This window comes from Felis catus, chromosome F2 (assembly GCF_018350175.1).
Source record: "Felis catus isolate Fca126 chromosome F2, F.catus_Fca126_mat1.0, whole genome shotgun sequence".
NCBI lineage: Eukaryota > Metazoa > Chordata > Mammalia > Carnivora > Felidae > Felis > Felis catus.
In genome coordinates, this window is record NC_058385.1 from 42,830,994 (window position 1) to 43,978,447 (window position 1,147,454).

Consider the following 1,147,454-nt stretch of genomic DNA (forward strand, 5'->3'; position numbering starts at 1 on the left):
ACCTAGCCTGTGACCCCAAAGCAGATAGCTAAAGTCACAACACCTTGTTTTTTACAAATAAGAACTAGACCCAGAGGTTAAATTATTGGCCCAGGATTACATGTCTAAATGACAAATGGGGGAAAAAAGTATCCGCTCATGCTGTAAATCTTTGCATACTGGCAAGAAGTCAAAGGTTTGTTATAGCCTTTTACTATGTCTCATTGCCTTCCACTTCCCTTCAAACTACTTTCCGCTTTTTCCTTTCCTGATTCTCAGTAGCCAATTGTGGGCAACTTTGAATATCTATGCTCAGGAAGATAACAGTGCAGATAATCCAAAACAGAATGTGTCTTGTAGCATTATCTAAATGAATAATAGGTATTAGGTGAATAATAATATAGCATGCTCCAGAAACTCATTATATTTCAAAGAAAATAAAGATGTCTTGTGACAAAACCACTTTAAAAGACCCGTAAACATCAGAGGAAAACCTCTGTTTCCATCTTCACCAGAATGACAATGTGCCAGCCTATAGTAAAGTGACTCTCTCTCTCGAAGCTTGCTGTATTTTAAGTTCTGTCCTCCCTGAGAAGGAAGGAAATGGTTGAGTTAAAGAAAAATTATGTCACTAGGAACTTGTAAGAAAGATGTACTGTAAGTGTAACCAAATTCACAATATCAAGAAATTGCGCCAGTATCGATTGAGGGCTGGGCATTTATTTAAAACTAAATATATATCATCCATTCATATACACGTTCATTTTACATTATTACATCTTAACATTCATCCCACACTAGAGAGTTTTTAAGAATTTTTCAAAGTCCTGTACTGAGGCTTTGGCAATCTCTTCACAAAATATTTCATCAGGCACAGACACTAATTTGTCCAAAGAAATGTAGTTAAGTTTTGTTGGATCATACTGTGCTCTTCCTAAATAGGTAAGAAACAAATGTCTTTCCTTGATTTTAAACAACCTTGTATTAAATACCTAGAAAAGAAAAAAAAAAAGGTTAAAAAAAACATTGTGCACTGAAAGATGAACTATTAAAAATGTCTATTTCACTAAAAATTAAAAATTTTTTAATGTTTATTTTATTTTTAAGAGAGAGGCAGAGTGTGAACAGGGGAGAGGCAGAGAGAGGAGACACAGAATCAGAAGCAGGCCCCAGGCTCTGAGCTGTCAGCACAGAGCCCGACATGGGGCTCGAACCCACAAACCATGAGATCATGACCTGAGCTGAAGTTGGATGCTTAACCGACTGAGCCACCCAGGCGCCCCTTTACTAAAAACTTTAATTAGGCTAACAACTATAAAGTACTGACTACATACTCAATAACTATGATAAATGCCACAGGGTTTAAACCATATAGCTTCTGCTAAGAAATTATGATTAAAAAGGGACTCAAAACTAATAAACAGAACAACTATAAAGTAATTAAGGGCTATATTGTAGGCAAAGAACATTGACTAATCCAGATAGAGGACATGTTGTTAAAACAGCAAATCCTCAGGCCTTGCCCTAAAAGTACTTAATCAGAAACTTTGAATGGGGTTCACAGGTTCTCCAGGTGAGTCTGATGACTGCCAAGTTTGAGAACCGAGGTTAGAAATCAAGGTCAATGGTACCAAAAAATTTGTAAGATTTCACAATCTGTGAAGCTTCCTTATTATTCTTGTAAAATTCCTGCTTGCTCCCTCTCTCTGATTAGCATCAGAATGAAATGAACCTGGCCTCTAGGAGAGCAACTTGGGAAAGCATGTCTTACCCATCTTGGGTTAAAACTCCTAAGAAGTAGCATAAGTGGCAGCAACTTTAAAAGGGAATCAGAAATAGACCAACCAGAACGGTTTTTTGCCAGAGAAAATTTGCTTCACACCACTGGTTTTAAAGCACCAGCCAAAACTTTAAGGTCTGTATCAGTTCCCTCACAGCCCTGTCAGTTAATGTATTTTTCCATTATTATTATTTTTTTTAAACAATATTAGCCAGACCCCTAGGACTCTGAGAATCCCAAGAAGGAAGTCACAGTTTTATAACTGGGCTTCCCAGAAGTTAGGGGTCAGCATGCCTAAAAGTCTGTGTTTTTAAATAAGTGATTCTGATGCATCTGGTCAAGTTTATAGTTTCCTCAGAAAGCTTCTGTCCATCTTTGAGACCCCACTCATTCTACTGACAGTGTCAGTTCTTAGAGTGATAGCATATCCTAGTTAAGAGGATGGGTTTTTAAACTCGACTGCCAGAGTTGTAATCTTGGCTCTGTCCCTTGTTACCTAGGTAGCCTTTGGACAATTCTTTTATGCTTACTTTCTCCACTTGTAAAGTGGGGATAACAGTACCCATCTCATATGGTTGCTGTGAGGGCTAAATGAATCAATACAAGTAAAACAGTAAAGACAGAGCTGGCACACAGTGAGCACTTAGTAGCTATCATTATTTCTATGATTTTCCTACTTCTTCTAAATTAAATTAATAGCTCTACAAGGTATCTGGTTAAGACTCTAACATTACGTAAATTAATTACATTTTAGAAGCTTGTCTTCCACACTAGATTACAAATTCCACAAGACTACAGACCGTGTCTGATTGATTTTTGTAACCCAAATCAGATTATTTTATCATGCTCTATCACTGAATTATTTAACCACTCAGGGGAAAACTAATTGTCATTGCTTTTTAGGTGAAGATCACTTACTTTATAATTGTTCCAATGAGCCAAATTTGTAACACCACTGCAGGCTTCTGACACTTTTAATAATGAATAGATACGCATTTGATGAAACAGAAAAATTCTCTATTAAAGGCCTATTCATAGTGAAGTATGATAGGTAAATAAACATTGCTATTTGTGAAGGAATTGTACCAAATGCAATCTAGTTCTGAACTGTATTAAAGTCATGTTTCTTTTGCCTATCTTTGTATCAAGAACATATATAGCAAATAGGGTACGGGGATCACTTTAATGAAATTCAATCATTCATTTGTTCAGCAAATATTTATCTAGTGCCTACTAAATGTCCTGGTTTAGTTCCAGGCACTGGGAATCCAGTAGTATATAAATCAGACAGGATCTCTACTTTCAAAAAGTTAACATTCTTGTGAGCAAGCAGATAATGTCACTTACTAAAGACCAGGAAGTCTGATTAGATTAGAAAATAGAAATACGGCTTTGGCACAATGGCAAACTAGAACTGTTTCATGCTTTGGGAGGTGATCATTACAATATGGCTTAGCTAGTGGATTTAGATAGATTGTGAAATAAAAGTATACATAGAATTGAAAGGACCTTTAAGGGAAGTAATCTATTTCAGATTTAAATGGAGAAAAACACAATAGGGAATACCTTAGATTCCAACAGGCAGAATGACCAATATATAAAAACTATAGGGAAATAGATTCATCATTTGTGTCTCCTCTGGAGATGTCCATGTGTGTTCCAGAAGTTGTAAACATTTTTTTTTTAACATTCATTTATTTTGGGGGGGGGGGGGAAGGGGCAGAGAGAGGGAGACACAGAATCCGAAGCAAGCTCCACACTATGAGTGCAGAGCCTGATGAGAGGCTCAAACCCATGAACCATGAGATCATGACCTGAGCTGAAATCAAGAGTTGGCCACTTAACCGACTGAGCCACCCAGGTGTCCCAGACATTGTTAACTTTTCACAAGTGATCCCTCAACTTTGTTTGCTAGATGTGTTCTTGATTAAAAAGATGGGCAAAAGGAATATGATCTTACTACAATGGTCAGTCTCAGAAGCAGACTATATTTGGTCCGATTCCTTTCCAAACAGCAAGTCATTTTTGCAGTGGAACAGCACTATGCACACAGACAGCAGTTCTGGATGAAGGGCAAGGACAGCTCTTCGAGTTGTGCGCTTGTTACCTGTGGGAACCTGACAATGAGGTGGTGGGGAATGCTCATCACATTGTGCACATAGTCGAAAATCTCTGTAAGTTTCCTTTTATTTGCAGTTAACATCTTTGGGACTTGGATGATCATGTGTTGAATTTCATTATGTTTAAAACCTAGTTCAAGACGATAAACCTAAAAGAAAGTAGAGTTGCTATGAATCATGAATGGAAATAGTTGTTTTGGTAATAGGCCAGAGGACACACGGATTCCTTCAAAATTTGAAATGAGGACCTTAGAATCTGGAGACGGCTATGCCAATGCCCTCAAGGGTTTATAACTTCCTGCTTCTGGGGTCACCTGAATTTCAAGCCCCTCTCCTGAGGATGAACTGCTCATGCCATGGTGATCATCATGAAGATCATAACTATGGTATAACTATCATAGCTATGAAATAGAATACTGATTGGATGTGGAAGGCCTGGTCAGGCTATCTGGATGGGCCCTATATCACAGCCCAGCAGTTAAGATTTTCAAAGTGTTTTTTGAGCCTCTGCTCCCAAACACTCATATACATGTTAACTGGAAAACCTACATCTCAAAATTCCAGACAGAGATGATAAAACTAAATACCCAAATGTAGGTTATTGTACGCACTTATAGTATCCTATGCTCCCCCACCAATCGACTGCTCTTATTACTCTGTTTGCTATGCCCCCACTAGACTATAAGCTCCATGTGAGCAGGGACTATCTCCCCTAGCACAGTGCACAGGCAGGTGCTCAATAAAAGTTTCCTCAACAACTGGACATGAAACACTTTTAGCACCTCAGAAAAATAGGCCTTATGTCATAATTTCAAATACTACTATAGCTTTGCTTACTTGTCAGCTGCCTTTGGCTTTATACTATCCTCTTGAAGGAAGGACAGTAAAGAGTGTCTGGTATGTTCTGTGATAGAACTGGCAATTGGCACAGTTCTAAGAAGAGCAATGTGCTGGCTACTAGTTTCTTCACAGAAGTCTTTTGGATCCAGCCTCCAAAACTCATCCCCCACCGAGATGACATAAACCTGGGTAACAGATGCCCTCAAGTCTCACACTGGGCAACAGATGCAGTTTCCAGGCATCAGCCAGGTACCTAATTCATTACTCCAGGGTTATGTTTCAATGTCTACAAGGGGATTCACTCACATAACACCTGGTAAACATGTGAACATGTTATTAACTAAAATAAACTGCTTGCTAGATACTTATTGTATCATTTCCTATATCCATCTTTTTAGAAATAACTTCTTTCACAATCTAGTTTTCTTTTAAAATGACAGTACAAAATCTATCCTCTTCTTAAGCAACAAAGCTGATTTCGGAAAAGCTTAAAGTCATCCTACCTTCATGTTTTCTTTCACAGGTTCCAGACTTCCAGTTAGTAGCCTTGGGAGACGAACTATCAGATCTCTAGTCTATAGTTGTAAAACAATCTATTATTACTATGTATGCATATTTAACTAGTTTGGAAAAACAAGGCATTACTAGGAACTAGGAAGGAACATAAAACTAATTTAAAAATATGACCCACTAAGAAAAATGTTAGGAAGCCTGATAACACATAAACTTAATACTGTTTGAGGAGAAAACAAACACTGAAACCAAACGTAAGGCACCACCTTGATGGAATATTATAAAATGATATGGCTATATATTTAACATAGCAGGGTAATTCATTCTGGTACAAAAATACCAGGCATTTATAGAATTCATATGGGCTAGGTATCTGTTAGAAACATGAGAGATTTAAGTTACTAAATGAAGCTGACACGAAGTATACAAATTCTCCCCTTACCTTCTTCACGCTAAGTTCAAGTTCTTTCTGAAAAAATCCCAATCTGTTATCCAATCTTTCCACTGAAAAACTCAGCAAAAATGGTGCATTTCTGACCATCTGTGCAATATGTGCCTTACTGAAATTTTTTGACTGTAGATAAGCCACTCTAGAGAAACAAACAAAAAACACACGTACACATGATCAACATTTACTAATGTCATGCTACTTCCCAAAGTAACAAACCAAAAAAGGAATAAGTAAAAACATTCTATAGTAATGGCCCAAATATGGTTAAAGCAAAACAAGCATCCATCCAACTCTAGAATGGTTCCCATTTATACTTAGAAACCAAATAATTCTGAAATCTACTAACAGACTGATTCTCTTTTCAGTTAATCTGACTTATTTTATTACTTGATAGAAGAAAATCAAATAGTTTCTGTTTAAGAACAGAAAATCCATAAATTAAGAAACTAAGAGATTCCAAACTCTTTTTGTAAAGACCCTCAAGCATGGCTAAAATCGGGAGTTGTTTCAGTTAGTCAATTTCCTGAGTATTTATTTTCATAAATAATTTTTACCATGGTTTCCATTGTGCATTTTGTTAACAACTGAGAAATTCCTGTTCAGTTTCTGGGAACAAAAGTAAGGTAGTAAAATATAGAAAATATGACTATGAAATAACATTATTGATTTTAAAAACTTATAAGCACAGTAAGAAGCAGTTTTATTAAATGCCTAAAATATAGGAGGGCATGTTTAATTCTCACCAGAAAAAACAAAAAACAAAAAACATGTGAACCAGGTAAGTTTTCCACATTGCATTTGAAGAAACACAGATTCAGAGAAGTTAAATACCTTCTTTAGACCACAAACTGATTAATGACCAAGCTGAGATTTGAACTTGGGCATGCCTACATTGAATGCCACCATATGGCATGGTATATTCTAAATTTTTTTTTTTCAACGTTTATTTATTTTTGGGACAGAGAGAGACAGAGCTTGAACGGGGGAGGGGCAGAGAGAGAGGGAGACACAGAATTGGAAACAGGCTCCAGGCTCCGAGCCATCAGCCCAGAGCCTGACGTGGGGCTCGAACTCCTGGACCGCGAGATCGTGACCTGGCTGAAGTCGGACGCTTAACCAACTGCGCCACCCAGGCGCCCCGGCATGGTATATTCTATACCGTATGCCACCAGAGCTTATATTTTAAAGTGACTACTACTCCTTTAAAGGACTCCTTAGAGTTCATGAGAAAAAAGACCAATAAATTTAAGTATATAAATATTTTAAATGCAAGGCAAAAAACAACAAAACCACCATCGACAAAGTCAAATGACAAATATTTACAATATGTCATAGAGAAACAACTACTTTTATTAAAATATAGAAGAATGCTTACAAAAGACAGAAAAAGTCGTAATTTTAAAATGGCAAAGGTGGGGCGCCTGGGTGGCACAGTCGGTTAAGCGTCCAACTTCAGCCAGGTCACGATCTCGTGGTCCGTGAGTTCGAGCCCCGCGTCAGGCTCTGGGCTGATGGCTCAGAGCCTGAAGCCTGTTTCTGATTCTGTGTCTCTCTTTCTCTCTGCCCCTCCCCCGTTCATGCTCTGTCTCTGTCCCAAAAATAAATAAACGTTGAAAAAAATAAAATAAAATAAAATGGCAAAAGACGTATGTGATTTATGAAAAAGGAAATGTAAATGGAAATTTAGCATACAAAAAGATACTCCAAACATTTCTGGAACAACACTGAGGCAGTTTTTATGTACAAAATGAACTGAAACCATAAAGTTAGATGTCACAGTATTAGTGAGGGTACTAGAGAAACTGGCGCTTCTGTAAGATGTTGGTGGAAGTGTAAACTGGAAAACAACCTGACAAAGGACCACCTGTCAATACCTATTAAAATTATAAATGCACATGCCCTTTGACCTAGCAATTCCCTTCTAGAAATCTGTCGTACAGTTATATACCACTATGTGTGAAATGATACATATGATAACGAGAGTCACTGCAGCCTGTGATTACTAGTAGAGATTGGAAACAACCGCCATGTTTATCATAAGGGACTAGATGATCCTCAGTATGAACTATACTAGCATTAAAAAGATAGGAAGTGCCAACACAAAACTATCTCTAACATACAGTTAAGGTAAGAAAGTGGAGTGCAGAATAGTATGCATAAAAATGCTGTCAATTGTATGTATGAAGATTCATGTATATTTGTACACACAGATCTACACATATGCTTGCATATGATAAAACATTCTTAGCACGTTGAACACAAAATTGGTAATAGTACTGCCTCCACAGATAGGTCTCAGAAGGTTGATGAGGGATAGGAAATAAGTGGGTGGAAAGTAGGGTTACTTCCATGCCCCCCCCCATTTTTTTTTTGGTCATAGCAAAAATCAGTATGTGACTAAAACATTATCAAAACCTTTGTCTACATGGTGATAAGTTTTCTAATAAGAAATTCAGATATAAGGCCCAGCCAAAAAATTTTTTTAAATGATTTAAATGCAGATTATTCACTTGAAAATTCTTATGAAGAATCACTTTTTTATACATTTGAAATTTTCCGCATTCAAAAGACAAAAAGTATATGAAACCAATGCTATTACAGAAATCCTAGAAAATAAGACTGCTGTACATACCAGAGACAAAAGCTAGTAAGTTCAATTAAATAAAGATTATCTTACTCTCGACTCTTACGGCAGAAGCTTATTTGTTGTCGTATGTGGATAAACTACCTATTAAAAAATTCCAAGTAATTAAAACAAATGCTCCAGAGTTTTGAGTCAGCTAGGTTTAGGGATCATTAGACCATGCTGTCTACGGGAGAATATCCCTTAGTTGTTAGGAGCATGCATGATCTACAGCAAGTAACGTCAGCTTCTTTTAAACTTAGGTTTCCTTCACAGAATTAGGAGTGGGGAGACAACATGGTGCAGTAGCCAGGACTCTGCAGTTAGACTAAGTGGGCCTGAATCCCAGCTCTGCCACTTATACTACCTGCGTAATCTTGGGCAAATCATTAAACCTCTCTGTGCCTCCTCTGTAAAATGGGGTTATTAGTAATATGGTGCAATAGTTAATGGTACTGAAATAGTGTTGTATGGTGATGGATGGTAGCTACACTTGAGGGGAGCACAGCATAACAGACAGCCTTATACAGACTTGTTGAGTTACTCTGTTGTACACCTGGAACTAACGTAGCATTGCACATCAACTATACTTCAATTAAAAAAAATAATATCAGTGCAGTAGGCAGCATCTGAAATGGCTCCCAATCCCCACCTCCTAGTATACACACTTCTTTTGAATACATCTTGAACAATAGGGCAAACTGGTGTTGGAATGGGGAGAGATCAGTGTTCCAGAATCAGAAGCAGAGCTGGATACATCAGACTGCGTTTCCTTCGTTCTCTCCCCTGTATTCTAATAGCCTATTTATATTATACCAGACTGTAAGTCCCATGAAGAGAGAGTGTGCATGTATATCTTTTGTGGTTCAAGTCTAACTAGGTGCCTTACATATCTAACCGCTCAAATTGTTCAGTGTAAGGAATCCAGTTTTTTGTTTAGATTTTTCCTATTCCAGAGACAAGACACTGGACTCTGAAGCTTCAAGGAACTGCACAGTTCTCTGAAATGCATCAGTGTAAGAATAATCTGGAGGTGAAGACTAGAGGCGGACCAGTTAGGAGACTACTGCAGTAATCTTCATGTGAAATGATGGGGACCCGAGGTAACCTTCACAGTGAAGATTAAGAGAAATGTGTTGACTGATTTGAGAGAGATAAAAATGGAATTCATAGGTGATTTATTAGATGTGGATACTAAAAGAAGAAAAGTCAAAGTCAATACCAATATTTCTAATTTGGGCAACAAGGTGAGCAGTGCTTTATCTGGGAATACAGGGAAGAACTGACTCTTGGGTGAGAAGTGGGGATGAGGATAAATTCAAAACATGAATTTAGGGACAGGGGCTCTGTCTTGTTCTCTGTGGTGTTCCCAATGCCTAGCAGGATTCTTATCTCACAGATCAATACTGTCTCATTTCACTGTATTGATTCTCACAGATTTTTCTTTGAATGTTGAATGAAGTACAAAGATGTTTATAGAAGTGCTTTTTAAAGAAGAAAAAAAAGAACAACCAAAATAGCCAATTTACGGAAATGATTAAGCGAATTATACAATAATGTGACAAGAGGATGCCAAAAATTGGCCAGAAAAAAAAAAACACACACACACACACACACACACAAAAAAGTTCAGGCTTTCATAATTTAAGTGCACTCTCAGAAAATTCAGCCATCTGCTAATGGATTAAAAATTTTTTTTATTCTGGTCTCCAAAGAGATACAGTTAAGTATTGACTCAGCAATAATCTGAACACATAAAAGTATGAAGTTGAATAGTAAACTGTCTTAGATACTTAATCTTGATCAAAGAAAATCTATAACAACAACAAAATAACATTCATGTTCATTATCAGTCAATCCTTATGCAGCTGAGACTTAAAAATAACTTACATATACATTTCCTTCAAAACCATAACCACTTGTTGGGTTATGTGAAAATCATTGTAACAGCCCTACCTGGTCTTAAGATTTTCAAGGTCTTCAGAGAAAATAGCATAGTTTTTAGTCAGGTATGTTCCCAGTTGGTTATCCTCTATACCCAAATCTTTAAGAAACACGAGTATTTGCTTAATGTCTTTTTCAAAATCCAGTCTCAGAAGGAGGTTGGCTGCATGTGGATGTTTTTCTATCTTTGAGAGATCCACTCCTATAATAAATTGCAAATACTGTTTGAGGAAAACAGTTTAGGTAGGTCATTAAACTTCACACACAAAAACACAAAAATTACTGATGAAGACCAACAACCTGTCCAAAAGAGAACTGAGATAGGCCAATAGCACTTTCTAAATATATTTAAACTAATCTGGTTGCAGAAATAAAAATAAATTAAAATGAAATATAGTACTTATTTCAAAGTCATCTATAGAGGAAAACAGTGCATTTGGGGCTAAATTTCTACCCAAAACAAATTTACCAAGTCATACTGACCTAGCTAGGATCATCACCTTTATCTATGCTTTCTTGAATATTGTTTGAAGGATGCTTATCAATCCCTGGTGATCTCCACAGTAACTGCTTAACTGGTAATTCTGCAGTGTAACAAACCCTATAAATGATTGTTACTTTCTTCGAAGTTTGTCATTTTCTTAGTTATAATCATTATTTTAAAAATATACTTCTGATGGGGCATTTGGGTGGCTCAGCTGGTTAAGTGTCCAAATCTTTTTTTTTTAACATTCATTTATTTTTGAGAGACACAGACAGAGAACAAGCAGGGGAGGGACAGAGAGAGAGGGAGACACAGAATTTGAGGCAGGTTCCAGGCTCTGAGCTGTCAGCACAGAGCCTGATGCGTGGCTTGAGCCCACGAGCCATGAGATGTTGACCTAAGTCAAAGTCAGACACCTAACCTACTGAGCCACCCAGGTGTCCCTAGTGTCCAACTCTTGATTTTGGCCTGGGTCATGATCTCTAGGTTCATGAGTTCACACCCCGCATCAGGTTTTACACTGGCAGCATGGCGCCTGCTTAGGATCCTGTCTCTCCCTCTCTCTCTCTCAAAATAAATAAACTTAAAAAATATATATATACTTATGATCCCCTCCAGAGGGGAAATAAAAATAATCTGATGTCTTACTCATTGTAATCTCCAGGTCTTCAGCATAAAGACAAGTACCTTGAAGGAGCTCAAGAAATATCTGTGTGAGAACAGGTGAGCATATACAGCCCTCAAATATGCAACACAGCAGGAAGTATACAACCCATAACCCTCACATATCCTTATAATCTTAGGTAGTCTAAGAAAATGAGACAAGGGACAGGAGAAAGGAAGAAGGAGAAAGCAAGTTGTTATTTTAAAGTATTCTCTGGTTATGGATATAATTAGATGTCAACATTAATTAGGCAGGGAATCAAAGTAACCTGTAATTCAAAATTCTCATTAAAACTGAGTGTTTTATTCTCTCATTTTTTTCCTTTTATCTGGTTAAAAAAAAAAACAAGAATAGGAAAGGCCTATTTCTTACCTTTAGAATAAACCTTTGAAGATAATGTAAAATTTCAAGGTTAGACTTAAATTTTATATTCTTAAAAATATTTCTTCAGGTTAAAAATACTCTAAAAACTGATTTCCAGAAGCAACTGTATAATCTTAAATATAAAAGCAAAGAAATGAAAAAATTCTTTCTTTAATGGTATACACAACCAGAAAAATAAATTATTATATCCAAACATATTTGTAAACCCATATTTTTTGATATTAAACAGGCATTGATATAAGATGATCATGAACAGAAAAACAGATTACACAAACACACACACAGAACGAAAACCAGAAACAGATCCAGGATGAGCTAAATAAATAAAAAATTAGCATAAATAATGACATTTCAAATTAATGATGAAAAGATGGACAATTCATTAAAATATAATGGGATCACTAGCTATACATTTGAAAAGTAATTGTTTTCATAACTACACGTATCATGGTGAACATGATATAATGTACAGAACTGTTGAATCACTATGTTGTATATCTGAACTACATAACATATGTCAATTATACTTAAATTTAAAAAGTTCCTTCTACATCTGATATAAAATTTCAGAAAGATTAAGAATCTAAATGTGTACTAACTCTACAACTACTAGAAGAACACAGAGTTTTAAAAATATTAAGCTTGATTACATAAAAATATAAAACCCTTGTACGGTTTTCTGTAATAAATTGCAAAGAAGGTGGGGAAAGCTATTAACAAATTGGTGATAGGGTTACCTTTGGAAAGTGGAAATGGATATGCAGAGAAGGTGAGAGTTCTTTCTCTTATGATACTTGCATTATTAACAACTAGATGTAATTATTTTATAATTTAAAAATAACATTAGTAGAAAAACAAATTAAAATTGTTAGATGAAAAGATAAGACAGAAACTAGTTCTAAAAATCTGTGATAAATGTGGGAAGAGGTGCTTTAAAAACAACATAAAGGGTTCAGACTTCAAATTTAATTTAATATTACAGTTGACATGTGCTGAAGTGCCTTGCTCAGCGTGAGCCGTCACACCCTGACTGTGCTGAAACAGAAATCCTGAAAAGCTGCTTTTTAACAGCAATAGGAGAGCAGAATCTCATCGGGAGAGCACGCTGCTGTCAGCACAAATCACTTGGGCTTACTCAAGATTTCATTAACTTGAAAAAATAATCACTGAATGCGTACTATGGACCAGGCACTCCTGTTAGGCTCTGGGGATATAAAAAATGAGTAATACACGACGCTAACATCTAAGTGACCACAGTCTAAGTTGGTTTTATCTGTTCAGTAACTAAAAATATTACCACTGTATTCAGTTATGGTTATACATATTTAGTGTATCCACCAAGGTCTGGCAGGATTGCCCTAGAAAGTGCAAACAAAAAGAACTTTAATGAAGAGACTGTACAGTGTGGTGTCACAGAGTTGAGGGAACCGACAAGGGCACCCCTAGTGCTAACGAGACAGGCAACAAAAAGTATTACCCAAACCCACAGGGAGCTGCAAGCTATTGAGAAAGGGCTGCTCAGTTGGAGCTGTTGTCATGGAGCGAGGCAGTTATAGGACCCAAAGCTGGGAGGGAACAGGGAAGACGTACTCCCACCTGCCCTCCCTCTCCTCCTGCAAGTGCCTCCCACTGGCTGAAGCTGCCCAGAAGCCAGCTGGCAAAGGAGCTCTAGTGCACAGAGGTTAGCCTCCTAGGATACAGACAGAATGGACAGAGAAAGGCAGAAAACAGATCTGAGAAGCAGAGAGGCACCAGGACACTAGGGTCCTTAAAAATACTGTTTGACCATGTAATCATGGGTCCTCTGTTCTGTCATTTAAATTACTTCCAAGATGTGCTGTCCACAAATCAACATACAGATGAACAGCTGAAACATATTCTAAAACTGTTAAGTATGCTGTAAATTATTTAAAGGCAGGGCCACGTCTTCTGTTTATCTTGTGTTACCCATAGTACTTCTCATAAGGTTGCAGGAAGGTGTTCCAAAAGGAAGGGGGCTGACTCTTCAGTTTGCAGTAGATGTCATCTTTCTCTCCCCTTTGGCCCCACGAAACACTTTATTCATATGTCTTCTGTGGCACTTACCACTTTACCTTTCATCCTTGTAGGCTGGTTATCCTTATAGATGTATATTTAGATGCTTCTAAAGACTTGAAGCTTCGTGAGAACCCAGGCCATTCCCTGTATATTTGGGTAACTTGCATAGGAACAGGTAAGTGAGCAACTGTAATACTGTTATTAGCACAAGAAAGGCAGTAAGCTGCGGGTGATAGGAACGCCCAGCTAGCGGAGGGTCACTGAAGACATTTTAGAAGTTACTTGAACTTGAATTAAGTTTTCCAGTTGTCAGAGCTGGCCAACCAAAAGGATGGAAGGGGCAAGCAGTGAAGCTGCAAAGGTAAGCAGGGGCCAGACCAGACAGAACTCTGATATCTTGGGAAGGCTTTGAAGGACTTCAAGTAGCTCACTGATGTAGTCAGATCTGCATTTTAGAAAGACAACTGATATTAGGGATCATCAGGGTAATGGTGCTGATAAGACGAATATCAAGTTAGAAAACTCCTCATTTTCCAGTGAAAAATAAGGATCTAAACTATAGCAGCGACTGGAGAATGAGAGTAGCACATGGATTTGACAGAGAATCCCTCACCTACCCTGCTCCTCTCAATCCCCTAGGAGAAAGGTTTGTCATATGGGAAAACGAAGCCTGAGAAGTGCCAGACCCAGAGATAATGAGAAAAGCAGAAGGCTGAAATAAGATGCTGGACTGAAAATGAGAGGACCAAGTAAAAAAGCCTGTGGTGGGGTCCCTTGGCTGCCTTCAACTCTCCAGGCCCAAGTAGGTCCTCCCAACCAACAAGCTGAAATACTCTGGAGTAGGCCTAGAGAGAAACCATCGAAATTAGGGGGGCAGTGGGCTTCAGGAGGAAGGCTGTGGGGGGGGGGGGAGGGAATGGAAGTAATTCCTCACCTGATAGGGTTTACTGTAGGAAAAACTGTCCTGAGAGGCTATTGGAAGGTGTGGGAAAATCTGGCTCTAGAAATAAAGAAAACGAATCAAAGGAAAAACAAGAATTATCATTAACTATGGAAAAATGAAAAGTTGTACAGGAAGGAAAACAATCCCAGGACAGCAAGCGATATTGATAGTCATAATGTTAATTGATGACTGATGATTCATCTAAAATTTGTTACCATAAACATACTGGGCAAATTGAGTAGGGGAAAGGTATGTGTGTACATACAAAAGATCAACTAATGTCTAAAGCTGATGAACCAAGAAATAACAGTATAAACAATTATATAAACAAAGGTTAACTGCAAACAGATCCATAAAAGTTGAGTGGATACCTCTGGGGAAAGGCATGAAGGTCAGGAAGGATGAAGCAGAGAATATGGGTTTTCACTAGAGGGCTTTTCACACTATTTGACTTTTGTTCATCTTGATAAAGATTAAGAATGCTGATTTGAACAAAGTAAGGCAAAATAACACAAATGAAGACTACACCAAGAAGTACTTGTAGATTATTCAGACTTACCTAGAAGCACTAATTTCTGCAGAGTCTCAGAATGATCCACATAGTCTCGAAGTGTGAATGTATCTGGGGGCAATGGAGGGTCTGCAATAATCTGAATGGCCTCCTCCTCGGAAACTGGCTGCAACGGAGACAATGGAGGCAAATCGTCCAGTGCTTTGAAGCCAGCCATGTAGAAAGAAAGAAGCAGTTAGCTATCCAGTGTGTACAGCTAAAGCTAAACCCCTTCTTTTTAAATCTTGGAACCATTTCAGAATTAAAGATCTGAGTTCAAATATTTTCCACCTTCAGAGAGGTAAGGTTAAGACTATTTATAGAGAAATCAACTGCTGTTCCTCCAAGATAAGAAATCTGTTGGTTAAGTTTCTATTCATAAAGAGGTCCTATACAAAATTCCTTTCCTTTGTTTTACTTTTAATCAACAGGTAAGAATGCTAAAGATCAACTGACCTTCAAGTATATTTTGAGATAGATTCTACCATAGCTTGTTAAACTGGACCAAAATACAACATATTCTACCAGCCTGATTTGTATGAGTTAAAATCATTATCTCCTGAAATATCTTTTTTTTAAATGTTTATTTATTTATTTTGAGAGAGAGCAAGAGGGGGAGAGAAAGAAAGAGAGACGGGGAGAGAAAGAAAGAGAGAAAGAGAGAGAGAGAGAGAGAGAGAGAGAGCGAGCGAATCCCAAGCAGACTCTACACTGTCAGTGCAGAACCCAACACGGGGCTCGATCTCATGAACCATGAGATCATAACCTGAGCCGAAATCAAGAGTCAGATGCCTAACCAACTGAGCCACCCAGGTGCCCCCTGAAATGTCTTTTGATGCAATCCCCTTTCCTCCAAGTTATTCTCAAGTATGTTGGTTAAGCGTCTGACTTCAGCTTAGGTCATGACCTCACGGCTCGTGAATTTGAGTCCTGTGTCGGGCTCTGTGCCGACAAACAGCTCAGAGCCTGGAGACTGCTTCGGATTCTGTGTCTCCTCTCTCTGCCTTTCCCCTGCTCATGCTCTGTCTCTCAAAAATAAAGAAACATTAAAAAAAATTTAAAGGACTTCTGTGACTCTGTTTGTATCACCTGTAGTCCTTCCCTAAGGACATGACCCTCTCTGGTATAGTCTTGATTCTGATATTTTCTTTAAACCAAACAAGGTATGGAAGACACTGGGAACTGTCACCAACCTTAAGCTAAAGAATCAAGACTATGATTTTTTTGTTCTATTTTTTGCTTCATAACACTACCCTTTCTTATTTCTTTTTTTAAAAATTTTTTTTTCAACATTTATTTATTTTTGGGACAGAGAGAGACAGAGCATGAACGGGGGAGGGGCAGAAAGAGAGGGAGACACAGAATCGGAAGCAGGCTCCAGGCTCTGAGCTGTCAGCACAGAGCCCGATGCGGGGATCGAACTCACGGACCTTGAGATCGTGACCTGGCTGAAGTCGGACGCTTAACCGACTGCGCCACCCAGGTGCCCCAACCCTTTCTTATTTCTTATAGCCAGTCTTTCCTCCCTGCCCTCCTCAACCCAGCTATCTTTCTTTCCTATTCTGCTTAACCTAATATTACTTCATTGTGGTGAAATATTCCTTTTACAGAAATATTCCTAAAATAGAAAACATAGAAGGGAGAGGACTGACTAAAAAATGACACAACGGTGCTTTCAGAGGTGTCCCATTTGTGCTCTTTTTGGTTTGTTGATTATGGGAGCTGTTATATAACTAAATGTGTATGTCAAAATTCGAAAAACTGTATATTCAAAAGCAATGAATTTTACTTGGATAAAATTATATCCTAATCAGGCATATAAAATTAGGATAAATTATTCCCTAATAAATCTAATTACCACCTGAAAATTTTTTTATAAAGATTCTAAATAATAAAGTTTTTAGAAAACAACTGTTATACATATAGCTAGCTATAATGACATATATACATATATATGTGTATATATACACAAATTTATGAACTTGTTTTTTTAGTCAAATAAAGATATAATAGAAATAAATGAACAGAACCAGCATTGTTCTTTTCCTTGTGTGGTACAAAGTTATAACTTGAAATGGGCTAACAGACTATAAACAGTTAACTTGTTCAAACTAACAAAGTGGGGCAAAGGGGACTTTTCTGGAAGTTCAGAATTACCTTCTAGAGACAGCTCAGAATCAAAGCTGGGTATCTTTTGTGTCTTCTGTGTCTGCTCATTGACGGAAGGAAGCAGAGCACTCTGGGCAGAACTAATCTCTTGCCTACTTGAGTTCGTAGACTGGGAACTATTCCACAAGGAGGAAGTCCTATAAGTCTTAAATCCCCACGGGAGAAAGCAATTGTCAGAGGACATCTGTGGCTGAGCAGAAAAGCCATGCGACAATGTTTTTCCTCGTCTCTGAAACTGTTTTCCGAGTTGTGTAGCTGTAATGAAGCTACTCAACTTAACTGAATTGAACCATCTGGGTATCTGTTGGGCTGACAAAGCCATCTTTCTTAAAGTAGGCTACAAAGGAAATATATAACAGTCAAAAGAGAGAAACTTACTTTACTTAAATGTTTAAAACAGTATTCAAACAACAAAATGATAAACTGGAGAATCTTTTTTCTAACTGAAAGATGTTTAATAAATCTAGATGATTAGTCAGATGTTTCCTAAGCACAAGAAAAGCCATAAGCAAAGCAGTCCCAGGTATAAACCAAAAGACAGGAACTTCTGAACTGGAAAAATAAAGATTGCTTTACAATTAAAAAAAAAAAATCATTGGTATAAGAAAAACACTTAAAAATCTGTAAATGTTTAAATTACAGCTGAACCCAATAATCTGTTTATTTAATATTTAGAGGAAATAAGGTGATATTAAGTGTTCTTGAAATTTGGTTTGAAAGACATTTAAGAAGCAGATTGTTAATCAAAACACTGACTTATTCAAATGCATTTTATGTATGTGCATTAGTCACAAAATAAAAAACAATAAAATCTACCTTGTCCTAAATGAATTATCAAAATATTATCACTGTTATCTAGAAGATTGTTTCTTGCTTTATTCTCAGGGCTGAACACTGTTAAGATAAAGCTGTTCCTCAAAAGGGAATTGAACAAAACCAGTTTTGTCAAATTTTGGTTTTGGCTGTAGAAAAAGAAAAAGAAAAGCTTTGAAAAACAAAAGGTCAAAACTAGCAAGCAAAATGAAGTGACAGAAATACATATGCAACCAGCAATGAATACATGAATATTTTTACTGAAAAAGCAGTGGTTTTTAAAAAAGATTTTTATAAGGAAATTATGAAGAAATCTTGTCTACATCCAGCTTCATTAGAAGAGTAGACTTGCTGCATATACTTTTATGTTAAGTAAGATAATCCACATAAAACACAGCCTGGAGTCCAGCATATGGAAAATGCTCAACAAATGTTAGCCATTATCACTATTATTGATTACACATCCAAACAGAAATGAATTCTGAATTAATTGCAGCATACAATTTCTTGTTTTTCTACATATTGGAATTCAGCTTGTTTTATGATCTGAATCAGAGCAGATATTGAAGGTCTAGCCTCCTTCTGGAGATTTGTAGTTTTAGGGAAATTTCCTGAAAGAGATTTACAAATGTCAAAGTCTGTCATTCTGAAATGATTTTAGAAAGGAAATAAGTATGCCCAACAACCTTGCGGGATTGGTGCTTTTTGTTAAATTCTGGTAGGAAATGATCCTGCAAATCTGTCAAGTTTCCACTAAAACCTACAACATTGATTCTCTGCACAAAGTCATAAGGGAACTAAACTGGAAGCCAGAAGGCCTCAGTTGTACTAGTTGACAAGACTATTTCTTGTGGTGCTGGGCAAATTGGCCCATGAAGGGGGTTCAATAACTATTCTTTAAATAACATGTTTTTTAAAGGTTATAGGTACAGTAAGATGATTCTTAAAGTCCCTAGCAGCTCTAAAATGTTTTTTGACTTCTAAGTTTGTCGAAGCATTTCATACTACTTTGATTTCAAAGCAAACTCCTTAAATCCCACATTCACTGTAAAGACGTTCCAGCCTCACATATTGGCGCAGATGAGCTTTTGAATTCCACCCATATTCATTAAAAGACCTTTTGCGTACAACTAATGTTTATCCCATTTGTATTTACAAGTGCACTAACCTCTCTTCCTCAGCATTTCATTGCTGTAGATACCTTTTAACAATTGATGAATTATTCGGTCATGGGAGCTGGGATGGGTCCCCTCTCTCGACCCACCCTCCCATTAGCCCAGAGCCTTGCACTGCTCCAATGTGTGTTGGATGGAAGTGAATCAGTTCCAGCTACGGCTAACTCATTTGTCTAGCTTGGTATTCAAAAGAGGATAAGGCGCTTGCAGACGTGCATAAAATCCAGCGTACTGGTAACAGTAAATATAACACAACTTCAGGAAGATCAAAGAAAAAAGCCTTAAAGAATTCTGTAAAGTCCATTAAAATATCACACACTACTTCTTGCTCTAGTTCCTCGCTAGGAATAGTAATTGGGACTGAAGTACTGTTTTTCCAGGGTTCAAGATTTCTACCTCTGTAAGGCTAATTAGCGAAATCAGGAGGTGAAAAAGGGGTGAATGGGAGAAAGGCTTCGTTATAAGGGGCCTCTCCTAACAAGCCTCCATAGCGAACTTCCGCAGGAAGCCAGCTGACAAGCTAGGCTTCCTTCCGCAAAACACGCTAATAGACAAGCATGGTTGAGATTTCGCCTCGTTGACCAGGGAAAAAAACAAAACAAAACAAGACTAATTGCCCCCGATAGGGTCGCGGAGATCCGAGAGCCCTGAGGCCCCGGGTGCGGCCTGGACGTGGGCAGATCCGGACCCGAACCCCACCAGGAGCGCGCCCCTCGCGCTCCGGCGGCTCCCGCTTTACCTGTGGCGAGGCCCAAGCTCGCGGTTTATTTTGGGGTGGCCTCCAGGCTGGCCCGGCGGACCGTCCCGCAGTACCCCACGCCAGCCGGTCAGCCAGCCCCGCCACCCCTGCCGGCCACCGCCGCCGCGCACCCTCGCCCACGTGGACTGCGGCCGGAGTGGGCGAGACTATCTGCGAGGCTGCGCGGGGGGAGAGCGGGCGGCAGGCGGTGGGAAAAGAGCCGGCCAGGGGGCACAGCTTCTCTTCTCTCGCACGCCACTTCCCTTAGGCCTTGGCCACTGGGCATCTGAAATACCACGAGTCCGTAGAGATGCTTCTGCTGGAACGCCAGCGCGGGCACGGCCGGCGCCGCCCCCCGCCCGAGTCCGCGTTGGCGGCGCCTCGACCCCGCCCTCCCGCGCCTGTCCTTCCCTCGGCTCCCAGCTTGTGCTCCGCGCCAGACTCGGCCCCGCCGTCCGGCTGCCCGCTCGCTGCGGCTCGTCACCTCCCGGGTCCCAGCCTTCACGGGCCGGGGCCGCCGCCGCCGCCGCAGGACGGGGAGGCGGGCCATGGCGTCCTGCGTGGGGAGCCGGACCCTGAGCAAAGATGATGTGAACTACAAGATGCATTTCCGGATGATCAACGAGCAGCAAGTGGAGGACATCACCATCGACTTCTTCTACCGGCCTCACACCATCACCCTGCTCAGCTTCACCATCGTCAGCCTCATGTACTTCGCCTTCACCCGGTGAGGCGGGCCGAACCGCGCGGAGGGAGCGCCCTTGGGCGAAGGGAAGGGGCCGGCGGGAGGCGGTGGTGAGGAGCATGGGCCAGTGTAGCTCTGCGTGAGGAATCCGGCTGGCTGTTCCACGTACACCCTCGCAGACCCTCCACCCGTCAGTTCCTCCACCGGCCCGGTGTCTCACTGCACACGCAGCTAGTTCTGCCCTACAGCTCCTCTGGACTGGCGTTGGCCCTACCCTCCAACCCCCACCCTCACCCCCCACCCTATACCACCTCCTCCTGTACAGCGCTTTGGGCCATATCAGGCGTACTCGGCGAGTCACCTAGAGCGATCCCCATCTCTCCTATCGCACCGAGCATCCTCCCCGCACACATCACGACACGGCCCCTTCCTCTCCAGCCCCCGTCCCTACCCAGCACACCGCATGAATCATCTCCTATGCACCACTTTCAGCACATACCGCTACATGGCTGAAAGCACACCGGTCCACAGCGTCTCCACATACCATACACGGGCCCAGGGCACAACCTGGATCCCTTCCCTTGGATCGCCTCCAGTTTTCAGCACTACGGGCCGTGCACAAAATGCACATGTGAGTTGCACTACACAGCCTTTCCCATGCAGCACCTCCTGTAAGTGTGGCACACAGACCATCTAGCATAACCCTTCCCCCAGCCTGAAACAGGACTATCTATATACCACAACACGAATGATGTAGACACTTATCAAAGCTGACCTTTCCCCTTCCAGCGCAGCCAGTACCTGTCACCTCTTGTGCACATTGCTATACAAACACCAGCCCACTGAGTATCACACAGTGCACACTCTGCATGGTTCATCATCTAACACATATGCTGAAATGAGATATCGTCGAGCAATTGTAGCAGTGTCTGGTGCATAGTAAATACTGTGGAAGTGATACGTAAAACACATAAACCTCACTATAGCACAACTCTCCTTTCTCCCTAAACACACACACACACACCCATGCGGTCAAAGCTCTTCTAATATATACTTGTGCATAGGAACTACCCAGCCCAACTCTTGATACCTACATCATATAACTGTCCCTCAACTGAACATATGGCCCCTCACCCCCAAGCAAGGGAACCATTCTATCCCTTGTTCGTAATGACATGCGCACTGTGGGTCCTACTTACAAGGACTTGTATTTTCTGAATGAACCTCTTTAAAGAAAGGAAAGGCATGCCTATCATGCTGCTATGTTTTAAAAGATCAACCCAGGGGTGTGTAGTTTTGGAGCCAGATTGTTGGCTTCAGAAGTGTCTGTGTGTCCTTAGTTGAGTTACTTAACCTTTCTCCGATCCACATTTGTAAAATGGGGATAAAATATGTTACTTACCTCATACAGGTTAATGAGTATTAAGTGAATATGTGTGAATGCACTTAAGAGTATCTTCTACACGATGCGCAATTAATGTCAGCAGACAATGTGCAGAGGTATATTGAGTGGTCACAAGCATTGGAACTTCTGGTGTTTTGTGGGTGGGGATTAAGGATGCTAGATGTGTTATGACGCATGGGACAGCACTGTACAGCAAAGAATGAATTGTCCCCTATATAAATGCATGTGTGTGCATGTACACATACAAGATAAACACACATGCACACATGTTAAGTGTCAGTGGTGCCTCCATTAAGAATCACTGAAATTTTTCACATTTTCATAAAACTAATAATATTCTTCCACATCACACTTGTTTCTTACCTCCAGAATCCAGTTGACTCTTCATTCCTATTTTGTGTTCATCTATTTGCATAAATCTACCTAAAGCAATAAGGAATACATAACAATAATTACTCTTAATGATTACTCTTAATGTTTGAGGGATACAGTTACTATTATTGTAAAGTCTTCTGCTAATGCTATGCAGTGTGTTAAGACCAGATATTTCCAGAGTATCCAACCAAGAACTTATTTCTAGCCTTGGAGAATACTCATTCTTGTCCCTAATTATGGTTCCCTTCAAATACTTCATTCGTCATGTCATCTGATTTACCACTTAATAGTAATGTGGCCACTTAGTTTTGCTAAGCCATAGTTTACTTATTTATATGTAAAATGAAAATATCTAATAGTACTCCATAGGATTGTCTAGCATGAGGGTTTAATTCATTTTTTTAGGTAATCTGTGTTTAGCTCAGTTCATGACAAATAGTAAGTGCTTAGTAAACATTATCTATTACTATTACATCATTTCATTGTATGCTAATGCCTTCTAGATTATATTTCTCATTGAATGAGGATGAAGTATGCTCTGTTATTGACAAAAGGGATGAAGGCATTGGAATAGTGGACGTTGCTTTGCTTGGATAACATACATGCCTGTTTAGTATTAGCTTTGGTTTAACTCATCTCCTGTGTGGATTGGCAATGATGTAATTAGTGTGGGAGTTTCTTTGGAAATAAGAAAAGTAGTTACGGTATTTTATTCTAAATGAGAAGCAAGAATGAGCAGTTTGTTTCCACCTTTTATCTTTAATGTTACTCTAGGCCCCCTAAGAATAGATCTCTCTTCCTTTTTTCTAATACAGAAAGTCGTAGTCTTCTGTAACTTCCCCTTTACAGCATATTCTGCCAAAGCAGTCGATAAATTGCAGCAGAGAATATGAATTTCGACAGCTTGTCAAAAGTAATGGAGAAGGCATAATCTAAACCTCAGGCTATGGTCTTTTCCAAAAATCCTCATCATTTTATTTCTTTGAATAATTTCATAAAGAGAAGTCGTATATTGAAGAACTCATTAATAACCAGTTTCACCTTATATAAAATCATAAGCACCATTAATGTAGTTGGTACTTATTATCTCTTATTCATTTTTTGTATGATTTGTGATCCTTTAAAGTGGGACCTTACAGTGATCGCTCTTTCTCCATAAAGATTGAAAGTAATGACCTAAATGAAAATTATTCATTCTGTGCTCTTTTGTAATGATTGTCTCCAGTACCTTGTACTTACTTTACAACAGGATTTTAGTTGGATGACTGTTCACTGCAATTCTTTCAGTAAAACTTTCAAAATATGCCTTAGCGTTTGTTTTTCAAAGACTAGTGATCTAGAATACTTTCAGGGTGCCATAGCAGCAGTCGGTGAGAAACAGTACTGGATCACGTCACATGCTGTAGAGACACAGCAAGAATTTAGGGTCGTGAAGAATTAGATACCATGCACAGAAGTCGGAGACAGGGTTGGATTTGTCAAGTAGTTCTTTTGTTAAATAGCAACTAGGTCAACTCTTAAATCGTAGCGTTTAAATCTCCTGTCTCTTTCACTTTCGTTAAAAATGAAGTCGGGTACCAGTGAATCATTCTCCCTAACCTCATTTTGCCACATTTTAGGATAAGTATTTTTATAAGATAAATGCTTTGGCACGTATTTTGGAAGTTTGTTCAGCCACAATGGGGTCAGGAGAACCTTTGCCTTGAGCTCAGAGTATAATTGCTAAGGTGCCTCATATTTGCTCTGCTTTCAGAGATTGGCGAACTTGGAAATAGTGAATGGCTTTAGGTTCAAAAACTCAAACGTTAGATTTGAAAACACCCAAGTCTACTAGCACGTTCGTAGCAGCCCACCCCCTCCTTAAGAGGCACTTGGCAATGAAACAGTGGCATCCACCTGTCCAGGAGCGCTCGTCCGACAACCATGCCGGTCGTCCCTTACGCAGAGGAGATTGCCCTCCTATAGCTTGCTGTACCTAAGCGCTTCGCTGTCCGTCTGTGCTAGCTTTCTCCTTGATAGGAGGCTGAGGACGCAGGTGAGGGCAGGGAAGTGGACAGACGTTTGATTTATTTATTCTTATTTGCTTGTTAATAATGGTTTTTACCTTATTTCCCTTCGGTGGATTTGGAAGAACTATAGTTCTGCCTTCTTTGTCAGCTTCCCTCATGGATATCTGCCAGCCTTCCCTGTTCTTTCCCTTTTAGGCCATATAAATCCCATTAGAAAACATCTCCTGATACTGCTGACTCAGTTGTCTTGGTTCTGTTTCCTTTATGTACATCATGTTCTTTCTCTCTCATTAACGGAAGGCCTGGATGTCCTTGTTCCCTGACACCATCTCTATGAAGTGATGGTCCACGGGGCTGTGTGCTGGGGTTCAACCAATCCTGAGGTCACCAACCACTGTTGGGTGGTGCCCTCTGAAGAGGTTCACTTAACAGTGATCTTAATATTTCTCTTTTCCACTTCCTATTTGGATTTTATTTTGTGATGGATTTAAGTAAGCATCTTCTATATCCTTCCTTATATTTATGTCTAGTGTTTTAGGTCCCCAATAAGATTACAAGGTCCTTGGAGGGGAAGATGTATCCTATATTTCTTTGGGGTCTTCTGTAGGAAATAGGTTCCTGGGTGACTCCAGATGTTCATTTGGTTTTGATGCTGCCTTACCTCAGAGAGATTCCATGCCTAGGGATTGCTATGTGGTGTTTAGCATTTGAGCTGTAATTCTGTTACCAAGTATAATACAGTTAGTCTTGTGATATAATCCCTGTAGCCTCAGATTTCTCTGGGTGAAGTTAGCAGGTTTTCAGCCTCCCTGAATTCAGAAACCAGACATTGTCCAGTCAGCCAAGACTGCTTCCTGAGCCTTTGGCCCTGGCATCCTGTTTAATTCAGTTCAACAATTCAGTAGTCCAGGTCTCCGCTCACCTGGAGTACACCTAGTTTATCTTCACCAGGTCTCACAGGGTCTTCACGCCTTTCAGAGCTGTGTTCCCTCCCAGGCCCAGGCCGTGGCTCGGCAATCCTCTTATCCTTCGGGATAGTATGCTCCCAGACCTTTACTCCAAATCCCTCCCACTCAGCCTCTACACTGCTGCCTTCATGACCTTCTAAGACAAAGGGGAGACCCGATCTGTCCCCTGCTTACTGTCTGTCACTACGTCCCCCTCACCTGTAGGAAATGCTGGCTGGACTCAGGCCTTCCACCACGAAGTATCCCTGCCTCTCCAGCCTTGCCTCCCCTACAACACCTGCACACAGGGCACACGGCAGGCCCGGATGGCTCACCAGCCCCACAGCCAGTGCCAGGCTGGCAGCTCTTTCCCAGGGGAGAGCGCCTCCCGGCACCTCCTGCCTGCCCATGGCCCCCTGAGCTCCTTCCTGAGCACCTTTCTTGATTGTTTCAGGAAGCACAGGGAAGACATGTTTATATACTTCCAAATACCTTTTATTATTGTGTGTCTCTTATTGGTGTTGTAATAGTTGTTAACTGCATCAGTTTCTTGAGCCCAAATATCTTAATCACCCCAAGATACACACCCGGAAAATGCTAAATGAATAAAAATGCAAGAAGTCATTTATCCAATAAGAACTTAAAAATCACTCTTCTCCTTTAGTTGTTATCTAAGTTATAATTCTTGACAAGGACTGAAACTTACTGTAAAATGAAATGAATATAGTCTTTAAAGGTAATACCAAAGCTAGTTAATCTCGATCCACCATGTAACCGAGGACTAAGTTCTCCATCGGGAGAGAGGATCCTTAACAGTGACCAACCTTATAAACATGACCCTACCTGTGTGTCTCAATTTCAAGGACTCCTATTAGAGGGAAGGGAAGGAGAAGATGTGGGGAGGGAGGACAACCCACTTAGCAGCCTTAGGAGTCATGATAAAGGGTTCCTGTCTGCCCCGCCCCGGGGAGGAAGCCTCGTCTAGATGGTCTGTGAGTACGTGGAGTTTGTTTCGCTTTCCTGAAGTCTTCCTCGCCCACTGCCTATGGTCAGACATTAAACTGACACAATCTGAGTCCAAAACTTTTCTGAGTGCAAACTTTTTTTAAGTTCAGGGCTTGTCTTGAACCTTTCCTGCTTTTAGGACATTCTCTCCTCTCTGGGTAGAAACAGCATTCTGCAGAAGGAGTTGAGGTGTTTGAATATTTGGCCCTTCAGCACTGGGACAGTAAAGTCACTGTTAGTGGACTCTGTGGCCTCAGGCTGTGCTTCACTCCTTCGTGACTTGAGTCGCTGGGCCCACTCAGCCATAGCGTCTCTTTCATTCTGGCATCCACCATATTGAGAATGCCTGCCGTGTGCTAAAGCATTGTGCTGGGCATGGGAGGTACCTCAGAGGAATGAGATGGGACCTGTGCCCACGGCGCTTAAATTACAATTTTATTATAATCTGCCCATTCAGTAGTTTTACTGTATGTGGTTGGGGCTACCCCCCCCCCCAATTCTGGAGCACCTCCTAAATTTGGCAGAGAGAAAAGGACTTTGTCCCCCCTCCCCAGCTTGTCTGTTTGTATCATTTTGGTAAATGTAGCAATCTTGACCTAGAGCCAGCATTCCAGAAGCCCTGGCTCCTACTTCCACTCTCTTATTTGTGTGTAACTGTGGGCAAGATAAAGAAAGAGCTTTATCTTCTTCATCCTTCGAGTAAAGATAATACTTCCCCACAAAACTGTGAAGCAGTTAAAAGAAAATGCCAGCTGAGGAAGTTCTTTGGAAAGTTCAGAGCACCAGAGATTGAGACATTTGTCATTGATGGCTGCAGTAGACCTTGGGAAGAAGTCAGGGCTGTGGTCAAGGTTGTCAGGGCAGGGAGAGTTGACGGGGCAGGGGTTGGGGGTGCTGGGCAATGCCTTCATTCATGCATTCAGTTCTGTGCACCCACCTCTTGTAAGGGGCTGTTCTAGGTGTGGTGGGAACACCCTCTCCACTCTCCAGAAGCTGCTTGTGAGGCTGAGCTCAGATGGGGCTCACATTCCTTCTGAAGATCACCTGCTTACGCTCCAATCATTGGTCACAGAATTCTGATCTTCCTGTACTGTACATTTTCAGTTTATCTAACAACCCTGCTGTCTATCTTTGCTATGCTTTTTTCCCCCTCATTAGATATAAGACTGCCAACTTTCAGACCCCACTGCTACTTTTTTCAGATTTAATCAGCCTCTTTTTTTTCCTCCTGAAACAACTAAGCCATCCCTTTGATCCTTCCTAATATAGCTGCTCAAAATTTACAAAATTGCAGTTTCATTTTATAAGTGTTTATTTATTTACTTCGAGAGAGACTGAGAGAGAGAGAGAGAGAGAGTGCGCGCGCAGGAGGAGCAGAGAAAGAGAATCCCAAGCAGGCTCTGTACTGTCAGCGCAGAGCCTGATGCTGGGCTTGAACTCACCAACCATGAGATCATGACCTGAGCTGAAACCAAGTCAGACTCTTAACCTAGTGAGACAGATGGGCACCCTGGTTTTATATCCTTAGTTATTACTGATCTTAAGTTTTTATGAATTTCATGTTGATGTATATTTTCAAGCATTCAGACTAGCAAGTAATTTCAAATAGAGACTGATTTTCTGGTTTGCTGTAGCCGTTTGTTTAGGTAAAATTTTAATTACCTTTTTTTTGGTAAAGAATAATGGATACACATTGCCTGAAATCCATTAACCAGAGTATGTGGAGAAAAGTCTACCTCCCTCCTTTTTTCTTCTTGGAGGAAACAGTGTTGCCATTTTTTGGGTAGATTTCTGAGACCTGCAGCTATCTGTACAAGTTGCAAGTTACATGCACATACACGTGCCCCCTTTTTTGAACAGAGAATATTTGCTTCCTAAACTCACTGTTCTACAACTTGCTTTATTTATCTCATGATGTCTCTTATTCTGTAGTAGTTAACTTACAGGAAGCTTCTTCAGTCTTTTTTTGGTTGCCCAGTATTTCGTTATGAGATGGGACCATAATTGATTTTATCAGTTCCCTTTCAGTGGACACTTATTTAGCTTGTTTCCATTCTTTTGCTAATGCAAATAATGCCACAGTGAACAACCTTGTACATATGTCATTTTTGCATAAATGAAGGTATAGCTGTGGGATAAATTCTCATTCATGGAGTTGCTGAGTCACAGGGTATATGCATTTATAAAGTTAATATGTTGCCAAATTGCCCTACTTTAAAGTGGTTTCGATCTATACTACTACTGGCAATGTGAGAGAGACTTCCTGTTTATCCTCTCCAACTCAGTCATTCAATTTTTACCTTTGTTCATAGGTTCATAGAGACCGGTCTCTTGGGGGTTGTTTTAGTTTGTCCACCTCTTAACCATGAGTGAGACTCAGCATCTTTTCACTTGCCTGAGAGCCACTGGATTTCTCGCTCTGAACTGTCTCTTCATATCCTTTGCCCATTTTTCTATTTGTTTTTCTATGTCCATTTGTTGTTCTTTCTGTTAATTGATTTGGGGAGGAGTGCTTTGTGTATTAGGGAAGTTAACTCTTTGCCTTGATAGAAGTCCGAAGTTTATCATTTTTCCTTTGTTGATTCTTTGTTGTGCAGATTGACCGGTTTTTTTCCTTTATGATTTCTGGGTTGTGTCATATTTTAGAAGGGTCTTCCCTGCTCTGAGATGGTTGTGTTTTGGTTTTGATTTTTTAATTTGCCCATTGTTTCTTCCAGAACTTTTTTCCATTCTTGTTTGTTTTTCGTTTTTTTATTCTATGAATGTCCAGAGTATATTTTGGTATAAAGTATGAGTTACAATTCACCTTTTCCCAAGCAACAGTTATTTATTTCAGCCTTGCTTTTATTTTATCTGGAACTTACAAACGTTATGTCCTGTCAAACTCTCTTCTACCATCCCGGTACATCTAACATGAATCAGATTGATTTAGGATGACAGATAATTTTTTTAGGAGGCAATTTGGCATTGTCTTCAGAGTCTAAAAGACCTGGTTTCAAATGCAAACTCTGTATCTTCTTATCTGTGTAGCCTTGGGCAAATTAAAATTACATAACCTTTCTGAGCCTTTGTTACGACATTTGTAAAATATGGTTGATAGTACTCCATTTTGCAGAGGGGGGGGTGACAATTAGCAATAATGTTTAGAAACTGCCTGTTCAGTGCCTGGCACACAATAAATACTTGATAAACAGGAGCTGTTATTATGGTCGTTATTGTTGCCAATATCAGTAGTGTGATGTTGGTCTGAATGAAAACATTGTGTCCCCCCCAACCCCTGTATGTATTCATTCTTCAGGACAAGCTGGTGTTCCTGGAAATTGGATATGGGGCTTCCCTGCCTAGGCCAAAAGGCATTGCAAATACCCTAGTAATAATTGGGCTAGCATTTTTTAAGGCCATCCTCATAACTTCTGGGCAGATGTTAAATTGTTAGGGTGTCCTTTAAAATAAGATTGCGCCTTGCTGCAAGAGAAAATCTGTCTGATTGTGTAGTTTGGTTTTATAAGCAGATCTGTGAAGTTAACAGTTAAGCATTGTTTGTCCAACATTAACATGAGTGCTGTTTGGCCAGATGATGGTTTAAGAAATGGAATCTGTATGATCTCTTACCTCAGAGCCTTATGTTCAGTCCTCTCATGAATCTGGAAATCACTTAATTGGGTGCCTGAACAGAAGTTCATAGTAATTCATTATTGTTTTATTCTATACCTCTCATGTATCCCGATGCTCTAGATTTTTTTTTTGTATGTTAACTTGATTTTCTTATAAAGTTTTTATCTTCTTTTTTCAGTAATGTTTAATCTTTGTCTTTTGAAAACTCTTTCACTGCAGTCCTTCCACTGATAAACTCAGCCTTCAAAAATCAGTTTTAAATTTATTGCTCGTAGTCTTATTATGTCTAAGTATCTCCTTCTGTTCTGTTTTCTTATTCTCTGTCTACTCATCCTGCATCCTTTTAAACTGAAACCCTGGACTTTCCTCTCTCAAGCTTCTTAATAATGATCAACAATTCACAAAATCTTGCTGTCTTATATTTCTGTTTTCCCTCTTTGTTGGTTTCTCTTGAACCCCAAATATGTTACTAGACTCTCCTTTTTTTTTTTTTAATTTTTTTTTTAACGTTTATTTATTTTTGAGACAGAGAGAGACAGAGCGTGAACAGGGGAGGGGCAGAGGGAGAGGGAGACACAGAATCTGAAACAGGCTCCAGGCTCTGAGCTGTTAGCACAGAGCCTGACGCAGGGCTCGAACTCACAGACCGTGAGATCATGACCTGAGCCGAAGTCGGACGCTTAACCAACTGAGCCACCCAGGCGCCCCTCCTTTTTTTTTTTTTTTAAATGCAAACAGTGAGAACCTTAATTTTTTTCTGCCATCAGATTTCCCAAAGGGAATTTTACTTGGTTTTATACAATAGATTTTCTTCCTAATAAATAATCAGTCCACAAATATCTATTAAAGGTTTACCATGTGCCAGCCTTTGAGGATACAATGAGAGAATAATCCCCTGCTTTCACGAGTTTACTTTCTATATTGAAGACAGACAACATATCAACCAACAAGTGGAATCATTTCAGTTACTAGGGTTATGGAGGAGATAAACACAGCAATAGATTAGAAATGACCAAGCGCAGAGGGAAGAAACTCATTCCCTTTCTTCATAGTTCTTTTGTTTCTGGTCTGACTTTAAGTCTTATATTCTGTTTTTAATGATTTTTCTTTTAATAAGTATTATTTTCTGGTGTTTTCTTATTGCCCAACATTTTCGCCCTTTTTGTTCATCCCGTAGGTAGTCAACTGCCTATTTTTAAGAATTGATACCTAATCTCATTGCATTATGTTTTCTTCTTTATAATATTGTGCTTTCTTTCTGACTTCTAAAAGATTTCTTTGCAGTCTATATCATAAAGGTCATCTTTAGTGATTCTTGAAATCAAAAAGCATTTACCTTTTGACATCCTGGGCATTAAAAAAAAAAAAAAAAAAGAACAGTGATTCTCAAATGTTTGTCTGAAGAGAATGTATGTTGGTGTGCAAGGTTGCCAATGGCATTTTTTGTAAGAGCTGGACTTTATTATAAGATGGTATTATTTTAGGAATTGATAGTGAATGATAAGTAGTATTTGTAATGACTTTGCTCAGCAAAATGAAGTTAACAATCCCAATCATGTCGTCTGTTTAGATCTGAAAATGAATACTCAGTGTTTTCTTTTCTGCTTTCAGGGATGACTCTGTCCCAGAAGACAACATCTGGAGGGGTATCCTTTCTGTTGTTTTCTTCTTTCTTATCATCAGTGTGTTAGCTTTTCCCAATGGTAAGTGACGTATTTCTCCTGTGCATGGTATCCTTTTGGTGTTTTTGAGATGCATGCCACCTAAAAGGTGAAACTGGAAAGTGGAGTAAAAACTTAATCTGTGGTGGTTTGCTACAAGTGGTCCTGGGGAAGTCCCCTAGCATTTTCACCGTGCTTGAGTTTCTCTTTTGTACGTTGGAAATAACAGGTAGGTACTGTTGGAAGGGTTAAATAAACTAATACATGTTATATTCTCTGAGTAGTGACTGACCAATCGTAAGCTCTTAATAAGTGTCCGCTGTTGTTCTTGTTGCTATTTTTGCTGTATCAGCTGAGTCATAAAAATACACAATTATTATTTAGTCCTTTTTGCTAATGACAGGGTCGGTGCTGTGATGAGTATTACTTAAATAACGTGTTGTTCCAGATGATCTTTTTATCACAGTAAACTTTGCTGATCATGCATTTGAGATATGAATTTTCATCATCGGAATAAAAAAAAAAAGACCATTATTACAGTGAATTTTATCTCCCATCATGATTATAGAGTGAGGCAAAGTCTGTTAAAAAAAAAAAAATCTGCCATACTCAGGATTCATCCCTTTCCTCTGAATTGTCTCTTGCTTTACTTTTTCTTATTTCTCTTTTGTACCTTCTCCCTGGAATATGCTTACTTACTTTCTGTAACCATTTATAAATGCTTCCTTTTTGTAGCCTATTTCTTTTACACTTTAGATATTTTGAAATTGTTCAGTCTTACCTATGAATTATGCTCCATGGGCCGTACTCAAACATCATACTTTAGGGTGTGTTTCTTCTCTATCCTCCTGTCTCTTCACTAGATGTAATGTATAATATAAGAAGCTCATTGTGAATGTTACTCATTGCTGCTTGGAAATGTACCATGGTAATTACGTTCAAATGCCAATTCCAAAATATGTGTGTTGGGGGATAGTAGCAGGCCTGGGGCGGGGGGAGGTGTTCCCCCATCAGTAAGCAATTTTCAGACACCAGCTGGTTGCCCTACAGTTCAACTCAGTTCTGACACTGTCTACCCAGAGTTAGCATCAGATCCCACAGGTTAAGGGCTCAAGCTTAAGACTGTCCCCATGTCAGATGCCAATTGCGAGTCCAGAGTGTCACCTGTGCTTCTGACTGAATGGTTGTAAATCAGAGGTTCCCATGACCCCTCCTTGGGTTCAATTAATTTGCTAGAGTGGCTCACAGGATTCAACAAATAAGTTTACTCTCTAGATTACAGTACCAGTTTATTACAAAGGATATTTATCAACAGCCAAATAAAGAGATGCATAGGATAAGACATGGGGGAAGGGGCAAGGAGCTTCCATGCCCTCTCTCCGTGTGCCACTTTTCTGGCATCAGAAAAGTGTTCACCAACCCAGAAGCTCCCCAGACCCCATCCTTTTGGATTTTTATGGAGGCCTAATTTACATAGGCATAATTGATCCAATCATTGGCCATTGGGGATCCAACTCAATCTCTAGCCTCTCACCCTTCCCTGGAGGTCTGGGGGTGGGACTGAAAGTTCCAACCCTCTAATCACATGGTTGGCTCTACTGGCAACCAGCCCCATCTTTAGGTGCTTTTGAGTTCTCATTAACACAGCAAAAAACATTCATTACCCTCATCACTTAGAAGATACCAATGGTATTAGGAGATCTGTGCCAGAAAAGGACACAAAGACCAAATATATATTTCTTATAAATCACAGTATCACACATGGCAAGGCCTTCAGTCTTTTCAAGATCGTGGCAATAGTGTTTAGTTCTGTATGTTTGCTTAATCTTACGTAACACTACGTGGTTTTTGCTGATAACATAATCCAACCAGTAAAACCATGACTGAATTCTTAAGAGAATGAGTTGTTTTAGATAACTAAGTTATTTGACAGCTGAGTTTAACTCTCCAACCACTCACGCTTCTAGATTAAATTTTATTTTTAGTGGAAATCTTTCAAGATATGAAAGCCTGCTGTCTCAGTCAGTGCAGGCTGCTATAACAGAATGCCCTAGACTGGATGGCTTAAACAACACAAGATTCATCTTGTGGCAGAATTCCCCTCCAGCTGTAAACCTGTGAGACCAAGCACATGCTTACAAAATATAGCAGTGGGACAAGCTCTTTTCTTCCAAAAGGGAGAAATAGGAAGGAAGGAAGGGTGACAAGTCCCAAGCAAGTTCAAAATCAGGAAGGCAAACTCTGTGAGATTTTAAAGCTCTAGAATCATCAATCCTGGGAGCACCTGACTGGTTCAGGTTGGTGGAGCGTGTGACTCTTGATCTTGGTGTTGTGAGTTCTAGTCCCATGTTGGGAGTAGAGTTTTCTTAAAAAAAAAAAGAAGAAGAAGAAGAAGAAGGAGGAGGAGGGGGGGGAGGAGGGGGAGGAGGAGAAGGAGAAGAAGAAGAAGAAGAAGAAGAAGAAGAAGAAGAAGAAGAAGAAGAAGAAGAAGCATCATCATCATCAATCCTTTTTGGATCAGTGCTCTGCCTTCCAGACCTACTGGGGTAATAATAGTCTGTTTCCATAGCTCTGCCCAGCAAGGGGTCTAGCCTGCCCCCATGGGTCTGCTGGGTGTTTATCTTGCCTTTAGAAACCAAGGTGGAGCTTCCCTTCCCCCTGCCCCTGGCACCCCCCACCCAGTGGCCCATGCACTCTGAGGCCTGTGGTGGAAGTGACAGCCCAGATAATCTCCCAATTACCTTTGAGGTCTTCTTCCTGTGTCTTAAAAAATAGCAAATGTTCACAGCCAAGTAGCTCTATGGTCTGGTCCTATAGGGTCCAAGAGTCCCAAGAGTACAAGAGTCCAACAGAAATCTTCACTTTAGGGGTTAGGATTATAACATAATGCATTTTGCCGAGAGTCTGTAACACCTGCACACCCTATGCAGATATGACGGACATAGTTTGGCCTTTCCATGATGATTGCGAGTTCTGGTAATGCACAATTATTGGAGTACGACAATAAGATGTCCATGACATTGGCTGGGAAAAGTCCCCGTTGTCAAACAGCGTTTTGGCTATTTGCCAACTTTCTTTTCCCTTCCTCTTCAAACACACAAAACCTCAGAATTTTTGGTTTAGAGGAGAGCTTGGACATTATGCAACCCATCCCCTCTTTCAGGGGTCCTGTGTTGTAGGATAGCTAAGTGATCACTTGCAACATGAAGCATTTTACATACATGAACCACCTAAGTCTGTGGTTGGCCTCCTTGAGCTCTGAAACCTGGCCTTTTCGTGCAAAGGTGACATGAGAACACAGCCCAAAGCAGGGAGATGGTGAGCCCCAAAGGAGGGTATATAGGTGACAGTTCAGGTGGGGTGACTGCCATTCCTCCCCTTAGCCATTCTACCTCTCCTGTCCCGTGAGGGCCCACTGCTTACTTCTGCGTCATTAGTCAGTGCCATGACCATTATTGCTGTGTACCCTTTGTTCTTATTTCTTTCTTATCTAGTCTTTCCCTATCCTACTTTTTTAATATCAGTCAAGGCATGATAGGTGCTCAGAGAACTGATCAAAGGTGTCAGGTCTGTTCTTCAAGTCTTCAGCTTTTCTTGGCTGGGTGCTAATTGTTGCTTAGTTCTCAACAGTAACTTCTTCATCGCCTTGACGGTTTCTTTTCTGCCTTTGTGTTTTTTGTTTTTTTTTTCTTTTACACTTACTTTTTCTGAGTCCAGTGTCATTTTAGAAGTCTGAGGATTCTCAAAGATTAGTCTCTCAATAACCATGATTTTATAGCCATCCCTTCAACGAGGCTTCAGCAAGAGCTGAATTTGGGGCTTCATTAGCAGATGGTTTTCTTCAGGTACCAAAGGCCCTGAGGACTGACTGGGGGATTAAGTCTATTGCAAGGAACATTTTATATGATTTCTGCTCTTTTTTTCTTCTGTTCCTAATGAAGTCCTCTAATCTTCAGAGTCCACCTACTCATTCTCACTGTGGGACTGTGCTATTGTTTTCCTTCTGGGAAGATAAAAGTGAAGTTTGTTTTATGCTTTTCTTATCCTGGCTTGTGGACTTTGTGGGGAGGACCCGTAAGGCTCATCTCATTCAGCCTGCTCAGTTTACAGCTGTGAAAGCTGAAACGTGTTCATCCATGAAAGGTCACCCAGCCATTTGATTTCAGCTTGCTGGTAGGGCCTTGGCTCCTGTGTTTTCCTTTAGTCTCTGTTGTCCTTGTCATTTCTCCCTATTAGATCCACTGGCATGTGTTTTTATCTCTGTCTTCCTATGTGGTTTTGTCTTCTTTTTCTTCTGTTCCTCTCTGTTAGTGTCTAGCTTTTCTTTTGCCCAGGTAAAAGGGTCTTATGGTATTAATTGGTCTGTACTTAGTCGGTCTTAGGGTCTTAGTTGGTCTGTACGCAGTGGCTTTGGATCCTGCGGAAGTTGGTTGGTGGTGGTGTCCACGTTCCTGTGTTGCCCAGATGTCATCTGTGACCAGCCGGAGTTAGCAGATCAATCGGAACCTTCCTTCTTTTTCTTTTTCTCATCACTTCCTGCCTTATCCTTCCCCTTCCATGTCTGTGTGTGCCTGCAGAACATGTAGGCAGAGCATGCCAAAAGAGAAGGTTTTAGATGGATACAGAAAGGGGCAATGGCAGTTTAATCTTCTATGTAAGAAGGATTAGGACGCTAGTGTAGCATGTTTTTAGAGGGATTCTCTTGAAGCCCTGTGTGCATAGCAAACACGTGTCTGCCTTGTTTTCTAAAGATCCACTTATCCACACTTTACAAAAGATTAGTGAAACTAGAAGTTTTCCACATTGAAGAACGTTGTTGTTGAACAACAACAAGTGCGGGCTGGCTTTAGGGGGTGCTGGTGTTGATGGTGGGGGAACTACAAGGCCATTGGGAAAGGGTGGTCTGGGCTATGTGGTCACTTGGACCTCAGGCCTTCCTGGGAGCCTCGATGCTGGGTGACCGCTTCCTGAGCTGAGTGCACACGCCCCCTCTTGCTCCAGTCCAGTCACCTTATTTTCCATTCTCCTCCCCCTTGGCACGAATTGTTAGATTAAGTAATGAAAATGAATGGGAGAAACAGAGCCCAACGTTAGCCTTCTCCTTGAAAGGCAGTTTTGGGGCAGTGCCTGCAGTGGATGGCATTCCCAGAATGACTCTGTTTTGGCAACTTCAGATGCATTTCTCCTTGACCTAGCAGAGGCTGCCCTGCATGTTTGACTGCAGGCCTGAGTTTGATGCTATCCATATGTCTCATTTATGTGAGTCCATCTGTACTACCTGTGTGGTAGCATCAGGCAGCTCCTTGGAAGTGGGGCCCCGTGATTCTTTTTGTAGAGTCTCAGTAAGAAAGAAAGCCCTTGACTTTCTCCATGGAGTTCTATAACAGGATGCTTTGGGCCACCAAGTAATAGGAAGCCCATTTCAAAATAGCTTGAAGAATAAAGAGAATGTTTACTGGAAGTTGTGAGGTAGAGTGGTTCCAGGGTTGACTAATTCAGCTGCTCGGCGGCATGTGAAGACCCAGGCTCTCTGCCTTCTTCTGCTCCCTTGTCGTCATGTTGGTGCTGCTCTCTGCTGTGCTAATGATCCTGAGATAGCTGTTGAGTGCTGAACATATGGTCACGGTCAACATCCAAAGGAAGAGGAGGGCACCTCTTCTGTAGATCTTTTTTTTTTTTTTTAATTTTTTTTAATGTTTATTTATTTTTGAGACAGAGAGAGACAGAGCATGAACGGGGGAGGGTCAGAGAGAGAGGGAGACACAGAATCTGAAGCAGGCTCCAGGCTCTGAGCTGTCAGCACAGAGCCCGACGTGGGGCTCGAACTCACGGACCGTGAGATCATGACCTGAGCTGAAGTCGGACGCTTAACTGACTGAGCCACCCAGGCGCCCCACCTGTAGATCTTTTTAAGAGTAAAGAAACCTTTTCTAGAAACTCTCCAGCACACTAGTCCTCACTTCTCTTTGACTAGAATTGAGCCCTGTGCCTCTTCCCCAAGCAGACCTCAGGACAGGAATTCGTATTGTCCAAAGGAGTAGGCACTGATAGATCTTCAGTGACCAAAGGAATAAAAGGGAAACAGGATTACTTCCATCGGCTTAGACTTTACCACTGAGTTATCTGGGAGAGGTGTGGACACTCAAAACAGAGTTTCACTTGGCGTCAACAGGGTGAGTGGCTGGGGTGGGTTCTCGAGTTCCTTCCTTCAGGCCTGGGAACAGATGTGGAGGGAAAGACCCTGAGGCGAGGCCAGGGAAGGAGGATCTGATATTGACTTCATGCTGCTGCTTTCCTGCCATCTTCTCTCTTGTTCTCTTTCAGTTCCCTTAAAAAAAAAAAAAAAAAAAGTTTCTTGAATGCTGCTTTCATCTCATTATAGCAACTGACACTCAGGTAGAAGTGAGCTTTTAACTCCACCCCTGTATCATTAGAGCGTGATTATAACTGTATCACTCTGTCAGTGCAGTGAAATCTAGAAACCTGTTTGGCTGTGAGGTTTCTTTCAACAGGTGACCTTCAGGGGTACTTTTCCAGTGTCTGACGGCTTCCTTGAACTGTTTCTCCCCCTTGCACCCCCACCGCCACCCTCCCCAAACTGCGCAAGCCTTATCCTCACCCACAGCTCCTGGCCCACAGGGGCCTCTCAGCAGGTAAATGTGGGATTAAGTCATGAGTCTGCTGGGAAGAAAGCTCACAGAATCAGCCCTGTCTTCCCCATTCCTTGTCTGCAAGAGGAATGCCATTCAGCACTTCTTTAAGGTATTTTGAGAAGAGTGAAATACTAGTATGTCTTGATTTTCCCGAGTTTATCCTTTTGTCTGTCCTTTGGCCTCATTCGACTTCTCTGAGCTAAGATGGTGTTAACCACATCTCCTTGAGGTTTGAAGGGGATCCAGAAGGCTCCCTGTCCCCTAAATTTAAAACAAAAGCCTAGTCTTCTCCCCCCTCCTCCCACCATTCTGTTCCCTGCTCCACTACTCCTGCTTTAAAAAATGCTTAGGTTTGAAATTTGCTTAAAGATAATTTTATTCACCTTTTCTGGGTTTTTCTTAGAGGAATTTAAACTTTTCAAGTAATACTCCTTGTCAGTTATACCTCATTAAAGCTGAAAAACAGTGGTAATGAAGAGAAGATGTGGTTGAAGAGGCCCAAGGACACAGATGTACAGATTTTGGAGAGAGGCAGCTCCTGAATTTGATTAAAGGAATTATTCTTCCCTGAGGTTCGGTCCCTTAAACCTAGTTTTTCCCTGGGACTAACAGGCTGCTGGCAAGTCAAACTGTGATCTTCTTTTCTTTTCTTTTTTTTTTTTTTTTGTGTGTGATTTTCTGATTTCTAATTTTCTAATTTCTTTTTTTTTAAATTTTTTTTATTAGTTTTCTTTATTTTTGAGAGGCAGAGAGAGACAGAGCACGTGTCTGAAGGGCAGAGGGAGAGGGAGACCCAGAATCGGAAGCAGGCTCCAGGCTCTGAGCTGTCAGCACGGAACCCGATGCGGGGCCCGAACTCACGAACCGTGAGATCATGACCTGAGCCGAATTCGGACGCTCAACCTACTGAGCCACCCGGGCGGCCCTCTAATTTTCTAATTTTTGAGGTCGGATCTTTTAAATGCTAGCTCTTCTCATGACAAAGACATTTGATTTCTGTTTCTTTTGAAATCAAACTCACTCCTAATATCTGATTGAAAATTCACATGTTCTAGATGGAGGGACTGATAAAAGAGAAGCAACCATGCCATGTTTAAATGCACCCCGTAAGAACACAGTCCAAAACAAAACAGCACTTCTTTTTCCCTCGCGACCCGGCCGGGCCTTCCCCGTTTCTCCCACATAATCAAGAAGAGTAACCCTTGCAGGCAGCTTTTGTCAAATCAGAAGTGAAGTATAGACAGATACACACACCAGGATATGGAGCGCCCCTAACTTCTTGACCATGCGGAGGAACACGGGGGACCCTGCCTGTACATGCCCACTGAGAAAACAGTCTGTGGGGAAAGAAGATAGAGATAAAGTGAACGTTGCGGGAAGGCTGTAGGCAGTGTTAACATGTCTGGGCAGATGAACACTGTGAGAAGCATGGCTTTAAAGGTGACCTGACTGGATTAGCCAAATGTGAGTAATCTGGTGAGCATAAGTGTCAGGGTTTATAATAAAATATAGAAAGACACTAGCCTCATCCTCCATTTTTAAAAAAGCAAAATAATGTTTTCAGCAATATTAACATCCTTGATGATAAAGTTGGTAATCTTAGTAATGTTCCTAGTGTACTTCTTAAAATATGACATCAAAATATTGAAAGTGTCTTCTCCGAAAGAAGTGGGCAGATTTGATCATTGAAATAAAGCCTGGATTTGGTTTTGCAGTTAGCTGCTGAAGGTGTCACCTTACTTTCCAGGGCCACATCTCACCTTTTGGAGGCAAAAGATACCACTACTCCCCACCTACTTGGTTCAGGGCAGAGCAACATCTTTTCTGAAATCTACCACACCAGATTTCTTAAGCCTTTCTCCGATCCCTTCAGTGCATTTCGATTCGCAAAACTGAAAGGCCATTTTAAAAATTAGCATTTTTTTCCAGAAATATTGTGATGTGATATTACAATGTGTAAGTGGGAAATCTGGAGAAAATGGGGAAAGATTCAATAGGGAGGAGTCAAGACAAGACTTAAAAAAAAAAAAACAAAAAAACCCCAAAACAACAACAACACCAACCAACTGAAGTAAGATGAAAATTCTCATCCTGATTCTGGAACAACATGTGCCTGTCACAGGAATCACAGACTGGTGGAGAGAAATACCCTGGAGCCGGAGCAGGTCCCGGTTGGGTTAAGGAGAGCTGCAAAGCCCCGTCAACCCCAAATTCCTCCACCACCCCCTCCTCTTATTTACCCTGGACACACTGCATAGAGTGAGGTAAGAGAGGGCCAAGTTCTGTTTTCAGAAGACTACTCTTCAAGTGATCATGGGCTGAAGATGACCTTGGATGGACTTATGAGGGAACTTACATCAGTTCCCCATCCTGTCCCTTGTCCTTCCTGACCTTGTGTTTCCTGACCTTGCTTATCAGTTCCACGTAGCAGCACCTCCAAACACCACTCACTAGCTTGCTTCTCTCCCCTCACTCTCCTGGCCTTGAGACAGTCCTGCTTCAAACCTTAAATGCCCCCCACTCACCACCCCCACTCTGTCCTCTTCAGCTGGCCCAGCCTGACAGAGCTGATCAGAAAGCACAGAAGTGCTCTCAGGCCAAAAGTGGAGTCCTGTGAGCGGTGTGACCTTGGGAAAGTGCCCATGCCTCAGTGTCCTCATCTGTAAAGTGGGAGTGACCATACACTCTCATCAGCCAGTTGTCAACTGAGGGGACAACTGAGAGACAATGGCGGTGTGGGGTGGGGGGTCTCTTACCCTCCAAACTGCTCCCCATTATGTGCTCAGCAAAGTACTATTATGAATGCTCTTGAGAGTAACCCTTCTTTTATGATTTTGAGTGTTGATTGGGCATGGAATTCTGTTTGCAAGCCAAATAATCATACCATTTTTGACTTTCACCTTGCAAGAGGAAACTGTGGAGAAAGCTGGGATCCCATGTTATGTCTAAAAGGTTAATTCAGTGGTTTGGATGAAGTAATACTTGCAAAGCAGACAGCCACCATAATACAAAAGTCATTCATGGTGACAAGTTGAGCTGTCACCTAACAGCAGTGAAGAAGAGAATTTGGAAGAGAAAATTACTTAAATGATGACCATTTTAGCCATCAGTTTTCCAGTGACTTGAAGAAGGGTAACCATGTTAAGTTACCTGGAAACGGATCCTGGTTTCTGTGCCTCACTGTGCCTTTCTGAGAAGAAAGTGGTCAATTAAAAAGAATGCAGGTGTTCCTTGCTATCTGAGCCTTTGCTATAAGAACTCAGAAATGGATCAGATTTTGAGACATCTTATTTAAATCCCTCACTCTGAGCCCTCACTACTTGCCATCTGAAACTCAGACATCATATTTCTGGATAAAGAAGGGTCCCGCACGAACCTAACTCACCTTCTGAGCTCCCACTGTGTAAGCTCCAGAACTGACTAGATGTGGATGGTAGGGGATCCTTGTAACTCACTGCTTTTCCTAACATGAACTTGATCCATCAAAAGAAAGCAGTTACAATATGTTTCGAAGCCATCTTTTAAAAATGAGGTGGATAATTCAGGATGAGTTCCAGAATAAAAATTACAATGTCATGTTCCCTTCAGACAGGATTCCAGGTTGCCAGCAACAGAAGCCGACTGCTGATTAAAAAGACTTCTAGGATGTTGGCTGGAGGATTCCTGGGAGGGCTAGGAGGCTGGGTCCCAGGCTAAGCTCCTAGAAACTGGCACATCACCCAGAGCTGGTCTCATGAGGAAACCCCAGTGTGCACCCTGCAGTGATTTGCCACCATCATGAGTGTCCATGCCAGCCCCGGCAGAGGGACAGGTTGGGGAGAGAGCTCAGCATACTTAACATCTGTATCACCAGCTCCTGAGATCAAGTCTGGCTCAGGGGCAACTGAAAAACTAAGCCCCAGTTATGAAGAGGGCAAGGCAGCGAGTTCTGGCATCTCCCTGGGAGATGTGGGATTCATAACACTGGAAGTGCGCCCAGAGTCTGTAGGAAGGCCGTTCCAACGGGGTGGGCAGCCCCAAGTAGGTCAGGTGCCCATGAGAGCAGTGTTTTCAGCATTTGCGAACTATGTAACCTTTCAGTGGATGGTAACTCAGTTTAGTGGATCAAGGCCCAACTTGCTTGCTTCTCTTTTTCTTTTCTTTTCTTTTCTTTTCTTTTCTTTTCTTTTCTTTTCTTTTCTTTTCTTTTTTCTTTTTTCTTTTTATTGAAGGAATAAAGTAGAAGAGAAAGTATTGGTGTGTCACTTATAGTAAGAGTAAGTTTCATCCTGTAAAACTTGTTTTCGTGGTGCCAGAGTTGCATCTGTGTGTCTGCACTGGGTTGCCGTGTCCAAAGTATTTTGTTACCATGGCTCATGATCAGAAGCCACTGCACTAGTGTGTTCCAGTGCTCCAAGGATTTGTTTTCCATTTCAAACCCCACCTCACTTGTTTTCAAAGCAGTGTTTCTCCTGTTTAATTTTCAGAACCTACCCCCTGCCCTGTGTCAGGCTACACACACGGGCACGCAGGAGATTTCGCTTGTGAAACTGTAGTATTCTCCAAACCCTTACAGGGCATCCTGGTAACCTGCTCACTGTGGTAACGTTGTTTCCGTGGGAAATTATGGTCTGAGTTCTAAAGACAAAGCTTTAAAAACAGAAACCTCTGTTGTGGAGACTGGTACCTGTTAACAGTTGTAGTGACAGTTGCTACAATGCGAATAAAAACATTTCAACCTAGACTTCAACCTAAAAGTATTTATGTGGAAAAAAAAATTAACAGTAGAGAGCCTTTTTTTTTTTTAATCTCTGTAGAGACCACTTTGCTTTTAGTTTTTGTTTAAAACCAGTTCGCTCTAACCCAATGTTTTTCCATCTACAGGTCCATTTACTCGACCTCATCCAGCCTTGTGGCGAATGGTTTTCGGTGAGTTACCAATTGGTAGATTTAGAGATATATCCTACTTAAAATCCTTTTTCTGTGTATCATTATAGCAGTTTTACTTACTGCTAGAACTTTATGACCTTTTACTTTTTAGTGTTCTTAATATAAATTTTTATGAAAATTCCTTGCCATGAAGCAGACGTGCCGGTGGTAATTTCAGATTCTCATACGTGTGAACTGTCTCAGATCTCCTCGCCCTGCCCCCCCCCCCCCCCCCCCCCCCCCGCGCATGCTGTCGTGTCTTACTGTGCACAGGTCTGACGTAAGGGGATGCGGCTTGTTTTTCTTTATGCACCTTTACGTTGCTCTTGGCTGGTACAAGCTCCGGTGTGTGCTGTGAGCCCATTTGTCCTGTCAGCAGCCAGGAGGTACTGAAAACGGGAAAGATCCTAGAGAGGGAGAAGTTCTAGACAGAGAGTCCTGATTTGAAATGAGGATTAGTGATAAACATCTGTAAATATTCGGTGTCTTATTTTTACTTGATTTCTAGTCCACAAATAGATCCCCTAAATGGACTTAAAACACGTCTTTCAAATGTTGGCTGTTGGCTTCGTCCTGCCTAAATAAGACATCAAATAAATTATTTTAGGCTCAGAAAATGTAGTGTTACAAAAAGGACCCTAAAAATGGATATTTTGCTCAAGGTCACCTATTTTTCTTTGAACTTTCAGACATCATAAGTAAGTCTGTGTGTGGAGCGGGGCGTTATTCATAACCACAGTAGGTGTTTATTCTGTGTGGCAGGGATGCTGTGGTCCTGAGGCTGAAGGGGAGGGCCACACAGACAGGGGACTCCCCTCAGGAGCGGCCCTTCCTGTCACAAGGAGGGAGGACAGCTGTCACAAACTATTAAACAAATCAACAACCAAAAAATATCAGATGCCACTAAGTGTTAGGAAGTTAATTAAAACCATGTGAGGTGACGATGACTCAGTGGCTGGTTTCACTTGAATGTGCAAGGAGGCTTTGAAGGAAGGATGCTTAGTGGAAACCTGAATGCCAAGAAGGATCTAGCATGCAAGGATTGAGGTCAGGGGAAGCCCGGCCAAGGGAAGGGCTACTGAAATGGTCCCCAGCCAGAAAAAGTATGGTGTGTTCCAGGGCACTGTGGCCGGAGCAGAGCAGACCCTAGGGCTGCAGTAAGAGGCCAGAGCTGGGCATGGATGGAATCCTGCAGGGCTCGTGGGCCAGTAAACAGTGCAGATAGGAAGGGCAGTGGGAAGTTCTAGGAGGAGTTTTTGCAGAAAAGTGACCATTTACATTAAAAAACGTTTATTTATTTTTGAGAGAGAGAGAGGGAGAGACAGACAGACAGAATGCAAGCAGGGGAGGGGCAGAGAGAGAGGGAGACAGAATCCAAAACAGGCTCCAGGCTCTAAGCTGTCAGCACAGCCCGATGCGGGGCTCGAACCCACGAACTGTGAGATCATGGCCTGAGCCCAAGTCAGACGCTTAACCGACTGAGCCACCCAGGTGCCCCCATTTACATTTTTAAATAGATTATTCTGGTTGCATCATATTTACATCTCATGAGCTTAATATTGCTGTTTGAAATTATAAGTTTTCAGCTGGCTGGTTACATTTGAATTTTTTCTACTTCAAATGATCCATTATAGGTAATTAGCAGTATAATTCTTACCTGAGATCTTTTTGGGATCATGGAGCCCTTTGATAATCTGATGAGGACTATAGACCCTTCCCAGCGTGTGTGTGCGTGCGCGCGCGCGCGCACACACACACACACACACACACACACACACACACACACACATATATTACATCTGGGGCTTCATGGACCTTGAAGCTCAACCATGAATTCCAGTTTAAGAAGCCCTGCTCTACCCAGATGGTTTTTTTCTGTCTTAGAATAATTGTTTTGAAAGGATTATTACAAAAGGGTATAGTGGGGGGCATTTGAGGTGAACAATTTTAAAAACAGCTGGTGATAAACCTGAGGAGATCCTCATACTAACATGCCTAACGGGTGTGCCCCTGGGGCCCTGGGATGTGCAACCAGGTCAGCCATGCTCTGCTCAAGTCCCCTGAACTCCCTGAGGGTTGAGAGAGGCCCTGTCGGAGGACCTGGTGAGTAGATGTTCCAGGGTACTTCATTCCAGCCCTGGACACTGTCTCCTCTGGAACAGCTCATTGGAGATTAGCGCTGAGCCAAGTTCATATGATCCAAGGTCGTTTGTATCACCGTGTCTGGGTGTCCTACACAAATGTTTCAGTTCCAACAGGTTCAGGAGAAAGAAGTGATAAAGCCACTGGTGGGGTTTTTCAGATCTTTCTAAAAGGCTCTTGCTGTTTTAAAAGTAGGTTATTGTAATATGGGGCGGTTATTAGGGTACCAGTTATGATATGATGTGACGGGAACCCCAGAAGGGCCCACATGGGGTCTAAACTGTGGATGTGTGGCCACGGGCCACCTCTTGGCACGTCCCACTTGTCTCTACTGATGTTGCCCCTTGGCTGGGCTGTCCACACCGAGCCTTGCCCACCTCCACGCACTCTGCACACAGCAGCCAGAGGCCACCTTGTAAAACGTTACCCAGATCAACTTCTTGCCCCCATGTAAAACCTGTCATGTGTTCCTAGTTTCACTGAAGGTAGAATCTGAAATCCTTGCCGCATCCCCCAAGCCCCCTCACTTCAGTGCCGCCTTGCTCTCTCGTGTTTGCCAGCACCCCAGCTACAGGCTGGCCCCTGAATGGTTCTCCTTCCGTGGGCCTGCCTGGATGCCTTTTCTCTGCCTGAATATTGCCTGTCCTTGGTCCTTCAAGACTCAACCTGAGCATCATTTTCTGAGAATATTACCGAGCCTCTCAGCCTGAATTAAGACTGTGTATCAGACTCACTCATCAAAGGGAATACTGGATTGTAGTGAGGATCTCCAGACGCTACGTCACAATTTCACTGTCTGCTTTGGCCATAAGTGACTTGAGTCTAATGTGTGTCATACATCTGACCCCCAGATCTTTCCTAAACATAAGAATATTTTTGTTTCCCTTAGGACTCAGTGTGCTCTACTTCCTGTTCCTGGTATTCCTCCTCTTCCTGAACTTTGATCAGGTTAAATCCCTAATGTACTGGCTAGATCCAAATCTCCGGTACGCCACGAGGGAAGCGGATGTCATGGTAGGTACTTGTCAGTCCTCTCTTAGAGAAATTGGTAGACTGTTGGGTATAGGAGATAGTTAACTTCACGTTCTAAGTTGTTCCTTCTCCATATCTCCTGTGTAGATATCTAAAAGCCAGGCCTCTGGGAAGGTGAAGCATGTGGTTTCCACGAGTGATAACAGTCCAGGGAAATGGTATCTTCTCTTGGAGCAAAGGGGGATGGTAGGAAGAGTGTGACTGTTATCGTCAGACAGCCTTGGGTGTGAATTCTGCCCCTGTCACTTGTTAGCTGTAGGATTTTGGGCAATGTACTTGCTAGCCTGATCATTTCTTTGTGAAGTGAAATAATAGTACTTATTTGGGGATTTTATTGTGAACTCAACAAAGTAGCACTATCTATGAGGCCCAGCATGGTGCCTTGCACACACCAGGTCCTCAGTGATGGTGGTGGTGGCTGCTCTTATCAGTGTCACCCTCAGCAACTCTGCTCCCCACTCTGGCCCTGACGCCATGAACTTCCCACCTGCTCGCCATGAAGGGGCCAATTGTAATGATCTAGGCCATTTCGGTCATTATTTTTTTTAAACCCACAAAAATAATTTTATTCTTGGCAAAAGCTACTCTGTATTTTGGCTTTTAGTGAAGAGACCATTTTATGCTCCAAGGCCATTCCTTTTTTGAAAATTTTTATTAATTTATTTTTAAATAATACATAACATTTTGTAGACTGAAGGAAAAACCTAGTGATGCTCAGAAAAGGAGAGCAGGCATTTGGGCTATAGGCGGGTCCTTGTTTAAGAAACAAGACAAATGGACTTAATAAACGGTCCAAGAAGTGATCATTTCTATTGGAGTTAAGATAGGTCAGACCCTTCTCGAATGGTGTATTAGGATTTTCTCTTTAATTCTTATAAAGGACATGCTAAAGGCAGAAGTAAGAATGCCAAAAATTATTTAAAAGTCTCAGGAAGAAAAGTATGTTTGGGGGGTTTCTTAGTTTATGGAAGAGAATGGCATGGGTGACTTCAAGCTTCTGCTGATGGAGAGGGTGGTGGCAGTTACCAACTATGGGCTGTCTATTCTGCCAGACATTTAACATATAATCTAGGTAAGCCTCCCACATGCACACTAGGCATTAATATCCCCATTTTATCAAGGAGGAAATGGAAACTTAAACAGGATAAATATCTCATTGAAAGCAGAAGCTGGTAAGATCTCTCTGACTTCAGAACCTATACTTTTCCTTTGCTCTATGCCTTAAGTATGTAGTTATAATAATGACAGTGCTTTGACACTCACTGGAGCCTCATGAAACAGAGATTGGGAGGAACGTATTCCAGATACGATATTTTCCCCTGAGAATTTTCTTGGGTTTTTGAGCAAGATTGGTTATATCACAAAGTAAACTGACCTGCAAAATGGATAAGACTTGGTATTTGGTGAAGCGTTAGGCAATCGGGGGAGAGGATGGAGCCACCAAGATCAGCTCTGCGAGCATTTGGGAGGTGGGCACAGTCTATCTTTACCTACCATTTACTCGAGTGCACACACCTTCCCTTTCTGGACTCCCTGGCTCCGGGATGTCCTCATTTAATGCCTCTTCCCCCTGCTTCCCAGAGTTGTGCTGCATCTGGCTCCCTGGCAGCCCTTAAGCATCATGTCCTGCATCCCTCCCACAACCAGGACCTTGAGATCTTCCTGATGTGATCATTGGCAAATCTGCTCATTAATAATTACAATGCTAGGGGCACCTGGCTGGCTCAGTCGGTGGAGCGTGGGACTCTTGGTCTTGGGGTTGTGAGTTCAAGCCCCACATTGGGTGTAGAGATTACTTACAAATAAAAAAATCTTAAGAAAAAAACCAGTAACTATAATGCTAATAGTTACATTTGGCTCTTTATGATTTTCAAAGTGACTTTCCATCTGTTGAAGCACAAAAATATCCTCACGGAGAGTAAAAAGGCCTCCAAAGTCATCTTTAACCCATGATCACTTGAAGAGTAGCCTTCTGGAAACAGAATTTGGCCCTCTCTTACCTCACTCTATGCAGTGTGTCCAGGGTAAATAAGAGGAGGGGGTGGTGGAGGAATTTGGGGTTGACGGGGCTTTGCAGCTCTCCTTAACCCAACCGGGACCTGCTCCGGCTCCAGGGTATTTCTCTCCACCAGTCTGTGATTCCTGTGACAGGCACATGTTGTTCCAGAATCAGGATGAGAATTTTCATCTTACTGCAGTTGGTTGGTGGTGTTGTTTTTTAAGTCTTGTCTTGACTTCTCCCTATTGAATCTTTCCCTGTTTTCTCCAGATTTCCCACTTATACATTGTAATATCACATCACAATTGTTTCTGGAAAAATGCAATGTTTTAAAATGTTTACTTATTTATTTTGGGGGGACAGGGGTAGAGAGAGGATTCGAAGCAGGCTCTGCACTGACAGCAGAGAGCCCAAGTTGGGGCTCAAACTCCTGAAACCGTGAGATCATGACCTGAGCTGAAACCAAGAGTCAGACACTTAACCGACAGAGCCACCCAGGTGCCCCAAAATGCAGTTTTTAAAAAAAAAAATCAGCTTTGCAGGGGCGCCTGGGTGGCTCCGTCGGTTAAGCGGTCGACTTCGGCTCAGGTCATGATCTCGTGGTTTGTGAGTTTGAGCTCCGCGTGGGCTCTGTGCTGACAGCTCAGAGCCTGGAGCCTGTTTCGGATTCTGTGTCTCCCTCTCTCTCTGACCCTCCCCCGTTCATGCTCTGTCTCTCTCTGTCTCAAAAATAAATAAACATTTAAAAAAATTAAAATAAATAAATAAAAATCAGCTTTGCAAATTGAAATGCACTGAATAGATCTGAGAAAGGCTTGAGAAATCTGATGTGGTGGGGTTTGGAAGAGATAGAGGAGAATCAAATTGCTCTTTTGCTCCCTTAGGAGGCATCATTTCTAGAATGTGAAAAATATTAATACCTTGTTCCAGGAATTTCTTCAGCTGGCTGCTAATAGGTGGCTATTTTCTGAATCTTATTTCATCCTATCAGATTACTTTTGGGAAGGAAGAATTCAAATGTAGAAATTCCTGAGAAATCTTATATTGTCATATGATAACTACTTTACTAATATATACAGAAACAGAAGGATGTTGACTTAAAATATCTTTAAAATGTGCCAGTTAGGGGCACCTGGGTGGCTCAGTCGGTTAAGTGCCCAGCTTCAGCTCAGGTCATGATCTCACTGTTAGGGAGTTTGAGCCCTATGTTGGGCTCTGTGCTGACAGCTCGGAGCCTGGAGCCTGTTTTGGATTCCGTGTCTCCCTCTCTCTCTTCCCTTCCCCCACTCATGCTCTGCCTCTCTCAAAAGTAAATAAATAAATTTTAAAAAAGGCAAACTCCTATGTCCTAATAAAAACAAAAAGATAGTAGAAACAAAACCAAAAGTCTCCAAAGCTTTGTAATTTTTAAATACTTAAATTACGTACCATCTGAAAATGTTAACTTTGGGATGGGAGGTTGATTCCGTTTCCTTCCAATTTCTGAAATTGGATGCTTCAGCTTTTCCTCTCTGCTAACAAATTTTTCAGGCTTTGGATCTTCTGTAAATTCTACTTACCTTCATCCCATCGTTCTGACACATAGTGTTTTCATTACCATTAATACTGACTATAGTTTACATTTCTGTTGTGATTCCTTTTTTACACCATGATATTTAGATGTGTTTTCAGATTTTCAAACCTATTGGGAATCTACTTATTTTTTTGTTAATTGAGATTCTATTTATGTTTTTATCGCTGGCTTTAACATAGTTGTCCTGTGGTCAGGTGACCTGAGCTGTGTGATTCCACTTCTTTAAGACATGCTCAACTTTTGTAAAATTATTTTGCTTCCCATTAAAAAAAATTTTTATTTTTGAGAGAGAGAGACAGAGCACGGGTGGGGGAGGGGCAGAGAGAAAGAGGGAGACACAGAGTCTGAAGCAGGCTCCAGGCTCCTAGCTGTCAGCACAGAGCCCGATGTGGGGCTGGATCGAACTCACAAACTGCGAGATCATGACCTGAGCTGAAGTGGGATGCTTAACCAACTGAGCCACCCAGGCGTCCTGCTTCCTATTTTAATCAAACTTTTGCAATTCAGAGCAAAGCAATTTTGAGTCACCAACTTTAATATTTGTCTGTTTTTCCTAAAGGATCTTCAGTTATTAAAACTTTCGGGGGCAGGCGGGCAGGACGGGTGTCAGTTGTCATATCAAGGTCGTATCAGTTCTTTTCATTTGTTGTCAGCATCCTAGAAGTAGGTTGATTTTGAGAATACCCATTAATTACTTCCTTGTTTACTTTGAATAGGAGTATGCTGTGAACTGCCATGTTATCACCTGGGAGAGGATTATCAGCCATTTTGATATATTTGCATTTGGACATTTCTGGGGCTGGGCTATGAAGGCCTTGTTGATCCGTAGTTATGGCCTCTGCTGGACAATCAGTATTACCTGGGAGCTAACTGAGGTAAGAAGGGGTAGCGATCAGATAGTTTACATGTAGGAGGAAGGTTGTCTGTCCATTAATAGTCAGTTAATCCATTCTCCAGCCCCTGTGGTACAAACTATGTTTAAACCATCCCCTAGAAATATTTGATGCCTTTGTGGCAGTTGGGGGTGGGGTGTGATTCCTTATTAACTTAAAATGTGTCTCTTGTCTCACAAGTCTTAAAGAGAAACCAATGAAATGAAGCAAAAAAGAATGATAATAAAATCCTCAGTGAGACTGAGACAGGTACATAGTAATGAGGACATCTGCTTAGGGGTAAATAGGTGGGTTACCCACTAGTTAGTTTCTGGTTTGGGACAAATAGAATTGTGTTTATGAATTACAAGGGCACCCAGGATATTTTGTAGGTGAAAAATGGATTCCTGATATAGCTCTGTTGTCTCAGGAGTCAAGTTTGTCTCATTTCATGAATGAAAGCGATATAGTCTTTTAAAACTATTAGGAAAATGATTTTGGGGGAACTTATTTATTTTTCAATTATGATATCATTCTTCCTCAGTCCCAGGGAACAAAATTTGGCCATGTGTGCAGTATATTTCTTGATGCCAACTATTGTCTTGACCCCAACTTAGGGAACCACGCCAGCCAGATCTAGCTTCCGTTAATGTGCCTCTCACAGCCCAGGAGGCCAGAAGTCTGAGTTCAAGATGTTGATTGGTGCCCTTTGAGGGCTGCGAGGGAGAATCTGGCGTAGGCGTCTCTTAGCTTATGGGTTGCTGGCCATCATTGGTGTTTCTTGGCTTGTAGATGCATCACCCCAATTTCTGCCTTTGTCTTCGAGCCGGGTTCTCCTTGTGTGCATTCATGTGGTGTTCTTTTTATAAGGACACCAGTCACACTGGATTAGAGGCCCACCCTATTCCAGGATGACCTCATCTTTACTAATTACATCTGCAACAACTCTCTTTCCAAATAAGTTCATGTCATGAGGAACTGGATGTTAGGGGTTCGGCAGGAGGATTTTGAGGGGACACGATTCAACCCACAGCGGTACCCAACACTGTACATGTATTGTCTCCTAAATCCTCACCATAAACATATTCCCGGTGGACAGATGAAGGGACCAGAGCCTAGAGTCTTGCCTCCTGAGGTGAGCCAGTAGGATTCCACATGTGCTGGACTCCAGGTGCACAGCCCACGTTCCTGCTCTCATGCCACGTTCCTCCGAGTTCCAGGCATCTTCCTGACCGTACTGCCGTGTGACCCTGTGCAAAGCCCTGGGCTTTTCTCAGCCTGCCTGCTTCTCTCCCCTCATACTACAGATGGCCTCTGGGCCTTCCTTCTCTGTTCCTCTGTGTCCTCTAGACTCTTGCAAGCACCTCTGCTCCGTCTAAGTCTTTCACGACCCTGCTTTGCTCGCATCTACCCTCCTGTCCTCTCTTGTGTGAACTACTCGCTTCCTCCCTTCACTGTCTTTTGCCAAAGTGATCTTTTTCACATCTCGATCCAGTTGCGTCCTTCCCCAGCTTAAAACTATAGTTTTGTCCATTGCTTTTAAGACAAAATCCAAACTTCTGGACCAGCCTTCGAGGCGTGATGTTAACTGGCCCCAGCCCACCTGCTTGCGACCCTCTCCACCCTGCCATCTTGCTCCAGTCATCTTTGCTTTCTTCTTGTCAAAGAGTCCGTGTCTTTTCTATCCCAGAGCCCACCGGCAGGCTGGTCCCTCTTCTCCCTGCTCCCGCTGTGCTCCATGTTTGTACACCTGGAAAGAGAGTACCTGGGCCTTCTCCTTTGAAATGCCCATCATATTATAAGTACTTATAGTGTCTCTTTTCTGCTAAGTGTTCAGCCTCAAGAGGGCAGGGCCCATATCTGCATAGTCCCAGATACTCTGCCCCACAAGCGGTAGGTTCTCCCCAAATTACTCATGAGTGAATGAGTCCAGCCCTCTCCAGTTCCTCCTGCTCAGTTCTGGACAGATGAGGGAACTGGAGCCCAGCACCTTGCTTCGTTAGGTGAGCCAGGATTGGGTTCCAGATGTGCTCCTGCTAAGATGTGCAGCCCATGTTCTTGCTGCCCTACCACGTTCCCCTCTGTGAGTTCCAGGCATTCATCTGGACGGCCCATCTCACCCCCAGAATCTGGTCCTTTCCAGGAAAGCTCTTCAGGCTGAAGCACGTCCTCCACACCCCACCTCCGTGCAAAGTCTTGTTTCAGCAAATATGTGTTATCAATTTCTGTTGAAGTTTCTCTCTTCCCCTTGTGCACACCACAGTTAATGCCGCATCTCACGGCTGGGGACCAGAGAATACACTTCGGGGGTCGGGTCGCGCCTGGCTCACCTGAGGGAGGAGCGCAACTGCAAGCCTTCACATGCAGTAGCTGTGCTGGGTCTTCTTGGCAGCAGGCACATTAAGAAGGCAAACTCCATGTATGTGCCTTGTCTTACAGTCTACCAAATGCTTTTGTGAACAGTTTTATTTTGTAGTATTTATTGTGTTACTTCAGAGATTTGTGATTATGGGGTTGCCTCTTTCCAGAGGATTTCCAGGTACCGTCTTTGTCATTTCAGACCTTCTAGAAATGGGCCTTCACACAGCAACATGTGCTGCTCTGGACACAGCTGATAGGCTGTTTGTTTTGGACGAAAGGATTTCCATAAGAGATTTTTATTCCACCCTTGATCCTGCTGTTTCTGGAATGCCCTCAGTCTTCATCTCCGTCTTGAAACCAGTCATCCCTGTCCTTAACGACCTCTGTCCCAATAGGTCTTGCCCCAGTTGCCGTCTGTCAGAATGAATCTCTCTTTTGTCCTCACCGTGCTCCATTTATGTCGCCATGGTAACATTTGCTACAGCCTACCTTATTTTGTGGTTCTGCATAAACATCTGATTCCGTCCTGACCTTGGGATCGAGAACCATGACTTTATTTTGCCTCACCCCTAGCACATCATAAGCACTTAATAAGATGACGATTGTGAACCAGTTGTCATAGGGTTTCCTGTTAAGCTGTCCGTTTCCCATCTCATGTCATCAAAACCTAACCTTTCTTCTTTTACAGCTTCCTTGCTGTTTTACCTAGATATCTATGGGATAGTTCTAAAACACACAGCTTGAACTCTCAAGCTGCTAATTTTGAGGACTATGCCAGTGATCTGTTGGCAGGTATGAAGACTTTCCTCCCTTTCCTTTCTTAGATCCTTGTCTCGCTGTTGTTAGCCAAGGTAATTCATCAGTAGTATTTTTCAGGAGGGGTTACCTTGTCTTTAAAGCCGTATGTCAAGAAAAGAGCTGTTTGGATTCATAAAATGTGTAAACTTACCCACAGCATAAAAAACAAACCCGATTACAGGCCTAGTTTTGATTTATGTGTTTCATACATTGGGAAAACCTGTAATGTCAACTTCTCCTAAAAGAATGTATTAAAAGGAAGTATATCTTTCTGCAGTTTTGTTTTTAAAACCGTGGTCTCGTGTGTCTCAGCTCTTCTTCATGCACCTTCTGCCCAATTTCGCTGAGTGCTGGTGGGATCAAGTCATCCTGGACATCCTGCTGTGCAACGGCGGTGGCATCTGGTTGGGCATGGTCGTTTGCCGGTTTTTAGAGATGAGGACCTACCACTGGGCCAGCTTCAAGTGAGTCGCCTCCCCTCTGGACATTAGTCACAGTCTCGCACAACGAGGACTGAGCTGCTTTAGTAGCAAGCACCTTCAGTATGGTCTTTGACGTTAAGAAGTAAATGATACATTAGTAGTCGAAACGCATGAATGATTATAGACCGTGTTGCAGGCATTCACCCAGATGATGCTAAACCATTTATGATTTCATTTCTCTCACATCCATTTTGTTTTCATTCTCCTGCCTCAGCCTGCATGCATACTGCCCTCACTGGATTAGTTCGTCCCCTGTTCCCTGGTTACCCCCTGCAAACCATCTCACCCCACTGCTTGAGGGATCTTTTTAAGCATGTCAGATTCATCATGTCATTCCCCTGTGATGGCTCCTCCTGGTCTCTGGGACAAAGTGCACATTGTGGGCTGGGCAGGTCCAGTCATTCCCTCCATGCCCCCTGGGGCTCCCAAGGTTCTGAGCACATGCTCCTCTGTACCTGGGTTTGACCCATGTCCCCGTGTGCCAGGCTGACAGGTCCTCTCCTTTCCTACCTCGACTACCTTGACACCTCTTCAGGTAGCTGTCTCTGACTTTCTGATGCAAGTTGCGCGTCCCTCCTCTGTGCCTCCAGGGGGGACAGCACCCACTTCTATCATTCCTTGTCCTGCCTCCCTGAGCTCTCTCCTCAATTTGACTGAAACAGGAACTGTGCCATTGAAAAGGAGGAAAAGAGCAGCAGTGGGATTATGAAAGTAGTTGTCTTTGTTGTGTTTACACCTTCATTTATTTATCAAACAAAATATGAACATTTTCCCACATCATTAAATATTCTAAAACATGATTTCAAAGGGCTTCTTTATATCCCAACATATGGATAAATCATGAGGTATTTAACCAGCTCCCTTTTGTGGTCATTTAGATGTGTTTCACAGTTTTCAGTTTTATGAAGGAAAGCTAGAGCGAACATTCTTGAACATGTATCTTTGTAGATCTTTTTTTTCTCTATAAATAACTTTTTTTTTGTTAAATGAGGGGCACTTGGGTGGCTCAGTTGGTTAAGCATCTAACTTAAGCTGAGGTCATGATCTCAACAGTTGGTGAGTTAGAGCCCCATGTTGGGCTCTGTGCTGACAGCTCAGAGCCTGGAGCCTGCTTCGGATTCTGTGTCTCCCTCTCTCTCTGCCCACCCCGTCTCATGCTCTCCCTCCTCTCTCTCTCTCTCTCTCTCTCTCTCTCTCTCTCTCTCTCTCTCTCAAAAATAAGTAAACATTAAAAAATTAAAAAAAATAAATAAGGGAAAATGAGTATAAGTCACAAAGAAAATGTCTCAGCGCAGAGCTGAGGCTCAATCTCACAAACCATCAGGCTCACAGGGCTCAATCTCACAAACCATCAGATCATGACCTGAGACCGGAGCTGAAATCAAGAGGTGGATGTTTAACCCACTGAACCACCAGGGTGCCCCTATAAATAAATTCCTAAAAGTGTAGTACACTAATTTATATTCTCACCCTCATTCACTAATGTATGTATGTGTCTATTTCACTATTTCTTTGAATTTTACTTTTAAGCCTTTTTTAATGTTATCACATATAATTATGTGATACTGAATTTCTAGTCCGTTTCTATTGTATTTTCCCTCTTCTTATTAGTGCTTTTTATAGGTTAAGGACATTAACACTTTGTCATAAATGTGACTTTATTTTCTGTTTTGTCATCCACTTGTAATTTTCTTTATGGTAGGTACTCCATTTAAACTTTAGAAGCTTTTCATCTTTTTGTTTAGGTAAATGTTAACCTGTATTTTCTCCCAGTTCTTTAATGGTTTGGTCTTTTATTATGAGTAACTTATTTAGTCTCTCTCACATTTAATGTGCTAGATGGTATGAGGGAGAGATTTCAAAATGTTTTTTGCAATTGATTAAGCCATGTTCCCTATTCCTCTTTAAATCATCCTTTCTCTGGGTGCTGACTTGAAAGCACACTTTTAATATATTTAAGACAGTAGACAATGGAACAAAAACTGGAGCTGTGCTAGATGTTGCTGTAAGTCAGCTTTATAAGCAGTATCTCATTTGAGCCTTACATCAGTCCTAGGGGTTGACACTCCTTTTCTCTTCATTCTAGGGATGGTGACAGTAAGAGCTAGGTTCAGTACTTTGCCTAATGACACAGCTAGCAAGCTGCTGAGTGTGAATTTATCTCAGGTTGTCTGGCTCTTTACACACTGCCATAATGCTTCCCTATTTTCATACATTTATGCTTTAGATTCAACTTGAGAGTTGTTTTGTCAGGTTCCCAACACACAAGCCCAGCTAAAAAGCAGAAATCCCATTGGTGCTTTTTTCTTTTAAGTGACGTCAAATATACAAATGAATATAAAGCTGAATTAACCTGTTGGTTGTACAGACAATTCTGACTTACAGTGGTTTGACTTAATGATTTTTTGACTTTACAATGGTATGAAAGTGGTACACATTCATCAGAAATCATACTTTGGGTCTTGAATTTGGATCTTTTCTCGGGCTGGTGACATGTGTAGGGTAGGATCCTCTCTTGTCATGCTGGGCAGGGGACAGCCGCGGCTCCCAGTCAGCCAGGCGATGGTGAGGGTCAACCACTGATGCACTCACAGCCGCTCTGCACCCAGACACCCACTGTTTTTCACTTTCAGTACTGTATTCCACAAATTACATGAGGTAGTCAACACTCTATTATAAAATAGGCTGTGTGTTAGAGGATTTTGCCCACCTGTAGACAAAGGTAAGTATTCAGAACAAGCGTAAGGTGGGCTAGACTAAAAGCTATGGTGTTTGGTAGGTTAGGTGTATTAAATACATTTTCATCTTATGATATTTCCAATTTATGATGGGCTTGTCCGGGCGAAACCCATCATAAGGTAACGGAGATCTGTAGTAAGTATTCCAATACTTGATCACACTCTGTCCTCCTATTTATTCCCATATTCCTCTACCTCTTACCTTATAGTTTGCTATTGTTTTCTTTTAAATACAGGTCCTTCATAGTTCTTGTTTCTTTTTGGAGAATCTCTATTTTTTGTTGCTCTTGTGCCTCATATCTTTTTGCTGCAAGATTTCTCAGTACGTGCCTGTTGATGGGTAGGCGAGTGGATCCTCCTCTGCCACAAAAATAAAAGACCTGACTTGTTCGCTGTTGTGCCTTCAGCACTTAGCACAATGTCCAAGACATAAAGGCACTTGATAAAAATCTTTGTCGAAATAAAGAATCTTTACCAGTTACTAAAGGTTATTTACCTTGGATTTCGGCTCCTGGTCTAGCAGGAGAAGCTAGAATACACAGCCAACTGTGGTGCCCATGACGGGAGCTTTCCTCTGGCAGGTGCCCTGAGCCTGACTGTTCTCACGTGTAACACGTAGGAATCTTCGTTCCTGTCATGGGAGTGTGAAGTTTTTAACTGAGTGATTTTGTAGGATTAAAATGAAGGAGGCTTAGAAATTGCTGTTTGTCATCCCAAACTGTTCATTTATCTTAGGAAGAAATAGGACGAAGAAATGGTGTGGGTGACCTCTCTGTTTAACTAAAATGCCCTGGCTTGGGAGGGTCCCCGGGTGGCTCAGTCTGTAAAACATCCGACTTCAGCTCACGGTTCATGGGTTCAAGCTCTGTGTTGATCTCTGTGCTGATAGCTCAGAGCCTGAAGCCTCCCTCTGTGTCTCCCTCTCCTTCTGCTCCTCTCCTGTTTGTGCTCTCTCTCTCTCTCTCTCTCTCTCTCTCAAAAAATAAATAAACGTTAAAAAAACAAACAAAAAAATGCCCTGCCTTGGGAAATACAGAGCGGGTGGGATCATGTCCTTGTGGGCGTCCTCATTCTCACTGGCCTGGTTCCAGGGGGCTGTTATTATGCCTCAGCTTCTTTTGTCACCTGTTCACAAGTTAAGGCCTCTCCTGGCTCTTTAGTGACCTGACCCCTGCCCTGAAATTTCACTGAAATTTCCTATCGAGGATACAGCTCTCCGCACTCCATATAAATAGAGAGATCATTGTTGGGGAGATGGTTCACCCAGAAAGGAAGGAATCTTTTTGTCTTGAGCATTTCTTGTAAGATTGTCAGTGCAGTTTTTTTGGTTTGTTTTTCTTCTTCCCCTTCCTTATCTCTTTGGATTTTCACTGGAGCCATTCTCTTCTTACAGAGACATCCACACCACCACTGGTAAAATCAAAAGAGCCGTGCTCCAGTTTACTCCTGCTAGTTGGACCTACGTTCGATGGTTTGACCCCAAATCTTCATTTCAGAGAGTGGCTGGAATATACCTTTTCATGATCATCTGGCAGGTATTTTTTCAGATGCCCAGAAATGGGGGGGCGGGGGGAGGGGGCGGGGTGCGGGGAACAAAAGAAAAGCAAAAGCAAAATAAAAACCATTCAGGAATTTAGAGTTAACATTAGTTGACGCTGCTTACCAGCTGGGTGGTTTGGAAGATAGAAAATCCTGCAGCTTACATACAAACAATAATTAAACAGAGCAGTGTTATTATGCCCAAGGCCTTGCTTCATCGTAAAGACATTTTCAAATATCTTTCTTGGAGTTGGAAGTTAGAAAATGTTTACAGTTCCCCAAAAGAAGCTTTTGGTCACAGCATCTGTCACCCAAGTTGTTAGGCATCGGATAGATTTTCAGAGGGATCATTTTCAGGACCAAAGGAACAAATGCAAAGGGTTTTTCTTATATTCTAAGTTTAACGTTTACTTTTTAAAACTGGGCCGCAGCTGTTACCACCTCAGGTAATTTGTAGAGAGCTTAGTAAAGAAGGCTCTACTATGTGTGGGGCCCTGGGTCCTCCAAGAAGGTGTTGTCAGTGGAGAGAAGGTCTCCTTCCAAGCAGCCCACTACGTGATTCAGGCAGCCGAGGGTCTTGGAAAAGGATTACTAAACATCTCTGTTTTCTAGAGATAGCCTTTTGTGTTGATCCTCCTGTGCCCAAGTTAATCATTTTACGACTTTGGGAGACCAGCTTTTGCTTGACGAGTGTTTCGGAATCATAAGAAATTATATTTTGAACACAGGCACGAAATGCTCCCAACATAAAAAATGAGCATGAGTCACCTTTAAGACAATTATCCTTGTCCACATGTGGAGAATAATATTGCTCATCTCAGCAGGTGGAGTTCACGGATTCAGAAGTGGATGTGAATAAGTAGTCACCATGGTTTGGGGAAGTCAGTCTGATGAAAATGGGAGTTTAAATGGGTAGGGACTAAGTTTTTCCTTATCAGAGCGATGTCTGGGAAGGTGTAGGTGTTCCATTAGTATGCGAACTGAGGAGGAGGTTGGATTGGTCCAGGAGAGACCGGGTGTGCTCCTAGAATGGCAGCATTACACGGAGCACACTTCTCACACTCACTGAGCTGGGACCAGCTTTCCATGTGTGGCATTAATTAGTGGACCATTTTTTAAATTGTATATCCTTGAAATCAATGCCGTGGGAAAAGACGCATGTCTCACGTCACTGAAATGAACCTGCTGGTCCGTGTGTTCTCCTTTCCTAATCTCTGCTCCTTGCTGAATCTGGAGGGGAAATGCAGGAGATGGGCTCAGCACAGACCACATCCTGGCTGGTCTCTCCTGTGCTGCCGCGGGTTCTTCGTGTGATGAGCTGCACCAGGATGCTAACCTCAGGGAAAGTACCACTGGCCATAGGTGAAACTTGAACTGACCCTTCGCACCCACTTTTGAGAGCTGCCTTTGATCAAGGCGTGTGCTAGATAGGTTCCCAGTCATTTCTCGTTGACGTATCTCAAGCTTCTTTTGGTTATCAAAGAGCTCACTTTCCTACAGTGAGACTTCTTTTAGATCTGGCCTGATTTCTGTAAGGCTGCAGAGGTGTTCCATGGTGTATATTTGTTTTCATGATTTCTGCTGTTCTCAGAACATCTGTCTCCCAACTATCCCAGCAGATCACACGGGTGACCCAAATGAGAGCCACGCACCAGGAAACCTGACAAATAGCTGATTCCACCATATACCCCTTCCCTATGCCAGCACCCGTGATCCCCCAGCTGGTTGGTGCCCATATTGTACTGGCTGTTACTTAATTTAAATACAGCCGTTCCAGTAGCAACTTGGAGGACCCCATAAATTTTCTGAAAATGCTTTAAACATACTAATTATTTTTTAGAATGTCCATAACAAGGAATTTGTTGTTATGACTTAGCATGCAGTATCAGGTTGACTAATGCATCCTTCTTTTTCAGCTAACTGAGTTGAATACCTTCTTCTTGAAACATATCTTTGTGTTCCAAGCCAGTCATCCATTAAGTTGGTGTAGAATTCTCTTTATTGGTGGCATCACGGCTCCCACAGTGAGGTAATTCTATACAAGCCTGACTGTCATTTGAGCGCATTAACTTGCTGTGCATTCTCCTGTTCAGCATAAGGAAAGTCACATATGTTAGATTTTCCAGGAAAATATTAAAGAATTATACATCTGAATATGAAGAAAATGTTTTGCTCTCAGACCTCAGTAACATGAAGTGAGAACACCACACACACCATTATCTTCAAACCTTTTTTATTATCTTTCACTGCTGTTCTTTTTCCCCCCTTTAACATCCTTTAAAAAAAAATGAGTAGCAGTGGTGCTGACTTTTTTTTTTGTTTTTAATGAGGTGATCGAAAAATACAGAAGTTTTAATGTTGGATCTGAAGTCATAAATGATGCTATTTTAGAGCCAGTTAACTTTCCTTTTATCAGCATCCTTCCTGTCATCTTCCAGGACAAGTGAGAGAAGCTTAGATATTCATGCTGTTATGCTTCTGACCTGGGTAGGGCCCCAGAGGTGAGGTGTGATTTGGTGACTGTCGCTCATGCAGACTGATCCCAGTGCACATCAGAGACCAACAGTCATTTGTTTCATTCCTCCTCTCTAGAATTAACAGCATTGGGGTTTGACAATTCATGTGAAGCACCGCCATTGATTCACTAACAACACCAGAGGTATCTGCAAAGTTACAAAGATACAAATAGATACTAAGCAGCTACAAGAGTTAGCTTCAGAAGCTGTAGCTGTAGAATAACTTAATTCATCAGTTTCAATGTGCATGCAAACCACACAAGCAGAGGGCCTCACTTGCCAAGAAGAGTCGGTATTCTCCTTGGTCAAACCTCTTCTGTCTTCATTAATTATTACAAAGAGGAAACAGATAGATATAGATAACCATCTGTATCTATATATATCTCCTCCCCTTCCCTCCCTCCTCCTGTGGCGCAGATCCCGGATTGAACAAACCAAATAAGATAGAGCTGAGTCCTGGGAAGTTAAGACCTAAAATTCCATCTCTTGTTTTCTTTAAGGACCAAACAGGAAACCCACTAGTTGGTAGGCAGGCAGAGTTTTGACACGTTACAGGCCAATGGTCTGTTGAAGTGGTTTTCTCGTAAATGCTATTTTCCCTTGGTGGATTGGAGCCTCCCTTTCTCATTTAAAATTTAATTTAATTTGAGGCTCACAGTTATTTTCAAGAAAGATTAGCAGCAGCTTTTTCATTAATTTAGGAGTGATCAACAAAGTCAGTAAGTGGGGAAAGAAATCGCTTATATATAAAACAGAATCACAAATCACATCTGATTTATCATGAAATTTCAATATTGCTAAACATTTCAAAACAAAAACCAGAGGCTACATGTCCAGTGTTTTAAGTTTTTGAGAGCTCCTTAAAATTTCTGCCCAACACTGTGGATTTCTACATGATTTCTTTTTTGTTTAAAAGTCAGTCCCTTTTCTGTGCTCTCATACCAACTTGAGGCGTTTCCTATGTAAGAAGATGCTTTGGCAAGCTACTTGGGAAGATGGAAGTGTTCTAATGGGTTCTAACACGGCCACCCCAGGTAGCAAATGGCAGTCCCTAAAAGGAGAGAAAGCTTACAGGCTTTCGGATAAATAAATCATACGGACCACGTCTCCATTTCCTTCCCTTTTGATTCGACTCTCCTGCTTTGCGAAGAAGCTTGACTGAACCTTCTCTTACTCTGATAATATCAAGTACAGTGTAAAGGGATGTCTACAGTTGGAGGGGAGAGAAGCTGAAGTGGTAAAAACATACTAGGCCGTGAAAATGTGAAGTGAGAGGTAGACCTGAATTCTTCGTGACTAGAATTCTTCACTCAGGCCTTTGGAGTGAAGAGATGATAGTTTGTGGATGACCTTCAGGTATCCATGAGTCCCCTGCAACTTAATGCAACATTTTGTGTGTTCGTGCCCCTTATTATAGGTTTCATTAAATCCTCAAAAAAGTCTGTGACCTCCAAAAAGATGATGAGCTCCTGCTTCAGATGCTACTTCTGAAGGGACGAATTGGGTTTTGGGGGTGGTCATGAGGGTCTAAACGTGCACTGTCCTAACAGCAGCCACTTACCCTACCGTATGTGGCGGCTGAGCACAGGAAGTGTGGCCAGTCTGTGTTGAAATATTGTACATGTAAAATACACACTGGATTTTGTGCAAAAACTTAGTGCAGAAACCTTGTAAAATACTTCATTATAGTTGTTTTCAATACACTGGGTTAAATAACATGTTACTAAAACATCTATTATCTTGTTTCGTTTTGCTTTAACATGGCGGCCGGAAGATTTGAAACTGCATTTGTGGCTTGTATTATATTTACGTAGGACAGTGCTGCTCTAAGCTTTTCAACTCCATGTCATTGCCTCATTTTTCTGAGCTCGTCAGTAACATTCAAAGTCATTGGTATTGAGTGAACAGTGACCTGCATGCGGGATCCCATTCCAGTTTCTGAGAGCCAAAAGTGTGTGTCTGCCCTGCCCGGTTACAATCGGCAGCCTTTGTCCTGGAGAGTGCCAGAGGAGACAATTCATGACAGTGTAGGTGACCCTCTGGAATCACTTCCCTGCAGAGAGACTGAAGCACCCATTCTGTCCCTGAGTCAAAACTGCCTTTGTGAATACTCAGCTCTTTAAGCCATGCTCTCTCCACTCCGACCCAGCCCGAACTCTTCACCTTTTATAGGAATGTTCCAGCAGCCACTGGCTTCTCATTCCCTTGACTAGAAGTAGACCACTTAGCCGGAGTATGTAGAACAAGGCGGAACATCTTTTATATTTATCCTGTCAAAGTGATTTAATTTTATGCTGACCCATTGATCTTCCAGAAGCTTTCATTGAATTCCATCTTTGTTCTTTCAGGCAGTACTATGCTTACCTCACTGACACACAGTGCAAACGCGTAGGAACACAGTGCTGGGTGTTTGGGTGAGTAATCTATTATTGTGGAGGCTTAAAAACCACTTAAGCCTCTAAATTTCCTTGGTTATTTCTTGACCCTGTATGAAGTGCCTTTCAGTACAATCTTCCTATGAAGGCTTGCTATTGTTTCGTTATATGTCTTTTCATTTTTAACATTCTCTTTTCTAATTTAAGTTTAGAATATTGTAGTTAATTGGCAAATTATAGAAAGAGGACATACAAACTTTTTTTTTTTTTTTTTTACAAAAAAATCTTTTTTACAAAAGATATTTGCTGCATGGAACTCAGAGACCTTATTTTATGAAATAAATTAGATAGACAACGGATTGTTCGAATTCCCTCTAAATTTGGTGACAAATTTGGGACATCATTTCATGATAGGCTTAGTGATGCCTTATGTTACTTTTACATCAAAAAGCCTGCTCAAAACAGCTGCTTGCTGCCTACCAAGGTATAATTTTATTGTTCCAAGGAGAACTAACATTTGTTACAGATACAAATGCTATCTTAAAGTATTATTATTTAAATGATTTGAAAGAGACCATAGGCTAACTAGTCTAACCCTGCAGTGTTAAATGTGAGGCCATCTTCAGAGTCTCAGGTAAGTGGTTCTTTTGCTTAAATTCGGCCAACAATTTACCATTCCATTTAGCAGCCGAGGTTCTGTAGTTGTGTAGCACATCTGTGTGAAGTTAAGTCCCAGAGGTAGCTTAGACTCAAGACCTAATTTGGGTTCTAAATTGAGTGTGACAACATAAAAATGAATACCCATAGTAGGCAAGAAGTTACTACTTTCAGCAGATTTTTAAGCAGAGTAACTTTTTTTTTTTTTTCCCCAGTGAGAAGGTAATTCATATGTTTAGATTAGAACAAGTGGCAAAAGAAGAAACTAAAGATCATCCAAAGAAGTTAGCCCATCAGGGATCACTGTCCTTAACCTTTCTGTGTTACTCTTTCTAAACATTTTCCTGTGTGGGTGTGTGTCAGCTCTCATTTCAGATTCTGAGGGCTTGCTCAAGTTAGAGATGTAGGCAGGCTTCCCCCTCCCACCTAAAACACAAAGGGCCATTGTCCTTATTTCTCATACATTCTGTGATGTAAGCTGATTTTCATACCCAGAGTAGCTTATGGGGTGATAACGTGGGTTGGCTTTCCATTGTTTAGTAATCTAGCAGGAGAGAGAATTTACACGTTTACCAGATTTCCGATATACAGAGCAAAGGCCATGTGACCGCACTGTTGTAGTCACAAGAAGGAGGTAGACGGGCTCTCCTTACTGCCCCATCCAAGGAGGACAGGAAGCTTTGTTCTCGCACCTCGTCCACAGAGCGTCTGAGCCCTCCTCCACTGCCTATGCCTTCTTTCCACACTTTCCTCTTCAGACTCAGAAGTCCTTGCCAAAGCCTTATTCTGCTGTGAGTGCACGTGTGCTCCACATGACTTGTCTCTGTTTTACCTGTTGAGGAAAAGGAGATGCTGATCAGAGAAAGTGGCAGTGTGGCAGCAAAGTTGGTTTCTAATCGGTCAGCCGAAAAATACAATCCCTAGCGGTGGGAGAAATGGCAAAGATAAACGGGGCTGGAGCGGCACAAAACGCCGCTGCAGAAAGTCACACGTTGTTGAAAAGGGCTCAAGTAAAGTAAAATGCAAAGGAGACATCATTTGGCTTATTGAGTATGCTCTCCGAGAATCGCGAGCTCCCAGAATGGTGGTATCAGGACACGCACCTTGAGAACTAGCGGGCCATGCCGGAAAGAACATTCCTGTCCATAAACCTCACACAGCCATCCGCCTGGGGGTGTGAGCACACGCAAGAGCCACCTCTCGTCAGCCAGCGGCAGGGAAACACGGGGCCCGAGCTGTCTTCTCTCTGCAGGTTTGCCCCTTGGAGGCCACCACCTCCCCTCTTCTGCCCCGTCCCCGTTGCCCTCATTTTGTCTTTTTCCCGTCTCCTAGTCGCTGTTTTATAGCTCCTTTTCACTAGTTTTGGAGCAATTTCAGGCTTCATTTAGCAAGGTGCGGAGAGGTGGGGGAATAGGAGCGCCCCACATAGCCACAGTCAAATTTTTGCCTTTGCGGAGGTGGGCGGGGGAAGGGAAAGGGCAAACAGGACCCCCTGAGGTGTCTGACCCACCATTCCATCTTTTTCTCCTGAAGAGAGCACTTTTCTCTTCTGTAAATGTTATACCCTGAAAGGGTTTGTATTAATTACTCGCAATGTAACTAAATACGGACTTACAATGTGGTCTCCCACAGTTGTACCATAAAACTGAGCTTTTAAGCTTTTTATACTCAAACCTGCCGTGCCCAGCGGAGAGATGGGACTCCATCCAGCCAGGGAATGGGAACCCCACCAAGGAGAAAGCAGTAGTGTGTAAAAGCTGGCCTCTTCTGTCTTTAGAAAGTCCCATTACACTACTCCAGCTCTGTGGGGGTGTTAGGCCCAGACCGATATGAACAGATTCCCCAGGGGAGCACTTTATACCATGTTTATCTTCGTCTTTCTCCCCACTCTGCCCTCATCATAACTGTTTCTGAACAAGAGGGAAGTAGCCTGATTTATAAAGAAAGGATTTTGATCGCATGGCCCTGAAGGAAGGTGTCCACGCTTTGGCCATAGCAGGAGTGAGTAATCACTTTTCCTTCCCCTGAAAGTACTTGGGTGGGGCCTTCAGGGGCTGGGTTGGGTAAGAGTCCACTGTTCCCCAGGGGCTCCAGGACCACGTCCACCTCACTCTCAGAACTGTCCTTTGCTCCATGTTGTCCTAACCCAGCTGGTGCCCCTTTGATGATAAGCCTCCGTCTCCAGTGCTCTGCTGCACTGTTCTCGCCAAGGTCAGTCCCAAGTCAGCAGGCCCTTCCTCCACCCGCATCTCCCCTGTCTTCCCCGCGGCATCTGCCATCTTGAAACTGTTCCTTCTCGGTTTCCTCTGCGGGCTGTCCATTCCACGTCACTCCTTTCCACAGTTTCTTGCAATGGTACTTGTTCTTCCAGGCTTTTCCCCCTGTGCTCCCTTATCCCTGGAAGGATAGACAACAGCTGTGAGGCATAGAGTCCTTCCAGGAGGAGGGTGCATGCAAGGGGAATAGACTTCTGTGGGAGGTGTCATCCCACTCTGACCTTTTCCCAGCACAGCCCTCACCTTCCTGCTGTTGACCTTTGTTCACAGCCTCCTGCCCTCCTTACCATCTCTCCCCATCTGCCCACCTCTGTGTCGTGCCCTCCGTGCTCACACTGCTGGGGTAGCATTCTAGTTTCCCTTTTCCCGTGTCTTCCCCTTCATCCTGTCCTCCTCACGATCGATAGTCCGTCCTTCCTTTATCCCGCCACCCATGCTTCCTTCCTCAAAAACCCCTCCAGTCTTAGCCCCAAACCTCGGTGGTAGGCACAGAAGTTTTTTTTTAGCAGTTGAATCCCTTTCCCCAAATGACATCTTGCCCCAAATCCTAATAGAGAGCAAAACAATTGACTAAGCCTGGGTGGCTTAGTCAGTTGAGTGTCTGACTGTGGATTTCGGCTCAGGTCGTGATCTCATGGTTCGTGGGTTTGAGTCCCACCTCAGGCTCTCTGCACTGATGGTGCAGAGCCTGCTTGGGATTCTCTCTCCCCCCCTCTCTCTGTCCCCCTCCCTCGCTCACGTTCTCACTCTCTGTCCCCTCCCTCCCCTCAAAATAAATAAATAAACTTTAAAAGAAAGAAACAATTGAGCAGAACTGTCAAGGTGAGGACCCTTTTGCCCCTGTCCCCAACCACCCCACCCTGCCCCTGGGGTTCTTGGGAAGTCAGAAAGTTCCATGGAACACGGTTGAACCTTTTTTTTTTCTAGCTGGTAAAGCCTAGCCTATCTATGACTGTCTCTACAAAGGTGCGTCTACTCCCCCTAATCTGAACCGGAGCCTGACTCCTGAACCGCAGGAGCAGTTCCTGGCTGCCTGTGTGACTGTGCGGTAGGTGTGTCACAGATTTGCACGTCTCATTTCCACTGCTGGAGGGTCAGCTCCTGGCTGGCCAGACAGAGCAGCTCACCCACCCCCTGAGCCATCCCAGCAGTGTATTCTGGCACAGCCATGGGGCAGTATATGCAGTATATGCTAGGTGCACGGAGGCCGTAGCATCCTCAGAATCCAAAAGCAGGTCTTGTTGGCGAACTGAAAACTTTTTCCACTTGTCAGGGTTGGCTCGGGCACCCAGTTTATACATGTGGAGCCTAGTGCTTTTGTGCCCCAAGTTTCTGCAGTGACTGCTTACATTCTTATCCCATTCACTGAAGAGCTCCTTACCCTGGACCCCACGTTCCTGTCATCTTTATTTCTACCATGTCTGGAAAGAGCAGGCTCCGCAGGGCTGGGAAGCTGAGAAGGTCCCAGTCAGCTGACCAGCCTCAGCCCCAGGCAGGAGCGCCTCAGGCTGCCCCAGCGTGCTTGTCTGTCTTGTAACCTTGCTAATTAAAGATAAGGATGGGCGGAGGCATCTAAGGAAGTAGCAGCCCCAACTGAATTCCACCAAACCACAGTTTGGCCACCTAGTTCAGTCTGGTAAAGATCAGATAGATTTAAATTTGCGCCCCCCCACCCCTTTGGTGAGGAGGTTGTGCTTTCGCAGGTGACAGGCTCAATAATATGGGCTCCCAGTGCTCCTGAGCCTTTGGACTCAGCCCTAAAGGGGCAGCCATTGGGTCTTATACAAAAGCGATGTTAGCCTTCCTTAAGGACTTTATTTATTGGGATTCCCTCCAGGGGCCAGGGATAACGGCGGAGGGGCAATGACTGGTGGTGAAAGGGTCCGTGTGATTGCTGGGTTTAATGTATCCCAGTTCCCACCGCTTCTCACAACTCTGCAGCTACTCCCTGGGTCCCCTCCCTAGATTAGAAGGCTCCCTGTTCCTGCTGTCAGAATGAGCAAATTAAAATGTAAATTGAATCATGTGAAAAAACCTTTTGCTCAAAACCCTCCCTCAGACTAAAAGCCAAGCCCTAGTGTGGCCCTCACGACCCACCCACGTTGCCCTGTGACTCAACTATGCCCCTTCCCCTCGCTTCCCCCCACCCTGCTTTGCTCGGTGGTCACGTTCTCACTGAGAAGTCCACGCACATGGACAGCAGCTTACGTAAGATTTCCTCAGCACAGATGAGCAAATCCTAACCCTAAAGTTGGTGACTGAAATGCTCTGTGGTCTTTAACTTCAGGTCATTGTGAAGTCAGTTGAGTGGGTCCTACCAGCATTTTCTTAACGTGAAATAGAATACAAAAAAATGTCAAAGTAAAGGAACAGATTGTTTTGCAAAACTTTTGTTTCAGGTGTGTGTGTGTGTGTGTGTGTCTGCTAGCTCACAAAAAATGTGTTTCTTGCTGTGGGTCTCAGATCATAAAAGTTTGAGAATCATGGCCCTAGTTACTGTGTTTTTGAAAGGTGAGTTGATCAAGTTGAATACCCCAAATTCTCACAGGAAACTGTGACATTTCAGTCTGGCTTAAGAGCAGATAAGCACACTGACTTTCTGGGCTGAGCATTTGCTGTTCTTCAAGAAGTCCCAGCCAAAAGTTAAACTAAATATTCTTTCTGAGTCTCCTCCACAGGCACCACTTTGCACTGTGCTGCCATCTAGTGTGGGCTCACAGCCCGGACTTGAGGATTCTAGCGACACTCAGCCCTACACTTAAAAGCCTGTCGTGTATTGCAGCTAGAATGATGCTTTCTCACACATGTACTTTGTTGGGGGGGGGGGGGCGGTGCGTGGGTTGGGGAAGGTCTTTAAAGATTCAGGCCAGCCACTCCTAAACGTTGTTTGGTTGGGGTTAGGGGAAAAGAGTCCCAAACTCTCGAAAGATAAATTAAGGAGATTTTCTGCTTTGGTTCAGATTTGGGGTGTTCAGTTGTTTAGAGTCATCTGTACATTTGATGCTGGGAGTGATCTTTGGGTCTTCCCATGGGTAGGGGGACCAAGGACCTTCTGGGCCCCTTCTTGCCTTTTGAGAGAATATCTGTGCGACTACACCAACCCTGATAGACCAGATTCCATCTGGAGTAAGGAACCCCTGAAGTGGAGTTGTCTGAAATCAATATTCTTGGGTCATCTTTGGGATCACGTGGCCAGCTCATGCTCACCTCATCCGTTCTTAACTACGAGCTTGGAACCTTAATAAAGGCCTGATCTTTTTAAACCTTTTAAAAATTTTATTTAAATCCAAGTTAGTTAACATATAATGTAATAATGGTTTCAGGAGTAGAATTTAGTGACTCATCACTTACATATAACACTCAGTGCTCACCCCAACAAGTGACCTCCTTAATGTCCATCCCCCATTTAGCCCACCCCCCCCCCCACCTACCCTCCAGCAACTTGCCCTCAGTTTGTTCTCTGTATTTAAGAGTCTCTCATGGTTTACCTCCCTCTCTGTTTTTATCTTATTTTTCCTTCCCTTCTCCTATGTTCACCTGTTTTGTTTCTTAAATTCTACTTATGAGTGAAATCATATTTGTCTTTCTCTGACTGACTTACTTTGCTTAGCATAATATATTCTAGTTCCATCCGTGTTGTTGCAAATGACAAGATTTCATTCTTTTTGATTACCAAGTAGTATTCCATTGTGTGTATATATATCGTGTCTATCCATTCATCAATCCATGGACATTTGGGCTCTTTCCATAATTTGGCTATTGTTGATAGTGCTGCTGTAAACATTGGGGTGCACATGCCTCTTTGAACCAGCATTTTTGTATCCTTTGGATAAATACCTAGTAGTACAATTTCTGGGTCATAGGGTAGCTCTGTTTTTAATTAAAAAAATTTTTTTTAACATTTATTTATTATTGAGAGACAGAGAGAGATAGAGCATGAGTGGGGGTGGGGGGCAGAGAGAGAGGGAGACACAGAATCTGAAACAGGCTCCAGGCTCTGAGCTGTCAGCACAGAGCCCTACGCGGGGCTCAAACTCACAAACCGTGAGATCATGACCTGAGCTGAAGTCGGACACTTAACTGACGGAGCCACCCAGGTGCCCCTGTTTTTAATTTTTTGAGGAACCTCCATACTGTTCTCCAGAGTAGCTGTGCCAGTTTGCATTCCCACCAGCAGTGCAAAAGTGTTCCTCTTTCTCCATGTTCTCACCAACATCTGTTGTTTTCTGAGTTTTTAATTTTAAGGTTTGATTTTAATATTCATAAATGAAGGTGCAGAACATAAAAGTGGTGTTTTTCTTTGCTCTTTTAATTAAAAAGTAAAACAAAGTTGTTGTTGTTGTAGTTTTTTAACATTTTTATATTTAGAGGATAAAGGCTTACTTTATTGTCATCCAGAATGGGGAATATTGAACCTGGAAATGCTTGGAAGTCTGGGAGGGAATGTGATTGCTGCCTTCAAATTACTGAAAAACTTGGCTTGGAAGGCTCAGACTCACCCTGTAGGACAGGAGGGCAGAGTTAGGACCCACGGGCAGGCGGAGGCAGATACCAGCCTGAGACAAGGAGAACTTCCCCACAGCTAAAGAGATTGAGTGGCGGAATAAGCCCACCTGCCAAGGTAGTAGGTTCTCTGTCACTTGAGAGGGTGCCAACAGAGGTGGTGACAGTTCATCTCGAACGTGATAGGCACTCATCTGGATGCTTGCAGCTATTAAAATGTATGAGTGGAGGTTCTGTTCTGGGAGGAGGGAAGAAGTGAGTAACAGTAAAAGAAGCTAAGTACTAAATACAAATACATATGTTATTTCTGAAGAAATTGCAATGGAAGAGAACAAGTGTCACTTTGTGGGGAACCCGCTATCAGAGTGTCATGATGGCATAAGGCATATTTATGTAGAATGTATATGCTCTGATAAGACGAATTAATATTTAACCTCTTGTTCTAACTAGGGTCATTGGTTTCCTGGAAGCTATCGTGTGCATAAAATTTGGACAAGATCTCTTCTCTAAGACCCAAATACTATATGTTGTGCTTTGGCTTCTTTGTGTGGTAAGTTTATTATTTTTTTAAAAAGATCACTTTTTTACCCAAAAGTGTTAGTGAAACTCCTCATGGTGTCTCTTTAAAAAAACCAACCACAACAGCAAAAATTCTTGTGCACCTAGTTTTTTTAGAAATTCATAGACCGGACCTTCTGCTTGTAATCACCCAAAATTGGCCACTAGTCTGAAGGTCAAGATTAAATACATGGGACCACCCAGCATCCAAAGCGGGTCACCTTGGTAAGTTCTGGTCAAATGCCCTCAGCAGGTACACCATACATGCATAAATTTCACTTGTGAGAATTCACCTACATGCAGGCCTCCATGAAGGAGCAAGGGTGTTACAGTGTTACATATTGCTGTACAAGTGTTTATGGACAAAATGATGGACTGTGGTTTATAGGTCTTGAGAGATGTTCTTGAAGGTAATCAGGCCATGCAGTTTCTGCCCCACAGGCTGACTTAATGGGCCAAACCCTATGAGCTGACCTTCCTGTCTGAAGGGAAGAGCCCTTGGGGGCCTCTAGCTCCACTGTCCTGGGACTTTTCCGTCATCTATCTATCTTTCTTTCTTTCTTTCTTTCTTTCTTTCTTTCTTTCTTTCTTTCTTTCTTTCTTTCTTTTTTTTTAATTAAAAAAATTTTTTTTAACGTTTGTTTATTTTTGAGACAGAGAGAGACAGAGCATGAACGGGGGAAGGTCAGAGAGAGAGGGAGACACAGAATCTGAAACAGGCTCCAGGCTCTGAGCTGTCAGCACAGAGCCTGACATGGGGCTCGAACTCATGGACTGCGATCATGACCTGAGCTGAAGTCAGACGCTTAACTGACTGAGCCACCCAGGAACCCCATCTTTCTTTATTTTTTTCATGTCTGTTTATTTTTTTTTTGAGAGAGAGAGAGAACAAGCAGGGGAGAGGCAGAGAGAGAGGGAGACAGAGAATCCCAATTAGGCTCTGCACCAATGTAGGGCTCAATCATGGCTCAGTTGGGTTGGGCGTCTGACTCGTGTTTTCGGCTCAGGTCATGATCTCGCAGTTCATGAGATAGAGACAGTGCAGAACCTGCTTGGGATTCTCTCTCTCTCTCTCTCTCTCTCTCTCTCTCTCTCTCTCTCTCCCTTTCTCTCTCTAAAATAAATAATCTTAAAAAAAATAAAATTAAGTAAGATATTAACCTACCTTAAGCATTCTGTGTCTGCCCTTCTTAATTTTTTTTTATTATTTTGGACAGAAGTCTTATGTTAAGCTTAAGATTCTTCACTTTTACTTGGTTGGTCCAGAAAATTAGTTTGGGTTTTCTTGGTAATCATAGAAAATTTCAAACATATGGGGAAGTAGAGTAGATGACCCCTCATGTACCCATCTATCTTCCAGTTTCTTTTTTTTTTTTTTTAATGTTTATTTATTATTGAGAGACAGAGCATGAGCAGGGGAGGGGCAGAGATAGGGGGAGACACAGAATCCAAAGCAGGCTCCAGGCTCTGAGCTGTCAGCACAGAGCCCAACTTGGGGCTTGAACTCACAAACCACGAGATCATGACCTGAGCCAAAGTCGGACACTAAACTGACTGAGCCACCCAGGCGCCCCTCCATCCTCCAGTTTCAACAATGCTCACTTCGTGCATAGTCTTGTTTCCTTGTATTCCCTACTCTCTATCCCCATGCTGAATTATTTTGGAACAGATCCACCTTTAATATTTCAGGATGTATCTCTAAAAGAAGGTAAGAATGCTTTCTTGTTTAATGCAACCACCATGCCGTTATCACATCTGAAAAAGAATAATTTCATAATACTATTAAACATCTAATCAGTGGGGCGCCTGGGTGGCACAGTCGGTTAAGCGTCCGACTTCAGCCAGGTCACGATCTCGCGGTCTGGGAGTTCGAGCCCCGCGTCAGGCTCTGGGCTGATGGCTCAGAGCCTGGAGCCTGTTTCCGATTCTGTGTCTCCCTCTCTCTCTGCCCCTCCCCCGTTCATGCTCTGTCTCTCTCTGTCCCAAAAATAAATAAACGTTGAAAAAAAAATTAAAAAATATCTAATCAGTGTTCAGACTTTTAATATTTTTAAAAATTATATATTTTTTGAACAGTCTATTTGAATCAACATCCACTTGTTGCAATTGGTTGGCGTGCCCTTTAAGTCTCTTAATGTATAGTTTTCCCTCTGTCTCTGGCTCTCTCTCCTTCACGATTTATTTGTTGAAGGATCCAGCTCTTTGTCCCATAGATTTTCCCACAGTCTGGATTTTACTGATTTTGTAGTGTACTGTAATTTAACAGATTTCTTTGTCCTTTGTATTTTCTGCAAATTAGTAGCTGAATCTAGAGGCTTAATCAGATTCAGGTCTACTTTTTTTTTTTTTTTTGGCAAGACTTTGTGTTTTTAAGGTGTTTTTTATTGCCTTTCACGGCGTCTATTTTTAGGGTTACTTGTTAGAAATCTTAACTGCACCAGAGAACCTTGAGCCTGTTCTGTCCCATTTTGTCTTGAACAGCAAAAGGGAATAATGATTTCCTTTGTACCTACAGTCCAGAATTAACGTTCGAGTGGTTTTTTTCCAGCCCAGTGAAACTAGATGTAAGAATTGGTTAGGGGAGTGTGTTTACATGTGCCCGGAGATTTTAACTGTGTGCTCTCCCACTTTTCTCTGGCACATGCACCTCAGGTGTATGAATAGTATTGTGACCGAGTGTGGAGGGCAGGCAGAGGTGGGTGTGGCCCTCTCCTGGTGCCGGAGCCATGGGGACCACAGAGGCTGAGGCAGGTGGGACTCCTGGGACATGGGCAGCAGCTGTTCTCACAACACCCGCATACAACCCCACCCTGGGGTGTCCGTGGCCAGAAGGGTCTTCTCAAGGCCATGTCCAAGAAGCCCTGTCTGGTCACCTGCCCTGCAGGGGCTCTTCTAGTCTCTCAGTTCTCGAGACTTTTCTCCATTTTACTTATTTGACACTCAGCATATGCTCCCTTATGTTGGTGACTTTTGGTTTGCCTTGGTGCCTGTGTAATTGTCATTTCATTGAGGACACGAATCACTTCTTGTCTCCTTATTGGTCTCTCCTTCCCCTGGCATGGTCCCTGTAAGTCTGTCATTTGTTCACAGAACATTTACTGAGTGTTCATCAAAACTGCACCCAATGGTGGTCCCACGAAGATAGATGATGGTCTAGATAAGATTTATTAATGGTCACTACATGCCAGGCTCTCTTCTTAAGCAATTCTTATGAATTACATGTTTGATTGTTGCTTTGAGGGCAGATACTTTATTAGCCCTCTTTTATAGATGAAATAAAGGCAAAGAGAGGTTCACTAACTGGCTTCAAGGTCACACAGGTAGTAGGTGGCAGAGCCAGGGCCTACATCCAGATAGTCTGACAAGAGAGTTTGTGTTCCCCCACCCGCCCCCCTGCAAAAGGTGTCCCCTTCCAAGGCTGTCCAAGTCCAGACGGGAATTGTCCACGCAATCTCATCATGTTCATGTGTGATAACCATTGTGAAGGGTGTGAACGTAGTGCTAAACGGGCACTAGAGAGCACCAGACGAGCCGGGGAGCTGCTGAGGGCTCCCTGGATGTAACATGTGAGCAGGATTTTGAAGGGTTGCCACGGATGCTCTCCCAGCTGAAAACCTTACAGGCTGCTTCCTCTCCTCTGTCACTCTTGAAATCAGCAGGTCGCAGGTTCTGTCCATCCCAACCAACTATGTAGCCCATCTCCGTCCCCTCCTCTCTGTTCCCACTGTCTGGACATACATGTTCCTCCCCATTCTGCCCTTCAGACCCATTCTCTACGCTACTGCCAGGCTGTCTTCTAGAACTCATATCTGAATTTCTTTCCCTGCTCAGAACCATTCCCTGCCGTCGGGGGTGTAGAGGAGTCAATAATACAACACTTTTCAGTTCAGAATAGTTAAAAGATAGGGTGAAAGAAGGATGTAGAGATCAGAATAGCATCTGTATCACTGAGGATACACATTTTTCAATCTCAGCTTTAGATGCATGGCAACAAGGGGTTTGTGAACAGTGAACCCTCGAATGAGACACTCTCCCACCCCAGGAAGCAGGCCTCCCTGTGTTGTGTAAGTGGCCTTGCACCCAAGGAAGACAGGAAATGTCCAGCTTCCTTATCTCAGATTCGCCAGTTGGTTAAGAGAGAACTCGTTCTCCCTGGGGCGGAAAGGAGCAGGGGTATTATACCAGCAAAACTCTGTGTAGAAAGAAACATCAAGAAGGAAGAAGGATCCCTACCACACATCCTGCCAGCTGAAATATGTTGCTTGTGTGTTTAGGACGGTCATTATCTGGAGCATTCATCATACCCGCCCTCTTGTACTTTCTTCTTGGGCCACCCCAAACTGGACGTAGCCACCTCAACAAATCATCCTTCCAGACTTCTCTTGTCCTCACCCAGGGCATCTTCTTTGCCTGGGCTGAGTGCTTTTCCCTTCTTTTTCTACCTAGTGACTCTTATGCCAAGATCAAACTAAATTCACACCCTCCATGAAGTGCACCCTGATCTGCCAGGTGGCCTGGATAACTCCCCTTGGGACACCAGTCACACTTGGTACATATTTCATTGAGTTCTAACCTCAGTGTAATGTAACTTGCAGTGTTTACATCTGTGTCCCCAGCATTGTACTTCTTGCTCACGAAGACTAAGTTTTTGTTGTCTTTTTGTCCCCACTGATTCTAGTGCGGTCCCTGATGCATAGGACTCACTCGGCAAATGCATGGAGAATAAAGGAATGAGTTCAAGAGGCAGAGACCAGGAGACAGACGTACAGGCAGGCTGAGAGACAGGCATGTATGAAAACATGCAGCTGTGCCCATGCCCAGCTTCTCAGGAAGACGGCAAGCTGTTTGGGGAACGAGAGTGAGGAGAGTGGGGGGGGGGAGGGGACATGGGACATCTGCTCAGGAAAGACCCTATGTGTCTGTAGTTGGAGATCCAGAGGCAATAATTCAGTGGGAAGACACCTGTTCGCAGAGAAAGGCTGCATGGGTGGGAGAGTCCCGAGGGAGGAGAGGTGCTGTCTGAGGGGGTTGAGGATCCAAGAAAGAAATAACTGAGGCTTACCCAAGGGTGGTGGCGTGGAAGATGCAGAGAGAGGGCTGGATTTGAGAGCTGTTCAAGAGGGTCAGCTCAACAGGACGCCAACCCCTTGTGATAGTGTGAGTGACTCCACGGTTTCTAGTTTGTGCCACTGGGTGGCAGTGTTGGTGGTAGTAACAGATTGGGGGATATCACAGAAGCCGGTTGAGTGAAAGGAGATGAATTGGGTTGGAGTGCTGGGATTTGAGGGACCCTTAGAACTGATAGCTGAAGGTGTCCCGTATCGTGGGAAATGCCAGTCTGTCCAGTAACGCTGGAAAGACTTGGTCAGCAATAGAGGTGAAAGAGTTGAGGGCCACTGGTGCACAGGGCATGGTGGGAGGCGCTGGATTCGGGTAGGGGAACACCGCGTGGGCAGGAGAAGCTGGCCGAGGATGGTCTGTGGAGCAGCCACATTTAAGAGGCCAGGCCTGAGAAACAGACTCAGGAGAGCAGGCCTTTGAAGAAGCAGAATCCCCTAATGAGCATTATCAGTGCCATGGAGGGGGACCTGGCCCAAAAAGAGACCATTGGCCGGGATAATTAGATGTCTCCACTGCTCATATTCATGGCCTTTACTAAACATCAAGATTGGAGTGAGGTGAACATTATTCATTAGGAGAGTTAGGTTTGACCATGCCTCCCTTACTCCTCAGAGAAACAAAGCTCCTAATTATTTCCCTTGCTTGGTAAGAGAATATCTCCAGACCTCGAGATTAATGCAGAAGCAGAGATTCCCACATGCCGGTTAGTTAAGTTTCTCCTCAGCGGTTGTGTGATCAGTCACCGGCAATTTGCATGCTCATTACTCTGACTGGAAGCCAGGGGAGATCTTCCGCCCTCGTTGCCACCACACACGACGCTGTCGTGTGCTGCCTTGGCTCTCATCCCACATATTTTTCTTCTTTCTCTTTTTTTTTTCCTTCTCTTTCTTTAAACAAAATCTGTACAATTGCTATTTTAAATCCAGGCTCTGACATTTTAAGTGGATGCGTGCCTAGGTTTTCACAGGTGTGCTTGCGAACCCATAAATTACAAGCTTTTGTCTCCTGGGACAAGTGTGACCTGGGCCTCTAAGTACCCAGGTGAAGTGGTAAATTTGGCAACCACAGCGGCTCCTTTGTGTGGCGATTGTGATGATAAGCACCTGTCGCTCCTGACCTGCCAGTGTTTGCCTGCCTGCAAGCTGCAAAGCCCATTCTGTCCTCGCAGGGACAGGGCTGGAGAAGGCAGAGCACCGCACTCCTGCCCTCCAGTGGGCAGAATCCGCAATGACGGGCAGCCCTGCGCTCACCGCCCCTTAGTCCTGTGGAGTAGCAGCTGCCTGCCAGCCTCCCCACCTCCATCGCACCGCGATGACTGGTCTCGGTGACTGGTCTGGGGACGCGGGACCTGCCTCCCACGCTCCACTCCCTCAAACCTAGGACAGTCTGTTTTGCCCTTCGTAAAGGAGCAAACACGTACATACACACTGAAAATGCTCTAGTCTTCCCCACTCTTTCCATGCCGTGAAGATGGTACATTTAATGGTGGTGTATATTAGAAATCTGAGCAAGTACTACAATATGTTAAAGGGTAGAAGTTACTTTCACTTTATAATCTTAATGTATTCATTCATTGCCTAATTAAAAAAAATTTTTTTTAAGTGTTTATTTCCTTTTAGGAGAGAGAGAGAGCACAAGCAGGGGAGGGGCAGAGAGAGAGGGTGGCACAGAATCCGAAGCAGGCTCCAGGCTCTGAGCTGTCGGCACAGAGCTCCATGTGGGGCTCGAACCCATGAACTGTGAGATCATGAGCTGAGACAAAGTCAGACACTCAACCGACTGAGCCACCCAGGTGCCCCCGATGCCTAACTTTTTTTTCAATATATGAAATCTATTGTCAAATTGGTTTCCATACAACACTCAGTGCTCACCCCAAAAGGTGCCCTCCTCAATACCCGTCACCCACCCTCCCCTCCCTCCCACCCCCTATCAACCCTCAGTTTGGTCTCAGTTTTTAAGAGTCTCTTATGCTTTACCGCTGCCTAATTTTTTGATGGGGGAGGATATGAGCTTCCTTTTCTTTAAATCCCTCATCTGCATATGTATGTCCACTTGCATATGGATTTAAAATAAAATGAAGCAGTGGGCCTTATATTTTATGTTCTGTCTCCACCATGCCGGCATTCCCACTTCACTGACCTAGAAGGAGAAGGCCCGCCAGAGCACTCATACTCCTGTCTTTCTGCACTTAAGATGACACTGCACACCCAACAGACGCTTAGCAAATGTTGACTGACAGGAACGGGGCCAGAGCTAGACTGCACGCTGCAGTGATGAGAGTTCACAGCCCTGCCTTGCCTGCAGTCTCGGCTCCACCCTTGCATCTGGGGGCTGTGCACAGGGATGCTGCTGGTCCTGGCTATTCCCGGCATGCTTTTCTTTCTCCGGAGGTGGGTGAGTGGATGGATGGATGGATGGATGGATGGAAAGAGATATAAAGATGTGTAGACATAAAACCAGTATTTGTTTATCTCTACAGCCATCCCTAAAACTTGGATCCAGGAAAATCAAGAGACCTGTGTTCAGGCTCCAGTTTTGCCACATACTAAATGTGTGCCTTTGAATAGACACCTCTCCAAACATTCATTCCCCTTCTGTGAAATGAGAGGAGTTGAAATGAGTGATATCTTTTGGATCTGGAATTAGTTTTGGGGTGCCTGAGTGGCTCAGTCAGTTGAGTATCTGACTCTTGATTTTGGCTCAGGTCATGATCTCATGGTTGTGGATTGAGCCCCACATCAGGTTCTGTGCTGAGCATGGAACCTGCTTGGGGTATTCTGTCTCTCTCTCTCTCTCTCTCTCTCTCTCTCTCTCTCTCAAAATTAATACAAACTTTTAAAAATTAAAAAGTTACGATTCTCGGAGAGAATTAAAATTATTCCAGAAGAGAAGGTTCTACCATGATTTCACGACTGTTCACATAGTTGGTTCAAGGTGACAGCCTTAACAGGAAATGCAGGAGAAGAACCAGAGACCAGATAGGGAGAGTGCTTTGGTGTCAGTGAGTTCCTAAGGCAAGGAATTCTAAAGACAGGAGGGACGGACAGTCATTTTGTTTTGTTTTGGTGATTCATTTACGGTTGGGAAAGTCAGGCCTGGCCGGAGGGCCTGGCGGAGGTTCATCTGTCCTTAACAATGCTGAGGCACACCCTCCCTCTCTCCTTTAGTGCTCTGGCAAGGCACCCAGAAACTTCTCCCGGATTTTCAGTGTTTTGGCACATGTTAAAACTTCGGACTCTTGTAGATGCTATTCTTTGCTTAAATTGGAGTATAATTTAGGGTGTGGTGCAAGGTGGGTGGGGAGTCTCGGGGAAGTAGAGGTTATCCCTGCCTCTGGGTACCCACAGGCCACGCCCCTCTCATTTCACTCAGGGGTTTACAGAGCGGTTTTGTTTTCTCTGACTTCCTATGTACTTACAGAAGAAAAACAAAAGCCACCAGAACTGGGGTTGGGGTGGGGCCACAGAGACAAAACAGCAGTGAGAGAGCAGTGCAGAGCCACCCACTCAGACACAGTGGGCCTCGGTCCTAAATGCCCTCCAGCGCCACTGTGCTCCCAGACTGAATGAAGCTCCTTTTTCATTCAGAACTCGTCTTCCCCACGGAAGCTCACAAACTGAGAGTCCTTGTAACTTTCCAGTGATGGGGGCAGAGGATGGGCCGTGAGAACCAGAAATAAAGCATATACAATCCTATGGATCCTCTCTAGGAAGACCTGCAAAACTGTGCAGAAAATACATCCCACCTTATCCTACATCTAAAAATGATCTTGCATTCTGATTATTAACGTCGTGAGTAGTAACTACGGTCTGGTCATAACTCTTGTCAAAAGCTGTGGGGGGAACGCTCTCCCCAACCCTACTAGCTCTGCCATTTTGTAACCAGTGTCCTCAGAGAGACAGTAGAACCACATCAAGCCGTCCTCTGTACATTACTGTTGAGACCCTGAAAGTCTGGGAAATGGGATTTCTTTTTTTTTTTTTATGGTGCAACATTGTTTTATGAAATATGCTTGGTTTTCTCTGCCAGGCCTTCACCACCTTCCTGTGTCTGTACGGCATGGTTTGGTACGCAGAGCACTATGGTCACCGAGAAAAGGTATGGAAGGAAGGGCAGAGATGGTCTCTGTAAAATAATCACATCCTGCTTGGAGCTTTAGCAGGGAAGCACATTCCTGTGAGAATGTGGTGTAGCCAACTGTGTGAGCACGCAGGTTCAGTCCTGCCGCTGTAGAAACGTAACCGGTTCAGGACCCCGTTCCCTATCGGTTGCTGTCCTTGCTTGTGAGCGCCCTGTTCAGTAGGTCAGTGTTTTTATCCTCCCTTTTATAAAGGGGCTTAAAACCTAATTATGCGTCTGCTTAAAAATAAAATTGCGGAGAGAGCCCCGGACTGGGTTTTGAAAGGCTGGGTTTTATTCCGGGCTCTTGTACTTTGCGCAGGCCTCTTTGTGACCCAGCCTGGGGCTCTCCCCCATTGTAAATGGCCCGCCCTGCCCACCGTGTAGTGGACACAAGGATTAAAGCAGAAAATGGATGTGAGTGAGCTTAAAATGCTACAGCAGTCTTGCAAAGTATAATATCTTTTTAAGTAAAATAATAGCTTTCATACTCGATTCATACTTAATTCATATTAAGTCTGAGGGACTAAAGGTTCTTTCTAGACAATTGATTCTGTATCACCTGGAAGACAGTCATGGCTTTATAGCCAAGGAACCTACGAATGGGGAGGTTCTGTCACTTGCTGGTGGTATAGGGGCGGAGTGACCTCCCTTGCTTGTCCTGCAGCCCCAGGGAGTCCTTGAAACTCCATCACTAAGTCTGCTTCTCTCTCTAGACGTACTCCGAGTGTGAAGATGGCACCTACAGTCCAGATATCTCCTGGTCTCATGGGAAAGGGACAAAAGGTATTTCTTCCTCACTGCTTAAAACTTGACTGGGTTCTTGGGCGCCTGGGTGGCTCAGTCAGTTGAGTGTTTGACTTCGGCTCAGGTCATATACTTGCGGTTCATGGATTCGAGCCCCACATCGGGCCCTGTGCTGACAGCTCAGAGCCTGGAGCCTGCTTCAGTCTCTCTGCCCCTCCCCCGCTCTCTCTTCTCTCTCTCTCTCTCTCTCTCTCTCTCTCTCTCACTCACTCAAAAACAAACAAACACTAAACAAACAACTTTCCTGGGTTTTCTTCCTCCCAAGGCCCAGTGAGCAGATTTGGAATCAAGATTTATCCTCAGAATGGTGATAAGTGTATGCCCTGAAGGGTCTCATGTCTACTTATCCCATGTCGTCTGTTACTTATTAATGAAAACTGCAAAGTGCTGTCAGGATCTGCCCAAGAAACTTGCTTCTAAAGAAGAGGCACCATGTGGTTCTGCCTCTTCTGACACAAGAAAACATAACGAGGCAAGGCCCGTACCGTCCCAAGCACCCTATTGGGAATGTTCTTCCTCTTGGCTTTCATCCTGAGTGAAAAGGGTTAGGAAGAATTGTGCACTGGGAGGAGGAGCTTTCAGAAGAGGTGGGTTGATTTCATCGTATTTATTCAGGAGGCAGGCCAGAATAAAATTCTGGTAGTATAGCCGGGGATCTCCCGTTGGCCTCTCCAAGGAGCCTTTTGGAAAGATTGGGGCTACCTGGGTATTTTAAAGAATTAAGGCTTGTGGAATGATACCAAGGAGGCTCCACTGGCCAGTAATCTCTGAGCAATGCTCGTGAGCCCATTGGAAGGCTGCCTGAGGGGAGAGAGTTATGAACACTGGAGATGGTGAAATTTAGCTCACAGAATTGCCCGGAGAAACCGTGGGCCCAGGGAGAGGAAAGCACTACTGTTGCGGTTGCTTTCCTGAGTTCTTTTGGGGTCGAGCTTTTTAGAGCTCTTTCTGGGGAAAATGCTAGCATGTTCTCTGCTGAGTTGCCAGTCACCCTTTTTGAGACTCTTGAATCAAGGAGTCGATAGGCGCCCTATGTTGGAACGCTGATAGAAGTGGACGGAGGGGTTCCCTGGGGTTCCGCCCTTCAGAACCATCCCCTCACAGATCCGTTCTTGGCACTTGGAGGCCCTTCTCCATTGAAAAGACTACACGAAGCAAGCAGTGGTAGAGATATAAATGAAAAGTAGACAAAGAGTAAACTAAAAAAGAGAATCTTCAGAGCAGTGAAAGAATCTCGTGGACAAAACCAAATGGCCTTTGCAATGAAGACCAAATTCTGAGAAGTTTTTTCTTTGTTTGTTTGTTTGTTTGTTTGTTTGAATGGCCGTCTTGGGTGGAGATTTCCTCTGGGGCTGGATCTGAGCCCTGAAGCAGAGAACTCTCTGGCTTGACTGCTGGGCCAGAGGTTGGCCACACGCTCAGTCTTTAGGCACAGCCAGTCCAATGCCAGGAAGTTTTGCTCACCTCCCAGGCCTTCCTTACACATGGTTACCCGGAAGGCCCACCCTTTCCCTGCTCCCCCACTTCTACCCTCCACCTTGCCAATGCCTGCTGGTGGCTCAGCGTCCGGTTGACACGGAAGTTTTTCTCTGAGGTCGCAAACAAATAATGGTGTGACAAATACTGCCAACTGTGAGAGTCTTGAGGGCGTGTGCCATCTTCTGTGGGAGGCTCCAGAGCCGTCAGGAGCAGAAGCGGCCTAGGTTTTAAAGGTGTCCTCTGGATCAAATGAGAGAGGTTGTAATGTCTTTACTTTCATAAAGTCAGGAATTCTTTCTCATTTAGGGATGTAGAAACTCCGGTGTATAACAGGTCAAGGTGTGGAAACCTAGGGGATGCATCCTTTGGTTGTGAGGGTAGACCCAACACCCATGTGGTTTAATTGTTCCTCCTTGTTCTTTGGTTTCATTTTTACGGTCACTTCTTAACCCCATTGCCATGAACACAATCCGCCTTACACAGTGAGAGTGTAAACACTCTTTGGGATGCCCTTGCTCCCCACGCCCCCAGCTCTGTGGGGCCATCCCCTTGCATACACAGGCTCGGCTGCTGCACTAGCTCCGGGCTGGGGTTTCAGGGCCTTGCCTTCATGGATCCATGAGGCCACTAGGTGGAGCACATGTATCAGAAGAGGGCAGCCTGAGGAGGACGAGCTGCCCATCTGAGGAGCGAGCTCGCAAACCCCACGCTCAGGGTGACAGCGTGTTCTCATTCCTTTGGCCAGGTTCTGAAGACAGCCCACCCAAGCATCCGGGCAACAACGAAAGCCACTCTTCCAGAAGAAGGAATCGACATTCCAAGTCAAAAGTCACCAACGGAGTTGGAAAGAAATGAAGGAGCCCGGTTAATCGCAGACGTCCCAGAGAGTGCCTAGAACCGAGAGGGAGACAGAAAGGCTTGGACCTCCCTGTCGGGAGGGCAAACATGCGGTGCCATTGGGATGAGGAGAGGGGACTTGGGGGTCATTATTTGAGAGCGCGTGAGTCTTGTTTCCCACAGACCCAGCCACGTGAGGCAGGTCAGTGCCTGGGATCCTTCGCCAGCTCGGGGTCTCCTCCAACTTCAGCACTTGGCGTGCGGTCACTGGTAGCCGTACGGAGCATCTGCAGGAAGGGCGGCCTCTCACTCACAGCTGCCCAGAGCAGCACCGCTTGCGTGTATTGTGGTTGCAGTTAGTTGAAACACCTTCATTCAGACAGGGCATTAACGGTACGTTAACACTGGTGACCAGTTTTTATTTTTATAAATCTGCCTTTCCCATTTGACTGATTGGTTTAAGTTCAGGCCACTCTTCTGTCTTTTATTGTTGGTATCTTATTTGTTGTTAAGTTAGGATGCTTAAAAGCCTTCAGAAGCCACTGCTGAAATTGAGTTGGGGGAAAGCTCTTCTCTCTCCTAAAGAAGAAAATGGGGAGAGCATTTGTGTTACTGTCTGGCAAACTCATCCCCCTTTTAGGACCTGAAACCACACAGTGGTGTAAACCAGTCTGAGGAAAGACTGGCTACCTACATAGGATCCTGGGCTTCAGATCAGAACCTTTTGTGTTTGTTCTGAATGTCATTTGTCCAGAGTTATCCACAGTGCACAGAAGTGAGCCTGCTTGAGAGGCGGTGCACATCGCAGCTTCTCTCCCAGCCAGGTGCCTTTTACATTTTATTTGTTTTCCTTCCATGGTGTGTTGCTGACCTTGTCTTATAGTCCCATGTGAGGTGCTGGTGAGTATTACCTTTCATCTGTGTGCCATGCTCTAGAACATTTACCCTGGTAGTTCACCACCTCTGATGGATCCCTGTTTTAAATAAAATAATACACGTTAAAGCCCATCAAAGATTAGTCTCTAAAAATGCTCGTTTCTTTGCATCCTGTTGGTGTTTTTCACCACTTGTAAGCAATTGCTATGTTTTTCAAGTGACTTTAAGGATAATATGAATGTGTATGTGTGTTTATATAGTGGAAAGAGAAAAGAAGAAAAATAGGTATTGTAGAGGACTTACAGATACATGTTACATTTCCTGAGCTCCCAAAGTAATCAATGGGAAATGAACAAGATAGTCATTGTGTTTTCACATGGTAATGGTTACATCAACCAAGTTGGATTTTTCTCTCTACCAAGTGATCGGCGCTCAGCCGATTGGCTTATAGATCTAAACTTGCCCAAGGAAATCCTTCTGTTCCTCATTTACAGAGCAGAGTTTTTCATGTCTTCTCCCCCTTTAAGGAAATCTTTCACCACAGAAGTGTCATGTTTTTCTTTTTCTGCAAAGGAATTCTGGGGTGAAGGGGTTAAATGAATCATGCAAAGCCGGGGTCACATCCTGTGCTCTGGGCCTCTGGTGATCACTTGGTCGAGAGCCTCACACAGACTTGCCGTGGCAGCCAGGCGTCTTGCCAGTGGAGGAGTGCCTGTATTCGTTCAGCTGGCACGGTGGCCGGGGTGGGGGCTGGCCGTGAGGGGCCGCGGCTGTGCGCCTTCACGTGCGGTCCAAACTGCAGCCCCGTCCTTCCCAGCAAGGACTGAGAGAGCCGAGGTCCCCTTTCATAAACCCACTCACGCTTCCGTAGCCCATCTAAGGGCCTTTTTAAAACATCGGTACACCATAAACTCTCTTTGCAAGTAGGCGGGTTCATCTTGTTTCCTCATGCATTCTGCTTTCCTGAGCACTGAGCTCCTGAGTACACCATAATATCATATACATGGTCCGCCTCAACTCTCCTTCCTGTACCTGGCCCACGTCACTGAGCGTTTCCAAGTTTGTTGTCTGGGAGAGCCTGGTCTGGCACTTGAACGCTCCTCTAACTCCTCGTCGGGTCAGACCGATGCAACGTGTTTCCTTTCTCCGAGGCCGGCACAGAGGGAGGTACCTGTTTAGCACCCGGTGGCTGACTTTCCTGTGGGATATTTGAAAAGCAAAGTGCACACGAGACCATTTTTCCTCCACGGCTTTGTGTGAAATCCCAACAAAGCCCTCCGATGCTGTCTGTGCCTGTTCTTTGAGTTTACACTTTCTCTTTTCCCTTTCAGTAAAAGTTCTGGGCACAGTAGGTAAAAAACCAATGCTTTCTGTGACCGGCCAGAACCTCGGCTGCCATTCCTCCTGGACACCATACTGCTGGGTTTGGCCTACTTTTTCACTCGTGTCTATGGAAATGGACCTCACTTTGATGGAAATAGATCAGAGGCATCATTTAATATCAGAAATGATTCTCTTGCAAATCATCTCACGTTGGCAATTTGCAAACTGCCCTCTTAAAAGCCACCATTGTTTTTGGACATAATGCTCAAAGAATGTCTTATGTGTTTTTCTCCATAAGTAGCATTGTACTGAGTATTAGCTACTTTTCCCTTTTTGTCATTCTTGGGCTTTCCATGGCCCTTCCCCACTTTTCTTGTGTCTGTTTTAACCATTTGTAAAAGACTTGGCCAAACTGCTCCCACAGCAATGCTAGGACATTTCATTGACCCGTTAAGCATTTTGATGATAAAAGACATCCCATAAATGCCAGCCTTATTTTCACTAGAACTTCTATAGTGAACTTGTGTATAAAGTACTCACCCAGGAGAAATAAAATAAAATTCTTTACCAGACACATCAGGTTCAGCCCTGTTGGTCTTCCCCATGAAGCTGCATCTCTAAGTGACATCTCTTTTTGTCAGAGTTCTCCCTTTGGATACTGGATTGTTTCATTCGTCTATAAGCGTGCACTTGGTCAGGCCCTTACAGGGGGGGAGGCTAAATGCAGGGTGGAATAGAACTACCTGTTACCCACTGAAAACCAGACTGAAGTAAGCACTTTAAACACAGGGGATTTGATTTACATGCTCTTTGAATTATGCTCAGCGACTCCTGCAGAATTCCTGGGCCCGCCACAGTGTTCACCAGGTTTCTTGTTGTTAGAGAAACTAGAAATCCCACAGGCAAGCTATTGTGATCCTCAATATATTCCCACTTACAGGATTGAAATCAAGACGTAAGGAGAGCCAAGACTTCTGTCCATCAGTGTCATCATAGAGGCATCTCTCCTTCATACATGTGTGTGCTTTTGCAAGGGTTATATTTTGAGATTTGGTTCTTTGCAAGGGTCAGCATTAGTACCGGCTAAGACCGATGGGCTGTAGAGTCTCACTGCTAGCCCATAATTCGATTTTTACATTTCCCTTGATCACATTTTATTCTAAACCTGATGCATGGACTATCATAAGCGAAAGTCACAAAAATTTTTAATTGGAGCTTTTTTTTTTTTTTATCTTTGATGCAATAAATACTTAACGGCTTTTTTTTTTTTTAACTTTTGCTATCTTCTGTGAATTTAGAGGAATTATTTTATTAATGTCTACCAAAGAACGGGAAAAATAGTTGCACGTTGATTTTTTTGTTTTTTAGTTTGTTGGAATGCCGAATTGTAAAAATCTTCCTTGTCTCCTATGTTTACTAAAGAGTACCTTTAATCCATTTCAGAAATTCATCTGTGACTTTGTCTATCTTGACATTCCCTTTCTTGCAGCTTTTTTGGGTAGATTTTGAAGCTGCCTGCCCTATAAGAAAATATTTGTTGTTATAGTCTCACACTGGTAAGGATTTGTAACAGGTCCAAGTAGCTCCAAGGCCTCCCATGGCGAAGCTCGGTTTTTATTATACATCATGATACTCTGACTGAAGACAGCACACATGGCTGGCCAGAGGGGTGGGTGACAGGCAAGCTTCCTGCCTGCAGTGCTGGCAAAAGGGACTCCTGGTCCCCAGCCTTCCTGTCCTGTTGGAGCAAGGAGAAGCGTATTGGCAAATCCATTATAAACCCAGTGAGGACAAGAACATCATTCAGAAAAGAGAATTTGTCCAAGAGGTTTGCTTTCACAGCTGATGCAGCCAGCCACCAGCCTCCTTAGCCATTCTGGGCTCACACTTGAACCTCTTGTGCCCCGGGTATTAATTATTTTTTTCTTTGTTATTGGAAGGCTCTGGAAACATGCTCCGAGGGCCTGCAAGTTGTGGGTGCCGATAATGTCCCACAATGTCTTGAAGGTTTTCTTCCATCTGCCTGGCCTCCTGCCCCCCACTCCCTACGCAGTCTCCCCAGGGCCTCAGATACTGGTGTTTCTACACAGGCTGTGTTCCCGTTCTGGATGCTCAGAAAAGGTAACTAACTGTGGTTTTACAAACCACAGGAAATAAGAACTGGTTGCCTTTAAAAGAAAAGTAGAAAAATCTGAGACTAAAGAACCAAAATCCTGCATTTTCATGTCTGAAGTATACATACAATAGCCTTAATTATGGTGTCAAATTGCAGGCAGGGTTTATGTAATAATCCATACTGGAAAATCTTGACTGTAAACCTTAACTATTCCCTCTTGCCTGACAAAGTGCTGCTTTGGCTCATTCTCGTCAGTCTGACTGCAGACGTCATGGACTGATTAGGTATTTTACGGGTGCAACCCAGAAAAGACTTAAGAAAGATCTCCAGCTTTCAAAATGTTTAGAATCCTATGCCTTCTCTTGGAGTGGACAAAATCCAGACCAGGAGCGGGGGCATGTGTTTAATGGGCCACTGCTAACCTATCTTCCAGACAGGCTTTCAGAGGACTTAGAACCTTGGAAAGACCTCTGGGTGGGGCTCCGGGGACCCCCTTGCTCCCATGAATCTTCCCAGGGCGACAGTAACACTCAGCTGGTTTTGCTAGTGAGCCAAGAACCAGGATGGCATTTTCAGTTCCAGGAGAAAAGGGTGTCCCTGAAACCACCCTTCCCCTGCTCCATGGGTCCAGCACTGTGTGTGTGTGTGTGTGTGTGTGTGTGTGTGTGTGTGTGCTTTTTGAATCCTGTGAGTTTGGTGGTGTGATCCTCATTTTCCCGGATCATGAAGCTTAGGGAGGAGAAGTCCTTGACCCAAGAGCACATAGCCATTAGAGGCTGTCGTATCAACCAGAGCCTAATGCTCTTTCTTCCACTTGAGGCTCCTTGACTTGATTCTTGTACACAGCTCTTATGCCTCATTGCCAAACTAGAGGCTTCATGTACCCGCCCCCACCTTGCTTCCAGCCAGCATCAGTGGCCGACACGTGGACAGTGAGAAGCCTGTTCCGATGGAGGAGCCCAGGCCTTTGTCTCCCCTCCTCCCCCTGGAAGGAGGCTTGGTGTGAGTCAGCTCTCAGGTGCTCACTTTGTGAGGGAAGGCCAAACCTCCAAGCCTCTCCCCAGACGTTGGCTCCCCATGTGATTTTGGCTGGTCGTGTGCTGGATGGAACGATAACTAGTGTTTATGAGTGCATGGACTGTGGCCTCATCAGTCCTGTTTCTGTGGCTTCAAATGAGTCAAGCTGTCATTCCTTGAAGCAGGTCCCGTCTCCATTTGGGTACTTTTCCTGATGTTTTGACGCATTCTGCAAACTGTCAGAAGGCAGTTCCTCAGCCTACGGCAGCTCCCTCTACCTTCAGGAATCTGATTTATGATCTGGTGAGGCCATAAACCTCTGCTCTTCACTTCTGAAAAACAGCGAAGTATGGGAAAGAATGTAAATTATAAATACTGAATTCCTATGGTCAGCAATAATGGAATGGCCTGGGTTGGGTTATTTTTTTTTTAATATGGTATGCATATGGCTTTAATTTCTAAGGGGCTGGGTTCCCCACTCCCCCAACCACCACCATATTTCCAGGGAGAACAGATAGCAGTAAAATATCTCGCTGAGATATGGATAAGAGATAACATTTTTCTGATGACTCACCAGCCAAATACTTTGGAAGCTACCCTTCACAGCATAGGGTAATAGGTGACTGTCACATAGCCACATTCTTCCCACTGACCTGGTGCCACTCCAGACGAACCCCCGGTGTTCTCACTTAGCAAGCCCTGTCCCACCCCAATTTTAACTCTCTAGGAGGAGGTTTTCCTGTGAGATTTGTGAAATTCTCTTCCCGTCTTATCAGTCAAGGTTCTGCGCTCTAACCGGGAACAGACTTCTTTTTTTTAATTAATTAATTAATTAATTATATATATAATTTATTGTCAAATTGGTTTCCATACAACACCCAGTGCTCATCCCAACAGGTAACTTCTTAACTGCTGTCACGAGCAGTGAGGACAGCCACAAAGTCATAATGAAGACCACACAGTGGCAGTGGGTTTGAATTTTCATTCCAGGGGTGGGGTCACCTCCAGCTTAGATTTCACAAGCTGGGCAGAAGCAGCCCCCCCCCCCCCCGGCTGTGCTGAGGCAAGAAGGAACCACCTGGTCACCGTGTGAGTTTCTGTTGTGGGTCTCACACCGCAGAACACAACGCCTGGGATTGCTGTGCTGGCGTTCAGCACTTTTCCCCTTAAACCTGACCTCATCCCAGTTCACAAGGAGGGGCAAAAGCTGAAAAAACACCCAGAGCCGCAGAGTTCCCAAGCCATTGTTCTAACAGCCCAAAAGTCGATAGGATTGTGGTCTGTGTGCGGTCAGTAAGTGTGCTGACAGCAGAGCCGTGAGTGTGAGAATATGGCGCTTATAATCACAGTCATTTCCACCCACAGAAACACGTAACCTCACAAGCACCTGTTCACCCCCACACCGGCCCTTCATGTCTTCCTGTCATTTTCTTTGGACCACATCTGATTCACGAAATGCCAGGCTCAGCTCGAGTGTGGGACGAGCCAGACCACACATAGGGCATAGGACCTGGAGGAGAGGGCCAAGGTTCTCACAGACATCCACGCGGAAATGCACATTTTGGTCCCCAAGGTAACCTCCGCTGCAGGTCTCCCTATTGTGTCTCTCCCAGAAGTTTCTGTTCATGTACATCTGAGTGATTTCAGCAGAAAGTGAAGATAAACCCAGCAGTGGCGGGCAAAGAAAATGTCTGTTGGAAGGGTGGTTAATTTTACGTGTCAACCTGACTGGGCTGAGGGAGGCACCAGACAGCTAGTAAAACGTTCTTTCTGGGTGTGGCAGTGAGGGGGTCTGTGGAAGAGATTAGCATTTGAATCAGTACACTGAGTAAAGCAGATGGCCCTCACTAACGTGGGTGGGCATCCTCCAATCCATTGAAGGCCTAAATAGAACAAAAAGGTGAAGGAAGGGTGAATTTGCTCTCCCTGCTTGAGCTGAGACATCCATCTTCTCGGACATTATTGCTCCTGGTTCTTGGGCTTTCAAACTCAGACCATGGCTTAGCCCCTCCCCCACACCACATGCATAATTCTCAGGCCTTTAGACTCAGACCGGGTTACACCATCCACCAGCTTTCCTGGTTCTCTAGCTTGTGGACAGCAGGTCATGGGACTCCTCGGCCTCCATACCCTCCTGAGCCAATTCGTATGTAGGACATTTATATACATATCTCCTATTGGTTCTGTTTCTCTGGAGAGCCTTTAATACAGTCAGCCTTGTGGTTAGACTGAGGTTTGTAAGTTAAATATGAAAGGAAATGAGAAAGTCGAAGTGGAGCCCGGTTCACCAGCCAGGTGCCGCCTTCCTTCAGGATCAGTCTTCCTTTGGGGCCTCAGTATCCATTGCTGCCTGGGACCAGCTAATCCATCCGGGAGATTCCCATAAGCACCACCCCAAAAGGGGAGAGTTAAGTTCTCAGCTCCTCTCGTGCCCTTTGGCCTCTTGGCAGCTCTGTTCTCTCCGCAAGCCTGGAACAGCTTGCTTGTGGTGCATACAGCAAGTGGGTGCCAGGTTACAAACTAAAAAGTTCTGTTTTGCAGTGTTATGGTTGTTCCCCTGTGAGGAGCTGGCTGGGTCTGTTTCATCGGACCTGACCAAGGAGCTCCTGCTCCTATGTAAGCTGTTTCCTTCCTGACGAGACCCACAGCCCTTCCGTTTTTCAGATGGTGACAGCAGTGTTCTTGAGGGTTCTTTACGGAGCCACAGGGGCTGGGCTGCCAGGGGCTGTGTCTGCTGGGCATCTAGGGAAGATGTTCGTTCCATACCTTGTAAGGCCTGATTACTGCTTCAGTGAGAAAAGGGTCCCAAAGAAAAGGCACTTCTTATTGGTGGTTCTCCCCAAACTGAAATAATTATCTTTCATCCTGCTAACTTTATCCTGCTGTGACCGGTTTGGTTCGGGGAATTATTTTTGCTTTTGAAGGCAAATGTTCTTTCCTCTCGCATCTGCTCACCACCAGCTTTCCAAACAGGCAATGACAGACCATCGAGTAAAATGTTATATCCCCTGGATAAAGCACTTATGTGTTTCCTCAAGAAAGCCATGTGCAACATCCCCCCCTTCCGAGCAAGTGTCTGTGTGAATCTGACTTCTCTCTGGGGTTAACTGAGCCAAAAATAAATCACTCCCTTGGCTGCAAGGAGAGGCTGACCTGCCATTCTGCAAGATTACAATCCGTAATCAGCCTACCGATCCCTTCTGCTGATTGAAGCCAGAAGACTGGGCTGTATTAAAAGATAGCTGAGGAAATGACACAGAATAGCACATTTTCACCTCTTTTCCAAAGCAAAGAGAGTTGCTCCCAGATGCTGTTTCTGCAGTCCAACTTCTGACTCGCAAACTGTTCAAGAAGGAGGTTGTGGATGGCAAAGAGCCCGCGTGACCTAACCTTCATGTTGTAACACGCACACATGCAGATGGTGGAAACCAGGAGACGTTGGGAAGAAGGGGCTCAGGCTCAGCCTGTGGCTAAACCCCTACAGCTCACAGGTCAAAACATCAAGATGCCCTCACACCCACTGGGATGGCTGCTTTCCAAAACAACGAACAAAAGAGCAAGTGTTGGTGAGGATGTGGAGAAATTGGAACCTTTGTGCCACGTTGGTGGGAATGTAAAATGGTGTCACTTATATGGAAAACAAGTATGGTGGTTCTTCAAAAAGTTAAAAATAGAGCTACCATATGATCCAGCAATTCTACTTCTGAGTATATGTCCAAAAGAATTCAAAGCAGAGTCTTGAAGAGAGATTTGCACACCCATGTTCACGACAGCCTTATTCCCAATAGCTGAAATGTGGAAACTACCCAAGTGTCTATTGATAGACGAATGGAGCAGGAAGGAAATTCTGCAGTATGCTGCAATATGGAAGAACCTTGAGGACATTATGCTGAGTGAAATATGCCAGTCAAGGAAGGACGAATTCTGTGAGATTCCACGGATATGAGGCTCTCAGAGTGGTCAGAATCACAAAGAGGGAAAGTGTAATGGTGGTGGCCAGAGGCTGAGGGAAGGGTAGAAATGGACAGTTGTCATTTAATGGGTATACAGTTTCGGTTTTATGAGGTGAAAAGAGTCCTGGAAATGGATGGTGATGATGGTAGCACAACATTATGAGTATATTTAAAACCACTTAATGGTACTCTTAAAATGGTTAAAATGGCAAGTTTTTATGTGTATTTTACAATTACAAAAAAATTGGAAGAAAAGACACAAAGGCCCAGAGTAGTCAAGTAACTTGGCCCAGAGTCACACAGCTGGCTACCCCAGAGCTAAGCTTTTGGCTGCCCCCGGATCCATGCACCAGCGTTCCCGCCCTCGCCCGCCACGTCCTCCCGCCCACGCCCGCCACGTCCTCCCGCCCTCGCCCGCCACGTCCTCCCGCCCACGCCCGTCAGGACCTCCCGCCCACACCCACCACGTCATCCCGCCCACGTCCACCACGTCGTCCCGCCCTCGCCCACCAAGACTTCCCGCACACGCCTGCCGCAACCTCCTGCAAGTTACGGACGCCAATGAACTGTGTGTTGGTTAAGCAGCCCCGGAGGGTGCATGTGTTTAAGGTATTTGTCCTTTCAACCAAATTTCTTTTTTCCTTCCCTATAACCGTGTATTTGTCATATTCAGAGCCTGCTCCAGCCTCAGAAGCCTTCTGTCACTAACAAGTTCAGAATTTTAAAAGGCATATATAAAACCAGAGCGCTCATAGCCCAACTTGCTTATAAAAGGACAAACCCGTGTAAAAGAGTAACATAAGTGGCCAAAGCCTGGGTTGATCTGAGCTATTTGGAAAGTGCTAAGGATAATTTTTTAAAAGGAGGTAGGGAGAGATTTTGAAAGTCGCCTATAGGACAAGAAAGCAAAACAAAAGATTGGTGTCCCCTATTTGAAAAAAACAAGAAACAGTTCAATCTTATTATGTTTTATTGTTTGTTATTTCCATGCTGCAGATCTTCTGTGATTTCTCTTTGCTCCTTGCTATGGCTTGTTAAGTCAAGTTCTGGCCCCTCTGTGTTCCATCTCCCACTCTTCTCTGTGCTCCAGCCATTCTGGCCTGTTTTTATTGAATACTCACTAGCGTCTTTCCCATCACATCCTGCCCCCCACCCACCATCTCCCTAGTAAACTCATCCATATCCTTTCACTCTCAGTCAGAACATTGCTTTTGTAGGAAGACCCTCCTCCAGGCCCATACTAGCTTACCACCCCCAGAGTACCATCCTTCTCCTCTTGTAACTCTTAGTTCCTGTACAACACCTGTCTTTCTTGCCAGATTATTAACTCTAAGACTGTTTTTGGCTTGTGGGCTCTCAGATACCCAACACCCAACACAGTAAGTACTTAGTAAACATTTGTTGGGTGAATGAATTCTTGAATGAATAGTTGATAGAGCAAAGGAAACAAGTCAATACATGCATGACAAAGGCATATAGGAAGGGAGAGATGTGATTAGTCAGGAAAGACTTAAATGAAGTGAGAGATCATCCAGCTGGTTCTAGAAGGAGATGAATATGAATTAGCAAAGAGGAGAGAGGAAGTCCATGGGGAGCAGTGGGAGAAGCAAGAAAGTCTGAGGCAGAGTCCAGTCCTCATGGACTCTGCCTTGACCATGAGTGAGTTATTTTGATTTCCTTTATATGTTCCCCATCAACAGTATGATTAAAGTATGATGTAACAGTATGATACAACCCAGAAAAAGGCAGAACATGCATTTCGTAGAAGAGAATTGGAATCCAAGATAGTACCTGTGTTAAAAATGTCAGTTCCAGGTAAATATTATATAAACATAGTGCTGAATTTTAGAGCTGTTGGTTAAACCCTGAGACACAAGAAAGTGTCATTAGAAGAGAGGAGGAAAGAGGTAGATTTTGAAAACTACAGATCAACAAGCTTGATATTAATTCACAGTAAAATTCTAGAACCAGTTACAAAAAGTGGTCTGTGACCATCCTTACAGAAGAAAGCATTAATCACTGAGCATTAGCAGAGGTTCACTAAGAACAAACCATGCAAAGCTAATGTGTCCTTTTTTCACAGGATTACCAGACTGGGAGATCAAATCTCAAATCTCAGAGTACAAATCCCATCTAAGCTAAAAAATAATTTTAAAATACTAAAAAAAAAAAAAAAAAAAAACCCATCTCAACTTTGAGAAATCCAGTATGCTATTATACCTCCTCCTAGAGAGTCACAGTGCATATAGCGCATTAAAGGTTCTGAGAATTCCAGCATCAAAGAAACCTGTTTAATATTGTTTAGCTGATCAAATGTTCCACAGAACACCCTTGGAGAAAGGATGGATTGGGAAAATTTCAGCGAGGAGTTTTGCAGTCTTTTATTGTATAAACTGTGAAGGAAATGAAAAAATATGGGGTTAAAATAGCCCATTGGAATCACAACTGGATAGACAACTGTACTAAGAACATTGACTAGTCATTAGTAGCCACTCTGTGGGAGGTCTCTAATAGTATGTCTTGAGGCTTTGCCCTTGGTCCTGGCATGTTCAGCATTCTTACAGTGACTTGTCTCACAACATTGAAGACCAAACCTAATTTTAAAATTTTCAGGTGTCCTAAAGTGTGAGAAGCTAATATGCTATATAACACATTGAAATACTGTCTCAAACCAAGAGAGGAATCCAACAGAGTTCCATTAAAAATTTGTTCGAATCAATAGTGAAAGTAAAGGATAGATTACCTCTGACTTTGAACTAGCTCGTATGAAAAAGACATGGGGTTGTAGCTGTATCAGGCAAATGTGTGATAGGGCTACCATGCTTCTGACGTCAATGAAGCCATCCTGGCAGGTAAAATGGCTTGCAAGGCAAGCACGGGAGGCAAGATGGTCTGGCCACTCTAGGAATGGTATTCCAGTCTTATGTTGCATTTTGAGAGTGACATTGACAAATTGGAGCATGTCTAAAGAATGGCCACCATCAGGAAAGTTCTGGAGAACATGTGCTGTAAGGAGGAAAGTGAAGAAACCAGGGACATTTAGGTGGTCTGTAGAAGAGATATTAAGGAACATGTTGATAACTGACTTTGGGGGGCAGTGTAGTCGAGTAGAAATGAAGTGAGTTTGTGCTCCAATCTCTGCTCTAGTACTTCTAGGCTGTGTGTTCTTGGACAGGTTTCCTAACATTTCTTATCTTCTAAGCCCTTAGATAAGAAGTCATCATCCCTATTTAGTGGGGTTATTGCGATGTCCTGGAGCAGAATAGGTGGTCAAAATGAGCCTCTCTTTCCTCTGCCCATACAAAGGGCAGTCATAGCAATCAGAAAGGTGATTCATTTGATGTAGATTCAGGGGGGAAACTGAGACCAGTAGGAGAATTCCTCTAAGGGAGGTACATTTGGCTGATGAAAAATAGGAACTTTGTAGTAACTAAAACCTGGAAAACAAAGGAACTGACTTAGTTGCCTTTAAGTTGACAGTGGAACTTCCGAAGATTGTTAAAAGAGATCCTTGCTTTGGTAAGAGGTGTGATTAGTGACTCCCAGATCTCTTCCAATTCTGAGATTCCATGATTCATAGATACAGCTAGACTGTATCGTTCTCTTCCATATGTGGTCAACTCATATATATTCAACCTCCACATTCATATATATTGAAGAGATACTTCAAATTGTTCTTGGGCCATTTCCTATGTAAATGGGGGCTTTCTCTCCTATTTCGGCGCTCCGTTACAGCCTAGTTCAGGGATTTGTTCTCAATGGGCACTTAATAAATGTTCATGTGTTCAAATCTTGACTCTACATCTTGGCCATGTGACCTTTGGCAAATTGCTCTCTGGGCTTCCATTTCCCCATCTGTAAGATAGAGATAGCAATAACAGCTTTATGAGATAAAATGAATAGAATATTTTAAGTCCTTAGAAAAATAGTAAGTTTACAATCAATGTTAGATATTATTATCTTTGTAGTTGTTGTCAGTGAACTTAAATCTGTTTACTGCTTATGTATAAGTTTTCTGACTGCACAGTAAGAGTCTTAGGGATGAATTGGTTCTTCCTGTACCATCTCCCCAGTACCTAATATTTTGTCCTAAAGAGTGTTCTCGGTTATCATGCCCCAAAGCCTACTTAAGTCTATTACCCTGGTTCCCATAGCATTAACGATGGGGACAAAGACGTATCAACTGGAAAAAAAGCAAAAGTGGAAACACTGAAGTGGGGGCAATTTAGCCTTGGCCAGAAAATCGATGACAAGGCCAGAGCTGGTCTGAAACATCGTCTTGGGGGAACGCCCAGCATGCAGTCAGTCCATGCTGGAGACTAAGCTAGCCTTAGCTGTGGCCCTGCCTTTTGTTGTTGTCCTCTGCAGAAGGGGGAGTGTTTGTGGGCATGTGCTGGGGGGCCCTGTGAGCATCTGCTGACAGAGTCTGTACCTTGGTTAGTGCCTAGTCCAGCGTGGGCCATGGCCTAGACCTAGAGATATTTGACCAGGAAGGGAGACAGGGAGGAAGGAGGAAGGAAGGGAAGGAGAATGAAGGAGAGATCCTTTTTTAAAAAGGATCGCAATTAAAAAAACATATAAAATTTACCATCCTGACCATTTTTAAATGTATAATTTTGTAATGTTAAGTATATTCACATTGCTGTGCAACAGGTCTCTAAAACTTTTTCATCTTGTCAAACCAAAACGTTCATTAAACAATTCTCCATTTACCCCTCCCTCCACCTCCTGGCAACCACCACTCTATTTTCTGTTTCTGTTAATTTAACTACTTTAGATACCTTGTGTAAATGGACCTATTATTTGTCTTTTTGTGACTGGCTTGTTTCAATTAGCATAATGTCCTCAAAGTTCATCCATGGAAGTCCATGTGACAGGACTTCCTTTCTTTTTAAGGGTGAATAATACTCCATTGAAGATATAGAGATAGATGATAGATAGATAGATAGATCACATTTCATCTATCCATTCGTCCATTGATTATCACTTGGGTGGCTTCCACCTCTTGGCTATTGTGAACAATGCCATGAGCATAGCTGTGCAAATACAGAAGTGCTTTTGGGCGGGGGGCACATAGGTGGCTCAGTCGGTTAAGCATCTGACTTAGGTTCAGGTCATGATCTTGCAGCTCCTGAGTTTGAGCCCTGCATTGGGCTCTGTGCTGACAGCTCAGAGCCTGGAGCCTTCTTCCAATTCTGTATCTCCCTCTCTCTGCCCCTCCCCTGCTTGCTTTTTGTGTGTGTGTCTCTCTGTCCCAAAAATAAATAAACATTAAAAAAAAACATTAAAAAAACATTAAAAAAAGAAATGCTTTTTAAAAAATGTTTATTTTTGAGAGAGAGAGCATAAGTGAGGAGGGGCAGAGAGAGAGCTGGACAGAGGATCTGAAGTGGGCTCTGCACTGAAAGCAGCAGCACACCCGATGCAGGGCTTGAACTCACAAACTGTGAGATCATGACCTGAGCTAAAGTCAGATGCCCAACCGACTGAGCCCTCCAGGTGTCCCTAGAAATGCTTTTAAAGGAATAGAGAAGTTAAGATTTTGGAAACGTGGGAGGGGAGATTTAGGGAAACAAATTTGTAGAGACAAAGAAAAAACTCAAAAAAGCAATCCATGCCCAAAATGGCAATTTTGAAAGAATACCAGTGAACAGTTGGCCAAGAAAAGTCATTAGTCATGGATTATTGAGTTGTAAGGAACAGAACCCGCTCATACTAGCTCAAGAGAAGTGCTTATCAGAACACAGGGGTGTCTCACAGCACCCACAGTGGGGCGAGGGAAGGACTGGATCCAGAAACTTGAGTTTAAAACCAAGTTCCTCTCTTCATCTTATAGAACCTACAATTGTTCTTTCAATTGCAGACATTGCTGTTCTAGGCTTTGAGGATGCAACTGTAAATAAAACCGACTTTACCCTGGGGAAGGTGAGTAATAAGCAACTAAATAAACAAGAAATTCCAAATTCTGTAAATTGAATGAAGAGAAAAGCAAATTCTGTGAGAAAGAATATCAGGGAGGTGAAGGTGGCAGAGGGACCTAGCGGATCATTGATTGCTGCTCTGAGGAGGTACGCTGAGGCTTCAAGCACAAGGAAGAGGAGGTTAAAGCCATATGCCAGGCAGAGGAGATGTTACGTTAAGGAAGTGAGAGAAAGCCATGAGCCTGGAGCAAGGTGGGCGAGGGATGGTATAGCAGATGGAAAGGAAAGGAGTGTAATGGCAGACACCAGATCATTCAGAGCCTTGTTGACTATGGAATGAATTTCTTTTCTAGTGCAATGGAAATCCATTGACAAGTTATAACCTGAGGAGTAACAATATCTGATTTATGTCTCTAGAAGATCCTTTTGGAAGTCAGGTGGAGAGTGGATTGAGAAGGGGAAAGGGCGAGAGAGGGAGCAGGAGTGGGAATGTCATAGACAGTGGCTTAGGCCTCCACCAGGGAGGTGGAGAGAAGGGGGAATAGTCAAGACATACTTGGGGGTACATCAGTGTTCCTAGCAGCTTTATTCATGATAGGCAAAAAGCGAAAACCGCACATGCTTATCAACAGATGAGTGGATAAACAAATTGTGGTATATCCATACAGTAGAATAGTATTCACCCATAAAAAGGAATGAAGGACTGATACATGGTCCATTGTGGATAAGCCTTTAAAAATTGTGCTAATCGAAACAAGCCAGTCACTCAAGCCTCATATATATATATTTTTTTATCTCATTCTTATGGAAGTCCAGAAGAGAGAAATCGTAAAGACAGAAGGTAGATTAGTGGTTGCCTAGGACAAAGGTGTGGGACTGGTGGGAGGGAAGATGACAGCTAAAGGGTAGGGGGATTTATTTTTGAGGTGATGAAAATCAAAATTGGCTGGGATGATGGTTGCCCATACTGGTGAATATACTGAAACCATTGGATGGTATACTTCAAATGGGTGAATTGTATGCTATGTGAATTATTTCTCAGTAACACTGTTGAAAAAAAGAGAGACCACACCTGGAGCAGGACTGACAGGACAAGCTGTTGGTTTGGAGGAGGAGTGTGTAGCCCGTCATCTCTCTTCCCTCTCTGTGCTTCCGTTTCATTCCCCTTCTGCTCTGTGGCTGGGCTTTCTCTGTGCACAGGAGAAAAGAGGCTGTCCTAGGATCTACTCTACACTGCATCCAGCCCCCATGCTCCTGCTCGTACAATAGAAGTCTCTGTAGTGGTACCTGGGTGGCTCAGTCTGTTAAGCATCTGACTCTTGATTTCAGCTCAGATCACGATCTCACTGTTCATGAGTTCAAGCCCCACATTGGGCTCTGTGCTGACAGCACAGAGCCTGCTGAGGATTCTCTCTCCCTCTTTTTCTCAACCCCCCTCCCCACTTACAATCTTACATGTGCTTTCTTTCTCTCAAAATAAATAAATAAACTTAAAAAAAAAAAAGAGAGAAGAAAAGAAAAGAAATCTCTGTAGACCAGTTTCAAGCCCCCTGGATGGAGACATGTTTGCCTAACCAGGCCGCCCCTTAGTAGGTCTGTGTGGGATGAGCAGTCCCCATCCTCAGAGGTAATAGCAGTCTATTTTCAGAGTTCTCTAACAGAACGAACATATAATGAGCACCTTTCATGTGCCACATACAGTGTCAACTGCTCTCACATCCCTAATCCCGTATAATCCTTTATCGACACTGTATGAAAGCATGTGCTGACTCAAAGAAACTGTCTCAGTTGGGTTCAACTTGTGGTGTATGCATAATGTCACGTCAAGGCCACAACTGGTAAACTCTTCTACCCCAGGGTAGGAGGAGGCCTCCTTGAAATGGGATTACCAGCCACAGAGTGTGCTTTGCAGAGAATAGTGTTTTCAGTTCACCAAAACACAGGGCTTAGCGTTCCTTCTGGTTAGTCGCATTGGCCAACAGAGAGATGTTTCTAAAAAATGCTTTAAAACCAGTCTGATGGGGAGAGAAATCTGTTACAAAAACTATTTGGATCTTGAACATTAGCAATCTGTAAATTCTCTGTTTAAAAATCCTCCCTGGCCTTCCTGATCTGACATTGCTCTTTGGAAAGAATGATGGCAAATGCCGGAGGCTGAAGGTGCAGAGCGAGCCACGAGGAAAATCCATATTCTTTAACTTAATCAGTGTTTGTGGAGTAGGCAGAACCCAAATCCAAACCATATTTTCCAAAAAGATTTTCCCTGTTAATTCTTAAATCCATGTGTATTATATGAGAAATCTAATCCATATGTTTCTTACTCATTTACACTTAACTCATCAAAGCACTTCCTCTGAAGAGCTATTTGATGTCCAAGGAGACTTTAGAGACTTTTTTTTTTTCTTTTTAACAAGCCTTTGTTCTTGGAAATAAAGAAGCTGCTGAAATTGTTATATGCAAAGAGTAAATGAACTTGAACCCCAGAAAGGTTAAACTTTGTTTCAAGGAGGTTCTATATTCAGAAGAAACCACTTTAGGAATGAGCTCTTTTCCTTTTAAATTCTTTTTAGGAGGGGCCTCCAGATGGGTGCTTGGATTTTCATGCCAAAACAATTTGCTCTTCAGCTGTTATTGGTAGGCACCATTAGATAGATAAAGTCCATCTCATTAAGGCATTCCTAGGTGGTCTTCAACTTTTTAGTTAGAAGAAACCACACCTAATTTTGATCTCTGTCTGATAATTTGTGGCAAAATCTGCCCCATGCAAGATGCATCCTTCGAGATTCCCAAGATGTGTGTTAGAAAGAACAAAGCTCTGGGATAAAAGAGGTGCCATGAAACCATAGGGCAGGACCACCTCCCTTCCCCTTCGATCGGGATCATGCCCAAGCCATCTCACAGAGTATGAACTCATAACCTCTCTCTTCTCCCACTCTGACATTTTTTCTTACTTTGCTAACACTTACCTTTATGCTTCATTCATGTCCAATTTTATTGTGCATCTCTTAGCATAGCTGTCCTGGGGCTGTGAGGGAAGGAAAGAAGTTGAAGGCACTATCCCTACCCCTGAGAGGCTCATCATTTCACTAGGACACAAAGTAATCCAAGTGAGTTTATCAGGCGTGTGCTTGGTGGATATTCCAGGACTTCCAAGAAGGGAAGGACGGTCAAGGACAGACAGAGCATAAAAAGCTTCCCAGGGCACATGGACCCTGGGGTCTGGGAATAACAGCCTGAGTATTGATCTGACTGTATCCAGATGAAGATGAAAGCACCCTGGGCTGGCATCATTTGGACACTCCTTCAAATTGATGTGCTAAAAATATTTGCTTGATATTTGCCAGAAGAGAAACTGAGGACTGAATGTGTAAGGCATGCAGGACTGAAGGTGGCAGGACTCACGGTCTCTATCACCTCTACAATTCCACTCTACCTAAAACCATCCACCCCACCCAGCAAACCCAAGCCAGGCAGTCAGCAACTGGCCTATTCGGTGACCATCAGTTGTGACTTTTTATGCCCATAAGGAATCTTAGAGCCCATTGAAAGTGCTCTCCTTTTGTTCTAGTAGATACAGATTTCTTCACCTTGTACCATTTCTAATGATGCTTTAGCACCCTTATGGTCTAAACCCTTATGGACTATTCTTGGACAACTGCCTACTTGGGATGACGTGAAAAACGGGCAAATATTTGGCTCAGTGCATAGAGACAAGGAATAAAAATGAATAAGAGAAAATAAGGTCTAAGGAACCAGCATTGTTTATTTTCTCCTATGTTCCAGCCTAGTGCTTGATGTCATACAAGCTTGTTATTGTTTGTTCTCTATAACAGCACTACAAGGCAGGCGTTGTGATCCCATTTGACAGATGAAGAAGGAGACACGTAGAGGCTAACACACTTGCCCATGGGCAGCTAATAAGTGAAGCTTGGATACAAACCCAGTGTAGGGTTAGGATAGATTCGTGGCAGGGGAGAGGGGCGGTTGGGTGAAGATCAAAGTCAGGAAGCGCAATGAGGAGCCATTGAGAAACCCAGGGATAAAAGGAAGTAGCAGTGAGCTAGAAACAGGGCATATTAGTGACTGCCACATTTGAGGGTCGGGAGTGGGTTTGGAGGGAGAGGAAAAGAAGTTTCTGGTCATGAGAAAACATTGGTAACATTGGTGACTGAGAAAACATTGGAACCTGGGTGTCAAGGGAGGGCATGGGTTTGAAGAGAAAGATGCTGAATCTGTTGTATTTGAGGTTCTGGAAGAACTTCAGTGTAGGTTTCTGGTCTGTGCTGGAGAGCGGTCAGTGCTGGACCAGAGGACACTAATGGGACACCAGACAAGGAAACAGAGCAGCTCACTGAACACTGAACCTTTGGGACCACCATACTGTGTTTCTCATGATACAGTATCTCTGCTTCTCAGAGGAGACTCTGCTACCTCTGGTGTGGAACCCTGGGAAATGGAGGGCTTGCTTTTGGTTGTCCCAGTGATTGGATGCCCTTGGTCTTCAACAGACCTACAGGGTATACAGGGATACAAGATGTCCCATGATGCACGGGACAGCTCTGCCCAACGCAGAATCACTCTGGGATCCTCTGGATTTCTAAATATCCCATTGGACATTCACTTAGGTGAAAGCTCTATTTATAAGTCTCTGGGCCTAAAATCGAAATTTCTGTATATACATATATATCTTGCTCCACTTAAATTTATACTCTGTTTTGTAAGAATGTAATCATAAAAATAAAAAATTGTACTTCAATTTGTTGGAATTTGACTGAGCTGTCACATTTCAGAAAATTATGTCTCTGATGGCAATGTCATTCCTAGAATTTGAATTATTACTCTTCATAAATAGCTCTCCCACTAATGATGATTCTGCATATGTGCGCAACTGTGATTACTTTGTCTTCAAGTACTCATGCCTAACCATCAGCTGAAATACATTTTCTCCTATGGATTCCTTTCCTTTCATTTATCCTTCATATTATAGTTAGGCCATTATATCGTTTTTTTTAATTATGCGTGTAGGTGAATTATATGTAACTTTCATTTCAGGAGAGTGAAGGAGGTGTTACAAGTCGATTGTTACAAGGGAGGGTTGAGACTAATGGAGTTGAGAACTACTGGTTCTAGACTAACAGCATCCTATAGAAATATAATGCAAGCTACAAATAAAACTTCCAGGCTTCTAACAGCCACCTTAGAAAAATTAAAAGGATAGAGTATTATCATGCAGTCTTAAAAAGGAAAAGAATCCTGTCACATGCTACAGCATGGATGAACCTTGAGGACATTATGCTAAGTAAAATAAGCCAGACACAAAAAGACTAATACTGCATGATTCCAATTATATGAAATAGCTAAAGTAGTCAAATTCTTAAAAACAGAAAATAGAATGGTGATTGCCCAGCATTTGGGGGGAGGAGGAGAAGGGGAGTTGTTATTTAATGGGTCTAAAGTTGCAGATTTGTAAGATGAAAAGTTCTTGAGACCTGTGTCACACAAATTGAATATACTTAACCGTACTGAACCATACACTTAAACACGGTTAAAGTGAGAAATTTGTGTTATGTGTTTTTTAGAAATTTTTTTAAAAAAGGGACAGGTGAAATGAGTTTTAATACTACATATTTATTTAACCTAACATATCTAAAATGCTATCACTGCAACATATAATCAATGTAACAACTATCAATGAGATATTGTATATTATTTTTCTTGCACAAAGTCCTTGAAATCTATGTATTTAATACCTATAGCACCTATCAACCCAGACTGGACACATTTCTCGTTCTCCATAGCCACATGTGCTTGGTGGTTACTGTACTGGACAGCCAAGTTCTAGATAATAGAATAATAATAATGGAATACTGGTTGAGCTGGCTTTAAGTGCCTATCGCTACTGTGAATCCTTCACATAGAATGACTCATTTAATCCTCCTAATGGCCCAGTGAGATTGGCACAACTATTGTCCCTGTTACACAGGAGACAACTGAAGCTCAGAAAGCTTGAGTAGCTTGCCTGAGGTCACACACCAGTGGGTCTCCAAGTGGAAAGCTGAACCCAGGTGTTCTGGCTCCAGAGCCCTGCCTTAACCACTGTGCTATGGGTGCCTTTGTAGGATTTTTCCCAAGGATTCCTTTTCTGGCCCACTGGGAGTCTGCACAGCCCTGGCGGGTCTTAGGGCAGCAGAGACATGAGTGAGCCATCAGTTAGGCTTGTCTTTCCCTGCCGTTCCTGAGGAGCCTGGCAGAGGCACTGGCCAGCCCTTCTGAGAAGCAGAAAGAAAACCCCTGCTCGATTCACGACCCCCTGCAATGTCCTCTGTTCTCTGTATTTCCATTCAAAGAGGTAGTGGGTCTGGGCAAATCAAGATGAAACACAGACAGGACAGAAAGACTGTCCCAATTCATGCATCTAACAAGGACTTGCTACCAGGACCTTGCTCGTTAGTTATCTGCATTCCAATAACATTCTCCTGAGTTCTCCTTAATAAAGACAGATTTCTTCATTTCCTGGGACTCCTGTCAGGATTATGCCGACAACTTCCCCATTAATTATTAAATTATGTACCATCAAAAAATGATTGCATTTGCTTCCTATCTAAACACCACCCCTCACTGATGAAAAATCTCATTTAAACTAATATGCTTTTAACTTGCTTCATTTCAATACCTCCGTGGAGGCTACTAACGAGCTGACTCCTTGCCCAGCTGGTCCCTCAGCCCTTCCTTGGAACAGTCCAAGCCCAATCTTGCTGGGCAGGAAAGGGGAGGACTCACCATTTGAATCAGAGTCTTGGCTAGAGGCTTCCTGAGGAGTGTGTATACTTAAACACACGACTTTGAGTCTGAGCTCCCCACAAAAGTGAGACCCCACTTGCTGCTTTCAGAACCATGAAAACTGCTTAAGAGTGTGGCCACAGGAGTAAAACATCCTCCCAGTTTTACCTGGGAAGCTTCATGAGTCAGGTAATTATACCCAGATTCCCTTTACAGGGGCTTCTTAATTATTATTTAATAGAGAGATGATTCCAGGTTGTGACCCACAAGGCTGGCAGCATTATAACCTTAGAGCTGGAGAAGCACCTTCTCCCAGATGCTGTCCTCCTCCGGCAGGGAGACAAAGTGCTTTGAAAGGACCCCTCATCATTGCTTTTAGAGAATGTCATTTGCCAAGCAACTCATCTTCCTGGCATGGTCTTCTCTGGGGTGTCAGATGGGTCACTTCACTGGAGTGCTGTGAATCAGGTCAGTCTGTTCCTCTGATTAACCCTGATCTCATTCTGTTGGCAGCAGGCAGTGTGGCCTGAGGCCCTGCTGCCTTCCAAAGGCTGTCCACTTATGCCAGGGGTACTGGGAACAGGAAGAGCTGACTGAGCTCACACCATGGGCCAGGCTTGGTTCTAAGTACTCTTGAAGCCTGTCTCCTTAAATTTTCACATTGGTATTATTTAACTTCCCTCCCTGTTTTACAGATGTGGAAACTGAGGCTCACTGTGTTATGCCCATTGCCCAAGGCTACATAGCTAATGTAATCGGGAGAGCTAGGATTTGAACCTACATCTCTCTGGCTCCAAAGCCCAAGGGTTTAACTCCTGTGTCATGCTACTAGGGGTTAGCTGGCTAGAGAGGGAATTATCTGGGCCATGTTCTCATGGCCAGAACTTGGCTAGATTGGAGCACCTGCATGGTTCAGTCAGTTAAGCATCCAGCTTCAGGTCAGGTCATGATCTCATGCTTCATGAATTCGAGCTCCACTTTGGGCTCTCTGCCTTCAGCACAGAGCCCACTTCAGATCTTCTATCTCCCTCTCTCTCTGCCCTTCCCCCGCTTGTGCGCACACACACTCTCTCAAAAATAAATAAGCATTAAAAAAAAAAAAAACTTGGCTAGATTACCAAAGGACAGCCATTTTTGTCCATATGGATGGTGCATCATGCTCTTGGCCTCTGATCAGGGGCATATACAGTAATCATATTTTCCCTTCTCTATCCCAGCCATATTCATTAGACCAGGGATGGGCTCATTATTCCAGCCAGGCCAATAGGAGGTCTTCCCAAGGAATTTTAACTGGAAGTGAAAAAAAAAAGGAGCCTGTCCTACTCCAGTGGTACAACTAAGTAGACAAGAGCTCCAATGACCATGGGTCATGGTCCAGACTTGTGGAGAAGGGCAAAAAGATGGTTTTTGATTATACACAGAGAAAGAGAAAAAATCCCAATGGTATTTGAGCCCTTGATTCGAATTTCTGGGGCACAACCCTTGTATTTCCTATAATTCAGCAATGTAAGCAAATAAATTTCCCCCTTTCACCCAATATAGTCCTACTTAAGTTCCTGTCACTTGTGACAAAACCACGCTAATACACCATGCACTGGAATTTGGTCTAGTAAGGTCAATGCGGAGCCTCTAAAGGGCTTTAATGTGCACTGGAGAGAGGCAGGAGTGGAGAGGGGGATACTGTGGGCAGGAAGACCAGCAAGGAGCCTCTTGCTGTGTGGGCTGCATCAGTGGTCCCACAGAGAGATGATGAGGGCTGGAACCAAGGCAGTTGGGGATGGAGTCAAGTTGGGAGAAGTTTTCTGATTTGGTGATTGATTAAAATTTGGGAGATGATATTGGAGGTGCCCAGGATGATTCTTAAGTAGATGGTGATGCCATTAGCTGAACAGAAAACACAAGGAAGCAGAGCAGACTCAGGGGAAGTGAGTGGAGAAGCAATAGGTAAGAAGCTTGGCCATGGCTGGCTGACTGGTGTTTAGCTGTGTGTGGCTCCTTTAAGCGGACACGATACATTTTGGCACTACGACAAAGGTGTGTTTTGGCAGTCACCTGCTGGCCACAGCCTCGGTCCTGAGTCATTCACCTAACCTGTGCCTCACACTTCTTTCCATCCTGCTTTCAGCTCTCCCAGTCGCCAAATGGCCTTCTTGTTTTGTCCTTGCATCACCCTGCAGATTTGTCAGAACTGGTATTGTCTTCCTGGCAGAACTTAGGCTCCTTTCCATGGAATTCTGTCCTTCCTGCTGCTCAGCTGAATTGAGCCACCTTGGATAACTCCCACCCTGGAGTGGTGTGGATAGATGGCTAGCACTGTTAAAAACAAACAAAGGAATCATGCTGTGGAAATCTGACTCCAGCCAATTTGGCTGCTTATAATTATAAGCGTCCTTTGTGCTGGTATCTGTAGCCTACCATAGTTAAAAGATGATGAGGACTGTAGACCTCCTCTGCTATGACTGCTCGACCAGGGGGTGTGGGTAGGTTGCATTGAAAGCAAGACCCAGACCAAATTCTGGTATACATACAAACGTTTATTAATAAGCAGGGATTTCTGAGTTCTCTGCTCTCTGACATACACTTTGCAGGATGAGACAATATTCTAGTGGAATAATTCTAGTCAAAATCAGGCAGTAGCCTCATCTGTTAGGTGTAGCACACAGATAAGGTGGAGTCTGGGGCCTGGCAGGACATTATGATGTAGCTGGAAGCTGTTGAGCTGGAAAAACTCTTGCACTCTACTCAGGTAGGCATGGAGGACGTGTATTGTATTGTTGGCTATCCCTATATCTTTTGCACCATTTATTTTACCAATGAAAAATAATTTCTAAACCCATTTCACAATGAGCAGACCCTCTAGTGCTGATGGAAGATAGAGATTGCTGAAGCTCTACCCAGCAATAAACCCATGCATATACGCTTAGCTAATATTTGACAAGAAGGCCTAGAAGACTCAACGGGGAAAGGATAGTCTCTTCAATAAATGGTTTTGGGAAAACTGGCTAACTATATGCAGAAGAATAAAATTGGACCCCCTATCATATACCACTCACAAAAATGGACTCAGAATGGATGAAAGACTTAAATGTAAGACCCAAAATTGCAAAACTACTAGAGGAAAACATAGGGGAAAGCTCCTTGACATTGGTCTTGGAAAAGATTTCTTTTTTTTTTTTTGGATATGACACCAAAAGGACAAGCAACAAAAACAAACATAAACATGTGAGACTATATCAAACTAGAAAACTTTTGGGGGTGCCTGAGTGGCTTGGTTGCTTAGGTGTCTGACCCTTGATTTCGGCTCAGGTCATGATCTCATGGTTCATGAGTTCGGGTCCCATGTCAGGCTCGGCACTGACAGTGTGGAGCCTGCTTGGGATTCTCTCTCTCTCTCTCTCTCTCTCTCTCTCTCTCTCTCTCTCTGCCACCCCTCACCCCCACTTGCTCTCTCTCTCTCAAAATAAATAAGTAAACTAAGAAAAAAATAGAAAGCTTTTGCACAGCAAAAGAAACAGTCAGCAAAATAGAAAGGCAACCTACCAAGTGGGAGAAAATATTTGCAAAGTATCTATTTGATAAGGTGTTAGTATCCAAATATATAAGGAACTCATACGATTCAGTTGCAAGAAAATCCAAACAATTTAATTAAAAATGGCCAAAGGACTAGAATAAGCATTTTGCCAAAGAAGACACACAAATGGCCAACAGACACACAAAAAGATGCTCAACATCACTAATCATGAGAGAAATGCAAATCAAATCACACTGAGATACCACCTCACACCTGTTAGAATGGCTTTTATCAAAAACACAAAAGGTAGCAAGGGTTGGTGAGGAAATAGAAGAAATGAAATCCATATATGCTCTTGGTGGGAATGCAAATTTGTACAGCCACTATGGAAAACAGTATAGAGGTTCCTCAAAAATATAAAAATAGAATTATGATATGATCCAGCAATCTCCCTTCTGGGTACATATCTGAAGGAAATGAAATCACTATCTGGAAGAGATATTTGTATACCCATGTTCACTGCAGCATTATTCACAGTAGTCAAGACGTGGAAATAACCTAAGTTGAATAGATAAAGAAAATTAATATTTATGAATAGACAAAGAAAATGTGGCATACATGTACAATGGAATATTGTTCAGCCATAAAAAAGAAGGCAATCCTGCCTTTGCAACAAATGGATAGACCATGAAGGCATTATGCTAAGTAAAATAAGTCATTCATAGAATGCATAGCAATAGAGTAGAATGGTGGTTGCCAGAGGCTGTGGGGTGGGGAAATGGAAGACGTTGGTCAAAGGGTACAAACTCCCAGCTATAAGATGAATAAATTCGGGGGATCTAATTTACAGCATGGTGACTATTGTTAACAATACTGTATTATATACTTGAAAGTTCTTGATAGAGTGAATTTTAAATTTTAACATCACAAAAAGTAGTAATTATGTGAGGGATGAGGTGTTAGCTAACTTTATTGTGGTAATCATTTTGCAATATATGTGTCTATCAAATCATCATATTGTACATCTTAAACTTACATATAAGTCAGTAATATCCCAATAAAGCTGGGGGTGGAGGCAAAATTGCTGAAGCTCTTATAGAAGCTACCCTGGAGTGTAGATTTCTACTTAGAATCTACCAAAGCTTACAAAACATTCTGGAATGTGTATTGCTGATTAGGGTACTTCAGACATAACAAAATGCTCCTAGGATGTAGGTTAAAACTAACACATACATCTGTCAGTCTAAGCTTAAGTATTTAAAAATAAATTACATGTAAAATGCATATATACATATATATGTGTGTGTGTGTGTGTGTGTGTGTGTGTGCATAAAATTCATAGCATGTACTTGCCTCAGGACCTTTGCATAAGCTGTTTCCTGCATGCATTGTCTTCATCTGTTTCTCACCTATCTGCCTGAGTAGCTCCAATGCAATCTTCAGGACTTGGAATAGCTGTCACTTCCTTCAGGAAGCCTTCCCTGATCCGCCACCATCCTCACCAAGGCTGAGTTGAGTGACTATCCCATGTCTTATTTATTTTTGTAGCATCTTGTGCTAACTTGTCGTCATTGAAAGAAAGTCAATCGGTCTGTCCCCTCCACTTGACTATAATTCCTAGTCTCTTTCTCTGTAGTATCAGCAGAATACCTGGCCATTAGTAGATGCTCAGTTTGTTTATGGAATTGAGTTTAACTCAAAAGAGAGGCCAATTTTGCTTTCCTTCCTCCCTGCTTTCCATCCATGTATTGGAAAAGGAATCATCCATGATTATTTGCTGACCAATGGTAGATAACCAGTAAGAAAAGGCTGAAGGGGACACTGCCTTCATAAGTCTGGGAATAATTTGGAAGCAACCAAACACAGAAACATTTTTAATTTGTTTTCACTTTAAATTCTCCAAGTGTTCAGTGATTTGCTCTCAGGGTGAGCTCTGGAGCTGGAGTAGTGATGAGTATCTTCTGTGTTGGCTGTTCATTGATATTTATCCTGAGGAGAAGAAAGCCACCAGAGGCCTTATTCATTCAGTGCTTCCCTTTGGGTTGTGCAATTCCTCATGGAGTCAAGGTCAGTGAGGGGCTGTCAGCCAGCCAGACAGCACATCAGGGGGCTGCTGACCTCATTTTTGTCCACCACAGTCCAAATACACAGACTTGGACTTGACATTTGCCAAAGTACAGCTAAACTAACGGCGGTCAAATGATGCTCCACGTATTCAACCCCAGATCAAAGTGGCTAAATAGGGTTTTAATGTTAGAAAATAGACTCGGCAGAAATATCGACACATGGGTCATTTATTTGGAGGTACTCTTCCTTTTGCAGCTCTGAATCTGTAATTTTATTTCATTTTTTTAAGCTGAATTTTCTTCTAAAGATTTTTTTAAAGTTTATTTATTTTGAGAGAGAGAGAGAGAGAGAGAGAGAGCGAGCACGTATAGGAGGGGCAGAAAGAGAGAGGGGGGGAGAGAGAGAATCTTAAGGAGGCTCCGCACTGTCAGCACAGAGCCCAGTGTGGGGCTCAAACTCATGAACTGGGAAATCATGACCTGAGCCCAAAACCAAGAGTCAATGCTTAGCCAACTAAGCCACCCAGGTGCCCCTGAATCTATAATTAAAAAAAATTTTTTTTTCAACGTTTATTTATTTTTGGGACAGAGAGAGACAGAGCATGAACGGGGGAGGGGCAGAGAGAGAGGGAGACACAGAATCGGAAACAGGCTCCAGGCTCTGAGCCATCAGCCCAGAGCCCGACGCGGGGCTCGAACTCACGGACCGCGAGATCGTGACCTGGGTGAAGTCGGACGCTTAACCGACTGCGCCACCCAGGCGCCCCTGAATCTATAATTTTAAATAAGACCAGGCCTATAGCTCGATGGGCATTTTGTCCCATTTGAATAAATATTGAAGAAGGAGAGAGGATGACGTGGAATTTATGCATTCAAGATATGTAAAGTTTATGCTCTCGGATTATGTGGAAAATACTGTGAGCGAATGATTGCTGTCCCCAGAGGTTCCAGGAAAGGAACGGAGGCCAAGGAGGGGCATAACACCTGTGTCTCTTCTGTACCTTTGTCCACAGCCCCAACATTCCCCCCTACCCTCAACCCCCTTGCCCTATAAAATACCACAACACCATAAAATCGTGCCAGGATCAGCATTCTGGGCATGGAAAACGATGCAGGAAAATTCTACGACGCAGAGTTGAAAGCCATAGTTCTAGGAAAAAGACTGGGCAGCAGCTAAGAATCCCTGAGCCTGCCTGGACAGGTAGAGCTGGACAGGTGTGTATGGCCTCCACATTGCGGGAGGCAAGGATTCTTGGAAGAGCTCTTGGATAAAGGCTCTTTCAGTGAAGGTCATTCTGTGAATGAAATCTGGTGTGTTTGTAATTCTTTGCTCTGGTGAGCAGCAAAAATGGTCAGGGATAATCTTAAAAGGCCCCAAAGCCCTCATCCAAAATTGAGAATATTTCAGATTTTAGAAAGGGAACCCAGTAGCTGATCACAGACCTGCAGTAACATTTTCCTGAGGGGCTAGTGCATATCTTGAGAAGAGAAACTCTGATTTCCCCTCCCCCACGTAGGAAACCACAAACCAGCACAGAGATTCAGGCTCAAAACCCTGATGCTCTTCAGGCGAACCTGTGGCAACCTGCTCTCACCTGCAGTTTTCTTCCCAGAGATTTTAAGACTCTGTGTGTGTGTGTTTTCATTTCTTCTTTCTTTCTGCCTTGTGCTTAAGGCAGTGTTGGCTTCATGGCTCCTGTTGATACCCACCGTGGCGAAATAAGACAGAAACATGGTTAAGGGCTAAGACCTGTGGTCAGAAGGAACTTGGTTAACATCCTCCCTCTGGCACTCTTTAGCTGTTTGTTGGAAACTAGGAAGCTGCTTAACCTCTCTGAACCTCAGCTTATTCAGCTATAAACCCTCTTGCAGGGTTGTCATAAGAATTAAAGGAGGTTATGAAGTCACTGAAACTTACAGAATGCTTGCTCTGTACCAAGAACATGCTAAGAGTTCTACATGAAGGGTTATTCTATCAAACAGAGGAAACCAAGGCTTATTTTATGAGAAAACAGGCTCTGGAAGGCTAAGTCACTGGAGCCATGTTGCAGCCAAACGGAGAAGCTGGCATTCAACATGAAGCAGTCTAACCCCTGGTACTCTTACCTCCTCTGCTCTGATGGCTCAGTAGATGGGTCAGCAAAATGTCTGCATGGTTTCTGAAACAGAGGGAGTTCTCAGTGTATGTAACTATGATGTTAAAGTGATGACAATGATAAAGGAGGACCAAACTTTAAAACAGGTAGAAACTGGAGGAAGATCATTGAGTGATGTGGTTGTCGGTGATATTGTGCTCCTGACTCATATTGTGCTCCTGACTTGGGACCCCAAGGAGATGCCCCACAAGCTCTGTCAACATCCTTTTAAACAGAGTCTCAAGAATAACTGGCTCAGAGATTTTCTAAATGTTACCAGTCCCTTCTCTGCACACTCTAGCCCACTCATGCTTTAGGTCAGGTTGCTTGCAAAACAGACTCACAGATGGAGATCCTCGTGCAGAAAATTTATTGGTAATCTAGAGATTACCATCTCTGGGGAATAAAGGAAGTAGGAGTGGTGGAGGGAAGAATTACAATGCTATGCAGTTCCAACAAAACCCTCAGTCTAGAGGTGCCTGGGTGGCTCAGTAGGTTGAGCGTCCCACTTCCGCTCAGGCCATGATCTCAGTTTGTGGGTTCAAGCCCTGCAATTGGGCTCTGTGCTGATAGCTCAGAGCCTGGAGCCTGCTTCAGATTCTGTGTCTCCCTCTGTCTCTGCCCTTACCCCACTTGCATGCTGTCTCTCAAAAATAAATAAACACTACAATAAAACAAAAACAAAACTCAGTCTATCCCATAAGGAATGCTGAGGCCGACAGACTGTGGCAGGCAGAATTCTATGATAGCCATAAGATTCCTGCCCTCTGGTATACACTCCCTGTATAATTCCTTTTACATTCAGTGCAGGCAGAACCTGTAGATATGATGGGATATCCCACCCATAGTTAGGTTACTAATAGGTTGACTTGGAGTTCATCAAAAGGGAGAGTATCTGGGTGGGCCTGACCTAATCAGATGAGCCCCTAAATGAGCTTGTGCTCTTCCAGAAAGTGAGATTCAAAGCATGAGAGGGAATATGGCAAGGACCACATGGCAGGAAGCAGCAGGCAGTCTCTAGAAAGCTGAGCATGGTCCCTGGTGGACACCCAGCCAGGAAATGGGAGCTTAGTCCTTTGGCCAAAAGGAACTGAATTCTGCCAACACCTAATTGAACTTGAAGGAAGACCCCAAGCTTCATATGAGACCGCAGCTCTGGCTGGCATGTTAGTTTCAGCCTGGTCAGCCCTAAGCAGAAGATCCAGTTGTGCTGTGCCTGGACTTCTGACCTTCAGAACTGTGAGACAATAAGAGATGTAGCTTTTGCTTTATTATTTTTTTTTTGATTAAACTTTTTATTTTCAGATAACTGTAGATACACATGTAATTGTAAGAAACAATACAGAGAGGCCCTGTGAACCCTTTACCGCATTTCCCTCAAAGGTAACATCTTAACAAACTATACTACAAGATCACAACTAAGATATTGGCATTGAGATAGTCAAGATACAGAACATTCCCATCACCACACATATCTCTTCCTTTTGTCCTTTTATAGCCACGCCCCCTTGCCTTCTACGTCTCCCAAGTGTGAATTATCAGAGAGCCCCCAGTGCAAGGGCAGCTATCTGTAGGACAGAGCTTAGTGCTTGAAGAGATACCTTCTCTTTAGCCTGTCTGCCATTCACCTAAACTCTGCTCATGTCTCCACATGGTTTTTCTCTCAAGCAGACTATTTCAGGACAGGCACACAGGGGCATTCAATATGTACTTGATGAATTGAACTGAACTGAACGTGGTTTTGCCAGGTTATTGCTTTCTTATTATTGTTTGTGATCTAATCTTTATTTTGGGGACTATTCTTCTCCCTGATCCTACTTACCTCAATATTAAAAAATCCCTCCCTTCTCCCTGCTTTACTATGTTTGGCCTCAGATTTATGGGAAGCAGGAGCCCTGGCTGTTCAGTGGCTACCCAGGACCCCTGGACACTGAGTCTGTGCACTAGATCCTGAAAAGCTCTCAGAGCATTTCTTGGTCTGGGTGGTGATAGTCTTGGGGGCAGGGACTGAGCTGTCTTTGATGAGGATGGGGGACATGACACTCCAGTCCCTGCTTGTCCAGGGACACAGGAGTATTTGTTTAGTCAATGAGTGCTAATATTTGGTTAGATGAGAAGCCCTCAGGAAGTCATTCCAAGAACAGAGACTGATATCCCAGCCTTCAAGTTCAGTCCATTACCACACACCTGAGTGCCAAAGACTGAATTCTGTACCTTCCTTCATTGCCTTCCTTTTAAATATGCTCCTGAAGCCTTCTCTCAGCCCCTTTTATGTCACTACACAGCCGAGGCATCCACTCTCGTCATCCTCTCCACCTGACTCCTCCTTCCTCCCTTCTACCAGTCCAGGTTGTTCAAACCTCTTGCATCTCCATTTATAATAGCTAATTGGGAAGTCCTTCCAATTCCAACCCGCCTGCCTTTGAGTATTATCTGCTCACCTCTTGACCATGACAAACTGGCCTGGCAGCCTCCTGCCTTACATGACAGGAGCAATGGGGATGGTGTCAGCGGTGAGAAGATAGGCTTCAGGGTGGTCCTAGGAAGTTGTAAGGATGTGCCGGATGCTTGGTTGAAAGAAGAGGCCTTCAGAGTAGAGGCTTCTAAGAATCACATTTGAGAAGAAATAGAATGACATAGAAATAATGGCAGATCATAGATTGCTCTTTGCCAAGGATTTTGCTCCTATGATACCCTATAAAAAGAAATAAACCTCCTACGGGTGGCTGGATGGCTCATTCAGTTAAGCATCTGACTTTAGCCCAGGTCATGATCTCATCATTCATGGGTTCGAGCCCCACGTCAGGAGACTTGGGAGTCTCTCTCTACCCCTCCCCCACTCACCCGCGTGTGCTCTCTCTCAAAACAAGTAAACTTAAAAAAAAAAAAAAGCCCTCCAAATTATATCAGCTCTGCACTGATAGTGGGTGGCCTGCTTAGGATTCTCTCTCTCCCCCTGTCTCTCTGCCCCTCCTGCACCTTTCTTTCTCTCTCTCTCTTTCTCTAGAAATAAACGAACAAACTTTAAAAAAATAATTAAAAAAATAAAACTCTGTTAAGATCATACCCATTCCTTCCTCCAAGGTTGGCAGTGGATGGAAATCCTCTACATGGATAAGGTGCCTGGGTCTCATGGCCCCAACTCCCAGGGAGTAGCTGCCTCTTTGAACGTCCTCCCCAAGCCCTGTCCATAAATTTCTGTGTCCAGTCCATCCACTGAGATCATGTTGGGGAAGAGACACTCCTTAACTAGAGCACTTAGACTCCAGGCATCCCAGGCTCCTCTGCCGTGTGCTCCCATAGCATCAGCATTTCTTCATTCAAATGGCATAAGTGGCCATTTGAACAGATATAAGCGTAAGTGGTTGTTATAGGTCTGCCTTCCTGGGGTCTATCTGAGTCCTTCATCCCCATGTTATAGATCGTAGCTCAATGACTGCCGTAGGATAGATGTTCAGTATGTTTTTTTGATGAATGAATTTTGCTAAGTCTCAAGGAGAGCAATAGAACAGATTCAGAAAGCTAGTTGTAGCTAGGGAATGGGGCTTACAAAGTCTAGCTTACTCATTTCGAGCTTGTCTTCCTCTCTAGGGCCTCCCTACTTAGCTCCTACCATACCTTCACATCTTTTCCTTCCCACCTGGCATACTGCAACAAAGCTAGACTTTTCAAGACAGACCTATGGGCAAGAGAGGGACAGGAGATCCATCCCATGGTGGTGTCAATCCACTCTCTAAGTTTCTAGAGTCTCACATGAAGGGGTAATCTTTCCTGGTTAATAGATTCTGGGACTATCCTCCTCTCTAGGGATGTACACTGACTCTAGGCCAGAAGGGAAAATGGAGAATTACTAAGAAAAAATAGGTAATCAATTAACAGTGACTGCCATGGGGGTGGTGAGGAGGAAGAAAAGCATTTCTGAAGAGTATTCGCCTATGGCCTCAGCAGGGTAACCTATCTTTGATTAACAAAACAGTCTAAGATCTACATCTAGGGGGATTTATTTCATATGTGCCATTTAAGGATTTAAGGTTTCCCTCAGTAGTCTTCACTCCTACTCCTCCACTACAGAGACTTGAGAAGTGGGAAATTTTAATAATTTGTAATAATTTCTGATGTGATTTCTTCTGAGATATAACAGAGGTTGAAGGAAGCAATGGCAACAGGATGGTATTTCTTTCTTTTTTTTCTTTCAAGTTTTTATTTAAACTCAAGTTAGTTAACACATCATATGGTGTTGGTTTCAGGAGTGTAATTTAGTGATTTATGACTTACTTATAACACCCAGTGCTCAACACAACAAGTGCCCTCCTTAATACCCATCAGCCATTTAGCTCATCCCCCCCCACCGACCTCCCCTCCAGCACCCTCAATTTCTTAAACTCAACTTAGTCTTTTTTTTTTTTTTTTTTTTTTTTTTTTAGAATTTTATTGTGAGCCTGTGACGGGATGCTGTGCTGTTTGTCAAGCATCATTTGCTTGCAAGTGCTGGCAATGGTGATAGATAAACCTGGGACAGTCCAGATTGTTCCTTCCCACCTTTTGTCCCACCTGGGTCTGAAACATGCCCCAAAGGGAATTTGGCTCAGCAGGCACACCAGGACTCTCTATATTGGAGCTCTTTGATGGGAATCCAAGAAGGCTCTTCAGAGTACCCATGAGGGCAGTGGGTGATGTAGCTGGGGAAGAGCCTGAGTGGATTTAGGTTGATTCTGGGTTTGAACCAACATGGGGAGGGGTGCCTGGGTGGCTCAGTTATTTAAACGTCCGATTTCAGCTCAGGTCATGATCTTATGGTTCCTGAGTTGGAGCCCCGCATGGGGCTCTGTGCTGACAGTGTGGAGCCTGCTTGGGATTCTCTCTTTCTCTCTCTCTCTCTCTCTCTCTCTCTCTCTCCCTCTCTCTCAAGAATAAGTAAACATTTGAACCAACCAACATGGGGATGTTTAGCATAAGAGGGAAAGGATAATCTGATCCACTTTGCCTCACCAGTGCCTGAGAGGGGGCTGCAGACCTGGAGAAAGAACAAAATGTCTGGAAAGCTAAAACAAAAGTTGGGGAAAAGCAGTTTAGAGGGAGGGGAAGGAGTCATTGCCAGAGTGACATCGGAGGGGCACAGAGACTGAGCACTCCCAGCGAAGTAGAATATTGTCCTTGAATGCTCAAACCCCTCTGTGAATTTCTAGTCTTTTCCATAACTCAGAGACCAAACATGTTCATGTGACATTTCTAAAACTGCGATTTGTTTCAAAATTGTTAGAAACAAGAAGAGCTGGAGATGGGTTCTGACTTTTCAACCTGGAAAGGAAGGGTTTCCTCTCTGACTCAGTAATGTGACCAGTAAATTGAAACAAAGCAAGCATGAACGCATTACCTCCCTCAGAATGTCTCAGCTCATCTTCCTATGCTTTCGGCTGCTTCTCAGACTTAGGAGCATTTAATCTTTCACTTTCTCAAGGGGCAGCACATCTTACTTGAAGGTAAAGAACACCATCCTGGTTGATGGGCAAAGATTGAATTATCTAGGATGTGTTTGTTTTCCTACCATTCAAAAAAATTGTTTCACTAGAAGACAGAAAAATGGAAACCTCCATGGATGATTTCAGAAATGCCTTGATAATGACTTGGGAAGAGGAAAACCCATTCTGCATCCTCAGTCATCCCACTGGTGTCTGAGACAGAAGAATATCATTTTTCACTTTCTCCCTTGATCTTCTCATTCAATAAATCGTGATGACAATAGCAGCACATAATACTCACAGTGACCATGTAATTTAGTACCCAAACTGGGGCTCTTTTGAGAGCGAAAGGGAATGCTCATAATCATCACTCCTGGACAGCAGGCTGACACATACAGTCACTCTAATATCAATGGAAATAGGATTGATTCTCTAGTCAGGCCCATATTTCAATTCTAGTTCCTCACATACTTACTCGCCACATGAATGCAGACATGCTATTTCACCTCCAAAGCCTCACTTTGCTCATTTTATATTAATACTAGTCTTGCAAGATTGTCATAAGGATTAAATGAAATAGCATATGTGAAATCACCTAGCATAGCAGAAGGGTGGCATTCCTCATATATCCACATTCTTTGCTTTACAGCAATATGCCAGGATTAGTGAATCGGTTCATTTATTCATGCGCCCATGAGTGAATTGGCTAAGCATTATTTAAAAACAATTTTTTAATGTTTATTTATTTTTGAGAGAGAAAGAGAGAGCACAAGCAGGGGACAGGCAGAGAGAGAGAGGGAGACACAGAATCCGAAGCAGGTTCCAGGCTCTGAGCTATCAGCACGAAGCCCAATGTGAGGATCAAACTCACAAACTGTGAGATCATGACCTGAACCGAAGTTGGAGGCTTAACCAACTGAGCCACCCAGGCACCCCTGGATAAGCATTAATGAGTGGAAGAGGTCCTCAGTGGAAGTCATACTTCTCCACAGAGGATGTTTTAGAAATTTGTGAAGGTGTACTTGGTTGCCATAATGATTTGGGGGGTGTTGCTGGCACTTAGTAGGATGGTGTCAGGGATGTTAAACATCTTGCTGCGTACAGAAGAGCTCTCCGCCACAAAGGACGCTCCCTTATCTTTCATGGCCTCCTAGTGTCCCACTGGACATTCATGTAGGTTAAAAAAAAGTAACTCTTTATAATGATCTGAGCCTAGAGACTATTTTTATTTTGCACATAAATGGAAAGCATTTTTTTGCAGAATTCTAATATGCATTGGATTTTCCAGGAATGTGTCAGATGTGTAAATTAAGGGAAATTTGTACTTTGTTCTGATTTCTCACAATTTTAGGACCTCTCATTCCTAGTAACAATACCACCGTTGGATAGTAATCCAAATGGGAAGGATATGTTAGTCACTACCACAATGCACCTGTCTTAAACTGTATTTAAGGCCTTCCCATTCACATGATTCTCCATGCAGAAATTCACATCTTACTCTCATGTCTGCTAGCATGGCCATGCCTAAGAATTTACATAATGAAAATCATATTACTTTCTTAACAATTATTTTTTCTTTTATTTCTCTTGAATAGCAGAGTGTTGTGGTTGTGGCAGAAACTTCTAGATGCTAACCAAAAGCTAGATTCTCCTTCCTTTTCTGGGCCCCCAACTAGACTCGATTTCCCAGCCACCCTTGTACTTAGTGTGGTCATGTGCTGAGTTCTAGCCAATGGCATGTGAGAAAAGTGGGGCATGCTACTTCTGGGCTTGACCCATGAAAATCTCCTACATGCAACCCTCCCCACAGATTGCTTATCTGCCAGTCCCATGATAAGAGCTAGAAATAGTTTCTATTGTGTTTAAGCCTTTAAATATAGGGCCCATTTGTTTTAGCAATCAGTGTACCATGGCTAATACAATATAGCCTTTTTTTCCTAATGTTTCTATATGAATTCCATTTTAAGATAGTGAAGAGGACACTTAAAATATTAGCTATAAAAGAGGGCTTTGGTCTGATAGGGCTGAGAGCTACTGGACTAGACAGTGCAAGCTTTTGTAAGAACTATAAAGAAGAATAGCACGTGGTTAGTACTTTATCAGGTTTATAACAGAGTGTGCACAAGTACGCCAACACACAAATGTATGAGTTAATAATTAATTTGAGGCAGTGTATAACAAGAAACAATTGAGTTGTATAGATTCGGTGGCCTCCAAAATTTTCTCCATTAGTTAAGAACTTTTTTGAGCAAGCACACCCAATATATGTATGTTTCATAGAATTTAAGACACTATCAATTATATATGACATCCTTATTACATCGCATGAAGAAAGAAAAGTTTTGCTGCCAACCATATTGGGACATAAGGCTTTCTTTACGCATCAATTGTAAAATGGATTTCAATACGAGAGACATTAAAATGTGAAGCAGTGTGTGTCTTAAAATTGATGAGAATTGGTCATGTACTTCTAAATGAATATATTAGGTCTATTTAAGAACACATATGATGGGAGTTTTAAAAGATTGAAATTTTATAAGCAGAACCTCTACTGCTTTCTTGTTGCACCCCAAAGGATTACCATAGACCCCTACTTTGAAGACCTCTAGTATAGACATAGGTCCTCTGTGGACTCAGAAGAGCAAGGGTTGCTATTAGCTGTCCCTGCATGGCTCTGGGTAAGTGGAACAGCATTCTATGTGAAAGGTATTTCCAGAGTACAGAAAAAGGAATGTCTGAATGGTGTTGGAGGGCAGTGAATAAAGCAAGGGGCTATCAGGGACTTTGATTCTGAGCCTTGGTGTTAGGGCCAATGGCAGAAGTAGGGTAGCCAGGAGAGGAATCTGATCATTAGGGAAAAGATAACATGAACAGAGGCCATGCAGTAGAGCTACAGGGTAAACAAATGCTAGCTGGGCTCTGAATTTTTTTATTATTTTTTTTTTTAATTTTTTTTCAACGTTTATTTATTTTTGGGACAGAGAGAGACAGAGCATGAACGGGCGAGGGGCAGAGAGAGAGGGAGACACAGAATCGGAAACAGGCTCCAGGCTCTGAGCCATCAGCCCAGAGCCCGACGCGGGGCTCGAACTCACGGACTGCGAGATCGTGACCTGGCTGAAGTCGGATGCTTAACCGACTGCGCCACCCAGGCGCCCCTGGGCTCTGAATTTAACGTCAGCCTGGAGGAAGAACACAACACGAGATCTTGGTAGGTGCTGCTTAAGGCTGATCTTATAAGCCAGATATAGTGCGGTTTGAAGAGAATGGGTTAGGAGATCCTGGCTCAAAACATCTCCCCTACTGACTGTCACAGTGCCTGAAATTTCTCCTTTGAAAATTAATCCCTGTTAGCTAAGGGACCAAAGACCCCAATTAAAATGCAATTACTCCTAACAGAAGTACGGTCTTTGTTTCTTGTGAATTAATACTTCAAAGGGAACAGACTGCTAAAGGAAAACACAATAGAAATATAGTGGGAAAGCTGGAGGTAAGAAAAAGTAGGAATCCCAAGAGGAGAAAAGATCCTACTAACAGGAGATGTAGAAGAGCATAGTATCTACTGAAGAGACTTTTTTTTAATGTTTATTTATTTTGAGATAGAGAAAGAGAGAACAAGCAGGGAAGGGACGGCGGGGTGGGGGGGGGGGGACAGAGGATCTGAAGCGGGCTCCGCACCGACAGCAGTGAACCTGACGTAGGGCTCGAACTCACGAACTGTGAGATCATGACTTGAGTTGAAGTCAGACGCTCAACCGACTGAGCCACCCAGGTGCCCCTGAAGTGAGTTTTATGTTCATAATCTGCATATACAGTCTTGGATTCTTCACTGAATTCCATAAATATATATATATATAAATATAAATATAATACAAATATATATATTTATGTATTATATAATATATAATTATATATATATTAACCACCTTGTGAGAAAACATACATATATATATTATATAATGCGATTTATATAGAACACACACATTGTATAGTGTACATATGTATTTCTGAGCATATATGATATAATACATATATTTCTGACTTTTCTTACAATTTTTCTCTTGTGAGAAAACACACCCTATATATGATATATATTTAATTAGATGTATATAATATTATGTATATTATATATAGTATAATATATATCATGTATATATGTATAGTATGCATAGTTAGGTGTCATTATTATGTATAATTAGTTTATTAAGAGTAATATAATTATATGTATCATATAAATGTGTGTGTTTTCTCACAAGGTGAGAAAAACTGTAAAATTGCAAAAGAAAAATTGTAAGAAATCTCAGAAATAACCATTTTTAGCATTTTATAAATTAAAAGCAAGAGATAAAATCATAAGAGAAAAGATCATAAGGGAATAGACTATTTTAAAATTCTGTACAAAAAAAAAGCACCACCAAAATTAAGATTAAAAGGCAAACTTCAGGAAACATTTGCAGCAAATACAACAAAGAACTGCTCTCTTTGCTGTATAAAGAACTCAAGCAACCCAATGAGAAAAATGCAAAGAACCCTGACCGTAAACAGGCAAGATACGTACAGACAGGTCCCAAAGGGAATCTATTACTAGTCAACGATTATGCGGTCCACGAGGAAGAGAACACGTCTGTGTGTTCATCATCTTAGCTCTTTTGCCTGGGCCAATGCCTCTTACCTGTTAAATAAATATTTGTTGAATAATTAAGTGAATTAATACAAGAAAAAAAAATCAACCAAATTAAATATTTTTGCCTATCACTGTAGCAAATATATTTTTTAAGGGGTAATATCCAATGAGTATTGTAAATACATGTAGTGAAAAGGACTTTCTCTTGTGAATTGATAGTCACGTTAACTGATGTGACTCTACAGGGAAGCAGTTTGTCAATAATATTAACCTTGATGTGACAGAGAATTTCAGTGCTCACCTCCTCCCATTGTGTGGGAAGATGATACCTCCTCACCGGACTGCATCCCCCTTGGAGTCAGATAGGGCCGTGCAATTAGTTCTGGACAGTGGGTAATGGGCAGGGGTGGTGTGTGTGGCTTCTGGACTGATTTCATTTGAGAAGCTTCCTCTGAAGATATAAATTAGAGAGGAGGCCTCAGCTGAGATGGTGAAGCCAGAGACTGAGAAGCCTGGACTGCTAAGTCCCTGTGGAGAAGACAGCAACTTGAGAGCTACTTTTATACTAAGAAGTAGATTCTTATTTTGTTAGGTCATTGAGATGTTAGAGCTGCTTGTTACCACAGCACGCCTAGGCTCTTCTGATTAATATGCTTATGTCATTCTTTTAATGAATATCTACTGAGCTAAGCACCTACTATAAAACAGACCCAGGCATTCCATTTATGTGGAAGAAAAGAATCCTAAATATGGAAAAAGATATTTATACATGAAGATGCTCATTTAAGATTATTTTAAACCCAGCATTCCCATAATAGAATTGTTAGTTGCTGAAGAAAAACATATCACATGCACTTAGTAGATATTTATAAAGAGATGTAATAACATGGGAAAATATTTGTGACTGTCATCCTCATAAGCTTTCTATACATATAAAAAAATTGAAAGAAAAACAACCAAAAATGTTAAAGACTCATTCTGCTGGGTAACAAAAATGTAGTTTTTCCTCCTTATTTTTTCTACAGTTTGAAGTTTTCTAAATATTTAAAAATAAATTGGCACCAATTCTCATAATAAATAACAGTGTTTCTCTCCCAATTACTCAGTTTTTAGATTTGTAACAAATAGATCATTTTATTATCTCATCGGCAAGATTTTTTTCTTAATCTGGGAGCAGATTTCCCAAATTAAAATCCAGATGGTGGATGATCTTTGTACTTCTGCTACTTTTTTTTGTTTGCATACATGCAGAAAATGCAAATTGTAAAGAAAAAAAATTCTATCCATTCATGTCTTTTAGAGGCATTGCAGAATGCTTACTGATGTTTTAAAATAGAGAGAATCTGACCTTGAGCAAGACCCTCCTCCTCTCTGGAACCCATTGTCCTTGTCTGAACGATGTGGGGGCTGAGTCTGATGACCTCTAAGACCACTGCCAGCTTTCGCAGTTTGTGACTCTATGTTCAAGTGGAATAAGTTGATAATCTCATATGTCAGAGATGTCATTCAGCCAGGTTTTGGAAAACACTCATCTCATTAGTCTTTGTAAACAGATATCTATGGAAACTACTTATGTTTGTACTCCAGAAAGATAATCACTTATGAATTTATCTTCATGCAGTCTTCACAAAGATAAGATTGTGACCAGGCTAAGCTTCCAAAAGTGTGTACAAGATACAGTTTTACACCATTTTTGGTAGCATCAGATAAAAATCATCCTGACAAATTGAGGTACCAGAGTTCCAGAAACTGCAAGGTTTCATTTGAAAATATACCATATGAATCCTGAAAGTCACAGTACTCAGTGGACACAGTTTCAGAAAATTTGAGAAAAATATACTGGGTTAGGGAGCAGAAGAGAAAAACTAATTAAATGCAAACAGCATCATTTTTCATCCAACCTGGGTCATTTTTATCCAATGATTCTGGAATACCAGTTTGTTCCTTAATTAGCTGTGCCTCTCTGGCACAGAGAGCTTCTGCATGTAGAAAATGAGGGACCTTAATCAGATGACATCTAAGGTCCCTTGCAGCTTTAATAATAGGACAATTGAGCTGGCATTTATTTTTTGCTATCATATGATGTCCTTCATCACTGATTAAAAAGAAAAAAGAAACAGGTTCTATGTTTGATATTGTCTAATAAGCAGAACTGATGTCTTCTAGCTAACAGTTCTTTACTCTTCTCTAGCTGTATTGTCCAGGGCTCTGGTTGCCAATGACAAAAGCTGAACATGGTTTAGGTTAACTTGAAAGGAGGTGCCTTGGCTCATGTAAGCAAATCGCTGAAATGGCAGGGGTCAGGTGGCCAAAGGACAATGGATTCGGAGACTCTTCATGCTCCTTGGTGTCTGGGGCTCAGACTAGTTCCACTGTGCAGTGAGGACACGGCTATAGGCAGCTCTGGGCTCACATTCCTACAGCTTAGGACCAAAGAAGAAAATTAACTCTCTTTCTCAAGTTTGAAAATTCACATGTAAAGACACTGATTGCCAAGCTGGGGTCACCTGCCCCAGTATCTGAGCCAATCACTATGCTCAGTGGCAAGAGAGATGATGATTTGCCAGCCTGGTTACTTGTCCAGTCTTTTTTGTCAGGAAGATTTGAGTCTATTATTAGAAGGAGTTGAAGGGAATGTTGCTGAGCAGAGAAACAGAATAGTTGCTGTATTAACCTAGTGTTGCTGTGTAGCAAATTATCACAAACTAAGTGGCTTAAAACAGCACCCAGCTATTCATAGAACTGTGGGTCAGAAGGCTGTCCATGGCATGCATCCATGATCTTGCACAGGTGTCAGCAAGGTTTTGTTCTCCTTGGAAGTTCAAGGTCATCTTCCAAAGTCATGTGGCTGTGGCAGTATTTAGTTTCATGCGGTTGTAGGACTGAGGTTCCAAGTTCCTTGACGGCTGCTCTTGGCTCCTAAAGGCCACTCGCATTCCTTGCCTCATGGCCCTTCCATCTTCAAAGCTGGACAGTGTTGAATCTAGCTTGCTTTTTGCATGTTTTTCACCAGGAAGGGTCCTATCCCTTTTAAGGGCTCACCTGATTAGATCAGCCCTCTGGCCCCAAGATAATCTCCCTATCTTAAAATCAGTTGATTTGTTAGGTTAATTACATCTACAAAATGTCTCTTTAGGACTACCTAGCTTAGTGTTTGATTGAATAACTGGGAGAAGTATAATGGGGAAGGGGGGTGTTCGACCATTGGGGGGCCATCTTAGAATTCTGCCCACCACAGCTGCTATAGGAGCTTAGGAAGTTTAAATCAGTCTTGAGTCAACATATATCAAAAGGCCAATCATCTCTAGACTAAGTTTACTTAAATCTTGAGCAACTAACTCATTTATTAGACTGCTTGCTTGACTCAGTGCAATCAAAATCAAAATAATTTGATTGAATAGATTTTTTTTTATTAATCTCACTGTCTTAATTTTAGGAAGATAGATAGAAACTAAAAACAGCTTCCTTAGTTAAAAACATGTTCTAAGCATTTTTGGCTTGCTCCTCCTTGGGATCACAAACTGTTTGATCCTATAACCTCAATCTGGTCCTCCTGTTATATACCCTCATGGAACTCTATTCTTTTCACTCATGACCTTTACAAACTCCTAATATACTGATGACACAGAATCTGTGTCTCCTGTTATATGCAGTATCCCCACTACTAGCATAGGGCCTGGCACATACAATAGGTATTTATAGAATGAAAGAGGACAGGTGCCATAACATGCCTTAGGTATTTGCATACTTTATGCTTAGGGCAGTGCCAGCACATGGTAGGTACTCAATCAAGGTGAAAGGTAGGGATGGGGTGCCTGGATGGCTCAGTTGGTTAAGCATCTGACTTTGGCTCAGGTCATGATCTCATGGCTCATTGAGTTAGGGCCCAGCATCAGTCCTGTGCTAATAGCTTGGAGCCTGGAGCTTGCTTCAGATTCTGTGTCTCCCTCTCTCTCTGCCCATACCCCCCTTGAATTCTCAATCTCTCTCTCTCTTTCTCATTCTCTCAAAAATAAACATTAAAAAAATTTTTTTAAGGTGAAAGGGAAGGAAAGAGGGGAAAAGAGAGGGAGGACACAGTATTAAGCCTTTAAAAGAAAACAGCTAACTTGTGTCATTCTGATTGATCAAACTATATCAACAACTTCTTAGCATTTTACTTCCCCCCCAAAAAGAATTGTGTAAGGTGATTTAATTATTTTTGAAATTCACCAACCTTATGGGGTTTAATGGGCAAAGGATCCCACACCAAAGGTTGGCACTGGGTGTACCAGAGGGTGTTTATCTGGCTGGGCTCCAGACTAAAGGGCCGGCTGCTGGGACTGTTCTCTCAGTCTGTTTTATCCTGAGCACAGTCACTTGCCAGCTTCAGGACTCTACACAGAGGAAGTATGCCTGGAGTCAGTTACTCCCATTGCAAAGCAAAAACACTCATCCCTAGGCCAACAGCAGACAGACCGGAAGGCACCCTGGGCTTGAAGAACATGGCACTGATTATATAAAAGATTTCCTCTCATGCCTGGGAGATCAGTCTCACTTGTGTGTTAACTACCCCCACCAGCCCTGGGGATCTGGCTTTGAAGAGGGTCTCAAGATTTCAGACATCTAAGAAAAAAAAATTACTTTGTGGGCCCAAAATATGAGTAAAAATGTACAAGCAGACCATCTTCGCTGAAGGGAATTTGGGAAATACCTTCCAGGGCCAAGTGTCTGTATTTAAGCCACCCAGTCTGTGGTATTTTGTTACACAGCCGAGCTAAGGTACTTACTTACATTACGGCAATTATGGCAATTATTATGTGTTATTATTTATTTAAAACATTTTTTAAAAATTTTTATTTATTTCTGAGAGAGAGACACACACAGAATGCAAGCAAGGGAGGGGCACAGAGAGGGAGACACAGAATCTGAAGCAGGCTCCAGGCTCTGAGCTGTCAGCACAGGAGCCCGATGCGGGGCTCAATCTCATGAGCTGCAAGATCATGGCCTGAGACAAAGTCCGATGTTTAACCGACTGAGCCACCCAGGTGCCCCTGTTATTATGTATTATTAATTATTTGTATTATGACAGATTCTCTCACATACCAGGATCTTGTCTTATTTCCCTTTGCCCCCTGTGGTGCCTGCCCACAAGTGTCTGACTATATAAAATCTTATTAAATGTTAAATCGTAATTACAGTTTCTAAGGAGTTTGTACTTGAATAATGGGGGCCAATGAGAGTTTTTGAATCAGAAATGGTGTTAGCTGTGTATTCTCAAGCAAATGACTTGCCCTTTGGAACCTCGGGTAAGAGGAATTAGTTGCACAAGGACAAAAAGGTGCGAAAACTCTCTGAGCCAACAGCATAATTCATGGCATAAATGTATGACAGCCAGAGGGGTTCACACTTGCCCCCTGCCCCTGCCACACACTCCCTGCAAGGTGAGAGCATCTGCTGAAAGTCCAGTCTGTGAAGTGCTTCTCTGTGTTCTGTTTATTGAAGCTGGACTAACCTGGCGACTGAGTCATTCTTTCTGACCCTGTGCTGCTGCTGTCTGGGCAGAGAAAGTGCCCACATGTGGAGGGGCTTTGAAATCCTTTATTGTGGGAAAAATCTATCGTGGCGTGCAGCTTTGCTTCTAGGCACTGTGTGGGCATGCCTTTTTAAATAGTTAAAATTCACTTGGCTATCCCACAACTACCGAAGGGGATGAAACCTTGAGTTTACGTTTGTCATATATGTTCTAGCAGCAATAAGGGCTACACACACACACGCACGCACACACGCACACACGCGCACACACACCTGTCCCTGCTGTTGCCATTCTATCCTTAGCATTGTTTCACTTATAAAGACCACAACACACTGAACCCTTCCTACAAAAATGTCCTAGCCAGGGAGTTAGCTATGTGATAAGGATTTCCATATATGGGAGTGTGACTAAGAGCTGAGAGAAAATGTGGCAGAGGCTGTTGGCTACAAATCTTGGATAATTCCCTGAGAAGGGGGGGGGGTGGTGGAAACAAGGATAACAAAACCTGTGGCGCACAGGAAATGCCTGGCTAACATAATGGCTGAGCACATCTGTGTGGGAAAGCTCACAGTCTCGCGGGCCCCGTCTCCTGGCGGAGACAGGTCTCAAAAGTGTCCGCTCCCACTTTTCCCCTTTCAGACACCTAAGAGCTTCTTCGGGGACTTTTGAGAAAGACCTGGGCACTTCAGGCCAGGACATTCGGAACAGCTTTCCTCACAGGCTTAGCTCTGTGTCCCCTGCAAACTGCTAAATCCTTCAGCCTCTAAATTTTGTTTTGAAGTCATAAATTTCTCTCCAGGCTTCCTGGTTTTCAGAAACCAGCACCGCACGTTTCATTTGTGAACAACTGGAAGAAAGCAACTTTACTGCCAAATGAAAAAAAAATGTTTTTAACGTTTATTAGCTTTCAATTTTACATAAAGATATGCCCTGTCTGCCAGGCGGAGGGAAGTCCACTAGAATTAAAGTAGCTTAATCTGCAGAGTTGTACTGGTTGGCTAGTCTAAAAACACCTCCACAGGCCAACACAGTGGGCTGAATTCAAATATAAACAAGGAGAGACGAGTGTAGTGTCTCTCACTTAGCTTCCGCAATTCAGCTGCACGAGCACATTTACCTTGCACACCTACCTGCAAGTCTGACCGAGTCTCCATCCTGCTGTCTCCAGCCCACACCCAGGCAGGGCGGTGGTGGTGGGTTCAGATGGACCCAGATTACAGCGCTAGCTCGGCCCCTTACCTAGGCCTGTGTCTGGGGACAAGTCACTTCACTTCACTGAGACTCACGGTTCTCACCTGAAAAGTAAGGAAAATAGGAAATCTCTCCCAAGAGATGGATCAGGATGAAATGAGATGACAGATGTGAAGCATTTATCACAGTACTGCTCCCTCTTAAGCTGCCACTGAATAAAAGCCTGTTGTTCTTAGGGTCGTCTGTCTGTGCCCAGGCACCACTTTGGAAGACAAATTGATTAGTGGGCTCCACTCAACTTTGGGTATTTCTGATATAAACGAAATCTGCATAGTCTCGACATTGAAGATGTTAAAGCCAAAATGAGTTTCTTCCGAATGAGAACATGATCTGAGGAACTTTGAAACCATTCACAGGGTTTCAGTAATTGACTACGTATATTTTTAATGTGTCCATCGATATCCTCGTATCACTCAGGTTGAGTGGCAGGATGTCCCCCTCCCCACCCCACGTGGTAGGTATGCGGCTGGAAGCCGCTCCTGGCCCAGGGAGAGTTGCTATCAGTCTTCTTCATGCCTGCGTTCTCCTTCCTGTTCACGGCAATTCACATTTCTTCCCTCCTGAGTTCTCTACACCCCTACCTTTTCACATTTCTTCTCTCTTTGTACTAGAGACATTAATGTCCAGACTAATGTTGCTACTGCTGCGTTTCTTCCTTATAGCGACTGCTTGGGTCCAAATCCTGTTGCTGAAGTCTCTTAGCCTCTCTGCCTCCCTTTCCCCATCTGTAAAATGGCTTGGAGTGAGAAAGTACCTGCTTCCTGACAGTGTTAGGAAGGGAAATCCGCTTGTGCCATGTTCTGGGGCCACGCGGCACAGTAGAAAGAGCAAGACCTGGACCTGGAAGAGCCTGGCTTCAAATCTTGACTCAGCCACCTTCTAACCGCCTTAGCACGTGGGCAGGACACAGTTACCTTACACCTCTGGGCCCAGTTTCTCATTTGCAGCACAGAGTGGTGGACTGTCGCTTATCCCTGAGTCGTTTCCCATTTTTCTTTACCAGTGAAACCCTGATTTTGTTTGGAGCTGAAATGTGCCCCGATAAGATTTTTCATCTTCTCGCTCTCCCATTTGATAAGCTCTGGCCCATGAGCCGTAAGTAGAGATCACCGAGTATAGCCGGTAGGAAGGTTGTTTCTTAAAAGGGCCTGGGCCGGCATGAACTTCTCCCTTTGACTCTTCTCCTCCTCCCTCTACGATGTGGACATGATGCCCAAAAGGGACAGCAAGCCATCCTGGGTTCATGAGGTGACACGTGAGGTGACACATGAGGCTGCCCACCCCAGACCTGAAAAATAAACCACAAGGCAACAAGGTCCCTATCTTTTCAGGTTTTCTTGATCAGTTTGTCTGTTATTGGTAGCCAAACTCCAAACAAATGCTTAAATGATACTTGCTTCCTAGGTCCCCTGTGAGAGTAAAAAGAGGTGAGGTTTGTGAAACATTTAGCACCACAACCAGCACTGAGCTGACTTCCCCTCCGTGTGTATTCCGTTCCTCCCTTTCTGTCTTCCCATTATGAATTCTCCCTGCTACCAGTAAAGGTCAAGGGTGGTGGGGCCATCTCATTTTGCTTTTAACGTGCCCTTATGTGTGGATTGCCCAACCAAAAGTGACCTCACAGTCAGATGTGACTTCCCAAAGCAAATATGTTTCTCCTCTGCCTCCGAACAGAGTCTCAGGAGAAAGGGAGCTAAGAGCCAGGCACTCCCTGCACCAGTACAAGGCATTTCAAGCTTTATGACAAATTCCAAGCCCCACACTTTAGGACTGACATTCCTAACTAGCGAAGGGTCTGAAAACCACTGTCCTATTGGCTACCTTTGGATGTTTAGTTTAGAAAAGCAGAGGTTTCAGGGGAACATGGAAGCTTTCTTTAAATATCACTTGCGCCCCTGGGGAGCCTTGGCTGACTTAGCCGTGTGGACATGGAAACAGCAGCTTCTAAAAACCTTTCCAGTTCTAGTTGAGATGCATTGTAGGTCCTGGGCTTTGAAAGGATGACCATGATATATTCTCAGTAAATAGTTAACTGATTAATTAATTAAAAAAAATTTTAAATGTTTATTAATTTTGAGAGAGAGAGAGAGAGAGAGAGGGCAAGGGAGGGGCAGCGAGAGAGGGAGACACAGAACTGGAAGCAGGCTCCAGGCTCTGCACTGTCAGCACAGAGTCTGACACGGGGCTCTAACTCAGGAACTGTGAGATCGTGACCTGAGCCGAAGTTGAAGGCTTAATTGACTGAGTCCCCCAGGCGCCCCTAATTAATTTAAAACTTACGTATTTACCCCTTATACTTTGTGAGAAAAATGCAGCCTGAGTCCACAATATCCAACTTATCAGTGATAACATGCCATTGTAGGAAATGGGGTTCCCTGGCTTTGGGGTCATCTGAAATCCAGCTTCACCTTTCTCTCCCTGTTGAATCCCTTTCTGGGAATATCCAGGGAAGACACCTTGAAGGGCTGAGGCCCACAACCTGCTCCAGCCCATTTTCAAAGGCAGTGGCTATGGAACTGGAATTGCTAAGGCCAGAAGGACTGGTTTAAGCAAAAATTATTTTTCTGGGCATCTTGTTTTATTGCAGCCAAATTAGCATCACACATGTCTGGTATCTCTTCCAAGAAGTCTATTCAGTTGGCCAGAAGCATCTGAAATGAAGCCTGAGCTCTCAGAAACGCTATGTTGACTGTACTTGAAGTTATTAAATCTTGAATGCATGGAAAAGAAAATGTCATAATGCTACCAGTGGAAAAGGGAAAGCACGCACAAAATCTACTAATGTGAAGACAGCATGTTGGGAAATGAAGCAAAAGGGAATTTTTCATTACTTGGATCTGGGTTTTATGTTATAGAAAAGTATCTGGCTACTACAGTTGGTTTTATGTATACCTCATCTATAACTACCTAAGCACTCCACTGGGCTAAAATTTAATCAAATATCTTGGTTTCTAGTTAGTAGATTTGTGGCAAGCATCAGTGATAAAATAAAAAATAAAACCCACCTGAAGTACTCCCACCTTGGGCGTAATAAATGTTCTCTTCTCAAATTCAGGTTGAAAAGAAGGAATTCTCTGATGGAGACAAGTGGAAATGGATTCTCTCACTTTTTATTTTTCGACTTACTTAGACAACATGTTCATTTTATCAAAGACTCTTGGCATTAAGTTTGAAGTTGCAAAGTATATCATTTTTTTGAGGTGATATTGGAAAACAGCATCACACCTTTTTTTTTTTTTTTAATGTTTACTTATTTTGAGAGGAGGAGGAAGGGGCAGAGAGAGAGAGGGAGAGAGAGAATCCCAAGTAGGCTCTGCATTGTCAGGGTGGAGCCTGATGTGGGGCTCAAACCCATGAACTGTGAGATCGTGACCTGAGCCAAAGTTGGATGCTCAGCTCCCTGAGCCACCCAGGCGCCCCAAACAGCATCACAACTTTTTTATTAACTTTTCCCCATGATCCATAAAAGTCAGCAGAAAATGTTCCCATCATCCTTCCTTCCTACACCCTGCCCCAAATTTACCTTTTTATTCAAATATGTCAAATTTCAAGTAAAGTCTTCTTTCTCAAATTACAAGAAATTTTTAAAAATGAAGTTAAGCCATATGACTTTGGCAGTGAGGGAAAGGTCTACTTTTATACTTTCATTATGACTTCTTTGGGTCATCCAAAAAGCTCTGTATTTTTATTTATTTTTATTTTTTAAAAGTTTATTTATTTTGAAAGAGAGAGAGGAGAGCAGGAGGGGCAGAGAGAGCGAGAGAGAGAGAGAGAGAGAGAGAGAGAGAGAGAAAGAGAGAATCCCAAGCAGGCTCCACATTGCAAGCACAGAGCCTGATGTGGGGCTCAAACTCACCAACCGCAAAATCATGACCTTAGCCAAAACCGAGAGTCAGATCCTTAACTGACTGAGCTACTCAGGTGCCCCAAGCCCTGTATTTTCATACATTTTTTTTTTCTTTCTTTAAGTCCTGTAAGAGTAGGTAGCATGTATTCTTTTAGGAAGGCAGGAAGAGGTCATGTTAAAATGAATCGGTTCCTCAAATGCACATCTGGATCCCTCCACCAGCCCAGCAGAGTGTAGCCGGGACTTTTGCACACTGCAGGGAAGGACCAGGGAATTGAGATTGAGGATGAACCAGGTCCACTGTATTTAGGGCTTTTCAGACAACACTTGAAATCTTGTGTTTGGTTCTGTGGGCCACATTTTAACTCAGCTGCTGTTAATCCAGAGAGCCTCCAAAGAGGCTGAATACCAGCCAAGGTGTGCTGAAAAGAGCTGCTGGTGTTCAGCATGAAGAGAGGTCCCTGTGGGGGCTAGGCAGCTGCCCCCGATGCTTGAAGCTCTCTCAGAGGCAAGATGGACAACATGATGAGGTTTAGTGTCCAACAGCTGAGATCAGAGTGGAAGGGAGATACAGGAAAGCCAATACCAGATCAACATGAAGAAACATTCTGACATGGAGAATTGCCCCAAATGAGCGGATCGCTTCATGACAAGGTAATCCTAGTGATCGCTGGTGTCTGTAAATCTCTTTAAAGTTTGCAGCACACTTCTATAGGTATCATCTCACTTGAGAGGTATTATTCTGGTTTTACTGAAGAGAAAATAGAGATTCTGAGAAATCCAATGACTTTCCCAAAGTCATGTATGTAATCATCCTAGAGTCTTAGAGGAAATGAAGGATGTCTTCCAAACAGAGCAGGTGAGCAGAAGATTTGAGATGGAAGGCAGACATGCCAGCCTGCTGGTTCAGGGCTCACAGCTCACATCCCACTTCCTTTCAGCCTGTTACTCTTATTAGAAGCTTTCATATTCTGTCTGGGGGGCTCACTGGGTCACCTTTCACTCCTCTTCTCCCAACCTCACACACAGCACTATGACATGGTAGTTGAGATTTATACCAGCCAGCTTGGAATCCCAGTGAGTTTCTTTTCTTTTTATTTCTTTTTTTTTAAAAGGTTTATTTTTTGAGAAAGAGAGAGAGAGAGAGCATGAGCAGGGGAAGGGCAGAGAGAGAGGGAGACACAGAATCCAAAGCAGGCTCCAGGCTCTGAGCTGTCAGCACAGAACCTGATGCGGGGCTTGACCTCATGAACTGTGGGATCATCATCTGAGCTGAAGTAGGATGCTCAACCGACTGAGCCACCCAGGTGCCCCACCCAATGAGTTTCTTAACCTGTCCAAGCCTCAGCTTCACCAAGGGTGACAGTAGTAGTTCTTATCTCATAGGGATGTGCATCTCAAACAGAATTACCACCACTGGGTTTCCAGCTTGATTTTACCACCACCATTACCTAGGCCAGGCTTGTTATTACTCACTGGGAGCTGCAATAGCCTCTTAACTAGTCTTCCCAGATTCATCCATGCCCTGTCTGGTTTACTGTCCATTCTGTAGATTTGTGACCTTCCCCAAATGCAGATCTGATCATGTCACTCCCTGGCTTAAAACCCTTTAGTGACTTCCATTAAAATCTTTAACAGAGCCCATAGCACAATGCACAGGCTGGGCCCTGTGCAACCCCTGTGGGGCTCTGACCACACCAGACTTTCTCACACATCCAAGCTCTTTTTTCACCTCAGGGCCTAGAATGTTCTACCACCCACTCAGGAAGTCAGGTTGCCCAACCCCATCCTATATACTGTCAGAGTCTCATTTATATCCCTTCATGGCACTGTACCATTCACAGTTATATATTTATGTGATTATTCACTACAGTCTGACTCTGTAAATTGTAAGTGTCTTGAGGGTTTTGCTCACTGCTGTTTCCAAACATCAAGCATGGGACCTGCCATTTAGTAGGTGCTCAAAGAATGTGTTGAATGAATAAACGGCTTCATAGGGGACACTTTCAGAGCAGATTTCTGTGACACATAGGGTGGAGGGAAGGACTAGATGTATTTCAAGGCCCCCTCCTTCTCTGGGATTAGATGATTCTATGCTTCTTTGCATGTGCTCTCAACCCTCCTCCCCAGACATTACAGCACTTAGATGAGGCCAGAGGAGTCTTCCAATAAATCCTTCAGATATTACAAACAAATGACTCATAGAGGTAGAATATGAAACTTGAACTGAATACCATGCAAATTCTTATCTTGACGTTATCTCTACTCCCACAGATGCTTATCTTGACGTTATCTCTACTCCCACAGATGCTTATTAGGTGTGTGCTGATTTGGGACAGGTTAATTAATATCTTAGGGCTTATTTCTTTATTATAAAAATTATTAGAGCTAGTAAAGAATTCAGCTCGATTGCAGGATGTAAGTCCATCATGCAAAAAAATAAAACAGCATTCCTTTGAAATGTAACTTTAAAAAGATATTATTTGTGACAGCAAAGTGAAATATAAGGTATAAGGTATCTATGAATAAACATAACAAGAGCTCCATAACATTTTTTGTGGAGAAAATGATAGAGCTTTATCCAAGAACATTAAAGAAGACCTAAATAATCAGAGAAATAGACCATATTCATGGATAAGAATACTTGATTTTCTTCAAATTAACCTATAAACTCGATAAAACTCCAGTCAAATTTCTGAGAGAGCTTTTCATGGGCTTTGACAAGCTGGTTCTAGGATTGATGAAAAATCAGTAAGCTAAGAATAACCAAGACAATTCTGAAAGAGAATCAGGTGGTAGCAGTACAGAGGAAATAAGGCACTTTTAATTATCTGTAGCAAATAGGACAATGTAGTTTGGCACCAGGAGAGAAAAACAGACCAATGCAAAAGAATAAAGAGCTCAGAAGTAGATCCTTGCATATACAGAAATAATATTTGGTGGACTTAAAATTGAAGATCAGAGAGAAAAAAGGTGGTCTAACCGATAAGACTATGCTGGAACAGTTGTTTATCTGTGTGGAAAAAAAAAACTGGAAATAGATCTCCACTTCACTCAGTTCTCTAAAATTAATTTCAGATGGATCAAGACATAAAAGTGAAGAGCAAATCCACAGAAGGAAATTTAGGAGAATATTTTTATGAAGGATTAAAAAATATATACAAAGTTCGACACATAAAAGACTGATAAATTTGAGTGCATCAAAATCTCAAGCATTATTAATGGGTACAGAGATTCAGCTGGGAAAGATTAAAAAGCTCTGGAGGCAGATGGTGATGGTTGCACAACAATGTGAATGTGCTTGATGCTACAGAATTGTACTCCTAAAAGTGGTAAAAATGATAAATTTTATGTTCTGTGTATTTTACCACGGCTTTACAAAATTCTCAAACACTATTTAAACATTAAAAGGCAAGTTAGGAACTGGAAGAAAATATTTTCAAAAGTGTCCACGATATGTAAGGAGCTAGTACGAAAGACAAATAAGTACAAAGAGACAAATGAGGAAATTAAAGAATGGGCAAGGTCAATGAACAGGCAATTCACACAAGAGAAAATCCAAATGGTCAATAAGTATGTAAAAAGATGTCATGTTTACCAGTCATCAAGGAACTATGAATTCATGCTTCAATAAGATACCAGTTCACATCCACCATATCAGCAAAAAATTAAAACACCTGATGATATTGTATGTTGGCCTGAATATGAAAAATGCAACTCTCATCACTGTCAGGAGTACCCATTGGTATCAACCACTTTTGAGGTCTCTCTGGCAGTATGAAACTCAAGATGGCCAAACCCTGTAACTCAGGAATTCTGTTCCTTGGTAGCTATCCCAGAGAAACTCTTGTACCTCCGCCCAGCACAAAGCAATGACTAGAAGGGCAAACAAACAAAAACATAATAACCTGAATATCCATCAACAGAAACACAAATAGGCAGTATGGTTACACAATGAAATACACTATAGCAATGAAATAGATAAATTAACCAGAATTTCATGTATTAGCATGATATACCTTTTTTAAGTTTAATAATAAAAGCAAGTCTCAGATGGGGCACCTGGGTGGCACAGTCGGTTAAGCGTCCGACTTGAGCCAGGTCACGATCTCGCGGTCCGTGAGTTCGAGCCCCGCGTCAGGCTCTGGGCTGATGGCTCAGAGCCTGGAGCCTGTTTCCGATTCTGTGTCTCCCTCTCTCTCTGCCCCTCCCCCGTTCATGCTCTGTCTCTCTCTGTCCCAAAAATAAATAAAAACGTTGAAAAAAAAAATTAAAAAAAAAAAGCAAGTCTCAGAAGGATGTATACTACATAATCCTATTTAAATGTTTTTATGCAAATGAGAGTGCAAAATTTGTTATATAGGGATTCTTACAGGTGTAACAAAAATATAAAGACATTGACAGGAATAGTAAACACCAAAACCAATTCAGTAGAAGGAAGTGAGTATAATCTGAGTATGGTACACAGGGAGCTTCAGCCATTTGGGAATATCTAGTTACTTAAAAGGGAAAGTTGGTAAGCTGCTATGCATCATAACAACCTATTTTCTTGCATATCTGAACTATTTCATAATTTTTTTAATGTAATATATTTTGAATGGTTGATCCGACTTAAAATAACAAGAACAGCCACACAGAATTTTATGTGGCTTCTAGGCCTGTTCCCTGCTTGTGTTAAATTGGGTTTCCTCTCCCCTTGCTGGGCTTAGAGGTGCCAGGTGAATTCTGAGCCTCTTTGCTGTGCCTCCAGGTCCCCTATCTCCCTGGACATACTCTCAGTGGACCCTAACGAGTACTCAGTCCAAAAAGTTTGAAAGAGGATGTTTTGCTTTTAGCCCTGGGCTCCAGGAACAGGAAACTATACACTCTTGCAGGGAGCTGGCACGAGAAGGGGCTGAAAAGAGCAGACGGGGCAAATAGATCTGCACTTGGCTCAAAGGTGGGCATTTGTTGTGGATTAACCTTCACTATTCTGGCCAGAAGGAACATAGGGCTTTAGGTCTTCACATCAGGTATGCAAATAAAAGCAATTTATCTGCTGCACCCCTGAAGGCCCACAGGCAAAAGCTGCATGGCCTTCTATTTCCCCTCTGCACCACACTACCCACCTGTCTTTCAGTAGCTGCCAAGGGGGAAATGTCATAAATCAGCAGGGCATTTTATCTGTCTCTTGATGATAAGCTGTATAATAAGATGTCAACACAAGGTCTGCTTCTGGAATCTCCCATTCCATTGGCCCTATGCTCCTTCTAAGGAAGAGCATAGAGATCACAGACACCAGACAAAATGAACCTGGGCCCATGATGCTGGTAGGGCAAGTATGGAGCCTCCAAACTAGCCCCAGAGGGTGCTCCTAGCAGGGAATTTCTTGAGCTTCTGTCAGCTTGAACCCCAGACCAAGCCAACATCACTTATACATAAATCTCACACATTGCTCTCTGGTTTCCTCACCATCCTGACTTTAATACCTGAAGCAGATCAGATCTACTTCATTTTGGCAAAACACTTTATAATTAAGCAAGCCCAAGGTTTGGAAAAGACGCTCTTAGCTTGGCTGGTTTATCTTTCGGTGCTAAGACGGCAGGAGCCCTCTGTCAGGGGTGGGCTGCCAACCCATAGTGTGGTGTGTGATACATCTCCTCGGCCTGCCTTCTGCCCTGAAGGTACTGTGACCTATAAAAAATAGTATCTCCGTGAAAGTCACCAAAACTTTGTGTTAACATAAACTTTGTGTTAATGTGAGCTTTCTTCTCATGGTTCTGTCTCAGGGCAGCCCTAATGCAAAGGTGAGGATGTAGGAAGGTGTGTGATGGTCAAAGTGGAAGAGAAGAGGAGCGTGAATGGGTGGGGGAAGGAACGGCTGCTCTGCAGGAGGCAGAGAAGACTGTGGGACACAGGGGTCAGGCCCAGGGCTGGAAAGTCACCTGCCCCTGCCACTCACAGAGTGAGGTGCTCCTGCGACAGGCTCATAATCTGATGCCCCAACCAACCAACCAGCACACACACGTGAGCACACACACACACACACACACATGTGCGCACCCACATGCACATGCATGCACACACGCAGGCCTGGTGGGTAGGAGCATGGGCTCTGGCACCACACTGCCTGGATTCAGATCCTGGCTACGCCGCTTACCAACTTGGCGACTTTAGTCAAGTTTTCAAGCCGTTGAGTGCCTCAGTTTCTTCCTTCTCCCCTAAGCACATTACTAGAAATCATAGTCTCTGTTTCACGCTCATTGCCAGGAGGATGAAATGAGTACTGTGAGTTAAATATTAAGTACTGGCATAGAACTGAGACCGACGTCAGTGTTCCGTCGATCCAACTGCGAGGTTTCCCATTCCTCATCCTTTCCCCACTTGGCCTGTCTCAACTTGGCCCCAGTAAAACTCTTGAATAGCCAGGTGCCTTTAGGCCACACTACTCACCTTTCTCCCAGGCGGAGAAAGGTTGAGGGCCCAGGGAATCAACCACCCCCATCTCATCATCCCAGGTTTGGAACGGTTGCCACCTGTGTCAGAAGGAGGAGGTTCAAAAGGCCCATGACCTCAGTCATCAAGTGTTTTGGAGTCTTCTCAGGATGACTGAATAGGAGTGGATTCATGGCAGCTCTTGGCCATTGCTAGGTAACCTGTTCCCTCTTGTTCCACCAACCCTGCATTTGGGGGAGGCTGGTTAGAGTCTGTCCTGTACTCCCTTACAGAAACGAGGATTGTGGAGATGGCAGTGTCCCACACTCTGAATATCTCTGCCCTGCAGCTCTGATCAGGGCCCTTGCCCCATTTCCCCAGAAATATTGTTAATGTTTGTTAAGCAATTAACGTGTGCTAAACAGTAAACATCTGTATTATCTCTAATCCTACCAACAATCCGATGACAGGGGTGCTAACTAATATGAATGAGGTTAAATATGACTTAGGGAATTTAAGTGACATAGCAAGGTCTTATCTCCCCTCATAAGCTTCACATATAGCATGAAACTGGCTTTAATCTGTTGTCCTTTATTTGTTCTGCTGGCCTCTCAGGCAGGGGTAAGAGAAGGATGAGGGGAAATGTGGCTCTTTTCCTTTTTTCTCCTATTTGTCTTGGCTTCCTGAAAACCCATAAAATGCTTACCCAGGGCTGAGTATATAGCAAGCTGTTAATGAATGTGAGCTATTATTATTATTATATATATTTATTGAATGCACTGTATCAGGCCCTGGGAGTGGGCCAAGAATGTAGGACTCAATCCTGTCCTCCAAGCACTGTGAAGACACTCACGCCAGAGTAAATTGCAAATGCATCCAATAACTGCTAAACCAGAACAGCGGAAGGAGAGTTACTCCTGGGCTGAGGTCATTCGGGACGTTTCCTGGAGGCGGAGGAAGGCTGGGGAAGATTTCAGAAAGAATGGAGATTGTCTACAAACATCATGGAAAGAAAGCAGGCATTTGCCATCAGGGCCTCCATTCTCAGCAAGATGAGGGGCAGAGTGGGGACGGCCTCCCAGGACAGGACACCCCGTGGTGATCAGAGATGTCCCTGCATGCCCAAGCCTGGCCTCTTGCTGTGCCAGGGAGCAGGGCCTTGGCGTCACTGTGCCCAGTTTACAAATGTCATATTTATTGGCTGCATTTCATCATGCAGATGCACCATAGTTTATTTAACCGTTCACTTTTATTAGGCTTTTAGGTTGTTCCTCAATTTTCCACTATTATAAATAATGCAGCAAGGCAGAGTGGTAATAGATGTGGACTTGACTGTCAAGGAGGCCTTTCTGGGCCACTTACTAGCAGTGTAACCGCAGGCAAGTGACTTACTTAATCTTTCTAGGCCTCAGCTCCATTATCTATAAAATTAGAATGATAAAGCAACCTATCTCATTGTTACAAGAGTCCAGGGAAACCACATTTAAGTTAAAAAATATTATCTATATACATATGACTGCTTATTAGACGTCAGGCTTTGTCCTAAGTGCATTGTATTTTAACACATATGAGCCTCACGACTGCCTTATTAAGAAGAGTCTGTTACTAATATCCTTGTGTTCAGTGTGAGTGAGAATTGCAGGAACTTCTCAGAGGTCACTAGCCAGAACGAGGCTGGTATTGAATGTAGGTAATGGGTCCCAGAACCCACATTCTTCACCACCCCTCTGCTCTCCCGCTCAGTGAGTGCTAGTTGTTGCTTCGTTATTACTGTCTTGCTACTGTTGGTGTTGTGACAGGGTCTTTTGGAGGCTAAGGGAGGCTCTAAGTCACTTTCTGTCTTTCAAGCTTCTGGGGGAAATGAGGAAATGCCAAAACAGGGTTTTTAAAAACACAGCGTATTTTAAATGTTTATATTTAACAAATTTACACTAGTAGTTGTTTAGTTTAAAATACAAAACTGCAAACGCTCTCAGGAACAATAGACGTAAGAGATAAGCCACTGGTCGAGTTTTCCCTGTGAAGCTTACGCCTCCCCAACACCCACACCAGGATCTTACCCAGAGAAGTGGCTTTGGAGTGTGGGGCTGGAATGAGAGGGAGTTGGGGTGGGGAAAGAGCATGAAAGCGGCTGGTGGGGTCTTGGCATGAAAAGCAAATGCTGAACATTCACTGTGTAAATATCAACACTTTAAGATCCTGGAAATACTGCCATCCATCTTTCTTTCTTTCTTTCTTTCTTTCTTTCTTTCTTTCTTTCTTTCTTTCTTTCTTTCTTTCTTTCTTTCTTTCTTTCCCCTTCCTTCCTTCCTTCCTTCCTTCCTTCCTTCCTTCCTTCCTTCCTTCCTTCCTTCCTTCCTGTTTATTTTGAGAAAGAGAGAGAGTACACGTGCATGAGCAGGGGAGGGGCAGGGAGAGAGGACAGAGAGAATCCCAAGCAGGTTCCACGCTCAGCACAGGGCCCAACACGGGATTCTATCTCATGAACCATGAGATCATGACCTGAGCAGAAATCAAGAGTCAGATGCTTAACCAACTGAGCCACCCAGGCACCCCCACCCATTTCTTTATAAATGTACAGTTTTGTAGCTTGCTGTTATTTTAGATTCCAAGTAGAACTTTAAATTTTTGAACATGTGCCATCCTATTTGAACTTGGATATGCATGCTAAAATCACTACCACTTTCCCCTCCCTCCTTCCAAATGAAAATATAGAATAGAATTCAGCAAGTATTTATTAGACAAACCCTATGTGTAAAGTGCTGTGCTTGAGGAAAGACATCAAAAACAGCCATTTGAAACTGAGCACATCATACATACTCTGCACCAGCATAAGCTTGGTGCTTCCCACACATTACGATTATTTAAACCTTATAACCACCCCGTGAGATCAGTGTATTCTTATCATCACCATTATACTGATGAGAAAATTGAGGCTCAAAGTGCAGGTCTATCAGATTCTAGGTCTGTTGGTCTACTGTTTAGACACTGCTCCTGTTGAAAGGCCCAAGTTGAAGTGATAGGTCAGACTGTCCCTTTATCTTTAAGTTTTGTCATCTGTCAAACATGAAAACTGGACAAGATTATTTCTAAGGTCCCTTTAAGATTCTAATTTGCTCTCCTTCAGAAGGATAGACATTTCATATAAACTGGAACTTTGTCTTTCAGATTGTGTTTTCCAATGGACTTCTACTTTTCTGCTTTTTTTTTGAAGTTTATAACCCATATAGAGAAAAATGTATACATCTTGATGAATGAACAAAATGAACACCCACATGTGACCAGCACCCAGAACAGATTACAGATTTCTATTTTAGTTTCAGGGATAAAGTGCCACTAACTAATTTCATTTAACTAATACTCATTGAATATCTACACCATGCCAAAATATGATGTAGTGTCAAGAGAATGAGAAGGCACACCACATATTGGGAGGAAATACCTGCAAAAGGCATATCTGATAAAGGATCTGTACTCAGAATATATGAAGAACTCTTAAAAGCCAACAAGAAGGGGCACCTGCGTGGCTCAGTTGGCTAAGCATCTGACTCTTGATTTTGGCTCAGGTCATGATCTCGTGGTTCATGAGATCAGGCCCCACGTTGGACTCTGCGCTGAGCTTCGAACCTACTTGGGATCCTCTCTCTCCTTCTCTGTGTCCCTCCCCTGCTTGCACTCTCTCAAAATAAATAAGTAAACATTAAAAAAATTTTTAAGTGAACAATAAGAAAATAAACAACCCTAGTTAAAAATATGTCAATGACCTTAACAGACATCTTACCAGAGAATATATACAGATTGCAAATGGGCACATGAAAAGATACTCTGCATCATATGTCATCAGGGAAATGCAAATTAAAACAATGAGATACCACGACAAACGTGTTAGGATAGCCAAAATCCAGAACACTGACACCACCAAAGGCTGGTGAGGATGTAGAGTGACAGAATTCTCATTCATTGCTGGTAGGAATACAAAATACTACAGTCACCATGAAAGCTAGTGTGGCTGTTTCTTACAAAACTAAGCATACCCTTACCATATAATCCAGCAATCATGTTCCTTAGTATTCACCCAAAGGAGTTGAAAACTTTATGCCAACACCAAAACCTGCACTGCGGTTTGTGGCAGCAATTTATTCCTAATTGTCCAAACTCGGACGCACCAAGATGTCCTTCATTAGGTAAGTGGATAAGTACACTGCCACATCCAGACAAAGGAACATTAATCAGCACTAAAAATAAATAAGCTTTAAATCCATGAGCAGACCTTGAGGAAACTTAAATGTGTATCACTACGAAAGAAGCCAATCTGAAAAGGCTATGTGTGGTATGATTCCAACTATATGACATTCTGTAGAAGGCAAAACTAGAGATAATAAAAGATCATTGGTTGTCAGGGGTTAGGGGTAAGTTGGGGATGAATAGGGGGAACACAGAGGTTCTTTAAGGCAGTGAAACGATACTATAATGGTGGGTCACATCATTATACATTTGTCAGAACCCTTAGAATATACATCACCAAAAGCAAACCTGAATATAAACCAAGGGCTTTGGGTGATTGTGATGTGTTGATGGGTCTTAACAAATGTACCACTCTGGTGGGGGATGTTGAAAATGAGGAAGAATTGGGGGCAGAGTGTAAGTGAAATTCTATACTTTTGGCTCAGTTTTGCTATGAACCTTAAACTGTGTTCAAAAATAGTTTATTTTTTAAAATGATGCAGAGTGAAAACTGACATTAGGAAACCCTAGTTCTAGGCTTGCCACTTTTAGACCTGGGACAAATTTCTCAATCCTTTCTGGAAAATGCAAAAGTAAGTCTTTATAAGATCACATGCACCTTTTAGCTCTAGATCCTGTGTCACAACAATTATATTAAGGACCTTAGATCATTCCACAAAGCATTTTGCCCTTGCCTAACTGAATCCTCTTTATGTTTAATTTTCTCCTGTGACTCGATATATCAAGGAAAATTCATCAGATTGCATATGTCTAAAGCCTTTCCACAACTGTTAATAGTGCAAAAGAGTGCAGACTACAAACAAAATTGTGAAGAAAGCAAACACGGATTTATTCCCTTTTTTCTTTCTCTTCCCTTAACACCACTTCTGTCTCCAGGGATCCTGGCACCTCTGGATTCTTCCTCTGCCTTCATAGAGACCTGCTGTCAGGAAGGAGCTCCGTCATTCTCCATCACATACTTGCTTCACCCAGTTGGGGAGGATTCAATATGGCTCCTCTAGATGTGCTCCAAGGTGCTTGAACCAGCTCTGTAATGGTACTAGAGATGCAGACATCTGTTCCCATGTCCCATTCCCTAACCAGACTCAAGCTCCTTCACAAAGAGAACCACATCTTCCTCTGAGCACAGGCTCAGTTTACAATTTTGAAGAAAGTCACTTCACGTTAAAGTGTCCATTGCTGGTAAAGCCTGCTTTGTTAGCTTACTGTGAAGTACATGTGATCCTTATCATTCACGGATTCTGTGTTTCCAAATTTTCCTACTCACTGAAATTTATTTGTAACCTCACCAGCACTTTTGCGTTCGTTCATTCACGGATATGTGCAGAGGCAACCTAAAGGTTGAGTCACTGAAACACATCTTCTCAGCTGGGGCCAAGCATGCCAATCGTGTCTATTTGTTTTCATTATGTTTCAGCTTATTTCAGTAGTGGAAACAAGTATCTATTTTGTGTGTGTGGTTCTTTTAGTGGCATTTTTTTTTTTTTTGCATTTTTGTGCCCTTTTTGGTGATTTTGCTGTTTAAAAGGATTCAAGTACAGCACAGAAGGGCTGTCTAGTGCTCATCAGCACAAGAAGGCTGTGATATGTGTGATGGAGAAAATATGTGTGTTAGATAAGCTTCATTCAGGCATGAGCTCAGGTGCTGTTGGTGGAGTTCACTGTTAACAAATCAACAACATATACTCAGTGAGGTGGCCTTAAACAGAACACATATAAAATAAAGTTACGTACTGATCAGTTGATAAAAATGTGACCAGAGGCTTGCAGGAACCTAACTGGACATTTCCCCTAGGAGTCAGGGTTCAGTATTTTCTAATTCAGTATTTGCTCTGATTTTATAGAACAAAATACTATCAATAAGGAAAATCAACTGCATGTGCATTTTTACAAGGAGAAAAGGACTGAATCTCTTATAGGAATCCGATGACCATCACAAAAAAGTGGGTTTATTTGGTGGACAAAGAAGGTAGAGAGAGTGGCCAGTCCCAGGGACCCTGAATTCATGTTCCTCCCCTGAGTGCACACAGTTTAAAACATTCTGCTCACTTGTCCCTGAAACCTTTTCCAGAAAAGTTAGAAGAGCAACCAGGTGTCTTACTACTTTCCAGGTTGTGATTTTATTGTGAAAAACCTAAACTTCATGTTAAAGTAAAAACCAATTGTTTTCAACACTTAACTCTATTAGACAGAACAGTAATAAGTAATTGGCTTTTTAAACAACTTATTATGAGGAAGACAAAGTAACTCTTACTTAACCCTCAGATGTGCAATACTCTAAATTCAGATTCTTTATTAAAGACCAAAATACCAATTAAGTATTAAAATATGAATTGTACTGAAGCACCAAAGAACTCATCAGATGATTAATATTGAGCAAAACAACTCTTTACTGTTCAATAAATTTAAAGAAAAAGGCATCAAAATTTGCTACTTGTAACTTGAATCCTAGGTTCATTAATTTCGCATGCTTTTTTTCTCAAAATGACATAAAAGATGAGGGCAGTAACCTTAAAAACAAACAGAAAAAATAAAAATTATAAACAGCTGTTGCAATAATTCAACCAAATAGTTAAGATAAGTGGCATATTAGTTTCCATGGCTACTATAACAAATTACCACAACTTGGTGACTTAAAACAATAGAAACAAATTCTCTCAAAGTTCTGGAGACCAGAAGTCCAAAATCAGGGGCGCCTGGGTGGCTCAGGAAATTAAAGCATCTGACTCTTGGTTTCAGCTCAGTTCGTGATTTCACAGTTCATGGGATTGAGATCTAAGTGGGGCTTTGCAGCTTCGTGCTAACAGCACGGAGTCTGCGTGGGATTCTCTCTCCCTCTCTCCCTGCCCCTCCCCTGCTGACACACACTCTCTCTCAAAATAAATAAATAAACTTCAAAAACAAAAACAAAATCAGTCTCACTTGGCTGAAAGCAAGGTGTCATCAGGGCCGTGCTCTCTCCAAAGGTTCCAAAAGAGAAACTATTCTGTATCTCTTCCAACGTCTGGTGGCTTATGGCAGTCCTTGGCTTGTCACCTCATCACTCTGGGGTCTCATTGGTTTCTCTTCCATGTGTGCCAAATCTCCTTCCTCCTTTTATCAGGATACAGGTGACTGCATTTATGGTCTCCGTGGATAATCCAGGATGATCTCCCTATCTCAACTTCCTTAACTGAATCACATCTTCAGAGTCCTTTTTTGCCATTTAAGGTGACCTTCACAAGTCCCAAAGATTAGGACATGGATATCTTTGGTGGGATGTATTAGTCAGCCTACCTAAACTTAATATTAACTGTGTCTATGCACGAGTGACCTAACATAATGAAAAACTTAAGGGAAGTGCCTCTAAGAACAGCTGCTTTTGACCTGAGCCCCTCATACTTCACGGTCAGTTATGATTCTTTTATAGGAATGATGACGATGAGAGGGGGAACATTACTAAGCATCTGTCATGTACCTGTTCCTGTTCTAAGTTCCCATACATTGCCTCACAGAATCCTCAAAACTACTGTAGGAGGTAGAGTCATCATATTTCCTTATTCTACAGATGCGGAAGTGGAGGGCACTAAATCCATATGAAGAGAGAGAGCCAGGATTCAGAACTAAGGGCGTCCATCCCCTGACCCTGCGTCTTTCACTGGGAGTATACCCTGGCTCCCTGGAAAAGAGTGTCTCACAGGCAGAAGCAAGTGCCATTGCTGCAGCCGTACAAAGAAGCCTCTCCTACAAACTGGTATGTGAAGTCCAGCTTCATGAGTTCCATATTACCATAAAATAAGATACTGCAGTAAGAAAATAAAAATCTCCTTTTAAGTTGCTCATGATGGGGGCGCCTGGGTGGCTCAGTTGGTTGAGCGTCCGACTTCGGCTCAGGTCATGATCTTGCGGTTTGTGGGTTCCAGCCCTGCGTCGGGCTCTGTGCTGACAGCTCAGAGCCTGGAGCCTGCTTTGGATTCTGTGTCTCCCTCTCTCTCTGCCCTTCCCCCGCTCGCATTCTGTCTCTCCCTCTCTCTGTCTGTCAATAATAAATAAATGTTAAAAAAAAATTTAAGTTGCTCATGATGGCATAGCTGTTCAGGAGATCATTTCAAGTTGACGTGAACATTCAGGCAAATCTCACCTTTCTGAAGGTGAATGAAGTCCATCTAACATACCAACTCCTTTCAATTTGGGATCCTAGGAATTTCTGTGAATAGCTATTGATGGCCATTGGCGCTGAGCCCGTGGGGATTACTGATGTTCACAGAATAGCGGGTTGCAGAAGCTGCAGATTCTTTTATATTTTGTTTTAACAGTGTAGGGGCAGGAGCGACTCAGTAAATGCCTGTAATCGAGATGCCCAGTGATATAAGCCAGACTTACTGCTCAAATGGAGTAAATAGCCTATAAAATGATTTTTCTTCTGAGCCAAAGGTTGCACTCACTATCCTGGGACACACTGCCTCCAAACCTGGGCTCACACTGCTCTTCTCATCTCGATTCCTACCTCCCTCTAGCCCTCCACCATCACATATTGAGTACCTAAGGTATGCAGTACATTGGGCTTGGTGCTGCCCATACCAAGGCAATAGGGTAGGATTTCTCCCAATGGTGGACCCTGGAGTTAAGTAACAGAAAAAGAACAGTAGCCAGTTTATCCCAACCCTCTTACATTGGTGAGAGTTAGTCATTCATTTATTCATTCATTCAACAAATATATATTGGGCATCTCTGCATTCCATGCCCTTAAGGAAGTAAAAAATAAAAAATAAAAAATAAAATAAAAAGATAAAAAAGGCATCTAACCCAGACTGAGAGAGAGGGTAGTGAATGCTTCGAGGAGGAATTATAGACTTTGCGTCATCTGAAAGGTGAGGAGGAATTATCTAGACCCAGTTAGAGGAGGGTTTCCAGGCAGTAGAGTAGCTGGGTAAGGCTGGGTCTGGGGGAGCCAGGGAAGGAGTGGTGAAAGATAAGGGTGGGGAGTTAGGGGCAGAACTGGGAGGGGCTCGAAGGCCGTGTAGAGAATTCCAGACTTTATCCCAAGGAGGAATGTCTTACGAATTGAATATTATGATCTGCGTATGCCCCATTCTTCCAGCTACCTCGTGGTCCAAGATTGCTGCCAGAACTCATCTATCATGCCCACATTACAGGTAGCAAAACCGCAGAATGGAGAAAAGAAGGGTGAAGGCTGAGTCAGCAACTGTACAAAATCCTTACATCTTCCATACAACATTGTTGTTTATATCTCATTGGCCAAAGCACATGGCTACACTTATTGACAAGGAAGAGAGGGAAATATATATTCTAGCTGAGTACCTTGCTACCCTTATCCAAATATCTGGAATGGATATTTGGCAAATGATCAGATGTCTCTGTCACAGCCATCAATCAAATGAGACAAGGTCAGGATATCCTAATCCTCCAGGATGGGTGTCAAGGAACACCGTGGACGTTGATGTGCCACCCAGGTCCCCCTTGATGAAGGACTTGCTTCAGCTGTATGGAGTGTTATCAGCAGAGAGCCTTCATCTGTCAGCACCTCCAGAAGAGCCTCTTCACCCAAGGAACCCAGACAGCCTATACTCAGTGACTGTTGATGCAGGACTATAAAGGCATGCCCATATTAATCCAGCTGATGACAACCAACTTGGGAGTTTGGCAACTCAGGACTAGCTTCAGTTTTTCCCATGGAGTTGGCCAAGGCTCTTGTTAGACCACATTGTAGCCCGAACTTTCCCTCTGCCCACTCCGGCTTTCTTCCCTTCCCTTCCACAATTGGATGTCATGGCCACTCTGTAATAAACATCCTGTATGCCAAACTCTATCTCAGAGTCTGCTTTGCAGACAACCCAGCCGGTGGCAAGGAGGGAAGATATATCTACCTGGAGCCAGGTGTCGGAAACTGTATCTACTGAGAATAGAATGGGCTGAAAAGATGGAGAAATGCCCCTGTATGCACCTTTCCTTTATTGCATCTTCTGCCTGCTTCTCATGGCTGCCAGTATGCACATTATATAGCATCCTCTATATCCCTTCCACCGTGTAATTATCCATTTAGGTTTGGATAACTAGATTCTCAAAGTTGCTCAAGTTTGAAGTGTTTGAATAAGAGCAAATATTGGACGAAAGCTGGGTCTTCCCAGACCCAAAGTGCTGGAGTGTCCTCATGGCAGAACTTCTGCCATGGCCAGCTATGGTTAGAGCCCTTTTTTGTTTCTTTCTTGGTTCTTGGGTAGGCCCCAGATAGGTGAGATGTGACTTCAAATGCAGTAAGTTCAGGGAAGGAAAAACAAAACAACAACTATGCGGTGGCATTTCTTATGCTAACTCTAGCCAATTTTCCTTGCCCTTTTTGGTACTTGTGGAGTTTAGTTTAAAAGCAGCCTCTCTTCACAGACAGCCCTTCCTCTGGCATTCTGTCCGCATGTTTCTGAGAGCTTGTCCACATAAAGGTTCACTCAGGATGGACAGAGATCACCTGGGCTCCTTGCTGTGTGTGAGAGGTGCTCATGACATAGGGAAGGAAATGGCCAAGAGATGCCAGAACTTCACCAGCCAGTTCTCGGGCTTTACCCCACCATGGTAATGCTTCCTAGCCAGTGTGCACGAGCGATCTGCCAACATTAGACTGCACCAAAAACTTAGTAGTTAGAAATGTTTTTGCTTTCATTTCCATGACTCGGAGTAACCATTATTCATATAGTACCTATGAATGTACCCAGTTCTGAGAAAAAAAGAGAGAGAGAAATTTATGGCAAGAAAAGGGAACTTTGCCATCCATTTTTAGGGGAGTTTAACTTCTAGGTTAGTAAGCTGCAGATGTTAGCGACACGAGTCTGCATGCTGTGTGATTTTTGAAGCTTCCCTATTCACAGATCTTTCTGGCTTTTCCCGTTTGTCTCTGTCAACAATTGACACTGCAGTCTTTTTTCATCTGGGGCTTAAAAAATTGAATTTGTGATAGCACCTTCAGTCACAAAAGCACTTTTCAGGGCCGGGGGGTTGAGCAGTCCATACCAATTTTTTCTCAGTTTACGTTTGTGAAAAGTGCAAGGAAAAGATCATTTCCATTTGAAAAACATTAACTGAACTCACAGAAATGTGTAAATACATTTATATAAAGACTTTTACCCGGGGCTCCTGGGTGGCTCAGTCGGTTAAGCGTCCGACTTCAGCTCAGGTCATGATGTCATGGTTCATGGGTTCGAGCCCGCATTGGGCTCTATGCTAACAGCTGCTTCGGATTCTGTATCTCCCTGTCTCTCTGCCCCTCCCCCACTTGCGCTCTGTCTCTGTCTCTCTCAAAAATAAACATTAAAAAAAAAAGACTTTTATTCATCTTTGAATCTTCCAGGGCCTGCCACCTGGAGTATGGTAGACACTAAATGTTTGTTGAATGAATACATGAATGAGCGAAGTGAGGAAGTGAATGGTTGTTGAGCAAATAAGTGAACATGAGCTCAAGAAGCTTACTTGGGGAAGGATGCAAGAAGTACACAAAAGGAATAATACAGAAAAGATCGAGTGCTTTCGTGAGAAGGAACAATCACATCACGTGAAGTCAGTGATGCCCAGTCCTGGCTGCCATGGTACAGATCCCACAAGGGCTTGAAAGATCTCAGAGCCCAACCTGTTAAATCAGTCTTGGAGCCCCAAGCGTTGGTAATTATTAAAGTTCTTCAGGAGATTCCAATTTCAGCCCTTCGAGACCCACTGGGACAGAAAGGTCAGGAAGGAATTCATAGAGGAAGTGGTTTTTGTGAATACCCTTTTAAGGATGGATTGGGTTTTGACTTGTAAAAATGAGCAGGAATTGGGGAAGATGTCCTGACTTCTCGCCCTCCCAGCCACAATTCCAGCTGGTCTATTTTACCTAACCCAGACAGATGTTAGCAACTGGTAAGGGGGCCCCTGGCAGCTAAGTGGCTTTCTCCCCTCTGGGCCATATGAGATCGTGGCCACCGGTGTCTCAGGGGCTCAGGTAAGAATGTGAACACTGAGTATCCTGAGGGAGCTAGCCCTGAGGGACTGTCCACCCTAGGAGAATGTCTGTATCTACTCGTATAGCCCAACTCGAGCACTGCAATGGGAGGTTGATGCCACTCTATCCCTGAGGTTGGGAACTCACGAAAGATGGGAAACATAAAAAGCCTCCTTCCTGTGGTGCCTTCACAGGGATCTAACAAACTACTCTTGGCTCCACTGCCAGCCCTCGGGACAGAGACCATGGGGCTTTCTAGTGCTCTTGGAAATAATACTACAGAGGGTTTCTTAGCAGCTATACCTGAGCCCCAAGGAACGAAGGAAAATAATACGTCAGAGAAGAACAACAGCTAGAGAGAGAGAGAGAGAGAGAGAGAGAGAGAGAGAGATGATAAAGCAATTAGAACACAAAACATAAAGGCTCAAAAAAATTACCACCACTGGAGGAGACAGTCTATAAATAAATAAGAGAAGCTGATGAGATTTAAGAAAAGTTTCGGAGTGCCTGGGTAGCTCAGTCAGTTAAGTGTCCGACTCCTGATTTCAGCTCAGGTCATGTTCTCCTGGTGTGTGGGACCGACCCCTGAGTCTGGCTGACAGTGTGGAGCTTGTTTGGGATCCTCTCTCTCCCTCTCTCTCTGCCCCTCCCCTGTTCTCAGATGCTCTCTTTCTCTCTCAAAATAAATAAACTTAAAAAAAAAAAGTCTTCAAAAGACAGCCTGGAATTTATTTTTTAAGTTTTTTTTTTTTTTTTTTTTTTTTTTTGTTTATTTAGTTTTGAGACAGAGAGAGACAGAGCATGAATGGGGGAGGGTCAGAGAGAGAGGGAGACACAGAATCTGAAATAGGCTCCAGGCTCTGAGCTGTCAGCACAGAGCCGGACGCGGGTCTCAAACTCACGGGCCGAGAGATCATCACCTGAACCTAAGTCGGCTGCTTAACCGACTGAGCCACCCAGACGCCCCTGAGACAGCCTGGAATTTAAACAATATGATTTCCAAATTACAGCAATTGAATTAGGTAATATGAGTAGGATAGTCAGTGGTGAGACTCCAGTCAGGGCCTGGAGGATCAAGCAGAAGAAACAAAAACCACAGAGCTGACACAAAGAGATGGCCACCCTAAGGGAAAACAGCAATTCCAGAAGGAGAAGGAAAAACAGCTGCAAAACAGGCCAGAATTCAACAGTGAAACAAGATTTCCTGCCGATGAGGAAAGAGCAGGAACTGTCTTGGGAGTTTTAACAAATTCTATCGGGTTCACACGTAAAAAGAACAAGGAAGGAGAATCAGGTTGGCACTTCACTCAGCTGAATGGGAAGCTAGGTGCATAACATTTATGGACCTTTGAGAGCAAAGGACTGCAACCTAAAATTCTTATTTAAAGAATTGAAAAATTCAACAAAATTGATAACCCCCTCTCAAGTCTGATTAAAGAGAGAACAAAAAAGAAACAACAGAGGGAATGAAAAAGAGCCATCATCACAGATACAGAAGAGATTAAAATAATTATAATAGTTGATCATATGCTAATTCTGTGACAATAAATTTGAAGATCTAGAGGAAATTACCAAAATCAATCCAAGAAGTGAAAACCTGAATGACTAATTATAGTGAGAGAGAGGAGAAAGATATTAAAGTTTTCTACCATTAAAAAGAGTATCAGGACAGATGGTTCCACAGCTCAGTTTTCTAATCTTCAAAGAACAGATAATTTTGATGTTAATTAACTTACTATAAACCATGGGGGAAAAAAATGAAAGCTTCTCAATTTATTTTATGAAGCAGGCATAATTTTAATACTGAAATCTGATTAGGATAATACATAAAAGGAAACTGTAGGCCAATCTTACTTACAGCTATAGATGCCCAAATTCTAAATAAAATATTAACAAATAAAATCTAGTGACGTGGCCAAAGAATAATACACTGTAACTAAGTAGAATTTAGTCTAGAATTACAAAGCACAACATCAAGAAATCTATCAACATAAATACCTCCATCAATAAATTAAAGGTGAAAAAGCTTATCATGCTATCAATAGTTCCTGAAAAGGCATTTGATAAAATTCAGCTGCCTTGCCTATTTAAGCTTTATGGAAAATAAGAATAAAATGACAGTTGTTAGATATAATAAAGTTTCTATCAAAAACCAATAGCTAATATCATTCTAATTGGAAAAATACCAAAAGCATTTCAATTAAAATCAAGAACCAGACAAGAATGCTCACTATTGCCATTTTAATTAAATATTTTCCTAGAGATTTAGAGAGTCAGACAAATATAATAAGGTAAGAAAATGAAGTGATTCATATAAATTTTGAAAAAAGAAAGTATTGGAATATTTCTTTTTGCTCATGCTTCTCTCTTTTTTTCCAGATTTACACCTGCTATTACTATTTAACTTTGCCTTGGATATGTTTAGGAAATACAGGAAGAACATAAAGTTAAGTAATTGATATGAATATTTGACAATATTTTCTTCCAACCAATGACATGATTGCATTATTAGAAAGCCTAGGACACTGTAGTTTAAAAAACGAAAAACAAAAAACAAAACAACAACAACAAAAAATCCTCAAATTAACGAGGAATTTGGTAAGATAGCAAGACCTACAAAAATGCACACAAAAATTAGTCACTTCTCCATACTATAGTATGTTCATCAAAAACTAGAAATGAAAAAAAACTCAATTAATTTTAGTGGCAAAATCTTTAAAATATTGAAGGAAGAACATAAAAGAAAGGTAGAGAGATATGTGAAAAAAAAAGAAATAAAATCTGAATAAATGTTAACACCATTTGTTCAGGAGAGTTAATATCACAAAAAATTTATTCTCCCCCAAAATATAAACATAATGCAATCTCAGTCATAATCCCAGAAGGTTTTTGGACTATAAATAGATTTTATTTTGAAGTATAGTATACATACAGAAAAGCGCTCAAATCATAAATGTGCCCTTGTAACTAACATCTCCATAAAGAAATACAGTATAACCAGTACCCCAGAACTCCATCATCATGCCTCCTCCTGGTCCATACCTCCCACCCAGGGGATCTACTGTCTTGACTCTTAATACCATTGACTTATTTTGCTTTCAGCAGTTTTGTTTCTTAATTGGATAAATGCACTTAAAATTTACATGGAGGCACAAATGTCCAGAAAAGAAGAAAAATAGGAAAAAGTGTAATGCTTTGGGAGGATTAACATTTTCAGATATCAGAACACTCCAAAAAACCATTGTCATCAAATCAAATCATTGTGTATTAGTACAGGAAGAGAAGGAGAGGAACAGGATAGGGGATTGAAAAAAATCAATCCCAGGACAGGAGAGCATTTACATGACAAAGCTGATCATTTAGGTCATCAGGGAAAATGATACTAGTTCAACTTAGGATTCTCCAAAAGAACAAACTGAATCCCATCTTATGCCATAGATAAAAACATTTTTAAGATACATTAAGGACTTGTTACATTTATATAAAATAAGATAGTAAATAGCTTAGAAGAAAAATCTAGGTTAATACATGGATCCGAGAGGGGATGGGAAACTCAGAACCTCTGAAAGAAAAGACACATTTGACTGATTTAAATTGGAAATGCTTGGCAAAATATGATAGCCAAGTGATGATAGGTTGGGGGGGGAGTTATACAGATGACAGAGAAATGATAAGTAACAATAAGATAAGAAGAGCTTACTTTGCTTACGTTTCTTGAAAAACTAACGGATCCAATTCACAATCCATGTCAACACATCTTAAACTACCCTTGTTCACTGTTTAACTTTGGAGAAATGAGAATGTTTAGAAAGAGATAGAAATGGTGGTTGCATAAGGCAGTGAATGTAACTAAATGCCACTGAATTGTTGCCTTTAAGTTGTCAATTTTAGCTTATGTGAATTTCACCTCAGCAAATTATTTAGAAAAAAATACCCTCTGTCTCCCAGCCTGAAACTTTTGTATCTATCTCACTCTCAACTCTACCAAAAATGTTCCTCCTGGTGCAGGCCCTTCTGAGGTTCCCTCTCTCTTCCTTCCCATGTTTCTGGTCCTGTGTCTCTGTACCCCCTCTCCCTAATCCAGATCTCAGAATCCTGGGTCACAGACTGGCAAACACAGAATTCTCTTAGGGAAGCTCGGGGTGAGGGGAGGGACACATTTTCCCTTAACAGGTGGTTGGGAATGGGTGAGGGAAGGCTGGGATTACTCATGAGTAAATTCTGTCCCCTTCACATATGTGAGTCTAAGGTAATCTGGGGACAGGCCGCCTTCAGCAGTCTGCCTTCCCCCCACACCCTGAGCCCCTGCCCCCTTCTGTCACCACAGTTGTTCTCAGCGCTGGAAAGTCAATGCCTTGTGGCTGGGAGCTCCAGTCTAGGTTACTTTGGATGGGGACAGTGTACCTCCAGCCCCGTCTGCCTTTGGCAGCCTCAGTCTTACAGAACAGGTGGTTTTGTTTATTTTTTTTGCCAATTGATACACAAAATTGTACCCTTTACTGAAACAGCCCCAGAGCTCAAGCACAACAAAGTACAGGCACAGTGAGATGGCATTTAATTAAGATACAGAAAATATAAGCAGTAGACATCGTGAAGGAGCAGCAAATTGCCGCAAAATAAACCTTCCAGCAGCCGCTGCCATTTGGCTGCTCAGTGACAGAGAGGACAAGGAGACAGAAGTGTCCCTGGCTGATCTGCTCATCCTGCTCACCTACAGCAGGGCAGGAAGGCAGGAACCGGACCTGTCTGCAGGGTCTGGGGCCCCAAGGCTCCAAAATGGATAACTCCACAGCTGCCTCTCCTCCTCTACCCTTAATGCGGGTGCATTTCCCTGGGCTCTTCACATAGGTCAGCTGTGTTTTAGGGAATCACTCTACTTACAGTATTACCAGAATCATAGAAAAATTTGGAAAGCCATTATGGCACAGTAAAAAGAACTTTCCACTACCTGTCCCCACCCCCACCCCCCCCCCCCCCCATTTTTAAAAGTCAAATTAACTTGGCTTCAAAGCCTGGCTCTGTCATCAACTGTGTTGAATGTGCACAAATCACATGAATTTTCTAGATTTCGTTTGCTCGTCTGTGGGGCCAGGTAATTGGTTAGAATAATGTAAAAGGTTTATTGGGAGTCTTAATTCACTGGGGACATAAATATGAAATGGTTGTACTTTTCCTAAAATTTCTCCCAAACTGTACTTAGGTCAAACCCTCCATTTCTGGCTGAGGAGAAGCAACTTTTACAGATCAGCTCCATTCCCTAGTGTTTCAGTCACCTTTTTAATATTAAAGTTACTTTTAGTCATTAAGATTTTGCCTTGTTCCTTTTAAAATTTCAGTCTTCTATCCATTTCAGATAGTTTTCCTTCCCTTTTAGGATTGTCAGATAAACTATAGAATGCCCAGTAAATTACAATTTTAGACAAATAATTTTTTTGTATAAGGATATCTCATATAATTTCTTTCTTAAATCGGACAGTCCTACACTTTCTCCTAAGCACAGGATATACTTTGGCTTTAGAAAAGTGGCTCCCAATTCAGGGAACCACTACTCATTCACAATTTCAATGCCTATAGGGTATATTGTCAGTGATACGGTAATAGCATTGTATGGTGTCAGATGGTAGCTAGACTTTTGGACAACATAGCATAACGTAGAGGAAGTTGAATGGCCACGTTGTACACCTGAAACTAATATGACATTGTGTGTCAACTATACTCAAAATAATCTTTTTGTTTTTGTTTTTAATTATTTTAGAGAGAGAGAGACTGAGAGAGAGTGCAATGGAGGGGCAGAGAGAAGGAGAGAGAGAATCTTGAGCAGGCTTCATGCTTAGCGTGGAGCCCTACAAGGGGTTTGATCCCACAACCCTGAGATCATGACTTGAGCCAAAATCAAGAGTCGGATGCTTAACTGACTGAGCCATTCAGGTGCCCCGAAAATATTTTTTTTTTTTAAGAAGGAAAATGAATGAACTTCTTTAGACATAAGACAAGTATAGGATAGTTGTTGCTATTCCCAAAGGGAGAAATTAGAAGAAATAATGTACCAGTCCCAAGCAAGTTTTACATTGAGCAGGGCATAGGGGTGCCTGAGTGGCTCAGTCGGTTAAGCATACGACTTCAGCTCAGGTCATGATCTCATGGCTGGTGAGTTTGAGCCCCGCGTCAGGCTCTGTAGTGACAGCTCAGAGCCTGGAGCCTGCTTCGGATTCTGTGTCTCCTTCTCTCTCTGCCCCTCCCTCACTCGCGCTCTGTCTCTTAAAAATAAATAAATATTTTTTAAAAATTTTAAATTGAGTAGGGCACATTTCATCAAAAGTCAAAGCTTAAAAAAATAAATAAATAAAACTTCAATACCTGGGTTCCACTACAGACCAGATCAGTTACATCAGAATATCTTGGCTTATCAAGAATTTTATTTTAAATTCCCCAAGGGATTCTATTGTGCAACCAGGGTTGAAACTATTGCTAGGGTAAGGGTAGTCTGGCTTCGTCTTGTCCTGCCAACATCTTCTCCTTCCCAGCATGCATTGCTTTGGTGTTGCAGGGAGGAGAAAGGGGAGTCAGGCCTCATCTTACCAGACTGCCTGCTGTCAGCTGGTAACTTTTTCTGTTGGTCACCCCAGCTCCTCCATTTGACACCGACAGTCCATTAGTTCCCTGTGTAGGGCAGGTGTCCAATATGGATTCCCCCGTGAGGTACATTTGTTGGTTCTTTGGTGGGCCCTGTGAGGGTCTTTCTTCTGCCTGGTCCCTGGTGTGGGGATGAGATATTAGTTTGCCTTCTCCAAACCAGTCTCTTGCTGTTGAGTCTCCACCCCTGACTAGACAGCCTTCCAAGGGGGAGGATACTGGCAAGATCACATAAACCACACCACCTTGTGCAGGGACCAGTTGACCAGCAGGGCTTGTCTCAGTAAGCCTGTGGGGTCTCAGCTGGACTCCAATGCCAGAGTTCTCTGAACTTTTAGAAGTGGGATACTTAGGGGCACCTGGGTGGCTCAGTCGTTTAAGCATCTGACTCTGGATCTCCACTCAGGTCATGAGATTAAGCCCTGCATTGAGCTCTGCACGGACAGCATGGAGCCTGATTGGGATTCTCTCTCTCCCTCTCTCAAAATAAATAAAGAAACCTAAAAAAAAAAGAAAGTGGGATGCTTAGCACTTGATCTCAGGTGAGGGCCCTGGTTCCCAATCCCAGGATTCCCTCTGCACCCACCGCCATGTTACGGGCATCATAGCTAATGTTTGTTGAGATTTTCCATGTGCCAGGTGCTGTGCTCAGCTGTTTCAATCACGACCTCTTTTAATCCTCACAACGGGGCAGGGAGTTAGGAATCATTTCCTCACTTTCAGATAGGTAAATTTTGGCTAAGAGAGTTTAAGTAATTTGCTGAAGGTCATCCAGCTAATAAGAATCAGAGCTCAAACTTGACTCCAAAGACCTTGCTTTTGCCACCGTAATTTATAATACTTACTCCCACCATGATATAATTTATGTGTGAAACTTCTCTGTGTGTCTAGTACACAGCAGGCACTCAGCAGATATTAGTTCTCTTCCTAGCTAACCCTCAAACTGTCACCAAGCACACTTTTATAATGTTCCGTCCCTGTTACTGAGAAACAATTTAAAGCTTTTTTCATCACCCCCATGTATTAATCTGTTAATTAATTCACTCATTTAAAACATATCATATGTGCCAGGATCTATGCTTCTACTTAGAAGATAAAAATAATTTAGCATTAGTTTTTTGTGGCTGCCACAACAAATCAGCACAAAGTCGGTCTCTATTTTTTTTAAGTTTTTATTTAGATTCCAGTTAGTTAACGTACAGTGTTATATTAGTTTCAGGTGTAGAATTTAGTGATTCAGCCCTTCCATACAACATCTGGTACTCATCACAAGCACACTTCTTAATCCCCATCATCTATTTAACCCACCCCCCTTCCCACCTCCGCCCTGGTAACCATCAGTTTGTTCTCTATAGTTGAGTCTGTTTCTTGGTTGGCCTCTCTCTTTTTTCTTTTCCTTTTGCTCATTTGTTTTGTTTCTCAAGTTCCACATATAAGGGAGATCATATGGTATTTGTCTTTCTCTGACTGACTTACCTATCTTGGTATTGTGTTCCCTAGCTCCATCCGTGTTGTTGTAAATGGCAAGATTTCATTCTTTTTTTATAGCTGAATAATATTCCATTGTATAAATATATTACTTCTTCTTTATCTATTCATCAGTCAAACTCGGTCACTTTAAACAACAAAGATTTATTCTCTCACAGTTCTGGAGGCTGGAAGTCTGAAAACAAGATGTCGGGAGTGCTGCACACCTTCTAAAGATTCTGAGGGAATATCTTTCTTTGACTCTTCACCCCATCAGTGTGAGTAATGGGGACTTTCTGAAGGATTTGAAACCAGGAAGAGTGACATGATGAGATGTTAGAAATACCACTCTGGAGTGAGGTCGGGGAGACAGGGAAGTTAGCAGGTAGCCTGGAACTTCTAAGATTTCATAGACTACTACTGCTATTATGGCTAGTAATTTAATGATAGCAATAGCATTATTTAAATTTGTTACCTTTACGGGGCGCCTGGGTGGCGCAGTCGGTTAAGCGTCTGACTTCAGCCAGGTCACGATCTTGCCGTCCGTGAGTTTGAGCCCTGCATCAAGCTCTGGGCTGATGGCTCAGAGCCTGCAGCCTGTTTCCGATTCTGTGTCTCCCTCTCTCTCTGCCCCTCCCCCGTTCATGCTCTGTCTCTCTCTGTCCCAAAAATAAATAAAAAAACATTGAAAAAAAATTAAAAAAAAAATTTTGTTACCTTTATTATTTTTGCCAAATAAGGATTAAAGGGAAAACAAGATTATTTAAGATTTTATTTATTTTTGTTTTGTTTTGTTTTGTTGTAAGATTTTGTTTTTAATGAAACACATTTTCATACCAAAAAAGTATGAAGGACAATCTCAGATTAGAGGTAAGTTCTTTGTTTGTTTATTTGTTTGTTTATAGTTTTTTTTATTATGGTAAAATATACATGACATAAAATTTACAATTTAACCACTTTATGTGTACAGTTTTGTGGTATTAAGTACACACACACATTGTATGACATTCACCACCATCCTTCTCCAGAACTTTTTCATCTTCCCCAGCTGAAACTCTGACCCTTTTAAAGGCTGACTCTCCCATCCCCCATTCCTCCAATTCCTGGGGGCCATCATTCCATTTTGTCTCTGTGAGTTGGACTATTCCACGTACCTAATACAGATGGAATCGTACGATATCTGTCCCTTTCTGACTGGCATATTTCACTTAGCATAATGTTTTCAAGGTTCATCCATGTTGTAACGTCTGAATTTCCTTTTTTAAGGCTGAATAATATTCCATCATATGTACATATTCCATGTTTTGTTTAGCATTCATCTGTAGATGGACAGTGAGTTTGTTTCCACCTTTTGGCTATTGGGAATAATGCTGTTATGAACATGGATGTACAAATATCTATTTGAGTCCCTGCTTTCAGTTCTTTTGGGCATCTGCTCAGCTGTAGACTCCTGGATCCTATGGGAATTCTATGTTTAATTTTCTGAAGAGCCCTCACACGTTTTCCACAGTGGCTGCACTATTTTACGTTCTTTCCAGCAATGCACAAGGCTTCTAATTTTGTCACCAATTTCCATATCCAATTTCCATATCCTCACCAGCACTTATTATTTTTTATATATATATTTTAATAGTGGCCGTCTGAATGAGTGTGAAGTGGCATCTCATTGTGGTTTTGATTTATATTTCTCTAATGATTAGTGATGCCAAACATCTTTTTATGTGTTTATTGGTCATTTGTACATCTTTGGAGAAATGCCTGTTCAAGTATTTACCCATTTTTTAATTGAGTTGTTTGTCTTGTTGTTGTTGAGCTACAGCACTTCTTTCTCCAATTCCATGGGTTGCCTTTCATTCTGTTGTTAGTGTCCTTTGACAGCACAAAAGTTTTTCATTTCGAAGTCCGATTTTCATTATTTTTTCTTTTGTTGTCTGTGCCTTTTAACATCATATCCAAAAAGCATCTTTGTCAAATCCAGTGTCATGAAGCTTTTCCCTGTGTTTTCTTCTAAGAGTTTTATAGTTTTATTTTTATATTTAGATCCTTAATCCCCTTTGAATTAATTCTGGTATATGGTGTAAGGCTAGGGTCCCACTTCATTTTTTAACATGAAGATATTCAGTTTTGAATTCTCTATTGTAAATAAAATTAGACTTATGGGGAAAATTATTCCATTGTCTTTAACTTTATTTGTCCCTTCAGATTGGTACAAATTTCACTAGGGTCTGTGGAATGGTAACTGGAAACTCCAGTCTAGGAGAAAGACAATGATGGCCTGAACTAGACGTGAAGAGTGGGGTGGGGTGGGGTAGGGTGGGAGAGGTGGGGCTCAATTTGAGAGCTTTCTCTAATACAGAATCGATAGGATGTCATGGCTCATGGTATATGGAATGTGATGAAATTCGGGCAGATGTCTGTTTGAGTGACAGGGCAAATCATATTGCCTTTAATACTTGAAGATAAAATAAACCTTAAAACTGGCAGCCACATTATAATCCCTCTTGAAGAGCAAAGAAATTTTGGAGAGCCTGGGTGGCTCAGTTGGCTAAGCATCTGACCCTTGATTTCAGCTCAGATCATGAACTCATGGAGGTAAGCTCCATATCGGGTTTTTCACTGAGCACTGAGTTTGTGAAGCCTGCTTGGGATTATCTCTCCCTGCCCTTCTCCCCTCAAAATAAATAAATAAACTTACAAAAAAAAAAAAAAGAGAAAAGAAATTTCTGTTTAGGAAACATCTCTAGTCATTCATTGGGGGGTGGAAGGAATAAACCTAAGCCTTGGTCTGAAGAAGGCAAGGAAAGGGTGAACTCATTTGCAAAGGAGATGAGAATGTTTTAGTTTAATGGAACAGGCACAGAGGGAGAGGTGAGGGACCCAGGAAGATGAGGGAGAATAAAGAAGATGCAAGGAAGTTGGGACTGGAGGAAGGTGTTGAGTATGATGGTGGAAATTGTGCCTAAGGGGAAAAGAGAGCCAGATTGGAAGGGTTGCGCAGAAACTTGGAAGAGCATGTTAATATCTCATGTTGCTTGTTGTTCCTTGTGATCTGTAGCCACCTATACTAGCCTCAATTTCCAGTAACCATCTGCACAGACTCTGCCTTGTGGTACTAGTTCTTTGGGAAGACAAGCCAAAGAAAAAGGGAATAGGTACCTTTATAGATCCAAAATAGAAGAATAGTAAGTGAGGTGCAAAAAAAAGCTCTTTTCTTCCCATTAAACAAAATGTTGCTCTTTGCAAGCCTGAACCGATCTCTGTGGCAGTCAGAATGCATAACGCTGATGAGCGTACAGTTGGTCCCTCCTCATCTCTGAAACAATCACTGAGACAGAGAGGTGAGGTTATGCTCTCATATGACACGGCCTACCCCTGAGGTTAGGAGCAGGGCCGACCCACCTACCACACCAGCTGGGGATGGTCCCTCCTTCAAGTAGTTGTACATGTCCTTGCTGTCAGCATTTCCTTCTCCTACCAACCTGCTGAATAGTTGCTGGTTTATTCCAGTTGGTTCATGGATGTGAGCCCTGACTCCTGGCTCCACCCCCACAGTCTTGGTGCTTCCTAGGACACAGCTCTCTCCTCGTGCCCATGGCACTGGGCTGTCTCCTGAATCTCCTTGTCACATGATCTGCAAGTAGAGTAGCATCAGGGAGGCAAGTCCATTATAAACATACTGTGAAAAAATACATGCAGGTGGCTTAAGCCACACTTCTTATGCAGCAGAGAATCGGTCTGGATCATTTTTTATTTTTGTTTCTTAAAAATCTCTCTCTTAACCTTATGCAAAGCCAAAGAACTCTTTAGGAGGATGACATGAGTTTTCCTTGAAGGAGCTAATGTAACGTTTCTAAAACCTATCTTGTGTTTGTTGGAATGAACCAGGAAGCTACTTGTTAGCTTGTTTTCCTCTTTTTTACATATCTAGTTTACAGATCAAGAACTGTCTGGATTCTAGAATAGGCTCTAATCAGAGCTTTGCTTTTCCTTTACGACTAATAAACTCCTGGTGAGTGGGACAAATTCGTGAGAGCCCAGCATATGACCCCCACTCCTTACCATCTATGAAGTTTGGGAAGACCCAGCAGAGAGAGGAGACAACAGCACCCCCCCCACCACTACTACCAAAAAAAGAGCAAGAGACCTGAATGACAGAAAAGATTAGAAGCTATTTGTCAAAATGCACAGCAAACAAAAGGAAATCCTGCAGTGAGAAATGTTCCTGGGCCACCAGCTTTTGAGGACCAGAAGGCTTACTTCTGCTACAGACGGCACACCTCTGTGGGGCCTTGTTCAAGTGCAAGCTGAACAAAGAGGAGATGGCTCCAATGTAACCTGACTTTGGAAGCAGAAACAGGAAAATAATGGATATTGGAAATCAAGGAATGAGGACATTGAATGATGACAGGATAGAATGTGCCTTCCCCAAACTGGAGACATTTCCAAGAAGTTGGCCACCTATGGATTTCCTGTAAAGTATCCTGGATCTTCAAGAAGGTATTTTGTCAGTAGAGACTAGGCTGAAATGATACCATGGAGTAGATTAGTGTCTTCATTTTTTTAAGATAGATTTTTCTGTCATAAAAAGTGACAGAAACAAATGAAACGTATAAAGACACTACTAATCTAACCCCATCACCTAGAGACTGTAAGCAACTTTTTGGGTGTTAAGGTCTTTGTTTCATCTGTGCATGTATAGAAACCCTCAAACTTTCCTTCCCCAAATTAGGAAATCATATGGCATATTTTATGTTGTAACCTGCTTTTTTCAATTAAAAATACATAATGATGTCATTCCATATCAATACACATAGTTTCATATCAGTTTTTAAAATTTCTTTTGTTTATGTATTTATTTTGAGAGAGAGACAGCTCAAGTGGGGGGGGCAGAGACAGAGGGAGAGAGAGAATCCCAAGCAGGCTGCCAGGGCAGAGCCCAACGTGGGGCTTTAACTCTCACAAAACCTTGAGATCACGATCTGAGCTGAAACCAGGAAACCAAGCTTAACCGACTGAGCCACCCAAGCGCCCCAGTTTCATATCACTTTTAATGAATGAGTAGTTTTCATTCATATGAATTTAAATTATTTAATTCCCTCTGGGTTAGAAATTTGTCTTTTTGCATTTTTTAATCATTATAAACAATATTATGGTAAAGTCTTTGCTGATAAAACTCAGGACACAGCCATGATGATTATGTTAGGATAAATTCCTACATGGCACAAAAACAGACACATAGACCAATGGAATAGAATAGAAACCCCAGAACTAGACCCACAAACGTATGGCCAACTCATCTTTGACAAAGCAGGAAAGAACATCCAATGGAAAAAAGACAGCCTCTTTAACAAATGGTGCTGGGAGAACTGGACAGCAACATGCAGAAGGTTGAAACTAGACCACTTTCTCACACCATTCACAAAAATAAACTCAAAATGGATAAAGGACCTGAATGTGAGACAGGAAACCATCAAAACCTTAGAGGAGAAAGCAGGAAAAGACCTCTCTGACCTCAGCTGTAGCAATCTCTTACTCGACACATCCCCAAAGGCAAGGGAATTAAAAGCAAAAGTGAATTACTGGGACCTTATGAAGATAATAAGCTTCTGCACAGCAAAGGAAACAACCAACAAAACTAAAAGGCAACCAACGGAATGGGAAAAGATATTCGCAAATGACATATCGGACAAAGGGCTAGTATCCAAAATCTATAAAGAGCTCACCAAACTCCACACCCAAAAAACAAATAACCCAGTGAAGAAATGGGCAGAAAACATGAATAGACACTTCTCTAAAGAAGACATCCGGATGGCCAACAGGCACATGAAAAGATGTTCAGCGTCGCTCCTTAGGGAAATACAGATCAAAACCACACTCAGGTATCACCTCACGCCAGTCAGAGTGGCCAAAATGAACAAATCAGGAGACTATAGATGCTGGAGAGGATGTGGAGAAACGGGAACCCTCTTGCACTGTTGGTGGGAATGCAAATTGGTGCAGCCGCTCTGGAAAGCAGTGTGGAGGTTCCTCAGAAAATTAAAAATAGACCTACCCTATGACCCAGCAATAGCACTGCTAGGAATTTATCCAAGGGATACAGGAGTACTGATGCATAGGGCCACTTGTACCCCAATGTTCATAGCAGCACTCTCAACAATAGCCAAATTATGGAAAGAGCCTAAATGTCCATCAACTGATGAATGGATAAAAAAATTGTGGTTTATATACACAATGGAATATTACGTGGCAATGAGAAAAAATGAAATATGGCCTTTTGTAGCAACGTGGATGGAACTGGAGAGTGTGATGCTAAGTGAAATAAGCCATACAGAGAAAGACAGATACCATATGGTTTCACTCTTATGTGGACCCTGAGAAACTTAACAGGAACCCATGGGGGAGGGGAAGGAAAAAAAAAAACAGGTTAGAGTGGGAGAGAGCCAAAGCATAAGAGACTCTTAAAAACTGAGAACAAACTGAGGGTTGATGGGGGGTGGGAGGGAGGAGAGGGTGGGTGATGGGTATTGAGGAGGGCACCTTTTGGGATGAGCACTGGGTGTTGTATGGAAACCAATTTGTCAATAAATTTCATATAAAAAAAATAAAATAAAAATGAGGAGAAAAAAAAATAAATTCCTACAAGTAGAATTGCTGGAACAAAGGGCATACGTGTTTTTAAATAAGTTGAATAGTACTGCAAATTCCCTTTGTGAAGGTCGTACCGATTATACTCCTGGGTCCTGCCGGCAGCGCCTACACACTCCTGTCTTCTTACATTCTTAATAAAGTGCACCTTACAAGACATTAATTCAGGAGAACACTCGCCACGCTAATTAGGCAGATTTGAAGGGAATCACACATCAAAACTTTATTATTGCAGTTTGCTTCCATAGTCAGCCCTCCACACCCCTGGCTCTCTCTCCTTGCTTTCTCCTTGGCATTATTTGGGTACCCATCTCTCTCTTGCATGAAGCTTAGCTAGTCTAAGGGTAAGGAACATGTCTGAGGCAATTTGTAGTCTATATCCCTGAGGACCTAGCCCTGAGTTTTGTTTGTGATTGATTTGTTAAATATTTGTTAATGTACATGAACAGAATTCAAATATGTAATTTAGATCCAGTGTAACTCAAGAGATAGAAAGTGACACAGCATAGGGGGAAAATAGCATTCTGTAAATTATGAGGAGAATGAAAAGGATAGTTTTATTTCGAAGTCCAAATGCTGCTTAGCAAGAATCCTTACCGCTGGGTTTCTAACAAAATCCTTGCCAATGTTGCCCATAGTTGACATACTCATTTAGTTCGTAATTCACTTGTTCAGACTCTTATGAGCAGCATATTGAGCACCTAGCACACCGGGGACATAAAACTCAGTCACTGCATGCTCAGATTTTACAATGGATTTGGAAAGTGGAAGCATACGTATTGATGCATCAACAGTTATCTAGCAATCTAGCACTCGTGATGTGCTCATGGGATACAGAAATAAATGATACCTAGTCTGTGACCTCTAATAGTTTACAATCCCATGGAAAAGAGAGACTGTGGACGAATAATTTCACCACTGTATGATTAGTGCTCTTCATATGCCAGCACTGTGTCAGCAGAAGGCACTGTGGTGTGTGTGTTGGGCGGTGGGGGGGGGGGGGGGCAAAGCATCAGCTTCAGAATCAGGCAGACCTGCATCTGAATTCATGACTGTCTGCTTTCTAGCTCTGTGTCCCTGGGCAAACCACTTCAATCTTCAGTTTTCTTACACCAGGCTGAATGCACAGATTGAATGAAATAATGTGTGTGAAGGGCCTTCAAAACCTGTAGATGGTAAATGATTGCTGTTAGCAGGACATGGTCAGGGAAGGAGGGGGTACCGAGACTGGACCAGGAAAGCAGATGTGACGTTATGGGGCATAAATCATAAAGAAAGGCATTCATGCAAAGGGAACAGCATGGGTAAAGGGGGGGGGCATGGACACCACTGATGTGTTTGGAAAGTTATCATAGTTTCATGGTATTATACCAAAAAATAAGAAACAAGGAAGGGCACAAAATGAGCAGGAAGATGTTGGTAGAAGACCGATCACAGGAGGGCTTTGTATGTCATAGTGAGAATGTGGATATTTCTCTCTACAGATGTGTTGTCCAGTACAGTAGCCACTAGCCACATGTGGCTATTTAAATCTACAAGAACTAAAATAGAATTAAAAATGCAGTTTCTCAGTCACATGAGTCACATTTCAATGGCCAGTTTCACTAGGCACATAAGGCTACCATATAGGACCGTCCAGGTAGAGAATATGTCCCTCACTGTAGAAAGTTCTGTTGGACAGAACTGCTCTGGAACCTTTCTACTCAAAGTGGTCAGCAGACCAGAAGCGTTGGCCTCACCTGGAGCTTGTTAGAAATGCAGAGTCTCAGTCTCCACCCCAGATCTAGTGAATTAGAGTCTGCATTTTAAGAAGCTCCCCACCTTCCTCCCCCACCCCACCGTCAGCAATTCACGTGTACACGGAAATTTGAGGCGCACTGCTCTCTGGAATGGGGGGCCATTGAACCATTTAAGCAGAAGCAGCATGGTCAAACTCGCATCTTTTTCTTTATTCTTTCCATTCCTGTCTCCCCATTCCGCCCCACTCCCACCCCAACCACCACCATTCTACTCTCTATCTCTGCAAGTAGAGACAGAATTTTCTTCCTGTGCTTGTCTTGTTTCACTTATGAGCATAATGTCCTCCAGGCTCATCCATGTTGTCACAAATAACAGGGTTTCCTTCTTTTTGAATGCTGAATAATATGTATATCATATTTTCTTTATACATTTATCTCTCAATGGACACTTCGGTTGTTTCCATACCTTGGCTATTGTGAATAACGCTGCAGTGAATCTGGGAGTGCAGATATCTCTTTAAAATACTGACTTTGTTACCATTGGAGGTAGCATAGCTGGATGTTCTAGTTGTCATTTTTTGAGAAACCTCCATACTATTTTCCATAATGGTTATACCAATTTACATTTCCACCAACAGTGCACAAAGGTCTCTTTTCTTCACATCCTCGCCAACACTTATCTTTTGATAACTAACAGCCACTCTTACAGGTGTGAGGTGGTCTCTCATTGTGGTTTTGATTTGCATTTCTCTCATGATCTGTGATGTTGAGCATTTTTCATATATTTCTGTATCTGCTGGCCATTCGTATGTCTTCTTTTGAGAAATATCTCTTCAAGATCGTTTTCCCATTTGTTAACTGGGCTATTTTTTTGCTGTTGTTGTTATTGAGTTGTTTGAATCTATATTTTAAATTAACCCCTTATCAAATCTGCAAGATTTTTCTCTCATTCTATAGTTGTCTCTTTACTCTGTCGATTGTTTCCTTTGCTATACTGAAGATTTTTAGTTTAATGCAATCTCACTTGACTATTTTTGTTTTTGTTCCCTGTCCTTTTAGGGTCATATACAAAAACTCATTGCCCAGACCAATGTCAAGGAGCTTTTTTCCTATGTTTTCTTCTAGGAGTTTCTTCTAGGAGTTTCAGGTCTGACATTTAAGAATTGAAGAATCCACTTTGAATTGACTTTTGTATATGAAGTGAGATAAGGATCCAATTCCATTTTTCTGTATGTAGATATCTAGTTTTCCCAGGATTACTTATTGAAAAAACTGTCCCTTTTCCCATTATGTGTTCTTGGCACCCTTGTTGAAGGTCATTTGACCATATATGTAAGGGTTTATTTCTGGGTTTTCTATTCTTTCCATTGGTCTTTATGTGCGGCTTTATGCTAGTAACGACATTGTTTTGATTACTATGTCTTCAGAATATAGTTTGACATCAGGAAATGTGATGCCTCTACCCTTGTTCTCCTTTCATAACACTTCTTTGGCTATTTAGGGCTATTTAGGCTATTCTGTGATTCCCTATGAATTTTACGATTTTCTTTCTATTTCTGTGAAAAAATGTCACTAGAATTTTAATAGGGATTGCACTGAACGTGTAGATCCCTTAAAGTAGGATGGACATTTTAACAATAGTAATTTTTCTGATTCATGAACATAGGATATCTTTCCATTTATTTGCATCATGTCCCATTTACTTCATCAGTGCTTTCAAAACCTGCGATTTAGAAATCTGTCCTCATAGAAGGGTAAATAAAAGGAGAGCAAGACTAGAGGAAGAGACACCAGTCTGGAGACCCTTAGCAGTTGGGCTGCTGTTTCCACTTTTGAACAAATTAGAAAAAGTCACCTCTTCTTTGTAGAAGCAACCTGCAGAGGCTTGGTGAGTAGAGTGCAGGCCGGCTTTAAGCCTTGCTCTGGCACAGGCACCCTGAACACCGTGCATGAGCACACAAGAAAGCACGTTGGCAATTGTCCAGGTGTGTGATGAGGAAGGCCTACACGGCACAGCCCGAGGATGTTGATGAACAGTAACAAGGCACCAGTCTATGGGGTGTTGTTTTATAAAATGCCATGTGCTGTGGGTGGAAAGGGCAGAGGCTGTCATGAGAAAGTAAGGCTGTGTCCCACAAGGACCAATAAGGAGTGCTGGCCTTTTCATGCAGTGCGCTAATGGGCAGCCCTGTTCGGTAGTGTCCTGGCTTCATTTCACATCAGGAAAGTGATTAAACTAATTGCCTTAAACCAGTGCTGTATTTCATGTGTATAATACCCATAATTTGGGGGTTGAATATATTGTGGTAAATTATACTAATCACAGGAAAACTTCATTAAGCTAATATAGGTTTATTCAAAAGAGTGTAGTTTTAAGCAATCAGTATTCCCTAGTTTAAATGGTGCCTTCTTGCTTTATAATAAAAGATACTGAATACTTCAAAACTCTGTTAATTCAAAGTCCATTTTTTCTACAATAATGGGAGTTTGAGAGAATGTTAACCCATTTGGAGTAGAGTCACCTTTTAAAGCATGAGACATGATGTTAAAAAAGATTAAAAACAAAACAAAACAAAAACCCCAAAACACCTAGAAGCAACCTTAAGTGGAAAGAATCTTTAAAACTCAGTTCTCTCTATTCTGAATCCTTCTGGATTTCTCAGACAGGCAAATTTTAAGTTATGCACTTCCAATTGCCTTAGATAATGAGTTGAAGCAGAGAAAATGTCTTCCATTTGCTATACAGGCTGTACACACACACACACACACACACACACACACACACCCTGTACTGGCAGAGCTCCGGCAGGAATTTGATGGCATACTCATTCATGGTCATTGAGTATATTTAATAAAAGGGTCATGTCTAGCATGTGGGTAGGGGCTAAAGGGAATTAACAAGGACAGCAGCACTCTGGGGCTAGCCACAGCTGGTAGCTGTTACCACCCTAGGCCAGAAGGGGAAACAGGAGAGGGCACTTTCTGAAACTCTGTGAGGGTAGCTGCAAGAGAAAGCTGACCACAAGAAGCTTTGACCTTTGGTGGAGGGATGCAACCAATTTACAATGACCTGCCAGCAAGGGAGTTGAGGGGATATATACCCCAACCTCACTCTGCCCTTCCTGTCTTCTTCTCCTGGCACCTCCCATTGGCCAAAACTAGTATATGTTGGTTGCCAAGTGGTAAAGACAACCATTGCTGCAGTCCCTTTAGGGGAGACTCCCAAAACACAAAGCAAGGTAGAGAAGGGTGAAGAGTGAATAGACAGTATCCAGCACATTTCACAAATGCATGTGTGCTTATACACAAACATACAGCTTACATTTCCATAACACCCTACAGTAAGCAAGTACTTTCAAATATTTTTTAAATATACACCTGACTCATAGCAGGTGACTGACTGACTCCTGCCCCCCCCATATGTACACACGCACACACTGAATAAATCAATGAAACATATTTTTTGCAACTGAGCTTTTTTATTATTTATAGCAATTAAGTTTTTAATATATTTTTATTATGAAAAAATACACATGACATATAAATTACCATTTTAGCCATTTTAAAGTGCACAATTCAGTGGCATTAAGCACTTACATGATGTTGTACAACCACCATTATTATCTAGTTCCATAACTTTTCCATTACCTCAAATGGAAACCCCATACTACAAATTTATTTTTTAAATGACAGACTTATTTTGCATGCAAAGATTTGTGAAAGATCTTATAACGGCATATAAGATCTACTAAATGGTGGGACAATTTTCTTAGTAGTCAAGGATAAAAAAAAAACTTCAAAATGCTCCTATCTATAGAAGCATATTGAAATACACAGAGTAGTTACACAGAGTTACATAGAGTTAACATACTTAGAGTAGTTACTTCTAATACAGAACCTGGATATTTGAGGAAGTAACTTCCTCTTGATTACCTTGATTGATCAAGGTGGCCAGAAAGTCCATCCATTTTTCACTTCAGTTTGTAGAGAGGCTCATGCCTTGATGGCACCTCCTTCTTTCCTCTCCAAAGATGAAATAGCCATTTTCAATTCCCAGGCTTTGCTGATGAGCCCCAAATAAATTCCCGAAGTGTTCTGAGCAATGTAACTTCAGTCTCAGTCAGCCTGTTGATGGCAGATGGGATGTCTTGTCCTGGTTCTGCTGTTCACTAGCTGCCTGGATACAGGCTGGGGGCAATCTGGCCTCCCTTATCTCTAAAAAAAAAAATAATAATGGCTCTGGACTTTGATCCCTAAAGCCCCTGACAGCTCTAACATCCCTGTTACTCTAGGCTCTGCCCCCAAACCTCCAAAGCTTTCAGTGGAAAACACTCTTAGTACAAGCACTTCAAATATCTGGACACACAGTATTCACCCTTCTGATGAAACAGCCAGTGTGGAATTTGACGCTTTCAACAAATCATGGATGTGAAAACCAATGTTCTGTGCGTATAAAGCCAGGCGGGGACAGGTTTAGCACTTAGAGAAACAAGGAAGCCAAATTCATTGACCAATAGAGTTTTGAATGGGTATGTTAATGATACAGAGATGCTAGCTCTGACCTTTTCTCAGAAGCAGCTTCCCCATTGGAGCTGGCAGACTACCGCTGATCCATCCCCACCTGGTCTCCTTGGTAACCAAGGGCCTAGATCTGTGAGGTGTTTGCAGAGCATCTGGGCAGTGTTAAGGTGCAGACCACTGCTATCAGAGATCGAGCCCATAGCCTTGGCTTTTGAAGACCCTAATCTAATTAAAGAATTGGCAGCCTTTCGTGAGTTCAAGCCCTGTGTCAGACTCTGTGCTGACATCTCAGAGCCTGGAGCCTGCTTCCGTTTCTGTGTGTCCCTCTCTCTCTGCCCCTCCTCGGCTCACACTTTATCTCCCTCTGTCTTTCAAAAATAAACAAACGTTTAAAAAAATTAAAAAAAAAAAAAAGAAGAATTGGCAGCCACAGGCAGGGAGGTGGAGCTCACCTGTAATGCTGGTGAGTCAAGTTAGCACAGTGATGGAGAACGCAGGCTCTGGCACCGTACTGGTTGAGACTAAATACCAATGTGTCTCGTACCAGTGGAAGAACCTTGCACAAGTTTTAATTTGCCTTTCTGGGACTCAGTTTCCTGATTTGTAACACGAACTGAATACAAGTAACTTCTTCATGCAGGTGTTGAAAGGATTAAATACATTTAAATACTGAAAGTACCTAGAGTTGTATACAGCAAGAGCTCAATATGAACCGACTAGCAGTAGTAACAATGCAATGATTATGGAACACCAGTAAAAAAAAAAAATAGAGCTTTTTCAAAATGACCATGTGCAGAATTGTTTTAGGGAGATTATAGGAAAGATGGTAGGACTTCAAAACTGCAGTTGGAAAACCCTCTGCTATGTTCCCATAACAAATATACAAGTTTAGACAAACAGGGCAGGGATTTGAACAGCAGCAAAAAATCGAGAAGGTCAACATCCGTGGCTTTGGCATCAGATAGATATGAGTTGGCATCCTAGCTCTGTAGATTAGTAGCTGTGTGAATTTGGGTAGCTCAATCTAAGCCTTGCTTTCCTCAAATTACAGTAGGGAGAATAGCAGTACTACCCTATAGGGTGGTGCTAATGATTTAGGGAGAATGCATGAAAAATGCTCAGCACACTGCCTGGAACGAAGCAAGTGGTCAATAAACATGAATGACTATTATTACAAGGTCCAATTGTGTCCCATTAGGCCCCGGTTTTCTCCCATATCCCTAAGTTTATATCTTTATTCATTCATTTCATCTGTCAAACATTGGTCAGTGCTGTTGTGTCTGTCACTAAATGGATTCAGGGAGCTCAGAAATAATGATGAGGTGAAGTTCATGCTCTTGGTCTAGTCTGGATCTAGTCTTGGATCTAGTCTTGGATCCACCAAGTAACAGGAGAGTCACCTTGGGGCACTCCTTGCACAGGTGTGAGATTACAGAGAGGGGAGCAGCGGGGCATGGTTGGGGTGGGGGTGGGCAGTGAGGCTGTTCAGGACTAAAGGGGGCACCTAGAAGATGGTCGTAATGGCTGAGGATAGGCAGTGGTGTCCAGCGGTGAGGATCTGAGACCTTCATCTCAGACACCTGATGCTCTCAATCCCAGATCTGCCCCCATGAGCTCATGTGATCTTGCTTAAGTCACTTTATCCCTCTTTGCCTCAGTTTCCTCAACTGTAAAATGGTGAAATGATAATACTTAGAGAATTAAATGCGTTAAAAACCTGTGAGGCACTGAACAGCACCTAGATTGTAGTAAAAGTTACTATTACAGCATGGGTAAGAGAGAGGGAGAATTTTTTTGGTAGATAAGATATCAGGACCTTTGCTTTTTGGCTTGTTTTGGTTTGCTTTTTAACTAGATATGCCCATGTAATGCTGCCACTGGGCCCCTCAGAGTCTAGAAAGATGGATCCTCTTAATCTATCCCCAGTCTTATTCGCGGCTTATCAAAAACACATGTGGCTCCCAAAGGTTGGTGTAAATATTTATTTACCTTCTCTTTGGGCCACTTTTCAGCAAGTGCTGCCTCAATACTACATGGCCACACAGAAGCCGCTTCTCCTTGGCCACCTACCCTTTCACTGTCTCCACACTCATCTCCATTGGGTTCCAGCCCCATCCTGTCATTGCTCCTGGGCGGTGGAGCTAGTGAAGACCATCTCTCAGGGCTCCCACCGTTCCTTAACCGGGGTCCTGTTTGCCTGCGTTTATGTGGCACCCACCACATTAGCTAGCCTCTTTCAAGCTAAAACCAATCACTTCCCGTAGTATTTTATTGTAAGTAGACCCCCCCACCCCCGCCCCACTAAGGGAGAACCGGGAGGGACCTTGGGGGTGGACACAGTGTTGAATGTCCAGAAAATATAGTAAGAAATTTCCTGCTCAATTCCCCACTCTCAAGTCTGGCATAAAGAATGTTTCATGGCTTTCTTTATACGGTCACCCAAGGCCAAGCTTAAGCCCCTCAAGCGGAATTTAGGAGGGTTAAGGGTTTGACAGAGGGCTCGCATTGCTGAAGAGCAGCTGGATAGAAACATCACCCGCTGCCCCCATTGGGATTCTGATTCCAGCATCATCAAAAGTCCTATCATCCCAGCGACTCAGTGAGCAGCTCCGCACAGTATGTCACCATGATGCTCGTCGCTGGATGCATTTGGCTTCGCCGGCCATATGGCAGTGCGGAAGAGCTCCTTTGTAGTTTGATGGTCTGGAAACAACCAAGTCTCTCCTCACATTCTGTGTTGCTGGCTCATTTCTGTTTGGGAAGAGCTAATGCTGCCAGGGCTTACCTTGCCCTTGACACTGCTGAAGGAGCCTTACGAATGGATCCTTTTCATCTCTCAGGCACAGATATCTTCACTTTATAAGGCAGATGGGTAGGGAGCAGTAGTTCAGAAGCACTTAGCAATCAGCAAGCAGCATTTCTTGAACAACAAATATAAACACTCCAAATGGCTCAGTCTAGTGGGGGAGAGAGATGAGGAAAATGTCAATCACAGGAAAATGGGAAAATACATAGTGGAGGGGTATGTGGGAGGCCATGGGAGCTAAGAGAGCCAGAAATAGTTTCCAAAGGCGAGATCAAGTTGAATTATAAAAGAAGAGTATAATTTCTAGAGCACCTGCTAAAGCCAGGTCTTCTCCTGGATATTCTACTTACAGTATTTTTATTAATTCTCTCACCAAAGTCACAAAACTAATGATTAAAGGAGCCAGGGTTTGAATCTATGTCAGTATGAACCCAAACCCATTCTGCTCCATCCCACTGCTAAGGAACGAGGCAGATCTGGGCAGGTGGCTGGAGGATGGGATCCTGGGCCAAGGAGTAGGAATCCACCTCGGACTTCAAGTCAGACAGAAGGGCAGATACAGGAATCCCTTCCCATGTCTGAGGCAGGTTCATGGCATTGTTGGTTTCTGAACCCTGAAGTGGCCTTAGAATCTTTCTCAATCCAGCACTCCAGGATCAGCATGAGTCAGATTTGAAACCTATTTGCCACATAGAAGAAAAGAACAGATCTGGAAGAGCCACAGGGGTTTCTAAAAGAATGTCATAGAGCCAGAGGTTCAAAAAAGATGATTTGAATTTTCTCAAATTCTCAGTTGAGAACTTAGGGAGAAAAAGGTATTAACCTGAAAATCCTACCACTAAAAATTTGAAGCTAATGCTTACCCAAGGGGCAGGACCTGAGTTCAAGGTCAGAATTTTTTCTTTTTTGGTCACGTGCTGAAATCTCACCATTTGCTGCTGATAAGCACTTGCAGACTACCCCAAACTGGGACTCCAGAATGATACTGAAAGCTTAGTTAAGAAGTGCCCAAAATTGGGCTTTGGCATTGAAAACTTAACAGCCGAACAGATTCATACCAGCTGCTTGCTCTGCTTTCCACTAATTAAAGCACTCTGTAGTTAAGAAAGATGGTAAAGGCTGCCCAACTCGGGCTGGGGCATTAATGTGAGGCTGAACTAACCTGGAACGTCACTCTGACCCAGCCAGAACTTTGATTAAAAACCTGCAACATTTTCTGCCTCAGTGGTTTTTGAGTACTTGGCTGATGTCTGATACCCAATTGGGATTAATCTCCACATCCTATTAAGAGGAACAACTATTTCTCAGGTAGTTGGGTTCTTTTCCTGGCTGCAATATCTTTGTAATATCCTTCCAGCGGCTCCTGTGGGTTTAAATATATGACATTCAAAAAATAATATGTAAATGAATTTCTATCCATTTCATCAAGGGAGTTGTTTTCTCCATTTGTAATCGTTTTTTTATTTTTTATGACTTTTATTCTTCTTGCAGGAAACAGAAGTAGAGGTGCATTCAGGCCATGTGTGTAATTTTGGGATCAGCTTTCTGTAATGAAACTGGGAGCAAATCCCAGATAAGAGCCCCAACTGTTTCAGAAGAACATTGCAAAGCCCAGCGGTCCCGACCAAGTTGTCACACACAGAGCAGAACTATCGATGAGAGCCATACAACATCTGTTGCCCAGGTAACCATCAATCCACTAAGCCAGGCCTGAGTCATAAATGGCATGAAGAGGTCTGCTAGCATGGAAGGCAGTATAAACTCTTCTCGACCTTTCTCCACCTCCAGATATGGCCCACAGCTGCCATACAAGGTTAATAGAAACCTACACTCAGACCCCTAAAGACCTAAAAGACCTCTTTTTTTCCTAGCCTTCATTCCAAGATTCCTGGACCTCCATTAGTCTTATCACAAAACCTCCCCAGATTTTTTTCAGTGTTTAGCACATTACCAGTGCTAAGCAACACTACTCAAAATTCCAGCCTGCTGATTGGTACGACATTGTTCACCCCCCATCGTCTGGCCCCCAGCCTGCATTTTGAGTAGCACTGAACTAGAGCACCTATTCCTCAGGAGCACTGTGGCAGCCCACCAGGGCTCACACACTTATCGTGACTTTCACTTTCACTTGGAACTGTTGGGATGGGAGAACCATATGGGTCTCCTTTCACGTGCCCCATCACATCCAAGATGCTACACACCAATTCAGAAAGAAAAATGAATAAATGTGTCTTTGCCGAGTAACTAGATCTGGCTGTCTAAAAACATTCCTAGGTATATTTCCAAAAGAATTGAGAATAGGTGTTCAAACAAAATCTTGTACACAAATGTTCATAGAAGCACTGTTTTCCATAGCTAAAAGATAAAAACAACCCAAATGTCCATCAGTGAATGAATAGATTAACAAAGTGTGGTATATTCATACAATGGAATATTATTCAACCATAAAAAGAGTGAAGTACTGATACATACTCTGACATGAATGAACTTTGAAGGCATTATACTAAGTGAAAGGCCAGACACAAAAGGGCATATATTGTATGACTCCATTTATGTGAAACATACAGAAAGGTAAGTATGTAGAGACAGAAAGCTAAGACTAGTGGTTGCCAGGGCTGGGGGAAGAAGAAGGGTGAGGATGTTGCTTAATGAGGGTTTCCTCTTGGGATGATGAAATGTTTCGGAACTACATAGAGGTGATGGATGCCCAATACTGTGAATGTACTTAATGCCACTCAATTGTACACTTTAAAAATGGTTAATTCTAGGGACACCTGTGTGGCTCAGTTGAGCATCCGACTCTTGTTTTCGGTTCAGGTCATGGTCTCGCAATTTGTGGGTTTGAGCCCTGCATCGGGCTCCGCGCTGACAGCATGGAGTGTCCTTGGGATTCTTTTTCTCTCCCTTTCTCTGACACCCCCCGCCTTCCTCTCTCAAAATAAATAAACTTAAAAAAATGGTTAATTCTATGTTATGTGAATTTTACTCAATTTTTTAAAAGTCTAGCATAAGAACATTTATTAAAAAGTAAGGCAGAAAGGATACCACTCATAGCTGCACCATCCAAATCCAAATACTGCTCACATTTTGTTCCAGTTTATAGTCCATAGTAATAATTTATATTGCATATGTAATTTATATTTTATTTTCAAATTAATGTTATTTCCAAAGTATTATCTATGGTCTGTATGTTTCATGAGCTTAAACTCCTGGGTAAATTTTCTAAATATGTATTTTTTTAAATGTTTATTTATTTTTGAAAGAGAGACAAAGCATGAGCAGGGGAGGGGCAGAGAGAGAGGGAGACACAGAAGCCAAAGCAGGCTCCAGGCTCTGAGCTGTCAGCACAGAGCCCAACACAGGGCTCCAACTCACAGACTGTGAGATCATGATCTGAGATGAAGCCGGACGCTTAACCGACTGAGCCACCCAAGTGCTGCTCTTAATATGTATTTTTTTTTTAAGTTTAATTATTTTTGAGAGAGAGAGAGAGAAAGACAGAGCATGCGCAGGGAAGGGACAGAGGGAAAGGGAGACATAGAATCTGAAGCAGGCTCCAGGCTCTGAGCTGTCAGCACAGAGCCCAATGCAGGGCTTGAACTCGTGAGCCACAAGATCATGACCTAAGCCAAAAAGTCAGATGCTTAACCAATTGAGCCATGCAGGTACCCCAATATGTAGTTTTTAAGTTGCTTCATAATATCATACTAATTTATATTGACACCGCAATATATGAAAATCCTTGTTAGCCTTCAGTAGCATTGATTAGTCTCCCCCAAAAAGAAAAAAAGACACTATTATGTGGGTGTTCTCATAGTTTTTCATTTGATTGTTAGTAAGATTGTCACCCTACAACTTATTTCTATTTTGAAGTAATAAATGGTAGACACTTCTGTATGCTTTGTCTTTATTAGAGTAGAGAGGAGCTAGTCATTATTTTGGGGGGTAGAATCCAGTGGCAAATGCTTTAAAAGACTACACTAGACACAGTTATCCCTGAAGGAGGAACTGGAGAACTAGTAGGTTAATGAGCCCAAATTATCTGGAATGTGATACTGAGCAGAGGCAGGAAATATGAAACATGAAAGATAAGAACATAAAAGGTAAAATTTTTAAATTCCAACAAAAATCAAATAGGTTGTATCAGTGAAGGATTTGACCTGGCACAATAGTGGGAGGTGGTTAAATCCTTTATAAGGCTATTGCCTTCCTGTCTGATGCTGGAATAGGTACTAGTCTAGCCCCTATGGCCAGAATAGAGAGTCTCAGAAATAACAGAAATAACAGATCAGCACTGGTATATATCCTAAGACGTAGGCTGTTTGGTCTCACACATGGTTGCCTCATTGTACCTCGAGGCGTGGAGAGGGGAAGAGTGACAACAGGAGCTGGGGCCACTTAGTCTTTCTTCTCCAGGAACTAATAGAGATTGAATTCTGTGTCTGAAACTTATAAATAATAGCACTGTAAATTTTAAAAATTTTAATCTTTACTATTATCGTATTGAGATGCTACTCATGTGGAAGTGTGGCAGAAAGCCACCAATGTCACACTAAAATGCTGAAACTTGGCTTCTTACTAAGTTATTAGGGACAAGACATAGGACCACCATTATCAACTGGCTTGGAGCCCTCGCCTACAACCTTTCTGCTTCTCAACATTGTCACCTTGCTAAAGCATCCTTTTTTAGGAATGCAAAGAATGGCTGAAAAGAAAAAAAAAAAAACAGAGAAACCCTAGGATTACAATGAACATTGCCCAAGATTAATCTTGTCTCTGTTCTTTCATAAATCCAGGTGAGAATCCCACAAATTAACAAAGACGGTAGAGGGTGATAGTCTGTCAAGATGTAGGATGCCCATACCTCTTTCCAATTTTAGAGTAAAAATACAAGAAAAAATGGGTTCAACATCAGTGTGCAGAAGGGGAGGCTGTGATTGAACCGTGATGAAATGTGCTGAACTAATGGATGCATGACAGATGGGCTGCACTTCTGGCGAGAACAAACTACATCCTCAGTGGTCAGTTTTCAGTCCTTCAATGTCTAATTGGGATGCAGGGCAGTGGTTTTCACACTCTACCATTCAGACCATAATGTCCTAGAGGCCAATCCTGCCCTTCAACCAGAGCAACTCTGTTCACATCTGTATACATATTGGAGTTTTATTAAGATGTTGCTTGGAAACAGAGTCCTAATTTTAAAGTTCACTTCTAATTCCCCTGGTATAAAAGAAGAACTATGATATACACTCTATAATCAATTGGTTTGAGTCCTGATTTTAATTTCTATAAGCTTGTTATCTTAAGCTGGCTACTTATTTTTGTTAATGTTTATTTATTTTGAGAGAAAGAGAGCATGCATGAGCTGGGGGTGGAGGGGTGGGGGTGGAGACAGAGAGAGAGAGAGAGAGAGAGAGAGAGAGACCCAAGTGGGCTCCAAAGCGCCAGTGGAGTGCCTGATGTCGGGCTGGAACTGTGAGATCATGACCTGAGCCAAAATCAAGAGTAGCACACTGGACTGACTAAGCCATCCCAGTGCCCCTAGGCTGGCTTATTATTTTGCTTCTCAAACTCCGTACCTGAAAAATTAGAATAATACTTGATTCTTCACTGAGGGTTTTAGGGATCACTAATGTGTGAAAATACATTTTGTAAACTGTCACCATATAAATGTTAAGAATTATCATCTAGCATCAGTGATTGCAAGACTGTGAGAAATGAGTTTAGTTTAACTGCTGCCACAACAGACTGTAAAACAGGACAGTAAATGACTGAATTAACGTTAGCACAGTTTTTCTATTTGGAGGGATAATATTTCAGAAACTAGCCAATGGAAACAATAAAGATTGAAAATAAAAGGAATAGAACTTCAGGGATCTGTAGGACAACACCCAAAGGTCTGATATTTTTGCCATCAGAGTCTCAGAAAGGAATGAGAAAGATATGTACATTTAAAATATATACATACATTTGAAGATATAGTGGCTAAAAATTTACCAAATTTGATTAAAGACATAAACTTATAGATCCAAGAAGCCCCAAACAAGAGAAACTCTAGGAAATAAATGCTGACACATATTAGAGCCAAGCTGCAGAACTACTAAAAATAGAGAAGAGAATATTGAAAGAAACCACAGAAAAAGGGCTCTTTACTTGTAGAGGAACAATAATTTGAACAACTGTAGGTTTCGCATCAGAAACTGGAGGCCAGGAGAAAGACACACATTTTTAAAAGTGTTTAAAGAAAAGAATTGCCAACTTAGAGTTCTATACACTGTGAAAATATCTTTCACAAATGAATGCAAAATAAAGACATGACAATTATTAAATTAAACCTCATTTATTTTATTTATTTATTTTTTTTAAATTTTTTTTTCAACGTTTATTTACTTTTGGGACAGAGAGAGACAGAGCATGAACGGGGGAGGGGCAGAGAGAGAGGGAGACACAGAATCGGAAACAGGCTCCAGGCTCTGAGCCATCAGCCCAGAGCCCGACGCGGGGCTCGAACTCACGGAGCGCGAGATCGTGACCTGGCTGAAGTCGGACACTTAACCGACTGCGCCACCCAGGCGCCCCAAACCTCATTTAAAATGAAGCCTGGAGGCAGCAGGGGGAGCTCTCATGCTCTACCACCCCTTGTCAATTGCAGACCCCAACAGAAAGAGACTACTTTGCATTCCCAACAGGAAGAAGCCTATAGTATAGGCTTTAATACCCCAGCAGGAGGTTTTCTCCTTGCCTGGCAACAGCCCAGCCAATGAAAGACAGTCACAACTCAGCCAATGAAAAGCCACTACACTTGGAACTCCCAATTTACTCCAATGAACTTTTTGTTTATAAGAGACCCTCCTAACCCCCCCTTTCCTCTATCAAAGAGTCTTTCTCACTTTTGTTCTCTGAATTTGACTTTGGTTTTGCTATAGCTTGCATGTCTCAAATGGCGATTCTCTGCTATTCCTGAATTAACCCCCCCCCCCTTTTTTTTTTGCTAGTAGAATAAGTGTACAGTTTTGCTTCGAAGGTTAGCAACATTCTCAGGGGTAGGAAACTATAGAATTTGTTGCCAGTAGACCTGTTGTTGAAGAAATGCTAAAGGCAGTTCTTCAGATTAGAAAGGCAGTGATGCTAGAGGGAACCTTGAAATTCATGAAGGAAAGAACAACAGAAATGGTAAATATTTGGATGAATAGAATAGATTGAAGCTTTAATATATATATGACAGTTAAAAGCAAAAATTACAACACGATGTGATGGGTTTTGAGTGTAGCTGGATGCTATACATATCACAACTGTAACATAAAGTGGGAGAGTAAAGAATAAAGAGATGTATGTGATGGCAAGTTTTCTAAATTCCACTTGAAGTGCTAAAATAGTTATTCTTAGTAGACTGAATGTTAAATATTATATTGTGATCTATAGAGCAACCACTAACAAAACTACACAAAATATAGTTGAAAACTCAATACATAAATTTAAATGGAATACTGAAAAATATTCAAGTAGCCCAAAAGGCAGCAGGACAGGGTGGAGATCAGGAACAAAAAATATAGAAAACAAATATAAAGAGGTATACCTAATCCAAATATATCAATAATGACATAATTTCAATAGTCTAACTACATCAATTAGAAGAAAGAGAATGCCATAATAAATAACAGAGCAAGACCCAACTATATGTTGTCTACAGTGAATCCACATTAAATATAAAGGTATAGGTTAAAAGAATGAGAAAGGTGTATTATGCAAACATTAATGGAAAAGAGCTAGAATGACCATTTTAATATCAAAGTAAATTTCAGAGGAATGAAAGTTACCGGGGATGAAAGATGAACATTACACAGTGACAAAGGGGTCAGTTCACCAAGTAGATATGACAAGTCTCAATGTGCCTACAACTAACAAAAATCTCAGAATATGGGAAGCAAAACTGATGGGAAGCAGAAATGAGAAATGGAAAAATCCACAGTTAAAGCTGGAGACTTTAATGCTCTCCTCTCAGCAACTGGTAGAACAAGTAAAGAGAAGATCCACAAGGATACAGTAGAATTGATCACCACCATCAACCAACGACATCAAATTGAAAGTTATACAATATTCCACTCAAACCACAGCAACATGTAAATTGTTTTCAAGTGTGTGTTGAACATTGACCAAAACAGACCATATTCTGCATTCTAATGCAAACTTCAGTGAAGTTAAAATCATACAATGTAAGTTCTCTGATCATAATGAAATTAAATTAGAGATCAACCACAGAAATAAAACTAAAAATATCCAATACTTGGAAATTACAGAATACACTTCTAAATTATCCATGGGTCAAGGAACAAGTTTCAGGAGAAATTGGAATGGTGCCTGAGGGGGGTCTGTCGGTTGAGCATCTGACTCTTGACTTTGGCTCAGGTCACAATCTCGCAGTTTGGGGATCGAGCCCCACATTGTACTCTTTGTTGACAGTGCGGACTCTGCTTGGGATTCTCTCTCTCCCTCTCTCACTGCTCTTCCCCACCTCTTAAGATAAATAAGTAAATATTCAAGAGAAATTAAAAAATATTTTGAACAGAATGAAAATGAAGTTACAACATTTCAGTATTTGTGAGATGGAGCTAAATTAGTGCTAGATAAGTGGTGATTCTCAATCTTGATTCACATTTGAATCCCCTGGAAAGCTTTTTAAAAATACTGATTCCTGGCCCTCCCCTCCTAGACCAATGACATCAGATACTCTAGGGGTGAAACCCAGGCAAGAGTACTTTCACAAAGCAGCCCCAATGATTTTAATATACAGTCACCATTGAGAACTACTATCCTAAGTGCTGCAAAAGTGATAGAAAATACTATGGGAACCCAGATGGAAAAGTTATCACTGCCTGGACCATGGTGGATGGCTTCACAGAGGGGTAAAGGATAAGCAAAAATTTGCCAGGTTGGGAAGGCACAGGGGGGAAGGTATTCAAGCATGGGGAACAGCATGGACCAAGCTACACAGATATGAAAACGTATTCAGGGAATGAAGTTCAATGGATAAGGCATATCTGTTGTGCTACCTTACACACACGCACACACACACACACACACACACACTCTCTCTCTCTCTCTCTCTCTCTCTCACACACACACGCACATATGCTTGTATATATATACACAACATATATCATAATTAAAATATGATCTTATCTCCTACTGTTAGAGTGAAACTTGCAAATGATCTAAATTTACCTAAAATGCTATATCAAGAAAGGAGAGAAAATACTTTGCAATAGGTTTTTATTGGGGAGAAGAAATCTCAGGAGTACAAAATTGCTTGAAATTTTTTGCTTAAACCTCAGTTTATAAATAGGGATTTTAATATTGTACAAAACTACAATAGCAGAAACAGTCACTAGAGCAATATAGACCACTAGAATATAACACTCAGGCACCCTGGACTAGTTTTTTTTTTCCTTAGACATTTGTTCCCTCCCTAAGCTTTCCAGTTTCATTTCTTGCTGTTCTCCCTGTGCCCCTCACACCACTGTGTACTTTATTCCTTAAGAGCAGAACACTGCAGATTCACCTTCCCGTTTCTTGTTTCTATAACTTTGCTCATATCATACTTTTTGCCAAGATGGTCCCACTCTTTGCCCCCACCTGACCATAATTAACTCCTACTCATCCTTTATACCTTGGCTCAGAAACCATCTCTTCCAGGAAGCCTTCTTAGAAGGAGAGTGCTTGGGTTGGGCACTGAAAATCCTTGAAGATTCCTGTTTGTAAATTCGGGATGCTTTGTATTTTTCTGCATTGTCTTTGGATGTGCATTAATGCTTTATGATTTTATTCCTTTTTATTTCTAGAGCGCAGGTCTGAATAAGATTCAAAAGGTTTAGGTCATTTCTGAGACTGTGGAGTGGCTGGAACCTTCTGTTGTCATTATGTTGCAGGAAGCAGCTCTGAAAGATTATAGCAAATGGGTGTTTGTTTTTCTTGGGTATTCTAGGAAACACTTAGGAGGGTTTTTGAAAGCAAAACTCTTAACGGTGGCAGGTGGTGTTATTCCAGAGAAGAAATTAGGCATTAATAAGGATGGTAATACTAGAACCAAACGCATATCTCCTCTCTGTGTTGGGACGTTGCTGGAAGGATGCCAGGGTGTTGCATGGACACATCCTAGGCTCTCTAAGAAATACAAAATTGGATCCCAAGAGGACCTTTCAGGGAGGAAGAAGTTTGTCAGCCATAAAGCTTTTAACCAGAAGTGAAAACCCGACATAAACATTGATTCTCTCTCTCCCTGGAGTTCCCTATGGCGGGAGGGGGTTGGGGGGAGCGAGAGAGCGAGAGAGTGAGAGAGAGAGAGAGAGAGAGAGAGAGAACAAAAGCCTTAACAGAGAAAGGAAATGAACATGGCAGTGAAGTAAATTTTTTATGACGAGGCATTATAACTATCATTTAGGACAAGAATTTTTGAACTGAGCACTGCCCTACTTAAATGAAGTCAACGTGTAGGTGCAAACAGGAGGCTGTGCTTGATAAGACGTTTCGTGAAAATGAAGTAAGCTATAGAATACTGTATGTAATGCCATCCTACCTCCATTTAAAAATAGGAACAAATGCTGCTTACAAAGAACATTGTGAGGAATGTCATCAACATTTTAACAGTGGTTGTTTGGGATACTGAGACTACAGTTAATTGTTTCTGCTTGCTTGCCTTTTTTGGTAGTTTCTACATTGTCTGTACCGAGCACACACTGCTTTTGTGATATAAAAGCAGCAAACTTAATTAAATAATAGTAAATAAATAATAAAACATGAGGCGTGTGTTACAGGGAGAGAACAATTGGCTTGATGAAGGTATTAGACCACTCAAGCCATGAACTTGCAGAACGAAAGCCTGGACAAAGTAATTTCTCACTCTTAGCCAATTTGACAAATAAAAAGATAACTCGGTGTTGTTAATTTTTATTACTTTGCTACCAGTGTTGTCGAAAATGTGTCTTTTGGAGAAAACACCGAGAAAGCACTTTGGGGATCTGCCATTCAGTATGATATCATCAAAGGAGACACCCACAGTGTCCTCTGTACACACAAAAATCACACTTTTACCCTTGGTGAACTTGCATTAACAACTGCAGATGAACTTCCAACGAATGGGTAAATAATGTTCATGAAATTCTATGTTCCACTACAGAATCTTAGCCTTATGCAGGAGCTCTGAACTCAGCATGGTCCTGTGGGTGGTAGGTGAGGTGAGTGGGCTCTGGAGAAAAGCTGACAATCCAAAGAGAAGAAGGTGGTTGACTGGCTACACTTTGCCACATACAACTGGTATACCAGGTAACTCCATCTCTGCCTTCACATTCTGCCACTCATCTATGAAGGCCAACCATCTGCCCTCCAGAGACATATGGTAGACAGCAGTACCCAATCCTCAGAAGCAGAATCAGCCACTGATGAAGAGTCAGGGCTTGATTAAAAAATGACAAGGAAAACGAGATGAATCAAGCTTCATGGTTATTTCCGCAGCTTCTACTCTCTGGTGTGGACCCACTGAGAGTTTTCCCAGAAAGTCAGAAGAATCCTTCAGTCCTTTAAAATCACACTGATGTGTCACTCTGGGGATCCCCCAGGAAGTCCTTACCACATTTTGAGCCATGACTCGCTGGCTTTCATGCCAATGGGGAAGAGTTATTGTCAATATCTGTTAGGCTCTTCCTACACTGATGAACCATTGAGAAAATGCTCCAGAGTTCCAGAACGCTGTTATCATAATCAGCGGCAGCAGCACCATTGTCAGCATTACTAACTTCAATTAAATTGACTGTGCAATCTTCATGGCATTTTATAGCTGTCCCTTGCTGAACCAATTTTCTAAACAAAATCTCCCTAGTCTGACGGTAGGATTGAATGAGGTTTTAGAACACAGCAAGAAGGCGTTGGTGTGAGCTTCGTGAAAGGTTTCCCAGGGTATGGAAGTGAAAAGTAGGAATACTTAAAACAATGAGGTGTAGCGATCACTGGCAATTTTTATTTACATAACTAACGCTCAATGATGTCAATATTTATAAAACCAATGGCTGATTTGTAGATTTATTTTCTAAATTATCACACAGTAAAGTCAACTTTTTTTTCTTTTTTTTTTTTTTGGTGTACAGTGCTATGAATTTTAACATATGCAGCGATTCATGTAACCACCACAATAATCAGGATAGAGAACAATTCTGTTAACCCCAAAAAACTCTCATGCTGCCCCTTTGTAGTCACACTCTCCCACCCCTGTCCCCTAAACACTGATCAGTTCTGTATCACTATAGTTTTGTGTCTTAGAGATGGTGCTATCCATGGAATCATGTGGTACGTAATCTTTTGAAACTGACTTCTTTTACTCAGCATAATGCCTTTCAGATTCATCCAAGTTGTTGCCCATATTAATAGTTTGCTCCTTCACTTTGCTGAGTAGTGTTCTAGTCTATGTATGCACCACAGTTTATGCATCTTTGGGGGAGGGCATCTGAGTCATTTCCAGTTTTTAGCAATTAAGAATAGAGCTGCTATCAATATTTGTGTACAGGTTTTTGTATAAATACAAGTTTTCATTCACGTAGGGTAAATACCCTGGAGTGGGATTGCTGGGTCATATGGCAAGTCTGTATTTAACTTCATAGGAAAGTTCCAGAGGGGCTGTACTATTTTGCATTCCCATCAGACATGTATGAGGGTTCCTGTTGCTTTGCATTCTTACCAGCACTCGGTGTTGTCAATATTTTTTTATTTTAACTGTCCACTGTGTAGTGACATCTCATAGTGACCTCAATTTGAATTTCCCTGATGGTCAGTGATGTTGAATGTCTTTTCTTGTGCTTATTTGCTCTCATTATATCTTCTTTGGTGAGGTGTCTGTTTGTCTTTTGTCTGTGATTTAACTGGTTTGTTATCTTGCTGTTGAATTTTGTGGATTCTTATATATTCTGGATATAAGTCATTTGTGGAAAGTATTTGTCAACGTATTTTCCCAGGCTGCGACTTGTATTTTCATTCTCTTAATAGTGTATTTCACAGACAAAATTTTGATGAAGTCTAACTTATGATTGTATTCTTTCATGAATCATGCTTTTGTGTCATGTCTAGGCACTAACCCCAAGTTACAAATATTTACTTCTGTGTTTTCTTCTAAAAGTTACGTAGTTTTAGGTTTTACATATAGTTGTATGATCTATTTTGAGTTAAGTTTTGTATAAGGTGTGCAGTTAGGTCAAGGTTCATGTTTTGCCTATGAACGTCCAGTTGTTCCAACATCATTTGTTGAAAAGACCATCCTTTCTCTATTGACTTGCTTTGCACCTTTGTAAAAAAATCAGTTGGCTTTTGTATTTGAGTGGGTCTATTTCTGGACTCTTTATTCTGCTCTGTTGATCTATGTGTCTATATCCCTTCACTAATACCTTCACTGTCTTGATAACTGTAGCTTTATATCAGTCTTAAAATCAAGTAATGTGGTTCCTGCAACTGTACTCTTCTTTCTCAAAATTTCAATAACCAGTTGTCAGTGAACTTTTGCTATGAATTCTATACCATGCCAACACCTTTAAAAAATGTATTTATTTATTTTGAGAGAGAAAGAGAGACAGTGAGCAGGGGAGGGGCAGAGAGAGAGAGAGAGAGAGAAAATCCCAAGCAGGCTCCACACTGTCAGCACGGAGCTCACACATTGTGAGCCCAAGTCAAGAGTCGGATACTTAACCAACTGAGCCACCCAGGCGCCCCTACCATGCCAACCCCCTTACGTGAATTCTCTCATTTAACCTTCACAACAAACTTTTAAGGATGTGTGGCAGTTCAGGTTGCTAAGAAGCAAATGTCAAGGTGGATTTAGAAGTGCAGGGGAGAGGGAACAGGAATAACAGGGAAGTCTTCAGATCATGATCTGGCCTGACACCTGTGCAAGGAGGGGAGAAGGTAGGGGGCTTGACTAGGAGGATATGCAGACTGTAGCACAGCTCTGAGAAAATCTCATCCACGGTTATGGCGGAGGGAATCCAAAGCAAAACTTTCCCATTAGAGGAGTCCCCTGTTGGGCTCTTGCACCCCGCCGTGGCTGGCCATTGGCTAGGGGCAGCCTTGGGTAAGTTGGCCTTGGAATGCTACAGGGGAATTAAAATCCGGAGTGATCTGATCCCAACTCTTATTATTACCTCAAATGCAAATTTCATTTCACGGTTAATTTTAATGATAATATTACAAATGTGTAAAATAACTTGAACCCTCCCTTGCTCAAAAATGGAGTTCCCAAGGTAAATGGAGTTAGAAGTTTTATAGAAATTTTCTGCTTGGGCAAGATCCGAATATGAATAAAGCTCAATACAGTGCTTTTTTTGATGACATTTTGATCCATTTCCCTGGGCACAGTCAGGGCCCTGGGCTCAGATACTTTTTCTTGCTCTGGCTTCTTTTTAATTGATGTTTCTTTCCTTAATACTGCTGCTTCTTCCTCTCCTTCCTTTCTTATCCCTCCATACACATTTCTTCAGAGATCAAAGTCACCATCCACTTATATCCTCCTGTCTGGTTAACAGAGCGCAGCTGTCTTCTGCTCCATTAAAACACCACATTTAGAATCTCTTGAATCAGTTCTCCCATTTAACATTAAAGTGCTAAAAGTGGAGGCATCTGAGTGGCTCAGTTGGTTAAGCATCCAACTCTTGATTTCAGCTAAGGTCCAAAACGGTCCCATGATTTCACAGTTCATGGGCTCAAGCCCTGTGCTAGGCTCTGTGCTAACAGTGCAGAGCCTGCTTGGGATTCCTCTCTCCCTCTCTCTCTCTCTCTCTTTCTCTCTCTGACCCTCCCATGCTTGTGCATGCTCTTTCTCTCTCTCTCTCAAAATAAATAAATAAACATTTTTTAAGTGCTAAAAATGATGTGGCCTCTATGCCATGTCTGTTATTGACTGTCAAAACCATCACTGCACTTTGACACTCTGTGGGCATCCCCTTGAACATTTTAGAGCATTTCAGTTTGTACAAGACATTTTTAGTGTGTTTTAAATATGTATACTGATCAGCAGCTGGCAAGCCAACACCCTCTCTCCACTGATTTTTCACTGGTCTTTCTATTCTTTAGTAAAAGAAACAGTTACAAATGTAAAATTTCTTTCCAGTAATAGCAATGATAACATCTTCTTAAATATACATATTCTCTTTAGTTTGGAATGTGCTTCCTTCTCTTGGTACTAAAATGAGTCTGTGAGTCTGTGAGGGCCGGTGTTATCATCCCCATTTTACAGATGAGGGAAGCGTGGCCTAGAAAGTTACAGTGACATCCACTGTGATGGAAATTGAAGTTTCATGACTCAAATCATTTGCTCTCTTCTCTATACATGAAAACTTGTATATGGCGTCATAATATGTAAACATAGAAGATACACAAACCTTTTAACAAGTAAATAGTTGATAGAAGGTTTTGAGTGTTTGTGAACATGAAACATACAAGGCATATACGTGTTTATGTAGGAACCTAACCACCCACAGTAATGAGAGATTGACCCAGGCAAGGTTCACAAACAGTTGAATGAATGAATGAATGAATGAGTGCATGTGCATGCATGAGAGCCTGCCCCAGATCTGGGCAAAGCAGTGACTGCCAGCATAGGGAGTCAGAGGGTAACCACAGAGCTCTGCCTGTTCCAGAACATCTCTTCCTGTGTCATGACGTCACATTTTCTTCCCACTTGCCCTGAAAGCCTTCCCAGGTGGCCTCTGCTAAGAGTCCAGCAATGAAGGTAGAGTGTTTTCCCCAGCCCTGGACAAGCTGCACTTATATGATCTGAGGAGAAATACAATGATGGATCAGCCTTTCCAGTGAGCGCATCTATGCCCACTCAATTCATCCAGAAACCATATTGATTTCCTTCTATCCCCCTCCCTGCTATCACCTTCCCATTTAATTCACCTCATTGTCTATGTGTTTGTCTCCTTCATCATTGAGTAAGCAACATGGCTTCAGGAGCACACTCATCCATTTTCATATTCTAAAGTGCCCATTGCAGTTCAAGGTGTAGTTAGCATTCATTAGGCAATTGTCCAAATGAAGGAATGAGAGCTGTGTTCAACATTAGGGTTGGGTTTTCCAGAATTCAGATGAGGAGGAGGAGGAAGAAGATGATGATACCAGCTAACATTTATCAGCACATATCATATGCCTAATTCTCTGCTATGTCTTTTATACACACAATCTTAAGGAAGCGTCACACAACCCTATGAGGTAGGAATTTCTGTTAGCCACTTACACATATTAAGAAACTGAGGCTTATTGGAGTAAAGCAATCTGCCTAAGACTGCACAGTGAATATCAGGCAGAAATATGTCTCTTGGACTCCAGGGAGCATAGTCTTAACTTCTGTGTTATCCTGCTGGCCATACCGTCCAATCCAGAAAGCAGATTCACGATCCAGATCATGGTCTTTCAAAGAAGACAGGAACGATTCCTTGCAAAATCTGGGAACTAAGTCACCTTAGCTATGGGCGAGAAAATAAATTAAGTAGAGAACAGGGTCTCATCTTCAAGATTAGTTGTAATAAGGAGATGAGACCAGCATACATATTACTGAGTGACCCAGACACATGAAACTGCCTGTCTAGATATCCACCAGCTACACCGCTACCAGGTGGGGAGTGTACTCTATATGCCCCCCCCACACTATGTTAAGTGATTTATATCATTTTATTAATAATCCTCCCAACGATCTTTAAAAAGTACATATTATCCTCAGTTTACAATTTATAATTTACAATTTACAATTCTAACTAGAAATAGTAATTTGTCCTAGATCACAGACCTAAGAACAAATGGTGGATTTGGGCTTTCAAGCCAGGTCACAGGACTTCAGAACCCAGAATAGAAACCCCATTCTCCATGTACTATGAATCAGGAGTGGTAGAGATCCTGTGGTTATGCCATAGGAGGCGAGTATTTCTAAAACATACCACTGAGAGGACACGTCTTTATGGAAAATGAGAATCCTTAGCAAAAACTTACAGATCTGCTACAAACTACCTCTTTCAGATTAGTAATAAGTCAGTCAGCATCTTACAGGCATCTGGCATAGGACAGGTAAACATTTTATCTTCTGCCCAAATATGGTGGGCCTGTGTGAGGGCCGCATGTGCAATGGACACAAGGCCATGCACGTACTGTAGCCCAAGGACTCTGGAATTCTGCCATATGGGTAATAGAATGATAAAAATCCAGTCCATGATTTCATTGGGGGCTGGCCCTGCTTACAAAAGTAAAAAAATTGTGTCTTGGAGACTTATTCTTCGATGTCATTCTGCCTGTTTTGTAGTAGCAGAATAATACCTAGTAAAGTAACTAACATCTTGGAGCACTTAGTAAGTGTGTCAGGCTGCATTCTAAATAAGTTCTGCCTGAGTTATACCTCATTAACTCCTTACAACTAGCTATGAGGTAGTTGGCTGTCAACAAGGATGTATTGAATAAATGAGTCCTATATGGATTAATCTGTGGCTTGATTTTATTTCATGTAACAATATGTTTGGAGCTATTTCCAGGTCAAGATGTTAGAATCTGCTACATGGTTTTAAATGGACATACATTACTCTATAGTATTGACATACCATTCTATATATAACCATTCTCCTGTGTTTGGATGTTTAGGACATTTCTATTGTCTTTACACAAAACAATAATCCATTGAATGTTTTTGTTCACATTACCTTGTGTACGTTTGCCAATGTTGCTGTAGGAGAGACATCAAAAGTAGCGTGTCATTGTTAAAAAAAATAAAACTAAAATTCTGAGCTTTATTAATTATTGAGTTGCTAAAACAACTCTAACTTCTGACCTAAATGGGTTTTGGGAACATTCTTCATCTGTTTTAATGTAAAGCTGAAAAACATCTTTTTGGAAGATGGGAGGTATAAATTATAGGCCTTCTATTTTAGATAATAGACCAAAAAGCTTTGTATAATCATAACAGAGCTATAAAATTCTATTCTGTTCTTCAGCATGAGGCAAATAAAAAATTTCAGAGTAATGAATATAATTTGGGGTGTGTTAATGTCAAATTCAGGCTTTATATCTTATAGTAATGCCCTTCATTGCTTATATTTTCAATGGATTTTTTGGTAGATTTATTTTTAATACATGGAACACCAAAATATGGGGGGATGGGAATGTACTAGTGAATCCTCGAGTGCTTTTTTTTTCTAACTTTATTTTGCAACTCTACATATTTTGCTTCAACTATTTTCTAAGTAATTGAATTAGAATGCAGTTGGTAGAGAGGGGTCAGTAGGAGGTGGGGAAATAAAGAGCCAAACTAAGATGTTACCTGTGGATCGGGGCACCTGGGAGGGTTGGCCAGTTGAGCCTTCAACTCTTGATTTCAGCTCAGGTCATGGTCTCATGGTTGTGGGATCCAAGTCCATGTTGGGTTCTGTGCTGGGTGTGGAGCCTGCTTGGGATTCTCTCTCTTCCTCTCTCTCTGCCCCTCCTGACTCGTTCTCTCTCTCAAATAAATTAAAATAATAATAAATAAATAAAATGTTACCAGTGGGGCACCGCTCCTGTCGACAAGGCTCCTAGACTCTGAAAGAATTACACATAAGCAACTCAAATGTCCATCGACAGATGAATGGATAAACAAAATGTGGTCTGTACATACAACAGAATATTACTCAGCCTTAAAAGGGAAGGACATTCTGTCACATGCTACAACATAGATGAACTTGAAGGACATCATGTTAAGTGAAACAAGCCAGTCACGAAAAAACAAATTCTGTCTGATTCCACTTGTATGAGGTATCTAGAAGAAGTAAAACTCATAGCATCAGCATATAGAATGGTGGTTGCTAGGGGCTGCAGGAAGGAGGAAGGGAAGAGTTTTTGTTTAATAGACACAGAATTTGTTTCACAAGATGAAAAAGTTCTGGAAATCTGTTTCAGAACCATGTGAGTATACTCAGCACTAAAGAGTAAATGTTATGTGTATTTTACCAGTTATAAATAATTACAAATGGTCTAACCCAGACAAGAAGGAATCTGCTAGATTTTGCATAATTTTGACTTTGAGTAACCTACCTTCTAGTGCTCATATTTAAAGATGCATTCTCAAAATCAGTTGTCTGGGATAGGCTAGACTCCAAAAAGTTTACCTCAAAATATAAAATGACTAAAATACAATAGAAGATCATTTCTCTCTCCTGTAACAGGCAATGGCAGGTGGTAAATAAATGTTTATTAAATGAATGAACAAATGTGTATAGAAGCCATAGTACCCAGATATAAATTCAGTGTACAAACTCAGACGTGGAAGAAATGTGATTTGATTCTTCCATAATTAAAATTCAGATATATTTTGAACCTCCCTTCTGTTGGGTTAGGTGGCCAAAACTACATCTGAGACAGCTCCTTGCCACTCTGTGGTAGACAGAATAACGGTCCCCTAATGATGCCCACATCCTAATCCTCAGAACCTATGACTATACTACCTTATATGGCAAAAGAACTTTGCAGATGTCATTAGAGTAAGAATCTTGGGAGGGGGAGACTATCCTGGATTATCTGGGAAGCTCCAGATAATCACCAAGCCTCTTATAAGTGAAAGAGGAAGGCTGGAGAGTCAAAGTAAGAGAGAGATTTGCAGATGCTACCCTGATGACTTTGAAGAAAGAGGTAGGGGCCATGAACCAAGGACTGTGGGAGGTTTCTAGAAGATGGAAAAGGCAAGGACATAGATGATCCCCTAGAGCCTCTAGAAGGAACCCTGCCTACCTAACACCTTGAGTTTAGCCCAATGAAATCCATTCAGACTTCTGACCTCCAGAATTTATAAAGTCGTAAATTTGTGTTGTTTTAAACCACTAAGTTTGTGGTAATTCGTTACAGTAGCAGTAAGAAACTAATATACACCCCACCGCCCACCTTGCTAGCAGTGGTATCTAAATTCTGGATCGGGGAGACAATAGTGACACAGGGACTCAGAGTAGAGACCACTTGGATTTGAAACTCAGCTCAATCACCCGCTTACTTTGCAACCTCAGTGAAGTCATGTAACTTCTCTGTGAATGGCTGCCTCATCTGTGAATTAATGTCCGCCTCTGTCAATTGGGAATAAGATCAATACTCAACGTCATGTAAGGTTATTGTGAGGAATAAACATGTCCATTTAAATAAAGAGCTTACAACAGTGCTTGGCATGCAGAAAACACTATAGAGGTATTAACTATTACCATGGTTACTCTTATTATTTATCATCTGGCTCTAGGCCTTGATTAGTCCATGCTGGTTCCTGCCAAGTAAGCCCTCACTGCAGACCATAGGCTGTCCCAGCTCTGCTTGTATTTCAGTTAACTCTGCTCCCAAATGCTCCCACAGCTGGAAGCATGATGCTGATTCCCATGCCAATCTGAGACAGAAGAAGTTGGTGCCCTCATCCCAATCCCTGGGAAACCTTTTTATTTGTTGGTTGGCATGTATGTCCCTCCCAGCTTCTGCTGGTGCTTTGGCTGAAGGGTGACCCCTGCAACCGGGTCTAGAGGATTGCCCTTGGGCAATGGAAACCACCTTACCCAGAGTTAAAATGCCCTCTCTCTAGTTCAGAAACCCTGGGGAAGGGTATAAAAGTCTCCCTTGACAGACTGCTGCATAATTTATGCTCCAGAGCTTGAAAGGATCTGGTGGAAGCCACACTCTTGCCCTTCCCTACCCTGCTGTCCTCACTACATGACAGATGCCTCCTGAGAGAAGTCCCCCCATATATCACATTGTGAGCTCTGTTGTGAGCTCTGTTTCTAGGGAACTTGACCTAACTTGTGGTCTAAGGCCTCAGACACTTAGTAGGGGCTGATGAACACCTGGGAGGTGGTAACGAAGACCTGTGGGATTGCAGGGGAAGGAGAGCTTCAGGCTAGAGGAGCAGGGAACGGTCTGCTCATAGAATGACCTGAGCCCACACTGGGCCTGTAGGCACCGAATTGAAAATGCATACTTTTAGACTAGGCTTTACTCTATCGGCTACCTTCAGGTGTCATTGTGTCCCACGCACACAGAATGTGTAATGCAATTTTCAACCCAACCTTAATTGTCACAGAGTCAATTTGTTTTTCAAAAGCAGTAACACTGCTACCCCTTAAGGCCTCCTTATGTCCTAGATGTTAAAAGTAATACTTAAGAGCTCAAAATTTTCCTGTACCTAGAAAGCAAACAAAAAGTTTCTAAGACAAGTAAAATTATGTTTATAGTTTTTCCTGAATAGATTTTAAAAAGAAAGAAAAAAGACCAAATAAGTCATTAAATTTTGAAACATCTCAGCAATTCATACTATTATCTTTTTGTTTTATTTTCCCTGTAGGTGATATGCTGCTTAATATATAAGCATTTATTGTCATAGCATCTCAGTACTTTATAATTTTACTTCATTACATTTTCTGTAGTTTACATGTTTATGTTCCTTCCTGACTTTCCCCTCTATCCAAGACAACTCCTGCCCCCATTTAAACTCTTCTTTCTCACATCATCTGTACAATGGTTCTTGAAACACCTTTAAAAAAAATAACTGTGGTCATTGGCAAGCTATTCTGGGAGTTGTAAGAATATCATATGGGTTCACTGAAAAAAGCACTCACTTTATGTTCCGTTGGAGGTGTGGACACCATGGTATTCCCCTGCTTTTCAAAAGTTCTTGTTACCCCACTGCACCTACTTTAGTACCTGTTTTTGCTACCTGAAAGAAACCTGAAGGTTTTCACTTTTATGAAGAAGGGTGAAAAACAAAAATAGTGTGTAGGGTTTTTGTTTGCTTGGTGGTGGTGGTGGTGGTGGTTGTTGCTGTTTTGCAGGAAGCCCTTATAGAGGCAGCATGCACCCTGAGCAAGGAGAGCAGCCCCACCGAGCTCCTTCTCCAAGAACCACACTCAGAATCTCAGTATCGTGCTGTCATAGCTTTGAACTGTGTCTGTGGGCGTCTGTGCTTTATCTTGATTTATTTTGTGCATCCATTAGCAAGATATGTCCTAATGTATCAGAAGAGCCGAAGAGAGGTTATTTTTTGGGTCCGGGAATGCTAACAAAAATTTCCATGTAAATTGATGATAGTTTCTTCCTTACTTTATACCATTTGGCTTACAAAAGTTTTCATAGGAATGCTCTACTTTTGGGAAGCAGGGGAATCCTGTAAATCTAAAGGGCAGTGTCTTCCCAGGACATGAACCTGTTCAATGAAAGGACCCCAGCAAGGACCAATCCTTTGCCACTGAATAGGATAAGAAGAATGGTAATTAGTGACTCTCTCCCACCCATTTCCTTTTGTATTTCATTCATTCTTTCTTTTTTTTAATTTTCTTTTTTCTTTTTTAAAATTTACATCCAAATTAGTTAGTATATAGTGAAACAATGATTTCAGAAGTAGATTCCTTAATGCCCCTTACCCATTTAGCCCATCCCCCCCTCCCACAACCCCTCTAGTAACCCTCAGTTTGTTCTCCATATTTATGAGTCTCTTCTGTTTTGCCTCCCTCCCTGTTTTTATATTATTTTTGCTTCCCTTCCTTATGTTCATCTGTTTTGTTTCTTAAAGTCCTCATGTGAGTGAAGTCATATGATTTTTGTCTTTCTCGGACTAATTTCACTTACCATAATACCCTCCAGTTCCATCCACCTAGTTGCAAAAGGCAAGATTTCATTCTTTTTGATGGCCAAGCAATACTCCATTGTATATATATATATACCACATTTTCTTTATCCATTCGTCCATCGATGGACATTTGGGCTCTTTCCATCCTTTGGCCATTGTTGATAGTGCTGCTATAAACATGGGGATGCATGTGTCCTTTCGAAACAGCACACCTGTATCCCATGGATAAATGCCTAGTAGTGCAATTGCTGGGTCATAGGGTAGTTCTATTTTTAGTTTTTTGAGGAAACTCCATACTGTTTTCCAGAGTGGCTGCACCAGCTTGCATTCCCAAGCATTTCATTCTTTCTTATCCACTGCCTTCTTAACTTTTCTGGACAGTTGCCAGAAACCAAATGAACCAAACTGAAGTGTGGGAACTACCTTCAAACTTTCTTGGTGAGGGAACAAACCCCCTCCAGTCCTGCCAGGTGACTGGCCTATAGAGGTTGGTCCCCCCACAGTCCCTGAAAGGGTGCACATCCTCCCCCAGGACCAGAGGTGCTTACGCACGAGAAGGGAGTCTGGGGAGGGCTAAAGAGAAGGTTGCCCTCGCTTGCCCCTCTCTGTCTACTTCTTGTTTAGAAACATACTGGCATACAAGTGTTTTGACACTTTCACATTGAGAATCTCCAATGTAATTCTTTGCTTTTTGCTGTTTTAGGGTTTAAGTTGAAACTTGAAAGGACAGAAAAGATACTTTACTCCTTCCTCTCATTTCTCTCTTAAAAATATACAGTAATATGTGCTTTGGGACTTTAGTATGGTCTTTTCTATAAGTTTCTGCTTTAGCCTTTTTAGTTCTAAACCAAGAATGGAGATAGACCAGAATCCAGATGCCTTACAAATTACTTCAAGGGGAAATGAGGAATTGTGCTAGTAAATATAGCATGTAGTAGTTAATCATACTGAACTATTTTTATTTCCAACAAAAGCCTTGTAAAATGTGCTGGTCATCTCCATTTAATATAGCAACGAAAACAGATGAAAAATGGAGTGATTTGTTAAAAACTCATCACATTCATGGCAGAGGCAAAGCAAGGAAGCAATAACTCTTTGATCTGAACCCAGAGAGCTTATATAGCTTCCAGTTTAATGGGGGGAAAAGTTGAGTACTCATCTTTGAACATAAAATGAAAACAAATATAACTTCTAGTGCATGTACTAATTCTCAGAGAATACAGCCTCCAGTTTTAGAGTTTTAAAGTCTATTCCAACATTTGAATGGTTTTAGCACCAGCCTTAAGTAGGCCTTCATTTAGATTGTTATTAGCAACATTCCTATACAAGAGATTGTTTTCACTAAAAGGAAATTAAATGCTTATATATCTTTCCCCTGTCCCCACCCCTAAATGCACATTGCTATTTCCTATTGTCTATAAAGGCAATAAAAACATCATGAACAACTTCCATCTAACACTGATGTGAGCCTTTATGACTCACTTCTTGGATACTTACCTCCGGAGCACTAAAGCTGTACAGGAGAACCATAACTCAAACCCTGTCCTTAAAAAACAAGTGTCCTTTAGCCTGTGACAAAGGGTCTACAGTGGGAATGTTAAAGGCAAGCAAATTAAGAGGTATCAAGAAGAAAATTTCACCAGAGAAAAAGAGCATCAGAATATAGTAGAAAGAGATGAAATAATTTATGGTCATTCTTCCTAATTTTCAGGTTTGGGTAGGTTTTCTGGCTTATTTTTATTCTAATACTTTACAAATATGAAGACAATTACCACTTTTATTACTAGATAGAATATCTACCCAAGAGGGTGATCTTGTATTTGAATTACAGGAAGGGCTTTATTGGTGTTCTATTTTCATCTTGTAATTAGCTAAACTAGAACTACAGCCTATTTAATTATTTTTGCTTTCCGTTTCCCTGTTATCTTAAAGAAATTTAAAAAAACCTAGGAGTTAGACTTAAATTCATTATGTCCAATTTATTCTCTGATTGTTACTGCTGTTGTTATTATTTAAAACAACCACAATTCCTGACTCCATCCATATATTTATTCCCTCCTCTGGGTTCATTAGGGCTAAAAATAGATTGGGTTAGATTTAAATTAAATTAAATTAATGCAATAATTTTTCAACTGAGAAAAAGAATCATCAATATTCTCTATGCTCTTAATGACCCCTGGCATTACCACATCAGGGCTATGACATGGTCCAAAAGATAGGCAAATGTTTTCTAGGCTGGTAAAACTTTTTATGGAATCAGGTGCAAAACCTTGATCTGCAACACTAATTTAAACTACTTTGAGTTTATGATCTTTGGGGAGATTTGTGATCCACGTGCAAACCGTTATTACAATAAATTAGTTCCCAGTAGGGGTTGATATAAGGAAATGAGCATGATTCTATGACTAGGCAGAGGGAAAGTCTAGCAAAGATAGTCAAGGGTTGGAATGAGAAATGTTTTCCCAGAGATATCTTAAAATGAGTCAGATATTTATTTGTCCTGAGTGGTTCAGTTGAAACATCTCTGGATGCTGACAGATTATATAACTCTGAAGGCTCTTCCTGTTTCTGCAATCTGATGATAAATCTCAGAGCAATACATTAGATTTGTGTTCTCACAAACGGGGGATATGGACTTCTCCCCTTTGACTCCAGTGAAAAAAATGTATGTTCAGAGATTGTCTTCTTAGGCTTCTCTGTCCCTCTTCCTGCCTGAAGACAATGAAGACAGATATAATTACCTATAAAGGGGGAAAAAAATGAAATTGGATCCCTACCTCATACCAACACAAAAATTAATTCTATGTGGATGAAAGACTTATATGTCAAATGTAAAACTTTAAAACTTTTAGAGTTCTGTAGGTGAATATGTTTTTGGACTATGGATCTTTTAAACAATCCATCAGATTGTGCTGGCCATAAAATAAAATAAAATAAAAGCTTGAGAAGTTCAACTATGTTAAAACAAAGAACTTCTGCTCATCAAAAGAAACCTTTCAAAATTGAAAAGATAAGCCACGGACCGAGAGAAGGTATTTGTAACACACATAACAGACAATGTTATTGTTAGAGCATATAAAGAACTCCTTCAAGTTAATAAGAAAAAGACAAAAAAATCCAATAAAATAATAGGCAAAAGAAATGAAGAGGCATTTCATGGAAGAGGTAAATAACCAAAACACATTTGAAGAGATAGATACTCAAGCTTATTAGTAAGAAGAGAAATGTGAATCCAGACTAGGAAGTAACCATGTTATACCCATTTAATTGACAAAAATTAAGAAATATGACAGTACCAAGTGTTGGAAAAGATATGAGTCAACAGAATCACTTGTACATTTCAGGTAGGAGTAGAAATTGCTACATGCATTTGGGAAGATAATTTGGCATTATCTTGTAAAGTCGTATCTCATCACCTGGTAATTCTATTCCTAGGCACACACTTGTGTACCACCCAAACATTCTTATTTTTAAGAATACCCCCAAAAATATGTTCACACTAGCGGAATAGATATGATTTATGTATGTATACATGATATATGACATGATGTAGCAGAAATCATTCTGTGGCATATTCATCCAATAGAATGAGTAAACTATACCTACAATATGGATGAATTTTAGTAACATATTGTTGAGTGAGAAAAGCATGTCCAAGATATAAAATGAAGCAAACTAAGCAGCATATTGTTCATGCATATATAAAAATAATAAAGACAAAGTGCAGGATAATGGATGTTTCTGGAGTTGAGGTTGATAACACATTGGTAAGTTTAATTTTGAGGATAGGTGTTCTTAGATTGGATGGCAGATTCATAGGTTTTCATTAAATAACTAAACAAAAGCAAATAAAAAAATAAATAAATGAATGAAAAGAAAAGATAGCTAACCCCAGACCAAAGATGAAAGTGTTCATTCACCAAGGATTATGATTAACCAGATTTTTTATATATGAGGTCTCCCTAAACCCCCAAAAGAGAATAAATAAAAATAAAAATAGTGATTTCATAATTGGTCTTATTTGTGCATTTATAATCTTTCAAGGATTACTACAAGTTTCAATCCGTAGATGCTACAATTACATAACGGTATTTTTACCCACCTCCTCTGACTTTGTCTCTTCTTAGTGTTTCATTTTTAACTTACAGTTGGAGAAATGGGCAGAAGAGAAAATACTTAGATGTTTTTCTCGAAAATCAGATAAATGACTTCCTAGATTTTATGTCTATATCCAACAAAACACCGGTGCACACTTCACCCTAATTAGCAGTAATTACATGTATAGTTCTTTTGAGCTTTTCATTTTTGCCTATGGGGCTACTTTTTTTCTTAATCAATTTTGCTAGGGGGTTAATACTTCCATTAATCTTTTCAAAGACCTGACTTTTTGCTTTGCTTGTTTTCTCTATTTGGTTGTCTATTTTCTATATTATTAATCTTGACTTTACTGTTTCCTTCTTTCTACCTATTTGAGTTTACTTTGCTTTTATTTATTTATTTTATTTTATTTTTTTTTTGAGAGGGCGCAAGTGAGTGAGGGGCAGAGAGAGAGGGAGAGAGAGGGAGAGAGGGAGAGAGAGAGTGGAGGGGCTCACCCAAGATGGGGCTCTAATTCATGAACCCTGAGGTCATGACCTGAGCTGAAGTCCGATGCTTAAGGACTGAGCCACTCAGGCACCCACTTTTATACCTTTTTAAGATTGGAAATTTAGGGAGTTGGTTTTAAGCCTTTCTTTGTTTCTAATATAATCATTTAAAGCTAGACATTTCTCTCCCAATACTGCTTTAGTTATATTTCACAAACTTAATACATTATTTTCATTTTAATTTCAGTTAAAAATCTCTGTAAAGTAGCTTGTGATTTCTTCTTTGGTCCACTGGTTATTTAGAAGTATGTTATTTAATTTCCAAATGTCTAGGCCTTTTCTAAGTATCTTATTATTATTACTTTCTAACTTGTTATTAGTTTTAAACTCATTTCTACTGTAGACAGAAAAGATATTCTGTAAGATTTAAATCTGAAATTTACAGAAACTTATTTTATGACTCGGTTTATGGTGTACCTTGGTGAATGTCTTATGTGCACTTGAAAAGAATATATATTCTACAGTTGGTAGGTACAGTGTTCTACAAATGCCAAAAAGGCTAAGCTGATTGGTAGTTTTGTTTATATCCTCTATATCCTTACTGATTTTTAAATCGATTTATTATATCAATTACTGAGAAGAGAGTGATAAAATATCCAACTATGATTGTCTTCCTTAAGTTCTGTCAGGTTTTGCTTTGTGTCTTGAAGCACTGTTATTAATTCATATATATTTATGTATTCCTGATGAATTGACACTTTAATGTTTTTCAGTCTTTTGTAACATTGTCGGAAGCCCACTTTGTCTGATATTAATATAGCTACCACAAGTCAAGTTTCTTAGGTTTACTGTTTACCAAGTATATTTATTCTATACTGTTATTTATAATCTATTTGAGTTTTCATATATAAAAGTGCATTTCTTATAATGTGCCTATAGTTCAGCCTTTCTAAATTTTTTTAATTTTTTTTTTATTTAAAAAAATTTTTTTTTTCAACGTTTATTTATTTTTGGGACAGAGAGAGACAGAGCATGAACGGGGGAGGGGCAGAGAGAGAGGGAGACACAGAATCGGAAACAGGCTCCAGGCTCTGAGCCATCAGCCCAGAGCCTGACGCGGGGCTCGAACTCCCGGACCGCGAGATCGTGACCTGGCTGAAGTCGGACGCTTAACCGACTGCGCCACCCAGGCGCCCCTAAATTTTTTTATGTTTATTTATTCGTGAGAGAGAGAGAGACAGAGACAGAGCACGAGCAGGGGAGGGGCAGAGAGAGAGGGAGACACAGAATCCAAAGCAGGATTCAGACTCTGAATGGTCAGCACAGAGCCTGACACCGGGCTCGAACTCACAAACCATGAGATCATAACCTGAGCTGAAATCGGATGCTCAACCGACTGAGCCACCCAGGTGGCCCCAGCCTTACTTTTTAAAATCCAGACTGATTTCTGCTTTTAATGGGTGTGTGTTGTCCATTTGAATTTAATATAAGTGTTGCTAGTGTTGGGCTTAAGTTTACCATCTTGCAATTTTATTTTTTCTGTCACACATGTGAGATAGGACGACCATCCCAGGAAACACATCAACCCTAGGCATACCGTAAGAGTTGGTCACCCTCGGATCACAAGATGCATCCTTACCTTATCAATTTCTAATTCAAATTACTATTGTACCTCTTCATATAAAATGTAAGAACCTTATTATAATTCCATTTACTACCTCTCCTTCCTTCTTTCTGCTATTGCTCTCATGGATTTTACTTACATTATATACATTATACACTCCAAACTAAATATATACTTACTTTTGCTTTAAACAATCAGTGTATTTTAAAGAAATCAAGAGGAGAAAAAAAGTTCTTTTTTCAATATGGTACATTTATTTACCGCTCCTGGTGTTCTTCATTCTCGCCTGTAGACTTAGTTTCCATTTGGTATCATTTCCCTTCAACGTGCAAAATGTCCTTTAATACTTCTTACAGTGCCAGTCTGCTGGCAATGAATTCTCTCAGCCTTTGCTTGTCTGAAAATATCTATCTCATTCTCATTTCTCAAAGGCAGTTTTACTAGCTATAGAATTCTGGGTTGACAGTTGTCTTTCACCCCTCTAGCACATTAAAGATAATCTCCCACTGTCTTCTGGTCACCAAAGTTGCAGAAAAGACGTCATCCTACATTCTTATTGTTATTCCTCTGTGCCTAATGGGTCTTTTATTTTTGACTTTTGAAAAAAGTTTATTTCCTTATTTTGAGAGAGAGAGAGAGAGAGAGAGAGAGAACACATGCACAAGTGGGGAAGGGGCAGAGAGACAGAGAGACAGAGAGAGAGAATCCTAAGCAGGCTCCATACTGTCAGCATGGAGCCTGACACGGGGCTCGGTCTCACAAACCATGAGATCATGACCTGTGCCAAAGTTGGGCACTTAACTAACTGAGCCATCCAGATGCCCCTTATTTTTTACTTTTTAAAGTTTTTCTCTTTATCTTTGTTTTCATCAATTTGACCATAATGTGTCTAAGTGTGGTTTTCTTTGTATTCATCCCACACACTATTTGTTGAGCCTCTTGTATCCAATTTTGGAAAAATTTCAGCCACAGTTTCTTCAAATATTTTTTCTATACCCCTTGCTTGTTTCTCTCAATCTCTCTTTTTCCCTCCTACTCTCTCCTTCCCTCCATTCCCATTACATCCTCTCCCCTCTAGTCTCTTTTCTCCTTTTCTTCTCTTTTGGGGCACTAATACATGTATTTTATTATTTATTTTATTTTTTAAAAATTTTTATTTATTTATTTTGAGAGAGAGAGTGTGTGCAAGCAGGGGGAGGGGCAGAGAGAAAGGAGAGAGAGAATCCCAAGCAGACTCCAAGCTGTCAGTATTGACCTGGGACTCGATCCTATGAACCATGAGATCATGACTTGAACCAAAATCAAGAGTTGGGCTCTTAACCTACTGAGCCACCCAGGGGCTCACAATATGTGTATTTTATTTTATTTTATTTTATTTTATTTTATTTTATTTATTTATTTTTTATTTATTTTTGGGACAGAGAGAGACAGAGCATGAACGGGGGAGGGGCAGAGAGAGAGGGAGACACAGAATTGGAAACAGGCTCCAGGCTCTGAGCCATCAGCCCAGAGCCTGACGCGGGGCTGGAACTCACGGACCGCGAGATCGTGACCTGGCTGAAGTCGGACGCTTAACCGACTGTGCCACCCAGGCACCCCACAATATGTGTATTTTAGATCACTTGATACTGTCCCACAAGTTACTGAGGCTCTGTTCACTTTTACTTGATTTTTATTTTTCTGATATTTTACTTTTCAGTTCTAGGATTTTCATCACACTGTTTCTTATGATTTCCATTTACGTGCTAATATTCCTTACTTATTTATTCATTATGTCCATCTTTTCCTTCAAGTCCTTGAAATACGTATAATAGCTATTTTCAAGCCTGTATTGGGTAAATCTAACATCTTGGTCACCTCAGAGTCTATTTTTTATTAACTATATATATTTCTTAATCATTGAATCACATTTTTTTCTATTTCTTTGCATGTCTAGTCATTATCAATAGTATTCTGAATATTATGGGTGATATGTTGTAGGGATTATTTTGCCTTCCTTCAAAGAGCGCTGAATTTTGTTCTGGCAGGCATTTACAATATTATTAGATCTTCATTTTCCTGTCAGGCTTGATTTTATGCTCTGTTAGAGTGATTCTATTTTGATTTTATCCTTAGTCCTAGGGAATGGCTAGAGTTTACTCTGAAGATGTGGTATTTCTCTGTTTTTAACTGATTGTAATGACATCCCTACTCTGGCTGGGCCAGGACTCCAGCATTTTCCATCACTGTAGGATGTCTAGCATCTTTATTCTGCCTTTAGCTTCACACTAGCTGTCCTCTACTAGGCTACTAGTACTCTCCAAGGATCCATGATGAATCTCCACACAGACTTCTGGCGTCATCCTTTGTGTAGCTGTATCCTGTCCAGTACCCTGCTCACATATCTCAGCCTTTTGGAGCCCCATCTCTCATCTCATCTCCACAAAAAAGCAAGACTCTCTTTGGGCTTTCCCTCCCTAAGTCGTGATCCGGAAATTTCTCCTACACAGAAAGCCAGGGTAGCCATGAGTGTCCCTTTGTCTGCTTCATTTCTCCCAAGATTCACAATCCTGCACTGCCTGTTATGCAATACTTTAAAACAGCTAGTTACCTCATATATTTTGTTCAGTTTTATAGTTGCTCATGATAGGTGGGCAAATTCAGTAGCAATTACTCCATTCTGGACAGAAGAAGAAGTGACATTACTTGATTTTTATAAGCTTTCATTTTGTTTTAATAAAAATTTTGAATTTTTATGGTGTTGCAAAGCAAATTGAATTATGACTAACATTCACAGTTCAGAGATCTAATTTCTCATGTTTTTTGCAAAGCTGTCACATCTCCAACTGCTGTAAGTTTTTTCCCTTTCATATGTGAGAATATTTCTCTGGGACTTTTGTACCTTCCTCCACCCCCACTCGCAGTGCTCCCCTTCTCATGCCACTTTAGGGACCCTAGCCCACATGTCTTACAATCCACATCTTCTGAAATACTCATCTCAAAACTTGAATACCCCAAATCCTTAAGAGCTTTTAAAAGCCCAGGGTCCTGGGGCGCCTGGGTGGCTCAGTTGGTTAAGCTCCAACTTTGGCTCAGGTCATGACCTCACAGCTCATGAGTCTGAACCTTGTGTCGGGCTCTGTGCTGTGACAGCTCAGAGCCTGGAGCCTGTTTCTGATTCCGTGTCTCCCTCTCTCTCTGCCCCTCTCCCACTCGTGCTTTCTCTTTCTCTCTTTCTCAAAAATAAGTAAGCGTTTAGAAAAAAATTAAAAGTCCAGGGTTCAGTCACCATTTGTGCATTATGAAAATGCTTCTTGAATCTGTTCATATTTTCATTCTAAGCCCTATTTAGGAAAAGATCTCCAGTATGCAATTCTTATATTTTTGTGTATATTTAGAATTTTTTATAACAAAATATAGCAAAAATAAATAAATGTCTAAAAGTTCACAATTCTCTCTCATTAATTTGTTCTCTCAGGGTCATAAAACTATCCTCCAAGAACTAAATAATGCCCTTTGGTTCCAAATCTAGAATTTGACGAACAAGTCTGACCTCTCTCCAAGATTACTTTCATTACTGTATAAACGTAAGTCACTTTCCTACTGTCCTTTATCTTTTTTTAAAAAAATGTTTATTTATTTTTGAGAGAGAGAGAGAGCATGTAAGCAGGGAAGGGGCAGAAAGAGAAAGAAAGAGAATCTCAAGCAAGTTCGTCACTGTCAGTTCAGAGCTGATGTGGGGCTCAAACTCACGAACTGTGAGATCAAATCAAGTTGATTTGATCCTGAGCCCAAATCAAGTTGGATACTCAACCAGCTGAGCCACCCAGGTGCTCCCTCCACCATTTTTTATCTTATCTGAGCTCTACTATTTCCTTTAGTTTCTCCTCATTTGATAGCTCTTACATCTGTGGTCATTTTGTTGTTTTTCTATAGAACCTTCAGATGTTCTTTATGCCTCTTTCAGAAGCATAGTAACCCTAGCTGCATCTGATACTCTAGGCAAGCATCCACCATGGATATGTACAAGAAGAAAATGAACATCACCCAGCAAGGAGGTTCTGAGCTTACCTTGAGGTCCTCTTTGGCTTGAGACACATAGCAATGACAGATAAAAAATATCCCAATTATGTTCTCTGATGACAATACTAGTCATTTGGCACTTGATTATAAAAAAAATAGATTAAAAAAACTACAAATATGGAAACTGAAAAAACACATTAAAAATAAAACTGGAAACTCCCTCAGTGAAATATTTATAAATTTTGCTTAAGCCTTAAAAAAAAGCTAACAGGTAACTGATGGAAGAACTCAACTATGGAAGAAATTTCAGAAGACTTAAAACTTCCAGACACACTGGGCTGGGAATCCTGGCTCCCAAACTCACGAGTTGGATCAATTTGGGCAAATGATGGTCCTCCTAGAGCCACGGTTTCTAGTCTGTTATACACAGGCATTCCTTGGTTTGCATGATATTTTCCCTGAAATGTTCACCTTGCAAATAACTCTTGCTCCTTAAACCTTTTCTGTTCTCACTTAAATGGGCAACAAAACCTGGATCTGTTGGTCTGATGCCACAGCCCAGACCAGCCACTCTGTTATAATTTCAGTGATTTATTTCCTTTTAGAAAATATAACAGATAGCTTAGAAGAGGCCACCAAAGTGCCAGTCCTTAACACACACACCCATTTATACCCTCGATTCCCCCAAGGAGAATCCAGAAGATGGGCCATAGAGTGAGTGTCTATAGGGCAGAAGACACTTTCTGCTCCGTGTAGGCATGCTAGGTCTTTCTGATCCCTTCTGCAGAGGCCAAGGAGGGGTAAATCTTTCCTGATCTTGAGGCTGAGGACCAGGAAAGAGAGAAGCTTCCTTCAGGTGGCCTGGCAGGGAGGCAAGAGAACTGATGGCATGCCTGCCAGTCAGTGCAGGGACACATGAGCAGAACCCCTTTGCCTTCCTCCACCTGTGATTTCCATCATAAGGATATTCTCTGATCAGCTACATCTGAGACCAAACTAGCCAACAAAGAAATATACCCTGTCGAAGCAGTAGGTATCCAGCAGCCTGAGAGAGGAAAACCTACCAGATCATATACCTAAGGAAATAAAACTCCTAGAAGAAACAGATGAAAACATTAGTTTTTTTTTAAAATGTACTTTAAGAACACAATTGCATCTGCAAATAAATAATATTAATTAGTAATAAAACATAAGATTTCCTGATAAAAAGTTCAGAAGGTAAGTTAAAGGAGAAATGCTTACCACTGTTAAGATCTGAATAGCAGTCTGGAAATTCATGAACAGGAGCCAGCAAAAACATGGGAATATGGAAATCATGTCAGAAAAGATAAGAGACTTGGAGAATATATTTAGGACATGTAGCAAACAAATAGTAGGAATAACAGACCAAAAAAAAAAAAAAAAAAGGAGTTCTGGAAAGAAAAAAAAGGAAAGTGAGGAAATTTTAATAATAAAACTAACAAAATAAAACCAAACAAAAAATTCACAATTAAGCAAACAAACAAGGACACTTTTACTTGAGCAGAAAGACCCAAATCTGAAAACTGAAAGGTATATTGATGAGAAATCACAAGGATGTAGGTATATCCTGGTAAAACTCCTCAATTCTAAAGATAACTGGAAAATCTTAAAAGCTCTTAAACTGAAAGAACAAATTTACCTAAAGGGAAAATGCATAGCCTCAAGTGCTTTTATTATTACAAAATAGACAAAAATAAGTTAGAATTCCATTTAAGAAATTTAAAGAGATCAATTTTTTATTTTTTTTATTTTATTTATTTTTTATTTTTTAATTTTTTAACGTTTATTTATTTTTGAGACAGAGAGAGACAGAGCATGAACGGGGGAGGGTCAGAGAGAGAGGGAGACACAGAATCCGAAGCAGCTCCAGGCTCTGAGCCGCCAGCCCAGAGCCCGACGCGGGGCTCGAACTCACCGCGAGATCGTGACCTGAGTTGAAGTCGGACGCTTAACCGACTGAGCCACCCAGGTGCCCCAAGAGATCAATTTTTTAAACAAAAGAAAGGAATGAGAGAATAAACATTAAAGAGAAAGCAAATAAATACAAAAAGAGTAAGGCTAAGTAAATGTAAAAGTTACTCTAAAGAAGATAGGTAACAGAAAAGATAAATCTCCAGAGCCAGATGAGAATCGTCAGAGACAAGGTAAGGAATGAAAAAAGAATGCAAGAGAAATTTTAAGAATCATAAGAGAATGTTCATCTCTCTAGAAGCACATATATGGTAACAAATTTTAAAACCTAGAGGATAATAATGACTTTGTGGTGAAATACAAACGAAGAATTGACCCAAGAAGAAATAGTAATCTTAAAAAGACGAATTATGGCAGGATAAATGGTGGTAAAAGAGCTAACGTCTAAACAGGTACCAAGATTAAGTGGGTTGATGGAGTGGTGCTATCTAATCTCTAAAGAACTGATTCTTTCAGTGCTGTTCAAATTATCCCAGGCCAGAGAGGAAATATAGTCAGCCCAATTTTAATGCCATAGCCTGATCAAGTAGAAAGTGGGATGAAAAAGTTATAGAGCTATTATCACTTTCAAATAAGATGCACAAAATTCTAAGCAAAATACTAGCAAATATTAGCAAGTTCTCAAAAATAGATGCAGTAAGATCAAGCAAGTGTTATTAAAGGAACATGAAAGTGGATTGCTCTTAGAAAATCACCCTCAGGGAACATCAGCACAGTCTAGTACATCAACCAACTAAAGGATAAAGCCCAAAGAATCATATTAATAAATCTTGGGAAAGCTTTGATAAAATTCAACAGCTATATCTTTAAAAAATTTTTTTTTAATGTTTATTTATTTTTGAGAAAGAGAGGCAGAGTGAGAGCAGGGGAGGGGCAGAGAGAGACGGAGATACAGAATCTGAAGCAGGTTCCAGGCTTTGAGCTGTCAGCACAGAGCCCTAAGCCGGGCTCAGAATTCAAGAACCGTGAGATCATGACCTGAGCTGAAGTCGGACACTTAACCAACTAAGCCACCCAGGCGCCCCAATCAACAACTATTTCTAATAAAAACTCATTAGAAGTAACAAAAATTTTGGTCTATTGAAGACTACCCCAAACCAACCACAACCATCATTTGAAATGATAAAACACAGTACACTAAATTGTCTTCATTAAAATCAGAAGCTAGAGTGGGATACTTGTTATCACCATTTTTCTTTATAACACTTCTGTTGTTAAATAGCTGGCATAGATAGGCATTAGAGGAGATATTAAACCACACTCTTTGCTGATGATATAAATGTACACCTAGAAATCCAAGAAACTCTAGTAAAAAAATGTACTAGATTAAAGAATTTTTAAGATGGTAGCATACAAAGTAAATATTAAAAGATAAGACAGGTTTCCTCTAGCAAAAGGTTCCTAAATGAAAACAGAAGAAATCCTGTTTCCCTGTTACTCCTTGTAATAGTTACAAAGTACATATAAATAATGGAAATACATATAAAAAGAAGTTAACAGGATCTATAAGAAATGATGAAACCTTATTAAATAATAGTTAAAGATCTGAACAAGGTTGAATGTAATATTTTCTGGTTTGAGAGGCCATACTATCATGAAAAATGTGAATTGTTGCAAAGCTTAGATGGATTTCAAATGGAATTCTAAAATGGTTTATTGTGTCTAAAATATCCTAAAATTTATATGGATAAAAAGGTACCCCCAAAATATTCAAGAAAAACATGAAAAAGAAAAGAAAAAGAAAATAGTGTGTGGTGAGGAAGAATAAAGAGATTGGAAATATCCCAGGGTCCTATATCATCAAGGTAATCAAATGAATATGGCATGACATGAGAATAGACACATAGATCTGTGGGTGGAATAGAGAATTGGAAGCAGACTGCACTATATGTAAGAATACATGTAAGATGCATTAATACCATAGTTGTCGATGGATATATTAATAGCAGTCATACAAGAGCTCTGACAAGAAGTCATATTATCATATAGAAAAATGAGAAGAAAATAAGGACAGTTTACAGAAGACTGACTCCAAGTATAATAAACACATGAAAAGATGCTCTAAAGCACTAGTAGGCAGGGAAATGTAAACAGCACTAGCTTTCAGCTGTCACTTCATACTTATCAAATTGGCCAAAAAAGAAAATTAATACCAATTGCTGGCCGAGGAGTGGAAAAAAGAAAAGGATACTCTCAAACATCGCTAGTAGGAATATGAGAACTTTTTTTTGTTGTTGTTGTAAAACTGTCAAACAACATCTCATAAAATTAAACACATTTATAACTCTCCAACTCAGCAATCCTACTCTTGGGAATCTAGCCCACAGAAAGAAAATCACCATTAATTGAGGAAATATATAAAAGGTATTTCCTGTAAGATTGTTTGTAGGAAACGACTGGAAACAGAAAGAATGCCCTTTGCAGGGATACGGCTGGATGAAGTATGAAATACCCACACCAAAGGGAAATAAGAAGCCATTAAAAAAATGAATAAATGTTCTGTCAGGTGACTTGGAGGAATTTCTACAAGATGAAGAAGGTGTTTAATAGTAAAACACATAAGAGCAAAACAAAAAACTCCTGTGTCATGGATGTGTGTGTATGTCTATTTGGGTTACATGAGAGGGGAGAGAAAGGAGATGATTCATTCACATAGGTAACGTTGGGTGTGCCTGTGGTGAATAGGGGTCGGGACAGGGGTGGGGGGGGATGGGGGAAGGACCAGCTGGTTTTGCAGTGCAGCACTGGGATTAATTCTGCAGAGAACCTGCCATCTTCTATCCTTGCATTACTAATAGCTATAAGAAGAAAGCATTTTTCTTTTTTTTTAATGTTTACTTATTTTTGAGAGAGAGAGAGAAAAAAGAGAGACTGAGCGTGAACCAGGGAGGGCAGAGAGAGAAGAAGACACAGAATCTGAAGCAGGCTCCGGGTTCTGAGCCCGATGCAGGGCTTGAACTCTCGACCAGTGAGATCATGACCTGAGCCAATCAGATGGATGCTTAACCGACTGAGCCACCCAGGCACCCCAGCATTTTTCTTATTTCTATCTTAATTCAAAGGGATGATTTTTTTGTTTGTTTTCACAACTTAATTTTCTTCACTTCTATTTGAGGATTTGCAATGTTGGAATTTTATACTCTTTCTCTAGGTTTTTATTTGGGTTTAAACTTGTGAAGGTGCACTTTTTTTGATTTTTTTTTTTTTTTGAAGACTGAATGATAGGTACTTTTGTTTCCTATGTCCTCTTAATGCTATTAGGTCTGTTTTGTTCATATTTTTTTAGCCCCACAACATAACATGTTTCTACAAGCAAGTTTTACCAATACTCAAATATTCTATACTAGATTATAATTCATAGGTGAGCATTAATTATCCTCAAGATCTGTTATTCAGTCTAGGAGACTCAGGGAAGGCTACCTGGAGGAGGTGTGTGACACACAGGAGGCACTCAGCTACTTGCTAGTGAGGACACTTCTAAATTGACACTGAAAGGATACGTAGGAATTAGCCAGGCAGAGAACTGGGAGAACTTATAGGTCATTCCAGGCAGAGGAAATATTACTAATGACAACTGGCATTTATAATAATTGGCATTTATTGAGACAACCACCATTTATTGTGAGTTCACTAATGTAACTGGCTAAATACTTCACATGAATTAGTTCACACACTCCACACATTCACCCTATCATCTCCAATCGATAAGTGAGGAAACTGAGGCTTGCTCAGGTGTCAAGGCCTCGTAGAACACAGTGAGAGGTAGAACTGGGATTCAAACCCCAGGCTGTCTGTCAGCAAAGCCTGAACTACTATGGATTGTGGTGTATGGACTCCAGTAACAGCAGGTGTAAGAGCATGCCTTACGTCTCCTTACTGTATGGGGTCACTTAACAGCTCACCCGAGCATCTGACCTGTTTCACATTTCATTACCTGAAAGAATGTAGTAACATTTGCATACCTGGAAATTTGTGCACTTTGCCTTCTAGATATCTTAGAAAAATATTCAATGAAATAATTCCCTGAATTAACCTGTAGGTGATCCCAGTATGAATACTATTTTATTCAGAGAAGTATCAATGTATTCTATGCTGCTTTTAGAGTTTTTAAGATACCTAGCTCTCCTGAACATGGAAAGCATTTCCCCTAAGGAAATTCAATAATTAAAACATCTTTTCTTTAAAAATGTTTTTCCCTACCAATCTAGTTTTTAAAAATAATTTTTATAGTAGTTTGCCTTAATTAAGACTGTTTTAAAAAAAAGAGAAAAAAGAAAAAAAAACTGTTCTTTACATATATATGCTTTATAAAGCACTAAATAGTGAGGAATTCATTTTGCTCAGAGCGAAGAGTGTCCAAACTCTGATTCATTTTCATCTCTGTCTTTGTCTGGGATCATTTGTTGACCAGGAACAGAAGTCCTCTTAAACTAGCTGAAGAAAAATTAAAAAAATTACCTTAAAGGATATCTCACAGGCCCTAAAAGAATAAATTTAATTGGAGTCTCAAAAGAGCTGGAAAAGGAACAGAAAAAACAAAAGTCAGGGACCTCCGTTTTTCTGGAACCATGTGTCTTCTATTTCTGCTTCTCTCTGTTTACCCACTTTATTCTTTCCACTGCACACCAATCAGCCTTTTCTATTTCATGGCACAAGGAGCCGTTGACAGTTTCGGATGATTCCCAGGTCAATGTACAGTTGAGTTCAACTCCGGGCTCCCTGGATCTGAAGGGTGGATCTGATTGGTCAGTGGTCACTAATAAGTTGCCTCTCCCCACACAGGGCCCTGGTCCACACAACTGTGATCAAGGAGGTGTGAGACCATTTAGTATACAGCGTGTAAGGCTCTCCTTCAGGGCCTTGGAGAGGGTGGATCCCTAAGAACAGTGAGAAGGGTTAGAGCTAGCTGCCCTCAAAATCATAGCCTCCAGATAGTAGTAACAAGAGTAGTAGCATTTTACATAAAATCAGCTGGGATTATATTTTCCTGTTCAACTGGATATATGCAAATGCAATGCGAGTAACTTGAAGATACCTTTGTGGAACTTTCCTGAATTCATATATCCAAGTATGACTCTTAGGTAAATGTCTGATGCCCCAAAATGATGTAGTCTATAAATGATGCTTTCTTTAAAATTTCCATCCTGGATTTTACGATGCAATTTGACGTGTACCTTAGTCACAGACTTGTAATTTGAGGTCAACTCTTAAGTTAAAAGTCAGCCAATGTCCCTGGCAAAGGAATGATGCGAGTGAATGGAGAGAAGAGTGGAAAGGCTGAGGGTAAGAAGAGATTTTTTTGGATTGCCTGTAGATTTTCATCATGGCCTTAGTTCAGTTGCCATTATTAGCCTGAGTAATTAACAGCCGGCTGGCTGGATTTCCTCTTATTCTCAGGTTCTGTCATCTTTCAAGTGAATTTAGCCAGGGCTGATCTTACTGAATAGATTTCTCACCTAGACCCCGGTAAATTCCAGGGAATGGCAAGTGAAAAACAACCAAAGACAACAAAGTGGCATCTTTCTCCCTTTGCAGTGTCCTACTCTGACAGCTCACCTTGGGCCACAGCACCTGCCTGTCCATGGCGATGATGTGATGTCATTAGGTACCATAATGACAAAGGTCCAGTGTGTCAGCTTAGGTTAAAAATATGTCTCTAGTAGCTTTCATTTCTATCATCTCATGTGTTCTGTTCCTTTTAATTCACAGTGCCCTTCCCATTATTTACATGTCTGCATCGCTGTCTTAAAAAAATTTTTTTTTATATGTTTATTTCTTTTAGAGATAGAGACAGAGACAGAGAGCACACTCCTGATCAGGGGAGGGCCAGAGAGAGAAAGGCGGACAGAGGATCCAAAGCAGGCTCTGCTTTGACAGCAGAGCTCCCCATTTGGAACTTGAACTCAACGAACCTTGAGATCATGACTGGAGCTGAAGTCTGACACTTAACTGGCTGAGCCACTCAGGCACCCTGCATCTCTATGTTTATATTCTGTCCATCTTCTATATTTTCTTGTGAGATTCTTGAGGTAGGTTGTTTATTCTTTCAGCAATCAGTGAGCTATTTGGGAAGTGATTGGTTTTGCTATTTTATTTGCTGTGCCCCTTAAAGCACAGCCCTCGAAAGGAGGGCATGAAAACATACACGAGGGAGAAGCCTTTGGCTTTAACCACTTGCTATGCTTAGTGTATTAGATATATGCCACAAAATTCCACTGAATTTTATTCAGTTAAAAAAAAATTACAGTTAGCAAGACACACAAACAGGCTGCTATAGATTGAATGTTTGTGTCCTGGCTCCAGCCCCCAACCCCCTGATCTCCAAGGTGATGGTATTTGGTGATAGGACTTTGGGAAACGATTAGGTCATTAGAGTATACCTTCCTGGATGGCTCTCATGCTCTTATCAAAGATGCTCCAGAGAACTCCCTCACCCCTTCCACCATGTGAGAACACAGCAAAGAGAGCGATCTGTGAACCAAGAAGCCTACTCTCACCAGACACTGAATTTTCCAGTGCCTTGATCTTGGACTCCTCAGCTTCCAGAACTGTGAGAAATAAATGTTTGTTGTTTATGTCAATGATATTTTCCTTATAGCAGCCCAAACAGACTAAGACACGGACATTCGTCATTTCCAAGTTTAGACATGTTCCTAACACCATCAGACATCCCTTGTCCCCTCCCATCACCCCCCACTCAGCATGAGGCAGCTTTTCTGTACTCAGCCCTTAGGTAGGTGCTTTTCCTATTAGTGCCTTTTATGCCTCCAGATTATCCTTCTGGCCAGACCTGTTAATGCATTTGCACACAGGATTTGAATATTTATTTGTTATCAAATACCTGATACTGTGTGACTCTCAAAAGTGCACCATTCCCCTTACCACACAGGCTCTCAATGCTTCAGGATCATTTATAAAAAACAAATCACTGAGACTCCCGTAAACACCAAGAGCTTAGGTGTATATGTCCCTCGAACAGATGCATGTACTTATTTATTTTTATCACTGTGTGCCCAAGCTGAATCAGAGAGCAGCCACTGTGCTTCTTGTTAGGTAGATGCCCCAATAAACAGCAATAACTCAGAGAGCCAGTAAATGAGTGCATTTTCCCCTTTCATTAGAGTTCTAATTTATTTGATGTTTGTAACTAGTGGGGAGAAAGGAGGTGTGAGACTGGAGAGCAGGCTTCATCTCTTCTGGGGGTAGAGGTAACATTTTGTGGCTCTTTGTATTTCCATCACACTGCTTATTTTCCTTTGTAAACTCCTTTCAGAAGTCCCTCTCCCCCCATTTCATGAAATTCTTCAAACCACAAGGAATCCATGTTAAAAATATGGCTGTAGCTCATTCTTCCAAAAACCAAGCTGGACCCACATTGACCCCACAGTTGCCAGCTCAGTTTCTATGGAATCAGAAGCATCTGATGATACAACTTCCAGTCTCCTGATTTTTTTCTTCCCCCCCCCCCTCCTTTGTCCACTCTTGTATTTCTCTACATTACCTTTTGGACTGCCAATGCCCTAGATTTGCCCATGGGGAGCTTCGTGGATGGCACTCAGCAGCAAAGGGCTGGATGCCTCTGAGTTTGAGCTATAACTCTCCAGTTTTCTAAAGTTTTTTTCTTTGAGATTTATTACAGTGAAAGGTTACTAAGACACTGTAATTCTCAGAATATGACTGTATTTTATTCTAAATTCAAAAATTACCATGGCCTCGTATCTATGTGTCCACATCTATGTATCTTAAAAGTTGACAATTCGTATGCAGTATAGATTGGGTTTTAGATCAAAATTTGTTCAATAAATATTTATCGTGTGTCTTTACATACTAGGATTGAGAATACAGTGGTGAAAAACAGAGAGGTCCCCGGTCTCCTGGAGTGGGCATTCGAGGAGAATGGGTTCCACAATTCATTTACTCCATAAGTCAGAGAGAAAAGCAGTGTTAGAAACTGGAAGGGAATAGGTATTTGCCGTGTTCTCTAGTACACATACCATGGCCACAGATTTGAAAAAAAGTTTTCATCACAAAATATTTCAATTACTTCTATTCAGGAAGTACATGCTCATTATTTTCTTCAGACTAGAAATTACTTTATCCCTCGTTTCTTTGAAGTTCTCTTAAATCTGTTGTTATTCAGTGTCTCTATCCAATTTCTCGTCAAATTGCCCTATTTGTAGCTTCCTAACGTTAACACCTCAATGCTGAAATGAAGCCTATAAAATGACTTAGGGGCTTAAACTGTGTGTGAGGCAGAACTGGTATTTAAGTCCTTAATGAAATTATGAGCTTTGAAAGTGTTGCATTTTGAGTTTACAGGGGTCACTCCTCTTTTTTTTTTTTCTTTTGCAGAGGGCGGTTAAGGAAGGGTGAGGAATACTCTTACTACACATTTATTACATTTATTGTTTTCTCTTTTAAAATACAATTTTCATGAACTTGTGATTTATGAGCAGTTCACACTGCTTGAAGGCATCTGTAAAGTTTGTGTATGTTTTTCCAACTCCCAAAGCAGTTTCTTTCTACTGGTCTAATTCTCGCAGGCAGAAAAGCTAAAATATGTCTCTCATTGCTTCCCCGATCTCTTGCCAGAAAAGTGAAAGGGGGCGGGGGACAAGAATATAGAGAAGAAAAGAGCATGAAGGTGGAGAGAGGGAAAAAGGAGAAGAAAGGAGAAAAATGAAGGAGCATTGGAGCGCTGGAGCACTGATTGCGGACCAGCAGATCCAGAGCGGCCACAGCGCGGAGCCACCGGCGCCCACTGGTCCCCAAAGCTGCCAATCGAGGCGTAATCCTGTAGGAATTTCTCCCGGGTTTAGCTGGGAGTCACATTGCCGCCTCCTCTCCCCCTGACGCCCGGAGGAGCTGGGAGAAGCAGGCAAGGGAGGGAGGGAGGGAGGGAGTGGGAGGAGGAGGAACGGAGGAGGAGGAGGAGGTGGAGGAGGAGGAGGAGGAGGAGGATCGGGGGAGGGAGGCGGCGGCGGGAGAGGAGGAGGGGCGCAGCCGCTGAGCCACTAGCCCCGCTCGGACGCGCTTCTCTCCAGATACTCCCGGAGCTCCAGCCGCGCGGACCGCCCGCCCTGACCGCTCTGCCCCCAAACTTCAGCTGCAGCTACATTCCAAGCCATCTAATTTATTCCTCAAAACCAGCAACTGAGCCGCGACACTGGGAAGGAGTCCGCGGAGGAGTAAAACAGCAGCAGAGCAAGAAGAGCTCTAGAGAACAGCCTCCCAGGAGCAACAACTCGGCTTTGGGAGTGTAGAAACCAACAAGTGAGAAAAGCGCCGCATTCCCGGGGCGCAGCCGCGGGCGGCGAGAGCAGGCGCAGGAGGAGCCAGCTAGCGCCCCTGAGCCGGGAGCCCCCGTCCCCGAGCCCAAGCCGCGGTCGTTGCTGCTGCTCTGCCCCGGATCCTTCTGTACCGGCTGCGCCGGGCGCTAGGCAGTAGGCTTCGTTTCGCCCTCTTTGCAAGCGGCGGCTGGGAGCAGCCGGTCCCCGGGGAATATGCGGCGCGCTTGGATCCTGCTCACCTTGGGCTTGGTGGCCTGCGTGTCGGCGGAGTCGGTGAGTGGGCCAGGAGGGGGAAGCGCGCGCCGTTTCGGGTGCTCGGGGCCGTGGGGAGTCCGCAGCGCCCGCGGGCAATCGGGCAGCGCCTCCTGGGGGATCCCTATTCCCGCTCCCCACCCGGACCTGGCGCTTGGTCCCCGGGGATCTACTGGGACAAATGCGCTCGCTCCTCCACCACTTTCCCCCTTGCCTTCCCTTCCCGCAGAAAAGCGCTGGTCGCCGGAGTTGCCGCGAGGTCCCCGGGGATGAGGGTGCGAGAATCGCAGTTTTGTCTAACCGCAGAGGCCCGTGGAGTCCCTCGCAACTTCGCCCTCGAGGGGTCTTGCTGCCTGGCCCGAGAAGGACCTAGGGAAAGGCGGGGGGGGGGGGGCGAGGGGGGCAGAACAGTCGGATGGCCGGCGAGGGAACCCGTCCCCTCCGCGCGCTGGGCGAGACCCAGGGACAACCTGGAAACTTTGGGGTCCTCTCCTCCACACATCACCCCCCACGCTACCTTAGCTTTCCTACTCAGTTGAATGCAAATTCTGGGGAGGTGGGGTTCCGATTTAAGAAACCTGAGAGTGTCCAGGGAGGAAAGTTGCAGAAGTTCTTTTGTTTGATGTTCTCTGTGGCTGGGGCCAGGTAGCAGACACTTCGTGGAAAGGCAACCCCCCCGCTGAGGCCCAGTCCCGGGTCCCGCGAGGTGCGCGGAACGCGCCGGAAAATGCTGGGGCCCGGGGCTCTGGAATCCCAGTCCCGCGGCGACCCCTCCTCCTTGAGGGGCGGAGGGCGGCCCCGCGGGCCCTTAGGGGCAGGAGGACATTTTAATACGGATTACCCTGGAGTGCGGCTTGCCGGACCTGGCCGGGTGCGGGTGACACCAAGCTCGGCCTCGGGTCGCCTGGCCATCGGGGACCGAGGCTTTCAGCCTGCCACGCTTGTCCTCGCGGGCTCTGGCAGGGGTGCTTCCGAGGGCCGGTGGAGTTTCTTCTCCCGCCCGGGTCGGCTGCGGGCACCCAGCCTCCCTCCGGCCGCGGCAATGGGAACTTATATTCTCCTCCTTTGGGTCGAGTTTCTGGGGCTGGAGTTTGTTTCCTACGTCGCCCGATGAGCGCCCTCTAAAGGGATCTGCCTCCTGGGCTTTTCTGGTCGGTGGCGGCCCCTACCTGGGCGCCCCGAGCTTTGCCAGGCTAAGGTGGAAGCCTGAGCACCCAGATACTGTCTGCAGCCTCAGTGCGTTCCGGGGCTTCGGTGACGGAGTGCAGCTGTTTCTGACCTTTTTTTTAGCTCCCCATACCTCCTCCTTTTGCCACCTAGTAACTTGTCCAGGGATGGTTTTGTGAATTTTTCCTCCTCGCCTTTGGAGTGTTACTTCCCTCTCCCTTCTCCCTCTTTTTGGAGTTGAAGCAGCAGTTCAGGAGTTGAAAACCTCTTGGGCACTGAGCAGCAGATGGGCCTTTTCCATCAGTGTGGGAGCCGCTGTGTGTGCCAGCAAGGTCCCCAAACGTTACTTGAGATTGAAAAGCAGGTAGAATTGTACACTGTACACAGAAGAGATGAGTATTTGGGTGCTTGGGCTGTAAAACAGAACTGCGAGCCTTATCAGTATTTCTCTTTGGCAAATGATGGGCTAATCCGTTGGGACTGGTAATCTCCCAGCCAGTTATGAACTTTGACTCATTGTACACAAAAAGGAAGAGATTCTCTGTTTATTTCAGGAAAAAAAAAAAAAAAAAAACGTTATTGCTCATCTCGTTGCAAAACAGGGCAAAGGGAGAACTCCCTCTAAAGGTTTTCAAGAGAAGCCTGCCTAAAAGGCTGTACAGGGGTAAGGAAGTCCTTCTTTTGGTCAAATCCTGTTCAGGATTTGCCAGGAAGTGTTTGGGGATTCTCCAGAAAGAATGTCTCTATTTTCTGGTTCTCTGGATTTTTGCATAAATCTGATATTGCTCCTTAAGGAAGCTTTGTGGCTGAACTGTTTTCCTACCTGGTGACACCTTTCCCCTGAACTCTCTTTGTGGATCTAATATTTTTCATTTCCTACCAGGATTAGATGCTTTCCCAGTGAGCTCCTTCACTGTGGTCGATACTCTTTTCAGTAATTGGACTACCATCCAGAAGTGTGATTAGGTATTTTTAAAATGTCAACTTGGAGACTCTAGCAGAGAGTCTTTGTTAGGCTGTTTCAAAGCCCGGGATGGCCACTAGTCCATATCAATTACTTTTTAGTTTCTGTTTCATGTATAGCGGCATCAACGTAGGTGAAGTTGAAAGACTTAATTTTTTAACAATTAGCTATTACAGCACGTTATTTCCAGTACCTCGTATTTTGATTTGAAAACTGCAGCAGTTTCCCGGGAATTAGAAGTAGTTAGAGGTCTTCCGAGCTTTAAGTCTGTCTTTGTAAAGAGGAAAGGAAAAATGTCTGCAGTTATTGAATTCTTGAGTTTTATACTAAGCACAAGGCAAGGTGAGGGCGAAGAGGGTCTTAGCAATGAAGGCTCAAAGCTATCTGTGAGAAGAAACTGTGGCCTTCCTTTCTGGATGCTGGAGACAGCAGTGGTGATGCATTCATACTTTGCACCAGCAGGTTAGGGCTTTTGCTGCGGGAACACCATGTGAGGGGAAAGACTGACTGAGTGTGGCGGTAGTGATATGCTGCTGTTTCTCTATCCATTTCTTTTTTTAATGTGACTGTTTATCTTTAGAAATAATATATTGCAGACTGCTATAAACACATAATTGGAACTGGAAATATGTTTAAGAAGAGGAAGTGTTTTGAACTAGTGGAGTTTTATACACGTTTCAGTGTGTGTAAATTAAAAGAAACTGTCAAGTCATTTGGACCCGTGCGTTACCTCTCAGTGCATTATAAAAGGCAGGCTTTGGAAAGTTTGCATTAGAGAGAAAAATAGAATTGGAACCATATAACCTTTTTCAGTTCTTTAAAAAAATATATTTTGGCGGCTCTAGTAATGAAACAAATTACTTTTGCTGGGGAATTTTATAGAATTTTTGTTTCTCTTTTAGTTGGGTGTTAGCAGTAGGTAGACATCATTGGAGAAAGATCTTGTAAGATCAGGCTTGTGAAAGATGGTTGTCCTAAAAGGAATTAGAGTTTGCTCTCCAATTCCTGTTCCTGGGGCCTGGTACATCTAGTTTTGAAGGGCTGTGTAACATGATTACTCACATAGCACCTTGAATAATCATTAGTTTGGAGAGGATTTCAAAAGATTACCTAGTTTTTTTCCTGGGCAGGACTAATTCTCAAGTCTCCAGAAGCCCTGGGAGACCTGCCTGGTCAGCCACAGGTGGCCTGGAGTCTCCTCAGGTTGGCAAAGCCCTGAGGCTGATCCAGCCACCCAGAATCCCGACAGCTCTGTCATTAAGGTTTATAAGGAGTCTGGTCAAGCCACTGTGCTATTTGGCATGTCAGCTGGCAGTGATCCAATAGGTGGTATAAGGAATGTCATCTGGGTTTAGATTCTCACAACACAGTCCCTTTTCAATACTGCCAAAAATCCAACTAAATGATCTTGCTCATCATTTCCTTCTTTTTTTTATATTAAAATTTGTTTAATGTTTATTTATTTTTGAGAGAGAGAGAGACAGAGACAGAGACAGAGTGTGAGCAGGGGAGGGGCAGAGAGAGAGAGAGAGAGAGAGAGAGAGAGACATAGAATCCGAAGCAGGCTCCAGGCTCTGAGCTGTCAGCACAGAGCCCGACGTGGGGCTCGAACTCAGTGAACAGTGAGATCGTGACCTGAGCCAAAGTCAGAGACTTAACTGATTGAGCCACCCAGGCATCCCTCATCATTTCATTCTTACCATGGAAGAAGACCTGCCATTTCTGCCACCATCAACAGTACACTCCAGTATCTCAAAATCACCTAATTCTTTCATGGCCCAGAAGCCAAAATAAACTTTTAGAGGAAAAAAAAAAAAAACCCAAAAAAGCAGAAAGGAATGAGGAAGAGGCTTTGATGAAAATAAGCTAGTCTTATTTACTTTTTTTTAGTTGTGCCAGTACCATCATCTTCATTCTAGGCTTTTGGATTTGAATTTTGAAGACATCCTTGACTCATTCCACTTTGTTGACGTCCATGTCCAGTTGGACGTTAAATCCACCTATGTGGTCATTCCACAAACACTGTTCAGCACCTACTGAATGCCCGAGAGAAAGCATTGAACAAACCAGGCAAACTCCTCTGTGTTCTTGGAGCTCACATTCTAGTGATCCAGGTAGCTTCCTCTTTAGTTTTGTCTTTCTTGGGACCTGTGCCTTTATGTCAGCAGCTTTTTAGCTGTCCTTGCTGCCCAGATGTTCACCTGCTGTTTGATTTATCCTGTACCATTCTGATGGTGTTCCCATGGTCCTCAAACCTCCGTGTTTCCTTGTTATCATGGCATGGAATCTAAATATCTCTGCCAGGTTTAGAAGATGCTCATAATATTGCTCTTTCCTATTTCTTCCCCCTTGATCACTCCCATCATGTCTCCCAGCACCTGCCTGCTGGCCTCACTGTCATGAACACTCTTGGGACACAGCCACCTCTTTAGTGTTTCTCCTTTAACATTCTGTTGATTCAGACCCAAGCCCCAGATGGCCTTTCATGTTTGAGCCCTTGTTTTTATCTTTCTGTAAACGATACAGCAGACTAATGATGAGAATCGTTGGAAGCGTGTAAAAATACAGATTTCAGGGCTTCATCTCGGACTTACATGATCAGTAGCCTGAAAGGGGGTGGGGTATTTTTATGAAGCATCTCAGATGATTTTAATGAATCAGCCACATTTGGGAACTACTGGTCTGGGTCACATACTTTTCCCCTTCTTTTTTTTTTTTTAATTTTTTTTTTTCAACGTTTATTTATTTTTGGGACACAGAGAGACAGAGCATGAACAGGGGAGGGGCAGAGAGAGAGGGAGACACAGAATCGGAAACAGGCCCCAGGCTCTGAGCCATCAGCCCAGAGCCTGACGCGGGGCTCGAACTCACGGACCGTGAGATCGTGACCTGGCTGAAGTCGGACGCTTAACCGACTGCGCCACCCAGGCGCCCCACTTTTCCCCTTCTTATATGCCATTCTGTGTTGGTTGGTGGGCTCCTGGCAGTATATAGCTGTGTGACCTTGGGAACCACTGTAAACACGAAGGGCTTTGGCATGGGAGGTGGACAAGCTGGGTTCACATGCTGGTACTTTTCCACTTACTATAGTACTTGGACAAGATGCTACAACTCCAAGTCACTTGAAAAAATACATATGTACATGTGTATAATTTGGACCTGAATGCCTTTATGACATGATTATTGTGGGCATAAAATGAGGGTGCATAGGAATGGTGGTTGAGGCACAGAAAGTACTAAGTGGTTTTTTTCTTCCTTTCTTGGCCTCTGTTTTCTTGTCTATGAAATGTGGGAGCTATATAAGATGTTCTTAAGCCCTCTGACATTCTAAGAGGTGAATTTTCTCTTCCATTGAGATTGATGCCATATAAGGGGAGGGCCCTCTTTTCACACATTTCACCCCTGCTCAGTGCTGAGCTTGGTAAATAACTGTTAATGATCCATACTTAAAGGCAGGTGCCCGTGGCAAGGGCAGTCGGGATCCATCATTTCTGCTGAAGCTCAGCTTTGCCCTGGCCACTGAAAGCAGTGTGTCTGGGATCAACTGAATCCACCAACCTATGGGTGTACCTGGGCTAGTTTGCCAGTTTTGACTCACTAGACCTCAGTTTCATCAACATTGCAGTGTTGGCGTGAAGAGTAAACAAGATGAGGTCAACTCCTGCAGTCAATGGTGTACATCCATGCTTCCTCCTGTTTGGTTCCATTGAGATTCTAGCAGACTGGAAGGAGAGAGTCATGTCTGTATTGCATGCTGGAGTGAAGCTGGTCATCTGAAAGGAGGTAGCAGGGCTGGTGAGGGAATGTTGGGCAGTGGGGGTGGGGGGAGTGGAGAAAGAGAGTATTTTTTGAGAGTAGAAATGCATGAAATTTCTCCTTTTAGCCATTTGAGTTTCGGTTCCTACTATTAAAAAATCTCACTGTGTTTTGACAAGTCTGTTTCTGGGGCCGCATTAGTTTTAGCAACAAGGCTGGAGGGGTGACTGCCTCTGAATAGCAAAGAACACTGTTGAAATAGAATTGTGAATGTTTTTCTTGATTATCTCAAAGAATTGGTAGGACTGGGAGAAGGGGAGAAACCTTGAAGTCTTTGGAGATTTCCTATTTGAATTTCATATCAGCAGAGAGAGGCCAACTGGTATGCACTCAGTGATGTGAGAGCCAGCTCCTGGTCTTGGACTTCAAGCTATGGAAAATGTTGTTAAAGACAAGACACGTTTTTACATTTTTTTCCTCTGCTGTTCAATTCATTTTGTCGAAAATGTCACAAAGATGCAGAAAGTGTGCCCTTTACAAAGCATTTGGATGTTTATTTTCTTTGATGATTATACAGGTATATTAAATACAAATAGTACTGGTATTTAAGGAGTATGTGCAATTAATAGAGTTTAGTCTCATGATAAGATGACACATGGAATGAGATACTCTTAATCTTAAGGGAAGATTATTTTTTTCTAGTTCTTACCAAGAAAGAGTAAAAGTCAAATATTAGTTTTGTGTGATATATTATTAAATATAAAGACAGCAGAAATAAATGTACAATATTTAGGGCAAAAGTGAGGTTTTGCATACATGCAGTTCATTATCTTAATCCCTGTGGGACCTCAGCTTCCCTGTGTATAAAATGATGGAGTGAACTAGAAGAATTTTCTGTCTTTAACATTTAGTTTTTCTATATGCTTCCGGGTAAGATTGGAGAAATGTTAAGATTAACTTAATCAATAAGTAATTATTAAGCTCCTGCCAAATACTTACTATTTTATTACTGAAACAAGGAATTCATTCACATTACTGAAAGGTAAGTCATTTCCAAGAGCTGATGGTGATCAGTTAACTTGAATGGAGTGTTCATCATGTACTGGGATTATATACGTTGCTCTGAATGTTCATGATCTAGTGTTTTCTCATATATTTTCTGATACAAGCCAGTGTAGCATGAAGTTGATGTGATGGAATTCACTTTCAGTCTCGACAGAAGAAAACATAACTTGTTGATATAATTTGGGGGGCTTTTTTTCTTTTAAGTTTATTTATTTATTTTGAGAGAAAACAAGAGCCTGTGAGTGGGGGAGGGGTAGAGAGACAGATGTTCCAAAGCCTCCCGACATGGGGCTCGAACTCATGAACCATGAGATCATGACTTGAGCCAAAATCCACAGTTGACACTTAGCCAGTTGAGTCACCCAAGCACCCCAACTGACACACCCCGGCGCCCCTAATTTAGAGGGCTTTTTATTTTTTATTTATTTATTTATTTTTTTAATTTTTTTTTCAACGTTTTTATTTATTTTTGGGACAGAGAGAGACAGAGCATGAATGGGGGAGGGGCAGAGAGAGAAAGAGACACAGAATCTGAAGCAGGCACCAGGCTCTGAGCTGTCAGCACAGAGCCCAGTGCAGGGCTTGAACCTATGAACCATGAGATCATGACCTGAGCCAAAGTGGGACGCTCAACTTAGTGAGCCACCCAGGCGCCCGTTAGAGGGCTTTTTAAGGCATAAGTCACTGACGGGTCTCAGGCTTCTCATTTGGTTTCTGGCCTAGATGCCCATTTCTAGAGAGGGGACTTTAACTGGTGCCTTCCCCTCCGCTCCTCTCTGTAGCACTGGAACCCAGTGTAAGTGCTGTGGTCACCACAAACAAGAATCTAAATGAGCAGGCAGTATGGTAGACCGGCTCAGAGCCTGGTCATTGGAGGTCAGACTTGCCTGAGTTTGAATCCCCTTCACTGTGTAACTTGAGACAGTTTTCTTAACCACTCTGTGCTCAGTTTTCTCCTCTATAAAATGGAATATTCTAAACAAGATTTTTAGGATTATGTGAGACAGAATATGTAGGAGCTTTTAACACATGTTCATGTTTTATGTCATGTGTTAGTTACTATTATTCTGATTCATGGTTTTCTGCCTCCTTAAAGAGTGGGGGCTTTGTACACTACATGGGCTTATCTGATCAGCTGCAGCCCAGAGAGTGGCCCAGGAGATGAACGATTGAGCCTGCTCTTTTTTTTTTCTTTTCTTTTTTTTTAATGTTTATTTATTTTTGAGAAAGAGACAGAGACAGTGTGCGAGTGGTAGAGGGGCTGAGAGACAGGGAGACACAGAATCCAAAGCAGGCTCCAGGCTCTGAGCCATAAGCACGAACCGCGAGATCGTGACCTGAGCTGAAGTCGGATGATCAACCGATTGAGCCATCTAGGTGCCCCGAGCCTGCTCTTTCATAGCTGGGTTCTCTTTGCTGATTTGAGGAGGCCTAGCTCTATGTTGAGACATTGGAGATATGTTTGGATTCAGCTTTTCTCTAAACATGGGTGATGTGAGAGGATATGTCATTAGTTATTTCTGAAAGGGTCTTTGCAGGAACTAGATGAATCTGTGAGTGTTAAGATGTGAATGCCCATTTTTTCCAGTAATTTTACCTTTTCAAATCTATCCAAAGGAAATACTCATAGCTGGGTAAAATGTGTTTATTGAAAATTTATTAATAATAGTTAAAAAATGGAAACAACTTGAGTGTATAATAATAGATTAGTTAAATAAAAGATTCTAAATTATACATTAAATATACAGCCATTAAAAATATGTTTGAAGAATGTTTATAACTTGGAAACTGTTTATAATAGACAAAAAGTCTGATAAAAAGCTATATATAGTGACACTAAGGTTATATTAAATAAATTTATATGTGTATGCATAGATCTGTACATGTGATAAAATGCACAGAACTAAATATATGCATCCACACAGATACAAACGAGTACAAGTAAAATTTAGGAACTCTGAATAAGATTAGTGGATTGTGTCAATGTCAATATCCTTGTGATAGTCATGATAGTTTTATGAAATGTTACCATTGGCGGAAACTGGATAAAGAGTAGAAGAGATTTCTTTGTATTATTTCTTACAACTGCATGTGAATCTGTAATTATCTCAACAAAAAAAATCAATTTAAAAAAATGGCGCCAGATGCAGAGAGTTTTACAAGTACGTTCTGCCGATCCTTGAAGGAGTAGATAATAATTGTTGTTATAGAGCTTCCAGAATGATAGAGGCTGTTCTTCTTCATTTTATCAGGTTAGCATTACTGTATGTCAAAATCAGACAGGGAGGGCATAGGAAACAAATCTACAGGCCAGCTTCACTTATGATGCCAAAAATTTACGTATAACATTATCAAACTGAAAATGGCAGCTTACTAAAAAACTGATGGAGCCAAATAGAGTTTATCCAAGGAATGCTTCAACATCAGAAAAGCAATGCAGTCAACAGTTGAAGGGAGATAACAATATAATCATCTCAATAGATGCAGGAAACATCTGAGAAAAGATTGTAAAAATGTTAATACAAGGGTCTCTAATTTCTGGTTAACTGAAGGTTTACTATTTAAGGTTAGTACATCTGTGCTGATGGCTCGATTCACTTGACATGTTTAGCAACCAAAAGATCACTGTTTACTGAGTCGTGAGGCAACAGTGTCTAGTTGCCTGGGTGACAGGTGTGTGACAGTGCAATGAAGTATGGGGTCATGACATATGTAGATTCTAATCCATATGAACTTGTAGTTCTGGCTTTGCCGAGTTTCAGTTTTGTGCTCTCCCAAATTAAGATGACACAGGAGATGGTCTTCAGGGTTTTGGAATCCATTGTATTGGGGTTTGGTTTTCGGTATTACCACTTGAAATCCACGTGACCTCGAGGAAATTTCTTATCATTTCTGACCTTGTGTTTTCAGTGTAAGACCGAGAATTATAATATTTTGCTTTTTGGTTATTTTGAAGATTAGCTTCAATAATGACTGAAAACTTCTAACGTGCTTTAAGCACATTTGATTCTCTTTCCTTCTAGCTTTAAATTTTGTGATTCTGGAATACATTCTACGTGCATAAATATGTATGCATATGTTTTTTTTGTTTCTCACTTGCATTTTGACCCCTGACACCAAGGGCCATGTATTTTCACAAATTTATGACCAGTTTATTTTTTACCAGGCAGGGTGTGATGCCGAATTATACTTTCTTTCTGCCACCATCTGTTTCCTCAGTTACATTCAGCTAAAGCTCAAAAGAGACTTGCATACAAGTTGAAAATTTAGTTAAGACTTCATGAAAGCTTCATAAAACCTGACATAGTACTTGGGATTACCATTGTAAATGCTTACAGAAGGTCAGTATTGGAATCTTATGCTGTAAACCCTGATTTATCTGTTAGGTTTGCTAATGAATTAAAATCTTAATTTTATTTCTGCCCCGCTTTGAACTCATTTAGATAAGAGTGGTGAGTATTTTTATTTCATAATTTGGGCATCCCCCTGCCTTTTGAAAGTTCACATTAGGCTATTGCATTTTTATGTAAGACCTATCTTAGTACCTGTTTTCACTAACTGAAAGAAATCTGAAGAGAATTTTCGCTTTTACGAAACAAGGCAAGAAGTGAAAATACGTTGGGCGTTTGTTTTGTGGTGAGCCATTATGGAGGTGGCATGTACCCTAAGCATCAAGAGGGGCACCGCCAGTCTCCTTCCTGCAGAACTACACACAGCATCTTCGCATCAAACCACTGCAGCTTTGAACTGTGTGAGCATCTGTGCTTTATCTTGATTCATTTTGTGTATCCATTAGCAAGATGTGTCCTAAGATACCAGAAAAGCCTAAGGGAGGTTATTTTTTGGGTCTGGGAATGCTCAAAGGTTTTTCCTGTATAAATTACTGGTAATTGGTTCTTCGCTTTCTGCCACTTTGGCTTACGAAAGGTTTCATGGGAACTCTCTGCTTTCGGATAGTGGGAGGAAACTGTATTAGATTTGATTAGGTTTTTTAATGGTTCTGATTGGTTATTGAATGAAGTTTTATGTTTGGTAAGTCAATCAGTTAAGACTTAAATCATCTTGGCACATCGACCAAGAGCAAAGCTCTTTGCTGGTCTTGCAAGGTAAAAAAAAAAATTACGACATGATACCTACCTTTAAGCAACTATCATCTACCTTTTGATTATTTAGGGGAATTGAAGATGTATTGGGCCCATAGATAACACGTGCATTATATGTATCAGTCTGAATCTAGTTAGACATGCCTAGCAATCAAAACTGCCAAAGAACTGTATCTACAATTGAGAGGGATAAGAAGAACCCCTTGTAGAAGAGAAGTCACTGCTTTCCCAGAAAAGCAAAAACAAAACCTTCTTTGAAGTGGCATGATGTGTTGGAGAAAAATAATTCTATTCATGACCTGAAGACATTTGATGTTCAAATTTTTTTCTCTTTCCCCATCTGTTCTCTGAGGAAAGACATCTGGGTATTAAGATGTATGAAAGACACAAAGATTAAGAAATTGTTTAGAACCTGAATAATTTCTTGGTGTTTGTATCCGAGAGGAAAGAAACCTTACATTTCATATAGTCTAATTTTCCATACTCTATAAACTTGGGGCACTGTCAGGTGAGAACTAGACCTTATGTGTTTGGCTAAGATCAAATAGTCTTAACTGATGAATGAAAGAGGTATAAAAGTGTCAGGATGATTTTTATTTTATTCTTTTGGACTCTGCCTTTTCATTATGTAACAATGGATTTAGAGCTGGAATTGACTTTTAAAGGGAAACCCATCAGTATTTGTCCAATATCATATAGTTAGTGGTAGAGCTATATATTGGACCTAGGCCATCTGATTTGTTAGTAATTTTTTTTTTTTTTTTACCATAAAACATTCCCTTTCTGGCTCCTTCTTCTCCTTCATTGTGCACATTAATGATTAGCACCTAATATACTTACTTCTGGCCCATGGTTGGTCCGTAAATGCAATATCAAATGGAACATACATTATATGTTATATGCTCTGAATCAGTGTGGTTAATGTGTTCTGTGCAAAGTGAATAATTTAAAATGATGTTTAGATAATTTTTTAACTTGCAGCAAAACTTTTGCTCTGGTGGACTCGATTATTATCCACAAACATTTTGGCTAATTCAGGGAGGAGAACAGAAAGCACTAGGATTTGGAGATACCAGGGGCTGACGTAAATCCTAGGAAGATTGTGGAGACTTGTAGACAGAAAAGGAGATGAAAGGTTCTTGGAGATAAGAATCAAAACTAGAAGCAAAGTCCTCATGAATTAATACCACATTTTATGGGATTAAAAAAAGCTGCTATGGTAGGTTGAGGGAAGAAGAGCATTCCTTAGATTTTTATACTAAAAATATGTCAGTGCTTTCCTGGAAAAGAGAGGCTGAGGCACTTCTGATCCAGGTAGAAGTACTTTTTTGCTCAGTTCCTTTTGCTGGTGTTGGGCGTAGGGTCATCTTTTCTCCCAACATTTTTCTCTTGAAAACATTTTTGGTAAATCTTAGCGTAATAACATAAATATATTTGCCTCATAGTTTTTCAGAAAATTAGTCTGTGGGGTGGTATTTTTAAGAAATGAATTTTATTAAAGGACACTAACATTGAAAATTACTACACAGACGTCCTACTATGTACTTAGAGCCATGATAGGCACTTTCCATTCTTGTCTGTAATTGTCTCACAACTGCCAGGCGGTGTTTGCCACGACTGCATTTTATGTGGCCTAGCAGAAGTTAGATCCTCGTGTTTTGGGGGCTTTTTTTTTTTTTTTTAGCTTTAAATAGCCCTGGCATGATACTATTATCTTTCAAGAGAGCAGTGAAAGTATTTAAATGTATAACCAGTTTTTAATACGGTCTAACAGGTGTAGCTCAGAAAAATGAAGTGTCACACTTCATTTGCATTGGTTGTCCAAATACCCTAGATCACCCATATTCCTTTTTTTTTTTTTTAAGTTAATTTATTTATTTTGAGAGAGTCACCAGGGGAGGGGCAGAGAGAGAATCCCAAGCAGGCTCTATACCAGTAGCACTGAGCCCCACGTGGGGCTCGAACCCATCAAACCCACAAACGGTGAGATCGTGACATGAGCTGAAACCACGAGTTGAACACTTAACTGACTGAGCCACCCAGGTGCCCCACCCATATTCTGATTTCTTTACCAACGTGGAGCCTATTGCTTTGATGGCTTCTCTCCATAAGCTTGTGTCTGGTAATGGGGGGACTAAGGAGTAGAATTCACAGGGTCTCTTTAAATTCTCAGCTCTGCCAGTGTCTGGCTGTGTGAACTTGGGCAGATTACTTAGTCTCTCTCTGCCTCAGTTTTCTCATCTGTAAAAAGGAGATTAGTCACAGTAGCCACCTCATGGTAATGCTGTGAGGATTAGTGAGTTCTTGCATGTCAAGCATTTAGAAGCGTGCCCGCTGTGGAGTCAGCACTGGTCTCTGTTGATGCTGATTGAAATGGACAGCTGATTAGATGTGCTGATCAAAGAAGAGAGGATCCTCTTTGGAGGTTTTGAACCTGAGACTGAGAAAAATGATGGTGCCATGGACCAGATGGGAAAGAAAGGATAGGCTGATTTCTTTCTTCTTTTTTCTTTTCTCAATGTGGCTATTGTGTTTTGGTGAAAAGAAAAGGTATTTTAGCCTCTCTAGCTCTTAGCTCTGGAGAGTGAGGGGCATGTTCTAGATCACTGACTCGCACCCCTTCCTGCTGATTAAACTCATCTGAGGAACTCTGAAAAGCTCTGTATGCCTGGGCCCCACCTGGGACATCAGACTCCGTGGGGGGTGGGGCCCAGCTGGCTGTAAAAGCTCGCCGGGTGATTCTAGCTTCCAGAAGGTTTGAGAACTACTGCTCTGGGTGCCTTCATGGACTCTTCCAGCTTAGAGGCAAATCTAGCAGGTAAGATTTTGTCTTCTTCTTAAGTTTATTTATTTTGAGAGAGAGTGAGAGAGAGAAGGAAAGCATGAGTGGGGGCAGGGCAGAGAGGGAGGGAGAGAGAGAATCCCAAGCAGGCTCCTTGGTGTTAGCTCAGAGCCCGATGTGGGGCTCCAACCCACGAACTGTGAGATCATGCGAGTTCAGATGCTTCACCAACGGAGCCACCCAGGCACCCCAAGATTTTGTCCTCTTAAACCATCTTTCCTATTGCTTGTGACCAAGCCCCATGGATTGCAGTGGCTTCCCAGGACTGCCCTGCTGCCCGTCACAGTCCAAAGCTGTATACAAGAGGATATGCTTGCTCCCTTCGGGATTCTTCCTTTTCTACTCTTCAACATCTTTTTCTGTTGGCTCATACTTTTCTGATAGTTTATGTTGGTAGATTATGATACATGCTCTTTACACAGAAGATTATATACGTATAAATTAAGTCTTTCTGAGGATGTCTTTAAAAAAAAGGAAACATTTCCTTTTCCTTTCAAAAACTTTCCTTAGTGGAACAAAGGATGCTTGTCCTCCTGGCCTGGTTGCAGAAAAGCATGTTTGGTCAGCTTATTAGATTTGCCTGAGTTCATGCTTTGAACAGAGAGATTGTGTTTTCCTGATTGGGAATGTGTCCTAGAACTTGTCTGAAGTTACTGATCATGTATAAGCCCCACACACGTGTCTTAATGATGGTCCTTTTCTTCAGTTTATACTTTATTACTTCAGCTCAGCTACTTGGACCTCGTTCAAGTTGAATTAGTTCCATGGAACTCTACTGTTTCCGGGGTTGAAGTAGGGAAGAGCGAGTGCTTTTGGCTATCCTGTGAATAAGACGTCTGAGTTGTCTTTAGTTCTTGCTTCAGTAAAAAAGCAGCAGCCCATTATCTAATCTATTCATAGTTTACTTTGTTCAGATATCTAATTTGGGAACATGTTTGCCCTCACTCAATTCTGAAACACAATTTTCCATCCCTTGAATAAAGGGGGCTATCTTTAATTGACTCAGGAAAAAAAAAACCTTGTTTAAGAATTCTAGAGTTTTCAAAGCTTTTAAAAATTGCTCTGCAGGATAACATTAAAGTGCTCACCCTTTAGAAACTGCCACTCAACATGTATCTGTCCCACAATGGAGTTGGAAGGAGGATTATTCTGAGCAAGCTGTTAAATAAACCATTTGCTAGGATTCATATGCTTTTAAACCTAGTAAGTCTGTAATATCTAGAATGAAATTCAACATTGCTGGGTTTTTTTTGGGGGGGCAGACAATCGGTGTAAATGTCTTTCCAAAGTATGAAGCGTACATGTAGACTAATCTTAGAAATTAAGGGAGTGGAAATGTGAATTCTACCCCCCCCCCCAACCTTAGTGTGTCCCTGACACATAGATGTTGCAGAGCGCTGATATAATACAATTTGTACATAGAAGTGTTTGTTCTCATGGGGCGCCTGGGTGGCTTAGTCAGTTAAGCTCAGGTTATGAGCTCATGGTTTGTGGGTTCGAGCCCTGCGTGCGGTTCTGTGCTGACAGTTCAAAGCCTGGAGCCTGCTTCAGATTCTGGGTCTCCCTCTCTCTCTGTCCCTCCCCAGCTCATGCTTTTCTCTCTCTTTCTCTGTCTCTCTCACAAATAAATAGACCTTAAAAAAAATTAAAGAAGTGTTTGTCCTCAGTGGAACTTGGAGTCTATCGGGAGAGTCATTAACCCAGGCATTAGGTCAGTTCTCTAAGTGTGGACAGGTCAGCAGTATCTGCATCACCTAGGAACTTGTTAGAAATGCAGCTTCAGGGCCTGACTCCAGACCGACTGAGTCAGAAATCTGAGAGTAGGACTCTGCTTTAAAAAGCCCACCGGGTGATTCAGTTGCATGCTACTAGAGATTGAGAGCTACTGAGAGTGGTTTCCACCCCTGCTGTCCCAGACACTATTGAATGAGAGCCCCTGCTTGTGGGGCCCGGATATCAGCGTTTTGTTTTTGTCTTTTTTTTCTGAGCTGCCTTGGTGATTCTAATGTGCAGCCATGCTTGCGGCCCTCTGCATTAGGGCCTCGCTACTCAAAATGTGGACGCCAGACCAGCATGAACATCACCTGGGAGCTTGTTAGAAATACAGAATCTCAACCCCACCTGAGACTACTGAACTGTAATTTGCATTTTAACAAGGCTTCCGGCACATAAGCACATTAAAGTTGGTGAAAACAATATAGAAATAGTGAGTTTTCTTCCTAGAAGCCAGTTCTAGAATGCCCTTCATTTACAAGTTTTGTGAGGTAGGCAGCACAGCAGCTTTGTTTGGCTTCTGCCTGGTGTTGACTCAGGGAAGCTGGCATTGATCCGGGGGAGACAGTTGGCATAGTAGCTATTGCTAAAAGGACCTGGGACCCTCGGGTGTAACAACAGCCCGTAAGCCGTCATCAAGGGAGTGATGGCAGTTAAGACACTTGCAGGTGCTAGCAGCAAAAATCCCAACGCAGATTGGCATGAAGAAATCAAAAGGAACATTGTGGCTCAGGTAATGGGGGAAGTCCAGGAATGTGAATAAAGGAAAAGATAAATCTGTTTATCTTTGGCAGATTGGTAAGTGCTTTTCTTTTAAAATGTTTTCAGTGAAGTGGTTTGCATCTTTAACTGCTAAAGATTGTATAAATAGAGGCCTTTAGCACATCAAACAATGGTGAGTGCTACACAAAGGATGAATTGCTGTGTTTACCTTCTCATTTGCAAGATTTTGTTTCCTTCAAAAATATATATATGTGTGTGTGTATATTATATACATATATATTTGTATCTTACTCATTACAGAGAGGATTTGAGGTGATTTCCATGACTGCATACCTTTTCCACAACCTTTAGAAGAAATTATATAAATGGTTGAATTATACTCCTGCAACCAGAGCTTTCTAAAAGCTTACCGTGTAATGTTTTTCGAAAAAAGTTTTAACAGTCTTAAATGATAGAAAAATAATACATGATATTCAAAATAACATGCTATTTCCAAGCTTCTCAACTGAATGCTTATTGTCCTTTTAATAAAAATGTGGACTGCAGGCACATTTGATGTAAATGAATTAAAAATTTCATTTGCCCAGAACTTTGTGTATTACGTTAATATGATTTACCCAAAACACTGTTGTTGGTTTAATAAATATTAAGAGAACATTTGTGAGTTGCCTCCTGGTGTTTGCTGTTTCTCTCCTTGGGCATTAACTACTCTTGTGAGTCTTTACCAGGCTGTTTTTGTTGTTTTGTGCCTTGAGGTATAAATAGAGGCAGAGAACCCGGAAGATTCAAACAAATTCCATACCATAAACTATTTGCAGATGTGTTTAGTATTCATTCAGGAGAATTAGTCTATTTAATATAAAATTACTTTCTTTTAGTACTCTAGAAGTGCAAGAGGTTCAGTTTTTATTTTACTGGAAATTTCAAAAACAGGAGTAAAAAGATTTTCTGGGGGTGCCTGGGTGGCTTAGTTGGTTGAGCATCTGGCTTTGGCTCAGGTCATGATCTCATGGTTCCTGAGTTTAAGCCCTGCATTGGGCTCCCTGATGTCAGCGCGGAGCCTGCTTCGGATCCTTGTCCCCCTCTTGTCTCTGCCCCTTCCCTGCTTGTTCTTTCTTTCTCAAAAAAAAAAAAAAAAAAAAAAAAAAAAAGAAAGAAAGAAAACAACAACAACAACAAAAAACTTTCTGGAAAGCATCATCATCGACGAAACACCAGGAAGATATAATGTAATGACTTACATTTGACCCTTTGTCTTCCTGGATCTTCCTTCTTTTGGACAATCAGGAATGAAAGGTGTGGAGGCTTTTAAAGGGGCAGATTTTGATTGAATGGAAGGAAGGCCTTTCTAAAAAGTGGTCACAGAGGGAATAGACCACTTCAGAAGTAGCGAGGCCCCACACCTAGAGGTAATAAGCAAGCAAGTGTTTGGCTGTTTGACATCTTCAAAACCTCAGCTAGCTGGGAGGTTAGCTGATGTTTACAGCTTCCTACTAACCTTAGATTCTGTCGTTCTTACCGTATGTTGAAGTTGAAGGCTGAGCCACTTAAAATATATTTTGTTTCCTGTCCTGGTAACTTGGCCTGACTGAAACTAGACATCAGGTTTGGCCCTTGGTTGAAGGAGTATGGCATTCTGGGACAAACTTTCTGTAAACTAACCACAAAACCTCTCTTTGCCCAATTCAGGGGACCGTGTAATTATTGAAATTTGGTGTTCTCCAAACTTCAAGTGGCCCTGACAGGTACTTAATCAGGTGGAATAGCCAGCTTGACTGATGTGAGCCAGAGAGATGTGTACCTGGGAGATAAAGTTGCAGTGGGTGGCCTTGAGGGGGTAGGAAGAGAGCCTCTAGAGGTGGAGAGGCAGAGGGTCTCTAAGGTCACAGGGAAAGGGGCCACTGGCAGAGGTTTGGGAGGCACCTTTGGCCTGCTAAGCATTCATTCTTCCACTGGTTTGCCACACCACACAGACCAACTGGTCGAGGGCAGTCATGTCGTGCCATGATCACACATGACCCCTGGTTCCTAGCACAAAGCTTTCCTCGTGAGGCTCAAGCAGCCATTGTGAAAAAACAAGACTGAAACAAATGGTGCACAGGGACTCTGGGTTAGGAGCCATTTCTTTACCTCTTTTGCCCAAACAGCATGCACTGTGTGTTTCCTTCTATATCCTGGGAGAAGCAAGGGAATAGCAGACAGGTAGCCAAAAGACTTGGATTCTTGCAGCTGGCCTTCCTCTCTGACTCTCGATTTCAGCTTAGGTCATGATCTCTTGGTTCCAGGGATCTAGCCCCTAGTTGGGCTCTGCACTGGCAGCACAGAGCCTGCTTGGGATTCTCTTTCTCTCTCTCCCCCTCCCCCACCCCTCCTATGCACACACGTGCTCTCTCTCTCTCTCTTCTCAAAATAAACATTAAAAGAAAGAAAATTTCCCAAATGCCTATAAAATTGATGGGAAGAGTTATTATGAAGCAGGTGAAAAATGTGATCATGACCTGTGATCTGACCCCCCCCCCCCCACCAATACCCCCAGTTTCCAGCTCATTAGCCCCAGGCTGCCAGAGGAAAGGAGCCTTTCAGGCTGATGGGCCTAGTACAAAGTGCTATCCTCGCCCTGCCTGGATTTGAATTTTCTGGGTGGCAGTGGGATGGATTTGTTAAAAAGGCACATTCTTGGTTCTGACCTTAGTCCCTGTATTTGAATGTGGTCAAAATGTACCGAAGTTACAGAATAACTGCTCTGGCTGAGTGACCAGAAAGCTTGGACTAAGTTTCTGTGGACCCCACTTCTATGCTCATCTTTTGGTGCTTTTAGTTCCAGCTCTGAGGTCCTCTACAAAATGCAAAATTTGCCACTGAGCTCCGGATCAAGACCTACATTATTGGGAAAGCGATCATTTCAAAAAAGTGCAGTTTATCTGGTCATGCAATAGGCTGAATGTCAAAGAGTATCTTTTATGCTACTTGCAGTTAATGTACCTAATATTTAACAGCTCTCTTGAGATTTAACTCCCATGCTACAAAAAGTCACCCACTTAAAGTGTACTGTTGAGTGGATTTTAGTATTATCACAGAGGCATCGGTCACCACAGTCTAATTTTACAGCATTTTCATCATCCCCCAAAGAAACCCTGTATTCGTTAGCAGTCGCTTCTCATTCCAGTCCCCAAGCAAGTCCTAGGCAGCTACCCACTTACCTTCTGTTTCTGTAGACCTGCTTATCCCAGACCTTCCGTGTGAACGGAATCCTCCGATGGTTGGTCTCCATAACCAACTCTCTTCACTTAGCATGACGTTTTCAAGGTTCATCCACGTCTGAGCGTGTGTCAGGACTGCATTGCTCTTTATTGCTAAACCACACCCCGTTGTATGGATATGCTAAATTTTGTTTAGCCATTCGTCAGGTGATGGACGTTTTGGTGGTTTCAACATTTTGGCCATTAGGAGTAATGCTGCTTTGATCATTCACGTACAAGTTTTTTGTGTGGATGTATGTTTTCGTTTCCCTTAGGTCATGTGGTAACTCCATGTGGAACATTTTGAAGAGCTGCCAAACTTTTCCAAAGTGTCTGTAACATTTTACGTTCCCGCCACAGTGCACAAGGCTTCCAGTCTCTCCACATCCTTGCTCATGCTTGTTACTGTCTGTCCTTTTGCTTATAGTCATTCTGGTGGGTGTGAAGCGGTATCTCATTGTGGTTTTGCACTTACCTAATGACTAATGATGTTGAGCATATTTTTGTGTTCCTATTCCCCATTTGTGTTTCCTCTTTGGAGAAAGGTCTTTTTAAATCCTTTGTTTTAAAATTGGGTTATCTTCTCACTGAATTTTAAGAGTTCTTTATATGCTCTTAATATAAGTCCCTTATTAGACAATTCATTGATATTTTCTCCCATTCTGTGGGTTGTGTTTTCATTCTTTTGATAGTGTCCTTTGAAGCACAGTTATCAATTCCTATCAAGTCCTATTTATCAATTTTTTTTCTTCTGTTGCTGTTGTTGTTATATGTAAGAAACTATTGCCTAACTGAAGGTTGCAAAGAGTTATTCCTGTGTGTTCTTCGAAGAGTTTTGTGGTTTTTAGCTATTACATTTAGGTTTATGATTCAGTTTGAATTTTTGCATATGTTGTGGAATGAACGTTCATTCTTTTTTTTTTTTTTTTTTTTTTTTGCATGTGTTATTTAGTTGTCCCAACACGTTTTGTTACAAACTCTGTTCTTTGCCCCGATTGTATGGTCTTGGCACCCTTGGTGAAAATCATAAATGTAAGGATTTGACCATAAATGTAAGGATTGACCATAAATGTAAGGATTTATTTCTGGAGTGTCAATTTTATTCCGCTTATTCATTTACGTGTGTGTGTGTGTGTGTGTGTGTGTGTATGTACACAAACACAAGGGCATGTTAAACTTGGTTGTGAATGCTGTCTTTCCTTTGGCTTCAATTTAGGTGGATAGGAAATGGAACAAAATTTAAAAAGTAGGAATTTCAGACATTAACTGCATAAGGAGACTTGGCCATGAGGTCCCTCAAGCCTCTGTTGAGTCCACTTGCCAGGGATACAGAGAGTAGGTAGCCGGGTGGTTGGTATGCTTCTCTTTTTATTCCTTTCTCCCCCTTCCTCCTGAAGTGGAATATGTTGTGGAATGTTTTGGAGTGGGGCACATTTTAGATCTGTGGTCTTGGCTTAGCCTTGCCGGTCAGGACTTGGTTAAGTGATCGTCAGGAGATCTGAATCTCCTTCACCCTGCATATGGATTCTTGGGTCTGAAGCCTTTGGCTGTCAAATGAAAGAGCTTGACTAGATTCTAATGCTTCTCCCCCAATACCCCCAATCAACTTGAAATTCTGTGATTTGTGTGCCTGGCCAGCCCCTAAAAAGTGGTACATCTCCTCATTGTCCTCTGTACATAAAACCAAAGGAATAAAGACCCCTTATTACTTTTACTCCTATTTTCCTGCTGATTCTGGTGGGAAGGGGCTGGGAAACAAATAGTGGGAATGAGTGACTAGCCCTCCTGTTATTTAGTGTAATGGTATAAAAAGCCTAGTCATGTGCTCTTAATGTTTCTTGGTTATCTTAATGTTTAAAGACGGAATGCATGACATAGCGAAAGGAAAACACAAGATTTTGCTGTATGCAGTATGCTTCTGCCTTGTGGATATAGTTGGAGAGACTGCCTTACCTTGAGAGCAGTTAACTACAGATAAAGAGTGAAACTTACTTCAGAAATGTCTTAATTTTATTCTTGGGTTCCTGGGAATTTAGAAATATAGGCTTTTAATTATTCACAGCTGGTGCATGAATAGAGTGGTAATAATAATTAGGAATAAAATGGCTCACCTCTTAAGCTGTTAGTTTTAATCCCCTAAATTTTTTTGATCTGAAGTCTTGAAGTCTGGCAAAGTCTTGAAGTCTGGCAGTCTTCAAATGGAATATTTGGAGGAGGTCCATCCTAGGTTTTGGTCAGGAAGTATGCAAATCTGCCTTGTCTTGCTAATTTGTTACAAGGGTTTTGATGGTTTGATTTTCATGCCTTCCAACGAAAAGCACACGTCACACAAAGCTAACCCACACTTAACAGAATTTATCTGGACATCCTCGCTGCAGACCCCCATTAGGCGGAAACCAGAAAGAAGTACCATCAGCCTACATCAAAGTATATGGGGCACTTGTAGTTTCCGATGTGGTCCTCCGCAGCAGCACCATTTCTGCTGGAGGAACTTGGGCTTGTTAGGGGAGAGAGCCTTCGCTTTAAAGGCTCTTGTGAATGGAGGCTGAACCAGGTGCTGCCCTCACAACTTCCTTGGGATAAGAACTCTTTCAATTCTGATAGTAGTCTTAAAAATCATAAAGCTGATAAAACAAGATATTTACAACCCCCTTTTTATAAAATCCTCAAATTCCAAAGTATTAATACAGTTTATTGGAAGAGTTTACTTCCCATGGTTTCTTAATGTTTCATCAGAGACATGTTTCAAAATGATCAATATTTATTAGAGAGTAAGTATAAAAAATAGCATGTGTTCTTGAAGAATGATTTGGATTGAAGTTGTATTCTGAGAAATTTTAAAACAGCACAATAGATGTTTTCTTTTTAATGTTTACTTATTTTGAGGGAGAGAGAGGGGGAGAGAGAGAGAGCAAGCAGGGGAGAGGCCGAGAGGGGGAGACACAGAATCTAAAGCAGGCTCCAAGCTCTGAGTTGTCAGCACAGAGCCTGATACGGGGCTCGAACTCACGAACCACAAGATCATGACCTAAGCCAAAGTCAGACGCTTAACTGACTGAGCCACCCAGGTGCCCCAACAAAATAGATGTCTTATGAGAACATGTAATTGTATCAAATTATTACCTTGGCTATTTGGGGAGAAGAAAAAGCTCAACTTTATATTTCTTATGTCAAGTTTTTGATCGCAATTAACTTTGCATTATTTTAGAAGTAGTCGTATAACCTTATTTGTGTGAACAAATTGGTACTTTTCCTAACTAATGCTGGCCGCTAATTTGGCTGTTAGTAAATAGTTATTAACTGAAACTAAGTGATTCTCCTAATACATCATCTTTACCTTTGTCCCCGGACTTCCTGGAACAAGATGACTTTTGTCAGGGGTAGTTGATAGAAGAATCCTGCCAGGGAGACTTAGCATTGACAACCTTTTTACACTTGGAAGCACACCTTGTAAAAAGCTCTCTTGAATCACAAGTGGAACCCCTTTTACGAGGTTAACCTGTTTAAGTCACCTTATATTTCCAGGAAAACAAGATAGAATTGTTTTTACTTTAGGGCCATGGCCCTTCAGTGAAGAGAGGCTGTGACTTCATGGAAACACTAATCAGTATTAGAAATTAGTGTGATATCTATAAATTCAGCAGTTTCCAAATGGGTGGTTTTTGCTACTTTCCTCACTTTTGCAATTTCATGAAATCTTGTTTGTCAGAGTGAACAGAGGAGCAGTAATAATTCCACTAATAAGGAGTTCTCTATCCCTGCCCCTCAAAGAGCCTCCTTTCCCATCCCAGACTGTTTATATATGATCAGCATGTGGACACCGTGCATGCTTATGTTTTAAGTATTTGCTTCTGGAGAGCCAGCTTGAAAAAGCAAAACAGAAAAATCCATTGGCGTTTTGAGAGTTGAATCCGCAGAAGATGTTGTTTGCAATGTGCCGAAAACATAAGGTCCAAACAGCCGGAACAGGCCTGGTGCCAGGCAATTTCACTGTGAGAGAAAGAGGAGGTCTGAAGCAGTCCTTTTAGGATTATCTCCAACTCAGCAGCTGCTGTCTGAGTTTGATTATGCACATCCTGCTCTGGGAGACCTGCATTAACCCTCGGGGCCCCTGGGGAACATCAGGGCTGTCTTTTCAACAAAAGACTCTTCCCTTGGACACCCAAGGGCAAAAGCCAAAACAGTATGGAGGTTAAAAGAAGGTGGAGCTTTTGAAGATTGAATTTGAGAGAACAATCTAGGAAGAAGGCTGTAGAATTTCGGGCTTGCAAGTGCCTTTTAAGTAAGACCCTTTAATTTTACTGATGGGGAAGCAAAGGTGAAGCTGAGTGACTTTGCCCAAAGAGAACTAGTCAGAACCAAAAGTCAGGACTCCTCATTCTCTGGTTAGAGCTGTTCTACATCCTACCACATTCTTGATGACCCAATTCTCATGTCGATACAAACCCTACCCTTTCGAAAACTGAGGACGAAAGGGAAGAAACTTTAAAAAAAAGCATTTTGGAATTCTGTATTAACCACCTTTTATAGACTGTCCAGGCATATTCAGGTTTTCTTTCCAAGCAGTAGTGTAAGTCTCAGGTGAGCAGCAAATACATTATTCTAGTAAATTCTGTGCATGATTCTTAAATCATGTTGGGAGGTGTTGGGAGGCAGAACAAGCATATTGGAGAGAGGTGTTGGGAGGGAAAGCTGGAAATGGGAAGACCGCTCTGGAAACTAGGAAGGATGTTGGTGTAATGAATCTTTTGTTCAACTATGGCGGTCTGGAGCAGGGCTGCGGCCTCTGAAGATTTATGGCCTCCAGTCTGGAGAAGGTAGGTGGGCTCACATTATCTGTGTTGAGGAGCCTGTGTGGGGTCTTTGAGCCTAAGGTTGTCCAGGTAACAGAAGGCTTTGTCCAGGTAACAGAAGGCTTTGTCAAAGAAGATGGCCATCTCGCATTCTTTGAGAGTAATGTGTTGCTGTTTATTCCACGTCTGTGTCGGGAATTGAAAATTTTCCCTGCTTTGTGGTCAATAGGATCCCCAGTTTTCTTCCTTTTAAAGGCTGGGAACATAATTTCTCTTGGAAAAGAATACATTAAATTCAAGGATATCACCCAAATGGGGGAAGCGCTCTTGCCAGTTGAGCTGAGTTGTTTGATATAATGGAACTATTTACCATTGCTGACCTCAAAGGTATTGATTAAGCAAGAGAGAAAAATCATGATGCTCTTACTCATTCAAATTCCAAGTGAATCTGGAATCTGTTGTTACATGTTTTAACAGTGGGATTTTTTTTTTCTTAATAGCAGTGTTTTTAATTGCTTTATTCATCTTCAAAGGTGAGTGTGAGCTGAGTGTCCTTCTGTGTCCCCCATCCTTTCTACGAAGCTTGAAAGAAAATGTTACATTTTGGATACTCTTTTGAGATATGGTGAATGTCTTTGTCTGCATTTATTCCTCTTCAAAGATTTTGGTGACCTCTAGCTGTAAATAAAGGGGAAAAGAGAGGTCTGGAGCACACAGAAGGAGACCTCTCAAACAGGCAGTTGTAAGAGTTATTTCAGAGCTGTGCTTTGGGTAATATTTTTTATTCACTGGCCTAATTAGGATATACCCATGTCTGCTTAGTGACTGAGCTTTTCGAAGTACTGTTGGCCTGAGTCTTTCAAGTGTTGACCAGATACTTTTACCCTCTCCTCTGGCGGGAGACGAGTTTGGGCAGAAGGGAAAGCTACTGTTGCTTTTGTTCTTCACCAAAGACCAACTTTTTGGATACCTTTGGAGAAGGTATCAAAAGGTGGTTGGTTAATCCTTTCCTCCTTTGTTTCCCTTAATGGAGGATAGCAGTGGCTCTTTGCCCCCATTGAGAAACACTGTGTCAATGCTGTTAGAATGTTGTAATGATGTCAAAAGAAGTAACTAAAGTGATTTTTCTCTGTAAGAAGTTATTCCAATTTATATGACCTATTATAAAACTTTTTGGAGAGCCCTTTGGACAGCTGTGGCTGGGAGAATAGATTAAGGACCTGTGATCTGTGTTTATTTCATAGTTATGAAGGTGTGCAATTGTATGTTTAGCAAAATGGGCCGTTTCAGGATATAGGGTGTAAGATAAATCCTCTGTGTGTACTGCTTCCAAATCCTCACCTTGACCAGAAGTAACAGTCTTCAGGTGGTAGCTTTCTCTAGGCAGAGGATCTATAGGTCTGTTTCTGGATTAGTTTTACACAAATGAAGTTCTCTCCTGCTGTTCTTGCCTGGGATTGGAATTTTTCCTTTTCACTGCTTGTCACTTGGCGTTTGAATGGAAATATGTCCTTCCTTTCAGAGCCAGAAGATTCTGGTTAATTCATCAGGAAAAATTTCTCCGTGGAGTTATTAATTCAGCTTCTCCATAGTATAGGGCTCACGCTACAGTGATAAACCTCTGAATTTGAAATCTCTTCTAAATATCTTTTTTCCTTCAAAAAAAGAAAAGAAAGAAAGCATACAATGCATTTCTGAGCAGCTAAAAATCCCACATTGTATAGCACTGTCATTCTCTATAATCTCTTTTTAGAAGATTTGGTGGTGGTTTGCTGCTTGAGCTCAACTACGTTAACATGAAGTTTTAGGCTTTTGAAGTGTAGAAGTGGTTCAGGATTAATAACCGGAAGACCCTTTAGATTCTCTTGAAGAAGAAAGATGAATATCTGGTGAATATACATGAATATCACATATTTGAAAATGTTATTTATGAATGTGCCTTGTGAGTTAAGCTTGCCCTGGTGGGCTGGGCCTCTTCCAGGGGGAGTGTTTGGACTCCAAGGTGCTTTGAGAGAGGAGTCTTTCATTCTTGGCATTCTGGGGGAGATTTACATCTGTAAGCCGGATAAAAATATGTGGAAAGGTGATTAGTTTAATTGGCCCAGTGTTATAATTATCCAGTAGGAGGTGACTGTGGGATGGCTATTATAGTCCAAAATGCCTGGTAGGAAGGGGAGGAGACTCACTGAGAGAACACCAGCAACATTATAAACGTGGTTTAAACGTGCACTCAGTTACAAATTACCGCGTAAGAAGGTAAGAGGAGTTCTTAACTATTTGGGACAAGAATCTGTCCCCACAAAGAGGTGGGCTTTTTTCAAGGATAATTGTGGGGGAATTCTAGTGATTTCTCTTTCCTTAAAATAGCAACAGGATTTAGGGGAAGTAAACTCATTTGAAGTGTTCGTAACATTAAGACCATCATTCTACAGTTGTCGCTCCACTCAGGGTGGCCACAATGGTGGTGGTGTCTTAGCCTCTTTCGGAAAAAAAGCCCAGTGCAGGGTCATGTTATAAAGTGGAGTATTTTTCTTTGACATCAAAGGGCGGGGAATGTTCTGCAGACAGTGAGCTAAGAAGTAGGGAGCAGGCATTCAGTGCTTGTGTTGGGAAACTATGTGTGGAATGTCATAGTTCATGGACCAGGGACCCTGAAGTGAATCCAGGTGCCTGCATGGTGCTGTTTTCCTGGAGCAAAATGACTGTAGGCAGAAATTGCAGCCAGATGAACCAAAAATAAAATTGATGGCTTTATTGGACCTTCTTTTCATGAAATCTAACTTTCTAATGTGCACATATATCACTCTGGGGATGTCATTATAAATGGCTGACCTTTTGTTTGGGGGAGCTGCTGTTCACTGTGCAGCTCCACTCAGCTCGGCTTTGATTCTGGCCCACATCTGTTGAACATGTGAAATGATGTGTGTGTGTGTGTGTGTGTGTGTGTGTGTGTGTGTGTGTGTGTAAATTTTCCCCCCTCTGAAGCACACTGACAACTGACTAAAAAGATTTAATGAAAACCAGTCAGAACTAATTTCAGTTAGATAGTCCAGCTTAGGGTATTAGCTCTTTTGGTTTCAGATGTAGAAGTTATAGCTTCCTTAAAAGTCATGGTTGAAGGCAGGAAGTCTCCTTGGACCGGGAACTGGGTTTCTTTGTCTTAGCTTGCCCCACTGCTGCCCCGGGTTAATGATTGCAGGGTGGCTGGGAATAATGAACCAGTGCCGCAAAGCTTGTTATCAACACGCTTGAGTGATACTTAAAAATCTTTCCTCTTCCATCTTCCCCCTTTCCCATAGAAGTCAGAGCACTGCTGTGGTTACACCTCATAAATACTGCAGACCCCATTGGGCTATCGAATGGGACCTAATGTAGTGTCATTTCTGCACTTCAGTGGGTGGTTCTTATTTTTGTGTGGTTTACTGCTCAATCTTGCAACAATGTGATGTTTGAGAACTTTCTAACAATTATTGTTCTTTTATGGAACCAGAATTTGAGTGAGACAAGACTTTGACCATTATTTAACAGGCCACCTAGATTTCCATATGAGCTTTAGAGGACATGTCTAAGACCATACCCTACTGGATCCCCGGATCCTTTTTTTTTCCCCTTGTTTTTTCTTTTTTTTTAATCCGAGGTTACACCTAAGCCTTCTGAATCTGCTGGGGGAGTTGTGGGACTGGCCTCTGGCCTGAAGGGGAGAGACAGGTATCCTTTGAGAAGGTGGTGGCTCCATACAACAGTGTTTTCCTGAAGGTTGGGTGACTGCAGTTCTAATACTTGGGCCTGTTTTGGATGTCAGAGTCATATTCTTCATTTTTGGTGACTGCTGCTGATTATTGGCATCGACCCATCCACGATTTATCTCGGCAGCTAGTATGATGCCTGACCTACGGTAGATGCTCAGTAAATATTGGTTGACTGAATGTAACCTCCAGGGGTAGAGAGGGAGGCCTGGTGACATGTGGGGAGAATGACCATGCTTGGGGATAGGTTCACGAGTTTTACTATTTCTGCTTCTGATGTGTTGGAACCCACCCTCTACAGCAATAGAGGCAAGACTCTAATAGCATAAATACTACTAGAATCCTTCTGTTTTCCATTACTGTCGTCCCTGTCACTGCTTGCCTGCCACAGGAGAGTCCTAACTGTTCTCTCTGCCTCTGTCAGTGCTTTAACACTAATCCAGCTGTCCAGCTCTCATCATTGTCTTTATCCTTCTAAGACAGAAATCTGATCAGGGCACTCTCCTACTTAAATGCCCTGCCGTGGCTCCCTGTTGCTTCCGATAAAATCCATACTTTGTTAGTGGGTCACACGGGGCCCCGTGTGGTCAGGTCCTGCATGCTTCTGCAGCATCAAACCCCAAAGTCTCTCTGCACCCTGCATGTAGTGTGTGCAGCCCTGCCGGCTGGTCAAGTGGGGGCTCTAATCTACTAGGTGGATTTAGAGTCCTGGGGTTTTAAAACCAGGGGATTTTAGAACTTGCATTGAATGTTTGGAACAGGAGTGGAGTAATTCATGTTAAGTAACCAGGGAAAATTGAGATGTTAAGAGATCTTTGCATGTAAGCCTTCAAAAATCAGTTTAATAAAAAGTTTGTTTTTCAACTGATTCTGTAGTTCATCTGGAAGAATACATGTGTGTGTATAGGTTCATACACACACACACACACACACACACACACACACACACACATATATGTGTGTATATGTATATACGCACACACACATTTTAATTTGGAGAAAGAATGAGGCAAAGATGTGTACCACTGGAGATTAAAACATATTATAAAGCCATAATAATAAAAGATGATGGGAGTGTAAAAAATATGCAATCAGACAAAATAGCACGTCTCAAATCCTCAGTGTATAGAATAATAGGTGATAAATCATTGGGGGAAAGGTACAGATTATTTGGTAAAGAAGGTTGTAAAATTGAATACCATAAAAAAAAATCTTGCCTCAGGTCATATGCCAAAATATCAGTCATGTGAATTGGAGTTAAATATGTTTTTATCTTTATTTTTATTATATTTTCCTTTTTAACATTTATTTATTTTTGAGAGAGAGAGAGAGAGCACGCGCGAGCATGAGTGGGGGAGGGGCGGAGAGAGAGACACACAGAATTTGAAGCAGGCTCCAGGCTCTGAGCTGTCAGCACAGAGCCCTATGTGGGACTCGAACCCATGGACTAGGAGGTCATAACCTGAGCCGAAGTCACACGCTTAACCTACTGAGCCACCCGGGCATCCCTATAATTTACTACTCTTAATTATACGTGTCTCCGTATACAGTAATGGCAAAGAGATAAACCTTTGGGGAAAGCATGCCTTATCAAGGGGATTTATGATCCTTAATATCCTAGACCATATGAGGTATCCTGTGTAAGAGACAAGCTGTGTTAGACTCCAGCTTCTGAAATGCTCAAATTATAATTCACAATGTGACTTTGAACAAGATACTCTCTGGGCCTTGATGTCCTCATCTGTAAAAGGAGAGAGTTGGGTTAGATCAGTTTACTGGGCTAGATTCCAGTTTACTCACTGGGATACCCTTGCACACTGTGCCAAGATTCAGATGCTCCTTGGCCCTTAGGGTAGCTGGATGGAGCCTAGGGGTAGCTGGTGAGAGCATGGGGAGGAGGCCACAGATCTATCACCTCTGGCCAAGAACAGCCATTTGTTTCCCCCAGGGAGTTGTGCAAATAGTACCACAAATCACACTTAATGTTTGAAGCCTGTATGAGGTGAGTTGCTTTAAATTCAAGAGGTGAAAACTAGGTGGAAAAGGAGATAATTTAAAATATAATGGACCTCTCATCTTTCCCACTCAATATTCAATAGCCATATTAAAAAATGAATAGAAGAAAATACATCAAAATGTTATCAGTAAGGGGCGCCTGTGTGGCTCAGTGGATTGAGCATCCGACTGATGAGTTTGGCTCAGGTCATGACCCTCGCAGGCTCTGTGCTGAGTATGGAGCCTGCTTAAGATTCTTTCCCTCTCCCCTGCTCACATACTCTTTCTCTCTCTCTCTTAAAAAAAAAAAAAAAATTATCAGTAATTACAGTAATCACTAACCTGGTGGGCTTATGGGTAATTTTTATTTTCTTATTTATAATATCCTATATCTTTCAGATTTACTAGGTTAAGAGTGGGTTAAGTTTAAAATAAGACTTGTAATTGAAAACCTCACTTGTAGCCATATTCAGAACTCCATGAGTGACCACTGTGGCTGTCAGTGTTAAGATTCTAACAAAAATAAAATGCCAAACCTGGACTTCTCATGTAAATATCCTGGGGCACTTTCATACCCTGGTTTCTTGCCCAGTGCTTACAAAGCCTATCTGTAGAGTGTGTTAGAAGCCTTCTCCTTACTCAGAATATCTTATCTCCAAAGTTGTCTTCCTCCCAGGTTTTCTTCCCAAATGCTTTCTTCCCTCTTTTCCCCTTCCCAGTGATCCCTCCAATCAGGGAATAATCCTTCTTTCTTTGTTCTCCTTGATCCCCAGGGTGTATAGAGTTAGATGTCCCTTGTGCCCTCTTAGCTAAGCGACAGAGATTCTGTTTTTAATTTGTCCCTTATGTACCACCCTTCTATTTCCAGTATTGTTTTTTCCTCTCCCAGGTTCCTCTTATTTGCATCTTTCTGGTAATGAGTTGCCTACAACTTTCAGACTTGTAAGGGGAAGGTGGGGGGCAGTGGTGAGAGCAGGGAGTGTAGGCTTTTTTTCCTCCCTTTTGTTGGTTTTGCTTTACTCTGTGGATAAACACTATACACAGTAAAGGTGTTTAAACCCTATTTTTTTCTGGCTTCTCAAACCGGTACTTTTCATTGACTAAACATTTTAAGTGTCTAAAACCTATGATTGTTTTGTGTAGATGGTGGAGGTAGTGGACACATGGGGAATTAGAAGTGCCATTATAATTCTTTAGCAAAATTTTAGAGTGATTAATAGTGAGGCCAGCATAAATAATGATGTATGGTCATTATTTATAAAAGTTAGAATATACTCTGGTGTTTGTATTAAAACTATGCTGAATACAGATAACTTTCTTTTATATAATACCTTAGGATCTTGTAGTGTGCCTTGACATTCTGAATATAGATATTAACTAAGTTATTAAGTAATAGGAATTTGTAATTGGTAGAATGCTAGTAAACGACATTGTAATTATAGATTTAATTTTTATAGTAATGTTGATTTCTTATAGTGGTGCCAGGGCAGTTTGAGCCATTGTGACAAATTTGTTGAGTGCCTCCTAATTATAAAGTATGCTCTGCAGTGTAGATGATAGAATCACCTAGTTGGCCCAGGCAGCAGCTCCAACTTAAAATTACAGAGTTACAGAATGTCTGAATTAGCATGGACCTTGTGTCCCTCTCATCTAGTGCTTCCCAGCCATTTTCCCATCATGGTGTACCTTGAAAAGGTTTGCATAACTAACTGTGGGGAAAACAAATGACCCCTTTTGGCTGAAGGTGATGGATCTGGGCCTCCATTGGGGGCTCTGCCCAGCTGCCTTGAGGGCCAAGGGCCGTCAGAATCTTGGTGCAGCTGGGAAGCTGTAACCTAATCTAACCCTCCCGATTTATAAGTGAGACACCTCTGTGTTTACACAGGAGATCCAGAGAGATAAAGTAGCTTGTTCAAGGTTACATAATGAATTAGCGATGTTATAGTAGTTAGAATTTGAGCATTTCAGAAACCTGTGTCTCAGTAGGACTTTCTTTTACATCGGATGCCTCATTGTGGTCTTCTTCCAGGACATTAAGAACCATAAAAACATTTTATGGGGCATATTTTCCCAGAAGGTTTATCTCTTTGGCATGTTTTATACAGAGACGTATATGATTAAGAGTCGAAAATTATATATTTCTTTCACACAACCTGAAGACTAAAAGGTTGTTTTTCAACAACAACAAAACTAAGGTCACAAACTAAAAACAGCCTAGTGTATGTAAAAAACAACCAAATATTTACACAAATCAAGAATGTGCTCAAGGTATAAAACCTGTATGCTTGGGAATTGTCTTGCTTTTCAAACTCACTGTTTAAACTCCTTAAGAACACTAGGAAACTGGTTGTCTGGCATGGTTTTATCATTGAGTTCTGGTAAGTTCTCTATCTACCCCATGATATGATTTACCAGTTCTATGTAATGGTAGCCTGGTTCAGTCTTACATACATCCATGTGTTATCCTTCACTTGATCATTCCTATCCATAGCTGTGGCAGACCTAGTTCTGCCTCTGAGAGAGGGATGCATACTGGAACATGGCATCTTGCCTTCGCTTCCTTGACTGAACTACAAACTCTACCAGTTAAGTATTACATTTAGGCAGCTTTATGAAACCTAGGAATGGCTTTTTCATGCAGCTTAAAGGCATGATGTCGAATGGCAAAACGCAAACAGGAATGATTTGTGTTTGTCAACCAGGAGCATTTATGGAAATGTCCATGAGGAGTACTGCAGTAATCTGATGATATGGACTTGCCCCTTGAGAAATTTAATTTATGGGTGAGAAATTTGAAAATAGAATGGCTTATTCCAGCTTTCTCATTTTGTTTCTTCATTTAATTTCCCTCTCTCAGAGGCAGAACTGGGTCTGCCACAGCTATGGATAGGAATGGTCAAGTGAAGGCTAATTCTTCACTGCACTCTGAAACATGGATGCTCCCAGCTAGAGGTTGCATTAATGGCTCAGTGCTATTTCTTGAGTATCTGCTGGATGGGGGACACCATCATATTTAAGTGCCTAGTGTATGCGTGGCAGGGCTTTAGATGATGTGGATGCAGCAGTGACATAGGTACAGTCCTGGCTTCATGGAGCTTGTGCTCAATCTCTTTGGATACTCTGAGAAATATGAAGATGTACCAAGTCAGGAGGGAATCCTGACCTCTGGGAGCTTGCTTTAAGATTGATTACCTATGAGCTTTCCCTCTGTGGTGATTAGACAAAGAGTCTGATGTTGGTCAGAATACTGGAAACCTGACTGTGTGTTGCGTTTTTGAAAAGCTCTTAAGACCTCAGTCTTCCTCACTGAGGAATTTTATACCAGAATCTTCAGTAGCCAGTCCAAGCTGACCGTGGCAGTCTGTAATAAAAGAGCTAGTTAATCAAATATAATGCTTTATGAAATAATGAAGGTATATGTCATCAGTACCTTTGTGGGGCTCTATTATGAAAAATAATACAACGTGATTAATTCTGGGGACACTTAAATTTTAGGGGGCTGAAAAGATTGTCTGTGACAGTAAGAATTTTCCTCCTTATCAAAATAATTTATAAATGGTACAGAATAAGAAAGAGGACTAGTGGTCTGGCAATTCTAATTTTTTTTTTTTTTTAAGATTAAGAAGAAAAAATAAATCTGATCTTAAACCGCTTGGAATTTGAAATCTTGCCTGTGTCCTAGAGGCTTCTTGGGTTGCTCGGGATCCCCAGCCTAAGGTTTATGTCATTATGGCTAATGTCACGGTGTCTAGGTATCTCAGAGCTGACACACAGTTCTCAGGAAATTCTGAAAAGAATATACTTAAGGAGCAAATGCATGCAGTGGGGGTACCCTTTAGGGCTAGCAGGGTTCTCTGTTGGGGGACATAACAAATCAGGCAGTCATATGGTGTCCTGTCAAAAAGACTGCATAGAAATCAGTGCCTTTATGTTCAGGGATGTTAAAAAAACATTACTGACTTAAAGATTTTTCTTTGGGACATGTTGGTTATTTTTTCTGGTTTCAAATGCTATTTTAATGAGTCCAGTACTTTGTAGTGGGGCTATATAACCTATAGCCATGAGTTTTAAGGATAAGTTAGGGGAAAAAAGTCCGTTCTTTCATTCCTTGAGGGCTAATGCACTTAAAAATATCTGTCAGCTTCGTCTTTAAACTCTTTTTATTTAAAGCAACCACCGACTTCAGGCCTAATTGGTTCCTGAACGTTTAGTCTTGAGGCATGGCCATAACACAAACTCTTATTTCCTGTAGGCTGTGTTAAATGTAAAGCTTATGTTTTATATTGGGCTTCCATTCCTGGAAGTTTGTTTTGTGATATAAAAATACATATGAAAATATACAAATGTACTTTTTTTTAAAACAAATATTCATTAAATATTTCATGCCAAAGATACTGAAGATCATAAAACATTCTGTAAATGCTACTTTGGGGGAATTTTTTTCTGTTTAGGCTGAATTGACTGAAGCTTGTTAGAGTCCAATGTTTAAATCTCCCTAGAGCAAATGTAGGTATTTTTCCATTGCTTCAAGGATCTTTAAATTTTGTCACATAATAGGGTTATCTGCCTCAAATTGTGTTGCGCATGAAAAGTGTAGAAATGCAGCTAAGTTTCTTAATTACTAAAAGTTGAAGGAGGGACAGTTGCCATGGCAACTTCTTCAGCCACCCATGCTCTGATATTTCAGAAGGATCTTCTTAGCTGAGCTCTGAATGAAATATTAAGAATTCAATCAAGTCTTCAAGATGCAAAGAGCAGTTGCTGAAGCAATTGATTTGCCATAAGTATAGTTAGATCAGACATCTGGGTCTGTACCGTCCCCAGCTGAGAGTCAGCCTTGCCAGTCCACTGACCAAAGCATTGACTTTGGATGTAGTCCTTCGTGGGCCTAATTGCCATCCATTTTGCTTATCCCTGTGTGGCTCTCATGAAAGGCAGTTGCAAGTTGAGCTGTCTTTGGAATTTGCTCCCCAAACATCATTGAGATGTTCTCCTTTAATCTGTATGTGTTTGTGTCTTAAGAAAGAACGCAAAATACAAATTTTGACTAAAAGACCATTTTCTGGTTTTTCTTTTAAACAAGAGGACAAGGTGGTGCCTGGCATTATCTCATAATAACCAGTACTGACCATAGAATAGCATGTGTCTGTGTCTACATGAGCTGTTGGAGTTCCTGCAGAAAAGACATTACAGGAAGATCTTTTATCTCGCATCTTTTCAAAGATGAAACGCATCTAAACGTGAATGACAGGGTATGAAAGTGTTTTCTTCAAACATTTTGGGGCACTTGCTTTTTGTGCTTACTGACCTCAACTAGATTTTGTACTCTATAGGGTTGCATACATGGTAGAGTATGTATTTGTGGATTCATGCTATGTTGACTCTGATTGAATTTGTATTTAAAAAATTACTGAGTTAGCTTAAGAAAGGAAGAGAAACAACAATCTTGCTTTATTGCTCATTGTCAGGTAAACATCAGTGTATAAATCAATATGTGTTAAGTATAATAGATATTTACCTAGCAGTATATACCACAGGGATCAAACAGAAATATGAGGAATGATCCCTGCTCCCTTTATTTGCCTGGTCTGATTTCCTGGCCAGTTATTAGTGATTAAAAAGCAATAGTACATAAATTAGATTTTCACTAAAATGCATTCTATTCACATTCTTTTCATTCATTCAGTTTTCCTACTTTGCATAACATTTCTGGAATTCGTAGTCTAATGGGTCATTGCCCAAGTTTTCCAATTTTCTAAGGTGTCATATGTGGATCAAGGTATAATTTAACCCTTTCCTACCCTTGGACGTCCTATGATAGAAATTAACAGAAGCAGTTCTAACAGGTTAATGTGGTTGGGAAAATGGGGCCATGTTGACAGCAAGAGTTGACAGAAGATATGCTTTTAAAACAAGTCATTATATTCAACCTTATTGAGATAATTAGATTAAGCCCCTAAGAAGTTTTAGGGAGTAAGAAGATAGAGTACAGTTTTTATGATGAAAATCATGCGTGCTTATGCATTTCTGATGTTCATTCAGAATCTCAAGATGGCGGGAGGAAAGAAAATGGAAGCTTCTGCCAACTACAGCAGTAATGTCTTGAAGACTATCAGAATTGTACACAGTGGTGGTTTTCAGTGGGGCCTCCTGTGCCCACCAGCCCATCTTGGGAGGTCACCTTGTGACAGTTGCTACCCAGAGGCCTTTCCCCCTTCTTTTTTAAACTTCTGTGGCTTTGGAAGCCAGGATTTGAAAAGGTTTAGCAGTGTTTGTTCATTCTGTAGTGACTTTCTCTTTCCAGATAAAGAGGCTATCTTCCTCGCCTTTATGAAAATAGATTTTACTCATGCGTTGAACCTGTAGTGTTAAAATAAAAGCTGATAAAATCAAGATAGTTTAGGGGGAAAAATCCCAGATCATCAAGTGAGTTACCAAGTTATGCATTCTCCTGGCATGGTAGAAAGTAGAAGAGAGCCTTGGGAAGTGTTGTCTTACCAGGTTTTTTTTTTTAAATGCCAATTCGTCTGTTTTTCTTAAGACATTTTAAATATTCTAGCCCGAATAAGAGACTTGAAGTTCTCTCAAGTTTGAAGAGACTGTGTCCTAGTCTCTGAAGTATAGTTAGTTCATTGATTAAAAAAAAAAAATACTCTGGGAAAACAACACATGGTATATCCATACAGTGGAATATTACAGTCTTTAAAAAGAATGAAATTCTGACACACATTACCATGTTGGATGAACCTTGAGGGCATTAAAATGGCCAGTCTCAAAAGAGAAGTATTGCATGACTCTACTAATTTGAGGTACCTAGAGTAGGCAAAGTCATGGAGACAGAAAGTAGAAGGGCAGTTGCCGGTGGCTGAGGGAGGGGGAAAAAAAGGGAAGCTGTTTAATGGGCTCAGAGCTTCAGTTTTACAAGATGAAAAATGTTCTGGAGATGGATGGTGTTGATCATTGTAGTCCTCTGTGAATGTATCTAACACTACTGACCTATACATGTAAAAATGGCTGAGATGGTAAATTTTCTGTAGATCTTAACTACAGTTTTTAAAAGGTATTTATGAGCACCTGATTTTGGGGTTTGGGGAGTTGATTATACTTGTGACTGACCCAAAAGCCCCCAGCCTTGAGGGGGCTCACAGGTCAATGAGAGGTGAGGGTGCAAAGCTGCTGGGATGGGGAATCCAAGGTCATGTCACAGTTAAGGATGCTTTGGTCCTAAAGTCGGGTGACCCTGACCCAAGCCATGAAAAAGGATGTGAAATGGTTCTCTTTGGAATTCCCTTTTCTACCCACCTTCTCTTCACAACACATAGCCCCCTATGCTGTATCCCTAACCCAGGACCTTGGGTCCTTTAACCAGCTTCTGCTTCAACTGGATTGCTTTCTGCTCTGCTTCTCAATCCAGCTTGGCTCTTCCTCACTGGCCTGTGCTTTTAAATCCCCTATTTGATGTGCGTGTATCTCCCATTTACAGCCCGCATCGTTTTCTTTCTTGAACTATGAATTCAGAGAGGACGTGGGCTGTGTACTTTGACCTTTGCAGCACCGAGCACAGTAAACCATACTTAATGAATGTTTTGGACGAGGATGAACCCCTGAAGTTGGAAGCTGACATTGCTAATGCCTATTTAATTGAAGGTTATTAATGCCTCTTTAGCAGTGAAGGATAGTTCTGTTTCCAGCAGGGAACAAATGAGCCCTTCAAGCTTTTTCCAGTGGTCCCAAAGAATTCACAGTCAGGTATTACCCCAGTACATGCTGGCCTGGACTCCCCATCCCAGAGAGGGGTGATGGGGCAGTGGGACAGCTTCTATTTCTTGTGCAGGGTTCAAGGATGGGAACTCAGGGCTGGGGTAGGTCTGAATATTTATGTTCTAGTTCAGCCTATTAAATACAAGATTTTCTTTCTCTTTCTCAGTGAATAGGCTTTTCTTTCTCTCCAGAATAATAGTTGTAAGTAGGGTCACCATATGTCCCAGTTCCTGCTTTAATTATGAATGCCTCCCCCTTCTCATTCTCAAAAATGCCCTGGTTTGGATAATTCATATTATCACTCCAAGAAGGGATATGTAGGAAGAATCAGTTATTAGGGGAAGGTGGGGAGAAGTAACTTGGGCTTGCCAGACGCTCAAGAGGTGAGGAATTTAAGAAAGAGCTGTGTAGTCTCGCATGTTGGATATTCTTTGGATGGGAAAAATTATTTGGCTTTTAAATTATATGCATGCTAGTGTAATATGTTAGAATTTGAAAGTCTTGAGGGCAGCATGGGATCAAAGGATTTATTTTAATTAGTCATACTATAGAATCCTTTAGTGCAGGTTAACAGGTTAATGTGTTTACTTAGAGCTTTAAACATTTTTATGGCTGATGGCAGAAGAGTTCACTGCCATGTACAAATGTGAGTATATACCTTGCATTCATTTCCCTAACTATGAAAATGAATTCCAGCCTGCTGAAATTCTGTTTTCTATGTGTATGTATTTAACTAAGATAATTGTATAGTGGATAGTCAATATTGAATGACCTTAGCTATTAAGAAAAGCCAAGCTGGTCATGAAGGAAATTAGGTAGGACCATATTAATATCTTTATATTTGTTAAGGGAATACCGTGTAAACTGAACAAAGTAAGTTTTTAATGTTTTTTTTATATATTTTGAGAGAGTGAGAAAATAAGCGAGCAGAGGAAGGACAGGGGTTGGGGGAGAGAGAACTCCAAGCAGGTTCAGCACTGCCAGCGCAGAGCCCGATGTGGGGCTCGAACCCACGAACCGTGAGATCACGACCTGAGCTGAAATCGAGTCGGATGCTTAACCAGCTGAGCCACCCAAGGGCCCCCAAAATAAGTGTTTTTTAAGCAAGTATCATTTAGGCAGTTTTTTGTTGCAAGTTTCAGTTTAAAGAGGTTTGGGCTAATTTTCTTTAAGGAGATGTACCTGTTTAAGTAAATGGGAAGTCTAGCTGCAAGGTGCATTCAGGGTTGTTGATCCAGCAGCCCAACTGCCTTAGCACTTTTCTGTTCATTTCCTTTCTCTGCTCTGGCATCTTTGGCATCTGCTTCAGCCCGAACCTGGCACTCCTTTCATTGTGGACAGTCATCGTATTGAATTTTATTTAATAATGACTGTGTGTACTTAATTTTTTTTTTTTTAATTTTCAGTAGACCCAGTAATATTACCTTATATTTTGAAAAGAGCTTTTTGCAATTTTACCAAGGACCTTCACATCCGTCTTGTTGGATCAACAAAAAGTCTTACTCATGGAAGAATTACCATTTGTATTTTGCATGTGAAGAAAGGAGAGTGTGAGTGACTTACTCAAGGTGTTACAGCTGGCAGGAGGAACTTGGACTTCGACCCAGGTCTTCTGACTTTATGTCCATTGCTCTAGTCATGATGTTCCCTCTGACTTCTTCTCGCCCAGTTTATTTCAGAAAGATTGTTTTTTTCCAGTTGGCTTTCCATTCAGACCTAGTTTAAGGTTGTGCCACACTGTTCCTTTTTAGAAAAGAAATAACCTGGGTGCCTTTGGGCTGATTGGATGTGGTCTCCCCATCAGCAAAATCACGGTATTAATGCAAAATTATCTCCATCCTATGGGCATCCCCAAGAGGGGCCAGGGGCCTCAGTTCAAATATCCTCTTGATGGCTCTGTTTCCATTGCCATTGCATTTCCAAGAATGGAAATAGGGATTTTTTTTTTCATCTGTGTCCTTTAGCTCTTGCCCTTCCTGCTGGACTGTCCTGTCCATTCTTACCTCACAGACTCGTTCCGCATGAACCCGGTGAAAGGCTACTGCCTCAATGCTATTTTCTCTATTCTAGTAATCCCTCTCTTGAGCTCCTGTTGTAGCGCCTTGACTTTCTCTTGTGACGCTTACCACACACACACACACACACACACACACACACACACACACACACACAGTTTTGCACTCTAGCTATCTGTCTTTATTACATTCCTCACTCAAACTTGGGCTGAGCTCCTCAAGGGCAATGACCATTTCTTATTTATCTTGGTGTCCCCATAGCACTTAGCACTTAGGTTTGTGTTTTGTTTTGTTTTGTTTTGTTTTGTTTTGGATAAAGGAGAGTTTTAGAGATGGTTATGCCCACTGTGATAAGCTTTGAGGATTGCAGAAATTTAAAACACAAGGATATTACGTGGAGCCTTATTATCGGTATAATTATCACCTAGTTTGTGCATAATTTGAAAAAGTAATTGCGTGTTTTTGTGCAGTAGGTTATCACGTACAGTTTTAAGTCTGCCCTAGTTTTTATGGGCCTATTATTTCATTACATTGCTTAGGTGTTTTTCAGAATGCTGCTGTGAAGGGAGAGAGGACATGTAGAGTTGAGGTCCTTTGCAGAAGCTGGGTGAGCTGGCCGCTCAAGCTGCTGCATATCCTGTTAGGCTAAGCCGCGGCACAGCTGTCCCCGCCTGACCAGCTTTTTTATAGCTTGCGTTCACTGCACTGGCTGAGAGAACAAGTTTGAAGACTTTAATTCTCCTCTGCCTGGCCTCAGATTCAGAAGTATTTTGGAGGACTTTTGGAAAACTCAGTGGACAGCCTTTGGGTGGTTTTGGGAGTTTCCGCTGTTTTATGTAGACTTTTTTTTTTTTTCTTTTTTTAACGTTTACATATTGGCATTTCATTCCACATTCTTCTAATTCAGTAGAACTTGGATTGGTCTAATAACTGGTGTTTTTAAAAACCAGGCAATTCTGATCTGAGGTCAGAGAAGAATTCTCCTTGGGAGATACCAGAATTGATCAGTGTCGGGGACAGAGTATTGAGATAGACCTTTTAAAATGTGTAAGATTTAGGTAGGTGGAGGGGTGGGTATTTCCATGTACAGGTAAGAAATAGAACAAAGTCTAGGGTGAGAATGAGTGTGTCCTGTTAGTGAGGGTGGGCAAGGAGGATCCTAACCAGGCTTCCATGGAAGACTGCTTGAGAGCAATGGTTCTCAAACTGTGGGTACATAAGTGTCCAGTGAACTTCTGAAATGTTCACATTCCTGCATTCTACCCCACCCTGAAATTCTGTCAATTTGGGGTGTTCTGAGGATTAGGGTGTGGCCTGCGCATCTGCATTTCTAAACATCCCACTGATCTTGAACACCCCGGAGGGATGGAACCCTTGCTTCATGGAGTAAAAGAGGATAAGCTGGCAGGGTGGTGGGGACTACGTTTAGGCGGTCCTTCCATTTTTGGATTTATGGTGGGGAGACTAGAGCTCCAGCTGGAACGTCTGTCCAAGGCTGCTGGTCACCAATGCCCCTGGTGTGGTGACACATGCCTGAGGGGACTGGGAGAAGGGAGGATCAGGAATCAAAGGGTAGAACTTTTCTCACAAGAAGGTACAGACAGCTTTAAAAGGAGTTTCCTCTTCCGTAAACCGCTAAGAGATTGTAGAGAAAATTTCCATTTAAATAATCTGTTGAAATTTTTTAGTAAGTTAGCCTTTTTAATCTACCCCTCTAGGAGGTTCCACATAGTCATCCAAAATAGCCCAGTCAAAGACTGGTAGAGTCTTGGGGTTTGACTTGGAATCCATGAACCCTGAATGGCCCCAAGGACTTCACATATCAACTCCCAGAAACTGCAGTGTTTTGTGTGGACACACATTTTCTGGGGAGACGGTCTATAGTCTTGGTCACAATCTCAAAGGAGCCCTTACTGGGATCTTGGGTAAGATGATTTAATATTTGGCTGATGGGTTGGCTTGCTTTCTCTCTCCTGTCTCTTTTTAAAAATCTAAAACCAATTCCTGGTAGTGGAAAAGATTAGCCAGAAGAACAAAGAAGACTCAAGTCTGTTGGATGGAGCGATAATGGAGCCCTAGATTTACCTACAGAAGCCCTTCCATTTGTTTTTGTGTGGGAGGGCATGCCATCATTAATAATAAATCAGAGGAAGAAAGGAACAGGGAGCTTTCTGTAGAATGTGTGATGAATTTTTCTGTTCCTCATGGAGCAATTTCGGTGGTCTCCGCCGAAGTACAAAGAAAGGGCTATTTTAACAGCAAGAAGGCGAATTACCGGTTATTACTATCAGGTTTGGAGCTGAGGAAAAAAGCTGGTGTGTGAAACAGAGCTACGTGTGAATGGATTTCTCAAGTGTTTCATTAAAGATTCGTCGGAATGGTTAGCCCTCTAACCATCCTAGAGTCTCTTCTTCCTTCTGATTCCTTTGTGGAATTAAGAAATGCTTTTGGGAGGAAGGACTAAACAAGCCTTTTGTTTGAATTTCCATATATTGATTAATGCGCCCAGCCAAGTATCCTGCTGTGAATTCCCTCTGCTGATGATGGTGACCATCACAAAGAGCAACGCTTTTCCTGAACTGGCACTTTCCACACAGCCTGTAGGCTGCTATATTGGGTGTGACCATTTTTAAAAAGCCACAGTGCAGAATGAAAATGGGCCATTTCGAAATGGCCTTTTGATTTGCAAGACCTTTTTGTGTCAGATTGAATGGTCTCATATCTGAGTTGAGGGGAAAATGCAGGCTATTTTCAATTTATTATTGTGTCTTAAAAGTTTGATTTGACCATGTTTCAGTGGCAGTAGAGGTCTACTGGCATCTTATGCCTTGGTTAGACATGTAAAAATCTGGTTCATTAGCTTACCTCTAAAAGACTTCTACAGTCACTTAACACAGTGTGAGTCAGTCAGTATGTATGGATCTAGAATGCCTAATGATGACTCAAGCTCACCCATACACTTGGGGACCACCTCCCCGCCAACGCTCTCCACTGTGCTATTTATGGAAGAAGCCAACAGCAATTGTTAGGTGTCAGCCCGGACAACAGGGTCTGGATTCATTTGCCTCACCATGCTAGTCAGTCCTGCAGCCAGTCTGGGCTCTTCTTAAGACTTGCAGATGGTGATAAACTGTGTCAGATGTATCTGGGTAGGGTATGGTTCTTGCCTGCTGATACAGGATATCAGGGTGACTGTTACGTAAAAGTGTGGCGTCTGGGCTTAAAAGATGCCTTCTTTTCTTAATATCTGAGTGGATTTGGTGTGGGTCCTGGTTTGAATTTCTATGCAAAGTTTTAATGCAGCTTTTATAGATGTTACTAATAGTGGTAATAAAGATAGTTGAGATATGAAGTATTTGTGTTTTCCCAAACATGAAAGGTAAAGGAGGAAGAAAGTTCCAAGAGTCCCAAGTGCTTTTTGTTGCAGATTTCTGATGTGATTCATCCTGACAGAGGGAATTCTTCTCACCTCAAGGCAGTCTTCAGACTGGAGTGAGCCTGGTGTCACCTTCCACCTGCTTTAACCTCTGTTTTAGCCCCTCATGTTAGGGCTTCCTTTTTTAGTTCTTGAAGTGGCAGGGATATTCCTGAATATTAAGGACATCCTGGAAGTAGCTAGGACTAGAAATGGATGAATGAAATTCCTGGTCTGAGCCTTCTCTTTAATAGACTACCAGTTTTAACATTGAGAATCTGCTTTGCAGTGAACACAAAACAAGGAATTTGCAGACTTTGAAGGCTGCGCACTTCACTGTCTTGATGTCCATTTTGGTTGGTAAGTAGGACCGTGGCAGTAAAAGAGCTCTGACCCCAACTCTGCGTGGGAGACATAACTTCCTAGAATGTCCTAGAAAACAGTGCACATGTGACGCAAGCATTCTATTTAATGAGTTTTTGCAGCAGATTGTGTTTGTATAAGATTTTCTCTTATCACCATTCTGGCAAATAGAAATCAAATGTGCCTATGTATCTTTTATCTCACATATAGCAAATTACATCTGTCAGAAACATTTCTTTGGTAGTCCAAGTATATGAATCTAAAAACTGAGTGTTTAACAGAACACCCTGATACTGAAATCGAGACACTCAGTTTCTTAAGCAAGTTTTAGGAAAATGTGTTCTTTACGAACAATTTCGGGAATTTCCAAACTTTCCCCCTATTTTCCTTCTTTGCATTGCTCACCCTCCTCCAACCAGAGGACTTGACATAGGGGTGTGTGTGTGTGTTATGGGGGGGGGGATGTTGGGGGAAGAACAGACACAACCTTTTTTCCCTTAGGTTTGCCTGTGTTTCCTATTCTTGAATTACAAGCCCCCTAAGAAGCTCTGAAGACTCGGACTTTGAGGGTGTCTTGCAGGATATGGGAGAGGTTGATGTGAATAACAAAAATCGTACCTGTTAACTCTGAATATGGGACTGAAGCCTTGATCTCGGAGAACTGTCCAGCAGCTGCCAGGAATTGAGCAGCTTTTAGAGAAATGAGTGGCCTATCAGCTACTGAGAGAGAGGAAGTTCCTTCCTAGTAACAGGAACATTGAGAAGCACTAATCTAGCTTAATATAGCTGGTATGCAGAACCAGGTCTAGGTATGAAATAGAACCAATTATAGGTATATAACTACTATAGCTGGCAGATAGAACCAGTTGTTCTTCACCTAGTAGGTCTTTGAAGCCAGTAATTTGGGGGGATGTTTATTATTGGCCCTTTGTTTCTCCTTGTTTAGAGGATCTTCTTGGGCTGATCTTTGTGCCTCCTGTCAAGGAAAATAGAGCTTTAAAAATCCTGTCAGTCTCTCTTCTGAGAGCTGGAACAATCAGTCACATGTCTGCACACCCTGAAATGCCTTTGTGTAGGGATTCAAGAAGTGTTTACCATTGAATTTGATTTCTCGAAATTTAATGAGCATTGTTAAAAACAAGATCTATTTCTTTATGTGGAACCAGAGCCTAGAAACCTTTGTAAATGTAGTGACACGTATACTATCCTTTCAGGTGAAAATAGATAGAATAACTTTTCAAATTCATCAGTTTTGAAATCCGGTTCCCCTTTGGAGATGGTTTTCTCTTTTAGGTTTGAAACTTACACTCGGGCTTTCTGGGTCTCCCCAGTGTGGTACTTTCAGATACAGGCAGCACAGTGTGGGGACTTCTCTGTTTATATGAAAATGGGAACCTAAAAAGTTCGGCAAAGACCAATATTGATGAGTAAGTATGCCGTATGATGTAAAAGTTGAAATAAAATGGAAGATTGGATGGCTGGCCCAGTCTGAGTCTAGGATTTTGGATAGAAGATAGTTTAATTCAAACAATTGATGTATGGAGAATGCTGACCATCATTCCCAGAGAGAGAGAAATTCCACTGACAACGAAAGTTTAATGGCTGACAGTTCATTGTTACTGACACAGCACTTGTGTCAAAAATGCTCATGAAAAAGGAGTTTCAATACTCCTCCTTTATGTGTGTATCACATGTCTGTTGACTTGGGCTGATTCCCACCCAACACACAGGTCCTGGGGAAATCATTTAGTAAGACAGCCTGAAACAAGGCCCCTGACCTCCCTTTTCTAGGCATGTTTTATTAGAAAATAAAAAATGTTCGATTGAAGTATGCCGCAGTGATTCTTAAACTGGCCAATCGTGACCATCTAGTGCCCTCTGTGATTATTCCTCTTCAGTCTCTAGAGCCCCCAGAAGCCTCGTGTGTAGCTTTCACTGATGGGTGAGAAGAGTCCAATTGCTTCCTCTTGATGGGTGTCCTGATCTTTTTTCTAGTCCTGGTTTGACAAGTCAGCTCTTGGTTCCTACCCACAGTGTCCATGATCCTGTGTCTGACAAGGCCCCCAGGTGTACACAGCTCACAAGTCCCTGTTGAGGAAGACTTGGAACTTGCTCAGTCAGGGATTACCATGCTCACCCAAGTCCTGCTCGTGAGCAGGGCTGCTGGAACGGTGGCTGACTGTCCGTGGGGAGCTTCTACTTCATTCAGGCACTTCTCCCAGGGGGCATTTCTTTGGCCTATTCCTAGCCTAGGCAGGTGGTGTAGATGCAGAAGAGCCCTGTCATCCCCTTGCTCTGGGCTGCATCACCTTCTTCCTATAAGCCCCAAGAAATTCACATCTCACCCACTAATTGAGATTAAGCGAGCAAATCTGCCCGTGGTTATAATTTTCCTAATTAAACCCATCTCTTCTTCATGGGACAGTATAAAACAGTTTAAAACAGACCATTTCCTCAGTAAGTAATTACTAATAACTAACACGATGTATTGCTTACTTTGTGCCAAACTGCTATTCTAAGCAATCTGTGTTTGTTAGTTCATGGAGTCCTCCTGGCCATCTTAGAAGGCAGATATACTATTTTTAGCCCCAGTTTATAGGTGAATTAACCAGAGAGACACAGAGTGGTTAAGTAACTCGCCCAGGTCTGGTGGAACCAGAAATTAACCCATCTAAAAAGGGCTCGAAAGTCTGGCCCTTTACCTACTGTACTTCTCATTAGCAAGTGTAGGCTAGTTTCAGGGTGCTTAATTTTGGATTCTGATGGGCTTTTCAGGTGATTGAATTTGATCATTTATGAGATAGGAAGGTCATTTTTGAATCTTCGGAGGAGAGCTGCCAAGGAAAAAGATGTGACTTACACAGGGCATTTGGCAGACCCCAGTGCTCTGGGACTTTCTCTTCTTGCCCTCTGAATCCAATGCTGTGAGCTCGGATGCCAAGCCCTCTTGTGACCTTTTCCTTTTTCTTGGAATAGATGTTCTCAGATATCTTCATCTTCCATCAAATCTTCTTTTCCTCTTTCCTTTTTCTTGAACAAGATCAGCCTGTGTTCATTCTTAGGGTGCAGGATATATGCCCCATGAGTCAGGACTTGATTGGTGGGAAGAGATGCCAGTTCTTGCTGCCTCCCTGGAGGGCTTGGATGTCTTCTGGTTTGGGGGAAAGTAACAAATTACCTACTTCAGAATCTGGGCTGTTTATATCAAAATCAAAGAAGCTGGGCCACATTGGTATGTACTTTTGGCTTGCTTCTCCCGCTAGGTGTGGCCCAAACCCCTGCTTTAGCCAGACCCTGTTCCAGTTAATGTTTGAGGCTCTAGGTGAAATGAGGAATGAGATACAGATTCTAGTATCTAATATGTAACTCTGGCTTGTTTTTACTCTGAGCTCCGTCTTGGGATTATATTCTATCCAGAAGCCCCGAGAAACTTCTTTCCCTCTTTTGTTTTGATATGTTAAAGTTCTTGAATTATATTCCACATTATTGATCTTGGCAAGTGTGGGTTTTGAAATTGAGAGAGAAGTAAATGGTGCTTTGTTGTTACTGTACATTTGTTTGAATTCTATCCAACGTCTCCAAGGAAGGAATCCTATCAAGCCAGTCTTTTGACATAAAATCAGTTTGTGCTTTGCCTTTTTAAAAAATTGATTGATTCATTCAATCCGTTTGGTGTGCGCCGTGTCTGTTTATTAGGATTCAGTATCATTGTCAAGTCGTAAGTTTCTCTTGAACAGACTTTTCTAGTAGTTCCACTTACAGACTGTCTTCCTCTTCATTCAAGACTGAAAAGGACAAAGGAGGTTTTAGGTTTTTGTCACTGAATTCTAATGGGATTAAAAATAGTGTTCTACTGTTTTTGAACCCTCTCCATTTTTTTTTTTTCTTGGTTCTGTTGTTCTTTAGAAGAGACACTTTACAGGTGTTTAGTATATTTGGTTAACTTTTCATAGAGCATGGTATCCCCTCCCTGCCGTGTTCAGAGAATTGGAATGATGAAATTCCTGTGGAGTCTTGAAGCATCTTGCCTTTGTTACGGAGTAATGCTTCTCTAGTCATTAAGCTTATAAGAGTTTTCTGGTATTGAATGAAAAGGAATTGTAGGTATTTCAGGAATTCTTGATTAGCTATTTTTATAGCTGATGAAGAGAAACCAGTTCTCATCTTGGGGGGGTTGTATAAACTACAAGTTTCAGATTTTAAAATGATGCAGACATCTGACAGCCTGATTTTATAAAATGCTTTTACACTGAGGGGGGAATTTGCCAAAAAACATAAAATAAGTTTCATTTGATGAATATTTGGGAGAAAAATGTGTTTTGTGAGGCATCCTTTGAAAATAGACTCAAACCCTATAAACCAGGATGAATTTCAGAAAATATCACAGGCATTTGATTTTGATATAAGTAATCTATAAGTATATGTATCCATATAGGTTGTATAGGAGAATGCATTTTTATAAAATTGTATACGGTTTGGTTATTTTGATTTTTAAAATTTTAAAATTTTTAAAATTTAAAAAAATTTAAAAAATTTTTTAAATTGAAGAGACCTCCAGCAATTGTAACTATAAATGACTGGAAGGTATATGTTTTAATATATAAGTTGCCTAGTTCTTGCTTTTGTTTTTGTTTTTTGTTTGTGTTTTGAGTCATTACTCTTGCCAAGTTTGATTGCTTTAGTAACTTCCTTTTCAGAAGAGATAAGGGTAGTAGGAAGTTGTAGAGATAAGCAACACTTATACCAACATCAGTTTTAAAGCACCTTCCTCTTTTTTTTTTTCCCTTGGTATTTTTTTGGAGGCAAGAACTGCACACACCAATAACAGAGTAGATAATACACCGTTTGTGCATCATAAAGAGTCACAAATCTATTCTTCTCTTTATGCTTTATTGCTCTACTTTAGAATATTGCCTTCAGACCATGAGAGCTACTTGTATTTTCAACTTATTTGCGTTCAATTTTATATAAAGATTCATAATCTGTCTGGTTTGGCTCCAAGCTCTCTGTATAATGAGGTAATTGATTGATTACCCACAATTCTGGATTTTTACCCAGGATATTTTTCCTAAGGAGCTTTACGTGGTGATTATTTAAGATACAAGATTCTGGTGTATTGAAATATAATATATAGGAGTATCTGAGCAGCCTGCCCTCCATTTGTAAAGGGTCATCATGCAGATTAAAATCCAAACTTTATTAAAGTCTCGAGTTCTGTGAATATCATTCCCTTCATTGAAGCACAAATATGAGAGCATTACTCTTAAAATGATATCATCTTTGGGCACATGTTTCCTAATTAAAAGGAAAAAAGTAGACTTTGTGCAGATCGTGGTTTATGTTCCAGCCCTTAATTAAAAATAATCTTTAATCTTACAATGCTGTTAATTTTCCAGATACTTTACAAAGCAGTTTCACATACTTTTACCTAGTTCATTCCTCACAGGGGTGCTCGGATATGGGTGTTCGTGTCTTCAGCTGACACTCTGAATGGGACAGAGGCCAGGTTGAATGCCACCAGCCTGTTTTTGAACTGAAACTTGGGCCTTGGGTTGATTTGGGATCCAGTGCATTTTCTAATGTGCCCTGCAAAGCTCTGTGGTTTTGATTTTCCTCTTTTTAATGCTAAGATAAAGACGTATCCTCAAGGCACTACTGGTCCCCGTCTCCCCACCCCATGTGTACCCTGCCCTCGCGCCATTCAGTAGCCAGCGGCAGCCTGACAGCTTTCCTGAGCTTCTCCTGCAGATTCCACTTCCTCCAGTGGGGGGGGGGGGGGGGCGGAAGGGGGCAAAGGGTGGTTTGCATAAGCGGCTGTCTACCTGTAGCTCTCTTCTCTCTCCTTGCGCGTCCTTCTCCCTTTCCTTCCTCCCCCACTGAAGGCTGGTTGTCCTTCAGGCCTCTGCAAATGTTTTTTTTGACCAACCCTCCAGCCCCCCACCCCCACTCTGCATGGTCTTAACTCCGCTCCTCTCTCCATGAAAGCAGTTACCTCTATGGGCTATTTTTCTGGCATTTGGTTGCCTCCCTGATTAGAGCAAGCTTGAGAAGCATGGGGACTTTGTCCAGTTTTGCACCGGTGTTGTAAATGGAATTCATTCCAACGTGACTACAGAAATTCTACTCGGAGACACAGATGCAATTAAAGGAGTTGTTACACTCACAGGTCCTAGAAAGGGGTGGCAAGACGTGCCATGCAGAGGGCCATGTGAGTGCCCAGGAAGCAAGCTCAGCCAAGCAGGTGGGGAGCTGGAGAGAATGAGGTCCCCTGGGCAAGTGCCTTCGTTGGACTCAGGATAGAGCGTACAAGCAAAGGCTTGAGGAGATTTCACTGGTGCATTTGGATGTCACTGGGTCAGAGTGGAATGCAAGAAGGAGAACTTGTGGCAGGGACCAGCCTCATCACACTCTTCACTGGACGCCTGAGCCAGGATACCGGCATCCTATTGGTAGGGATGCAGACGCATGGGGAAAACAAAACTCTAGTTTTAAAAATCTACAGTGCACTCCTATTCTGTTCTCAACCCTGGCACGGTGCTTGGCACATAAGAGGGCTCACGTGTCTGGATGAATGGACCGATGAATGAATGATAGAGACTTTGTCTCCTTTCTTAAGCCATTAGAATAATGGGGAGCCTGTGAGCTTCCGTTAATGTCCATTAAGAGGAACTGGTAGAACACTCAGATTTGACCAAAGTAGAACTCCTTTATTTTGCTGAGTCCTAATACCAGTCACTTAACCGATATTTATTGAGTGGGGGACAGGGCGTGAAGTGCTGTGGCTCTTGGTTCTCCATCTTAGCGTTGCTTCATGTTTACAGAGCAACGAGGATGATTTAATTAGTTACTGGAAGCCCCCAGGTAAAAGCACACAGATAACAAATATTAGTATTTATTTAGGGCAGCTGCATAAACATTGAAACGTGAATGTGTGTCACTGGTGGAGTTTAATAAAGTGGGCTAGATTTAAAGTTGTTCTCTTTGGTGTATAATGCTTTCCGGTCTTAGAAATTTTCAGGAATGAGGCCACTTCTCAGTTACTCTGGACAAAACTTACTCTTCAGATTTAATAGCATTTTCTGCACCAGTCACCTTCCTTTGTTCATCTTTCAAACTCCCTTTATTGACCTACAAGTTGAGGCATCCGTACAAATCCGCATACTTCTTTGCTGCAAAGAAAGGTTTGAGATAGTATAAATTTTCTCTTGGTCTAAGAATAGTATATTTCCAGGTTGAGCTACAATAAATCGTCAAACCTAGTAAAAGCTAGACCTCTCAACTTCCTCCTGGGCTTGCTTGTTAAAATATAGTTTGTTTGGAGTGAATTCTCAGACTGTCATACACATATATTCAAATGTGATTAGGTGACATGCGTGGACATACTACTTGAACTAGAAAGCTTATGATGTGGGTTATTTTTATAATGTTATTTCCGATTTCTCGCCATTACGTTCTCTTCTTTGGGGCTGATTTGAGAAGTTAACTATATATAAACCAGCTGTGGTAAGACATTTTATTATGTTTAAAAGAAAAATGCTCCTTCCTGTTTGGTTATGCAATCCCCCCCACCCCCGTGCACACACACTTTTAAGCAATTTTAGGATTATTTTAGTATCGGTTTTGCCATGTGTCTGGTCAGTTGGTGTCTTCATAGAAGAACGGTGCTGTTTCTTGCTGCATGGTATTTTTATCTGTTTGATACTTGCCCCAAACCCAAGAACATGATACCTGTGTTGTGTAGTAGGAAGGTCCTGAAATGCCAGGCTGGATTCTTTTTTTTTAAAGAAGATACATAAGTACAGGAAGAATACAAGTACATTAAACTGATCCTGAGGATAGATGTCAGGGCATGTCTAAACTTTTTCAACACTCAGTGTACTTTGTAAATAAAGCCCGTAATTGGTATGCATGAGTAGTTAGAGCAGTTCTAATTGCATGAAACCCGTCTGAGAGAAGGGACCATTCTGTTTTTGGCGGTTGAAGAGATTATAAGTGTAGGGTAGAGCTGTGTGTCATTTAGAAATGGTTTGCTAGGGTTCAGACATGCTGCTTTTCTGGTGGGTGGAGATGGGGTTGAGAGGAAAATAACTAGATTGGCCCTGGTTCTTGGGAAGGGAGAAGGGAATCTGCAATTCCAGCTCAAGAGTTGGGTAAGTAGGAACAATGCTTAGGCTAAAGAGATGGCTGATGGTCTTGTGGCAGACAACTGACGGGCCTTCAGTGGGTAGGTATTGTTGCCTCTGTGAATGCTTGTGTTGGCCGTGGTCTTCACCTACACCCTTGACGTGTGTGGAAGAGTTCTTTTCAAAGTAAACATGACAAAGAATTTCTGGATTTTATCTCCTGAGATGGGCTTAGGGTTTGTTGACGAACGTTCCTGACACTTAGTGGGTGCTCTGAAATATTTAGTGACTGAATGACTGAATGTAATTTTTCAATGGGATAAGTCCATGTAAACCAAATACCCATTTTTGAAGCATTTCCACAAATCTAATGAAACTTCTTACTGTGTGAATAACTAAGTGATATAAATTAGTCAAGCACTTCAGTGGAAAACTCTGAAATCAGTGCATTCATTATCTTCGAAGTCCCATATAAAGGCAACGTCCAGAGTATTTTATGAATTGCTAGTGGAGGAACTGGTTTATTTTTTAGACTGTTTCTCCATGACTTCTTGGAACTGCGGAGTTAAATCTCCTCATGGTAGTCTAATGGCTAAAGTTATCTACTTCATGCTCAGTCTGGGGGTAACTGCTGCTATGTGGGGTCTCCCCAAGGAATAACCGTGGAAACAAGGTTGCATCATTTGACACAAGAGCCAGTGGGGACCAGGTGGGATATGATGACAGGAGAAGGGGAGTCAAGGCTGAATGGCCAAGGAGGAGGGGAAATCTGAGGTGGGGCTTAAGGGATCTAGGATTTTGACAGCTAGACGGGAGAAAGGAAGGGACTGCTGGAGAATCTCTGTTCACTTGGAGATGCAGTTGAGTGTGGACAGTGAGCGTGGGTGACCACCTTGTGGAGTTGTTGGTAGAAGGTGGGAAATGAGGTGGAGTATGGGGCCAGGGAGGGGGTTTGGGATTTAATAAGATAAGTAATAAGAGGCTATTGAAGATCTCTGAAGAGAGAAGTGGAGAATGAAACCATGGTTCATACTTCTCTAAGTTAGAGTGCAAATAAGCAGTGCAATCATCCCTGTTTTATAGGAAGGCAGATTGATGAAACTCGAGAGTTCTTCAGCTGAATTCTTACCACGTTGGCTCTAGTCCAGGATTACTAAGCCAACTTTTCTCTTCCAGTTATTACCAAACTTTCCAGTGTGAAATGAATCAAATACTTGGGGAAACAAAGCACCTGGACTTATATGAAGCCTTTATAGCTTCACATAGGACCAGATGTGAGTTTTTGAGTTGGTATTAATTTTGATCTTAAAGATGACAAAGTATCATTCATTCCCCCCCCTCAATTTTCAGTTGGTTTAACAGCCTCTTTGAGATATAATTCACATACCATACAATCTCGCCATTCAAAAAGTATACAACTCAGTGGTTTTTAATATATTCAGAGCTATGCAGCCATCACCACGATCTAATTCTAGAATTTTTCCATCAAAGTTCCCTTCCCCACCCCTCCCAAATCCCTGTATCCATTAGCAGTCGCTGCCCCCCACACCCCACCCTGCAGTTTTCACCTCCTTTCCCCCAACCCCTCTAGCTCTGGGCAACCACTAATAAAATTTCTGTTTCTATAGTCCACTTGATTTTTTTTTTTTTTAACCAGTATACCAAATGTTACCACGGACTTTGGCATCAGGCAACCTAGGTTCAAACCCCACTTTACTAGTTCTGTGACCTTGAGAAAATTTCTTAACTTTGTGAAGTCTGCTTGCATCTCTTTAAAATGTGGATAATATCTACTTCCCAACTGGTGAAGACTAAAGGATATTTATGTAGGTGTGTTTTGTGAAGTGCTACAGGAGTTAATTGCTCCACAGTTAATTGTTCCACTGAATTATTAAAGGGTATCAAATATTAATCCTTTAAAATAGTTGGTGGGACATAATAGAATGCATAACAAATGTTTGGATGTGACGGGGTAGATTTTTTGTTGTTGTTCCTGTGACTTCAGGGTTTGACTTTCAGGATGGAAGACGTATTTGTGTTTCCAGGTATAACCCAGGATGGTAGTACTTAAACTATTTTTGGATCACAAGCCCCTTGGAGAATCTGATGAAAGCTATGCACGCACACTTGATTTTATTTTTAAAAAATCAGGAGGTTCGTGGATCCCTTAAAACCATCCCTACACTCCCTACCTACCAGGTTAAGGACCCTTGGTCTTTTAAAAGAGAGATAAAATGGTGCTTCAGAGCTGGAGCGAGCAGTCCGGCACATCGACAGGAAAACACAGCCATCAGCCAGAAGTGTGTTTACTGTCCAGTTCATAACATCCATGTAAAAGTGTACGTGTGTTTGGCCAAGCAAGGTGGATACTGATCTAGGCACAGAAATGCACCTACATCTCACATTGAGAAGTAATCTCTGGAAGAGCTGGCAAGAGGAAGAATAAGCAACCAGAGTATCTTTCATATTGCAAGTAATGCCCCTCCAGCCTGCACATTTTAGAACCCTTGTATAAACTAGCATCGCATTCCGAAAGGACCAGTGGGAAGTGGGAATTCACAACAGCCTCACTTACAAGGTGAGTGGGATGGCCTTGATTGAGTTGATTCTCCAGATGGCTGTTACTCACAGGCCACTCGATAACACTGCTGTTTATCTCATACCTGTTAAATGGCCCGATGGTGCAGCATCCCTCAATGGATTCTTTTTTTAAGTGTTTTTTTTTTTTTAACATTTATTCATTTTTGAGAGGCAGAGAGACTGAGCACAAGCAGGGGAAGGGCAGAGAGAGGGGGAGACCTTGAATCTGAAGCAGGCTTCATGCTCTGAGCTGTCAGCACAGAGCCTGATGTGGGGCTCAAACTGACCAACTGTGAGATCATGACCTGAGCCAAAGTCAGATGCTCAACTGACTGAGCCACCCAGGCGCCCCTTCTCAATAGATTTAATAGAGAAGTTCTTACCGTGTCTACAAAGCAGATTTCTTCCTTACCAGTTCTGGTTTCCTGCTTACTTTCCTTAATTTGAAATGCACTGTTATGGGAAGTTGTTTGGGCACCCGTGGTAAAAGGATCAAACTAAGAACAGATCTCAGAGGTTTGGGACAGGGAGAAAAGGTGGGGTGAAAGCCAAACGAAGAGTGGCCAGGTGGCCCCTGTCAAATAAGAAGGAAGATCCCACCTGCTGCACAGCCTTGAGAGAACAGTCCTTTATCAGATCTGTCTTCTGCAAATATTTTCTTTCAGTATGTGGTTTGTTTTCTCATTTTCCTGGCAGTGTCTTTTGCAGAGCAGAAGTTTTTAATTTTAATGAAGTCTATCTTATCAGTTATTCCTAAGCAGTGGATCCTGCTTTTAGTGTTGCATCTAAAAAGTCATCATCATAGACCATATGAGTTCGCTTGTGTGGAATCTAAAAAAAACAAAACAAATGAATAAACAAAAAACAGAATCAGACCTATAAGTACAGAGAACAAACTGATGGTTGTCAGAAGGAAGGGGGACGGAGGGTTGGGCAAAATGGGTGAAGGGGAGAGGCTGAAGCTTTCGGTTGTGGAATGACTGAGTCACAGGAATTAAGCACAGCATAGGGACTACCGTCCGTGATATTGTAATGGCATTGCATGGTGACAGACAGTAGCTACACTTGAGGTGAGCATGGCATAACATTATAGATGTGTCAAATCACTATGTTGTATACCTAAAACTGATACAAATTGTGTGTCTACTATGCTTAAATAACATTAAAAATAAGATGTCATTGTCATACCCAAGGTCATTTAGATATTGTCCAATGTTATTTTCTAGGAGTTTTATAGTTTTGTGTTTTACATTTAGGTCTGTGATCCATTTAAAAAAAAAAAAGTTTACTTATTTATTGAGAGAAAGGGAGAACGAGCACAGAGCCTGATGTGGAACTTGATCTCATGACTTTGAGATCATGACCTGAGCCAAAATCAAGAGTTGGAAGCTTAACCGACTGAGGCACGTAGCCACCCCGATCCATTTTTTTTTTTAACGTTTGTTTATTTTTGAGAGTGAGAGATAGGGTGCGAGCAGGGAAGGGACAGAGAGAGGGAGACAGAGAATCCCAAGCAGGCTCCACACTGTCAGCTAAGAGCCCGACTTGGGGGGCTTGAACTCACGAACTCTGAGATTGTAACCTGAACTGAAATCCAGAGTCAGGCATTTAACTGACTGAGCCACTCAGGTGCCCCTAGGTCTTTGATCCATTTTGAGTTAATTTTTATAAAGGGTGTAAAGTCTATCTGGACTTGTTTTGTTGGTGTTTTGTTTTGTTTTGGGGGTTTTTGTTTTTGTTTTTGTTTTTTTGCAAGTGGGTGTCCAGCTGTTCCAGCACCATTTGTCAAAAAGACTACTTTTTTCTCCATTATATTGCCTTTAGTCCTTTCTCAAAGATTGGTTGACTGTGTTTATGTGGGTTCATGCCTGGGCCGCAGCCTTTTCGTGATGTAAAGGTTACCAACCGGACAGAGGTGGCATCTCCAGTGGGGCTGCTGCTTTGCTTGCCCTTGGCAGGGTTTCTGAAGGTGATGGTCTGCCTGGGGAGCCTGGATGGTAGGAGGCTGGCATGGAGGGCACTCCCTGTGGGTGTCAGTAGCTCTGCAAGTTTGAGAAAAGGAGTCCTTGTTTTCAGAGTGAAAGGGAGAGGGTCTGCATTACTGGAATAACGGTGAGTCCAGTCCTCACCTCCTCCTCTTCTGCAGGCTCCTCGGCCCTAACATACTCATTCTAACTGATAAGATAATTAGAGCAAAATTTTGTGTAACCACTGGAACCAGGGATTCCATTGAAACAAATATAATTGGTAATCCTCACCTTCAATTCTTCCTTCTAGTGAAACCTACAATAAAATTAGGGATGTTTTCAAGCAGAGCTTTTGTGCTTAAATTACCCCATTTCTCTTTCCTTAGCTGTAGGCTAACCTAAATTCCCTCTTTCCCAGTGGGGGACTTGGATAGTTCTCCTGTAGAGGCCAAGGTTAATTTAGTGATGTGTTAGTGACTGGGAGAGGGGACATGTTCACAGTAGAGTTCCATTCCTTGCTTTCTTTATATTTCTCCCCGGTAATAACACTTAACTTTGTGGCTTCAGACCATCGTTTTCACACCTGTCACCCCAATTTGTTTTTCTGGCTCTGTGTTCTTTTCTCTCGCACCATTCCAGCCACCTGATGGACATTTTCCCTTGGACACCCTGTGGGTACCTCAAATACCAAATGCAAAAATCTGCCCGTCTTCTCCCAAACTTAATTTCCATTGCTGTGTCTGTAAATGGTATCAGCAAGAGGTCTCTGTTGCCAAGTCGTATTGGAGTTTCCACTGCTGACATTATATAAATCTCTCCCTTGGCCATATTCTGTTGCCTTGCTCTAGATTAGCCTTCTTGACAGTCTTCCATCTGGCCTGCCAAACCCAACCTTCTAGGGTCTCTTTCTTGCTCCCCAAATTTTCAAGAGCTCAAAATTTCCAGTTAAAGTTTGGGCTTCGCAGGCTGGCACTCAGTCTCCTGGCTTTCAGCAACCTTCATCTTTTCTAGTGCCCCCCACCCCCCGCCCTCATGCTCTTGGCTTCCTAACTAAGCCAAGTTCTCTTCGTGTTCTCTTAGTCCTTCCATTTCCTGTAAATATCTTCTGTGTTTTCACTCTTATATCTTCGTTCTCAGACTTCTAAGCTAGTGGTCCTCAAACTTTAGTGTGCATTGGGCCCACATGGAAGGCTTACGACCACATAGATGGCTGGGCCCCATCCCCAGATTTTGATTCAGCAGGTCTAGGGTGGGGTCTGAGAATTAAGTCCTAATAGGTGTCTGTATGATGCTGATGTTGGTGGTCCAGTAACCCTACCTTGCATCTTGAGAACCGCTGTTCTAAGCAGTTTTGAAAAGCTGGATGTAGAAGTACTATAGTTCATACTTAATACATTTAGGCTAGGGGATAAATTTAATTCCTAAGGAGGCCATTAGTTATTCAGATCTGTGAATTGGAGTTTATGTACAAAAGTGCTAAAATTATGTTTTTGAGCTCAAAAAAATATATATACTTCAAGCTCTTAATCTGTGCCAGCTGACAGGCCCTTTGCCTGTAAAAGCATTGTTAAATTAAGGGTTATACTTGTGTTTCCTCTCTACATATTGGATGAGGATACTTGCCATATTTATCCATGAGCCACCGATGACCACACTCTGTCATTACAGACCAATGGGCCGTACAGCCAGTCAACTGCCAATTACGAAACTACAGGGCTGTGTTTCAAAAGCGGTTTAGCCAACCTGTGCCAGCATCTTGGTGGTTCCTTCTGTGACCAGCCTAGGCATAGTCTTGTAGCATGTTGTAGCTTGATGACTTGGTAATTATGACCTTTTTTTTTTAAAGACTCAGGTGTCCCCAGTTGTCCTGGTGAGAAGGCTTACGTTGTAGTTTTATTGTTAAATGTAGGCATCATTTCCCTGTCTCATTCAAAATGGAAATGTAAGCCACCTGTACCCCCCTGTGGGGCTAGGAGAGGAGGGCCGGGAGGGCACTGTGGCCATAGGTCCATGGCTCCTGCCTAGGCCTATGGGCTATTAGAGGCACTTTCGTGTTTTTAACTTTGCAAGGGCATGTTCAAGCATGAATGTGATTTGAGTAGGGCATTTGGGACTCCTTAGAAGGTAATCAGTACCTCATAGAAGAGCTTTCACTTCTGTGCTCATTCGGGTTGCATTCTCCTGGCCTCAACTACAGCCCCTTGCTCACAGAACTGCATGTGTTGGTTGCCTATGGCCTAGCCTCAGAGAGAGAGGGAAAGGACCTGTAACTTAACAGTGCTTCTTTCATGAAGGATTCTGAAGTGAAAGCTGGAAGAGTGCTTTCTGATTGGTGAACGTACCTAAGGTATTTCCCTTATATATCTGGACTTTTGATATCTAAGTGAAATAAAACTGCCCAAGGGAATACCTTGAGATTCGTCCTTTTTTTCCCCCCTGTGGTTCATCTTACAAGTTTTACCATTGCTGGCAGTTAAGTGATGAAATTAGCCCTTCCAGCACTTTGGGAAGAGTACCTCACCCCTCGTTTTTGGAGTTGAATTTTGTGGTCCTTTGGAACACTGACTTACTTGTCTGTTGCCATATCTGAATTCATTCTCTGTACCTTCTTCACTCTGCATCGTACACTTTGATAAGTTAACAATAAGATATCCTTTTCTGCCCAGGCGTATTTATTTATTCTTTTAAAGTCATGCATTGAGGAAAGGAATTTTTAGGAAAATTGTAATGCATTAAGCATGTGCATTAAAGTTATGAGATGTATCAGGTATTTTAGTTATAGTTCATTATGAACAGATACCATATGAGCAAATTATATGAATATTATGCACGAATACACTAAGCCCTCTTTTCTGAAGTTTGTTTTAGAAAGGAGATGCCCATTTAATATTGGTCTGGTTAAGTGAGTCGATATTTGCCATTTGTGAATTTTCAATTTTTAAAAAATGTTTTCATTTTTTTCTAGAGATGAAAGTTTTATTAGAGATGTTCCAATCCAATCTCTTGTTTTATAGGTGAGAGCAGTGAGGTCCTGATAAATCATACCGACCCCCAAAACCACCTTGAATCTGACTTAGGTTTTGATTTAGAGGAGATCTTGGGGTCTTGTGGGATTATCAAATCTTCATTGTTTTTCTGTGCTGAAGAAGTGAATTTATGTTAAGTCTTAGTTTAGTAAGTTTTGGATACATATACATATGTAAGAATATAACATATATAAATCTCAACAAGTGTATGCATATGTGGTCTTGTCTATGAGGATAGAGACAAAGTGGGAAATAGGGTGGCGAGGGTAGAGAATTGAACATCTGTGACCCTGGCAGCAGCCTCTTCTGTGACTACAGTGTTGAGTGGTGCCTCGTGGCTGTGTCTCAATTTTCCCTGACCCCAGTAATACCTACATCACACATAGATTGGGAAATACTGCATTTTCTTCAACAAGGGCTAGAAATAACTGATTGGAAAGGCCACACGGCCAACTGCTATGAAGAAAATGTAGACATTTGAAATGTAATGGTGTTTCCCCTGCAGGTGGGAAGGAGGGGCCTAGGGATGGATAATTGAGGAATCGATGAGTTGGAAGTTTTGGAGTTGAAATTCTGCAACCGGTTGAAATGCCTGAGTTGCTACCCCACAAAAGAGTCATACTGTTAGTGAAAATGCAGTGGGCATCCCAACCACAAGAACTGAGCCCCAGTCTTCTTTTCTGCCCCTTATGCCACTTAGTAGCTGTGTCATCTTGAGTAGGACCCTCGACTCACATCCTTTTTGACATTGATGATGTTGACTACCTGGTCTACCTTACCTGGGTGCAGTGAGCACCCACTTTCCCCGGATGACATAAACGTGTGTCACAGACATAAAGCAGCAAAAGGAGATGTCTGGTGTTTTATCATGATTATCATGGTTATATTATTTTGACTGTTATATTGACTAATTTTTATTGTGGGTTTCTTAGATTCTTCTCTTAAAAATATATGGAATTTTACTTTAAAAACACATTTCGTGTAAGAACATTGGAGTTGACTTTGGTAAATGAACTTAAACACTTAAACTCTCTCATGGCCTTTAAATATTTCCTGACTATTTAAGGGAGTTTAATTTGTCCTAATGCTGTAGAGTTAGGAAACCGTTAATGGTATTGTAGCTCCAGAAGCAAAGGCTGCAGCTAATTTGTTAGAATGGTAAGGATTTGTGTGAAAGTGTTTTCAAGAATTCTATTCACAATATTTCTGGGAAAATAATGAAATGTGAATACTAACAGATTCTTTTTTTTTTTTTTTTTCTGTTGAGAGAGAGCCAGCAGGGGAGGGAGGGAGAGAGAGAATCTCAAGCAGGCTCTACTTTGAGTGTGGGGCTAGATCCCACGACCCTGGGATTATGACCTAAGCCAAAATCAGGAGTCAGACGCTCTCAACCGGCTGAGCCACCCAAGTGCCCCCGTAACAGGTTCTAATTGGGCATGTTTTACCTGTCTAAAGAAGTTCCTATAATAACTATTGTACTCACTACTTTTATATGAGATACAACTAACAAGTATATATACGATACCAAAAAGTGTTTTAGCTGGTTGTGCTTAGTTTCCCTGAGATTGGTGGTCTCTATTTTTTTTTCTTAAGTCATTCTGACCTTGCAATATGAGAAGCATGTTCATAATTTTTATACTTTAATCCCACTGTGAGCATTTATATTTTGGGAGGGCTAAGTGTGTGTGTGTGTGTGTGTGTGTGTGTGTGTGTGTGTGTGTGTGTGTGTTTAAGTGTGTCTTTATTTATTTTCTAAAGTTTACACAACTGAAAATGTTTCAGTAAGATCTCATGACTATAATACGTTGTATCGAATGTCATCAAAGTCTGACTTCCCAGAATTCTGGTAGCAAGAAGATCGGGAAGAATTCTTATTTCTCAATTGCACTTTGAAGAGAAAATGGAGTCTTATGAAAGTCTTAAGTTTTGGCATGTTCTGTCATCTTTAAGAGTATTCACAAGAATAATTTAGTTGTCATAGATAACTTATTTTTACCAAAAAGCCTCATTACCCAACTGTATTCTGAGAAGTGGAGTGGGAATAACATCTATTGAGCACCTACTGTGTGCTAGGCACTGTTATTTCCTGGATGGGTGGTCTAATCTAATCTTTTTTAGAAGAAGGAACTATAAGGTGGTGTAGTTGTTCGAACCTAAGTCTGCTGCACTTTGGAAAGTCCATGTTTTTCCCACTGCTTCCTTATAGAGGCATGATTACTGACTCTTATCTAACATGCCAGTGGAGCTTATTCTAAACTTAGGGTTGCCTCTGTTTTCTTTGCTTTGTCTTACAGAGTTATCGAGATAGGAGCCAGGTAAACCCTCTGTCTGCAGCGAAGCATGTGGGTTTTTCCTCTCTTCCTCAGAAGTTCTTAATTAGTCCTGGCACATCTTGTGGTGAAAGAATACATCTTGTGGGGGTGGAAAATGAAATGTTAACTGTAATGAATAAACTTGTTGGCCAGCCCAAAGAGTTGGTTTTTAAACAAAAGGCGGAACAGCTCGAATGAATTTGTTTTTCATAATGGGCCTTTAAAACATAACCAGAACCTCTTGGAGATCCTAAACAATTGTCCAGTTGCTGAAACGGTTGGATTAGTACTTGGCGTTAGAGCCCTGAAGCTCCGCCTGTGTTAGCTAGGCAGGTAAGGTGGCTGGAGGGGTGGGTAATACATGTGGGTCAGAAAGTTCAATGACTTGCGTAAGGGAAAACCTGGAGGTGGGACTGGTGCTTGCGGTTCCCGGTTCATAGATGGGAAATAAATTCCACAGGGACTGAATTGGAGCCCTCTTTTCTTGTATCTGCAAGTTTGTAGAATGTGAACTGATCAGATGCTATGAGTTGAGCCTGGGTCTGCGGGAGCCAGGAGCTGGTTCGTACAGCCCTGGTCTAGCACCATAGCTCAAGTCACCATTTTGAAAATGTGGGTCTTTAGTCATAAGGGAAAGGAGGAGAAAAGCAAATTCATTCAGTAGACAATTATTGAACATTTTCTGTGCTCAGTAGAGAAACAGGTGGCATGGGGAAGCATTCATGTCTTTGGGGTAGGCAGATATAAGTCACAGTGTAATACAAGTAAGAGGCATAAAGAGAAATGGGAAAAGTCATTATGTAAGCACGAAAGGGTGAGAAGTTTCATGTGGCTGGTGCTTGGGTAAGAGTGGTAGAATGTTCTTTCATGCCCATTCCCCCTTCTTATAGTCTCAGCCAGATAGTCTTTCCTCCATGAAGCCCTTTCCCTGACCTCTGCCCCAAGACTGGGGTAAGTTCTCCTGTTGTGGGTCAGAGCATACAGTGGGTCACCCTTGGCACGTCATCTACCCCCTCGATTATAACTGGCTCCTACCTGTCTCTCCTACCTGACTGTAAGTTCCCATGAATGGAAGAACCGTGTTGACCCAGCGCCCAGCACTTAATAGGTGCTTAAAATATTGGCTAAATAAAATGAAGCTCTTAAGGGTGAAGTCTAGTTGTGGAGGGCCCTGTAATAATAGATATTTATTGATAGTTTACTATGTGCCAGGCACTGTAAAAAGTGCTTGGCAGGTATTAACTCATTTAATTTTTAACAAACTGGAAAAATAAGTGTTGTCATTCCATTTTATGGATGAAGAACCTGAGGCACAGAAAGTTGAATGTGTTCTCAAGGTCACTCAGCTTGTAAGTGCAGGGCCTGGCTCAACCCTTACCATTTGGATCTGGAATGTGGCTCTTTCTGGCTTCCTGTCTGTCTCTGGCTTGCCCTGCAGGGGAATTTAGACCGGCTTCTGGAGGCGTTGGGGCTGTTACTGCTGTAAGCAGGAGAGTGTGTGAGCCCATGCCCCCTGTGGTAAAGTAATCATGGTATTGCTGTGTAGATGAACTGTTCGAAGAAGAGAGATGCCTGGAGCAGTGAAGTCACTCCTAAAATGGCAACAGCAAGACATATTAGTGTGATTTATTGACCTAACAGACAGAGCACTTACTATGCATCAGACACTGTTCCAGGGACTTTACAAATATTAACAGATCGAATGCTCATGGGCAGGTCTCTTAGGTGGGCACGGTTACTACCATTTCCCTTTTGTAGATGAGGAACCTGAGGTTCAGAGACGCCCCACAGCTGGTAGGTGAGGTGGCAGGGCCAGGCAAGTCTGGTTCCAGGCTCTTCCCCACTTTCTCTCATGCTGCCACTGAGTCGTCTTGTTAAAGGGAATGATTACTAAGTAGTCGCTGGTGATGTTTCTATCACAGATAGTACAGGATCTCAGTGGTATTTTGGAGACCAATCTTTCCATTTCCAGAAGAATCTGCTCCAAAGATCTTTGTCTAGAAATATATATGTGATTATATTCTATTTAATCTATGCTTGGTTTAGAAGGAAAACATACACATACACACAGACACTGGTCTTGCCCTTGAAGAACTTCTATTCTGCTAAGGGGACATAGGAAAACAGACATTTAAAAAATTTTTTTTTTCATATAGAGAAAGATAAGTGAAAAAGACAAAGTAACCCGGTAGGTACATATCCTGTTACGTAGTGCTATCCACTATGGTAGCCACTTGCCTGCCACACGTGTCCATTGAACATTGGAAATTTGGCCAGTCCATATTGAAGCCTTTTGTAAGTGTAAAAAGTACACTGGAATTCAAAGACTTAGTATGAAAAGAAAATTATAAATCTCTCAGTTCTTACGTTGTGTTAAATTAAGTTTTTATGTATCAGATTAAATAAAACTTACAAGAAATAAGTGAAGTAAGCTAGGCACAAGGAGACAAATATTGTATGATTTCACTTATGGGAGGAATCGTCAAATTGCTAGAGACAGGTGGCAGAATGGTGGTTCTCAGGTGCCCGGGGGTTATGGTTTGATGGGTAGAGTTTCAGTGTGGGATGATGAAAAAGGTCCCGGAGATGGATGGTGGTTATGGTTACCCAACAATATGGATGTACTTAATGCTACTGAATTGTGAACGTGAAAATGGTAAAATTCATGTATGCGTTACCACAATTCTTAAAAACAAAAAATGAATTTAACTTAAAATTGGACTACTAGAAAACTCAAAATTCCAGATGTGGCTTGTGTTTTACTTTTATGAGACTGTGCTGGGAAAGAGGGATGGGTAAGATGGTCAGGAAAGGCTTTTTTGAGGATATCCTCAAAAAGAGAAATGAGTCCTCTGAACTGAGAACGAATTGAGCAGACAGAAGCTTGAGGGAAATTTTAGGTAGATGAGATGCTGCAAAGGCCCTGGGGGTGGGAACAAGTTTGTATGTTTGGGGAGATAGGGTGAGAAAAGGATGGAAAGTGGGGAGTTCTAGATAATGCAGTCTAACAGGCCATGGTGAAGCGTTCGGATACTACTTCAGCTCAACTTGAGAACAAAGCAATAAAAAAAAAAAACCCATAAATTCTGTATAAACTAAATCATACAGAATTGCTGATGTTTTTGACCTACAAAATGGCAATTTCATCTGATTAAACCTGATATTGTGTTTGTAGTTTGGAGATTTGATCTTTCATATGCCTGGTCTGCTAGCAAAGAACACACTTTATTGTTTTCTAATAATTTTTGCATTGCTAGGCGTTCAGAAGACAGCACCCCCTACCCCCACCCCATTGGCTTGTGGATCACCATGCCTGGCAACAAATCTGTGTTGAAACAGAAGAAAACCTAGCTGACCACAAACTAAAACTGTCAAAAATAATAAAAAATCTTGTACTACCTTGAACATTTCCTATCTCATAAACCTCCCTCTTTGTCAGCTTGGTGGTTATTTGGAACCCAGAGGGAGAGATAATAGTGTTGTTAGCACGTTTGGATCTTGTCTCTGTCAGGTCACGGCGGCATTTATTATTGCACAGGTAGACTTTTTCTTCTGGAAAGGTTTTGGCTCAGGACAAATGGAAGGGTTAGCATTCTCAGTAGGGGGAGGGTCATTAGGAAGGTAAGTTGGGGGTTGTCCTTGCATTAAAGGCCATCAGTGCTGGCTCAGGTAGTCTTGAGGCCGTGTTCTGTTTCCCGGGTCCAGCTTGCCAGCCTCATTGTGTGTTATTACTGCCTTTTCCCGAGCAGGGGCCCTGAGACAATGAGAGGTGACCCCATTGGAAGTGCTGCAGAATGAATCTTTTTCTTAATAGTCCTTGACTCCAGAGCCCCTGGTGGAAAATGTTTGTTCATATTAAAGGGGAAGGTGGTTAATGCCTAAAATCTTTCATGGAAACGTTTTCTGGGCTTTGAAACATCTCTGGCCACCTGCTGGGGAGTGAGTCCAGCCAGTGATGATGATTTATCACCTTGTGCTCTGTTCTTTGGTGGAGGAGTTCTGTGTCCTATTTGAACTCCTCAGTGAAACGGTCCTAGTGGCTCTGGGCATCTCAGGTGGCATGAGGAGGAGAGGTCATGACTGTGGTTTCCCAAGGCTGTTTGGAGTTTAAAAGTTGAGTGGATACTTTGTGCTCCCCTGAGATGACTAGACCTCTCATTTCCCGAGAGCCTAGGTGCTATGTGGGCTGATTTTCTAAAACTAGTAGAGGTATGTTCTGTCCCTTTATTGTGTAATTATTGATATCTGAGCCACAAACCAGAAATCCCTCTGGATTTTTCAGCTCTGCGTGTATTGTGTTCCATTTCTGTGGGATTACTGTTACCTGTTTACCATCAAAAGGTCAATTAACAGAAGTCATTAATTAATTCAACACTTCCTAATCTCATGAAGAACTCCTTATTCCGAGAGGTTTTTATGGAGATGGAGTGAGGTTAAGACTTAATTACAAAGCCTACAAATCCTTTCTTGATTTATTTCTCAGCCCTGATCAGCTTCGTTTGTTTTTCTTTGGTTTTGCTCTAGCGAAGGTTTGCCGCATCGTTGTGACCACTGGCTTAGCTGTGACACTGACTAACAAAGCTGTGTGACCTTCCTGCAGGTGGCTTGTGTTTGGGGAGCAGTCAGTGGCTTTTTTAACACGGCACCTGACCTTCCCAAAAGAGCGAATGCGTCTACACAAACATAAATAATCATTTGTGTTGGGTTTTTATTTGTCAGCTTACACTGGCCGTTTCACAGAGTGCATCTCCTTGGTCTTCCCGTGAAACCCCGGCACTGGTGGCTTGATTATTTTCTCCTTTAACCCACAAGGAGACTTGTCTTCAGAGTTTCAGTCCACATGGATTCTCTTCCACCTCCCCGCTGCTACCACGTTGCCGAACTTGCCGGCACATGGCCAAAGGGCTACATGAACCCAGTCATTCAACAAAAGAGGAGAAAACTATCATCTCTCAAGTATCCTTTCCAGTTCTTACTTTAGTAACCCCTACTGGCACATCCTCCTTGCTCATTCTCCAAATGTCTCATGTCTCAAACACAACTTAACGTCTGACCACACCCCTGCCTCTTCCTACATGCCTGAGTCCGTGAAGGACCTACCCTTAGTTGGGGGCCCAAATCAGAAACCTGGGTGTTCTTCTCAGACTTACTTATGTGGGTGATGGTGGGCAAACCATGTGATCCCCAAGGCTCAGGGAGCTGTAAAATGGGGATAATGTGATTGTCCTGCCTTGCTGGCTATAGAGAGTATTTTGGGGTCTTATCAACACACAAATACTCCTATAAGGACAACAGCTATTGTTGTCATAAAAAGAAAAAAACCCAACCTTACGTCCTCTCACTTATGTCCTCTCACTTATTCTGCCAGTTTGGAGACCCTGTAGATTTTATCCACATTAATACTGTTGACTTCATCCTCTCCTTTGCAGTCCGTCTGCCTTAGATTTCTTCCCTAATTATTGCCGTAATCAAACTCATCACCCTGACTGCAATCCAGGCCCTCCGGTGCATTGTCTACAATACACCAGGCAGATCTTTCCAAAAGCACAGATTTAAACTTCTCCTTGAAGTCCCTCATTTCCCTTACAGAATAAATGGAAATCCCCTAGTTGCTCCCAAAGGCCCTCCATGATCAACCCTTTCTACAGCCTCTTCTCACACTATCATTTCTGTTCCAGCACACATACTCTCCCCTCCGTGGTGCAGGCCTGGGACTCCCCTGGGTTCTCCATCCTGTCTTGGACTCTTAAATGCCAGTGTTTCCTGTGCCTGTTTCTCCTGTCTTCCTCATTCCCTCCGCACCTCCTCCCTTCTGCCTAGCTAGACCAACTCGCCTTTAGCTCTGTGGTCTCAGCACCCGGCACAGCACCCTGCACATAGTAGGGGTTCAGGAAGTGAATGAGTTAACTCTTGGCTTAAGTAGATACAGAGTGGTCAGCATCTTTAGCCTCATGGGCCCCGCGTCTCAAGTCTGTAGCCTCTCTGGAGGGTTGGCTAGGGTAGACACAGTCTGGGTCTTCAGGGGAAGACTCTGGGTTGGTGGCTGAGCCACCAGGAGATGTGGAGTGTGCACTCAGGAACTTGAGGTGAAGAGAAACGAGATCACTGTCACCACACTTTGCCTTATCAGCAGTAACTGTCCCATCAGGGATTTATCCAGAGTTGCCATGTGGCTATTCAAAATTTAAACCATAATGGCCCCTAAATACCTCATGCAAAAGCAATCGTCTTTCCCCCAAGCAACATCCAGCTAAGAGTGGTTATCTGTGGTTACCGGGTACAAAAGCTCTGATAGCTGAAAAGTAGCAAAGCCTGACCTACTGTCCACACAGGCTGTTAGGGTCCTATCCTGTTGTGCTAGGAACCACACCTGTCTCTAGTCATCTGACAGCTTTCTGTGGAAGGTTTTGAGGCACTAGTCTGGTCTTACTGTTGTTCTGTGAGAAAGACATTTAACACCTCCCATCTCTACGTTACGCTTTACTTCTTGGGGAAACTCAAGAACCATGGGAAAATTATTGCATTACATGTATGTTCTAAACAACTCGAAATCCAAACCTGGGGATTTGCTTTGCTCCCATAAGCCTGCTAAATATGTTTCCTGGGTGAGTGTTGATGTATCTGACTTTAGTGCTCAGATTATAGGTGTGCCTGGAAAAAAAGCCACGTGACCTTGGCTTTGTGTCTTGTAAATGTATGTACCTGCAAACCTGTGTCACAGAGAATGCTGTGACCAGGGAAGAGGGTTTTGTAAGACTCTGGTTGCTCCCTTTATGTTTGTTGCTCCCTTTATGTAGTATCTACTGAAGTAGAACATAATCAGAAAAGTACACAAATCAGGAGTGTATGGCTTGAATTTTCAAGGAGCCCTTTTAATATATAAGTATGTAATACATTAATCATTTAGTGTTTGGTGCTACCACCAATTTCTTGTTTGATTAATAAGGGGCTGATGAGAATGGAGATAGGAAGGAAGTTCTGAATTCTGTTCTTCTGACACGACACAACTGTTCAGCGACTTTCCTGTTATTCACATGCTCAAGAGGCAGAATTTTGTTTTCCTGGTGGTAATATCTGAGTTACTCACAGCCTGTAATTTATACCTCCAATCCTGTTTCTTGAATGAATTCCATTAAATCCTTACACGTAAAAATGGTCTGTTCCCATCTCTGTGTGTCAGATGCTTATTTGTCCAGTGAAGGATCACCTAAGAGTCTAGCTGTACATGCTGTTCTGGTAAGTCCCTTACCTTGATTGGTTTTGTTTTCTCCCCTTACTCGTATATCTTCAAAGGTGGAAACCCTTTCCCTTTGGAACTGTAGTTTATCTTTCAAGTTCATAGCTGCCTTTTCTTCTAGAAGACCGTCTGATCACCTGTCTCCCTTCCCGTGCAGTCTTTTGTGGATCCGGGTAGTTTAAACCACCTAAAAACAGGCTGGTTTAATTTTCAGTCAAGTTCAGCTCACTCTTCCGTCTGGCATGAAAAGCACGTTTTCTTGTCCCATTAGTGGAGAACTGTTTGTCTTGTGATCAGCCTTAGTGTCCCCTGGAAGTTTTTTCAATTAGCATTCCCTCTCCTCCCCAACTTTTTCATTACGAAAATTCTAAAACACACAGAAGACTTGAAAGAGTAGGACAGTCTCTTCCACCTACATTCAATAATTGGTAGTATTTTACCGCATTTGCTAAACTCTCTTTTATATAGAGATTTTTCTGAGTCGTGCTGTTGATAGCAAATGTTAGTCATCTGGATACTTCACCCCTGAATACTTCAGCATTCACCCCTTTAAGGACAGTATTTTCTCTAGGAAAGTTAATGATGAGTCTAGGCTATTTTCTAATAGCCAGTCTGGATTCAGATTTCCCCAGTTGCCCTAAGTATGTCTCTTTCAGTTCTTGCTTTTAAACCAGAATGCATTGGAGTTTTTATCCCCTGCAATTTATTAATGCATCAGAGAATCCCCAATGATTTTGACCACGAAGTTGGGCAGGGGGGAAATGGTGCAGCTCATGATTTAATACATGAACACAAACAAGCCATCCTCCCAGGAGAAGACTGCACTTGGCCACCTGTTCTTGGCAGTTTGCTTCCTTGCTGGATGGCAAGAATGGACGAATGGGAATGAATTCATAACACTGTCACTACTGTGAATGGGCCTTATAACTTCTAGAAATCTGGGAATGTCTCATTTGTTTGGTGAAGCTAATTGAGTTTGATGCCATGGGGGTGAGGCAGCCAGGTACACACATTGTTAGCAACTAGGAGCCATCTCTTGTGTGCTGGTTTGCCAAAAACCTGTTGTCACTCTAGCAGGAGGCTTAGCTCCGGGCAGAATATTTGGGCAGGCTTCAGGAGTTCTCCAGGGATAGGGACTTCATGATAATTAATAGACTTTCTTATTTAGGGGGAGGGGGCAGGGGAGGACTCTTTAAAATTTGTAGAATAATTTTGGTGCACAGACTCCTCCAGCCTTCCCTTTTACCTTATTATTGGGTACCTTTGTGTATGCAGTCATCATGGAGCTGGTGTTGGTACGTTATTGTTAGCTATAGTCCACAGTTTATGCTAAAGTTCACACTTTGTGTCGTACAGTTCTGTGGGTTTTGACAAATACATAAGGGCATCATGTGTCTACATTCATACAGGATAGGTTCACTGCCCTAAAAATCCCCTGTGTTTCCTCCCTCCTTCTCTGGCAACTCCTGGTCATTTTACTGTTTCCATAGTTTTGCCTTTTCCGGAATGTCCTATAGTTGAAATCTTGTAGTATGTAGCCCTTTCACATTGGCTTCTTTCCCTTAGAAGAATGGAAGTTCTGCATGGAAGTTTCCTCCATGTCTTTTAGTGGCTTCAGAACTCATTTCATTGTTGGGCTGGACCATATTTTGTTTATCCATTCACAAGCCTTGATGTTCTATTTTTAAACAAATGGTAACACATTTCAGTGCATAGTAGGTATTTGATAAATAGTCATTAAATGGCCTAGTTAGAGAGAATCCTTAATTCTTCTGACAGGTGTATAGTGCCCAGGGAGAGTCGTGATGGAAAAGGCAATTATGTTGTTAGGCCCCTGGTTTCTCCCAATGTGCAGTGATTATTTAAGGAGAGCACTTGTCCCTCAGTGGCTTAGCCTGGCAGCAGTAGATGGCTTCCAACAGCAGTTTAAAAATTCTGTCTAGAACTGCACTCTCCAATATGGTAGCCATTAGCCACATGTGGCTATTTGAATTTAAATCGATTAAAAGTAAATAAAATAAAACACTCAGTGCCTCTGTTGCACTAGCCATGTTCCCACTGCCTGATAGCCATGTGTGGCTAGTGGCTACCATTTTGGACAAGGCATGTATAGAACATTTCTGTTAACCGTAGTAAATTTCATCAGATAGCCCTAATCTAGGGCATCCAAATAAAAGGATGGGATTGGCATTAGCTGACCAGGAGACTGACTCTAATTCTGGTTTCTATTTAATGTCTGAGTGTTTTGTGCTGCAGTGGTTTTACAATGGAGGAGAGGAAGGCCAGAGATTTGTTTGCTGGAGGAAAGTTGCTCTAAATAACAGACGGGGGATAAAAAGGCTGCCCAGGCCAGTGAAGCTGTGAGACCCTCCTTGTGTGGAAGGCCTGGGAGGTATGGCTTGACAAAGGTTTAGGCCCTTGATCAGCCAGTGTTAAGGAGTTTTACAGAACCCTCAGCTCTTGCTTATTTAGTTTGGTGAAAAAGCGGGGGTCCTCTCTAATTTGAAGGGTTGGGGTGGGTGTGGAGAGGGAGGTAAACTTCTCAACTAATAAATTTGCAAAGCGTATACCCATCCCTTCAGTAAACCCCTGTGGTCGTTGGATGCTGGGAACAGGAAACCTGAATGAAGATCAGATACTTACCACAGAATCATGGTTCACTCCCTTGAAATTAAAATTATACTTCCTTGGGAGCAAAGCAAAGGGCAGCTAAGTTTTCTTGTTTTTTTGGCTTTATTGCCAGCTCTTTGGATTTGACCAGATCTCATTTCATTCACGTGGTAAGTGCCACGCTGACACAGTGTTACGGGCTGTCTGCTTGGATTCCAGTTCTGTATTCATTTTATGTAAGGCGTTTTAATAAAGTCTGGGTTTTTTTTTCCTTCTAAACAGAAGTACAGATAACAGGACGTTACATTAAACTGTGCTTTTCCTTAATGTCTAATCTAGAAATTGGCTGTTGAGAATTTTTAATATAATTTTTAAATGAAATGCCAAGTTGTCCTATCTGCACATTATAGTTTTAAACATTGACTTTTCATTTTTTGGAATATTTGAGTTTCTAAGAGGCCTAATGTGGAAAGGCAGATTTGACAGAATAATAGATCTACCATTATTCCTGGGAGAAGACTTGAAATATTCTGGTATTTGGAAGTTCAGTCAGGATGTGACCGCTTTGGAATCATGACTGTCTATAAACACAGGCTTAAAATTGATAGTTTTCTCTAAGAATAGGCATAGGGAAAACAGCATATATTGTCTTGCAAATAAAGAATTGGGAAATGCTAGAACTCAAATGAAGACAGATTTCCCTTTAATCTTTAAGTTAGTGTCACCTGCTAAAAGACTCTTAGTTCCTGATGTTTAATCAGTATTTAATAATTATCAAATTCGTTCAACTGACTTTCCTTTACAAAAAAAAAAAAAAAAAATGCTTGCCCTAGAATGAAAGGCAGGATAACAGATGGGTTTCTTATATCTGCTATGGTTTTTATTTAATTTGAAAAAATACATTGTAATTTAGATACTGTTTCATGTTAGCCAAGTCTAGAGAAATTGATTATGGGTTCTTAGCACAGGATTGTTTTCTTAAAAGCCGTGAAAGGGGAAGGAATCAATATTAGGGCTTTCTGAGTGGCAGCTTTTTACAGAGGCCCCCCCCCCCCCCCCCCGGCAGCACGATTGATTACAGCTGCTTTTGTAAGAGATTTAAAAAGAACAATCTGTATTAAAAACATCATCTTTGGTACGAGCTTGCACAGTTCCAAATGGGTTTCCATGGGGGCTGTGCTGCAATGTGACTGCTTGAAGGGATTGTGGCCGTCCCCGGCGGGCCAGGGCAGCGAGGCAGAGGAAGGCTATTAGGTGAGGAGTTGCTGGCATGCATGCCAAAGAGGTTGCCCCGGCAGCTGCAGTCATTCAGGCCCGGATTCTGCAGTCTCCAATGCAGGAGGGGCAAGAAGTGAGTAATTTTTCGACAAGTGGTGTGTAAGGTTAAGCATCAGAAAAAGAGAATCAGCAGGTCTGCTTTTATTCCAGAGCACCGGCCAAAGGCAGGTATGTCCGGCTGAAGTTGGGAATCATAGAAACCGAGATCTCCACAGCACTCCATATCCCCAGCTGTTTCCCTGAGGCCCATGGACATGTCTTCATTGGGCATCTATACATCTATACATATGTGCCATGACTGAGTTATTCCAGGACTGCACACGGATCTCCTACCAATTAAATAATAAACACTCTGCGGGCAGAGGCAGGGTCTGGAGGCAGGGTGCCTGGAACAGTCCAATCTATTAGAAATTGGTCCCATCTCAGAAGGCTTGTGATGGAACCCAAGTGAGAGACCATTAATGTGGACCCGGCCCCCGGTGTTTTTCATTGTCCGTGAGACTGCACTCTCTAGGAAATGAAGAGGTACAGATAGCCCTGGTGGCTTGCATCCTGAAAGGAGCGGGACGGACTTTTTATATAGACTTTGTCATTGGTTGTTTCACAGGGGCATTTGTGGGAATGGGGGTGGTCCACTAACTTGGGAAGACTTGAAGATCCTGGGGAATGTGGGAATTTTTAGAAACTAGTGTTAGGTGTAGCATCATCAAGTTTTATTTGGCATTCTTGGGTGCTAAATCACCGCAGAGGCCTTTGGTACGGCTTGCTTTGGAACGATGGAATCAGCTGGTGGGCTGCTTTTCTACTGGATTCACTTGGAGAAAAAACAGATTTCCTTGAGATGGTCTGATGTATTTTAACTCATAACTATGTCTCTTCTTTATCTACCATATTTTTAGAAAACTAAGTGCTATGTCTCCTATGAAATGGTGCTTATGAATGTGTGTTCCAGCTGAGACTTTTAATGATCACTAGTGAATCAGCCTCCTGTGGGGGCAAAAAATAACGGTATGCTCTTTTTAAATAGATACAAAAGCCCTTCTTAAATACTATTTTTTAATTGAGCAGGTAATTTAACCGTCCTGCAGGCTGTCTTCTGCCTCATCTTCCACACCCCTCCTAACAGTAGTGCACAGTTCCATCAGCAAAATGTCAGAATGTCTTTTCCCATCTAGATTCTGATAGACGTAGATCAGAAAGACAGGAGGCAGCTCTAGGTTACCTTTTGGAATTTGGGGAGCTTTGGTCAGATGTCTGTTTACAAAGCCAATAAAGTGTTTATTGTTGGTGGGGAAAGAATAGGACTCTTTCTTCCTCGTCATTTGGCAAGTCCGCAAATGTCATCTTCACGTAAATGACTCAAATACACTTCAGCCTACCAACAGGAGCACTTTCTAAAATGTGTTTGCTTAGAGGTGGTGCAGGTCATGTGACACACATAAACGCACTCCGTGAGGCACATGCTTGTGTCCAGGAGCTCATGCTCCTGCCTCAAGTGCTATGGTATAGCCTGGGGAGGCTCCATTTCTTGGAAAATTTCATGCAGGGTCTATGATGGATTTCATAATAGACTCTAATGATATTCTTAAATCTTTTTTTTAAATTTACTTTAACATTTATTTATTTTTGAGAGAGTAGTGAGCGAGCAGCGGAGGAGCAGAGAAAGAGCGAGACACAGAATCCGAAGCAGGCTTCAGGCTCTGGGTTTGAACTCACGAACCACAAGGTCATGACCTGAACTGAAATCGGACGCTTAACTGTCTGAACCACCCAGGCGCCCCAATATCTTTAAATCTTATCCTGGTTTCTCTGTCAAGGAAACCATTTCTTTAAAAGCTGCTTGGCCCTCGCCTTTTTTTTTTTCCCCCACTTGGTTAAAAAGTTTGGTCAAGAACAATTCCTTTATATAATAAAAAGAAATATGGGGCCTGGGGCTATGAGTCTTGGGCAGAATCAGGGTGTTTTTTTCCAGCAGGTATCAGGAATGTGAATAATCCCGTGGGCATACAGTACAGCTGCTGCTTTGAACTTGGCCCCGGGTCTTAAAAGCCAGCTATTCAGAACAGCTTGGCTCTAGAGTGAAATCAGTGGTCTTACCGCCTTTGGATTTATCCCCTTCTTTCTTGTTTTGTTACTTTTATTTAGAGAAGTGTGGACACACTTTCAGTCTTCCAAGATAAGAAACCAGCAACAAATGTCATTGTTATTGAAAAAGTCCTCCTAGATCAGGCAATCATTGTGTCAACCCAAAGGCTTTCTGGAATTAGCAGGAGAAGCAGAATGCAAGGCTCCCCTTACAGACAGACAGACAAGTGTGGTAGAACAGACTCTGAAAACCAGGAGCAATGTGGAATATTCAGGGGTGCACTTGGCCTGTCGGCCCTGTGGGCATGTCAGGGCTCAGCGTTCCAAGTTCAGGTTTTGTCCTCCGTAGGCAGGGCCTAAGCTGGAATGGAAGCTTGTGCACTGGGAAGCTGGGCAACCTCACTCTGACATGGAGTGGCTTCCTTGCTTTAACGTAGGAGCCAAGAGTAGCTAATGAGATGGGTAATTAAACCCAGGAAACTTTAGAACCTGGAATCTTGTAATTGAATATCCATTGTGCTAGACCTTTTGCTATTGTGACCCCTGATGAAATGGATCGGGTGTAGACCAAGCACTGTTGTGTCATTCTGTGGCACTTTTCTGAAGTGTGAAGTTTTCTTTTTAATGCTTGTCACTTATACACCTAATATACACCTAATATACACCTAATATAAGTCCATGTTTCTTTCTTTAGATTCTAAATATAGATATACAGATATATATGCACACACATGCGTATGCACTTGTCAATGTTTGAATGCGTGAACTGTTAAGTAATAAGTTTGTTTTCAGAAGTTCATTTGTAGTATTGATGTTTAGAAACTAGCCCCTGGTTATTTGTGACTGTGACTCACTGGTTTTGTGCTTTCTGAGCTCTTAGCACCATACGTATATATGTAAAAATGCACAATAATATCATTTAGGAAAGAAATCACTCATAAGCCACCACCATACCCTCACCAATGAACTCTCTTCATTTTCCATTCCCCTGCCAGTGTTTGGCCAAATGATATGAAACTTTAACGGTGTTGTAATATTAGGAAAAATTAAAACAATATGTGCTTTCGAAATTTAATGTGTTGTCTAAACATTTTTCTTTGTTGCTCTGTGTATATGATTTTTAATGGCTATGCTGAGAAAGTTAATCTAGCACACGTAATTTACAGAGCTCCCCTGCCACAGTTGGCCTTTAGGTTGTCTCGGTGATTTTACCTTCAATGCAGCAGTAAACACCCTAACTTTTTTTCTTCTTAGGATATTTCCTTAGGATAATGCCTGAGAGTAGAAATATCTAGATTTTGTATCTTTTTTTTTAATGTTTACTTTTGAGAGAGAGAGAGAGAGAGAGTGTGCACGCGCACACGCACAATCGAGGGGCAGAGTGAGAAGAGGACAGAGGAACCCAAGCAGGTTCTGCGCTGACAGCAGCGAGCCCGAATATGGGGCTCGAACTCACAAACCATGAGGTCATGACCTGAACCAAAACCAAGAGTTGGATGCTTAACCGACTGAGTCATCCAGGCACCCCACGATTTTCTATCTTCTTAAAACACATTACCTGTGTGCTTCCCAAAGGGCCTGTGCCAATTTCTGTTAGTTGATCTTTTGATTTTTCAAATGTTTATTTTTGAGAGAGAGAGAGAGAGAGAGAGAGGAAGACAGAATGTGAGTGGGGGAGGGGCAGAGAGCAAGGGAGACCCAGAATCCAAAACAGGCTCCAAGCTCTGAGCTGTCAGCACAGAGCCTGACACGGGGCTCGAACTTATGGAACCGTGAGATCATGACCTGAGCCAAAGTCGGCCGCTCAACCGACTGAGCCACCTAGACACCCGTTAGTTGGCATCTTTTAAATCGTCAAAGTGTCTCTTTACAGGCCAGTACTCAAGTGTCCCGTATTCCTAGTAACATTCAAACTCAGGGCTAGGTGAGCCCTCTGAAGTACAGGCTGAGCTGGAAATTCCATCCATCAGCTGTTGCTAGCTAGCCTCAATGCAAGTTGGTCCTGGGCATCAGCTGGAGCCTGGGAGGGTGTGGTCTACCCTCTGGACAAAAGGTCTTTCCCAATTTCCTGTCCCATAGGCTTCCTGTGGCCTTCTGTCAGCCCCCGTGTAGGGTGGAGAATATATGTGTTTGTGCCTTGGGACCTAAAATTGTAACAGTTGAAAACCCTTAGAGTGAATTATTAAATCTAAACCAGAGCCTGTTGGCTTCTTGTGCTTGACTGGGAGTCTGTTTCGTTATGGTAGTTTTTACAAAACACTTCTGAGTAAGAAATAAATGCCAAATCTTTTTTTCCCCCCTCTCTTGCCAAACTCCACCAGGAAACAGAATCTCGTTATTTCAGTTAGAATATATTAATACTGACCCTCTCCAGCAGTTGGGACTTTTCAGGTTAGGATCACACGGCTTCTATTTTTACTCTAGTCTAAACTGTGGTCATATGGATAACAAAATAAATACTGGAATATTCTAGTTTAGAGGGGGAGAGGCGGCAATGCTTATAATAACATGGCTACAAACCTCTTGCTTTCCTCTGTTTGATATTCCAAAAAAGGAAGAAAGCACAACTTGGAACACATCTGTAAGTAATGAACATTTTCCTTTTGTGTATCATGCATATTCAACATAATCCCACTCAAAATCCCAGCATTGCTTTAATATACATTGCTTCGTAGAGCCCTATTTTTGTTGCCAACAGATTTAATTCAGGACAAAGCTTCTTCCCTTCTCTCTTTGGATTAGGAATATGAACCCTTTACCACAGACAGAAGGAGGAATTGTTGGTGTGTAAATTAAAATAAAAACTTAAAAAAAAAATTGGTGTGTCCGACTTCCCTCCCCTCCTCTGCCGTGCCCCCCTTCACTTCCTTGTTGCCTAAGAGGAAGACTGGTTTTTGTTTAGCATTAGCAATAAACCAGTTTCAGGAAGAGTATTTTTTAAAGACCTATTGATTGAATTTTTGTAATTCCAGTGTTTCAGAATTCAAAAGCTAGAAAATCTAACTGCTTTGAACCACTTTGTTTTTTTTTTTTTAAGAGGAAAATTTCTACCATTAAGTACACTAACTCAGTGTTACTGTAAAAAATTTTTTTTAATGTTTTAGAGAGAGAGAGACAGAGACAGCATGAGTGGGGGAGGGGCAGAGAGAGAGAGGGAGACTCAGAATCTGAAGCAGGCTCCAAGCTGTCAGCACAGAGCCCGAAGTGGGGTTTGAACCCACAAACTGTGAGATTGTGACCTGAGCCGAAGTTGGAGCTTAACCAACTGAACCACCCAGGTGCCCCACTCAGTGTTACTTTTTAAATGCTCTTCAGCCATTTTAAAGTTCTCCACAGACCAACACTGTCTCTGGCTCATTGGAGGCATCCCTAATGAGTTGGTGGTTTCTTCTAAGGTCATACTTATCTTTATGGCTCTTCTCACAGTATAAGGCAGAAGTGCAGATTGCCCTTTTTAAAGAGACCAGGTAAGAGAATGTTGATCTAGTTTTCCCAGATGTGAGGTAACCAGGTAGTGTCATTAAAAAGCGTGGTTATTTCCTTTCCCCAAGTGGCTGTAAGCTTGGGTTCAGCCTTTCTGAAAAATGTGACATCTTCCTCTGTTGAGCCTTTATCATGTGTTGTCTCTTGGAGCACAACGATAGGTCTGGTAGAGGATGCAAAAAACAGCAGACCGGGTCCCGATTCTCAGACCGCTTCAAGGAGTGTACATTCTAAGGAGTGAGATCAGATTCCCACTCTGTGAGGCATCCAACAGGAAAATCCCAACCAGAGTGGTAATTCCAAATGAGTGGTTGGAACTTGAAGAACTGTAAATAGATACCGTAGGAATTCTGTCATATGCTATGGCTTGGTTTGTTTCAGAAGGTTCATGGAACAAGTTGGATTTCTCCATAGTTGCCTATGATTTTACGTTAATTTGTTTTAAATTTGCCATTTTTATGAGCAACATCCTGCCTCACACTTCATACCTTCATGTGATTCTTCCTTCATCAAACCTAATGTTTTGTTTTGTTTTTTTTTTTTTTCAGAATTTGGGTTTATTTTCCTAATACGCACAAGTAAATAATTTATAGGCAGGCATACCTTGTTTTATTATGCTTTGCAGGTATTACGGGGTTTTTTGTTTTTGTTTTTTATGAATTGAAGTTTGTGGCACCTCTGCATTGAGCAAATTTATCATCACCACTTTTCTAACAGCATTTGCTCACTTTGTGTCCCCGTCACATTTTGGTAATTCTTACAATATTTCACACTTTTCATTATTATTATGGTGATCTGTGATCAGTGATTAGAATTCATTGAAAGCTCAGATGATGGTTAGCATTTTTTAGCAATCAAGTACTTTGTAATTAAGATATGTACATTGTTTTAGACATAATGTTACTGCACACTTACTAGACTCTAGTGTAAACCTAACTTTTATATGCACTGGGAAACCAAAAAATTCATTTGACTCTCTTTATTGTGATATTTGCTTTATTGCGGTGGTCTGGAACCGGACCTACAATATTTCTGAGGTATGTCTGTGAATCCATTCCTCACTTTATGGAAGGTACCCTAAAGTTTTTCTTAAAGTAAAAGGCATTAGCTTTCTGGGTAAGTAATTAAGGACTAGTATAGGTGTTTGAAGCAGTTCTAAAGACCTTTCCTGAGGATTTCTTAAGTAGGGGATTTACGAATTTTCTTTCATGTATGACCTCACCTTTGACCTTGGCTTTTGTATGTATTATATACAGGATGGTAGAGTAAGCATGGGACATGATTGGGTACCAGGTAGTTAGTTGTCTGTAAACAAACCCTTAAAATAAGTGCTTGTAAATACAACAGTATTTGCTTGTAAGCTTATGTAACAAGCAAATGTCACATACTCAAGGACAGCAGTATCTTTTTCCAACAATAAACATAGGGTTCTTTCCTTCTATTACATCTTTGGTTTGGATGGGACACTTGAGAGAGATGAAGGTATTACTGAAAATGAATGGCAATTGATGGTCACGACTCCAGGGATCCTTCATATGGGAAACTTACAGGACATTAGGCAGAGAAGAAACTGTTAAGCTCGAACTCTAACTCTTAACATAGAATTTTCTTCCTATCTATGATGCCAAGAATACTAGTTCTGAAAGATGTTAAATAGATACCCTGGAGGGAGGATTTCCATGGCTAAGGTTTGTAAGTGCTGGATCAAGCAGGGTTCAACGTGACTCTATTGGAGTTCTTCTCATGACCTTTATTATGATTAGGTGTGAATCACAAGAAAAGCAGGTGAGACGTTAGGCACAGCATGGCCAGCACCCTCAGTGAGCATACAATTTGAAGTCCAGACTTGGATATGAAGCCTGCTCCCCACCTCTGAGCTGTAGGTCTTTGGGCAAGCCTCGGGTCCTTGGTCTGCAGTGGAGATTGTTGAGATGATTAAATGTGCCAATGCTTATAAAACACTTAGCACAAAATGCCTGGCACATAATAAACACGTAACAGTCACCTACAGCTAATCCTTTTGAACCCCAGGCTGAATGGGTCTGATATCTTCATGTTCTGGGGAATTACAGTGTAATAGAAAGAACCTAGAATTAGGTGTCTGAAGTCTTGGATTTATCTTTGGCCACCAACTAGACTGAACGATTTTCAGCTACTTTGCCACTGTGGTACTCTGTTTCTTCACTTTTGAAGCAAATAGATGATCTTGATGCCTATAGTGTCCAGTCATGCTCTAAGATTAATATCCCTTTGGGCTTTACCTAAGCCAGAATTGGCAAGTTCACCTTAAGGACAAGTATACCATCTCTGAGTGACTGTATGGGAGAAAATTTTAATTATTATTTCATTTACGGTGTATGTTAGCTATTAATAAAATAGTTTATTGAGTCATCTCTGGAAAGATAAGCTTAAAGTTAACAGCCAGTTTGGCACTTTATAGTCACTATAAAAATTAATATGCATTTGAGTCTACATTGGGACAAATGTGCCTTTATCCCAAAACTAAGAGAAGAGTATCATCTAAGTGTTTGTTTTCTATGGTATGATACAGAATGCAATATTAGGCCACATGAATATTTTATTTTTATATCCAAAGGCTACTTTTCTGAAGGTCAGTTCTGGGGTGTCTGGTATCCATGAATAGTTAGGTTTTCTACTTTCTGACTTTGTTATTAACCTAAGTTTAAACCGTAAAGTGAATTTAACACCTGCTGCTTTGAGCTCTAATTATCTTGACCACTGTTTATCGCTTGCACTAGTTTAAGGCACTTAGAGAACATTCATCTAGTAGATAAGGCAGTGTATCTTTCAAGGAAGACCTCAGATTTCTAAATAACTGATTTCCACACTGGCAGTTTGAAACGTAGTATTTGTTCAAAGTAGGCTTTATCTACGTGAGAAAATCCAGTGCGTAGATTTGTTCAGTTGCTATGTCACAAATTTACTTTGCTGAGAAAGTAGACAGGTTGGTGATATTACTAAAACCAAGACTGGTCCACTGGATGGTCTTTTATGTGTTGAATTAACATTTCTCTGTTCATTTATATTCTAGATACAGTTACAAGTTTGGGCTGAATCGTGTTCTCAGAATACTAGTTTTCATCATCCTCGGGCATGTAAGACCTAGGTCACCATTGCTTTCCTCAATTTGCCATCCGGAAAGGAGTTTATTTCCTCTTAGAGGCGTTACATAAAGGAAATCACTGTGACCGCATCTCTTGAGTATGTCGTGGAGCCTGGGGTTGGGTAGAGGAAGTGGCAGCAGCTGATACTGAAGTGCAGGTGAGGCCATATGGTGAAAGCACTTCTTTCAAGGCTAAGGAGTTTTTATTTCATCCTGTAGGTGATAGGGAGCCAATAAAAGGTTTTCAGCTGGGAGTGACACAGTCACATTTAAGGGTGGTCCCTCTGCAGAGAATGGATCCAAACACAAAGACGTAAGCAGTGACCAAGTAAGGAGGCCTTAGTAGTTAATGGTCCAGGCCTGGTATGGTGAGGTTGCTGTGATTTGGGGGCCAGGGGAGGGATGGAGTTAGGGTGGAGGCGGGTATGTATCTTGCCTTCCCTGAGGCATTTTGGGGATGCAAAACTGAGTCCGATGTGCATTCTCCTCTGGGAAGAACTGCCTCCTCTCTGCAGGCAGTTCGGTGCTCCGGGTTCGGTGGCTGAAGGTGGCGTAGAGTATCAACCTCGATCTCGGTTTGCAGTAGATTCCCCTCCCCCCCCCCCCCCCCCCCCCCCCCCCCCCCCCGTCAGTATACCAGGCGGCTTTCCACAACTTCCCTTTGCTCTCCTGTGTTCACATCTTGCATCAGCCGAGGGGGAAAGGTCTGAAAGACCAGCTCTATTTTTCTTGCAGCTCGTACTCTGAGCCCTCTTAGCCAACACCATTGGCACAGCCTCACAGAAATGGTCAGTCCCAAATTAAACAGCCTCGTTATGAAATCCTCCAGTTGGCCGGCTGCTCCGAGCTGCCGGGCTGTGTCTACGTACATTCTCTCCCCATTCCTTTTGTCCAGTGGCTCTGTCTCGTTGAGCAAGAAAGTATTCAGAGTATGTCCCGGGGTTTTCTGCTTAGTGAGGCAGACCACATTTGGCTAGGTGTAAAAAGAAGTCCTCTTGAGTCACCCCTTTCCCTGGCTTTCGAGAGATGCACATCTTCTTTCCCCAGGGGAGTGGTGGTGCATAATCCATTTCTCTCCCCAGGCATGTTGACTGCAGAAGTCTTCTGCAGTGTGGAGTCTTCACAAAAGACATTTGTCACGTTTGGGAAGGTGGTTTTTATTTAAAGGAAAGACAGTGGAGGTATTCTTTGAGCATCATCTGCTACAGTGTGAAAAGGGCCCTGCTTATTGTTCAGTGGACTTTGTGGAAGGATTTTGGTAATTCCTCCTATGCGCTTGGCGCCCCTGACATCAGAGCAGGTGATAACTTTTAGTTTGAGGGCATAATTATGGGCACCACACTGGAGGATGGAGGAGAACATACACGTAGCTGCCCTCGAGCACATTAAACATCCCATTGGCCCCACGACCATGCTGGAGCCCCGCAGACCCCGACTGGCTGAGGGCAAGCCAGCTTCTCCAAATGCGCCCAGACTTCTACCCCAAGTCCTGTGGCGACTCAGGCCTGACACCTTCCTCGTAAGGGTTGTCCTGGGGAAGTCTGTTGCTCGTCAGGGTACCCAGTGTGGCTGAACTGTGAGGTGGCCAGAATCCCCTGGAGACATTTTTGGCCCAACTGTCTGTTCGTTGTGACAGATGTATTAGTCCGGACAGCCGCCGCACCTAATGAATAGAAATGCAGTTTACCCGTAGGGGTTAAATATCTTCGTGTGACCCATGCCCCATCAAACTTCTTTGACAGAGCCAAGAGGAAAATGAAATCAATATGAACAAAAGACAGATAGGTCTCTAAGATGTGAAAAGATACTTTTACTTACTTTTCAGACTCTGGGCTACTTAAATAGATGCAGTGCAACATGTATGGCAAGTTTGGGGGCAGATGATCGCCCAGGCTTAGAATCGAGAGATTTTTAACCTTAGGAATCCTGGAGGTCTTGTGACATGTGTAAACTCTGAAACCTGAGTCAAAGGCCAATTTGTTTTAGGTAATCTCAATGGACAAATATTTATTGAGTGCCCATGTACTTTGAGAGAGGCAGGGAGCATGCTGGGTCATTGAAGACCTGCCTTCAGCAAGTTGGACCCAGCTGAGGCGCAAGAGAAAGTGTACATGAAACAGTGAGAAATGGCAGTAAGAGTTTAGGGCTTAACTGTTCATACCCTATAAAATCCTCTAGCAGCTTCTAGCTAGATGCTGTACAGGGACGGGGAAGTCAGAACCTTTTTCATAGACAGGATTTGAGAGAAAGAATGAGAGGGTCCTCCAGACGATGTTCACAGGACAGAGTTTAACATAAGCAGGACTGAAAACTGTTCTTCGGTGTGAGCACAAACAGCCTAAGCAACGTTTGCTGAGCACCTAGTGTATGCCAGGAGCTGTGATTACAGGGAGCCGAGGTGGATTAAAGATGAGTGTGGCACCGTCCTTGCCTCAAAGCCGCCGAGAGTCTGATAGGGGTCAGTTGGGTTGATTGTAGAGCTGAGGAATGTGGGCCTCCTGACACGCTTCACAAGCTTTGGGAATTACTGCCTGGAAGGGTGATGATGGCCTTGGAAGCCAGTAGGATGCAGGATGGCCTCAGATTGCAGAGTTCAGCTCTGACCATTCTACCAGAGAAATTCCAGCACGCTCTTGGCTCAGGGTGGTCACTCGATGCCTACAAGCCAACCCACTGGCAAACCAGTCCCTAAGGTTTTAGTTCTCGATGTGCCGGTGTTGTGGCTCACACAAAACGAGTTCCCATACTTTTCCATCAGTTGGCACTGAAGCCTGGTGGAGAACATGGGCTCAGGGTTAAAATGCTTCAGCTCCTTGAGGCAGCCACTGAAACCCGAGAGAATAAAGTTGGTCCTGTTACGGAGGGCTGGACCCATCTGCCCTCTTAGGAAGGTTCCAGTCACGGCGACCGCTGGAACACAAAGTTTTATTTTAAGAGGAAATCTAATGAAAGCCAGTGTAGTAAGGAAAACATTTTTTTTTTTTTTTATAATTCCTGTTAGGAACAAACATTCAATTTATATTTAAAAATAGGACAATAACGAGTGTTGCCCGTTTCTAAACACAAATGTTGTTTAGAATCTGACAGTCTGCTTTGTTTCTCGGTTTTCATGAGATACTGGTGGTAAAATATCAGTTTACTGAAACCATTTAAAAAAAATTATACGTCTACTCTGCCTCCAATTCATGCGAGTACTCTTCTGGCAAGATTAGGGTGAATTTTAATACTAAAACTCTTACTGAAGAGCTAAGAAGCCGGGGAGCTGGTATACTTAGCGAACGATCCCTCTCCATATGAAGTGTGTGATTTGCTGTTTCCAAGTGCCAGTAATATAAAAAGAATGTGCTCGTGTGGGTTTATCTGCATTTGTCATTAAGGCTCTGCTAAGCCAGTGAGCCCTAGAAGCGGGCTTGTGGGGGCTTTTGCCCTTGTCAGATGAACCCCACAGGCACTGCTGCTCACAGGGTGCCCTGCCTGGTGTCGGCATGGATCTGGGCTGCCTGGACAACTGAGAAGCTCTTGGGTGTAGTGATAAAGGTCTGAGTGTGGCCAAGCCTGCGAATATTTGCAGGGCCTTGATGGATCCTTGGGTCATGATTTGGCAGAAGTATGGTAATACTATTGTATTCATCCCCAAGAAAGTCTTAAATAATTTGAATGGTTGGTAAGTTTCCCGGTACGGAAGCCTCACAGTGACCCTGTGACAAAGAGAATGCCTGAGCTGGTGACCCTGTAACAAAGAGAATGCCTGAGCTGGCTTATAACTAGCCCTGGGACCACCAAACTCAGGCAGCTTTAGTGGAATATAATGAAATAAGCCCCTGATAGGTGCTTACGTCTCTGAGCTGTTTGGTTCTCCTGGATTTTAGGCTACATAGGCTTCCTTGGGGGGCTTTTGCCTGTGGTTAGCCTGTGACTTATCAGGATGTCCTGAGGAAGGGGAGGGTGGAAATGCGGGTTCAGAGGATTGGAGGAGAGAGAGATAGTCGCTGTGGTGTAAACCTGAACAAGTAAGATAAATGAGCATGTTTCTTGATCTCACCATCCTGAATCCCTTCTCATTCTTCTCTCAGAGAGCAGAGCCGACATCTGATAAAGACATGTACCTCGACAACAGCTCTGTTGAAGAAGCTTCAGGAGTGTATCCTATTGATGATGATGACTATGCTTCTGCATCAGGCTCAGGTAAGGCTGGCTACTTCCATGTCCACCTCCGTTCTTTGTGCTTGCACGTGCACCCACACCCATGCACATGCATAGGTGCACACGTGTGCGTGCGCACACACACACACACACACATTCTACTGGAACTCACTTCAAGGAGGCAGGCAGGATGCAGGGTGGTTAAAAAGTCAAAATGCCTGACAGCATATTCTAGCTCTCTGCCACTTAAGCTGTGAGATCTTGGGAACGTATTTGACTTAGCTGAGCCTCTGTTTCCTCATTCATAAAATGGGAGGTAGTAATAGTCTCTATCACGTAGGTTGTAAGGATTAACAGGGTGAACATATCTACAGCTCTAGGAGTCTGGTGCTTGGCAAGTAGTCAGTGTCCTGTTAACATTAGTTTTGATTTTATTATGAAGGCTTTCAGAGTGGTAAAAGTGGAATCTACCCTTAAATCCCTCAAATGCTAGTTTCATGAAACTACCAATCCTGTGTTAGAGATTATGGGTGGGACCAAGAAGAGTTATGCCTTCTTACTCAAAAGTGGGAGGGAGAACGTAGCAGCCAAATAAAATCATGATACAGTGATATCCTTACTCCTCTGGTGTATCAGTTATCTAGTAGCTCAGTAATGCTGCATAACCACCCCGAAGCGTAGTGGCTAAAAACAACAATCATTTATTTAGCTTATTATTCTGTAGATGGCAATTTAGGCTGGGCTAACTGGGTTCCCTCATGTGTCAGTGGCCAACTGTAGGTTGGGTATGCAGCTTTGCTGATCTGCACTGGGCTCTAACATGTCTTTGGGGCAGACTTGGCTCTGGTCTACACAGTCTCTCATCCTCCAGTGGGCCAGCCATTTGTTCAGAGGAGGGAGCAGAGATCCCAAGAGGGCAAGTATAAGTGTGCAAACCTCTTGCACACTAAGCTTAGAATTGGCACAGCATCACTACCACGTTTTATTGGTCAAAGTAAGTCACAGGTCCAGGCCAGACTCCAACTCTTAATGAAAGGATGTACAAAGTCACATTGCAGAGGATGTGGATATGGGGTGGGGGGTGGGTATTAAAGGATTCTGGCCATTTTTGCAATCTACTGTAGTGATAAATGTTTCACCTGTACCAGGAATGCACCCCCCTCCAAGAAGCTGGGAAGGAGGAAGAGCTTGTGCATATATTCAACTAACAATCAAGTCAGGAAATTGTGGTCAGCAGTATGCTAGGAAAGTCTTCTCCAAGACCCTTCTTGTTTTGAGTTTTCACTGTAGATTCAACAGATGGCAAAACTTACCCTGAATGTGGATGTCTGTAATCAGATTAGCCTGGGCTTCAGAATGACCAAGAGCAAACTAAAATCAATTGTATCTTTGGTAGAGATCTACCTATATAGGAGTGTTTTAAGTTGGAAAACAAATCTGAGAAAGACAAGAGAGGTGGTGGCTGACCTAGTAACAATGAGCTTACAATGCAATCTGAATGTAAAAATAGCCCTCGTTATTCTTGGGGAAGTGATATATATCACACATGCAGAATGAGTGTGGAAAGAGTTGTTCTCCATGGCCCACAACACTATTAATATCTTTCACTCATGGCACCTCTTTTCTTCCTCTAGCACCTCAAAAGTGCTTTGTAACTGTCATCATCAGAGTATCCCAGGAAATAATAACTATGGACCCCTTTTTCCCCCATTTCACAGATCTTAGAACCCAAGAGTTGTTAGATTTGTAGCTATTGTTCAATCACTTTGCTGACTTCTGCCAAGATTGTGCTGAAGTTTAATGTAAAGAAAGCAGGTACACAGTCCTGCTTCTCTGCCACCCTTGCAGATGAAAGGGGTCTGGAGTGGGTCATTTGAAATCCTGAATACATTAATCAGATGGATCGAGCTAAGGCTTGCTTCCACCTCGGCTCCAGCCCCGGGCAGATCACTGCTGCAAAGAAGTGCATCATTCTGGACTTTGGAAACCTCCTTATGCTGCTTAAAAGTATATTGATTTGCAGCTTAAAGGTGGTAGAAGTTGTAACCAAAATTTATAAAGCACTTCCTGTGTGTCAGGTACTGTTCCTATACTTACAACATCTACGTAAGGGCAGATTGTGATTGTCTCCACTTTTCACATGGGAAAGCCTGAGGCACAGAAGGATTGAGTAACTTGCCTCAGATCGCACTGTCAGAGTAATGGAGCTGGGGTAGGGACTGGGGAGTTGGGCTTGAGAGTGTGTTCGTTTTTGCTCTTTTGTTGTCCTGCCTTCTTGTGTCATAATACCCCACTCTAGAATTAGGCCACCCTGCCTAGCTGATGCCCAATCCCAGCTGGAAACTGGGATCGTCTCCAGGGTTTTGGCCATTGTTCCTTCTGTCCTCACTCCTATCTTAACTATCTAGTGGCAAAGCAAATGGACTGGAGGAAATGGCTGGAGGCCTAAAGGGTACTTCCTGGATGAAGAGATGGGGCCATGCTATATGTGTGGACTCAAGAATGGGCATTAATGAATATGAACACTCCGACCATTCACTTAAATATTTCCTAGGCATTCACTGTATGCCAGACATAGTGCCTTGTTCTTGGGACACAGAGATGAGGAAGACTTGGTCCCTGTCTTCAGGGGACCAAGCACCTGAGAGAAATGTAAAAATGAGAAAAAAAACAATATAACACCATGTCAGGAGTGATATAATATAGGAAAATGCTTTACAGCAAAAATTTGAGAGTTAAACATAGTATTCTGGTGCTATGGAACATACGTACCTTGGGGCACCTGGGCAGCTCAGTCAGTTAAGTGTCTGACTCTTGATTTCAGCTCAGGTCATGATCTCAGAGTGGTGAGATTGAGCCCTGGGTTGGAGCCTGCTTAAGATTCTCTTTCTCTCCCTCTGCCTGCGTGCCTGCCTCCCTCCCTCCCTCTCTCTCAAAAAACAAAAACACCCCAAAAAACTAAAAAACAACAACAAAAGCAAGGGAACACACATACCATCCAATGTCCAACTAAACCATCAATAAAGGAATTGGTCCTAACTCACAAGGACACATAAAACAGTAGAGGAGACAATAGCCATGATGTTTTGAAAGCTGGAAAGCAGATGGTCTTGTAATGGAGAGAGGGGATGACGTTGATTCTGAGAAAGACAGTGTGAGCAGTAGTTTCCCAGGTGGAAACGGGCTCTGGGCTGGGATGTCTCAGGCCAGAGAGAACAGTGAGAGTTTGAAAGTCAGGGATGACAGAGATGTGATCAAGGGGGCTCCCGGGTCTCTGGTTCGGGCAAGAGGGTCAATGTACTTTAATAAAGATAATAAATACAGTAGAAGAACCACCCGAGGCAGATCACTCCTCTGTCTCTAACGGAAGAAGTGTTAGCTTGAGGGAGTTTTCTACTTTACACAATCTCCTCTCTTCTCAAAACAGATTCTCCTAATTCAGTGAGTCATATTTGTAACTGCTGTGAACAAAGGGGGGTCTTGAAAGCCCTTAATGGAAAATTTTTCATTTGGCATTGAAAAACATTTTTTTGCAAGGAAATGATTCATTGTAGGAGCAAATCAAGCATATTATGTGTCAAACTTTGACAGAAAATCAGGTAGGCTGTTAGAAACGAGAAGTGTGTTTCTAGAGCCATCATTATTAATGACACATTTACATACCATTTTATATGTACGGTGCTTCCAAAATATATCCCATTCAGACCTCTGAGAGTTCGTTCCTATCCCCACTTCACACACGAAGACACTGACGCCAGCATTCCTTGCCAAAGGTCAAAGCTAAAGATGCCAGAACCAGTCCTAGATTTGTTTTCAATGCCAAATCCCATATGTATTTCAGATATACTCTACCATTTCTTCTCTGTATGATGAGTGTACGTGCTAAAGTTGAAGGAGATAGTTGATAGAATAAAATATTTTAAAATGCGAAATTGAAAAACAAAAACAAAAGCAACAGCATCCTAGCCTCTTGCCATGTTTCCAACACAGCACCTCTTCCGAACTACTTATTTCATTTTACCAGGATCCTGTGAGGAATTTAGAGGTATTTGTCTTTCGCTCCTGTCTGAGGAAGCAGGTTAGAGTTGCAGAGTTTTGAGTTTGAGTTTGTTATACATTTGACAGATGATCACCTTAAAAAAGAATATTATATTTGAATGTCAGAAATTCTTAATGCTATTCTGGTAAAAAGGCAAAAATAAAAATAAAAATAAAATAGCGTCCAGGTGGCAGGCAGTTGGCGGTTAGTTACTCATTGAACAAATACTGGAGTGGAGCCTGTGGCTGTTGGGGATTCTATTAGGCAATCGGAGAGCAAACAGATGCAATTCTTGGCCTTACAGAGCTTCTAGTCTACTAGTGGAGATTTCAATCAATAGTTGTGTAAATAAATGCAGGATTACAAATTTGTGATAAATGCAATTACGGTAAGAAAAGTGGTACTAAAAACCATTTAACAGAGGACACTGAGGTAATATGGAAGAGAGGGAGGATAACATGGGGAATGACCTTGGTGCTAATGTCTGGAGGTGAATTAGGAACTAGCCAGGTGAGGGCTTCTGCCAGGAGATCAGGGACAACAGGGGAAAATGAGGCTCAAGGAGGCTGGAAAAGTGGGCCAGGGCTGGACCCTGCAAGGCTGGGCTGAGGCATTTCCTATACATCTCGAGCAGTGGAGTGCCATTATAATGGTTTTAAACAGGAGGATGATGGGGTGACAGCCAGTTTGTGGGCAGTGGACTGAAAAGGGGGCTCTCAGAAAGAAGGCAGGACAGTGGCTTGTGGATGGCGGCATTGGATGAGAGTGGTGGCCCTGGGACTGTGAAAAGCTGTTAGAGTGAAGACATATTAAGAAAATAAAATTGATAGAACTAGGGATGGATTCAGTGTGGGGTAAGGAAGAGGAAGTCAGAGTTGTGACTTCCAGGAATGGGGGGTTCTGTTTGCTGCCCGTTAACACCAGATGACCACCAGGTCTGTAGGGGCAGAGGGAGATTGTGAGCACTGTTTTGAACATGTTAGAGGTGGATGGCACCTTCGAGTCACTGGAGTGAAAATGTCAAGTCGGCCAGTGGATGTGTAGGTCTGAATTTCAGAGGAGCAGTTAAGCTAATGATATAAACTTAGGTTTTGTTTGTATTTAGATGGTAATTGAAGCCGTGGCTGTAGGTGAGGCAGAAAGTGTAGAGTAAGAAGCAGCCTGGGGCTGATGCTCAAGGAACTGATACTTAAACTCTAGGTCAAAAAAGCCTGAGCCCGCAGAGGAGACTTAGAAATAGCCCAAGAGGTGAGGGGGAAAGCCGGGAAGTCAAGTCCTAGAAGCCCAAAGAGAGTATATCAAGAAGGAGACGATAGCTGACCAGTGTCCAGTGGTGCCAGGAGGCTCAATTATATGAGGACCACTCTGAAGATGCCTTTGGATATGGCAGCGTGGAGGACCTTGGTGAGCTGATTAACAAGCAGCACTGAGAGCGTGATGACAGGGGAGGTCAGACTAGAGGGGGTACAGATAGCTGGTGAGCAGGGATGCTGATGAGGACCCACAGCACCACTGGAAAAGTCTTGGCTGTAAAAAAAAAAGCAGAGAGCAGCAGTTCCCCTCAGAGAATAAAGGGCCTACTGTGGGAGAGTCTTCTCTTTCTGTTGTTTTGTTGTGTTTTAAAATGGAGAATGGGGGCGCCTGGGTGGCGCAGTCGGTTGAGCGTCCGACTTCAGCTCAGGTCACGATCTCGCAGTCCGTGAGTTCGAGCCCCGCGTCAGGCTCTGGGCTGATGGCTCGGAGCCTGGAGCCTGTTTCCGATTCTGTGTCTCCCTCTCTCTCTGCCCCTCCCCCGTTCATGCTCTCTCTCTGTCCCAAAAATAAATAAACGTTGAAAAAAAATTAAAAAATAAAATAAAATAAAATAAAATAAAATGGAGAATGTAGGGGTGCCTGGGTGGCTCAGTTAAATGTACGACTTCAGCTCAGGTCACGATCTCGCAGTTTGTTAGTTCAAGCCCCGCATCAGGCTCTGTGCTGACAGCTCGGAGCCTGGAGCCTGTTTCGGATTCTGTGTCTCCCTCTCTCTCTCTGCCCCTCCCCCGCTCGTGTTCTCTCTCTCTCTCTCTCTCAAAAATAAATGTTAAAAAAAAAATTTTAAATGAATAAAATGAAATGGAAAATGTAGCATGTTTCAACATAGGAAAGGAAGAAATCTCATGCACAGAAGAGTTTGAACATTCAAGTAAAAGAGGAGATCCTTGAGAGTGTTCAGGACAATATTACAAAATATGCCAGGCTGCCCATGGATCCCTTGGAAATCACTTTATCGCAGTGAAAACTGCAGGAAAGTTAAGTGTGGAATTCGTTTTTTAAGTTTATTTGGGGAGAGAGAGAGAGAGCACAAGCAGGGGAGGGGCACAAAAAGGGAGCGAGAATCCCAAGCAGGCTCCGTGCTGTCAGCATGGAGCCCAATGCAGGAGCTTGAACTCACGAACCATGAGATCGTGACCTGAGCCAAAATCAAGAGTCAGAGGCTCAACCGACTGAGCCACCTGGCATCCCTTAAATGCCAAATTCCTGAGGAGCAGGTATTTTGAAAACACATGGCCCTGTCAGTGTCCATCCTGAACAGTACCATCTGATGATATAGAAATCTGTGTTGTGATTCATGTGCTCAGCTCCTCTTTGCTTGGTTTTTTCCAGGAGCTGATGAGGACGTAGAGAGCCCGGAGATGACCACATCCCGACCACTTCCAAAGATAGGGTTCACTAGTGCTGTTCCCAAAGTGGAAACCACGACATGGGAGATCCAGAACAAGATACCTGCTCAGACGAAGGTGTGTTTGCTTTGCATTGCATTACCGGGTTATTGTGTTTCATTTTAAAAATTGCACAGAATGTTCCTTTTGAGAAGCCCCACTTAAAATTATGTGAGGACAAATGGTCTTTCATCATCTTGCTGTAAATGGCTCTTTCTTACTCTTTATGATCGTTTTGACGTTTACCCACCGACTCCTTCATTGTTGTTTAAATAAACGTTTTTCTTCAGAGCAGTTATAGGTTCATAGCAAAATTGAGTGGAAAGTTCCCATGTGCCCCCTGCCCTCACACAGACACCACCTCCCCCCCAGAGTGGTACATTTATTACAATTGATGAACCTAATTGATACATTATTTTTACACAGAGTCCATAGTTAACCTTAGGATTCGCTCATGGTGTTGTACCTTCTGTGGGTTCTGACAGATGTACCTCGTGCTGCCTCTTTATCTCTCCTGCCCCCCACCCCCGGAAAGTACTGATCTTTTTACTGTCTTCATAGTTTGGTTTTTCCAGAATGTAATAGAGTTATCACCATACAGTATGTAGCCTTTTGAAATAGGCTTCTTTCGCTTAGCAATATGCATTTAAGGTTCCTCCGCGTCTCTTCATAGCTCAGTAGCTCACTCAGCTACCTACTACAACCTACTACTTTTAGCACCCCGGCCTAGCTTATATATGGATATTTTTTATAGGGTGCTAAGGGTCTCAAAACCCAGTTAAGAAACAAAATTTTTTGTTTACTTGGACTTAAGCCAAGAAAATTTGTTTTCAGTTCATAAAGAATTTTTTTCTGTGTCAAAACCATTGTGAACTTTACACATGATGAAACGGGTTCTGGAATAAGGAAACTCCAGGTTCCTGTCTCATTCAGTTACTTCTTAAAGTCTCCTCAGGCCTGTCATCAGCAGAATACAGACTTGGCCTCTTTCAGGGATAATGATGAACGTGGTTGCATCTCAATATATTTATTTTGAGGGCTGAGTTACTAAGAAATAAGGTCTTTGGATTTAGAGCCAAAGTACTAGTTGTTGAAAACTATGAGACTGGTGATTTTGGCCTTATTATCATTATATTGTAATTAGCCGACCACCTACTAGTGGGTAAGCTATTTAAGTTGGAAAATGCATATGAAAGTCTGAAGAAGGCCTAGGCTTTAAATCCTGGATCTGGTCAAATTTCTTAGCTTCTCTGAGCCATTCCTCATGGGTCCGTGAGAAAATTAAATGTGGGTGGGTGCCTGTAGTATGGCCCCTGAGACCCAGGAAGCATTCTGTAAGCCTTGACTGAATTTGGTTAGAGCAATCACCAAATAAGCCTTATAACTGCAGTAGGAGGCTTTGTAGATGGCCCAGGGCTCGCAGACTGCTTATGAAAACTTAGAAACACAAGTGTCCCCTTTGAGAGCTCCTCCATCTGTTGGTCAGAAATGAGCTGCTGCCAAGCTTTAGTAGGAGACAAGATGTGGAGGGCTGTCCCCTGAAGGTAGTGACACGTCTTGTCTGGAGTAAGAAGTGCCCCTCTACAGGCAGGAATGCATGACAGCTTCCCACAGTTTCATGTCCCTCCCTCTGTGTCCCCGCTGCATGGGAACAGGACAGTGAGTGACAGAGCTGGATGCGTTTCTGCAGATGTGGAGGGGCCGTGGCCAACCCTCCTCACACTGGAGGATGCTCTGTAGGATTAAGAAGAACCAAATACTGTCAGTAGCAGACTGACTTCACGGGCCAGGAGAGGGGAAAAAAGAAGGTCCCTGAACACGGGCAGACATACTAGCATGTGCTGACTCCATGTGCGGGAGCTGCTCTGTCAGTGCATGGAGTTGAACGAATGAGAGAAGAAGGGGAGGAATGCAGGGTAACTGGTGCCATTGACGGGAGGATGGGGAGGGGGCCCTCAGTGTGGGTGGCACACTTCTCCAGTGTGACTGTTGAAAGATGCATTTGGCGTTCCGCGGTTTTATTTGACCGCTTGTCATGGCTGAATCTCTTGTGACCATTAGGACCCACTAGCTTGAGGCAAGAAACCCAGTTTTGGCTTTCAGTGATAAAAATTGTACCCTAAACAAAATCTAATGTGACAATCGAGTTCTGGTCAGTTGACAAGAACGAATTTAAAATTGATTTCAATTTTTAAAAATTGGCCTTAAGGAATTAATTGTGTCAGGTGTAGATAAAGAAGACAGATAGATGTTTGGCAGATGAGCTCAGAAATTAAGAATCTCCAAACATTTTAATATATGTATATTCTTAGTATCATTTATGTTCAATGGAGTGATTATTCATTGCTTCATGAGAGATTTATGGCATGCTACTCCTCATCCTAGGTACTGATAATGATACTATTGATAATTAATGATTTAATTTTCTTATAGTTCCATGGTACGGCTTAGTTAAGCATTGCCTCTAGGATACCGTTAATGTCAACTTTTGAATGGGTCTGACAGTGGCATCAGCGTCACTGTTACAGATATCCTATCTAGTTTGTTGTAAATTTAGGTGACAGCAATGAAAAGAACCCAAGTGTTTGTTGAAGCAGAGCATTACTCATCATCTTTTACTTCGGATACATTTCCAAGGCATCCCAACAACCAGACGTGGATGCAACAGATCTTTAATTGACTTCATTTAATCATCTGTGTTGCCTTTTTGTAATTTCATTTTGCACATATCCACAAGAGTTAAGGTATTTCAGATTAGTTCCATCCTGTAGAAATAATCCTTCTGAATCAAATCTCTCCTTCTATACAATAAAACATTTCAATTTAAAGGATAAATGTTCCATCCAGAACACCTGGAAGTTTGTGCACTGATGGACTGTCCTTGTAAGAAGATGGCGGCCCCAGTTCAGTTTCTTTGGAAGCCTAGTGTTCAGTTCACTGAGGCAGGGACCCATGACCTCACATACTCTGGAGTTCAGATGGATCCACCTGGTCTGGTTAGTGGCCCTTCCTGGATATACCAGTGACCTTAAGCCACCCCAAAAAGGTGAGGTCTTTCCTTTTTATGTTTAGACTTGAGTAGACGAGTAGCTGGCTCCCATTTTGGATGAACTCTGGCCTTCAGAAAGCAATCAGTCACTTAACTGGGCCACAGCTGAGAGTCCTAATGAAAATGGACTTGGCTGTTTGTAGGCAGACTAGTAGAGCTGATAAGGATTGTCTATAATAATAGCCAATGCAGTTGACAGTGTTTTCATCAGTAGTGTCAGTCAAGTAGAACTTCAGCCTGGTAGTTAGTTTGCTGCAAGAACGTGGGTGTGATGTGATAAACACCTGAACAGGGCTGTGGAAATGGGGAGCCGAGGAAGACACTTAATATGAGAGAATGGTGAAAGGCAAGTTGGCAGGACTGTGGTATGGCAAAACATATGATTTGAAATGTGCTCAAATAACTTTGGGGGCCCCAAAAGAATAGCTGGTACCATTAATGGACATAGAAAAGAAGATCAGTATTACTCAGTGCTACAGCCAGGGGTTAGTTAGTGTCCTGCAGGCTGCTGGGGGGTTGGGATTAATGCTGGCTGGAGATGAGCTTCTGAGAGTTACCATCTTGGATTTGAGCTTTAGAATTGTGGGATACCCAAGAAGCTGGGAGTGCACGTCACTGAACGGCCACGGACACCAAGGTGCGAGAAAGTGGTATGACTTGGTGTGGATCACACGGGAGCTGCTTATAGAACCCAGACTCCTGAAGTTCTAGTTCAGGGTTTGCTGAAAGTGTAAGAGTGAATAGGTAGAGGGGAGCATTACAGAGTAAGCCTGGGGAGGTACTCTGCAGAGTGGTAGCAGGGAGAGCCTTGGAGAACACCTGGAGAGAAAGCCTGGGAGGAAGCTGTCATCACAGAGCCCCATGTGGCAAAGAGATGAAGGAATAAGGAGACTTGGGGCCATGCTCTTGGGTTGGTGCAGCGAGGGGGAGTTGTAGCCTGAAGAGTGGTAAGAAAACAGATCTTATGAGGTGTCATCTAAAACAACCTAACCATGTCATTAGGGTTATTACAAACTCATTAACCAGCTGTTTTGCCTATACCTGTGATGGGTGTTATATGAAACCATGAACAGCGTGGGTCCATCATAAAACTTGCCCATTGGTGTTTATTCCAATTATTTCCCACATTCATTGTTTGAAAAAAAAATAAACCTTGGAATATGTCTATTGTATCTTCTTTCCAGCACATTATACAGATTTTTTTTAATCTTTTCCTTTTTCCAATATCAGTCACCTGAAGAAATTGATAAGGAAAAAGTTCACCTGTCTGACTCAGAAAGGAAGATGGACCCAGCTGAAGACGATACAAATGTGTATACTGAGAAACACTCAGACAATCTGTTTAAACGAACAGAAGTCCTGGCAGGTGAGTAACCCAGTGGAGGCCTGGTGGGAAGGTCCTTAAATAGGCCTGTTTGGCTAAGTGATATTCAGAGGTGTAGGCCAAGCTTGCTGAATGTCACCTTCCTGCTGAGAGCAGTCTTAAGAGACAAGAGTTAGGCAAATGTTGTCTTTATTTTCTGTCCGCTCCTTCATCCTACCGCCTGATGCAAGAAGAGGAAAGTTCAGAACTGAATTGGTCCAGAACAACCGGGTGTGGGGATGGTGGGATTGCAGCTCTATCAGTCCTGCTCCAAGTCATCCTGATGCCAAAATAAATTCAAGAGAAGGAAAGGTTCTTTATGGGGAGGGCAGTTGACACAGATAATGCCCAAGGCATCAAGAATACTGTCTCGAATCAGAGCTTACCTGATGGAAGTATTATTTGATTTTAAAGGGGAAGATTTGCAAGATTTAAGAACACTTAGTCCTCGAAAGGATAGTCCCAAAGCCAAGACTAGAAAGGAAATTTGCTCGCTTTTTTTCATATTTACCCTTACAAAACTTAAGTCAGTTATATCCTGTTATGTGTCTTCGGTGAAAAAGCAATTAGAAGATTAGACCATGAAATGTGAGTACTGAGAACACTAAGGAATTTTAGAGTATGGAGTCAGTTGAGGCCCCAGCCAGATTTTTTCCTGCTGAGGCTTTTGGATGATATTAATAGTAATCAAAGAAAGTATTGTACCTTCCTTGGGAATATCAGATTGGTGTAATGACCTGGTTGTTTCATTGAATCTCGTTTCTAAATGTTTTGGGGTTTTTCAAATGGAGCCTTTTATAAAAGTGTAAACAGATTAGGCCTGACAGAGTTAATTTCTGCAACCTTTGAATCCGTCCTAAAAGTAATCTTCCTTTTTGGCATGTTTCAGCTGTCATTGCTGGCGGAGTTATCGGCTTTCTCTTTGCAATTTTCCTTATCCTGCTGTTGGTGTATCGCATGAGGAAGAAGGATGAAGGAAGTTACGACCTTGGAGAACGTAAACCATCCAGTGCTGCTTATCAGAAGGCACCTACTAAGGAGTTTTACGCGTGAAACTCCCACTTAGTGTCTCTATTTATGAGATCACTGAACTTTTAAAAATAAAGCTTTTGCATAGAATAATGAAGATCTTTGTTTTTTGTTTTTCTCATTAAAGAGCCATTCTGGCACTTTAATGATAAAATCCCATTGTATTTAAAACTTTTCATGTATTTCTTTAGAACAACATAAAATTAAAACTTAACATCTGCAGTGTTCTGTGAATAGCAGTGGCAAAATATTATGTTATGAAAACCCTCTATGTTCATGGAATCGGTTTAAACTTTTATGCGCAAATACAAAATGATCGTTTTTATCCTACGGTTCGAAGATGAAAGCTGTTTAATTTGTGTCCGCGTGTCTCTGATTGACCTTACCAAGTGGTCTTACTTTGTTAATTTATCTGTTCCCCTCTCCTCTGCACTTTCCCTCTTGTCCCCTTGAAAACAAAACAAAACTCTATGCCTTTTGTAGCTGTTACGGTGCAATTTGTCTTTGGATAATTCAGATAATGGTAATTTAGTGTATATGTGATTTTCAGATATGTAAACTTTAACCTCCACTTTGTATAAATTTTTAAGTGTCAGACTATCCATTTTACACTTGCTTTGTTTTTCATTACCTGTAGCTTCAGGCAGATTTGCAACAGCAAATTAATGTGTAAAATTGGATTATTACCACAAAACTGTTCAGTCATAGCTATCTAATCAGATCTTCTTTTGGGAGGATTTGATGTGAGTTACTGACGAGCCTCAGCAAACCCAAAGATGCTAACAGTATTTTGAGAAGTTGCTGCAGATTCCTTTGGCCACTGTATTTGTTAATTTCTTGCAATTTGAAGGTACGAGTAGGGGTTTAAGGAAAAATCAGTTTTTGTTCTTAAAAATGCATTTAAGTTGTAAACGTCTTTTTAAGCCTTTGAAGTGCCTATGATTCTATGTAACTCGTTGCAGACTGGTGTTAATGAGTATATATAACAGTTTAAAAAAAAAGTTGGTATTTTATAAGCACAGACAATTCTAATGGTAACTTTTGTAGTCTTACGAATAGACATCAATTGTAATTTGGGAACATAAAAACTACTGAATAAATCATGTGGCCTAATATTGAAAATGTCACTGTTATAAATTTTGTACATTTTCGATCAAATGTACATCTCCCCTTTGCAAATGACCATCTGCTCTCAAGGATGATGTGGGTTTGATTTCTGAGTGTTCCATAGAGTGTCTGTAAATCAAAACCAAAGAGCTCATCGATGAGGCTGTTTATTACCAGGTTCACTTCTGAATTGGCCAGAGGAAATCTGAATGTATCCTGTGTGTGTTCGGGTGTAGATATTGGAAGACTGCCAGGGAAGGAATAGTGAAGTTGGCAGCCTTTGTAGGATAGCTGATGGCAACGTTGAGAGGGATGCCTGCTTTTGCAAATAATTTTTAGGAGTTAAATTCCAAAGAACCGAAGGGGACTCTCCTGATGTCAGTATCTAAGGTTTTGTCCTATAGACTGAAGACTGATGTACCTTGGAAACTGTGCTCCAAATCTCTCCTGAAGCTTAGCGGAAGAACCAATAGACGGAATGCCATAGTTCACACCATAGGGAAGGGAAGAAGGGCAGGGAGGCTCCGTGCATTAAAAGGAGGGCCTCACTGCTGACCACTGAAATAGCTGCAAAGCAGGGGTTCCTGAGGAGGAGATGGAAGTATGAGGGTACCCGGCTGGGTATTTCCTTCGAACTGAACATTTCCTTTTCTGTTTTAACCATAAATTTTGTTTTAACGTGTGAGCCGCCCAAGTAGGAAGAACACCGCAAAAACAGCAACCCTTTCAATACATAATGTACTTTTAATAAAGTATGAATACTGCTTCATTTAGAGACCGTTTCCTGGAATTACCACATAACTCATTAAAAAAGTTTTTTTAAACAGCACTCGGAACAGTGTTTACTTAAATTCTTAATGGCCTTAATTCTCAAATTCCTGTCCCATCACTTACAGAGTCAATCCACTTTGGAGTGATTAAAAGGAAGTTCTAGCACCTTCTAAAGTTGCACAATATCCCTCGATTACAGAGGTTAAGAATGTAGTGGGTATACCTCTAACTGTGCAAAAGCATAGTGAAATTGAGTTCGTAGAATAACAACTGCTTGGAATATCCGTGCCAAGAAAAGAAAGTTTCTGGCAAATATTTTGTCACTGCTGTAAAGCAAAATATTTGTTAAAGTGCCAAAATAAAGTCTGTCATGCTGAAAGTAAAAAAAAAATCATTGTATAGACTGACATCCAGTTTTCTTCAACTGTATGTTTTCTGCCTAGTTTTTATTTTTTATTTTTAAGATGCAGCGACTAGTACTACAAGAAGTGTTAGTAACGATTACCAAGTTCAGGAAAATTTTGGTAAAATTATAAACATTAAAGCCAATATGAAAACTTCCTGTTTCCTTAACCACATGTAAGTGATTTCCTTTGTGTGAATATGGCTTTTTGTATGAAAGGCTTGCAATATTGAAATTGCCCCATTTTTGGTGGATGGGGAAAGTGGGATGAGCTGATGTTGTGTGTTTTTGTTTTGCATTGTTTTTTTAAGTTACAGCTGCAGGTACATAGTACCTGAACTTCAGAATTAGGACCTGGTTAATAAAATTGTTATCTATTCACATTGGAAGTTGATAGCTTCAGATTGAATGTTTAGTGGAATTTTGGTGATTCATTTTTGCAAATTAGACAAAAGACCCTTGCTTATTGAGAATATAGTCTGATTTTGTAGGGTCTAGGAAATTAACCTAAATTAGTAGAACACAATTACCTAATTCTGGTTGCCTGAAAGAATGTGAATGTCCTGCAAAGGATGCTGGGTCCTTCAAGAACAGGGACAATAAATAGCAACTTCCTGGTTTTTAGGAGCTTACTTCTTCAGTGTCTTCGACATTTTGAAAACTTATAAGCATAGTGAAATTGCTTATGGTAAAAGCATATGGTAAATTTTTAAGTGAGGAATAAAAATATAAAACCTTAAAAATATTGCAGGGTGAATTTTATGACAATTGTCTTTACAGCTTTATTAGAATTCTATAATGGGGTGGTTGAAAATATTTTTAAATATGATTTTTAAAAGACAATGACTTCTTAAAAAAATTTTTTTTAATGTTTATTTTTGAGAGAAAGAGACAGAGCATGAGAGGGGGAGGAGCAGAGAGGGAGACACAGAATCCAAAGCAGGCTCCAGGCTCTGAGTCGTCAGCACAGAGCCTGACGCAGGGCTTGAATCCATGAACTGGGAGATCATGGCCTGAGCTGAAGTTGGGCACTTAACTAACTGAAGCACCCAGGCGCCCCTACAAGGCAATGATTTTAAGCAACATAATCTCTTAACTTGAATTTCTAGGTTCTAAGCCTCTGGCAGACATTAGTGAGACCCTAAGTGGTTTTCAATTAAAATTAACCAAGCCAGATGATAAGTGTAGTCTGAATTGAGTAACCATGGAGGTGTTTTTAGTGCTGCTATTCTATTACAATAGTGAAAGTTGAGATTTTGCTATTTCTGGGAAGTCAGCTTTAGCAGGCATGGGAAACTTTAAAAAAGAATAGAAAAACTGTGTGCCAGTTAGTGGTAAAAACAGTATCAAAATGAATTTTGTCCCATGCTGTTTCCTAATTCTGGGTGACTTCACTCTTAGGATTTATGGTTCTAAGATTTCATTTTGTTTATCTGTTGCATATGGTTTTTAGCAAAGCTTTTCCTGACCAAGGAACCATGGTGGCTTTGGGGGCAACTTGGTTTCCTGTGAATGAGCTGGAAGGATGTATGTGACCCAAGCAACAGTTCTAATGTACAAACGAAGTGAAAGCTTTAGGCTTTGGTGTTTCTGATGGCACAAATGCAAGATTCATTCATTCCAGTTGCCTTGTCAAAGTAGCATTCAAGGGGTGCCTGGGTGGCGCAGTCGGTTAAGCGTCTGACTTCAGCCGGGTCACGATCTCGCGGTCCGTGAGTTCGAGCCCCGCGTCAGGCTCTGGGCTGATGGCTCGGAGCCTGGAGCCTGTTTCCGATTCTGTGTCTCCCTCTCTCTCTGCCCCTCCCCCGTTCATGCTCTGTCTCTCTCTGTCCCAAAAATAAATAAACGTTGAAAAAAAAAATTAAAAAAAAAAGTAGCATTCAAATAACAAATGCTTGTGCAAGTCATCAGAGGTTTAATCAGATGTTTGCCTACTGAGTATGCCCTGGGCACTCTTCTGGAAGCTGGTGTTTAATGGTGAGTTAGATAGAGACCTTACTCTCATGGGGTTTGGAGAGGGGTAGGTGGAGGAAACAAAACTAGCAAGTAAGAATTGCCATTTGGTGGTAATTTCCACAGTGGGTACAATGCAGACTGATGTAAGGGACCGAAGGACTGTATTAGCCAGCTAGGCTAGGTATGCTGCGGTAACAATCTCAAAGTCTCAGTAACTTGCAACAGCAAAGATTTATGTCTTGCTTATGCCACATGTCTGTGGGTTGGCAGAGTTCTGCTATGAATAATTGTCACCCTCAGCCCCAATCTCCGGTCAATGGAGTGCATATTATCTGGAATGCTGCTGGTCACTGTGGTAGAAGGAAAATCACGGTAAGCACACAGTGGCTCTTAAGGCTTCTACCTAGCAGTGACATATGTTACTTTCCACCCACACTTCATTTGCCAAAGCAAGTCATGTGGCCACAACTAACTTACAGGGTGCAGAGAAGTGCAATCCTACTTTTACCCCAAAGGAGAGAGATGGGGTATTTGTGAACTGCTATGATTATTACAGCCTGGTTAGGAAAGATCTCTGAGAGGGTGAGGCCTGAGAGATGTGTGGGCAGCGGTGGTAAAATCAGGACATTCATCCCAGGCTGTGAGAAGCTCTAAGCAGGGAAGGAGCTTGGCATGTTGGAAGAACAGTAAAAAGGCCAATATCTGACCTTGGTAGTAGACCATGGTAGAAAAGGGGGGGTAAGAAGGCTGAGAAGTGTAATTGCCTTTTTACTGGTCTTCCTTCCCCCACTTTTGTTCCCTTAATTTTATTCCCTACAATGAAGCTAGCCTGATTGCTTTATGTTGAAAATTATTTATGCCACTCTCTGCAATGACTCCTATAGCACTTAGAATACAGTCCTGACTTCTTACACCTGCCCTCGAGATCTTCAGGACCTGGCCCCTGGATAATCCATTACAAGGGGACACAGTGGGGGAGGGGTAACATGTCCACTTAGGGGATCGTTATTGTTACCTAGAGGAGAAATGGCAGTGGCTGAGCCTAAGGTGGTAATGGTGGAGATGGAGAAGAGTGGAGAGGAATGGTTTGGGGAGGAAGAATCAAGCAGATATTGCTAAAAGGTTGGAAGAAGTAGGGAGTAAGGAAAGAAAGCAATCAGAGGACATCCATATTTTTGGCTGAGTGAGTCACATTCTGAGAAGAGGAATATTGGGGAGTTGGCTGATAAGAGTTCCTTTTGGGTCAAATTAAGTTAAAAGGAACTATTAGACACCCAAGTGGAGGTGTCAGGTGAACAACTGAATGTAAGAATCTGGAGCTCAAAGAGGTCTGAGCTAGAGATATTAATAAGGGAATACGGTCAATCACTTGCCTGTTGGCACGCCCATTTCCTTATTTTCCCTGCTCTACTCTGTGTGGAAGCTGGAGGGCAGGGAGAGGGATGACCCATGCAAACCACGTTTCCCAAGCTTCCTTGCCAACTGGCTTCTAGGAAAGTTTGGCCAATGGAAGGTTACTGGCAGAAGACTACAGGTCAGGAGGAAGGGAAAAGTCAGAGTGCTTTTCCCTGTCCCAGCTTTGGTCAGCATCTCTGGCATTAATGTATCTGTTCAATGGTTTGAATTCCCACTAGTTTAGTTTGTTCCTAAACTCTCATGAACCCCATCTTCCCTCTTGGTCTCTCCAGTCTTAGGGAGGGTAGCAGCTTCCTGCTGTTGCTATCTTGCCTGGGTCATTTTGCCATCCCCAGTTTGCTCTTACAACTTTTCCAACATCTTTGTAACTAAGTCCCTGGATTGAATTCCTTCTATTGCATTGCCCAGCATTGGGTTCTGTTTTCCTTCCTCGACCCTGACTGATGACAGGAATGAACAGTATATAGATAGTATTAAAGCCATGGGTCTAGATGAGATCATTTGGAGAGGTAAAAGATAAAGGAGGAGGATGACCCTGGGTCTGCCTTCTAGCACAGTCTGTCTTTTTAGAGGAACCACTACCAGATTCACTCTTTAGTACCAGTCACAGAATTGGGTTTACATTTTCACAGATGCTTAGCAGGGAACAACAATCTTTCATTGAAAGCAGGGGGGGGGGGGGAATCCTCATCATGCATCATAGCTCATTTTTGAGCAAATTAATAAGCATAATGAAGTATCCACTTCTACCAGGTTCTTAATAACATACCATATGAACTGTTTTTAAAAGAAAATAAGTTAATTGGGCAGAGGAGTAGAATTATTTGAATGTTCAGGAAATCTCTCTATTTGTGTTTACAATAGGAAAATATCAGCAAACAAAACACTCATTTTCCCACTTGTAGCCTTGTCCTGGGATCATTGAAAGCAGGATTTTTGCCTCCTTAATTACTTTCTGCTTAGGTAAATACCAGGGTAAGCTCGCATTTCCTCTGTCCAGACCAATTGCAAAGAAAAGCAGTAAAGAGGATACAAAATGTAGATGTACTTGGTTCCGTGTCAGACCCAGAATTTGGGGATTGTGAAGTTCCCTTTTCTGATAACCCATATCTCAGTCCTTTCTTTTTTTAGTATGTTACCTCTTTTCCGCAGGTATAAAATAAAGATAACAACATCCAGTGCACTGGCTTATTGTGGGAATTCAGGGAGGCACATTCAGTGAGGTAGCTTAGCATGTTATCTGGCATCTGGTAGCACCTCAATACGGGACTATTTATTCATTCCTCCACAAAGTGTTTCCTGGGCACTATGTACCAGGAATCGTTCCAGGCTCTGAGAATACAGGAACCAACAGCACAAATTCCCAGCTCTCAAGGAACTTACATTCTAGTGGGAAGAGGCAGACAACAAATGTGTAATGTGTTAACAAAAAGTCATTTGAGGGGCGCCTGGGTGGCGCAGTCGGTTAAGCGTCCGACTTCAGCCAGGTCACGATCTCGTGGTCCATGAGTTCGAGCCCCGTGTCAGGCTCTGGCTGATGGCTCAGAGCCTGGGGCCTGTTTCCGATTCTGTGTCTCCCTCTCTCTCTGCCCCTCCCCTGTTCATGCTCTGTCTCTCTCTGTCCCAAAAATAAATAAACGTTGAAAAAAAAAATTAAAAAAAAAAATTCATTTGAGCAGAGGCTTGAAGGTGGTGAGGGATTGAGCCATGGTAGCTAGGGGAGGGAGGTCTGGGGTGCTGGGTAGTATTCCTAGCAGAAGGAACAACAACTGCCAAGTCCTTGAGTGTGGCAGAGGAGCAAGTGAGCCAGGGACGAGAGTGCTGGGCAGTGAAAGATCCGTGGGCCAGATGGGGTATGTATGACCTTGTAGCCATTGTGATGACCTTAGCTGTTACAGGATTTTGAGCCAAGGGTGATATTATCTGAGCTAGACTTACAATTCATTCTCAAACCTTAGCAGGCATCAGAATCACCAGGAGCTCTTATTAAAACATAGCTTTCTGGGCTCTGCCTCCAGAATTTCTAATTCTGAGAACCTGCATCCATCAACTTTCCCCACGTGTAGCTGCTACTGCTAATCCAGGGACCCCACTTTGAAGACCACTGCATCAAAGGGATTGCTTTGATTATTGGGTTGAGGGTTGATTGGTTATGGGCGATGGATGTGGGCAAACACAAGAGCAGGAAGACTTGTGAGGCTCTTTCAGTACTCGAGGAGAGACCATCATTGTGGATAGAAATGGCAAGAAGTGATGGGATTCTGGAGAGTCAAGGTGGCTACAAAGTCTGGAAACCCAGGTGAATACATAATAAATGACTTATTGACATTGCAGTATAATACCTGATAACAATATGATCCATGTTTCTAAACTTTATGGCCACCCTATACCTTGACAGTGTAGCCAATAGGAATTGCTAGCAAACCCTGTGTGACACTCTTCTTCCAGATGGCCCCAAGCTCCAGACTCTTCCCATAGGCTATCAGAAGCCAGTCATTATTCAGTCCCCTATCAATCCTACTCCTTTCTCTTCACTCCAACCACCTTCAACATATAACTTGTTCCAGCTTTGTGTTATACACGCCTGCTTTTACCTTCAGTTCTAAGTGTGTTGAGGACCCAGATCAGGTTTGATTCATTTTGCTGTTCCCCACCTGCCCTTAGTACCTAACCCAAGTTCCTAGCACTGGATGAAAGCTGCATGCACATATAGCCAGATCTCTCTTATTAGCCTTTTACTCAATTCCTCTCTGAAAGCCAGTAAGGTCTCATATGCCTGGGACTTTCAGCCAAACAAAACAAAATGAAACAATCCATATCATGTCAAAAGTCTAAACAGAATTTAAATAAGTAGGCATTCACAGATATTTGTTAAAACCTTGGGCTTGAACTTCACCTACTTAAAACACAGAAAGTGCTCTGATGGGTTAATGGTTTTCTTGCAGATACGTTTTATCATTTTGTAGATAAATATTTAGCATTTACACAGGGTGCTGATTAGCGTTTTCTTTCTTTGTTCTTTCAACATTTCCGTTATTGTGCCACATAATCACCATGCTGGATCCATGCTGTCCTAAGATCAAAAACTACCCTTTTTATGACCCTCTCTCCCATTTCTGTGAAAGAGCCTGGGCTGTAAACATGGTATGAAAAAAATTCTTATATGCCATCTTGATTGCTAACATCTGTTCGAATTTCCATTCATAAATTTAAAATTCAGGCTTCTGCAGCCATCTGTTTTCTTGCAACAATCTGAAAAGAAGAAAAGCCCAAGGCAGATGTGCAGGTGGGAGACGAGTTTCTGCCTGGCTTGGCCAACTTTTCTGAGTGTTTGCTTTGCTTCCTTTTTTCTCCCTAGCAGAGTACGCATGGCTTTTCTTGCTACAGGGTGGGATTTTAGTCTTTGTGTTGTTGCAGTTGTCTATTCTACTGGTAGAAGGGGTTAGGAAGTGGCCAGAGTCTTTTTTTATTCCCCACCCTTCTTTTCAGTTCACTGAATCATATTGACCCTATCTTCTAAATAATTTGGGAAAAAAAACCTTTAATGTTCATTTTATCATCACCTCCCAATGCCTGTTTTGCGCTCGCTCTCTCTCTCTCTCTCTCTCTCTCTCTCTCTCTCTCTCTCTCTCACACACACACACACACACACACACACACACTCACGAGTGAAGTGCTCATTTTATGAGCAAGAAGACAGGAATGGACATCTTCCTACTGACTTGCTTCAAGTTGCCTGGCAATCACAGCAGACACTGGAGAACTGGAACCCATTGCTCGCCTAGATCATAGGCAATTTTCTAGCTTGCTGGGCCGCTGGGCCTCTCATTGGGAATTTCTCTGCGGATTACTTTGGCATGGTTATTGGATATGATTTGGCAGCTGCAGGACCCAGATGCCAAGCTAGGCAATGGCCCTTTTTTATTTTGCTCTTGGCAGTGTCATCTATGTCTAAGGGACTGGGCTGCTTCTAAAGCTCCTTGGCATTCTTCCAATAGTGCTGTTGCAGCAACTGTGAAGTGCCTTCGAAAGCTGACGTGACATTTTGTGGGCCTGCGGGGCTGCTGTCCTCTCTCAAATGCAACTGAGCTTGGGACTCACTTTTAGCTCTATGTTATTATTTTTTCTAGTTTATCTGGAGTAATACATCCTCAGCAAACCACACTCAAAATCTATTTCACCTTCTAATGTCCCTCTCTGAAAACCTCCGCAGAGCGTGCGAGGATCCACCCACCCCAAACCTTAGTTAAATAGTCCAGTACGTAAATTGGTGGTTTGTGGGATCAACTTACTGGGTTGTATGTACTCATTTTCATTCTGCTCTGACATTGCTTTTATATATAGCTCATGACAGATGTTCTGACCTCGCTGTGTGACCTAGAATGGGTCATTTAACCATTCTGACAACTTTTTGAAATGCCACAAGAATAGACAATGTCGAAACCTTGCTCGTGCTTGCTGGTGTGTGGATCACTGGGGTGATGCCTGCAATGTGAGGAAGGACAGGGGCCGACGCAGGAATATTCGACTTAGGAGTCACCCATAATTCTGCGGTTGTCACCCCATTAGAGGAGCTCTAGCCACTGATTTCACCAGGCCCTCCCACATTATCCCCAAAGCCCCAGGCTGTCTCTGCCTCCCCCTTTGCTGTCAGAATCCCTGCCCCATCCCTTTTCCCCATTCCCTGGACTCCTCAGGGCTCAAGACTGAGAAGTGTCCAGACTTCGAGTTGCAAACCTTAGCTTCCAGCTTAGTGTCAGTGTTTAAAAGGGTCTGGAGTGCAAATGGCCAGTGCCCAGCTTTGGGGCTCTCTTCCTACTTCTCCATTCATGGTGACATCATTAATTGATCCCAGTATGCTCTCCTGCTAAGGCCAACTTCAGAATTCTTCTCCAGACAGCACTCCCTGTAGCCACAAGTAATTGATTGGAACCAGGTCAGAAGATGAAACCTATTCCCCATCCTCTACCCAGAGGGACACTGACCTTGAGGCCATGGTTGTTCTGAATCAGCCATGTTGTGAATTAATATATTTGGTCTATATAAATAGGTTGGCTTAGGAACCAAACCTAATTTACAATATTGTTTTGGTGGAAAATTGATTAGAACTTGAAACATTGGCTTACAAGTGAACTTTTGGAAGGCAATTGGTATATAAATTAAAGTTCTCTCCTGTACTTGGTTATGTGCTGGTAAGAGTGACACCCTCGGTTGAGACAGAGTTTGGACTGCCTAGTTCTAATTCTGTCCATGGCTCTTACTGGCTGTGTGACTTTCCACAAGTTAATTAACTCCTCTGTGGCTCAATTCCTTCATCTATACTATGGGGGAGGGACAGGATTACCCTCCTCCTAGGATTATTATGATGATTATTATGATGATTATGATTAAAAATTTATCATTTGTAGAGCATTTAGAATAGTGTGTAGCATACAGAAGGTACACTGTAAGAATTCATAAAATAAATATAGTAGTTTCCTTTTATTCACGGTTTTACTTTTTGTGGTTTCAGTTACCCATGGTCATCCCTGGTCTGGGAAGCAAGTGATCCTCCTCTGATGTGTTATCAGAAGGTTAACAATAGCCTAATGCTATGTCACAATGTCTATGACATTCAGCTTTCTTCATTTCATCAGAACACATTACATCATCTCACATCATCACAAGAAGGGTGAGTACAGTAAGATATTTCGAGAGTGAGACCACATTCACATAATTTTTATTATAGTATATTGTAATTATTCTATTTTTCTATTTGTTTAGTTATTAATTTTGTACTGTGCCTAATTTATAAATTAAACCTTATCATATGTATGTTTGTATAAAAAACATAAAATAATAGGGTTCAGTACCATCTGTGGTTTCAGGCATCTTGTGGGTGGGGGGGTATATATCAGGGGGACTACTGTCTGGGAAGCTATATCTGCTTGTTTTTTTTTTTCATTTTCTTTATAGAACAAAAAACAGATGATCACAAATTTTGTATTTGTATAAATGAGGTGCTATTGGTATCTATTAATAATTTATTCAGCACTTTACAAATATATTAACTCATATAATACTCCCGATAATCTCCTCCTGAGGCAGGGTATTAGTACCCATTTTGCAGGCAAGATAACTGAGGCATTTCTATATGGTATTTAAAATGGACTGGTACAGGGGTGCCTGGGTGGCTTAGTTAAGCGTCTGACTCTTGATTCCAGCTTAGGTCATGATCTCACAGTTTGTGAGTTTGAGCCCTACATTGGGCTCTTCGCTGATAGCAAGGAGCCTGTTTGGGATTCTCTCTCCCTCTCTTTCTCTGCCCCTACCCTGCTTGTGCTCTCTCTCTCTCTCTCCCCCAAACAAATAAATAAACAATAAAAAATTTTAATGGTCTGGTATAGCCATACACACCCCTTTGGCACCTCTCAGACACATATAGCAGAGTTAGGGACCCTATGCTACAGACAAGTTGCTTCAGACACTTTGCCCATATGTCTTCTGGAACATCAACATGTCCCAGCTGATACAAATGTATTATTTAATTCTGTTATTTAAATTTTATTTTTAAAGATCTTTTACTACTACAAAATCAGAGCCTGTCCATTGTCATACATCAGAAAATAAGGACAAGCAAAAATCACAGAACAAAAGTATCCCCACCCCTCAGTAAGTACCAGCACTAAGGTTAGTATTTATCCTTCCAGAACTTTATTTATATTTCTCTCTTTTCTATAAAACGAGATCATGATATATACTACTGTTCTATTTTATTTCCTGTTTTTTTTTCCTTTTCTGATCAATGATCTCCACTTTTCCATTTCAGCACATTTCATCTCATCTAATAATAAACTATATTTACATTGCCCGATTGTCTCCAAAATGTGCCTTATCACTGTTTATCCAAACCTGAATCTCAGCCAGGACCATGTTTGCATCTGCTTGTTATGTCCCACAAGCCTCTTTTAATCTACCCCTTTTTTCATGACACAAATTTATTGAAGAGACTGGGCCAGTTGTCCTGCATTCTTGAACTTTTTTTTTTTTAATTTGGAAAAGATCCCAAGTTTGCAGAAAATTTGCAGTAAAAATAATTTTCTTTTCTGAAGCATGTGAGAGAAAGTTGCTGATGGGATTGATGCTCCATCATATCTGTTACTGTTATTTGCAATTTATTTATATCAGTATGGACTCACAGATTTCTATTTTATTTAATGAGTTATAATCAGTTACCGTCTTTATTTTCATGCTAATATTGTTCCATATTTGGCTAGTGGGAGTCCCTTCAAGCTGGCTTCTGTATACTTTGGGTGTGACGTGTTTCTAAATTCTTGGATTACTTTTGAACTTTTTGGTACAAAAGAGGTTTCAGGCTTATCTGGTGCTTTCCTTAGCCCAGTTCTGGAATCAGCCATTTATCCAAGATTCTTTTATGTTCTTTAGTGGAGAATAGTGTTTAGAAACCCAAATCTATGCCCTCAGTATGCTCATTGCTATTGGAGTGTCACTGCTCCCAGATGCTCTCAGTGCACAAAGCTGGGGAATGTGCAGATGTGTGCATGTACACTTTGACATTAAAAAAAAATCTGTCTAGCCATCTATCTATAATCTCTATCCATCTCTCTCTCTCTCTCTCTCTCTCTCTCTCACACACACACACACACACACACACACACACACACACACCTTAAACCTCTGTGTTCACATCACCAGCACAGGGTTCTGATTTTCTCTTGCCATATTTGTAATTTCCTTCTCCAATAGTGAGACACCTAGCTGTCATTGCTCTTACTATATTTATTTATTGAATCAATCCAACTCTATGTAACCAACCTCCTATCTGCCTTCTGTACTGCTTGGGTTCCAACACCCCACACTGGATTGACCTACCACATGGATGCCCCATGTGTGCAGCTTAAGTCCTGCCACCTCACACCAGCCCACCCTTCTTTGTGGGCATCCTCCTCACCCCATTGGTGCTCCAACATACCATACCAGTGCCCCCCTCCTATCACATGTGAATGCTTTCCTCATCCTTCTAGTCCTCTGACACCAGGCTGAGACACCTTGCTAAATGGATACCTTCCTCACTCTGCTCAGACTTCATTGCTTACACTGGGTTGCATCCCTGGGGGGAAGGGACACCCTCCTCACCTTGCTTTGACTATGACACCCCACACGGGGTCACCCTCCCACATGGAGCCTCACCTTACTCTGTTCAGTTTCAACTCTTCACACTAGGACATAAATGCCCTTCTCTTCTTGGTCAGGCTACCCTGTGCTAAGCTTAGCCCTTATATGGATATCCTACTCCTCCCAGTCAGGCTCTTGCGCCCTGCTCTGGGCCACCACCACAGCTTATTATCCCCCTAACCCCCAACACTACACTTTGCTTGCTCAGTTGCATCCAATGGCTTTTGCACAGATTATTCAAGAAGAGAAGAAGGGAAAGAAGAAGAGGAAGAGGGACCATATTTGATTCTGGAGGAAAAGAAGGCTGGCACTTTAGTTTCCTCTCCCACAAGTGACTGAGACCCCAGATGTATTCCTTAGTTACTAGCTAAGTTATAAGTGGTTAGTGGTAATTGCACAAATATATGAATTATCTTTTTGAGAGAATCAGGAAAAGATTCCTATTGTTCTTTCACAAAGGATTTGATGAGGAGAGATGCCAGGTCACTAATAATTAGTAGGGAACTGTATTAGTTTGCAAGGGATACCATAACAAAGTACACAGACTGAGGGGCTTAAACAATGAAAATGTATTTTCTTACAGTTCTGGAGGCTACAAGTTCAAGATCAAGGTGTCCACGGGGCTGGTTTCATCTGAAACCCTTTCTTTGGCTTACAGATGGCTGGCTGTCTTCTCTCTGTGCCTTCATACCATCTTCCCTCTGTGTATCTGTGTCCTACTCTCTTCAGTAAAAGCATCAGTCATACTGGATTGGGGCCCACCCTAACGATCTCATTTTAACTTAATTACCTCTTTAAAGATTTTTATCTCCAAATATAGTCACACTCTGAGGCCCTGGGGGTTAAGACTTCAACATATGAATTCTTGAGGGGACATAATTGAGCCCATTATAGGGACATATTCTCATAAGGCCTTACATTCTTCTTTTTGTGGTCAGAGTGTCTTATGCAATGTAGATTTTTAGGGCTTCTTTATTTGAATGACTAACCTCTTTAGAAAAGTTTATTCTTTCTTATCATTTCCCAGCAAAAATCCCTACTACCAAATCTGAGGAAAGTAGTATGAATATTTTGGTGGTCTAGGGAGGAGGTTTTGATCTCTGGGTTTCCTGAATAGCAAGTTGAAGCCAAGGGCAGGAACATCAAAAAGAAAGTGAACACGTACTAAGGGGACCTGGAAGATTGGCTGCAGCGCCCACTGAAGGAAACAAAATGAGTCAGTGGCTCTTGCTCTGGGACAGATGTCTGGCTCAGGGGCCCTGGGCTGGGTGCGGAGGTTGGAAACACTGGCCCATTGGATAAAAAGGGCACACTCCAGGATTTGGGGAGGAACTACATTCAGGGTAAGGCTGAAATAGAAGGTCAGGCTCAATGTACCATGAAGTATCAATCCAAGGAGATCCAGGTACCAGACCACAGCACAGGAGTAGAAATAAGGAGCTAGACAAAGAGGGTTAAGAGTAGAAAGTACAATGTGGAACATGGAGCAGTTTTCTGAAGCACTGGGACATTACTGTAGGAGCTGTTTATAGGCCCTTAGCTGCCTGGCCATCCTAGAACTGTAGGAGCTGTTAGAGTAACCAAATCAAGTCAGGCACTTTGTAAATTAGAACTTTCTTGGAAGCAAATGACAGACATTCTAACTCAAATAAGCTTAATTAAAAATGGGAATGCATTGGTGCATGTAGCTGAAAGGGGAAAATCTAGCTTCAGGCACAACTGGATCTTGGGGTTCAAATAGTATCATTACTTCCCATCTGATGTGTTCTCAACTCTGCCTTCCCCTTTGATTTGGCTACATTTTTTGATGACATGTGGCCTTTCTAGGGCTAGGAGAAATGTTTTCAAGTAGAGCAACTTCTACTTTCCTTCATCTCTCCAGAAGAATCTCCCCTCTTTCTTCCATTGTGTATCCTAAATTTTAAGGATGACTCTAGAAGAGTTTGAATCATATACCCATTCATAAATCAATCACATAGTCAGAAAGATGGCATGCTCTGAGTGGTTATTCTGGTTCTGGTAGGGGCTAGGCACAACTGTATCAGAATCAGGTAGAAAGGGAGAACTGAGGATCCCTAGAAGGGCAGCAAAGTGCTATTACCAAAAAAAGACAGAATGGATGCATGGTGGGCAAAACCATGCATCCATCATAATCACCTATACCAAAACCAGGGAATGGACACATTTTACATGCCCAAGATAGCTTCTATCCTGGAATATTCTGTGTGCTAGATTACCCCTAATATGTGGGAGAATGACCCTAGAAGACTAGGTCTGAGGCTTCTATAAGACATCCTAGAGTTTCTTGCTGTGGCACTGGCCTCCTTCTGAGTCAGGCCCTGTTAAACCAGTGTCTACTTTGTCCCACTTTCGCTTGTCATTTTAGTTTCCCCTAAGAGACTAGTAAGCAGTTAGTTTGACCATAGCACATATAGTAGGCAAAGTACGTCCAAGTTTAGCCAAGCAGGGAAGTGAATCTTCAGGTGTCTGGTGAGATGTCTCCTGCCATAGAGGCCTAGGGACTGTTTCTGCTTTTAGGAGAAAATGTTATAAGCTATTACAAAATACGGGGAAAACGCTGGCTTGTTTTTTGGCGTATTCCATCCCTTTCTTCCGCCTTCCTTCCTACCTTCCATTTCTCCGACTATCTTCTATCATCTATGACACTTATACAACACTCATTATGTGCCAGGCACCATTCTAATATGCTTTTTACAAATATCAGCTCCTTTGTTCCACATAATTGTTATATACTAACAGTACCCTTTGTGTCCCAGTGGAGGAGAGATGTTTTCTTCCTCGGGCTTATGAAAGTCTACAAGTTGATCCTGAAGATTTGGAAAGTCAAAGTAAATCAAAATTTAAAATAACAAAGAGAAACTTAGCTCAGAACAAGTCAAGGTTACCCTCATCCTCCACACATACGAAAAGAAAATGTTAAATAAGTTTTCACTGAAGTATTTAGTTCCTGGGTCTTTTGAAAATCATACCTTAAGACACTCCTCTGAATTACCTCAACGTGATATAAGTAAATGGAATTCCAATCAAAGTCATTAAGGGTCTTCTATGTTCTAGATACTATGCTGAAAAATATACTTATTTGTCCCTAGTGAATGAGACACAGTTCCTGTTTTCATGAAACTTACTGTCTAGAGAATAATAGTCACATGTGGCAGAGGTTGATAACTATCTCTATGTTTATTCCATCCTCCTTCCTACTAGTAATAGAGTCCCCAAAAGTTTTAACTGTGCATATGGCTGCCAAGCTAGAAACTACTTTCCCTAGCACCTTTGTGATTAGATTTGGCCATGAAATTATATTTTGGCCAATCAGGTGTGAGCAAAAGTAATGTATACAACTTCCCAGTTACACTGTTTAAAGAATCTCCTTTCTCCCATTTCTCTGGTTTCCCTTCCTAGAGATTGGAATGTACAGATATGGTGCTGGGGTCCGTCTTCAACTGTAGGATAAGAACCATACTCTAGCAGCCTATCTCAACTGGTTTCTGTAAGAGAATTAAGCCTTACAGAAAATGAGTTAAGTAACTCTTATCTCCATTATTCCAAGGATGGTACAAAGCTATACTACTCTAGATACCTAGGAGAAAAGTTAATTCATTAACACAGTGGATGCTTTAAAGCATTAAAACTTAATTCTCTTCTGAAAACTCCATTGGGAAGGGCTGCTAAAGGATATTGGAGTAAAAAGACAGAAGGAACCTGGACTCCTGGAAGTCCACAAGGATCACAGCCTCTAACCCATTCTAGATTGCTGGCCCATCTCTGGGCTATATGAAAAAGAAATTGTCAGTACTATTGGAGCCACTATATTTGGTGGTCTTTTATATAGCAGCTTAGCCTTTTGCCTATCTAATTTATACCAACAGGAGAAAGAGCATTGTTGTGGGACTCAAGAGGTTTGAGTTCAAAGAGTGATGTGATGTTGGGCCAGTCGGTCTCAATCTGAGAAGATAAATAAGGGCACTTTGGGTATTATCTTTGGCACAATCCTTTGGCTAAGGGAGGCCATCTGGACAGGGCAGGAGCAGGAGATTCAGGGAAAACAACTCAAAAGCAATGTCAGGAGGAGCTTTTACCATTTGTGTCCTTCCTGCCCAGTTTTGTCCTAGATCCCTCTGGGGTAAATACCCCTCTTTTTCATGAACCAAAAATTGAAGGTGCCAAAGAACAGAGTGGATGTGTAAAAGGCCAATCAGACCAAACACATATTAGCAAATGGCTGGCCTTTCTTTTGGGAGATACATCTTTCCTCAAAGACAAATGGCTGTCGTTGCCCACAGAGAGGGTGTTAATAGGTATCTTGGGACATGCATTCTGGGTTCTGCTGGATTTTTGTTTCTCTCCAATATGGTAACTTTGCCGCACCAAAGTCCAACTGTTGATCTCCCTCCCCATAGTTTTTATTAATACAGTCACGGCACACTAGATATAACTGCTAGTCAGAGAGGTCCTAATTAGTACTGGTGCCCAAAGTGCACACCCATGGACAATATCACATGTAATACTTATAATCACTTAGAAGATGAAGGAGGTATCAATCTAGATTCTGTAGATGAGAAAACTCATGTCTGAAGAATTTTAAATAACTCATGGAAAGCCATGGAGCTATTAAGTGCTTGTCTGGCTCCACAACTGATATTCTTTTTATTATACCATGTAGCTTCTAAGTATTGAGTAAAAATGACCTCTGAGGTAGATTGAATAATTGACCCCAATTTTTCACCTCTCCCTGTATCTACACTCTTTAAAAGTGAGTTTGTAGTTCCTTTCACTAGGGCCATAATGTACTTCCTGGTCTCTTAACTTTGGACTTAGCCATCTAAACTGCTTTGGCCAATGCAATGGGGATGGATAGCACTATGTGCCTGTTCTGAGCCTCAGCCTTAAGAGACATCACATTTCCTGCTTGCCCTCAGTGGCTTCTGCCATTGCCATGGGAAGGAGATGCCCTGGATAGTCAACTACACCAAGGAGGATGAGAAGAAGCCCCCTTCAGGCCCCAGAATGAACAAACATGGAGCAAACCTGAGCCCCTTACAACAAGGAATTGATCCCAGTTAGATTTGCAGATTGAGGCAGAGCAATCAGCCAAGCTCAGCCTGGATAGGCCTGGCCAACCCGCAGACATGTAAGAATAAATGAATATGGTATTATAACATTGAGATGGTTTGTTATATATACATCAATAGCTGACTGAGATGATCTTTTAGAACACTTCTTTAGCTACTGTGGAAACATGATTGCATTGTCCTGAGACTGGGATTAGAGGTACCATTATTTTCCTTATATAATACTTTAATGGCTCCCTGTAGCTTTTATGATTAGGTCCACATTCTGACCTCTAAACAGTCTTGGATATGATCCTCTCCTGACTATCTATAGCATCTCCTCCTCTACACACTCATTACATTGAATCCCCACATGGGTCATGCTGTTTCACACCTCCCTGTCTTTGTGTACTCAGTTCCCTCTTCCAAGAATGTCTCCTTCTCTGCCCAATTCTAATAATTCTCTAGTATCCATTTCCTGTGTAGTTTGTTCTGTGCCTCGCATTGTGCCACAGTTTCTACATTATAATAACTGTACCCACCTTCTTCCGATATGTAATCGCCACTGCCTGGACGCTGTTACCTTGGGTTTGTTTCTATCACCCCTCTTAGGAAATCAATGCCCTAACAGCACCTCCTACCTAGCCCACAGACAGTAGCTACTACCGAGCTTGTCATGAGAGAGTGCCCCTCTCATCAATGCATCCTTATTGCTTTGGTAAATGGTTGACTGGTGGGCTTTCTTGCTTTTGGTAACTTATGTATCTATCTGGTAATCTCTGGGATCTATTTGGTAATCTGTCTGGACTTTTGATCCATTCTTCCACCATCTGCATTGGCAGCTCTGGCATTTGTATTTCCTTTAGTGTGGTCCATCACTTTTTCCAAGATTCCTAAAAAGCTAAGTTAGCCACATATTAGATTCATCTTCTGAGGTCATTGCCTGGTATTAAATCCTGTGTCAGTGGAAAGTGCTACCAGAATTGACAAACTCTTCCTTATTCATCTCTATGTTTTACTCTTCTGGATCCCTGCACCTTTGAGGTCAGTCCCATATTTCCTGAACTCCTGCTGGTATATATTAGCCAGATCCTGCATCAACTTTGGGTTACAATCCCCTATTCTAGTACAAAGTCCAGCACTGGCCATCCAGAGTCCTAATCTGTGTATCGCAGCCCTGCCTACATAGAGAATTTTACTTTCTTTGAAGCTATCCTATAATGATTAAGGAGGGTCATCAGCTTTTTCTTCTCTCCTGTATAGGCGATGAACGCCTCTTTATATGCTACCACAGGAGTGCTCTGGCTTCCACACTCAGCTTTTGATTATACATTAATCACTCTCGAGCACTGTCTCTTGCCTGAGCACAGTCACTCAATTCCACTGTTCTTACAATTTCTTCCATCTTTCGGTCATGCGTCACAACCTTTTTTTTGTGTGTGTGCTAAAAAATAAAGAAGTACTCAATGAATAAGACAACCTGCAACAAAGGAAATTCTGGAAGAGGGCTAATAGCTGCGGGCTGGATGTCTGCCAGCAGTACTCCAGAAGTGAAGGAAGGCATAGAGGCATGAGGCACCCTGGCATGGTGGAGGACTATAAGCAGTCTACAATTGGAGTTAGAGCTGGAATCACATACTTAGTAGTGTATGTCTTCTGAGAGTTAGTCTAGTTGTTATTCTACTGTAACAAGCAATCTTTGTGAAGTCAGATAAAGCAGCTAGATTTCTTGCTCACACTAGGGAAAAGCCATGTGCTTCTGCCTTTTTGCTTCTCAATTACTACCACCTCTTGTCACAAGAACAGGATAGAGAAGTATAGAATAGGGGCCCTGGAAGAATACGTAAAGATGGGGCTTTATGCCAACATTTTGGGGATCTCTCAGCACCAGTCACTGATGCTCCTTGGTGTCCTCTCCTCTCCCATACTGCCATGTTCAAGGGTTCCTGTACCAGTCAGCCTTCGGGGAGACAAGAACAATGCCAATGACTACCGATTCCTCCCTTCATCACCTCTCTCCTAAGGGGCAGAGAACTCAAGGAAGCTCTAACTTCCATTTCTAGGATTGTCACCACCTACTTTACAGCAGAGATTCAACTTTATTAAAGGATTCACTCAACTTATTAGCCTGTTTGAGAAGGTAAATTTTTCCAATATAAAGTAATAAGAGTTATTTCTAGAAAAAAATGGAAATTTCATATACAGAAAAAGAAAAAATAAATGCATTCATCTCATCACACAAAGACAAACCATTGTTGCATTTCGGTACATTTTATCCTATGTTTTTCATGATTATTTTTTACATAGTTATAATCATATAAAGCATTTTTCTTGCTTTAGACTTTAACATAAAAAGCATTTTTCCATTGTAATCCTTGTAAGCATAACATAAGTAGAACATTAAACAGAAAGGAATGTATTACCTACTTAATCATATCCTTATTTAGGGGAAGATATACGATATATATGATATGATATATATATAATATATATCATATCATATATATCATATACACACACACATATAAAGTGCTACAAATAAGGCCTTTATTAAGGCTTTTAATTTAAAATTAATGCTATTTTCCATGTTAAGAAAAATTATTTGTAGGCCTAATTTTAAATTGCTGTATATTTCACTCTTTGAATGTACTGAAACTTGCGAGCTAGTTGGTATTATTAGTCATATGATGTATTGTTGGTGTTTTGCTATACCAAACTAATCTGTTATATATTTCGATGTCCTTAGAATTAGAATAGACTTCTAGAAGTACATTATTAGGTAAAAGAATGTGACAAAGAGTGCTAACTTTTCAGCAAACCCATTCATTGTTTCTTCTTTCTGGGCACACAACTAGACCACATTTCCCAGTCCCCTCACAGTGAAATGTGCCCACATAGCTGAGTTCTATCCAGAGGAATGTGAGTTACTTCCAGGCATCCCCATAAAACATTACATGTACACTTCTCTATACTTTTTCTACTTCTGCAGAATGACCCCTGGACATCTCCATTGAATCGGGCCAAGGATCCGTTAATTTCCAGATTCTTGAATGATTGTATAATCGTATAGAGCATCTCTCTTTCCCTCTCCCTTCCTCTGTCCCTGCATATCTCTCTGCTGTTCTTTCTCTTTTACACACACACACACACACACACACACACACACACACACAAGACCTGAAATAATTTAGGAATATCCTATGAACAAGAAATACTCTATTTTGTTTGAGCCATTATACTACATTTTTGGGCCAATGTCTCAGCAGCTAGTGTTACCATGGCTAAAAAAATACACATTTTAAAATATCTTTGTATATTGGGTTATTTTTTGTACTTATTTTTAAACTGATCTAGAAATGTACAGCTAATACATATTCTCATCTGCAATGTATGAGAAAGCCCACATCATTGTCAGCATTAAAAATAATTCGGCACCTTGCATAGAAAGGTTTATCATTAACTTTGCCTTTTTTGATTACCAGTGAAATTGAATATTTTTGTTTATTAGTCATTTGTATTTCATGACATTTTTTTCAAATATGGAGGCTGTATAATTTTTTTAAAGCACTCAAATACATCTTTCTTTCTGTGATGACTTTTATTGTTCTAATCTACATGTTTACACACAACTCAAAATTAATATTCTATTGACCTGAAGGGTCAGGTTTACTTTTTTTGGCTAATAATTTAGAGCTAACTATATTTTAAAGGTATAGTAATATCTCATGACCAATAAGATCAAGAAAAAAATGAATTTGGTTCTGCAATTCTGGGAAAACTGGATTGTTAATCAGATAATTGCAGAACAGCATGTTCAAAACAAATACCAAGCAATTCCTTTGAAACTCTGGTTTGAAACAGGGCTACCACCTGGTATATTGTATATTTATTTGGTTTTGGGAAGTGTAATTTGGCTGCAATTCACTGTAATTAGGAACAGTATTATAATGGAGTTTAGCTCAACTCATGCATTGGCTTTGACTTACATGACTTGTAACCATCTTGGGTTTCTTACGTGAGCTGAATGTTTTCTTCCAAACTTGGTCTCCACCCTAAATTTTTCACCTTGCACGGAAAGCTAGGAGTGGGGGAATGGGCAGTGACCAGGATTCTGGAAATAGAACCCATTCCCCTGTACTTATTTTTACCTCTCTCTTCTTACATGGCTCTGCTAGTCACCTTTACCTTACCCTCATGGCTATCTTGGTTAACTAAGTCTCAGCTATTATTAGGACATACAATACAAACATTTATTGAGTCCTATGTGTCAGATACGGTCTTACATGATGAGAACACAGTAGGTAAAGGAATAAAGCAAAACTCCCCATCCTTGAGGGACTTCCAGAAAGTATACAATAGCATAATAAATAAATACTATTACATGCTATGTTAGCAAATAGTAAGTGCTGTGGAAAAACAAGTAGAGCAGGGTAAGGGTAATTGGGAGTTCTGGGGTGGGGAGGGACTGGATTAAATTGTATTAAATTGGTGGTCAGGGTTGGACTCATGGAGATGTGAGAAAACTCTTCAAGAAAGTGAATGAGGAGAGATGGTCAACTAGATGTCTAGGGAAGATGAGTAGCCAGTGCAAAGTCCCTAATGCAGGAGTGTTTAGGGAGTAGCAAGAAAGATGGCAGTAAAGCTGGAGCGAGTAACCATGGAGAAGTGAGGAAGGGATGTAGGCTACATCATGCAGTATCTTGCAGGCTATTATAAGAACTTTGGCTCTTACTCTGGGCACAATGGGAAGCCACTGGAGGGTTTTGAACAGATCAATGACATTATCTGACTTTCACTGTGAAAAGTTCTATTCCTATTACCTATTGCTGTGCAACAAACCACCACAAATCTTAGTGACCTAAGACAGTTTATTATTTCTCATGGTTCTGTGAATTGGCTGGGCACAGTTGGGCAGCTCTTCCTTGAGATCTCCAGTCAGATGGCAGGTGATGCTGGCTGTAGGTTGGGTCCTCAGTTCAGGCATTGACTGGAACATCCTCATATAACTTGGGCTTCTCAAATATGGAAATTGGGTTCCCAGGGACAGCATTGCAAAGGTGAGCATTCTATGAGGTCTTAAGTGGATGCTGCAAGGCTTCTTATGAACTAGCCATTTTGCCTCATTCTATTGTTCAAGCAAGTCTCAGATGTTAGCCTGGATTCATAAGAGGTGATTTAGATTCCACTTCTAGTTGGGGGGTGGCAAAGTCACGTTGCAGAAGAGTACATGGGATGAGAGTTATTCTTCTGGCTGCTATTGGAAAATATAAAATGCCTCAGGGTCCCTCTAGCTGCTGTAATGAGAATAGATTGGGTGGTGAAGGAAAAGATGGGAAGGGGCATGGGCTAAGTGCAGTCTGTCTAAGCGGGTAATTGCAATAACCCAAGCAGAGATGATGGTGTTGTGATATGGTAACAGTAGAGATAATATAGTCAGATTCTGGATTTACTCTGAAGGTAGAGCCATCTTTATTTACTGATGCCTTGGATGTGAGTGTGAAAGAAAGAAGTCAAGATGTTAACAAAGTTTGTTCTGGGCAACTAGAAGGATAGAGTTGCCAATAGATGTGAAGAAGATTGCAGGTAAAGCATATTTGGGCATGATATGTTTGAAATGTCTGTTAGATATCCACAGGGAGAAGTTAAGGTAGCAGTTGGCTATACAAGCTGAGAGCAAGGATGGAGAATATTTTAACATATTTAAAATACATTATGAGTGCTCTGTGAGTGCCTTCGAAGCTCTAAAATTCTGATAGATTTTTATTTGCCTCATTTTCAAATGCCATGTATGGCACTAATTACAATAGCCACAAACTACATACTTCCCAAATGTCCATCAACAGTAGAATGGACAAATATATTGTGGCATATGCACCTAATGGAATATATATAGCAATGAGAATGAATGAATCATAGTTATGTACAATAATATTAAGTCTCTCAAACGTTTAAAAATTTTTAGGTGTTTAATTGTAGTAAAGGCATGTAATATAAAGTTTATTAAGTGTACATTTTTAAGTATTGTTCAGTAGTGGTAAATATTCACCTTGTAATTCAACAGATCTCCACACCTTTTTCATCATGCAAAACTGAAAAACTATACCCATTAAACACAATTCCCCATTTCCCCCTTCAGCTAGCCCCAGGCAGACACCATTCTACTTTCTGTTTCTATGAGTTTGACTACTTTAGATACTTCATATAAGTGGAACCATACAGTATTTTTTGCATGACTTATTTCACTTAGCATAATGCCCTCAAAGTCCACCCACAATGTAGCATGTGACAGGATCTTCTTCCTTTTTAAGGCAGAATAATATCCTTTATATGTATATGCCACATTCTGTTTATCCTTCCACTGATAGACACTTGGCTCTTATGAGTAATGCCTCTGTGAACATGGGTGCGCAAATAATCTTCTCAAGATTCTGCCTTCAGTTCTTTTGGATATATACCCAGAAGTGGATATCTGGCTCCTATGCATTCTATTTTTACCTTTTTGAGGAACCACCATACTGTTTTCTATAGTGGTTGCAGCAGTTTGCATTCCCACTAACAGTACATAGAAGTTCCAATTCTTCCATATCCTTGTCAACATTTCTTGTTTTTTTTTTTTTAATAGTAGCCATCCTAATGGGTGTGAGGTGGTATCTCATTGTGATTTTGATTTGTATGTCTCTAACAATTAGTGATGTTGAACATCTTTTCATATGCTTATTGGCCATTTGATTTTTAATTATCTTTGGAGAAATGTCTTTTCAAGTCCTTTGCCCATTTTTCAACCCAGTTGTTTTTTGTTAAGTTGTATTTCTTTATATATTCTGGGTATTAGCCCTTTACCAGATATATGATTTGCAAATATTTTCTTCCATTACTTTTTTTTTTATTTATTTATATTGAAAGAGAGAGGGAGTGCACATGTGTGAGCAGGGAAGGGGAAGACAGAGACAGGGAGAGAGAGAATCTTGAGCAAGCTCCATGCTGTCAGTGCAGAACCTGATACGGGGCTTGATCCGATGACCCTGGGATCATGACCCAAGCTGAAACTAAGAGTTGGATGCTAAACTGACTGAGACACTCAGGTGCTCCTTCTCCCATTCTGTACGCAGAGATTTTTACTCTGTTGATTGTGTCTTTTGCTGTACAGAAGTATTTAATTTTGATGAAGTCCAATTTATCTATTTTTGTTTTTGTTTTGTGTGCTTTTGGTGTCAGACCCAAGAAATAATTGCCAAACCTAATGTCCTGAAGCTTTTTCTCTATAGTTTCTTGTAGTATTTTTTATAGTTTTAGGTCTTACATTTAGGTTTTTAATTCATTTGGGTTGATTTTTTGTATATGATATAGGGTAAAGGGTCCAATTTTATTCTTTTGCATGTAGATGTCCAGCTTTCCCATCATCTTTTGTTAAAGCCACTGTCCTTCCTCATTAAGTGGTCTTGGCCCCTTGTCAAAGATAATTTAGCCATTTATGCGAGGGCTTACTTGGCTATTATAGTTTATTGGTCTATACATCTATCTTTATTCCATCAAACATATTTTTAAATGAAAGAAACCAGGCACAAAATAATATGAACTATATGATTCCATTTATATAAAATTCAAAAGTGATTAAATCTAATCTATAGTGTTAGAAGTCAGTCTAAGGGAATATCCTTATGGGGGTGGGTGGCTCGAAGGGAATATGTGAAGGGCTTTTGGTGGTACTGGTAATATTGTTTTTTGATCGGTGTGCTGATTATACAGGGGCATTCATAAGTAAAATTCACGGAGTTACGCACAGGTATTTAGTATTCACTTACTTCAGAATCTTGATACTATTTGATATAATCTTTTTTAAAAGTAAACTCTACCCCCAATGTGGGATTCAAACTCACAACCCCCAAATCAAGAGTTACATGCTCTACTGACTGAACCAGCCAAGTGCTTCTATAGTATTTAATATAATCTTTTTTTTTTTTAATTTTTTTTCAACGTTTATTTATTTTTGGGACAGAGAGAGACAGAGCATGAATGGGGGAGGGGCAGAGAGAGAGGGAGACACAGAATCGGACACAGGCTCCAGGCTCTGAGCCATCAGCCCAGAGCCTGACGCGGGGCTCGAACTCACGGACCGCGAGATCGTGACCTGGCTGAAGTTGGACGCTTAACCGACTGCGCCACCCAGGCGCCCCTAGTATTTAATATAATCTTAATGAAAAACTGTTGCATAGGAATAGAGAACTATGATTACAAAAAAATCCATTGATCCTGTATTGCTTTTAATTATTATGACGTGTGTGTGTGTTTTCCCCTATTGGATTCAAACTTAGGCAAGATGATAAGAGTTTCGATATAAGTTTCAGACATTCACATTCAAGGGGACTTCTTTCTTTACACACCTGTCAAAGTAGTTAGGAACGAGTGGATGAAAGAGAATAAGCAATGCTTCATATTGCATTCTTTGAAGGATTGGGGTGTTGAACAAAAAAGAATCCAACTGAGTAAATTTGAAGATCTAATTGACTTTATTAAGTGATTCATGAATCAGGCAGTATCCCATCTAGCAAGTAGAAAGATGGTCCTGAGGAGTTGTATAAAATGGAAGGTGTCTTACAGGAAAGAGGATAGGGTAAGGAAGTTATTAGAAAAGAAAAAAAAAAGTTTCAAGCAAGGTGACTTTTCCTTAAGGGGAAGGCAGGAGGTCTTATCATGCTGATGAATTCATCTTCCTTTTGAGGGGTGAGATAAAGAGGGCCTGTGTGACAGATCACCTCATTGGTGCTGACCAGACAATTCCTGACTGACTTGTCAAGACTACATTTCCAGGGGAGGTTGAAACTGCAGTTAGGTTATGTATGAAGCCCTGGTTTGGTGACTTAGCCCAGGTTCCATCTTGGGCCTGTTGGTTTTCTTGTTAACAAAGGTAATGTTGACTTTTGTTAGTTGAGGGATGGCATCTGACTAGAATACTTTCCTTAACTGTAATATTCTGGTAATGTCAACTTTGACAAAGAAACATTTTTATATAATGCCAAGCTGATCAGGATAGCTGCCAAAATAGAGACCCATCAATTATTCCTGTAAACCCATGTCAAAGGAAAAAGAGAGTAAAGACTTCTCTTCAATATATCTATATTAGAGCTCCCCAAACTGTGTGCCTTGGCATATTGAGTACCAGGAATGAGTTGCAAGTCTGTGGAGGCGCAGATTCTACTCAGCCCTCAAGATGGTCAAGCTAGGCTTGGGGAAACTGAAACTACTTGAGCTGGCCATGTCCTGCAATGAAATGCCTCAATCCTTCATCCCAACATGCCTTAAAGGTATCATCTTCTTTGCCATGATATGCAAATGGTTAGAAAGTCAGCAATGAGAAAAAATGGTAAGAAGGGACCCAACACAGCAAACAGTTCCACTTGTAAATAGAGAATTACTCCTCAATTCTGATAGTAACCCAGGTTAGTAGTATGTACAAGAGGGGCCTCTAGGAAAGAAAAGTTAGGTATCAAAGGAAGGCTCTAGAGTCAAACTACTTGATTTTGAATGATGGCTCTACCACTGTCCAACTGTTTTTTGTAAAGTACTTGAAAGACAAAAAGACACTGCTCTGTGCCTCTGTTTACTCATCTGTGATTCATAGAAATTTACCTCATAGAATGTGAGAATTAAATTACATTAGTTCAGTGTTTATCATATAGTATCAAGAAATATTAGCTATTATTAATATTGAGTACCACTGAGTAACATTTATTGAGTACGAAGCTTGAGTGCTAGGCTTGCTAGGAATTTTTACAAAGTTTATTCAATCTAATCTGCAAAGTCAGTTTTATTATTTCCCATTTTATAGATAAGGAAATAAACGCTTAGGTTAAATGACTAGCCCATGGCTACACAGCTAATTAATGGCAGAGGTAGACTTTAACTTGTAGGTCATGTAAACCCATGGCCTTCAAATGTTTTTGCTAATATACTCCCTGGCACATTTTTAAAAAAAACATTTACTTCTGTAATTTTATTGTAAGTTTAATAGTTGCAAAGAATAATGTTTCCAGCAGGTTGTAAATATTGATGTTTCAATACAAAACTGTTATATTACTCTTCTAAATGTATCCAATCGTATTTAAATTCCACAATGGTTGGTTCCTAGCCATCATCTGTTAAAAAAAAATTCTTGAAAAACTCTTTGTAATAGTAAAAAAAAAAAAAAAAAATTTACACTGTTCCTTTCTTTCCATGAAGTTGTTTTTCCATCCTAATGCCCCTTATCCAGAATTTTATCCCCCTGGTTTTTATGTTTCAAAATATTTTGTTGATTGCTCTATCGTATTTTTTTTCTCCACAATAAAAATACACATGTAAGCATAATTTAAAATTTTTTTCTATGTTACAGAGTTAGAACAAACAATCCTAAAAATTGTATGGAACCACAGAAGACCCCAATTAGCCAAAGCAACTTTGAATAAGAAAAGCAAAGCTGGAGGCATCACAATTCCGGATTTCAAGTTACATTACAAAGCTGTAGTGATCAAGACAGTATGGCATTAATACAAAAATAGACATATAGATCAATGGATCAGAATAAAAAATCCAGAAATGAACTCATAATTATATGGTCAATTAATCTTTGAAAAAAGTAGGAAAGAATATCCAATGAGAAAAAGAACGTCTCTTCAACAAATGGTGTTCGGAAAACTGGATAGCAATATGCAAAAGAATAAAGCTGGACCACTTTCTTATACCAAACACAAAAATAAATCCAAAACGGATCAAACACCTAAATGTAAGACCTGAAACCATTAAAATCCCAGAGACAGTGACCTCTTTAATATTGGCCTTAGCAACTTCTTACGAGGTAGGTCTCCTGAGGCAAGAGAAACAAAAGCAAAACTAAACTACTGGGACGTCGTCAAACACACACACACACACACACACACACACACACACACACAAAACAAAAAAACCAAAAAACACCTGTATAGGAAACAATCAATCAATAATCCACAAAACTAAAAGGCAACCTACAGAATGGGAAAAGATATTTGCAAATTTTATACCTGATAAAGAGTTAGTATCCAAAATATATAAAGAATTTATAAAACTCAACGTCCAAAAAACAAATAATCCAATTTAAAATGGGCAGACGACATGAGCAGACATTTTTCCAAAGAAGATATACAGATGGCCAATAGACACATAAAAGATGTTCAACATAACTGATCATCAGGGAAATACAAATCAAAACTACAATGAGTATCACCTCACACATGTCAGAATGGCTAAGATCAACAACACAAGAAACAGCAGGTGTTGGCCAGGATGTGGGGAAGGGGAACGTTCTTACACTGTTAGTGGGAATGCAAACTGGTACAGCCACTCAGAAAAACAGTATGGAGGTTCCTCAAAAAGTTAAAAATACAACTACCCCATGATCTAGCAATTGCACTACTAGGTGTTTACCCAAAGAATAAAAAAAATACTAATTCAAAGGAATACATGCACCCTGATGTTTATAGCAGCATTATCCATAATAGCCAAACTCTGTAAACAGCCCAGGTGTCCATGGACAGTTGAAGGGCTAAAGTATATACATAAAGGTTATATATATATATATATATATATATATATACACACACACATATATATATGTGTGTGCGTGTATATATATATATATACACGCACACACATATATAATACATATTTTATATACATATATAAAGGGTGTATATATATATATATATAAAATGGAATATTGTGCAGCCATCCAAAAGAATGAAATCTTGCCAATTGCAATGATATGGATGGAGCCAGAGAGTATTATGCTAAGTGAAATAAGTCAGTCAGACAAAGACAAATACCTTATGATTTCACTCAAATGTAGAATTTAAGAAACAAAACAAATGAGCATAGTGGAAAAAAAAGAGCGAGGCAAACTAAGAAACAGATTCTTAACCATAGAGAACAAACATGGTTACCAGAGGGGAGGTGAGTGGGAGATGGCTGAAATAGGTGATAGGGATTAAGGAGTGCACGTGTTGTGATGAGTACCGGGTATTGTACGGAAGTGTTGAATCACTAAATTGTACACCTGAAATATTACACTGTATTTTAACTAACTGAAATTTAAATAACAACTTTTAAAAAATTTCCAGTGTTAATTTTTTTCTCTGAATTGAATTATTATAATTACTAGTGGTACATAATTTATTAAAATATAAATAGATTATACATTTAATAAATAATTATTGAACATAGATGTAAGATATTGGAACTGAATTTTCATGAGATATATGGGAGTCACAGGTGTTTATGGAATTTTGTTTAAAGGAAATACCAAAGTATCCTCTAGCTTGGCTTCTGGGCCATCTTTCCCCTCAGGGCAATGAATTTTGGAGAGGCATCGGGTATGTGAGCGGAATTTTTTCTTTTGGAAAGTGGGAGAAAGGCAATTATAAAAGGCACCTTTCAAGCAAACCAACTTTTGGAAGGAGACATTATGACCTTTGAGATTCTGGATCTTGAAACTGGTGCTTTAAAACTCTCCATGCCTCTTGGGGAGCCCTTGAGCACTAAGATGACCACACTCCAGTTTATGCCTTCGTGCTGATGGAATTATTAAGAGCACCCCGTCACTCTCTAAGTATCTCAGTCTGAATGATCTCATTGGTCACCCCCTCAAGTATCCCTTCTGGTTTCCTAAAGGAACACATATTCACATTTAAAGACGACTCTTATAAACCAAGGGGTGCCTGACTTATAATCTCATTTTATCACCAGAATTGCCATGTGAGGTGTTTTTATCGTACTCTCCTTTTTGTTTTCTTTTTCTTTACAGAAAAGAAAGCTGAAATCCCAAAGAGTTTAAATGACCAGTCACAGCCAGAAAGTGGCTACACCAGACCCCAAGTCCTGGTCTCCTAGTCTTTAAAGTCTATGCTTATGATCAAGGCTAGTCCCTGGGTCTCCAGCACAAGGAACACTGCCTTGTGTTGTTGGTTCCCTTCACAGGCGCCTGAAGTCCCACCTCCCTGAAACTGTAGTTTAGGTCTGCTCACCAAGAGACTACCGTTTGGGCCATATTTCCATGCAAAACACCTCCACCCAGGCTCCCTTTCACAGCTGCCTTCATTTTCTCTTCATCTCTGTCCTGATTCTGTTCACCAGCATCTCTTCTCTGGGTGGCTACATACTATGCCCAGCCCGTTGGGCAAAGGAAGTCAGAGATGTCTCTTCAAAATGCTAACTTCACCTGCTTATGCAAGTTTGGTGCTTCCCATAAGGATGAAGACTGAACCTTACCCAGATTTACAACACTCTTTTCAAATGTACATGTCAGCCCCACTGACCTTTCTTGTTCCTTCTCCAACCCCCACCTGCCTTGTCAATTGTTTGTCCCACACACGTGTCCACCTCCCAAGCCTGTGTTCTATTCATATTTCAGATCTCACCTCAGTTCCCTAAGCAGCTTGCCTGGGCTTTGTGCACCACTCTCTGCCACACCACCTTGGTGTTCATCCAATGGTGTACTGGAGCCAACTGGTACAGCCTCTCAAAGCTAAGTGCTCACATCACCTCCCAACTCCAGCGTTGCGTGAGGTCATATTGGCATTTTGAAATTGGCCATGGAGAGAGTATTTATACCATAGAAGTTGGCAAATGGTACAAATCAGGTCTCTCTGGTTGGTAAACATTTACCAGCACAATACTGTGACTCTTCTAAGTTTTCATAACACTCTGAATACTATTTATTTCTTCATTTATTCACTGAATATTTCCTCACTGCCTACTCTGTGTCAGATACCAGTAGTTGCTGAGAATATAAAGGTTGGCCAATCAGATAGCTCCAGTCGTCATGGAGCTTACAGTGCTGAACGGGGAAGATGGACCTTAGTCAAATATTCACATATAAAATATAAAATGATAACTTTGTTAAAAATAAAAAATGCTTTAAAAATATATACTAGGATATTTGACCTAGTCTAAGAAGATTTTCCTGAGCTAAAATCTGAAGGATAATTTTGGGCTGAGGAAGGAACAAGGTGAAGGAACAGCATTCTAGGCCCAAGGAACAACGTGTGCTGAGGTCAGAGAGAGCATGAACCTCAGGAGTAAGGGAAAGAAGACAAGGGTGGCTAGAAGGCAGCCAGGAAGCTTGGTGGGAGAGGCAAGTGCAGAGCTAAGACCACACAGAGTTTTAAAGGCCCTACCAAGGAGTTTCACTTTTATCCTAAGAGGAGTATAAAGCCACTGAAGTGTTTTCAGCAGGAAGACCACATGGTCTGGTGGAAAACCAGTACAACATGATGGTTGAGAAATCAACTCTGGAGCCAGGTTGCCTGGCTTGGAATGCTGACTCTGCCCCCTACTAGTATCCTACTAATTTTTCTGTGCCTTAGTTTCCTCACGGGGTAAGTGGTGATAAAATAATACATACCCTACAGGGCTGTTTAGGTGATTGTAAAGCTCTGAGAATAGTACTTGGCACATCATAAGTGCTACGGAAGTTCTTGTTCAATTAAATAAATAAAACCATCTTTGTAAGATAACTGAATGTCCTGGGTAGCCTGTGGTCTAATAGGGGATGCAGACATAAACAAATAATTACAGCATGAACTAAGCACAAACTATATGGTAATACAAAGATGAGGAAGGGCTTGCTTTCCAGTGGCTATGATGAGCAGAATTGAGGGCATAAAGGACGTTCCAGTTGGAGAAAGCAACACTAACAGCCATGGAGATATGCAAACGTCACTGTACTCAGAAGCTGAAAGCCTAGTGTAGGAAACAGATATGAATGAAAACCAACGGGGAAAAATATATGGTAGAAGTGTAAGTAAGGAGTGATTAACTTTAATTCCAAAGTAAATGGGAGGTTTTATGGAGGAGGGGCCAAGCATCATGGTTGACTGCATGGGCTCTGGAATCAGGCCTGCTCAATTTAGAATGCTAACTTTGTGCCTCACTGGTTGTGTGATGTGACTTCTCTGATCCTTAGTGTTCTCCTCTGTAAAGTAGAAATAATAATAATAATACTACCTAGCTCATAAGAATTCATAGTGAATGCATAAAAGTCTTAGCATAGAGCACTCGATAAATATTAAGATATTATTACTATTACATTATGAGTTGAAACTTGAGTGACAAGAACTTTGATAAGCACTAAAGGAAGAACATGAGAAAAGGCCCAGAAGTTCAAAATCATCTGGCACATTTAAAGAACAGCAAGACAGTGCCACTTCAAGTATGGTCATCACTGCCAATCTGTGAACTGTTTTTACTGGTCCATGATGAGATAAATACAGAAATCGAGAGTAAACATTTAGAAGTTAGAAGAAAACAAAGACAAATGGAAAGAGTAACTTTATACTTGTACACTCATAATGAAAACTGGGGCTTGTAGTTTTTATGTCTTGTTTTTACTTTTTCTAGCAAGTTTTTAATTGTATCTTACAAAAATTACAGTCCATGACTGTTATAATAAAATCTTATCCTTTGCCCCAGATAGTTTGAGAAAAAAGTAACTCAGTGAAGCTGGATAGAGCACCAAAGAGATGAACCTGGAAGAGTAGGGCCAAGATCACATTGTGAGGAACTTCAAGGAACCTTGAATGTCTCAGAGTTCATACGTTATACATGGGCAACAGGGTTATTAAAAGTTTAAAGAGACTGTTAATTGAGGGTTACACATATATAGGTATTACATGTTTTGCACCCCCCCCCCATGAGCATGTGGTTTTCCCCCTCTCTTTAAAAAAAAAAAAAAATTAAGTTTATTATTGAGAGACAGAGAGACACAGAGTCTGTGCAGGGGAGGGATAGAGAGAAGGGGAGACACAGAATCCAAAGTAGGCTCCAGGCTCTGAGCTGTCAACACAGAGCCAGACGCGGGGCTCCAACTCACAAACTGCGAGATCATGACCTGAGCCGAAGTCCACCGCCCAACCAACTGAGCCACCCAGGCGCCCCTCCCTCTTTTTTCTTTTTAATTAAAAGATTATTTTTATTTTCCGGTTAAGAGGAGAGACTGAATTGTTAAGAGGAGAGACCGGAACTGCTCCGTGTTTCACATAGGTGACGGTTTGTATTTGATGAGAGTGCAGTTAAACAAAGAATTTCAAATTTATCAAAACAGAAAACCTTGAAAACACGTGAGCACACATTTTGTGACCAGGAATGCCTGTGACTTGTTGAGATAAGCTACACCAGGTGATCAGATGAGTCTCCTTTCTTCTTGGGCACCCTCATACAAATAAGGCATAAACTGAAGATTATCGACTCTTCCAGATCTCCCTGCTTGGGTCACCTCCCCTGTTATCATCCTCACCACTTGTCCAGCAGTCCTTCCCGGCTGGACCCGGAAAATCACGGTTTAATAATCAGCATCTGACAGCTCACTAAGCATGGGGTTTCCAGACTCCTTTAGCCAGGCTCAGAGACAGACAGAAACCGGTCATGTTTTCTGTTTGGCTTCACAGCCCCGTCCATCCTAACCTACCTGCCCGGCACACGCCACCTCTGCCACGTCTTATGTCCTACCTGAGGCTGCACCTTGGCAAACACTGTGGCCCAGAAACCAGGCCTCCGGGACCCATCTGGGTCTGAGGGCGACTCCTGAGCCCCCATTGGCCATGTATAAAGAAGCAAGGGCTAGGGGCCTAAAACCCAGCGTGTGGCTCTCGATTTTCCAACGGGAGCCAGAACTTAGGTGAGGCTCCAAAGCGTTCTGGAGGTGGCATTCCGGCCCCCGCTCCTCGCCTCCCGCCCCTTGCACTACCCACCCCCTTGCCCCCTCCCTTCCTTGCCCCCCCCCTTTTCCCCTCCCTTCCTTGCCCTCCCCCCCCCCCCCACGTCCTCCCCTGTTCGCCTTTCCGCCCGCGGCGCGGAGGGGCAGGGCCGCAGTCACCCGACGGCAGGGGACTAAGGGCCCACGGGCGCGTCAGGGGTGTGGCCGCCGCCACCTGAAAGCTGGGCCGCGAGCCTGGCCCCCGGCACCACCGCCGCCAGCGCCGCCGCCAGCGCCGCCGCCGCCGCCCCCGTGCGGCCCGCCAGGTGCGTTCGCCGCAGGCCCGCTGTGCCCGCGGAGGGGCCGGGACGAGGCCCCGGCGCTTCCCGCGGGCCGGCTGAGGGGGTGCGGGCCCCGGGGATGGCTTTCTAAGTCGCTCATTCGTGGGAGCGACTGACGGACGGGGCTGGGAGGCCACGGGAGACGGGCAGGCCGTGCGGCTTCCGTGACGAGGGAAGTCCGGGCCCAGAAACGGGAAGCCGGGCGCCGGCGTCAGGGAGGAGGAGGATTCTGCGGAGCTGTGGCGGGCGCGGCCCCTCCAGCCCCTCCGGCCGGCCCAGGCCGCGGGGCTGCCCTCCCCACCCCCTCGTCTGGACTGCACTCCCGGTTCCCCTGGGCCTCCAGGGCGCTTTAGCCCAGCTCCTTTGAGGAGTTTTTCGCCTTTTACCTTGTGCTTTCGCTTTTGGTGTGCACGTCTAGGCTCCACTCAGACTCCAGGTTCCCGGAGGGCAGGGCCTGTGAGGCTTGTTACCGGCGGGCGGCTCGGTGGTACTCCTTTAAGTAATTGAAGGAATGAGCCAGGGCCTTTGAACTAGAACTGGTGCGTTAACACCTGAGTAAGTGCATGCGTGCCTGCCTGTGAAGTAGAGCCCGGTGAAGGAATGCACGAGTGGATGTAAATACTAAGTGGGGGCAGTGGAGACAGACTCACAGCGCATCTTCTAGCGGATCGTTTTTCAAAAAGTTGTGTGAGTGTTGCTCAGGCTTTTTCTTGCTTGCGTTTTGCTGTCTGGTGTGGACTTTTGAAGAATCATTGTCGCTATAATATTACTCACTGTATTTCTGAAAGATCAGGGTGAAGCTAAAGGTAGAAACACGTGACTCTGCTTTTAGTAACTTGTCAAATCAGACATTTCTCTTGAATTCATGTTTGTGAAGAATCTTGTTAGTTTTCCTGAGACAAGTACTAGCGGATTTGTGAGTGACTAAAGGAGACTGAATGTAGCCCAGAGAGGAAAAATGAGAGACATCTGTGCAGATGCTTTGCAAGCTACAAGTGGTTGACTGCTTTAATACAATTGGTGACTGCGACTGCATCAGCTCTATAGGTTTCCAGACTTGAGTTCCAGAAAAGCCAGATGACTTTGGACTTGTCATTTGATCTTTTTTAGGTCTCACTTTTTTAACCTCCAAGATGAAGGACGGTTGGTGGGACCCCTTTCTGAGTTAGACTTCTAGGATTCTCTTTCGTTAGGTGTTAAAGGTGAGATTGTACCTTCATGGAGTTCTGCTCACTTCAGCCAATCTGTTTGGGATTCTGTAGAATCTTGGCCCTACTTTCTTCTCTGCAAATTGCAGCTCATTCCTTATTCTCCTCCACATCTGTTACCAAAGGGCCTGGGAGCTCAAGATGAGAATAATAGACTCCGGGGTGGAGGCGAGAAAGAGAGGCAAAATTTTACTCTGCATTGCCAGAGGCTCCTGGGCCTGGGTCTAACTTGTTTCCAGTGCAACCCAGCCTGACAATGTCATATATCTCCAGTGCATCTGGGGAATTGTATCAGTATTAATTTGCATGCATTTGAAATTAGTTATTATAGATCACAACATTTTGGAGCTGGAAGGGCCTTGGAGATTTTTTAATGGCACTTAAAAAGTCATTTTACAAACATATTAAAATATTTTTTGCATGCTACATTTAACAAACTCAAAGTCCCAAATGTGTTAAGTAAAAGAAAATTAATGTTACCTACTTCGGTTCTTTCAAGTCTGTTGGGAGACGTGGAGCCAAAAGTGGTACTTGGTGAAAAAGACCAACTTTCTGGAACTCTTTTCCCAAAGAGCCAGTTATGGGGTCATGAGTTGTTCAGGCATGGCATGTAACAAAAGTTGATATTTATGGGGCACTGACCGTGTAGCAAGTGCTGTTATATTTAATCTTTTTACTTATATTGCCCCATTTAATCCTACTATAAACCTAAGAGCTAGGTACTGTTGAAATCCGCATTCAGCCTTCCGAAATAGAAACTGCTTGGAAATGGGAAAGTCAAGTACTCAAAATATAGGCAGAGGCAGGGTTTTTCCTGGAAATGTAGGCAATCCCTGCTAGGAGAGTCTGTGTGATGTTAGAGGATGGAGTCTCTAGGATATGTATAGGGTATGTATATATGAACTCTGGGGCATTGTGAGTAGATGAATTTAGGGTGGGGGCTTAGGGGTGGAATGATTAAGACTGGATTGTAGAGAATTGGTTATTTCATTTTGAAAATTATTGAATTCCATTGGGACTCTGGTAGACTCTGATACTTTCCCTAAATGCACATACATCCTAATTTTAAACATATTCAGACTTTAACCTAATTTAGGGAGTGTAAAATGGGTGACATCAAGAGCTATCATAAGCTTAAGAGCTTTGAACTTTGAGTACAGAGCATTATTATTTCTTAGGCTAGCTTTGGGTCCTTGTTAAGGCATTGCCTCCCAACCTCCTTTATAAGAATGACAACTCCTATTGCAGAAAAAGTACAACTGAGACTATATCCCTGTAATCCAGGGACAAGAATGCAGGATGGGTTTCCAGTACCTTTATAATTAATTGACGAGAGCAAAAGAGGAAGAGAGAGGCCCATAAAATAAATGGAAAATTATTTTTTTTCTTCTTTGTCAGTCACGTTTAGCTTCTGAGACCTATCAGTGGCCACTTGAAAAACTGAGAGCAGATGCCAGTTTGATTTAGCTCAGGAGGCCGAAACTTTCCACCCTAAAGGCTGGTATGATAGAATAGGCCTTCCCATTGCTCACAATGTTATGAAAAAAGCATTAAAGCAACAATTTTTATTACTTGCCCTGGAGCTAGAGCTTTAAAATGTACTTTCTTCTCCCCCTACCCTCCCTAAACCACTTAGCTTTTAAAAACAAACAACCCATTCATGTGTTTGCCTCAGTCAGATTATTAGCCCTTTCTCTTTATTCCTGGGCCCTGTTTCTTTAATGCAGCGAAGAAGTTGGACTGGTACGCTTCTAGGTCTCTGGAATTTTTCTTTAGCTATTATTTTGTTTGTGCATGTTAATTTCAGTGACCATTTATTGAGTGTATCCTATGAGCCAGATTAAGATGTGTGAGATACTGAGTTTAGGTAGGAAAGTGACCATTCCACAAATAATTGAATCATAGGGTGATGTGAAAGTGGGGCCATTCATTGCACTAGCAAAGGGCTATGGTTAGAGCTGGGAAAGACTTCAGAGAGCAGGTGAATTCTGAACTGGATTTTGAAGCTTGAAGGCCAAGAGGAGGGAAGACGGCATTCTAAGCAGGAAGAACTACATTGGCAAGGACAAGGAGTATGAGGGTATGAGCACTCCCACTCCAGGGGAGAGACAGGGGTTCGGTGTGGCTGCAGTAGAGAGGTCTTGTGAGGATGGGGCCGTGTTATTTAAACTTTTTTCACAGTGTGGATTATCTTTTTTAGAGTGTATTTTTTTTAAGCTGAATTTTTAATTAGAGTTCTATGATTGTATTTTCTTTAGAAAATAGCTGCAGCATTAATGCTCTGAAGGCACTGGAGATGGAAAAGCTAGAAGAAAGCCAGAAGAAAAGGAGGATGCTGCTTCTGTAGCACAAATGAAAGAGGATAAGGGTCTAAGTTAACACAGGTTTCGAAGATATTTAGAAAATAGAGAGGGCAGGATTTAATGACCAGCTGGAAATGGGAAATAAGGTTCGCGGTTTGCTTGGCTGGGTGAATGGAGATGCTACTAAAGAGGCTAATAAATATAAGACGAGGAAGATGTTTTAGGGGAAAGACAGTGGAGGCAACTGTGGAACATCTAGGGGAGGCTCCACTATACAGCTTTGACTGTAGCTGTACTGCAACATCATACCGTCGAGACCTGCCAAACGTTTCAACAGGTCCTTAGTCTGAAAAGAAAAATCAATTCAATAAATGACTTGAAAAGAAGGAAAAAACCGCACTGGACTTGGCTAAGGAACATTGCATCATATTTCATGTGAATTTGTTGGAACTCCAAATCTTATGTAAGTTCCAGTGCAGGAAAAAAAGTTGGACACTCAGACAATGAGGGGTTACCATGAGCCACCAAGAGAAACTAAAATAGAGCAATATAGATGGAAGTGGTTCAAAGGAACAAAGATAAGCAAATGGCCGGAGTGTAGCAGAGAGGACGGATGTCTGTAGACACAGGTGTAGGCAGGTTTGGAATACAGAGATTTGAGCTGACTCTTCCAAATAACTATACTTCTTTAATGGTAAGAATACCACAGGCTTTGTTTTCTCCTCTCACTCAGCTTGTCAGGAAGAGACAAGTAGGAGATTGTTCAGAATTGCTGGGCAGAGAGTTTGATCTTTGCAGAGAAAGTGTTGGGAGACTTTGAACTAAGGGAAGAATAAAAGAGGTAGAATAAGATAAAATGAAAAGGATAATGATTAGGAGGTATTTTCAGAACATTTAACTAATTCTATGACAAATAGTCGCTAACAAAGGAAAAGGTAGATTGATATAGTATTCTCTTAGTGTTGTGGCATTAGCCCTGCTTAGAAAAAAGGGTATATTAGCATGACATTTTATATTTAAGTGGAATTTTTACATTTGATTGTTACATGAACCCTTAAAACTAGGTGCAGCCAGGCACTATTATCTTTCTTTTATAAAGTAAAAATCTGGGTATTAAGCAGGCTGTAGTTTGCCTCAGATCCCATGGCTGGCAAGAGCTCCAAGCCTTTGATGTCCAGTCCACTGCTCTGTCCATTGTATTAGAGCCTTGCTTTGCCTTGGAACCCTGGCCTTTTACAGTGTATCCCCTCTCCTCTACCATGTCACATCATGTAACAGTAAAGCAGATGCTATTTGAAGGCCAGCAAAGGCAAGATTTCTCAGGAGAGAGGCAGTGATAGAAAGTATCCTTAGCACAATTCTGCTGTATACTATAGGGATGGTCATGGATGGTTGTGTATAGAGAGTATCTGTGGAAATCTAATGATACTTTCAATACAATAGGAGAGTCTCCAATATATCTTCTGATTAAATCTTCCATGAGGCAAATAACCCCTTTATAAAGTGAACAATTAATCACTCCTTACTGGCTTGTCTAGATAAATCCCGACTGTCAAATATGGGGTTTGCTTAAAGCAAGACACATCTGCAAAAAGCTACATCTATTTTGATTATATGTTATGTTGAAGACTTTTCTAACGTGGATATCAAATATGGAAATGGGGATCTGGACCTGGATCTCTTAATGATTAAAGACCAGTGAAAACATATTGCGCGTAATGATTTGCAGTTAAATCCATCTAGCTACCTTCACTGCTTACAAAGCACGGACAAGTAGGACATTGGTTGGGGTGAAGCCCAGGACTGGCAGTGCTCTGGTCTGATGGTGGGAACCACAAGAGACAGTCAAGAATGTAAACGTAAACAGAATGGGCCAAAGTAGGGAAACCAAAAACTCTATGGGCCTTGAATTCCACATCATTAAAATGAAATCAAGTATAATTTAAAAGAAAGATTATTATACTAGACCCAGAGTTTTATGTTGATGAAAGATAAAATCTGTAAGGATGACAGAATAGTTGTGACTTTTTTGTGGGCCAAGCATTTAAAAATATTTATTCTCAAAACATATAAAGGCAATGGTCTGGAGTGCAAGAATATGGCCAAAACTTAAGGAGTACCTTAAGATCTTTTTTTACATGACAAATCAAGTAGACAAAAGACAAATGGTAGGATTGAATAATGTAACTAATGAAGTTGAAGAATATAATTCATAAAGATGAACAGGAATGTAGGAAATTCCAATAATATGACATACCTAATATTAATAAAATAATACAATTATTTATATTATGTATGAATATATATGGGTGTGATATATATATAGGTACACATACATAAATCTTATTTTTATTGTATATGTGTGTGTATATATTTGATATATATATATATATATATATATATATATATATATATATGTTCTTTGAGGGCAGAACATGGAAGTCTGCACTATTCTGACATTTCACTCCCTACTTAGTCCAAATTTCAGGGTTTACCACTTAAATTACTCACCAGCACCCATGTTATCTAGAACATAGAGTGTCTCTCTCTCTATATATATCTCATTTGCAGAAAATTCATTTCTTCCTTGGAACATTTGTGAAAGATTGTAAAAAAAAAAAAAAGCCAAATGAAGATTTCAGTGAATTCTAAAGGCTTATTGGCCTAGTGCCTCAGTCCTCTGGTTTAGTCCATGTTCTTAGTTTTGTAATAGGTCGAAATGACAAAAAGTAAACATCTTTCTTTCATGATGCTGTTAAGGCACTCATATATTCATCTTCCACCTTCATATACATTGTTCTTTTTGTGCCCAGAACATCATGTTGATATTCTGTTACCATTATCAAAAGACATGGGATCTACGCTATCCAAACTAAATGCGTTTGTTACATTTGATTAAGTGTTCTCAATCATTAATTCCATGTGTATTATATTGCAAAATTTCCATCTCAGACATCTGGCTCTACTTTTATCGGGTTTTTCTCTTCATTAGCTGTTCTGAACTGACGTTTATAGAAAACTAGTGGCCATAGGAAGAGTAGAGAACGTATGGAGGATCACCAATACCAGTTAGGTCCTTTGAGGGCAAAACATGGAACTGTGCACTATTCTGACATTTCACTACCTACTCAGTCCAAATTTAGGGTTTGCCACTTAAACAAATCACTCACCGGCACCCATGTTCTCTGGAACATAGAATGTTCAAGAATATGGGCCAACTTTCCTGTGTTCAAATCTCAGCTCTGCCACCAACACCTGTGTGACCTTGGACCAATTACATATACTCTCTCTGACTCATCTTCTTCATTTGTAACACAAAGGTAATAATTAAACTGTGTCCCAGCCCTATTCCCTGGAACCCGTGAATATTATAGGTTATGTGGCAAAGGAGATGTGCAGATGGAATTAAGATTGCTAATCATCTAAATTTAAACTAGGAAGACCATCTTGGATTGTCTCGGTGGCCCAATTAACAGTGGAAAGGGCAGAAGAGGAGTCAGAGAGTTAGGGAGATGTGACTGTGGAGAAGTGGCCAAAGAGATGCAATGCTGTCTGCTTTGAAGATGGGGGAAGGAGGCCTTGAGACCAGGAATGTGGGTGGCCACACAGAGCTGGAAAAAGACAGATATTCTCTTCTAGAGCCACCAAAAGGAATGCAGCCGTGCCAGCACTTTGATTTTTACTTGGTGAGTCTTGTGTTGGACTTCTGACCTACAGAACTGTAGGTTAATACATTTATGTTGTTTAAGCCTCCAGGTTTGTGGTAATTTGTTAGAGCAGCAATCGAAAAATAATGCATTATCCTGTAAATTTGTTGTAGGATTAAGAAATGTAAATAAACATCTAGGACAGGCCCGCCACATGGTTAAGTGCTGTCATTATCAGCCACCATTATTATTATTCATTGGTAGTTTAGTTTCCCTGGTCTTTGCTCCATTCTCATAGTTGTCTTATGATTATCTAAAATTGTTGGAATCCCCCGTGCCCTCAACCTGACCAACACTGGCCTGAGGTGTTTCTCACTCTCATGGCAGTCCATACTCAGTGTCCTGCAGTCTGTCAGAATTACCGCATAGGTATTTTTACCAGTTTATGGCTCCAGTGGCTTCTGCTCCAGCTAAGCAGATTGGGACTTTACCTGTCGCTTCAGATTTTAGGGTGGTGGTTTGCGCTGCAACCTTAGTACCCTGCTAGGTCGAAGGAAGGTTGCTGGTTTTCAGTTTGTTCTGTGTTATTTGTTGTTGTAAGGACCCGAGTGATGACTTTCCAGCTCTTCCGTGTTGGGGCCGAAACTAGAAGCGAGGGCCATGCTCTCATTACCCCGTTGGCTTGAAGAAGCTCCTCTGTCCTCAAGAGATCTTCCTCTCTACACCTGAATTCTCTCTGATTTCTCTTCTCCGGTTTTTAACTCATTAGTTTCATTCCCAGATATGCTGTTTCTGTGTTTTCTGTTGTGGTCAATGGCATCTCATTCTACAGGACTGTAGGTAATGTGATGTGTCTGAATTACAGGGTACAAAACAGCCTCAAAATGGGGGAGGTTATCCTTAATTCTCCCCTTTTCCTCGTACTCCAAAATTAAGAAGTCAGCAAGTGCTGTTTATGTCTACCTGTTACAGCTCCTGAATTTTTCCATCTCCCCTTCCTACCACCCTTTTCTGTTGTTGCACTAGTCATACCCCTTACCGTCTCTTGCCTTGGCTGGGCAGAATCTTTGAAACCACTTTGCCCTCCACACTGACTTAAGAGTTGGATCGCAGGCTGGCTCATACTGTTTCCCTACTCAAAAGGCCTACATTTTGAGAAACTGTCTGTGGAATAAAGTCTGAATGCCTAATATGGCATGTAAGGTTCTTAGAAATCTGGCATTAAAATATATTTCTGGGTAGCACGGCTGGGTGGCTTGGTCAGTTAAGGTCTGACTCTTAGTTTCAACTCAGCTCATGATCTCGCGGTTCGTGAGTTTGAGCCCTGCCATCTGGCTCTGCGCTGACAGTGCGGAGCCTGCTTGGAATTCTCTCTCTCTCTCTCTCTCTCTCTCGTTCTCCCTTTCTCTGCCCCTCCTGGCTCGTGTGCATGTGCTCTCTCTGTCTCTCAAAGTAAATAAACTTTAAAAAAAAATGTATTTCTGGGTGCATTCATGTTTTTTTCACTTACTGTATTAGTTCACCAGCACCACCACCACAAACTACCAAACTGCGGGACTTAAACAGTAGAAGATTATTTTTTCACAGTTCAAGAGGTTGGAAGTCTGAGATTATGGTGCCAGCAGGTTTGGTTTCTTCCCAGCCCCCTCTCCTTGGCTTGCAGATGGTCATCTTCTCGCTGTTTCCTCACACAGTCTTCTTTCTGTTCACACATATCCCTGGTCTCTCTCTGTGTCCAAATTTCCACTTGTTATAAAGACCCTGTTCAGATTGTACCAGGGCCCACCCTAATGCCCTCGTTTTAACTTAATGACCTCTTTAGAGGCCTTATCTCCAAATATAGGCATTTTCTGAGCTACTGAATTAGGATAGGACTTTAGCATATCAATTTTGGTGTGTGTGTGTGGGTGGGGGGGGGCACGGTTCAGCCCATAACACCTCCCATATTCCTCCTTGCATTCTGTGTGTGTATCAAGTCACATCATGAGTGCATGTCATGACCTGGGAGGATTTTAAAAATAGTGATTCCTAGGCCAACCTAACTGTAGGTCCTGAATCAGTAAGTCTGAAAGGGGCCTGGGAATACATTTGTTGTGTGCATGTGAGTGTATTTAAGTTTTTCCCTATTGATTTGTAACACCCCAGCTTCCCCAGGCTCTTTATCCTTTCTGGAGAACATATTACAAATGTTCAGACTTTTGCTCATGGTTGTTCTTTAACTAAAAATACCCTGCCCACTATACAGCTATGAAAATTAATCTATCCTGCAAGGTCGAACTGAAATACCATCTTCTCTGTTATTTCTTCCTTATTTTCTCCTGTGACAATCCTGTAGCGCTTTAATCATTACTTTATTGTGAGTACATGAGAATTTATTTCTTTTTATATGATAGTCATCTGCCTTCCTCTTTCATTAGCTTCCAGGCCAAGGATGGCGTATTCCTTATTTCTGTATATCTGAAATATTTACCGTTGCTCTGAACATAGTAGGTAATCAGTCAATATTTGTAGTATGAATAAGTGAATGAACTCATTAATAAATGATCAAAAGTTTTATGGCTTTTTATACAGTGGAGACCACTGGGTAAGGAAATAAGCTTATTGAATATGAAATGAGTAGCAGGATTTTTATTTTTGATGTGGGTTTTTTTTTTTGTTTGTTTGTTTTTTTTTGTTTTGAGACAGAGACAGAGCATGAGCATGGGAGGGGCAGAGAGAGAGGGAGACACAGAATCTGAAGCAGGCTCCAGGCTCTGAGCTGTCAGCACAGAGCCCGACGAGGATTTTTATTTTTGAATTAAATATTCTTACATGATACGTGAACAATGTTTTCTTGAAGAAGGTATTTGAATCGGAAGAGGATGCAGTGAAAGCATCATAACAATTTGTGATAATGGCAGCTTTTTTTGCATTGCATTTTCCCAAGCAGACTGTGAATGGTTCAGTTCTTAAACATGAAAGGATTCCCCAGTGTCCATGTGTAGAATATCCTTGTTTATCCTTCCAACTGAGAACTGCTTCCTTGTAGCTGGCATGTTAAGGTAAACTTGTTTGTTAGCTGAGCTAATACGGTGTGTTTTCCTGGGTCAATGAATAATAGAAATAATTCTTGAAATAATTGTGTCAGCTAAGACCTGGTTTCTGGGCAGGGATCTAGAGTCTGGCATTTTCTTTTTGTTAGTTTTCAAAAACTACTAAAACTTCAACACTATACATTCTAGAGATGGAGTAATCACCTCTGAAATCATTTCTCCAAAGCCTTTTCTGAACCAGGGCAGGCAGTTGCAGAGATTGGCAGGGGAAGGACTGATGTCTACTCATGGGGGAAGAAGGACTTTGCTTTGAAAACACAGATAAGCCTTTGGATGTGGAAATTTACAAGGCTCAGAGAGCCCCGAAACATCTTTAGAGGCCGAGCTCTGGAGAATAATGGGAGGCTGTGTGCTGGCTTGGCACTGGAGCCTGTCTGGCACCAACCACACTGTAAACAACTCTTCAGACATTTGCATCTGCATACATGACATTAGATTTTCAAAATGTCCAATTAAATACTTGTCAATGGGAGAAAAGTTTGTTTCTTCAGCCGACCTGGTGTCAGCCTGGCCTTTCTGATGGAGAAGCATTTCAGCTGATACTGTTGTATGCCCTTCCTTTCTGGACCTGATCTTGTCCCTCTTGTTCAGACAGAATTCTTCCTGAAAGCCATGGAGACTGTGCCAAGCTGTGGACCATGGGATTAGGTTAGGTGGCTAAAGAAAAATATTGAGGCTGTGAGTGCTTCTGAAACACAGGAAAACCTCCTCGGTGCTTTAGTTTCTTTTGCATGGTTCTAAACATTTTGCGCTTGAATATTTATAAAAGTGGTAGCAGCTGAGAAAAAGTGAAAAGGGCAGTGCTGATATGTGGTGTGTTCTTTTTTTACTTAAATATAATTCTCCTAAGGGCTGGATTCATTTGCTCAACCTTTCAACACGTATATTTTGAACAAGTGTTAACAGCGGTGTTGTGTGTGTATGTGCGTGCGGTGTAGGTACGTCCCTATCCTTGTTGACAGACACAGAAATATTCAGCCAGAAGTCACTGTGGTATAGCAACGAAGACTTTGGACATATGATATAGAAACACAGGGGAAGAGAGGAAGGAAATAAAGGAGAATCAAATTTAGATCATTTGTTAGAAAAGCTTGAGTGTACAAGGAAGTAGAAAGCTGTGTGGCCTAAGCAAATTTCCCGATACTGGCCTCAGTTTATTAATCTCTAAAATAGGGGATATACTATCAAAAACGTCGAAGGTCGTCAAGATTAAATATAATGATTGATGTCAACTGCTTATAGTGGCACTTTCTACATTGTAAATGCTCAACAAATGTTAGCTAATAATGAAATACTAACCTTTTGGACAGAGGAGGTTTAAGCATTCCTGTGTGGTGAAGGAAAGGAGCCAGGAGAGGGAGAAAAATTAAACGATTGGTACCGTATGAACAGAGAATTTGGCTTTAGAAAAGAGGGTGGGCACATCCCTCACTGGAAAGACTGTATAAAGGGATAGAAAAGTTTTGACTTGAGGATGGAAAAAGTCAAGGCATCTCATGGTTATAATATCGTATCCTGAGTTATGTAGAAGAGGAGAGCTTTTGCTGAGCATGAGGGGAGTAGGATGGAATTTGGGGCTTAAGGCGAGTGGAAAAACTTCGTAGCAGCTGCTACGGGGAATCTGATAGGGGTCAGTTGAAGATAAATATGAGGGGCCGAGCAATGCAGGGGACCCGGCTGAGATCAGACAGCCATAGTTTATCGTGGAGACATTTGGTATGATTAGGTAAATGTTGATGGTGGTATCATGGAGCAAGCAAGCACAGAGAAAATTCGAAATTAGTTTTAAGGAATAGGCAAGTAGGTGAGGAGGAAAGGCAGAGGCGTTCTAGGGTGCTAATGAAAGCATTTTGGAATTGTTAACCACCAATTGTGAACTTGGTTGTGAACCAAGATTAATCTTTAATGGTGAGTTGGGTGGATAGATATATAGTCAGACTGGAGACGAAGGGGTGTCTTAGTTTAGGCTGCTGTAACAAAGTTCCATAGATTGGGTGGCTTATAAATAATAGAAATTTGTTTGTCACAGTTCTGGAGGCCAGAAGTCTGAGATCAGGGTACAAGCATGATGGGTTCTGGTGAGGGCCCTCTTCTGGGTTGTAGACTGCCAATTTCTCATTGTATCCTCAATATAGCAAAAAAGAGGGTTCAGGGGCTTTCCAGTCTCACTTTTATAAAGGCAGTAATCCCATTAATGAGGGCTCTACTCTCATGCCCTAATTACTTTACAAATGCCCCACCTCCCAGCACCATCACATTAGGGTTAGGATTTCAACATACGAATTTCAAGAAGACTCTTCACTTAGCCAACCACAATCTAGCTGCTACTCTGTGCTGCATATGTGCTGAGTGATGGAGCTATAAGGTTGAAGGAAACACAATTCACTTTAAAAGCTCAAAACATTTATTGAGCTTCTAGTATATATTGGGTAGATAATCTATTTGACATCAATCTTTCCCGTGAAAATCTTTAAGGCTAGTGACATAATTTGGATAATTTCAATTTAAACTGTGGTAAACTTTGAAGGAGTTAAGAAGAGGGTGCTGAGATATCACGCAACCTGTGAGAAGAGGAACCGAGTCAGGAAGCATCCTGGAAAAGTGTGTCTCAGCTGGCTCAAGATAGGATAGTGGGGGTGAAGAATGACAGAAAGGGAGAGGACAGAGCAGAGCAAGGGGATTGATGTGGCCAGGGCAGATAAGAAAAGGTTTCAAAGAGAAGGTGGTAATTGAGATGAGTTATGTATAACACTATTGCTAAGTGACAGAAAAAAAGAAGACCCGGATTAAAGCGGTGAACATTTTATCAGTAGGGACAGAAGGAAGAGATGTAAGAGGATGGAGTGATGAGATTTAGTGGCTGACTGAGTATGTGGGGGAATGAATAGATGATTTTGTACCTCATATTTTTTTAAATGTTTATTTATTTATTTTTGAGAGAGAGAGAGAGAGAGAGAGAGAGAGAGAGAGGTTGAGAGAGAGAACAAGTGGGAAGGGGCAGTGTGAGAGGGAGACACAGAATCCAAAGTGGGCTCCAAGCTCTGAGCTGTCAGCACAGAGCCTGACATGGGGCTTGAATCCACAAACCATGAGATCATGACCTCAGTCAGCCAAAGTTAGATCGAGCCAGAGTCACATGTTTAACCGACTGAGCCACTCAGGTACCCTGATTTTGTACTTTTGAACCTGAATGATAGGACAATTATGATTTCATTAGCAGAAAGAGGGAAATCCTCTTTCTAAGTTAGAGAAGATTTGGGGGAAGTTGATAAGTTTGGTGATGTTGAATCAGAACATTTGGTTGTAAGTGAAAGCAATCCAACAAAAATGAGATTAAACCTGAAGAGGGAATCTGTAGCTTTCATAACTGGAAAGTTCAGAGATATAGCTGGCGTTAGGCATGGCTAGATCCAGGACACAAATGATGTAATATAGGCCCATGTCTATCCCTACTGTCTATATTTCAGTTTAACTTGACCTACTGAAGATAGGCTTTCAGTATACAGTAGGCAAAATGGGTGCCTAGAAGTCCTAGCAATCTCAGTGGAAACAACTTCTTCCCCCCCAACCCCTACATGAACAATTTATTTTACCTGTATTAAATATAATTTTGAAAACATAAGTTATTATAGGGGCGCCTGGGGGGCCCAGTCGGTGAGGTGACTGATTAAGTCTTGATTTCAGCTCACATCATGATCTCGGGGTTGTGAGACCCAGCCCTATGTAAGGCTCCATGCCCAGCGTGGAGCCTGCTTAAGTTTCACTCTCTCTCTGTCTCTCTCTGTCTCTCTCTCTCCTGTGCCCCTTCTCTACTCGTGCTCTCTCTCTCTCTCTCTCTCTCAAAAAATAAATAAATAAATAAATAAATAAAACCATAAGTTATTGCAAATGTGCAATCTTCAATGTAGTCTGGTTGAGGGACAGAAATACTGTAATTGTCTTCTAATAATTTGAAGTTAAGAGTATGTATATTTTCCAAATTTATTTTATTTTCATGAATTTGGAAAGCTGTCGCTATTCTTTTAAACATCTTTCTACCGAGTTTCTCAAATTTTTATTCCATCATATATTTATACCATTTTAATCACCACCCCACTCATTGGATTTTTCTGTTACTTTTTACTGATTAGAAGATTTAAGAAAATCCTTTTTAAAATTGCATTTGCATTGTCTTCATTTGCCATTGCATTTACTGTAATTAGTGCAATTAATACAAATAATTCAACCAGCATTTATTCAGCATCATTTTTTGTTACAAATGCTGAAATATGGAGGAAATCAGAATACACAGATATTTAAAGCTCCTTTCAAAGCAGTCATGATCTGTCAGAGACAAAAATGCAAACATAAAATTCAGAAAAACTGCAGCGGTCTTCAGGAAGAAAATGTTCCTGCTTTCTTGAAGGGAGGCCTCAAGGGCGTCCCTCAGGGCAGAAACAGTGCAGTGGCAGGTCAGAGAGCAGGATTTGGGGGGAGAAGGAAGAAGGAGAATCAAGGCTGCCCACCAAGTTTTGAGCATTTGTATATGGAAGGATAGTAAGTTCTGGCAGAAATAGGGAATCTTGAAGGAAAGACTTTGGGGAGAGAAGATTATGAATTTAGTTAGGCTTTGAAAGGATCCACAGATAGAGGTACCTAGCAGGCATTTGAGAATGTAGGTCTGGTTCTAGGAGACAAAAACAGGGTTTAGGATTAGGTGCCAAGAGACATGGAATATGATTAAGTTGGGCAAGAAAAGCAATTGGATAGTAGAATAACAACAACAACAAAAACATCCACTCAGGTAGATCTTAGAGGCATCTTATGTAAGCTTAAAAGGAACATTTAGAAAATAAATCCCATGCTAGAAGCACATCTGAGCTCACATCCTTTAGCAAGGAGAGATTCTGTTTTAAAAATATAATTAGGGGCGCCTGGGTGGCGCAGTCGGTTAAGCGTCCGACTTCAGCCAGGTCACAATCTCGCGGTCCGTGAGTTCGAGCCCCGCGTCAGGCTCTGGGCTGATGGCTCAGAGCCTGGAGCCTGCTTCCAGTTCTGTGTCTCCCTCTCTCTCTGCCCCTCCCCCGTTCATGCTCTGTCTCTCTCTGTCCCAAAAATAAATAAACGTTAAAAAAAAAAATTTAAAAAATATAACTAAATTTATTCATTGATTTGCATTTATTTAAACAAACAAAACCTAAAGAGTTCACACATTTCTTTCCCTACTCTTCTACTCCTGCCTCTGGCAACCACTAATCTGTTTTCTGTGTCTATGAGCTTGACTTTATTGATTGATTAATTCTACATATAAGAGAGATCATACAGTATTTGTTTTTGTCTGTCTGACTTATTTCACTTGGCACAATACCCTTGATGTCTATCCATGCTGTTGCAAATGGAAGATTTCATTCTTTTTTTTTAAATGGGTGAATAATATTACATTATATATATATATATATATATATATATATATATATATATATCTTAATTTCTTCATCCATTCATCCATCAGTAGACACTTAGGTTGTTTACACATCTTGGCTATTATAAATAATGCTGCAGTGAACATGAGGGTGCATATATCTTTTTGAGTTAGTTTTGTTTGGATAACTACTCAGAAGAGGAATTGCTGGATCATATGGTAGTTTTATTTTTAATTTTTTGAGAAACCTCTGTACTGTTTTCCATAGTGTTTGCACCAGTTTGCATTCTCACCACCAGTGTACAAGAGTTCCCTTATCCCCACATCCTCAACAACACTCGTTATTTCTTGTCTTTTTGATAGTAGCCCTTCTAACAGGTGTTAGGTGATATCTCATTGTGGTTTTGAGTTGTATTTCCTTGATGATTAATGATGTAGTGCATCTTTTCATCTGTATGTCTTCTTTGGAAAAGTGTCTACTCAGATCTTCTGCTCATTTTTAATTAATTTTTAATTGTTTTTTTGGTATTGAATTATGTGAGTTTATATATATTTTGGATATTAGCCCCTTATTAATACATGATTTGCAAATATTTTCTCCTATTCAGTAGGTTGCCTTTTCATTTTGTTGATGGTTTTCTTTGCTGTGCACTTTTTTTTTTATTTGACGTTTATTTATTTTTGAGACATAGAGAGACAGAGCATGAATGAGGGAGGGTCAGAGAGAGAGGGAGACACAGAATCTGAAACAGGCTCCAGGCTCCGAGCTATCAGCACAGAGCCCGATGTGGGGCTCGAACTCACGGAGTGTGAGATCATGACCTGAGCCGAAGTCGGTCGCGCAACCAGGCGCCCCATGCTGTGCACTTTTTAGTTTGATGTAGTCGCACTTGTTTATTTTTGGTTTTGTTGCTTTTGCTTTTCATGTTAGGTTCAAAAAACTCATTGTCAAGACTTATGTCAAGGAGCTTACTGCCTGTTTTCTTCTAGGAGTCTTAGGATTTCAGGTCTTATGCTCAAGTTTTTAATACATTTTCAGGTATTTTTTGTGTGTAGTGTAAAATAGGGGTGCAGTTTCATTCTTTTGCATGTGGCTATCCAGTTTTCCAAACAGCATGTGTTGAAGAGACTATCCTTTCCCCATTGTATATTTTTAGCTTCTTCATTGTAAATTAGTTGACCATATAGGTGTGAGTTTATTTATGGTCTCTGTCTTCTGTTCCATTGATTTGTGTGTCTATTTTCATGTCAGTGACACACTATTTTAATTAGCTTTGTAATACAGTTTGCAATCAGGGAATATGATGCTTCCAGTTTTTCCTTCTTTTTCAAGATTGCTTTGTCTATTTGGAGTCTTTTGTGACTCCATATAAATTTTAGGATTGTTCTATTTCTATGAAAAATGCCACTGGAATTTGATAAGAATTGCATTGAATCTGTATATTGCTTTAAGTAGTATGAACATTTTAACAATATTCTTCCAATCCATTGGCATGAAATATATTTCCACTTATTTGTGTCTTTTTCTATTTCTTTCCTTAATGCCTTGAAGTTTCCATATATAGGTCTTTCACCTCCTTGGTTAAATTTATTCCTAGTTATTTTGTTTTTCTGATGCAATCATAAAAGGGGCTGTTTTCTTAATTTCCCTTTATGATATTTTGTTATTTCTGTATACAAATACAACAGAGTTTTGTGTACTGATTTTGTATCCTGCAACTTTAATGAAATCATTTATTCTGACAGTTTTTGATGGAGTCTTTAGAGTTTCTATATATAATATCATGTCATCTGCAAATAGGGACAGATTTACTTCCTCCTTTCCAGTTTGGATGACTTTTATTTCTTTTTCTTGCCTAATTGCTCTGGCCAGGACTTCTAGTACTGTGTTGAAACAACTTTTATTTGCAACATCCATATGTTTAAAAATATATTTTATTATTACTCAGGTGTGAAGAGCTGACAGATCAGGAAATGACTGCCATGGAAAATATATTTTGTTACTCACAGTTTCTGAGAGGAGGGGCATGGCATGCCATGCAGGGCCACACAGGGAAGCACCAGGTAGGGCCAGGTAGGAGGCAGAAGGAGTGAGGGGAAAGCATGTGCGGAAGACTTTGTTGTAGTTTTGGTGAGAGAAAGAATGGGTGACACAAAATAAACAGGCTTAGGATTGGCCATTTGGAATAATTTTAGTGGGTTCTCAGTTATAGGGACTATCTCAGGTTGTCTGGTCCCTGGCCTGGGGTTGGTTAGGACAGAGGAATATTGGCTAAGCATGTGAGAGTTAGAGGAAATCTTTGGAGGGTATTGGTTTTAGATTGGTTGGTTTATGTATGAAAGGAGTGTTCACAGGGGAGTCTAAGAATCAGCTAACTCTTGGAGGGGCAATCAGTGAGGCTCAAGATGCCAGAGCATCAACGATATAGAAAATTTTTAAAAAATGTAGTTAATATGCTATATTTCAATGTTGGTAAAAATTCTGATTGACCTTACTTGGGCCATTATGTCTCTGTAGTTTGGGTGTGGGATGAGAAATGGTACTGTGATCGACAGCCACCCTGGACCAGAGTGTGGGAATCAGGGAGGATGACCTTAAAGAAAAAGAAAACAGAAAATGGGGAAGTATGATGAGAAGCCAAAACCTATAGCTACCAGAGTCTACTATGATGTGCCTCTAGCCATCTTGGTTGAGATGACCAGTTCAAATGTAACTCTGGGTTTCTAGATTCCAGACAGATTAGTTTTGTTTAACAGCTCTTCCTGCACAGCATGTACTGCTCCCTGGCTTGATGTCTTCCTTTTTTCCTGCTTTTCTACAAACCTATAGAGTTCCTGAAATTTAGTGTCTAAATGTAAACTCATCATTTATGTTTTCTGATCCCCTTGACTAGGTACCAGTATTTTCCTCAGTGCCTGCAACAGAACCCTTACCTTGGTTTTTTTTTTTTTTGTTTTTTTTTTTTTTACTCTCTTCTTTCCCCTTCTGTAAAATCCTCTATCTTCTGAAATCTCTACTCAATTTAGTCCTTTCTTACCCATGTTTGCTACTGCCTTTCTAGTTAGGATCTTCATCACCTTTCTAGTCTCTTCTCTTAAATCTATCTTTGAAAATATCAGCAAGTTTATTTTACTGGGGAAACAGCACCTCCAAAATCCTCCAGTTATTTGAACATTACACAGAATGGTGGGCACATGGCAATGTCTGAAGATCTGAATTCAAGTCACTCCATGTTTCATTTGGCATTTCATCAAAGGTATTTGGTGGCTTAAATGAGAAAATGCATGTTTGAAAAATCTTTATAAACTGTAATGCAGCTCAGGTGATGGTGATTTCTTTGCTTCTTTTTCTATACTGTGTGAATTCTGAGTCATTTTTAAACTCCGATTTTCAGCCTTATCTCCTCTAAGTGAATTCCTCTCTGTTCCACACTTGGACTGAGTTTGTTTCTATCTTCGTATCTTTCTACTGTTCCCAGACCTGAGATGCCCTTCTCTTTGCTTTCCTTTCAGTCAACTAAATCTTAATTATCTTTTAAAGTCTGATAGAAGGTCTGCTTCTTTTATGAACTTTTTAAAAATTATTCAGGTCACCCATGTTCTTCTTTTTCTTACAGTTCATTTTCACTGATTTATTTACTCTTTAATTCTTATTTATCTTTTTTGTCTTCACAGTATACTTTATTTTTTATTTTTTAAATGTTTTTTAAGTTTATTTTTTAGAGACAGAGTATGAATGGGGAAGGGGCCAAGGGAGGGGGACCGAGTATCCAAAGCAGGCTCTGTGCTAACAGCAGGGAGCCCAATTGGGGCTTGAACCCAAGAACTGTGAGGTCACAACCTGAGCTGAAGTCAGAAGCTCAACTGACTGAGCCACCCAGGTGCCCTTCCATAGTATATTTTATACTTCTGAGGGCAGGAATCCTGACTTTCACTTCTTTTGTACCATGCATAGTTCTTCTCGTGTAGTTTTTAAATAAATAGTTGCTAATTAATTAATTGTTAATTGGGAAAAAGTACTAATCTGCAATAATTCCACTTTGGATATACTTTGTGAACTTCTCTTTTCCCCGTGGGAAGAAATAATTGTGGATTGATTAGACTGACAGATGCTGAAACAATTTAGTCCAATTTAACAAACGCTTCTTGAGTTCTGGAACATATGGGCAAGTGCTGAATAAACGTTCATTTGTTCACTTATCCAGTCAACCGATATTTATTGGGTTTCCACCATTTTTCCCACACTGTGTGAATTACTGGAATACATGTATACTCTTAGACATTCAGGCATTGAGAATATAAACATGAATATGACATGGTCTTCATTTTGAGTTTGCTTTACTTACATGACCAAAGATGGCACCATTGGATGATTATAAGGCTTTGCAGAAAAGTAAATGACATGCTGTGGACACACAAAGAAAGGAGTAATTAATTCTGACTTGGATAGTACTAGAAAGGATTCACAGAGGAGATAATGTTCAGGGAAAAAATGAAGCATGCGGGGAGGTAGCACTGACACTCATGTTTGCTTTGTGAAAATTTTGTACTTTACACAACGTGTCATTAAAAATTAACATGCTGGAAAGTTTCCATTTCTGAAAAGATGGAGTAGATGTACTTTTTCCTATTTATCCTGCTAAGTGGGATAAAAACAACTAAGAACTCTCGGGGAAAAATGTATATATAAAACATAAGAAGACTGAAAGGTGGAAAGAAGGCAGACTAGCTAGGGACCTTGGGACCTAAGTTCCTTGGGTTTTCTTTTTGTATCATATACCTCAGACTTGGAGCTGAAAAAGCTAGCAACTTGGAAATGTCAGTGAGTACAGACCAAAAAAAAAAAAAAAAAAAAAAAAAAAAAAAGGGAAAGGAAAAGCCCTAACAAAAGCCTGTTCTCTGTAGCCAAAGGACCAGGAAAGGGATAGTCTCTCAAGACAAAAAACTTAGAAAGTAACCTTTCTACTCCAGTGAGACACTACAGAAAAACCATAGCTCTGATGTGACCCATACCAACAAAAACAGAGTAGGTAGCGTAGGTTTCTGTCCTCACAAGGCTGTTACAGGGTATTCCAACACTCCTGCCAGGGTGGTGTGAGGGAAGACCCAGCAGGGAGCCAGGAGTTTCATACCTACCACCCATTAATGAGCCTCCCCACCCCAAGCCCCACCAGTGGAGTAAGTAGAGACCATGTGGGGAGCTTGGGCTTGTAATGCACCCTTCCTCTTCCCTGATGGCACAGTCTTAGAGAGACCCAGTGGGAAGCCAGGACTGTCACCGTTGACAGCAGCAATGAGACCATCCCACTGCATTGTCAGTGGAGACCCTGTGGGGTATCTGGAACTCCCATCCTCACTCAGAATTTATAAGAAGATTCCCTCTTTGAATGTCAGTGGAAGCCAAGTGGGGAACTCAGACCCACCTGTAATGGCAGTGTTAAGGCAACAGCACCCCCACCCCTTCTCCTACTGCAATGGTGTCAGAGAAAACTAGCTAAAATAGAAGGTTTAAATTACACCCATGATCTTATAATATGAAAATTCCTGTGTTTCAGTTGAAAATCACTTATAACAAAAAGAGTCAGGGAGATCTCAAACTGAAGGAAAAAAGAAAATCAATAGATACCAACAGCAAGATGACAAAAATTTTAGAATTATCTGACAATGACTTTAAAATAGCCAAATAAAAATGCTTTAATGAGAAATTATAAACAGCTTGAAACAAATGAAGAAATAAAAAGCCTCAGAAAAGAAATAGAAAATCTCAGCAAAGCACAGTAAACATAAAGAAGAATCAAATGGAAATTCTATATCTGAAAAATACTGTAAGCAAAATAAGGATCTCAGTGAATGTGCTCAATAGTAAAATGGAGGGGCAAAAGAAAAAAACCAGTAAACTGGATGATAGAGCAATCTGACCAGCAGAAGAAATAGGTGGCAAAAAAATAAACAGACCCACAGGGAGCTATGGTACTATAAGTAAAGATATAACATCCATATCATCAGAGTCTCAGAAGGAAAGGAGGAAGAAATCAGGATTGAAAAATAACCCCCAAAGAAATAATGGCTGAAAACTTCCTAACTTTGATAAAGACATAAACCTTGATATTCAGGAAGCTGAGCAAAATCCCAATAGGAGAAGCCCAAAGAGATCTCTGCCAACACACAGCATAATCAAACTTCTGAAAACTAAAGACAAAAAATCTTGAAAGCAGCCAGAGAAAAATGACATCTTAACTATAAGGGAAAAACAATTGGAATGACAGTGGCTTCCTCCTCAGAATCCATGAAGGCTGGAAGATTGTGGCAGTGTTTTTCAGGTATCAAAAGAAAATAACTGTGAACCTGGAATCTTATCCCCAGCGAACATGTACTTCAGGAACAAAGGGGAAATCAAGACATTCTCAGGTAAAAGAAAACTATCTTAAGCAGACAGACCCTAAAAATGACTAAAAGAATTTGTTTCAGCAAAAAAGAAATGATAAAAGAAGGAGCTTTGGAACTTTAGGAAGGAAAGAACATGGTAAGCAAATATACATTGGTAAATAAAGTTTGCTTTCTTTTTTTTTTCCTGAGTTTTCTGAATATGTTTGATGATTGAGGTGAAAATTGTAATACTCTCTAAATGTGATTCTGAATGTAGGTGGATAAAATATTTAAGCAACTTATACTATAAACATGGAAAGGTAAAGGGATGTAATAGTAGGTAAGTTTACAATATGTTACTCAAACTGGTAAAAGGATGACACCAGTAGACTGAGAAGTTTTATATATGTAATGTGATCCATAGAGAAGCCACTAAAAAAGCTATGTAAAGAGATATACTCAAAAACAAATCAAAATGGAATTCTAAAAAATGTTCAAGTAACCCACAGGCAAGCAGGAAAAAACCCCCAGAGAAACAAATAACAGAGGAAAACTAGAAAACAAAAAATAAAACAGAAGACTTAAGCTCTAACATATCAATAATTACGTTAAGTAAATGCTATAAATACCCAATTGAAAAACAGATTGGCAGAGTGGATTAAGAACATACCCAACTATATGCCATTTATAAGAAACTCATTTCAAATATCATAGTATATGCAAGTTAAAAATGAAAGGATGGGAAACACAAACAGTTGGTTCTCTGTATTTGTGGTAGGTAGTTAAGTCACTGTGATCACTGAATTGGGGAATACTAAATTGCTGCTCTTAGGTGAAATACAGAGTTAGGTTCCTGTGAGCCTCTGTTCACATTTTTGTCGACTGGTCAATACATATTCTTGTTTTATGTGTAAAGACACCCTACTGCATATATATTGTTGATCCATTAACTTTGAACTCACTGCCAACAGCACTGTGAGTCCTGATTCTAGCACACATTTTCTCTATAAGACATAACCTTCTTGATCTTAGGAATTGAAAACAGTACTTTAGCACTATTCTTGAGGCCATTTTAAGCAGGAGATCACTAACAAAAAGCACAAAAATGGGGAAAATGTGGTACTAAGTAGATTGTGAAGTGCATATTTGTTTATAGCTCGAGAGTTGAAATAAGAAGGCAGAGTATTGACTTGTTGGACTTTAGCTGGGAATATGTGTGTCAGGCAACTCACTTTTTTGCTGCTCTGTGCATGTCCATGAGTGACTGCAAAAATACTGAAAGTATGATTTTTGGGCTACAAATAAATTTTACTGAGTGCATAAATTAGCAAATATTGAATCCATAAATAATGAGAACTGACTAGATCATTATACAGATTAACAAAAAAAAAGCAGAAATAGCTATATTAATATCAGGTAAAGTAAACTTCAGGAAAGAAAATTATCAGAGACAGAGAGAACATTATAGGATAAAAGAGTTAATCCATTAAGAATACATAGCAATTCTAAATGTGTAGGTACACACACACACACACACACACACACACACCAGCTATAAAACCTGCATAGCAAAAATTGGTATAAGTTAAAGGAGAAATAGACAAATTCGAAGTTGTAGTTGGAGACTTCAATAACCCTTTCCCAACACATGATAGAACAACTAGGCATAAAATCAGAAGATTATAGCAAAATTCAGCAATACCACCAACCAAAAAGATCTAATAAATATTTATAGAACACATCACCCAACAACAGCAGAAACTGTTCTTTTTAAGTACCCATGGAGCATTATATTAAGATAGGCCATATCTTGGCCATAAAACAAACCGTAACAAGTTTAAAATAACTGAACTTCTACAGAATGTGTCTTTTGACCATAATGACATAAAAGTGGAAATGAATAGCAGAAAAATAACAGGAAAACCTACAAACATTTGGAAACTGAACAACACACTTCTAAATAACACATAGGTCAAAGAAGAAGTCTCAAAAGAAATTTAAAAAGACATCAAAGAGAATAAAAATGAAAATAGATCAAAATTCATGGTACACACCTAAAGCAGTGCTAAGAGGAAGATTTATAGTACTAAATGAGCATATTAGGAAAGAGGAAAAGTTTAATATCAATATACATTCCAATATCAAAAACCTAGGAAAAAAAATAAACCCAAAGCAAGCAGAAGGAAGGAAATAATAAAGAGCAGAAATCAGTGAAATTGAAAGCAGTAAGACAATAGAGAAACTTAAGGAAACAAAGAGTGGATTCTTTGAAAAAATTAATAAAATTGACAGTACTCTAGCAAGTCTGACAGAGAAAAAAAGGAGGACTCAAATACCAATATCAAGAATGAGGCAGGAAATCACCAACTTCACACACCGAAAGCCTAATAAGGGATTACTGCAAGCAACTCTACATACATAAATTTGACATTGTAGAGGAAACAGACCAATTCCTTGAGAAACACAACTACCACAACTTACTCAATGTGAAATAAATGATTTGAATAGCCTTATAATGATTAAAGATACTGACTTTATAATTTAAAAACTGCCAAGAAAGAAATCTCTAGCTCCAGATGGTTTCACTAGAGAATTCTACAAAACATTTAAAGAATTAACACCAATTCTATATAATCTAAACCAGAAAACAGAAAGGAGGGGAACATTCCCAGTTCACTTTATGAAGCTAGGATTACTGTGATGCCAAATGGCAAAAACAGAACAAAAATGAGAACTACAGACCAATGTCCCTCATGAATATAGACATAAAAATTCTTAACAAAATATGAGGAAATAGAATTTAGCAATGTAGAAAATGAACTATACTTAATGACCAAGGGGTGTTTATTCCAGGGCTGCAAGTCTGATTCAATATTTGAAAATCAATGCAATCCACTGTATTAACAGACTAAGAAAAATCACATGATTCTATCAATTGATGCAGTAAAAGCATTTGAGAAAATTCAGTACTCATTCATGATTAAAACTCTCAGGATGATAGGAATAGAAGGGGGCTTACTCAATTTGATAAAGAACATCCACAAGAAACCTACACCTAACATTTTATTTAATGGTGAAAAACTGAATATTTTTTCCCAAGGATCAGAATAAAGTGAAGAATTCATCTATTTGATTTCATGCTTTATTGTAGAGCAATCAAGACTCTGTGGTATTGATGGAGGGATAGATACATAGATCAGTCAAGCAAAGCAGGTCTTAGAAATAGATCCATGTAAATGTGTCCAGCTAATATTCCACAAAGGTGCCAAAGTGATCCAATGAAGGAAAGATAGCCTTTCCAACAAATGGTGCTAGAGTATTTGGACACCATCAGTAACATATGAATCTTGACTTAAGTCTCACACATTATGTGAAAATTAACTCAAAATGGATCATGGGCTTAAATGTAAAGTGTCAAACTATAAAACTTTTAGAAAAAGACAAGGAAAGTCTTCAGCATCTAGATCTAGGCAAAGAGTTCTTAGACTTGACACTAAGAGCATGATTCTTAAGAAGGAAAAAGTGACAAATTGGACAAAATCAAAATTTAAAATTTTTGCTCCATGGAAGACCCTGTTAAGGGGATGAAAAGACAAAATATAGATTGAGAGAAAATGTTTGCAAATCACCTAGTTGACAAAGGACTAGTCTCTAGAATATATAAACTCTCAAAACTTAACAGGAAGGAAGCAGTACAGTTTGAACTTGGATAAAAGGCAAGAAGAAACATTTTACTGGATAGATACACAGATAGAAAATAAGCACCTGGAAAGACGTGCATCATTGTCCATTAGGGAAATGCAAACCAAAATCACAATGGGACAGCACTTTACACCTATCATAATGGCTACAATAAATAATTACCACAGTAACTGCTGGCAAGGATGTAGAGAAACTGGATCACCCATACATTGTTGGTGAGAATGTAAAATGCTACAGCCATTCTGGAAAAGAGTTTGATAATTTCTTTAAAAAACTAAACATGCAACTACCAGGCAATCTAGCATTGCATTCCTGGGTATATATCCCAGAGAAATGAAGATTTATGTTCATACAAAAGCCTGCACACCAATGTTCATAGCACTTGTACATGTAATAGCCCCAAACTGGAAACAACTGAGCTATCTTCTAAGGGGTGAATGGTCGAACAAATTGTGGTATATCCATGCAGTGGAATACTACTCAACAATAAAAAGGAACAGACCATTAATACAGGCAATGACCTAGATGAAAAAAAGCAACCCTGAAGTTACATATGTACTATTTTATTTATATAGCATTCTTAAAATGACAAATAATAGAAATGGGGAAGATAGTAGTAGTTGTTAGGATTAAAGGAAGAGGTGATAGTGGTGAGGCTGTGGATATAGCTGTAAAAGAGCAACAAGAGGGTTGCTTGTGTTGATAGAAATGTTCTGTATCTTAACTGTATCAGTGGCAGTATTCTGGTTCTGACATTGTACCATAGTTTTGTAAGATGTTACATTGGGAGGAAATGGGTAAAGAGTACATGGGATCTCTCTGTATCTTTCTTGCAACTGAAAGTGAATCTACAGTTATCTCAAAATAAAAAGTATAATTTTAAAAACTTAATATACTTTAGTGTAGTTCCCTTACCTGTTGTTGATAATCTTAAATCTTTTTGTCAACCGATGATACACTGGCCAACAAATACTTATTCTGAATTTCTGCATTACATTCAGCCTTTTGGTGGCTGGAACTATTAGGAGTACAGGATATTATATTATTAGGAGTATAGAAGCATATGATTTACAGTACATACAAACTAAAGAGTGTGTGTGTGTGTGTGTGTGTGTGTGTGTGTGTGTGTGTGAAAAGCATGTGCAAATATATCTAAGGGGTAGACATAACTCTCTTCTTTAAATATTTCTTATGTTCCATTGTAAATTGTAAGAGCTATAGAATAGAGTGGTACTTGTAATCCTATTCAGCTCTTAACTCACCAAGAAGAAATCCTTTCTGAGGATATGTAGGTTCACTACAGTACTAACCATTGTATTGTCAAATCCATCTGAATTATGCAAAACAAAAGAAAAACAAATGGCCTAGCTAAGGTTTGGCAGCTGCAATAAGGAACCTATCAATTTGAGGTTTGTTGTAATGGATTATGTTTAAAAGAACATTCTTCCAAGTAATTCTAGTGCTTGGGATGAATGAAGAATCATGTGAACAATCTGCAACTCATCCCCCAAAATTGGGAAAAAAAATAAAATTCTTGCCAACTTTTCCTTGGTTCATATTTATGTAATATATGAATGTTTAGCATTTAAAATTCTTTCCTAATTATCATTTCATTTGCCTGTAGAATCTCTTTGAAGAACTATTTTCACAACTAAATTTTAACTAGAATAACAATTCATGAATATGTTTTTCAGGGGTCTGGCAGAAAAATAGATCCTATCAGATCTCGTGGTTTAAAGGAATTCTTACAGATTTAGGTGAAATAGATGAAGATTTCTGTCTTTATGGAGTCAGGTAGTTGTCTTTCTATGCAGTATCCAACACCAGCTTGCTGTGTAATAAAAATGAAACCATGAAAGCAACAAGGCAAAAGTAAAGCTTCGTGGAAGTCTGAGACCATTTGTGAAGCTGCTGTATTACAGATCACAGAGCAGGTAGTTAGCAAATGCCAAGTGCCTCCACTGGCAAGGCACCACTGCACCCCGCCAAGACTATCAGACTAGTGGCTTCAGGGGTCATGTGGTATGCAGCCTGGTTGGACGCAGCAGCCATGGCCACTACGTGTTGTCAGTGCTCTAGGGACACAGGAAGCAGCAGTGAACAAAACGCATGGCAACTCCCACCCTCATGGAGTTTTCATTCAAGGCAGAAATATGCACAATAAGTTAAATGGATAAGTGAATTTTATATTATGTTTGGAAGTGACATGTTCTATGCAGAAAAATAAAGCAAGGAAGGAGGAAAAGGACTGCTAGAATTAGGGGGGAGGTCATTGCAAGTTTGAATAGAGTTGTCAAGGAAGATTCATGGAGAAGTGAATTTTGAGCAAAGCCTTGGATGCACTCTGTTCCCTCCGGGTGAGTGTACAGGCAGAGGGAATAGTTAGTACAGAGGTTTTGAGGTGGGAACATTGGTTGTCAGCATGGAGGCCAGAGTGACTGGAGCAGAGGGAGGGAATAGTGGCGATGAGGTCTGCATGCAGCAGGGACCTTGTGGGCCACCCTGTGGATGGAAGCTCTTACTCTGAGCAAGATGGGAAACTCTTTGAGGGCTCTAAGCAGGGAACAACATAATTTGAGCAGATAGCTTTGGTATGAGCACTACAGTGCCTTGCTAGTTAGGAAGCAGCTCAAATACCATATTGAAGCAATTCCGATAAAATGCTAAGTTAGGGTTGCAGTTGGGGGAAAGGGTGGTTAGAGTGAAAAACCCACAACACCTTGACAAGGCATTTCTTTCTTTTCTTTCTTTGTTTGTTTTTTAAAGTAGGCTCCATACCCAGATGAACGTGGGTCTTGAACTCATGACCCTGAGACCAAGACCTGAGCCAAGATTGGACACTGAACTGATTGAGCCACCCAGGCACCCCACCTTGACAAGACCTTTCTATTATTTTTAAGAAAGTGGAGGTAGTGGCACAGAAGATCTAGTCTTGTAATACAAAAGTCTTATTTCTAAAATAATTGTTGGACAAAAACAATGAAACCCATCACAGGACGTCTATTTTAGTAGGTGATGCACTATGTCTACCATTAGCATGGTATCTTAAAATTTTGAGCATCACAAAATAGCCAAAGCTGGGATTGCAGCTTGGGTTCCTCCCACTGGAAAAAACAGCTGGAAACAGAAAATGTTCCTAAGAGGAAGGGAGTCTGAGAAGTAGACAGGACTGAAATATGTGAACTTTTCTGAACTTTTTGTCCTTTCCTTGATGATGTGCTTTAAATACTTCTGTGGGTTTATTGAGACTTTAATAAATACACTTCTTTACACCTTAATAAAATCAGATCTACCTAGCTGAATAGCGTACTTTTGTAGCCTGTAATGTCTAAGACCTCATGACCTGAGTACACTTTTATATCACTCTGAATTGGTATAACTAACGGTATAAATTTCCTTAAGAAATGCTTGTGTAGACTTTAAAATAATGAATAAAATAACACACCTGGCTAAGAATTATTGCATTAGATTCACATTTCTCTAGGTAAAGGTCTGTCAGCACATTCATTACAGGCACATATTTTCAGGTTGAAACTTGGCATAGCAGTTCTCAAGAAGAAAGAGATTCAAGTAAAAAAAATGTGAATAAAATCTTTCTTTTCTTTTGTTTGAAGGAGACATTCCCTTCATATCCTGAAACAGCTGTATCCCACAAAACTTTGGGAATCTTGATTTTTGGTTTGTTTTTAGAAACACAATAAGTGCTTTTGAAAAACAGTTTATCTTTGTATGTAAAGGTAGGAAAAAACCCTTTTGATGTTTGGCAACAGATTTGCTTAAGAACAGAAATGATTTAAAGGACTTTTAAAAAAGAGCCAGTGTTGTCTATTTTTTTTTTTCTTTTGGAGATCATAATCACACTGAAAATTGAAACACTGATGCCTTTAAAGGTGCAATTTATCCAGCCTGTCCCCTGGAACAAAACAAGAATACCCACAAAGGCGACACCCTCTTTGGAAGAATAAACACTAAGGGCATGCATATTTGTTGAGAATTTGAGAAGATACATGAGTCAGATAAAAGAAAGTGTATCAAAAAGCTTTTACGATCTTTATAATTTTGAGGTCATATGTGTAAGTGAGATATCACTCAAAAAGGGTATATAGTAAAATGTAATTTTCCCTCTTCCTCCTTGAACTAAGTCACTGGATTTCTCTCTCCACCGAGGCACCTCCTGTTCTCAGAGGCATCTCCTGTTGTCAGTGTCTTATGTATTCTTCAAGAGAGGGCATATTCTTTTTGTGTGTGTAGTAGGAATTTACCCAAGGGATACAGGATTGTGATGCATAGGGGCCCTTGTACCCCAATGTTTATAGCAGCACTTTCAACAATAGCCAAACTATGGAAAGAGCCTAAATGTCCATCAACTGATGAATGGATAAAGAAATTGTGGTTTATATACACAATGGAGTACTACATGGCAATGAGAAAGAATGAAATATGGCCCTTTGTAGCAACGTGGATGGAGCTGGAGAGTGTTATGCTGAGTGAAACAAGTCATACAGAGAAAGACAGATACCATATGTTTTCACTCTTATGTGGATCCTGAGAAACTTAACAGAAGACCATGGGAGAGGGGAAGGAAAAACAAAAAGAGAGGGAGAGAGCCCAACCATAAGAGACTCTTAAAAACAGAACAAACTGAGGGTTGATGAGGGGTTGGAGGGAGAGGAGGATGGGTAATGGGCATTGAGGAGGGCACCTGTTGGGATGAGCACTGGATGTTGTATGGAAACCAATTTGACAATAAATTTCATATTAAAAAATAAATAAATAATGATCGAAATAATTAAAAAAAAGTAGGTTACTATACATTTTGTTCTGCAACTTATTTTGTTCTTCTGGCATTTCATCTTGGAGGCTGTTCAATAGTTGTTCATAGAGAGCACTTCATTTTTAATAGCTTCACGTTCTACCTTACGGCTGTACCATAAATTACTTAGTCTATCATAGGCTACAGAGGGCATTTAGGCTTTTTCACACATTTGCTGTTACAAACAATGTAATAGTGAAAATCTTTGTATGTAGATCAATTTGTCTGATTATACATGTAGGAAAATTTCTAGAAGATGAATTTTTGTATTAAAAAGAACATGCATGTCTATAGACTGCTCTCCATAGAAACTGTAGACTCCCAGCAGCGATATCTACTTCCCCTTTCCTTTGTCACCACAGTGTGTACCAAACCTTATGATCTTTAGCAGTCTGATGGACGGAAATGGTACCCTGTTTTAATTTGCATTTCTATCATGAGTGATGTTGAGAGCATCTGTTCCTAAGTTTAAGAGTCATTTGTATTTTCTATGAAATGTCTGTTGATATCTTTTATCTCTCTTTTTAAAGCATTATTGGTCCTTTCTTACTGATTTGTGAGAGTTCTTTTTTTTTTTTAACGTTTATTTATTTTTGAGACAGAGAGAGACAGAGCATGAATAGGGGAGGGTCAGAGAGAGGGAGACACAGAATCCGAAACAGGCTCCAGGCTCTGAGCTGTCAGCACAGAGCCCGATGCGGGGCTCGAACTCACGGACCGCGAGATCGTGACCTGAGCTGAAGTTGGCTGCTCAACCGACGGAGCCACCCAGGCGCCCCTAATTTGTGAGAGTTCTTAATGCATTTATGAAGCTAGCCCAATATTTTATTATTTGTAAATATTTTTCTTAGTTTCTTAGTAATTTGTCTTTTGACATTTTTTTGTTTTTTTGCTATGAAGAATTTTTTATTTCTATTTATATGAGTCAAATTTATCAGTCTTCTATGGATTGAGTTCTGTGATATAACCAGAAAGTCTGTCACCACTATGAAAATATTTTTTAAAATCTTCTAATTTTATTATAATGTTTTAAGAGTTTTCACATTTAAATATTTGATCTATCTGGGATTTATTTTGGTGTAAGGTATGATATAGAGATCCAACTTATTTTTTTTCCCACTTAGCTATGAAGTTTATTGTTTTCATACCACTTGTTGAATAGTTCATTTTATCCCCATGGGATTCAAATTCACTTATCACATTTAAAATTTCTAACTGTATTTGAATCTGTTTATGGACCCTCTACTCTGTTTATCATTGGTCTTTTTGTCTGTTCACAAATCAGTAACTCATCATATTAAATATTACAGCTTAGCAACATGTTTTAATATTTTGCAATGCTAATCCTTGGTCATTTGTATTCTTTTTCAGAATATTCCTGATTATTCTTGCTTATTTTTCTTGTGAACTTCAGAATCAATTTGTCCAGTTTGAGACAGTGCAAGTGTGTGTATGTGTGTGTGTGTGTGTGTGTGTGTGTGTGTGTGTGTGTGTGTGATTATGTTAAGTTTATAGATAAAAATTTAGGGAGAACTGACATATTTAATATGCATAATTTTCTTATTTTTGAACATGTTTCATCTTCTCATTTGTTAAATTCTTGTGTGTCCTTCAGTAACACTTAAGAGTTTTCTTCATATATAACTATACACATTTCTTGTTATACATTTTTTAGCTATTTTATAACCTTTGGTTGCTATTTTTTAATGTTTATTTTTGAGAGAGAGAGAAAAAGAGAGGGCATGCACCTGAGCATGGGAGGGGCAGAGAGATTGGCGGGGGGGGGGGGGGGGGGCGGGGAACAGAGAATCCAAAGCAGAGCCCCATGCTGACAGAAGAGAGCTTGACGTGGGTATCGAACTCACAAACCATGAGGTCATTACTGAGCCCAAGTCAGATGTTCAACTGACTGAGCCATCCAGGTGCCCCTTGTGTGCCATTTTAAATGTAATCTACTAATCCTTTATATCCACTAGGAGTGTTGTTTGTATTCATATACAGTAGCAATGTCACTGTGTTTATATTCATCCACTTTAATGTATTCTATTATTGATTATAGTTTCTCAGCGGATTCTCTTGTGTTGTCCAGGTAAATAATCATATTGTCTGAAAATGATAATTTTATCATATCCTTTTAAATTTTACCCCTGTTTTTATTGTCTAATATTACCAGATAATTCATGGTGGTCATAGTGGACATTCTTCAACTTGACTTTAATAGGAATACTAATAGTGTTTTTATTAGGTAAAATATGATGGTTTTTGAGATACAAGAAGGATGTTTTATGCTAAGAGAGAATGCATTTATTCTTAGTATAGTATATGGTAAAAAAATTTTGTCAAAAAGATGTTGAATGTTATCAAAAGTTTTATTTCATAATCTGTGGAGATGGTCATTTAATTTTCTTGGTTGCATGTTTCTGTGTGCTGTCTATATTGGGGTTTATATCTTCATAAAGGTTATTTTGAGGCTTTCTTTTTTCCTATGCTCTAAAACACTTTGGCAGTGGGGTTATCTGTTTTTGAAGGATTTGGCAAGATTTCCCTTGTGAAACCAACTGAGTGCTGAACTATCTTGGTGGGAATAAATGTTTGACAATTTGTCCTACTTTTTCTGTGGACATTGATCTGTTAAATTTTCGATTTCATCGGGGGTGAGATTTCTTAGAAAATAATCCATTTCATCATAGTTCTCAAATTTACTAACAATGAATGTGCAAAAGGGTGTTTTAGGATTCTTCTAATTTCTTCTTTTTCTGTGATTTTCTCCCCCTTTATTTCTTTCCTTCTAAAGAAATTAGGCAAGGGGCACCTGGGTGGTTCAGTCGGTTAAGCGTCCGACTTCAGCTCAGGTCACCATCTCGCGGGTCCGTGAGTTCGAGCCCCGCGTCAGGCTCTGGGCTGATGGCTCAGAGCCTGGAGCCTGTTTCCGATTCTGTGTCTCCCTCTCTCTCTGCCCCTCCCCCGTTCATGCGCTGTCTCTCTCTGTCTCAAAAATAAATAAACGTTAAAAAAAAAAAAAAAGAAATTAGGCAAGCTTAAGGTTTTCTTTTCTATTTCTCTTCTCTTTCCATCTAAGAAATAGCCCTTTGGGGCGCCTGGGTGGCGCAGTCGGTTAAGCGTCCGACTTCAGCCAGGTCACGATCTCGCGGTCCATGAGTTCGAGCCCCACGTCAGGCTCTGGGCTGATGGCTCAGAGCCGGGAGCCTGTTTCCGATTCTGTGTCTCCCTCTCTCTCTCTGCCCCTCCCCCGTTCATGCTCTGTCTCTCTCTGTCCCAAAAATAAAAATAAAAAACGTTGAAAAAAAAATTAAAAAAAAAAGAAATAGCCCTTTGATTTACTTCTTAGTTCTTGTATGTTCTGTTTTTCTAATTCATTAATTTCAAATCTGTTTCTATTAATTTCTATTTTATTTTTTAATTTAATATTTTTATTCAAGTATAATTATCACTCAGTGTTATATTAATTTCAAGTGTATAATATAGTGTTCAGCAACATTTGGGGCACCTGATTAAGTCAGTTAAGCATCCAGCTTCTGCTTGGGTCATGTTCTCACTCACGGTTTGTGGGTTCGAGCCCTACATCAGGCTCTGTGCTGACAGCACAGAGCCTGGAGCCTGCTTCAGATTCTGTGTCTCCCTCTCTCTCTGCCCTTCCCCTGTTCACCCACTGTCTCTCTCTGTCTTTTAAAAATAAACATTAAAAAAATGCCATACATTTCTTGGTGTTGATCAAAATAAGTGTGCTCTTAACCCCCTTTATTTTACCCCTCCACCCCCTACCTCTGGCAGTTATCAGTTTGTTTTTTGTATTTAAGAGTTTGATTTTTTTGTCTCTTTTTTTGTTTTGTTTTTTTGAATTCCATATATGAGTGAATCATATGGTGTTGGTATTTTATGATATATGTCTTTGTCTTGGTATTTAGTTTGTCTTTCTCTGACTTCAATTAGCATTATACCTTCTAGGTACGTCCATGTTGTTGCAAATGGCAACATTTCATTCTTTTCTATGGCTGAGTAATATTTCATTGCAAATATATGCCACATCTTCCTTATCCATTCATTGATTGGTGGACACTTGGATTGCTTCCATATCTTGGCTATTGTAAATAATGCTGCAATAAACATAGGGGTGCATATATCTTTTCAACTTAGTGTTTTTGTTCCCTTTGGGTGAATAGCTAGTAGTGGAATTAGTGGATCATACGGTAATTTTATTTTTAATTTTTTGAGGAACCTCTGTACTGTTTTCCACAGTGGCTATGCCAATTTGCATTTCTACCAGCAGTGCACAAGAGTTCCTTTTTTCCCACATCCTCACCAGGACTTGGTATTTCTTGTGTTTTTGATTTTAGCCATTGTGACAGGTACAAAGTGATCTCTTGTTGTGGTTTTAATTTGCATTTCCCTGATGATGAACGATGTTGAACATTTTTTCATGTGTCTGTGGGCCACCTGTGTGTCTTCTTTGCAAAAATGTCTATTCAGGTCTTCTGCCCATTTTTAATTGGATTATTTGTGTTTTATGTTGAGTTTGTTTTGCACATGGTTTCCTTCACTGTGCAAAAGCTTTTTATTTTGCTGTGGGCCGACAGTTTTTTTATTTATTATTTTTTTATTTTTTATTATTGTTTTAAGTTTATTTATTTTGAGAAAGAGAGAGAGAACACAAGTAGGGGAGGGTCAAAGAGAAGTAGAGAGAGAATCCCAAGCAGGCTCTGCAACATCAGTAAAGAGCCTGATGCAGGGCTTGAACTCAAACTGTGAGACCATGACCTGAGCTGAGGTCAAGAGTTGGATGCTTACCCGACTGCACCACCCAGGTTCCCCTGTGGGCCAATAGTTCAATTTTGCTTCTGTTTCCCTTGTCAGAGGAGACATATCTAGAAAAATGTTTCTATAGTCAATGTCAAAAAATTTACTGCCTATGTTTTTTTCTAGGAATGTTATAGTTTCAGGTCTCATATCTAGGTCTTTAATCCATTTTGAGTTTATTTTTGTGTATGGTATAAGAAAGTAGTCCAGTTTAATTTTTTGCATGTGGGCTGTCCCAGTTTTCCCAGCACCATTATTAATTTCTTCCTTTTGTCATCCATTTCTTTTTTTTTAACTTGAATTGAGTGCTTAAATCATATCTTTCATTCTTCCTTGTTTGTTGGTATTTTTAGCCATATCCCCTACATAATAGTCATCTTGTCTTTCTATATAGTTAAATCTATATATTACTTTTCTTTATCATTATCTTTTAGATATCTGCATTTTCAGTTTTGATTTCTTTCTTCTTTGATGCAAAAGTTAACAGAACTTTAAAAATATCCTGATGGTAGAGATTTTTTGTTTCCTAGTTTTGTTATTTTTAAGTTTTATTGTGTTATGATCACAGATGTATACATTACTTCTCCAGTTTTGGAACTTGCTGAAGTATTCTTTGTTCCCAAATAGTCAGTGAATTTACCAGTGAATCTTGGAAAGAAGGTATATTCTCTATTTTCAGAGTGTATTACTTAGGAATACCTTGTTTTATTTGTATTTTGTATATTCTGTATATTTATACTTTGTATATTTTGTATATTTGTTATGTGTGATTGTTTTTGCTATATACTGGAAAAAAACGAATTAAAGTTTCATATTGCTGAGATTTTATTTTTGAGATTAAAACTTGTATTTTCTGTAGGTTTTTTTAATGGATAGTGATGCTATGTTTTTGGGTACTTAGATATTCATAACAACTAATCACCATTTTGGCTTGTACCCTTTAATATCATAAGCAGTCTTTTTTTTTAAGTTTTATTTATTTGAGGATGAGAAGGAGCGGGAGAGGGGCAGAGAGAGAGGGGGACAAAGCATCTGAAGCGGGCTCTGTGCTGACAGCCAAAAGCCTGCTGCAGGGTTCAAACTTATGAACTGTGAGATCGTGACCTGAGCCAGAGTCAGAGGAGCCACTCAGGTGCTCCAGTCCTTTTTCATTTAATGCATTTTACTCTGCATTCAAACTCATCTGGTATTAATATCATGACCCTTTTGTTGTTGTTTGTTTGTTTGCTATTTTTGCCTTTGCCCTTCCTTTTATTTTCAGCCTCCCTGAGTTACTGAATTTAAGATGTTGGATTGCAGCAGATAGTTGGATTTTGATTTTGAGATTCAGTCTAAGAGCCTTTTAATAGGTATGTTTAGACCATGTGTATTTATGGAATGAGTGGTTGGTTTTAGTTTTGTCATCATACCTTTGTTGTTGTTAAATTAACAACATGAACTGTATTTCTGCTTTGTGTGGTATGTGTATTTTTTGGTAATTTGGGAGATTTGTATTTTTGTTTTAGCAGTTATCCTTATAGCTGTATCTTTACATAGAACACTGTAGCACTGGGGAACTTGGAAACGTCCACTTCTTCCTACTACTCTCACCCCAAACTTGATGATACTGTATTCTTCATTAATATCTCTTTACATTTGAATATACATATAATTCTAACACTTGGTTTAAGTGGTACCTTTGACCTCAAATATATCAGGAATAGAATATTTTCATCAGGAAGTCACTACAAACTCATCTGGTGGCTGCTTAACCAATGAAGACATATGATATCTCAGTAATAAGAACTCAAGTAGGATAGTCCTAGTGTCTCAACAGTGTCATCAGGGCCCAGCTTTTTATGTCCCTTTCACTTTGCAATCCTCAGCAGGTAGGCTTTTATCTTCATACTTATCTCTTCTTGGTTGCATTTATAGGAATAAATTTGCTATATTGCTGTGGCAAGAGCTACATAAGTGCTGTTTTGTTTTCTTATGCATATATTTTTTTCTGAGCAAACTGTGTAGCTTTATTGAGAGGATTTAAGCCAAATTGTCAATAAAATAAAACATATGTGGCTTCAGCTTTGTCTTCTTTTTAACTTACAACTGTCCATCACCTGCTTCTAGAATTTTAGCAAGTGCTGGGTTAGGGTGGAGTCTTCCCTTTCACATCAGGACCATCTCCATGCTCATCCGGTCTTTCCCAGACCCATTTTCTGACTTTCACTTTCCAGTTCAGGTTCTTGGTGCTGCTTCTTCTCTCTCTTGTCCAGGCTCAAAATCTGGATTCTCAGTTGTTGGTTCCTCTTGTTGTGATTTTTTTTTTCACCTTGTTGCTGAGCAACAGGAGTTCATCCAGCTTAGAAGATTCTTTTTCATCTCCCCTTCTTCTAGATCTTGATCTTACTTGTGCACTCATATTTTGCAACTAAAACTCCTGGGAGGATGATCAAGTCTCAGACAGTGAGAAAGAATCCAGACAGTAAGATGTGACTTGCACAGCTAGGCACCCAGAACACATTCTTAGGTTTCTTCGTAAGAGGAAGGAAACAAATACCCTCTCATGTCTCACTGGCCAGAGTTGAATCACATGTTCATGCTAAAACCATTTACTTTGTGGGAAATCGATTTACCAAGACTGGCTTAGACTGATCAAGGATCATTCCCTAGAGTTGGGGAAAGCCTCCTGGCTCTACCAACAAAAAAATCAGGGAAAGATTTACGTAGGTCACCATTGGTATCTGTTGCCCCTGCCTCTATGAGATGAGGAAATCAGCAGAAGTATACTGCTACCAACTTTCTTGTCCCCTTGCTCTCTCAACTTTTGTTAATTATACATTGCTAAGTGTTAGGGCTTATAACATATCCAATTCTTTTTTTTTTTAAGAGGTATTTATTTATGTATTTATTATTTTTATTTCGGTATAGTTAGAATACATTGTTACATTAGTTTAAGATGTACAATATGGTGATTCAACAATTCTATATATTACTCAGTGCTCATCAAGATAAGTGTACTCTTAATCCCCTTCATCTGTTTCACCCATCCCCCATCCACCTCCCTTTTGGTAAAAACCAGTTTTTTTCTCTGTAGTTAAGAGTCTGTTTTTTGGTTTGTTTCCCTTTTTTGTTTGTTTGTTTGTTCATTTGTTTTGTTTCTTAAATTCCACCTGAGTGAATCATACGGTGTTTGTCTTTCTCTGACTGACTTATTTTGCTTAGCATTATGCTCTCTTGATCTATCTATGCTGTTGCAAATGGCAAGATTTCAATTTTTCTATGGCTGAATAATATTCCATTGTATATTATACACCACAATAGACACATGAAAAGATGCTCAGCATTACTTATTGTCAGGGAAACAGAAATCAAAACTACAGTGAGATATTATCTCATACCTGTCAGCATGGCTAAAATAAACAACACAAGAAACAACAAATGTTGGTGGGGATGTGGAGAAAAAGGAGCCCTCTTGTGCTGTTGATGGAAATGCAAACTGGTGCAGCCACTGTCAAAAACAGTAGGGAGTTTCCTCAATAAATTAAAGATAGAACTATCACACGATCCAGTAATCACACTACTTGGTATTTACCAAAAAATATTAAAATGCTAATTTGAAAGGATTTTATGCAGTCCTATGTTTATTGCAGCATTATTTGCAATAGCCAAATTATGGAAGCAACCCAAATGTCTATCTACAGATGAATGGATAAAAAAGATGTGGTATATATAACATATCCATTCCATCCTCCTGTAACCATACTATCTATATTTGTTTTGGTCTTAGAATTCACTGTGCTGTGAATGTAGTACTACTATTAGTTATTTTAGCTAGAGTTTTTTCATTCGTTTCTTGATTGGCTGAAGCTAATGTACTGGTTTCTTCCAGGTTAAAGGGGAGGCAGGGAATCAAATTCTTTGGGTTCTTGAATGCTCAAAGATGTTTGTCAGCTGTCATTATACTCAAACACCTCTTTTATTAGATATAAAATACTTGGTCGTAAAGTATTTCTTTGAGAATTTTTCCCTACACAGGGAAAAATTTATGGATTTAATCCTATTCCATTGTCTTGATTATGCTGTTGGGAGATACCAGTTATGTATATGTTTGATTTACATTTTATAATGTTCATGCACATCATTTTGCTATAATTATTTGAAAAAATTTATTTTTGCTATGATCTCTTTTAACTCAGTTGTTTACATTTTATTCTGACTTTTTTTTTCTTATTTGTGTCATTTGTGATCCTTACTTTGTTGTCAGCAATATTTAGTCTCTTTGGACTGTCTTTCGTGTTGATCTTCATTCTTCTGATGGTTTTATTTTTCTCATCTGTTTAACGACCTTGCTGATGCATAAGTCATCTCTTTCTATTGCCTCACTTAATTTTATTTGAGCGCTTGTATATTTACATTAAATTTTTGTTTCATAGAGGCATTTGTTTATTTTTTATTTCATGGTATTTTATTTGGCTACAATTTTCATCTGTTCTGTGGCAATATTTTTTGTATGCCTCCCCTTTTTTCCTGTTTTTTTTCCCTCTTTTTATGGCTTGTATATAATTTTCCCCCCTTTTAAGAGTTACCTTAAATGAGGCTTGCTTTTTCTGGATCAGCTATTTGCACAAGACGTATAGGGGACAAGGATCAATGCTCCATTCCAGACTAAATAACAATTGTCTTTATGACATGAGGTTTATGTGTGAGTGTGTTTTTTAGTTTTTACTTTCCTTCTCACTCCTTTGTCTTCAGCTTTCTGACAACATGGCATTCACTTGTGATTTGTTATTCATTCCCAGCTACCTGCTTTCTTTTGTGCCAAGGTTTGTCCAAAACATCTCTCCTGCTGTCAGCTCATGCACCTAGAAGCATTATTCCAAAAAAAGGGATAGATAGTATTTCCTATGAGGGTGTGACACTTTGGTGAATGGTCCTCTGCTGTTTTGTCTCAGATCCATAGCCACAGGTGCTCTCTTTTGATATCTTCCTGCAACCCTGTTTGAGCTGTGACACAAAGTGTACATGTCAGTTGCAGGGGAAGTGATATATATCTTGTTCTTTCGGATGCTGTAGTTGTTGACTTGTTCAGACTCTTACAGTTTCTCCTGATAATAGCAGGAATTAGGAAAGGCTGGCCAAGAGTCCTCTCTCCACCTGTTTCTACAGCCATGTTATGACTTTCTGTTCTCATGACATAAAGGTATGACTGCATCTGTGGTCTTTTATGAAACAATATAAAATGTCCTCCTAGCAACTGGCACCCTAAATCCAGGAAGTAACCAGATTTGCTTTAGGAATATATATTTCTCCAAAGCAAGATCCATATAAATGGTGTCTTTATCTATAATGCCTAGCACAGTGTCTATTTTGTATATTACAGCCTCTGGGGGAATATTTTCCTAATGGAAGAATAAATATACAGAAGTGGCTTTTATTAGGTTCCTAGAGCTTCTGTAATAAATTACCACAAAGTTGGTGACTTACAATAACAGAAATTTATTCCTTCATAGTTCTGGAGGGCAGACGTTGAAATTAAGGTGTTGGCAGGGCTTTGCTCCATTTGGAGGCTCTAGGGAGGAGTCATCCTGCCTCTTGCAACTTTTGGTCATTCCAGGTGTTCCTTGGCTTGTGGTTGAATAACTCTCAGTCTCTATGTCTGTCTTCACATGGCCTTGTCCTGTGTGTTCTGTGTCTTCTCCTATTCTGTCTCTTCTAAGGACACTTGTCATTAAATTTAGTGCCCACCAGCTAATCTAAATGATCTCATCTCAAGATCCTTAATTATATCTGCAAAGACTCTTTCTCCAAGTAAGGTCCTATGCATAGGTTCTGGGGGTTTGGATACATACATAATTTTTTAGGGACCACTATTCAAACTCACTTTACCGGTATTTCTTTTTGTGTCATCTGTCTTCATTCATTCAACAGATATACACAAGCACTGCATTTGTGAATAACACTGTTCTAGAGGTGTCAGAGTATTGACTACTATTATTAGTATTGTTAGTATTTACTAGTATTTCTCAAAATACTTAAAATTTAATTGAGGGCTCAGGAACTATATTTGAACAGTAGTATATATTAAACCAAAAAACAAAGTAGAGTTATCCTGGTAACTGGTATGAGAATTCTTTTGCTGGGAACAATGTCTTTCTTGAGATGATGCTTTGATAAGCTTGGGTAGGAGTTAATCTTCAAGGCCTGGCTTGGTCCTCAGGTTTCTGAAAGAAGGATGGATCTTAAGGACAGGAGCGTCAAGAAGGTCATTGATGGTGGCATGAGAGTTGGCTTTTAGAGAGAGGCAAGTCAAATGGGGACTTATGATGTGAAATGCTGTGTTCCATGCAATGTAACCCTTCCTCATTACTCTACAAATATCAGTAAAGCCATACAAGTCACAATGAAAATTTGTTGAATGGATTTCCTTTGGAACCAGCGAAAGGATTGGGTTTTTTTTTTCAATATATGAAGTTTATTGTCAAATTGGTTTCCATACAACACCCAGTGCTCATCCCAAAAGGTGCCCTCCTCAATACCCATCACCCACCCTCCCCTCCCTCCCCCCCCATAAACCCTCAGTTTGTTCTCAGTTTTTAAGAGTCTCTTATGCTTTGGCTCTCTTCCACTCTAACCTCCTTTTTTTTTTTCCTTCCCTTCCCCCATGGGTTTCTGTTAAGTTCCTCAGGATCCACATAAGCGTGAAACCATATGGTATCTGTCTTTTGCTGTATGGCTTATTTCACTTAGCATAACACTCTCCAGTTCATCCACGTTGCTACAAAGGGCCATATTTCATTCTTTCTCATTGCCACATAGTACTCCATTGTGTATATAAACCACAATTTTTTTTATCCATTCATCAGTTGATGGACATTTAGGCTCTTTCCATAATTTGGCTATTGTTGAGAGTGCTGCTGTAAACATTGGGGTACAAGTGCCCCTATGAATCAGTACTCCTGTATCCCTTGGGTAAATTCCTAGCAGTGCTATTGCTGAGTCATAGGGTAGGTCTATTTTTAATTTTTTGAGGAGCCTCCACACTGTTTTTGATTGGGTTTTATTAAAACACACAATTATGTATGATTAAATGCAAGACAGTGATACTATTAATGAATCTTACAGTTTTGGAGAAGGGCAAGGTTTCTGTAGATGGAGTTGTCTCTAGAAAATGGATCTTGAGCTGAAATTCACAGGCTAGGTGCAATGTGATTGAGAAAGAAGGAATTTCAACAGTGGAAATGGCATTGGTAAAGGCAGGAATGTACCTAGACAAGCTCGAAACACCAGGTGAATGATCTGGTCTGGCTGGACTGCTTCAGGCTTTCAGTAGAAGTTCAGGATTGCAAATTTGTTTGTGAGTGAAAAATAGGTCTTTCCTGAATAAAGCTGCAGTTCTAAGTAAGGAGTGAGCCTTCCATACCTTAGCCTGTGAGGTTTTTTTTTTTTTAAATGTTTATTATTTTCAGAGAGAGAAAGAGAGAGAGAGAAGAGAGAGAAAATGAATGAGCGGGGGTGGGGACAGAGGGAAAGGGAGGGAGAGAATCCCAAGCAGGCTCCATGCTGTCAGCACAGAGCCAATGCGGGACTTGATTTCATGAACCATGAGATCGTGACCTGAGCCGAAATCAAGAGTCAGACACTTAACCGACTGAGCCATCCAGGCGCCCGCTAGCCTAAGAGTTTTTACCATACTCCACAGTTAGGGCCACCATTCATTTTGTAGTAAAATTTGACCTTAACAGTGTTAAAAAAGAAAAAAAAACTGACTGAGGGAATAAAAGAGATAGAGAAAAGCTAGTTAAGAACACAGAGAAGAAGCCACCAGAGGTGGGAGACCTATGATAGATTGGTGTCATTTAGGGCTAAAATAGGAGGAAATCTTGAGAAGCGTGGCTTTAGCTGTGGGACCACATAGCTCAGAGAGGTGAACTTGGAGTTGCTAATTTTTGTTAACAATCTTAGCACCGTGGGTGTGTGATTGGTTGGAAAGCATTGAAAGTCACAGTGCAGAGAATTAAGGAGGAGGAGTGTGGTGAGGACGTGGAGCCTATTGAAAAGTGTAGTAGTGGATGGAAGGAAGCTAAGGAATAGTAAGCCCACAGGTGATCCAGGCAGGTAACTCTGCTGGCAGGCAGGCAGGGGAAAGTTTTGTACCCACTGGCTGACAAAGTGGGAGGAAGCAGTTTTGAGACAGGGATGCAAAGGGGAAGAAGGCTGAGATACTGGAGAAGGGGATAGGGCCAGGGCCAAGGGTACCAGTTGGACTGAGTTTACTTGGCAGAGATTTTCTCTCTGGATCTCTCCTTCAGTAGGTGGTTCTGAGAGAGAATGCCAGAGAAGGGGAGAGCAGAGCCTTGACCTCTGAAAACCAGCAAAGTGTGGAGTCAGGGTCTTCTGTGCTGTGATGTATAGGAGAGGCTGAATCTTTGGGGAGATATGAATTCTGGCAGAGAATAGAGACCGAGGAAGATATTAAGGGAAAATATGGGTTGAATTTATTTGATTATTAAAGTTTTGATGCAAGAATCATTGAGCAAAAAACAAAACAAAACAAAAAACCAGCATCTGCAGAGGGAGCAAGCAAAGGAGAAGTGCCATGACGGCAGTAACAAACAAATACCTAAGGGGCCAGTGATGAACAGATTTCCCACCTCACTTGGAAAATGGATGATGGGCAACACTGGCCACATCCCCATGTGTTGACAGCTGCAGCAGCTGAGTAGTGGCTTCCCCCTTCAGCCTGGGCAGGCACTGACAAAGAGGTATCAATCACCCCTTGTTTTATTTTATTTATTTTAATTAATTTATTTAAATTCAAGTTAGTTAGCATACAGTAGTATTGGTTTCAGGAGTAAAACCCGGTGATTCATCACTTACGTATAACACCCAACAAGTACCCTCCTTGATGCCCACCACCCATTTAGCCCATCCCCCCACCCCCTCCCCTCTAGCACCCTGTTTGTTCTCTGTATTTAAGAGTCTCTTATGGTTTGCCTCCCTCTCTGATTTTATCTTATTTTTTCCTTCTCTTCCCCTATGTTCATCTGTTTCTTAAATTCCACATATGAGTGAAATCATAATATTTGTTTTTCTCTGACTGACTTATTTCACTTAGCATAATATCCTGTAGTTCCATCCACATTGCTGCAAATGGCAAGATTTCATTCCTTTTTCAATCACCAAGTAGTATTCCATTGTGTATGGGTATGTGTGTGTGCGTGTGTATATATATGTATGTGTATATATACATATATATATATACATATATATATATATACATGTATATACATATATACATATACCTATGTATATATGTATATACATGTATATATATATATATGTATACATATATATACATATATATGTATATATATGTATATATATGTATATATATATATATGTATATATACATACATACATACATACCACATCTTCTTTATCCATTCACCAGTCGATGGACATTTGGGCTCTTTCCATAATTTGGCTATTGTCGATAGTGCTGCTATAAACATTGGGGTGCATGTGCCCCTTCTAATCAGTATCTTTGTATCCTTTGGATAAATACCTAGTAGTGTCATTGCTGGGTCATAAAAAATAGTTCTATTTTTAATTTTTGGAGGAACCTCCACATTGTTCTTCAGAGTGGCTGTACCAATTTGCATTCCCACCAACAGTGCAAAACTGTTTCTCTTATTTAATTGAGCTGCAAATAACTGGGCTCAGACACTTCCCCAGGGCACAGTAAGAGCTGGCCAAACAATTCTATCTACAGTCACTCCATGCCTTCCCTCTCCCTTCCCAACCGATGAAAGAAGACATGAGGTAGAGAGGAGAAAGAAGACATTGTTATAGTTGTGAGATGCTGGCCAAATGGCCAAATGTTACAGTGTTCCCCTTTCTTCCCCACGGGGGCTTCCTGCCTACCTCAAAGCCCCATGAAAGGTGGACTCCTGGACAAGAACCTGGAGACATCACTGGAGATGGCTTCTTTCTCCTGGCTAGATGTTGGGCGAGATGAAGCAGCAGAGGCCCTTCTTGGTGTTCTCATTGGCATGGTGTGGAGCTAAATGTGGTGAAGGAAGGAGAGAGGTTGACATGGTTTGCTGTCAGGGCACATGTGAATGTGAAATAGGTGCCTGCTTTTTGCCTGGCTGTGGTGGTTTGCCAAAGCTGATAGAGAAGGGACTGCAGGGTAAGGTATCTGAGAAGACAGAGGAAATACTCCCCACCCCACATGGAAGGCCTAGAGGAGGACTTTCATGGTTCCTGTGCCGCCACAGGAGAAGCAGAGAATGCAGAATGTGGCTCCACAGGAGAAGTAAAGAATGCATGGGTTTTGGGGCTGATCAGGTGACATCTAGTTAGGGGATGCCCCATATGGCAAGATGGCTGAGGGCATGGATCCTGGCAGAAACAACATGGAAACATAGTTGCTCCCTGTCTGAGGGCATTCTCAGTCATGGACAGAGATGGAGTGAAGCACAACATCCCTCCAGGAAAACCACATCTGCCTTCTGGGTTAGTGAGGACCACCAGCAGCAGAGAGAACCAGATCCAGCTAGAAAGGAAACTCCAATAGCTGTCCACATCTCGCAGGCAGCCAGTAGGATATGTCAACCCCCGCTCCCTCTCAGCTTTCAGCCTCCACACATTGGTGGACTTTAGCCTGGAAGATGGACGGGGGAGACACTAAGCACATCTCCTCTCTACTCAAAGGGTGGCGAGAGGAGAAGTGCTCTGACCCAAAGCTGGGCCATCCCTGGAACGACGGAAGGAAAAGAGCTTTAAACTGGGTGCAGAACTGGAATTTAAAAAATAAATAGGTCTGAGTCTTAAATACTGAAATGGCACTCTTCTAATAACTGAAAATGATTGGAAAGTTGTCGAATCTGCCCAGATGTTATTAAAGGGACAGTAAAGTATGATTCATTGTGGCAGCAGGGACTGGGGAAAATACAACCATTTCAAGTTTGTATTCCATTGAGTGCAGAGTGTACAATTACCTGGTTATATACAATATAGTAGAAAAAGTATGAGTATAGATATTAAAGTCAGACAGACTTGGGTTTGGGTCTTGCTCAGTCACTTACTTTCTACATGATTTTTGGCAAATTACTTTTCGCATAGTTTCCTTAACTGTGAGATGGGGGTGGGTTGTAACATCAACCTCTCAGGGATTTGGGGGAGGAGTAAATGACATAAATTTTAAGAAGTGTCTAGTGTGATGCTTGCAGCATAGATCCTTGAAAGGGGGAGTGATTATCATTATAAACTGGAGACAGCTCTTATAAACCAAGGACTAATGGCCAATGCAGCTATCAAGTGTAGTTTGCAGTAGATAGAGGTGTTGAATCTGATAAGTATTTGACGTTTTCTAAATCCCAAACTATCTTTCTCGATGAAGGCAATATATTTTCGAAACATTATTCTGCTTAATTTGGAAGTTTAAAAGTATCTAACTGGAAGCTAATACTTTGAAAACCATGAAAAAGGGCCTCTTGTCCTGGTCAGAAAGATGAGGAAGCTCCAAAGAGGAGATCTGAGGCAGAGATTCTGCCAGCTTCAAAATGTGCCACACACATTTCACTGAGAAGATGCCCTGAAAAACATACTCTTGGCCTTCTGAGAGCGTTCCTTGGCAACCTTGGCAGGAGGGACTTTCATGTTGCCAGCTAAAGCCCTGGCACTCAGGGCTAGCTTGGGTGTTTCTGCTCCCGGCCCCTTCTCCATCTCCGACCCAAGGATCTTTTGTTTGTGCAGTGGCCATTGTATCTCTTCCCTTCTACTCGTTGGCTCCGGCCCAGACTTCCTCTCCACAGTCTCCAGCTGGGATAGGCACATGGGAGGTTTGCTTTGAGAAGCTCCCACTTTGGCATTGCCAGTTTCTCATCTGGCTCCTCATCTCTCTGTTTACTTCGTCTGGAGGCTCACTTGTTTGGTGACCCACTGAAAACCAGAGTCGTGCTGGCAAGATGGTGACTGTGTAGTCCCTTGCTGGCGTGGAAAGGGGCAGTCGTTGCAGAGCTGTGGGGTTAACACGAAGGCTCCTTCTGCCTGCAGATGGTTGGTTTGTCCTGGGCAGCAGCCTTCGGGTGTCCAGCAGGGAGAGGTGTTCATTCCAGAAGCTGATGAGTCTGCACTTGAAGGAAGTGTCATCCTAATTCCGGAATGAGAGCTGTTTGCCTGTAGGTCAGCAAACTCTTTGAGGGAGGAAGACTTTCCAATATCCTATGTGGGCCTCCAGGGAGTCTGAGGCAGGCAAGAAGGATTCAGTGAGGAAGAAGAAGAGATCTAGGGAGGGAGAGGGAGAGGAAAAAGGAGAAAGATGAATGATAGCTGCAGGTATTGAATACCCGTTCTATACTCCTCACGTACTTTTGCTGAAAGATTAAGACAATCTCCTAGTGTTTTAGGCTTATTTATTTTGATAGCCGACACTTAGGTAATGCTATGTGCCAGGCACTGCACCAAATACCTTATTGCATTAACTCTTTTAATCTTCACTACAGACCCCCAGGGTAGGTAATATTATCTTCATTTCAGGGAAGGGAAAGCTGAGGCATGGATCCATAAAGTAATTTTCCTTAGATCACACAGCTAGTACATGGTAGAACCAGGTTTCAGTCCCAAGAATTATATATTTTTTCTCTTTTCTTCCTTCTCTCTTCGCTCATACTGTAGACAAGTATCCTTTTCACGGTTTACTTACTGACACATTTTTGTGCCTTTTGAGGTGATTACTGTTTAACACGCTGAAGCACTATCTAGTATTCCTAAATGCAAGAAGGCTGTGATGTGCCTTACATAGAGAGTACCTGTGTTAGACAAACTTGGTTCAGGCAAGAATTAAAGTGCTGCTGGCTGTGAGTTCGATGTTAATGAATCAGTAGAATTAAATATGGTGTCTTTAAGAGAAACACCCATAAAGCAAGGTTATATATTGATATGTTGACAAAAAGGTTATGATAAGAGGTTCACAGGAACCTAACCCTATATTTCCCTAAAAGCCATGGTTCAGTTTTCTCTAATTCATTGTTTGTGGTGACTTTATAGAATATAGCTGCCATGAATAATGAGATTCAGTTGTCTATCTTTTTCTACCAAAGATGCTAACAAGTATCCCTGCCACCTAAGTTTGGCTAGATGTACAGTTATCTTTCCAAGCGGTGTGGTCATTTTGCTAAGCACTGTCACCACACAGATTTTCTTTCCTCAGTTCATAAAATCCAACACAGAGTATCTTACAAGGTGCCTGGCAAGTCGTTGGCACTGAGTGAATGCTCACTGAAAGAATGAGTGAATAAATGAATGAGTAAATGAATGCTTCAAACCTACGAGGTTTGAATAGGCTACTATTCTAAATCTTAAGAAATACATGAATGGGCCTGGAAATCAATATTTTGTTTCTTTTTAAGTAAGCCATAAAACTTTTATAGCAAGCAAGTTTTCCCAAGTTGTCTTCTGTTTGATTATCTGCTGTCTGCTGGGCACTGGCTCTCACATCACCTGTTTTATTATCCTCATATTCCCTACTATCTGAAATTATCTTGCTTTTTTGTCTACTTATTGTCTGTCTCTCCTCATGACAAGTATGTAGCTCCAAGAGAGTAGAAACCTTGTCTGTCTTTCCTCTTGCGGGATCTCCATCACCTGTAATGTTCGGTCCAATAGTATATGCTTAGTAAATGTTTGTTCTTATTTAATTATAACTATCATGATGCTATGCTATGAAAATCCTCAGAGATTTTGACTTACTGTGGGGAATCAGGAATGGAATGCATCTTTGAGGAAATACTGATTGAGTCAAACTGTAAAGAAGTAAGAATTAACTAAAGCTGGTAAAGAGGATATATTCCAGGAAGAGAGATCAGGATAAAACACGGCATGTTGGCATGTGTGAGAGAAAGTCAGTGTATCTGGAATCAAGGAGAAGGAGAGCGCATGAGGTGAACCTACAGGAGTCGAAGAGGATAGGACACTCAGGGATAAGGAGGCTGTATGTGGATTTGGAATTTCATCCTAAGAGCAGTGAGAAGCAACTAAGGAAGTCAATCTTGCTGCTCTACTCAGGGGAGGGGGACAACCGAGTGTGTGAACGGTGTCACCATTCATGGTCTTGAAGATCAGATATTTAGTTTTGGAAATGTTGAATTCAAGGTTAAAGGGTCCACTTGAAGATGTCAGGTAGACAATTGCATATATTCATTTTTGGGGTTGGAGATGAATATACACATTTGAGTGACAGCACAGTAGACAGTGTTTGAAATCCAGGGCATTGATGAAATTGTCTAAGGAGAGAGTGTAAAGTTAAGAAAAAAAGAGGGATTTTATTCAATCTGAGCTTTGAGGAACTTCAGCATTTAAAGACTTGATGATGAATAGGAGAGAATCTTAATTAAAAGCAGAGTAGCTAAATTATGTATGCTTATTTCTGTGGCGTCTCTAAACAGTTTTGTCATCAGTTGCCCAAAGATAATTTTATACACCTTGAGCATATCTCTCTATTAGAACTCAATTTCGTATGTTTTAATCACAAATTTTCTTGTCTATTTCTTTTATTATGTTTGGGGTCAGAGGCTTTGTCTTTGAAAATCATGCTTGAAACCCTAGCACCTAGCACACTGACTGACTGCTTTGTTGGCATGAATATGTCTGTTTGAGTGGGAATAAAGATCCTGTTTAGGGAAGATGAGCAAGAACAGAAAGCAGCTTTCTCTCACATAGCTTATCTGTGTGTGAGACCGTAGGCTCTTTATTTTAAGCATTTTGTCAATACCTGTGAAATGGTGACTTCGGGTATCAGCAAGCAGATGGGAAACTTTCAGAGGGACACAGGAATCTAAATTCTTCATTTAGTGCCTTTGCGTGGATTTGCTCCCATTCTCGAGACCTGGGGCTGCTAGAAATTATTCCCAGAAGCTGCTGCAGCAGAGAATTTGCTGTCCACCTCACCAGTTTGGAGTTTGGCTTGCTCATGTCTCCCAGTAAATTGCTTCCCTCTTTTCTCTCTCCTCCTTGACTGCCTACCACCACTTCCCTGACTTTAGCGCAATCCCTCTTTTCCCTTTGCCCAGAGAACCCCAGGGGTATGTTCTGTAATTTCAGGCATGATTTTACTCAGAAATTAATAATATTTTTGTATTAGGGTGCCTGGGTGGCTCAGTTCATTAAAAGTCTGCCCACTGGTTTCACCTCATTGGTTTCACTGATCTTGCAGTTCGTGAGATCGAGCCCTGCCTCAGCCTCTGCCCTGAGCCCACTTGGGATTCTCTCTCTCTTCTCTCTGCCCCTACCCCCTCCCTCTCAAAATAAATAAATAAACTTAAAATTTTGTGTGTGTGTTATTAACAACTCTCCTCTCCATTTTCCATTCTGAAATACATTATTCCATCTCATATTATTTTTACCTCTGGTAATGAGGTTTCTGTATTCTCTTTGATAACAGATCTAATAGTAATGTGACCGGTGTGTGAAGACCAGTGGGTTTTCCTCTCCTCCCGCCATGCCTCATTCCTGCCTGGTGCCTGTGCTTGCTTAGCCTTCCATCTCTGTGTTTGAGAATCAGTTCTTCTTCCTGGGCTGAAGCAAACAGCTATAATATTGATCCAGTCCTTGTTGCCTGGACTCTCCTTTAGTTCATGATCTTGGCTGCCAGAATTTTCTTTCCTCAAGACTTATTGTTTGTTCTTGACCTGTGGAACTTTATGCCTACTTGACCTGTGGAATTTTTCTTAAGTCTTTGGTTTTGAACCAATGACTCTGTTCTTTTAAGCCAGGTATGTGTTTTTCAGACTGTGTCTGTTATCTTTTGTGTTGCCTGTTATATTTCTCATCTCCAAGTGACTTGGATGACTGGACATTTTGTTAGTTTTAGGGAAAGCATGTGGCTGGAGAAGAGTGAGACCTAGCTCTTGAGGGTTGGGTGAGTGCATGGAGGGTATTGGGGTGGAAAGCCTAGGTAAGGTGGGGGCTAAGCTGGAGACAGAGAGACAGACTTTCAACAAAATAAATTTCACTGATTTCAAATCAAGGTGAATATGAAGTTCTGTCTACATGAGTGAAGACCAATTTTTAAAACATTTGAAGGCATACATTCAAAATGACAGCTTAACGTTAAAATGGGAAGTTATGATTCATAAGCAGTAGTATAATTTTGAATAACATGACCTTATTCATTGACACTAACTGCTTTACATCTTCGGGTCTTATCATATTAGTACTGTGAATAAAACCCAGAAAAGTTATAGAGGAGGAAATGATTTTGACTTTTTTTTATTCAATAGTCATTACTTATATCCTTTTACAGTTTTGCAGATTTTAAATTGCAATAATAATCTTGCTATTCAAGTTTCCAATTTCTTACAACCATAACCTTCTGGAATAGCCACAAATGTAGGAGAAAACTCAGTAAAAAGCCTTTGAAGTCAATGAAAATACTTTCTACAGGGGTGCCTGGGTGGCTCAGTCGATTAAGTGTCCGACTGGCTCAGGTCACGATCTCACGGCTTGTGGGTTCGAGTCCAGTGTCAGGCTCTGTGTTGACAGATCAGAGCTTGGAACCTGCTTCAGATTCTGTGTCTCCCTCCCTCTCTGCCCCTCCCCTGATCACACTCTGGGTCTCTGTCACACACAAAAAAAATAAATAAATAAACATTAAAAAAAATACTTTCTACAAAGCCCATGGCTTGACTCAGTAAGGCCAGAATGGCATTTCTTTTCCTATAGTAGACTCAGAACTTATTTGATTTAGTTATGATCTATGGCAGTTTCTTTATTTCCTCCTGGAAACATATAGTTTTTACTTTTAATCTAGGAAACGAAAGGAAGCTGATAGATTTAGAAATAGCTTTTCACAAAGTTACAGGCCTTAAAGCATAATTGAAGAGAGACATTGAAGAGAACAGTGCTGTCCATTAGAAATTTCTGCAGCAAGACAAGTGTTTGTCTGCCCTGTCCAGGACCGTGACCACTGGACACAAGAGGCCATTAGGTGCTGGAAATGTGGCTATTGTGACTGAGGAACTGAATTTAATTTTTTATTTCATTTTAATTAAATAATCACATGTGGATAGTGACTACTATAGTAGACAGCATAGTTCTAGATAGTTGTATTAGCTTTCTATTGTGGCTATAAAAAACCCCATAAAGTTAGGGGCTTAGACAACATAGTTTTATTATCTTATAGGTCTGTAGGTTAGAAGTCTGGCACAGGTGTCTTTGGGCTAAAATTAAGGTGCCAGCAGGGCTACTTTCTTTTCTGGAGGCTCGAGGGGAGAATCTGTTTTCTTGACCTTTTTAACTTTTAGCAGCTGCTCACATTCCTTGGTTCATGGCCCCTTTTCTCCATTTTCATACAATGTTACACCTCTTTGTCCCCTTCTTCCGTAGTCCCACCTTCCTCTGACTGTCCTCTTCGGCCTCTTTCTTCCTTTTTTCAAGGACCCTTTTGATTCTACTGGGCCCATCTGAATAATTCAGGATAGTCTCCCTAATTTAAAGTCAGTTGGATAGTAATCTTAATTCTCCTTTGTCATGTAACCTGACATTTTCATAGATTCAAGAATTAAGAGTTGGACATCTTTAAGGGAGGCATTATTCTGCCTACCACATCATCTTCTAAATATGGAACAATTTAGTGAAAGGGTGGACTAAGCCCTGTGCATCTTTTTCACATTATTTGCTGAGCCTGTGTCTGTATTTCATGCACTGCAGTGCAGAGGTCTCACAATGATTCAAGAACGATAGAAATTTAACTCTGAAAGGAAACTTATATGATACATAGTCCAATCTTCTATCCCACACAGTAGTATTTTCTTCTGTGGAATCTATAATTCATTTGATTTCTGCCAGGAGTTTCCTATGAAGGGCACTCCCTACTTAGCAACAAAATCCGTTGCATTGTTGTATAGCTCTAGTCGTTCCGCTCTGTCATTCTATCATCCAGATTTTTATAATTTGCACACAGTCACCCTCTGTTTTTGATTTCTGGAGCCATGTAAACCTGCTCTTCTTTTGCTGTTACCTTTCTCAGGAAATGGCACCACTACCCCCACACCATTGTCTGAGCAAAAATTTTGTGAGTCCCGTTTACTTTATTCCCCGTATTCATTCACCACTATTGAATATGTTAAATGTGTAACTCCCCAAATGTCTCTTAGATCTGTCCACTTGTTTCATTTTAGTTATTGTACTTTTCATTCATAGAATTTAAATTTGGTTCTTTTTTATAGTTCCTGTCTCTCTTTTGAGATTCTCATTTGTGTATTTAGACAATATTTTCCTTTAATTCTCTGCACATATCTTCTCTTAATTCCTTGAAATTATAATAACTATTGTAAAGTATTTGGAAAACCCAAACCCGGGCTATCTTGGGATCAGTTTCTCTTGATTACTTTTTCTTAACTATGTATTACATTTTCCTTTTTCTTTGCAGATCTAGCAATTTTTGATTGTGTATTAGACATTGTAGATGATACATTTTAGACACTGTGATATTATCTTCCTCTGAAAATATTTTCCTCTGAAGACTTATTTTTTTTAAGAAGGCAGTTGATCACCCTGAACTTGGATAAACTTGGGTTATCCTTTGCTGAAATGGTTCTGTGGAACCTCTAGGTGTTACCAAAGCCCTTCTACCTTAGTGAGACTTAAGTTGCAAGTTCTGCTTCCTCTAAAGTTCTTGTCAAGGCTTAGGTTTAGGTGTTTCTGCATCAGGTCCAGAGTTCTTTGTACTCTAGGCCAGTATTTCTCAATCTTTTTTTCCATGATTATTCTCCCAGGAGACTTTTTAGGCATCCCACCCTCCAATCATTAATTCCCCCAACCTTGATTCTTCTGTGAAGTTTCAATACCACAGATGTAACTATATATCTGTTTGCGTACTGTATAATTTATAAGAATTTTTTTTGATGATGTCACTTCTATTGAGAAAGGCTGTTCTAGAGGTGGTCCCTATTCCTAAGGTGAAGCCTTTCTGATGTTTTGCTGGATGCCCAGGGGATTAAATAGGAGTTGTTAATGAGACTTCTTCCCTCTTTCTGGCTGTGCCAGAATGCAGATATCCTCCACCACTGTTCAAACCCTAGTATTCCTGCTCTTCTTTCAACCCCTTAGCAGCCACTCTCTGGGAATCTTAAAGTAGTTTCAGTCTGTGTGTGTACAGCCCAGCCCTTAGCCAAGGATTTGCAGGGCACCCACGTGGACTTTTGCAATTCCTCATTGTACAGCTTCCTCCTCTCTGGTGCCCTGCCTCACAGATTCCAACTCTTCAACCTCAGGTCTCTGACTTCTCAGTTCAGTGAGCCTGTTGTACTCTGCATGAATTCTAGGTCACTTCACTGTAGTTGGGAATTTGTCCCTGGGCAAAGAGCTGGGCATTTGGTGTCACCTTGTGAATTTTTCTTCTCTCAGAGATTGCTGTCTTATACTGTCTCTTTCCCAATGCCTGAAAATAGTTGTCTATTTTTGTCCAGGTTTATAGTTCTGTGGCCATTTATAGTGAGAGGGTTAGTCCTGTACCACTAACTGCATTCTTTCTGAACTCTCTTGGAAGCAGAAGTCCTCCTTCTACTTTTTGCAGTCCCTGTCCGTAGCTAGTATAGGTGATAATCAGCCCATTAATGGGTCATCATCAGCCTTTTAATGGGTCTCCTTACTTTCAACCTCCACACAACGTCCAGAGTGAACTTGTTAAATCACCCATTTCTTTTTGCCATTTCACTGTTTGAAACCCTTTGTAGGCATTCTGTTACTCTCAGGATAAAGTTAGAGCTCTTTAAAGTGATTCACGGGTCTCCCTTTATGATTTGCGTCCTATCTCCCTCTTTAGCTGTGGCTTGTTGCATTCTGTCTTGAGCAGTTGTGCACGTCATACTGATCTTTTACACTTTGTCAAATGTGCAGTGGTGTTACTTGCCTCCCTGCCTTTGCACATTTACTTTCCTATGGCTGGAGTCCCCACTCTCTGACTCCCATCTTACTTGGTGAACACTTGCTCTTCCTTTAGGTTGCACCAGAGACTTAACTTTTTTTTTTTGAAGGCCTATAATAGGTGAAACCTCTTACTTTATGCTCCATACACACCACAGTGTCATTATTTAACAATTCTCATGTTTCTTTTCCTTTCTCCCATAGGAAATAAGCTCAGTAAAGGCAGGGATTTTATCTGCCTTGTTTAGTGCTATATCCACAGTGCTCATAAAGCCTGGTGCATATATAGGTATCCAATTAATATTTATTGAATGAATGAATGAATGAATGGAGATTGTGTTTATTCCTTTTTTAATATGACTGCTCTTCAAATATACAGGATAGCAATTGTTGTTCCTTAGTCTTTACTTCTCTGGGCTACATTTCCAGAGATCATAAAGGAAAGGTTTAAATATCTGTAGTAGGGTTTGACAAAGTACAGCTAGATCCAGCTTGCTGTTTTTTATAAATAAAGATTATTGATACATAGCCATGCCCATTTTTTTACATATTGTCTATGGCTTTTTCTTAAAAAAAAATTCAGAGCCACTTTATTTTAAAATTAGGGTCGGGGCGCCTGGGTGGCGCAGTCGGTTAAGCGTCCGACTTCAGCCAGGTCACGATCTCGCGGTCCGTGAGTTCGAGCCCTGCGTCAGGCTCTGGGCTGATGGCTCGGAGCCTGGAGCCTGTTTCCGATTCTGTGTCTCCCTCTCTCTCTGCCCCTCCCCTGTTCATGCTCTGTCTCTCTCTGTCCCAAAAATAAATAAACGTTGAAAAAAAAATAAATAAATAAATAAAAATAAAATTAGGGTCTACTAGTTTTTAAAAATTGGTTTCATTTTCAATATTCAGTTGACACTGTTTTTCAAGAATATCTCAATCATGCAAATTAAGTGAAATACAGCAGTGTTTTAAATGGCCTGAACGATCTGCCTGAGACAGGGCATCCTTTTATGAACCTTACACGTAGATTGAAAACTGAATCCTATTAATGGAGTTTTCTTATTTAGAGTGGTGATTTTTAAGCTTCCTTCCCTTTATGTTATTTGTTTTAAGGAATGGAATCCTTTCAACAAATGAAATCTTAGAAAGAAGACCAATTTGTAAAACATATAAAGGTTGCTGCTGTGGTTGAAGCTTTGGATTCCCTTTTCTCAGTCCCTCTTTCATTACCCCATGTCTATAGGGGCACCTTCGTAGTGTCCTCAAGGAGTGAAAACCACTGTGTAAGGCATCTACAGGAAAGAACTTTGAATTAGTCTGGTTAGCAGCTCCTGGCCCTGACATAAGGTATAAATGCTTTCTCACTGTCACTTTAGGTTTAGTCTCACTGCTGTGTTCTGTGGTGCTGCCATCTTTATTTTCCCAACTGCTTGAGTCCTGACAGTTCTCTTACATCTCAGCTAGCTTGCTGGCTCAAGAAGCCTAGCTTGCAGCTGAATGTTGTGGAAAGGTAACTCTTGGGACTCACTGACTTCCAGACTTCTGATCTTTTCCCACATTTGGAGAAGTGGGATTATGGTGATCTGATCGTGGGGTAGCCTCTTCTAATGAGGCTGCTCCCAGATCTTCTGAGTTTTCCAGAAAAAAAAGATAGATATCCAAATTTCTATATGAAATCTCCTGACCTTTTAATGTCACCAGTTGATTTTATATTTGGGAAAACACTGTGCAGGCCAAACTATATCTGACCTGGTTGCAGCACACAGATCACTCTTCTGTGACCTTTGCCTCAAACTTTGGCTGACCTGCCTTTTGCTTTGGCTATTACCTGCTCTCAGCCCCCTTCTGGCTGTTCCTGCCAAGGTGTCACCCACTCCCTGGGGTGACACTTCATTGAAGGGACTAACCTTCGTGTTAACCTTGAGTTGGAAGCGATCTGATATCGAGAGCAGGGAGGACAATGTCTGATTACTTAGACTTTGCATCACTGCTTGCCTTAAGTGCTTCTGCCAAATGCTGGTGCTTGAGAGGCTGGATTTGTTTTGATAATTTTAGTAGAAGAGAAATGTTATATGGAAGGATTTTTTTTTTAACTGTTGAAGAAGTAAGTATGACAAGAAGCCAGCATTTTGTGATTCCCTGACTCTCAAACCTGTTTTGTTTTATTTTGTTTTTGTACTTTAGGATTTCTATGTTTGATCTTGATCTAATATTAATCAGAATTTAATTCGAAGCTGGATTTCTCCTCCTCCCTTATTCTAATAGACTGGTGGCCTAAAGAGAAGTTTGTTTGTTTGTTTGTTTTTAAATAAGAAAAGGAAGCCGTTAACCTTCTACCATCTTAGAAGTTTTCACTACCTTTTGATTCATGGATTTTAGGCAGGAGCATTTTGAGCATAGCCTTCTTGAAATGGAAAGCCTTTGCTTTCTTTGGGATTATTTGGCACATTCTGAAGGTGGATGCGGTCAGTATCAAGTTGGGAAACCAAGAAAAGCATTTCATGAATCATTATTTTCTCTGTTATTGAATCAATATCAGACACAGATATTTTCAGAGCCAACCCTGCTGGTCTGCCAGGTGTGATTATGGGTGCAGTCTCTGAGACTGAGCTAGTGGTCTTCATTAGAGTGAGGTGCTAATAAGCACAAGGTCATGTGTTTGATCCCCATACAGGTCTATTAGCTTAGCCCAAAGAGGGATTTCTGGTTCAGCCAGTCTGGAAAATAACTATATGGTTGCAGACCAAGGAAGATTAGATTAGAGAGTGAGCAAATCCCTCACCACCAGGGGAAAAAGAACCCAAAGCACATGTCCTGCTGGATGTGATAAGTGCTATCATCTGTGAGTGGATTCAGCACCTATATTACCTACATGTAGGGAGAACTTGTGCATCACATAAAATATTCCAACATTCTGTGCATACAGGTTTTAAATAACCAACAGAAACTAATGGCTTCTCAGATATCTGGAAAGTGAAGGGGAATCTTATAGCTAATGAAGCTGGGATGAACCTCTGTGGTCAAGTTGGAACTCTGTGACTATGCTAAAGAGCTCTTAGGAGATTCCTTTTTAGGTGTGAAGCATGCACATACACGCTAAGACAACTTTCTCTTCTCATGCAGGATGAGTAAAAGGGCAGGGAGACTTGTATGTGAGCCTAGGATTGCACACACTTGTCCTATGGCTGTCTTACACATTCTGTGTATTTGCACACCCTGCTTTCACATTTCTTGAGTGTTTTCCTGTGGAAATCTTCATTATAGGAAGGACAGTTTGAACTGTACCTATTTTCCAAGGGTAAGAACTTCTAAAATTATTTATATTATGGAAAATCTCAAGGTAGTGAGAATATAATAATGAATATCCACATGCACATCATCTGGATTTAATAATTGTCAACATTTTGCCATACTCGCTTTCTAATTTTTTTTTGGCTAATGTTAGGTCATTCCTATATATTTCTCTTAAAGTATGACTGTTTTCTTGCATTACCACCTACTATTATCACTCCTATTAAAATTGGCTGTAATTCTTTAATATCATCTACTACTTGGTCCATATTCACATTTCCCAGTTGTCTTCAAAGTGTCTTTTGTCTTTTGGTCAGTTTAGTATCTAATCAAAGTCAGTGCATTTCATATGGTTATGTCTCTTAAGTTTCTTTTTAGTTTAGAACAATCCTTCCTTGGGGCACCTGGGTGGCTCAGTTGGTTAAGCGTCCAACTTCAGCTCAGGTCACGATCTCACGGTCCGTGAGTTCGAGTCCCACGTCGGGCTCTGGGCTGATGGCTCAGAGCCTGGAGCCTGCTTCCAATTCTGTGTCTCCCTCTCTCTCTGCCCCTCCCCCGTTCATGCTGTGTCTCTCTGTCTCAAAAATAAATAAATGTTAAAAAAAAATTTAAAAAAAAAGAACAATCCTTCCTCACCCCTGCTTCTGTGTGTGTGTGTGTGTGTGTGTGTGTGTGTGTGTGTGTGTGTGTGTTTGTGAACATGTGATGTTGACTTGTTGAAGAGATAAACCAGTTGGCCTGTACTATGTCTCATCTTCAGGATTTGTTTGATTTGCAAGGATAAGTTTTGATGTTTTGCATTTGATGTTGAAAATGGCCTTGGGTCTGGAAATTGGTAACAGTTGGGAGACCCCATACACAGAGGGCCTTTGATAATGAGGGAGGTAAACACAAAGGCAGGAGGAGTGTTCCATATTCCCATGTCTTGCTCCCTGCCAGAGCTGACAGATACAGACTCACAACATTTTTAGAAACAATCAGGCATTTTTTTTTCTCTTGCTAGGCTATAGCACAGAGCTGGAGGATATAATGATCCTATTGGGTGTGTATTTTGAATAGTGTATCCTGAATAAAACAAGTTAAAACCAAGAGACAGGAAAACAAAAGGAAACTAAAGCTATGAGAAGGTCACAGATAATTCCCAATAGCCTGACAACTTGAATTTGTTCTCCTTTCTTGAAGTCTGCTCATCTCTCTTAGGGGTGGAGAGAACCTAAATTTGAAAGAGACAACTGCAGAGGACCAAGTGTCATGGGAGAAGCTGATGACAGACATTAGGAGATTAGACTTGGGAAGGAGACAGCCAAAGAGGGAATCTTAGTACAGAGGGGCACATGGTGAGAGGGTTCAGCTCATCTCTTTTCCCCTTTCCTTCAAAAGACTGGTGGTTGTCGGTGGGCCCATAAAATCTTTTCCAATCTTAAAGGTGTATTTGGAATATTAACTTAATTCTTAGCATTCTTAACTTGGAACAGGGGTTCTGAGACTTGAATGCACATTGGTATTACCTGAGAAGCTTTAAAAACTACTGATGTCTGTGTCCTACCCTCAGAAATTCTGATGTAATTTGTCTCAGATGTGCCCATGGCAACAGGATTTCAAGATTCCCCAGGTGATTCAGTGTGCATCTACATTTGAGACCAACTTACCTAGAGCAATAAACTGCATATGCATTGACCTTTAAAAAAAAAAGAAAGATGTACTCAACTCCCCCCTCCTCTATCAAACCTTATGGAATCCCAGTGCATAAAAGAGATAAAAGTGGAGGTTCTTTGGTTAAGGTAGTGCTGAAACCTTGCTCACTGGGTACCATCTGGCATCCCCATTACCCATTTCTTTAAAACTCTCATTTCCTCCCTATAACAGCATCTTCATGTAGCTAAGTATACTAGATTTTAACAATCTAGACCTGGATTTGAACACTGGCTCTGTCAGTTAGCTAACTATGTGACTTTGAAAAAAAAAATTTTAACGTTTATTCATTTTTGAGAGACAGAGAGGGACAGAGCATGAGCGGGGAAGGAGCAGAGAGAGGGAGACACATAATCTGAAGCAGGCACCAGGCCCTGAGCTGTCAGCACAGAGCCCAATGCGGGGTTCAAACTCACGAACTTCAAGATCATGACCTGAGCTGAAGTTGGAAACTCAACCAACGGAGTCACCCAGGTGCCCCCTAACTATGTGACTTTGGACAAATATACCTAAACTCCCTGATCCTTGGTTCCTTTATCTCTTAATTAGAGATAGTGCCTGTCTCACAAGTTGTAATGAGCAAAGTTGGATGTAAGGTAGTGTATTCTCAATAGAGGTTAGCTCCTTGGATAGTTCAGGCTTTCTGTGAGGCCATGATAAGCTTTCAGATTTGTTTTGGGAAGAGATTGATGGTTTGGTGTAATCTGTAATCTTTAGTTACTTTTATATTGCACCTGTATTGTAGGATGAACTCAGATTCCCTCTACCCATGATGGATTTACAATTCTTGATTGACGTAGCATCATAAGAACAGATGGGGTTGGGGAGGAGTTGTTCACTGCTGAGTTCATGAAATGCCTCAGGAAATACTCTGTAACTCAGATGGACAATGATAATTGATGGAGAGGCAATAATCACAAGTCCATTTTCATGTGGATGACTATAAAAAAAGTGGTATGAGTGTCCATAGTAATGGTGGTAGTGTTTGGGCTAGGGGGTTGAGGTGGGAAGGAGTTTTCTGTGAACCAGAGATACAGGTTCGTGGCTGAGGATTTTTTGATTGTTGATTTTTTTTTTTAAAGAACAATGGAATTTTAAGCAAGCATGAAAAAACATATTCTTTCCCATTTTGATATATTCTCATATGGTCAAAAACCCTTCTAGATAATATAAAAGCCTCACTTTTCCCCTTATGAATATCTTACAGTGTTGCTAAGAAGTGAAATTGACTGAGAAGAATTTAACTTCCTCCTCCTTCTACTCCCTCCACTCTGCCAGACATTAGTAAGCAGTGAAGTGGCTAGAGGTGCTCAGAGGAGTGACCAGAGAAGTCAGAGGCTTGGGGAATTACAAAGTTAGATGATCTGTAATTGAATAATGTTGAGTAAACTGCACAACTCAGAGATGTCTAAAATCTGGTAAAGGAAAGATTCATTTGCGTTTGGCGTTGTCTCAGTGACATTGAACTAGTGAGTCAAGTGGCAATAGGTGGTATTTCTTGTTTATCTTTTACAAAGCTGGCATCAATTTCCACATCGTGTTATCTGCACATCCCTGACCTCCACAAAAATGAAAAATGCTTTTTGGTTTCCTGAGTATTTAAACAATGAGGAACCTTCCAGATAAACTTTCTTTTCTTTCTGGTATCTTAATAAATGGAGGAGTGCCACCTGAGTGTAGGTGTTTGGACCAGTAGGATGTTTGGTAGACTCAAGTATGGATTATATTTAGTCTGTTGAAATTTTTTTTGCATTATCTTATCCACATATTATCTAAAACATGTGGGTTTATTTTTAATTTCTGTTCCATTTTTAACTTCCATCTAAACAGACAGATGAAAATTAAAAAAACTTTCATGAAGTAAAAAGTGAAAACAATGAAATCTCTTTTTGTAACTTAAAATTGAGACCAAGGCAAATTCTGGCAAAACTATGATCTGTCGCGATGGCAGCCTCTTTCTCATAGTGTCTTCCTGCTATCTGGCACCTCTACTCACATCCAGCAGCTCCACAGGACCCCTGTGTAGCTCCCCTGTGAGAGTGCATTTGTCCACAGTGTCCCATTGAGAGTGCCCCTGAAAGTCTACGTCCTTTAGCATTTCCCCTTCTGAAGAAAATTTCTATTTTTTAAAAAAATGCCTCAATGGTAGTGAGTTGTGTTAAGAATGTGATTAGAATAGCTCAGATCAAGGTATATGAGAATTAATTGCTGATAAGATTCAGTGTTTTATCCTGGTTTGAGTATATGCATTTCAAAAGGAGTCGCTTGTAAGGGGATGGAGAACTGTCTATCATGCTACTGGAAGTCAAAAGAAAGCTGGAGTAGCCATACTTATGTCAGACAAACTAGACTTTAAATTAAAGGCTGTAACAAGAGATGAAGAAGGGCCTTATATAATAATTACAGGGTCTATCCATCAGGAAGAGCTAACAATTATAAATGTCTGTGCACCGAATACGGGAGCCCTCAAATATATAAAACAATTAATTACAAACATAAGCAACCTTATTGATAAGAATGTGGTAATTGCAGGGGACTTTAATTCTCCACTTACAGCAACGGATAGAACATCTAGACAGAGAATAAATAAACAAGGGCCCTGAATGATATATTGGATCAGATGGACTTGACAGATATATTTAGAACTCTGTATCCCAAAGCAACAGAATATACTTTCTTCTCGAGTTCACATGGAACATTCTCCAAGATAGATCACATACTGGGTCATAAAATAACCTTCATAAGTATAAAAGAATTGAGATCATACCATGCATACTTTCAGACCACAATGCTATGAAACTTGAAATCAACCACAGGAAAAAGTCTGGAAAACCTCCAAAAGCATGGAGGTTAAAGAACACTCTACTCAAGAATGAATGGGTCAACCAGGCAATTAGAGAAGAAATTAAAAAATATATGGAAACAAATGAAAATGAAAATACAACAATCCAAATGCTTTGGGACGCAGCGAAGGCAGTCCTGAGAGGAAAATACATTGCAATCCAGGCCTATCTCAAGAAACAAGAAAAATCCCAAATACAAAATCTAACAGCACACGTAAAGGAAATAGAAGCAAAACAGCAAAGACACCCCAAACCCAGCAGAAGAAGAGAAATAATAAAGACCAGAGCAGAAATAAACAGTATAGAATCTAAAAAAAAAGAAAAACACAGTAGAGCAGATCAATGAAAGAAAGAGTTGGTTTTTTGAAAAACATAAACAAAATTGATAAACCTCTATCTAGGCTTCTCAAAAAGAAGAGGGAGAGGACCCAAATAGATAAAATCATGAATGAAAATGGAATTATTACAACCAATCCCTCAGAAATACAAGCAATTATCAGGGAATACTATGAAAAATTATATGCCAACAAACTGGACAACCGGGAAGAAATGGACAAATTCCTAAGCACCCACAACTTCCAAAACTCAAACAGGAAGAAATAGAAAATTTGAACAGACCCATAACCAGTGAAGAAATTGAATTGGGTTTCAAAAATCTCCCAACAAATAAGAGTCCAGGACCAGATGGCTTCCCTGGGGAATTCTACCAGACTTTTAAAGCAGAGATAATACCTATCCTTCTCAAGCTGTTCCTAAAAATAGGAAGAGAAGGAAAATTTCCAGACTCATTCTATGAAACCAGCATTACTTTGATTCCCAAACCAGACAGACACCCAGCAAAAAAAAGAGAACTACAGGCCAATGTCCCTGATGAATATGGATGCAAAAATTTTCAACAAGATACTAGCAAATCGAATTCAACAGCATATAAAAAGAATTATTTACCATGATCAAGTGGGATTCACTCCTGGGCTGCAGGGCTGGTTCAATATTCGAAAATCAATCAATGTGATACATCACATTAATAAAAGAAAAGATAAGAAACGTATGATCCTGTCAATCGGTGCAGAAAAAGCATTTGGCAAAATTCAGCATCCTTTCTTAATAAAGACCCTTAAGAAAGTCAGGATAGAAGGAACATACTTAAACATCATAAAAGCCATTTATGAAAAGCCCACAGCTAATCTCATCCTTAGTGGGGAAAAACAGAGCTTTCCGCCTGAGATCGGGAACATGACAGGGATGTCCACTCTCACCACTGTTATTTAGCATAGTGTTGGCAGTTCTAGCATCAGCAATCAGACAACAAAAGGAAATCAAAGGCATCAAAATTGGCAAAGATGAAGTCAAGCTTTCACTTTTTGCAGATGACATGATATTATACATGGAAAATCCAATAGATTCCACCAAAAGTCTGCTAGAACTGATACATGAATTCAGCAAAGTTGCAGGATACAAAATTAATGTACAGAAATCAGTTGCATTCTTATACACTAATAATGAAGCAACAGAAAGACAAATAAAGAAACTGATCCCATTCACAATTGCACCAAGAATCATAAAATACCTAGGAATAAACCTAGATTTGTTTAAGATCTGTATGCTGAAAACTATAGAAAGCTTATGAAGGAAATTGAAGAAGATACAAAGAAATGGAAAAACATTCCACACTCATGGATTGGAAGAATAAATATTGTTAAAATGTCAATACTACCCAAAGCAATCTACACATTCAATGCAATCCCAATCAAAATTGCACCAGCCTTCTTCTTGAGGCCAGAACAAGCAATCCTAAAATTTGTATGGAACCACAAAGACCCTGAATAGCCAAAGTAATATTGAAGAAGAAGACCAAAGCGGGAGGCATCACAATCCCAGACTTTAGCCTCTACTACAAAGCTGTAATCAAGACAGCATGGTATTGGCACAAAAACAGACACATAGACCAGTGGAATAAAATAGAAACAACAGAATTGGACCCACAAATATATGACCAACTAATCTTTGACAAAGCAGAAAAGAATATCCAATGGAAAAAAGACAGTCTCTTTAACAAATGGTGCTGGGAGAACTGGACAGCAACATGCAGAAGAATGAAACTAGACCACGTTCTTACACCATTCACAAAAATAAACTCAAAATGGATGAAGGACCTGAATGTGAGACAGGAAACCATCAAAACCCTAGAGGAGAAAGCAAGAAAAAACCTCTCTGACCTCAACCGCAGCAATTTTTACTTGACACATCTCCAAAGACAAGGGAATTAAAAACAAAAATGAACTATTGGGATCTCATCAAGATAAAAAGCTTCTGCACTGCAAAGGAAACAATCAACAAAATTAAAAGACAACCGACAGAATGGGAAAAGATATTTGCAAATGACATATCAGACAACGGGCTAGTATCCAAAATCTATAAAGAGCTCACCAAACCCCACACCCAAAAAACAAATAATCCAGTGAAGAAATGGACAGGAAACATGAATAGACATTTCTCTAAAGAAGACATCCAGATGGCCAACAGGCACATGAAAAGATGCTCAACATTACTCTTCGTCAGGGAAATACAAATCAAAACCACACTGAGATGTCACCTCACACCAGAGTGGCTAAAATGAACAAATCAGGAGACTATAGATGCTGGAGAGGATGTGGAGAAACAGGAACCCTCTTGCACTGTTGGTGGGAATGCAAACTGGTGCAGCCGCTCTGGAAAACAGTGTGGAGGTTCCTCAAAAAATTAAAAACAGATCTACTCTATGACTCAGCAATAGCATTGCTAGGAATTTACCCAAGGGATACAGGAGTGCTGATGCATAGGGGCACTTTACCCCAATGTTTATAGCAGGACTCTCAACAATAGCCAAATTATGGAAAGAGCCTAAATGTCCATCAACTGCTGAATGGCTAAAGAAGTTGTGGTTTATATATACAATGGAATACTACTTGGCAATGAGAAAGAATGAAATCTGGCCATTTGTAGCAACGTGGATGGAACTGGAGAGTGTTATGCTAAGTGAAATAAGCCATACAGAGAAAGACAGATACCATATGTTGTCACTCTTATGTGGATCCTGAGAAACTTAACAGAAGACCATGGGGGAGGGGGAGGGGAAAAAGTTACAGAGAGGGAAGGAGGCAAACCATAAGAGACTTAAAAACTGAGAATAAACAGGTTTGATCGGGGGTGGGAGGGAGGGGAAAGTGGGTGATGGGCATTGAGGAGGGCACCTGTTGGGATGAGCACTGGGTGTTGTATGGAAACCAGTTTGACAATAAATTTCACATTAAAAAAAAGGAGTCGCTTGTAAACCCCAATTAATGCATATGTAAACAGAGACAGTTTCAGGATTTCAGGAACAGATCTGATGGCTGGGGAAGAGTGGTGTGTAGTCTTCCATACAGACCCTCTTCAGATCTCAATGCAGGCTTTTTCTTTCAAACCAGTTTTGAAGATAGGACCTAATGAAGTTTTACCTTAACATCACTAAACTCCCTTTCTGTTATACCTCCCCATTGCCAGGGCATTTAAAAGTCCCTTTCGTTCCTACCAAAGACAAGAAGACATTAGTGACATCTTAGCTCCTGCCTGCTTGTGACTGTTCTCAGTATTGGTGAAGAGGTGAAATTTGTGGAGTGTAGGGATTTCAGTTTCTCACTTTGCATTCACTTAGCAAGTGACTTTATTTATTGTGGCCTGTCTTTATTTCCCTTTCACCAGTTTTAACAATGAACTTTTTCAATCCATCACTACTTAATGAAGACATGGATAATAATGAATACATGGTTGAGTTATGTCTTAGAAGAGCCCTGCCCACTGGAAATATAATGTGAATTCCATACCTAATTTTAAATTTTCTAGTAGCCACGTTAAAAAAAAAAGAGAAAGAAATGGGTGAAATAAATTTTTAATAATATATTTTATTTCATTCAGTGCTTAAAATATCATTTCAACATGTAATCAATATAAATAAGGAGATATCTCATATTTCCTTTTTTATTCTATACTTAGTCTTTGAAATCTAGGCTGTATTTTACAATCACAGCACATAGCAGTTTGGAGTGGCCACGTCTCAAACGTTTAGTAGCTGAATGTGGCTAGTGACTACCATATTCATAGGCTTAGAAAACTTTTGAGTAAGAAGAGAATAGAATTGCGAGAGTATGCTTAGTTTTAATTGGGCTGTCTTCTTTGTGAAAAATGTTTAAATCTAAATGACTTTTCTTCCCAAATCTTGTCCTTTAGTGTTCTTCAGTTCAGTAATTGTCACCGACAGGCCTGCCGTGTATGGTACAGGTGGGACCACTGCTCGACTCTACAAAGTACGAATTGCAATGCATAGGGCTGTATGCAGAAGTGCTATGTCAGTACCTAGTTGTTCACACCAGAAAGGGAGTCATTCATGACACTTCATCTCCTTCAGCCTACATCTTCTCCAATTCTTTCACTAAGTTCTGTTGGTTCTGCCTCCAAAGTACATCCAGAAGCAGACCGCATCTTTCAGTCTCTACTGCCGTCTCCTTAGAGAGGCTGCTACTACCTGGATTACTGCAGTAGCCTCCAGCTGGCTCTCCACATCCACTCTGCACGGTCTCCACTCCATTCACCCTGCTGCAACCTGTGTTATAAAAGGCAAGTCTGAGCAAGCCACTCTCCCACTTAAAATCCTCTAACAACCTCCCATACTGTTAGAACAGTCCAGAATCCTATGGTGGCCTCCGAGGCCCTTTGTGATCTGGCTCCTATATGTTTACTACTTCTTCCCTTTTGCTATGCTTCTCTCTCTTCCTGTATCAGGATTCTCATACATCTCTTATTTGTATTTTTAATACTTGTTTGCCCTCTGTCTTTGCCTAGCTAACCTCTTTTTCTCATTTTGGTTAAATATGACTTCCTCAGGAACACCTTCTCTAACTTCCTTGACTCTTGGGTGGCCCATTTTGTGTTCTCATAATATCACTATGTTTCCTTCGTAGCACTTACCACGATTTTATCTACATGATTATTTGCGTAGTTTTTTTTTTTTTAACATTTATTTATTTTTGAGAGAGTGAGCTGAGCAGGGAAGGGAGCAGAGAGAGAGAGAGAGAGAGACAGAGACAGAGAATCCCAAGCAGGCTCCACGCTGTCAGTGCAGAGCCCAATGCGGGGCCAAACTCTCCAACCATGGGATCATGACCTGAGCTGAAACCAAGAGTCAGACGCTCAACCAACCCGACTGAGCCACCCAGGCGCCCGATTATTTGTGTAGTTTTAATATATTATCTGTCTCCACCAGTGTAAGCTTCATGAGAAAAGAGAATCGTATCTCCTTTGTTCATTACCTTTGTATCTGCAGTACTCACCCAGGGCCTGGCACATAGTGAGCCTTCAGTAAATTCCAGCTGGATCTGTAAATGCACGTGCTCAGCCTGTTTTTTAATAGCTTGATAGCTCTAAGAGGCGTCTCAATGTTGCAGAACTTCTTATTGGTATGACCGAGTGTTCCAGCTTCTGTTTCATCATGAAGATTTTAGAGTATATCTTTAAGAGGCCATTTCCTTGGCAGACTGCTGATCAACCTGGGGAAGTTCCACTGGTGCTGAGTTGATGATCACAGTATTGTCAGCTTAGCTTTGTAAAATAAGCATATTCTTTCCACTAACTTCTCCTGCTCCTCATACAGCTCATGTGGTTGTAGCACGGCTAGGTCACAGGTATGTGCACACTCAACTTTGCCATGTAATTCTGAGCTTGTTTTCCAAAGTGGTTATGCCACTTCACACTATTGCCAATAGTGTGGACATTCTTTTGTGTCCTGTTCTCTCCCATACTTATCAGACTTTGTTTTTGCCAGTATTATGGTGTGTATGGTATCTCACAATTTAAATTGTAATTTCCTGATTACTAATGAAAGTGAATCTCTCAATTTTTTTATCCACCCTTCCTGTTTCCCCTCTGTTAAGTGACTTTGCCATTTTTCCAATAGATTGTTCGTCTTTTCATCATTGGTTCTTTGAGATTTTTGTATATTGTGGGTTCTAATCTCATTTGATAGTATTTGTATTGCTAATATATTCTCCCAATTTGTGGAGTTTTTTTTTTTTCAGTCGATTCAGGCTTTTTATGAATCAAGATTATCAGTTTTAATATAGTAAAATCTTTTCTTTTAGAGATTTTCCTTTTAAAATCTCATTTAAGTACATTCTTCACTATTTCAATGTGATGAATCTGTGTCTAGCTTCATTTCACAAAGTTTGGTAGTAGTATTTTTGTTATCTTTCAGTATTTTTAAATTTTCATTCTTTTATAACCTACGCGTAATTTAGAGGTGTGGTTTTGAATTTCAAACATAAACTGTCCTTTTATAGTTGTTTTTGCTACTGATTTTTAATTTAGCTATTTGTTGTTAGATAATGTAGTACATGAAGTACAGATAACCTAAAATTTGTTGAGATCTATTTTATGGCCTTGAATGCAGTTAATTTTGATAAAACATGTGTGCTTGAATAGAACGTATTCTCAAGTTGTTGGATGCATTGTTTCATAAATACACATATTAAATCAAATCTTTTGTACTCAGATTTTTATAACATTGCTGACTTTTTTGTTGTTGCTTGATATATCAGTTACTGTGATGCATTAAAACCTTCTATTCAGTGGGTTTTCTGTTTCTCTGTAGTTCAAACATATTTTTGCTATAGATACTTTTGAATCCATGTAATCAAGTACAAGTATATGTAGAATTCTTGTGTGTTTCTAGTGAATTGAGTCTTTCATGTAATGATTCTTTCTATATCCAGTAATTGTTTTGCCTTTAAATCTATTCTGTCTGATATTAATATAAATTTACCAGTTTTTTTTTAATTTTTTTTAATGTTTGTTTTTGAGACAGAGAGACAGAGTATGAGTGGGGGAGGGGCAGAGAGAGAGGGAGACAGAACGTGAAGCAGGCTCCAGGCTCTGAGCTGTCAGCAAAGAGCCTGACATGGGGCTCGAACCCATGAACCATGAGATTATGACCTGAACTGAAGTCAGACACTCAACTGACTGAACCACCCAGACACCCCTACCAGTTTTTTGATTAGTGTTTTCTTGATATATCTTTTTCTTAAACTTTACATTACATTTTTGTGTGTTAAGCTTTATATATGTCCTTTGCAAATAGCTTGGAGTCATATTTTATTTTTTAATTCAGTCCGACATCTGTCTTTTAGCCGGATAATCAAATCCATTTATATTGATTGTAATTAATATTATATTCGGATGCATTTCTTCCATCTTGTAATGGTTTGTAACTATGAAGTGTTGATCTGGATTTATCATATCCCTTGGTTGAAGGATGTCCCAATCACTGAACCACCCAATCACCTATCCACAGCCTATTATGATGGACTGTCCCTTTGGCCCCAACAGCACAGTGACTTGGGCTTAAATGGTACCATAAAATGATGCAGGAACTGGAGATGGTTAGCAGGGTGAAGAACAGTGTCAGGAAGAAAAAGTTCACCATCAGCATATATTTAAAGGACTATTGTATACATATAAAAGGAGGATTAAAACATTAGCAGCAAACCACAGAGCTAGAACAAGTGAATGGAATAATACTTTTATTCATTGAACAACTGTTATGTACCAGGTTAATTGCTAAGTGCTGTTCACAAACCACTGAGATAGGAGGGTTATTATCTTCATTTTATATGTGAGGAAACCGAGGCTCCGAGACCTTAAAGAAGATCTTCACGGTCAAAAAACTAGTAAGTGGCAGGATTGGGAATTGCACACCATTCTGTATGATTCTATAACTCTTGCTTTGTTCACTGAATTATATCACAGGGAGGTTAACTGTTAAACACCAAATAAAGGAAGAATTCTATTTTAATCAAAATTGATAACTATATAATGAATTATATTAGGGGAAATGAGCATCACATCTTTGGACATTTCTAATCAGAGGCGAGGTGGGCATGTATTAAGACTACTGTAGTGGGAATTTTACTTTGAGTGGGAAGTTGTACTTTAGAACAGTTGCTTGGATTATATGACCATTAAGGTCTGTTTCAGTTTCCATCACCTTGTTGAAACTGTGCCAAAGCTTAACAAGTATATGCCTGTCAAAACTCCCCCTACTTTTTGAAAGTGGCTGCAATGTGAACTTGTCCTTTCTTCACTAAACTTCCTCAACTCACTACAGTGTTATATGACGTGTACAGGTGGAGGCTTCATAAAATGCTCTTTGATGGTGACTTGATGAAAGTTGACTTGGCCTGTTTAGATAGGAGAAAAATAAGTCATGTGCATTTTACAGAGTGAATGTATAGGTGCAGCATAAGGTTCGTTGATTTGAAATGCTGGAGCCAAGAAATGCAAAAGCTAAGAGACTTTACTATCAACACACATCCTCATGCTAAAAATCTTAACAGGGGCGTCTCGGTGGTTCAGTCGGTTAAGCGTCGGACTTCGGCTCAGGCCATGATCTCACGGTCCGTGAGTTCGAGCCCCCGCGTCGGGCTCTGTGCTGATCGCTCAGAGCCTGGAGCCTTGTTTCAGATTCTGTGTCTCCCTCTCTCTGACCCTCCCCTGTTCATGCTCTGTCTCTCCCTGTCTCAAAAATAAATAAAACGTTAAAAAAATAAAACAAATAAAAATCTTAACAATAAAGCCATACCTAATTTCAAATGTGAACATTTAAAAAAATGAAATATTTGAGAGATAGCTTTTAGTAATTAGCTAGCTTACATTGGGGGAAAAACGTATTTCCTTTGTCTCTTGCTTTTTTGGTACATTCTGCCTTATGAAGACCAAGAACCTATGAGAATAAAAAAATTAATTTCTGTCAGTAATCTCATCAAGTTCCCCCTCCCTCCCCCCCACCCTGCTTCTCTCCACCTTATTTTCTTCATCCTCACTGCCATTCCATCAGTAACCACTCCCCCTTCTTTTAAAGTCCCTCCCACACCATATTTTTTCCAGATGCTTCTAATGACCTGTGCCCCTCTTCCTGTACCTGTACCTCTCCAAGTATCCAAGTGGAAGCTGAAATATATGGAAAAGGATTTTGCACATTCTTGACTTTTGAGTAGTCCTATTAAACCTTGCAAAAGCAATTTCGCAACTGCTTTCTGTATCATCTCTCTGGGTGGGTAGGAAAGATCTCATTATAGCTTTCTGACACATGAGGAAACTGAGGCATACAGAAGCTGTGAATTGCTAAGTAGTTGGTGACAGAGTTGAAGCATCTTTCAGCTTTACAGCTCTAGCAGCCAAATGTTATGTTCCAAAATATTTCCCATGAGTTTCTGATTCTTGGAGTTTAAGTTACGTGGCATGGCTGATACCCGGGGTTTAGTGTACTTGCAGTTGGCTGAGCTCATTATTTAAATAGGCCAACAAAGTGCTACTCAAAGCCTACTAAATGTGAACACACTTTGAAAAGGGCCTACTATTGAAGTGAATGTGCTGTCACCGCAGCATGAGACCAAAAAAAAAAAAAAAAAAACACCCAAGAAAATTCTTGCTTTCAGAATTTGACTCTTTGTTGCTACAGATTGGTTGTTTTCATTTCCTCTAGTTGGCCCACATTGGCTGTGGATTGTTTTGGGCGTCAGACATTTGTAGCATAAAGATTACTTGGAATTGGGTGCCCAGGGTTCTAATCCTGGAACTTCTGGAGATAAGATTCATCCCTTTTATTTCCTGGCCTCAGCTTTCTTGCCTGACAGTTGAGGGGCTTGCACCAGGCTGGTGATTCTTGGAATATGGTCTTTGGAGGATCACATGTATCAGAATCATCAGGGCTGCTTGTTAAAAGTCTGAATTCCTGGACTCCACCCAGCCCTACAGAAGTGGAACCTGTGGGAGTGGGACTTAGTTATTTAATTTTCAACAAACTATGTATGTGCCCTGAAGTTGGAGCACTGCTGGATAAGGTAATCTCAGGTTTCTTCTACTCCTGACATCCTATGATTCTCTGAGTGAGAAAGACAAAGAAAGAGCAATTATGTATTTAATTTTGGCAGAAATGTCTTTACTTTGTGTGTGTGTGTGTGTGTGTGTGTGTGTAAATATTTTTTTGACATACTAAAAGCTGTATGTTTTTAATATATACAATTTGATGAGTTTGGAGCTAAGTATATGCTTGTGAGACCATCACCATAATCAGTGCTATAATCATATCCATCACCTCCAAAAGATTCCTCTTGCTTGCTTGCTCTTTTTCTTTCTTTCTGCCCTCCTTCCCCACTTCTTTTCTTCTTTTTCCTTTCCTCCCCTCCCCCACTGTTCCTTCCTTTTATTTTGTGATAAGAACACTTAGCATTAGCAAATTGTTAAGTGTATAATACAGTATTGTTAACTACAGGCATCATGTAGTACAGTAGATCTCTAGGACTTATTCATCATGCATAACTGAAATTTTGGCACTTTGACCAACACTGCCTCATTCCCCCTTCCTCCTCCCGTTCCCCGCCGCCCTCCAGTAACCACCTGTCTTCTCTCTGCTTCTATGAGTTTTACTGTTTTAGATTCCTTATACAAGTGGGATCATGTTGTATTCCTTCTTCTGTGTCTAGTTTATTTTACTTAGTATAATGTTCTCCAGGTTCATCCATGTTGTGGCAAATAACATTTGCCACATTTTCCTTATCCATTCATCTTTCTATGGACATTTAGGTTGCTTCCATGTGTTGGCTATTATGAATAATGCTGCACTGACCTGGGAATGCAGATATCTCTTCGAGATTCTGATTTCAATTCCTTTGGATATATACCCAGGAGTGGGATTGCTGGATCATATGATAATTCTATTTTAATTTTTTGACTAACCTTCATACTAATTTCCATAATGGCTTCACCAGTTTAAATTCCCTCAAATAGTACACGTCCTTACCAACATTTGTTATCTTTGCCTTTTTGATAATAGCCATTCTAACAGGTAAGAGATGATACCTGATTTGGGTTTTGATTTGCATTTCCCAGATTAGTGGTGTTGAGCACTTTTTCATGTACCTAATGGTCATAATTGATTACCCTTCTTAATGTCAAAGACTCTAGTTGTTTTAAATTTGTCAGAAATCAACTCATTAGCATGTGATGACAATATACTATTTTCATTATTTATGTCTGCTTCTCCCAGCTCATCTGTTTTGATCCTGTTTCTTTCCTGCATAGCTGGAGCAACCTTCAGTCTCTTCTCATTCAAGTCCATCTTTTATGCTGCCATCAGTTTTTTTAAATCTAATGAATAACAAACACTAAGAAATCCCTCACAGAATTGATATGTAATTTCTTTGAATTATAATAACATTTAATTTCTTAGCATGTCTTACTAGACCTTTTTAGGTATTGTATCATAACTTACCATTGGAGTTTTAGCTCCCCAATTTTCACCCTCATTCATCCAGGAATCCTTTGATTCTCAAACTAGTGTAGGTAACTGATTGCCTAGAGTCATCTTGTTTTGTTTTGTTTTTAAATATGAAATAGCTTTATATTTTAATCTGTTGTTGGATCCAGGGACAAACGTATACACAGAAACTATGCTAAAACATTAAACCATAAGGATTTCTTTTTAAAAAAAATTTTAACGTTTATTTATTTTTGAGACAAAGAGAGAGCATGAACGGGAAAGGGTCAGAGAGAGAGAGGGAGACACAGAATCCAAAGCAGGCTCTAGGCTCTGAGCTGTCAGCACAGAGCCTGACGCGGGGCTCAAACTCACGGACCGTGAGATCATGACCTGAGCTGAAGTTGGACGCTTAATGGACTGAGCCACCCAGGCACCCCCCATAAGGATTTCTTAATAAAGAAAACAAGCACGGATTTAATTTGGCTCCTTGAGTTTTTTATTTAATATTTTTGTGTATTTTTACTGTTTGCCATTTATTGCTTTTAGAAAAACTGAAAACAAATAAAAGAAATATTTGTGCAGGAATAACTCAAAATTAAGTCTAGTCTATATAATTACTTTAGAAAAAACATTTGTTGCAGCAAGATTGTAACAGCTTTCCATGCTATGATTTAAACAGTGAAATACCTTGATTCGGTGTTCTCTGTGAACAGTGCTGAGTAGCAGGGACTATGTCCTTGTGGTTCTGTCTTTCTGGAATGCCTGTCTGAAGCTTCTTCTCTTGCAAAACTTTTACTCATTGTTCAAGATCCAGTGAATTTGTCACCTTCTGTGTGAAGCCTCCTCTGACCCCTACAGATAAAATCACCTGCTCTGTCCTCTGTATTTTCCATGTTACTTGGGATATTTGTCTGTACTTCTTTGTAATTGATGTTGAACTGATGATGGTGATGATGATGATGATGATGTTTTTGTTGTTTCTGTGCTGCTTTCTAGGTTATATCTCATTCAGCTTTATACCTAAATGCCTGTATGGGGTCTGATAAAAAGTTGATGTTCAAAAATTGATGTTATATGAAAGCCTTATTTTGATTTCGGTATTTGTTCCTCAAGAAACTTATCCTTCTTACCTTATTTTGTAGTATCTAGAACACAGGTTCTTATATGTACCCATTTGGCAATAACAGAGTGGCCAAGTGATGTGGCTTCTCCCCTTGCTCTGGGAAGTAGTTCAACTCTGTCAAAGAACAGTCAAGAAAAATTCATATACTGCTAGGGATGTGATGATGGCTATTTGAAAAGCTTGGAAAACTACCTTTTTTAGTTTAATAGACTTGTGTCTGTTCGCAAATCTAGATTGGGGCCAGTGCTCCGATATGTCAATCAGCTAGGTTTGGAAGTCAGGAATACGTAATTCTTCATTCTGATCTGAAAAGTGCTTGGATGAATTGTCAATAAACAATGAAGACCTAGGATTGAACGTAAGAGGGAAGAAGAGGCTTGCGGCTTGGAAGGGGTACTCTTCTGCCAGTGTGGAACCTGGACTGTAAGAGGCTTAGTTAGGTCTGGTGAAGAACTTGAGAAGAAAGGAAGTACAAGGACACAGTAGTCAAGATAGTACTTTAGTACTGGGATTGGCCTGGGTTTGAGGAAACAGGCACTTTTCACTGTTAGTGAGGATAGAAGTGTAAATTGGTACAGCCTTTCTAGAATGCAGCTTTGCAATGCGTATTAAAAAGCTTAAAGGTTATACTGTCTTGTATTACTAATTCTACTTCTAAGAATTTTTCTTAATGAAATAATTAGACAAGTGTACCACGATGTTTGTACATGGGTATTTATTTGGATCCAGTCTAAAAGACCCCAAATAGAGAATGATAAATCGATTCATCTATACAAGGGAATTTTATATAGGATTGAAATAATGTAGAGATATATTTATGGAGAAGGAAAGAGGTACATAATATATTGTCAATTTTTTAAAATATAATTTATTGTCAGATTGGCTTACATACGACACTCAGTGCTCATCCCAACAGGTGCCGTCCTCAATGCCCATCACCCATTTTCCCTCCCCACCCCCCCCCGCCCCCCCCCACTCTCAATTTTTTCTCTGTATTTAGGAGTCTCTTGTGGTTTGCCTTCTCCCTCTCTGTTTGTAACTTATTTTTCTCCTTCCCTTCTCCCATGGTCTTCTGTTAAGTTTCTTAAGATCCACATATGAGTGAAAACATATGATATCTGTCCTTCTCTGACTGACTTTTTTAAAAAGCTGTCTATGAGACTACAGGTCCATTATGATTAATTTTTATAATGTATAATATATATATTGGTACCAAACAACTACTGAAAGTTATACAGAGAAGTTTTTTCTTTTTATTTATCTTGATGTTTCAAATTTTCTACAGAGAGCATATAATACTTGAGTTATAAAGGGATAATAATTTTTTTTTCAAAATTATTACATACAAAAAGGGTAATTCCTTCAGACTGGCATTTTCCAGACTGAATGCATAGTGGTTGGAAAAGAGTAATTGTAACATACATTTTAGCATATTAAATACTGAGTGAGTGGGCAAACAACTTTACTCCCATTTTGGTAGTAGTAGTTCTTCTTAGGGAGATACTACTGAATTTTATTCATTCATTTTCCACTAGAACTGCTACCATGGGATAGCTGCTTTGATTCCTGAGATCTTTCCTTCTTCCCTGGTTTTCGGATACCAGCATGAGGTTACCTCCCTTCCTTGGTTGAGACTGTGCTCCTTTCTTTGAGTGCTGCTGGTATGTTTCTGGCTGGTCGTTAATTCTATTTGTTCATTTCATTAAAGGTTTTGAGAGTCAGTTTTCATGACCCCATATCATTCCATTATTTTATCCTGTAGTCCTTCCAGTGCTATTAGGTTTAGAAAATTCTTCCTCTCTAAAATCTGGCAAATACTTACCTATTGTGTTTCAAAAACATATTTTCATTTAATTCTAAATTTTATTTGAAATCTATTTTGTGTGATTGAGGTGAGATCATACTTTTTTCTCCCAAAATACTTAGCCAGTTTTACACAAACCATTGATGGAGTAATCCATTTTTTTCCATATTGGGTTGTGATATGTACTTTGTCATATATTAAGTTAAATAGATAAATAGTCCTGTTTGTTTTTTTGCATTGAAATATTGGTTCTTAACACCAGCATCATACTGTTTTGACTATTAAAGTATTAAAATACAGTTTAACATATATTTTTTCAATGCTTTTATTCATTTTTAAGAGAGAGAGCATGAGTGGGGGAGAGGCAGAGAGAGAGGGAGACACAGAATATGAAGCAGGCTCTAGGCTCTGAGCTGTCAGCACAGAGCCTGATGTGGGGCTCAAACTGGTGAACTGCGAGATCATGCCCTGACCCAAAGTCGGACGCTTAACCAACTGAGCCACCCAGTTGCCCCAAGTTTAACATCTAATTTGGGTATATTTACACTGGTTTTACTTTATTTATTTATTTATTTAAAAAAATTTTTTTTTCAACATTTATTTATTTTTGGGACAGAGAGAGACAGAGCATGAACGGGGGAGGGGCAGAGAGAGAGGGAGACACAGAATTGGAAACAGGCTCCAGGCTCTGAGCCATCAGCCCAGAGCCTGACGCGAGGCTCGAACTCATGGGCCGTGAGATTGTGACCTGGCTGAAGTTGGACGCTTAACCGACTGCGCCACCCAGGCGCCCCTACACTGGTTTTACTTTAAAAAAATATACCTATCTTCACACACAAGGATTGACACATACAATACTTAGCATTATGTTAAAAATGTAGATTTTCTTTGGAATGTTTGACATTTTCTATTATTTTTTTCTACCCCTCTGAGGGCATGTTCTATCTTTCCATTTGCTTAGGTTTTCTTCTTTCAGTGTTTTGCTTAAGTGATTTATAGTTTATTTATTATTATTAAGTTTAAGTTATAGCTATTGTGAATTGTACCTTCTCCTCATTACATTTTCTAATTATTTCTAGTATATAGAAAACGTAATTTGGATATATGTTTTATAATTAGCCAATCTGTTAACATGTTATTTTAGTTGTGATAGTTTTTTGATTCTCTTATATCATCTTGTGCAAATAATCAATAATTTCTATTCTCTTTTCAAATATTTATATATCTTGCTTCTTTTCTTGAACGTTAGTTGGGATCTTGGACATCCTTACCTTCCTCCTGATTTTAATGAGAGCAGCTTTAGTAATTTGTTGCTAAGAGGTACTGGCAATTAGTCTAAGAGAGATGCGGAAATATACTTTGCTTCCTAGTTTACTATGAGAGGCTTAAAAATCAGAAAAAAAATGTTGGATTTTATTAGGCGATCTTTTGTCCTTTTTTGACAATTATGTGCTCTTTCTTGTTTGACCTAGTGATGTGATGTGTTATATTAATATATTTTCTAATATTAAGTAATCCTTGCATTCCTGAGGTAATCCCTACTTGATTGTGCTGGCTTATTATTTTAATATACTTTGACTTAATTTCACTGGCTCCTTATTTAGGATTTTCATATTGTATCTATAAGTGAATATTTTCTGGAGTACCATTTTTTGAAGTGTTTTGTAAGAAAGAATATTATGAGGAAAAATATAGTTCCATGGTCAGATGCATTTGAGAAAGGCAAATTAAAACACTTAAGCAAATTTCTTTGCTTCTGGCTTCTCAGAGAATTTAATATGCTAATACATGCTGTGAATCTCTGAGAGTGTTTTCCAAACTAACCCACAATAGACCACCCTCCCTCAGAAAGTGAAGCTAATTTCCACAGAAACCTCTTTGAAATATACTAGTCATTGTCATATTTTGGCATCAGAATTATGTTAACTTCACAGAGTGAATTGGGGTAGATTTTCATAATTTTATAAGCTCTGCAGTAGATTATAGAATGTGGATATTAATCAATTTCTTGAAAACTTGAAAGGCCTTGCCCATAGCATTGTCTGGGCCAAGAATCAGTGTAGCAAATTGTCCCTTGGTAACATTTGCAGTGTCTTCCATGGATATTCAGCTTTCCTATCCCACTGAATCAATCTTATTATTTAATATTTCTACAAATTGTTCACTTTATTGAGATTCCCAGTTTGTTAAAATATAATTGTGGATACAATTCTCTTAAATTATTAAGGCATGTTGACTTACCTGTTGATAAAAAAAAATGAAATGAGGCGATCTATGCCTAATGTTTGACACACAGGGCCTGGCACTTAGTGAAGGGTGAACTCTTATTTCCAATCCCCCTTTTTTTTAACTTTGTTTCTTTCTTTTGCATTTGGATTTGTCACAACTTTGTCCATTTAAAAACTCTTTTTCCAAATTACCACCTGTTCCACTTGTTTCCTTATCTCCTTATCTACTCATCTATTTATCATTTCATGATTTATTAGTTTTGTGCTTAGATTACCATTTTAGTCTTCCTGCTTGGCTTGCTGTTGTTTTGCTTTCTCTTCTAGCTTTGTGAGTTGATGGGTTCATTTAAAACAAAATTCTTGGCTAGTAATGAAAATATTTAAGCTATAAATTTGATTTAAAAATACCTCTGTATTTTGTGGTCCTTCGTGCGTGTGCTGCAACATTCAGAGAATCCAGAAGGGCTCACAGAGAAAAGCAGGTCTCCTTCCGTCTCCTGCCCCAGTGTTCTAGGGCCTCACCAGAGGCAGCCCCTGTTCCCAGAGCCCCGGTCATCCTTCCAGAGTTACTCTAAGTGGATTTGGCTTTTGAGTATTGCTTTGTCAGGAATGCTTCCATTTTTACTTGGTTATTATTTTCATTAGGTTTAAATAGGCTCTACTTTTAATTTAAATTTCCCATTTGATACAGTAATAGGAGAGTGACTTTGAAACTCTTTTTCACAGGATATTAAGTTATTTTGTTATTCATTTCTACTTTTATTGCATTGTGATTAGAGAATGTAGTCTCTAATTTTATATGGTTTGGAATTTATAGTGTTTGAAAGTCCTGAGATTTACCATGTGAGCAATTACATGGTCAATGTTTAGAAAAATTACATATTTAAAAATGTATCATCTCTAAAGGCACAAAGTATATAATTATTATTTTAAAATAAGTTTTATTTATTGTGGCTTACTTGATCTATTATTATAGAATGTGATAAATTACTTCCCCACTCTCAAGTTGAGCTTTTGTGATGTTTATTTACATTCCTGATAATTTTTGTGTTTTATATTTTATTCCCTAATATTTGTAGTGTAAGTTTGATGATTCTCATATGTATTCTGGATAGTAACTTTAGTTCTTTTAAAAAAAAATCCTGGGGCACCTGGATGGCTCAGTTGGTTAAGCAACTTACTCTTGAGTTTGTCTCGGGTCACGATCTCATGGATGGTGAGATCGAGCCCCACATCTGACTCTGTGCTGACAGTGCAGAGCCTGTTTGGGATTCTCTCTCTCTCTCTCTCTCTCTCTCTGCCCCTCCCTTCCCTCTGTCTCTCTCAAAATAAATAAACATAAAAAAATTTTTTTTTAATCCTGAAAGTAACACCTATGCCAGGAAGTAAGAATTCAAAGAGGATGGAAGGACATCAAATGCAAAGTAAAATTTTCTTCACCTCTCCACCTATATTCCTATATTCCACACTTTAGTGGTAGTTACTTTTGAATATATTTTACTGTTTTTATTTCTTCTGGTAGTTACTTTCATAACTCTAAATAATATATTTATATCTTTCATTCTTAATTTATTAACTATAGATATTATCTATGCTTTTCAATATGACAAATTGGTTTCAGTTACTTATACCCTTACCTCTCCTTCTCAAATCCATCCATTATTTTTTTCATAACCTTTACAATTTAAAAAAATACTTAAGCTCCAACTTCTTGTTTCATCAACTTAAAACACTTTTTGGCTCTTTGATACTCAACATCAGGAAATGAATTTCCCAATCAACATCATTTGCACGTCTCTTTCTCTACCATCCAACTTCTGTTAGCTCTGTTATCACTTTTATATGATCAAGGTTTAGGGCATTCTCTTCTTTAGTTATGAAAAATCTTCCATACTTTGTCAGTAGGTTGACTCTGAAAGTTAAAAGCTGATAGACAACATTTTTATATAATAGTGATGTAAATATTCACTACATATTTGGTAGGAATATTGGAATATTGAGAAGGTAATGCAATTCAACACCTATGCCCCTTGAAGGGGGAATGATCCAAAGGTCAAGGATAAATGGATTCTCTCTCTTTCAATATCCCATCTATTACTCAGGCTCATAACCATGATTTAACTTGTTTCCTTTTTGGACTGTTTTTAGAAAATGTTTTTTTTTTTTTCTGGAGTTTCTAATTGTCTTTCTTCTTGACAAAAGATATACATGCCTTTTCATCATAATAACTAATATCTTGCAACTGTTAGTCATAGTATTTGTTGAATGCTTTAGTATGTATTGACCTATTTATTTCTTGATATGTCTAGAGCTGTCATCCTGGGATTTTTCTTCATGCCACTTCTGGATTAGTTCCATTCTTTCTCACATCCTGTGTATTCTCTTTTTTTTATTCATCCCCTCAACCCCGGTGGTACATATTGAAGTGATTTTTTTCCCCCAGAAGATGCACGTTGACAGTAAACTTTCTGGGTCCATGCTTTTCTGAAAGTGTTACAATTTTGACCTCATGCTTGACTAATATTTTGCTAGGTGTAGAATTATAGATTTAAAATATTTTCCTCTTAGCAATTTGAAGGCATAGCTCCTTTGTCTTTTAAAATGTACTTTTTCTGGTAAAAAGTCTGATGCCAAGCTTATTCTCTTTACTTTCTAGGTAAACTGAATTATTCCTTCTGGAAGAGTCTAAGATTTTCTTTTTAACTTCAGTATTCCATGTTTTCCCAAATGTGCCTAAGAATTGCTTTTTTATATTCATCCTGATGACCATTTCTAGGTACTTTCAGTCTAAATACTGATACCTCTTCAGGTTTGAAAAATTTTATTCTATTATTTCTTCAGTTATTTTCTGTTTTTATTTGTTTCTTTTTTCTATATTATTTCAGTGGGTTTTAAGATGGGTTATTTCAGATGGATTTTAGGTTTTTAGGATATATAAGTAATCAGGCTGCTTCCTGAACTGGATGTCTGCATTACAAATTTTTTCAATATTAAGTGATCTTTTTCCGTTTAATAATTTTTGTATCTTATGTAATTTTTGCATCTCATTTTTGTTTAATTATGTTTTGTATTTACAATGCCATTTTACCTTTTTTATACTTTTTCCTGGGATAGCTTGATTCAATATATTAGTTTATACCTCATTTTCCTTTAGGTTTGTCATTTGCAAACAGCATTGAGTTGGATTTAATGCTCACCACCAGTCCCTTAATACTGTGACTTTCCTCTTCATTAGTTTATAATTTTGATTAGACCTGCAGTCAGAATGTCCTTAAGTAATATTCTTAGGAAGTGTAGATATGTCATAATATTTGCTGAGCACATTCACACCTGAAAATATTGTTCTCATGCCTTGGGACATGCACTATAACTTAATTGGGTGTCAAATTCTTTGGGCACAGATTTTTTTTGCCTCTAAAATCTCTTTATAAATTGATGCCTGTTGGGGCACCTGGGTGGTGCAAACAGTTAAGCGTCCAACTCTTGATCTCAACTCAGGTCATGATCTCACGGTTTGTGAGTTCAAGCCCCGTGTCCAGCTCTGCGTTGATGGTGCTGAAACTGCTTAGGATTCTGTCTCTCCTTCTCTCTGCCCTTCCTCTGCCTGTGCACTCTCTCTCTCTCTCTCTCAAAAACAAAACAAACAGCAAAACTTAAAAAAATCAGTACCCATTGGTTCCTGATGTTTAGTATGGGGGAAGTCTGAGACCAGCCTTTTGCTCAGTTCCTCTCTTTCCCTCCGTATTTCCCTTCGTAGCAGTCATTCTGTGGCCCAGATCCATGTGTTTGTGAGTGATTGTTTTCACATTGAAATTCAGAAATTTATCTAGATATGATTCTTTCAATAATTTTCACTCAAACCGGAACACTGTCTCTTCATTTTATCTCTTCTCCTTAAGTTGAGAAGTTTTATTTGATTTTTGTTTTTAATCCTATTTTTTCACTCCAGCATATCTATAGTAGGTTGGATATGTATTCTCTATTCATCCTACTCACCATCTCCTTTCCATAGCTTCTGTTTCTCTGTGTTCTATGAGAACTTTCAACCTTGTTCTCTGTATACTCTGCTGTCCATATAGTCTGTAGGACCAGCAGTTTCAGCATCGCCAGGAACTTGTTAGAAATGCAGAATTTGGCTCCATTCCAGAACTGCTGAATCAGAATTTCTATTTTAACAAGATTCTTACATGATCCACGTCCGCTTGAATTTTGGGCAGCCCTGCTCTATCACAAATTCTGTTTTCTACGATGTCACTCTGTTCTTCATTGTTGTTAATATGTTTTTAAAATCAATCCTGATTATATTTTGGGTTTTCTTATATTTTCATATTTTAGCCAGTTCTTTTGCGAGTTTGTTCTCTAATTATTGTGCTCTGATCTTGTTTCATAGAGGTAGTGAGCTTTCATATCTCTATGAAGACAAGAAGATATGGTTTTAATTTTTCACCTGTTTTAGAAAACCGTTTTTAGAAGTTTCTCTTTCTTTGAGGCTTCAGACTGTTATCTATTTTCTCTTTGGCTGGAGTTTTTTCCTTTTCTTTCCCCATAAACTCATTGTTGGCCCTTTTTCTACCCTTTCACTCTTGAGAGAGATCTTGTGATATCTAGTCAGGTTTTATGTTTATTAACCAAGAGAATAGGTGAATTATTTTTCACTCTACTTGCTTCTTCTACTCAGATTTAACCTAAAAATTTAATTTGATGTTTCCTTTTTTATTTTTATGTCTAACGGGCATTTATCTATCATGGATTGGAGTGGAATTAGGAATACAGTTAATATCCTCCTAATAAACTCTTGCATTTTTTAAAACTATAAGGTTACATACAATTTCCAGTTACTTAAATAGCACACAACACCAAATATTCCTTCACATGTCCTCTAGAATGTGAATTCTCTCTGTCTTTGCGCATATTTACAGAGCTTTTACTAAAAAACTCAGCTTCCACCTTTATTCATTATCTTGCTAAACTGGGAGAGCTGAGGTCTCTTGGCCAAAGGAGAGTAGGCAGAGCTGACGGGACAAGACAGTTGGTTGGGGTGGGGCTGCACGACTGCACGAGAGTCCCTGTAAAAGTGGATGCTGCTCCCCATCTTTCTGACCACTGCAGCCCCCTAGGTTCTGAAATTTGTTCTGAAATTTGGTGTAGACTCTGGAGGTGATAAAAATCTTTTCCTACATTCTTTGGGACCATTCTTACTATCTGGTTGTGAGGATGAAACACATGACATATGGTCTAAGAATGTACTTCTTAACCCGCTCCCACTGATGCTGTACTAAATGGAAATTTTATGCTCATAGTAAATGGCTCTTCCTTCTGATCTTTGGCATTCTGTATTTTGCCAGTTGTGTGTGTGTCTGTGTGTTGCATGTGTCATTTTTATCATGAGAAGTAAGGAAAAGCCCTATCATGCACATCTAGCCTGCTACCATGTTAAGATGTTAAACCATTAGCCCAGTTACTGAATTTGATGAGCGAGGCATCTCAGGTGGTTTTTGGTTTTCTATGTAGTTGTTGTTGTTGTTGTTGTTGTGATTATTATTATTATTTTGCTTTTCATATTTTGTGTTTATTTTTGTTTTTTAATTTATCCTCAGGGGGCTGAATCCTCTCTCACTAACTCATTTTTTGTCCTCTCCCAACCTTTTTACTCCAGAAGTCCATTATGAGTCTTCTTACTGCTTCTATGTCCTAGCTTACCATTTGCCCACTTGTACTGATAATGACTTCAGGTACTGCATCACCAATTAGACTGTGAGCCACTTCCTTGAAGGTGGGGTCTCAGTCTTACCCATTGTATTCCCCATATGGTAGATGTTGAATACGTATGTACTGATCAGCTGGTCAGCTTCATCAGGGGATAGGAATGAGCTCCTACTCCTCCATTCTTCCACCCAAGCTACACCCTGGAAAAGGACAGAGTTTGAGCAGTATTTCCTACGGAGACTTTGGAACCCAGACAGCTCCTGTGGTGACCTCATCCCCTTGCTTCCTAGTCTTTTGCAGGGGGAAATAATGTGCTACCTCGTCGTGTCTCCTGGGACCAAGCCAGCGAGTGTGCTGTTCCAGAGCCCCGCTGGATGGGCTCTTTCACCTTGCTGCATCTCTGTCCTACCTTTAAGCCACCTTCAGGGGCCTCAACTTATTCTCTGGTTTCCTTTCCTCCCTTTTGCCCAAACCTCCAGTGAGAGAAGAAGAGATTTTAGTATTAGAAAAATGGGCTGTTGAATTCCAAAGTCAGAAATAGACCACATAAATATGTATGAAGCATTAAAACCCTTCTTTGAAGTGTGATTTCCTGACTAATGGATGCTTCTGGGTTGATTTTTTTTTTTTTTTTTTTTTTTTTGCACTCAGTTAAGCCCTGTTCAGACCAACTTGCTTTTTGGGTGAACTTAAGAACATTATGATTAGCGTCCATTTCTGCACTGTCTTTCACAGAGTGCTTTTCTGTCCGTTATTTTATTTGATACTTCCAACAATGCTGTGAAGGATGGTGAGAGTTTATTCTCATTCCATTTTGTGAATGAGGAGAAGATTTGTCCAAAGTCATGTGGTGTCTAAGGGCAGCATGCTGATGTGAGGCCATGTCTTCAGCTGGTAAGATGAGAGCATGCTGTTTATCCCTGTTAGTGACAGGAAATGATTGCTAACATTGAGTATTTACAATACACCAGCTGCTGTGTTAGGCACTTTGTATATATTTTGTCATTTAATACTGTTTGGTAACCCTGAAAAGCAGGCCACTACTATTAGCGCCCCATTACACACAAGGAAACTGCAATTTAAAGAGGTTAGGTAGCCTGGTCAAGGTCACACAGCTCGTCCTGGTGGAGCTAGAGTTTGAAATCAAGTTTCCTTGATTTCATAATCCAACCTCCTAGCTACTTGACTTCCTCTTCACTTTATTGGTCAAGCCAGCATCGCTTTTAAAAGCCTGTTTCGTTTCTTCTGATTTCCTGAGTTGTGATTACAAACCCCATTCTCCTCCCTGTGACTCCTACAGGTCTGGGGCTTACTGTCAAGGGCAGGAATGGGAGCTGCATGGAGAAGAAGGGTAGAGCAAGTGAAGGGAACAAACACCTGCTAAGCAACTATCATATGCCCAGTGGCTGTTAGAAATCTGTTTCATATGAACTCTATATGTCTGGTATCATCATTCCCATTTAATGGAGGAGGAAACACAGATTCAGAGAATTTGTGCAAACTTGTAAGTAGAAGAGTCAAGACTTTTGCCCAAGTCTACCAGTGATGATATTCTAAGAGTGAATGAGAAATATTTCTCAGAGGCCTAAAGAGAACTTTAACCAACAGAGGTGAATTTAGCCCCTGCTGGTCATAAAAGGCATTATAGTTGATATTCTGGAGCCCCATAAAGTACTCTGTGAAGGAACTCATAAGAGAATCCAAAGAGAAGAAAAACTGTGTTTTAGGCTGCATTGCTAGGCTTATATCACAATGCCAGCAGGCCTTTGACTGAAGCACATAGGAACTGTGATTTAACCAGCAAAACACACTGGTAAACATCATAATGACACACACATTTAGGAAAATGATGTTTTTAATTTTAAATGCTGTGCAGCCTTGCCTTATATAGTCAATGCTAGGAAGTTGTGGTATACCAGGAAATGGTTTACATTTTAGGCTTCAGGCAAAAATATGGAACTTGTAATTATGTCAGAGAGAGGCAAAATCTTCTAACAAGAAAAACTAAAGCTATAAAAGTCTCAGTTAGGATATGTGTCAATTAAACTGTTGTGTGGCTGAGCATTCTGCCTGCAACTTCATAGGGAATAAGCAGCTGCTAGTGACTTTTGAGTAAAACCCTCCCTTCCAAATCTTCAGTTCCCTGTTGCCAAAGTGCAGAAGCTGTGAGTGACAGGTGTTTTCCTGCTTTTTCTAAGGCCTTCCTGGTCTGAGGTGGTTTTGAGCTGGGAAGACTGGCTTGACTGGGTTTTCAGCTTAGGGGAAGACAGCTGCGTGTCTGCCTCTGATACCCACAAGCCCACCTGAAGTCTGTGATGCCAATCAGGAGCCCATACGCTGCCATGAAGATACAGAGCCTCACACGTGTGACTCGCCACCTCCAGGAGCTGGGCTTTCTGCATCTTGTACGCAGGATCCCTCAGTTTCCTCCCCTACAGCCCTGGACTGACTTCTCCAGTGGGGAGCCCCTTCTGTAGGCTCTATGGGGTGAGCAGGGGAGTGAATGCCTTGCGGGCACTTGAGTGGAGGGTTAGAAGGATGAGATTGGAGTTTCTTCTTTTCTTTGTCCTTCCTCGCTCTGAGAAAGGTGGCCTAGACCACAGCAGTAGTACAGAGAACTGGCTCTGTGGTCCCTGATCTGGGTGCAAATCATGATTCTGTCCCTCATTTACTATATGACCTTGACCTCGTCATTTATCTTCTCTAAGCCTCTTTTCCATCTATCACAGAGTTGTTGTAAGGATTAAATGAGATAATATATTAAGTCCTTAGGAATTGATAAAGATTAGATATTATTATAACTGTTAACCTCCATTAATAGCATCAAACCTTGGGGCTAGTCAGGGCTCAGGCTCTTTACTGTTTGTGTGACAATATATTCATAACCAACGTGCTATTCCAGCCCTCTCCTGAATGCGGCAGAGTTAACTGGCTTACTTAGGCCTTAAAACAAATGGAATTTATCAGCTAGCTGCAGACCCTCATGTGCTACTTGTTCTTGATAGCAGGGAAGGTCTGTGCATGCCTGGGAGAAGGGCCTTGTCCAAACTATTTGCTCAATAGCTGTGTTATCACACTATCACGTGCTGGTGTGGCATTATAGGAAGTATATCCTGGATGTTTATTATATGTTATTTTTAGCTGGAGTTTATTTTTCTAGGGAAATAAGAATTTCATGTTTTAGAATTGACAATTATTCTGTACAAGTAGTTTATGTCCACAGAAATTCCAAGTTCTTATCTTTTATGTTTGGTCCCAAGGCAGTGTGTGTGTGTGTGGGGGGGGGGTGCTGAACATTGGAACCCAAAAAAGTATGGTTTTAGGTGGGTCACAGCGGGGTTCAAATGTCAGCTCTGGTATGTACCAGCTCTGAGAGCCTTAATTTCCTCATGTGTGAATGCAAATAATACCTATCTAATGGGATTAAAAGAGAAAAAAAATAATGCAAAATACCTATCTCATTATGCAATGCATATATATAGCCTCTCAACAAAAGTTAGTGGTTATTTTGGGCAGATACAAACATCCTGTAAATAAAATCCAGTGGCTTCTACTTTTTATTCTTTAGGACCCTGTGTTTTTTTACAGAAACATCTTAGAAACCACAAAGAAAGGTGATGAGGGACGAAGGAAACAGGACCCAGGATCCTTGTCCCCTTCAAAAGGAGCTCTGCTTTTATCTGTTCTCTACGTAGGTGCTGTGCATAAGTGTTTTTAAAGGGAAAAATGCTTAAAAGGTGATTGAAGTCCAAGTTATCCACTTTTCCTTTATGGATCATCCTTTCAGTATTATATCAATTTATCAGATTGTGTACTTGATATATGTGTAGTTTATTGTACGTTAATTATACCTCAGTAAAGATGCTAAAAAATTTATTGAAAGCAGTTGGACTAATGGTGTGAAGAATCAGAGAATAAGGTGAAAAAATACAGGAGGGTTAGCCATCAGCTGTCAGGCCTATTTGAATGTCCGCTATCTCAGCAGCATTGGCGGGATTGTTTTTCTTGTATTCTTTAGGAAATACCCAATCCAGGCAGTCAGTCGGAAGACTGAGAAGAGATCTCTCACAGTGTTGGTAGCCCTAAAATACAGCATGGAACCATACAAATGCCAAGACAAATTGAGAAAGGTTGAGCTTTTTCTATAGAATTAAGTACCTTTGAATTACATGCATGTTCAGCGTGGTTCTAGTTGCTAGAGGCTACTTTTTTTTCCAAGTCCACGATTTGCTATCCCCATTGGGTATGGAATTCAGTAAAACTAGCTTTTGCACATGCCTTTATTAAAGTCTGTACCTAGATGTGTTTGGAACAAGGGTGAACAATAACTGGAAGCAGATTTACTGCAGTCTGGACTCAGTTGTTAGGCTGGCTTCTTTTTGCTGGTTTTCTGGGTTGATTAGACTTTGCTCACTGATGGGGCTTCAGGGGTCACAGCTGAGGCAGAGCCACCCTGCTCCGGACTTGGACTTAGTACAGACATTCCTGGTGGTCAAGTCATGTATTTTCTACTTTGGAAACAGGCATTGGAACAGGATTGCTGGAACAATTGCATGGGTTCTATGGTGCAGAAACCATAATGACTTCCAACAACATGGGCTAAGGTAATTTGGCTCTCTTTTTGTTCTCATCTCTAAAAGAAAGAACCCACCAAAGTTCAGAGCATCTTAAACATTTTGAAGTTGTGACATTGAGTGTGAATAATTGGTGTCTGTGGGACCCTGAGAGTGAAAGCAGGGCTTACCAGTGTTTCTCATTACTTGACAGAAAAGGACCTGGAAAAAAACCCAACATTCATTTTCAACCAGGGAATAGCGAGTACTACAGAGCTGTATAGTCACTTGCATTTAAACACCCTATTTTACAAGTCCATAACTTGTCCCATAACGGGAACCCTCTTGCACTGTTGGTGGGAATGCAAATTGGTGCAGCCGCTCTGGAAAGCAGTGTGGAGGTTCCTCAGAAAATTAAAAATAGACCTACCCTATGACCCAGCAATAGCACTGCTAGGAATTTATCCAAGGGATACAGGAGTACTGATGCATAGGGCCACTTGTACCCCAATGTTCATAGCAGCACTCTCAACAATAGCCAAATTATGGAAAGAGCCTAAATGTCCATCAGTTGATGAATGGATAAAGAAATTGTGGTTTATATACACAATGGAATATTACGTGGCAATGAGAAAAAATGAAATATGGCCTTTTGTAGCAACGTGGATGGAACTGGAGAGTGTGATGCTAAGTGAAATAAGCCATACAGAGAAAGACAGATACCATATGGTTTCACTCTTATGTGGACCCTGAGAAATTAACAGGAACCCATGGGGGAGGGGAAGGAAAAAAAAAAAAAAAACAGGTTAGAGTGGGAGAGAGCCAAAGCATAAGAGACTCTTAAAAACTGAGAACAAACTGAGGGTTGATGGGGGGTGGGAGGGAGGAGAGGGTGGGTGATGGGTAATGAGGAGGGCACCTTTTGGGATGAGCACTGGGTGTTGTATGGAAACTAATTTGTCAATAAATTTCATAAAAAAAAAAAAAAAAAGAATCATAAAAAAAAAAAATAAAAAAAAATAAATAAATAAAACAACACAAACAATTGTGGGAAAAAAAAAAAAAAAAAAAAAACAAGTCCATAACTATGTTCCACAAGGCAGCATTAGTACCACGGAGACCATGGAGGAAGAGTTTGAGAGGATGACATGTATAGTTTTCATAACTACTCTTTTTCATTTCACTAAGCGCTTGGTGAAATTAAAATTCCAGCAGTATTTTTCAGAGACGGCATGGGATGGTGGGTTCTCATCTCTGGCCCAGCGTTCCTCCAGCACACATAGACCAGGCATTGTACGTAGCACTGAGGCATACTGAAGGCGTAGCCTCTGCCTTCAGTGAGCCCTCAGTCTAGAGACAGAGACCCAGAAATTAACAGGAATTACAATGCAGAATGTTATGTACCGTGGAGAATACAGCAGTATGAAGGGTCCCCCAACCCAAACTTTGAGGGTCAGACAGGGCTTTTCAAAAGGTGAGTCAAGTGAAAAACAGGGTTCTACCTCTTACTACCCAATTGACCATGAACAAATCATGTTCTCTGAGCCTCTGCTTTGGTAGTAATAATATCCCTCAATGGTTGCTTATGAGGATTAAATCAGATGATATCTATCTATCTATCTATCTATCTGATAAGATATACATGTATATATGGAAGCACATAGCACAGTCTCTTGCTAGGGCAAAGGGAGATGTTGGTTTTCTTCCTTTCTCCTTCCCTCCTGCCTCTGTCAAGTGAGGAACGTGACTTCCGAGCAGGCTATGCAGAGGCAACTTCTGGAGGGTTTTCTGTCACTTGGTATTTATCTTCCTGCTTCCTAATCATTAGAATCTTTTCCCTCTCATGCCGGTCTGGGCTGTGCTCATGCACAGTACAAGGTGTTGCATGTCCTGCCTGTGACACTTCATGAGGAGAAGCAGCAAGCCTCCGAGCAAGTGCTGGAGGAGAGAGAAGATGGGGAACAAACGCAGCACCGTGGGGCTGTATGGGACAGAAGAACAGTGTGGTCTTTGAGTAAGGGAGGGGCAGGCAGCAGCCGCCATCTGAGAGATCGTCCTAGTCCTTTTGTGGAGAGAGAAGAGGAAAATCATCTTCTAGTAAGAAATCAAGGGTGCTCTGTATCTATGTGTCTTGCAAGTGGTACAACGTTCCTACTCTTGGCCACGTCTAGCTACTATAAAAGCAAATCGGGCAACGGCTTTTGGAGGACACTCTGACTGGTCAGCAGGGAACTCCCAATGCATGGAGACAGCGCAGAGAACTTCCCAACAATCTGGGCTTGTTGTGTTTCCCCCCACCTGCCCCGCGCTTCCTTTTGTTCTTTTTTCTGCGCGCTCTTTCCTTCTGAAGATGACTTTGCTTTTTCCAAGCCCAAATCACCTTCTCATGTTGCAAATCCACCTAACCTTCAGCCTTTTTTTTCTGCACAGCTGTCACAACAAACTTCCCCTCATCTGCTACTAAATGTATCAGACACTGTGGTGCAGGCTGTGAGTTGCCGACTCATTACCCGGGGGCTTTCCAATAGAATCTGATGTTATCCAAAACTTCTCATCTGTTTCAAAGGGTACAATTTCCTGCATTCTCTGGAGGGAAATCAAACGCACTACATTTAGGAAATAGGCCGATCCTTCACAGATTTAGTAGACCTCTAGGCAATTATGGGGTGATTATTCCAAACTGAGTGTTTCCTCACCTCATTTCCTATAACAATGACTTGGGTGACCTGACTATGGGCTTTTCATCTTTCGAGTGAGAGATTGGGAAGTAAGTCACAAAAACTGAGATAAGCTGTGGTTCCTTTGATTTCTCTCTGTCCTCCTCCTAAGCATCTTCTGCCTCTCCCCAGAGGGAACCAGTTCTCTTCCCCCTACTTCTTTTGCTGTCTCCGTCTGGGATCCAAGAATCTTTTTCTTTAAGTCTGTCTTCATAATCCTTTAAATCATACATTTTATCTCCTGATGAATGTGATTCTCTTTTTAAAAATTGCTTCTTGGATTTTAGAAATTGCCCATTAAGAAAAATCACTCTCAGCTGGTTCCTGTGCTTCTGTATAGCTCTTTTCAACTCACTCCTCACCTCTGGACTGGGGTGTATTTTCCCCCACGGCCTTTGTTCCACACTCCAAGCTCATCTCTCGCTAAGTGTCTCCCTAATTCCTTATGTTTTTTTCTTTAGGTTACCTTTTTAATTTCCTGCTGTCAAACATCTGCTGTATCACCTTGCTTTCCCCACTTCCTAGAAAACTTGTTTTATGAGTGCTCTTTTCCCCAGGATAATGTTGCTTGCTGTGTACTGATGCAGTGCTACAATGGTTTTATTTTGCATTGACTGATTAAGCACTTTGAATAATTGTTTCAGCTCCATTACTGTGAATCTATTTGGCTTAACTCTTTTCTTTTGCCACCTTTGATTAATGTCTGCCCATTGGGACAGAGAGGAATCAGTGCATTAATTTCCCCTCGACACCGTTGAGAAATGCTCTTTTTCCTGTGCAAGAGCCCAAAGCAGCAGATGCGCGCTGCCATGCAGGAGGAGGGAGCTTGTGCTGTTGTAAAGTGAGAATGTGTGTGCTCTCAGCCAGTGTTTGCTGATGGTACTATGTGGCAGCCATCTCATAGCAGAGAGCAAATGTTAGGATTTGGGGAAAGGCAGACCGATGTATCAGATTTTAAAACGGACTGGTGAATCTCTGTTAACAGTGGATAGCTGCATGGTATTTTCTTTTTAAGCTCGTGAAACTTAACAGCTGTTTAGCGAAGCAGTATTTTCATATATGTCCGTTTGACAGGTTTAATAGCAAGTTTTGCGGTAAGTGGCTTTCTGAACAGGCCTCCCTGGCTTGGGCTGTAACAAGAACTGCGTTTGCAGCAAGATTCATTGAGGGTCTTTCTGCTTTCGTGTTTATGGGATGGGGGAGTCTGGCTAAAGCGAGGGAAACTGAAAGGTATGTTCCAAAGGAAATTACTAATATCTCTACCGGAGTGTTCCTTGGAACTTGTTATTAACCAGTTCAGGGAAAGATACATGGGGGAAGCACGCTGTTTAGCAATAAAAACACATTAGTACAGTCAGCTTACTGTAACCCTATATTGGTGAATGGTAATTAAATCTATATATCTCTGGCTTTATAGTTTTCTGCAGCTGACTCTCTGGAAGATTTCTGCACTTTGTCTGATTCAAGGAAGGCCATATTCTCTCCCCTGCCTCTGGAAGAGGCTGCTGTGCCTTGTAATAGCTTTTTAATATCACCAGATCGAAGACAAATGCTTCGCTGGTTTTATTGGCAGAAATAAAACACTTCCTATTACTCTTATGTTGGGGGTCCAAGTCCTAGAAAACTAGAACTTTACGAGGCTACAATCCTATTTCCTTTCATCCCTTTTTTCAGTTCTTCTGGATCGTAGGGCCTCAGAATTGCTAATGTCTAGGGTTACCCACTTTGTATTTGGCTCCAAAGGGTATAAACTGCATTCGTCATGATTTATCTGTGTTTTTATTGATTACATGTGCTTGTTATGGCTGCTGACTGGGCATGCGCATTTGTGGCCGAGTCGCAGATCTGAGACCCCTGTTCTCAAAAGCATCTACCCTCACGGTCAGCCTGGCATCTTTAGCTAACAAAGGGACCAAGAGCAGTCTTATAGCCTCTTTGAATTTCAGTACAGATTTTGTAAGCCAAGGATACAAAGTTTGTCTGAGGGTTCATGGTTGATTTCATTTATTGGAATGTTAATCATATTGTTTTACTTAAGCAGCATATAAGGGAGCTTTACATTTATTTCTCTTAGTCCCATCACGATGTAGGTCAAAAGTCAGTTACATTCGGCTATATGAACAAAGATGCCTACAAAGAACAGTAGGAATTTAGGCTACATTGTTTTATACACTCAAGAAACTTGAAAGGAATAAAGAAATCTAGAAAAAGGATTAGTAGAGTGAGCCCGATTAATTTTTTTAGAAGGTAAACTCAAAAACTGCTCACTGATAAACAGTAAAATGTCAGGGACACAAAATGAGTCAGCCTGCTGGCTCATTGCTGATGGGATTAGGAGGGGTAAGAGAGAGAAGGTCGCTTGATATCTGTAGAGTCAGGGCATGAGTGATCCAGTGTGGCCAGTGGGAGGAGAAGGGTCTGCTGGTAGACCTTTCCCAGCAGGGTGTCACCCCCACAGCATCTCGGATTCCTTCCCAGAAGGGGACTGCCAGTCAGTGTACCACTTACCCTGCTCTCATCACCTCACTAACCAGCTATCTCTGTACTAACTTCCAGAACCAATGGGGAAGAAAGGAAATTTCATGTACTGACTTCTTTGCCTGGTTGCAGGATTTGCCTCTTTCTTCAGTCCTCCTCCCTTGTCTCTAGAATGCCCATGCCTTATTCAGGATGACATGTTCTATGACAGAGACATTGGAAATGAAGCCTCTTTAACCATGTCTCCTAGAAAAATAGTGATGAAGCTATTGGATACAGGGTGAATCCTAGTCTAAGTTGGTAGGAGAGGTGGGCCTGGGACACTCTGCTCCCTGTCTTAAAGTTGGACCAGTTCTGGTTCACTCCTGTATGGTTTTTCCCAGAAGTACAGATAAGTATTATGATTTAAAAAAAAAACAAAAAAGTTTAAAAAGGCGTCAGATAGGTAGCTTTTTTTTTAAGCTTCTTATTTTGAAATAATTATAGACTTACAGGATGTCACAAAAATAGTACAGAGAGACCCTGTTGTGTCCTTTACCCCGCTTTCTACAATGGTAACCTCTATGACTATAGTATATCAAAACCAGGAAATTGCCACTGGTAGAATCTATAAACTTCATTTGCATTTCACCAGTTTTTATTAGGGACTTTCAAAAGACTTCAAACTCTATGGAATTGTTTTTCTAGTGAGTAAAATTGAAGGTGCAGTGGGAGCAAAGGTTCTTCTCTGGTATCTTTCTTTCTTTCCATCTTGCCTTCCTGTCTCCCATCATGTGAAAAGTAGATACTAGAAATGTTGCATCAACAAATACAGTCTGAATGCTTACTCTAAAAAGCAATACGTTAGGTTCCAAGGAGGACACAAATGCTTATAAGGAAAAAATGGTCTTATATCTGGGAGTTATCTGCTTATACAGAAAGGTTCAGCTCAAGACAGTACATATGACTAAGCGCGTGAAATGTATTCGGCACTTTTCTTTGAATTATAAAGAGAGGAGAGCTATTCTTCAGCCTGGACACTCACTCCTCCCCAACCCATACACCTACTAGGTCTTAGACTTTCCCAAAACTAATTCAGGTATCACCTCCTATGTTTCCTACCTATGTTTATGGAGTACTTACTAAATGCTAGATCAATGTTAGATCTTAGAGGCTCAAAGATGTCTTCTATGCAGGCCCTGCCCACATTGAGTCCACAGTTTAGTGGGAGAGATACACATTTTGAATATAAATATTTTGAATGATAATCAGTGCAGCAAAAAGAATGCATCGGAGGACAGGAGGCTGGAGACAGGGAGATAAGTTAGGAGACTGCTATGGTGGTTCAGGTTAAGGTAATATGGCCAGAAGCTAAGCTGCTGAGGAAGACTTAAGGGGAAAGATGGGTTTGGGGGATTTTTAGTAGTTAAATTTGATAGCACTTAAGGATCAAGTGGCTGAAGGGTTTAAAAGAGGGTGAGATGGCCCAAATGGTGCAGACGATAGATGATATAAATGCCAGGCATCAAGAGTGGGCCTTCAGGGAGAGGAACTGACTTGGGGGAAAAGTCATGAGAAGGGTTTAGATATGTTGAGTTAGAGGTACCTATGGGCATCCAAACTAAGAGAACTTATTAACTTATAGGTGAGTTCTTGCCATGCATAGTATTGAAGCCTTGAAGTGAATGACCTTCCCAGTTAGAATGTGTAGTAGGAGAAAAAGGTCAAGGACAGAGCCCTAGGAAATAAGCTTTACAGGGGAGATGGAGAAAAGAGGCCCTACAAAAAAAAAAAAAGGTTGAGAAGGAGAGCAGAAATACTGGAAGAAGGGTGTTTGGAAAAGGAGAGGCTGCTCATAGTGTTAAATGTTTCAGATGTTACATATGATAGGAAATGAAATGTCTTCATTGGATTTAGGAGCAAGGGCATCCATAATGACCTTTAGAGTTCAATTTCAGTTGACTAGTAGAAGGAGACAGAATGGTAGATTCGGTAGTGGTTTTTGTATATGAACCAAGTAAGTGTTTGGTATAAGGTGATTTAGTCAAGTGCTAACATGGACTGTAAAGAAAAGTGTGACTCCTATTAAAAATTTAAGAAAATCCACAATAGAATGTTAGAGCTGAAATGCAACCCCTTATTTTACACATAGAGACTTACAATAAATTGTCCAAAGTCATGCATCTAGAGAGGGATAGCCAGGACCAAGTTCCAGGTCTCTTGATTCTCTTTATGAAAGGAACTTACGGATATGCTACAGTTTAAAGGAGCAAATTAATGTCTGATGCAAGAAAGGTAATCACGAAAGTGATGAATCAGAGGCGTATACTTCTGTTGTGAAATATAACTACTTGTTTGATGAATCTATTCATTTGTTCTATAAATATTTATTGACAGGTATTTTGCTATTTGCTTAGTATATGAAATAAATAAAACACATTCCTTGCAGAGAACATGCTTGGTGAATTTTATAAAAGTAAAATATTATCGCTATTAGGTGATGTATAGTCCAGCGGGGTGACAGACACAAAAGCACATAGCATACAGTGCATTGTTGAAAAGGCAGCAAATAATCCTGCCTGGGAGTTGGAGACCGAGGAGCCAGACCTTGCATTATGACTGCAACTTCTCCAAGTGGAGAAAGCGTGAAAGGGCATTTTAGCAGAGGAAACAGCATGAACAAAGTCAGAGAGGTATAAAGACTGCTCTGTGATTTCCAGGACTAGTACACAGCCTGTTGGGGCTTTGATATCGGGGCGAGGGAACAGCAGGGAGTGATCATGAAGACTGCCATACCCATAACACTGAACAATGAACAGTGGGGAAATAGGTGTTACAAGCCAAGGAGTCATTCGATTTGGGTTTAAAATAACTCTAGTGGCAACAAGGAACATAGGTTGGGAAGGGACCTGACTTTAAGGCAGGGATATGAGTGAGGAAGTGTTTCAAATGAAGGATAATGAGGTTCTGAGCTAGGTGATGATAAGTTGGAGAGGAGGGAAATTAGTCAAGAAAGAATTTGAAGGTGGAATTGCAGGCAGGACTTGCCAACTGTTCACCTGTTCTCCCTGAGAGAGAGGCAAGAATCCAATAGCACACTGCAGTTTCTAACTTACTGACTAGGGCAGGGAACAAAGGAAGATCAGTTTTGGAAGGGAAGATTCTGAGTGTGATGTTGGCTATTGAGAACCTAGATGCATACGAGAAGTCTAGGTAGACCATATGCCAGATCTTGGACCTTGCTTCTGGTATTAATATAAATAATATATTCAATTATGGATCCCCCAGAAACCCCTAAAGTAGTATAGCAGTTGGAAATGTATTCACAACTGCAGTGAACAGAGAATCCAACTCACAGCGGCTAAAACAAATGGAGTTTCTTTTTCTCACCTAACAAACAAGTTGGTGGTGCTGGTGTTGGCTCAGCTGCTCAGTGATGTCAGGACCAGTTCTCTTGGATTTGCCCTCATGGTTACAAAGTAGGAAATGCAGCCTTAGAATTGTGGCCACTTTCTTGTCAGCTGCTTCTGTTTGGGTCTCTGAGTAGAACTGGGTCACGGGGCCTCCTCTGGCTGGAAGGTAGGCTGGAAGAGTGAGGAATAGAATTGTCAAGTTCACTTAAATTACAAGTTCATCATCCTATTAGATGCAATGCCCCCTTTTCAAAAATAATGCTTTAGGGTACACGCTTTATTATTCTGAAGAAGCATCATAGATAATCTGCTTATGCATATTTTCAATTTAATCAGTATGCTATCCTAACTGTAATGTAAAGGAGAAATTAAAGGAAAGTAATTTATAATAAAGTACTTCAAAATACATACACAGGCATGACCCCACTAAATGACATAATGAAGTAGTCCAGTGCTTACATAGTGAATGTGACAGCAGCAGATGTAGATGGCCCAGGGGTGTGGTGGTGGTGATTCCAATACCCGAAGCAGTGTAGTCATTGGTGTTTTGCTGAAATGAACAGCCCACAGTAAAGTTCTGGACAAAAGACAGCATAGTCCTCCCTTGATATACATGGTAATTGCTTGTTGTTTTTTTAACTTTTTAAGTTTATTTCTTTATTTTGAGACAGAGAGAGAGAGAGAGAGAGAGAGCGAGCATGAGTGAGGTAGAGGCAGAGAGAGAGGGAGAGAGAATTCCAAGCTCCATGCTGACATAGTGCAGAGCTTGACGTGGCTCTTGAACTCACAAACTGTGAGATCATGACTTGAGCTGAAATCAAGAGTCAGATGCATAACCAAAGGAGCCACCCAGTTGCCCCTGATAATTACTTCTTGAAAAAGTTAACTTGCATTAAAGCTGTACAAAAACTATTTTTATATATACAATAAAGTTAGGTTTAAGGTTCAGATAATAGGTTTTTCATGTTAAAAAAATCTGTGTAGAATGTTGGAGAGCTCTTAGTATACATGATTGTACCCCACATCACAGTATGTCTACTATCCCTGGCCCCTGCCAAGTAATTACTAGTAGGATCCCTATACTCTCATGACAGCCAGAAATGCTCCTCCTCCCACACGTATTTAAAATGACTCCTAGGGGTAGTATCATCCATATTGAAAACAATTGCTTAGATTAATGGGGCTGGACTCTTTGCATTCTGAACAAAATTGATGTTAGGTTGGCAAGAAAAAAGGGGAATGGCTATTGAATAGGTAATTAATAGTGCCTGCTAATAGTAGGAACTTAGTTTTTGTGTCTTCTCCAAATTTTTGCACAATTGCTGACATGTTGTAGGTTCTCAGTAAGCTTTCTTGAATGGTTGAATGAACAATTGGAATATAAGCTATGGAAAAATGGAGGCCCAGCATTATTTGAATTGTGAATTAAATAAAGGAAAGGATGATCTTCCTTAAGATGGCTAACGGGCTAATCATCATAAATCTAGGCGTGTTAGTAGGAGGAAGTGAGCTTTGACGTGCAAATGTCTGTGCCAGGATTTAAAATTTCTGGTCTTTATGTCTGCTACATGCTTTAGAATGAAGACTAAGAGTTAAATTTGTATCAGTGAACCCTGTTCTTCAATGGAAAATTTAGGGGAAATATTTAAGTTTTCATGTAAGTAGTATATTCAGTCTTTAGAAGAAAAAGTGATACAGTTAAAAATCAGTGAGAGTCTCAGTCCCTAAATCTTACTCTTCTTTCATTGCACTTTCTTTTCATTGTGTTCCTTTCCGCTTCACTTAATCTATTCATTCTGCCATTTCTATCATAGCCTGAGACATTTTTAAACAATAATATTCTAGGAAAAATATTTAGAAATCGAAGCAAAGGATTTTGTTTTGTTTCCCCAAAATATAAACCTATTATTAGAGAGAAAATAATTCACAGTAGGAGTAAAGTTGGTTTTGCTTTAGTTTGCTTCCAGATTTAAGTAGAAAAGAATGAAAATGACATTATAAAGAATTTTATCTCTTTTTATGAAAAAGATAATCTGTAACTATGGATCATGAAGACAATATATGAAAAGCAAGTCATTTGCAAATAGTGCTCCCAATTTCCTTTGAATATATAACTTTCTGAATTCAAAGTCATGATACAGCATGGGTTTAAAAATAGTTGTTTAAGATTTTGAAGGGTATAATATTTAATATTTTTACAGTTTGAATTCAAGTAAAGGAACAATAACGTCAGCCTTTTGTATATAAAAATAAACAGTATTGTTAGAAAACATGCAGTTCAAGTTTAGACATTTCAAATGTCCTGTAATTGTTCAAGAGTGCAGGAGATTTTTTTTTTGTCAGATTACTGGTATTTAGGAATTTTATTTTTTTCTAAAACAATTTTTTTAACATTTATTTAGTTTTGAGAGACAGAGAGAGAGTGCGAGAGGAGGAAGGGCAGAGAGAGAGGGAGACACAGAATCTGAAGCAGGTTCCCGGCTCTGAGCTATCAGCACTGAGCCCCACATGGGGCTCAAAGCCACGAACCATGAGATCATGACCTTAGCCAAAGTTGGATACTTAACCCACTGAGCCACCCAGGCGCCCCTGGAATTTTAAACGGAAGAAAATCTTGAGTGTTTTTGTAAATAAATTGCTTGACTAATGCATCTCTTGTAAGCATGGGTTACTTTTCCCTCAGTGAAAATTCTAAGGAATAACCAGAAGATAATAGGTAGTGGCTTATTTGAGGATTTTGAGGAACCTCAAATGCTCTCCTTGCCCTGATGTGGAATCTGGGTGAATTCTCTGTGCTGAGGAGACAGGAGGTTGTGAGGATAAGAAAGAAACTTCCCTTCCTTTTTTTCTCCTTCCTCCTTCCCTCCCTTCCTCCCTCCCTTCCTTGCTTCTTTCCTTTTCCTGACTGCATGAGGAATGGGAAAAGTTCTTCATGTCCCCTGTTACAGTACCCTGGGGCATTTTGCTCCATGTGTGTTGGAGCTTCACCAGTAGACCTTCTCAGTCAGACCCTAAGGAATAATTCCTATCACTGCTGTATCTTCCACCATTTCCCCCCTTTTGTCCAAAGCCCTTTTCTATGTCTTTTCTTGGGTTGTTCTTCAGTGCCACTCCCAACTTCTTCACTGCGCATCAGTACCCTTTAAACCTCAGCTCAAGCATTGTCCTCTTAATCCCCTCCTCCCCTCTGTTCTCACAGCACCTTGTCACTACCCTAGTTACAGTAGTTTGTACATTTTGTCTTCCTCTTTATACTTGGAAGCTCCTTGAGGATGTGGATATTCTCACACATTTGCATCTCCAGTGCTTAGTAGGTGATCAATAAAGTTTTGTTAAATGAATGGAGAGATGAAGTTATGACCCCAAACAGAATACGGTTTGCAATTAATAAAGAGGCAATGTTTGAGATGAGTGGTACTACTTGTATTTGTTGATCACCATAGAATTATTTTCTGCCTTTGCAGACTATAAAAGAATACTACGGTAGCTTGCTTAATTTTATTTCACTGAAATGACTCTGTAGGGATATTTGTAGTTCTGAACTAGGGCAGACTAATAGCCTTTCAGATCAACAAGATACTCCTAGTGATACCACAGGGTTCACTTGGGTCAGTGACAAACCAACTCTTTGTGGTAGATTAAAATGACGTCCAGTGATGGTATTCACAATTTTATCAAATTCTCTCTTTTTTTGGAAGAAACTATTCATAAGTTTATCACTCATTGTGAAAAATTGTATATTTTGATTTTTCTCAAATTGCCTGTGAGCTACTCGGACCATCCCCTGGTACTAATATAAGATTTGCTGAGTAGGTCTATATTTATGTTATCAAAGTCCTTCTTGATTTCATACACCAAAATATTTCTACTTTTGGCCTATGTCTTTTCAGACTGAGGAGGGCTGATGAGAGAGAGAGAGAGGGAGAGAGAGAGAGAGAGAGCCCACAGGTGGGGGAGGAGCAGAGACAGAGGGAGACACAGAATCCGAAGCAGTCTCCAAGCTCCAAGCTGTCAGCACAGAGCCCGATGTGGGGCTCGAACTCACGAACCATGAGATCGTGTGTGACCTGAGCTGAAGTCGGAATCTTAACCAACTGAGCCACCCAGGCGCCCCTACATTGATCATTTTCATTTGAACTGACTCTAGGTCCGGAATAAATTTTTTGATGTGTGGTGATCACATATCAATTAATTTGTGAATTAGGAGAGCATTTCCTCAAGGTGTTCTTGATCATTGGCCTTTATATAGCCTCTGTGTTTCACTATTTTAATTTGTATTTTGAATCTCTATTTCTTGCTAGGAATGTACAAATTATGTATTGGATTCCATTATTTGTTTTTAAAGTTTTATTTATTAATTTGAGAGAGAGTGCTCAAGCAGGGGTGGGGCAGAGAGAGAGAGAGAGAGATTCTTGAGCAGGCTTTATGCTGACAGCTTAGGTTCCCCCAACAAAACAGAAAATTTGATAAAATCATGAATGTACAGTCACTGGAAGCCCCATCGCAGGGGTCAATCCTATGAGCCATGAGCTCATGACCTGATCTGAAATCAAAAGTCAGATGCTCAACTGACTGAGCCACCTAGGCACCCCTGCATGATTTGTTTTTAAATTACATATTATTTACAGTGTTTTTCTTGCGTGGAATGTGATATAGTGATATCTTTTTCTATTTTTGTTACCTCTCCAACTATATACTGTTAGTAATAATTATTATTTTCTACTATTTATTAACAAAAGCATATCTCAGTTGGGCTAATGTGCCTTCCTAAAAACAACAATAATAAAAGATTCTTGCAGTGCTCTGTTGGAGAGGTATATAATTATGTTCTTTAGCCAAGAATTACATCAGTAATTTTCAGATTATGTTCCAAGGAAAATCAGGTTTAGGATCAACTAGTATCTATTTAGTGTTTACTTATGTCAAGTGTTCTTAGGTGATTTCTCATGTAGTGTGTTGTTTTGTGCCATCAATCTTGTAAATTTTCTAAAGTACTAATATTACAGTCAAGGAACAAACTGATCCATTGAAAGTAACAAATAATCATCTTTTAAATTAAATTACTTTTAAAAATAAGCATTTATTACATTTGTAGGATTTAAAGACAAAGTATAGTTAAGATATTAAGAACAATACTCAAAGATACTAGTTTCTGTTTTAAAGTAATTACATCATTTTTTCATGTCAAAATTAATTTAAATGATCACATTAGAGAGCAGTTAAGTCTTATTATCAAAATGGCATGTTTTCTATTAATTCAATTGACGTTTATGCAAAAAATGTAAAAATAAAAGACTCAGGCACTTATTTTATGAACATATCTTCTGAACAGAATGTGACTGGGGGATGATGTCCCAGTGGTCCCTCCAGGAGGGTTCCCTTCTCTTCCTGTGGAGCCTTTCCTTGAGTCTCTCTTGAGTTGTCATGTCTTCTCCATGGCTTTTCATGATTTCTCTTGTTCTTTTCTATGTTCTAGTGCTATAGTGTTGAGACTATTTGAGTACATATGTTATATTAGAGTTATTTGCTTCTCAGACTGCACTTGAGTGTCCATTGAATTTCTATTATATGTAAATGCATACAGCTTCCTGTAAGAAAACAATTTTTAATCCTCTGGCAAGTCTGTACTAGTTGGTCAGTTACCTGGTTGATTGTACTTGTTGGTTTATCTGCTACCTGGGAATCACAGCACAGACCCTGTTTCTACAAAACAAGTGTATGGACTAGGGATTCCTAAGCTCTCCTGTATCTCCACAAAATTGCCATTATATGATTCTAATCCATTACTAGAATGTATGTATTATGAAATAGTTAATGTCTATGGGATGCTTAGAGAATTTTTAATGAGAAGTAGATACTTATGGTTAGTGTTAATTGATAAATATGTTATTAGCCTTTCCTTTTTTTTTGCACCAACAACACATTGAAAGAATGTACTTCAAGAATAAGTTGCAATCTGGTGAAATATTTTCATGGTTTAATAAAATTTAGCTTTTAAAAACAAGCATCAATAATAGTGACTATAGAAACCAAGAACCTATGCATATAAATAGTTCTAATAAAAAGGAAAGCAACAACAATGTATAGTTTTCATAATTTTTCAAAACATTTTAAATATGATCGCAAGTTTTTATTCCCTCAGCTTCTTTGTATAGGAGGAAAGACAAGACTCTAAGGCCTGGAGAGATTAAGGGTTCCTTCATTCCCTAAATGAAAATGTACTATACCCTATGCTTACATAGGGGTACAATGATTGAAGGTACAGTGATGAATAATTTACCCTACTTGACTTTGAAAGTAGGAGAGACAAATTTATAAACAAATATATTAGTTGGTAATATTGTTAATTAGGGAAGAAGCATGGACAATGGTGCAATTAACTCTGCAGTGGTGTTTGGTGAGACTCCGCACAAGAGGTGATTTTTAAAACATTTTCATTAAAGAATGAGTCTCTGGAGACCTTTACCAGGAACAGAGGAGTAGGGTGAGGAAAAGGGCCTTGGTGTCAAAGAGAAGGAAAATATGCAGAGATCTAGAGTAATGAAGGGGCCTGGGTGTTAGAAGAACAGTGTCAAGTTCAATGCAGCTAGAGCATTACTGTCCCATATAAATATAAGTATGTAAGTTAAACATTTCTAATTTCATATTAAAACATAAAAGAAACAGGTGAATAATATTTTATTTAACCTAATAATTATGTTGTTTTTCATACTTAAATATGAAGTATTTGGTTTTAAAGATTAAATCAGGTATATATTTTACCTTAAAAAAAATCTCAGTTTGGACTAGTCCCCCATTTCAAATGCTCAGTATATCTAGAAGCTTCCCTAAGATGTGTGTGTGTGTGTGTGTGTGTGTGTGTGTGTGTGCGCGCGTGTGTTTGATAGAGAGAGAGAGAAAGAAAGAGGAAAAAAGGAAGAAGGAAAGAGAGGAAGAGAGAATGAGAAAAAGAAGGAAGACATTTGTGTGCTCCAGAGGGGGAAGTAGAGAGATGAGTTTGAAGTGGTTGTTGGAGCCTTATTTTGAAAGGCCTTGTATGCTGGCTGAATTTGAAATTTACCCCTATAATATAGTAGTTCATGACTGCGATTCTCAAATGATCTCTGGTGAAAGACCAGTTTTTAAAATGTCAAATTTATTAGACTTTTGCAAAATACAATAGCAGTGAATTTGAAAAATGAAATAGAAGAGACACACAAAGAGAAGCACCACTTTTTAATCATAGGTTAGACAAAGGTACAATTACTCAGTCAATTGTATATAAAGATGTCTAAATCAGTTCTATCCAATAGAACCTTTTATGATGATGGAAATATTTTATCTGTGTTGCCCAATATGGTAGCTGCTAGCCACATGTGGCTATTGAGCATATGAAATGCAGCTAGTATGACTGAAAAGCTAAATATTTTATTTCATTTAAATCAGTTTAAATTGAAATAATCACATGAGGCTATTGGTTACTTTGTTGCACAGCATGGGATGTGTTTGCTCTTAACCTCTGTATTTATTGTAGATTAGTGAAAAACAGCTGTGGACTGGCATTGGCCCTCAAACCGTACTTTCAGGCATTTAGAACATGGACTCTAGAGTGAGAAAGCCTCTGTGTGTCCATGGCAAGTCACTTAATCTCTTACTACCCCAGGATCCTCTTTTATAAAATGAAAGTAATTTTAAGAAATTATCTCATAGAGGGGCACCTGGCTTGTTCTGTCAGAAGAGCGCGTGACTCTTGATCCTGGGGTCGTGAATTCAAGCCCCATGTTGTAGAGATCATTTAAGTAAATAAATATTTAAAAAAAGAAACAATCTCATAGAGTTGTTGTGAGGATTAAATGTGGAGCAGGTGGGGTTAGAGAAAGCACCAGGAAAAGATAATATCTGCAGCGGCCTTGATGGATGAGTTCAATAGGCAGATAGGAGAGAGCATATCAGGTACAGGGAACTCTAAAACCCTTTTGGATCATACTCTATTAAGAGGGAGAAGCAGCAGACAGTAGTTTCTGAGCCCTATGACTGCTACACACTGGTAACACTGTTTCTTCCTCTCTTTCCTAGTTGTTTTATTTTAACCTCTTAGCATATTTTAAAAAATGTTTATTTATTTATTTTGAGAGATCACATGAGCAGGTTGGGGAGGGGTGTGGGGAGGGGAGGAGCACAGAGAGAGGAGAGTGAGGATCCCAAGCAGATTTCACCGTGTCAGCACAGAGCCCAGAGCCCCTTGTAGAGATTGAACTCACAAACCCTGAGATCATGACCTGAGACAAAATCAAGAGTTAGACGCTGAATCAACTGAGCCACCCAGGCACCCCAACCTTTTAGCATATTTTAAACTGGATTACTAGGTAACATGTGATTCTGTTGTTTTAATAAATACTGCATATTAAGCCAATCATGGTCTCTGTACATTTTCATTCCTGTGACTTATGGTGCCTGCATTTGATGATGGAAGTTGGGCAGTGGTTGAGAAGAGAAGGGGACTCCTGTTTGAAAAGTAGTTCCTGGGGGACACCTGGTTAAGCTTCCCACTCTTGATTTTAGTTTAAGTCATAATCTTATGGTTCGGTTAGTGAGTTCGAGCCCCACTTCGGGCTCTGTGCTGACAGTGCAGAGCCTGCTTGGGATTCTCTCTCTCCTTCTCTCTCTGCCCCTTCCCAGCTCATGCTCTCTCCCTCTCTCTCTCCCTCTCTCTCTCAAAATAAATAAATAAAACTTAAAAAAATCTATTATAAAGAAAAGAAAAGCAATTCTTGGGTTATGGGCAGATAGCTGTGAGATTCTTTCCCCCTAAAACATGTTTTTTTTGTGTGTTTTTTTTTTTTGTTTTGTTTTTTACTTACATAGATTATTTTAGGAAGAAAACCAACTGGAAAAATCAATGAAGTTCCTTCTTCTCACATTTGTTGGTGTTGTTCATCTTTTATCCCTGAGCTCTGGGAAAACGATATATAAGAATGACATCTCTCAGAGGTCTTTTCAAGAAATTAAAGAAGAAATAGCCAGCTATGGAGATGTTGCTAAAGCAATCATCAACCTTGCTGTTTATGGTAAAGCCCAGAACAGATCCTATGAGCGACTGGCACTTCTGGTTGATACCGTTGGACCCAGACCAAGTGGCTCCAAGAGCTTAGAAAAAGCCATCCAAATCATGCACCAGAACCTGCAGGAAGAAGGGCTGGAGAATGTCCACTTGGAGCCGGTCAAAATACCCCACTGGGAGAGGGGGGAAGAATCTGCTGTGATGCTGGAGCCAAGGATTCACAAGATGGCTATTTTGGGTCTTGGAAGCAGCATTGGGACTCCCCCAGAAGGTATTCTTTGTCTTTTCAAGTCAATCTGCTGTGTACTTTATAAAACTAACGTCATGTGATTTAGTTGACTATAGTATGCATGATTCGTATTACAATTTAGATGATAAGAAGGAAGATAAAAATCATTTCTCATTCCACTGGCTTAATGAATTCTCTGCTCTTATATTTGTTGTTCTTCCTTCTTCCTTTCTTCCCTTTCTTCTATTTCTTTCTGAAAGAAAGCTGACTGTGTAGGGTTGTCTTTTAAATGAAGATCTACAACTATTGGTCCACGATATCTATCAGCCCTATCGCTTAACAACTTATAGCTAGTACAATATTAGTTTCATTCTCCAGAGCATGGAGATAAGTGTGCATAGGATAGAAAAACTATAATTTCCTCCAAGCAACCTCAATGTGCAGAAATTTTTAGAATTAACGAATTAGGGGGGCTTCTGGGTGGCTCAAGCAGTTAAGCATCTGACTTCAGCTCAGGTCATGATCTCACAGTTTGTGAGTTCAAGCCCCACATTGGGCTCTGCCCTGGTGATGTGGAACCTCCTTGGGGTTCTCTCTCTCACCCTCTCTCTGTGCCCCTTCCCCACTTACGTTCTCTCTCTCTTAAGATAAATAAACTTAAAAATGTTTTTAAAAATTAAAAAAAGTGGTGTGCCTGGGTGACTCAGTCTGTTGAGCATCTGACTTTGGCTCAGGTCATGATCTCATAGTTCGTGGGTTGGGGCCCTGTGTCGGGCTCTGTCCTGCCAGCTCAGAGCCTGGACCCTCGTTCAGATTCTGTGTGTGTGTCTCTCTCTGCCCCTCCCCTGCTCATGTTCTGTTTCTCAAAGATAAAACGTTTAAAAAAAAAGTTTAAAAATTAAAAAATAAAAAAAAAGAATTAATGAGATAGGGAACAGATTTTTACATATGGAATTGATTGGAGTTATTTATTTTTACAGAACCTGAGGACTCTAATGGAAGGAATTATCCAGGGGAAGTTCTGCCTTTACTTATCAGCACCCTAGCTCAGCTCCAACAGACAGTATAAGTGACTAGATCAGGGATATATAACCAGTCACCAGTGAGCTGTCAGTCAGTCTTAGACCAATCGTGGACTGTTTTCCTGTGGACTGCTCATGGACTATTCATATATTCTTGGACTATTTAACTATGACAGAGGAACTATTTTATAGAAACTAGTTAACATTCTCTAAAAAGTTTATAGAAAGTTTTGACTTTCTCTAATGCCAAAAGAAAGATCCAGTATAGAAGTAGATGGTCAGGTTAAAAAACAAACAAACAAACAAACAAACATCTTTTCTGAGGTATAATTCACATACATAATATTCACCCATTTAAAATCTACAATTCAGTGGTTTTTAGTATATTCACAGAATTGTGCAACTACTGCGTGGTCTAATTGTAGGACATTTTCATCACCCTGAAAAGAAACTCCATACTCATTAGCAGTTTCTTTGCCTTCCTCCCTTACCTCCCTCCTAAGCCCAAGGCAATCACTAATTTTCTATCTTTATGGATTTGCTTATTCTGAATATTTCACATGAACATAATAATTCACCATGTAGTCTTTTCTGCTGTTTTTTTTTCATGTAGCATGTGTTCCAAGTTCATACATTTAGCATGAATCAGTACTTAATTCATTTTTTGTTGTTGAATAACATTCCATTTTTGAATATATCACATTTTATCTATTCATTCATCAGTTGGTGGATATTTGTTTTTCTTATCTTTTGGCAATTATGAATAATTCTGCTAAAAGCCTTCGTGTATAAGTTTTTGTATGGACATATGTTTCATTTCTCTTGGATATATGCCAAAGAGTGGAATTGCTGGGTCATATAGTAACTCTGTGCTTAACGTTTTGAGGAACTGCCATACTCTTTTCCCAAGTGACTGTACCATTTTACATTTCCATTAATGTATTCTAATTTTCACACATACTTCTCAACACTTGTTATTATCTGTCTTTTTGGTTATGACTATCCTGGTGGGTATAAAAAGATATCTCATTGGGGTTATGATTTCCATTTCCCTAATGATTAATGATGTTGAGCATCTTTCCATGTTCTTATTGGCTAGTTGTGTATCTTTGGAGAAATGTGTATTCAAATCCTTTGCCCAATTTTTAATTATGCTATTTGAATTTTTATTATTGAGTTGTAAAAGGTCTTCATATATTCTGGATACAAGTCCCTTATCAGATGTTTGATTTACTAACATCCTCTCCCATTTTATAGATTCTCTTTTCGCTTTTTTTTTTTTTAATGTTTATTTTTGAGATAGACAGAGGCAGAATGCAAGTGGGTTAGGGGCAGAGAGAGAGGGAGACAGAATCAGAAGCAGACTCCAGGCTCCAAGCTGTCAGCACAGAGCCCGATGTGGGGCTTGAACCCATGAGCTGTGAGATCATGACCTGAGCTGAAGTTGGACGCTCAACCAACTGAGCCACCCAGGTGCCCCGCTTTTCACTTTTTTGATGGTAATATTACTGCAGAAAAGTATTTAATTTTGATTTAGCACAACCTATCTAAATTTTTTGTTGTTGCTTGTGCTTTTGGTGTTATGTCTAAGAAAGCTTTGCCCCAACTAAGATCACAAAGATTTACTCCTAAATTTTCTTCTAAGAGTTATATAGTTTCAGCTATTACATTTAGGTCTGTGATAGATAATTTTTATCTATGGTGTCAGGTAGGAGTACAACTTCATTCTTTTGCATGTGGTCATTCAGTTGTCTCAGCATCATCTATTGAAAAGACTATTCTTTCTATTCTTTCCTTATTGAATTGTGTGTATTACATTAATTGATATTCAGATATTAAACCAGCTTTCCGTTCCTGGGATAAATCCCATTGGTTATGGCATATAATCTTTTTCATATGTTACTGAATTCAGTTTGCTAGTATTATGTCTGGTAGTTTTACATCTATATTCACAAGGGATATTGGTCTGCAGTTTTATTGTTATTATTATTTTTTGTGATATCTTAACCTGGTTTGGTATCAGGGTAATTCTAGACTCAAATAATTAATTAGAAAATACCACCTGGTCTTTTGTTCTTTGGAAGAGTTTGTGAAAGATTAACGTTAATTCTTTAAGTTTTTTGGTGGAATTCACAAGCCATCTGGTCCTGGGATTTTCTTTGTGGAATATTGTTAATTATTAACTTAATATCATTCCTTGTTATAGATATATTCATATTTTCTATTCTTGAGTCAGTTTTAGTAGTTTGTGTGTTTCTAGGAATTTGTTTATTTTATCTAAATGATGTAATTTGTTGGCATGCAGTTATTTATAGTATTTCCTTAAGTATTAGCATAAATATTTTTAATTTTGTGAGGATAAGGATCTAAATTGTTATTTGGTGTCACTTGTTTTCAGCCTGAATAACTCCCTTTAGTTTTTTAATTTTTTTCCCCCAAAGCAGGTCTGCTAGCAGAAAATTCTCTAACCCTTCATCTATTCTTATTTGTTTATTGAATCTTAATTTTTGAAACATAGTTCTTCTGGATATACGATTCTTGGTTAACAGTTTTTTACTTTCAGTACTTTGAATTTGTCATCCATTGTCCTTTGGTCTCTGCTGTTTCTGATGAGAAGTCAGTTGTTAATGTTATTGGGATTCCCTTATATGTAATTAACCATTTTGCTCTTACTGATTTTGTTTTCATTTGTTGTTTTCATCATTTTGATTCTGATGTATCTAGGTATGGATCTCTTTGCTTTTATCCTGCTTGGAAGTTGTTGAGCTTCATGAATGTGTCAGTTAGTGATTTTCTTCAATTTGAGAAGTTTTCAGCTATTATTTCTATGAATATTTTCTACCCCTTTTTTGGTCTTCTGGTCCTTCCACTGTCAGTAAGTGGTGGGACACTTAATGGTGTCCCACATTTCCTGAGGCTCTGCTCATTTTTCTTCCCCTTTTTCCCCCTCTCTTTTTAGGTTGTATAACCTATAACAATCTATCATCAAGTTCACTTATTCTTTCTTCTGCTAGTTTAAATATATTGTTGAGCCCCTTTACTGAATTTTTCTTTTCAGTTATCATAATTTTCAACTCTAGAATTTTTTCCTGTGATTTTTATCTCTTTATTGATATTCTTATTTGCTGAGACATTGTCATCATAACTTCCTTTAATTCTTTTAAGTATGGTTTCCTTGAGGTCCTTGAACATATTTATAAACTCAGCTGCTTTGACGTCTTTTTCTGGTATGTCCTACAACTGGGCCCCCTCAAAAGCAGTATCTATTGCCTACTTTTTATCCAGTGTATTGGCCACACTTTCCTATTTCTTTTAATGTCTCATCATTTTGTTGCTGTTGTTGTTAAAAACTGAACATTTGAAGTAATGTATTCTAGTAACTCTCAATACTGATTCTTCTCCTTTCTCCTCTCCTGCCCACTGGAGGTTGATGTTATTTTTCTTGTTTTTGCCATTTATTTGTTTAATGATTTGATTGTACTATGTGAAGTCTATTTCTCCCACAGTGTACAAATTCTGATGCCCTTGTGAAGAATGCTTTTATTTTCCCCTTTTTCACTTTTAGTCTGGCTCATTAGGAGTCAGCCCTTGATCCACATAAACTACTTACTAGTGAAATGTTGTGTGTAGATCTCATTAGTTAGTTATATTTTTACCCTTTATTGTTGGGTGTACACATGGCTTGGGGGCTGTTGTTAAAACTTAAGGAGTTTATGTTTTTGCCCTAAGTTCAGCCACAGCCTAGTAGCTTGGAAGTTCCCTCTACCATCAGTCTTGAGAGGGCAGCCTTGGGCATGCACATACTCTTCCAGCCTGCTAGGATGCATGTAATTTTATTAAGTCTTGCTTAATAATATTTTCCACTGTATCAGAATAGCTTGTTTTTCAGCATGTGTTTGGTCCGAGGGTGTGCTTAAGCCTCTTGTGCCAGTGAAGCTTCTGCCCTTTGTTGATGGATCTGTGTGCAGCTTGGGGAATGTTTTCAATCTGACCCATGTCCTGTTTTCATTGTTCCTGAGTAGGAACATGTGCATAGCTTTTCCAGTCACCAGGGTTTACTGTGTGTTCCCAGGAGGGCTTTTCTTGGTTGTTTCTTTTCCTGGTTCTGTTAAACTTCTGATTGCTCTGCCATTTTGCTTGGTACCAGCAGTATCATAAAGCTTCTAGCACTCCTTTCATTGTTTTCTACCAAACTCTCCATTGTTTTGAACAACACCCTTAGGCATGGAATTCTCTATGTTCTGCTTCAAATACAATCACTACCCTGGGTAAGAACTGCAAAGCTCTTCCTTTTCTTTGCTTGCCTCTTTTCTGAGAGAACCTCTGTGCTAAAGTAGCACAGGAGTTAGGCACAGTAATAATGGCCTACTTCTTCCAGACTGATATCCTTAGCAGGTGCTAGAAGGGGAGGGTGGTAGCTCCTGGTCTTCTCAGTTTGCCTCTCCCAGTGTGGGACCTCAGCCTATGAATAAGCTGAGACAGACAGTGATGATCAAGGTCCAAGTATTCTTGGTGGCTACGCTTAAGGTAGGATTTCTAACATGTGAGTTGGGGCTGGGTAGAGGAATAGGGCCTCAGCCCTTTTGGAGTGGAGTGCTCATAAGAGTTTTTGTAACATAATAGAGCTGGGGGTGGGAGAAGGAAGCAGGTCATGGCCCAAACTCTATAGACTCTCATGATTCTAACTCAGATTTAGTAGTTTTTTTTGAATGAATGTTTCTCCATTTGCTTTATGCCCTTAAGACAGTTTTGAGAGACTTTAAGTGATTTTTAAAAAAATAATTTTTCTTATTTAAGTTTTGTAGAGGACAGATCTGCCAAGTTTCTCATTCCACCTTTCTGGAAGTACCATTGGGATAGTCTGTTTTGATTTCTCTGAGACTGCATGAATAGGTGATTTCTGAGATATTAGGGAACCCTTAAACTTGGGTTCTGTAGTGTCAGCCAGGTGTTTTGTTCAGTTGCCTCTGTTATACACTAATCTGTATTAGGCACCAGACTTTACATATATATACATATGTATATGTACATGCATATATGTACATATATGTATGTATATATGCACACAAACACAACACGCATGTAGATCTATTTCTATCTATCTATCTATCTATCTATCTATCTATCTATCTAACTATATAAATAGTCTGTATAACTTTTTTTCCTTTTTAAGTTTTCCAAACTACGTTAAAAGACCTAGCTATTTTTTTCTTTTTTACAGATGAGAAAACCAGAGGTGAGGTAGTTAGCCCAAGGTTACACAACTAGTGAGAGGCCAACTGTCAAACTCCAAAGTCTGTGCTTTTAGTTACTAGACTATATCGCCTCATATACAAATACTTGTATGTTATCTTCATTTATAAGGTTTCCCTTTTTAGTCGTCTGACTGAAGCAGATCTGTCTCAAAAGTTGCTGATACCCGTACTGTGACAGAATATATTGGTGTCTGCACCTTCTTTTTGGACATGTTTCTCATTCCTGTTTCTTTCTTATCCTCATTTCTCATTCTGTAGCTGGGCCTGATCTTCCCTGGCTATCTGCCTGGTATTGAAAACTAAGCCAAGTTACTGATTGCTCCTGGGGCTTTCAAAACCCAGGGGAAGTGAGTTTTACTCACTAGAATCTATTGTGGTGTTCCAAGACTCACTTTCACCCCACTCCTTATTCCATGGGGCTCAAAGTAGATAAACAGTTGTCTGGCAACTGGGCTATTTTCAGCTCTGAGGACACTGGAGAGTTAGTCTGAACCAGGTAAGGAGAAATTCCCACAGGAGATAGAGTGAAGTCAGCATAAAGGGACCTCTGTATGCAGGTAGTGTGGTACAGAGCTCATCTCTTAGGAAACCCATGTTATGTCCTTGGTTCAGCCACCTACTAGTTGTGTGACCTTGGTCCAGTCTTTTGATCGTTTTGGATCTTAATTTTATCATCTGTAAAATGAGAGATGTCTGACATTTGAATCTGTAAGGTTTCTTCCAGATTGAAAAGATTGTGATTTTTATGAGAATCCACAAGGGATGAGTGAAGCTAGAGTTCACGAGAGCAGGGGTTCTCCCAGGCATATGCTCTGGAACAGATTTCTTACATAACCAGAGATGATTTTCTTTAACTGTCCAATCTTAGAGTTGAGTATGACAGTGTGTGTTAATGTATTTGTGTGTCAGGTTAAGGCTCTGTGAATTATCTGTGGATAGTTGGAAGGAGACAGATATGCAAGTAGGCCAAGTAAGACAAGATGCTGAGCGAAACTTAGAAGACAGGAGAAACTATAATTTCAAATCAATCCTGAGAGAACATAGCAGACATCAGATTTAAATGGACTGAGTGAAAGAATGAGAACCAGCAGCCAAATCCAAGAGAGGCTGATATACGGGCAAGAAAGCGGAACTTGGGCAGAATGTTGTTGCCCCTCCTCAGTACACATAATTCTGTGGGTCTCATTATATAGTCTCTGAACCCCAAATAGCAGATTATTTAGTACTTATTAGTTCTCAATGGAGACTGACATCTCTGTAGAGGTACTGGGCTTTCCCAGAATACTATATGTTGCAAATTGTGTTGGGAGCTCCTGAAAAACCAGACTGAATTTTATCCACCTCTCTATCCTCGGCACCTAGCACCATACTCAGCGCTTATTCGTTATTCTTTCAGTGTTTGAGGAACAGTGAATTATTTTAGGTAGATCTTTCCTTAGACTATTAGTGACTTTTAATAATAAAAAATAGTGCTTCCTTCTACCTACTGATGTTGTTGGCCCATCGTAATTTGCTTCGTAATTGTTTTCTGATTATAAAATCAATCTTGCTCATTACAGAAAACATGTACATAAATATAAAAATAATAAAAATCATCTGTGATCTTTTCTCTCAAAGCATTTCTAGTGTTTTTATTTTTCTCTCTAATTTTTCCATATGCATATATATTTTTGTTTTATAAATTTGAGATGAAACTATATATATTTGTGGCCTTTTATGTCATATATCATAGACATTTACCACATTTAATAAATATCCTTTGATATAAATGTTAATGGTTATAAAACACAAATATACAATAATTAACATGAATAAAACCATTATTGGAATCTCTATAATTTCCTTTTTCCTTTTTTTCTACTGTTTCAGATAACATAGCTATACAAATCCTTTAATACAGATAGATTTTTAAAGGAGAAATTTTTGTATTTTTTATGAATATCAGAAAGAGAAGAATGATTGGGATATTCTAGGGAGTCTTAAAAGGGTGGCAAAAAATAGCTTTGAAACTGCTCCTATAGATACAAATGCAGATAAAACTCTTAGAAACCATTTTTTGTCCAAATATTTTAAATTATGTGAAATGTTAATATAATAGAATTTATATAACATTATATATAATATAAATTATTTATAATACAGTGTATAAATATAGTCTATTTAATTATTCAAAATTTTAATATAAATATTGATATTTTAAGCTCTTGATATATTTGTTAAATTGTTTTCCAGAAGGATTATGCACATCTACTGTCTTGTCAGCAGTGTATCTTAATATTCTAATCCCTGTGCATTCATATGCATTGGATTTTTTTTTCTAATCTTTGCCATTGTGATGGGCTTACAATGATATTTCAATGTTATTTTATCTTGTATTTCTTTGCTTATTGGTGAGACTAATATTTTAATATACTTATTGTTACTTGTATTTTTCTTCTTCAGATTATCTGTGAATATCCCCTGCCCACTTTCTATTGGTACTTCAGTGATTTTCTAACTGATGTATAGGAACTCTTTACATAGTAAATATTTAAATTCTTTGTCACCTGATTCAAATTGATTTTTTTAAGCTATTGATATGGTTTGTATTGATTCATTATCTCCTTTTTCATGTTTTCTTAAGAGTTTACTTATTTCTCATATATGAAGAGGGCTAACTGGCCCTGGAATGCATTAAAAGATTGTAAAGCAACAAAGTTGACTAATTTATGTTCCTTCTGTCCTATCAAAGTGCTCTAAGATACAGTTCTTTAGCTCAGTTTACACAGCCTTTGGAACATTAACATCATGGTTTGCAGATTGGTGGGAACTTGATCTAGAAATGGCACTTACAAACTTAAGAATCCAGTCTGTCTGGCCTTAGATTTTGAGCTGAGTGCCCTGATTGGTACTTCTGCTGGGTCATGTCATACTATGTGTACCTCATGACTTTTCTTCATAGAAATGATTTAGGAGTGGGAGGAAGAGAGGTAGAGATAGCACTAAACTGGACTTAATGTGTAGAATTGACTGACAGTTAATGTTTAGTTGTGGAACCACTCTACCTGGTTTAAATTTAAAGTACACATGGGTATATTTTAGGATTTTAAGGTTTTTTTCCCCCCTAATTATTGGGAAATCTCATAATGCAGACTTTAACTTGAACTTTTCAGGAATGAATTTGAGAACCATTCTGTAGAAACAAACTACCAAGACTGCTATTGCTTTTCTTAGATTGAGCTATGGCTTTTATTGGAAAGTTGCTGTAGAAAATCCAGACAGTGCCACAATTGTGCTTGCCTTGGAAATAGTAGAAGCAGTAGAAAGAAGTCTTCACCCAGTTCTGCTTTCCAGATCTTGTTCAGGTGCATAGAGTTGGTGACACTTAAATTATTTCTAGAACCCTAGCTGTAGGAAGAAATTTAGTTTGTAGGTTTTTAGTCTTTATACACAATAAAGACACATTTATTTATTTTTATTTTTTAAAATTTATTGTCAAGTTAGCTAACATACAGTGTAGTCTTGGCTTCAGGAGTAGATTCCTGTGATTCATCACTTACGTATAACATCCAGTGCTCATCACAAGTGCCCTCCTCAATACCCATCACCTATCTCCTCCACCCATTCCACCCCCCACCCCTATCAACCCTCAGTTTGTGCTCTGTGTTTAAGGGTCTCTTATGGTTTGCCTCCCTCTGTAACTTATTTTTCCTTTCCTTCCACTATGGTCTTCTGTTAAGTTTCTCAAATTCCACGTATGAGTGAAATCATATGATATCTGTCTTTCTCTGACTGACTAATTTCACTTAGCATAATACCCTCCAGTTCCATCCACGTAGTCACAAATGGCAAGATTTCATTCTTTTTGATTGCTGAGTAATACTCCATTGTATATATATACCACATCTTCTTTATCCATTCATCAGTTGATGGACATTTGGGCTCTTTCCATAATTTGACTATTGTTGATAGTGCTGCTGTAAACATTGGGGTACATGTGCCCCTATGAATCAGTAGTCCTGTATCATTTGGATAAATTCCCAGTAGTGGTATTGCTGGGTTGTAGGGTAATTCTATATTTAATTTTTTGAGGAAACTCCACACTGTTTTCCAGAATGGCTACATCCCCACCAACAGTACAAAAGGATTCCCCTTTCTTCACATCTTCACCAATACCTGTTGTTTCCTGAGTTGTCACTTTCAGCCACTGCGATCAGTGTGAGGTGGTATCTCAGTGTGGTTTTGATTTGTATTTCCCTGATGATGAGTGATGTTGAGCATCTTTTCATGTGTCTGTTTGCCATCTGGATGTCTTATTTGGAGAAGTGTCTGTGTATTCATGTCTTCTACCCATTTCTTCACTGGATTATTTGTTTTGGGGGGTGTTGAATTTGGTGAGTTCCCTATAGATTTTTTGATGCTAACCCTTTATCTGCTATTTCATTTGCAAATATCTTCTCCCATTCCATCAATTGCCTTTTAGTTTTGTTGATTGTTTCCTTTGCTGTGCAGAAGCTTTTAATCTTGATGAGGTCCCAATAGTTTATTTTTGCTTTTATTTCCCTTGCCTTCAGATACATGTCAAGTAAGAAGTTGCTGCAGCTGAGGTCGAAGAGGTTGATGCTTGTTTTCTCCTGTAGGATTTTGATGGTTTCCTGTCTCACATTTAGGTCTTTCATCCATTTTTGAATTTATTTTTGTGTGTGATGTAAGAAAGTGTCCAGTTTTATTCTTCTTCATGTTGCTGTCCAGTTCTCCCAGCACCATGTGCTAAAGAGACTGTCTTTTTTCCATTGGATACTCTTTCCTACTTTGTTGAAGATTAGTTGGCCATACATTTATGGGTCCAATTCTGGGTTCTCTATTCTATTACATCGGTTTATGTATCTGTTTTTGTGCCAATGTCATGCTGTCTTGATGATTACAGCTTTGTAATACAAGCTAAAGTCCAGGATTGTGATGCCTCCAGCTTTGGTTTCCTTTTTCAACATTACTTTTGCTACTTGGGGTCTTTTGTGGTTCCATACAAATTTAAGGATTGTTTGTTCTAGTTCTGTGAAGAATGCTTAGAATGGATGTTAAATGCCAATTGTCCACATCCAACACAATGCTCATTTCATTATGCCTCTTTGATAACAATATGGTATGAAGTTTTTGTTTTGTATAAATAAACAAGTAAAAAAAGATAGCCACTGGTTATATAGTACACATAACACCACCAATAGCAACTTGGTCCTCTGTAACAAATGAATTATAGTGGCTCTAAAAAGACTAAAAAATATGAGGAGAGTAATCATGGAATGAAGTGGGGGCATATCTCCCTGGACATTCTGATGGATTGAAGAGAAATGTTCTAGGCTGATTATGAAATTTGCCACATAAATTAAAGTAGGTTTTCTCCTTCATCTTCTCTGCTGTTTCCCCCTTATCTATTTTGGATGCTTCTCTTTCCTAGGCTTCATCTTAAATGTTGGTGTTTTCAGAGGTTTCTGCCTGTAAACATTTGCCTTAAGTAATATGATCCAATTCCATGGCTTTAAGTACCACCTATATACTTACAACTTTTAATTGTGTGTGTGTGTGTGTGTGTGTGTGTATATATATATATATATATATATATATATATATATATATATACACACACATATATGCGCCTGCTTCTGTCTGTAGTTCCAAGAACTACTGGATGTTCTAGTAGTCCCACAAATTCAGCATCTTTCTCCCCTCTGTTTCTCATATTTGTTAATGATGTTGTCATACACCCAGGCACCCATGCTTAGAGCATCTAATATCTGAGATGGTATCTTGCTGTCATGTTTTTATTCTCTGCTTGGAATGCCCATATTTAAGGATTCAGCTCAAATGTCTCCTCTATGGAGACTTTTTCTGTGTTTGCTCATCTCCTTTCTGTACCCTATACATGCTTTCTCTACTAGATAGTAAGGCTCTTAGAGTCAGAGATTCAAGTTTCAGTGGTTCTCAACTTCAGGCCGTTGTGCTCCCCAAGGGAAATTTAGCAATGTCTGGACACAATTTGATAGTTGTGACTGAGAAGCAGTACTGCTTGAGTTTAGTGGGTAGAGGCCAGGAATACTAATAAGCATCCCATAATGTACAGAACAGGTTCTTTTTCCTCCTCAACAAATAATTATCCATTCCAAAGTGCCAGTAGTGTCGAAGTTGAGAAAATTTGCCCTAGTCCTTAGCATGGTATCTCATGCACAAAAAAGCCTCAAGAAATATTAGTCGAATGAATTAAGTCTTTGCATTTATATTGCTCCAACATTCAGTTGGTCACCAAGTCTTAAATGTCATGTGTGATTCCTTTTGTCTATCTCACTGTAGCATCAGAGTTCAGGACCTAACATCTCCTGACTAGTGTTATAATCATCTCCTAATTGATCTTCCTGACCCCAGTCTCAGTTTGATCAATCTCAATACTGCTGCTTCAGTTGTCTTAGTAAAATATGGATCTCATTATGCCATTCCCTTAAAATTTTTCATTGTTCAGGGTATAGTTAAATTCTTACAACCTTTAAAAAGGTGACCCCAGGCTCTGTTTCTAGGTTTATGTCTAGTTCCTCTCTAGCCACACACCTTAGGCTGAAGCTACATGGGCCTATCTGCTCTTGCCTTGACATGTTCACACTTCTTTACCTTGAAAGCTATTTCTTGGGCCTCTGGCTAACTTAACCTTCACCCTAACCCTAAACCTAATCCTAACTCAGCCTAACTCAACTCTTCCCTGCGTGGAGAATTCCTACTCATTTTAAAGACTCATTTAAAACGGATCTTTTTTTAAAAGTCTTTCTTGAATCCAAACCTAGTAAACTTAATTGTTCTTTCATCTCTATTCTCTTAGCACTTTGCCTATATTATGCAATGATCACAATTTATTGAAGTTGATTATTCACAGGGTTCTCTCTTCTGAGAAATTGTGACCTCCTCCAGGGTAAAAGCCACATCTTATCTTTGTATCTCCTTTAGCGATAGGCTCAGTGCCTGGTAGGTAATAGATGCATATTAAATATCCATTGATCTGATGATTAGATTGTGAGAAATATCATACATTTAAAAGGGATATTTAAAAATTTATTCCTACTCAAACAAGCTTCCTTTAGTCCTACATGATTTCCATAGGTGTTTTATGTCCCTGTCATATCCAAATAGCATTGAGTTTTGGTGTGCATCGAAAGTAAAGGCACATAACAAAAAGAAGGGAAAATAAACATCAATGAATTCATGATTGGGTTGTTTGCCACAGTCTATTCTTTCTGAAGATTTAAGCCCCATGGATCAGAACGTCTAGAAAGGTGCAGTTTAAGCATATTCCAAACTCTTATTGTGTTCATCTCAGAGGAACTTAAAATAGCCTTCCTGCGTACTCTTAGCACATCTACCAAAGAAAGACATTCTACTACTTATAATTTTGATCCATTTCTTAGTGAAGTGCTAACTACTTTGTGCACAAGGCCCCGTCATCAGAGAATTAGTTATTTGAACTTGTCCTTTTCTCCTCCTTTGGTCTCATCAGGGAAACAGCATTTTCAGTGTCCCCCGCCCCCCCCCCCCCCACACACAGGGATTTATCTTTGTCTAATATCTCATCACAGTGTGAACAAGTGTTCTAAAGAACCTGTATCCACAGGTGATTCTTGGAATTTGCAGTTATGGGATCAGCTGAAGGATCCAATTCCAAAGTGTCAGAGGTTACAAATTCTCTCTCTGCGTCAAGGCAGGAGTAGGGATGAGGAGGAAGGGGGTGGGGGGACAAAGGAACTCACATTTATTGAGTGACATTTATACGCTAGTCATCACACGATTCTTTTACTTATAGTATCCTTTGGGCTAGGTATTGTTCACATCTTACAGGCGACACGCTCTGGGAATTTCAGCACTTTGTCCAAGGTCACGCAGCCAATATGTGGCAGAGCCTTATCCCAACTCATGCCTTCTTAAGAGGCTTCCTTCTTCACCTTGCCTCGTGGACATTTCTGCCCACATTTCTCATGTATTAATATTTTCCTTTTGGCTGTTTCCTTAAGAATGGGACTTCCACATCTATCTCCTATTTGGTACACTCTCATACAAACACAGCTTAAAAAGCACAAACCATACAACAAAAGCACTACTGAATTTTATTGCATCAGAATTAAGAATTTCTAACATGAAGGATACCATGACAAAAGCTGTTAGATGACAAAATGGGAAAAGATCTTAACACTGTCTAAAATTGTTATGGGATTAATATGTAGGCTATGAACTATTGGAAATCAATAATAAAAAGGCAGTAGCCCTAGTAGCAAACTGGACAAAGGTTCTGAATAAACAATTTAAAGAAGAGGAACCATAAAAGCTAACATGTGTATAGAGATCTCAACTCATTAGTAATGAGAACAATGCAAATTTTGAAAAAAATGAGATCATTTTACAGCAAAGATGTAAAATGTGTTGGTGGGGCTGTGAGGACATAGGAACCCTCATGCACTGATGGGTGAGCATGAAGCATGGTGCCACCATTTTGGAGAACATACTGGTAGTATTTAACCAACCTAAATATATTTTTATATTCAATTACCTAGTATTTCACTTCCGTGGTATATTTCCCGAAGAAATTGCCATTCAGTTACCTATGGGTATATATACAAAGATAATTATTATAGCCTTTTTTGCGGGGGGTAGGGTCCATCTGGAGGTCCCTCCCTGAGAGAGTAGACATGTAAGATGTGGTGGATGCCTCCCAGGGAATGTTTTACAGAAGTTAAAAGCAACAGACTAATATATGTATAGCAACATGGATGGATCTTACATGCATAAAGCTGAATAAAAGTAATAAAAAGTAGAAAGAAATACATAATACAATTGCATACATATAAATACAATTTTGCCTCCACATAGAATTATGTTTCATATTTTCTAAGAAGACATAAAACAAAAAAGATCTTAGAATGGTTGTCTACTTAAGACATGGGGTGGAGGTGGGAATGAGGAGTGGGAGTGGGGTTAAAAGACAATAAATAAGTTTTAAAAACAAGCAAATAAAACAAAGAGATTTGCCTTGAATAGGCCAGTGATGATGGTATACTATGAATTAAAGAGTATAATTAACTCAAAACTCTTCATTTGATATTAAAAGCAAAAAATCCACTTGCTGCTTGAAGCATGAAGTTAAGGAAGGTATTTGGGTAGTTTGTCATTTTCTCCAAGAGGAAACAAAGCTGCTTCTCTTTTACTTTTTAAACATTATCTGGTTCCCTCTTCTCCTGTAATCTTATGACATTCACTTAGATTTATGCTTATATAATGTGAAATCTTGACTTTTTACTTACATGTTTTTAGTTGTCATACAATATTTATCTTTGTTATTGTTGTCTTAGTTTCAAAGCTTCTCTGGAGGCAGGGATGGAGTTTCTTTCCATTGGCTTTGTGGAGCCTTTAGTGTAGTTGGACATTTAGATTGCATTAGTTACATTCCCAATGTTTAATTTTATGAAAAATCTTCCAGGAAAAGATTTTCTTTTGAGATTGTAAAAGTATGGATGATGTGCTCTGTAGACTTACTGATGAAATAACGTAGGTTGATAGTACCCAGGTATCCTTTTTAATAAACACCCTTATCCAGCTCGTATTTCATCTTTCCTTCTCTTTAGCAAATCTAATTCCTTTTTCCTAACAAAGAATGTCACTGGTTAATAACTATAAGTTTTTGATAACTGATGTGAGTGAATTTAAGAAATGTGTTCAGTAATCAGAAGGTTATACTTAATATTGAACTTAACCATGTAGGACTAGGAAATTTCTTCTCGATAGCTGGGATTCTCTATGTCTCTCCTTTTTCTCTTTTTCTTTGTGTCTTTGCTATTTACTCTGCTTGTCTGTCTCTTTATCTGTACTTCTCTCTACTAACCATCTCTGCCTTTCTTTCTGTTCCTCTTTTCATCTCTCGTTTCTTCCTGTTTCTTTCTTGGGTTTGGACTCTTGGTTTTTGTCTCTTTTTGTCCTCTGCCTTCTAGTTTCTGGTTCATAGACTCATCACCAGGGTAGTGCAGAGCTGATGTATTTGCAGTTATGTCAGATTATTGCTCTAGATTTAATTGGAACTTCTATCTTTTTCTTAGTCCATGAAAGTCCTCTTTGACAGCCTAATTGTATTCTTAGAATTACAGTCCCCGAAGCAAGCTGGTGAGTGCATATTTTGTACTCAAAAATTTTGTGATGGATTTCATTGAAAGTGGTTTCCTAAGAATCAGTGCCATTTTGATGGCCATTGGGTAAATGCATCAATAATATCAATTAACTGAAGGTACTTTGATTTCTCCAGGGGAGCTCAATAGGACAAGGCCTATGGTACTCCTTACAGTCTTGATTTTCTTTGTGTTAAAAAATTGCATGGGAAATTTCCAGGAAGTTTCAGAGCTTTATGTCATTAAATTGAAACCATTTTTCTGAAGAAAACGTTAAGAAACTTTGTCTTCTTTAGAAGTAGATAGTTTTAGAGATTTTGCATCAACTACCAGTAAATGTGTTAGATACTCAAGGCCTGATTGAAAAAGTGGGTGATCATTAAACCACTGGGACCAGATGACATCCACCTAGTGATTTTGAAGGAACTTGTCAAAACTTGGTTAAATTATATTTAATCTTTGTTAGTGGCTATTGGGCTTAAGAATTGTCAGATTTTCCATGGGACCACATTCTGTAGGAATTCTTTCCAGAAGATTTTGAGAAGTACATTTTGTAGGTGATCATTACTTATTTACTTCATACGATATATATGACAAGGTAATGTGTAGGGCATTTCTGAAAGATGCATATAGATGACTTGTTGGGAGGAAGATGATGTCTGAATAGTGGTAGAAGCCTAGGATAGGGCCAGAATGGATTTATAGCCAGTGGGAACCATTGCACACTTATAAATAGGGGGATTTTAGGGTAAACAGTTTTTAGAACACATTCTTTCGGCTCTGTGACAAATGGACAAGAAAGGAGAAAGACCAGAGAGAATTCAGATTTGAGGGACTAATAATTTGGAGTAAGGGCTTCAGAAATGGAGAACCAAATATTATTAAATAAAGATCAATTAATACATTTTAGATATGAGAGATGAGGAATGGGAAGAATCAAAGCTTACAAAGTTTTCAGGGCTCCTGGGTGGCTCATTCAGTTGGGCGATTGACTCTTGATTTTGGCTCAGGTCATGATCTCATGGTTCAGGGGATTGGACCCTGCATTAGGCTCTAAGTTGTCAGCACAAGCTTGCTTGAGATTCTCTCTCTCTCTCTCTCTCTCACTCCTCTGTCTCTCTCTGCCCTACCCCACTCACACACACACACACACACACACACACACACACACACACACGCATGCACTCTCTTTCTCTCTCTCTCTCTCTCAAAGAAATAAATATTAAAAAAAAATATTACAAAGCTTTCAAGTGTGGTCTTAGAAAAACCATAGTGGTATCACAGAGAGAAATACTGAGGAGGGAACTTGACTGAAGACAGTGGACTAAAGGATTAGTTTTGAATACACTGACCTTTTGATGTTGATTCCATAGAAACAGTCATGTTCTCTTATACCACATCCCTGAGTGCCACAGAGTGGTAATAGTGGAGCAGAGTGTTCACTGAGCCCACCCATGTAGCATTTCTTATTTTCTGCGGTTAAGTTCTACAAACTATTGTATCCTCTGTTGATGCTGCCACAACAATGATTCCTGTTTATTTCTCTGTCAAATCACTGGATGGTGGGCCTGATTCAGACACAGGATGCCTATAATCTCTGTCTCCCCAACTCCTCAGGCAGCACTGGCCACTTTACTGATGCTCGACAATTGTTTACTGTATTGGCATCCATCGTACACCCAGCACAAGGTGAGGTGGCAATGATACACAGGTGAATCAAACAAGGGCTGTTGTAAGTAAGGTGGGAATGAGAAGAACAGGGTTAGTTCTCTCTGGGGGCTGAACAAACCCTTCAGAAGGACATGACATTGAAGAATGAAGGATTCATTGGTGTTAAGAAAGGAGAAAGGGGACAGGAAAGAAGACAAGCAAAGGGATGAAGGTGTGAAAGCATAAGATGTACTTGCCCAGTGACTGGAGGAGCAGATTCTTGGTGAGAAGATGGAAGAGGATGGTGATGGGCCTGGAAAGGTACAAAAGGTAGACTGTAAAAAACTTGCTTAGGCTGTCTTGTGTAGTCCTACATTTCTTAGGACAAAAATTATTTCTAGGGTGAGGATAGAAGGGTAGGGGATTAGATGGTAACCTCATTTTGTACCTCTTAGTAGAAGCATAGAGAACTAGGAGTAAAGAGTTTTGAGTTTTAATCTTTGCTACTAACTACTGTCGAGCACGTCAAAGTTATAAAAATTCTCTCAACTACCTGGGGTCAGTTTCTATGGTACTTATTAATATTGTTATTGACACTTGTATTTGATAGGGGGATTTATGAGATTTTTTGAGTAAGATTTTTGGTTTTTAAAAAATCAAGTAAACCAAACAACAGTTCATACTCTCTCGATCACATGGGATCAATGAAATAATTGCCTATCTTAACTTCACAGGCAACTGTTAACCTCATTTCCTACTAATATTACTCTCCAGCATTTACAAAATGCTGCCGTTTTGTAAACTGTCCCTGTCAGTCTTACTATGATCCAAATGACTTTAAAGCTAATGCAGCTTTTAGTGACAGAACTAATTTGCAAAATGTGTTTCTGTTTTTTGGAAACTCAGACTGCTGTATTGTGCTGTTCCGGAACCTTACCTTTCAAGTGCATTTTCGCTACTTAATCTGGGGGACATTACCACAAAACATTCAGTGTTTTGTTTTCTGAGAAGGCTCTTGGTTTTCTCTCTCTCAGTTCATGGAACAAGACATTTGCCCTCAGACTGCATTTATGCATTATTTTCATCTTGAAGAGCATTTGTTAAGCACTTATCTGTGGGAGCTATGGGTAATATACCTGGTCTGAACAAAAATTAAATCGCTAATGATGTGCAAGCAGGAAGTATAAATTCCATACAGTCTCTTAAAATAATATTTTCCTGGTCATGAAAGTAACATTTATTTTCAAATGTAGAAATTTAGAAATGTAGAAATTTCTACTAAAAGCCCAAGTAGGAAAATAAAATGAAATTTGCTTGAAATTCTGTGTCCCCTCTCTCTCTGCCCCTCCCCCATTCATGCTCGCTCTCTCTTTCTCTCTCTCTCTCAAAAATAAATAAACATTAAAGAATTTTTTTAAATAATAAGTTGGAGGAGATTTGTAACAGTGGAATACTACCAAGCAGTTAAAATGGATGAACTAAAATGACATATATTATATATATCAGCCTGAATTACTTTAACAAACAATGCTGAATTTAAAAAAAAATTTTTTTTCAATGTTTATTTATTTTGGGGACAGAGAGAGACAGAGCATGAACGGGGGAGGGGCAGAGAGAGAGGGAGACACAGAATCGGAAACAGGCTCCAGGCTCTGAGCCATCAGCCCAGAGCCCGACGCGGGGCTCGAACTCACGGACCGCGAGATCGTGACCTGGCTGAAGTCGGACGCTTAACCGACTGCGCCACCCAGGCGCCCCTCTGAATTTTAAAAAGTGAGTTGGGGAAGCATAGGTACATATGATACAATTTATATGAAATTAAAGAACACACAAGTAATGCTATGTTTATACATTTCTATGTATTGAAGGTATAAACACATGCATAGTTTGAACACCACAGTTAGTAAGTGTTATCTCTGGTGGAAGAAGAGAATGAGATGGGGGAGACAAAGCATCACGCAAGTTGTAATATATGGGTATTTATTTAAAGAAAATAATAACTGAAGCAAAGTTGACAAAATATTGAGATGTAAGGAGGTTGAAATATGTTTATGTTATCTCTATTATTAATGTAATTAACATATTCATGATTCATTAAAATAGGGAAAGGGGGGCAGAGAGGGTTAATATGTGACCACAATAAAGATATTCTAGCAATGCAAGAGAAAGTAAGTACCTACTGTACCACTGATCCCTGGCTCCTATTCTCTTTGCCAGAGAAAACCACTCTGAACAGTTGCCCTTGAATCCTTCCCATGATGGTCTGTGCTAGAGAAGCATATTGTATACCCATTCCTTTTCTACTTGCACTGTTAATGCTCTTTGCTCTTTTCACCAAACTGTACGTATCTTGGAGATCATTCATCCAACAACTTCTGGCAATTTTGTCTCAAGAAACTTTTGCTTCATGAAGGTAAGTACAGCTGTAGTTTCCTTAATGCACAATTTTGGAATGACTGATCTAGGATACAGAGCATCAATTTTAGATACAAAATTGTAAAGACAGATTGTGTTCAGACCCAGATCAATCTTGAAAACAAAATAATGTTTATATTCAGATTTGTAAAGCTCTTTTTCCATTTCAGGTTGTCAAACAGTTGAACATATTAAGCCTGAGACCAGAGACAATGTCTGGGTGAACATATGTGAGGGATTCACACCCCTAAAAAATGCACTTTTCATGCCCTTTAGCAAAGTGGGGGTTTGGTGCTGTTTCTACTTTTACAGGTTATTCTGCGGGTTGCTGTTGAATCCAGATAATGTTAATTTTGTCCTCATTTGTATTCTATTCAGTTTTATCAAACTAAATGTTTGTTAGTGATTTTCAGGAAGGTTGGTAAGATTGTGGCAATATAGCTATTATTTATGAAAATGGAGAAAAACCTCCTTTTAAATTACCTGAATCTTTTTTTGAGCTAAAGAAAGGAAAATAAAATTTATAAAGTAGTGAAGTGAGGCTTGACAGTTGAGCTGTAGCCGCCAGGTATCTGTCCTGGCTCTGACAGAGTTTGTTGTGGGATCACAATGAGCCTGGATACACAGGGCATGGAAAGTCCCTGATCCTTGTCATCACAGAGTTTGGCTTGTAGCCCTCGCCCCTCAAAGATGGAGGCTTCTGGCATTTCTGATAATATTTTCTATTCCTGTTGCTCCTTGGGGAGAGAAATCCAATGTATTTTTTGCTAATATTTTCTAGAGTTGAATTTGGGAAAATCATAGGATGAACTCCCCATGCAAGTCCTGTGGGAAGAAAGGCACTTTCTTTATCAATCTAATTATACTTCAAACATCCACCTGTTTACTTCTTTGTGGTGCTTACAAGACATGGAAAGGACAGGAATTTAGAAAGTCTAGGTGGGAGTCCTTTGTCATTATGCCTTTCCAGGATCTCATGTTGGCCAAGATTCTTAATTTTTTTGAGCTTCGGTTTTCTCATCTTCAAATGGGGCCAATATTACCTACTTCAAAGGTAATAGTTGAAATATCTGACAGCCAGTCTGGCTTGGCTATTGGCCAGTCAAACAGATAACATATGCATCTGGTCAGGTTGTCCCTGACCAGCTGAATACCAACCATGACAATCTTTCAGAGTTGCAGGGAGGATAAAATAGGATCATGAAAACTCTGAAAACTGGAAGGGTGAATACGCTCTGAAAATGGAAGGGTATACAAATCTGTGTTATGAATGAGAAATTCATGAGTTGGGGAGGGCAGTTGAGACATGCTTTGGGCTGTGCGACCAAAAAAGAAGTGTCTTTAGTGAAAGTAAGCAATTATTGGCCCACAGTTTTAATTTATTTAGAAAGCAGTTTCCTATGAATATATGCTTACTATTCAACCAAGCAATTCCACTCCTAGATATTTACCCAAGAGAAATGAAAACATATGCTTACACAAAGGCTTGTATGAATATTCACTGTAGTTTTATTTATAATAGCTAAAAACTAGCAGCAATTCACATGTTTATCACTTGGTGAACAGATATGCACAATGTAGTGTGTCCATACAGTGGAATACTGTTTAGCGATACAAAGGAATGGAGAACCGACAGACAGCATGACCTGGCTGAATCTCCAAAGAATTGTGCTGAGTGAAAGAAAATAGAAAACATTGTATACCATATGATTCCACTTATATGAAATTCTACAAAAGGCAAAAGTTTAGTGACGGAAAGATCACTTGTGGCCAGGGACCAGGGATGGGAGAAAGGATTGACTGCATGAGGGAAGCATGAGGGAACTTTTTGAAATGATGGAAATATTCTGTAGCTTGTTTGTGGTGGTGGTTGGTTACATGACTATATTTGCCAAAGAATATAGTCATGTCTATTTGTCATAGAATTGTATATAGAAAGCTGATTAATTTTCTTGCAAGTTAATTATACTTCAATAAAAACCTGATGAAAAAATTGAAGTAGGGAAAAATAGTTTGCTCAGGAAAAAGTAGAAAATGTAGTGTTGAAAGAGAAAGGAGGAATATTCTATTACAAATTAAATCCCTGTATAGTTTATATACATTTCCATTTAAGCTTTTGAGTAATAAATTTTTCAGCCTCATCTCCTGCACTGAGCCTTAGTCTCTGGTAAGACCGAATTTGCTAAGAAGTCCTCCATATCTATTGTGTTGTTTCTGTCTTTGCTATTGTTCATTTATGCTGACCACTTCCCTGGATAGCTTCCTCCCCTGCCTTCAGTGGGACTCCCACCTCCTTTCTCCCTCACTGGCTGACTCCTACCTACCTGAGAGATTCAGTTCGGAATGCACCTTCTCCATGAGCCTTTCCTCGATATCTCCGCACCTCTGCACATTGGGACATCTTTTTTTTTTTTCCTTAATTTGTTTTTCAACGTTTATTTATTTTTGGGACAGAGAGAGAGAGCATGAATGGTGGAGGGGCAGAGAGAGAGGGAGACACAGAATCGGAAACAGGCTCCAGGCTCTGAGCCATCAGCCCAGAGCCTGATGCGGGGCTCGAACTCCCGGACCGCGAGATCGTGACCTGGCTGAAGTCGGACGGACGCTTAACCGACTGCGCCACCCAGGCGCCCCATGCACATTGGGACATCTTAGCGCTTTGCACAAAGCTATCCCCGTCTGTTAGCTTTATCATTGCATTTACCAGATTACACTATAATGAGTTCTTTATGAGTTTGTCTTCAAAAAAAGATGGTAATATTTTAGAGATAAGGCACCATATCTTACACACTTTTTATCCCAAATTGCTGATGGCCAGTGAGTGTTTGAGAATGAATGAATGGGCGTGTCTCATGGAATTGTGGCGAGGCAGAGTAAGATACTGAAAATAATGGAAAAGAAGGAAATCTAGTTGAATCCCAGTCTATCAGTGGTTAGAGTGACTTTCGACAAGTTGTCTCATGTGTTAGCCTTCATTTTCTCTGATGAAAAGTGAGGGGAATAGTCCTGTCCACTGGATAGGATTGCTGTGGGACATGAATAAAAGGATGTATGGTGAAGTACAGAATAACACAGTTTGCACACATAAATGATTATTATATCATTGGAATAGAGCAGTTTCTCAGCTTGAGGATATAGTGATTCAAAGCAAACCAAAGAGGTAAAGTCTATTCACCTTCAATTGTTTACATGGAGCCTCAGCATAACATTGATACATTTACATGGCTCCTTGTGGCATCTAGTTAGAGCTTCCTCTGTTTGTGAGAGACATCTGTAGACTTGTCAAATCCAGTTACTCTTGTGTTATTTTGCACAGAAGCAATTCCCAACCAGTCTATAAAATTTTGAAGACATGGTTCCTGTCTTATTTATCTTTGGGTCCTCTAAGTTCTTAATAGAAAGTATAACACCCAAAAATGTTAAAATAATAAACCAAGGAGAGCTTAACACAGAAGGATAGAGAAATGTTATCCAGTTTTTTTTTTTAAGAAGGCTGCATTTCACAGGATCCCCCTTAGGATCTCTTGTAGGGCTGGTTTAGTGGTGACAAATTCCTTCAGTTTTTATTTGTTTGGGAAGACCTTTATCTCTCCTTCTATTCTAAATGACAGATTTGCTGGATAAAGGATTCTCGGCTGCATTTTTTTCTGTTCAACACATTGAAGATCTCGTTTCAATCCTTTCTGGCCCTCTTCCGTGGGCCTCTCGTCTGCGCTTGGCTCCGGAGACTCTGTTCTGCTAGTCTTCTGGTGGTTTTCTGGGTTAGTTAGGCAGGTGTGGGTGGCATCTAAGTGATCAGCAGGATGCGCAGTGAGCCCAGCGTCCTCCTAAGCCGCCATCTTCCCTCCCTCCAAGAAGGCTACATTTCAAAATAAAATTGTAATTGCATCTCATTTTTAGAGTCTGCCCAAGTAATTTACCACAGAAACTTTCCAAGTTTAAGCTAATAAAATGTTCTGGATCTTAGGAGGTCTACTGATGTCTTTGGAACTTTGTAAGACTAAAGAATTTCACTGTATTAGGATCCATTTTCCACAAGTCTTAAAAGTGGTAATCTTTATAGCATCTCATAGACATTTTCATCTTAAAAAATAATATCTTACCTTGATTATAGAACGAAAGGGACTATGCCATATTTTTAGGTGACAGAATAGGTACTACACCCTTGATTCACTCTAATTAGCTAGCCGACATTATTTTTAATTTTTACTAACCTTATTGCTATTCCTTACAACAAAAATGGGATAAACCTAATTAGGTGTATAAATTTTGAGGTACATTAAGAGTTCATCAAAAATAATATTAGGGATAATATGACTTTTTTCAGACACAGGATAAAAATAAATGAAATTGACAAGAAAATGTGAGAGATACTGAAATACTTTACTGGTATATTATGAAAATATTTAAATTTATGAGATAGAATTCTAATAGAAAGCAAAAAGTCTTTATTATGGTCATTATTAATAACTGCATTTCTACTTCAAGGTGATTTAAACCTATGTTCTAATCTTGGTGAGCAATTTAAAATCATTTGCTGCCTTGTTGATTTAACCTTTCAAATATGTCAAGGGCCACTAACTTCTTGCAGCATTTATAGATATTTATCCAAATGTGTTTTTGGTTAGGACGTGGAAATATTTGGGGAATAAATCCAGTACTTGTGCTTATTTACTTTACATAAATCGCATTTTCCCATGAGTGACAGTATAAATGGGAATAAGTGGAAAGAAAGAGGAACTTGAATAGAAACCAAATGTTTGTTTATGGGCTTTATTTAGAAATCCACATCAGTGACTCTGATAGTTGGGATATTAACCCAATGATTCCTTTTCTTTGTTGATTTTTATTTTCATATGCCATTATACATTCTTATGAGGCAATTCTCTTTAGAATACCCAAAGAGAGATACTACATTTTTACCAAATGGGTTCTTTTCAATATTCAGGATGAAACATGCAGCATTTGCATTTAGGAGTACTACTTTATTTCAGTATAGCTTTTTTTAACACAGGTATTTTTCTGTTCACATCCTGTACCCCCCTCTCTCCCCCCCCCCTCCAAATCATCATAACCTCTCAGAGCTTCATATGCTTTCAAAATGGTTTGGTATCTTACTGGGTTATATGCTATAGCAAAAATGTTTCCCAGCCATTCATCTTTAATTACATTTAAACTTACATTAAAATTTAAAAGGATTAAAAGCACTTTAAAAAGTACTGTGTCTATTCACTAAACAGCATGTATTAATTTATAACTGTTTATTGAAATAAATGTGGTTAGTCTATGTCTCTTGCCTCATGCATAATAAAAAACTTCTCTTTTTGAAAGTAATTGCCATAAAATACTGCTTGAGGGATTGAAATGCTGGTGTGATTGGGAGGTAGTATCTTTGCTCTTGGGCAGACTATTTTGAAGGTCTCAAGTGCAAACATGAAACTGGGTAAGGGTAGTGAGGTCAGGGAAGGACAGAGCGGTTAGAAGGGATCCTTAGATAATGAAGTCCATGAGACCAGGAATGGGGGTCTTCTCAATCTTCTGTAAAGTCCTTAAGTGCCTGGTGCAGTACCATTCACATGGGAGGAAAGGACAGTGTTGCTACCAGAACAGTCAAAAGAAAAACAAATCTGAGGTTGGTCTTAGAAAATGCTGAGTCCCTCTCAAGGTTTTCTTCTTTTCTTTTCTTTTCTTTTCTTTTCTTTTCTTTTCTTTTCTTTTCTTTTCTTTTCTTTTTTTTCTTTAAAGAGAGAGAAGGTGCACACTCGGGTACACGCGTGAGTGGGAGAGAGGGGCAGAGGATAAGAAGGAGAGAGAAAGAGAGAATCTTAAGCAGGCTCTGTGCTCAGTGTGCAGCCTGACATGGGGCTCAATCTCATGACCCTGGGATTATGGCCTGAGCCAAAATCAAGAGTCAGATGCTCAACCAACTGAGCCACCCAGGTGCACCATAAGGTTTTCCTCTCAAGCCGAGCTGGTGTCTGTTACTTCTTCTCTTCATAAAAAATAAACAACATATTCATTTTAAAGAAAGCTAAAATATTTGTCATTAAGCTAGACAGTTCTTTGGGCTCTGATTCAAATAGAGTGAGAGACTTCTTCCTGTGATTTTGGTCCTGTGGGGTTAGGACAGAAGGATATGAAAACTGTGATTTCATTTGGTTTCTCTCCTACTCAAACCTCCAGTGCCCCTCCCACCTTTCCCACAGTGACAATAGGAGAAAGTCCAAACACTTTAACGTAGGTGGCAGGTGGAGGCCCTCTAAAATTTGATTCCAAACTAAGCATAACCTTTACCATTCTCCAACTTGAACCTCAGTGTGGCTCAACCATTATTCTATTTGGTCAAGAGATATTCTAGGCATTTCTGGTGGGAAGGAGAGAAAAAACTAAAGCTGGAAGGGGGTGAGGCCTGGGGCTTATAACAGAGATTAGTATCCAGATCACTAAGTTCAGGGGGACATGAAGAACTGTAGTGCTGTTCGCACTGATAATATTTCCACAGTGCCTTTCTAAGGTGAGGAACAATGCTTGTCTAGGTGGTTGTGTTCAGATAATGTGTCATTTCTTGACTCCAGTCTATCATTTTACTTACAAATTAGGACATACTCTGTGAGCTGATATATTAGATTTTGGAAAAAGGAGTGAATCCCAAAAGACAAGTGGGAGTTAGGTGAGAAACTCAGGACACCAGACTGTCAGTCTGGTATTCAGGGCTGGACTTAAGTCCTACAGGAAATTACCATGAAAACCAGGGCCTGGGGAATGTTTGGCCTCAGTAGGTGAGGGATAAGCTGGGAGTGGTTCAGAAGATGGCTACTCACATTGGCACCTAGGATTTTTTTTTTAATTTTTAAAAAATATTTACTTATTTTGGAGAGAGACAGAGCACAAGCAGGGGAGGGGCAGAGAGAGAGGGAGACGCAGAATTCGAAGCAAGCTGCAGGCTCTGAGCTGTCAGCACAGAGCCTGACGTGGTACTTGAACCCACAAACTGTGAGATCATGACCTGAGCTGAAGTTGGATGCCTAACTGACTGAGCCACCCAGGCACCCCTGGCACCTAAGACTTTTATCACCCCTGGCATTCAGACAGCAGATAAATGCATCATACCATTCCAGACATTCCTCTGGCATACTGCGAGGGCCCCGGGTAGGGCAGAGCCTATAGATGAATGGCTTTTGACAGCTGGACAGTGCAGGTTCTTTCAGGGATTGACACCCACCTGCTCTGGGTCCTACGGGCATTATAACGTCTCTTATGGTATTTGGGTAGCCATATATTGTATGCAATCAGTTATTTCATCACTATGTTGCTTCAACCTAAGAAATGTCTTACATGTATTTTTCATTTTCTTTAAGTCTTACCCAGGTATCAAGCACTTCTTGAATGAATACTACATTTTTGGTCATTATTCTATCTACTACCTAAATCAAGGATGAGACCAAACAATAAACCCAAGTTCATTTGAGTTAGCTTTAAGTTTATTTTTAATGGCCATACAATCAATCTACTGGTTTCCTTAAGCTTTATTTCTTCCCCTGTTAGTGGAATACAAAACTACAGGGACTCTGTATCGCTTAGACTGGATTGTAAGTACTGTGAAGGCAAATAGCACCTTATTATTCTGATTATTTTGGAAACAACACATTTTTCACTAGAAAGACTAGAAGATGGAAAGCCAAAGGTTTGTGATGGGATTCTGGATGGATGTATGCTCCTGGGGAGTTTTTATTCTGAGTTATGAAATTCAGGCTACTTTGAAGGAAGCAGTCAATTTGCTTTGTAAAATTAGTTGTTAGGGCTATGTAAGGGTTAATGAATGAAACATACTAATCTGAATCTACATGTGTGCATTTATATTGATCTTGCCTTCAACATATAAATTATTTCAATAAATGATTTTTAAATCCTTATCATTCTTTCCTTTCTTGAATAGACTTTTGTTGAGCACCTGCTTTATGCCAGCTGGATGCATATACTGGTGGTATAGAAATGAGTAATACACAGTTGCTGATATCAGTGGCTTATAACCCTCCACAGGCATCGTATGACTCACTACAGGGAATACAAAGATGAGTCCTAAAGCAACTGTTGCCTGGATAAAATAAAGTATATTCATACAATAGAATATTATTTGGCAATAAAAAGGAATGAAATATTGATGCATGCTAAAATATGTATGAACCTCAAAAACATTAGGATAAGTGGAAAAAGCTAATCACTGCATTTTGTATGATTCCATTTATATAAAATGTCCAGAATAGGCAAATCCACAGAAATAGAAAGTAGATTAGTAGATTAGTTAGGGGGGGGAGTGTTGATGGGGTGTGTCTGCTAATGGTGTGGGGTCTGGCTTGGGATGGTGAAATGTTCTAAAATTTATTGTGGTGAAGGTTGCACACCTTTGCGAATATACTAAAAACTACCAAATGGTACACTTCAAGTGGGTGAATTGTATGTTAAGTGGATTTAACCTCAATAAAGCTGTTACTAAAGAGAGAGGGAGGGAGAGAGAGAGAGAATGAGTGAGTAAGGGAATGAGTAGATAGGTCTTCCATAAAATATTCCTATGAGGGCATATTTTTTGGGAGGGTGATAACGGGATATGTTTTATTTTTATATTGATTATCTAATTTACATGATAGTATCAAGTAGAGGTTCTCATTTCATCTTCACACCATTGTTGTGAGTTTATTATATAGATGAAGAGACTGAAGGTTGGAGAGCTTAAGTGACTTGCCAAAGAATGTACAGCTTAATAAGTAGAATGGGTAATTAATTAAACTCATTTTTTAGGAAAGCAGAGCATGCCTACTGAGATTAGAGAGTAGGAACAAAGACAAGACAAAGGTAGAGATACTTAGAATTCTCAGATTCCAGAAACTCTTATAGTCCAAATCACATTTTTAGCACTGTTTACTTTTATGCTTTTGTAGACTAATGTATTAATATATTAATGTATTTTTTGGTAGACTAGCTAAGTATTTATATTTTGAATTCCTTGAGGACAAGGAAATTTCTGTATCTTTCTGATCCTTTCCAGTACATGTGAGGCCTTGAATACTGTATCCTGAAGGAAATCAGAGCTCAATGACCACCAACCAGTGGACGTATGGTGGTCTTGGATGCGGACATGTATTGTTGTTAGTCACAATTTTCTAAGGGGATATTGATTGTCTTGTCAATATGGATTGTCCCGCTTTGAATTGAGTGTGGAATACACATTCACTCCAGGTTCTTGATAGGGAATCTATCCTTTAACTCTTTGTTTTTTAATTCTCCTCAAATTGTTCTTTTTGTTTTTTTTTCCCCATTATACCCTGTTTGTATCTGCACATCAAATCATGCAGCAAAACCTATTGATTCTATTTCTAACATATATTGCAAATTCATTCACTTCTTTTTTCCTTCTATGAAATTAGGCCAGACCACCATCATCTTTGTCCAGGTCTTTCCTTTCAATGGGCGTCACCCCTTCAAGTATCTGCCTTCTTTCCTCTATACCTGCAAGACCTACATTCTTCATATGAGCATTCTATCATCTGCCTCTATGCAGGTCCTCCTGCCTAGAAAAATTATCATCACAAAGAGCTCTCTTGTAATATACATGTAAAAAAAAACCAGGGGCGCCTGGTTGGCGCAGTCGGTTAAGCGTCCGACTTCAGCCAGGTCACGATCTCGCGGTCCGTGAGTTCGAGCCCGGTGTCAGGCTCTGGGCTGATGGCTCAGAGCCTGGAGCCTGTTTCCAGTTCTGTGTCTCCCTCTCTCTCTGCCCCTCCCCCGTTCATGCTCTGTCTTTCTCTGTCCCAAAAATAAATAAACGTTGAAAAAAAAAATTAAAAAAAAACAAACAAACCATTCATTCTTCAGTTAGATAGGAATGATAGGAAACTCAAAATAATAGTAGTAGCTTAAGCAGGATAGAAGTTTCTTTCTGTCATTTAAAATTCTAGGTAATTGTGCTCCATGGGTTAGGAACCCGGACTCCTATCCAAATGTTCCTTTTCAGCTCTACCTTATGGCAAGACATCATCTTCCATCTGCATTTGAATGACCAGGAAGAAGTCAAGGGGAAGATAAAGACATGCCCCCCACCCCCAATTAGTAACATGGTCATACCTAGCTACAGAGAAGATGAAAAATGAGGGTTGTTGTTGTTGTTGTTGTTGTTGTTGTTGTTTGTTTGTTTGTCAGGTAGTCATGTTTCCATCAATATTGAAAGGTTCTATTACTGAAGGAAAGAAAGTAGATATGGGGGAAGGGAACAATGCCCCCATATGTTATATTTGTGGTAGAAATGGAGTCTTGTCCCTTATTATATCACATGGCATTTTCCTTATGATGACTCACAAAATAACTTTCTTCTTAGAAAATTTGTGCTTTTCCTGCACAAGTGATTTGTATTTCTAATTTGTGCCTGATTATGTTTGACTCTTTGCTTTGTTTGCCAGGTGGTTTACAACTAAACTTACAATCCTCTCTAGTAACTGCACAAACCTTATGACATGTATTTTCTTCTATATTAACCATGGCATTATTTTATTTTACCACACTGGAATTCTCTACTTTCTTCATTTACTTTTATTTTTTCAATGTATTTTTGTACATCTCCTCAAATTCTTTTGGCAATAAAGTTGGAAACAAATAAGTAAAATGCAATTGTGAATAAATAAATAAAATACCCTGTGTTTAATGAGGGTTATGAAAGCATTTATATCATAGAGTTGTCGAGAGAATCAAGACTTAATACAAGTAAAACATTTAGAACAGTGTCCGACATACTATAAAAACTACATAAATGTTTGCTCAGTGTTCTTCTTATAATTAAATCGTTTTGAAGTGATCATCAAGTAAGCCTGCTTGAAGAGATAGAATACTCTCAAAGTACGTTAAATGCAGAGGGAATGGATAAAGTTATATATTTAAGCGCCATTCATCAATGATTATTTTGTGTCTGCAGATTATAATCTGTGTAGCAGCTGACAAATACATTGTGCTGTGCTAAGATAATATGCTAAGAATCTTAGTAGAGATGGTCTTAAGACAGTTTATGTGTTTGGCAGTTAGGCATCTTGTAGACACAAACATATTAATGACTAACTGGATTCAATTACCAGAAGGACTGTTTCTCTCTCTCTCCCTTTCTCCATGTTAGGGATAGGAAGTTCCCATCAGTTATATCTGGGTTTGAATCTTAGGTCTGCAGCTAACCAAACTCTGTGAACTAGGTCAAATCTCAATTTTTATCTTAGTAAACAGGGATTATACCTACCACATAAGGACATAGAGATTACATGAAATAATTCATGTAAATAGCTTTCCATGGTGTCTGGCCAGAGTATGCATATGACAGTTATTCCTGTTATCATCAGTTTCATACAAATCTTTTGAACTGAAGAATTATTACTTTTCACTTCTCGGATTTATATTGAGTATAAACAAACTTGATTTTTTTTCTTTAAATATTTCAAAATCCTGTCCTACAATCTGGCGGGAAGTCTGCAAAGGCTTACATTTTTACTTTCCCATTAAGAAGTTGTATGAAATAGTGACTTCTCAGATATGGTTCAAGGGTAATAAATGGTCCGCATGGGCTTTGGGGAACCATGCAAGCTATGGACTTCTGTTTCATTAATGTTTCTATTACCATAGCATTTCTGCTTAAGTTTCTGGTATGGATTAATAAACTATCAATGGTGTTAAATGGATGCCTGTTTTTCATTAATTGGTAGCTCTTAGAAGCTCATCAAAAACTTCCCATTCATTTTGTTGAATTCAAATGGTTGGAGATGAATGGCCTGAGAGCCTCTTTGCTCTGCCAAAGTGGATCATGAAAAATATGGTCAATTTAATTCAACACAGCAAATATATATTGAATTCAGAATATGGGAAAAGCATTATACTACATATTGTGACAATATCAAGAGATATCCCCTGTGGTGGCCATCTGTTGTTTGCTACCCAGCATCCATTTTCCCTTTGTCTGGGCCTAGGTGGCCTTCACCCACTCCCAGACATATGGTTTGGGTGGGATTGGCTCCTTACCCAAATCTAGAGGTGGGCCTTCCTTGGCTTAAGGTAGTCAGCACATCCCATCCCAAGACCATAGTTTTGGGTTCAGAGTGGGCATATAACACATGGTTTTAAACAGACTTGTTTCCTGGGGCTCTGGAAAACTGAAGCTTGCTTTTTTCCCGTGGGAACTTCTGGAAGAGACACTCCCTCTTTCCTCGGGCAGTATAAGAATATCAGGTCTGGGAGAACCTAGAGCTGTGAAGGGCAAAGCACTACACAGATGCTTAAGGTGAAAGGGGCAGTACCAGGAGCCAGGAACTATTTGAGGCCAGCGTTTCTATGGGTCACATGAGCCAATACATTTCCTTAAGCCAGGTGGAAATTTCCTTAAGCCAAATGGGGTTTCCTATCATTTGCAAGTATGTTCTTTGATCTCAGCAGTTAGAAAAAAGATGCATGATAGCTGCAACCCAGTGTTACAATTATTCTAGAATACGGATTCATATATGTAAGCAAACTTGTTATAGGGGCTAAAATTATTATGGAAACAAAATTAACCGATGGCAAGTATATTGAAATACCTTGAGAGAAGGGATCATATCTGTCTTATTTAATATTAGGTCTTCTAGGACCATTCTTAGCACATAATTAAACTCTCAATATATGTGGATTGAATATGTGATCTCAGTGCTATGCTAGGTTCTGTGTTTCCCACATAGAGGAGACCTTCTCCTTTGGGGCCTTCCTGATTATAGGCTTTACTGGCCATAAGCTGTCTTTTGAATATACTTATATATTTTTTTTTAATTAATAAAATTTATTTTTTAGGGCAGCTTAGGTTCACAGCAAAATTGAGGGGAAAGTATCCAGAATTCCCATATACTCACTCCCCCTGCACATGGATAATCTCTTCCACTATCAACATCCTGCAGTAGTACATTTGTTATAATTAATGAACCTGTGTTGACACATTATCACTCAAACCCATAGTTTACATTGGAGTTCACTCTTGGTGTGTATATTGTATGGGTTTTGGCAAATGTATAATGATATGTGTCTGCCATTGTAGCCTTGTACAGAATAGTTTCATTGCCCTAAAAATCCACTGTGCTCTGACCATTCATTTCTGTCTCTCCCTAATTCCTAGCAGCCACTAATCTTTTTACACCCTAGTTTTGTCTTTGCCAGAATGTCATATAGTTGGAATCATGTAATCTTTTTAGATTGGTTTCTTTCACTGAGTAATATGCATTTAAGTTTCCTTCATGTCTTTTCATAGCTTGATAGCTAATTTCTTTTAAACACTGAATAATACTCCATTGCCTATAAGTACCACAGTTTATCTGTTTACCTAGTAAAGGAAATCTTGGTGGCTTCCAAGTTTTGGCAGCTTTGAATAGAGCTGCTATAAATATCCGTGTGCAGTTTTTGGACATAAGTTTTCAAATCCTACGGGTAAATAACCAACAGGTGCCATTGCTGGATTGTATGGTAAGAGTGTGTTTAATTTTGTGAGAAACTTCCCAACTGCCTTCAAAAGTGACTATACCATTTTGCATCCCCACCAGCAATGAATGAGAATTCCTTATGTTCCTTGTCCTTGCCAACATTTGGTGTTGGTGTTTTGGATTTTTGTCATTCTAATACGTGCGTGATGGTATCTCATTATTTTCATTTGCAATTCCCTAATGACATATGATATGAACATTTTTTCATATGCTTACTTGCCATTGATGAAGTGTCTTTTTAGACCTTTTGCCTGTTTTAAAAAATTGGGTTGAACAACCTATGTATTTTAAGTTACAAAAAAGTTGTTTGGGTTTGTGGTAGCATTGGTTTGTGCCTCATCACAGAAGAACAGGATATAGGACACACGGGAAGTGTGCCATCCCCACTCCCCAATTCCCTCAAATAGAGTACATTTTTAAAGATTTCAAATTTGCAGGAAAGTATCCTCCACTCAGATCTAACAAATGCTAAATTATGGACATATTTGCTTCATATAAAAAGACACATACACATTCAAATATACTATTTATTTATTTATTTATTTATTTATTTATTTATTTTTTCTTTGAATGATTATTTTTTGAGAGACAGAGAGAGACAGAGCATGAGCAGGGGAGGGGCAGAGACAGAGGGAGACACAGAATCCGAAGCAGGCTCCAGGCTCTGAGCTGTCAGCACATTGATAAAAATTTTTAGGTGAAGAAATTGTTTGTTTGTTTGTAATGCAGTTGAAGCTGCCTTTGTACTTCTCACCAACTGTTTTTCTTTGCTTTCTTTCCCAGGGTAGTTACTATTCTGAAATTGGTATTTATATTTCCTTTGCATGTATTTATACTTTTACTTTTTAGTTTTTTTAAATGTTTATGTATTTTTGAGAGAGAGAGAGAGAGAGAGAGAGAGCAAGAGAAGGGCAGAGAGAGAGGGGGACAAAGGATCCAAAGCAGGCTCTGTGCTGACAGCCGAGAGCCTGAAGGGGGCTTTAACTCACGAACCTTGACATTGTGACCTGAGCTGAAGTTGGTAGCTCAACCGACTAAGCCACCCAGGTGCCCCTATGCTATTACTTTGGATATATGTGTCACAAAGTATATATAGGATTGTATTCCGTATTTTAAAATGCCCCATTAATGGAACAAATTGTTTTGAACAATGCTTCTTTTAAAAAAACTCTTCTTTTTGTGATTTATCTGTTGATACATGTGGATCTAGTTCATTCAACAACTGTATTCTTTTCAATGACTGTATAAGAATTTACATGTCCTTTTTCTATTGATGGACACGTTCGTTCATTGTTTATACTTTTATTAAGCTGTTTTTACTTGTATTCAGTTAAAAGTAGTGCTAAAATATCTTTGTACATTTCCACAGGGCACACATGTGAGAGTTTCCCTAATATCTCTAAAGTTCACATTTCAGTTGGGCATTAAGACATCTTGAACTTTACCTGAAATTGCTAAATTTCTCTGTAGTGAGTTTGTACCAGTTTATACTACCATTATCAATGTATGAGGATTTTGTGGTCCCCAAATCCTTGCCAACCCTTGGTATTGTCAGATTTATAAATTTTTCCTTAATTTGATGGATGTGAAATATTATCTCACTGTGGAATTAGTAGATATTAAACACTTTTTGCTTATTTTCTTTTGGGTTTCTACTTCCATACATAGCCTACATATATTTGTTGACCATTTTCTTATTGATCTGTTTGTCTTTTCTAGATCTCCAAGAGTGCCTTGTATAATTTGGAAACTAAGCCTTTATTAGTTATATGAAGAGCAAATCCCTTCTCTCAGTCTGTGTCACTTAACTTTGTTTATTAGGTGTTTTTCAAGAAGAAGTTTTTATATTATTAATTTTCACTATAGTCAAGTTTAAGAAACTTTTCATTGTGATATGAATTTTGTATGTTTTTAAAAAGAATTTCCTTCCCTAGTCTGATGTCATAAATATCTATTCCTATAGTTTCTTCAAAAACTTTTTTTTTATTGCGGTGAGAAACATGTGACATGAAATTTGCTACCTGCACTATTTTTAAGTGTACAGTTCAGTGGTAGTAAGTGTATATACATTATTGTGGAAGCAGAGCTCTAGAACTTTTTATCTTGCAAACCTGAAAAACTATACCTATTAAACAATAATTCTCCCTTTTCTCCTTCCCCCAGCCCCTGATAACCACCATTTTAATTTCTGTTTTTCTGACTGCTTTAAATACCTCATATAATTAGAATCATACAGTGTTTTTCTTTTTGTGATGGCTTTATTTCACTTAGCAGAATGTAACATGTAACAGGATTATCCTTCCTTTTTAAGGCTGACTATTATTCCATTGTTATGTATATATCACATTTTGTTTACTGTTCATCTGCTGATGGATATTGGGTTGCTTTCACCTCTTAGCTATTGTGAATAGTGTTGTTATGAATATGAGTGTACAAGTATCTCTTTGAGACCCTGCTTTCAATTCTTTTGAATATACACCCAGACATGGGATTTCTGGATCAGATGGTAGTTCTATTATTTTTTTTAACATTTATTCATTAAAATTTTTTTTTAAATGTTTATTTGAGACAGAGAGAAACAGAGCATGAATGAGGGAGGGCCAGAAAGGGGGGTGGGCACAGAATTCAAAGCAGGCCCCAGGATCTGAGCTGTCAGCACAGAGTCCCACACGGGGCTCGAACTCACGGAGTGTGAGATCATGACCTGAGCTGAAGTCAGATGCTTAACCGACTGAGCCACCCAGGGGCCCCTAACGTTTACTTGTTTTTGAAAGATAGAGAGAAACAGAGTGAGAGCAGGGGAGGGCCAGAGATAGAGGGAGACACAGAATCCGAAGCAGGCTCCAGGCTCCAAACTGTCAGCACAGATCCTGACACGGGGCTTGAACTCACGAACCATGAGATCATGACCTGAGCTGAAGTCAGATGCTTAACCGACTGAGCCACTCAGGTGTCCCATGATAGTTCTATTTTAGTTTTTTGAGGGATCACCATACTTTTTTTTCCATTTTCCATTGCATCATTTTACATTCCCACCAACAGTGCACAAGGGTTCCAATTTTTCCACATCCTCGCCAGTGTTTGTTATCTTCTCCTTTTTGGGACTAGCCATTATAATGGGTGTAAGGTAATATGTATTATGTTTTTTTGTGTGTGTATTCAAATCTCTTACCTATTTTTAAATCAGATTATTTAGCTTTTGTTGTTGAGTTGTAGGAGTCCTTTATATATTCTGGATATTAACCCTTTATCAGACAGATGATTTGCACAATTTTCTCCCATTCTGTACGTTGCCTTTTCACTCTATTTATTGTACCCTTGGATGCATAGAAGTTTTTAAGTTTGATGTAGTCTCATTTGTCTATTTTTGCTTCTGTTACCAGTGCTTTTAGTGTCATATACTAGAAATCATTGGTGAGTCCAGTGTCATGGAACTTTCCTCCTATGTGTCCTAGGAGTTTTATCATTTCAGGGCTTGCACTTAGGACTTTAATGCATTTAACGATTATATATGGGGTAAGATAAAGGTCCAGTTTCTCTTGTGCATATGGATATCTAGTTTTCCCAATACCATTTGTTGAAGTGGTCTTAGCACCTTTGTCAAAGATCATTTAACCATACAAGCAAGAATTTGGGGGGGGGGGCGCTGTGTTCTATTCCATTAGTCTATTTGTCTGCTTTATGCCAGTTCCATGCTATTTTGATTACAGTGGCTTTGTAATGTGTTTTGAGATCAGGAAGAGTTAATTCTCCTGTCTGTTTCTTTCTTTCTTTCTTTCTTTCTTTCTTTCTTTCTTTCTTTCTTTCTTTCTTTCTTTCTTTCTTTCTTTCTTTCTTTCTTTCTTTCTTTCTTTCTTTCTTCTGGGGTCCCTTGAGGTTTCAAATGAATTTTAGGAAGAATTTTTCTATTTTCTGCAAAAAATAATGTTGGGATTTTGATAGGAATTCTGAAGGTTTTTTTTAGGTTTATTTATTTTTGAGAGGGGGACAGAGAGAGAGGGAGAGGGGGAGACTCCAAGTCAGGCTCCACACTGTCAGCGCGGAGCTGGATGCGAGACTAGAATCCACGAATGGTCAGATCATGACCTGAGCCGAAACCAAGAGTCAGACACTTAACTGACTGAGCCACCCAGATACCTTGGGATTCTGAATTTTGATAGGGATTGTGAATTTCCAAAGCTATTAAAGATTTTTTTCTCATGTCTTTGATATTTCTATATTTATTTTCCAATATGTAGAAGGTAAAGGTTAGTTTTACATTTTTCTAGGGTCATCATTGAACAATTTATCATTTTCCCACCAATTTGGAATGCTATCATATCATATACCAAATTTTCACATATGGGTGGATCTATTTCTGGAATCTATTCTTTTCTATTTATTTATTTTTATTTCCAGGTAGTAATATCACAGTAGTTATTTCATTATTAAAGCTCTTTAATAAGTCTTACTATCTGGTAATACACTCCCTGTGTTCTGTTGTTGTTGATGATGATATATTCCTGGCTATTTTTGGTCTTTGTTCTCAATATGAATACAATAATTTGTTTTTTTCCTCTACTATATTTTTAGTTTTTTTTTTAAAGTTAACTTGTAGTTTCTGTTGCCACTAATGATAACATAATTTTATTTCCTAATCAGAGTCTCTCTGATACATAGGATATTTGGATTTTTCTATACTAATTGCATGAAAGCAAAACTGGTTTCTCTATAAATTTCTTTATAGATTTTCTCAGATTATCTACAGATGTCATTCTCAAATAAGGACAATTTGTGTCTTTCTTTCCAGCCCCTATGTATTTGATCTCTTTTTCTCAATGCTTAAGTGTTTGATTTCTTTTTCTTACCTTACTTTATTGGTAGGAATTCCAGCATATTGTTGAATAGAAGTTGTGATAGTGAGCAAGCTTCTTTGTTGCTGTGTTCTGATCTAATACTTAAAATATAAACTTGCAATGCCACTGCCACCTTGGGTGAAGTCTGATATGACCTTGAAAACCAGAAGATAGATTATTATTACTACTCCCACTTAAAATTGTTCAGTTATTTCCAGCTGCCTATTGGATAAATGCCCAAGTTCCTTAAAGGGGCCTAGGAGATCCTGCCTAACCTTGTCCCTCCCTCCCTTCCTCTCTTACCTTTATCTTAGATCACTCTACACTCTATCCTGGTCTTCTTTCAATTCCTTCCCCTTCATCTCACTTCAGAGCTTTGCATATGTTATCTAATCAGCCTGGAATATTTTGTTTCTCCCCTTCTACTCTTCTCCACTTAGTTAACGTTTACTCATCTTTCAGTTTTTTAACTCAATGTGTCTTTCTCTTAGAAGATTTCCAAGATCCTTGTCAGACCAGAACAAGTCTCAAGGCTTTCCATTTTAGACCATCCTGTATTTCACTTATTAAATTGTATAACTATTAATACGTTTGCTGTTTTTGATGGGTGCCAGTCCCTTCCACTAGAATGTAATCTTCATTAGCGAAATCACTATATCATTAACCAGATGTTTAGCACTTTGGAATGGCCTTGCACATTAGAAGGGCTCAAATACATTTCTTGAATGAATGAATGAATGAATGAATAAATAAGTAAATAAATAAATGTAGGTGATTATCTTTTTTAAGATGGAAATACACTCCCCCCGCTTTAATGTCAGTTATTTTAGTTGAGTCTAGTGAGATTCAACTGTTTACTGAATCAGATCAATATTTGGCTGGGAATAGCCAATTTTGGATATTCTGAGAGCCACCCAAAGCCTGTGAATATGTGAAAGTTTAAGTAAATGATACTTATTCATCTGTGAGCCTTTAGAACCCCTTTGCCCTTCCTTTCCACTTCCTAAATCCAGGAATTTATGGAAACAAGATGTGGGGCTCCTCTGAAGGTTTTCGGCTGCCTGAGGAGAGGGTCCTAGACAACATGCAAATACATGCTGATTTAAGTTAATTAGGCTGGAAGCTATATGGGATGAGTGACAGGAGCATGGATTTGGAGTCAGTCTGACCTGGATTCAGACCCAAGTGTTGCCACTTGATAGTTTGGTAAGACATTTGAACCTTCTTATACCTAATTGAAACTTCTTATCTTCTCACCTGTTAAATGTGGTTAATGTTGTTATGCTTAAATCTCTTCTGCTTAAACTGTATGGTGATGGCTTTGAGTTGTAATTGTAACAGGACTGACATTGATAGTTGGATGTGCGTCCTTACAGCCCATGGACTTTGATAAATAGCATCCAGGAAATTTTCATGTAAGTTCTGTGGTTCTGTTTCTTCCATCATGTGTCTAGAATCTTCCAGTGGCAAATTGCTATGTCAAACTGAATTATGAAAGTGAGTCAGGTTTCTTCTTATTGAGGGCAAAAATTCTGTTTTGTTATGGTATTTTTTTTTCTCCAAGTTTTACTTCTCTAAGAACAGCATAGGAAGTTAACATTTCAAAACATAGCTAAATAAAAAAGCCCATTTTGGAATGCCAGGCTGTCATAGAGTTATTTTATCTCTCTGATATAACACTATAATAACATTATTTTGTACTTGATATAAACATAAGCACACCAGTTTTTATCATTTTTGCCCTTGGTTTTTGGAGATGGAATTTAGAGGCAAAATGCATTTAGATATGAAATATTGAAATCTATTGAGAGTGTATAGAATTATTTAATACTACAACAGGACTGCGTGTTTCTTTTAGAAGTGACATCAGGTGGGTTAGCTAACTGAAGCTGCCAAGACTGTATTTTAATGATCTCTAGGGTTTATCTCTTATTTAAAATTCTTTGTCATTTAGTCTGCATGTGCTAAATCACTGACACTTGCTAAATTCTTCTTCAGATTTGTTGGTTTTCTACTGTTTGGTGCTGATCATTTGATCACTTTGATATATGACAAGAGGAAGAAAGTAGTTATCTAATTTTCACTGAACAGTCTTCCCTAAGGTATTAAATATATTCATTCTATATCTTATCTGTCATCAGATATAGATTGTGAAATGCTCTGATAGAAGCTTTAAATTCAGGGCTCCTACTTCAGTCAGCTCTCACTCAGTATTACAGTAACAACCCCCAAATTTCTGTGGCTTGGACCCCCCCTAAGATTTATTTCTTGTTCACTTTGAATATAAGTTTATAAAGTTGGTAGTGCCTTTGCTTCTGCCTCAAGTATCTTTTTCACTGCAGGATCCAGGCGGAAGGAGAAGTCTTCATCTGGGACACATCATTCTTGTGGGTGAAAGAGACAATCAAAGCTCGCAGTGGCTCATAAAGTTCCTGCTCAGCTGTGACCATATTCCGTCCCTATGTGCATTCTACTGGCCACAGCAAATCTCGTGGCCAAGTCCAGCCTCAGTGTCTTCCAGGAGGGACACTGCAGTTTACAAGGCAATTGATTGGCATATGTCATTCTCTTACAGGAAAGGGGAGAGAAAATAATAGAATATAGCATTGATATAATTTTAGATAGGGCTGCTAGCATCTTTTTCTGTCATGCCCTGTTCCTCTGATACTTCCCTGAAAAGTCCCTTCCCTGCTCCTCTCACCCATTCCTGCATCATTCCTATACCCTCTGTTGCCAGGTAGACCCATAAAACCTTCCCAGCTTCTCTGCCCAACCTGATAATGCGTCTTTATAACATAGTGCTTAAATGATTGCTTTAGTCAACACTGACACAGCCTCTGGAGTTGTCTGATGTGATAAAGAATAGCTTTGCTCTGGGGCACCTAGGTCGCTCAGTTGGTTAAGCATCTGACTCTTGATTTGTCTTAGGTCACGATCTTATGGTTTGTGGGATCCAGCCCCGCATTGGGCTTCATGCTGGCAACGTGGAGCCTGCTTGGGATTCTATCTCTGCCCTTCCCCTGCTTGTGCTCTTTCTTTATCTCAAAATAAATAGATAAACTTAAAAAAAAAAAAAAAAGAATAGCTCTGCTCTGATCCAGGTAGGCTCCATATTTGCTGAAGATATATCCATTATTTTTGTTTTATTCCTGGTAATTACTTTGAAGTGAAATTTTATTTATTTTTTTATTAAAAAATTTTTTTTTAACATTTATTTATTTTTGAGACAGAGAGAGAGCATGAACAGGGGAGGGTCAGAGAAAGAGGGAGACACAGAATCTGAAACAGGCTCCAGGCTCTAAGCTGTCAGCATAGAGCCCGACGCGGGGCTTGAACCCATGGACCACGAGATCATGACCTGAGCCGAAGTCGGATGCTTAACCGACTGAGCCACCCAGGCACCCCTGAAGTGAAATTTTAAATAAATCAGATAATTACTGCTTATATCTATTTGACATATGTCCAAAGCCCTTACATACCTTACTCCTCTTTTTGTCTTATAATGCTTTATAGCACACAGAGCAATTTTTACCTCAGTCAACTCATCCTCATGCTCACAAGAATCCTGGTGGGGTCAATATTATTGTGATTCCCATTTCCAGGCTGGGAAAAGTTAAGCAGCCTATTCAAGATCAAAGGCTAATGAGCTTTCTAGCCAGTATTCAAGCCAGGTTACATACCAATGGGCGCTTTTTGTTACTGAGAAAGAAATACCCTGTTTTAAGCATATCTGGAACAATGCTTATAGTAAATACTTTGTAAAGAAGTTTTAGAGTAAGATGATTATTTCATGGATAGGATTCATCTTAAGATTTAAAAAAAAAATAAAAGCTTCATTTTGAGTGATCTGATTAATAAATTTCAGTTTATATACAACTTTCCCCAGGAAAGCAATCATTATATAGATTGGGCAGTATGGTTGTGGAGTACAACACTCTATGAAGCCACTTTGCCCATTGCAGTAAATGGTGTCCCCTCCATACTGCTGCTCAAAGGGGTCCACTCTCTTCTTTCCCTCCACTGCCTTGCCCTCATCCAACCACTATTGCCTCTCAACCAGAATGTGGCAGCCATCCCCTAAATAACCCTCCATACCTTTTCTTGCATCTTCCAGGCCTTCCTCACACCAAGACTAGAGGTATTTTCAAAGTATAAATCTGAATTTGCCTGACTTTTCTCTCCCTACCCAGATTCTTTGATACAGCTACATGGCTCCCATGTGATATCACCCCACAAACTGCCAGCCTTCTCTTGTGCCGTTCATTCCCCCTCTCTGTGTCTTTAATCTCAGTTCTCTCTTCTCCTCCCTAGTCTGTTAGCACTCACTTCTCAGGTCCCACGTTCTCAGCAGAGCCAGCCATGAGCCCCAGACCACAATAGCTAGTCCTGTGTCAGTGGAAATGCAGCCAGAAACTCACCTCTCTACCCCTGCCATCACTAAGTCCTGTAGATTTTCCTGCTTAAATATCACTGGAAGCTGACTGAGATACATAGGGTATTTCAGCCTTCATTTTCACAGATGTATAAGATGATAATGTTTTTTATGGAAGTCCCCACCCACCCACACCAGTCACCATTACAAGAAGATACTCAGGGGTTGAGGAGAAAGCAACCAAGTTCAAACATGTTTCAGAGCAACCATGTTGAAGACAATGCAAGTGTGTTTCAAACACAGTCCACCTCATGTTTTAGACTATAAATGCTCCCTGTGATAACTGCTAAAATTAATCAAAGCACCCCAAACTCTGACTGCCTTTCATGCAGTGGCCTTACCGATGGTGGCAGTTTGGCACCTAAGGGATCAGATTGCTAAGGGTTGGTCTGTGCCCCACACTTGTTGCTGCCACATGTTGCGGAGTTGGGTCCTCGTACCCCTTGAGTGTGCTCCATTACAGGTTGTTAAACATGGTGGGCCCGTGGTGGGCATCTCTCCATTACACAACAAGATGTGTACGTTCAGTATCTTAGAGGTCAGGGTAGACAGGTCGCTTTGCTTGTGGCTCGTCCTCAGCTGTCAGTATGGCAAGACGGCTTGTGGCACACTGCTCCATTGGGCAGACAGCTGCCTCTCCAGAGATGATGATAATCTACCGTGCCCATGGGTTTTGATGCAGTCATGTCTGGGCTTGTTCTCAAGGTGACAGACCAGATTTAACTTGAGCCACATCTCAGGAGACAGTGTGGAGAGGGTAAGTCACATACCTGCAGCTATCGGTCGGGGTGCAATTTGCCTCTTGCTCTTCCCTCACTCTACTAATAGCTGAGTTTAATATTTTTTTTCCTGAAGATTGTTTCAAGGAGACTGTTTCCCTTGCCTTCTTGGAACTCATAGAATGAAAATAGGGGTCCATAAATGTCTTGGTTAAAAATTAGAAGATTTTAGAGTATCTCCTTGTCTGTTTGGGGCCCTGGCAGGAAGCCTCCTATTCACTGTAAGTGAATAAATGTTTCATCTATTTTTGTCTTCCCTTCTTTGCTCTTTTCCAGGGAATGCCCTTTTCTTCATTTTCAGGCTATTGGAAATCTTCTAAGGCTCACTTAAAGTTTCATCTTATAGGAAACTTCCTAGATTTCCCCCAGTCAGAATTAACTTATTATTTGGTGAAATCTTCCTTTGTACTTTCATTTCACCTTGTGACTGCCTGTGCTGTTTTTAAAGTTCTTCTCTACCTACTTTTCCCTCCCAGATTTTCTAATTTTTAAGGATAGGACTGGAACTTAGTCAAATTCATGCTGTCCCCAATGCCCAGTACGAAGTTCCACTCAGTAGGAGGGCTGTAAATTTGTTGAATGAATTTAAATCTTAAAGACTTGTTCTTTCATGAGAAGGACATTGCACAATTATAATATTCTCCATAAACAAATGGACACTCAAAAAGAAGTGCTCTGATGTTCTTTTTTCTGTCTTGCCATGAATTTGCCATTTCCTTACCACTTCAGTTCAAAACACTTGAGTTTCCAAGAACAGCTGTTTTCTCTTCTCCATAAGTGAGTTCAGGAAAAACCAGCCATTCCACTGGACCTACTTATCTTGTGTCGTGTACTCAATATAAGATTGTGTGATACCAGTAAGAAGTTAGGCTTCCTTTTGGGTGGGGCTCCAGTATTTCCTTTTTGGAGGCCAAGTCTTCTGAAATCAGAATCAATTTTCTAAAACATACCACGTTGAATTGAGCCCCAGAGATATGTTTTTCTGTTTGTAGTCTTTTCCTTTCCTTTAATAATAGAAGACATTATAAACATTCTCACTTCACTGTCTTCCTATTCTTAACTGTTCTTGGGAGGAATCAAGTCAGAAGATACCAAGCTTGGAGTCTCTTCATCGCATTCTTCATAGAATAAATGATCTGAGCCAACACCACAGCAGTCAGCATCTGTCGTCTCTGCAAGGAGACCACAGTGGTAATTATGCACAGGGTAGGTTGCTTAAAAAATAAATTGATCAATTTAAAAAATTAGGTGTGGAGAATAAAAGGGAACCTGAGGATTTTTACACTGTTTTTGTGATATAATCAGCTGTAGCCAAGAGAGTTGCTTTATAATGTGAATATTCTTAGCTTCAGTCACACATTTTCTTCAGAATTAACTATCATAATCCTTTTCATTACTCTAACAGAGTCTGATGACTCTTGTCCTAGAGGGAAACCTCCCCCCCCAACTCTTCTGTTAATAGATTGGGACCTAATGTGATCATAGTACTCTAATTTATTAGTCAGATCCTGGGTAGACTAAGAAAAATAACTGATAACTTAGACAGACTTTTTATATACTTTATTTTTCCTCTTTATTCCTTTTAAAATGAAAATACTGAGCTTTTCTTTTGATCTATTTTACATTTGCGAAAGAAGATAACAGTGCAGTAAATAGGAGGAGCATGACCCTTGGATTCAAATGTCAGTGTCAACACCTAGTAGTTGTGCAGATTTATTTACCTGCTTATCAGTATCTTCCCAATAACTACTCTGCAATTTCTCTGAGCATTAGTATGAAAAATAGATATTCAAATATAACTATTATTATTATCGTCAATTTTTCTGACCTGCAGAAATACACATATTCCTTGGAAGTATACATTTTTGGAGAGTGATCAGGGATGAGGTATTATTATACTTTAATTTTTTTGTTTCTTTTTATTCATTCAGTATATGCATGCGTGTATGCATTTGTGCGTGCGTGTGTGTGTGTGTGTGTGTGAATTTCACATAATGTGTATCGGGTACCATTTCAAGCACTTTGATAACATTAATGAATAAAACAGACAAAAATTTCTGCCTGCTCATGGGGCTTACATGATTGTAGTAGGTGTGGCTGGAAGCTGATAAATTCTATGGAAACATTAAACAAGATAAGAGGCTAGGGAGTTGGGAGTGGGTTGCAGTTATAAATAGGGAGGTGAGGGAAGGCCTTACTGTGAATACGACACTGGTTTTTTGTTCTTAGAGGATTTCATGTACTATCTTTGAGAATGGAGAAGGAAGATGAGAGCACAGAAAAGGAGTCTGCTGATTCATAGGAGAACGTGAGAATTTCCTTTGTGTAACATGTGTCAAAACACAAACTAATATAGAAAAGCAAAGTCTTCCAGGTGGGCTAGTTTTCTTTTATTCAATTTGAGCAAAAATCTTCCTGAAATGCTTTTTTTACATACTCCACCTTTCCAAAAGATGGGTACTGAATACAGTCCACCTGATCTGTGACTGCTGCCAGAGATCATCACCATGACCCTCACGCCTGTTACTGAACTGTCATGAAACAAGGTCCTCAGGGTCAACAGAGATGCTTTCGGCTATTTGCCTACATCATGACTGAGTCGGCAGTGGTTGTCAGTTCTACATAGCAGCTACTACACAGATATGACTATTCAAATTTAAATATAAATTAATTTAAATGATATTAAAAATTCAGTTTCTTAGTCACATTAGTCATATTTTAAGTGCTCATTTCCAGCATTGCAGAAAATTGCTAGCATTTGTTATTTTACATGTTCCTGTCTCTGACATTGTTTTTTGTGGTACTATCAGCTTCCAACTCTGTCTCTTCCTTTTGATTCGTTGTTTCTCATGGTTTATAGGTTTAAATACTAGATTTAGAATTTTGTGTGAAGTAAGGGCAACGAGGCTCTAACAGAGAACAGAAGAGCATTCTTATGTTCAGGTCCTTGAGTTTTCCATACTTAGAATGTATATTTCTATTCTGACTGCCCCAAGGCCTTTTTTGCTTGGTTATTGTTATGCAGCTGTGCTCTGGGTGGTAAGAGAATCATACTGCTGAGTTATTATGGGAGAAACGCTATCAAACTTTAAAGGTAAAATTGCACTTTTATGGAAATGCTTTAGACCCTGTCAATGGTCCCTTATTTGGAGCAGTGCTTTTCAAGGAGTGTTTATTGACCGACTGCCTACACATATGCTAAACACTGTGTTATGTCCAGGAGATGCAAGCAAAAATGAACATGGCCCCATTCCAGGAGATCACAGTCGATGTGGTGGAGAGAGTCAGAAATGGCCAGGGTTTCCAATTGTCCAGTGCCCAGCTATGCCCAGGACACTCTGAAAGTCCAGAGGAGGGTGGTTCATAAGCCAGCCTTCCCCCAGGTGGTGAGAAAGGAGATGAGACAGGAGGTCGGAGGCCGGGGAACGCTCCCTAAAGAAGAAATTCTTAAGTGGCATCCTGGAGGAAGAATAGGTGTTTGTCACATGACAGAGATGGGAGAATGAGGTCAACAACACATGATGTTGTATGACATGTGATAGTATGAACAAAGAAAGACACTGAGGAGTGAACTGTCATGGTGAGAGTGGGGACTTTTAAGTTTATTAATGATGGAATTTCAAAGAAGAGGGAGCTTGTGTCTGTAGAGAGGGACAAGCTTTGGGTGGTATGTTGAAAAGATGGTTTTCAACAGAGCTGGAGGAGGGGCAGTGTGGGAGTGGTGATGTAGGCTGATCTGACTTCTCTGCAGTTCAGTTAGTTCACTAGAGCAGCTCTGTGGAGGTGAAGTTTGAGGGAGGTGGGCTGGAGGCTGGGACACCCGTGGTGGCAGGTGGGTGGAAGAGGAGGGAGTCGTAGCAGTCCAAAAGGTCGCTAATGAGGGCCTGATGTGAGAGTGTAATGGAGTGGAGGAGAGGACCTGGGTTCAATCAGTATTTAAGCCATAATATCTGGATTCGAGGATAGATTAGACATGAGGGCTGAAGGAGAGAGGAGTCAGAGATGACTCTAGGCTTTCAGGAAAACAATTAATTTGAACTCTTCTTCCATGTTTATGGTGATAGGTTTTGACCTATAGCTTCTACTAGTGATTTGCATTGGCAACTGTGGTGTCTGGGTTGGGTTTTGGTTCTTCAGGACTCTTACCACTCTTTCCTTTGTTGAAAGAACTTGAGGCCTAGACTGTAGTGAAGTACTACCCTCCTGTGACTTTAATTCTGCAACGGCCTATGAAAATTTATAGAAATTCAGCTTCATTTCTAGTGGATCCAGTCCAGATGCCAAAATTACCCTATTGCTGGGACAGTCCTTGGGTGGACCATTGAATCTGTTACTCATTAGGAACAACTGAAAACCATCAACAAAATTCTTGTACTATGCCAACAATAACCCCAGTCAAATATTAAGGTAGCTTCCAGGTTTCAGAAAGTTATGAATCTCAAAATCTGTCTAGCTGAACTCTTGTATGTTTCACATATTTATTTATCATGTGAAGGAGCTAGTGGCTTCCTTTTTATAATTGTACATTGCTTTTTTTTTTAGATTATAAATTAAGTTCAGAATTCTGAATGTTGGTGGAGACATGCTTAGAGATCTGTAGTCAGTCACTTTAAAGTAAAATCACAAATTGAGTCCAGATAGGAGAACCAGAAGCAGGAGTGGAGCCAGCCCAAAGGGTCCATTATAATGGGGCCTACGTTGAAAGCAAGAATTCTCTCATACCTGCAGTGCATTTTAAAAGGATTTTCCAAGTAACAGTTAATATTTTAATGGCATCTGTTAACCTTCCAGGAAAACCTAGTTCTCTAGTTTGCAAGATTAAGGAAGCACGCCAAATGCATGTTGATACTTCAGTTTTTACTGACATATTTCATGACTGCATGGCTAAAGCCACAGAACAGTAGGCGCCTGCCACTTTCTTTTCACAGTTTTATTTAGTCGCTGCATCTGTCCTTTGTTGCTAAATACTTTTTCCTTGTCACTCAAACTGCTCCATCAAATTGGATCTTCAGTGGTCTGGCAGTTTTTGAATGACTTCTTGGAAGCTGTGAAACCCTGTTCCCTAATCAGGAAGATCTGGGCAAGTCTTCTGTTATGAGGAAAGATGGCACGTCTCTTCTAAGTGACACAACAGGATAATAGGACAATTACACAACATCTTCAAAATTTTTCTCTGAAGACCAGTGATGTGTTTTGGTGATGAACCAGTACTGTAAATTGAGAAGCATGGGAAATTTCCATATTCTTTGAGAGTGTTTTGTATAAAGGAGGAAAGAAAACAAGCTGACTTTTTATAATTCTTGGTAGAGGTTACATTAACTATTTGTCAAAAGTTGGATTTTTGAAGATTCTTGGCTTCTAAGAACATTCTTCATGAACTGCCATTCTTTGTATGATGTCAATGAAGGTTGTTTAACAACATAACAAAATAGCTTTATAAAAAGATAAATATGTGTTTCATTAATCCCAGGGGGAGCTTCTGAAATGCATTTTCTTTATAAATAATTAGTGTCGTTCTGTGAAACTCGTGACTTCTTAGGGTGGGAAGGGGGAAAAATCTATCTTTTCAAGCAGTTTGTGATTTAGTACCAGCTGGTCGAGTGAGTTGAAAAGCCTTCTGAGTCGTATGCCTTATTTTTTTGAATGCCTTTTCTCTCTCTTGGGAGACTAGCTAACCTCTGCAGTCTTTCTTCCATGGCAAATGGCTCTAAAACTTTGATCTTCTCAAACCAGTTTGCCAGATGTAGCAGGTAGAGCCTGTATGACCTTTTGTGTGCCAATTCAACAGGGCTGATTGGAAACCATAAGTTAATCCTGTATGATGTTTTTTCTAGGCATTACAGCAGAAGTTCTCGTGGTGACCTCGTTCGAGGAACTGCAGAGAAGGGCCCCAGAAGCAAGAGGGAAGATTGTTGTGTATAATCAACCTTATGTCAACTACTCGAAGACAGTGCAGTACCGAGTCCAGGGGTCAGTGGAAGCTGCCAAAGTGGGGGCTGTGGCATCCCTGATTCGATCAGTGGCTTCCTTCTCCATCTACAGGTTGGTCACGATGTTCATTTGAAACCCTTTAAAAAAACCCGAAGATTGAGAAAAACCCATGAAAGAGAAACCCGTATGAAATAAAAACAAACCATTCAAATGAAAATACTGATTTGTTTACGGAATTTTCCCTCATTCCATATTTGGTCACTTGTTTGTAATGTCTTCTTTGGCCTTTTCAGGATTCCAAGCATTGTTTGTACATTCCTTTAAAAACCTTTCCACATCTGTGATGACCCCATAACATTCCTTATATAACCAATATGTTATGTATTTTCATTGGAGGGAGAACTGAATTCACGTCTGTGTTTCATCAAAGATTCCTAGTGACTTCAGAGGAAGCTAGGCCTTTTCCCATTGTTGCTAGAGAAGTGAAATAAAAATGAAGTGGGTAACATGATGAGAGCTGTCTGTGGTGTCGTGGAAGGAGACTAGGGAGTAGAGGATCTTGGATACAGACCTCGCTCTGCCCCCAAACAAGTATGTGGCCTTAGGAATATTCTTAAACTCTGTGGGTCTTTGCATTCTCCTCTGTTAATCAGTGATGATGAAGAGTAATAAATTTACAATATTACTTTTAGAATAAATGAGATAAACTTATGAAAGATACTTGATTATCTGTAAAGGTCTATATAAGTGTTTGATGGTATTTAAGGACAACATAAGTTTTCCTTTTTCTTTGTATTTCTGATCGAGGTAATTGCAAGACCGTCAGTCTTAGGGTAAAATTCAGCCTTTCAGTGGATGAAAGTTCTGAAACTTGACCTGCAGATATTTGGCCTAGTTTAAAAGTTACATATGGTCATGCCACACATTAAGGGTGAAATATTTGATGGGATAAACATGGATAAAAAGAAGCACCATTTTAGTGTTGTAGCCTGGTCTCCCAAAGATAAAACACAAAACAAAACAAAGCCTATGGAAACAATTGCAAATCGGGTTTATTTGGGTTTCAAGATCAGATCAGTATCTATTGTAAGGGAAAGCTTATTTATTCTGCACAATTTTTGTTTGGAGCTGGAGACGCAGTTGCTTGATCTTAATTAGCACCCTACACCCTTGAAAATAATATAACTGATGAGACATCAGCAAATAGGAAACCAAGTCAAAAGAGAGTTGTCCAGAAGTGCAGAGAAAAGAGAAAAGGGACATTTTTCTTTAATGGGGATAAGATATCTTCCCAGGGACGAAGATGGGACATGTTAAAACTACTTGTGAAATGTTTTATGAGAGAAAAACTAGTTCCACTCATGTCACAGTGCTAAAAATAATGTGCTTTGTAGGGTGCAAAGGTTTAGTGACTAGTGAAATAATCATTGGATCCTATTCTTTTGGATGGTTAATCTTCCCAGGAGGGAAGTCCTAAAATGGCTAGCTTACTTCCCAGAATGCCTCAGTCACCCCTTAGAATAACAAGGGCATCGGCAAGCTGTGGCCATTCACTATGATTTCACTGGTCATGAGATCTAAATTATGGAGCTATTGGGTGATTGCCAAAAATATTTATTTAAGAACTACTATTTATAAGACTAATAAACTCCAAGATGACTTAGTGTACTGCAGTATACTAGGGTTAATTGACATTTTTTTTTTCTGGTGTAATGACATCTGGAAACCCAGGCTATACCCTAGGAGCCCCAGAAAAATTTTGCCCGGCATAGGACATAGAAATGTATTGTTAGCCTTTAATATTTGGGACGAACAACTTATAGTGTATATTAAAAAGATGTTTTTCTTAATATTTCTAGTTCTAGACTGATTATAATCTTTTCATTGATTTTATAGCCAACCGTATTTCAGTGGACTCTTGACTTTTGTAACTCCATCTTTTTGATATTTAAAAATACATAATAACATTGCCCTTTACCTAGTACTTTGGAATCTTTCACATATGTCATGTTACTCATTATGACAACTCAGTGGACCAAGCAGAAGGGGCATTATTATACCCATTTTACAGATAGGGAAATAAAAGTTCAGAGAATTCAGCATATTAACATGTTTAAGTATTACATCCTGAAAAATAAAAACAAAATGAAACAAACTCTTTTTCCACTAATAGCTAATTGTTTCTTAGAGCTAATTTTCCTTAAAGAGTATTTTGTATTCCTGTCTCTAATTCTTCACCTGTCATTCATTCTGCAGACCATTTTAATCTGGCTTTTGCCAATACTGAAATGGAACTTGTTAAGGTCACCAATAGCGGCCTAGTTGTCAAATATAATGGACATTTTCAGGCCATCATCTTACTTAACCACTCTGAAACATTTGTCACTGTTGACTGCTTTCTAAATACCTCTTCTGTTTGGCTTCTGTGACTTCGTTCTTATATTCTCTTTCTCTTTCTTGCTCTTACTCTCTCTCTCTCTTTCCCACTTACCCTCTTCCTTTTCTGTTTCCCTGACTTCTCACTCTGAACATTCTACCTGAGCAGTCCCATCGTGCTTGTGGCTTCAGCCACCATCTCTGCCTGTGACACTTTCCAAACCCACCTTTCCTTCCCATACTGTTGTCTGAGCACGGGGTCCATACATCCGACGACCTCCTGATCCTTCTTTTGGATGTTCCTTAGTTATCTCTTCAGTTTTCTTCAAAACTGAACTCACCTTTTTACCTCTTTATCCTGCATTTTCTACCTCAGGGAAGAGCATGTCATCTATTCCGCCTTCTAACTTAGATGGTTCTTGAGAACTTTTTTCCTCTTCCCTTATCCATCATTGCTGACAGTTACTATGCCTTCTAGGCTCTGCTCTTTATTAGTCATTTCAACAAATACATATTGAGTAGCCCCATTTCCCAACATGACTCCACATTCCAGTAGTCAGGAGTCACTGACACTTTCCCAATGCACCAGGTTTCCTCAGGATTTCATGACTTTGCATATGCCTTCTCCCCTGTAACCTTCTATCCCTTTCCTCATTGTCTCAAACTGTCCTTTAAGATTCATCTTAAATGTTTCTTTTTCTGGGGAGCCCTCCCTGGTATCTAGCTCCAGCCAGGGTGAGCCGCCTCTTTCCAGTATTTCCACATCGTTCTGTGCATACTCTGTATCATAATGTCTTGGAGGTAGATGTGATCCATGCTTTGGTAGGGTACACTAACTGTTGTATCAACTTCAAATCTCAGTCACTTAACACAATAGGAGTTGTTTTCATACTCACATAATAGTTCTAAGAGGGTGTTTAGCAGGTGGCCTTCTGCTCCTTTCCATCAACTCTAAGATCTCAGAGCCTTCTGCAGGATCTTTTACATCCAGCTGGCAAATAAGAAGATAGAGAAAGTCAATAATCAAACAGGAGGTTTTCCATGGCCAGGTCTGGACACGGCCTGTTCACTTCTGTTCACATTTCACTGGTCATAATAAAGTCATGAGGCTGGGAGATGTGGTGTGCCTTTATGCCCTCAGTGACAGGTAAACTGTCCAGTCCATCCTGATCACCTGACTCCACTGTACGTTCCAGAAAGACATGGGATATCTTTCTCTCTCACTCTCCATGTAAATATATATATACACACACATATATATGTATATATGTATTTACATCTCCAAATCCCCATCATCTAGTATTTTTGTTACATAATAGTCACTCAGGAACTGTTCTGTTGAGGGAATGAACTTGTTTGAGATTGTATAGTCAGTCATGGCAGGGCTTTCGTAACAAGCCAGGTGACCAGATTGCAAATGCTCTCTGACCAAACTATGTAACCTCTGGATAGTAAATACAAAACAACTTGAATTTTTAGGGCACTTTGCTCTGTATTTGAGGAAAATATACAGGTGCCCAGCATGCCAGATTGTATCTTTTTTCTGCCACAACTTTCATGAACAATGGTGTTTTGAGTTGCTAGTTGAATAAAACAGCTCCCTTCTCTCTGGCAGATATTTCACCCTTAAGTTTTATGGGGGTGGTGATACTGGATTCTGTCTAGGAGTGGTGTAGAGGTCAGCAATACTAGAGAACAGAATAGAAATTGTAATTAGTTTCTGCCTGACTTCAAAATTAGAGAATCCCCTAAAATGCAGAACATGTGTTTTACCAGTTTGATTTGACATTTGTCAGTGCAGTTAACAATATTTGTTAGCCATTTTGGAAGTACAACAGTCACATGGTTACATGACATGTCCTTAAGAGACATCTGTAAAAAGTCCATTACTTGTTGCCTTCAATATCTCCAGGTTCATTGTTGTTATTTCTCTGCATTGCCATTGTCAGTATCCTTGTGCTCAAATTTACTTTAAGGAGAAGAATTTTTTTATTGATGCTTTATAATGACTCTTGTTCACGTTAAGTATCAGCTGGGACTCTCATTAGATCTTGATTAGTTTTTTTGTATGTAAAATACCTTTTGCCTTTGTCATAGGAGGATATTTTAAGGCTAAGTGTAATTGTCAATTTAAGTTCTGCAGAGGAACCATTTGTCTTACGTTATTTTTCAAATTAATTATTTTCTTAGTAAATATTTATCGAGAGCTTAACAGTTGCTCTGAAATTGCCAAGCAGTAGGGTTATTAAAATGAATTAGGCATGTTTCTTTGTTGCCCCTCAGAAATATTCTACCTGGCTAAAAGAGAAGAAGGTAAGCTTAAAATATAAATGACTAATGTAATCTATTTTATATTTAGTGCTAAATGAATGATTGGGGGAAAGGAATGAAAGAAAGAAATGAACATTTATTTGGCACCTACTTTGTATATCTTTGTGCATCTCTGAAGACTTAAATAGTTTGTTGCGATGAATTCTTTATGCAACCCAATGGAGGCAAATAATTGGTATGTCTCTTTTATTGAAAGAGAAACAGGTTTAGAATGGTTAAATAATCAAGTTACACAGGTAATAAAAGAACAAGGATTCATACTTAGAGTCTCTGGCTCTGAATTCCATGCATTTTGAATTATACCAAGCAACTCGAAGAGCTAATGCTTTGGAGTCTAAAAGAGGTAGCAGAAGTCTGATTAGGGCTGCTTCATTGAGGATGTGTATTTGGGGTATACTCAACGACAAAGTTGAACTTAAATAAGAAAGGGAAGTGGAAAGACATTCTATACATGATCAAGGCAAGGAGGTGGGAATGCTTGATGAACTTGGGTAATACACAAGTAGACCAGTATGGCTGGAGCCAGAGGTTTCATTGGAGGTTAGAGAAATGTGATTAGGGGGGTGAGTGGAAGAGACCTGGTTATGAAGAATCCAGAATACCAGATTGGGGAGTTTTAAGTTTTATGTAGAGGAAATGGAGAATCATTGAATATGATCAAGTTGGGGGGTGATGTTTTAGAGCAATATTTCTCTAAAGATAGTCTCTGGAACACCTCAGTCTCACCTGGGAGCTTGTTGATATGAAATTATCAGGCCCCACCTGAGACCCCTTAAATTAAAAATGCTTGGGGTGGGGCTTATGGCTTAACTAGCTCTCCAGGTGATTCTGATGCATGTTAAAATTTGGGAGCTGCTGTTTCAGAATGGTGACTACATGCCCTGCTATGAAAAGGAAAGAGAGGTTAGTGCTCTAATAATGCAGATGTGAAATAATGAGGGCAGAGATGATGGCAGTGGGAATGGACAGCAAGAGACAGCAAGGAGGGATAGTATGAAAAAATGATCAGTACTTGGTTGTATTTGAAGGGGGGGCGCAGGAGGAAGGGTCAAAGTTTACGGTAAGGCAAGGACTAAAAGTCATGGGATGAATCTGTGTTCAGTTCAGCACAGTATTTGAAAGTCATGAGATTTAAATAAAAAATAGGAGTTTGTGGTTTTTAGGGAAAAACCGAATCTGGCAACATCTAGTATCTCCCATAAGGCAGACCAGCTGAGTGGATAAGCCACCAAGTCCTTTTAGTTAATGGGATGTACCCTCTTCAGTCTTTCATAGCTCCCCAGTTTCCCTACACCCAGCCTGGCGACTGGAGGAGGAGAGGGAGAGGGAGGAGAGGAGAGGGAACTGATTGAAGGCAACATGAGCAGCTTGGGTTTTAGACGTTATGAGTTTGAGGCAACTGTGAGAAGTTGCGTTAACCTGGTTTTCATATTTTGTGAAAAAAAAACAGGTAAGCATTTCCATTTCTCAGTTATCTTCTTTTTGGATCACCCAAGGCAATTTAAAATTCTAGGCTGGCTTCCTTGCAATGCAGTACACCTGGGGACTCCCGCCTCCTGCCTTCTCTACATGCGAGCTCAAGAATGCAAAATGAGTTTCATATTAGCCCGAGTAAAATACAATTCAGAAAGTAACTCTACTGAGGCCAAACTGTCTGTTGTACTCCCATTGCCAAATACACATTTTTTTCCTTGTTATTTTCTCCATTGCCCCAGATAATTGAACACAGACTATAAGTTTTAATCGGCTAAGGAAGCAAAAGGCTTTCCCTCCACTCTCCTGTGAAAATGGCATCACTGCACTGGGTGAGAATTCATGGAGGCGGCGATGGCTTGTTGATCGAACTTGCTTTGTGAATTCTCTTGGTTTATGTTTTATATCACTTGGCCTTCGCGTGCCATATTGATAAGAAAAGTGACGAGGAGGAGGAATAGCAGCAATCCAGTTTGAAGATGACTGAGATCTGATTGAATATTCAGCTGGAGAGAGAGATGAGTGAATCCAGGTGATGTGTTTGGAGCATCAGAGAGGGAGAGTGTTATACCATCTGGTGAGAGAGCTGCGAAAAAGTCTATAAATCACTCCTTATAATGATACTTAATTAATACAGAGTCGATAAATGACATAATTTGAAGCTCCAGTTGGGCTACATCGTAGAGTTAAATAGCTGCAGAGAGGGCTCTGATTAAAGCCATTACAATTTATAAAACATTCTTCATCTTAAAGCATCTTGATGAGATTTAACATGAACATTTTTGTAATCAGAGGGCCAGCTTAAAACATTCAGAGCAGAGGTGAAATGTCTTAAGAGGTCTGTTTTGGATGATTTTTGAAAGCCAGTTATTCCCGGGGAGTAAAAAAGCTTGTCCCCCACCCCCACCACCCATTGCTTTTTTAATGGGAGAAAATTAATGCTGCTACTTCACACTTAGACCATCTTGGATTTTTGATGTCCTGGTGGTTTGGTTCTTTGGCGTGACCTTAGCATAATTAGCTATCAAGCTTGATTTAAATTGTTGTGAAATATCATTGCAATTTCGGGGGGCATATGTGCCTGCTGGTGATTACAAAATAAGGAGGATACCACCGTGACTCAAATCGGTGCAACTGGGCCGGCCTCCATTAGTAGGTTCTTTTCCTGCCTTACATTGTTTTTGCTTAATTCACTCTGAGGCTCATAACAGATGCACAGTAATCAAGCAGAATGCCAATTCTCATCATTTATGCAGGTGGAGGGCCACTGTGCTCCCGAGGGGGGAAACCAGAGAAGACCCACACTGAACACAACATTTTTTTTCCTTCTCATCATCCTTTTCTTTTCCCTCTGTCTGCTTTTGAAAGGCAGATTCTTTTCAGAAGGCCTTTGTTAGAAATTCCAAAATGTTCTTTAATCACCGAAATCTTATTATTGCTTCAGGTAGTGTGACGGGCATACTACCTCCTAATGGATAGAATCAGGCAGTGACTCTGGAGCCCCACTTCTGGAGTCGTGGTGCCTGGGTCTTTGTTCAGCCACTTGCCACATGTGTGACCTTGGCAAACTGTGTATACACTCTGTGCCTCAGTTTCATCCGTCAAGTGGGGGAATTCATTATACCTTCTTCCTGGTGTTTTGTGAGCTTTTAAATGAGATATTAGTATTGCCTGACACATAGTTTTACATACATGTAAAGTGCTATTATTATAGAGTCTTGTTAAATGATGACTGGATGTACTCATTGACTAAAGGAGGAAGGAAAGGAGGGAAGTGTGGAGCGACGGAGGGAAGGAGGAAGAAAAGAGAAGAAGGAAGAAAGAAAGGAGGGCGGAGAAAAAAAGAATGTAGTTGATCCCATATCACTGTTGTCACTGCAGCGCTCTGCAACCCTAACACCAGATTGTCACTTGGATCTCCACCTGTTTAGTTTGTCCAAACTCTGTCTTATGTGTTTGCTAGTCTGCTTCTCTCTCTGAATTGGAAGTTCTCCTGGGGACGTACTGTGTGTCTTATTCATGTCGGCGTCCCCGGAGCCAGGCTCAATGCCTGGCACACAGTAGTGCTGGAATGAATGAATGAAGAGTTAGAGGCAGCCTAGCCTATCTGGTTCGCTAACACGTAAATTCAAGGTGTCACCATTTCACATTGATAGAAGTTGTATAATACTATAGGTGAGGTGACTAACTTTTTGAATTGCTACTTATCAAAAATAGGATCTCTGGCGTCTGAGAGGAGACGATATAGTTATGTAAATTTTGGTAAAGTATTGCAAACTGCATATTACTATGGTGCTTTGTGAGGCTGCTATAATTAATGGTCTGTTTGCATTCCTGGTACTGACTGTCATCTTTCATCTGCTCATAACCTTGATATAAAAATTTGTTCTCGGCTGCTGTTTTGCAATCATAATTTTAAAATGTATATAAATGTTCACCTTCTATCTTCCAGCTTTCTGATTATTGAAAGCACAAGCTTAAGAATCATACCACCGTGGCATGTTTTTCTGAATCTCTAGTGGTAAAAAGAAATTAATGCATTTGGAATTCAGGTTTCAGGATTATGACAATGTTGTTTGCTTATGCAGTGCCCTTTGAAAAATGTCTCGTGTAGCATATGAACCAAAAGAATCCCGAGTAGCCTCAAGTCAGTCTTTTACTATTGCAGGTGCCTTTGTTCTCTTCTTCTCTCATGAAAGCTAAAGTCAACTCTTAAAATCCTCTTGCTTCCATTGGCTTCTTTAGCTTTCTGGAGAAAGTGCCAACCAGAAGGGTCTACTAGGGAAATTTTGAAGGCTAACAAATACAACAATATATAGACTGGGATTTGGAGTCTGACAGACCTGGATTCAAATGCAGATTCTGCCACTTAGAGATGGTGTCACCCCCCAGCCTTATGTTTACTACTTAACCACGCTGAGCCTGTTTCCTCATCTGTAACATGGGGAGAATACTGTTTACCTCTAGCGTTGTTGACAGAATGAAATGAGATTGAGCACTAGACATGGAACCTGACACATGGGAAGCAATCAGTGAATTATAACTGACATATTATTTTGATCATGGTCACTGTCGTCATTAACATCATTAGGTCATGACAGGACCGAGCAGGTAGCTTGATCCGAACTGACTTATCTTAAAAAGCAACGGTTCAGAACTCTCCACATTGTGGGCTCCAGAGACCTTGGTTCTGATTATCTTCCGATTTCAGGAACTACTCTTGTAGTCTCCTTCAGTCTTTGGCTTAAAACTCTGCTGTTTGCCTTTTCTCTCTTCTCTGGCCTCACACTGAATACTCGATACTGTTCTTTGTGTGTAAGTGTTAAAGATGTGGTAACTCAGACCAGTGATCAGTGACCAGCTAACGGAGATGTAGTAAGTTTCTATTTTAAATGCTTTCCAGGCTATTTTCCACCTCAGGGTCTTTGCACTCATTGACCCCTTTGTCTAGGGAATTCTGTTTCCCCAGCTTTTTATATGGTTGACTCTCTTTCAACCTTCAGATCTCAACTGAGAGTTTTGTTTTGTTTCCTGAAAGGGCTTTCCTGACTGTCCCAAGTAGAGTAGCATTTTCCCTCAGATTCTCTTACCTAGTACCTCTTCTGTATGCCCAGAATCTTGATAACATTTGGTGACTTTCATATAACTACCTATTACTTGTGTATCTCTCCATGAAAATATAAACTCCATGAGGACTAGACTATATCCTTCTTCTCTTTTTTAATATAATTTATTATATTTTATATATAATATAATATAATTTATTATATATAATTTATTATAATATGTATTTATTATTATAAATTGGTTTCCATAAAACACCCAGTGCTCATCCCAACAAGTGCTCTCCTCAGTGCCCATCACCCACTTTCCCCTCTCCACCACCCCCCATCAACCCTCAGTTTGTTCTCAGTATTTAAGAGTCTCTTATCATTTGCCTGCCTCCCTGCCTCTCTGTAACTCTTTTTTCCCCCCTTTTCCTCCCCCATGGTCTTATTCAGAAATAGACTATATCCTTCTCCTGCACCATTGTATTCTCAGTACACAGGAGATTGCCTGGCACATGGCAGGTACTCACAAGATATTCGTAGAGTGAGTAGCTATTTAAAAAAATCATCCAAGATCAAAAAATAGAGAACAAACCAGAATCAGATACACTGAATCATGTCTGTTTTCTGAAGCCACATTCTAAAGTATCACATACTTTTTTTCCCAACTTTTTCTTTTTTTGGAAAAATATCAGTTTATGGTAAAAATTGAAAGAATATTAAATGACTCATAAGCTCTTTATAAGAAATTGCCTAACTTTTTCCAGAGAGGTGGTACCATTTTACATTCCCACCAGCCCTGTGTAAAATTTCAGCCTGCTCCACATTCTCACCAAAATTTGGTGTTGTCAGTCTGTTTAATTTTAGCCATTCTGGTGGGCGTGCATTGGTAGCTCATTGAAATGTTGATTTTCATTTCCCTTATGACTAATGATGTTGAGCACTCTTTCACGTGATGATTGGTCATTTCTGAATCCTCCTTTGTGAAGAGTTTGTTCAAGTCTTTTACCCCTTTTATAACTGGATTGTTTTTGAATTGTTGACTAGTAGGACTTTTTCACTTATTCTAGATACAGGTGTATTGCCAGATATATGTTTTGCAAATATTTTCTCCCAGTTGATGTCTTGCCTATTCTTTGTTTTTATTGTTGTTGTTTTTGTTTTGCTTTGTTCTTTGGCTTAACAGTGTCTTTTGATGAGGAAAAGTTTTGAAATTAATGAATTCTAATGTATCCATTTTTATTTGCATTCTGTGTTCACTCACATACCCTTCTTCAACATTCATTATTTAATATTTTGCCACATTTGCTCTCTTTCTCCTTTTCTGAATCACTTGAAAGTGACGTGTGTACAGCCATGAAGACACCTTACCCAGAAATACATTAGCATGTATTTCATACGAACAAGAACCTTCTCTTATAATGCAGCAGCAGCATTATCATACCTGTGAAATCTCCATTGTTACACAATGCATGCTGGCCCATTGTTCCTCACTCTCAATAATGTCCCTGCTTTCCCGCCCCCCTCCCCACCCCAGAATCCCATCAAGGACATCCTTTACATTTAGTTGTCATGTATCTTTAGTCTCCTTTAATCTGGAACTCTTGCCTAGCCTTCATAATATTTTATTACACTGGCATTTTTGAAGAATACAGGCAGCTGTTTTGCACAATGTCCCTGGTTTGGGATTGTTATTTCCTCATTATTAGATGCAGATTAAATATTTTTGGCAACAATTCTCTATGGATAATGTTGCATCCCTTGTGTTGCATTGCATAAGGAAGCAAATAATGTCAGTTTTCTTTATTAGTGAGGCTAAGTTGATCACTTGTCTAAGGCAGTATCTCTGGATTTCTTCACTGGAAAGGTACTTTTCACATCTGTAGAGGGAATACCTTGTAATCATGGTGAGTTGATTTGAGGCTTTGTGAATCTTAAGTTCCCTAATAAAATTTCACCCAATGAAAATTTAGCGTATGTTTTTGTTAAAATTTTTTAAAGTTTATTTATTTATTTTGAGAGAGATAGAGTGAGCAGGGGAGGGGCAGAGAGAGAGGGAGAGAGAGAGGATCCCAAGCAGGTTCTACACTGTCAGCACAGAGTCCAATGCAGGGCTTGAATTCACAAACTGTGAGATCCTGACCTGAGCTGAAACCAAGAGTCGGACACTTAACGGAAGGAGCCACCCAGGCGTCCCTGGCATATGTTAATGATTCTTGCCTGAATCAGTCATTACACTGCTGGTTGCAAATGTTTTCCTAATTCAGTTATTCCTCTCACATTTATTAACTGGCCTGCTTTTGTAAAGAGGAGCCTCCACCTTTTTCCCCTTCTCATTGTTTCTGAGTATCACTCCATGGATTTTTAAAAGTGTATGCATTAAAATTCATTACAGTCATTATTCTTTTTGACAAAGCATCAAAAATTTCAAAGTGCTTAATAAATGTCAAAGTTAATATTTTACAATAAGCTTGAATATTTGAAGCATTGGAAGGAATTCACTTTTTTATATCCAAAGGAACCCAAACTATCTCAGATAAGTCAACTGATTAGCGGGGTGTAATCAATACCATTTCCTCTGAACTTTCTCATTAACAGCATGAGCTTTGGAGTAAGAACTCCTGAAGTTATTTTTAGAGTTTACCATTACCAGTATATACCATATGCAAATGAAGATCCTTCACCCCGTACATAATTGCTGTTAATTGTTAAAATAAATGAGCAAAAATCTTAAATCCAGCGACTGCTCCTGATTTTCTCTAGATTTTTTTTTTCTCCTTTTTTTGCCGTGCAGAGCTGATGTTGAGGAGTGTGTTTTCAAAGAACCCTTTCCAGGAGAAATAAGTGTCCCAGTGTGGTTTTGCAGAAGCCTACAAGGATGCTTCTTTGAGGGGAGTTTACCTAATTTCTGTGGTGGAGAACAGAAAGCTGTAAATTATGCACCCACTCCAACCCCCCCACGTCATCAGTGGTTGGGAAAGGGTAGCCAGCCCTGGCCAGCAGGTCAACGGTAATAGTTTAAAAGCTGAATGAATGTCTGTTGCTGCACTGGTTGACTGCTCCATAAATTACATATTTAACATTTAGGAGAATTTAATTTTTAACATTTCCAATTTCATTCATTCAATAAGCGTTTTTTTAATGTTTGTTTATTTTTGAGAGAGAGAGCACTCAGGCACGCAAGCCCGCGAGCCAGGGAGGGGCAGAGAGAGAAGGGGACAGAGGATGGGAAGCAGGCTCTCAGGCAGGTTCCAGCTCACCAACCTTGAGATCAAGACCTGAACCAAAGTTGGACACTTAAATGACTGAGCCACCCAGGCACCCCACAATATGCATTTATTAAGCATCTTTTGTATACCAGGCCAGGGGAGGACCTAAGTTTTGTAGGACTAGGCTCTCATGTAATTTTGGGGCCTCTTTAAGAAAAGAATACAAAGTTGCAAATAAAAATTTAGATATAAATCAACATTTACTTAGAAAAACAAAGAAATTATAACAAATTACAAATTTAAGAAAGCTGCCAAATACTACAAACATTACAAAATTCAGTAAAATATAATGTTTTTATTAAATACCTGTCAAGCTTCCATATTTTTCCTATGTTTTTTGCTTGCCTGCTCTTTGATTGCTTTTTATGTGACAATGCTTTTGTGTTATGTTTTGCAAAGAGAGAATAAAAAGAGAATTCAGTCTTTCCTCCAGCATGGTTGATAGAAATGTAGTTTTTATTATTGATAGTTTGGTAAAATTTATTTCAGGTTTACAGCTTTTTATTGGTAATATATACATTTTTAGGATTGTTGTCAAATTTTGGAAAGCTGCTATTAAGTTTCTTCCATGTACAAGCAGTACGATTTCAGGACATTTTACCTTTTCTTGTATAGTGACAATGAGTTGACAACATTTGAGCGAGTTTGTTGTCTATTTCCTCTTTAGTGACATAACTTTTTGTTATCTTTACATTTGTCAGTATTTTGTGTCAAATCAATAAGAAATTTCAGTCTTTTTTGAAGGTGATTTACTCTTCACTATTTGTATTCCTAAATAATCTAAGAGGCTATTTGTCATGAATGCTCGAAGTACATCTCTTTCTCTCAATAAATCATGGTTTTTGTATGTTTTTTGTCTGGTATTGACAGACTTGGTTAGGACAAATATGTTATATATCCTAACATGAGATCCAGTAGGTTGACACACATAAATCATGTGACCTCATACATAACTGCACTCACTGTAGTACAACTACAGGTTTGCCCCCTACAAACACAGAAATTCTGCTAAATTCCATTTTACCTGACTTCCTTAAAAAGGAAAAATACAATATAAAATTAGAAGTTGTGTTCCTATTGGGCTTGCTACTGTCAGCACAGAGCCTGCTTTGGGTCCTCCGTCACTGTCTCCCTCTCTGCCCCTACCCTGCTCACGCTCACTCTCTCAAAAACAAATAAAACATAAAAAAAAAAAAAGTTGTGTTCATAATATGCTCTGAATTACTGACTCTCTTCTTGACAGGAGAGTACTTCCGTTTTAAGTAAGCATAGACGAGAATTGACTCAGTCATTTGCAGTTGGAAGAATTTTTCTGGCAACTAGCATCTGGATCTCTACCACTCTCTCCCTACTTTCATTGCCAGGTGTTGCAGGATACATTCTTAGCACAAGATGGCCTCTGGCCCTGCCCCTTTGTATTATGACACCAGTAGTCCCAGGAGCCATTTCAGGATGGAAATGAAACTGTGAATTGCGTAAATACGTCCCCATAAACTCAAACTAATACAACCCCAAATCAACTTCCTCTTGGCTGGATCCTCAGAATGCCTGTGTTCATCCCAGTGTTGTCCCTGTGATGGGAGGTGTGACATAAAGGAAGTCAGAGTGGGTTACAAGGGTTGACACCTGTCAAGTGCATAGACCAGTGCTGAGCTCCTAGTCAGGTGTCCGCATATGAAGCTAACATCATCCTCTCCCTCCCCCGCCTCCTCCTCTTCTTCCTCCTCCTCGCTGCTATACATATTTTAGTGGACTTTTCAGTTTTTAGTGGTTTTGGAATTCTTGTAAGCAGCTTCTTCCTATTTCTACTTCCTTTTCCTTTTAGAATCCAGATTTCAAAAATGTTAGAGCTGGATGAGCCCTTAGAGAACATCTGCTCCCCTCCTTCATTTTACAGGTGAGGAATTTGGGGCTGAGATCACTTAACTAGTTAGTGGCAAAATAAGGACACTTGTCTTTTATTATTATTTTTTTAAAGTTTATTTATTTTTGCCTGGGGGGCTCAGCATCCGACTTTGGCTCGGGTCATGAGCCCACGCTTGTGAATTCGAGCCCTATGTCCGGCTCTGTGCTGACAGCTCAGACCCAGGAGCCTGCTTTGGATTCTGTGTCTTCCTCTCTCTCTCTGCCCTCCCCTGCTCTCACTCTGTCTGTCTCTCTCTCAAAAATAAATAAAACATTAAAAAAATTAAAAAAAAATTTTTTTTAACGTTTATTCATTTTTGAGACACAGAGTGTGTGAGTAGGGGAGGGGCAGAGAGAGAGACACACACAGAATCCGAAGCAGGCTCCAGGCTCTGAGCTGTCAGCACAGAGCCTGATGAGGGGCTTGAATCCACAGAGTGTGAGATCATGACCTGAGCGAAGTCAGATCCTTAACTGACTGCGCCACCCAGGCACCCCTAAAAAAATTTTTTTTTAGTTTATTTATTTTTGCGAGAGAGAGAGAGAGAGAGAGAACAGGAGCAGAGGAAGGACAGAGAGAAAGGGAGAGAAAGAATCTCAAGCAGGCTCCACATTGTCAGCATGGAGCCCAACACAGGGCTCGAACCCACAAACTGTGAGATCATGACCTGAGCTGAAATTGAATTGGATGCTTAACCTACTGAACCACGCAGAAACTCCAGGACACATGTCTTTAGCTCCTGATACCATGTTTCCTTTCTTTCAAGTCTCCTAGGCAGATCTCTGTCAGAGTACCCCCAGCCTCTGGGGATTACCAGTACATCGATTTAGGCATGCATTGATTTTTAATCTTTGTGAGGTTCCTCCTCCCACACACCCCAATTGATATTTTTAAGAGTCAGGATACCCATGTGCTTCTAAAATGCTACATAATAGTGTTGCTTTGCCCATTTTGATAGGACTTTTAGCAAAGGGAACCGTATCATGAACACTCTCTCACAGGAAATGAAAACTCACCTTGTGAAGAGGAAAGCTTTCCATGGGCCTTGTGTTTTCCTTTCCTCAGCAGGGGAAGAGCCTATTTGTCAGCTGCCTGGCCTTCCTCTGGTGCTTGGTTTTTAATCTCCAGGGAGGCGAGGCCGACAAAATGTCATCCCTTCTCCTGCTAAGGAAAGAAGCTGTGAAATAGATCTTCACTGCTTACATGCTTCACGTTGCCTAGCACCAGCTGTATCCATAACACCATGGTGTATTTAAAATACTTCTCCATTGGAATATTTTCTTAAAGGGATTCTGATGCTCAGAAATACCCCAATGAGGCATTGTGATATTATACTGATTTTTATCTTAATTGGAATAATTTCCCTGAGGAAGCTTAAGTTTATGGACATATGCCTATATATTGCTCATTACTGATCTGGATTTTCTGCTATAAATTCTAGGGATCTCTTATTAGGAGAGAGGAAGAGAAAAGAGCTAATGTATATCCAACAGCTTTTACGTATGTGCGCTATTTATCATCTTAATTGAAACTTAACAAGAGCCTTGGGAGGCAGGAGATTCAGACACATTTTACATTTGAGTGACTTGATTAAGACTGTACCATAGGACATTTTGAGAAAGGTTTTTTGTTTTTTGTTTTTTGTTTTTTGATTCTCCGTTTTCCAATTTAAGAACTAGCAGTCCTGATATAATTGAACTAGAAATAAAGAAAAAATACATAGCTAAGGATTCCATAAGATCATGTTACTAAAGGTTGCAAAAGAGAACAGTGTGTTCCTTGAGACCAGGCTGAGAGAATAAAAGGCAGAGAACTACCAACCAACATCCGAACACTGGCAGTAATGGCGTCAGCAAGGCCTCCACAGGCTTGGACCGTCTGCTTTGGAAGTGGGATTTTGAAAGACATCTTGGTTGTATTTCTGTGAGGCACATTTGTTTCCTATGCTTCCCTCTTGTCTCCTTCCTCCTTCTCTTTATTCAGTACCTTCTTGTGCAAATAACAGTTTCTAAATTAGATTCCCTGTTACCTTACAACTTGAAAGGCAGAGGCACAGACAGTATCCTCCTGGCAACTATTTATGATATCTTTCCCTTCCAGAGATTTGCCCTGTGGCAGCTTCAATCCATTATCATCACTTCTTTTGCCCATTTTGGCAGTTCCCCAAGACCTAGCGAGGGAAAAACAGATCTGCAGATATGCAAACCTCAAAATCAAGACTTAGTTAATGAAATCACTCCTCCACTTGCCCTTGCCTGTTACTGAATCCTGCTCCAGATGGGATGGAAAAAGAGCATTGGTCATGCTGTCAAAAGCAGATCAGATTTCTCCACTGCTATTTCTTCCTTTCTTAACTAAAAACAAAACAAAGCATGACACAAAAGGAACAGACCAAAAAAAAAAAAAAAAAAAAGACACAAGGTGAGAGCGAAGGTAGTTTGTACTGTTTTCGTATTTCATGTATTCGATCACATTTCTCTTAGCAAATATGACTGGAAATGGCCCTTTTTCCTTCTTCTCCCACCTTCTGGCATTAGATTGATGGGTGAAGATAAAAATACACTAGCCCTCCAAGAAGAGCTCCCACCTCCTTGCCCTCTTCCTTGCTCCTGCTCACCTCTCTCTCTCTTTGTCTACCTCACTCTCTCCTTGAGTTCAGGGCTTAGAGAAATCTTTCACTCTTCTTTTGACAGGTGTCAGATAGACAGTATGAGCTCATTTAAGCTGAACTGTCTGGGGGAAACGAAATTTGTTCGGGAGAACAGCAATTTGGATGACAAGTGCCAGGACGCACCAGATGGCATGACTGGAGAAACTCTGATCAGGCTCCCAGCTCACGTTCCAGGTGGCCTCTCTGTCTCTCTCTCTTTCACCCCCTCCCCTCATTCCTATTCTTACGTGTTCATGGTTGACCCAAACAGAAACCTTGAAATACAAATGAAGTTCTTCTAAGTTCCCAAGCAAAAGAGATGGTAGTGACTCAGCATGAGATGTCCACATTCCCCCCGAAAGAACAGCCACTGCTTACTTGCTATTACTTATGTTTATTATTCCCAGACCTGTTTGGGGAGGAGCATCAATTTTGAGCCCTGCTAGTTAGTTATTCAATAAACAAGCCTGTTACCTAAGCTGCAAACATTTTGACATTTTGGATACTCTCCCACTATAGCTATAGTTTGGCAGTTCTTGCCAAGATGTGAGCAGAAGTGTCCTCAAACTTCTTCCCCTTTTGCCACACAGCCTGATATTTTGGGTTCTTGCTTGCCTGAAAGGGAACGTACGGTCATAAATGTCATGGGAAGGTATTTAGTGGAAGGTAAACTTTTTTTGGTCCGTGTAAAACATTCTCAAATTCAAGGCTAGGGCACCGTGGCGAGCTCTAATCTATGAATCGTTATATTCTTAACATACTCTGAGAACAGGAAGAGAGAGATCAACCTTCATAGACACAGGCGGAATTTCGCCTCTGAACACTGGTAAAATCATGTGACATTTGCTGTTCACTTATGTTTACAGTGAAATTCTTTCCCTCAACTTTGCTCTATACTGTTACTCGTCACTTGACAGACCTTCTGAAATAGCAAATTCAAGTTGATGTTTTAGGTACACAAATAAAGCAAATGTTTTTAGTGCTGGGTATAAGGGGTCTTTTGGTCTATATTTGCTTCACATGAGAACCTTTATTGTTTCCCAGCCTCTGGACTTTGGTTCTGAATTTACATGTTTTGGGAAGTTCGATGTTGTTGATAATTCAGTGATGAAACTTATTCACAGAAAAGGCTTATTGTGAGTGAAAAAATAAACTACCAAATAGTGTAAACAACACACACTTTTCTTTATTGTTTAATTGTGTGCTAAATGATACATGTGCTTAGTATTAGGAATCTCCTAGTTGAGGCAAAACCAGTTGATAACAATGCCATACCTGTATGAAGGTGGAAATTTTATTAAAAGTTCAGGTAGAAATCAGAGAAGAAGCCTCTGAGCACCTCCATATAGCTATCACAACCCCCATGTAGTGAGATAGTACATTGTACCTCTGCTCTTCTCAGCAAGAACTTTGGGGACTTTAGCGTATATTATTGTTATTACTTAAGACTTAGTTTTTAGAGCACTTGTACATTTACAACAAACTTGAAAGGGAGGTACAGAGATTTTCCATGTACCCACTGCCTCCATATGTGCATAGCTTCCCCCATTATCAGTATCACTCACCAGAATGGAAAATGTTTTTTAAGTTTATTTATTTTGAGAGTGAGAGAGAGAGAGGGCACATGAGCATGTGCGTAAGTGGTGAAGGGACACAGAGAGAGGGAGAGAGGATCCCAAGCAGGCTACTCACTGTCAGCACAGAGCCCAAATTTGGGGCTGGATTGCAGGAACCTAGAAATCATGACTTGAAGTGAAATCAAGAAGTGGACACCTAACCTAGTGAGCCACCCAGGTGCCAGAGAATGGTAAAATTTTTCACCAGAGTTTACTTTAGGGTTCATTCTTGGTGTTGTAACATTCTGTGGGTTTGGATAGGTGTATAATGACATATATCCATCATTACAGTATCATTCAGACTATTTTCTCTGCCCTGAAAATCCTCTGTGCTCTGCTTACTCATCTTTCTCTGCCCCTAGTCCTGGCAACCACCAATCTTTTTTATTATTTCCATATTTTGTCTCTTCTAGAATGTCATAAACCTGGAATCATACAATGGATAGCCTTTTCAGATTGGCTCCTTTCACTTAATAATATACATTTAAGGCTCTTCCGTATCTTTTCACAGCTTGGTAGCTCATTTCTTTTTATCACTGAATACTATTCCATTGTCTGGACATACCACAGTTTGTCCATTTACCTGATGAAGCACATCTTGATCATTTCCAAATGATCAATTGGAATTCATTCGGAAATTATGAATAAAGCTGCTATAAACATCCATGTGCAGGTTTTTATGTGGACATTAGTTTTCAACTCCTTTGGGTAAATACCAAGGAGCACGATTACTGGATGGTGCATATTTAGGTGTGTAAGAAACTGCCAAACTGCCTTTCAAAGTGGCTGTACCAGTTTGCATTACCACCAGCAATGAAATAGAGTTTCTGTTGCTTTACATCCTGGCCAGTATTTTGTGTTGTCAGTGTTTTAGATTTTGGCCATTCTAATGGAGTTTCGTACTTGTTCCCAGTTTACATATGATGTGTAGCATCTTTTCATATATCTGTTTGCTATCTGTATGTATTCTTTGGTGAGGTGTCTGTTAAGGGCTTTGGCTCATTTTTAAATCAAGTTGTTTTCTTCTTGTTGAGTTTTAAGAGTTCTTTGTATATTTAGGATAAACATCCTTCATCACATGTGCCTTTTTCTCCACGTCTTTGTCTTGTCTTGTCTTCCAGTTTTCTTGATATTATCTTTGGCAGAGCAGTTTTTGACTTTAACGAAGTCAAGCTTACCAGTTCTTTCATGAGCTGTGTTTTTGGCATTGTATCTAAGAAGGCATCACTGTACCAAGGTCATCTAGGTTTTCCCTTATGTTATCTTCTAGGAATCTTATATCTATGAATATAAACATGTAGATCTATGATCCATTTTGAGTTAGTTTTTTTGTGAAGGGTGTAAGGTCTGTGTCTGGATTCATTTTTTTTGCATGTGGATATGCAGCATCTTCTGTTGAACAGGTTATCTATGCTCCATTGTATTGCCTTTGCTTCTTTGTCAAAGATCAGATGACTGTATTTATGTGAGTCTATTTTTGGAATCTCTATCCTATTCCATTGATCTGTTTATCTATTCTTTCACCAACACTCCATCCTGTTTTGATTACTGTAGTTTTAGGGTAGGTCTTAAAGTTGGGTAGTGCCAGCCCTTCAGCTTTGTTCTTCTTCAATATTGTGTTGGTTATTCTTAGCACATTATTTTTAACAAGTTTCAATTTCTGATTTTTAAGGACATATCAGCAGACATAGGAATGATAGTGGACATTTTGACACTGAAGGAAGACACAGGAAAACTAAAGCATAGCCACAAACTGGATTGCCATACTCTACAATGGTGGAAATTCATAAGTGTAACATTGAGTCCCCCAGAAAAGTTGTGTTGTATCTTCTTTTTAAGAAACAAGGTGGGGAGCTAAAGACCCAGTAAAAGTGTTGTATGTATAATTTACTTATTATAAGGAACTGGCTCATAAAATTATGCAGGGCGATAAGTCCCAAGATCTGTAAGTTGGAGATCCAGGAGCCTGAAGGCCTGAGAGCCAGTAAGGCCAATAATATGGTCCCAATCCAAAAGCTGGTGTGTTCTCCAGAAAAATTCCAGGTGGATTGAAAGTTAAATACTTAAAAATAAAAATAAATACACTCCCACATATGTGGACAGACTAGTACTAGTGGGAGTCACTTTTCAACTGTTGATGGAATAGAAATGAAAGAGATGGACAGGTTCATTACTTAGATAGTTTTAGCTCTGATGGTGGGAATACCAATAAAGCTGAGGTTTAAAAATTCAGAAGAATGGAGAAAATGCTTGCCCATAAAAACAGAAATCTAACAACTAGAAAGTATGAAGAGTTCATATGAAAAAAAAATCTGGTATGTTCGAGACCTGCGAGGAGCCAATGTTTCAGTTTGAAGGCAGGGAAAACTATGTCCCCATCTGAAGGCTGGGTAGGAGAGATTTTTACTCTGAGAGAGAAATCTTTTTGTTCTATATAGACTTTCAACTGATTGGATGAGATCCACTCACATTGATCTCCTCCAGAAACACCCTCATAGAAATACCCAGAATGATGTTTGACCAAATATCTGGGCATCCCATGGCCCAGTCAAGTTGACACATAAAGTTGACCATTTCAGCCATCCTTCCAGTCAGTCATATTAAGATATCTTCCTATCTCTGGACAGCAGGTGGCTGTTGAGAAGGGCCAGGGAAAGGAGGCTGGTGGTATTGTCATAGGCCCAAGAATCCGGGGCAAAAACAATAAATCAAGCCCTGATAGAAGAATGCCTGGTTCTGGGAAATAGGTAGATTAGCTTCTAAATTATGTAAAGAATTCATCCATTCATTTTCTTCATTCTAGTCTCAACTCACATACTACTTCCTCAGGGGGACTGTCCCTAGACACTGTCTAAAGTAGTCCTTTAAGCTGCTCTCATTTATTTAAAAAAAATTATTGAGGGCCTACCCCTTGAAAGTCACTGGAAACTGAACAATGACTGTGAATAACAAACATGATTCCTGCTTTCATACATATCACACACTAGTGGGGGCAGATATAAGCTAAAAAAAAACAACAACAAAGAATGTAATTTCTGATAGTGATAAATACTGTAAGAAATAAAATAGAGTAATGCGGTAGAGTGTTGACTTGGGCATAGTAGTGATTGTACTAGCTACACTGGTCAGAAAAGAAAGACCTTTCTAGATCACATTCAGCTTAGATTTGAATGATGAGAAGGACATATTCATTCAGAGACCTGGGTGTAGAGCCCCTTGGGCCAGAGATAACAACTCAACAGGGAGAACCACTTGGCCTGTTCCAGGCATTGACAGAAGCTGATGTGACTGGAACAGAGGGAACAAAGGTTAGAGAGGTAGGAAGTGGCTGGCAAAATGGTCGGCAGGACCACATCTTCATGGAAGGTCATCTGGGCCTTGGTTTGGAGATTGCATTTTACCCTAATGGAAATGGGTTTTAAGCAGAGGAGTGATACAGACCGATTCATACTTTAGGAAATCCCTGACCTCTGGGTGGGACGTAGATTGCGGGAGCAGGAATAGAAGTAAGAAGACCAGACATTTATAAGGCTGCTGCCAGTGACTTGCTGAGAGATTATGAGAGTTGGACTGTGGTAGTAGCAGTGGAGATGGTGGTCAGTGGTCAGATTTGGCTGTTTTTTAGGCAAAGAATTCGAGACTGGCTGATTGATTGGATGTGGGAACAGGGAAATTAGGGATTCAGAGGTGATCGCTAGATTGTATTTTCTTAATGGCACTTATTTTTGTTGGAAATTATCTTATTTCATTGTGTACTTCTTTGCTTTCTGTCCCCTCCAAGTGAGAGAAGCAACCTTGCTTATCTTATCAGATACTGCCTAATCCTTAGTATCTAGAACAGGACCCATTGCCTTAAATGAATACATATATAAATACTGATTGAGCAGTTTGTATGGAATAGGCCTGTCCTAAGACTGAGATACAGAGGAGAACAAGACAGAGAGAACCTTTGCAGACATGTAGCCTGCATTCTGGTGGAGGAGACAGACAATAAACATGTAAATTAAGTTGTTTCAGATTTTGGTAAGTGCTGTATTGAAAAAAGGATCAATAGCGTGGTGCAGGAAAGATCTCTAGTTTCTCTGCATATGTTCTGCATATGTTCATTAGATTGTAACTTCTGTGAAAGCAAGGACTAGGTCCTATATTCTTTGTATAGTGCTAAGCAGATAGTATGTACCCACAAGCCCTGGGATAGTCATGCCCAGAAGCCATCCTTGGTTCCTGGTGGGCCTTAGTTCCCTTTTTTGTTGTCTGTGCGATGTGACCAGCTAGAGAAGTTGGCTAACTCCCTCCTTTTTCTTGTAGGTCAACAACACCTAGACCCATGGGCCTGTGCCTGGACAGGCCTATAATTTAACTGATCTCCTGGCTTTGGGTTGTTAATGAGCATGGGAAGCCCACCTATGGATTTGCCAAGCCACACACGGCCTTGCCGCAAATTTGTCAGCAGATAGCGCCTCAAGGCCACTAGGGAAGAATTAAATCTGTAAGGGAATAAACTTAGGCCAATAAAGAGGGAGTGCCAGAAAGCAGTGGCCAAAGGGATCCGAGGAGCATCTGCATGTTTATCAAAAAACAAAACAAAAAAGTCCCACCCCTTCCTCCTCTACTTAAGAAACATATTTAGACCTTTTCTTATGAAGTCATTTCTTCCACAGTATCTGCTTTGAACAGAAAATTTTCAAAAGAGCTTTATCTGCCCTCAAGCAGTCTTTTCCTGGGATAAGGAATTACCCTTAGGCACAATTAGGGGAAAATTTTTACCTGGGTTGTTGGTCCTCTATCAAAATGAAAAGTGAAAAATGAAGAATCTTCCTGAACTAGAGTAAGCATGGAATGCTCCAGTAGCACAGTATTGTGCAGTTGTCCTTTTACACACTACTGTGATGTGTTTTAGCCAGAACAGACTTTTTGGTTGTCAGATAGTCAATAAGTATTTATTACATGCTTCCTGAATAGTGGTTCTCCACTGGGAACTGTTCCTCAAGGTTTGCCTTTGTGTTACTTTTCTTGTCCGCATGTTCCCCATAACTCAAGATCGCTGACCCATTTAGCACCTTTAGGAGGAAAGGAAAGTGAGGCTGATTGGAAAGCAGACTAAGAAGACAGGAGCCATGAAAATGTTTATGCCGTGAAAAACAGCTTAGCATAAGGCTAAGGAGACAGTAGAGAATTCATAATTCAAAGTGGATTGTTTCAGTGAATGATGCCCTGCAATTTGAAGGTCTGACTGTTTCCTTGTTGATAAGCACCATAGTCAGAAGTCTCTTTATTTTGACTTAGGTCAAAACAAGTGTAGAGCATTGACCACGGGAGGACACTCTGCTAGGAATGAGGTAGGATACTGAGATCCATCCAGTCTTCGGGGGCCTCAGTGTTGAGTGCAGAGATGTGTACATGAAGACTGCATGTCAAGGAAGACTACGCTAAGATTCGTAAGAGAGATATGAAGTCTTGTGGGAACACAGGGGAGGGAGATACTTCTTGGAGGAATCCAGGCCTGGCTGGGGATCCTTCCACACACTTTATCCCAGCTCCTAATTTTGAGTGTTCCTCTTGGATTATTAGTTTTCTCTATCTTGTGGCAGGCCTCATCAAGCCTGGTATGTGAGTCTGTGTTTGCTTTTATCAGATGATCTTCTACCTACTTTGAGTTTACCCTTTGTTTCCAATTCCTTGCTTAACTTCAGAGTTCTTTGCACAATAGGGTCGAATATTCGGAAAGTTACTCCTTTGTTTCCTACCCAAATGAAGATCACTGATGCAAAATTGTATGAGCAAAATGGATATGACTAAAGTCACCACTACTGGGTAGTTCAAAAGAAGAAACCTCCCACTCCCTCTACTCTTTTTTTTTTTTTTTCAACGTTTATTTATTTTTTAGGACAGAGAGAGACAGAGCATGAACGGGGGAGGGGCAGAGAGAGAGGGAGACACAGAATCGGAAACAGGCTCCAGGCTCTGAGTCATCAGCCCAGAGCCTGACGCGGGGCTCGAACTCACGGACCGCGAGATCGTGACCTGGTCGGACGCTTAACCGCGAGATCGTGACCTGGTCGGACGCTTAACAGACTGCGCCACCCAGGCGCCCCCACTCCCTCTACTCTTACCAGCTTCTTTCCTTCTCTCCTATCAAGGCAAATAGGTTGCTAGTGCACTAATTTCCCAGCTGTTGTAATCAAGTGCCTCCTTTCCTGTGATGCAGAAAGCCGTGTGTATCTCTCTACTTCCAAGGTGACTGAAACATTTAACTGGTGTTGAGAATTAGTTACTTTTTAAAATAGGCAGTTTTGAGCAATACACATAAATATTTTGCTTGACTCCCCCTCCCCCACCGCCGACCACTGTATCCAAGTCAGTATTCTTAGATGTAATCACTGATGTGAGTTGTTAAGAAATCACAGATTTCTTTTCCATGCATGGACATGTATGTATACAAATGTTATGTAAATGTGTAGTTTTATGTTTTTTCTATCAACTCAGTGTAGAAATCTTTTTACATCAGTACATGTAGCGCTAATTCATTGCTTTTATTTTTCATTTTTTCCCTCTTGATATGATATATGTTTTTCTAACTCTTTCTATGCCTTATAATTTTTGCATGAATGCCAGACATTGTTTTCAAAAGCTGTGGAAGCTTCATAGGTTTACCTTTCCTCTGCTACACAGATTAAGTTGAGGGACTGAGTACCTTAATCCAAGCATATATTATGTTGCTGCAAAATAGGTTAAAATTTCATTAAGACTCAGTCTACTTTCACTTTGCCCTATTTTTGTAGTATGGCCCTTCAGGGCTTTCGGTCAAAAGCCTGGTAGATCTTTGAATCCTTAGCACTGAGAGACCGCAGAATTTCTGGTCTGCTTTTGAGAAATTTCAGCTTAGTTCTTATAGTTTTCTGCAGGCAGCTTCAGAACTTGACAAAAAAACTTGCCGGGGAGACCAACTCTGTGGTCAGGGCCCTCACATTTCCAATTTTGTCACTGAAGTTCAAATGGCTGCCAGAGGATCTGCTAGTTTCTCAGTCCCAGCAGCTGCCCTCTGCCCAGGCCTAATCTGATTCTGTCTCCCTGATCCTCTAGAGTGAGCCAACTCAGGAGTGACAAATGGTCCCTGTAGGTAGCTGCATATACTTAGGCCACCTCTGAAATCTTTTCATTCTGGAATTTTACTTTTTCATAGTCCTCTTTGCTTTAGTAACTCTAATGTTTTGGTTTTTTTTTTCAACATTTATTTATTTTTGGGACAGAGAGAGACAGAGCGTGAACAGGGGAGGGGCAGAGAGAGAGGGAGACACAGAATCGGAAACAGGCTCCAGGCTCTGAGCCATCAGCCCAGAGCCTGACGCGGGGCTCGAACTCACGGACCGCGAGATCGTGACCTGGCTGAAGTCGGACGCTTAACCGACTGCGCCACCCAGGCGCCCCAACTCTAATGTTTTTAATATAACTATTTTTGTAGTTTATTTGACTTTTCTTATTGTTTTAGTGGGAATGTTGGCCTGCCATGAACAACTCTATATCCAGAAGTAGAACTTTCTCTTATTGTTTTTAGCTTCTGCAGATTATTTCATTGCATGATGTATTATCTTCTGTAGTTTATTTAGCCATTCCCCTGTTTATGGACATGCTGAGTATTTTAATTTTTCACTTTTACAATCTTGGAATTAAAATTCAAGTACATGCATGTTTGTGCACTTATTTACTTATGGCAATTACTAATACCTGGAATTTCTGGATTGAAAAATAGGGATTTTTAGTTTTAATAGAGATTGCTGAATTGTTCTACAAAAATGAGTTACATTTAAATCTTAGGGTGGAGGCTTTCTCTGTACTGGACCAATGCTTTTTAGGTCAGTATCTGATCTAATAGCTTGAACCTAGTACCAAATAGTTTTCCTAGGAACATGCAGAGGCCTATTAACTCTTTTAGAGATGCTGAGCACACTGAGGGTTTACCTGCTATGTTGCCCTTGCCACTGTGACCCCAGTGCTCTCCTGAGGATACATTCAGTACTTTTACAATGTGTTAGATGATCATGTGCTAGATTATAAGAGTTCAAAAAATTCTCTAAGACACCAAGGGAGTGATGTAAGCACTGAGGAGTCATTCAGTAGAAAAAAACAAATCACCAAGAATAGCATATTTTCAATACAAGAGATCTCGCTCTCCCTCTCGCTCTCCCTCTCTCTCTCTCTTCCTCTCAATTTCCCAGTTGAAAAGCTTAGCTATGATTGCTCTGAGAGAATACTGGCCACTGCTTCACAGCTGTGGGACCTGCTCTTTGTTCGTATGACTGATTTTCCCGTGCATGCTATAACATCAGTCCTTTGGATTGTTTGCTCAGTATGTTTGAATACCTTTTGAGATCCTCTCAAGGTCTTTGGCCCAGTAGCCATTTCTTTTCCTGGTAGGGCATGGAGAGTATTAGTAGGAAGGTAGTCTTTTCTAGGCACTTATTATTGTCAAGCAGTAGGAATGATTGGTGCTGTGAACTTGGGGTGCGCAAATGTGTTCAGCCTATAGGAGCTCCTCCTATTCATAGGGCAAATCTGCTGAGAGTTATCTTGGGTCTCCTTTCACTCCAGGATAGATTTAACCTCTTGGCTGAATAGGTAGGAGGTAGGATAAATCTCAGGCCTCTGGACACTAAACCTAAAATTCTAAAAGAAAATTTCTTACTCTTTTTCCCCTTTGCAGTTGCTTAGTTTTAGGCAACATCCATACACTCTCTTTTGCACTGAGACAAAAAAAACTGTAATGCTTATTTTCCATTCTAATAAATGGATCATCAATGTGCATTTTCTGGTAATAAATACGTGTTTACTTTGAATCAAAATATTTGATATTTTATTAGATATAAATAAATAAATATCCAGTATAATATTGGATATAATGATGTCAGTTTAATTCTTTGAAGTATAGTGAGGGAGGGGTCAGAAGGAAAGCAGACTCCTCAGGACTCATTCATTTATTCACTCTTCATTAAACAGTTATGAAATCCCTACCAAGCATGAGATCTCGGGCTTTGGACTGGTGATAGGAAATGAATAAGGCTGTGATATTTTTGTTGGTACTCTGACATAAAAATTGTCTAGATTGAATTCTAAGCCAGCATGAGCCTTTTAGAATTTAGAAAATAGAAACCAAACAAAAATACTCCAGTTAGGAGCAAAATTGTATAACCAGTTGTGTGAGAAAGTACTCTTCTTTTTACCAGTATTTTAGAATCTTATGACTAAGACTAAGCAGAAAATTGGGAAGAACAGTAAAGGGGCAAGAAGTTAATGGAATGGGGACAGAGCTGAGAGGACAAAATTTGAACTGAAGGAGGAAAAGCAACAAGGGTTGAGGAAGGTTGTTTAGGTCACTAGGATTACAAGATCTTCTATTTCCTAATCAGTACATTGTGACCCTGAGGATGTAAAGACATGATGAGGATATCACTGGGGTGTGATAAATTCTTTCCATTCTCACTTCCCTTTGCTAATTTTGGCATTAGAGTTGTCGCAGAGAATATGCTCAACAGGGTATGGAGATACATCTTAAACAGGTGTGCCTATTCTTAAGCAAACTTCATATGTTCAAATTCCGATTTATTTACTTAACACAAATTAGATGATTATCCCGAATGCCTGGTACCCAGTAGTCCCTACACTGGGGATGCACATGACAAACACATTGGTCCAGCATTCTGGGCGTGAGAAGCCTTGAGGATGGGCAAGCTGGGATATACCCAACCATGTTGTAAAATAGTATATGATTAAGACTTTAAAGAAATGCAAACAAAATATTGTGGATGTTCAGATAGGACAGTACTTCTGGTTGTTGAGGAATTGAGTAGAGGGAGGCAAATAAATTAGAGAAGTTTTCATGAAGGGAAGTGTATTTTAACTGATCACGGGAGAAGATTTGAATGTCAACAACTGATGAATATCAACAGAGATGGAGGATGTGGACATTACTGGTGAGGAAACAGCAGGAACAAAGCCATAAAGAAGGAGAACTTGTCTGATGACTACCCGTGTGTAATGGGGTAGGGGTAGGGGTGGAGGATGCAGAGAAGCAATGTACTCTGGGGTCACACAGTATAGCTTCATATCCCTTCTTATAAATATGGACTAGACCCATGCTATCTGACCTTTCTGAGTCTCAGACTCCCCATCTTTAAAATGAGGATAATATTATTATAATAATATTTATTTTGCTTTTTTTGTGTGGTTTGATTTTTTTTTTTTTTTGGTGAAGATTGGTTATAATCTATGTAAACTTTCTGGCTCTTAATAAATAGCAAATATTATGGCAAATAGGTTGTCTCAATTTTGGGCAATGGTATTAGATAAGACAAAAAAAGTAGTGTATAATCAACTTTTGGATGGCTTTAAGGAGCTAGTTTAAAAATACAGACTTTAATTTATATGTAGGGATAGGGGAGCCATTGAAAATTTTTGACCAGGGAATGATGTGATTTAAGTTTACAATTTAAAATTTTGTACTGATAGCAATGCTGATGCTAGATTCATTGTAGAATAAAATATCAAAGAACAATTAGATAATGGAGAATGGTGTCAGACACTGCTAATCACACCCAAGTATGTGTTCTTTCTTCCTTCACAGTAATAAAATCCCTGATTTTTAGTTGTAAACTTGGCCATCTAGAGTAAAAACTGTATTTCCCAACTTTCCTTGTGGCTAGGTGTAGCTATGAGACTGTGTTCTGGCCAGAAGTATCATGCAACATGCCTAGAAGTTGGCTGGAACACAACCTTTCCTTCCATCACTTTTCTTATGTCACTTAGATAATCTGCTATCTTAGTCTTGGTCTAGTTCTGGCTGCTCATTTGGATCCATGGATTGTCATTACAGCCCTAGACTGAATTTCACCAACTTCTCCATGAGAGAGGATTAAACTATCTTGAAGCCCCTGAGACTTTGAGATACTGTTACTTGCAGTAGAATCTAATCCTAGCCAACTCAGAGATAGGAATGGGAATATGAACGGGAGCTTAGTTTCTAGGATTTCAAGCCAATATCAATAAAGGAAGCAAGCAGGAAGATGATCCTTTTGGCTTGGGGTCCAATCCAGGCAGAGATGTTAGATGATTAGCAACCAGTGTTAGGGGCCTGGAAGAGAGGTCGGAGTGGGGGACTATAGACTTGGAGTGGGAAACAGGCCTCTAAATAGCTCTGATAACTGACCTTATTGGAGGGGATGAAATTTCCAAGGGAGTAGAGTGTAGAAAGAGTGTGAAAAAATAAGTGCAAAAAACCGAAGCCTGACCCTCGGTGAGGTCTCTACCCATGGAGGAGGAAGAAACAAGAGAGATAGTGAGGTGAGGTAGAGATGCATGGCGATTGTGAGGGGTCAAAGAAAGAAGGATTGAGACTGAATTGGCGAAGCTTATTTCTTTTGCACCTGGCAGGAAATGTGCAAGAAGAAAAGGAATTTCCAGGTTTCCCATAATTAAGAATGTATGGATTATACGTGTTCGTTAATGGATAAAATGTTATTTTATTGAATTTTTCAGGAAGGACTTTGATTCCAGACCATAGAGTTATTTTCTGCTGTTAAGAGCTTTGGTTAGGCTCTTCTTGGTGAGCAGGTGCATACCAAAGTATCTCAATGAGAGAATTACCGAAGAATTCCACAGAGGAGGGATGGTCTTGGTTAGAAAGTCACTTAATGGTTTTAAAGCTGTGAGTAGATGATCATGCTGCTTAAACAACAGACCATGAAGATTGAGAACTCATGAATGGTTTTGGTATTAGCATCAAATAAAATTAATAAGAAATTATATTTGACACGTTATAATAGCATGCATAATTATCTTTGGACTTGGTGATGACAGGTCATCTAGTAATGGGCCATAAGTGGTAATACTCAGTATTACTTTTGCCTGAACATATGCCAGAAATTTATGGGGAGAGCTGTAAGAGGGAATAACGAGAAATATGAGGGAAAGGAAGGTTTGCGCTAAGAGGAAGGATGGGGAGGAGGAGGGTACTGTTCCTTCCTCTCCTGCTTCCTAACTAGCTTATTCTAGAGCTGGAGGCCTAAAGTGACTTGCCCCCAGTTGAGCACCTAGGATGTCAACCAGCACCAGTCCTCACCCTCCAGGGCCAGCAAATCTGCCAGCAGTATTCTCTCATTTAGAAAAGATGAAAGATATCGCTATCTGTGGTTCCCTGATTTCCTGAGATGTCTTCAAGACTTTATGCATGGGTCAACCCAAAACTTTTCTGCTCCCTGCCAACAGGAGAGGAAGAGGCTGCAGACCTTCAGTGATTATAGTTATCCACACTCATCAGGAGTTTAAAGGGGCAGGTCTGTGTTTATAAAGGTTACAGGTATCTTGGACAGGGTGTTGACCTGAGCAGCAGTATACAAAAATAGTTACATCTTCCATGTTTTCAAAGATGAAACAATGCAGAGTGTAGGACCATAAGAAACCCCAAAGAGTCACAAACCATGATAACAAAATAACATTTACTGTCATATCTTCCAAACCGAGAGGAGTGCTTAAAATATTTGCTGGATGAATTTTGGGTAAATATTCTTATTTCCATAATATTTAAAACTTCATCCTAAATGTAACCTGTGCTCTGTATTTTCAAACATAAGGAAAGGAACACTAATAGCAAATTGGAGGAATGGGATGGGGGATGAGGCATAGCATGGGGAGAGGAGTGAGAGATAGCATGTGTTCTCCATAAAATATTCATTGTAGGTACTGGCAAAATCTTGGTTCACATTTCAGTTCCTTTAATACTTTTTTTTTTAATGCCTATTTTTGAGAGAGAGAGAGAGAGAGAGAGAGAGAGAGAGCGAGCATGCGTGTGAGCAGGGAAGGGGCAGAAAGAGGGAGACAGAGGATTAGAAGCGGGCTCTGTGCTGACAGCAGGGAATCCAATATGGTTACCATGAGATCAGGACCTGAGCCAAAGTTCGATGCTTAACTGGACTGAACCACCCAGGGGCCCCAGATTTTGGTCCCTTTGATTGCTAATTGTGTGATATAGGGAAAATTACTTAAATTTGAGCCAAAAGTGTCTTAATTTTTAAAATATGAGTAACAATGCCTACCTTTTATGATTTTGTAAAAGTAAAGAAGTTTTATGAGAATCTTCTTAGTAAATTCTAAGTGACAATGCAAATGTTGGACGTTATTATTGATACTAATAGCAATAGTAGTAACAATTGTAGCAGTGCCAGGGAGTGGGGTCTGTGGAGGAAGGCACGAGTGGAATGCTTCTGTGGAATATATGGGCTTTGGGCCTCTGGATGTATAGGAAGGGGGGTGGCTCCAAACAGTAGAATAATAATGATGGCTGCTATTTTAAATTACAGTGTGCCAGGCATCCTGTATAAGCTGTTTTACAGACTCACCAACACTCTGAGCTAGATATTATCTCCATTTACAAATGAGAAATCTGAGGCTGAGCCTGGTTATGAAAGCTACTCTATAGATCATACTGTTATTGTCAAAAATGGATTTGACCTCTGGTTTCTCTAGTTCATATGGTGACTATACCTCTCCAGAATTCAACAGAGAATCAACACTTCCTTGAATGACAGCTGAGTCACGTTGAATACTTCAAAAGGCCAGCCCTCCTACTCAGACCCTGTGAGTCAGCCTGGACTAGAGAGGCAGGTATGGAGAGTAAGGCACCGTGGTAAACTGGCTCTGTCTTGGGGGAGAACAGAGGAGGAGGCTTTGCTTAGCTTTGACTTAGTTTTGAGCAGCACATAGATGATGTGCTGAGATACCCAGGTGTCTCTTTCCTTGACAAGTGCATGCAAAAGGAGCCCAGTGGGACCCTTTCTGGTGTTTGTGGTCGATATGCTACCTGTGGAGGGTGGCCATTTATTGAATTCCTATTCCACTCAACTTCAGTTCATTTGACTTTGGAGGAGCTGCAACATGCCCTTGCCTCTTAATCTGGGCTTTCTCTGGAGTTGCTGTGTGACTGATTCTTTGTCAGACTTAGAAATTCAGATGATATCGATTTTAAATATATCCATGGAGTTTGAGAACAGTTACTGCACAGACGAGAAAGAGAGGTTAAATTTTTCCTAAACTTAAGTTGTCTGTGTTAAACTCATCATCTACTAGTAATGGACATCATTATGGAAATAATAACATATCTTATTCATCCATCCGTCAAACATTTATTAAAAGCCTACCATGTATTAGTGTGCATACAAAGTGCTAGGCATATAGAGATAAATATATGAACAATGCTTGTTCTAGAGTAGCATGGAGAGCCTGAGGGTGGTATTCGGGTTTGTCGGCGAAATACGTGCTCAGCAAGCTTTTGCAAATGTGTGAAATTTTTTTTTTCCTTAGAGGACAGAAATTGCATTTGTTTTGCTCACAGATATAGCATATCTTCACAGAATCTAGCACAGAAAATGGCTTAAGAACCCAAGGCATTTTGTGAGTTGACTTAATATTTCAAATATTATATTATTATAATGTATTATTGATGTTTCCACCTACATGATCAAGTGGCCAGAATGAGTTCATTCAACCCTCAAGTCCTTTTTGCCCCTTTTAGTGAGCTGGAAATTTTGGTTGCCAAAGTCAACCTGGTAGCCAAATGTTTAAATTTTGGTAATTAATGATTGCACTTAGTCACAGGTTTGGAGTGATTTATTTTTAATAAAAGCAGAAGGTTCATGATAAGCTCAGCAAATCTGTTGGCAGTTTTAAGGCATTACACCAGGTTGCTTAGGAAAAATTCCCAGCAAATGATACCTATTAGATTATATAATATTCTTGCAAGGCAACTAAGAAAATAATTTTTAAAATCATGTCTTTTTGCTATTTAAAAGCGGAAATTACCTGAAAAGGGAAAAAAATTGTGGGGAATTGATTAGATATTTGATGATTTTTTTTTTTTGTAATTCAAAGGAGTAGTAGATTTTGATTTCTCCCAAAAGTTAAACCGTAGTTCTAAAAGTGGAAATAATAGTTTCCATTTGATTACTAAATATTTTAGAGTTGGCTTACCCATTTTTTGATGATTTTAGTTACCCCTTCCTTTTAAAATTCAAACTCTAAATTTAAGGCTATACCTCAATAGAGTGTTTATGAAGTGGGTTAAAGCTTAGGGAATGTTCCAGTGCAATCTAAAACCACACCAAGTACCAGAGGTTTTATGTTTGAAAAGTGTTCTAATCAGTGATGGATTTGGAATTATTGCCAGGTGATTCTTGAATCTTTAGGCCTAGGCCTTATGAATACATTATCCAGATGTTTATAAAATGCCATTCTACTAATGTCCTGTTTATACTTTGACTTTGTGGTAAAGAAATACATTTGCCTACTTCAAAGTACCAGATGAAACTATTTTACATCAACTAAATATTATACTTGAGCTGTTCAACAGCCCTTCACCCTCACTCCCTCTGCCTTAAAGGGACTTATTCCCTATCATCACCTATTTTCTCTATGACATATGACAGGAATTCAGCCTGTTTTGTGGAATTTTGTGTGAATACTAAGTCCTTGGTAATGTTTCTTATTCCTTTACTAGCTTTTCTACTTTCCCCCAAATGTATTGTCTCTTGGAAATAAAAGTTTCATTTCTCAATTTTTAAAGCCAGATTATTAATTGAAACTATTCAATATGAATGCAGGAACACCCACTAATTCCTCAAAACCCAGCAGCAGAATCTAATCCTTTGAAAAAGCTCTCTGTTTTACTTATCACTATTAATCAGTTTAAGATGACTTAGAAAGGTATATTGGGAGAAAGAAATAGAAAAAAAAAAGAGGAGAATGAAACAATATTAAAGCTGACATTTTATATTCAGGTTGGGAAGGTAAAAAAGAAAAAAAACCTTCTTTTACTTTTTCATATATTTTTTGAGTAGTTTTGCCGCATAAATTTACATATATACTATTGGGCTTGGCGTATATACACAATTTTGAGACACGTTTTAACCATTTTCTGTGTCATTACATATTCTTCAAAATATGGTGATTAATGGCTGCAGAGGTATTCGTGATGACTTTACCATCCTTTATTTGATCTTTCCAATTTTTCTATGGTGCCTAATCTCAGTCCCATGGTGATTCACATCCACCCTTGGTCTTCACTGAGCCCCTCTCGGCTCACTATTATTAATTAGTCCTGGTCACCAAACAATTCTGGCTCTTCATTTTCTACACATAAAAGAGCACTGCGCTCTCTGGCACCATTGGGTTTTGGTGAGACGTGTGACTTTTTCTAGCCAAGGAGATGTAAGCAGAGCATTAATTATTGACGAGAGATCTTCCAGAGCGCTTTGCCCCCTGCCACGGTAAGCAGCAGCGTCTGGAGAGCTGGCTACTCCATGAGCCTGAATCCCAGAGTGAGGGAGAGGCCGAGGTGAGCACCCGAAGAACTGGGATGGATAAGTAATGTGAGCATAAAATAAAACTTTATCTTGGGAGTTCCAGTCAAAGATGGCAAAAAGGAGGCTCCTAAACTCATCTTCTTCCACATGCACACCGAATCAGCAGCTACTCATGGAGCAGTTCCTTCTGAAAGAAATTCAGAAACTAGCTTAGTGACTCCTACAGGTCAGACAAACAAGAAAACACCCTCACTGAAATGGGTAGGAAAGACTAAGACACACTCTGCCTATAGACGTCAACTCTAGTAGAGTGATATGTGGTTGGAAGGTATTTCACAACACCCAGCTTTTTCCTGAGGAGCAAAGTGTGTGTACCCAACACCTTTTGTACCCAGCTTTTGAGACTTCCACCTGAGGGACAGGCCCTCATAACATCTGCCACTGAAAGCCAACATGACTTCTGTACAGGAGACAAAGAAAAGCAAAGACAAAGTTCTGAAGGGGCTTGTGAGGACTCACTGTGGCTATCCACCTCAGCCTCAGCACAGCGGGAGTAGATAGAAATACTTACATCTCAGTATTTCCCTGAGAATCCTATTTGCATATTTTAAAAGCTCCTGCCTGATCCGGGCTTCTAAAGTATATGTCTAGGGGTTGACTGCAATCCTCCCCAGAGACTGATGAAGCAGGAGACACCGTCTTTGTGTTCTTCCTCTGGCCTACTCCACATCGCTGGTGTCTCCCTGGAAGCTGCATGTGCACACATCTGGCACCTCAGCTTTTGTCGCTGCCACCCAGAGGATACACCCTGGGATTGCCTGGCTCTAGTGGCCAGTAGGACCTGATTTTTTTTTTTTAATTAGAAAAAAATGAATCCCAGTACAGCTAACATACAATGTTGTATTAACTTCAGGTGTACAATATTGTGATTCAACAAGTTTACACATTCCTCAGTGCTCATCATGATAAGAGTATTCTTAATGCCTTTCACCTATTTCGCTTAACACCCTTCCTACCTCCCCTCTGGTAACCATCTGTTAAGTCTCTATAATTAAGAGTCTGTTTTTTTGGTTTGTCTCTTTTTTTCTTTGTCCATTTGTTTTGCTTCTTAAATTTCACATGAGTGAAATCATATGGTGTCTGTCTTTTTCTGACTGACTTATTTCACTTACTATTGTACTCCCTAGCTCTATCTGTATTTTTGCAGATGGCAAGATTTTATTCTTTTTTATGCTGAGTAATATTCCGTTGTATAGATATACCACATCTTTACCCATTCATCTATTGATGAACACTTGGGCTGCTTCCACAATTTGGCTATTGTAAATAATTTTGCAGTAAACACAAGGGTACATATATTTTTCCGAATTAGTGTTTTTTTCTTCTTTTTATTCTTCGGTTAAAAATCCAGTAGTTGGAACACTGGATCATAGGGTAATTCTCTTCTTAATTTTTTGAGGAAACTCCGTACTGTTTTACACAGTGGCTGCACCAGTTTGCATTCCCACCAATAGTGCAGAAGGGTTCCTTTTTCTCTATATCCTTACCAAGACTTGTTTTTTGTGTTTTTGATTTTGGCCATTCTGATAGGTGTGAAGTGATATCTCAGTGTGGTTTTGATTTGCATTTCCCTGATGATTAGTGATGTTGAGCATCTTTTCATTTGTCTTTTGGCCATCTGTATGTCTTCTTTGGAGAAGTGTCTTCTCACGGCCTCTCCCATTTTTTATTTGGATTATTTGGGGGTATTTTTGGTGTTGAGTTGTGTAAAATCTTTATATGTTTTGGATATTACCCTTTATTGGATATGTCATTTGCAAATATCTGCTCCCATTCAGTAGGTTGTCTTTTGGTTTTGTTGTTTCCTTTGCTGTGGAGAAGCTTTTTATTTTGATGTAATCCCAATCATTTTTTTTTTTTTTTGCTTTTATTTCCCTTATCTTAAGAGACATATCTAGAAAAATGTTGCTATGGCCAGTGTCAGAGATATTACTGCCTATGCTCTCTGCTAGGATTTTTATAATTTCAGGTCTCACATTTAGGTCCTCAATCCATTTTGAATTTATTTTTGTGCATGGTGTAAGAAAATAGTCCAATTTCATTCTTTTGAATGTAGCTGTCCAGTCTTCCCAATATCATTTGTTGAAGAGATTCATTTTCCCATTGCATATTCTAGCATTGTTTGTCAAAGATTAATTGACCATTTAATTTTGCATCTATTTCTGGATTCTATTCTGTTCCATTGATCTATGTATCTATTTTTGTGCCAATACCATACTGTTTTGATTACTACACCTTTGCAATTTAACTTGAAATCTGGAATTGTGATACTTCCAGCTTTGTTCTTCTTTTTAAGATTGCTTTGGCTATTTGGGGTCTTCTGTGGTTCCATACAGACTTTAGGATTATTTCTTCTAGTTCTGTGAAAAATGCTGTTGGTGTGATAGGCTGTGATTGATAGGGATTGCATTAAATTTGGAAACTGCTTTTACATTTTAACAATATTTGTTCTTTATTTTTGTAATGTTCATTATTTATTTTGAGAGAGAGAGAGAGCCAGCATGCATGAGCCAGGGAGGGTCAGAGACAGAGAGACAGAGAATCCCACAGAGTCCAACGTGGGCTCAATCCCATGACCTTGGGATCACGACCTGAGCCTAAATCAAAGTCACATGCTCATCTGATTGAGTCACTCAGGTGCCCCAACAATATTTGTTCTTTCAATCCATGAGCATGAAATTATTTTTTTAATTTTTTAAATGTTTATTTATTTTTGAGAGAGACTGTGTGTGTGTGTGTGTGTGTGTGTGTGTGTGTGTGTGTGAGCAGGGGAGGGGAAAAGAGAGAGGGAGACACAGAATGCAAAGCAGACTTTAGGTTTTGAGCTGTCAGCACAGAGCCTGATGTGGGAGTCAAACTCACTAACGGTGAGATCATGACCTGAGCGGAATTTGGACACAACCCACTGAGCCACCCAGGTGCCCTGCATGTAATATTTTTCCATTTGTTTGTATCGTCTTTAATTTCTTTCATTGGTGTTTTATAGTTCTCAGAGTATAGGCCTTTCACCTCCTTGGTTAAGTTTATTCCTAGATATTTTATTATTTTTGGTGCTGTTTATAAATAAAATTGTTTTCTTACTTTTTCTTTCTTCTGCTTTATTATTAGTGTATAGAAATGCAATGAATTTCTGTATATCAATTTTATATCCTGCAACCTTACTGAATGCATTGATCAGCTCTAGTAGTTTTTTGGTGGGGTCTTTAGAGTTTTCTATATCTAGGATCATGTCATGTGCAAATAGTGCAAATTTTATTTCTTTTTTACTAATTTGGTTACGTTTTATTTCTTTTTATTGTCTAATTGCTATAGCTAAAACTTCCGGTACTATGTTTAATAAGAACATAGTGAGAGTGGACATCCTTGTCTTGTTCCTGACCTCAGGAAAAGCCCTCAGATTTTCACCATTGAGTATGATGTTGACTTTGTCAAATGCTTTTCTGCATGTGTTGAAATAATTATATGGTTTTAACCCTTTCTTTTGGTGTTGTGATGTATCGCATTGATTGATTTGCAAATATTGACCACATGCACCTTTGTATCCCAGGAATAAATCCCACTTGATCATGGCAAATGATTTTTTTCATGTATTGTTGGTTTCAATTTTCAAATATTTTATTGAGGATTTTCACATCTATATTTATCAGAGATATTGGCATGTAGTTCTTTTTCTGGTAGTGTCTTTATTTGGTTTTGGTATCAGGGTAATGCTGGCCTCATAGAATGAATTTGGAAGCTTTCCTTCCTCTTCTATTTTTTGGAATAATTTGAGAAGAATACATATTAACTGTTCTTTAAATTTTTGGTTGAATTCACCTGTGAAGTCTTCTGGTCCTGGACTTTCGTTTGCTGTGAGTTTTTGATTTCTGAGTCAATTTCATTGCTGGTAATTTGTCTGTTCAAATTTTCTATTTCTTCTTTTTTCTTTATTCTGAGAGAGACAGAGAGGGAGAGAGAGAGAATCCCAAGCAGGCTCCCTGCTGTCAGCACAGAGCCTGCCACAGGGCTTAATCCCACAAATTGTGGGATCATGACCTCAGCCCAGATCAAGAGTTGGACGCACAACTGACTGAGACACCCAGGTGCCCCTCTAGTTCCTCTTGATTCAATTTTTGGAGGATATATGTTTCTAGGAATTTATTCATTTTTTCTAGATTGTCCAATTTGTTGACATATAATTTTCATATTTTCTCATAATCCTTTATATTTCTGTGGTGTTGGTTGTTATTTATCTTCTTTATATATATATATATATATAATAAAGAAAAAACTATATATATTTATATCTATATAAAATATAGATACATTTTAAGTTTGTTTATTTGTTTTGAAAGAGAGGGGGGAGAGGTAGAGACAGAGGTCAAGAGAGAATCTCAAGCAGGCTCCACACTGCCATGGAGCTCGATCGTATGACTGAGATCATTACCTGAGCCCAGATCAAGAGTTGGACATTCAACTGACTGAGCCACCCAGGTGCCCTCCTATTTCATTTAGGATTTTGTTTATTTGAGTCCTCTGTCTTTCTTTCTATTTTTTTTCCTGATGAGTCTGGCTAAAGGTCTATCTACTTTGTTGATCTTTTCAAAGAAAAGCTCCTGGTTTCTGGATCTGTTCTGTTGTTTGTTTGTTTTTAACTTCTATTTTTGCAGGACCTGCTTTTGCCACAGAACTTTGGCAAACAAAGAAACAGTTCTTACTCAGTGATCTCCTCAGGGCTAAATACATAGATAGCAGATACAAAAACTTATCTACTGGTCTTTCCCAGGAGTAAGTCTATTTGAGTATTTGAAAAGCTACTGTCTGAGAGCCTAAATTCCGATCAGCCTGCATATACATGATAACTGAGATCCTCCTTTTGGAATATTGACAAGTCTTAGCACATCCTCAACTACTGTGAGCCACTATGAATAAAGATGGCAGCGTGGACATTCACAAAGTTTTGAGAGACAACCAAAAGTTCAGCCCAGGCTAAATGATAAGATTCACCTCCTACATGAGACCACTCCCTCAAAACTGGGAGAGGTAGCTCTTTGATCTAAAGTGCAGAAACCTATGAAGAGTGGTAAGAAAAAAGAAGAAACAGAATATATTCCAAACAAAAGAACAAGATAAAACAGACCTTAATGAAATGTTGATGTATGATTTACCTGATACTGAATTGAAAACAATGGTCATTAAGATGGTTATGTGAGGTCTGGAGAACAATGCATGAACAAAGTGAGAATTTCAACACAAAGATAGAGAATATAAGAAAATACCAAACAGAAGTCACAGATACAGAAGGTAGAATATCTGCACTGCAAATTTTAAAGAGAAGTTTAATATCAGATAGGTCAAGCAGAAAAAAGGGTCAGGGAACTTGAAGACATGGTAGTGGAATTCATTCAGTCAGAGATGCAAAAAAAAAAAGTGAATGAAAAAGACTTAAGATGGCTTAAAGGACTTATGGGATACTATCAAGAGGACCAGTATTCTCATTATAGAGGTCCCAGATGCAGAAGAAAGAGAGAAAGGTGCATAAAGCTTATTCAAAGAAATAATGGCTGAAAATTCCCTAACCAGAGGAAGGAAACGGGCATTTGGATCCAGGAAGCCCAGAGAGTTGCTCTGTAGAATAAGAATCCAAAGAGACCCACAATGGGACACATTATAACTAAAATATAAAAAGTTAAAGTCAAGAAAAAAACAGCTTGTTATGTATAAGGCAACACCAATAAGACTATCAGCAGACTTTTCAGCAGAATCTTTGCAGGCAATAAGGGAATAATGTATAATTAGAATTTGTGAAGAGAGAAGAATTTAAATGTTCTCACCAAACCAACCAAAACCAAAACAAAAAAAAATGATGAGTATGTGAGGTAATGGATGTGTTAATTAACTAGATGAAGAGAATACTTTCACATTTGTCAATTATATCTCAAAGAAGCTGAAATAAAAAAACGTGTTATTTAAGGAATGGAATCATAGGGGCTGTTTGTTATCATAGTATAATTTCACCTATCTTGGCTGATGCACTGATCATATTTAAATGAATCTGGGGAATGTGGCTTAGACCTTGTAGTCATCAAGTGGACCCACACTCACCTTCATTTTCATGAATTATGTGCCAGATCATGATATGCACCCTCAGATTCTCAAACAATGGGGAATATTTCCCCCTACCCATCTATTTTCAAAGTGTTTCTTTAGCTGACTTCAGGCATATTTGATAACTCATATCACATACAAATATAAGCATTCATACTTCATTCTCACAATATTTATGATTGATTAGCCTTGTCCATATTTTTATGTTGCTCTGACAAATATCAATAGCATCTTTAAGATAAAGGCTTTTTAAAGTCCAAACTTTATAGTTGTATAAAGAGAAGAAAATTCAAAAGAGAAAAAATGCTGTCATTTCTCCTGCCATCTAAACTTGTTTCTGTCACAGGATCCTATATTTCTTTCTTTTCTTTGTGCATATAACTTTATATTGCTTGTCATAGTTTACAAAGAATTTGTCATTTTCTCTATATTGTCAAAAATTTCATATTGTTTTATAGATTTCATAATTAACATTTTAATGGCTACAAATACTCCACTGAAATTGAATAACATAATTTATTCCACAATTTCCTTATTGAGCTTTTAGGCTGCTCCTATTTTTAAAAAGAGTTACTGTTAGAATAAATCATTTTAAACAAATATGCTAGACCACATACATCTAATCAACATTACTGTGCAAGTACCTTCTAAGTCTAAACACATATTCTAACACAGGTGTCATTGATGTAAACATCTCTGATACTTCTTTTTTGAGATTGTCTTTAAAGCCAATTGATAAAGCTACACATTTAACAGTCATTTCCCAGCCAACTAGTTTTCAACAAAGCAGGAAAGAGTATCCAGTGGAAAAAAGACAGTCTCTTCAGCAAATGGTGCTGGGAAAACTGGGCAGTGACATGAAGAATGAAACTAGACCACTTTCTTACACCATACACAAAAATAAATTCAAAATGGATGAAAGACCTAAATATGAAACAGGAAACCATCAAAATCCTAGAGGAGAAAACAGGCAGTAACCTCTTTGACCTTGGCCACAGCAATTTCTTACTAGACATGTCTCCCAAGGCAAGGGAAATAAAAGCAAAAATGAACTCTTGGGATCTCATCAAGAAAAAAAGCTTCTATACAGTGAAGGAAACAATCAACAAAACTAAAAAGCAGCCAACGGAATGAGAGAAGATATTTGCAAATAACATATTTAATAACGGGTTATTATCCAAAGTCTATAAAGAGGTTATCAAACTCACCACCCCCCAAATAATAATAATCCAGTGAAGAAATGTGCAGAAGACATGAATAGATACTTTACTAAAGAAGACATCCAGATGGCTAACAGACACATGAAAAGATGGTAACATTACTCATCATCAGAGAAATACAAATCAAAACCAAAATGAGATACCACCTCACACCTGTCAGAATGGCTAAAATTAGCAACTCAGGAAACAACAGATGTTGGTGAGGATGCAAAGAAATGGGAACCCTTTTGCCCTGTTGGTGGGAATGGAAACTGGTGCAACCACTCTGGAGAACAATATAGAGGTTCCTCAAAAAATTATAAATAGAATTACCCTATGACCCAGCAATTGCACAACTAGGTATTTACTCAAAGGATACTAGTGTGGTGTTTCAAAAGGGCACATGCACCCCAGTGTTCGTAGTAGTGCTATCAACAATAGCCACATTATGGAAAGAGCCCAAATGTGAATTGATAAAGAAGATGTGGTACCTACATACAATGGAATATTACTCGGTGATCAAAATGAATGAAATCTTGCCATTTGCAACAACATGTATGGAATTAGGGTGTATTATGCTAAGTGAAATAAGTAAGTCAGAGAGACAAATATACGATTTCACTCCTATGTGGAATCTAAGAAACAAAGCAGCCAGACATAGGAGAAAGGAAGGAAAACCAAGATAAAAACAGAGGGAGGCAAACCATAAGAGACTCTTAAGTACAGACAATAAACTGAGGGTTGCTGGAAAGGAGGTAGGGAGGTGGGTCGAGGGATGGGCTAAATGGGTGATGGGCATAAGGAGGGCACTTGTTGGGATGAGCACTGGCTGTTGTATGTAAGTGATGAATCACTGGGTTCTACCCCTGAAATCAATACTACACTGTATGTTTACTTACATATTTATTTAACTTGAATTTAAATAAATAAATTTTTAAAAAGTTATTTTAGTCTTTTGTATCTTGGTTTTGGACTCTACATCATTTGTTCTTTTGTTCATATTTTGGCTGTCTCCAAAAATCAATTCTAATTTTAAAGTACCTAATTTTACCTCCATTTTGACCATTTGGAAGGCTGCCAAAATGTTCTGAAGGCAATTTTAGAGGGAAAAGTTCCAAAAATATTTAGAGCAATGGGCAATTACTGCAATAACTGTGCAGCCTCCTGCAGTGATAGCTTTGGAGAGCTAACACTCCTTTTGTTATGTGGATTTGGGTAGGTCTGTTACTATATTCATTAAGTCCATAACTCTGTAGTCAACTCTTCATGAGAAGACTATCATCCCAAATAATCTCGCTTCCTTGAGAGCAGGGGTGATTCTTTCACAGAACCTGTATTCATGCCTTACAGATAGTACATACCTGTTATATATTTGTCATAGGTCTCTAGCAATGAATAATCTGTCTAGAATACACTTTTTCCATTGGCAAGCACCTACTTTTGAATAAACTCTTCTGGTGAAGGCTTGAACTCTCTAACACTGGGACCAACAACATCTGCATCACCTGGGAATTTGTTAGAAATGCATATTACTTGGCCCACTCTGCAACTCCTGAATCAGAAATTCTGGATGTTAGACACAATGATCTGTGCTTTATCAAAACCTCCATGTGATTCTGATACATAATACATGATCAAGAAATAGTAAAGTTTGGAAAAAACTAGAAATAAAGTTCCTGAAGATAATAGTATGATGGGAGAAAGTTGATGTCAGAGGCCATAGGTTATAAAACTCAGTGTGTTCTGAGCACATATTCTGGACTAAAAATTGTGCTATAACACTGGGTACATAAAAGCAAAAGAAAAATATAATGTCTTTGTTTTCATAGAGTTGGTGGTCTAGGATAGGTAAAGGATGAGTAATAGATTAAAATATATAGATACAATGCTCTGTGATACTTCAGTATAGAAGCATATGTAAATATGGGTGGTGATGATCTTAAGTACCATTTATAAGCCACAAGTTATCTGTCAGGCACAGTGCAGTGCTTTCCATCACAATATATCATTTTCTCAGTCTGGCCATTAGAAGGAATATAAATATTAAGAGGTTCTATGTGGCTTGAATAGGTTTCCTTGAATCTGGAAAGAAAATCTTAGTCTCAACATTCACTCTTCCTTGCCCAGAGCACTTGAGCCATTCATGAACTCTGCATTTGTCAGTTCCCTTCAGAAATGGGTATATGGGCACCTATCTCAGAATTGGTTTGCAGATTAAATAAGGTAATGTATGAAGTTGCTTAGCTCAGTACGTCCTAAATATTCAATAGATAGTAATGTCTTTATTTCTGTTGACAGTAATCATCAACATTACCACTACCAATATCATCAAAATCGTTATTATTTTTATTAGAGTGGTAAGTGGCAATATAATATAAATTCTATATGAGTTAAGAAGACAGACTGAAGCCAGACTGCCAGAGTTCAATTCTGGCTTTGTCAGCCTCTAGCCATGAGACCATGGCTTATCCTCTCTGTACTTCAATTTCCTTAACTCTAAGGTGGGGGCCTTGAGTGCTTACTTCATAGGGTTGTAGTGACTGGTAAATGAATTAATGCATGTCAAACACCCGGAACATGACCAGCCCTGTAGTGTATGCTCAGTAAGTGCTGGCTGGTATTATCATTAATTTGGGGGGGAATGTGCCATGGACTGCTCTCTCAGAGAGTTTAACTTCTCTCTATGGTATGTTGTGATTTTGATGGAAAGGTTTATGTTTCAGGGGCCCTTGGAATAAAAATATCACTATTCCTTAATTCTGTAGGCATTAAGATTCCACTGCTTAAGTAAAAGCCTTTTTGTGGTGCCTAAAAATAAGGGGGGGAGAATAATACCAAAATAAAGCTTAAAAAAGGCCAAGGGGAAGAAAATTTTAAATCAAAGGGCAGGACATCCATTTTTACTTTATGGAAATGTATTATTTAAGCAAATTTACTGATAATGATGCACAGATGCTGTTTGTAGACATGATTTTCTTCCTTTGAAGTAACTGAGTGCTGATTTCCTATCTGTGCCAGCAGTGTTTTCTGAATTAATTCTGTGCCCCTCTATATCATTGTGGGAAAGAGAGCTTATACAACTTTTCTGAAGATTAGAAGACTAAAAGGTACCTATTGCCTCAGAGGCTGAGAAGATGTACGCAAATGTGAATAAACAGTTAAAACACTACCAGGTGCACAGGAAGAGTCCTTGAACACAAACACGATTGACATCAAGAAAATATTAGCTTTGTAATTCTGCCTGGATGGCACATTGATGGACCAGCACTGCAGAAGGATTCAGCTGCAAGCATTTCATGTAATTGATGGTGGAAGAAAAGAAAATTTCAACAGATATTTTGCTGTTAATTTGCCACAGGTGCTCAAATGCCTGTGACCTAGTATGTCAAGGATTCAAAATGCTACTGTGATAGCTTCAGGCTTTGCTTCCAGGTTATTTTACAGACTGTGGCATACATTTTTAAGAATTTAATTCTGTTTATTGGTAATGTTGCAGTTCACGATTACAATCTAACAGGATGAGTGTAGTTTCTCAATCAAGTGGATATTAACTTAATTTATATCACTCAGATTCATGTTCAATTTTTTTTATCATGTGTATTCTGTCTTCAGTTCTTTTATTTTAACTTAACATTATTTCATCTATATGTTTCCAGATACTGCTTTTGGCCATTTACTTTCCATGCCAGTCTTTCATTTTCTTGCTACCTCTAATGGATTGTTTCTAGATTTTCACATTTATACACAGAGATGCAGGGAGCATCTTAATATAAATTTTTTTTCTTATTTTATAATACTGCCAACGAGTTTGTTCTCCAAAGCAGAAGAAACAAAGTAAGAATTTTTATAGTTCTTGCTACATATTGGGAGATCACATTCTAGAAATATTAAACTAATTTAACAGTACCATCAGCATGGAATATGGTATTTATCTTTTGTGACTGCCTTATTTCACTTAGCATAATGCCCTCAATGTTTCATGTTGTAGCATATGTCAGAATTTCCTTCCTTTTTTTTTTTAATTTTTTTTAACGTTTATTTATTTTTGAGACAGAGAGAGACAGAGCATGAACAGGGGAGGGGCAGAGAAAGAGGGAGACACAGAATCTGAAACAGGCTCCAGGCTCTGAGCTGTCAGCACAGAGCCCGACGCGGGGCTCGAACTCACGGACCGTGAGATCATGACCTGAGCCGAAGTCAGATGCTTAACCAACCAAGCCACCCAGGCACCCCGAGAATTTCCTTCCTTTTTTAAGGCTGAATAATATTCCATTGCATATATATACCACATTTTTTAATCCATTTGTCTATTGATGAACACTGGGGTAACTTCCACATTTCAGCTATTGTGAATAATGCTGTTATGAACATGGGTGTACAAATACATCCCTGAGACCATGCTTTTAATTATTTTGGGTATAAGTCCAGAAGTGGAATTGCTAGATCATATGGTTATTCTTTATTTTTTAAGGAACCACCATACTATTTTCCTAAGTGTGTCCATTTTACATTCTCCATTATAGCATACTAGGGCTCTAATTTTTCTACCTTCTCACCAACACTTGTTATTTTCTGTTTTCCTAATAGGTGTGAGGTGGTATCTCATTAGTTTTGATTTGCATTTCCCTAATGATTAGTGATGTTGAGCATCTTCTCATGGGCTTATTGACCACTTGTATATTTTCTTTGTTGAAATATCTATTGAAGTCTTTTCCACTGTTGAATTGGGTTGTCTGGTTTCTGTCATTCGGTTTTGGGAGTTCTGTATTTATTCTGAATGTTAATTCCTTATCAGGGCTATGATTTGCAAGCATTTTCTTCCATTATGTATGTTGCCCTTTTACCTGTTGATATTGCCTTTTGATGCACAAAATTTTCTAATATTCATGAAATCTAATTTGTCTGTTTTGTTGCCTTTACCTTTGATGTCATTTCCAAGAAATCAACGCCAAATCTAATGTCATGAAGCTTTTGCCCTATATTTTTCTTCTAGGAGTTTTATACTTCTAGATCTTTTATTTAAATCTTTGATCCATTTTGAGTTAATTTTTCTGTATGATGTTAAATAAGAGTCCTACTTCATGCTTTTGCATGTGGATATCCAGTTTTCCCAGCACCATTTGTTGAAAAGTCTGCCCCATTGAAAGGTCTTTGCACCTGTCAAAACCCCATATATTTGAGGGTTTGTTTCTGGGCTCTCTATTCTATACCATTGGTCTATATGTCTGTGTTTATACAAGTATAACACTATTTTGCTTGTGGTAGCTTTGTAGTAAGTTTTGGAATTAGGAAGTGTGAGTCTTCCAGATTTGTTCTTCTCTTTCAAGATTACTTTGGCTATTAAGGATCTATTGAGGTGCCATATAGATTTCAGGATGGGTTTTTCTATTTCTGCAAAGCACATATTTGGTATTTTGATAAGGATTGCATTGAAGCTGTTGAGTGCTTTGGGGAGTATTGACATCTTAACAGTATAAGTCTTCTATCGCTTCTCGGCCTTTTGGCTAAGATCAAGTGTAGTAACAATATAAGTCTTCTAATCCATGAACATGGTATTTGTTTTTGTTTATTTGTATTTTCTTTAATTGCTTTCAGCAGTGTTTTGTAGTTTTCATTGTATAAGTCGTTCACCTTCTTGGTTAATTCCTAAGTATTTTAGTCTTTTGATATTATTGTAAATGGAATTGTTTTTGTAATTTCCTTTTCAGATTGTTTGTTGTTCATGTATAGAAATGCATCTGATTTTTATGTGTTGGCTTTGTATCTTGTTACTTTGGTGAAATCACTTGTTAGTCCTAACAGGTTTTTGTGTGGAATCTTTACTGTTTTCTACATATAGGTCACATCATCTGTGAACACATGTAATTTTATTTTTCCTTTTCTAATTTAGATGCCTTCTTTTTCTTGCATGATTTCTCTGACAAGAACTTTCAGTACTGTGTTGAATAGAAGTTGCAAAAGTTAGCATCCTTGCCTTGTTCCTGATTTTAGAGGAAAATCTTTCAGTTTTTCACCATTGAGTATAAAGTCCATCATGTCCAGGGCTTTTCCTTGTTAGGAGATTTTTAATTACTGATTCAGTTTCCTTACTAGTTAAAGATGTATTCAGATTTTCTATTTTTTTTATGATTTAGAGTTGATAGGTTTCATGTTCCTAGAAATTTGGCCATTTCATTTAGGTTTTCCAGTTTGTTAGCATATAATTGTTCATATACTCTCTTATATCCTTTATTTCTGTGGAGTCAGTAAGGAATGTCCCCAGTTTTATTGCTGACTTTAGTAATGTGACTGTTCTCTCTCTATTTTTTAGTCCATCTAGCTAAAGGTTTTTCAATTTTGTTGATCTTTTCCAAGGACCAACTTTTGGCTTCATTGATTTTCTCTGTTGCTTTTCTATTCTCTGTTTCATTTATCTCTGCTCTAATCTTTGTTTCCTTTCTTTCACTAGCTTTGAGTTTAGTTTGTTCTTCTTTTTCTATTTCTAGTTACTTAAGTTGTAAAATTTGATTGATTTGAGATCTTTCCTGTTTTTTAATGTAAGCATTTGTTGCTATAAACTTCTCTTAGCAGTGCTTTGCTGCATTCTGTATGTTTTGGTATGTTGTGGTTTTGTTTTCATTCATTTCTAAATATTTTATAATTTCCCTCATGATTTCTTCTTTGATCCATTGGCTGCTTAGGAGTGTGCAGTTTAATTTCCACAAATTTGTGACTTTTCATTTACCTTCTTTATCTAACTTCATTCTGTTGTGACCAGGGAAGATACTTTGCATGAAACATATCTTTTTATTGATCTATTTTATTATTATTTTAAAGTTTATTTATTTATTTTGAGACAGACAGAGAGAGCACAAGCAGAGGAGGGGCAGAGAGGGGGGCTGGACACAGGATCCAAAGCGGGGTCTGTGCTGACAGCAGAGTGCCTGATGTGGGGCTGGAACTCAGCTGAAACCAAGAGTCAGACACTTAACTGTGCCACCCAGGTGCCCCAATACATATCTTTTTAAATCTGTAGAGACACAGTTTGCGGCCTAAGGTGGTCTATCCTGGAAAATATTCCATGTCCTTGAGAAGAGTGTGTATGCTGTTGTTGGATAGAGTGGTCTGTGAGATCTAGTGGGTTTATTGTGTTAAGTCCTCTGTTTCCTTACTTATCTTCTGTCTGGCTGTTCTGTGAAAAGGAGGTATATACAAAATGACTTCTAAAGGCTGAGGGAGACATAAAAGTGAAGAAAAAAGTAAAGAAGTCCAGCTTGATTAGAAATAGTTTATTAAGGGGACTCGTGAACAGAAGTGTGTTTTAGGTGGGTACAAGGCGAGCAGATCTCTGTAACTCCATCTCCCTTAGGACCTGCTTTTATAGCCCTAGAGTCTGAGAGTACATGCTGAGGGACTATCCAATAGAAGAATGTTTAAGAACAGGTATGTGCCACAGGTTTCTCTATCCACTATTGAGAATTGAATATTGAAGTGTCAAATTGTTGTTCTAGAACTATCTATTTCTACGTTCAATTCTGTCAGTTTTGGTTCATATATATTGATGGTCTATCATTAGGTACATAAATGTTTATAATTGTGAATATCTTCTTGCTGTATAGACACTTTTATTAATATATATAATGTTCTTCTTTGTCTCTTATAAACTTTTTGATTTAAAGTCCATTTTGTCTGGTATCAGTATAGCCACCCCTATTGTTTTTTAGTTAATATTTGCATGGAATATCTTTTTTCATCCTTTCATTTTCAAAATATTTCTGTCTTTAGCTGTAAAGTGAGTCTCTTTTAGATTGCATATAGTTGGATCATTAAAAAATCCATTTGCCAATCTCTGTCTTTTGATTAGAGATTTTAATCTATTTACATTTAAAGTAATTATTGCTAAGCAGGGTCTTATTTCTTTCATTTTGCTATTTGCTCCCTTTATGCCTTTCAGCTCTTTTTTTGTCCCTCATTTGCTGCATTACTGTCTTTTTTTGTGTTTAGCTGATTTTTTGTAGTGGAATATTTACATTTCTTTTTCATTTGCTTTTGTTTATTTTCTAGAGCTATTTCTTTGTGGTTACCATGGGGATTACATTGAATATCCTAAAGTTATAGTACTCTAATTTGAATTTATGCCAGCTTAACTTCAATAACATCTAAAAACTCTGCTCCTTTTCAGCTCTACCCCCATGCTTTTTGGTCATTGATATCACAAAATTACATCTTAATATGTTATGTGTCCCAAAACATAAACTAATGATTATTTTAAATGTATTGGTCTCTTAAATCATTTAGGAAACACAAAAATGAAGCTACAAACCGTTGTTACAATTAAAAATAGCTTTTATAATTGCCCATTTATTTCTCTTTATTGAGATCTTTATTTCTTTATATGGCTTCAAGTTACTGTCCAGTGTCCTTTCATCCTCTAGGACTCCCTTGAGCATTTCTTACAGGGCAGGTTTACTTCACTATCTTCCCAGAATCCTTTATAATGGCTTCTTCCAGTAACTTTAATTTTGGATTTATATATTTGATTTGAAGCTGTATATTTTTGAAAAGAAAGGTTTAATATTAATATTTATAATTTTTAAATATGCAGTGCACCATTTATTTTGGTCTTGCAAATGTTGGGAATATATTTGGTTACAAATAAAAAGAAATTTGACTCATTGTGGCTGTTTTAGTCAGTCTTCTTTAAGAAAAAGAGAACCAATAGGCTACACACACACACACACACACACACACACACACACATATAGTTTTATTATGAGGAATTGGCTTACATGATTATGGAGGCTGTGAAGTCACAAGATCCATAGCCAGCAAGCTGGCTGAATCAGTTAAGCTATATTCACAAAGTTATACAACCATCCATCACTATCCAATTTTAGAATATTGTCATCATCCCAAAAGGAAACCCCATAGCATTCACTGCCCATTTTCCTCTCTCCTGACCAGCTCTAGGCAACCTAAATTTTACTTTTTACCTCTACCAATTTACCTATTCTAGACACTTCATATAAGTAGAATTTTACAGTATGTGGTCTTTTTTTTTTTTTTTACTTCTTTCACTTAAGATAATGTTTTCAAGTTTCATCCATGTTGTATCATGTATAAAAACATAATTTTTTAGGGGCGCCTGGGTGGCGCAGTTGGTTGAGCATCCGACTTCAGCCAGGTCACGATCTCACGGTCCGTGAGTTCGAGCCCCGCGTCGGGCTCTGGGCTGATGGCTCAGAGCCTGGAGCCTGTTTCCGATTCTGTGTCTCCCTCTCTCTCTGCCCCTCCCCCGTTCATGCTCTGTCTCTCTCTGTCCCAAAAATAAATAAAACATTGAAAAAAAATTAAAAAATAATAATAAAAAAATAAAAACATAATTTTTTATTACTGAATAAGATTCCATTGTATGGACATACAATTTGTCCGTTCATGAGCTAATGGACATAAGGCTGTTTTTTACCTTTGACTATTATTAATAATGCTGCTATGAATGTTTGTGTGCAAGTCTTTGTGTGAACATATATTATAAATTCTCTTGAATATAGACCTAATAGTACATGTTTCACTTTTTAAGGGACTGTCAAATTGTTTTTCAAAGTGGCTATACCATTTTACATTCCCATCAGCAATGTACAAGCATTCAAATTTTTCTACATCCTTGCCAATACTTGTTTTTATCTTTTTGATCATAGCCATCCTAGTGGGTATGAAGTGACATTTCATAGTGGTTTTTTTTCATAGTGGTTCTAATTTGCATTTTCCTGCTGTCTAATGATATTAAGCATCTTGTTACATGCTTATAATCTGTATACTTTACTTGAAGAATGTCTATTCATATTCTACCCATTTTTTAATTGGATAGCCATTTTATTTTTGAGATCTTAAGAGGTCTTTAGATATTTTAGATACAAGTGCCTTATCAGGTATATGATTTGCAAAGTTTTTCTCCCATTCTTTATGTTGTCTTTTCTCTTTTTGCTGGTATCTTTTGAAATCCAGAAGTTTACAATTCTGATAATTCAATTTATCTATTTTTTTCTTTTGTTGCTTGTGATTTGGGTATTGTATCTAAGAAACAATTACTTACCCAAGGGCATGAAGTTTTATAGTTTTAGCTCCTACATTTAGGTCTGTGATTAATTTTTTAGTTAATTTTTGTATATGTTGTGATACGTGAATACAACTTTATTCTCTTACATGTGGTTATTTGGTTGGTCCCAGCACTGTTTCTCTGAAAATATTTTTCTATATCCACTGAATTGTCTTGGCACCTTTGTTGAAAATGAATTGACCATTCTTTTAAAGGTTTATTTTTGGACTTTAAATTCTATTCTATTGATCTACCTATCCTTATACCAGTACCACACTCTCTTGCTACTATAGTTGTTTTTTTTTTTTTTTTAATCATGAAGGAGTGTTAGATTTTGTCAAATGCTTTTTCAGCATCTGTTGGGGTGATCATGTGGTTTTTGTCCTTTTATATTATGTGATAAATTACATTCATTGATTTTTGGATGTTAATCCAACCTTGCATTTCTGTGATAAATCTCTCTTGGTCATGATGTATAATCCTTTTCATTTGTTGCTGGTGTCAGTTTGCTTGCATTTTGTTGGATAGTTTTGGTGGGTTTTTTTGCATTTATATTTAGAAAAGATGTTGGTCTGTAGTTTTCTTTTCTTCTGATATCTTTATCTGGTTTTGATATCAGTAATAGTGACCTTGTAGAACAAGTTGAAAAATGTTCCCTTATCTTATAGTTTTTGGAATAGTTTATAAAGAATTGGTATTAATTTTTAAATGTAATTGTTTTGAGTTTTTATGGCTTCCTTTATAGTATACCCTTTGCTATTGTTAAATTGCAAGCAGGGTTATAAATGGAGACAGAAAGATATTGTTTAATGCTGATCATTTCCCTATAGAACAATTGATGGCAAAGGTACAGTACTCCAAATAAAAGTGTTGGGTCTTTATTCTGCCTACTTCTACTATACTACAGTGCTGGATACTGCACCACTGGGGGACGCTCTTAATTGCAGAAACAAATTATAAAGCTTTTATATTTGAATTCAGAACCATAGTTGGAAGATGCCTTTCAGTGCTATTGTCTTCAGTGGAGCCATGTTAGGTACATGCCTAACTTACTGTCCCCACTTTAAGAACTCCTACCTGTAGCTTACTGGTACAAATTTGTTTAGAACTATCATTTAAACAAAAATGAGCAAGGATGAGAGAGAGAGAGAGAGAGAGAGAGAGAGAGAGAGAGAGAGAAACGGGGGGGGGGACCAAGAAATAGACTCTTAACTCTAGAGAACAAACTTTGGTTTGATGGTTACTGGAAGAGGTAGGTGGAGGGAGGGGTTAAATAGGTGATGGGGATTAAGGAAAGTACTTGTGATGAGCACTGGGTGTTGTATGGAAGTGTTGAATCACTGTATTATATACCTAAAACCAATATTACACTGCATGTTAACTAACTGGAATTTAAATAAAAACTTAAAAAAAAAAAAAGACTGTTGTGAAGTGTTATACTTCTTAAGTAAGAAAGTCTGAGAACAGGAAAGTTTGTTGAATCCCAGACATCATGTAAGGTAATCCAAACAATAAATATTTAGATTGTCTTCCTACGTGTTTCCAAGTACCTTTGGTCATTAGTCACTGTCAACTCAATGGGAAAAATTAACACTGAAGAAATAATAATAGATAATGTTTACTAGATAATTACGATGTGCCAAACACTGTTTTAAGTTCTTTACATATACTATATCTTTTGTCCTCATAGCAATCTTATGGTGCTAATATTAGTGCTAATATTAGTGCTAATATGGTGCTAATATTAGTCAATACTAATATTATTCTCCACTTTACAGATGTGAAAACTCAGAAACAGAGAGGTCATCTAAGTTGCTTCATGTCGTGTGGGTAGAAAATGGTAGAGCCAGGATTTTACCTAGGTTATGTGACCCCATAGGCCATCTTGAACCAGGAGTTAGGGTAGATTAGGCATATTCCAGAGCAGGGATTCAATTCAGGGTTTCTGTATTACAATTTTTGAGTTTATAAGTCCTTTGTGCCTCTCTTGATGAAGACTAACATTTTCAGTCAACATTTAAGAAATGTTCATAAAGGAAGTGCTAAGATGGTTCTAAGGATTTGAAATTAAACAGTCTCTCTCTACAGGGATGATGTAATAGACAAGTTAACAAAATAAATATTTAGCATTTACTGAGTGCTGTGTTTCATGCATGGCAAGTTGACTCACTTGTATAAATTCACTGAATCTGCAAAAGAACTCTATGAATTAAGGATGTATTATTATTATCACTTTTATTTATAGATGAAGCCACTGAAACAAATATATATAACTTGCTCAAGGTCAATTAGCAATAAGTGCCATAGCCCAGGTTTGAACCTGGATGGTCTTGCTCCAAAATCTCTGTTCTTAATCATTTTGCTGTGCAGTTACTCTAAGGAAGTAAATAGTCATCTGACATTGTCACAACAATGCAGTCACACCAAGAAAGCAGTGATAAGACTGGAACATTGTGTTTATGCATGTGGAGGTTGGAATCACTTCTGTAGGAGAGAAATGTGTTGTGGCTGAGAGGAGGAGAAAGGCTTTTTCTGCAAATCTGAGACAACCTGAGACAACCATGGAAATAAGGAAAGAAAAATTACTTTTAAAAGGGAGGCCATTAACTTGTGCTTTACCAGAAGATGGGAATGCACTGATAGGGTGTGGTGCACACTTTGGAGCTGTGCCTGCTTGGTCCTGAGGGAACTGTGGTTTGGGAGGGTTTAGAGTTGTGCCTCACGAGTGGAAAGGGTCAGTTTGAAAGAACAATTTTAGAAAGTGAGTTTGATAAACTCAATTAGCATGTATAGAGGTTGAACCAACAATAGATGAACAGTAACATCAACTACAAGTGTTTTTAGTAATCTAAGAAGCACCTGGAAATTAGCAGGAAAAACTTGACCATGGGGGCAATATTTCTTTCTTAGTGCCAAAATTGTAATAGTTGTCTCTTCTTGTGGCAGTAACATCAGGGAGCAGGGTTTATTCGGCACTTTTCTTCATGGACACACAAGCATGTCCCATTGTCCTAGTTTTCCTGCAAGGTGCCCTACTGTCTCTGTGTGTATGAGTGAGAAGAAAACGTGCCCAGAGCCGTCAGTGACCAGAAAGCTGGATGTGTGTGGGCAGTTTTCCTCCAGATGTGTGGGTCCTCTGGTCTGCAGCCTTGAGGGACTTGAGAGCTTTCTTGGTCTCCTTGAACACTTGCATTCACTCACCTCTTGGTCATGAAGGCACTGTTAATGTTCTTTTGAATTTGAGGAAACTTGCAACTTTAAAGGATCATCACATTATCAAAATAAATGTCATGTAATGTTTTCAATGAGATGATTGTAAAGTTGAGGTTTCTAAGTCATTTTTTACCAAAAGGAAAAATTATATTCAAAAGCAAATAATCCAGTATTGCCCACCCATCATATTTATCATATGCAAATGGAAATCAGTGAGAATCAAATGTCAAATACAGACACTTAAAAAATACTTTTGGTCCGGTTTTACTTTTAAGATGACCTGGTGCCTTCTTTTTCTCAAGTCCTCACACAGGTATTCAGGAATACCAAGATGGTGTGCCAAAAATCCCAACAGCCTGTATTACAGTGGAAGATGCAGAAATGATGTCAAGAATGGCTTCTCGTGGGAACAGAATTGTTATTCAGCTGAAGATGGGGGCAAAGAACTATCCAGATGCTGATTCCTTCAACACTGTAGCAGAGATCATTGGCAGCAAGTACCCAGAGCAGGTGAGTCAAGGAAATGGATGGGTTGTCTTGGAGTAGGGTTTCATGGTCAAGTGTCAGTTTTTAGAGATGGTTGGGGAAAGAGAGAACCTGAATCTGCAGAGATGGTCCTTATAAACTCATTAATGGCAGGATCTTTGTATATATTTTTTCCAACCAAAAGTTCTACAACATATTGAAGGGTGGAATAGGATCCATGGTGTGGAAACTCAGCCTCTGAATAGCTGAGGGCACTACTTGTATATATGTGTTGTGTTTATTCCAACTGGAGCCAGGTTAGTATTTGAGATCATACCAATAGCTAATAGTTACTGTGCCTATTGTATGTATGGATTATGTTATTTGATTCTTTCAACATGTAGTAAAGTTGGATTTATTTTCATCATTTTATAGGTGAGGAAACTAATGTAGAAGGTAGCTCAGGTGCCTAACGTCCACACAGCTAGTAAGTGGCTGGGAAAGGACTGAAACCTAGGACCTTATAAATGTTAAACCAGGTTTTATTTTATTTTAAAAAAAATTTTTAAGTCTATTTGTTTATTTGAGAGAGAGAGAGCATGAGTGGGGGAGGAGTTGAGAGAGGAGAGAGAGAGAGAGAGAGAGAGAGAGAGAGAGAGAGAGAGAAAGAGAATCCCAAGTAGGCTCCACACTGTCAGTGCAGAGCCCAACATGGGGCTTGAACTCAGGAACTGTGAACCAAAATCAAGAGTCAGACGTTTAACTGACTGAGCCACCCAGGCACCTCTAAACCAAGTCTTAGACCGCAGTAATTTCCAAAAGTATTTATTTTTCCTTGCAACACTTGAAAATCAAATAGTACTAGAGGCAGATCCATACTCTATGCTAGCTGAAGGTTAAATAAGTTTGGCAAGTTACTTATTCTGTGAGTCTTAGAGAACTTCCCCTCAAAGACAGAATGGTATAGGTAACTTACCAGGATTATCATGAGAACTCGATTAGCCTAGCACGTCAAATAGCCAGCACAGTGTTTGGCACAACATGGCACTCATTGAATGTAAGTTTAACTCATATGGCATCAAATGTACAAAAAGAAAAAAAAAACCAGTTTTGATAAGGTGTCTGGTATAAATTTCCTCTATTAATAGCTACTGAAATTCTAAAGTAGCGCTTAAAGGAAGTTATTCCAGAATTTCAGACTTATTTTTGCTTAAGGAGATCAATGGGATGAAGGAAGAAGCGAATAGTGATAGAGAAACAAACCTTCCATACATGTCTTAACTCAGGACCTCTCCCAGACTTAAGGGCTTTGCTGCAGTAAAGGTTAGTTTTATGTTCTTCCTTCCCAAATCACTTCCAGGACACGGGCATGCATCAGCTTTGGGGTTGTAGTCACAGGGATGATTGAAAAGCAAGATCTCGGTGGTACCATAGGGAGTCAAATAGCTGTAGAGAAACTCTAGTTTCAAACATTGAAAAAGCAAACAAACAAGTCCCTTGCCCTTTAGGGAACTGGTAACAACAGAAGAATCCAGAGTCTATTTCCAGCTACTAAGTAGTCAGACCCCTTAATGTGTAACCTTACCAGGTGTTTTCCCCAGTCAGTAGTCCCAGGATCTACTGGAAAAAGTGTTGCCATTTTTAAGGCTGTTAGTACAGGGCAGGAGGGGTTTAGGATTATCTGTGATCAGTTGTCTGGGCGAGCAGGCTACTCTGGCCCCTAGCCTGGGTGGCAAGTTGAGTGAGTTATGGGGACCCTTAGTCTGTGAGTTATGGGGACCCTTAGTCTGAAACAGCCAGGAGGTATCAAGGTCTGAGTTAAATCACTAAAGTAGAAGAGTTTCTGGGCATCTTCAAGCTGGGAATGCTCAGTCTGGCTACTCCTCAGTCTGGCATGATTTTTTTTTTTTTAAATCAGCTTTATGGAAGTAAAATTACATAAATTTACCAAATTTAAGTTACAATTCAGTGAGCTTTGAAAAATGTATGCAGTAATGTGACCACTGCAATAATTATAATATAGAATATTTTCATCGCTCCAAACACTGCCTTGTGCCCCTTTGCTGTCCATCTCCTCCTCCACTCCCCTGCCCCATGGTAACCACCGATCTGCTTTTGAGAACTACAGTTTTTTCTTCTCTGGAATTTCCAAGGAGTGGAATCACAGAATCTGTAGTCTTTCCTCTGTGGCTTCTTTCAGTCAGCATACTGCTTTTGAGATTATCCACATTGTTTTACCAATTGTCCATTCATTTCTATTGCTCCTGAGTGATATTTAATTGCATGGATATACCACAATTTGTTTATCCATTCAGCAGTTGTTGCACATTTGGGTGGTTTCTAGTTTTTGACTATTATGAGTAAAACTTATGTGACTATTCTTATACAGTCTTTCCGTGTACACGTGTCTTCATTTCTCCTTGGGTAAATGCCTAGGAGTGGAATTGCTGGGCCAGCCTGAATATGAAGCAATCTGGTCGCCATCAAGTTGCCTCCATCTCTTAATTCTGTGCGGTAGACTGTTTAGGTGGGTAGATTCCAGAGAAGTGGGTTATAAGTACACTGTTACCAAGATATACAAGGTAGAAGATTAACAGAAGCTCTTCCATAAAGAAGTTACGCTATTACTTCCACAGAAGGAATGTGGACGAGTGTAGTGAAGTCCATGTGACTGTTTTGGGGGTGGGGGTGGGGGTGGGAATCTGCCTTATAGTCTGCCCAAAACTGCAGGGGATGGCCAGGTTGTGAAGGGAAGCAGCAAGCATGTATCATTCCCCCCCCCCCCCCCCCCCCCCAGGCATCAGTGAGTTAAGGAACCTGAGTAAGCAGTCTATCCTTGATAAATGCTATCTCTTCCAAGAAGCTTCCTTTGGTAACCTTCACCTCATCCCGGCACTGTCTGCTGTTATGATATCATTGTTACGGTGTCATCTTCCCGCCAGAGCTTGCAAATGCCCTGAGCAGACACAATGTTTACTTTTTTTTTTTTTTCCTTGCTTTTCACTAATGCCTATATCAGGACTTGGCATGTAGTAGCTTCTCGAAAACATATTTTGTTTCAGTAAAGTGAAAAGAGGAAATGAAGGAGAAAATGTTTGCAGAATTTTCTTAATCCTTTAATATCTAGAAGTTCTCCTGCCGCATTCAGAACACTGATTATCCATTGGCATATTGGACATCACTCCTAAATGCAGCTCTGTATGTCCAAACCTGAATAACTCAACTCCCTCATGCCTGATCATTTGCCTTAGTTTCTCATCTCTGTGAAAGCAACCATATTTACCTGTCAGCCCGTTTAGAGAATGTCACAGTATTTTTCATTGTCTCCTCTTTATCACTGTTCTACAGCCTGGTACCACATCCTTTTAAGTCTACTTTCTGCATATTAAAAAAAATCTGTCCGTCTTGCCTTTACTGTGATGATTGTCCTAATTTAGGCCCTTGCTCTTCCCCCCATGATTTTTTTCTTCTAACATCTCCTCTATTTCTGTATTTTTGCAGTGTAGCTCAGAGATCTAACAACACTGATCTCCACATGGTGTTTCCCTGCTGTCAGGCCCCCTCTCCTGTTCCTATAAGATAAAGGTTATGATAAAGATAAATACTCAGTTATGAGTAATCAGAGGTGAGCAGAAGACAAAGGAAAAGAGACAAAGAGGGAAGAATTTGGGCAGGTTAAAAGGAAGGCAGTTATAGGTAAGAGGAAATTATGTAGTCCTGTTCATAAATGAGCAGAAAATGAGAATGAAGGAGGGGAAGGAAATTTGTAATGGAGACTCAAATGCCAACTAAGACCTATTTTTTTCATTGACTGGTGAAGGAGTCTAGCTCTCCTAAACTCTGGCAAACTTTCCTAAAATCACTCAGTACCAGTGATTTAATTATCAGTACAGTAGCCCCACCTTATCTGCAGTGTCACTTGCCACAGTTTCAGGTACCTTTGGTCAGCCGAGGTCAGAAGCAGATGATCAGAAGGTCACGAGTAGCCTAGGGCTACATCACATACCTGCGTCATTCTCCTTACTTCATCCCATCACGTAGGCATTTTATTATTGTACATCATCACAAGAAGAGTGAATATAGTACGATAAGATATTTTGAGAGGGACACAGAGACATTCACATAACATTTATTACAATATATTATTATAATTGCTCTATTTATTACTGTTAATACCCTACTGTGCCTAATTTATAAGTTAAACTTTGTCATAGGTATGTATGTATAGGAAAAAATATAGTATATATAGGATTCGATGCTGTCTGTGGTTTCAGGCATCCACTGGGAATCTTGGAATGTGTTCCCGATGGATGAGGGGGGATTGCTGTAATGGTGACAGTGATATAAATGTTGATGGTGCTGGTTTAGGTTGACTAACGTGTCTCTGACACATGCTGAGCAAATTAGTTGCAATGGAATTATCTCTAAAAAGGAGAGGGTTTATTGCAGCTATTATTCTGCTTTCAGGTCAGACATCCTGGGTGGCTTGAAGAAGTGCCTCTTCAGTGCGAACACCCAGCACAGCCCTTTAAGTCTCATTTTTTGTTCACAGCACCTTAATGAAAGAAAAACAATTAACACATAAAGAATCCTTCTGATCTGGCCCAAGAACCATGGACAAGGTGTGGTGCCTTTCTGCTCTAGAAAAGCACATATGTGATTGATGAAGCATTAATACTTTACAAAACCCTACTGCATAGTAGGGCCATAAACCTGTACTGAATTAACCAACTACAGGCTTTTAAAAACGCCAGTAATACAGATAGTTTATTGGGTTTCGATATATGAAAATGGCAGAGTAGGGCTATTATACACATTACTTCTACCGTCTTCCTAAACAACCCACGGTGGCATGTTTTGAGCCAAAACAAGCCTAGAATTCTCTCTGCACTTCGACCTCCTCAGAAACTGCTCTTCTGTGGTTAGGGCATATTGTGGAGAATTCAGCAGACCTTGAACACACTGAGGAGGTACATTTCATGGGCAGAAAACAGTCTTCTAGAAGCTCTGACGTTAGGTCTCTGAACCTTTCTCTCAGACAGCTTTATTCCTAGGAAACCATGGTACCTTTGAGGCCCACCCATAGTTGAGAAGGAGGATGCGAGAGTGAGAACAAGAGCATTTTGACTTCTGAGCTGATACTTCCAGGTGCTAAATTAGCAATATTATATCTATTTCCCATTCATTAAGGAACTAATTTGCATTGGAAAATTCATAGAAAACTTGTTGCCATCCATGAATAAGTTTTATTTTTGTATTAAATCAATAGAGGTTATCCTAATGCTTAAAATAGTCTTGGACAGAAACAGAGACGGAGAGGTAGGGGTCTTAGCATCTAATACCAATCCCTGATTTTCAGATGAGAATATCAAATCCCAGAGTGACTTGTCCCAGTGGACACAACAAATGTGTGATAGGAGCACACCTGGAATGTGACTCCAGATTTCCTGACTCCCATTTCTTTCGGCCCTAAGGATATCCCATTGTGCCTGGCCCTACCTCAACGGGATAGAATCTGCACAGGCAGTGCCGTCCCTACCAAGTCATTACACAGGAGAGATTTTGTCTTCCTTTCATGCCTTTTCTCCTGACATCTCTTTCCTATATACAAAGAGCTCTCATAAATCTCATCCCTAGTTGTCTCAGAGTTTTCTGAGAACTCTCATGAAGGTTGTCACCTGGGAAAACCACCAAGTGATATGTCTGTTCTTCTGTGCATCATCTCTCAGGCAAGTCTTGCTTGAGTCTCATCCCTCTTTAGCTCCTTGTCACTTTGGAACAGGATCTGATGGATGAAATCACTTCTGTGGTCTTAATGACTCTTTATGACACCCTGTTCCCCTGTGCCCCTGTTCATATCCCTTTACTCCCCCCAATCAGGAAGTAAGGTGTTTCTGTTTTAACAGAGGACCACAGACAAAGCCAACATAGGTCTACTACCAGGCACGTCATTTAAAAAATTAACAACTTTTTAAAAAACATTCTTTAAGTTTATTTGTTTATTTTGAGAGAGAGAGAGAAAATGAATGAAGGAGGGGCAAAGAGAGAGGGAGAGAGAGGATCTTAAGCCCCGACATGGGGCTTCTTGAACTCACGAATTGTGAGATCATGACCTGAGCCGAAATCCAGACTTGGACACTCAGCCAACTGAGCCACCCGGGTGGCCCCAACAACTTTTTATTTTGTAGTAATTTTAGACTCACAAGCAGTTGCAAAAATAGTGCTGAGAGCCCAGGTGTACCCTTTGACCACCTTCCCCAATAACAACATTTTACATAACCATAGTACATTTACCCAGTGAGGAAACTGTACTCTTGAGAGCAAGTTGCTTTCTTGTAAAGCAGGGCCTTCCCTGTGGACATCCTCTGTGTAGTGCCCAGTGTAGGGGGGACCCTCCTCTGATATCAGCCCATATAGTCCTTTCCCGCCCTTACTTTGTGATGCTTCCAGGGTATCTCACTCAAACAAACAAGCAAACACAGGAGGAGAGTTGTTCTCAAACTGACCTGATAAGAGGGCATGTTACCGGAAATGAGGGATTTAGTGCACCTGTAGGAGAGACTCTCCCATGATAACAGATTGCCCTGTGTTGACTCTGGAGGCTGGCCTACTTCTTTTGCTCCTCAGTGATTTCCTAGACCTTATTTTGAGGTTTTTCCTAGTAAATGCAATATTTTAAAAATGTTAATATATTCCAGAAGTCTTCTGAGGGAATTATGTGGAAAAGAAAAATGTTTCAGATTTTTTTTTTTTGGCTGATGATATCTAAACCCATTTTGATAAAGCCTTGATGAGTGAAATTGTTTTTTTATACATACCTTTTTCCTACAGTAGTTATTTTCATGGATTCAAAGAACAATTTCAGTTTTCCTATAAAGTATTATTTCAAATATAATGCAGCACTATGGAGGCTAGTGGGAAACATTGAGATGAAAGCTCTAATTTGTTAGCTGGAGAGCTCACTTTTTCTTTGTGTGTATGTGTAGGGGAGTAGGATTTCTCAACATCTACACTATTGACATTTTGGGTCAAATAATTCTTTGTTGTGGGGGTCTACCCTGTGCGTTGTAGAATATTTAGCAGCATCCCTGGCCTCTCCCCCATACCCTATAACCATGACTGTCAAAATGTCTTCAGACATTACCAAATGTCTAGGACAGAAGTCACCCCAGATTGAGAATCATTGGTGTGGAGTAATGGAAGGAACACTACGTGAGTTTGCCAGGCCTTTGTTCTGGTTTTATTTCTGCCACAAATAAGCTGAGTGACCTCGGCCCACTCAGTCCTTCAGCTATAGAATGAGGAACTTCATCTGGAAAAACTCAAAGGTCATTTCCAGCCCTAAAATTCCATTATTAAAAAAGAAAATACTTGGAGATTATCATCAGACTAATAGTACACAGTGTATATGGGCCCTTTTATTATTTGACAGTGTTGGTAGGTGTTTTGTTTGTTTAATATTCTATGTTCAAATACAGGTAGCAACTCTTCTATTAAAAAAAAGTTAAATAAACTCCTTTTTTTGTGTGGCACTTCTTAAACCTTTACTATGCTAGTGTACTCTGGGAATTTTTAAAGGTAGTTTTGTAATATTCCCTAAACTTTTTGAGAAACAGTAGGATGGGGCATAAGATCTCTTGGGGAGCTTATGTTTTGATGTTTTTTAATATTCACTTTAAAAAACTATTTGTTCATTAATACAAAACAAATTTATTGAGTATCTGGTATGCGTCAGACATGAGGGTTGTAGCAGGAGTGTGAGGTGGGCAGTATAGCACTGCAGTTAGAAACATGGCCAGTAGAATTCAAATCCTACCTCTTCTATTTTCTTGATCGGTCATTTTGCCTCTCTGACCCTCAATAAATCCTGGCCTTCCCTGGAGAGGGGGAAGCTTATTGAAAAGCAAGGGGTTGAGAAATAGGAAGGGCAAATTGGAGGGACAGAGCACAGCCCTGGCATGTCATGTGCAAGGCTATGGCTTTGTCCTGTTGGCAGTAGGAAGTCACTGAAGGGTTTTAGCAGTAGCTTTGCCTTTTAGTACCCTCTGGCCACTGTATACGTTAGCAGGGGCAAATACTGAAATTCAGGCAGAAGATAATAGGACTGGAACTGAGCCAGTTGACATAGTGTTGAGAAAGAGGAGAAGGATACAGGGAATACTTAGGAAATAAAATTGGCAGAGATTGTTAAAGTTTGGATATAGAAGAGACAAAGAAGGAAACGTCCAGTTTGGGTGACTAAGGGGAATTCATTCATTAATTCTACAAGAATTTATTGAGCTCCTGCTGTGTGCTGGCTGTATCACATTGCCCTCACAGCACTTGGGGCAGAAGAGACAAGCCGGTGAACAGGTAACCACTATAGAAGAAGATAAGTGCTATAATATGGCAGCTACATGGTACAGTGAGGGCTCATTGCAGTGGTGAACATCCTGGAAAGGAAGCCTTTCTGGAGAGGTCCAACTTATTCCTACAACACAAGTAGTTTACCACGAGGAGTTAACCAAGCTAAAGGTGCTGGGGTGCTGGGATGGGGAATGCTCCAGAAGAGGAGTAGTATGTATATAAGCCCAAAGAGTAGCGTTTTTCTTTTCTTTTTTTTTTTTTTAAGGAATGTGATGTGACTCCCTTTAATTTCCAAATCCATCTGATAATGAACCCTGTGTTCATGGGGTTATGCTGTAAAAGAACCTAAAGGAAAACACATGGCCTATTTCATGTATATGTTTTTTAACATAAATTATCGAAAAGCTCAGCAGTCCCTTTGGAAACAGCTTTAACATTGATGCTGTCAAGACCCTTGTTGAAGGAATAAACAAAACCTGACTGACCTGGTGAACAAAATCATGCCCTACAGAATTGACTAGTTAGATGCTGTATAGCAAATGCAATTTTGCCTTTCATCCAGATACGTAGTCTGATGATTTGTAAAACCTTCTTAATGGGTACAGCAAGTTATTTTGCCTGGGTGGGAGCCTTTTTACTAACTTAAGCAGCTGTTTAAACTTTCATAAGCAAAGTAATTATTAAATCTTTCATGAACATATTGGGTGGAACATTTGTTCACATCTTAACCTTGAGTTGGAAAGTTTTAGGGGGTGGGGTTAAAGAGTTTGAAGCTGGCAAATTTCATTCTTTTTATTTTTTTTCTTACTTATTATAAACTTTTTATGGCGTAGAACCAGCCAACCTAAATCATGGAAGGAAAAATACATGTGTGGCAAGCATGAGGCATTTCATTGTTTATTTTTCAAATTTCTGAAATGTGCTCAGAGCTGTGCATGCCTCTGGGCTCATAAAGACAGCAAATGGAAATAGCTCAAGCCAGACAGGCTGTTTTAGATAGATAGCCACCCAGGTAGACAAGGCAAACCTTGGAGAGTGTTCTTTCCTGGACTCAATAAGTCATCCTAGTGGCCAAAATGGTACTTGCAAGTAGGAGGATGCCATCTTTCATGGGTTTGAGCACCTTTCTTTTATTAGTGATGGAGCCATTTAATAATAATCACAAGGTGAATAGTAATCCACATTTATGGAGTGCTTACCATGTGATGCTTCTCATGCATTTTCTCCTTTAGTCTTCACCATGACCTTGTCAAGTAAGCAATGCTGTTATCCTGTGTGGCAGAGCTAGGAGTAAACACAAGTTTATTCTATCCTGGAACCTGTACTCTTTGACGACTCATCATCCTGGACTTCTTCGTCTTTTTCTATTCCAGGTTGTGAGGTACTGCTATCTAAAGAGTTTTGTGTTTTACCCTAAATGGAAAGAAAACCAGCATAACTGTCCACATTATAATCAACAGCAACAAATGCTTGTTGAATACGTATTCTGTGTAGAACTTGTGTTACAAATTTGGGAAATATTCTGAGCAAAGAGGAGAGACAATAAAGGGACCCTTGCGTGGTGGCTAAGTAAAGTAGGCAGTGAATTCTGGAAATCAGAATCTACAGGATTGACTCAGGGCCTGCAGCGTTGCATCCTGGCTGGCTCAGTACAAACGCACTGTACAGTATTTTACAGTTGGCTGTGTGCTCTCACCTATATTATCTCATTTAATTCTGACAACAGGGCTGATGTTACAGTTTCCACTTGAAATTTCTTTTTAATGTTTATTTATTTATTTATTTAGATGGAGAGAGAGAGAGAGAGAGAGAGAGAGAGAGAGAGAGAGGAATAGCCCAAGTTGGGGAGGGGCAGAGAGAGAGGGAGAGAGAGAATTCAAGCAGGCTCCACGCTGCCAGCACAGAGCCCAACGTGGGGCTCAAACTCATGAAACTGTGAGATCATGACCTGAGCCCAAATCAAGAGTTGGACACTTAACCCACTGAGCCACCCAGGCCCTCCTACAGTTTCCACTTTGAAGATGCAGAAGCTGAGATTCAAAGTCAATTATTCATGCTGAGACACACATCTAATAAGCAGGAGTTAAGATTCAAAGTTTGATTCCTCTATAACTTGCTGTAGTCACTGCCTCGAGCCCTGTAGTTTAAAATAGCATAGAAAAAATGCTTTAAGGATGCTGTAAAACACAACCTTAAACATGAGCCACCCAGCTTCTCTCCTTCCAAATTCTGAACACCCACAAAACTCTGTGAGGTGATAAATATTTATTATTTTAAGCCACTAGGTTTTGGAGTGAACTAATACAGTAATCAAAGAACACAAGACAGATAAGCAGGAGTTTAACAGATGGTCAAGGAATTTATTGGGACGTGTCTGGGCAAAGAAAAAAAAACGCATGCAAAAAAGTATAAAAGTGTGCCACAGCAAGGTACATTTTAGGAATTGCAAATAAAAAACAAGACAAAGACTCACAACTCAAAAATCATAGCATTTGGGGGTGTGAGGGTCTCACTAAGAACTTACTCTATTATCTGATAATGTAGCAACTAATGTTCCTAAGAGTGATGAATCTGCAAGAAATTAAGTTCCAATTGGGTGATTTAAGAAGATAGGAAAGCAATCAAAACATTGAAATATTTACTTCAAAATTAAAACAAAAAATGTACTGTATAAATCCTTAGTGAAAGGGGAGTCCAGGTTATCCAAAATAGCCACCTCCCTGTGTTGTTACTTCACTGAACTGTCTGGGTCTGTGTTTTGAAAACTTTAAGCTTAAAAGTAGGGCCAAGAAATAGCTAATGAAGAACACCTGGATTTTCTCCAGGATTTTCACTCTACAGTTCTGCTGCAACAATCAGGTAGAAATTAACATTTTATAACCAATTATGTGTTTTGCTTGGCATCCTGTTAACCAACTGAATTTTTAAAAAAGAGAATTGCCCAAATTGACTTGTTATTCTATGCCATATCTCATTCATTGACTATTTATTGAGTGCTACCCATGAGTTACCCACTGTGACAGGCCCATAAACCAAACCTTTATATTTGTGTTGCAGAAATCTCTCAGTTCCAACTCCACTGTTTTCTAGAGTTAGTAGCAGCTCCTGGTTTATTGTTTACGTTGGATTTTAATATAAAATTAATACCTACTTATTTGAAAAAGAGAAAAATAAAAAGAATTCTAACTCAGAAACACATTAACTCAGACAATTGCTGTTGACATCTTGCTGCGTTTCCTTCCCTGTGTTTTCCTTCCCTGTAATATTCTTATATAGTTATATTTTATAGATAGTGTCAGATCTGATTTTTGTTTCACATCAAGCAAACTACCCCTTGGAATAGAAATTTTAGTATCTGTAAGTTATTCTGACAGATATTCAGTAATTTGCTTAACCTGTTATTAGATTTTTTTATTGTACATGAATCTTTCAGTAAAAATGATGTTACATCTAAATAAATATGTGGCCAGGGGATTTTGAAGTTGTCCTTTGAACTGTTTATGGGCTTTGCTAAAATGGAGTATTTTTAAATAATGATCCCCATGAAGCTTAGGAAGAGGTTAACATGGTTTCTGTCCCTGCCAAAAGAACTGCCCTTGGAACATTCTAAGAACACTGTGCGGCCATGTGCCGAATGTGCCGTCATAGTTATGCTGTTAGTTAAATTAAACATGAATGATTGGATGGATTATTCTGTGCACATTCTTGACTCTTAATTTAAGGTTAAACTAACTTAATTTAATGTCATGTGAATTTTTAGCAGCAATTATGGCCAGTTAATGCATATTCTTCCTTAGTCATGCCTCATCTCTTTGCAAAATTACAATATTTCATTCCAAATTTATTCTGACCACATTTAAGTAGGCCTTTCTCCCATTTTTCCTCAGTGTTTATATCAGAAGCCCTTTGAGTTTATACTATAAACTACCACTTGTGTATTTTTATAATAAGCCTCTAAGAAGTAGTCCTGGAGATGAGTGCACAAGACTCAGTGCCAATCAGAGACCCAGACCTTGTTCCTTCTTCAGCCTTCAGGGGACATTGTGTAGATGATAGAGATACCATCTTAATATTCTATTCTGGTCTTTCTCCTCTCCATATGTCTGGAATTCCACCACCCAACCAATATTCCTTAAGTATGCCTCAAAGCAGAAGTGTGCGTCTCTCAACCTTCTACTTAAAACAGGCAGTGTCTCTCCTGTTATGCTTAAAACAGGCAGTGTCTCTCCACTTATGCTAACACAATAGCCAGCACTCTTTAAACCTGGCACTTAAAGCCTTATGTCTACAAGATATTTTAAGGGTCATGCCTTTTCCCACAGGTAATCTATGTGCTATAAGCACAGAAGATTCTCTGTTCTATATGTTTTGTGTCGCTTCACTATTTCTTTGCCTTCTCCATACTGATGCCCTTTTCTGTATCTACCTGTTGAAATCTGGCCTACTCTTTGTTCATCTGTTCACTGTTTAATTGAATGATTCAATAACATTAATTCATCTAATAAATATTTACTGAGCTCTAGTTGCATGCCGACATTGTTCAAGGACAAGCTCAAATGCCATCTTCCCTAAGAAGCCTTTCCTGATCACGTCAGCCATATGCATGGTTTCTCTCTTTAGGAACTTCCACTGGTCTTTTTTTATACTTCTCTTTTGTTGCTAATCTATACCTCATTGCCATGTATATAGTAGCCACTCAAAAATGCTTTTCTATTCTTTAAAATGTTTATTTATTTTGAGAGAGAGAGCAAGAGAGAGCAGGGGAGGGGCATAAAGAGAGGGAGAGAGAGAGAATACCAAGCAGGGTCCATGATCCATGCTGTCGGTGAAGAGCCCAATGCCAGGCTCAATCCTACAAACCATAAGAACCATGAGGTCATGACCTAGGCTGAAATCAAAAGTTGGACACTTAACTAACTAAGCCACCCAGGCGCCTCCAAAATGCTCTCCAATTTCAAGAAAAAAATGAATGAATACGTGAATAAATTAATGATCAAAAGAAAAGTTTTGCCTTCTCTACCAGTGGAAGCTAATGATTAAAATAAAATGACTAAACTGGTCTAGAAAGTTAACATTTTTCTGGGTTTTGAGTCTATGAAACACCCTCGATATGATTTCTAACAGAGAAGGGAATGTATAGAATCCCCATCTTCTGATTTACAGATGGTTTTTTTTTTTACCAGCATTCTACCACATTCTACACTATCTAGATATTACTAGCCGTATTACACTTTGTCATTGCTTTTTGTTATAAGACTTTAAGGACTATATGGAATAGAGAGATTCTACTTCCAGAGTGCCAATAACCTACTTTAGTGTTCAAAAAGACAAATATATTAACCTGAGTAGTGAGAAAGGCAGCAGATTAAGTAATTTTTGAAAAACCATTTATTTTGAACAATAAGAACTAGGAACTTTGATTAGTTCCCAATAGAAATGAGCTGTCAAAACAATAATCATATCTATCGGCCCGTGTTTACCACGTGTCAGGGATTTTGCTGTCCAGTTTGTCATTTAATCCCCCCAAACAACTCTATGAATGAGGTTCTTTTGTTTTCCTCATCGTACGCTAGGGAACTAGAAGTTTAGAGAGTCGGGCAAATTGTTCATGCCCACTGGATAACAAAAGTGGGTAGTGGGTAGAGTAAACCTGTGAGTTCAAGCTCTGTGCTCTTCTTTATCTACCCATGAGGTTGGAAATGTGTGGGCTGTGACAGTGACACTGTACGTTGCATAACCTCTCGGTTACCTTGAATGATTTCCATTTACATAGTTGTCCTTGTACTAGCTCTAGGGAGCTAGACTGGTTTTTTTTTTTTTTTTTTTTTTTTCATTTGTTTTGTTTTGTTTTCAGGAAACTATCGAAACCACAGAAAGGGAGAATCTTAAAAAAAAAAATGTCCCATTTTGAGTGATTAGAAGTTCCCTTTTAATCTGTTCACCATTCTGTAGCAGAATAGGTGTGACTCTCCTTCTGGAGATGATTGATCATTCTTTTAAAATCTGGAGTTACTTTGAATTCCTTTATTTTTATATTTAGGGCAGAGAAGCAAGGAAAAGGTAAGGAGCCTCTAGTGAAGGAACCAGAACTTGAGAAAGGTGTTTTTGTCTGCCCAGGATCCCTTCCTTTGGGTACAGCCCCTCTCTAGCACTTGTGCTTTGGTAAACTGCCAACTCCCACTACTAAGAACTGGAGTCCTGAGCAGAAACACACAGACTGAGCAGGTTGAGGCTGAGTCATCGTCTTGTTGCCTTGCACAGTTCAGGATCTCTGAGCTTCGGATTTACCTTCTGAAAAATGAGCTTTGTATTTTGCCTCACTGAGTTGTTTGAGGATTCAGTGAGATGTTGTTCATGAAAGCTTTGGCACGGAGTTGTTATTCAGTGGAAGATAGTTACGACACTTCAAGATTCTGAGGACAATTATTTGTTCCCTAAAGAAGAAAAGGCAAAAGTAGACTCTTTCTACTATGGAGGCATAACATGCAGAATTATTAATGGTACTTGAGAAGAATACCCAGCCATTCGAATGATGAATTAGCAAAAGATAATCAGGGTGATTGTGAACTGTGGTATGATGCACTGCTACTTAATCATAACACTGCTATTAAAACTCACAATACTTCGTTCTTTAAAAAATCAATGGTATGAAAGAAACTCAAGCCTCTTGGGAGTGAGGGATTTGAAGGGGGATGTGGAGGGAGTAAGAAGGATGATAGTCTATAAAAGAGTAGCCATCCAGTCATCCAGTGGCCAAATCCTTCCTTTAATGAATAGAGTTATGGCAGTGCTCCAGCATATTAATAAATGCTCCACTATAGGTGGTGAGAACTTCAAAAGTGAAACAGTGCATATTGGATTTGATAATAAGAATATAGAGAATTATAAATGAGATGACCAGGAGGCATCTGTGTTAAGGAAACTTAGGATCAAGATTTTGTATATTCTAGTCGATTAAAGGTTGTGGGCAAAATTAGGGTGCTGTAGTGGAAAAAGAAAGGATCCTGCTGGCTGGTAGAACATTGATGTGAAGTTATGGGGGAGTTTTGATCAAGCATGTATCTTTGATCTTCTGTATGGGGTCTGGAGAGAGTATTAGCAGCCGTAGGTACAGCTACATGATGAGTTAAAATGTGACTTTTTGTTATGTTTTTTTCAAGTTTGAACAATCACAAATTTATCAGCAGTTGTACAAAAAGTAGGTTGGAATTTGGAATGCATTTCTACATGGACATGAGATTGAAAATGACAGTTTATCTTGCAGTGTTAGGTATACTAGAATAATGTATGATGATAAGAGAAAGTCCGTGTGAGGGACACAGGGTGATGGATGAAGAGACTAGGGACTTTGGGCCAATTCTTGGCAAAAAAAAAAAAAAGATAATGTTGTCTTTGGTGACCCTATCTTTTTTCCTTTTAAAGTTCCTTGTACTTTTCCTTGCTAACAGAACCTCTTGTTTCAAAAAACCTGATGATATAGTTATTATCCCAATGATATAATTGAAAAAGATGAGGCTCAGAGAGGTTTATGTAACTTGCTCATGTCCATATAATAACTAAACAGGAAAAGTCAGTTTCATAATCAAATATGTTTGGCTCTAAAACTCATGAACTCCGGCATTTTTTTCTCGGGATGTCTGAATTAATGGTGCCACCATTAACAAAGTAAAGGAATATACAAGGAATATGGGTTGAAGTGGGATATAGGCAAAGGAAAGCTGAGTTTAGTTTTAGATATGTTGATTTTGAGCTACCTTGGGGTAGCTGTGTCCTGATGTCTGGTCACAGGAGAAATTCTGGTTTGTTGCCCAAAGGTGGGTATGGGTACAGCTGGAGTGTTTATTTTGCTGCAGGATAGTGGAGGAGATATAGGTGGCTACATAGACAGATACCTAGATAGGTATGTAAGAAGATAGATAGATAGATAGATAGATAGATAGATAGATAGATAGATAGATAGATAAAGTTTATTGGTGAGTTGGGTGTTTGAAAGTTGGGAAATGCCTGTAGTCACTAGTCAGTATTCCTATTGCTTTAGCAACTTTTATTTCCTCATGAAGCTATGGCAAATAGAACTTTCATATTTATTTTTTTGTGCCTAAGGGCTGATAGTTCTGCCTATGAATGATGCATAAGTGACAATTTTGTGTTATGAGCATTACTGTGACTCTTGGAATCATCGAATCTCAAGGTTGGAAGGGAACTTAATATTCTCTCTTGGATTTGCTGTATATTCAGACTTTGCTTTACACCTGCGTGAAGTCTTTACTGACACACCCCAGTCCTTCAGATAGCATTCCCTATATGAAAGATATTACTTTTGAGGCAAAAATATTCCTACCTATATGTAGATATTCCCCAGTTGTTCCTTGATTCAGCCATGGAAGACAAATCTCATTAATTCTTCCAGGTGAGAGCTCATTGCACATTTGGAAATAGCCTCTGTGTATCTCTTGATTTTCTCTTTACTGAGCTGAGTTTCTCCTCCCATCTCTGCAGTGGTTCCTTCTGGGGAAGGACTCATTGGCCCAGGTTCTGGAAATGCACTCAGCAGATGGCCTCCATTGTCCTCTCCTTCAGGGATTGTTTCACTGGCAGAGAGCCACTCATACAAGGTCACACCCTGTCCTGGTGTGGTCCACGTCCAATGACTGATTCATAGGGGGGTATAACAGCCCAGTTATTGCAGTCCAATATGTGACAACTCTGATAAGCCATTTTAGTTCAGAGCTGCCAGTGGGGTTAGCTGAGGCCATTGTTGGACTGCATTACAACTTGACTTCTCTTTCTATTCCTTCTTGCATACTTGCCCTCCCTTTCTTAGGGTTCACCCCAAAGGCATACAACTGTGCATGCCAAACTCTGGTGTAGTCTGATTTCTGGGAACCCAATATGTAATGCATGGCTACAAGTCTTCTCATGAGCCATTCATGAGAAGGGGTAATCTTCTATATGATCATGATATATTTGGCCTTGAAGAATATTTTAAATTAATTTTCATTGTTAGGAATCCAATGTGTAACCTGACACAGTAGAGAATTTTTCAGTGGTTGTGTCTTAGTTTAGGTTCCCCTTCAAAAGCAGAGCCTGAGACAAAAATTACATGTGAGTAGTTTATTTTTGAGAAATTATTCCAAGGAACAGATGTGGAAGACTGGAAACAGCAAACAAGGGAAAGCTAATCCAAGAGTTTGTTATTGAGCTACTCACCACTGTAAGCAACTGGGATTCACTCCCAGTGTGACTCTCTGAGAAGCCAGGTAGATCTGTCTACCAGATAATAAAAGAGGAGAGAATTTACCCATTAGTTCCTGATTCCTATTGGTCAAGTTTTGCATTATGAGGTGGTAAGTCCCTTGCCTCTTTAGGTTTGTGCGTGGCTCAAAACAGCTGAGTGAGTACCTGTCACTTTCCCAGGAAGCAGGCACTGAAAGCCCTGGGCAGAAAGTGAGAAATGCCAGATGTATCTGAGGCAAAATGCTGTTGGGTTACACCTGTTCACAGCTGGTTGCTGCGGCAATTGTGGACCTAAAAACTTGGGCTGGGAAGGTGTAAGACAGGACAAGAAAGAACCAATATAGGGCAATAGCTGTAAGCAACAACATTGTGTTTCTGGGGCCTTCTTTGTATATGGCTTTTATAAAGGACAGAGTGCATTGGACTGCATTTTCTCCTAACAAGTCCATAGAACTACCGCCAGCCTTCTCTTCTTTGATCATAGAGGTAGAGAAACTTCCCGATGCATTGGAAGTAGTGAAGTGGTATGCTCACTTACCAATAAAATACTTATCTAAAAGATCTGTATTCTGAAAACTATAGACAGCTGATGAAGAAAATTGAAGAAGATATAAAGAAATGGAAAAACATTCCATGATCATGGATTGGAAGAATAAATATTGTTAAAATGTCAATACTACCCAAAGTTATCTATATATTCAGTGCAATCCCAATCAAAATTGCTCCAGCATTCTTCTCAAAGCTAGAACAAGCAATCCTAAAATTTGTATGGAACCACAAAAGACCCCGAATAGCCAAAGTAATATTGAAGAAGAAGACCAAAGTGGGAGGCATCACAATCCCAAACTTTAGCCTCTACTACAAAGCTGTAATCATCAAGACAGCATGGTATTGGCACAAAAACAGACACATAGACCAATGGAATAGAATAGAGACTGCAGAATTAGACCCAAAAAAGTATGGCCAACTAATCTTTAACAAAGCAGGAAAGAATATCCAATGGAAAAAAAGACAGTCTCTTTAACAAATGGTGCTGGGAGAACTGGACAGCAATATGCAGAAGAATGAAACTAGACCACTTTGTTACACCATTCACAAAAATAAACTCAAAATGGTTAAAGGACCTGAGTGTGAGGCAGGAAACCTCAAAACCCTAGAGGACAAAGCAGGAAAAAGCCTCTCTGACCTCAGCCACAGCAATTTCTTACTTGACATATCTCCAAAGGCAAGGGAATTAAAAGCAAAAATGAACTATTGGGACCTCATCAAGATAAAAAGCTTCTGCACTGCAAAGGAAACAATCAACAAAACTAAAAGGCAACCGACAGAATGGGAAAAGATATTTGCAAATGACATATCAGACAAAGGGCTAGAATCCAAAATCTATAAAGAACTCACCAAACTCCACACCCAAAAAACAAATAATCCAGTGAAGAAATGGGCAGAAAACATGAATAGACACTTCTCTAAAGAAGACATCCAGATGGCCAACAGGCACATGAAAAGATGCTCAACATTGCTTCTCATCAGGGAAATACAAATCAAAACCACACTCAGATACCACCTCACACCATTCAGAGTGGCTAAAATGAACAAATCAGGAGACTATAGATGCTGGAGAGGATGTGGAGAAACGTGAACCCTCTTGCACTATTGGTGGGAATGCAAACTGGGGCAGCCACTCTGGAAAACAGTGTGGAGGTTCCTCAAAAAATTAAAAATACATCTACCCCATGACCCAGCAATAGCACTGCTAGGAATTTACCCAAGGGATATAGGAGTGCTGATGCATAGGGGCATGTGTACCCCAATGTTTATAGCAACACTTTCAACAATAGCCAAATGATGGAAAGAGCCTAAATGTCCATCAACTGATGAACGGATAAAGAAATTGTGGTTTATATACACAATGGAATACTACTTGGCAATGAGAAAGAATGAAATATGGCCTTTTGTAGCAATGTGGATGGAACTGGAGTGTCATGCTAAGTGAAATAAGTCATACAGAGAAAGACAGATACCATATGTTTTCGCTCTTATATGGATCCTGAGAAACTTAACAGAAGACCATGGGGGAGGGGAAGGAAAAAAAAAGAGAGGGAGGGAGCCAAATCATAAGAGACTCTTAAAAACTGAGAATAAACTGAGGGTTGATGGGGGTGGGAGGGAGGGGAAAGTGGGTGATGGGCATTGAGGAGGGCACCTGTTGGGATGAGCACTGGTTGTTGTATGGAAACCAATTTGACAATAAATTTCATTAAAAAAATAAAAAATAAAATACTCATCTTGGCTAGCTAGACTTATCAACAGTAAAATATCACAGAGAGAAATTGCAGAAACCTCTATAAAAGGTCCACACATTCCTTGTGCCTTTCTGCCAATAGCGGACATTTATTGCCAAGTATTTTGACAATGGTTTGCCTAAGAGTTCCTTTGCCTTCTTTGAATTAGTTTCTCTGTGCCCACTGCATTTTGAATGTCACAGAGATTTGACTCTGGTGGTGTTAAGCCATGCAGCAGTTTATTGTTAAATTGGGGTGAGGAGTAAAGGAATTGGAAAGTAGCTTGGAATCCAAACGAAAGATCATCTTTCATTGCATGGACCAAAACACTGTTTTAGTGTCATATCCTATATAGGTACTACTGTCTCGTAGGTGTGGATTAGCCACTAGTGATTCTGCCCTGAAATGGTCAGTCCCAGTAATCTCCATCCTTTTATGGTCAGTTTTTCATTGGCAGCTTCCTAATGAGCCCGTCTTTGGGGTGCCGAGTGGCAGAGCTATGGGGTTTCTGCAAGAGATTTGAGAGATGTAGCCAGATAGCCAATTACCATTTTTATTTACTTTGGGAGAGCTTGAGTCCTGACACCTGCCTAAGACGGTCCTGGTAGTATTAGCACTGTCTAAAAAAACATGTCATAAATTTCATACTTGTCATCCCAGGAATTGCAGAAACTGAAATGAGCATACCAGGACTGAGAGGCTGGTGACAAAGGAGGGACCTGGTGAGAGGTGCACATCAATGAGACCAGATGTCCAAGCTATGGGAGGAGGAAGGTCAGTTAAGGCAAAGAGGGATAAAAGGGGCTAAGTTCCTAAAATTCATCTGAGAATCAAGAGGCTAGTAAGGAGTCGGAGTGGGAAGAAGGAGGTGGGCCCCAAGCAGAGCACCTAGGAAGTCGATGTCAGACTGTGGAACAGATGCCTGGGAATAGCAAATATTTATTATGTGTCACCGATTACGTGTCACATGCTGTTCTAATCATTGTGTGTGTGTAAGCAATTTAATTCTCACACTAAGCTTATGAGGTAGATGCTATTATTATCATCAAACCTCTTTAACACTTGAGGCAACTGAGGCACTAGGGGTCGGATGACTTGTCCAATGTCACAAAGCTTGTACGTGGTTGAGCCTGGCTTCAAACCAGGCAGTCTTCTACCAAAGTTCATGCTCTTCTGAATATTGCATATTGCTTACATACCCGCTTCTGAGGAAGAAGCTTCTTATACATTATACATCTCCTAAACAGAAGGCCAAGATCCGTTCAGAATATGTTGGGGAGGGAGGGAGATGAGTTTATCATATATGCTACCTCAGATCCATCTGGGCCACCTGCATCTTGCATTTGCAGCCCAGAGAACGTCCCAGAGGACCTGCCTGGGGAGATCCCTTGCCTGTCACTGTGCTGCTTGGCCAGCCAGCCCCCCGCTTGGAGTTTCTGGCCTTTCCTGTCACTTCAGGACTTGGATGACATACCCAATCATGGCATCTGGGACAAGGCACCATGAGCATTGGAAGAAGCTGGATAATACATTCCAGAAGTGCAGGAGAGTTAACTCTCTTTTACTGTGGGATGAAATTTGACAGAGGAAAGCAGGGGACAGGCTGGAAGTGGCCACATAAATCCTTTCATCTTTTCCCTGTCTCGTGAATGACTCTGAGGCACAGGCTTTCCTTCTTGTGGTCATACTTCACTTCGCATTGCTTGACATCCTTCCTAATCTCTCTTTCCTTGTTTCTAACCTGTGCTGCTCTGGGTTTACTCCACCTCCCTCACCGAAAAATCATTAAAGCTAAGCTAAGAAACTGGGCCTGGGCTAAAAAGTAGAAACAAATAGAGTAGCAGGCAATGTCTCAGTGATACTTCTTTGTTGAATGACAAAAGGACATTGATTCTTTGAAAAACACATTTAGAATAAAGTGGAAGTTGATACTATGACTAATGGGTAAGTTTCAATACTTGAAAAGAAGTTAATTTTACCACAATGTGAACACTTACAAAGGAGGAAGTAATTTTAGGGGTGAGGAACATTGCCAGAGTATTATCTCCCTGATTAGCTGATTGGAGATCACATTTGCTTTACTGACTATCATGCCTTCCCCTTCTCCTCTCCCTGTTACAAGTAGCAAAAATAGCCACCATTTCCTAAACACTTACGTATATGCTGGACACCACACTAAATGGTGTGTACTTTCTCATTTAGTCCCCTGAGGTAGCAAACAGGCTTGATGAAGTGACCATCAAACAGCTAATGAGTGCTAGATCCAGAGTTCAAACCCAGATCTGCGAAACTCTAAGGACTACACTCATAGCTGATGCCTTCTGCTATCTTCTACCAAGTTCTTTATCAAAGGAAGTTATTTGGAGCAAGGAGGTGCCACATGGAGAGAAAATATGGCATGAGAGCATCTTATTCCCTTTGTTCTAATTTACTCCAAAAGCAACTTCTGATGGAGCCAGCTGCTGGTGTTTGGAGTGTCCTTACATCCTTGCCCACTTCTGGGTAGCAGACTGTTGATACTTGTAAGCCAAGAATGCCTTCCATTGTAAAGCAGTAAAAGGGCCCTCTGGCTCCTTCATCATGCTTTTATGTATTGGATTGGCATGAATAAGTCCCCTAAGTCAACCCGGCAGAGCCAAACCCTGAACATGATGATCTTACAGAGATCACCCAGCCCATAGCAGCCAGCAGACTTCTTCCTCAATGCCTTCCTTGGTAGGTGTCCTTGGGGAGCCAATTTTTCTTTAAAATTATTCCTTTGAATCTAAAGCTCTTATCTCCCAACTTTCTCTCCTTGCTGCGTTCCCAGAATTTTGTGTTCATGCATAATTAGGACCACATTTGCCATGGAAGGAAGCCATGGTATAGGAGATCCATGAAAGGAGAATACAAATTGCCTTTCTTATTTCACTTTGAGCTGTCTCATACCACTTTTTACCCTACCAGTAATGTTTTCATGGTTGTCTTTATTTAGTTTTCCTTTGATTTTGTTATTTGTTGCTTAAATGATGGAGACAAAGGCCCTTGTTGAAAGTCATGAGTTCTGGGACCTGACTGCAGCTGTAGCTTACAGCTGAGTGTGACCTTGATCTTTCATCTAGTTCTTTGGGGATTTCAGTTCATTCAACTGCAAAATGGGAGAGTTGGGTGAGATCATTTATTCCCAAACCATGCTGATCATCAGAATCATCTCAGATGCTTGTTTAAAGCATAGGAAAGTTAAAGGATAGGAATGTGGAAGCAGCTTAAGAACAGCTAATCAATGTTGAGCTGGCTATCAAATTGTCTCCCCATTACTGGTACCTATCTGAGAATAGGTCTGTGAGGAAGTAGGGGATCACAAGCGGCTTGGTCCAAAAGGTGGGCCCTTGGATCCGAGTTCCCCAGACAGAGCTGAGTTGAAGAAGAGAAACAAGGCTTTCACCCAGCTAGGACAATATTATAGTTGCCAACTGGTTTCTCTCTTTGGGGGTTTATTTGGCTTTGTTTTCCCTTTATATGCTGTGAAGTTCCTTTTGAAAAAATAATCCAAATCAAAGAAAAGAAAAAAATTGTTTATACCCAAGCCTGAATAGAACTATACAGTAGTTACCAGAAGCTAGGTTGTGTTGATAAAAGACTAAAATAAAAATCCAGGGCTTCAGGACAGATAAAAGGTTAAAATTCTGGGGCACCTGAGTGGCTCAGTTGGTTGAGTATCTGACTCTTGATTTTGACCCCCGGGTTTGGGATTGAGCCCCCAAATTGGGAATGGAGACTGCTTAGGATTCTCTCTCTCTCTCTCTCTCTCTCTCTCTCTCTCTCTCTCTCTCTCTCTCTCTTTCTGCTCCTGTCCCCCACACATGTATTCTCTCTCTCAAAAAAAAAAAAAAAAATTTTAAATTCTGGGGGAAGATTGTTAGGAGGGAGTCATGATTAGATCAAATGTTCTAAGTGAATTTTTTTCATAAGCTAATAAGAGGCTACTGAGCAGGCCTGAATGAAGTATGTTCATTGTCTAGAACAATATTTTGTTTATTTTGCATGAAAATCAGGAGTCAGGTGTCACAAATGAAGACCCCTGCCAAGCCCCTAGCTCTTTTTGATTCCGCAGGTATGGAGGGGACACCTGGGCTCCTCATTTCACATGAGCATTTAGGAACCACACTTTGAGAATGCTGTCCTATGTGCTGAGATGAAGGATGGTGAACTCTGTCCCAGACTAGAGCTTTGTATGCCTTGGGAATTTTATCAACTCCTCTGAGTGTTAGATTCCCTTCATGTAATATGAATAGTGTTACTTTCCCCTACCAAAATTGCACGTCTCAGAAAAAGTTTTCAAAATAAACTGTGTGAATAAAAGAGATGGTGTTAATTACTTACCATAGAAATCTACATGAATTAAAGTCCACGTCCTGGGCTTCTATAAACCTACTTTCCACCCCTTCCCTCCCATGCTTAGTACAGGAATATGACTATAGACGGTTCTATCATATATAGTATACATAATATAGTGTATAGTATACAGTATTCCATTTGCTTAGGAGCCTTTGAAAGATTTCTAGAATATCAAAATAAGAATACTGTTATTCGTTATGTCTCTGTGCCTATTAGAAAATAGGAGCTGCCAGAATAATGTAGAAGGAGAATTTGCCAAGACAGATTGATAGAAGGAACTCAGTAGATAGAAAAACAAATACTGACCAATAAATTATATTCATAATATATTTTATGTTTATCATATATTTTATTTCCATTTGAGGAATGTATTAAATTCCAGTTGCTATAACAAAGAATCCAACAATATAGTGGCTCAAATAACAGAGACACTTATTTATTCCTCATGTAGCAGACATGAGTGGTATATATCTCTTGAGTAGCTCAGCCCCGCCATGGTCATTTAGGGTCCAGTTTCCTTCTATCTTGTTGCTCTGTTATCACCTAGGGCATTGTCATCACTGCATTGCAGAAGCTGGATTGTCACCTGGGAAAGGGAAAGAGAATGTGAAACATCTTAAGGCTCAGACCTGAAAGTGGCACATATCACTTCCATTCACAAGGTATTGGTGAGCTTAAAAAACACCACCATGCCTAAGTGAAGGGCAGGCTGGGAAATGTAGCCTAGCTGAATAGCAATAAACCCAGCTACACCTCTATTATTAATGCTGTAGACGAAGAGGAGAACAGAATTGGTAACTAACTAGCAGTCTCTGCCACAGGAAAGGTATAGGGAACTTTGAAAGTGGAGCCAATCACCTTTCATGGCTTCACTAATTAGCCAGAGCTGCTGTTATGCTGTGGAGTATTATATTTCCTTTGATGTGCTGTTCCCAGCCTGTCTAAAATGTCATTCCTGGTATCCACCTAAGCCTGTGAGTTATTCTGGGCAATGTGAATGTTGGCATTCTCTTTTCTTAATTGTAGGGTTCTCCTCCTGTATCCTATGCAGGCCATGAGAAAAGACTTATTGAGTCCTGGCCTACAGTTAATAAATGTGCCATTGGTTGAAATATATAGGCAAAGTATCAGTATGAATTGTCTTCCATTTGCTGTTCTGACAGTTGTGATATAATGAATCTCAAGTGTGACTATTGTCACATAATCAGAGGTCCTGAACATTAAGAATGTTTTCTTAAGAATCATCCAGGCAGAAAATGAGTTCACAGATTTTCAGCATTTTTGCTGATAATTCTCAAGGCTCCACCTGGTCCTGCACTGTCTTTATTCTGTACTCTTTATTTGATCTCCCTCTGCCTCTCCCTCTGCCTCTCCCTCTGCCTCTGCCTCTCCCTCTCCCTCTGCCTCTGCCTCTGCCTCTGCCTCTGCCTCTGCCTCTGCCTCTCCCTCTCCCTCTCCCTCTTCTTCTCTCTCTCCTTCTCCTTCTCTCTTTCCCTCTCTCTCGGGGATGGGGGAAAGTCAGGGAGAGAAAGTTCTACCATGACAATGCATTTCTGAATTTTGCAAGTTTGTTATTTTGTGATATGTAGCACTATTCAAACAAGAAGATCTTGTAATTAGCTGCCTTGGGATGTTCTAAAGGTGAAGCCACTCTGCTGCCATGCATCTTGCAAGATTAGTGACTTAGGCTGCAAGCTGACAGATGACAGACACTTTTAAAGGGGATGCAAACAGATTGATACAAGAGCTCCTGCCTGGATGGTTGGTTTTAGAATGACCTCCCTGCCGTGGGAATTGTGTCCCTGTGAGAGACTGTGATGTGACTCCAGTGAGATGAAATTACTTCAGAGAATCTGAAGGCAGGTTGAGGGCTGAGATTGTTCAGGAAGTTCAGATTACTAAAGGTAGAAACACTCATGTGTATAAGTGGGGAATGGGAGATAGATTACTTTTTTCTAACAACTAGTTGACATTGTCATTAAAGTGTGTCTTACCAGAAGAATTATGCAGCCATTTCTCTTTTGAGTTTTACACATGCACACACCACATATGCACGTATATTTTGGCGGAGGGGTGTTTGGTTTTATTTTTGTAACACAATTTAATATAATAGCCTCTTATATTCTCCAGGAAATCTAGGCCGCTGGCCATGTTCCCACAGTATTCTGAAATTATTCTGGAATTCTTCCCTCTACCCTCAGCCTGTCCCATCACCCAAGTGATTTTGGCGATTCTCTAGAGACTTACCAACATAGCTTGGTGACTGTTCCATCTTGGATTTTATGTTTTGCCAGTTGTGATAGCAATTTATAATAAAAGCAAGATGTGACCTGTTTTGTGTCCAGCAACGCATGTGTCCAGGATTCTGCCTGTGATGTGTGATGTGCCTTCAGAGAGAGGACAGCTGTGATGTGAATGGATTTGTGAGGTAAAAAAGGGCTTTAATTTCTCTTCCTCTTTTCCCATGGATATAAAACTTTGTTATGGTAAACTAAACCTCTGATATCATATACAACTGCTGGCATTCTAGATTGTTTTAATGGCCACTCCTTATTGCTTAATCCTAAGCATTACCATCTGTTTCTTTCTTAATTATAAATGCAGCAGGAATTCTCAATGACATCAGAAATGGTGGAAATAAAATGGAATTAGAGGCCTTGTACTTGACACCAAGCAGGCTTCCTCTAATGCTTTTCTTCTGTTAAAGGCATTGGCTGGTCAGAGAGGACAATTCCTCAGCGGTTTTCTCTCTCCTCTGCTCGATGTGCTTACCATGAGAGTATCATGCTATAAATTCAGCATTTATTTTAGTGAGAGAATTTTAGTGAGAGACCGAGTTGTGTTTTTCTGTCCATGGAGCTGAGGATGTGTGGGCAGATCTTTCTCACAGTATTAGAAGCCAGTGGTGTGAATGTCCTGCTGTTATTGGCATGTGTTTTTGTGAGAAGAGAGATGAATGGTAATAGCCCGATGACATGAGTCATGTCCATCCCCCAGAGAAGAGCTGGGAGTGGACATCTAAGTGATTGTGATCAGCCCACTAGTAACCAGTGTGCCTATCCCTGAATAACAAGGGGACGTTTGTGGAGGGAGGTCATGTAGAAACTGAAGGAATGTTTCATTCTGCCTTGTTTAGGCTTTTGTTTTTCATTAAGTGGAAAAAGTTACATGATTTTAGACTCCTAGCATTTTAGAATTAAAAGAAACCCCTAGGACTTGTCTAGATCAAAGCCATGGTCACACTTCTTCCTTTGTCTGGTACTTGACCAGGTTGAGTAGGAGCTGGGGAGTCAGCAGAACAGGGTTTGAATTGTGAGCCACCTGTGTGTGCTTTGCATGCTTTTCCCTGAGTTCCCAGTGTCTCGGTTCTTTTCCTGGATGACAGTGGACATCAAAACACTTCTTGTGAAGCCTACCGTTTGGCTTAAATGAGAGAAAACATGTAAATCCTAGCCTACCTGTGGCCCATGGTTTCCTTCCCTTCCCTCCTCTCACATTTATGACAGATGAAGTGTTGGTCAAAGAGGTTAAATGCCGTGGCCAGTGTTGTACATCCAGTTAATGGTAGACCTGGAACTGGAAGTAATGTCTTCCAAGACCAGCGTATCCCAAGATTTTTCCTCACTAGGTCATATCTAGACCTGTTGCCTTTCTCTCTCCTTGGTACCCATTGAGCTTTTGCACAGTAATAACCCTAGTAATTATCATTTGTATACTACTATTTAAGTGTAAAATACTTTTTTAAAAGGTATATCCCCATTTAATGTGCAGTTGGTGAAATCATATTAAAATTGTATCATTACTCCTGTTTTACAGTTGGGGAAACCGATACTCTGAAAGGTCGAGTATCTCTTTGAGGTCGCGCTGAAGACTGAGTGAGCACCAGGTCTTGAGGCTCTAGTGCGTGGGTTTCACTCTGTCCTAAGTGGAGTCTTAGTGTTATGCCAGCACATGTAAGAGAGGACAGAGAGATGAAGCATAAAGCGGTCAACATTATAATCTACAGTTCAGTAGCTGCAGTTGGGATGTTTTAGGAGAAGGATGCTACCAGAAAAGCAAAACAGTTTTCTTGAATTATATTAGTATTTTAGTGACCCACGTGCTTTCTAGCCACCAGAAGGATCTCAATGGGTAAGGAAAGAAGTAGAGCAAGAGACAGCAGGTTTCCCCTGAGAGGAGTTGCAAAACCAAACCAAAATAAAGCATACGTGCAACAACCAGGAAAGGCCCTTGCTCCAACATGCAAATGAGTAGTTTGCTGCTTCAAAAATGCAGCTCATAAATGAGGAGGCCATCTGAGTCATTTGTTCCTTCCAAGTCTTGGTTCAGGCCAGTAAGGGTCAAGCTGGTGCATGCTCTCAAATGGGCACCTGAGGGCTGAGCAAGAGAAGAGCCTCTGGGCCTTGTGCTGGCCCTTTTGTCCCAGTGCCCTCTCCATACCGGGAGTCCCCTTTACACTTTCCCAGTCTCTAGGCCATGTGTTTTGTCTGTCCGTCTCTCTGCGGTCGGTGATACTTGGGAGATAAGGACAGCACAGTGAATTTCACTTACATCCGGTCTCCCTTGAGTAATGCCATGCTCCTCTGGTCATGCTGTCAGTGAGTCACCGGGGCCACTATATAATAAGCAGGCTTACTGAAAAGCAGTCCTCTCTGGCAGTAAAACTAAATCTTTTAATCTCAGAAACCTTCTATTGACCATGTGTAGAAAGCCATGCAAATTTAAAAAATGTAAATATTGACATTCTGAGGTTTTCCTATGTAACCCGATTTAGTCTGCCTTTCCCATTATTGCTGCTATTTCTGGGGACATTTTACTGACTCCAGGTTTATAAAGCAGCATTATTCAGAAGGTACTATCACGGGCTGTAGAGTCAGCCAGACCTGGGGAGGAGTCCTGGCTCTGCAGCTTAAGCACGTCAGCTCACATAAGATCTCGGAGCCTCGCTTTCCCTATTTGTTAAGTGACAGTGATGGCACCCACCCACCGCCGGGGCTGTGAGGATCAAATGAGCGACCGCGTGGGATGTTCTGTAATTCAAAGACAGCATTTCGCCTGATCTCACTCCCCAGAACCAGACGAGCACTTCATTTGTGATGTTTTTTCCTCATTAGGAGGCTTTATCTAGACAGAGGTCACTCAGGATTCTTTTAACATGTGAGACACATCCATTTTATTGAAAGAAATAAAAAATATTATTTTTAACACTTTGTACCTTGCTTTAGAAGTCAAGTCTTATAACATCAGTAAGTTTTCACCTCGGGTTACTTTCATTTCTTATCCTCTCACTATGAGCAAGCCAGCAAGAAAGGCATTCTTTCTGTTATCTTGCCTACGAATGTGAAAATACCCTCCATGTGCCAAGTACATCTCTGTGAGTATATTGTTTGTTTTAATCCAGCCTTTTTTATGTCAACAAATCTCAAAGTTCCAGTATATTAATAATGACTAGAAATGCTTATTAAAAAGTACATTAAGAGATAAGGCTATTTTTGAGGACTCGGGGGCATATATAAACAGGCTATTATATTTTTGTAATTGTATTAAATCAGGCATGTGCCAGCCAAATTCGTGACTTTATATAGGTTTTTTTTAAAGCTTTATAGAATTAATGCTAAAATAAAGGAATGTGAATTCCTTTGCCAGTTCTTTGAAGGAAACAGTAGAATCTGACCTACCTCAAAGGAGTAGTAAGAGCAGCAACCCAGTTATGTTGCTTCAGGCTTAGAATCTTTAAATAGTCTGGAAGGTCAACTCTGCCTTAGCTGCATAGAATGATTCCATATGCTCTCCTCTGAAACTTCCTCTTTGTGTCTGTAAATGGGGCTGTTTTGAGCCCAGTGTGAGGAGAAGCGGTGGAACAGAAGCTTCTCTGAGGAGGAGAATGCGCAAGACACCACACACAGACGCCTCATCAGATCGTGACATCCTCAATCCTGGCAAGGCCAGGACTGACTGTTCTCTCCCCTGCTTTCTCCTTGCTCCTCTCCCCCCCCCCACCCCCCGCCCCACCACACGTACCGATATGCGTACACCCTCCCTCTCTTCGAAATGAGAAGCTTAAGAAATGGTGTTCTTTAGGAAAAGGTACCATCGCTCTCTGCTATGAAGAAAACTCTGTATGCAACCCTTTGATTCTACTGAACACGCAGAAGCACAGAGCAGGGCAAGCCGGCAACCACATGTAGCTCCAGATGTATCTTACATATGGGCCATTGTCCGCACTGCTGGTGGGGCCGACAGTATTTTTAAAAATGGTCATAACACATATGGTCTCTTGTTTTTTGCTCTGGCTTCTGAAGTCTTGCTGATCCAGCCACATCATCCTTACGCTGTTTCCAGAAGAACAAATCTCTGTCTGCTCTCAAGTTGTGAATTCCATGTGCTTCCCTAGCACAGGGCCGTGGATAAGCTAATCCAAAGGGCAGTGAGGGGCAAGGAGCTCTGCCATAGCTGTCTTCTTGTAAGGAGGAGGGGCAAGCATGAGGTGTCACCAGAGGAAATTAAATGGATTGGACTGTCTCCATTTAGTGTCTTGGACCCTCACTCATTATAAGCTTTCCAGCTGTAGGGGATGATACTTTCCAATTCCCTTTCTAGCCAAAGCTCCACGTTGTGATTCAGGATGGAGAGTAAATTGTTTGTATTTTGTAAATGCCCTACTTCCCATCTCTTATCAGCTAAAATTTCAAAAGGGCAACTTAAGGGAAATTGTTTTGGTTGTCTAGCTAGTTATAAATTATTACTCAGTCTGCAGTCTTGCTGGTTGCCGAAAACTTCACACACACACACACCAACACACCAACACACACACAAATGATATATATACTTTTTTTTTTTGCAAATAATTATTTATTTTGGGGGGGGAGAGTGCAAGCAAGGGAGGGGCAGAGGAGGGGCAGAGGATCCAAAGTGGGCTCTGTGCCGACAGGCTGACAGCAGTGAGCCCAATGTGGGGCTTGAACTCACGAACTGCGAGATCATGGCCTGAGCTGAAGTCAGACGCTCAACCGACTGAGCCACCCAGGTGCCCCCACACAAATGCTATTTTATGTTCATTTATTTCTCAGTCATTACTTTGCTGTTTACCAACCCACATGATTACCTTGAACACCACTGAAAAGAAATTGCAAAATAATGCTGCCTAAACACATGCTAAGTTTACAAAATGATTCTAAATGGCTTTTAAAGAAAATAATTGCGTTCAAGCTTCTCTACATAATTGTGCCACGTGTGTGTTAGGAGACTGTGGTGGGGTACGTTGGGGCACATGGCCAAAACAATCTAGCTGTTTTTCAATAGACATTATATTACTGCTGCTTATACTTTCACTTGTAAATTGATTTAACAAACATTTATTGAGTACCTTCAACGCGTCATAAGGAAACTTTGTCTCTCTTTGGGTTTGAGTCTTTGATTTGCTTTTGTTTTGATTCATTTTGCAAAAGGAGGCAGCATCCCAAGGACTTGATAGCTAGGAGGAGGCAGTGGTAGTTACTCACTGTAGCCTAGATGTGAAAAAAAGTAGCCTTGATCCATTCCTGGAATGCCTCCATCACAGAGCCATTGATAGCAATGGCAGCAAGATTGTGGAGAAACCAGAACAGGTCCCTGGACATTGCTTCAGGCTTCTGTGTGTGGTGCTTACAGCAAGTATGGGTAGTAGGAAATTAATAGATATAAGTACCATGAGGGGGGCTGGTATTTTATCTATCCTGTGAACAGGTTTAGGAAATATAATTGACTTGTGCTCAGAAATCTGAAATACAATTTTTGTGATAGTAATTTTCCCCGCAGCTTTAGCATTTTCCTTTCCATTAAACTTCTTAGTTTTTAGTGAGGGTACTACAGCCCTGGTCCTGCTTTGTCATTTTGGGATGATTTATTTTAAAATTACAGTAAGGGATTTTTGGTCAGAATTCCACCAGGCTAATTTCAAACCGAGTTTGCTGACTCCAACTAGCCATAAATGGTCCCCACCTCCAGCATATAGAGCAGGAAGTGGCATGCTTAGATGCCAGGAATAAGGCAATTGCTCAGATGGAATAACACTTGGCAGTTTGGAGGAATTTGTTGATGTAAGCCTAAATCGTAGGTTAGAGACTGACTTGTGGGATGCATTTCTGCCAATTATGGTCCATTGTGCAGTCAAAAATGGGAAAAATTACTTACTGCAGCTGGTTCTTTGGCACTGAAATCACTGATGGAATAATCAGAGGAAATCTTTTAAGTTATCAGAAAAGATGGATTGTGAAACAGGATGCTGGTTTTTCGGGTTATCTGCTTTACCTGTCTCACATGACATAAAAGAGGAAAGGAACTACAGAGCCCGGGAACTGTTGATCAATCCTTAGCACTGACTTGCCCAGTGATAACTAATGCCTGCAAATGCCCTTTTCCTTCTGCCACTGCAGGGGCCTATGATTTTTTGAGAGTTGGAGCTTTAAGGGGTGCCTGGGTGACTCAGTCGGTTAAGCATCGAACTCTTGGTTTTGGTTCCGGTCCTGATCTCACAGTTCATGGGTTCAAGCCCCACATCAGGCTCTGCACTGGGAGCATGGAGTCTGCTTGGGATTCTCTCTCTCTCTCTCTCTCTCTGACACTTCCCTGCTTGCTCTGTCTCTCTCTCTCTCAAAATAAATAAACACCCCCCCCAAAAAGCTTTGGGGCCTTAAGAGTACACTTGTCCTGATGAGCACTGGTGATATATGAATTGTTGAATCACTGTATTATACACCTGAAACTAATATGACACTGGGTGTTAGCTACACTGGAATTAAAAACAAAACAAAACAAAAGTTGGGGCCCTAGGAAGGTTCTTTTTCAGTCTGTCTCTTGTGTCTAAGGGTCTTTGCATCATGGGAGAGGTATGGACAAGCTCGCTGAGTCTAACTTCCTGCTGTAGGATCATGCACATTATATATATTGAAGTCTTCAGTTGAAATGCTGAACACCAAAATAACTATAGCTGATTATTGTAAGCACGCTTATGACTGATGTATTTTTTTCTTTTTCATTCATGGATTTGTATATATTCTAAAAAAAATCACTCTAAAAATAAGATTTGCAAAAGAGGAAATAAGAGAAAACACATCACCCACCCACACAGACCAAATGGGCTACTCTCTTCATTGATGAATTCTAAGTCATTTGAGTTTCTCCATACTTGTCTCATTTAAGCTTCTTTCCCAGAAGACCTCACAGTGGTTTGACTCTGTGTCCTCCATCATTGTGCTCTCAGGACTGAGTACAGATCTTCAGAATTCGTCTCTTGAGGATCCCATCTCTCTGTTGTATAACTTGCTGCCTCTGTCCCCTGTGCTTGGGTTGAAATATCCTGCTCACCTCAACCTTTCCTTTGGATTGTAAGTTCGCTGAAGGGACAACTGCGGGGGACAGCTGATATTTTGGCCTCCCCACCACCTGCTTCCTCTTCTTCTGGAAATAACACACTACTTAGGAGAACTTACTCTTTTCCACTTTGCATGCAGGCTATGTAGCATGCCAATTAAGATATTTCTCTTTCGGGGCGCCTGGGTGGCGCAGTCGGTTAAGCGTCCGACTTCAGCCAGGTCACGATCTCGCGGTCCGTGAGTTCAAGCCCCGCGTCGGGCTCTGGGCTGATGGCTCAGAGCCTGGAACCTGTTTCCGATTCTGTGTCTCCCTCTCTCTCTGCCCCTCCCCCATTCATGCTCTGTCTCTCTCTGTCCCAAAAATAAATAAACGTTGAAAAAAAATTAAAAAAAAAAAAAGATATTTCTCTTTCTTCTACCTGGAGGTAGTCACAAGATTCAAATGAGTCCACACAGAGTTTTGTGGTACAGGAGGCTGGTTTTCTTGGGTTATCTGCTTTACCTGCTGTTCTGAGAATTTGGGCTTTGAGCAGAATTCTCTGGAATGGAAAAGTACTAGAGCTGATTCCTTTCACTGGAGTTCTCTGAAGAGAAGACAGGAGACCCCTACTGCCTGCTTCCCATTCTTTATGAAGACTGTTTGGGTAGCGTTACCTTGCATTCTGTGAGCTGCCTCAAATCTTGCCAAGAAATCCCTTCATTTTGTCCCTATCTGCCAAAATTGACTGTTGTTTGCTGACAAACTATCCTGATACAGACTCCATCTTCTAGTGCCCATGTATATGTCATGACGGGGTACAACAGCTTGAAAGCATTGTGAAGGTTGTTGCCTACAGTTTCAAAAGTTCTAGAATTCCGTGGGATCACGCATATGAATGAAATTAAATAATATTCTCCCATGTACCACTTCATTTCTGCTGAGAATTTTAGAAATTTGTGAGTTTAAAATGGAGAGTAAGAGTAGAAATTGTGTAAATTTACAATATTTTTTTTCAACGTTTATTTATTTTTGGGACAGAGAGAGACAGAGCATGAACAGGGGAGGGGCAGAGAGAGAGGGAGACACAGAATTGGAAACAGGCTCCAGGCTCTGAGCCATCAACCCAGTGCCCGATGTGGGGCTCGAACTCACAGACTGCGAGATCGTGACCTGGCTGAAGTCGGACGCTTAACCGACTGCGCCACCCAGGCGCCCCTACAATATTTTTTAAAGTAAACTTATTTCAGAACAGTTTTGAATTTACAGAATTATTGTGAAAATAGTGCAGAGTTACCACAGCCCATAGCCAGTTATTATTAACATCTTACAATGACTGTGGTACATTTGTCATAATTGATGAACCAATATTGATGTTGACCCAAACTTTATTCACATTTCTTCAGTTTTTCCCTAATGTCCCATTCCTATCCAGGACCCTGTCTAGGAATACGCACAACATTTAGAAGTCTCATCTCTTGGACTCGTCGTGGTATGATGATTTCTCAAACTTCCCTTGTTTGTGATGGCCTTTATAGTTTTGAGGATTACCAATTGTATAGAATGGAATTTGTCTGATATTTTTCTAATGATTAGACTGGATGATGTATTTTTGGGAGGAAGACCAGAGAGGTAAATTGCCCTTCTTATCACATCACGTCAAGGGTACATGCTTTCAGTGTGACTTAACACTGTTGATATTGACCTTGAAAATCTGGCCGAGGTCATGTTTGTCAGTTTTCTTTACTGTAATTCCCCCTCACTCTTTATGTACTGTATTCTTTGGAATACACTCTGTTAAAACCACACTTAAAAAGAGTTGGTGAGCAATGCTCCATCTCCTTAAGGGTAGAGTATCTCAAAGTATTTGTCATTATTCTGCACAGAAGATTTGACTATTTTCCCCTGTCTATCTATCTACCTACCTACCTACCTAATTACTTATTCAGTCATTTATTTAAATTAGTATGGATGCATGGATATTTTTCTATATTTTGGGTTATAATCCAATACTACTTTACTTTGTTGCTCAAATTGTTCTATTTGGTTATTGGGAGCTCTTTAAATTGGCTCCTGTGTCCCTTTCACATACTCCCATCATTGTGGTATTTTTTGTTTTTTGTTTTCATTTAAGCACTTTCTTGCTTTCTGGAACCAGAAGGTACTCTAGGCTTATCTTGCATCTTTCCTGCCCTCATTCTAGAATCAGCCATTTCTCCAAGGAGCCCTATTTTTTTAATTGGAGAATGGCATTCAAACCCAAGATCTGGCACTAAGTATGCTTATTATTACTGGGGTGTCATTGTTTGTAGATCTTCTCAGCTGACAGAGCAAGGAGGTATGGGTTTGTACAATAACCCACTTGTGTACATGTATCTATGAATAACACTAAGTAACCCTCTATGTATTAAGTTAAATGTGAATTCATATGACTATCTCCAACTCTGATGCCTCACCACATTGTAACTTGTCCTCTTGTTTTTCTGTAACCTCCATCCCCAGCAGTGAGAAAACTGGCTCTCACCATTCTCCCTACATTCATTAAATTTCTCAGTTCCAGTATACATGTAGTGTTGTTTCAGCAGTGTTAACTTGCACCCCCATGTGAAACAACTTTATCACCTAGAGGCCAGTGCTTATGGTGCAGTTCATTTTACCTTTAGCTTTATGGACATCACTCATTTCTAAAGTTACCTAGATGAGCACCTTATTCCCCTGCGTCTGCAGTGGGGTTGTTTTACGCCATTATATATTTTAAAGCATGTTTTTTATTTATCCAAAGGATAAATACATAGCTGAAGATGTGAAATCATGCTGAAGGGCTTATAATAAAAATCACAGTCCCCTCCTTCTACTCCCACTCCATCCTGACCTGCTTCCCAAGAGCAACACTTCCAACTCTTAGCTGTTTATGGCCATGCATCTGAGTAATGTGCTTTACAGCTATTTCTCAAGCTCTCAATTTTAAACATTATCCATTGATTTCCTATTATTTTAGGTGAGGATTAGCTTTATTTCACCTCCTTACCCTTACCCATTTCTTCACAGTTTTTTAGTTAAGTCAGCTATTTCACAGGTTTTTAGTTAAGTCAATACTCCGTGTTCGTTTACTTTTTTGTTAATTTTTTTAAATCCTGGACTTAATAATTACTTCATTCTATGTACTTATCGCTCTTACCCAGCCCACGTTTTTTCTCATGTGATCAAACTTGTAAGATAATTTTCAGTTCTTCGTACTCCTCATCCTCACCCCCCAAGACCCACTGTTTCCTGGGCTAGTTCATTGAGAATAATCATGCAGAGCCAGGAATAAGGCTGCTTATACATGGGAATTGGGTGGAAAAGGAGACCAGGGGTCTTGTTGTTTTATAGGCAGACTTTCACTTAACCTTCCTGTTCTCAAACTGGTGGGTTACCTTTTCTTCCACTGTGCCCAGTCACTGAGTCCCAAGCCTTTCTGCATCCCCTTCTGTGAGATGTACATGCCTGTTTGCTGGCCTTGGGAGAATATGGGCTGCCAGTGTTTGTGTGATCATGAAGGGAGTAGGGAACCTGGGGGTGTACATACTTTTCATAAATACATTCCAGCAAACGTCCTGCTTTCAACCCTGTGTCTTACCCCTGCTTCACAGGCACCTGGTACTCTCATTCCTGTACCTTCCTTAGGTTCTCTGCAGTAATGCGGCTTGTTTCTCTTAGGTACACCATCTGCAGGCTCATAGCTTCTGAATTACTCTGCCAAGTCAGCAAAAGTTCCTGTATTTGCTTTGTACCTTCACTTAATGGGGTTCAGTGTTACAGATATCTTTAAATTTATTTCATCAAAGATGGAGTTTGTGTTTGTGTTTCTTAGGCTGTTGGTTGCTTTGATGGGGGTGATTTTGAAGAGAGAAGGGAGTCCCGACTTAAACAAGAAGTCTTGTGCCTGGGCTGCATTTTCTATGGCCTGTGCTGGTCTTGGCTCATGTTACCTCTTTGGAAAAGGAACTGCTGAATCCTCCAAACAAAGTAAGTTACTTTGTTCTTGGCTTCCACAGAATCCTGACTGTACCTCTGTCGGGGTGCATGCCATACTGTATTGTAATCCATCTGTCCATTTTCCCCACTAGATTATGAGCCTGTCTAGGGCAGGGACCGCATCTACCTGATGTGTGTGCACCGTGAGCATTGCGCTGGACTGATTGTGCTAGACATCCTTCATACAGGCTTACAGAATCTAAGAATAAGTGCACAGTGCCGTGTTTGCCACAGTCACTCGGAACAGACACTAAAACCTCTGAAATACATTGTCGTTGCTCAGGTACCATCTTAGAAGTAAAGTGATAATGTTGGGCTGCACTAGAACCTCACATTTTCAAGTTTTCACCCAGTTTTATGCCCTGGAACTGTACTGCCTCTTGGAAGTGTTTTTGGATGACCTAGGAAAGAATTGAAGGAAATTGAGAACACTATAATTTGGGAAATTTCCAAAAGAACTGGGTATTTCTAATTAGAGGCGACTTTCATACTTTAATATCTTTTCTGTGCAGATTTTTTGTGATTTGGGGGATAGTCTAAACTTTGGAAATAATTACTTTAGTGATGGAATTAACTTGGAAGTTTAGTTAGGGTTAAGAAAGCCACATGAGGTAACAATTAAGAATCTGGGCTCTGGAGTTAGAGCTGAATTTGGATCTTAGCTCTTTCACTGACCAAATGGGTAGGTCATTAATTTCTAGAGCCTCAGTTTTTATGCACTACAATTGGGATAATAACAATACACACAGTATTGTGCGGTCTGAGAATAAAACAAGATAATCTGTGTAAAACACTTAGCATAGTGCCTGGTATGTGGTAAGCTTTCAACAAATATTACCTATATCTGACAGTTAAAATAATGCCACGCAAGTATTTGATGGTTGTCTAAAATAAATTGAAAAAGTTTAGTGAAAAAAATTGGGGGGTGGGGATTGGGATTGGGCATAGAAAATTTAGCAACCCAGGGAAGCAGTGGTACTTTCTTCACTAAGACCTATTACATTGAAAGATTATGCTCTAGCAGCCAAGGTAAAGAGCAGCTATACGAATCATTTCTTATGATCTAAAGTCCATTAGCTACTCCATTTAGCTGTTAATGTTGTGAAGCCATCGGTGTAAATAAATGTGTTATTTGGTAATGGACTTGTTTTCTTAACAATTATGATATATTGTTCTCTCCAAAGGCTGTACTTTAACTCTGCTATTCTGCTAATTAGTCAGCAGATCAGCCTTCAGTGATGTTTCACTATCTCATCCCCTCACCACATTTTTATATTAAAACTTATATTTAGGCAGTGCCTGGGTGGCTCAGTCTGTTGAGTTTCCAACTCTTGATTTGGCTCAGGTCACAAGCCAAGGGTGGTGAGTTCGAGCCCCTGCTTTGGGCTCCATGCTGAGCGTGGGAGCCTGCTGAAGATCCTGTCTCTCTCCCCTTCTGCCCCTCTCCCCCCTACTTACATGCACTCTCTCTCAAAAACAAACATAAAACAAAAGCAAAACAAATAAACAAATAAACAAACAAAACCCCAATATTTAGTTGGTGTTATGGGCTGAATTCTGTTCCCCTCAAATTCATACAGTGAAGCCCAGTACCTCAGAAAGTGACTGTGTTTGGAAATCGCATCTTTAAACATGTGAGTAAGTGAAAGTGAGGCCCTTAGAGTGAGCCCTGACCTACTATGACTGATGTCATTTGAAGAAGAAATTTGGGTACACAGAGAGACATCAGAGGTGCATATACACAGAGGAACCACCAGGCAAGGACATAGAAGGAGGCTACCTGCGGGCCAAGAAAGATTAGCTTTAGGAGAAACCAAACCTGCTGGCATCTTGATCTTAAACTTGCAGCCTCCAGAATGGGAGAAAATAAATTTCTGTTATTTAAGCCGCCTAGTCTGTGGTATTTTGTTATGGCAGTCCTAACAAACTAATACAGTTGACACTGAGAAGTAAAATTTACTCTGGAACTTCTGATTTTATTTGATTCCTTGTAGTTTATAAAGCACTTTTCACACACTTCATTTGAATCTTACCCACTCCTATAAAGTAAGTGTTATTATTAACTTCATTTTACAGATGATGCAGTTGGGGGCTCAGAGAGTCTACACAAACACATAGATGCTCAGGGGACAGGCGGGATTTGAAGCCAGACTATTTGATTTAAATATCCTTCTCTTTGCACTTGACCAAAGTGTCTCTCACTATTACTATGAGTGTAGAGTATGCACCTTTTCTTCTTAGTGTAGTTTATATACTTGACTTGTTATAAGACAGTGTTGACACGTTACCACTGACAGGTTAACACAGGTGACTGTGGCTTTCTACCAATGCTGGGATGAAGAAAACAGCAAACTTGTCAAATTTGAAAAGAGAATATATTTCTTTATTACTCAGCTTCCAGAATCTAATGCCTTTCAAGTTTCTCTCATTGTTCCACTTGAAATTGAAGAATGGAATATTGATATATCTACTGTTTTTGTTGTTGTTGTTATTGTGTGTGGTTGTTTTGTTTTTGCTTTCAAGCTATTCCATGTGGTTAATCAATGTTTAGCTGTTCATTCATTCTGCAAATATATATTGAGGACCTGTTATGAGCCCCAGGTTTAGATATCAGTTTTTGTGTTCAGCATAGAGAGATGTGGCTGAACAAATCATTGTTGGCTCTTGATCCAGGAAAGCATTTCCTTTCCATGAGATTACACTGTAATTTCTTGTTACATTGAAAATATACCTTCCCCCATCCCCAAATTAAACTTTCAAGGTTTTCCCTTCATCCTCAGAAAAATGTCTATAGCAATTTGCAAAAGCTGGCCTCAAAGTAATATAGTAAGCAATCTAGTATTACTGGTCTTATATAATCTCACTTTATTGTCACAGTCATTCATTTATTTAAAGTGAAAACTGTTTGCTCATATGTGGAAGTATGAATAGACAGGGAGGGGACATTGAAGTAACAGCTTTGATTTGGGATCTCTTCTCTGTTATTTTTAGCCTGCAATTTAAAGACATTTATGTATATTATATTTTTCTCGCCAGAAATTTTACTTCAAGAAAGGAAGAATGCTTCTTTTTTTTCCCCTAAGAGGAACAATAATGTAAAAGTTCATCTTCTTAAATTAAATTTTTCAATTTCAGAGACCTTTGCTATTCTTGTGTGACAACACAGAATATGTAACTTTAATTCTCTGGCCATCTAATTAGAAAGATGTTTCCTAAGTATGATCAGCACTGGAATTGATCCAGAGCCCATATTTATAAAACAGTAACTATGACAACCCATTCTTCCCAACCAGGCTCAACCCCTAATACTTTCCCAACTGTCTGTTTTACAAGATGACATAAGTAGAGGGTTCGAGGGGGAAAAAAAACCTTTGGATGATAATCAAAATGCTTTTTGCAAACAGAGCCTTTAAAGCTGTTTGTTCAGCAGCATGTGATTCGGACAGTGGGAGTTGATCAGACAGCAAGGATTAACCCCCTAATTTGTTTCTCTTTTTCCTTTGGAAGGGGATAGACTGCTGTGAATTCCATGTACTCAGCCTGAGCTGCCAAATGGGATTGGAAACTATTTGACTGACTAGTGGCTGAAACATGAGGCATGGATAATTCATTGTTTTCCTGTTCTTCATGACGCTATGTAATAAGGTTTTGTTTTATTTAAAAAGAAGTAAAATTATATTACAACCTTAAACAATGTCTCTCCAAACCTGAAAGGCTTTTAGATATTTCGTCCTTTTCTGATTGAATAGAATAATGTTATTTATCTGGTAACAATTTTAAACAAATTCCTTACAGTTATCTCTATTGCCAATGTAGAAACTCCTCTTAAGTGAATATTTAACGGTTCATAATATGCTGGAAGAGACGATTTCTTTAGATGAGTGCATACATGGTTGGTTTTGATTAGACCACCGTGGTTTACAGAAGGCTCAGGGTGTCCAGGTCAAAATAGTCCTCTGGTACTTGACTGGGTAGTGTATCCGTAATTAGCTGACATTCAAAATTGAGGTAGTGGCAGGACTATGCAATTGAGACCACTCCTTATCATTGATCCCTCCCCTAAGTCCGTTTCTACATGTCTCAGTGAGAATGAATTCCGTGTAGGGATAGGGGAGTTGGAAGAGCTGCCTCTACCAGGGCAGCTCCATCTTTCCTGGAGCCAGAAATAAGTAGAAGGTAGTAGGCTATTTACCAGGAGCAGTTTAGCCCTGTCTCCAGGAGCCACTGCCACCAGATATGGAAGCCATCTTAGCCAGGACTCAGCTGCAGTGATAAGGACCTCCCAGTCAAGATCATATCATACCTGTTAGTGACATGGGGCACAGTTAACCAGTTTGACTTTCTACTACTCTTTCTTCCCTTGGCTTCTGTACTATCCTTGCTTGATTTTTTGTAAATATCATCTCTGGAAATCAAAGTTCTACCTGGAGGTTAAACATAATGCATTAAACTGAAATTGATAAGATTATGGTGCAAAGAAGTATCAGGAAGCGGTGTAAGATGCAAATTTGAATCATCAGTGGTATTGCAGTTAAACACAAAGTCTGGGTATTCAAAGAGAGTACATTTTTAATGTGCATATTCCCCATGGAACACCTCCTTTTCATCTCTGTAATGACATAGCTCTTTCATCAGAATCACTCAACTAGACCCTAGAACCCAGCCAATGGGAAGAATTCATCTCCTTTAACTCCTATTTCTCTCTCTTTCTTCAAAAGTTATCCCCCCCACCATGGCCAGTGTTAATCTTATTATTTTATCCATTGTCCCTAGTAGCATACTCTTGTTTGTCCATCCATCCATGTACCCATCTTTCCATTCATCCATTCATCATCTATTGAGCAGCTACTGCATGCATGCAAGGCATATTCTCAAAGGATCATTATTTCTCTGGCCAAAGTAGGAAGACAATGAAAGATTAGATGCCCTGTTCTTAGTTTGATTCTTCAAAAGCAGACCTTATAATAAAGAATTTTGTGCAGATAGTCTATTTGATAGGTAGTTCCAGGAAGATAAAGTGAGATAAAGAGGGAAACAAAGGGGGGAAAAATCCAATAAAGGATGCATTAAGACATAGGGTAAATGCTATAGGCAACTGGGTTCAGTCTGTGGGGGATTTTTTTTTTTTTTTTTTTGAGAAACCTGTAGAACATGTTTCAAAATTGTCCTCCTGAAGACAAAGCTGAGATGTTTATCCTGACTGACAGGGTACTGACTGCTGTCTCCCTTGGTTGAAAGTTACCCTGGGAGCATTAAATCCCTCCCATTTTCCAGATTGCCTGCTTGTAAGCATTTAGCTGGAGAATGCTCTTGGGCAGGAAAGCAGAGGGCAGGTGAACCCAAAGGTGGGCCCACAGGCTGTGGGATGGAGTATCCATAGCATCTGCTTCAACCTCTGTGGCATTAAATGGAAATGCATGAGAGTTTTCCATTTTCCAGTAAAATTTACTCTATGTCATGTGCAGAAGCACAGTACTATGTTTAGAATTGGACTTACTCATTTCCTGAATATATATAGCTTCCCTTTTCTCTACAACCTCTTTTCAGCAGATTTATACAGACAAGAAAAATATTGCAACCAAAAGCACCACTGCAAATTTTCCCATACTGACATTAATCATGCCCATTTGATTTATTATCTATCATTTAAAAAGAATACTTTGCAACTCTTGTGCAATGATTTTTTTTTTTATTTTATGAAGAATGATTACATCCATGTAGCATAACTCTTCTAATGGTGAATGCGGTTTGTTTTATCACCCATTCACTCCCTAATTATGTATGTTAGTAAGCAGGCACTCTTCATGGAAAGTTGGGAGAGAAATATTCGATTTCAGAGAAGAAGAGATGGATATAAAACCAGACTAGATACAATGATTGATTATTGAGTGCTTGGTTTGCTGGGCTTAATTTACTGGGTACTATTGAGCCAATTAAAAAACAAGGAAACTCTACGGCTACTAGTACTTACAGGTGTCAGAGTTTGAATGTCATCTACTTTGCCTCCGTTGAAAAGATTTTTGCCCTTTATAATTGAATTGACCTTGTTTCGTTTTAATTTTTGTTTTCGTTTAACATAGCCACCCACCCTTTTGGGTAATTCCGTACTATACATCCTATAATACTGGGCTGAGGACAAAAATAATTGTGGGTGATTAATAAATATTTATCGAATGCATGAAAGAAATCCACTTGGGGGGCGCCTGGGTGGCGCAGTCGGTTAAGCGTCCGACTTCATCCAGGTCACGATCTCGCGGTCCGTGAGTTCGAGCCCCGCATCGGGCTCTGGGCTGATGGCTAAGAGCCTGGAGCCTGTTTCCGATTCTGTGTCTCCCTCTCTCTCTGCCCCTCCCCCGTTCATGCTCTGTCTCTCTCTGTCCCAAAAATAAATAAACGTTGAAAAAAAAATTAAAAAAAAAAAAGAAATCCACTTGGAATTTATATGTAAGAACAAGAGCCCATTAACTGTACCAAAAAATTAGTACATTAATCTTTTTTGTATTCCTTTATGGATGCTCTGTGATATGTGTTTATCAAACATAAACCAAGTTATGACAGGAATGCCTCTATCTTTCTCTCCATTTATTCAAATCTTGCCCAACCTTTAAGGTTTAGGTATAATTTCTCCTTCTTTAATAAGGTGTCTCCTATTACTTCCAGTTCAGTGCGTCTTATACCTAGATGCTGTTGGGAAGCTGTTAAAAACCTTTTTGCCCAGCCTACACCCAGATCATTTAAATCAGTGTTTCTAGGGGTGAGATTCAAGCCTCTTCATTTTTAAAAACTCAGGTGGTTACAATATGCAGCCAAGGCAGAGAACTACCACCCTACCTGGATGTGATTGCTCCCTTCTCTGAAGACCCAGAAAATCTTGATTATACCTCTTCAAGACTGTTGTAGCTGACCTTGTATTCTGGCTCAAGTTACTCTGCCAATCAACCAGCCCACCCACCCTTCCAATTCCTAGATACCTCTGACAACATTCTGGTTGTCCACTTGAATACCCCCAGTGACGTGGAGTGGAGTCCATTCCCCAGTGTCCATCTTTGGGCAGTTCAAACAGTTGATGTCTAAGTCTGTCTCTTTCTAGTTTCTACCTATTTTTCCTGTTTCTGCCACTATAAGGGGAAAAAAACCTTCTCCCAAAGTTTTTAAGTGTTTGAATAAATCATTCATTCAGTAAACATTTAAAGAATGCCTACCATGTATTGAGCCCTGGGCTACGTTATTGGAAATAAAAGTACAGATTCCTAAGAGGATGTGAAAGTCAATCTTCATTTCTATAAATAAATTCTTTTTTTTTTAAACCTGCCACATTTCTTCCATAAAAGATTATCTAGGCTGTAATAGTAAAAGACCAAATGGGCTTAAGCTACAGCAAGATAAATTTATATAGCAGAGTTATGACTAGAAAACTTTGGGACCGGTTGTCTGAATAAGGTTGTGCAAGCTTTCCTTCAGGCTTTAACTATGGCATATTTTCATGTGACTTCATTTACATACTTCCTTGAGGGCAGAGGGCAGTGTCTTAGGTTACTTCTCAGAGTTCCTTGTGAGTCATTCTACCTCTCTAAATGAGGCAGCCCTGGGGAAGGGAGAGTGAATGATTGATTCAGATACCTGAATCAGATACCTGATAACTTTTGGGGAAGGGAAGATAAACAAGGTTCCTTCCCCTCCTGTTGTTCCCCACAATGCAACAGCTAGCTGGGGTCTCCCAGGAGAATCTTGGTCCAGCAGTGCTTGGCCATGGGAGTTCCCTAAAACTAAAGGTTTTGCTGGGAAACAAAGCACACAAGGACAGTTCTGGCTCACGCTGGCCTTACATAGCTTTCCAAAGCTTCTTTAAGGAGCAGGAAGCCACAGAGCTCCAGGGGCTCCGTTCCCATTGCTGTGTGCTGAGGGGTTGCATTCCTACACTTCCTGACTTATGAGAACGGCGCCCCCTGGAGTAGTGTGAGGAAGTGGCCTTGGCCCCAGGGCACAGTGGGGAGGAGCCCCTTAAGAACTGGTGCTGGATAAGAGGCTTTTAAAAACTGAGAACAAACTGAGGGTTGATGGGGGGTGGGAGGGAGAGGAGGGTGGGTGATGGGTATTGAGGAGGGCATCTTTTGGGATGAGCACTGGGTGTTGTATGGAAACCAATTTGACAATAAATTTCATATATCAAAAAAAAAAAGAACTGGTGTTGGGCAAGTGTGGAAAATTCACTGCCCTCCCACCAGAGGGAAAGCCGGTGGGGGGCGGGGGGTGGTCTAAGGACTCTTTCCTGGGACCTGGAACATGGTTCCATTTACCTCAACCTGGAAGCACATCAGAGAGGTATTTAAAGTCTAGAAACCAAGCTAGCTGAGAGATTTCCACCATCCTTTCTTATCTATTTAGACCCCAGGTCCTCCTTTCCTTCAAGTAAACCCAGCCCTGAGATGATCTGAATTCCTTCTAATCTCTGTTTATCAGCACAGTGACATTTACACTCAGGTGATTAATTCTGGTTTATTTCTCTATCCTGTCATGCTTTATCCCATGGTATACCTTATGCCCGGAGGTAGTTGTGCCCTCCCCCAGTTGCATCAACCTTAAAACAGACACATTCACTGCAATTATGCACAGCCCGACCAGCAAGTCCTATACAGGTCAGGTTCATCATGGTGTCTTACAACCAACCAGTTACTCAGTTCATTTTATGGATTGACCATGCCCATCTCTTACTCTCAGGAAGCGTTTTCTAATATCATAAGACAGGGGTATGGGAAAAGTGCTCCTTCAGTTCCAGACCCTAGGGCATTTATGCACTAATAACCTTACTTCTTTGTGCTTTTCAAAAGAACGTAAACCAAAGCAATTAAATTAAATGGAGTTAACGTTGGCATGGTGGCATAAATCGTCAGGAAATTCAATATTAAGGGGTTAACGTTTCTTTCTTGTGAGCTGTCCTATATCTGTCTACTTTAAAATAAGAATAAGCCCTGGGGCGCCTGGTGGCTCGGTTGGTTGTGCATCTGACTTCGGCTCAGGTCATGATCTCGCAGTTTGTGAGTTTGAGCCCTGTGTCAGGCTCTGTGCTGTTAGCTGGGGGCCTGGAGCCTGCTTCGGATTCTGTGTCTCCCTCTCTCTCTGCCCCTCCCCCACCTGTGCTGGGTCTCTCTCTGTCTCTCAAAAATGAATAAATGTAAAAAAAAAAAAAAAAAAAAATTTAAGAATAAGCCCAAACTTGGGCCTTGGTATCATAGAGGATCACAAGAGAGAGTTGCCCTCCTTGTGTTTAGTAGCAGAGGCAGCCCTGGGATTTGTGGGTGGTGCATGTCTATCAGATGTTTGTCCTTTTCCGAGTACAGCCTTTTGAATCAAGTTCTCCTGCCCATGGTATTTTGAACAGGCAAACATGGGTAAGCAGTTTACCTCCATGCTCAATGGCTCCAGAAAAGAAAGCAAACAGCCTTGTGTTTAGACTGTACCCACCCTGGCTGTGCTCTGAAGAGCCGCCAGATTCTCCACATCACTGACTCTCCCAGTGAAAAGCAGAGGTCTCTTCAGCTTTGTTCATGGACCGAAAGCTGCTTGCAAGATGGGCTTCCAAAGTTCAGACCCTGACGCAGGGAAATTATATTCCAAGTCTGAGGGTGGCTAATCAGAAGAAACAATGTGTTTGGATTTGGGTCTGATTTTAATTTGAGGCGACCAGGGCCAGAAGGCTTTCTGCTGAGTCTGAAACAAACAAAACCTGAGCTCCCCAACCAGGTTGCTTTTAAGGAATTATACATTATTTAAAACCTGTATTTTTATTATAATTTACTCTCAATAAGAAGATGTTCTCCCTTTCCAAACTCGTTTTTGCACCTGACTTCCTAATGAACAATATATTAACAAGCATTTACATTAAGATCTTATGCAGGCTTTTGAATGATGGAAGATGGTTCTGATGTAAATGAGTGATAGTTTAAAATCCCATGTGCTTTCTTTCTTTCTATTTATTGGAGAGGTACAGGGGACCAAAACTTCCTGGAGAGATTCTTTCAAGGGAAAAGAAATAAAATGTGTAACATTCATTTTCTTGGCCTGAGACTACAGTCTTGATGAGCAGATGAGACCCATTATATTGGTTAGGAGGAATGTCGGGAGATAAGGTGTTTAGTCATGTTATACTGTAAAGAAGTTATCCTCGTGACTCTTTTGATCTGCTTTATGAGATTAAACATCTTTGTTAATGTTAGAAAGATGCTCATCTTTCTAAGTTTCCTCGTATGCTTCCCCAAATAAACCAAGTTTCTCAGTTTCAATTCCAGAGAGTGAGAGTGCGGTCCGCTCTCTTGTTACTCCTCTGGCTTCATCTCAGAAATCCAGCTGGATACTCCTATAGTTTCCTTCAGTTTAGTTCAGAGCATGGCCTCTCGCCAATTCTGTGTCTCTGAAACATGCTTAATATTTCCTCTAAGTGTTCTTACACAGTAGAGCTTGGGTTGAAAATGTACTTTCACTATATTCTCTGACTTTTGGGAATGTGTATATAAGACATGAACTATATTCAAATACAGTTACATGTGCTTGCTTCGAACTGAAAAAAAACAGGTAAAGAATTCAGTAGAACTGTGTCCCAGAAGTGAGTTTCTTTATAAATTGCTATGCTATGAAAACAGCCTTTTCTGTGTGCTGAGAACTCAGTGTGTGGCAGGGGTAGGGGGGTGAGGGGGGCTGTGTTCAGGTCAGGTGGTATATCAAGAAACACCCCCAGCTGGAACAGTCAGAAACCAAGAGGGGAGAAGTTTATCCTTTCTGAACTTTGCTGTTAGGAGATCAAGAAGGAGATGCAGATTTCATGAGTCATATTCAGAAACTATAGGTGTTTCTATGACAGTAGGAACAAACAGGGAAAATACAGTGTCATCTTCTCTTCTTAAAATCCCTGAGCTTCACATGAGCCCAAGATCAAGGAATCAAATACATAGAAAGTCACAGAGCAAAGAAGGACCTGTTGTTTCTTTTAGCCTAGCAAACAGCTAGCAACTAGAACTCCTTACATCTTCAATGGATGAAGAATTAAGAGAGCTGTTATATTTCTTTTTGTTCTAGAGTGATTTTTTTTGGAGATACTGAAATGTTAATCCTGTTCATCTGTGCAGAGTTTGTTTGGAGTAAAAAAATTGATCTCAGTTGCTAGTTCCTCTATAGAATGAAGTCCATGGAATTGCTGTTTCAGAAATTTGATTCTTTGGCTCGCCATTTCTAAATAAATCAAATTCTCACAAACAGTATTACCAGAAAGTTCTGTCTCTGATAACAAGGCTGATATTCTTTGGAGATTTTTAGTTTTAACTGTCTGTTTTAACTGAAGGCATAATTTGCACACCCCCATTTCCCAGTGTTTAGATGGAAAGCCTTCATTGCCCTCCTGGTTCTCCCAATGATGACTTTTCGGGTCTGCAGAATGCAGAGGACGATGCCTGCTCCCTTCACAGGAGCACCAACAGATGTGTCATTTCACTGTCTGGCAAAAGGTAGGAAGGGAGATAGTTATAGCTGGCTGGATTCCAAGATAAGGAAAGAATTCTGATGAGCTTTTGGAATGTCGGGCAGATTTATATCTCCTTGGACTTGGGTCTGTCAACACTGCTGGGAGGAGGGAGATGTTTGTACCACAGAGAGGTATTCATGGGGCAGAGAGGGACATCAGTATGGTGAGTCTTATGACCTTCCTTTGCATCAGCTCTCTTGGCAGGTGGCCCCCTTGCAGGTGTTGAATGTCCAAGGCAAAGGGATGAGAGGAAACTCAAGAATGTTCTACCCTTCTTCTATCAGTGGCTATGTGCACACCAAAGGCCACGTTGACCTTTCATCAGACACGCATGCAGGCTTCTGGCCTCTTCCCCACAAAAGATTTTTTGAAGGAAAGATCATGTTATTGGACCAGAGGCAACTGGCTTGCGTTTAGAGTATTCCAGGGACCAAGGCTATTCACTAAAGTTCAGCAATGCTGGTCTGGCATTTTTGCCTTATAGCCATGCTCGGTTCTAACATGAAATAGGTAAAAATGTTTCATTTCTAGCTTCCTTTCTTTTTTTTTCTCTTTAACTTTTCTATTGCACCACAAAGGACAAGTATGTTTCCTTCTTATCTAAGGAAGTTTTGGCAACACTGAAGTCTCACTCATAGTTTTATGTTAGCCCTGGAGAAATTGCCAGACTGTTTGTACAACCCCTCTGCTTGTTTGTTCATTTTTAGTATAGTCCTACTCTTTCCTTTGCTCCTGTTCTATTTACCAACTTGGAAAGCCAAATCTCCTGGGCCCTGTACAGCTCCTGTGATCACCTAAGCTAGGTTTAACTTGGTCTTCAGAGTAGGAATAGACATAGTAGGAGGAATACACATGAGGCTGCCATAGGCTTAGCTTGCTCTGGTATGTTCTGCCCTTCTTTGCCTGGAGTCCCTACCTTAAGCACCTACAGCTATCCCCTAGTCTGGTATCGTTGAGCTCTGGAACTAACAAGGCAGTGGTCTGAGTATCTTAAACTTTTAGGACTACTATTTTCCCCACATACCCTATTTCTCCCGACTCCGAAAAGAGTTGTGCAAGAAATATTCCTCCAAATAGAAGGTGCCTCATTCGGCAGGGTTGAAAGGAGAAGACGTACCAGATTGCCTCTTGGTATTGTAAAAGATTTGCATAGGACTTGGTCTAGTAAACCAAGATCTTCCTGGTATGAGTTTAGTTCTCTTGCCCTGAATGGTATTTATGGAGCTCTGTGGACTCTTTCCCTCTAGCCTATCACCAACTTCCCCAGGGGGAAACTCAAAATCTTTCATTCTGGATTTCCTATATAGCAATTCCTAACTTGTCTCAGTGTTTCTTTTTTTTTTTTTTTAATTATTTTTAATTTTAAAATATCTCAAATATACTAGAAAACCACAAAAAAATCAGGAAAACGCAAGCATGTATATTAAAACCTTGGGTTATGAGTAACTTGTTCTAATAAATTTTAACTTGATAAATGAGTGATGTCTTGCAATAAGAATAGTACGTGATGCCAAATATCACATGATCACAAGTGAGCCAATGATTTTTCTCTCTCTTGCACGTGGTGGGATTGTGGGTGATCGTCTCCCATGTTTGGATGCTTGGTCTCAGGCCACGGTGTTTGGCAGAAATCAGTGATTTTTCAGAATGTTGGAAGGTGCCACAACTGGCACTAGTATTTTTTGTCACTGCAGAGCACCTATGGACAGTCCTTTGCTCTTCCGTACAAAAGTAAGCTTAGGAATGCTTTGCTTCATTCTAGGTCAGGCTGCCTGCGGATATAGACCCTTTCCTCTGCTGCTTTATTGCCAGCTACATTAAATACAGTATGTGACAAAAATTTATTTTTTAAATATGAAATTTATTGGCAAATTGGTTTCCATACAGCACCCAGTACTCATCCCAAAAGGTGCCCTCCTCAATACCCATCACCCACCCTCCCTTCCCTCCCACCCCCCATCAACCCTCAGTTTGTTCTCAGTTTTTAAGAGTCTCTTATGCTGACAAAAGTTTATTAATACTGTACTGTAGTCAACATCCATGTGAGCATATACAATGGCCCCATGCAGAAAAAGGTTGAAGAAAGGTGGCAAGAAGGAGATGATTACAGTGGAAGTGAAGAAGGAAATCATCGAGAAGTATGAATGAGGTATGCAAGTGGCCGAAATTGCAAGATCTTATATGAAGTCTACGTCTGCATCTCATCTATAGATGAGGGAAAAAAAGTGGAGGAATCTCTCACTTCAAATGAGATTAGAAAGATGTGTAAAATGTGGGGAACAGTGCAAAATTTTGTAGAAAAGCACCATCTGAATAAGGCTGTAGCAATGTGAACAACAAATCTGTTTAATGACAATGCAGTGTCACATTTCCACAAAATCCTCAAAAGGAGGCAAAATCAAGTGTCATTGGATAGGCTCCTTCTTAAAGTTGTGTGAATAGAAAGATTCCATTGAGCCAAATAGACAAAAGTGATTCCATTAGTGATAGTGAAAGTCACCCTACACAATAACCCTCCTCTCTCTTGTCTCCCTCACAGCAGCCATGAAGGTTTTCAGAGATAAGTGCAAGTTAATTTGTTCATTTTCTTTATATTTTGTATTTTCTTTATTATTTGTATTCTGTTACAATATCCTAATCACTTTTATATGAATATTTTGGGGTCGTGGAATGAATCATCTTGAGTTTCCCATTATTTCTTATGGGGAAATTCACTTTGATATACAAGTGCTTTGGATTACAAGCATGTTTCCAGAATGAATTATGTCCACAACCAAGGTTTTACTGTATATATTCACTCCCCAGATTGAACAGATGTCAACAGTTAGCTTCAGATTCCTCCTTAATAAAGGAAGGAAGGAAGGAAGGAAGGAAGGAAGGAAGGAAGGAAGGAAGGAAGGAAGGAAGGAAGGAAGGAAGGAAACAAAATAATATATAGAGTTCTGCCCATATCTTCCTTGTATCTTCCATGTAGAATTTACTTAATGGTTTATCTATATCATTCCCGTGCATATTTTGATTGTTTTTTATTACATATGCACATTCTCATACCCAAATTAGGTTCTCGATTTTTAGTATTAAATTTTTAAACAAGTGATATCGTAAAAGTATGTCCTTTTGCAACTTGAATATCCTTATTCAACATTATTATTACACTTTTAAAGACTTACTCATGTTGAGATATCTAGCTTTCATTCATCGATTTTAACTTGCAAACTAATTAGTTTACTAAATGTCATTGTTGCTCTAAAAGTCACTTAATCATGCAAAGCTAATTATGTTCTTTCCCTATTCTTCACAACTTGGCTCCAGTCTGCCTTTCATGAATTACCTGGTGGCCCTGCTTTTCAAAAGAGCCATTAGCTTATCTGATAAAGTAATTGTCTGTGCTTTGACACTCTGAGTATAAATGGCCTCATAAGCAGCCTCTTCCAGGTAAGGTCATTTGAGATGGAGGTTTGTTAACCATTATCTTCCCAGCATCTAGGAGAGTACCTGATTCTTAATAGATAAGCAATAATACTCATTGGACAAATGCCTACTCACAAGTAAGTAGATGTTTATGGAATAAGGGCTAAATGCTGTGATTCTGAAGGCATATAAGAGGGTATTGAGATCTTTCTGCAAATATTTACACCACTCTCCAGCAACTACTGGTTTCTTGCCAACTGGTTTTTTTCCTCAAAAATTGCCACAGTAGGTTAAAGAGATTATTTCTGTCAGCTCTCAGATTGTAGACTCCTTCATGGCTCAGTGAGGCCCACTGGATATTTGCAAAGAGCCACCAAAACCTCTTGCCACAGAGAATTGGTGACTTGAAAGGTCTGGTAGATGCTACACTTTCTTGCCATCTGTCTCTTGAATGTAGCTTTGATTTAGTTTTGACTTGGCCTCAGTAAGTCACAAATACCAGATTTAGTGAGAAATGCCAGTGTGAGCCCCAGTCGAAGGGACACAATTTCCTCCTTTGCTGCTATTGGCAGCCTTGGGCCACTTTGTTCTTGCTCTGCTTGCAGGTGGATGCACTCTCCTGGAAAGTAGGGTTGAAGGGGCCAGGGTGAATGGAAAGTGGTTCTATAAGATCAACAAAAGCTTCTTGTGAACTTTTGTCAACCTTATTTTTCAACAATTATTTACCAAATAAGCAGTTGACAAGACATTGTCCCTGCCTTCAGGTTGCTTCTAATTTAATGGAGGACACAGAAAGCTGGGGTTTTTAAACCATTAGCTAAATGTGAAAACAGGCAGAGAAAGCACAGGGTTGTATAATAGCACTTGGCGGGGGGGCACCAACCTGCTCTGAGGTGCGGTGGTCAACAAAGGCTTACTGGGGGAAGTAACCTCATCTGAAAATGAAATTAATACTGACATTATAAGGTTGGGAGAATTTGGGGTAATGTCTTTTCATTGACCACTCCTTGTTAAGCAGTAGCAGTGATAGTAATGTAGTGTTGGTGGTAATGATGATGACAAAGAAGGACAAAAATGACTTCACAGCTATATACCCTATTTTCAAATCCTAGCTCTTCCTGTTCTTAGCTCTGTCTTGAGCAAGTCACACAGCCTTACTGAGCCTCATCTATAAAATGAGACTAGTGATGTGTACCTCCAAGGTGGTTGTGATGGTTACAGAATATGTTGGTAAGGAGCCCACACAGTGCCTAGCACATGGGAGGATTCAGTAAGAAGTTGGTTGGGGGGTAGGGAGGAGGGAACTGTTCAAATGAAAATTCAGTAAAAAAGCAACAGGAACATGAAGAGAAGGTAGCATAGGTGTCATTAGTGGGTAGGGAGGGAAGAACTCTGAATGAGGAGACCAGAGACCTAAGTTCTCAGCCAGCTTCTATGCATGGGGAGCTCAGTGCCCTTGGGCATGGGCTCTCTGGTATCCTCTGGGCCTCCCCCATCATTGCAGAGAGGCCTGTCCATGAATCAGGTAATTTTTAAGTGAGAGGAATCATGACAAGTGACCTAGGATTAAGGACAACAGAGAAATTGCTGTGTGATGCAATGACATGGGAAGTCTTTGTGGAGAAGGGCCTTGACCAGGTGCTGTAGGTCAGGTAGGCTTTAGACCAGACGAGCTAAGTGAAGAGGGCATTCCAGACAGGGGCACAATGGAGCAAAAAGGGCCAAGTCACACATCAGTTATGTCAGAGGCTTCCTTCATTTCCTCACCTCTGGGGCAGCCTTCCTCCTGGAGGAGAATGGGTAATACAAAGGTCTTGACTTTGGCTCGGAAGTTTGTTTCTTTGATAGGCCTGGTTCTGGCAAAATTGTCAAGTCATTGACGTTCATCTGCATGATCATTCATTTTCCTGTCAGCAACCCACCTTCCTTTGCCTGTGTCCTCCTGTCAGTCAGCTAAACAAGCCCCCCACTCACACCTCACCCTGCCAACCTGCAAAATATGCCTCTTTTGGCAGCTTTTTTCTGATTCTTCTCCACACTCTCAAAATCTTTATATAGCTTAAATATATATAATCATAGTATGTCCAACTTTAAAGAGAGCTTTAGAGTTCATTATTAGAACTCCCCCTCCCCTATTTTTTAAGAAGGGACATGCCCAAGGTTAAGCATTTAGGAACAAAGTCAGTTCTCTGTGATCCCCAGTTGTGTTCTTTTCCTTCCTCTACGCAGGCTGCATTTTCCTTTACTGTGCATTCAGATTAGGGCATCGATACCTATGTATTAATGAGGACCTTTGGAGTTTTAAGTTTCAGAAACTTAGTGAAGCTGGTTTAATAAGAGAGAAATGTCTTCTCTCATGTAACTGAAGAATTTTGATAGGACTAGATTCAGGTTTTCAGAAGATGTCAAGTGTTTGCCTCTCCTTCACAAAGCTCAACTTTTCTCTGTATGATTCATTCCCAGGCAAACAGCCTACAAACAGTGTCCAAAAGGCCTGGAGAGCACATCAGGCTTATGTCCTGCCATCTTAGCATCCCAAGTGAATTAGAGAAATTTTTTTCTGGCAAAAGTTCTAGATAGGACTTTGATTAGTTTGACTTGAGTCATTTGTCTACTTTCATTGTGGTGGTGGGTTGTAGATCTGTGATTGTCCAACACCAGGTAGGGTGCCCACTACGAGAACCATGAGTCATGGTCAGTCTCACCTAAACCATGGACTGAGAGTGGGAAAGAGGTGGTTCACAAGAGTAAAGCAGGTTTCTGTTTTCAAAGGAGAGGGAAAGGGATATCGGGCTGGTGTGTGTATGTCCACCACACATCACCCACACACAACCAACCACAAGCTGATAACAGTTCCAAAGTATTACATCCCTGATAGCATTTTCCTCTAGTGAAGGACTCTCATTGTTTTAATGTGTATTACATGGGAATTTTGTGTACCATGGAAAGGCCAGTGAGGGGGGATGGAGAAGGTAGAGATTTTGGATTTGAGGAATTTTCAGGCTCTCCCAGATCATAGCACAAAGTAATTGTCAACTCTGCCCCCTTATAAATCTTAATTTGATGGTGATCCAGGAAATCAACCTGAGATGAAAAGGTCTCCACTGGTTAACCGTTACGTGTGGATAATTGAAAGTTGATGCTATTTAACTGTCCTCCCAGCTGTGCATCCCAATTTGTTCTACCTCTTTTCTTTTCAAGTACTTGCTTACTTCACTCATGAGCATAACCAATGTCTATGACCCCCAGTTAAGTAGTGAACATCAGATAGGAAGTGGTAATTTTGCAAAGTGGCTGTGTTCTTTCTTTTCTTTTCATGGGCTTTTTGTGTAGTTCTCATGTGCTTGGAGAAAACCCTGGGTTTGTGAAGTGCTACAGTTTCTTGCCCTGAAGCAGTGAGGCCACGCAGTACAGTGGCTACATGTTTGAAGGAGGCAAGAGTGGTAAGGGGTGGTCAGAAGGTAGGCTCATTCAATGTGGTGGGACTAATACAATTTTTCTGGACTGAATTGAGTGGAATTTTTACCTAAGGTCTTTTAGAAATCATTTTCAAGTCTGTTTTAATTTCTAATGTTTTCTTATATGATTTCTGACTCATTTGCTTAATAGTTTCATTTATGTTTAAAAAAGGAGTACCGAACCTTCCTTATTTACTTTCCCTGATACTTTTCAAATACCACAGAATTCTGTAAAGCAATCAGAGAGACAGAGGGGGCCAACATTAAACATTCATTTCCATTACTTTGGCAAAGAATTCTTGAGATAATTCAGCACAGAGGAACCAGTGCAAGTCTCTGGTAGCTGTACCTAATGCTAATTAACTCACTCACAAAGTCTCTTGCCTGACAACAATTACTAGAAATATAAAGAACGATCTAAACACTCCAAAGATATCAGAGAAACCTTTGGAAAACATTTCAAAACATTTAGAAATTCGAAAAACAAAACATACCCACATATAAACATGAGGATGGGGAAGGGATTTTTTTCTCTCACTATTAGATCACTGGCCCCTACCTAGCACAGCGATTGGAGGAGAGGAGTTTCTCGGCAAGTATGTGATGAATCTATGTCTCCATATTCACATGGGTTCTTGAGTTATCTATGACTTTAAGAGTCATTACAGCAGGCAAAACAGGGTGCTCTGTCTTGTATTGTCATATGCATGGGTCCAGCAGCATGTGGTTTCTTTTTTCTCTCCCTCTCTCCTTTCCTTCCTTCTTCTTTCCCTGCATCCCTCATCCCCTTCTTCCTTCTTCCTTCCTGTTTTCCTTCCAGTATTTAATGAACCCGTATGCTGTATCAGTGTCCCTTATGATACAGAAGTGACTAAAACTTAGCTCCTGCCCTCAAAGAGCTTATAGTTTAGTGAGAGATACATACAAGTAAATGGGCAATTTCAATATAGTATTAACATTTAAGAAAGAGAGAACTTGAGAACTTAACCCAAACTCAAAGAATCAGGAAAGGCTTCTCAGAGGAAGTGAGATCTACTCTGAGTTTTAAAGGACAATTTGAGTTAGCCCGATCTGGTATTTCATGGCTGAGTAGGCCAGATTGGGGGAGCCTACGATTAGATTTAATCCACCTGCCAGGGTGAGGCAGGGGTTGCTGACCCTCCCCAGCTTCAGGTGCCCAGATAGAGTCAGTTCAGTAGTCCTAGCCTAGTAGCCATGTTTGACCATGGAGTTCATAGTCCAGAGACACATCTAGACCCTGGGTACCAAAAATGGAGATAGCAATACTGGAAGTCTGTCAGATCTTAGGAGAGACACCTGTATGAACACGGTCAGGTACAGTTCTTATGCTCAGAGACCATGGCACAACTCACCTGCAGAGGGCCTGGGGCCTCCACCATGGGTACACCATACAGGCCAGCAACCAGGCTGAGCCCAGCTGTTGCCCACACCTGTAACAGTAGTATACAGTGTATACCACTACCTGTATCTCTGGGAAGCCTCTGTTGACTCTAGGAGGTGCGTACTTATTTTTTCCCTCTCTTATTACTTAACTTTATAGATGCTAACCTTGTTTCTGAGAAATCCTTTCAACCTAAGGTTCACTGGACTACAGTGCCAGCATTCCATTTTAGCACCTACTGTGTTCCTGGCACTGTGCTGGGCACTGGGGATAGAGACATGAAAGGATCTGCTTTGTTCCTTTCAACTTGTTAGCTTTGCATTTTACTTTTTATTTTATTCTTTTTGTTTTTGAGAGACAGAGAGAGAAAGCATGAGAGAGTGCACATGCACGTGTGGAGAGGGGCAGAGGGGGAGAGAGGGAGAGAGAGAGAGAGAGAGAGAGAGAGAGAGAGAGAGAGAGAGAGAGAATCCCAAGCAGGCCCCATGCCCAGCATGATGTGGGGCTCGATCCCATGACCCTCTGATCATCACCTGAACCGAAATCATGAGTTGGATGCTCGACCGACTGAGCCACCCAGGCACCCCTCTCTGCTTTGCATTTTAAAAAATAATATTTTGAGTACCCTTAATATTTGTTTTGCCTAAATAATACATGAATACTTGCCTCTTAAAAATAAGTTATAAAATACAGAAATATAAAGGCCAAAAAATTAGTGTTTCTTTCTTTCCCCTCATTCTAGCTTCTTTCACTTGTGTTAATCATTGATAACCTTTCTTGTGTATATTTCTAGTCCTTTCTGTGCTTTTATATCCACATATAATTGTATCAGTTGGGGTCCCAGCAATAAATAGATGGTGCTTTTAAATTAAGATAATTTGAATTTAATAAAGGCACTATTTATGAGGTGTGGGGAGAATGGAAGGAAACCATGAGGGATCATGTTTATTACCCCCAGACCTGAGAGGGCACAGAGGGAGAGTGGCCATGGAAATGTGGACACAGAGGTGTAGAAAGGACCCTCTGATGGTGGTGAGACCTTTGGTGGAAGGAGCAGCCAGTCCTCTGTGACCACAGGAACATAGCTGGGGATGAGCACACTGACCTTTCTCTTTTCCCTCTTTCCACACTCCTGCTGAAGCTCCCCATTGGCTGAACCCATCAGGAAGCTGGGGGCATGAGAGTTTATTGATACAATCCATCTAGGTCAGCCTCCTTGGCCGGAGAGCAGGGTGGAGGCGGGATTAGAGGGGCAAACCGGAGGTATCCAGTACAAACAAATACTTATCATCTAGTTTTATGAGCTTTTAGTTTCTTGCTAACTTGTTACAGAAATGGGGTTGTACTATGGTATTTTTCTATATTCTGGCATTCTTTCTTTTTTTATTAACCTAAACAATTTGTCTTGAGATCTTTCCCTATCAGTACATATGGATCTAATGAATTTCAATGGCTATGCAATATTTCATCATATATCAGATTGTTAAAAAACTTATATATGTAAAGAGAATATGTACCGCCTATGTAAATTATGAAACCTAATAATGAAACTATAATCTGTAAATTCACCTCTCAACCTAAGATCACTTAATCCCACGGACCCCACCTTGGGCTCCATTCCTGGGCAATCTCTCTGTGTCCCCTCACCCTGAAAATACCAGTCTGAGTTTTTCGTGTTAACCCCTTTATGGTTTTAAAAATAGTTTTCCCGTATATGTATCTCTAAACAATATATTATATAGTTTTGCTCTTTAAAAAGCTTTATGAAACTGTTTTAATTGTATATAGCCTTTTATAATTAGCTTTTTTTTTAACGCAGTGTCCCTTTTGCTGTGTGCCGCTGTGCTTCATTTATTTTCACATTTTATAAGACTCCATCGTGTGAATATTCTATAGCTTACCTCCCCATTCAATTGTTGATGGACTTTGAGGTTGATTCCAATTTTTGCTGTTTCAAGAAGTGCTGCTTGTGAACATTTTTTGTCCATGTTTCCTGGTACATACATGTAAGAGTAGCTCTAGGGCATATACCTAGGAGTGGAATTTCTAGGTCATGAGGTTTACACATATCCGACTTTGCTAGGTAATGCCAAATTGTTTGCAGTGGGATTGTGCCAATGTACATTCCCACCAGAAGTACGTAAGAGTTCTGGTTGTTCCCTGTCCTCCCCAGTGCTTGTATTTTCAAGTGCTTAATATTTACCACTAATATTCTTTTCAGGGATGCCATGCAAACGCTTAATGAAAGTCTCTTATTAAAAAAAAATGTGTTCAACCTGGCTATCTTAAAAATGAATGTTACGGGGCGCCTGGGTGGCTCAGTCGGTTAAGCGTCCGACTTCAGCTCAGGTCATGATCTCACGGTCCGTGAGTTCAAGCCCCACGTCGGGCTCTGTGCTGACAGCCCAGAGCCTGGAGCCTGTTTCAGACTCTGTGTCTCCCTCTCTCTCTGACCCTCCCCTGTTCATGCTGTGTCTCTCTGTGTCTCAAAAATAAATAAACATTAAAAAAAAAAAATGAATGTTACTTTCTCTGCAAAAATGGTTTTCCCTTTTCCGCCCTGTTTGATTTGTCCCATTGTTCCCTGATTGTGACACGTCTAAATATATTTAAAGGTAGTTAATACATTTAAAACAAATATGCCAGTTGGATCTTTAAATTCTTTCGAACTCTAAAACAAATGTGATTCTGATAAGGCTGCACATGAAAACTGTGGTTCATCAGCTGATGGTTAGGGCTGCTCCCATTTGGAGGAGTTAGCTTGCAAAGAAGAAAGAGAAAATGAACATTCTCCATGGCCCCTTTCTACCAAACTTCTGACCTCTGTGACTTTCACAACAAACTGGATTATATGCTTTTTGAAAGGAATTGTGGGGACAAAGGAATATTACCATGTAGTTTGCAAATGGGACAGTGAGGAATGGACAGATGGCTCTGGAATGCAGAGGAAGAAACAAACTGAGACCCTGGGGTGGGGTAGGCTTTACCAGGTATTTGAATGAATGAATGAAAGAAATGAGTTTTCAGTCCTTTACTCGTTGTATTTTAGGAAGAGCTACATGGAGTTGAATTCCCATCAGCTAGTCCTCCTCTTATTTCTAGAGTTAGTCTTCTTTGATAATTTAATACTCAGAGTACCTCATAAGATCTCTTGATTGATTCCTTCAGGAGATGTAAAGCCTTCTATCACTTTATTTTACTTTAAAAAAAATGCCTTTTTGCATTCTTTTAAAAAGCACTCCATCTTCTTCCCCCTAATCTTGGTAACTGGCATTATTAGCTCCTTTTAATGTGCCAGCATGCTTTCTTCCCCTTCCATACAAGTAAGAGCTTGTAATCACCCAGTGTTTCTCTGACCTAGAAAAGCTGAGAAGTTCACATTAATGAAAACACAGGGACTTACAAAATTGCTCTCAGCCCTCTCCCATAGAAGCATGTCTGGTGCTTGGTAATTAGCCGGGTGGAATGTGGGTAATGGATGGAGTGCGGAGCGGCTGCTGCAGATAGGGTTATGTAACTTGGAGATCCGGAAGCACATTCAGTGGGATAGGGGAGAACTGCTTTTAACAAGCTGCTGGGATTGGCTGAACTTGTGCTGGCCTTGCACTCTTACTATTAGAACCTTGATGTCTTTCTCATTTATAAACTTTATTTGCATTCCACAGCTCAGCTGAATTTGCCTGGGTCCCTAGTTTCTTTAATCTTTTGTCCTGGTCGGCTTGCATGTAAAGCAGCTTCAGACTTCAGCTGCCCATATATTGCTCCAGTTCACACTCTGTAAAGAGTTCTTCCGTCGTAGGCTCCTATCCAGAGCATGGCGGTGTATGTGAACAGTGGACAATATGGTTGCTATTAGTAGTAATGAGTTGTTACTGAGCATCCGTATGTGGTTGAGTAGATGGCGCAATTGAGGTGGCTCAGGGCTGAGGGTTTCCCCAGCCAGCATGCTGTGGGACTCGGGAGAATTTGCCAAGTCTCTCCAGGGCCCCTATTTCACTCCTGCCAGAGGTGATGTGTTTCTCTTCCTGCTAGGGATGTCTTGAGCCTAACTGAGAACCCTGATTCTAAAACTACTGGGGTGAAAGTTTGTAATACTCTTCTGTGCCCCTCACAGTGGTGAGGTAAGCACAGTTTCACATCTTTGTACATAAATTGTGCATCAGTATGTCTTGTGCTCATGCCTATGGATCAAATGTAATCACTTCTATTTTTTTTAATATAGAAATGCAAGAAAACTGAACTGCTGGAGAGAATAAGACAGGTAACATTGAAAGAAGAAGATGTTTAGACATTCAAGATACTATTGAAATATTGAATTTCTTTAATGATGATACATGTGCTAGAATGCTTTATTATCCTTATCCTTTCTCTTCTTTCTTTTCTCTAGAGAAGATACATTATTTTGCAATATCTAAATAACTGAGAGTATATACTGATTTATAATTTAGAGAAACAATTTCTTGTTAACAGAATTTGAAATAGCATTGTCTTCCCAAGGACTGCCTAACTTCATTTCACAAGGAAACCACAAAAAGCAATGAGTTGGTACATTTTCTGTAGTCCATTCTCTTCTTTCATCCCTATGAGGCAGGGGCTGGGTTGCTTTTACAAACGTTACTGTCTAGCATAAACCTCTATGGCTGTTTTTTTTTTATGGAAATTAGATAGTGTTGCCAGGAGCCATATTAAGGAAGAAATCCTACAGAGGCAATATTCTTGGAGCCAAGTTCTCACAGTGGCCAGCTCTGCCCAATTTCCTCCTTTGGTCCCTGTATGATTTGTAGAGTTGAATTCTTTCATTGAGGCTGGGGTAGGGGGCAGGAATGAAGCAGATGACAGGGACCCTTGGTGAAGAAGACAGGTAAGCCAGAGATCATCCAACCCACAGTTCCTCTAACTGACACAAAGGATCCATCACCAACAGCACAGATTTGTGGCTCAGTCCCATAACCTGAGTCAAATTTCCTGGAGTGCTTCTTGAAATTCAGCATGCAGAGGATTCATCTAGGTGCTTAATAAAAATGAAGAGGGCATCTTTTGGGATGAGCACTGGGTGTTGTATGGAAACCAATTTGACAATAAATTTCATATATTAAAACAAAATTTAAAAAAATTTTTTTTCAACGTTTATTTATTTTTGGGACAGAGAGAGACAGAGCATGAACGGAGGAGGGGCAGAGAGAGAGGGAGACACAGAATCGGAAGCAGGCTCCAGGCTCCGAGCCATCAGCCCAGAGCCTGACGCGGGGCTCAAACTCACGGACCGCGAGATCGTGACCTGGCTGAAGTCGGACGCTTAACCGACTGTGCCACCCAGGCGCCCCAAAACAAAATTTTTTAAAATGTAGATTGCTGGGACCCATGCTTAATGCAGATTCAGTAGATCTAGAGGGGGACCCAGGATTCTGTATTTGTGAAGATGCCCACAGATGATTCTGATGCTGGTGGTCTGAGGACCACACTCAGAGAAACACCATCCCTAGTGCCTCTTGTCATCTCTTCCCTTCGGCACTTTACCTCTGCTTCAGGAAGTGATTTTGAATACGACTCTTGTAACGTCATCACTTGGAAGCAGGAATTCCTATGTTGTACTTTAATCTAAACTGGTTGAACTTTATCTGAGAGAACTTTAGGTACTTTACTTACGGCATATCTGGCTCTTTAGAAGGCTCCCATCAGGCTCATGTAAGGTCCATTGTTTTGAATGACTGAAAGTTGGAGTTGGCCGCTAGCCTTCCAGACCTAACCAAATTCTCTTCCTTCAGAGATCTTTTTAGTTTTCCATTGTAAAATAGGAGATATTCCTAGGCTGGGATTTTAGATAGTAGAGGTAAATGACCTGGAAGTAAATTATGAGGAACTTGAAAGTTTCCTCTATATCATGGTTGAGCCTATTTTCATAGATCTATTTAAATCACTGAAATAGTAAAAGTAATACAAATAATTTGTAATTGACTACCATGGCCCAGGCCTTGCCCTACATGATGTACATAGATGCAGCTAATCCTCATAATGACCAAGACTTTATTATTATTATCTTCCTTTTGTACATAAGAAACCAAAGCACAGGAAAATTAAGTAACTTGCACAGTTAGAAAATAGCAGTCTTGCCCCCTTGGTTTGTGTAAGTTAAAATGAAACAATTGAGGAAATGGGGAATCTACAGAAAGCTTCTTTTTCAAAAGAGAAAGGAAATAAATACATGAAGGGCATTATCAGGGCACAACACAACCATTTATGAGAAGAGTAACTTTTTTTTTTTTAGTTTTTCAGAAATGTATCAAGGCACAGTAGCTGCAGCCTTTAATACCTATTGGGGTTAATTCCAGGACTTTAATTGTTGCTCAGGACTTGACAATGTAATAGTTATTTGTGTCACTAAACCTTTTAGGCTGGAAGGTTCTGTACATTAGTAACTGTTAAAGATCTCATTGCCAAAATTACTGTCATGATTATGGAAGCCCCAATTTAACCCACATTGATCATGTTTCTGGCATGGCCATGAAATTTTCTCTAATATAAGTTGCTTTATAAAGCATATTTAAAGGATGGCTTCAGTCCCTCTGGAGTTACATGGCCCTTTCAAAGACTTTGTTTAGCATTTCAGAAAGAAAAGCTAGGAATACAATTGGCATTGCTAAGTACTGCATTCTAGAGTCCTGTCTGTGATCCAAATGTCCCTTGGCCCAACCAGCAAAGAGTGTAAATGTGGTCTCATGAACCGTTTATGCCCAGTTTTGCATCCTATGACCCTATACTTGAAGAGCCCAGGTCTCCAGGCCTTCCAACAACATCCTCTCCAGGCAGTTCTTAGAATTCCCAGGGGTATTTGTCCAAGTTTGTTCTCAACCATCTGTTTCTGTTTCCTTCCTGGTAATCCATAGATGATAAACATTTAAGTATATAATCAGTGATAGTAAGGAACAGAATGTTATGTCTTATCATTTTTTTCTGAGGCGTGGTTTTGTTAAAAAAAGGACTGGTACACAATTCCTTCTTCTAGAGGTGTGGAGTTTTTCATATGTCAACCAGCTGTAACCTTTTGAAGGTTTAATAAAATCAGCAAATATAATCCAACATGTGAGAGTGGATATGAATCAAGTCTATTACTGTCGAACAAATGGCATTAATTTCCAGTGCACATGTGGACCTGAGTTTTAAAATATTTGTTTGAAAAATGTCAAGCTCCTCATTGTTTTAGAATATTTGAGCCTCTTGCCAGTATATTCTTTTTAAACAGTTGTACTTCTAAAAGGTTACAGTGTTCACATATTTACTCTTTAACTTTAAAAATTCTTCCAGTGGCATGGGTAGTGGGGAAATACCTCAAATTCCTCTTTTTAAAGGCTTGCATTTCCTAGAGGGTATAAAAACTTCTCCTTCCCTTTCAGTGGTAGCCTTAGCAAAGGGACTCACTTTACACACCAGTGCTTGTTATTCTGTCCCTGGGCAGAGAAGTTCTCTTCAGTGCCCCTGAGAGGTTGTAGATTCGATTACTGAAAGCAGTAGAGAAGCTACTGTCTCATCCCTCTGAAGAATGAAAGGGCTCAAGGGAGAACGAACACTTGCAGAGTACTCTTAAGTACCAGGGGTTAGGTGAGGAGCCCTTCACTCCTGGAGGTCATGGTTGCATTCAGGGGTCAGTGTGGGTGGAGAGCACAGAAGTCTTCAAAGTAGGTAGGGGGAGATCCACGAGGATGTTGAGAAGAAATATAAAACTTAGACTTATCTCATTTTAAATTTCTGTTGCTGTGGATGTTTCATAAAGCCCATAGTCTGTTGGTGTTGTGAAACATTTTTTTTTTATAATACACTTAATTATTTTATACACACATACATAGATCTGTTTTAGGACTGTCTGTTCTGTTCCACTGATCTTGGCTGATGTCCTTAAGAAAGATAGACAACTATACTTAAAAAATATAATCTATCTAGTCAGGAAATCAATTTAATCAGAACACTCTATTCCATAAATGATTTGATTGAATGTGTTTTTTTTTTCCTCAAGATGCAAGAGTACCCAGCAGCATGGTTTGTTTTTGTTTTTGTTTTTGTTTTTTTGCACTTATATACAATTTAGCACATCTTTCAAGATTTGGAATTGGAGGAACTTACAATACATTTCTGTGAGATAATCTGTTGTAATGGTACAGTATTCCATTTCTTACTGGAACACAAAATACAACCCTCCTTATTAACTTGTTTGTTTACTTGTCCCTATTTTGTCCTATTGCCCTGTGTGAATTCTTCCGTAACTGGTTTCCACGTGCTCCTAAACTGTCCTCTTCTCGAGGGGTGTCTCCACACTGTTCATTTGCTTTCAGCTCATCACTTGTGACAGTGTGAATTATGGTCAGCCCAGGTAACTTCCAGGTGGCTTGCGTTGGGCAGTGGCTGCTCATTTCACTCACTGCAGAGTCCCTGGGGGCATGCTGACCAGTTATTGCTACCAGTGCCCCACACTGCTCCCCTCAGGGCTTCTTTCCATGATGTTAGTTTTCCAGTTGACTGTGAAAGGATTTATCTCTGCTTGTATCCCCTGGCTATCCAACTCCTCTTCTGTTTGATCCTGTCCTCAGTGTTCATCCCTTCCCCAATTTCCCCTGGTAGATTAAAAAAAAAAAATGATCCTTACCTTTTGGTTTTCTTCCACAGGACTTCTGTGGCAATTATATATTTGTATTACTTTCATTTTTAAAACAAAAATTCTCAGGGCGCCTGGGTGGCTCAGTCGGTTAAGCATCCGACTTCAGCTCAGGTCACCATCTCTCGGTCCGTGAGTTTGAGCCCCGAGTCGGGCTCTGGGCTGATGGTTCAGAGCCTGGAGGCTGCTTTCAATTCTGTGTGTGTCTCTCTCTCGCTGCCCCTCCCCCGTTCATGCTCTGTCTCTCTCTGTCTCAAAAATAAATAAACGTTAAAAAAAATCTAAAACAAAAATTCTCGATGACTGTCTACAATTAGAAAAGTAATTCTAGAAAGCCACATTTTAGTTTGCTACATTAAATCTTTCCTGGGACTTCTTGATTTAATATGTTGCATTTCTGTACTTGAAAGGGAATGATCATTTCCAGATGGATCTATGTATGAGCATTCAGCAATATTTTTGGTTTCCTAAATCAGCATGCCATCATAATTCCTAAATTCAAATGAAACTAGTATTTCTGGTACCTCAGGTATTTCCCAAGTGCAGCTTCTTGATTTGCTGTTCTGCTTAATGCTAACAGGTTGTTACAAAGAAAGACTTAAGCTCTCAAACTCATTCTGCCACGAGGTCTTTCCCTCAGCTATTCTTTTTGGCTGGAGTTCTCTTTCCCACATCTTCACCTGGTCAGCTCTTAACATTCAGGTTTCAACACAAACATTATTTTCTTTGAGAGGCCTTTTACTGGCCATCGATCCCCTTACCACTTTCTGACACATTATTTGATTTTATATTTTCACAGCATATGTCACTGTCTGGAGTTACCTTTGTTTACTTGGTCTTCACTTATCCTCCAGCTAGAATGTAAGTTCACAAGGACAGAAGCTTTGTCAAGTTTCTTGCTCTATCCCCAGAAATTATATATCATGGCATCTGGCACACAGTGGTTTGATAAATGCTTGCTGAAGGCATGGATACAACATTTTGGAAATGCTGGGTGAAATAAGGCTAAACAGGTTTCTCTAGAATAGTATATACTGGTTTAGCATTTTCCAAATATATTTGTCTAAGGATGGATGGATAGATAGATAGATAGATAGATAGATAGATAGATAGATAGATAGATAGATAGATATTTGGGGGAACATAGAATGGATAGTGCATAGTGATTTACTATAGACGTACAAGGACATGTGGATGGCAGGTACATAATGTGCTTTTTAGCTGTATAGTACTGTTCCCTATACTTTTAAGACTATTGTAGACTAGGATTAAAGAAGAACCAAGGTAAATTCCAGAGGGTATAGGAGACTCCTCACCCCTGTAGGGGTTCAGAACGAATCACCTCAAGATGTTCCACCTTGGCATACAGATTATTTTGAGTTGAAAATAATCAAGGTCCAAAAGTTTCAAGGAGACACTCCTGACTGCCTAAAAGAATTTACAGGGCCTGCTCCAGGAAAGGAGCTATCACCATAAATAACTATATTATAATATGAACTGGGGGTAATAGACAGGGAGGAATTTAGCAGTCTGTTTATTAAAATTCCTATGTCCCAATGTGTGTCCAGCACACATTTGTTTACCAAACAACTACTTTTTCATCTTCCTGTGAATTGCTTTTCCTTCCCTTTTAAGTCCCAGACCCCTACCCCTTTCTCCTTAGTTCAGGATAACATTTATACCTCATTTTGTCTAACTATCTTTGGAATCTTTCAAGTTTATGTGGTTTCCCCAAACATATGGAATTAAATTTGATTTTTTTCCCCATCTTAATCTGTTTCATGCAATATAATCCTTAGACCAGCCAGAAGAATCTTGAAGGGTAGAGTAAATTTTTCCTCCCCAACACCCCCCGTCCCCTTCTGTATGTGTCAATGGCTTCTTGCCATCCAATGCAACTCACCCCTTTTGAGTTGGGTTTTGGAGCCAAGCCAGGTCAAAGGTAAGTTTCTCTCATATCCGATTATCTATGTTAGTTTGACTTAGGAGCTGATTTTAGTATAACTGTTTGTAACCATGGAAGCAGAGCTCATTTCTCTTGACATACATGGCATGAGCCCTAACAGCTTTGTGCAGAAAGAATTCCTGAGGCTACTTTTCTAAGGAAAAGCCTGTGGGCAGGGCAGCCACTTACTGCTTCAGGGCTCCTGTCTGATACAGAAGGGGAAATGGAAGACAGCTATATTTCTGTTTTATTGCCTCTGTTTTGATTTTTTAGATTGTTGAATATTTCACTGATGGTGCAATAGTGCATATATAAAATAAAAACAAGTAAACTTTGGTGCTAGGGACAGTGTCATTAAGCTTTATAGACATGGGTAGTGAAGCAGGAGTAAATGAATCCATGTGCTTATTTTCTGCTCAAAATTATTCTTTAATCTTTAAGCAACAAGCAGGATTTGATCATTCCAAATGCCCTGTCTGCATGGACAAATCCACAGAACCCTCCATGTGTATTAAATAGGGTTGCTGTGGATTTTATTTTTTTCATAAAGAATCACTAACATATTTTGCAACTTGGACAAACATAGGATATTGTTTGTTTTTATGGTTGCTTTTTCAAGAATGACAAATTCACCTTATGATAATATATTATATAGATTGACTGAAATCATAAGCTTGTTTTTTTTTTACCTTTATTGTCTGTTTTCTAATTTTATCTGTTAAAAGTGGAGGAAGTTTTATACCGCGTTGATAATCATTTTGCATTGCATTCATAAGTAAGATTGGTCTATATTGTAGTGCCCTTGTCTTGTTTTGGTCTCAAGGTAATATCTTGATAAATGAATTGACTTAGTTTGAAGATTTTCTATTCCTTCATAAAGTTTACCTCTTGAGTCAGGTGGCTTTAGTTTGTGTGTGTGTGTGTGTGTGTGTGTGTGTGTGTGTGTGTGTGTGTGTAGAGAGAGAGAGTACTTTCCGATTCTTGATTGAACTTCTTAATGTTTATTGATATTTTCAGGTTTTCTTATTTCTCCTTGGGTCAATTTTAGTAAATTTTCTTTTTCTAGAAAAATAGTCCTTTGATCACCCTAAGCATATTTTTAAAAAATGTTATGTAGATTTTCCATAAAATTAATTTAATCTGGAATGGAATTTTTATTCCAGTTGTTGATTTTGTTGACATTTTTAACACTGTACTTCTTCATGTGTTTTGGAATTTGGGTTTGCTGACTCATTTTGAGTAGGATGATTTAAGATTCAATTTGTATTGTTGTTTGTATTGTGTTCTTTCCCTTTGGGCTCCCCATTCTCTCTCTGGAGGTTTTTGATTACTTTCACCTGGCCTGCAACACTGCCTGTCCAGAACTGGGTTTTATTATGTTGTATCAGCCACCCTTGCCAATGGTGATAACAAGGATCACATATTCTGTTACAAAGCCAGCAGGTAGCTTGATTCAGTGCCTGGTTCTGATTCATATCTTTGTCCATATCTCCTCTAGAGGCTAAAACTCTTTATAAAGCTGTACCACGTGGCATGTTTTCTTGTTTTCAGCTTCCTCTCATGAGCCCATCTACCTTGCTTGCTTCTATGCAGTTAACCTGGCATAGGTCCCCCTATCTCCAGCAAAGCTACTTTAGATTCTCTATACCTATAGGAACAGGATGCCCAGAAGATAGTGCTGGCTTCTAGATCTGAAGCCCTTCAGATCCCCTGGCTTCAGACCTACTCACTGCCTTGTGATTCTAATCCATTTCTAGTCCATAGAGATGTTTATCTGGTTTTTAGAGCCAAACTATAGCCTTTTGGTTTTCACTTGTTATAACTCATCTCTAATTGCCACGTGTTTGGAACAGAGGAGGCTCATGAGAGTGTGAACTTGCTGTACCCTGTTGACCAGAAGTCTCGTAATTAACTTTTAAGCTTTATTTTATTTTTGGTCCGAATTTTTTGTCTATAGTTCTGTATAGTTCTTGACCTTTGAAGCACACATTAAACTTAATCTTTTTTTTTTAATGTTTATTTTTGAGAGATAGAGTGTGAGTGGGGGAGGAGCAGAGAGAGATGGAGACAGAATCTGAAATAGGCTCCAGGCTCTGAGCTGTCAGCACAGAGCCCAACACGGGGCTCGAACTCACGGACTGCAAGATCCGTGAGTTCTTGCAGTAAACTTCTTTAATGGGCTTATGTGATTAGAATTGTAAAAGTCAAAGTAATTAATTATAAATTTGTTTTAATTGTTCATTGATCACAAAGACTAATATTATTTTTTTTAATTTTTTAATGTTTGTTTATTTTTGAGAGAGAGAGAGAAAGACAGTTAGTGGGAAAGGGCAGAGAGAGATGGAAACACAGAATCTGAAGCAGACTCCAGGCTCTGAGCTGTCAGCACAGAGCCTGACGTGGGGCTTGAACCCACAAGCGGCAAGATCCTGACCTGAGCCGAAGTCGGATGCCTAACCAACTAAGCCACCCAGGCACCCCTAAATTTTTTTAAGGAACTGAACTAGCTTGATTCTGAATAACATTTTGTTATTAAAAAGAAAGAAATCAAAGTTGGTTTGTTGATTTTCTACTGTATTTCAAGTCTTATGAGTAATATGTGTGAAGGAAATAAAAAGGTCTCTGCCATTAGAAGAGAGTTTGGTATTTCTCAGCTGAGGGGTGAGGATAGAAGGCATGTTCCTCCCTTCTCCCCTGTTCAAAAGGTTGAAACATGTCCAACCTTACTGAAATTTACTGAAGGAACATATGGAGATGAAAATTCATCAATTGTTAAGAGTATAGAGTTGAAAGAGATGAAACAGAGCTCTGTGATGGGCCATTTAGCTTTTTCTTTGATCTTTAAACAACGCTACACTTAAATTTGTCTACAATAGCATAAAACTGATATCTGCCATTTATCATCTACTCCCTATTCTTAGCGATCTTTGCGCCTTCTCTGCAGAGATTATGCTCAAATGGGATGTCAAGATATGCCTTTTGTTTTTTTTTTTTTTAAAGCTTAAGCTTCTCATTTTTACATGAAATATGCCAGACTTTGTTGTGTTCCCTAAGACTCTATTCTGGAGACTCTCTCCCTATATTCTGGGCCCTCCTACAGAGAGCCTTTGTGGGACCAGTCTTGCTAACTCTAGGAATGCAATTGACAGTGGAATCATTTATTAGACTAGCCATTGCCAGGACCAAACTCACCTCAGGTGCATGGGAATCTCTAGTTCAAACACCTGAATTCATTTTCACACAGCACTACCTGGTTACCTAGTAACTGCAGAGTTAGTTAGGGAGGGCTGTGTGTTTGTGATTGCTTGAGCTGTAACATCTTTTTCCCCTTTGCAACCTATTACTGAAATGAAAATGTAACTTAGCTATTTCATGGTGTACGAATGTTTTCAAATGGGATAAGTTCATGCTGTTTTAAATTAGACTCGCCAAACAACATTTTTCGAATATTTGTCACATTTTAAATAACATACGCTTGTGATTGATGCTCCCTCTAATTCAAGCAAGCAGCACATAGTACCCTAAACCTGTGCCTGCTGAAGCAGTGTGTGTGAAATCCACTCTACTTTCCAACTCCCCAAGTGCATTTTTCCTAGAAAGAATTGTTTGCAGTGTTTGGGGTGACCGTACAGTAATTATGGTGTAATCAGCACTATAACGGCAACCATATAAGAGTCCATACTTTGTGCCCAGTGACTGAGACAATGATGAAGCTATTATGTCATCTCATTTCATTCTCACCACACACTTTAAAGTTGGGTTTGTGTTATTATTCCCACCTTACAGATGTAGAAACAAGGCTTAGAGAGGTTAAATAACTTGCCCATGTCCAGCTGATAGGGATAAATTGTAGGAAGAACTCATTAGACTATGTGTATAGGCAAAAAGTAGCAGGTTAATTTTCAGCACAGTCAAGTAAAAGGTAATGCCTTAGAGAAAAGCAATCAAAAGTAGTCACTGCGTTGTTTTTTTATGAAGCAGGCAGAAAGATAGAATGGAAATAGCCCTTAGCTCTGTGTCAGAAGCAATGGGTTCTATTTTCAGGCCCTGCCACTTGGGCAAAGCTCTGTGTAAAAGCAGAGCATTGACCATAATCTCCTAAAGTCATTCTAGCTTTAATGGTGTGAATGTAGGATCCTGAGAAGGAATTCAGAGTTATTGTAGGTTTCTTAATTTATGTAATTCTATGCCATTAAAGAAAATAAGCAAATTCCAGGAAATATCAGGAGAGGTGTTATAGTTTCTATATAGCACACAAAAAAGTTACATTATCTATGCATTATGGGTTTGGTTGCTACAGTTTCAAAATCCAATGGAATTGGAGAAAGTTCAAAAGGAACCATCAAGATGGTATGATGAGACTGTTATAATGAGTGTAGCAACCTTCATCCTACAAAGAAAAAAAATGTCTCAGAAAATGTCTCAGAAAATTACCAAAGGAGCTAGGGGTTGATATTGACAGTGGTTATAATTATTATGCCTCCCACAGAATGCCCCTAGGTTCCAATGGAAGTTGATGCAGCATGGCACCAATTCAAGAAGGCAAATTTTAACTCATAAAAATTTCTTTTTAGTATGTCTTATTTTCTTAATAATAAATATTACTAGTAACATAACTTTAAATTTTTATTCTGGGTCCAACTGAAGAAAAAACGTGATAATAGAAATTTGTAGTAGGAAAAAATACAGGTTTCACAGGAAATCTTTAACAATTCTCGCTGAATAATGGCCAAGATAAGCCCATTCTTCCTTTTAGAATCATGGAATCTTAGAGCTGACAGTGCCTTTGGACATTATCTGGCTCAGTGCCCCCCTGCCACTCGGACCTCAGGTCATGTATCCATTCTTTACCTGACAGATGTTCCTTCTACTTCTGCTTGAACACTGCCAGGATTTTGCAGCTTACTCCTCTGAGGACTCCTCCGTTCCCTTGCTGAACTGCTCAGATTCATTCTTCTAGCGAGCTGCAATCTATGCATGTACCCTCTGGTAGCTGGCCTGGCTATACCATCTGATCAAGTTCATTCTCTTGTAGATGAGGCATCTAGCCCTTTGAAGCATACTCTTTTCCAGGGTAACATATACAGTTGCTCTTCAAACAGTGTTATTTCCAGGCACTGTAAGATCCTGACATCTCTTCTCCAACCACAGTCTATTTTCTGGAAGGTCCCAAAGGTATCTGGGCAAAAAGAGAGAGAGAGAGAGAGAGAGAGAGAGAGAGAGAGAGAGAGAGAGAGAAAGTGTTTGATTAATTGAAATGGGAGTACTACTTTACATAATCAGTATCCTATATTTCTGTCAACAAACCCTAATATTTTATTAATATTTTCCATAGCTGGGACACACTGCTCAATATGTTTAGGTCCACCTAAATTTTCTGATTGTCCCCAGATGAACTGCTATCAACCCAGCATCTCAGAGTGCAATGTACACCTTGATATTTATCCCTGCTGAATTATCTTGATATATAAGCTATCATTTCTGCTTCAGGGTGATATTATAGAACCTTGATTATTTGGTTAAACATATTAATGATTCATCTTATGTGTTTATCATCTTGAAGTTTATAAGTGTCTCTGAGGTATTGATGGAAATACTGTCTGACATTGTACCAGGGGTGACTTAAGTTAAACACGTGCTAACACTCATAACAAATATGATTTCATGAGAACCGTACTTTGTATTTCTTTTCATCTTCCTCTAATTTTATAGTCTCTTAAAATGCACTGCACTGATAAAATACAAGTTAAATTAATAAACATTTGTTTTTATTAGTATTTTTGTTTCTTTAGAAAATGCACAATTGATGGAAAAGTTTGTTCATTAGTTCTTTCTTTCTTCCTTTCTTTCTTTCTTTTCCCAGGGTATACAGTTAATTATTCAAAATACATGGCCACAATCAACATGTAACTGATGAGACTATAATCTCATGACAAGTCAAAATATTTAGGGGAACATGGATAACCTTATAAGTGTTGACATTAAAAAAGTCTAAGTCGGGGCGCCTGGGTGGCTCAGTCGGTTGAGCGTCCGACTTCGGCTCAGGTCACGATCTCGCGGTCCGTGAGTTCGAGCCCCGCGTCGGGCTCTGGGCTGATGGCTCAGAGCCTGGAGCCTGCTTCCGATTCTGTGTCTCCCTCTCTCTCTGCCCCTCCTCCGTTCATGCTCTGTCTCTCTCTGTCCCAAAAATAAATAAACGTTAAAAAAAATTAAATAAATAAATAAATAAAAAAGTCTAAGTCTGCAGTGAGTGATAATGTCACCATAACCGTTAATCATTCTTTTATCATGATCTTTTATTTCAGTTAATTGCATTTTGGAGAGAGGAACACTATACTATTCATTATCCTTTGTGGTCTCTGTAATGTTCTTAAAATTACCTTGTATCATTAGGTATTTTTTTAAATAGTCATTCCTCATGCACTCTGAGGCCCTAGAATCAATTTTTTACCCCTTTCTATCTAGTGGGTCTGCCATTACCAAATATTATGACATTCAAGCTGCTTCTACTCCTTATCCTTGAAGTATACTTCTAAGAGGGCAGAAAATAAGTTTTCTGTGCTGTGCAAAGTGTGATCATGCTTCAAGTTAGTTTGGACTTAGAGGAAATCACTTTCAGACTATCTGTTTTGATTTGTGATACACAAACATTATGAAGTTAATCAGCTTTTTAGCCTTTAGAGACTTGATTCTTGTGAGTCTAAAATGATCACTTCTCTTCTTAATGTAGATGTGTTATTTGACAGTGAATATTGAAGTTAAGTTTCAATTTATTATATTCTAAATGGAAAGGAAGAATTTTTCATTTTGGGTATATAAACACAATACACAGTTTTCTCTGACGCTTACATAACATTTATATTAGATACAATATTGGTTAAGAAAACTATTCTTTTTCTTTCTAAGAGAAGAAAATTCCCATAAAAAAATAAGACTGAATCAGGGTTAATGGGTAGAATAGTATTCTTTTACACAAAGATACAAGAAAATAAAAAGTTTAATACTTGCAACATCCCCTTCCTAAAACAAAGTATGCTAGTGGAAATTTGGCTTGTTCCTAGAGTCTGAATGCAAAGATTATTAACTAAAATGACCTGGCTGAGAGTATGTGAGCTCAAATATGATGAGAGGAGTAAAGACCAAGAACTACTGTGTTTGAACCATTAGCTTGCTTCTTATGGAGACATAGAATCTTTCAAAGTAAGCGTGGCTTCTTGACACGCTGTTCTGAAGACAAAAATTAGATCACTGAAAAGTCCTCTTAGGTGTATTTATAATGTTATTTGACTATCTTTTATTTAAGCTATAATTTATGCATCAAAATTAAAGTTGTCATCAAGTGTTGACATCATAGGAAGCCATGAAGCTACCCCAAAGTTCACTGCCCAAGTCTTGTGACTTGGGATGGTTGACTCCTGACTCTGCATTACTGTTGTGGTCCATGGACTTGGCAGGCAAGAGCCAACAGAATAATGTGGATGTTTGAGGTAGAAGTAATTTAGGTAACTGTAACTTAAAATACACTGGCTATCTTGACAGGTTAGTGTTAGTTAAAGCCTCCTTCCCACTTCTCAGCTTACCTAGTCTTAGCCACGCCCATAGTGACATCAAACTAGTGCACATAAGCATATGGTGAGACAGTTTCTCTTAGTTTTGTCTTGTGAGCCTCAGCAACCTGACACTGTCTGGGTTCACATCTTGACCTGGGTTTACTTTCTCTTTTCTTCCTCTGCCTTTGCCAAAGCTTCTTTGCAGTCCTCTTGCCCTCTAGTCTGTCTTCTACTTCATCTTCTCTTTTTGTGCTAGTCAGCATTTTGCTTCAATCTCTCCTTCCTTCCTCCGTTCCTCCCTCCCTTCCTCCCTCCCTTCCTTCCTTCCTTCCTTCCTTCCTTCCTTCCTTCCTTCCTTCCTTCCTTCTTTTCCTAATCATTCACAGAGTAACTAAAAATACCCTATCCTCAAACCAAATTTCTTTCTACTAGGGAAAAAATCCACAGAAGTAAATCTGTATACTAATCCATAGCAATTCATCTTTCTCTCTATGGGAACTGGTGGTAGGGGAGGAATTATTATACAGCCTTCCAGTTACTGTGCTTTTCAAAGTGACAGCATTCATTTGGATAGAAAACCCTGGTCTGTTGTTAGCTTCTTTTCATGGCTCATCAAATTGGTACAGAACTGGAGGCTGCAGAATATTGTGTGGACAGAAGCCTTCAGCTGATCTTGCAGAATGACTTCTGTAGGAACATTCAGAAGATCACAGAAGGTTAAATAATTAAGAAAGTTTCCACAATCAATGGACAAACAAACAAAAAACAGTACCCTAAGCTGCATAGGCTTCTGGGATTTTATAAAACATTAGGGGCCAAAAATAATCCTTTAGTTTATAAAACTAAATGGCAAAAAAAATAAGTTAAAAAATTTCTTTTTCTTTGGTTTTCTTTTTTTTTTTTTTTTTGGAAGGCAGCATCTTGGCCCCCATTTTCTATAATGAAAGATTGATGATACCTCTGTTAGCCTGTCTAAATTGAATAATGAAAATCTGTAGAATACCAAAATACCAAGTGCTTCTATTTTTTGTTTTTTAATCTTATGTGCCATGGCTAACAAATGCTTAGAACATAGTGATGAGTGAATGGCTGTGAGAATAGAGAAGTTATAGCTGTGCCCTGTACCATAGTTGGATTTGACCATGAGAAAGATGATCACCATTGAGATCAAAATTGCTTAAAGTCCATCTCCCTTTCCTCCTTTGAGGAAGTTCAAATATAGTGTTGTCATTCAACTCTTCTACTCTTTCCATCCTCTCAAGTGAGACAACTTATCCTGTGGTTGCTTAGGCCAATGGAGAGGGGATTCAGGAACACAGTTCTTTTACTTAAAAGATTATCATTGCCAGTTGCAACCAGTCATGACTTCTGGATGAAACCCGCCACCTTCATTTAATCAGAATGATTTCCTTCCATAGACACTCTCTGCCATGTCCCATCTGCAAGTCAATCTTTAATCAATTTCAGCCATTTCTTCCAAGTACACTGCAATTCACATTCATCAGTCTACCTAAGGCTTATTTTTCTTGAGTCACAGATAAATTAGGCCCTTCTTCTTGTACCTTCAGATACCAGCAATGTGCTTAGAGTGTTCAACCAGGAACAGGAATGATCTTTCTTTTATGAAGCCAATTTGAGTGCCCTGAACATGTAAGAGGGGACAGTCAAGAAGGGGAAACAGCTCCTTTCAGGAGTAGCTGTGGTGATGTGTGAGCATTTGGACACGTGGTTCATTATCTTGGGAAAGAAGTCTGTATCCTGCAAGCAGTCAACACCCAGCAGTTTCACTAAACAAAGCTTGAATATAAATTAATTCAAAAGGAGCTCAGATGTTTGTTGTCTTTGAACACACCCTGTGTATTAGGAGTCTAGCTTTATTCTGTAGACCACCTACTCTGTTCATTGGGAAGGACAATATTTGTTCAAACATAGTCCCCTTTGTCTGTGTTGGGCAATAGCACAATACATGCAGCAACTGTCCTCTGAAAACCAAGGCTTTGTCTCTGACAGGGATTATGAAAACATGGATTTCTTGAGAAGTGCCTGCCCACCTGCATTTAGATCCTAAATTGTGGGAAGATCTTGGCAGCCAGAGTATCTAGGAGATGCTCAGGGAAAAGTCTATTGAGGTTATGGAGACTTTTCAAAGGACAATTTCCTCCTTTAAAGTGGTTAGAATAGAAGAAGAATTCTTAAGAACTGTCATGGAATATTGGATTAGATGGAACCTTGAAAGATTTTATTTATCCCTCCTTTGTTAGCTTTCCATGTAAGACCTAAGAATGGATCCTATTTTAGAAACCCTCCCAGGAGTGAAATTTTCCATAATCTTTCCCCAGTTAGCCACTTTTTTAACTTCTACAAAAGCCTTCCATCAGAAAATTCTTGATCATTTATATGACCCTCACAGTCACTGGTATGGCCCAAACCTGGTTCCCTTGCCTTTTCTTTTGGTGCTCAGTCCCTCCACAGATGGGCCTGTCAGGGCTGAAGCCCATTATTAGATCACTTCTTGGCTTCTTCTCTAAGGCCAAATAATGAGAAAACTTTTTTCCTCCTTTTTTTAGTAGGTCATATTTTTCAACTATCTAATGATTTTTGTTGTTGAAAATTGGATTGGGGATTTCCTGTGTCTGGAATTGCACTAGGCCTTGAACTTTGCAACCCTGATACTCCTCCTGCTACCTCTTAAAATACACCAAATAAAATGAGACCGAGAGAATGAAGCAGCTGCAAGCAAAGAAAAACATCACAAAAGCAACAAATAAAAACACTGAGTAGTTGTCTTTCTGGGTTTTTTTTTTATTGAACAAGACATTTGTAAAATGAAGCATGCTTCAAAGTTAAGTGGGCATTTTGTTTATTAAGGATCAATCAATACGAACTTGGTTAGGTTTAGATAAACACCTAAATAATTTATAATTAAAAATGCAGAATGTTAAAAACTAGGCATGCCAAGAAGATTAAGTATGACTTAACTTCTTAGTGGCCCTTTCTTAGCATATCTAGTATCTATATAACTTCCATTTTCTATGGGCATTTGGAGACCATTGAGCCATTATCACGATGGCTTTCAATATGCTGCTGGATAGAAGTAATTTTGATTTTTACATTTGTCTTTGATCTGTAGCTGGTTTTACAGGGCATTCTTTTTCAGATTTTAGTATCAATCTGATGATTGTAAGTAAATGTAGACATTTTCCATATTTGTTTCTTTGCTTTGTAACAGTTGGATTAGGATGAGATATATCTGACCTGTAACGTCAGATATATCTCTCTGAGCCCCATGACTTTGAAGATACGTCTTTAATAACTCTTGCTATTGTTCAACATACACATTTGTAAGACTTTATTTAACATATGTGTATAGCCTAAAAAACAATAATGAAAAGATCACACACGTTCTCACCACTCAGTTTCAGAGAAAGAACACTATCAGTGCCTTAGAAACCCACTCAAATCATCTGCATATGACTCTCTCTGATCAGCTCCTCCTCTCTGCTCCAACCCCCACCCGATATAAGAACTATCCTGATTTTGGTTTACCATTACTTTGCTTTTCTTCATAATTTTACTATCTTTGTATGCATTGCTAAAGATTATATTCTCTAGGGGCGCCTGGGTGGCGCAGTCGGTTAAGCGTCCGACTTCAGCCAGGTCACGATCTCGCGGTCCGTGAGTTCGAGCCCCGCGTCGGGCTCTGGGCTGATGGCTCAGAGCCTGGAGCCTGTTTCCGATTCTGTGTCTCCCTCTCTCTCTGCCCCTCCCCCGTTCATGCTCTGTCTCTCTCTGTCCCAAAAATAAATAAACGTTGAAAAAAAAATTAAAAAAAAAAGATTATATTCTCTAGTTCAACCAGATTTTGAAATTAAATAATGGAATCATACTCTTCTATTTCTTTTGTGACTTCCTTTTTTGTTCTTGCTTTGCTCCTATATTTTTGTTTTGAGATTCACTTATGTTGATAGATGCAGCTGTAGGTCATTTTCACTATTTTATAATATTCCACTGTATGACTATGCTACAATTTATTTATCCATTCTGTTGATGGACATTTGGGTTGGTTTTAGTCTGAGGCTTTATGATTGCCTCTATATGACCATTTTGGTACACGTGTCCCAGAACTCAAGTGCCAGAATTCCTCATATATATGCACCTAAAGTGCAATTGTTGGATTGTGAGATGCACATATGTTCAATTTAATAGGATGTGCCTAATGGTTTTCCTAAATGGCTTTAATAAGCCATTTAGGTTTTTCTGCTCCTTCCTGCAGTGGATGAGAATTCCTTTTGCTCAGCATCCTTGCCAAGACTTCATATTGTTAGATTAAAATTTTTTTTTCCAGTTAGGTACAGAATAGAATTTTTTTGAGGATTTAATTTGCATTTCCCTGATCAATAATGAGGTTGGTCATCTTTTCAAATGCTTTGTATCCATTCATAATTTCTTATATGTGAAATGCCTATTTATGTCTTTTTTCCATTTTCCTGTTGGATTGCTCATCTTTTCTAGTTGAATAGTAGGAATTCCTTATATACATTCAAACCTTGGTTTATGAGCATAATCCGTTCTGGAAACATGCTTGTAATCCAAAGCACTTGCATATCAAAGCCAATTTCCCCATAAGAAATAATGGAAACTCAGATGATTCATTCCACAGCCCAAAAATGTTCACATAAAAATGATTACAATACTGTAATATAATACAAAATAATAAAGAAAATACAAGCTATAAAGAAAAATAAACGAATTAACCTGAACTTACCTTTGAAAACCTTCGTGTGAGGGAGACGAGAGACAGGGGGGTTATTGTGTAGGACGACTTTCACTATCACTAACGGAATCACTGCTATCTATTGGCTCAGTAGAATCTTTTCCTTTTCGAGCAACTTTAACAAGGAACCTATCCAATGATACTTGCTTTTGCCCTCTTTTGAGGATTTCACAGAAATGTGACATTGCATTCATCACCCACAATCCCACAGAGAGAGAAGAACCATTGGCTCAGTTGTGATCATGTGATGTTTGGTGTCACATACTACTTGTATTGCAAGACATCACTCGTTTATCAAGTTAAAATTTATTAGAAATATTTGCTTGTCCTGTGGAACACTCACTGAACAAATTAATCGCAATCCAAGGTTTTACTGTATTTTGAATATAAACCACTTTTTGGTTATATTTATTATAAATATCTTCTCCCAACTTGTAGCAACTCCTCTCGTTCTGTTATTCTCTTGATAAACAGGAAGTCTTCATTTTCTTATAGTTGAATTTGTGCATCTTTTCTTGATGCTTTGCATTTTTTGTATCTTGTTGAAGAACACTTCCTCCTCCCCTAAAGACATGAAAATATTTTTCTTTTTCTTACAAAAGTTTTAAGTTTTGACTTCACTTAAGTATTTAGTCCCTTAAATAACTATATTTTTAATTTCCATTTGACTTTGTAACTATAGTTTCCATCTCTCTGATGAAATTTCCCATCTTTTCCACTAGATTTTTAACATATTAATCATAATTATTTTAAACTCCTTGTCTGATATTTTGAATATATGGGCTACATTGGGTCGACGGTATTGTGTTGAATATTGTATTTCCTGACAACGGATTGTTTTATTTCTTGCCTATTTTATATGTCATAATTTTGATTGCATGCTAGATGTCATATGTACCAGAACAGTGGAGCCTGAGGTGAACAGTATGTGAGTGCAAAAGTGCTTACTCCTCTTCTGGCCAGCCATTAGTCTGAGAGTGGATGAGTCCATCTTTCATTGCTGAGCTAGGTTTGGATTTTATTGTCTCTATTCTTACCTTTGGTGCTCACATGTTTCAAATTTCTCTAGCAGTGGGTTGCTGCTACTCTGATTTTAGTGTAGGGATTGGGTTGCTTGGAGGACTTTTCTCAGTATTGTGCTTTATCCTCAGCTTTCAGCAGGCTCTGTATGTTGGCACCATAGCGGGTGTTTCTCTGTGCTCCTGCCCTTCCCTCGGCTATAAGCTGTTAATGCTGCGCTTGTTACTCACTGGAGACTCCTGGTGGGGACAGGATAGTTTCTTGGTTCTCCTGCCCCTAGGTCTCAGCCAGGCTCTGTGTGCCTGAGGACAAGAGTGGGGCTTTCCCAACATTTCTTCTCTTTCCCAAGCCCCTGTGGAAGCCAAACTCTGCTGTAGTCATGGGAATGAGTATCCCACCCCACTCCGAGCCCTCACCCCAAGGAAGCAGGACTCTGCTTTAAGTCAATGCAGGATTCTAGGTATGAGCAGGTTTCCTGCCCTCCCCAAGAGGCATCCATGCTTTTCCTAGTGTCAGTACAGGGTGGGAGTGCAATTTTCTACCCCTTTCCCTGTAGCCACTGACCTTTGCCCAGGACTGCCCTGCAAGATAGCACTCTTCCTCTCCCAGAGGGGCAGGTGACTTCTTCTTCCTATGAGAGAAGGGCCCAGAAGCAGGTTACGTTTGGCGCCTACCTCCCAATAATATCTGGTCATCATCTGCACTCCTGCATCACTGAGGCAAGCTCTCTCAGGGCTTCTGCCCTGCTCCTAGTATTTCTTGGGAGTACCTGATGGAGGCCTATGGAAAAGATCTGGAAATTTGGGTACCTAGTACCTTACATGAGAGGTTTCCAGGTATTCTAAACTCTCATATTAACCCACATTCGCCTTTTCAGAATTTGTTAACCTTTTAGTTGTCTTCTTCATTCCTGCTTTTGTCTGCCACCTCTGTCTATTGCTGGCACCTGTCCCTCCTGTCTCTGCAAAAGGCCAAGCAACTCATGTGTCCCATCTCTCCTTGAGCTTGTTGTCCTCTGGAATTCAGCGCCTCTGACTGAATCACAATCTGAAATCTCTGATGGGCCTTAAAAAGTTATGCTTTTATCGATCATCCAGATTTCTCTCATTGTTAGGGCAGGCACAGAACACTCCTGTGGCTATCCACCTTTTAGGGGGAAGCACGCTGATCTTTCCTCTCCATGCTACCACCACTCTATTTTCTTTCTTTGCCCAGTATTTCTTTATAGCACTTAAAACTACCATCATATCATATTTGTTTATTGTCTGTTTCCCTTACCAGAACGATAATCCCATGAAGATAGAATATTTATTTATTTTTTCATTTCTGTATTTCTGGCCCATAATACGAACTCAATACAAATTGTTGAATAAATGCATGCAGTGAATGCCAAAGATCATGGCATTTTCTCCAATACCTTGAATTAACTTGCTTTCATAAGAATGTACTTCCACTGAGGCTGTTTTCTCTCCTTGTTCTGCCATATTTTTCATATGTCCCATTTTGATTATGTTCTTACTCATCATTTAATCAGGCAAATCTGTTTGCACTAGTGTCTCCGGATGTACCAATAATGAAGATGTAAGGGGCTTGTCCTTGAGGCTGCTGTCTGTCTACCCTTGCTTTAGTTTATCTCTGCTCTCAGGCCCACAGCTGGCCTGTAGGGGGTTGTGTGCCACGGCTGGTCTTTGTTCATCTTAGCAGGTTCCCATCTGGTATGTTTCTGCCCTTCTGTGGTAGGTTCTCTCTCCCACCGCCCCACCCGACCTCAAGGCCTGAGTCTTTGGTGGTCAAGGCTAATGTGTTCCTCACAAATAAGAAGCTGCATTTCAGATCATCACAGTTCTGCTTCTGCCTTCCTAATTGTTTTGGTGTGCCTGCTATTGCTGCTGCTGTTGTTTTCATAAGTTTTACTCTTTGCTGTGTTTGGAAGAGATGGTGGTAAAAAGGAAAGTGGTGGGTGGGGAATTGGTCAGTGCTCTACCTGCCTCGGGGAGCAGCACACAAGAGGAGTAAATAGGTGGGTGTCCCACTTCTCTGTTAGTTCTAGGCCATCCTGTTGCACTAAGGGCTCCACATCTGGCAACAGAGGCAGTGAAGGGACTGTGTATTTTCCTGTCTTTTATCAGGTGATTCTTTTTCAAGACACTAGAGCTTACTGTGTCTCTTGGTAGTCTGTTTTTAGTATGTTTGCCTAAATCGGATACAAATGTATTATAAGTAATGTTCGTTTCTGCCTGACCCTGACACAAGGCATGGTGAGTTTGTATGTTCTACTGGTTTATCCTTTGTGGGACTGCATTAAAGCATGATAATGCAGATAGCGTGTTGAATGAGACCTTGTGCATCACTGTTTTCTAAGGGGAGTAGAGCTCTTATGATTAGGAAAACTCAAGTTTGTTAAAAATGCTACTGAATTGTCATTACCTACTTTTTATATCAAAATTACAGCTGCTGTCTCGCAGTGGCCCCCAATATATTTTCTGATTTTAAAAAACATATTAAAATAAGCTCTTAAAATCTACATGGTTTGTAGTCAATCTTCTTTAGCACTGTGCCAAAGACCTTATTTTATGGGATAACATTTAGTTTCCTATCATTCAAAACCATTTCTCCCATCTTTTAATTATTTATTTAAGTAATAATTCTGGGTTGGATAATGGAGGCATTTTAGAAAACATAAAGAAGTATGATTGTAAAATAACCTCAATTATTCTGAAAGATGAAATAACAGCTGCCTTGATTTAGTTACTCTTATGTGTTAACTGGGAAAAAGTTCATTATAACACATTTTGACACTTTTAATCCACGGGAATTCCAATTTCATTGAGAAAATGGATCCGAGGATGGTGAGAATGTTGACTAATTGGCTTGTCCATCCCACATGGGATTACACCAACGTCTGAGTCAGAATTTCCTGCTATTGCAGCATGTTTTCTTCTTCATTTTTTTCCTCTTTCCTTAGAAACAATCCATTTGGGTTCATTACATGGCCATTTGTTAGTCTCGTTAGTTACAAGGCATTGTACTTGTTTGTGACTACAATGAAGTCATGCCGGCTGGGTCTGGCTGTGTGTGTATGCAGAGTCAATGGAGGATCCTACAGCTGCCTGGGGAGTCAGGCAGTGCAAGGGGTCACCCTGATATTTCAGAACCCAAATCCTGTTTTCCCAAAGTCATGGGGCATTTTTGTTTCATTCATCGAGAAGATCCGTTCAACTTTGGTTTGCTTACTACATGCTGTATATAGACATCAATCTGTTGAACTTTTGAAAACTTTTTATTGGTATGTAATGTTCTCAGAGAAACTGTACAGATCCTAAGTGTGTAACAAGATAAGCTTTTACAAACTAAGCATACCTGTGTAACTGTACCCAGATCAGGAAACAGAATGTGCCCAGCACCCCAGAAGCTCTCCTTCATGTCACTAACCCTTCTCACCTTGGGTAACCATTCTCCTTTGTTTTGATTGTTTTTATATTTTATATACATGGAATTATACATGATATATATTATTTTGTGTCTGGTTTCTTTCATTTCATAATGTTTATGAGATTTATCTCCATTGATCATGTATTGTGTTCGTTCATTATTACTGCTATGTAGTGTTCCATTGATCAGTGCAACACAGTTTATTCATTCCTCTGTTAACAGGCATTAAAGTAGTTTCCTTTGGTGGAGGGGGGAGCAGGGGCCATTATGAACATTCTGAGCATTCTAGTACATCTGTTTTGGTGAAGGTATACATACACACATACATTCCTGTTGGATATATATAGAAGTGGAAGTGTTGGGGCACACACAGGGTGTGTGTATGTTCAGACTCAGTAGATAAATCAGTTTTCCAGAGTGGTTATAAGCACTTACACTCACACCAACAGTGTGTGAGAGTTCCAATCACTCTATCTCCTCACCAATATTTGACATTTTCTATCTTTTTTATTTTAGTCATTTTGGTGGAAATGTATTGAATGTGGTTTAATTTGTATTTCCTTGATGATAGTGAACCCAAGCACCTTTTCCCTTGATTATTAGTATTTGTATGCCTATTTTTATGAGTTGTCAGTTCAAGTCTTTTGCCCATGTTTTTATAAGTTGACTCCCTCTTTATTTCTGTTTGGTAGGAATTTTTTACATAGTCTGGATATGGTTCCTTTGCTGTGTATATGTATTGTAAATATCTTCTCTTCCTCTGTGGGTTGCCTTTTCACTCTTGTAATGGGGTCTTTTGATGAGCAGATACTCCTTATTTTTTAAAAGTTCAGTTTGTTACTTTTTCTTTTATGGTGTGTGCTCTTTGCCTACTTCAAGTTGACAAAACTGTTCTATGCTTTCCTCTAACATCTTTATTTAGATTTGTAATCTATCTGATTTGACATTCATATATTGTGTGAAATAGAGGTCAAGGTACAATTTTTCCATATGGATAAGCATCACTTAACTTGCTTTGTTTAAAATGTTTTAATGAAATTTAGTTTTATTAAAATATGGTTTCTATTTTCCTGGAGATAATTACTAGTGATTCTTGAAAATAATTTAAAACTTTGGTGATTTAAAATTTGTAATATAATCTGTAGACTTATTTAACACTAGTGTAAATTTAATTTTTTTTTAAAGTTCTTTGTCTAACTAGACTGTAGTTTGTAACCCCAGTATATTTATTTATTAACACCAGAGTGATTTATAGTACACAGATCATAAACTGAGGGTTTATGGGGGGTGGGAGGGAGGGGTGGGTGGGTGATGGGTATTGAGGGCACCTGTTGGGATGAGCACTGGGTGTTGTATGGAAACCAATTTGACAATAAATTTCATAATAAAAAATAAAAAATGCTAAAAAATTAATAAAAAAATAAAAAATTATCATTCTCACTTTTTCATTTGAATTCAGTTCAACACATGTTTATTATTGTCTGCTAGAATTTGGGACAGTTGAGAATATAGTTGAAGTTTTGAGCCCCATTTATGTCATTTAGCTTTTAAGCCATATAATAAAGTTGTAAAACATCGGTCAGTAATAAACCATTTCACTTTAGTACTCAAACTTATATTAGTGAAGAGAAGTACAAGGTGAGAATTTTTATTACTGTTAGGATGACCTTACACCCTTTATATAGAGTGTTATACCAGGTTTTCCACTAGTAATGACATAGATCTTTTAAGATGTAAAAATAGAAAAGAAAATATAAAAGTTTCATTTCTATATTTGGAATGACTATGAATGCTTCCTCTTTGATGTCATTTCTGCTTAGTTTTATTTTTTTTTCTTTTTATTATTTGTTCTAGGTCGTCCTGGTCAGTGGACATCTGGACAGCTGGGATGTGGGGCAGGGTGCCATGGATGATGGCGGTGGAGCCTTTATATCATGGGAAGCACTCTCGCTTATTAAAGATCTTGGTAAATATTTAGAAAGTCATTAACCAATGTATGAGGATCTCAGTAGTGACATGTTTAACTCAACACACAAAATACTGAACAGATTAGTGACTGTAGTATGTTCAGAGATCCTCCTGAGATCTATGTGTTCGTTAGTTTATTCTCAGAAAAGAATGAATTTGTCCCCTTAAAGAAAGAAATTTTTATTCAAGTGTATGCCAGATATCCAAAGTATCAAATATGAGGCACTAGGGAAAAAGAACAAGCAAATAAAACTGTAGCAAATATAACCACATCAGCTGGAGACTATGTAAGGAAACCATGACCAAGTCCAAAGAAAAGCCAGCAGCTCCCCCTGCCTCCTTTTCCTTGTTCATCTTAAAGACATTATTAGGCTGTTAGGATAGCTTTACTGCAGCTATCTTTCCATGGCAGAAGTCAAAGAGAGCAATGCAGAACTGAAGGAATGATCCTTCAATAAGGACCCACAATAAGGAATCTAGGCTGGAAAACAGGAACTTCCAAGTGAACCTAGAAATGAAGATGGACAGGCATACAAAGGATAAGCTAATAGTAAAGCAGTTTTTGATGACCCTATTTGCACACACAAAAACCATATATTTCCTCTTTGTGTGCTGGTCAAAAAGGTGGATTTTGAGTGAGGTTAGAAATAATGAAACAGTCTGGGGGCGCCTGGGTGGCTCAATTGGTTATGTGTCCAACTCTTGGTTTGGGCTCAAGTCATGATCTTGCAGTTATGAGATTGAGCCCCAGGTGGAACTCTGCACTGAGTGCAGTGCCTGCTTGAGATTCTCTCCCTCCCTCTCTCTCTCTCTCTGTACCCCTCCCCCCCACACTCTTTCCCTCTCAAAATAAATAAATAAACTTAGAAAAATAGAAATAATGAAACAATTCAAAGAGTCCCACATCTGAGTTAGGGCAGGGGTGGCTTTAAAATGCCTCATCAAAAAAATAAAATAAAATAAAATAAAATGCCTCATCAGCACAATGTTTTGTCATAACTGTGAAGTAGCCTCAGCTTCATATACAGTAAAGATCAGAGCATCTTTTTTGGTGAAGGCTTTCCATATATATATATATATATATATATATATATATATATATATATACATATATATATATATATGTTTAAATTCATACATTTCTTCCAGTGTTTAATAACCCTTATAATCCTATAAATAAGCCTATTAAATAATTGGCCATATTAACAATAGATTGCTGAAATGGTCTTGCTTAGGCATATCTTTGGTGTGCCATTTTGGTTTATGTCTTACTTGTGTTTTAAAAATGGGGAAATGGAGAGGTGGTTGTGCGTTTTGTACTTCTAAACAGTCCTGTGTCCCTTAACCTTGATACTACTGACGTTTGGGGCTACATGATTCTTTATTGTGGGGTCTGTCTCATGCATGTAGGATGTTTAGCAGCACCCCTGGACTCTATCTACGAGATACCAATAAGCACCATCCCCCTCAAGTTTTAACAACCAAAATGGTCTCCAGACATTGCCAAATATCCCTTGGCAGGTCAGGGGTGGTGGTGGAGGAATACATAAAATTTCTCCACTAAAATAAACTAATAAAAAAATCACTAAGAGACCTGAATACAGGACTTTTTTTTTTTTTTAGAGAGAGAAAATGAACTCATTGGAAACCTTACATTCCATGTACTTACACTTTCAACACTTCCATACTGAACACCTACTGTATGAAAGCACTCGGTAAAATCTGGACATACAGAAAGGTTTAAAACATGTCCTCTGTTCTTAAGAACCCTTAGAATAGAATTGGAGCATACACAAGCACCTACACATATAGGTGCCAGTATAGACATAATTTCAAGGCCTGCTTTTAGAATTGTGTAAGGTTTGAGAGAGATGAATTGTCCAGCAAACAAAACCCAAAACATGCATTCCTTCAGAGAAGATCTGGGGTACTGTATGTGTGAACCCTCTCCTCCTTCCCTTAAAAATATTCCCTCGGTGGTCTGTTCTCTCTGTCCTTACCTTCACTCCGGAATGAAGTGGGTTCTAGACATGAGGCAGGCAGATATCAAACATTTCCCTCTTTATAGGGCCCAGATATGCGTTTGGGAAGTTGATTTTATTTTGATGTGTTCAGCCAGCTTGATTAGAAACAAAGTGGTATAGCAAAGAGAGAACCAGACCCATCTGAATCAGAGTTTACGTCACTCTGTGCCTCAAACTGCTTTTTTGGCCTCAGGCAGGTCATTTGAACTCTCTGGTCTTAATTTTCTTTATCTCTTTTAACTGTAAGCTTCCAGAATATTGTATCTGCTTTAGATGGGAATAAAAATGGTGTCTTCTCTAGGCTTTGAATCTAACATTTTTAGTATTCAGCATGGAATCCTAAATCACCATTAATTGAGTTGGATTCAGTTACATGGATGAATGTAACATCATGCAAAGGTGGATTAAGTATTTTTTTTCAACACCGACTTCAGTTGCTTTTGATAGCTAGTAAACAGCCTCCTTCAATTCAAGACTTAACTCTCCTATAGGTTTCTGAAAACCTATGAAGAAACCTATGTTTATTCATGTAAACATATGAAAACAAACTCTAAAATAAAGAGTAATATTTCTTTTGAGTAGGTGTTAAGAGGTAGCATGACATACTGTTAAAAGGCATAGGACTATGGAGCCAGACTGCCTGAGTTCATATCCTGGCTCTGCATTTACAAAGTGTGTGGCTTTTGCCTTTCTGTGCCTGAGTTTTCTCATCTGTGAAATTGGGATAATAATGTTCCTAACTCATACAGTTGCTTTGAAAACTAAATAGTCTACTCACGTAATGTACTTAGAATAGTGTCTGATCCAACCGAGTACTCAATAAATGTTAACTTTTATTATTTAATAAGCGTAACGCTGACAGTACTATATTTTTTATGTAAAGGAGAATGATAATTTTTTTTACCCTTACCCCCATTAGTAATTATATTGCTCCTTCACTTAATAAGTTAAACTGATGTAACTCTAGGTCCAGCTGCTGTGGTATACCTAAATATGCTTTCTCTTTACTATTTAAGCTGCTATCTCTTATATGATGGAAACCCAGTGACTCCTTCACTTTTTTCTACTTTCATACTACATTTTCAGGCGTCTGAATTTCTCCTTGTCACTTCCTGCTTAGGTCAAATGCCCAGTATCATCTCTGTACCTCACTTCCTGTGATTGTGCCCACTGAGTCTTACTCTTTAAAGTTAAAATTAGATTGTGGATTTCTATTTGTAGATTGCCTGTGTGTTTTAATACAAAGAGCTGGGTCCAACATGTGACATATGAGTTCTAGTTGAAAATAACTGGTACACATGAACAAGAAATAGGACTTTGGGGAATGGGTTCATAATTATATTACTTAACTATATTAAGCCCAAACTATTTAAGTGGTGACGTATGAAAACTCTGTGGCAATCTCTTTTTCCAAGGAAAGTAACTTCTTTTGGCTGCTGTTCCTTGGACGATATGTCATGCAGCACACGTGTATGTCAAAGTCCTACAGTGGGGCTTGTGAATTTGATTGTTGGTCAAGCAGGGATTTCTGATATTTAGGAATATAGTTCTAAGGTCCATCCTTCCCTCCTTATCTCTTTTCCTTTGTTCTCTTCTTTTACTATTATTATAGGTTCACTCTTTTGCCCAGGCCCTCAGCTAAAATTATATTCAATTAATCTAACAGAAGAGATATTTGTGCTTTCCAAATATAATCAGTCATTCCTGTGTAACTGTCAACAGAAGGCTATTTGCTTTGAAATGCTATTGAATACTTCTTTGTGTTTGTGGTTTACTGGACTTGAAACTGTTTATTTGAAATGTCATTTCCTGGAATGTTCTGGTGTCAGTGAACAAAGCCTATGGCAAAGGATCCTATGCTTCAGAATGTTCATTTGGCACTTGAAAAATAAACCACCATCCATCCCCAAATTCTTCCAAATTTACCATTTTCTGTGAAGTTAGAATTTTGAGTTTTTAGGCCTAAACAAAGGGAAAAGATCAGAAGTAATAGCACTACTAGGTTGTTGAAATGAGGAATATGTGTGAAACATCTTTCTAGAGAAATTTAAATGTGAGCATCCTGGTTGTGATTATTACAGAGCTTGAGAGTCTATGTGTTAGAAAAATATTTTATTTGTAAATTCCTTCACTGATTCACTCAACAAATACTCACGGTGCACTGGCCTGCATGTCAGTGAGTGCCAGATGCCTTGTACCAAAGAGGAATGAGACGTGGTCCTTGAAGGCCTTGAAGTGAGAGAGACATTGAATTCAAAAATTGCCATGAAACTGTTTTAAGTTCTTTAATTGAAGGATGTACAAACTGCTTTGGGCACCTAGGAGCGGGAGGGATTGGTATGGCTTAGCTGGGTCAAAGCACCTTCAAAAAGGTGATAGTTAAGCTTTCTTTTATAAAGATAAATAGAAATTCCTGAAGCAAAAGGGGCACAATGAAGAATTCCCAGGAGAGCACAGAGCCTCCAGGCCTGCACATCATTAAAAATGAGGAATAAATTGTTGACAGTAGCAGTGTTGGGATCGTTAAGGGAAGAGAGGATTTGCAAAATTGCAGGAAATGTTCACTTTTTATTTAATATTTTTAATAACATTACATTTTTGTATAGTAAGAAGTTGTGATTTTAGTAATCAAGGGGAAAAAAAACCTTCAAAAGCCAAAGGAAAGATTCTTGGCATTGCCATTATCATAAACATTGTTTTAACAGGAACAACAGAGCAGAAGTAGGAAGTAGGAAGAGTTATGCAGGAGCCGTCAAGCCCTCCCAGCCCAGAAGTACACAAGGGCACACAGCCACATGCATGCCAAGGCTTTGGACTAGTCAGAGCTTTAAGTACCCATTTCGAGTGCAGTGGGTTCTCTCTTAGAGGGATGCATACATCCAGTGAGAGGATTTCTTTCTCTCCTGTCAAACCTCCCTTGAAAAATTCCCAGGCGGTCCAATCCAGAATAACCAAGCAAGGGAAATGAACAGCTTCCAATGAGATGGAAATCTAAAAGGTAGAGCTAGAGACAGGTAGAGCCCTGAAGCCAACTTGACACCTGCCCAGACTAAAAAGGCAATCCCATTTGGAAAGGACCTCCTCCCTGCCCTGGGCTTAGTCATACCTCTGAGTATAATAACTGTTCTAAAAGCTAACATCTACGGAATATTACTGTGTTTTGGACATCGTGTTAAGTACTCCACTATGCACACGCTCTCTTTTCTTCTGGACAACTCCAAGGTGTGGGTACACTTGTTATACCCATTTTACAGAAGAGGAAACTGAAGCAAAGAAAAGTATCCTGTTCAAGGTCACAGAGCTATCACATAAAAAAGTTAAATCCAGGCAGCCTGACTCCTTACTCGTACGTACTTTGTAATACTGTTTTACTGGAACAGCATGGCTAGTCTATTTCTAGGAACACTCATCCTCAGGATATTGAGACATTATATTTAAAAAAAAGTGTCTGATAGTCAAATAAATTTAGGAAACACCCTGGATAATTTCTTCATTCATCTGAAAACATTTGTTGGGAGAGTATTCAAATTCATGGATAGAGTATGCTTTGGGAAACACTGCTCTGGGGCATTATTGGTGTTGACAGAACTGACCAAGAATCCAAGAATGCAGGCTCAGGTACGCTTTATGGAACTGAGTACAAAAAGCCTTGGATTGATTTTCATTCCAGATTTTCTAGGCTGTGTTTGGGATCTGTGGTTGCCTGAATATTGACAAGATAGAACTATTCAATGCTTCCCTAATTGGCATAATAGAGACTGTTCTTGTATTTCTTCTTGAAGAGCATTTGTACCCATGTGCAAACTCTATGCAACAACTAACTTCTTCTCCATGCTCTCTGAGCCTATTTTATTTAAATGAATATGGTATTATCAGAAATGTTTGACATGTGCTAAGGGCTCTCCCTTCCAGGTTTTTCTGTGGCTCCAGAGGAATCAGAATTTGGTAGCATTTTTCTTTCCTAGAAGGAATTTTTGTCTTCAAACATGCCACAAACTCTCTGTCCTCTCACTTCGGATGCTGTTCCTCTGTAATTATTTTTGTGAGCACAAGAAGGGAGACTGGTAGGTATCCTCTGGGATAAGTATCCTCTTAAAATCACTGATCCTCAAAACCTTTGGGGAATGATACGTCTGCTGCGGAACTGTCTAAAAAATTAGCTTGTTTTAAGTCTTAGAAAAAAAAACTTTCCCTCCCAACATTAAATTTCATTTTTATTAATTTAAATTTTAATGTCTAGATGGTGGTTTTCTTTCTTCTGAACAAATTTTGGTCTTTTTATAACTGTATTTAACAAGACAAATACCTAGAACAGTAGAAGAATTAGACTCTAAGAATTTGCTTGCTCTTTTTCCTTTTTTAAAATTTTACTTCTAAAAGTAGCCTTACTGTCATGGGCATTCATAGCCTCTTCTCATGGTTTTTTTGAGGATGATCTTCTCATTTTTTTTTATTTAGGTATGTTATTTCCTCTAGTGACAAGTTATATAGTGTCTGGCTTTACCGTAAGACCTGTAGCAGATACGTATTTTTTTTTCAGCTGAGAATTGCTGAGAACTTTTCCTGAGTTTTAATCACGTGTGTAAGTTTCACTAAAATACTTAGCATCTTTACATCTCATTAGCTAACACAGACATTTCCACTGACATGTGTAAAATGACAAACTGTATGTAGATTGATCTTCGAAATGTTTCCATGAGATAAAGTGAAATGAATCACTTAGAATCTCTTCTGCCTGTTAGTTTGGATGTGATATGGGAGATTCAGTAGTCATTTTAGAACCTTAGGCTGCATGAATACTGCTGTTATTATTCTATCTGTTAGTTAGAATATACCATTTCTATGTAAAAGTAGACAAAACCCAGGCCCAGTGGCTTACAAATTGTGAGCAGTCCTTCCTGTCTGACAGAGTCTGGACGGATAGCCGATGAACACTGTGAGACGAAGGTCTCAAGGGACCCCTTTCTCCACAGCGTGCTCAGCTTCCTCCCCCACATCTGCTTTGATTTGGCCCACATGCCTTAGAAAGTTAAGAAATGTGGTGTTGTTAGAGGAATCGGAAGCTTTGGTATTATTTATCCTGGAGAAGAGGGACTATGGGAAGACTTAATGATGGTATGTTTAGTGCCCCAGTGGATTTCCTCCCACCCAAGAATGGGATCTGTAGAAGTCCAGGGTGGGACTGTCTGGGAAATGTAGGCTACTTCATTAAAACAGTATCATCACAGTATTGCACAAATTGGCTCACAAGGAGATCTCCTATTTCAGTAATAAATATTGAACATCTATTTCATGCCAGCCAAATAAAATGGATAGACCACAAGTCCTTCCATGAAGGAACTCCTCGTCAGGCAGCAATAGCATCACATGCTATTTGAGACATTTGAGCTGAGCCTTGAAAGGGTGGGAGGTAGGAGAATAAAGGACAAAATTAGAGCTCACAGAAGTACATAGTTTGAGGAGTGGAGGCTGTTTCTATAAGTCTAGAGCAATAGATGAGTGAAGAGTGACTGGAAATGAGTCAAATGAAAGGTAAGGGTCAGTTTGTCAGGGACACTAGATGCAAAGCTAAAGTTTGCTAAGGCAAAGGGAGCCATTGAACATTTTAAGCATGGGATTGACATGATAGGAGTTCTTCCTAAAATAAAGATATCAGGTAGATGTTATCCTTCAACTTATAAAGAAGTATGGTGAACAGAATGGAGACACAGGAAGGTGGACTGGGGAGATCCCAGCTATACAGAGTCTGGAAAACCACAACTTTGGAATTACAATTTTGTTTGCCATGGGGCTAACAAGCCAGTTTCTACCTCTCTATGCTAAATATACCAAAGAGGAAGTGATGGGGTTTCCAGAGATGTTGTGTTCTTCGCCTACACACTTCTCTGCATCATGCTAATGCTGCATTTTGCAAAAAACTGTGGTTTTCCCAGCTTAGAATGAATTCTGTTCCAGTAAACTTGCCCAGAAAAAGAGATCTGCAAACAAACAAGAAAATATGCTATAAACATCTGATTGGACCTTTATGGTTAAATGGATTTTTTCAATGTCCCTGGCAGACAAAGGTTAATTTAATTCAAACTTAGGCTCTTCCAATCCTGTGGACATTCTCAAAATCAAGCTCTAGGAATGGAAAATTTCTACCAAGTGTGTGATAGCAACGACAGGCTAAATAAAGTATTGAAAGAAGTTGACTGTTAAGGCGCCTAGGTAGCTCAGTTGGTTAAGCATCTGACTTTTGATTTTGCCTCGGGTCATGATCTTGTGGTTTTGAGTTCGAACCCTGTGTTGAGCTCTGTGCTGACAGCGTGGAGCTTGCTTGGGATTCTGTCTCTCTCTCTGCTGTTCCCCTGTGCTCTCTCTCTCTTACTCTGTCTTTCAAAAATAAATAAACTTTAAAAAAATGTTGCCTATTATTAGATTATTTGTAATACTGCTAATGCCCTCCTCATATTGGATCATCATTATTGATGAGCTGATATTCAGCCCATGTCCTTGCAAGATGCCAGCATCCCCAGGCTATACCATGTGACCCAGGTCTCATGGACTTTTCAAGTCTTTAAATCTCCTTCCTTACTCCTTAAATAACTCAAAATCTGCAGATAAATGAGAGGCAGCCTATATAGCAAAATAAGCGTGTTAAGAGTATCTTAGATTCAAGTCTTTCTATGCTACTTAGTAGCTGTATTATGTTGGACAAATTATTTAACCTTTTAGATCTCACTTTTCCCTTCCTTACAATAGGAGAGGTGTAATCCTGAGTAGTTGAGAGGATAATCTGAAATAATTTAGACAGTGTCTGGCCCCTACTAGGTCATCAATAATAATAACTATTTCGTTGGATACTAATTGCCAAAACAACAAGGGTGGATAATTCAGCAAAGGATATAATCTCAGGATTGACTCTGTCTGTCTATATCTTGTTTCATAGTCCAGCTGGGGTCAGAGACGTCCCCAGAGCAGAGAAGCCCTAATAATAAAAGAATAGCAGATTCCAATGAGCCAAACTGAAACCATCATCCCAGTATAGCCACCATCCACGTGTATACAGGACTGATTCTCTTCTCACTGCTACAGAGAAGGTCACTTAATAGATTCTTCATAAATGTGATGCAGAATTAAAATAACACTCACAGGACATGGGAATGGAAAGATCTTTACCTTTTCCTGTCCCCTTTGTTCTCACTGCTAATGTCTCTAACCTAGGAACACTGTATATACAAAGTTTTATAATAAACCTGAAGAAAAAACTGGTAAAAACAGGAAATGGCTGTTGAGGGCAACATAATTTGCTACAAAGTAAGTGGTTTGAAATGTAGGGAAAAAATCAAGGCGGAAAAAACAAAGAATCAAATCTAGTGTTTACTGTTTACAATTTACCCTGGTGGCTGAGTTCTCAAGAAACCTTTCTATTTTTAATATAATCAAAACCCTAAAATCTCCACGCATTCTCAGAAGATCCTCATGCATAGAAAACTGTGGATGATGACCACTGATGCCTGTATGATCATTCTTTCTGAGTGGCATCTTTTAAAAGGAATATATTTAAAATGTATTTAAAACTATTCTGACTTATTGCTTTGGTTAATGTGTGGGAAAATATAATTAAGAAGTGTTTCAAAGGCTATATTTCTCTTCTCATCACCATAGACCATATATCCATTAGCTATCCCAAATTCACTTGTTTCAGGCAGCATATTAGAACAAAGAAATATTTTATGAAGTGCTTCATTCTAGAATTACTCCTTTTCTGAAAGAGGAAAGTGTGAATTCATCTTTTATAGTTGAATAATTTTAGATAAAATAATTTGAAGGCCATTTTGGCCACAAATAAAGAGAGGAATTTTTAAATTGATTGCCTTTTTGGAACTTTATTATATTTATTGCAAAAAACAGTGGCTCAATTTATGAAGCAGGGATTTTTGATAAAAATGCAAAATATATACCAAAAGAACCCTGTGCCCTATATTTTCATATAATAAACACATTAATTGAACAATATAGCAACAAACACTACTTGAATATTTGAGAGAAAGGAGGAGAGAACCAGTATTTATGGAATATCTCCAATGTGTCTGTTACATTATATGACCTTTTTAAATCCTGAAAACAGCCCTCCAAGGTATGTCTTTATCATCTCTGGCAGATCACTGGGCCTATTTGGGCCTTAGTTCCTTATTAGGAAAATAAATGACAATATGCTTGCAGGGCTGTTGTATGAATCAAGCATAATATAAACAAACACATATCTACCAGAATTGCAACAATGAAAAATCCATGGCATGTAATGTTGAAGAAAATGTTAGTGGCAATGTTGCTACTGATGATGACCATCTCATGAAATTCGTCATCTTGGAATTCAAATAGAGCACTTTGGGAAAGAAGTGATTTTGGATATAGGCAGCCAAGGTAACCTTAAAGTGGCTGCCGTAAGAAAATACTTCAGTAGTTTCCTATGTTCCATATCAGTAATATCTGTTTGCTAATTACAAATATATATAACATTTCAGGGGGTGTGGGGTATTTTTTGTTTTTTTAAGAATTGACAGTAACAAGGAGTACCCTTGCTTTAGGATGTAAAGTAGGTACAGAGCCTGCTATACCAAGCTCTGAGCTCAGTGCTGTATATATAGTTCTCACTGAGTCTGGAAGGCAGGAATTACTATTATCCCTTCTACAGATGAAGGGCCTAAGGCTGATGTTACTTACAACTTACAAAAGTAGAAAATCTCATTTCTTTTTATTTTTTTAAATTTTTTTTTTTAACATTTATTTATTTTTGAGACACAGAGAGACAGAGCATGAACGGGGGAGGATCAGAGAGAGAGGGAGACACAGAATCTGAAACCGGCTCCAGACTCTGAGCTGTCAGCACAGAGCCGGACACGGGGCTCAAACTCATGGACCGTGAGATCATGACCTGAGCTGAAGTTGGACGTTTAACCGACTAAGCCACCCAGGTGCCCCTCATTTCTTTTTCTTAATGTTTCTCTTTAAATTTTTTCTTTGCCCACTTTTTTTTTTTAACTGAAAAAGACTTCAAATATTTGGAAAACAACGTAGAAAATAAACACTGACATATCCTCCGTTCAGATTTCATAAATGTTAACAATTTCAAATATTTCTTTCAGATCCTTAATTTAAAAGAAATAAAAAATCATCAATACAGTTGAAACCTGTTTTGTACCTCTCCGTGGTTCATCCCCTTCTCTCTCTATGGTTTTAACAAGTGTTCTGATTATTAACATCCTGTAAGTGTGTGTATCCAAAAACGGTATCATACAGTTTTTGTGATTTTGAATTTACCTAAATGATGTTTTTTTCTTCTGTATTTGGGTTTGCTCAATTTTATTTATTTCTTCTTTCTTCTTGAAGTGAATGTTTATTAACTGTCAGTCATTAACTGCCAATCTAATTTTCTAACATGCATTTCTCTCTAAGCACTTATGTAACTACTTTCCACAGTTTTGAAATAATGCCTTCATGGCCATCCAGTTAAATATGTTGGAATTTTCATTATGAATTCTTCTTTGAGCCTTTAAATCATTACAGCTTTCTTTAAGTTTCCCAAAGTATGAAGTTATTATCGAGTTATTGAGTTCCAAGTTTGTTACATAGTGATTATTAAACATGGTTTACAGAATACCAGTTATTTGAAATTCATTGAAACAGAATGTTGGTTTATTACATAGTCAGTTTTTCTTAATATAATTTATTGTCATATTGGTTTCCATACAACACCCAGTGCTCATCCCGACAAGTGCCCTCCTCAATGCCCATCACCCACTTTCCCCTTTCCTCCACCCCCATCTACCCTTAGTTTGTTCTCAGTCCTTAAGAGTCTCTTATGGTTTGTCTCTCTCCCTCTCTGTAACTTTTTTCCCCCTTACCCTCCCCCTTTAAAAAAAATGTATTGTGTTGACTTGAAAAGAATATACAGACTCCTTTCCCCAGGAATAAGGTTGCACATATGATCATTAGAGCAATCTTATTAATCATGCTCTTCAAAACTAATGTATCATTACTAGTTTTTTATCTGTTTGATGTTTTTGAGAAAAGTATTTTAAAAGTTTCCACTAGGATTTCTCCTTGAATTTCTATCAGCTTGGCTTATATAATTTCAGGTTTTGTTGCTTTATATAGTTGAACCCTAAGATCTTTATCTTTAATAATGATTTTTCTATGCAAGTCTATTTTATCTTATATTAATATCGTTGAACCAACTTTCTTTTGGTTACTCTTTCTGTTCCTTTCTTTATCTAAGTCATGTGTTTTAGTTGATTCTGCTGTAAACAGGTTAAAGTTAGATTTTTTCCCTTTAAAAAAATTTTTTTAATATTTATTTATTTTTGAAGGAGAGAGAGAGAGAGAGAGAGGCAGAGAGAAAGGGAGACATAGAATCCAAAGCAGGCTCTAGGCTCTGAAGCAGGCTGTAGGCTCTCAGCACAGAGCCCAACACGGGGCTTGAACTCAGGAACTGTGAGATCATGAGCCGAAGTCGGACACTTAACGGACTGAGCCACCCAGGCACCCCTATAGTTAGATTTTTAAATATTGAATCTTGCAATATCATTTAACAAGGATGTTTGTTGTGTTTATCATGATTACTTATATTTTACCAATTTCCCCCCTTTTTTCTATTAAGGTTGTTACTTTTGTTTTTTGTTTTTTGTTTTTTTGCTTTTTATTAGATTCATTGTTTTTTCTTTCACTCTCTCCCTGTCTTTCCTTCCACTATTTGGCAACTTGCATGTTTTCTATTCTTTTGGTGGTTATTATTAAAATGTTACATGTATGTATGTCTGAATTAAATAATACAGCAATGATAAATTGCTCCAATATATCCCCTTTGATCATGTATATTGTTGTTGACTAGCGTTTTAGTTATGCCTTACTTCTAAACCTTCTCCAGGTTTATTATTATTTGGTTATTATATTTTGGCTTTGCCACTTACCAGGTGTGCTACCTTTCAAGGTGTGTAAAGGTGCCATGCCTCAGTTTCCTCATATATATAATGGAGATTATAATCATATCTACCTGTAGGTTTATTATGCTAATTAAATGAGCTAGTTCTGTTTCTGGCACAAAACAACTGCTCAGTGAATTTTAGCTGTCATGTCTTTTTAGGTTCCTCCTAGCTGTGACTGTTTCCCAGACTTTCCTTGTTTTTGTTGATCTTGACAGTTTTGAGGAACTCAGTTATTTTGTAGATGCCCATTGATTGCAATTTGTTGGATGTTTTTCTAGGGTTAGACTGAGGTTATAGGTTTTGTGAAGAAAGATCACGGAGGTAAAGTGCTGTTCTTATCGCATCTTATCAAGGGTATGTGCCCTCAACACGACTTATCACTGATGGTATTGACCTTGATCACTTGGCTGAGTGTGTTTATCAGGTTTCTCTACTGCAACTCTGCCTCTCCCTTCCATTCAGTACTCTTTAGAAGGAAGTCAGGAAAGTGAGGCAGTCCATTTACATATTTTTACATATAAAACACCACAATAAGTTAATTTTATTATTTTATACAGGCATTCTTTACTTCTACTTAGCCACATGTTTTTGTAATGTTTTCGTATTGTGGTAAAATATACATAACAGAAAGTTCAGGCCTACAGTTCAGCAACATTAAGTACATTCACATTGTTGTGCTACCGTCACCACCATTCGGCTCCAGAACTTTTCATCTTGCAAAACTGAAACTTGCTACCCATTAAACACTGTCTCCCCATTCCCCTCTCCCCTCAATTCCTCGCAGCCACAATTCTACTTTCCGTCTCTTGCATTGGCTGTTAACGTAAACTGCATATGGTTTAGGCCATATATCATTATGTAAAGTTTGGGTGTGTAGTTTTTCTTTTTACCATAGTCTTATCTTCATTGAGTCCTTTTTCTTTTTCCTGAGAGAGTGAAGCATGCAAGTGCCTGCACAGCAAATCTACACTTGCTTTGGCTTGATCTCTCTGGGTTTCTGAGATCTTAGACCAGCCTTTCAGTTACTTTCTCAGCCTGGGGTTTTCAAAATCCCCTGGGTTACTGTAGCAGCAGCTTTTACTTTCTGCTCTATATAAATTCCCTTTTTGTTTCTGAAATCTGGGGATTTCTGTCCCTTTCTCTTTATTCCTTTTTCTTGTCTCTTCCTTCCTCTCCCTCTCTCTCTCTTCTTCCCTTCCTTTCTCTTTCTTGAGTTATGCTATGTATTAAATGATAGTTTGTAGAATTCACTGTATGATATATACGAAAGTTGTTAAAGGAATAAATCCATCACAGGGAGAATTTTTTTTCTCCCGTATTCTTCTTTCTTTTCCTTGTATTGTATCTACATGAGAGGCTGGATGTTAGCTGAGCCTGTCTTTGTCATGTCACAACATATGTGAATAAAACTATCATGTTGCTCACCTTAAACTTATACAGTGATGTATGTCAACTATTTCTCAATAGAGCTAGAAAAAATATCATACAGTTAATAAAATTTACATGATGGGGGAAATGCATACTTTCTAAGCATTTCCGTAAATTTTATGAGAAAAAGGTCCCTTCTACATCAGCTTGAGCAGCCAGAAGTCCTACTTCTTTTCTAAGGAAGCAAAACACCTTCAATTCAGCTTGATGCTTGACATCTGGAGAAGACAAGAACTGGGAAATGAGAGTAGGGTTCTGTCTGTGACACCCATTGTCATGGAATAACAGAGAGGGAGACAGAGAAGAACCGTGAAAAGCATGAATGGCCAAGGGCAGTGGCCCCAATCATTATGCCATCGAGTTTCCCTAGTATTTTTATCTTCACCTGTGTGCTTTGCAAGATTTTGAAAAAAATAATTTGTTAACAAATATGATGATTTATGTTCAGATTTTGTTAATCACACAATTTTATTTTTTTTTAATTTTTTTTTTCAACGTTTATTTATTTTTGGAACAGAGAGAGACAGAGCATGAACGGGGGAGGGGCAGAGAGAGAGGGAGGCACAGAATCGGAAACAGGCTCCAGGCTCTGAGCCATCAGCCCAGAGCCTGACGCGGGGCTGGAACTCACGGACCGCGAGATCGTGACCTGGCTGAAGTCGGACGCTTAACCGACTGCGCCACCCAGGCGCCCCAATCACACAATTTTAGAACATAAGTTTTTATGAGATGATCAATGTTACTGTACCAACTTGATCTTCTTCCAACCAAGAGCAAAGAAATTAAATTTACCAATTCAGGTTTACTCAAGGAACCATTTCACTTATAAAGGTATATTTTTTTCTATGTTTTTCACAATATTTGAAATTGGCCTAGAGAGTCCATTTCATGATCTTAGGTTTGGAAACTCTGACATAAAGGTACTGATTAGCGCCCTAGAAAGAAGTCATTCTTGCCTACCTCCTCTCTCTGTCCAGGTTTAGCTCTTGCTAGCTTGTCCAGAAACTGTATCTTCAGCCACTGCTAACCCCCTTCTCGACACAAGTCACACATTCTGCAGAGGTTGGCAACGCAGTTCCCAAGTGGTCTTGGTGCAGGTATTTATTAGCTTACAGAAGATGTTATTTGGACTAGCCAGGGAGATTATCACATAGAATCATCTTGTTGCCACTCGTGACAAATGGTCCCAATTTTCATATCAGATTAGAAAACCCTGGGCCATCAAAGCAAATGTGTTCATATCAGTGATTCTCCCAGCTTTGCTAAATGCAACTTATGTAATCAGCTCTCACTTAAAGATGGGGTTTTTGTTTATTCTTTCAGAATAGTGCCTTGGAAAAATGTATACTGATTCTTCTTGGCAGTTGTTAAGCAGATTTTCTCCATTCCCCATTTCTCAACCCCAACACCCAGCACTGAAAAAGAAACAAATCCTTAATACCAAATCTCAGTCCCTCATGACACTCACACCTGGGCTTACTCTGAAGCCAGCCTGTCATTGAAGGAAAGCAGGCAAAGCACTGGTCACCGAGAGAGCCTGGGGTGGCAGTGGGAAGGTGAATAGGAAGCCATCAGGAGGAGTAGCCATTTCTGTTGCTTTATGTAGTTGAAGAGAGCATATTTTTAGAATGGGCTTTGCTAGAAGGCTAAACATGCAGGCCTGTAGTCTAGGCTTGTGAATTATGCTTGTAGCCTTATAACTTTCCAGACTTACCCCCATGTACATTCTTTTGTTGTAATGAATAAAGGTCATTAAGTGAGGGAGTGAGTACATTTAAGGTTACTGCATTTAAGTCTGGGGAATATAGATAACAAGATTGGAATAGGAAAATGATGTTGGTCAGCATTAGTCAGTGGCCCAGAAGGAGTGGAGGTAGATCCCTGAGGGAGCACATGTAGGGGTCATATGGGAAATGGGCACATGCACATCATCCAGATCCTTCCACAGGGGCAGCACCTACTCTGTATATCTCAGGGATATTTTGTATTATGCCCAATACAAGACACAATAGTGTCTGTCACATTTAGCAGAACTGACCCTGCACAAATCCTCTGGGCCAGGAAAGTGAGAGGGCCAGAGGGAAGCTTCACTCTGGGGAGTAGAGGAATCCGTTCATGGAGGACTTTGATTTCTTATAGAAACATAGGAAGGTAAGGACTAAAGGGAAAGGAAAGAAGAAAGAGAAAGAAGTAAAAAGGCACAGCCAGGTAGAAGTGGACTCTGTCTCAGGGAAGAACGGTCAAGTGGAGAAGTGACATCTGGGATGCATGTCATAAAGTCGGATGGTCCACACATCTCCATCTATTTGATCTGGTCACCGTCATTGCACTGTCTCTGACTTTTATCCTTTTGTCAATCATTCAGCCTTAATTGCGTCATTTAATCATTTTCCTTTTCTCCTTCTTTGCTCCATCTTAGACATCACATCACTATTAACTCAGAGAACTTCCTTTAACCTAGGCAGTCTCCCAGGTAAGCTACTTCTAGTTCTTTTTGATATACTCATCCTTAAAGCAACAGTTATTTCCTCTTTTGGAAGAAGACAGATTTTCTTTAATAATTTTTTCAAGTGGAGAGATTAGTTGTGGTCCCAGTGGCAGATTTTTCATAATTCTCCAATTGCTATAAAAAGTAACTTCATGGCATGCAGTGAATTCCCATGATGGGAGCTGTCCTGTCATTGTGAATTGCTATGATCATCTTTGAAGTGACACTTCGTTCCACACTGTCTGTCAGCAACTATGTAGGGTTTGTTTTGGATTCAAACATGTGCGAGATGAGTTGATCTACATCCAAGAGATTCAAACATTTTTGTTGTTGTTTCTTTTGGATCTGACTGTTGTTCGCTAGTTCAGTTTAGGGGTAGTTTTATTATGTTAGCTGTCCTGAAATTTTATATTCAGATGCAGTTTTACGTACCCTTTCCCCCTCCTTTACCTACTGAAAGATGGCTAGAGAAGAAAAATAGTCTTATTTTTTCTCATTTCATTAAATTTTTAAATAAATCATATTCCTACTACTCTACACAAGTCTTATTTCTTACAATTTTGATACATGTATTAATTACTTAAGACTGATCAGCATTTTCCCCTGTCTACCACGTACACATCCAGAGTTTTGTTTTCTTTTCAAATCTTCCAGACTGGGAAAAAATGTACTGTTTGTAAGCAGATGATTTAATTTCAATAAATGCCTTTTTTATTCCTCTCTCCCGGTGATTTATTGCTTGAAACCGTGAGAAACATCCAAGCGCAGATGCTGTTTTCCAGCTTTGACAAAACCTTGGTTGTTGACTTCACACACTTGGGAAGATTAATCTGGTATGATTCAATGGTAGAAGTAGTAATATCAGCAGTTAAACCCTTATGAGACAACATCAGGAAGAGGAAACTTTGGCCATTCTGCTTCTTGTTAAGAACAGCTGACAATTTAAAAGGCAGACACTTGCCGAAGGGGGAGGAGATAAAAATGATCAAACAGAAGTGCCTCCCCTTCAGTTAAAGATGAGCTGAGGGTGCTGCATAGTAGTAATAAAATCAAAATCCTAGAAGCTTTCCGTGATGAGTGTGCGTATATGTGCTAGTTTTTATTTGGTCTTCAAAACTGAATTTTCCTATGTATTTATTCTCTTTAAGGAGCTACATCTAGATAAAAGTAGATTTTTTTTTTTTTTTTTTTTTTTTGCAAAATACTTGCTCTGTATAAAAGTCTGTTTAAGATGTCATGTTTGCCATGGCCGCATTGAGACTTAGACAAGATTATCTGCTGTGTGAATTGTGTCTGCAAAAGGGAGGCTCTCACATGCCTTCTGCACAACAATTCCACTCATCTGCTGGGAAGCAGGGGTGATTCCCATCATTTCTGAGCACTGCCTATAGAAGGCAGGCCCCCTGCAATGACCACTACTGAGAACCTCGACTATGGGAAAGCATCTTCAAGGGGAAATGATTCTGAAGAAAGAAATGTACATGCCCTGTTATATAAGGATATGACTGTTGAAGCTTGTCTTCTTATCAAAAGTTGTGCAGCAGGAGAGAAAAGAAATGAACATCGAGCTGGATTTTTTTTCAAACTCCACCAACCTTAGATAGTGAGTCCTAGGGAGAAAATAATAGCAAGCCTCAGCACCTAACATTATACCACCCAGACTTCCTCCTTCAGGAAGGAGGAATTCCAGAGGGTCTCAACTGTGCTAAAAACAATAGGACATTTTCCCCTTTGTTCATTGTGGCATTGGTTCCCTGTTTCCTCCCAGACTTTTAGCCACAAGTGGATATGTATGTTTTTTTTCTGCAACAGTTTTGAGGATCAAGGGATCTTAGTTGCTACAGCTACAGGGAGATCACAAGGATTGTCTAGTGGAACAATCTGATTGTTCACATGAACAAAGTGAGACCCAGAGAGAATGTGGCTTGTGCAAGGACACACACCACAGTGTGTATCAGAACCCAGGTATTCTGACTTGTGGCCCAGGACACTCTGTAGTGTACCACACCAGCTGAATCTCATTTCTCTCCAAGACACATCTTCTACTTCACCAGATGGGTCTTCTCCCTGTGTCCTCCATAGATCCTCCTCACTCCCACTTCTGTGCCCTTGCTGATGCCATGTGCCCGCTCAGCGTGTTTTCTCTTCCAGTGCTTCTACTCAAACCTATCACATCGCACAATGCCCAGCCCAGCCCATTTCCAGTGTGAAGGCTCTGTAGTTCTTCTAGCCCAAATTAACCTCTTCTCTCTCTGGACTTCTTCAGGTTTATGTTTATTCTGTTTCATGTTGGGTCTCAATTTCCCAAACAGATTATTGTCTCCGATGTCCAAGTTTTTGTCTTCTGCACTATGGTCCTCCTGGCACCTACTGCCAGGCTAGGACCATAGGGACTCCCAGCTTGTTGACAGGCATGTTGAAAAGTCTTCTGTTGGGGCGCCTGGGTGACGCAGTCGGTTAAGCGTCCGACTTCAGCCAGGTCACGATCTCGCGGTCCGTGAGTTCGAGCCCCGCGTCAGGCTCTGGGCTGATGGCTCGGAGCCTGGAGCCTGTTTCCGATTCTGTGTCTCCCTCTCTCTCTGCCCCTCCCCCGTTCATGCTCTGTCTCTCTCTGTCCCAAAAATAAATAAACGTTGAAAAAAAATTTAGAAAAGTCTTCTGTTGGGCAGCTAGAAGAAGTAAGAGAGAGGCCCAGGCGTACAGAACTCAATGCATAGATGTTCAAGACTTCCTTGGAAGTCAAATATCTCCAGTACCTGCCTCAACAGTCATTTTCATTTATCCCTACCTCCAGAGACTATTCAAGCAAGAAGTAGTTCCTATCACTGTTGAGATAGAAGTGTCCCAAAGGTCTTATCAATTTTATAGTTTTGAGATTCACTGTTTCATCTAAAGCTCCCCTTTTTGGAAGAATGGAATGCACAGGATGGGTATTATGATTGATACTCAACATAGACATAGGTGACAGATGACCCCTAGGAAACTCACATGTATACTGATGGTAGAAAGATTTTTTAATGAAAACCAATAAAGACCATAGTTATCCTAAGCAAAGAGCTTGCGTGAATCATAGTGCAGTCCATAGACATATTTTCTCCTTTTAAAATCCCTCCTAAAATAACAGCCCCATTGTTTAAAGCCAAAAAAAGTGAAGGACTTCAAGGTCATCTCCAGAAACAAGTATAATCTACTTAAGCATTTCCCATCCTTGTTTGTATTAACCATGTTCAAATCTCAGTAGACTTAAAAAGAATGCCTTGGTAGAAAGGGGTCCTTAGAGACAGGCAGGCAGCCAAGCAGTATAGCAATATAGAAAGAGCCCTGGACTAGAAGTATAAAGACCCAAGTTTGAGGCCTAACTATGCCCCTTACTGTTTCAATAACTCTGTGCAAAGCCTCTTACCAATCTCAGCCAAAGGATTCTCATCTCGTAAATGTGGATAATAATTCCTGCCCTACACCTAGACAACCTTCACACATATAATGATTTCTGTAACATTTCCTTCACTTCTAGATTGTCAGCTACACAAAGGCAGGGTCTCTTTGTGTCTTGTCACTAAATCTCCAGAACTTGGCCCATGGTAGGGTATGTACTATATTCATTGCTTGATTGGCCAAATAACAGGGGGAAGTTTAAAGGAGTTATAAGCTGTTATTATGATTCTTGCTATCTTTGGATGTTGTTTTGGCTCCCTAGAAGGTGGCAGGTTTTAGTTTGTGTTTGCATCTTCCACTGCCGTGACTGAGAAGGAGCTGAGGCAAAAGACCCACAGTGAATCAACAGAGACCAACCACTGACCCTTGGGCGTTAAGTGAGTAACTTTGAAAGTTCGTGGCATTTCTTTGTAAATTCTTCCCTAGCCTTAGTATCTGGCACACAAAGTGGATGGGTTTGACCTTTACTCAGGCTTGTTCTATGTCTCTTGATGTGTGTGTGCCAGCAATCGTCAACAGCAAGGTGACCTTCTCTGCTTATCATCACTGGCTGCTTTTCTTCTGCAGTTCTCTTCTTTGGTCTTTGATGTATGAATAATTTCAGTGACAAACGTAAGCTTCTAATGGTACTCTACTAAATGTGGCTTCTGCCTGGGGATGAGCATGTGTCTGAGGAGGATCTAGATTGTCCAAGTGAGCTCTATTGTAAAGCCCCTTCTACAGGCAGGCTCTGAGACCTGGAAAAAAAGAGGGCCTTTGGCAATTCTGCTTTTAAAAGCTTAGTGTAGCTGGTAGTCTGGCAGGGAAGGAAAATGTTAAAGAAATCATTATATATGTGAAGAATGCCTATATGTAGGGCAGGGATTATTATTCTTATTTAGCAGGTGAAAAAGACTGAGGCTGAGAAAGGCAAGAAGCTTTGCTCAGTTTTTGAGACAATAAGTGACACAGTCAGGCCTCCTTATTATATGATAAGGATAACAATAATGCCTTTTTCCAAGGGATGTTATGAGAAACATAAGGAAAAGTAAGGAAATATGTGAAATTATTGAGCATGGAATCTGGCCCAGAGTAAGTATTAAATAAAGGTGATTTTCCACTCACTTTCTTTCTCTTCAGTCTCTTTTCCATAAATTAACCTGAATGAAAAATGGCTGAATTAGACTTCAGTCCTATAAAGGCTCACAGGAAATACTTCCTCTCAATTCATATTCCTCCTTCAGATTTCTTGTTGTACCCACATTTCCTGTTAGCACAAATTGGAGGGAGTCACATGACCTTCATTTGTTGACAGAGCCATGAATAGGCAGAACACAGTGATGAATGTCTCAGTTCAGGCAGGAGTTGAATGTTGTCTGTGGAGTGGGCTAGCTCTGCCACCTGCATTGACTATCCGTAATCCCTGGAAATTAACCCACCTTCACTGTAATCACTGAGATGGAAACAAGTGCCTGTTCGCTGAACATTACCTTCAAATGGAAAGGATGGTGATCTAGTACATATGTTGCATCTACATCTATAATCACACGAACATCAATGTTTTAAGATAATGTGTTGCATGAGTAGGTTTGTGTATTATCTTTTTTTTTGAATAACAGCTGAATTGAAGCTAATAGTTTTATATGCAAATGTGATGATTACCAAATTCAAGAATCAATGTCCTGTTTCACATCCACTCTTACTCACTTTAGTACAACCCTATGCATCATCAGGCATGTTGGTATAAGAAAATGATGATGTGCACCCTGGTCTTTATAGGTCCAATGGATAGCAGTCATAGATCTTTATAAATTTCAAAAGCATTATCACTCACTAAAAAATATAGATCATTTTATTTCAAAGGAATGATAGGTATGTATTAATAGGTTAATACCAACAAATTTTTGTTTTGTTCTCTTCATTTATTTATTTTTTAAATGTTTTTGTATTTACTTAGAGAGAGAGAGAGAGAGAGAGAGTGTGTGAACATGAGGAGGGGAGGGGCAGAGAGAGAGGGAGAGAGAGAGAATTCCAAGCAGGCGTGATGTTGTCAGTGCAGAGTCCAACATGGGGCTTGATCTTACAAACCATGAAATCATGACCTGAGCTGAAATCAAGGGTCAGAAGCCTAACCGACTGAGCCACCCAGGTGCCCTTGTTCTCTTCATTTAAGACATTAATCCTAACTTAATCTTTACTATTGAGTCTATTAATTTAAATAATAGCTAATCAGTAGCTAGATGAGCTAAAAAATAAGCATATATGTAAAACTTTACATAAGATAATATGCTTTAGGGATACACAGCATAACCAGTATTTACACCTGTAGGTATGGAAACAAATGATTAGTGCCTCTTTATAAAGTTAATATACTTAGGTTCTCCAATTATGTGTTATTTCATAGTGTATCAGTAGAAACAGAAACCACTCTAGATTTTTCAAATAGGAAGGGATTTAATTTAGTGGATTAGAGCCTATGGCAAAAACAGTTATATTTACCAAAAATTGTATTGTTCTGTCACCCTCTCCTGCTATTAGGTTGGGACCTTATGATGGTCTTGGCCAAAAGATTGTGAAGGGGAGTGAAAAAAATAATTTCCCAGGGTCAAAATGGTTGAGTTTGTATGCCTCTTCTAATCGTCACTTGCTCTGGAAGCTATATAAAAAAGATGGAAATAAAAAGATGGAAGAATCCTGGTTGTCTTAGTCACCAAATGAAAGAGAGCTCTTACCAGCCTGCATTGGGCTTCTCATAAGAAAAAATGAACTTTTAATGGACTGAGACACAAAGACTGACACTTTTGTCTGTTGAGACCACTAGGATTAATTACCTTATAAATTAAAAAGACCTATAAAATTTTGGAAGGCATGGGATAGAGAAGATCAGTGATGCAGTTACTAGTATTCAGAAAATTTCAAAGTATAGGAACTACAGGAAACTATCACCAATGATTTCAGCTGCCCCCAGCACTAAACTGAGTGACTTTTAGGAAGATATTTGGAAGCTATTGGCAAAAGCTCACATATGCTGTCTACCAAGACCCATGTGACTACCCACTCAAAGGAGTAAGGATGGTTTCTATTTATCTTTTGTCTTTGAAATCTCACATGAATGAGGCTAATTGTTTTCATCTAACACCATAATCCTGCTGGCATAGATTCCAGGAAATGTAGTTCCCAGGCTTCCAATTCCTATACTACCAGGGAGAGTATGGAAGGAGAAAATGGTGTTGAGTTGCCAAAAACCCATCTGGCATACATAGGTACTCTAATTATTAGGGTGATGATATGTCTCAGTTTGTCTGGAACACTCCCAATTCCTGTTGACCCAGAGTAATTATTGATAGTGCCCTGTTGCAATCTCAAAAGTTGTTTGGATACTAACGTGTATCATCATCTACCAATTATTAACAGGATAAAAATACTTTGTTTCCTCAGCAGACACTTGCTAAGGATATAGTAAGTGCTAATCATCATGCTAAGCACTAGAGACATTGATAAACAAAGACACACATGGTTCTGTGGCCTTCATGGAACTTCAGTGTCTGGTTAGTGAATGATAAGGACCTAAACATGGCAATAGCTATATAAGGATGGAGCAGAGAAGACATATTTGAAAGAGGTTGAAGAATTAAACTGTACAGGTATTGGTAATTAATTAGCATAATGGCTATGACCCTTAGGCTCTTGAGCCATACCATCTGGGTTTGAGTACCAACTCTACCACTCGTTAGCTCTCTTAACTTGGAAAGTTACCAACTTATCTCTGCCTCAATTGCTTTACCTGTAAAATAGGGATAATAAAAAGTGTTCAATTCACAATTTTCACAATTGTAAAAATTGAATGAGATAAAAAATTATAAAGCTTGTAAGAGGAACATAACAAGCACTTAATAAATATTTGTTATGATCACAATAATAAAAAATGAGGAGGAGGATGGGAAAAAGAAAGAGAAAGGGAAGAAAAAAAGAGGGGAAACAGGAGAGGAGAGGAGGATTTTTTTGTAATGGCTGAATATGAAAGAAGTATTTAAGAAAACTCTCAGATTTCTGATTTGGCTGTCTTGAAGGATGATTGTGTAAAATAATAAATGCAAGGGAAGACAATTTATGTGAGAGAAATATGCATACAGTTTGAATGTATGACTAAAAGAGTAAATACAGGAGAAGCCAATTTAAGTGGAGGGAAATAATGAGTTCTGTTTAATTGAGTTTCAGGCACCTGTAAGGTATCCAAATGACATTTTCTAATAGACATCTGAATGTCTAAGTCTGGGGCTCAAATAGAGTTCAGAGCTGAAATTTAGATTTTGAGTCCGTAGGATCTAGATGGTGGTTGGAACCAAGGAAAATGTAGGAGATCAATTAGAGTATTCAGAGTGAGATAATAAAGTTCCATTACCATGTACCTAAGGTAGGGTGGTACTTAAAGAGCAGAAGAAAAGAAGCCCTTAAAAAAGGCAAGAAGGAATAGCCAGAGAAGTAGTAAAGAACCAGCAAAGGATGTGAAGGAGGAACAGGATGGATAACAGTGGAAAGTGCCAAATACAAATCAAGATAAGAACAGAAATGATTTCATAGATTCAGCACGGTGGGGGGCGGGGGGCGGCTATGGGTGATTTCAGTGAGAAGAGATTCAGTAGAGCAGGGAGAGTGAAAGCTGGTCACAGAGAGTTGAGGTGAGAAAGAGAAGAGGGTGTGGAGGTAATGAAACATGAATCTTTTCTTCAAGGTACTTGACTATGAAGGAAAGGAAAGGGTCAGCTGGTGACTGGAGGCTCTGCAAAAGCAGAGCCTATAGGATCATCTGGTCCCAGAGTAGCACAAGGGATTTGCAGACCAGGCAAGGTTTTAGATTACGTGATATTCAAAGCCCTTTCCATCTCAAAGTATTTATTATTCCATGATCCTCTACTTGATAAGTTCCCAGGTTCAGCTTTTATTTTCACAGGGTGATACCTGCAGATAAGGCATAAAATCTACCTTATCCCAACAAATTTAAGTTAGAATTTAATTTGATCTTATGAGTCTTTAGGGAAATATATCTTAGAGTTCAAAACATATATCCATACATAGTGCATTTATAAATAGAATTCTTACTTTCTTAGTATTGAATTCATTCCGTTCTTTTACAATTCTTTAATTGATTCCTCTTTTCAGCCAGTTATGCTTATGCTTATATACAGTTTGTCTTTATGACTGTTTTTTTTTTCATGCCTGTGTTTCCAGCTTTTCCCAAAGAATGATTATTAAATTATTAGGTCATAACATTGGATGAGGTTTACTGAATGGCAATTTTTTTAAAGACTAACATTTCCCCCCAGAGCCTTGGTTGGTTTATTGACTAGAGCAAAGCAGTTGGTTTGCTACTAATGAAATAACGTAGGCTAAGCATCTGGAAATGTTCTACCAGGAGGAGCCAATGGCCTTGTTTTCTAAAGGTCCCAGGTCTCCCATCACTCACCTCCAGTCTTTCTAGGGCATAGGAGAATCAGGATTGATGACTGCATCATCATTCTGGACTACAGCCTTTTATCTGAGATCTGTTTGGAAAGTCTCTTCAAATGTTTTCTTGGCCTCAAGGGAAAAGTTTCTCTCAGAGACACCTCAGTTTTGATCAAAAGCATTCACAAATCCCCTTCTAGTTTTTTCGTTACCAATTATGGTCCTCTTAGCTGGGCAGAATAAACTCATAAACATGTTTCCACTGGTTTATTAGAAAACTCACTTTAGCTAGAAGAGTCAAAGTTGCTTATATGGGCAGACCCTAGGGAGCTAGGAAAAGGTTATTTTCCTCCAAAGAGTTCAAAACCTATAATTTAATTTTCCTCTGGTTTTGACCAAGCTCAGATTTTTTGCTGACTTTATAGTATAACATAGCCTATCCATTTCAGTTAGAGTTTGGTTTCCGTTGTTCCCGTTTAATTAGAAATTTCCAAATTGTTGCTATCATTTTGTTTTTGGGCATGTGTGTGAAGTCTTTTCATAATTATGATATTAAAATATTCTAGTTCTTTAATTCCAAATAACATTATTTGAAAGATACATCTTTCATATAAGATTTTTAAAAGGAAAAAGAACCTTTTCAATGAATTGTATATATTGATCATAAGACTGTTCTAATTTTAGAAACACCGGCTGTAAAACAAATATACTCTTAGAATTGAGGAAATATGATATTAACGATCATTTCACTTGAATGAGCTTTTCCATTTGTGGAATTCATCATTACTTAATATTCCTCCATTTATTCTTCATTCATCCATTCAACTCAGATAATGAGAACGGTATTAAGTCTTAAACTCTTGCTAAGCAATGGGCAATGGAAACTACCTGGGAATAGTTAGCATTTTGAATTTGTAAAGCAAACCATTTATCGTATATCTTAATCTAGCATTTCTTAAAAGAACTCAATATTTTTCTCTCAATATTTTAAAATCTAACTTGAGTAAAATGGAAGTTATATGGTGGCTTTCTCATATAATCTCCACAACCTCCATTCTTCTGCTTGTACTCTCCCTTCGATCTTAACAGTCTCTTATACTTAGCAGCAACTGAGTTTATATCTATTATATAGCATGCCATGCTACCCATGTCATCACAGGGTGGCATGAGGATGGTGGCAAAGACTTGGAAATAAGAAACAAGTATGTTTAGAATCTTTAAAAACTAAAAGAATGAGTAGCATACCTTTAAAAAAAGGAGTTTCTGAAATAACAACTAAGTGATAATGAAATTAGAATGTACAGATACAAAAGAAAACCAGTTAAAATTATTAGAAATCCAAATGCATACTCGTTTGGATTTTTTAAAAAGTTTCAGCAGAAGGAATAGATAGTCAAAGAGAGAATGCTATCAAAAACAGACTTTATGATTTGGAATATGTAAATTAGAAAACTGTGTAAAAGAGGAAAAAAGAATTGAAGATATTGATGATTTTGAAACACAAGAAGTTTTATTATACATCAGTAAATATTTCCAGTAGGAGAGAAGAGAGAGAAAGTTGCTGAATATTTTCTAGAATTAAGCCAAGACATGAGTATTCATATTCAGAAAAGCTCAAAGAATGCCAAACAAGATTACATTTTAAAAACTTTATCTTATGTTTATATTTAGATGAAGCTAAAGAATATCAAGAACAAAATGTTTGCTTTTTTGAATGGGAAGATATGAAATAATACTTTTGCTTCCCTTAATTACCAGAGGTTTAGTCTTGCAGTCTATTGTAAGAAAGCTTTCTTCTTCATTTAGTTATATGCCTGCTATCACTTCTCATGCAATCATTGTTCTGCCCTCCAGCCCAGTTTAGTTTGCTGCTGTTTTTTTTGCTATTTACTGAACAACCCCCAAACTATATATATATATATATATATATATATATATATATATATATATATATGTATGTATATTTAATGTTCATTTATTTTTGAGAGAGAGAGCGTGAGCAGGGTAGGGCAGAGAGAAAGGGAGACACAGAATCTGAAGCAGGGTCCAGGCTCTGAGCTATCAGTACAGAGCCCAATGCAAGGCTCAAACTTGTGAACTATGAGATCATGACCTGAGCTAAAGTTGGACACTTAACTGACTGAGCCACCCAGGCACCCCCCAAAACTATTTTTTAAGAAACTTTAATAAATAACAAATAAGAATTATCTATAGGACAAGGGATTGGCTTTAAAGCGGCACATAATAATAATATAATAATAATAGCTTATATTTTTATAGGATGTTTTGTATCTACTAACTTATAAGGTTTTTTCATTTAATCTTTACAATCTCCCCATGAGGCTAATACTATTGTATCATCCCCATTTTCCAGATGAAGACCCTGAGGCTTAGGTGGAGAAGCTGAAATCACCCCAAGGTCATGCAGCTTTACCTAGTATGGTCAGTGGTGCATCCTAAATTTTAAGTCAGTCAAATTCTGAGCCCAGATTCTTAATGACTATTCTATGATACCTTGTTTTATGAGAAAGAGAAGCCTTTAAGAAAGGTACTGAGATTTCCAGAAGTCTTTCTCAGCATCCTTTCTCCTGTGAGGTTGTATTCTAGAACATTGACCTTGATGGAATTCTGATCCTTACACAGCGATTGGTTGTTTTCTAGATGTTTTTTTACTTTTTCAGATCCACATATGGCCAACATCATCCAGGCTGCATTATAGGTACTTTCTCAGCCAGTGTAGTTACCCCTGTGATGTGTTTCTGGGAAACCAAAAACCCTTTACGCTCCTGAGGCATAGAACTTGCTCACCATTTATAAAGCCCTAAGAATTTTCTGTTGCCAGAAATTGAAGGCCTTCCCAAGCTGCAGGGCAGCATTTCCTCTCTACTCTCATGTCTTCCCCTTGAAAGCAGATTCTGGTTCTACATTTGAACTTTAAAATGTTGGGATGAGAAGGCAGGTTGAGCTTTCCAGTGAGGTTGCAGAAGACGCATCCACAGAGGGCCAGGCTTCCTTGGTCTTCAGGCAAGCCCTTCAGATAATGGATGAGCTTTCTCGATTGTAGCTGCCTAATTCCAGTTCTCCCTAGAAGTTTTCGTACATCAGGAGAAATGGCTGAGGTCATACTGAAGGATAGAATAAGGAAACATATCCACCAAAGAAGCAATTTGTTCCAAAATTTCCACTGAGAACTTATGGGGAAAGGTAGTCTTCTATTAACTCTATATGAATCAACGCTTTAGATATGGCAGAATTTCTTGAGAAACTGAAAGCCAATAATTCAGCCAGAGAGCAAGGAGTATAGCAAGCCTAAGAATTATTGATGAGGTCACAAAATCGACTAGTCTTGTAGTCTATAGGTCTGATCTTGATCCCCTGCCCTACAAGTTAAAAGCTCTAGATTTGTGGGCACCTCAACGAAATTCTCTTATCTTAGCTACTGCATTGATAAAACTAATGTAATCATAAACACTGGTTTCTTGGGAAGTTTGAGAAAATTAATGTTAAAACCTTTTGTACAGTTTAGTCATTATTAAACTGAAGTTTTTGTTTTAGATGAATACAGTTGGTCTGCAATTCTTTGACTCCTTCCTAGGACTCTACACACTATATATATATACACACTTAGGTATTTCTCTTGAAACCTGAGAGCCTTGGCCACCTCACCTGTAACCAGCCTTGCTGCACTTTGATACCCTATGACTAGATTCCCACTGTGGAGTTACCTCTGTTCCATTTTAATAAAAAATAAATAAAAACAATATTGGTAAGCGCACAAAGGCATTTTCATATACTATTTATGGGAATATAATTTTACACCAACTATTTGGAAAGCAACTTGGCATTATATATCAAGAGCCTTAAAATTATCCTTTGATTAATTCTATTTCTCATAATCTATCCTCAAACATATTCAAATATCTGAAAAAGCTTTATGTTTGAACCCAGTCATTACAGTGTTGTTTGTATTATTAAACTTAGAAGTAAAGGGAAAGTATATCAACTGAAGAACAGTTAAATCATGCTTTATCCTTCTAATGGAATATTTTTCAGCCAAATATAAATAGAATTATAGGAAGGCTGTGAAATAACAGATAAATTAGTAGTTTGTAATGCAAAATGAAAAATGTATGTGTAATGGATCCTATATGTGTATATGTATATAGATACACCCAGCCACCCACCCACACACACACACATGCATGCACACATGTGTACATATAATGGATCAACTTAGAGATATTTAAAAGCATGTCAAAAAAGAATTGAAGGAAAATACCAAAATGTTAGCAAAGATTATTTATCATTAATAGGGTTATGCCTTCTTTTCCCTGTATTTTCCAAAATTTCCATGATTAACATGATATCTCCTAAGAGAAAAAGAAAATTTATTTTTTGAAAAATGCAATCAAGGGGTGCCTGGGTGGCTAGGTCGGTTAAGCATGCAACTTCGGCTCAGGTCATGATCTCGCAATTCCTGAGTTCGAGCCCCACGTTGGGCTCTGTGGAGCCTGGAGCCTGCTTCAGATTCTGTGTCTCCCTCTCTCTCTCTCTCTCTCTCTCTCTCTCTCTCTGCCTCTCTCTCTCTCCCCTCCTCCCCCCAAAAAAATAAACATTAAAAAAAAGAAAAATACAATCAAAGTAATCTCCTATGAGATTGGGGAAAGGGTCTTCACAAATGTGGCTTGAATGAAAGGTTTATGATTTTTTTTTGTTTAGCAACCGAGTATTTATGATCATTTCATATGGACTGATATAAAATCTGTTTTGAATAGCCAGCAAAGACAACTTCTCCTAAGCTAACACTTAAGTGTGAAGAAGATGGCAAGAAAAGTTTTATCATAGCTTAAATCCTGAACTATGCTTAGGAACTTGTTGATGGGCTTTGACATGTTAACTGCATATAAATGTTACTAATTATAAATGAACATTGTCTCTTCATTGAAGAGGTTATAAGTTTAATAAGTGAAATCTAAATGTGTGAATGTGAGTATACAGAGTTGTGCTTTGTTTTGGGGGGATTTTTGTTTTGTTTTTTGTTGTTGTTCTGGACATTAAATCTCAATTTGTAGTCCTTCTGGGCTCCTCTCCCCACCTCCAGAGGTATATATTCCCCATATGTGCACACATTGCTGCACTGAGCAATGGGGAACTTAAAAATGTTATTGCCTATTTCGTATGCTCCATGAAATGTGCTGACAATAACATCAATCCCAGGTGCCCTCTGCAGTTTAGAATCCAGGATACTTTCCCCAAGAATGTATGGCGAGGGACGCAAAGTCTAAATAAGCCTGGCCATGCCTAACAGAGGGGCCTTGGCAGCTGAGTCAGTCAACTGGTCTGAAATCCTTGTACCTATGGTATTTTGAGAGTTTACTGCAGTTGTCAAAAGAAGGCTCATAGAAGTTCTATAAAAGCGAGGTGGCAGTTTTGGCACCAAGAAGACTTACAATTTGCATAAGGGATAGAAGTGAGATTGAATGGGAGTGAAACCATCTAAGAATTGAGTTGCTTTCTTTGACTCTCTTCCCATGTACTTGTCCTGCTATTCCTTAGATTTGCCCACACCTGACCTGAAAAAGGCATCAGAAGCTTGAATCCAGCAGACACTGTCACAGGGGTCTGTGACTCCAACTACACCTGTTATAGTCAGTAAATAGGATGGCAGAGCATTGCTCTCTGTACAAAGAAGTGCAAGGGAAATAAAACTTACCCAAAGCACATTTGTTGCCTTCTAAATATTTGTCCTATTTGAAAAATTCCAGTTCTGATTTCTTAGTCCAAATTGTCCGTTCAGCCAAATGCAGCTGATTCTTCCTTATGTGAATTGGTTATTACTTTGTTTCTCCCTTTATGAGAACCCCTGGGAGCAAACAAGAAAAAGGAATAAAAGCAAAAATTCTTATTAAAATGTAAATACAGTGGCTGGATCCCTGATGTGTGGTGCCAACAACCCTGCTGGCAGCCCAGGAGGACGCAGGTGCACAGGGGACTGACTTCTCTGGGCACAGAGTGGCAGGACCTGGAAACGGACAGGCTCTGAAGGGAGCCCTTTGTTGCCTGACTTCTGTGACAGGTTGCCTGCTCACTCTCCTGCATGGAACAGTTGAAACTCGTCTTTCAACTAAATAGAGTACATGGGGGCAGGGATTCTTTTTTAGTTTGGCAACCTAAGTATATTAGAAAAAAAAAGCTGCTACAAAATAGCAGGAAAGCATGAAAAATGCTTTATGAAGAAACATGAAAGAAAACCAGTAGAAAGCATATTCAAGCCTCAGTCATTAAATAGCACAGTTCTGCTCTCAATCCTGCCCCCTCCCATCCTCGTCCTCTAAAAGTTTTGCTTGAAGAGTTTTGTTTTGTTTTCTGTCAAACTCCAAACCGATGTCTTTATCAGCTACCTCTGGATTGAGAGGGGCATCTAGGAAGAGAGAAACAACCTTCCATTTCATTTGGAGTTTTACAGATTTCTATGTGCCTTAATTTTTGGCATCCAACTGTTTTAACAGAAGCCATGTGGCGTTTTTCCAGCCAGATCTTTGAGTGCTGGTGTCTTCTCACGATGCCTTTACCGCTGATGAAAACAGGCCCACCCTGCAGAAATGCCACAGGTACTGCCTAGAATAAAATGACACACGCAAATGCCACCGAGAACTTGCTTGCCTCCTGACTCATATTTTATTTTCCATAAAGAGGCTGTTTTCAAAACTGACAGAGCCTGTAGCCTAGTAATGGAAGATAATGATTAGCATAGCAAAATGGGAGTAATCATGGGGCTATTTGACACTGTCCTTAGAAAAATCCTTTACTCACGCAAAAGCCAAAGCAAAGAACTATTTCTAAAATGACAAATGTGTGTAAATTTTCAAAGTGGATTGTGATTTCTTCCTCCCCCCCCAAAAAAAAACACAGGCAGCCAGAACAGAGTTATGCTTTACAGTCTAAGGTGATCTAATTCTTGAAATAAACTTTATTCTGGGCAATGGCATGCATTTTCTAGATGGGAGGGGAAATTGTTATTGCTTATAATAAAGAACAGGCTGTTTTTCTTACTTGGGAACCTCAAGGGGATGAAGCAACAGTTTTAATACTGTAAAGAAGCAGGCTGTGAAACACTGGGATAAGTCCTGTTTATTTAACACTTAATGCCCATGGTCTGTTAGGCGCGAGGAGACTCACGCTGGTGCTGTTATTTAATGCTGGAACAGTAAAATAGTCTGGCTAGGAGTAGATGAGGCAGTTGACTCAAAGTACTCCAGGTTCAAGGCTCAAAAATGAGTTTGCCTTACAGAGGACTTGAACATGTGTATGGCTAATGTGGTTGGATAGTGAACCCTCCTTCCTCTTTAGGTCCTTGGAAAGCCCAAGCCTTGAGGAAATGACCTGACATCTTTGTTTTTAAAAAAAAAAAAAAAAAAAAAAAAAACCTCTTTAATGCCTATTGTCATTTGAAGAATCTGAAGACAAAATTATTTGCTCAGAGCAATTTGATGCTTTATGCTATTGATCCCCTAAGTATACAGAAATAGATTTAAACAACGTGTTGGTGAGTCAAACCAAGGAGAGCCAGGCAACTGGGATCTATAGCCCAGTAGACTCTGTAATAATGTGTAGATTTATGCTTGGACACATTAGGCTGTTTATTCAAATATGCCACAAACTTTGTGGCCAGGGTGAATCCAGTGCTGAGAGAACAGGACCGCATCCACTTTTCAGTTCTGTGACTGGCCGAGAGAGTACTTTTCTTATTAGTGCCTTGTGAGTGGGTATATGATGATATCATCTGTTATCATCTTCAATCCTCAAGTGAGTCAGCCCCGGCCCGCAGGGCTTACCGTGGGGACCCATGTACAGGAGTATAGGCTTAAACTGTGGCATTCAGGATCAAAAGGGTTCAAGTTCTGCTTCTACCATTATTATACACAAGTCGTCCCCCGCCTTGTCTGACATCTTACTTTCCATGGTTTCAGTTACCCACCATCAACCACAGTCCAGAAGCAGAGTATTGTCAGAAGGCTAGTAGTAGCCCAACGCTGCAGTCACAGGGCCTACCTCATTCACCTCACTTCATCTCATCACGTAGGCATCTTGTCATCACACATCATCACAAGAAGGATGAACATAGTACAACGGGATATTTTGAGAGACCACATTCACATAACTTTCGTTACTGTGTATTGCTTTATTTTTCTATTTTACTATTAGTTATTGTTGCTAAATCTCTTACTGCACCTAATTTATGAATTAAACTTTATCATAGGTATGTACATATAGGAAAAAAAACAGTACATATAGGATTCAGTGCTATCTGTGGTTTCAGGCATCCACCAGGGGTCTTGGACCGTATCCCCTGTGGACAAGGGGTGATGACTGTAAGTGACCAGGAGTGAGTTGCTTCACCTCCTTCAGCCTCCGTTTCTAATCTGTTGAAATGGAAAAATAATAATACTGACATCATTGTGTTATGGTGAAAATTTATTGAGAAGAATCAAAGGAACTAATGCATATAATAGGCACTCAATAAAAATGCTAGCTTTCCTTTTACTTAACCTCATTAGCAAACATCTCTATTATGTAGTTAGTGTTCTCCTATCCATGTCAGGATCGGCATGACACCATGGAAGTCTTTCTGGTTTGTATTTCTCTCATGACTGCTTCTTCACATGATGACTTGGTTGGGTCTGAAGTCTGGGCCATGCACTGTCCTTCCCATGTCCCTTGGCCTCGGAGACCATCTGGTCCTATGCACAATGCCTCTTTACCACACAAGGTAGAACCCGCTCAGTCACTGTGCATTGGCGGCCTCTACACGGCCAGTCACTTGGCCCCAGCAGATCAGTCCCTGAGCTCTTGCCCTCCATCTACATGTGCACTGTGCTAGTGTCTAGAAGCCACAGTGCTCCTTCTGGATGCCTCAGAGAGCCAGGCCAGATGGGCACCTTCCTCCTTGGATTTTTGGATTCTGTGTTGGATATGTTCCAGCATTCTTTCTACTTGGTCTCAGATACTCTCCACTTCATCTCCCCCATGCCACCTCTGGTTTTTCCTTATTGTAGAGGGTAGATGCGGGGCCTAAGGAGCAAGTATGGTTTGCTGACCACTTCCCCAACCAAGGGGCTGTTGGCAAGAGGTATAGGAAGAGACAGAGTAAGGTGTCCACATCTTTTCTTGAGTTTGTGTCAGTGCTGTTTATGGTCACCAGTTTCTATTTAAGGAGTTACTTATCTATTGGGGGGAAAATGTTCCTTATTCTGTTTATTCTTTAAACAGAAACAGGTTTCATCACTTACGTCATAGCTATGTCTTCAACGTCCTAGTCATTTTTCTCTCTGGATCTTCTTAATTTTTCATTCATTTTCCTTCCTTCCTTTCTTTCCTTCTTTCATTCATGCCCTGGTCAAGCCAGTGAGAGAGTAAGCCCTGCTAAATTCTCATAGAAGGGGATGACTTTGAGCAGAGTGCTGTGTGGGAGAACGACAATGGCGGTGCCTCAAGGCCAGCAGCTCACAGTGGGATTTGTGTGATTTCTGTGATTTCTACAAGTCACAGGCTAGTGGTAGTTGATTTTCTGTGTCGTGCTTTGTGTCTATCTTCCTTCTGCTTCTTTTCCTTCCCTAACATGGTGTTTATCTCAATCCTTATTTTCCTGGCTAAGATTGCACTAAAAACTTGAGGAGAGGTTAGAAGGTGGGGTCCTGGTGGAAATGAATAGGAAGACTTGAAAACAAGTGCTGTCCTCTGTAGTGACACCTTGAGACTTAACATTGATGATTCAGGACATGGTCAGCGTGGTGAAACGTTCATTAGAAAGCAGCTCAGTTACTTTCACATTGTTATTGAAGTTCAGCCTCTGTGGTAATGTCTTTAGTATTTGCCTTATTTTTGTCTTTTGTATGTCCAAGAATGTTCTCGATGTATAGGGACCTGAATCAGGGTGGTCTCTGATTGAAAAGGCATAGACACTAGGGTAGAAGAAAATCTGGATTCATACTCAGCCTATAGCACCTACTAGCTCTGTGAAGTTGTGCAAATCACTTAACATTCTTTTAGTCTTTGTTTCCTTATCTGTAACTTGGGGATAATACCCCCAGTTATTGTAATACTCCAGGTATTAAAGGATTGTTGTGAAAGTTAAGTGAGATAACGTCTGGAAAGAACTTAGCACAGTGTCTGGCATAGTGGTAAGTACCCAATAAATCCTGCTCCCTTCTCTCCCCAGCCTCACCTCCCCACCAGTTGGCCAGCTGTCTCTAATACAGCATCAGTGGAACTGTAAATACTTTCACTGTTATGTAATTGCTCTCCACCAATCTGTGCTTTGATCACCTTTCTGCCCTCCTCCAGATCTATTCCTAAACTCAATTATGACTGTCCCTCTGGTATAATCTCCCTCTGCAGAGAGCAGTGAAAACCTGATGTTTAAAAAATCATTTTTCCATAGGAGAACTTAAAACCCCTGCTATGTCCTTATGAGTTATGTTTTCCTAATGGATTTATTGTTGACATAAAAATTAATATATTTGCATTTGGAGCTTCTTTTCTACAATAATCTTGACAGTAATATTTTCCTGATTTTTCAGACCTGTGATTTTTTTGTGTAGAAAATGCATTTTGTTGATTTGTCTAAATGGATGCTAGGCTTATAATTTTTTTAGATTCAATTTGATTATTTCTGGAGCTCAGGTTCCCAAAATACCAATGAGTCTTCAGCAACCTATATAGAAAATGTTATTTTCCTTCTCTGTTTCCTACTTATTTCAAGTTAGTGATGATTTTCAGACCCAGCAGTTCAAGACTTTTGTCATTCCTGTTGATAAATATGAAATTCCAGTGTGGTTCAACTTTTGAAGGTCATAGGGTCTGCTTGCTTATCTCCATCTGCCTAGAACATTTCTTTCTTTGCACTGGTCCCAGCTCTCACCCCTACTGACCAGTCTATGGTCTACAGGCTATATTCTTGCCACTTTGTCTCTTTGAAATTGGGCGGTTTTATATGGAATTTGAAGGTGCTAATACAGACCTTTGAGTAATGGGAAGAGAAACAGTAGCTTCGTGAGATTATACTCTCTAATGTGAGAGTTTCACCTAAAAACAGACAGAAGAAGCTAGAGTTTTACCTAAAAAAAAAAAAAAAACAAAAAAAAGACAGAAGAAGGTACAGGACTGGTCAGATCTTCCCATGCAAGTTATTGCTTGGGAAGGCAGAGATCTGATGTAGTTAAAAGCATAGATTGGGCATCTGGCAGTCCCAGTTAGAATCCCAGCTCTGCCATTTATTAGCTGTGTAGTCTTGGCAAGTGACTTAATTTCTATACCTGTCACTTTCATTATTTGTAAAAGGGGAAGGCAGTATTACTTGCTTTGCAGAATTAAATGGGGCAATGTTTCTAAAATTATATGAGATATTATCTGGAAACAGCATAGTGTCTGGGACAGTACTGAGTGCCCAGTAAACCTTGGTCCTGTCTCTCCCAGCTTGCACTGAGTGCTGACCATCTCTAAAATCATATGAGGGATGCTGTAAATGCTGTACCACTATATGGTTGCTCTCATCTAATTCTTCCCTTCATGACCTTTCTGCCCTATGTCCCAGTTCCAATTTGTGAACCCAGTGCAAGTCTCTCTCTCTGGAGTAACCTCATTCTCCATGCAGAGCAATGATAAGTTAATTTTTTAGATGAATTATGCCTACCACAATGATAGTGCCTACAACAATGATAGTGATGGCAGTAGTGATAAGAATAATGTAGGAGTTTCTTACTCTCTTTGTCTTCTAGATTGTAAGTTTAGGTTCCATGACTCCAGAGAGCATGACTGTCCTCTTCAGCCCTAAATCCCTCAGTTCCTGGGCCAGGAATAGTTGTTGAATGAGTGAGTCTGATATTTTGAGTAGCTTTGAGTATACCATTTAAGCTTTTTGATTTCTGCACAGTTAGTCCAAGTATTTATTGATTTGTATGTCCACTTCTCCTGTGACAGAATTTTGGTTTCTTCCTTTATGGACTAGAATTCTTAAATGTATGCTCATGTATCGAAAGATGGACAGCAATGACATGTTTTAACAAGTGTAAAATGTGGAAATGACAGGAAATAATGTTCTTGAAATATTAGTGTCTACACAGTGGGAAAAAAATCTAGTAGTTTGATTTTAAGGTTTGAGGACAGGGGTCCTGGGAAAAGTTCTAAGAATGGCGGCATCGCATTCCTTCCCACACTAAGCACATAACTGCATGGGTTTGGTTTCATTTCAGAAGTGGAGTGTTCACAGACACCAAGCATACCCCTGTAAGCTCAGCCCTAGGAGGACAGCAGATAAACCTGGGGAGTCTTTCTAAGATGGCATTCCCCTGAGAGCTAAAGTAAATTTTTCCAAGCTCCTATAAATACTTTGAACAGACTATATAAAATTTCTTTCTTACCCTAATAGTGGTTATACATAAGATGTGGCACAATGACCTGGAAAAGCAAAAGCTCCATAAGGGTCAGATAGTCTATTTTCTTGGCAGTGTAAGGTTCATAAATTTTGAAGCATTGAAATTTCATGTAAACACCCCTGAGTTTGCTCTGAGGTTTCTTTTATCTGGAGAATACAAATGTGTCTCACGCTTTCCCTAACTGAGGAATGAAAATGTTTGAGATAAACAGCACATCTCTTGGAAGGCCAAGCACTTCTCTTGAGAAAATGCCAGTCCCATGTCCCTGTGGATGGGTTCAGTATCTGCAGAGGCATCAACTGTAATATTCTAGCTCTAACAGAGGTTCAGAGATTCCAGCCTCCTTCCATGTTCCCCGCCTTATTTCCAAGCTTTATTTTCCCTTAGGCAAATGGAACTGATAATTGATTTAATGTTTAAAAATACTCTGTCCAAAAGTTGTTTTTATAGATCTAATCTCTACCCATCTCATTGTAAATTACAACCATTTCTATTAGGTGTGTTAATCCATTCAACATATAGAGCTCTTTGATTTACCAGGAGCTGCATGTGGAAACCCAAAGCAGAAAGTACACTAATTGTGACCACTTGCCAAATGCGTGGAACAGAAAATAACAGTTTTGCAGTTCAGAGGAAGGAGAGAGTGGAGCAGGGGGAATTGGAGCTGGGTCTTACAAGATGTTTGGGACATTGGTTAAGTCAAGAGAAAAAGGAAGGGCAGATGGGGTAGGATAAGGGTTATGAGGAAAAGCACAGAGATGGGAAGAAAATGAAGAGACCAATTTCTCTGGAATTGAGGCTTTGGAAACTAGAGCAGTTGGAGGTAAGTCTAGAGGCAGATTGGAACTAGTCTGTATAAAGCCTCAAATGCCATTCTAATGCCTACGGGCTCTACGTTATAGACCAGTGGTCTCTGAAGCCAGGCACTATGTAGGATCATCATTTGGGTATGGGAAAATATTTATTCCTTATCTAAAAAAAGAAATACTTTCATTAATATATTAAGTGACAATATTGCATATGTGTCATTTACGCATAAACATACGCATGTGTTGATGCGTGCTCAAAATTGCATCGCTGACAGAGATGCAGATTCAAAAAAGTTTGGAGGCAGACTACTGCTGCAGATAGTAAGGACTGATTACAGATTTTCATGCAGCCAGTGACATGTTCAAAGCACCATTTCAAAAAGATGAATCTGGCGGCAGGTTTACAGAGTGGATTGGAGGCAACAGTTTGTGATTGCAGTGATTCAGAGGGCTTAAAGTATGGTATCTGCAGTGGGAATGGAAAGGAGGGGACATTTTGATGATCTTGTGCTTCCAGTGATGAGGTTTGTCCTCAGCAAGAACACTGAGTGATCACTTTGGGAGCCAAGAACGGAGCAGTGCTCGAGAAGGATGGGGGTTTTGTTGTTGCTCAAAACTGATTTCAAACAATGTGTTGACCCTCCCGAATGTGTTCCGGCCTGAAAACCCAAACTTAGATGAAACCAAGAACAAAAAGTGTGGTTAATTATTGGTCACAAACAAATTTGGGCGACCTCATAACTAATTTTATACACAAAGAACTGAAGAGAAAACCCCCTGACCATAACCCTAGAGAGGAGCACTTGCAAGAGTTCCCAGAAGCAGCTTCATGACGGCTCTTGCATATAAACAACTTGCGCTTCGTGTCTGCTGCTTCGTCTTGAAGGGGGAGCCTGGAAATTTCCTCATCTCCGTTGCTTGTTGGAGATGTATTACTTTCTGATAACCCCTGATTCAAGCATAAACAGTTTCGTTCTTCTCACGCAGCGCCATCTTCACAAGAAATAAAATTTAAAGAACTATATTGCTGACTGTGAATTTGTAAGAGAAGTCTCAGTACTTGTACTTGACTTACCATCATTTTTTCAGACATCGTACTTTGTGTTTAACTCTTCCCCATTTGGATGTTTTTGCAAGGTAGAGCTCTTAACAGGAAAGTGATTCAGAGTTCAAATCTATCATTAACCAGGCTTCTCAATTTCTCCTTGCAGATAAGAACACTCTAAATAACGATAGGGAAAAAGAAATAGTATGTTTAAAGATGCCAACTAGATCAGACTTGTGATCCCTACATGATGCTAACATAATCCTGGAAATATACTGATGAAAAAGCCCTACTATCAGGCAATTTAAATAAGAAAAATCAATTCACATATTTTAACTCTAGTCAAGCATCAGAAATAAACTTAACATTTGTCTCGATAAAGTTAAAAAAAAAAACACTACAGTTTCAGTGTGTGTTTGTGTGATTATTAGGGCTGAAAATGAATAGAATGTATCAAAACAAAGGAGATAGGATTAAAAATTCCACACCAAGTAGAAGTGAATATTCCTACACACTGCTGGTGGGAATATAAATTGGTAACATTTCTTTAGGACACTAGTGACATGTCTCAAGCTCCTTAAAAATGTTTATATTATTTAGATTCGGTATTTCTACTTTTAATAACTTGTCCTAAGGATAAATATCTTAAGCATCCAATAATAAGGGAATAGCTAAAACGATTAAGAATCATTTCTTTGATTATTAATTATAGAAGATAAAGGCCATATATGTCATGATTTTGAGTGGAAAAAGTAGTATAAAACTATATCTAAAATATCACTGTTTGCATGTACACATACTTGCATACAAAATTTATAAGGAAATATAGCAATATGCTTAGAGGTTATTTGTTTCCACTTGTTCATTGTTTCTCTTAGTTCAGTTTTTAAAAGGATATATATTGTCTTTATAATCAGAACAAATATCTAGTAAAAAAGAGAACTGTCGGAGTTCAAAATGCAAATACCTATAATTTAATACAGTTAGCTGCTGGAAAGATTTCTGTTGACCATAATACATTGATTTAATGACTTCTTCGACAAAAGCTGTTGTACTAAATTTTGACTAGATCCACCTGTGCTGCAAAAATAAGTAAATGCAATCGCAACTGAGGCTCATGTTGAAGTTGAAGCACATCTGATTTTCTGGACAACTGGGGTGGTTTTACCCGTGTTATTTGGGCTTTGGTTTCACAAAAAGAGCATATCTTACCAACTTTCTGTGAAGCCAGGAGGTACTAATATGCTTTAGATTAAATGAAAAGGCAGTAGCTTTTGTTTATATTTATATAAATGTAAGTAGGCATTCATTCATTCATTCATTCATTCAGTCAGCCAATAAGCATTTATTCAGCACTTGTTAAATCTGGACCAGGATTATGAAAAACAGAAATGTGTCAGTCTCAGAAAATTAATGTCCTTTAAGTGTGGTTGAAAGTGAAAAGAGAGGTACGGATGAAGTTCTAGAGGAACATTGAGAAAGGAGTAGCCAACTTTGCCCTAGAGTTAGGGGAGCTTTCCCAAAGAAAGTAAAATTAGAGATGGGCTTTGTTGAGTGAATAGGAGTTTGCCAGATGGAAAAAGTGCAGTGGCATTCTAGATAGGAAGAAGATATACAAAGAACCAAATATCTGAGCCAGCATGGCATGTTCAGGGACGGATAGGAAATGTGATGTGGCTGGAGCTTAGGAGGAGAGGCAGAAGCAGGAGATGAGGGTGAGAAACTGGGTTAGGGCCAGAAATGGCCTTCACGCACTGGTAGTCACTGTGCTTTTGCTTCAGCAATGATTAATTGTGATTTTCCTGGCTAATAGAATCCTAATCACTATAATGAGGTAGGACTGTTCCTTTTGAATTATGGAAATTATAACTGTTATGACCCGTTCCACAAACACAGGTTATAAATATGATCACATCTCTTTAATCGCCTTTACAGTTAATCATTCAAGCCTCCACAGTCCTTATTAGCAGGAAGTCTATTATCTCCTTTTGAGGTCCCTCCCGCCACCTCCAGATTGCCCGTTAATCCCAGACTTTACTTGGGCCGAATAGGCCAGTCTCCCCTCCAAAACCTGCAGCCGGAGCCACCTGTGACTGCTGTGCGTGGCATTGTTTGTACCCCTGAGTCACAGCGGTGCTCATTTTGGGCAACAAGATTGCAACTCTTTGTTTACATTCTCATCTTCAGCTATTACTCCCTAAACCATAACCTCTGTGCCAGGGTGGCTGGATCTGGAGGATCCGGAGTTGGCCACATGCTAGGCTGGAATCAGCCCTTCCCCTAGAGCCCTGGGTGACTGCGTTGAGTCACCAGCCCAGACTTCTCCCTTCATCAGGGTCACTTCATTTCAGTTGTTTCCAGGACTTTCTGTGTCCCAGGACCTTAGTCATTGTCACCCTGACCCAACAGGTCTCTCGTCCCCAGCCCCCAATCCAAGGAGGTGGGTGAGGACACTGGGGCTTTCCTCCCAGAAGGCCCTAGGCTCCTTTTACACACTGATTTGCCTCCTGCCCAGTGCCCATTTCCTCTAGATGACTCAGAGGTAGATGGAATATACAAGATGGAATACAAAAATCAGGTTAGGGGGTGCCTGAGTGGCTTAGTTGGTTAAGCCTCTGACTTTAGCTCAGGTCATGATCTCACGGTTTGTGGGTTCCAGCCCCACACTGGGCTCTGTGCTGACAGCTTGGAGCCTGGGCTCTGCTTCAGCCTACTAGCGCTCTCTCTCTCTCAAAAATAAATAAGCATTAAAACAAAAAAAAACTTAAAAAAAAAAACAGGTTATTGCCCTGCCCCAAGACCCCCCAAAAGTGCCTAATTGCTTCATATTTACATAACTAAGACACCAAATGATTTGTCCAAGAACAAAAGATCTTCAAAGTGATTTTCTGTTCCTGCCTATAAAGAGAAGTAGTTATAGTTTATTTCACTAAAATAATCAGTGTTCAACAATGATCCTATTAAAAAACAAAACAATGATAATGTGCTTATATACCATATGACAAATTATGTAACTTGCATAAGGTGGAAATACGTCTTGACCACCAAATCCATCTGTTTAACCACTATGCTTACAGCCTCTTCTCATTCAATTTAGATGCTAATGTGTCATTTATCTTATAACTCAGATATTATGTTAATTAAGTTTATTGCAGGGGTAGAAATCTCTAAATGTAAGCACTCTCCTGAACTATTGATAAAAGAGAGCTGGTCAACAAGTCTATTTATGAACTAGTGCATTTATATGGAAGATAGGTATACAGCATTTACTCTAAGAGAAAGTTGTGTTTTCTCTGCAAAGTTAGGTCAAAGAAGGGAGAACACTACTCACCCATAGTTTCAGAGGGATTGAAACTGAGCAGTAAGTGAACATTTGAGTTGACACATATTGTTAACAAGTAGCATTCTTTAGAACTCCTGATATGGGAAAGCTATCTACAAGGTTGGATTAATGTGAGTTGATTTTGCTTTGCCCCACTTGGTGCAAGTGTAGGACAGTCAACTGACTTTTCAACTGATCAGTTTAATGAAAGTCACCTCTCAGCCTTCTCATCTTCAGGTTTGATAAGAATGAAAAACAAAGTCCACCAGATGGTTTTTACCTTTTCTCCTAGGTACTATTTTCCCATTTGCATTATTATTTTCCTCAGTAAAAATGAAAGTGAAAATGCATGTATATCATATTTCATAAACAAGACAACATTCTGACACAATATCAGCACTTTATGTTTTTTTAAGAGGGAAACGATATGCTGTAAAATGTGTGCTATGCTATCTGGAGTTCTTAACAGAAATTCCAGGAGGGTGAGAAATCTCTGAGAAGTTTCTGTACATCCAAAGGGGAATGAGTTGCCTGTCTTCTGACAAAAGCTCAATGACACCTGACTCCTAGACCACTGAGACCAGAGTCCTACCACACACCTCCATTTGTAAGACTTTCTTTCCCGTGCTTGCCTGGGGCCAGTGCTGTGCCAGGGCCAGGGTTGTGAGTCAGGATGATATTGAGCTATTTGTTTACCCCATTTCTGCAAAATCATACCCCTACATACCAGTTCATATCACTATGTTGTCTTGCTATCGGTGATCTTGCTTTATTATTGTTGTTGTGGTTATTTTATATACTTAGAATTCTTTCTTAGCTTTTAAATCTAGTTTGGATTTGAGATGCACAAGGAAGGAAAAGTAAGATAAAAAACAGAGAGGGAGGCAAACCATAAGAGACTCTTAAATTCAGAGAACAAACTGAGGGCTGCTGGAAGGGATGTGGGTGAGGGGGATGGGTTAAATGGGTGACGGGCATTAAGGAGGGCACTTGTTGGATGAGCACTGAGTGTCTTATGTAAGAGATGAAACACTGGGTTCTACTCCTGAAGCCAAGACTACACTGTATGTTAATTAACTTAAATTTAAATTTAAAAAAATAAAAATTAATTTAAAAAAAAGAAAAATGATAAACAGATATTCTTATATCAGCTTTATTCAGTTTTAATATTTTTCCGGTCCTTCGACTTTATTCAGAAACTAACAATTCCGGTTGACCCTTACTTCTAAGAAGTGAGGAACCCATTCCTGTCTTTACTTAGATTTGGATATGCTCTATGTTGTGTTGAGGAAGCATTCCACACTGAAAGAGGGTATGCATTTTTCTACAAGTTAGATGAGGTTTTTCCACTGGCTGAGTACACACTCTGAATAAACAGAGATATTCTCCGGTTCCTAAGGGTGAGGAATGAGGACTGTGCCTCTTTCCTGGCTTTCCCACAAGATCTCCCTGGTGATTACTGGCCCAGACTAAGAAGTTGTGGGCAATCATATAGAAAGAAGCTAACAATTCTTGAAAACCTACTATGTGCCAGGGACCATGCTTAATACATATTTTCCTCGTCTCATTTAATTTTCTTAACAATCCTATGAGGCAATGACCATTTTCCTTACTGTACAGATGAAGAAACTGAGGCCCAGAGAGATCAGGTAACTAGTCTGAAGTCACAGAGACGGAAGTAGCAGGGCAGGGACTCAAACAATACTTACTCAGATTCATGGCCAGCCTCTTTCCAGACCCCGCATTCTCCGTCTGCAGACTCGGGTGGCTTGGGGGTCCAAACCCCACACTAGGAGCAGAGTCCAGTCATTGAATGAAGTCACGCATTTGTCTTAGGTTTAGAGACAGCCAGAATATCAGAGTAGAGACTTTGGAGCTCAGTCAGGCCATGTGCTTACCACTGCTTTCCTAACCTCTTCTGTCTGGCCCTTCACTTTGAACGTGGGGCAGGCCCTGGTGTTCCGTGCTGACGGGAACTGAGCTGCTTTCTCAGGGGCTTGAATGAGGCTCCGAGTGTCTTTTTAGAGCCAGCTTTACATCAACAGCTATGCTCCTGTTGTTTGGAGGCCCTAGCATTCCTCATTTCAACTGATTACTTCTTTATTATCTTAATATAATATCATTGGCCATCTGGCCGATTTGAAATGGGAAGGAGACTAATACTGTACAATAATGATTTTCAGGTGGAACACCAAATCTATAGGGATATTCAAGGCATTTGCTTTTAAAAAAATGATTTTTTCTAACCTGTGCTAACTGTCCTTTTATCCTTATTTAGAGATTTCCATCATTTTAGTAATTTGGTACTGTTTTGCTGGTAGGTGCAGAGATAATGTGAAAAGAAAATATTTTTTTTTCCTTTTTATGGATTAACAAATGTTCAGAATTTTTACTTGTAGTACTTTATCCTTTCCTATTTTTTCTATGTTGCAAGCAAAGTGTCATTTGATTTAAAGTGACATCAAGCACATTTCTTTTAGCAAAACCAAAGGTGGTGATCTTTAGATATACCAGTTAGACTTCTTCCCGCAATGGTTGACATTTGTGCTTTGAATGTGAGAGGCTAATTTAACTCTGGAACAGGCAGTGGGCACTTCAGGATTCCTTGTCAGCAGGCACCTGAATGCCTTTGAAAGAACTTGCTGTCTGAGTATTTAGATGCCCCTTCTCTCTAAGGGTACAAGTGTGCATTCTGTGCCTAGATACCCATTATGAAGTTTCATAGTTCATTTATTAAATGTCTGCCACATGCCAAGCACAGAATTGTCTTCCATACATTATCACATTTCATTTCATCCTCACAACCATCCCATGAAAGAGTTATGGGATAGGCATATAGTATTCTCTCCACTTTTCAGATAAGGTGGCTGAAGTTCAGGTAGATCAATTTCCCAGGGGTTGCACACAGCTAGTGCCTAATGATAGCAGGGTTCACCAGCTCTGCCTGCCGTTTTCAACTGTAACAGCTTGCCCGAGAGTGAGCTAGCTGGAGAGTTTTAGGAGATGAGGCTGAGAAAGTGGTGGAAGGCTTTGAATTTTATTCTAAGTGACACCCCCAAGGTTTGGATTCATTTATCCGTTCCTTACCGATTTATTGGGTACCCAAGGTGTGCCGAGCAGGTTGGGCACGGAGGGCATCACAGTGAATCAACAAGCTTAACCTTGTCTTCCAGAAGCTTACATTCTGGCTGTTGGAGGTTTTGAGCAGAGAAATGACATGACCCAGTTTCAGTTTTACAGGGGCCGTCTGGCTGCAGGAGGAGTAGCTTGGGCAGAAGAGGGCGGGGCTCTGACCGCCATGCTAGCAGAGGTGAGAAGCTGGGCTCTCGATGGGCTTAGAAGAACTCAGCAGTGGCATTTGCTGAGCAATTGAATATAGACACTGCTCGCCCAGGCTTTAATGGGAACTCAGGTCAGCCTACATGCTAAACCTGTATTCTTTTAATTATGTTAAAATGCTCGAGTGTAAAGTGGCTTCACAACAATATTCAATTTAGTGGAAAATGTAGCGCCCATTCACTCCTTAGCACTAGGCTTATGAAAGGAGAATATTTGCTGGGGCCAGGAGGAGGCAGGTCCCGGCTCCCTTCCCCAGGAGCATTTATCATCCTGGCTGCAGCTGGCCAGGCTGTTCCCTCGCAGGCCGCAGGCCTGGGTGGCAGCACTTGTGTGGTTACACTGGAGATTTGTAGCGTGCCCGGCTCCTTGCCCCTCCAAGTCCTTCCCTGTGGCTCCCCTGTGGTGAGGCAGGCGCACAGATCCTCTTAATAAGAGTCAAGCCCAGCTTCTTGTTGTTCTGTCACGGTTATTTCTCTCAAATGATATTAGAAGGTCCAAATCGGAACAGGTTTTAATTCTTGGTCACAAAATGAGACTTTTAGCATATTGCGTTCCCATTTTTTTAAGTTTGGAAAACAGATATCCTTGCAGTTAACTTTTACTGAGCAGACACTGTCACTGAAAAATGGTCCTAGATGTGCCAGATCTTTAATAACTCCAAGACAGAAATTTGTATTTCCCAAGTCGATGAAATTGTCACCGGGCTGTTTGTGAAGCAATAAGGTAAATAAAATGTCATCTGCATGCAATTCATTTTCATTGACCTGAAGCGAATGACCTTGTATTTCCAAATAGTAAAGGAAAATGACCGTGGGTAACCATTAACACGGTATCTGCTCTGCAGCCATCATGTCACTGAGAATAGCACGGACAGCTTGTGGATTTAGACTAAGGAGCAACCCCCTTCACACCTGATCTTGAAGCAGAGCCAAATGATTGGGTTTCAGTTAGTCATTGGAAGACTCCCTGATCTGCCTAGAGTCCTGCTGACTGCATCTTCTCTATGCAATCTAACATTCCACCGACCTTGGCCTTCCACTGGGTCCTGCTGGGCAGGTTGTCCATTCAGGATATGATTAGAGGCTCTCACTTCTGGCCTGCAGGCAGCACTTGTACAACCCCTTTCTCCATTAGCCTGCCCTGGAGATCAGCCCTGAGGGCGCTTCTTTGCTGTGTCAGCCACACTCTGAATCAGGCAGCCACATCAGCAAGAGATGAATATGCGTGCCTCTGAGTTCCTCCTGTCTCCAGAATGCAGATGAGGGGCCTTGCCATTTTGAAAAAATTTTAAATCACCTGAAGGATCACTTGTTTTATTTTATTATTTTTCCCAGGGTTGCGACCAAAGAGGACTCTGCGTTTGGTGCTCTGGACTGCAGAGGAACAAGGTGGAATCGGTGCCTTCCAGTATTATCAGTTACACAAGGTAAGGAAGTAGCCACGGGTTGCTGGGCATTTGCGTGTTTAACATTAGTGTAAATAAACCAGAAGCATCCGCGCTTTGGGTTGAAAAATTCCCTCTATTGTCCGGAAGACTCTCAACAATTCTTTGTGGTAGGCTGACCCCAGCAAACACCCCTTGCAAAAGCCTTCATCCAGTCCTACGGCAGAGAATGCACTGGTGAACCGAGGGTGCTATGTTGTAGACCTGAGGGCTTCTCTGTTTCTACATCAGTCTGTGACTGTAGAGGAATCCCACCTGCCACGCTGCCATTTTCTTAAAGCCTCTCTGGTTCAGCTATTTCTTGTGTGCCAGAGAAACAGTAATAGGTAAGCATTTCCTCTCACCACTGAGCCCTCTCCCATACTTGTATGCCCTAAATCCTCCTGGATTTAGAACCAAACGCGGGGGCCTAAAGCCAGCCAGGAGCATCGATAATGGCAGTGGGACTGGCAGCACCTCGGACCAGGCTATGTGGAAGACAGCTTGGTTTGACCCTGACTTTAATAAGGCAAAAGTGAAGCTTGAGGCAAGAAGGTGATAGTGGAAGATGATGATTAGAAATACAAGACCGCGGTGAAGATGGGGGACAGGGAGATTAATGTCAAGAACAACCGTTGAGAGAGGGCAAAGTGTACGAGCTCAGAGATACTCTGGAGCAAATCAAATGTTAGTTCAAAGAGGAATTTCCAAATCAGTGGGTGAGCTGCTGAACAGTGATGGGCAGAGGAGCAGGGTCTGGTCTGCTGCTGCTGGGTTGTTTTTCCTGCATTTCCAGATTACGAGGAACAGATTTGCAAGCTTAAATGATCAAAATCAGAGAAAGGTTTGTTTTTTGAGTTTTGTTTATACCCTTTGGGATCATTTACAGAGTCAGTCTCTATAACCCTACTTCAGTTAGAGCTTAAGAATAATGAGCTAAGGGGCATGAATTTGGCCACTGAAGATAGTTATTTACTGTACAAAGGAAAACCATGCTTTATGCTTAATGCTTTTACCACTTCAGTTCTTTTGGCCTCGAGTGATCCTGGAGAATCAGATTATTCCAGATAAGTGTCCTTTGGTTGGTGGGTCAGTAGCATCATCTTCTATGTGTTGTGGTTGACTACAACTCCAGATGAGAGCTATTCTAGATTCAGCAACATTCATTTAATACAGCGTCCTGCCTACTATGCTTCATGCATTAGATTAGGCGCTAGGTTTCATGTCATTAAACAAGCCACCCGAAACTTACCGAGACTGCAGTATAAAGGACACCAACCACTGAACTTCAGTCATACAATCATGAGTGGAGTGTTCTGATAAAGTACTGATGGCAGAGACAGGAAGCTCACCTAACCTGCCCACGGAGAGCATTCAGGATAGGCTACAGGGCAGAAATGACATCTAACCAGAGACTTCAGGACTGAATAGAAGTAAGCTAAGGAAAAGGAGTTGGTAGGGGGGAGGTGGGTACTTGGCAGTGGGAGCCGTATGTGCGAAGGCTGGAGGTAAAGACAGCACCACACGCACACTGAGGAAGGGGAAGGGACTCAGAGTGGCCAGTGCACGGAATAGAAGCTGCAGTGGTCAGAGCACACAGTAGAAAGGTAAACAGGGGCCTGAACAAGAAGGACGTATACATCATGTTTACAAGTTCGCACTTTATCTTTGTTTTTCAATTTCATTTTTTTAATTTACATCCAAATTAGTTAGCATACAGTGCAACAATGATTACCTTGAGGCGACAAGAGTAACTGAATTATTTTTAAGGAGGAGCTTTTAGCTTCTATACACCTTCTATACACCTTGGACTCTATAAGCAACATAATACCTAAGAACTGGTTTGAAGCACATTTATTCTCGATAATATATTCTACTCAAAGAAAAAAAAATTGGATTTAAACTGCAGTGGATCTGGCTTGAACTTTCCTCAACCGCTGAAATTCCTTCAATCTGAAATAAGGTTTATTTCTCTGTAAGGTTTTGAGTTTCACTGTAGCCTACTAAAATACATGGATAAAATCAGAAATGACTTGATTCTAAGCTTTTAGGAGGTTGGCAATAAAATATATATATATACACACACACACACATTTTTTTCCAGAGGACATGAAATCACATTAACAGAACTGGTTTATCTTGACAGTATCCATGTTGCCTCTCTACAAAAGTCTATATATTGGTGGCTGGTCTGCTTTGCATTTTCAGGGATGAAAAGAAATTCTAGAAAGGGAGACATAGGTGTTTTATTTATAGATATCTCTTTATCTCACCTTTAAAAAACATTCTGCATGTTTATATGATACAGCCAATTTCAAAGGACTTATTCTGTATTCTCATGATTAACATATTGAATGAGGCATTGCCAACAGCATTATCATTTCTGGAGTGGCTGAGTTTAACTTTAAATAAATGTAATAAGGAAGTCACAAACCAGAGAGGACAAATGATATTGTCTTTAAACTTTTCTATGGCATTTTTTAATACCAGAAAATAGTCAAACAATGTCCGATTCACTCCAGCTGTAACAGAGAGATCCTCTGTTCTAACTAAGGTTATGATAGCTGCTGAAATAAATAAGCCCTATAATTTCAGGGCCTTAACATAATGAAGATTTATTTCTTGCTCATTTAACATCCAATCTACGGGAGGGTTCCTCTCCACATAGTCATTCAAGGATCCAGGCTCAGAGACTCTTCAGCAACATGGCTCTCAATATTGCCTTGAGCATCAATATATATCCAGCTGGCAGTCAGACGGAGAGTGGAGAGGTTTTATAGGACAGTTCTGGAAATGGATGTGGAAAAGCAGAGAGTTTATGTTTGCTTAACTGAAGTCTGAAAAGATCTTTATCCTCCACTTAACATGGTTCTGTCTAAGAGAAAGCTAGGACTAGGTGGATATAGTAAGTTACATAACTGTGTTGTTTTAATTCTTGTGAAGTAGAAATAATGAAAGAAAACAAGTAAAAGAACAGGGATATCAGTAAACAATTACTTGACAAAAGTTTCTGTTTTATATTAAAGAGAATGCTATATCCTATAAACCACAACTGGCAGACAAGGGAACATGGCCTTCTCCCTCCCACATTAAACCCACCAAAACACTGGAAGTATGAGCATAGAATGGTCACCACAGCTCAACTTTCCAAGGCCTTGTTCTTGCCTTCTCCCCTCCAATAAGAAACTCAATCCACTACTGGCCTTCAGGAGAACTGCTTCTAGTCTTTGTTCTGCCACTAACTGAACGTGAGACCTGAATAATGAGTCCTTTAGCCTCTCGGAGACTCAGTTTCCTCAACTCAACTTATTGAAGTTTATCTTCCCTTCTCAGCCCTCACAATGTAGAGAGACTCTCGTATCATAATTATGCTTTGCTCTATTGAGAACAAAGTATTATTTACAATTAAAATGTACAATTAGTCATGCCCTTCTAAGATCTAGTGTTATTGTCTGTGAGAGAACAAAGGCAGTGTTACCTTCAGCAGCACAGTTGGGAGATCAGTAAACTTCTATTGTTGAAAATTTACCCTACAACAGACACTCTAGCCTGAAGGAAGTTTAACCATCATCCCTGTCACACTTGTTCCTCCTTCATTATTGTTTCTATTAATGGCAGTGTCATCCTCCCCACTGCCAAGTATCAAAATGTCACTGACACCTTTCCTTCCTTCCTCTTCCTTGTGGTCCATATCTAATAAACAGTAAAGCCCCATTCATCCTACATTTTGTCACTTTTGATGAATCCCTCATTTCTATGCCCCCTGCCTTTTCTCTAGTTCAGGCTTTCCATGATACCCACCAAACCAAGATAATCTTCCAGAAGCCCGGCTCGATTCAGACAAACCCTCTGTCTCCAAACCTTCAGTTGTTCCCCAGCACTAATAGAATCTAGCCCAAATTGGGGCTCTTGAGTCTTAGTTGGTTAAGCCTCGACTTCAGCTCAGGTCATGATCTCACAGTTCGTGCATTTGAGCCCCGCATTGGGCTCTGTGCTGACAGTTCACAGCCTGGAGCCTGCTTCAGATTCTGTGTCTCCCTCTCTCTGCTCCTCCCCTGGCCGAGTCTGTCTATTTCTCTCTCAAAAATAAATAAACATTAAAAAAAAAAAAAAGAATCTAGCCTAAATTGTTTAGCTTTTTGGTCTTTGTGGTTCTCCATGCCATGGTTTCCCACCAGTCTTCTCCAGTGTCCTCTAGTCTGACAAGAAGGAGTGGTTCCTTACACATCCCACACTGGCCTTTCTTCATATCAGTAATCACACAGTTTTTCTGCCTTGAATTCTCTTCTTTCCATCTCTTACGTGTTTTACAAGGATGAACTCAAAGGCCCTCTTTCCCACAGCACATTCTCTGACTAGGGGCTCCTGGGTGGCTCAGTCAGTTAAGCTTTGACTCTTGATTTTGCTCAGGGCATGATCTCATGACCCTGAGATTGAGCCCTGCCCCACATGGAGCCTGCTTGGCATTCTCTCCCTCCCTCTCTCTCTGCCCCTCCCCCATTTGTGCTCACACATGTGTGCACGCTCTCTCGCTCTCAAAAAATAAAAATAAATTTAAAAAATTAAATGAAGCGCCTGCGTGGCTCAGTCAGTTGAGTGTCCAACTTCATCTCGGGTCATGATCTCACAGTTTATGGGTTCTAGCCCTGCACTGGGCTCCGTGCTGACAGCTGAGAGCCTAAGCCAACTTCAGATTCTGTGTCTCCCTCTGTCTCTGCCTCTACCCCACTTGCACTCTGTCTCTCTCTCTCTTTCAAAAATAAACAAATGGTAAAAAAAAAAAATTAATTAAAAAAAGAGCATTTTCTGACTAACTCTTCAGCCCCTGATTGAACATAATCTTTCTATCCTTGAAGTAAATATAACACCTGACCTAGACATTTCTAAGAATGTGGAATAATTTCTAATCTACAGGAAAGAAGGAAGGAAGGAAGGAAGGAAGGAAGGAAGGAAGGAAGGAAGGAAGGAAGGAGGGAGAGAAAAATGCAAGAAAGGGAGGTAAAAAACAAAAGAAGTCAGAGTCTTCGGCCATAAGGACCTTGCATTCTACTTAAATATTAATTTTAAACTCACACATAAAAAATTTAGTATAACAAACAATATATAATAAGGTTCTAATTTATGTACTAAAAGTATCTTGCTTTTACAAAGAATTCTATCCCTGACAGGGTGCCGAGTGCTATAAAGGCTTAGCACTTGGATGGATGGAAAGGAATTAAGAAAAGGGAGAAATGGCTATGACTTGTTGGTCATGAGGAAGGCTCCTTGAGGAATATGTGGGTTTGAGTGAGTAATCAGGAAGAGGAAAATTAGAACCTTACTCTCCTTTATATTGGTGATGACTAAGACCCAAGGTATGTCTTTGGCTCCAGTGTAGGTGATATCAAAGAGGAACGGAACGTTTATTTGGGGAGGACCTATTTTGGTAATTGCAAAATAAAAGATTTGAACTTTTAAAATAATTTTCCTTTTATGGTGTAGTTATGCTTATTAGTGATCATTATCAGTAAGGGACCAAAAATCTGTGGCTGCAGGCCAAATCCAGCCTGCCACCTGTTTATGTACAGACCTCAGGCTAAGACTGTTTTTTACCCCATTAGCCGACTACGTGACAGAGACTATACATGGCCTGTAAAACCTAAAATATTAAATTTCTAACCCTTTACAGAAAAAGTTTGCTGACCCTTAATCTATATGATAAAAAATATAAAAGATTTTATATTAGTATTTCCATACAACAATTTATGTATGGCTTTTTATGACCTAAAAGATAATTTTATTAATTTTGCTTGGAACCAATTAAGTATTCTTCAAGAAGACATTATTATAATACTATAAATTTACAGGTTCTGTCCTTTGTTCTATGCACTCTTTTTAGGTATTTATTTGATAGTAAAGTTGGCTATGTAGTATCACTTATGGATAAAAATAGAATGCAGAAAATTATTTTTCCTTCTTTTTGTTACTCAGAAGAATTCCTTCTTCCTCTTCATATAATCTTTTTAGCAGTGAAAGTTCTATAAAGGCTATGTTTTTAAATGTTTATTTATTTTTGAGAGAGAGAGAGAGAGAGACAGCACAAGCAGGGGAGGGGAAGAGAGAGAGAAAGGGAGACAGAATCCAAGGCAGGCTCCAGGCTCTGAGCTGTCAGCACTGAGCCCTACATGGGGCTCAAACCCATGAACCATGAAATCATGACCTAAGACAAAGTCAGACACTTAACTGGCTGAGCCACCCAGGCGCCCCTATAAAAGCTATTTTAATGGACACATGTAGCTAAACTTTTGTACAATGAAAGTAAAATTAATATTAACTATCCTTTTTTTAGGAAATACATCTTGGTTTACAATGTACTTTTATCATATACTCATAGAAAATATAAAATTAAAGTGATTTAAAAATATATGGTGAAACTTATTGCCAAACTAATTTTCAAAATTTTAATCAGATTAATAGTTACCTTTACTTCATAGTTTACTTTCTTATGAAATATTAGCTAAATTGCAATAATTGCTAACCTTACTAAATTGTTGTGAAATATGTGAGGCTATTTGTGGTTCGTGTATAGATTTTGAAATTCATGTGCAACTCTATTACAATGTCTAAAACACTCTTTTCAAGAAAAACTTTGGCTCAAAAAGGTCTATAAGCATTTTGGAGGAGGTAACTAAATAAAGTACTTCAACCAGGAAATGAATTTTTTACTATATTTTGGAGTCATCTAGAATAGAAATAATCCTGAGGGTTCATCCAGCATGCCCATAACAATTCATAGCAGAAAGTCCTATAAAGGACATCTACATATTTTTCTCTTATTAAAAAAATGCTACTTCACATATTTTGATAAGTTGTAAAATGTTCTCTTCCAGATCTAAAGTTTCTTCCACTTTCTTTCTTCACATTAGTAAAGGAACATGAGAATTATTTATATGCATATTGCTTGTGCTTTATGTAATTGATTTTTGAAACTAACATGTTTTTCATGCTAACAGTGTTTTACTGAGGTAAAATTAGCATTCAGTAATAAAATGCACAGATCTTAAGTACATAACACAGTATATTTAGCAAATGTATACCCCTGTGTAACCATCACCCAGATGGATATAGAGCATTCCCATTACCTTAGGAAGCTTCCCTTTCCGATCAACTTTGGAATTAGAAAATATTATAGATGATTTTATTTAACCTTGAAATCAGTGAATAAAACGAGTGTTGTCCCGATGCCATTTGCCTAATCTGCTTTTCATGGGAACCATGTTACTTTCTTCTCTACTCTTGGAAGGAGAGCATAATGTCATTTCTCATGTCCTGAAATGTACAAAAGAGAAAAAAAAAATCCTAGAATAGATTCAACTAGATTTCTGGCATTTTTTAATCTTTTCCATTTTAAGCAAAAATATCTGTCATAATTATAATGAGTAAGGTAATCTAGCCTTGAAAAAGCCTCATTACACAAGGTAATCAAATAAAATAGATTGATATGTTCTATTCTGGCATAAAAAATATTTTAACCTTTTCCTGATTTATTGCACAAACTACTGGCAATTGAATTATAGGGATTATGAACACCGCTGTGTTCTGGTAGTCATTAATTAGGGCTATATTTTAAGTAGGCTTTATTAAGTGAGGGAGGGGATGTATGATCATTCTAAATACAGCATTTTACCCTGACTCTCGCCAACTCTAAAGCAGAAAAATTTGGAATGAATGTGTATGGTATTTTGTCAGAATTTCTTGTGTTGCCGATGCCAAGGAACAAAATTTCCTCCTATGTAAAAATACAAAAATCCTAGCTTCTTGTAGTCGTGGAGTTCTTGCCAACTTCTCAACCCTAATTAGATGCATGTTTCATTCTAAAGTAAAGGGATATGGTAGAAATGCCTGTGAGACTTCTTTATGGTAGCTGTGCAAATGGGTTTACTTAGGCAATTTTATTTCACCAACCCTATCACCTCTATATAATGTGAATGTAGCTTGGGTGACACTGCCAGAGTGGGAACAGTTTTGTGCTCATCTGCAGCTCTGGTTATAAAAATAATAGACTTTATATACCCATTCAGCATAATTGTGTCTGGACCGTGTCTCCAGCGCGGCCTTCCTTACATCGTTAATGTTCCATGCAGTATGGACGTACTAATCACAGGTTATTGTCTCAATCGTTACTGCTGGGCTTTTATGCATCCTGTGTTTTTCTTCCAGTGCCTTCCAGTGCCTATGTGTTTGCATTAGTCAGTCAAGCACACCACAAAATTGGTTTAAATTTCATTTATCTCAGTGTGTCGTTGGTCTGGAGCCCCTCATAGTTCCAACATTCACATAATTTCTACAGCACACCTGGGAGCTCTTTGGGGTCTTACTAGAATTTATGAATCAATTTTTTTTAGTAAAGTGAAAGGGCTGTCTTTTATATTTGTTTGCTCTCTCCTGTGTAGATTCCATTATGACTATGGGGCTTCAGAATCCTCTGAATACTATGTGCAGTATTTATATATAGATGTATGTCAGCCTAGGCAGAAATATCAAAATATTCCCTTTGATATTAGGGAATCTCATTATGTCACCTTGTGAATGAACATGAGTAGGCTTTGACTCACCTCTTTCCTTTATTTCTTTAGAAAGGATCCTTCTTAGCTGGTTTTTATTAAAGGAAGGGAAAGAAAAGGAATAGTTTAAAGTAAAAAGACTGGCTGTGCCAACTAGGACTGACTCTCCCCATATTCTTTGGGCAGCAGGACTTTGCCTACAGTTGTGGGGCAATATTTACCATATAACACCTTATGGTTTCGGATCACAGTGAAGTTTGGCTTGAGTATTGGTTGTAGCTCTATACATGTAAAAAACAGTATTCTGACTTATTCACTACCATTGGTAACCCAAATAAGGCAACTACACTTTTAAGGTTGTTCTGAGAACATTATGCCAAAACACTGAGGTCTACTGTGACTTCTCATGGCTGGCATCTTATCTCATTTATTCTGCATTCCTGAAACTGTGAAGGACTTCAGTTTGCATCCAGACTATTTTGCCAGCTTACTAGAGGTTGCCAACGAGGTACAAATAGTTTCTGCCTCAGTGCCTCCCTATTGCCAACTGGGTCATGATCTGACCCAGAAGGACCCATAGCATATTTGGTGCATGAACTTTCTAAGGAAATCAGGTTGGCACATCAGGACACACAAATCTGAACTGAAGTATCATGCCTTAGGCTCCCAAGTGACCTATGGGTCAGAGCCTTTGAACTAAATTATCCCATTACATGTGCTGCAGATGTACTAAGGTACAGAATCAGCAAACCACTTTTGAATCACCGGCACTATGTTAATTTGCCCGGGGCTGTCTTCTTCTCTTCCTCTTCTAAACAAAGACTGGCCAACTTGTTCTTAAAGGTCCAAGTAGCAAATATTTTAGGCTTTCAAGCCCTACCGTCTCTCTACTTAACTCTGATATTGTAGTGCAAAAGCAGTCACAGACAATACTAGACAATGAGCATGGCTGCCTTTCAATAAAACCTTATTTAAAAAACACCACCAGGGGCGCCTGGGTGGCGCAGTCGGTTAAGCGTCCGACTTCAGCCAGGTCACGATCTCGCGGTCCGTGAGTTCGAGCCCCGCGTCAGGCTCTGGGCTGATGGCTCAGAGCCTGGAGCCTGTTTCTGATTCTGTGTCTCCCTCTCTCTCTGCCCCTCCCCCGTTCATGCTCTGTCTCTCTCTGTCCCCAAAATAAATAAACGTTGAAAAAAAAAATTAAAAAAAAAAAAAAAACCACCACCAATAAGCAGCAGGTCAGATTTGGCGTGCTGGTTACTTTTGTTGACTCCTGTTTTATACCCTTATTCAGAACAAGTTTAGGAAACTTTCTTCTGAAGCCTTTTCCAGTCTCACAGTCTTACCTTTTGGTGGAAGAGGCTTGTAGTACATAGTGAAATTCTAGCATTTAGGGTATCTTGTATCTAACATTTAGTTGTGTCTTGGTGGGCTTTAGTAGGACTGTTTGTAAGCTCAGCTCTCAAGAGGTGACAATTGTTTCCCCTTAGGTATTTTGCTAACAAAACACATCATCACCAGGTCAGTCTATTGTCTTAGTGATAGCCAGCCAAGGAACCACACAACAGGCAAGGGAAGGGGTAAGCATACTTTCCCACTACAAGAACAGAACCCTTTATTAAGATAACTAAATACAATAGTGTTCAAAAATATATTTTAAGGGGCATATTTTTAAAAAAAGTCTATACATATAGAAGGGTCTTTTCAAGAAATGAACACCCCAATACACCTAGCAACTTTCTTCCTAATCCCTAACAGTTGTCATTCATGTTTTATAACCACATCCTAGTTTTATCCACAGATTTGCCTACAGTATTTCATTTTTAAACATGATTTATTGTCTAGGAGAGAGGTTCTTCCCAGGAGATGCCCAGAACATCATATCCTTTGATAATCAGTAGCCCCTCTGGAAGTTTGTGCCCTACTTCTGGCTGCTATGGTTTTTGTGTACTTCTGCTAGAGTAATAAATGTATAGCCATTAAAGAATGGTCTGTCAAAGATGGCTTGAGGAACGAATGGGCAGAATAAAACTGGCATCAAGGTCAATGCTAGAAAGCAGCTACTGGGTGGTGATTTCACTTTGTTCTCTGAGAAATAGTGTCCAGAAGCCACAATCAGTAGGACTAAAACTATGTTACTTTCAGGACTGAAGATCAAACAGGGAATTGAGAAGCAGAATCATGGGACACCATTGTGACTACAACCTGAGTACTTTCTATAGTCCTTTATCCTTCTCTATGGAACTCATTCTAATGGGCCATCCTATAAGTAGTAACCCAAGTCCGGTAGTATCTTAAATGTGCCACTTGTCCCCTGATAGAGTCGATCTTGGAATAATTTTTTTTTTCCTAACCAAAAGATTAGGGCTTTTATTCCTTTTTTTTTTTTCTTTCAGAAAACCTTATTCTTGCATACTCTTATCAAGTGCTTGTCCTGCATTGGCAATTATTCATTCTATAACCTGAGGTTACCCCTAGCAACCAGCAGTTTCAGAGTTTTAGTTTGGTTGCAGAGTTCTCTTAAAGGAGAGTTCTCAGAATCAATTTCTAAAGGCCTTTTATACGCCACACAGCAAAACATATATATACAACAGTTCAGATTTTAACAGCTTAACAAGGTCTTTCAACAAAGGTTTAAAATGGTTTCATAGCATGAGTTATTTTGAGATTAGACAGAATTTCCATTACTAGTTAAAACAGGAGTATAATTTTCTTTTATTGATTTCTGTAGTTTCATTTAATAAAACTCATCCAATGAGATGCACCACCCCATGAAATCACAGGCAATGCTATAGTAAATACTTGTAAATATGTTTCAGAAAAGTCTCCTGGCATTAACTGAGGGCTGGGAGAATGTATGGCATGCATCCTTTCCCCCTCACTGGCATAACTGGATGGTTTTTCCCTCTCCAAAGCTCTGGAAAATACTTTATTATACCCTGCAGAGCCAAATGGGAAGCAATCAAGCTGTTTTGTCATTTGAATTAGGAAAGGTCAAAGGGAGGAGAATGTAATAGTAGATGGAGGGAAAAGTTCTTTGTGAAAATTGTCCATTTTTTTCCATGTAAGGGAAAGTAATTTGTTCCTTTTAATAGATCTGAAAATCCAGAAGTAGAGACTTTTTTTGGATAGACACAGAGAGAAAAGAAACCATCAAGAATTTTAAAATTTGGGAAATACATATTTATTTCCCAAATAAATATGTAGCAAGTTGTTACTATTTATAAGATATTGTAGTAATCTCTTGCACCACTGTGATCATTTATAAATAAGAATACTCTTTCATAGACTTTGATAATAGTAATAACTCTGGTAGTTGCCATTCAATGTACTGTTTTCCTTATTTCATACATGAAAATGAAGAAGCCCAGAGAAGTAAGGAATGTTGCTCCCCAAGTTGCACAGCACAACCATGAGGTATAGAATGTGAACTGGAACCTAGCTTTTCTATCTCAAGATTTCAGCCATAATAACTTCTATGACCATGTACTTCTCTGCCACCCATCTTAAATATACGAGATACATATATATATATATATATATATATATATATATATATATATGTAGGATATGTGTGTGTGTGTGTGTGTGTGTGTGTGTATCCACTTCTCATAGACTGAAGTACATACACACCAATAAAATCAGGCATGGTGGTTAAGTAACATATGAATGGATGAATGGAGAAGGCACTTCAAAATGCTTAAAATACATATAGCACAGAATCATATTCCACAACATTTTAGGGGATAAGGCTAAATAACACTATATAATCATGCAGACATCAGCTACACCAGTAATTCTCAATGTTTTATATTGGTACTTGCTCTGGAGAGTATAAAAATAAATATATTTATTTGTTCCTGAAGTTAACTCTCTACGTCTTGCTACAATGATTAAAAAACTTTTTAATCTTTGCTGTAATATTCTCTTAGCTTGGGGCATTTTCTAAGTAAAGTTTTAGCTGGACAATAGATAAAATAAAAAACCATCCAAAGAGAACTTTCAGTGATATGAAACACCTTCTCAAGCTAATAATGTTAAGATCATTCCACTATTTGAAAGAGTGTCTTCAGATCAGAGGCACCCCAGGATACCACCTCAGGACATTTCCCAGTGCCTCTAATCTTAAAAGAAAAGAAAAATGAGAGAAAAATTCTAATCCTTGAGAGATGGAAATAGCGTATATATTTATCTGTTTATATATTCTCTACATGTGTATAGCTTAGACACCTAGAAAATATATCAGGACCCTCCACATATCAATTTCAGCTTTCTACTTCCAGGTACTGTGCCTGATACACCAAAGACACTAGGGTGGGTCCCTGCTAGTGCTAGTTTTAAAGATTTCCAAGGACAGGCTTTCACTAATGTCAGTATTTTTTAACATTATTAGACAATAAGGATATTCCAGGCCATGTCCACTTAGCAGTGTCTTAATTTAAGGATGCAACTTAGGGTACTGAGGATACTGCAGGAGCAATTATAAAAGAAAGTAGCTATGAGGTCTCCAAAAGGTGGTATCCCTTAATCCTATCTGCCTTAGTAGTTTCAGTGTGAGCGCACTGAGGAGAGATAGGTGAGTTGGGGCAAGAGATGAATTGTGAATTGCAAAAGAGACATTTAAATATTATCTGCAAACTAAACTCAAAGAACAAATGATTCAACGTTTGTTCCAGGTTTTTGTTTGTTTGTTTGTTTGTTTGTTTGTTTTGTTTTTAAGAAAGTAGACTCTAACTTATTCTTTCCTTGATTAGGAGATAAAATAACCTTTTAGCATGTTCTTTTCTTCATAACTGAGAGCCCAGTTTGTTGGTACTTTAATCGGCAAACTGTTTACTGAGTAGGTTGGAAAACTGTACCTGCCAAAATGGATTGGTGTTTGCTCTTCTTCAGTGTAAGGTGGCTATGATCAAGAGCTGCCCCTTGTGGTGAGTTCAGCCTGCCAGAGTCTAGTACAACAGAAATGGAAAGGAGAATAGAAATGAAAGACAGATTCAAGAGTGTAACAAAGAGTTGGATCCTAAGGCACTAAGCCTGTTGGCTTCCACAAGAGCCTGCCAGAAAGGCTTTGGCCACCCATGTGATTATTATCTTTTCGTCTTTTAGGCAATTTCCTTAATAGGGCATACTGTGGTGATGGCTTCCATTGATAGTCTCTATTTAAATGACTTTTTCTGAATCACCAAGTCAAGAATGGAGCAAATAAAGATGGAAAAAATATTCACTTGTACACAAAGCTTCTTTCTTCAGTTCTCTGACACTGTAGTTAATGCCTAATTATACTGACACTCCTACTGTACAAAAATATTGAGAATGCAGATATAATTTCCCAGCTAATTATTGCATTATATGGAGTGACATGTGTGGAGTAATAAATTAACATTGTCTTCATAAGAGCCAGTAATTGTGGACTTTCATATTTAAATTTTCAAGTGGGATGAAGTACACTTCTCTCATGACTATTCTGATTAAATGAAAAATGCTTTCTATATTTATGAGTAAAATACCACCTTCTTTTAGCAGATCTTTACCACTGATGTAGGGTAGTGAGATGCATGTAAGTAAATTATTACTGACAGAGAAACCCAAGGGATGTCAAGGGGATGGCTACCAGCAGCTACAACAGTCTAGACTATGCCTCTTTTCTTTTTTATTTTATTTAAAAAAATTTATATTAAGTCTAATTTATTGTCAAATTGGTTTCCATATGACACCCGGTGCTCATCCCAACAAGTGACATCCTCAATGCCAATCACCCACTTTCCCCTCTCCCCTACCCCCCATCAACCCTCAGTTTCTTCTCAGTACTTAAGAGTCTCTTATGGTTTGCCTCCTTCCCTCTCTAACTTTTCCCCCCTTCCCCTTCCCCATGGTCTTCTGTTAAGTTTCTCAGGATCCACATATGAGTGAAAACATATGGTTTCTGTCTTTCTCTGCCTGACTTATTTCACTTAGCATAATAGTCTCCAGTTCCATCCACGTTGCTACAAATGGCCAGATTTCATTCTTTCTCATTGCCAAGTAGTATTCCATTGTATATATAAACCACATCTTCTTTATCCATTCGTCAGTTGATGGACATTTAGGCTCTTTCCATAATTTGGCTATTGTTGAAAGTGCTGCTATAAACATTGGGGTACAAGTGCCCCTATGCATCAGCAGTCCTGTATCTCTTGGGTAAATTCCTAGCAATACTATTGCTGAGTCATAGAGTAGATCTGTTTTTAATTTTTTGAGGAACCTCCACACTGTTTTCCAAAGCGGTTGCACCAGTTTGCATTCCCACCAACACTGCAAGAGGGTTCCCGTTTCTCCACATCCTCTCCAGCATCTACAGACTCCAGAATTGGACCCACGAATGTATGACCATCTAATCTTTGACAAAGCAGGAAAGAATATCCAATAGAAAAAAAAAAAACAGTGTCTTTAACAAATGGTGCTGGGAGAACTGGACAGCAACATGCAGAGGGATGAAACTAGACTACTTTCTTACACCATTCACAAAAATAAACTCAAAATGGATGAAGGACCTGAATGTGAGACAGGAAACCATCAAAACTCTAGAGGAGAAAGCAGGAAAAAACCTCTCTGACCTCAGCTGCAGCAATTTCTTACTCGACACATCTCCAAAGGCAAGGGAATTAAAAGCAAAATGAACTATTGGAACTTCATCAAGATAAAAAGCTTCTGCACTGCAAAGGAAACAGTCAACAAAACTAAAAGGCAACTGATGGAATGGGAAAAGATATTTGTAAATGACGTATCGAAAAAAGGGCTAGTATCCAAAATCTATAAAGAACTCACCAAACTCCCCACCCGAAAAACTATGCCTCTTTTCTTAAACATGGCTCAAGCAGTACGTGCGTGAATCATAATGAAGGAAATTTCCTTTTATTTTTAAAAAACACAATCATTTACACCTCTTCAACTAGAACAACAGAATTCCAAATATTATATTTTCAAATTTAAACTAGGAAATCATGGTGGAGCCTGAGGGAGGGGAGAAGGAATTCAAGAGTGACTCTGTGAGATTGGTTGCAAGAAATGCAGTCTCTACTTCGTTGATTTAAGGCTTATCAGTCATAGGGGGTGCAGTTAGGATTTATAAAACTTTAAAGGAAAAATAAAACTACATTAAATGTGCATTTTTACACTGACGGTAGCATACAACAACTTACACTTTTGTAGTTATAGTCAAAGTCTGTCCAAGTCTAAAGATGGCATTGGATTAAATACCTTTGGTCATCAGCAGTGAGGTCTCCAAATCAGGGTGAGAGGCCACTTTGTGTAAGTTTTGCTCATCATTTTGATGAGGGTCTGCTAAAGATGTGCCTTTAGAGTTGACCACCTGATTATGAAGTATATTGAATACAGGCTTTTCTCTGTATTTCCAATCTGGCTACTTTGTTTTCCATTTTACTTCCAACTTAATATTTTTAAAAGCCATACAGCTTATCCTGAAAGTCTAAGGAAGCTTTTCACAAACTGTTCAGGACCTGCTTGGAGGCCTCCAGATGCATGTTTGGTTACACCAGTCTTTGCTAACCTTGAACATTCTAGGATCTAATCTGAAAATTTGGTGATTTCTACTGCCTTTGTTTTGCCTCATGTGAAAAATCAATCTTTTGCGTACATCAAAACTTTATGAAGAATTTTAAGCCATAATTAGGGATGCATATTTAAAATTTAGTGATCCGTGTTGATAGCAATGCAAATAACTTAGCTACGGTGTAAAATGAATTACTAGAGCCCTTTCTGGTGATGTATGATGTATGATTGCATGTGGACAAGCAATGATAACTAATTAATATGTGGCACGATTTGTTGTTTGCTTGGTATTTGGGAAGTATGTTATGGAATGTGTCAATAGCAAGATGCCTTCTCATTTCCAAAAAATGTTAAAATAGGAGAGAAATGTGATTATTACAATGGGGGAAATCAGCGTTTATCTATTGGATTTTATAGTGCCAAATTGGAGACACAAAAACATCAGAAAAGTAGTATTGAAATAGCTTACTGGCTTCTGATCTACCTGAGATAGTCCAGTTTCCACCCATTGTCCTGCCATCATTATTGATCTTTCATCGCAAAGGCATCCTGGCTTGAGTGATAATTTATACGGCTATTCTACTTATTGGACACTGTTGTTGGTGACAATAACAGTAATAAGTCTCAAGAGAATTGAAAGTTTGATATATAGTATATCTTAGAATGCATGTAATAAATTCATGTAATCTTCAGAAAAGCCCTATTAGAGAGGTCTTTCCTTTGTTGAAGAGGATACGAAACTCACTGAGATTAAATGGCCTGCCAAGAACATACAGCTAGTATGTGAGGACTGCAATGCAGATGTCCAGGGCAAATAAATTCTAGTGAGCTTAATAATCATAATAATAGCAATAGGAATCACCATCATCATCATCATCATCATCACCTTAATAATAAAGCTACCATTTATCCAAGAGAGGTTGGTGACAACTGTTTGTTCCATGGAGCACTTTGGCAGTCTGGTGAAGCCTATGGACATCTTCTCAAATATTTTTTAGTGCATAAATGAAATGTATAATATTATAAGGATATGAATTTTATCAGCACAGTTATCAAAAAGTTAAAACTAAATACAATATGGCCATGTTTTTAAAAAATGTATAAAATAAGATCTTACAGTATTATCTAATTATTACTGTAATCCCAAAGTAGTGATGAACATAAAGATTATTTTGAGATTTCTACAAGTCTAATGTGATATGAAAGTACCTGTGATTTCTATTGGCAACAAGGTGACAGGTTCTGCTAACTAGTGTGGTTTGTTACTTTCATTCATAATTTCAGGAAATTCTAAATTTCATTTGGAAGTTAATGAAACTAAAGATGCAGTTTTTCCCATTTAAGTTCACAGACCACCTCCAAATTTATGAACCCGCCAAATTTGCCAGATTATGAACTCCTACCTTAAATAAACCTGCAAAATAGCTGTTATCACCCCTGTTTTACAAATGACGACTCTGAAGCCCAGAGTAATTAAATGGTTTGCCTAAGATCTCTCACCTAACAACCAGGAAATGTGTCAAGTGACATTTTAGAGTCTGTATTCACCTCCTCCAGTTCCCCAGTGGCAACCACCATTGAAGTGGGGATTATAGTATCCATCCCACTTTGAGACTGACAACACCCGCAGGACTGTTATCCTGATCACATGTATCTCCTTCAAAAACCAGTGACACCCTGATCAAGATTGCAGATATCCAAAGAGAAGTTTGAGGTGAGGGCTGTGCACCCCACTGCTTTCATTCAACTTGCCTTTTCTCATGCTCAGGCTCCCAACGTGGTCCTCAGGTGGCTTCCCAGAATGATAATTATTTCCAACATATTTGGTGCTATTTCTACTGTAGCTATTTTCCTCTTCTACCTTTAGGTGATTACTGGGGCTGCTTATTACTATTCTCAAATGAGGAAAATTGTTTTTCTATACCTCCCTTAGCTCAATACAGGTACCTTTTTGGATACTTTTCTGTAATCACTATAATTCCTTAGCCTCCTTTTATCTAAACTATACCTATTAAATTTTCTTAACTCTTCTCAAAGCTAAATTGCCTCATCTGTTTATGATTTTCCTTCATTTTGTCTGAATACTTAAAAACTTACAAAGTATGCAAAGCAATTGTTAAAGCTGTAAGTAGTCCCAGGATGCATTTATTAGTTTCTATAATTGAGTCTTACTGATTACACCGTCTGTTATTATCCTTATGTTGTACTAAAGCATACCAAACCTTAAGGATTCCTTTAAAAAATATTTAATGTTTGAGGGGCACGTGGGTGGCTCAGTTGGTTAAACATCCGACTCTTGATTTTGGCTCAGGCCATGATCTCGCAGTTCATGAAATCAAACCCTGCATCAGGCTCTGTGCTGACAGTGTGGAGCCTGCTTGGGATTCTCTCTCTCCCCCTCTCTCTGTCCCTCCCCTGTTGCGCTCTCTCTCTTCCTCTTTCTCTCTCTCTCAAAATAAATAAATAAACATTTAAAAGTCAATAAAAATTATTTTGCATTTGAAGAATGCTATTTAAATACCCACTTGGTGATTCAGTTGTTATTCCTCATCCTCTGCTCCTGCTATGAATGATGGCCATTTTATTCTAGTGAGTCTTGAGTATTGAGGGTTCTCATCTTTGGTGGTCAAATGATGATGACGTAGGGTCTGCTAGAGATGTATTCAGCCCTTTTTTACTTGAGAAGGAAACAGCTTTTGCTGCATGGCTTCCAGGGTAAGAGTAGCTTATTATTCCATTATTGATGGAACCTGAGAAGTTTCACTCGTATTTAATGCCATTTTATATTGCTACCGCTCTAGATAGCCTTCCTAGATGTATTTATTTGTGGCATTTATAATGAATCTTGTAAAAAAATTGTATATTTTTAAGAGCTTTATAAAATAGTCACTACAGATTCCGCTTACAACTTTAGTTGTTGAACCTGTGCTTGCTTGTGAAGGTTAAAAAAAAAAAAGAACAGAATCTGAAAAACTGTTGTTGCCTTATCACCAACACTAGCAGCCACATCATCATCATCATCTTCACCACCACCACTGTCACCCATAATAGCATCTAGTTATGGGTTTGCAGAGTTTGCAGGTACATATATATACACACGTGTGTGTTTTTAAACACATAAATATATATATTTAGTCATTCACTCAGTACATGTTGACTGAGAACCTTCTAAGTTCCGGGTACCACTTTAAACTCTGCCCTCATCTTGCCTCCATTCCAGGCATCAAGACTGATAACAAACTGGATAAAGAGGTAAAGTGGTATGTTAGATGAAGGGGAAGCTGAGGAGTAAACTAAGATAAGGAACAGAGACAGGGTATGTGGGGAGGAAGTGGTCTGAGTTTGTGTTGCGGGAGAGCCAGGAAGACTCCATCAAGATGGTCACGTTTGAGTAAAGATCTGAAGAAGACATGGGGCGCCTGGGTGGCTCGGTCGGTTAAGCGTCCAACTTCGGCTCAGGTCATGATCTCACGGTCCATGGGTTTGAGCCCCGCGTCGGGCTCTGTGCTGACAGCTCAGAGCCTGGAGCCTGTTTCGGATTCTGTGTCTCCCTCTCTCTCTCTGCCCCTCCCCTGTTCATGCTCTGTCTCTCTCTGTCTCAAAAATAAATAAACGTTAAAAAAAAATAAAAAAAAAAAAGATCTGAAGAAGACAAAGAACCGAGCTATGTGGACATGTTTATATTTATTCTTTTAGAGATTGCCTAAGTTCTACTTCCGTCTTCTCTCCACTTCTCTCTTAGAAAGCTACAAGTCTGAGTGACTAGTTTCACTTAGCATAATACCCTCCAGTTCCATCCACGTAGTTGCAAATGGCAAGATTTCATTCTTTTTGATTGCCGAGTAATACTTCAATGTATATATACACCACATCTTCTTTATCCATTCATCCATCGATGGTCATTGGGGCTCTTTCCATACAAAAAAGACAAAAAATCATATGACTTCACTCATTTGAGGACTTTAAGAAACAAAACAGATGAACATAAGGGAAGGGGAACAAAAATAATATAAAAACAGGGAGGGGGACAAGACATAAGAGACTCTTAGAGAACAAACAAAGGGTTGCTGGAGGGGTGGTGGGAGGGGGGAATGGGCTAAATGGGGAAGGGGCACTAAGGAATCTACTCCCGAAATCATTGTTGCACTATATGCTAACTAATTTGGATGTAAATTTTAAAAAATAAAAAATAAAAAAAAGATTAAAAAAATAAAATTAAAAACAAAGAAAGCTACATGTCTGGACAACATTATTTGGATACTTACAACAGTATCATTTCTTCATTTACTCATTTGACGAGTATCATCAAATGCCACTTGGCAGGCCCTGGAGGTGCAGTAATGAGCTAACAAGATCCCTGTTCTAACAGGAGCACTTCAGTTGAGGGGCTTTGCTCAGGCCAAACATCACCTCCTCTCCCAGGCTCTCCCCAATGTTTTCCAGTAGTTACCCTCCCTTATTTGTTCATGTCTCTTTCCTAAAACTCAACACATTTTTAATATCACAGCCAGTTATTGCCTCTGCTGGGAAACTCTGCCCTCTTACAAAGAAGCAAGCCTATTTTTTTATATACAAATAAATTGTATTTGTATATACAAATAAATAGAGAGGCAATATGGTCTATTACTAAATCTGGGAAACATTTGTGAGATAAAGGGGGCACTGTTAATAATCATGCCAAGACAAAGGATATAATCTGCGACTGCCAAGGGCAAACATGGATGTATGGTCACCCTATGCTCTGTTACTATCTCAGTAACTGTTGAATAAATACAGTTTGCTCCTGAGCAAACACCTTTACTGAAATATGACTTAATATTTTCCTTTTTGCTTTAATTGAGGATCAATATATAGGAAATGATGTTCAGAAAAGTGTTTCTGCCTCTTTTGTAAAACTGTTATTGGAGACTCTGTTATTTTCTTCAATGTTCCTCATATAAAGAGACACATAATAATAACTCTTAGAATTGAACGGTGGAAAAATTGTTGCTTTTTTCAAGGAGCTGGTGGTATGCTTTCTTTTCCTAGATAATGAGAGCTCTGTAATACATCAATCTTCCCTCTTACCCTGGCAGCTCAAGCTAGGGCTAAATTGTATCCTCAAATTGCGGTTAGGGTATCATGTCAGGTTTCCTGGTTGTGACTTTCTTTTTCCTCTGACATTTATTGAGCACCCACTATGTGCTGAGCTCTGTTATGTAAGTTGGAAATATGACAGAGATCCACACAGATTTGATACTTGCTTTCATGGCATTTTCTTGGTTCTTGAGAGTTTGGATACTTTTTAAAAATATGGCATTAGGCCCTTTTCTTATAAGAAGTCTTGAATCCTTTCTGGAGAAGGTAGGTATGAAAATACAAATCAAATGAAGATCAGTAACCCAGCATATTAGATGGGAGTGTGGTGTTTTGGGCAGGGAAGGCAGGAGGAGAGTTAGAGCATGAAGTCACTTGAGTAGACCAAGAGCCCTAAAGCTCATATTTGCATATTATTGTGGGTTTGTGGGGGGGGAGGCGGGGGGGGGAGGTTTCAGACCCAATATTGTGCTTTTGAGGAAAAAAAAAACGGCATGCTTACAAAAACAAAATTACTTCTAAAACTGTATTTAGCATCTTTACTAACATTAGTAAAGACTGCTTGATCAAAGAAAGCATATGAGAGTATTATCATAATCCAAAAATACTGTGCTTGTCTACAGGCTGTAGAGAAAGTAGACTTAACTATTGTGTTTTAATATGATATCCCCCAGCATTGAATGAATATTTGAGTTCTAGAATATAGAGTAGTCTGTGTTTGCAGGACAAGAAAATAAGTACTATATTTTTTAAAACAAATAACCTGTCCACTTATAGAAGGTGAAGTCGGCTGTTGGTCTTAGAGGAAGGCTTAAAGAAGCCACTGTAGTCTTCCCAGTCAGGAGAAAGGGATTAGAAGTCAACAGGAAAGCACCGTTTTGGCTGGTAAAACACCACCATCAAAAACAAGAAACATGTCTTTATGTTTATTTAGCAGGTAACAGTGTTGAGTAAGGAAGGTCAACTGAAGGATGGCTACCTCATTTAGGCAGTTCAGTTATTCTGTTTGGGCCTGGGGAAGAGGGGGAGTGTGATGGGTACAAGAGGAAAAGCTGATGGGGAGATGCCATGAGAAGCAGGGGTTGAGAGGGATAGAGAGAAGGTGGAGAAGGCTGCTTTCACAGACCTGTCTGTATTGGAGACTTCTCTTCTGCACCTGCATATTGAAGTGTGTATGCAACCGGTAGCACGAAACACCTGACCGATGTATTGTTTTAAAAGAATCAAAATGGTGGAGATCTCGAGTCCCACCGATTCTGAGTGTTGATTATGTTGCTTTGACATGCAGGAATAAAACTTAAAACTGAGATTGACATTAGCTTGCCATGTAAGCTTTTTTTTAAGTCTATCTACCAAATACTCTAGATAACGCATTCTTTTTATTCCTAAAGGAAATGTGAATATAGTCAGTTACATTTCCTCTTATGATATAAATAAAATTCCTATTTCTTTTAGCCTATGTTTATGCCATATTTTCAGCCTTCTCTGCTCACTATTGTTACCATAGTGACATTTATGGAGGGATCATGTGTTTTCAGTAAGTTTAAAGGCTATCTATGGACCTTAACCACCTCAAGAGGAGAATTCACTGAGATCTAGAGTGCTTTGGATGACATTGTAAAAATTGGATTGCCTGAAAACACGGGTTTGTCTCACAACAGAAGCCTTCTGTGCATACATAGAGAATGATAGGGCTGGAAAGGGATCCTCAGAAGCCATTTATTCTGTACCGTCTCCAGGCGGAATGGCAGCTGAACCACAATAGGTGTCTGCACTTTTAGTAGTAATGTAACTTACCCTAGACTGCCCGTTCCCCCAGCCAGTTTATCTGTCAAATAAAAATAACCTATGGCCTTCCACTTTGTCATCATCCCTTTCCTGGCTCTCCCTTGGGTACTCAAGGATGTTCAAAACTGAATACTGGTGACCACAGACATAAAAGGCTGAACTTCAGGGTAGACCTGACCAGAAAGTAAAACCTATTCTTGGCTTTGCACAGCAGGGAGAAATTGCTTTACCTATTATTCAGTCATGACAGCTGTTTGAGCTGGAGCTCTGTGAAGAAACCACTGCTCCACTCCGTGAACTGGGAATTCCAAGGTCACTGGCATGGCTGGAAAAGATGATTGCAGCAACTCAGCCCGCGGTATCATAAGACGATGTGCTTCTGAGAACTTGTTTTGAGCCTTCCACCTGACCAAACAGCATCACCACCATCATTTATAAAATACTAACACTTATGGTGCAGGAAAGTGATACTGAGACATACTAGTCTGTGTCAGGGTGAAGTTTACTTCCTTGAAGATTGAATTGGGGAGGATACATGATTAATTTGAATAATTAGAGGAGTCTCTTTACTTCTTCATTTGATCTTGGGATTGCAGTGTCACTTTAGGTAAAAACCAAAGATATGTCACCTACATCATGAGAAAATAAAAGCTTTTAAACAAAGAAGAAGCCATTCTGACTGGTGTGAGGTGGTACCTCAGTGTGGTTTTGATTTGTATTTCCCTAATGATGAGCGATGTTGAGCATCTTTTCATGTGTCTGTTGGCCATCTGGATGTCTTCTTTGGAAAAGTGTCTATTCATGTCTTCTGCCCATTTCTTCACTGGATTATTTGTTTTTTGGGTGTGGAGTTTGGTAAGTTCTTTATAGATTTTGGATACTAACCCTTTATCTGATATGTCATTTGCAAATATCTTCTCCCATTCTGTCAGTTGCCTTTTAGTTTTGTTGATTGTTTCTTTTGCTGTGCAGAAGCTTTTTATCTTCATAAGGTCCCAATAGTTCATTTTTGCTTTTATTTCCCTTGCCTTCAGAGACATGTCTAGTAAGAAGTTGCTGTGGCTGATGTCAAAGAGATTGTTGCCTGTTTTCTTCTCTAGGGTTTTGATGGTTTCTTGTCTCACATTTAGGTCTCTCATCCATTTTGAGTTTATTTTTGTGTATGGTGTAAGAAAATGGTCTGTTTCATTCTTCTACATGTTGCTGTCCAGTTCTCCCAGTACCATTTGCTGAAGAGACTGTCTTTTTTCCACTGGATATTCTTTCCTGCTTTGTCAAAGATTAGTTGGCCATACATTTGTGGGTCCAATTCTGGGTTCTCTATTCTATTCCATTGGTCTATGTCTCTGTTTTTGTGCCAATACCATACTGTCTTGATGGTTACAGTTTTGTAGTAGAAGCTAAAGTCAAATATTGTGATGCCTCCTGCTTTAGTTTTCTTTTTCAACATTACTTTGGCTATTCAGGGTCTTTTGTGGTTCCATACAAATTTTAGGATTATTTGTTCTAGCTCTGAGAAGAATGCTGGAGTAATTTTAATTGGAATGTAATTTAAGTATAGATTGCTTTGGTTAGTATTGACATTTTAACAATATTTGTTCTTCCAATCCATGAGCATGGAATGTTTTTCCATTGGCAAGGATGTGGAGAAACGGGAACCCTCTGGCACTGTTGGTGGGAATGCAAACTGGTGCAGCCACTCTGGAAAACAGTGTGGAGGTTCCTCAAAAAATTAAAAATATAATTACCCTACAACCCAGCAATAGCACTACTAGGAATTTATCCAACGGATATAAAAGTGCTGATATAAAAGTGGGGCACATGTACCCCAATGTTTACAGCAGCGCTTTCAACAATAGCCAAATTATGGTAAGAGCCCAAATGTCTATCAACTGATGAATGGATAAAGAAGATGTGGTTTATATATACAATGGAATACTACTTGGCAATGAGAAAGAATGAAATCTTGCCATTTGCAACAATGTGGATGGAACTGGAGGGTATTATGCTAAGTGAAATAAGTCAGTCAAAGACAGAAATCATATGTTTTCACTCATATGTGGAATTTGAGAAACTTAACGGAAGACCATGGGGAAAGGGAAGGGGAAAAAATAGTTTCAAACAGAGAGGGAGACAAACCATAAGAGACTTTTAAATACAGAGAACAAACAGGGTTGGTGGGCGGTGCCGGGGAGAAGGGAAAATGGGTGATGAGCATTGAGGACGTCACTTGTTGGGGTGAGCATTGGGTGTTGTATGTAAGCAATGAATCATGGGAATCTACTCCCAAGAGCACACTGCATACACTCTGTGTTAGCTAACTGGACAATAAATTATATTAAAAAAATAAAATTAAAAAACAAAGAAAGAAGAAAGCCAAATTTGAGGGGAAAGGAGATGTTGTTGAACTTGAATCTATATTTCTGAAGAAGAATCGCCTGGAATTTTATAAAAGCAAAGAACACAAACATCATCTTTGTGTTTATATTAGGGAGTAAGCATTTAGGTGTTTATATTGTGTTTATATTAGGGAGTAAGCGTGCAGTATGTATTTTAAACATTTTTTTCTTTTTAATCTTTCATTGCACCTGAAGAATGCTAATAGTTACCAAATTGTTCTTTGGCAGAGTAACCTGGTGCTCTCAGAAAAGAAAAAAGAAAGGAAGTGTGATAGGATGTGATTGTAGCACAAGACAAAATTATGGGTCCTCAACCCTGAGCAGATATTGCCTAATCCAATGATGCCAAACTAAGTTACCCAGGAGCATCTCCCCTCATTGCGTTATGTACATTACACAGCAATGAACAACAGTTTCCATGGCTCCTAATAACGAGACTTTTCTCTTTATTACGAGAGCAAAGTGGGGGCTTACAGATAATATCTGAGCTTATCTTTGAGCTGCTCAGCCTCCTCATCTACGTGCCACAGCTTCTCTCAACTGGCGCTGGTTATCTCAGGAATAAAGTTTTCAGTCTCTAGAAACAGATTTCTTCCTACAGCCTGAAAACAGAAGGACAAAGATCTTGTTATGTGCGCTAAGATGGTTGAGGGGAACGGGCATGACTCCTGGCCTGTCACTAACTGTGATCAGCTTTTCAAATCCACATGGAGTGCATTCCCAGCAACTCGTGGCGTAGTGAGGAACACGGATGTTTGTAATGACGCATTCCCGAGAAGCAGCAGTTCTAACAGCCCAGTGACCTAGCTTACTCATTCCAGTTTCTTTGTGCAGAGACCTTTTATTTTCCCGAGTCCTTCACCATGTGCTAACAATTAGACAGTGACTCCATAAATGAATGCCATGGATGGTGGGTGATGTGTTTTCTTAGTTCTTTATTGAAAACATATGGAGATGTTTATATATAAATAGAAAACAATAGAATGCTGCCATCATGTTAGCAGCAGCTAATAAAATTCTACATGAATAGAAATTAAACATGTCTCTACCTACGCCAGAATTCTGGTTTACTGACATCTGAACATCCTGTGTAATTCAGCTTGAAAAGATGTTTTATTATTTTAGGCTTTTTATTCCTAGTTGGGAGGAAATTGTGGGGCAAGACTTGTTTGCTTTTTGGGGATTTTTGTTTTGTTTAGTTTAGTTTTTGTTTTGTTTACTCTTTCCTTTGCTTAATCAAATTACTTTATTAGCAGGGATGATAAATTCTGCCCAAGCAGACCTTTTATTATGATCATGAAAAATAACTTTAAACTCTATGCATTTGTTTAACTACAGTCCCTGTATTTTTAAATTAAAACCGAGGACTTGTGGCCTGACACTTGGGAGAAAGCTTCAGCAGACAGGGTGGTGGAGGGTGGAGAGCTTTGGAAAGCCGACCTCTGCATCTGAATTCTGGCTGCTCCACTGACTGACAGGGTAACCTTGGAAAAGTTAGGTAACGTTACTAAACCTCATTGCTTCCTCTGTGAAATGAGAACTACAGTACCGCTTGTCTCACAGAATGGTTGTGAGAATTACCTGGCATAAGCTGGAAAGCATTTCCTACAATATCTGGTAATAGGCAGCCCTGAAAAATGCCACCTGTCATCTTTGTAACAGCTAACTGAATGGTTTATGGGGAGACCATCCTTGGAAGTTTGAGAAGTATAGACGCTTAGTAGTAAGACCAGTAAGGACAACCTTATTAAGTGCAAATTCTGCACCAGGCTTCACCATGAACTCTTTCTTACAACTCCGTGAACTGGCTGCCATTGTCATGCCCATTTCACAGAGGAAGAAACTGAGAGGTTACATAGACGGCATGAAGTCACACAGCCAATGACTGATTCATCTGAGAATTGAACCCAGTCTGAGTAATTCCAAAGCCCATACTCTTTTATCTCTCTGCTAAACTGGCTGCCACACATACCGCTAAAAACTTCATTATATACATTATTTCTTTATGTCCCTAGCAACATCCTGTGACATTGTACAGGGGCATTCACAAACTGTAGAGCCCCTGTCCCTAGGACGTCTGTTCATTTGCAGCCGAATCAGAGGGCCAAGAAGTTTTTAATGCACATTTTGTGAAGAGCTCTGGCAAGTTCAACTCACGCAGCCACTCTCACTGTGATCCACAAAGGTCTTACCTTTGAAGGTGCTCAAAGCTCCATATGCACTGGCTCATTATTCAAGCTTTGAAAAAGAGCATTTCTCCCACCCTACCGATGGAGAAGCCAGAGGCCAAGATGACAAGACTTGGGGACAGAGAGAGAAAGCCAGTGACCCCCTTGGTAGCCCAGCATGAAATAGAATAGCGTGGGTCCAGGGCTGTGTCGCCTCACCAGGCTGCTCCATAGTGTTGGATCTCACAGCCAAACTGCTGCCTAGCCCCACTTTAACCTAAATAGTGTGAGACTAGGAGCACTCTGTCTAATTTTCTTGTTGGAAGGATGGGATCTGCCTGTAGTATGGGAACCTCACATATAAGATTATCCAATTATGTTTTCATTTTGCAGATTATTGTGATGTTTCTATTCTCTTTTTTACAGAGGGTAGAGTTTGGGGTAAGAAGTAGCAGGACATATGAGGGGAGAAGGTTAGGACTGCCAAATAACATGTCAACTTGCTGACCTAGCATCAGTGTGCTAGCTAAACCAGCCCTGAATGTGAGACATTAATGCAAACATTGTGAGTATTATTAACTCTAATGATGCTGCTGTTGTGCAGTAGCCACAGCTGAAAGCTGAGATGACACATTTGATTATAAGTGCCTCAGGTCCTTCTCTGAAAATTACCATAAAGACAGAAACCTCCTAGAAACGAGAGTGGAAATGTGAGAAGACTTCTGCTTTGTTAACTTTATCAATCATTAGCAACAAAGCATGTTGCTAATCCCACGGGCCACCCCATTCAGTCCTATAATTGCCTGCAAGACCCTCCTTTAGAATCCACCATTCCTGTTCTTGCCCTTGTAACAATAGTACACTTCCATGGCAAGTTAGGAGATCATCGTAAAAAGGAATCTGTTCTAGAAAAAAAAACATGCAGCCCTCAGACTGTTATGTAAGTGAGAAATCATTCTAATTCAGAACAAGCCTTACTTATCACTCCATCCTATGCTAGTGATGGCAGTGTGGAGTCCTGGGAAGTGTAGGATTCCAGACTCAGCTCTACCATTTACAACTGTGTAACGTTGAGCAAATCACTTGACCTCTATAATCCTCATTTCCTTTTCTGTAAAACAGCATCAACCTTATAAAGCTGCTTTGTCTACTTTATGGGTTATAGAAGCAGATAAAAGGAGATTGCAAATGTGAAACCTCTCTGGAAGCCTTGTGCAAATGTTATTAATTGACTTTTACTGGGTGAGTATTAAGGAATGGTTAGCGGTGCCATCCAAGGATAGCGTGGGAATAACTCAACCAGGTAGTTGTTGGTAGTAGACCAGTCTTGGAGAAGTGAATGGCTCCTGAGAAACAGAAGGTCAGGCTAGTTTTTAGGTCCTTAAACTTGTGAGTCTTAGGGCTGTGTGGCAATTTAGTTGTGCAACCTGGCGACAGCGTCTTATATTCTAAGCCCTTGCAGTGACAATATAGGCTACACGAAACCACTGTGTGCTTTCTTAGCAGACTTTATTTGGAAAGAGCTTACAAACTAGTGGCCTGACACAGTTGCCAGGGTTTCAAGTGCTCTGGTTGTACACCAGAGAGAGCAGTGCTTCATGTGTTGTCCTATTAGCTCCCTCCCTGGGGATTCAACAAACGGAACAACAACAACATCAGAAATCCAAGACAGACCTGTCGGTTTGATGCCTTTAAGCTTCAGCAGAACTCACAATTAAAATAAGATCAAATACTCATTTAGAGGAAAGAAAAAAACGGAGAAATAGGTCCGCAGGGCATACCTTCTTTTGTCTGAGCATGACTCACACTATCTGGAGGTCCCTACCATGTAGTAGGAATCGTATCCTGGTACACACTAAGCATTTAAGAAAATTGGTGGAAAGACTATTATTGCTAGCAGAAATAATTGAGTAACTTCAATATTAAGCCTTATATTTCCTTTCATTATATTTTTTTAATCCTTCCAAGTCAACTTGTGTTTGGCAAATCCCAAGATGAGTAATTGTACATCTCAGAGCACTTAACTAGCATGCAGACCAGACCCGAGGTCAGGCAGAGAAGCGTGTGTTTTGGTAAGAACTGCCGAGGAGATAAAGCATTTGATTATTATTGTTTGATAGTTCCCAAGGAGAAAGCACAGAGGCAACAGATAACGAACCAAACACTTTTCTCTTCTGTTTAGGCAAATATTTCCAACTACAGCCTGGTGATGGAGTCTGATCTGGGAACCTTCTTACCCTCTGGGCTGCAATTCACTGGCAGCGAAAAGGCCAGGACCATCGTGGAGGAGGTCATGAGCCTGCTGCAGCCTGTCAACATCACACAGGTCTTTAGGGCTGGAGAAGGGACAGACATTAACTTCTGGATCCAAGCTGGAGTGCCTGGTAAGACTAAACAATGAAGTTGGTGTTCCTTAGGTTCTGCTACTGATTTAAAATAAAATTGCTATTCAAACATGCCACAGAGGATACTGATAGGCCAGTTAATACACGGAAACTCTAAGCTTTGTCCATAATCTGATGACTTCCAGACTTGGAATAATAATACTCATTTGTATTTTTTTTCTAAATTATAAGTTCCTCACTCCCAGAAATTCTGCTTTACTGATTCCTGGATTGCACCTACAAATATGGTGTGTTTTTTTTGGTTATTTTTTAAAACAGGTATCTAAATGGTAATCTCATGACCAAAATTTGAGAAATCGAGTACAAAGCAATTATTACTACTAATATGCTTCTAGTTCTAGCTCTGTGCTAGGAAATCTTTTCTGACCCAAATAATTCCCTACCCAAATACCATGGAATCTGAAATTTTACCAGTAGAGCTTTATTTTTTGAGGGTAGGGTACTTCCTACTCATCTTTTTTTCTTAATGAAAACTCTTGGACATAAACTAATCTCACATGATCAGTGATTTATCAGGTTGATATTTTAAAGACAAGTCCTGGGGAAGGATAAACTTACAGAATAGGAGTTGGCCTCAAGAGGTCACAGAACTAGAACGTGAAACAGTCTTTGTATACTGCTTCTCAAATTTGCCCTAGACTGGCCATGGGAAAGGGTTATTGATGATATTAAGCATCTATGAACTGAAGTTGTTCCCTCCTTATATCCATAATCAAAAACATTGTTAAAGGATCTATTTGTATTATGCCATTCAGTAGTTTTAACGTTACTGTTTCCAGAACTATTTCTGTGGCTACAGAGCATTCATAGGTGCAAAATAGATTTCACCAATAGCATGCTGCATGGGTTTAAGATTTTTAAAAAGCTTATCCTTAAGATATTGTATATTTTTAAAACATATTTTAAGTTTGAAGGTTTATAATAATCTTTCATAACTAAAAATAGAAGGAGCTTTCCTTTATTCTAATGCAAGAACCTAGATTCTGTTTCATGGCGTGTGTACATTTTAACCATATTTTGAAATATCATTTGCATTGATGGGGCTGTGCATCATCTGGACAGATCTGAGACTCCTCACATTTCTGTCAGTTCTAATTATGATCAAGGTCTAAGGGAAGGCAATTTGCCCTTTTAAGCTATATGGAATAATTTGTTTGAATTTTAGATTTTTCCCAAGGCTTAACTTTTTTCATAGGGATGTTCTCAAAAATTGAGAAAGGCTGAGTAAGTTTGTGGGGTGGTAAATGTAAGGAAAAGACTGACAGACTGTGGGTGAATTGAAGTGGAGACCGGGGGTGTGTGGAGGGCCAGGGAGGAGCTGAAACCAAAACCAGAAGTAGAACAAAGAAACTTGTAAAATCTCTGCTCCCAGGGTCGCTTGCTTTCGTTGCACTGGATAATTGAGAATTTGCTCTAGCTTTATTCCTTCCATGTAGATGTTCATAAGAATGGTTCTGTTTGCAATTAACAGGTTGGTTTGATTGGTAAGGATTGGAAAGGTAAGGAGGCCTTTTCCTCTTGCCAACGTGAGGTCAGATTTGATCAGCAACTAATGGAGTGGAGTGGGGAATTTGAGCTCCATTATGGTTTCTTGAGAATTAATACAAGTTACAATTTCTTGAGCTCTTGTTACTGATCAGGCACTCTATGAGGCTTTTGTAGACACTCTTTTTTATCCATACAACCATGCTAAGGGGAAGGTACAGTCATCCCTATTTTGCAATTAAAGAATCAGATTCAGAGGGACTAAATAACTTAGCCAAGGCTATCCTGCTCTTAAGGGCAAAAGTTATCCTGAGACCAGGCCACTTTGTTTTCAAGGCTGGTGGCCCTTTTCCCACAATGTGCAGCAACACAGGGGAGTCTGGAATGCTGAGATGGCCTTCCAAATCTATGGCAGTGTCTGAAATGTTTGTCTTACTCAGCTCTTACTTATGCAAAGGATTTCAGTTCATTCCTGCTCTAGAAAATTTTACCCCTGGGGAAAGGAGTTTGTTATTGTAAATAACTACTTATTTCTTCTAACATTCTTTGTTCCACTCCCCTCTCTACCTCGGTGGATCAGGAAGGCTTATAAAACGTCAGTGGTTCATTTAGACAGCAGCTAATGTTTCCTGGAATTCTTTTTAATTTCCTTCAGAATACTGTAAGATGGAACCAAATTATTTCTGTCTTCCCCTCTTACCATTAAGCTATCTTTTGATATTTCAAATTTGGTCTATTTCTGGAAGAAATGATGGAACTGCTTATATTGTGTCTCTTTTTACCTATTGAAAATTTCAGGAATTTTAGAAAAAGATGAAGAACCATAGTTAATCAGAAAAAGAAATAAGAATATGCCAGCTGTATGTATACCCTCTATTCATGAAAACCTGGCAAGTTACAGTAACTTAAATCTAAAGATGGTATTCAAAATATTAATTATGATTTAAATAACTGCTCACCTAACTTTTGAAAAATCAATGAGAAATAATATCCCAAACACCATCTTTCTTCTTTCTCTTTTTCTTTTCTTTCCTCCACTGACTCAATAAGTATTTATTGAGCCCCTACCATGTCCTATGCCTATCAAATTTCTGTAGTCTGATGGCGGGCCCCATTTTTTTTCATGTTCCTTATGTACTCAATAGTGAAATACTAATTAAGAACACAGATAGAATTAAAATTCAACATGATTTTCATTGATTATAGAAGCCAAGTAGATTGATTGATGAAAGAAACGTTCATCTTTGGAGAAGAGAGATGCTGTCCTTCATCCATCTATATGATATCCATAATGGACATAATAACTATCAACATAAAGATAAGGCTTTGGAGGGAGGAAGTTTGCTTTCTTAAAGTATCTTAGATGTGTTTTCCACATAAACTGAGTATTCTAGATATTTTTACACTCCAACCTACTCCCATTGCTACTTCCTTCTATACTCCTTCCTATTCTTCCCTTCCAAATCCTAGATGCTCTTTAAGGTTCACTCTGTTTTCATCAGTATCCGTGAATCCTTCCACAACAGCCCATGGCACTCTATTGCTTTTCTAAATTTCCAAAATACTTTTGTGTCCCACAATCTGGCATTTGAATTACACACTAATATTGTTCTTGGATTACTAGGAGTACCCAGTGATCAATTCTTTGAAGTTAAAGTCAATGGTTTCTACTTTTCTTCTTCTGTAGTTCTTAGCTTAATTTTGGGAAACATTTAAACTCTAGTAAATCTGACATGAGAGGAGAAAACAAAACCACAGAAACAATTATTTTCTCAACACGCTTCGGGTCCCTCATCTTAAGACTGTGGAGAAAATGAAGGATGCTGAGAAAAGAGATATACAGGTAGAAAAAATAGTAGAAGATTGGCATAAATTAGGGAGGCTACAACAGTTAGGATTATTTCCCTTAAAGGAATAAAGACTGAAAGGAAATGCTGAATAATATCTTCTAGTCTTTAATGATTCTCATACATTAATGGTAAATAGAGCATGGCTTAGAGTGGTCTAAGAGATTTTGGTTAGTCTCTATTCAAAAACTCTAGAGAGCAGAGAGACTTTCCATCTTAATTTTTTTTACCTGATTATCTAATTACAAGCTCCAGGTTAGAACAAGAGGAGTCTATTTCATTCGGAATATGTCAGTAATGAGATATAATCCACGTTTTCCAAATGTCCTTGCATGCATCCTTCTCAGACATCTTCTTTCTTTAGAAACTCTTCTATGAAATACACATTAATGAAAAAATTAGACACTCTCTTAATGTGACCTGAGGGAGTGAGCCTACCCTATTCCATACCTACCAATAAGAGTTTCCTCTGCTTCAAACTCTGAGTCAACCTTTTTCTAATATTGTTGTCATGTGGTAGACAGTGCGCTGGAAAGAATTAGAGAGTGTTTTCTGGCTTTATAGTGTCTAACTGCATGGGCTATCTTAGGCAAATGATGTCATTTTTCTCAGCCACGCTCATTTTTTTCTTTATATTTTTTAAATTGAAGTATAGCTGACACATGTTGCATTGGTTTTAGGTGCACAACATAGTGATTTAACAAGTCTATATGTTATGCTGTACTCACCACAATGTAGCTACCACCATATTCTGTCACCATACAATCCTATTACAATACCATTGACTATATTTCCTATGCTTTGCCTTTCATCTCCATGATTTACTCATTCCATAACTGGAAGCCTGTTCCTCCCACTCCCCTTCACTCATTTTGCTCATCCCTCCAGCGCCCTTCCCTCTGGCAACTACATTTGTTCTCTGTATTTATAGGTCTGTTTCTGCTTTGTTTCTTCATTTGCTTTGTTTTCTAGATTTCACATATAAATGAAACCATATGATATTTGTCTTTCTTTATCTGATTTATTTCATTTAGCATAATACCCTCTAGGTTCATACATGTTGTTATGAATGGCAATATCTCATTCTTTTTTGTGGCTGGATAATATTACATTCATGTATATACATATATATACACACACATACATATATACACACATATATATACACATATACACATACACATATACACATACACATATACATATATACATGTACACATGTACATATATCACATCTTCCTATTCCATTCATCTATTGATGGGCACTTAGGTTGCATCCATATCTTGACTATTATAAATAATGCTGCAATAAACATAAGGGTACATATATCTTTTTGAATTCATGTTTTAGTTTTCTTTGGGTAAACACCCAGAAACAGAGTTACTGGATCATATGATATTTCTATTTTTACTTTTTTGAGAAAACTCCGTACTGTTTTCCACAGTGGTTGCACCAATTTACATTCTCACCAAAAGTGCACATCCTCATCCACACTTTTTCCCCCATATCCTCCTCAACACTTGTTATTTCTTGTCCTTTTAATACTTGCCATTCTGAAAGGTGTAAGGTGATGTCTCATTGTGGTTTTGATGTGCTTTTCCCTGATGATTAGTGATGCTGAGCATCTTTTTGTATCCGTTGGCCATCTATATGTCTGTACTCATTTATTATCAAGCATTCTTACTAATTATCTACTGTATGGCACTAGGGAATCAGTAGTAAAGAAGATAGATAAGATCTGTGCTCTCACAAACTATACATTCTATTGAGTGAGACTTGGTTATCTTTTATGCAAAACAAGTATGGTAACCACCAAGCCACAATATGTACTCCTCCTCCTCTGTCCCCTATCTCACTGACTGGCACCACCATCCAGAAACCACAGAGTCATCATCCATTACATACAACAGAATGGTCTCCAAGTCCCACTTACTCTGAATTTCATTTATTTCTTAAACCTGTTCACTTCTCTCCACCACACAGACCTGTCTCATCAGTATTCACTGATTTTCCAATGGCAGCTTCCTACTAACACCCCAGCCTGCGTTCTTAGACCCCTTCCATCTAATTGGCTCACTGCTTCCAAAATGAACATTCTAAATTGAAAATCAATCTATTAGTTGGGTTGCTTTTCCTTGAAAAATCAAACAGAAGAAAAGCAAATTTTAAATTCACTTAAAAAGAGCTCGGGAATGAGTAGTTGCACAATAATTGATTTCGTCCACTACCACATCAAGGACCTCGGTTCTTTACATCTTTCCACTTCGCCATCCTCAGCATGTTGACTTTTGTCTTCAGACTAGTCCCCCCCACCCCACGTTCCCAAGATAGCTGCAGTTGTTCTAAGCAACAAATTCTCACACACTGTGCAACAGTGGAAGAGAGAATGTCCATAATGGATATCTCTTTTTAATCGTGAGGCAATCTCACCCAGAAGCCGCAAAGCAGATTTTTTCCGTAGTCTCATTGGCCAAAATTGTAAAACATGCCTGTGGCTAAATTAGGCAGAGGCGATGGAGTGGAATTACCAACACTGGTTTATTTTGATCAAATTTTACTTTCTGGGCCTAGAGTGGGGCCCAGTCACCACTGAAAGTGTAGCCTCCTGATATACAAGAAAAATTGGGATTCCTTAGGAAGAAGATGAGGATTTCCTCTGGTAAGCAACTAAGAAAAGCTGCAATATCTGTTTGTCTCTGCTTCTTGCTTAAAATCTTTCAACATCTCCCCGTTGTCTTCAGAGTATAATCTTTACCTAGCATGGAATTCAAGGTGTTTCTTGTTCCACTCTCTGGTGTGCGGCCACCACACCAGCCATGTCTGGTGTCATGGCTCCCCACCCCTTTCTGTTAATCTCCTGTACAAATCTCATTCCCCGAAGTTCCTGGTACACCTGTGCTCTCCCATTTCCTTGCCATTGGACCCAGTTGGTTTTGTCTTCTTCAGCAGCTAACTCCTATTCATCTATGGTTCAGCAACTTGTTCTCCTCTCACAAGCCTTCTTTACTCCTACTGATCTGGATGAGTGTACCTTGGGTATGCCCCCATAATGCCCTCTCCTTGTGGTGTTTACTCTTTTCACCGTAAGGTGATTGATGGTGAATTCCTCAGAGTTCCAAGTACCTGAGAAGTGCCTGGCCCTCGACAAAGTGTCCATGAATCAAATGCTGAGTAGGTAGGGTTTAGGTTTGTAGAAAGAGTAGGATAATGTGAAAGAGGTTTATAAACTCTAATGCCATAACTATAAGCTGTGATTACTTTAGGGACAGCTTTGCTTCATTGAGCTGTCCTCTTTCTTCACATATTGTATTGTTTTTAAAATCACAATTTCTTTCATCATTTTATGATTAAAAAGTTCAGACTCCATATTGAAGTACCAAATATGCAGAATACTCAGAATGTCACATATTTTCCATCTTGTTTGTTTCTAATACCTCATATGACATTAAACAGAACTAAACAAAACTTTCCATTCCTACATTTCCAAAGGCCTCTCTTCTAATATGTTCCAAGAAAGGAGAATGTCAGGACACAAGCAGGAATGGTAATGTAAAATAAATTGAAGGTCCAACCTCTGAACCCAGGACTCGTATGTCTCCTAGTCCCCAGATGGAGTAGTCCAACACTGCATCTCTATGCCCCTTTCCGTCCCTGATTAAGAGATTCCTCCTTTGTGGTGGAAACGCTCTCTGCCAATAATGTCTAGAGAGACCATTCCTGTTGGTGAGCAGACCTCGCCCCACTGGGTACATGAAAAGAGCAATCTCTGGTTTGTGACTCTAGCCTTCATTTAAACAGGTGGGCAGTTTCATTCCACCCTCAAGCATGTCTCAAGTGTAAACCAGGTGCTCTAGACACGTAGGACAGACATGAAAAAGATTTAGTACGTCTCTGCTCTTGTAGAGTTTACATTGTAGGGGGTGGGGGAGGGAAAGAGGAAGGAGAAGAGGCAGACTACAACAAAGAAATCAAGAATGAGAAGAAATATTAGAAAGAGAGAAGGGTAACATAGGAAATTATAGCAGGTGGCTGCCTCTTATCTCCAGCTCAAGTGAGTCAGAGCTCTTGCTTTAATATTCCATGACTGCTATATGCTAGATAGATATGTATATCATCCACATCAATAGTACACTATTGGAAATTGCTCATCAAAATAACTAATAATAGTTTTCCCCCTCGCAGTCGACCTGCTTCAACTCCACAGAAGCCATTGAGTATTTTGACCAAAGCAGACCTGGCTCATGCCTCTGGTATGACTGACTACAGTGTAGGGGCAGAAGAAGGCATTTTTTACACTATTGGGCAGTTAGTCACACACTGCTTTATGAAGTCTCTTCTGTTGTTACCTGGAACTGTTTTTAAAGCACATATTTTCACTTTAAAGTTAATATACTTTGTATTTTATCTTCTTAACTGAATCAAGGACCAAGAGAGTATTTCATTCATACTTATATACCCACAATACTCACTATTACCTAGCACATGATAGATATACAGCAAATGGTTGCTGATTAGATGTATCGATTTGAAGAGGAACACAAGAAAAGCTACATCACAGTAAAAGGAAGCTTTTGGTATAGCACCAGGATAAATACTACATGCAGAATAACTGTAGGAGCTCATAAGATGGGAGACAGGAAAGACCTGGAAAAGGAGAGCTTACGTTGGCTAATGAAGACTATCTAGTATCAGAATGGACAGAAAGGGTAGAGAAGGGCAGTTCTGGTGACAGAAATAGTATGAACAAAAGCAGGTGTCCCCACTGGGAATGGTTAGGGAAATAACGTCACTGAGCAGAGGATTCATCTTGGAGAGCAGTGGGTGGTAAGAACAGTTGAGTATCTCTGGGCCAGATGAAGAAGAGGAATAAATTTCGGGTGGAAAACTCTTGTAGCTGATGCAAAGTCACCAGAAATCCCCAGCAGAAGAGGGAGTTGACGAGAACTGTGTTTTAGAAGGGAGTTTATAAAGTTCATACCAGTGGATACCCCATCACAGTCAGGCAGGAGACTCGGTGAGAGGACTGGGAGTGAGAAGGCAGATTGAGGAATTGCAAAGACAATTGCTGTAGAAAATCAGAGGAAAACATGAAATTATTCCTCCATTTTCTGCATTATAATGACTCTCAAAACACTATGACTTAAATTTCTCTCTCAGCTGTTTCCCCTGCCTTCCAACGATGTAGCCTAGAAAAATTTCATTTCTCTAATTGCCCCTATCAGGGTCTCAGGGTTAGTTCTTCTGGATTCCCCATCCTATGCATTTGAATTTCTGTCAGTTTCGCCTAATACTTTACAGATACTCAAATTAACTTCTTATGTAACACTTCATTCAACAGGTAGCTATATTATAAATAAATTATGGAGGATACAAAAATAAGAAGAGACCCCTTTTCTCTAGGAGTTCACCAGCAAAGACTGACTGTGAGTTAGTTTACTTAATAATCACAAAAATAAGGAGGAAGACTTCATCATGGAAAACTAAATAAAGCTACATTGAAAGTTTCTGAGGAAAAAACCCTTAAAATTATATGAAGGCCAGTAGAGTCAAAGGAAGTAGGACCTCAAAATATGTATCCTCCTTGCCAGCTACATAAACTTTGTATATCCCTACTTTAAGTGTTAGATTGTAAAATTCAGAATGGCCTGGCATACAAGATTATTTTAAATTATGAATTTAAAAATTTATTACAGAAAATTTCAAGTGGATTAGATACAAAAGTAGAATAATTAATGAATCCCCACGTATTCATCACTTCAGGAATTCTTCATTCGTGGGCAATTATATTTCATCCATACCCCAATCACTCTCCTACACAGAGATTATTTTGAAGCAAATGCCCACCTTTATATTATTTCATTTGTAAATATTTTAATTTGTATCTCTAAAAGGTAAAGGACTCATGTGTGTGTGTGTGTGTGTGTGTGTGTGTGTGTGTGTGTAACTACAATCTATTATTCCTCCTAAAAATATTTTACAATCATTTCTTAATATCATACCAAATATAGGGCCAGATTTCAAATGTTTTCAGTTGTGTCCAAACTCTTTCCCCCCTCCACAGTTTTCTTTGTTAAACCAGGATTCCAGTAAGGTTTAAACAATGTAATCGGTTGATGTGGTTGGTATCTTTTAAGTCTTTTTTAATCCATAGGTTTTACCTTCATCTTTCTTCTTTCTTGCTGCTTGTTTGTTACAGAAACCAAGTAATTTGTCCCTTGGGATTTCTTTATAGTCTGGATTTAGCTAATTCCATTCCCATGGAACCATTTAACATGTTTTCACTCTCCCATATATTTCCTGTGAATTGGTGGTTGAAGCTAGAGGCTTCATCTGATGCAAGTTTGATTTTTCTTTACTTTTTTTTTTTTTTTTTTTTTTTGGCAAGAATACTTCTTAGGTGCTGCTTTTTACCTCCATCAGGAGTAGTATATACTTGCCTCTCTTTTTTTGATGTTAACAGTCATTGAAGGTTATTTCATTGGGGTTGCAAACGGTAATTTTGATTATTAGTTGAAACAATTCTATAAAAAAGAGCTTTCCCCGTATTGACTGTCTGATCACCCTGAGGTACTTTCATTTAATAAAGGTAAGATAAATGTTTCATTCTTTCCCTTTACTTACCTATTTTAAAATGTACTAGTTGGTTCCTTAGTATCCTCCAAAAATAACTAATTGGATTATTTTTTGCTATTGCTGTTTACTATTAGACTTAAAAATATAGTTGTGCTTCATTCTGTTGCAATAAGTATGTTTATTTTATGCTCAAATTATCCTCTCTGGCCAGTGAGAGCCTTTTAAAGCTGGTCCCTGAGTCCTTTTGACATGACTCTTGTAGTTATTGATAGTGTTCTAGCTTTGTGATGTGACAAAATGTTCCAGACCATCTTGTATATTTCCTTCCCAGATCTGGAATTAGCTATTTCTCCAAAGAGCCCAGTTTCTTCTAGTATGTCATGGTATTTAGAGGCCACAGTCTGAACATTAAGTGTGCTTATTGCTAGTGACTTGGTCAATGTTTCTAGGTCATTTCAGTGGATAGAACTAGGAAATATGTATATTTTTTCTCTAAGAAAAAGTATATTATGAAGTATATTATATTTCCAATTAAATCTCAGGATTACAAAGTTGTACCTTACCTCACTGATGTTATATCTGCATTTCCTTTTCCCTTGCCAAAATTCCTGGTTCTTAATGCAACAGCATAACCACTCATTTGCCTTATCCCACAACACACACATAGTAGTTTCAGAATAGCAATACCACACAACCAGTAACAGCATGATTATTGAAAGCAGTTTGTTTATTATAGGATTATTTGTCTTTAGTATGTATATTCCTCTAGAGATATACAAATTTCTGTTAACCTACAATACAAATTACCCTTAATGTGATATCATTGCCGTTTTTCATATTTTTGTCTTAAAACCCAAAACTACTAATTTCCAAAATGTTTAAATGCCTATTTATAATTTTTCTTTATAAATCAAAAAAGAGGTTACAGATAAGAATGATTATGAGACTTATTAAAATAATTACCCTGAGTGTCATCATTGAATTCTCAGGATATACTACTGTGTACTCTTTCTTCTTAGACCTGACTCAGACAGTTTCACAATTTCATTCATTCATTCGTTCATTCATTCATTCAAGAGATACCTAATAAATATTATATGACGTTCAGACAAGAGGAATAAAGAGGGAATTTAACATGTATTGAGTGTCTGCTATGTCTCAAGTGTTATTCTAGCTGTTTTACATACATTATCTCAAAATTTTATAAGAATCTTTTGAAGTATACATTATTATTCTGTAACCAATTTTCAGATGAGACAGTTGGGGCTCAAGGGGCTTCCTTTGTCCAAAGTAACAGAACTGTTAAGCGGAAAACCCAGAATTAATATATTGGTCCATTTTATTCCAATGTCATATATAAGGTACACTCCCTATCCTCAAGGAGTTACTGGAGGGTTGAGACACAGGAAGAACAAAGTACAATAGAAGTTCAGGCAAAAGAAGAACTAAATTGTGAGGGGCATCACAGAAGAGGTGACAATTTGCCTGAATCTCAAGAAAAAATAGAGTTTTGTTGGATAGAGAAGGAGTGCATTCCACATGAAATGATGGAAATAAACAAAATTGCATAGGTTAAAACACGCAATGGGTTCTTGAAAGGATGAATAGTCTGGTTTGGCTGGAGTTTAATATAGGGAAATAAACTAAAGCTGAAAAGGTGCCTAGGATCCCAGCTGGGACCTGAATGCCAGTCTGAGGATTTAGGACAGCCAGAAGTGAGGCATAATAGAGCTCAATCCCAGCCATTGGGTAGGTTTCAATCTAACCCACATCTTCCTCCTTTCAGAGACTCAAGGCAAAACCTAGCTTCATAGATCACACACCTAACAGATTGGTCTGCCTGTCTTCTAGCAGTTTCTTGCTAAAGCTGAACTTATTTTTTATGTTTTGCTGCTTGAAGTTTTGCCAAATTAAACCTTCTAGTTAGACATAGAGTAGTCCCACGAAACATTGCACAGTGGTCGACACTGGTTGCACTGGAATTCTCAGTATCAACAATGAAGTCTGACTGTAATTGGATATATTTGGAGTCAAATAAGCCTTAGAGTACTGTGATAGCTCATCAATTTCTTATAAAAAAATCTGCTAAAGTATATTTATCAATTTGATTACTTTAGTAAGTATGGGATTATGGAAGCAATAGAAAAAATATCATAATGCAAGAGATTTGGGTAATGGGACACCTTGGTGGCTGTCAGTTGAGCCTCCAACTCTTGATTTCAACTCTTGACTCCAGGGTCATGGGATTGAGCTCTGTGTCCAACTTCACAATGAGCACGGAGCCTGCTTAGGATTCTCTCTCCCTCTGCCCTTCCCTCACTCTCGTGCACATGCTCTCTCACTCTGTCTTTCTCTCCCTCTCTAAAATTAAAAAAGAAAGAGAGAGAGATTTGGATAAAATTGAGTTCGGATTTGGATAAAGACTTTTTACTCTAGAAATGAGTTATATTTCAATGATATATATAATAGACTCTTTAGTTCAGGTAACTTTGGCTTAAGATCCTTCCTTTGCTCAGTATTAAAGTTAAAAAAAAAAAAACAAAACACAACAACCACTTAACCTAATATTCTCATACATTCCCCTCATGGGGATTTCTAACAGTGAATTAAGTCTCCCCATCATCCTGTTTTTATAACAAAGTGTGAGATTGCATAATTCATGGTAACTAAACTTTCTTTTACCGTATGACATTTGCTATCTTAATTGTCCTTCCAGCTCATAATGCATAAATCAAATATAGTTGAGCTCTGTAAAATCTATTAGTTATGGATCTTTTGAGATCTGAGTAAGCTATTGCCTATTTAGGACAAGTTATAAAAAATGTCCTTAGTATTCCCCCTTCCTTCTTTTCTTTCATTCTTTCTTTCTGTCTTTCTCTTTCTTTCTCTCTCTCTCTCTCTCTCTCTCTCTCCCTCCCTCTTTCTTTCTTTCTTTCTTTCTTTCTTTCTTTCTTTCTTTCTTTCTTTCTTTCTTTCCTTCCTTCCTTCCTTCCTTCCTTCCTTCCTTCCTTCCTTCCTTCTTGTCATAATAATTGAGATAGTCTCCTGGCAGGTGAGAGAAAAGAATCTTACGTAGAGAAAGGGCACGGCCTTCATCAATACCCAAAACTATCCAGTTATGGAAAATATAAACCCACATGAAAATGTTTGCTGGACCCATTTTTACAAAATCTACATTTTTGAAGATGTAGTCTATTAATTTTTGTTGATGTCATATTTAAGAATGAAGGTATTTATAGATACCTTTTTAATATTTTTAGTCAGCACTGTACTGCAAAGTTCAATACATAAATGGATCTGTTGTCCAGTGATTTCACACTCACTATTCCTGACAGAAGATTTTATCTGCGATATCCCGATAATTGTAGTCACATGGCATATTAGTTTTAATTGCCCCACCATAAGCTTTAAGTTTTCATTTTGTGCTAGTGTAGTCATAGCCCATATAAATCCAAGATCTGTGTTTAGGTTACGGTTGTGGTTCACACCCTTGACTGCACTTTAAAATCACCTGCAGGGCTTTTAAAATCATATCAACCTGGGACCCCACTCCCAAAGATTCAGACTTAATTGGTCTGGCTGCAGTACCACATCAGTTGCACAAGTCCAGGAAGCATCATTTATTGAGAACATATTCATCCCCAGGGCCCCCGAACTTCCCGGAGCACAAGTCCACTGTGTTCTGTGTGAATGGTACCTGCTGTCCTTGTACAAACTTGGAAGCCTAAAGAGGGGGCATGAGCACACCTGTTTTTAGAAGCTCCCCAGGTGATTCCACAATGCAGCCAGAACTGAGAACCATGTAAAGGTATAAAATAGCATGAGACAATAACAGCATGTATTTAGGAGCCAAGTAGAAATGGATTCAAATCTTGCTCTACCATTCTTTAGCTGTGGAACCTTAGGAAAGTCATTTAACCTAGTGGAGCCTCAATTTCTTCATAAACAAAATGAGAAGAATAATACCTGCCTCAGGGCTTCTGGGTGGCTCAGTCAGTTGAGCGTTGGACTTCAGCTCAGCCCACAGTTTGTGGGTGCGAGCCCCACGTCGGGCTCTGTGCTGACAGCTCAGAGCCTGGAGCCTGCTTCCAATTCTGTGTCTCCCTCTCTCTCTGTGCCTCCCCCACTCATGCTCTGTCTCTGTCTCTCTCTCTCAAAAATAAATAAACGTTAAAAAAATTAAAAAAAAATAATACCTGCCTCATGTGATTATACTGAAAAAAAATAATAAATACAGTCTAAGTGAAATGCTTGGCACAAAGTTCATTCTCAAGAATCCACTATTATTGGGGCGCCTGGGTGGCGCAGTCGGTTAAGCGTCAGACTTCAGCCAGGTCACGATCTCGCGGTGCGTGAGTTCAAGCCCCGCGTCAGGCTCTGGGCTGATGGCTCGGAGCCTGGAGCCTGTTTCCGATTCTGTGTCTCCCTCTCTCTCTGCCCCTCCCCCGTTCATGCTCTGTCTCTCTCTCTCTCCCAAAAAAATAAATGTTGAAAAAAAAAATTAAAAAAAAAAAAAAAGAATCCACTATTATTATTTCAGTTATTGAAGTAAAATTTCTGTATTATTCTAGACTTCTTCAGTACTGACAGAAATCAAATGTGGACAACCTGAAGCAAAAAATGGGAAATTCAAGCAAGCCACAAGAAGGATAGGGTTGGATTTGGTCTGTTGGATTCCAGCATTTGAATGCTGTTAGGACACATATTCTCTCTTGTGCTTATTCCAGTTTCTTTCATGGTGCCTTCATTCTCTGAAGCCAGCTGTCCCTGGAGAGGCTAGCCTATAACCATAGGCAACTCAAGCCTTTTATATCTCTATAGCTTCTTATGCACAGAAGAGTAACTAATTATATTCAACTCAGTTGAGAAGATCACAGTGACCCGGGCTGGCTCTTATATCCACCCCCATGGTCAAGATGTATAGTCCTTAAAATGGAGAGAAGGATAATGTGCAAATGAACACAGTAACCACCTTCATTTTCACTATTCAAATAATTGAATTCAAATAATATAAAATGCACAAAACCTCTGCCATCGTAGGATCTAAGGAAGAGCAGCAGTAAGGTCCCAGAAGCAGTCACAAAGTACCCCCAGTTTAAAACACCTAGTCTCTGGCCGCCTGTGTGGCCCAGTCAGTTAAGCATCCAACTTCTGCTCAGGTTCATGATCTAATGGTTTGTGGGTTCGAGCCCCACATAGAGCACTGTGCTGACAGCCAGAGCCTAAAGCCTGCTTCGGATTCTGTGTCCCCCTCTCTCTCTGCTCCTCCCCCACTCGCGCTCTGTCTGTCTCTCTCAAAAATGAGCAAACATTTAAAAAATAAAAATAAAACGCCTAGTCTCATCTGCATCGTCTAATACCTGAGTGTTCTCCCCTCCCATCCCCACCCCACAGTCTCTCCTTACCTATGGGAGGGGGGAAATTTAGCAGTTATTAGGAACACACTCTACAGCTACTTTACTGTGCATGTTACCCAAGAACAAGACACTGTGCAAGAACAATCACAAAGACCCAAAGACCCCCTTTAACATTTAACTTGTTCTAGCCACTTATCTACCCCTTGTGGTGGTGAAGGAGCAAGTGTCATGACAGAGGAACAAGATTCATCGCTTTATCGCAAGTGTGCTTTGGACAGGTTATTTAACTTCTCAGAGCTTCAGTTTCCTAATTTGTGAAATAAGGGCAATAATATTTCACAGGACTGTTGTAAGAGTTGAATATATTTGCTAAGCAATAAGGTCTTTGAAAGTCAATTACACTCTAGATATTGGATCTCCAATAAGTGGTTTCAGGGTTTGGGGAATAGCTTTATATCTACAAAACTAACTGAAGAGGCCTTGCTATGAACATGCTCTCATGTATTTAGACCCAGTAGAGAGAATGGCTGCGCATATACTTGAATATCCTAGGAAACACTGCAAAAGATGCACAAGTATTATTGATATTCACTGACCTTTGGGTCTTAGCACACTTACTTTGTGGTTACATAAATGAGTGATGGAGCTGCTGGCATTCACTGTAAGTCACCTTGCTACTTTACTGGTTCAAGGGCATTATTTAGAAAAGCACCCACTCACTTCACTGTAACATAGAATAACACTTTAGATAAGGAAGTAAAGAAGAAAAAAGTCAACTATTAATAGCATTACTAGCTCTTCGATGTCAAATGATGCTTCTGGGGATTCTGAGGCTTCTTTATAGTTCCTAGTCAGCCAAAGTAAATTGATTATGGGTTGATGAGAGTTGGTGAGAGGATTATAGGAATGAAGGTGTAAAAGCCAACTGGCTCATGGCCAAGGACACAGATGGCACTCTGACTCTTATGGGCAAAATCAAGTTCCAGATTATATGCTATGGACCAGCTATGTATTCTCTATTGGCAAGGAACCTCATCCCAGACAGTGATATTAAAATAGTATGCATCAAAAATATATATTTAGTATGCACCTTTTCTGACCTGAAAATGGAGGAGTTACCTGACTAAGCCTTTTATAGTGTCAGTACTCCATAATCAAAATCCCATATATTTCCATAAGTTAAAATTGCTTTCAGTGTAAACAGTGGTGTTTTGAACAAAGGAGCAGTCTACTCATGAACCTTTACCTTTTAGGTAAGCACAGAATTGCCTATATCAAACAAACATGAATAAAGGTCAGCTATGAATTTTAAATTGCTCAAAAGATTGGTAATTTAACATCACTAAAATGTAGGGAGCAAATTGATGAGAATATCTTGGAAGAGAAAGAATATATTTTCCTAATTTTTTTAAACATCTGGTCTTCATACTAATTTTATTTCAATTTTTGTTAATATAACCACACAAATGCCTGATTTATACAGTTTAAGTATCCCATAGCAACGTGATCTTGTGTTTCTCTCTTTCATTTCCTTCCTAGCCCTCCCCTTTTATTTCTTGAGAGAATCAGGAAAAGGTTTTCTGTTTCTTCTCTGTTGAATCTATTTATGAAAATTTAAACTAAACAGCTTAGCACAATTAAGCAGGATGCCTCATTCATCAAACCTTCATTTTTCTAAGACTTCCATCCTATCAGTCACCAAAAAGCATGTGTTAAGTGGCAACTGTTTCTAGTCTGTTGGCATGCCACATCTGTTGACAATTACAGAGGTGCGTAAGACGCCATTCATATCGTGGTATGTGCTTCCCTGTGCCTTGGGTCACAGGCCCTCAGGGACGTTTACAAAGTGTGTGCTTTTTCACTGTCCTGGAACTAAAAGTTTAATTTTGCCTGAGAATGTGTTTATGCACCTTGTAAAGGAACTAGTCATTCTTTTTTGCTTTTCCTTACTACGCGGGGTGTGTGTGTGTGTGTGTGTGTGTGCGCGCGCGCGCGTGTACGTGTGCACACTCACCAAAGAAAAACCATGCCAGGTAATAAGCACAAAGACTTTCTTTTACATACCCACCAACCTTCCTTGTAAATTGCTGCTTTGGATTTTTATTCATTCTTTTGTTTGTACCATATTTCTTGGCTTCTCTTGGATTTTGTATTTTTTTTAATCCTACTTAATTCTGGTTTTATTTCCTCATGTTCTTGGTCAAGATTTAGATCAGATTTTTTCAATATATGTCTGCAATTACCAGTCACTGGGACCCTCTCTGAAGTTATGCCCTCTTTCTTTTGGGTCTCTTCCTGACCTATAAGCATGTTTCATTCTATAATCCATATTTCTAAGGAAGTATTTAGAACCTCAAAAAGCTGAATCTATAAGTCATCTACCCAAGTATTTTATCTCCTGGAATAGTTGGCAATATCCAAAATGTTGACATTTTCTCCTGTTTTTTTTTCTTTTTTTTTTTTTCAATGTTTATTTATTTTTGGGAGAGAGAGAGACAGAGCATGAACGGGGGAGGGGCAGAGAGAGGGGGAGCACAGAATCGGAAACAGGCTCCAGGCTCTGAGCCATCAGCCCAGCTCAGAGCCTGACGCGGGGCTCGAACTCACAGACCGTGAGATCGTGACCTGGCTGAAGTCGGACGCTTAACCGACTGCGCTACCCAGGCGCCCCATTTTCTCCTGTTTTCACTTAAGTATTTAATATTGGGTATGCATGATCACAGTAACATAGTTTGAGGGTGTTTTTTGTTTGTTTGGTTTTTGTTTTTTGTTTTTCATTTAAAAGAGAGGTACTGGAATGCCTGGGTGACTCAGTTGGTTGAGCATCTGACTCTTGATTTTGGCTCAGATTGTGATCTCGTGGTTTGTAGGATTGAGCCCCTCCTCGGGCTCCGCGCTGACAGTGTGGAGCCTGCTTGGAATTTTTCTCTCTCTCTCTCCTTCTCTCCGGCCTCTCTCTCTTTCTCTCAAAATTAATAAATAAACATTTTAAAAAATAAAATAAGAGAGGGGTACTGCTTTTGGACATTGTGAGCATATTTTATTAATATTATGAATAATCAAATGAATTCTAGAAGAGCTACCTTAAGGGAGTTACTTAATGGCTAAAAGAAGAACTAGGAGAGAAAGAAGTTGAGAACGAGGTTAAAGTCAATGGTAGTTTCATCCATGGTGGTTAATGGTGTTTCTTAATATTTAAATATCAAGTGTGTTGTAATGCTTAATTATCCTTAATATCTAAATGAATCACCACCATATTGAAGAAAAGAGGAAGTGACCTACAAATTCTTTAGTGTTTCTTGAAGAAGAAGGAGCAGCTTGAGGAGCTTGGAGAATTCTACAGGAGAGAGGAAGTTGTTAGATCCTAGGCTCCCATTTCCTTCAAATGAAGAAAACAGGATGCATGAGCGTGCCTCTTCTCCAACATTAAATTTTGCATTGGTTTGCTATTAAACTCAAGGGTATGTGAAGGAAGCAATTTTAATTGCTTGGCACTTTAAAAACCTGTTCTACTGTTCAGTGGGTTAGAAATATTTTGAAAATTTGATTGCATTTACAGCCATGCAAATTTACCTGTAATAAATTTCTGCTGTAGGCCTAAATAATCTGTCTTCTAGAAATGAACATATAAATGCAACTATAGAATGCTCAGAAGGGCAAGGGAGGCCAGTATTTATTGATGACCTGCATGGTACTAAATGCATTGCATTCACTATTTTATCCTCTCTTCTTAATATCCATATGAGTAGATACTGCTATTTCTATTTTACAGAGGAGGAAACTGAGGCTAAGACCCACTAGGAGCCCCTACCTAACTTGTATGAAGTGCAGTGCAGACCCGCCCCAGCTGTTTGACTGCAAGCCTGTTTTCCTTCTCAGCTGTCTTTACATCCCTGGGGTGATGCTGAAAACAGTGAGGAGTGGCAGCTTCTTAGTTCACGTAGGCTTTGCAATCAGTGCAGCCTGATTCATCGAAGACACACACCCAGCTTCATACACACAAATCCACTTGGGGCCTGATTTATCTGGATTTGTGTCTAAATTATCCCATATATCAAATAATGCTAGATACTCTCTCCAATTTCTGCCTGGTAGCCAGCTTAAAATGTCTCAAAACTCCCACTGTTCAGAGCAATACTAAGAACGTTGTCTTATGTTAATCAAGTATACACTGTGCTGTCTCGTATTAATTAAATTTATGGTACCTAAATCAAGAATCCTTCAGGTTGGCTTTTGAAGCATGCTCTGTCTCTGGCATGGGAAGAGCCTATTTTGAGATTTTCCTACACAAAAAAAAGTAAAGAGCCACCATCAGGTATTGTTGAGAGCCTTTTCAACTGATCCCCAAACGTAAGAGGAATCTAGCTTCTCTGGAAGTTTTTAATAAATCTCATTATCTGACCATTAGTCAAATGCCCAGAATATGACATTCCTTCATTATTTTTTTCCACTTATGGTTTTGTTTAAAGGCCCTTTTGATGTTGTTTGCCCCCAGGTAGTGGTAAATGACCATGATTGCTAATAGGCTGGTTTCCACCAGCTAACAACTGCCTCATAAATATTCAACAGGGGCATTCTGTGCGAAGGGCTGGGGAATTAGGTGACCTGCCAAGTCTTTCCACATCTAATATCTATGATAATGGCTGCAAATTACACGGGACAGAAGGAATGGTCTTGCACTGTGAAAAAACGAAGGGAAATCAAGACAGCCTGTGGCTCCTAGCTGCAGTAGTCAGCTTGCCTGGCTGAGAACACCTTTCCCAGGCGCTGTTCACTGAGGTTGCTGCCTTTCAACCCTGCCTTACAGCTGAGGGCTAGGGTGTTCACCCCTGCTTAACCACAGTCCTCACCACCGGGAAGAGTCGAGCAGTCTTTTCTCTTTGTTTTAATCTTTTGTTGTAATGGTAATTAGCATTACACCTTGAGTAGTAAATTAAGAAATCCAAAACAGAATTTTAAATTTAAAAGGCTTTCCCACTAGGAATCCAGTTGCATTAATTTTGTGGACTGAAGGTAAACTGAATTAGCTGAGTGTGTGAATTCATTACCTTATTCTAATCCTCAACATCACAAATGCAAAAGGCTGTCATTAAATTTGAGAACTGACAAGAACTGGGATTTCTCAATATGAGTGTTGAAAGATTAATTTGAAAAGATCTCACTAAAAAATACAAAAGTTTATTGCTAACGTGGGATATTTTATATTCATAGTCTGTACCTGGTTTTAAAAAGTGCCCCTTTGCAGTACCTGGTTTAAAAAGAAGTGATACATCATTTAGAGCACTTGATCAAATTTTAAATTGAAATACCTATAGTTATTATTTTGTCCTGGTGATACGTAAGCACAGTTTATAAGATGATATTGGAAATTTCTTTGTCATCAGAGGATATTTGATTTGCATTTATTAAACATTTTACATCCGAACAGAAGTTAAAAACAAAGAAAAAGAAAGAGAAAATGAGCTCCCCCCCCCCCCATCCATTCTTTTCAAAATATGATTTCGGAAAAGAAAGTATTTACTCCTTTGACAATATCTCATTACTGTGTATTTGTGGTAAAAATATTAGTGGTAAAAAAGAAATGGTACTAATGAACACAGTGGTAATAAATTTCACGCAAGTATAGTTAATTTTCACCAAACTAGTTGCCAAGCTGGTAGTGGGGTAAAAATGGTACATATTTCACTTTTGGTCAGTGGCATTTTAATTTTATAAATAGCATCTACTTTGATTTACACATCTGTAGCACGTTTTAAACATCTGTGTCTAAGACGACCATTTGGGAAAAGGAAGCAAAAGGTTCGCTGGCTTCACTTAGTACCTGTTGTCTGGTTCTCTGTACTGCATTCAAGTCCCAAATGAGATTTTGTAAAGAGAAATTGTATGCAGTTTGCTTACTTATTATAGAGTGAATAACCTAGGATGGCTTTTTACAAGCCAGCATGTGATTTTACTGACTTTTCAAATGTTATGCAACTGTTGAAGAACTTAAACATCGGTTCCAACAGTGAAAATTAGAATAATTGAGATCAAGCGCTAGAGGCTGATGGTTCTCTTAACTCTGTTACCACAGGAGCCCTTCACTCCCTTGTGTTGCATTTATTCGTTTGCAAGAGATTTTTGCGTTCAGAACATAAGACCTAGTTTTAAAAATGCTACTTGGGGTTGCGGGGGTGCCTGGCTGGCTTAGTCAGTAAAGCAAGTGACTCTTGATCTTCAGTTCTAGCCCCACATTGGGTGTAGAGATTGCTAAAAAAAAAAAAAAAAAAAAAAAAAAATCTTTAAAACAATACTACTTTGAGTAACAGACTGGTTTGTAGCATTATTTTCATCCAACTTGATTAATTTTAGCCATAGATTGCTTAAAAGAACAGCTTGATTAAAACTATTAGAAAAGGAATATATTGCATGTAGCTTAGCCATAAAATATAAAGTCCGAGCTATGCGTGAAATAACTTTTAAAGGTAACCCTTCTATGGAAAAAGATAGTATGGGGTGCCTGGGCAGCTCAGTGGGTTGAATGTCTGACTTCAGCTTGGGTCATGATCTCAAGGTTCATGAGTTTGAGCCCCACTTTGGGCTCTGTGCTGACAGAGCTGGCTTCGGATCTTCTGCCCCCCTCTCTCTCTGCCTCTCTCTCTCTCTCTCTCTCTCTCTCTCTCTCAAAAATAAATAAACATTAAAAAATTTTAAAGATAATAATTTATAATATTACCACTCCCAAGATACGTAGACAGCCATTGCTATTAAGAAAATCACACTGGGGCGCCTGGGTGGCGCAGTCGGTTAAGCGTCCGACTTCAGCCAGGTCATGATGTCGCGGTCCGTGAGTTCGAGCCCCGCGTCAGGCTCTGGGCTGATGGCTGATGGCTCAGAGCCTGGAGCCTGTTTCCGATTCTGTGTCTCCCTCTCTCTCTGCCCCTCCCCCGTTCATGCTCTGTCTCTCTCTGTCCCAAAAATAAATAAACGTTGAAAAAAAAAAAAAAAAAGAAAATCACATTGATTCTGTCTACCCTTGCTGTATGTCTGCTTCTTTCCTAAAACCACAGTCCTAGAAGCAATTTTAATGATCCATGATATAATCCTTAGTTTTCCCCTTAAACAAGACCAGACCTAAAGCCATTGATTCTAACATCAGAATCGTCTACTAGATCCTTTTCATTTGCTGTTAGTATAGGGGTATCCCCTCATCCCCCATGAGCATAAGAATAGCAGTTTTGTTACAAGATCTGGAAAAAAACCCACATTGAATCTCTTACTGCTGTAGATGTATTTATTTTGTAGTCATTAAAAGCTAAGAGGGCTCCTCAAATTTTTGCATGATGATTCCTGAATGAAACATTTGCCACTTTTTCCTTCTCAGCACTACCCTAACCCTTATGTGTATTGAACTCAACATCAATAGGGGTTGGGGGTGTTGATCCTTTCTTTAACTTTGGCCTTTTGCAAACACTTACTTACCCTGGACCAGTGGTATTCAAATAATATAATTAAGAATCTCTTGTAAAGCCTGTTAAAAGTACAGATTCCTGAGTCCCATACTAAGAAACATTAATGTAGTAAATCTGGGTTGGGATCCAGAATCTTCATTTTTCTTAAGTTCCCCATAAGTCCCCTTATGACTAAGATGTAGGGTGTCCAGGAACCATCCTTTGAGGAAAGGCAGGGGTTCTGGGTCCTTGTTCATGTGTTCAAACAGCATCAACTTACTGTAACTACCTAAGAATTTCATGATCTAGTCAGTGTTTTCCCAGATTTAATAATGTTATCAGATTCAGAACCAAAGGAATAACAACTGGGCTACTTGGGATGAATAGAAGTTTGGTGATGCTGAGAGCACTCTAGAGTGGGAAGACCTGGGTGAGTTCCAGAGCCCTGTTGATGAAGCTTTTGCAGTGTTGAGAGACTTATTACCATGACTCAGTTTTCTAGTATATGAGTAGAGATAATCATCTTTGCCTTCTACCCCCATAATACCAAGACTCTGACAAATACAGAGGCACAACTTGTAAAAATAAACTAATTTCTACATGGTCCTGTAGTTATATAAGTAACAGATTTCCAGAAACCAAACACCCATAGAAAACCCAGCATTTTCCTTATGTTTTATAATAATTTCCCTTGGTTTTAAATGATGGTTTGTAAAACCACCTCCTCAGAGACTTTCTCCTTAACTTTCTACTTTACCTTCATCCCGTCTCAATTCATTTCTATAAAGATATTGAGATGCCATATTACATGTCACATTTCTAAACCACCCTCTAACTGGTACCCTTGGAGATCTTACATTTCCCACACTCAGAACCTAGAAGGTCAACCATATTTGACTCACTGAAAATAACAAACAGCTGCTGAGCTGGCCTAGAATAATGTATGGGATAAAAAGTCAGGTTTAACCACAAAAGCCTTCCCAATCATGAGTCAGTGTGTGGGTGCCTTCCATATTAGACTTCATGCAAGAGACAGGAGCTGAGTGCGGGAAAGTTCTCAAGAGATTCTTTGGAATTAGGATTTTTGAAAGGAAACATCCTTGTCCACCCTCACTAGAGTCACCTCTTTCATTTCTTTACCCACCTCATTCTTTTCAAACACTGTGTACACTTCACATCAGACCAGAGTGCCCCAAGAGTCCCTATAACTTCTGCTTTGTCAAAGACCAGGAAGGCATATGCAGTTGAACAAGGCAGGTTTATTACTCATTGCAGTGGGAGAGGACATATACCATGAGAAATCATGGGGCTTCTCAGTCAAAGATGTTAAAAAGGACTTGAGACATTTGGGTTTGCATTAGGACAGAGTTTGAGGTGGGGTCCAAGGAAGCAGGGATTTGCTCTAGATTGGGTGTTCTCAGGAAGAGGTACAATTCTGTGGCTGGATATCTTAATGTTATCTGCAGGAAAGGCAAACCAGGAAGAGTATGTTTTTTTGCCATGAACATTTCAGGTTCTCTTTGTAGGTGCTGTGTTTTTTTTTTTTAAGATTAATTTTCTGCTTTGCCATTGTTTGTTTATGATTAGTTCATCTGATCTCGAGTTGCATGCCCCTATCATTTATGAACTTGGGAAGTAGGGATTTAGGAACAGTGAGAAGGGTGAGTAGAGACTCCTCTCCATGAAGCAGTGGGTCAGTAGGGGAATTATAAGGAAGAGCAAGGGGAATGAAATGGTTTTCCAAAGTCTACTCAAGTGAGAAATGGGTGGAATGCATGGATAGATGGATAGATGGATGGATATAAAATATCAGGCCCATCTGAACTTACTACCATCCCAGATAATCTGCAGTTATCCTGAATACCTCTGGAACCAGAATCAACAAAACACATGATTCCTACCATTTTATGATTTGTTTATGTATGTATTGCACCTATATTGACACATAATACTGAAATTATGGGCTGCTAAAATTATGAAGAAAGGCAGTTAATGGTCCAGAAAGTTTTATTCATTCATAACAAAAGGGAATATAGAAAGGATGAAACTAGTAGAAAACCCATTACCTTTTAAATCTGTCAGAAATCTCTTGTCAGCTGTGGCTATCCTCAGAATCATAAGGTTTTTAAAGCCTATGAAATGTTCATTTTCACATAAACATGAAATGGTGTCAGGGTATAGTGGGGGAAATTCCTGTCCAACAGGCACTTCTGCAGAAATAGTAGAGAGGTATCCTTCCTCAAGAGGTGTGGGAAGGAATCCAGTTGTGCCCCATGAGTGGCATAGACAACTATGGAGATTGAACTTACACTTGATGCTTATTACCCTGGGCAGAGAGGACAGGAGTCCCTCCTCTTATCTGTATTCTTTGTAAGGACTAAGCTTCCTGAGAGGTTAAGCCACCAGTTAGAATATGAAATCTTTAGAGGCACCTGGGTGGCTCAGTTGGTTAAACATCCAGCTTCAGCTCAGATCATGATCTCGCTATTCATGTGTTCGAGCCCTGCATCGGGCTGTCTGCTGTCAGCACAGAGCCCACTTCAGATCCTCTGTCTCCCCCCTCTCTCTCTGCCCCTCCCCTGCTCATTCTCTCACTCTCTCTCTCAAAAATAAAATAAAACATTAAAAAAAAAAAGCCACTTTGCTTCTACTGGGTATAGATTTGTACATAATCCTTCAGTGGAACAAGAAAAGGAAAATAACTTAAAAAAATAGAATATGAAATCTTTAAGGGAAGCCATTTGTCTGCTTTTTCTTTGCCTTCTACTTTAAATGTAAAGGCTTGTCATAGCCAGTACCTAGAGTTCCATAAGGTATGAGGCTTCATAAAGGTAGGGAATGCCCCCTCCTTTTCCTCTTAGAAGTATGTGAAAGCCTCCTTGCTCCTTTTTTTTTCTAATTTCTACTTTTTTTCAGAATGAGCATTCTGAGAACAAAACTCTTCTCTGATAACTCTTATAAAACACTTTTGTGCTTGGCCCTCCAAGGATTAAGAATTGGACACATAATTCTCCATTCATTTCTCAAGTGTCAAGAGAGAATTGAGTTTAAAGGCTCCAATTCCCTTGCAGGTTACACTGTCTATCTAGATGAATTAGTATTCAACATGGCTTTGGGAAAATCTCAGATGATTTGCAGTTTTGCAAATTGTTCAGACTCATAATGAAATCTCAGGCTGAGGAAATCACTAAACAGCTCCTGAGCATAAGCTTTTTCCTCTGATGTCCGGACATCTTGGATCAAATCATTCATCTGCCTTCTTTGCCTCATCTATACTCGAAAACAAGGCTTCTTGAAAAAGTCACATACACCACTAACTTGGTGCAAGTTCATGGCCTCCAACCTTAGCTGGGACCTCAGTTAGGCCCCCTTCTGTATGTCCTCAGTCAGTTCCTCTCCCAAACTACCACCACTGAACTCCTCTTCCACCCTCCATTTCCTTCCTTGCTCAGCAAAAGGCAGTCCATTATCATCCATTCCCACTCTCCCTTTTGGGTACAATAGGATCTATATTCCTTTTCTTCTCCAGGATTATGTTCTGGGTCCTCTAACTTCTACACTCTCAAGCCCCTCAAACTGGCAATTATTTCTTTTCTATAGTTTCAATTCTCTTCACTAATGTTTTCCCTTTAGAATATAGAATATTCCCAAGTCTTTTCCATTTAAAAAAAAATGTGACAACTTTCACATGACTCCATGGCCCTCCAGGTCTTTTTCTTTGCAGCCAAGCGTGTCTCCAACCACTGACTCCTTTTCTCAACTGCAGTCTGAATTCCACCTGAAGCAGTCCACCAAGACTACCCACCAAGGACTCATTTGGTTTTTGGCCAGGTCAAATGGGTCCTTTCCTTACTTGATTTTCCTGAAGCATTGACACAGGTGAGCCCCATGCACATTTTAATACTCTTTACCTCTTTAGCTTTGATGCACTTCTCTTCCCTGATTTTGCACCGCCCTCTTCCCGTTCCTTTTCAGGTTCCTCTCCGTGTGCTGGTCTTTTAAGTGTTAGTATGTGATAGGGTGTCATGCTTGGATTCTTCTCTTCTTATTTAGCTCAGTGTCCCTAAAAGAGAGCTCTGGAAGTTCCCAAATCTATATCTCTGGGTGTTAAAATCCATGTAGTCAACATTACCATGTGGATGGTCAGTAGGTACTTAAACTCAACATGACCAGAGCTGAACTTTTATCCCGTTCTCGTTCCAGTCCACCTCTAGGAATAGAAAATTATCATCCTAGTCACACAAACCTAAAAGCTTTGCATTGACTTAGACCTTTCTTCCTCATTCAGCCCTTTCCACTCAATTGATTCCCAAGATATGCTAATTCTACTTTCAGAATGTAGCCTTTTCTCTATTCATTGTGCTATTACTTTAGTTAAGGCACTAAAACTTTCTCATTAGTACATTGCTTCTAGTTATCTTCTTAAAATGTGGCTTCCCATTGCTTTCTAGGCAAACTTCTGAGCATGTCATACAATGTCCTTCATAACCTGCCACCTGCCAAACTCTGCAGCCTGCTCTCCGACCAGATTTCCATGTGGACATTTACTCCAGCATAACACCCTACCAGAAGTTCCTTCAAAACACCAAATTATCTCACAATTCTTCCTTTCATATGCTGTTCTCTCTGCTTCTAACATTACTTCTTTCTTTTTTTTTATTTTTTATTTTATTTTTTTTTAAGCTTTTTTTTTTTCAACGTTTATTTATTTTTGGGACAGAGAGAGACAGAGCAGGGGAGGGGCAGAGAGAGAGGGAGACACAGATTCGGAAACAGGCTCCAGGCTCTGAGCCATCTGCCCAGAGCCCGACGCGGGGCTCGAACTCACGGAACGCGAGATCGTGACCTGGCTGAAGTCAGGCGCTTAACCGACTGCGCCACCCAGGCACCCCTAACATTACTTCTTTCTAATCCTTGTGGCTGACGACTTCTTATCTTTTAAGGCTTAGTTCATATACTAACATCTTAACGTGCTCATTCAGGAAATGTTAGTAATCATTATGGCTGATTGGCACCCATTCTTTATATTCTCCTAGCAAACCTTTAACATAGTGTTAATCATACTATCTGTGTATATGATATATATACCATATATATTCATAAATATATTACTATATATTTACTATATATTACTATATATATAGTAATATAGCATATTACTATATATTTAGGAATATATATAGTAATATAACACATTACTATATATTTAGGAATATATATACACCATACATATTCCCATATATTGCTATATACACCATATATATATACTATATATATTATATATACACCATATATATTACTATATATTACTGTGTGTATATATCTTCCTATATATAGTAATATATAGTAATAGGCCTCTTATTTTTCTTACCACCTAGTTCTGAACTCCAGCCATTTTGCTTTTACTTTATCTCACTTACATTACCAACCTGGACCGTAAAGGCATTTGGGTTTACTATACCTGTTTAAAATAACAAATATTATCAGCAATTTTCTAGTGAAATTATGGTGGGGGTTGTAGTGATGATGATTATATTTATTGAATACTTACTATATGGTAGGCACTTTCTAAATGTTTTACATATATTATCTTACTTTAATCTCATTTAATGGATGAGGAAACTGATAATGAGAGAGGTAAGTACCTTAGCCAAGTCATATAACGTATAAGTATTGGAGTCAGGATTTGAACACATGGAGTACTAGCCTAGAGTACAAAAAAAACAGGGTAAATATTTTCCACGTACTTCATCAACCTTATTCCATTTATTACTCTTTGAGAGAGAAAGCCTGGGAAATCAATTCAAAATACTTATTATATATCTCCAATTGACCCTTGAACAACACATGTTTGAGCTGTGTGGATCCATTTATACATGAGTTTTTTCCCCATAAATACAGTAGATATAAAACACCATAAATATATTTTCCTTATGATTTTCTTAATATCATTTTCTTTTTTCTAGCTTACTTTATTGTAAGAATACTGTACATAATCTGAATAACATACAAATTATGTGTTAGTTGACCATTTACATTATTGGCAAGGCTTCCAGTCAATAGTAGGTTATTAGTGGTAAAATTTTTGAGGAAGCAAAAGTTATATGCAGATTTTCAGCTGCAGGGGGGTTTGGAACCCCAAACCCCCACCCCTCGTTGTTCAAGAGTGAACTGGACTTTGTGATTGAATTAGGCCTTTGAATAAAATATAGCCCTTCCTTTAAGTTTACCACCTAGAAAGGGAAATAAGGTATGAACATACCTTAATAAGTAGACAAGGTGGGTGATGGGTATTGAGTAGGGCACCTTTTGGGATGAGCACTGGGTGTTGTATGGAAACAAATTTGATAATAAATTTCATGTTAAAAAAATAAGTAGACAAAATATGATAAATGATAAAACTGACAAGTGCTATGGAAATCGAAAATAACTTGCTATTTATTTGATATCTTGCATGTGGAAAATGCTTCATAAATTGCATTTGATTTAGTATATATTTATACAGATGTGCACCCACATTTTCTAGCAATCCCCATTTTCCAGTCCTACTCTCCTTTAGGAATCAGAGGGTTCAGTGTCCCTATAACTAACACAGAATCGAATGGTTTCTGTATTAGTTAGCATATGTAATGTTGGCAGCTATAACAAACACCCCTATCACAATGACTTAACAAATAAACATTAGTTCTCGCTCATGACACAGGCCAGTGGGGATCAGTATTTGGGAGGGGATGTTGTATACTACACAGTTATTCAGGTAATCAGACTTTTTCCATCTACTGGCCTTGATGTGCCCTAAGACTTTAGACACTTAAAGTCTTCAAGTGACACCTCTGTACCTCTGTATTTGGTCAAACAATGAAGCGGGGGAGAGAGAGAGAAGGAGGGAGGGAGGGAGGGAGGGAAGGAGGGAGAGAAGGAGAGAACTTGGAAGATTACAAGAGAGGTTTTTACAGCTAGGCTTTGAAGTAGCACATGTGACCCCTGCCCAAAAGCCATTGTCCAGGACCAGTTGCGTAGCCCTGTCTAGGTGTAAGGAAGCTAGGAAATGGAGCCTTCTTGTGTCTCCAGGAGAAAAATGGTTTGGTGAACACATAGCATTGACTCTATCACAGCCTTTATCCTCTTCATTATTCCAGTTATTGTATTTTTAAAGTTTCTCTACTCTTCTCTCTCAGATATCACTGGGGCCTCATAATAGATTGGTGGAGAGAACTTGGAATACACAAATAATACAGTCTTCCCAACTTTGCACTGCCCACTTTTTTATTTTATCATTTTCTGCAGCTGCTTTCCATTCAATTCGGCTATAAAACGTTAATGAGGCAATCACTGTCCTAGGTCCGAGGGAGTCAGTCATGGACAAGACAGTCTGTGCTCTCAAGATGCTTAGTGTAGTGGGGCCAGTCATAACATCAATTTCAAGAGGCCTTCTCCAATGCCTTTTTCCCTCCCAGACTGCTTCTAGGTTCTTGAGAGAGAAGGTGTATTTCCCTCTCCACTCCAGCTCTAGACATTAGCTCTCTATGGAAAATTTTTCTTGTTCCTCCAGGGTCATTATGTTTTTTAAGATCTTTGAGAAACATCTCTAGAATTAATTTTGAGAGAGAAGTCTAGATAGCATTACCCAGTGTTATACCCCTGCTTAGTACTACGATTCTCTTTAGATTGTGTCCTAAGGCATGACACAAATTCACTGTGTTCCTTGGCACAAGGTGAGCTCCTATACTATCTGAGTGCATCTGGCTGTCCTCTGGAGGAAGTTTGATCTTAAGTAGCTAGAAGACTTGGCAAGAGTCCCTTCACCTGTCCTCAAATAGGGAAAAGGGATATTTATGCAAATCAGGTCCTAAAACAGCCATTGGTATCTCATGATTCTTCAAGGGAGACATGCAAACTAACTCTATAACATGAGGGGTGTGTGTGTGTGTGTGTGTGTGTGTGTGTGTGTGTGTTTGCAAAATTCAGAGAGAAACTTTATGGAGGAAACTGCCTTAGGCACATTAAATATATAAGTTTAATTTAACACAGAAACCAAGTATTTTTTAAACCAAGTTTTTAAAACACCCGAGACACTAAATTTCCTATGATGAATTCTCTGGAAGAAGTCCTAAAGCTCGTTCTCTGATCACTTCCTATCAGACTTGGAAGGGAACAGTGTTTTGTTTTGGTGAGTTCAACTCCACCCTTGTTCATTTTGGTTATAATAAAAAGTCTTAAAATATGTTTTTCTGAGCAAGTGATTTTTCCTAGTTCTAAACTCTCACCACCCTTGAAATGTTGTAAGTACAGCTCCAGTTGTCCTCAAGGAAAAGATCAAAGGAAGGAAAAAACATATTAATGAGCACAATAATTCAAAACCTCTTAAAATGTTGTTCCCATGTGTAGTGGGTCTTTCTGGGCATATCTCTGAGAAATAGATATTTTGGATCTTGATTTTAGCATATACAGGAAACCAATCCTCAGGCATTTCCCCCTTACAATTCCTTTACAAGTTCTCGCTTAGAGAATTTCAAAAGTACCTTACTCAATGGTAATGTAGATTTCCCAGTGTTAAAAAAATTAGAGGAGAATGGACTGAGTTGGTATCTCAAGTAAGTTTACCTGTCTAGTCACCTGATATTAGCTACCTATATACTTACACCACCAGGGCACCGTTTATTAATTTAGTGATAAGCTACACAACATTGAATTACATTGCTCCTCCATAGACAGAGAAATCACAAGTGGAGTTACCATTGCAAAGGATCTTAAAAATCCAGATGTAAATACTAAAAGCAGGAACCCCAGCTGTAACGTAAACTCCACAAGAAGACGCCTTATTCACTGAGGAATCTCTAGTGCCTAGGTAGTACTTGGCATATTGTAGACCTTCAAGAATTAGTTGTTTAATGAATGGACATCAAGCAGCATGGAGGAATATATCAATAAGTATTGAAAATGTAAGCATGGAAGGAGTTCAGCAAGAATAGCAAAAATGTATAAAGATGGCAGAGATGAGGAGAGCCATGAGGAGTTGTAGACCTCAAATAGGTGGAGGTGAAGGGGAGGCAGTCTGAGCTAGGAAAAAAGAAGAGAGAAGTAGTAGAGGGGGGCAATTCTCATGGGGCAGTAGGGAAATGGGTTTATCTCAGGCCAGAGAATCACATGGTGATGTAATAGAAACCAGGCAGATCAGGCATGGGAGTATGGACTTTGTCACAGTGTTTGGGGTTTGTGTCCTAGCTCTGCCATTTATTCAGTAACCTCACTTAATATCTATAATTTGGGAATAATGCTGTAGAATATATATTAAATAAAAATCAAGGGGCACTTGGGTGGCTTAGTCGGTTAAGCGTCCTACTCTTGACTTTGGCTCAGGTCACGATCTTGCTGTTGTGAGACTGAGCTCCATGTAGGGCTGTGCCCTGGGCATGGACCCTGCTTAGGATTCTCTCTTTATCCCTCCCCCTCTTCCCCTCCCCCAATTGTGCGCTTTCTCTCTCTCTCTCTCTGTCTCTCAAATAAGAGAATTTAAAAAATTATTTTAAGTCAAGTAGGGGTGCCTGAGTGGCCCAGTCCATTAAGCGTCTGACTCTTGATTTTGGCCCAGGTTATGATCTCATGATTCATAAGCTCAAGCCCCCTGTTGGGCTCTGTACTGACAGTGTGGAGTCTACTTGGGGTTCTCTCCCTCTGTCTCTCTCTCTCTCTGCCCATCCCCTGCTCATTCACGCTTTTTCTCTCTCTCAAAGTAAATAAACATTTTAAGAAATCAAGTAGATATGATAGATTAAACAGTTGCAAACTTGAGCTATTTAAAAGATGGTATTATTATTATTATTATTATTATTGATGAAAACAATATTCTGGGTAGCCTTTTGATTCTGCTGGTTTTCTTATAATGGGAAATTTGGTTGATAGAATGACACCACCATATGTGCCTGGGAAGAATAGGTAAAAAGATAAAACCTAGTGATTGCCTATTGGATAATTTCAAAACAAGTGAGAAAATTCTTTTAACATTCCTAAGTAAGTTTTAGAGGTGATTTTAAAGTTAAATTTGTAATTGATTTAAATTATTATGAATTGTATGCATTCATTTCACAGAATTATTATGTGGGAAGTAAAGGCCCATTCATTCACTGAGCTGATAAAGAAACTTTATTAGAGTAATACCCAACAACACTTGTGTTAAGGAATGTTAGAGCTTTATTGTCTTTAATGATTCTTGGTGCATATAATATTCCTTATCTTCAGAGAACTTGATGGACATTTGATTTGAACTTCTTGTCAAATACATTCTTAAATTAAAGTCATTGTTTTTCAGTATGCTTAGAAGCAAAAAGTAAGATTTGCTGGTTGTCAGTTAGGAAAACTATGGAAGAAGCAGAAGTGAAAACTGCATATTCATAGCATATAGTTTCAGAGATGATGGCATGGTCTTCAATCTGGGCAGTGTGCTCTGCCCACAGTTAATTGTTTTGAAGGTTTCAGCAAATGCACAGCACTCCTACAACTCCCCTATTCTGAGTCCAAAGCTGACATCACTTAATCAATCACACATTCTTTCCAGCTGAGTCTTGATTTGGCCATTAATTCTCTGCCATATAGGGTTCTAGAAGTCAGTTCCAGGAGGTCAGAGTTGGCACAGGCAAAATGAAAACTTACTATCCTGGAGTAAAGGTTGGCTTTACAAAGTTTCAAACAAAGAAGCCCCCTTATCACTGCTAATGTCCTGCAAGTATGTAAGTGGGTATTAGTACACGTGATTAAAATACACAGATGCAAGCCTTACATGAAAGTACTGTCTTAGCCTTCCTTCCCACATATTGCTTTCTTCATTTATTTGGCCCTATTTATTCATTTGACTGGTGATTCTCTCTCTCTCTCTCTCTCTCTCTCTCTCTCTCTCTCTGTCTCTGTCTCTCTCTCTCTGTCTCTCTCTCTCAGATATTGGATGTTAAACAGGGGGAAAGGTATATAAACCTACTTCCTGCTTTTCTCATCTAGCTGTGTGCATCAGTCAAATCCTGTTCCTTTTTTTTTTTTTTTTACTTTCTTTAGTGTTTTTATTTATTTTTGAGAGAGAGAGAAAGGAAGGGAGAGAGAGAGTGAACACGCACAATCGGAGGAGGGGCAGAGAGACAGGGAGACACAGAATCAGAAACAGGCTCCGGGCTCCGAGCTGTCAGCACAGAGCCCAACGCAGGGCTCAAACTCATGAACTGCGACATCATGACCTGAGCTGAAGTCGGTCACTTAAGCGACTGAGCCACACAGGCGCCCCTCAAATCCTGTTCTGTTTTAGAATCAGTGTGACCATTTGAGCTTTTTGTTTGTTTTGAGAATTAAACTGCACTCAAACTGAAAAAAACTAAGAAGGATGTGTTTCTTTCTGGGTTTTCAAAGCCACTCCCAATTTCAAGAAAGCTGCTGGAGGAATTTCTTGTCTCAATTCTGATAGAAGTTAGAAGCTAAGAAGACCTTAAAAGTGAAACACCTAATTCCTAAATTATCCTCGTCCAACCAGCAGTACTGTTTGAGTTAAGTTGCCCTTTTCCAGAAGCACAGAGGGGAAGAGGGAAGGGGTTCTGTGATAGGAAAAGTGGGTGAGGCCAAGGTTCAACCTCAGTATCCTGCGTGTGGCTGTTCCCCTCTGTTCAACATATAATTGAGGGACAGCTGCTCTGCGACACTGGTGACACATGTCCTTTCGCTTACCTCCTTCCACTCACCATCCCAAGGACTAAGACTCTGGTGTTTTTAGTTGGAACGTGATTTCAGGCCCAGACGGACTCGAGTTCAGGTATTAGCTATGATTTGAAGTTCTAAACCTCTCTAAATCTCAGCTTCCTTGTCCAGAAAATGAGTAGATTAAAAATAGTCCCTTAAGTGGCATCTGGGTGGCTCAGTCAGTGAGGTATCCAATTTCAACTTGAGTCATGATCTCAGAGCTCATGGGTTTGACCCCCCGTTGGGCTCTGTGCTGACAGCTCAGAGCCTGGAGCCTGCTTTGGATTTTGTATCTCCCTCTTTCTCTGTCCCTTCCCTTCTCTCTCTCTCTCTCTCTCTCTCTCTCTCTCTCTCTCAAAAATCAACATTTAAAAAATAATTTTAAAATAGTCCCTCAAAAGGACTTCTGGGGAGGATTAGGCTAGAAGATCCGATAGAATTCCCAGCACCATGCTTAGACATCATAAGGGCTGAATGAATACTACCTAATTTACATACTACTGTTATCACCAGTACTGCTTAGCTGACTGTTTCCTGTCCCCTCTGTAACATATTACCATAAATTTAGTGGCTTAAAACAACACAGATTTCTTCTCTTACAGTTGTGTACATTACATATCAGAAATCAGTTTTCACTGGGATAAAATTAAGGCATTAGCAGGGATGTTTCCTTCTGGGGGGGATCTGAGGAGAAAACCCATTTCCTTACCTTTTGTGGCTCCTATTACCTCGTGACCCTTCCTCCATCTGCAAATCGCATCAGTATAATCTCCGCCCTCCCATTACATCACCTTCTTCCCTGACTCCTATATCCTTCTTATAAGGACCTTTGTGCTTACATTAGATCCACCCAGATAATCCAGTATAATCTCCCAATCTCAAGATTCTTAACTTCATCACATCTGCAAAGTTCCCTTTTGCCATATAGAGTTAACATTCATAGGTTCTGGAGACTAGAATGTAGACATCTTTGAGGGCTGTTTTGCAACCTGCCACATTGACTAATCAGATTACTAAACATCATTGGGATAATTTGTTTCATATTGCTATGGTGCAGAGTCGTGAGTATAAACTCTTGAGGACATGAGAGCTTGAGATATTAACCAAACAAACTGTTTAGAAAACTTAAGAGTTTTTTCTGTAATATCCACTCTCTCCTTTTCTCTCTACTTAGGAAAAAAGGAAGATGCAATTCAAATATGTAAAGTAGGAGAACAGTACGACCCTCAAATGCAGATATACCTGGGTTCATTTGTCTAATTCCACAACCTGGTAGCTGGCTGGGTTACTTTGGGGTACATTCCCCCAAAATATTCTCTGAGACAAGGATTTGAGACAGGTAGTTTATTTGAAAGGTGATTCCAAGAAGCGCTGATGGGGACTGAGGAAATGAGTCAGAAAATGGAAGGAAGCTAATAAACAGTATGTTATTGAGCAGGCTACTCCTGTAAGCCTCTGAGTGAACTCTGGGATCTGGGAGACAGTAGAACATGCCTCAGAGGTAGCCAGTTTAGAGGACGAAGCTTTCATCATTAGCCAAGGGCTGATACAAGGGCCATCATGTCCAGGACTTCTAGCCTGCTCCACTCCCTGAGAGATTGTTTGTAGTAGGATGCCGACATCTAGTGAAGAATGCTGAGTGTCATGGGGCCACAAATGGGGCACTGACCACATCTGCTGACATGACTTCTCTGAACTTTAGTCCCTCCTCTGAAAACTGGGGACAATGCTACTGACTCTGCAAGGATTCTGTGAAAATTAGCAATCCTGCGTTAAAGTACCTAGTAGTGTGTCACACATGATAATGGCTCAACAACCGGTAACTCTTAAATAATGATAATAACAAAGGTTTCCCTTTAGTTTCTGCTTATAAAATTCATTTGCACTTGGAAAGATCCCTCAATGACTTCTGAGCCTCAGATTTTTATCTCTAAAATCAGAGAGGAAGGTAAATGTTATAGTTTACCATCCATTGCATATTCCCAGGATTAGTAATCTGATTCTGGTTTGGTTTTCCTTGTCCTTTGACACTAGAATTTCCCTCTGGCCTCTGTGTTTGTGATTGTCAACTGACCTGGACTGATTTGGTCATGGATGACCCTCAGTTTCTTCTTGGTAAATCTTGGTAGCCTCTGAAGAAGTTTTGAGGTAAGGGTTTCCTACTTAGCTGATAACTTCACTACTAGGTCACAACGAACAGAAATCTCAGGCAAATATATAAACACATATAAAACATCTACTCAGTAAACACTTATTAACAAATAAACCCACACACAGAGTTCATGTGACCATTTCTATAGACTTGAGTCTGTTCTAGCACTCTATAGTTTTGGTGTTCTGACCCCAAATTTGCACAGATTATTCACTGAGGCCATCGTGAAGATTCCGGGGGCAGGATCTGGACACCCTTGTGGCCCGTATCGTCAGAAATCCAGGATCTTCCGGTGCTCCTCGCTGGGCATAGGACTATTGAGAGATTTAGCCAAGACCATCATCCCTGAGGCTAAAGGCCACAGGCATAATTGAATTCTTATGCCTTTGTGGAGCAAGTGTGGGGAGTGTCCCTAAAATATTTCTGCCAATCCACATATAAATAAAATGAAGAGTTTCAATTTCACTAATGAGAGCCCATTTCTAACATTCACCGAGCTACATGACAGACTATTAATTTCATCAATGAAAAAAACCCATTAGTGACTTTCAGTTATGTTAATTAGCAAAGCATTGCTTATGGATTGAAATAAAGAAAAGACAAACCTGTGTAGCTAACTGGAAAGACCACCCCTATTTTGTGCTTTCTTGATTAGAATGAACCCAGCACCTGGTTATAGCCTAACCTAAGTAACAGCCACATAGGATCACACTGCACATATTGACCTATTCTTTTATTGTAGTAAAATATACATAATGTAAAACTTACCCTTTTAACCATTTTTAAGTGTGCTATTCTTTAGAATTTATGTTGTTATCCATCGCCACCATCCATCTCCACAACGTTTTCATCTTCCCAAACTAGGTACCCATAAAAGAATAACAATAACTCCCCATTCTATTTTCTCTGTGAAGTTGACTACTCCAGGTCCTTCATGTAAGTGGAGTCATGTAATGTTTTTCTTTTTGTGTCTGCCTTATTTTACTTGGCATAATGTCTTCAAGCTTCATGTATCTTGTAGTATGTGTAAGAATTTCATTTCTTTTGAAGGCTGAATAATACTCCATTGTATGTATATACCACACTTTGTTTATCTATTTATCCCTCAATGGACATTTGGGTTGGTTCCACCTTTTGGCTATTATGAATAATGCTGCTATGAACATTGATGGACAAACCTATTCTGAAGTATTTTAAAGGAAAGTACAGACGTAACAATCTGCTACTTTTGTTAGGAACCTAAGAAATTAAGCATATAACATGAGCAGAGTATTGGCTAATCCTTAGTTTTATTGCAGTTTAGTAAAGCACTTGTAACTTCTTCACTACCCTAGTACAACAGAAAACATTGGTTTTATGAATCTTCAAAATAAGATTTTGGAAGAAAACACTTTGAAACTCCTGATTTGGTATCATAAGACTGATTTTATATTTCATTTCCAAAATAGCTTTTAAAATTTCATTCACTCTATGGTTATTTAATTTCCTATATTGTACTTTTATTCTGCCAAAACCACATGAATTTCCACAGCTATTCGGTAATTTTGTTCGGTTTCCAGGATGCAGTTGCATAAAACCTTATATTTTGTGACCTCAACCTTTTCATCTGTGAATGATAAAACGTTCCCTCATCTTCCTCACCATTGGAACAGTGAAATAGTTTATAGATTTATATTAGCCTTCTTCTGCGAGACCATGAGGGTGGAGAGTGTCTGTCCTGAATTCTGATGATAGCCACAAATGAACTGAGTTGGTTACGTATTGGCAGGGACTGGAGGTTTAGATTTTATGCAGGAGAGATTGCTTATTTCCCCAATTTATATGCATGTGTATATGCGTTTATAAAATCAACGATGCCAAGGATTAGGCATTGTGCTTCTTTACAGGGTACACCTGCCAGAAGGCACCTGTCCAGACTTCTGGATCTTTCCTTGGTATGCTGGGAAAGAGGTGGTTTTCCTAAGTGATGAGTTCCTGGATTCTGCCCCTATCTCTTCCAGTGATTGGAAAAGTTGGCCTTGGACTTTTGATCATGCATTCATTAACATATTTATATTGAGCACCTGTACATCAGGCACTCTGCCTGGTGTTTAGGAGATCTTGGTGAATGAGACAAAGTTCCCTGCTCTCATGGCACGCAGATTCTAGAGCTGTTCTTGATATGATAGCCACTAGCTGCATGTGGTTATTTAAATTAAAATATAAATTAAAATTAATTAAAATTAAAAATTCAGTTCTTCAGTTTCACTAGCCACATTTTTTTTTTTATAATTTATTGTCAAATTAGCTAACATGCAGTGTATACAAGGTGCTCTTGGCTTCGGGAGTAGATTCCCATGATTCATCACTTACATACAACAACCGGTGCTCATCCCAACAAGTGTGCACTAGCCACATTTAAATTGCTCAACAGCTCAAGTGCTACTATATTAGACAATGCAGATATAGAACATTCCCATCATTGAGGAAAGTTCTATTGGATGATGATAGGGGAAGGACAAATAATAAATAAGCAAACTATAAAATATTAGAAGGTGGCAAGTACTATGGAAAAGAGAAAAGTAGAGAAGAGTAAGGGGAATTAGGAGTGCCAGAGGTAGTTAGAGATAGACTGTGGTATTAAACAGGGTGTTCAGGATAAGTATCTCTGAGAAGATGAGATTTAAACAGATTTGAAAGAAGTCAGGATATTAGTTAAACATATAACTAGGAGAGGAGCATTCTAGTGGATTGAACAGTCAGCACAACGTGCCAACTCAGGAACATGTTTGACATATTCCAGGTACTACAAGGAGACCAGTGTGGCTGGAGATGCGGGAGCGTGGGAGAGAATGTGAGTAAGATCAAGGACTAGAGAATGTAGGGCTAGATGTGACATTGGCTTTGACTCTGAATGAAATAGGGAAACCACTGCAGAGTCTTGAGCAGAATGACATGGTCTGTCATATTTTTTTTTAATTTTTTTTAACGTTTATTTATTTTTGAGACAGAGAGAGACAGAGCATGAATGGGGGAGGGGCAGAGAGAGAGGGAGACACAGAATCGGAAGCAGGCTCCAGGCTCTGAGCCCTCAGCCCAGAGCCTGACACGGGGCTCAAACTCACAGACGGCGAGATCGTGACCTGAGCTGAAGTCGGACGCTTAACCGACTGAGCCACCCAGGTGCCCTTGGTCTGTCATATTTGAATGGTGTCCACTGGTATTGCGAATAGTCCAAAAGCGAGAGCCATGAGAAGGCTATTGGAGTATTCCAGGCAAGAGGTGATTGGAGCTTGGACCAGGGTGCACTAGCAATGGAAGTAGTGAGTGACGGTCATGTTTAGGATATATTTTGAATGTAGAGCCAATATGATTTCTTGATAGGTTATAAGAATAAAAGATCATTCCAATGAACTTTCAAGTTTTTTGGTTTAAGTAGTTGGGAGTTGGAGTTGACATAAACTGGGATGTGGAAGCCTGTGATTAGAGCAGCTTTGGAAAAGAAGGAGTTCCTCTGGGGACATGTGAAATCTGAGATACCTACTAGACATCCAAGTGGAAATGTCAGGTAGAGAGTACGAAGCTAAAGAAGAGGTACAGGCTGGAGAAATCATTTGGAAATCATCAGCAATGTAGCCATGCACTGGATGGATCGTAAGGACTGAGCCCTGGCAATTCTAGCATTAGGAGGTTGGTGATAAGATAAAAGGAGGAATCAGCAAAGAGGTGAAAAAGAAGACATTGAGATTTAACCAGAGAGAGTGGAATCTTTGAATACAATGAAAGAAAGTATGTTGAGGAGGAGGAGGGAATGATCCCTATGTCACATGCTGCTGGAACACCAAGTAAGAGGATTGAGAACCAATTGGTAGATTTAACAAGGTGAAGTATTGGTGACCTTGACAAAAGCAGTTTTATTAGATGGTGAAAGCAAATACATGGTGCAATAGATATTGATGACACAAATGTGTTTAAGAGAGAACAGGAGGAGAGAAATTGAGCTCTTGACTATAGACCATTCTTTAGTGGAATTTGCCACAAAGGGAAATATTTTTTTAAGTAATCCTTTCTTGGTTATTAGGGTGCACCCTTAATATTTATGGGGGAAAAGAATAAATGGAGATGTAATTTAATATTTTCAGCATGTAAAATGTATAAATTAAGCTAAAAAAAACTATTAAATAAAATGTGTTCCTTCCATTACACTGACAAATATGCTTTCATAAGGACCTGGAAAATCAAGTTCAGATATAGAATTCGTGGACTTTGGAGTTCATGTCATAACTTGGTGGCACAAGGAAAGGGACTGTGGTCTAAACCCCTTCCCTTCCCAGCTCCATCCCATACTATGAGGGGCTTTGTCTGCTTGGGTGGAGACACCTCAGCCTTCATGTCCAAGCTCTGGCCACACACCCATAAGTGGCCGTCCCTTGAATATCAGTCAAGCCTAGGAGTGAGTAAATTAGCAACATGGTCCACTCTAGGGAAGACAGACCCAGTTCAGAGGACTGTGAGCACCCTGTAAGGGTCTAAGGGCCAGGTGGACAGAGAACTCTGGGGTATGAGGTATCCAGAGAATGGTCTACAATGCAGGGACCATCAGCTCTGGGTAAGCACTTCTTGTCCCAATGGACGCCTTATCCCATAGGAAACTTCATGGCTGGAGAATGACTAGAATGTGGCCTTTGAAGGCATGGAGCCAAGGGCAAGGATCCTCTCACTGGCTCTCTGATCTTGTGGAGAAATGAGTAGAGAAAAAGATTTTTCAGATAGAGAAATAATGTGTTTATTTGCTTGTGAGAACAGTCCAGTGAAGAAGGGAAAAATTGATGATGTGGAAGAGAAAAGAATGACCAAAGCAATTCTCCCAGTAGGCAAAAGGGGAAAGGATCTAATGCACAAGTATGGAAATAGGCTTTGGGATAAGCTTGAAAAGTTCTTCTATGGTCATAGTTAGGAAGGCAGCGTATGTCGATGCTGATGAAGAAGTTAGATGTGGTGGGAAGGTGTGGAAGTTCTCATCTCATTGATCAGTGCTCATTTCTAGAAGATGCCTGATTAGGAATACTTTGCCAGCATGCTATTTCAGGTCAAAGTTGACTTTCTTTTGTTAATTTAAATTTTTTTAAGTTTAATTAATTAATTTATTTTGAAAGAGAGAGCACGAGTGGGGAGAGGGACAAAGAGAGAGGGAAAGAGAGAATCCTAAGCAGGCTCTGCAGCAGCAGCACAGAGCCCAATTCAGGGCTCGAACTCACAAACTGTGAGATCATGACCTGAGCTGAAGCCAAGAGTCAGACACTTAACCAATTGAGCCACCCAGCCACCTCTGTTAATTTAATTTCTATTTAAAATCTCGCTAGCAATTCACTGTTTTTTAGTACAATTAGTACTTACATTCCATTTTGCATAGCTCTTCACTTGCATAATTTCTTTTTCATGAGGAAATCGAGGCACAGATAGGCAGTATTTTGCCAAGAGACACACAATCAATAAATGGTAGAAACAGTTCTGCTGACATTTCCTTCTGATTCATGATACACCAAAATGCTCCCCTGGCCTTTTGAATATATTTTTTGATATAGGAATCTGGGAGTCCTAAAATAAGAATTTTGATTTTTAAAATCTTGAAGAAATTATTCCCATTAAAAAAAATCAATGAAAGAAGTAAAAAGATGAATAAGAACAAAAACTTCCTTTCTTCTCATAAATTGAGGTTTTTTTGGTTTTTGGTTTTTGGTTTTGTTTTTTTTTTAGGGGAGTGGGGGTGGGCAGAGGGAGAGGGAAAGAGAGAATCTTAAGCACACCCCATGCCAAACAGAGCCCCACACAGGGCTTGATCTCACTACTGTGAGATCATGACCTGAGCCAAAGTCAAGAGTTGGACATTTAACTGACTGAGCCACCCAGGCATTTCTAAATTTCATTTTTTAAGTGTCAAAACGTGCAACTTCTTTTCAGATATTGAAACTTATAACATGTTGTGCCCTCTGTCTAATGCAATCATTTTCTGAATAGTCAAGTGATTTCAGCAATTACTTTTGTGCACCAAATCCTACCCCAATTGGAAGGAAGGCTGTGGGAGGGCACTGATGTAAAGCTACTTGTTTGTAAAATGAAGATGAAACCACTTATGTGTTACTCATAAAGATTTGATTAAGATCAACTTTAAAATACACCCTCAAGCATTTTGCCTTCATAGAATAAAAGAAGTTAAATACAGTAAATAATATAGTATTTAAAATAGTACTTTGTAACAAAAGTTCAGATCAACTTCCTGTTCACCTAGGGAGAAAGAAAAATGTGTTAGTGGGGACACTCTGCCACATTTTCTCAAGGACTTCAGCCTTTTCCTCAGTCCCTTTGTACACGTCTTCTGCTATCATCTATAGTGAATCCAACTTCCATTGCTGAATGTCATCACCATTCAACCCATCCATCAGCATACCTTGGAACTCATTATTGTTGGGAACTGCTCTCCTTCAAACATCTTGAGTAGTGAAACAACCTTCACTGATGAACACTACCTTAAACTTACCAAAGTTCTTATGCCTCCTGAACCTTTTCCTCTTCTTCCTGACTTCCAGACCCTTGACCTTTTTGTAATCCCCATGGGTCCTGCCCTATCTAACCTACACTTCTAGCCATGACCCATTTCAAGCATGTTCTCAGTAGCCACCACATGCTTTCATTCTCCATGCTTTCCAGTCCCAAGCCTGGGCAGTTATCTCCGTTATCAATCCATGCTGTTGATTCTCAGAATTTTCCATTCATCCCAGGAATATTCTCTATAGCACCCTAAGCTCCCCAAGCTCCAGCCCTACCTCTGTCACTTCCAGTGAAGATCTCTCCTCCCACCATATTAAGACATTAGAGACAACATCGTGAGCTCTCATGATTTTCTTCTCCCCAGCCCTTCACAGTTTTACTCAGTCCTTCACCTTCCCCCCTGACAGAGAGTCCATAGGTTCCTCCATCTTTCTAAGTGTGAACCATCCATGTCTACCAGAACCTTGCTCTATAAATTATCTCCTCTTTTCAATGTTTCCTCCTCAGTGATTCTGCCCTTTGGCCTACAAACAAGCTACGAACAAATTAAAAAAAAAAAAAAGTTCCTTAGGCATTTTAATCCCTTCAAGTTATTATTCTTCCTGCCTTCTCTTTCTTGGTGAATCTTAGAGAATATATAACCAGTGTTTTCTGCTCCTACCTCCCCACTCACTGTAACGACCGCAGCCTACCTTTCGTGGCCAACATAGCCCTTCCTGAGACCCACAATACACTTTCCCACCTCGTGACCTTTTATCTGTTTTATCCACCTGAATCACCTTTCCCCTAGCCTCTCTATGAAGCCTGCTCAAGACAGCATTTCCCTGAAGCTGTTCTTTACCCAACTCCTATATTTTTTTCATGGTTTTACTGAGATAGAATTGACAGACAATGAATTGCCACCCAGTTTGGTAAGTTTTGGTAATCATTTACACCTGTGTAACCACCACCCACATGAAGATATAATATTTCCATCATCCCAGTTTCCTTATTCTTCTTTCCAGTCAACTCCCAAACTCACCCCCATCTCCAGAGACATCCACTATTCTGATTTCTATCACCAGAGGTTAGTTTTGCCTCTGTGCTTGAACTTTTATGTAAATGGAATAAAACACAGGATATCATATTTCTTTAGTACTACATCCTCTCTTTGAGATTCATCGATGTTGTCTCCCTTATCAGTTCCTTCTTTTTTATTGCTGAGTATTTTCCATTATGTGAATATACCATGATTTGTTTAGTCATTTTCCTATTAAATACTCATTTAGCTTATTTTTGGGTTTTTTTTTTTTTCATATTTATGTCTAAAGCTACTGTGTACTTTCTGATACAAGTTTTTGTGGATTTTTTTCTCTTGGAAAAATATCTAGGAGTAGAATTTCTGGGTTATAGGGTAGAGGTATGTTTAACTTTTAAAGAACTGCCAAACTATTTTCCAAAGTGGTTTTACCGTTTTTCACTGTCTACATTCCCACCCAGCAGAGTATGAGAGTTCCAGTTGCTCCGCATCTATCTCTTACTTTTGTGTCCTCATTCATGCTTTTCTTTGACATGTTGCCCTACATTATTGGAGCATCTTATTTTATCTCCTCCTCCATATGAACTTCTTAAAGACTGTAGTTGTGCTTCCATCTTCTCTGCACACCCATAGTCTAGCCTTCCCTAGAGCTGGCTCTCTCTAAATCTACATAGAACAATAAAATGGAACCCAGTGAAGGAGCTTGAGCTCTGGGAATACTGTACAGACAGCCTAGTGGCCCAATGAAATCAATATGATCTGACTCTCCTGGGGTGTATTATAATATTACAGCTGAATACAGGGCTCCTGTGGCCATTTGTTACAGTCATCAGGAAAAGCTTTTTATCATATTCATAGCAGCAAGTGATACAAATTATTGGATTTCTTTTTCAACATAAAAAATAGTTATTTGCAGCCTTTTGAAGCTGGGTAAATGAGCCCCATTGATCTTACCTGTAGAAACTGCAGGGTATTTTTGTTCTGTCTTAACTTCCAATATTCTATGACCAGAGCCTTCCCCTCCAGCCAAGCTTGTCTAATCGTTATTCCCTGGGCATACCCTGTCCAAATCCTCCTCTATGCCTTTCCCCTACAGTATGCGGAAAATTCTTACTTGGAATGTCTCCCCTTTTTCCTTCCTAGAAGCTAGAACTTCAAGGCCTGGCACAAATGCCAATATGTCTATGAAGCTTTCCCAACTGCTTCATCCTTCAGTACCTATTCTCTCCTATGAACTATTTTAACCTTCCTAGAATAGAGTAATGGCCCCCATCCTAGTTTCCAGGGCTTCTAGATTAATAGGGGTACCCCAGGGCAGAAGAGAGCCCCTAAATGGCAAGTGTATCCCCAGATGTCTGTGGTCATGTTCCAAAGGGCCAGCTGCTATGCAGAGCCTCTGTTTTGACATCCCTTGCTCAAAATGAGCCACGCTACTTCTAACCAGATCTACCTCCTGCCATCATCTTGAAGCAATAAATTGCTTCAGACCATGTTTCACCACTCACCAGTCAGTTGAGAGCTTGAGTTGCATTCAAGAGCCCATGTTAAAGTATTCAGTCCTCTGGGTGTGTGGGAAAGCACTGAGAAACATGGCTCTCCCTCATGCCATCAGTACAGCCTGCTCATTTTCCATGGGAGACAAAGAAACGGTCAGCTTAAATTTGACAAATATCTTGAACAAGACAAAAAGGGGGGGACTAACAACCTTATAGGTTTCCTTCACTCTGTTTTCTCTTGCTCTGTATCAAAACAAACCAACATCTTGTCTGTTTCATCATATACTCTGGGCAATTATCCCAGGTGTCTTCCTGAAAGACATCCTGGAAAGCATAGTCTTCTCTTTCAATTTTCATTGTCTTCATTGGACTCCAGAAGAATCCTTCATCTACAATACTGGAAAACATGAGCTAGAGTACCTAGGAATGTTACCATCCCATGCTTCTTTATTTTGCCTTCTGGTCATCCCTTCACCTGGTTATGCTACTCCACTTTCTCCTCACTTCCTAGCCCCTAGAAGATATTAATTCAAAAATATTTAACACCTTTTATATTTATTTTTATATGTATTTTATAAATTATTTTTTAAATTTATTCACTAGACACTATGGTAGGAATTAGAAGTCCAACTATAGTCAAGATAGAGTCAGTGCTTACTTCCGGAGCCTATGTTTACTAGAAGATATAGGTACACAGAGAGACAACCACCAAACAGTGTCCTGACTGCCATCTTATTAGAAGTACAGGGGACTGTAGGAACACATGTAAGGAGCACCAAGTCCAGGCTCTGGAGGTTTGGGAAGGCTTCAAAGAAGAAGTGACATTTGAGCTAGTGGGAGTTACCCAGCAGTCAGCTGAAAGACATGATGGTGGGGGGTGGGTGGTTCCTATAAAGGATGTATGTGGGAACACCCAGACACCAGGAGCCTGGCACAGTAAGGAATTGAAAGAAGGTTGGTGTGTTTGGGAATTAGGAAGCAAGAGAGTGGTGAAAACTGAAAATGAAAAGATAAGCAGGGGCATTATCACAACACACCTTTCATGTAAGTTCTGATAAGGAGTAGGGACCTCTCATAGCAAAGGGGAGCTCAAGTAAAGAGTAGGAGAGCTTTGTATTTGGAAAGGTCACTCTGGCAATAGTTTTGATGGCATGGATCATGGGGACAAAGTTGGGACAGGTAAGAAGACCAGACAAGGGGTGCTGATGTCCCCAGCAAGAGCAGTGGTAGAGTGGATGGAGAAGGTGGGTGGACTGGCAATGCTGTGGCCTGGTGATATGACATGAGAGGTGAAGGAGAAGAAAAGGTAAAGGATGAGGCCAGGTTTTAGGCTTGGAGAACAGTGGTGCATTTTCAGAAGCAGGGAACAAAGAGCTTTAGGTTAGAAGGTGGGGGCAGGATGTCCTTTACATAGTTTGATATGTGTCTGGTCTCAGGAAAGGGCTGGGTCAGTGGGGAGGTAAGTCATTAGTACTCAGTGGTCATGCTGCTACGGGAGTAGGGTAGACAGCCCGGGCAAAGAGGAGGGCTGAGAACACTAAAGAATGGGCAGAGGAAGAGAAATGTATAGAGAAAACTGAAAAGAGACATCCAGGGATGGGGCAAACCAAGAGAAGGTGTCCCCCTGACAGAAGCCAAGGGAAGAGTCTCAAGAAGAACAGATGGTCAATCAGGTCCAATGTCCTAGAAAAACACTTTTATACCCATTGGATTTAACAACCAGAAGGGTGGGGTTGGCAAGTGAAACTTGCCAGGGGAATAGTGAGGGGTGAAATAGATTGGGAAGGGAGTGGGAGATGAAGGAATACAGATGGCAAGAAAGGAAACTCTCCCAAGAGGTTTAGCTATAAAGGGAGGAGATAGAAAAAGCAGTAGCTAGAGAGGGTATGGGGTAAAAGAACATTGCTGTTGTTGTTTTTCAGTGGGAGAAACATAAACAGGACTTTAATATACTTTTAGAGGGAGAGAGGAAGATGAATGAATGAAATCTGTAGTGAGAAGCAGTTGTAGGATATAAAGCAAATAACAGATGGGAGAATATCAGCAGCGTCTTCTCGTGATAATGACAAAATTCTACCCGTTCTGTGTGGTAGAAGTAGCAAAGTGGGCAGATCTTGGAGCAAACCCCTGTCTGTGGTCCATTCCCAGCTGCGAGTGGCCTTGGGAAAGTTTTCTAATATCTCGACCTAAAGTAGTAGAACGGTGCTTAGAACAGCGCCTGGTACACCCTAGGTGCCCAAATTCCTGGGAAAAGAATTTATCCAGTGGCTTCTCACCCAGGCTGCTAACGACTAAAAAACGTGTCCTTGTGCCATTGTTTTCTCAATTGTTGAAAGTCAGACCTGTCCTCCAGAGCCAGGCCCATTTCGTCTGCAGAAACACTTAATGTTTGTGTTGCTTGGCCCCAGTAGGGACAGCAGAAGCATCCATCACCAAGGCAGTGCATGCACAGTTGAGAAATCTCTTGTGCGTTCCTACCCTGTTTCTTTCCAAAGCCTTTCTTCTGGCTTTCAAATGAGATTTCCCTGTTCAGGAGGGGTGCCAAATGCTGGGGATTTCATAATATTCCCAACCCTAGGCACCAGATTTATGTAATTGCAGTGGTGGAGACTTGAATGATCTTTTGAAGAGGCTGCACACTGTTTGTCTGTCAAATCATCTGCATGTCGGTAGAGCTGAAATTATAGGAGATGAAGAATGTGCAAGTATGTTCCAAAGTAGCTAGCACATGGTTGGTGATCCCTAAGGTTTGTTTCCTTTCTGGAAGGTACTAAGATTTGTTCTCATAAGGCAGCATGACAGGGTGGAAGCCATATGGGATTTGCCCTCAAATTTTGGCTCTACCGTTGACCAGCTGTATGAACTTAGGTTATTTACATACCTTCTTGAGCCTTTTTTCCTCATCTGTAAATGAAGCCTGATAATACCCACTGTACTAGTATCTTTTGGGGATTAAATGAGACAACATATATGGAAACATCTAGCACACAGTTGGGATTCTGTGTTTTTTCTCCTCCTTTCTCTGTGTCCCTATTTTGACTAGTAGGTAACCATGTTTGCTCTCACAAATCTGATATAATTCTTCACATCAAGTCAATATATCAAGTATTTAATAAACCTTACCCTGATGCATTAAACTCATTTTGTGGAATTCACACCACTACCTAGATTCTCCACTGTCTTATTAGACACCAATAGATCTTTCTGTGGCTGCAAGAGAGATATTATTGCCAGTTGCCAGTATGAGATGATGTACTTCTTCACTCTTCAATGAAGTGTGTGCAGGCATTTTGTTTTCCCTGGTTGAACATTTTGCAGTCTCCCTTAAAAATACTGCCCTCATCTTGTTTCCTCTCTCTGACCTGCCTCTTCTCCTTCCCAGGCTCCTAAACCCCATTATGCTTCCCTGTATTGTTGGCTTAATGGGCACTTTAATAAGTGTATCATTTCCATTTTGAAATACACAGAGCACAAGACAGAAATTGGATTTCTTCCTGAACAGTTTCCATCCTCCATCCTCATGTACAGCTTTCTCCCTTCTTTTCCACTCTGCGACACAACTGAAATTTGCTGAGCCAGAAAGGGGAGGAAGAAGGTATGAAAGGGGAAGCAATCTGCCTTCTCATTGTTTCAGGAAGAGCTTATTATCAACCTGCTCACTGGAAGAGAGCACGTGCTCTAAAGATACTCTGGGTGCCTCTTGTGTTTCCACAAAAGCCCAAGGCCCTGGGTATACGATGCATAACAGAATATAATTACTGAGATAATTATTGTTACCTGCACTGCCCAACTGTTGTGTTTTGTAATCAAAAGCTAGATTAGCAGGTGTGACTCCAAGCCTTCTGAAAACTCAGGGAGGCTATTGAAGGCCCAACATTTAGGGAAACTAAATTGTGTTTTAGCTAGTGGGTCTGTGTTATTCAGATTTTATATTAGCAGAATGTTTGGGTATCTAGAGAGTATACCTGAGTGTTTCAGCCAATGCACAGACATCACTGTCCCTGTAGGACTATCTTCAGCTGACTTAACTACTCATATTTCTGAAACAGGACTTCATAGCAATTGCAAAAAGCTCCGTACCATTTTTGAATTTGTTCTCCTTAAATAGTTTATCAGATCTTAAGAAAGAACAAAGCTGGAAGCAGATGCCCCCTGATTTTAACTATATTGCAAAGCTGTAGTAATCAAAACAGTATGATTTGGCATAAAAATAGACATACGTCAGTGACACAGAATAGAGAACCGAAAGATAAGTCCTTGCATATATGGTCAATTAACTTATGAAAAAAGAGGTAAGACTATACAGTGGGGAAGAGATGGTCTCTAATAAACAGTGTTGAGAAAACCACATAGCCACATGCAAAAGAATGAAATTAGACCACTATCTTATGCCATACACAAAAATTAACTCATAAATAAAGACTTGAATGTAAGACCTGAACCATAACATTTCTAGAAGAAAACATGGGCAGCAAGCTACTTAATATTGGTCATGGTGATAAATTTTTGGATCTGACTCCAAAAGCAAAGGCAACAAAAGCAAAAAGTAAGTAAGTGGGACTACATCAAACTGAAAAAACCACACAGCAAAGGAAACCGTTAACAAAATGAAAAGACACCCTTGAGTGGGAGAAAATATTTGCAGATCACACATCCAATAAGGGGTTAAGGGTTTCTATGTTTTTATAGAAAGAACTCATTTAAAAAAAAAATCTGACTTTTAAAATGAGAAGAGGATCTGAATAGACACTTTTCCAAAGAAGACATACAGGTAGATGGCCAACAGGCACGTGAAAAGATGCTCTATACCACTAATCATCAGGGAAATGCAAATCAAAACCGTGAGATATCACCTCACTACCTGTTAGAATGGCTGTTATCAAAAAGACAAGAAATAACAAGTGTTGGTGAGGATGTGGAAAAAAGAGGACCCTCATGCCTTGTTGCTGGGAGTATAAATTGGTGCATTCATTATGGAAGACAGTATCGAGATTCCTCAAAAATTTAAAAATAGAACTACCATGTAATCTAGCAATTCCACTTCTGATATTTATCCGAAGAAAATGAAAACACTAATTTTAAAAGATATATGTACCCTTATGTTCATTGTAGCATTATTTTCAACAGCCAATGTGAAAACAACCTAATTGTCCACTGAAGGATGAATGAATAAAGAAGATATGAGATACATATATATTTATACAAAATATGTGAGATATATATATATTTATATGTATATTTATATACATATATACATATATTTATATATATGTATATTTATATTTATATATATATATTTATATGTAATGAATACTACTCACCCATAAAAAAAGAATGAAATACCACCATTTGTGACAACATAGATGAACCTTGAGGGACTTATACTAAGCAAAATAAGTCAGACAGGGAAAGACAAGTACCATATGGTTTCACTTATATGTGGAATCTAAAAAACAAAGCAAAGAAACAAGACAAAACAAAACTCATAGATAGAGAGAACAGAATGGTGGTTGCCAGAGGGAAGGAGGTTTGGGGAGTAGGTGAAATGGGTAAAGGGGATCAAGAGGTACAGACTTCCACTTATAAAATAAATAAGTCATGGGCATGTAGTATACAGCATTGTAGCTATAATCAATAATACTGTAGAGCAGACTTCAAAGTTGCCAGGAGAGTAAATCCTAAAAGTTGACTTCATATGGTGACAGATGGTAACTAGACTTATTGCAGTGATCATTTTGCAATGTATACAAATATTGAATCATTATGTTGTAAACATGAAACCAATATAATGTTATATGTCAATTAGACCTCAATAAAAAAATTTTAGCAAAACGGTTCACCAGGACCTGACTTAACAGCCTTCATTTGGCATTCAATGAAGAGAAACTTATTTTTCTCTGGGCACAGACAGGCTGTATATATTTGGTGAGTATAGTGTGTGCTAAACTGGATATAGGTATGTGTTCATAGTCCTTGCCACCTGCTTCATATTCATTCTGGCACAGAACTCAGACTGGCTTTCTGTTCCCCATCTCAGCCAGCTCTAATTAATTTATGTCTACCTCTCTGCCATAGCACACTAAGGAAATGGAGTTTCCACTTTAAAAATCAAGTTTATTAAAAATGAAGCAACATGGTGATAATTGGTTTTTAAAATGCTTAAAGAAGTTCCAAGTGGAAAAAAGGAAACAAGTTGCAAAAGAGGAAAAGAAATTAGGCAATTAAGACAAGGACAATTAAAAGGAGAATAACAAAGAAAAGTGGGTGAGGTTGACAGGAGATAAATTGGAAAGGGAGAAAGGGTCAAGGAAGAAGCAGAAGGGAAGAAAGGAGACAGGAAAAGCAATGACATGTACTTGAGTAATGGACTCAACCAAGGAAATAGAATAAGTGAAGGCCAGAGTAAGAATTATGGAGAAAAAGAGAGACATCAACGTCTCCAGAATTGCAGATTATTGGTGACCTAGGGGAGTGTAGACAGGGGTAGATCTATCCCTAAGGAAGTTGGGTGTTGAATTCCTTAGGATGATCTGACAATTAGGGAAACTGTCCCCTGCATATGCTAATTCAGACTTTAAAATAAAAGCCAGCCAGACTCATTACTGGGTTTGGCCAGCCTGTAAGGGCAACAGAATTCACTGATGCATATTTAAACTGAATTTTCTAACCAAGGTCTTAAATAAACAGTCACCAGATGTAACTGAAAATTAGAATAAGGCTTTCAGTCGTGAGTGTTCCTGTAGGAAAAGTCTGAAAACCCTTCATGTTGCTTTTTCCAAAGTTTTTAGTCATTTGCGGTTTTTAGCCCTGGCTAGTGTGTTAGCAACTGTTCCATTGCTGGACTATGTGAATCCTTCTAGTATTTACTTTTTAACATTCCGCAGGGCAGGGAGAGTGGCTGACACCTGTGATGTAAGCGAAGCCCCTGGCAGGAATGTTAATTCTATGGGTAACAAAAGAACCTTTGAGGGACTTGGATTCTTAATGGGACCACCAGAAACTCCTTCCCCCCAAAGCTGGGAAATCCAGAGCAGGTCTTCTCAGTCAGCCCAAATTTGCAAAACCAGAGTTGTCAGAGGAAGGTAGAAATGGCAGGAGGCCTAAGAAATCTCGGGAAGGTGTCATTTGGCCTATGGTCCAGATCCAGAGTCTGGAAACATGGCAGTACCTCGCAGGCTTGGATCCCCTGCTGGCAACTGGATGCTCTGTTGAGTCTAGGAAATGATGATCACTGGTAGTTTGTGGATACTTTTCTGTGTTGAGCAGATGCCTTCTGTTACACTGGAAGCTAAAAGCCCTCTTTACTCATATGTGTCTTAGGTTAATTGATAGATTACACTATTGTCACTAATGAGTAGAAATAATAATCCAGACTGATTTATTTTTGTCAAGGGAAAGAGAGAATCCCAAACAGGCTCTGCACTGTCTCTCTCTCTCTCTCTCTCTCTCTCTCTCTCTCTCTCTCTCTCTCTCCATATATATATATTTCTCAAAATAAAATAAATAAATAAGCATTAAAAAAATAGTCAAAAACATAAAGTGAATCAAAAAATATTATTCAATGTCTGGATGCTATTTGGTACATCAAAGAAATTGTTTATAAAATAGTTTCATTTCAGGAAGTTTAAAAAAATAAAATACAATGGACATACCATCATTCTCTCTAGTTAAACCTTTTTTTCCTGGAAAATGTTCACAATAATGTTCAAAATAATGTAAATGTTCACAAATGAAGACTAGTCTGGAAGCCAACAGATGGTGTGTCTAGTCTTGGCACAGTTACTAACAGATCATTGACCCCAGACAAGTCATTCAACCTCCCCAGATCCTAGAATTTCCTCACCTGAAAATGCAGGTAGAGGCAAGAATTTCCCATGGGACAGCTAGCAGAAGAGAAAGATTAGAAGTCAGGAGACTCATGCTATAGTCTTCATGCTTCATTTACAACCATGCAGCCTCGGATAAATGAGTTAGCCTCTCAGTTTCCTCGTATATAAAATGGAGAGTTGTTTACAGCCTGTAGAGCATGTATCTTGTGATGATCAAGATTCGTCTTGTGAAGATACTGGAGGAAGCATGTACAAATGTCACTTTCTGCTGTCGTATACAGTGGCCCCTAAGCTTGAGGCAGTATTTAACATGGGCCATGATTTAGTATCGGTGTTAATAAACTATGGCCTATACCTAAATCTGGCTCACCACCTACTTTTGTAAAATACACACACACACAGACACATAACACACACACACAAAGTCATCATAACCAGTCATGCTCATTCATTTACATTTACACACTGTCTATGATTGCTTTTATGCTACAACAGCAGAGTTGAATAGTTAAGTTGCAACAGAGACTATATGACCTGCCAAATCTACAATGTTTAGTCTCTAGCCCCTTACAAAAATACTTTACCAACCCTGATGCTGCAGAAAGGTTACAGATTGGTGCTCCAATATCTAAGGCTTCTCTTAAGTTCCGTATTAGTATATGATCCCGAGCACATGATTTACTCTGTCTGGTTCTCTGTTTCTCATACTCTAAAAACAGGCGAATACAAATCCATCCCCTTCTTTCCTCACAGAAATGCTGTTAAGATAGATAAGAAAACAAAGGCTTTGATCTTTTATGAAAGGAAGATTATTTAAATTCAAAGTATTATTCATAAGGTGGATGCTGTTAGATAATTCAGAAATGATGACTGATGTGTTGTTATTCTCTGATATCAGATCTCTCATGTACATCAGTGGGGGATTATTTAGATCAGTGATAGCATACAGACCCCTGCACCGTGGTACTACATCAAACTAAAATAATGCACCAGAATTGAATTTAATCACAGTATCCAGTCAGGAGTGTGAGTTTTAATTGCTTCTTTATCCCTTTATCCTCTGAAGACTAACATTAAATATTTATAAGACATGAACTTCAGATGATGCCAACATCTCTGCTGAGGTCACCTGACAACTGGCCATTTTAATCCAGGACCAAGACGGGGTGGGGGGGTGGTGCCTTCAGGCACATAAGGAAGGACTATTCCCAAGACAGAAGAACAGTCATGGTGGTAGCACATGGACTGGTTTGCAGAGCAAATACCAAGGATATTTGTTTATGTTAAAACTTTAATTTGTATTTGATTCTTGGACGCATGACTGATATCCAGGCTAGTTAAGCATACACACAAGTGATTTTCAAATCTTTGCCTAGCAAGTGTAAATACTGGGACCTCCTCTTTCCTAAGAACCCCATCAAAGCTCCAGGGAGAATCTCCCCAAAGGAATAGCTCTTAATGTGTCTGAAAGCAGCTGTCTAAAGAGGCCAAGCCTGATCTTTGAAAGTAACGCTGGCCAAGGTACAGCCCTTTTACAGACCCTACATCCGAAACTCCAGATTTATGGCATAGATAAATCAGTGGGCCATCATTTGCTCTATAAAAGGAGTCTTCACTTTACAATCCAATTCACTGCCATGTTCTTTTACTGATCTATTGCCACTAGTGCAGTTCCAGTAAAATCTAATTGTTAGAAATGCAGAACACATATGCCTTTTCATTGCTAATCTGGATGGAAAGATGAAAAGCAACGTGCATTTATAATCCCCTTGTATCCTAAGATGTGGCTTTTGTGAACATCTTTTGTTCTCAGCCTAGGAACTTAATGTTACTTACTTACGATTGGCTGGGAGGAATGGGGTGCATAATTCCTTATTATAACAATGAAACGGTATCATGTGATTTCGTTGACTAACTCACTGATTATCTGCATGAAATTTCAAAGCAACGAAGGATCAGTCATACAGGAATATGCTAACTGGCCTTTTGGCAATGACTCATAGTAATATTAATAATAGCAACTGTACTGAGTGTTACCATATGCCAAGCAGCATTCTACCTCATTAGCTCATTGAAGCTCAAACAAGCCAAAAAGATAGTTACAATTATTATTATTCCTATATTACAGATGGGTATATCAAAGCACAGAGAGGTAAAATATCCTTCCATATACTACAAGCTGATACATGCAAGATCAGGATTCAAACTTAGTGCAGTTGGCTCTATAATTTGTGCTACTAACTTGCCTGCCATATATAATACTTGTCTGCTATATTGAGAAGTAAAGCAACTATTGGGTGCTGAAATGTAGGAGCAACAGCAGCACCTGACATATTTTCTACCTTCAAGAAGCTGGTAAGTATGCCAATTATATCTCAATTTAAAAAACAAAAAATAAATGACTTGTGTTTAATTTTTGAAAAGAAGCTAATATCTGCCTCAGTCCATTAGAGAGAAACTGGTATTAGACTTGTCCTTTGCTGTTAAAAAAAAACAAACAAACTAGAAAACTGTGCACGATATATTAAACAGCTAATTTCAGACATTGGACAAAGGAAAATGAGGTCTATGATCCCTGAGGTAAAGAAAACAAAAGATGACTCCTATGATTGCCCCAGTTTTCTGACTGGAGACACATTTCAGGCCATGGAGCAGGGAGAGGAAACCCAAGCATAACACAGTAGTCTTGCTAAATTGCAAAGGCAGAGACTAGAGTTCAGGGAGTCTGAGGCAGCTATGTTTACGGGATGGAGTACCAGAGAAGAGGGAGATAAACAGAAAAAGAGATGGTTCTCTTTGAGTCTTTTATTACATACTGAGCTGAGCATGTATAGGGTAAAATTCTATAACACTCAGCAAAGAACAGCTATCAGGGAGCTGGAGGTTGAACAATTCCCAGAGCCCACAGGGCTGGGGAAATTTTTAATTCCAGTCAGCCAAAATGGGGCAAACTTGTTGGGTATGTGGCTCATTTGACTGTTGGACTAGAGAAGTTCCATCCCAGCCCTGATTTATGTGAAAAGAAAGCTTTCAATGAGATGAGGTATTTCTCCACAGACAGAAGTGATCTTAAAAGCTAAGAGGGATGAACAGTAGCTATTCCACTGACAATCCACTGACCACAGACAGAGTGGGTTGCACCCTAAATAAGTAAAATGGGATTAGAGGTCTGTTACCACACATGCAAGGTTGAATTAGAAGCAAGGGAAGGATATAATTTTAGAGATGTACGAGTCAGACATTCTATTATTGAATCTAATAGAAGGAATTTCAAAAAACACATGTTCATAGTAGACGTTCCCTGGGGGAAAAAGATGGGTGGTCGTGTGGGCATGGGTACTCTGAGGGAGGCACACTCATAGACTTGCCCTATCACATCACTCCATGCAGCCAAGACTCCCCGACCTGTGGTCTTCATCTTTAAGATGAAGGGATGGGGGTGCCTGGGTGGCTCAGTCGGTTAAGCGTCGGACTTCAGCTCAGGTCATGATCTCACAGTCCGTGAGTTCGAGCCCCGCGTCAGGCTCTATGCTGACAGCTCAGAGCCTGGAGCCTGTTTCGGATTCTGTGTCTCCCTCTCTCTCTGACCCTCCCCTGTTCATGCTCTGTCTCTCTCTGTCTCAAAAATAAATAAAACGTTAAAAAAAATTTAAAAAAAAAAGATGAAGGGATGAATTCAGCACAAGGTACAAAAGTCTACAGATCCTTTCACCAGACTCTTACACTTCTAATCATCATCATAACCTTTAAGCCCAAGTTTTTTCATCTATAAAATGAGGATAATAATAATTACAGAAGCATTACGATGATTTGATAAGATAATGAATGTCAAATGTTTAGTTAAGGCCATGGCACTTAGTAAATCCTGGCTACAATTATGGTTATGATTTTTTTTTACCTTTTTCATCATTAAATGATATGTCATTGTAAAGAACCAATATCCCAGAGACAATAAGGAAGAACACCATTTCCCAGTCTGCACCATGCCCGTAGTGAAAGAACCTCTCTCACCCTCCAACATGCTTCTAAATAGTCTTTACCACATTAAAATCAGTAACTTGGGGAGAATGAGGCTTTTTCCTTTTTAAGCCTCATCTGTGGAATCCCAAGCAGTTTGGGATGTAATCTTATGTTCGTTAATCTCATTTCTGCAGATGTACTCTACTAGATTGAAGGTTCCATGAAATTCCATGAGAGCAGACACATTTAAGTTATGCCCAACATCGTTTGCCTGGGGCTTAGCAAGGTACTTGGACCTCAGTAGGAGCTCAGTAGATATCAGATGAGTGAATATGATCTCCTTTTCAAAACCTTATATCCAAGTCATGTTTGGCAGAATCCCTAGTGTCTGCCTTGCTGTGCAGCGCTGAGTGCACTGTAAATGTTGTTGTGATCACCTCGAGTAGTCACTCCACTAGTTACAATAACTGGACGATTGTTACCTCTTCTGTATGAAATTAAGCAAGAAAAAATTCATGCTTCATGTTCCATATCCTTCAGAATCGTCTGCTTACCAGTTTAATTAGTTAGTAAAGGACAGCATACTTACACCTTTGTCAAGAATTCTAGCTGCTTTCGGAAAAATGACTCAGGAGATGAAACAGCAGGACTCCTGGTGTTATTTATAAAGTTTGTGCTGGGAACTGTTTCAGGGTCTGTAGCAGCAAATCTCAAGCACCATTTACCTTACCCGATAATTCTGGAGTTTGAGTATGAATGATGGAACAGCTAATAACATGTTACCCCACAAAGTAACATTAGCTTCCTTTATCATCATCAGCCTTTTTTTTTTAAAGAACACAGAAATGTGTAAATTGCAGTTTATCTCACCACAGAAGCATTTAATCAAATGTGCTGTAATTATATTTTGGGTGGCTACTGAGAATAATCACTATTTCTTCATTATGAGGATTGTCCTAAAAATTACATTAATGAGGGTCAACCATAATAGCATTGGAAATTTAGCTACATTTAAATGTAAAATTTGTACCTCAGCCTTGTAGATTCCCTATTAGTGGATTGCCATGGGCCAGGATCTTATCATGAGTGTTGGTATTTAATGGATGTGCCTTGAACTGATGTTTTACTTTAAGTGAAATGTGTTTGCATTAAAAGCATATTCATTTCCAGGCTCCTTCTTAAACATTTGTTTCTTTTGTTTTGGAATTCAGAAAGCTTTTCATGTTTGGCCTATTTTTTCTTATTCACTGAATAATAATTTTTAGAAGGTTATATTTTAGAAGGTTTTATGTAAAAAAAAAATCGTCCTTTTAGCAGATAGTCAACTAAAGGGACTGCATTTAGCTGCCAAATGTGAACCTCTCAGGTGACCAAGAATGAAAAAGCCTATTTGCATAAATAAAATAAAAGCTCAATAACTGAGCCAATATTCACCAAAATTTTTACCAACATCTAATTTTGCTCTGTTTTCAAGGATTATGGCTCAAGGCCAGAATTATTCACCATATGCCTGTTCTCCTTGTCCTTCCCTCAGAAGCTAAGGTGGAAGAAGCTTCACTGATATTTTGCAGCGTTAGCCAAGTAGTTTGTCGTCTTTTTGTAACCACCTGCCTTACACAAAATCATGGACACACCTATTTTGGGTAAATTTGTGCTGTCTGATGTATAAATGAATATGAAGAATAGAAAGAAATCAAAAGACTCTCATTCCCAGATCAATTTTCTTCATTGGCCCAAGCTACCTCCAAACCTGCCCCCTGGTTTCTGGACATGATGCATGTTATTCATTAGTACTTAAATTTTATTATATTTTTAATACAGCCTGTTTTCAGATGGGATTGCTTTTAGTAGTAACACTTTCTTTTATGTATTTATTTCCTGTTTTCCATCGCATAGCTTCTTGTGACTTTGACACTATGGTTATCTGGAAATGGAAAAAGCCCATCTCAGTGTAGACTCTTGGTCCATCCAGCCCATAATTCTGCTTCTGACAAAGGCCCCCAGAGGAATTTTGTGGAGGCCTTGGCTGCCCACCCTGACATGACCTAAAATTAATAGGTGTGCCCTCTCAAGTAGTCTGATTTCTGTATATCAGTATGGCTTAGTCAGCTGTGAATGTATATTAGGTAACCTAAAAGGGACAATTTTAGCCTGTCCTCCTTATTGGGAGGAGGGGGTAGATAATGGAGATCCACAGTGTAGCTGGAAGGGTCTTTGCAGGTTTTCAAGACTGATTCCAATTCCAAATAATGATACCAATTCTCAGGTGGGCTTCCTTGTATAGAAATACCTGTTGCTTCTGGTCTTTGTCTCATAGCCAGTTAGTTCTCTATGCACAGCAAAACATTGCCTTCAATTCTACAGCAACGCAACCTTTTTGGTTGTAGCATAGTTTAATCAAAGGTTCTTTCAATAGGTAAAATACCTCCTTTTCCTTTGCTTACAACCTTTTTTTTTTTGGTACCTTTTTAAAGATTGTAAAGATTGTAAAAACAGGCCAAGGCTTCCTCTTACAAAAGCCATCATTTCTTTTTCAACCTATCAACTATGTGTTTAAGTTCTTAATAATAAACCTTGGATTTTATAAATGCATTATCCTGGCCATGCAGAAGTGAGAATCATTGGTCAGAGGTTCATAGAGTCTTCCTTATGATCTTTCTCATGAATGGACATATTTTAATCAACCAGTTGGCTTTCAATGTCATGATCATTGAATAGTGGGTGACAGAATTGTGACTCTAGCTCCCTCAATGTCACCCAGGCATTCCTGCAGTACTCCTGTCAACCAGCCTTACAGAATTATCAATATTCAGTAAAGGGAAGTAGGTCTACAACAGCATGTCCAGGTAATACTTCCAATTTGTCTCATTCCTTTTCCTCTGTTTGCCAACAGAATGGGAAGTGATGAGCAGAAACACAGGTTTATATCTCAACACCTGCCTTCTACTGCACAGTGGATTTGTAACCTCTTTGTATTTGTAGCCAGAAATCATAATCTGTTCATTTGAGCACACAGAAAACCTGTGATGATTTTAAGACCTTAATTATAAACACCACACTGGAAACAATCTTCAGAGTCTTTTCAAGTCAAAGACCCATATACATTGAATGTTCTCACAGTGTGCTCTGTCAGAAACAATTTTTACTGATGTTTTCTTAGTGAGCATCATTCCCCAAGTGTGGAGAGAACTGCAGAAAAGCAATTACACGGAGTCACATTAGCTCAAATAGGTGGGAATTTTACTGACATCAGGCCATGAAAGAAGAGTGGACGATAAGTTCTGTATGGACAAAGGGAGAATAATAAATTGGGACCAATATGTAAAAATGAGTAAGATTCAAAATTACCCCTCTCCAAAGAAGTGTCAATGTCATTTTGTGTTCCAAAACCAGAGAGAAGGACGGTGGTGTGGGTTTTTCTTTATAGCTATATATGAAGATATAAATACACGTGCACACACCTAAAATCATGAACTCAAAGACAAGGACCTTATCACATGTGAATGTGATTGTTCTTTGAAGGTTTTTAGGTAGATGGTATTAAATTATAATTTTCTACATGGTAAAATCATGACTGTCATGTGAAAGTTGGAAGGCAGTTCAAGACATAAATAAGGATATTAAGGGGTCAGGAGGTGTTAAGGACAAGCCCAATATTATACACACAGATAGATATGTAGATATAGATAGATATAGATACAGATACAGATATAGATGTAGATACAGATATAGATATAGACTCTCTATATATTTTATATATGTATACATCTATATATACACCTACATTTATATATATGTTTGTGTGTTTATGTGTGTAAAATTTATACTTATTCTCCCCATGATCTCCTCATACCCGGAGACCATCTGCTACCACACGGGGAGAAGACAGAAGGCCAGGTCTTGTGTTGGTAACCACTTTGCTCAATGCTCTTGCATATTAAAGTACTCATGGATAAAATTACAGATGATGACTTTGTGAGAAATTTATCCTTTGAGACATGAGAATGCAATTGTTCTTTTAAGATTTATAGATGGGTGGTATTAAGCTATAATTTTCTAAAAGGTAAAAATTATAATTTTCATGCAAATACAAAATAAACACATGTCAAAGATTTGATTCAATTAGTTAATGAGGAAATCAGTAAGATATTAATACCAATTTACAGAGCATATGAGAAACTAAATGTGTGCAATTTAATAAAGAAATATTAGGATAAGATTGCTAGGTTAGATTTTTAAAACTGGTTAATATCCTAGTGGCCAATAAATTGTAATGTTTGGGATTATCTATTCTTTGGGACAGAAATCATTTTCATCTCTACTAGACAAAAATATACAATTTAAAATATAAATTCACTAAGTCTGTGACCTTTAATCAATAGTAAACAGTGAGTCGAACTAAGAACATTTTCCTAGACAGTTCTTAGGTGGACTTTGCTCCTGAATGACATTGAAAAGATGTGCTGCCCACCTTTTTGCCTTATTTTCAAGTTGTGGTTAATTTCTGTAACAGTGGTGAAAGGTATAGGAACATATTGTGTAGTCCATAATGGGACATTTAGATCTCAGCCTGTGTATGAAATATCATGTGTCTTTGACAATGAAAACCTGCTTGGAAAGAGCTGATAGTAGAATCCCCAGAAAGTAGGATTGCCTTACCAAAAGTTGCTGTAGAAAAGGAGGATGAAGCCAGTATTCATCTCAGCTTTTGTCCAATTTGATATTTAATAATTCTTTCATTTATCCATTTAGTGAGTCAACAAACATTTAATGAGCATCTACTATATGCCAGGCATTGGGAATTGGAACAAAAAGACAAAGGTTCTGCTCTTGGGGAACTTATATTCCAATGGAAAAGACAGGCAGCAAATAATAAAACCATTATAAGAATAATATACTTTCAGATAATAGAAAGGAGGATAATGAGTGATCAGAGGGAAGGTGTGAGTTTTAGGCAGAATGGTCGGGGAACTCTCAGGAGGATTGGCCAGCTGTGAGAGTATCGTCCAGATACAGCAGGGGACTTGGTGACAGATGGGGCTCTGCTGTTCATCTTCTGGTAGATAGTCGCTGCCACTGTATTAACATAATTCAAGTCTTCACTCTGTTTCGTGGTCAAGGATACCTCCAGTTTGAATTTCTATCTCCATGTCATGAGGTAGAAATGAGTACTGGGGGGACCAGAGCAGTGAATGGAGTAAATTGTACAAATAGTTTCCCACTGGGGAGAAAGTAGTTACAGATACCTGGGATAGGGCAGTGAGAGAAAGTACAGAAAACTGGTTAGGAGCATGGGTTTTAGAACAGAGACACCCGGATTTGAATCCTGACTCTAATGACATATGATGATCATTCCCTCCTGGGGTCACTGGGAGAATTAAATGAAATAATCTCCATAAAGCCTAAGGCACACAGGAAGCACTCAACAAAATGGTATCCTTATTATTCCCACTTTGGGAAAGCCTGTAGTATCAGCTTAATGCAGCAGTGATTAATTAGTCTTGCTATTGCTATATAGTTCTTCAACTTGATGGAAAGATGAATCGTTATCACAGAGTTTAGGTATATGTGAACTGGGGGTTCACCAGGTCTGTTGGTATTGACTTAAGCTATGTGGTCAAAGTTGTTCCAGCAGCCAGTCCCAAGTTTTACAAAGAGATGGAAGGTGCAGGCTTATACCTGTAATTTTTTAGCACAGACTTGGCGATTCTTGGATAAATTAAGAATGTAGAAACTAAAATTATAATACTTTTGATGGGGTTTTGATTGGAGACGTTTTTCCCTTCTCTTTCTTGCCTTGCTCAGTCCTTTCCTTTCTTTTACTGTTTTTTTTTTTTTCCTTTCCTGTTTATAAGTTGCTTTCTCTTCTGGAGAGCTATGAGTTAGGAAGCTATTAATTAGCTGCTTCTCACCCTAATTTTCAATGAGATTTAATACGGTAGAGATAAAGCTGCCCCTTTTGAAAACAAAAATTAAATGTCTGCAAATTCCGTGAACTGATTTTTTAATTGTTTGGCAATAATGTTTTTTCATTGATAATGTTGCTCAAAGAAATAATTTTAATTAAATTTTAAATCTATTTTTAGATTTTATAGATTCTAGGGAGACCATTTTCTTGCAGGGAATAAGTTTAAGACCATAACATTCTTTTCTAACCCCACAATTATGATCAGAGGAATGTCTGTAATACATTCCATTGCAATTAAATTGCATACCCCAGACTGTTCAAGATCTGTTTATAAAGGAGGAATGGATTTTCCACAGCTGCTTGCCTGTTAGTGCATCCTTCATGCAACATTGCGGCAGCCAGCGTATTCACTGAAATAACAGACTTGAACTTCCAAAGCTTTCAAATGTCTTTTAAAAACTTCCCATTACATGAATTGCTTAATTTGTGTACATGAAAATCCACTGATTACATATGAATGAGAGTCAACCTAAAATAAGAGGGGGCTTTGAGAATCTGTGTGTATTTGCCCACCCATCTTTTCAGGAATTAGCAGGTATTCAATCTTGTTCCAATATCCTGCACAGACCACAGTCATTACTGAGATCTCTCTGTGAAGATTGGAATCTGCTGGGAACAGTATGGGGCAGGTTGGGTATTTCTTACAATATTCATTGGACCATCTTCACCCAGTCACACAGCTGGAAAATATTTTCTGAGATGAATGTTTATAGAAAAGATTCAGAGAGGAGTAGAAAGAAGGGGATAGGAGGGAGGAGAAGGAAAAATAATCCAAACCAAGTTAAGGTAGGGTCATATAGAATAGACATCAGAGTCCAGCAATTTCATCTTTAAGAACAATTGCCAGAACTTTAATTTATTAAATTAGAATTTTAATCGCTCCAAGTTGCATTTAATTGATCAAACTGCTGTGTATATATTGGGTCATCTTTATGATGGGTATATAACATCTATAATAAAGTATTAATTGAATGCTTACTAATTTTCACCAGAATTTTGAAAGTCATATCTCAGTAGCCCCATTTCATGAGTGAGAAAACTAAGGCTGAAAAGCCTTATGTGATTCACCCAAAGTCACCCATTTGTTAAGCAGAAGAGTTTGAATTTGAACCCAGGCCTATCTGACTCTAATCCCTATGTTCTTGGCTGTATCTCCCTACATAGGTCCAATTGCTTGGCTGGCATACTCCAGGATATGTCTTCGCATCCTTAAATTCCAAACCTCCCTTAGAAATAATTTCCTAACAGTGAACTGGCCTAATAATGCTGTGGTTTATTTCCAGGGGGTGAATGTTGGCCTTCAGAGCAGGCTCCTTCCTACCAGCTTTCTATTTCTAAAAAGCATTTGATGATTCCCTGTTCAGAGCTCATATACCTGTCAAAAGAGACTGCAATTTATCCCTGGGGATAGTTAACATTCCCTCCACCCATGAGAATATGTCAGGTGCTCTCAGAAATTGAAATCCAGGCTCTCCCTCAGTGCTGGTCTTTTAGATTAGTAGCTGTCACTGATAAAATGTCTCCTTGGAATTGCAGAGACAAGGCTGCAAGGCAGCCAACAGGCCCACCTCATATCTCCTTGTGGTTATCAGCATTCTTATTGGTAATATCGGATTTTCTGGAGCTGTTTTAGTTTTATAAAATGTTCGTGGGAACTTCGATGATCTCTGAGGAAATGCCTTCCCTAATGCTCTAGCTCTAAGAGGAGGCAGCCAAATTCCCACCCATCTGGCAGGCAAGTTCTTTCAGTCTGAGACTGAGAGGGAATTTCAGAGGCCTGGAGAGGGCATCCATAAGTATATCTTGCTTCTATTTTTGCAATGTGGAATTTGGAATCTTTCCTGTCAGGCATCATGTAGTGTCTTTAAGAAGCCCTGGATTTGAGGAAAACAGCCCCAAGTGAGCCATACTCTGTCTGCTGGAACTAAATGTCCTTTCCTGTTTCTTAATGTACACAACTCTAATTCATCTTCCATCCACCATTGGTGACTTTAATTCTTTCAACTCCTTGATTTTGTCCTTAATCCATGAGTTTGACATCCACCTGATGCTCTCAGAGCATGTGCTCCCCACCGGCTTCAGCTGGTTCTAAAATGTCATGGTTTCTGTTAACATGCTTCTCGCTCCTACCAAAGTAAACACACAGATTTGTCTCCCCTGGGTATGCTGTGAGATCATGACATAAAGAATCTTCTGGTTTTAAAATGGACCTCTGGCCTTTTCACTGGGAATTTTGCTTGTCTTCATCCACCATATGCTTTCCAGAGAATTTCAGAGACTGGGATATCATCATGTGGCCATGATCTTTGTCACCTGTCCCCGGGACTACACCTCTTCCCCAGCCTTCTCTTCACCACAGTGGTTTTTATACAAGTCCACCTCTACATTTTTCTGGAGCATCTCCCTAAGGTGCAACTCCAGTCTCCCTGCTTTCCTGCCCATTGGTTCCCAAGGCATCCCCATTTATGAACTACATTCAGTCTCTTTTCGGCCTTATATTTAGGACCTTCCCCAGTTGGTTGCCAACTTTATCTGCCAATAATTAACTTAAGTTACACACACACACACACACACACACACCACCCAAACTGGAGTGCTCACATCCTCTTTCACCTGGAATGTCTGCACTGCATCTCTGCCTGTTGACATCTTGAGTACTTACATTAAAATTCTCTTTTACAAGTCCACATAAATCTTCACCTTTCTCTACCCTATACTGTGGCCCTAAAGGCTGTTATGGACTACATTAACAAATCACACCTTCCCTCTAGCCTATGATTGGGTTTGGCCATAGGGAGGCCCAATAGGATATGAGAGGCACCAGCAAGAAGCTGATTCCCTGGCTTCCACAAATAGCCACAGCTCTTCTAGTGACCCTTTCCGGCAGCTATAGCTGCTTTCTTCTTTGCCTTTTAGGCCTAGGAGTGGTAATGGCTCTCTTTGTTGCCAGTCCTAGATCAGCATCCCTTATGGGTTTTATTTAACCCTGACCACTCTTTGTAAATAATCCTTTCACCAAATTCTCCAAGCTACCTTCTTAGAGCATCCCATCTGTTTCCTATGGGGACTCTGACTGGTACAGCGTCCTCAAGGCCCAGTTCAGTCATAAAATTCACCAATTTCATTGAATCACTCAACAAATATACATTCATCTTCTATTTGATGCTGTGTTACAGGTATTGGTGACAGAACAAAACAGAGGACTTGCCTTCAGAGAGCTTACAAAATAGTGGGGAAATTAGATGTGAAACAAGCAATTATGACAAAAGAAAGTGGAGATAATGATAATACAAGTATGGAGTTCACACAACCAGGGGACCAAGTCTAGGGATCAAAAAAGGTCATTCAGCTATATGAGCCATCCACTATTTCTTTGTCCTTTCCTTGTGGAACTCTGCCTCAAAAGCTGTCTTTTGAGAGGAGAGGCTGTGTCTTTTTCACCTTTATTTCTGTCTTAGTCCTTAGACCACTGCCTAGAATATTGTAGGAACTCAAGTATTCATCTAATTGAATTGGATTGAGTCTTCTGAATATTTATGGACCCCCACTCCAGCCCACCCACTGAAGGTTTTACATTATTAGGCTGGATGATGGTGAGATTCCCACTTTTTCAGAGCCACTGGGCTAATAGAAAACATGATTTACTAGTTTTAGAAAGAAAAATCACTGTATTAGAAGAACGCCTCCTCAACTCAGGTGAAGGGTTTTAGAGGCATTGTCAACTTAATACACCCTGTTTTGGATATTTCCTGGCAGGCACTGGAGTCATTAGTTGGTGAGTCATCAAAGGTGAGAGTTGAGTTTTCTTTTATACTTATTTTTTCCCTAACTGGCTTGTGTTATGTTTAATAGCATCATAGCTAAACTCAAAGTGAAATATGCATGGAGATAAATCCAAATCCTACTTCGGAGCAAGGAGTTAGGGGAGATACATAGAGGAAAACCTTGGCACAAAGTTTTAATGTTTATTTATTTTAAGAGAGAGAGCGAGAGAGAGTGTACAAGCAGGATAGGAGCAGAAAGAGTGGGAGAGAGAATCCCAAGCAGGCCCTAAGCTGTCGGCATAGAACCTGACATGGAGCTCAATCTTCTGAATGAGCCTTGAGATCATGACCTGAGCCAAAATCAAGAGTCAGAGGCTGAACCAACTAAGCCACCCAGGCGCTCCTCAGGACAAAGCTTTTAAAACTTGGGTTGGGATAGAGAAAATCGAAACAGCAACCTGAGGCCAGAAAGTTCTCAGGAACAAGAACAGGGTCCAGTTCACAGGGTAGGAAGTAGAGGACTGGGGGAAGACAACTCTGCCAACATGTAGATCAGAAGTTTGTAGACAGATTTCTTCCCCCAAAAAATAATTGTTGGGTACAACAATAATTGTCTTTCTATAATGCATGGCTTAGTAAGGCAAAGTAAGGGAATTTCTCAGAGGAGAAAAATTATAAGCGAGAAGCTATAGAAAAAAAAACTCTGGAGCCTGGCATTTGTTTGAGGGTGTCTGCCAATGTCTGTTTTTTTGAATCATGATTTTTAATGAGTAGTGGGTACATCTGGGACAGGAGACAAAAGAGGCCCTAGTGTCCTCTTATATTGATTGACTTTAATTAAATATGTGAGCTATGATTTCTAAGGTCTCCACTGACAGAATTGAAATAAAGTGTGTAATCTCCAAACTAGTAGAGTGGAAGGGATAAAAGGAATGATAAAAGGGAAAAAAAATCAACACAAAGGAAGGCAAGAAAGAAAGGGGGGGGGGGGGGAACAAACGTAGAAAACAAAATTAACAGATAGAAAGCAAAAACTAAGATGATATAAGGGCACCTGGGTGGCTCAGTCAGTTAAGTGTCCAACTTTGGCTCAGGTCATGATTTCAGTTTGTAGATTTGAGCCCAGCGTTAGGCTCTGTGCTGACAGCTCAGAGCCTGGAGCCTGCTTCAGATTTTGTGTCTCCCTCTCCCTCTGCCCCTCCCCTGTTCTCTTTTTCTCTCTCTCTCAAAAATAAATAAACATTAAAAAAAATTTAAAAAAACTAAGATGGTATAAATGAATTCAATTTAACAATATTCACAATCTACACAAGTGAGTTATACTGTCCAGTTAAAATTCAGATTGTTAGACTACATTTTTAAAATTCAACTTTAGGGACGCCTGGGTGGCTCAGTCGGTTAAGCGTCCGACTTCACCTCAGGTCATGATCTTGCGGTCCTTGAGTTCGAGCCCCGCGTCGGGCTCTGTGATGACCACTCAGAGCCTGGAGCCTGTTTCGGATTCTGTGTCTCCCTCTCTCTCTGACCCTCCCCCATTCATGCTCTGTCTCTCTCTGTCTCAAAAATAAATAAACATTAAAAAAAATTTTTTAAATTCAACTTTAAAGTCTTTATAAGAGAAACCTCTAAAAACAAGGAGCGAGGAAGAATGCAAGTAAAATGATGAAAGAAGACATATTAGGGTAAATAAAGAAGATATGGCTATATTAAATATTAAGAAAAACTAACTTCAAGACAAAAAGCGTTACTAAAAATAAAGAGGATGACTACACATTAATAAAGATGTTCAATTTATCAGGAAGCTGTAATTCTAAATTTGCATGCCCCTAATAGTATAAGTTTGAAATATATAACAAAGAAATTGCTAGAATGACAAGAAAAAAAAAAAATCTAAAATCACAGAGGGACATTTCCACATAAACCTCTCAAAATTGATAGACTGAATAGATAATAAATCAGTTAGGTGTTAAAAGATTTAAAGAACACAACTAACAAGCTTGATCTCATGCATATATACCACACACTGGAAGCACATTCTTTTCCACACATGGAACATTTATAAAAATGGATCATACATTAGACTACAGAGAAAATCTCAATAGAATTACAAGAATCTGTATCATATAGCCTGCATTCTCTATAAGCTGGATTAGAAATCAATAATGAAAAAATAACTAGGGAAATCCTCATACTTCTAATAATTACAAAACACATTCTAACTCATGAGTCAAAGAGAAAACTCAAACTAGAAATTGGTAAATATTTAGAACTGAGTGATGGTGAAAATACTCATCAGAACTGGTGGGATATAGATCGCCAAGGCAACAATAGGAAGGATGGTAGCCTTACTGTATGTGCTGGAGACAGAGAAAGCAGTGAAGCAATGAACATAACACTCAACTCAAGATGTTAGAAAAAGAAAAGCGAATAAAGCCAAAGAAGGAAGGAGGAAAATAATAAATAGAAATCAATGGAAGAAAAACCACCATATGGTAGAGAGTGTTAAAAAAAAATGTCTCTTCTATAGATGCTGGAGAAGATGTGGAGAAACGGGAACCCTCTTGCACTGTTGATGGGAATGCAAATTGGTACAGCTGCTCTGGAAAACAGTGTGGAGGCTCCTCAAAAAATTAAAAATAGACCTACCCTATGACCCAGCAGTAGCACTGCTAGGAATTTACCCAAGGGATACAGGAGTACTGATGCATAGGGGCACTTGTACCCCAATATTTATAGCAGCACTCTCAACAATAGCCAAATTGTGGAAAAAGCCTAAACGTCCATCAACTGAAGAAAGGATAAAGAAATTGTGATTTATATACACAATGGAGTACTACGTGGCAATGAGAAAGAATGAAATATGGCCCTTTGTAGCAACATGGATGGAACTGGAGAGTGTGATGCTAAGTGAAATAAGCCATACAGAGAAAGACAGATACCATATGTGTTCACTCTTATGTGGATCCTGAGAAACTTAACAGAAACCCATGGGGGAAGGGAAGGAAAAAAAAAAGAGGTTAGAGTGGAAGAGAGCCAAAGCATAAGAGACTCTTAAAAACTGAGAACAAACTGAGGGTTGATGGGGGGTGGGAGGGAGGGGAGGGGAGGTGATGGGCATTGAAGAGGGCATCTTTTGGGATGAGCACTGGGTGTTGTATGGAAACCAATTTGACAATAAATTTCATATATTAAAAAAATGTCTCTTTTTTTTCCAAAAGACGAATACAACTGATAAACTGCTGGCAAGACTGATGAACAAAAGAGAGAGAAGTCATTAAATAACTAATATGAAGAATGAAAAAAAGTGCATTCCTATACATGCAGACATAAACAGAGATAAAGACAGGATATAACTGATAGCTGTATGCAGATTATTTTGAATATTTGGGCAAAACTCACACATAAAAAATAATTTCCAAAGTTAATTCAAGAAGAAATACAAAACCTGAATAGCCCAATAACCAGGAGAGAAATTTAATCATTAGTTAAAATTTTTACCATAAACAAAGGACCAGACTTAGTTTTGTAAGGAGTTCTACTACAAAATAACCAGGAAATGAATCATTTCTGATCTTACACAAACTATTCCAATGTGTACAAAAAGAAGGAACACCTGACTTTTTATGAATCAGATATATGTTTGATGCTAAAAATGGATAGCCACAAACAGAAAATGCAGAATTTTTAAATGTATAATTTATAATTTGCAACAAAAAAATATAAGTCTTGGAGACAAGAAAACTAACAAAAGGTATGCAAACAGTATTACAAAACTTTAAAGATGTTACAGAAGACTTCAATAAATAGAAATATGTCAATACACCATTTTCATGGATAAGAACACAATATCCTAATATAAAGATCTGAGCTCTCCCCAAACTGATATGTAGATTATCACACTATCTGTCAAAATCCAAAAATATTCTTTGTACAATTTAAAAACAACTCTAAATGTTATCTGAAAGAGCAAACAGTTGAGAATAGTAAGGCATTCCTGAAGGGGAAGGAAGAGAAGGTGAGAGAATTTGCTCTGCCAGATAACAAAGAATAGAAAGCAGAAGTAATTAAGACACTGTAGTATTGCCACAGGGATACACAAATAGACCATTGGAACAGATTTAGAAAGCCCCAAAACAAACCCACTTGTATAAGAAAATTTGATATATGGAAAATTGATACTGTAGATCTGTGGGAAAAAAAGATGTACTAGTCAATATATTTGTTGGGACATCTGAAAAATAAAAATATAAGCCTACCATATGCAAAATCAGTTCCAATTCTAAATGGATGAAGAAGTCAAAAATAGAATCAAAACTTTTCAGCTTTTAGAATAGAACACCAGAGAATATTTTCATGATATTAGGGTAGGAGAAAACTTCTTAAACAAGAGTCAGAAAGTGAAAATCATAAGAAAAAATTAATAAATTAAATTACATTAAAAGAGCATCTATTCAGCAAAATACATGATAAACAGAGTGAAAAGAGTCACAAGCTGGGAAATGATTTGTATAAACTTCTACCAAGAAAATATTAGTATCTACAATATTTCAAGAATTCCTACAAATCAATAGGAAAACACAAATCAATTTATAGTGGGCAAAAGGCATGAACAAGCATTTCACAAAAGAGAAAACATAAATAACAAAAAAATATATGAAAACTTGCTTAGTCTCATTAATAATTTTAAAAAATAAAGTTAAAATCATAATGAGATAATATTTCATACCCACCAGATTAGCAAATGTTAGTTTAATATTACCAAATGCTAGAGAGGATATGAAACAAGAGGAAGACTCATATACTGACAGTGGCAGTGCACACTGAAAAAGGCAACATTTTGGAATTACACAATACAATTAAACACACATCTGCTCTATAGCCCAGCAATTTCATTCCTCTATTTAGACACTAGAGAATGTTGATGGCAAAATTTAATAATGAAAACTGGAAACAACCTAAATGTCCATCATCAGGAAAATGGATAAATAAATGCAATGCAATAAATGGAATGTACAGCAATAAAAAATGAAAATACTGCAGCTATACACAATGAGCAGAAAAAACAAGTCACAGAAACATATCTGGTGTATATGTTTCAAAGGCAGACAGTGTTAAACAATAAATACTTCATTCATTCATTCATTCATTCATTTGTAATGCCATATAAGTATATGGTAAAACTGTTTTTTAAAAAAAGCAAAGAGTGATTAACATACAAGCAGAACAGGAAAGTGGGTACCTCTGGAGGGAGAAAAGGATCTGCAAGGGGCAGGGAGCTCATAAAATGGGCTTCAAAGGTACTTGTAATGTCTTTCTTGCATTGGATTGTGAACATATTCCTATTTCTTATATTGTCATCCATCATGATATGCATTTCTGTTCTTTGAAATCTTATGTATGTATAGTTAACAATAAGTACATACATACAAACATACATACATACATACATACATACATACATACATACATACATACATACATAAGACCAGAGGCTAAAAAACTGTAGTTGGAATCTACAAACTGGGTCCAAGATCTTCTGAAGGATGACAAAGGGACAGTGAAGCCTCACCAAAGCTGTGGTTCATGGCTGAAGCTCGACAAAACCTCTCTAGAGAGAGAAGAAAGCTCTTAACTGGGTAGAGACACCTGCTGGTGCCCTTGGAGGTTGCTGGAAAGTCTCATGGGAAGTATATGAATCATTGGAGAAGAAAAACTTGAGCAAAAAAGTGTGGGCTTTCTTTGCATCTAGGAAGGTACATAATTTTCACGCTTGAAGATACAGAAGAAGATATCTTTTCATAAATAAATAGGACATTTGTATCAGTTACTTAAACAAGTGAAGGTTTATTTATTTATTTATTTATTTATTTATTTATTTATTTATTTATTTATTTATTTATTTATTTGATGTAGCAGATAGTCCAGAAGTAGGCAATGTTCAGTGGGCTACCAGTATTTTCTAACTCCTAGCTCCTTTTCTCTTTCAACTCTGACATTTTTAGTGTGTGGGCTTTTTGCCCCATTCAGCTCCAAACTTTTCATCTTCTTTAATGCAGCACTAGGGCATTTTCCTGACTCTTGTCAGCAAAGTAAAGGCTTTCCTAGAACTCTCCATAGCCTGCCACTCATATCCTAGTAGTAAGAATGGTGCCACATGGCCATTTCTTACTGCAAGAGAAGCTGGGAAAGTAATGATTTTGCCACTGTGGCCTGCATCGTAGGAGGAGGAAGAGCGAGTAGCAATGATTTCTGAACAGCTAATCAGAAATCTCTGTCAAAATATTTCACTAAGAATTCTTCCTCTTTTCTCCCCAGGAGCCAGTCTACTTGATGACCTATATAAATATTTCTCCTTCCATCACTCCCGTGGAGACACCATGACTATCATGGATCCAAAGCAGATGAATGTTGCTGCCGCTGTTTGGGCTGTTGTCTCTTACGTCATTGCAGACATGGAGGAAATGCTGCCCAGGTCTTAGCAAGAGCAAGAAAGAAGGCGTGCTTGTCCTTTCTGGCCAGGAATCCTGAGTCTGCAGCTCCAGGAAGTCCTTCTTCAACTAACAGTTTCATCTGACCTAGTCCATTTTCAAAGCACAGTACTTTTTCATACTTTCTATTACCGTCTCTCTTGATACTTTCCAAATTCTGTTTCTAGAGGAATAAATGACCCCCCACCCAACATAGAATCCACATATGGTAGAGATCACAGTGGGGATATTTCATTATACCACCTGTAAAAAATATTGTTTCTACATTGAAAGTAAATACTGGATAAATATTTGGAAGATCTCTGGTTTTCATGTGTCTATTGATGAACATTAAGTCAAATACAATGACACCAGTTTTTTATGCTATTTATCAAAGGAGTAGAGGAATACACAATTGTAATATGGTCTTCACTGAATGTATGGAGACATTTGGCTTTCTAATTTCTACATTTTTATGTCATTAGAATTTTTTAATGAAATACGATTTTTTAATTAAAAGAAAAAAATGTCACCATTTGGAGATAAAAACTAAGTATGTATAATCTAGTTGCCTTACTCAAGATACAAAATAAGGTCTATCACCAGGTAAACAATAATATAAATATACTGTTGATGTTTTATATATTTCACAAAAGATTTCTGTGAAGTTGGAGCATATTCCCATTTTGCTGTTGACAAGGTTGAGACTCAACAAGGCCAAATAATACTCATAGGCTCTAACAGAGAAAAAACATTGATCCTCATCCACTCTGGGAACAATATCTACTGTTCTTCTACACACAATGTCCAGTATTCAATTTAAAAAAATAATTTAATGGAGCTCCTGGATGCTCAGTTGGTTAAGCAACCAACTCTTGGTTTCAGCTCAGGTCATGATCTCACAGTTCATGGGTTTGAGCTCCACACTGGGCTCCGTGCTAGCAGTAAAGGGCCTGCTCGAGATTCTCTCTCTCTGCCCGTTCCTTGCTCACTCTGTCACTCTCTCTCTCACACAAAATAAATAAACTTTAAAAATTATTTAAAAATTTTTTTAAATAATTTTAAAAACTACAAGAAAAAGTAAACGCATTGTCAAGAGTTAAAGCAAATGAGAGAGCCAGACTAAAAGATAACCTAGATGCTGGAACTATCAGAGAGGGATCTGACATAACTTTGGTGGATACATTAAAGATCTAGGACTACATACATGAACAGAAGGAGAATTTTAACAGAGAGATGAAAACTATAAAACAGAGTCAAATGCCAATGCTAAAATAAAAAATATAATATCAGAGATGAAGAATTTCCTTATTGGGTACCTCAGCAGACTGAACAAGGCTGAGGAAAGAATGAACTTGAAATTAGGCCAATAAAAAGTACCCAAACTGAAACACTAAGGAAAGAAATAGTGAAGGAAAACAAACACCAAAATGATCTTCCAAAAGTTGTAATCTAATACATATGTGATTTAATATACATGTAATTGGATAGCAAATGGTCTAACATACATGTAATTGAATTTCCAGAAGGAAAAGACAAAGTAACAGTTTTATTAATGGTAATAATTAAAAGGATTGATGGATAGAGTAGGTCTTTCATTTCTGGCAAGGCAGCAAAGTGATACTTTGACCCTTACACTAAAAATTCTGGATACCATCTGAGAAACACTCTCTTAAATATATAAATACTGGTTAAAAGTTAAAAAAATATTAAACAAAAAACTAAGTGAAGGCATGAACCAAAAGAGATACATAGCACATTAAATCAGCTTTCTCCATGAGAAAATTTGCAGAAGGTGGTAAACTTCAATTCCATTTCACTGCTTTTCAGGGCTCAGGGAACTGTAGACAAATCTCAAAGACATATTAGGGATATTAGAGAACCCCCAATAAAACTGAGATCTCAAAGGATTATACCTCAATACAATGGTGAACTAAAAATAAATTTCAATACTGCAAGGAAAATTACCATTATTGAATAAGTGCTGAGTAGAAGGCCCAAAGAAATTCCCATCGATAAAGTTACAATAAATATTAACCCACAGTCAAATGCAAAAAAATTTAAAAAACAAAAGCAAATACAGAACTGTAGCATTCTGAGCAAGAACAAAGAATACAAAACATAATTGAACCACAATGTCTTCTGATATTGGAATTATTAGACTGAGAATTTTTTAAACTATATCTATTGTGTTTAAAGAAGCAAAAGAAGAGATTGAAAATTGAATGTGAGAGTACAAGTGACCAGGCATATTGTAAAAAAAAAAAATAGAACTTAAAGAAATGTAAACAATTATAAGTAAAAATTTAAACTTAGGGGACCAGTTTAATTGCAGATAGGAGAATTCATGAACTGAAAGATTAGTGAAAAAAATGAGAATTTAGCACAGAAAGAAAAAACACAGAAGATATGAACGAGAGGTTAAGAAATATGAAGGATAGAGTTATCATCTAATACATATTTAATCAGGGTTGCATAAAAGAGAAAATAAGACAAACAATAATAAAAGAAATAAGACTACAAGAATAAGAATAAATAATAAATGAAAAACTTCCAGAAATAATGAAATATATCACTTCACACAGTCAAGAAGCCCAGTGAATCCCAAACAGAATAAATGCAAAGAAATCTACACTAGGACATGTTATAGAGAAACTACAGACCACAGAAAAGATCTTTGAAACGAGAGAAGGGATTATTTTAAAAGGAACAAAAATCAATAATAGCTAACTTCTTAATAACAGCAACAATGCAAGCCAGAAGACACTGGAAAGATACCTTCAACATGCTAGGAGACAATTACCAACCTAAAAATTGTATGCTCAGCAAAAATAGCATACAAGAACGAGAACAAAATAAGGATGTTTTCAGGTAAACAGAAATTGAGAGAGTTTACCAGCAACAGACCTTTGATAAAGGAAATATGAAAATGTCTACTCCTGGAAAAATTAAATGGCCCTAGAGTGAAGACTAATAGACAAGAAGTGAAAAGTCTGGCTCCACACCAAAAATCTATGTATGATCATTTAGACTCATCTACAGGCAATTACAAGGGGGCAGGGCAGACCAGCCCAGCAGGCCTCATGGAGGAAAGCTATCCTCACGCAAGACTTAGTACACAACTGGTACGTTATATTTTTCTGAAGAGAGTTGCAGTCAAGGACTTAGGACCTACTGGCCAGCCAGACTCATACATAATCTGCATTTCAAGCCCAACAACTCCATTCAGAGGCCTCCCTATTGGGGATCTTGACTAAGACACTTTTGTCTACTCTGACTTGGTTCTTTTCACTTCTCGCCATTTCCCCTCCCTTCTTCCTAACCCCATCCCAATCCATAAAATGGCAGGAGCCTTTTGTTCAGAACTCTTTGGCAGTAAGATTCCCCTCCATCTGTGCTGATTCACCTGACCCTTGCCTGGTGTGAGGAACATGGAACATTGGGGAACTGGTCCCTATTCTTATATCTTGCATATGTTATCTGCATAAGTAATAAAAGCATGATTGTTAATTTCATTTTGGTTCCTTGTCCTAATTGATCACCTCAGTGGCAGCTCACTAGAAATGAAGAGCAAAGAAGATGGTAAATATTTTAAACATGAACTAAATAAAATAATATCTATAATTTGAAAAGAAAGAAGATAATTGGCTAGAATAGCATATAAATGAAAAGAGAAGTTACAGGAATTGGTGTCCTAAGGTCCTTGTATTGCTCTAGAAGATAACAGAGGTACTGTCTAAATTTAGGCTTTACCAAGTTAAATATAAATGTTAAATTTTCTAGAGTAACCACAAAAAAAAAATAGAGGTAGAGTGTAAAACAACAGAACAACATCTCCAAAAATGGAATAAGGAGAAAAAACTCAATAAATTTACTACCACAATGGACTAATCAACTAAAAAAATATAAGTTTGGAAAATAAGTGACTTAATGAAATGAAGAAGTGACCCATGTGCCACAGAATAAATCATAATTGAAATTAAAACACTTCCACAACTGAATAATAACACACATGCACACACACACACACACACACACACACACACACACACACACACACAACCGCCTCCATATCAAAACTTTCAGAACTCAGATTTAGGGGAGGGGTGAGGAGACCCTCTGCAGGTCTCTAACATTCTCACTCTGTGAAACTCTCCCCTCTCTGAGAGTGTATCTTATGAACTCTAGCTGCCTTGGCCTCTTCTGTGAGCACTCAGATCCCTCTCCTTAACTCGGTTGGCTGCTCTCTGTTTGGGTTTTCCTTCTCTGAACTGCAACTGCAACTCTCAAGGCAGTAATCTAGGGCCAGCATAGAGCTCACCCTATTTGTTTCTGTCTCTTGGGCACCTATGTCCTTCATTTCCTGATGTCCACTGTCTTGTTTCATACATTTTATTTGGATTTTTGTTTAATATTGAAAGACAAGTCTGGTCCTTTTTACTTCTGCTTGGCCAGAAGTGAGTGTCAAATCACTAATTTTTGTCCAGTGTATACAACCATATTCATTTTATGTTTTGTACATTTTGGTTCATTCTTTTCTCACTACTTGATTCTAATTTGGGAATGTGGATCTCAGGGATTTCATGAACTGCCCAAAGACTGAGATTAAAAATAAGCAGCATCTATGAATTATCAGAACCCATTGCCTATATACTGGAAATGGCTCTTAGGAAATGGATCTTATTTCATCTCTTTGCCTTTCCCCAGAGAGTTGTTTATTTCCCTGGGGGCGGGGGGAAATAATTATACAGGGCCAAACGATAGCAGAATTGGCCCATTTCCTAACTGACCCCCTTACTGCTGCTTTACTGGAGAAGTATTAGAGGAGCTAGGTTGGGGGACATTGTGAATATTGCGGGCAGGGGAGTGTGTTGGTGAATGTGGTTATCAGTAGCACTAGTAATATAGGAGATATGGAGAAGTACATGGGAGTTGGAAAAATAGAAGGGTGGAAGAAGGAATATGAAAAAAAACTCACAAGAACATGCACATCCTAACTGCTTAGGTCTACTAGATAGTTGTGGAGCCTGGCACATGCTATTGAATAACTATAGCTATAGACATTTTTAGGTAGAATTCTCTTATTTTCCATAAATTGTTGTAAAAGGAACTGTTCATCTGCTAAGAAATGGTGTATCATTTGAGTGGTGGCCTATTTCCTCTGCATACAGCAGCTTTCCAATTTGACTTCAGGGTCAAGTTGCTTTTCTGATTCATTTGGTTGAGTAGACTTAAGTGCAAATTGAGAAGAGAAGCCATTTAAATACTGTATAATGTGAAGAAGGTGAATTCTGCAACAGAAAAAGGAGGGGATTCAGGGAAAGGAGGTCGATTGCTGATTTTGCCCTTGACTTCGTTAAGATGTGGCTTTGAGGGTTCTGATGTGTCTGCGAATGATTTGGAGTTTAGGTTCCCCAGAGTGTTCCACCTTCCTCACAATAATTACACTAATGACACCAAGAGTGTTTTGAAAATCCTCATGCTTCTACACCACATCCATTTCATTGCCACGCAGTTCTATTTGCTCAGTATGCTTCCTTCATAATAATTCGAGATGCTTCCCATTTACCTTGAGTAAATATCAAACAGATCTTGATATCTATATCTGTCTCATGAAATATACATTCTCTCTAACTGTGCCCAAATGATTAATTTACTGCTATGTGATGATTAGCATAAAAATCTCATCACGACACCAGATAGAAATGTTATCACTAATTGCCGTTTGAAGTGAAGAATGTTTTTTGCATAGAAATAAATGATGCATGCTTACTTCTCAATTCTGTGTTAAACCAGAAAACCCAAGACCATTTTTGGAGCTGAAAGAAATTACCTTTGAAGTTTTTTTCTTCTCTCTCCCTTAAATGGTCCATAGTTCAGCAAAGGAATGGTGGAAAGCAATTGTTAATGGAGTTTTGTACACAAAATGAGATAAGTCAACTCAGTTCTCATCAAAGCAGGTCTTCCAATCAATCAGTTACTCAAATCAGGCAAAGACGTTTTCCCTGGATATTAAGGCCTCCCTGAGATCCTGAAACTTGGCAGGTAACCACTCATATATTTGCAGCATATCCTAAGAGCACTCAAGCTCTTCAGAGAACCTGACATTCTTAATATCACTGGTGGTTATTCTGGGTCTCCTCAAGCAGTATCTCTGGATTGGACGGTACCTCAGAGAGCCTTGTTCTATTTTCCAGATTGAAAGAACATTAGCTGTGCCTTACATCTTCATGATGTAAAAGTCACACCCTAGTCTAATTAGTTCTCTTAACTCTAAGTACCAGCCAGTCTATCCCAGAAGTTGTAATGGAACGTGAATTTCCACCAAGCTCTGACTTGCCATCCAGATCATCATCACCATTATCACTAACACCCACCCTGGGCCAGTTATACTGCTAAGAACTTTATATGCATCTTCTCATTTAATCTTCACTCGATGTATCGATGCTAGTCCTATTTTAACCCCCATTTTAGAGATGAGAAAACCTGGGTATACAACTCATAAATAACTTTTTCAAGATCATGGAGCTGATAAAATGTAGCGGAAATCTAGAAAATTCAAGCCAAATATCTACCTCAGACAAACAAATTATCTGAACAGCAAACCTTTCTAGCTTTCACCGTGTGGATGGATTGAGTCTAACTGGCGCATTTCATTCCAAGGAATAGCAGGTGGGGCTTCAACAGTGCCATGCTTTGGCCCGAGAAAGAGGGGCCTTGTGCTTTTAGAGGGCTACACATATCACAAACACACACCAACAGCAAATTTCGTGAGGGATATATGGTTGCTTCTGTCACCAGGGATCTGGTGCTCAGGGCTTGCACAGTGTGACCGATGACTCTAAGTCTCCACTCCCAGGCTCCAAGGACACACTGCTCCTCAGGTCTTGCCTTTGAGAGAAGACTATATCTGAATGTTGTGAACATAGACACTACCTAAGAGCATGAAGACTTGAGGAACAGAAGTACTCAAGAAAAAAAGACAAATTCATTAACTTGTCAAATCTTTCTTCTCAGAGATCGAAAATGCAATAGATTCTTGCATTAATGAGCTATTATTCCCCAGAAGTGTTGAGCATTTTTTCTTGATTCTCATCGTGTCCCAGTTTGTGGCCCTGAACGTACCTGTGAATAAAGCATGGCATTTGCAGGAGTTGTACATGGTGACATGCTACATTATTTTATATCTGCGATATTAAATAATATGTATTCCTCATAAATTTGAGTATCTATTGATTTAGGCATAACACTTTTGAAATCTAATATCCATAATTTAAATTGGCAACTAGATGGACACTCAATGTTAAATGCAAATTGTTTTATTTTTGTAAAAATATTTAACATTTTTAAATTTAAATTTTAAGTTCACTTTATTTAAATATTTTTATTTAAATATTCATTAATTATAGTTTGTGTTTCTTTTATTAACTTTTTTTAAATTTACATCCAAATTAGTTAGCATATACTACAACAGTGATATCAGGAGTAGATTCCTTAATGCCCCTTACCCATTTAGCCCATCCCCCCTCCCACAATCCCTCCAGGAACCTTCAGTTTGTTCTCCATATTTCTGAGTCTCTTCTGTTTTGTCTCCCTCCATGTTTTTATATTATTTTTGTTTCCTTTCCCTTATGTTCATCTGTTTTGTCTCTTGAAGTCCTCAAATGAGTGAGGTCATATGATTTTTGTCTTTCTCTGACTAATTTCGCTTCACATAATACCCTCCAGTTCCATCCATGCAGTTGCAAATGGCAAGATTTCATTCTTTTTGATTGCCGAGTAAAACTCCATTGTATATATATATGCCACATCTTCTTTATCTATTCATCCATCAATGAACATTTGGGTTCTTTCCATACTTTGGCTATTGTTTTTGGTGCTGCTATAAACATGGTGGTGCATGTGTCCCTTCGAAACAGCACACCTGTATCCCATGGGTAAATGCCTAGTAGTGCAAGTGCTGGGTCGTAGGGTAGTTCTATTTTTAGTTTTTTGAGGAATCTCCATACTGTTTTCCAGAGTGGCTGCACCATCTTGCATTGCCACCAACAATGCAAAAGAGATCCTCTCTCTGCATCCTCGCCAACATCTGTTGTTGCCTGAGTTGTTAATGTTAGCCATTCTGACAGATGTAAGGTGGTATCTCATTGTGGTTTTGATTTGTATTTCCCTGATGATAAGCAATGTTGAGCATTTTTTCATGTGTCAGTTGGCCATCTGGATGTCTTCTTTGGAGAAGTGTGTATTCATGTCTTTTGCCCATTTCTTCACTGGATAATTTATTTTTTGGGTGTTGAGTTTGATAAGTTCTTTATAGATTTTGGATACTAGCCCTTTATCTGATAACGTCATTTGCAAATATCTTCTCCCATTCTGTCAGTTGCCTTTTAGTTTTGTTGATTGTTTCCTTCGCTGTGCAGAAGCTTTTTATTTTGATGAGGTCCCAGTAGTTCATTTTTGCTTTTGTTTCCCTGGCCTCCAGAGACGTGTTGAGTAAGAAGTTGCTGCGGGCAAGATCAAAGAGATTTTTGCCTGCTTTCTCCTTGAGGATTTTGGTGGCTTCCTGTCTTACATTTAGGTCTTTCATCCATTTTGAGTTTATTTTGTGAATGGTGTAAGAAAGTGGTCCAGATTCATTCTTCATGTCGCCGTCCAGTTTTCCCAGCACCACTTGCTGAAGAGACTGTCTTTATTCCATTGGATATTCTTTCCTGCTTTGTCAAAGATTAGTTGGCGATATTTCTGGCTATATTTCTCTATTCTGTTCCATTGATCTGAGTACCTGTGCTTGTGCCAGTACCATACTGTCTTGATGATTACAGCTTTGTAGTATAGCTTGAAGTCTGGTATTGTGATGCCTCCTGCTTTGGTTTTCTTTTTCAAGATTGCTTTGGCTATTCGGGGTTTTTGTGGTTCCATACAAATTTTAGGATTATTTGTTCTAGCTCTGTGAAGAATGCTGGTGTTACTTTGATAGGGATTTTGTTGAATATGTAGATGGCTTTGGGCAGTATCAACATTTTAATAATATTTGTTCTTCCTATCCAGGAGCATGGAATCTTTTTCCGTTTTGTGTGCGTGTGTGTGTGTGTGTTTGTGTGTGTGTGTGTGTGTCTTCTTCAATTTCTTTCATAAGCTTTCTATAGTTTTCAGTGTATAGATTTTTCACCTCTTTAGTTAGTTTTATTCCTAGATATTTTATGGGTTTTGGTGAAACTGTAAATGGGATCAATTCCTTGATTTCTCTTTCTGTCACTTCATCGTTGGTGTATAGGAATGCAACTGATTTCTGTGCGTTGAATTTACATCCTGCAACTTTACTGAATTCATGAATCAATTCTAGCAGTTTTTTGGTAGATCTTTTGGGTTTTCCACATAGAGTATCATGTCATCCGTGAAGAATGAAAGTTTGACCTCCTCCTGGCCAATTTGGATGCCTTTTATTTCTTTGTGTTGTCTGATTGCTGAGGCTAAGACTTCCAATACTATGTTGAATAACAGTGGCAAGAGCGAACATCTCTGTCTTGTTCCTGACCTTAGGAGGAAAGCTGTCAGTTTTTCCCCATTGAGGATGATATTAGCGTTGTGTTGTTCATATATGGTGTTTATGATCTCGAGGTATGCTCCTTCTATCCCTACTTTCTTGAGGGTTTTTATCAAGAAAGGATGCTGTATTTTTGTCAAGTGCTTTCTCTGCATCTATTAAGAGGATCATATGGTTCTTGTCCTTTCTTTTATTGATGTGATGAATGATGCTAATTGTTTTGCAGATATTGAACCAGCCCTGCATCCCAGGTATAAATCCCACATGATCGTGGTGAATTTTTTAATGTATTGTTGGATCCGGTTGGCTAATATCTTGTTGAGGATTTTTGCATCCATGTTCATCAGGGAAATTGGTCTATAGTTCTCCTTTTTAGTGTGGTCTCTGTCTGGTTTTGGAATCAAGGTAATGCTGGCTTTGTAGAAAGAGTTTCGAAGTTTTCCTTCCATTTCTATTTTTTGGAATACCTTCAAGAGAATAAATAGGTGTTAACTCTTCCTTAAATGCTTGGTAGAATTCCCCTGGAAATCCATCTGGCCCTGGACTCTTGTTTTTTTGGGAGATTTTTGATTACTAATTTGATTTCCTTACTGGTTATGGGTCTGTTCAAATTTTCTATTTCTTCCTGTTTCAGTTTTGGTAGTGCATATGTTTCTAGGAATTTGTCCATTTCTTCCAGATTGCCCATTTTATTGGCATATAATTGCTCTTAATATTATCTTATTGGTGTTTTTATTTCTGCTGTGTTGGTTGTGATCTCTCCCCTTTCATTCTTGATTTTTTTTTTACTCTTCTCCTTTTTCTTTTTGATCAAACTGGCTAGTGGTTTATCAATTTTGTTAATTCTTTCAAAGAACCAGCTTCTGATTTCATTGATCTGTTCTACTGGGTTTTTTTTTTGTTTGTTTGTTTGTTTCAATAGCATTAATTTCTGCTCTAATCTTTATTATTTCCTGTCTTCTGCTGGTTTGGGGTTTTATTTGCTGTTCTTTTTCCAGCTCCTTAAGGCGTAAGGTTAGGTTGTGTATCTGAGATCTTTCTTCCTTCTTTAGAAAGGCTTGGATTGCTATATACTTTCCTCTTATGACTGCCTTTGCTGTGTCCCAGAGGTTTTGGGTTATGGTGTTATCATTTTCATTGGCTTCCATGAATTTTTTAATTTCCTCTTTAACTTCTTGGTTAGCCCGTTCATTCTTTAGTAGAATGTTCTTCAGTCTCCAAGTATTTGTTACCTTTCCAAATTTTTTCTTGTGGTTGATTTCAAGTTTCATAGCATTGTGGTCTGAAAATATGCACAGTATGATCTCAGTCTTTTTCTATTTACTTAAGGCTGATTTGTGTCCCAGTATATGGTCTATACTAGAGAACATTCCGTGTGCACTGGAGAAGAATGTATATTCTGCTGCTTTAGGATGAAATGTTCTGAATATATCTGTTAAGTCCATCTGGTCCAGTGTGTCATTCAAAGCCATTGTTTCCTTGTTGATTTTTGATTAGATGATCTGTCCATTGCTGTGAGTGGGATGTTGAAGTCTCCTACTATTATAGTATTACTGCCGATGAGTTACTTTATGTTTGTGATTAATTGATTTATATATTTTGGTGCTCTCACATTTTGGCGCATAAATGTGTACAATTGTTAGGTCTTCTTTGTGGATAGACCCCTTGATTATGCTATAATGCCCTTCTGCATCTCTTGATACAGTCTACCTTAAAGTCTAGATTGTCTGATATAAGTAGGGCTACTCCAGCTTTCTTTTGTTGACCATTAGCATGAGAGATGGTTCTCCATCCCCTTACTGTCAATCTGAAGGTGTCTTTAGGTCTAAAGTGGGTCTCTTGTAAACACCATATAGATGGATCTTGTTTTCTTATCCATTCTGTTACCCTATGTCTTTTGATTGGAGCATTGAGTCCATTGATGTTTAGAGTGAGTACTGAAAGATATGAATTTATTGTCATTATGTTTCTTGTAGAGTTGGAGTTTCTGGTGGTGTTCTCTGGTCCTTTTTAATCCTTTGTTGCTTTTGGTATTTATATATATATATATATATTTTTCATCTTTTCTTCCCTCAGAAAGTCCCCCTTAAAATTTCTTGCAGGGCTGGTTTAATGCTTACAAACTCCTTTAATTTTTATTTGTCTGGGAACCTTTTAATCTCTCCCATTTTGAATGACAGCCTTGCTGGATAAAGAATTCTTGGCTGCATAGTTTTCTGATTCAGCACACTGAATATATCCCGCCACTCCTTTCTGGCCTGCCAAGTTTCTGTGCATAGGTCTGCTGCAAACCTGATCTGTCTTCCCTTGTAGGTTAGGGACTTTTTTTCCCTTGCTGCTTTCGTGATTCTCTCCTTGCCTAAGTATTTTGTGAATTTGACTATGATATGCCTTGTTGATGGTCGGTTTTTGTTGAATCTAATGGGGGTCCTCTGTGCTTCCTGGATTTTGATGTCTGTGTCTTTCCCCAGGTTAGGAAAGTTTTCTGCTATGATTTGCTCACATAACCCTTCTACCCCTATTTCTCTCTCATCCTCCTCTGGGACCCCTATGATTCTGATATTGTTTCTTTTTAATGAGTAACTGATTTCTCTCATTCTTAAATCGTGCTCTTTTGCCTTAATCTCCCTCTTTTTTTTCTGCTTTGTTATTCTCTATAAGTTTGTCCTCTATATCACTGATTCTCTGTTCTGCCTCGTCCATCCTTGCCGCCACTGCATCCATCCATGATTGCAGCTCAGTTATGGCATTTTTAATTTCATTCTGGCTATTTTTTACTTCTTTTATCTCTGCAGAAAAGGATTCAAGTCTATTTTTGACTCCAGTTAGTATTCTTCTTATTGTGATTTTAAATTCTGGTTCAGACATCTTGCTTGTATGTGTTGGTTACATCCCTGGCTGTCGTTTCTTCATGCTCATTCTTTTGGGGTGAATTCCTTCCTTTTGTCATTTTCAAGGTAGAAAAAAAATTAATGAGGTAGAAAAATTAAAATTAAAAAACTAAAATTAAAAAATATTAAAATTAAAAAATTAAAAATACACACACATACAAAAAGTGAATAAATGATGCTCGATCCTAGTTGTGTTTTGGTCTGAGTGTTGAAAGTGGTTTGCCAGATTAGAGAAAAAAAGAGTGGGGAAGGAAATTGTTCGAGAATTTGAAAAAATGAATACACCGAAGGAGACTAAAATGAGATGATGGAAGTAACATAGAATTTGAAAAAATTTACACAAAGTAAAGAATATAGTAGAAAAAAATTAAAGAAAAATATTTTTAATAAAAATTAAAAATAAAAATGAATTTTTTCTCTTTCTGTTTTCAAGAATAAGAAAAGAAAAAAGAGAAAAAAGAGAAGAAAAAAAGGAAATTTTTTGAAAATTTGAGAAAGTGAATACACTGTAGTAGACTAGAATAAAATGATGGAAGTAAAATAGAATTTGAAAAAATTTACATAAATGTAAAAAAATAGTAAAAAAATTACAAATATTTTAATAGAAATTTAAAGTAAAAATGAAGTTTTTCTCTTTTTGCATTCAAGAAAAAGAAAAGAAATGAAAAAGTTAAAAAAAATATTTTTAAAAAGAAATCATTTGAAAATTTGAAAAAGTGAATACACTGAAGTAGACTAAAATAAAATGATGGAAGTAAAATAGAATTTGAAAAAAATTACACAAAAGTAAAAAATATAGTAAAAATATAAAGAAAAATATTTTTAATAAAAATTGACAATAAAATGAATTTTTTCTCTTTCTGTATTCAAGAAAAAGAAAAGAAGTGAAAAAGAGAAAGAAAAGAAAGAAAATTGAATAGATGGACCTGCTAACAGATTGAAATAGGACTGAAATTACTTCATTTTTTCTTGAAGTCAGACTATGAAGTGCCTTATAGTCTATAAACTAAGCAGGTAGTGAGACTTGTGTTCTTGAAGAGCAAGGTTGGTCCAGTTGGACGGGGCTCAGTGTAATGGTTCCGTTCTCCCCTAGATGGCGCTGCTAGCCTACTGGGGTGGAGTATCGTGGCACTCTAGGTGTGTATGCGCATGCGCATGCACGGGAGCAGTGAAAATGGCGTCGCCCAGCTACCCAGTCTCTAGTATCAGAACTCTGTTCTCCCCGATCAGCAATCGCGCACCCGTCCTCTGTCTTCAGCTCTCGTCCACTCCCTGCTTTTTCACTGTCTGTGACCAGGCCCCAGGCAATACCTCTCTCCTGAGTTTTGTCTCAAATACAGCAGTTTTCCCTGGCTCCTTACTTCCAAAGGACTGCAGCTTTGACCCACTCCGCCCTTCTGCGGGAGGGTCTCACCAAGCAATGGCCAAATGAGCAATGGCCAAATAAGCAACGGCTGAAAGTTGGCTGCACCCAGGAACGCTTGCTGCTGGACCCTGCTGCTGCCGGTGTCCCGAGAGTGCAGCCAGGTGCCAGCCCACCCCAGAAAAAGTTCACGAAATAGTGTAGCAGCAGCTTTTCAGGGATTATGAAAAATCACAACACACATCTGGCACCAGGCTTCACACTTAATGACCTTGTTCCAGCACCAGAGAATGTGGTCATTCTCTGGGGTCTGCTGGGACCAGGTGGCTTCAACAGTCTCTACCAAATGTCCTTCCAGCAGTGGAACCGCTTTTCCCTATGTGGCCCAAGAACCTCCCAGACCCCACTCTGCTCCTGGGGATTCGCCCTTCCCACCAGAACACCACCTGGTATGGAGCTGTGGAGTTGCAGACTTTGCGCTCCCCTTGTTTACAGTCTTAATGGAATTTAAACCCTCTCCTTTCTCCTTTCTCCCTTTTTAGTTTAGTCCCTGTAGCTGTTTCCAATTTTCCACTTTCTCTCCAGCTCCTTTTGGGGAGGGGTGCTTTTCCCGTATTCTCCCTCCTTCCCCCGTCTCCATCCTCTCTCCACCCACAAAAGCACCTCCCTGCCTGCTGCAGCTTCTCGCTCCCCATGTTCAGCTCTTTGTGCCGTGTACCTGCTGAATTCTGTGGTTCAGGTTGTGCAGATTGTTGTGTTAATCCCCCAATCAGTTTTCTAGGTGTGTAGGATGGTTTAGTGTTGGTCTGGCTGTATATCATGGACACGAGACACACAAAAAACTTCCATGCTGTTCTGCCATCTTGGCTTCTCCCAATTTGTGTTTCTTTTTAATTCAATAGTTGTTTATTATTTCTAATTGTAAAACACACATAAGCTAAAATTTACCACGTTAACCATTTTTAAGAATACAGTTCAGTGGCATTAAGTACACCCACATTTTTGTGCAACCATCAGCACCATCTATCTCCAGAATTCTTTTCCTCTTACAAAACTGAAACCCTGTCCCAATTAAACAATAACACCCCATTGTCCCCAGGGTCCCCAGCCTCTCGCAACCACCTGTCTACTTTCTGTCTCTGAATCTGACTACTCCAAGTACCTTATATAAGTGAAATCATACAATAGTTTTCCAGTGACTGGCATTTCACTTAATGTAACATCCTCAAGGTTCATCGATGTTGTAGGATGTATCAGAATTTCCTCCCTTTCTAAAACTGAATAATACTGCATTGTACGCTTAAAGCACATTGTGTTTATTCGTCAATATTGACTTGGGTTTTTTACACTTTGGGACCATTGTGAGTAATCCTGCCATGAACATTAGTATATAAATATCTCTTCTAGATCCTGCTTAACCCCAGCAGTAGAATTGCTGGATCACATTGTAATTCCATTTCTAATTTTTTGAGGAACCACTATACTGTTTTCCACAGTGGCTGCACCATCTTACATTTCCAGCAACAGTGCACAAGGGCTCTGATTTCTCCACATTCTCACCAACACTTGTTATTTTCCCTTTTCTTTCCCCATGCTTTTGTTTTTCTGTTTTGTGTTTGTTTTTGTTTTGTAGCCATTCTAATGGGTGTGAGATGGTTATCTTATTGTAGTTTCAAGTTCAGTTCCTTAATGATTGGTAATGCTGAGCATCTTTTTATGTGCTTATTGGTCATTTGTATATGTCTTTGAAGAAATATCTGTTTAAGTCTTTTGCCCAATTTTTAATCAAGGTGTTTGGGTTTATTGTTGTTGTAATTGAGTTGTAAGAGTTCTTTATATATTCTGTGTATAACCTTATCAGAGAGATGATTTGCAAATATTTTTGCTCATTCTGGGGGTTACCTTTTCACTCTGATGATTGTTATCAGTTGACGCAGAGAATTTTTAAATTTTGATATAGTCCAGTTTATTATTTGCTTTTGTTGCCTGTTCCTTTGATGTCTTATCCAAGAAACCATTGCCACATGTGTTGTCATAAAGCTTTTCCCCTATGGTTTTTTCAAAAAAAGTTTTATAGTGTTAGCTTTCACATTTAGGTCTTTGATCCATTTGGGGTCAATTTTATATATGGTATAATGTAAGGGTTCAACTTTATTCTTTTACATATAGCATAATGTAAGGGTCCAACTTTATTCTTTTGAGTATGAATATCCAGTTTTCCCAACAACATTTGTTGAATAGACTATCTTTTCTTCATTGAATGGTCTGGGCACCCTGGTCAAAAATCATTCAACCATCTCTAACAGAAGGTTTGTTTCTGGATTCTTTATTCTATTCCAGTGTTCTAAGTGTTTGTCTTTATGCCAGTACCACACTGTTTTATTTACTGTAACTTTATACATTTTGAAAACAGTAAGTGTAAGACCTCAAACTTTGTTCTTTTTCAAAATTGTTTTGACTATTTGGGGCCCCTTGTGATTCTATATGAATTTTAAGATGGATTTTTTATTTCCATAAAAAAACACTATTGAAATTTTGATGGGAATTGCACTGAATCTATAGATCACTTTGGGTAACATTGATATCCTAACAGCATTAAGTCTTCTAATCCACAAGTAAGGGATGTTGTTTTAGCTCAGGCTACTCTAACAAAATACCATAGACTGATATCTTACACAACAGACATTTATTTCTCACAGTTCTGGATGCTGGGAAGTCCAAGATCAAGGTGCTGACAGATTAAGTTCTTAGTGAAGACCCTTTTCCTGACTTGTATACAATCACCTTCACTGTGTGCATGCACATGATTTTTTGTTAGTGTGTGTTCATTGGAGAGCTCATGTCTCTTCCACTTTTTAAAGAGCAATAATCCCATAATTTACATTACAAATCTGATTATGCACTCCTGCTTGGAGACCTTCAGTAGCTTCTCTTTGCACTTGGGATAAAGCTCATAATACAAAGTCCTGAATGTTCTAACCTTGTCTTCCTTTCTGGCCTCAGTTTACATGCCACTCTTCCTGTCTTCACTCTGCCCACATTGACTTTTTTTCTAGTTCTAACATCACTTTCTGCCCCCAAGACCTGTGCACATGTGGTTTCTTCCTATAATGTTCTCCCCTTACGCTTTTTCTTTGTTCAACTCCTGCCTATCCCCTGGGCTCATCTCTAAGGTCTCTTCCTCTGGCATGCCTCCTTTAAATCTTGGGACTAGAGAGATCCCAATAATAACAAAAACTATAATTATTTTTATGGTCATGTATAAAGGTTAACATTTGTTTTTACCTATCCAGTAGGCAACGAGATAGGCATTTCACATGGATTCACTCATGTCATTCTCCCAAAAGCCCTCCTCTCCATTTTTACAAATGAAGAAGTCAAGATTTAGACAGCTTAAGTCACTGCCCCGGTCACATTACTAATAAGAGGTGGAGTCAAGATTTTAATCAAGGTTATCTAATCCCAGAGCTTATGTATTTAGTCCTAATACCTCATTGATTTTCTCCGTTAAGGGCCCTCATTCATGATTTGTTCATTTATTCCACATGTTTATCAAGTTTCTACCATGTGGCAGGCAAGGTAAGGTACTGGGGTATGGAGGTGAGCAGCAAGACAGATAAGGTCCCTACACTTAAAGAACTTTGTCGTAGTGGAGGAGCAAGAACATAAAATGTAGAAGTAAGCAAATAAACAAAGATCACTTCTATGGAACTGAGCTGATTATGTGGTGAATAATAAGTATGGAAGGCCTGCTATTGACAGGATGGGCTCTGATGGTCTCTAAAAAGGGGACATTTGAGCTGAGTCCTAAAGGATGATGGGGCAGAACTAGCTAATTGTTCCTAAGAATGCATTCTACTTTTTTTATGGTAACAGACCCCCTAAATTTTAGCTAGGTTGTAGTCTCTACCTTACTTTATAATTAGGTGTAACCATGAGACTAAGTTCTGGCTAATGGGTTATAACTGGAAGTGGCCCAAGAAACTTCCAGTAAGTCTCCTTAAAGGGAGCAAGGGAGATGGGCATGCTCTTCTCCTCCCATCCTCTTTCCTTTCGGAAGGTTGAAGCATCAACAGCCAACTTGCACCATGAAGTGAACTTGAGAATGCAAGTCACACACAGCAGAGAAGCAAACAGGAAGGAGTATGGGTCCCTGATGATGGGGAGTACCATGTCACCCTGGACTGACTCCCTCAGATAAAACTTTATTGAAGTAGTTCTTCCTGCAAAGCGTGACTGCACTTCTTTATGATTTTGAAGACTTAATACTGCTGCTTGTGAAGTGTAGACTACAAGCTTCATGCACCATCTGTCAGCCACTGTAGTGACCAACTAAACATCCTCAGGAAGTCATCATAGGCCCTTTGGTTGACTCTAACTCCCAATCACAGGAAATGACTGGTTTTCTTTTCTCTCTGGTATGCCTTTGGAAGGAGTTTGGAAGGCATTTGGTGTGCCGGAAGGGCCACTCACTTGATCAGATGGCACCTGCCAAACTGACACAGATAAAGAGTGCCACAATGCAGATCTCTGAAAAATGCCTCCATGACATATTAGCAATTTCACAAACACATTCAAAAGTTCAGATAACACTTTTGATGTCCTTGATCTTTGCACTTCCAAATGGTGGCTGAACAAACAGAAATCAGTCTTCTTTGAAACCTTCAAAGCAGTGAAATTGCTTAAATCAGTTTGTTGACTATTCTCTGACTTCCAAAGGTCAGGGAAGGTTTTCTGTGTGTGTTCGTCCCTTCTGATTCACTTTCACATTCTCTTGTAAGTACTTTGGTTCTAAAAAAAAGTTAAGTCAATCATTTATTTGTTTTTTATGCAACTTTGAATTTCCAATAAAGACTTGGCCAACTTTTCTGAGGACCAAAAATGGCTATTTTTGAAATAGTTGTATAAACATCCTATTAGGAAATGGTAAATAGAACTCACCAGGATGGAGGTAAATGAGTAAGTGCAGAACTGATTCTTTTACCAACATATTTAAACCTCATGAAATCAGAAACGTGTTATTACACCAGAAGATTCCACATAAAATCCAGTGTGCTCAAGTTTTTTGCGTTATCATTTGTGTGAACTGGGGCTTGATCATGGCAGTAGAAGAGATACATGATTTTGTACTTGTTTCTCAACAATTTCCAACTCAGTAATCAGCACCTGAGGGTGACTCTCCCTGTGAGGAAGACAGCATGGAAGTTGCCATGTATGGAGATGAGCTAAGGGGCTGAGCAGTGGCGTCTTCACTATCATTATGACCTCAATCAGGATTCTAAAGGGAAGTCACAAGAATACATGCAAACTAACTGCAGAAAAAATGAGAGAGAGATAGAATGGAAAAATACTGAAGTATCCTGTGAACTCCACTTGGGTATTTCCAGGCTTTAGAAATTAAACCAGAGACTGATTCCTGCTTAACAGTCCTTCCCAAACCCTTTCACCTCACAAATATTACATAAAATGATGATATTTTCATGGCCCATGGGGATAAAATAATGAGGCTGCTTCGTGAAATCGAAAGCGACTTGCTCCTTGGCATACTGATCAGCCACCCAGATAAAGACCTTTCTTTAGTCTCCCAATTCCCAAGTTCTTAGGAAACAATCATGGCAAACATTTCTTGAGCCCCTGTTGTATGGCAGACACTGCTCTAAGCATTACACATGCATTTTATTCACTCATTAAATCTTCACACAAGTTAGGTATTATATTTTCCTCTTTCACATATAAGAAAACCCAGGTATTTGGAGTCTAAGCTATATACTCAAGGTCACATGGCTCACGGTGCAGGCAGGGTTTAAATCTACTTTGGCCCTTAATCTAGTTTGGTGTTAACCCTCAGTTATACTGTCTCTATCAGACACTAAAGCCTTCTAAAAAGGAAGTGAACTGATTGACCAGGTTTGAGTCAGGTACCCATCTGAGGACCAATCGATGATGAGAAGGGGGTGGGATCACACTGGAGAAAGCAACTTGGTCCTCATGCCACACCCTGTGGAAGGAGGGGGGGGAGGGCAAATCCTGGCAAAGAAATGTTTGACCAACACTAATAAGGATCCTCTTCCTCCCCACCCTCCTCTTCTCTCAGGGACCCAGGGTTAACTGATGTATTCTTCTCCTTTCACAGTACACTACCATCACGATGTGTCTCTTTATTTAATCTTATTCCTCTCCACACTAGAATTCCATCTCAGTCCCAAAAGGCCACCATTCTACTTTGTTTGATAGGAATCATTTTACCTATATATGTTCTTATATACGTATATTTTTTCATGTGTATGCATTTTTAAGTAACATATATGACATGGTGCTACAAGCCCCATTCTTGTCTCCCTTTTGCCACTCAGTCTTACGTTCATAAGATATATCCACATTGCCATGTTGCCAGCCCATTGCTTCTGACCACAGCATATATTCTAGGGTATGCCTGCACCACTCAACCCATGTCTTGTACCAGTCATGGACTACTGGGTTTTATAGACCACCCCACTCAACTTGGGATCCCCTCATTTGGGAAGACCCCCCTCTGCCTGGGGAAGTGTTCCTCCTCTGTGCTTGCACTTTCCTCTGAGTTTGCTTCCATCAGGACAGAGGCCATAGAGCAGCTTGGTTTAAAGTACAGGATTGGGGCCACACTGCCTGGACTCAGAATCCCATCTCTTCCATTTATAGCTAAGTCATATAGCCTGTAGGTACCTCCTCTTCCTCATATGCAAAATGTTAGCCACAGCTACCCATGGGATTATTGTGAAGATTAAATGAGAAAAATCTATGAAATGTGCTAAGAACAGTGCCTGATACAAATGAAGTGCTATTATAACTACTGTAATATTTGTTGCATGTATCAGAATGGTCTATTTACTTGTCTATTCCACCACCAGATTATGAAACCCTTGGCTTTTCCATCTCTGTGTCTCAGAACCCCACACGTTGCAAGAACCGAATGCAGGTTCATTGGATGTTGCTCTCTCTTACTCACTCTGTGGTTTGACATGGCTGCAGTATTGGTATCTAGAAACGAACTGGGTTGAGAAGAGGCTCAGATAGAGTAGGCTGGAGATGTGGCTTTAGAAGGGAGAACTTTCCTGGAGCTATAATGCTGGGCAATAGAAAATATAGTGTCAGCTGCTACATACAGCCAGGAAGGTCAGCAGGTCACCCAAGAGCAGCTCCCAGAGGACATCCTTACATAGGCAGCTTTATGAACTTGGCCAGAGTGTGGCTAAGAGCCAGCTCATGGCCATGTGCCAACACTTTCTGGCCTCCTGTGTGTTCGCCTCAGTGACCTCGTCTGTACAATAGGACTAATACCATCTACCCTATACGACTGTCCCAAGGATTATGTGAGGGAACAATTATAAAGTGCTTAGAACAGTGTCTGGAATGACCTCAATCAGTCATAAATGTTAGTTTTCCTTACAATGACCACCACACAACTGATTACTCTTACTTACAAATAGAGTCGGAAGATGCCACTCGTTTTCTTTCTTGTTTCAGGATCTTGGAGTTTTTGTTTCTTCATCTGTATATTTGTTTTTTGGTTTTATTTATTTACTTGGTATTCTGGTGGGAACTATTTGTTAGCTGGTTATCTGATAGAAGGTTCTAGTCTTTTTAGCCTCAACAAATGTGCCCTTGAACTCACAGATGGGCAGTACAGCCTGTCTATCTTTGAAGGCTTCCTAAGGACAATATCATTCTCAGGTTAGAAGTTCTCTGAAGTGCCAGCCAGCAGCAACCCATAGTCAGATATTCCCAGGAATACCAGGGGGCACCATTTATAATCACAGAACATGCCTAAATGGGAATGAATTTGATCTTCTTTGTTGAAAAAAAAAAAAAAGTGAAGGGGAAGAAGAACAAGGAAATCAAACACAGGTCCAGTGGGGCTACCCTCAGAATGATGAAGGCCTTTCCTATTAGCTATATAAGCAACTTTTAGACGGCTGCTGTGCATAGAAAGACTCTTTTTTAAAATGCTTTGGTTTCATACAGGGAAAGAAACCCTCAGGGTGAATTACTGGCTGCTCTACATTAGAGGCCTCGCTGTAAGAACCATTAGCTATAAAAAGAGAGGTTAATTATGAGGAGAATTGTGTGGCCGAAGCTGAGGGAGTTATAGTGACTTGCAGGGAGGGGGCTGATCAGGAGGCCACGTTTGATGGCAACGCCCTCTCCTGGACAAAGGCTGAATCTGGAGGCTGATACCAGGCGCAATGCTTGGGCCGGTTTGTGTTGGGTTCATTAGCTGTGGGGGTTATTGCCTATGGGATCATTAACTTGTAGCAGGAGAAGGGGGAAGGAGCAAGAGGAGTGGGGACACTTAGCAAAATTTCTCATTCTATAAAATTAGGATCTTGTGAAACTTCAAAAAGACTTTGTCAGGTTTAGTAATCCTACTCCCTACTCTCATCCATTCTAGAAGATCCGGCTTCCCACTATGCCTTAAGACATGCTCATGTAAAGAAGCACTTGGTTTCCAAGAAACCGCATGAATTTTTTTTTTTCCTTTTAGAAGGACTCAAAGATAAAATGTTGTGTTTTGTCATGAAAATTTTATTTCAAGTGAGGAATCCAATTCCCAGTCTGGCCCCTGCCAACATTCTGAGGACAAATAGAAATCCACGCTGGGCAAAATTTCGGAGCTCATCTCCAAAAGGGATAGTTTGACAAAATGTATACATGCTTCAGACCTTGCCGTCGTTAACTGAGTACCTACTGTATGCCAGGCACCAACAGTACATTTTTCTCGCCTTGTTTCACTATACCACAGAATTTGTGACTCCCCAGCACAGGTGTGTGGTCACTAGTTCTGCAAATGCACACACCAAGAGTTAGGCTCACAGGTCCACCAAGGGCCACACAAAGAGAGCAGAGCAAGCATCCGTATTCAAATCCTTTGACAGACTGCTGTCATTTTCCACTCTTTAGCCCTGCCTCCACAAAATAACCCAAACAGTTACTGTTTGCAACCCTTGTCATAACCGTTCAAAAGTATGTAGCTCAAAGGAAGAAATGTTAAAATGTCTACTCCTGAGTGTGACACCCTCTGATCTCACCCACCCTGTGTATGCTTCTGGACCCCCTTTTTTGTTAGCCTTCCCAACTCTGGAGTATGCAAGTAGGCAGGTGAACTTTGTGACAAATACCCGGTAGATCTGAAGTGGGTGTGGATGTTGATTTTCCATTTTTATGATACATTTTCAATATGTATATAGGTAAGTAATTTCTTTGCCCATAACACTTCCAAGTCGAATTCTCTCTTATGAATATCTACTTCCCTGTGCCAGCCCTGGGCGAAATTTTACCATATTGAACTTCTGTTCTTCGCGGCCATCTTTCGAAGAAGGAAGTTATAAGAGCTCCTTCTGAAAGACGGTCTTGTCACAGGTTAATATAAATTAATGTGCCTCCACCTTCACTCACTCTAATTTCTTATGAACATTCAGCCTAAGCATTTTCAAATATTTTACATTCGGCAATGTTTACAAGGCCTGAACTTGAGCTCAGCCGGGGCACTGTTCTGGAAGTGAGCGGAATACGGTGTCTGGGAGCATGGTTTCTGGAGCCAGCTCTCCTGTGACTCCTGGCTCCACCATCACTTCTGCCATTGATTTTGAGCAAATCTCTTCACTCGCCTGTGTCTTATGTTCTCTTCTGAGAAAATGAGATTAGAATGTCCTCTACCTCATAGGGTTCCTATGAAGCATTACTTTATATAAAGTACTTAGAAAAATGCCTGGAACATAGTAGTAGCTCTGAATATGTGAGTTCCGCTGTCATCACTATTATCATTATTCCATAAGAAATACTTGAAGGACTAAAGATTCAGTGATATGCTTGTGACTCTCCTCCCCTAACTCACTTAGCAGGTCGTGTCCTGTGATGTGCATGGTTTTGAGAATACTCAATTCTAGTAAGTGAGTAAGCTTGCGGTTTACAAACATAGGCAAACTATCTGAAGGTGTGTAAGTCTAAATGAGTAGCTAGTAAGCAAAAAGTGTGGTTATCATAGGCAGAACCTATCGGATGTGTTAAGTATAAATATAAGTAGTTGGCAAGTGGAACATGTGCATGTTAATCGCATGGAGAGAAGGATGAAAGGACCAAGAAATACCTGATATTTATGATGCATCTGAACACCAAATATTCAGAGTGTACTAAATATATGTAAGGCTAAATATCAAGAAGCATTAAATATATGTGAGCATTTGATATTCGTGATCTCCTAATTGGGCAACCAGTTGGTTATATCCTTCAGGGCCCACGTGTGCTGTGCCCAAGAAACTCAAATAGAACTCATAGGTGCTCAGCTAGCTAATCAGCAAGCTATAGCATACTTGTTCCTATATCTCTGTAGTAGCACATGTATGTGATCTTGACCTAGAGCACCTTCCATCTGGGGGTTCTGTGTCAGGGATACTCAAGATCACCCTCAGTTTCAATGATTTGCTAAGAATCACGGAACTCAGAAAAGCATTTAAATTCATGGTTACAATTTATTACAGTGAAAGGATACAGATAGAAATCAGCAAAAGAAAAAGGTGCATATCACAGAGTTTAGGAGAGACTAGGTACAGGCTCTTAGTTGTCCTCTCCCAGTAGAATTATATGGATGACACTTAATTCTCCCAGCAATGATGCATGACACCACTTGCAAAGCATTGCCAAGCAGGAAGTTCAAACAAGCCTTAGTGTCCAGAATTTTTATTGGAATGCCTATGTGACTGACCTTAACTACTCAGACCCAGTTCCCTAGAGGTCCAACTGATAACATGTGGCCCAAGTCTCTTACCATAAATCACATTGTTAGCATAAACTATCTGGCAGGGCCCAAGGCCCCTGGTAAACAAAGATACTCTTATCAGACCATCTATTTCAAGGGCTCAAGGATTATCTCCCAAGAGGTAGTCAAGGACCATCCTTTCTTTGGAATGTACAGAGTTTGAGCACCCTAAGCCTGCTAAGCTAATTCTTTCCTATACAGTCCTCTTGCACAAACCTCAACTCTAGTCCTAGTAACCACACTATGAGCAGGGAGAGCTGAAGTGGCAGAGAGAGACGGGGCATATGGACATTGTGTACCCCAGGATTCACGTAGTGGAGTCCTCCAATTGCTCCCTACCCCAAGTGCATGAACTGACCCCATCTTTCCCCCCCTTGCTTACTGTTGTGTGTTTTAAATATATTTAATAAGCCTTGTGATTTAAGTATTTTAATTTGTTCTTTGAGTCTTTCTGGAACAACTTGTTCAATAGTGTATTTAGAGGCAACTGTTTTACTTGGAGACAATTTCCCACATGGCATGTCCTCACTTCATCATTTGTTGGGGCGGGTGGACAGGTGATCGGTCAGCCAGCTGCTGCAGATATACTACAGGAGCAAACAACACCAGTGCTTACAACAACCATGGTGTTATGAATTAGGAACAATAATGCAATCTATACAGGTGGGATAGAGAGGAGGAACAAGGTAACAAAGGAGATTCGTGAGAATATTGGTATGGCTGTTACCTTGTTGATTGGTTCTAGCCACAATTTGCCTCTAGCTCGTACTTATCGAATGCTCACTACAGATCAGACACCATACTAAACACTCTAGATGAATTAGCTTATCTTCACAATAGCCTGTGAGATAGGTACTCTGTTTACCTTCACCATTTTCTAGATGAGTAAACTGAGGCACAAAGGAACTTGTGTGAAGTCACATACTTTGTCAGTAGCAAAGCCAGAATTCATATGCAGATGACAGAGTTCACACCCTTAAGCACTCCACTAGGCTGCTTGGGTTCTGAAATGGGTTTGTCTTGGTCTCAGGACCTGGCACAGAATAGATAGAACTCTTCATTTGCAAGTGACAGAAACCCAACTCAAAATGACCTAAGCAAAATGGATACTTATTCACGCACAAGACTGAAAACTTCAGGGAACAGAACTGCAGCAGTCGGATCGAGGGGCTCCACTGGGCTATCAGGATGTGGCTGCTTATTCACTCACCATCTCTGTTTCTTCTCTGCTGGCCTCACTCTTCCTTCCCTCATAGCTATTGGGAACTCCACATTGACATTCCTATGGCTTGGCAATCTAGCTGAACAAGAGATTGTCTTTCCCAAGAGTTCCAGTCACAGACCAAGGAGTCAGACTGACTCTGACTTGCCCAATTAATCCAGTCGCTGAGGCAGGGCAGTGGCCAAGCCTGGGTGATGTATGCACTCTTACTGCTGACTGCTGGGGTCAGTTTCACCTGAACCACATGGATTAAAAATGAATGAAGGCAGCGCACCTGGGTGGCTTAGTCAGTTAAGCATCTGACTCTTGGTTTTGGCTCAGGTCATGATCTTATGGTTCGTGAGTTCGAGCCCCGGGTGAGTGACATGCTGATAGCACAGAACCTGCCTGGGATTCTCTCTCTCCCTCTCTCTCTGCCCCTCTTCCACTGTCTTTGTTCCTCAAAATAAATAAGCTTAAAAAATTTTAAAAAACCAAAAATGGAAAATGAATGAAGGCATTTTCCCAAAGGAAAATGGAGTTGTTGCCAAAAGAAGAGAGAACAGTTCTGGGCAGGCCAAAACAAACAACATTCTCACAAGGTTCAGTAAATGCATGACTATGGGGTGGGTGGATGGATGGATAGATGGATGGATACAAAAATCAATGCCCAAGGCAGGAAGCACTATGAGAAACTTACAAGAAAAATACTTTCTTGTATATCCATCCTAACAGTGAAAGAAAGTCAAAGTTAGCAATTCTTTTCGTTCTCTTTCACAAAAGAGACACTGGGAGATTTGAGGGAAGCAGTTGGAGGAAGACTACTGAAAAATAGGTACATGAAACAAAGAATGAGAACATGGGGAGGAATTTCTGTAATGGAGACAATTACAGTTTTAATAGGACATCTGCCTCAAACAGTGTGGGTTTCTGGTTGGTGCTTTTGTTGGTGTAGCTCTTTTTCTTGGTGCAGTGAGAAGACTGCAATCATCACAGGCAGTTACAGCCCAGCGCACAAAGTTGCACATCCCATCTGGAGACACTGGTCACCTCAACTGGCACAAGACAGCAGGATCCTTAGGAAATATAAGTTCGCTCCACAGGGCTTCTCGATCCTCTTTAACTTCTGATTTCAAGCCATTCCTTTTGGCTGCTCCCTAGTTAGCCCCATTTGTGTTCCCTTAAAGCTGCCATTTCAAGAGTTGATTTTCAGAATGGGATTTGGCAGGGCAAATGGAGCCCCAGTTGGGAGAGTGTGTCTACTCTGCAGAGAAGGTTATGAAAGAGGACAGGACGATAGATTCCAGCAGTGGGTTCAGGAAAGAAAAAAGAGAACCACGTACACACTCCCATACATAAGCACCTTGAACTGCTTTTTTGCACAGCTGGGGTTCAGTGAGTGCTCAGCATATTTCAGCCCAAAACGCTTACTTTTTCACCATGTGCTCCATTTCAGAAAAAAAATGTCATCTACATCTTTCTGATTCACCTGCACCAAAATTTGGCCCTTTAGCTCATATGGCTGCTCTTATGTGACAACTCTAATCTTCTACGGCTAAGTAGACATTTACATCTTTTGTGTTTAAACCAGGATTTTGTGGAAAGTTTTTTTGCCTCTAAGAGATTGAAGTTTCTTTTTCAACCCAGAAGTTTCTAAGTGTCCAGGGCATGAGGGCTGCCAGGCTAGAGAGCTCAAGTCCAATGTGTTTTCTCAGTTATGATGCTTCATCCATTCAGCTCTAATAGGGGACAGTTTCCTTGACACGTGGGACCTAACATCCTGACCCTTTCCTCCTGCACTAGGCCTTATGATGCCCATCTCAAACCAATTAGGGCGGAATGCAAGAAAATGTTTTGGTTATAAAATATGATTCACCAACATAAAGGTATATCAAAACTGAAATCTGAGAGAAAAGTGAAGTCTCTTTTACAAATTGGGTTAAATGAGGCACAAAATGAGAGGGCTAGTTTTGTAACTATACCCAGAGGCAAAGGAACAGAAGTGCCACAGGAGTCACAGTGTCACCTCCCTCCAGGAGACTGGGAGGAAATGGAGACTCAGCCCACCCTCCTAATTTAATCTAAGAGGAACCCAAGCCCAGCCAGGTTGAGGCATTTGGCCAGTAGACGTAATGAACCCAGAAGTCAGGCCTCCTCCATCCAGCATGCTTTTCAGGTCTAAGGGCTCTGGGCTGAACCAAACACAATGAAGAAAAAGCAACAGCTTCCCTGAAGTGTTTATGCTTTCTCAAATGCAGTTAAGTTTCCACAAGTTTTCACTGTGGCCATCCATCAGAATGGGGAAAAATAAAAAACAAAGCAAACCCCCCCCAAAAATGAATCTGGGCCACCCAGACCAATGGCCCAACCTGAGTGTGTTGTGAGCCAAAGTGAACCAAGAAAACAGGTAGATAGTCGGGGGTGGGGCATGGCTCTCAGTGCTATGAAGCTGACTCTGATGAGCCTGCCAAGTAGGAGGAAGAGGAGAGGACACAGGGACAGGTGTATCTGACAGACAACCTCTATCTCCTGTCCTGTGGTAGGCTGAATTCTCTCACAGATAGTTCTGAACCTGCTTTTCCCAGCACTATCAGCTGACAAGGTATTTGGCATGATTTTCTGCTTCATCCTATTTTATTACCAACCTTTCTCCACACGTTCCAGTTTTGAACACAGATAATTAATGGCAACAAGGATTTTCCAGCCCACAAAAATTATACAGAAATGGCTGAAATGATGTCTTGATGACAGAGGAAGAAAAATCTCCTTATAATTTGCAGTGCAAACAGACTGCTGCCCCCATACCTGTGCCTTTTCACGTCCAAATCTGGGGGGTGACTTGATATGTGATCTTAATTGGGCATCTTTTAGAAAGGATGTCACATCTGAACTTGACTTCAGGAAATTCTGCCCCCATTCATCTTAGTATATAAGGTTAAACTAACGTTTTTCAAGTGAATGCATGATTGTATTTCTTCCCCCCTGACACACACACACACCATGTCATTTAGATTCAATTCTCAAAGTCAAGGCATTAATACTGACAATTCATCTGACTGTTTAAAATAAATTTTTTAAAAGGAGATAATTTCACACATACCAAAACAGATAGCTCACTTTCCCAGACTTGATGCATAACTTAGTCTTAGAAATAATAAAGCCAGGAGCTCAGACTTGTGACAAAGTGAGAGGATGGGCAGAGAAGCCTGGTAAAGGACTAAATCTTTGCTAAGAAGTTTGGATAGGAGGGTTGGAGGCAGGAAGTGACATGTGATTTGAATGTGTTCCCATCTTTTATTTTATTATTATTATTTTTTAAATTAAGATTCAAATTCTACTCAATCTGCTCTTTAAAAAGAGAGGAAATTGCCAGACCCAGAAGAACCAGATACCATCAGTCAGGAGGCTTTTCAGTTGCAGAGGGAAATCAGGAGCTGCCATTCGATTTCCAGCTATTCTTCTCTACAAATGGAGCTGTCCACACTTTACCAAGCATCTCACTACCAAGAGAAGAATTTGTGAGAAAAGTCAAAATTTGACTCATCATTCTGTTATCCAAAAATGACTAAATGATAGCAGCTTTTTCTTCATTATATAACTTGATAGACTTTTTAAGAATTGTGCTCCTGGGTGAATCTGAGCCACCCAGTGAGTGGCCTCCCTGGCTTCTGCCTATGACTTGCAATGCTTTGTTATTGAAAGATCCTGGCTGACCATGGTCACATCACCCACCTTTGCTGGCCTCACTTCCCTCTTCTATACAATGAACCCAGACAGGGTAAGTTCTGGCATTTCCACTCTGCCTTCTTATAGTTCTAAGCCTGCAGTTGTAATCCATGTTTCTATTGAAGTGATGATCTGTGAACAGTCAAGAAGGAGGGTTCTAAAGGAATGGTTCTAACCTTCTCCCACCTTGTTATCCAGAAGTGGTATTCTAACAGATGCCTCTTCAACATATGATACTTAATGCATCCATCAAGGATTCACCTACTTGCCTATTCCTTCTGTTGGGTACCACTCCCTGCCTTCCTTTTGTTTCATTATAATTGCCTTCCCCTTCCCACACCTTACTGTGACAGTCATTCATCTGCTTGATTATCTTCCACTGAGCACTTCCACAAACACAGAAAGGGAAGGACCTTATTTCTGACCTTCAGGCAGCAGTAAGATAGTGACCAAAGGCTGGAATGCAAGATAATTTCAGAGGAAAAGGAAGTCACATGGCATAAGGATTTTTTTCCCCAGGAAGCAAAGAGGAGGAATAAGGAAAGGAGTAGGAGATGCTCCCAGAAATAACCTGAGGATGGCTTGCCATGAAAAAGTTCTGGAAGTGCTATCTGGCATTGCTCTGCCTCAGGTTTGGTTTCTCCCCTCTGGTAAAACTGGTAAAACAGCTTATAAGACCAGATTTCAAAGCATCTCTCACTATTTGCCTCCAAGAAACAAGTCTCTAGACCTCCACACATAGAGCCATTTTTGGCAAGAATTTACTTTCTGGGGAAAGGGAAGGAAATGAGATAGAACAGGCTATTCTGAAGGAAAGTAGAGAGGGAGGAAGGAGGGACAGCTAGTGGAATGATAATCAACCAAAATAAAAATACTGGACTCTAAACAGATAGGCCTACATCTAGAGCACAAGATTATTAGTTCCCACAGAGACTGAATCTTTACAGATATTTAAGCTGGGAAGAAAGGAAGCAAACAACTCTTAATTTTTATATTTGTGAGAAGTATCTGAATCTTGGCTTGGGAAGTAATGAGAGGGCCTTCAAGGGTCAGAAATGATGCCTTGAACAATTATAGCGCCATTCTTGCTCTACAAGCAAGCAGACTGCTTTCCTGCCCATCCTGAAGCTATTATCATTGATATCTCGTTGTCTACTCTGTTCACTTCTAAGAACTTCCCTGACCTAAGGAAGGGGGACTTACAGCTAAACACTGCTCCCCTGCCTTTGGAGCATATTCTTTATTCTGTGTTTCAACCATCTAATAAAATGTGGAACACAGACCACTGACATCAGACTCACTAGGGACCTTGCTACATACTGAGTCCTGGCTTCCCACCCAGAATGTCTGACTTTGAATCTGTGTCTAAAATTATCTTTTTATGTATGCATTTTCTTAGTTTGTTGTTGTTGTTGTTCTTCTTCACTGCTCTATCTTCAGCCCCCAGGAAAGTCCTAGGAATTTAGATGCTACATAAATATGTGTCAAATAAATGAATGAATCAGTATATCACACGCCCTTGCTGATGGGTGCCTGGTTTAGGAAACATGACCAACATGACACTAGCCATTCAGTGCGAGACCTGATTCAAGTTCTGGGGCTTTCGTTGGGAATGAGAAGTTCCTTTTCTTGATGGGAGTAGGGTGATTTTGCTTGAAAATAAAACTAACAAAGAGGAAAAGTGGAACTAAGAGATGGAGTGAGGGCAACCGAGTCCTGCGGTCTTGTCCCCAACCAGAGACAATAAATTCCTGTGCGTTGAAGCCATGCTGATGTGGATCTCTGCCCCTCATGGCTGGAGGAGACCTGCCTGAGCAGTCCCTTGCCTCCAGGCTTCACTCGTGTTTCTGGGCTTCAGCTTTTAAGAGCAGGGATTATGTCCTCTATTCTTTCTCTACCTCTCCTGATAGATCCTACTGTCTGCTCTTGGGACTTTAATGCAGGGCAGGGCTTTCCTTCCATCATTATACTTTTATGATTATTGTAAGAATTTTCTCTTGAAAATTGCACTTGAAAGTGACTTCAGAATTTACAAGTCCTTCCATATCTATTATCTCCTATGATCCTCTCAACAACCCATTAATCAGCAGTGGAAGTAAATCCTCCTCCACTTCATGGATGGGAAACTGGCCCTTGAAAAGATTAAGATACAGCCCTGGAGTCAGCTGACACCACGGCAGGGCCCAACCAGGATTCCAACCCAGGCGCTCCGATCACAGTCTTCATGCCTTCTTTTTGTGGAAAAATAATAGGCCCACAGTTCAGTGAGTTTTTCCTGATAGAGCCTTGAACTCCAGCCATAAAGGACACTTCAGATTCCCTAGGCCTTGTCAGAATGTTGCCACGCCCCACTCGTGGATTTTGTACGTGGAGCCCATCTCCAGGAAGATGGTGCTCAGGCCTGGGGTGCTTGCCGGAGCTTTAAGATGCCCAATGACGGGCCATCAGTTGAATTCATGTCAACAGCATCTTCCCAGATGATTCCTGGAACACATGGTGTGGATCCAGACTACAGGATCAGGATGGAGCCCATGCTGTCACTGTGGAGTTTAGCAGAGGAATGATATATTTTGGGACTTGTGACCAGACAACATCCGGAGACACAAGAGAGAATTCTGCATCAAGACAACATTCCCCTTCACAAACACCTAATGGCGTCTTCAGACGCTGGTGCTGACTTCAGCCTAGACATACACATGCATACACATGTGCACACACACACACACACACACACACACACACTTGTAATTTATTTATTAGGTTTTTAAAAACCATGCCCTTTAGGAAATGACTATGGATGCAAGCCCAGGAATAAGGTATCAGTAAAAAGCAAATATAAAATGATACTAATTAAAACTGTAGCAGGATATAAAGATCAACCTAAAACACCACCTTGTGGAGAATAGTCAGTTTAAAGACACAAGTCAGAATATAAAGGTTGGCAAAACCAGGTTGTACTTAGGGGGGGTTGAGAATTTAACAGAATCCTTTGTGGATTTAAAACTTGCCATCGGAATTGGAGCCATTTTCCTAGAATATTACTTGAAAGTAGTTAATACTAGTAGTTATAAAGATGATGATAAGTATGTTAGCTGAAATAAACAATGAATAATGCTTGCTAGTTAGCAAACAACTCACTTGCCACGTATCATCTTACTTGAGTAGAGCAGTCCCGATAGAAACATGAAGTCCACCACAGGGTTCAGAGGCAATCTCGTGGGTTATCAGCTGATGTTCTGAATCACAGGCCTTCAGAACAAGAAGGAATCATTGAGTCCAACCGGATCATTGTACAGATGATAAAAATAGTCAGCATTTATTGAGCCAGACCCAGTGCTACACACTTTGTGTTCATCACTTCATTTTATCCACGCAACCCTCACCTCCAGTTCACTGATGAAGGAACTGAGGCTTAGCAAGATTAAGCCATTTACTAGTTACTTTTTACTCAACTAGCAAGTGAGAGAGCCAGACCATACAGCTCAAAGATGACCTCTCTGGGGCGCCTGGGTGGTGCAGTCGGTTAAGCGTCCGGCTTCAGCCAGGTCACGATCTCGCGGTCCGTGAGTTCGAGCCCCGCGTCAGGCTCTGGGCTGATGGCTCGGAGCCTGGAGCCTGTTTCCGATTCTGTGTCTCCCTCTCTCTCTGCCCCTCCCCTGTTCATGCTCTGTCTCTCTCTGTCCCAAAAATAAATAAAAAACATTGAAAAAAATTAAAAAAAAAAAAAAGATGACCTCTCTGGTTCAAGATATGCAGCTGGCACGATACTAAGCAACCCTGCATTTTTCCTTGCAGAGAGTCAAGGTGATGACAGATATTTTTGCCTTGGAAGCAGAGGGTTCAAAGAAGACAAATGGGAGGCAGAGGACCTGTGTTAACTAGCTGTTTGACCTTTTGAAAATCAGACTCCTATGCCTCATTTTCACCCTCGGTAAAACAAGACACTTAGACTAAATGCTCTCTAAAGAATCATCCAGCTCTAACATTCGATGATACCACAGAATACATCATGTGTGGTGATAGGCACGTGTGACAGGAAGGGAAATTTTGCTATTAACAAAAAGAAGAAAGAGAGGAATGGCCTTAGATATTTCAGCACTCAAGAAAAGCCGCAGAATTCCTCCCAAGGAAGCTTAGAAATGCAATTATGGAGCCTTTTGGGGTTTAACATATTTCTTATAGAAGGGTCTCATAAGTCTTCTGGTGCCCATAACTTAGTGATCACAGCACTTCAGAATCCTTCTCAACACATGCCCCAGGTGGCCACCAATAAATGATCAGAGAGGACATGCAGGATAGAATGCATTTTTGATCCCTCCCCGTGAAGAATTCTTGGGTCTTAAAAAAAAAAATGTACACACACACACACACACACACACACACACACACACACCCCTATACATATAAATACCTTATATATTTATAGGTATAAGGCATTTAAATGTATACACCATATATATTTAAACATATGTATACCTTACAGGCATCTCGAGGATGTACTGTAGTGGTCAAATGGTGGACGGGCGGAAGCCTCTCGGACTCATGCCAGGCCTGCTAAATGCATTTACCTGGGACAAGGTTAAAATGCATCTGAGGTAGCCAAGCTGTGGTCATCGGTCAGGTCTGACTGTCACATTCATAAACTCTCGGTATTAGAGCTTGAACACCTCTAAGGATAGAAGTCAGCATCCTGGCTTTCAGCCAGGGGAGAGAAAGAGCAACTTCTCAGGGGGAGTCCACGCCCAGACCATGGGGACACCTCGCGGGGAGAATATAGCTGCTCTCAGAATGCTGACTCCCACAGGGCTTAGGGGCAAACACACAGATTCTCCTACAGATGAAAGCACCCTATCAATCTATCTCCCTTCTTTTTCCTTAGGGAGTAGAGATGAGCGTGTGGGATCAGGGCAGCCGGCTGTAAATGATGGCTGAAGGAGGAGGGGGTGAGGAGACAGTAGACGGGCGGGCTTATGGACCTCCGGATCCACCTGGTCCAGTAACCACCAAATCTCCGCTCAGAGACGCCTCTCAGGGAGGGAGGGCGTACCCGCCCCTACTCTACCTGGACTGCCCTTTGCCTCCTTGTTCTTGCCGCCTTTTCTCTGTGAGGAGTTGAACGATAGGGCCACGGCTGAATGAAAACTGCCTCAAATACAGCTTTCTTCTACAGCACTCCCATGAGGCCCTTGGATTCTCCCTGAATGTTCTCGATGAGAATAAAAAAGGGTATCTCTTGAAGTCCCAGTAGGTGTTCAGTTAACACACGAGCACCGGTGGCCACTGAGCCCCAGACACAAAGGAGATACGAGAGAAAACAAGGAGGTCCTTAGTTCATGGAACTAACAGCCTGGCTGGGAAGCTGGCTCAGATAGATAAAATCATAAATGGAGGGGCACCTGAGTGGCTCAGTTGGTCGGGTGTCCGACTTCAGCTCAGGGCACGATCTCACGGTTGATCAGCTGTGCTGACAGCTCAGAGCCTGGAGCCTGCTTCAGATTCTGTGTCTCCCTCTCTCTCTGCGCCCCCCCCCCACCCCGCTTATACTCTGTCTCTCTCAAAAATAAATAAACATTAAAAAAATGTTTAATGATAAATGGAATAGTTGTTATGTACCAAATGCTGTGAGGGAAGACAGTGGGCTATGGCATCATGAAATGGGGGCCCAACCTAACCTGGGTAATAAGTAGTGAAAGATCACACGTTCCCACCAATCTACACATATCCGCAGAGCTTTGTAACCATAGCTACTCCCTTAGCTTCACTCCTCCGCATCAACTTCAGGCATCTGCCTAAAAAAGCAATCCCCAAATCCAGGATAAGCCATGTGTCCTAGCTTCTAGAAGCTGCAAGAGTTCACCCAGGGAACTCTCTGGAAGAGCCATTTTCCTGTGCCTCCCCCTCCCCCGGCCAGTCTGAGGAATGGGAGCAGCTCCCTGTCACTACGAATCCTTGGTTTCCCTTATCCTTCCCTTTTTGCTATTCAGGTTTTCCAATCAGTTCCCCAAATGGAATTCTCTCCGCTTCAAATCTCCGGTATATTTCAGTTTTCCTGATTGGACACTGACAGACACAGGGTTCAAAGATGGCTACGAGTTGGCCCCATCTTCAAGGTCAGTTGCCCTTCAAGAGCAAGAACACTCAGGTCTCCTCTCCTATCTGCCCTGTGAGTGAGAGGTCCAGGAAGAGAAACCCCCTAGCCCCAACTACGTGTCCAACAAGAAGCTGACTTGTTGCCGGAGACTGAGAGCTTTCTCATGGTAGATATATGGTTGAAATCTGCGTGAAATGTTAGAAGTAACTTAAAAAAAATCAAACACAAATTGCAAAAGCATGTGCTGAAGGAAACTTAGCTGGGGAACAGAGAAGAGTGAATGAGGGCCGAAGGAGAGAGTCAGAAGGTCAAAGGTGAGTAGTAAGGAAGAGAAAGAACTTGAATTGATTAAGGTCACCTTGGCTTGTTGCCTAGACTGGGCATGACCTACCCAGTCAAGGAACTGGGTGTGGCTGCATGGCCGATTTCAGCCTAATGCCAGCTGAAACATCTAAACCTGGCAGTGAAACCTTGACTTTTGAGTCAAGCCATGACCTAGGTGCATGACTTTGAGTGGGTTGTTCTACTTCCCTAAGCCTCAGTTTCCTCTTCTGTTAAAAGACTTGGAGCTGGGAGAGGGAGTGATGTTTAATTTTTTGTGTCAATTTGGCTGGGCCATGGTACCCAGATATTTGGTCAAACACATCTGGATATTGCTGTAAAGGTATTGTTTATTTGAGATTAATATTTAAATCGGCAGACTTTGTGTATTAGTAGACTTTGAGTAGAGCTGATTATCCTTCATAATGTAGGTGGGCCTCATCCAATCAGTTGAAGGCCTTAAGGATAAAAAGACTGACCTCCTCTAAGGAAGAAGGAATTCTGTTAGCAAACTGCTTCCAGACTTGATCTGCAACATCAACGATTCCTGGGGTCTGCAGCCTGCAGGCCTACCTGATAGATGTTAGATTTACCAAGGCTCCACCATCATGCGAGGCAATTTCTTGAATTAAATCCTTCTCTTCTCCCTCTCCCTCCTCCTCTCTCTCGCTTCCTCCCTCTCTCTCTCTCTCTCTCTCTCTCTCTCCCACTCACTTTCTCTCTCCACACACACACACACACACACACACACACACTCACTCACACCACACACCTCCTTTTGGTTCTGTTTCTCTGGGGAACCCTAAGTATGACAGGGAATAAGGATTTCTACTTTACAAAGATATTGTGAGGTCCTCAGGAGAGTACCAGGTCCACTAGAAGTGTTCAGTGTCACCCCTAAGAGAACCTCGGTTTCCCCAATGAGCAGGATCCGACATCATCAGCCTCCTCACAGCCCGGCAGATGGAAGCGTTCCTGTCCTTGTGCAATGTGTGGTGCATTCAGGAGACCTCGGTACAAATCCCAGTGCTACCCAAGCCAGTCACCTCATTGCATGCTGAGGACCTGGCAAAGCTGGAACTGGACCCCAGACCCAGATCCACACCACTCACGTTCTTTCATTGAGTCACCCCACCCTTGGATAGCATCCTGGCCACTTGGAAGATAAAAGCAAGGATCTCAGTCTCCCCAAGGTCTCTGGAAGCAAGTTTACAACCCTCGGGAGGCTACCGCTGGAAACAAACATCTGCCTCCCTTTTTCTCTCCCTGCCTTCACCTAAACCCAGAAGAAGGGGCTGTTCAGGTTATTACCGAACTCAATCCACAGGTCATCTGTAACCAGATCCGCTTGTGACCAGAAATTTTATGGACTCGTGTAATGAGTTTCCTGTGGCTGTTACAGAAAATTACCACAAACTTGGTTTAAAACAACACAAATGTATAAAATTAAAAAAGAAAGAAAGAAAGAAAGAAAGAAAGAAAGAAAGAAAGAAAGAAAGAAAGAAAAAGGCCCCCCACTCTGCCCTTAAAATTAAACACACACACACACACACACACACACACACACACACACACAAATTTGTTCTCACAGTTCTGGAGGTCAGAAGTCCAGAATCCAAGTGTCAGCAGGGCACTCCAGGTGCTCCCTCCAGAGGATCTAGGGGACAATCCATTTCCTGCCTCCAGGTTCTGGTGACTCCCAGCATTCCGGGGCCAGTGGCCACACCGCTCCAATCTCTGCTCCACCTTTGCATCCCCTTCTCCTCTGTGTATGTGAAATCCTCCTCTGCCTTTCTCCTCTAAGGACACCTGTGATGGCATTTAAAGTCTGCATAACCCAGGATAATCTCCTCATCTCCAGATCCTTAATTGACAGCTGCAAAAACTCTTTTTTTTCCAAATCATGTAACATTCACACATTTTAGGAATCAGGCCCTGATGTATGGGGGAGGGGGGGCACTCTTCAGCTTCCCACAGCTCAGTTCCCCTGATGCCCTGAGTTCAAAGGAGTTCCCATCATCCTCTGGGTAACAGCAAAAACCAAAGCCCCACTGATCAGGGGAGAGGTTGTCCCGTGGACACCTGAGGGAGCCCACTCCGAGACCGGGGTGGGGTGGGTGGTGAACGGGCATGTTTGCTGTAATGGAGACACCCTAGCCCTGCACAAGACTGACTGCTTGAACACCTTCCAAAAGCTGAGTTTGTATGGAAAGAGCCTTGGCTGGGCTCATGCTTTAGGGGGAATGGGTGGAGAGAGAAATGTCAGAGTCGGCCCCAGAAGAAGTTTATACTGGCCCAGGAAATCATCTGGGAAAAACAGTCTCACTACCAGACCACTTAAAAGGAAGACTCGGAGGATCTTTTTTCCCTCATCTGTGGAGTTTTCCATGCCAATGAAAGCGGCTTAAGTTTTCTGCCACGGCAAACTTGTTCTCCCATGTCCAGCCCCTCTCTCAAGAAGGAGAAGACCACCCATCTTCACATCCGCCAGCATGACACCCAGCGTGAGAACATGGAGTCCTTGAATTATTGAGCCTGATATCGAGCTTTCCTTTCTCGCGGGAATGGGTGGCAGGCAAGAACACTCCAGACTTGCATTCTCTTCGCTCTGGTCCTCACGCGGACACCTTTGGTCCCTCGTGGACTTGCTTCCTTCTCTATTGCTGTCTCTCTCTCTCTCTCTCTCTCTCTCTCTCTCTCTCTCTTCTCCCACCCACCCCTTTTGTGTAGCAGGAGGCGTGTACACATGTAAAACCATAACCCTCAAAGCCTCACTTCCAAGATGGCCCTTTGGAGGGTGCCCGCTGCAGATGCGGCCAGCATCCCAGCCATAGCCTCTTGGCAGTCGCCATTGCCATAAATGCCAGCCCAACGCCAACTGCCAGCGAGCCCTGGCACACTTGGCCCAAGGGCTGTCTCTGACTGCCAAAGCCCCCTGGAGCCCACCAGGAGTCAATGGTCACACACTGTGGGGGAAAAGGCCCTTGACCAGCTGCTGGGGCCTCAGCTCCTCTCTCCTCGGGCAGGGTAACTCCAAGGTCCATGTTCCACACTGGGCCCCAGCGATCCTGGTGGGATTCCACTCTGTCCACAGTGGTACTTACTTGATAATGAACCTTTATCTGGCTGCCTTCCCAACTCTGTCTCACTTCCCCACGCCCTGATTGCTTCCTGTAATCACCTCCCAAAGATACTATTTGCACTCAAATACTTGTCTCAGAGTCTGCTTCTGGGAGAAACCCAAGCCAGGATATCCTCCTGTCATCTATTTGGGACCGCCTATGTTCCCCACGGGCGTGATGCCTTGGAGGAGTAACTTTCCTATCCGCTATTACAGGTTCACACCCTGAAATCTGGTCTCTTTGGTCACTGGGTGAGAAAACGGATGTCACCCACGTGTCCTTACTGTTCTCATCAGACACGGCCATTCCCTCCTGCTTGCTTATTATCTCACTTTTGCACCCTAGTTTAGCTTCTCCCACAACAAACACATACGTGCTTCCTTTCAGAAGCTAGTCCAGGGCTGGCTTATAGTAAACCTCAAGTTTTCCTTGCTATTTTGCTTGTTTCTCTCTCTCTCTCTCTCTCTCTCTCTCTCTCTTTTTTTTTTTTTTTTTTTTTTTTTTTTTGCTTCTCCCTCCCTCTCTCTCTCTCTCCCTCCTTAGAAAAGACTAGCTAATTGCCTCTGGACAATTTTGCTTGTTTCTCATTTTTTACCCATTTCTCTCTCTGCCCCTTCTGTCCTTCTGTTTCTCTCCCTCCCTCCCCCATTCTCTCCCCAACCCTTTCTCCTTTTCTTCTAAGACTGGTTAATGGCCCCTAGAACAATTCAAGTTGATCACTTGACCTCCTTGCTCTACACTCAAGTCAAATACAGCCAAATGGCTCTCCCAGGGAACCATTTATCATCACCCGCCACCACAACACCACTGTCAAATCAAACTGGGCTTCCTGAATCAGCCCTTTCCAAAGCTGTTATTATTTACTTGTTTGGTCTCTGAATTCCTTCCACTTAATTGACATCATTTTAATGCAGACAACCTTTTGAACTGTATCCGGGTGGCTCGGCCTCATTGACTTGCATGCCATTGCTTCCATCAGTGACAAGACCCCTGTGTCTACTTCACCCCAAAGTTATCTATGACCTCAGTAATTATTGTTCCACTGCTGGGTGTCTCTCCCCATGTGTGGCCGTTGACTCCTGGCTAATAGTAATGCTTGCTCATGTGATTAAAAAACAAAACCAAATATAAAAAAGATATTTCAGCTGTTGGGCATTTAATCCAACTTCCTCAGTGGTACCCCGATAGAACCCAAATTCCCAGAAAAAACCCTGACCTGGGTTCTAAAAAGTGAGGTCAGTGTTTAACACAGTCCCTGGTCTTCCTTTCTGTCACGAATTTCTAAATGATTACAAGGTTGGTGGGTGAGGGAAGCCATGAAAGGCAGTGCTCAGTGCCTGGGCTTTAAAATCACACAATCCTGGTTTATATCTTGGTCCTATCTTTCCTGCAGCCTGTGATCCTATGCAAGTAGCTACTCTGAACCTCGGTTTCCTTAAGTATAAAGTAGAAATGATAAAATCTACTTTGCAGTGTGGAGTAAAGACTAAAAGAGGTAATGCATATTTTATTTATGGGTCATCTGTGGAGAAGAGTATTGAAACTTTGACTATCATGGTGGATTTGATGATTCCTTCTTGAAGTTCTGGTAACGCATGTAGAGAACCTAACACAGTATAGGCATGGAGTCAAGAGTTTATAACCACACACGCTTAATAGGAAGGAAGCTAAAGCATGCCAGTAGACATCCAAATTTCATCTCTAACAAAATATCATTCTAAAGCAGGGGTCTATGGGCCAAATGTAGCCTGATACCCATTTTTGTATGGCCCGTTTTTTACATTAAAAAAAGCGTTACTTAAAAAATGAAAAAAAGAATATTTTTGACACATTAAAATTGCATGAAATTCAAATTTCAATGTCCATAAGCAATGTTTTATTAGAACTCAGCCATCCGCATTCACTTACATGTTTGTGTTTGACTGCTTTCACATTGCAAAGAGTCACCTCAGCAGAGACCATATGGGCCACAAAGTCTAAAATGTTTTCTATTTGGTCCTCTATAGAAAAAGTTTTCTAACCCCTGATCTAGATCAACATTTTATTTCAAGAACATCTTCAAGTTATCTCAGCGTTAATGAGAGTCTATTAGCTGGGCCAATCATAAAGCAAGATGCTGGCATAACTCAACCTTCTACCCTGCACTGGTGCCCAATCCCCAGTTCCACATGCTGTGGCCAATCCCGCCATTGACTTAAGGACAGCAATGTGAAGAGGCACCAAGTAAGAAAAGAGATCTCAAGACCTAAATTAGACTAGAAAATGTGTCTTTGATATTCCAGATCTTTCAAAAGCCTGGTCCATTTTCATTTCTTTACCTCTGCATTGTTTACCGAGTGCTATCCCCCAGCTGCCACTTAAATACATCGGTCTCTTTGAATCTTCTCAATAGCTCTGTGAGTTTCAGTATCATTATCCCTATCTTACGGGTGAGTAACTGAGACCGAGAGAGTAAACAATATGCCCAGGGTCACCAGCTAAGAAGTATAGAGGGAAGGCTTTAAGTTAGGGGTTTTTTTCTGGCTTCAAGAGCCCTTGGTCCTATCCAATACACTCTGCTACCTCACATATGAATTTCATTCTAAGAAATGGAAGAGAAAAGCGTAAAGATTTTAAGGTAAAGTCTGAGCTCTCATCCGTTTTTCACTTAACCAAGTGTTTGGGGCGGGATGCAATGCCGTGGTTGTGGGTCTTTAGTACGGTTGGGTAATCACACCTGACGGTAAATTACTTGACTGGATCTCTATTTCACATCTGCCAGTGTGCACCATATGTCCCAGGATGTCCAGGGACTAACTTCTCAACACTTGGGATTTGGAAACTTACTCCTAATAGTGAGTGGCTCAATGACCCTCCAAATTGGACTGTGATGTGACTTTTGCCCTAGAGATACCACCACACAGCGAAAAGCATCACCAAGCCCGGACTGCCATGTAGCAACTTCAGGTTGGGTGAGAGGGCCTGTTACAATCACCCTGCCAACAAGCTGTGCTGACCTGGCTGTCCGCTTGGTCAGACCCCCGTGCCGCCGGCCTGAGAACTTAGGAAGCTTGTCTATTATAGGGGATGGGTGGGCCAAGAGGAGGGGACAGAGGGATCTTTCCAACATTCCTACAAAGAATCCAAAATGAGATACTGGGCTTTAAAAAGAAAATTGTTGTTTTTGGATAACAACTTAAAGCAAGAGTCCGAGTCCTTAGGACATCCCGATAAGAATTCTGTCTGGAAACACTGAAAGTCATCTTTTAGTACAAACACTCCAAAAAATACATCTGAAAGCTCTGTGTAAAAATATGAACAGCATATTTTAATGTTATAAAACTCATCAAACATTTAAAAAAAATGAAGTCTAGAACTAGATATTAGGGGAGGGTTTAATCTATTTTTAAAAGAATTAGCATAAAATATATTTCAAACACAAATATCAAAAAAGACCCCCAAAAACAAACAAACAAAAAACCCTACAGAACAAATAATTAACTATAGTGAGTAGTTAGAGGTTGCTAGTCTATGCCTTACAGTCAGTGTGAGGTTCTATCACGGACCAGGTTGAGGATAAACAGTTTCCTTTAGTGAGGCTTTTTTATAGCTGAGACCAAGCTGACAGAGGGCAGAGAGACTCAAAGGAGGGAGGATCCAGGGAGTCCAGAACCTGGGAAACCAAGAAGAAAAATAGGAGGGCACAAATGGCAGGTGCATCCAAAAAACAAAGCACGGCCCACACTCCTATAAATGGTTTATGGGCATTCATTTATTTGTCCCACATGCGCACTCACTCTCTTCCCCCCAACATCACTCCATTATAGGCCTTTTCAAATTCTATATGGACTTGAGTCACTCAAACCATTTGTCTCCAATTAAGTAATTTTTAAAAAACACGGCGATTATTGCCAACACCCACTTCCTGCTATCTGCTATGCATTGGTATCATGCTGTCCTAGCACAGCTCCAACTATTTGAGCCATAGTTGGGCCATGATGAGGGTACACTTTGGCTCTTCTGGGTGCAACATGACACATAATTTCCACTGGGAAAGCAAGTCAGTGGTGGGAGAAGTTGTAAGCCCAGATGATGCTCCTGAATATATCTGGCAGCTCTGGACATAGAAGAAGACTGGGCAGCCAGGACGTGATGAGGAGTCCTAGTGTGGGGTGGAGTGCTGGAATGATGCATCTCCCCCCACACAATTAGATCACAAAGCTCAGGATGATTAAATATGCTGCACCTGAAGGCAATTCTCCAATGCCAGGAATGAGTTATTCAGCCATTCTCAATAACTCATACTACTTACCACCCATTCCTGAGCAGATATGTTCCAAAGCCATGCTCTGCAGAAGCTGTGCAAAGATAAGGAAGAGTGCCATGTTGTATTTGCAGGTGCTCAGCAAATGTCTGTTGGATGGATGGATGGATGGATGAAATAATGAATGAATGAAGTCCTGCTTTCAATGTTTTCACACTCCAATAGAGGAGACATAAGCATGGAAAAAGTAGTGCTACAATGAAGGTACAAACTGGGAACCATAGTGAACCAAAGGAGTGACTGATTACTTCTACTTGAGTGGGTCAAGGGGCATTGGGTTTGAATCTGAAAAAATGAGTAGAGGTTTTCCAGTCATAACCCAAGCAGAGAAAATAATATGTGCAAAAGTATAGAGGTGTAAAATGGGATGATGCACTTGGGGAACTGTAGTTGTTCAATATGGCTGGAGAGGTCAGGGTGCCTGGATGGCTCAGTCGGTTGAGCGTCTGACTTTGGCTCAGATCACAATCTCATGGTTCGTGAGTTCGAGCCCCGCGTTGGGCTCTGTGCTGACAGCCCAGAGCCTGGAGCCTGCTTCGGATTCTGTGTCTCCCTCTCTCTCTCTCTGCCCATTCCGTGCTCACACTCTGTCTCTCTGTCTCTGTCTCTCTCTCTCTGTCTCTCTCACACAAATAAATAAACATTAAGAAAAAAAATTTTTTTTAAATATGGCTGGAGAGGTGAGTGTGATCATTGGGATTTGGAGAGTGTCAAGAGTGAAAAGTTAGGGATTAAGTCATGGAAGGCTTTCTGTGCTATCCCAAGTAGTATGAACTACCAGAATGAGAAATGGAATTCAGGCAGAATCTTCAAGTAAGGTTTGAGTAGGCACACATCCAAACACCCCTGTCATTCCAGAACAAAAGAATGTCATGACTGAGCTGCCAGTACCCTCAGGAGGCTCAAAAGTGGGTGCACTCACCTGTCCACTGGCTCCGCCTTTGCCACCGGAAGGTCTGTGCGCAGTGATGGTTTCTGCCACGCTGTTTCTTCATGCTGGCTCCACATTTCCTCTCATATTCAGTCTTGCCTCAAGACACAGGCCAAACGGAAATAAGCTGCCACGGTTGGCCCCTTTCCCAGAGAAATTATATTTAGCCCCCCAAAGCAGCAGGCTTCAAAACGGTGTGGTCATCTGAGCTAAAAATGGCCATCCAGAAGGAGCTTGATGTAAAAGTGATCCAGGGCCGAGGAACAGGCCACTTTGAGTAAACGATTATCGTGTGCTTCAAGGGGTCCTGTTCTCCAGCACTCATGGGCTGGGCCAAGTTAAAACAGATGGGCACGTGACACTATACCATCAGAAGCAACTATAAAAGGGGCTTTTCTGTATGGCCCCAGGCCCAGAGCCAAGGCTGGCCAGGGCAAATGTTGCCAGGCTCCAAAATTGAGCCTCTGAACACAGATAGCATTTACTGTGTCATAATATCAAAGGCCTTTTAGAACAAATGACATGAACAGGCATCATAGAATGGGAGTAATAAAAATGGCAAAGCATGTGTTTTCTGAAGTTCAACCATGGCAAGGAAATGAAATATAAAATGATACCATTTTTCAAAAAATGTTTTTTCAATAATTATAGACAAGGTTAGTGAAGGTTTGGGAAATAGGTACTCTCACACAGTGCTAGAAGGAATATAAATTGGTTCACCTCTTCAGAGTTTTGTCTTTGGGAAAGAGCACTTTGACCGTGGGAGTCAGAATGGATTGGAAGGAGCAAACTCAAAGCAAGGAGACCACTTGAGGACAGGGCACCAGGCAGAGGGGAGAGTGACCTGGGTGTGGTAGCAACAGGGTGGAGTAATTAAACCAAGTGAACAGTCAGAATTCACAAGTCTCGGGAATTGATTGGACTGAATAACTGGGCAGACCATGGCCTTCACTAGAGTAACAGTCATCACCTTTATCACCATCACTAACCTTCATAGATCACTGAGTGTGGGGAAGGCACTGTTCTGAGCACTTTACAAGTCATAATACATTTAATCCTCAGGACGGCTCTCTGAGGTAGGTGCTGTTCTTGTCCCCCTATGACAGATCAGGAAACTGAGGCACAGGAGTTGAAAACTGCCCAGGGTTCATACATTGAGATTATTCTCCTCACCTTTGTTTATGATAGTGTAAAAAATGGAAATAACTTCAAAATATAGTGCTAGTGGATTGAGTATATAAATGGTGGTAACTGCCATATGGTCAAATGTTATGTTTTAGAAGAATATTTGATAAAGGGAAAAAGACATACAACATAAGTGGGGGAAAGATCAGTTACAGTTTTCTGGGGGGAAATATATATATAAGGTTCCCATTATCTGATGGGAAAAGGCCACTTAAAGTGAATCCACTTAGATCATAAACAAGTGTTACGAAATGAATAGCAAGAAAAGAATCGATTAGAGTTGTATCCGAAAAGTTAAGCCAAAAGGTATAAAATTTTATTTTCTCTTGTATTTAACACTATATAGGTATAACTAAAATTTTGAGCTAATTCTTGGAACCCAGACTGAAAGGAGGGTTGGATATATTCTTTCTGACAAATTACACGCTGGCGACTTGAGTCCCCCCCCCCCCCCCCCCCAGGCAGAGACAGAGTCAAGGACCACTGTGCTGCTCCCTGTTTCAGGGAAACATCAGAGAAGCATGGCTGAGCGACCGCAAAGAGAAAGGCAAGGTAGGGATGCAATATAGGGTGCATTGTCAAAGTCACTCCCGAGGGCAAGTGGGACATAATCTCACCCACCTCGGCAACCTTCTGAGGATGGCAGAGAAGACTTGTCAGAGTGGCTCCGGGCACCGACTGTGAGGACTACTTCTCTGTCAGCTCCTTGCTCCACTTGGCTTGTGGGTTGTTCCTGGGTTGCTCCCAGTGCTCTGGGCTACTTGTGTCCATTGGAAGATCAGCAGTGGGTCTACGGCATCAGAGAAGCCCAGGAAGGAAGGCAGGGATGGGAGCCATCAATGTGAAAGCTCCATCCTGAAGCCCTGGCTGCAGTCAAGGTGAGGCCAGAAGCACGTGAGTCTGGCAGTCAGAGGTGCCCAACGTGACAGCACAGCACAAAAGCATTCTCCTCTGAATTATAGCACAATCATAATGGAGCTTTTGCAAAGCATTGCATAGACATTTGAGGTCATCGTCATTTTCCCCAAAGGCCTTTTTTATCCTTTAATATTCTACGTTTTAAACCACCTTCCATAGCCTCCTCTTGCTAAGTTTCCCTTCTTTCATCGTTAACTGACCTGACCCTACCAAACAACACTTGTCGATAGCTTTGTATGGGATTCCAGCAATTCTCCAACAATGTTTTTATCAGTGTCACAAAACGATGCACCTTTCACAAAATTTGGGATTTCTATTTGTAGCGAACTTGCAACGTGTTTCCAATGAGTAGAGACCACAGCCACCAAGTGACAATATCCTCGGAGGGCACAGCCTCCTCTTCTGTGTCTGCAAAGAGAGAGGGGGTTACCCCAACACCCTGGAGAGTTGAACCTGACTCAACTGAGCCTCCGTAAGATGAACAAGATCACAGAACTTTATTCACAGGTGCCTGAAATGTAGATAAATGGGCCTTTACATAGGAAGAAAGACACAAATGTCCCACCACTAAAATCCTGGGTACAGCCAGCACCCCGTGACACACATTGCCCCAAGCTGCAGCTCCTGCCTGCGTTCTTACCCCCAAGGTATGCGGCTGCGTGTGCTGCTGTGTGGGGAGAACATACAGGTGGCTGGGAGGTGGGGGAAGGTGTGAGGAAGTATTCTCCAAAAATCATAACTGGAGGCAAGAATGCAGTGACACAGGGGAGTGACAGGATCCGCGTAAGACAGGAGCTTTTTTCAAGAGTGATGTTGTGAAATCTGAACAGCCTCGGAGCTCGGGCGTCCAGGGCTCAGCGGGTATTCGTTTCATAACCCGAGACCAAAAGCGTTCGGCTGAGCTGGGCTGTAATTGAGTGCCACCAGGGGTGCTGCCAGCAGCTCATCAAACAAAAGCACCAAAAGCTTCTCTTTGAGCCGGAAAGACACAGGTGGAATCCGCAGGGCCTTGGCCCCACTGGAAACAGAGCTTCGTCTGTGGGGGGGCGGTGGTAAAGGGCTGTGATTACCAGCTGATCCGACCCAGGCGGGGTTGTTCCAGGGCAAAGGGAAGCCACTGCCAAGGGAACTGATGCCAGAGTGCTACACAAGTGGGTGGGCACTGCCTGCTTTTGTTGACGTGGCCCTTCTGGCTGCCAGCTCCCTTCCCACCACTGCGGCTGGGAAGCAACTCACCGACACACGCACGTCCAAGGCCTGGCAGGCCAGCCCCGCTTCCCGGCAGAAGATAGCAGCATTCAGGCACAGCTGGAGGGTCACCTCTTCACTACCAAATGATGGGGAACCATCAGCCTTGTTCAAAGCAGCAGCCAAGCCCATGTTCGCCTGGGGCAGATCGTAGCACACGGCTCAGAGAGGTTAAGGAATGAGCACAAAGCAGCCTAGCAAGCATCACAGTGGGGATTTCGATGCAGGTTGTCAGTCACCAGGGCAGACTGTGCCCTTTCTGCCCTATCTGCTGTCCCTTCGAGGAATGGAGCAGCATTTCTCATTGGGGACGTTGTTGCGACTCAGGCACAACAATTTGCTCTTAACCGTACTGCCCACCCATTAGCATTCTGACCCACATCCCAAGTAGGTAGCATTCTCCAGCTCAAACCACTCCACACATTTCCAACACCCCCACATGGCCCTCTTGAAAACTACCTGACAGAGACCCAGAGAGTCAGAATGCTTCATCTGGGAGCCCAGCTCTGAGTCTCCCCTCCTGTCACATGACCCACACGTCCATAGATGGGGCCTCCAGGTGGTGGTGGGAGCCGAATCAGGAAAATTCTCATTCATTAGAGGCCTCTTTGTGTCTGTCCTGAACTGTAACAAGGGACTGGATATATGTATAACCCAGAAGACTCTCATCCCTACTTCTCTCTGGGCATCCCCGAGAGCCTGATCAGTCATTGACAAAATTGAGAAGGCAGTGAAATTTATTTTGGGTTCCCTCCTGCTTCCCATTTGTTGCTTCTCTCCTAGATCCCACAGGGCACCGTTCTCTGCCCAGTGCCCCCTGCCATCTTACCCACCTCTACTTCCCCATAATCTTCCTGTCCACCTACACCATCCAATCCATATGCTCTCAGTGTCCTTAGCACAGCCTCCTTCTGAGGCGAACACTAATGAATTCTGTCAGTTGAACCAGTGAAATTGATGAAGTCTGTTGCCTCTCCCTGAAGCATTTGTGATTCAAAAACTTATTAACTTCATGACCTTATTGAAAAATGGGCCCCTTGATGAATAGACATTTTTCCAAAGAAGGTATGCAAATCATCAACAAGCATACGAAAACCTGCTCAGCACCACTAATCATTGGGGAAATGCAAATCAAAACCACAGTGAGTTACCACCTCACACTCATTAGGATAGCTACCATCAAAAAGCATAAAATAACAAATGTGGGGACTATGTGGAAAAATTAGACCTTTGTGCCTTGCCAGCGAGAATGCAAAATGGCACAGCCCCCGTGAAAAACAATATGGTGTTTCTGAAAAGAATTAAAAATAGAATATCATATGATCCACAATTCCACTTCTAGGTATCTATGTAAAAAAAAAAAAAAATGAAGCAGGGTATCAAAAAAGATAATTGTGCATCCATGTTTATAGGAACCTTATTCACAGTGACCAAAAGATGGAAACAACCCAAGTGTCCATTAACATCCACGAATGAATAGATAAACAAAATGTGGTATGTCCATACAATGGAATATTATTCAGCCTTGAAGGAAATTCTGAAACATCCTACATCACTGAATCTTAAGGACATTATGCTAAGTGAAATAATCCAGTCACAGGACAAATACTGTCTGGTTTCACTTAGAGAAGGCACCCAGAGTAGGCAAATCCATAGAGAAAGAAGTCAGAACGGTGGCTGCCAGGAAATTTGGGGAAGGAGGCATGGGGAGCTGTCTAATGGGTACAGAGTTTCAATTTTGCAAGATTTCTACAGAGTTTGGGAGATTGGTAGCAGAACATGTGAATATACTTAACACTACTGAATTGTACACTTAAAAAGGGTTAAGATGGTACATTTTATGTTATGTGTATTTTACCACAATATTTTATTTTTGTTCCAAGGCAAAATGCTATTTATTTATTTATTTATTTATTTATTTATTTTTAATATGAAATTTATTGTCAAATTGGTTTCCATACAACACCCAGTGCTCATCCCAACGGGTGCCCTCCTCCGTGCCCATCACCCCCTTTCCCCTCCCTCCCACTCCCCCATCAACCCTCAGTTTATTCTCAGTTTTTAAGAGTCTCTTATGTTTTGGCTCCCTCCCTCTCTAACTTTTTTTTTTCCCTTCCCCTCCCCCATGGTCTTCTGTTAAGTTTCTCAGGATCCACATATGAGTGAAAACATATGGTATCTGTCTTTCTCTGTATGATTTATTTCACTTAGCATAACACTCTCCAGTTCCATCCACATTGCTACAAAGGGCCATATTTCATTCTTTCTCATTGCCAAGTAGTATTCCATTGTGTATATGCAAAAAAAAAAAAAAAAAAGCTTAAATCCATTTACTTACAAAGCAAATTTTATATCACTACTGTAAAGATAGAACCATTATGGGGCGCCTGGGTGGCTCAGTCGGTTAAGCGGCTGACTTCGGCTCAGGTCATGATCTCACGGTCTGTGAGTTCGAGCCCCACGTCGGGCTCTGTGCTGACAGCTCCGAGCCTGGAGCCTGTTTCAGATTCTGTGTCTCCCTCTCTCTGACCCTCCCCCGTTCATGCTCTGTCTCCCTCTGTCTCAAAAATAAACGTTAAAAAAAAGTTTTAAATAAAAAGGTAGAACCATTAACCATAAAAATTACCTCCATAAAAAGAAATATTTATTAAATTCTACTTTAAGAAAAAATATGTTAACTGAAAATAACTAATTGTGGTCGCTATCAAGTATGGCCAGTGTGGTCTAGGAAAGGAGGCTGAAAATAACCCAGGCCAAAGAGGTGTGTGGGGCCCCAGCCCCTTCCCCACCCTCGGAACTCTGAGTAACTCCGGCTAAATCCAGGGGGGCAGGACAGCAGGCCTGGGAGTTATAAGCATTGAAAGGGCTCTGGGGCTGCCCACATGGCCCTGCCTATGGCCCAGCATAGAAGGTGATCAGACACAGTGGGTCATTCAGCACCAGGTGCCTGAGTCCAACTGCTTGAGTTCTTACTTGCTTGGCCATTTACTAGATCTTTCAGCCAGCAGATTACTTAGCCTCTCTGAGCTTTGAAGGCTTCCCTACCTGTGGATAGAATCCAGCACAACATGAGTTTATGGTTTTGTTGAATGAATGGGAATAATTTAACCTTTGTCATAAGATTGTTGTGAGATAGGTCTGTAGCTCAGAGTGTGCCTAGCCCCTGGTCTGGACTCAATGCAGAGCTATTATGCTGTTCAAAGGTATGGTGACCTGCCCCTGGCCCTGACTCAAGAAAACAAAATGGCATGAATTCAGGTGGTGGGTGACACTCAGACGGGGCACTCTATGGTACTGGACCATCGGTCCACTCCTCTCCTGTGCAGGAAAAGACCTAGTAGCCAGCACCTCCCACCCCAGAGAGGAGATGGAACAGTTTAGTGAGTCGGGCCCCATCTTTGATCTTGGGGACAGGATTCAGCCCTAAAGGGGAAAAGGTGAACCAGTAGGCCCAGCCCATTTGTAACGACATACCTCTGGTCATCACTCCTTAACACCAGGCCTTCAGCTCCAAGACTAAGTCCAGAGCCATGGCCGGTGGACTGAGGCTCAACCATCTTGACCAGGTCAGATCAAGTTGGTTCCAGAAGTGAACTTGACCCAGACAGTTGGGGAGTGTGAGGCTTCTGTGGCACTGGCATGACCCTCTTGTGAAAGTATGTCTTCCAAATTCAGATCCACGGGGCCTTGAACTTGGAAGCATCCTGTTGTCTATTGGCACCCATCAACAGGAACGGAAGTGAGGACAAGAGGCCGCATTAACCCAGAATTGCCCTGTCTTGCCGGTGTGGCCCTGGGGGAAACGGAGAGATTGATGCGGTGGTCCCTGACCAGCCAATCCCTGGTGAGCAACTCAAGGGATCCCACATTGGAACCCCCCGTCTGCTGTGTGGCCAGCCCCAGACATCCATCAGTTTCCTTCTGAGACCACGAGGTCCTCCCGGGGAACTTTTTACCCCTTCAGGCAGTTTGGCCGTGCCACAGCTCCTGGCATACCTGTGGCTGCGCACGAGCCATAGAAGAAGCAAGTGCCCAAATAATGCAAATCGGCTGTGCCTTTGGCCTGTACCCGCAGGGCACCCCTGACCGGGCTCTCAGCTCTCTGCCAGTGGTCCTCCGATACCACGATGCTTTATGCTGAGTTCACCACCTGAGCACGGGCACGGCTGGCCTGGCCATTGGAGGCAATCGTCTGGGCACAGCAGGCAGAAACAGATTTGTTTTACAGTCACCACCTTGAATGCGACGCGCATCCCTTTTCCAAAGCGTGCACCATCGGCAACTTCTATCTGAACTTCTCGGAAACGTATTTGGCAAATCACATGCTGACAGGTTTATCTTGTTAGCTGTCAGGATGAGTAAGGAGGCACGTTGCATGCCATCATTCAGCCTGAACGGAGCAACGCTACTACTCGAGAAATCTGACAAAATAAGTACATTTCCCAACCAGATTTGTCAGATTTCTATTAATCCTTTGTTCAGAACTTGTCGTAATTGACCTTAAATAGACCTCCGATGACCCAGGGAGGTGGAGCCCTCACGCAGTCATGTGCCCCACGTATTAAAGCCACGAGCCGCGGCACAGCCCTGCAGAGACATGTAATGGAGCAGCTACCCAGCCTGCATCTGTATGTTTTAGTTGTCTTTCAGTATCTAGTTACCCTGAAGGAGCCACTGGAAACCATACATCCAGGCCTTACCACCAATGCAAGCTGAAAGCCAAGGGGCAGGTGAGGTAATTGCCACATTCTTAACGGTCCCATCCACCTTTCCAGACATCCTGAGCAAAGCCCGGAAGTGAGTTCAAATGCAGAGGAAATGATTAGAGCAAGGGTTCTGGGGATACAAAGATTTCATGGTATTGCAGGACTTCAGAGTAGAGAAATGAATAAACCCGCCCCACTCTCTCTATCTTCTCTGTTAGATCAGCTCTGCTCTGGCTTCAGGCGGCAGATCAGTTGCTGACTCATCTGTGACACTTCAGGGGTCCCCAAGAGAGAGGGCAAACCCACCCCTTGCCCTAGCCTAAGGGGACAGCCTTCCTGGGTGCAATCCCTCTGAGTGAGATCAGGTCCGGAACTATGCTTGTTAAAGCTCTCCGGAGGGGGGCCTGCTATGTAGACCTGATGTACCCCCCCACCAGGAGAGGGTGCTCTTCCGGCCCCAGGCCTGGGGCTCTGGAGCCAGGGTCAGAAAGGGCAAAACAAACATTGAAAGCACAATTTTATTTTCTCCAAAGGTTCTATTTTATCTAAAAATTCATAAAATATTTATATCATGTGCTTGCTCTGTTGAGATAATCAAAATTCAAAACTTCTCCCTAACTCTCTGAGAAAAACTGATTTTCCAGGAAAAAAAAAAAAATATATATATATATATATATACCTGGTTCATCCTGTGGCCTTATCTCCTAATAACAGGTAGAATTTCTGGAGCATTTACTAAGTACTGAGGAACATCCTAGAGCTTTATCTGCCCTAATTCCCTTGAATCTCACACCTGCACTAGGAGGGAACTGTCTTTATCCACGTTTCACAGACGAGGAAGCTGAGGTTGAGGGGATTACATGAAATCTCACGCAGGGGAAAGATGTAAACTGGGGCTTGTATCTAGTTGTTTGCCCCCCAAGACTCGTGCCCTTGACTGTTACGATTTACAGCCTTCCAGCATGAGAAGCATGACCCCACACTAGAGGCTGTTTGCTTGCTGAGCAGAGATGGGCTCTCAGTGACACTGCCCCCAACAATGACAACAACAACGTGCATGCAAAGCCAGGCAGTGAGCAAGCCGAGGGCCTAGAACGCTGCTGTCCCTCCTCCAGGTCAGACCCAGCCCAGCAATTCTCCAAAAGAGGAGTTCGGAGAGGCTCAGAAGTGAGAGCCATGTGACAGCCAGGGCCTCCACCTCCCAGCCTTCCTTCCCACAGAGCACGGTCGGAGAGCACTGTCAGGGGAGTCCACCACAGAGGGGCACACGTGCGGTTGCATCAGCTGGGAGCACAACTTCCAGAGGGTCGGCCCCTGGAAGCCACGCGGTGGGTGTCGTGGCTTTGCTTTGGCATTTGAACCTGTGTATGCTCTCTAAGCGCACGCCTCAAAGACAGTTTCAGCGTCTGCCTTCACCAAACATTCTCCCTCCAGTTACGCCTCCTTGCAGGTTCCCTGAGGCAAGGACGTCTGGGGAAATTCCTCTGGCCCGTCCCAAGATGCAGACTTGAGTGTGCAGCTCAGCCGACATGACAGACGTAAGTTACCCAGGACAGAGTCCAGTAAACAGGGACTTGATTTAGCCTGTAGCGTGGCCACTCATTCATTCCTTCATTCATGGGATATTTATCCAGCATCTACTAAGTGCCACGAACGGTGGTGGGTTTTGTGTGGTAGACGCAGATTTACAGGACATAGTTCCTGCTTTCATGACTTCAACATCAAATAGAGGACAGTGGCATAAATATCTACCTACACTTACAGCGTGGAAAAATGCAGGAACACGTGACAATAAATAATAAGAACTGGTACTTACTGAGCACTTACTATGTGCCAGTGGCTGTCTGTACTAAACCATTGTCACGTACTAATGTGTTTAAGATTTACCAAACCCTTTGGGATAGGTCCGGTTAGCATCCCATTTCACAGATGAAGGTACTAAGGCTTAGCAATATTAAGTTACTTGCCCAGGCAAGTTACAGCTGGGCATTTCAGACTAGGTTTCTCGGGATTCGGTTCAGAGCTGCTTGACTCCAGAGCCTCCACCTAAAGGGATGTGGTTTCCATCCCAGTGTGGCCACATGGCAGCTGCACTCCCAGACTCCCAGAGCTGACTCCCAGAGCCTGTGTAAGGATGCAAGGCGTACGGCAGGTAAGGTGTGTGCACCCACTTAGGTCATCGGCCATGACTATGAAGGTCTCAGTGCTCTGTGTAGTGAGGTCTGGGCTAAGCGCCTCTTGGTCTATCAGTGGCTTCAGTGGCAAGTAGTCAGGCAAGGCTTTAGAGAGGTGATCTTTAATAGGATTAGCTTGCCAGACAGTGTGGGGGGGTGGGGGAGAGAGGAGGACGCAGGAAAAGATGTTCTGGGCGGTGGGAACAGCATGAATTAGGGAGAAGTGGTCATGTATGGCAGGAGGCTGGGGTGGGGAGAATAAAAAGAGCCCCGAGAAGTGGGCAGGGACCGGCCCTGGTGACCACAGGTGCCATGCTATCGAACTGCACTTGACCCTGAAGCGACAGACAGTGCAATGGCAAGGTGACTCTGCAACAATCCAGAAGGCGAACTAGAAAGGGAGCCCTGGGTGGTGGCAGGAAGCCCAGGGAGAAAACTGACAGCACGTCGCACTGACAGAGTCATTCACTCATTTGTTCGTTCATTCACTCATTCAGTCGGTCAGACAGTCAATCAGCAAATATTCGCAGTAGTGTTCAGAGTGGGACCTAAGGTCCCCAGGACCCTTTCAGGGATACGCAAGTTGTCAGAACTATTTTCCGCATACTACCAAGACCTCATTTGTCTCCTTCACATTCATTCTCTCACGAATAACCTGTGGAGGTTTCAGAGTCTACACATGGCAGACTGAAGGCCTGAGCAGATATGGGAACCCCTCCACTTTTCATTAAGTCAGATGGGAAGAGATTTGCAAAATGGTGAAACAAGGGCATCCTCCTCACTAAAGTTTAGCTTTTGGTTTGGGAAAATACAAGTCATGTTTTTTTTTAAATTTTTTTCAACGTTTATTTATTTTTGGGACAGAGAGAGACAGAGCATGAATGGGGGAGGGGCAGAGAGAGAGGGAGACACAGAATCGGAAGCAGGCTCCAGGCTCCGAGCCATCAGCCCAGAGCCCGACGCGGGGCTCAAACTCACGGACCGCGAGATCGTGACCTGGCTGAAGTCGGACGCTTAACCGACTGCGCCACCCAGGCGCCCCCAAGTCATGTTTTCATAATAGTAACTTCTCTATGTTAATATGCAATGGGTTCATTTTTTTTTTAATTTTTTTTTAATTCATTTTTGAGAGAGACAGAGACAGCATTAGCAGGGCAGGGCCAGAGAGAGGGAGAGAGAATCCCAAGCAGGCTCTCCACTGTCAGTGCAGAGTCCAACGTGGGGCTCGAACTCACAAAGCCATGAGATCACGACCTGAGCTGAAACCAAGAGTCAGATCACGACCTGAGCCGAAACCAAGAGTCAGATGCTTAAACGACGGAGCCACCCAGGTACCCTGGGTTCATTATATTTTTTTTAAAGAACTAATACATTTTTTAAAGGCAGTATTAAAAATGTTGTACTTTAATTTTCAAGATGGTAAGTATTGACAAGACATAGCCCATAAAAAGCAATGTTTAAGAGTGTGGAAGAGTCCTGAGAATAAACAGGTTGAGACATGGACAAGACCCTTCCCGTGGGAGGGCAGGCGAGTTGATGGACAGTGGTTTCAGGAAGCCACACAGAGTGTGGAGCGTGGAAGAGGGTGATGGATGGAGGGGCAGGTGGCCACTGCATTCGTGCGTGGGCAGCAAACTGCCTCCCCCTGCTCTCCCTGAAGGTCCTGTCCCCAGGGCACGGCACCCTCGGAGGGCTCTCTGGTCGTACAACCAGACCTGGATTGGGGGGCAGGGCTGCAGGCTCCACTTGCCCTCCTCCAGAGCTCCTCCTCCCTCCTTCTCTGGCCTTGATACTTTGTCAGAACCTTCCCGAGGCCAGGGCAGGGTCACTTCCCCGGACACTCATACCGTTCATCTCACGGATGAACCTTCCACACACCTCCTCAAACACCTCTTTCTATCCTCACTCACGGCTTCCCCATCCACTGAGAACAGAGACCCGATCCAGAAAGCAGGGTCACATCTTGCCCTCCGCGCATGTCCCCGCCACATGGGGTGCAGACCTCCTGCCCCTCCCTGCGCCTGGCCCAGTGAGCCTTCCTGTGGCTGCCCTCCACACTGCCCCTCCTGAGCGCCTCTTCTCGTCAATCAAGGCCACTCCTTCTAGCAGCTGTTCCCTCCCTCCTGCATTGTCCATTTTTAACTCTTCCCTGGAACTTTCCCACTAGCACACAGATAGAATTTCTCCCATAAAAAAAAACTCCCTTTACCCCACATCCTTGTCTACTGCCCCATTGCTCTACTCTGTCTTTTACAGCAAGGTAGTTCAAAGCTTCCTGATGTCTTCAACTCCCCCCTTCTCATTTATTCCTGAATGCACTCAGTCATAACCGCTGTCCCACCATCCCACAGAAACTGTCTCCAGATGATACCTAAGTCTCTAACTCAGCCCCTATTCAGCCCTCACCTGGCCTGACCCTATAGTATCTATAGTATCTCTATAGTATCTCCCCCCTACCCCCTATCATCATGCCCCCTCTTCCACACTTTCTTTACCTGACTTCCGGAACACCACACTCCCTGGCTTTCTTTCCCTCATGAGCTACTCCTTCTTTGCCTTGTTTGCTGCTTCCTCACCGTCTCCCTGAATTCTGTTTGTGTCCCAGGCTTCAGTCACCAGACCTTTTCTCCTCTCTCAACTACAGTCTCTCCCTGGATGAGTTCAATCAATCTCCATGTTTTAAATATTGTCCATATGCTGCTGACTTCCAAATTTCTATCTCCTGCCTGGACTTCTCTTCCTTTAACCGCAAATTCATAAATCCATGCTGTTCAGTGGCCATGTCAAACCTCACAGATCCAGAGCTAGACTCAGACTTTCTCCCCCAAAGACCTATTCCTTCCAGAATCTTTCTCTCATCTCCAAAAATGGCAACTCCATCCTTCCAGTGCTCAGACCAAAAGCCTTGGGTTAGCCTTGAATCCTGTCCTGGCAGGCTGAGCTATTTGGTGCAGGCACAGAGGAGGAGGAGAGTGAGAAGTGACCAAGGCCGAGGTTTCACCAGGCAGTACCACAGAGGGAGAGGGAGGAAGGGGAACGGGCTGTCCCCACAGACTCCAAGCTGGATAGGAAAGCTTCTGAGAACACCAAGATGTTGGTGTCACTGAAAAATTGGCCGGGTCCGTGAGTTGAGTCCTCATGGAGTCAAGGGTTGTTGGGGTTACCAGAGTAAACGAAGCAGTGGTCCGAATGAGATACGTGAAACGATTTCGGCTACCGTGCAGTGGTTTTTATAGTGCCCTCCACAGCAGCGTGGCCACAGAGCATCTGTTAAGGTGGGACGGAGGGAGCATTGCTGCAGTGAAGCTGTCAGCATTCTGAGTGGCCAAGGATCGCCACCCTGGATGATGGCAATGAAAACAGCCACACTTCTCTGCGCATCCTCTGTTGCCCTGTTTTTGCTCACGTATCTGTGTCCCACACTAGCAAGCACACCCAGCAAGCATGGGAACCGCGTCCTGTCTAACAACGACCACCGAACGTGGCACGGCAGAGGCGTTACAGAAATGCACTTGGCTCTTTCAAAATCAAAGGGCCAGAGAGGAGATGGCTGGAGGAAGCCTTCACCTTAAGACAGAATTGATGGTTAACATCCGCTGAAACCAAGCTGAGCTTGAGGCGCGTGGACTGCATCTCCTGTGGCATGGGCTGCACTCTCTCAGCTCGGCACGGTCGTGGTCTCAATCCACCACCGCTTGTTTAGCCATTTAAGGACCTGGCCCCGTGAGCTCCCACAAGCTGCACCCTGGACAAGCGAGCTACTCTCTCCCTTGGGACCCTAGATTCAATCCCATCGTACCCACATTGTCATCGAGCAACTGTGTGTCAGACTCGGAAGTGCCAGGCGCACAACAGCTCACCTTCCCCCTTTATTTGGCAAAGCCCGCGAAACAGGCTCTCGCAGAACGGCAGTGCTTCTCTTCCAAGAGTAACTGCTTGGGAATAACGGCTTCTTTCTGGGATCGAGAGAATGTCCCTCTAAAACTCTACGTAAGCACAGAGCTTTGCTGAATTTCAGCGAATAGGGCCAGCACTGCCTTTTCAGTTAGGATTTTGCCTGACGAAGCTGGGTTCCTGCTGGTTCTTTTTTATTGTCGCAGCAGAACTGGCTCACGTGGAACATGCTCTTCCGTGCAACGTTCATCTCTTGAAAAGACCAAATCTAATGCCCACCTGCTTGTCATAGGAACACAGACAGCAAATGGAGAGCTGTGCATTCTGTTGTCACTGGTCACCATCGAATCCAGGCTGCCCAGGGCCCCCTGGGAACCAGAGACAACCCCTGTCCATACCCTGCAACCCCAAACTTGCACTAAAGGTGTCAGACCATTTTTTCCACCTTCTCTCACAAACCCAAGTGTATTACAACCCACATCTCAAAGAAAATGCTCCAAAGCCTGGGTTTATCACCACCTTTATTCAGCATCTTAATGATTTTAGCTACACCTACCCTCCAAGCCTCCACTTAACCCCTACAGTTTGAAATAGGAAGGCTATTCACTTTATCAACTTCACTCATTCATGACTCATTCGCTCATTCATCACTGGTGCGCCTGGCACAGTCCCCAAGGTCAAGCAGGCAGACACGCAGAGCAACGATCACAACACTGACAGTTGCCAAAATGGAGGCAACACGAGGTTGAGCAGAGCCTCCTTTTGATGCCAGGGTTTTTGTACACGTCTTCCTCTCCGTTGGAAATAATAAGAGCTAAGATCTGCAGAGCCCTCGGTAATATGTCCGGAACCATGCACAATTTAATTTTCCTCAGAACTGAAGATGAGATCTACCTAATATCTTTTTGCCTCGGTTTCCCCATCAAAAAGTCTGTCGAAGAGGCTTAACTCGCCAGGCGTAAACATGACACAGTTTTGTTTCTTTAATGACTGTGAGCAACCACGCTCTGTCACTTTTAGCCATTACATTATTTGTTTCCTGTGGTTGGACTTGATGCTCTTTTACGGGTGCCAGTTCCTCTCCTGCCAGCCCCCCAGTGCTGACTGACTGGATCTATAGGTACTGCGGTTTGGGGCCAGGGCAGGGGTGGGTCAGGACAGCTTCCACGCCTCCCTCCCTCTGACACTCACCTTCCAGCATCGGGAGGAGGGAGGGGCAAGTCACCTCCTTCTCTGAATGCCCGTGGTGAAGTCGTTGTCCTATGTCAAGAGTTGTCACCCCAATCCAGCCACATTCTAAACTTGGCAATGGTGGGACGCCTGCCACACTAACGCCACTGCCGAGCCTTTCATCCCTCATAACACCTTAGGTACCAATTAGTCACTTTCATGATTCTTCTGACAGAACCCTCACTGCGTCCTTCTTTGTCCCGTTCTGGGGCAGCCTCCATCAATCCGCGGCCCCCATCCCATTTATCCTCTGCAGGCCCAACTGTTGACCATTGTCTTCTCCACCTGACTGTGTCTTTTGACATCCCAATGCTCTGATGAGTTGGACAGGAACCCAAGCTGGACTGGACAGGGACCGAATCATGAAGGGCTGGCATGTTCCACAATGGAGTAGAGTGTTTATGCTTTAGGCAAGGTGAAGCCACAAAGAATTTTGGACAAGGACATGGCATGATTAGATTTGTATTTTATTGCCATTGTTCTCAGAGCACAGAACAGAATAGGTAGAAGAGTGTAAGACCTGTTAACAGGAGACCAGTCAGGAGCTGAATGTCATGTTTCCAGTTTTCACGTCGTTTGTGAACACAGCCAATTATGATCCATCTTTTTTGGCTTATGACACGGTCTACAAGGTGATTCAACAAGCCTTAGGCAGGTTGATTGTGTCGACCTACGGTAAGGCTGTAGCGGATTGAATCACGTCACCTAAAGAGATACGTTGAAGTTCTAACTGGCAGAACTGCGAATGGGACCTTTGGCCTTTGGAAATAGGGTCTTTGCAGATGTAATCTAGGTAAGGTCATCAGGATTAGGGTTGGCCATAAATTCAATGAGTGCAGTCCTTCTAAGGACAGGGAGATTTGAAGACCCATGGATACACACACAGAGAACAAAGCCACTTGAAGAGGTTGGGGTGATGCAGCTATAAGCCAAGGAACTCCAAGGACTGCCTGCAACCACCAGGTGCCAGGAAACACGAGAAAGGATTCTACCCAGAGGCTCAGAGGCAGCATGGCCTGTGGCACCTTGATTTCCGGAACCAAGAGACGATAAACTTCTGTTGTCTTAAGTCACCAAGTTTGTGGTAATTTGTTAATGGCAATCCTAGGAAATGAATACAAGGGCCAAATAATTACAGAACATTAAAGATGACTGTACCTATCAGATGAGGAGGCTGGGACGCAGACTCGTGACTTGGCTTCCCAAAGTCCGCAGAGAGCCCGTGATAAGCTCCCCAGGTAAGGATAGCACAGTGCACGAACAGCCACGGTTCCCCCTGGCTATGGCTCCTGACACTTCTGGAGCCCGCTTTGGACTTCAGATCCTCTGCTCATGCCCACACATGCAGTTTGGGCTATTTAAAAATACCATAGACTAGGTGGCTTAAACAACAGAAATTTCTTTTATCAAAACTCTGGAGGCTGCAAAGGCCAAGATCAAGGTTCCAGCAGAGCTCAGTTTGTTGGTGGGATCTTTCTTCCTGATTTGCCGGTGCCTGCCTTGTCCCTGTGTCCTCATCTGGCCTTTCCTCGGCCTGTGCAGAGAGAGCAATCCCTCTTTTCCTTCTTTTGTGAGGCAACGGTTCTTATCAAAATAGGGCCCGGCCTTCATTTCGTCTCAGTTACCTGCTTATAGGTTCTATCTCCAAAAGCAGTCACATTGCGGTCAGGGCTTCAACATATGAGTTTGGGGTGTCTTTGTCAGTCGGGGCTGCTGTAACGAAGTGCCCAGACTGGGCAGCTTATAAACAACAGACGTTTGTCTTCTTACGGCTCCTGAGGCTGGGAGTACAAGACCACGATGTCATCCGAGGGGGGAGTTCTGGGAGGGCCCTCTTCCGGGTTGTGTCCCCACCCTGCAGAGAGTGGAAAGAAGCCAGGGACTCTTACAAGGGCACTAATCACATTCACTAGGGCTCCATCCTCACGACCCCATCTAATTCTACTCACCTCCCAAAGGCCCCGCCTCCTAATACCCTCACATTGGCAGGTGGGATTTCAACGTATGAATTTGAGGGGGAAGGACACAAACATTCAGTCCAGAACAGGGGACACAATTCCATGCATAGCAATACTGAAGGCAAGGTGATGCCATTCTTCACGTGTCCCCTTCCGACCAGACTACCAGCTCCTTGAGGAAAGAAACCATGTATTTTTTACAAATTTATCTGATACTCAAACAACGTCTGATCCACGGTTAGTGCTCAAAGGGTATTCACCAACCTTACTGACTGTGTCATTCCTTTACAAGCTGTCTGCATGTCCCAAACATATGGAGAGGCTGGAGAGGCCCTGGGGTCAGTGCACATGGGAAGTTCCCTGTACAAAAGCGTATGTGCAGATAGATCATGCAAAGTTGCCAGCAATTTTATGAGTAGTCCACGAAAAGAAAATATTTCATGTTCAAAGAAGTTTGGGGAGGGCTACGTTATACAAAGTTAGACCTTTTCCTTTACGTCAGGACCTTGAGGGGTCCTACCGTGTGACCCCCGAAAGACGAGTGTTAGCAGGAATCTCTCTGCCTTCCAGCCCACCTGACACCTGACTTGTCCCAAGCGTCCCTCCTTTTCTGCTAAAGAATATTTTGTGTTCCTAGTGGATTTCTGTTTTGTTTTTTAAGCAAGGTATGAGCCAAAGGCATCATCTTGGGAGCTGTAAGTCTGTGCCAGCTCGGCCTGGAGATGCTGACATGGCCCTAAATGTCACCGCATGTATATTAAAATCCTGGCTTCTCCCTGCTCTGCAGCGCCTCTGGAATCCCTTACCAGAGCCCTTTACAGGAGAAAACAGGCACAGGAAAGAGATTACCGTGAGGTTGCAAGGCAGTCACCTAGGAGACCAACCGTGCTTCTAGATTCTGAGCTCAGCCCCAAATAAATGAGGCTCATTCGTGTCCTAGCTAAGCAGTGGGGCTGCTCATTTAGCGTGGTGGGCTGTTGAGAACTGAGACGCTTAGAACCCACCCCTCTGCCCCCACCGCCTTGGAAAAGAGGAAAACGGGAGCCCAGGGGGATGACGTGGCTTCCCCAACATCACAAGCTCATGCTTTTCTCCTTAAAATGTAAGTCTCAGCTGGGGTTAAAATTGTAACTCAACCTCCAATAGTTATAAGGTGCTGTGTTTTTTCTAATTGCTTCAGAAATGAATCTATGCAGCCCTGGAGTCCTAGCCTAGGGAGGGGAGAGGAGAGGGCACGCAGGAAGCCATCATTTGCCGTGAGGATAACAGGGGATCCATAGGGAGGGGCAAAGCAGGCGTTCTGTCTGTCTTCAGGTTCTCGGCCACACTCGCTCAGGCCTTCCGCTTGCTCCTGGAGATTTGTCTGAATAGCAGGGATTGGCAACTGCCAGGGACTAGGGAGAGACTCTTCCCAGGTTCCCTGGAGGCCTCTGACCCCAGTTTTCTAAGCTCCTGCAGAAGGAGTGTTCACAGTCAGCAGCCACCCAGAAGGAGGAGCGTGTGGACACCTCTCGCCGCCGCCCCCCGCCCCCTCAGAGAGCCTCTCCCTTCCCAGAATTGAACCTGCAACAATAGGCCAACCCAAGCTTCCTGTCTGAGGCCCCTCAGGTCTGCCCTGTTTGGGGATATTTGCATTAAACAGGGGACTCTACCCTGGGGGATACAAAGAGGAGAAATATATCACCCTGTCCTTTGCCTGGAATGGTTCACAGACCTTTGGGAGAGATTGAAAAAGTACAGTGAACCCTGTTTTCTTCCACCCCTCGCTCAGCACCTTGATTTACTCCTGGCTTTGGTTTAGCAAGATGGTAAATCCATGCACCTGCACCCCAGAATAGAGAAACTAGAAGCTCCTTTCCCCCAGCACCTCCCCCAGTGGTCCAGTGTCACAGGGGCCAGGCAGGACTAAGCTCATAAATAGACGCTTTCCCCCATTGCTGAGTCTCGCCTCCTGTTTCCTAAACTATTGAAACAGCGTTGTTGATTCTACGTGTGCCTGATCGACCTCCCGATAAAATTCCTCTCCCCAGCTAATCAGAGTCACTTTCTGTCACCTGCAGTCACAGAACCCTACAGGATACAGAGTTGTGCACAGATTATCAGCAGCGGGTGTGGTACGTGCTAAAGGTAGGACCAAATGCCACTGGGAGGGGGAAATGTGTACTGGGGGAGGTGGGGACAGCAGGGGTGGAGATCTGGGGAGCCTGCAATTGTTTCCAATGCCGCTTCTATATGACAAGCCCAGCCAGCTCTCCCCCCTGACCTTCCTCCCCAGAACTGAGATACAACAATGACATGAACCTCATTAGACGCAGCCACACAAAAGCTGCTGCCACCTTTTCCTTCCACCTCTGAATGGGTGCCCTCAGAAAAAGGGGTAGGGTGGTGTTTACAGAAAAGCCACGCCAAGGAGGGTGTGTTTGGTAGGTTTTGGCATCCTTGCAAACCCAAACTTTCCACTGAACATGCCTTGGGATCATGGCAGCTTTGGGTTCTAGTCCCTGCCACCCCTACCCCCACCCCAACTTGCTGAAAAACTCCCCTTTTCAGGTGTTCCATTCTCCATTTCCCACAGGGCCCTATTTGTCCACATCTAAGTGTTTTTTCAATGTTTTTATTTATTTTTGAGACAGAGAGAGAGAGACGGCACAAGTGGGGGTGGGGCAGAGAGAGAGGGAGACACAGAATCCGAAGCAGGCTCCAGGCTCTGAGCTGTCAGCACAGAGCCCGATGCGGGGCTTGAACTCACAAGCTGCGAGACCGTGACCTGAGCTGAGGTCGGATACTTAACTGACTGAGCCACCCAGACGCGCCCCCCCCTTCTGCTTTTTTTCCTTTTAAGTTTTATGACTTCATGGGACTATGCTTATAATGTTCTGGATTAGTAATTTCCATAGAGATTCCAGCAAAATAACAAATCCAAGTGAATTAATTCTGACAAAACTCTAGCCAGAAAAAAGTGAAGAGGGCCAACTGCATGCTATAATCCTCAATCCCCAAACTCATGACTTATCTGGTGTGCCCCAGGGTCAAGGACGAGGGCAGGATAAACATGATTTCCTCCTCATGCCTGCTCCTTAATGAGGGCATTGGAAATTCAGTCTGGGAACGATCTGTTCAAGGTTTGAGCGGTTGGCTCCTAGACAAGGAGGGATCTTGGGGAAAACACTATACTGTAATTGTAACAAGAATCCCTGTTCAATAGGAGATTTGCAGAACATTAAACACTATCCACAGACAGTTTCAGATGGAGTCCCCAGTGGAAGAGAACTGTGGGGTTTTTGAATCTGAGTTTCCTCCCTGCTATACTTGAAACCTCTCCTTCCACTTGGGATGTTGTGCTTAAGGTTTGGCAATGAGGTGGCATTTCCTTAAAAGGGAAAGAAAACACATATTTTTGTGGCTATGGCTCAGGTAGCTCCTGTTCCCAGAGGAAACAAAAGTCTTTGAAACGAATGCTTGCCTCATTCGTTCTAAATAATGTTGATTTGCTTATGTCTTAACCTCTGGTGATTAATGAGCAAAAAGACATCTTCTGAGACTTGGAGCACACTGGATCCTTTTCAGTAGGCCACACTCGGGTAAATAAAGATGAGAAGAGAGAGCCACTGTGACGCCGATGAAATATAGTGCTCTTAACCCAATTCGTCTGAAATGTGGGTGACCTTGGCTGTTCCTAGGGAAAACGTCAGTCTTTCCTGGGTATTTTTCTTTCTTTTTCTGCTTGGTAATCATGACTCGGAAATTTCAGATTACGTCTTAGGGTTTAAAAAAGTAAGTAATTATATAATTTAGCTTGGGCATTGCATAATATGATAGAATGGGGATTAGGTTCCTTGATTTGACTGGAGAACGAGTGCCAGGAGTCACTGGCTGTTGGATCTTGGGAAAGCCACTTTTTCCCTTCTAAACCTCAGTTACCTCAAGTATGGAGTGGGGTGATCATACCCACCTCACCTCCTAGGATCAAATTAAAAATGCTTTGAAAATTGCAAAGGCTGTCACAATTGTAAGCATGAGAAGGAAAAGGAGGTCAAGGTGTATCGTGCAAACCGAATCTGGCAGGGCCATCTACACCTGGGTGCTATCTGCACCTCCGGTCTTGCTGTCCCCACCGCGATTTATCCCCCAGTGGAGACCAAGTTGACATAGATCATACCATTCCCAGCTTCAAAACATTCCCCCACTGCAGCCAGAATAATGTTCAGACTCCTCTCCGAGGCCTATGAGGCCTCGCCTGACCTGGCTCCTCTTTCCTCTCCAGGCTCAGGGCCCACCACACTGCCCTCTCACTCTCTGCTTTAGTCACACTACTTTTCCTTCAATCCTTTGGCCATGCATAACTCCTTTCAGTCTCAGGGCCTTTGCACATGCCAGTCCTCCTTTCTTCACCTGGAAAGTCCTTTTCATCCTTTTCAGTTTACATGTTACCGCCTCCCTCTCAGGCCCACTGCCATACTGACCAGACGGTTTGTACAATACCCCACCTCAAGGGACACCATTCACAAAGACCACAGTAGCACAACCGCGCTGTGACCCTGTCCTCAGCTTTCACCACTACTCCCATCACTCCCTTGACTCACACGGTACTTCCTTCACAGTACCGTGCACGTTTATGATCCTTTAGTTGTTAAATGTCCATCTTCTCCACTAGACGGTCAGGATAGGGACTGCGACTCTCCTGTTCACCTGAGAATCTGCAGCACCTACAAAAGTGCCTGCACATAGAAGGTACTCAGTAAATGTGCATGGACTGAGTTGCTATGAAGCACAGATGAGTACACGTCATGCTGTCTCAATCCAGCGTCACTGAATAAACCTAGGCATTGAGGTTTGACAGGTATCTCCACAGCCACCCGATCGATGCTCACCTCCATCCCCGGGACCTGCGTTGACCTGGAAGCTAAGAAGTCCAAATATGACACAGGCCAGAGGAAGAAGGACAACGGAGCTGCTGGGAACTGAGCTCTGCCTTCTGCTGCTAAGAGACAGACACATCCCTGCCCACTAGAAGTATTTAGCTGTTCTCTCCAGAAATGGATTATCCCCAGGCAAGGTATGTGAGAGCAGAGTCGGAAGTCCTAAAGATCTGAATTTTAATCCTGTCTGATCACGGGTTGACTGGTAATTACCGACAAGGGATTGTAAAGTGTGCTATCCTTCTTCATCCTTGCTAGGATACTTTTAAATTAAACAAAGCACTTGATAAGCTCTACAGAACAGCTCCAACAACATGACGTAGCATCATTTTTACAGTCGAGCATAAACCCCCCGAGAATGCAACCGCCATGGCTTCCCTCTCACTGGCTCTTACGCTGCAGCCACTTTAGTCCTAACTTGTTGGTTAACCAATCACAAAAGACTCAGAAACAGGAGATAATGTCCACTCTGTGTTTTGCATGATATTAAAATAAATAACCCTAGCAAACTCAGCGCTGTTGTTTGGTGAACCATCATTCTTTCATTGCTACTTTGAGCAAACATTTACCAAATGCCTTCTGTGCACCGGGACTATACCATGTGATGGAAAAGACGTGTCTCCTGTCTTTGAAGACCTCACCAGCTTGTGCAAGGGGTAGGGGGACGGGAGGACCCAGCATGCAAGTGGAGGGGAAGTCTGTTCTAATGAAAGCATAAACAGCATTTCTTGGCAGCATGGCGTGGAGGCTGGTGAACTCTGCCTGACTAAAGAGATGATTCTCAGAGAGGCCTTCTCGTCAGGCCACTGTGGGTCAGACAGGGTGGAGGAAGGGGGCTGCGGACTGTGAGCTTGAGCTGAAAGCACAGTCCTGCTGTTGCCATCACAACGGGTTAGAGTTGGGGGCTGACTTTTTGTTGACCTCCCGATGCTCTGTGTAGCTTTGGAGAGGCTGGACGTGTCAGGAAAATATTTTAATAAGATCTCTGGAGAAAAGATGAGAGCTAAAGAAATCAACAAGATGGCTAAATATTCCACATTAGAAAGGCACAGAAACTGGGGGCAAAGGAAAAAGACAGGAGGGACGACGAGAGCAGAAGAGGTGAGGACCAACCAATATGGCGGTGGCCAAAAACCTTCAGAAGCGGGATTGTATGACGCTGTGTCGTGAGTCATTTCTGAAACGTCGATGTAATTTCTTTCATTTCACAAACCTCCAGTGAAGTCCCCTACACTCAGAACTGCCTCCATGAGAGGTTTGTTTGGCAAGAGAAATGGCTGAGTTGCACATTTGGGTTGAACACATTTGTGTTGAGACAGTGTCCAAGCTGACTAATTTGGTGGCAGCAAGAGGTCACAGTCTGAGGTGACCACAAGGCTGTAAGTTGGCTTGAGAAAGTAGTCAGTCCACGATCTGTAGGTTGAGGGTTGGAACAATCTCATCTAGCCCTTAAGACTCCAGCCAACACCCAGGCTTTATGCTTTTATGATCTCCTTTGACTGTGTAATAAATAGATATAATTATCCTCATCTTCCACAGGAAAAAGCCCAAGAGGGTACGCTATTTCCCTAAGTCCCAAACCTCATATTAAGAAACAAATCCAGAATTTGAACCCAAGCCGTTAGCTGCAACTTTGTTCAACCGTTTGTTTTGAAATTATTGTGGATACGCAGGAAGTTGCCAAAATAGTACAGGAGAGCCCTTCACCCAGTTTCCCCCAATTGAGCCGCAATTTGACGTTCTCCCCACCGCTCACTGAAACTAGGGATAAAGAACTGAACTGCAGAGACAAGAGTTGAGTGGGGCACCTGGGTGGCTCAGTGGGTTAAGCGCCCGACTTCTGCTCAGGCTCCTGGGTTCCAGCCCCACGTCAGGCTCTGTGCTGACCACATGGAGCCGGCTTGGGATTCTCTCTCTCCCTCTCTTTCTGCCCCTCCCCTGCTCACTCTCTCTCTCTCTCTCTCAAAAATAAGTAAACACTAAAAAAATAATAAAGCAGGCCTTTCAGGCTTACAGATCATCAGGCATGATGCCTCTTACTGGGAACCAGAAAGCCAGCATAAAGAATCCCGCCTAAGGAAGCCCAAGCCCTGGGGCAGTGGTTGGAAACCCTGGCCGCGCATTCCAATCACCTGGTGCCCTTGTAAAAAATACCAGGATGAGCACTGGGTGTTGTATGTAAGCGATGAATCATGGGAATCTCCTCCGGAAGCCCAGAGCACACTGCACGTTAGCTAACTTGACAATAAGTTATATTTTAAGAAATCAAAAAATAAATACAAATAATTAAAGATATTTTAAAAATTAAAAAAATACTTAAAAATAAAAATAAAATAAAAAATACCAGGCCTCCTTCAGCTTCAAGGTTTCTAATGTAATCAGAAAGACCCGGGACTTAGAGCCTCAGTCCGTCTCCAAGCCCCTAAAACACAGCCAGGTTTGTCATATGCAACCAGGGTCCACAACGGCTGCAAAACTAGGTCGTAGGTATCAAGCGCCGAAGCGAGCCCACCCTGTCCCCAGACCCGCGTGTCCGGCTCCGCTCCCTCGCGGATCCCATCACCGAGGCCTGAAATACCTGTAAGAAGAGCCCGTGAATGGAGAGGTTCCCGGGGTCACCTGGCAGGGGAAATTTCTCTGTTGTGTGCACTGCAAAACCTTGTGGTCCTGCCGCCCAGAACTGTGCTTCCCTTTCCGAAATGGTAAATCAACTCTGGGCACATCAAAGGAGATTAGCATTCCTCTGGCACTGGCTTTGTTTTCTGATACATCTAAAGGAAGCAGGTCCGGGCTCTCCAGAACGCTCTCCCAGAAAGCTCAGTCGCCTGCTGTGTGAGGTCACCCACCGGCCGGCAATTTGCATCCATCACACCTTGTAGGGAGGTGGGGGAGGAATTGGCAGGCTTTGTTTTCCTGCACTGGAGAAACAGATTTCTTCTTAAGCTTCACACAATAAATTGTATTAAATCCTTTCAGCAGGGTTTCCATGGCTATGTGAAAGCAAAATCATACAGTAATTGTTTTAAATAATACGGCAAGGCGGGCCGGAGAGTACGTCTTGATTTTTCTCATCTGTGCAGTGTTTCTGTTTTGTATGGAGATGTTCCCGAGGCGGGGAAAGGTTTCTGCATTCACTGGGAGTTGCTTGGTGAGTGTGGTGCAAGGTCAAATACAGACTGAAATAAACAGACCTACCAAATCCCTCAGCCCTTGGCTTTGGTCATGTGAGCCCTGGGGCTGTTTTGCTTATTTTAAGTGGGAATTTGGATGGCATTTATCTCTTTGCTGCTTGGTCACCCAAACCCAAACTCCCACTGAGTAAAGCCTGGCTTGTGCTTCCCATGCCTTGATGGGGAGAGAGTTGGGGGTATAGCCCAGATACAAGGGACTTCAGTTTTGTCCCATGGAAGCTGGGATGCTCTGCAGTAGGAGGGATACTGCTTTCCAGTAGTCTTAGCTCAGGTAGCAAAACATGATGTCATGGATAAGAGTCAAAGTCCAAAATTGATCATCCTAGGTCCAAGCCCCATCAAGCAAGCTGTCGCAAGATTCCTCAAGGCTGAGATTCCATTTATTCGTCTGTAGAATGAGGGCGATGATATTTACACCAGAGGTTCTGAGTTCCAATGCCTGTAAACTGCTTGTCCTGACAAAGCATTAGGGCTCAATAAATGGTATTAGCCTCTTTTATTACCACTATCATCTTTATTCTTTAGCTGTAGAAGAATCCCCCTCATCATAAGGTGAACCTGAGGGCTGTTGTCTGCCTGGGTAATACCCAGGGTGAATTCTCCAAACACTACTGAGCCCCTTCCAGATGCCAGAGAGCTGGCTAGGTGCTGGAAAATGGGGAAAGAGGGTCTGGTTCCTGCCCTCCAGGAGCTCTCACCAACTGGTGCTGATGAACCTTACACCCAGATTGTACTTGGCCGTGGCTGATGGCCCACACTGCGTTATTACTCCAGGGAAAAGTCAGTTCCTGACTCAGGCTAGACAACCAGTTGGGTAAGGAAGGAGAGAGTTCTATACCATCACTGACAAAAATGTCATCTTGAGTCCTTCCAAACAGGGATGAAATTAAGTCCCTCAGCCAAGCCCCAAAGGGTGTCCAGGGTAGACTTCAGCCCAGGTCTTAGCCTTTGACCACAGCTGAAGTTGATGACACCCTCAATGGGTGGGAACTGGGGGAGGTGGAAGAAGGAAAAGACCGGGGGGTGGGGGCAGCATAGCTTCACCAAGTATGTATGAAATCACTTTGCAGACAAGCCAACATTGGAAGGAAAAGGACATTGGCTCTGATCACAGTCTGCCATTTTGAACTCTGGAAATTTATTTTAGCTTCTTATTTTTTAATGTTTTAGAGCATGGACTATATATATATATATATATATATATATATATATATAATAAAATGCATGAAGAAAAAGATTCGGCCACACAGAAGTCATCTTTGGAGCCAAAACCAAGGCATAGTTGAGATGCTTTACTTTACATCCATGCCCGTGAGAGATGCTCCCTCTCTGTAGGTCCCACGGGAGGCTTGGAATAGACCCACCAGATTCCAGGAGCTGAGCTTAGAGCCAGTCGATGGCCCCAGGAGGTCAGTGGGGGGCTTGTCCTCCAGTTCTCTGGTCTGTTTGTGGCCTCTGCCTGCAGCTCACATTTTGTCAGTCCTGAGCCTGTCCTTTTTTCCAGAACACAGCTCACACAGCTCACGCATGAACTTTGTCATGAGGTGGAGCAGATTTGATGCCAGGGTTGGGGCCCTTCCTCTGCACTCCCACATCACCTCTACTGTGGGATGCACAGTAGAGGTGGGATGCATCCTCAGGTTATACTTCCTGTTTCTGGTCTGTCTCCTCCACTAGATTATAAGCCCCCAGGGAAGAGACTCTCTCTTAAGCATCATGGGTCTCCAGAGCATAGCAAAGAGTCTAGGACACAGGATTATGCAATAAATAGTTGTTGAATGAGCGAATGCCAATATGAATAGATGAATAATAAAACTCTGCTGAACACATCCATATGATGATGCTTTGAACATCAGTGTGAGGTTCCTTTAGATCTTTCTGTCTCAGAGACAGGCCGCTTTCTGCCTTGGGCTGAGAGTCCAGTGTATGAAACAATACCCCCAAATTTCTTCAAAATTCTTCTGTCCAGTTGAGTGGGTCTATGAGCCATAGTCTTAAAACTTTCTAAGGTATCACAAGTATCTTATGGCCATACCTTTGAGATGATCAATACCTTCACACCGTGTCTTACTTTTCTCAACTAGAGAGGCTGGGGATGAGAAACAGCTTGACTCCTAAACTCAGCAAGTCTGCTTCTGTGCCTTTCAACTAGGGCTCATCTCTCTATACCCATACCTTATCACACCAGCCTGAAAGAAACCAGGAGGCATTTTGAACATTCTTCTTGGATGTCTCCCTGGCCAAATTTGCTATTTCATAGGTGTATTCCTGTTTTTCACATTACCACAAGCAACAGTGTACCAAATTATCCATCATAACAAAACAAGGGATGCCTTCTTCCAGCCTCCAGTAACAACTTCCTGCTTGATCCCAAAGCCAGTGTCCCATGATTTCAGTTTTTAGCATGGCATCACCTCTTCCAGGGACCAAATTCTGCTCTAATTATCTATGGCTGCATAGAAAGTCACCCAAAATTTAGTGGCTTCAAACCACAATTTATTAATTCCCATGGCTTTATGGGTTGACTGAGCTCAGCTGGGTGGTTCTCAGTCGGGGTTTCTCATACAATTGCAGCCAGATGTCAGCTGGGATGTAATTTTCTGATGACTTGACTGTGTGGATGTTCAAGATGGCTCACCCAATAGCTGGCAGCTGATCTGTCTGTGGCCTGCGAGCTTGATTCGAGCACCTATATATAGTCTGGGTTTCTGGCAGCACGGAACCTGCTTCCAAGAGGGAACATCCTGAGAGCGAGCGTTCCAAGACCCCTAGGCAGAAACTACAACACTTCTTATGACCTAACCTCGGAAATCTCAAAGCATCGGGGCACCTGGGTCGCTTGGTCTGTTAAGCCTCTGACTCTTGATCTTAGCTCGAGGTCTTGATCTCAGGGTTGTGAGTTCAAGCCCTGCATTGGGCTCCACACTGGGCATCAAGCCTACTCAAAAAAAAAAAAAAAAAAATCTCAGAACATCACTTTCATTGGATTTTATCAGTTAAGCAAGACACTATGGCCAGCTCAGATTCAAAGAGAGAGAAACTGGATCTCATCTCTCAATGGAAAGAGAGTCAAAGGATTTGTGGCCATATTTAATTTGCCACAAAGTTTCTAATCACTGAGATCTGTGTCCTCTCATTACAAGTACCAGTCTATGAAAATGATGGGTCATCTCGGCATACCTATAACTCATAACTTCTAACTGAGTTATCCCTGAGATGACTCCCAAGGCCGTCTTGTTGCCCCTTATCTTACAAAATAGATGGACCCAATTTGCCATTCTTCTGAGCTTGATATCTGCAAAACATCTGTTAACTCTGACATATCAATGCCAATATTGAAACAATGGCTCTGTCAGTCATCTATGAGGAACCCAGATCAGGAATATTGTTTCTCCAGGAATAATTGGGGTGAGCTGCTGAAGCAAAGAGGAAAATACACAGATCAAACATGTTGATAACATGCATTTAATCGCCACTCCTAAATAGCACACCGAGGTATAAGTCCGTGTCCAATTATGCACCTTGTGGACCATCGGTTTTGATTGTTTAATAGCCATCGGCCCTGTCTCGCTTTCTTCATCCTTCAGAATGCCTATGTCATGTGGGTGAAAGTGAGCAATCATTTCCCATTTCTGCTTCCTCTGCCCCTGTGTACAAGCTCAACAGGAGGGAAGAGACTGTCAAGGAAGGTAAGGGAGTAAAATGCAGCAAGGGTCTCTGCAATTCTGCGAGTATATTGGGGGACAAAAGAATATATCCTATGTTGTCACACAGCCATTTAGCAGTATTGTTTCACACTGTCGAGGGGCAGTACAGCTTGGTGAGAGAGGACACAAGCCCTGCAGTCCAATGGCCTGGATTTAGTCCCTGCTCCCCTCGTGTCCTCAGCTCTCAATAATTATCTTTCTTCTCCTTGTAGTAGTATGCAACTGCTTGACCACTCCCTCCTTCTGGGAAAACCCAAAGAATAAATGAGGAGTCAACAGAGCCATCCTGAGACAGGCAATCAGGGGAGGTACATCTGAGGAGGTGGCATTTAAGCCGAGCCTTGAATGACAGGAAGAACCAGTAGATTTGTAATCATCATGGCAGGTGCCTTCGTTTCCAGTGGCTACACATTTCCAAATGTGTAGCTCCACATTTCCAAATGACCGTAAATGTGGGGGCTTGAGCAATGTATTCTCTCACAGTTCTGGAAGCCAAAAGTCCAAACTCAAGGTGGTAGGGCCATACTTTATCTAAGGGAATATCCATCCACTGCCTCTTCCAGCTTCTGGTAGCTCCAGTGCTCCTTGGCTCGTGTGTACATCACTTCCGTCTTTACCTCTGTGGTCACATTGCCTCCTCCCGTTCTCTGTGTGTCTGTCCTGTAAGAATACAAGTGATTGCATTTGGGGCCCACCTGGGTAGTGCAGGAGATGTTTCTCCTGTCAAGATTCTTAACCACATATTTTACCATATAGAGTAATAGTCACAGGTTCCTGGGATGAGCACGTGGACATACATTTTAGGGGCCACCTTTCAACCCACTACAGGGTGTCCAGAGAATCAAAAGAAAGTCCGGCTGGATAGGGCCTTTTCCGCTTGGCCAGAAACTTAGTCTAGCAACAAGAAGCCACCGGAGATCTCAGGTAGGGTTGGCACCGAGGTATGATCTAGAATGATCACTCGCTACTCTGTGAAGAATGGATACCCAGGTAGAGGGCAAGGAGAGTGGCACAAGAGGACCAGTTGAGAGGCTAGTGCCAACCCAAAAACCTGAGTTCGGAGCAAATCCGCCATTCTCAAAGTGAGGGCACGGGCACATAACCCGTCATCAAAGCCCACAACACAATACTGCCGGCAAGAACGGTCTTTAGACAAAGTAGATTCTAATTCTCAGTGCTGCAAAGCAAAACTATGTCCTATCTCCACTTGATTTTACCTGAAACCCAAATAATTTACTTCCGTTATTAACTGAAATGAGCTCACGCTTTCTCTGCCACAGCATTGGGAGACTTCCTCCATTACGCTGATGACACGGCTTTGTGATCAGGGATTCAAGGTGGCCTTGAGAAGAAGCTGAAATGTTTGGGTGACTACAGTCAGAGAGAGCAATCTCGCACCAGCCACGCTGAAGTGCAAACGTGTGCAGTGAAGGGCAGGCAGGCAGGTAAGCCACGGACCGATGCCTCCCCCGCCCCACCCTCCCCTGCAGGCCTCTCCTTCCCTCCTCGCAGCCACCTCAGTCGGTGGGTCCACCGACTTACAGATGTGCTCAGAAATGGACTTTCTGCAGAGATGAGACCAAGAGTTCTCGTGGCTAAAAAGAACGGTGCTTTGTTAATTTTCAGGCCAGAATTGTCTCCCTCGTGCATAGGGCACAGATCTCTCAGGTCGAAACCAGGTACACATGCTTAAACTAGCCTCAGAAACAAATTTGGCTCTACTCGAAGTCACCCTTGAGACTGTCCTCTGGCCTTGCCTCACAGGGAAAGGAGAGAGAACAGACATTTACTGGAGACCCACTCTGTGAAACATACTTTCACACATGCTTGTGGCAGAGACTGCTGGCTGTTCCCAGCTGTCATTCTTCACCCCCACCTCAGTAATGAGACCTTTGATTTTTAACTGGGCTAGAGTGCCAGATGAAATATAGAACTCTGTTAAATGTGAATTCTGGATAAACAACGAAAATTTTCTTATTAAAAGCATATGTCTCAGATATTGCCTAAGACACACTCATGCTAAAAAAAGTAGTCATTATTTATCCCAAATGCAAATTCAATTGGGTGTCCTATATTTTGGAGGTTAAATCTGACACCGGCCTGCCCTAAGTTAATATGGCATTTATCAGGGCACCTGGGTGGCTCAGTCGGTTAAGCGTCCAACTCCGGCTCAGGTCATGATCTCACGGTCCGTGAGTTCGAGCCCTGTGTTGGGCTCTGTGCTGACAGCTCGGAGCCTGCAGCTGCTTCAGATTCTGTGTCTCCCTCTCTCTCTGCCCTTCCCCTATTCATGCTCTGTCTCTCTCTGTCTCAAAAAATAAATAGACATTAAAAAAAAATTCTAAGAATGGTATTTCTCAGTTTCCCTTGACCTTAGGTAAGGCCATGTGATAAAATTCTGGCCAGAGAGATATAAATTAAAAATTTTTTTTAAAGGAAGTGGTGTGCCCCACTCTCTTTCTTCTTCCTGCCTGCTGGCTGGAATGCAAAGGTGATGCTGGAGCTCCAGCAGCCATTTTGGACTATGAGGTTATCTGAGGAACGGGAGGCACTTGTGGTAGAGCAGCAAGCTCTAAGGAGCCCGGTCCCTGGTCTAGAACACAAGCAAGAAATAAATATCTATCTTATTTAAGCCATTGCTACTTGTGGGTTTTTGCTACTTGCAGCTGAAACTAATAGAAACTAATGCACTATGTCATCTAATTTTCACTCAATCTTCAAAGTAAGGCATATTATCCACATTTTGGCAAATAGAATCCTGAGGCTGAGGAAAAGTTAAGTAGCTCAGCCAAGGTGGTCACATAGTGATTTTGAGCCAAGTTTTGAAACCCCAATCTATCTGCACTGTCTCCTGGGCTCTTATTTTCGATACCACATTGCCTCTCTGGGTGAGAATTTTTATCAAATTCCTAAGATTTTTGAACATGATATTCAATTTGCTTCCGCATGTCTGGTATCTAAAGGATTTAGCTCGTTCCCTCATCACAGGCACAGAATATGGACATGTCTGGTATCTGTTAGTGTTATATAATGTAGACCTGCATCCTTATATCGAAGACTTGAGAGGATGGCACGAAAGGACACTTTATTTATGGATTTTCTTTAGTGTCTCTAAACAAATTTATTTGCTCTATATTTTAATAGTTCCCTGCAAAAATATCTTAACTGAGTTCTGATTCAATGTGAAGCCTTCAGCTTTTATAGAGAATCATTATTAGAGGGCCTATTTGAAGAACGTTTCTATATCTTTTGAAACATATTGCATTGCTTGTGGTTCTTTGTAAAATACAATTTTCACGCAATAAATGTCATGTAGAATTTAATGCCAGGGAAAAAAGTTAAAAACATCTATTTGGGTGTAAGTCTATGTTTCGTTTTGCTTTTCTTTTCTTTCTTTCCTTCTTTCTTTCTCTCCTTCTTTCTTTCCTTCTTTCTTTCTTTCTACTTTTTTCCAAACATTGAGAGAATAAGATGTCTAACAATTACTCTAATGCTTTTAGTTTTCAGGACCCTTGGAGCTACACCTCAGGCTCATTTACAGTCTTTCAATCGTCTAGAGACTAAAATATTTATTTGTTTTCTCTTTCTTCTTAATCTACATTTTTTTCTATTCCTCCAATATTTTTTTTCTTTTTTATGTCCAATTATCCATTAGGATATATTTTTATTACTATAGACCACCTCACATCTGCCTTCATTTACTTAACAAATGTGTGTTCACTGCTTCCCTTGCACACAGCACTTGCCCAGAAGGAGATGAGTTACAGGCTATATAAATTCCTAACTGAGCCTTGGCTCGTAAGTCATGAGCACGACTTTCTTTTGAAAGGGGCTCACAAATCTCTACCAAATAATCTATTCTAGAATATAGGTGATGATGATCAGTAAACCCAGGAATTCCCCCAAATTTACATTTTTGTCCCCATTTTGAAAACCAAGATACTAGCCCCACCACTGGAATCTTCTGACGGAAGACACGTGGCTGCCACAAATTTCAGCCACCATTAACGGCACCAGCCCTGGGGAAAGCTATGAAGAGACCAACGTGTTCACAGCGGCCATTCTGCTCCCTTCTTGTTCTGGGGCGGGGGGGGGGGGGGCTGAGGTGGAGGGGCCCTGCCCTGGGTTTCCAAGCACTGAGAACTTTGGGGCCCTCTTCTCACACCCTTCCAGCCACCAAAATCCTTCTCGAAAGATGTCACATGCATTTAGATCTCTGCAAAAGTGACCCTTTTCTCCCCCCCCCCCCCCCGGGACAGGGGAATCTTAGCCATTAGAGCAAATTAGGGAATGAAAGATATTATCCTCATTAAAGGAATTGTGTATGCTAATGAGCAGGGCCCCTCCCCCGAAAATGTGAAGCAAGCAAGGAAGGGAAGAAGTAAGAAATCAAGGCCTTCACGGTGTCTGAAATTGGCCCACGGAGTCAGGCATCCTCCACACCTATGCGGTGCCGCCCGAGAAAGCGCCAGCCGGTTCACGTCTCCATGGTGATGCAGCCTGGTTTGTCAAATATTACTGAGCTCTTGGAGAGTGGAAAAAATCACCACCAAGCAGACGAATTGAGTCTTTTCTTTAGACCGGGATGTGGGATTGGAATTTTGACTGTTGACTCCCATCCCCAGAGATGGTTGACCCCAGCATCCGGGAGAGCCTGCGTTTTTCTGCCAACTTAAGCTGAAAGGAGACACCCGCGACAGTCTCTATCCCTGAAGAGTGGCCCTCAGGGTCATAGAGACGCGCTTGATCTCTCCCTGAGTTCAGCGCCTCACTCCGTGCGTCCCCTCAGCCCACATTCTCTTCATGGTGACACGTCTTGATTCTGTTGCCTGCCAGCCTCTCTGGGTGGCTCAACTGCGGACACACGTTCTGGTTTATAAAGCGCTTTCACGCACTCTGCGGGGAAGCTTGATAAGCTCTGCTTGACTGTTAAGGCAACAACCTCAGGAAAATTTCGTGACTGGCTTAAGGTAAAACACAGCAGAGTCGGGCCTACGAGGCCATAGCTTTAACTCCCACACAAGAGTCATTTTCCATCTTCTTTGGCCGATGGTGTCCGCTAAGAGCCAAGCAGGCTGGCCTCAGGAGCCTGGCCCGGGGCAGACCCTGGGCTGGCCTCGCCACATCCCCGGCGCTCTGTTCACATTCTCACGGCCTCGTGGGCCGTTAGGAGAACTCCATTCCGAGGCCGCGAGTTTGTTGGTGGCAGGGACAGTGTCTGGTTCAACCCCGACTGCCCTGTGCCGAGTGTGGTCAGCGACCAATGACAGATGAGTGAACGTTCTTGGGCCGGGCCCGGGGGGCTGCCTCACCAACACGCTAACAGCACTCTGGTCCTTGTTGCAGCCTGTACAGAAAAGAAAGAAAAGGAAAAGAAAAGAGGAGGAAAGAAAAGAAAAACGGAAAGAAGAGAAGAGAAGAGAAGAGAAAAAAAACGAAAAAAGAAGAAAAGAAATCTCCTTCCTTGCAAAGTCACCTCCACTGCACCACTGCTTTTTCATTGTACAAACGAGCGGGCTTTGGACGCTGTAGGCCGGTTTAGTGGGAGAGATTTAAGGCCCTGAAATAATGCCTGTCTCATCAAGTCCACATCAGAAAATCAAACAAACCAGAATATGATCTTCTCTTCTGTTTTTGTCTTAACAGTTTTGGGATTGCCGTCAATGGGAACAGCATACTTGCAATAAAAATATTCCTGGCTGGCCAAGTGACACATCTGGTCGGTCACAACCAGGGAGAGAACGACCCCTTTCATCCCTCAGCAGCCCAGAAGAGGCATCTGGGCGGGTCTGCCCCTGGGAATGTTTGCGAAGTGTCATTTGAGCGGCTCCGGGAGAGCCGGGATGATGGATTTCATAACCGAAATCGGGAAACTCGTCCAGAACAAAGTTTGGACGGCTTTATGAAATCACGGAGAAGAGATCCTAAGTGAGGATAATTGATCTGTCCCTCCACTGCTCTGCAGGACAACACTGAAGTTATCCTACAAAATTCGCTTTTTTTGTTCTTAAGCTGCAAAATAGGAAAGTCTTAAAACCTCCCTGGACGATCCCTCTAAATACCTCACAACGTTCATGAGATGAAAAGTTTTCCTTGTCTGTAACGTAAATCCCTCTTGCTGAAATTCAGATCCACTCCCTCTTGCTTAGGGATCACCTGAGGATTTCATGCCTTGACCAATATGTGTCAACACATGAAATAAATGTAACCACTTTTCAAAGCTCTTGCGAAGTATATCTGGTAGCACTCTTTGTTGCAAGTTCCAAATGCCCAACAAAGTACGAAAACAATAAAGATCCTCTGACAGGATGCAGAGTCTAGGAACAGAGTCCCACAAACAACTAAGTAGGAGAGCAGGACGTTAGAAGCATGATCAAAGCACTGGGAGATGGATCTTTGGCCCCACAAACAGAGAGGGCAGAGATAAGTTGAGTTTTGGCACCTTAATAATGCCAGTAAGGACTTGAGTTCTTCTCTGTTTTCTACTCTGCTTTCCAGGGGATCAGAGCCATCTGAAATCTATCTCCCTCTTGGTGGCAAAATAGCCACTGTGGTTCCAGGCCTTGCATCCTTAGAGTATGCCATCCCTTCCAAGCAACCATCCTGAAATTCCCCTTGATGAGGCCACCTTGGGTCATGTGCCCACACTTGAACCAGGAAATGGAATGTACTGATTGGTCCCTGGACCTGGGCATGGGGTCAGCTTCCCAGAAGTACTGGGGTTTGGGGGGAAGAAGAAAATGCTATGAAAATCTCGGCCCTGTTAGGGAGAAAGAAGGTGGGCAGTTGGATGCTGGGTAATTGTGGAAAAAAAAAAAAACACAAAAAAAAAACAAAAACAAAAAAACCCCAAGATGTTTTAACCCATATGTTTTAATATGATATGATTTTCTGGACCTAAAACATCTCCTCAGACCTGTGGTTCGTCCACTTAGAGACGGATTTATAACCCCGACAGATCAGTGTTTTCCACACTTCCCTGATGATGGGAATCACCTGGAGGCGTTGTTAAGGATGCAGCCGCTCACATTCCTCCCCGGAGCTTCTAGTCGTGGGTCTGGGAGCGAGCCGGGGAATTTTTAACTCAGTTTGTTCACGTCATGCTTGTGAGACCACCTCACACCCACAACCCATCCCAGCGCATCCTCTTCCTGACCCTACAAGCAGGGGACTACGCGGGGGCTGCAAAGATCTTCAAGGTGAGGAGGACACGCTCAAGTTCTATGCATTCTCAATGCAGAATAGACTTGAGAAAGGTGCTTCCGGACCTGGGCATTGTGAGGATTGGTCAGAAGTCTGGGTGGTGAAGAAAACGGTTGCTAACCTTTGTTGAGCACGAACTCTGCGGAGAATGCCAAGCTGAGCGCTTTGCATGGGTGTTCTCCTGTGAGATATGCATCTCCGTCTGTAGAACATTTTCAGGCAAAGCAGAGGACATCATCTTTCTAAAACATTCTTAAGATGTTAAGGAGGGGTGCCTGGGTGGCTCAGTCAGCTAAGCACCTGACCCTTGATCTCACAGTTTCGTGAGTTCGAGCCCCGTGTTGGGCTCTCTGCTGACCCTGCAGAAAGAGGGATTCTTTCTCTCCCTCTCTCTCTCTGGCTCTCTCAAAATAAATAAATAAACTTTAAAAACTTATTTAAAGAAAAAGAAATTAAGGAAACTTTATAGTAGGTAAAAATAAAAATAGGTAAAAATTCCCACATCGGAAGTTTTATTTAGTATCTATATATTTAGTATCCATAGATTATCTAGCAGTCACTATTTTGTCATAGTTTCTTTGGCTGAAGTCACCTTAATCAGCTTTAATGTCCTGGAAGGATTGCCAGGATAGCCACACCTCTGGGAGGGAAACAGCTGGAGCTGGAGAGTGGTCAGGACCCTGCTGTGGCTGCCTGGATTCCTGCTTCTCTCTGTCCGCACCACCCACCCCCCGGCCCCATCCTGCACCCATGCCCGCTTTCCACACCTAACCCAGGAAGGCGCTGTCGTCCCACAGCAACCAGGTACACATCACCTCCAGCCAGTCACCTGCACCCAAAGGCTGTCTATGAATCCCAGTTCCAAGTTCTAAAAGGGGGACTCTGGTCCGGTAAGCATAGTCAAGGCACTGGCATCAGGTCCAGTTAGCCGTGACGGGGAAGAAGGGGGCTCAGGTGATATAAACACGGGCCAGGAGCCAGTTTCTACTGGGAGAAGGAACATAGTTCTCAGAAAAAAAAGAGTCGTTGGAGGCTGAGAAGATGCCCCCAAACGGCTGTTGATGCAACTACTGTAAATCCCATAGCTCTTAAATGAATGTTTATTATATTCAGCCTAGAGGCATCTGGAAACATTTAAAAAACTTGTGGTGCATACAGTGCTGGACACACTCACGGCTGTCCAAACTGATGCAGTAACTCCTCTGTCCTCCCGGGTCCCAGGCCAGGACGTGGGAGCCAGTGCTTTAGAGGAAGAGAAACAGGGGCGCCTGGGTGGCTCAGTCGGTGAAGCATCCAGCTTCAGCCCAGGTCATGATCTCACGGTTCATGGGTTCGAGCCCCGTGCCAGGCTCTGTGCTGACAGCTCAGAGCTGGAGCTTGCTTCGTATTCTGTGTCTCCCTCTTTTTCTGCCCCTCCCCTGCTGGTGCTCTGTCTCTCTCTGTCTCTCAAAAATAAATAAATGCTAAAAAAAAATATTTTTAAAGAAATATTTAGAGGAAGAGAAATAAACTGGATGATTCTTGGGAGTCCTTGACCTCTCCGGTTCGCATCCTTGGAATGAAATGGGAGGGAGTGTTTTGCCTGCTAGAAGCAATTAGAGAAAAAGAGACGGGACACTCCCGAGGGCCACCCTGCCCCTCCCTGGCACGCCTCAGAGCCCACCTGGCCACTGTGCCTGCGTGGCTAATTGTAACATTTCAGCCTTCGCTGCCAGCAGACTGCCCACGTCCTGGCAGCTCCAAACGGCAGGAGACTAATAAAACGAGCCCTAATGAATGGATGGCCCTGCAGTAATATTGAACTCTCGGATTTATTCTTGTTGATAATTTGAGTGGAGTAGACCAAAGGGACTCTTAGTGGTATAACTAGGAGATAAAATTCTGATGAATGAAGCATTACCTCGTTGCTTAAGGAATCATGCATAATTAAGAGGGTTGTTGACCCTAATTGAGATGATGTTGCCAAGGTGAGCCGAATGGCAGTTCTGGACCAGAGAGAGAGTTTCATGCCCAGGGCGACTCTTCTGCAAGCAGAGGAGCTCACTTTGGTTTTGGCGAAGTTTAGAAATGAGCTTCGCTAATGGGGCTTTTTAACCTTGATACGGAGCTAGGTCTGGGAGTAGCGTGCATCAGACTCTGCCTCCCACAGGCCTCCTGGCTAAGCAGAATGCACCAAGACAGAATTAGGGGGCCCATTCAGGGGTCTGTGTATTCTAGGCCTCCATTCAGGGTCTACGGTTGTTCCGCTCGGTGCTTAGATGAAGAACTTCCAGAAAAAAAGCACCAAAAAAATACAGCCCTGGGGTCCAGCCCTGACTCTGCCTCTCAAGTCCCCATGGGACCTTGGGCGAGTCACTTAACCTTTATGACTCTCAGAAAGGTCATCCAGAAAATGATGGTTCCTCACCTGGCAGCTGTGAAGGTCAAATTAAATGTTAAAGTGCTTCATAAATTTTGAGACACTGTACAGATACAGAGGGAGGGCCCTGGTACTGGAATATTCATATATGAGTGCCCAAACTATGGACTGGTACCAGAAAGCAAAGGTTTCGTAGCACAAAACTATCCACTGCTCAGGTAGAGTACGTATGATATTGGGCTCCACCCTAGACCTCCTTACAATTAAGTAATATGCTTTCCTGCCAAAAACGGAAGCCTGCCCCTTCCTGATGACCTGACCTCTACAATATCTGACCATATTTGCAAACACAATGCAAATGGATGGCACAATAAAATTGCAAATCCTGCAGAAAGTGAGGGATTTCATGAGGTCAGTGAAAGTGATGTTGGAGAATGCTCGATTCGGTCAGCAAAGCACTGACCAAGAAGTTAAGGCAGAGGTAGCCAATTCCCAAATTAAGAGAGAAGAGCAAAGTCAGTGTTGCTTCAAAGGAAACAACTTAAATGGGAAAGATTTTACAGCGGCCCTTGGAGAAAATGATAAAGCACTCAAGTGTTTTGTAGAAATTACTCTTCTGGGGAGCGTGCTACAAAAGTTAGGTGTGAAGAATTTAGTATTAGCCATCAGGTTCATTTTGTTGGGAAATTTTCCCATGGAAAGAGTTTATTTATTCTTTAAGAGTTAGCTGATAATTGGTATTATTAGAGTCTAACTTACTTTTATAAAAGCTTTTATAACAAATTTAATTTTCTAGGCAAAATCACAAACCGGGATTTTGTTGTGTGTGTGGTTTTGTTTGCATGTTTGGCCCCCTTTCACCAACCATTCTCGGCTAAGGAGGACTTTTTATAATTATTGAGTTATTGTTGCTAATTTAATTATTTCCCAGTCTCCCTCAGTAGAAATGGTGTGGTCCGGCTTTTTAAGCCAAAGGGAGAGAAAGGAATGACTTTGTAAGCCCTTTGGAAAGGGGAAGGCTCAGGGTGTCGCTCTTTCAGTGATAAAGCCAAAATGGCTTGGAAACAATACAGTGAGAAGTGAGCCCAATTTTCTGGGCAGAGTTGATGCTAGCATGCCAAGCTATTTCCCCTGAGAGAGGATGTGACAAGGACTGGCTGAGAGGCACGAATGCCACGGCCTCTGCACCCCGCAGACGGCCAGGCTGGATGCGGCTACTCTGGCTGGCCAGGCGGATGCAAACTGCGTCCTCTCCAGGAGCTCCACTGCTCCCTCCCCCGGCTGAAGAGGGTCAAACCTCAATCAGAAGAGTCGGGGTTTCAGGACACCCTCGATGACCCTTCACTGAGAATTTAACTTAGCTGTTGTCATCAAAATCCTTTGGAAATAACCCCCCACCTTACCAGCAAGTTGGCTGAGGCATTCAACGTGCCCGAATCCTTGGTACTCTGTCCCTGCAGGTTCTGGGTCACCGTGCGGAGAAGATACGCAGCTGGAAGGTAAGACGTCAGGGTGCTGCTGGGAAGACCTGGGTTCAAATCACAACTCTACCACCTTACTGGTTGTGTGACCTCAGGCAAATTCCTTGACCCGTCTAAACATCTATTTTCCCTTCTGTAAAACGGGAAAGGGTTCACTAATAGGTCTGCCTCATGGGGTTTGGGGTGGATCTTCAGTCAGACTCCCCAGAAGCGGAAACTGAGAGGAGGCTTCATGTACAGGTGACTTATTTAGGACACGTTCCCACTTAAGAGAGTAGAAGCAGATGGGGACAGAGGAAAGTCGAAGCCAGAGATGGTTTCCCAGCCTGATCCTCCCAGGCACTTGGGAGGATGTACATCAGTTTGTCCTGCTCACAAGGAAGCTGGGCTTTCACGTACCTGCACTGGTCGCCCAGGGGCTGAGGGTCACGAAGGAAGGTAAATTCTAGGCACTTGGGCACTCTGCACTGTGAGCGAAGTGTCCCCAGGAGCCCTTAGACAACGTCTGATGAGAGTCCCAGGTGTAAACCGCGGGCAGTATCACTCTGGTAAGAGACCCAAAGATCTCGGCAGAGGACAAAGGGGGGTCTGACACAGTGGGGGTTACACGATATGATTTTTGTAAAACATCTGGCACGGTGCCCGGTGCAGAGAGGGCCAGGGATGCACGCCCACTCTTACTGTTGCTGTTGCCACCATGGTTCTCATAATAAAAATACGAGTGCCACCCTCTTAGGCATTCTGCCAGGGAATCTGCTCTACGGGCCCAAGCCGAGGAGCTGGTGGTCAAAGCCTCTATGCAGGTAAATGTTACATTCAACGTACAAGAAAGAAAAAGGGCACTAACATTTATCGAACTCCTACTGTTCAAATGTCAGGCACGGTGCTGAGCACTTTACATGATCTGTCTCATCCACTTCTTATAACAGACCCATCTGGTAGGATTAGTATCTTCATTTGTACGGCTAAAGAAACAGATCCAGAAAATCAAAATGAATTACTCATTGTCACACAGCTAAAAGGCAAAGGAGCCAGCATTCAAATGTGGTTATGTCTAGGTGATAAGGCAATATTCTTTTCACCTAAGCTTCAGAGGCTGCCCTTAAGAGATGACACAGCAGAGCCTAACTGTTGCCTGTCCAATATATTCTAAGCAGCAATGTGCCCAGCTAACATAATAGATAGTTCAATTCCCCTCGCAACTAAGGATGGCCAACAGAAGTAAATGAAGTCATTGTGTGGGGCTCCTTTAAATAAAATGGATCCCATCAGGAAGCATTCTTTTTTCCCTTCCCCCTTCCTTCTTCTCCTACGTAGAACACAGACATGATGGCTGGTGCTCCAGAAGCCATCTTGGGCCATGGAGCTGGAGACCTGTAGTTGAGCTCTGAACTTATTCTAGGTATCCGGACTTATTTTATATGAGAGAAAATAAACTTCTATGTTACTGAAGTCACTTTCATTTCTGTTGTCTGTTTCTAGCAGCTGGCCCTAATCCTACAGATACAGATTATATGATAGTTATGAGATCTTTTAAGAAAAAATTTACTATCCTGAATTAAAGTGAACTACCCACTTGCCCCAGGCGCTCTTTCCTGGAAAAATGTTGACACATTTTTGTGCCATGCATTTTGTGTCAGATTTTTTGACATGCTATGAACCTGAACCCATTAAGTCCCAACCAACATGTGGTTTTCTTTTTTTTTTTTTTAAATTTTTTTTTCAACATTTTTTATTTATTTTTGGGACAGAGAGAGACAGAGCATGAACGGGGGAGGGGCAGAGAGAGAGGGAGACACAGAATCGGAAACAGGCTCCAGGCTCTGAGCCATCAGCCCAGAGCCTGACGCGGGGCTCGAACTCACGGACCGCGAGATCGTGACCTGGCTGAGTCGGACGCTTAACCGACTGCGCCACCCAGGCGCCCCAACATGTGGTTTTCTAAACACAACAGATAAAGTCAGATAAATTGCAAGCAGCCTGAGGTTTCAGAATTTCCAGGGCAGGTATGATTTCCTACATGTTGAAACTGGGGAAACCGGGTCACGTGCTGGGAGATAAAGCCCTGATCTGACAGGGTTCTCTGCAACCCTGGAATCACACCCACTACCTCCTGGATTTCTACACCTCCCCACATATCGCCCTTTCTTGGTCTCCCATAGAAGCAGCAACTGGCTTCTTCCTAGGGAAGCAACAGTATTTGGCCCTGTATCTCCCAGCCCCTAGACTTCTCACTTTTCAATGCTTTGTTTCTCTGATCTCAGTCCCAGGAAATGGTGTGTGACTGATGACCTGACAATGGCTTCAATCTATATTCTGCCATTTGCAGGAAGAGTTTACCAGAAGCTTCAGTCAATAGTGGAAGCTCCTCGGTCTGGAGCCCAGTGGAAGGCTTACAAAATCAGGGATGGTTTGTCAAAGCAAATTTCACATGCAACTGATTCCAGCACCTTGGGACAGGCTGCTGGAATAAATAATCACCATACACATTTTGTTAGCTATGCCTCGTTAGAGATGGATTTTTGGAAATGGCATCCTGAAGGCTGCTTATCTGTCAGTGCTCCTTATTAAGCATGGTGAGTGTTCCAGATTGGCTTTTGTAAAAACTTAGACTGTTGCCATGGCCAGGTGCAATTCATCACGGTTACTGGCATTGTGGGAGCCCGAGGGAGGGGTGTGAGGGCCCGAGCTCACCTTCAGAACTTGCAGCTTCAAGTGCTGGAGGAAAGCTGGGGAGAAGTTTCTCTGCAAAGTGAAAGCTTGATCAGAACTCCTCAAAGAAGGATGTTGATGTCAGTGTGACAAAATTCCAGCTTCAAGTCACTGTGACTCCCCACCCCTCTCTTCTCTGTGTCTCTTTCTTCCCCACTCTTCGAGGTACGTTTGACTAACTGCTGGGACCGCCTCAACGCAACAAAAATACATGGGTGGAAAATGGTTCTGCCCTCAATGGACCAAACTGAGTCAGAAGGTGGAGAGTTCCTCTTTATGGGCTCCAGGCAGGGCTCTAACAGGGGCCCTCCCTGAGGGGCCCTTGCTCCCCCATCCCCACCACGTGAGGGCAAGGACTGGCCACTGAGTTCTCCATTCCCTGAGCACAGTATAGCCCTGGTATACAGTAGGTGCTCGCTACACAAATTGAGTTGAATTGGATTGTCACATCCTCTGTTTGGGCTTCTTTTAACTTGAGTAGTTTCTCTAACATGAGAATTACTAGCCAGGCCCTCTCACACACTCTAATCCAGCCTCACTGCTTCACAATAGGAGCATTCCAGTCAGCCTCAGCGCAAGGCTGTGGGCAGAATGGAAACTGCTGGCAATATTGGGACTCGGCAATATGACCAATATCTCCCCGAGACCCTAGCAAGTTGAAAGTTGTCCTGTCAGGGGTGCTGAGGAACATCAGTATTATGTTACTGGTGAAAAACAAAGACACAGAGAGGTTACTTGATTCAGATCTCTGACAATATTAATGCAGGGATTCTTATGCATTGTGAAAATCTAGATGTATCATAAAGGCAAGTTAAGAAACACTAACTTAAAAAAAAAAAGGAAAGAGACACTAACTTACTTTACAAAGGGATCCCTTTATATTTCCTTAAACCTGCCAGCTGTCTTTGTGCTCATAAAATGTAGTTGTTAACCCCAAAATTGTTATATACAAATTTCAGCATCATGTTTGGTCCACAAAGCAAGGCGTATGTGTCTGCTGGAGCTTGGTCCTAGTCAGTCTGTATCCGTGAGGATAGTATAGAGCTCATTCCCACATTTCCACATAAGAGTCTGGGGTTCATCGGGGTGTGTCATCAAAGGGTCTTCGTCCAGTTCCATTAGGTGAAAAATAAGGGACACAAATCCTAAGCCCTTTTGGGAATGGCCCTGCCTTCAAGGGACCCAGCTTTGCTACAGCTTGATGCTAAGCTGAACAACTATTGGCAATTTTGTTCATCCTTCTGGGCCTTATTCTCCCAGGGGAAAAATAAATAAGGGGTAAGATAAGTCAATTTTATGTTCTTATCAGACCTGATTTTGTAGGTTTCTAAATCAGGAGGAACAGAGGCAGAAGGGTGGGAAAGGTTAGATTGGGCAGGAATGGTCACCTCGTCCAAAAATAAAGATGATGAAGACCTTTTATTCAAATTCCCATCAATGTTCTATGAATGGCTGCAAGATTACTTGTAAGAACACACTGGCCAAATGCACTGCATCCAAGCTTCCCTTCAACCTGGGATAGGCGGTGTTTGTGAAGGATACATTTCTCAACATCCACCAGGAAAGTGTTTCCATTATCCATTTGATTTCTAAAGCTTCAAAAGGAGAGATTCCTGTGTCAAGGAATCAGCACTAAGGCTGGGAATCAGGAGAGCTTTTAAGTTCTCTCCAAAAGTAAGGTTGCACTCATTAACTGTTTTCTCCACAGAGGCCACCCTGCCAGCATTCGGCAGGATGAACGGTGACGATGTGTGGTGCTCACAGAGCAAGGATCTACTGCAATAACCCTTGACTTATGCTGTCTCCCCTTATAAAACAAAGGCATTAAGGTTATGGATGTGTTCGTGAATGAGAGGTCCCCTGTAAAGAAAGATTCTAGGACATAAGTAATGGCCAGTGACAGTAGGGACTTCAGGGATTCCTAACAAATTAGTGCTCCCTGCACTTCAATCTGTCTGCTTAGCCTATGGCCAGCTGCCCAGACCTGTTCAGCTTCTCTAGGAACAAAGAGAGAGAGAGAGAGAGAGAGAGAGAGAGAGAGAGAGAGAGAGTGCTATGTCATCCCCAAGGCTCTAGACCCCAGTCCTGCAAGGAAGGAATTACAGGTGGTGGGTTATTTAGGGCTCAGCCTGGGGCTTTCCTCGCTCCAAAGAACATCTTTCTCTTTTTCCTTGTGATGACTACTCATCCATTATCTCTTGACTAGGATCCCATTGAATGGAATGCAGGATGAACAATCTCTATGGTTCGAACCTGCTCTCCGCGTTTCTGTGAATCCAAGGGATGTGTCAGGGCTGCCATATTGTATAACTCTAAAGGGCTCCATTCACATCACGGCCCCAGGCAGTGCTTTGGGGGGTTTATTTTTAACCCCACTTGGCACCTAGTAAATCACTGACCCACAACCTGCATTTTTAGTCTTAAAATCTAGATCTATTTGTTACCTGTGTACTCAGTATTTTTTCTGCTCAGATTCTAATAATACTGTATACAATTCTTGTTTCCTAGGCCACAGCAGCCTCAAGAAAAATCGAGCTCTTGGCCTAATTTACAAGGTCACTGGCTCCAAACCTCAATCTTGTTAACAGGCTAACAACCCTTACCTCACCTTCAAGTCATGCCCCACCCCTCTCATGTGTATGAAGACCTTTGTAAGCCCTAGGCTACCCCTACATCACATGAAATATATTAAAACATACCCATAGCTTTCAAGGACAGATAGATAAAGAGAGAGGGGGAGAAAGTGAGTCACATATATTGTCTATATATATAATATTGTTATTTATAATATATCATTTTGCTATACATTTTTGAAAGGATGTTTAATTTTCATAAATTTGAATGTGTGAAGAATAAATTATGTTTATGATCCAAACATCCTACTTATTATAACTATATGAGAACTATACTATGCGTAACCCATTATTAGATGACCTAATGTTATATTTTACATACATTTCTTCATTTAATAATTTTAACTTTCAGGAGGATGAAGACTTTTTACTCAAATTCCCACCAATGCCCTCTGAATGGCTGCAAGATTACTTGTAATCTACAGCTGATAAATATTTTCATAAAACCTGAAAAGCTTGTAGGCCTAGATATAGGAACTCCTATACTTATTCCCCACATCCCCACATTACCCCAGCCAACCCCAAATCTCTTTCTAGTGAACCCAAGTAACTCCTGCTCCTACGTCGTGGCTACTAGGTGGGTATTGCTGTTGGATTCATATTTCTGTGGTGCTAGGTTCCATGATTACCTGAGATGACCGCACCACAGAGAGTTGCGGCTTTCTCTTTTCTTTCTGGGGGCCTGAATAAATCCCAATGCACTTATTTTCCAAAGGGCCCTAGAAATCTGTCTTGGCATTCCAGAGTGACCTACGTTCACACCTTGACAGCATTTTACACTCTTCAAAGAACCATTAAGAAAGGTAAAAAATGTTTTAACATTGTGTGCCAACTATACTCAAAAATAGAATGATAATAAGATGTTTTGACTCAGAAAATTGTTCTGTCCGGAGGATATTTCGACTCCTAAGAGCACTACCACCTAAGCCACAGTTATATCATCACGGATACATTTTTGTACTGAAAGTACTTTTTAAAACAAATTCCATTAATTCCTTTAATTTCTTGATCAATCTTTTTAAACAGCCCAGTTAAATCCTTTACAATTCTTTCCACTTTTATTGGTATTGTATTTCATGGAAGTTATTTTCACTGGGATTAATTCTTTCCCATGCAAATTGTACAATACAACTTTGACTATTGACCAGTGTGCTTTGTTTATATCAAATACGAAGATTGTAACTTCTGCCCCAGAACATTGACTGTATAGACATTTTTCTACAAAGTTCAATTGTTCCTAAATCAGGCTCCACAGATTAGAATTTTACATTGTGCAGCTTTTAAACACTATCTGCTTTATTTTTTTTTATTTTATTTTTTAACGTTTATTCATTTTTGAGACAGAGAGAGACAGAGCACGAATGGGGGAAGGTCAGAGAGACAGGGAGACACAGAATCTGAAACAGGCTCCAGGCTCTGAGCCGTCAGCACAGAGCCCAACGCAGGGCTCGAACTCACAGACCACGAGATCATGGCCTGAGCCGAAGTCGGACGCCCAACCGACAGAGCCACCCAGGCGCCCCAACACTATCTGCTTTAATTTCTGTCGATCATTTCTCCCAGTGATATTCCTTAGGAACTATATAGAAAACAGAGAGTGGTATTACTCTCCTAGCAAAGCCACAGTCTGTTGGGGGCTCATGCCCCTTCCTCTAGCAGAGGAGGCCTATGGTTTAGGGCTGGATTGTGTACAATGAGTGGATAAAACATGAGCTCTGGAATCAAATCATCTGGGTTAAACTGGGCAAATTATTTCAACTCTCAGTTTTCCCAGGGGGTTAGTTTCCCATTGGTGGTTTCCCATTTGTGAAATGGGGTCGATAGTAGTACCTGAGCCAAGGGTCCCCATGAAAATCAGGGCATAATGCATGCAAATTGCTTCACGTAGTGCAAGGCGCTAGAGCCTAGTAAGAACTGATGGCTCTTGTCATTACCCCGATCACCTTAAAAATTCTATCAGTTATCTATTACTATCCCCAAACCTAAAGGCTTAAAATAACAGTAACTCTGGCTGAATTCTATTCTGTTGTATGTATACACCGCACTTTATTTATCCATTCATTTGCTGATAGACATTTGGGCTGTTTTCACCTTTGGTCTATTACGAATAGTGCTGCTGTGAACATTCACTTACAACAGTTTGAGTACAAAATGAAATGAAGAACTGATACCTGCCACAACACAGATGAATGCATTATGATAATGAAAGAAGCCAGCCACAAAAGGTCTGTCTCCATAGAGACATAAAGCAGATTGGTGGTTGCCAGGAGCTAGAGGCACGGCGGGGGTGAGGGTGGGGGGGGGGGGTGACAACCTGCTTAATGGTACAGGGTTTACTTTTGGGGGTGATGAAAATGTTTCAGAACTAGAAAGGGGTGGCGGTTGCACAACATTGTGAATACACTAAATGCCACGGAACTGTCCGCTTTAAAATGGTTAATTTTATGTTCAGTGCCTTTAACGTCAATTCGAAAAATGTATAATAATAGCAATTTATGATTTCTCATGATTCTGTGGGACAGCTGGGGGGCTCCGCTGGCTTCACCTGGGCTCTGCTCAGCAGGAGGGCTGCCTGGGAGGGCGGGGCCTCTCCTTCCAACCGGGCTTTCTTCCTCAAGGAGTACAGTCCAAACCTCAGCAACTCCTGGGGCTCAAGCAGTTACCCAGCCTCTTGCCCGCTTTACATCTGCTGATGTCCCATTTGCCAAAACAAGCCCCAGGGCCGGGCCCAGAGCCCATGTGGGAGGGGACTATGCGAGCAGGCCAGCACCGGGAGGCATGGTTCCTTGAGGGTCACACCGAGACCATCCTCCACAGGCTTCCTTCTAATCTTGGACCCCAACTCTGGTAGACTCGGGCCTGAAATGTCTCTTAGACCCTAACTGACTCAGACTCAGACTCAGAAAAGTTGGGCCTTTTTATGCATGGCTTTAGAACGGGGGAGGAGCAAGCCTTAAATATATTCAGAGATCACCACGTGGAATGAAACTCCACTTTCTTCATCTCTGAACCCAAACTGCCACTTAATGTGGAACAGCTGAGTGCAGGAGCAGCGGACCCTCAATGAAAGGATGGGCTTCACAGCGTTCAACTTGGAGGGCTCCGGATTTCCCAGTCCTGAACTGCCCAGGGAGTCCATCCTAAAGGGCCAGGTCAATTTGACGACTTACCCTCGTGCCCATAGAGATAGCCTCTGTCAGTTTACAAAGGATCTGCACACACGTTATCTAACTTAACCCCTGCGAGGTTGGTACTCATCATCTCCATCTCGGAGAATGCGGTGGAGCAGGAGATGACTGCCCAGACCCTGCTCTGGGATGGACTTGTTGCCTCCAGCTGCCAGCCCCTTCCGGGCGTGCCTTGCTGTAGAGGGTTGCTTCACCCAAGGGCATGCTCTTTCCTTTCCAGGCAGCCCACGTGCAGCTGATAGTGGCAGGGACACAAAGGTCCAGGCCCTTCAGCCCATGATAGGACAGCTCTGACCGGCTGCATATACTGCATTTCCTCCAAACTCCCCAGGGAAGGGGTGCAGATCACCTTCTCCCCTGGCCGATTCTATTCCCTCCCCTTCCATGTCACACGTGTTGATCCCCCAATAAACATTTTGGAGCCCAAACTCCATCCCCATGTCTGCTTCCAGAAACTCCACCTGCTGCAAAGAACCTGAGGCTTCTCGGCCCCCAACATCCAGAACCTGGAAACTCAGGACCGCCAAAGCGGGTGCCAAAGCCCAGGCTCCCTGCACCGAGTCCTACTGCCTTGTAATCTCTACCCTTCTGGGCAGGAGGCCCATGTCACTGCAGGGTATGTGATTCACTCTCTGTATGGTAAGTGGTGTAGACACAGCAGGAAAGTTGTCCTGGAATACCTCTGTATCCCGCAGAAGCGTGACATCTCTTTCATAGGGTTCGCAGGCTGTGTTTCTGACCACTGTGGGAAAGACAGGCATGGAGACCCTTTCCCGAGAGCGGGTTTTGATAGAAGCAAGGAGACAGGGAGCCTGCGGTAGTAGTAGCTACTGCGTGGGGGGGGGGGGGGGGGGGGGGGGGGGAGGGGCGGTGCCAGACCAGCACCACAGTGTGCGGAGGCGGGGGAAAGAGGGCCAGAAGAGATGGCGGACAGGGGGGCACTCAAGACAAACCTCACACTCTGGCCCAGGAGCCAGCGCTTCCTGGAGATGACAGGCTGTCTGCTTCCTCATAAACTTCCTCACAAACTCTGGAAGCCAGGCAAAGGGCAGAGCACAGCATAGTCAGAATGCTTCCCAGAATGCTTGGAGTCCTTGCTTCAGCATCCTCTCAGCAGCGCACACTGCCCCCCACCCCTCCCACCGTCTTCCCAGGAAACCCATGGCCCACTGCTGTGCCTGGAGCCCGGAAATCTACTGCCTCAGACAGGAGAGGGTTCAGCTGTGAGAAACAGGGACCCAAAGTACTGGTGACTTACAGTGTCTTTTCACACATAAAAATGCTGAGGAAACCAGTCCAGGACCGGTAGTATGGGGACTCCACAGGCTCTTGGGGAGCCCAGGCTCCTTCCAGCTCACAGCTCCATCACCCCTGGGACACAGGCCACATCCATGTGACAGAAGGCAGGATGGAGGAAGGGGTAAGGACAAAAGGGGTAAAGAGGAGGCACTGACTGCCTTTAAGGAAGGTTTCTGGGTCCCGAGGAACAACTTGCGTCACACGATCACATCTATCTGCAAGGGATGTAGGGAAGTGGTGCTTTTCTTCTGGGACCACATTCTACAGCTAATGACTGAAGGGGCAATTTTGGCAAACAAGGAAAAGAGATATTGGGGCAACACCAGCAGTCCCAACCCCTGTGGGGTTTCAGTTCTACAAGGGTCACCTCCCAGTTAGTGAATCTGGGGAAGTCACTCTGTCTTTCTGTGTAAAAGGTGTGATAAAGGCTGTCCTGCCTCCCCACAGAGTTCCTTGAGTGTCAATGAGACATAGAAATACCTGTGAAAACAGGGACACCTGGGTGGCTCAGTCAGTTGCACATCTGACTCTTGGTTTCAGCTCAGGTCATGATCTCACGGCTTCGTGGGTTCAACCCCCACATCAGGCTCTGCACTAGCAGTGTGGAGCCTGCTTGGGATTCTCTCTCTCTCCCTCCGTCTCTGTGCCTCCCCCATTTGCGCTGTCCCCCTGTCGCACTCAAAGTAAATAAATAAACATTAAAAAGAAGAAAAAGAAAGAAGAAGGAGGAGGAGGAGGAGGAGGAGAAGACAGAGAAGGAGATGAAGAAGGGGAAATCTCTGTGAAAACAAAGCAGGATATGTGGACCTCAACATTTGCTCTTTGTTTCACCAATGTGTGAGGATCCTTTCTTGGATTCTCAGATACGCTCACCCCCAGCTTTCTCCCAAAAAGGTACAGGTAAAGATAACTAAGTGCTAGTCACTGTGGTAGTAGTTTTACCTCACCTTATTTAGAACTCATGAAAATGCTATGATATAGGCAGTCTCTCAGGGTAGATTTGTTGTTTGCTACTCCACTGCCTTCAAAGACTTTGAGATCTGGCGAAATCTGTTGAACAATCTTAAAGTTTGGGTTTGTAATATGGGGAGCAGGGAGTGGGCACAGACAAATCTGCAAATAGAGGGAGAAGAATTTCGAACTGTGGGCAATCTTGGAGGACAAGAGTGGAGACGTGAAGAGAAAGAACTAGAAAGAAGACCAGAAGCTGCCTGTTCAGTGTCCCCAGATCAACTGTAAAGTATACCAGACTTGCAGAGTGCTTGCTAAGAGTGGATTTTTGTGGGAAGTGCTGAAAGCCCCTGCGTTTTAAGTGTGGGCTGATACAGAGGCAAAGAGGCTGTGGTCCTGGCCTGAAGCTGGGGCAGCGGAGTCCACAGATCATAATAAGCCGGCTTCTGGAGGAGGACTTAGATTTTCACAAACCATGGCCTATGGTCTGGGTCTAAGGCATCAATTTCAAAATCACTGTGTGTGATTTGGGGGGGAGGGGGGTCCTGAGACTTTATCTACCATAAACATTATTATCGCTGTATTAAACATCAAGAAATTGGACCTCAGAGAAGTCAGGCTGCTGTCACACAGCCAGTAAGTCTTGGCACCAAGGTTCAAATCCACTTCTGTCTAGTTGCAAAGCCAGTGCTCCCAGGGAGTACCCCTACTGTCCCTGTCCCCGTCCCCACTCCCCACTACCACCCTGCCTCGTCCCACACACCCTCTGCCACTCTCAGCCAAGCGTGGCTTTCCCTCCAGATCCACGCACAACTGAGGGGCTGAGCCAGCCGCCAGCCTGCAGAAGACCGCGGCTGGCGTAGGAGGCGTGGGGTCCAGTAGACAGGTCCCATGGTGCGTCCTGTGGTTTCACCTTTCATTGCAACCTCCAGTGGGCCCCTGGCCCTTCCTGCCCACAGCTGCGCGCCCTCCTGATGCCGGCAGAAAGAAAATTCCCCTAAAGGAGGCAGGTGGAAGGCGGCAGCACCTTCTTTCAAAGGCAAAGGGAGGTCATGGCAGATGCCCAGGACTGATCGATCTGCAGTGAGAGCCCTCTAGCAGTGGAGCTGAGAGTGAGGGCTCCACGGAACAGAGGGGCTCACACACAGGAGACAGGGACGGCCCTGCAACTGCCAGGACCACAGTCTCCAAGAGGGGCCGCTCTGGCTGTGTCCTCTCTTCAAATAAACACCGTCCCAAGACTGCCCAGGGCCAGGCTGCAGAGCTCGGAGCTGCCAACATTTCCGTTAGAAAGTCCTCATTTTTCGGGCTGAAAATGTAGCTTTCAGAGTTTATCCTGGGCTAAGACTTTTCAGTGTCATCTTGGGGGCCAGTTTTTAATTTTCATTGATTTAGATTCTGCAGGGATGAAGAATTCCTCCTTCCCACCTTCCCCCCCAATACATACCCTTCCAAAAATAACCAAAACAAAACCCCTAATTGTTGAAAATAGGTTTTACATTTTATTTTGGACTTTTTTTCTTCTGTGCTATGGAGATCAGAATACAGCTCAAGAGAACGAATAGTTCCTTTAGGCTGGGCTGGAACCTGGCGCGCCTCAAGATTTAGAACCGTGTGTATGGGCAGAGGCGGAGGGTGGGGGGTGACCTCACATTGGCCCTCAGGCAGGGCAGGAAAACAGGACACAAACCCTGCCCTAGCTGCAGGCAGGCTGAGCATCTGCCCCCCCCCCCCCCCCCCCCCAGAGGGCTACAGGGACCTCCAGGGCTCCTCCTGTGATAGGGTTAATTGTTCTCCAATCCACACCTAGCAACCACCTCCCCAGCATAAGGAGGAAGAGATTGCTCTGCTGAAGGCCAATCCTGAGGCCCGGGCTTCCCTCGCTGGCCCCACATCCTATCTATCACTTCATCGCCCTGTCTTCCCACGCCTGTCCTCATACAGCTGGCTCAAGTACAGAGTGAAGTTCAAGCACAGATGAAAGAAACAGGCGTTGGAAGGAGATATCCATGCAGCCTCCTGAGTCCCCTGCCTTAGGACAGGAAAGCCTCCCCTTTCTGGGTGGTCTCTGCTCCCTCTACCCTAAACCCGCATCCTCAGAACAAAGCTTGCCTGCTTCCTGCTTCTCACTCTGGCCCAAGGCTGAGCATCTCCTCCACTCTCCTCCTGATTGCTAAAGGAAGAAGTGTCTCCCTCACTTGGCTCCCAGGCCTAACTCCGCCAACTCCTGGGCAAAGTAATCTAGACTCTCACCTACCACCACCTAATTAGCCTCTACCCCTTCTACGTCCTGCCTCCTTTTCTCTTAGTTTCACATTTTGAGCAATTCATCTAAAACTTGGGTGCCTGTGCCTAACACAGTCTGTTAGGCATCTGACTTCAGCTCAGGTCATGATCTTGTGGTTCCTGAGTTTGAACCCCACATCTGGCTCTCCGCTATGAGTGCAGAGTCTGATTTGGATCCTCTGTTCCCCCACAACCACCCCTCCCCTGCTCGAACGCGCACGCGTGTTCTCTCTCTCAAAAATAAGTAAACGTTAAAAAATAAATAAAATAAAATTCTCTTCATTCTCTCACCACAGCCCGGCCCAAAGGGAAGTACGCGGAATCCATTAGTGCCACTGAGTAGAGCTCATCTCTTTCTCTGACTGATGTTCTCGTAGTAAGTTTGTGCACATTTCTTGTGAACACTCTTTTCCATGTTGTTATAAGCTCATTCTAACTCTGTTCTGCTCTTTGTCCCAGAGTAAATCCTGCCATCTGTGTGAGCCTCAGGAGCTTTGCCTGTGTGACCAGTCTTACATGCATCCCTTAACTGGCACCGTCTGGTGTTGGAAGACACCCACCCGTCTGTGTGTCCCTCTGCCACCCACATTATCCAGGGGTCACCTGTGTGGCTCATCCCCAGTGGAACAGAGCACTATAACAGATAAGAGGGAGTTACAGAAATGTAAGCCCTGGAATAGGAGCCAAGAGGAGGAATGAAGGGCAGACCCCTAGCCTAGGAAGAAGGAGTAAAAACTCCCAAACCACCCTGAGGTACATGAAAAGTCAAGGGGTTCCCAGGAAATCCCGTAATCCCATCCCTCAATTCTCTGACATACTAGCCAGTGTCACCTGGCTTCCAACGGCCTCAGGTGAAGGCCCCCTACTTCTGCTCCCTGAAGGAGCCCTCTTTGTATGTCAGTCGTAGCTGCTGGCCTCACTTCTTTAGACTACCAAGCCTCACATGCCCACGGTCAGCAATTGCTGTCTGGATTATCCGTAGCCAAGAGACACATCAGAAAATACAGAGGAGAATTACCAAAACCCTGAGAGAATAGTAACAAGGCTTACTGCCTTGAGAGCTTAAAGCAATGTGGGTCATATGTCACAATCAAGCTGTGACCAAATTTCTATAGTATAAAGACTATGACACTGTGAAGAAAGGCAAGGTGGGGAGTGGTTGGCACTTGATCCTCAAAAATAAGGTCTTTTATTTCTGCCCTTCCCACTTCCTTATTAACAAGGATGACCTGGGAATGGACTGCCATTCAGCGGGGATCTACTGGTTTTGCCTGCCCAGCATCCATCCCCCTTTCTCTGGTACTGGCACCACAATTTATCTGCATCTGGAAAAAAAAGTCATCTGTTCCTTATTGTCAGCCCTTGTAGTTTGGGTGGGACTGACCCCATTCCAGGCTCCAGGGCTGGGCAGTAACCCAGTTCGTAGGAAGTGGTTCAAGTGTACATGATGACCTAAATGAACCAGAAGAGGCAATCTCAGGCCTTTTGTTTTGTTTTGTTTTGTTTTTTGAGGAAAAGGAGGAGCAGGAAGAGGAGGGGAGAACTGAAAGGGAAGAAATACCTTTTCTCTTCATTAGAGTTGCTGCTGAAAGGGTGATATTTGTGGATCTAGAGAATCAAGCAGCCAGCTTGCCACTCAGAGGGAAAAACCTGCCTGAGAATGAAGTTAGTACAGAGGGAAGAAAAGCTGAGAGGTGAAGAAAGACATTGTTTGAGTCCCTGGATCAAGCCCTACCTGAAGCCCAGGACTGCCCCTGGACTTTTCAGTTGTACATGCTAAAACATTTTAAAAATTCTGTTAACTTTAATTCTGTTAACATTTTTTTAATTCTTATTTATTATGACCGCCACCAAACTCAGAACGTTTGTCTCTATTTTATAGATTAAAAAAAGAAAAGCTGGAGCTTAAAGGAGCTAAACACCCTGCCAAGTTGGCACACCCTAACTACCAACTGTCAGAGTTTGGGTGTGAGCCCACATACGCCTGAATCCAAGTCTTAACCACTCTACCCTCCAACCTCCCATTGCATACCTTTCTCCCAACTCTCCAGGTCCCACACCTAACTTTGGTCAACATTTACCAGTTAACCGTTCTGAAACATTTGACATCGTCACCAAGAACCCAAAGCCAGTGACTCTCTCCAGCCTTGGTTGGACCATAGCCCATACCTACTCTTCTTTCTTGGTTCCACTAGAGTTCCAGTTTTGGTTTTGAAGGCCATGGCTTCAAATGTAGACCTGAAGGCAGCTATGAGGTAAGCATGTTCTGCAATCTGCATCTTGTCTTTTGTTTTGTTTTGTTTTTTAGCCACGACATTTTCTGTGATTGCTCATTGGCCCAGAAGCTTCTGGAGTGCTCAGAGGCAGAGAAGTACCCATAGATGGCTGTTTGGCAAAACCGTCTCTTTTTAGATTGGCGTGGGTCACCATGGCTTCAGCTCAACTAGGGCAGAGGAGCATTTAAAATACCCAACTGGGTGGGGTGAGGTAGCAACACTCTTACAGCCCATACTCATTAGGACAGTCCCAGAAAAGGGAGCCTGCAAAATGCCATGCTGGGCATGATCCTCCCTTCTCTCTCCCAAACCCCAACCAAGGAGAGGCTGGAAAAATCAAGGTAAGCTTCTCGAGGTAGATCCTAAAACAAAAGTCCAAAAATAAAAAAGGCAGGGGGGGGGGGGTGGTGTCTCCCAAATGGTGACCTTAGCAAAGTGCCTGGGCCATGGGGAAAGTTATCCAGTTGAGGCTCTGGAGGAATGAGAACTCATATTCTGAGTTACCATTTGGGGATCTGGGGTTTCAAATGATAACAACTACTCCTAACCAATTTATTATAGAATCAACACACAATTATCAGCAAAGTATGTGTTTGTGTTTAATCTGTTCAAAGGATTACTCTAGGAACTGAGGCCAGATTGAGAAGATTGCCTTTAATCAGAGGCCAAATTAAAGTTTTGGCTGCTGTGCCATTTTGCTAAGCATTATTCAAATGCCTCTAATGTAACAGTTGAAATGAATGTTCATGCTTAATTTGAATACTGCTTAGCTCCACAGGGAACCCTCCCGCCCCACCGCAAAAGAAAAAAAAAATCATAAAATGTCACCCATACGTCGTAAAGCTACCAGTACTCATACATAAGTTTATGGATGGTTCGGATCTCTTGCCGAAGCACCAAATATTTTCTCTGGGTGGTCAGCAATATTGTATTTAACACCTAAAAATAATTTCCTTGGCCCAGAATATCCTCAAATCATTGAAAATTTTATGCATTTTCTTTGGAAGGAAATAACAAAAACCAGCAGAGGATACAAAAATAATTCCCTCTGGTTGAAAAGAGTTGAAATGCTTCCATCCAATCATGAGTATAACAAAGAAACTCACAAAATACTTTCAAGAAGAATCTGCTCAATTGCCCTTTGACCCAGAGACCATTCGACCATATGCTGGCTTTGTGAAATTTTTGTTTCATGCTTTCATTGAACTGTTCCCCTTATTTAACTCCTCCCCCGTAAAGTACATGCAAGCCTATATCCTATAGTTCTTTCAACCCACTGTGGCACCTAACAAATGCCTGAGATCAGAAAGGGAACAAAACAAGCAGTCTAAATCCATGAACAAATAGTGAATGTCTTCAGTTCTCCCAAGTACTCTGCTCTGCCTCTGGCAGTTAGACGGCCTGAGGAGCCGTGACTTTACTATCATGTGGCAAGTGCATATCCCACGGCCATGCTCCCTTCTTCCTTTCGGGTAACGTGGCCCAGACTTGGGGAACTAGTCCTGGTTAATGTGAGCAACTCATGGCAGTAATGTCTTGGCATATACATATATATGACTCATGTCTGGTCAATAAGATGTAAAGGAAATATTTTGTCCCCTGGTAAAAGAGAGTGTTGTGCAGGAGAAGCCCCTCTTTGCCCACTTTGTTACTTTCCTATGTTGGACACTGTCTCTGAGAATGTGATGCCTGGCACTGAAGCAGCCATCTTGGCACCAAGAGACAGATTTGAAGACCCAAAGTCCTTGCTAAGTGTATGCCACGGATGTTAGAAGGGCTAGAAAGATGGAAAGAGTTTGGAGACTTAAGAAAATAACCGGACAGCTAAACCAACCATGGGACCACTTGCTTCCAAATTCCTTATTATGGCAATAATAACTGCCCTTATTCTCGGTCCCCATTAGATAGGGTTTCTGTTACAGCTGAAAGCATTCTAATTAATCCATATCACTCTCATTAAAATTTGGAGTAGCTGTGTCTCCCTTCTTCTTCTAGGAGGGAAAACTATGGGAAAATGGAAAGTTTTGGAGCCAAAGGCACTCCATCAGTCAGAATTCTGGCTGAGAAACCCTGAGCAAGTTTCTTAACTTGCAGAGTAGAGTGTCAGTATTATTAACCGGAAAACGTACATAACAATGGAGGCTTCATAAGCTCATTATTAAGAAAACAAACCTAAACAAAAGATGGTGAAAATTTCACATGTCACAGTCTAGCATGGAGGAGGTGCTCAACAAATGTCAACTGCTTTGCTTTCTTTCCCTCCACATGCTCCCTGTGTGGAGCAGAATGTTCAGTGAGTTTTGGGGGAATAGGGAAATGTCCCTATGGAATGTCAAGAAAGAATGATTTTTCACCATCTTTCTTATTTGGAGACAAGAGCAGAGATAGGGACAGCTGTCTGTGTGGGAGGCTGAAGCTCAAAGAACAGCTTCTGACCCACAGGCCTATCTAAGTTGCCTCTACACAAACAAATCCCCTCATTTAGTAGTTGCGATGGCCTTTTGTTGAGCCTGGTGCCTTCTGTGATTCAGCCTCTCTGTCACACCATCTGCTCAGGGCCTCAACAGAGGCCGACTCCTTCTGAGCTGCTTCAGGCCATGGGAGTCTGTTGCCCACAAGCTACCCACAGCTGGGAGTCTTTAAAATGTGGACTCAACTGCTCAGTGGGCAGTGATCCGAGTGGGCACACGTGCCCTGGCAGCCTCCAGGCACTGTGGGCCTGTGGACAAGCAGCATGCAGTCTACAGGTCTGTAGGCTGTATTCCAAAGCTGGCTTGTTGGCCATTCTCATTCCCTCTCTGGGCACATATCAAGATGTGCCCCCGCCCCCATACACACATACACATGCACACACACAAACATGCACATGTATTCCCACTTCCTGGTGAGTGAGCACAGTGATAGCTATCCTCTGAAGAGCTGGAAGCCTATCTTCAGCCACACTCCCTCCTCCCTCCCTTCTGAAGGCAGGGGACAATGTTAGTCTAACTCAACAATTCAAACTGCATACCCTAGACTGAGAGGCAGGGCAGAATAGTGATTAAGACTTTCCACTCCCAGCTCCAGGAATTACAATTTATGAAACATTGAATGAGTTACCTAAACTCTCTTGGGCTCTTTTATCTCATCTGGAAAATAAGGATAATAATAGAATTGTTACAATGATGTGTTTAAATGTGCTTAGCACTGTGCCCAGCATGTGGCATGTGCTCAACAAAATGGATTCTCCAAATCTCAAAGCACACTTAGGAAGAGAAAGCTTCTCCTGCCATGGGACAACTCCAAGATATGGCCCATTCAGTCTGCCATTTTAATAGGTCATGGCTCATAAGACTAACACTTCCACCAGACCCAAATATTTGTCGGTGTGCATGCACTTGGGATTTAAGGGATTCAACAATGAATGAAGATACTTAAGAGCAAATAATACAGAGGAAGAAACAAACTCAAAGACAAAACCATAGTCACAAATTGTGATAAATCCTATGAAGGAGAGGGAACTGAGAATGAATACAGAGTGAGCAGTGGGCATGGGAATGCCATTTTATCAGGGAATCAGATAAGACCTCTTGCTGAGAGAATGACGTGTAAACATGTAAGAGCTCAGTGTCCCTCACATCAATGCTAGTTGCGTGAATAAATGTTCTCCCAGCCAGAGTGGCACTGACAGAAAGATGGATCCTCCGGGCAGGAGATGAAGTGCTCTCTTGATGGCACATCAAGGTCCTACAACCTCAGTTCCTGGGGAACAGTCTGTTTCACGATCATAACGTCCAGAACGTTCCTGGGTTTCAAAGGTCTTGTCTTGTACCTTTCTCCCCCTAAGTGTTCTGAATTTTCTTATAAAGTGCTCAGCACCAGGCAGAGCAGCAGTGGGCTTTGATGACCATTTTTTCCCAACAATCCTGGAATTTAGGCTATTTCCTATTGAGGCTTAAGCTAACCTTCTGCTAGATACCTCCCTGGGCTGCATTCTGCAGGCTTAACTTGTCTAGCTTGGTGATTTTTGGTGATACCACTGTTTTAGAGATTTTTCTAAATCTTGTTCTAAGCCAATTTTTTGAAGTCCTTTAAATTCAAGGGACCTCTTAGGAGAGAGCTCACACTATGTATACGTATGCATATATAAAGAGAGAAAAAAAAGTCATTGGGAGAATCATATCAGCTTTTTCTTGTTTTTGATTATATATTCGCGTGGAGTATTACTACAGCACACCATGCAGGGTATCTTTCCAACATTATTCTTTTGCTTTCCAGGTCACTTCCGTTTTCCTACTTGATTTCCAATATGCTGCAAGAGTGATTTGGTACTACTAAGTTTTTTGCCTGAGGTTGTACCAATGATAGCTTCCTTCCCCCATCATAATTTAACCCATTTGTATTCACTTCATGCTTCTCCTTCACTTGAAACTATTCCCAACCTCTGTTTCTGGGCACTTCTAGCCTCTCTGTAGTTTGTCACTGATGCCTTAAGGAATCTTTAGGGATCATTCATTTGTTCAGTTGTTTAATGAGAACCTACTATGTGTAAGCCCCTGAGCTATGAAAATAAAAATGATTAAGACATATTGTTTGTTATTATTATTCTGTGGCCTCAAGAATCTCACGGTCTCTGGTAAACAGAGAAGGACATGTCACTATGTTAGTTAGGTTCTATAAATTGAAGTGTGGACAAAATATTGTGGAAATAAAGAGAAGGGAGGGAAAAATTCAGATCAAAAAATATGGTCCCCGTACAACAGTATCTGAGCCATATTTGAGAAGGGCTGCAAGGGCTTTCTTCCTACGCTAACAGCTCATGCAAATGTTCAGGGTGTAAAAGAGCACAGTGGGCATCCAGAGAACCCAGTGGGCATCCAGAGAAGTGAGTCACACTGGCTGCAGCACAGCACATGGGGGCAATGGGAGAAAATCAGGGTCAAGGAGGAGTCTGATAAAAAGTTAGGAGTGGGGCACCTGGGTGGCTCAGTTGGTTAAGTGTCTGACTTCAGCTCAGGTCATGATCTCACAGTTCGTGAGTTCAAGCCCCACATAAGGCTCTATGCGGACAGTTTGGCGCCTGGAGCCTGCTTTAGATTCGGTGTCTCCTCTCTCTCTGCCTCTCCCCTGCTTGCACTCTGTCTCTGTCTCTCTCTCTCTCTCAATTAGAAAAAAAAAATTTTTTTTTAAGTTAGGAGCAAAATGAAGATCAACTGAGTAGCCAAAAGAAAAATGGTTGCAATTGATCATAAAACATGAAATAAATAAAAACCCACAAGTCCACAGTGATAGTAAAGAGAAAAGAATAACACACCCTTATTTGAGGCCATTAGAAGCAATTATTTACACTTACTTCTGATTCCAAAAATGGGTAATACAAGGAACAAATTAGACATTTATACTGCCTTTCACAAGGAAGTAAAGTTCACCACTAGATGATAAGGGCTGGGTGTTCCTTAGGAAAATACCAGATAGCATATGTAAAGGAAATGCCAAGTTCAGAAAGTCACTGTTTTGTATCCCACAGTGAAATAACGGATTTGGCCAAATGTCATCAATGGCTGATAAAACCTTGGGATGACACAATATCCTCACAGTAATCTCAGAGATTACCTACTAATTGTGATCACCATCTTAACTGATAGATCAAACCAACAGCACAACAGTGGGACACCTGTCACTGTGCCTTTGGAAGTGATGTATTATGAGGTACACCACTTTGTCTACGTAGTATTCTTGCCAAAGGCATTTCATCTGCATCCCTCACTTTACAAGAAATACAGGAGACAGAGGGAAAAGTTAAATTACACCAGGAAGAAGCCATCAAACAAATCCAGAATTTGGGACATCCTAGAAGACAACTGGCCTAGCATCTTCAGTCAATATCATGGGGGGGAAAAGTGAGGCGATTATTTTTGTTTTAAAAAGACTGAAGAGATAGCTAGATGAATGACTGAGCATTATTTAATCTTGATTTTAAAACTAATACTGTAAAATAATCTTGGGAACAATAGAAAAGTCCAAATATGGACTAAAATGGACTCAATACTAGATGGTATTTGGGAACTGTATTCTGTAGCCTGATAATGGTCTTATGTTTATGCAGCAGAAAATCCTTTTTTTTTTTTAATGTTTATTTACTTTTGTGAAAGAAACAGAGCACAAGTGGGGGAGGGGTAGAGAGAGAAGGAGACACAGAAGACAAAACGGGCTCCAGGCTCTGAGCTGTCAGTACAGAGCCTGACGCGGGGCTTGAACTCACGAGCTGTGAGATCATGACCTGAGCTGAAGTTGGACGCTTAACCAACTGAGCCACCCAGGCACCCCAGAAAATCCTTTTTTATGAGATGCAAGCTGAGTATTTAGGCTTCAGTGGTCAAGCAACTTTTTTCCAAACTGTTCAGCAAAACATATACAGACAAAATAAATATGGCACAAAGTTAAAAATCATATATGGGTAACCATTGTGCTTTGTCAACTTTTATGTATATTAAAACTTTTCATAATAAAAGTGTTTGAAATAAAATATATGTAGGGTCAGGGGCACCTCTGCCCCTCTTCCCCACTTGTGCTCTCTCTCCCTTTCTAAAATAAAAAAAAAAAAAAATTTAATGCAGTCATATAACAAAGGGCCTGTTACGAGCTTCTTAGGATTGGACCTTACTCCTGAAAGTTCTGATTGGTGATTGACTTGTTCAAAAGTTTCATTTTAGAAATATTATTGATTTATCACAGCCACCCAAGTAGCATTTACTGAACACATACATCAAATGTTGAGTGAGCCCTGAGTGAGGTGCTGTGGGAGAGAGGAAAACCGAAAAGGCACTGCCTGGCTGGAAGAGCACTAGCCATGTAACAGAGGAGATGAGACACAGAACACCAAGCACTGGTAGAGCTTTCTTGGCAAAAGAGGTGCCCAGGAGAGCTGGGAGGCGGGAAGTGCAGACGCACAGTGCTTCTGCCTAGTATGTGGTGTCTGTGTCAGCAGCACAGCCACATCACTCCAGAAATGATGAGCCCACAGGCGACTAAAATCTCCTGTCCATTCTAACCTCTTGAGCTCTCCTTATTCTTTGATGGCAGACCCCTACACCCACGAGAGATGCTGAGAAGTGCTGTTTCCCTAAAATAGAGTGTGGGAGTGTGACCCATTTCTGGCCCAAGGAACCTGACTCAGTTCTCTTGAGATCCAGAAGGGACTGCTGGCAAAGATTTCCTTCCTTGATAAAGACAGAGACATATGAGAAGACATCCTTTCCCTCCTTCCTGCCTGCCCTTACGTGCAGCTGGGGAACCATGAGAAAAAAAAGCCAAGAGAAGAGGAAGCTGTGGAGTGGACCAGAGTCCTACTATCATGGAGCCATGGAAGCAAGCCTGCAACTTCCTATCACCAGACTCCGTGTTATAGAAGAGTTACCTCCTTTTCCCCGAATCATTCAGATTCAGGTATTAAAACTTTGAGCTGATCCTGACCTTAGAACAAAGCAGTTAAAAGAAGCCTCAGCCACCGTTCTGAGCCACCCAACCCCAGCTAGTCCAGCTCCTAACTGAGCTCCGACAGCAGGCTGTAGTTTGGGATCGCCAAGAAGGTTCCCACTCATGCCAACTCTGATTGGCTGTGACTGACTAATGTGCCATGCTGAGGGGTCTGATGCACTCCGTGAAGGCATCAATCCAGGTTCTGTGGAAAGAAGTGCCTAGACTCACAGTACCAGATATCTGCTTGGGCCTTGTGTTTACCATCACAAGTATGGATGGAGTTTGGAACCGGCAGACCTGAGTTGAGTTCTGGATCTACCGCATACCACTTGGGTAGTTTGGGTCAAGTCATTTAACCTCTTTGAGCCATCTCAGGGGACAGTTGTTGTAACTGAGATAATGTAAGTGAATGTGGTTTGGGAAGCATGAAGTGTCACGTGGATGGTGACTATTTTGTCTTATATTTGTCAAACCTCAGCTGAGAACCAGGTTGACAGGAGGCAGGGAGAGGAGGAAGGAACTCAAGATTTGAGCCTTGGAGAATAGGTAACCAGAGAATGCTGATTTGGGGTACCGAAGCACAAAGTCAGAGTTCCAGATAAAACTGAACCAGCAGAAGTGAGTTATGATCTGGAATGGTGAAATACAGTTGAAGAAGATGCCAAAAGCAGAAGTAAAGATGCTAAGGACAAAGACAGATAAAAACCATAGGCTGAATAGCCTGGGTTCTCTTTTGTTTTGTTTTGTTTTGTTTTGTTTGCTGCCCCAACATCTGAGGGATATGTAACATCAGTAACAGTGGCTCACCAAGGCCTAAGATCTCAAGGGCTGAGAAGGCATAAGGGCTTTCCAAAATCTTGAAAGGGGCAACTGAGGGCAAAGTCTCCTCCCTCTGGGAGGCCACCCCAGAGCAGTATGCCTCTCTGCCTTGTTGCAAACCAGTGGAGCAGACCAGAGGCAGAAAGCCCCAAGTGTAAGGAGAGACAGTCAGAAGCTGATAAAACTTCCAGTAAGCTATGCGTAGCAAGTCTGTTTTGCTCTCCTCCCTCACCCATGGCATAGTCAAACCCAGCACACTTCCAAAAAAGCCCAGCCAGTAATGAGTTTAGAAATCAAAAGTCCTTTTATAATAAAATTCAAAGTTGAGAAAAGGGCCAGGGACTCCCCGCCTAATGAGAATTACTCCAAGAAGCCCTCACTTTTCAGGTTATTAAAAGCCTAATTGCTCTGTGAACTCTGATCTAGGAGGTCAGAGGGTGAAAAAGAGATTTTCTTTTAGCTCCCATATTGATCTAAAACATTCAGAAGCCCTATGCAGGAAAAGGTAAAAAAGAAATAGATTGACTGACAATCCCAGGCAAAATCTGAGAAGAGGTTGAAACCTAGGAGGGGGGCAGAATTCAAAGTTCTATTTGTTCACAGCTATATTTCTAATGTCTACACCAAGACTGGCACATTCAATAAATGAATGAGCCCATGGGAAGGTAGTGAATCCCAGATCAGATGGAACCCAAGTGGAGGGCTGTGAAAGGGAGGCCTGGTAAGTGGAGGCTTCACATCCATGAAAAAGCAAGTGTGTGAGCTGAACTGGGCAGAAAGCCTCCCCCAATTCCTAACTCCAGAGGAGTCCGCATGAATCCCAAGAAGAGGCTTGAGCCTGAAAAAGAGGCTGCTCTCCATACCGATTTGCACTCCCCATATCACTAGCAGTGAGGCTTTAGGGGTTTAAAAAAATTTTTTTTAGTTGAGAGCATTCAAAATTGGGAGATTCTACATAAAAATCCTGATTCTTCCCACTCCCCTTTGAAGATGTAGCAACACGAGGCCCGCAATGCCCCCAGGGAAACAATCTAGGCCTGCAGAACAGCCACACACAACTTCCACAACCGTCCACTACTCCCAGGCTCACACAGAGGGAAGACAGTGTGAAGACAGAAGACGACCATCTACAACCAAGGAGAGAGGTCTTCCGAGATTAACCCTACCAACACCTCAATCTGAGACTTCTAGTTCTCCAAAACTGAGGAAGTAAATTTCTGGTGTTTAAGCCACCAGTCCATGGTACGCTGTTATGGAAGCCCCAACAAACTAATACATCCTTATAAACAAATTTGATCTACTTTACTAATTTAATTATCAGACTAGCCCAGAGGCATTTTTCTATAAACTGTTTTAAATTCATTCATTCATTCAATATCTTAATACCTACTATGCTCTGAACACTGTACACTTATTGATTCAAGCCCTTTCTCATGTAAACTAATTTTATTATCTTGTCATTTAACAACCCACTTCTAATTTTTTCCAACTATTTTCTGCTGGGCAGCTATGTGGCATTCTGTTGTCTGCTGACGCTTCTCTTGATTACTAGAATTAACCTTTTTATAGATGTGTTAGAACAGCATCAGTAACCCTAGTTCTCAACTCTAGATAGACAAAAGAATCACCTAGGATGTTTCTAAAATACCTGTATCTGGACCAACCCCTTCCCACATTCTGATTTACCTGGCATTTGTACAAAGCTCTGGCAGCATATTTAAGTGTCCCAGATAATTCTAGTGTGCAGCCAAGGCTGAGCACTGTTACTCCCGTTTGAATGGGACTTGAACATCACCTCCTTAGGCACTCAAAGTAGTTCACAAACCACCAGCACTGAAATCACCTGGAATTTTGTTAGAAATGCAGCATCTCCAGGGTGCCTGGGTGGCTCAGTCAGTAAAGCGTCCGACTTCAGCTCAGGTCATGATCTCACAGCTTGTGAGTTCGAGCCCTGCATCAGGCTCTGTGCTGACAGCTCAGAACTTGGAGCCTGCTTCTAATTCTGTGTACCTCTCTCACTCTGCCCCTCCCCTGCTCGTGCTCTGTCTCTAAGAACAAAACACTAAAAAAAATTAAATAAAAAAAAAAGAAATGCAGCATCTCCGTTTCCACCCTGAACTACTGAATCAGAATTCATATTTTAATAGTTTCCTCACACAATTCAGATGTACTCTAAAATTTGAGAAGCACTGGATTTACACTACAATCACCTGGAAAACTTGTTAAGAACAAGAACTCCCTGGCTTCCTTCCAGAACCACAGAATCTCATTATCTGCTAAGGGCTTGGGAATCTGAATTTTGTGTATTGTGATATAGCTAGTCACACAAGGGCCTGAGACCTAGGAATCACTCGAGGCCAACGTACACATCCCCTCAACTACCCAGCTTCGGCTTAACCTTCCAATTCTTTTTTAAAAATAAAAAATATAACAGAGATACAGATTTTTATTTTTCCATAACGCATGCAGGCTTACAACTATTTATACTTACGAACAAAGGAATAATTGCATTATTACCAGGATGTCAAATTAGCAAGTAAGACAACCAGTTACTGATTACTTTTGGGAGATTATTTTTACAGAACACAGCAACAATTACCAAATTATACTTTCAAGACCACAGTTATATCACGAGACCAGGACAAGCTGATGGTATTTCTAACAGTCACACAAGTCTCCATCTTTTACAGGCAAAAAAGACTGATATTCTGGTGAAGGGTCTCAAGTAAGCACCTTATATCAGTCTTTGAAAGATTTACAACACAACAGTCTCTCTCCTGTTGTGATGCAGGGGAAAGAGAGCACATTTTCATCTCTTTTTGAGTACTCCCTGTTAATCTTGAAGACTTTCACTTCTAAGGCCCATTTCTAGAACTTCATCAGTTAACATTCAAAGCAAAAAGCAGACCTGATGTGATCATGATAGTGCACCCCACCACTATCACCACCAAAACAGAGTCCTGATCTCCCAAAGTAGTCAAGTTTAAATTGGCACAGTGTTGGACTTTCCATCAACAATATAGGTGGGGAGAGGAAGACACCAGGTTGATCATAATTGATGTAGCTAGGTGATGGGTACTCAGGGTCCAGGGACCATCCTCTCCACTTCTGTGCATGTCTGAAAATGTCCACAATAAAGAGAAAAACATTAAAAAAAAAAAAAAAGGCAGACCTACTCTGCTACATATTCCCATTAGTGGTAAGATTTTACTTATGGCAAAAATAAGCAGCATATAGCATCAATCTTCCACATACGCAAGGCCACACCTAGAAAAGAGAAAGCATCCAAAGTAACATTATTCTGTTTTGGGTTTGTTTCTGTGATTTATAAAATCCACTAATGATGAGTTAATGACTGAACAAAACTTGGGGCAAACCTACATCTAGGCATTGTAATTGTCCCATGATCCCTTTAACTCTCCTCTCCTCACTCTGGAAAAGGTCCCTCCCTGTCCCCCCCATCACTGAGAAATAGGCATACTCTCCCTGAGGTTTCTTCACCCGTTTCTATCTGCTTCTCCAGGCCCATCTCCACATCAGGTTCTTTCCTACTCTGTTTTTTGCTGCCACTGCCTTGCCTGGCACATCCTGTATACAATTTTGAGTCAAGGCCTCCCCAGCCCCTGGGGAACTCAGAACAAGGTCTCCCACAAGGAATGGGAGTTACAGTCTTAATGCGTCACCCTTAGGGATGTGAAGGAGAAAAAGGGCCTAGCTCAGCTTTTACACCCACTGGGAATGAGCCTTGGTGATCCAGAACAGATTCTGCCCACCCTGACCTCCTGCCCCAAGACAAAAGCCTACTCCTAAGGGTATCTGAAGGTAGAAGTAAAGACAGCAAAGGACTGTTGAGGGTAGAAAGCTGGGGAACGAGGGCCAGATGGCCAGAGGCTACCACAGAGGAAGAAACAATATGAGACAACTGGGTCTTATGGGGCACACACAAAAAAGTTGGAACATGAGTAAACACTAAGTCCACAACACTGCTGCCTTGGGACTTATAATTCTAGCATGTTAGCCATGAAAAGAATTTTCAACTTCAGAATTATAGAGTGCATCCAGGAGTCGGGACCAAGGTCCGACTACAGACCTTGGCCTTCTGGTTTCCTCTGCGCTCTGTCAGCCCAATGTGTGAGTGTGCACAGCAAGTCCTAGCTCTCTCACTAGCTGTATGCAGACAACCTTGGCTTTTCAGTTGTTTTCACTTTCTGAGCTGTAGTAATATTGAAACAAAAAAGGAAGGAAGGAAGGGAGTAGAGGAGTAAGAAAGGAGGACAGGAAAGGAAGGGAGGGAAGAAGGAAGAGAAGTGAAGGAAGGGCAAGTAAGGAGGTATAGAGGTATGAGATAAAGTAGACACAGGCCCATAGATCAAAAATCCCTTTTCCCCACAACCCCACTATAGCACTCTGGTCATATGCTAGCAAGGGATGGGAAGAGTTGACAAAGGTACCTAGATTGTATGTGGGTCCAGTCCTCACTCTCACCTGGAGCCGCAGCACGATGACAGTGAGCACATGTCACATACCCGCCCATCAGTCTGGCAAGCAGTAGGGTTCCTAGAAGGCTGGGGAAGGTAGGTGTGTGTCTCATGCACTGGCAGGGGGCCTTGGTCCACAGGCAGTTCTTGAGGTCCTCATTGACTGGGAAGCCAAGTGGGGCCAATAGCAACCTAGACAAATCTCAGTGGCCTGACAGTGATGGGGTACGGTGTTGACCCTGACGAATGTTCATCATAAGGACCCAGAGGCAGGAAGAGACGCATAATGGTATAGAACACATGGCATTATGCTTCTCACCCTTAACCTCATCCATGCCCAGCAGTCAAGTGCTATTCCACATATCCAGCAGGGCAGCATAGGCCCCTAGCCAAAGCCAGAGATCCAGTAGGTGGTGGAACCTTGGCTGGTGGCCCCAGGGCCTTGGAACAATCAGTTTTGGCTGATGGCCAATACCATGTGTGCTAGCTTCATTCTGCAGTGGCAACAGAAGACTTTGCCACAGATGGCACGCATGGCCAGCATGAACACAAAGCTCAGCAAGTCACTGGCCCTGGAGCAGCAGAGCTCGAGGATGCACTGGTCCTTGTGGAGGATGACTCATGAGTGTCCATGTTAAAGACAGCTGGGAAAGGCCAGAGCCAAGAACACGGTCCAGGCAATGTAGACAAAGGCAGCACACACTTGAAGCATGTGTGCTTAACGTATAAACAGTAGGGGTGAGATCATTTAACGTGTAACACTAATGTGAAAAAAGCAAGGCCACGAGGGGGCCAAAGAACATGATCATAAATACCATATTCTTGTAACTGAAGTCCAAGGGGAATACAGTGCACAGAGGCCAACATGAAGAGAAGGCAGACGGCCAAACACACGTGGTTAGCTAGGCACAGGTCCAACAGGAGGTAGTAGGGAGGCTAGTGCAGGATCAGTTGGACTTGTTTGCCCCAGGCTCAGGGGTCTCCACTGGCTGCTTTGCTGGACCTTGCCTGCCCTCCTTTCCTTTCTCTGCACGGGCCCCTTCACTCATAAGGTAGTACTGCAGGGGATTGGGCCACAGTTCCTCGTTGATGATCTCCACAATCTTGTCAGACTCAATGGAGCTGTGGTTTGAAAACCACCCAAAGAAGCTACGGCTGTTGTCTGGGTTGCCCTGGCTTAACGACTGGAGATCATGGCCCGGGAGCCACTGGATTGGAGTAGAACGAGACACCACCTGACCCGAAGGCCCACACCCGTATTCCTTGATGAGCACCTTATTTTGGAAATAGGGGTTGCGCCCGAAGTAGAACTTGATTTTGTAGCCCAATCTCGCGAGGCCAAGCTCTTCCACCTCCAGGCTGTTCAAGTAGCTGAGAACCTCTTTATCTTGGTTGTTCAGAAAGGATGAGAGCTGGGGGTGGTTCTGAAAAGCCTGCCCCCAGAAACCTGGGATACTCTGGATGAGGAGGTTCCTGCGCTCTAAGTGATGCAGTCGCAACTGCCCGAACTTGCGCGAGAGCCGAAGGTAGGCCCTGTCCGCCTGGGCGTTCATGGTCTCCAGCTTCAGCTGGACGGTCTCCAGCGTATCCATGCTGCCATCTGTCGCCAGGGGCCCTGACCCTGCATCCTTCTCCACCTTCGTTTCTTCTCCCACAGGGGCGGAGACGCTCTCCCCAATGGCCCCTTTCTTCAGCTTCCCACCAGCTAGGGCCTGAGGTACTCTCCCTACTGCGCTACAGGTTTCTGAGGCCTTCTTCCCAGCAGCACCACGCCGATTTCCAACGCGGGGGCCATTTTTTGGCCTTCCCACGGTTCCCACGGTTCCCACGAAGACCGTGTCTGTCGCTAGGCGCTCCGAGAGGGATGTGGCCTTCCCCAGGCCGGGCCTGGTCGCAGCCTGCCCGCGACCCCCCGCAGCTCGGGCGCGGAGCGCGAGGCCACAATCCAGGGGGAGCCGGCAGGCAGCCTCCTCCCCGGGCCGACGGGGCGGCGCGGGCGCAGCGGTTTCCAGGCCACCCCAACCCGCGCCAGCCTGCACCTGTGCCGCCTGGGTTTCCTCCCCGAGCCTCTGGCACTGTGTTGGGTCCGGGTCGCGGGGGGCGTCTTCAGGAGCAGCGCGAACTCGGGCTTTGCCTCGGCCTTTGCCCCGGTTTTTGGCGCGGGAGGACTTTCTACCCCTACTTCGGCCGCTCATGGTGGTAGCGGAAGCAGCTTCAAAGCCACGCTCCGACCCCGCGGCCCCTGGCGCCAGCTCGCGGTCGCAACTGAGCGGGCCTCTCCATGGCAACCGCCGACGTCACGGCTGTACGACTGTACCCTCGCGCGAGGACGGGCTGCGCGCGGTGATTGGCTCCGCCGCCGCAGCTGCGCACGAGCCGACCCTCACGGACGCCCCCCTCCTCCCTCGCCCCCTACCTCGCTTTGTCTGCTAATGGATGCGTGTGCCGTCCTTCACTTTATTCCCGTTGGTGTCAGTTGTACCCGCTGGGTCTCATAGAGCATGTCTAATTCCTCTCATACAAGACAGCATGGCGACAACTATGACCACGTGTGTCCCCCCCATCATCTACTTTCTAAACTAAACATCTTCAGTGCGTCCTATTACCTCGTGTGACATTTGCCAAGATGAAACTGCTATTGGTCCCTGTGTTTTTCTCTTTGAAAGCCTTTGCTGAGGGATTTGCCATGGTGCCTTAACTCCAGAGAATGTAAAGGTAGGTACTGTAGTGCCAGGCCACAAAGCGATTTGATAGGTGGGATGTTACTGATAATTATAAAAATAATTACTAGTATTTTATGAGCATCATTATGAACCAGGTTACGCACTGCATGCTTTATGTGCATTATCTCAATAAATGAGGGAAGCGTTGTTGTCATTCCCATTTTCCAGATGAGAAAACTGTGGCTCTGGGACACCAAGGAATATTCCTGATATTACACAGTAAGGGGTAGAAGCACGAATCAAACCCAAGCCCATCTGACTCCTACTCTGTGCTTTATATTTGCAAGCGGCCAGTCCTTCCAGGGCTGCTCCGCCTGCAAATTACTGCACTGGCTCTTAAGAAGGCCAGCCTTGGGGCGCCTGGGTGGCGCAGTCGGTTAAGCGTCCGACTTAAGCCAGGTCACGATCTCGCGGTCCGTGAGTTCGAGCCCCGCGTCAGGCTCTGGGCTGATGGCTCAGAGCCTGGAGCCTGTTTCCAATTCTGTGTCTCCCTCTCTCTCTGCCCCTCCCCTGTTCATGCTCTCTCTCTGTCCCAAAAATAAATAAACGTTGAAAAAAAAAAAAAAAAAAAAAGAAGGCCAGCCTTGCTTGTAAAATAGGCATTGGCAGGGTATTCTCTCTTCTGCTTGGTGGCCCTACCCCAAATCCTCTAGCTGCCTCAGGCCTCGTTTACACAGCTGGACTTTCACTGAAGGTATAGGACCCGTACAGAACTTCTGCAACTGGAGTGAGACAGGAATGTGGTCAGAGAATTTAATTATTCAGGGAGTGCAGCAGCGTTTCCCAAGTTGAAGTTAAGAATCGGAGCCTCCATAGTAGCAGTGAGGAGGCCCTAGAAACTTCTTAGACACTGCATGGAAAAAGCCAGACAACTTAGCTCTTGTTCCTGGAGCAAGTTCTAGACCCTGTTGTTACTAGCCAAGTGATAGGACCTTGAAATAGCGTAGCACGTGCTGAGACCATGACCAAAAAGACAACGAACAAAAACCTTCTGAGGTTATCTTTTCAGGCTCACGGGGAACAAGAAGTCCCTTGCACCCAGCTAATGGAGAAGTAAGTTCCGAAGCCTCTGGGAACTCAACCCCTCCCTCCTCTTATTTGTCAATGTGTCCTTGTAGACTGGCAGCCTGGCATCACCTGGAAACTTGTTAAAAATGGAGAATTTCAGGCCTTGCCCCAGAAGGATAAAATCAGAATTTGAATTTTAACAGGATCTCAGTTTATTTGTATCCACATTAAAGTTGAAGTATAGGAGACAGGGGAGAAGAGAAATTCTTTTGATACAAGCAGGCCTTACTTTAAGCCAGCCCAGTGCAAGTGACCGCTGACTTTCTCAAAGGCTCTGCAATCCTGCAAGGCTGTATGTGATCTAGCAAGTTCCCTCCTGCAACTACCCAGCTTACCTCTCTGACCTCATCTTCTTGTCCCCGCCCCCCCCCCCAACTCCTTTCCACCTGTACTGGCCTCCTTGCTATTCTTCAGACTCACTGGGTCAGCTCCTGCTGCAACGTTGCACTGGCTCTTCTGCCTTATATACTCTTCCCTCACTTTAAGTGGTCATCTTGGCTGGCTCCCTTCACACTTTGCTTAAGTGTAATCTTCTCCATAACCATCCTGTTTAAAATTGCCATGCATCCCCATCCCTCATACCCTGCACTGTTTTTTCTTTATTCCTTAGGACTTATTGCCTTCCAACACACTACACGGTTATTTCTTCGGTATATTGTTTAACTGTCTCTCCTCTCCAGAATGTTAACTCCATGAGGTCAGGTGTCTTTCTTTTGTTCCCATGGGCCTACAACAGTGTCTGATACTAATGAAAAGCAATAATTGTTGAGTGAAAGAACCAACCAAAGTAGAGTTTTTAAAAAATGGGTTTCTAAATTGATCTTCTGAAATTCAGAATACCCCTGTTTTCCCCACAGAAGCAGTTTTATAGATAAAGGTTATATACTCCGATCAACATAATGAAAATGTATTAAACTCATAACTTAGACACAAAATTATCTTTTGAAATGAGCACCATTCAGGGACAGTGTGTAGGTGAAAATCCAGAGCGATTAATTTAAAAATTGAGTTAAGGGATGATGTGCCTGGCTGGCTCAGCTGGTAGAACATGTGACTCTTGATCTCAGGGTCGTGAGTACGAGCCCCACATCAGGCTTGGAGCCTACTTAAAATTTTAAAAATAAATAAATAAAGGCATTCCTCTTTATTAAAAAAAATAATAAGGGGAATTAATATTTGATTTAAAAAGGATTAGTCCAAGGATTACCTTAAATTCTTGTTGAAGGCTCTTTCATAACTACTTCTTCCCAAGGCCTTCCATGAACATCCCAAACCATCGTAAGTAGTCCTGTCCTCAATCTCACAGAGAAGTTAACTGTAATATTTGTCAGGCAATTAGACATGCAGTTTTGTGCCAGTCCTTGTACAAAATTACCACTTAAAACTGGATAACCACTGTCTGAAATTGTCTGTAAATCTCAGAAAAACTTAAAAATTAGCTGAAGCAGTCACTGCCCCTCTAAAAATTGCAGAAATTGGTGGGCTGGCCCACTTCTCAGAGCACTCACAGCTCAACCAACCTCTGTTGTCAAGAGCCTTAATCCAGCATCGGCATCTGCGTCATTTACTGCTCATCCATGGCAAAACCACTGCAAGGTTAATGTAGGCTGGGCCACTGCAAATGGTGTTTATTACACAATCTGCCTCCAGCCTGTTTTCATCATGTCAAAGAGATAAGCGTCAGGTGAAGAGAAACAAATGTGAGACTACCACTTTATATAAAGATACTCCAGGTCACCCAGCCTATATGGCTTCTGTATTTAAGAGGATGGTCTATGCAGCGGAACTGAACTGCTAATTTTCTTCTCAGGCATTAATATTTAACTTTACATGAGACTATAGCTTGAGTTTTCAACTAGACAGTAAGCCATGTAAGGGTTAAGACTGTGTCTCTTTTATCTTCCAAGGCAGCTAGCATGGGCCTTGCACTTACTAGTAATGTTACTGAGTAAAGTTCACATTTATTTTGTACTTTATACAATGCCATGTTCTGATTCACTTAATCCCCACAGCCACTTCATGGGTCAGGTGTAGCTATTGCCCTCTTCTTAGAGATGAGGTTACTGCTATACAAAAAGGTCCAGTACCTTGCCCAAGGTCACACAGCAAATTAATGGGTTTAGCCCAGGCAATCAGATCCAGCACCCATGCTCTTAACCACTACTCCATGATGTAAAATTATGGTGTGAGAGATTGAAATAGCAAACTCTCTCTAGTGGGTAAAAATCCTTTTCAATGTTCAAAAATTTTATGAACGTATAAAATTATATATGCACATACATACACATTTTTACACACATGAACAATACATACATCAGTCAGGAATACTTTTTCTTTTTCTTAATTCATTTATTTTGAGAGAGACAGAAACAGTGTGAGTGGGGAGGGGCCGAGAGAGGGAGAGAGAATCCCAAGCAGGCTCCACACTACCAGTGCAGAGCCTGATTTGGGGCTTGAACCCACAGAGCCGTGAGATCATGACCTGAGCCCAAACCAAGAGTCAGATGCTTAACTGACTGAGTCACCCAAGAACCCCAGGAATAATTTTTCTATGGTCTATATCCCTGGCATGGTGATACTCAACATAAGTGAGTTTCATTTGAACAATCAATGTTGGGAATAAAACATCTCCATTTGAACTATATTTGTCATGAGCATTATGTGAATATTATGAAAGAAATACAAGTTTACTATCATGAACTCAGAAATCTGGGAATTTTTACCTTTTCCCAATAATTAGGGGCTTAAGTCCCTATTTAAGCATTTAATTGATTCTTTTAAATGTGATATTTCATCATTTGCAAATTTTATTAAAAATTCATAAAAACATTTCTCAAAATACTGATGTAACTGGTGCTCACTTTTGTTCTCCAAAAAATTGTGCTTTGTGTACTCCTTTTAAGGTCTATTTTCCTCAAATCATATAAATTAACAAGCTGGGAAAAAGACATTCCAGTGATCCAACCTAGTCTCCCACCAAGAAAATAACATTCCCCCCCGCCCACCCAGTTTCTCCAATAGAACTTTAAGATCCCAGACTTGACATTTTTAGCCACAGGGTTTTTGTTTTTCCCCAAGGAGATAGTTTGAGCCTCTTAAATGGCAGTACGTCTTGCTTACTGTGTGGAATTTTGCCAACTGACCCTCCCAGGTTATGGAAGATCATGGAAAAGAAGGGGAATATTTTCTTTTTTTTTTTTTTTTTAATTTTTTTTAACGTTTATTTATTTTGGAGACAGAGAGAGACAGAGCATGAACGGGGGAGGGGCAGAGAGAGAGGGAGACACAGAATCGGAAGCAGGCTCCAGGCTCTGAGCCATCAGCCCAGAGCCCGACGCGGGGCTCGAACCCACGGACCGCGAGATCGTGACCTGGCTGAAGTCGGACGCTTAACCGACTGCGCCACCCAGGCGCCCCCAGGGAATATTTTCAAAGCCAAGGAGGAAGAGAAAAATCTGCCTCTTATGGTAAATTTCACAAACTATTTAAGCTTAATATCTTGAGAAATGTGCCTAGCTTCTTTCCAGTTCCTCCCCAAAGAGCAAAATTTTATAGTAGACCACCTAAGTTATTCAGTTCATATCATATAAGTGGCTGTAAAATATTTTAAAATATTCACAGATATATTCTTACTTCTTGGCATTTCCTTTTTACCCTACAACATTTTCACCATTAAAATTAGATCTTTAGGCTAACGCTTTTATCCTAAAGAGGAGAAAGTACAGAAGAACCTAGCAAGAGCTGAATTCAGCAAGTCAAATGCTTTGCTTTGAATTTCAAAATAGCCTCTTGAGAGGAGAAGATACAATAGCATTGAAAAAAAATTTAGCTCTTCAGAGGCAAATCCTGGAGCACTAAGTGCATAGAGTTTATAACATAAAACATAAGGAGGAAAAACGTGATGATGTATAAGCCATTATCTCCACCACACAAAGAGGCAATAAGAACTTTTTCTGAGATGGGTTTGAGGAACTTAGAGAAAATTTAGAGAGTATATAGCTGGTGCAGGATCTTGAGAAAAAGATTCTCACAGTTATCCCTCCAGGGATCAAAACCCTTGGGGAGTTGGTAGAGACCATCCTGGAAAAGACAGCCATCTAAGAGTGGGGAGGACTAGCTCCCAACTTTAACACTGGAACCCTGACAAGAAATCCTCCAAGGGCTTCTTTCATCACAGGACAGCCAGGAGAGTAGAAAGGTATGTACAAGTGTACTTTAAAAATAAGTCAGTTATTTTACAAGCACACACCAAAAAAAAAAAAAAAAAAAAAAAAAAAAAAAAGAAAGAAAGAAAAGAAAAAGTTGATTCAGGAATAGCAGAGAATTGTAATTCAGAACATGAAAGTTATAGCAAAACCATAGGCAAGTTCAGAAAACAGAGAGGAAGGCTCTTTTATAGAAGAAAGCGGAATTGGGAGGGACTGTTAGAAACAAACACCCATTGGAGTAAACTGGGGGTTTGAAGTATGGTCACTTTTCATTGGCTGAGTTGTGTCTGTTTCTCATTGGCTGCACTGTTGCTGGGCAAGAAGAAAACCTTCCTCCTGCTGGGGTAGTAAAGCAGCTAAAGTAGTATGGGCTTATAAAGTGTGTCTCTTCCTGTTGTGTCTTCAGTTGTCAACAAGTGGTAGGCACAAGAGCTCCCCTTCCAGCTTCCTGACTTTATTATTTGTTTGTTTATATTTTATATTTAAGAGAGAGAGAGAGAGCAAGCAGGGAAAAGGGACAAAGGGAAAGAGAAAATCTTAAGCAGGCTCCACACTCAGCACAAAGCCTAACTCAGGACTTGATTCCACAACGCTGGGATCATGACCTGAGCCAAAATCAAGAGTAAAACGCTCAACTGACTGAGTCACCCAGGTGCCCTGTGACTTTATTTTAAACAAGGTTTCCTTTTACTGATTTTCACAAAGCTGCCAAAGGGATTTCTGAAATGGCCTGTCCTACCCTCCAGCCACCCTACTCTCAATCTCCCACAGCCCCAGAACAGAGTGCAAGAGCAGCCATATATTTCTCCATGTTTAGTAAAGAGAGAGGTGGAGGTTGGCTAAGAGCATATGGGGAATTTAAATGGGCCTTGTATTGTTGGCAGAGAAGATGCAGAGTAAAGGATTTGATGACTAGAAACCATGGGGAGCACGCTTCATCAGCGGACACAATGGGAGTAGAGACAGATTTCAAAGATACCAGCAAAGACCGAAGATGATACTCACACCAGACCTCCTCCATCAATGACAAGATGGAAAATCCTTAGCCCTGGAGAAATGAGAAAAGGAACAAGGCATATTATATGATTAAGTATCTGCATGAAAGAAACCAGAAGTTTTAAGTGTTAAGTTACCAAGTAACTTGAATTGCCCTGTTTAAGTTACATGAATTTTATAAGTTGCTGCAACTATGAAAATTCATATTCACTACAATAGTATTAAGTAGTCCAGGCCCAATATCTAATGGGTTTAGTCCTGCAGCACCAAAGCTGGAGAAACTTAAGAGATGGGACTTTAAAACTTCTTAGAAGATAAGTGACATTGATAGTTTTAGAAAATAATAGAAGGTATTAAAAGAAGGCCTCTTAAGACATAGTTGTGATTATAAACACCAAGAAATCCATTAAACTCCAATCACCAAATATGAAAATTTTCACTACAATTTAGGGAGAGAACCTAAAGCCAAATTAAGTGCTCTCTAAGAAAGTCTCTCATAAATTGGTTATGGGTTGAATTTAGAACTGTGGGTGCACCCCATTTATTGCAGTTATTACTTTTAATAATGTTATTCAGTAATTTATCATACACTTGAATTTTTCCTAGTTGGGTTACAACTTTGTCTCCAACCAGAAAAGAAGCTCCCTGAGTTACAAACACCAAACTTGCCTTATATGTAAGCTGCACAGTGCCTTCTCCTTGAATTACCCCACAGCCATTCCTGTACTAAACAACCCTCAATTTCTAAACCAAAACAAGCTGTCCTCAGTCAACACCACCACATGTTGTCTAGTGCAGAGAACAGTAGAATGCAAGGTCTCTCTCTTCCCTACATCTCTTTTTATGCATTCAGGAATGTTTTGTTCATATCATACTCATATATTTTTTTTAATCTCGATTGTTTCCTTTCCTATATATATACGCACAGACACACTCTTAACATCCTTACTCCTTCTTCTTTCCCAACAACACAATAATAGTACAGAAATGCTCTAGAAAAGGCAGTGAGGTTGGTAGAATTTCACTTGGGAGCTAAATTGGGAGGAAAATATCCCAACAAGACTTGGATGTGAGCCTTGGCAAATCCCAGAAAAAGCCATTGACAAAGGGCAACATGAAAAACAGAAATTGGAATCACCTTCACTTTATATAATCTAAGATCCTGCGTGGTTTACACTAGCTTCTGAGATTGAGGAAGTCCAGGATCTTCATGGAGGATGACCAGAACCGGCACGGAGTTAAGGTCCCTGGGATGGAGGTGGGGGAAAGAATCCTCTCATATCACCCAGCACATCTCAGACTCCAGCCAGCTAACTATGGTGTGAGAGAAACCAATGAGAAGATCCACACACACACTTTATATCAAACAAGTCATAGATCTTCATGAAGCTAGGAATTTACATCAAAGACCTTGGGAAAATGAACAAAGCCAAAATTAAATTGAATTCTAAATTAATGGGAAAGTATTTTGTGGTTAAAATGTTCAATTACGTGTTGCAATCAACTTAGTATCCATAAGCATGGGTTTCCATTTCCTTTTACTCGAGCTAATTTAACTGCAGATACTCCTTGCTTTCTGGAATGCCCATTTTGGTTATTCATTCTGTATTTGTATAATATCTGATAACAATAGGACATTTTAAAAAGCACTTAAAAAGTTATAGTCAAGAAAAAAGAACAAAGGAAAATTAAGGGCTGGGAAATTAAAAAAAAAAACAAAAACCAGAATGAAGTACCCAAATGTGTCCCATTCCACTATGTCTGCTGTACTTACTGGAGGCTGGCCACAGATTCTGGCCTTTAACCCAGCAGTGCAAGGAGAGAAATCTGGCCTTTAACCTACCAGTGCAAGGAGATGTGGTATAACCTTTATAATGTTTGCAATGTTAAAAACACACGCACACACACACACACAACAGCAACAAAACGAAAAAGCATGTTCTCAGAGAAAACACATGTATTCTCAATACTGAACCCAGAAAGGAGTATCAGAATTGAAAGCCCCGGTACATCCTGATGCTGAATCCAGCACCATGGGCATCTCCTATAGCACCAGCCACAAAGGCTGGCGAGTAGGACAGAGAGCCACTTTATGAAAGCAGTTCTGTGGTGGTTCAGGTCCCAAGCTATAGTGGCTTCATCCAAGGACACAGAGTTTATAGAATTTAGAGGAGAAAGTGAACATATGTCTTGAAGTCAGCCTCTGCAAATGTGGCCATCTCCAGTTGACTCTGTGTCTGGAACCTGGGCATTGTCTGTGGGAGATAATATCACATGAGGAACGGAGTGGTGGATTTCATTCTGTCCCCTGCTACCAAATGGGCACAAAGCTCTCCTGAGAACCATGCCCTCCTCCCCCATTTCCTCATCGATTTCTCTGTCTCCATCACTTTCCTTTCTTTGCTTCCCCCACACTGTGTGTTTATAGAGAAACCATTCGGTTGCTTTTAAAACCTTTTCCCCACTTCAGGTCCTCTTCCATTCACACACAAAGCTGAGTCCTTGCGGACTTAAGCTGTGTTTGCCTCACAGAGTAACTCTGTACCTCGGTTTCCCAATAGTGTGCGAGGTGGTTATTCAGGCCAGGGTTCAGTTATAGGACCGGGCAGGCGGTATAAGTGAATGAAGCCAGCCCAGTGCCCGTCTGTAGGGAATTGAAGATTGGGTTATGCCCTTTCTCAGGCTAGCGATTGCCACTTAACTCCAGCTAATTACAGCCATGGAGAAATCTGCATTTTTTTAATGTGAAATTTCTTAAAAATCCTGTGAGAACCAAACAAAACAATTCTGCTCGTAGACTTCACTTTTAAATCCCTGTTCTACACCCTTATTTTTTTTTAAACTAAGTTTATAAGTGAAATAATGAATGAATGTCTGGAAATTATTTGAATTCTTCCAAAGAAGAGAGATTTTTGTGGCTGCCACTCAAGAGAAGCCTTTGAAAATAAAGAGCAGTAATATGATCCAAGGTAGGACTCTACCCTTTGCCATTAAGGCAAGTGAGGAATTGATGGCAACTGGGAGACAGCTGTTACTCAAGATGGGCACAAGTGAGGGGTTATATTCTTGACAAGATTTTTTTTTAGAACTTCAAAGATGATGATAATTATTTTTAATTGGCTTTATTTCTTCATACATAGAACCCCATTGCTACCTCCTGTTTCTTCACACATGTAATTTAGACTCCAAAAATTATTTTCATCTCCCTATAATATGAAGGCGAGACCAGCTCAGAGACACGCCATGCTGCTCGCTTCTCCCAGCAGCTACATCTACAAATCTTTACTGGCAACCAACACACTTCTGACATAAATGGTAGACTTGAGTGACTAACTATGCCCCTTTGGATTCCTTTTTTCCTCCCCTTCTTCATACCCACACAATTGATCAGGTGGGCCATATGGCCCCTGTGATTCACACATTAAGACAATTAGGACACCAGCCAGTTAATTGCTCAAGCTGGCATTTTCATAACTAAGACAAGAAAACCTAATGCTTTGTCTTCCTCAGAAAAACCCAACTCCATCTGCTCTTTGGTATGGTTCAGATACCAATTCCTACAATATCTAGCTAAAAAGGGGTGTAACCATATTTAGATAAAAATATTGAATGAAAGTAAGTTGTGTTGCACTTACTTAAGTAAGTTTTCCACTGCAGAATCCAGGCTGAAATGTAATAGTAAAAATCTAGCATGAGGATAGTGAGTATACTGTACGTATTAAGATTTTACACTACACTCCGAGAGGGAGATGCTGGTCACTGGAGAGTAGCCAGACCACCCTTCCCTAGGACTGGATATCAGAAAGGAGAGGAGTTTCAAGTTGGGGGGGGGGGGGAGGGGGGTTGCTCACAGCCCTGACCTCTAAAGTAATGGGGGGACACTTAGAAATAAAAAGTCAGCCAGGTGCCTGGGCGGCTCAATCAGTTAAGCATCTGACTCTTGATTTCGGCTCAGACAATGATCTCATGGTTTGTGAGATCAAGCCCAAATTGGGCTCTGCACTGGCAGTACAGAGCCTGCTTGGGATTCGTTCTCTCCCTCTCTCTCTGCCCCTCCCCTTCTCATTCTCTCTCTCTCTCTCTCTCTCTCTCTTTCTCTCAAAATTAAACTTTTTAAAAAAAGAAAGAAAGAAAAGGCAAGGTATAAAGAAAGATAAAAGGTTTATTTTCTGGCACCAGGACTGGTAGAGGGTACCCCTCCCATACTGCAACCCTATTTTAATAGAGAAAATAACAAAAACTAACCAGCATTTTATGGTTGAGGAGATTCTGGAAAGTTGTTTACTCTCAGCCTGGGCTCTGTGAGTTGGGAGTCAATGGGAAGCAAAAAAAAAACAAAAAAAAAAAAACAAAAGCAATCTGAGCACAAAATTACTACCTTAATTTAGAACACAAAGAGAATATTTACAAGTTTTGTGGCTAACTCTGTGAACTATAGTTGGAAGGGTCAGGAAATTTACACCTCCCCATGTGACTCATTCTCTTAACTCCAAGCACAAGCAGTGAAGGAACCAAGAACCCCTGAGGCAGAGATAGTCCTCGAAATGGTAGTACATTGAGCAGGCTTCTTTCCAGGTTTGCCAGCATAAGGGAGACCCCTGAAGCACCTGCACAGCCTACATACTACAGACAGGTGAGCTGAAATGTTTGAAAAGTGCCTGTGCAAAAGAGATGACAAATACTCCTCTTGTCTCTTGTCTGCCATCACCAAAACCAATAAAAAGGAAAACAGGATGGAGATCCCTCAAGAAATTAATAATAGAACCACCCTATGATCGAGTAATCGCACTATTGGGTATTTACTCAAGTAATACAAAAACACCTGTTCAAAAGGATATATGCACCCCTATGTTTATTACAGCGTTATTTACAATAGCCAAGATATGGAAGAAGCCCCAGTGTCCACTGATAGATGAATGGATAAAGAAGATGTGGTATGTATATATATATACATATATATATATACATATATATGTATATATATATACATATATATATATACATATATATATGTATATATATATATATAGACACACACACACACACACTGGAATGTTATTCAGCCATAAAAAAGAATGAAATCTTGCCATTTGCAACAACATGGATGGAGCTGTAGAATATTATGCTAAGCAAAATAAGTCAAGTGGAGAAAGACAAATACGATATGATTTCACTCATATGTGGAATTTAAGAAACAAATGAACAAAGGGAAAAAAACGGAAACCAAGAAACAGACTCTCAACTGTAGAGAACAAACTGGTAGTTACAGAGGGAGGGTGAGTGGGGGGATGGGTGGAATAGGTGATGGGGATTGAAGAATACACTTACCATGATGAGCACAGAGTAATGTATAGAATTGTTGAGTTACTAAATTGTGTACCTGAAACTAATATAATGCTGTATGTTAACTATCCTGGAATAAAAAAAAAAATTATGAAGTAAAATAAAAGTCCCTAAAAGAAGCAAACAACAACAATCACTTCTCCCTGTTTATAATCAAACAAAATTTCAGCAACCAATGATATTTTTTTTAATTGCTACCATATGCCTCATATGTTACTCTAGTAAATGAATTCATTTATCATCAAGAGAATTTATGTGACATTCTCTTGATGATGGAAGAATTCATTTGCTAGAAGAGAATTCTGGAAAAAGTCATGATAAGAAACATGCTGGCATAATTCAGGTTTATCTAAGGGCCTGGCCTTCTGGCCTTAATTTTATCATTCAATAGTGACTGGAAAATACATGCAGTGAGCAAAGTATAACATGTCATTTTAAAATTAAAATAGAAAATTCCTTTTATGATTTGAAACTATGTATGTGAGATTGATAGGGTGGGATCATGTGAGATGGAGGAGGGAGTTGGCAGGAAAGGATGGCCACAGGCAGGGGCCCAATTGATGAGTCAGCATGCATTGGGATCTAAAAAAGGCCTACCCAAACCTTTCTGATTTTGGACTGAGGAAAATGAAACTACCTGTTGACAAGAAGCAAAGCTGAAATGACAGAAAAAGGATTGGGCCTGAATTAGTTTCTTACTGATGCTGTAACAAATTACCACACATTTAGTGGCATATTATATTACATTATTTTATGGTTCTGGAGGTCAAAAGTCCAAATGGTCACACTGGACTAAAATCCAGGTGGTGGCAGGTCTGTGTCCTAATGGAGGCCATAGCAGAGCATCCATGCTAATGGCTCTCCATCTTCTGGAGGCTTCCTGCATTCCTTGACTCTTCCAGCCAGCAACTGGATCGCTCCTAACTCTGCTGCCATCCTCACATTTCCTTCTCTTGCTGACTCTCCAGCCTCCCTCTTTCGCTTATAAAACCCTTTGTATTGCATCAGTCCTACCTGGATTATCCAGGATAAACTGCCATCTCTAAAATCCTTCACTTAATTACATTTGCAAAGTCCCTTTTGCTATATAAGTTGACATATTGACAGGTTCTGGGGATTGAGATTCGGACATCTTTGGGAGCCATTATTCTTACTGCATAGAGTCATAAATACTGAGTTATATTTTTTAAATATTTATTTATTTATTTATTTATTTATTTATTTATTTATTTATTTATTTTGAGAGGGAAGGGGAGAGAGAGAATCCCAAGCAGGCTCCATGCTGCCAGCGCAGAGCCTGACACAGGGCTCAGTCTCACAAACCGTGAGATCACAACCTGAGCCAATATCGAGAGTCAGACATTCAACTGGCTAAGCCACCCAAGTGCCCCACTGAGTATTATTTTTAAAAATTAAGTGTTAAAAGAAGATTTATGACCAATTATCCTGCTTCATAATTGTTCATCTCTTTCATATACGCCCATGTTTTTATTCCTGTGCCCTAAATATGTTTTACAATAATAGTAGGTAACATGTATCAAGTGTTTTCTAAGTATCGGGCACTGTGCTGAGCAGTTTCCTTGCATTTTTGTATTTAAGTCTCTCAACAACCCAGTGAGATGAGTGCCATTATCATCCCCATTTCATGGATGAGAAAATGGAAGCTTCAAGAGGTTAAGTGATTTGTCTGAGGTTCTACAGCTGAAACTCTGAGCTAGGTGTGTCTGGCCCCTAATCCATGAGAAACAGTTGAGCTAGAATGAGGCTTACAAAAGCAAAGGTGTATATCTTGTTCATGCTCCATATTTATCACATGTCTGTCTTGGGTCTGCTGCCTCTTCACATCCTCATCATTCTGAGACCCAGGCTGATGATGCAACCACTATTTGGGATATTGCCCTTTTCATATATTGCCCTTTGTTAAAAGAGAGAAAAGAAAGATGGTAGAATTTCACATGAGCTTTGAGAGGGTTATCTTGGAAGTGATATGCATCACTTCTCACATTTCATTGGCCAAAGCAAATCAGTGACTACGCTCAACATTCATGTAGCCAGGAGATCTTAATCCATCACTCAGTAGGGCAGCAAATATTTGGAGAACATAATACAATGTATAACAGCTTTCAGTATGGTGCTATACCATTCACTGAGGATCAGAGGGAAGATAATCATTTGTCCACAGAGCCGAGATGATTTGGGATCTCCTTCGGTGGCACAGCCCTCACCTCTAGACCACCTGGACTCCTGGGTCTGTGAATAAGAAGTCACCTGTATGGAGCGATATTCTCCAAAACTGAAATGTGCTTAGAGTATCTCACACTCCACCATTGGAGAGAAAGTTGTGTCACCCGAGGATAGCTATATTGTGCTAGGAGTTATGAATTGTTCCTCAAGGGGAATTTCCCTCAACTGGTAAGACTCTGGATTGGTGTAGACTTCCCTCAAAACAGCAGCTAAGAAAGGATGGGGGAATTTCCAAAAGTCCTCTAGTCCAAAAACTTCCTAGGATTCTAATCTAAGTGAAGACTACTCTTCTCTGAGTTTTTAGGACCCAAGGATTGGGAGCGATGATTATATTTTGTGCAGTGGTCCTCAAAGTATGCTTTAAGGAACCCTCAAGTTTCAACAAAGTTATCTCAGAAATGGCTAGACAGAGGGGCACAGACCCATCCTCACCCCTACCCTTATTCCTGGGGCTTGCCACACAAGCTAGGGCTAGGATAAGCGAGGCTTTTGGTAACACGACTCAAGGTGGATAAAGAGAGTGAATAGTTTCTTTTGATACAATACACAGAAAATCTGCCAAGAGAGGCTCCATTTAGTAGTCCGGAAGATTCGTGTGCCAAGCATTTGTTTCACCTGACGTTATAAATGGTTCTGTCCCATGCCTGCTCTACCTGGCCCATTCAGAGAGGATGGAACTGAATGACTAGCCATATCAGCAGGAAACTAAGGATAAGAGGGTAATAGAAAGGAGGAGGGGGTGGAGGAAGTTAGACTGGCCCAGGGAAGGAAAAAGGAAGAGAGAGTGCCAATTGAGGGGCTTGTTCTCTACGCCATCGAGAAGGGTAGCCATGTGGCCAAGCCCCATGACTCTCAAGGTGAGGATGCTTGAATGTTGGGAAGGCACACTTCTGACACACACACCCCCCACCCCCGCCTTTGAATTCTGTGGGATCCAGTGTGCACTGGAATGGCTGCCAGCAATGCTGTTTAACAAAACATTGTCATTACCACTTCCTTGCACCATAGTATTAAACTCACATAAAAGACTTCCACTTAAGATTTAGGTTGAATTTTTTTTAAGAAAAAGCTTGAAATCTCACCATTTAACTCAATCTTCTAATTTTTTGGGAAAGGCTATAGAATCCCAGATGAAGAGGCTTTCGTAGGGTCATGAAAAGAAGCAGTAGAGGAGCACCCGGGTGGCTCAGTCGGGGCATCCGGCTTCAGCTCAGGTCATGATCTCGCAATTTGTGAGTTTGAGCCCCACATTGGGCTCGCTGCTGTCAGCCTGTCAGCTCAGAGCCCACTTCAGATCCTCTGTTCCCCTTTATCTGCTCCTCCCCCACTTGTGCTCTCCCATAAATAAATAAATATTTTTTCAAAAAGTGGGGGGGCAGGAGAAAATTTGAACCAGAACCAGGACTCTGGCTCCCAGTCCAGCGTCCCTCCCCAGTGGCCCCCACAATCCCAAGTTCTGGACTGTCTTCCTTGGTGCTCAGAGCCCCATCACTTTGGGATGACAACCCCATTGGGTAACCTTGCTTCCAGGTCAGTTACAGAGGAGAATGAGTTATTTGGGTACTATCCTGCTTTGAAATAAATCAGACCCTCATCTTCCAGTGTTACTAGACTCATCTAAAAGCCACAGCATGGGAGAGTGTGAGCTTCTGGCTTCGCCTGGGTTGCCATCACCCCTCACGCCCCTCACTTTGACCTCACCCATACACCTTTGAAATGCCTCCCTGGTTTGTCAGGGTGGTGCAGCCTGCCAGCTAGCTGCCAGTTGAATTTTTTGCAGGTTTTCCATGTTGCAGTGACAGGGCTGTGTTGAGGCCCAGATGCTTCAGCATAAATAAATAGCACATCTGGGACCTGGAAGGAGTTCAACGGAATGTTATAGAAAAATCTGGGGTGGAAGCAGAGCCAAGCGATACACAGCTGGAAACTGTTGAGTTAGGAGTGAGGTGGAGAAGCAGTTGAAGAAGAGAGAAAAAAAGAAATGGAAAGAGAGAGAGAGTAAAGATTAAACCAGGGATTACTGTTGTACCAGAGGCTCTGAATTATAACTGCTGAGAAACAGAGCCATGGTTTATACAACCATTTAACTAAGAGCCTCCTACAAAAATGATAGTTTATAATAATTGACCTCAAAGCAGAGAGGCTGAGCAGGGCTGGGAAGCTTGACTGCTGGATGTCTGGCTGCCTCGGATGTGTCAGTTTGGTCACCTCCTCGCTGTTTGAGTCATGAATGTCCTCGTGGTGAGCAAGGTGAAGAAGTTCAGCCCTGCACTGGTGAGAACTCCAGGCTCCCTGCCTGGGATCACCCGGCGTTTGGGAAGCTTAGTGAGTTCCCAGGCTCCTGGGACGTCTCAGCTGAACACGCCTGTTGCGAACATGCAGAGTATTAAAGGAGAGGCCGGGGTGGAGGAGGAGGAAGAGGACGTACAATGACATCACTCTTTCCTAGCCCAGAAGCCCAGGCAGATGATTCACCAAGATGAATCAGCAGTGGCTACAGAGAGACCTGCTAACACCCACACCCCCAGGCCAGAGACTAAAAGCTACAATGACATCACTGAGCAGAGAAGAAGTTTAAGTAAAGGGGAAATTAGGACAAAAGGGAGAGGAAAAAACTCTGTCCCTCTGAATGGAAATCAAATGCATGGATTAACTTCTTAATGGATGGCTTGGTTTAATCTCCTGGATTAAAAATACCCCAAATTAAGCCATCATTAAGAGATGCCAGAATGCAGGCTTTCTAAGCAAAGAACAGTATCACAGGGCAAAGCTTTTCTCAATCCTTCTCGCCCCTCCCAGCTGGTCCTTGCCTTGTGGCAGGTGATAGAGGTGAATCCTGCTACCTAGAGAGAATCAAAGCTCCTTTCAACCCACTTGGAACTGAACCTTGATGGCTTTAATATATAGCCTTGTTATTTTTAAAGTAAAGCAGATGACTGAACAAAATGGGCCCCATGGCAACTCTTACACTTGGTTTGGTCGAGATTCCAAGTTTTCCGCATCCAGAGGGATCTGAAAGGATAAATGACTTTCTTTGAGTCTTAGGGAAAAAATTTAATTGGCAGTAATTGCAGTTCATAGAATCCTTTAAAAGATTGAATCATACACAAGGATTAATAATCTTGGATATTAATTCTTAGTTTGTGTGTTCCCAGCATTCCAGTGGAGGTGGGAGCCATTCAACCTTCACAATTTATAGTGATTCTGAAATCTTTAATACATACTTAGGGAATATGGTTAAAAATAGGTATGATTCAGTGTGGATCTATGCGTAATTTTAAAAGCTTTGTCCATTTATTCAAAAAGTATTTATTGAGTACTTTCTAAGAACCATGCATTATGCCAGAAGCTGAAGACCCGTTGTTGAATGAGACAAAACCCCTGCCCTCAGGGAACTTACCGTCTAGCAGCCAGAACTTCTGCAATCCATTGTGACAAGGAAAGCATCACTGTTAATTCCATTTAAAATTAATTTCTTGGAGTACCAATCAGTTCTAGGGTAAGAGGAAAGAAGGGCTGCATTGCACCTAAAACATCCCATGCCTCAAAATAAAAATAGAATTGTATTTAGAAAAATCTTAATTTTCTGGCATTTCAAGAACACAGAAGCTGCGTAAAGGTGAGCCAGAATTCTTTCTGTAGCCTGGTAATTAATTTGCAGCTTAAAATCTCCTATAGGAAGACCCCAAACCAACATGGTATTTGGGAGAAGGTGAATTGGGGAGGTTGAATTCAATGGAAAGCATGTTTCCTCAAACCTTCTCGTAATTCAAAATCGATACAATTCAAGTGCAATCCTGACCATGGATAGATAGCTTGGGGGAAGTCGGGGTGTGAGTGCTGTTTACCAGCTGAAAGGGCATTGCCATGGAACAATAGCATCCCTTACAATTTGCCCTACTGTTAGTTTGAAATTATATGATTCTTGGCTCGGTTTTTGGTTTAGCTTGGGGATCCTCCGGATCCTTCACCCTGCTCGCCATAGGAACTTGATCTATATATGCAACATCAACAAGTCTCCTTGCCCTCTGGCTTCCAGCCAGATTCTGCCAATGCACAGCACCTGCAAGAAATCAGGGAGACGGAGGACAGAGATTAGGGTATCAATTTCTAGGAGTCCTACTCTGCTGGGCCACCACAGACCAGCTGTGTCCCTCTACTAAAGACCCAGGTTCCATCAGGTGGCCCTCCCCATACAGCTGGCCTGCTGAGGGTTCAATAACTGCTCCCTCCCCTGGTCCCTGTGGGTCTGGAGCCAGTGTTTGTACTACTTCTGGCAGTTTCCCTGCACCCTGCCCACACCTTTGTAAACAGTCCTTTCATCCAATTTAAGTGTGCCATCTATTTCCTGCTGGGAACATGACAAATAAGGGGAATTTATATTATCCTAAATGTCATACCTAAAGGGAGGCTTTATTACTATTTTCATATTACACAATTTCAAATTTGCTTGGCTCAAATTTGCATGAAAAAGTAATAAATTTCAAAAGATCCACAGGCCCATCTGCATCAGTAACAGGGTTGAAAATCAAGGTTTACAGCAACCTGCCTTAGATTTCCCTCTCTAGCTTAAACTATTATCCTTTATGACTTTGGGGACCTTCCTGTTCTGCTTTACTTTTAGCTTAAATAGTAGATTTAAGTTGGGTTGTTTAATAACAATTCCTTCTGCCTCAGCTTCATTAACTCTTTGGCAAAAGGATGAACAGGATTAACGGGCAATGCATTAAGGCAATCATCCCTCTGCCTTTCCAGTCATTGGAATTCCATTCCCAGGCAACAAAAATCTCTGAAATACTCAGAAACGGGCATGTGACATCTCTTCTTCTTCCACTGCAGCAATGCACAGGGTTTGATTTTTATTTGGCTTGATTTAATAATTTCAGCCCCTCTTGTTGGGTCACTGATTCAGTAGTAGACAGTTTGGCTCCCACTACAGCTCAGCAAAGCCAAAGCAGACAGTTTGGCTGTAGGGCAAATGGGTGTCTGTCACCAAGAGCCATGCACATCCACTGATTTATGTACACAACCTATCATTTCAGCATGCCCCACCTGCATCTGGAGCTTCCTCTTCATCCTTTCATTCTTACCCATCTCCACTTCATCATCTGCAAGGAAACGCATTCTGGAAGCATAACGAGAGAGGGAAGCCAACAATTTCCCGAGATTCACGTCCAAGGAATATGGATTTAAATGAAAGGGCAGGGATGGACAGTGACCCACCTTTTAACAGGCAAATGATACAGTACCCAGGCTGAGAGTGCTGCCTTTAGAATCAGATCTGGATTTTAATCCTAGTTCTATCTCCTATTACTTGTGATAACATGGATTAGTTGCTTAATCTTTCCAATTTTTACTTTGCTTCTCTGTAAATTGAATGTTATGAATACACACCTCAATGGCTATTGTGGAAATTGAATGAACTAATGGAAGTAAAACTCTCAGCCTCAAATTTGCCCTTAGTTTGTTAATTGCATAAATTCTGGCCCTCGCTTTACATTTCAGGGTTGCTAACATTGGAGACACTCCCAAAAGGTGGTAGATTTCACTAATGGATGTATTGAAAGGAATAGAAGCCATTGTTTTATAAGAATAATCCATCCTCCTGAGTTTAGATAAAGAAAACAAATAAAACATCCCCCCTCAAAAAAATGCTCAGTGAAATTATTATCGCCCGAAAAGTTAAGAAGGCAAGTTAGGAGGCCTAAACTTGAAACAGTATATCTAAAAGCAGGTTTGCTCAGAAATTCGAGGAGGAAATGGGTTGGTTGTCAAAATATGCTTCTGTCCTACTATCTAAATAGGAGCAGAGAGAGAATGAAAGACAAATGAAAGCAGATGGGCCGCTTAAGTAGGAGGAAAAGAAAGCTTTCCTTAGGAAAACATTTGGGGTTTTAGAGACAAGGTAGATGGATATAAAGGGAATGAAAAGACACACCCAGATCTAGCTGATCCCAAAGAAAAGATTAGGAGGAAGATCCAGCTATAATGACCCCTCCTCTCCCCACACTGGTTAAGGAATGTCAAGTTTGAAAGCATTGAAAGCCATCCTCTTACAGCTCTAGGAAGAGTCCCTGATAAGAGTAACTGAAGAAACCACAAGCAGGAGACTGGCCAATCTGCCAGGTAGTTACAGAAATTTTGGACAGATTTGAGAGGGAAGACCCATCCAAAATACTCAATTACTAGGTAAGTTTCTGGGTGGAACCATTATTGTAAGCAAAGATACAGATAATACCTGTGATTGGAAAAGAACATGCCCAAGAAATCCATGGAAAGGTACAATCAAGAGAAGGCCTTTTAAAAATAAGGAAAGCAGGGGGTGCCTGGGTGGCTCAGTCGGTTAAGCATCGACTTTGGATTGGGTCATGATCTCACAGTTCATGAGTTTGAGCCCCACATAGGGCTCTGTGCTGACAGCTCAGAGCCTGGAACCTGCTTGCGATTCTGTGTCTCCCTCTCTCTCTGTCCCTCCCCTACTTGTGTTGTCTCTCTCTCTCTCTCTCTCTCTCTCTCTCAAAATAATAATAATAATAATAATAATAATAAATTTTTAAAAAAATTTAAAAAAATAAGGAAAGCAGGACAAAAAAAATAGATCAGGTGCAGGCCTTGGGTTATTGGTCTTAATGGAACTACACCTCCTAGGTTGGATTATTCCACTCATGGGAGTGAAGATGGAAATTTTCTTTCTGAATAGTGTGTGCTGGAAAGATCCTGAAATCTTTTATTTCTCAGCTCTCAGCATGTGGAATTTCTGAGACAAAATCTAATGGGGTATAATAGAAAAAGAATCCTAAAAATTTTAAGTTTTAATTTGTTTCCTAGGAGAGAAATACACCTTGAATTAAGTGGGGTGACTGGGGCTGCCACTGTTGTAAATTTCTAAATTTAACAAGAAAGAACATTTCAACATCCAGTCTCTAATGAAGCAAATGGCATTTAGGTGTGGGTTTCCCTCCCACCCACCCATCCCAATTATGGTAAAGTAGTGCCATACATCCATAATGTCTTCATGGAAGATGCCTCCAAACTGAGTTTAAGTTCATGGGTTGTAGATCATGGAAAAGTGCCCTGGATAGACTGGATGGCATGCTGGTAAAAGTGACTGAAAGTTTCTCTGTCTACCCTGTTTCTCACAGTCTCTACTACAATCTCTGTGACATTAAATATAGAGTCATGGAGATATCATCTGGCCAGGGATACCTGTGCTTCAAGATGGTAATTTGAATATGTTCTTCTAGAAGATGGTCATTTTCTCCAGAAGAAATTAAGTGATAATTTTGGTGTTCTAATAATTCCTTGAATTGATTAAATTCAGAGACTTTGAGTTGGATGAGTTAACCAAGGACACCAAAGGAACAGCACTTGAAGGAACCCCAACTATAGCAGCCCTGAAAAATCCTTCCAACCCAGCCTGAGCAAATGTACCTGAGCAGTGCAGCTCCAGCCATTGTACTAAAAGGCCCCATCAGACTTACAAAGCATATTCTGTCTCAATGCCTTCCTGCTTTCCAACTCCCCTCCCTGTTCCCAGCCACTTTCTTCTGGCACCTGGCTCCCTAAGCCTCCTCCCTAAGACTCCCTAAGGCTCCCCCCTTGCTCTTTCCCTCTCCCTTTCCCTCCCTGTGTGCCAACTGGCCTTCCAGTTCTGGGCTGTCCAACATGGTAGCCACATGTGGCTCTTGGACACTTGAAATGCGGCTCCTCTGAATTGAGATTTGCTGTAAGATTAAAATACGCACTGGATTTTTGAAGACTTAGTATGAAACTAAAATGTAAAGTACCTCACTAATAATTTTTATTTTGGTTACATGTTTAAATGATAATTTTTAATATATTGGGTTAAATATAATATATTAATTTTACCTGTTTCTTTTACCTTTTTCAATGCAGCTACTAGAAATTTCTTAATTACATATGTGGTCACATTATGTTTCTAATACAGGTCTAGTGCCCTGGGTCCCAAGCATCTCACTGCACCTTCTCCTGCTCCTGGTCTGCTAAAACACCCAAATCAACCTGAGTTTCCTTCTTCTGAATAAGTATAAATTTCAGTGTTCTTAGCTGGACAATTATTTTATAAGTGAACCATTCTAGTATGGTGCTAATGGTTGACAATGCTCAGTTTTGGCTCTCCACATACACTTACTAAACACCTACCATGGATATAGACATATTTAGGCCAAGTGGACATACTTGGAATCAGAAGATAGGTCTGCCACCCAGCAGTGGACAATCTAGCTGGGTATCACCATCTGATCAGAATAATCTGAATTGTTGCCATATCTTTCCCTAAAGGAATGAATCAAATAGGAATTCTAGGTACAATGGCAGAATAATGGAAACTGTTTGTATTATGGTCATAGAGGAAGTTTCATGGAGCCTTTCAATTCATACCACATATGTCCATGTACTTCTGGCCCGTCACATTATCAAGCATTTGAAGAATTGTTTTCTCTTTCCCAACAAGAAATACAGGATATACGTTTCTCTGGTATAGATAGCATTGTGAAGAAACTTAAATGACTTGAGCCAAGTTAGAAAATTTAAAACAAAATGTCAAAATACCTTCTACTTTTTTTCTTTGGTTTAAAGAGAGGAGTCTGGGGTCTCTGCCTTGACTGGTCCATCCTTCAACCTCTTCTCTATTTCTGCCCACAGGGGAAAAAAAAAAAAAACCAGAGCAAAACCAATTAAACAGGAGCCCCATTCAGAGAGGAAATAACATCCTAAGATAAAGGTCCTTCCTTCTATTTCCTCCTTTCATTGATGAAGCCAATCATGACAGTTCAAGAAGCCAAGGATAATTTCATTTATAAATTGTACACTTTGGCCACGTGGTTTTTAGCACAAATTAGGGATGGGGTTTAGTTTCAATTCTCTTTGTTTTGAATTTGATTATTTTAAAAGAAGAATGTTTTCCTTGAAGCATTTCCTATTTGCAGCCTGAACATTTTCTGTTCACTGCTGTGTACAGGGTTGCCTTTTGGATATAAATGTCCATAATAGATCACAGTTTGGGGCTTAAAATGTCCATGTTTATCCAAAAATGTTTATTTCCTTTATCCTTCTACAAACACTATAGTCAATTTCTTTTCCTACCCTTTTTATCTCAAAGAAAACAAGTTTTATCATTTGAAAGTATCTCGTGCCATAAAACCAGATCAATATGAAAAGAAGGGTGTAATCACATAGATCAGTCTCAGACAAGAGATGCAGGATTTGGAGTGGAGAAAAATGAGATCTTCACAACCACAGTAATCAATTGCAAACAAAGAAAGCAAAGCCCAGGCTTCAGCAGAGATCTTACTCATTGGGATCTGGGCACTGGGACTGGGCTCCCTCCATCCACAAACAGAAAAGACTACTTTGTCTGCCTTCAGCCGTTCTAGCTAAGTCTGAGACCCAGGTTCTGATTATAATAAATCGTTGATTTATTTTCCATGTCATGATAGACAACCCTAGCCCTGAGCCACACCCCTCTCGACTTTCTCATGTCTCCTTATTTTCTTTTTCTTGTAAATGTTTATTTATTTATTGAGAGAGGGAGAGGAACAAGCAGGGGAGAGGCAGAGAGAAAGGGAGAGAGAGAATCCCAAGCAGGCTCCAAGCCGTTAACACGGAGCCCAACGTGGGGCTCGGTCTCACAAACCATGAGATCATGATCTGAGCTGAAATCAAGAGTCGTACGTTTAACCAACCAAGCCACCCTGGTGCCCCTCGTCTCCTTGTTTTCATGGTCACACTCTTCTCTCAGCCTAACACACTTCTCCCATGACCACCACCTTCCCTCTTTCACTCTATATCCATGCCTACCAACCTACATACCCTCCCATGTCCCTACTCAGCCAGAAGCCACTCTGAGGAGCCTTCCCTGACCAACCTTGCAACCACCCCTACCCTAGCCCCAGGAAGATGGAAGTTCTCCATTGTGTGCCCTCCTATTGCTCTTTGTACAGACCCCACTGTAGCACTGCTCACTGGTTTATTTGCCTGTAGGTTTTCCTCCTCCCAGAATGGTAAACCCTTGAGGTGAGAAACTGGATCTTGTTTAACATGGTATCAATGGGGCCTACCTCAGCACCTGGAATTAGCAAGACAAGTAGCCAATATTTTTTGAATGAACGAATTCTCTTACGGGCTCAGGACAGTGATAGGTACCAAGGGTGATTAAACAAAATCCCTTCCTTACAGAGTCATAGTTAGTTTCATGATGGAGTGGGTGATGGTTAAGTTCTAGACTGGGAGGTGGCGCACTGCAGGATTTCAAAGCAGCGAACCCGCAGGCCTAAAATAAAAGCCAGGGCACAATGTGAATGTCCATTCATTCATTCAGTAAATAGTTACTGTGGGCTGATGCTGATTTAAGGGCTGTGGATACATCAGAGAATAAGCCAGACAAAATTATTTGCCTTCATGAAACTTATTGGTAAGAGACAGATCAGCAACTTCAAACAACCCACTAGAAGGCACATACTAGCCCCATAAAGGGAACAGAGACATTGAATTTTGTTAATTCACTTCTTTCTGCTTCTTGTAGGATAGTATGAGCCAGCCGGTCAGTTCAGCAAATGAAAAGAAAAACATGGAAGACCTGTTTGCAAATGCCTCTGTGAGGCATACATTTGAAATTCTCCTTGCCTCATTCACATTCCCAAACAACTCCTTCCCACTCCACCTCTCCTTTGCTTCTCCAGTAAGGTTGCCTAGGTGACCATCCTGCCCAAGGTCAGTCCACAGGCAGTAATGGGGTTTGGGCCGCACATTGGTCACTGGTCTTAATTTTCAGTTTCTAGGCTCTGTGGTGTTGATGAATCAAATTAGAAGTTGGGTGTCATGTGATGTCCGTGGCAGGCCTCTGGCTTCTCACTTCTTTTGACATATTTCTGAGCATCCTAGTGATCACTGCTGAGCACACCAAGGGAGATAAATAAGCCACTCATTCATTCAACAAACATCTAATGAGCACTTACTAGAGTCCAGGCAATAGATCTGCTGCTGGAGATCAAATGGTGAGCCAAACAGATGAGCTTGCAGTATAGCAGGAAGGATAGGCATACACAAGAAAACAACCAACGGTAAATCCGTCATACAAATGAACTCCGTGGCCCGTGAGGAACTCCAACAAGAGAAACCAGCATACAGGTGTCTCCCTCGACTTCTTCTCCCGGACGGTACACACCCCCTTCACATCTTTATAGCATCTTCTTCCTCATGGAAGACCTGCTGCGTTCCCCCAGCAAAAGTTCAGTGCTTTGTGTCTCCATCTCAGCCTCTTCTGTCTCTCTGAGGAGTTACCATCCTCTAGCCTGCCTCTCTGGGCCATGAGCCCTCCTCCCACTCCGCTGAGTTTCCCACAGTGTAGTTGGGGGCAGGACTTCTCTAATTTGACGCGTAGTAGAATTACCTGGGGGAATTTTGGTGCCCCTCATGGTTAAGGGACTCCCCCAAACCAATTAAATTATGCTCCCTGGGGCTGAGTTCCAGAAAATTCCAATGTGCTGTGAAGTTTAAGAACCCATGAGGTATACATCTGTCTCCATTTCCTTACCTTCCTTTGCTTCTCCTACCAGAGCTCAAACCCATTCCTATCCCCACCATTCCTCTGGTTACGAGTTCCCTTCTGTAAAACACCTGGATTCTCAGAGTCCATCTGACTTGACATTTCTCTGGAATCTGACAATATTACCCCTTCTCTTTTCTGGAAATAACCTTTCCTTTGCTTCCATTGTACCATTTTCTCCTGTTTCTCTGGTTGATGCTTCTTTGCCTCCTTTGTCCCACTTTTTCTTACCTTTTTCCTCTTTCTTGCTTCTCAAGTGTGTGCATTTCCAGAGAAACTTGTCATCTCAGGCTACGTGTTGTACACCCACTCACAAGGTTTCAACAGCATCTTTGTGCAGAGGATCCTCAGATCTCTCCAGGCAAGACCTCTTCTCAGAGCCCTTGGCTTTAGTCCTACATATAAAACTGCCCACTAGAAATCCCCACCTGCTTGTCCTTCAGAATTCTCAAATGGATGTGTTCAAGTTGAACTTGTTATCCCCATGCCCCTTCAACCCATCACACACATACCAACTGTTTCCCCCAGCCTCAGAACCACCTTATTCATTTCCTAGCTCAGTTGCAAAAACTTCTACCTGCCTAGACACCCACCGGAAACTCAGGAATTGGCCTTCCCACCTCACTGTGTCTTCCCCCACATTCAATCAGGCTTCAAGTCCTGTGGAGCCTGCCTTCCTAACATCTCCCCACTTCACCACCCTTTTCGTTTCTCATCAGGATTAGCCTACCTGCTGTCTGTCTCATCCCAAGCCCCCTATTCCGTCCCCTTTATGGCCACCAGAATCATTTCTATGAAATGCAAATCTAAGAGACATCTTCAGTGCAGTGCCCCTGGGGTTATTTCAGGATACATTTAAGGTTCTTCTCATGGCACACACACATTTCTCTCCAGCCCCACCTCTTGCCATAGCCGTACTGAAGTACTGTGGTTCCCCAGATGTGTCTATCTGGCTCAGTGCCTTTTGTACCTGCCTCATTCAGTTCTTTGTCTGATTCTTACACATTCTTCAAGACTCAGCTCAGAACTTCCTTCAGGAAGACTCTTGTATCAATTGAGATGTTTCCAGCTTCAACTAACAAAACATCAAACTGGAAATGTAATACAGCATTATATAGAGGTTTATTACCTCCCTAGAAAGGAGTGCACAGCAGGCAATTCCAGAGCTAGCTAATTGAGCAGCCTGATGATATCTGAGCTGCAGGCTGCCTTCTCTTTGTCTCGGCTTTCCCCAGATGGTCTCAAAATGCATGCCTTGACTCCAAACATCAGATCCACACAAAACCACATCTAAAGGCAGAAAGAAATGAAGGCTTCCCCTGGGACATCTTTTTTATCAGAGAAGAAAATATTTCCCAGCAGACTTTCCTACTGGTCCCATTACCATTGGGACCAGTAGGTCTAGGTTACCAACTTACCCTAGAGCAATCACTGGCAAAGGGAAAAGGGTTGTTGTGATTTCCCTGTGACTAGGCGGAAAGCCCTCTTCTTTGAATGCATTCTGCCTTACATAGAGCAAAAGGTTCTATTGGCAAGGATGAATGGGGGAAATGGTAGTTGCGTAACCTACCAATGGTTTTGGCCATGCTTTCTCTCCTAGCGTCCCTCGCTCACCACTCCTTCACGAGTGAATTGGGTGCTTTTCAAGTACTCTGTCATTGCACTTTTCAAACTATATCGTAGTGTTGGTTTACTTATCTGTCTCCTTACACTGCACTCCATAAGGTTTATTCATCTCTGATTCTCCAACACCTACTAGCAAAGGCCTAGCGCAATAGCCTCAATAAAAATTCATTGTTTGAATGACTGATTGAATTAATTAGTGAAATGTTCAAGACACTTTCCACATAGTCTAGAACTGTGGTTGCATTAATGCTAATTATTTGACCCATCTATATAGTGATTATTACCCATCTAAAGAAACTGATATATGACCACATTGTTTGTGCTATTTGCTCTATGCAATTTCTGTTTGTTTGTTTGTTTGTTTGTTTCAACGTTTATTTATTTTTGGGACAGAGAGAGACAGAGCATGAACGGGGGAGGGGCAGAGAGAGAGGGAGACACATAATCGGAAACAGGCTCCAGGCTCTGAGCCATCAGCCCAGAGCCCGACACGGGCCTTGAACTCACGGACCGCGAGATTGTGACCTGGCTGAAGTCGGACGCTCAACCGACTGCGCCACCCAGGCACCCCTGCAATTTCTGTTTTTATTGCTTTTGTGACTTATCCTATGGTTGGCTTTTTGTCTCTAGCAGCAACCAAATGACCACTTTCTTTATTAAATAGAGCCAATGTCTCTGGTTCCCCCAAAGGACCATGCTGGTGTTGAGCCTTTTTTTTTTTCCCCTCTGTCTGCCAAGCCAGCATAGATCAACACCATCTATCAATGTCCCATCTTTGGGTGGAACTTCAAAGGCAGGGTTTCCTTTTCTGGGTCAAGTTGACCTGTAACTTCCATCTTCTTCATACTAACTCTCAGTCTGTGGAACTGCATCATCTCTGCGAGTGGTCAGCAGCTTCTCATCCAGTGCCTTAGCAAATATTTATTGAGGGAATTAGTGAATGAATCATTTAGCTGACTTGCATGTAATCTTCAAAAACAGTCCTAGCAAACAAGAGTTCTTACTTAAAAGGTATTCTTCCACAGCAGAAACATCTTTAAAAATAACCAAATTAGCAGCTTTTATCAATGTTGACATTCTGTTCTTAAACTAATTACCTGCTTATGTAAGTGACCTTATTAAGAGCTGTTGACACCTTTTAAAGTTATCTTTGGAAATCAAACTCAAACCCAAATACAATTATGATCTTGCCATGTTCAAAAATGGCATCTTGATATGGCCAGAATTCCCTATTGAATTCAGAAATCTAATTCAAATCCTTATGTTGGAAAAAGAAGGGATATAAATCAAATCCACAGATGAATAATGAATAAAAACAGCCACGGTTAACTTAGGCCTGTGAATAAAAACAGAAGTGCCAACTGAAGCACACACTGCTCTTTTTCTAATATGGAATGAACAGTAGCTGGTTGATGGAAATTTCGTTTTTGACATTTATATGGACAGTGGTTCCTTAGCAAAAAGAACTACAGAGCAATGTCATGTCAGTATCCCATGTGACAATAAGCACTATCCCTGTAGCAGAAATCATTCCCAACAACCTAGAGGATGCCCTCAGAACAGTCAAAACATCAAACAGAATGTTCTATTCGATGTTAGGGTCCAAGAAAACAAAGTCATGGAATCATGCCCCAAACTGCCAGGCAGGAGTACATGCCCTCACAGGTCTTGTCAGAGGATCAATGAGACCAAGAGAGTAACTCAGCTATTAGATATGGTAACTCCTGCCGAAATAGGAACAGCATCCTCATGAGAACATGCCCAGGCACAGCTTCAAAACTTCAGCAATCAGAATTGGAGTTCATTTGGCCCAAGATGTAAATCAACCTGTGACACAAAGGAAAAGAACTCCCAGAAAACATTGCCTGTCACAGCAAACCAAAGGCCAGTCTTGGCTCACTGGATCATAAACTCCTGGAGAGCAGAAACAACTAGGTAATGATAATATTATTTATAAATAATATCAAGGCTTGGGCTGACTCTGAAATGCACGTTCATAAAATTATCAAGTGAAGGTGAACTTTAGGACTTATTCCAAATTCCTTATTTCACTAAAGATGAAATCAAGTTTTAAAGAGGGGAAGGTTTTTGCCTAATCTCATATGGCTGTCTCTCTCTTCCTCTCTCTCTCTCTCTCTCTCTCTCTCTCTCTCTCTCTCCCTCCCTCTCTTTCTCTTTCTGGACCCTTAACTCCAACCAAGGGCTCTTCCCACTTTATACCATAATTATAGTCCCTACCACGTTGCCCTCCCTGCAGTTGGCTTTCAAAAAAACGATGAACAAGTCATGTCAATCATCATTATGTGTTAACACGGCCAGTTTCTGATTATATGGGGCTTAACACATATAATCTGGGGGGAGGGGAGGAGGGTCTTCTTTAAGAAAAAAAAATACAAAAGGAGGAATATAAAATTTGATACAAAAGTGAATATTTCTTTAGACTGAAGAACATACAACAAATTTCAAATATAACAAAGTTGACTAATCCTACCAGGATCACAGAACTCATAAATATCACATTCTTATTAAATAATTGCCTGACACATCTCTATAATACATTCTTCCCACACAGTTTTTGGCTCCATATGCTCTGATTAACTCTTCATGCAATAACAATTGTATAATTTTTCTAAAGAGAAAACAAAATTCAGTCTTTCTTTTATAAAAAAAATTGTTTTGCATTATTCATTAATGGTTAGGAAAGTTACTTTCAGCTTCATAAGTTATTCTATTGCATTGAGTCCCATAATACAATAAATTACTCTTACGCTACACAATGATTCCAAGATGAATACATATAGGACTTTTGTTCAGGGAAACACTTGTTTCATCAGGCTGTTGCTTGCACGCTGCTTTGTCTGCATCCACCAGCCTTCATCGGAACAAGGTATATCAGATTCACAAAAACGTGATCTGATATGCATGCAGAAAACATACAGCTTTGCATTCAGAATGAGCTCAGTGTTTGTACTACTGTTACAGGTGTGTGCCCTATAAACACAAGGATTCAGATGAAATTCTATTTTATGAGACTTCCCCTCATGATATAAGAGAATGTAAGGAGTGTTTATCAGTGTACATGCTACATTACTAAAATATATTTCTGACAGAAGGGAGCTTCCATTCTGACAGAGTTGATGAACACAAAATTCTCCATTTGTGGTTTGACACATCTGGTGATTCAAAGAATGTTTCACAGACTTGCATCTGGGTGCACTTGGAAACTTGTGTCTTTTCACTTCCCCCTAGTTTCAGAGTGGGTGCTGAGGGGCACATGCATAATGGGGCACAGCCTCTGGCCCTGCACCCAGTGTCACTTTACTGAGTCGCCGCAGTGAGTGGGAGGAGAATTTTGGAAAGCCTTCTACAGCGGGAGAGCTAACACTAACTTGACTCCACATGCAGGCACCTGAAAACCACATAAATATATCCCACTAAGCCAAACTCAGTTATCTCCAAGTTTACATCCCCTTTGCAGGATCCCAAACAGTTCACAGCCATGTTAAAGTCACCTGACCCAAGGAGAGAGGAAAAAGACAGTGCCTTAACGGATTGTGGTTAAAATACTATTTTAAAATCTTTACAAAAACTTATACTCATGTGAACACAAAGCTGGAGACTCTCCTATGCCTTTGGAATGGGCCTCATCAATGAGGGGCCCTTGAAGCTTTATGAGTTTCACGGTCCTTATGCCCTCTGCATACTGACCTTGGTATCATCCTTTGCAAAGACAGGGAGACAGTCAGCAGTCATCTTGAAATGTGAGGACCGGGAGTGATCATATGGCCTGATGGAAAGTGTATTTGTCCTGCAGGGCTGCCCTAAGAGTATCGCAAATGAAGTATCTTAAAATAACAGAAATTTGCCTCACAGTTCTGAGGCTAGAAGTCTGTAATCAAGGTGTTAGCAGGACCACGTTCTCCCCAGTGGCTCTAGAGAGGAATCCTTCCTTGCCTCTTCCAGCTTCTGCTGTTCCCAGGAATCCTTGCCGTGCTTCGCCTGCCGATACATCACTCCAGGCTCTGCCTCCTGTGCAGAGCTGAATGGCCCTGTGCATGTCCGTCTCTGTGTCTTTTCTCCTCTTCTTAAAGGAGACCGATCATACTGGATTAGGGGCCCACCCTCATCCAGGATGACTTCATCTTAACTCATTACCTCTGCAACAGCCTTATTTCCAAATAAAATTACATTCTGAAGTACTGGGAGCTAGGACTTCAGCATGTCTTCTCTGGGGAACACAGGCCATAACAGAACAGAAACAATACTGAACTCACTATGCATCAACCTGGCACTGTGCGATTCTAAGCAACTCAGACTTATAATTCAGCAAACAGTGGCACTGAGAGTGTGCTGGGGTTTCCAGAGGAGTCTGATCAGGTAGCCACTCTCAGGGAGCAACCAGCCTGGGAGAGAGACAAGTCAACGAATGACACATAGGGTGGCTGTTGCTATATGGAGGCCCATGTGCACAGTGAGATAGGCCTGCTGTGGAGACAGCCTGTGAGCATGAGGGTTTGAGAAGTTCTGCACAATGCCGGTCTATTTGAACCTAGTCTTTAAGAATGCCTAGATGTTCACTGAATGGACAATAGAGGGGAAGAAATTCCAGGCAAGAGCGATAGTGCATAAAGAGGCCTGGGTTAATGTGAAACCACGCTTTCAGGGAGAGTTTTGTGTAATTTTGAATGGTTGGAAGCAAAGCTGTATTTGACAGAATGGCAGATTAGACTTGGAAAGTAGGAGGAGCCAGGCCATGAAGGCTTTATAAACCATGATAAGGAGTCTGGCCTTTACCGTACAGAGGGGGAGAGGCAGGGCACTAAGAGGCAAATGACGCAACTGGGTTTGCGTTCCAAGAAAATTGCTTCGGCGGCAGCGTGGAGGGTGGGCTGGACAGAGATGGCAAGTGGGATGGTCTCACTGCGAACCTTCTGGAGATGCACAAGCCCACATCTTCTTTATTCTCCTCAACAGCCCCTCCAGATGCACGTGCAATCTGTGGGGACTGGGGCACAGAGAGGGAGGAGCTGCCACAGCTCACCAGCCACAGGCCAGTGTGCGTGTGCTTAGTGGACATGGCCTTCCCTCTCGAGCAGCAATACACGAGCAGAGTCTGTGTGAAGTAAAGGAACGGCACAGAAAGATATCTGGGAAGGAGCATTCCGGGTTGTTCAGGATGATAGGAAATCATTTGATGAGTATTTCTTCTCAGTTTTAAGGTAAGTTTCAGCGAGGTTATAGGACTTGTCTGACTTGTAATGGTTAAAGTAACAGATAACCCCCCAAATCTCAGGGCATTAATGTGATAGAAGCCATGTTTTACTCACTGGAAATCCAGAGCAAGTGTTCCTGACTGGCCAGGCCTTTCCTCCAAGCAGTGATTCAGAGGTTAAGCCCTAGCCTCTTAGAGTTTTACCTCTCGTTACCAAGGTCAATTCAAAGGCATGGCATTGTGGGGAATTTTAACGTACCAGTTGGGATCCACTTCCGCTCACGGTACTTTGGCAGGAACACAGTCTTGTGCCACAACGAGCCACAAAGGACGAGTGTGCAGAAAGAAGAGAATCAGCATGGAATCAGCCAGCAGTGTCCTCCACAGTTACCTAATGACTAGATCAAGATTTGAACTTAGGGCTCTGCACCTCCAGAGTCAACGCTCCTTATCCTTGCCCTCATCTGTCTCCCGATGTGAGCTGTTCTTTTGCCATCATCTGAAAGCCTGCTTCCTGCCCTGGCAGCTCAGCTTGGCCTCTGCCTGCCGTACCACCTGCCTGTTTCCGGGTGTTCTCTGCTCCCAGACTTCCTTTCCCTGTGTTTGGATCATGCACCAAGTGTGCTGCTTCCCCCATTGTCTGAGCTTAGTCCTCCATGTGCCGAGGGTCTGCCTGCCACACTGGACCTGCGCCCGGGGTCCTTCTGCCCAGCATCTGCTGCACCCCAGTGGACAGGCTTCTCCCAATATAGCTTGGCTTTGTGGCAATTAAGGGGCTATTTTCAGTGTTCAATGCAGACACTAGTTGGAAAATCAATGCACAAGCATGCACAAGCAGTTGACCATAATAGTTAAAAGAAAGTTACTTCAGGTACTTTTCAGAGAATAAAAAAAGACAACCCTAACATTTAAATACATTGAAAGTCACCAGAACCTCTATGTGGAGACTCAAGCCTGGAGTATGTGAGTGAATGGAGTCTCAGAGTACAGTCACTGCATGTATCTAGGACCACAAAGAGCCTGGAATTTGGAATGGATGGTTTAGAACACCCATGCCATGCCCAGAAGGCAGCTCAAGTACATCTATCACTGATGGAAGGCTGGGGTCTCATCTTTGCGTATAAAAGAGAAGACACGTTACCACATGACACACTCATAGAGGATTCAGAAGTTCAATGCATTTTGTTCTAAACCCACGTTTTATCTCATTTTATATTATGGTTTTATTTTCATAATCTTAACAAAGCACATAGCAGTTTCTTAATACATATTTGCTAAATGAAAAATAACTTATGGATGTACAAATAGATGGAAGGCAGGACAGAAAACAAGGTTTCCCAATTCTTGGTGTGTGTGAGTAGATGAATTTATGAGCAACAAACATGAAGATGGGGGATTTGGGAAGATAATTTATCATCACAATTTAATAAACCTTATAACAGTTAATCTGCTTTTGTTATGTACATGTGGGACTGTATGATTAATAAGGTGTAAATGTTAAGCAATCCTAGAGGTGGGGTCGGGGACCCAGCCCACCCTCTGAGGTCCTCCCACCTTATGGGCTTTGGGGAGCCTGACCCTTCACACTCACACTAGTGTCTGGGAAGATACTCCCTTCACACAAGGTCTTTTAGACAACGCCCCACAAAGGAATAGACCTGAGAAAAGAAAGAAAAAGAGCAGAAAAGCAAAGAAAGGTAAGAAAATATAAAGAAAAGGAAAACAGGGGCACCTGGGTGGCTCAGTCGGTTCAGCGTCTGACTTCGGCTCAGGTCATGATCTCACAGCTTGTGGGTTCGAGCCCCACGTTGGGTTCTGTGATGACAGCTCAGAGCCTGCAGCCTGCTTCGGATTCTGTGCCTTGTTCTCTCTCTCTCTGCCCCTCCCCTGCTCATGCTCTGTCTCTCTCTGTCTCAAAAATAAACATTAAAAAAAATTTTTTTTTAAAGAAAAAAAAAGAATCTTGATTCTTTTAATTATGGGTCACATGTGTGCACACATGTGTGTATTCTTGCCAATGTCCTATAGAGTGGAAGTGGATCTCAACTGGTACATTAGAATTCCCCACACCCGGTCCCCCATTCTGCCATGCCTTTGAATTGACCTCGGTAACGAGAGGTAAAACTCTAAGAGGCTAGGGCTTAACCTCTGAATCACTGCTTGGAGGAAAGGTCTGGCCAGTCAGGAACACTTGCCCTGGATTTCCAGTGAGCAAAACATGTGTTTCTATCATGTTAAAGCCCTGAGATTTGGGGGGTTATCTGTTACTTTAACCATTACAAGTCAGACAAGTCCTATAACCTCGCTGAAACTTACCTTAAAACTGAGAAGAAATACTAATCAAATGATTTCCTATCATCCTGAACAACCCGGAATGCTCCCTCCCAGATATCTTTCTGTGCCGTTCCTTTACTTCACACAGACTCTGCTCGTGTATTGCTGCTCAAGAGGGGAGTGCCATGGCCATTCTGTCTGAAATGTCACTCCTTTTCATGTCACCCACCATTGTTTTTCTTCTAAATTTACCTCCCACCTCAAGTTTATTGAGCTATAATTGAAATAGAGTAAACTGCACATATCCAAACTGTGAATTTAATCGTTTTGACATATGTATATCCTCTTGTCCTGCTCTAATTTTCTTCTTGGCATTTATTACTATCCGTTTCATTTGTTTGTTTATAATCTGTCTCCACCACTAGAATAAAAGTTCCATTATAATATAAATACTGTTTCTTTGGAGCTTAGAATAGTATCTGATCTGTAGGAGGCACTCACTCAATATTTGTTGGATGGATGGATAGATGGATAGATGGATGGATGGATGGATGGATGGTTGCAGCAAAGCCCAGTTAGAAGAAAAGGAACACAAAGTCAAGGACAGACTAAAGCAGCCTGGGTGACTCCATGTGGAGCCAGTCCTAGGCTGGCTGTCTTTAGGGTCTTCTCCATCTAATTGGTCCAAGAGTAGAGAAGCCAAATGCATTCCTGCCTGCATTTCAGACTGTTGGGGATAGCTGCCAGGAATCCTGAGTTGAAAAGGATTCTAAGGCGGCAGCTATCTGGGCTTCACAGAAATGAAGGTAGTGATCCATTAATGATGTCTGTCTTGGGAAGGGAAGTAAGTGATGGTAGGCATATTTGCAATCCTTTTCCTAGAAACTACTGTGGGGCTGAACCTGCTGGTGGGGGGTAAATCATCTCAACGGTGGACAGAAGCAAGCCACAGAGGATGGGGGAAGGCAGGACTTGACAGTAACATTTTGAAATGTCATTTGCCACCTGTACTGACTGTGACTACACTAAGGCTGACAGTCCTGTGATTAAACACACTGAGATGATTAGTCTGAATGGGCTTTGGGCTCCTGGCTTCTTTCCCATTGATTTTCAATGGGCAATAATAACACGCTGATAAATTCTACACAGGAAAGGGATGCAAGGACACAGAGGACTTTCACGCGCACCTTAACCAGACTTATGTTTGCCCATGACAATGGTCACATTTCACTAAATTAGTACTTGTGCCAGCCCCCTTTTTGTTTCTGCAGTATGATTTCTTTTCAATGGATGCCTTGAAGTAAAGCAATTGAAGCTTGATGAAGCCTCATCTGACAGTAATTAAAGGTAAAGACTAAGCCTTCAAGTTTTGAATCTTGCTGTGAGTAATTCAGCCTTGTTATAGCACGCCATAAAGCTGAGGGTCTGTTATTACCATAAAGCGTCCCTTGAAAAATCATTTTGTATTTGTCCAAGACTAAGCATTTCTTTCTCTATTAGAAAGAAGAAAGCCACTTTCCTCCAGCCAAATTTAAAGCCTAGATGCTGCCTAATATTCCATAAGGTCTTTGAACAGTTCAGAGCCTGAAACAACACAGTATAAATGAGGTGTTTAACTTCTTGAGGCTTCCCCCCAAAGGTCACTGAGTCCAAGTCTCTCCCTGGAAGAACGTCAAGAGCTTGCTGGTCCTTCCAGCCAGTCTTCAGCATTATTTGCAAACTTGTAACATTTGCAATGGCCATGCTTGAGTATCCTGCCGCCCTGCCATTGCCAGGATGAACCAGACCCAAGTTGGTGTATGCGTGTGTTCATATTCATATCCACAGCCACATCCATTTTTAGGGCCTCTAAGTATCTTTGAGTACATTTTTATTATATTTTCCACAAAAGTTTTGTCTATGGTGGGAAGGGGTTATTACTAAGTACCTCTTATTTTGGGATACTCTTAGATAGATTTTCTAAATTTCATTTTTTAAATGTATTTCCTGATAGATATGCATTCAATTGTTTTTGTTGTCCTTCTTCTTGTTTTTGTCAGTTGTTCATCCAGCCACTTGGCTAAACTTTTGTATTGAGTCTAATAATTTATCTGCCGATGCCTTTGGGTTTTCTCTGCAGACTATTTTAAATTCTGTTACGACTTTTAGGACTCTTTCACTCTGATCTTCTTCCTTCCCCTTACTGACCTAGTCAGGACACTACTACAACATGAAACAGAAGTGAAGGAAGAATGGTAAGCCCTCTAGTCTTATTCCTGATATTAAAGAGAATATTTTCAATACTTCTCCATTACTTATGATGTTTGTTTGCTGTTGGAGTGCTTTTACAGATTTTCTGAAGTTAATGAAGTTACTTCCTTTTGAAAATTCTTCCTAGTTGCTAAGAGTTTATATCATGAACACATGTTGAATTTTAACAGTACATTTTTCTATAACTGTTGAGATAATTGTATCATTTTCTTCCCTTTAATTTATTAATGTATTGAATCATAGTAATTGACTTTCTAATGTTAAAACTAACTTTACATTTTGGGGATAATTCCAGCTCACTCATGATGTATTATTACATTTCTATGTTGCTGAATTCAGTTTGCTAATATTTTTGTGTAGAATGTGCCTATGTTCATAAACATAGGCATATGACATTGGATTTAGTTTGCATTTCTTGTGCCATCCTTGCCAAGTTTGCTGTTAAGATTAGGCTACACTCATACATTCTGGAATAATTTTTATAAAAATGACATTATTTGTTCCTTGAATGTTTGATATCATTTAGCAAAACTGCCTGGAGCTGGATAACTGTTTGTGGGGATATTTCATACTATTGCTTGAATATTTTTATTTATTATAGAGCTGTTTTCTATTTATTATATCTATTTATTATAGAGCATATTTTCTATTTCCTTTTGAATCACTTTTGGTGATTTTTCTAAGGTTTGTCAATATTATCTAAATTTTTCAGTGTGTTGGCATTAAGTTGTTCAAAAGACTATTTTCTTTTTATTATATGTAATCATGTTTTTTACATTTAATAGATGCAGCAGGGCTCCTGGGTGGCTCAGTTGGTTAAGCATCTGACTTCGGCTCAGGCCATGATCTCGCGGTCCGTGGGTTCGAGTCCCGTGTCGGGCTCTGTGCTGACAGCTCAGAGCCTGGAGCCTGTTTCGGATTCTGTGTCTCCCTCTCCTTCTGACCCTCCCCCATTCATGCTCTGTCTCTCTCTGTCTCAAAAACAAATAAACGTTAAAAAAATTTTAATATATGCAGCTATTTTTTACATTTTTACATTACACAATCTTCACATTTACATCAGAAAGTCAATTACTATTGTTAACTTGTGCCTCCTCTTTCTCTCTCTTTCATTAATTTTGCAGAGAGTGTTAATTTTTTTAGCCTTTTGAAAAATCTTTGGTTTTGTGGATATTCTTTAATATGTGTTCATTATCTGCTTTAATCTTTGTTGTTTCCTTCCTTCTACTTTTTTTTCAAGTTCATTTATTTATTTTTAGAGACTGAGAACAAGCAGGGGAGTGGCAAAGAGAGAGGGAGAGAGAGAATCCCAAGCAGGCTCCACACCGTCAGCACAGAGAACCGACTGAGCCACCAGACTCCCCGCTTCCTTCTACTTTCTTTGAGTTTACTTTACTGCCCTTTTCTAATATCCTAAGAAGAATATTTAGTTCATTAATATTCTGCCATAATTCTTATCTGACTGTTCTTTAGATTCTAAGGGCATAAGAATTAGACGTAAAGGTATTTTTGACAATATATTCATATACATAGAAAATATAAAAGAATGTACCTATAAATTATTAAAGTAACTAAGTGGATTTAGCCAGATTGCTAGATAAATATGCCAAGATCAGTCTAAGAAAAGAAATTATCTATCCAAATGCTGGCAACAAATATTGGGAAACAAATTATTTTAAGAAAGATAATTCTTAAAGTAGTGTCAAAACCATCCAGTATCTATAAATTTAACAAAATATGTACAAAGCATTACTGACAGAAATTGTTAAAGACCTAAGCAAATCAAAGGATTCCTACCCACTGATCAGGGATACCTGCTTTATATTTATACTGCTGTGGGCAATAAACCTTTATTGTGCTAAGGCAATGAAATGTAGAGATTTATTTGTTACAGTAGCTATTGTTACTGTAGTGTAAGTATTTGGGCTGAAAATGCATGCCAATATGATGCAATTTTCTCAATGATCAGTTAACTTAAGTGTATAACCCCTAAAAATGATGTTTTTATTAGGTTCCATTTCAAAGAGTTTTAATTAAAAATCATCCTCTCTTTTTTCAGCCCTCACTCTGCCCATTTAAGAAGCCGAGAGGCTTTCCTATTTGTTAGGCCTCAGGGATAGGTTGAGCCAAATTGGTCCTAAGATCACTCTCAGGTCTGAGGCAGGAAATCCTGGGAAGAACACATCTTTCATCTTCTCTCTGTCTCTGAGTCTCTAAAACAGTCTTATTAAGGGGCAGAGTATCAGAAATAAATCTGCCACCCTGCCCATTGGCGCTTCGTAGAACATCTACTCTAACCTTAGCTTCTGGTGAGTGAGCAGCTGTAGGTGTGATCCTTCCCCTCCCCCAGCTACTTGGGCATGGTGCTGAAATCTAGTCGATTCATTGGTTTGTCAGGGACCAATCGGATTCTGGTGCTGGAAGATCATTCAGATCCATTTCTAGCCATCTTCAGGCTGATAAGTAAACAGGGAAAGCAATCTCTAATGAAGCCAGAGAGCGGTGCTCATTTCTAGAGAAACTCAGACACCAGAGAGCATTTGGGGTGAGAGAACGTAAGGGACTGACAGTGTTCCGGTCCCCTGGAGGCCTGGCTGTCTTTCCTGTAACTGAGTCCTGTGACTCTGATAGGCTTCCAGTGAATTCCTTCTTATCTGTGCTAATTCGGATTGGCTTTTGTTGTTTGTAATAAATAGACCCTGATGGAGACAGCGTGATGACAGTATTCAGCCAGGAGTCTGAAGAAGACATGAGCCCTGTCTTCTCTCAGTTATCCTTCTGTCAGAGTATAATTCCCAAAATATTAAAAACCTAATTTTCATATAGATAAGAAAGCGCAAGTCAAGGTTTTATTTAGTCCATGACTGAGGGAGCCGGGAGGATGACGATGCTGGATCAGAAGAGAATATGAGAAAACAGGAGTGCAGAGTAAGATTACACATCCAGATACAAAACTGGTTCACACCCAAGAAGTCAGTGAAACCGTAAGATTTCAGGTTGTCCTGTCCACTTGGGCAGAAAATAAAATCAGCGCCATCTAACTAACACTGCACCAGGTCTGAGCCCAAATCAGTGGTATAATCTATGTTGCATTCCCAGAGAGAGTGAGCGGACCCTCAGGCCAGCTTCTCTGGATCAGTGCTTCCCAGACTATATACAAATACAGACTTCTGGGCCCTGCCCTCAGAAATTCTGATTCAGTAGGTCTTGGGTTTGGCCTGAAATTTCACATTTTAGCAAGTTCCCAGGTGACAGTGCTAGTCAGCAAACCACATTTTAAGTAGCACAGCCTTAGACGACATTAAAATGTCGTGTAATAACCCTTTTGCTTATTGCTAAGTTTTGAATAATTTTTCTTAACCCTCCACCCAAGGTCCCCAAGGGAGAGCTAAGCCTCCAGATGAAGAAAAGCAAAGCAAGGCAAATAGCACTTTGCTCTTGGCTGAAGATTTGCGTTCAAAACTGAGTGAAGGGCTTAGATGAACACAGCTAGGTCATATGGAGGAGTCTTTTTTCCTATGCTAGGTAGGTCTCAGTAGCATCGAACCAGGAAAGCAAGCACTTGGCCATTTTTCCCCAAGCTCCTATCTGAATCTTTGGTCTTATCGCAATGCAAGGAAAAACTTATTCAGGCCACACCAGCTGGTGACAGAGAAGAAGAAACTAAAGAGAGAGGCAGAAAGCAAATTCCTTCCAAAATCGAGAACCACACTGGTCTAGGCTGCCTTCCCAGGAAGCCTGAGTTTGGTGCCGCAGTAAGAAGGGAGTTTCCAAATGCGAGAGGAGAGAGGACAATTGGGCCTTCTCCCAAGGCAACAGCCCTGACCCTTCTTACTATTCTGGCTCCAGGAGCTAAGATTGCCAGATAAATTACAGGACATTCGACTAAATTTGTATTTCAAAGAAATAATAACTTTTAATGTAAGTATGTCTCAGATACTGCATAGGACATATACACACTACAAAAAAAAGTATTCATTTTTGTATCTGATTCACCTGGGCATCCTGTACTTTTATTTGGTATTCTAACAATACCAACTTTATGGCTATTGTGAGGACTAAATGTGATGATAAATATAAAGTTTTTAAAACACAGAAAGCAGGGTGCCCTAGTGGCTCACTCAGCTAAGCATCTGACTTCAGCTCAGGTCATGATCTCATCGCTCATGAGTTCAAGCCCCACATTGGGCTCGCAGCTCTCAGCGTAGAGCCCGCTTCGGTTCCTGTCTCCCTCTTTCCCTGCCCCTCCCCAGCTCGCGCTTTCTCTCGGTCTCAAAAAAAAAAAAAAAAAAAAATCAAAACATCAAAAAAAAAAAGTTTTTAAAACACACAGAAAGCATTTCATACATGTTAGTTACTAACAGCTTTCCAGTTGTACAGAAGGTAAGTCTTAGAAAGTAACCTGCCAGTACTGGACAGCAGGTGTTATGTGCTGAATTGTGCCCCCCGACAGTTTATATGCTGGAGCCCTAACTCCCAGTACCTCAGAATGTGACTGAATTTGGAGAGAGGGCCTTTTAAAGAGGTAATTAAGTTAAAACAAGGCTGTAAAGATGGGTCCTAATGCAATCTGACTGGTGTCTGTATAAGAAGAGGAAATTTAGACACAAAAAGAGGTCAAAGTTGTGAGAAAATTAATTTCTGTTGTTTAAGCCACCCGGTCTGTGGCATTTTATTATAGCAGCCCCAGCAAACTAAGAGAGCAAATAAGGGGCCAAGGGGGGGTTCAAAAGAGGTGGCTGGGCACCAATGGTTAAGTACTGCTGGACCAGTAAACATGACCACTAAAGTGCGAAGTCAGCACGGGCCCATCCCAACATGTAAAACAAACTGTCAACAGTGACAATGAGTCCGTCTGTTTCACCATCCGCACCCTCCACTCGCCACCATCTCCTCCGAGACTCAAGTTCACTGTTCTGATGGAGTCTCTGCTCTAGACCATTCTGTACTTCACCTCCCACCTCCCTGTGTGTTCCTGGCCACTGAAAATCCCTTACTGATAGTGACCGGAGTTATCTTCTGATGGTTCCGGGTGCACAGAGTAGCACTCGATTAACAGTCGTCATGCTGTCGCTACAGCTTGATACAGGGGTGTTGAGTGAATGCATGAGTAACAGAATGAATGGCATCCGCCTGGCTCTCAGTCCCACGCTCTGTGGTACCTGCTTATCCTCATGCCTAGACTGCCATGCTGTTCCTACCTGTCCCCATCAAAGCGAAAGTTTTGTGATTGGCCCTTGTTTCTTGTTTGTCTTTATTTCTCTCTGAGCTCTGTGACTGAGTGTGTGTGTGTGTGTGTGTGTGTGTGAGAGAGAGAGAGAGAGAGAGAGAGAGACAGACAGAGGGAGAGACAGAGAGACAGAGAGACAGAGACAGAGATTAGGAGAGACCGGAAGAGAAAGAAAATTGGAGGGAGTCCCCCTATTCTCATCTGGCTGCTCGGTTTTTTGTAAGATCAGATGCTGTTACAGGTAAAAACACAGACTGTTTTTTCCCCTAACCTTACCAATATAAATATGCCTAAAGGCTATGCATGAAACATTTCCAATTAAAGTTGTAAATAAATGTGTCACTAGAATGTTGAATGCCTGAATTTCAAACCAGAGTAAACACTAAAACTGGAATAGAACACAACAAACTACTTAGCTCTACTGGAGGGAAACGTGTTCTCCAAGAGAACAGCCATTTGGCAGCTAACTGACCTGTCACTTGTCCAAAGTTCCTGTTACGGGTTGAATTGTGTCCCCCCACCCCCATCCCAAAATATGTAGAAGTCCTGACCCCTAGTGCCTGAAAATGCGGCCTTATTTGGAAATAGAGTCCTCATAGATATAATCAGTTTAAGTGAGATAAAGCCACACTGGCTTAGGGTGGGCCCTTAATCCAATACAATCTATCTTTTCATGAAGAAGAGAGGCACACATAAGGTGAATGCCATGTGACAACAGAAAAGATAGGGAAGTGAGGCTGCTTCAAGCCAAGGGACCCCAAGGATTGGTGGCCACCACCAAGAGCCAGAAGAGGCAAGGAAGGATTCTCCCCAGAGTCTCAGAGGGAGCAAGGCCCTACCGACACCTTGATGTAGACTTCTGGCCTCCAGAACTATGTGACAATGAGTTCTTTTTTAAACCACCCAGTTTGCGGTATCATGACAACCCTAGGAAATCAAGACACCACCCCTTTGCTTTCCTGGGCTTGTCTGGATGAAAATATCTTCAGTGGCTTTGTAAAATTTTGCAGGTGGTTATGTTGCAGTTATCTGTTGCTGCATAACTAACAAAAACTTAATGGCTTAAGACAACTTAGTATTTTATCTCAAGACTCTACTGATCAGAATTCAGAAAAGACACAGAAGGACAGCTCATTTCTGCCTCACAGTGTCCATGGTCTCATCTGGGGAGACTTGAATGGCTGGGGCAGGAATGTGTGAGAGATGACCTCTCTCCATGTTGCCAACCTGGACTTCTGCACAGCACAGTGACTTCAGGGTCATTGAAACACCCTTACATAGCTCAGGACCCTGGGACAGAGTGCTCTAAGGGACCAATGCAGGGGCTGCCAGTTCCCATAAAAGTTAATCTCAGAACCATAAAAGCTAGTCTCATCATAGTCTACTGGTCCAAGCAGTCACAGGCCACCCCCAGATTCAAGAGGAGGAGAAATCAACTTCCCCAAAGAGAAGAACTGTCAAAGAATGTGCAACCATCTTGAATCCACATGCATGCTCTGTTTTACATAATCCTAAAACATGTGTGGACACAGGGTGGTTTCTTCTTATGACGGCAGAAGTCATAAGTGTGTCAGACCCAGTGTGTCTGACTTCAAAAACCCAGGGGGAATGTCTGATGTGAACAAGCGTTGGGTCTGAGGGGGGGCATAATTCTCTCCAACGGAGCATCTTTTCCACTGCTCGCAACTTCATGAAGCACCAGAAAGGGTCAAAACAATCTAGAACATCAAAATGCAAACCCAGAAAGGATACAAAAAGTTTTTCCTTCAAACCTGTAAATTATACGGTGTGAGCAAGCTCAATAAACACTGTGCAGAACCTGGAGTGGGATGGATGGAGGGAGTGATATTCGCTTCTTGTTTGGCGAGTCTCTTCTACTCAAGAGGTGGAAAATCTTCCAAAACAGGATCTGTTGTTTGATCTTCGCTCTATGCTTTCTTTGTAAACGGACAGGGAAGGAACCAGAGGGCGAGCCCAGAAAGAGGAGACCTTTCCTAATCCACCTTCTTGCACTCAGACCATGGGGTCAGGTGCGCTTGGGTTTGAATCCCCTTCCCAGCTGTGTCACCCTGGCAGGTCACTTCACATCTCATGCTTCTTGTCTTTACCTGCAAAATAGGGATACAATTGCTGGCCCAGTGGGGTTGTTATGAGCAATAGATTAGCTCATGTTGGAAAATGCATGTAAAGCAATTAGCCTAGGGTTTGACGTGGAGAAATGATACACATTTGTCGTGATGGTCATCGTTCTCATCTTCATCACTGGCATCACCAGGGCCCTGTGATGAAAGATGAAACTCTAAAAGGGACTGCCAGTGGAAATAGTGGATCACTTTGGGGGTTGGAATTATAGGTGCTTTTTCTTTGTTAACTCCAAGTAAAATGAACATGCATTTGTTTTTCTAAACAGAAAATAATAGAGAAGTTATTTCTTAAGGCTTATCAGTGTCCTTTGGGGGTTACCTTTAGGTCACACTGGTGAAAGCTCTCTATTTCCCACCCTTCCTGTCCAGAGGAGGAACAGCTTCATAGGCTGCAGCACCCATAGCAGTGGGGCCCAGACAGCCCCTGGGAATCTGGCAGCTGCAGAGAACAAAGCACCCCCCTCCCATCCTGATGCATTCCAGATTTGGCCACAGCTTCTCCAGACACCAGACGGAAACGTGGGCTCTAGACTGCCAAATACGGAGCAAAATACTTGAGGCCAACCACAGCCATATTAGGGTGGGAGAAGCGAGGTGCAAAGTACAAGGGGGTGCCGACCACGCACTCTCCCAATGGCACTGAGAGTACCTCCTTACGTTTGCACCCTAGGGACCTCCCTCGCGCTGTCCTAGTGCCAGTTGTGATCCCAACATCACCATGCCCAGGAAGCCAGGAGTCCAAGAAGCTCCTACCTACCATCCCCAGTGCCTGGAAGAGGAAAAGATTTTGTGAGACGATTCCCTGTGATATGGTGGGGGGCTGCCTAGACACCTGTCGGGAAAGCTAGAGTCCAGAAACCTGGGGATGTCTGCGCCGGAGGGAGTAAGTTGGCCTCTGGCTCTCAACAGTGGAAACAGTGTGGTCGTATCCTGTCCAGCTCCTGGGGTTATGGTGCCCTCTGGTATGGTCAGCCTGACCCCTGGACAGCACAGTGCGTGCCTTTTGTCTACCCATGAGGTTCTGCGGGGGGACTCTCGGGTCCAAACCAAACAGATCTCCTCACCAGGAGCTGAGCCCATCACAGTGACTTTCTTCACCAAGGGTGCTGGGCCTCATTCAGTACTGACCTTCCCTTTCTGTTTATCGGCAGGAACCTCCCCTCTCTTAACTATACAGAGATCTGTGATAGTATTATCTCCTCCAGAGCATCGGACCCAGCCCTGCTCCCCGTTGCCACTCTCCTCTGCCTCTGCCAGGACGGCAGCCGCCGCTACCTCAGGCCCCGGAGCGGTCCCTCTGGCTTCTTCTATGGTCTTTTTGGTTTGCGTAGGTCAGAATAATTTTTAGTGTTGAAAGCGGTGGATGATTAATTTCTGCTAACGATTTTCTACCTCGCCTCCTAGACTCCTTTCAGTAACTCCAACCACCATTTCAGCATTAAATGATTCATGCTTCACTTGTTTGCCAAAGGAATTCCCTGCCCGTTTATCTATGTAGCTCACTGAGACCTCTCTTTGTCCTTACCACGTTTCCCGCTCTTCTTCTCTGACCTTTAGTATTTTCGAGCCCTCCTTCCTGGCCTCCAGCACTGTCCATGTTCCTGCTCCGCGTGCTACTCCCACCTCTTGGAGCCCAAAAAGACCAGTGATAATAAAAAGAAAGTCTTATTCTGTCTTTGGCATGCTTCGTGAGTCCCTGTCAATAACTAGCAATTTAACAGGTGTCACTTTTACTAAAGATCATCTTCACCAATTCTGCTTCCCCCAGCTGGGTTCCCTGAATGGTTCTTGCTAAGTACATGCGATTCCTCTTGTCATGTCTGCTCAGCTTGTTTGCCTCGCTCAGCGATGAATGACACTTGGGTCTCAAGAAATAGGCCCCAGTGTGTCCTGAAGCTGTTCGTGTCATGGCCAAACTGTGACAGATTTCCCCACTGTTTCCACTTACCACCGGGGTCGGCACTACACAATCAGACCTCAGCTCGAGTTGACTGAAGTTTGTCTCGCTAACCATGAAACAATCCAACGCAGTCCGGCCTCCTCTTCCTCTGGCAGTGGCCATGTTTCTGGAAGCCAGCGTTATTGTTATTGTCTGAAAGGCCATCTCTTTCTCCCACACTCAGGCCCCCAGATACACATGGCTGAGCTAACAGGGAGGTAGAGAATCCGCGCTGACAAACGTTACAGAGAATTAGCACCTGGCACCCACACGCTTTATTCTGAGTCCTGAGCCACCTCTGAGTCAAAGCCCATCTTTCCACTTGTTTGTGTTTGTAAAATGACATGAAACCTGACAAGTAATGGAGAACATGAGAATATATTCAAAGCCTCCAAGGAGTGCTTGCTACCCACGACATGAGAAAAGGAGGCTGGTGACACAGATGTTAAAAGCGTTTCCAAAATTGGCATCTGGCCAAAGACTCTCAGTGTTCTTGTGAGATGATCATCCTGTTGGTAACTTAAGATTGGCAGTGTGTTTGGTTCCATTAACTCCAAATCAAGATGAGCAGTTTCTAAATTACTTTCCCCTCATAAACAAACATTGTGTCTCTAGGAAAAAAATTAAAGAGGATTTGTGTGGATGAAGAAATGTCCCCAGGCAGGAAAATACAGGAAGACCATGCTTATACGACGCTGAATAAATGGCTTGAAAAGGGCCAAACCGTTGGGAACAATGACTTAACAGAATCTACTGATGTCAGACTCTGCCTGAAGGAGCCAACGGAAGTGGGATTTTTTACCCCCTCACTGTCTGATTCTGGTCCGTTAAAAACATGACCCTTGTGGGGAGGAGCCAAGATGACGGAAGAACATGGAAGATTTTGTGTGTCTCATGTCCATGAAATACAGTCAGACCAGCATTAAACCATCCTACACACCTAGAAAACTGATCGCAGGATTAAGACAACAATCTGCACAACCTGAACCACAGAATTCAGCAGGTACACGGCGTGGAGAGCTGAACTTGGGGAGCAAGAAGCTGCAAAAGGTAGGGAACCACTTTTTTGGGCAGAGAGAGGATGGAGACTGGGGAGCCGGGGGAGAATATGGGAAAAGCACCCCTCCCCAAAAGCAGCTGGAGAGAAAGTAGAATATTGGAAACAGCCGCAGGGACTAAACTAAAAAGGGAGAAAGGAGAAAAGAGAGCGTTTAAATTCCATTAAGACTGTAAACAAGGGGAGCACAAAGCCTGCAACTCCGCAGCTCCATACCTGGCAGTGCTCTGGCGGGAAGGGCGAATCCCTAGGAGCAGAGTGGGGTCCGGGAGGTTCTCGGGCCACACGGGGAAAAGTGGTTCCACTGCTGGAAGGACATTTGGTAGAAATTGTTGAATACACCTGGTCCCAGCAGACCCCAGAAGGCGGCCACATATGCTGGTGCTGGGGCAAGGTCATTAAGGGTGAAGCCTGGTGCCAGATGTGTGTTGCGATTTTCCATAATCCCTGAAAAGCTGCTGCTACACTGTCTTGCGAACATTTTCTGGGATGGGCAGGCACCTGGCTGCAGTCTCGGGGCACCGGCAACAACAGGGTCCCGCAGGCGTTCCTGGGTGCCGCCAATATTCAGCCATTGTTCATTCGGACATTGCTTGGTGAGACCCTCCTGCAGAGGGGCGGAATGGGTCAAAGCCGCAGTCCTTCAGAAGTAAGGGGCCGGGGAAAATAGCCGCATCCGACACAAAACTCAGGAGAGAGGTACTGCCTGGGGCCTGGTCACGGAGAATGAAAAAGCGGGGAGTGGACGAGAGCTGAAGACAGAGGAGAGGTGCACAATTGCTGATCTGGGAGAACACAGTGGGTAACTGGGTGGCGCCATTTTCACTGCTCATGGAAATGCGTATACTCACCTACGAGCACCGCAACAATCCGCCCCAGTAGGCTAGCAGCGCCATCTAGTGGAGAGCAGAGCTATTACACTGAGCCCCACCCAACTGAGCCAACTTCACTTCTTCAAGAAAACAAGTCTCACCACCAGCTTAGTTTATGGACCATAAAGAGCTACATCGACTGACTTCTAGGGGAAAACTAAGCAATTTTAGTCCGACTTGAATCTGTTAGCAGGTTCATCTATTCAATTTTCTATCTTTTTTTTCTTTTGTCTTTTTCTCTTTTACAATTCTTTTCTTTTTCTTGAATACAGAAAGAGAAAAAATTCATTTTTATTTTCAATTTTTATTAAAAATATCTTTCTTGCATTTTTATTACTATATTTTTTACTTTTGTGTAAATTTGTTCAAATTCTACTTTACTTCCATCATTTTATTTTAGTCTACTTCAGTGTATTCACCTTTTCAAATTTTCAGACAATTTCCTTTTTTTATTTCTTTTTCTTTTTTCTCTTTTTTGTTTTTCTTGAATGCAGAAAGAGAAAAACTTCATCCTTCCTTTCAATTTCTATTAAAAATATTTTCTTTAATTTTTATTACCATATATTCTGCTTTTGGTAAACTTTTTTAAATTCTATTTACTTCCATCATTTTATTTTAGTCTACTACAGTGTATTCACTTTTTCAAATTTTCAAACGATTTCTTTTTTTATCTTTTTCTTTTTCATTTCTTTTCTTTTTTCTTAAATACAGAAAACAAAAAAATTCATGTTTATTTTTAATTTTTATTAAAAATATTTTTCTTTAATTTTTTCTAGTATATTCTTTACTTTTGTGTATATTTTTTCAAATTCTACTTTACCTCCATCATCACATTTTAGTCTACTTCAGTGTATTCATTTTTTCAAATTCTCAAATGATTTCCTTCCCACCCACTTCTTTTTTTCTCTAATCTGTCAAATCACTTTCAACACCCAGAGCAAAACACACCTAGGATCTAGCGTCATCTATTCGATTTTTATGTGTGTGTATTTTTAATTTTTAATTTTAATATTTTTTAATTTTAATTTTTTTTAATTTCAATTTTTCTACCTCATTAATTCCTTTTCTCCCTTCAAAATGACAAAACAAAGAAATTCACCCCAAAAGAAAGAGCATGAAGAAACGACAGCCAGGGATTTAACCAACACAGATACAAGCAAGATGTCTGAACCAGAATTTCGAATCACAATTAGAAGAATATTAGCTGGAGTCAAAAATAGATTAGAATCCCTTTCTGCAGAGATAAAAGAAGTAAAAAATAGCCAGAATGAAATTAAAAATGCCATAACTGAGCTGCAATCACGGATGGATGCAGTGGCGGCAAGGATGGACGAGGCAGAGCAGAGAATCAGCGATATAGAGAACAAACTTATAGAGAATAACGAAGCAGAAAAAAAAGAGGGAGAGTAAGGCAAAAGAGCATGATTTAAGAATGAGAGAAATCAGTTACTCATTAAAAAGAAACAATATCAGAATCATAGGGGTCCCAGAGGAGGAAGAGAGAGAAATAGGGGTAGAAGGGTTATGTGAGCAAATCATAGCGGAAAACTTTCCTAACCTGGAGAAAGACACAGACATCAAAATCCAGGAAGCACAGAGGACCCCCATTAGATTCAACAAAAACTGACCATCAACAAGGCATATCATAGTCAAATTCACAAAATACTTAGGCAAGGAGAGAATCACGAAAGCAGCAAGGGAAAAAAAGTCCCTAACCTACAAGGGAAGACAGATCAGGTTTGCAGCAGACCTATGCACAGAAACTTGGCAGGCCAGAAAGGAGTGGCGGGATATATTCAGTGTGCTGAATCAGAAAACTATGCAGCCAAGAATTCTTTATCCAGCAAGGCTGTCATTCAAAATAGAAGGAGAGATTAAAAGGCTCCCAGACAAATAAAAATTAAAGGAGTTTGTGACCACTAAACCAGCCCTGCAAATTTTAAGGGGGACTTTCTGAGGGGAGAAAAGATGGAAAAAAAAAATATATATATATATATATTATATATATATATATATATATATATATATATATATATATACCAAAAGCAACAAAGGATTAAAAAGGACCAGAGAACACCACCAGAAATTCCAACTCCACAACAAACATAATGGCAATAAATTCATATCGTTCAGTACTCACTCTAAACGTCAATGGACTCAGTGCTCCAATCAAAAGACATAGGGTAACAGAATGGATAAGAAAACAAGATCCATTTATATGGTGTTTACAAGAGACCCACTTTAGACCTAAAGACACCTTCAGATTGACAGTAAGGGGATGGAGAACCATCTCTCATGCTAATGGTCAACAAAAGAAAGCTGAAGTAGCCCTACTTATATCAGACAATCTAGACTTTAAGGTAAAGACTGTATCAAGAGATGCAGAAGGGAATTACAGCATAATCAAGGGGTCTATCCACCAAGAAGACCTAACAATTGTACACATTTATGCACCAAATGTGAGAGCACCGAAATATAAAAGTCAATTAATCACAAACATAAAGAAACTCATCAACAGTAATACCATAATAGTAGGAGACTTCAACATCCCACTCACAGCAATGGACAGATCATCTAATCAAAAAATCAACTACGAAACAATGGCTTTGAATGACATACTGGACCAGATGGACTTAACAGATATATTCAGAACATTTCATCCTAAAGCATCAGAATATACATTCTTCTCTGGTGCACATGGAATGATCTCCAGTATAGACCATGTACTGGGACACAAATCAGCCCTAAGTAAATACAAAAAGATCAAGATCATACTGTGCATATTTTCAGAACACAATGCTATGAAACTTGAAATCAACCACAAGAAAAAATTTGGAAAGGTAACAAATACTTGGAGACTGAAGAACATCCTACTAAAGAATGAATGGGCTAACCAAGAAGTTAAAAAGGAAATTAAAAAGTTCATGGAAACCAAGGAAAATGATAACACCATAACCCAAAACTTCTGGGACACAGCAAAGGCGGTCATAAGAGGAAAGTATATAGCAATCCAAGCCTTTCTAAAGAAGGAAGAAAGATCTCAGATACACAACCTAACCTTACACCTTAAGGAGCTGGAAAAAGAACAGCAAATAAAACTCCAAACCAGCAGAAGACAGGAAATAATAAAGATTAGAGCAGAAATTAATGCTATTGAAACAAACAAAAAAAAAAAAACCCCAGTAGAACAGATCAATGAAACCAGAAGCTGGTTCTTTGAAAGAATTAACAAAATTGATAAACCACTAGCCAGTTTGATCAAAAAGAAAAAGGAAAAGACCCAAATAAAGAAAATCAAGAATGAAAGAGGAGAGATCACAACCAACACAGCAGAAATAAAAACACTAATAAGATAATATTAAGAGCAATTATATGCCAATAAAATGGGCAATCTGGAAGAAACAGACAAATTCCTAGAAACATATACACTACCAAAACTGAAACAGGAGGAAATAAAAAATTTGAACAGACCCATAACCAGTAAGGAAATCAAATTAGTAATCAAAAATCTCCCAAAAAAACAAGAGTCCAGGGCCAGATGGATTTCCAGGGGAATTCTACCAAGCATTTAAGGAAGAGTTAACACCTATTTATTCTCTTGAAGGTGTTCCAAAAAATAGAAATGGAAGGAAAACTTCCAAACTCTTTTTATGAAGCCAGCATTACCTTGATTCCAAAACCAGACAGAGACCACACTAAAAAGGGGAACTATAGACCAATTTCCCTGATGAACATGGATGCAAAAATCCTCAACAAGATATTAGCCAACTGGATCCAACAATACATTAAAAAAATTATTCACCATGACCAAATGGGATTTATAACTGGGATGCAGGGCTGGTTCAATATCTGCAAAACAATTAACATGATTCATCACATCAGTAAAAGAAAGGACAAGAACCATATGATCCTCTCAATAGATGCAGAGAAAGCATTTGACAAAATACAGCATCCTTTCTTGATAAAAACCCTCAAGAAAGTAGGGATAGAAGGAGCATACCGCTAGATCATAAAAGCCATATATGAACGACCCAATACTAATATCATCCTCAATGGGGAAAAGCTGAGAGCTTTCCCCCTAAGGTCAGGAACAAGATAGGGATGTCCACCCTCGCCACTGTTATTCAACATAGTATTGGAAGTCTTAGCCTCAGCAATCAGACAACACAAAGAAATAAAAGGCATCCAAATTGGCCAGGAGGAGGTCAAACTTTCATTCTTTGCAGATGACATGATACTCTCTATGGAAAACCAAAAAAATTCCACGAAAAAACTGCTATAATTGATTCATGAATTCAGCAAAGTTTCAGGATATAAAATCAATGCACAGAAATAGGTTGCATTCCTATACACCAACAATGAAGTGACAGAAAGAGAAATCAAGAAATCGATCCCATTTACAGTTGCACAAAAAACCATAAAATACCTAGGAATAAATCTAACCAAAGAGGCGAAAAATCTATACACTGAAAACTATAGAAAGCTTATGAAAGAAAATGAAGAAGACACAAAAAAATGGAAAAAGATTCCATGCTCCTGGATAGGAAGAACAAATATTGTTAAAATGTCAATACTACCCAAATAAATCTACATATTCAATGCAATCCCTATCAAAGTAACACCAGCATTCTTCACAGAGCTAGAACAAAGAATCCTAAAATTTGTATGGAATCAGAAAAGACCTCAAATAGCCAAAGCAATCTTGAAAAATAAAACCAAAGCAGGAGGCATCACAATACCAGACTTCAAGCTATACTACAAAGCTGTAATCATCAAGACAATATGGTACTGGCATGAGAACAGGCACTCAGATCAATGGAACAGAATAGAGAAATATAGCTGGAAATATAGCCAACTAATCTTTGACAAAGCAGGAAAGAATATCCAATGGAATAAAGACAGTCTCTTCAGCAAGTGGTGCTGGGAAAACTGGACAGCGACATGAAGAATGAGCCTGGACCACTTTCTTACACCATTCACAAAAGAAACTCAAAATGGATGAAAGACCTAAATGTAAGACAGGAAGCCACCAAAATCCTCGAGAAGAAAGCAGGCAAAAATCTCTTTGATCTTGCCTGCAGCAACTTCTTATTCAACATGTCTCCAGAGGCAAGGGAAACAAAAGCAAAAATGAACTACTGGGACCTCATCAAAATAAAAAGCTTCTGCACAGGAAGGAAACAATCAGCAAAACTAAAAGGCAACCGACAGAATGGGAGAAGATATTTGCAAATGACATATCAGATAAAGGACTAGTATCCAAAATCTATAAAGAACTTATCAAACTCAACACTCAAAAAGCAAATAATCTAGTAAAGAAATGGGCAAAAGACATGAATACACACTTCTCCAAAGAAGACATCCAGATGGCCAACTGACACATGAAAAAATGCTCAACATCGCTCTCATCATCAGGGAAATACAAATCAAAACCACAATGAGATACCACCTTACCCCTGTCAGAATGGCTAACATTAACAACTCAGGCAACAACAGATGTTGGCGAGGATGCAGAGAAAGAGGATCTCTTTTGCATTGTTGGTGGCAATGCAAGATGATGCAGCCACTCTGGAAAATAGTATGGAGGTTCCTCAAAAAACTAAAAATAGAACTACCCTACGACCCAGCAATTGCACTACTAGGCATTTACCCACGGGATACAGGTGTGCTGTTTCGAAGGGACACATGCACCCCCATGTTTATAGCAGCACTATCAACAATAGCCAAAGGATGGAAAGAGCCCAAATGTCCATTGATGGATGAATGGATAAAGACAATGTGTTGTATACACACACACACACACACACACACACACACACACACACACAATGGAGTATTACTCGGCAATCAAAAAGAATGAAATCTTGCCATTTGCAACTACGTGGATGGAACTGGAGGGTATTATGCGAAGTGAAGTTAGTCAGTCAGAGAAAGACAAAAATCATCTAATTTCACTCATATGAGGACTTTAAGAGTCAAAACACATGAACGTAAGGAAAGGGAAACAAAAATAATATAAATACCAGGAAGGGGACAAAACAGAAGAGACTCAAAAATATGGAGAACAAACTGAGGGTTGCTGGAAGGGTTGTGGGAGGGGGATGGGGTAAATGGGTAAGGGGCATTAAGGAATCTACTACTGAAAGCATCGTTGCACTATATGCTAACTAATTTGGATGTAAAGTTTAAAAAATAAAAAATAAAATTAAAATAATTAATTAATTAATTAATTAAAACATGACCCTTTTTGCCTGTCAGTGCCCTCTTCCTCTAAGGTCTGCTTATTTGGCCCACTCTAGGTGATTCAATATTCACTATTCTATCGGCATGTTCCAAAGACATTTATTGAGCACCTATGCCATTTATAGCACCGGGTTGGGCCCAGCAGAAATTCAGGGTGAAAAAATAAAGGAATGCAGAGTGAAAAAACAAAGAAATGCAGAGTGAAAAATCTAGTCTGTACTCACAGAGATATTAGAGTAACCAGGGAGACAGGAAAAATAAGAAAATAAAAATAAAAAACCAGGGAGATTGGAAAAATAACTAAAAGGCAAGGAAGAAGGTTATCCTTGTTAGTAAAGAGATATAAGAAAGAACAAAGAAAGCAATTAAGTCTGACTTGATGATGTTTATTTTCACCTAAGTCATGTTAAAGTTAGTTGCCTAACGCGGGGGGGGGGGGGGGGGGGCAGTGAAAGGGGGGGCATTGCTCCCCAAGAGGGAGGTATAGTATGCTATGTTTCCCTAACTCATGTTCATGTCACATGGTGCCTTCACTCATGGTAAACTGGTAAATCCCTCCCTTACCACAATTTGTGAAATGCTGGGGAAAGGCATTTATTATGCAGAGGAAGATGTGTTTGGAATGAGAGGTCAGGTGTGATGGAAAGGGGCCTGGATATTACTTGTTCAAGGAAACTGAGTCTTCTTGGCTACATTTGGGTTTCTCTGAAGCAGAAATAGCTGTCTGGTTAGGGCCTGCTGGTGTGTTTCACGTGAGGCAGAACTGGTTGCTCGGGATGTAACCCAGCCTGAATACAAATGAAGGACATCTCACAAAAGCCTTTGTTTTCCTTAGCTGGTAAGAGTGCTGACCCACATGTCCATGGACACAAAACAAATATTTGGAGCCAAAACTTATCAACGACACGTTGCAAAAACTACTGTGACCCTACTGCTAAAGGATTCATCTGTAAAAGACACATTTCCCATTTACCAATCCAAACATGCCAATCACAAAGGTGAATGAAAATAGTTCAAAGGAAGGGCACCTGGATGGCTCAGTCGGTTATAGGCCCGACTCTTGGTTTGTCTCAGGTCATTATCTCACAGTTGTGGCTGTGCACTGACCCTGTGGAGACTGCCTGGGATTCTTTTTCTCTGCGTCTCTCTGCCCCTCCCCCATTCATACATGCTCTCCTTCTCTCTCTCAAAATAAATAAATAAAACTTAAAAAAAAAAAGAAAAAATACTTCAAAGGAAAAATAAGACATTTTACTCCTTTGAAAACAAGAATACGTTCCAGATAATAAAAAAGTAAAACTTTGTCAGAATATCGCTCTTCATATTAAATTAGTCCATTAATTTTGTCCACAATCCAAACATATTTTCCAAATCTGAGTTGTGTCCAAACATGCCTGACTGAGTAATAGGCCACCTGAGAAGAATGACCACGTGGGGCGGGTTTCTGCCAGCATTTCTAGCAGCTAATATTTGTGCCCTGTTTGCCGTTTGCAAAATGCTTTTCTATTGGTGGCCTCGCTTAACCCTCAAAGCGATCCTATTAGGAGGTTAGGACAATGATGACTCCCTTTTGGCGCATGAGGAAACTGAGCCTTGCAGACGTAGCGATGTGCTGCCTGAGTTCAGCAAGCGCTGCGGGGGAGTATCTGCTAAGGAGTGTGAGAATTGGCCCTGACACTTCAGCTCCGACGTCCTTCCCACCGCCCCCCCCCCCCCCCCACACACACACACTATCTCCTGGGACAAGCGCCAGCTGTTTGAAGTCCCAGACGTCCCAAAGGGGCAAGCAATCTCTCAGCCCTCTCATTAATTCAATTATTTATTCACTCATTTAACAAACCTTCACTGAATGTTACTAGGCACAAGGAATAGGGTGTATGTATTTTACAAAATACATACCTTCATCCTCATCCAGTTCAAAGTCAACTGCAGAAGACACACAACTGAACAAACATTAACAGTACAGTGTGGTTTTCTATCACAGGGTAGACATGAAGGTGCTACCCTAAACTCAGTGCCCCGTAGTATGTACCATTCAACTGTCCTGGGGCTCTGCTGCCTTTTCGATAACGTTAACAACCATTTACTGTCTACTAGGTGCCAGGCACTGTATTTGGCTTAGATCCATTGTCTCACTGAATTCTTGCTATAACTTCTGCATGTAGGCTTAGGATTCCATTTCATAGAGGAAGACCCTGGAACTCAGAGAGATTGAGTAACTTGATAGTCATTACATATGGCCACGTAAAAAAAATCTCCCAAAACTTAGTGGCTTAAAACAACATTTACTATCTCACAGTTTCTGTGAGTCAAGAATCACAGCATGGCTTAGCTAGGTCCTCTGGCTTAGGGTCTCTCACGAAGCTACAGTCGAGGTATTAGCAGGAACCACATTCATGTCAAGGCTCCACTGGGGAAGAATCTGATTGCAAGCTCACTCACATGGTTACTGGAGGATTCAGTTCCTCATGGACTACTGGGCCGAGGGCTCCAGTTCCACACCACTTGGCTGGAGGTTGCCTTCAGTCACATGAGCCTCTTCATGGCAGTTTGCTTCATCAGAGGCAGAGAAAGAGAGAGAACCAAACAGATATCATAGTCTTTTACAACCTAATCTCCAAGGTGATATCCCATGAATTTCACCATATTCTACTCAGTCAACACTAGTTCCAATACACACACACACACACACACACACACACACACACACACACACACACACAAAGTGGGGGTTACACAAGGGAGTAGATATCAGGAGGTGGTGATTACTGGATGCCATTTGGGGAACAACCTACTCTACTTGCCAAGAGCTGGCTTGTGACATATCCAGAACCTAAATGTCTGACTTGTCAAATCCATGCTCAACACATCACCTGGCAACCCTCACAGGTTTCCAACACACACATAGTTAACCATATTACCGGTTTCAAAGCATGAGTACACATGTGATTTATTTCATTCAAGATATGTATAGGCAGACATTTAAATTCTCATTTTATAAAGAAGAAAACTAAAATTCATAGAGTATAAGCGACTCCTGGATTTGTGTAAGTCATTAGAGTTTTTAGTGTTGACGTTTAATGACATTTTAGTTGGAGCTTAAATGATTTTCCCCAGCTTACCCCAAATGGAGCCTGGATGCAGGTTTTCTGCTTCCAAATCCCAAGAAGCCCAATGCCATGATTATCTGATTCATTGATTTCCACCTGTTTTCTATTTAGATTTAAGTCACTATTATGGTTCTGATGCTATGCTGGCCATAGAGGACATAGAAGACAAGGAAAATAGAAGACAGGGTCTTCATAGGCACATCCTGACCCACATTCATCTGCACAAGGCAGTGTCCAAAGATCTTAAAGCCTCCTAACAGAGGGGTCCTTAGGCTCCCACAGCTTCCCTGATTGCAGCTGCCATGCCACCATGATAGTGACATTGGAAATGAGGCAAAGAGGAGCTCCCACAACTTTGGGACGGCCTCTCACATTGCCGGATGCACATCTCACAGTCCTGCCCATGTGTCACAAGGTGGCTTTGGAAAGAGTTAGAAGTGGGAAAATGTCCACCCAGTACTCAAAGGAAACATCATCGATCTTACTTTTTTCATTCCTTTGAAGATAGCTTTGGCTCTTCCTCTTCAGTCCCCAGTCACATCCAATCACTAAGGACACCCAACGATCTTTCACGTCCACCCTCTGTTGCCTGGTCAACATCCCAGCCTCCTTATTCAGTGGTTTCCCTGTCTCTAGTCTCCACCCTGAAATCCATTCTCCAGGGCATCCAGAGTGAGCTTTCTAAACTCAGATCTGATTGGGAAACTCTCCTGCTTCAAACTTTCAATCAATGTCCATTGATTGATTTATGCTCTCAGCGTAAAGTGATATTCCTTATCCTAGAAGGCAAGGCTCTGCCGAGCAGGCCCCTCTCCTTTCTTCGCCAGTCTGAGACCTGAACACGTTCTTGTATTCTTTCTACCCCAGCCGCACTGACTCAGCATGGCCAGGGGCTCTTGTGTATTATGTGCTCTCTCATTTTCTAGCTATCCTGCCCCCACCCCCTTTACCTGGTCAAGACATCCAACTCAACCCTTGTATGCCCACTCTTCATGAAAGCTTTCCCTGTGTGTGTCCAGGGGTGGATTTGGTATCCTTCTTTGTCATGCCATAGAATGCCTTGTGCCTGGCACATGTCTTTGTTATTGTGTGCTCAGTACCAGGAGGACAGCGCCTTGTCTTCTATTTTCCTTGTCTTCTATGTCCTCTATGGCCAGCATAGCATCAGGCCCATAATAGTGACTTAAAACAAAAATCTGTTGAATGAGTGAATGAATGAATGAATGCAACCCCTTCTCCCATGTTCCCAGCATTAAAGACTTCCAGTAGAAGGGGCACCTGTCTAGCTCAGTCGATTAAGCGTCCGACTTCAGCTCAGGTCATGATCTCATGATTCACGAGTTCGAATCCCGCATCGGGCTCTGCTGACAGCTCAGAGCCTGGAGGCTGCTTCAGATTCTGTGTCCCTGTCTGCTTCTCCCCTGCTCACACACACACTCTCTCTCTCTCTCTCTCAAAACTAAACATTTAAAAAAATTTTTAAAGACTTCCAGGTGCTTGTTCATCAACCCACAGGTCACCAAGCTTTTTTTGGTCCTGATGCCTCTGGAGAGATTGTCCAGTTCTTGGTTGGCTTCTCACGATGTGGAGCAACCTATTCATTCATTTACTCTGTCAAGAAACATTTGTGCCAGGCATGTGCTGGATGCTGGAACAGAATCAAAGATGAGTTAAGCACATAAAAGCCCAGACTAAAATGAGTTCTTAGTCTGGTGTGTGGAGCTTATGGTATTTGAAAGAGCTCCTTGGGGGAATAATAGGTTCATGTTTATAAAGCACCTTAATAAAGACACCACCTTGGTATTACTATTCTTTCTCGAATACATCACTTTAGCCACTGTAACAATACCAGCCTATTCTACAATATTATAATCATCTACTGTTCCATTTCATTTTACTGTTTAAGTTTCAGGGTATGTGGCTAGTAGCTAGCAATACCCCCTCTGAGTTGATGACAGCATATACAGAGAAGCCACAACATTATTGTTTGGAATTGTTTTTCAGATGGTAATAATTTTTGGAGTTACTGTTAAAACGTAATACAGGTCAATAATGCAGTCAGTAGTATACTTTAACGTGTTATGACCCTTTCTCCATACCCTTCTAGTTAAAACATAAAAAATAAAAATCTTTCTCAGAGGCCTAGGTGAACTTCTACAGGATTTTAAGCCATCATCATTGGAGTTTGTACAATTAATTCGCCAGGCTGCCCCAACCCACAGGAATCGAGGAAATGCCCTGGCAGGATGAGACTGGCCCTTCTCTCCTCCAGTCGATAAAAAGTAGATAAATTAATTTATTCACATTTTAATTTTCCTTTCACTAGTTTTAATATTAACAATAGCATTAATTATGTAACACTGATTTATCGCTGACCATATGCCAGGCACTGTATTAAATGCTTTCTATTTACCGCCTACAGCAGCCTTAAAAAAAAAAAAACTGGTGCTCTTGCCATCCCATTGTACAGTTGAGGATCCGGAGCTCGATCAAAGTCAGATACGTTATCCAAGGTCACACATGTCCTAAGTGGCAGGGCAGGAATCCAACCTCAGATCATCCTACCATAAAAACTCACATTTTAAACCTCTGCGCCCTCAATTCTCTTCATTTCAGAAATATCTGAGGTGACTTAGGAAACACATTCTGTACACACGATAGCAAATCAGTGAAGTAAAGAGATAAAGAGAAAATTTAAGGTAGAAACAAATAAGATGAAGCTGGAATTAGCATATAAAATATATACCCACAGAGTCCTGAGTACTTTAGAGAAGAAAGCAGCAAATGTAGCTCTGCGTTTCTCCATCAAAGAGGGAAATGTGTTCATTTACATGCTTTACAGTATTCATAAAATGAAAAACAAACTCAGGGAAAAAAAAAAACCTCTATCCTGGTACTGAGACTTACAGAAAATGTCTCACTTGAGGCTCTTAAAAAGGGCTGTGTGATGTAATGATCGACAGACCATCACCGTCAACAGCATCCCTGCAGCAAATGTGGCCATGGTTCTGGGAGGCCGTGTTGTGGATCCATTTATGACACATCTCAGCGCAGTGAAATGGCTTTGCACCAAACCTCAGGTGGTAAGATCCAAATCCAGATTGTACAGTTTTCCAGTGGCCCGGCTGAATCCCAGGAGGCAATGCTTCATAAACACAGTCCTAACACCAAGGGTTCAGGCATTCCATGGCACCAGCCAAAGGCAGGCCTATGTCCTTCGACTGGGTGTCTGCGTATGATCACACTTCCATGAAGACCCAGAAGGTACATGCGCCCCACCTCACCTCTCTGCAGAGCCAGACACAGGAGAACCCTCATAGCAGGGCTCGGATTCCCTCAGAAAATGATTCTGGGCGTGTCAGGGTAATGTGGGCGACCAAGCACCTAAAACCTTACTCCACACAGCCTGGCTATGATCATTTCAGTCCAGAAAAAAATTAATCAGCTGTTTCCAAACTCTAGGCACAGTCATTAAAAAAAAAAACAAAAACAATAAAACAATAAATACACCAATTATAACGGATCCTGAATACCTAACTTTAAGCAATGTCACTTCCTGACAAACTCTCCAACATAAAGCAGTAACTGAATACACCAATTTGTTGAGAGGGTTGTTAGGACAAATTAGTTAGATGCTGGAAGATATTTAAGATATGGTCAATGAGATTCAACCATAGCTTCTGGAACAACTGTTTTCCCACCTGTTTTGAAAGAAGCTTCCAGAATCCAAGCTTGGTATCCTAGGGTCTTAGAGCCAACTTTGCCACTTGACAGGACACCATTCCTGGACCCAGCCAGGGGTCTACCTATGTGCTCAGTGAGATTGTTGGGCAGGCTATGCTACTGTGCTTTAAAGTACTATGTGGTCTTTGAACTATTTTGGTCCTACATCCAATCAGTAAACTATTTTAAATATAAGTAAATATTTTGTGTACATATAAATATAGCATATTATGTGTGTCATTTACCGTACTAGATTGTTATCAACTCCTTTGGATTATATGTATCAATTACTGTACTAATGTTTTACAAAAGCAGTGCAAAACATTCATTACAACAGACATTGAGAGGGATATGATACCAAAAAAATATGACCGAAGTTCTCTGGAAGTTCTACTATTTTCTCCTCATCCCCTATTATATCCTCTTTGGAGGCCTCCATCCTCCTCTTTGGAGGCTACCATCATACAGTAAGGAGCTAGGTAGGCCTTCTCTGGACCATTTCCTAGCATTTCATGTAGGGGTTCTGTGGCCCAGCCCCAGCCCATCTCCCCAGCCTTATCCCTGCTGAGGCTCTCCACCCACACCCAATTCTCCTTCACATTGGCACGCACCCCACCAGCACCACCAGCCAGAAGAGGCATGGGGTAAATTCTCCCCTAGAGTGTCTGGAGGAAACACATCTCTGCACATACCTTGACTTCAGCCCAGGGATGCTGAGTTCAGACTCCTGGCCTTCAGAAGTGTGAGAGAATAAATTTCAGTTGGTTTAAGCCACCACATTTGTGGTAATATGTTATAACAGCCACAGGAAATTAAGACACTTATTAAGAGCTTTGGGGGAAGGAGACAGGAGCTAATGATAGAAATAAAGTTGGAGGGCGTGGGCTCGGCACCCAATTCCTCTCTGGTCTTAAGCGTGCCCAAGACTTTCACTTCCACTTTCCGGGGAAATCAGTATCTCCTCACCCCTAGAAACCCCCTCACCACCACAAACTGGCACTTCTTTGAAAGCTCCATCACCCCAGACAGATGATGGATATTTCTAAGATGACCACATCCCCACCATTCACTGAGGTCCAGCAAAAATAATTCTTTGTGAGGCTCCTCAGCTAGCTGACCCTGCCATGACTTCTTGCTTGCTATTATCACTAAATATAAGTTCTTATGGACACCATCTTCACGTTCATTCTCATCCCCACGCCTCCTTGGGTTTTAGCTCCCTGGGCCCAAACTCCTCTCTTTTGGTCTTTCTTTTCTCTCTGCAGTTGGAAGAATTCTAAAGATGTCCTCTCCAAAATCCCCATGACCCCATCATTCAATCAAACACTAATGTAAGTACTACTGTGAAGAGACCTCAGGTAGAATTAAGGTAAGTGATCAGTTGACTTTAAGATTGGGAGAGTAGCCTGGATTATCCAGGTGGAACCAATGTAATCACTTCTGCCCCTCAAAGCAGAGGAGTCAGAGAGATGGGGCAGGAGAGGTGGGGCTGAAGGGAAAGTCAGAGAGATTCAAAGAGTGAGAAAGATATAGGCTACCATTGCTAGCTTCGTAGGGGTCCATGAACCAAGGAATGTGAGTAGCCTCCAGAATCTGAGAATGACGCCCAGCCAGCAAGGAATCTGCCAACAACCCAAATGAGCCTAGAAATAGATTCTTCCCTAGAGCTTCCAGCAAGGAAACTGGAGCTCACACTTGTGAGACTCTAAGCAAAGAAGCAGCTGAGCCATGCTGAGCCCAGACTACTGACCTACAGAAACTGTGAGATAATAAATGGGTGTTCTTTTAAGATGATAAATCTGTGGCAATTTGTACAGCAGTGGTAGAAAACTAATACACTCTCAAACCGCTCCTTCTCTGCCTCTTTGTGGACCTCTCTTCTTTGACATGTCTCTTAAACAATGATTCCTATTCTCACTCTCCCTGAGTAATATTATTGGTTCCAAGGCTTCAATGTCCATCCATATCCTACTAAATCCTTAAGCCATAACTCTATGTCAGATATCTTTGCTGTGTTCCAAACCCATAGATTCAGCTGTCTGCTAGATATCTCCATTCCTATGTCTTGGATGCTTCTGAAACAAACATGTCCAAATAGAGGCTCATTTTATGCCCCTATACCTGCTTCTACTTCTGAGGCCCCCTACAAGGAATAGTGTCACGATCATCCAGCTACCAAAGTCTAAACCTTTTCTTCATCCTTGTCTCCTCCCTCTTTTTCAATGCTAAATCCTAGCCCCAAGTCCTATCTATTCCAACTGCTAATTTTCCCTAATCCATTTACTTGCCTCCATTTCCCAGGACAAGTCCCCACTGTCTCTCATCCATGCTACCTCAAGAGCCCCTTACTCACCTCCTTGTCTGCAGTAGTGCTCCCCAGTCCATTCTCTTAGCTGTACTCAAAGATCACTTCTGACAAATTCTCCGTCTGTGAACAGAATATAATAAAATGGATAGGACTGGAGACCAGCTTATCATTCTGAACGATGGGGGTCAAGGAAATCATCCATAACTAGGGTAAAAGCTAAACAAGTAGAAAAATGCAAGGAAAATATAAAAGACATGAAGGACCATTTCATAAGGTCAATATCACCTATGACTTTTGAGAAGGAGGGAATAGGTATGGATAAAGAAAACGTGGTATGTACTTACAATGGGATGCTATTCAGCCTTGTAAAGAAAGAAGTCCTACTACTTGCTACAGCATCCATGAACCTAGAGGACATTATGCTAAAAACAAATACTGCAGGATTCTACTTATATGAGGAATCTAAAATAGTCAAACTCATAGAAGCAGAGAGTAGAACAGTGATTACTAGGGGCTGGGGGGTGGGGGGAATGGAGAATTGTTGCTTAATGGGTATAAATTTCAGTTATAAAAGATGATTAAGTTCTATAGATCTGCTGTACAATATAGTATCTATAGTTTACAATACATTTTAAATTTTTTTAATGTTTATTTTGAGAGAGAGAGAGAGAGAGCGAGCATGAGTGGGGGAGGGGCAGAGAGAGAGAGGGAGACACAGAATCCGAAGTAGGCTTCAGGCTCTGAGTTGTCAGCACAGAGCCCGACGTGGGGCTCTAGCCCATGAGCCATGATATCATGACCTGAGCCCAAGTCAGATGATTAACTGACTGAGCCACCCAGGCACCCCAACAATACACTTTAAAATACATTATGAGGACAGATCCCATATTAAGTATGCTTATCACCAAAAATCCAAAGCAAAAAACAAAAGAAAGTGAAAGAACACAAGGAAATTTTGGAGGTGATGGATGTTTATACCTTGACTGTGGTGATGATGTCATGAGTATATGCATATATTCAAACTTATCAAAGTATATGCATTAAATATATGAATTTCTTGAATATCAATTACACTTCAATAAATTTTTTAAAAATAAAAATTAAGGGGCACTTGGGTGGCTCAGTTGGTTAAGCATCTGACTCTTAATCTAGGCTCAGGTCATGATCTCACATTTTGTGAGTTCAAGCTTCATGTCAGGCTCTGACAGTGTGGAGCCTGCCTGGGATTCTCTCTCTCTCTCTCTCTCTCTCTCTCTCTCTCTCTCAAAAATAAATAAATAAATAAATAAATAAATACACTTTAAAAATTTTTTTAATTAAAATTAAAAGGTAAGAGTGAGAAGGAATTTTTTTTAATAAGACAAAATATCCCAAAGTTCCATAAAAGAACTTCCAAGTACCCAAGACTATTGATGAAAAAGACCCATGCCCCATGCAACTCTTGATCTCAGGGTGATGAGTTCAAGCCCCACGTAGAGTGTAGAGCTTACTTAAAAAAAGAAAAAGAAAACGACCCATGCCCAAGCACATCCTAATAAAATTTCTCATTGCTAACACTGGATGCCTAAAGACAGAGAAGAAACATATTAACTTTATAATAGAATATTATTTTAAATTTAGAATCATATGCTTAGTCACACTAACTTAATGTGAGAAGGCAAAATGAAGATATTTTTCAGGTATACATGCATAAAGATTTCCACTTCTCTAAATGAATTGTCCGTGACGAAGTCTGAGCCAATATTTCGATTGGCCTCCCACAACTCTAGAAAGTCAAGTTGTTTCTGACAGGTCTGATCTAAACAAAGCCAAGTAGTTCATTCTACCACAACTAGTAAGCAAAGAAACCAAGAGAACTTGTAGTTAAATATAAATGAGTTGGTACACACCTTATGGTTGACCAAATTTCCAAATTTTGCTGTCTCTGGGATAAATTATACTTTGATTCTTTGAATCAAGAGATAAATTTCAGAACACCAACTGATAGGCTGTTCGAAGGGTTTCACAGCCATTTATTCACTATCATATGTAATGCTTAGATGATATGTAAATACTGCCCACCTTGATTTCAGCCCTCTGATAAAACAATGGAAACACTAATTTTGCAAACAGTGCCAGAACCCAGATCTGGGATTGCTTGAACAGTGCTTAAGGGTGGCGTGCGCAAGGAAGAGCTTAATGCCAAGCCCTGTAGGGAGTCTCCAGGTTATAATTCCAGCCAGCCGATTATAGAGCTAAGGTGAAATTTACTTAAAACCGCCACCCATGGGAACATCCATGATGCACTCTGGCCATGGCAAGATCCCTTATGACTTTCTTCTGATACAAAGGCATGTGACAAAAGAGCAAGCAATCAGGAGTCCCAAAAGAAGGCTTCAAGCTGGGCCTTGCAAATATTTTCTCATCTTTTTCAAAGACATTGCAAGATAAGGCAGAAAGCCTGTGGCCCATCCTGCTGAAAACCAATGGTCACAATTTGCATCCTCTGTCTAGTCTTTTTATATATATATATATATTATTTATATATATTTACATTTATATAAATTTATATACATATATACATATATATTATACGTTTATATATTTTTATCCTCTAGTTTTATTATTGACTGCAGGCAGTTACACCAAAGCTACCTAAGCTACCTTCGTGACACAGTAGGAGCTTTCTTAAAGTGGTAAACTCATGTTGATGTTTCAATTTAACTCTTATTGTCTTTTCTTGTGACAATTTCAAAACCTTATGATTTTATATAAGCACTTCTGGATTATATTTTTTTCTAAGATGACAGCTTTTCTCATGTCTTCCCCATAAAATATATTCCTACCAGTTTTAATACATTCTTACTATATAGTGTCACCAGGTGTTTAAATTAAAATATTCTTCAAAACTTAAAAAAAATCTTAATTTTCCATGAAACAACAAATTCACTAAAACTGAAATAAAGCCTATTAGAAATTCACAATTAGAGAAAAGCATCTCTGAGATAGGATGAATAATAGTGCCTTAAATTAGCTACATCTTAACCCCCAGGATCTGTAAATGTGTTACTTTATGTGGTTCAAAGGACTTTGCAAATGTGATGAAGTGAATAATCCTGACATGGAGAGATTCCCTAGATCATCCAGGTAGGCCCAGTGACGTGATCACAGGCATCCTTCTAAGAAGGAAACAGGCAAATGCTACTACAAAAGAGAAGGTAATCTGATGACAAAAGCAGACTAGAGTGATGTGCTTTGAAGATAAAGGAATATAAACCAAAGAATATAAGCTGCACTAAAGGGTAGATGAAAGAAGAAGGAAAGAAAGAAAGATGGAAAGAAAGAAAGAAAGAAAGAAAGAAAGAAAGAAAGAAAGAAAGAAAGAAAGAAAGAAAGAAAAGCAGGGAGGGAGGGAAGGAGAGAAGGAAGGAAGGAAGGAAGGAAGGAAAAGATTCTCCCCTCAGAGCCTCCAGAAGGAAACAGCCATGTCAACACTTTGACTTCAGCCCAGTGAAATAGATTCCATACTTCTGACCTCCAGAAATGTAGGAGAAAAAAATGTGTTGTTTTAAGTCACTAAGTTTGTGATAATTCATTACAGCATCAATAGGAAACTAAAGCCACCTCTCTCTCTCTCTCTCTCTCTCTCTCTCTCTCTACACACACACACACACACACACACACACACACACACACACACACAAATTTACCTGGAAATTTAAATGTATTCAAAATAAGTATTTAATTAAAAGAATAATTACAAACTAGAAAGGAATGAGTCTATTACATATTGGAGGCTAAGAGATTTGACCACAGAAGTAAAAAGAAAAATGAATAACCTCATAAGTATTCATTAGAAAAAAATTAAAAGCAAATTTAGTGTTCAATTCTAGAATCCAGACAAAAAACAGAAGAATAAACCTAAATAAAGAGAAATAACTAATAACCAAAAGATAAACATTAATGCATTAGGATACAAAATAAAAAATAACAGACTTAAACTCTAAAGCTAGAAGTTTGTTCTTTGGAAAGATTAATAAAATAAACTTTGGCAAATCTGAAAAAGACAAATATCGCATGATTTCACTATGTGTGGAATTTAAAAAACAAAACAGATGAACATAGGGGAAGGGAAGTAAGAATAAGATAAAAACAGAGAGGGAGGCAAACCATAACAGACTCTTAACTACAAAGAACAAAGGGAGGGTTGCTGGAGGGGAGGGGGGTGGGGAATGGGCTAAATGGGGGATGGGCATTAAGGAGGGTACTTGTTGGGATGAAAACTGGTTGTCATATGTAAGTGATGAATCACTGGGTTCTGCTCCTGAAACCAATACTACACTGTATGTTAACTAACTTGAATTTGAGGGAGACACAGAATCCGAAGCAGGCTGCAGGCTCTGAGCTGTCAGCACAGAGCCCGACACGGGGCTCGAACCCACGAACCGTGAGGTCATGACCTGAGCCAAAGGTGGACACTTAACTGACTGAGCCACCCAGGCGCCCCAATAATTTTTTTCATTGTCAAAGTTTTATCCTGAAAATAACAATAGGCTCGGATGAATTTAATGCCAAGTGCTACCCAGCACACAAATCAATCCTTTTCCAGAATTAATCAATTCAAAAATTTCCCAAGGAGGGGATTCCATTCACTATAGCAGCAAATAAAATATTGAGGGGGAAAAGTGACAGGAAATGCTCAGAAAAAAAATATGAATAAAGCTTAAAAAAAAAAGGAAAAGATATATACATTGAAGGATTTTATAAAAGACCAGTCTAATGGAAATCCTGTCCAGGTGCAGCCTGACCACCCAGGAACAAGAGAGGCAGTGCCAGGAACCAACAGCCATGAAGAAACCTGGTTTCTGGAACAGGCTGGAAAAGAGACGTCACCAGAGAGCAAAGTGAAACCTCAGGGAAGTTACAAAGTGGTCCTGGAGCCCAGCAGCACAACAACCCAAGTGACCTACTTTTCATTTTTTCTTTATTACCCAGAGGACCTCTGGTGCTGTGTCCTGGGGATAAGTCTTCCCATCCACCCCGGAGGCCTCCGTTGGGCTGGCAGATTCCTGCTCTCTGGGCAGAACACCTGGACCGGCCCTGAAGCAGCAGAATAAACCTGAGGCACGGTTGGGGACTTGCAGGCTCACCACCCATCCCTCCAGAGCCACATCAGAGCAAACCGGAGGGCTGAGGGAAGTTCTCCCTGGAGGTACCCAGCCACACGCCATCCGGCCACACTGGGATACGCTGGCACCAGACAGACACGAACAACCTGGTCTGATTCGTTCTGGTTTTTCTTTAACTTCATTGTTGTTAAGTCTGGACAAAATGAGCCTCATTTAGGTATCTCCAGGATCTCCAGAATGCATATGCCAAGAGCCTCTGCTCCGTGTCTTCAAAGCCTCCCCAGAAGAAGCTTCTTTGATCCTACAAAGGACTTTAATTACATAAAGATCTGAATCATTTGATTAATTTTCAATATGCATAAAAGCTATTCATTTCCGGGAAGCAAAAATGCTTTTCAGAAGCCCACGTGGCCCCTACCTTTGTAATTTACCACCATCATTTTATTACCACACTCTCTGGGGACCCTGACTCCAAGCTTTAAGGCAGGAGCTTTTAAAAACAAGTGCCTTTTTCACATTTCTTTGGCTGCCATACCAAGATCCAACCTCCCTAATTCCCCAAAGCCTGGGCCTCTAACCCTCCCTCTGTTGAGCACCCAACCCACATGAGCTGGGCGGTGGCCAGACCACAGCTGGGGAAGGTCGGCCCCAGACACCCAACCTTGGCAGTGAGGATGGTGCGTGCTGTTCAGGAGGCCTGAGTTATAATAGCCTCAGTGTTGGAGAAGATGCCAGCAGAGGGCCGAACAAAAGGTGGCTTATATTAGCAGAACTGCATGTTTGCTGCTGTTACTGTTAGCTCGTTCCCCTGGCCATCAGATCCTCGGGCTTCCACGTGGGAGGCAAGAAGGGGATAACCTTCTCTTTCCTCCCAGGGACGGCTTTGGTGTTACCCCAGACACGAGTGCCTCTTCCAGAGTCCTATGGTTCCTACTCAGAACCACAGAGAACTGCCACGGCGATGTAAATAGAGCACCTTGTATCACTGAGTACCTACTACATGTGTGCCCAGCATGGATTGCTCCTGGAGTCCTCACCAGAACACTAGGAGGTAGGTCCCATAGTATTCACATGCTAGAGATGAGGAAACCGAGGCTTAGCACATTCCATTAGCCGGTGGAACATCGTGTCACCAGCAAGAAGGGGCTGGAGCCCAGGGGTGCCGATTCTAGTCCTGAAGCTTGTAGCTGCTGCTCTATCCTTCTGAGTTCAATGAGTTTCATGTTTATTCACATCCCTACTCCATTCCTTAACCCTCAAGAGAAGTAGAGGGAAAACAAAAGCTAACCTCCTATCGGTATTGAGGTTCCTTACATTTTGACCAAGGCAGAAATTTGGGAGAGACATAGAATAGACTGACTTACTGAGCCAGAGAACAAAATTAGCAGGATAGGGTTAAAAGATGGGCAGAATCTAACACAATGGGATTTCCCAAAAACAGAGCCCTCCATAGGAGTACGAAACACTACGCGGGTGAATCCAGGCAACCAGAAGAACATCATGTGAGAAACACCAATGTCAACACTGGCACTTGAAACAATACAAATAATTATGGTACTATTAGCTAACTTTAAAAATATATGGGGGCGCCTGGGTGGCGCAGTCGGTTAAGCGTCCGACTTCAGCCAGGTCACGATCTCGCGGTCCGTGAGTTCGAGCCCCGCGTCGGGCTCTGGGCTGATGGCTCGGAGCCTGGAGCCTGCTTCTGATTCTGTGTCTCCCTCTCTCTCTGCCCCTCCCCCGTTCATGCTCTGTCTCTCTCTGTCCCAAAAATAAATAAAAAAAAGTTGAAAAAAAATTTTTTTTTTTAAAAATATATATGTATGTACTAGATTGGGGTGCCTGGGTGGCTCAGTCGGTTAAGCGTCCAATTTCAGCTCAGGTCATGATCTCACGGTTCATGAGGTTGAGCTCCACGTCAGGCTCTGTGCTGACAGCTCAGAACCTGGAGCCTGCTGTGGATTCTGTGTCCCCCCTCTCTCTCCGCCCCATCTCTGCTTATGCTCTGTCTCTCTCTTTCTAAAATGAATAGACATTAAAAAATTTTTAAAAATATGTACCAAATACCAGCACTGTGCTTTCTTATATTAGCTAATTTAACCCCTATATAAAACAAACATAAATTTTATCAGGGTAGGGCCATTAGTATTCCCAGTTTACAGGAGAAACTGAGGCTCCAAAAGTTCTTGCAGTGATTTCCCACAATCCCCTCACCAGTAAGTGGTGGAGCTAGGATCAGAACCCATGCTACCTGATTTTAAATTCTGCTCTAGCATCCTCTAAACTTTACAGGAGACCATGAAATAACCTGGTACAACTGTAGACTATGTCCACTGTAGTTTCTAGAATGAGGGAAGTGCATCCCACACCAGGCCACACACAGAGTATTAATGAATCCAGTCTAGGAGACCACGGTTTAATAAAAGTAAAGATGATCTAGGGGCACCCGGGTGGCTCAGTCAGTTCAGCTCAGGTCATAATCTTGCAGTAGGTGAGTTTGAGCCACGTTGGGCTCTGTGCTGACAGCTCAGAGCCTGGAGCCTGCTTTGAATTCTGTGTCTCCCTCTCTCTCTGCCCCTCCCTTGCGCGCGCTCTCTCTCTCTCTCTCTCTCAAAAATAAATAAATAAATAAATAAATAAATAAATAAATAAATATTTTTTTAAGTAAAGACGATCAAGTCAGGAGCTCATTCAGAGGCAAGTAGTCAGAATGGCAAAGGAGCCTGAAACATCCCATGAGGAAAAGTTAAAGGAGTTGGCCACAGTTTCCTGAAGAAGATTACTTTTTCAAATACCAGAAGGTCTTTTTAGTGGAAAGGGAACTCGGATTTATTTTCCACGAACTCAGGGGTTGGATTTAACACTAGAAGGTGGACGTTACAGGGAGACAGCCTCCAGCTCAGTAGTCCGTCAGCTCTGATAAAAGTGGGAGGGACGGGGACGCCCCCTCATTGGAGGGGTTCTCACAGGCTGGATCACCACATGGCAGAGTGTGGTCATGGATGCCCCAAGCACCAGAAGTGCAGCCGAACAAGGTACAGTAGGCGTGCCCTGCACACACTGATTCCCTCACCTTTTTTTTTAAAGTGTATTTACTTTGGGGCGGGTGGGAGAGAGACAGAGAGACAGAGAGACAGAGACAGAGAACGACCTGGGGAGGGGCAGAGAGAGAGGGCGACAGAGGATCCGAAGCGGTCTCTGCACTGATGCAGGGCTTGAACTCGTGAACCGTGAGATCACGACTTGAGCCAGAGTCGGACACTTAACCAACTGAGCCACCCAGGCGCCCCAATTCCCTCACCTTTTGAGAATGGTCTGCCCCTACCTCTCTACTTTCAGAGACAGCACTCACACTACTATTCGGGAGCAGACCTCACAGGTCTGTGTGGGACAGGCTCTCTGTCACAGGCCCTGTTTGTGAAGGGACCTGCCGGCCAGCTGCTATCTTAATCCAGACTCTTCTGGTAACAAGTGTCAAAGCTTCCTGGGAAATACCTTGTAAAAGGGCACAAGGGTGTCTGTCTGTATTCAGGGGCAAGGGAGGAGCTGCCTCAGCCGGTGCTCTGTGTGTCCATCTATAACGATTCTCTATGGTCTGAGCCCTCTCACGGCCCTTGCTACCCCTTCCTACCCCTACACCAGATGACCATAACAGGAACAAATGCCTGATCTGAGCAAAGACATCAGATGCCCCATCCTGGGATTCTGAGCTTGAGGAAGAACAGTTGCAGGCAGCATCCAAATGGCCAACCCGTATCACATAAGCTTGAGGGCCTCGGGTGGCCATATTCTACCAAGTGGTCAGAGGAAATAAAAATCAGACTACATAAACAAAGAAGGACACACAATAAGAAGAATCTTCCAGTTGTGTGGACCAGGCACTATCTGAGCAGCTACTCCCCTGCCTCTGAGTACAGACAGATACTTGGATATCCATTTACAAAATATTTTCCAAGAAGCTTTTGACAGTCACCTCCGGAAGAATCCTGATTAAGATAGCAGCTTGCCAGGCAGGTCCCTTCACATGCAGTGCCCATGACAGAGAGCCTATCCGGGAGCAGCCCTTTGAGGTCTGTTTCCGAACAATAGTGCGTGTGCTGAGATAAGATCCTGCAATATTAATCTTTGGGCTTTTTCTTTCTTCCTTCACTTGCTGACCTTGAAGGGAACAGAAGGCCCGGGGAGAAACAGAACTTCAAATCTGTACTGCAACAAAGATTAGAGAGCCCCATCCGCCAGTGCGGCACAGGCATCTAAAGGTCCTTGAGCTACAGGGACACAGAAAAGAAGACAGTTACTATTCAGACTCTTTTACTTACAAGCCAAACTCTTGAAAATCAAAAAAGAAATCCTTGCATGGAAGAGAACAGGGACATGAGTTTATGTTATAATAAAGACTAGAAAACAATGCATGGAGGAAGGGGCAAACTTCCCTCCAGAGGAGACAAGGTGAAGGTCATCAGGACTGGGAGAGAGAACTCGCGTGGTGGGGCCATGACCCTGGGGGGCTCTGTGGCCAGAGACGAAAGAACTGGTGTGGGGTACAGGAATTACTCCCAGAGAGGGAGGTCTGCTGTGTTCAGAGGCATCAGAGCCGATAACGAGACAACTGAGGATCTGTAGACCATCCCAACCCTTCAAGGGAGCAGCCGCCATGTTGAGGCCATGCCTACCCATCACTGTGAGACCAGGGTCTTCCTTCGACAGCCCGTCCCCTGGCTCATCTGGCAGCCTGAACTACCAGAATTGCTGAGTCCCCATCAGAACTGCCCCATATAGTCCCTCCCTTATCCAGTGCCCTAAATGCTCTAATGTCCCTAAAACAGAAGGTGGGCTTAGCCCTGGAGGAGCCACAGTGGTATGTAAGCAAAAGCCCAGCACCTGGGCTGGGTGGTAAAGCCAGTGGGGAGCACTACCTCCAACCACATAATTCAACAGGTTCCAATGCCTAGAATTAAAGATCCTGTGGGGTCCATCTCCAGGAGATCACAAATGAGGGATCTTGAAAGGTGTGGGCCCATTTCCACGTTTATGAGCAATGTACAAAAATCAGTCTCTTTTGTCAGTTCGTGGTGTAGGAATGAGGCTGGGTGAAAGGGAAGGAGAGAAGGAAGGAGGGAAGAAGGCTTATTTAAAGCCCACACAGCAGGAGAAGCCGTGGCAGGCCTGCCCCTCCCAGAGCTGCCTTCCTCAGGTCACATCAGCTCACGTCCCGTTTCTGTATTCTTGGCACCCCCTAGGTTATGGCCCTTGTCATCACGGGGCACTACATTTCACCATCCCATGTGGCCCTCACCACATCCCTCCACCTGCTCTTCCCCTCCTTTAGAACCTGCTTTCCACCCTAACAGTCTGATCCCTTCAGAATGCCCTCAGCCATACCCACACTCCAAAGGACAGCATTTCTCTATCTGACCTCTCAAATTGGACTGCTCTCCCCTCCCCGACCCAGGACGTTCCAGGCCAGGAGGCAGCATCAGTATCCCTATGTTGCCTCTAGATGTCTTTGATTCCACCCCCCTACCCCACTGCAGAAAACTGTCTTCTTGAAGCTCACAGCACTCTCTGTCCCCGCTGCCACTCTTGCCCTTTCCGTGACCCCACGGTTACTTGCTCTGACCTCTGATTTACAGTCTACTCTCTGTCCACAGCCTGTCCTCTTTCTCAGCGGTCTAAGCTACCTGCAATGATACATCCAACTTCCATACGTCACATTTCTGAATTACCTCAATATCAACTGCCTCCACCTCTGCTCCATTTTCACACGTCCACTCCGTGAGCACACCCTGCCCCAGACCATAGCTGCCTCTCCTCTTACATCTTAAACTCTGTCATGCTTCTCATGGGCAAGTGTCGATTGACATTGTCTTGTTTGACCCATTTCCAGCTACTGGACATGGATGTGAAGTCTCTGAACACAGAGTCCTACCGCAGGGGACAGACTCTTGGGTGGGTCTGATGGGGGATTACAGTGTTTCAACGTCACCTAATGTCAGGAAAAGCCATTCACCCAGAGAGGCCACCTTCAGATGGAGGTTTACAGCAACGCTGAAAACTCCTTCGATTCCTATAGTTTGCCTGAACACGACTCCCCTTGATAATTAAAAAAAAAAAAAAAAGGATGGGGGGGGGCACCTGGGTGGCTCAGTCGGTTAAGCGTCCCACTCTTGATTTCAGCTCAGGTCATGATTTCATGGTTCATGTGTTCGAGCCGTGCATCGGGCTCACGCTGCTGATGCAGAGCCTGCTTGGGATTCTCTCTCTCTCTGCCTCTCTTTCTCTGCCTTTCCCCCATGTTCTCACTCTTGTGCACACTCTCTCAAAGTAAATAAACTTTAAAAAAAAAAAAAAGCTAACTTTCAGTGGATTCATATCACATTCCAAACACTGTTCTAAATATTTTTCATGGATGGTATATAGTAACTCATTTAATCTTCATCATAATCCTCTAAATTTAATACTATTACTATTCCCATTTTACAAATGAGAAAACTGAGCCACAGTATAGGTTAAGTAACCTGCATACAGCTGCTTGCTAAGTAGCAGAACCCGGATTCAGACTCAGCAGCCATGCCCCAAAGCCTGTACACATGACCACGTCATTCCACTGCTACTGTGGTCAAGCAAATGGCATCGGGGGCCACCTTACGACTGGCTCACACTTCCATCTATACCCCAGGGAAATCCCAATGCCCTTCCCAAGTTCCTGAGACTTCACAAAGGTTCGAAGCTCTCACGGTCACTTCTGGCACTAACTGTATTATTGCTCCACTAAACTTGCCATAATTCCCATTCTTGACTCCACATCTTGTGGACATTCATTTCTCTCCACCTTGACATAGAAGCAATGGGGAAACTCCCTCTCTTTCACTAACTGAGGGTTTTCAAATTGTAGGTCTCTTTCACTGGAGGATCGTCAAATTACTGTGGTAGGTTACAACCTGCATCTTTTTAATTAACTGGAAAATATCAGAGTTTGTAGGAGGAATCCTGGCAGTGTAAATGCTGCAGCTAATACTGTGCTCAGCTGCTCCCACCGCTGGAGAGACTTCGTGGTGGGCACATGATGAATGCACATGGTGGCTGGGAATTGGTCATTTGCTCCTTCTCTCGTTGACGTCTCATTCTATTTCTCAGCTTATGATGGTCAATTTGACCATTACCGTAATGGGAGGGTTAATTTGGTGTCCTTTTATTTTATATTATGACAATTTGTATTTCCCTTGTCAGCAAAATAGTAGCCATTCAACTGAGTGCTGGTTTGTTGAGAGATTAGCTAAATTACTCGATAATGTTGCTGCCTCAGCGGTCATTCTGTGTGGCCAAGTGGCCTGCAGAGGCCTTAAACTGAAACCAGTTCCTCCAATGAGCGCATGCCCTAGATAACAGTCCACAGAGTCACAGGGAAATGGAAGTTCCTCCTCTGATCTCCCCAGGAGCCCTTTTGAGCAACAGTCTGCCCTGCCTCCCAGGGCCTTCCCCTTGTGCGCCCCTTAGATAAAATCCTTGCAGAGCCTATCAAAACCCTGCTCTTTTTTATTTGAATTGGCCAATCTAGACCTTAGCCCAGAAACCCTAAATCATGACACCCATGAACCCTATCGGAAGCTTGCACCCCAGGTCCTTCCATTCTCCCTGCCTGCATCCCGCCTTGACCTCCCAGCAGGGTCATTTCTCTCCACCCTCCTCCAGGACTTGGGAGCAATCAACTGCTCTATTTCAATTTCCTTGTGGTCTTTTGTTAAACTAAACTATGGCTCACCATCAAACACCCTGAGGCTCTGCTTAGTAAGGCTTAATTCACAAAGTCCCAACAGGTTACAAATTTAGAAGTTCTTTTTCAGAAAGGATGCTACCAGATATTTTTTTAGTTTCTCAACAATTATCACCTTTTTGTTGAAATATAATAAATGGTCCTTAAAATGGATGAAGATCAAGTAATGATGAGGTAAAAAAATCTAGAGGCATGTGTGCAAGTTCAAATCCTGAATTGGAAATTAAAGACTAACAATATTGAGCAAAATGCTGACTCTAGTCAATACACTGGGACTTAATCTGAACTTCATTCTGAAAGGTTAAGAGCAACTGTGAGATTTTGTAATGAAGATTACTTAAAATTCAGGCTTTATCTAACACGCAGAATCCTTTGAAAATGAGAGAACCCAATGTATTTTTTTTTTGGTCATTATATATTTTCAATAAATCCCTCACGTCTTTTCAAGTATGGGGAGGGGAAGGATATACATTATTGACACAATTTCCAATTCGAGAGGTAGCTCAATGTATTGATTATGAACCAAATTCTGGAGTGAGTTGCTGGGTTTGAATTCCAGATCCTCCTCTTACTGGTTGTAATACCTTGGGCAAGTTACTTTGCCCCCTCTGTGCCTCATTTCTTCAACTGCAAAATAAAAATTATAACAGTTCTTAGTCTATGGTGCTATTGTAAAGATAATCCATGTAAAGGCCCACAGAAAAGAGTCTGCCCACAGGGAGTCCTATGTAAGTGTGTGCTTTTGGTATTCTTAGTCATTCTTCAACAGTTAACAAGAAAACCCTAATCTCATATATAATGGCATCTTGAGTGGCAAAAGAGAAATGGAAAATGCAGCTCTTAAAAATATTATTCTTTCAGCACACGTGGATACGGTGTATGTAACGTTTAATAAGAAATCAGCAGATAAAATGAAAGCTCTTCCTCTTAATGAAAACACACTATTGTTGTACGGAACACAATTACTAGTAAAGATTCTGAGACCCAACGTGAGGAGGCACTGATATTGTAAGAGAAGCAATCTGCTTCATGTGTGTCAGCAGGTGTAGGGACACAATTCCTGGAGAATTTGTTACATGGTTTCAATTGAATCTCGAAATAGATGTTGTTGATCAATGTGAATTAAACGAAAGCATTATCAAGAGCCTAAAAGGCACAGGACAGTAAACAAAGCTAGAAAACACAGTCCAATTATTAGAAAATGTTATTAGCTACTAAGTTATTAGCTACTAAGAACAGTGCTGTTTGAAATCTGGCTTATGTGTCTTGAGGTCTGGACATCGCACAGATATTATGCCAAATCTCATGGACGAGTTGGAAAATGTAGGCTAAATTGTTAATTTTATTAAAGGAACCTCACTAAATGGCTGACTTTTGGGTTTTTCGAGAATTAGAGCTAATCATATCCACTTACTGAGTCATCCTAAGTGTTACAGAGGAAAGTGTTAAGCGGGGTATGTGAACTCTGGAATGAGATTCAGTGTTCTAATTGAGAAGCAGTTTCATTTGGCAATTTTATCAAAGATGATGTTTGTTAATAAAATTCGCATATTTCACTGATATTTTCAGTATTCTTCACAAACTAAATTTGAAACCATAGAGGAAAATCAACAAGGTACTCCACATACCTGGGGGTTTCAAAAGATCTTATTTGCCTAGGAAGCAAGACATAAGTAATGGCCCTAACTACTAAATATTCCCACTGTTGTTATGACACAGCAAGGAGAACATTACTCATGAAATCAGCCCAAATGAAATAGAAGTGGAGATATTGTCACCACTCCCTTCTGCCCCAAACTTTTCATTTTCAAATTCCCAAAAGGGAAATTGGAACATTAAAGAAAAATACTTGGATTACAAATCCATTTTCTTTCCCAAGCCCCGATTCGATAATTGAGCTTAACTTGGCGTTGTCCAGAGAATAAATTATTACAACTTATTCATTCACCCTGAAGAATGATGCGCAGACTTAGTGTTTACGTTCATCATTTTGGATTCAGATTGAATAAGAATGCCTTAATTATAAAAAGCATATTGCAGATATTATCATTCACAGTAACCCAGCCGGGTGAACTAAATTTTCACCCTTGACCGCATTTCAAAGCAGAACACTTGCAATCAGCAGCCCACAAGATGATTGGAGTCTTGTCCCCGTGCGTCTTGGGATGAATTTATGACCCTAGGCAAACACAACTATCTCATCATATCATCTTTATTTGAAATTATAAATATGTTCTATTATTTAAAATTGTTTCTATGTTGCCTTTAAGAGTTAATAATACCACATATGACGTTTAACTTTATGCTGTTACACTATCACACAAAGTAAGGATAAGTCTTATTTCATGGAATAATGTATGTCACTATGTGTGTGTGTGTGTGTGTGTGTGTGTGTGTGCGCACATGCACGCACATACATGCGTGTGAAGTACTGGGTTGAATGAAAATGCCTACCAGAAAGGTTACTTTAGTCAATCCCCTCAACCCTACCAGAAACCATCCACCAAAACAAGAATGTTGCCAACGTCAAAAAAGGCTGGGGTCTGCTTAGTATGGGGAAAGGTCACGTGGCCACAACATGCAGCTATCAGCTTGAAATTGCAACTTAACCATGCTTGTTCTTAAGTCATTCTAGCCACCACAGTCTCCTGCCCTGTGCTGTTCCTCTCCTCCCTTTGCCATCCCTTCCCCTCACCATCTCCCCCACCGACCTCCCCAAGGGCACCCAGAGACTCCAAATGCATTTCACTCCAGTAAAGGCCCTCTCCAGCTCTCCTCAGCAACTTCCCACCCCCCTAGAGAATCCAAAGCCACTCAGGTTCTCAGCTAAGTAAACATAGGCCCACTTTCCTCTAGCAGATCTCTGCTCCTTTACATTCTCAGGCTCCAAACCCATTGGCCCATCCCACCTTCCTTCATCCCTGGGATTCGGAAATGATCTCCTCCAACAAATCTTCCTGAGACCACTTTTCCTTATTTCTCAGGTCTGCTTGGCTCATCCTTCTCATCCCAGCCTTGCTTCCCTCTCTCCTTCCCCACCAGGCCCTGCTATAATGTCTTTCTGTAATCGTCAATCCCTTATAAACAAATTTGCCTACAGCCAGGACCACTGTGAGAAATCTTCCTTCTTCCGCTGAGATCTGAAACTTTCTCCCTTGGGAGCTGACCTCCCCTAAAAATGGCTCCACAAGTCACACTCCTGGCTCACTTAACTCTCACCGGATGCCAAGTTCGTTACATAAATTACCCTCACAACAGCCCAGCAAGGTAGATTTCATTAGTTCCTGAGTTTTACTGAAGAGACAAATGAGGTTTACAGAGACAGAGTAACTTTCCCACCCATGCAGCTTTACTTACAACAGCTGGCATCTGAAAATATCACTGCCCTCCCTGACTTCCATGCTTACTCACCCTTCCTCTGCGTTACAGATTGCACCTTGCGCTAAGACCACACCCAAGTGAAATTGGGGCAAAGCCTAAAAAAGAAAGAAAGAAAGAAATCTAATCTGAGAGTTCTTGAGCTCCAGGAAGACAAAGATTTTGTTTATTCACCATTGTATCCCCAGAACCTTGAATCCTGAATGTAGCACATATGAGGGACTCAGAAATAATTGTGCAATAAATGGATAAATGAAATTCGAATTCCTGTCCCTACCAGTTAATTTCTTAGCAATAAAAGCAACAGTAAGAGTCTGTATACAGCTCACATGTACATGCCTTACGTGGTTTAAGACTTGCAACATCCCCAGGAGTTTAGCATTATTATCATTCCCATTTAATGAGCACCCAGTCTTAGTGAGCTCAGGCTGTTATAACAGAATTCCATAGACCGGGCGGCTTAAACAACAGACATTTATCTATCACAATCTGGAGTCTGGGAAATCCAAGGTCAAGGTGCCAACAGATTCAGTTCTTGGTGAACATTCTCTTCCTGGCTTGGAGGCTGCCTCCTTCTTGCTGTGGCTCCACATGGTGGAAAGAGAGAGGAAGCAACCAGTCTGGCACGTCTTCTCATAAGGGCACTAACCCCATCACGGGGCCTTATCCTTATGACCTCATCTAAACCTGATTACTTCCTCAAATACCAACAAATACCATCACAATGGAGCTTAGGGCTTCGACGTATGAATTTGGGGGGGAACACGAACATTCAGTCCATAATACCAACTATGTATGAGGTACGAGGACATAAGCCAGTGACATGAGGAAGTATAGCCATGCTACCCACTCATTCATTCCCCTACTCAGCAAGTATTTTTTATTGAGCACCTGTTCCATGCCAGACACTGTTCTAGGTTCTGGGAATTCAACAATGAACAAAACAAAGCCCCTGCCCTCCTGGGTTTCAAAGAGTGGTGGAGATGACAGAAAAACAGGTAAGAAACTGTATTTACAATACAATACAAAAGAGAGATAAGTACTATTAAAAATAGTAAAGCAGGGGTGAGGATTAAAGAGTACACTTTGTCTGATGAGCACTGAGTAATGTATGGAATTGTTGAATCACTATATTGTGTACCGGAAACCCATATAACATTGTATGTTAACTACACTGGAATTAAAACTTCTAAAAACTTCATTTAAAAAATAACTAGTAAAAATATGTAAAAAACAGTCAAGTAGGAGAGAAGTGAGGGCTGTTACTTGATCTGGGGCGGTAATATTTAAGGAATGCCTGGAATGACGTGAGCAGGCAGGGAAGCCTCGACCTGGATGGCAGGATCGAGGCCAGGGGAGAGCAGTGCTCTGGCACAGGCAGGTGTATGCTTGGCTTGCCTAAAGAAGAGTCACGAGGGAGGATGGTTGTTGCTCAGCCCAGTGGAGGGTAAAAGCTGTAACAGCCCTGCCCACTAGTCCACAAGATGACTTGGTCCAAACCAAGAAAACACTCCCCTGTCACTTTATTACCAAATGCCAGAAAATTCATTTAATAAATACCCAAATCTGTGATTATTACCCATACCAATGCTACTTCCTGGAGTCGTGCGAAGCCTAATTTGCACAACTGCAAGTGTGCTCCTGGGCAGGAAATAAGATCAGGGAGAGCTCCAAGCAAGAGCTATCAGTGTGAGAGTCATCAGCCTACAGATGGTCTTGAAAGCCAAGGGCCTGGAAGAGATGACCAGGGAAGTGAGTGTGTGGCTAAAGAAGAGAAGAAGTTCAAGGCAGAGTCCTGATGTGGTCCAACTCCTGGAGGTCCAGAAGAGAAGGATCCAGCAAGTGAAAGTGGGAAGGGATGAGCAGTGGTGTAGGAGGGAAACCAGGACGTTGCAGTACTTATAAGTCAAGTGAAGGGTGCCTCGTGAAGGAAGAAGTGGCATGTCAAACGATGCTCCTGAATTGAGGAGTGTGAATTCTCCACTGGATCGGTTGGTGTAGACACAGAGTGTGGTGGAGCAATGAGGAACAAAACCCGACGGGAGTAGATTAAAGAGAGAACAAGTGAAGAAATGGAGACAGCAAATAGACAGCTCTTTGAAGGAGTTTTGCTATAAAGGGGTGCATAAGGGGTGCCTGGTGGCTCAGTCGGTTGAGTGCCCAACTCTTGATTTTAGCTCAGGTCACGACCCCAGGATGGGATCGAGCCCCATGTCGGGCTCTGCACTGAGTGTGGAGCCTACTTAAGCCTTTGCTTAAGGCTTTGCTCCTCTCCCCCACTCGTGTTCTCTCTCTCTCTTTCTCTCTAAAAAATGAAATGACATGACATGACATGACACGACATGAAATAAATAAAATAAAATAAAATAAAATAAAATAAAATAAAATAAAATAAAATAAAAAATAAAAAGGGGGAGCACAAAATGAAGCTGCAGCCCGAACAGGATGCGGATTAGGCTATGAGGTACTGCATTATGTTTAAATGCTCAACAGAACGATGGACGATGCAGAAGGGACCAGGCAATGGCAGGATCAGTGTCCTGCCAGTGCAGGGATGGGGTCCAGTGTGCAGGTGAGAGCCAGCCTTAGGCAGGAGTGAGGACTCATGCTCGGTGACAGAGGGAGGGAGAGCCCATGGCACTGAAGACTTGGAACCAGAGTTCGGGGGGTCAGAGCCCATCAGAGTCCTCTTTCAATTGCATTCATTTTCTCAGCGAAGAAGCGAGGCCCTGAGTGGCGGGAGGAGAGCCTTGGTGGTCTGAGGCCAGAGAGGAGAGAAGTGAAACACTCCTCTGGGAAGAGGGGAAGGAGTTGACGAGATATACGAAGCAGCAGCACCGCCAGGCAGGGCGGAGAGGCTTCTCGGGTCCATAGCCCTGAGTTTAAAATACAGCCCGTCGTCACCGGGTTCTACTCCTGAAACCAAGACTACGCTGTATGTTAACTAACTTACTAACTTGAATTTGAAATAAATTAAATTAAGTTAAAAATAAAGTAAAGTAAAATAAAATAAAATATAGCCCATCACAGGGTTGTGTGCTCTTTGCAAGCCACACTCTGCTCCTTGGTGCAGATGCGTGACAGTCAAGAGAGCAGGATTTAACCGGGCTTGGAGGGTCACCAGCAAATGCGAAGCAGGGGGAGACAAATGAAGGAGTTGAGCGGCGTGCAAGAAAATGTGTGCAAGATGGCCCGTGAGATCTCAGCTGACTGAGGAGGGAAGAGATAGCACAGCAAAGGAATAGGATGGATCAGAGGTCTGAGGGAGGCCTCAGAACCCCCTGAGTTGGGCTGCTGGGGCAACAGGCTGGAAGGGAAGCAGGTGGTGGTCGGGGAGCACTGAGTGCAGTTGAGGCCTGTGGTGAGGGAACAGGCTGAACGTTTACTGAATTGTCAGTAAATGAGGGGGTGAGAGGAGGAGGAAGGCAGATGACACAAAAGGGGGGCAGGACCACGTAGAGCCCCAGGGGGGTGTCTCAGACGCCCTGGATACTTTAGACAGCGGGAAGAACAGCGGACTGGAAGCAGCAGGGGAGACCTCGCCAGCCTCCATGCCCAGGGTATGAGAAGGCAGGAGAGAAAAAAGAAAGAAAACATCTTCTGACAGGGCTACAGGGATTTCATCTGGGGCTGCAGGAAGTGGCGGCAAATGTCCAGAAAATAATGGGAGGGTCTGGGGATTTTGCTGATGACAGACCATGAGTCAGGAAGGCGTAGTGGAAGGATCTGGAGGGCTGGGGAGGGCCCAAGCTAGATTCAGATGAGGGGCTGTAAAGGAGACCAGAGGAAGAGGGAGGCAGAATGCTTAGCTTCTCGTGGCTTCCAAGGTAAAGGGGCCGTGCTGCGGGGAAGGCGCGATAAGCAAGTCCTAACGGACAGGGATCTCTAATTGCTGCCTCTTTAGGAGCTGGCCTCTGAGTGCTGAGCTGGGGAGCATTGAGAGAACGAAGTAAGGATCTCTCCAGAAGCACAGTTGAAACCAAAGTTTTCCATTTCTGACCTGAATTATTCAGGAGGTTTCTTTATTCTCAATTTCTCTTTGCCGACAGGGTCCTGACTTCCTGGCCTAGTAAAGCCACTGTGAGCCTCTGAGCGTTCAGCTTCTCGGATCAACATTCAAACTTGAGTTCATCTCTGCAATGAAATGCACCTCCTCCAATGCCCCTTGAATAAGCAGGCTGTGGAAACAAACATACTGGGGACAGTTGTGGTTGCATTCTGCCTAACCTTGCCCAACACTAAGGGCTTTTCATAGCATGAACAGTAAATAAAATACCTGAGATTTATTTTCAGTGAAAACACCCAGATGCCCCTCGGCAGTACACAAACACATGGGAAAGAAAACATGAAATGGGGAAATATAACCGGAGCCAGAGGCCATCGTATTAATCAGCTTTTTTTTTTCTGAAGAATTAAAAAAAAAAAATGATCTCCCAGATCATGTCTTTTCATGTCTCTCTGCCTTCACCAAGCTATTTTGCCCCCTGAAATGTGCTTCTTAGCCTTTTCTGCCTGAAAATTCCTATTCAGGCTTCAAAACCCAGTTCAAATGCCACCTCCTCTAAGAAGCCCTCCTAGGTCAGCATCTCATTCCTTGGCTCAGTCGCTTCCTCCTTCCCAGGAGACTTTGTGATTTGGTATAATGGGCCCCTCTGTGTCTCCAACTCATGTTGCGCTGGTCTGGCTCTTCCCCCACCCCCACCCCCCACCCCCGCCCCCGCTCATCCTGACCTAATAATCCCTCACCTCCTGCTCCCCACTCCTCACCACCCTGCCCTAGGGCTCACATCTTCTCACCCTTCAGGTTTCTGCTTATAAATCACTCCCTCAGGGAGGCTTCCCTGGCCCCTTATTTACAGTACATCCTCCCCGTTATTCCTTCCTAGTCCCCTGTGTCTCCTCCAAGCTCTGATCACAACTGACCACCAGCGCACGCTGCCTCCTCCCGACGCCCACGCAGCCGAGCTGCAGCTTTCCCCATGCACGCCACAGCTCCTTCTATCTCACCCATGGACCCAGAGATAGACACCATCTGGATATGAAAAGAAGCATTGTCAATCCATCTTCCGTCACTCAGACAGCATTTCTTTTAACCTGAAAGTGCGTTTTAACTTTTCTTCTTTCAGCCCGAACAACTGGAAAACAACAAAATTGGGTCATCCATCACTCACTGTTCAAAGCAAGCCCTGCATTTCTCAGTCTATATCTAGCCTACCATGGAGGTTGTGAGGATGGGTCAGAGAGAGCCACACCTGCCCCCTTCAGCCAGAGCTGAGGCTGGGGGACAAGGAGCTGTTTCTGACTCTCCCCTGCCCCCCCACCACTCTGTCGGGACCCAGAGGAAGACGTCCATCCACGCTTAAGAATTTCCCATTCCGTTCTCTGTGGAGCAGCCAGAAGGAACTTCTCAAAATGCCAATCTGATCAGGTCCCTCTCCTGCTAATAAACCTCTGCAAAGACCTTGACTGCGTACTGGATGGAATCTAAACCTTTCGACGAAGACCATGAGGCTCTGTGTGGTTTGAAGCCCGATCGTCTCTGTATTTGCAACCATGCCTCTTGGGGTTTTTGAGGGCCCCATAAATAGAAGTCCTTTTTCCCACCTAAGTTCTGGACAACAGAGAGGACAAAGGTTTAAGTCGCTGGGGGCCACAACAGCACCTGCGTTCATGATAAAAGCAGTTTGGAGACTGTGGCCAGAACCCGTGTGTGGGTGTGCTTCCACACCCTGAGCCCCCAAAGTAGGCAGACTTCCCCGCCCTGGAGGAGGCAGTACTGATCGCAGGCCACCCAGGGGCAGAGCCTCTCCCTGGAGGACCAGAGGACCCTCAGGCTCACTGCAGACAGCTCCCTCCCTAGAACAAAGGAAGACTCTTGAGCTGCCCCTGCCCGCTCCAGAGGTCATTCCCACTCCACCCCAAGGAAGGTAACTGAGTGAGGGGTAGAAGCAGGCCCAGAAGGCCACAATGAATGAAGTTCTGTCCACGTGGCAGGAACCATCAGGAGAGGCGAGTAAGAGCCTGCTTCACACAGCCCTCGCTCACTTCCCCACCCCAGCCAGCTTGCCTCCTTTCAGGTCCTGACACACACCTCTCTCCCACCCACCTCACCATAGGCCCTTTGAACACGGTGTTCTCCTGCTGGAATGTTCTTTGTGGCCCTCGTGGCCCAGTTAACTCGTCATCCCTCAACTCTCTGCTGGAGCATCATGTCCTCAGGAAAGGCTTTCCTGCCCCCCCCCCACCCCCACCCCAAGATCATGCCTCTCTCCTTCACAGGACCTATCCTAGTTGTCATCTTATAAGGCGTGTGTCATTGAGAATATTGGCAAGACTATTCATATAACTACCTTTCTTCACAGGAGCTAGAAAAGCAACTATTTAGCTTTTTCTGTGGGGGTACAGGCAAGGGGTCTGGAAATGGGTGTAAAATTGGCCAATCGGTCACATCTGCTACAACCAGCTAACTTATCAATCTGTCTTACTGGTCGCTGTTTATTCATGTGTCAGTCTCCCTCTCAAACAAGGCAAAGGCAGAAACCCCTTCTCACTCATTGGAGCATGTCTCCAATGCTCCCAGTATCCAATAAGTCAGAGTTCAAGAAACATATATTTTACAGAATTAAATGTCTCACTTCCCAGCTCCTGCTCCAGAGCTGGCCCTAAGGAAGAAACGATTCCATCTTTTAGGTGGGCCTCTTACCCAGTTCACAGCCCCACTGGTGACAGGAAGAATGTGCATCTGGGATTGCCAAACATGTGTAGGCTTCTGGGCTCAGAGAACCCTCCAGAAGTGCTGGAACAGAGAATAAAGAGGGTGTGGTAAATTACAGGGATGCCTTAAAAATTTTGGTATAGCCCAACATCTTTATTTAGCCTTGTTAGTAGAAAGAAAATAGATTTTTGAGTTAAGGGATCTCATTTTGAGTCCAGTATTTTCTAAATGAAGTATGGTCTTAGGAAAGTTGCTTTGTACACCTCTAGGCCCCAAGATCCTCATCTGTAGAATAATAACCTTTCGGCTATGGGTCCATAGGAAACAGTTTCTTAAAATGGAAGGGACTAATCCTTCTTTCTGCGAGATTAGAAAATTGGATCCTAGGGAGGAAAAGTGATTTACACAAGGTTTTCCAGCTAGAATGAAATGAAGTTGTGTACATGAATATTCATACAAACACAAGAAACACGATGGCAAACCACATGATCGTGAACTCCATCACATTCTGCAATTGGATAGCAGCTGCTGATCTGAAAGAGCCTCTAAATGCCTCCAGGCTGAGGCATCACTGGCATCCTCACTGACTCAGTCTCAAGGATGTCATTTTCAGGTACCCGAGAGTCAGAATATTTTGAGCCACACGTGTCCTGAAAAGACCTTCTCATTCTCATGTACATCAACAATAGTCGACAGGCCAGCAACACTGATGTCAGAGTTTGTCTGCAGGTAATCATGGAGCCTGTAATTAGTCCAGGTGAAACTCTGGGCTTTTCATAGCTGCACTGTTTCATGAACCTCTCAGATCTGGGTCAGTGGTGCCCAGCCCTAGCATGGTGGTAACCGAGAGGGTATTATATACTGAGAAAACATGAAAGGTCCAAAAGCTACCCTAAACTCAGCAATGCTTCTAAATACATTTGTATTTTACTCGATAAAATGAATTATTCATATATTTTCAAAGCAGTAATTTTAAACTATGACTGCTTATAATCCATTTAGTCTAGAAAGTCTGTGCTTGTTACTCATAAGTTGAGAACCACTGCTCTAAAAGTGAGCAGACAAAATAATCGATGTGCTGTTATTCATGTGTTTCCTTAAAGATTTTCTTAATGTTTATTTATCTTTGAGAGAGAGAGAGTGAGTAAGAGAGAGAATGAGCAAGCATGAGTAGGGAGGGGCAGGGAGGGGCAGAGAGACAGGGAAACACAGAATCCAAAGCAGGTTCCAGGCTCTGAGCTGTCAGCACAGAGCCCGACGCGGGGCTGGAACTCACAAACTACGAGATCATGACCTGACCCAAAATTGGGTGCTTAACTGACTGAGTCACCCAGGCTCCCCTCTCTAAATATTTTTTTTTATTTTTTTTTCAACGTTTATTTGTTTTTGGGACAGAGAGAGACAGAGCATAAACGGGGGAGGGGCAGAGAGAGAGGGAGACACAGAATCGGAAACAGGCTCCAGGCTCTGAGCCATCAGCCCAGAGCCCGACGCGGGGCTCGAACTCACGGATCGCGAGATCGTGACCTGGCTGAAGTCGGACGCTCAACCGACTGCGCCACCCAGGCGCCCCTCTAAATATTTTTGATGAAGACAATAGGGTATGGTGAAGAGAAGAGTGGGTAGAATTATAGACCTGGTAAAGAGGTCCTACCTACATCTATATGGCATTGGGCAAGTCACATTATCACTCAAGGCCCTTGTGTCCTTTGTCCACAAGAAAGTGACTCTCAACATGAGAGGCATATGGGAATCACCACAGTCCTATAGCCGGATGTTCTGATTTAATTGGTCTGGGTATGTCATAGATATTGGGATGTTTTGTAGTCCCCTTAAACGATTGCAGGATGCAGTGATGTTGAGAACCACTGTCACAGGAGGAAAGGGTTGGACGAGAGAAGGCACAACAAATACCGACCATCTTCTGCCACTGCCCTCCTCTCGTACACCCTTCACAGGCATCATTGCTGACAGCGCTGCTCCTGCTGAGCCCAGATGTTGTCTCAGTCTATCAGTACAACATCCCACACAACCACGACCAATAGTTCAAAGTTGGCACAAGGGATGAGATCTTTCTGCCATCTGGCATCAGGTAAGTCTTAGGTCCCATCTCTAAAATTCTCTAACTCGGAGACTTCCTCTAAGACTGAGATGTGAAAAATGATCATGGAGTTCACAAGTTAACTTATGAACTATTTGACATGACCTGGAGCTATTTCTTCTCATTTCCTGGCTGATGCCCACACAGGTTGTAGTGATAATACTGATGAGTTAACTCACATTAGGGTAACCAGCCTGTGCTTATCCAGACACTTGGACAATAAATTGTGTTCCATCTTCTGGAACTGGGGGCTCGAACATTCACTGTGATCATCTTAATAAACCAACTCCAGTATAAGCCTCTTGGAGGTGATTAATACAGAAATTGGCTATCAAAATGGCAGAAAATCTAATCTAATCACAATAGAAAACTGATCATTAACAATATATTTGAACTTTCTAAGCTTGAAACATCATTTCTTAATTTTTTGCTTTGTTTATTTTGTTTTTGGAGAGGAGGGGTATGGAGTGTAAATGATTTTGTAGCTAAGCACATGAATAAAGAAAAGGTTTTACCTTCTGTTTCGGCATGATGCGTTGTCTTTCATTGTTCCCATGGTATAAATATGAAGAAAGTATGCCCATAACAACAAATTCTAATAAACAATATAATTTCATACATGCAAATTAATTAATAAGTGGTACTTCCTAGGGCAGCTAAGTGGCTCAGTCGGTTAAACATCCAACCCTTGATTTCAGCTCAGGTCATGATCTCACAGTTCATGAGTTCGAGCCCCATGGTGGGCTCTGTGCCGACAGAGTGGAGCCTACTTGGGATCTTCTCTCTCCCTCTCTCTCTGCTCCTCCTCTGCTTGCACTCTCTCAAAATAAATAAACTTAAAAAAATAAAATGAATGGTACTTTCTGAAGCAATTTCTAAGCCATACCCCATAATGCCCCATAACTTATAACTATGGCTTTCAGTTCTTAATTGAGTGATGAAAAACTGTTGACTTTCTCACTTTAAAAATCTGAAGCCCTTCTGTGGCAGAAGTTGAAAGCAGAAATGCTAACGTCTGAGTTTCAGGGACACCTCAGGTGGTAACGTCAGACCCAGTCTTTTTCAGGCTTGATTTATTTTAAGGCAATAAAAACAGAAACAGTCAATACCGCCCCACTAGGGTACACCAAGAAAGTGTCAAAATCACTCAAATACACTTAAGACAGTGGTTCTCCACTCTGGCTGCACTTAAGAATTACCTGAGAAGCTTTACAAAATATTGATGCTTAGGTCCCGCACTAGAGGTTCTGATGTAATTGGTCTTGAGGGCAGCCTGGGCAGGAGTTTTAAAGCCTCCACCAGTGAGTGGCTCTAGGTGCACCCAATGTCAAGCACCAGACTCTTGGGAAACATCATCCATCTTGCAGGTTGCGAATGAGGACATGCTCTTTATCCCCTTGTCCTTGGCTATCCATGCCCACTCTTTGGCCAAACTCAGAGTTAGGAACCAGGAGGTAGGGAACACTGGGAGAAAGGCTGATAAACAAAGCCAGCAATAATGAGCTAAAAGCCACAAAAGCCATACTGCAGTTCAGAGGGGCAACCCCCTTCCACTCTTTTTTGGGACATTCTGGCAGGAAGCCAAGGCGCTGGGTTATAGCACTTGGGGACTAAGCTCCAGAAAAAGGCAATATTTGGATCCAATAGGGTCAGAAATCCTTAAAGACAGAGAGGATTCTAACCATCCACTCCTTTCCTCTGCTAAAGAGAGTCTCCAAATGGAAGAGAAAGCCGATTCTTGTAGTGAGGACAGGCAGCTGCAATGAAAGCAATAAATGGGAAAAATCTGGAAACTGGTGACCAGCATGTTTGTTTATATTTTGCCCCGAGAACAGGGAGACCTTTGAATGTCTTCTCTGCTCAAAGCGTCTGTTTTCCACATGTCCCAACAGTGAGTAAAGGCGAAAAGAAAAAAGAAAATGGAATTTTAAGAAGTACAGGCCATAAAGCCCCGTTGGTCAAACAACCCCTTTGCCTGGTGCCAGACATTTACCTTTCAACAGCACATTGGAATGAAAAACACTGACCTATAAAGATCACTTTATGGTGCACAGTCCCAAAGGCAACCTCGTTGGAATAATTTTGCCATCATCGGGGAACTGTGTTTTTCAGCCCCGCACTGAGTTAATTTAAAATAAATGACCAGTTCAATGTATTTGCACCATATAAGATGGGGAGTAATTTCAAGGGAAAGCTGGATGTTTAACGGAGCAGGGCAACACGTACTGAACTGACACCTGTTTTATACAAAAATTCTGGGCTTTATACAAACGTATCATTAAGTTGTAAATATTTGTTGGGAGCTGAGTTTTTGCTCTATAAACGGTCTAGCTTGTGAAGGCCTTCGAGAGTTTTCTTGATTTGAAAATGCATCTAATGATCTGTAAAGGCAAAAGAAAAATGCTGAAATCTACTACAAATAATAATTCCCATGTTCAACATGGGGAAATAATGACGTATCGGTAATCATTAGGCTTTGTGTTTATCTAGATTCTTTCCCCCAAGGAGGCTGCATGCTTCTACAACAATGTACAGAATTGCGTTTGAATACATAGTCCCTCTCTAAGTTAGATCTTGAACAAACATAGGAGGAAGGGAGATTTCTCTGTCTGCTTGCACATCCCTACCCCCTGACTCTTCACTCACTCTTCTCTTTTCCTATTTTTCTCACATCTCCTGTTAGGTCCCAGTTTCAGCCAGATATGGCAAAGATGACATTTCTTTACTAGCTTTCTCCAAATTGCTTCTTTCTTTCATGTAACAGATAGGTACTGGTTCTCATTACTCTCAGAGAAAACTCCAGAATAATCTTTGGCTGAGTTCAGACACTCACTTTGAAACTGCCAACAATCCAGAGACTCCATTGTTGGGTCTGATTCTGACCCTCTTAGGGTCCTGAGAGCAAAGAGATCTCTAAGTGTCAGTTTTCCCACTTACCCTAAAAGGCCACATCTCTCAGGCAATTCAGTTCAGTTCAACCAAATGCAAATCACTGTCGTAGGACTTTGCATGGTCCTCCCTCGGTTTTATCTGTCACTAACTTTTGTCCCTTCTTTCTCTGTGACATTAACAAAAATCTGTCCTTGCTTCCAAATTCAATCCTACCTCCAGTTGAGAAGGCAGGTGGACCTATACCTACCTGGACATGCGAGAGGCCTGAGCAATCAATAATTTGATGATCCCTCAAGCCAATACTCTTTAAATATTTATTGAACATTTGTTTAATGGGAGTAAAAAGAAACTAATTTTCCATTGCTAAAAGTTGTATACTTTTCTGTGTTCAAAAATGAGAGATTAGCCATTGTGACCTTCAGAACAAGAAAACTCCTCCCAAGCAAACTGAACCATATAAAGCTGTAGACAATATATAGAATCACTCTAAAATAAATTACTTATTTCCAATAAACAGCACCATATCATGTATCACTCACTTTGAAAATATCCAGTCACTACGAATGTCCCACAACTGTCCACAGGAGCTAGCCTCAAGGTTGACGGTGCAGACACAACTTGCACGTGCATGTTGCAAAGACACTCAAAGATGGCAGTGAGGCATGGGTCTTCAATTTCTGTTTTAGAGCCTTTCTATTTTGTGGGAGTAGAATCAATTTACTGTTGCCAGTTATGGAAAGCATTACATGGAAACCCAAGTTACCCTTCACTGTGTTGCCAGGATGTTCTCATTTATAGATCGGCACCTGGGTAGCTTCCCAGCCAATAACTCCTAACTCTAGTTCTGCCCCCAGGCCAAGTTCTGTTCATGTAACACGAGGACTGCTACCAATTTCTCATCATTCCCTTCACTAGTACGTGGAAGTTCTTCCCGCACTTTCTCTCCCCTCAGATGAATTCTAATTAATCTGGAATTACCTTGTCCTGACCATCATTCAGTCTGAAATCCCAAACGGTCTTCTCTGTGCTTCCTACAGGTTGTGAGGAAGGAGGTGAAGAAAACCTAGCTCCCTGAACTAATGCAGTTGCCCGTACCTATGTGGTATTTCTATGGATGGACAGCCTGGGGTCCCAGAGCTACAAGAAATGGAAAGTGGCCCCTACCGAAGGCCACTCGATGGCTCCACCACACCCCATCCAGGGCACAGCAGGAGGTCTCCGCCACTGTGATGAATCTTTTCCAAAGAAGCAAGTGCAGCTAAAACCCCCACTCCAACGTGAAAAGACAGAGAATGCAGTTGATGGGAGAATAATCTCATCCATCATATGTGTATCTTGGGAGGAGAAGAAACGAGCTCCTCCCTTTAAAAGTGAGGCAAATCCAGTAAGGGTCTCTCTGTGATGAGTCTTCTCAGAAATAGGTCACTTGCCTCAGAAACAAAGACAGTGCTGCATGAATCCCCAAGAGCAGACCCGCTGGCCAGAACCAGAAGAGAATTGAAACCAACCCCTGCCTCTGACAGCAGACTGATCACCCACTTGAACCTCCTTGGTTCGGTGTCCTCATTTGTAATGTGGGGAGAAAAATCTTGGTCCCGAACCTGTGCTTTGAGACACTTGGGGAGAAGATACATATCATAAGCCAACTCTGTTTTCTGTAACCCACCACATTTCCTGCAGGGCCCCACTAAGTGAGCTAAATTAAGTCTCTTTCAAACTAACCACTCTGAGGAAAACTAATGCACCTTTAATGCAAAGAGAAATACCGAAGCTGGCAGTTCTACTGAAAAGAAGAAAAACTATTTTCACGATATCAAAACACCTTTGCAGGAAAACAGCCACAAAGGCATCAGCTTTCTTGTGTATTCACTTAAAATCTCTACCCACTGTCATCTCCCTCATTAAGGGAAGTTCAACACTACCCAAATGTGAGTCGGGTAAAGAACCACTTCTCCACCTGTTTCGCCTTCTTCCCACTTTATTCAGGCATTGGCCTCGCTGCCCACCACACCCTGCTGCCGGTCGCCCCTCCTCTAGAGAGCCCCGCCCACACCTCCACCCCTCTGTGCTTAAGGAAGGACAGACTGCATGACCCCATCAGGCCAAGCCTGCCTCTGCCTGCCTCCCACCCACCTGCCCTCCTTGGGCCCAAGGCTGTGAGGAGAATTTCCCACCTAGGTAGTCTGACCAGAAGACATCCACTGGGCCATGTGTACTCGTTGGGGACCAGAAGGTGGGGAACTTTTGCTGTGCCTTATAGGCAAGATCCCTCACCCTTGTTCGTTCCCTCTCCCATAGGCCCCCCTTCTGGCCTCTGTGTGCCCACGGACCTGGGCACAGGCTGGCCTCTCAGAGCACATGAGCCATCCTCCCTCTCTTCTAGGCCAGGAGCCTGGGTAGATAAGGAGACCCTGGAATCATTCTCTCATTGTGTGTGTATGTGTGTGTGTGTGTGTGTACCTGGATGTGCCCCATGCTCCGCTCCCCTTCTCCTCTACCCCTAACAAACTCCCTGCTACTTGCTCCCAAACAGCAACTTTCTGTCTGTGGGGAAACAGTTTAGCAGAATATTTACGACACTGTGTTTAGACCCAGACCGCCTGGCTCTGCCATATACCACTTTCACGACCTTGGCAATACATTCCCTGCGTGCCTCGGTTTCCTCTCTGCAAAACTGGCAGTTGAACCATTGTCTCCACCTTATTTGGAACAGTGCCTGGCACACAGTGAGTATTCCATACATGTTAGCTCCTGTGGGCCCTGGGAGCGCTCATGATCCTCTTTGCCTCGCATGGCTGGGTAGGAAAGATGGCTCAGGGCTCCTAGGAGCTGCCTTCCCCCCCACTCCCTCTCACCCTCGTGCCGCTGATGACAGGGAAACCAGGGCCAGAGCTCCGGCCACCCGTGGCCCCTCTCTCCCCTAAATGCCCTGCTCCATGCGGCCACCAAGGTCTGAATGTGGGCGTAAATACGAAATAACACAGAGGCCCCAAGTCCAAACAGCAGGATCTCACCCAGACCTTGCCAAGCTTCCTCCTGGGTTTCAGCTGGCTACTTATTACTAAAGCAGTTCTTTTTCCTCATTTATCTGTTGTTCTCTCTGAAACTCCTTGGGCGTCCAGGGCAGGGGCTGCTATTGGAGGCCCGAGTCAGGCATTCCTGGGTCTGGGTCACAAAATCATCAAAAAAGCAGCAAACCCACAGCTTTGTCCACCACAGGCCAGGCACCTGGGAACTTTTCTTGACTCTGGGGGCACAAAGATGAAAGAGGCTTATCTCTGCTTTTGAGGAGCTTATAGTCTAACAGGTAACATTATTTCTCTACAGGGTGGTTCTCTAACTTTAGCAAGAATCGGAATCCCCTGGAGTGCTTGTTAACACATGGATTGCTGGGGTGCCTGGGTGGCTCAGTTGGTTAAGCGTCAGACTCTTGATTTGGGCTCAGGTCATGATCTCACAGTTCATGGAATGGAGTCCCATCTCCGTCTCTGTGCTGACAGCATGGAACCTACCTGGGATTCTCTCTCTCTCCCTGTCTCTCTGCCCTTCCCCCACTTTCTCTCTCTCTCAAAATAAATAAACATGAAAAAATTAATTAATTAATTAAAAACACAGATTGCTAGCCCAACCTCATCTTTTAGTATTCAACAAGCCTGGGGACTGAGAATTTGCATTTCCAACCAGCTTCTACATGGTGGTGACGATGTTGGTCTAAAAACCACAGTCACAGCCACCTCTCTACTGTGGTATGGGCAGGCACAGAATGCCACTGGAGCAGATAGTTTGTACTTCGGATATTTCTACACTGCTACAACCCCACCGAGCACCATGGGGGCACAGATAAGCGCACTGAAATTAGCCAGAGACTAAGGAATATTTCCTAGAGGACATCACCTGCACAAGGTGCTAAAAGGTGGGTAGGGATTTGGCCTCTGAGTCTGGTGCTCAGGTGAATGATCTGGGCTAGAATTGTAGGCTTAGGAGTCACTGATGATCAGAATCACTTGAAATATGTGAACACATGGTTTACTGGCCTTTAAGAAAGGTCAAAGTCCATTGCTGGTTGTACTATGATGGGACTTGCAGACAACTCCTGGGTGTAACAGGCCTTCTTAGATCCAGGGACCCCTGGGCCCTAAAAGCTATGGCCAAACCTGAGAACAAACCAGTAGTCATATCAAGGACGGATAAGGCAATCCATGAAGAAATGGATTAGAAAAAGAGATGACTAGAAGGAGATCACTTTACAGCATGAAGTTGTAAGAGAAAAGGTGGGCATTGCAGCAACCCCCCAGGCAGAGGTGACATAGTTGAGGGAAATGAATGTGGTCTTCAGAATAACACAGATCCAAGTTCAAGTACCCAGAAGTAATTGGAACACAGCTGGTGCACAGCAATGGTTATTGAGTTGCTTGATACATGAAAATACTTTTGCATCCTATGAACTCAGTGGCCTTGGGACAGCAGTGCATCTACCCCTCCAGGGGGATGGTGGAGATCACCTAGAAAACGGGAGTCTTTGAGAAGCTTTTTGACTCCAAGTTTTGGACCTTTAGATCAGTGTTTCTCAATCTCTGGCAAAGGACCAGTGGTTTTGTTTTGTTTATTCTACTTTTTTTTATCATTCCATATCCATACATGGTCCATATGATGAGTATCTGCAGGCAACATAACACATGAACTTGAGGACAACCAAACTAGTCTATTCTAGTGTACAGTCTATGAAACAAACCCACTGATCATACACTTAGATAGTGTAGCAATGTCAAATTGCTAAAGTAGCACTGTTTGGTGTGATATTTTGGAGAAAGTAAGATTCCATACAACTTCCTTTACCTATCAAAAGCAAATTTTTGAGGCCATCCTTGGGCCCAGGTATGTACACACTGGGCACCTGGGAAAAGGCCAGGACCCAGGCCCTGCGAGGACCTAGAAGGAACCCCAGGAATTTGCACAAGGAATTTCAGTGTCTTGGGTACTCAAAGTAGAGACTAGACAGAGTACATCCTCCTGGATCCATGGATTCCTTGCTGGTGGGAAGGAGTGCAGCCAGAGCATTGCCCTCCCTGAGGTGGGCCTCAGGACAACACCAGAAGGAGTCTGGATAGATGACCTGAGAAAGAACTGGTGGTTTTCCATGGCTGCTGCATAATTTGCAGGCATTCCAGAAGTTCCCATGTGTCCTGGTTGTTGGGCAGAGAGGTGAAGAGAAGTCAGAAGGACTGGTAAGACTCCCAAGGGCAGGGACCTTGAGACTAGAGGCGAAAGCTGGCCACTGACGCCAGTATGTGACGCCAAACAGGCAGGAGCAGTGACACCAGTAGGGGGTTCAGTGAGGACAGAAGCTGGTAACAGAGACAATCAGGCCACGGTTCTCCAACCAAAGCCAGCAAAGATTTGGAAAACGTGAGCCACCAAACCACATACCCATATGCTGCGAGCCATTTTGGAGTGAAGGGGGAAAGAGGAAAATGCTGAATACCCAAGCATTTGGGTCAAAAAGAAGACACATGGAAGGCATTGAGCTGGCTTGAAAGAGGCAGGTTACACTGGAAGAGACTGAGATATGATTACACCATAAATTGGGAGGCATAAGTACTCCTTACCCACACTCGCGCCCCTTTCACCACGCAGCATGCTCTCAAGAGCAAGGTCGGTTTACAGCAGGGCCTCCCAATCTTTTTCACCTCCAGGCATACAGAAAATGATGACGCTGGTGTGGAACATTGAGGAAAGCAAACAGGGCGATTGGCCAGTGGGCTCCCATCCTGTCCTGCTGCCCTGAGTGTGGACAGTTTCAACATCCACGCACCCCCTACAACTCACTCCTGTGCACAGAACATCAGTGAGAAGTCTCGCATCCCAAGTAAAGAACCTATGTGTTTCTCTGTATGTATAAGTAATTACATAAAATTGTAGACCCCAGCTACAGGATGAATGAATGAATAAATGTATGAGTGAATGAAATGAATCAACAAATTAACCTACATCTATCGCTTTCTGACTGATTAACTTCAATCAAGATACTTAACTACCCAGTTTCCCTTGGAAAAGTAGAGATAATCATCACTACCTCGAAAAACTTTGTGAGGATTGAATGAAGCAAGGCATATATAGCCATCAGAGCAATCAGTATAAACGCAATCTATATTAGCTTTTTGGGCCACTTCTCTCTATCCACTCTAAGTGGGCCATCCCAAGAGGACTCAATTAGCTAAATGGATAAAACTCAGTTTTTCTGCCCCTGCCCAGTAGGACCTTCTTCTGGTAGATCCTGGTATCCACAATTGGATTGGAGTGGTTTGCCTAGCTGTTGAGCTATAAATCTCTATCAGACACCAGCCTATTGTGTCCCACATGTTAAATTTTCTTTTCTCTTGATTCATTCTTCCTTTGTCCCCCACTCCAGACCCTGTCCTCCTTGCCTTCAATAGCCAACTTGTCCCCATCTTGTCTCTCAGAAGCTGCACCTCAGTCTTTCTTTAGGGGGTTGCAGAGGAGAGAACCATAACAGTACATCCTGGATGAAGGTTGGCAGTCTGGGGAGAGGCTGGTGTCAGGACCCTGCGAGAAGTCCTGGTAGATTTGAGAGCACTTCAGTGACCTGTAAAAATGGAACACTTCGAGTTGGCAATTCGTTTCCTAAGAAGTTCCACATCCTTCCCTGAAGATTGGTTATAGAGCCAAATAAGTCAGAAAGTCCATCACCCCATCTCCTTGTGGGACATGTTTTTCCCCTGCTATCTATGAGCGATGTTATCAAATCAGCACTCAGAAAGTTCTGAGAGTGAATATCCCCACACTGTAGCTGTTAATGAGTAGCAGAAATATAATTAAGGCTTTTCATTTAAACAATGAATCACCCAAAGCACTTGGGAAAGATGTGACATTTGCAGGAACAGATACATTACTTTGTGCTAAAATATCATTTTAAAACTTCACACTGTATCACCAAATAGAGTCCTGGGTGGAATTAAACACCACATTTCATGTAACTTGGTATCATATGTTTTGTTAAACCTCGTGCTCTTGAAACGTCTGAGTTTGCACTGGAATTGAGGCAAGGAACATGGCTCAGGAGGAAGAACTGTGTACGTACATCAGTTACATCTTCGGTTCATACATGTCTCGTAAACCAGAGCCAGTGTGAGTGCAGTGGATGATGCAAGCAGCTCAGCCGTTTGGGTCACCAATTCCTAGGAATCGACACACAATTCCTAGGAGGAACTGAGAGGCATAAAAGCTCACCTACCTGACAAGAACATGGCTGAGGATCCTGACTAGTCAGTAAATTGCTTCTAATCTGCCCTTCCTGACAGCTCATTACTTTCTCTCCTAAACATGCGATGTGCTAGACTGCCTTCTCTGGAGCCAAGGAAAAATAAAGCGAACCGTATGAAATACAGAGTTGAGCCACTCCTCTCCAGAGATATTCCAAAGGATCATTGCTCAGGGAGCTCATACAGAGACAAATCGTGGCCAGACTCGGGAAGAAATGGTCTGGGACTCACTGTTTGGGCTAGAAGTGCTCCCTGGATTTCAACGCCTTCCACATTTCTCTCTTTCTGTTGGCTTTATGACATTAGCAAAGCAACTGATGCCCGTAATTCAGAAATCCAACTTTTTTTTTTTCTGAGAGACACACTGAACATGTAGATATAACTAATGTCTTATTTTGAATAAATTATTCCCAGTGAATTATGCATGAAGCATGGGGACTATCTCCATTTTAGAATCCTGCATTATGTAGAGTGTGACTGTCATTTCATTCCCAGTAGGCCAGAGTTTGTTTCCGATGCATTTGTGTCTCACACCTAGTTGAGGTTCCCAGCACGACCAAGGGTGGGGCTCACATAGTGCACCTATGATACAGTGACCCCTCTGTACCGTTCGGTTTCCTTGTGTTCCATTTCTTCTTAGTATGTGGCAACTCAAATCAGACTACTTTTAACACAGAAGTTGACTTAAATCATTATGTTGCAAGTCAAGTTTTCTGTCCAGTCCCCCTTCCTGGAGCCAAGTACCTATGAAAGATTTTTGCGGTGGTGCTTAAGATTCTGGGGAATTATGTATCAGGATATGAGTTTAGCTGTGTGTGGTAGAGACCCAGAAATATGCTGGTTTAAACAAGATAGAAATCGGGGCACCTGGGTGGCTCAGTCAGTTAAGCGTCTGACTTCAGCTCAGGTCATGATCTCACAGTTCGTGGGTTTGAGCCCTGCGTCAGGATCTGTGCTGACAGCTCAGATCCTGGAGCCTGTTTCAGATTCTGTTGTCTCCCTCTCTCTCTGCCCCTCCCCTGCTCACTCTCTGTTTCTCTCCAGCTCAAAAATAAATAAACATTAAAAACTAATAATAATAAACAAGATAGAAATATATTCCTCTCTCACACGAAAGTTGTTCTCAAGCACTGTTCCCAGTGACTACACGAAGTCCTCATTCCAGCTGGCAGAAAGAGGGAGAGAGGACACTCCTTCCTTCTGAGGTTTATGACCTGGAAATGTTACGTATCACTTTGGCTGATCTCTCATAGGCCAGAACCTAGTGATGTGGCTACACCTGGCTGCAAGGGAGTCTGACAAGTAGTCTTCTGGGCTTTCATCTGGGATCACTCACCTGATGATGTACTTGAAGGCTATCATTACATCAACATAATTTCCCGCATGACAACTATGAACCCAAAACAATTTATGACTTTAAATTAGGCTGGTGTTTAGGAAGATCCTTCCCATAGGCTGGTGTTTAGGAACAGTTACTCCTCTCATTCTATAACTCCAAGGATGGGCATAAATTTGATGCCCCATATTTCTAGATCTGGATTTCTTGGTCCAAACAAAAGTCTGTATACAGAATGGAGTGCACAAAGTAATTACCAAGATAATTCAAGGAAAAAAAAAATACATCAAGTTCTAGGAAACAAGACTTCTCGCATTGGGGGCCTTGAACTACAAGGACCGTCTCTATGTGAGGAGTCTGATATGTTGAGAAATGCTAAGTAAAAGTCTTTCTTTGGGTAGAGACATCTATTTCAAGTAGCTGGGTGCAGCTCCCCTAATTGCCTGGGTGACATTATGTGTCAGGAGAAGGAAGCACAGGTTAACATTGGGGATCCTGAAGACACTGTGTGGTAACAGAACATCTAGGAACAAAAGGCAGTGGTCAATTTGTCAAAAGTCACAATCCTGATATTAGCCTGCCAAGGTCCCTCTGCTGGGCAAATGTGCTATCTCTGTCATTCCCTGTGGTAAGGCAGCTGGCTGTTACTTCTAGAGAATACTGGCATGGGACTTTGAGGGATTACATTTTTGAACTTCACCCTGAATTCAGGGGCAAAAAGTATCAAAGGGGGAAATATTGGGTTTCTTGACTGCTGGATTTGTGTTTCTTGCCAGAAATGATCTAAAGCAGTGATTCCTAACTCTCACTGTGCATTGGAATCACCAGAGGAAGTTTCTAAAGTCCCAATGTTTAGTGCCAAATCCAGGGATTCTAATTCAGTTATCTTGAGGTAGGGCCAAAGGATGGGAAAGTTTTAAGCTGCCCTGAGTGACTCTAATGTGTAGTCGGGCTTGAGAACCAATAATCTAAGGAACCCCCTCCCTGTGTTTTGAAGTGAGCCCAGATCTGTTCCATTCATTGCGGGATTGTGCAACCAAGATTAAGTGACTTCAAATGGGCTGAGCGAGGGGTGCCTCTGCTTCTACAGTTGTAGCCAATTATCCCACGACCACAGCTCTGATGTGGAGCCCTGGGGAGAGGGTAGATACATTAAACAGAGGGGGAAAAAATAACAAAAGGCTAGCTTTGGTCATGGTCTTTGCATACAGGAATCCACTCAAAGCACCCCACAAAAGATGTTGGTTTAATATAACTCTACCTGAGGACCTGAAACAGATGTGGAAAATGAGACCAGGTCCAAGGACCAGGTCCCCTGTCAGTCTTCCTCCTGGGCACAATATTGTTGACCACCCTCTAAAATGTCACCTGAGCTGTTGACCTTTCCATCTTGTTTCTTACTCCTTCCCTGCAGCAACTCAACCTTCTAGCCAAGCTGGACCATTTTGTTCCCAGTGTCCCAACTTCTGCATTTCCCCCAATGGAATGGGATCTAGGTCTCCTCTTAATCCCACACATTGTTGGTTTTTTTTTTTTTAATTTTTTTTAACGTTTATTTATTTTTGAGACAGAGCATGAATGGGGGAGGGGCAGAGAGAGAGGGAGACACAGAATCTGAAACAGGCTCCAGGCTCTGAGCTGTCAGCACAGAGCCCGACGCAGGGCTCGAACTCACGGACCGTGAGATCATGACCTGAGCTGAAGTCGGACACTTAACCGACCAAGCCACCCAGGCGCCCCTTAATCCCACACAATGTATCTTTACTACAACACATGTTGTGTCCTACCTTATTTTATACTGATAGACCAGTCTCATCCTCCCAATAGCATCAAGGCATCTTGCAGACAAGCCCAGTGCCTTACTCTCTCTCTGCATCTTTTTAGTCTCTAACATGGTGCTTCACCGGTGATTGGTCCTCAGCAAATACTTATTGAATAGATATGAATTCCCAGAAGCTTCTCCAGATGGTGTTTTCATTCAGTGTGTTGGCCCCACGAGAAAATACTTTTTACTGTATCTCCTGCTTCTCTAAGCCATCAGAGCCTTCACAACTCGCTCAGACTCTTTGAGTGGAGGCTCTTCTTAGGCATAAACATGATCAGAAAAATCACTCTAGCCATGCTACCTATTATTTGTGTATTTAAATAGCAGTCTAGTATCTCAAATGGCCCTCTTCCAGCCACAGTGAGTCATTTGACATTTCAGAACAAAGCAAATACCCCTTTTAGGGGGAAAAAAGTGCTAAAGTCCCTCTCTAAAAACTTTAGGTTTCTTGGGGAAAAAAGAAAAAGAAGGGGGGCAGTTGGGGTTCAGTGGTAGACACTGAAAGAAAGTTCTTTCAATGACAGCAGAGCTTTTAAAATGGTTATGGCATAAGAAAAAATGTTTTCGAGATGCCAAGTTGTTTTCCAGTGAAACAGAACTCTGCACCTCCAGGGAACCGTGGTCCTTCTGATTTGAGCTGCAGGGAAAGGAAGGGAGAGTAGGCAAAGGATCTTACCGCTAAGCACAATCCTGTTCTTTAAATATTAAAGAGCCAGCCAAACATTCTGCCTCCTTGGGAAATGGGAATATTAACCGCGTACACAAGTTTCTGAGGACTGATAGATCAATAGTATTATCATAATGAAAATAATACAATTGATATTTACAGTTGTATGCCTCCTTATGGTTTCCTAAACTTTTCTTATGCATTGTCTCACTCCAGATTCACAAGAACTCTGTGAGTAATAGGAATTATAATTCCCATTTTACAGAGCATGAAACCAAGGTGCCGGTTGCTAGTGAGGAGGAGTGACCACATGTTTTTTCCCACCACACCACATCTTCCTAGCATGGAAGGCAAGGCTGATGGATCCCCGTACAAACGCCTGCCCACTCAGGACCTGGGCTAGGTGCAGTGATTGAGGGTACAGGCTCTGGAGTCGGGCAGATGGGACCAGGATCCAGCTCTGCCTCTCCATGGCTTTGGGCAGGGTACTTCTTAACTTCACTTGGTAGCAGCCTCCTAATGTGTAAAAATGCACACAAAAATACCCACAGAGTTTTCCTCAGGATTAAACGAGTTTGTGGAGTGCTGAATACAGGGCGAAGCCCAAGACAAACCCTTAATGAATGGCAGTTATTAATATGAGTGCAAGCTTCACGTATGAGCATGATGTAGCACATCACACATTACCAAGTGCTCTGTAATTATGGCTTCTAGTTAAATACACAGCCTAATGGAAAAAACATCTGGGATTTTTCTCTGGCTGAGAGTAAACACTAATTCCAAATGAAAAATCTGTGCTAAACCATTGTACCTCAAAGGGGACTCCAGTATTTTTTCAAGATTATGTATTCTGTTACTGAAAGTACACACACTAATCAAAGTTGAGCCTTATTTATTTTAAAACACCCTGTGTTTTAAAATTTCCACCAATAAACCATGTCCACTAGATTACCCCATATTTCACTGCACACTTCAATAATCTTTACATGTTAATCAACCACCTTGACTTTGCCCCTCTGTATTTATTATGCCTGTATTTTATTATTTCCTTGGTAAACCTTGTGTTTCAAAGGCTTTCTAGAACAACTCAATCACAAAAAAATATGCTTCTGGGTGACATTTAAGATATAAGGTTTTAACCCAGTGCTGAAATAACTTTAATTATAAAAACAAAACCGTGAGATGGGATCTTAGTAACAGTTAAACAAATCTGTAATTATCCAACCAGCTTGTAAATCCCTTCTCTCTTCCTTTTCATTCAGTTTGCAGACCTGGATGTCATCTCATTAAATCAACAGCTCAGATGTGCACACAAATGTCTTACACTAAATACACATTTCTCTTTCCACCTCTCTCACAACAGCTAAAGCCTCTCTTACATAGTGGCAACATCAAATTAAATCGGGGGGAAAAGTAAATAAGGAAATCAGGTAGCCGAAGCAAAAACAAGCAACCACAGCTGGTGCTTGAGGCCAACAGTCCCAGGTGTCAAAAGGAGATTATGTGAATGTGAATGGTGTGTGTGTGTGTGTGTGTGTGTGTGTGTGTGTGTGCACGTGCATGTGCACAATTCAGTAATTCCTCCCACTTGCTAGGTATATTTCCAGCAGTTAGCCACATGCCTGGCACAAACAAGTCTTAATAAATGTTTATCAAATAAATCAATGAGTTACAAATTTCACTGAGTCAGAGAAAGACAGATGTCATATGATTTCACTCATATATGGAATTTGAGAAACTCAACAGATGAGCATAGGGGAAGGGAAGGAAAAATAAGATTAAAACGGAGAGGGAGGCAAACCATAAGAGACTTTGAAATAGGGAGAACAAACTGAGGGTTGCTGCTAGTGGGGATGGGCTAAATAGGTGATGGGCATTAAGGAGGGCACTTTTCGGGGCAAGCAATGGGTGTCATATGCAACAAATGAATCCCTGGGTTCTATTCCTGAAACCAGACTACACTGTATGCTATCTAACTTGAACTTAAATTTAAAAAAGTGAAATGGCCCAATGAAATCACATACTGTAATAGCCCTTGCATGATGCTATGATCTCACTTACTCAGCATCTATATTTAAGAATTTGTTTCGGTAATTACAAGTCCTAACAATTCTACTTTGTTCAAGCCCCAAATACCATCCAGATTAGATAGCGTGTACTTCCTGTAGCAGCTTCCATATGTCATCCATCCGTGCTAATCTCCCCTCCTCCCCCAAGGGCTTGCCAGAGTTTTTGCAAGACATGGGAATGTGTGTCACACATGGAAGGAAAGCAGAGACCGTGCCAAATGATGTGCTGAGAAGAATAAACCTACACTCTCACTTCCCTCAAATCCTCGACTTTGTGGACTGAGTTGTCCATGGTCCCCAGCTGTAAGCCCGCACTCTCCTAAGCTGGGCCCGGGAGAGAGAGGCCCAGAGCCTGCGTCTTGGGAATGGCTTCGGGTGGCCGGAAGTAATGCAGGGAGTTTGCTTTAGGGCGTTCTGATTTCCAAAACTCCTGGGAGACCTGGATATCAATGTGGGACTGGGCTGTCAGTGAGGAGAGAAGGAACAGATCCCAAAGACATTTAAAAAAGCATCTGCTGTTAGAAAGAGAAGTGAACCTAACATCTTTCTCCTGGAACTGACCTGCAGATAAGTGGGAACCTTCGGGGCCGTTCCTGGGGGTGCCTCGCACTGCTCTGCAACTCGAGCCGATCCTTACCCTCCTGGAGAGGACGCGGACAGAAACCCAAAGCCACCGTGTCCTCCACTTGTGCACTTCGTGATCGGGCTTTTGAAAATAACTTCCATCCTCACCATCTGGATTTGGCACCTGAGAAATATTAGGATCCTTAATACCTTCCTCTGAGTTGGTAAAATTGGATGCATTTCTTGGGGACTAAAATTAATGTGGGGAGAGCTGTTTTCCTTAATTATAGACCCAACATCTCAGAATTTGTAATAAACAAGGGAATTGTGTGCAAAATCAAAGTGCTTCAGCCAGACTTAGTCCTTTTGTCGCTCCGAGAAGAACATAAATAAGTCTTTTCTTCATTTTCAGAAAACAGATGGGTGTCTGTTCTTCACAAAGCACTCCAGTTCAGATCAATTTATTAACAAGGTTTTTTTTTGTTGTTTTTGGGTTGTTGTTTTTTTTTTTTTTTGCGGACTACATACTGTGCACTCTGTTCTCTGGATGAAAACTAAGAAAGAGGCCTCATTCTCACCCTGACAGACACTGCTATGAGATCTGCACATCTGGAGGATGATGGGAAGGTGGGTCAGTTAGATAGGGGGCACTGGCCACAGACTGGTGGGCAGAGAAGGGATGTGGCAGGGGGTTAAGGAGTTCTGGGATGAGGCTGAGTTGTAGGAGAGTTACTCTGACAACAGTAAATGGGATAGGTGAGAGCAGGAACGGAGGGAGCCTACGGTGGGAAGCCAGGCACCAGTGTCTCAGGGTCTGGCCAAGGGAAGAGGCAATAGGAAGAGAAGGTAAATATCGCCCCCAGGAGATATTCCAAAAAAATACAATAATTGAGACTTGACTACACTACTGACAAGATAAAGACGGACCTAAGAACAGCCCAAGTCAATGCAGGAAGTGGAAGAGTTAAGAGGTGGGTGTGTTTGAATAGTTCTGGTGGGTTCCATCAGGCCCCGGGGCTGTGGCTGCCTCATAGTCTTATTCAAACCCCAGAGGAACTGGCCAGCCTCATTTCCTGCTGAGGTGTTCTGCAGAAACAATGGCATCCAAAAGGGCAACAGAGTTGAGTCAGTGCTTTGAAGAAAGTTTTGCACATAGCAGCCACTAAGCTACTCAATTTCCTCAGACCTTCCTTCCTTCCGATTCATGCATTTTAAGATAGATTTCTCTGACAACATGGCACTCACCAGGAAGGGAAAAACCAACGTAGTAAAGTCCTTGAAGGTGGTGTCAACGAAGAAAAGCTATCTATAAGGAGCTACCATGTGAAAAAAGGAATAGATTATTTTTCTGTTGCTTCAGAGGGGCCAAACAAGACAAAGAAGGGAGAGCCGCAGGGGTTAGCCATCGACTCATTATGGACTTTCTTTTTTGGTTTCAGCCTCCAGTCACACCCCTCAGAATAAAGCATTCTCTGGGTATGTTCAAATGATCCCAGAATCGTTGAGTTGGTAGGGACCACAGAGCCCAACTTTCTCATTTTACAGAAAACAAACTTTAAGCCTGGAAACACTACAAACATACCACTGGTTCTTGGAGGTTGGAGTGTGGGCCCCTGCACTGAGGGTGGTGTTGATTAAAATGATCTTCAAAGCCCCTTCCAACTCATGAAGCTGTGTCTCACAAACATAGCCTAAAAGACAAGCAGAGAAGCAGAGTATCGCGGTGGCTCACAACACTGGCTTTGGTCTCAGAAGTGGGGAGGAATTCTGGCTCTGCCATCGACCAGCTGCATGACCCCGGACCACCTGACATTGTCTTGCTTCCTCTTCTGCAAAATGGGACCAAAACCTGTACCTACCTCGGAACACCACTGCGAGTGGTAAATGAGAGAATGTAAGTGACTTATACTATCTTCGCCTGGTCCCCATACCTGACTCATGTAGGTAGGTATTGTATGGGGTACAAAACATCATGTATCTTATTGTTGCTAGACTGAAAAATGCCACACTAAATGTTAGGCTGATTTGCACGAACCCACTAACCATTCTGTGCGATTCCATCCTTTTAGAGCCTTTGGAGCTTCCTGATATGCCAGGTTTCTTTGAAGAAAGTGGTATCTGAATAAGTATTTACGGTTAATCATTCACTTATTGAGCAACTACCATGTGCCACACCCAGAGCTCCGTACTGGGGATAGAAAAATAAATCTGACACAGGCCTGGCCCTCAAGAAACTCAACCTAGGAAAGAAGACGGACGGTAGATGGGTCCTTTTTCCTTTTTTCCAGAAAAGGACTCCAGTTCAAGTCCAATCATTAATGAGTAAATAGTTGTTACAGGTTGAATTATGTCCCCCCCACAAAAAAAATAAAATAAAAGATATGTTGGAGGCCTAACCCCCAGTACCTCAGAATATGACCTTATTTGGATCTAGGATATATAATAAGATAGAACCAAGTTAAAATGAAGTCATTAGGGTCAGCCCTAATCCAATACGATTGGTGTCCTTATAAAAAGGGGAAATTTGGGGCACGTGGGTGGCTCAGTCGGTTGCACGTCCGACTTCGGCTCAGGTCATGATCTCACGGTTTGTGAGTTCAAGCCCCGCTTCCGGCTCTGTGCTGATAGCTCAGAGCCCGGAGCCTGTTTCAGATTCTGTGTCTCCCACTCTCTCTGCCTGTCCCCCGCTCACACTCTGTCTCTCTCAAAAAATGAATAAACATTTAAAAAAAAATTTTTTTTTTTAAAGGAGAAATTTGGACACAGAGAAAGATACACAGGGAAAGTACCATATGAAAAGGAAGGCAGGGATCAGGGTGATGCTTCTAAAAGCCAAGGAATGTCAAAGCAGCAAACCACTAGAAGGTGAAAGAGAGGTATGGAATAGATTCTCCCTTTAGGCCCCCCAGAAGGAACCAGCCCCGCCAACACCTTGATCTCAGACTTCGAGCCTCCAGAACGGTAAGATAGGAATTTCTGTTAAGGCCCCAGTTGGTGATACTTTGTTACTGCAGCCCTAGCAAACAAATAGAATCCTCTTGTGCTAAGTTCTCTGCTAGGCACTTTAGGAGATCTAAAAGAAGAGATGCAAAATGTGTGTGTGTGTGTGTGTGTGTGTGTGTGTGTGTGTGTGTGTGTATACACATATACACACAATTGGTTATAATACAATGTCATAATAGCAGGATGAACAAAATGGCGGAGTAGCACAGAATAGGAAGTAATTAATTCCGATTAGGGAGGGAAGAAAGTAAGAGAGGCTCTCTAAAGGAAGTAGCATTTGAGCTAGCTCTTAAAGGATGAATATGGCCTCATGACGCGCAGAATGGAGATGGGAAATTGAGGCCAGGGGAACAGCATGAGTGGAGCCAAGGGGAGTCCAGTGTGGCTGGACGGTGGGTAGAGGCATGGAAGGAGTGATTAAAGGTGAGACCATGGCCGGTCTGCAGAGTGATGTCAACACGTAGGGGAGGAGTGTACTTTTGTTCTATCAATAATAGGGTGTCATCAACAGCTGTGGAAGCTGTGTTACAATTTTAGAAATTAGAATTTTTTTTTCCCCAAAGTGCTTCCAAATGGATACTCGCCTCGTGCTGAATTCAAACATCTTGTTCACACAGGGGACCCATTTGCTGGGGAGACCATTAGATGGGTCTGGATCCCCAAATCCTTGGCCAAGAATGAGAGAACAAACAAGATGCACTCCTAGTTCAATGCTAGATATACAATAGGTGCTTGTTAAACAGCAGCTGATATTTACTCACCCGTGCAATAACAATTTAATGAACATCTACTATGCCCAGGTCCACTGTTCTAGGCACCGTGTAGTAAAAATGAGAAACAAAATATTTTCCCTTCATTATAGCAAGAGGAGGTATAAAATAAGCACAGAAACAAAGAACACAATTTCAAATAGAGCAATTAAGAAACTAGAATAAATTAAATGGGACAGAGAATACTGGACGGTTGGAAGGATGCTGCTCAAGGAAGGTCTCTCTAAGGAAGTGCCATCTTTGCTGACTCCAGAATGATGCTAGTGAGCTGGCCATGAAAATATCTAGGGGAGACTTCCAAGCAGAGATGACCTCATTCCCAAGGTAGGAATGAGTTTGGAATTTTAAGAAATAGAGAGAAGGGGGGTATGGCTGGAGGACTAGTGTATTTAGGGTCTTAAAAGCCACCTTAAGAAGTTTGGAGTTTTATTCTGACTGCAATTAAGCCAGCGGAAATGAGTCTTGCAATAAGAGGTTATATTTGGCATGATTCATCCTTAATCGTGCAGGAATAGAAACAGGAAGCTGAGTGAGGAGATATCACGATAGATCAGATGATACATGGAGGTAAATTGTCCCAGTAGAAACCATGGAGATGGTAAGCAGGGGTAGAATTGGGAGAATCCCAGGCTTGATGAAACGTAGTTCATGGACATGGTATGTTCAGAAGATGATAACTGAGGCTGCATGCGTAGTAAACGGTGGTGTCACTAAATCAAGAGGGGAGGTGGCAAAGAGCAAGTTTGGTGGGAGGAGGTAAGATCAGAAGTTCTACTTTGAATGTTTCAATTGGGGGGTACCTAATAGACACCCAAGCAGAGATCTCTACTATATGCATCCAGGATTAGGAACCATCTTATTTTGTCTCTCAAATTATAATCAGTCTTGTCTGAGGGCCACAGAAAACTGATTTCGTCTTGACTTTTGAGCATTCCTTATCCCAAGTCCTGATGTTCTCAGTGTAATGAACACAGCCCCTGGGGTCCTTGCCCTGCCTGCACATTCCTGCCTCTTTCACTCATATCTTTGTTCCCATCCCTCCTTCAAGTCTTCGGAGCTGGATGACTACCCAGAAAGTCTCCCACTGCTGCAGGATCGGAAATGTGGGCTCTCCACCTAACAGCTGGGATTGAATTCTGGATCAACAGCAGATCATTTCTTCCTTTCAGAATTCAGAGAGAAGGGCTATGGGGCAGGAGCCTGACCCGGGAGTGGATTCAGCAGCTCCTCAAGGCAGGCAGAGGGAAGTGAGTCATCCCTGGCTATCAGAGATGAGGGAGTCCCAGCAGCTGGAGACCTCCATAGCCAGCCACCCCTCCTAAGGGAGCCAAGTGCACTGGAAAGCAGAATGGAAAATTACACTCAGAGGTTATCCCTTTTTAAAAAGTTTATGAAATTGACCGGTATGTTGTGGAAAACTCTGTGCTCACAGGACAGGGAATACATAAAATTGGGCTTTGTCAGGCAAGGAAAAATCGTTAAAGAAAAATAATGTCGAGCCTGTGCCATACACTCAGCGATCCCAATAAACTGATTCACTAATCCAACTCCCCTCTTTCTGAGCCCTCATTTTCTCTTGCTTTCTTCCTTCCTTCCTGCTCACTTGCATTGGTTTCAGTTTTTTGGGAGAGCCTTGGTTTATGCACCTGATGTGTTACTGAAGCGTTTGCTGATGAGCCAATCTCATTCTCTCCTGTTGTGTCAGACTCTCTGCTGCTCAGTGGCAGGGGGGCGGGGAGCAGGACTCCTTCAGCTACTAGGAGCAGCCTCATGCACACCTGTTGGCTTTCGAGGGGCTGATAAACAGCATCCTGCCCCCCACTGGAGTTCAGAAATAGCTCAGAGGCAAGCACAGGAATCCAGCAGATGATGGAAATATCACCTTCAATAACATGAAAAGTTCTGTTGGAGGGTATGGCTTAGGTCTGGTGGCACTGTCATCCACCAGTGACAGGTGCAGCTGAAAAGTGACAGACTCCTCGTGGGAGACCAGCCCTGTAGGACCTTCCTTATAACCAAGAACAAATGAGACACCATCCCTATTTAAAGGCTTATCAATCATGTATGACCCTCCTTCTCTTCCGGGGAAGAGTGACAGAAGAGTGGAGGGAGCAGGGTGTTCCTGTAAGGAAGGACCCTCCACACAGAAGGAACTATCAAGAGTGGAGAATATGTGTTCCCGCCCACAGTGCCCCTGCAGGAAGAGGCTCAGCAAGGTTGACTACGAATCTCCCTCCCAAAAGAATGACAGTAAAGGCAGAATTTTAAGCATCGGTGGAGGAGATGTTTGTGGAAGTTTTGGGACAGTTGCCTCCTCCTGTGGTAAGACTAGTGCTCCTTTCAGACCACCTCGTTATTATCATAAATCAAGAAAGAGTGTATCATCAATCTCAGAAACCACTCAGGAGGCACTAGAAGGCATTCAGAACTGAGCTTGGTCATTTCTTCCCCAAACTCTCACCAGGCCTCAATGTCCTGGGAGATGAAGTCTAAACACTTCAGGCTGGTATGACATAATCTGCTATTTTTCCCAATATTCATTTTCTCCTTCATACTTTTCTTATACAACCCTCACCCTCCTAACCCTTCACCAAATTTTAACTGGGTAAAAGACTGCTCAGCTAAAGAATCTATTTCCCAACTGCCCATATGGCTACTCTCTGGCTGGTAGGATATGAGGAAGTACAATGCGGACAACATCTGGATCACCTCCTTCAAAGAAAACTGCTTGCCCTTTTACCTCTTCTTTCTTCCTTCCCATGCACAAGAATGGAGATGTGGTGGGAGGTGAACTAGATTCAACCCAGCAGACAACAGGGAGTAGAGCCAATCACTTCTCTGGGCCAACCACCAGCTCACACAGTTACATAATTTAGAACTAAATCTTCTACCTTGGTTTCTGTTAAAGTGGCCGAACCAATATGCCAATACTGGCACATAAGGACCTATGAATTCTACTCATAGTCATCCTATTTCCCCCTCTAGCCCTACATGAGCCTACAAACACTCCCCTGAACTTGACACATGCATCCCTGCTCTGTGCCCTTGACAGGGTTGTACTTGGAATGCCCTCTTAACCTCTTCTTCATCTGTCCAGGCTTCCCCATACATCAAGGTCCAATTCACACTCACTTCATTTCACTACTTAACAAGCATTTATTAAATACCCACTATGTGTCATGCATTGGGTGATTCTCACCTATAATTTAAGGGCAGTTATTGCAAAATGTCAGTTATTATATGCCATTCACCTGTGTCGCAGCTATCAAGTTCCCATTTGGACTTCCTGCTATGGCCCTTGCTCACCAGATGGAATTCCTAGGCACCAACCACATCCAAATTAGAGCTGAAAGCATTTCTTGTGCAACAAAGAATTGGAATGGCCTGGAAGTTAGCCTCTAAATCCTTAAAACTTCCCAAGTGATAGGAGTGTCTTTGTTATTCATGGTAAGCTTTAACAGTTTATGTTAGCGAAGTGACTCGGCGTTCCACCGAATACTTGTGCTAACAGGATGACTCTGGACTGGAACTAGCCATGCCAGAAAGACCGACAGTGTGATTAGAAGTTTGATGCTTTGAGCTACGTGATATCAGCCTGGCCTCTGGAAAAGGAGGGGAGCAGAAAATTGGTTTCAATCATATGGCTAATGATTCGATCAATTATGCCTACATGATGAAACCCTGACAAAAACTCCAGACACCAAATCTCAGGTGAGCTTCCCTGGTGGACAATGCTCTACTATGTATTTCACACACTGATGTTCTGGGAGGGCTATGCATTCTGACTCCACGGGGAGAGGGCATGGAAGCTTTGTGTTTGGAACCCTCCCAGATTGTGTTCTAGTGTCTCTTCTTTTGACTTGTTCTAATTTGCCATAATAAAACCATGGTCATAAGTGTAGCATTTCTTGAGTTCTCTAAGTAGCTCTAGTAAATTTTCAAACCTAGGGAGATAGTGTGATAGTGATCAGAAGTGAGTGTGGCGTAGGGACCCCCAGACTTGCAGCTGGTATCCAAAATGGAGGACTGGGCCTTTAACCTATAAAGTTGAGATCTGGGGGGAGTTAGTATCAGAAGTCACAGTAGGTACTCTTCCCGCTTGGGCTGGAATTTGAGTTACCTGATTATGTGCTGCATTCATTGAACCAATTAACAAAAATAGCTTGAGCATCAACTATGTGCCAGGCACTGAACTGGGGGCTGAGTAAAACAGATGAATTTATTACAATCCCTGCCTTCCAGGAGCCTGAAATCTAGTATAAAAGGAAATTATATGGTACAATCCTGAAATTGTATGATAATGATTCATAAACTCGTGTACAATGTATACCATAAAAGGGAAGATCAATTATAACCTGTGGGGAGAGGACAGTCCAAGAATATTTCATAAAGGAGGAGACCTCTGAGCTGGCTTTTGAAAGACGGATAAGCAGCTGACCCGGGGACAGAGAGAAAAGGGTACGCCGTTCCACAGGAAGTGCACGTGCAAAGGCGCAATGGTGTGAAAAGGTACAGTGCATTCAGATACACCTTGGCATGTTCATCTCGTTGGAGCACAATGTGGGAGTGTGAAGAGGGGAGTATAAGGTAGTAGGTCTGGGGAGGTAGGGAGCAGCTTTGTACTCCATGCTAAGCAGCTTGAACTTTATCCTGAAAGTTTCCCAAAGTGCAGCTGAGGGCCCAAATAGAAGTGAATAACCTCTAACAAGTAAGGTATTTTGAGAATGGCCATAATAAGTCATAAGAAGAACGCACATAGACTTGCATTTTGAAAGACCATCTTCCAGTATCTAGAAAAAGCAATCTGGTTTACTCAGATCAACCTTCCAGCTAAAATCAAAGAAAAATGATGGACAAAATTGTAAAAATAAAAACTTAAAAGCACCCAAGACCTGAAAAGACATGAGGAACTTCCTGGCTAATTTCTGCATGAAATCCTGCAACCAGAAGGCTAAGTCAAAAATGAGACTAACGAAACCACTTATGATTTGAGAGCATTTGTCAGTAAAATGTGTAGATGAGTGTCTATACTCAGGTCACAGGCAGCAGACCTAGAGAGACAGCAGTCGGGCTCAGGCCCACTGAGGGGTGGGGGGGGGGGGCGGTGGGCAGGTCTTAGGAGACATTTCCCACATGGAGCTAAGGCCTAAAAGGGCCATACTCTCAATGTGAAGAGCAACCAGGTCTCATCCTGCCCCTCTCCCCAGAACCTCTGGAAATACCACAAAAGCCTGTTTTGGTGATAAACAAAAGGAGAGAAAAAAAGGAAAAAAAGAGGAAAAGCATCTATTCTTGGGTATTTGTGGTCTGGCCCTTGCCAGACATCTTACAAATGTGTATCTCATTCTATGGAGTCTGGATTGTGACCAAGTGGCTCTCAAAACTTGAACTTGTTCTGAGGTGTTTTGACTAATAGCTCATCTCAGGAGGAGGCACATCTACTAGGCCTCAGAGAACACTCACGAATAATTATATAAGACCAGTGACCACCGAACAGTCAAGGATTACCAGGCATACAAGAAAACAAGACAACCTCAACATAAATAGGAACCATAAAAAATCACCATAGAAACAGACCCATACAGATTTCAGGTAATGGAATTATCGGACCCAAACTTGTCTTTAAAAAATGTCAAACATGAAAATATGTGCATGGAATACGGCACCATCCAAAGTGATATGCACATTTGGAAAAAAGAAAGGAACTCCCAAAATAAAAGAAATACAAGAATGAAAAATATAATAACTCAATAGTTGTATTTGACTGCATATTGGACACATCAGAAGAAAAAATTAGTGAACGGAAAGAAATTTTGGACATCTTTCTGGGTCAAGTGGAATCACATTTTCCAAGATTTTAGGGCAAAATTGTTTCCCATTCTTTCAGTTGCATTATGGTAACTTTCCACGGGTTGGGCTGTTCTCACAAAGCATGTTGGATAATCATTACCTCTACTTCCTTATAGAAGCTGTGATTCTTGAAATGTTTAACGTGGTGGTTGATTGGACCCATATCTTTGCTTAGCAGCTCAAAGAATGCCGCAGTTCATTTTCCTATTAAGTAGACAAGCAGTCTTGACATTCAACCCAGAACCCTGAAAGAGTGGAAATTTGCCATCTCTGGCAGGTGAAATTATCAGTAGGTGCTTGATGAATGCCTAGTAGGTCAATTTGATAATTTTTCCCTTTTTGATTAAGAGCCAGCATTCTTTTGTTGCTGCATATCACCACCATCCTGTGTCTAGGGTGTTGTACTGTTACAGAAGTCAACGACCCTCCTCCCAGCTCCGTGTGGCACCTGGAAGGCTAGGGAGATTTATCTGAAGTTTCCAAAGCAAAATCACAGTAAAGACCTTTTTGTCCTTTGTAAATGAAAACTCAACTACTCTTTTCTGGGGAGGGATTCAACCCTCTGAGAGCTGCCATGGAAACCCAACCACTGGAGGCTTCAGCAACTGCTCAGACATTTCCTTTTACCCACAGCACAATAGAATCCAGGCAAAGCAGTATTCACAATATAAAAACACTTATTAGCAGGGGACTGCACGTGCATCTTGCCAGGTACGGGCTCTGCCGTCTTTCTCTCTGAGGACGCCCAGCTGGAGAGCCCAGGGAGGAAGACATCTGAGGAGCATCACCACAAACCAGCTGTGACGACTGACCAAGGAGAACACGGGCTGTGCCTGCAGGGAGTGGAAAAAACACTAAATTGTTTGAGAAGCCACCTGCTTCTGCCTCTCAGAGAAATGGGGAGGCTCAGGTCAGATAGGGCAACCAGCGGACTCCAGCAAAAAAGTCATCTCTGATGCACCTTCTGTTCTGGTCGTAAAACCCTCCATCAGTGGCCTAGATTTTGGGATTGTTTGCCCAAAACAAAAGAGTACAAAGATATTGCCATTTCAGAGGGAGAAGAAAGGGTGGGATTATAAAACTAGAGGGGGCGGGAAAATCTTTTTGAAGGGGAAGGCAAAGCTTGGCCATCGTTTATATTCTCCCCGTTGTCCAGAATCCAAACCTCCTGGCTAAAGTGCTGTAGCATTCAGAGCTGGAAGAAAAATGAGCAATTGTCCAACATTTTTACATTCCAGGGAAGGAACGGAGATCTAGCCACGTGGATGAGTGATATGTCCAAAGTAGTTAGTGACAAAACGAGACCCGGAACCTAGGCTTCTTGACATTACTACCCACACTGACCATTCACTGACCCTTTCTTGCCCCGACTTCCCAGCACCTGTCAATCAGCAAATTCTACTGAGTCTCATTTTCCTGTTCTTTCCCTTGCCAGTGCTATATCAGGGGCACAAGCCCTAATCACCTGACCCAAAACAAAAGAAGAACAGGATCAGGTTCTGTGCTAAGCCCTTGGCAAACATGCATTTGCATTGAATCCTTATAACAAACTGTGAGGTGAGTAATAATGCCTGTCATATATATGAAGGATTAGGGGCTCAAAGATTGGGAGAGGTCACGCAGCTAGCAAGCAACAGACTCAAGACTCAAACCCCACATTTGTCCGACTCCAGGTCCTCTGATCTTCTCATTACACAGCTTCCCAAGACTATTTCAGTGGCTTCCTACTTGGACCCTCTGTGCCTATTCTCCTCCCATTTCAAATCATCCTGTACTCTGAAGCCAGATTAATCTTAAAACTTGCTTTGAATCACATCACTCCCCTCCTCAAAAGCCCGACCCATTGTCATTTGACTGTGTCCACCATCTGGTCCAACCAACATATCCAGCCTTGTCCCCCACGGCTGATACTTGGCTGTTCTGTGGATATGTTTTGGCATGGCTGATTTCCCTCTCCTACAGTGCCTGCCCCTGCCTTTTCCTCTCCCTTAAAATACCTGCATTGATTCCTTTATTTCCTCAACACTAATTGGATACCTACTACTTCCTCTAGAAGATTCATTGCCAAGAGGCAGTATAGCTCAGTGGACAAAGCACAGACTGGAACAAGTTACCTGACTTGAATCCTGACTCCACCAATTATTAGCTTATGTGACCTTGGGCAAGTTTCTCAACTGGTCTGTGCTTCAGCTTCCCAAAACATAGAATGAGGATCTTAATGGCTCCTATTTAGAAGATGATTGAGAGAATTAAATTAGTTAATACATATAAAACACTTGGAACAGTACATGGAACAGAGTAATAACTCAATAAACAGGAGCCCTGACAGTATTAATAGGTACCAAGCCCTGGGTTTGTTGCTGGGATACAGAAATGAATAAATCACAGTCAGCACCTTTCCTCACAGTCCAGTGAGCAAGGTGGATATGTCAGCCAGGATTCACAATCGGGAGCTCTGACCGCCAGAAGAGGCAGGTCCAGAGGGCTACGGGAAAGGTATTAGGTATTGGGGATATGTCAAGGTTTTGGCAAAGACAATGCTTCATCTCAAGGTTAAAGAAGTATAGCAGTTCTTCCTTGCGGCATCTGAATAAATATGGTACAATCATCCAGTGACCGCAGGGAGATCCTGTGAGCTGGAAATGCAGCTGGAAAGGTAAGCAGAAGCTTGATATCATAAAGACCTTATGCCATCCTGAGAAGTTTATTCTCAAGATTGTAAGCAGAGGCGTGCCCACCCCAGACCATAATGATCTCAGCCCCTTCTCGCCTGGGTCTAGCACACTGATTGCATGTTTCACTAATACAACACTTATTTGCTGTCTTATATTATTTCCAAGTACCAAGCAGCCCGCATAAGCATTTCTGAGAAGAAATGCTTCTCAGAAATTTTTCTCACTTACCATGCTGACCCACCCCTGTTTGATGCTTCTTATCCTAGGGTGATATATTTTCTGCCAAGTAACCTTGCCACCTTGGCTACAGCTGATTGGACCAAGGCTTAGCATCTGTCCTAAAGGCGATTACCTCTTCATTGACCAATGCCCCAGGGCAGGGCCCAGAACCAAAGCTCGGTGGCGCCATCCCATCCAGGATGCTGACTGCCTGCAGTCCTTCTCTTAGCAAGTCCAAATGCCAAACACACAGAGAGGAAAACAGAGGCAGAGGAAACAGAAAAACTCACTTTGAAAAAAGCAATACAGAGCAGCCATGAATAAACCAAACCTACGAGGTAGAGAGCAGAGTGAGTCAGCAACACCAGACAGCGAAAGCTTAGGCAGAAATAGATGAAAGGCCGTAACAAGAAACACCAGCCAAGGTAGGCAACAATGAGATAAACCATGTTATATCCCGAACCACGATCTACATCCCAAATATCATGCCCGGTTTTTGTGAGTCCAGCAGTGCAGGGATTAAGACAGTTTTCTGCTTTTCTCCATTCCCTGAGCGTCCTTGAAATAAATCCCAGAACATTCTGAGCACGTCTCTTCCTTGCAACCAGAATGGGTCCAACATCATAGAGACTTGTGGTTTCTGGTCAGCTGGATGGCACATTCCCCAAGTGCTTTCTCATGGACCAGCCCATGGATCGGCAGAAAAGCTAGAATGAGCACAACTTATCCAGAAAGACTTCCAGGATTCTCATGGGAAGGGATGTAGGTGAGACGTGAGGCAGGAGAAGTGAGAGAGGACCAGATACTCAGGGCCAACCATAGCAAGGAACTGGGGTTCTCATCCTGAGATTATGGGGTTCCCTTTAAGAGATTAGAAAAAAAAGGACATGATTAGGTTTGAGAATGCTGCATAAAATGTAGCTTCATCCAATAAACACTTGTCAACAATGAAGGTAGATCTAAAATATTTGAGACTCAAGGGAACTCTCTGCAGTAAAAATGACCTATCCCTCCATGACCAGAAAGGAAATCCAACTTTCCAGGAATAGTCACCCAGCCAAAAATGTAAGATAAAGAAATGTAGACAAATTACATATTCCAGTGCCCAGACAAAGGAAGCCCCTGTAAAGAACAACTTCTCCAATAATTATTTCCCTAAGACCGAACACAACACAACACACACACACACACACACACACACACACACACACGGTAGGGGCTTTTCTGAATGTGTTTGTGAAATGGGACACTCATTTCTCTAAGGAAAAAAATCTCTGAAGAGAGATCTAATAGAAAAGTCATCCTTGTGAGTATCTTCCCTACTTTAGCCCTGGCAGAAATAGAGTGCCTGGCACAATAGAGTTTCACAATTGCCTGCTTCTACTTCACAGAGCCAGGCACTGGAAGTGACCAGAAAGAGTCTGGCTGCCAGAGATGCCCCAGAGTCCGAGGACACACAGAGCTGTGGAGATAACTCAGGATGGAGTGAACTTCCAGGCCCCTCCCAGCTCCCAGGACCCAGCCTCCATCTGCCAAGGCACTGTTTCCTCTTTTTCACGCTTACCTTCTCTTCCTTTTCATTGGTTATTTCAAAAGTCCCTGTGTGTTCCCTGGAACAGTGCTTATGCTGCCAATTCAAAGAAGTAGGACTTCAGAAGAATGAGATCGCAGGTGCCCCCACCCCCCTCCTGTGTTCCCACTGGCTGTTTGTAGAAGTCCTTCACAAGTGGGAGAGGAAAGGCCTTCCCGAGTGGTGCCCCACGCACATCACTGGGTGTTAATCAAGGTTTTCTGTGCAGCTTCCTCCACCATCTGTTCGCACTGCCTTCTCGCGGAGACTTGGCAGGGAAACGCATGCTGGTTTTCATTCTAACTCAAAGACAGTGAGGTTTTTCGTACCTGCACAGGACCCTGTGCAAGTTGTGATTCAAAGGAGCGTCAGCGAAGGCGCCAAGCTGCGAATTATAACCAGCTTCCCTAACGCTGTGCCACAAGTGGCCGTGAAGCCGGAGAACTCCATTTCCTTCTTTTCTTTACAGGTTGAACCCTGCCAAATCTGATCCAATTCCAACCCAAACTTCTTTGTAACGAAACGATTGTTTTCTAAGCTCCAGCCGACGGCAAACTCATTTGGAGACATATTCAATATAACTGAACGGCAGTATGACAAAAGACCCTGAGGGTGGGCGCCTTGGCCTGAATTTTCCTCTTGTTCTCTATTCCCTTCCTCTGTTCCTCCCTCCATCTCAGCTTTTTCCAGTTTTTTTAGCCTTTGTTAAGGTCACTGTTTGGACCTCATTTCTGCTTCATTTTCTTAATGTCTTTTCACCCTTTCCTGCTACCTGGGGCACAATCCAGAGGGTTCCCTACTTTGCTACTAACCAGTGGGTTGTGGGGAAGAAGACAACGGGGAACTGTCCTGAGATACTTCTCAGAAGACTCATGGTGGGGCGTGTGGGTGGCTCAGCTGGTTAAGTGTTGGACGCTTGGTTTCAGCTCGGGTCACGATCTCACAGTTTGTGAGACAGAGCCCCAGGTCGGGCTCTGCGATGACAGCGTGGAACCTGCTTGGGATTCTCTCTCTCCATCTCTCTCTGCCCCTCCCCAGCTAGAGCTCATGCATCCTCTCTCTCTCAAAAATAAATAAGCTTTAAAAAAAAAAGAAGAAGACTCACAGCAATGGTTAATGACTATTTCATTAGCAATTGAGAACTATTTCAATCTTTTAATAACCAATATGGCTATATGAGAGTATACCAGCTTGAGCTCTAGGAACCGGCCTGGTTCAATCAGCCAGGCCTTGCTGCTGCTAGCGACTGGCACTGGCACCCAGAGCAAGGCCTTATTGAACATAAACAATTTCACAGAACACCAATAATCAGACAAGGCCACCATGCATGTGACGGATCAGAGCAAAAACAAGACCAGCCCATAATCACGTCTGAGTACACACAAAAAATATGAACGCTGTCCAAAGCACAAAAATCACCCAATATCCCCCTATCCTGCAAAATAGTGTAACTCTTTACCAGTTACAACTCCTGCTTCAATTCATTCATCCCACCTTTTAGAGAAGCTAGTTAAGATACCCAACCATAGGATGACCCCCACTTCCTAAAAGTATCCAATCCCAGTTTCTTAAACCCTCCTAAAAACCATCAGACACAAGCTCAAATCCTCCAAGAGGTTCTTCCTTTGACTGAGTCTCCCCACAGTTCCCCACAGTGTGTGCCTCCCTCATTACAATAACCAGCCCAACTTGTTCAGCCACAAGTGCATCAGAGAGCAAGGTGCACATTTTGGTATAGATGAGTCCCTTTGTCTGTTTGAGGGTGCATTACCACCCAGCTGGAAAGCTCTCTACATGTCCCAGAACAATTCTAGAGCATCCGTATTACTACGCTTACTCCCCCACCACAGCCCACTTTCGCTCTAGAAGTAGCCCTACTTCCTCCCTAGGGTTACGTTTGCCAGGTCGGTTCAGGACCTCCAGCAGGCATTATTTTCCCTTTCACTGTTGCTTTCAACTAATGCAAGGGAAAAAGCTTAAAGCAAACAGAAAGCTTATCCACCCATCAACGCTGATGTGAGGAGACAGGACCAACACCCACCTTTTAGAACACACCTTGACCTGAAGATAAGCACCAGGTTTCCAGGAACCTGAGTGGCCACATGCTATGCCCAAGTTCACGTAACAATGAGTCTTGTTATAAGGCTCTTCTCTCCTGCTTTCAGACACTTGAGCGAATGGCAGCTTCAGAAGGATGCATAATTGCTGGACACCAAATTAGCCACAAACCAAGATTGCTCCTAAATTATTCAAGATGTTGGAAAAATATATACACAAAACAGATCAATCAAAGAAATCAAATACATGCCCTGCGGTTTTGAGACAATTACTTGAGAAACCTTCCGCAATTGAACACTAACCATTATTTTTCTCACTGAGTGGTATCAGAAAACTTGGAAAAATTAAATATGGTATCCTATCACCAACCACAGAGTAGAAGACAACATCCTGAGCACGGAATATCAGTAAGCAGAATCACACAGACTAATAGAATCACAGGATAAATGCAAACCTGAGGAAATCACCATCTTTCAAATAAAACAATGATTATCTCTGTGTGGGCTTATCTCTGACAGGGACACTGTACCTGATTGAAAGTTCTCACAGTTGCAGGAGTAGCACCTCAAATGCCGGAGCAGTGGGGTGGCTCTGCACCCCACCAGCACCCCTGTCGCCCACTTATGGGACAGTTGAATCCAATAGAACCCAGCAACCGAAAGATGTCGGGAGAAAATCTTGGCATGCTGAGGAGGCATTCTCTGTGTTCGTTAAAAAAGATGCATTAATTGGGACAACTGAGCTGATCTAAGAAATAAACCTCAAATTCCCAAGGACTTAACAGAATAAAGGTTTCTTTCTCTTTTAAGTAACATTCCAACGTGGGTGTTCCTGGCGAGTGGGTAGCTTTCTTCTCCATGACAATTTCCTTCTTGGGGCTCCACACCCCTCCAGAGCACCAGTTCTCTGCCTTGGTTAGCCTCTAGAACACCTTTTAAAACTCCTGCTGCTCCCGCCACACCCCAGACCAATTTAATTAGCATCTCTGGGGTAGGGGGTTGGGCAGCGAGAGTTTTTAAAGCTTTCCAGATGGTTCCAATGAACGACAAGGTTGAAAACACTTCACCGTGTTTTCAGGGCTCCGGAATCCTCCATGGTGAGCTGGTGGAAGGGGAACGAGGTGGTGGTGAAGGCACACTCTCTCTCCAAAGTGCAGCCTGACGTGACAGACATTCCTCTGCCCATGTTCCATCCCTGCAAACTTGCTGCACAGCCACATGTGTAGGCAAGGAGGGCTGGGAAATGCAAGGCCTGCCCAGCTTGCCTCCTCCCTGCAACATTCCCACATCCGGGAGGGGAGGGGACACATTGTTGGTGGCTGGCTTGACTGTCTCAGTAGGGTGGTGGGGATAGAAGAGGAGTCGCGTAGAAGTAGGAGAAAAAGACAAACGAGCTGAGGGTTCGAAGGAAAGAGACAACAGTAGAACCATGACAGTTCAAAGGTCGATGTATGCAGCCCTCCAGCTACATTTGGTGCCACTGCTCACCTGGGAATACAAGCTCCACCCCCTGTCATCTTCTTCTCCATCCTGGACTCACTGCCTCCCTCTTGGGACCAGAGTTCTGTTTGGGGTTTTGGCTTTGCTTTTGGGGTTTTCCAAAAGCAGAACCTCACTGCTCAAGTCACCATTTCTGAAGGCAATATTCAGAAGACACAAACGCTGGGGGCATTCTCCCCTCCAGATCATAGTGTAGGGCTATTTATGACCATTTCCTCTCCCCACCAAGCCACCAGCATTGTTTCGGGGGGATAGTAGGTGCCTCTAGTCCACCTGCCTAGCCCACACTGAGAGTGAAGATACGAAAATGTGAAAAGTAAAATGGAGAAATTTAGCAGCCAAGAAAAAAGCTTGGTGGAGCCCCACAGCTGAGAAAGATAATGGTCTCTGTGGTTAAAGCCAAGGAAAATTCATCTTCCGCTTGGCTCCAGTGCAGAAGTTATTCCTTTTACCAAATCAAGCCAAGGGGAAAGCCCTTTCCCCATGTCACAGTGTAGCAGAAAACACAGTAGTAGGACTCAGAGGCAGTGGAGCAGAGCCCAGCTGCTCAGAACAGAGATGAGGACAGGTCCCAGAGCCTGGGAAAGAGAGACTCTCTGCAGGCGTGGTCAACAGGAAGACGATGTTTTTGCTGAGCATTCTGAGGGACATCTGCCTCCTTTAAATACCATTAAGGTAGACCCAGGCTGCAAATGAACTTGGAGCAAGGGCAGAAGGGAACAGAGTTCCCTAACAAGGGCCAAATAGAAGCGATCAAGCAGTCCCATGGAGTGGTTTAAGACCAGAACAGCACAGGCCAGCTGAGAAAGGGCAGAATGTGTAAGGAAAGACAGGGCGGTTCCTGCTCACACTTGCTAAGGGTTTCCCCAGGAGGGAGTGGAAATGAATCTCACAATGCCACTGGGTGGTATTCATGACTGTTTCATAGGATAGAGTGTAGGTTACCCCTAGAGAAATCTACATGTGATCTGACCCCACAGTCATTGCCTACCTATCCCGTGCATGACCCTTACCTAGTCTGGTACAGCAAAATGCCCCTCCAGGGACTCCTAGCAACTGATACCTCACCAGGATGTGCCCACCAGACTCACACAGTGGAGACTCCAGTGTGCAGAGTGAGGCATCCAGGTAAGCAATTTCTCCCACAGGGAACACAGCTGTCAGCAGCATCTAAAAGCAAAGGAAGGGAAAAGAAAGAAGAAAAGGAAAGAGGTGGGAGGGAGGGGAGGAAAAAAAACCCTCTCAGTTCTGAGAGGGAATATATAGTATACTAAAAAAAAAAAAAAAAAAAATAGACTTGGGCACGAAGAAAGCATAGTAGCCAGTACAGGCTCTGGTAAAAACTAATTTCTGTGACCCTGGACAAGTACCTTATCATCTCTGGGCTTCAATGTCCTCCTATAAAATGAGAATTGAACTTGACAAATTGTAAGGCCCCTTCCCACTCTGCAATACTTCCATCCAATGGTGAAGATGGAAAAATGAATTTACCCCAAGAAAATTACCGTCTTACAAGAGAAAACTTTATATAAATCTCTAGTCATTTCTAAACGATTTTGTAAAAGAACCTCCATGCACAAATTATGCAGGGCTCTGCTTTTTCCCCTTCCTTTCTGTTCCTGCTTCCCTTACCTGTTATTGTAAGGTTGCCATTCGATGAACAGCAGGAAAAAAAGAAAACGAGCTAAAATGCAATCATTTGGTTTTCCTTACTTAGTAAAGAGCAAATCTCAAGCAACAGCATGTCAGTGAGTACCAGTGGGGACTCAACACATCAAAGAGGAAAAGGAGAAGGAGGAAGGAAATGTAAGCATTGCTTTACACGTGCACATTTGCTCCTCTGTCCTTGGCATGCAAGGAGTACTTGCATATGATGATTGCCTTCCCTCGCTGTCTGCTGAGGAGACCCACCAATGTGTGTGAGCATTAAGTTGAACGATTTCTCATGATACCTTAGATCCGATGAGTTCTCCATTAAAGCTCCAGTCTTCTCGTTCTCACAAATTTGTACTTTCACTCTGTGCTGTTGCTTCACACTGTACTTAAGAGCCAGCACTAATTACGTGAATCTGACCATCTCACAAGTACCAAGCTCAGTTGGTCAACATTGTATTAAGCAACTACCCAAGATCCTTGCCCTCATTTTTCGTTCGACAAATACTAAGAAAATAAACCAGATAACTATAGAATGTGAGAAGCATACTCTGTTAACCTCTTATTGCATCCATTTCCTTACTAATAAAATAAGTATTACACAACCCATGCCTCAAAGATACCTAACGGTGCTTCATAAGTATGTATGCCTAGGTTAGGAATTACTTTATTTATTCCATGGTGATTTGCTGCACTCTGATCACTCGCCCAGGGATTGTGCTACAAACTTGCGAGTTTAGTTATTAACAAATCAAACAACCTTGTTACAAAGCAGTCCCACCTGGTGAGTTGCATGAATTGTGTGTCTCAGAAAAAGATACACTGGAGTTTTAATCCCCAGTAACTCAGAATGTGACCTTATTTAGAAACAGAATCTCTGAAAATGTAATTCGTTAAGAGAAGATCATTGGCCCTAATTTAGTATGACTAACAAAGGGGGAATTTAGGGGGCACCTGGGTGGCTCAGTCGGTTAAGCGTCTGACTCTTGATTTTGGCTCAGGTCATGACCTCACCATTTGTGGAATGGAGCTGCACTGAGCCTGCTTGGGATTCTCTCTCCCCCTCTCTCTGTCCCTTCCAAGCTCATGCTCTCTCTCTCTCCCCCTCTCTTTCTCTCTCTCAAGTAAATAAATAAACTTTAAAAAGTGGGGGGAGTGGGAATTTGGATACAGACCTGTACACAGGGAGAACATCACGTGAAGATGAAAACAGAGATAAAGGAGGTCCATCTAAAGCCAAGGATTGGCAGCAAACCACCAGAAGCTGGCACCTGTTCTCCCACCCAGACCCCCACAGGAAACCACCCTGCCCACACTTTGACGCGGACTTCCGGCTTCCGGAACCGTGAGACGATGAAGTTCTGCTAAAGGCACCTGGTCTGCGGTACTCTGATAGGGCAGCCCTAGGAAAGGAAGATACCTAGGAACCAAGACCAAGGACAGCAACACCGAGCGTCTAGACTATTCTGCAGCGGGACATCAGGTCATTCCTGGACGGGTGGATTCAAGGCCTCAAGGCTTTCCGCTGAATGGAAAAACTGAGAATTGGGGCCATTTTCGTTCAACTGCGCCTCATTTTCCCCCGGCTTTTGGCAATTGCTGGAAAGAGAAGTCGTAAAATGCATACAATGCCATTATTAACATCATTATCAACAATGCACGTACACAAATCTCAGCGAGAATTAGATTTTAATGTTTCCTTACAGGGTGTGCTGGTCCCAACTACGCCCAGCTAATTCACAGCGACAAAACTGGTTAAGCCTTTGCGTGATTTATTTTTGCTCCTATGGAAAGTTGACACTTTATTCATTAAACTACTCCCTTTAACACATTTCTAAATCATTGCTTTCCACTCTGATCGGGCCTCGTTTTCATTTTTGAGTTTCAGCTAGAATGGCTTTCATAATGAATTCTTTTTTTACCTGACAGGAGAAGTTAAAACCTCCCCCTGCTGAACATTTAAAAGGGAAATTCAGGCTCGTTTTTGTCAGGCTGTTTATCATACCTCGCAAATACTCAAATCCATTTCCTTTGGAAAAGGTTTGTCTTTCTATGACAGGCATATAAAAAGGCTTTATTACACTTCTCTATTCATTGGAGCTGCTCTGCCTGAAGATAAAAAAGAATTCATTTTCTGGATTTTCCTTGAATGTCAGGTCTATAGTTCCCTTCTATTATCAGAGTTCTTAACCCAAGAAGAATGGAAGGGAGGGAGAATTCAAGTTAATACACAATATCAACCTCCATTATTGACTAACATGAATATCAAAAATCCCAAAATAAAATCTGAATTCAAATGAAAGAGTACGTAAAGACAGAAAAAATGCTCTATAGGTATTTAATAGCAAGCAATCACTGGATTTACTTGCAATGTTCTATGCTGAGGGGCTCCCCAGATCTGGAAAATCACTTTAGCACCATTTCCTAAGTACGGTCTGATCTGTCAGTTATGATATACAGCAGTGCTTCTCAGACTTCAGTGTGCATGTAAATCACCTGGGGATCTGGTTAAAAGGCAAGTTTGCATTTAGTAGGTCTGGGCTGGAGCCTGAGACTGGGCATTTCTAACAAGCTCCCAGAGGCACAGACGCTTTGGGTCAGGGACAGCCCTTCTGGTAGCCAGGATAGAGAGCCAAAAGCAGTGCATTCCACTGAATGTAAACATCACTTCACTTTAAGCCTTGAGCTGGATCTGTCTGAAAATCATCTGAAAATTACATGAGAGGCTGGGGTCCAAATTTCGCACTAATTTGCACCCACTCACGGGATTCACGGTGGTCTGGGCATGTCGTATAGACTGCTGGAGAGTCCACGTCTGATACTGACCACAGCCAACCCTGTGGGCTCATATCTGAGGCATCGGGAGAAGGCTACAGATAAGAGTCAAGATGCCGTATGCAGGAGGGACCCCGGGAGGCTCAGAGACCCCTGCGGGGGAGAAGGGCCTGTGCCATCACATCACGCATAGCTTCACCTCTGTGTAGATCGTGGGTGGTTTAGGTTTAGGTGCAGAAAGAAATGCAGATGGGCCAGGGGCCACAGGCGCCACAGGGTTTACGATCTGGGGTGCATCGGACGCTGTATAATGGAAGCAATGAGGTCTGCCCTCAAATCCCAGGTGCTGACAAGACAGTCCAAAGTGGAAACAGCGCTCATGATCTCATATGGCAGCCCCAGAGGCTCCTAGCAATAGCTTGGTGGAAGTCTGAGCAAAAACGGAAGTCATTCATTACACAGCTAGTGGCCTGAGCAGGGGCACTTGAGTCCCCCTATCTGTGGAAAGTCAGCAGCTTGAGGAAATTTGGATTACATTCCTTCGAGGGGCTGGGGGCTCAGGGCAATGAATGAATGACGAATCACTGCAAGTCTGTGTCTGTGACCAGGAAAATAACTCAAATACAAATAGCGAAGCTTCAAACAGTAAGCCTTGTTTATACCTTCTGGCCAAAGCCATCTCTCATTTCATAAGCCACTAAGATGGCCAATCCCCATAAAAACTAAGTATTGTGTGGAGATAAAAGAAATCAGAGGAAGGAAGCAGGAACCATCAGTTTAATATCTGTAGCATCACTGGGGAGCGCTGTAAGTTCAAGTGAAGTCCAGTGAGGGGTAAACGGTAGAAATCAGCCCTTGTTCTATGTTGCTGAGCTAAAGACACATTCGATAAACTTCTGTCCCTGAACCTAGACACACAGGTCCAAGGTGTGAGCATCTCCGTTGTCTCGAAATGCTGCCTTTAGCAACTTTTACATTCCCTCAGTTGCTTATCCACTTTCCTTGCCTGAAAAAGATGGAGACTGATATTGGTAACTGGAACCGAGGGATGTAGAAGAACCTGAGATTCCCTCCTTCTATTTCTTGTTTACTTATTACAACAATCGGGCAAACCGAAGACACCGTCTGTCCACACCCCTTTACCCACAGGCAGCACCCAAAGCCTTTCCACTCATAGCACCAGAGGGCTCTGGCTTCAGGCAGTGAGCGAGACAGGTGTGGCGTGGAAAGTGGCTGTGGTGGGAGGCAGATCACAGCCTCAGTGAGTGGGAGAAATCGCACATTTTTGCGTGCTGTCAACATGCTCAGAACCAGTTATGTGAGACCCTAGATTAGCCTTTATGAAAACGGGTCTATGCCCCTTGCTAGTGTTTTCAGTCACTCTGACGGCCACCCGTAGTAGCTCAAGCCCAGCTGATGCTTCATCACCACCACTATCCCGGCTCCATTACCCTAACTGTGACCTATGCCTCGGTTTCCTTTCCTGTAAAACGTAAAGAGAAAGTACCCACCTCATAGTGTGGTTGAGAAAAAAAGTGAATAAGGCATGGAAGAGACTTAGTGCAGTTCCTGGCATATAGTAGGTGCTTGTTAAATGCTGCTGTTGCAGTTTGTGCCCTGCCTTCTACTGCCAGGAGACGAGGTAGTGTAGTGGTTAGCAGCACAGCTAAGGCCTGGATACATAATCCCATCTCTGCTGCTGACCACTGGCAAGTTGTTTAACTGCTCTCTCAGCTTCCTCACCTATAAACTGGGGATAATTAACAGCGGCTGCCTCAGAGGGTTCTTACAAGACTAAGTGGGATAATCCTGGGAAGCACTTAGTTCACAGGACCCAACACACAGTGAGTACTCAATGCGGTTATGTGCACTTACTTTTATTATTATTGTCATCTGACACCTTTAAGGAGAAAGCAGCTTCCGTGTGAGCGTTGGACAATGTGTTACAACCAGCGCACTGGCACAAGAACCTTGGTGCAAGACGCTCACGCATTGGCACCAACCCCCTAGTCATACTGCTTCAAAAGACACTACTTTCTAGTCCCAGTGCCAGTGGGGGGAAATGTAAAGTCACTTTCTCCAACTGTACTTTAGCTCATGCTCTTCCCCAGACAGAGAGTTGTCATCAAGGGGGCAGATACAATTTTCTGAAGTCTTGATGAAATCTTTATTTAAACCTTAGACATACTGCAAAACATTTTTGAGGATTTGGATTATCCCCACCTGCCAGCTCCTCACAGCTTGTCTAAAGAATAAAGACACACACTTAAGTAAATGAAAAAATTTTTCAGAAAAAGATGTTGCCCCTTGCATTTTGAAATAAACAACATTATTTCCCAGAATCCTCTAATAGGCTGTAAGCAAGGCTTTTTTGAGCTTCCCTTGCAGTGTGGAACTGAGTTTTCCATGAAGCCTTGGAGGAGCAGGGAACAGGAGGGGTCATTCTCCAAGAAAAGTGAATCCAATAAACACAGGCCATCAGCACAGAACCTCAAATCTCATCTGAGAAGTTTGCCTCACTACGAGTGTTCAGCAGTTACAAAGCTAGTAAACTTTGAGTAGAAAAACACCAAACACAGATGGCAGTCAAGGCTGGCTCCAGGCCATGTTTGCCTCTGAGACTTCTTCTGCCATCCTACCACCAATACCTTCTAGAAGCTTCCGCATCACACTCCAGCCTCCAGCATACGCCCACACTCCATATTCCTGACCCCTTCCAAATGCCCAGGATGCACGGTAGGAAACATCTCCCTGATCCTAGACCTGTGCCTCTTCCCTCCCTTTATCAAAACTTACCCCTGCCAACTCCTACCTCAACAGGCCTCTGCTCTCTTTTGTTGAAAATCCGTCAGACTCTAGCTTACACTAAGGCAGTAGAGGCAATTACTTACATGGAGTGATTTAAAGCATACCACCTAGAATATTCTCTGTCCCCCACACTAAAATTTCCCTCCAAACAGCTCTCACAGTACCTGAAACACCATCATCGGGTTTTTTGCTGCTTTCGATCCAATCTGTACTGTTTCCATGAGTCCTCTGTTGAATTACAATAGCAACTTGCTTAGAACACCTCAAATCATAACCAGGAATATCTGGTCTCATAGAGAAGGGACTAAAGACAAGGAAGTTGTAACAGAAAAGTAAGGGGAGAGAAACAGGTCTAGAGTACAAGGGATTCTTTTCTTTAAAAGGAATAAAGGGGCACCTGGGTGACTCAGCCAGTTCATCATCCAACTCCTGATTTCTGCTCAGGTCATGATCTCACAGTTTGAGAGTTCGAGCCCCATGTCAGGCTCTGCACCGACAGCATGGAGCCTCTTTGGGATTCTCTCTCCCTTTCTCTCTGTCCCTCCCCCCCCCCTTTCTCTCTCTCAAAAATAAATAAATACACTAAAAGAGAAAGAAAAGGAATGGAGATGTTTCTTGGGCAAACAAGGGGTGATACGAAGGCTGTGGCTTACAGAGAAAGTTAGAAGGGATTAGGAATAAATCTCACCATTTCAGAGTCCTACTCAGCTCTGGCGGTGATGGACCGTAGTGGAATCACAACTGGATAAACTAGCTCTCATTTCATTGTGTTTTGTGGCTGATATGCTTGCTCCTACCGTCTTGCTTGCTATCTGCTTCCCCTTCTCTTGCTCCACCCGGCGAACTTCTCCCTAAAGCCAATGAAAATGTGGCCTTTACTTTGAAAATAATACCAATATGTGGATCATGCGCTGCAGCAAAACAGCAAGGGAATACCTATTGGTGGGGAGGTGAGGACCCTTCAACCAGCCTCTCAAATCACTGCATTGTTGCCATTGCTTGCTTCATTTTATACAAGACCGGTTGGTTGGTTTTATTCTACTTGTGTCCCTTCGTTCATTCACCAAATATGTGTTGAGTACCCAGGAGAGGCCAGGCTCTGGAGATCCAAAAATAAAGCCACAATCCTAACTTTAAGGACTTCATGTGCTGGTAAATCCACACTCCAAAAATCCATGGCCCTGATTTGGCAAGTTCCATGATATATACAAATATTCTCTATAGTCAATATCCAGCTACCCACGGTGAACAAGTGGCCCTCAACACTACTGACTCTGTAACAGTATGCTCTCCCCAGTTGAGACTAGCAGGCTCCAGCACAACCGCTGGACCTCACAGGTGAGCAGGGGAGGCAACAAGTCAACCATCAGCATGCACAGGCAGTCACAGAGCACAACGGAAACACAGAACCACAAAAGTAAGAGACAGATTCTACCTGCAGAGGGTCAAGGGAAACAGAAGAGAAAAATCATGAACTTCAGCCACTGAAGGAGAGAATTTAATGTGTCAATGCCCCACTAGACCATAAGCACAGACTGCTTTCTTTTTTCTGTATCTGTCTTGTAATGTCTTCCGATGGACGTCTCAGTGTGTGACATACATATAGGTTATAGCTATTCACTGAGATTTTGAAGCAAAGGGAATTCACGAGAGTGGCTTGCTCCTTTTTCCTGGTGGCTGTACAAGTGGTTTCCAGATTTTACAAAAGGAAACCTTGCCATTGCTGAGTGTACCCTGAAACCTCATTTTATTATTTTGACTTGAGTTTTAATTAACTGTACATATGGCTGCTTGCTCATTAGGGTCATATGGACCAGCTGGGGATGGATCTTCCTGGCATCTGGGCTGCGTTAGCATGTGCCTTTGGGATTTGGGTCTCTGACAAGAGGCTGTGAAGGAGAAATTCGGGAAAGGTTACAAATTCAGGTGCCAAAAGCAACTGCTTTGGCTCCTCCAACGTGAGAGCAAAAGAATAAAGAACCATAGAAAAATGGTCCAAAGTAACAAATCAAACTTGCTACGAAGCAGAGTTTGACCAAGCACCAACCAAGCTCACTAGAGTGCTGGATGGGGGCTAAAGCATCTGCAGATTTTAAGACTTGGCCATTTCCAAAATAAAAATTCAACGACATGCTACTCAATCCAATAGTAGAGAATGCCCAATGACCTGGAAGATACCACTCCACAGAGGTGCAAGTTTTGTTTGTGTGACTGCTAAATCTCTCTCTCTCTTTTTTTTTAATGCGAAGACCAGAAAACACTTAGTGGAAAACAGGTTTGTAACCCTGGTAAACCACATGGCTAGCTGCCTTCCAAAGAGGCTTCCTTTCTGGAAAGTGTGTACTTATCTAAAATTGAAGTTGTGCCTACCAATGCTAAAAACAACGGGCCTGTTTAATCGTGTTAGTTGGGGGGGAAATTCATCGGTCTATTACTGATAATGTGTATTCAAACTGTGGATTCACTAAATTTTCAACTGTTGAAACATCTGGAATGAAGTCACCGCTCCAAAAAATTCATAAGAAATGTGAAACAGGACAATAGTTTAAAGGAACTCACAAAAGCCTCCAGCATCCTCAAACATCGATTACAAAAGGCCAATCAAGTTTTGATTCCTTTACGGAAAATGAATAATTCTTTGCCAGTTGCTTCCAACCTCAGCCCTTCCCCTTTTAATAAAAATCTTTGTGTGAACTCTCTTAAATTCAAATTTTCTACAACATAAATACATCATGAGATTGCTCCAGGGGCCCCACAGACATTTTCTTAGTATCAGAAGCACAGTGGGAACTAACCTCTCATTTACAATACGTTTGAGTGTAGAAAGTCACTAGCCTGGAGACCCCCTAAAGCACCAAAAATTTCCCTGAATTCATTAGCATGTACTCTACTAAGCAGTAATATTAGTAATATGTATCGAATCATATTTATCACTTGCATTCTAGCTACCTCCAAAAGTATTTGAAGTGGTTTAGACAACAGACACATATACTTTTCAATTGTTAAAATAAGGATAATCAAATAAAAATATCAAAAGCGTATACTTGAGAGGAGAAAGGTTATTATACCAGAAACCTAGGCTAAGGAGAGATACTACAATTGAGTCCTAAATTTTGCTTCAGAATTTTCTAGTGGCCAATAGGAAATTTGGTGAATTATATACTTCTCACTCATTAAAACAGAAATAAAGTTTTTTCCTTGGCACTAAAATCTAAGAGAAAATTATTACATGAATCCTTATATAAAGAACCTATAATAATTAGCGACTTTTCAAGCAATTTTAAAGATGCAAATACATTCTTCATGTGAACATTTCTTATATTTAACCTCAGGGGTATAATATTAAACCATAATTTTATGCAGGCATGTTTCCAAATAAGTAAACTAATATAGTCCAGGTATGTGATTTTGTGACGCTGTTATTTCATGTGGAGATAAAGCCTGGAAAATCTAGAACATTAGATGATTAGAAATTCTGTTAGGTTACCTTCATCAAATATAAAATACCATGGCTGTGCTTTTGAGAGGCAATTCAAGACTGAGCTCTCCTGAGTGTGTCTATAGTTCTATTGATGCCAGAAATCAGACCCATATGCTTCTAGTAACAGAAGTGCAGGGAGCAAGATGCCATTTGGTTATGAAATTTAAAGAGCAGCACAGTGGATTTCTATCACGGTACCGGCCCTGCCCACAGCCCCCATAGGCACCTTTGCTGAAGGGGTGATACCACATGTACCTGGCCAAAGGTAACTGGACCAGGGGCAGTCACTTGACTTAAAGGCCAAGAAGGCACAGGCTTATGACATGGCTTGGCTCAACCACATGAACTTGTCCATTCTGATTCTCACCCTTCAGCATTTAAGCCAAGAAATTCTGACATTAGGGCAGTTAACTATGGAAACACTAGTTTAATGAACATAATATAAATAGAAGCCAGGATTCATGTTGGCTCTGTGTGTAAAACAAAGAGAAAAAAGAGAAATCTAAGAGAAGCAGTAGATATGAAGAAAAGAAGTACCAGTACAGTAAAACCTGGTTGTAAGTAACTTGTTCTGTGAGTGTTCCACCAAGACAAGCAAACGTTTCTAATAAGTTTTAACTTGACAAATGAGCGATGTCTTATGAGTAGTACGTGATGCTGAATGTTACATGATCACAACTGAGCCAACGGTTTTCTCTCTCTCTCTCTCTCTCTCTCTCTCTCTCTCTCTCTCCCTCCCTCTCGCTGTGGGATTGTGGGTGATCATCTCCCATGCTTGGATGCTTGGTCTCAGGCTGTGGTGTTTGGCAGAAATCAGTGATTTTTCAAACGTTGGAAGGTGCCCGTAACTGGCTGTAGTGTATTTTTTGTCACTTCAAAGCACCTATGGACAGTCCTTTGCTTTTCCATACCAGAGTGAGCTTAAAAATGCTTTGCTTCATTCTAGGTCAGGCTGCGTGCAGTTATAGACCCTTTCCTCTGCTGCCTTATTGCCAGTTACATAGATACAATATATGACAAGAGTTTATTAATACTGTACTGTAGTCAACATCCTGTGAGTGTATACAATGGCCCCCATGCAGAGAAAGGTTGAAAAGAAGGGTGGTAAGAAGGGGGAGATGATTACAGTGGAAGTCAAGAAGGAAATCATTGAGAAGTATGAACAAGGTATGCAAGTGGCTGAAATTGTAAGATTTTATAAGAAGTCTACATCTTCCTCTGCAAAGGAGGAGAAGAGGTGGAGGAATCCCTCACTTCAAATGAGATTAGGGAGATGCGTAAAATGTGGGAAACAGGGCAGGGTGTCTGGGTAGCTCAGTTGGTTAAGCAACTGACTTTGGCGCAGGTCATGATTTCACGGTTGATGAGTTTAAGCCCTGAGTCTGGCTCTGTGCTGACAGCTGAGAGCCTAGAGCCTGCTTGGGATTCTGTCTCCCTCTCTCTCTGCCCCTCCCCTGCTCATGCTCACTCTCTCTCTCTCAAAAATAAATAAACACTTTTTTAAAAAAATTTTAATGCGGGAGACAGTGCAAATTTTTGTAGAAAAGCACCACCTGAATAAGGCTGTAGCAGTGCAAGCGATGAATCTGTTTAAGGACAATGCAATGTCACATTTCCGTGAAATCCTCAAAAAGAGGCAAAAGCAAGTGTCACTGGACAGGTTCCTTGTTAAACTTGCACGAAAAGAAAAAGATTCCACTGAGCCAATAGAGAGCAGTGATTCCACTGGCGATAATGAAAGTCGTCCTACACAATAACCCTCCTCTCTCTGTCTCCCTCACACCAGCCACGAAGGTTTTCAAAGGTAAGTTCAGGTTAATTTGTTTATTTTCCCTTCTATTTTGTATTTTCTTTATTCTTTTGTATTCTATTACAGTATTGTAATCATTTTTTATATGAATATTTTTGGGTTGTAGAACGAATCATCTGAGTTTCCATTATTTCTTATGGGGACACTCACTTTGATATACAAGCGTTTTGGATTACAAGCATGTTTCTGACACCAGTTATGCTCACAAACCAAGATTTTACTGTATATGGAGGTAAAGATGAGAAAACTGAACAGAGAGAGGTTCAAGAAGCAAATCTGCAGCGGGGGCTGAGGCACATCGATATCAAAACTGTAGCATTCTGGGGCGCCTGGGTGGCGCAGTCGGTTAAGCGTCCGACTTCAGCCAGGTCACGATCTCGCGGTCCGGGAGTTCGAGCCCCGCGTCGGGCTCTGGGCTGACGGCTCGGAGCCTGGAGCCTGTTTCCGATTCTGTGTCTCCCTCTCTCTCTGCCCCTCCCCCGTTCATGCTCTGTCTCTCTCTGTCCCAAAAATAAATAAATGTTGAAAAAAAAAATTAAAAAAAAAAAAACTGTAGCATTCAGACCATCTCACCTATCTCTGGTCAATGGATTCTGTCTTTTCCATCCAGTTCTTCAGTTTTTCTTGGTTTCCTGTGTGCATGCAGCCTTAAAATAAATGGCGATTTAGTGGAGGTAATATTCTTTTTTTTTTCTTTTTTTTTAATATTTATTCATTTTTGAAAGGCAGAGAGAGACAGAGCACGAATGGGGGAGGGACAGAGAGAGAGGGAGACACAGAAACAGAAGCAGGCTCCAGGCTCCGAGCTGTCAGCACAGAGCCTGACGCGGGGCTCGGACTCACAGACCGCGAGATCATGACCTGAGCCGAAGTCGGCCACTTAACCGACTGAGCCACCCAGGCGCCCCTAGTGGAGGTAGTATTCTAAGTCACTCTGTCTGCACCCAAGAGGATAAATGAAAGTACGTTGCTTCATCTATGGAAAGAAATGTAGGCCTATGCAGCAGGTCCATAGGAGAAGTTCACTGAGCTAGAGGCAACTTGTCCTCAAGCAACATCTTCCTGGGGGTCTGGACAAACTGAAATCAACTGACGCCTTTGAGCTCTTACCGTGAAGTACAAAATAAACAACTTTGGCCCGAGAGAAATATTTTAAAAGCAAGTGTCAGCGGGGTTCTTCCTTGGGAGGTGAGGAGGAGGATGCTAGTACACTTGCCTTGAATACACATCTGACTTTAAGCAACATTGGTCCCAGGCCAGGGCCAGCGAGGATGGTTAGCTACAGAGGGGTTGGTCCTAGACATTTTGTGGTAGAGTCCACCTGAATATGGAAAATTGTCAACACAAAACAGCAATTTTGATTTGGAAGAACTAACAGAAGGAAAAAAAAAAAAGATAAAGGCAATGAAAGCGATGAAAGACATTTGCTGGGAACAGACATCCCGGATTTGAACCCTGGCTCCCAAATGTGTTAGATGTGGAACTTTCAAGTCACTGTGCCTTTGCTTGTTCATTTGTAAAGCGGGGTGATTAGAGTATCTCCCTCACGGAATGGTTGTGAGTTTTAAATGAAATGATCCACGGAGATCACATAGCACGCTGCCTGGCACATGGACGCTCCATAGATGTCACCATCCCTCCTCTGGGAGCCTTGTTTCTAATATTCCGGTCACTTCATGCTCAGACCCTCAGGAGTCATCTTGGGGAAAGCATCAAAGGAGCACAATGAAAAGGCAAAGCACACTTAGGGAAGGCAGATGATACTGACATTTTGACACGAGGGTATTTGTGGATTAAATGCATGGTTTTGAAGAACTAAAGTTCTGAGAGGCTGGTGAGGATGAAAAGCCATTTTATGCTGGTGAAGATTCAAATGTCCGTTCAAATATCTGGCATACTGTACTACTTCAAAAATACAAACTAGAACAATAACAAAACCCCTTTTAAACCATTCTGCACTTTTTATTATTTTCATACTGACTACTCCTGGGTCTAGTTTCCTGTAAGCTTGCTTCAGATAGAACTGCTTTAACTTCCCAAATAAAGGCCCAGTCCGAGCATTCCTAGCTGCCACTTTCAATGACCCATCCTAATCCCTTATCCACAGACTTCTGACTGCAGGTATCGAAATCTTTGTGCCAGCGAGCATTCTATAGAGCCAAAGCACTGCCCTGCCCCACATGGCAGAGCAGAAATGCCGGGAAGAAACACCCTTGGAGCAGCCTTCAACCAAAGACCCTTGAGAGTCATTGTGTAAATGACTTAGATAGGATAGGATAACTCAAAGTCAAGTGTTTACCCCCACATCTCAGAGTTTCCCTACAGAATTAAGCCCCAATGGCCCACAGTGGTGGCTGAGCTTCTAACATCTTTACTGGCTATCTTTTCCACTCAGTATTACCTTGGCACCTCCCCTCTCCGTTCCCACTGATGTTCCCTGTGTCTCCCAAATCGACTGCCTGCCCTTGAGTCCTTGTCTCGGGTCTGTCTCTGGGGGAACCTAAAAGAAGCAACATCTCTGCAGAAATCTTTTCCTTATTAAGCGATCTAAAGTGTCCAAGAGAGTGGTTAAAGCTTCCAACCCTGCTTTCTGCATTGATTTTTTTTTCCTTCTTCCCCGCGGATTTGCCAAACCACAGAGAAGGTATCTATAAAGGACCCCGAGCCAAAAAACAGGGAAGACTCCAGTGGGTCTGTGATGAAAAGCACCAACCAGCTCTGCAAGGGGCAGCCTCACTTTCCCACGGGTGCTGCCTTGGGGAGGCAGACACAGAACTCGGGGTTTACAGCGCATCTTCACTCTCCAGGACAAAGCGGCTGGGTGGCCTTTGCCGAAGGAGCGGTGTTCCCATGATGAGGACCGCCAGGCAATTAGGTTCTTGTTCTCTCCAAATTTCAGTAGGAATACAGAAGTTTTATTTTTAACTCTGCGGGGAGGCGTTGCCATGGTAACACAAGGAACTCCAAGAGCAATGTGATTGATTGATGATGTTGTGATGAAGGAGGATTGACATGAAAGACAGTGGGGGGAAAAATCACCCAGCTTTATCACCCTGGGCTGAGTTTATAGATCTTGGTTATGAGACACTAATAGTATATGATATCTGTCTATCCCTATGCAAAAGGAAACACAGATGTTTTCCTACTCTGGTCCCCAAAGCAAAATGGGGAAGAAAGAAACTAGTGAATTGACCATCAGAGAAGGGAGCTGGTGTCATTAATTGAAGAGGCAGGTGATAAATGCAGCTGAAAGAACATAACATTTGCTAGGCAGGCTAGGCAGAGCGTTCCGATGCCCCACCCAGCAGGCACGGAGGGCACAATTCTGCTACTCCCTGTCCCTAACACATTTCACTTTCAACCATCCTCTCCTTTCTTTTTTTAAAATATAATTTATTGTCAAATTGGCCAACATACAGTGTGTCAAGTATGCTTTTGGTTTTGGGGGTGGATTCCCGTGGTTCATCACTTGCATACAACACCCAGTGCTCATCCCAACAAGTGCCCTCTTCAATGCCCATCACCCATTTTCCCCTCTCCCCCCACCATCAACCCTCAGATTGTTCTGTGGATTTAAGAGTCTCTTGTGGTTTGCCTCCTTCCCTCTCTGTTTGTAACTATTTTTCCCCTTCCCTTCCTCCATGGTCTTCTGTTAAGTTTCTCAAGATCCACGTATGAGTGAAAACATATGATATCTGTCTTTCTGTGACTGACTTATTTCACTCAGCAGAATACCCTCCAGTTCCATCCACGTTGCTGCAAATGGCATGATTTCATTCTTTCTCATTGCCAAGTAGTATTCCATTGAACATATAAGCCACATTTTCTTTATCCATTCATCAGATGATGGACATTTAGGTTCTTTCCATAGTTTGGCTATTGTTGAAAGTGCTGCTATAAACATTGGGGTACAAGTGCCCCTATGCATCAGCACTCCTGTATCCTTTGGATAAATTCCTAGTAGTGCTGTTGGTGGGTCGTAGGGTAGTTCTATTTTTAATTTTTTGAGGAACCTCCACACTATTTTCCAGAGCAGCTGCACCAGTTTGTATTCCCACCAACAGTAAAAGATGCTCAACGTCACTTATCATCAGGGAAGTACAAATCAAAACCACACTGAGATACCACCTCCCACCCGGTCAGAGGGGCTACAAGTAACAAATCAGGAAATAACAGATGCTGGCGACAATGTGGAGAAATGGGAACCCTCTTGCACTGTTGGTGGGAACCATCCTCTTCTTTCAAGTTACCTTCCTCTTAGTGGTGGGGATAACATATTTGAAATAACCCTGCAGGTGTTTTCCCTCCTGGAAAATTCAACATCTTTCCTTACAGCCCAGACACTGTCCTTGGCCCAGGGAAGGTAAAGCAGGATGCCAGCAGGGTGGAAGGAAGGTGTGACACAGGAGGGATTCCCATCAGACAGGAAAGGGATGTGGAAAGCCTTTCTGGAAGTGAACGGAGAAAGTTCTTGAGCAGCAATTCTCAAAATGATCCAGATCTTCCTGGGGGTCCTTCCAAGATCCTGCCAGGGGGTCCGTGGGATCAAAGCTATTTTCATGCTCCTGCTAAGGCATTGTTTGTCTTTTTCACTCTCACCCTATCAAGAAGGTACAGGGGAGTTTTCCAGAGTCTACACAGCATGTTACCACAATAGTTTGAATGCCAAAGTATATATCTTCTATTAGATATAGGCTTAAATACATGCATCTTCTATGAAGCCAGATATTGAAGGAATTTGAAAAAAAATGTAAAACCAGCTTTCTTACTAATTTTTTTAGAAATCTAGTTATCTTCCACTTTTAAATGTTACTTATATTAGTCTATAATAGCTATTTACTTTCTTTTTATTTTTAAATGGATTAATAAAAATTTTAAATTTCTATTTTAATTTCTAATACAGTAAAAATAACTAGTTACAGATCTTCCTCAACTTGCAATACAGTTACGCCCCAATAAGCCTATTGTAAGCTGAAAATATTATAAGTCAAGGGGCACCTGGGTGGCTCAGTTGGGTTAAGCATCTGACTTTGGCTCAGGTCATAATCTCACGGTTTTTGAGTTTGAGCCACACGCCTGGCTCTCTGCCATCAGTACAGAACCTGCTTCAGATCCTGTCTCCCTCTCTCTGTCCCTCTCCTGCTCGTTCTCTCTCTCTCTCTCTTTATTTATACATACATACATACATAACTTTAAAAAAGAAAATACATAAATAACTTTAAAAAATAAAATACATAAATAAATAAATAACTTTTATTTTTTTTTATTTTTTAAATTTTTTTTTCAACGTTTATTTATTTTTGGGACAGAGAGAGACAGAGCATGAACGGGGGAGGGGCAGAGAGAGAGGGAGACACAGAATCGGAAACAGGCTCCAGGCTCTGAGCCATCAGCCCAGAGCCTGACGCCGGGCTCGAACTCATGGACCGCGAGATCGTGACCTGGCTGAAGTCGGACGCTTAACGGACTGCGCCACTCAGGCGCCCCGATAAATAACTTTTAAAAAAAGAAAATACTGTAAGTCAAAAATGCATTTAATACAGCTAACCTACTGAACATTAGAGCTTGAGAAGAGAAAGGAAGAGGAAACACCTTGCAAAGCAGAAAGAAACCCTCTGTGAAGCTTGTACTTTAAGTCAACGGTGTATTTACTCACAAAGGATTATTTCATGCTAGAAAGCATGAAAACACTTAAAGTGTTTTTTCCACATCAATTGAAGTTGTTGTTTCCAGCAATGGGAGATCAACTTCTTTGGGGGAGAGAAGACTGTATCTGAGTCATAATGTTTACATTTTGACCCCAGCTCAATGTTCTTCTTTTTCTCTATTCCTCTCCTATTAAAAAACAAAAAAACAAAAAAAAACCCTTTCCCTTTATCATTGTTTTGCTTCCATTTTCCCTCTCTCCATCCCTCCCCTCCCCTCAGCCCTCTGCCTCCCTTTATCCTCTTCTATCATTCTTTTCCGTTGCTCTCTGCCTTGGCTGAGTTGGGGGTAACCTAAACCCACTGACCCAACAGTAGTGAAAGCTGTTTCCAAGAGTTGCCACTTACTGCGGGCATACTCTAGCACCCCAGGGACTTTGCACAGAATAGTTCATTTAATCCTCACAATAACCCTACAAGGCAGATTTACACTTGCTCAGAGTAATTAGGAAATTACTCAGTCTCTCACTCAGTCTCCTTAATTCATCCCATACTCCCTCCAACCAGCCACTTATTACAACCCTTAAGTCCCTTCGGCAGACCACTCCAAAGATCCTGTCATTTAGAATCCTGACTCTCCTCCAGATTACCCTCTTAAGCAGAGTATCTCTAAAATCTCTCCAAGCTGTGGTCTATACTGGATCCATTGGAAATACATGCCCGTTGCCCCCACAAACTGATAGTGCAGGCCACTCCCTGGGTTCCTGCTTTTCTTTGCTCTGTCATCAGATGAGCTGGCCTTCAGGTTTTACTCTGTGGGTCCAGCACCAGCCTCTGAACCCCACAGTCTCCAGAGCTGCCACGCCACCCCGTCTTCCCTTCTACAAAGGCAATATCATCCATTGCTTTAACAATGGAGGCTTATAGCAACTGTTATAAGATGTGCTTTCAAAGCTGTATCAGTAAGCTATTGCTGTGTAACAGACCAAATGTTAATGGTTTAAGAAACAGCCATTCACTATAGCTCACGAGACCACAGGTCAGCTGGGTCACTCTGCTTATCTGGGCTAGGCTTAGCCAATCTCAGCTGAGCTCATGTACGTATTTGCAGCCAACTGTCGGTAAGCTGGGAGCTGACTGGTCTGATAGTCTCTTCTCAGGTGTGGCGGTTGGCTGTGTCTTAACTGGGATGACAGACATGACTAGGCCATGGGTTTCTCAGCATTCAGCAGACTAGCCTGAGTTTGTTCACATGACAGAAGCATGGTTCCAGAAAAAAGTGTGAAAACGTCCAAGGGCTCACAAAGTTTAGGCTCAGAAAAGTTTCACCATCATTTCTGCAACATTCTATACAGGCCAAAGCAAATCACAAGGCTTGATTCAAGACATGGAGAAATAGACTTCCCTTCTAGATGGGAGGAGTTGCATGGTCAAATTGCAAAATGTGTGGAAACAGGGAGGAGGTTGAAAGATATTGGGAACATTTTTGTAAAGGGAGGAGGTTGAAAGATATTGGGAACATTTTTGTAACTAATCTACCACACGGGCAATTTTCTATCCTGGTCTTTATGATAAGCTGTGGCTCATATGGATCTTGCTTACTGCTATGCTATTTCTATTACTCTACACTAAGATGGACATTAATATGCAAATAAGCCATAAGGAAAAGTTTTGACTAACACTGATGTTACTATTGACTAGTTTCTTTTTCCCTTGCTCCTAGAGCTGCTAAACCACCTGAACTCATGTAGCAGATTTTTTGACTCTTAGTTCAGATACTTGCATATAGGAAAGGAAAAACAAACTTTTTTCCTCTACCCTCTTAGATTCAGTAGCTGGGAGGTGCAAATTAAACTGACAAAAGTCAGATTAGTAGAAGAAACGGAATACATACTTTTTACCATTGATATTTTTTTATTTTACATGCATAGGCGGGGGGTGGGGGGAGGTGTTCATAGAAAAAAAGTGAAAGCCCACAAAAGCAATTAGACTCAGAAGCTCAGCTCACATAAGTTTTAACAAAGGTTGATAAATTGCAGAAATTTGACTAGATAAAGGGCTCCTAGGGGTGGTAAATTGTGAAAAAGTAAATAAATATATGGGGAAACTAGCGATAGATAAAGGTTTTTTAGTAAGGTTTGTTATGCAGACTTGAGTTGGTGCCTTCTTTGCTGAAAATTTTCTAGAATAATTAAGAATCATTCTCTTCTTCCTAGTACAGAAGTGGTGGACATCTTTACAAATGTAATTTTATGTTACCTTTATAAAAAGGAAATTTATGCCCTGCTTTTACACACAAACGGGGAGGGCAGAGAGTTCCTCTTGAGTCTGATGTTTCTTAATTGCTTTCAGCTCAAAATCATCTTTATGCCTAAGTGGCATATCCGGGAATGGAATATTCTGATCCCCTTCACATATACCCCTACTAAATGTCATCTTGTCAGTTTAAGCTCATTTCTTCATCTCCTGGAATCCTTCAGATTTCTTGGTCGAGAAGCCTGAAAGTGTAGTCCAGGCTACTTCTTGCCAGAAAGTCCAGAACATCTGGGTCTGATCCAACCTGAAAGTTCTTGATCAACTCAGCAGCTCCCCCAACACGTACGAGGCCCCTCTGATCCAAGGCCGCTCAAAGAGGAAGTGAAATCCAGAGCTGAGATCTCTGCAGTTGGTGGTGAGAGAATTATAGTCCCCACCAGAAACACCCTCCTTATCCAGAGCAAGCCCATAAGATCAAATACAGATCTGTGGGGGGGGGGGGGGGGGGCAAGTCAATCCAGCAGCTTCTGTGGATGTAGGGCCTAAGAAATTCAGAACGCAATGCAAGAAGAAAGAAAGGAAATCAAAGAGCAGGGAAATAAAGAAATAAATCAAAAGGAAGAATTCAGAAAAAGAAAGAGAAATTAGCCAGTGGTAAAACTTATTTTTTGTGAGGGGGAAAAATATGTTGGGATATGAAACCAGGGAAAGGAGTGAGACAAATCTCCAATGCATTTCCTGCTCATCCTTTGGAGTACAAAAACCATTGCCTATTTGGCAGACCACTTTAAAAGGCCACCCTTATTCCAGTCCCAGCAGGTAGAGATTTAAAGGGTAAGGCTGTCTGATCAACTGGGTAGATGGAAAATACTCGGAGGCTTCTAGGGAGCCATTTCCGTCTCTCTTCTAAAGAAAGCAGTGACTATTCTATCACCACAAAAATGCATCCTGAAGACCAATGGGCCAGACCACATTAAACTGAAATGGCTCTTCATGGGGAAACTTTGTAGAGACCAAAGCTGTTTGCATGGATCTTAGGGATCTCTCTGGTGGGTGAAAATCAAGCATAGCTTAGCATCACATTAATTCTGTTGGAAACCACATCCACCACTGACTCTGAATGGGCTGCTGTTCTGAAATCCTAAGACATTTCTCCATGTGCAGGCCACAGCTCTCCCATATTATATATGGAATGCTTTCCCTTAAAGCTTTTCTTTAAGAGCCCTTTTGACTAGAGAAAATGTATGCTCATACGTAGGCTGAACAAGTATGAAAAAAAGACTGTGAAGAAAGGATGAAGGAATTGCCCAGAAAACCTAAAGAATTTTGCACCTGTATCGTAGAGGCAGAAGTGAACCCCATGATGTAACAAACTGGGTGTGTGTTTCCTTCCAGTGACCTCCATAACAAAATACCACAGACCTGGGGCTTCAAACAACAGAAACTTATTATCCCACGGTCCTGAAGAGTGGGGGAGTCTAGAAGTCTGAAACCGAGATGCCAGCAGGGCCATGCTCCCTCTGAGACGCTACGTTGAATTCTTCCTCAACTCTTCTTAGCTTCCAGTCGTTGCTGAAAATCCTTGGCGTTCCTTGGCTTCTGGCAGCATCCCTCCAATCTCTGCCTCCCTCTCCACGTGGCCTTCTTCCCTGAGTGCCTATGTCTCTGTGTCCAATTTCCCTCTTATAAGGACATCAGTCATGTTGGATTGAACAACCAAACAATGACAGTGTTAAACTGTAATCAGTAGAATAAAATAAATATCCGTGTGTGCATGCTGATATAAATAATCAAATAAATAAATAAATGGGAAGTAGGGACCCTTCTTACCCTAAAAAATAGAATTCTGTGAAAGTCAAAAAGAGAGAAATGAAAAACATTCCTACTCGGTGTAAGAAAAAAACACAGTAAAATCGGATGCATCCATGATCCATTTACAAATGCTAAAATTCCTGGGTGAAATGTGAAGGGAACAGGGATATTTTCATAGTCTCAAAATATCTACCCAAGACATTTATTAACTGCAAAGGGAAAGACCATTTTAGAGTCAAAAAGCTCATCAGACACCACCTTAAAGTGGTCAAGGTTAGCATCACCAGTAGCAGGATTCATTGACATCACGAACCCTTTAATATGAAGCCCAGGAGACAATGTATCATTTTGCGGTACTTTTGACAAGAATGTACAATCTCAACCTAATTGTGAGAAATCATCAGGCAAGCCAAACAAAGGAGCACCCTACAAAATAACTGACCAGGACTCAAGGTTGTGAAATACAAGGACAGTCTGAGGAGCTGTCATGGCTTAGAACAGATGAAGAAGAAAATCACCCCCACAAAATGCAAAGTGGGATTCTAACTAGAATCCTGTACCAGAAAACAGACATTAGTAGAAAAGGTAGTGGAATTCTTTTAATGTTTATTTATTTTTGAGAAAGAAAGAGACAGAATGCGAGTGGGTTAGGGGCAGAGGGAGAGGGAGACACAGAATCCGAAGCAGACTCCAGGCTCTGAGCTGTCAGCACAGAGCCCGATGCGGGGCTCGAACTCACGAGCTGCGAGACCATGACCTGAGCTGAGGTCGGAGGCTCAACCGACTGAGCCACCCAGGTGCCCCCAAAAAAGGTAGTAGAATTCTAATAAGATCTAATAAGATTTTCGAAATAAGAAGTTTTTTAAAAAACAGAATCCATAAAGTTAGAGAGGGAGGGAGCCAAACCATAAGAGACTCTTAAAAACTGAGAGTAAACTGAGGGTTGATGGGGGGGTGGGAGGGAGGGGAAAGTGGGTGATGGACATTGAGGAGGGCACCTGTTGGGGTGAGCACTGGATGTTATATGGAAACCAATTTGACAATAAATTTCATATTAAGAAATAATAATAAAGCTATCTGGGAAAAAAACAGAATCCAATGAGAACTATGGGTAAAATATTTAACACTCACTAGAGTAAACTCATGAAAAGATATTCAACATTATTGATCATTAAGGAAATGTAAATTAAAACCTCAATAAGATACACACCTATTAGGATAGCTAAAATCAAAAAACTAACAATACCAAGTGCTAGTGAGGATGTGGGGAAACTGGACCTTCCATGCATTGCTGGTGGGAATACAAAATGGTAATCATTTTGGAAACAGTGGCAGTGTCTTATAAAGTTAAGTATACACTTACCATAAAACTTAGGGATCCCACTCCTAGGTATTTACCAAAGAAAAATTGAAGTTTACAGAAAAACCTATTTGCAAATATTTATAATGACCTTATTCATAATAACCCCAAATTGAAAGCAAACATAATGTCCTTCAACTAGTGAATGGATAAACAAACTGTGGCACAGAGTTCCTGGCAGTGTTGCGAAAGCTGGCTCACTGAGGACTTTCCAAAACTGGTAGGAATCAAGGACATACACACCTAGAAGTTAGAGGATGAGAAAACACACATCTTGACTATTCCCATTGAGTCACATTTTGGGGGGCCCTATGAGATCCATTTTGACTGGATTCCCAGATGTCTCTCCTCTCTTGACCACCCTCACTCTGCCCCAACCCTACTCCAGGTCTAGACTCCTCTCTTCTGACACCTGTAAGGTCAAGGCCAGGGAAACCTTCTTCACTGGCTTCATAGAGGATGGTCAAGGTGTCTCCATGGTCCTCTGTGGGACTGAGAGTGGCTTCTTATTTCCCTCAGAATGGAGCATCCAAAAGCCAAGTAAGCAATATTGTTCTTAGAATAATTTCATGTATTCAACTAGAAATTTATAGAGTACTGAGTGAGTGCCAGGCATTGGAGAGACAAGAAAAATTTAATTAAAAAATTGTATCTGATAAAACAGACAAGATTCCTGCCCTCATTAATATGAAAATAGCTTTTAAAAAGAAAAAAATTGGCAAGAACCATCATCTACCTTGAGCAACATGAGGGTCTGAAGGGAAAGGAGAAAAATTGGGTGGTTGCTTGCTCTTTCTTCATTATAATGCTTGCTTATCTCCTTAAGACTCTTAATTTTTATCTTTGGGATTCCCAAAGCTCTTTCCAATTTTTAATTTTCTTTAAGTAACCTTTAGGGGATTCTGGGTGTCTCAGTAGGTTGAGCATCTGACTCTTGATTCAGCTCAGGTCATGATCCCAGGGTCATGAGATCAAGCCCCACATTGGGCTCCATGCTAAGCATAGAGCCTACCTAAGATTCTCTCTCTCTCTCTTCTGCCCCTCTCCCTTGCTCATGTGCTCACTCTCTCTCTAAAAACAATTAAATTTTTTTTAAAGTTCTCTAATTTCTGGAAGGATATGAATGACTATTAATGGTGACACCTCTAAGTTGGTAGGATTGAAAAATGTGAGGTAGAAAGCAGATTCATTTTTCACTAAACACCATGATATGACTTGAATTTTTATCATATGTGTGTACTATTTTCAGAGTATGAATAATATTAAAAAAATGTTTAAGTTTTCTTCTTTCTGTGGCCCTGTGACAAGAAATGCTATAACTAGCACTTTCTCCTAAACTAACAATAAATGAATTAAATCTCTCCAAAACACCTGACTTTTTAAGAATTGGGCATCAAGCAGAAATTCCATTTCTAGAAAATTACCCTGCAAAATTGGCAGAGCATCTCAATTTGGCATGTGGCCAGTGGAGTCATACCTGGGTTTAAAACTTAGCTCTGCCACATTCTACCTACATGACCCTGAGCAAGTTACTTAACCTCAGTTTCTACTAATTCCTGCCTCAAATAACTTCTTCATAGGCCTGTTAAGAGGATTAATTAAGATAGTGCATGTAAAGTTCCGAGCACAGGGGTGCCTGGTTGGCTCAGTTGGTTAAGCGTCTGACCTTGGCTCAGATCTCATGGCTTGTGAGTTTGACCCCCAAGTCAGGCTCTGTGCTGACAGCTTAAAGCCTGGAGCCTGCTTCGGATTCTGGGTCTCCCTCTCTCTCTGCCCCTCCCCTGCTCGTGCTCTCTCTCTCAAAAATAAATAAACATTAAAAATTTTTTAATAAAAATAAAAAATAAAGTTCTGAGCCCAGAGCCTAACACAAAGGAAGTACCTAATAAATTATGATAATTACTGTTATTAAAGAATTAATCACAGGAATGGCTAAATCATCACTGCAGTATAATTGTTAGTCCTTGGAAAAATGCAACTTTCTATCACTAGAGCACTAGGTAAATAAGATGTGATTTATCTATACAATGAAATATGCAGTCATGGGTCACCTGGGTGGCTCAGTCACTTAAGTGTCCAACTCTTAATTTCTCCTCAGGTCGTGATCTCGTGGCTCGTGAGATCAAGCCCCATGTCAGGCTCTGTACTGATAGCATGGAGCCTGCTTGGGATTCCCCCTCTCCTTCTCTCTGCCCCTCCCCTACTCATGCTGTCTCTCTCTCTCTCTCTCTCTCTCTTTCTCAAAATAAATAAATAAACTTTGAAACATGCAGTCATTAAAATGTTACAGAAGACTAAAGAATGGAAACATAATATTCATGAAATAGTGTTAAAGCCAGTTAGTAAATAATATGTGCAACATAGTCTTGACTTTTAAATAATACTATATATGGGGGGTGCCTGGGTGGCTAAGTCGGTTGAGCGTCTGACTTAAACTCAGGTCATGATCTCACAGTTGGTGAGTTTGAGCCCCAGGCTGGGCTCTGTGCTGACAGCTCAGAGCCTAGATCCTCCTTCGGATTCTGTTTCTCCCTCTCTCCCTGCTCTCACTGTCTCTCTCTCAAAAATAAATAAACAATAAAAAAATTTTTAAATACTATAAACGTAAATCCAGGTGGTGCTAAGAGAAAGAACAAAAAGTCAACAGTAAGTGGTTTAGTCGTTCATTCAATAGATACAACACCTACCTTGTGCCAGTTCTAGAAACAGAAAAGTGAACAAAACAAACAAATATCACTGCCCTCATTGAGTTTACCTTCTAGTGGGTGGATATAGGCAATAAGTGAAATTTAAAAGGAAATATATATCTGATGGAAATAAGTGCTATCTCTAATATAAGCAAGGGAAGAAAGGGATCAGGAGTATCAGTTGTTGGAGGGAGACATTTGATGTTTCAAGAAGAGTGTTCAGGTTAAGTTTCACTGATATGATGACAGTTGATTTGTGATGCCAAGTTGGTGAGGGACCACTAGGGCCATCTGGGAAGGGTGTCCCCAGACCTGACCTTCGAACCCTAGTAACCACCAGGAGTGCCTTCCTTTACGTGCTCTGTCTCCCTTCAATGCCTGGCACACTGGCCGGGGCCAGCACTGCCATCTGGATGGAAAGCCCCAAGCCTGGACAGGGGCAAGCATAGACTGTGTTTTCCCTTCAGGACATTCTCCATTATCCAGGGATATCTCTAATATCTCCATTACCCTTCAGGCATCCTTGGAATCAATCAGCTGCCCCGAAGAGCTCCAGGGCCTATGTCTATGGTGGAATTCTGGGCATCCAGGGCCAGGCCTCAGTTCTATGGATTCCTCCCACTCACCAAAGCATTATTTCTTTTGCAAGACTGTGCAAGATTAGGGCACTAGAATGGGGCTGATGTGCTGATTTTGGATGACTCACATAGGACACAGGATGACTTCAGAGGTCTGCCACCAACTGTTGGGTATGTACGGGCCTGGGTGACACATCAGTCTGTGTTCCGACCGCAGGCCCCACCTCCAGTTCACAGCAGGGAAGTGATGGCAGGCATCCTTTATTCTGTATGCTCCTGCCACTGACACCCACGTCAGTCATCCTGTCCCTCTGCAGTCTGCGTGCCAGGCAGTCTTCAGAGGCGACATGCCTATCTCTCCTAAGGGCTTTATGAGACGGCTGCTCTCTCTACAGCACCAGGGGGCACTTCCAGATGAAGTCCTTTCTAGTCTCCAACCAATGCGGCAATGTCATGCTCTCCCAAGTTGATGGTAAGTCACGTTGGTTCAGAGGAATGAGCAAAGGTCTGGGGTGAATGAAGCCACTCTTCTCATTCTGCTCATGGGCCCCTCTTATTCTTCTTCCTGGGGTGGCAGTGTGTGCGAGGCAGGAGTGGGGTCAGCAATGAAAGCGAGCACACCCTAGGAATACAGTGAGTACAGCCTAACGTGTTAGGCTAAGAGAAGACTATGTTCTACATTCATTCGGTAAACTTCTGAGTGGTAAATGTAACATAAAGTGTTGTTCAGATTTCCCTCCATGCTCTGGGTAAGACTTGCATTTGTGGTGGTCAGCAGTGAAGCACAGAACCAACCTTCAAGAGAGCCCTTGGAAGTGAGCATTCACAGGCCGCATAATGGATGATGCAGCTTTATGAGTAATAAGATAACCAGCATTAAATAAATGGTATTAGCGAAATGCAGAGGCAAGAAGATCAATGCTACCTTGATACAAACGGTTCTGAAGAGCCATGACAAAGTAATTACAGCCTTGTTCCCTTTTCTTAAGATGGGAGATGTGAAAGGAGCCAGAAGCATCACACTGACAATCAGAAACAAAAGGGATGGTCCCTCGATCTGAATGGAAAGACAAATGGTGCCCAAGCACTATGCAGACTCTTCACTTCTGCTGCTGGGACAATAAATACATAAGAACTTCTCGGGGCACCTGGGTGGCTCAGCCGGTTAAGTGTCCAACTTCAGCTCAGGTCATGATCTCGCGGTCCGTGAGTTCGAGCCTCGCATCGGGCTCTGTGCTGACAGCTCAGAGCCCGGAGCCTGTTTCAGATTCTGTGTCTCCCTCTCTCTCTGACCCTCCCCCGTTCAAGCTCTGTCTCTCTCTGTCTCAAAAATAAATAAATGTTAAAAATTAAAAAAAAAGAAGAGGACACTTCATCAACAAATCACTATACCTCACATGGGCCCATGAATTTTCTAATACATCTTTTAATCAAAAATTTTATAGAGGGGTGCCTGGGTGGCTCAGTTAGTTGAATGTCTGACTCTTGATTTGGGCACAGGTCATGATCTCATGGTTCGGGAGATTGAGCCCTGATTCAGGCTCTGCACCTACAACGTGGAGCCTGCTTGGGATTCTCTCTCTCCCTCTCTCTCTCTCTCTCTCTCTCTCTCTCTCTCTCTGCCCTTCCCCTGCTTGTGCTCATGCTCTCTCTCGCACGCTCTCTCTCAAAATAAATAAATAAACTTAAAAATTTTTATATAGACAGGGGATCCCTCAAAAAAAATTTTTGTAACTTTCCTGAGTAGGTGAAAGCATGGGAACTTGTGCTGAAGTGGAGGCATTATTTGTAGATGGAGCAGAAGTGACTCATCCACCAAGGAGACCAGGCAGAGCTTATTAAACGAGATGCAATTAGGTGGGTAGATATGGTGATGGAAACATCTGGAAGTGTCCTCTTCTAATTGTCTCTATTTTCTTAGTGATAGGCAGCAAGCTGAGAGTAAGGATAGTGGAAGAGACTAGAAAAGAGAGAAAAATATGTGAAATAGTTCCCTTGAGGAGCAGGAGCATAAATGAGCTTGGAAAATGTAATGAGATTCCTTGGTGACAAGAAAGGCCCACTTGAGGTTCATGGCCATGAATTGAAAGGGGCTCCAGTCAGCACGATCATGAGCTTTTCTCTAGCCATGGTCAGTTGAACAAACACAGAATCAGCAGAGAGTTGGATTTAAGCAGGGTTTTGCCAAGAGAATATGATAAAGGGAGAAAAAGAAAAGAAATTAACAATATGTGCAAGGGAGTGATATAATTTGGACCATAGGATCTAAGTATGGTAAAGAGGGAGGTGAGGACATGAGGGGGTTCAAAGACTTTGAAAAGAAGAAGGATCTGTGGACCATGCATGCCAGTGATGCTGGAAAAATTTTGTCATTGGGATACTAGAGGGAGTGAATTGCAAACAGAGAACATCAGAGGGGTATGCTTCAAACCAATATGCAGACATGCCATGGTTATTGGTAATGGTGAGGTCTAGGGCATGACCAGAAAGAGAAGGGTGAGCTAGAGTAGAGAACAACATCACTGGAGGGGAGGAAGTCAAGGAGATGAGAGGGGAGTGAACTAGAATCATTATTTTTTTGTTGTTATTTTATTTTATTTTTTTTAATATATTTTTTTAATTTTATTTTTTTATATGAAATTTATTGACAAATTGGTTTCCATACAACACCCAGTGCTCATCCCAAAAGGTGCCCTCCTCAATACCCATCACCCACCCTCTCCTCCCTCCCACCCCCCATCAACCCTCAGTTTGTTCTCAGTTTTTAACAGTCTCTTATGCTTTGGCTCTCTCCCACTCTAACCTATTTTTTTTTTCCTTCCCCTCCCCCATGGGTTCCTGTTAAGTTTCTCAGGGTCCACATAAGAGTGAAACCATATGGTATCTGTCTTTCTCTGTATGGCTTATTTCACTTAGCATCACACTCTCCAGTTCCATCCACGTTGCTACAAAAGGCCATATTTCATTTTTTCTCATTGCCACGTAATATTCCATTGTGTATATAAACCACAATTTCTTTATCTATTCATCAGTTGATGGACATTTAGGCTCTTTCCATAATTTGGCTATTATTGAGAGTGCTGCTATGAACATTGGGGTACAAGTGGCCCTATGCATCAGTACTCCTGTATCCCTTGGATAAATTCCTAGCAGTGCTATTGCTGGGTCATAGGGTAGGTCTATTTTTAATTTTCTGAGGAACCTCCACACTGCTTTCCAGAGCGGCTGCACCAATTTGCATTCCCACCAACAGTGCAAGAGGGTTCCCGTTTCTCCACATCCTCTCCAGCATCTATAGTCTCCTGATTTGTTCATTTTGGCCACTCTGACTGGCGTGAGGTGATACCTGAGTGTGGTTTTGATCTGTATTTCCCTGATGAGGAGCGACGCTGAACATCTTTTCATGTGCCTGTTGGCCATCCGGATGTCTTCTTTAGAGAAGTGTCTGTTCATGTTTTCTGCCCATTTCTTCACTGGGTTATTTGTTTTTCGGGTGTGGAGTTTGGTGAGCTCTTTATAGATTTTGGATACTAGCCCTTTGTCCGATATGTCATTTGCGAATATCTTTTCCCATTCCGATGGTTGCCTTTTAGTTTTGTTGGTTGTTTCCTTTGCTGTGCAGAAGCTTTTTATCTTCATAAGGTCCCAGTAATTCACTTTTGCTTTTAATTCCCTTGCCTTTGGGGATGTGTCGAGTAAGAGATTGCTACGGCTGAGGTCAGAGAGGTCTTTTCCTGCTTTCTCCTCTAAGGTTTTGATGGTTTCCTGTCTCACATTCAGGTCCTTTATCCATTTGGAGTTTATTTTTGTGAATGGTGTGAGAAAGTGGTCTAGTTTCAACCTTCTGCATGTTGCTGTCCAGTTCTCCCAGCCATTTGTTAAAGAGGCTGTCTTTTTTCCATTGGATGTTCTTTCCTGCTTTGTCAAAGATGAGTTGGCCATACGTTTGTGGGTCTAGTTCTGGGGTTTCTATTCTATTCCATTGGTCTATGTGTCTGTTTTTGTGCCATAGAATCATTATTTATGTGAATACTGAAAACCTCTAAGATTTATAGCAAGAATGGTTATAGTCCTTATGGAAAGTATGACATAGAACATGCTTCAAAGAATGAGGAATGGGGGGAAGTAGGGTAGGAAGATGTCTGCAATAGGAAAAAGAGGGTTTCCAGTCTGACTGAGATTCAAAGCTAGGGTTTTCAGGGAGAAGACAAGCAGAAGGATTTGGAAGTGGCAATGAAGAATAAGAAGGACATCCAACCCCTCTCTGTGCCCTGTGGTATGGAGGGTATGGAAAAGAAAGCAGCCACTGTGTGAGAGGGATACAGCAAGAAGGTGGAGAGAAGATTTAGAAAAGGCTGGAGGCTCAAGGTTGATAAGATATAGAAGATATAAAAGACTTGACAATTTGGGGGTTAGGGTCAGGGACATTGGGCACAAGAGCCTTTAGGGCATTCAAGCCTTGGGGCAAGAGCGAGGACCAGACCAACTGAGATAAGTAGCTCTGGGATGGTTCATCCTGCCATCTCAAGGCAGGGAGAGGTGAGAAAGCCATGGGAGCTGCAGGGGAGGGGAGGAAGGGGTGTTTGCAGAATCCTGAGGACTCTACCTCCCTCATGCCAATGGAGGTGGAGACCACAGGGAGGGGAGTGCTTACCTGCCACATATGGATTCCTAGAACTTTTTGTTACTTGCAGTCAGGGAGATTCTACATGACGGAAGTTTTCTTCTTTTTGGTCATCTGATTCTAAAATTTCTATCATAAAACATATCCCATTTGTGATAAGAATTTTTTTCCTTCACCTACTATGTGACTTTGAATTAGTCATTTTTAAGATGTTGACAGTGTCTCCATTTGTTTATTGAAAATGAGAATGGAAGATTTAAGTATTTCCTATATGTACAAATATAGGAGAGTGTTTTGTCATGCACGTAGAAAAGGCTTTCACACATATGTGAATCTACTGGCCTGAAACATTACTAGTTTGGCCTCGAATCAAGTCTTACCCTGCTGTCACTAAAATATTTAATGGCTAGGAATGACAGTTCTCTACCCACTTTTTCAAGTTTCTATTCTTTGTATTAACCCATGAAAGTCAAGATGATTAATGCAGAATAAGATCAAAAAAAAAAAAAAAAAAAGAGGAGAAACCAATGGTTTTAATTCAATCAACCTTAGGAAGACAGCTATGGCAAGTCTCCCAAGTATTGATTTCCAGATGCTGAAAGGAATTCATTTGTGAGAAACCAACAAAAGCCAATCCAAATTACGTTTAGAGCATTCTGAGGTTTATTATTACTAATACCAGGAGAAGTTATTCACGCAGCCCCAGCCCCTGTTAAAACCAAAGATAGAACATTTCCTTCTTAGCTAATGGCAAGAAGGTACATTGTGCTGTCCTGTCCCCTTGTGAATTCCTTCCCATCAAGAGAACCCCGACAACACTCCCATAAAACCCATTCCTGTATAACCAACAGACTATTCGACTCTCCAAATTGCAAGAAAGACTTTGAAATGAGTCTTTTAGAATAAAATGTGTTTCCTGAAGAAGAAATTGGAATGGCCATTTGGAGCTTTGAAAGCCTGTGTTTATCCAAAGGAACAGGAACTTCTCTTGGAATTACTTTCCCCTAAAATGTTCAGGCTTGCTGTTATATTTTTTAAAAAAAGAAAAGAAAAAGAAAGACTCTCAGCCCAGTACTTACTAGCCTACCCAAGTATTTAGCAATGACAGGAATGAGACCTCTGCCTAGATTGGCCATCGCTGATTCTACAATAGTCTCAGGCTGTGCACCATCTTTAAAAAGACCAACCTGACTTTATTGCAATTCCTTTCTGACCCGAAGCTCATTAACCTAGACTTTCTATCAGGTCTGTTTGTGCCGTATGTCTAATTTTAAAAGACAGTTTTCTGGGTCAAGAGATTATTTTCAATATTTCCTCTTTTAAATTGTCTAAAATTCACAAACAGCTGTAGACAGCAGGAAGATCACTGGGGACAGGATAGATGCCCATCTGTCTAATGAGATTTGGATGCTCAGCTTTGCTGGATTATTGATTCTAGCCCCCATCCAGTTGGCCAGAGGTTATTTCCACAATATGTTTCTATTCTCTTATTCGTTAAATGTAAAACTATCAGAGCAAGGGGGCCCTAATGCTTCTCAGGAGCAAGAGTGATGCAGATCTGATCAGGAAGACTTTTTCTTGCTCCAATTTAAGAAATTTTTTTTAATTTTTTATTTATTTTTGACAGAGAGAGAGAGACAGAGCATGAGCAGGGGAGGGGCAGAGAGAGCGGGAGACAAAGAATCTGAAACAGGCTCCAGGCTGTGAGCTGTCAGCACAGAGCCTGATGCAGGGCTCAAACTCACAGACCGCGAGATCATGACTTCAGCTGAAGTTGGACAATCAACCGACTGAGCCACCCAGGCGCCCTCCAATTTAAGAAATTTTTGTTGGCTCACCAATGATGCATTTTTTCCTAGATGTTTCCTCTTGGAGCTCAATAAACTCTTTACCTGTCCCCCCCCCCCCCCCCGGATAGTTGTACTTTAAATACTTGTGGACAGTTTATATATTCCCTCCTCATCCCTGTTTGGTTGCATTGTAAACATACCTAACCATTTCATCTCTTACTCTCCCTGCCACCTATCCTGCCCATGTATATACATAATGAATCAGTATGCAAGTAGTTGTGGTTCTTTCTGAAATTTCTTGTTATTTTTCAACAGTTTTTAACCATTTGGGAAGGTGTGAGTTGTGTTGGCTTGCTATTCTGTGTAACAAATAACCATAATATCTTAGTGTCTAACAGCAACCATTATTTAGCTTGACCATCTGTGGGTTGTCTGGGAGTCGGCTGGTCAAGGCGGGGCCCTACAAGGATGGTTGGACTAGGATAGTTCAGCTGGAATGGCTCTGCTCCACATGTCTTGTCCTCCTCCTAGGATCAGAGGCCTAACTCAGACATGTTCTCCTCATAGCAATGGCAGAACAGAAAAAAGGAAGTAGATACCCACAAGGCCTCTTAAAAATGGGGAACTGACACACTATCATTCCTCCCCCCCCTTTCTATTGACTAAAGCAAATTACATGGCCCAGACTAAAGCCAAGGGACAGGAAATATACTCGATCCTTTCAGCAGGGGAACTACCAAGTCACATGGCAAATGGCATGGATCCAGGAAAGGGTGGCGAATCGAGACTAAAATGCAGTCTGCCACAGTGGCCAATGCACCTGAGCCAACACACAAGCTTCAGTCTAAGATCTTGTATTTCTTATTGTTCCTTTAAGTACCACAAAATATCGACATAACTGATATTTTTAGCAGCACTGCTAATGTTCACCAGAGATTGCAAGGGCTTCAAGTTCAATAGAACTTGATTTATAAAGTGCTAGCAGAATGGAGATGGAGACTATTTAGGGTGAAAGCCTTAGATCCAGAACCAGATCAGGATGAAAATTGGGGCACCTGAAGAGCAATCAGTGTCATTCCAAACTCAGATGATGAAATAATAATGATAGGCATTTTTTGTTGAGCATCTTCTATGTTCTAGGCATTTATATGTAGTTTTTATTGATGGCCTCATTATAAACCTTCAAGGTATCATTATTACCACTTTCATAGGAAGACATTGGCTCTAAAAGATTAAGGAAATTGCCCAATATTACATGGGTTTTTAAAAAATATTTATTTATTTTTCGGAGAGTGCAAGTGATGGAGGGACAGTATGAGGGGAACAGAGGATCCAAAGTGGGTTCTGTACTGACAGGCTGACAGTAGCGAGCTTGAATGTGGGACTTGAACTCACGAAGCGAGAGATCATGACCTGAGCTGACGTCACACCCTCAACTGACTGAGCCACCTAGGTGCCGCCCATGGTTTTTAAATGGAAAAGATGAATTTCAAACTCATCTTGGCTCTAATCCCAATATCTGTATTATATCCACTACCTCCCATGAGATGAGGTTTGAGAATTCTCTTACTGACTGTAATACGCACAGATGAGATCGGGAGCGTTCAGGGTGGTATGGCCGTAGACCTGTAATACATACATACATACAAATTCACCATGTAATGAAGTGAGGGGAATAATTTCCAAGAAATGTAGTAAGTGAACAAAGCAAGTTGCAAAACACATTACATAATTACACTGTCTTTGAGAGGTATATGAGTGGCCCATTCGGGTAAGCAACCAACTCCCGGTTTCAGCTCAGGCTTGAGCCCCTCATGGGGCTCCATGCTGATGGTGCAGAGCCTGCTTGGGATTCTCTCTGTCCCTCTCTCTCTGCCCCTCCCCAACTCACACTGTCTCTCTCTCTCTCTCAAAGTAAATCAATAAAAACTTGAAAAAATACACTGTCTTTGAAGTTTAAAAATAGGCAAGAGGTGAAGATAGGAAGACAATAAAAATCTGTGTTGGTATTTTTTTATCTATACATGAAAAACTTCTAGAACAACACACAGGAAGCTAAGGACAGTGGCTACCTATGAGAAAGTGGAATGGAGACAAAGATGGCAAAGAGAATGTCATGCCTTGTCTATTGATACCTTCTGGTGTTTTGAATGATGTGAAGTTAGAGCTATTCATAACATTGAATTTAGAGATAAAGAAATAAATATTAGGCCAGGCCCCTATTGCTGCAAATGAGACAGAAAGCTGAGATAAAACTTTGAGGAGTTTTGTGTAACCATCTACAAAGCTCCATTACAAGGGCAGCAATTTGGAGGGGCATATAGAGATCCAAATGGCCCTCCATTCACTGTCAGACTATTATTTGAACAAGGAAAGGTATTGCATAGACAACCTCATCCAGAACACTGCTCCGGGGACAGTGGCCTAGAGTTATTAAGGGGAAAATTGATGTCATCCCTCTGTACTAGCAGATGTTGACTGGTTCTGGCTATATTTAGCCCCAAATTGTATAGCCATTTCATGTGCTGCCTTGAATCCCTTCGCCTTGTGCTGTGGCAGATTCTCAGTTCTTTTTCTTCCTCCTACAGAATTCTTTTTGCTAGATGCCCCTGCCTGAATTTTCTTCATTGAACTATGATTATCAGTTTCTGCCTATTTATAGCTCCTTGTTACCAATTCATTTGAATTATATCTCTTGAAGTGGTGACTTTTTTTTTTGCCATTTATAGACCATCATTAAACATTTCTTCAGTGTTGAGTTTGGCTATAAAATAAAGTGAACATTTCTAACATAGTATATATATACATGTATATGTATGTATATATATACATATATATGATATATGACACAGTATATATACATCGTGTATATGATATACAACACAGTGCATATATTTTGTGTGTATATATATATATATATATACGTCATATATATATCTTATCACATATATATGATATACAAAACAGTAGATATATAGATATATATCTCAAAGTAGTAATTCAGGAGGTTATACCCATAGCCATTTAGGAGATTACACTCAGAACTCTGTTTCCTTTGCCATCAAGTCAGGAAAATGATGATACTCTTGCCAAGCTCATCTTTAAGACTCAAACCAGGGATGACCTCCCTCTGACAGACTTTTTGGAATCCTCAAGTGTTCATTCCCTGTAATCCCATAGTTTCTAATCATGGCAGATTATATTTTCCAAAGATGGTTGCAACAGCATCTCCCACCCACATCTTCCATCATATTCAATAACTTTGACATTTCTTCCATTAAGAGAGGCTCTATATTCCCTCTCCCTGAATCTGAGCAGGCTGGTGACTAAGAGCAGAAGAGAGGTTATTGACTTGCAGAGCTATAGCTTAAAAATTGCAGTTTCTTCCTGACTCTTTTTAGAAGTCACTCTTAGAGCCCAGCTGTGAAGCCCAAGCAGCCACAGGGAAAGGCCATGTGTAGGTGGTCTGGTCAACAATCCCAGCTAAGGTCTCACACATTAGTCAGCACCCACTACCACACAAGTAACTGAGCAAGCCTTCAGATGATTTTAGCCCTCAACCATCAATTCACCTACAATCTTCAAGTCTTCCCAAATGATACTCATTGTTCAGAGCCAGACATGATGATTGAAACAAGACACATACCTGTTCAGAATTCCTGGCCCACATAATAAAATGTTTGCTGTTTTACGCCACTAAGTTTGGGGTGGTTTGTAGAGCAACCATAGTATCCGAAATAGATTTTGATACCTGGAAGTAGGGTGCTGTCATAATAAAACCCAAAAATTACAGCACTGACTTCGGGACTGGTTGGTGGAAACCAATAAAGCTTTGGGGAGCCTGTTGGTTAGAAGTCAAAGGAGCCTTTTAAAATGTCATTGGAAGCTGAAAGAAAGGAGATCCCCATTATTTATGGGCAGAGAATTTAGCAACACTGTCACAGTAACATGGAAAATAGGAATATACCTAATGAATTCAATGATCTGGGTTCGTAGATTTCTAGCCATAATATTGAAAATGGCACCTGGATTCTTTTTGCTTCCAATAAACAAAATGTAGAAAGAAATTAATGAATGAAATGTTAAATATAAAGGAGCCATAACTTACTAGGTTCAAATACAAAACTGCTTCTCATTCCCAGTGTTTTCAGCTAGCAATAATTCTTAAATTAAGAAAGACCTCAAGCTAAAGATCAAATCCAAGGTGGGGTCTTAAGATCCTTTGTTAAAATCTCATAGAATCTTTCAAATAGACAACAGGCCTACTAAGGAACTTAAGGGTATGCTTCACAGATCTCTATTAAAGGATAGATCTTCTAAGAACTATAAGGACATTACCCCAGAGTCTCAAAGGAAGCCCAAGAGAGAGAGCTTATCTCAAAGGGTTCCAAGTGTGTGACTTTTATCCAATGCAGTAAATAGATACACAGAACATCCATAGTTTTCTAAAGAATTAGATCACATATGACTTAAAAGGACATAGACAGGAGACCTTTGACCTTTGAATTTCTATGGGCAGGAAATCAGCTGAGAAAATCACTCAGTGGCAAACACCTGTGGTTTCTTATAGACAAGGAGGATAGCTTAGAGGTTGGAACTAAGAGCCAAGAAAACAACTCCCAAGCAGTAGGACTGGGCCTTAACTAAGGAACAAATAAAATGTGCCCAGACCAATTTCAAAATTGTTATGGACCAGTAACTGCTGTGTGCTACTCATTTTCTCCTTTTCAAATAAAAGTTTTATCACAGTTATCTAATGTTTGTCCCACAAACATCCATATTGGAAGGAGAAGAAGGGAGATGGATAACTTGCCTCTAATTCACTGGTCTTCAGAGGAACCACATAAAAGGAGCTGCATACACACTGAATCAGATTTAATGATGAGATCTTGGACTTCAAACTAATGCCATATGGGGATGAGACTTGGAGGGCATGAGTGTAATTCATATGGGAAGAATATGAATTATTGTAGACTGTGGCAGATTGGATTTTCCAATCCCACATGTTTCTGCAATATGACATTAACACTCCTCCCATTGAAAATGGGGTTTATGTTCTCTCTCCTCGAATCTGTAGTGGAGTGGGGCTTGTAAATGACACTGTGTGACTTCCAAAGCTAGGGTATAAAAGGCTATGCAGCTGCAGGCTGGTTCTCTTTGGGTAGCTTGCTCTTGAAACCCAGACTCCATGCTGTGAGGGAATTCAAGTAGTCACATGGAGAAGCCACATATAGGTATTTGGCTAACCGCCCCAGCTGAGGTCCCAGACAAAAGCCAGAATCAACCACAGGGTATGTGGTTAAGTTATCCTTCCAGACCCCAACTGCTGAGTCACCCCAGTCTTTCAGTCTGTCCATCTGAGGTCCAGACCATGGAACAGAGATAAGCTGTTACTTCTGTGCCCTTTTATGGATTCATGACCCACAAAAATCCATGAGCATAGTAAAATGGCTGTTGTTTAATGCCACTAAGATTGGGGTGATATGATATGCAGCAGTAAAACTGGAACACCTATGAAATCTCTGCCAAGTGCAGTAGTCAAGCTTTATACTCTGGAGATATGCTAAGATTTCAGTCCCAACTTTGTCCTTTACCAGCTGTGTGATTGTGGGCAAGTCCCTAGATAATTATTATGGCCTCATAAGTTGGTCATAAGGATTCATGGGATAGCACATATAAAGTACAATGCAAAGTAGGTACACTGCACTTACTATTGAAATTATCTAGTTGTCTGTCTCTTCCCCTAGACCATAAATTCCTTGCCACCAGAAACTATATCCTGTTCATCTATGTAGCTTACTGCCTAACCCATTTCACTCAACAGATTATTTTAAATCTCAAGCAATAGAATGCATCCCAAAGCATTTTGTTAAGTGGTAAAGTGTTACGAGAGTGTAAAGTATAATTGTATCTAAATCATTCCACCCTCAATTCATATCCACGGCACTTAATATGTGGTCAAGCATCTTTACATGTATTGTCAAAAGTCATCTTCTTTGCAACATTACAAATATTATTTTCATTTTATAAGTGAGGAAGCTAAGACTCAAGAAAGTTAAGGACTAGCTTGACATCACCAATGGGAGCTCAAACTCAGCCATGCCCACCCCACACCCATAGCACCTCCCTCAGCACCACGCTGCAACTCTATTGTCCTCTCTCAGGGCCCATACTTCAAACTTCTCCATCACGGACAAATGGCCAAAAATCATATGGAATAACCCAAGGAAATAAAGGTTTACTTTCTTTCCCTCCAAAACCAGACATGACAACACAGTAATAAGCCTGGTCTTCTTGCAAACTTTAGAAGCTCTTCCAGAATAAAAGTCAGAATGATGTTTTTAACAATTTTGGATTAAATACTCGAAGGTGAGGAAATACTTCGCATCCATGTATTACTTTAGAGTCGAGCTTCCTATTTTCATTCTTCCATAGTGTTCCCTGTAACTATCACACATGGCCAAAAGGGAATACAAAGCTTTAGAAAGATACTTTACAAACTACACCAGCAGCTTCAAAGAAAGGTGGAGGGCATTGAGGAAAATGCAAGGAAAATACTTTGAACAACTTGTTGACTCATTTCATATTCAGTGAATGGCACTGTTACTGCCTTAAGTGGTGAATCCATCAAGAAAAGGATATACAAAATATATTCTAAATTGCAGTTTATGGAGGAGGGAGGAGAGGGAGATTTCAAACACTTCAAGCAGGGTTTTTTCACACTGTTTTCATCTTGAAAACTATTTATATAAAAGAAAGCCTAAATATTTTTTTGTACTTTGAAGAGAAATATTGTGACTAAATATAAAAAGGCTGGATTTCAAGCTCCCAAAAAACAATCCTTCTTTCAGATAAAGTGAGTTTTAATGAGCAAATTTCCATTCATAAAGTGCTAACCTCCAGATGATTCTGAAAAGCTAAAAATAACATTTTTAAATAGAATTTCCTCATTTTTCATTCATTCAACAAACATCTAGAGAATGGATGCTAATGGCAGCTACAACCCTGGTTGCTGGGAACGCAGGGATGAGTCCTGGAAACGTCATCTCTGCCCTCGGAGACTTTGCAGTCTAATAGAAAAGACAAACTGAGTGATAATTGCTAAACATGATGAGGGTCATGAAGGAAAAGATGAGGTGGTAGGGGACAGCATGGTAGGAAGATGTACTCTGGGCTGCAGAAAGATCTGAAAGACTTTCCCAAAATGTGCCATTTCAATTCAGATCAGAAGGATGGTGTATTCTTTTCCAGGGGCTGCCATAACAAAACTCCACACATTGGGCAGCTTAAAACAACAGCAATCAATTCTCCCACAGTTATGCAAGGCGCAAGTCCAAAATCAAAGTGCCAACAGAGCCATGTTCCCTCTGAGACTCTGAGTAGAATCCTTCCTTGCATCTTCCTGGCTTCTAGGTGGCCATATGTCCCTAGTATCCCTCGACTTGCAGCTGCACCACCCCAATATCTGCCTCAACCGTCACCTGGTATTCTCCCTGTGTGTCTCTCATGGCCTTCTTATATGGACAGCAGTCATATTGGATTAAGGGCTCACACTATTTCAATACGTCTTCACCTCAACTAATTACATCTACAATGACCCTATTTCCAAACAAGATCACTTTCTGAGGTATTGGAGGTCAGGACCTCAACATACCTTTTTGGAGAACACAATTCACCCATAGCAGATGGTTACGAGCTAACTAGGAGAAGACAAGTGAGGCAGAGAGAAAGGCTGATCAAAGGTCCTGTGGCAGAAGGAGGGTAGCATACTGGAAGAAGAGCAAGAAGGCAGGGTGACTGATTATCCCATAGTCTCACTTCTTCTTGGCTTACACTTGTGTGCTGATGATAGCTTATCAGAATTGTGATGATTACCTTGATCAGAATCCAGAGAGCAAGATGTGAACCTGATGTTTCTCTATGTTTCTGAGTTCCTCGTGGGAAAAAATCCCTATGGTTGGAACAGGGGTTTTCTGGACAATATTTCTCTCCATAGCTATGACTGAAACATGATTAAAATAGCTTTCCCTTCACTCCTTCATGTCCTAGGGGATTTCAGATGTAGTGTGAAGTCTCAGAATAAATTACTAACCCAAGCCTCAGTTAAAAAAAAAAAAGAAAAGAAAGAAAGAAAAACACCTTGATAGTCTCTTTCATGGTACAAACTAGCTAGTTCCCAGACAGCTGTAGCTACACGAACATCCACCCTTGTTTTTAAGACCAACCCACATCCTGATGCTGTGGTCATTTGCTCCTTTGAATCCAGATCAACTCCATAACCAATTGTGAGACCACAAATCAAGATGCAATGCTGGCTAGGCAATTCCTGTAAGCCCATCATCTGCTTACAACATTTAAAGTCGCAACAGATCCCCAGGGATAGGGAAACCAGATAGTTCACACGAACTAACAGAACAGTGCTAGAGTGTCAAAGAAATCATGGGCCACAGAGTACCTAAGAGCTAAATCCAATTCTTGGTCATTGTCCTGGGGATGGTGGGTGGGCACGTATGTGTAAGCACTTTGCTGTTACCCAGACCACAGTTTACTTTGGAACAGGTTCTTCTAAGAAGTTATGTGGGACACTGAGGACATCATGTATTCTCAGGTTAGCTTTTCCTGGAATATTCAACACAAGTAGCTTGAAATCCATCATGTTCACAAACATTATTCGACTTCCGGGAGCTCAGCACAAAAGCAGCACTGAGGCTTGTTGACACAACGTTGAGAACTGAATTCCTCCTGCTGTGCCAGCTTGCCTGTACTTCAGAGCTTGGAGAGAGCCACTAGCTAATGCAAAACTGAGAGTCACATTACAATGTTTATCTCCACTAGAACCTTCTCTTACTTTGTTCCCGTCATTTGTGGAAGAGGCAAAAAGACACTCCCAGGTCCATGCATTCAAAACCAGGAGGTTCTCTAGAACTTCCCCTTGCTGGTTGAGAGTGGGTGTGGAACAGCCACCAGGCAAGAGGAGCTAAGCAAGAGACATAGATGGTATCCCAGAAAGACAAGTGGGCTCAGCAGATGTGGGTTTTGTCATGACCCTGCCCACCAGATACTGACTGATGGTAAGCAGATGACTTGATGAGTTCGTGACTCGATTCTCCTTTCTCTGCTTTGGTATAACGTGTGCCTCCTGTATTTCATGGGGTTATTGAGAAGGCTGAACTGGTTAATTATGGGAAACACTTTGGAAATGGGATGGGGCCATGCGCAATCAAGGTCCAGTTATTGATTCCTTCACCTCCAGGCATCTCTCTGAAATCCCTTCCCACCCCACCCCCCCTCCTCCCTGACGCTGTTTTTGCTCTTCCACTTGCCTGGCGGCCAGCCCCACGAGGCCATGACAGGGGACGCAAGCACTTCTGAGCGTCCCCAACAAGATGAGCTACAAGATGACCGACTACCTGCCACACCCCTCCCCCACACTGTGGGACATTCTCGCCACCCCTCTGCTTCATATTCAGTCCCACAGCCATCACCCTGGCTGCACATTAGAATCACTGAAGTAGCTTTTTAAGTTACAAATGCCCAGGCCCCCCGGCCCAAAAGCTTTGATTTAATTGGTGTGTGCCATCAGCTATTTATAGTTTTTAAAGCACTCCTGGTGATTCTAATTGGTAGCCATGATTTTTTTTAATCACTATTGTAGAGGCTCGCAAACTAAACTCATAATAAAAATAAATAGATACAACGTACCAGGCATTGTGATAGGTATTTAAACGTATCATCTCATTCACTCCTCACAACCACCCTGTGATGTAAGCACTTTTACTACCCTACCCCCCTTTGCAGAGAGGAAATGAAGGCCGCTGGAGCTTGCCTGTCACACTCCCTGACACAGTCACTGAATAATGGGGCAAGATTTAGACTCACCTCTGTCCAGCTGCAGACCCAAGGGCAGTGTCCTCCCGGACCCTATCTCACCCTCCCCTGAAGCCACCGAGTAGTTGATAAGTGAGCCAGGAGGAATGCTAAAAACTCCGATTTTAATTGGGAAAAAGAGAGAAGGTGAAGAAATTCTTCATGCCAGACGGATCTGAAAACTCAAAAGCTTTCTGATCCAGCACTGTTATAACATGTTTCTTCCTCACATTCCAAACATACAGTTGACCCTGGAATATATTAAAATTAGGGGGTTAATTTAATTTTGTACCGAATTTCACAGGGCAGCCCTATCTCGCTCCCAGTTTTCCCAGTCTAAAGACAAGTATCAATGATGATGTTTCAAAAAGGGAGAGGGGCTGAGGATCTCCAAATCTGTCTCGCTTTTCAGGGAGAGACGCCCTTTTACTCTCTCCTCTACCTCCCCACCAACCACAGCAAGATGTAATGTGCAATGTGCTCAGACCATCTGCTCTTTTTCTCTGTTTGGTCACAACTTGTTCTCTTGAAGATGTTGAGGTTCTGCATTTTTTTTAATGTTTATTTTCTTATGTTTTTAAACTTGGAATTTTTTTAATGTGTATTTATTTTGAGAGAGAGAGCGGGGGAGGGGCAGAGAGAGAGGGAGAGAGGATCCCAAGCAGGATCCTCTGTGTCCTCCCAACATGGGGCTCGATCCCATGAACCGTGAGATCACGACCTGAGCTGAAATCAGCAGTCGACGGTCAACCGACTGAGCCACCCAGGCGCCCTGCAGTTCTACAGTTTTTTATTTGTGCTCACAGAGCGCTGGGGGGTGGGGGGTTCTGAGGGTCCCCCTGAGGGTGAGAAGGTAACCTGCAGGAAAAAAGTAGGGCTGAGCTGGGTCCTGGAGGCTCTCTACCACCACTTACCGGAGCAAATCACCTTTTATCTCGGTGACCCATTAAACTTCATACAAGCTGGGGTTTGAAGAACAGGCTGTCGCTCCGTTGAAAAGAAAGTTTAAACACCACTGTTCTGGTTAATAAGTTGTGATTCAGACTACCTGTACTGAGCCACTTTGGGTGATTTGGAAAGTACTGCAAGATCTTATGGAAGTGGTGGTCAGTAAAACCTCTGCTTAATGGAATGATGATAACGGCCCTTGCCATTCTTGGCTCTCCCAATACATGATACGTACACATAACCAACCCTCAAAATTGCTCTTAATGGAACCTGAGGTGCTGCCTAGAGACCAGTCTGGAAGGACAAGGAAGCCTTACAATTTCTCCTGGGTCCAGAAGCCGCAGCCAGCCTTCCTGTCCTCTGTAAACGTAGCAGATGAGCCGGGACACTCAGTGGCAGCAGCAGACATTGCTACTTTGGAGTAGGCAGCACCATTTTGCCAAATGGCGTTGGAAGATTTTTTTTCCATGATCTTTAAAGTGGGAGTTTTAATAGCATTTTTTAAAAGCCATTTTTTGTCATTTTCTGATTAGAAAAGTAACATTTCAAAAGGTAGCCGGCTTCAGACTGCCTCTGCTCACTGATCAGATCTCTGAGACAGAAAGTGACAAAAACCTGCCTTCTGCTTAAAAACGGGAAGAAAAGGGGCACCTGGGTGGCTCAGTCGGGTGAGCTTCTGACGCTTGATTTCAGCTCAGGTCATGGGTTCCAGCCCTGCATCATGGCTCTCTGCTGACAGCGTGGAGCCTGCTTGGGATTCTCTTTCTCCCTCTCTCTCTGCCCCTCCCCTGCTCACACTCTCTCAAAACAAATAAATAGGGGTACCTGGGTGGCTCAGTCGGTTGAGCATCCGACTTCAGCTCAGGTCATGATCTCACCGCTCATGAGTTCAAGCCCCGCGTCAGGCTCTGTGCTGACAGCTCAGAGCCTGGAGCCTGCTTCCAATTCTGTGTCTCCCTCTCTCTCTGCCCCTAACCCACTCGAATTCTGTCTCTGTCTCTCTCAAAAATAAGTAAACATTAAAAAAAAAATAAAAAAATAAACATTTTTTTAATGGGGAGAAAAAAAACATAGGAGGAAAAACATGAATTACTATTTCAACAAATTAACCTGCAACAAGAAAATGTTTGTTGCTTAAAAACTGAGAACAAACTGAGGGTTGATGGGGGGTGGGAGGGAGGGGAGAGTGGGTGATGGGTACTGAGGAGGGCACCTGTTGCGATGAGCAGTGGGTGTTGTATGGAAACCAATTTGACAATAAATTTCATAGAAAGAAAGAAAGAAAGAAAGAAAGAAAGAAAGAAAGAAAGAAAGAAAGAAAGAAAGAAAGAAAGAAAGAAAGAAAGAAGAAAGAAAGAAAGAAAGAAAGAAAGAAAGAAAGAAAGAAAGAAAGAAAGAAAGAAAGAAAGAAATGTTTGTTGTGGTTTACAGGGATGAGATTAAACTGCATGTATGGTACAAGTATTTTCATTTCAGTAAAACCTTCCAAAGACCATTATTTTCATGGCTGCATACAATCGTGTATTACACAGGCACGCCGTATTTGGCTTCATCGTTCTTCTACTGTTGACCTTTAAGATGGTTTCCACTGTTGAGTTATCATAAATAACATTGTGATGAACATCTCTGAGCATAAATCGTGGCCTGCACAGCAGCTTATTTCCTCTAGATGCGTAACAAGGAGTAGCAATAGTACGGTTTTTCACACTAAATTTTAATAAGATACCCCTTCTTGTTCTCCCCCTTCTTTTAGCGATTCCATGTTCTTTTATTCTTTGCGACCTTTCTTTACTTGGTGCCTTTAGCAATTTCTGGATATGCCTCTGGGCTTCTGTCCTATTTTATTTTCAAAGATTCTTCTGGGGATTCTATTTTCATTCAGCTGTTTCAGGTGTCCTGGCCATTAGATTTGAGCTCTTAATCAGAAACAGTGCTCTCGGGTAGCTGATGCAATCTCTCAACATCTTACATCCTATTATACCTTGCAAGCTATTCCCCGGGATCTTTCAGTACATAACTTGGATCTTACATTCTCCTCTTCTTCTAATACCCCTGCGTTTTCAAAGCATATATTAAAATAGGTAGAAAACAGCCTTTATCACACAAACCTGTACTTTCTGAACTTTATCTCTTTCCATGGGAAATCCCTTATGCTTAGAGAGGAAGTATGGCTTTGTATAATTCTTTTAGATCAGAGTTTCACTGGGGAACGTGGCAGAGTTGCTGAAATTTGCACTCATTAGCATCCAAGTTGTAGTTAAACACCTTTCTATATTCAGTGCTTGCGCAAAACAGGCCCACAGACCTATACCAGCCATCTCCCTATGGCCAAATTAAATGAAGCCAAATTTTAAAGTCTTTGGAAACACAAAGAGCTTTCAAATATATCCAGGGTTTCAAATATATCCTAGCGTCTTCATGTCTTAATGATTCACATTTTATTTTGGCACTCTCGGGCTCTGAAAAAAAATCAGTTTGGGGGTTGTTTATCTGCTATGAAACTCTGATTTAAGGGCCAGCATCCTTCAGGCAGCTCCCAGGGGCATAGCAGCCCCCAGTACCACATGGCTGCTAGCATTCCCCACCACAGCCTCCCCATCACATCCTGCCTTCTGTCAAAGCACGGGCTCACCAAATGCAACATCAGAGACAGCGAGCCACGGTGGACCCCAGTGAACCCCCTCAGCCCGGCATTCAGGGAAGGGAGTTCTAGATGAAATCGATATTTCTCTGCTCTGTGATGGGAACCGCATAACGAGTCTCCCCCATGCATAAACATATCTGATAAGATTACACAGATCATCCCACCAGGGGAAACTGGGGCAATTTAAAATGCATCCTTTCTCTTCCTGCTACAAACCCTAAGCATCCATTTTAATGAGACGATGAACCTGACCAGGGCTGGAATGTGGTCCGAATGCACATGGATGACCATAGCGGTTGTTGTTAAAATACTGAAATACTTCGGTATCAATCAGTTGGTAAATAACCAAGTTTCCATCGTGCCCCACCTCTGACATTGGGCTCCTCCTTAGGGACCCCACACCTCCCCGGGGTCCAGCAACTAAAGGGGTAACATCTAGCATACCACCTTCATTCAGCACCACTGGGTTTGGTCCATTCCCACTGATGATCTAGTTCAAGAGTAATAAATATTTTGAATATCGTATTCTTGAACCAAACTAATGTGTCAGCTGACTGCAAAAATCATGAAACCTACCTTTACCACAGCTTCAGTGAAATGTCTTTAATCTTGTTTTCAATTATTCAATATATATTTATTTATTCAATTATTTATTCAATTATTCAATACATATATATTTATTAAGCACCTGCTCTGTGCTGAGCAAGGCACAGTCCTGCCCCCAGCAAGCTCACAATCTAGTGACAGAAGACACATAACTGAATAAATCATTTCAATACCAGGTAGTAAATGCTGAAGTGGGGCAGGTGCAGTGGGCTGTGCAAAATCAGAGGAAAGGGCTTGGGCAGGTCTATAGGAGGAGGTGATGGCAAAGATGAGGTCTGGGAGCAAGTCTACATAAGACAACTTAATGGGGGTAGGAGCAGGCACTGTACTGGGAAGGATGGTGCAAGTAGACTTAACAAGCTCGGGGAGGCCCTAGAGGTCAAAGAGAAGCAGGCAAGTTCAAGGAGCCACAAATAGTTCACCAGGGTAGGTGGATGGAACAACAAAAGAAATGAAGCTGTGGGGTTCATTAGCTGAAGCATGCCTTGCTTTCCCCATCTCACAGTTGCATTTAAGCTGAGGATGAATTGTAGTTGGCTATTTTCATTCCTGGATACGTCAGACTACTTGTGTCCCAAGCTCTATTCAAATTTGCCAACATTCTACTGGCCATTTTATTCCAAAGGCTGCTCTGGAAGTCTACCAAGATGTCCTGCATGGTAAATCCCTCAGCCACAAACAAAAGAATATGCAGGGAGGAGTTGATATACAACTCCTAGGAGAGACAAGGTCCTCGCCAGGACCCTTCCAGGCTAATGGCACCCACATGGCGCCTGGCCACTTGGTGAATATCTGTTGAATGAATGAATGAATGAATGAATGAGGAATAAGTTGCAAGGGCAGTTTTTGAGACGGAGCTCTCAGTAAGTGCCTAAATGATCATAACAACTCAATAGTCATTGCTTCCATTTAAGAGTGATACTTTTAACATACACATTTTAAAGAGAAAAGACCAACTTCAAAGGGAAAAGACCAAAAGTAAATTGTCTCCATTCTCATTTATTGTTTTTTATAGCCTGGAGTGTGTGATGAGCTTTAAAGTGTGAGGGGGGAGGGATTCATGAGAGCTCTTTTGTCATTTCACCCTTTCCCTCACTTTCTACTTCTTTTTTTTTTTAATTCAAGTTAATTATCTTACAGTGTCGTCTTGGCTTCAGGAGTACAACCCAGTGATTCATCTCTTGCATATGACACCCAGTGCTCATCCAAATAAGTGCCCTCCTTTATGCCCGTCACCCATTTAACCCATCCTCACTCCAGCAACCCTCAGTTTGTTCTCTGTAAGAGTCTCTAATGGTTTGTCTCCCTCTCTCTGTCCTATCTTATTTTTCCTCCTCTTTCCCTATGTCCATCTGTTGTGTTTCACAAATTCCACACATGAGTGAAATCATATATCTGTCTTTTTTGACTGACTTATTTTATTTAGCATAATACCCTCTAGTTCCATCCACATTGTTGCAAATACCAAGATTTCATTCTTTTTCATCGCTGAGTAATATTCCATAAAATTTTCACTTTCCACTTCCTGCTTCTTGCCTCCCAAGCCCTATTGGCTCTCTTTCCTCCTTATTCTTAAAAAACTCATCCCCAGTTTTTCCTTGACTTCTGTGTTTTAGCATTGAAGATCCCACATCCCTTGACACCCTTTTCCTGCAACCCAGTCCCAGGCAAACTGGGACAATTTGTCATCCTTCTAATAAGAACTTCCCTTCAGGCTGGGAACATTCTGAAGACAACAGAACATTTCAATCACTCCAGTGGCAGTTATTAGTGGAGTTATTAGTTGAGGGAGAATTTCTAGAGCCTTGATTTGAGTTTAGAAAAGAGAGCACAAATCTGCCAGGGCAACAAGGCAGGAAAAGGGCATTCTAAGAAGCAATAACATGCACAAAGGCATGGAGTTGACTCCATATGAGTGAAATAGAAGGCCAAAGAGCAGCAGGAGGACAGAAGTGGGGAAATGGAGAAATTTCTAATTCTGGAGACAGGCTTTTCAGTAACAAAATAGCAGATAACAGTCATATTCGTATGCAAGTCACAGTTGGTGAAAAAGAAACCCTTTTGACTGCCAATTTAGATTAGCTGTGCTCTTGCTCCCATCCATTGCTGTGAATAATCAAGAATTTGCAGCAGAACTTCCCACTATTCCCGAAGGAGAATACGGTCTGGATCCAGTCCTACCTATCATCCTCATCCGGTTAGTTGCTACCGTTAACGTGAATAAATAAGAAATCTGATGTGACTAAACACCACCACGGGCTGCCTGATGTAGCAAAAGGCTATTTTATTTTTGACCTACTACTTACGTGTAAACATCTGACTCAGAGTATCTTGCCTTGTCTCCAGGGACTCAAGCAGCTAAGTTGATGAAACACCTGAATATTATGCAGCAGAACTTGGATTCATTTCTTCTCCCTTCCAACTCTTTGCTCTAAACATCTGTTTTCCCTGCGGAAGCCTGACTTCATCAGCAGAACAACAACATGGCAATCCTATATATAACTGCGTTCTTGACTATGAAACTTCAGTGCATATATAGTGCTTTCCTGCTCCCTGTGGCTTCCTTAACGATCCTGGCAATCCAGTAACTACCACTAGTGATTCTTTGTGTTACCACACTTCACCAAAATAACTACCTATCATCTGTACCACATTGAATTGTGCTGGTCTTGTGTAGCAGGCACTGTTGGTTGCCTATCAAACACCCATTCTCCCTTCTTTTCTCTACTAGAACCACAATTTTGCTCAAATATAACACAAACAAGTGCCTCAGGGAAGGTGACTCCTGCTAAGGGCACTGCCACTCCTTTGGAGTGACTGGTCAGTGACAGTTAATGAGATGCAAAAGGTCAGCCAGGGTCACTCTCTATTCTCTTTTGTTTTGTTTTGTTTTTTATCTTAATTGAAGTTAGTCAACTGCAATTCTTAACAAAGGGCCAATGAAAGACTCTGCTGATTATTGTTTTTAGAAGGTTGTGTTGCAGTCATTTTGCTGACAGCCTGAAGGTATGACCAATGCTGAGGATGGCTAAACAAAGATGGAAAGAACCAGATACCAGGCTGTGAGCTTCTAGCCAGTGCTCTTATTCTAAAGCACACTACTCCTAGACACTTTCGTGAAGGACAATTGTTTTGGGTATTGGAGGCAGGAGGTAAAGGTCTTAGACTTTTATCTTGGAATGAATTTTTCCCAGAAGTTTTCACACAATTCACTCCTTCACTCACTTGAGTCTCTGTTGAAATATTACCTCTTCAGAGAAGCCACATTATCTGTAAGAGAGACCCCTGCCTCCCCAACATTCTCTGTCTCCTTATTCTGCTGTTCTGATTCATAGCATGATCAATGCTTTACACTGTTTTACACTTTTATTTGTGTATTGTCACTCTTTCCTCCCTGGGATTTAAGCCTGTGGATGCATTTTGTTTACTAAAAAATCTTCAATAAAAGAAGCTGGCACAAACATCAACAAAACTAAAAGGCAACCAATTGAATGGGAGAAGATATTTGCAAATGACATATCAGATAAAGGGTTAGTATCTAAAATCTATAAAGAACTTAGCAAACCCAACATCCAAAAAACAAGTAATCCAGTTAAGAAATGGGCAAAGGCATGAACAGACACTTTTCCAAAGAAGACATCCAGATGGCTAACAGACACATGAAAAGACACTCACCATCACTCATCATGAGGGAAATGCAAATCAAAACCACAATGAAATACCACCTCACACCTGTCAGAATGGCTAAAATGAACAAATCAGGAAACAACAGATGTTGGCGAGGATGTGGACAAAGGGGAACACTTGTGTACTGCTGGTAGGAATGCAAATTGGTGCAGCCACTCTGAAAAATAATATGGAGGTTCCTCAAAAAATTAAAATAGAGCTATACTCTGACCCAATAATTGCACTACTAGGTATTTATCCAAAGGATACAAAAATGCTGATTCAGATGGGAAAATGTACCCCAATGTTTATAGCAGTAGTATCAACAATAGCCAAAGTATGGAAAGAGCCCAAATGCCCATCAACTGACAAATGGATAAAGAGGATGTAGTATACACACACACACACACACACACACACACACACACACACACACACAATGGAATATTACTCAGCAATCAAAAATAATGAAATCTTGCCATTTGCAACAATGTGGATGGAACTGAAATGCATTATGCCAAGTGAAACAAGTCAGTCAAATAAAGATAAATACCATATAATTTGACTCATATGTGGAATTTAAGAAACAAAATGGATGAACATAGGGGAAGGGAAGGAAAAATAAGATAAAAGCAGAGAAGGAGGCAAACAATAAGAGACTCTCAAATACAGAGAATAAACTGAGGGTTGCTGGTGGGGTGTTGGGTGGGGGGATGGGTTAAATGGGTTGCAGGTGTTAAAGAGGGTACTTGTTGTGATAAGCTCTGAGCGTTATATGTAGGTGATGAATTACTAAATTCTACTCCTTAAACCATTACTACACTATATATTAACTAACTTGGATTTAAATAAAATTTAAAAAAAGAAGAAAAACCTGGAACATACTAGATGTTTAATATTTGTTTAATAAATCAGTAAGGCTTGAATCCTAAGGTCAAGAAATACTCAAATGGCAATATCATTTTTAGCCAAATAGGAACTTAATCCAGGGACTTAGCATAAACTGAAAGCAGAAATGTCATGGCCATTGCTACAGTCAATGTAGTTGCCTTTGGTTTTGAAGACAATGCATCAGGCATCCCTGAAATCGTTGTCTAGTATCCAGTCCCAGCCTACTCATACACTCAGAAACCAGTAACCCTGAAAAGACAGAAGGTGATATAGGAAAACCAAAACTCACTACTACTTGAAATTCATGACTTTGGCCATATATTGTCAGTTTAAAGAGCTTCTCTCATTCCTAGACATCCTGCAGGGAAATTACAGAAACAAACTCAGTTACAAAGCAATAAAGGGCACTGCTAGGATCCAATTCCCCTAAGTCATTCATTCACTTAATTGTGTATTCTATTCACTCAGAAAACTTTCACTGAGGGGATACTATGTGCAAGACACTGGTAAGCTAAAATCCTCTCTGGAATAGTGTTTGTTGTTGTTTTTGTTCCAGTGATAATGGTTATTGTCATCCCTATCTCCATCATCTTCATCATTATTCATGCAATGTTGGAGACATTGGTGGAGAAGGCCACCATGGGAACCTAAGAAAAGTCCCCTCTATGTCTGCTGACTTATTTTTCCCACCACAGGGAGAGATGATGACATTTATCAAGCAGTCTCACCTACACCTCCCTGCAAGTTGTTTTATTCTAAAAATTGATCTTTTGGGGCACCTGGGTGGCTCAGTCCATTGAGCGTCTGACTTCGGCTCAGGTCATGATCTCACCACTTGTGAGTTCGAGCCCCATGTCGGGCTCTGTGCTGACAGCTCGGAGCCTGGAGCCTGCTTCAGATTCTGTGTATGTCACACTCTGTATCCCTCTCAAAAATAAAAAAAAACATTAAAAAGAATTGATCTTTCTATTTTGGGGCCATAGTATCTAAGTTACCTGAGTCATAGGGGTCAGAGTGAGGGACATTTGGGCTAATTTTGCAGAGGAAACCCCATTCCCCTACTTTGGCAATATTTTCCCAGTTACAATTTAATTCTGAGAATCCTATAAGAACCTTAGGATGGTAATGGAAAAACGAATGGCTGCAGTGCATTAAATCCTCATTTTTATTCTCAAAACTTGATCTGGGTGGCTACCATTTTTTAGCTTTTCACATCATCTTTCCAAATTTATCACTATATTATACAACAGAAACTACTTAGGAGTTAACAAGATGCCAACCACTGTTCCATGCATTTAGAAATAGCCTGTTGATGACACCAGAAAAATTAGATGGTTACCTTTTGCAACATCTTCCAAAGACCTTTGGTAAGGCCTAATGCCTTGAAAGATAGATGAAGGAAAAGAAGGATTTGCTTGTGCTAAAATTTTGGCAAAGAAACAACTGAAAGCTATCTCTGAACCCAGCCAACAACTCCCTTCTGTATGATCCTCACCAAGGACTCCCTATATCTCCTTGGCATCTTGACTTCCTTCCAAGTATCCATAGGACTTCCTTTCATGACCCAGGTGGGCCTGTTGTCACCAGAAAGTTGTCAACATGAAGCATTGTTTCCCTTGGGCTGTTGTAATAAATTACTCCAAACTGGGTGGATTAAAATAGTAGAAATTTATTTTCTCAAGTCTTAAAGACTAGAGTATAAAATGAAGGTGTCAGTAGGGCCAAGTTCTCTTTGAAGCCTCTAGGGAAGAATCCTTCCTTTCTTTTCTAGATCCTGGTGGTAGTCAGCCATCCTTGGCATTCCTTGGCTTGTAGCTGCATCGCTCCAGTTTCTGCCTGGTCTTCACATGGTCATCCTCCCTCTGTGTATCTCTGTGTCCCAACCTCCTTCTTCTTGTAAGGACCAGTCATTAGATTTAGGACCCATTCTAATCCAGTATGTGACCTCATCTTAACTTGATTACATCTGCAAAGACCCTATTTCTAAATAAGGTCACATTCACAGGTACCAGGGGTAGGACTTCAATACATCATTTTAGAGAACACATACACACACACACACACACACACACACACACACACACACACTCACGCACTGAATCTTCTAATCTGAGAAAATTCCTCCAAGTGGCATTATAAACATAAGCCAGCACTTAGACTCGCTGGGCCTCCCCTGTGAAACTGGAATAATTCCTGCCTTCCTCGAAAAGCTTGCTGTAAGTTATAATGAAATAATTTTCTTCTTTCTTTCCCCCTTATTTCCTTCACTCCTTCCTCCTTTTTTGTCCCCTTCCCTCTCTCCTTCCTCTTTCTTTCCTTTGTCTCTTCCCTTCCTTACTATTCATAAATACTTATGAGTACTTATTATGTGATAACCCAATGTTGGTCCTATGGAAGATAGAAAGATAAAGTGAGGTCCCCACTTTCAAAAAATTTGGAAGATTTGGAATACAGGAAGATTCAACTGTACATAAAAATTGTAATGTAAGGCAGAAGGTGGTAATCGCCATAACAAAGTCATAGACACAGTGACACAAAAATACAGAGAAAATAGATCAATTCCTGCTGGGGAGAATCAAGCAAGACATAAGAGCTTGGCCTTGAAAAATATCTAGGACTTGCACTTTCAAAGATTAGAAAAAGAATTTCCAGTTGAGTTGGGTGAGCAAAGACAGAGACAAGAAAACACATGCTGTATATACATTTCTCTGTGTGTCAAGGATCCCTCCCGTGTCATTGCTACATGCACATTCAGAAATTTTAATGGAACAGAGATCAGAAGGAAAGGCACCAAAGAGCTAACTACCAGTGATCATCTCTGGGAGGCAAAAATTTCCTTTCTGCTTTTCTGTATTTCTCTCATTTTCTTCAATGCTCATGCATTATTTTTAATTAGGAAAAAATAGATATTTTTTCAAGAAAGATTTTCAAATCACCCTGAATAGTCATCAACAGAAAAAAAAAGAAATCAAGTATTTCCAGATACAACATTATAATTGACCCAGATGACTTCAATCACGCAGCTGTGACATGGAGGAAGAGAATGACAGGAGAGGTGGTCGATCAATCAGGCGGTTTCTGCAGATACAGGTTTGGCAGGCTGTACTCGGGTTTTTCCTTTAGGTAAGCAATGTCTGCCCTCTGCTGGTGATTCAAAAGTTACCAAAGGTAAGAGTTTTCCTTTCTCCTCTTTGTAAGACAAAGTGATAAAGGGACAAGCTATGTAGGGGCACCTGGGTGGCTCAGGGATGAGCACCAACTCTTGATTTGGGCTCAGGTCATGATTTTAGGGTGGTAAGATCCAGGCCCCTGACAGGCTCTGCCCCGAGTGTGGAGCCTGCTTAAGTTTCTCTCTCTCTCTCTCTCACTCTCTCTCCCCCACCCCGTCCCTCTCCCATGCTCATGCGCTCTCTCTTTCTAAAAATAAAATAAATAAAATGACCTCAAATTTTAAAAAATTTAAAAAAGTTAAATGACCTCAGATTAAAAAGAGAGAGAGAGAAGATATGTAAAAATCATCATTCAGATCTCAGAGGCATTTACCTTGCTGCCTTGGCCAGGTTTTCAATTGATTTAAGCATGCTTCCTCATCAGAAACAAAAATCTACTTGTTCACCTCCCCTTTGGAGCCAGTAGCTAAGCCTGACCTCAGGCGGACTCCAAAGCCCCTTGTCCCCAAGTCAGAGGAATCAATTAGTTGGCAGGGAGGCAGTTTGGTCCAGTTTGCAGGGGTTGGGGAGCAGCGGATGGGAGCAGTCCCCGTGAAGTGCCAGCAGGTGGGCAAGGGGTTTGCACAAAGCGACAGGCCCTGAAAGAATCAGAGGTGTTTCCTAACTCAAGAGGGCTGCTGCTGACGGTTTTTTCTGAATTTGGCTGAACTGAGTGATAACTTCAAACCACAGACTCTCAACCTCAGCCCTATTAACTTTCAAGACTCTCTAATTCTTTTCTTCTTATGTTTATTTTTGAAGGAGAGAGAGAGGATCTGAAGCCGGCTCTGTGCTGACATCGGAGAGCCTGATGTGGGGTTCGGACTCACAAGCCGAAGTCAGACATTTAACCAACCAACTGAGCCACCTGGGTGCCCCAAGATTGCTTAATTCTTGGTTACAGGATGCTTAGCACCATCCCTCACCTCTGCCCACTAGATGCCAGTAGCATCCCCGGGGAAGTTGTGACAACCAAAATTACCTCCAGACATTGAGAAGCCCCCCAGACCTCCTGCAAAGAGAGGGAACAAAATCGCCCTGTGCAGGAAACCACTGCTTGAGATTAGACCCAGCTTCTTTTCAAAACCGAAATCATAGAAAGTTATACAGATGCTAACATGTTCATAGGTAGGGTGCAAGAGCCTAGTACTGAGTTCCAAAATGGACATTCTAAACAATGCTTGGATAAGAAACAGAAAAATCCCTTCCCTCTTTTGCTATTCATGTATCTGTTCATATCGCAAATATTTGCTGAGCCTCTACTGTGTGCCAGACACTGTGCTTGCCACAGAAACTTTCTGGTTTTCTTTGCTTTGCTTTTTTTTTTTTTTTTTTTTAACATGTCAGCACTTTTTTATTTCAGACACCAGTGGGATAGAAGGAAACTTTTAAGGGATCACCTAAGCCAGTGAATTATTGCGTGATTAATAGAGGTGAGTTTATTTTCTATTACATGATATAAATGTGTAATTCTTGGGGCCCCTGGGTGGCTCAGTCTGTTAAGCATCAGACTTCAGCTCAGGCCATGATTTCATGGCTCACGGGTTCGAGCCCCACGTCAGGGTCTGTGCTGACAGCTCAGAGCCTGGAGCCTGCTTCAGATTCTTTGTCTCCCTCTCTCTCTCTGCCCCTCCCCTGGTTATGCTCTGTCTCTCCTGTCTCTCAAAAATAAATTTTAAAAAATGTGTAATTTCTACCAAATGATGTCTTTAGATAGTATGTTCAAATTGCATGGGTTAAAGTGGTTTTGTGTTGTTGTGAATATAAAGGGAATTGAAGTCTTATAAACTTGCTCAGACACTGTAACTATTTGTTTATGTTTTTCTCTCCCCCACTAGACTATCTGCTCTTTAAGAACTTCTATGTATTTGCTGGCTGCAGGTGCTTAATAAATGTTTGATGAGGGAATGAAAGAATGATCTTCCAACCTTCTAGCTGAGGATTCTCTGCCTTCATAACTGAGCTTGGTGACTGTTTCCTATTCTCTTGAGATAGACAGAGATGCAGATAATACTTAGGCTTAAAAATTTTCCAAATCTCTCACATATATTACAAAATAATGTTAAAATGAAATTAGGCCCCAAAATGACCACAGGTGCGGTAGCAAGTTTCCCTTTTATACTGAACGAAATTAGGAGAAGCTGGCTCCTTCCTTCTCAGTGGCCCACTAAATACTAGTCTTTAAATGCGGGATTTGAAAGTGTGTATTTCAGTTGGTAGGAGAAGCATCACTACCTGCTGAAGAAAAAAACAAGAATTTAAGCAGCATCAAAGGCAAGGCAGGTTGGGACTTAGTAAAATTTTGTTGAACATAAAATATGTGAAGCAGGAGAATGCTTTCCTAAAGGAGGTGCAAAGTCACCACAAAAAACAGTGGTTCCCAAATTACTCCATTCCTAGAGGTAAGGTTCCATATTCTTGCAGAAAAACCTGCAGGAAAAATTTTGAGCCACCAGACGGTGCTCCACCAAAATCCCGAGGAACTACCTCAATGAGCTCCCTGAGGAGCACTCAGATTTTGAAGTCACAAAGCGCTCATGGCTGTTTTCCCAACCAATCCTCCATAAACTGTGCTCCATGGAAAAGTACTGTATCTTCAGCTCCAGATTTCGAGACCAGTACCCCATTTCCTAGAGGCAGAGTCACGTAGGATCAGTGTTGCCTTAGACTGGAGTTCTATGTCAGCTATAATCCTCCTGCAGTAGTGGGAGCGGTCCTATTCTTGCATCTGCTTGTGACTATGGAAATTTACATATGCTTAATTTATGGTTGCCACTTTTCTTAAGTACACTGGTGATGAATAAATCATAACAATATGAGAACATATGAGGCTGTAACATTTAATTTAGCAATTAATAATTAAGATTAAGAGAATGGTTTGTCATTTAGAAACACCAGGATTAATCCTTTTAACTACCATCTGGATTTCTTTTAAATTATCTGGTTTGTTTAAGCCTTATTTACTTTCACTTAACAGCCCTCAAATTTCACTAATTTAGCACACCAGATATTCAGCTTATTGCCTTAGCAGAAAACAGAACAAAATATGATGGAACTTAGCACTGGAACCACTAAGTTGGTGGAAACAGCATGGAGGATGGAAGAGACCTACCTTTCAGTCCACATCAGCCACCCATTACCTGCAGGACCCTGGGCAAGTAACTTCCTGTCCCTCGATTTCATTCCCTTCCTTTGTAAAGTCCTTTGTAAAGTCCAGAGGGCTGGACTGCAACAGAGGATTTAACTTTTTATTTTTAAGCGAATTCAGAGCACTTGGGTGGCTCAGTCAGTTAAGCATCTGCCTTCGGCTCTGGTCATGATCTCACAGTTCCTGTGTTTGAGCCCTGTGTTGAGCTCTGTGCTGACAGCTCAGAGCCTGGAGCCTGCTTCAAACCCCCTGTCCCCTTCTCTCTCTGCGCCTCCCGTTTGCACTCTTTCTCTCTCAAAAATAAGTAAGTAGAAACTTATTTTTAAGTGAACCCATTCTTCTGTAATGGAAGAATAGTCTATCAACGTCCTGGCTCTAGAGAGATGGTAAATGGATTCCATTTGGCCTCACACAAATGTTGGAGGTTTCCCCTTCCTCACTGCACCACCTCTCCAGGTGTCCAGAAACAGGTCCCCCATCAATCATGGGGATGGGACTCCTGCATGTGGGACAAACCTTCCAATTCAAGTTGTCCACATGGAGTAGGAGTCACGGGGCCTATCCCAAGTGTGCTCGGTTACATGTTTCAGCAGCTAAATAGTAGATTAAGTGAGGGATTTATTTCTTTCATTTAACAAGGAAACTGAGTACCAGGTAAGCCAGCCCTAATGTGGCTGCCCAAGGACAGGGGCTCCTACATCCCTAACTCCTCCATCCTTAGCAAATGGTCACAAAGTGTCTGGGGTATCTCTAGGCATCATGTCTCCATTTTAGGCAGAAAAGGAAGGGAAAGGAGAGGGCAAAGGTTCATGCCAGCTGAGTCCCTCCATTTCTTTTAGCAAAGCAATAACTTTCCTAGAAGCTGTCCACATGACCACATGACCTTGAAGGAAACCTAGGAATCTTTTGATGAACACGTTGCCACCCTGAACCAAATTGGAGATATAATAGTAAGGGGAAACAAGTGAGAGGAAATCGAGTAGGCTACTAGCTGTAGATGCCACAGGAATGAGAAAGTATTGGGACACAGATGGAGGTCCTCATGCTAGTCATTAGATGATATGCAGATGGCTTTCTAAGAGGAAGTCCTCACCAGACACCAAGAAATCCATTGCCAAAGCTCCTCCTTGTGGGGGATGCAGTGCTCACTCCAACAGAAACTTGGCTTCCTTTGACATCCAACACAGGTAAGCCATTCATTGATGGCTTAGGTGCTTGGGAGCCTGCCAGGCTCTAGATGCTGAGTCTGCACATATTGGAATCTGGTCCCCGACCCAGACCCCACCGACCTCCCTTCCTACTCACTTCCCCCTATCTTTCCCTGTCTCCAATCTCTGAGAGTCTTTCCTAAGGCAGAAGTCTTTGCCTTTACTCACTTCCCAAATCTCTGTCCTACACACAGAAAGCTGCCCTTGCAGAAACCCAGGTTTTTGAAATTTACAGCCCAAGAATGTCTTTTCTTTTTTGTCCCTCTGTCTTCTCTGAGTCATCTTTCTCCTAAGGTAATGGACACAGAAACCCATGCTCACGGAATGGGTCAAGGGCCCAGGGAGGCAAGGAAATGCCAGAAATAAAACAAGTTAGATTTTAAAATATCATTCCTCTGCTCTTCCTGTGAAATATTTCCCCAAAACACAAAATGTAAAACAGATAAAAATTAGAGCCAACATGACTAAAGGATGGATAGGACATGGGAGGACCCCAAGGCCTTCCTCATGAGGCCCGACAGAAGTCAGCCAAGGAAAGTTTGAGAATTCACCAAATTGGAAAATCTCTATGGTCTCTTCCATCTTGAAAGTTCTACAATTCAATGGTAAGGAGCAAATTTTAATCTCTTTTCCCCAAACTTGAGAATAGTCCCACATAGTAAGTGTGACAGACAGAGTAAATGATAATTAAAGTGGGCATGGTCCCAGGCTTTCCTTGATTCTGACCCTACTCCTTGGCCTATTTCAGACTTTTCAGCTTCCCCACACCCCAAGCAGGGCTTGGTGAAGAGGAATCAACATTGAAGAATGAGAATCGAGAAGAGACACCAGGTTGGGAGGAGCCCAGATGGCGGAACAGCATGGAAGTTTTTTGTGTGTCTCACATCCATGAAATACAGCCAGACCAACACTAAACCATCCTACACACCTAGAAAATTGATTGGAGGATTAACACAACAATCTGCATAACCTGAACCACAGAATTCACTAGGTACGCAGAGAGGTGAACTTGGGGAGCAAGAAGCCCAGGGAAGGGAGGTGCTTTTGCAGGTGGACAGAGGACGGAGGGGCGGGGGGGAATATGGGAAAAGCACCCCTCTCCAAAAGCAGCTGGAGAGAAAGTGGAATATTGGAAACAGCCACAGGACTAAACTAAAAAGGGAAAAAGGAGAAAGGAGAGGGTTTAAATTCCATTAAGACTGTAAACAAGGGGAGCGCTAAGTCTGCAACTCCGCAGCTCCATACCTGGCGGTGCTCTGGTAGGAAGGGCGAATCCCCAGGAACAGAGTGGGGTCCGGGAGGTTCTCGGGCCACACGGAGAAAAGCGGTTCCACTGCTGAAAGGACATTTGGTAGAAACTGTTGAATCCACCTGGTCCCAGCAGACCCCAGAAGGCGGCCACATTTGCTGGGGCAAGGTCATTAAGGGTGAAGCCTGGTGCCAGATGTGTGTTGTGATTTTCCATAATCCCTGAAAAGCTGCTGCTACACTATCTCGTGAACTGTTTTCTGGGGCGGGCTGGTACCTGGCCGCAGTCTCGGGGCACCGGCAACAACAGGGTCCAGCAAGCATTCCTGGGTGCAGCCAGCATTCAGCTATTGCTCAGTGAGACCCTCCCACAGAGGGGCGGAACGGGTCAAAGCCCCAGTCTTTTGGAAGTAAGGGGCCGGGGAAAACAGCCGCATCTGAGACAAAACCCTGGAGAGAGGTACTGCCTGGGGCCTAGTCACGGAGAGTGAAAAAGCGGGGAGTGGACGAGAGCTGAAGACAGAGGACGGGTGCGCGATTGCTGACCCGGGAGAACACACTGGGTAGCTGCATGGCGCCATTTTCACCAACGCCGTGCATGCGCATATGCACCTATAAACGCCAAACCCTCCACCCCAGTAGGCTAGCAGCGCCATCTAGTGGAGAATGGAGCCGTTACACTGAGCCCCGCCCAACTGGGCCAACCTCGCTCTTCAAGAACACAAGTCTCACCACCTACTTCGTTTATGGACTATAAAGCATTTCATAGTCTAACATCTAGGAGAAAATGAAGTAATTTCAGTCCCATTTCAATCTGTTAGCAGGTCCATCTATTCAATTTTCTTTTTGCTCTTTTTTTTCTTTTTCAATTCTTTTATTTTTCTTTTATTTTCTTTTATTTATTTTTTAAAATTTACATCCAAATTAGTTAGCATATAGTGCAACAATGATTTCAGGAGTAGATTCCTTAATGCCCCTTATCCACTTAGCCCATATCCCCTCCCACAACCCCTCCAGTAACCAGAATGGGAATGCAAGCTGGGACAGCCACTCTGGAAAACAGTATGGAGGTTCCTCAAAAAACTAAAACTAGAACTACCCTACGACCCACCAATTGCACTACTAGGCATTTATCCAAGGGATACAGGTGTGCTGTTTCAAAGGGACGCATGCACCCCCCTGTTTCTAGCAGCACTATCAACAATAGCCAAAGGATGGAAAGAGCCCAAATGTCCATCGATGGATGAATGGATAAAGAAAATGTGATATATATATCTATATATATATCTATATATATATATACATATATATGTGTATATATATATACATATATATGTATGTATATATAGATATATATATATCTATATATATAGATAGATAGATATAGATATAGATATAGATATATATAGATATCTATATATATATCTATATAGATATATATATAAATATATAGATATATTTATATAGATATAAATATATCTATATATACATACATATATATATGTATATATATATACATATATATGTATGTATATATAGATATATAGATATATATATACATACATACATACAACGGAGTATTACTTGGCAATCAAAAAGAATGAAATCTTGCCATTTGCAACTACGTAGATGGAACTGGAGGGTATTATGCTAAGTGAAATTAGAGAAAGATAAATATCATCTGACCTCACTCATATGAGGACTTTAAGAGACAAAACACATGAACATAAGGGAAGGGAAACAAAAATAATATAAAAACAGGGAGCGGGACAAAACAGAAGAGACTCATAAATATGGAGAACAAACTGAGGGTTACTGGAGGGGGTGTGGGAAGGGGAACGGGCTAAATGGGTAAGGGGCACTAAGGAATCTACTCCTGAAATCATTGTTGCACTATATGCTAATTTGGATGTAAATTTTAAAAAAATAAAAAATAAAATAAAATAAAAAGAAGAGACACCAGGTCAAAAAGTTAAACACAGAAATAATATATGACCCCCCCCCAAAAAAAGACAGAAATAAAAAAGAAGTAATATATGACCCAGAAATTCCACACCTAGGAATACCCAAAAGAACTGAAAAGAGATACTCAAATGAGCACTTGTGCATTCGTGTTCACAGCAGCTCTATTCACATTAGCCAGAGGTTTTTAAAAAAAAATGTCCATCAGCAGATAAATGGATAAACAAATTACAGTATATACATACAATGGAATATTATTCAGCCATTGAAAGGCATAAAGTACTGATACATGCTGGATGAGCCTTGAAAACAGCATTATCGTTGAAAGAAACCAGACATAAAAGGCCTCATATTGTAGGATGCCATTGATGTGAAATGTCAGAGTAGGTCCATAGATACAGAGAGCCAACTGGTGGCTGCCTGGGGCCGAGGGAGAGGAGAGGGGGTGACTGCAGAGTTTTATTTTGGGAGAACGATATGTTTTGGAACTAGAAGTAGTGGCTGCATAATATTATGAATTTATTAAGTGCCACTGAGTTGTTCACTTTAAAATGGTTAATTTGGGGGCACCTGGGTAGCTCAGTCAGTTGAGCATCAGATTCTTGATTTCGGCTCAGGTCATGATCCCAGAGTCTTGGGATCAATCCCCAAGTTGGGCCCTATGCTGAGCATGGAGCCTGCTTAAAATTCTCTCTCTCTCTCTCTCTGTCTCTCAAAAAAAAGATAAAAATAAAATAAAATGGTTAATTTCATGTTTTGTGAATTTCATCCCAACTCTTTTTTAAATCAGTTTTTAAAAACAGAAAAGAAAAGGTAGCACTAGGGAGCAATTTGCAGGGTGATTGTTTGAGGGCAGTAGCTGAGAAAAGAGAGCATGAGGGCAGAGGACAGGAGAGGAACTGCTGGCCATTGTATGTCCCTTCCCCTCCCCTGAGGTCCAAGGGGAGGACTCCAGCACTGTCACAGTTAAGAACACAAGCTCTGGAGCCAGACTTCCTCGTTGTAAACCCCAGTCCTGCTAAAGTACTCACTGTGATTTTGGGCCATATCTCAGCTTCCCCCTCTGTAACATGGAGATAATAATAATACCTCATTCACAGAAGGTGTTCAAAGGGTGACCACAAGCCTTCAGTGAATGTTACCCCCATGGTCTTCATCATTTTGGACTGATGGACCATCTTCTTGGCCAGAGCATTCCAGAAATGAGCCATGTCAGCTCTGCTTTATAAGTCTTATACCAACGTTTCCCTCTTCTATGATTTTTTTAATGCAAAATTGTAAGACAACTATAAATAACATCACCTCCTAAAAAAGCTATCTAGTTGCCTAGGGCTGATGTCACAAAGTACCACAATCTGGTTGGCCTAGAATAACAGAAGTGTATTCTCTCACAGTTCTGGAGGTTAGAAGTTAGAAATCAAAGTGTCAGCAGGGCCACGTTCCCACCAAAGCCTCCAGGGGATGATCCCTCCCCACTTCCTCCAGCTTCTGGCAGCCCCTGGCACTCATTGGCCTGTGACACCATAACTCCTATCTCTGCCTCCATCTTCACATGCCCGTCTTCCTGTGTGTCTTCACATCAGCTTCCCTGAACGCGTGTCCGTGTCCAAATTCCCCTCTTCTTATAAGGACACCGGCTCACCCTACTCCAGCATGAGCTCATCTTAACTAATTACATCTGCAATGACCCTATTTCCAAATAAGGTCATTCTGAGGTTCTGAGGGTTAGAACTTCAATATATATATCGAGTTACACAATTCAACCCATAACTAGTCACTATTGCTCTCCTAATGTGCTCATAAGCTCCAGTGTCACCCTTCTGTGGTCCATCTCAGACCAGTTAGCTGCTGGCACAAACCTTGAGGGTGCAAAAAGCCTTCCTTCTGCAGACGTATCTCTCATCTGATACACCGCACTTTGTACACACTCCAAACTGATTGGTCACACTTGGTTCCTCCACCAGTCTGTGAACTCCCTAAGTGTAGGGACTATATCATATTCAACTTTGAAGAGTAGAGAAATACTAGAAGAGTACCTGGTATTTGTATGCAGACTCCAACAGGTGAGGAAAGAAAGGAAGAAAGGAAAGAGGGAAAGCAAGACTCAAATGTCTACTGGCTCAGCAGCTCCACCTGCGAGTGACACCAGACCCTCAGCTCTCCCTTCCCGTTCTCTGTTCCACCTCGTTTCTTGCACGTGGGTCCCCATCTCTGCCTCCACCCAGGCTCTGCTCTGGATTGCCAATAGCTACTCTGCCAATAGCTACGGCTGGATGTGAGAGCTCGCCGTGACTCCTAAATGACATGAGCTCTCTCTAACCACTACAACCCAACCTGTGGTAGCCTTCGAGTCTCAGCACTCTCCCCGACAGGGCCAGAACATGGAGGACACCGGCCTTTCCCCTGATCACCCACCGTTCAGCCTAATGCCAACATAAATAAAAGTTGCCAAGCCTTGTGGAGCCCTTACTGTATGCCAGGAGATTCCATTCCATTCTGTTCTCCTCACACAGGTCAGCTCCTTGATACCTCATAATAATCCAATGTGGTGGAAACTATTGTTATCTCTACCTTACAGATGAGGAAACCGAGGCTTGGAGAAGTTAAATACCTTGGCCAAGGTCACAGCTAGCGAGTGCGGGAAACAGAGTTTGACTCCAGGCAACCTAACAAGTGTTAAGACAAAAATATCCAAAGCTTGGAAGCAGATGAAAAGACGGCTGGCCGCCTTTCCAGTGTCATGCTGGAACAATACAGACTCACTCCAGAATTATCTTGTCCTCCAGGGGGTTTACCGTAATGACTCACTCTTCACTATTGATTAGGCCCTTCCACAACTTTGTGAGGATATATGCTAACTTGTACAAAGCTGAGAGTGACTCAAATGATCCTTGACCTGCAGCAATGCGAGGGAGTTTCTCTCTAGCAGAAAAGGTAACTCCAAAGGTGACAGCTCCATTGTCGCCTAGGCGTTTAGCCAGTTCCCAGCTAAAGCAGCAATCTTATTCCGGCAGCCTTTCTTTCAGTGACTATGAATACTTCAGTCTCAACTGTAATCCTTTGAACCGGGTTTACCATCCTGCTAGTTGCCTCATTCATGGGTTAATTAAATGTGTGACACATGTTCATTCTATATGAGACTTATGTTTTTAATGTACTGAACTTTTTACCCGGCACACCAAGATCCACAGGCATAACCACTATACAAGAATGAATGAATGAATGAATGAATGAATGAATGAAAGTTAAATCAGAAGATACATGTTGATTGTTTAAGAAGGAAGTGCAAACCACAACCAGAACCCACCGGTCCCTGAAAGAGTAATGAATAAACTGCTACGAAAGAATATTGTTACTCCATATGTTAATTCCCCACAAAAACCGAGATTCGCATAGAACAGCAAAAGCTGCTCTGGGAATCCTGGCTGCTGCTTGCTTTGGGAATTTGATGGAAGTGAGACAGACCTTTGAGACCAAGTTTGGAACTTACCAAAGAACCAGATGTTCCCCCAGGAAACTGAACTGTGGTGTAACCTCCTGGGGATTCTTAAAAGGAACACAATTAACATTTTTACCAAATGGCCTTGCTCAGCGGAAACCAAGCACCCCAATTCAAGACCGCTAATAGAAGTTAATAAATGAAATAACTACAGCACAGTGCATGCTATGGTTTCTTGGAATATAAAGGGTGCTTAACAAATATTTAACGAGTCAAAAACTTGCTCTGCAGTGCAGAGAAATCACTTCTGCAAAAAATAAAATGAAGTTGAGCCAATTCCATTGGAGACATCTTTCAGAACTATGAAAGTTATTTTCTTTATTTAGGGAAAGATTATGACACACATACTTAATGCCGAGTCACTGCTAATAACTTGCTAATGGTGCTAATGGAGTTCTTAATTATATGGGAAAGAACCATGAATGACCTATTTTTCAAGTGTTTGAAAATGGAAACATACATTAGGAACCCATTGCATCTTTCTGTGTTTCTTTTCTGCGGTGGTTATGGGTATTTATGGTTTCTATTTGCAGAGATTTCACCAGCACACCATTGGACAAGGGAGACTGGAAGCAATATTAAGGGATGACGTTAGAAAACATCAATAGGAAAAGAAAAAAGAAAAAAGAAAAAAAAAGAAAACATCAATAGGCTTCGTGAAATGAGCCCCTAGTTAGACAACATGCTTACTAATTGATTCAAGGCACTCTTCTACGCAGTACGAATACAGCCATAAACAAAATGCACAACGTGTCTTACCATCTTGGAGTTTAGGTTTAGTAGGGAAAAACAGACGTGAAAAAATGAACAAGAAATGCGCATAGTAAGATAGAGGGTGATGCGTGCTATGGAGAAAAGTAGCACAGGAACAGGGAAGAGGGAGTTCCGGTTGGGGACTGGAGGAGGAGCTTGTGATTTAAAATAGGACGGTTAAGGGTGGCCTCACCGAGTACAGACATGAAGGACGTGAGAGAGCAAATGATAAGGGTATCTGGGGAAAGAGCATTCCCGGAAGAGAAAATAGATCTGGTAGGGTTTGGGATGGAGGCCTGATGTGACCCACAGAGGTCTGAACAGAATCGCCTGGCCACTGGATTGAGAACAGATTGGAGAGGGGTCAGGGCAAAACAGCCGCGTTGAGAGCTGCTGCCCTCCCTGATGCGAGCCCCTCTTCCCAACAGCCTTCACTTGAAAAATGTGTCCAGCCTGCTCTTGCAATGTCACCTTACAGTGATCAGATTTAACCCCTGCTCCGTGAGAAAATCAAAGAGAAGCGGGAAGATGGAGCTGGACATGAGGGTTACAGTTTCCCAGGAAATCAGAAAAAAATACAACTGCAACCTGCGTTTTTGACAGTTAAGGAAATCGAGTGGACTCGTCTCCTTAGGAAGACAAAAGCTAATGTTAGTAAGTTAAAAATAACAATGCGATACAGAGTGCGCTGGAATAATTAGCCTTGGAAAGGGGTCACCCCGGTGATCTTGTTACATTTCCTCAGACGACTTGCCCGAGCAGTGGCAGGTGAGTAATAGGAAACTGCTGGATGGCCAGGCATAATGGTCTAGTTTTAAAAACCTATAATTTAATGTTGAAATAAATGGCAGAGCCCAAAAACATTGAGATCAATTAGATGAGAGTTAAAGAAAATTACAGGCACTAGTGTCCTATAGATAGCTCTCTTAGGATGTACTATCACGCTGTCCTTTGCTGTAAGTCAAGACCCTGAGCTGCCAGTATCCTTGGACACCTGCCAAATGTATATGGGTGGAGTTTCCTGTACATCGAAGTTGTACAACACCGTTCAGTTTACAGGCAGAAGGTTTGTAGAGTTTTTTTTCTAAACTGCACTTATTGAAACCAAGGCCCGCTGCTTGGAAGGCTAATGCTTTGTTGCAGGTCAGTGCTTTTCTCACCCTGCCTGCTGACTTGCATGAACTGAAACAAAAACCAATTATTCACCAAGATTGAAATCTACAGATGCCTCAAGAGCAGTTTTAATTTAGTTTTAGAATGATGGGCTGGCTTTTCTCCCTCCCCTGTTAGTGTCAGATACAGCCAGATTTAAAACATTGCCAAGTAATGAAAAGATACTTAAATCTTTCTCTTATGACTATTGCCTATTTACAACCATTATGATCACTTTCTGGCTGGCCACAAACACATTTCTTTTTAAATGGAATGTCCCAGGGCTCATTTTGAGCTATTTTCTCACCCCCTTTATTGACCTCGATCCCTTTCTCACATTCCCTTGGAAGTCCGAACCTTGATTCTATAAATACATTAAAAATAAAAACTGATCCCGTTTGGAATGAGGTCATATTGTTGAATTTATTCTCAGATCATATCATGACTTAAACAATTCTTGTTTGCTCTATAATATGCTTAGAGTTCAGGTGTGGCCAGGCTTCAACTTCTTGGCATCCATAGTGGTCAAAGAGGAGCATTCAGGTTGTAGTATGGACTAGAAGGTCTCATCCAGATGATTGGAGCTTCTGCCCTGCCTGTGCCTCAGGATAAACTACGCTGCCATCTCTCAGCAAGCAGGCTAAACACCATGCATTTAGCAGCTATAAGCAGTCACCAGATAGGATACTCTTCCCTGCCCGTAACACCATCTAACTCAATATCTTAACCTCAACGGACACTTCAGTGTCACCCAACAGTCTTTCTAACGTGTCTATTCCTTGATCCAATTTATCTTTTTTTTTTAATTTTTTTTTCAACGTTTATTTATTTTTGGGACAGAGAGAGACAGAACATGAACGGGGGAGGGGCAGAGAGAGAGGGAGACACAGAATCGGAAACAGGCTCCAGGCTCTGAGCCATCAGCCCAGAGCCTGACGCGGGGCTCGAACTCCCGGACCGCGAGATCGTGACCTGGCTGAAGTCGGACGCTTAACCGACTGCGCCACCCAGGCGCCCCGCTAATCCAATTTATCTTATTGAACACCTACTATGTGCAAAGCACTGGGCCAGACACAAGAGTCGATGTCTACAGACGGCTCCATCTTCTGTTCCTCCTACAGCTATTTCTAACCTACACTGTTCTTCTGGAGCTTCCATCAAGAACACAGCCCCGCCCACACCATGACTTTAGGACTTCTGACCTCCAAACCCGTAGGAAAATAGATGTGTATGGTTTGGGCCACGAAAGCTTGTGGTTATTTGTTACGGCAGCAATAGAACACTAATATAGGCCACGTGAACAAGAAGGAATGAAGAGGTGTGGCCCAAGAGCATGTTAAGGGCCCAATTTTGTGGGCCCTTGTAGGTCATAACAGAGCACAGGTTTTGTTCTGGTTGTGATGGGAAGTAGATGAGTGATATTTTCTAACTTATGTTCTGGCTGCTATGTAGACAAAGAGTGAAGGCCAGAAAACGAGTGGAGAGGCTGTTACAATCGTCTAGGGGTCTTGGACCAAGGTTGCAACATTGGACAGCATGAAAGGTGGTCAGATTTAGAATCTATTTTAGAGGGGAAGGTGAGAACGCTACTGGATTGACTGTGAATTGTGAGGGAAAAGGCAAATCAAGCTGGCCTGTCTCCCTGCAGGCGCATCCACCTGAACTTGTTTGGGCTCTGACCCCCCCGCCTTGGGTCACTGACATCTCCCCCCTCCCAACAAGATCACTGAGCTGCTCAACCCCACATAATGGCTTTTGAGCTACAGGGAAAAGAATGGGAAACAGATGAGGAAAAACAATAGGACAACCGTCTGCTTCTTAAATGCGAAACATTGTTTCAAAGTTGTTTAGAAACGTATTCTGGGAAAAGGTATGTGTCCCTTTTAAGAAGTGCTACTTATAAAAGTTGTAGATTAGGGGGGACACCTCAAACAATGAGTGAAATGCTCTCATACTAAAATTTAGCAATATGTAAGAAGCTCGAGATGCAGTAGTGGCTGAGAACAGAAATGTTTCCCTCTTTTAAAGTAAAGTGGAAATTGAATTCTTGTTGTTCAGGAGAACAAAATGTTGTTGTCATAGTGAACATGAGGTTCATTGTCTACTGTGTCTTTTTCTGCTTTGAAGAGATGTAGGGGAATCAGGAGGCACAGCGAATTTCCAAGGCAATAAGGAAGCTAGAAGGATAAACTGAGGCTTACCTTTAATTACCAGGGTAATGCCACATACAGAGGAGAACACAGGTGATGGAGAAGTAGAGGAACCCCAAACTGGCCTGAGTCCCAGAAGCATGAACCTTCCTCAGGAGGGATCTGACTCCAAGATAAGCCTTCAGAGTAAATAATAAACATTAAGGGTGGCTATGTTGGGGCACCTGGGCGGCTCAGTCAAACATCTGACTCTTGATTTCGGCTCAGGTCATGATCTCACAGTTCATGAGATTGAGACTCAAACCAGCTTGGGATTCTTTTTCCCTCCCTCTCTCTCTCTCTCTCTCTCTCTGCCCCTCCCTCATGTGCATTCTCTCTCTCTCTCTCTCTCTCTCTCTCTCTCTCTCTCTGTCTCTCTCTCTCTCTCAAAACAAATAAATAAACTTAAAACAAAGTGTCTATGTTACCAGGGTTACTTTAAATCAGAACTCATAGATATCAAAGACTGAACTCTACTATTAGGAAAGTTAACAAAATACCCAAAGGGCATTTTCTTTTTTATGACAGATATATGATGTGTAAATAGAATATCACTAAGTATTTCTGTTTTCAGCCATGATGGACTAGATTATACTCAACCAACTCTGTCACCAAGAACAACTAGAAAAGTTGGATAGAATTCACCACATATCTTTTTGAAGGCTTTCAGAAGCTACCAAATCAGTCGGGAATTGAGAGCCCACAATCCTTAGTTTATGTTCCTCTCAGAAGCAGATTCCAAGAGAATGATTTGAGTGTAAGGGATGATTAGAGGAAACATTGGTAGGGTAGTGGGGAAGTGAGACAAGGAAGGGAAGGCAGACAAAAAAGAGCTGGTTTTTGGTTGTGTGTGTGTGTTTTTTTGTTTGTTTGTTTGTTTTTGCCACTGGGATTATCCAAAGCCTGAGTCCACAGGGGAAATCTGCAATACCTCCTGTCTATCACCCAAATTGCAAGAGAGCTGGAGTATTTATACTCCAATTGTACTTTATCAGACCTTCATGACCATAACACCAAAAATAGACAATGATAGTAGCAGAAGGAAAAGGTGCAGACCAATCTCTCTTGTGAACATAAATACCAAAATCCAAAACAAAATATTATCAACCAAGTTTAGCTATAAGAGGATGATCCATCATGTCCAAGCTGGGTTTATTCCAAGAATATAATACTGATTTATACTTGAAAATCAGTGTAATTCATCCCATGAACAGGATAAAGAAGAAAATTATATGACCACTTACATAAAATGTTATTTAATATTCAGTTTGGATATTTATTAGACATTTTTACTTTTTTTAAACAAACAGTGAACAATACATATTAATTTCCACTCAGCTAATCACCTGGCTTATTTTAAATCTTATAGTTAGGCAAAATGACCAGGGTACAAGAGAGGGTTACAGTAATTATAGGATCAAGTTTTAAAGGGCCTGGAGGAACCTCTTGGAAGGGCATATATAGAGAGAGTAATGATGATCATAAAAGAAAATGTGTATGTCTCATAAACCAGTGAAGCAAACCCAATTCTTCAGAAGTGGCAGACTGGAAATGATTGAGAGAGGGCAAGCCTCAGGCCAAATGTAGGTACACTTTTGATATAGGTTAAAATATGGCTATATGTACATAAAGTCAAGGGATATAACTGTAAGGGCCAGCATATAAAAGCATGAATCAGAAGAAAAGGAAACCAACATATCAGTCCAGAGATGGGAAGATGGCTACCTTAAGTCATGGTCCAGGTAAAGCCTTAGATGTTAATCTAGGTAGAGTACAGAAGTGAAAAGTGAGTTGCTCTTCCAGGAAAGCCAATTACGGGGGTGGAAATTCAAGTGGAATGAAGTAAGTCTAGAAGAACGTCAAGTCTAGTTGGTGGCCTGCAGATAAAGGTCCATTCAGGCAGCCGAGCCTACAGGGAAAAGTCTAAGGGGCAGATACCAGTGTCGGAAAAATCCAGCAGTATTCACACGTTCAACGACATTGAGGGTCTGCTGCGTTGTAAGCACATTCCTTTCCCTCAATGAGGGCGACATCTGGTGAGGAGAGACAAGCAAAGAAAAACAACAAATGTGACATAATAAGGTAAATGCAAAGTGAGAGCAACACAAAATGTATTTTATGAACATGAAAAGAGGCACCCACGTCAGTATAGAGCTGTGCTACCCAATATGGTAGCCATTAAACCACATGTGGCTACTCAAATTTAAATTCATTAAAATTAACTGAAATTTAAAATTCAGTTCCTTAGTGGCAAAAGCCATATGTGGCAAATGGCTACCATGTGAGACAGTGCAAATCCAGAACACTTCCACTGTTGTACAACATTCTACTAGACAGCACTGAATTCTAAAGAATTCAGAGAAGGCTTTTTGACGTCTGAGTTAAGTCTTTAAAAATACATAGAAGTTAGGCAGGCAAAAAAAAAAAAAAAAAAAGAAGCACATATAGCAAAAAATAAGAAACGAGTCTGGAAACAGGCAGGAGCAGATCAGTTAGCCCCAAATGTCACATACGTGAGCTTAGATTTTATGCCATATGTTGGATGGCCCCAAACCTACTATTAGTTTAACTCAGATATGCAGAGAAATGTAGGCCTTCTATGGAGAATGTTACTTCAGAGACAGGGAAAGAGGGTGTGAAAACAGCATCCGGATCCTTTTTCTTGGTTCTGGATTCTCCCTAGCCTTTGTGGTGATCAGGGTCATGGTCCCTTGTCCCTCTTGTCACTGCTTCCACTAATGATAACAGTGTTCTAGAGCCAGCTCATAGTGGCTATCGAGAACCGAGCATATATAGTTTTCTTTTTTTCTTTTTTTAGTGTTTTTAAAAAAATTTTTTTAATGTTTATTCATTTTTGAGAGGGAGACAGAGCATGAGCTGGGGGGGGGGGGGGGGGGGGGCGGTGCAGAGAGAGAGGGAGACAGAATCCAAAGCAGGCTCCAGGCTCTAAGCTGTCAGCACAGAGCCCGACGCTGTAGTTCAGAGCCATGAACTACAAGATCATGACCTGAGCCAAAGTCGGGCACCCAACCGACTGAGCCACCCCAGGCACCCCATATATGTCTTTTCTCAGCTCTATGTTCAGTAACACCACGTTGATAGCTTGCAATCAACCAGAGTAGGAGTATTTACAGCACAGAAATCAGCAAACACTATGAATTGGGCTTTTTCTTTCCCTCCTGAGAACTAGTTTACCAGCACATCGCTAATTCCTACTTCTGCAAATAGACTCACCCCTAGGCTGGCTCTCTGCTCTGTCAGAGCTGGCTGAGACTCCCTGACTGCTTCAGACTCACCTCTGCCTTCAATGGCACCTGTTGTTGGGGGAGGTCTTCAAGAGGATGTGACCACCAGTTTACCCAGGATCTGGACCCTGGCGATCAGAGCTCCCCACCCCTCCCCCTGTCCTTGGAATGTGCATTCCACTTGTCCTTCCACTCCCAGAAGCTGCCCTAAAGACATAGCCTTGAGATAATGACTTGTTGTTCAGACCGTCTGTACAGTATATGTGACTGAACCCAGTTAAGTCCTCTATATAAATCTTTAAGATTCTGGCAGGCAGATACACAGATGTACTCACCGTATGGCATCTGAGACAAGCCTTGTATATAAGTTCTTTTGCTTATTGAATCTGCCACCTACCAATCTGGTGTGGCCTGCCTCTTTCTTCAGTCTCTCCCTGAACTCCACATACAGGGGTTGGTCCCAGATTGCCCCTGAGAAGCTCCTGAGATTGCAAACCAACACCTGTAGATCTCCTGAGTTTCTGCCCCGTCTTCCAAACGCTTCTCAAGCCAAGACTCCGAGTCCCCTGGCCTCTTGCTGTGGCGGGTCCTAGGGCAACTCTCCTAGCTATCTGGTTAGCAGACAATGTGAAGGTGGGGCTACCCTGGTGGGAAATAGTAGGACTTACACCAGACCCTCAGCTCAGGGGACATGGGTCTCAATCAGTAATTATTTCAAAGTTGGCCTGGTTTTTCCTTTGGATGGTAGCTTTGTGGTGTAATTCACTCCTTAATGATGTCTAACTTTCCCTTTTAGCCCAAAATGTGTTCTCGTCTCCTTTTGAAAAAAATTTTAATGTTTATTTTATTTTTGAGAGAGAGAGACAGAGCATAAGTGGGTCAGGAGCAGAGAGACAGGGAGACCCAGAATCCAAAGCAGGCTCCAGGCTCCAAGCTGTCAGCACAGAGCCCAACACAGGGCTCAAACCCATGAACAACCGTAAGATTGTGACTTGAGCTGAAGTCGGACGCTTAATTGACTGAACTACCCAGGAGCCCCTCTAGTCTCCTTTTTAATTGGTGTATACATAGGTATACTCCCAGCTGAGAGGTTTAAGATTTATGAAATTTTTGGTTTCTTGGACTTAAGATTTATGAGGTTCAAAGTGATGTTTTGGTCTCAAGATCCATCTGAGGAATTTTCTAGATGCTAGTTACCACAGAATATAGAGAACCCAGAGGAAAAGAAAGTCACCACTGGAACCACTGAGGATGAGGCTTGCAAATGGTGGCAAAGGTACAATGTACCAACCCTCTGAGTCTACTTGAATATGCCCCCCTTGCAACAGGGGGCCATTATTATACTATGGGGAGGGGGTCCCAGCAGAGGAGCAAGCTGATGCTGGATCAAGAGGCGGTACCATTTTGTGTCTTTCTCCAACAATTTCCAACAAGAAGTCTTTAGGAAGACAGGAGACAGATCAGGTTAGGGTTTGAATTATATGGCCGAGAGATGGAGGGGTCTGTGGGCAGAGGGAGTTGATAGAGCAGTTCAGGTGAAGACGTATGAAATAGCCAATAGGGGATGAAGAGCCTAAAGGGTTGAAAGGCTGGAAGAAGGTGAGCAGGATCAGAGAAGCGGAGAGGAGGTGGAGGAGTCCAAGAAAGAGTAAGTCCATGGGAAAGAGAAAATGACCAATGTTTGGGGTGAACCGGTCGCAAATTAAGGCTACATCTGCTAGTTGTTTCCAGTGACAAACAATTGAAGATGTGGCCCATGAAGCAGGTAACTATAAAGGACTAGAAGTGAAAGTCAAGGGGAAGTTCAAGAGCAAGGCCAAGGTTGGGACAAGAAAGCTACAAGACAACAGAATATCCTAGATTGTGGTAGGATTCTTCCTTAGTGGGGAGAGTCAGCTCCACTTCAGTCTTTAGTGAGGGAGGTGGGCAGGCTCCAGCTTACCAGCGGGAGACTCCAAGAAGGAGAGGGAGGTCCCCGTGGATACCCGAGTGAGCCTCGACGGCAAATGTCCTCTTATGTGAGACCAGGGAATCGGCAACCAAGGGATGGCAGAGGGGAGCCGGAAGGAAGCCAGCAGTCTTCCTGCCCCTCCTCCAGCAGTGCTCCTGGGGTGGGAGGCTGTGAGGATTGCAGACGTGGTGTCTCAGGGCATTGAGTCAGATTCTCATGAGGACCAGGACTGAAAAAAGCGAGTCTGAAGACATGTGAGATGTTGAGGAATTTGCAAACGATGAAATAAATGCTGTGGTGTGTGTACCAGGAAGGAGGACGAATGTGGGGACCCAGAGGTGAGCAGGTGCAGAGCAAGGCAGAGAAAACAAGACAGCAGAGGTGCGAGGGGAGGGGAGGAGGTGCATTTGGCTTTTATGGTGATAAAGGACCACAGAGAAGAGAGGACCGGCTGCAAGTGATGGACAGAGCTGGGGGGGAGGACGAAGAAACGGAGTCACCTGCCTAAAACACAAAGTTTAGAGGGGTGCCAAAAAACCCTCATTAACCGACATAAATAAAACTTTAATGCAAAATTTTAAAAATCAAAATTAATGTCAAAAATCCATGGCGGGCAAAATAGCAAATTTTTTAATGAAGACAGACTGTTTTATGTCTCCATGTTGTACAATAATGATTGTCATTTCCAATCAGCCCACTGTTCCCAGGCCCTGCCTGTCAAGTCTCCCACGGGACAAGTTTATGAGAGTTGACGATGGCAGGCCATCGAATGACACAGGACTTCACATACAGCCATGTTAGGGGACTATTCAAAATTTGGGAGGTCATTGGCTAAGTGTACATGGGGGCCCACATTTCTCCTTATGTGGCTCAGCAGGGAGCTGGAGACTGACCTCGGCTGCACTTACTTGAGCCCAGGTTGCTCTGTGCTAGGAGTGATCAGAGGGCCAGACAGAATGGGCCTGCTCCAGGACAGGCAGGGAGGATTTCCCAAGACCATGGGAACTCTGTGCTAAGAAGGGGGCTGAGACACAAAGTCCAGCGCGGTGGCAGAGTGATGGTTAGTACCAAGGGCATTTTACCTTTGTGGAGCAGGTGTGAGGCATGCATAGACCCTGGAGAAGGGATTCTGAGCAGCTGCAGTGAAGGCAAGGACCTGAGAAACAGAAAACCCCTAAATCCAGACAGATCGATCTACCGGGAACACAGACCAGCCACAAAGGTGAGTAACTAACGAGAGATGAACCCAGTTGCTAACGCGCAATGTCCCAAGACTGGGTTACCTAGGACAGAAACCTGCCCTCAAACATGAGGCCACCAGGGTGAGGGCAGTGCCGACAGCACGGCAACTTGATGATGAGGCCGGGAACTCAGACCCTGAGAGCCCTCATCCCTACTTCCCAGAGTGGCATCTGGTCTTAGGCGAGGCAGAGAGGCTGAGACCTGCGCACGGAGTGAGAGGGACCAGAGGCTTCCAGTGGGAAGAGATTTGAGCCACACCTGATCTCATATGGGAGGCCATCTTGTGCTTTGTGAGCCCATCTCATTTGAGTTGGAACCTCAGAATCTGAGTGTCGGTGCGTCGATTTCATAAAGCAGCTCATGCTGGTGGCAGCACATCCCACGAGGATTCGGGGACTCACCACCTTCTCAGAGTTTGACCTTGGGCAGGTGATTGGGTTTCAGCTGTGTCTTCTGTAAAATGCAGTTGAGGACACCCATCTGGCCGCTCACTACATAGGGGTCAGGATGGCAGGGTGTAATGTCAGTGATAGAACTTGGGGAAAAAAAGCATCCTGAGCTGAACGATAAGTGCCATTATTTTTCTGTGGGGCGTATTTCTATCTGCCCCTGCCTGACTCAGCCCTCGGACTCACTCAGTCACTCATGTAAGTAAGTGCAGACTATGTGCAAACAAAACGTGCCAGGGGCTGTATTTGTTGGCTGATATGTTGGTTTATAGAAGTAAGAAATGAGGAGCTTTGCAGCTCTGGGCCTCTGGTAAAAAAAAATTCTTCCTCTTTCCCCTCCCTTATTTCCTCGTTAGCCCTGTGAAGAGTAGCCAGGCTGTGGGGAGATCGTATCTGGCTGTACACAACTATGTCTTTCAAGGATGGTAATAGAACAATCGAATGTCCATCGTAAGCTATATTTATCTAAACTAATATTTATAAACTCCCACACCTCTTTGCCAAAGAGATCAACAGATAATTCCCTAAGCTATCAAATCCAGAAATTTGAACCCTTCGAAACAATACCAGCAGAAAGCTCAAAGCGCAACAGATGAAAGGAATACTGTGTGGCATGCATTCATTTTCAACTGATAATATGAATTGCATGTTTTTTCCACTGCCCTTCCATACCCCACATTTACTTGAATCCCAATGAAAACATAAATCAGTTCTCATTTCAGAAGCTGCTCCTGTTTTACCATATAGACACCCATCGACAGGCAAGAAGTTTAACTGTTCAACCGATAAAATTCCAACCAAAAAAATATAATTAGGAAATATAGTTGCCCTTTAGGCACCAAATAAAATCTATGCCAGAGATTGCTAATGTGTGATGGTGCTGAATATTGGCTAGCATTTATTATGTCCCAGGTGCTGTGCTAAGTGCTTTGCATGCTTTATTTTATTTATTCAGTATAGAAACCCATTATAAGGACTATTAGTATCTACTTAGACAGATGAGGACAAGAGTCGTAAGGACACCCTGGAAGCCGTTGAGATGGTACAAGGCTTATGAAGGTGTATGATGGCTGCCTGTTTTTCTGCCTTCCTCACCCCACCCTCTGGACTATCAGCTGCTTGAAGGCAAGGACTGGGCTCCACTCACTGTTGTCTCCCTGAGGTTAAACTCTGGCTGGCCATAAAGTAGACACCCACAAAATAATTGCCCCCATCTTTCACGTTGCTCCAGTCAAAAACCTTGAAATCATCCTCGGTTCCTGTCTTCCTAGCACACCTCACATCCCATCTATTAGCAAATCCCGTCAGCTTGACCTTCAAACATATGCAGAATCTGACCATTTCTTGCCCCTGCCACCATTACCATCCCGGTCTGAGCTACCATCACCTCTCCTGAATGAGTGCAACAGCCTTCTACTGGTCTCTGCACTTTCAGACCTTGTCCTCCTGCTGATCCTGCAAAAACTGAAAGCAGATATTTTCCTTACCTACTCGAAACCCTCCAACAGCTTCCGATCTTTCCTAAGATAAAAACCCAGTGCTCTGAAGGACCCTGTAGGAGCTGACTCCTATAACCAGTCTGTCGTCTCTACCTCATGTCTCAGCTCCAGCCACACTGGCCTCCTTGGTGTTTCTTAAACGTGTCATGTGTGCTCCTGCCTCAGGACCTTTGCACTTCTCCTTTTGCCTGGTATATCTGGCCTCAAATGTCTGCGCTCTCACTCTCCCAACCTCATTCAAGCCTTTAATCAAATGTCACCTTCTCAGTAACACCCTCCCTGGACACCATAGCAACTATTACAACCCAGCCCACCTCCCAGAGCACTGTATCATTTCCCAAAATGTATCATTACTATATGCTATTTTATTTCTTTATGTTTATTTATTTTGGGGAGAGCACAAGCAGGGGAGGGGCAGGGAGAGGGGGGCAGAGGATCCAAAGCGGGCTCCATGCTGTGCTGACAGGCTGACAGCAGCGAGCCCAAAGGGGGCTCAAACTCCTGAACCGCGAGGTCTTGATGTGAGCCGAAGTCGGACGTTCAACTGACTGAGCCACCCAGTTGCCCCTGATGCACTTTTAAATTTTGGTTATTGCCTGTGCCTTCCCTCCTCTAGAATGTGAGCTCCATGAGGGCAAAACTTCTGTCCTTTTTTTTCATTGAAGTAATCCTGACACATGAGTAGGCACGCAGTAAAAATGTATTACATGGCTAAACGAATAAAGCGAATGAATGGATACTTCCCCAACTATACCAAATGTCTGATACCACTTGGTGGATAAGTCCTACCGGCCAGCTAATGGGGTCCATCCTGAGCGTGCCCCCAAGGGGGAGCAGACCTCCTCCTGGTCTCTGGGTCCCTGGCCTGATTCTGAGCCCCAGGAGTGAAGCACTGTCCCCTTCCTGACTGTGGCATTCACAGGCGGCTCTCAGAGAGAGGGCCTGTGCCACGTGATCCCAGGTCCTGGGTCTCCAGGGAGCCTTCAACATGCCAAAGTCTTGCCAAGAACGTCAATGCCGCGCTGAAGGACACTCAGCTCCTGCCTTCCGTATTCCACAACACTTAACCCAAAGCTTGTCAAGTGGCCATCTCCAAGGTTAGGTAGGTCTCGAGCAGAGAAATATTATAATCCCCATTTGTTAAAAGAAAGTTTGATTGGTTTAGAATCATGTAATCACAGAATGTTAAAAGTGGAAAGACTTTATAAATAAGGGCTTCTTAATCTTTATGGGTCCCAGAGCCCTTTAGAAGTCTGATGAAGCATGTAACCCGTTCTGAGACTAATGCTTTTAATATAATATAAACAAGGGGAAACCCATTACATTAAAATATAGCTATCAAAATATCGTTCAAACCTGGGGATGGTTGTACAACCATCGATGTAATTAATGCCACTGAATTGTACACTTCAAAATGGTTCAAATGGCAACTTCTGTGCTATATATCTTTACCACAAGAATAAAATGCTCAGAAGTTTGTGATGTAGTACTATGCATTCAGTAACAAGATCTAGCCATGGGTCTCATAACTACTATACTTTCAAAGCAGTGAAGGGAGTAAGTGATATTCAGAAATCTCTACAACTCCCGTAATGTAAAATGAAAATATACGTGATTTCTGCTGACAAGAAAGTCACAGATCCTGGGGTGCCTGGGTGGCTCAGTCGGTTAAGCATCCAACTTCCGTTCAGGTCATGATCTTGTGGTCTGTGAGTTCGAGGCCCACGTTGGGCTCTGTGCTGACAGCTCAGACCCTGGAGCCTGCTTCAGATTCTGTATCTCCCTCTCTTTCTCCCCCTCTTCTGCTCATTCTCTCTCTCTTTTTCTGTTTCTTTCTTTCTTTTTTCTTTCTCTCTCTCTCTCTCAAAAATAAATAACATTAAAAAAAAAAAAAAGAAGGAAGTCTCAGATCCTGCAAACAAGGATCCTGCAAACTGTGGTTCACTGCCTATGTTCATAATTGAAGGAAATACTACATTTCAGTTAGAGGTTAGTGACAACAAAGGTGTAATAAACAACTCTGCTGTTATAGACCATGTCTCTCTGACTGGTCCTTTAGAGATGAGAAGTCTAAGATGGGGGCAAGGGGGGAATCTAAGAAATCTAAGATAAGAAGACTGAGAAGTCTAAGCCCCAAGCCCCCAACTCCAGACATTCAGTGTTGGAGGAAACTCAGTGGACAGAGGAGGACCTTGAAGACTCAAATAAGTCATTTTGTTTACATCTAGGAATGACTACATGGGACATCAGTCATCCCCATATTCCCTTAAAGACCGCCTTCACCACCCTCACAAACCTCTCTGCATATTGATTCCACTACAGAGACCTAAGATGTATTTTTATTCTCTGTATTTGAGTTTCCTCATCTGCAAACTGAGACCAATAACTGGGCTTAACCACCGTGGGGTGTTGTGAACATTAGATGAAATAATATATTTAAAGCGCCTATCACAGCGCCTGGCATGTTGTTTAAGATGGATAAATATGTATTAAATTCCCTCCTGGTAACTTAGCCCTCAATTCTGTCTAATGCCAACAGGTAATCTGTCAACTCAGCTGTGTGAGTTCATCGTCCAGGATTCTGTTAAAGACAACTGCTTACACTTAGTGATTATGTTGGATTTCTTTCTAGGCCAACTTTCACTTCTAGACTCCTGTTGCCTGACCTCTGCGGCCTCTGCAAAGGATGAGCTGCCACAAACTCTTCAAAGAATGTCTTTAGATTCTTGTGGCTGTTTTGTGCCTGGGAAGACAAAGGAATGCCTGAGCAGGGTGAGGGTGGCCACTCACGGCCCTCACCCACAGTGCACACACTGGACAGATGTTCTCTAACCCTGTTATTCTGCAGGCCTCTGCAAACACAAGCCAGCGCCTGAAAATACTGTGTATTAAGGTGAAAGTTCTGCCAAATTCACAGGAAAAAAAAAAACTAGTCTAAAAGAGGGCTCCTGGGGCACCTGGGTGGCTCAGTCGGGTGGGCATCTGACTTTGGCTCAGGTTATGATCTCACGACTCATGGATTCGAGCCCCGTGTCAGACTGTGTGCTGACAGCTCAGAGCCTGGAGCCTGCTTCAGATTCTGTGTCTCCCTCTCTCTCTGCCCCTCCCCTGCTCGCACTCTCTCTCTCTCTCTCTCTCTCTCAAAAATAAATAAACATTAAAAAAAAAAAATTAAAAGAGGGTTCCTGACACAATACTTGTCTGTGAACAGTAAACACCAGAAAGTTTGTCTTCTTGGGGGCTGTGGGCTATGCAAAGGAAGCTGAAGGGGACCCCAGGATCCAGGTAATGGGGGGAGCATTTGGTGTGGGCTTGGGGGCCCAACAGCACGGGTCAGGAGAGGGACCGGGCCCCCTTCTCTGCATACCCTGCACTTTCTTCCATCCGTGCCACATCTCTGCTGTCCTCCCACCTCCATTCTGTTCCCTACCCAGGACCATCTAATAATTTGTGGGACCCAGTGCAAAGTGAAAATATGAGAACCCTTGTTCAAAGCTTATTGAAAATGTTCAGGACGGTGAAAACAGAACACTAACCAAAGCTCTGGCCATTCTGCGTGCATTGGGGCCACCTGTCACTTCACAGGTCCCCTTCAGCCAGCCTGCCTCTCCCTTTCTCTGCTGGTGTCTCCTTTCTCACACATCTGCCTCTCCGTGGTTTGTGGTTCGAGATGACACTTACCCCGGCCCTGCCCCATAGAGATATCAGGATTCCAAACTCCCAGATGATTGGAGCTGCAAAAGCCCCTAGAGGCACTCCTGGTATTTTCTACACGAGGAAACCAAAGGGTTGGCTAGGAGATGACCACAGGGATATATTGATTGAACCTTGTTTTTCTGGCCAGGAGCCCCTGGCTCGCCCCACTGAATCACCTGCCTGATTATTTCTCTCCTCTCTTACAGTAAGTTTTCTTTTTTTTTTAATGCTTATTTATTTATTTTGAGAGAGACAGAGCACAAGCCAGAGAGAAGCAGAGGGAGAGAGAGAAAATCTGAACCAGGCTCCAAGCTCAGTTCAATGGCTCAACACAGAGCCCAACTCGGAGCTCAGTCCCATGACCGTGAGATCATGACCCGAGCTGAAATCAAGAGTCAGACGCTTAACTGACTGAGCCACCCAGGCACCCCCCCATGACTTATTTTAAAACCGGAAGTTCATATTTCTTGATACCCTTCACCCATTTTGCACCCCCCCAAACTCCCTTACTCTCTGGCAATCACTATTCCCTGTATCTGTAAGTCTGGGTTTTTGCTTTGTTCTGTTTGGGTTTGTTTTTGTTTGTTTGTTTGTTTGTTTTTTTTTGATTCAAGATATAAGTGAAATTCTATGATAGACAAAAAAAAATATGTTTATACCTTGTGATGATGTAAAGAATTGTTAATGACTCTATTCACTAAAACAGTGATCTCAAATATGAGTAACTTGGATAATTACAGTATTATTTACAATAGTGAAAACTGAACAACATTTTGCTCAAAATCCTTCCTGGAGTGTTCATTCTTGAATGATCTCAAAATGCTGCTACTACAATTTAGAGATAGTATCACTAGGTGGCACTAGGGAACCTCTGGCTTGGGAGTCCAACTCCAAGATTAGCTGTCAAGCCTTCAGAGCCTGCTGCTGGTAGAATGCTCATTGAGAATCTTTCTCACAGTGAGTTCACAATGAGTTCACAATGCCCTCCCCCGCAAAAAAAAATCCCGTTTTTAGAAGTATATTATTTCAAAAAGTAAATGAACAAAGATGTATGTACACAGTAGCAAAAAAAGGTGAAACAACCCATATGCCCATCAGAAGAGGATTGAGTACATACATGTGATATTAATGGTGAAGATCTATATTGACATGAAAAGATGTCCCTTATACATTATTTTTAAGTGAAAAGAAAGCAGACTGCAGAGCACTAACATGAAAGATGGTCATAAGGGTTAGAAACACATCCAGAATCAAATGGTCTGGAATCACACCCCAACTATTAGCTGTGTGATCTTGAGCAAGTTTCTTAACCTCTCTGGGCTTCATTTCTAAAGTGGGAATGAAAGTACTACCTTACTGGGGTTTTGTGAGGATTCAATGCAGTATTACAGGGAAAGCCCTGAGAACAGGGCCCAGCATATCCTAAGCTCCTGGCAAGTGCTTGCTACCATGATTACATACAGTGTGATCCCACCGCCTGATTACATATCCATTCTATCTGTAGGTGGACACATGCATTTTCCAGAAGGGTAAGTATCAAAATGTTACTTATAATGGTTATACTATCTGGGTGGTGAACTTACGGGCGGTATTTTAATTAAAGCTCTTTATCGCTTGGGGGAAAATTTTTGATGGTGGCCCTATACACTCAAATAGAAGAGACCTCAAATGACAGCCTTCCATAACAGATTTCTAAAAAACCTAAAAGATTTTTAAATTTTTAAATTTAGTAACAAAAAAATAATTGTCTTAAAATAGATTCTACAACCCAAGCTGGTGCAGCCACTCTGGAAAACAGTATGGAGGTTCCTCAAAAAACTAAAAATAGAACTACCCTATGACCCAGCCATTGCACCACTAGGCATTTATCCACGGGATACAGGTGTGCTGTTTCAAAGGGACACATGCACCCCCATGTTTAGAGCAGCACTATCAACCAACAATAGCCAAAAGATGGAAAGAGCCCAAATGTCCATCGATGGATGATTAGATAAAGAAAATGTGGTATATATGTACAATGGAGTATTACACGGCAATCAAAACGAGTGAAATCTTGCCATTTGCAACTATGTGGATGGAACTGGAGGGTATTGTGCTAAGTGAAATTAGTCAGAGAAAGACAAAAATCATGACTTCACTCATATGAGGACTTTAAGAGACAAAACACATGAACATAAGGGAAGGGAAACAAAAATAATATAAAAACAGGGAGGGGGACAAAACAGAAGAGACTCATAAATAGGGAAAACAAACAGAGGGTTGCTGGAGGGGTTGTGGGAAGGGGGATGGGCTAAATGGGTAAGGGGCATTAAGGAATCTACTCCTGAAATCATTGTTTCACTATATGCTAACTAATTTGGATGTAAATTTTAAAAAATAAAACATAAAAAATAAAATTAAATATATATATACATATATAATGCCAAAATAGGCTGAAGAAAATACAAATTAACAACCATTAAAGAATTTGAAATGGTAATTAAAAATGTTCCTCCCTGAAATAAATTAAATTAAATTAAATTAAATTAAATTAAAATAAAATAGATTCTACAATGTAACTCTCTAATAATTTCCCTTTTGGGGCGCCTGGGTGGCTCAGTTGGTTAAGCATCCCACTTCCGCCAGGTCATGATCTCACAGTTTGTGAGTTCAAGCCCCACATGAGGCTCTGTGCTGACAGCTCAGAGCCTGGAGCCTGCTTCAGATTCAGTGTCTCCCTCTCTCTCGGACCCTCTCCCACTCGTGCTCGCTAGCTCTCTCTCTCACTCTCTCTCTCTCAAAAAATGAATAAACATTAAAAAAAAATTTTTTTAATAAAATAATTTCCCTTTTTTCTCTTTTTTCAAACTGAGTCCATCTCTCCTCTTACCAGAGCTTTTTTCGACAGTTTTCTTTATGCCTACCCTTAATTCCAGCTTGTCCTGGTCAGGACCCTCCTTTGTAGCTCACAATGACTTCAGAAGCAGCAGCTACCGCTGCTTTCTCTTCCAGTGCCCCTTCCAGCCTTCCAAGTGGGCTAAAAAGGGCTCCTCTTACTGTGTTCCTACTTCCTTTCTTCCTACCACAGGCCCCAAACTACTCTTTGCTTGAGAATTCCTCTGATTAGGTTCACCAGACACACCATTTCTCCCCCTTTTTACCACTACTTCCCTTTTTGTTCCTTTTAGATAAAAAGAACAGCTCCTCCTCCTCCTTCTCCTCCTCCCCCTCCTCCTCCTGTGCCCACCCCACCCTTCAAACCACCTTCTTTTTTTTTTTTTTTTTTTTTTTTTTTTTGGTCTGTTTGCCTCTCGCGACTGTCCCAGGGACGAAACACTCCTCAGCCATTGCCCCTTCCTTCTGTTTTTTCTTTGCAATCTTGTCAGTTCTTTCAAAACCCAAGATTAAAATGTCAAAACCCTGACGTACACCAGAACATTTTGTGCAGAGAATTAGCAGCAAATTAAACTGCTTTCATAACCGCAATCCGTGGTACTGGCTTTAATCGCGCCCCACTCCATTGTTAACGTTAAAACCTGATACTGGTTATTGAATTCGTTAGCGTCTTACCTCTAGGCCCACATTGTCAATCCTAAGAACAAATAAATGGCCTTCAAATAGTCGCCTCTACATTTGAACTTTTAGAAGTCAGCTAATTCTTAAACCGCAGAGAGAAATCAAAACTGAAGTTGGCTCCCTCTGCTGATTCAAAAGGGCCCGAGTTTTACCAACACAGATTATGACGTGGCAGATAGTGAATCTGGTATAAGGCAGTCGTTTGCGGTGGCTTAGTGATTAAAGCCATGGAAAGCAACTGCTGCTACAATTTTTTTTTTAAGTGAAGCAAGAAGCAGCTACAAAATGTAATAAAAATGTGTATCACAGATGAGATAATGGGGTAATTTTGTGAGAAGAAAATACGGTAATAACTTCTGACTGTACTCTAATCAGCCTTAGAAATTTAGATTGGCTCTAAAAATAATTCTTACTCAGCTTTACAGTATTTTATGTTTCAGTCAAAGATTTCTCTCAAGGATGCAGGTTGTTTTCTCTTTAACCCAAAACAAAGCTCCCTGGAAGTATTCATTCATCATCAAACATGAGCTCAAAACTGATGATCAGCATTGTGTGGGGAGCACGATGGGGAGGAGGAGGCTACAAAAACAAAAGACAGTTTCCACTTTCGAGGAGTTTATAATCTACTTAGAAAGCAAAATATACACATAAAATAACTCATGGAAAAATGTGAAAGCAACATAATAAAGTGTAACAAGGTTGGGAGGTTACTTTTTTTCCCAAGATCTTTAAACTTGAGTCACCAGATAAAATACAAGACCCCCAGTAATATTTGAATTTCATAAACAACAAATAATTTTTAGTATAAGCATGTCTCATGCTAAAAAGAAGAGAACAGGGTATTTGTTATTTATCTGAAATTCAAATTAACTGGGCATCCTGTATTATTGCTTGCTAAATCTGGCAACACTGAACTTGAGGCAAGTAGAATAGAAAAAGGATCCTAAGACAGTGGAGTTGGTCAGATAAGCTTCCTACAGAATCTGAGTTTTTAGCCAACTGCTGACAGAAGCAGTGGATAGAAACAGAAGACATTCCAAATGTAGGAAGTGCGTGTTCATGGCACTGAAATAGAGATGAGCAAGTAATTCCTGCTTAGGATGGAAACCAGATGAGCTTGGCAGAAAAAAGATTTTCAAGATGGACAAGAGAACTGAAAACCACCGGTGTGAGTGGATCCATTCTTAACTGGGTTTCTTTCTACGGAATTCATTTAAAGAACAATATTCCTACTTCCCAACCAATAAGACCTCTTCTTTTACATGGATATTCCAAATTGTGTTTTGCAGTTACACATCCCAAAGATCAAAAATGTCTTAACATTTTTAAGAATTTGTTAACATTTCCAGTTAAGAATGGATCCACTCACACCAATAGTTTTCAGTTCTCTTGTCCATCTTGAAAACTTTTTCTGCTAAGCTAATATATATAATACACATATATATATATACACATATATACACATATATATACATATATATGTATTATATATAGTCTGTTAAAACTATATTCAACTGAGTAAATTTTAAAGATCAGTGATTGATGAATCAGGCAGCATGAAATCTAGCAGATAGAAAGGACCTCTGAAATGCTATACAAAAGGCTTATATGGCTAGAAAGAAGAAAAATAAGGAAGTTATACCAGGTGAGAAGTTGGTTCTTACAAGATGACTTTCCTTTAGGGGATGGCAGAGATTTACCCATCGGACAGATTACCTGACTAGTGCTGATGAAGCCATTCCTGATTGACTGGTTGAAGATTCCATTTCTGGGAGAGCCGAAACTGTAGTTAAGTCTCTGTTTGGTAACATGGAGCTTAGCATATATGACTCCCTTGTGGGCCTGTTGTGGGGTTTTTTTGTTTGTTTGTTTGTTTGTTTGTTTGTTTTTCAAAATGATCCCAGTGGCTTCCAACAGTAGGATCCTGGTACCTGGAGTTTTTGCTGGATGGGGGTTGGCAGGGGAGGAAACAGGAGGGGGTGAGTCCTAAAGAGATCTGCATAATAAAAAGAGCAAGCTAGAAAGTCGGGAGCCTGGAGGCTACAGTGTACTTGGTGTAGGGAAAAAGGCCGGGGAGAAGAGAAACACTGGGGAAAAAATCTCTTGTCCGCCTGCCTTTAAGTCTACATTTCCTGCATCTATCAACTCATTAATAAAAATCTATTAAATGCTGCAGAATATATGGTTAAGCGAAGAAAGCAAGATTTAGATAATCTGTATACTATGCTACAGCTCATATAAGAACATAGCACACAAAATATATTTGCTTATATTTAATAAATATATATGATTATATTTTTTAAACAACAAAAGACAACCATAAAGTAAAAACAACAATACCTATCTGGGAAAGTAGAGAGGAAATAAGGTAGAGAAGAAACAAACAGAAATTAGACTTCTTAAGATGGGTCTTGTTTGGGAGATTTAACTTGGGGATCAAGTAGATGTTTAAATAATTCGTAAGGAAAAGCAATCCTTAAAATCAAAAAATGAAAGGAAACAAATGTGTATCTAGTTGGTGATATAACCATCAGAAAGAAGCCATTCTAAGTGACTTTAAAACAAAGTGATTTGAGTGGCATCCTCTGTGAGATATAGCCCAAGGATGAGAGGAGCTATTTAAAACAAACAAACAAAAACATTAATAAGGAGGTGTTGAAGTTTATACTGTTTGTATCTGCAACTGTCATGTATATAACCGGGGATAAAGCAAATGAGTTATTATGTGATGTTCCAACTCTCTTATTTCCAACATTATTGAGAAATGAGATTCTTGGTATGAAAAGAAGGAAATAAATTTAATAAAAGAGGTTGAGTAAAAATCCTATAGTCATGAATTTGAAAATGATGCATTTTCTCTTTGTCTGATGAAAAGTTCTGGAAAGAATGGCCAAAAACGTAGCAATGAGCACCCTCGTACCCAAATTGTGACCTTGAAATATTCTTTCCACTAAAAGGAATAAGGGCTTCTTATAAAGAACTAATTCTAGGGGAAGAGGAATGCAAGGTGAGCTTGGAACATCTAGTCATTCCAGACAACGCAGAATGCCAGAGACTAGAGAGTCCTGCCTAAAGGGCTCTGGAGACAATTTAAAGGGGCTCCCACTGACCAAAGGTGAGACCACTGAGCATCAGTATGAATTCTAACACCAAAGGATTTAAATACATCAAAGACATTTATTTCATTAGTTTATAAAGAGAATAAAGCAAATTAAAACCTATTGGTCACTGTTGGCGGATACTAGTGAGACAGCTTATTTTTCCGAAAACTGATAAAAGGAAATAACCAAGCATTTATCCTGCCTTTCCTATATAAACTGTACACTGTGTAACCAAATAGTATTCCAGCTAAGAAATGAAGAATAAATAACAGAATTAGAACATCACCATTCTGCAATCCCAAATGAATTTAAGGATCTGGGCACGAACCATCAATGGCCGCTGGCATTACAAGGAGACACGGCCAGATGGAAGGATCACATGACCCATGAAAACCTGTCCTGCTGAAAACTCAAAGCTGAATCTGACAAAGCCTGGAGATCTAACTACCAGTTCACAAGAACCATAGGAGACAAAGGAAAAAAGCTACACACTATGGGTGAGCAATTAGCAAAATTCAGATGACCGGTTTTTTCCATAATTGCAATAGGGAAAAAACAAAGGTAGGGTAAGAAAAACTATGGATTAAAAAGGATTCAAGACGTATTGAGAATCGCAGTGTATGGACCTTAATTGGATCCAGATTCAAACAAGTAAACGGATTTTTTTTAATTATTATCTTTATGAGAAAGTTAGGAAATTGAACAGTGGTTTGATAGTTGATATTAAAGAATTTTTCTTAGGTTTAATGCGTGATAATGGTATTATGGTTATTTTTTAAAAAGGATGCTTTTCTTAATCTTTTAGAAATCTATACTTAAATATTTACAGGTAAAAAGACAAAATCTGAGATTTGTTTCAAATGAATCCTGGAGAGAAGAGTAAGAAATAAGATGAATCAGACTGGCCATAAAGCTAGGAAGTGAGTACAGGGGGTTTCATTGTACTTTCCTCTCTACTTTTACATGTGTTTGAAATATTCCTTAATAAAAAGTTTTTTAAGGGGCTCCTGGGTGGTTCAGTCGGTTAAGCGTCTGACTTCAGCTCAGGTCACGATCTCAAGTCTGTGAGTTCGAGCTTCGCGTCAGGCTCTGAGCTATCAGCTCAGAGCCTGGAGCCTGTTTCCGATTCTGTGTCTCCCTCTCTCTCTGCCCCTCCCCTGCTCATGCTCTGTCTCTCTCTGTCTCAAAAATAAATAAAAACATTAAAAAAAAAAAACTAAAAAATAAAAAGTTTTTAAATCTATATGGCCCACTAATAACAGTTGCAATTTATTGAACACTTAATATGAATTTTTCTATTTGACCCAGACAACAACTCTGTGAGGTCGGTATTATTTTATCATGTCCATTTTAGAGATAAGGAAATTGAGGCAGAGAGGTTAATGAAGATAGTAAAGATTCCACATCCAGAACAAAGATTCAAATTCATTATATTAACCACCATCCTTCAAATGGGTTTTGTGAAGACTTCATAATGGTGCTGAATCCCGTGTATAGGTTTACATGAAGTGAAAACAGAAGCTGTCCTGGGGGACAGTTGACATCTGGGGTTCAGTCATTTAAAAAATGTTAAATCTCCAAAATATATAACAAAAATTATTAGGGATAACAACAGCTTGTCCAAGCCATGCCAGGGAAAAATGCATCTCTACTTCTATTCATAATAAAAGCCTATTTAAGCCAACTCATTATTCCCCACCCCCCACCCCCCCAAAAAAGTATTTACTGAGCTTTTCAAGGAATGAAAAGGCCAGCATAATACTTATAAACAGGCAAAAAGACAAATGGTCCTTAAGGGAATATGAATTTGAATGTAAAAATTTAAACAATGGAAATCAGTCTGCTTCTTAGATCCCCTGATGGATGAAGTTTGGTCCATTTCCAGTAGCCATCAGAAGATGCCAGAAGTGGCCAGCTGGCCCACCTGTAAGACCATCTGGAAGGCGGGGAAGTGCTGGCCACACGCTGGTCAGGCTGACCCCAGCGCTGGCTTGTTTGTTCATTTCTACAGTACCTGTGGAACCACGAGGGGTAGTTATACAAGAGTGATAGCAACTCCAAAATCATCCACAGCTTCAAAGAAATTAAAGTGTCTCATCGAGATAGTAAAGGGGACTTTCCAGCAACGGAATGAGTCAAACTTAGAATGACCTATTACCAAGTTTTTAAAAATTCGCCTGGAGAGCATCCCTGGTCTAATTTAAGGCCAGTATCCTCTTTTCCTCTGAATGTAACTCAGGGAAGCTATCTTTATCATTCTGCTTGTATCTAACAACCCAGACATTGAGTCCCTGACATGAATATATAGCTTTGAGGTTGAAAACCGTTATCTCCCCTAAACATTCTGTTCTGGGAGGAAATCGCTTTTTATACAGCAAGAGACCAGCCTAATTCTTCACTCTTTTCTGAGAAACAAAGATACAATATTCACAAGGATCCTTCAGACACTAGAGATAAAATACTTGATCATAAAAAAGGTGGGTTTTCAATCTTACCAGATTCACGGGGGAAGTGAGTGTAGAATAGATTTTCAATAGCCCTTTCCCTATCTTGAAAGATAAACAACCAGAGTTGTTTTATCACAGTGTTACTGAATTCCAAGCCCGTCACATGGTAATAAGAGGTTAAAAAGAGAGAGAGAGAGAGAGTACAGAAAATTCAGAATCTATCACTGTTTAATGCAAATGCTCTCATAAACAATAAAAAAACCTTAGGAGGAAAAACCCACATGGATGCTCAAGGGAATTATAAAAAGAAAGAATAATGAAATTGTTGAGAAATTGAAAAAATATGTGGTAATATAAATATAAGTAAATTAGTAAATCAAAAAATATTGCAGTAGATTTTCTATTTTAATCATTTTTTTCCATTAAAGAAAATGTGTCAATATTTTGTACACAATCAGAGGAATAATAGATGTTGAAGTGCTCAAGGAGAAAAACCAAACTCATAGATACAGAGAACAGATTGGTGGTTGTCAGAGGTGGGCAGTGTTGTTGAGCAAAATGGGCGAAGAGGGTCAAAAGGTACAAACCCACTTATAAAGGAATAAGTCATTGGGGTGCCTGAGTCACTCAGTCGGTTAAGCATCTGACTCCAGCTCAGGTCATGATCTCAGGTCACGAGTTCGTGGGTTTGAGCCCTGCGTCAGGCTTTGTGCTGACAGCTCAGAGCCTAGAGCCTGCTTTGGGTTCTGTGTCTCCCTCTCTCTGCCCCTCCCCTGCTTGCTCCCTCTCTCTCTCCCTCTCTCTCTCTCTCTCTCTCAAAAATAAATAAAACATTTTTAGGAATGAGTCATGGTATATAATACACAGAATGGAGACTATAATTAACAATACTGTATTGCACATTTTAAAGTTTCTTTTTTTGTTGTTTATTATTTATTTTTGAGAGAGGGAGAGAGACAGAGCATGAGCACGGGAGGGGCAGAGAGAGAGGGAGACACAGAATCTGAAGGAGGCTCCAGGCTCCGAGCTATCAGCACAGAACCCGATGCGGGGCTCAGACCCACAAACTGTGAGATCATGACCTGAGCCAGAGCCAAAGTCGGATGCTTAACCAACTGAGCCACCCAGATGCCCCTGAAAGTTTCTAATAGAATAAATCTTAATAGTTCTTATCACAAGAAAAAAAATCACGACTCTGTATGGTGACAGATGTTAAGGAGACTTACTATGGTGATCATTTCACAATACATACAAATATGGAATCATTATGTGGTCACCTGAAACTAATATAATGTTATGTCAATTATACCTCGTAAAAGACTGAAAATGTGTTCAGGTAACACAGTGATGGAAACAGTCCACAGTAGGGATAAGCACGCAGCATGGTGATAAACATTAAGTGACATACCGGATCCTTTCTCCTTTGATGGCCTGCAGAGAACACTTAGGAACATGAAGGCTACTGAAGAGGGACAGAAAGTCAACTTCAAAGAGCTAACGCTGGCCTTCTTTACCAACCTACCCGGACAAAGAGATGTTGTTAGGGTGCTCTTGGTCTCCATAGCTGTGCACATTTACACCACGGCTTGAGACAGCACAATGACAATGTTGTGCAACGTGAGCCTTGACTTATGAACATAATCCATCCTAATAAAAGAGTTTTCCCCTCAGAAGATCTGTGAAGCACCAAATGGGTTATTCACAGTAGTTATGACAAATCACCACTTCACCAAAAAACGTATGTGCACAGATTGTTATTACTTTTTCTCACATTACATTGTAATTATTTGTATATATGTGTGTGTCACCAAGAGATTCTATTTTGTTTCTTTATGTGACACGTAGAAGTACCCACACAGAGAAGGCATTTGAAAGAAGAACCTTGGGATAATAGGGAAATGTACATTGTATCTTTTTTGTGAGGTTCTCAGACCCTCACTCAGGCTTGACGCCCCTTTCTGTAGCCCCAAGGATCCTTCTATTCTCTTGTTCGTAGGAATCCATCTCGCCTGGCAAACGACTCAAGAGAAATGTTCAAGAAGCTTTCCTGTCCTCATTTACTCAATACTTTAATATCTGCTATCCATCAGATTCACTGTTTCCTGATCCATAGCCTTTCAAAAGCGGCTATATTCCATCCAGTGGTGTGCTGGTAAATGTTTAACAACCAGTTCTCAGAGCAGGAAATGGAGGGACAGATGTGACGTGTAGTAATTGCCAACTTCTGTGGTGTAAATACTCTTACTGGGGCTGATTTCAAGCTACCTATGTGACTTCACTGAGCTCAGAGTTGAGAAGAGATGCATGTAATAGGCTCTCACAATCAGCTTACCATTAGTTTACATCTTACCAATAGGCAGGCTATTGTCATCAACACGACCTTGGAGTTGGACAGAGTTGGAATCTAGCCCCAACTCTAGCACTGGGTGACTTTGGACAACTTATTTACTTTCTTTAAGCTTCCATTTCTTTATCCATAAACTGGAGATAATAGTAGCTACTTTACAGTTCTTGAGTGTTGGAAATGAAGCAATGCCTTCACCGTAGCAACTAGCACATAGTAGGTACTTAAGAAATATTAGGTTCTAGGGGCTCCTGGGTGGCTCAGTCAGTTAAGTGTCCAACTTCAGCTCAGCTCATGATCTCACAGTCCATGAGTTCGAGCCCCGTGTCAGGCTCTGTGCTGACAGCTCAGAGCCTGGAGCCTGCTTCAGATTCTGCGTCTCCCTCTCTCTGTGCCCTTCCCCTGCTCATGCTCTGTCTCAAAAATAAATTAAAAAACATTAAAAAAAAATTTTTTTTAATAAAAGGGAATTATTAGGTTCTGGGGTGCCTGGGTGGCATGGTAGTTTGTGTCCAAATTCGGCTCAGGTCATGAACTCATTGTTCACGGGTTCGAGCCCTGCATCAGGCTCTGTGCTGGCAGCTGGGAGCCTGGAGTCTGCTTCGGATTCTGAGTCTCCCCCTCTCTCTGCCCCTCCCCTGCTCATGCTCTGTCTCTCTCTTTCAAAAATGAATAAACGTTAAAAAATGTTTAAAAAAAAAAAGAAATACTACCTTCTATCATCATCATCATCTTTATTACTATCCTACCCTTCAAAGTGGTCACCATTCGGTGCTTCAGTAGATGATCAGTATCCCACCTTTCCCATCTGTGCAGACTGCCAGTTGTCATCGGCAACCCTACCCTACCTGGCTTATTGTACAAATATCTGCCTAGGCATTAGCTTACCAAAATCCTGTTACATTTTTGTTTTCAGCTTCAAACTAGTGAGAGATACGTCTCAAATATTTGCCATTGAGAACAAATAGAACTAATTTTCTTCTGTAACAGGAAAAGAGAAATGGAGCCTGCATTTGTTGAGTACATATTTTGACCCACATGGCATTGTGCTAGGGGGTTTGTCTGTTACCTCTTTCTTTTTTTTTTTTCTTTTCTTTTTTTTTTTTTTTTTTGAGAGAGAGAGAGAGAGAGAGAGAGAGAGAGAGAGAGAGAGAGAGAGAGAGAGAATCTTAAGCAGGCTCCATGCCCAGCATGGAGCCCTATGCAAGGTTCTGTCTCACAACCCTGAGATCATGATCTGAGCCAAAATCAAGAATTGGACACTTAACTGACTGAGCCACCCACATGTCCCTGTCTGTTACCTCTTTTAATCCTCACAATAACCAGGAGATATTAAATCATAGTCTCGATTCAATGGATGAGAAAACTAAGGCTCAAAGAGATTAAGGAACTTGCCTGAGGTCACATAGCTAGTGACACAAAGCCAGGGTTTTTTTTTTGTTGTTGTTTTTTTTTACACTGTACCATGGTATTAACCTTGTCAAGAATGTTCAAGTGGTCAGATGACAGACTAAGGCACTAGCTGCCACAACTAGTGAATGTATTGGACAACTGAGATTAAATGTAGCCTGCCTGTAACAGGAACTCGATTACAGTGCCTTATAAAAGGCTTCTTTTACTCCTGTATCAAGAAGTTGAGAAGGAGGCAGACCAGGCTTCACACATTTTCTTGAGAAAGTTCTCAAGGCCTCAGCTTCCTTTGGCTTCCTGCTCATCAGTCTTCAGCATGTGGTTTTCTTCTTTATGGGCATACGAGAGCCCCTGCCCCAACACTACCTCCAGGTATCGCATCTATGTTCCAGACAGGCAGAAGTAAAAAGACACTTATTTCCTAAGTGTGCTTCTTTTTTATAAGGGGAATAATCACTCTCTGAGAACAACCATCATGTAGCCTTTTGCTTAAATCTCATTTTGTATATTCCATTCTGGAGTCTTTGGATCATTTGCAACTAGGAGTGGGCTGAACTAGGTCACAAGACCATCCCTGGTTGCAAAGAATCCAGAGAATTATGTCTTTTTAACTGGACACAGTAATGCTCTAACACAACTGAGTCTCTTCAACGAAGGACAAAGAAGAGACTGAACGTGAAAAAAGCAAGCAGAGGTCATGACCTCCAGTGTTCCTCAGAGCAGCCCGCGTTTTTCAGGGTTGCAAGGAGAAAGCAAAAGTAGCATAGAATCTTCAAATGGAAAGAACTTCGAGATCATTGATCTAGCCCAATTTCCCGCCTAGTGAAGGAGCCTCTTCGACAATTTCTCTAACAAGGGGTCATCCAGCTTCTGTGAAAACAAACAACGTTAAGTGGTGTCCAGATGCTTGACTATTACATGCAAGAAAACTGGGCTCAGGGCCCTAGTAACAAATTGCCTAAAGAATTGCGGTCAACTGGCAGAAAAGAAAAATATAAAAAATAATGTACAGTCTAACTAGAAAACAAAGGGGATTATTAAGACCTAGGTGAAATAGTGCAGAGTTCAGTAAGTCCCAATCATTCAGTAAAAAGCTTTCCATCTTCCTAGATCAGGTGATTAAAAGTTGAAAAAAATTAAGGATGAAATCGAAAAGTTGCCTAGGGGACACGTGATGAAAGGCATAGACTTGCCCCTCACCCCCCACTGACACAGCGGGCAAGTCAACTGTGACAGAAACCTCAGCAAGTTAACCCGTGGCCTTGGGTGAATTATCCTGGTGTGTAACACTCAGGTCCTGGCTTGGTCATCTAACTCATTATTATCTAACATAACGGTTCTCAAAGTGTGGTTCAGAGACTCCTGAGAGTGACCCTTTCAAGCAGCTCCAGTAGGTCAACTTATTTTCATAATAATACTAACAAATTATTGGCCTTTTTCTCTCTCATTCTTTCACTAGTATCCAGTGGAATTTGCCAGGAAAAGATTTGCAACATTGTAAAGTAATGCCACTTTAATTTTCTTTTAATTTCTTTTGCTTTGGAAAAAAACAGGGTCTTTTCCCATAAAAATGTACCGCGTTTAATACATTTAAAATGTATTAAATGTAACACGTTTAATATTGGTTATTTATTTTTAATTTTTTTTTAATGTTTATTATTGAGAGACAGAGAGACACAGAGCGTGAGCAGGGGAGGGATAGAGAGAGGGGGAGACACAGAATCTGAAGTAGGCTCCAGGCTCTGAGCTGTCAGCACAGAGCCCGACGCGGGGCTCAAACTCACAAACTGGGAGATCGTGACTGAGCCGAAGTCGGTTGCTTAACCGACTGAGCCACCCAGGCGCCCCTAATATTGGTTTTTTAAATGAATCAATAAAAATATTGCTTAAATTTCTTAGGTTTAACTTCTGTTGTAGTAAATATTAACAGTTACAACCACATAAGCAAAAGCTTTCTGTGGTTCTCAATAATTTTTAGAAGTATAAAAGGATCCTGACACCAAAAAGTTTGAGAACCACTGATCTAACTCATAACCCAATTGCAGGGTGGGGGTTAAGAACCGGTAACCCCAACCCAACTGAGTTGGTAAATCTGTTCATTGGACAAATGACTCTATAACACTAAGAAGACAGTGAAATAAGAACAAGGATGGTAAGGTAACCAAATCCGTTATTCATTCTTTTGTGTTAAGTTTGGGAATAAGCTTTACAAATAACAAGAAAATCTTTGTGTTTGAAAATGTTGAAGACAATCTGGCATATTATAGAAATTGGCATATTAACCCTATTATTTATTGAAATTTTCATTGTTTCCCCTTATTTTAGAATGTGTAACTGAATTTAATTACATTTATAAAGAGTATTTAAAGACTTAAGATATACTACACTTAGAAATCTGTATTGTCTGAGATACCTGGGTGGCTCAGTCAGGTAAGCATCTGATTTCAGCTCGGGTCATGATCTCCCAGTTAGTGAGTTCGAGCCCTGCATCAGGTTCTGTGCTGACAGTTTGGAGCCTGGAGCCTGCTTCAGATTTTATGTCTCCTCTCTCTACCCCTCCTCCACTCATGCTCTGTCTCTCTCTGTCTCTCAAAAATGAATAAGTGTTAAAAAAAAATGTTAAAAAAAAAAATCTGTATTGTCTTAGTGCATTCAGGCTGCTGACACAAAAATATCACATATTGGATAGCTTATAAACAGCAGAAACGTATTTTTTTAATGTTTATTTATTTATTTATTTTGAAAGACAAAGAGAGAGAGAGTGGGGGAGGGGCAGAGAGAGAGAGGAAGAGAGAGAACCCCAAGCACTGAGGCCAACTTGGGACTCCGTCCCACAAACCACGAGATCATGACCTGAGCTGAAATCAACAGTCAGACGCTGAACTGACTGAGCCACCAGACACCCCCAGAAATGTATTTCTCACAGTTCTGGAGACTGGAAAGTCCAAGATCAAGTCACCAACAAATTCACTGTCTGGTGACAGCCCACTTCCTGGCTCATAGATAGCTGTCTTTTTGCTGTGTCCTCGCATGGCGGAAAGGGTGACGGCTCTATATACCTGAATATTTTAGTAGCAAGCAATTTACCTTTCTCAGTGCTGAGCTTTGAAGTCAACCAATAGGTTAATGGTGACCAGCTTTACACACATTCATGAACCTTTTTCCATGAGAAAAATGCGATGTACAAGGGGTCTGTCTGTACTTGGTAATCTGTCCGGGGCTTACAGAGGTTATCCTAAGAGAGTTGTCGTTGTAAGCACTGCTAAGACAGAGAAACGTCTTCTCACTAAAGGAGATGCTCTGCCTGCAACGGTATTCCCTACCAAAGCAGTATGTGTGCAAGTGAGAACGCTTTGTGTTAAGTGTATAAAACCCTCAACCTGTCCATGGTTCATGTTACCTGTTGTTCAAGTTACGGAGCTTGATTCCTTCTCTGTTCCCACATCCGGTCAGGAAACAAACTCTGAGTCTTCCTTTCCTGTGGCCTGTGTGATGGCAGCCATGAGAATAGGGTGGGGGAGCAGGTCAGTATGAACCCCCCCCCCATTCTCACTGCTACCATTAAACGGTCCAGCCTTTATTCTCTCCTACGGAACACCTTCCAAATATGGAAATATTTATAAATTAGAAACCTAAGAGTGAGAGGCATCTCTCTCTTGATTAGTGCAGGATTTAATTTAAATAAAAGTCTAGTTTCGCCTTTCTAAGGTAGTGTCTTTTGCCATCGCAAATGGCTGAAGATCTGATGAAGTACCTGGATGTGGAAATACTACCTTATGGGGCGCCTGGGTGGCTCAGTCCGTGGAGTGTCCGACTTGGGCTCAGGTCATGATCACTCAGTTCGTGAGTTTGAACCCCGCGTCAGGCTCTGTGTTGACAGTTTCTGGCCTGGAGCCTGCTTTGGATTCTGTGTGTCTCCCTCTCTCTCTGCCCCTCCCCTGCTTGCACTCTATCTCCTTCTCAAAAATAAATAAACATAAAAAAGAGAAAAGAAAAGAAATACTAACTTAAGAATCGTGCAGTTCTTTTTGCAGTGCCCGCTCGCTAGTCTCCTGCTGGAGGACTAGTCCTTCCAGTGCCCATCAGATGCCAGTTCTAAAGCCATCAGAGTAGCCCCTGGGGCCACCCACGTAGTTTTTCTTAGAATGACCAGCTCAGCCTCTAGGGCGGGTGTCAGATCCTCCCCACGGGGCCTTCACAGCCAATCAGCTGTTCCTTCTGGCTCCTTTTCAGTCCCAATCCGTACTCTATTTAAAGGGCTGAAAGTTAAAACTGACCCAAAGAAATAGCTGGCAGGTGACAACAGCTAAGCCCTAAGGCTTTAAATAGCATAAGAAAGACACCACCTAAGGAGAAGCTTCCCAGGAGTGTTCCTATGTGGTAAAAGGGATCTTTCAGGAAAGTTACTCTGTATCACTTCTGATTGCCACTGGAGTCAAGGCCTGGTGGCAGCCAAGTTAAGGAAACAGTGATTTGCCAAGAGACAGATTTATGTCATTCTAACATATGGGAAAATGTCATTTGTTGTGCCAGAGAAAAATACCTTGTTTTACAAAACAAATGAGAGGAATATATCTATTGATCAATTACTATTTCATCTTACACTAGGAATGATTGAAGTTCAGACACATAATTCTTCACAAGAGATTTTAGTTCCTAAAGAGTCCCCCACAGGCAAAGCCAGGCAGATCCCTAAAAGGGTGAAGTACGATGGAAATTGGGGTTAACTGGCAAGTTCACCCCCCACCTAAAAACATTCATATTTTAAAATAGTTAAAAACGCTGAACTGACCTTACAAAACCAAAACATAGCTGCAGGTGAATCTGGCCCACATAGGCTGCCTTGCCTTGCTGGCTCTTAGGTTAAGCACAGAGATTATAAAAATCAAAGTTTTGGAAATGCTGCTGCTGTTTCGTTGTTTGTTTGTTTGTTTCTAAACTATGTGGTTTAATTTGAGACAGCATGAATTGACTGTGCTCTGAAAGATGAAGTGATACACTTTGGTTAGTCCTCCCACCTACACTTTTCCCCGCTCTATTGTTCATTGCTTATATTTTTACTTGGCCAGGTTATAAGCCACCACATTGTGTGCTGTAACTGCAATACTCCTCATTATTCGTCTTCGTTCTTTTTAAAAATGGGTCCAGTGTCCATTTCTGATTCTTTTACCAGTCCTAAATTCTTGATCTTCATTCATTTCTTTGGCAGAATTTCAATGTCAAATGTATTGTGTTTTGTTTTGTTTTGTTTTCCCAAGAAAGTCTCTCAAATTCTGTATCTTTCATACCAGATTCTAAACACTACTTTCTGTGTATTTTTCCGTGTTTGAGACAGCCTGCTTGCTGACTTTATAACCAAACAGTTTTTGAGTGGGTCCCACTTTCTTGTCCTCAGAAGTTTGTAAATATTATTCCATCATGTTCTGGCTTTGAATATTGCTGAGAAGTCTAAGGCAATCCTCATTTTCCTCCTTATAGGTGACTTACTTTTTCTTTCTGAATAGCTAAAGATTTCTTTTCTTATCCTTTAATTTCAGTAACTTAACCAAAGGGTGTCTGCATGTTTATTGTGCTGTATCAATTTTTTCTAGCATACAGAGTGACCTTCTAGCTTAAGACTTCATTTGTTAATTCCAGGGAAAGTTTCTTTTATTACATATCTAACTACCTTTCCTATTCCATTTTGTTGTCTCTGTTGGCTGGTCTCTGTCCTCCATACTGACTGCCTTCTACATATTTTAATTTCTTTGTCCCTTTTCTCTGCATTCACTGATTATGTCATGCATTTCTTCCATTCCACTAATTTTATTTTCAACCACTGTCTCTCTTGTTCCTTGCTCTTCCTAAATAATTTTTTAGATCTATCATGGTGCTCTTTGGAGTTGCAACTAGTTTTCTTAGCTCTGAAATGTCCCTGTTGAGTTCATTCTGCTATTATCTTATTTTAAGGCCTTAGTTTTATAGAATAATAGGGTCATAAAGCAATTCTGTACCTTAAAGCTCTCTCGGGGAATCTTATTTGAAAAAGCTGTACTTTTATTATGTTAAAAGCCATTCTCCCCCTTAAAGCATGTCTTTTTGTACCATGTTCTTCCTTTTTTTTCTTTTTTCTTTTCCTTCTCTTTCATCTTCTTGTTCTAAGGTGTTTACTCATTGCCATGCCATTTTTGGTTTTTCATTTTCATTAGCTAGCTCTGTTGTGACTTTTATTTGGTCTGATATAATGCTTCCACTTTATTTAGGACCAGTCTGTCTGCCCCATAGGAAGCTAATTCATTGTATTGGAA

At 41.1% G+C, this 1,147,454-nt stretch overlaps 5 protein-coding genes, 13 long non-coding RNA genes and 2 pseudogenes across 45 annotated transcripts; 7 read left to right on the forward strand and 13 right to left on the reverse strand.

Moving 5' to 3' along the window:
- Positions 1-679: 679 nt before the first annotated feature.
- Positions 680-20,347, reverse strand: MTERF3 (mitochondrial transcription termination factor 3). 3 transcript variants are annotated; one of them, XM_006943319.4, is made up of 9 exons: positions 20,209-20,347; positions 18,298-18,443; positions 17,470-17,818; positions 15,322-15,474; positions 10,263-10,452; positions 5,675-5,822; positions 5,223-5,294; positions 3,867-4,028; positions 680-971 (listed from the first exon to the last, which is right to left on the reverse strand). In XM_006943319.4, exons 3-9 carry the CDS (start codon positions 17,801-17,803, stop codon positions 777-779), a joined length of 1,254 nt encoding a protein of 417 aa, XP_006943381.1. In that variant the 5' UTR covers positions 17,804-17,818; positions 18,298-18,443; positions 20,209-20,347; the 3' UTR covers positions 680-776. The 3 variants fall into 3 exon arrangements, with proteins under 3 accessions (XP_006943381.1, XP_004000047.1, XP_044906071.1); XM_003999998.6 differs by lacking the exon at positions 18,298-18,443 and having other exon boundaries at positions 20,209-20,341; XM_045050136.1 differs by lacking the exons at positions 15,322-15,474; positions 17,470-17,818; positions 18,298-18,443; positions 20,209-20,347 and adding an exon at positions 11,383-11,515.
- Positions 20,348-20,626: 279 nt separating this feature from the next.
- Positions 20,627-85,268, forward strand: PTDSS1 (phosphatidylserine synthase 1). 2 transcript variants are annotated; one of them, XM_023248647.2, is made up of 13 exons: positions 20,629-20,935; positions 31,861-31,952; positions 43,427-43,471; positions 46,503-46,627; positions 50,934-51,092; positions 54,561-54,712; positions 58,862-59,003; positions 60,924-61,036; positions 63,872-63,937; positions 71,785-71,884; positions 81,043-81,111; positions 81,849-81,918; positions 84,164-85,268. In XM_023248647.2, the coding sequence occupies exons 1-13, from the start codon at positions 20,757-20,759 to the stop codon at positions 84,271-84,273; spliced, it is 1,422 nt and encodes a 473-aa protein (XP_023104415.1). In that variant the 5' UTR covers positions 20,629-20,756; the 3' UTR covers positions 84,274-85,268. The 2 variants fall into 2 exon arrangements, with proteins under 2 accessions (XP_023104416.1, XP_023104415.1); XM_023248648.2 differs by lacking the exons at positions 81,043-81,111; positions 81,849-81,918; positions 84,164-85,268 and adding an exon at positions 76,571-76,677 and having other exon boundaries at positions 20,627-20,935.
- Positions 38,002-42,530, reverse strand: LOC109496105. Its single transcript, XR_002151943.3, has 2 exons — positions 41,949-42,530; positions 38,002-38,238 (listed from the first exon to the last, which is right to left on the reverse strand). It is a non-coding gene; the product is annotated as an uncharacterized LOC109496105 (long non-coding RNA).
- A 13,675-nt stretch (positions 85,269-98,943) lies between the features above and the next one.
- LOC123383215 lies at positions 98,944-179,510 on the forward strand. Of its 2 annotated transcripts, none has more exons than XR_006592723.1 (4): positions 98,944-99,465; positions 148,856-149,041; positions 161,554-161,652; positions 178,577-179,510. It is a non-coding gene; the product is annotated as an uncharacterized LOC123383215 (long non-coding RNA). The 2 variants fall into 2 exon arrangements; XR_006592722.1 differs by lacking the exon at positions 98,944-99,465 and adding an exon at positions 122,459-122,623.
- A 41,407-nt stretch (positions 179,511-220,917) lies between these two features.
- On the forward strand, positions 220,918-321,270 carry SDC2 (syndecan 2). Of its 2 annotated transcripts, none has more exons than XM_006943320.4 (5): positions 220,918-221,485; positions 307,083-307,194; positions 313,838-313,971; positions 318,173-318,308; positions 319,195-321,270. In XM_006943320.4, exons 1-5 carry the CDS (start codon positions 221,426-221,428, stop codon positions 319,356-319,358), a joined length of 606 nt encoding a protein of 201 aa, XP_006943382.1. In that variant the 5' UTR covers positions 220,918-221,425; the 3' UTR covers positions 319,359-321,270. The 2 variants fall into 2 exon arrangements, with proteins under 2 accessions (XP_006943382.1, XP_044906037.1); XM_045050102.1 differs by lacking the exon at positions 220,918-221,485 and adding an exon at positions 235,314-235,337.
- On the reverse strand, positions 272,047-276,714 carry LOC123383194. Its single transcript, XR_006592676.1, has 2 exons — positions 276,488-276,714; positions 272,047-272,353 (listed from the first exon to the last, which is right to left on the reverse strand). It is a non-coding gene; the product is annotated as an uncharacterized LOC123383194 (long non-coding RNA).
- On the reverse strand, positions 305,020-356,235 carry LOC123383192. Its single transcript, XR_006592674.1, has 2 exons — positions 355,658-356,235; positions 305,020-305,919 (listed from the first exon to the last, which is right to left on the reverse strand). It is a non-coding gene; the product is annotated as an uncharacterized LOC123383192 (long non-coding RNA).
- Positions 329,658-348,660, forward strand: LOC109496109. The gene is made up of 5 exons (XR_002151948.3): positions 329,658-329,923; positions 330,500-330,658; positions 331,543-331,638; positions 340,173-340,371; positions 348,601-348,660. It is a non-coding gene; the product is annotated as an uncharacterized LOC109496109 (long non-coding RNA).
- Positions 356,236-392,697: 36,462 nt separating the features above from the next.
- LOC102901076 lies at positions 392,698-393,143 on the reverse strand (annotated as a pseudogene).
- Positions 393,144-445,100: 51,957 nt separating this feature from the next.
- Positions 445,101-874,942, forward strand: CPQ (carboxypeptidase Q). Of its 8 annotated transcripts, XM_019822922.3 has the most exons (9): positions 445,104-445,125; positions 462,506-462,972; positions 512,839-513,046; positions 569,387-569,594; positions 656,141-656,252; positions 704,307-704,398; positions 734,100-734,301; positions 871,571-871,637; positions 874,363-874,942. In XM_019822922.3, exons 2-8 carry the CDS (start codon positions 462,540-462,542, stop codon positions 871,633-871,635), a joined length of 1,320 nt encoding a protein of 439 aa, XP_019678481.1. In that variant the 5' UTR covers positions 445,104-445,125; positions 462,506-462,539; the 3' UTR covers positions 871,636-871,637; positions 874,363-874,942. The 8 variants fall into 8 exon arrangements, with proteins under 8 accessions (XP_044906033.1, XP_019678480.1, XP_019678481.1 ...); XM_045050098.1 differs by lacking the exons at positions 871,571-871,637; positions 874,363-874,942 and adding an exon at positions 793,188-794,305 and having other exon boundaries at positions 445,101-445,125; XM_019822921.3 differs by lacking the exon at positions 871,571-871,637 and having other exon boundaries at positions 445,103-445,125.
- Positions 512,936-529,003, reverse strand: LOC109496111. The gene is made up of 3 exons (XR_002151950.2): positions 528,855-529,003; positions 516,208-516,302; positions 512,936-513,072 (listed from the first exon to the last, which is right to left on the reverse strand). It is a non-coding gene; the product is annotated as an uncharacterized LOC109496111 (long non-coding RNA).
- On the forward strand, positions 561,281-561,377 carry LOC111558618 (annotated as a pseudogene).
- LOC109496113 lies at positions 824,380-827,041 on the reverse strand. Its single transcript, XR_002151952.2, has 2 exons — positions 826,652-827,041; positions 824,380-826,501 (listed from the first exon to the last, which is right to left on the reverse strand). It is a non-coding gene; the product is annotated as an uncharacterized LOC109496113 (long non-coding RNA).
- Positions 867,999-922,782, reverse strand: TSPYL5 (TSPY like 5). Of its 10 annotated transcripts, XM_023248141.2 has the most exons (4): positions 920,478-922,782; positions 885,771-886,674; positions 877,008-881,987; positions 867,999-869,407 (listed from the first exon to the last, which is right to left on the reverse strand). In XM_023248141.2, exon 1 carries the CDS (start codon positions 922,663-922,665, stop codon positions 921,418-921,420), a length of 1,248 nt encoding a protein of 415 aa, XP_023103909.2. In that variant the 5' UTR covers positions 922,666-922,782; the 3' UTR covers positions 867,999-869,407; positions 877,008-881,987; positions 885,771-886,674; positions 920,478-921,417. The 10 variants fall into 10 exon arrangements, with proteins under 10 accessions (XP_023103909.2, XP_044906036.1, XP_023103907.2 ...); XM_045050101.1 differs by lacking the exon at positions 885,771-886,674; XM_023248138.2 differs by lacking the exons at positions 867,999-869,407; positions 877,008-881,987; positions 885,771-886,674 and adding exons at positions 918,421-919,110; positions 919,204-919,259.
- Positions 907,263-912,281, forward strand: LOC123383193. The gene is made up of 2 exons (XR_006592675.1): positions 907,263-907,694; positions 911,973-912,281. It is a non-coding gene; the product is annotated as an uncharacterized LOC123383193 (long non-coding RNA).
- Positions 922,783-931,407: 8,625 nt separating the features above from the next.
- On the reverse strand, positions 931,408-933,790 carry LOC123383196. The gene is made up of 3 exons (XR_006592678.1): positions 933,711-933,790; positions 933,101-933,130; positions 931,408-931,720 (listed from the first exon to the last, which is right to left on the reverse strand). It is a non-coding gene; the product is annotated as an uncharacterized LOC123383196 (long non-coding RNA).
- A 4,578-nt stretch (positions 933,791-938,368) lies between these two features.
- LOC123383195 lies at positions 938,369-942,106 on the reverse strand. Its single transcript, XR_006592677.1, has 3 exons — positions 940,453-942,106; positions 940,021-940,064; positions 938,369-939,417 (listed from the first exon to the last, which is right to left on the reverse strand). It is a non-coding gene; the product is annotated as an uncharacterized LOC123383195 (long non-coding RNA).
- A 10,284-nt stretch (positions 942,107-952,390) lies between these two features.
- On the reverse strand, positions 952,391-957,249 carry LOC123383145. The gene is made up of 3 exons (XR_006592580.1): positions 957,189-957,249; positions 955,716-955,854; positions 952,391-954,065 (listed from the first exon to the last, which is right to left on the reverse strand). It is a non-coding gene; the product is annotated as an uncharacterized LOC123383145 (long non-coding RNA).
- A 22,021-nt stretch (positions 957,250-979,270) lies between these two features.
- Positions 979,271-1,010,124, reverse strand: LOC123383120. Of its 4 annotated transcripts, XR_006592513.1 has the most exons (7): positions 1,009,570-1,010,124; positions 1,007,874-1,008,001; positions 1,006,867-1,007,044; positions 986,652-986,726; positions 984,991-985,030; positions 982,089-982,223; positions 979,271-980,018 (listed from the first exon to the last, which is right to left on the reverse strand). It is a non-coding gene; the product is annotated as an uncharacterized LOC123383120 (long non-coding RNA). The 4 variants fall into 4 exon arrangements; XR_006592512.1 differs by having other exon boundaries at positions 979,271-982,223; positions 1,006,867-1,007,000; XR_006592511.1 differs by having other exon boundaries at positions 979,271-982,223.
- Positions 1,010,125-1,037,246: 27,122 nt separating this feature from the next.
- LOC102902431 lies at positions 1,037,247-1,133,270 on the reverse strand. Of its 4 annotated transcripts, XR_002151963.3 has the most exons (9): positions 1,131,860-1,133,270; positions 1,122,925-1,123,157; positions 1,117,954-1,118,261; positions 1,059,060-1,059,133; positions 1,053,884-1,054,046; positions 1,053,360-1,053,423; positions 1,044,444-1,051,393; positions 1,042,397-1,042,459; positions 1,037,247-1,041,693 (listed from the first exon to the last, which is right to left on the reverse strand). It is a non-coding gene; the product is annotated as an uncharacterized LOC102902431 (long non-coding RNA). The 4 variants fall into 4 exon arrangements; XR_891331.4 differs by lacking the exon at positions 1,122,925-1,123,157; XR_006592319.1 differs by lacking the exons at positions 1,059,060-1,059,133; positions 1,122,925-1,123,157 and adding an exon at positions 1,116,241-1,116,368.
- Positions 1,133,271-1,147,454: the final 14,184 nt, after the last annotated feature.

Bases quoted from the DNA above. Each gene is read 5' to 3' on its own strand.
- MTERF3 (XM_006943319.4), bottom strand. From the start codon at position 17,803: ATGGCTTTGTCAGCCCAACAGATACCCAGATGGTTCAATTCAGTTAAG. The intron at 4,029-5,222 runs GTAGGATGACTT...ACTTTCTTTTAG, and splicing joins CTGTGAAAGAAAACATGAAG to GTTTATCGTCTTGAACTAGG. The intron at 972-3,866 runs GTAACAAGCGCA...TTTCTTTTCTAG, and splicing joins TCATTGTCAGGTTCCCACAG to GTATTTAATACAAGGTTGTT.
- PTDSS1 (XM_023248647.2), top strand. From the start codon at position 20,757: ATGGCGTCCTGCGTGGGGAGCCGGACCCTGAGCAAAGATGATGTGAAC. The intron at 20,936-31,860 runs GTGAGGCGGGCC...TTCTGCTTTCAG, and splicing joins ATGTACTTCGCCTTCACCCG to GGATGACTCTGTCCCAGAAG. The intron at 81,919-84,163 runs GTATTTCTTCCT...TCCTTTGGCCAG, and splicing joins TCATGGGAAAGGGACAAAAG to GTTCTGAAGACAGCCCACCC.
- SDC2 (XM_006943320.4), top strand. From the start codon at position 221,426: ATGCGGCGCGCTTGGATCCTGCTCACCTTGGGCTTGGTGGCCTGCGTG. The intron at 221,486-307,082 runs GTGAGTGGGCCA...TTCTTCTCTCAG, and splicing joins CCTGCGTGTCGGCGGAGTCG to AGAGCAGAGCCGACATCTGA. The intron at 318,309-319,194 runs GTGAGTAACCCA...GGCATGTTTCAG, and splicing joins ACGAACAGAAGTCCTGGCAG to CTGTCATTGCTGGCGGAGTT.
- CPQ (XM_045050098.1), top strand. From the start codon at position 462,540: ATGAAGTTCCTTCTTCTCACATTTGTTGGTGTTGTTCATCTTTTATCC. The intron at 513,047-569,386 runs GTTGGTCACGAT...CTTTTTCTCAAG, and splicing joins GCTTCCTTCTCCATCTACAG to TCCTCACACAGGTATTCAGG. The intron at 734,302-793,187 runs GTAAGACTAAAC...TCTGTTTTCAAG, and splicing joins GATCCAAGCTGGAGTGCCTG to GATTATGGCTCAAGGCCAGA.
- TSPYL5 (XM_023248139.2), bottom strand. From the start codon at position 922,665: ATGAGCGGCCGAAGTAGGGGTAGAAAGTCCTCCCGCGCCAAAAACCGG.